Source organism: Colletes latitarsis, chromosome 13, assembly GCF_051014445.1.
Source record: "Colletes latitarsis isolate SP2378_abdomen chromosome 13, iyColLati1, whole genome shotgun sequence".
Lineage (NCBI taxonomy): Eukaryota > Metazoa > Arthropoda > Insecta > Hymenoptera > Colletidae > Colletes > Colletes latitarsis.
The window spans coordinates 11,726,374-12,763,380 of record NC_135146.1 but is presented as its reverse complement, the minus strand read 5'-3'; the positions used below and the strand labels follow the sequence as shown (position 1 = coordinate 12,763,380).

Here is a 1,037,007-nt window from a genome sequence, read left to right as displayed (position 1 = left end):
CGACAGTCGCGACCGATGCTCAAGCACGATCCAACGGGAATTACTCGCCTAGGGTCGAGATCCTGAGCCCGACGCAGGATCGCCGTACCCCTGCTGCCCGCTAAACCGAACGCTTTAAGTAGAACGTACCGGGGTGACACGGTTCATGACCGATCGATCGATTTCGCACCTGTCTACATTCAACGTTAACCACGATACCGTTAACGAATTACCACCCACGTAGACGCTTCGACGCCCACGGTACCGTCCTTTGCGAATCCCGAGCCGACGCCTCGCCGATCCGACACCTTTCTCGGTAATTAATTTCCGTACAATAACGGAGGAACGTCGAATCCTACATACATACGTAACCTGGGTACTTGTTGCGCAGGAAACCATCCAGTACGAATCGAATTTAACGCGACACGCGACCTTCTACACGACGATAAAGTTTAAGTACGAGAGATATTAACGATCACCGATTCACGGGAGTACGAAATTATACCAATTTTTATTTATGAAATATTTTGTTGCATCGGCATTGCAGTGCCCCTGTTTACCGACGGCGGTAATTGAACGAGATAAACCTGCACGTCGTGAAGGCGCTTTTGTCAGAGTACTGGAATTAAATTTTTAGTTGAAAATTTTTATAAAAAAACCTGAGGAATCTATCGAAGTTTCGAACGCTTCGGAAATATTGAAATACCTTATTTTTGATAGACGCTTCGGAATAGTATTGTTTAACAATTTTAATATTTCTTAACGACGCCAGAGGAGAAAAAATTCTTATTTCAAGAAAGAAATATTGTATATTCGATAGGAAAATTGCAATATTCAACTTAGTTTTCAACTATTCGATTGAAATAAATTTCAAAATCGACTTGTGCCCGAGTTCCTAAAATCTAATTTTCATTGCTTCAGAAATAATTACATTCTCCTAATATTTAATCTTAATTCCAAACGCTATGAGTGCTAAATTCCAATTCCATTCTCAACCGATAACGTTAGAAGCAACAGCGAAATGGTAAGTGGATAACCAACCCCTCAATCACCATCTGACGGTAAAAAAGCATTGCATGCAAGCTGACTGCAATACCGACCTAACAATGCAAAGATGCATTTAGCGACTTCTTCTCATGAATGACGGTCACTTGCGAAACTATTCACTTAATAAATGCAACAAGCACGCAATAAGTATCTCAATATACAGGGTGTTCGGCCACTCATGGGAAAAATTTTAATGGGAGATTCTAGAGGCCAAAATAAAACGAAAACCAAGGATATTAATTTATTGATTGAGGCTTCGTTAATTATGGATAATTGTGGAAGTCAGAAATGCATGAAATCGTTTTTCATCCGCTGAACATAAAACTTTGTTTGCCGATAAGACAAAAATCAAGAATACCAATTTGTTGATGGAGGCTTCGTTAAAAAGTTATTAACAAGTAAAATTAAAAATTTCAAATCGTTCTGGAAAAATTATTTTCGGTTGCGGGGGTCAATTACTATCATTTTTGGTCATTATAGATATCCCTGAAATCCTACCCACTTTCTAGAAAAAAATTCAAAAAGATGTAATATTTTTCGGCAAAAAAAAATTCTTCGAATCATTCTAAAAAAATGATATTTAGTTAGAGGGGTCAATTACAATCATTTTTGGTCATTATACATACACCTGAAATCCTACCCACTTTCTAGAAAAAAATTCGAAAAGATGTAATATTTTTCGGCAAAAACAAAATTTTTCGAATCATTCTAAAAAAATTATTTTCGATTGTGGGGGTCAATTACTATCATTTTTGGTCATTATACATATCCCTGAAATCCTACGCACTTTCGAGAAAAAAATTCCTTACCGAAAATGGTAATTTAAGGCCAGAAAATTTCATGCGAATCTTTAAAATGTCATAACTTCTGAACGGATTGAAGGATTTCCATTTTCAAAAAAGCAAACAACGCGTATTTTAGTGAAGAATACGTAGAAATTCTGACAATATTGAAAAAGTTGTTACTTGACCCCGTAAAGTTAGAAAAACCCCATGAAAAAAGTCCAATTTTCAAACAGCCATAACTCCTACAATTGTGAATATATTTCAATGAAACTTTTTTCTGAAGTAGAGCTCATGGGTACCTACAAAAAAGTACTAAACAAAATTTCCGTACAGAATCAAACAAATTTATTAAAAATAAAAAACGAAAAATCGACAGGGGGCAGGTGCCTAAATTTTTCGGTGATAAAAAATTTTGTCAAATCATTCTGAAAAAAATACTGTTAACTGTAGGGGTCAATTACAATCATTTTTGGTGAATAGACCTACCCCCGAAATCCTGCGCATTTTCGAGAAAAAAATTCATAACTGGTGAAACTTTAAACGTTAATAACTTTTTAACGAAGCCTCTATCCACAAATTAATATTCTTGATTTTCGACTGATTTTGGCCTCTAGAATCCCCCATTAAAATATTTCCCATGAGTGGCGGAACACTCGGTATATATTAAAGAAATCACAACTCTACCTATAATGATCCAGTGCAGCCAACTGATGCGAAGAATCACAGCTTGTCCATCCAGTTCATCTGCTCAGCAATTGCTGGTCATCATTCTGAAACAGAAACTCAAAAACAAATTAAAAACATCTGAAAAACAAGTGAAAAAAAAAATAACCGCAACACTAAAAACAATCGCGTTCAAATTCACATTCACATACTTGCAACGCGATTAATATTCATATTTCGCAACGCTACTGCAAACCGCGGTTGGTATTTGCACGCAACTCTACCCTGTAAAAAGAAACGCGAAAAACATTCATGATTCGCAACTCTAAATGGAACCGTGTATATTTCTATTCGTCGCAACGCTATCCTAGAAGCAAACGCGGCCATTCCTATTCCGCAACACTAATGCAAATCGCGAGTTCTCCAAAAATACTGCATCTCCTCGTATAGTTCGGGCCACGCTATAGCGCGGTCCTAAACTCAAGTAGGTCTCAAAGTCTACACGTTTCAGCTCCCAAAACAATTGACAAAAATATAAGCTGAGGCCCTCAGACCATAGTCAGGGCCGTATGGAGAAATATTTTATCCAATATTGCCATTTTTAGAGGTAACAGATTAAAATCTTACTCGAGTTTTTAACATCTTAGAAAATGAAAAAGGTAGTGCAGTTATGGCCAGAGAAAGGCACTAAATGCCACAGTCGGTCTCAACACCTACTTTGGGACTTTACGACCTTGCTATAGCGTGGCCCGAACTATACAAGTGCCACCTGAAAAGAAACTACTAAATACTACAAACTACGGGCGAATATGGTGAAAGAATGGCTCTCCATCCTCATCCTCAGATGAAGATGAACAGCCATTTGTTGCAGCCCACTCTTGAGACAGTTTGTCAGGGCCTCTTCGACTCTTTGAGTCTCTTCTTTCTTCGGCGGTCCTGCCAGAGCCTGAAACTTAAAACTACGCTCGAGATTCCGTGCAATGCGTCATCTTCCAACGATATACGAATTGGAAGAAAACACGTGGAAAACCTTGAGCGGGACGAGCGTTTCGACGACCCTATTGTAACACGACCGCGACCGCGACGAGCGATTCCAAGAGTCGAACGTGAAACCAAAACAAACGATAAGATTCCTTTGATTTTGGCTATCGTTTCGACTCTGGAAATTCCTACCTACTTACATACGTTTAAGCACACATACCAGAAAGCAAGTTACCTACCTACCTAACGCTGTATTTAAAGAATTGCAAAACCCATTCTCGCAAACATACGCTCCACGGTTCTCACACATATGCCCGGGTGCAAAAGCCTAAACTAGAGGGGAGGCCCCGGGGCTCCCCCGACACCCGAACATTGCCAACATTCACACTCTAAAGGTACGTACCAATCCCTGAAATCGTCTGACAAAGGCTAGTGACCATTATTCACATTATTTGTGTAAACATTTTTATTGAATCTGCTCAAATATTCTCTATATAATAACCTGTTTTTGTTTCTATTGATTCTGTTATGTGAGATTCATATTTTATTGAGTATTTTATTTTAGATTCTTCGTGTATGCAACGAATGTCTGAACGATAATACCAGGAATTATCAATTAAATAGTATGTAAAAGTTTAATATTGTTATTGCAATTCGTAGGAATGTATTGTTACGAAGTAGAATTTTATTTGTGAATTGTAATTTATTTTTGAACGACATACTTCCACAGCCTAACCACACACACATATGTGGAGAGTATGTCGCGTACGATTCACTAACGAATGTCAGACGCTAATTAAGAATATTATTATTAATCTAAGTCATCGTGCCCATTGCCTTCGCTCATGCAAACAGCACCTGGGCGTGTGCATGAACTTGGGCAACAAACACGGAATGAAAACCTGAAAATCCTAACTAGAAACGATGATTAATAAATAAGAGAGACGGTATATTTCTATTTCATTTTCAGTTATAATAATTCGACTTTTTATACTAAAAACACGTTAATATGAAAACATGAAAAGTATGAGAAGTGTTATCACTGAAGAAAATTATTGCGATAGAAATGTAATTATTTAAAAGGAAAACTTTAATCAAGATTCTACAAAATAACTTACTTTGAAAATGTTAGACATAGCATTTAAATAAATTTGTTCGTTTATGAATTCAAATATTATTAACGGTCGATTCTGTGATCAAAGTAAATTTTTCTAAACAGGAAATAGTACACCATGCTAATTACTTTGATTACAAAATCTACCATTCGCGATGCGTCTTCTTGTGCGTGAAATATATTATATTTTGTAATGAATAAGGAAATAATTAATATTTGATAATATATAGGGGATTCTAGAGGCCAAAATAAGATAGAAATGAAGAATAATAATTTTTTAATCGAGGCTTTGTTAAAAAGTTATTAACGTTTAAAGTTCCGCTCGTTTTGAATTTTTTTCTCGAAAATGCGCAAGATTTCGGGGGTATGTGTAATGACCAAAAATTGTTGTAATTTACCCCCACAGCTAACAATATTTTTTTCAGAACGATTTGAAATTTTTTTTTTCCGTCGAAAAATTTCACGTCTTTTCGAATTTTTTTCTCGAAAACGCGTAGGAATTCGGGGGTATGTATAATGACCAAAAATAATTGTAATTAACCCCCACAATCAAAAATAATTTTTCCAGAACGATTTGAAATTTTTTTTTTCCGTCGAAAAATTTCACCTAAACGAATTTTTTTCTCGAAAACGCGTAGGAATTCGGGGTATGTATAATGACCAAAAATGATTGTAATTAACCCCCGCAACCGAAAATAATTTTTTCAGAATGATTCGAAAAATTTTTTTTTCTCCGAAAAATTTCATATTTCGAATTTTTTTCTCGAAAACGCGTAGAAATTCGGGGGTATGTCTATTGACCAAAAATGATTCTAATTAACCCCAGCAACCGAAAATAATTTTTCCAGAACGATTTGAAATATTTGAATTTAATTGTTAATAACTTTTTAACGAAGCCTCAAACAAAAAATTGGTATTATTGAATCCCCCATTAAAATTATTCCCAGAGGTGGCCAAACACTCTGTATATCCCATATACGCGCAGCATAATTAAAATCATAATTTCATAATGAAGTTAATAAATAAGTAATGAAAATTAATAATTAACATCCACATTTTGATATTTATTCAATCACACAATGATAAAAATATTTAATATATACTTTCATTTATAAATGTTCTTATTAAAAATTCTTTGTTACTCGACAGAAGATTTATTTAATATATTTTTAAAACACAAGAAGACCCTAGCCTGAACTAATAAAATACGACAATAATTATCACCATATTCGCCCAAAAAAAGCACGTATACAACTGGTCACCCGTGTCAATTCGGACCTTTCGTCCTATGACATGATTGGGGACCAGAGGGACAAAAATCATCACTCACTGATCGTTGACTTCGATGACCTGATACCTCTACGTCGATGACGGTCCTTCTGCCCAGTGAAATGCATCGATGAAGTCATCTGCATGGTCCTGATGATCTCCAAGATGCAAGAATGAAATCCATAGTCTGCAAAACACAAGAAAACAATCACAATCTATTCTACAAATTATACAGTATATTCAGCCAATCCTGGGAAAAATTTTAATGGGGGATTCTAGAGGCCAAAATAAGACGAAAATCAAGAATACCAATTTCTTGACTGAGGCTTCATTAAAAAGTTATTAACGTTTAAAGTCCCGTCTGTAGAACTGCAATCTGCGTGAAGCACACTTCAACTTTAAACGTTAATAACTTTTTAACGAAGCCTCAATCAACAAATTAGTATTCTTGATTTTCGTCTTATTTTGGCCCCTAGAATCTTCCATTAAAATTTTTCTCAGGAGTAAAAGATACGTTCAAAACTAATCACAGGTTTTTCATGATTTAGAAAATGTTGAACCATTAGCAAAACTTGAAAACATTTTTTCTGTTTTTCTGAACTTGCGTGGAATAAAGTAGGATACTTACATTTTTTATTCGTTGACTTTCGCCAAATACGTATTTTCTTCTTCACTGATTCTAATACCGGTAACGAGTAATTCTACGTTTCAAAGGAGAAATGAAATAGAAATTTTAAAGACTGTTAAACTAACGCGAGCAGAAATTAAAGTCGACGAACAAGAGACTACTAAAAAATATAAAAATACGCAATATACACTGACTCGACCTTCAAGCATCTGTGCTTCGAAAAACAAACTTATCTACGCGACAAACACTGATTCTATTAACCGCATTGCGCGCGGTCACTAAAATTCCTGGAAAAAAGAACCTGAAAATAGAAATAAGATACAATCACTCAGGCATGTCTATTTACAGACTTAGTATTAAATTTCACCGATAAAAACACAAAAATCTGTAAAGATACACAGGTAGACACTCACTTGTTACAATAAAGTTGAATTTATCGCTATTCCGTGTTCAATCCCCTCCATTTGCAATTTTCAATGGCAGCCATTACATGCCGGTGGCGTTCTTTTTGTCGAATTCCAGCAAAGTCTATAAAACAAAAATTACGATCGATTGTGTTAAAATAAATGTATCAAACCTTAATTAAGCATCAACTGAACCCGAAATATGGACTATGAATCGATAATTACGTTTACAGACATCGTAATTGATGTCGAATCGGCATGCATGAGAACGCGTGGAACTGACTCGACTTTTATCACGATTCCGGTTGAATTACTGATAGATTCTTATTAATATTGCATGAAAGTATCAACGGAGAGTAAAGGAGAGTGTTATGAGTGATTTGGAACGGTAAAATGACGATAATTAGAAGCTACTTACTGATTAGTCGCGACGCCTGTCACAGCATCCGATCGGAACAGTCGCCGGAGGACAAATGGCGGAGAGTTCTGCGCACGTTTGCCGCGCGGGCGAATGGGCCAGGAGTGGGGATAGTCACGCAGCCCAGCGTTTCGATTCTCGATCTTATTTCCAAAGCAAAGGTTAACCCTTACATCGCGAATAACTGAAACTAAATACATAAAATAAATAAAATAAATACAAAAAGATACCAAACAAACAATTAATTAGTAATTTATTATCGTTACGCTCATGTGACGTCACAATGCAAGGCTCTCATTGGCTCATTGAGTATCGAATATCGATCTATCATTCGACACATAAGTAACTAGATCGATTCAAATATATTAACTCTAATCATAGAAATATTAATTTTCAGTCTAAATCTCATTTAGTTTTCCTTATAAATGTACCTTCTGTGTATACACGATGTATAGAATAGAAAAAAGTGTTAATTCTTCACGATGTTTGTACTTCATAGAACACTGACTCCCGTTAAATTATTGTTTTAATTAGTTTCTTTTCTGTATTTATTTGTATAGAGAAAGATACCAACACAAACAATTAATTAGTAATTTATTATCGTTATACTCGTGTGACGTCACAATGCAAGGCTCTGATTGGCTCAGTGAGCATCGAATATCGATCTGTCATTCGATACATAAGTAACTAGATCGATTCAAATATATTCTCTTCATAGAAACGCGTAATGCTTAAATATTAACTTACAATCTTAATATCAATCAGTTTGTGAGTTTTTGAAAGTAATTCTTTTCTTTCCATTGCTAATTCCTAACCCCCCAGGGACGATCCAAATGACATATGTCAGAAAGCGAAAAAGTTCCTATAATTTCATTTCCTACCATAGTGCGCTACAGTAGGTTTCCATAGCCTGTCGATAATGTCGAGAGTGACACCGAATCGATGGTGGCGCTGTAGAACCCCATAGAAACGAACTAAAAAATACAGTGCATTTATCGACTGCTCGTATCGAGCACACACGAGGTTTACCTCGTCTAAAATATTTATTTTATTAATATTACCACGCTTATAAGTAAGCATAACGGCTGAAACTATTTTTCGATCTATTCGCCACGTAGCAACGATAATGACGAACCCCATCGACAAGCTTGGGCGTTCTATCACAGATGTCGCTGTAGGGTGAAACTATTTTTCAATCTATTCGCCATCTAGCGTCCAAGACAATAAACTATTCCTCTACTAGCTTGGATACTTAGTTTAATAGTAGAATAATGCAATGGTACAATACTATAATGGTACAACCATATTTCTACCACCCTAACAACAAGGAAGGAGGCTCATGACAATATTATTACACGTTTAAACTTAATATTCTTCCAATGTGTAATAAAATATAGAAACTGTACGTGTACTGTTATCGAATAAAATGTCCAGTTCCCAGGAAACATGATCGTCGATTAAGCAAAGCCAATCTAAACCGAGTGTTAATCGTGCATTCCCGAGAAGACAGCTGCACTTAGGCGTAACTGGTAATTTCAAGTTACAACGGGCAACAGAAAGCAACGGAGAGGCGCAATAACGAGAACACAATGGAGGAGGAAACAGCAGGGCTAAAACACGTCGAAACGCTTGGACGGTTTCTCGTTCGACGATCGACTGCATTGTTTTATGCTACGAGAAGGGTCATCCGATCGCAATTCGCTGATCCGGCTATCTGACACCTTCCTACATTTCACTTACACAGTTCCATTACTTAACTGAACCAGTTTTCAGCGACAGATCTTTTTCCTAATGTTTAAAAAGAGGATCAGTGATCTTGCTTTAAATAATAAACGTTAATATTTAAAAAGTTCGAAATGATACTGGCGAATAAATTGGATACGCTGTTAATTAATTTCTTTAATAAATGAATACGCTATTAGTTAATTTCTCTATGTCGATTGTATTTATCGCTTCTGCAAAGCTACACGCGCCCTTTTAACTTTATATGCGGGTAATTGCATCGCATACGAATGGTTATGCATACTAATAACGAAATTTTCGTCTTCCACGTCGCAGAGCAAAGGCAATAAATTGTCTCGGTGCTATTCTGTACGGGTAAATGGTTTACAATTGCTTCAAACACTTGCACCAATTACACGGATCCCTTATACATATGTAAATATACAAAGAATCAATATATGTATAATATTACGTTCCTCGATGATTATGCATTTATGGGAAATTTTCATTCTAAAAAAAATATATTTAAAATAACAAAAATATACGAATTGTTTAGGGGTTGTTCGATTTTCCCTTAACGAAGCTCCCATTTGATTGATTCTATTGGAAACAGGTGGTGGAATAAAAAGAACAATTATAAAAAGAATAACTTTTAACTACGTCTTTATTGGAAACACTAGGAAAGCACGTCTTAACGCTTTGGACCTATAATTTGTCTAAACAAGCCAAGCTAGGGACACAGTTGCACCCTCTTCACATGAAGAAAACTTTCTCTTTTCGAACAGAAAAACCGAGACAAATTCTACTAATAAAAATAGAAATTTCCACAAAGATTCATAGTCCAGTGATTAGTTACAAATGGAAATATTCTATCGTGGCAATAGTTTTGTCTAACACAGTGAAGCAATCGTTGGATAAACCGATTTCGAGCCACTCAGAGAGTATTTACGAATTATTAGGAGTTGCAAACCGCCGCGACGAACAATAATGGCCGAACTCTGGTGGTATTAACTGGGGTAGCTTGTCGGGATATTATTTTACCCCCCAGCCCCCTCACAGTAAAAGTTTCTCGCGGAGAGAAATTCTTAGGAGATTGCGGGGAACGTTGACCAGAGTCTCTAACAATATTACTCGATCGATTTTACCTTCATGGTCTACGATCTTGCACGTCTGTTACTTCGCTAGAAACGTGGAACCGATAGCACGGAGCTTTCTGTTAGAATGTCACTGCGTCAGAACCGAGTTCCGACTCGTGATAGAGAGCTAGGTGATACGTGATCGTTATCGTTTCATTAGTTATTCCGTGAAACTGAGTTCTTTGGTTAAAAAACACTCAAACCATTCCAATTAACGTTCAAGTTCTTCGTGTCGAGTCCCACGATCATCGAGCTACTTGTCAACAAGTCTTATACATAGAGGGTGTTCGACCACCCCTGGGGAAAATTTTAATGGGGGATTCTGGAGGCCAAAATAAGACGAAAATCAAGAATACTAATTTGTCGATGGAGGCTTCGTTAGAAAGTTGTTAATAATTAAATTCAAGAATTTCAAATCGTTTTGGAAAAATTATTTTTGGTTGCGGGGGTCAATTGCAATCATTTTTGGTGTTTAGACATACCCCCGAATTCCTACGCGTTTTCGAGAAAAAAATTCGATTAGGTGAAATTTTTCAGCTAAATTAAAATATTTCAAATCGTTCTGAAAAAAATATTGTTAGCTGTAGGGGTCAATTACAATCATTTTTGGTGAATAGACATACCCCCGAATTCCTACGCGTTTTCGAGAAAAAAATTCGATTAGGTGAAATTTTTCAACGAAATTAAAATTTTTCAAATCGTTCTGAAAAAAATATTGTTAGCTGTAGGGGTCAATTACAATCATTTTTGGTGGATAGACATACCCCCGAATTCCTACGCGTTTTCGAGAAAAAAATTCGATTAGGTGAAATTTTTCAACGAAATTAAAATTTTTCAAATCGTTCTGAAAAAAATATTGTTAGCTGTAGGGGTCAATTACAATCATTTTTGGTGGATAGACATACCCCCGAATTCCTACGCGTTTTCGAGAAAAAAATTCGATTAGGTGAAATTTTTCAACGAAATTAAAATTTTTCAAATCGTTCTGAAAAAAATATTGTTAGCTGTAGGGGTCAATTACAATCATTTTTGGTGGATAGACATACCCCCGAATTCCTACCCAGTTTCGAGAAAAAAATTCTTCAAGAAATGCTTCCCAGAAATTCCATGCGAATCTTTAAAATGTCATAACTTCTGAATGGATTTAAGGATTTCCATTTTCAAAAAAGCAAACTACGCGTATTTTAGTGGAGAATATGTAAAAATTCTGACAATATTGAAAAAGTTGTTACTTGACCCCGTAAAGTTAGAAAAACCCCCCAAAAAAGGTCCAATTTTCAAACAGCCATAACTCTTACAATACTAAATATATTTCAATAAAACTTTTTTCTAAAGTAGAGCTTATGGGTACCTACAAGAAAGTATTAAACAAAATTTCCGTACAGAGTCAAACAAATTTATTAAAAATAAAAAACGAATTTTAAAGAAAAATCGACAGGGGGTCGGTGTCTAAATTTTTCGGTGACAAAAAATTTTGTGAAATCGTTCTGAAAAAATTATTTTTGATTACTGGGGTCTATTATAATCATTTTTAGTCATTACACATACCCCTGAAATCCTACGCACTTTCGAGAAAAAAAATTCCTTACCGAAAATGGTAATTTAAGGCCAAAAAATTTCATGCGAATCTTTAAAATGTCATAACTTCTGAACGGATTGAAGGATTTCCATTTTCAAAGAAGCAAACAACGCGTATTTTAGTGGAGAATACGTAGAAATTCTGACAATATTGAAAAAGTTGTTACTTCACTTCACCTCTGTATATTAAAATGTAAAAACAAATATATTCTTTCTCGTGGCCATTCCTCGTACGAACAAATTCGAACAAAATTAAATGGTATATATTTGGAATTAAATAATAAAATAAATTGTTTTTCGTGGTCGTTCCTTGCACGAAGAAATTGAAACGAAATTAAATAGTATACGTTTGAAAAATGATTTGTAATCAAACATCAAGGGGTTGAATTCACTTTTATTTATTTATCATATTGATGGGGTGACATTTTCGTGTATAAAAAGGTGGGTGTAAAAAATGATCCACAATGACCTTGAGAAGCTTAAAAAAGAAAAGAAAATAGGTAAGAGAAAGTGGTCGTATAATTATCGAGGTCCGTTTGAGCCAGTAACGAGAAAATAAACTAGTCTAAAATGGTGGTCGTTCAGCCAGTGCGTTTGAGGTTCGTTTTAACAGGATGGTGAGCCCGCTAATAGGTAATCGGGTCTGTTTATGACCTGTTGGTCGAAACTGGAGTATTCCCCGGATAACTGACGGGGGCCAGCGTTCCGCCAATACGCAGCGAGACGGAAATCGTATTCCGCCGGGAAGAAGGCAAAGAGGAGGGTCTATAAAAACGAGCTGACGAACGGCATCGCCGCTGGAAATCCATAGTTACATAGATATTTTACCCCCTCGATTGCTTCTATCGTTACGTGTTGTACGAAGCGTTCGCGCTCACCGAAACGTGCACACGTACACACACTCACACGCACACGATCACGAGAAAACGTGTACACAAGCTCGCCGCACCCTTTGTGCTAAAATTAGAAGTGACGGAGCGTATACTCACTTGGCTGGCTTCGAGCTTTTATTCACTGGCGTTTAGACATAACGTGTTGCGGGGCTTTCAATGGCACCGACAGAGGCGGAGAAACCAACCACGGAGGAACCGAGAGCCAGATAGGCCCGATGATATGGAAAAAAACGGAGATAGATTGCGATAAAGCAAAAAAAAAAGGAAAAAGAAAAAATGGACGAACGATACAGAGCCTAGCAAGAGGAACGTTCGAGATAAACATATGGATAAGGGTGAGAGAGAAGTATACGTACACCGAAAAATGGATCCACAGGGTTAATCGTCGGGAAACGTCCGAGTTTCAAAGACTTTTCGCCCCCCGGGATCCTCCCTGTGTTTGTTCGCTTGTGAACTTTTTCTTCGCGTTTTCTCCATTACGCTGCGGGATAAAAAGATACTGCGTTAACCCTTTGCACCCCCAATGGCGCCGTCGACGTATGTACAGGCTGTTCGGACACTGGGATAAATTTTAATGGGCGATTTTAGAGGCCAAAATGAGACGGAAATCAAGAATACCAATTTGTTGATGGAGACTTCGTTAAAAAGTTATTAAGAATTAAATTCAAAAATTTCGAATCGTTCTGGAAAAATTATATTTGGATGTGGGGGTCGATTACAATCATTTTTGGTGGATAGACATACCCCTGAAATCCTACCCACTTTTGAGAAAAAAATTCGAGAAAGTACTGAAATTTTTAGATCAAATTAAAAAATGTCAAATCATACTAAAAAAATTATATGTTGTTAGAGGGGTCAATTGCAAGTATTTTTGGTGATTAGACATACCCCTGAAATCCTACCCACTTTTGAGAAAAAAATTCGAGAAAGTACTGAAATTTTTAGATGAAATTAAAAAATGTCAAATCATACTAAAAAAATTATATGTAGTTAGAGGGGTCAATTGCAAGTATTTTTGGTGATTAGACATACCCCTGAAATCCTACCCACTTTTGAGAAAAAAATTCGAGAAAGTATTGAAATTTTTAGATGAAATTAAAAAATGTCAAATCATACTAAAAAAATTATATGTAGTTAGAAGGGTCAATTGCAAGTATTTTTGGTGATTAGATATACCCCTGAAATCCTACCCACTTTTGAGAAAAAAATTCGTGAAGATACTGAAATTTTTAGATCAAATTAAAAAATGTCAAATCATACTAAAAAAATTATATATAGTTAGAGGGGTCAATTGCAAGTATTTTTGGTGATTAGACATACCCCCGGAATCCTACGCATTTTTGAGAAAAAAATTCTTTACCGAAAATCTAATATGAGGCCCAGAAATGCTTCTCTGAAAATCTTTAAAACGTCGTAACTTCTGAACGGATTGGACGATTTTAATGTTTAAAAAATCAAGTTACGCGTATTTTGATAGATAATATGTACAAATCGCAAAAATATATGAAAAGTTGGTCCTTGACCCCGCAAAATGAGAAAAACCCCATAAAAATGGTCCAAATTTCAATTAGCCATAACTCCTACAATTGTGAATATATTTTAATGAAACTTTTTTCTGAAGTAGAGCTCACAGGTACCTACAAAAAAGTATTAGACAATTTTTCTGTAGGATGTCAAACAAAATTATTAAAAACTAAAAACGAATATTTAAGAAAAATCGACAGGGGGTTGATGCCTAAAATTTTCGTTTTGTAACGATACAATGACTTAGAAAGAAAGGGGAGGTTTACTGTTTTTCATAAAATTCCATACCTTAGCAGTTAAGGGACAGTGAATATTCGGAATGGAAAGGAAATGGGCTTAAAAGACGAGACATGAGAGGTTGAACGATTAGCTCGAAGACTGAAACTTTGGGGTGGAAACGTTAATCAAGGGTGGAGCGAGAAATTTGTCGAAATTTAACTAGTTATAACTAAGCAACGCGTCCTTAACAATTCGCAGTACTTGCCCGTTCGCGTTAATTATTCCGCGTTTCTACATTCGTCTTACTCATTAGTAATTAGCCTCTCTTAGCGAGGATTTTCGCGTTAATGGAATCTGTCGCATTTACCGAAGAAGTTGCATGTGCTTTTTCAATTAAAACTACCTCCTCTGAAAATGTCTAGCCTCGGGACATTCTCAAAGTGATCGCGCTGTTAATCGATATGCGTCGTCAGGGTTTTGTTTTTAATCACAAGACAATAGTAGAATATATTTTCAATAATAGAATTAATCAAATGAGAGCTTCGTAAAGGGTTATCTCGACCCCCAAATATGAATACGCGTTATACGCCCCCACACTATTACATCACCACCCCATTCTTTTATTTATATTGCTAATTTTATTACGTAATAAACTAGAGTTGATGACAAATGAACATGTTTTGCCTTTAAATCAATTTGGTTAATTGTTCGAAGCAATTATATCATAACGATCGTGGCCAATATCATTGGTTTATTTATTACGTGATAAATTAGAATAACCAAAGAATATGTCACAAAGTTTGTCTCTAAATCAATTTGTTCAGTCATACAACAGTCATGCTAATACTTGCCCAAAGCATCGTTAAAAAATTTAGAGTTGTTCTCGATCGACAGAGATCACAACAAAGATATTCCACGCGCTGTTAGATAATTCTGTACCAAGTATAACCAACGATAAAACCAATAAATGTTGAAACGTACGCTAGAGAAACACTCTAAGGTGGAACAACGCCACTGATCATAGTTCCTAATTTCATTTCCCTCGACGATTTCTCGTAACGACGTTTCCAGGTCTCGTTGATGGAATTTTCTGCCCCATTTTACCGGTCCTGGCGATCTAATGTAAATACGTTTACCCTCTCGATCGCGTAGCACGCCGAGGAAAAACGCGTCGGAATGAACTCGAACGATATCAGACGATATAAGGACGCGATCGTAATTCCTCTGGCGAAATTCGAATAAATCGGTCTGGCCATGCTCGGGCCCCTTCCCCTCGATCTTCCTTATTGTTCGACCAAGGGAAATTCTCGCTCGACGATGCATTTTGCCTGACATTTCCATCGCACACGCACCGAGATAAATATACATATTTAAGCGAGCCAAGCGACCCGAACTTACATTTTCAACGGGAATCGATCTCCCCTTTGTTGCTCGTTTGCTTTCAACGCACACGGAAATACCTGGGAAATCTATAATATCGAGTTCGGATTCTCTTTGAGACCGCCATGCACGCAAAAACGTACACAAAGAGTTACTTGAAATAAAAGTTCATCCGAGACAGTGGTTTCTCAAAGCCATCTCCCTGAAACAAACTATTCCTCAGAGACTTGCATTTTAACACTAGATTTAAGGACTGAGACAATTTTACTCATTTAGAATTTCGTTGCTATATACAGAGTGTTCAACTATCCCTGGGAAACATTTTAAGGGGGGATTCTAGAGGCCAAAATAAGACGAAAATCAAGAATATCAATTTCTTGACTGAGGCTTTATTAAAAAGTTATTGACGTTTAAAGTTCCGTTTGTAGAACTGCCATCTGCGTGCGCGCCATAGTCAGCACTCTTTAACTTTAAACGTTAATAACTTTTTAACGAAGCCTCCGTCAACAAATTGGTATTCTATATTTTCGTCTTATTTTGGCCTCCAGAATCCCCCATTAAAATTTTTCCCATCTATTTGAATGCCAGCAAGAAAATGATCCTGTACCCTAAGAAATCAGGAAACAATAGTTACACGATCGAGATACGACAGGAAAATAGCCACAAATGGTTATTTTTCTCGATTAAATAGCGAAGGGAGATCGAGATTAATTCCAGTAAGAGTATCTGTCCGTATTGGCTAAGACATTTGATACAGTTTTCGTTACGTTGGCGCCAAACGACGATCGTAAACAGTATCTCCTATTGGCAGATGATCACCTCGTTCCGCGGACGTGCATTTACTTTGACCCATTCTTGAACCATACTACTACTAAATCAGATATACATAGATGGGTGACTAGGTCGGTTTGGTATCGAAATACGGGCGTCGTCGATTAGCTTCCTCTTCCTGCCATTGACGTCACTGGAATTACTCTCAACCTCCTCACAGTAGATGCGTTGTGCTCGAATTTCAACGCGTTATTCCAAATCTCATAACGTTTCGATCGAAGATTTTCTCGTTTGTTTAACTCGTACGGATGGCTAGTGTGTAGAAGTTTATTTTTTTTTATCCGAAAATGGCCCCTTTTGGGCATCGTCTCGTCTCGTATCGATGCACTTTTCTGGTCTCGATATCTGAAACAATTGGTGAGGTTGGTTAATTGAAAATTAAAGAGAAAGAGGTTTAAGTGGTCGTCGGTAGACGTAAATACGCTGCAGCAAACGAGAAACTAGACGGACCGTGACCTGGTAAGCTGCTCTGTAATCTTAGTCGGTTTCTCGGAGTTCACCCTCTTTAGTTCACCCCCCTCCACACTCTGGCTTCATAACCATTTTATCTTCCGCGATGCACTCGAAAGCACTGTCTCCATTTATTCGTGCCGGTGTATTTGTGTATTCGCACGTGTTATTATCACGTTTCGCCGTGCAATCATATTACTCTGAATCTACTTAAGCCTGAAACGGTTCGCAACTCCCATGGTACAGATTTTCATGGAGTGAAAATACTACGTGCATCGAGCGCAGCTGTTTTTAGTACGCCTACGGATATTTATTTCGGGGCATCTTAGAATCTGTTGGTGTATCAATTCCATTTTAAAAGGTCCATGGCAAATTTCATCTATGTATAAATAAAGTAGGGTCGAATCGATAAAATTTTAATTAGATTAACCCTGTGCAAGTTTCTTTTGCAAATGTACAGGGTGTTCGGCCACCCCCTGGGGAAAATTGTAATGGGAGATTCTGGAGGTCAAAATGAGACGAAAATCAAGAATATCAATTTGTTGATGGAGGCTTCGTTAAAAAGTTGTTGATGTTTAAAGTTCCGCTAGTTCTGAATTTTTTTCTCGAAAATGCGCAAGATTTGGGGGGTATGTCTATTCACCAAAAATAGTTGTAATTGACCCCTCTAACTAAATATAATTTTTTTAGCATGATTTGAAATTTTTTAATTTCGTCAAAAAATTTAGTACCCCCTGTCGATTTTTCTTAGAAATTCGTTTTTGATTTTTAATAAATTTGTTTGATGCCATATAGAAAAATTGTCTAATAATTTGTTGAAGGTACCCATGAGCTCTACTTCAGAAAAAAGTTTCAATCCAATCCATTCATTATTGTAGGAGTTATGGTTGCTTGAAAGTTGGACCATTTTTAAGTGGTTTTTCTCATTTTTCGGGGTGAAGAATCAACTTTTCGAATATTTTTCGAATTTCTACATATTCTCCACTAAAATACGCGTTGTTTGCTTTTTTGAAAATGGAAATCCTTCAATTCGTTCAAGAGTTATGAGGATTTAAAGATTTGCATAGCAAACATTTCTGGTCAGAAATTACATTTTCGGTAAGGAATTTTTTTCTCGAAAATGCGTAGGATTTCGGGGTTATATGTATTCACCAAAAATGATTGTAATTGACTCCTGCAACTAAAAATAATTTTTCCAAAATGATTTGACAAAATTTTTTATCACTGAAAAATTTAGGCACCTGCGCCCTGTCGATTTTTCTTTAAAATTCGTTTTTTATTTCTAATAAATTTGTTTGACTCTGTACGGAAATTTTGTTTAATACTTTCTTGTAAGTACCCATGAGCTCTACTTTAGAAAAAAGTTTCATTGAAATATATTCACTATTATAGGAGTTATGGCTGTTTGAAAATTGGACCATTTTTATGGGGTTTTTTTAACTTTACGGGGTCAAGTAACAACTTTTTCAATATTGTCAGAATTTCTACATATTCTCCACTAAAATACGCGTTGTTTGCTTTTTTGAAAATGGAAATCCTTCAATTCGTTCAAGAGTTATGATGATTTAAAGATTTGCATAGCAAACATTTCTGGTCAGAAATTACAGTTTCGGTTAGGAATTTTTTTCTCGAAAATGCGTAGGATTTCAGGGGTATGTATAATGACCAAAACTTATAGTAATTAACCCCCGCAACTGAAAATAATTTTTCCAAAACGATTTGAAATTTTTTTTTCCGGGCGAAAAATTTCGCCTAATTGAATTTTTTTCTCGAAAACGCGTAGGAATTCGGGGATATGTCTAATCACTAAAAATTATAGTAATTAACCCCCGCAACCGAAAATAATTTTTCCAAAACGATTTGAAATTTTTTTTTTCCGTCGAAAAATTTCACCTAATCGAATTTTTTTCTCGAAAACGCGTAGGATTTCAGGGGTATATGTATTCATAAAAAATGATTGTAATCGATCCCAGTAATCAAAAATAATTTTTTCAGAACGATTTGACAAAATTTTTTGTCACCAAAAAATTTAGACACCGACCCCCTGTCGATTTTTCTTTAAAATTCGTTTTTTATTTCTAATAAATTTGTTTGACTCTGTACGGAAATTTTGTTTAATACTTTCTTGTAGGTACCCATGAGCTCTATTTCAGAAAAAAGTTTCATTGAAATATATTCACTATTGTAGGAGTTATGGCTGTTTGAATATTGGACCTTTTTTATGGGGTTTTCCTAACTTTACAGGGTCAAGTAACAACTTTTTCAATATTGTCAGAATTTCTACATATTCTCCACGAAAATACGCGTTGTTTGCTTTTTTGAAAATGGAAATCCTTCAGTCCGTTCAGAAATTATGACATTTTAAAGATTCGCATGAAATTTTCTGGCCATAAATTACATTTAATAATTAGAATCTGTTAATTCTGTCGATCATCCGTGCGTCTAATTATCGAAACAAATTTATGTCTGTTGCACCGTAAGCCTTGCGTTAATGCTGTTTACAGTTTGAGTCCCGTAACCGAAATGTAATTGGAACTGTAATTGGAACTGCATCGTACGTAAATTGTGTTTAGGATTCGCGTGCTCCACTTTAACGCGTTGTAAGTTTTAAACGTGAACAGATAGTTAATATAATTGGATGATACTGTCGTATTGTTCGTGGGTAAAGAACGTTAGTTACTGTACTTGTTAGTATAAACGGCGATAAAATGTGATAAAATTGTAAGGAAGTGGACGTTCGCCAGGCGTCAAGTAGCTGAAGAAATTTATACACGAGCTTCTACATACACTACGCGAATTGGCTTCGTTTCATAATGCAGATTTGAACTTTACGTCGGGCGATCGTGTCGTTTATAATACACAGTGTCCTAAAATACGCCGTGTAATACGAGAAAGGCCGTTCTTTGCGCAAAAGTAAAAAATACCTATTTATGAACCCATATTGGGCAGTTGATTTAACGTAACTGATATTCTATTTTGTTAAATATATCGTATATTCTTACATTTCGCAAAGGTCTCTTTAAGGATAGAAATTCAAGACATCCTGTACACTTTATATCTTCGAATGCAGAAACGTTACTTTCAGGAAATATTACGATCGAAATAGCCGCGGATATTAAAGCTATAAATTCTGGTGTTTCGTTGTTGAAACTTGTGAATTTTGTAGCAGTTGGCCAGAAACGTTTGACGCAATCACGATAAAAATGTAAAAATATCAGTCCCCGTGCGAGCGGGTTATTACGTAAACACAGAAACGTTCTTGGTTCTGTTTTATCCAAAAAGAGCAATTACTATTATTAAAAGAATTGCACTTTACATTGGTTTCTCGTTTTTTACGTTATACCACGCAGCCGCCTCGCGGTTGTGCTCTGGGCTATTTATGTATTATCCCAACCGAAGGAAAAATTAATTTGAAACACGGTAGGTGTACTTGGACTCACAATATACAATTTTCGACGTCCCTCCGCTTTGAAGCTGATTCTCCTGTCACCCAGTTCTCACGCAAGGGTACGATAATAATTATATTTCTCCCCCGGGGTCCCGACGAGCAATAAATTCTATAAATACACATCTGGCCACTTCCATCGCGCTTTCTAGGGATTATTTATATCTCACCACCGAAATGTACATCAATTTTTCGATTTTAATATTCGTAATTAAATCAGGAAAAATATTAATCGGGTACAAGTAGTTGTTCAGAATTCTCAGAGTATATTTTCCCTTTTCGTAATTCTATTTTAACGAATTTCTCCCCCTCCCCAGTGGGTCGATTCGTATTTTTATTTTCGAGATCGGGCATCGATAGAAACGAACGAAATACAGTGTCGTTATTCGTCGTTAAATCGTAATTTTTCAAGTTTCACGAAAGGCAACGTTGATTCTCCCTACCGTTGTTAAAAATAAACGATGATAACGATCCTGTCTTTTTCCTTGGGCTACAGCAAATAAGCTGGTTATTTATAAACTATGCCTGCGCCTCTCAAGGAAACTCTGCTGTAATATTAATAAACGCGTGTTCCTCCGCGGAAAACTTATAGTAAATAAAAATTGAACCTTCACATTTTCCCGTTGAATCTTAGCTCGTTCATTTCAATTCGGGCGGAGATTACTGCACGATATTAATTATTCATTCGAGCGTTGCATAAAATGGGAATTAAAATTTAGCGACGCCCGTGTCAGACTCGGACTGTTGATTTGGTGTATAAAAATAGAAACAAAATATTAGGTTATGCGAACAGCCTTTAGATTTGTAATCCGTGCAGTTGTATTACGTGAGATTATTCATTTAGTTGGTCGCTTGTAAATAAAAATAATTTCATTAGCAACGTCCCAGTTAACTTTCCATACGAACCATTGTATTTAAATATTAAAATAAGAGATCTCAGCTCCAAACTGCGTTTATACAGGGTGTTCGGCTAACACTGGGAAAAATTTTAACGAGAGATTCCAAAATAACACGAAAATCAAGAATACTAATTTGATGATGGAGGCTTTGTTAAAAAGTTATTGACGTTTAAAGTTTCGCTCGTAATGAATTTTTTTCTCGAAAATGCGCAAGATTTCGAGGGTATGTCTATTCACCAAAAATGATTGTAATTGACCCCCACAGTTAACAATATTTTTTTCAGAACGATTTGAAATTTTTTTTTGTCGCCGAAAAATTTAGGCATCTACCACATATCGATTTTCCTTAAATATTCGTTTTTCATTTTTAATAATTTTGTTTGACGTCCTACAGAAAAGTTGTCTCATACTTTTTTGTAGGTACCCATGAGCTTTACTTCAGAAAAAAGTTCCACTGAAATATATTCACTATTGTAAGAATTGTGGTCGTTTGAAAATTGTACCTCTTTTATGGGGTTTTTCCAACTTTACGGGGTTAAGGAATACCTTTTCGGATATTTTTGGAATTTCTACATATTCTGCATCAAAATACGCGTTGTTTGCCGTCTGTAACATTAAAATCCTCCAATCCGTTCAGAAGTTATGGCGTTTTAAAGATTCGCATGAAATTTCTGGGAAGCATTTCTTAAAGAATTTTTTTCTCGAAACTGGGTAGGAATTCGGGGGTATGTCTATCCACCAAAAATGATTGTAATTGACCCCTACAGCTAACAATATTTTTTTCAGAACGATTTGAAATATTTTAATTTCGTTGAAAAATTTCACCTAATCGAATTTTTTTCTCGAAAACTCGTAGGAATTCGGGGGTATGTCTATCCACCAAAAATGATTGTAATTTACCCCCACAGCTAACAATATTTTTTTCAGAACGATTTGAAATATTTTAATTTCGCTGAAAAATTTCACCTAATCGAATTTTTTTCTCGAAACTGGGTAGGAATTCGGGGGTATGTCTACCCACCAAAAATGATTGTAATTGACCCCCGCAGCTAACAATATTTTTTTCAGAACGATTTGAAAAATTTTAATTTCGTTGAAAAATTTCACCTAATCGAATTTTTTTCTCGAAAACGCGTAGGAATTCGGGGGTATGTCTATCCACCAAAAATGATTGTAATTGACCCCCGCAGCTAACAATATTTTTTTCAGAACGATTTGAAATATTTTAATTTCGTTGAAAAATTTCACCTAATCGAATTTTTTTCTCGAAAACGCGTAGAAATTCGGGGGTATGTCTATCCACCAAAAATGATTGTAATTGCCCCCCACAGCTAACAATATTTTTTTTAGAACGATTTGAAATATTTTAATTTCGCTGAAAAATTTCACCTAATCGAATTTTTTTCTCGAAAACGCGTAGGAATTCGAGGGTATGTCTATCCACCAAAAATGATTGTAATTTATCCCCACAGCTAACAATATTTTTTTCAGAACGATTTGAAAAATTTTAATTTCGTTGAAAAATTTCACCTAATCGAATTTTTTTCTCGAAAACGCGTAGGAATTCGAGGGTATGTCTATCCACCAAAAATGCTTGCAATTAACCCCTGCAACTAAAAATAATTTTTCCAAAATTATTTGAAACTTTTCAATTTCGCTGAAAAATTTCACCTAATCGAATTTTTTTCTCGAAAACCCGTAGGAATTCGGGGGTATGTCTAATTACCAAAAATGCTTGCAATTAACCCCTGCAACCGAAAATAATTTTTCCAGAACGATTTGAAATGTTTTTTTCCATCGAAAAATTTCACACCTTCTCGAATTTTTTTCTCGAAAACGGATAGAATTTCGGAGTTATGTATATTCACCAAAAATACTTGCAATTAACCCCTACAACTAAAAATAATTTTTCCAGAACGATTTGAAATTATTGAATTTAATTATTGATAACTTTCTAACGAAGCCTCCATCAACAAATTGGTATTCTATATTTTCGTCTTATTTTAGCCTCTAGAGTCAGCTATTAAAATTTTCCCCATGGGGTAGCTGAACACCCTGTATGTTTACGCAAAAATATAAAAAATATTTCAAAGCTCCTCTTTCATGAACACATTAGAACTGCCCACAATTATAGTCTATCGTACCAAAGAAATAAATGTTTATTCATTCTCTTGTAGATAACCACGGTTTGCAAAAATCGAACCAAGTGAATTTGCGATAATTTTCGCGTTTATAGCGTAGTGCACGTAGAAAGCAATTCGTTTCAGTTGTGGAATCAGCCCCGGTTGAAAGGTAGCGTTTCAAACAATTTTGTCTTATTTTGGCCTCTAGAGTCAGCTATTAAAATTTTCCCCATGGGGTGGCCGAACACCCTGTATGTTTACGCAAGAATATACAAAATATTTCAAAGCTCCTCTTTCATTAACACATTAGAACTACCCACAATTATAGTCTATCGTACCAAAGAAATAAATGTTTATTCATTCCCTTGCAGATAACCACGGTTTGCAAAAATCGAGCCAAGTGAATTTGCGATAATTTTCGCGTTTATAGCGTAGTGCACGTAGAAAGCAATTCGTTTCAGTTGTGGAATCAGCCCCGGTTGAAAGGTAGCGTTTCAAACAATTTGGCGAAGCAGCACATTGACGTTTCAATCGAATTAACTCCCCCTCCAGGGTCCACCCCCGCAGAATTTCCCATCGGAAATCGGGCATTGAATTGACAGCGTTCTTTTCGATGAGCTTCGAAGCCCGGTACATAACCGATCAGACATCCTTGCCCCGAGGTAGCCTATCGTATTCAAAAATATACGTAGACGTATAACAACGATCATCTCCGTCTCTCTCTGCGTGTTCTGTCGCTCGTTCTTTCGCGATAGCGCGCGATAAATAAGCGGGGTGGGTTATTTATAAACGGGTACCAGCGATTCTTGAAGAAGATGTAGTGGCATGCGCACTTCTGCCAATTTCTCTCTCTTTCGTTCGTACGGCTAGGTCCTTTCCTCTGCGCCGACAGCCTCGATAAAGGAGGCACTCCTGCGAACGTCGAGATGGCACTTCGGAAATGTACCGACCCATTCGAAGGACTATTGATTACGTACGGAAATAAAGTAAAAAGGTAGGAGGCTCCTTTAACGAACGCTACGGATATACGTGTATGCGACACTCGAACGTTACTCCATCGTGGCTCCTTCGCCAAACGTCCATCGCGTTTCGTATCCTCCCCCAATCCTTCCCCCTTGCTCTTTCCGTCTCCAAATGAACGCTACCTTTAGAATTACTTACGTAACGCGTCGCTCTGTGCAACTCTGGTCCTATTCCGGTATCGTTTTGTCTCCTGTGAAACGCTCCCGACGTGTCACGTTGCCAAAACTGCAGCACGTCCAAAATTATACGACGGAACGACCCCCCCTGTATCCAACTAACATTTTCAGTCATTTAAAGCGAGACATAAATTATATTACATGGTTTGTATCATAGTTAATCGGTATTAAAGAAATTGTTTAAATATAAAAGGAATTCCATGTTTTGTATCAAAGTTAATCGGTATTAAACTAACGAGAAATTGTTTAAATTTAGAAGGAATTCCATGTTTTGTACCAAAGTTAATCAGTATTAAACTAACGAGACATTGTTTAAGTTTAAAAGAAATTCCATGTTTTATATTAAAGTTAATCAGTATTAAATTAACAGGATATTGTTCAAATTTAAAAGGAATTCCATGTTTTGTATCAAAGTTAATCGGTATTAAAGTAAAGAGAAATTGTTTAAATTTAAAAGAAATTCCATGTTTTGTATCAAAGTTAATCAGAATTAAATTAACAGGATATTGTTCAAATTTAAAAGGAATTCCATGTTTTGTATCAAAGTTAATCAGTATTAACAAGAAATTATTTAAATTTAAAAGAAATTCCATGTTTTGTATCAAAGTTAATCAGTATTAAACTAACAAGAAATTGTCTAAAAAAAGAAATTCCATGTTTTGTATCAAAGTTAATCAGTATTAAATTAACAGGATATTGTTCAAATTTAAAAGGAATTCCATGTTTTGTATTAAAGTTAATCAGTACTAAACTAACAAGAAATTGTTTGAATTTAAAAGAAATTCCATGTTTTGTATCAAAGTTAATCAGAATTAAATTAACAAGAAATTGTTGAAATTTAAATGGAATTCCATGTTTTGTATCAAAGTTAATCAGAATTAAATTAACAAGAAATTGTTTAAATTTAGAAGGAATTCCATGTTTTGTATCAAAGTTAATCAGTATTAACAAGAAATTATTTAAATTTAATAGAAATTCCATGTTTTGTATCAAAGTTAATCAGTATTAAACTAACAAGAAATTGTCTAAAAAAAGAAATTCCATATTTTGTATCAAAGTTAATCAGTATTAAATTAACAGGATATTGTTCAAATTTAAAAGGAATTCCATGTTTTGTATTAAAGTTAATCGGTATTAAATTAACAAGAAATTGTTTAAATTTAGAAGGAATTCCATGTTTTGTATCAAAGTTAATCAGTATTAACAAGAAATTATTTAAATTTAAAAGGAATTCCATGTTTTGTATTAAAGTTAATCAGAATTAAATTAACAAGAAATTGTTGAAATTTAGAAGGAATTCCATGTTTTGTATCAAAGTTAATCAGTATTAACAAGAAATTATTTAAATTTAAAAGGAATTCCATGTTTTGTATTAAAGTTAATCAGAATTAAATTAACAAGAAATTGTTGAAATTTAAAAGGAATTCCATGTTTTGTATTAAAGTTAATCAGTACTAAACTAACAAGAAATTGTTTGAATTTAAAAGAAATTCCATGTTTTGTATCAAAGTTAATCAGAATTAAATTAACAAGAAATTGTTGAAATTTAAAAGGAATTCCATGTTTTGTATCAAAGTTAATCGGTATTAAATTAACAAGAAATTGTTTAAATTTAGAAGGAATTCCATGTTTTGTATTAAAGTTAATCAGTACTAAACTAACAAGAAATTGTTTGAATTTAAAAGAAATTCCATGTTTTGTATCAAAGTTAATCAGAATTAAATTAACAAGAAATTGTTGAAATTTAAAAGGAATTCCATGTTTTGTATCAAAGTTAATCGGTATTAAAGTAAAGAGAAATTGTTTAAATTTAAAAGAAATTCCATGTTTTGTATCAAAGTTAATCAGAATTAAATTAACAAGAAATTGTTCAAATTTAAAAGGAATTCCATGTTTTGTATCAAAGTTAATCAGTATTAAATTACCAAGAAATTGTTTGAATTTAAAAGAAATTTCATGTTTTGTATCAAAGTTAATCAGTACTAACCTAACAAAAAATTGTTTAAAGAAAGAAATTAACCCCTAAGTCTGCTTCGTCACAAGTTCTTGATCATCGAGCCTTAATGTATATTAAAATTAACATATTTTTACATTCACAAGGTACTCGTATAACAAATCTACTCTTCTTTATAGCCGTTCCTTGTGCAAACAAATTTCGACAAAATTAAACAGTATACGTTTGAAGAATTATTTGGAGTGAAATGGTACGCGAAGGAGTTAATATTTTGATTATCCCTGTCGATACGTAGAGTTCATGGACGTTGGTCACTGTCGGGAATAACAATTGATTACTTTGCTATATCAATTATCGATCAGCGACAGGCGCGCCGCCGCCTCTCGTGCCTCCACTTCTCGTACGAACTTTCGTTAAGTACACGCGTGTAAATTATAGATCACTCATAACCGCGTTGTTTTTTCTTTAAAATGCGTTTTTTATATTTAATAAATTTGTTTGACACTGTACGGAAATTTTGTTTAATACTTTTTTGTAAGTACCCATGAGCTTTACTTCAGAAGAAAGTTTCACTGAAATATATTCACTATTGTAAGAGTTATGGTCGTATGAAAATTGTACCATTTTTATGGGGTTTTCGTTAAGTACACGCGTGTAGATCACTCATAACCGCGTTATTTTTCCCCGAATTCGCAACGACCATAGCAAAACATCGTTTCTTCTCGTTTAATTCGATAATGCATTACGAATAATAGTCATACAACCTTTAAAAGGTACACTATACGTATACGTGTGGGGTTTATTTCGGTTTCGAGGTATGGGAAAATTTACTTGAGCTTCCATGGGTTTCGTCTAAAATTTCCAATTTCGTTTTACAACTTCCATCGAGTCGTTGGATGGGGTAAGAATCGTCGCCGTGGGTTTACTGCTCCATCGGAGGATAGTAAAGTGAGAAATGGGGCGGCGAAAGGGGTGAAAATTTTTAGGAAAACGAACACGAAGAGCGTCGATGGTAGAATTTTCTACACCGCAGGTAGAACACGTAAGGGTATCTCAGGCAAGCTGTTTGAGTTGCAGATGGTACGAGGTCCCGGGGCTTGGGAAATCAATACCGTCAAAACCACCCCTGGTCCTGTGTCACTACTATCCCTATTCCTCGTTCTAGCTATAAAATTGCAGCCACCGGTACACCGAATTGCATCGATCGGTTTTTCGGTTTCGTAAACGGGGCGATTACCTCTTCTTCTTAAAACACCCCCCTTTGCACAGAGAACAATCTCAGTTTGACGATTAAATAAATTCAACGTCGTTTCCACCCCCCTAGCCTCGTCTTTCGAGCAGCCAAAGTGCTCGTTAGAAGGCATTTATGCGCGTTCGAGGGTCAATTTAAACTATTCCTCAGCCCCCCCTCCGGTGTCTACCGTCAACCATTAATTCCGAGTGTCACTTTTCGCGAATTTTATTCAATCCCGGGTCATTTAGGTTGAACGAACGTCGATACTCCTATTTTCATTTTACGTTTCCGTGCTATGAAACGCGACCGCGCGAAAGCTTCTTTGCTCCGAACGCTTTGACGTCAACTGGTTCTCTCGATGGGGGGAAACGGGAGAACGAATGTAACTGACTTTTCCTTTTCCAAGCCAGTTTAAAAGTCTATTTTACCCCTATGCAAACGTATCTGCGCGAAAATAAATCCGTTACTCTGCAATCAGTGTGTTTCACCGCTGATCGTTTTCAAGATCGATGCACTGTCAAATTTTTAGGAATTATAAATTAAGTTATTAGGAAATGAATAATAAATATCTTTGCAATCTCGAACGTATTTAATCGCTGATCGTTTTCGAGATCAATGCACTGTAGAATTTTGAGGAATTATAAATTAAGTTATTAGGAAATGAATAATAAATATCTTTGCAATCTCGAACGTATTTAATCGCTGATCGTTTTCAAGATCAATACACTGTAGAATTTTGAGGAATTATAAATTAAGTTATTAGGAAATGAATAATAAATATCTTTGCAATCAAGAACGTGTTTAATCGCTGATCGTTTTCGAGATCAATGCACTGTAGAATTTTGAGGAATTATAAATTAAGTTTTACGTATTTATTAGAAAATAGACAATTTTGCAATCACGAATGTATTTAACAGCCGATCGTTTTCAAGATCGATGCACTGTAGAATTTTGAGGAATTATAAATTAAGTTTTACGTATTTATTAAGAAATAGATCCTAATAAATATCTTTGTAATCTCGAACGTATTTAATCGCTGATCGTTTTCGAGATCAATGCACTGTAGAATTTTGAGGAATTATAAACTAAATTTTACGTATTTATTAGAAAATAAACAATTTTGCAATCACGAATGTATTTAACCGCTGATCGTTTTCGAGATCAATGCACTGTAGAATTTTGAGGAATTATAAATTAAGTTTTACGTATTTATTAGGAAATTGATCCTAATAAATAACTTTGCAATCTCGAACGTATTTAATCGCTGATCGTTTTCAAGATCAATGCACTGTAGAATTTTGAGGAATTATAAACTAAGTTTTACGTATTTATTAGAAAATAAACAATTTTGCAATCACGAATGTATTTAACCGCTGATCGTTTTCAAGATCAATGCACTGTAGAATTTTGAGGAATTATAAACTAAGTTTTACGTATTTATTAGAAAATAAACAATTTTGCAATCACGAATGTATTTAACCGCCGATCGTTTTCAAGATCGATGCACCGTAGAATTTTGAGGAATTATAAATTAAGTTTTACGTATTTATTAGGAAATGAATCCTAATAAATATCTTTGTAATCAAGAACGTGTTTAATCGCTGATCGTTTTCAAGATCAATGCACTGTAGAATTTTGAGGAATTATAAATTAAGTTTTACGTATTTATTAGAAAATGAACAATTTTGCAATCACGAATGTATTTAACCGCTGATCGTGTTCGAGATCAATGCACTGTAGAATTTTGAGGAATTATAAATTAAGTTTTACGTATTTATTAGGAAATAAACAATTTTGCAATCACGAATGTATTTAACCGCTGATCGTTTTCAAGATCGATGCACTGTAGAATTTTGAGGAATTATAAATTAAGTTTTACGTATTTATTAGGAAATGAATCCTAATAAATATCTTTGTAATCTCAAACGTATTTAATCGCTGATCGTTTTCGAGATCAATGCACCGTAGAATTTTGAGGAATTATAAATTAAGTTTTACGTATTTATTAGGAAATGAATCCTAATAAATATCTTTGTAATCAAGAACGTGTTTAATCGCTGATCGTTTTCAAGATCAATGCACTGTAGAATTTTGAGGAATTATAAACTAAGTTTTACGTATTTATTAGAAAATAAACAATTTTGCAATCACGAATGTATTTAACCGCTGATCGTTTTCAAGATCAATGCACTGTAGAATTTTGAGGAATTATAAACTAAGTTTTACGTATTTATTAGAAAATAAACAATTTTGCAATCACGAATGTATTTAACCGCCGATCGTTTTCAAGATCGATGCACCGTAGAATTTTGAGGAATTATAAATTAAGTTTTACGTATTTATTAGGAAATGAATCCTAATAAATATCTTTGTAATCAAGAACGTGTTTAATCGCTGATCGTTTTCAAGATCAATGCACTGTAGAATTTTGAGGAATTATAAATTAAGTTTTACGTATTTATTAGAAAATGAACAATTTTGCAATCACGAATGTATTTAACCGCTGATCGTGTTCGAGATCAATGCACTGTAGAATTTTGAGGAATTATAAATTAAGTTTTACGTATTTATTAGGAAATAAACAATTTTGCAATCACGAATGTATTTAACCGCTGATCGTTTTCAAGATCGATGCACTGTAGAATTTTGAGGAATTATAAATTAAGTTTTACGTATTTATTAGGAAATGAATCCTAATAAATATCTTTGTAATCTCAAACGTATTTAATCGCTGATCGTTTTCGAGATCAATGCACTGTAGAATTTTGAGGAATTATAAATTAAGTTTTACGTATTTATTAGAAAATGATTCCTAATAAATATCTTTGTAATCACGAACGTATTTAATCGCTGATCGTTTTCGAGATCAATGCACTGTAGAATTTTGAGGAATTATAAACTAAGTTTTACGTATTTATTAGGAAATGAATCCTAATAAATATCTTTGTAATCACGAACGTGTTTAATCGTTGATCGTTTTCGAGATCGATGCACTGTAGAATTTTGAGGAATTATAAACTAAGTTTTACGTATTTATTAGGAAATAAACAATTTTACAATCACGAATGTATTTAACCGCTGATCGTTTTCGAGATCAATGCACTGTAAAATTTTGAGGAATTATAAATTAAGTTTTACGTATTTATTAGGAAATGAATCCTAATAAATATCTTTGTAATCAAGAACGTGTTTAATCGCTGATCGTTTTCAAGATCAATGCACTGTAGAATTTTGAGGAATTATAAACTAAGTTTTACGTATTTATTAGAAAATAAACAATTTTGCAATCACGAATGTATTTAACCGCTGATCGTTTTCAAGATCAATGCACTGTAGAATTTTGAGGAATTATAAACTAAGTTTTACGTATTTATTAGAAAATAAACAATTTTGCAATCACGAATGTATTTAACCGCCGATCGTTTTCAAGATCGATGCACCGTAGAATTTTGAGGAATTATAAATTAAGTTTTACGTATTTATTAGGAAATGAATCCTAATAAATATCTTTGTAATCAAGAACGTGTTTAATCGCTGATCGTTTTCAAGATCAATGCACTGTAGAATTTTGAGGAATTATAAATTAAGTTTTACGTATTTATTAGAAAATGAACAATTTTGCAATCACGAATGTATTTAACCGCTGATCGTGTTCGAGATCAATGCACTGTAGAATTTTGAGGAATTATAAATTAAGTTTTACGTATTTATTAGGAAATAAACAATTTTGCAATCACGAATGTATTTAACCGCTGATCGTTTTCAAGATCGATGCACTGTAGAATTTTGAGGAATTATAAATTAAGTTTTACGTATTTATTAGGAAATGAATCCTAATAAATATCTTTGTAATCTCAAACGTATTTAATCGCTGATCGTTTTCGAGATCAATGCACTGTAGAATTTTGAGGAATTATAAACTAAGTTTTACGTATTTATTAGGAAATGAATCCTAATAAATATCTTTGTAATCACGAACGTGTTTAATCGTTGATCGTTTTCGAGATCGATGCACTGTAGAATTTTGAGGAATTATAAACTAAGTTTTACGTATTTATTAGGAAATAAACAATTTTACAATCACGAATGTATTTAACCGCTGATCGTTTTCGAGATCAATGCACTGTAAAATTTTGAGGAATTATAAACTAAGTTTTACATATTTATTAGGAAATGAATCCTAATAAATATCTTTGTAATCTCAAACGTATTTAATCGCTGATCGTTTTCGAGATCAATGCACTGTAGAATTTTGAGGAATTATAAATTACTTTGGCAGCAGATTATGAAACAAACCCTGTAGAATACGCAGTAATCCTGTGCTTGATCCAAGTTTATATGAAACTTGGGAATAGCCAACGATATCGACGGGCATTACATTTAATAAATACGTATCCGTTACGGTGTAGATTATTCAGTATTATGACACTGTGTTGTACGAGACACGGACCGTTGCGCTGTTGCATAGATTTATATTCCGAGTACAGACTGATTTACATCGCGCTGAATATTTCAATCATTCCGCGATCGCGCGCTACTAAATTTTTAATCAAACCCGTATCGGCTGCTGGCGTTTAATTATAGGATCGAAGCGCATAGAGCGAGAGAACGATACGTAATCGGTCAGATTTTCACCGAACGAATCGACAGAATCTTGGTGGCCCCTTTTAAATATCGATATTTATTAATATTTCACTATTATACGAGCCAATATCTTTGGAACCGGCGAAAATATCGAACGGATTCCTAACAATTATTTACGACAAGGAAGAATGCATTAATAATTCAACTTGCGTCGATATTTGACATTGGGAAAACGTATTTAGTTTACCTAATTTTAGGGATTACTTTCCTCGGAATGTATGAAATAAATATTAAAGTTATATCTGTCGCTGTGTTTAGGATACATGGTTTGTACCTTTAGTCATTTTTTTGGACAATTTCAAACATTTTATAATGAATAGGAATATTCGATTTGTTGATGGAGGCTTCGTTAAAAAGTTATTAATTATTAAATTAAAAAATTTCAAATCGTTCTGGAAAAATTATTTTTAATTGCAAGAGTCAATTACAATCATTTTTGGTAATATGTCTAATCACCGAATTCCTACGCGTTTTCGAGAAAAAAATTCGATTAGGTGAAATTTTTCGGCGAAATTAAAATATTTCTAATCGTTCTGAAAAAAATATTGTTAACTGTGGGGGTCAATTGCAATAATTTTTGGTGATTAGACATACCCCGAAATCTTGCGCGTTTTCGAGAAAAAAATTCAATTAGGTGAAATTTTTCGGTGAAATTGAAAAGTTTCAAATCATTTTGGAAAAATTATTTTCAGTTGCGAGGGTCCATTACAATTAACTTTGGTGATTAGACATACCCCCGAATTCCTACGCGTTTTCGAGAAAAAAATTCCGATTAGGTGAAATTTTTCGGCGAAATTAAAATATTTCTAATCGTTCTGAAAAAAATATTGTCCACTGTGGGAGTCAATTACAATCATTTTTGGTGATTAGACATACCCCCGAAATCTTGCGCGTTTTCGAGAAAAAAATTCGATTAGGTGAAATTTTTCGGCGAAATTAAAATATTTCTAATCGTTCTGAAAAAAATATTGTCCACTGTGGGGGTTCATTACAATCATTTTTGGTGATTAGACATACCCCCGAAATCCTACGCATTTTCGAGAAAAAAATTCTTTAAGGGCAGAACTTTAAACGTCAATAACTCCTTAACGAAGCCTCCATCAACAAATTGGTATTCTTAATTTTCGTCTTATTTTGGCCTTTAGAATCCCCCATTAAAATTTTTTCAGGGTTTGCCGAACACCCTGTATACTATAAAATGATCAATCTTTGAAAATTAATATTCAAACGTCGTTAATTACATTTGACAAATGAAATGGACGTTGCTATAGTCGTTATCAACTATTTTGGCTGGTCAGACACATTTCCCAGCCGGCTAAGATCGTCCTACTTTACCTCTTCTCTTATGCTATCGCGACGTTCTTCTGTGACAAGGATAGACGCGTTTCGAAACTTTCAACTAATACGAGTACTGTCTAACCTTTATCGGTATTTTCAGTGCCAATGTATCGACGGTCCTCGATAGTTTTTCATTCGTTTGAGAGGCAATCTGTTACACATACTGTCAGATTCAGACTGAATTTTCCGTCTATAAAACGGTCCAAGATATACAAACATACTTCCTCTCAAAAATAGTCAAAATTCTGACTCGAATACTTTCCTAAAACATGAAACATACTGTTACTCGTTAACACTAGGTTTACGGTACAATTAATACATTCAGATTCTAAACTTAACGTTATAGGACTCACAAATATTATTTATGTTGAATTGAATTGATGGATGTATCCTCTAATTAAAAGAAAAACTGCATTTTAATGCAACTGTCAACGTAGCGTTAAATAAAGTTCGAATAGTAGAAAGATTTCGTAAACGCTCGAAATATTTCATTGTGGACATCGCGTCCCTGATTGTCGTGGCATCACGACAGACAAATAGATCCACGGGCATAGAAACGAGAAGTTCAGCGGATAGAACCGCCACACATACTAGTTCAGGCTCGTATTTACGTGTTTCCGCCGGTTCTTCGGTGTCTGCCTCCACTACCCTACTCCGTTTCTATATTTATGCCCGCACCAACGAACGATTTCGCTTGTTTCTACTAGACTTGGACAACTTTGCAAACTGGGTCTCGGCTGCTAGGACTAGGGCAAGACACGTTTCGCGGTCCTTGTACGACCAGGCGTCCGAATATAGCTTCCTGTATAGATAAACATATTTCCTGCGACGCTGGATAACACGAACACGAGCAACCGTACAGTTTAATTAATTTGAACTTAAAACGTCTCTATCGAGCCCTCTTCAAGAGCGGTAACCTCTCTAAAATACAGGGTGGGGCAGTAACTATTAGCACCTCAGATATCTTCGAAACTATAAGTTTCACAGAAATATTTGCTAAAGTAAATTGCACAGTACGAAGGGCGCTATTGGGTAGCGATAATAGTTTTTTTGCAGGTGGAGGTACTTCGGACATTTGAAGGTTACATCCATTTTTTTAAATGGATCGGTATGTTTTTGCTTCCGTATCACGATAGAGGATCTTAAAACGAGTTCAACGACCTATTACACAAGGTCATTGAAGGTCATAGAAAGTAGAGAAAGGCGATAATACTTACGGTTTTGGTAATAAATGAAACATACGTATTGTCAACAGTAGAGGAATGCGTAATGCTTACCGTTTACTTCACTGAGAATAAACACTGCTTGAAGGACACTTTAATAGTTTGCAGAGTAAGATAAACATCATAAGATTAGTATCGATAAATCGGTCAATCCGGCACGATGTATCCGTTTGAAGAGCAGGTTGATATGCTTCTTATTTATGGCGAATGCCAACAAAATTCTGTAAGGGCGAACAACTTGTATGCTGAACGATATCCACATCGGTCTCAGCCTTCGCGTTAAACGTTTAAAAATGTGTATGATAAACTTAGGCAAACCGGTAGTTTAAGTGTTCGTAAAAGTGAACGCCAGAAACGAGTAATTAACGGAGAAATGGAAATCGGTGTGCTCGCTAGTGTGTCTAGAAATTCTCATATTAGTTCGCGACAAATTGAACGCGAATCTGGCATTAGTAGGAGGAGCGTACTTCGCATTTTGCACCGTCACAAATTTCATCCGTATCACGTTAGTCTTCACCAAGAATTGCATGGGAACGACTTCATGAATCGCGTTGAGTTTTGTCGATGGGCTATACGTCAGATTTAAAACAATGAGCTTTTTTTTAATACCGTCTTATTTACTGATGAAGCAACATTCACAAATCACGGGAATGTTAATTTGCATAACATGCATTTATGGGCAGCGGAAAATCCACATTGGCTGCGACAGGTTCAACATCAAAAACAATGGTCTGTGAATGTATGGTGCAGTATCATAGATGATAAAATTATTGGACCTTATTTTATCAATGGAAATTTCAATGGCAACGTCTATGTTAATTTTATTAAGGATACATTGGGTCTTTTATTAGAAGAGTTACCTTTATTTACACGACAAACCATGTGGTATCAACATGATGGATGCCCAGCACATTATTCATCGATTGCGCGAAGGGAACTCGATGAAAAATTTCGAATCCAATATCGTGGCCAGCTCGTTCACCAGACATAACACCTTTAGATTTCTTTCTGTGGGGAACACTGAAAGAGAAAGTGTACAAAGAAGTACCAACTACATCTCACGATATGCAACAGCGAATTATTGCAGCCTGTGCATCAATAAGTTCTGACGCTGTAAGACTTGCAAGTCAATCAATCGTAAAAAGAATCCAACGGTGCATTGACAGTGATGGTCATCATTTCGAACACCTACTATAAACATGTTTCATTTACTACCAAAATCGTAAGTATTATCGCCTTTCTCTACTTTCTATGACTTTCAATGACCTTGTGTAATAGGTCGTTGAACTCGTTTTAAGATCCTCTATCGTGATACGGAAGCAAAAACATACCGATCTATTTAAAAAACTGGATGTGACCTTGAAATGTCCGAAGTACCTCCACCTGCAAAAAAACTATTATCGCCACCCAATAGCGCCCTTCGTACTGTGCAATTTACTTTAGCAAATATTTCTGTGAAACATATAGTTTCGAAGATATCTGAGGTGCTAATAGTTACTGCCCCACCCTGTATATCCGCATCGTTGAATTCTGAGACAGACTATCGTTCGATGAATAAAACGTTTCATTTCCACCGTTAATATCTGCAATCTAAACCCTTTTCCCGGCGCACGAAGAGTGAAATTAAACAATTGTACGTGTCAGTCGGAATACTGTATCGAGACTATGTATATTGGACGTCGATGGGAACAGTTAAATCCATCAGAATACTTATCGAAACGTGACAGCTCGCGCGGAACGATGATATATGTACAGGTTTGCGGTTTACCGGATATTCGCGGCTATCGGTGATATCCGGCGACATCCTTGGCCCGATAAATGGATACCTCTTTATCCGCATAACCGCAACTCTGTGACTGGATGACAGTCCACGTGTCTAATTAAATAAGAACAACCGATCTTCTCTTTCAATCCGTTCTTGAGCAGCGTGTCAGGGCCTAGAAGCAAAAAATCAACTGTACACGTCACATTTTGGCACCATATTGCGTGGTTCTACAGAAGCCAATAACTGGCGTTCTTCCCTACGATCAATTACACTCACCGATCGTCCTACTTATCGACAATTAGCTTCGTCCTCCCACTGGAGACATTCTGCAAGTCTAATTAAAAAATTACTCGCGTGCAATCGTGAAGATGTAACTTAGTGAGTTTACATTTGCTTGGTCCGTAATATTTGGACGCTCTGTATAAGTATTCGTGTCCCTTCGAGTCACGAACGGAGAAACCTCGCGGATTTTAAGGAAATAAAAATATGAAACTCTCGAATGGAAAATTCTGTTCGACAGGTGTTCGAAACCAAGAGTCGCGTGACAGTTTGAAAAATCTAACGCGTTTCTGATGTTTTCGAAACCGTGAAGAAAGGAGTTGAACGAAAAAAAATAAAAGGGGGACCAGGGGGGTAGATCTTTGTGATTTTTACGAGGCAAAAGGCTGTCGGTGGGATAAAAAGGAGCGAAGGGAACGCGAGTAATAATGAGGCGCGAGAACTTGAGCGCAAGAACGCCTCGGGTTGCGCTAAAGGTCCCCTCTTAACACACTTAATAAATATGTTTATCGCTTCGGTGGCTCTCGTCTATCGGCTGAGTGGGTCCAGTGACGTCACTGGCGCTTCTCTAACGTCATGTTACGATAAAACAAAACTGTCGCTTGACCGCGGTAAAATAATTGGCCGTCATCGGCATAACCGTACGCCGAGCTGCTACGCGACACGCTCGACAACGTATTTTCGCTTCTATTCACACTCGGCTTACCGAGTATTTTTAACGAAAATTAATCCACGCGAAACAACGACAAGGCGCCTCGGAACTCTTCGTTACACCTTCGATCGCCAATAACGAGCGAATTTTAAAGAAATATGATTATCATTCGACAACTTTAGTGACTCTATACTCGATTCGTAATGTAAGAAACGTAAACAGTAAATATCTGTATTATACATTTCATTTTTGGTACTAATAGATATTTATATTTTTGCGAAAGTAATTTCTGAACAATTTTAAATCATTCTGAAAAAATTATTCTTGGTTGCAGGGGTCAATTACAATCATTTTTGGTTATTAGATATAACACTGAAATCTTACGCATTTTCGAGAAAAAAATTCATTACTGGAAATATGTCTGACCATAACTGTCTGTTACCCTGAAAATTGAAACGTTTCCAATTGCTCTGGAAAAATTATTTTCGGTTGAAGGGGACAATTATAATAATTTTTGGTGAATAGACATAACCCCGAATTCCTACCCAGTTTCGAGAAAAAAATTCAGGAAGGTGGACTTTTTCGGCGAAATTAAAAATTTTCAAATCGTTCTGAAAAAATTATTTTTAGTTGTGGGGGTCAATTACAATCATTTTTGGTGGATAGACATACCCCCGAATTCTTACGCATTTTCGAGAAAAAAATTCCTTAGCGAAAATATAATTTCTGACCAGAAATGTTTGCTATGCAAATCTTTAAAAAATCATAACTCTTGAACGGATTGACGGATTTTAATGTTCAAAAAAGCAAACGACGCGTATTTTTCTAGAAAATATGTAGAAATCGCAAAAATATTCGAAAAGTTGATTGTTCACCCCGAAAAATGAGAAAAACCACTTAAAAATGGTCCAATTTTCAAACAGCGATAACTCCTACAATAATGAATGGATTGGATTGAAACTTTTTTCTGAAGTAGAGCTCATAGGTAGCTACAAAAAAGTATTAGACAACTTTTCTGTAGGGCGTCAAATAAAATTATTAAAAATGAAAGACGTATTTCTAAGAAAAATCGACAGGGGGTAGCTGCCTAAACTTTTTGACGAAATTAAAAAATTTCAAATCATACTAAAAAAATTATATTTAGTTAGAGGGGTCAAATACAATCATTTTTGGTCATTACACATACCCCCGAATTCCTACGCATTTTCGAGAAAAAAATTCCTTACTGAAACTGTAATTTCTGACCAGAAATGTTTGCTATGCAAATCTTTAAAACATCATAACTCTTGAACGGATTGACGGATTTTAATGTTCAAAAAAGCAAACGACGCGTATTTTGCTAGAGAATATATAGAAATTCCAAAAATATTCGAAAAGTTGGTCCTTGACCCCGAAAAATGAGAAAAACCACTTAAAAATGGTCCAATTTTCAAACAGCCATAACTCCTACAATTGTGAATATATTTCAATGAAACTTTTTTCTGAAGTAGAGCTCATGGGTACCTACAAAAGAGTATTACACAACTTTTCCGTAGGGCGTCAAATAAAATTATTAAAAATGAAAAACGAAGTTTCAAGAAAAATCGACAGGTGATATTTTTCGGCGAAAAAAAAAAATTTCAAACCGTTCTGAAAAAATTGTTTTTATCTAGGCTGGCCAATTACAATCATTTTTGGTCAATAGACATACCCTCGAAATCCTACCCACTTTCGAGAAAAAAATTCGAGAGTAGGTAAAATTTTTCTGCGAAAAAAAAAAATTTCAAATCGTTCTGAAAAAATTATTTTCATTTGCAGTAATCAATTACAACCATGTTTGGTGAATAGACATACCCCGAAAATCCTACGCAATTCCGGAGAAAAAAATTCGATTCTTGTCAATGCTAAAAATACTTAGAAATGCAGCTCAAGTATGAAATTAATATTACCCAACCATGTTTAAAATCAATTTATGAAGAAGTAGAAGCGTACATATAATTGAAATCGATCGATCTACTTTAAAGCGTCGGACGCTTGACTTTTTAACAAACAAAAAGAGAAACAAGTGGACGGTTCGCGAGGTATTCGAGGAACTCTTTTATCCGTAAATCGAGACAATCGTGCGGTTACCGATGGCTATTGTAATTCGATTCACTAGCACAACGAACAAAGGTTTCGTAATGAAGACACTCTCGTAATTTCGAGTCTCTTTTTTTTCGAATCGCTTGAGAGAATATCTATCTTCTCTGCAGCAACGTGTCTATTTTTGACAACCGGTTCATACATCAAACTCTCGTCCTATACGTACTGACCCACATATGTTACAACCAACGTCCTATATAAAATCCCATACTCTGATAAAGCGACGAATGTAAGCTCCATTTCCATTTAACGATGTTTTGTCGTTCTATCCGGAATGTTCCTTCGAAAGCACGAACGTCGCGTCATAAATCACGCAACATCGCAGGAAATAATAAGTCAAATTTAAAAATTACATTCCTATCTACTCGTTCTGTGAATATAATAATATTTAAACAACAGTGGATCGAAATTTGCGACGTTTCTCAGGGAAGAAAAATGAAAGCAATTTAGCTCGACATAATTTACGAACACCTTGTGCAATATATTTAAATTAAAATGAAATTAGGTGTGTGAAATTCTACTTTAACCTTCTACATCTTGTAATTGCATGAACCTTTCGCTTGGATTTGGACATTATGTAATAACGTCGATGCAGATCAGGGATGAACGCGTCAAACCGATTCAATAACGTTCGTTGAGTTCAGAAACGACGACACGTTCTATTTATTCTCCACCAATAGCTTTATCAAGCAAATTGGATCATACGTTCCATCGTACAATAGAACGTAAATATTAAACGATTTTACGCAACGTAATATTTAATAATCAAACATTTGCCAAAAATCTAATACTATCAAAAATAATTAGTTTATGCATCGTATCTTTAGTGTCACACTCTGATATCTACAGGGTGGTCAGCCACCCCTGGGAAAAATTTTAATGAGAGATTCCAAAATAAGACGAAAATCAACAATACTTTGTTAAAAAGTTATTAACGTTTAAAGTTCCGCTCGTTCTGAATTTTTTTCTCGAAAATGCACAAGATTTCGGGGGTATGTCTATTCACCAAAAATAGTTCTAACTGACCCTCGTATACAAAAATAATTTTTTTAGAATGATTTGAAATTTTTTAATTTTGCCAAAAAATTTAGGCAGCTACCTCCTGTTGACTTTTCTTAGAAATTCGTTTTACATTTTTAATAATTTTATTTGATGCCCTACAGAAAAATTGTCTAATAATTTTTTGTAGGTACCAATGAGCTCTATTACAGAAAAAAGTTTCAATCCAATCCATTTATTATTGTAGGAGTTATGGTTGTTTGAAAATAGGACCATTTTTAAGTGGTTTTTCTCATTTTTCGGGGTGTAGAATCAACTTTTCGAATATTTTTGGAATTTCTACATATTCTCTAGCAAAATACGCGTCGTTTGCTTTTTTAAACATTAAAATCCGTCAATTCGTTCAAGAGTTATGATTTTTTAAAGATTTGCATAGCAAACATTTCTGGTCAGAAATTATATTTTCGGTAAGGAATTTTTTTCTCGAAAGTGCGTAGGATTTCGGGGGTATGTGTGATGACCAAAAATGATTGTATTTGACCCCTCTAACTAAATATAATTTTTATAGTATGATTTGAAATTTTTTAATTTCGTCAAAAAATTTAGGCAGCTACCCTCTGTCGATTTTTCTTAGAAATTCGTTTTTCATTTTTAATAAATTTGTTTGATGCCCTACAGAAAAGTTGTTGAATACTTTTTTGTAGCTACCTATGAGCTCTACTTCAGAAAAAAGTTTCAATCCAATCCATTTATTATTGTAGGAGTTATGGTTGTTTGAAAATTGGACCATTCTTAAGTGGTTTTTCCCATTTTTCGGGGTGTAGAATCAACTTTTCGAACATTTTTAGAATTTCTATATATTCTCTAGCAAAATACGCGTCGTTCGCTTTTTTAAACATTAAAATCCGTCAATTCGTTCAAGAGTTATGATATTTTAAAGATTTGCATAGCAAACATTTCTGGTCAGAAATTACAGTTTCGGTAAGGAATTTTTTTCTCGAAACTGGGTAGGAATTCGGGGGTATGTGTGATGACCAAAAATGATTGTATTTGACCCCTCTAACTAAATATAATTTTTTTATTATGATTTGAAATTTTTTAATTTTGTCAAAAAATTTAGGCAGCTACCTCCTGTTGATTTTTCTTAGAAATTCATTTTTCATGTTTAATAATTTTATTTGATGCCCTACAGAAAAATTGTCTAATAATTTTTTGTAGATACCAACGAGCTCTACTTCAGAAAAAAGTTTCAATCCAATCCATTCATTATTGTAGAAGTTATGGTTGTTTGAAGATAGGACCATTTTTAAGTGGTTTTTCTCATTTTTCGGGGTGTAGAATCAACTTTCCGAATATTTTTGGAATTTCTACATATTCTCTAGCAAAATACGCGTCGTTTGCTTTTTTAAACATTAAAATCCGTCAATTCGTTCAAGAGTTATGATTTTTTAAAGATTTGCATAGCAAACATTTCTGGTCAGAAATTACAGTTTCGGTAAAGAATTTTTTTCTCGAAACTGGGTAGAAATTCGGGGGTATGTGTGATGACCAAAAATGATTGTAATTGACCCCCACAACCGAAAATAATTTTTCCCAGAACGATTTGAAATTTTTCAATTTAATTGTTAATAACTTTTTAACTAAAATAAACTTATTTTAGCCTCTAGAACTCCCTGTATAATTGTAGTCTCAAAGTGGCCCTGTAAAAAACAAATTGAGTTCGTTAAGCGACATCGTACGATTATGAGTGTCAACGATCCCATCTCGTCCTTGAACAACACACGCATTCTAATCAAGCATTTGAACGTCCATGCAAAAAAAACTGACATTACTTTAATATTCAATGTCTTTGACAAGGTTAATACCCGTTTAAGCGCCTCGTTGTCGTTGCCCTCGCGATCGTCGAACGTGGACGATGTAATTCCATTTAATTCATTATTAACAAAGAGGAAACTAATCATTTTTATCCCCTTTCTAACATTAGGCAAACCTTTCGCGTTCTATCGATCGTGGAATATAAATTTTTTAATCATTAGCTAGTCGATTAACTTTAAATTCTCATCTCCTTTTTAGAGGCAAATTTTTATTCTCCATTTTTAGATTGAACCGTCGCCCAACCTCTAACAAAAAGCACGAACACAGGAAACGCGTACGTATAGCAGCCATCGATCTCGCGTTTGAAATTTACTGAAATCACATAACACGTTCGCGTCGCTTTGGGCGTTATGCAACGCGCCAGAGTTAGAAAAAAAAAAAAAACAGAAGCGCGGAAAACGAGCAAGCACAACACTACGGGTACCTCCAGAGCCACGTGAGCGAGATTCTCTCGTAATATGAATTTTAAGAAGCCTTTGAGCGTTGTTCTTCGACGATAAACCACAATGTTCACAGCTGAGAAACTTTAGCGGAGGTTCTCGAATCGAAGAAATGTTCATAACTGTAGGCTAGCTAGAAATCGCGAAACGTACGCGCGATCTAAGCGTTTCCGTGGCAAGCACTCGGTGGATCCAATGGCACAGGACCTCCTCGAGAGTCTTACGATGCTCCTGCACTAGCATCGATCTCACTTTGGCCTTTAGAATGCATCACACCATTATATAATTACGACCAACGTAACGTTACATCGTTACGCAACCAAAGAGCCGCGTTACGAACACACAAACAGCCATTCCACCGACAAAAGGGGCTAGCAGTTTGTCAGAATGCTCTAAAATTAATTTAACGTGTTGCAAACGCGCGCAAAATCAAGCAAAATGATTTTCCAAGCAACGAGTATTGTTTACGCGAGTTACTACGTCGTTAGTTGATACTTTAAGGTACAAGAAGTCATCTAAATTGTGTTTTCGTTTGTTGGAGAATCGATTGGATAGAAATCGGACGTAGATAAATTTCTGATCGTCAAACGTCGCGTCGTAAATCGCGATCATGTAAAACGAGCTGGTTCGTCAGGCATCGAATCGATCGGATCCCGTTCATTTGATACAATTTATGTCTGATTTGCGGAGGTTCGTAGGAAATCGACGGAGAAGACGGGAAATGTATCCTGTACGAGTTCGTCGTCGTACGGGTGGGTTGTCCCGGTCGATGCAGCAATTAATAGCGGTCTCGACAGAGGAACTGGCTTAATTGAAGAATTAATTTAGGTGAGAGTTCGACGCTCACTACAAACAACCAGGCTACTTCGAATTTTATTTTTTAGAGCGAAGAGCTAAATACAAAAGAATTCTCTTAGATTAATTTACGTTTCATTGAGAATTCACGATGATTAGATCAGACCCAAGAAACCGTCTTACTTTTTATCTGGCCATCAACTTTGTGCATTCGTAAGCAGTATGGTGATAAGGTTTCAGTTGGAATATACAATAAAAATTTTAATGAGGAATTTTAGAGGCCAAAATAAGACGAAAATGAAGAATAATAATTTTTTAATCGAGGCTTCGTTAAAAAGTTATGAATTTTTTTCTCGAAAGTGCGTAGGATTTCGGGGGTATGTCTAATCACCAAAAATGATTGTAATTGACCCCCGCAACCGATAATAATTTTTCCAAAACGATTTGAAATTTTTTTTTTTCTGTCGAGAAATTTCACACATTCTCGAATTTTTTTCTAGAAAGTGGGTAGGATTTCGAAGGAATGTCTAATGACCAAAAATGATTGTAATCGACCCCCGCATCCAAATATAATTTTTCTAGAACGATTTGAAATTTTTTTTTTCCTCGAAAAATTTAATCCAAGATTTTCGGTAAGGAATTTTTTTCTCGAAAGTGGGTAGGAATTTGAGGGTATGTGTAATGACCAGAAATGATTGTAATCGACCCTCGCATCCAAATATAATTTTTCTAGAACGATTTGAAATTTTTTGTTTCCTCGAAAAATTTAATCTAAGATTTTCGGTAAGGAATTTTTTTCTCGAAAGTGGATAGGAATTTGAGGGTATGTGTAATGACCAGAAATGATTGTAATCGACCCCTGTATCCAAATATAATTTTTCTAGAACGATTAGAAATTTTTTAATTTTGTTGAAAAATTTTTATTTTGGCCTCCCTGTATTTAGAACATCGTAACGTCACGAAAGTGTAATATTAATTAATATATTTTATTTTTAATGGTCGAGTGCCTCATTATTTTGGAGAAAATCGTAATCACTGTCATCAACAACCGAAATCAAGAAAGCTGGAACGAAGCATTAAAAGTATATTGTATGAAATGTATTTATTACAATTACGAGGAGTTTATTTCTGTCAGAAACAGATACCGGATTACGAAATCAAGTTCCAGGGCAAACATCCCAGAAACAGGTTAAGTGGGTACAAGTAGGTCAAGAACTAAACTGTTATTAATTTCATACATAATTTCGCACGTTATTATGGAAACTACCTGCGTTGTATAATCTCAATAATAAATATACTTTGCAACTAGTATGACAAACTGATTTTTACCCGTGGGACCGTCCGTGTTCACAGTCGATGCAATTTCAAAATCACCAGTTCCTCGCCTTTTCCCATAGAGATATCAATGCAATGCCATATTTTGTTATTTGTAATATTACTAAAAGAAGAAAGAATTATTTTGATAAACATAAGAACAGTAATTTAAAATTTTGTACTACAATTGAACACACAGTATTACGATTTGCAATATACAGGGTGTTCGATCACCCCTGGAAAAAATTTTAATGGGAGATTCTAGGGGCCAAAATAAGACGAAAGTCAAGAATATCAATTTTTCGCTTCGTTAAAAAGATATTAATAATTAAATTCAAGAATTTCGAATCGTTCTGGAAAAATTATTTTCGATTGCAGGAGTCAATTGCAATCATTTTTGGTGATTAGACATATCCCCGAATTCCTACGTATTTTCGAGAAATAAATTCCTTACTGAAACTGTAATTTCTGACCAGAAATGTTTACTATGCAAATCTTTAAAACACCATAACTCTTGAACGAATTGACGGATTTTAATGTTTAAAAAAGCAAACGACGCGTATTTTGCTAGAGAATATATAGAAATTCCAAAAATATTCGGAAAGTTGATTTTACACTCCGAAAAATGAGAAAAACCACTTAAGAATGGTCCTATTTTCAAACAACCATAACTCCTACAATAATGAATGGATTGGATTGAAACTTTTTTCTGTAATAGAGCTTATGGGTACCTACAAAAAAGTATTAGACAACTTTTCTGTAGGGCGGCAAACAAAATTACTAAAAATCAAAAACGAATTTCTAAGAAAAATCGACAGGGGGTAGCTGCCTAAACTTTTTAACGAAATTCAAAAATTTCAAATCATACTAAAAATATTATATTTAGTTAGAGGGGTCAAATACAATCATTTTTGGTCATTACACATACCCCCGAAATCCTACGCACTTTCGAGAAAAAAATTCCTTAGCGAAAATATAATTTCTGACCAGAAATGTTTGCTATGCAAATCTTTAAAACACCATAACTCTTGAACGAATTGACGGATTTTAATGTTTAAAAAAGCAAACGACGCGTACTTTGTTAGAGAATATGTAGAAATTCTAAAAATGTTCGAAAAGTTGATTCTACACCCCGAAAAATGAGAAAAACCACTTAAAAATGGTCCTATTTTCAAACAACCATAACTCCTACAATAATGAATGGATTGGATTGAAACTTTTTTCTGAAATAGAGCTCATAGGTAGCTACAAAAAAGTATTAGACAACTTTTCTGTAGGGCATCAAACAAATTTATTAAGAATGAAAAACGAATTTCTAAGAAAAATCGACTAGGGGTAGCTGCTGCAATTTTTCCAGGAAATTAAAAAATTTCAAATCATTCTAAAAAAAATATTGTTAACTGTAGGGGTCAATTACAATAATTTTTGGTGATTAGACATACCCCCGAAATCCTACGCACTTTCGAGAAAAAAATTCATAACTTTTTAACGAAGCCTCGATTAAAAAATTATTATTCTTCATTTTCGTCTTATTTTGGCCTCTAAAATCCCCCATTAAAATTTCCCCCAGTGGCCGAACACCCTGCACTTAAATTTTCGCTGTATATCGAATAACTGGAAGCTCGAAATATCTGAAAATCCTTTCAACAACGGGCGTAACCAGTTTTGAAATTGCAAACCTCGTATATTTTCTTGTGCAGCAGGTGTGCAACTTGAAATTGTTTGCGAAGTAGGTATAATACAATTATTACGGTCACGCTTCATTCTGTTTCCCGTTAATACATCTACAAGTCCACGGTAAAACCGCATCGACCGATGTACATATACACGCGCGGCCAAAGTAAACGTACGTTTCTGCATACGCTCCTTTGTGTGCGAACTAAATCGAGTTGGTGCTCAATTTCAAGCTAACTTCGGTTCACAGCCGAGCAGAAACTCGGCGAGGCATACGTTTAAACAATAATTGCGCCATTCAAACGCGTGACATCGTTTAATGGTGTTATTCAGTAGGCGGCGATGGGTGTTCTACTGTCTTTTCGACTCTTTAACAATGGAGCCTCCCACCAAAATTAAACAGCTTATTCCCGAATTGTTTACATCCAACGTCTACGAAATTTCATAAATCACGATTTTTCTCCATGTCTCCGTGGCTCGAACAAAACATTAAAAAGTTCTGTGTATTTTACTGTAAATTACTTCACATCGATGTGTATTTTTATTTTACTCTTGCTAATGTTGTAGCAGTAAGGAGTTTAGAATAATAGACAATGTGGCCTCCCACCAAAATTAAACAGCTTATTCCCGAATTGTTTACATCCAACGTCTACGAAATTTCATAAATCACGATTTTTCTCCATGTCTCCGTGGCTCGAACAAAACATTAAAAAGTTCTGTGTATTTTACTGTAAATTACTTCACATCGATGTGTATTTTTATTTTACTCTTGCTAATGTTGTAGCAGTAAGGAGTTTAGAATAATAGACAATGTGGCCTCCCACCAAAATTGAACAGCTTATTCCCGAATTGTTTACATCCAACGTTTACGAAAATTCATAAATCACGATTTTTCTCCATGTCTCCGTGGCTCGAGCAAAACATTAAAAAGTTCTGTGTATTTTACTGTAAATTACTTCACATCGATGTGTATTTTTATTTTACTCTTGCTAATTTTGCAGCAGTAAGGAGTTTAGAATAATAGACAATGGAGCCTCCCACCAAAATTGAACAGCTTATTCCCGAATTGTTTACATCCAACGTTTACGAAATTTCATAAATCACGATTTTTCTCCATGTCTTCGTGGCTCGAGCAAAACATTGAAAAGTTCTGTGTATTTTACTGTAAATTACTTCACATCGATATGTATTTTTATTTTAATCTTGCTAATGTTGCAGCAGTAAGGAGTTTAGAATAATAGACAATGAAGCCTCCCACCAAAATTGAACAGCTTATTCCCGAATTGTTTACATCCAACGTCTATGAAATTTCATAAATCACGATTTTTCTCCATGTCTCCGTGGCTCGAGCAAAACATTAAAAAGTTCTGTGTATTTTACTGTAAATTACTTCACATCGATGTGTATTTTTATTTTACTCTTACTAATGTTGCAGCAGTAAGGAGTTTAGAATAATAGACAATGGAGCCTTCCACCAAAATTGAACAGCTTATTCCCGAATTGTTTACATCCAACGTTTACGAAATTTCATAAATCACGATTTTTCTCCATGTCTGCGTGGCTCGAGCAAAACATTAAAAAGTTCTGTGTATTTTACTGTAAATTACTTCACATCGATGTGTATTTTTATTTTACTCTTGCTAATGTTGTAGCAGTAAGGAGTTTAGAATAATAGACAATGAAGCCTCCCACCAAAATTGAACAGCTTATTCCCGAATTGTTTACATCCAACGTTTACGAAATTTCATAAATCACGATTTTTCTCCATGTCTCCGTGGCTCGAACAAAACATTAAAAAGTTCTGTGTATTTTACTGTAAATTACTTCACATCGATGTGTATTTTTATTTTACTCTTACTAATGTTGTAGCAGTAAGGAGTTTAGAATAATAGACAATGAAGCCTTCCACCAAAATTGAACAGCTTATTCCCGAATTGTTTACATCCAACGTCTATGAAATTTCATAAATCACAATTTTTCTCCATGTCTCCGTGGCTCGAGCAAAACATTAAAAAGTTCTGTGTATTTTACTGTAAATTACTTCACATCGATATGTATTTTTATTTTACTCTTGCTAATGTTGTAGCAGTAAGGAGTTTAGAATAATAGACAATGGAGCCTTCCACCAAAATTGAACAGCTTATTCCCGAATTGTTCATATCCAACGTTTACGAAATTTCATAAATCACGATTTTTCTCCATGTCTCCGTGGCTCGAGCAAAACATTAAAAAGTTCTGTGTATTTTACTGTAAATTACTTCACATCGATGTGTATTTTTATTTTACGCTTACTAATGTTGCAGCAGTAAGGAGTTTAGAATAATAGACGTTAACGTATTATTGACCGTAGACATATTAATGTCTTTTGTTACCAGAACGTTATTGATCGGGGGCATATCTAGATGCTTTAAGGAAAAATGTAAGTAGAAAGTTCAACCTTTAAATAACTCCAGGAATTGGACTCCTTTTCTCAGAGTTATGAAAATCTAAATATTAACCACGTTTCGACCAAGTGTCTTAGTCATTGTAAACTTTTGTCAGTAGTCGATTATATCTTTTTGTTTGTTTTTTCCATATTTATGTGTTTCACTAACCACCGAACAGTAGAGCCTCGATTATTGCAGGAAATTAAGACCCATGCAGAACGTAAGATAAACAATCTGACGTGCAGTAGCCATAAAAGTCCCACTACACAACAAATAGGTACTCCCCCCATCAAGATTCCCGCTACATACTCACTGATTAGGTGTCCAGCGAGCCTTCGTTCCAAAGTTCCAACTCTGCAGACTAGATATGGTGGGGGAAGTTCTTCTCTGCAGGGAAACACGACTGTCACGCGATACAGACCGAAACGGAATGGGGGGACTCATCGAATCACTTAGCACGAGGAATATGGAAGAGTGGGGAAAGGTATGAGCAATTAACGACTTACCTGATCCCCAAAGAGGCAATATTAAAATACAATAAAGTTCTGATTATCCGACACGGTGTTTATATAAAATTAAAAACGAATTTCTAAGAAAAATCGACAGGGGGTAGGTGGACCAATTTTCCAACGAAAAAAGATTTTTTGAAATCAGTATAAAAAAATTATTTTTAGTTGCAGGGGTCAATTTCAATCATTTTTCGTCAATAGACATACCCTTGAAATCCTAACCATTTTCGAGAAAAAAATTCCTTACCGAAAATATTATTTGAGGCCAAGAAATGCCTCTTTAAAATGTCATAACTTCTGAACGGATTGAGGGATTTCCATTTTCAAAAAAGCAAACAACGCGTATTTTAGTGGAGAATATGTAGAAATTCTGACAATATTGAAAAGGTTGTTACTTGACCCCGTAAAGTTAGAAAAACCCCATAAGAAAGGTCCAATTTTCAAACGACCATAACTCCTACAATGGTGAATATATTTCAATGAAACTTTTTTCTGAAGTGGTGCTCATGGGTACCTACAAAAAAGTATTAAACAATATTTCCGTACAACGTCAAACAAATTTATTAGAAATAAAAAACGAATTTTAAAGGAAAATCGACAGGGAGTAGGTGCCTAAATTTTTCGTCAAAATTAAAAAATTTTAAATCGCTCTAAAAAAATTATTTTCAGTTTCAGGGGTCAATTGTAATCATTTTTGGTCATTACACATACCTCCGAAAACCTATCCAGTTTCGAGAAAAAAATTCGCGAAGAAGTAAAATTTTTCGACGAAAAAAAAAAATTTCAAATCGTTCTGAAAAAAATATTTTCGTTTGTAGTGGTCAATTATAATAATTTTTGGTGAGTATACATACCCCAAAAATCCCACGCATTTTCGAGAAAAAAATTCATGAATGTAAACAAATTTTGCGACGAAATTAAAAAATTTCAAATCGTTCTGAAAAAATTATTTTCGAATACGAGGGTCAATAACAACAATTTTTGGTGAATACACATACCCCCAAAATCCTAGGCACTTTCGAGAAAAAAATTGTTCACCGAAAATAAAATGTACGGCCAGAAATGTTTCTGCAATTTTATTTGTTGTCTCGCTTCGTCCTATGTTAATTATCGATTTTTCACTGTAAAAGGGAGAACAGATGGGGGGTGGTGAGTTTCGCGAATATCCCAATAACGAAAGAATAGAGGAAAGTAACTATTTAATTAATTTATTTGTATTTATCGTATAATCACTCGTAAGTATCGGGGATACGTAAACAATCAGCTCAAATTAGTTTAAATACAAATAGCCTAAAACACATTTTTGTTTACATACTTGATATTATATTCACAGACAGACTTAGCCACGTCTCGGGACCATGATTCATAATATTATCTATATTTATACATATACAATTGACCCGTATTGTCTCGGATCATAGACGTCAAAGAGGCCGAATTGCAACGAACCTCGAGTAATTCGGCGACTTCAATCCGCGCTTAAATTCTTTATATTATTTAATTTCCTTTTACTATATATATATATATATACTTTAATCTGTAGGTACTTCCTTACGGGCGATCGAGACTGCGAATCGAAAAGAAACGACGAAACGCTTATCGAGGAAACGAAACTAGGTGTCTACGTTCGTCCCTTGCTCCTTAATTATTGCTTTCAAACTAGTGTAATATTTATTGTATCCTCTAAAGGCTGGTTCAGCGATCCTATCGCGGTGTCGTTGCAATTGTCGCGTGTTCACGATCCCGTCTGATTACGCATTTATAAGATCGAGATCGACATGCTCGATGAACCGAATGGATCTAGCGCTTGCCTCTACAGGTTCGATAAAGCCAGGACGATCGTTCGGATATGGCCGTCGTATGCTCCAAAAGAGAATTTCGTGGTTTCTTTTCGACAGCAACAGCAGCCCGTAAAAAGGTACCTTTACACCTTGACACTTAAACGGTAGTTTCACGATAACGGTCGAACGGTTCGGGAGTACACTAAAACGGGTACAGGCATTCTTTCTTTAAATAATTTGAAAGATCGCGTGAGATGTCGTTCGTGTGAGACATTTGCTTACTGCGCTCGGTGGACGACCTACTTAACGACGAGTGACTATCTAACCAACGCTACGTACAGATAACTCCTCGAGTTGCACAACGTCGATACGCTTCCCCTGACCCCAGACACGCCGAGAAAAATATCTTATGGCTTTTGGTTCTATCGTCGATCTCAACAGGCGAACAAGAGTCGCGGAGGAATACGTTCATGTAGTATCAGAACAAAGATCATCGACTCGTTCCCGAGCTAGCTTCAGCTTAAATTATTTCCCCGACAGCTAGCTGACGAACGAATCTAACATTTTGGGCGAGAATGCGTCCGTTAACCAAACAGAGACGATTGAACCGATTTAAACTCGCGATGGAAGGATCGATACACCTAGAGTTAAGCTCGATAGCGGCGGGAAAAGGTGTATGGACGCAGTGACGACAACGGGGACTAATTATTTGGACTGATATTGACATCACAAAGACAACAGCACGTCTACGACACATTTAATGACACCGTAACGAGCCTCGACGGAGCGCTATTAACGAAAAGCACGCCTTAAAAGCCTGCAGGCGATTGGAACGAACAATTGGCAGGTCACGCACACTCGTTCGATCGACGACGAATGCCCAAGGCATTCGAATTGCCTTCCTTTGTCGTTACGTGTACTGCCTGCTCATGTGAAAGCGATTTCTCAATTCTGCTACAAACGAAAACCTCGTCTACCAAACCCACAGTCTTCAGACCGCGATAAATTCACAAAGAATACACGTTTGACCCTCAACTGGACCATCGGGGCTGAACTAGTAATTATTTAATACACGTCAATGTAATTATTTGTAAAATAATTCAGTTGAATCGATCGACAATTTCGAAAAGTTCCTCTGGTCAGTCATCGATGATATTAAAAAGATTTGGCCACTCCCTCGAGGATCTTTTCCAAGTTGTCGAACTATACACACGCCTAACGGCGGTGCAGAACTGAAATGGGCAGAATCTAAAATTAGTTTGACACCAATTACCGGTGAATTATCGCTTAATGCTCGGATGGAAAATCGATTTATGGATACGACGAGAAACTTCCCCTGGTTTTGACAAATTTCAACGGTCGGACACGAGTCGAATTAAAATACAATTAAAGACCGTTTGATTTCATTTGGACCACTTGAACGATTCGTTAATTATCCGGAGCGGACTTTCCACGAACCGGCTTTCGATTATTTACACGCAACGCGTCCCTATACTTATACATTTATAGTTCTGTCGCGAACGATGCAAAATTAAAGACACATTTCTCGAGACGTCGCGCGCCGTTCAACGGCACTATCACAACGCGTAACACTTACATCTTACGATTAGTATTCTTCTGATCCCCTCGTTTAAAGTTCCGCTACGAGCCTGCTCAATGTTGAAATTGGTACCTCGCTGACCTTCATGCACCAAATCGACCAATCGTGTGCCCTATTCGACCATTCACACACTCCATCGCCGGGGAACAAACTTGTTCGTGGATATGACGATTCGACACAGCGATACTTTCGTTTATACGATATTGTAAAATATGCCTTACGTGCTAGTTTCGCGTGTATGTACAGACAGTCTACCGTAAGGAACCACTTCGTGTAGAAATAGAAACTTCCCCAAACGCAGAAAATGCAAGCACTCGTTATCGACCAAAGAAACAGTTTTTTTTACTAACAACGACGTTATTTAACTAGACTGCGGATGTTTAGGCACGTAAGATATGTATACATGCACGAAAAATATGATAAATATGCAAGTAATATGTACACTATACATTTACCGGCACGATCAAAGGTATTGCAACACTTCCTTTCGTTTTTAAATAAAGTTACTTTGAAATATAATTATAAAACACGAAAGGAAATGACCACTTCGGAATGATTTAATGCTCGGATAAATACTTCTTTCCTTCCTGGCGAGGTTCAGTTTTCGTTGGAAACGGTTCACGAAAATTGTGGATCATCGTACAAATATTATGCAAACCGATGATAATGCAAATTCGAACGATAACACGTTTCACGGCGACACTTGCGCGCCTCAAAGTTCCACTGCCACGTATACGCGATTCTACTGTTTCAGTTTCGATGTTATCGTCCAATCAATTTATCAGGTTTGTTCAGATCTTACGTTTATTATTATACCTCTCCAGATTCGTTATGATAATATTCCTAGAATCTAATGCTCGTATTCCACAATCGATACAAATCGATAGTTGAACGAATTTAATTCACACGAGTTTACTTTCATTTCGTGTGAGTTCTTAATGAGAAAATAATAATACCGACAAACTATATGAATTAATAAAATTGATCTATAAGAGTTTCTTCAAGTGAAAATACAGTTGGAAAATCGCGTGAAACGTGCAGTCGTCAAAGTGTTAACTCCACCGTATTGACGCGAGCTTCCGTTGATTTTACGTACACCAAGAACCTGTGATTACGGTTAGCTGTTATTAGTTAAGTAAACGGACGTATGCATTATCGAGCGGATGGAATACGTGTTGCGACAAATTATTAGTTGTACGCGCGGTTTACGCGCTTCGAATCACCTACCTGGAACAGTGTCATGTAACGATTCGTTTCTCGCGTGGAAACGCGACACGTTGCTCTCGAATTCTAAGCAACAGTGAATCAGTACGTTTCCCGGCCATTTTAGAAATTGGGGATTTAACGGGAAATTATAATGCAAATAAAAACGATGAGTGAATAAAAATTACAGATTGTATGTTACACATACAGGGTGTTCGACCACACCTGGGAAAAAATTTAATGGGGGATTCTGGAGGCCAAAATAACACGAAAATCAAGAATACCAATTTGTTGATGGAGGCTTCGTTAAAAAGTTATTAACAATTAAATTCAAAAATTTCAAATTGTTTTGGAAAAATTATTTTTGGTTGCTGGGGATAATTACAATTATTTTTGGTGAATACATATATTACCGAAATCCTATTCAATTTCGAGAAAAAAATTCGAGAAGGTGTGAAATTTTTCGCTGGAAAAAAAAAATTTCAAATCGTTTTGGAAAAATTATTTTTAGTTGCAGGGGTCAATTACAGTTATTTTTAGTCATTAAACATAACCCCGAATTCCTACGCATTTTCGAGAAAAAAATTCCTTACCGAAAATGTAATTTATAGCCAGATAATTTCATGCGAATCTTTAAAATGTCATAACTTCTGAACGGATTGAAGGATTTCCATTTTCAAAACAGCAAACAACGCGTATTTTAGTGCAGAATATGTAGAAATTCTGACAATATTGAAAAAGTTGTTACTTGACCCCGTAAAGTTAGAAAAACCCCATAAAAAAGGTCCAATTTTCAAACGACCATAACTCCTACAATAGTGAATATATTGCAATGAAACTTTTTGCAGAAGTAGAACTCATAGGTGCCTATAAAAAAGTATTAGACAACTTTTCTGTGGTGCGTCAAACAAAATTATTAAAAATTAAAAACGAAATTTTATGAAAAATCGACAGGGGGCAGGTGCTTAAATTTTTCGACGAAAAAAAAATTTTCAAATCGTTTTAAAAAAATTATTTTTAATTGCAGGGGTCAATTACAATCATTTTTTGTCATTATATATACCCCCGAATTCCAACCCACTTTTGAGAAAAAAATTCGAGAATATGTGAAATTTTTCGACGAAAAAAAAATTTTCAAATCGTTTTAAAAAAATTATTTTTAGTTGCAGGGATCAATTACAATCATTTTTTGTCATTAGATATACCCCCGAATTCCTACGTATTTTCGAGAAAAAAATTCCTAATCGAAAATGTAATTTATGGCCAGAAATGTTGCCCCAGAATTTGATGCGAATCTTTAAAATGTCATAATTTCTGAACCGATTGATGGATTTCCATTTTCAAAAAAGCAAACAACGCGTATTTTAGTGGAGAATATGTAGAAATCGCAAAAATATTCGAAAAGTTGATTCTTCACCACGAAAAATGAAAAAAACCTCATAAAAATGGTCCAATTTTCAAACGACCATAACTCCTATAATAGTGAATATATTTCAATGAAACTTTTTTCTGAAGTAGAGCACATGGATACCTTCAAAAAAGTATTAAACAAAATTTCCGTACAGAGCCAAACAAATTTATTAGAAATAAAAAACGAATTTTAATGAAAAATCGGCAGGGGGCAGGTGCCTATATTTTTTGGCGAAAAAAAATTTTGTCAAATCATTCTGAAAAAATTATTTTTGATTACGGGGGTCGATTACAATCATTTTTGATGAAAACATATACCCCCGAAATCCTACTCACTTTCTAGAAAAAAATTCGAGAAGGTGTAAAATTTTACGATGAAAAAAAAAATATTAAATCATTCTGAAAAAATTATTTTTGGTTACAGGAGTCAATTGCAATAATTTTTGGTGATTAGACATACCCCCGAATTCCTACGCGTTTTCGAAAAAAAAATTCAATTAAGTGAAATTTTTGGGCGGAAAAAAAAATTTCAAATCGTTTTGAAAAAATTATTTTCGGTTGCAGGAGTCAATTGCAATAATTTTTGGTGATTAGACATACCCCCGAATTCCTACGCATTTTCGAGAAAAAAATTCATTAAGGGCAGAACTTTAAACGTCAACAACTTTTTAACGAAGCCTCCATCAACAAATTAGTATCCTTGATTTTCGTCCTATTTTGACCTCTAGAATCTCCCATTACAATCTTCCCCAGGATTGGCCAAACACCCTGTGTAACGAGCAACGAGGAAAATATTTATAAAACGTTCTATAATCGTTTTACGACACAGATGGATTAGGAATAATTAATTTACTTTGTGATTCGTATCTCGAAGCTAACATGGGAGTAATAAGTGTTATTTAAAACCACTCATTTGTGCTTTTGCAGCATCGGCAGACGATGTATCGTTGTGGTAATAATATGATTGTTCGTGCACGCGGTACGAATTTAGACGCAGCAACAATTTATAGATGAGCCAAGGTCGTGCATTTTCACACAGAGCCGCTCCTCTCCGCTGATCTATTTCGATGGTTTTCGAAAATTTATCGCCCGACACCAGCACTCATTACACTCTTCCAATACACCGACGCCATCGATTCGAATTTACGATACACACCACGCTTCCATCATTGCAACTCCACGTTTTCGGGTCAGCCACGGTTGCAACATTGCCTCCGATGAACGTCGATAAAAATGTACCAATTAGACGATTAGACGGGGACCAAACGCAAGCAGATCCGAATCCTGATCAGTTAGATTCCGGAACTCCCCCCTTTAAGTACTTCGAGGAACAAAAGCTACGTTCAAGTAGACTCGAACTTAAACGAGAAAGGTTCGAACCCTCTACGAGTACTTTGAAAAGCAAAACCAAGTATACTCGAACCCTGACCAAGTAGGTTCAAAACTTTTTATCTTGCCAGCTCTCGTACGCTAAAAATCGTAATAGTCATAAGGCCTCCTGAGGATAAATTAATCCAGACTTTTGTGCGCGAAAATTAGACTCGACTATATCACAAATAGATAATAAATCGCGTGAAAAGGTACGACAAAGGAAGACACTTTAATTAGAAAGTATATTTGTAGAAAACGTTGATTCGTTGGAAAGTAAATTTTCAAAGTTACATTCCCATTGATTTGGTCCAGAAGAGTTCTGAGCTTGAGAACCACTGTTCCTTACATCCTGCCTAATCACGATACCGATATAGATCACGGAAGGCCAGGACTTAGCACCTGATATCAATAGCAACCGTAACCTAGTGGTAGTGCGATCGGTATTGATCAAAGATAACTTGCACACCGGCCTCAATGGATATTCATAAGTAGCCACGATTGCAATTCCAACTTGCATTTACATTAATCGCAACGAGACGCGTTTTTTTCGCCGGTTGAAAGCTTATTAAAGTATACAGGGTGTTCGACTACCCTGGGAAAAATTTTAATGGGGGATTCTAGAGGCCAAAATGAGACGAAAATCAAGAATAATAATTTTTTAATCGAGGCTTCGTTAAAAAGTTATTAATGTGCAAAGTCCCATCAGTATTGAATTTTTTTCTCGAAAATGCGCAGGATTTTGAGGGTATGTCTAATCACCAAAAATGATTGTAATTGACCCCCACAGCTAACAATAATTTTTTCATTACGATCTGAAATTTTTTTTTTCTGACAAAAAATTTCACACCTTCTCGAATTTTTTTCTAGAAAATGGGTAGGATTTCGGGGGTATGTCTATTGACCAAAAATGATTGTAATTGACTTTTGTAAATAAAAGTAATTTTTCCAGAACGATTTGAAATTTTTTAATTTTGTCGAAAAATTCCACATCTTTCTGAATTTTTTTCTCGAAACTGAGTAGGATTTCGATAGTATGTCTATTCACCAAAAATGATTGTAATTGACCCCCGCAGCCAACAATAATTTTTCCAAAACGATTTGAGATTTTTCATTTTTGCCCCAAAATTTTAGACCTTCTCGAATTTTTTTCTAGAAAATGGGTAGGATTTCGGGGGTATGTCTATTCACCAAATATCATTGTAATTGACCTTTGTAAATAAAAGTAATTTTTCCAGAACGATTTGAAATTTTTTAATTTTGTCGAAAAATTTCACATCTTTCTGAATTTTTTTCTCGAAACTGAGTAGGATTTCGATAGTATGTCTGTTCACCAAAAATGATTGTAATTGACCCCCGCAGCCAACAATAATTTTTCCAAAACGATTTGAAATTTTCCATTTTTGCCCAAAAATTTTAGACCTTCTCGAATTTTTTTCTAGAAAATGGGTAGGATTTTGGGTGTGTGTTTAATGACTAAAAATTACTATAATTGACCCCCACATACGAAAATAATTTTTTTAGAACGATTTGAAATTTTTCATTTTTGCCCAAAAATCTAGGCACCTACTCCAATTTTTTTCTCGAAAACGCGTAGGATTTTGGGGGTATGTATAATGACCAAAAATGACTATAATTGACCCCTGCAACTGAAAATAATTTTTCTAGAACGATTTGAAATTTTTCAGTTTTGTCCAAAAATTTCACACCTTCTTGAATTTTTTTCTCGAAAATGGGTAGGATTTTGGGTGTGTGTCTAATAACTAAAAATTACTATAATTGACCCCCACATACGAAAATAATTTTTTTAGAACGATTTGAAATTTTTCATTTTTGCCCAAAAATCTAGGCACCTACTCCAATTTTTTTCTCGAAAACGCGTAGGATTTTGGGGGTATGTATAATGACCAAAAATGACTATAATTGACCCCTGCAACTGAAAATAATTTTTCTAGAACGATTTGAAATTTTTCATTTTTGCCCAAAAATCTAGGCACCTACTCCAATTTTTTTCTCGAAAATGCGTAGGAATTCGAGGGTATGTCTGTTCACCAAAAATTATTGTAATTGGCCCCCTCAACCGATGATAATTTTTTCATTACGATTTGAAATTTTTTTTTTCTGGCAAAAAATTTCACACCTTGTCGTATTTTTTTCTAGAAAATGGGTGGGATTTTGGGTGTGTGTCTAATGACCAAAAATTACTACAATTGACCCCCACATACGAAAATAATTTTTTTAGAACGATTTGAAATTTTTCATTTTTGCCCAAAAATTTCACACCTTCTCGAATTTTTTTCTCGAAAATGCGTAGGAATTCGTGGGTATGTCTATTGACCAAAAATGATTGTAATTGACCTTTGTAATTAAAAATAATTTTTCCAGAACGATTTGAAATTTTTGAATTTAATTGTTAATAACTTTTAAACGAAGCTTCCATCAACAAATTGGTATTCTTGATTTTCGTGTTATTTTGGCCTCCAGAATCCCGCATTAAAATTGTTCCCAGTAGAGGCCGAACACCCTGTATACTTCGAATCTGAAAGTTGAAACGCATTTATTTTCTCGCGCAGACACTTTATGGTCGCAAAAAGAACGTATATCCGACACTTCTATCATCGGAGGCTGGCAACAGACCCTGCAATTACAGTGGAATATCACTATTCAGCGACTTATGTAACATTCGATGCATTTGTTTTCCTTTTAGAAGCGTACAATATCTCGCGTTTGGCAAACGAGCGCGTGAAAACATTACAATTCTCTTCGTGTATTCAGATGTTGAAACTTCTCGAGAAAATGTAATGGTTTCCTGGGGGAATTTATGCTCGATCATCGTTAATGTAGAAACGATTTATTTCAAAAATAGATCAGCTGAATTAATTCTCACGGGATAAGAACATTTTCAGTTTCCACGTTCATTGACAAAGACTTGTTAAAAACGGGGACTTTCAGCGCTGAATCCTTCAATTAGGAAGTTAAAGGTTCTATCTTTTCGCACTGGGAACGGAGCACAGTAAAATTTAATCACGCGAAAAGTGAACTCTAAATGGTGCGCACATTTCTCGTCCTTTCCTGCTATAAAGAAAAAAAAAGAGACTCGCGCTTTTATTAAAGAGCAGAACGAAGTTATGGGAAAAAGAATTAAAATTCGCGATGGAATAGAAAAAGGAAACACACGTTGCTCCCAAGGCGCGTCGTAATTCTTCGTGCGTGTAATTTACGAGAAAAAGAAAGCTTCATGCACCGTCGAGAATAAAAAGAAAATCGAATAACGGAGAGAGGATGAAAGGGATACGTAGAGATAAATGCTTGGTTTCGACAGAGGTACGAAAGTAAAATCAGTAATCGGAATGACATTTAAATTATACAATCTTTACAATAGGATTTATTTTAAATTAATATTTACAAAAAATGAGATTGGTATGTTCATTAATCAAATTCGTAACTCATCGAGTACTAGATCAGATAATACAAGTCCGTTCTCAAAGTGTCTACATATACATCGTATAGGAATCGTAATCGGCTACAATTTACAAACATAATGATCACAACGCGAGAAAAAACGTCTCATTTTACAATACTCCTCGTGTAAAATAGTGATAATATTCATTTCTCGCCCCCACCCCCTACTCCTTTCAATTTTCTCGTATGCTCGCGAAGAGACGAATACTTCACATGTACTTTGGTGCAACAATTCGACGAACGATTCGTACTCGTTCGATCTCCAAACGCAGCTGATCTGACACACACAAACGCGCTTAACCCGTTGCTCTCCAAGCTTGCCATTGGTTTCGTTCCAGCAGCTCCAATTACACGCCATATTACTCCACGACAATTACTTTCGCATTTTCCTACGCTCTAGTACACGTAAAACAACCAATTATTAATATTTCACTTCGTAAATTCAACGCAAAGTTGTACAGTTCAACAAAAAATGATTTCCTTCTCCATTTGAAAAATTACCAGAATGCTGAGAGGAAGTTGCAACTTTTTCGGTTACCTAATTTCGAGTATCTTTGAAAATATAAATATCAAGAGAAATTAACGAGCTGGAGAAACGTTTACTTGCATCTGTTTGCAACTTGGAGCTGAGGAGTTATGCGAAATCGTGCAGAGTGCAAAGGATTAAATTTCATAACGCGCGGGATAAACGAACCATTTCAGCCGATCCAAGATCATTTTTACTATCTACACCTTCCGCCCGTTTCAAAACGTAAAATTCGAGATCGATATTACACGATTATCGATCGAATTTCTAACGGGAGCCACGGACGCAACGAATTGTCTTTTCTACGAGTCCAGTTGTAACAATAAATCGCACGACACTCAACACGATCAACGACTACACAACAATCACCACAAACTTGTTAAAATCGTTACGTCCGTGGCTTCTGTGCCACACAGAAAATTCGAGGAGCGTTTTTTTTTTTTTAATTTACTAGAGGCTACAGACACGAAGATTTGATAACCAATTTACAGCAACTAATTTGTATTTAACGGATTTATCTTTTCAAATTTTTACTTACACAAGACATTTGCCCTACTTCGTACTGCAAGGTGTACAACAATCCCTCACACTGTTATAATTATCGTTTAACACTAAACCCATCACGATCGAAATGACCGTTTTTAAAATTTAGAATGTTTACCTTCAGCGCCATTTTCTATTCTTATTGTTTGTTTTAGTCTGTATTGCCTACCACGACCGTATACGTATGTATAGCAAAGATGAAAAGAGAGACCCGTCTTTGAAGGGTCTACGAACGCGTATTAAAAATACTGAAACTTTGGACGCGCGCAGTTCCGAAACTACTCATGCTTTATTCGAAATTGAACCACCGTTGGCAGCGGTGAACCTTCCTCTTTAAAATGGCTTTTGGTTTTTTGTCGATCCGACTTTCCGTTTTCGAGATATCGCAATTTATGTGAGGCGGTGTTTTCCTTAATTCGACTGTCTCTGTCTCCGTCTGACGCGTCGCGTCGGACCTCCTTCTCGCACGTTGACCCACTAACCCAGTGACCGAGTGACGCAATGTTTACACGCGCGGTCATTGACCTCGCGCCAGCGTCACAACGAAACACACAAAACCTTTAAAAGCTTGTATCTCCGGAACTAACCATCCGATCGACTTGTTCGAACGCTCATTTTAAAGGGCATTTCATCCTCTATCCGACGGCTACACCAACTACTATAATTTATGCTTCCTTCTATGGTTATCTCGAGATTTACTTTGACGCTACATACCTAAAGAAGTTTCGGCGATCATGGTAGGAATACACGAACTGTCGATAGGTTTAGTGTTAAGCACTCGTGTCAGCGACATTTGTACAAATTATTGTACGGAAACCGATTACGTCTGTAGCCCCTGATACAGAGAATATTTCCAACCGGTTGCTGAACGATCACATACGTTCCAACTAGGGCTCAGACTATTCGAAAACGTTATAGGTATTCGAGTGCCACAAATAAACTTCGTATATCATTATTCAAATAAGAAAGTATTCATAAATATGCACTAATTGAATAATTCAGATACTGGTGATGTATTTAAATATTATGCCTTGTCATCTGCCAATTAATTATGCATACGAATAAATCGTTGGCGGTTAGTTAAACCGATGATTCTTAGAAGATAATCAATTAATCTACATGTATATAAGCATATACAAATACATTAACCGTGTCTCGTTCTTATAATATAGGAGAGTATGAATAACCTGCATCGCTTTAACGACTACATACATTTCAATCGATAATACAAATCTCTTTTGTTACGTAAAATTCTATTTCATCGCGGTACGCATTGTTCGTTTTACATCTCTCTAAATTTAAACTCAATTCCAGTTTCTTTCTCCATAAATTTTCCAATTTTCTAATGTTATTTCTTTTAATGTTACGTTTGATGAAACGTAATTGCTTTTATACAGATTCGCCTTTCGATTCAAACGATAATTTCGCCTGTAGAGGGTTAAGAAAGAACGATAAATTCAAATAAAAACAGAAATCGACAAAAGCAGTTCCAGCCCTAGTTCCAACCTGCACAAACCGTACACCAATTACAGATTACTGTTATCGTCGTAACGGGCGTATCGACAGCTGTACAAATTACTGTACAAAAAATCGTAGCGTCCGTGCCCCCCACACTCCCCCCATGATGCAACTAAACGCTCCAGGGGCCCAGAATTTCGAAACCTCGATTACCTGGCGGCGAAGAAGTCGTAATCGTGTGCGATTGTTAACTTTCGCTTCGAGAAAAAGAAATACCTTGATCGATTTACGTTGCAAGCCCCCCCGTTTCACCAAAATCACCGAGATTACCGAGGGAAGAATTTCTCGGGGCAAGTCTGGAAATCGTTGATATCATAGAAGCGAGCAAGGAAAATCAATAGAAAGCGTTTGAAATTTTCGACTATGAAAGGGACACGCATTTTTATTTGTTTTAGTAATTTTTTACGTGCATCGAGGAACCGGAGGTACTGGAGGGAGGATGTTCGACGCATTGACACGGAACTGCGAATCGAGGAAGTAATCCCAACAGAGATTATTGTCGCTGACACTGGGAGGGGAAGCACCAGGTCAGTGATTCGGGGACATACGCTAGGAAGAAGGGAACAGCCACAGATCCTGTTCTGGGTCCACGAATTAAACCAAATCTATTAAGGCGTTGCATACGAAATGGCTGAAGAGTGCAAGATATTTCGTTAATTATTCTACCCTCTGCACTCCACGAAGTTTTAGAAGAATTTAGGAAATACGTGAATGAAAAGTTGATATTGCTAGTTATAAAGACGGTGAGTACAAAGGGTTGATACAGGATGATAAATTGCCGAGGAAAGTTAACAATGTCCATTGGTATGCAACACTAAGTTGTCGACACTCTTGGACAAAGAGATTGGGACAACTTAGTATCTCCCAAAATAGAATACTCATGCTTCTATCTACATATACATTGTTGAATGCTGTATGGGAGTGGACGGATGCTTGGAGCACCAAGTATTAAAGAAAAGATGTTTGGATTTTTCAGATGTTTCATCAAAGTTGGATTTACAGAAAATGCAATTTTCTTACCGTGTCAAGAATAGGATTAAAAAGTCAAAGGTTGGAGACTACGCGTAGTAAACAGTCTCTCGTGTAAATGGCAACACGCAGCATTGTGCTGTTATAAACGAGACCTGTCGGGTGGTTGATAATCTTGTTAACCCTTTGTATAAGCAGAATGGAAACGTAATCGATCACAGGCGATTATTTAACGCTGAACGTCGAGAATGAGGAACATGGAGACTATTAAATCTAAAATAATAAAGAACATTTCGACTTCTCCGGGTCGCTTAAGATAAACAGAGATATCGTTTATGTATTCAATATGTTCTCGACTAGTTTACGGGGGAAATGAAGAATCATGTGAGCTAGCCACGACCACAAATTGGATTATTCTTCCCAACTATAGAGATTCCACCGATACGTGCAAGATGGTTAACGCTCGATAACAAATGTGACACGACCAGACGATCTAACTATAAGATCGAGTTAATTATTGGAATCCAACATTATCGAATATGTTACACTTCCTTTTGGAAGGATATTTTTCACCTTCGTGACTTTATCATCTGGTTGCGTCACCGTGTTCGTTAACGATCGAGACGCGTATCCGGTGCACCTTACCAACAACGAAAAACAAAAAGAACAGCGAATAATTGCGTTCGAACCACTGTGCAGATGCTATCACGAAAGCAATCTTCCGTTCTACCAGCACTTGGTTTACACAGATGTAAATATCTCGGACAATCGGCTTACTCGTACGCCCATAAATTACACGAACAGTAAAACACTCGCAAACGTTATCATCATCCTTCTCTTTCGCATTCTTCTCGAACTCTTACTGACAACGACGCTCGAAAGAACGTATCTCCGTTTATCGGTGCAAAACAAAACTTGGACTATGGATGTTTACGCATTCATGGGAAATTTTAATTCTAAAAAAACTACAATGCAAAAATATAAGAAATACGTAAGAATTGTTACATTTAGCTCCCATTTCGTTAATTCTTCCTACGTTTTTTCGAGCGTTGCGCCAGCCTCATTGGTTCATCCTTAAAATCGGAAGGTCTTGGACGGTGTACGTAATTCCCTTAATATCCCGTCGCGACTAGAATTAGCTACGATAAAGAATTCCTTTCATTTTAGTATTACGTACGCTTACTTAATATATTGTACATATTCGTTTATGCCTGCATGCATGCGTGTAAGAACACAGAAACGAGATAAAACCGATGAATGGTTCCTATTTGCCTTAATAGAGATTCTCGATTCGTCTGAAATAGGAAACGACCGACACAAACGAACTTTTCGAATTACTTCTAGCGCCAAATCTATTCCTGTCAGCTGTCTGAACAATTTCGATTAATTGTTCTGTTTCAAACAACGAATTGGAACTGAAAATATTCGAATTGGAGCGAAAACTTCGATCTCAGACACGCTTGCAGGAGCTAAAGCAGGTCGACTAAACATCACAGATCACCCTTTCAAAGAATCGCTTCTTACACTACGAGTTAGAGAGCTATTGTGGTTATGGAAATTCGCGATTAGATTAATCATGCATGCTTCCGTACAGTGCTGGTGCGATGGACAAACATTTCTCAGCGTTTAAACCTACGAATATGGAACAAACACAAACGTAGAATATTCTTTCGATCTCCCTGTGGGATCTAAGCTCGACTGAGGAACGTCGAGCTTGAAAAGAGCTTCTTAGACGATCTAGTACCGCATCACTCGACACAGAGATGATGTTAGTCATCGTGGATTAAACTAGGTCGATTATTATAGACAATTGTAGGTATTGTAAACGAAAGTGCTAAAGAAAACTATTAGAAAGGCTTTGAAAACGATCGAACTTTCGTGGATGAAAATTGTGTCCGGGTTTGCCAATGTAAATGATCATTTGCAGTGTTCCTTCGAGGTTCTCTGCAATTATGTCTGCGCGTCAGGACCAGAGAAAAGAAAGGTGGACGCGTCGAGGACACACGAAGATGAGAAACGAGTTTTTAATGCAAACTACCGGAACGCAGAAACGTTGGAACAAAGTCGACGAGGATATAACGAGACGCGTCGCTGTGTGGGTATAAATACGTATGCCACGTTCAAGTACAACATCGAGGCGAGCCACGATGAATTGTTTCATTTGCATTGACCGATTACTCTCGGAAAGTCGAAGCATTTAAGTACATGTACATACGTTCATCGAACTATGTGCGGGCACACGGCTATCGAGCACGCGTGGTTTCGTTCATTAACCGATTACCATTTCCAATCGGGCAACCTTCGATTATTTCATACCTACGTAAGCCTCTCTGTGCTCAGTTAAATCGACAACGTTCGAAATCCTCCATTTTTCTTTCAACGTCCTCACAAAACCATTAGGTCGTCCCATAAGTTCGATATTCTCAATTCCACGACGATCAAATTTTTAATTTACTATTTTTCAAATTTTAAACATACTAATATTAATAACTGGTATCAATTTGAAAGAAATAAGCATGAATCTTATAAGAAATAAAATACAGCAATCATTAAACAATTTGAAGGTATCATTTTAATACAAATTTAATTGCTTCAACGAACATATGGGAGGACCAAATATTAACACATCGTTAGTTTTTCGTTTAGACCAGTGGCCTAATCGAAATTTTCAGATAGTAAGTACACCATTGAACGTTTCTGATATTGAGATATTATTTGAACGAATATCGAAAAATTCCGGTAGTCGAACTTTGCAAGCCAACGATGCCAAATGCCTCGAAGATATTCGAGGCATGATTCAATAATGAACTAGAAAACTGCTCCAACGTTACATGTCAGATCTTCGTCGTAATTGATTTACCGCTAGATGACTCGAGAAACTAGTGGACGTCGCAGAGCGGTATGCAAAGCATCGATGGATCGATCAACGCTAAAACGCACGAGAGCCAATATCGAAAGCTAATGCATAATTACAACAGTCGTTCGATATAGTGTCGCATCTGGGGACCAGATACGACGATGATACGACGGATTCTATAGACTAACTACGGCACATTCGTAGCCATTGCTCGAGTCAAAAGATATACAGTGATCGGCCACCCCTGGGAAAAATTTTAATAGGGGATTCTAGAGGCCAAAATAAGACGAAAATCAAGAATAGCAATTTCTTAATGGGGGCTTCGATAAATAGTTATTAACGTTTAAAGTACCACCCATACTGAATTTTTTTCTAAAAAATGGGTAGGATTTTGGGGGTAGGTCTGTTCACCAAAAATGATTATAATTGACCCTTGTAACTAAAAATAATTTTTTCAGAACGATTTGTAATCTTTTTTTCCTCGAAAAGGCACCTAATTAGATTTTTGGTAAGGAATTTTTTTCTAGAAAGTGGGTAGGATTTCGAGGGTATGTCTAATGACCAAAAATGATTGTAATTGACCCCCACAACCGATGATAATTTTTTCAAAACGATTTGAAATTTTTTTTTTCCTCGAAAAGGCACCTAATTAGATTTTTGGTAAGGAATTTTTTTCTAGAAAGGGGGTAGGATTTCGAGGGTATGTCTATTCACCAAAAATAATTGTAATTGACCCCCACAACCGAAGATAATTTTTCCAAAACGATTTGAAATTTTTTTTTTTTCTAGAAAAAAATGAAAATTCTCGAATTTTTTTCTAGAAAATGAGTAGGATTTCGGATGTATGTCTACTCACCAAAAATTATTGTAATTGACCCCTGTAGCCAAAAGTAATTTTTTTATAATGATTTGAAATTTTTTAATTTCGTCGAAAAATTTGTCCACTTGCTCAATTTTTTTCTCGAAAATGGTTAAGATTTTGGGGGTGGGTCTATTCACCAAAAATTATTGTAATTGACCCCTCTAGCCAAAAATAATTTTTCCAAAACGATTTGAAATTTTTTTTTGCCGTCGAAAGATTTCACACCTTCTAGAATTTTTTTCTAAAAAGTGGGTAGGATTTCGAGGGTATGTCTAATGACCAAAAATGATTATAATTGACCCCCGCAACCGGAGATAATTTTTCCAAAACGATTTGAAATTTTTTTTTGCCGTCGAAAAATTTCACACTTTCTAGAATTTTTCTCTCGAAAATGAGCAGGATTTCGGGGGTATATGTAAAGACCAAAAATAATTGTAATTGACCCTCGCAACCGAAAATAATTTTTTCAGAACGATTTGAAAAATTTTTTTTCGCCGTAAAATGTTACACCTTCTAGAATTTTTTTCTCGAAAATGCGTAGGAATTCGGGGGTATATCTAATAACCAAAAATGATTGTAATTGACCCCCACAACCGAAGATAATTTTTTCAAAACGATTTGAAATTTTTTTTTGCCGTCGAAAAATTTCACACCTTCTAGAATTTTTTTCTCAAAAATACGTAGGAATTCGGAGATATGTCTAATGACCAAAAATGATTGTAATTGACACCCACAACCGAAGATAATTTTTTCAAAACGATTTGAAATTTTTTTTTGCCGTCGATAAGTTTCACACCTTCTAGAATTTTTTTCTCAAAAGTGGGTAGGATTTCGGGGGTACGTCTAATGACCAAAAATAATCGTAATTGACCCTCGCATCCAAATATAATTTTTTCAGAACGATTTGAAATTTTTTAATTTTGTCGAAAAATTTGTTCACCTACTCGAATTTTTTTCTCGAAAATGCGTAGAAATTCGGGGGTATGTCTAATGACCAAAAATAATCGTAATTGACCCCCGCATCCAAATATAATTTTTTCAGAACGATTTCAAAAATTTTTTTTTCGCCGTAAAATTTTACACCTTCTAGAATTTTTTTCTCGAAAATGCGTAGGAATTCGGGGGTATATCTAATGACCAAAAATGATCGTAATTGACCCCCGCAAGCGAAGATAATTTTTCCAGAATGATTTGTAATATTTGAATTTAATTATTAATAACTCTTTAACAAAGCCTCCATCAAGAAATTGATATTCTTGATTTTCGTCTTATTTTGACCTCTAGAATCCATTAAAATTCTCCCCAAGGGTGGCAGAACACCCTGTATGATCGACTCTTGGACTTGGAACCAAGAAATCCGATAGAATATCAATTTCAACGAGGCGTAACACGTCGATTTCCCTATCGAATTTAACTAAATTTGATCGCAATCTCAATAACCTTTGTACAACGAAATAACGAGAATAATAATAAATTTTCTCTCCAATACACTCTCAACATATCTTACACATTAACATCAAACTAGATAATAATTTTAGTGTGCTCCTCTTCTCGAACAGAATCATACAATAGTAAACATTCAGATTAGAAACTAAAAACAAAGAAACAGAAACAATTCTAATCACAAGAAAAAGACCCGATGCCCAATAGAGATCGTGATCCTCTTCTTCTGCTCGAAGCTAACGAAGATCATGATTCCTTCTCGTATGTACAAACAAAATTACACAAAGTACACGGTACTTTGAACGTGGATTCAATCCTCCGATCCAAAAACTAGCTTCTCCAAAAATTATTCTAAGGTAAAGAATCGGAAAATGAATAACTTTCTTTCTCGATTCTTTTCTTTCATCGAAGAAGCTCCATCTAAAAAATGTCATACTAAAAAATGTAAACGCGCGCAGAAGTAGAACTTAACGACGATCGTTGGCGGAGCATCGACGAAAGATTTCAATTATCGAAAGCGCCGTGTCCTTTGTTGTCGCCGCGTTTGGAAAGAAAGATTAACGAGGCCAGCGAAGCGACTTCGATTGGCGACAAAAAATATCCTGTGGGCGGGCTTGAGCGTCTAATGAATGCAGCCAGCCTTCAGAGGTCGAGGCATTGTGTACGCGAAAGCAACGAACTTCATCAAGGCTAACTACTTTGTATAGTAACGAGCATGAAAGGCTCGTCTACCTGGACACGAAAATCAGAGGAATCTGGTCGCGACAATAATCAAACACATTTCCAAATTTAGCAAACTAGCTCAGCTTACAGTTTAAATAGAAGTACAGATTTATTCAAAGGAAGATAAAAGAAAATCAGCAGAATTAGAGAGAACAATGACGAAACTTAGGGAGTAGAGTGTTCGCTATCAAACATATTTTGCTACAATTCAACGAGATATCTAACACGATATGTTGACCCTTTATTGCACGAATTTCATTTTCCAACTCTAAAGGGGGAAGATTTTTCTCGAATTCTCGATCGTTCACGCGCGAATTTAAACTCGAACGATCGAGCTGAAAAGACAGTCGCTGTTTAAGTTGCATCACCGTACTAAAATTACGCGATACGTAAATGGAGTGTTCGACAGATGGGAAACGACGTTGCAATTCGAACGTCCACTGTCGTAATTTTACGACGCGTACTTCTCGCGAGAGTAATTGTTTCGTTATCAGCCGTTACACCCTCGCGAACCTCGTTATCTCTTACGTGTTTCGACGATGAAAAGAACGATTCTGCAAAACCAGGATCGAGGACGAGAGTGTGCTCGCTAGTTGGAAAATTGATTAAATTGTCCCTGTGTTTCGATGCACGTTCCCACGATCGAGATTCGATTTAATATAGACGTTGTTTGTTTCGAATTCGTCTACTTTTTATTCGCGATCGAACACGTGGAAAATGATGAAATTAACTCGGAGCTTAATTAGACGACGAAATTGAGAGAGGGAAAATTAGGGACGAAAGGATTTCGAAAATTAACTTAATAGAAGAAAGAAAAACGCCTGAACCCGTGTACTTTTTAATTCTCACAATGGAAGATCGTTTTCTCTATCGCAATATAAAGTTCAATTGGTTCGTTTATTCTATAAAATGTGGTAGCTTAAAAAAGCCTAAATGTTTGATTATCGTTGTGAGTCGTTTTCTGAGTCGAGATGGATAAATCGATATCGAAAAGTGTCGTGCAATTTGTATTAAAAAGTACACGGGTTAATACGCGTGTATATTAATTAGACACTAGTTCTAATCGCCACGTCCATGTGCTAATTATTATAGATTCTAATAACACCGACAGACACTCGATAATCATTTTCATAAAGAAGAGAAAAGGAGTGATTCGTGAACAAGGTCACAGCCTTCTTCGCTTAATATTATGGTTAAGAGAGACACTTAGACGAATATGTATACAGAGACAGACTCCATAAGAGATTCTGAGAAATTCAGTTGGCACTTTAGTGCAATATATCGACGAACGAATCGCTAAATAACTACTTGACTATTCCTCAGACTAACATCTTCAGAATTTTCCTGACTGTACTTTTTACTTCCAATGATCAGCTGAGTCAGTGATTGCTCCAAGAAGTTGACTACACGATAGTACTCGAATAAAATGACTGAATTAGACGATCAATTGATCTAATGTTCTCGCGAAAAATTGCCTACCAAAGCGCTTAAACGATTTCATTCCTATTGTTGATCTAAAATAACTATTACCATTTCTTCTATACTTTTCAATATAAAATACTCTCCGAGAAAATCTCTGTTTCTCAATAGGGCGAAGCTCATATTCAAAGATGTGGTTTTCGAAGTTTACGTAGAAAATTTCTGACCCAATCACGCATCAAGTAGAAGAATACTGTCATTTACCCGTCGCGTAATGTCGATAGAGAGAAAATATATTTATCTTTTTATAGCTACTGATTGCCGATTTCGCGCATTGTGTATCGATCGTACAGATTTCCGAAAGCATAGATCGAACGATTTGGGTAATTCGTGCAAAGATTCCAAGAACCACGCGAAGATAAAGAATTTGTTTGTTTTTCGAGACATTTGCAAGGTACCAACGCGAGTGCACAGCTCGTGTTTGGGATAACGGGATTTATTCTCGTCGAGAATGGCTCTCTATACGCGAGAACGAGTGGCGATAACATCTGAGAAGCAGAAACACTATCGTGAGCACAGCCACAGATGAGGAACGTCGGCTGAATGGCCCGACGATTAATTTACTACTGATGGTCCTTCTTGCGCGCTCGATAACGCTGATCGTACGTGTCGATAGAAAAACAAGCATTCCCCTCGAATAGATGTTCCTTACAATGTCAATTTTACACCCCAATTCCAAGGAGAAAAGGAAACTACGTTTCCAACTTTATTTAAGGGGAGAGACACACGTGAAATGGTCAAACCAGAAGCGATATTTGACCATTTTTTTACAGCATAAGGGTTTCATGAAACTTCTCGCCACTTTCCACATTGAGGGTACTCGGCTACCCCTGGGAAAAGTTTGAATGGGAGATTCTAGAGGCCAAAATAAAACGAAAATCAAGAATATCAATTTGTTGATTGAGGCTTGGTTAAAAAATTTCAAATCATTTTAGAAAAATTATTTTCAGTTGTAGAGGTCAATTACAATCATTTTTGGTCATTAGACATACCCCTGAATTCCTACCCCCTGTTAAGAAAAAAATTCGGGGTGTGAAATTTTTCAGCGAAAAAAAAAAATTTTTAATCAGTGTAAAAAAATTATTTTCAGTTGTAGAGGTCAATTATAATCATTTTTGGTCATTAGATATACCCCCGAATTCCTACCCAGTTTCGAGAAAAAAATTCGAGAAGGTGTGAAATTTTTCAGCGAAAAAAAAAAATTTTTAATCAGTGAAAAAAAATTATTTTCAATTGCAGGGGTCAATTATAATCATTTTTGGTCATTAGACATACACCCGAATTCCTACGCATTTTCGAGAAAAAAATTCCTTACCGAAAATATAATTTCTGACCAGAAAATGTTTGCTCAAAATCTCATGCGAATCTTTAAAATGTCATAACTCCTGAACGGATTGACGGATTTTAATGTTTAAAAAAGCAAATGACGCGTATTTTGATGGAGAATATGTAGAAATTGTAAAAATATTCGAAAAGTTGATTCTTCACCCCGAAAAATGAGAAAAACTACATAAAAATAGTCCAATTTTCTAACTGCCATAACTCCTAGAATAGTGAATATATTTCAATGAAACTTTTTTCTGAAGTAGAGCTCATGGGCACCTACAAAAAAGTATTAGACAACTTTTCTGTAGGGCGGCAAACAAAATTATTAAAAATGAAAAACGAATTTCTAAGAAAAATCGATAGGGGACAGGTGCCTATATTTTTCGGTGACAAAAAATTTTGTCAAATCATTCTGAAAAAATTATTTTCATTTGCAGGAGTCAATTACAATCATTTTTTGTGATTAGACATATCCTCGAAATCCCACGCGTTTTCGAGAAAAAAATTCGATTAGGTGAAATTTTTCGGCAAAAAAAAAAATTTTCAAATCGTTTTAAAAAAATTATTTTCATTTGCAGGAGTCAATTGCAATCATTTTTTGTGATTAGACATACCCCCGAATTCCTACACGTTTTCGAGAAAAAAATTCATTAAAGGCAGAACTTTAAACATCAATAACTTTTTAACAAAGCCTCCATCAACAAATTAGTATTCTTGATTTTCGTCGTATTTTGACCTCTAGAATCTCCCATTACAATTTTTCCCAGGATTAGCCGAACACCCTGTATATTCTTTAACATTTCAAGATACAAATATTTTTTTTTCGTTACTTTTTATCGATTTTTAATGAAATAATAAATGTTATTCTTGTCTAGCATTTTTTTCCTTCGATCTAAAATAAAAAATCGAACGATACTTTGTTTATAATAGTACTACGCGTCGTATGGACTAACATCCTTCGTAATAATTATTATTTAAACTATATTTATTGCGTAATTAAATTAGAAATTTATTGCAAGAATTGTTCAGAGCCGCGTATCTTTGCTAATTTTGTATTTTTCAAGGAAGATTTTGGTTCATACGACGCGTAGTATTACTCTGAACAAAATGTTCGATTTTTCAAAGATTAAAGATTACAATGTAGGTAAATATTTCAGAGAAGTTAATCAACAACATTTTTCTAAAGTTGTCAACGCATTTCCTTTCGTCCCCGGAATTACAAAACATCCTATGGACGATCATTAATTGTAAGAATCCTATGCAAAAATCTTTTTATCACTTGCTTCATTGCGTAATCGCGAGTGTTAAGTGGATCTTCGTTCCATTGCAATTATAAACATTTAATGAACTTTCCTTTCTTCTTGGTCGCTTAAGTACTGTGTCAGAGTCAAACTAAATAATTATGCAACGCGTGCACAACTTGGCTACTCGATCTGCGAAGAACAGAACGATAAAAGAAACTTTTTCAAGCTAATGTATCCTGCTATACCTGTAATCCGATATCAAAATGGCTACGGGAAGATTGCTCAAAGTCTACGATATGCATACTGTAATAACCAACTCCGAGGATGGAATGTTGGCTCGCGATGAAACAATATCCATCAGACTGCCAAACATGTTAAATTGCCATCTTGGGGCTCAATGGAACCCGCCAAAAGCACGTAATCGATAAGAAAAAAAAGAATTCGACCTTATTCCTTCGTAATAAACCGCAACTAACGAGAACGACCTAGAAAATGGCGTATGGCGAACGTGAAACGACGATGCTTTGGCTACGCGAAATTTAATCGTCGATGCAAGAATTTTAGTATCGAGATCGATCTTACAACAAAGAATTCAACAAGAAACAACAAAACACTGTTCAGTGTAGACACTTGGATCTGCTCATTCTAACCTGGGATACCAATTAACCCTCTAATTATGCAATTAAAATAATCTAAGCGATATTAACCCCTTAACGTACCATTTAATTCTGTTTGAATTTGTTCGTGGCCACGGAAAAAGAATTGAGCTTGTAACGAGTCAGACTCGCAATTGCACACCATCAAAGGGGTTAATATCTTGAAAAATAAATGCAAATAAAAAAACAATCAGTTTCTTTCAATGCCTGGAAGAAGGTGCAATTTAATTTAATTGTTTAGTGTTGCAACTAAAGGGTTAATGGCTGCCCCTAGTGTACGATGTTCGAGCTAATAGAGACTCCCCTAACAAATCCCTTGGAATCAACCGAACATGCACGACAATGACGATAGCTTAGAGTAATTCCTAACAAGATATACCCAGATACTATGTCGTTCCCATAATATCCGTCCTATTACACTTTACCAGCTAACATATCGATAAAAAAACTTCCTCGACGTCTCTGTTATTTCTAATCGCTAAATCCTTAGCGATTCTCTCGATGTCTTTTTTTGCGTTCGCGAACCTCTGACGCAATCTTGTTCTTTTGCCAACCTCGCACGTATATCTGCTGCACTGATTTCTAGTATCCAAGTACTCGTCCTTGAAACGACTGGTCACCGTGCCAGACTCCTACCAAGATATACGCTCTATTTGTTAAAACAAAAATCTTTGTTGAGATTCCGAACGATACGTCGCTGAACCACCCCTGAACGTGCAAATGTCTCTGGCACGGTAATCACCGGAGATTACGCGTTTCCTACCCGAAATGGCTATATGCAAAATAGATATCTGTCGATAAACGCGATCGTTACGTTCGTTCAAACGTATCGGTTATTAACGGTATTATACGCAATCTCCTCCCAATTGTTTCACTCCTCGATATTAGAATGCACGCTTTTTAAGGGAACCTTTATACGCAGTTATTTCTGAATAGCCACGGTGAGCAAACATGCTCGTCTTGTCTCAAAGTAAATTGGTCGTTAACTGCCCAATCGTAACTTTTACGACTACGGTGGAGTAGCGCTGCAAATACTGTTACGGTCATACTACTCTAATTCCCCCCCCCCCCCCGTTCCTTTCTTCGTATTTTTTAATTGCCTCGAACATCTCAGCGTGAATTAAAATCTTCAAATTTTATCGAGTTTCAGGATTAAAGTGTGTCTAATTCCGGTGCAAATTGAAGCAAGGAAATTTGTGGAATTTTTCAGGTATTTCATGTTTATCAAATATGGACAGAGGATTAGAGGAAAGTTGAAATTTTATCAAATTTCAGGATACGTAGGATTTCACGTCAAAAATCTCGGATTAATCAGGATTAAAATTGCACGCCTAATTCCGGTACAAATTGAACACAAACTGAAGGAAATTTGTGAAATTTTTCAGGTATTTTATGTTTATCAAATATGGACAGTTTGATAGAGGATTAGAGAAAAGTTGAAATTTTATCGTCAAGTTTCAAGATACGTAGGATTTCACGTAAAAAATCTAGAATTAATCAGGATTAAAGTTGTGTGTCTAATTCCAGTGCAAATTGAATGGAAACTGAAGCAAATTTCTGGAATTTTTCAGGTATTTTATGTTTATCAAATGTGGCCAGAGGATTAGAGGATTAGAGGAAAGTTGAAATTTTATCAAGTTTCAGGATACGTAGGATTTCACGTAAAAAATCTCGAATTAATCAGGATTAAAGTTGTGTGTCCAATTCCAGTGCAAATTGAGTGCAAATTGAAAACAAACTGAAGGAAATTTGTGGAATTTTTCAGGTATTTTATGTTTATCAAATGTGGACAGAGGATTAGAGGATTAGAGGAAAGTTGAAATTTTATCAAGTTTCAGTAAAAAATCTACAATTAATCAGGATTAAAGTTGAGTGTCTAATTCCGGTGCAAATTGAAGCAAGGAAATTTGTGGAATTTTTCAGATATTTTATGTTTATCAAATATGGACAGAGGATTAGAGGAAAGTTGAAATTTTATCAAGTTTCAGGATACGTAGGATTCCACGTAAAAAATCTCGGATTAATCAGGATTAAAGTTGTGTGTCTAATTCCAGTGCAAATTGAGTGCAAATTGAACACAAACTGAAGGAAATTTGTGGAATTTTTCAGGTATTTTATGTTTATCAAATGTGGACAGAGGATTAGAGGATTAGAGGAAAGTTGAAATTTTATCGAGTTTCAGGATACGTAGGATTTCACGTGAAAAATCTCGGATTAATCAGGATTAAAGTTGTGCATCTAATTCTGATGCAAATTGAATGGAAACTGAAGCAAGAAAATTTGTGAAATTTTTCAGATATTTTATGTTTATCAAATATGGACAGAAGATTAGACGAAAGTTGAAATTTTATCAAGTTTCAAGATACGTAGGATTTCACGTAAAAAATCTAGAATTAATCAGGATTAAAGTTGTGCATCTAAATCTGATGCAAATTGAATGGAAACTGAAGCAAGGAAATTTGTGGAATTTTTCAGGTATTTTATGTTTATCAAATATGGACAGAGGATCAGAGAAAAGTTGAAATTTTATCAAGTTTCAGGATACATAAGATTCCACGTAAAAAATCTCGGATTAATCAGGATTAAAGTGTGTCTAATTCCGGTGCAAATTGAGTGCAAATTGAACACAAACTGAAGGAAATTTGTGGAATTTTTCAGGTATTTTATGTTTATTTATGGACAGAGGATTAGACGAAAGTTGAAATTTTATCAAGATTCAAGATACGTAGAATTTCACATAAAAAATCTCGAATTAATCAGGATTAAAGTTGTGCATCTAATTCTGATGCAAATTGAATGGAAAGTGAAGGAAGGAAATTTGTGGAATTTTTCAGGTATTTTATGTTTCTCAAATATGAACAAAGGATTAGAGGATTAGAGGAAAGTTGAAATTTTATCGTCAAGTTTCAGGATACGTAGAATTTCACGTAAAAAATCTCGAATTAATCAGGATTAAAGTGTGTCTAATTCTGGTGCAAATTGAATGGAAACTGAAGCAAGGAAATTTGTGGAATTTTTCTTTGGCGAATCTACTTTCAGGTATTTTGTTTATCAAATATGGACAGTTCGATAGATTAGAGGAAAGTTGAAATTTTACACAGTATACGCGGCCTTTTTATTATTGTAGAAATCTTCCAGCAGATTTGGCGAGCTAAAAGCGCAACGCTTGATCGATTTTCGATAGAAGCTTCCGTCAGAAGAAAGGACAAAGGTAATATCAACTGCTATTGCGTTCTGCAGTTGATAAAACTGTGATGATAGGAACATTTCCACGTCCATATGTTTCCCATTAGATAGTCTCTGTTCGATATTATCGAGTAATTTTCACAATAGCGTACATATTACTTGCAAGGAATTACATTGTTTATACGAAACATTATACGATTTTAGATGGTTAAAAATATGCTTGATTCCCGTCGAGAAACGTTTCCGGACATCACAGTAAACCGCTCTATACTCTCCAAGAGAAAAAACTAAGCTTTAAGAATCGATAGAATAGAAAAACCACATAACTTACGCGTTATCTAAAAATTCTAAAAATATTTCCAACGAAATACTTAGACTGGCGTTCGATCTAATTATGTAAAGTCTATTAAGGTGATACCGTTTTGTACGATCGATATAAGATACAGCGATGGAAGCAACAACTATTCTACTGTGCAACGGTATTAATGAACGCTGAAGGCGAAGCGTTATATGATATGAAACAATAAACTAACGCAATTGACCGCTTTTCATGAGCAGAATTGCATTTGATCTATGTTCAATGAATAATTAATTCCAATCCGAGAACGTAAGAACGACTGACGGAAAGTGACCGTCGATACGAGCTGGTTATAAGTTCGAATCTCCTTTACTGTGACATTCTTGGAATACTGCCGCTGAACAACTATTACTGTCGATTATCTGCACGTGGTATAATACTTTCGAATAACAATCGTTTCACGGTTCCATTAAACTCCACAGTTCCACGTTTCATCCGAGTTTTAAGCGTAGATTCTACAAGAAAAAAAGATAGAATCTTCGAGCGTTGGAGGAAATAATTCGTTGCAAACGATCTCAAAAAATAAAATACGCGTCTGAACGAAGATGGCTTCGGTATCGTTGCGTAAGTATTTATACACGCGAATATTTAAATGTACGACGGGTAACGATTGTATAACGATCACTGAACCAATTTATGAGCCTGAAGAACGACGATCTGATGGAATATCAAACCGAAAACGAGTTATCGGTGACAGGAAAATATTACTTAACGTGCAGAGACGTGGACAATGCAATTCAGCTTAAACGATTACGCGTGATAAATCGTAATAGTCGATTTGCCCCCTCGACGGAATAAATACACGATTCCTTGTAATAGATATTGTTCAAGTGCGTTAAGATGTTATCGTAACCACGTAACGATTATCGTATTAACAGAGAAAATGTCTTATCTTTTAGCGATAAAGCTTTGCCCTAGGACAGTAATCATAATCAGGTGTAGCAGTACGATTTTTAAACCTGGCTATCTCGTTTGTCGAAGTCTCGATCGTTCGAAGAAATCCGACGATTCTTTACTGAATCTGGAAAATATACGAAGTCACGCGAAAATGAGAACCACAGTGGGAGCTGGATCCAATCGCGTTTTTACACGAAACGCTAGTTAAATTTAGAAGCTTCTATGAATAGAATTCTAAAGCAGATCTTAGCAGCTTCTTCAAGTTTACTGATAAATGAGTCAATCAAATACTGATTCGTTTCATCGATCATTCCTGGTTTAAAAAAATATCAATCTCCCTCTGTTTAGGAAAAAAACGATATCTTTGGTACGAAGAGAAATGCTTCACGTTTCTCTATAATATACAATTGAGGAATTTTTTGAGTTTGACCAGATTCAGAATGATTGAGAAATGGACCCCCACTTTGATCTTACCAGGTATTACGGGACACCTTGTATAGATACGGGCGCACGCATGACACACGGAAAAGTGTGCCTATCGATAGAACTCTGCTTGTATACCCTTCTCTTTTCAGCTGCAATTTCGATCGTAAAGTTCCGTTCGTAAAGGGGACAAAGTTGAACGAAAGTGGAAACCACAGTACGTAGTTGACTGATATTACCACAGACCATAGATCTGTCCTCTCTGTCGCACATTCGACGATCAAACGATCGACCAACATCTTGACCAAACCGCCAAATCGAATCGATACGTATCTCTATGCTTGCAATGACCCTGTGTGCGACCGCACGATATTTCAGATAATAATTAAATACTCGGTGTCGATTACCCGCGACGATTATGCCAACGAGCTATTCGTAGAAAGTTTCGTAATATCGCGACACAATGTTCTGTGTTTGCTCTGTACGTCCCTGTATCGTCGTAAAATCGTAAAATCGATCCCCGTCACGCGATCGACGCGCGTGCAATCATTCTGTATTGGTGTTTCCTTAACCCCTTAACGTTCATGCTCGAGTTGAACTGCTTTGAAAAACGATATTTGTTTAATCGAATAGTTTAAGGAATGATAATATTCGTTAAATCGCATTTTTAGAAGCAAATCCAATAAAGAGAACTGATCATTCTTGGTTGACCCGAAAAAATATGAGCGTTAAGGGGTTAATGGTCATAATTAAACGCGTCTTTCGGGAATATTCGCTGTTGCTGCGTTTCGATATCTATTATTCGACGAAATATGCATATTTCGTTCTCACGGTACGCGTTCGTTATTTCATTTCTGTTTGTTCTTTCGCGCGATCAGGATTGTCCGTATGTTTACATTCCGTACTAAAAGTGCAGCTCTATATAAAAGATAACGTTGCTCCTTTCGCGTACAGCAACTTAAGGCGATATATGAATTACTCTTACAATGTATCTATGTACGAACGCCGGTGGTCCTCTATTAAAAACATTCCAAAAATGAATCATTTGCTCGTACCCCCGCCGCCCAATTTCATAAATACTCTTTTGTCCCCCGTCCCACACGCATACACACACACTCTGTCTCTCCCTCCCTCCCATTCGCTCTGGTTTGTTCTCCCTTTCTGTTTCTCCGCTCATCTCATTCACGCTAGGTACAATAATTCAACAACGAGCATCTGTAGCCGGTATATAACGAGTATTTTTTGTTATAAGATTCACAATATACTATAATAAAGGTCACTCTCTCTCTCTCTTTTCCCCTGTCTCGCTCTCTCCCCTCCGATGTTGTCCAAAGCGGGCAATCCGATGAAAAAACGAGTCGTGTATAAATATTACTCCAACGGAATAATCAACGACTAAGCGATATGAATATGGATCGTATCGTGACGAAATTTTCTCAACGACGAAGAGGAATTCTTTGTAGACAAATAGACAACAATGCACGACATGACAATTGATTGTTGGTGAATTATGACTACTCCAAGTCTTGTAAACGTGTGTGCTAAAAAGAGGCAGGACGATGAAGTAGAGGGGCGTGGTGTAAAGGGGGCTCCGGGGAACATTCATAAAGACAGTGACGCTATTATGTACAAAATATAATTCCGGCTAGGTGACGTTTCCGATATTAATTAACAAATATCGAGAGTGAACTTTACACACGCCTCCTCCGTAAACCGGACAGTAAAGCCACCTTTAGGGTACACACGCATGTACGTATATGTATGTATACATGTATATTCATCGACTGGGGGGGGAAAAAAAAACGATTATCTCATGTAAAAAGTAGCGAATGGCGATGGCGTGTATACAGGTTCGGCCACCTCTGGGAACAATTTTAATGGTGGATTCTAGGGGCCAAAATATGACGAAAATCAAGAATACCAATTTGTTGATTGAGGCTTTGTTAAAAAGTTATTAACGTTTAAAGTTTCATCCGTATTCAATTTTTTTCTCGAAAATGCGCAAGAATTCGGGGGTAGGTCTAATCACCAAAAGTGATTGTAATTGACCCCCGCAACTGACAATAATTTTTCCAAAACGATTTGAAATTTTTTTTTTCTAGAAAAAAATGAAAATTCTCGAATTTTTTTCTGGAAAATGAGTAGGATTTCGGGGGTAGGTATAATCACCAAAAATTATTGTAATTGACCCCTGTAACTGAAAATAATTTTTCCAAAACGATTTGAAATTTTTTTTTTTTCTAGAAAAAAGTGAAAATTCTCGAATTTTTTTCTCGAAAATGCGCAAGAATTCGGGGGTAGGTCTATTCACCAAAAATTATTGTAATTGACCCCTGTAGCCAAAAATAATTTTTTTATAATGATTTGAAATTTTTTAATTTCGTCAAAAATTTCACACCTTTTCGAATTTTTTTCTCGAAAATGCGCAAGAATTCGGGGGTATGTCTATTCACCAAAAATTATTGTAATTGACCCCTGTAGCCAAAAATAATTTTTTTATAATGATTTGAAATTTTTTAATTTCGTCAAAAATTTCACACCTTTTCGAATTTTTTTCTCGAAAATGCGCAAGAATTCGGGGGTATGTCTATTCACCAAAAATTATTGTAATTGACCCCTGTAGCCAAAAATAATTTTTTTATAATGATTTGAAATCTTTTAATTTCGTCAAAAATTTCACACCTTCTCGAATTTTTTTCTAGAAAGTGGGTAGGATTTCGAGGGTATGTGTAATGACCAAAAATTATTGTAATTGACTCCTCTAGCCAAAAATAATTTTTTTATAATGATTTGAAATTTTTTAATTTCGTCATACTTTCACACCTTTTTGAATATTTTTCTCGAAAATGCGCAAGAATTCGGGGGTATGTCTATTCACCAAAAATTATTGTAATTGACCCCTCTAGCCAAAAATAATTTTTTTATAATGATTTGAAATTTTTTAATTTCGTCAAAAATTTCACACCTTCTCGAATTTTTTTCTAGAAAGTGGGTAGGATTTCGAGGGTATGTGTAATGACCAAAAATTATTGTAATTGACTCCTCTAGCCAAAAATAATTTTTTTATAATGATTTGAAATTTTTTAATTTCGTCAAAAATTTCACATCTTCTCGAATTTTTTTCTAGAAAATGCGCAAGAATTCGGGGGTAGGTCTATTCACCAAAAATTATTGTAATTGACCCCCGCACCCGAAAATAATTTTTCCAAAACGATTTGAAATTTTTTTTTTTTCTAGAAAAAAGTGAAAATTCTCGAATTTTTTTCTAGAAAATGGGTAGGATTTTGAGGGTATGTCTAATGACCAAAAATGATTGTAATTGACCCCCACAGCTACCAATAATTTTTCCAGAATGATTTGAAATCTTTTTTCTCCTCGAAAACACACCTAATTAGATTTTCTATAAGGAATTTTTGTCTCAAAAGTGCGTGAGATTTCGGTGGTATGTGTAATGACCAAAAATGATTGTAATTAACCCCCGCAACCGAAAATAATTTTTCCAAAACGATTTGAAATTTTTCTTTTTCTAGAAATAAATGAAAATTCTCGAATTTTTTTCTAGAAAATGAATAGGATTTCGAGGGTATGTCTATTCACCAAAAATGATCGTAATCGACCCTTGCAACCGAAAATAATTTTTCCAGAACGATTCGAAATTTTTGAATTTAATTGTCAATAACTTTTTAACGAAGCCTCCATCAACAAATTAATATTCTTGATTTTCGTCTTATTTTGGCCTCCAGAATCCCCCGATTAAAATTTTTCCCAAGGATGGCCGAACACCCTGTATAATTTCCGTGTACGCAACAACCGAAATGTAGTTTCTCATTAATATATATATTATACTTGTTTGTCCCTTTCGCTGTCTCATTTTGTTGCTTTCTATACGCTCGACAACGTCGTTCAACTATCGTTTCGTGATTCCGTATAGTCGTTAAGTTCGGACAGAAAATAACAAAGCGCGAAATCTGCCATGTGCTATATGCCATCTCTGTTGCACTTCACCCCCACCCGTCCCACCGAAATCTTTAATCATTTTCGCCTAAGTTCGCCTCCGAGCTTCCTCGTACACGCACGCAATCATACACTCGCGCTCACTCGTACCCGTATTCTTTCTCTCTTTCCCGTTTCCATGCAATCTTCCCTTGCACTTTCCCTCCTGCCCCCCCTCTCTCTCTCTCTCTCTATCAATATTCCATCTTACTTCATCATCTATCTCTTTCTCTCGCCCAAAAGGCGACCAACGAGCGACGAACCATCGCGTATGAATAAATACGCGACACGTGTATCCATCTTCTATCCATAAAAGAATTCAGAATTCAGCGAACTCCTTGGCGCACTTCTCCGTCAGCGAAATCCTGAGCGTCTCCTCCTCGTAGTCGTCGAAGTTGCTCGTGTCCCCGGGCCCTTTGCACTTAGGTATGAACGGCGCCTCTATTTTCTTTTGGAAGACTGCTATCCAATCGGTACTGGCGAACCACTTGTGGCCCTTGATGTCGTTCACGCCGGCCTTCAGGTTCCCGTACCTTTTCGTGAGATCGACTTGCAGCAAGTTACGTAGCAAGTCTTTCAAGTCGGAACCGAAATGCGAGGGGAACCGCGTCTTCCCGGCGACGATCTTCTCGTAGATCAGGATCGGCTGATCGGCGAAGAAGGGTGGATAACCGGCGGCCATCTCGTAAACAAGCACGCCGAGCGCCCACCAATCCACCGCCTTGTTGTAACCTTTGCTCAGGATTATCTCGGGCGCTAGGTATTCCGGGGTGCCGCACAGGGTCCATGTTCTGCCCTGTACCTTTTTGGCGAAACCGAAATCCGTGACTTTCAGGTAGCCCTGAGAATCGATCAGCAGATTCTCCGGCTTCAGGTCCCTGTAGATCAAATTTAGATAATGAAGGTACTCGAACGCTAGCACGATTTGCGCCGCGTAAAACCGCGAATGTGGTTCCGAGAAACGGCCGACCTTCCGCAGATGGCTGAACATCTCGCCACCCGGCACATATTCCAGGACCATGTACAGATACGAGTTATCCTTGAAATGGAACCGCAGGGACACCAGGAACGGGAAACTGATCGCTTGCAGTATCCTCTTTTCGTTCAGCGTGTGCTCGACTTGCTTGAGCTTGACGACCTTCTGCTTGTCGAGTATCTTCATGGCGTAATACTCTTTGCTCGGTTTGTGTTGCACTATCATAACACGGCCGAACGAGCCGGTACCGAGTGTCTTGATGCGCTCGAAGTCATCGAGAGCGGCGGTGTTCGTCGGGTTCTTCTGCCACTTGTCCTCGAACTCCTTCTTTGCCTTGTCGAGGAACTCCTTGACGCTCTCGGCAGCGTCAACCTTTTTGTTCGAGGACGTGGCATTGTTGCCCATCTTAGCAGCCGCGCTGATACCCGAGCCGGCCAGGGCTCTACGCAGCTCCAAAGGTGCCCGAAGACAGCGTCTTCGTCTTGGTCGATCCTCTCCCGCAGCCGAGCCTACCAAGGCTCCGCCAAACCCTGGCCCCTTCGAAAATTTTGCTATCTTCTACCGTACTTTTACCCGGTACCGCCTGCACCGTGTTCGCGTCGAAACCTGTCGGTACGCTGCTGACCCTAACCAGAGACCCACACACCTCGAAAAGGCCACTCACACTTACGCGAACCGCACGGTGAAATGCACTTGTACCGACGAAGGACTATCCCTCTCGTTTTTTACTCGTTCTCGGTTCGAATCGCAATAGGAGCCGACTCCTAGCACTCGATTCGAATTTCCCTGGTCCCTTGATCGCACGACGAAGCGAGACCGAGCGATTTCGCGCGGAAAAATGGGTCAGCATTAATCCTCGTCCGTACCTAGCGCCATCTTTCCTGTCAATTGTACTAGCCCGATGTTGCTGTCGTTCTCTACAGCCGTCTCGATCTATCCCTTACTCCCCCTTTCTTTTTACTCCTCTCTTGATTCGCGTACGTCTGCAACGACTACCATCGACGTGCCTGGCTCGCTTGGTTCGGCGAATCAAAACACTACACACTGGTTGATTCACGGCTGAACGTACCAAGCGGCAGAGTCGGTGATTGTTCGTACGAGGGTCGAACGAATCGAGAGAACGACGTTGATTTTGTTCGTTCCCAACCCTCGAACGCTTACGAAACGTCGTCTGCTCAACTTACACGGCACACACGCACACACGCGAACTTTTACTCGGCTTATTAAACGAACATCGCGAACGGTTATGTGTCGCGTATCCGCGCGATAGAAAATACAGTACGCGTTGTTGCACCGAATACACTAATTGTTTTGTTCTACTCGCGGATTTACTTTGCGCAAAGTAAAACGAAACAGGCGGCGATAGCGGAGGTAATCGGTACCGTTCCTAAAGATGGCGACGCGGCTCTCTCCGCTTGTTCGTTCGGGATTTCGCACGGATGCGAAAATGACCAAGTACCGCTTCGGGAAGCAAGAGAGATACTGTGCTGCACAGATCAGCCATTGCTTCGACTTGTCGCCGACAGATGTAGCACGGGAACGTTTGGCTGGTTTCTCGGGAGGTGCTGCCACCACGCGAAAGCGTCCGCGCACTATTAATTCAAAGCAAGCTGTTTCGTTTACGAATCGTCCAAGGTTTCATACCGGATCGTGTATTGTTTTCTACGACTGTTTATGTCACCGTCTCGATGGGGAATACGACTCTTTTTGTCGTCCGAGAAAAAACTGTACGTTACGTTACGAATATCTTGAATTTTAGGTCGAGTCTCTTTCATTTCTCTATCACGATAACAAATATCATTAACATTTTCAAGTAAATATCCAGCTAGAGTTTTTAATTTACTCAAACTCTTCAACTAAATTTCATATGCATCAACTACTCTTGAACAAACAATAATTCCTTTAACGAATACACGTATCAATAATTTCGATGCATTATTTAAATAAAAATAACCTCATACTTGGACAAATAAAAGTGTAAACACAGGTCAGCATACTACGTTTCTATTTATGTAGCATTCATACGTAAATTCAACTTGGATAAAACTTTTGAAAATCTAACCTATTTATGACTGTTAAACTAATTTATCTTTCTAGCGGCTCGAGAATTTTTTGTTGTGGTTATTTTGTTAGAAACTAATCCCAGATCGAGTTTATTATCAATTTGGTAGTTTTGTTGCTATTAATAATAATCGACCTGTTTTGTGGTATTGAACCGTGGTATGTACACGGAAGGTTGAACACCCGCTGACCTGTGATAATCCTTTGGCGATTAGTTTCTAACTGTAGATAAACATATAGGCACAATTTTAGAGCAGCAGGTACGGTCGAGAAAGCTAGGTGGAGTCGATGGAGGACAGGACGAACCGGTTACCACCGAGTCAAAAAGGTACGACCAGGTCAGGCCTTTCGGATACACATAGTATTTTCGTGTATAATCCCGGCACATTGCACGCCAGACTAGGTAAAGGTGGCAAAAGACATGTCTAACGAGGTTACGTTCGGATGTGTTTCTTCCAACCTCAGTTTGTTTCTACCCTATGGGATGCGCGCGACCACGCGCTCTATTGATTCCATGACCTGAAGCTGAAAGCGGTGTGCCAATTTGCCGAAGGAAAGTAGAATCGACTATTTACTTGCATCGCTTATTTCTTTTCAAACATTTTTATAGACATGCATTTCGATTGATTTAGATTCTCCTACCGATACTGCAAAAAAACAGGCGATAAAATTGAATGGACTCGAAACACGCGCTGTTTATATTAATACGTTAACATTTAAAATAATTATAGAGGTTATTAAATTTTTAAATATGATGCTACGTGCATTTCACCAAGATACGAACTTGTTTTATACGGGGAAAATTTTTTTATAACAGACACTTTCTAATACGCAAAAGTAAGAAAACTAGCGTAACAGGCTACAGTGTAGGAAATAAGAACACATCAAGAAAAGTGGGAATTTAGTCCAGCGAAATGAAAATTTAGATGCGTGATGCTATCTTTAGTTTGACACTGCAAAGCCAGTAGAAATATAGGTTACTGTCATCGAAATAGCTTGTGGCTGAACACTTCCACTGACCCACTAAAACGAAATTTAATTTCATCAAGCAGAGCTGTATGTCAACGAATTTCCATCTACTTCCGATTATAATATATTTAAATATCGCGTAAGTTTTATATCGTATACTAATTTATATTGCAAGAAATTTACGAATTTAAATTAACAGTCCGACGATAATTAATTGAACAAATAGTAAAGTCATTTTATTCGCGATAATTTACTAAATAAATGTAAACGTCGTATGTTTATTCCGTCTATGCATATCAAAATAAAAGTGTGTTGGAAACATTAAACATGCATCGTATTCCTAGTGGAAAGTTTCATTAAAATCCCAATACGGTTTGGCATGAATGCGTGTTTAATGTTTCACTGTGTAAAGGATATTTGAAAAGCATCTGCTTTGCTCGTCTTCACCTGCACCGTACATAGCAGCTGCTTGGTGTTATCTTCATGCTTACGTAGGCTCCTGGCACGTGGTATACACGGTAGGGCAAAAAATATATTTCTGAATCGACTAAACTGACACGTTTGCATGATTTGTGCGCATACAAATACGTATAATCCATTTTACATCCGTTCGCGTGTAAACGATTACCTGAAAGCAGCATTTCCTCCTCGTTATAAAAATTATTAGAAAATAATATAATAAATATATGTACTTTTTAGCAACCTCATATTACGTATATAATTTTAGTGAAATAAAATATACTAATCGTATCGCATCAAGCCTATTTTCATTAATGGCTAAAACTGCATAACCCTCTATTTCTTCTAAAACTAACGCTACAGAGAGACGATATTGTATCGTAAAAGAAAAGTAATATTTTATGTTTCACGATAAAAGCAACCTGTAACATGGACGTAAATGCAGTGGAGCCTTTCGGTCGGGTGCGTGGATCAACCTGAAAGCATCGCGCACCTTTTAATATACACCGGAAATGGGGCCATACGCGAAACTTCTAGAACTTTCCGAACTTTTGTTTACGTTTATATCTCGTCTATTATCTTTGGCGTACATTAAATATCACTAGAATCTAACCGACACCTAACATCGTACATAGAATTCGATAGTTATTAGTAGGAAGACGATGCGGAACAAAATATAGGTTCTTCAAACAATACGTTACTAGCGCCGGAAGTGCGGGGATTTTTTACGAGTTTCGCAAGGCGGAATCCAATTGGTCAGTGCGCTACTTGGAGGGGCATTAACAAAGCAATAGTAGCGAAGTCACCACTACTACGAACCTTAAGCCTCGTAACTATTGGTAGCCTTAATTAAATGTATTATAACATACGTTCGTAATATTATGTATTTAAAGTGAAGTATAACTATCGACAACATGAATCGTCTGTATTAAATACTCTTTCCTGGCTTTAATATATTCCTACAAGAAACTTTATTGGACTCTGTAGTAATCATAGTTAAAACGTAGCGGCAAATTTATACTGATTTTCAAGCAATCTCTGTTATTTAATAAATCGAAAACAATAGGTACATTTACCGATTTCCTTGATGGTGGCTTGATGAATAATTCCAGTTTCTGTAAGCACGTTGTATTCATATTTTCGAAGCACTTCAAATCAAATTTACAGTGAACGTCCTAATAAAGGACTGATTCATGCGCCATCTGTAAACGAGCGGGAAAGAAAAGTGTTTGAAGGCCGCCGGCCTGCCGGCCGGGCCGAGTAACTTGGGTCTCGAGCGAATCAGTGTGCGAGTCTCTCTGCCATTTGCGCGTCGGTACGCGACTCCGCGGTAGTGGTGATACCAGAATTTCTACGCTGCTTACCGGTGCATAGAAAACTCAAGCCTTATTATTAAGTGCGTTAGCTACCTAAATACTTTATCGACCTCACGATTAAATTGATCAGCATGGCGGATACAGAAACTAAGTAAGTACTACGGATTATTCTATTGATTTATCGTAAGGAAATCACATGTTTTCACCAAATACACTTCTGTAATGTTTCGTTATCGAATAAACTGTTGGCGGGCTAATGTTCCAACCGTTGCATAATTCCTTTCCTCGTTCATGTGCTCGGTACAGATTATAATTGAATACGGTTTTCATACTTTCACAATTTTGTTTCAACCGTAGTTGATTGTATACTTTTGAAAGCGTACCTGAGTTTGTAAGAGTATGGTCACGAGAAAGGGACAACGAGTCGGAAGAGGGGGTATGCCCTCTCTACGTGATATTCTCAGCTTGATTCGTAAGACGCGTTACGTTCTCAGGATTACCTGCTTTTGCCACGATACGTGCTCTACTTGTAGACTCGCTTTTCTGATGGCATCGTTTGTACCTTTTTATTTTTCCCACTTGTAGCTTTACGTGCACGAAACGACGACAATTGCAGAACGCGTGTCAGTTTTGTTTACATTTTTCTTGTTACCACTGCCTCGCGAGTGTCCTTACAATTTTTATGATCAAAATATTGTAATTCTTATTCATAACACGTTTGCTTTAGTTGTAAATTTAATACGATCACGATTTAAATATTTTTTATTATGACATTCTTTTAATTACCCGATGTTAATTGCGATATAGGTATTTAGATGTTGAGAAAATAAAATATCGTTTACGTACATGTATATAAAAGAAATCTGAAAATATTTTGCGTAAGATTGGACGCGCATCACCTTAAAAAGAAAAGGCACAGCTTATTGATCTGTTTTCCCTTACCGACCAAGTATGAAAATCCTAATAATACGCATTTTCATTTTCCTTTTATTATTTTTTAGAGGAAATATATCGTGTTTCTAATGATGAATGTCGATACTACTGAGATTTATTTAAGTCACCGACGCTATGGGAACAAATATATATATATATATATGTTACGTTGATGTATATTTACGGTCCACGCATCCACGATTTGCCGCGCCGAAACATTCTGTATATGTGTGTTGCGTTACGTACGTGTTTTGTATGTTCCTCTGCCGAGAGGCGAGGGTGGTGTGAAGGGGAGACGAAAGCAGGATATCAACATCGCTAGGTGTCGCCACAGTTGGCGTCCTATCTCTATTTCTATCCCCGATCATTCCATCTTTGTCTATAACTGTGTAGCATAAACCAATACCCGATTTTAAAAATTAAACATGTCCAATATTTATTTTTAACTACAGATTAAGCCTCATGCTCTTTTAAAAACATTTCTCTTTTCTTACTTGTATTGAAACACAACGCAACCTTCGTCTGTAAAGCTATAAATGGCGCTATTATTATTTTAAACAAAGTATATTTATATCATAACACATACTATGCGTTACGTTACGTCTATTGTTCGAAAAATAATTAAAGAGTTTATGTGTTTTGATATTTAGGGACACCAAAGTTGCTACCACTCCAGAAAAGAAAATTGTAGAAGAAGAGAAGAAAATAGTTGAAGATGTTGATGAAGATTCAAAAGCATCTGAAAATGGGGAAGCAAAGGAAACCAAAGAAAATGGCTCAAACGAAGAAAAAGAGTCAAATGAAAAGGAAGCAGAATCAACAGCAGAGAACGGCGATTCTACAGGTACGATTAAGACAATGTACTAGTAAAATATTAATATAGAAAATTATCGAAATAATAGAGTCAATATTACAAAAAATGTTACTCTTTGCAGATGCTCCTGTTGACAGCTGCTGTATAAAAAGGAAATCAACAACTTTAAGTGATACAACAGAAGATACTACCACTGATGGTGCAAGTCCTGAAAAGAAAACAAAACTTGAAGAAAAGTGTGCTGAAACAGAAAGCAATGGAGAAGCAGAAGCTACAGCCTAATATCTTTTATATTTACTGCAGACTTAATCTATAGATGCAATTTTAACAGCTAGCTGATAAGTCAAAACAGCCAAAATTTGTTATATGTGCATTATCAAGATAGACAAGCACTAAAAGAGAAACTTTAACATTATATTAATGACTTTCTGTGTTCAGACATTTGTGTGTTTATTGCAACCATTTTCGTGAGTCTAATTGGCAGTAACATTGCGTATATCCAAAGCATCACCATACATCTTTATTTTAAATTACTACCATTCATGTTTCCTATGGTTTTCCACACTGACATCCACATACATATATATTCACTTAGTACTAGATTTGTGAAGTAAGAAAGATATAAATAATATTAGAAATAATATATTTCTGATTCATGAAGATAGACGACGGTGTGGTGCTCGCGAAAGATATTCATGGAAAGTATTCCATACAGAACTTATTCTTTCTAATCCACAGACATGAGTATGTATAGACATCTTATATCAGATATAGAAAAAACAATATTTTTCTGCAAATAAAAATACATTCCTAAAACACAATAAAGCTCACCCACAAATTGTTAACATTTATTGACGAAAATTAGAAAACGAATTGTATTTGTAAATTCTGACATCAAACATACTTGTTTCGCAGTATACGTAATATATATATATACATATATACGTATATATATAACTGATGTACAATTCAATCCGTAACAAATAGATAAATTACCACCATGTATTTAAATGCGTTAATATTAACGCAACATATAATTTAAATGGTTTACAATTAAAATTTTAATTATTTAATAACAAGTCTGTACTTTAATCATCAAAATTTACGTCATATCGTTTAATAATTCTTTTATCGCAATAGCATATAATGCAATTCGGAAGTAACTTTCGATGAAATACTTGACAATATGTAATAACTTATATTTGTATGTATAGATATGTTGGTGAGCAAAAACGTTTAATGTTAAATTTGTGGTAACAGCAATCAAATATGCTGCATTCATAACTAATGAAAAGTTTCATATCAAAATCTTCAAATCTACATGTGATTAAAATATGGTAACTATGTATGTTTGTAAAAAATATAAAAGGTCAAAAAGTAAAAGCAATTTAGTATATATCATTTATAATATTATACATACAATTGATATTATATTCTGATAAAAACATTTTTTGTTACTTCTAGTACAAATTATTTTCATACAATCAGAATCATTATGTAATATTATTTCTTGTATAATGAATACCTACAATTTAGCAACGATTGTTAAGATTATATTAAAACATGTTCAATGACGAAATAGTTGATTTAAGAACATTGTTAATATATTTATGTTAGACTTCTGTTTCATGTATAAAAAGGGGAATAATACTGAACAAAAAATTTTGTACATACCATACAAATGATATATACAGAGTAATAAAAATTCATTTTAAGTTATTATTGCATAATCCAAAAACTCAATAGTATAACAATGAAAATAAATTGTCACGATTAATTCTATAATAAGCAAATCAATGTGAAATCTTAAATGGAAAACTGTAAAATGTTTATAATTAGATTTTACGGATTTGTAAAACTAGAATTAATAGAGAAACTATTCGAATTAATACTAAATATACGTTTCAACTATTTTGTTATATTTCTTTTAAATACGAAATAAAAACTTGACTTATTGAAATATAAAACTGATTATGAAATTTAAACGAATATGATGAATTTGCCCACATTGATACAAAACCGAAACTTTTATCTTTAATTTCAAACGAAAAATATAAGTATTTGAACCTAATTAAACTTGGTTACTATCCTTTTCAATTGTTACGAATATGATTACATAATTACGTTAACCATTTTACAAATAAAAAAACATAAGCCTATAATTATTGCTTTTCAGTAAACTTCATATAATCAAGAAAATTTAATTGTTTTTCTACATTTATGACCAAACACGGACTAACGCAAAATATTCGCGATAACGATGGAGAAATGTTCGTAACAGCAATGGCGAAATTCGCATACATGCTCACATCAAAGAGCGGATGCTGTTAAAAAAACAAAAGCATGGTCTTTACTTGGTGATCGTCGTTATAACTATAAAATAGTACATTACTACTTTATATACGTAAATAATAATTTGTGTCTATTCGAGACAACCCCATGTCGTTTCGACTCTGTCACAGTCATGTGATTTTGTTTAGAAGTAATCCCGTCTCATTTAGCAATATAACAAACGATTTAGAATATTTAGTGTCATCTATAGGAGAAAATAAAAGTTTTAAAGAATAACCGGTGTATAATGTGTGTGTACTGTGCCCAATGTAGTGTAATTAGTTTTTATGTTTAAATGTTTATAAATAAATAACGTATTTGGAAACTAATTCCCTTCATCGCGTTATTTATACAATCATACAAAATGAGTACAAAACCTATTTTTTTCAAACCAGGTAAGTATAATTCTAAATTTCTAATCTAAACAAGTTTTTATAATTGTAGCTTCAATGTTGATAACATTGTCATATTTGTTAATCTTGAACAATTTTGAAAATACGATTATTCATTTATTATATCACATATTAGATACAAATGTGATTGTAATATTATTATTATACAACATAACCTTTTAAGCTATTGATATATGTTTTATATACTATTTCCAATAATTATTTATATTTTATCTTTAATGTTATAGGAGATAGCATGTGGCAAGAAGATAAGCCAGACATAGATGTCCATTCATGTACACAATTTGTATATAATGCACATCATTCTCTTGCACTTGATATGCAACGTCAAAGATTGCCTATATTCAAGTACAAAAGTCATATTATTTATTTATTGGAAAAGTATCAAACATTGGTCTTGATTGGAGAAACTGGATGTGGAAAGAGCACACAGCTTCCTCAGGTATGTCTAAACTTTATAAAATTGGGTTTATTAAATTATGAGATAGAATTGAAGCAAGTAATACGATTATATGGAAAATTCAGTAGAAGTATTAATGTTATTTCATATGAAAGTCATAGGTTTATATGAACTTTTTTCATTGCTCTATGTCCCCCATACACGGCTAAACTGAATTGCACATGCTATAAAACTCTGCATATTTACATGTACACTGCATAGTATGTCACAAACAATAAATTCAATTTTTGATTGCTGACTATCATGTCTTGTCAAGAATAATAAACATTTGAGAATGAATTGCTTATAGGAGTGCTATATGCAAATATCACAGAGTACTTAAAGTAACAGTTTAAATAGTAGAATATAGTTATAAAATTATGAATTACTGGGCAAACAGAGCTTTTAAATCAAGTTTAAACACCTGTAAAAAACAGCAACATTAGAATTGATCTATGAAATTTAGTTCACAAAAGGCTTTCTACAAAAAATATCCGACTCAGAACTGCTTTGCAATAAAGAAGTTAATTTACAATGATCTATGAATTGTATCATTAATATATTAATGTAATTGGAAATTAAATGCACTCTCGTAATAACAGAGTAGGACAGAATAAAAAAAGAGAGCCGGTTCTCCATCAGAGGATAGTATGCCCATCCTTTTCCAATGGTATGCATCATATGGTGTACATATGCACATAAGTATATGTATATGTAGTACCATAGTAGGGCGAATTGAGAAAAAACGTAGGCAAAAGACGCAAAGCTATAGCAGCTATGCGTACGTCGATCGGGCCAAACGTACGCAATATGTACAAGGTTTGCAATTTCGAAAACGATAAAATACGATTACATTACTAAAAAACATATAAGATGTGTGCGTTGGCACAACTTTGAACATTCAGTCGAATCGTGAAATGTCTCGACGCGTAACCGACCTTACTGTCGGCTATTGCCTGCGCCATTGAAACTCAAATCGTAGGGTAAGGGGTTAAAATGTTAGCAAATCGTAAAATGCGCATGCGTGCGAACATCAAAAGTTCTATGGTTTCAACGCATCGCTATTCTATTGTAGATGCCAAGAAGTTTTGACGGTTCACTGTGATTCACTGTATACTTTAAGTGTAGAATGTGTTAAGTAAACTTTACCGTTTATTATAAATTTCGTAAAATTATTTGGAATAATTTAATAAACAAGAGTATCATGAAATAAGAATTTTTATAATCAATCGTTGAACCGTTATTGAACGTTTAAGAGAAATTGTGTGACAATAGCGTGACCAAAATTTTGTTACGAAAAATATTTTCATATTACTCTGATAAAAGTAAACTACGGATGAAAAACACAACTGAGAATGTTGTATATAAAAAAGTAACTGTCGTATGTTCGTCGACATTATTTTATTAATCAAACAAAATACTAAAGTCGAAGTCTGTAAGGTAGCATGTATAAACATGTGAAGCCGTCGTATTACGCCAAGCCATTCGTTAATATTGCAGCACCTTTCACTGCAGAGATATTATTCATAATGGTTGTTTGAAAACCTATGAAATATTGTAATGTGAAAACGATAATTTATCGAAATCAAGTGAATCATGTGATGAGTACAAATATTCAAAACGACTATAATTTAAAATAACTTCTTAACTGTGATATGCGCTCATTATATCGAAAATTTAATATTTAAATTAACATGACGATATCGTTATTTAAAAATAATAATAAACGAAAACTACACATTCCTCAGTTTCTCTTAATTCATGCATCACCAAAAAAATACATGTGATTACACAAAATATACTTGAACAATGAAATCTTTGTTAAAAAGTTAATGACATTGTAGAAAAACAATGTAGTAATGTAAAGGAATAAGTATGGACATGTGATAAAAGTAATTCTAACAGTGCAAAGCAGTGCCAAAGTCATAGAACAAAATGTTTGGTACAACAACCTTCGTAAGCAGGTCACTCCTACCAATTTTGATATTATTGACATTATACTTCCTTGGAATGGACATTTTACTATATTCTAGAATACAAAATTACGATATACGACCAACTTCAAATGGTACACGATATGTTTCTATTATACCCTGTGATTTTAATCCATTGTGCACAGTGACTGTGAAAGGATTAATGCTCGACCATCCAAATTATTTTCTTCTAAGCCCTCTTGTGGCTATCATGGACAATCTATTACACATTAGCGATTCTTGGACATGGATAACACCAAATGCAATCAGTTGTTTTCATGTGTTAATAGCAGTGATGGCTGGTAAATGTATTTCCAGTGATTCATTATCTCATAGACGCTTAGGTGTAATACTCTTTCAAGCAAGAACATGGTTGGATGATCTAGATGGACACGTTGCTAGAAAAAGAGCAAATATCGATGGTGAACGATCGGATGTTGGTTCATCTGGTTATATCGTTGATGGTGTCTGCGACGCTTTGAGTTGTGTTGTTTTAATTATTTGTCTGTATCAATATCTTGCCCATAATTCAAACAGACGTGGAGGATATGATAAGCTATCACAGCTCCCTGTTTCTTCAGTTCTTGAATCTGGAAACATAACCTCAAAAACTTCAAATACAGCACTTCGTAATATATTACTTATGTCCGTCCACTTGTTCTTGACCAGTGCTGCCTGGAATCGATATATATCTTTATACCAGGATCTTCTTGAGACTGAATATAGAACACCATCAATTAGTAGAGAACATCTTTATGCTAGACAGACAACTATATTCAGAGGTTTATCATTTTGGATAATAGTCCTTTGCTGGAAATTTATAAATTTTCATGCTGTCATAGATTATCTACTTTTGGCAATATTTTTGGATCGAATACGGGAGTATATGAGACTTATAAGATGGCCTTCGTACGTGGTTATATTGCTGCTTGTTTATATAACCGAATTTCATTTTCTACAGGCCTATGCATATGTACAAGGTGTACCATCATTTATTGATGAAGAGATAACTTCATCCGATGTTTTCTCCCAAGGATGACAGTATGAATCTTGGAAAAACTCGTTTCCTACATTTAGTAATCATCGGTGATACATAATGATCTGAATAACTCTTATACATTAAAGTTTGTGAAGTCATTTTTCCACAAAAATAATACTTCAACAAAATTATTTGTATTTTATATTTTTCTGCGTGTATTTTGTAAAAATGCCTGACTGATCTAATTACTCTCATTTGTATTTGTACATTATGCAAATGTTTAACATGGATATAAAAAGAAGAAAAACATGTTTTTAATTAATACTTTCTATTTTATTTGATCAAATATTGTTTATTGCGCCAGACTACTTCTATTTACAAAGCAGTTCTGTTTTTCGTTTGTTTAAAGAAAATTGAAAGTGCAAAACAAATGTAACTAACCTCTCACTCGCATTTGTATTTTTTTGTGTTTTCCAGGCTTTGTAATAAACAATATTTGATAAAAATAAATAGAAAGTATTAATAAGGAACATGTATATGTATATATAACCTTCACATAGTGTATGAATACGAGTGAGAGTAGCTATATATGGAATAATATATAGTACATAACCTTTAAATACTAAACCGCTAATACTTTAGCTTAATTCAACTTCCAAAATTTACGTTAATGTGATTATTGTATCGATAGTAATTTGCTACTGTTATAATTTTCTAACAAATCAAGTTTTCATTTTTTAGGGTAATTAAACGTTCCGACAAGTATTATCTTGTACATTTATTTTCGAAGTAAAACATTGTCAAATGGTGAGTGATGTAGCGATGGGCGCGACGTAAATAAATGGGACGCAGTTTGTCGAAGTGTATTTTTATTACTATACTCACAAATTGATTCGAACGATGCCATGTACCGTGGTTACACATGTACCGATGCTCTCGGTTCTGTTAACCTCGGCCATGTAACGTCGTAGTTATCAATTCGGGTACATTCGTGAATTTTCGTGTTTGCCAAAAGTTTAACGACCTCGAGCTCCTTTGTTTTTACAATCCAAGCGTTAACGACAGCCAAATACATTTATGTTTTACTGTTGCCAACGCACGTTTAGCATTCAAATTTTTTGTCCAAGTCACCTTAATTTTAGACTGGCAAAAACATGTATAATTTGTTCATGTAGGTAACTGCTACATCACTCTGCCAGCGGCAATGCTGAGTATCGATAATCTCGGAAGAATACTATAAATATACATAACTTAATACAATTAAAAATAACCTTTATTTATGTATATCTACTTGCAATCGATTTAGGAAACGTGTTCGTCGTTCGTTGTTTTCTAATTCTGCTACTGATTCGCGGAGATTTTCGCGAAACTCTGCTTGGATACCTAATAATATTGCGGGTAATGAGTCCATCCAACTAATAATTTAAATGTTCAAGCTAAGTAGGGCACCCTGTATATGTGTATGCATATGTAAATATATGGACTGAATAATATATGTTAATGTGTGATAATTGTTATTGCTAAGTGTGTCGTAGCTAATTTTTCTATTTTATACACATATTAATCAGCCTTTGGCCTTCACCTACATATTTCGATGTGATCCAATGTCACAAGTTATCTAGTTGTAGCACTTGTATGTTTACCGAAGTTACATGGTAGGTTTTTACCATACATAAGCCTTCATAACGAGCTTTCGATAAAATCCGATATAAATATGACATTAAACCTCGAAGACGTAACACGTAATATTCTACCACTACTGGATTATCCATATTAACGTTAAAGGTAGCAGATAGATTTTGAAAGTGTAGAGCTTCACGTTGAACTTAAAAAGCTGTAAGCGCAGTTAAAAATGTACTAATCAAGTTTCTATGAAATACAATCTTTATTGACTTGGTGTATATCGTTAATTCACTTGCCCTTGCCCAGTTTACTGTTAAGAATTGCACTGGAACACGTTTTCCACAAAAATTCAGTTATGTATTTTCTCGATTTTGACTTAATGTATCCGAAAGTATTTTGCATAACGAAAAAATGTTAAAAAAATCTTGTTAAAAATATAGTACAAATAAGTAGATCGTTCTGTGTAATATTGTAAAATACAACAGACATATGCACGTCTATTTTACAAAATGATTACAGTATCTTCTTGAAGCAGGATGGTGTACAGATGGAAAAATAATTGGTATCACGGAACCGAGAAGGGTTGCAGCCACTTCTTTGGCGAATCGTGTCGCCGATGAACGAAATTGTATTTTAGGCACCGAAGTCGGTTATTCTATACGTTTCGACAATTGCACGGACGAAAGAACGAGGATCAAGGTATATTTTCGCGTGGTAATTTAATCAAGATAAGAAATACAGTAGTGCCCGTATAAGTGACCGGATTTTTGCCCACATAAGTGACCAGAGTTATCCTCACTAATTCTTAGAAGTCAAATAGCTTCGAACATCCAGCGTGTCGTTATCGATGCATTTATTCCACCTATCCTTATCTCCGTCGAATTCTGAGAACTAACCATGCCCACATAAGTGACCGAGGCCAGCCAGGAGCTTGGTCACTTATGTGGGCATTACTGTAATTTTTAAACTCTTCGTAATTATAGAAAATTAACTAAAATAATATTCATCGCGTTGACAGTATATGACAGAAGGAATTTTACTCCGTGAATTAATGAGCGATCCCCTGCTGACAAGTTATTCCGTCATCGTTGTAGACGAAGTACACGAAAGGACCCTCCTCACCGACATCATCATGGGACTATTGAAGAAAATAATGCGGGTAAATTGAATAATATTAATTCTATACAGGGTGTTCGACCACCCCTGGAAAAATTTTAATGGGAGATTCTAGAAGTCAAAATAAGACGAAAATCAAGAATACCAATTTGTTGATGGAGGCTTCGTTAAGAAGTTATTAACGTTTTAAGTTCCGCTCGTATTGAATTTTTTTCTCGAAAATGCGCAAGATTTCGGGGGTATGTCTATTCACCAAAAATAGTTGTAATTGACCCTCGTATACGAAAATAATTTTTCCAGAACGATTTGAAATTTTTTTTCCCCCCGTCGAAAAATTTCATACCTTCTCGAATTTTTTTCTCGAAGGAGGGTAGGATTTCGGGGATATGTCTATTCACCAAAAATGATTGTAATTGACCCCTACAGTTAACAATATTTTTTTCAGAACGATTTGAAATTTTTTTTTTTCGTCGAAAAATTTCACCTAATCGAATTTTTTTCTCGAAAACGCGTAGATATTCGGGGGTATGTCTAATCACCAAAAATGATTGCAATTGCCTCCTGCAGCCGAAAATAATTTTTTCAAAATGATTTGAAACTTTTCAATTTCGCCGAAAAATTTCACCTAATCGAATTTTTTTCTCGAAAACGCGTAGGAATTCGGGGGTATATGTATTCACCAAAAATGATTCTAATCGATCCCAGTAATCAAAAATAATTTTTTTAGAATGATTTGACAAAATTTTTTGTCACCGAAAAATTTAGGCACCTACCCCCTGTCGATTTTTCTTGAAACTTCGTTTTTCATTTTTAATAATTTTGTTCGACGCCCTACAGAAAAGTTATCTAATACTTTTTTGTAGGTACCCATGAGCTCTACTTCAGAAAAAAGTTTCATTGAAATATATTCACTATTGTAGAAGTTATGGCTGTTTGAAAATTGGACCACTTTTATGGGGTTTTTCTCATTTTGCAGGGACAAGGGTCAACTTTTCGAATATTTTTCGAATCCCTACATATTCCTCACTAAAATACGCGTCGTTTGCTTTTTTAAACATTAAAATCCGTCAATCCGTTCAGGAGTTATGGCATTTTAAAGATTCACATGAAATTTTGGGCAAACATTTCTGACCAGGAATTATATTTTCGGTAGAGAATTTTTTTCTGGAAAATGCGTAGGAATTCGGGGGTATGTCTAATGACCAAAAATGATTCGAATTAACCCCCGCAACTGATAATAATTTTTCCAGAACGATTTGTAATTTTTTAATTTTGTTGAAAAATTTCACATCTTCTCGAATTTTTTTCTCGAAAGTGGGTAGGATTTGGGGGGTATGTCTAATGACCAAAAATGATTCTAATTAACCCCTACAACTGAAAATAATTTTTTTAAAACGATTTGAAATTTTTTAATTTCGTTTGATTACTTTTTAACGTTTAACAGTCTTCTTTTCTATTTTAAAAATTAAACAAATGATCTAGGTGGTCCGTTTTAAATCCTACGTTCTGTATAATTAAATTTTAATAAAATTGTTATACCAAACATTACGAGAGAATGTTTATTTCAGAAACGGAGAAGCTTAAAAATTGTCGTTTGTTCCGCTACAGTTGACGCAGAACAACTTCGAGATTTTTTTAATACGGGTACCATAAAAGACACCGCAGTCATAATGAATGTTGAGGGTCGGCTCTACCCAGTAGATATTTTCTTTGTAAAAGGTATATGAATGAACATGGAGTGGAAGACAAAAGTATTTAATATGTAAAACCGAATGCCCAAGATTATACTTTTAAATAATCTACAAGAGTTGAAGTATTAATAAACTGTTTTTCATAATGTACGAATACTCTTGTCCTCTACTGTATGTGTATTTATAATTAATATGTAAGAATTATTCATTACACGCTTAAATTATATTACAGAACCAGTAGCAAATTATGTCACCAGTGTTGTGGATACTGTTTTGAAAATACACGAACACGAAGAGCCTGGCGATATTTTAGCGTTCCTCACGGGTTTAGACGAAGTGGATCAAGCAGTTACTCTTTTATCAGAGCATGCAAAACTTATAAAAGAAGGCAAACGTGAGAATTTTCAATGTTACGTAACTATTTAATATAGATAACTATTTTTCTTTTTCTCCGTTGTTATTTTCTAGTGAAACTTTTACCCCTGGCCATGTATGGATCTCTTCCAAATTCAGAACAGCTTAAAGTATTCTGGAGAGCCGCCAAAGACACTCGCAAAGTTATAGTGGCGACAAACATAGCAGAAACATCCATCACAATCCCAAACATCGTTTATGGTAAGAACGAATATAATTCATCTTGATAATTATATCACACTGTTAAAGAATTTTTACTATGTGAAATCTTTACTTTATATCTAGTCATCGATTGCGGTTTTGTCAAAGTTCCTTGGTTTGAAGCGGAAACGCAAACGAATTCCCTTGTTATTGTTCCTGTATCAAAAGCTTCAGCTAATCAACGTGCTGGTCGAGCAGGTCGCGTACGGTCAGGGAAAGCATATAGGTATTTAAATATTTATTTAATAAAATTTCATTATACAGAGTGTGGCACACAACTTTTGTCTGAAAGATCGTGACAACCGTTATATGACATAGTCTGTATATTATTATTTTTCCAGATAATTATGTTTTACAAAATTTTACTTAACTTTTCCCATAGATTATACGTTGAAGAAGCATATAATGAATTGTTTGAGGCAACGCCACCGGAAATGCAACGCTCTGATTTAGCACCAGCTATATTGCAATTAAAGGCTTTAGGCATCGATAATGTATTGAGGTTTAATTTCCCTTCTGCTCCGCCCAGTAAAAATTTGCTTACAGGACTAGAATTACTGTACGCATTAGGTGCAATTGATAGTAATGGAGAATTAACGACACCATTGGGCGTAACAATGGCAGAGATGCCTTTAGAACCTGTTCTGGCAAAATCTCTCATCGTATCAGGTACAATTTTTTTTATATTTAAAATATTATACTATTTTCGATGCATTCACAGTGTTATTCACTATTTAAAATAATTTCTTTTATATGTAGGTGAAATGGAATGTTCTGAAGAATTGACAACTATTCTTGCCATGCTACAAGTACAAAACGTTTTCATAAGACCAGCTGGAGGCCAAGCTGCGATAAAGGCCAGAGTGGCGCATAGAAAATTTGAAGTGGAAGAAGGAGATCTTTTAACGATGCTCAATGTGTATACTGCTTATGAGAAGAATAAAACATCTAACTGGTGCCAGAAACAGTTCCTCAACTACAAAGCGTTACGACGAGCTACGGAAATTCGAATGCAAATGCACTGTATGATGAAGAGGTTAAATATACCATTGATTTCTTGTGATGGTAAATTTAGACTAAAGATCAAATTGCTTCGCGTAAGTTGGTTAAAATTTTTCAATAATTAGTTTTCTTTAATATTTCGAAGGAAACGTACAAGAAATTTTAAAATGTATAACTGCTGGACTTTTTCCAAAAGCAGCATATTTACATTATACGGGTGTATATAAGACTGTACGTGGCAATAGGGATTTATACATACATCCAACTAGTTGTTTATATACGCTTCAACAACCCCAATGGTTTGTATATAAATTTTAATGTTTTCAATTTGCATATTAACCTGTTAACTGTGTCGCTCCGTGTTGAAAGTGAATTTCTGTGCACAGAGTAACTGTCGCTGTTAAAATATTGCATCAAAAAGATAGGTTTCTTTTATAAAACTCATTACAAAAAATCCTGGCACTTCTCCATGACGAGTATACTTGTCAAACACAGTTAACTGGTTAACATTGTGCACGTTGTTTTAAATTATCTATTTTTTTCCAAGGCTACTTTTTTGTGAAGTTCTACAGACAAATAAAACATACATGAAGGACATAACAGTGATACAACCGGAATGGTTATTAGAATTAGCACCTCACTTTTACGAAAGAACTTCCCTTGAAACTATTTAATAGAATTTTTGTAAATTGTAATAATAATGAAAGTAAGAATTAATTGAATTGTAAACGTCAGGTAATTTTTTGTACTATTCCTATGTATGAGCGTTTATTATTAATACGATTGAGTCTAAATAACTATACGAATTGTTGTTTAGTCATTCCGATATTAAAATCATAACCACAAATGTTTTAGAATAATGTTATGTAAAATATTACTCGTCAATTTAATTTATTTATAAAACGCAGTATCAAGATATATTTCTGTGTATTATAATTAGAAAAGTGTAAAACATTTTTTATGTTAATAAAAAATCAAAATCATAGTTCTCGTACGTTTTACTTACATTCTCCTCTACCTTTCCTATTAATTCCTTAATTTTTTCAATTCTAAAGTTTTATAATCCCTTAAAACTACACCAAATAGAATGTAATTAAATTATTTAACCATTTTTCTATACAATATTTAACGTAATTAATAAGTTACTGACATTTCGCATAAAAGTGAAAAACAGTATAGTATCGCCATCTATTATCAGACTGTTAAAGGTGGTATCCGGAGGTCCCCTCACCCCCCAAGGTTTGGTGCACACGAATAGCTTCGCCATCTATTATCAGAATCTTAACGAAGATATTCGGAGGTCCCCTCACCCCCCAAGGATTGGTGACACAGTATAGTATCGCCATCTATTATCAGACTGTTAAAGGAGGTATCCGGAGGTCCCCTCACCCCCCAAGGTTTGGTGCACACGAATAGCTTCGCCATCTAATATCAGGAATTCGAACTAGAACACAGAATGTTAGAGGAGGAATGTTCTTCTGTTTTTATTCGATATATATTTATTTATTAATTAAAACAAAAGTATTCATGCAGTCTGTCACAAGTTCTTAATGTATAAACTTATATATGCATATGTCGTTAATAAAATACAAAGTCTGCCACATAATTCATCTGTTTTTATGTGATATTTATTTATGTATTAATTAAAACAAGAGTATTCATGCAGTCTGTCACAAGTTATTAATGTATAAACTTATATATGCATATGTCGTTAATAAAATACAAAGTCTGCCACATAATTCATCTGTTTTTATTCGATATTTATTTATTTATTAATTAAAACAAAAGTACTCATGCAGTCTATCACAAGTTCTTAATGTATAAACTTATATACGTATGTTGTTAATAAAATACAAAGTCTGCCACATAATTCATCTGTTTTTATTCGATATATATTTATTTATTAATTAAAACAAGAGTATTCATGCAGTCTGTCACAAGTTCTTAATGTATAAACTTATATACGTATGTTGTTAATAAAATACAAAGTCTGCCACATAATTCATCTGTTTTTATTCGATATTTATTTATTTATTAATTAAAACAAAAGTACTCATGCAGTCTGTTACAAGTTCTTAATGTATAAACTTATATACGTATGTTGTTAATAAAATACAAAGTCCGCCACATAATTCATCTGTTTTTATTCGATATATATTTATTTATTAATTAAAACAAAAGTACTCATGCAGTCTGTCACAAGCTCTCACTGTATGAACTTATATACATATATTGTTAATAAAATGTTTAATTAGCATATCTATTTAATTCGATAAGTAAAAGGAAGTGTGTGACCCACTGGTGGTACATGATTTGACCTCAAACCCCCTGGTGCTAAAACGCCCAAGTTTGTCGTCGAATAGTTCCTATCGTCCACGCTAGATGGATTTCTCGACAAACTTGGACGTTTTAACACCAGAGGGTTTGAGGTCCGTAAATAAGCGCCATCTAGCGTTGAAAATACCGAATTATTCGACGACAAACTTGGGCGTTTTAGCACCAGGGGGTTTGAGGTCCGTAAATAAGCGCCATCTAGCGTTGAAAATACCGAATTATTCGACGACAAACTTGGGCGTTTTAGCACCAGGGGGTTTGAGGTCTAAAAAATGAGCGCCATCTAGCGTTGAAAATACCGAACTATCCCTCTACAAACTGGCGGTTCTTTCCGCGGCGGTCCGAAATTACTTTTATTTCTATCGACTCTTTGACTACTTCAAGCTCTTATAATCTCACGTCATCGACTGATTTGTTAATTATAAATGATACAATAGATTTACAGAAGCTTACTAACAATAGATATTATAGACAGAAATAAAAATGACGAATGTTTCGTTGAAAGAAGCTATATTAAAAAAATGTAGGAAGAAGGTTCCTATGGAATCGTATTACGAAGAAGAAATGGAGGAGGAAGATAGTGTGGAAATGGATAAGTTTGAAGGCACCGAGGATGAGTTAATATTTCCACCTATTCTCGCGGAAGAACGTCGCGAATATAGTACTAAGGAAGAATTTATTTATCTGCTTTATAACGACATGCTGAAATATTTTATAAAGAAGTAATTCCAATCACTGTTCCACTTTGAATTAATTACTCGATACTGTAATAAATCGAAAGATTATAATTCTATGTAATGTAGGTGGGATGGAAAATTTGCAACAGAAAAGTCTGCGAAGAAATTCAACGCTGATTCTGGAGAAGAGTCTGACGAGGACGAAGACGCTGAAGAAATTCAAGATGGCGAAAGTACGAATAAACTGAGAAGAATAAAGAGCGAATTTAAAACAGGTTTAAAACTACCATGGAAATTAACATTACCGGATGAGATTGCAAACATAACGTTTATTAATAATAATACATACCGTGGTTACATTAGTAGGAAAATGATGGAAGGCAAAGGCCTCTATAGATGGTCTAATGGCGCCCAATACAAAGTAATCTTCAGTTCCCAACTTCCAATATTTCTATCAATTTTACAAATTTCTTTCAGTTCTTTGTACTGTAAAAAAATAAAATAAACTGAATATTTGCTTCTTTTCCAACCACATTGCGTTTATTCTCACGTTCCTCCATCCCCCTATTAATCTCTCTCTCTTTATATCTTGTTATTTCATAAGAAATAAAAGTTTAATAATTTCTCGAGGGGGAATTCGAGCAAAATCTCATGCATGGAAGAGGTTTATTAGAGTGGAATAATAATTGTTGGTACGAGGGTGACTTCGCGAACGGTTATCGCCATGGTAGGGGACTTTTGGTGAATGGAGACAATCGTTTCATGTATACTGGCCAGTGGGATACAGGTTGCAGACATGGAAAAGGGTAAGAGTCAATAGACAGCGGATCTTAATGCAAATTCGTATTTTTATTAACAAAATTAATGAAATGGGAACTTTATAGAGGGTTGTCTCGACTCCTAAATACAGAGTGTTAGGCCATGCCTGGGAAAAATTTTAATGCGAGATTCCAGAGGCCAAAATAAGACGAAAATCAAGGATAGTAATTTTTTAATCGAGGCTTCGTTAAAAAGTTATTAACGTTTAAAGTCGCGAGAGCCACTGTGATGCACACGCAGCTGTTCACAGATCAACTTTAAACGTTAATAACTTTTTAACGAAGCCTCGATCAACAAATTGGTATTCTTGATTTTCGTCTTATTTTGGCCCCTAGAATCTCCCATTAAAATTTTTCCCAGGATTTTCAGGATTTCCCAGGATTATAATCACGAATTTTATACAAATGATGATACATTTAAGTTACTGTCGATTCGGTGATAATGATTCGTACGACGGCGATTGGGTAATGGAGAAAATGTCAGGTGTTGGACTACGAATTTACTCGAGTGGATCTCGTTACGTTGGCCAATGGAAAAACGGACTCCGACATGGTGTTGGAACCATGGTTTGGACCAATGGGGATGTTTATCGTGGAGAGTGGAAATGTGGTGCAATGAATGGGTTCGTTCGTCTTTAATTATACGATGATTAACCAAAAGAAAGTAGTTAATATTTCCTCCTTATTTGTGTCTCTAAAATATTTACAGTTACGGAGAATACGTATGGGGAGGATTTTTTAATAAGACTTTCACTTGGCCACAAGAGGCTGTTTATATGGGTTATTGGCGCCATGGAATGCGCCACGGAAAAGGTAGATGTTTCTATTTGTTTTATAATATAACAATCGTGACGAGATTCTTGTTGTAGGAGAATTAAAATTGAAATCAGTGGGCGGGGCTAAATATTCCGGGTACTGGAAGGATAATAAAAAGCATGGTCCTGGAATTATAATTGGTAAACGCCGTTTTATATTATTTAATACTAAAACCAGCGACGAATTACGAGCCCATTAGTTGTGAGGCCAGAAAACCCCCCTAAAACTAGTCCAATTTTCAAACGGCTATAATTCCTACAATAGTGAATATATTTCAATGAAACTTTTTTCTGAAGTAGAGCTCATGGGTACCTACAAAAAAGTATTAGACAACTTTTCTGTAGAGCGTCGAACAAATTTATTAAAAATGAAAAATGAATGTTGAAGAAAAATCGACCCCTTTTTCGACAAAATTAAAAAACTTCAAATCGTTTTGGAAAAATTATTTTCGGTTGTGGAAGTCAATTACAATAATTTTTGGTGAATAGACATACCCCCGAAATCCTAACCATTTTCGAGAAAAAAATTCGAGTAGGTGTCAAGTAGTTGGAAAAATTAAAAAATTTCAAATCGTTCTGGAAAAATTATTTTCAATTGCAGGGGTTAATTAGAATCATTTTTGATCATTAGACATACCCCCGAATTCCTACGCATTCTCAATTTTTAAAGAAAATATTAATGTATCGAAATTATTAAAATATTATTAAATATTCGTATCATTTTTCATCTGCAGGGAATAATGGGGAGAAGTTTGAAGCTGACCCCTTATTTTTAAACGATATTTTGGTTTCATTCGACACCGCGAATGGTACTTTAAAAGATCAATTAGAAACCAAAGAAACAAGTGCGTGTGTACGCACACTAAAAGAAATCGAACCATTGTAAGTTTTATTTTAAAATTATTTATTTCATATTAATTCGATTCTTTTATTTGCAGACTTCCTGATAAACCAACTAAATTACAAAAAGCTTCGATAACCACCGTTTTAAAACCAGAACAGTCGCCATCTTTGTCTTACTATCTGAATCGTTTATTAGACCCAAAGCGTTTGGAACCACATTTCGTATCCTCGGTTCCATCTGGAAAATGTTACACTTGCGAGAACCAATCTTGTTCCTGTTTGAAACCACTAAATATATCGAAATTTGTTATAAACAAAGTTACAAGCGATGAAAAAACTGTCACAAACAGTATAAACGATTTGGAATCAAACTGGGAGTACGAACAGCGATGGGTGTATAATTGTTTAACGTTGCACATGTCTCGTTTGCGACAAATTTACAAAGATTACGCCAAATTGTTTGCAACATCGCCGCCACAGTGCAGTCTCACGATGAGCAGGCTGTGTCTATGGCAATTATGGCGAGACTGCGGTATTAACAAAAGAGGATTAAGTTTGATCGAGATTGATAATTATATTGGTAAATGTAAATTGCAATTAATCGGATGAGCAATGAAAATTTGTTATAGAATATGCTTCTGTGGGCCTTAGAATGATTTTTAAATATTATTTATTGTGAGAGTATTAATGATTCTAGCAAAAAATGAATCCACGTTTGTAAAAGACCGCCATCATCCGTTTGAGAAGATTGAAATTTGGCAATTTTTACACGCGTTACTGGAAGTCTCTTGGCATTTATATACAAAATGCAATGACATAGAACTCCAGGAAATGAATGGAAAACTCGCTGGCGGTTTGCATAGATTATTGATAAACGACATATATCCGCACGTTGGAAACCATATTGGTACGACAATAATTTAAACTCTACATAATTTTCAAGTTCTGCATAAAAGAAACCATATTAAAATTTTTTATTACATCGAGAATTTCGATTCGTAATTTTCAATCTATTAACATACGTACTGTTGATAAACCTTTTTGATTATAGGTAGTTTATGTCGTGAATACCAGGATTTATTACCCATGCATTGTGTATTTAAATTGTACCAGAACGTTGGATATCCATGTTCCGCAAAAGATCTTCTTCGAGCTACCTGTGTTGCAAAAGGTACACTGATTTGTAATAATATTACAAAAGTTATGAAATCTTTGGGAAATGTATTTATTCATTTATTATCATTTTCCCCATTCGTCCATGGGGGAAATTTGAATGGGAGATTCTAGAGGCCAAAATAAGACGAAAATGAAGAATAGTAATTTTTCAATTGAGGCTTCGTTTAAAAGTTATTAACGTTTAAAGTCGCGTTGTGAAACAGCTGCGTGCGCGCGACGGCGGTTCTCATTCAGCTTTTTGAGTGAACTTTAAGCGTTAATAACTGTTAAACGAAGCCTTAATTAAAAAATTACTATTCTTGATTTTCGTCTTATTTTGACTCCTAGAATCACTACGAAAATAATGTTAAATATTAATTTGATTAAATGATTGAAATTGAAACAAGACATACAACTTTAAAGTAGTTTATTGATGAACAATTATGTTTGTACATTTTACAATATGCACGCAGAGTCTGTTTAAGACCTACTTTATATAATAATGGTATTTTTACATTAAAATGTATAACTATTTTAATGATGTATGTAGATACACCAGGTCAACAATCTTCCTCGAAGAGTATTGCAAGTGTTGAATATTTTTCGGAGGGAATTAATGCGGTGACGATAGGTGAGAAAGTTAGTTACCTGTTGAAAGTCGACGAAATATTTCCAACATCGCGTGGCGTGGTCGAAATGTCGAGAAAGTGTGAAAACAATCTGCGTACGTACAATAATTTCATCCTATACTTCCGTAAATTGTTTAAATTGTTTCTTTCCGTAACAAAACAACACATATTACAGTCCATGGATTGATAGTCTTTAAACAATTGGGGGCTGTGAAGATGATAGAAATCATAACATTAACATGTCCTGGAATTAAAGATTCAAATATAATTATCAACATGGACTACGAGGTATGTAGAACTTTACTATTAAAGTGCTGAATTAAAATGAAATTTTGAGAAATACCTTCGAATTTTAAAAATAATAGTTGAAAATGAAAATTATACAAAACCTCTTTAAATGTTGATTTTTACATATGATTATAGAAGTACAATGCAAATATTAGACAAATGTTTTATCTGAATCAATAATATTTAATCCTCTAGCTACTATCCGCCACCAAAATGGCTTCCCTGTAAATCATTTTGTGTGACGCCACTAGAGGATTAATAAAATTGACTAAGCAATTAATAATCTAACAATTGAAAGTAGATAACAACTAATGATCGTTTAAAATAATTGTAAAAAATCATTAGATTTAACTATTTCTCATCTAGGTAAATACAATTACATTTACAAAGACTGATTTTTATGTAGTGATTGTAATATCGGTAAATCTAAGAAAATAGCCTCAAAGATTTACCGGTAATTCGCCTCCTTTTTACCGATAATTATATAAATTAAGTATAATAATAGAGTACGTGTATGCATTTTATATTTTCCTTGCACACGTAAAAAAAATACGATAAATGTTAGCATAAACAAAAATCGTATGCCTATAATTTGCTAATTCATATATGTACGTATTTTGTGTTACATAATTTTATATTTCATGTTCAGAATAGTTTTATTTCTATGTATTTCTTATTATTCTTATTTAGTATTTAATAAACCGTTTTCTTTACAATATTTATTTTTATATTTACAATACCATAAAAAATGTCGATAAATTATCGGTAAACCGGTTCCGGTCGATAACTTTACCGAATTACCGGTAAATGGAGAACGTCGGTAAATTTACAATCCCTAATTGCATGTAATATGCATAATTTACAGTATATAAATGATAATTGTTGCAGCTGACGTTTCTTGAATTTTATGAAATAATACTACAAGCAACAAACCAATTACTTTCATTAAAGAAAAAGACTGAAAAAGAAATCACAGTAAAAATGGACAACCTATGAGCTTTCTAACTTAAAATGCAGAACTTTAAGGTAATGTTTTGTTTAGTAATGTAACTTATTAATACTGAAAACTGGTTTTATTGCTACAACATACTGACGTTGGTCAAATTCTATTTTATGTCCTAAATATTTAGAACAATTGTGATTCTCTTAAATCTACTGAATAATTCACTTTGAAAAAAAAAAGGTTTCGTTAATTGCACAAACGAGAAAAATGTTATTAAATTAAAAGAATTTAAGTATTAAATATTATACTAGAATTACATTGACATGTGTATTTTACTTTAAACACGAACAAAAAACAAAGGGTACAACGTAACTTTACAAGGACGATGAGTAAAATAACTTAAAGTTCATTAGTTCCCTCGTCAGAGAATATTCTTCGATTTTCCGAATGAAAAAATGCATCCGTGAGTGCATCGTTCTATTTGTATCACATACTTTTCGTGCACATGGAACCTAACAAATTTCAAATCATATACGATAAATAAATGTTAACCCTAGGCCCGTTATTTTACCTCGAAAATATACACATTTCGTAACGGTCTGTAGGATTACTTTTAAACAACACTTAATTTTTCAAATAAAAATACATACATTCATATACATGAACATCTCGATCTACTACTATACAGGGTGTTCGACCACCGCTGGGAGAAATTTTAATGGGAGATTCTGGGGGTCAAAATAAGACGAAAATCAAGAATAGTAATTTTTTAATTAGGGCTTCGTTTAACAGTTATTAACGTTTAATGTTCCTGTAAGACTGCAATCTGCGAACTGCTAGTGGTCTCTCATGCTGAGTGAGAACCACTGTCGTGCGCACACAGCTGTGCGCAGATTGCCATTCTACAGGTGAAACTTTAAACGTTAATAACTTTTTAACGAAGCCTCAATCAACAAATTGGTATTCTTGATTTTCGTCTCATTTTGGCCTCTAGAAGGTTCCATTAAAATTTTTCGCAGGGTTGGCAGAACACACTGGGAACACACTGCCTCTCCAAGAGAGAGACAAACTAGCATGGCGTAGAAGTAGGATTCGTTTTTGGTGTAATTTATAATTGGGTAAGTAACCCTGAACATTTATGTTTCGACCGTAGTAAACAAATTAGCATATTCAAAGTACTCGAAAATCGCGAAATACCAAAAACGGAGCTTGTAAGATAAAAATTACAGAAGTCAAACAAACGTACGTGACTGGTGTATTACGGTGTGACTCAAACTCGAACTACTTTCATTTAACACTTGAAAAAGATAAAATGAACTTATCACGTAATAAATATGATTAAATGAACTTGTATTTAAAAAAATCCAACGGCGAAAGTAATTGAACGAAACGTATACAAGTGCGTTGAATTTTGCAACAGGTACAGGTAGGAAATTGATTCGTCAAACATTTTAAACTTGAGGAAATGCGTGGCAGTCGGCTCTCGTTGCGGCCACGGATGGAACGATTCAGTCTTAAGCGGACAGTAGCAAAAATTTGTGTCGCTGGATCGGATCCAGAACGCGTTGTCACGTTAACAATGTAGTAAAACTTGATTGATCTTCTTTGTACGTATAGCTCGATACGTTCTCGTAAAAATCCCGGGGCTCAAAAAGACAAAGGAACGACAGGAAAGCGACTAGGTCGCTCATAAGGTGTAATTCTGCTTAAGAGGTTAGACGACTGCAAAAACCTGAAATAAAGCGTTTTTTTGGATGGAGGATGAATGATATTCAAGAATGTTATTAACCATGTCGTTAAGTGTTAAAAAGGAAATATTTATTCAAAAATAGCGCAAAATAACGACGCTGGAGCCATTTTCACGAGGCCTCAAACTCAACACGCCTCGCGAGAATGGCTCCAGCGTCATTTTGCACTATTTTTGAACAAATATTTCTTTTTAATAACATTCTTGTATATTATTATCGTCCAACCAAAAAAAACTCGCAAAAACCGCTTTATTTCAGGTTTTTAGAGTGGTCCTACCCCTTAAAAAACAATAAGTACGCGTTACTTCTGTTCCGTCGCATCATCGTCGACGAAGACGCTTTGATGACAGATCTAGAAGTATCGCGTTAGTATTGAACGGCTTAAGCCGACTTAAAAATATCTATAAGTAATTCTAAAATATAAACTATTTACCAATGTATGTAACTACGATACAAGACAGTGCAACACGCTCATATGACAATAAAGCGCGTGGCACTATTAGAATCCTCGATAGCAAGTATCTCTTTTGTTCAGTCCGCCGATGTTGAAATTAAAAATAACTCAACATTTATTTTCCTTAAAGAATAAAATAAAATAACCACACATCCCCGCGGAAATATGCCCGACTTTTTGTATGAATGAAGATAATTTATTTTCAACCACAATACGCACAAAAGATACCAAAAGATGCAATATATCGAATACGAAAGGAATATACATCGCGAATGTACAATACCATTTAAATTTGATTCGTTTCTTAAATTATGTTCATCATTCTGGTATCCAAGTTCGATACGTTTTTCGTTATTACTTTCTATTATTTCACTTACAAATGTGTGCCTTTTTTGGTATAAACTCGATATAATGACAATGAAATTGTAAAAAATCATATTATTAATAAATCGACCGTAGAAAACATTTTTTATAGAAGTATCTACAATTGCCATTCGAATCATTCGACATACAGGACACCTTAGATTAAGTAACTTCAATGCTACCGAGCGATTGTTACACTTTACGGGATTTAATTGGTTATAAAGATACAATGTTGAGTGAACTAATTTCTTTAAAATGCAACTGATACACGAACAGAAAGTCTCTTTATAAAATTCGATCGAATAATGATGGATAGTACGATTATTAGAACAGATGCAGCGCATAATGAGCCCCAGGACGTACAATATCTCTCACGTGAGTAAAGTGTCGTCTAATTCTTCTATTTTGCCTTCAGGCTGAGAAAGAACCTTACGTAATACTTTACTGACTACATCTGATAATGATTCTCTTGCACCGACATCCAAGAACGCCATGCAACGCTGAAAAATATAAATTTAAAAAGTAAATAAAAATACATCGTTTCGAATTATTTTTTATAATTACAATTAATACAAAAGACGCAACTTACCAAATGTTCATCTTCACCTTGCCTCAATCTAAGTACTGCTATAAGAGCAAGTTCGCTGTTTGCTTTCACATAACCATTTTTCTCTTTTGTTCCGTTCACTAACATAGGTAAAAGCGATTTAAGTAATTCTGGTGACATCTTTCCAGGTGGTATATTACGAGCCAAATGTATGCAAACTCTAGCCAATAACTGTTTTACGTCGTTGCTGTTATTGTTCATTGACTAAAAAAAGAAATTAATAATCCGTAAAAAAAAAGGATTTCATGAATTCGGAATTCGTGTATTTCTCGAAGTATTCTTACCCTCACGAATGGAGATAAGATTTGTTGAGGTATAGGTTCTCCTTCATTCATAAGATATTGAAATAAATAACCACAAGCTCGTACGCCATTCATTACTATTTGTACTCGATCTGCTGCTAAATATGAAAGTATTACCGCGATAACACGATCCTTCTCTTTATTATTATATACTGTTTTTGGAGATTCCTTTAGCGTTACGAATAACGCTGCGGAACGTCCATGTCTGAGCATCCAATCAACATTAGTATCAATACCTAGAAACGTTTAAAATCTCCGTGATATGAAATACTACAAAGGTATATTATGAATAAACTCAACATTTTCATTCTCAGATAAATAATGCAATATGAAATTTTGCTATAATCTTCAATATATAAGAAACTTACACAACAAGTGATCATTAAACGCAATGGCGAGTTGGTCTGGACTAAGCCATCGTACGAGTGCTCCAAAACAACCAGCTACAGCGTTTCTTGTAACGTCTTCTGGATGACTGAGCATACTACTTAAAGTAACAAATACTTGCTTTTTCATTGGCTCTGTCATTTTGTCGCCAGCAGGCGTGAGTACACCTCGCAAAGCTTGTAACATTGTTTCCCTGGATAAAGTATTTTTACCTTAAGAATTTCTGTAAGGAACACCTATACAACATATAAAAAGAAACAAATAACTCAACAAACCTAATAGCTGGATCGTCACCGGTCTTTATGCCAGTATGAAGTTCTGTGAACAATGGATCAACACGTGTATGAATTATAATAAGGTTACTTAAAGCATAAGCGGCTTTTAATCTCACTTGTCTGTTACTATCGTTTAGAGCTCTCAAGAAAGTGGTTTGTAGTTGTGGTAAAAATTGCTTTAACATGACTCCAACCTACCGAAAATGTACGATTTTTAATTTTTTATATTCTCTCACATTTCGTTTATATTGCTTTGACGGTTCAACTCACTTTGCCAAGTAAAATAGCAAGCGTTTCTAAAACTGCTGCTTTAACGCTCCAATTAAACCGATCTCCAAGAATTCGAATCAGCGGTCCAGTAATATGCACCACACTGGGTTGTAACGCTGTCGCGCTGGTTAATTTTATAACTTCCCCTAATCCTTGAGCTGCTTGCTCTTTCGCTTCAGGCAAACCATTTAATATGGCTTCCCTGAATATTGGAAGAATCGGTGTAATACCCTTTGGTAAACAAAATCCAGGCAATAATTCTTGCCCCTTTAAATCGGATACTGCAAATCTAACAGCTTGTCTAATATCTTGTACATGCGCGATCTGTTGCTCGGACGCTAAAGTCTGATAATAAAAATAAAGTATATTTAAATGCAAGATAATGCAATAACATGACGTGGCGTTAATGCATATGGACAATAATCTCACCTTAGTAACAGCTGTAAGCGCTTCCCAACTCATTTGTAGCACATCCTTATCGTCATCCATAAATAAGTGAATGAGTCCTCGTAATAACTGTGGAACATATTGCCCATAATCGGCACGAGTATCTCGACAGAAGGCACATAGCAAAGTTGCTGCGCTTCGTCGTTTGGATGGATCCTCTGCCCTTGTAGCCTCCATTAGTTGATCCATGACTGTTCTGACGCCAACCTCGTCAGCAACAGATAAAATAACAGCTTGACAGTATTCCAACTCTTGAACTTCGTTTGGTGTTCCTTGAGCACTAGAGAGAGCAGTCAATAACGCTGGTAGGATTTTGTGAAGGAACCTTGTTAATGCTTCGCCCGCGACACTCGCTAGGATCGACAATGCTTTCGTATTGACGGGGGGTGTGGTTAACTGAGGTACTAGATACGGCAGAACAACTCTAGATTTAATCGCCATTACTTGACGCAAACCGTCTAAAGTATTCTCTGCTTCTGCCTGATCTGGCGAGTTCAACTGCGTTAACATCGCTGGCAGTATGTCATCTAGCGCTCTGACTCCTACAGTCGAATGTAAACCATCGAAAGTTTTTGCTGCTGCTTGGCGAACCTCTGGTAACGGGTCACACAATGCTTTTCTGGAACCAAGTGAGATCTTATCGTTCTTTTTTTATCACTGATTTAAATTATCAATGTAATATGTACTTGTTCCACGTAAAAAAACTCACCTTACTGTCGGGACTAAACTGATAACAAATGTTAACACCATATCCTTATTTGTACTCGCCATAATTTCTGACAACCCAATACATACACCTTGACGTTGATCAGCCTGGTCACTTTGTAGACCTTTCTCCAAAATTGGTATAATTTCTGGCAACACTCTTTCGCCTAATTTTCTAACGAGATCTCCTAAGGTTCGCGCTGCCACTTGTCTTTTATCGTAACTTGTACTAGCTAAACAACCTAGCAAAAGAGTAAATAGTGTAGGTAATATTTCTCTTAATGTTCTCGGAGTATTCGTTACGACAACCTTCCACACATGAAGGGCAGCCTGACGCACCATCAACGCAACGTCTGATCTGCCCATATATAATCCAGCTAAAACGCGATTTCGTCTTTCAGCACCGAGAGCATTAATAATGGCATAGTGTGACTGTTCGGTTCCAAAGTTATCGTCTTCGCTTGCCGTCTCTGTTGACATTTTTCCAGAAACACCCGAAATTCGATATAATAAATCTCCAAGTAATTGTACCGACGAATACCTAATACGCCAATTATCATCGAAAAGACCCTTCTCCAGTTCTGGTAACAATAACATTATTGCAGAGTCAGCGTAAAGAGTAACGATACGCTGGCCTGCTCTGAGCGCTGTCTCGCGCACGTATTCGTTCTCATCGGCCAGAGCTTTCAAAATAGGATTGATAATTTGTCCAATGTAAGGTGTAAATTCTGTGGTGAATGCGCTTGGCATATAAATGAACATCATGATATAACCATCTTTAACATGCGGAGCTATATCCGTCCTTTCAGCTGTACTGATAATTTCGGGCATAAGTTTATGAAGCTTTTCAACGCCAAGGCCCCTCACAACTTCTGAAAGACCCTGTGCAGCTCCCGATCGATCAACACTGCTTGTTTCAGACGTGAGCGTTTGCATCAACCAAGGAAGCAAATCCTCGAAACTGGATTCACCCATTCCTCGCACCATGGCACCTAAAGCTCTTGCAGACACGCTTCGTACTTCCGGTACAGGATCTAACAAACTCGTTTTCAAGCCAGGAATAATAGTTGGCAAATACGGAGTTAGATCCTTCTGATCGGTCAAAGAATACATATTGCCAATAATTTGAGCAGCCATTTTTCTCGTTTCCGTTGAGCGATCTAAAAATGCCCTTTGCACCACAGGCATAATAAGAGCTAACGATGGAGCATCGATAAAATGTACGAATTGCGTGTCCAACAAAGTTTGAAGACAAGTGGCAGTCTTATGGGACGGGTCTTGTAAAGCTTTCAACAGAACTGGTACGATAGCTTGAATCTCTGGATTACGAATCACGCTTCCAATAACTTTTAGAGCCTCAGCGCCAGCCTCTTGAACTTTAGTGTGCGAATCGCTAAGTACTTCAATGAGTTTTGGAACTATGCTTGGTAAACAACTGCTTAGTTGTTTCGGTGCGCAGTATGCCATTGCACCTAACAATTCGACAGATCCTAAAGAACAAAAGGATTTTATATAGAATACAGTTCACGTTTCGAATAATATCAACAACTTGCAGACCACTTACCGGTCTTGGTTCTCCACGAGTCCTCCTCTAGCGCTGCTAACAAACTAGGAAGAACAAGTTTCACTCCATGAGCAGAGAGTTTACTCATGACTACGCGAGCTGTATCATCGGTGGCCGCTCTAACATATTGATTCGGATCCCCGAAACAAAGCAACAGATGCGGTAACACGTGAACGATGTAGGGTTCGAACAACCTACCAAGCATCGTGCATAACATTTCAAAGGCAAACAATGCTCCTTCTCGATGCCTATAGTTTTTCTTATCCTGAATGGCATTAGTTAATGTGGTCATGATATCAAGTTGCTTTAGAGCGAGTATTCCCATACCCTTGATTATACCTGCTAGCCCGTAAGCCGCGCCTTTACGATCCCCGTACTTGTCTGACTTTAACAACTGATCCATTAAATTGTCTACAATTTTTGGAGCATCCTCCTTAATAGAAGGTACAAGATGCGGCAGACAATTGGCTACAGCCTCCTGTACTTGTTGGGATGGAGTGGACAGAGCGGTGATCAAACGCATAACTATCGGTTTAATACGTGGATCATCCTTGTCCAAGTGCCTTGCCAGGGATCCCATAAGGATAACCACCGACTGCTTGATCGAATCGAAACTGCCGATCTTTGGAGCTTTGTCCATGAAATCCTCGAATACAGGTAACAAAGAAGTTATATTTATTTTGCCATGAAGATCGACAACGGCCACAGCAGCGGTTAACATTTCGGTGCGCACAGCTTGATTCCTGTCCCCCAGACCGGTGGAAACGAAGAACTGCACAAGTTTAAGTACCGTTTCAGCAGTAAGAAGAGGCGCCATTTGAGCCAATGCAAGCGCAACACCTCGTCGCAGACCCCATGTGTCGATGGGCTGCTCGACCACGCGACCAAAATCGTTTAATTTCGGTGGGATCATAGTTAATTTTTCCTGGTAGAGCTGCAACAAACGATCCAGAACTCCTGACACCAAATGCGGAACGTTAGTCAAACACTGTGCCAAGGCACAAGCAACGGCTTGCTGTACAGATTCTACAGGATGTGCAATGTCTTGAATAAGTTCATCGGAAAGAACGTCCGCCTGTGCTACCAACTCTGCTGCATTCCATAATTCGTTGGCCAAAATTTTATTTTCATCGCAAACATCGAACCTGGCGATCCATATTCTCCTAATGAGGTGTAACATTTGAATAGGATCCTCTTTCTGAGATGGAAAGGCTTGTCTTACGACTATCAATGCCCTTAGGGCCGCGTCTCTTATCGTGGGTAAAGAATTTTGCAAAGCACCGATCAAAGAATCTATATCTGCGCTAGTTGCTAGCGCAGTATTTGGTTGACCACTGCCGGACTGAGAGACATCTAAAAAAGTTGCAATCGCATGCGTTTGTACCCTTCCAGTTGTAATTTCCATCAACTCTATTAACAGATCGAACATATGTTTACGCGGAAGAAATCGGGGATGTCTTAGATCTCTTAAATCAGAAGTGCCTCTTTGCTTAGCATGCTCCTGTATTATCTGCAACCCTTGCACGATCATACTATCGTCCTTACATAATAATACAGTTTTCTTAATGAATGGGAAAATATAACAAAAAGCAGGCGCTGTGAATAATACTTTTTGTTTTATCGTAGTTGTATGTAAAAGATTTAATGTTCTTTTCACAGCGACATGAACTTTTTCTTCTTCCCAATCTGGATCTAAATCGCACTGTGGGTTTAATTGTCGCAGCGTAACGTGTGCCACCAGATCATTTAAAATTGGATTGTTACCTAATTTCACAACATTTTTCAAGCTAATAAAAAGATCAGACATTGCTGGAGCAGCTAATGGCGATCCCAAATTTTTCAAGATTGGGGGTAGAAGATCTTTCAAGTAAAAGGAAAGTTCTTGACGATTGCCACGCGCTGAACACGTGATCAGAGACACTGCATCGTCAATTCTGCATTTCAATTCGATCAGTCTTTTACGAATTGCAGCTTCTTTTGCGATTTGTGCCTTAAGGATTTCTTCTTGTTTAGGTGTTAATTTCGGTTCTTTTATTTTTCCTTCCTTCTTTTTCTTTTCATACAATTCGCGTCTCAGTTGAAGCTCTTCTTGCTGTTCCTTGAACGAATACGCCTTGCTCTCTCTTTTCATATTCATCGAATTGAGAATATCGTTTTCGTCGTTTGCGCGCAGTACACTTTTATTGTACAACTCTCCTTCCGGGGTAAGATAAGTAAAATATTCATCTTTAGTGACTTTTAAAATTTCTGGATCATTAAGTTTACTCGTAACATTCGATATTATTGCAGATAATATAATATCCGGTATTATCGATACTACTCTCGTCAGGGCATTCTCGTAGCTAGCAGTGAGCTTATAATTTTGTATAAGCATTTTTTTAATTTCGTTATTGTAAGAACATAAAAAATCTTTCGGTACTAGATTATAGTTCTTTGCAATTTTGAACCATAAGTTTGGCATTGCTTTATAGATTGCAGGATGATGAGCTGGTATTAACGCGTCTCTTGTCATTTGCATAGCTGGTAATTCAAACAAAAAGGAACCCGAACAAATAGCAAGTAAACCATCCGCGAGACACCTGCCAGTTATTTCTCCGGTAGAAGAATCTTCCTTATTTTCTTTATCAGATTCAGATTTAATTTTAACATTTTCTAAAAATTTATTGAATTCCCTTAGCAGTTCTTGCGCAGGTGCATACGTACTCAAACCAGTTACAATCTTTTTAACAAATGGAAAACAGCACTTTCTTATGTTAGCTTTTGGAGCTGTTGCACATATTATGATTGCTCTATGAACACCATTCAAAGCTTTTTCATTTAATTTATCAGAAAATTCTGTGATAAGTTTTTCACAAAGCAACATAAGATGATATAAAATATCGTCTCCGCATGTTGTCAGAAATTTTTCGGAGAAAAATATTTGATCATCGATTGCATTCCACAGTATAGTTTGTTTTTCGTTTTCTACTTGATTGGCAAGAACGAACTTCAGTAACAAGTAAGCAGCTACCAAACCTTCTGTTACTGCGCTTGGTTGCGTACATTGCTGCACAGCTCTAGTTATTGCTTGCACGAGCAATGGTGTTATTGTACTAGAATAAGAAACTACTGGCGCAGAAAAAAAAAGTTTAATATAAGCAGTGCGCACCGCGGGTGTCGACGTCTTGGCGACCATACCCTCTTTAAACGCATCTATTACACTTTCTGGAACACTTTTTGCAAACTTGTTAGACCATAAGGCCATCATTTCAAGAGCATGAATCAATGTTTTCTCGTGAACTTCAGTTTCTAAAACTTTGATAAAATGTTCACAAGCGGTTTCCGCCAATCTTTGAACACTGCTGCCCGAAGCTGCATTATAACTAAGATTACCAGCCCCTTGCAAAACAGAAATTTTGTAAGTTACAACCGTAAGTTTTCCTTCTGATCCATGAAATACAGCAAACACAGATGACAACAAGTTTTCCAAAGCAGTAGCGTCTGAACATTGCAGAGCGAGCCTACGGCAAGCTCCGATAGCCTCGTTTCTAACTAAGTCCTCCTTGGAATGCAAATTCGCAAATAATCCTTTACTTATGTCTTGGCTGTACTGACTTAAATCGAGACTTAAACCACTTAAGATATGACCAACAGATTCAATAATTATTTCTGGATTCCTTAACATTGCTTTTTGCAAAGCTGGCAATAACTGATTTTTAAATTCGTCGTGAGATATTCTACGTAGAAGAGGTACAGCAGTGTGAACTACATAAAGATCTGGTTTCTTTTTGCAACTAATAGTCACCTTTATAAAAACATCTATAATGTTTGCCTATAAGAAAGAAAACAAATTTTTGTTTTGTAATCTTTCTATAGTGGTGCCCACTTAAGTGACCGCATTTTTGCCCACTTAAATGACCGCATTTTTGCCCACTTAAATGACCGCATTTTTGCCCACTGAAGTGTCCGCGCTCGGGAGCGGCCACGGTCGTTTAAGTGGGTAAAAATGCGGTCGCTTATGTGGGCACTACTGTATATGGTAGACGAGCTGTATGTTAATATAATATTTAAAATTGATTTACCTTTAATTTCCCCACCAACTCAGTTTTTTTTGCATTCACCAAGTATTTAGTAAGTAAACTCGCAAGAATAATTATACCGTTTCCAACTTCCAATTTAATCAGCGCATCTAGATATGCGGTTTCAATGTCTTTAACGTTTGACCACTGATGCGCTAACAATACATACACTTTTTCTGCCAGTTTCTTATCCATGGTTGCCAATGCTGCTGCACTTAGATTTGCTTGTACTTCGACGAGTTTTGGTAATTCTATGATATCTGCATTGTTTTTAGATCCGTATAGAATAATTAAAGTCGACCATTTCAATGCAAGGTATGCAGTTACAGCAGTGTTCAAACTGTAAAATAGCATTTTAAGGACTGTTTAATAAGCGTCAATGTATTATTTAGCACGTTCGTCACCCGTATTTGGGCTACCGCTCCACGGAAGTATACTCGTCATCTAGGTATGGGTGACGCGGCGACGAACGTGTTAAAATTCAAAGTTTTCAACATGAATACGTTTGGTGAAATATTTATAAAAAATACACACGTAGGAACTATATTCTTATGCCACAAAGCTTGTTCTACAATGACATTTGTCATGTGTTTTACAGTAGCATCTGGTTGTTTCTTCAACAATTCCACAATTAGATTTTTCACGTATGATTGGGAGGCTGTATCCTTATATCGATGTAAAGTAAGAGATATGGTTTTACAAATTCCATTGACAATCTTCTCGTTGATGCCTAAAATATGAAAACAATATTTTTTTATCGAATACTATATGTTCTAATATTTAATAGTTGTTTATTTTTTATGTATAATCTAACAAATTTGTTACAGTAAAAAATACTTTATACGGTTACAGAATGTAAAAAACCAAGGAATACAAAAATTATGTACTAAAATAACGTATAATTTTTAAATATTGCAACTAAAAAGGAATATTGTACGTTTATTACAATTTAATTTCGATTGTAACACGTAAGATTCTTTCTCCTAATATTAGTAATTTATATTTACGGAAGATAACCGAATCTTCCTCTTTCAATGGCAAGTATTTTTGATCTACAATATCAGTTCTTATCGAAAATAAATCTATTATCATTCCTTACCAGGATTTGACAACACATTGACGACATTTTGTAGAATCTCTCGCCGCTCGTTTTTACTGGCGGTTTGAACTCGATTTGGCAGATCTTTTAATGCTTTCGTTAACTGTAACAAAATCACTTATCAATAGTCAGTAATTATTAAATAATAATACGATTTCTCAACTTCCACGTGACAGACTCACCTCAACATCCGCCATATTTCTTTAAAACCGGACTGTTTTAAAGCGCCACCCTTCGTAAAATTGTTATTCCTTGAAGTTATGTACATATATTAATTCATTTTTATATAAAAAACTGCTACGCTTAAATATCTTTATCTTAATAAAGATATTATCATTATACACATTTCAAATTATTATATAAATTCATGTAAATATTTAATTTAGATTAAAAGTTTTTATGTTTTAAAGAAGATAGACGAATGTTCATTGTCGGAAATACTAACAAATATATTAGCTCATCGCACGTAATAATTGTATGTATAGCTAAATAAAGATAATTGGGCAACAATTTTTTATTGTATGTACAAATTGAAAATTAAAATTATACTTAGTGCTCTGTATAATTTAACAAAACTTAAAATGGATTTAACATTTAACATTCATATGTTTTATGTCAGTATCTAAAGTACAATAAAATTTATATTATCATCTTATTTGAGAAATAAAATAATATTTTTATATATTTCAACACTTTGTAATTAACTATTATCAAGTAAATATTCTTATTTTAGTTTTTTTGTAAAATATGTGTCGGGTCTTTATATTTATATTAATGGAAAATCAAAATCATAGTATCGTCCTTCCACGAGAAGAAGGCACAATGTGTTTACATCCCCACTCTTGCTGCAATCAGCTGATTGGCTGTCACCGATCTTCGTTTTCGACCAATGTAAGTCAGCGAACAGCAACAGGAGTGGGGATGTAAATACCCTATGCCTTCTTCTCGTGGAAGCACAGTACATTATAAATCTTGGAGTTAAATAGCGAAGGAAAATAATAAAAAACGCATGAAAGCCTGTTTTCAGCGGAACAAAAGCATTAGCACAGTTACGATTTATTTACAATAAATTATTAAAATTAACAATTTAATATTTTGTATGTAATCTAATCGTTTTTTTAACAAAAATGGAGTTTATGTAGGGTCGAACATGAATTATACTTATCAAAAATTTTATGAAATAATACGAATTTGCTAAAGACTGTAAAATCAAGTACTAAATATGAATTTATATGTAAAGCTCAACAAAAGAAAATATAAGATACATTAAAAAATGTAACAATTGATTATTTGTTTCGCCATTTTTACATTAATCCCCCCTCCTCCCCATATTATGCAGTAAACTAAAAAATTCTCGCTCGAATGTTGGCAATCCTAGTTGTGTACTAGAGTGTATGTAAACAAATGAAATAATTAAATCCAAAAACCATTTTTTATATAAAAAAACAATAATTTTACTATTTTAAGCAATAAATCATTTAATAATTTACAACAGTCCTCCGTTTCTTATTACCAGAAATCGAATCCGTTTTATCTAAATATTTCACTGGCTTCTATTTTTAGGTTAGTTACAATTAATCTATTTCTAACAGTAGAAAAAAGGGAGAAAAAACCAAGAAATATAAAATTCAAAGAAAGAAGAAAATACATGATTACAAAAATGGCATTGGCCAGAGAAAGGCGTGCAAATGCCGGAAATAAAATGGCAAAACTATTGAACGAAGAAGAGGAGGATGATTTTTACAAAACTACTTATGGGGGATTTGAAGAAGCTGAACAAGATCATGATTACATGTTAATATTTAACTTAATTCAATATAAATTTATTATAAATTGAACCACACAATAACTATGCTATTTTAAATTATTTTATTTTTAGGGAAGAAGACGAAGGTGAAGATGAAGTGGATTCAGATTTTAGCATAGACGAAAACGACGAGCCAATATCTGATACTGAGCAGGAAGGACCAAAAAAGAAAAGAAGACTAGTAACAAAAGCTTACAAAGAACCCAAGGTTCAATCCCAGTTACCACAAAAAGAAAAGAAAGTCAGACAGCCAAAGCATAATAGAAGATTTATAGAGAGTACAGGTAAATATCTTTGTGCAAATATTACATCACAAGGGCAAATATGCGATTATAATTATTTGCAGAAAGGAAATCGATACGACGCTCTACTGCTGCAAAGTCAGCTGCAACACAAAGACGTTTACGGGAAAGAAATGAGGATCAAAAGAGAAAAACTAGAGTCATAAAACATGATACTTGGAAACCAACTCAGGAAGAATTACTGGAGGAAGCTTTGCAAACCGAACAAATTAATATGAAGTCACTGGGTAAATTTAAACAATACAAAGAAGTCTAATTTTTCTGTGCTTTGTTCATTATGATTATTTATGGTGTAGAAAAGTACCAAAAGTTGGAGAACGAAAAGAAAAATACTAGAACAGTGAGAAAAGCACACTCTGGACCCATGATTAGGTACCAGTCTCTATCGATGCCCGTTTTAGTACTCTCCGAAATACATTTGGACAAAGACGATAAAATCAATGTAGAAGATAACGAAGAGAAAAATTTAAACGATAGTACGGAAAAGAACGGCTCGGAAGAGGTGGCCGAAGAAGGGTAAAGTATAATTTCTTTTGATCAAATTCTAGGGAAATGATTTTATTTAGACTATCAATTCCAGAAATGTAATTGTAAAGTCAGAGTACAGTGCAAATGATGCTACAAGGAAAGAATCTGATTCTAATGTTCCATGCAAAAGCAAGTATCGTTGTAACGATACGAAAGGATTCTATGAAAGAACGTTCGTCACTTTTGAAAACGATCAGCTATTTTTTGAAGCTTTTAAGAAGCCTATTACTAGGAGACCACCAATGAAAGCTCTGTGTGCAATCACGAGGTAATGTGTGAAAATGAGTTGCGTGTACGTAACGTCCTTCCACGAGAAGAAGGCACAGCGCGTTTACATCCCCACTCTTGCTGCAGTCCGCTGATTGGCTGTCTCTGTCACCGTTTTCGACCAATACCGTCAGCGAACAGCAACAGGAGTGGGGATGTAAATACGCTATGCCTTCTTTTCGTGGAAGAATGGTACATTAATACCCATAAGTCAAATTTTCTACTTCTCTTCACAGTCTTGTGACTTATGGACGAGAGTGTATAAAAAATTCCTAATTGTTGTATTTCTAAAAACCAATTTAGGCTCCCAGCGAAATATCTAGATCCTATGACTCAGTTACCTTACAAGAACGTTCAAACGTTTCGATTGTTACGTGAAGCGTACTATCAACAATTGGAGGCCCGAACGGATGTTAACGACACGTCGCAGAGTTCAGAATTGTTGAGGTGGCTAGATTGGAGGCAAAAGAACCATAACGGCGGTCAGAGGAACACTGTACGGCTCGAACCAGCCTCAGCGCCCATGACTTCGTAACTTAGCAAAATAAGGTTTCCCCCAATATTTTCATAGTTTGAGATTTGCCACTCTGATCAAAGTCTTCCAAAAATTGTAATTATCGATACTTTTAATAATAATTTTAAAAGTTTATAGATTCTTAAAACGACGAAAGGAACGGAGATTTTTATTTAAGTTTGTAATAAACGTATGAGTAATTTGTATAATTTATAATTGCATGTCTTTTGTACTATACTAATTTTGAAATTCTGTATATATAATAGTATAATACTTATTTGTACAATTAAATTCTTTTGCTATTACCATAAACAATAAAAATGATTAGTAATATTACGTGTGATAGATAGAGAATTGCGTGGCAATTTTATGAGTTTATAAGTTAAAAGTAATTAGTGAGTATTCTTAAATAATAGAGTATTGTTTTCGAATAGAATAACAAAAGTATCTTCGAAAGCATAATTAACTAGCTACAAATTAATTGGATTATTACACGTGTACATGTATGTTGAAAGCAAAAGTAATTTTATTAATAAAATTATAACGTATGAAGCATTAGTTAATAGACCATTTTTTGTGAGATCGATTTCTTTTGTAAATAAAGGTCTAAGTGAAATGGAAAAGACTGATTTCAATTGCAATTAACTTCAACTATCAATTTCTTACTTTTATATCGAATTCTTTTACTATTACCATCCACTAATCTGAATGTAAACAACAAAAACTAATATGATGCGTTTCAAACGATATAGAAATCAGATTACTTGGCAATTTTCTGGATTTCTAAGATTCAAGTAATGAATAAATATCGTTAAATAATAAAGTACTGTTTTAGAATAGAATAACACGAAAGTACCTTCGAGAGCACCGTTGTTAACTACCTATAAATTTATTGGTTCATTACACGTGTACATGTGTGTTCAAAGCAAAAGTGATTTTATTAATAAAATTATAAAGTACAAAGCATTGATTGATAAAAGCCCCGCGTTCTTCGCGAGATTCGGCATCCCTTTTTTTTTTATATATATATCAAATCAACGGAGAATAAAACTGATCTTATAACGGTGTGTAAATTATCTTCTAAGTTCCGTTTCGTACAAATTCGTTCCTGTCTTACTAGCGTAACCGGAAATTCACACCTCTTTTCAGACAAGGATCGTGTCTCATAACCTAAGGGTACAAAATATGGGGGTGGGGGGTGGGGGGGAATACAATTGGATGGAAAGCATGCCTTCGTCTGGACAATACTTCGCACGCACCGTGGTTAGATCATATTCAACTATTACCTCTAAAAGAAAACTTGCATTTCGAAAGCTGATCGTTTCGAACGCCTTTCGATAAGCAAATTATTTCACAGAACGTTCCCAATCGTTTGAAAGTTTGCTAGAAATGATTTCGAAAAATTCAATTCTTTTAAAGCATGTGTCCCCCTAAAAAAGACTCTTTTTCTTTCAAAATTCTCGTCAAACATCTCAATATTTCAACGTTTTACTCACTCTCTATTTATTCATCAAGATACAACTCGTAACGATAACAGATTACATTGCGGCTACACACACATCGAAGCAAATACTTATTAGACACTAAAAAACGTATCTACGCAGACAGAATTTTCCGTACTTTTACGCTTTATGCACGGACAGAGGCCCCCCGTGCTTTACAACGACATTTTTCCCTCTTCGACTCTAATTTCTCTTTAAGCGGGTATTCCAGTTTAAAGTTTTAAAGGAATTCAAAGCTACTTTCATCTGATTAGTAAAACTAACGGAATTATCGAAAAATTTTTCTCGAAACCTTCGATTTTTATCGAACATATCGATAAATATGTATACAGGGTGTTTGGCTACCCCTGGGAAACATTTTAATGGGAGATTCTAGAGGCCAAAATAAGACGAAAATCAAGAATAGCAATTTGTTGATCGAGGCTTCGTTAAAAAGTTATTAATGTTTAAAGTTTCGCCTATAGAACGACAACTTGAGAACAGCTGCGCACGCGCGATAATGGCTCTCACTCGGGACACTATATAAGCTGTCGATGCGTCAGTGAGTAGAGTCTCTCATGCTGAGTGAGAACCACTATCACGCGTACGCAGGTTGTCGTTCTACAGGCGGAACTTTAAACGTTAATAACTTCTTAAAGAAGCCTCAATCGACAAATTGGTATTCTTGATTTTCGTCTTATTTTGACCCCTAGAATCTCCCATTAAAATTTTTCCCAAGGGTAGTCGAACACCCTGTATATGGTAAATCCCAATGCAAACTAAAAGTAGTCCACACACACACACACACTCACACACCAAGAAGGGCGTAAACGTTATCAGACTGGAATACCTTCTTAATTTAAGAAAAAAAAATTACTTTTTAAAGCGATCATTGGGGAAGAGGGGAGGCAAAGCTCTTTATCGCACTTTTCCAGGTCGATGGCTACTGGGTGCAAATTCAAAAGCAAGAGAGTGAGCAACAATAAAGTGTTATCCTGATTCCAAGCTGTTTTGTTGTCGTTGCTTTCTTAAATTGTAACGTTTCAATCGTAAGCTTCTTTTTCTTTCACTATTGCCGTGCATCTGTTATATTTAATCGCAACATTTCACGTGTTATAATATATATAGGCTGTTCCCAAAACGTTCATTCAAACTTTGAAACCATACCTTAGTTGTTATTATTATTAAAAAGATTTTATTTTAAATATAAATCGTTGAAATTTAGGGTTTCTTTCTTTTAGTCTAGAACTTTAAAAAGAAAATTCTTTTAGTTGGTTTTAACAGCAAAGTTATACACATTTTTGTGTTAAACTTTAAACTCGATTTTTTCGAAACCACATTTTTCTAAAATAGTTACCATAATTTGTCAAGATTTAATTGATCGATTGGCATGAAATTTACAGAAAATTCTTCAGTATACGTGTCCTCGTCGACCAGCTCGAAGTTTTATTTTTGGACAATTTTCGTACCTGGCCGTAGGCACGTTCTTACTGAACAAAATGGTTGCTAGTTTGTTCGATTTAGATGAGCAGAACAATAGTAATCGTAGAAACTATGAAGGCATGTTCGAGGAAAGGGGTCTCCACTGAAACAACTCTATCTTCGACAATTTTCAATATTTTTACATGAAAAAATTATGTATATTCGTTAAATATAGGCCAAATCTGATGCAAAAGTTTCATACTTTTTCTCTTTTGAATTGTAAAGAATTAAATAATTTAAGTCTGGACTAGAATATTTCTTAACAATTTTTCAAACTTACATATTTAGTATTATTCGACGTATTGGGTGTAAGTTAAATTGTTCATATTATTTTACAATTTCTAATAATCCAGGAAATCCATTATCTTTGCTCCTAGAATCGGTAGGATATGGTTTCAAAGGTTTAGACGAACGTTTCAGCAGCATCTTACTGTATAATTACTCTATACAGATTTTGCACTCCAAATTCAACTTCCTGCGAATCGAATCCACCCTTTGGAGATCGAATTTATTCTTTTATTTAATTCGCTAAAGTGAATTTGACTTCCAAACGGTTGGTGTGATTCTAGAAGAGAAAATTTGATTCCTAAAAAATAGAGTTTGTGCAAAACCCGTACAAATTGCTCATCCGCACGTCGAAGATAGAATTGCACATGTATTACGAAGAAGCCCAAGTAATACAACACTGATTTATCCTTTAAATATCAGAGAGATAAAGTTACAGAAATAGGATTTAGGGGGAATGAATTTTCCAAAAGGATATAGTGCGTACGTAATTCGTTTCTCATAGGTATTTCCAATGATGTTCTTGAACTCGTATGTTCATCTGCTATTGCGTGTAACTTGTCGCTAAATTCCCCGATCCTCATCGTTTCCTAGTGCCGAGATTACAGTAGATTTTCCCAAATAATCCGGAAAAAGGTTCCTAAAGCTTTTCTTCTTCTTTATTAGCATACTAATTATATTTAGTTTAGTATATTTTAGTTTTTAAGAAAATAAATCCACTCATCTGGCGAAAGGAAATTTGGAGTTGGTACAGGTTTCGCGTTTTTAATCTACACAGATAAAACTTCCCCTTTTTGCAAATCAAATTCAACTCTTTGCGAACGAAGTTTCCCAAAAATGAATTTGTAATTAGTATCAAATAAGTGATTCGTGTACAGTAAAATTTGGAACATTTTAACAATAAGTTTACATTTACTTTGTTATATTACAGAAGCAGAGGGAAACAATTGTTTTTAGAAAAGCTTGATTAACAAGAGAGTAAATGTGATCTGCAAAATTGGTTGTTTTACAGTGCAAAACCCGTATCTTGCATTTTATCGAAACCAAGCGACCGTTTAATGAAGATATAAAAGAATAATCTTAAGTACGGCTCGCTGGGATGCGCATTTATCTACTTAATCTGCTTCCAAGTAGACTCAGCGGTCGACTACTTGGCCCTCGAGGCCGGGATTATTTGGGAAAGTTTAGTCGTTTATACTTATAATCGTAAATAGTCTTGACTCTTGTACTGTATGCACCTGTTACGTTTACCGTCGACCACTTTTCTTTTCTCCTTTGCCTCTTTGTATGTCCTTCTGCAAACAAAATTAACGCTATTGCCATTATTTCGTTTCACGTGATTTATGATTTGTGAAAATTTACAATGATCTATTAACTGATTAATGTTTGTTTTCCGAGGATTTTATGGAACGGTCACAGTAAAAGGCGGACTTTTGTTTCAATTAGGATGCATACAGGTTTTGCAAATAAAATTTTTCTACAAAATTTATCTCCTAAGCTTCTTGCAATTGAATTGAAATTATATCGTAAATTTATTGTTCAAATATTCCAAATTTTACTGTATACAATAAAAAGAAGTACATGAATTACTTATTTAATAGCAACTTCCATTTCATTACATATGGAAATTACAATTATATTAGATTTTTTATCTCAAGTTTAACTTTTTGGAAATCAAATTCATCCTTTTGTTAATCAAGTTTTTCTAAGTTTTTGATAACGAAACTAAATAATATTATAATATTATATATATATATATTTGTATAATAATAACTAATTGAAAATCTAAAGTTTGATATTAATAAGCATTCAAAATCCAAACTTTAATATCAATAAACCTCGATCTAAAATTCAACAATTTATATGTAACAATATTTTTATCATAGTCGCCTTCAGTCTCTTTTTTAATTGTGTCTAAAAAATAATGACAATATTTACTTGTCTTTCTCTCGTTTATTTAGACAGTTCATTCTTACATGAAACTATTGATTTCTACTATAAAACTTATGTTTACTAACAATCAAACTTTAGACAATTAATTGTAGCACATCCTGTATATTTTAATAACAATGCAGTAGAATATTTAAAATCGGAATAAACCCTTCGTATTAAAATTGCAAAAAATAGTATAAACTAATGCAATAGTGTAGAAAATTCATAGAAATAGTTAAAATCCGAATGAACCTCTTTTATTAGAATTGCAGAAAACAGTTTTATTGACTCTTGAGGCAGTAAAATATTTAATTTATAATAACAAAAGGCTTCATGCAATCGATGGTTTCGGTTAATCAATTACTACTTTACAATTTTATCTTGTTTTAAAATAAACAATGTCACAGAAACGAAGTCTACCAAGAAACAAAGCACCAAAAGAAAGAAACTATACGTACAGTTAAAACCATAGAGAATTTCAATTTGTAATTCGATGATAACTGATCGGGAAAAATATTTATTTAACTTGAAAATTACACACTACTATACTTCATATACATTGTTAATAAAAAGCTATTTTACATAAAATCTTTTCGGTTTGGAAATTCTTGCAAAGAATTCGGAGATGTCTGATTAGGAAACAAATATTTATTTAATCTAAAATAATTGATCTTAGTATTCGTATATACATTGTAAAAAAAAGAAATGCGAGTCATTTTACACAGAAATTATATTATTTGAGTGAAAATAATTTGCGATTTCCAAGTTTTTTTTAGTTTAAAGCTATTTTTTGATAAATATTTCTTAAAAGTTAACCTGTTTGCGGACCACACTGATGCGTTACAAATAGATATACGTGTAAAATGTGTAAAAAAAATAATACTGATGGAAACCAACGGATTATAAAATAGTTACGAAACGTATGATTGAAAAAAATCTTACCATATTCTATGCGACCTTCTTTCATTTATCGTCCTCAATTCAACCAAACAAAAATATCACTCAGAATCGACGGTTTATGACTTAAAGAAAGGAAGAATTACTTGAACGTACAAAATATCACGATAATGTAACATAATTATCCCGAAGATTTGAAACGACGACGGAGAACCTGTTGCAGTTTACAAAACTAACGTTTTAAATTTGTTTCTACAAAATGCAAAATCACGTATCATAGATTGCGGAAAATTTTAAGTCCATTTCGTTTAAATTAATAATTCTGTACTATCTAAACAAAGTTGCGACAGTGAAAGTTGAAGATCAGTAAGAACAATTGGAAGAAAGAATACATAATAAAAGTGTCTTTAGCAATATTTAATTTTGACGTACGATTAAAATTAACTCAATTTACAAATCAACTTAACATTTATATAATTAACTAACCATAGTTTTCTTATATTAAAACTATGCTATCGTACAAAGAATTATCCCAGAAACTTTCATGTATATTTTTTTTTTGTTTTCCTTTTCTTTTCCGCGTTTTACTGGACCATAGACTAAACTTTCTCTTAGAAATCATCCGTAATTAATTAAGAGCGTACTCTTCTGATATCGATACTGTGTTTGCGTGTACACACATTTTAAGCAGTAAGGCAAGTCACTGGCAGCACTGCTTACGCATTCCCTCCGAATTCATCGTTGGCTTAACATCGATAGGTTCTACGTTCTGTGGCCGAATCGTATCACCCTCCGGAGGATCACGTATCTGTTTCTGCGATACGATTCTGTAGATTTCTGCAACATTCAAATCTCTATCGCATTGCATCCACAAATCCAACACTTATTGCCACAACAAATATCACCATTCACCATTCATTAACATTTTTCTATAAAACACACACACACACACACAGAGTATGGAACTGTTAAAAGAATTATCAAGCTTCTTCCATAGACTTTAGTAGGACATTTTAAACAAAAATTAAATTTTCCAATCTTTCGTTTGCTAAACGCCCAAATAGAAATTGAAACGAAAAACTTAAAAATTGCGCGATCTTCCAATCTTATAATATATTATGTTGGTAAAAAAAATTTATATTTGAACTCGAGGATCGTCTCACCTGTTAATATATTCTGAAACGCTGTCTCGACATTGGTAGAATCTAATGCAGAAGTTTCAATGAAAGAGAGGCCATTCCTTTCAGCGAATGTTTTTGCTTCGTCGGTCGGCACCGCGCGTAGATGCCTCAAGTCTGATTTGTTTCCAACCAACATAATCACAATGTTCTGATCAGCATGGTCCCGTAGCTCTCGCAACCATCTCTCCACATTTTCGTACGTTAGATGTTTTGCAATATCGTAGACCAGCAGGGCACCCACTGCACCGCGATAGTACCTAAAATTTACATTTATTTGCTTAATTAATTAATTGCAAGATTCAAATACTTGACTATTTATATTTGCATTATACAATTTAATGCATGCATTTGTATTTTACGCGTTAAGTTGTGGATTTTAACTGCACGCAATAATAGAAAAACAGATCAATAACGTTTTATCTTTTTCTTAGACTTTTAATTTGTTTTTAATAACTTTAACTTACGCGGATGTAATAGCACGGTAACGTTCTTGTCCAGCCGTGTCCCAGATTTGCGCTTTAATAGTTTTCCCATCAACCTGTATACTTCGTGTTGCAAATTCAACTCCTATAGTTGACTTTGACTCCAAATTGAATTCATTTCTTGTAAATCGTGATAATAGATTACTTTTTCCTACACCAGAGTCACCGATAAGAACCACTGAAATGAAAAAGAAAATTTATTCTTTAAGTAGTAACATAATTTATTTCTATTAAGCATCTTATCTAGAAGATTATTTTATTAACACTTTGCAGTCAGACATTTCTCTTTTATTATCTACTAATGGATCAAACATAGGTTTTTCTGAAATAGCAGAATTGAATTGGAACCAATTATTTTATTATATACAATAAACCCATTATAAAACTTTAATTTTCCATTGTTCAATACTGTTTCCAGTTGATATTTCCAATTTATTACACAGTTAACACATTTCTGATTAATAATCTTGCAATACTTGTAAAATTTAACAGTTTCATTATTTGGTCTCAATTTAGATTTAAAATACAAAATACCAAACTTATACAAATTTTATAAAAGCATCAAACCTAACTTGAAATGCTTGGTGGTTCTTATTTACTCAACACTTTGACTGCCATGTTGGTCATCAGTGACCGGAATGCTTGAACTACTTATAATCGTAAGAGTTGAATGAAAATTGACACTTAGTGCATTTTGAACATAATCGCTAATTAGAAGATACTTTGAAATAACAAGTGCCCCATTGAGCAATTAAACATATTCATTAGAACAATGAAAATAAAAGATTAATTTCCTGAGCAAAATCCAGTCAATGTATTAATGGGTCCATCAATGTTTTTACTGTGGACTGTTGTTTAAAACCTATTTCTGCATCCTTGATTACTAAATATCTCAGGAAAGTTTCTTTTACTGCAAAACTACTTTAACATACAACTAAAACTTCTTTCTTACTGTTTTAATTACTGTTATGTTGAAATATAATTATTGTTATATCAGAATATAAATTATAAGTTTCAAAGTCCTGTAAGAAAACTAAAAATAAGTAAGGCAAATACTCAATGTTATATTTTGAAGAGATAATTGACTTCTTGTATACGAAAAAATTATTGTCATATCAGAATAAAAATTCTAAGTATCACAGTGGAAAGAGCATTGAAAATGATTGTAAATCATCTGGAATCCATTGATTGTTATAAAACATGTCAAATAAAGGTTCCAACAAATATGTTCTACTGTATAACTATGTGTTTAGAACAGAAAAGTCAGCGAAAGGGCTATTGTTTCTTCGGAATGAAAATTTTAAGTATTACTCGTGCAAGGAGCATATAAAATGATTCTAAATGATCCTAAAACCCATTGTTTCTTATAAAACATGTCCCAAAGCATCTTTAATATTCAAATGGAACTTCTTTCAATTTCCAACAAAGGTAAAAATTCTCTGTTCGTACAAAAATGAATGTCACTTCATCTTTTAATTACTGTGAAAGAATTATTAGAATAAAAATTGTGGATTTCTTTCAAGTCGTACAGAAAACAAGAAATAAATGAATCGAATGTTTTATTTCGAAGAGATTGATGGCCGACAATTGACTTTTTGTGTGTGATAGTGTGTGATGTCATCGTTTAAACTCGTCCTACGTCCGTGTCAATGGTGATTCGTCATTAATTCAGCCCTCGTGTTATCGAAGACAATTGTTGATTTTAAAACGATACATAAGCACACACATATATACACGAGTTAAAGTCATACAAGGCGCATTATGCAGGGCAATCGTACACCAGCCACACGTACAAACTGTATATGTTGTGCGTGTGTATGCGTGTATGTGTTCATGGTAGAGAAATGTCCCAATGACTAAGTATTTGTAAAAAAAAATTGTTCGTTACAGTCTAAAAGAAATTTGAACAAGTTTACCTTTAAATAAATAATCGTATTCATCGTCCCGAGTGCCCATCTCGTCTGGAGCAAAAAACCCCTTCGGTAGAGTGACGGACGAGTGCTTAGGTATTGGGGATACAACTACTTAGGTTTATAGTTATTTACAAATAGGCACGAGCTATGATTCAGGCCACGTGCTTTGCTGCTTTACACGGTACAAACGAACGACACTCTTCGTGAATGCTCACGGTTAAAATACAGAAAGGAAAACGGGCACGATAGTACGATGATATAATTATTTTCGTTCTTTCAATTTAACTGTACAATATGGCCTCCTTTCTACGCCCCTCCAAACCGATATATTGCACATGCGCAATAAGCACCTGCCACGCGCACGCGCACACCCGGTCATAAATTACGCGGCGGATCTCGAAACGAAATCAAGAAAGAAAAATTGGAATCAAGATTTAAATATCCGACTAGTAGGTGGCGCATTTAAACTAGCTTTTTCTCGCCTGAATGTTGGTTTAATAAAGATTTAATTTACGTGTGGTGACTAGATCTTACTACTAGTAATATAAATGGCATAGTCTAGCTGGGGAATTGTCCCAACGTCTAGAGATTCAACACTAATACTTTGGGCGCCTTTTATCGAACCTTGTACCGTGTCTTCACGGGAATATCTCAATCCTAACTATGTATTCACTAGGAAATCTCTAGCATGTCCGCGAGTCCAAGAGGAATCCAAAGAGGGGAACTGCAAGACTTTGCACCTACTTTCTATTATGAGACAAAATCGACTAATACGGGGTCATCACTTTCCGTACTTGTAACAGAGAAATCGGTCAAGTACTTGCGAGAGAGCGATCCCTCTGGTGGCAAGTATGGGAGGTGATAACCCCACATAATCGCGCTTTTTCATGTGTGTCAAGTTAAATAAACAATACTATATTACAGAATCTTTCAAAACAAATTCACTTTCTACTTTACGTATCACTATCAATTAACTATTCACTATTCCATTCTCCCAGCCGGTCAAAACTGTTCTAATCCTTAGTGGACGTTTCCTAACCTAACATATTATATTGTTCTAAACTATTATTGAGAAATGAAGCCCAAAAAGTCAAATCTCGACGGTGATTAAAACTTTTGTCTAGACAGACTGTGAATTTAACATTTAAGTAAAGCTTATGGTTGCGAAATATGATCCATTGGGAAGAAATCATATAAAAATGAAAATTTCTTAGCTTTTATGAGTCACCCTATCATTATTCTCACCATCATGTCGGGCAAAGGCAAGCAGAGTTCCAAAAAAGCCATTGTCAAGGTCAGAGAGAGTGGAAAGACTGTGCAATCTTCCCTCAGTTCAGATGTCACTTCTGAAAACACAGAAACAACCATGTCTCTGCCCATTTTAAAAATTGCTGACAACAGTCGTCTCCTCCCAAGATACACCAGTATCTTGCAACGCAACACAGAGGAAGGTGTTGGTATGGAAGACCTTGACATGTTGCAACTAGAATTAGAAATGCTCCTATCATCAGTGGTTGTGAGACATCGAATGATCCAAGAGGAAGTAGCAAACTTATCATCTGCGGAAGAACGCAGAGACAGGAGATCCAAAAGTGGCAAAGGTCTTTCACTTCTTGACAAAAAGGTCAGAGAAGAGAAGTTCAAACCAAAGGAACTGAATACCAAGACTCAGTCACCTCTGCCAGCCAAATTGTTCAAGCAAAAGGCTATAGGCGGCTCAAACTCTCAGGTCATTCCAAATGTGCATGAAATTTCAAGGATCGAAGGTTCCAAATCTGAATCTCCAAAGTTGCTTTTACCAAAAAATGACACACCTAACAAGTTTTGGGCATCTGTTGATCCGTATTGCACAGATATCATGCCAGATGATATTAAATTATTGGAAGAACTGATTGCCACGCACAGTGATATCAGTGAATTCAAGAAGATTCCTCCATTGGGTCGCCATTATAGCTTAATGTGGGCTCACAATGATTTATTGCAAGAAGAAGATGCAGCCAACCCAAATAGAGAAAAGAAAAAGAGTCGTTCCGACTTATCACTGTTGGTTGGTAAGAACGACAAGAAAGCACACAGTATTGCAGGTCCTCTCACACAGAGATTGGTTTCTGCTTTGCTGGAGGAAAATGTGTATGTTGCAAATAATAACACAGACAACAAATTGTTCAGAGACAGTGATCCTCCTGTTTTAAGGGATCTCACTATACAGAACTCTATCAACTTAGAATTAAGGATGCACAAGGAACTGGTAGAGCAGGGAATCTTGGAATCAGATGCACAAAAGAAGAATCAAGAGGACGACGAAATTTTAACAGAGATTAAAAGATGCCAACAAGAACTCACGGCACTTTCCAATCACAATGTCACGCAATTGAAGAGGCTATTAAATTTGGCGCAGGAAGAAAGTAAACGACAAGCTTTGAAGAGAAAAATTAATGCTGCAGATAATGAAGTGATAGAACATTACAAGAAACTTATACTTTCGAAACAGAGAAAGGTTCCACTGACGAAAAAGGAACAAGAAAAAGCATGGGCCTGTTTACGAGAAAGAGAGAATCTATTGGACCAGCTGAATATGTTACCCCACGATAGCGTAGGAGAATCAATAGGCTTCGGCACTACTATGAATTAAGTTTTTTACTGTATAATATGATAATACTATGTATAAAAGATTAATAATATTGATTCAAGTTTAAATCAAACGGTGTGAAATTCATTTAAAACTTCAGGTTCAATTTTAAATTATACTTGATGCATTAAGTTTCGTTCAATTACAACTTTAATGCCGTAAATTAAATATTGCATGGTTCAATGTAATTGGCATAAGAAATTAAATGAATTGGGCCTATGTTCATATCATTATTAAAGATTGTTATTAAATCCATGTTTTGTATTCAATAAATATATTACTTGAACAAAATGCACATTAAATTATTTATTTTCTTATATTAAATTACTGTATTTCTTCGATATTAAAAACTCGATTATCAAAGAAGAGTGTAAAGGATAAGGTTATGTTCCGATTTAATTTCATACTAATACGAAAACTCTAGCGTTTTTAATTAATACTGCTAATTACAAAATATATATTAGTTTAAATTTGTTAAAAATTATACTCTTTCGTGGATCATAAAGAATATTTCAAGAACAAGGTTTAATAATACTTTTATAGTTTACTTCGCGAAGATATTTTTCTATAGGAGAAAATATTATATTAATTATATTTAGTAGTTGCATGATAACACTTATCAACTAAATATTAATTAGAATTTATAAAAAAAAATGCCCCGAGAAAAAAAGATTAAAAACAACTTAAAAAGGAAGCTAATCTTACAAAGATATTCTCCAGAGGAAGACATACTAGTACAATCACTATAAATTATACTTGAAAGTCGTGTGACGACATTTATCAATGAATTATTCATCCGAATTGTTAAAATAAATTACTTGAAGAAAAGGATAGCTAAAGAAACAGAAGTCGTCCACATAACGAAGAGATAATTTCACGACAAAAGTGTTTATTCGATATCACTGTACAGTTTTCCTTCGGTCACGAGTTACCTCCAACAGTGTGCGCGTGTGGCATCACACCAATGATGAATCATTTTGGTAACAAAAATGTTCAATAGTGTACTACTTCATCGATATTAATGCGATAGATACGGGTACAGTGCGTATATGGGTATATCATATGCAGGGTATGAAGGCTGTTTAGTTCTTTTTTAATAAACTTTCAATTAATGTTCTTATTCGTTCAATTACACTGAATTATAACAATGTGTGAATTACGGCTACATGAGACCCCAGCAGACCATGAAATGATTAAAAATGAATCGATTGAAGGGATCCGAGGAGGTCTTTGGACGGTTCTGGATCGATAACCGACAATATTTCTGGTTCGTACCGCCTAAATACCTCGTCGAGCCGGGTACTCTAGTATCTCTAATGATTTCATGGTACTCCCGAGTACCAATGACAGCTCCTGCCGTTCCCCCTGAGAGCCAGAAGATGCTGTCTTGGCAATGACGCACTAAAACTATCGGCAATTATGCGATTTCCGGTGACTTAGAACGCGAACAAGAGCAGGAAGGCCATCATAAGACAGAAGAGACCCATGGCCTCGGACAGGGCGAAACCCAAAATGGCGTACGAGAATAATTGCTGCTTCAGGGATGGATTCCTGGCGTAACCGATGATTAAAGAACCGAACACCGATCCAATTCCGGCACCTAAAATCAGATTACGCTTTTCACCTTTCTGCAAACTAGAGAAACTATTAATTTATAACTGGTTAACACATTGATTGCCATGCCAGACATGTGGGCTCAAAGAAATTTACATGGTTTTAAGCAATATTTCTTTATAACGATGAATAACATAGACGAATCAACACTTTTGGTTCCATAAATTTCTATAATATAGAATTAAGTAGTATTCAATTGTCAGAGAACAAAAATTTCACAGGTTTAATTTGGCAGTTAATGCGTTACGTGATTAATTTATAACGCAAATTGTAATTATAACATTACTGTGATTGGGAAGCTTGGCTGAGGAGCGGGACTAGAGGGCAAACAGTATGAGGAATGCTATCAGCAGACAAAAGAGTCCTGCTGCCTCTGATAATGCAAAACCAAGGATTGCATAACTAAAACATTGTTGTTTCAGGGATGGATTACGAGTATAACCAATTATTAGGGACCCAAAAATCAAACCAATACCAACCCCTGAAATTGGAAGAATAGGTAGGTAATTGTGAATTATTGTAATACATATAAGGATAAGATGTGGATAGGTTGCAACGAGTTTTGTTAAATAGTGATTATCTGCGCACGCACCAGATCCAGCTACGCCAACGGTGGCTGCTCCAGCACCAATAAACTTTGCAGCCGAGTCAATGTCCCGACTGATTGTGGATGTTTGGAAATTACGCACAAACGGCGACTGCGCAAAATAATTAGCAATGGAGAATGCAAATAATTTTTTGGAACGATTATACAATAATTAAATATACGATAAAATATAAAATTTTGTATATTTGTTGGTCTCATTAAGTTTAAAAGTAATTTAAATATTGCATTATACATTGAATTGTTTCCACATAGAAGATAAAAGCCTTATGTAACTTCTATTATTAGTTTTTAATATTTAATCGATATTTTATTTGTCAATTTAATAAAAAAAAGAAACTTATGTTTTTCAATTGCTGTTACCAACTGTCAAACATCTCTTTGTTATTTAATTGTTGTAGACTGGAAAAGACAGAAATTATAAAGATGTCTAAGTTTAGAAATAATTCCAATATTAATTATTTCTGCATGGTAGATTAAATTGTGACTTATATAACATCTATTATTAGTTTTGCACATTTAATTGATATTTCAGTATTCTTAGTTTTCATGAAAAATGAGACTCATTATATCTTGCCATTGTTATTATCAAGTTACACCAACTAATTGTCATTCAATTTCTTTTGCCTTTTTCAATTTTCCTCTCTCACAACCAGACTAATTTACCAGAAAACCACTACCAAACCTTTTCAATCATCTTACTAGACTTTTAAACCCTGAAGAAACAAATATAGGCCGCACCTAAATCAATAACAAAATTACATTCTCCAAACATCCAAAATTTATTCCAATTTTTCCTAATTAACCATTATCTCCTGTAATTCATTAGACATTTCCAACAACCCATTACAAGCGCTACGTATTTAATCACTATAGTCTAATCAACATATAAAATTCACAAATATCGGTACATTTTTATTATTTTCATGTAAATAAACTTCTAGAACATCAACTTTGTAACTTTCAAAAACATTTTTACTCAAATTCGATAAAAGTAAATTCTGAAACATGTGGGTACTGACCCATTTTCATAATTCATATGAATGACCAGCATTTCCCTACAATAAACCTAGAAAATATCAATTTTACGACACATTCGAAAACATTTCTACTCGAATTCGATAAAACTGAATTCACCTTAGGTCACATTTTCCCGAATTTTTTAATTTCCACGAAGAACTGTTATGAGAATAAAGCCGGTTATGTAACCTTCTGGGGGAAGAGGTTATGCAATGGATACTCACGATACTGACTGGGCTCTGGATCTGATTCTGTTGTAAAGACTGACTCTGATTGACCACGGCGCTGCTCAGCGGTCGGATGTAATTCTTGGTTCCTGAGACCAACTGAAAAAATCATACGGAAGAAAAAAAATAGTTATATAATTATGAATGAAAAGAAACTTAAAAGTTAGAAATTTTACTCACGGTCGACCTGGCGAGGGGTGCGATGAATCGAGTGCAAGCGTACATGGTGACGTTTGTGTGGTCGCTAAGCGATTACCCTGAAAACGACGAGGCCACCTAAATAATTAAAACCTAATCTCTGCCAAGCTTAGGATTACGTAACACGTCCAACCTAAATCCTTACAGCCTCGATACTCAAACAAAACCCGTGTTAAAAATTACCAAATGTTGTAAGAACGATTATCCACGTTATCGAAGGAATAAGTAACTAGAATCCGAGAAAGGCATAAAATGGCTACTACTCGTGTTCAGTGGTCTCGTTTGGTTTTTAAAGTATTGGAAATCATGAACGATTATTTCGTTATAATCGTGATTTTTCTAGGAACCGAGCAAAGAATCGACGGATTTTATTTTATTTTAAACAGGATTCCGGATTTAAAGGCGGACCAGACTCACCAGAGAGTGTCGAAGAGCCGGCCTTTGGAATGTTGAATTGGTGAGTGACTAGTGAACTGAACCGCCTATCCCGAAAGAAACGAACCGACTTCCGTGCTACGACCTATTCGCCACTTCCAACCCACCCGATTATCACCGACTTCGCGTATCGACCAACCGAACTTACCCGAACGACATTTCGTCCGCAGTCGCTGATCGATTCTACTATTATGTGTTTCCGGAAATGTACGAAGAATATTCAACTGTAATTATTTTGATTAAAAAAAATTGGGAAACTTAAGTTTTTTAGTTTTCTTTCAAGATTTGACGAGAAATACGGTATTTTTTGTGAAATTGTACACGAATATAGACACTTATTTGACTCTCCTATTGTACCTGGGAATTTAAAGCAAAACTAGTACCAATGACTGGCCAAAAAATACTAAGATGGGGTACTATTGATTGTGAAAATTTTAGTTATTTTTTAGCTTTCCTTTGTACTGTTTTTAAGTTGCATCGATTACTTCAATTATCAACAACTTGGAACTTTTGTATGTAATAAATGGATTATATTATTATTTAGTATAGTTATTTTTGTATTCGACTTCCATATCCCTATATGGAGACATAAGTTTCGTAGTTCGTTGGAAATGATTTTTACTAAAAGAATTGTTATCGTCATTTATTAAAAATATAACAGAAATGTTAATAAATAAATGTAATATTGATTTTGAGAATGTGATTCACAATAATACCTAATATTAGCATCAAATTATATTTACCTTAATTAAGTATTGTCTAAAGCATTATTTTATTAATAAACAGTTTGTAATGCTAATATAACTAAACAAAACTAAAAGAAACGTTAAGTATAAATTATTAAATATATATCTGATATGTCAGTTTGCCAAGAATGAAAGTTGATAAATGAAGTTTAAAATAAAATTTATTTGTGTTGCTTAAATATAATATTCTATAGTATTTAAAGCGATTCACATGTCATTTGTTACTATTTTGCTTATGTTGTAAATACTGCAAGTTGTTTTCGTGTTCTAATATTACAGTGGCATTGTGGATTTGAAAAAACCGTTTCCCATGCTCGAAAGTTGCAATCATAATGGCACAGGCCGGAGCAACTTTCACTACTCTTGGAATTAATCCTGTGAATAGCCCCCTTACCCCATTTTGACAGTAAATTTTTCTTATCGTGTTCCAAGTCCCACTACTATGCCCAGGTTTATCTGCAAATAATTTTTTAACAATAGAATAACTTCGCTTAAAAATTCGTAATTTGCTACAAGTAAGTGGTACCTGAATAGATTTCTTTTTCGCCCATTTCTATCTGCGTATGAGTTTTTACAACGTCGAAGGGGATCGTTACAAGTGCAGCCATCTATAAAATTAACAGTAGATCGCTTGTTTGACAAATTTATTAACTCCACAAACGAAATTAACCCCTTGCATTATTTTCACGAGTCAGACTCGTGATTAAAATTTCTCGAATAACTCGAGTGTGACTCGTAATCGACATTTCGAGTCGAACTCGTAAATATCGATATTCCGTCGATCGACATATCGTGTTTCAAATTCCGATATTAGGGCTTGTTTCGATCAATTGGGCGTAAGGGCTCGGTTTTTTCCGAATTTCAGCGTAATAAAAGGGGTTAACAAAATAAAATCATTTTAAAATTTAAATTTCTTTTTGTCAATTTTTAACGTCGAACATAATTATTAAGGAAATGTATTTTAAATATAAAAATTAAGTGCTTTGATACTAAAATATTGAAATCAGTTTGTAGACGATTCGATAATATTGCAGATGAAGTTATTGAATATTTATTAATAAAAATACTTACAGATCCGGCAATAGCACCAGCCGCAAGATTGAAAGTAAAAGATTGATTTGATCCACCAAATTTTTGTTTAATAGTTTCGTAATTTAACCAGTAAATTGCACTAAAAGGTACGTCTCGTAAAAGAGTGCTACTTAAACCCATCCATAATCCAAAAACACCATTATTTTTCATAACGGTTTTCAATGCTTGCATAATTTCTGAAAGCAAAGTTTGTTATAAATTGTACAGTACAGAAATAATTCGAAGTAATGAAGATTAGAATAAGGAAATACCTGCGTAACTTAATTTCTGCGACTGCATTTTAGTCCTAATTAATTCTAATGGGCTTACTAGAGTTGCAGCCCAGATACGAGCTATGGCTCCAGCCACCATGGGAATCCAGAACGGTTGCTCCGTAACAGGCCTAACCATTACATTCTTTAATTGTCTATTATATGTATCCTATCGGAACAGAAATAATATTAAAACTCAAAAAGAGATGCAAATGGAAAATTCAATGGGAAATTTTACATTTTATTTACCTTAAAGTACAACCTTAATTGTTCGTACGAAACGAAATATACTATAGTTGCAGGTACTGCTAGGACCAGAGTAGGACTTAGACCACTCCATAAGGAAAGGATTCCTTCGTTTTTGCCAATTTTCATCATGGCATCCTTTAAACAGGAAATAATGACAAAATACAATTGAATTAGCGATTAACTTGTAACTTAATTTTACGCATTTTAAAACGTACCACCGTGCCAGTAAATTTTCCATTTCCCTTGGCCCACGGTGGCCCTTTCCCATTTAGACACGGACACAAATGATCCATCAAACCATTGCAATAAAGGAAACACTTGTTGGAAAGCATAGCTTTCTGCTGCGCTTGAAGTCGAATCTTGACCACATCCAAAGGTGTAACTAAAATAAAGAAAAAAATATGATGTTATTATTACATCATCAATTTGTTACCAACTACACCTTTGACATTGTTTGAAACGCGTATACAAGTTCTTAAATGATTTATACAAAATGTAAATATAGATTACATTGTTTACAATCACGTTAGATATTTCATCATCAATTCACTCACCAATGAGAGACGTGATGAATGCACCAGTGCACGAAGCCACAATTTGCTGGTATGGTTTGATCCTGAATCTAGGATCATCCAGATCCACGTCCAGTGGTATATTATTCAGCTTATTCATTTTTTATTTTCATTAGATATCTACGGTAAGAAATTTCGTTTTCGCGTTTAATGCCATACTTCCTTATCAATGATCCCCATAATCGTTCTAAAGATTAGGGTACGTCGCACGTGCGCATACTAAATAATAACATTCCCATCGATTCATGAATTATGAATGATTTTAACAATATCAACCACCTATGAAAATGACAAACGATTACTATTATTTAACGATGATTATCTTTTTCGAGAAAACATATCCAACAAATCGAAATGATCGCAATAGAATATTGAAATTGTGAAATAATTAAACTACGAATGATCTACTATTTACAGAAAACTTACGTTTGTTTAGTTTCATTTGCTACGAGATTCCAAATATATTTTTCTATATAATTGCAATCTTGAGCAACTCTGGGTTAACATCGAGTACGAACCGGCCCCTAACAAACCGAAAAATAACATTACACTGCTTATCGAATCATTTATATTACGTTTCTATGATAAGAAAATATGTAGAGTGTGAACTATAATATGTTCGTATTATACCGCCAGAGGACATCGTTAGTTTATTCTAGCAAGTTGTTCAAATATAAAAATATCCACAGTGTGCGAGGAACGCAACACGCGACGTATTTTTCGGTTTCACGTTTTTATTTAATAGAGTTAGAAATGTGTAAAACATTCCTTATATTTATATTAATCAAAAACCAAAATCACAGTACATATTTCCCATGCTTTTTATCTACATTTTCCTCTACCTTAAGTTCTTTAACCATTTTTCGTACAAATAATTTGTTACAAACGATTATTGATCCATAGCTTGCTCTTTTTCTGGAATTAATTTATGAAATTTTAGAATTTAATACTATAGGGATCCTACTACTTTTTAGTCGTTAAAATCTCTGTTTATAGATTGTGCCAGGTATTCCAGGTGTAGAAAAGTGGTTGAAGAACTTAATTAGATATTAATTAAACTCGAGTAATATTTGGAGCAGTTATAAGGGATTATAATACTTTAGAATTGATAAAAATTAAGAAATTAATGGTAAAGGTAGAGGAGAATGTATCGTCCTTCGACGAGAAGAAGGCACACTGTGTTTATATCCCCACTCTTGCTGCAGCCCGCTGATTGGCTGTTTCGTCACCGTTTTCGATCAGTGAGTCAGCAGACAGCAACAAGAGTGGGGGTGTAAACACGTTGTGCCTTCTTCTCATGGAAGAATGGTAAATAAAAAGCATGGAAAATATGTACAATGATTTTGATTTTTCATTAATATAAATATAAGGAATGTTTTACACATTTCTAACTCCCTTAAATGAAAACATGCTTCGAAATTTTGATGCCTCGATAATGGTTTTGATGTTAATATTCTAAACAATTCTCCGACTTAATCTATGTCTGAAATTGTCATGAGTCAAAGGTCGTTTTATAAATTAAAAAGTTTACGTCGTTGTTTGAGAAGGAAAATCGAAAATGGCTGAAAAAGGGGCCCATTTAACTGGAACCACGTTTATAAAACCTTCTATATTCGAAATAGTGGCTCAAGAATCCTTTGCCTCGACCGTTGAACCGGCTTTTAAAAAAATTCTATCGGTAGGTTAGGTTCTTTAACAATATTATTTGTCCTTGAAAATTAAATTTTTACATACTTTAAGACTCGTAAAAGATTATTTAAATAAACTGCATTGCCTCTCTTAAAAAGCAAAAAAATAAATTTAAAAAATAATTTTATCAAAAAGGTATAATAATTATTAATTAAACAATGTTTTAGTTTATCGTATCGTTCAATCCTACGAGATACAAACATCTTCTTAGATGGTCCGACGAAGGTTATTTAATTTTCAATATAATTCTCCAACGATACTATTTAAAAAAATTTTGTAAGTAATTACTCTTGTCCGTACAAATACAAACTACCAAACAGTGAAAATATATTTCTTTCTCAGCTGCTTCCTTCTCTGAAGCATTTTACGGTTTGAAACGTGTAGGAGTAATAAATTCCAAGATCAAAAATAATTTATCAAACCGGCAAAAGACACTGTCCCTGACATTGATAGTTTTATTTCCTTATTTGAAGAATAAGCTTTCAAACCTAAGTCGCCGCTACAAACTCGAAGAAATCGACGGCTGTGCCCCACAGAACGTAAATATTATTCTATAGAACTTCATTTCAAAGAAATTGGTTCATTAACATTGAAATTAATATTTTCTCACAGAAATGGGAAAAGCTCTATCGTAGCGGCGTTGTTAAAGGTTCTTTAATGGCCTTCGTAGCATACGAATTTATAGTTTTATACAATTATATACTGTATGTTGCTGGGAAATCAATGCACCAATCGCCGCATCTGAAACTATTATCCGTTACTTTGACCTACGCAGACGCACAATCCATAATCAGTGTTTCGGATCTGTTAAAGAAGATTCGAAACAATTCTTTTGGTATTAGCGATAGCATAGATATTCTTCAGCGTACGGTGACTACGTCTTTGGAATTCGGAGCATTCTTTCTCCAGTTCTTGTTCTGGTGGACACAAGAACATTTCAATACCAATTTAGTTACATTGCCGATTCCACCACCGCCTAACGTAAGAAAACTATCGATTCTTCTGTAATTGGAAGCACAGGAAATATTATTAATTTTACATTATTATTGTCAGATTTTGGAAACAGCTAGGCAATTTAAAGGCAAATGTCCAATTTGTTGTAAACCACTCAGAATTCATACAGTACTTTCTGTCTCTGGGTATGTACCAATATAAAAAAATATAAGAGAGTTTGAGTTTAATTACAGTTGGTTAAATGTTACTACTTTTCAGTTATGCGTTCTGCTATCAGTGTATTGTTCCTGTAATACGAGAAACTGGACAATGTCCCGTGACAAAATATCCTGCTAAAGAAGATGATTTAATACGTTTGTATTTAGATTAAACGATATTGTTGATTATATAAATCTACTGGAGAACAAACAGTTCAAATAATAAAAATCCACCTGTTAACTTAACTGTTATACATTTCTTCAATGAATTCGTAATAGTTTAGCAAAGATGGGTACAAAGAAAAGTCTGTCGCCAGTAGGATAAAAATATTGGTATATTTTTGTGTTGTATATCATGACGAAACTTTCAATATCAATCTCGATTCACGGAAAGAAAACATATGGTACGGATTGGCAAAGTACCTTAATCGAACGAGCAAACATTTACAGGTACTATTCCTCTATATTACAGAAAATACTGATTATGGCCGAAGCACTTTTCAATTAGCATCCAATAATACAATCGCGTACGCGAATCACAGACAACGGCGCCAGGAAGTCCAGTTATAACACTCGCACCAGATTTTTGGTCAGAAACCTTACAAAACATAATATATATATTCGATACCGAATATTATATACGTTAGACATTCTCTAAGATAAAGAATGATTCGTAAAATAAAAGAGCAACCTGCAAAGACTAACAATTTTTATTTTCCATACGATCAAACGGATCAGTGTTCGAGTAACTGTTAACGTTAATTTAGTTACAACATATGACACTTTTCAATAGCCACAGAGCTTTCAAAACGCGGGAAATACTTTTACTCTCGACATCAAATGAATTTTAAACGATAGAAAATATTCAAATATTTACTTGGAAAATTCGAGAATATACCGGGTTCAGAGTATTCTTGAGAGTTACAGATCGTAGGAATATCTTTTGACTGTATTTGATTATTTCTTCCAATAAAAAAATAGTATTTCAGTATTTTAAAAATGCCTAGGAACGTTTATTTACTTATTCGTTTTATATCGTAACTAACGAATCGACAAACTGTATAGGTTTGTTGTATAAACATACTTGAAAAGCCCTATAAGAACGATATATCTCGAACACTGAGTTCTCTATCGAATCGATAGGGAAGATTATCGCAAAAGCCGCAATCAACGCATAAAGATTCTATCGCTCTAATCGAACTATATCGTAGCGTGTTAGTTATGTTTCATGGCATAAGAAATCGATAAAAATCACTTTACATCTATACACAAATTTCTTAAAAAACAATCCCGTCGTACTCATACATTGGTCTAATTTTTATTTACAAATCCATTTGGATTTGTTTAATTTACCATGCAACCGGTAGGTAACCTCAATAGCTTTTAATTTCCTTTTGTTCAAAGCCAAACCAATGCATGACTACGTATAGTATTTACCGTTATCAGACTTTTAAAACAATCTACGTTCAGTTGAAATTTTTCTTTTTTCTTCGCAGTCCGTAGAGAAATCGATTATACCTTACGCAATTTGGAAACTCTCGAACTGTCGAAACTATCGAACTAATCGAATCGAACTATTTCCTCTTGCACAATTTTCTCGAGTTGTTTGACTAGACTGCGGCTTGGACAAACATTTCAGTAGATTCTAGTCGTAGGCACATTGGATATTTGAGAGTATTGACATTTGTGACATGCGTTATATTACTAATTTTCTATAATTGACGAATCCTTGTTATTCGTTTGTTTCGAAACCTACAAAAGCATTAAGAAATCCATGCAAACACCGAGGTTCAACTGACAAATAAAGTTCTCTAATATGCATCTGTATTTCGAAACAATTTCGAATCGATAAAACCTTACGAAGAATCGCAATATCGATACTTTCAATAATCGCTTACTTCTATGTAACCATTAATACCTAGCGATTCTAGTCTTAATTTTGATTTTTGCGTACTTTGTGTAAAAGTCTCGAGTTGTATTAAATTCAGTAAACAACGCGAGATGGGTAAAAATAAAACAGGCATAAAATCAAGTAAAAAGGAAAGTTTGCGTGATTATCGTTGAACGCTGAGATTTAGAAACGTTAGTATGAAAATCGAAACCATTATGAAGCAAAAATATACATCTTTGCGTAAGTTTCAGTATTCTACACAATTACGCGATGGATAAGTTTCGTATCCGATCGCAGAACATTGCTTTGTTTCTTCTAGCGTCCACTGAATGTCTCAGTTTCTCGAGAGTGCACGGAACTATAACTCCTCAAAGAATGCAACTCTCGCCTTGGTAGATCCAGACTTCACTTTTTTCAATGTACTATACTTGTTCTCACCTAGTCGCACTTGTTCTTCGTGCAATTGATCCAGTTCGCACTGTTTCTCGCCGACCTTCATCACTTCTATTTCGGTGCGCAGCTCTCTGAGCTGTTCTTGCAAGTGTTTGCTCTTCTCCCAATAGTCAACCCGCTCCTTTTCTATTTCCAGCGACAGCTGGTCAACGTCTCCGTCAGCAATCAAATCGTACGAAGTCAAATCGGTTGGCAAGGGCTCGGTGTCCAGGTGCAGAGTCTGCAGATCTGCCTGCAAATCCGATGGGAGCACTTGCGTCGAAGGAAACAGATTTGGCACGGGCTATGACAAACAAAATCATCGTTAAACGAGTCTAAAACACAGATGGACGAAACCTTATTAGAACAATAGATTTTGTTCGTCTCTGGAACGTGGATATTTACAGCTATCGTAGCGGTGTAAGCATTTCTGCTGAGGAACTCGAGCAATTTCTCTTTCGCTTCCTTCTCTGCGATGCGTGCTCGTAACAATTCGTCTTTCAGCTTTTCAGCTTCCGCGGCTCTTCTCTCGGACTCTTGCACCAATCTTTCGGTCAATAATTCCGCTTCTCTAGTTTTCCGTTCGAGATGAACCTTCTCCTCCTCGGTTTTCATATTGTTCAATCGTATACGAGTGATTTCCTGTTCAGCCTCTGAAGCTTTCTGACTCAACAGCATCGCTTCCTCTTCGGCTACTCGACTTTTTTCAGCCAGGAGGTCCGCAGTCTCTTCCGACCGTCTCTGAAATGTGTTTAATATTTAGCTACAGAATTTTAACGATAGACATTTGACGATAGATATTGTCTTACGAGGGCTTCGTTCGCTAGACGAATCTCTTCCTGATATTGGAGAAGTCGCTGCTCCATAGCTGCTTTTTCTCTTTCGGCCGCCTCTCTGAGTTGCTTCTCTCGGGCCAGCTTATTTCTTTCGATTTGTCTCCTAATTGCCACATTAACAATTTATCGTAAAGAAATCTCGAGAGTTTGAAAGAGATAATTACCTGGATTTTTCCTCTTTCGCCTGTGCCTTCATTTGCTGGACTTCCATAGAGTCAGGCTTGCGTCTCCTCATGAAAAGATCGTGGTTGCCGATGCACAGGTCCAGGATCTTCAACAAATGATTACTCGTCACGTTCAACCTTAAAGTTACCAAACCCTTTAAGTGTTTACCAGTTTGTTCATGCGAACTTTCTGCGAGAAGAACACGAAGTTTGGCGAGGTCTTCTCCACAGGCTTAATCACGAACTTCTTGTCATCGAAACTGATGTGCCGTATTTCAGACCAGGTGAACGTAGTTTTTGGCGCCAGTTTGTTTTCCTTTTCGTAGATATTTAATCCGAGGGCAGTGACTCCGAGCCAAAGGTCGGTTTCTTTCTTGTTCTGAAATTCGATGTATCGATCGAAGATATCGCGACAAAGAGAGTTTGACCGTGTTTACATCGTTTTAAAATACTTACGCTAATGGGGAAATAATTGACGCCGTACATGTCGAGGTCCTGAGCAATCTTAAGATACTCCATCTCAGCTTCGTCTCTGGACATCCCGCGATGGTCAGCGTACCAAATTTTTATCCTATCTTCCCACATTTCAGAAGTCATTTGGTATTGATCTATAACTCTTTGTGGTAACAAAGCTTCGCTCGCTAGCATTCCTGGCCGATACGAAACTTCATCGTAGTCCCCATACTGACATAATTATACACAGTAGAATTTCATTTATTAAATAATCTAGTCGGATTAATTAAAATTCTATAACTTTGAAAATATATTTGTTGGAATAATCTGAAACACAGTTTATTATTGTGAAGTAAAATTAATGGAAAGTTCACCTTTGCTTGGACTGCATAAGAAGCTAGCAGTACGGATGCTTCGGGTGGACAATAAATATCCATAGAAAGGATGGCCTGTTTTACTTGAAGGAAGAATAAATGTTGAGTTACTTCCTGAACTAACTCTTCCGCAACATCTTCCGGATAAAACTTTGCCAAGAACATGAAAGGTGTTGTTGGTTGTTGGGAAATGCACTGATCTTGCACTGAAAAATTGATTGGTTTGACTGAATAACTGCTTGGTTTTCACGAATGTACGAATGAACTGTTCCAAGATGCTAAACAACTGCTAAACAGCAATCTCCTAAGCAAAGAAACACGTCATACATTAACAGTAAGAAAATCCTAATATACCTTTCTTGTCCAACTTCAACCAGGATATGAATCCTTTGGCATCTTCGTACTGGAGTCCAAAATACCATGTTTCTCTTAATCCTATTGTGCGGCAGACTAAATCGAATAAATCCCTTCCCGTTGATCGCCACTATTAATAAGAACACGTTTAAAAACCAGACGTTCTAACAATAATTTCGACAGTGTGGAAACTTTGAAACGGAAAACTAACCTCCAAACTGAACTCTAGTTCAGCGTCCAAGGTACAGACTTTAACGGGGAAAGATTTTCCAGACTTTTTCCTTCGAAACGGTGGCATTTTACTCCTCATTATGTTCACTCAACATCACGAAAGACAAGGTAATCAATATCGCAAAAAATAGAAGAAAAAAAATTAAAGCTCCTAAGAATATCGTCGGGACTCGGTTCGGGTTGATATGTTTATTATTTACTCTTTGTATTATCAGAAATGAATCGTATGATAGATAACCTTACCTACGCATTCGCAGCATATTGACCAAATACATTGAAACGCGTAATTAAAATTTCACTCGTTCGATCCTCGTGAGTGACCATAACAATTTTGGCTGAAACCCTCTTCATCGGATCATCGTGTCGGTCGTTTTTTCGAGACTTTATTTCTAAAGCAACAAACGAAAAAGGGCGGAAAAAAGACAATGGGCCCAGAACCCTGCGAGAAGTGTTTCGAAACAGTTTACTTCAACGATTCTCGGTAATCTCGGTCGATCTACGAACAAAACTTTGCTTTTAACCGTGACTACGCTGTCGACATAGACATTCTAACGTTTAGTTTTCGAATCTACAACATCCATTCATTCAACGTGGTTTCTTCTTTCCGATTACTTTCAAATTAAAAGAAGAATGAAGAAGTATCGTAAACTACAGAATATGATTATACATCCTAGACTACTACGATCTAATGTGGGAATTTATAGTTAGAATGAATGTAAATGTTTACATTTAGTACATCTCTAAGCTGTATTTAGTTTCAAGTCCGTCAAACATTACGAGTGTGTTGCAAATCTAGAAATATGCATATCATATGGCGCGAATATAGGCATGGAATAGCGAGACTCGGAGATTTTATAGGCAGCGAAATCTGGAAGGCCTTGTACATTGTAATGATATTTATATAAAGTAGGGAAGGCTGAAATTTACCGGATTAAGAATTATTAAAATATTTTTACAGAGTCTAGATTCTAAAAATCACAATTTAAACTTTAGGAATGTGTGAGATTAAAAGTTACGTGTGTTAAAAAATGCATTATTTTACGGATTACATGGCCGCCATATTGGTTTTGCTACTGTGTTACTGATACCTGGTAACGTTGATGCCTGTAAAGCAATGTTCACGATGTTGTATTCCACTCTATGATTTAAGAAGTAATTAAAATAGAATACTCAAATATTTACACTTGTGCATTTAAAATTGTTATAATAATCGAGTACAGTTAAATCGTTGTAAACTTTGGTTCTTCAGAGAAGTAGATCGCAGCATTGTAAGATGGCGGCAGTATACGCAACTGGTCGCACAGATAGTACATTTATTTCGTGAAATTCCACGGGCCAAAAGTGGCAGCGTGTGTCTCCTGTCGTTCCTAACGACGATTTAACGTGTGTATGATCAGTGTTTTCCGAGACCTTCTCTTTCTTTTTATTTGCCTGCTTGTCGCATATCGTAGTGAGCTCTTTCCAGTGCACTTGTTCGAAAAGAAGTCGCGAGTGTCCATGCGAGAACACACGATTCGCAGCGTTTCGAACGTTTACGTCGATCGAGGCGGTGGCGGCAGCAAGTGCAGCAATATTTGGGTGCGGTGACAGTTTAGTGTGTTCGTTGACAAAGAAAGGGAAAACAGCTGAGCTCGCGAGACAGGGGTGTCACCGGAAAGCCCAGCCAGAAAGGAACAGAGGCATACGCGACAGACGTGACAACGAAAAAGGTTACACGACTCGCGACACAGACACGCAACGAGCACACGTAAAAACCAAAAAGAAAAACACTTGAAGAGAGACCCAAGTCTCGAGCGGGTGCGTGCAAGAACCGCGATTTTTCTCGCGCCGGGTAAAACCGTAATTTTTTTCGCCGCCATATTTGTGTCGCTGTCATATGCAACCTGTTGTTTTCGGTGTATCCTCGTGTTGTCGCTGAGATCGCCGGACGTATGCATACAGGGAAACGCCAAACGCGGGAGTTCGCTTAACTCAACATTGGCGAGAGGAGAACCGTCAACGTGGAGATTTATCATCAGGATGAACGGGTGAGTAAATCGCACATGGGTGTTATCGATGTGTTCGTGTGGCGGCCGTGTGTGTTCCGCGGAAGAAAGGGAAAAAGTACAGGGTGTGTAGCTGAGCGAAATGAGGAGAGGAAACCGGGAGAGTAACGGAGAAAGAGAAGAATCGATCTGTGCAACGTGCAGAGAGGCGAACGATGTTGCGAACGACGAGAGTGGAATGGAGCGCGAGCGAGAGAGAGATCGGTAGCTAGTGAGAGCAAGTTAAATGCACACGACTACCTCGAGCAGGCGCTCTTTAAAACTCGCCTTTTCGTTTTCCCTTCGTCTTATAACGTTGCACACTTTTCTACACTTTCATTTGCCCTCGTGTTGGTACGTACACGTGCGCACAGCCCCATGTCGCTCACGGCTTCTTTGCTTCTGCGTGCCGGCGTCCATGTGACTGCTCGTCGGACTGGCGTACGCTGCGTGGCGCGTGCTACCCCCACTCTTCACGCTTTTCGATGATAATCATTACAGTCCGTTCACACGAGACGGTTTCTCGGCCGATTCGATCATTTTACTGAGTCGGTAATACAGTGGTGGACGAAAGTATAAACAATTATAACACACGGAATAATTGTTTATATCAATTTTCCTTTGCACGTAAAATTCGAATGAAAAATATAGAAATTAATGTTTATCGCGGTTATAAAAGTATGGTTAATTTTCAGTCCCTGGAAAGGCACAAGCTGAGCTACGACTTTTTTATTTTTTGTTAGTGAGACCTTTACTAATATAATTTGTGAGGTTTTCCTTGTTAAAATAAGATCAAACATTTGCGTGTTTTGTCTTATTTTAATCGGGGAAATCTCATCAATACACCGATAAAAGTTTCATTAACCCGCGAGAGTGTAAATTGCATTGGTACCGAAGAGCTTGTGGAGTCAACTGCTTCGTAAAGGGCTGGGTAAGTATTCAAGCAATGTAATTACGTTCTTTAAATTTGTACAATATTTACACGTATAGAAGAAGATGGGGTAAGAGGATACAGCTAAGGAGTAACGCGTAACACGTGTGGTCTCTAGCGCTGGTAATTTTCGACTGACGTTCTTTATCGCGTGCATAACGTAGTGTTTGGCGGTTTCTTGTAAGCTACGTTTCATCTTACCCCAATTTTCTCCCCCCGAAAATCGGAGATGCTCGAAAAATCGAGGTCTCAGTTTTAAATTAGACGTCTCGATTTAACTCCGTGCCTGGAATGACGAAATCTCGCAGAGTTGCGCGCATGCGCGGCCAGTCCCATTTCTTTCTCTTGGTGAAACCGGTGGAATGACGTTTCGGGTCAAGCTGGACACTTCATTTTTGATTACACGAACGTGGCCAGATAGAAAGGGGCGCCGTGACAATAGCGTGAAAGGTAGAGAGAGACGTTTCCATGGCATGAATGCTTGGTAATTGCTACTAGAGGGACATCGTGCTTCGTGCCAGGGAATCCCTGCGTCTCTTCGACCTCTGTTCCTCTCTGTCACGCTGGTCCCGTATTCGACGCCATTTCTCCTCCTCTCTCCCTTTCTCATCGACAAAATTGGCCCCGAAGCCCCGGATGGGTGCATTACCAATGCATCGTTGCGCATCCGTCGATTGAACTTTTGATGTCGCCTCAAACCAGTCGCGTCCCCCATCGTCGTTCAGCATTTATATCGATGAATACGATGCCGTGTCCCAACGTGCACTGACTCGTGTCAATCGCGTTCGCATCGATCTCTTTTTTTTTTCCTTCCTATTTTTTTCTCTTTTTCTAACCCGATGGCCATCGCGATTTTTCGTTCGGGACCTCCTCTGTTTCTTCCCCTCCGATTCGCGATGACAATACAAAAAATAATAATAAAAAAAGGAACATCGATCATTTTAAGTGCGCACTCCCGACGAAATGGACGACGACAATGCGCTCGAAATGTTCGAGACGAGAATTAGCTACTATCCGGAGGGCACTGTTTCGAACTATTCCGCGCGCGAGCTTTCTTACGCTCGTTTTTGCGGGATATTCACGCACAATGGAGAACAAAATGACGCGCTTCTGTTTGAATACGAACAATCGACGCCCGAAAAATTGTTTCGCTAAAAGGTGGGAACGTTGTGGGGTTCCATGGCTTCCTGTGCTTGCCGCTAGAGGGACCATACCTCTCGCAAGCACTAGATACTATATACAGGGAGCCATCCCTAGGAAAAATTTTAATGGCAGATACTAGAGACCAAAATAAGACGAAAATCAAGAATATCATTTTCTTGACTGAGACTTCGTTAAAAAGTTATTCAAAAATGAAATTAAAAAATTTCAAATCATACTAAAAAAATTATATTTAGTTACAGGGGTCAATTACAATCATTTTTTGTCATTAGACATACCCTCGAAATCCTAACCATTTTCGAGAAAAAAATTCGAGTAGGTGTCAAGTAGTTGGAAAAATTAAAAAATTTCAAATCGTTTTAAAAAAATTATATTCAGTTGCAGGGGTCAATTATAATCATTTTTGGTTATTAGGCATACACCCGAAATCCTACCTACTTTTGAGAAAAAAATTCGAAAAGGTGTGAAATTTTTCGACGAAAAAAAAAATTTTCAAATTGTTTTAAAAAAATTATTTTCAGTTGCAGGGGTCAATTACAATCATTTTTGGTCATTAGACATACCCTCGAATTCCTACGCATTTTCGAGAAAAAAATTCCTTACCGAAAATATAATTCCTGGCCAGAAATGTTTGCCCAAAATCTCATGTGAATCTTTAAAATGTCATAACTTCTGAACGGATTGACGGATTTTAATGTTTAAAAAAGCAAACTACGCGTATTTTACTAGAGAATATGTAGAAATCGTAAAAATATTCGAAAAGTTGACCCTTGTCCCTGCAAAATGAGAAAAACCCCATAAAAGTGGTCCAATTTTCAAACAGCCATAACTCCTACAATTGTGAATATATTTCAATGAAACTTTTTTCTAAAGTAGAGCTCACGGGTACCTACAAAAAAGTATTAGACAACTTTTCTGTAGGACGTCAAATAAAATTATTAAAAATGAAAAACTAATTTTTAAGAAAAATCGACAAGGGGGTAGGTGCCTAAATTTTTCGGTGACAAAAAATTGTGTCAAATCATTCTAAAAAAATTATTTTTGATTACTGGGATCGATTAGAATCATTTTTGGTGAATACATATACCCCCGAATTTCTACGCGTTTTCGAGAAAAAAATTCGATTAGGTGAAATTTTTCTGCGAAAAAAAAAAATTTCAAATCATTCTGGAAAAATTATTTTCGGTTGCAGGAGTCAATTGCAATCATTTTTGGTGATTAGACATACCCCCGAATATCTACGCGTTTTCGAGAAAAAAATTCGATTAGGTGACATTTTTCGGCGAAATTGAAAAGTTTCAAATCATTTTGAAAAAATTATTTTCGGCTGCAGGAGGCAATTGCAATCATTTTTGGTGATTAGACATACCCCCGAATATCTACGCGTTTTCGAGAAAAAAATTCGATTAGGTGAAATTTTTCGGCGAAAAAAAAAAATTTCAAATCATTCTGGAAAAATTATTTTCGGTTGCGGGAACCAATTACAATTATTTTTGGTCAACATACACACCCCCGAAATTCTACGCATTTTCGAGAAAAAAATTCATTAAGGGCAGAACTTTAAACGTCAATAACTTTTTAACGAAGCCTCCATCAACAAATTAGTATTCTTGATTTTCGTCTTATTTTGGCCTCTAGAATCTCCCATTAAAATTTTTCCCATGGTTAGCCTAACACTCTGTATACTCTCAACCAACTCTCAGTATCCTATCGTTTAAGATATGGTCTCTCCCTATCCTTTTCTTACCACCTCTTCCACTGGACCCCCAAACGATTATTACCGATACGGTAAAACGATTCGAATCGTGTGAACGGGCTGTAACCGATCTCATTCATTTTCATCAGTCGCGAATCTGAAGTTCGTCGCGTCGTGAAAACGTGGCGAATAAAAACTACGGAATTGCTTCCAGGCGAACGCGGAGGCAAGGAAAATTCAGCAATGCTTTCCCATTAATCGGTTTAATGAGAAATTAGCCGAAGGAAATCAAAATTGGACCAAGAAGACGTTGCAGTCCGGCGCATCGAACCGATTTGCCAGCGTGTTGCCTCCACCTTTTCGTTTCCGCCGCAATCGGCTACGGGTTCGAACGTTTCCTGACTATTCGATTGCAGGAGGTTTCTAGTTTTCGGTGTTATTATGTTATTGGAATCGAACAGTTTGCCATACTCGGATCTGATTAGTTTCGATGGGTGCAATCGACGGAGCGCGCGGGCAAATTTCCACGAAATCCTGGCCAGAATTAGTCGCTTTAACAAAAAGAAGCAACAAATAAAATTGTGAACGTGCTCAGGAGGTCTAAGTAAATATTCAAAATCGATTATTTCAAGAACAAGCTCTCTAATTTTCATTTGTTTTTCACGTAGAAACGCAAACTGGTTACACCACTGACGCTGGGACACATAAAATGGATTCTAGCGTGGAACCTCCAATCGAAGGAGTGGGCATACAAGTCCCAGACAGGTTTATACTTTTTAATTCGAAACCACGCTTTAAGGGAATTGGGCAGGTTGATATTCAAGAGCTCTGGCGAATTAAAAACTTTTCAAATTACCCGCAGATAGAGGCTTGTCCTTGAATTTCGTCGTTTCTCCTTTGACGGTTTCCGGTGTATCGGAACTTGGTCGAAGTTTCGCCAGACAGAAGAGTTCCTAACTCGTCTGACCAACGGTAACGTGGTGTAAAACAAGGTAATTACACGGCGCACGCCCCCCCTCCCTGGAGCGGCTGAATTAAAAATAAGGAGGGAACGAATGAGTATGCAAACGAGAACAGTTTCGTTAGTGCGTCTCTGCTATTACTCGAGACGACGGGGGCCGGTTAATATCGACTTTGTCAACGCGTGTCGAAGACACTCACGGTTAGTGCACGCTTAGAAAACGGCTAATAAACGAAGCAGCCACTAGACCGTCGAACTACCCGCCACGTCACTCGCCGTATAAACGATTAAAATGCTAATTTCGTCTCTACTCGTTTCCCCGAGCACAACCAGGCATTCTCACGATTTTATCTGGATTTTTTTTAATACGCTGGATAGGCTACGTTGTCCCTTTTAATTCTGCAATAACGTCCAAGTAAATACAAAGCGTATCCTAATAAATCTCACAGTCGAGAAGCTTATTAAATTCATTCTGCATTCAGAATTTCTAATATTTTCTCATCGATCCGCCATTATTTGATATCTCAACCTATGTACTGTTCGTCTCATTGCCTTAGTCAACGTATTTATTAAAAATTTCTCAGTGGAATTGATTGTAAATTTAGTTATGTCGTAATTAAACAAAAATTTAATTATTTTGATAAGTTTCGTCGATTTAACATGCTCACTGCTAGTATTCTGCAAAAGTAAAATTTTGATTTTAGACCATCGTAAGTTACATAAACTAAAATATGTTACTTATTTTTCTAAGCTTATTAAAACTTACAAATTCTATCCTTCATTTTTCTCAACGTCTCAACTTGAGAATTAATTTTTCTAGTAACATCCTGTCAGCCATATTGTATAGGTGAAAGTGTTAAAAGAATCAGATCAAAACTGTATAATATTCTGCAAAAATAAAATTTGTTATTTTTCTAAGCTTATTAAAACTTACAAATTCTATCCTTTATTTTTCTCAACGTCTCAACTTGAGAATTAATTTTTCTAGTAACATCCCGTCTAGTAAATCCCTGTCAGCCATATTTGGGTGAAAGTGTTAGAAGAATCTCCTTCGTACCAGGAAACGTTGAACGTCGAGAAAGCAAAAAGAATACAGTCTGAAACCAACAGTCTCGTTTTAATGCGAATCAAAAGTTCGCAGGGGGGCGGTTGTCCACGTTTTAAGAATTATACGCAACGGGGTTAGGAAGGAAATATGAAACTTTATGGTTGACGCAACAAAAGTCCTAAACGAGATTTTCACGGAGCGGAGCGAAATTTTTTTTCGAGCCCGAGAGTTACGATTTATCCAGGCTTAAACAACGCCGCCTAGTTTTTTCTAACAAATGGTCCAGCAACTTCCAATCGCCACGGCGATTATTATTCGTTATTCTTTCTTTAATCCGAATTCCGATGGTTCGCGAATCCGATTTGTGGTGGCGTTTGAACCAGTATTTTCAAGAGTCTGTGGTATATGAACGTTGGCTTAACTGGAATTTGAAACGGCTCTTTTCTTCTTTAGTTTTTTTTCCACCCCTAGTGGATTTATACGCTGGTGATCTATTCGGAATAGCTACTAACAATAACATTGCCGATAAACTCCCTAGGCTGTCGATACGAATTGAATTTAACTTGGAATACAATGAGGCGTTCGAAGGCAAAAATTATTTTAAGATTTCTTATCATTCCTTTTTACTAATGTTTAACTAAATTACGAACTGATTTCTTTTACTTGGAAATACAGATTACTGTATCTGGTCCAACGAGAATTGGCGGGAAATATAAGCAGCTAATTTTGTAAACTAAAAATACTCGTCCCCAATATTAATATGATGTTATTAACATTACTGTATATTTTATATAATAGTAATTTTTAAGTTATATCAAACAGGGCCAAGTGCCTGAAATATTATGACTCGAGTGGTTTTATTTCTTCGTATTAATCGACGATTAAAATTATCGAATGAAGATATTTCATATTATAAAAGAATTACTTTTCGTTATACAGGGTGTTCGGCTACCCCTGGGAAAAATTTAAATAGGGGGTTCTAGAGGCTAAAATAAGACGAAAATCAAGAATATCAATTTGTTGATGAAGGCTTCGTTAAAAAGTTGTTGACGTTTAAAGTTCTGCCCTTAATGAATTTTTTTCTCGAAAATGCGTAGGATTTCGGGGGTGTGTATATTCACCAAAAATGATTGTAATTGACCCCTGTAGCTAACTATATTTTTTTCAGAACGATTCGAAATATTTTAATTTCGTCAAAAAATTTCACTTAATCGAATTTTTTTCTCGAAAACGCGTAGGAATTCGAGGTTATGTTTATTCACCAAAAATGATTGTAATTGACCCCTGTAGCTAACTATTTTTTTTCAGAACGATTCGAAATATTTTAATTTCGTCGAAAAATTTCACCTAATCGAATTTTTTTCTCGAAAATGCGTAGGATTTCGGGGGTATGTGTAATGACCAAAAGTGATTGCAATTGACTCCTGCAACCGAAAATATTTTTTTCAGAACGATTTGAAATTTTTCAATTTCGACGAAAAATTTCACCTAATCGAATTTTTTTCTCGAAAACGCATAGGAATTCGGGGGTATGTCTAACCACCAAAAATGATTGCAATTGACTCCTGCAACCGAAAATATTTTTTTCAGAACGATTTGAAATTTTTCAATTTCGACGAAAAATTTCATCTAATCGAATTTTTTTCTCGAAAACGCGTAGGAATTCGGGGATATGTCTAACCACCAAAAATGATTGCAATTGACTCCTGCAACCGAAAATAATTTTTTCAAAATGATTTGAAACTTTTCGATTTCGCCGAAAAATTTCACCTAATTGAATTTTTTTCTCGAAAACGCGTAGGAATTCGGGGATATGTCTAACCACCAAAAATAATTGCAATTGACTCCTGCAACCGAAAATAATTTTTCCAGAACGATTTGAAATTTTTCAATTTCGACGAAAAATTGCACCTAATCGAATTTTTTTCTCGAAAACGCGTAGGAATTCGGGGATATGTCTAACCACCAAAAATGATTGCAATTGACTCCTGCAACCGAAAATATTTTTTTCAGAACGATTTGAAATTTTTCAATTTCGACGAAAAATTTCACCTAATCGAATTTTTTTCTCGAAAATGCGTAGGATTTCGGGGATATGTCTAACCACCAAAAGTGATTGCAATTGACTCCTGCAACCGAAAATAATTTTTTCAAAATGATTTGAAACTTTTCGATTTCGCCGAAAAATTTCACCTAATTGAATTTTTTTCTCGAAAACGCGTAGGAATTCGGGGATATGTCTAACCACCAAAAATAATTGCAATTGACTCCTGCAACCGAAAATAATTTTTCCAGAACGATTTGAAATTTTTCAATTTCGACGAAAAATTGCACCTAATCGAATTTTTTTCTCGAAAACGCGTAGGAATTCGGGGATATGTCTAACCACCAAAAATGATTGCAATTGACTCCTGCAACCGAAAATATTTTTTTCAGAACGATTTGAAATTTTTCAATTTCGACGAAAAATTTCACCTAATCGAATTTTTTTCTCGAAAATGCGTAGGATTTCGGGGATATGTCTAACCACCAAAAGTGATTGCAATTGACTCCTGCAACCGAAAATAATTTTTCCAGAACGATTTGAAATTTTTGAATATAATTGTTTATAACTTTTTAACGAAGCTTCCATCAACAAATTGGTATTCTCGATTTTCGTCTTATTTTGGCCTCTAGAATCCCCCATTAAAATTTTTCCCATGGTTAGCCTAACACCCTGTATTTACACGTTGAGAACCGTACAAACTTCTTGGCCAATCTAATAGTAATTTTTAAGTTCTATGAGACAGGGGTCAAGTGTCCAAAATATTATGACTCGAGCAGTTTTATTTACCCGTATTAATGGACGATTAAAATCGCCAACGGGGCACTGGTTTCGAAAGAATAGTTAGAAAACTGCATCCAGAAGCCAACTGTCGGAAAGTTTTAATGGCACGGCGCGAGCAACCATTCAGCATGAAATATGCAAAAGCGTATGACTATATTGGACTCAGAAAGCGGTACATAATCGGCGGCCTGCACATTGTTCCGGGCACAATGCAGACGTACACGGAACGTGATACTGATAAAAGTCGTAAGGGAACAGAAACGTCGCTGATGCAGTCTCATGAATTTGTCGGCCTGATTTACGTGACAAAGCAGCGAAAAATAACATTCCGGGCGACGAGCAATGAAGTTGTCGTGACCTGGCACCGTAAAGAAGGTCTAGAATTATGCGAAAAACCGACGCGACGCCGCGTAACGGATGGCACTGCAAATTGTTTTCTCGATTCGACGGTATATTTCGAAAATTAACGGATTCGGTACGGCGAAATCAAACGAAACATCGATATACGTAAAAAAAAAAAAAATAACCGCGGGATAAATACGGTATATATTAAAATATATTATTATCGGCATAAATAAAACGCGGGATCGTCGAGGCATAAAAAGGGAGCTGAAAGGATCAGAATTAATGTTAATTGATGCATAGAATCGCATTTATCGAAACGATTCGCAAGAATGAACAAAACATTGATATTTTTGAAACGACGTTTCAACCGTGTGTGTTTGACTAATTTTATCGTAAATGCGGAGGATGATGCATAAATGCATGTTAAGACTCCGGGGAGCAAATCAAATCACGCTAAAATAAATAAAAAATATCATATGGGCAAATACCGATGGCAAAAATGTAAATTTAGTTATCTGGTTAAAGAATATATAACAATACAAGCGTAGGTGCTCGATAATTTTCGAAATATTAATGATTAAAGGTTTCATTATTACCACATCATTATGGCGCGATTGTAAAGTAAGGAACTCCTACCCAGTAGGCCCGAGTTCGATTCCCGATAATTACGCAAGTTTTTTCTCGTAATATAAATGAATTTAAATGATGAAAATGCTAAAACATAAAAATTTGGTATTGATAATCACGCCCCATGGTGGTAATTGGATAATAATGAAACTTTAATCATTAATATTTCAAAAATTATCGAGTGTCTGGATCTACAAGTGAGCCAAGTTTTAAGGTCGAGGAACAGGAGGTTGTCCCAGTTCATATATTAACTTCTGTTGTAGAAAGTAGCCTCTTAAACTGGCCATTACATCGACAAATAGTCCTCAGAAAAACCTACGCGAATACAGAACGGTATCGTTTGACTGTCGGTCTTGAAATGCAAATGATTCTTGTTGGAGAAATGCCCGAGTACAGAATAGAGGACGATTAGGCGCAGATCAGTGGAAACGAAACGTCAAAAGAAAGGCTAGCCCCGCGTTAAGCGCGGAGAAAAAGGGATGAAAGGAAAAAGATGGTCGAAACGAGAGTGGATGTGTACGAGTATTCATGTGGTAATGTTGTAATCCTGTAATCCTTTGCGCGATTCCTGCGGGGAAACTCTGGCCCCGGAAATTCCCTCTTACGCAGGACAAACAGAATTAAAATCAACCTGGCTGCTCGACGCTTGGTTAAACGCGATTAACTATCAAAGCTGGTCGTCTCCGCAGCTGCCCTCCTCCCTAACCTACATGCACCTTTCACGCTCCATTATGCGGGGGTTAATTAGGACCAGTGGGGGTGGGGCGGTCAACAGCCATCGCGGACAATTTATTGTCCCTACGAGGAAAGAAGGAGCGCTTGATTTTCTTGGAGCATCTGACAGCAAAATGACCGCCACGATTTAACAGAACATTCCTGAAATACGTAACCCTTCACTGGGTAGTAATTATATTTGTTGCAATTTTGCTAACAAAAATCTTCCTAAACCTAGAATTATAATAATAATTATTGCTAACCTTATTCTGTTCGGATTGTTGCAGATTCGAATCTTTTATAATCTTCTTATATTCTTTCCATGTCCCTCTGATGGATGTTCTGCTGACTCCACACGAAGAACTGCTTCTGGACTTGACTGGACCTGACTTGGACCTCTTCTGACTCTTTGACTGGATCTGAAGTAACAAGTTAGAAATTATTAATCTTTTGTATAGGAAGAGCTACCCTGATGTAAACAAGTGTAACAATCTGTAACCGTTCGTATTCTGATGAAACAATGTGCGTTGAGACCAGTGGAAATGTTTATTTTTTATTCCTTTGTGGCATTCCCCTTTTCCTATTGATTCCTTAGGCTTAGTATCTATTTCCAAAACCATGTTTGGCTCTCTGTAGAGTTTCGATAACATTGCTTTTGACACAGTTTAAAGACACGGAAGATTCCATTGAGCGATTAAACAGAATGCATCTCGCTTTACGTATGTCATTAGCATACGAATTCGATGACACTGCGGCGCGCCAGTGTGGTATGCAGTTTGATCTTTGCACGCAAATGTTTACGAAACCATTAGGACTCAGATTGTCTCCTGATAGAACGTTTCCCCATCTATGACCATCCAATTCGGCCGTCTCTGTATGGAAATCCGACGCACAAACAAAACCGCCTGCGGTCGATACCGTAGTTTATGATTTGATCAGTCAAAATCATCAAATAACCATCATTGATCGGTCCGATTGATTCGAGCGTGAAGGGACAAATGTGCTGGACGCGTGCTGGAAATTAGGTCAATTAGTAATCGCAAGCAAATTGAAGCCGCATGGAAAATTGCGAATCTCTGGGTTAGGTTTGGTAAGTTCGTTCAGATTATTTTTTTTGCACCAGAATACTAACTATCGATGGTGTACATATACCAGATTTATGACCACAGTATACAGGGTGTTCAGCCACCCCTGGGAAAAATTTTAATGAGGGATTCTAGAGGTCAAAATATGATGAAAATCATAAATACCAATTCGTTGATGGAGGCTTCGTTAAAAAGTTATTAACGATTAATTTAAAAAATTTCAAATCGTTCTGGAAAAATTAATTCGGTTGCGGGGGTCAATTACGATTATTTTTGGTGAATAGACGTACCCCCGAACTCCTACGCGTTTTCGAGAAAAAAATTCGATTAGGTGAAATTTTTCGGCGAAATTGAAAAGCTTCAAATCATTTTGGAAAAATTATTTTCGATTGCAGGAGTCAATTGCAATCATTTATGGTGGTTAGACATATCCCCGAATTCCTATGCGTTTTCGAGAAAAAAATTCGATTAGGTGAAATTTTTCGTCGAAATTGGAAAGCTTCAAATCATTTTGGAAAAATTATTTTCGATTGCAGGAGTCAATTGCAATCATTGTTGGTGGTTAGACATATCCCCGAATTCCTACGCATTTTCGAGAAAAAAATTCGATTAGGTGAAATTTTTCGTCGAAATTGAAAAGCTTCAAATCATTTTGGAAAAATTATTTTCGATTGCAGGAGTCAATTGCAATCATTTTTGGTGGTTAGACATACCCCCGAATTTCTATGCGTTTTCGAGAAAAAAATTCGATTAGGTGAAATTTTTCGTCGAAATTGAAAAGCTTCAAATCATTTTGGAAAAATTATTTTCGATTGCAGGAGTCAATTGCAATCATTTTTGGTGGTTAGACATACCCCCGAATTCCTATGCGTTTTCGAGAAAAAAATTCGATTAGGTGAAATTTTTCGTCAAAAATGAAAAGTTTCAAATCGTTTTGGAAAAATTATTTTTGGCTGCAGGAGTCAATTGCAATTATTTTTGGTGGTAAGACATATCCCCGAATTCCTACGCGTTTTCGAGAAAAAAATTCGATTAGGTGAAATTTTTCGTCGAAATTGGAAAGCTTCAAATCATTTTGGAAAAATTATTTTCGATTGCAGGAGTCAATTGCAATCATTTTTGGTGATTAGACATACCCCCGAATTCCTATGCGATTTCGAGAAAAAAATTCGATAAGGTGAAATTTTTCGTCGAAATTGAAAAGCTTCAAATCATTTTGGAAAAATTATTTTCGATTGCAGGAGTCAATTGCAATCATTTTTGGTGATTAGGCATACCCCCGAATTCCTATGCGTTTTCGAGAAAAAAATTCGATTAGGTGAAATTTTTCGGCGAAAATGAAAAGTTTCAAATCGTTTTGGAAAAATTATTTTCTATTGCAGGAGTCAATTGCAATCATTTTTGGTGGTTAGACATACCCCCGAATTCCTATGCGTTTTCGAGAAAAAAATTCGATTAGGTGAAATTTTTCGGCGAAAATGAAAAGCTTCAAATCATTTTGGAAAAATTATTTTCGATTGCGAGGGCCAATTACAATTATTTTTGGTCAACATACACACACCCGAAATCCTACGCATTTTCGAGAAAAAAATTCATTAAGGGCAGAACTTTAAACGTCAATAACTTTTTAACGAAGCCTCCATCAACAAATTGGTATTCTTGATTTTCGTCTTATTTTGGCCTCTAGTGATTAATTTTTATTTTAGTATAGTTAGTGTAGTTTTCAGATTCTCTTTTTATACAATTTCTACTATTTGCAGTCATACACCCTCCATAACATTATAAAACATCCAAGTTTTACAAGTAGCAAAGGTATAATCGATACTTTTCTATTTACATGTCTGTTATTATATTTTTATATTATAACATTTTGTATTTTAGCTGTATAAATTTGCAAAAAAGGGAGTTGCTCGTTAAAATGTTTAACAATGGGACATAAAAGTAAAGAAAGCTCAATATTCAATGTTTTATTTATTTTTTTATATTTTTGTACGCATCATGTGAACCGTATATGTATACTGAAAATTACATGCAACTAGTATGGTATGATGTAAAATTCGAAGCAACGTGATCTCGTTTATTATTGCATAGAGTAATGGTTTTTCCGGTTAAAATGTTTCGATCACAAAATGTTTCCGACGAATCGCAGCCGCGCGTATCCGCGTGTCGGAGAAACGAAAATACTCAAAATGTTATTTAATATTTCTGCCCGTTCCATTTCACTCGATTGTTTAAAGTTTCAATATTTCAATTTAGCCAGAAGTAAAACAAGTTCCTTTACCAGCAAATAAATGTTTCGTGGATCACGGTGATTGACTTTTGCAGTAACAATTCAATGAGATCTTATTCTTTGTTAATTTATATAATTAATGGACACTGTGCTCCTTCGGACGGTTGTGTTCAAAGAAGAAATTAACGTTATTAGGAGCATCCGCAGGGACGATTAACAATAGAAAAAAGATGCATCGCGAGTGTGCAAATGAGTTCCTATACAAACCCGTTAATTTTCGAGTTCGAAACGAATTACTTTATCCGCGTGTCACGTGTTCGTTTGAGACAACAGACGCGAAGAGTATCTCGGACATTACCGTCGTTAATGAGTTGGACAAGAAACTTTTCCGTCGTCGCAAATGAGGCAGTGCACGAACACCAACACTGATAACACGCCTGTCCCTAGTCTGAATCGCCACCCACAGTGGTTAATGGAGAAAGTGACTCTGATGGCAGTTGAATTCTATTGCGTGGTTTTGTAATTAATAATAGGCAAGGTTCTATAAATTGTAAGATTTTGAAATGTTTCTATTTTTTAAAAAGCTAAAGAGTTGTTAAGTAGAGTTATTTACATTTATTTTAGTCTAATAGACTGGGGATGTTTATGCATTTATGGGTATGGCGTCACCTCACGTGCTCGCCGCCAGAGGGCTACGCTCTTGCCTTTCTCGCAAGCGATTCACTGACCCTCATCTCTCTTTCTCGTTCCCACACGGGAAATTTGAATTCTCAAAAAACTATCATATTTAGGAGTTGAGACGATCCTCTACAAAGCTCCCAATTTCATCAATTCTATATTATAATAAAAATATGAATTTGCATAAAGATTCCCTGCAGTCTACTAATAAATATCCGTAATGTTAAAGTATCGAAAGTTTCTAGGTGCACAGACCCCCAAAAAATTGTTAAAAATGTTAAAAGAACCACTGGTCCTCTATTATATTAAAATGCCTCGAAAAGCTTTGGCAACACGACTCTAGCCAGCGTCAAAGCAATGGACAGAAGTTCAATATTAACTTTCTTTCAGTCAGGCCTGGACGATATGTTTTTGTTCGTCCCCCTTCCTAAATTCTCGACGTATATGTGCTACATTTTCGCTCATTAAAAAGTTACGACGAGGGCGTATATTATGACTGCGGGCAATCCCTTTTTATTTCTGTCTTGCCAGAGGCAGGAGCGTCCAGGCAGGATTTTCATTATTAAAAATTGTTACAGCTGGCCCAGGGATGAAAGCGACCGAACGAGCGGGTAAATAGGGAATTATACGGTATTAGGTGGCACAGTTCATTTCGAAAACTTATCGATCTTAATCCCAGAAAAACGAAGACTTGAACAAATTGAGAAATTCTCATATAACATTCAAGTGAAATTCGAACTGAAGAATATTAACTGATAGTGTTTAATGACAATAAACTGTTTTATATACAGGGTGTTCGACCACCCCTGGGGAAAATTTTAGTGAGAGATTCTGGGGGCCAAAATAAGACGAAAAATTAAGAATTTTTTTCTAGAAAATGGGAAGGATTTCGGGGGTAGGTCTATTCACCAAAAATTATTGTAATTGACCCTTGTAACTAAACATAATTTTTCTACAACGATTTGAAATTTTTTAATTTTGTCGAAAAATTTCATACCTTCTCGAATTTTTTTCTCGAAAACGAATAGGAATTCGGGGATATGTCTAACCACCAAAAATGATTGCAATTGACTCCTGCAATCAAAAATAATTTTTCCAAAACGATTTGAAACTTTTCATTTTCGCAGAAAAATTTCACCTAATCGAATTTTTTTCTCGAAAACGCGTAGATATTCGGAGATATGTCTAACCACCAAAAATGATTGCAATTGACTCCTGCAATCAAAAATAATTTTTCCAAAATGATTTGAAACTTTTCATTTTCGCCGAAAAATTTCACCTAATCGAATTTTTTTCTCGAAAATGCGTAGGATTTCGGGAGTATGTGTAATGACCAAAAATGATTGCAATTGACTCCTGCAACCGAAAATAATTTTTCCAGAACGATTTGAAATTTTTGAATTTAATCGTTAATAACTTTTTAACGAAGCCTCCATCAACAAATTAATATTCTCGATTTTCGTCTTATTTTGGCCCCCAGAATCCCCCATTAAAATTTTTCCCAGGTGTGGCTGAACACCCTGTATATTAAATATCACCCAAAATAACAACATTGGATTACGCGTAATTGACCTCATTCCTTCCACAGCTACGGTGTGGAAATTAAAAAAAAAAAAAAATCCTGCCAGCTTAATAGTGCAATAAAAGGCACGGAGGTGCTTATTTAATAATAGCAGAATTTGTTCGCAGTAATGAACAATTCTGCGTGGTTTAGCGCTGCTGCGGGCTTCGCTCGCTCGAAATTGAAATCGTTTCGAAGGTGCGTTATATTGTGCGGTCAGGCCGCAAAAAAAGGAACAGAAAATATGTTCGTTCCAATCAACCCGTGTCAGCCGCATCGTTTACCGAAACACCAATCGTTGCTGCAACGAGCAAACGCAACCGATTCAATTAAAAGAAAGCAAAACGGGAAACAAGCTTCGTTCTTGGCTTACGGCCGGCGGTTTCCCAGCGAAAACAGAAATATTCACGAGCGAAGAAAATCCCGTGTGCCTCCCACATTTGTTTGACGTACGTTTCAATCCACCGGACGTTCTTCCCGTTATCGATCTGCCTTTTGTTCTTGCTGGTTTTGGCACTGACGTGATATTTCCGTAGACGAAGACTCGGACGTGGATGTTAAAAAAGATTTCGTTTTAAAATGATTCTCTTGTATTCCGATGTAAGCAACAACCTGACGAAGACATATCCGTAGTGGAGAGTGAATCATTCATTTCCATCAAAAGTCAATTTGCGTCAGTGTCTGATTCGTGACACGAGCCTCTACGTTATCTTCTTCGGGGGGGGACGCATTTTTCATACAGCTCGTATGGCATCTTCCGCGCCATACCAAACAAAGAATACAATCTTTCATGATTTTCGTTTCGCCTGAAAAACATGAAAAACAAACAATCTAAAACATTGCACCGCTTTGAGTTGCTGTTATTAACAATTTCCCCAGAATCCTGGTGTAATTTTAAGCAAGCAGGTCGCTCGAAAACCATTACTTTTTTACCAGGTCGGTATTTCAGTTGAACTTCCATAAGATGTCTATGCTATCTCTATCTGTGGTAATGCTGTCGAATACGTCGGTAAGTACGTTTCGTACGTGGTAAATTTATCGTTCGACGCCACTGGACGCACCATGGAGCGATCTATCTCATGCACGCACCCGTTTGCAAATTGCCATGACTTAGGCGGACCTCTAATCGTTACTAACTTCAAGACGAAGCCTCTACCAGAATATCTTCGTTCATTTTGATTTGTAGAATCAAAAGCAACTGAACACTCTGTACATTTAAAATATCGTTCGCTACTCAAGCGAACGGAACTGGTATTACACGTATCTACGCGTGAATCTAGAAACGTAGTACTTCCAGTAACTGTTCAGACGGCGCATGTGGTTTATTCCCAAAGATGGTAGCCGCCACGTCGTCGCATCATTGGTTAGAAATCACGAGTGTTCATAGTCACAGAGTCAGGGGCTTTTATGTTGACCCAGTATCCGGCGATCAGAAGGGAAAGGGAGCTATCGACTCGGGCAATTAGACAGTCCCGCGCTTACCATTCGATCAATCCCTAATTACATTTACCTGTAGCTGCTGCATTATCCTGCTCTGCCTTAAGCCTGATCGAAGTCCAGTCCTACTTGTATAATCTCGTCCGTGCGTAGCTATGTGCAGTCTATTCGAGCGTTCTAAGCACACACAAGATGCTCCTAAAATTTATAACTGATCGTAACGATGGCGTCCGTTTATTCCTATTGGAAGAATGTTACGAATACAGGTTCTCGCATGAATTCTTTTCTGGTTGACGTTTCAATTAACTTACACATGTGTTGTTAGGTTATATGTTAATTCTTTTCCAGTTGTTGACGTTTTAATGAACTTCCACATGTGTTGTTAGGTTATGAAACGAAAGCAATATGGATACCCAATAATTCCAATTCGAAGAATGTTAATTCTTTTCCAGTTGTTGATGTTTTAATGAACTTCTACATGTGTTGTTAGGTTATGAAACGAAAGCAATATGGATACCCAATAATTCCAATTCGAAGAATGTTAATTCTCTTCCAGTTGTTGATGTTTCAAAGAACTTTTACATGTGTTGTTAGGTTATGTGGATATCCAATAATTCCAATGGGAAGAATGTTAATTCTTTTCCAGTTGTTGATGTTTCAATGAACTTCCACATGTGTTGTTAGGTTATGAAACGAAAGCAATATGGATATCCAATAATTCCAATGGGAAGAATGTTAATTTTTTCCCAGTTGTTGATATTTCAATGAACTTCCACATGTGTTGTTAGGTTATGTGGATATCCACTAATTCCAATGGGAAGAATGTTAATTCTTTTCCAGTTGTTGATGTTTCAATGAACTTCCACATGTGTTGATAGGTTATGTGGATATCCAATAATTCCAATGGGAAGAATGTTAATTCTTTCCCAGTTGTTGATGTTTCAATGAACTTCCACATGTGTTGATAGGTTATGTGGATATCCAATAATTCCAATAAGAAGAATGTTAATTCTTTCCCAATTGTTGAAGTTTCAATAAATTTCCACATGTGTTGTTAGGTTATGTGGATATCCACTAATTCCAATGGGAAGAATGTTAATTCTCTTCCAGTTGTTGATGTTTCAATGAACTTCCACATGTGTTGATAGGTTATGTGGATATCCAATAATTCCAATGGGAAGAATGTTAATTCTTTCCCAGTTGTTGATGTTTCAATGAACTTTTACATGTGTTGTTAGGTTATGTGGATATCCAATAATTCCAATGGGAAGAATGTTAATTCTTTTCCAGTTGTTGACGTTTCAATGAACTTGTGGATATAATCTGGTGCTTTTGCGATCCGTTCGACGATCGGTCGAAATGTTTGCATCATCAGCACGCCTATGCGTCTGTTCGCGCGGTTTACTGTCACTCTGATTCGGAACTCCTCTAAGCGCCTTGTGGCCGCTTCACGAGGGGAAGCCCAGTTCACGTTATCGTAAGGCAACAGGCAGCCGTTCGCAAAGGGTTGATAATGCGCCGGTGTGCTGACTAATTAGAATTCGTTCTCAGCGATGCGTAATCTCGTTAAGAAAATTAAGCGGGTCCTCTCGTGGGTCTCTTCGTCGTAATACGGTCGAATTTCGATCGATAGTTTATTCGATTCCGTGGGAAAAATTTTAATGGGAGATTCTAGAGGCCAAAATACGACGGAAATCAAGAATATCAATCTCTTGACTGAGACTTCATTAAAAAGTTATTAAAAAATTAAGTTAAACAATTTCAAATCATACTAAAAAAATTATATTTAATTACAGGGGTCAATTACAAGCATTTTTCGTCAATAGACATACCCTCGAAATCCTAACCATTTTCGAGAAAAAAATTCGAGTAGGTGTCAAGTAGTTGGAACAATTAAAAAATTTCAAATCGTTTTAAAAAAATTATATTCAGTTGCAGGCGTCAATTATAATCATTTTGGGTCAATAGACATACCCTCGAAATCCTACACACTTTCGAGAAAAAAATTCGAAAAGGTGAATTTTTCGCCTAAAAAAAAAATTTTCAAATCATTCTAAAAAAATTATTTTCGGTTGCGGGGGTCCATTACAATCCTTTTTGGTCATTACACATACCCCCGAAATTCTGCGCATTTTCGAGAAAAAAATTCAGAAAGGGCGGAACTTTAAACGTTAATAACTTTTTAACGAAGCCTTCATCAACAAATTGATATTCTTGATTTTCGTCTTATTTTGGCCTCTAGAATCTCCCATTAAAATTTTTCCCAGATGTGGCCGAGCACAGTCGTAGAAATTGCTTTTGAAACGATAGCAGGTGCAAGTTACAGTATTTATATACTTAGTATAAAAAAATCCTGATAGGTTTCTTCACAAAGGGCCTCTGTTTTCGAGATATTTTTATTTAAAGTTTGGTACGCACGTAGTAAAAGAATTACTTGTACTTACCTTGCAGAACAAGTTGCAGGTTAGTCGGTAGAGTGATTTGCAGCTTTTGGTAGTTGGTATATATTGTCCATCGTTGTTGGCATCCGTAAATTTTCACACACTATTTATACACTTGAAAAATAGACTTTTCACATTTCTTCCGTCTGCTTCACTTGATTTATTAACTACAATAACTTTCTCACTGTAATGACGCTCTCTACTCTTGCATCGTCGACGAACAACTAACCCAACCTTATCCTTAACGGTTCCCGCGGAAAGTTACCGCCAACGGTAAGGCGCCAACATTTGAATTAGCAATAGAACGTTAATGTAACATTCCTTTAATAATTCCTGCAATAGTGAATATATTTCAATGAAACTTTTTTCTGAAGTAGATCTCATGGGTACCTACAAAAAAGTATTAGACAACTTTTCTGTAGGTCGTCAAATAAAATTATTAAAAATGAAAAACGAATTTTTCAAATCTCAAATCTCAAAAAAATTTTAAATCTGTCTAAAAAAATTATTTTCAATTGTGGGGGGCAATTACAATAATTTTTGGTGAATAGACCTACCCCCGAAATCTTACCCATTTTCTAGAAAAAAATTCTTAAACGTTAATAACTTTTTACCCAATTGCAAATGATTAAAAAGTTTCCATAGAATCATTTCTTATTTTTTTCTAATTTCATATTTTTTACAATACGTCATATTTTGCGTTTCAACCGAATAAAAATATGTTCCCGTTCAATGGAGAAGTTAAATTCCAATAATTAACAATAATTAAATGTAAATATATGAATACCGTGCTTCGTAAATAATCAGGAGGCAATATTAATAAATTCTGTTTGAAATATTCCATGGATATTTGTCATTAATTTTGTGCAAAACATGATACCTTTTTAGCAGCTGTAATGAGATAAATTAATTCAATTAACTAAATACAACGCAGGAACTTTTCAAAATGAATTTTCCAGCAGCAACGTTTAAATCAATAACAAATATTCTTCTGATATTAATTTAGTCTCGTCGATACGGAAGGACGAAAATTATTTTGTTTACAGAATTATAGTAAAATAAAGGAGTTTAAAGCATTCGATACACGCGTAAAATGCAGGTAATTATGTGTGACAAACGTAAAAGGGATTTCGTTTAATAAATAAGCTTTTGCAAATATTTTATATCTTGTTAAGACTAACAATATCGAAAATATATTATTCGTAAGTATACTACAATTGTTTATATCTTGTTTAAAATTTTGCATCTTTTAAATATATCTGTATGCATGCCATTAAAAAAATCACGATCACAACAATATACGATGTTATCAACAAGGGAGAATTGTAATTTAAGAATTGTCCGTCGCCATTGTAGATGGAAGATTATGTTCATAGGATCTACACGAGCTTATAACGAGGAGGAGAGTACAAGATCTTCTAGCCACCGATTTGACTGTTTCTATATTGTTAGATCTCGACATCCTCTTTGCAAAACTATTCCAGGGTCAGAAACTCAATATTTTTCAGTAAATATTGTGTGAAATTCTAAGCAAAAAGAAAGATATATCGAGCGTTAAACGAATAGGGGAAATGAAAATAAATCTAGCACGAAAACTGCCTCTTCATTCCTTTAAAGTTATTATACCGAAACGAACCTTTCGTCAGGCATTTTTAAAACGTTTTGGAGGAACGTGACTCTAGACGCAACAGAATAACATTTATATCCACCACATTCGATCTTATCACTTCGTCTCTAAATACTGTTTACTCTTTTCACCTCTCTGTTATCCGCTTTATATGTTTACCCTCTGTTACTATTTCTCTCGCATTTGTACTCAATATTATGTTCCTGGATGTCACTGTACCGAACAATAATCGTCTCTCCCAATCGACCATTGTTTCTTTATCCACTTTCCACCTGCTTTTCACCTTATATCTATCGTATTTATGTGTACGTTTTTTCTAACTCTTCTCTTTTCTGTTTTACTTTACAGAGATACTCTGCACAGCGGACAAAAGGTACGAGTTCCTCTACATTTACGAATTTTGTGTTAGTTTAAACTCTAGTCCTTTCTACTTTGCTCTGTCTCTTTTCATTTCTCTGTCACTGTCTTCATTGTAATCGTCCCCCTCTACCCGTCGTCGTTCGTCGTTTTAATCATTCTACCTTTTAGATTTAGTTACATTTTTATTTAATTTATTACTCTTAAAAAATTATACCGACTGCTCGACCACCCCTGGGAAAAATTTTAATGGGGGATTCTAGAGGCCAAAATAACACGAAAATCAAGAATACCAATTTCTTGATGGAGGTTTCGTTAAAAAGTTATTGATGTTTAAAGTTCTGCCCCTAATGAATTTTTTTCTCGAAAATGGGTAGGATTTCGGGGGTATGTCTATTCACCAAAAATGATTGTAATTGTCCCCCGCAGCTAACAATATTTTTTTCAGAACGATTTGAAATTTTTTAATTTTTCGAAAAATTTCACATCTCGAATTTTTTACTAGAAAATGGTTAGGATTTCGAGGGTATGTCTGTTGACCAAAAATTATTGTTATAGACCCGCCTAGCTAAAAATAATTTTTCCAAAACGGTTTGAAATTTTTTAATTTTGTCGAAAAATTTCACCTAATCGAATTTTTTACTCGAAACTGAGTAGGATTTCGATAGTATGTCTATTCACCAAAAATGGTTGCAATTGACCCCCGCAACCGAAAATAATTTTTTTAGAATGATTTGAAAATTTTTTTTTTAGGCGAAAAATTTCACATCTTTTCGAATATTTTACTAGAAAATGGTTAGGATTTCGAGGGTATGTCTGTTGACCAAAAATTATTGTTATAGACCCGCCTAGCTAAAAATAATTTTTCCAGAACGATTTGAAACTTTTTAATTTTGTCGAAAAATTTCACATCTTTCTGAATTTTTTTCTCGAAACTGAATAGGATTTCGATAGTATGTCTATTCACCAAAAATGATTGTAATTGTCCCCCGCAGCTAACAATATTTTTTTCAGAACGATTTGAAATATTTTAATTTTATCGAAAAATTTCACTTCTCAAATTTTTTACTAGAAAATAGTTAGGATTTCGAGGGTATGTCTGTTGACCAAAAATTATTGTTATAGACCCGCCTAGCTAAAAATAATTTTTCCAAAACGATTTGAAACTTTTTAATTTTGTCGAAAAATTTCACATCTTTCTGAATTTTTTTCTCGAAACTGAATAGGATTTCGATAGTATGTCTATTCATCAAAAATGATTGTAATTAACCCTTGTAACCGAAAATAATTTTTCCAGAACGATTTGAAATTTTTGAATTTAATTGTCAATAACTGGTATTCTTGATTTTCGTTTTAATTTGGCCCCTAGAATCCTCCATTAAAATTTTTCCCAGTGGTGGTAGAACACCCTGTATAAGACTATAGCCTCGATGGTCTACGACTATTCATGGTTCATTTCTATACATTTCCAACATCTGTTTCGAATTGTAAAACCTCGAACTGTTTATTTGCGACAAAAAGTTTGAATTTGTACTCCTGACACGTTTACCGTTTACTTCGGGCGAAAGTTATTCCGTACAGCGTATAACATAAATACGACGATACTCGGCGAACTGTACGAATAGTCGCAAAACGTTCGCAAACTTTCGTGTTCATTAAAGTCGAGCAGCCGTTGCATTCAGTTTGCTCATCGATCGTCGAAAGCCGATCTCCACTTCCTGTCGGGCAAGTGAAACAGACCAGCAGGGAACACGAGAAGCTTAACGGACATACGTCCATCTTCGAACAACCGTGTAGACCTGTGTATGGCCAGATAATTTAGGTCAGCTTAGGTTGGGTTGCTAGTGGGGTCACATCCATGCTAGGGGATGATCTCTCCCCACAATACACAACAATAGTCATTAGTGCATCAGACACGACGGCGACGCCTCACGATGCCTTCGAAGAAGATGATAGTGATGACGCTGATAACAGCAGTATCGACAATCGCGCTTTATAGAAACAATTATTGGCCAACATTGCAAACCCAGAGTTTGAGGATCATTTCATCACGCGATCGCGAAGATTTATTAACGAGGAATAAACGAACACTAAATCGATGAAATTGCAGCGAAATCGTTGCACCTCGCTTAGAGTTTCTTAATTTGTTCTACTCGACACGATAGTTACACACGAAATAATAATCTAACTAGGATATTACTAATAATTGCTATACTCTTAAATTCAACGTAACGTTTCGACTTAATGCTTGGCGTATTTTTCTTTGATCTTATTTGAGTTTATTAAGAGCTTGAATAAATCTGAAAGAAATAATTCTGCAGAAATTGCAGGTATATTTGAAAATTTAATACGCATACACGTGATTTGTTGCTGAGACGCTGGCCAAACAGGTTAGCTCGTACAAGAATCCGACTAATGCACTTGTTGCATGTAGAATGACATTTAAACGTGCCAGAATCATACTGAGGCGAAGCTGGATCGGGATTTGCAATCGGTAGTTAAACCACGAGTCACTTTCTAACAAATAACCAAAAATATATTTCACAGCAAGTAACACGCGTGCTTCCGTCAGCCATCTTGTTGTAACTACTTCGCGTCTTTCCCACTCACTCGTCCACGCATGCGCAGTAGACGCAGGCCAGGACCTAACCCAACGATATCGATCGTGCATTGATCGCTCGAGAAACGCGTATTTCTCACAAAACGATGCAATAAATTCAACTAGTTCTACAATTTCCGGACAATTTATATGGTTATTGGTAATTCGATAAACAAACAACGTGTCAGATACTGTTCTACATTGCTCAAGCGTGAGAACTCCTCATCTTGACAAAATTGAGCCACAGCGATGACAAATAATTGCGTAGGATGAGTTCTTTCAATGCACTAGGGAATAAACGATAGGTAGCCAATAAGACCATACGTGTAAATGGTAATTTTTGGTAGAATGTGTCTCGTTTAACATTTCCCAATGAACCATCGCGCCAAGTTTTTCCACGTTAACCAGCTATTACGGGTCATAGAAAAGTAACGAACGCGAGCCCCAACGAGACTGCACAAAGGCACACAGCGAACATTCCCTTGGCCGAAATATAATTAAGCGGTTAATTAGCAGTCGGAGGCAGCCAGAGGTACTAGGTTGTTTTGCATGTTCCGCGGTCACGGGTAAGATTCGCGTATGCGCATTTCGAGCTCAGTCTGAATCTTTCATGAAGACTGCCCAGCTCCTTTTAATGTCTGCTGTGCCGCATAGGACGCTGATGTGATCTAGGGGTGGTCCTATGCATAATGTACATGCATGAATGTAGAGATACAGTAAGTAGAAACCCTTACGGAATGTTGTATCCTAAAACATGAGATGCGATCTTGGAATATCGTATGTGAACGACTCGGGGGCTGTCGCGGGTAGGATTGAACCGGAAGCATAGACATTTGGAACCTGAATCGAATCGTATGGAACTGCAGAAGCTTTCCAAATATCTGACCAAGCCTCAGGTCGTTTGATTAACCTCTGCTGCTGCTAGTTTGATTAAACCATGCAACATTTTACTTGAGAATGAACTATTATATATCTTGGAACTTCCTCCGCTCTATTTCCAGATCCTTTCATATCGGTATCGCAGTTACCATCGAATCGGGGTTGTTGCGAGTAGGAAGAACCTGGAACATAGACATTTGGAACCTGAATCGAATCGTATGGAACTGCAGAAGCTCTCCAAATATCTGACCAAGCGTTAGGTCGTTTGATTAACCTCTGCTGCTGCTAGTTTGATTAAACCATGCAACATTTTACTTGAGAATGAACTATTATATATCTTGGAACTTCCTCCGCTCTATTTCCAGATCCTTTCATATCGGTATCGCAGTTATCATCGAATCGTTGCGTGTAGGAAGAACCTGGAACATAGACATTTGGAACCTGAATCGAATCGTATGGAATTGCAGAAGCTTTCCAAATATCTGACCAAGTGTTAGGTCGTTTGATTAACCTCTGCTGCTGCTAGTTTGATTAAACCATGCAACATTTTACTTGAGAATGAACTATTATATATCTTGGAACTTCCTCCGCTCTATTTCCAGATCCTTTCATATCGGTATCGCAGTTACCATCGAATCGGGGCTGTCGCGGGTAGGATTCAACCGGAAGCATGGACATTTGGAACCTGAATCGAATCGTATGGAACTGCAGAAGCTTTCCAAATATCTTACCAAGCGTTAGGTCGTTTGATTAACCTCTGCTGCTGCTAGTTTGATTAAACTATGCAACATTTTACTTGAGAATGAACTATTATATATCTTGGAACTTCCTCCGCTCTATTTCCAGATCCTTTCATATCGGTATCGCAGTTACCATCGAATCGTTGCGAGTAGGAAGAACCTGGAACATAGACATTTGGGAATTAAATCGAATTGTATGGAACGCCTGAAGCTTTCCAAGCGTTAGGTCGTTTGATTAATCTTTCGCCAGCTCTAAAACGATATCGAGCATGTTAGAAGAGGATTACGGAGTCCTTAAAAGGCGCCATCTTCCTCAAACGCGTTCCATCGAGTGAAACATCGTTTGTTTACCTTCGAGAACCCTTCCTTCCACGACCTTCTATACAATTATAATATTTTACATTATTAAGGCCCATCCGTCTTGTTCGCTCTTCTCTAAGTCTTTTGTCGCATATTTGCCCGCCTAACGAGGGCGCATGTCCTCGAGACAAACAACGTCCGACGATGATATTTCAACTTTTCATGCGACGATACTCAAGCCAGCAGCTCTGCATCGCCCCCTTTCTGCCCCGACTTTTCCCCTGTCGCCAGCCAATCATAGACTCCGTATCCGCCAAGGGTTTTGCCTCGCAAAGGATTCAATAATTGTTGGAACCTTTGTCATCCGGAGATAAGCTCGCCGAACCCGACGTTGGGCGATAAAAACGATCGTCAAACGTTTCAGCTACGAAGGTAATGAAAGCTAATGGTATTCTAAAAAGTTTAAGCCCTAATGGAGATTTTGTTACGTCTTGGGGAATTTCAATGTGCTTTCCGTTACCACGGGGCTTCTTTTTTCACCAACGATCGTGTTTTTCAATGGCACTCGTCATCCTGCTCGTTATTCCGAGTCTCACAATTTGGAATTGGATGGTTTTGTCGAGAGAACGGATAGATAACAGAGTTGCATTCATCGCTCTGTATTGAAAAGGATACGTGAAATGAGATAGAAGTACTTAATATGGTTACTTGCGATATATTACGAAGCACATTGTGATTGCAGCGATCAACAGTAAATCTAAATTAATTCTGAAGTGTTTAGACTATTCATAGAAAAATTATAGTGATGTCCTGTTTAATATAACATTATAGAGGCTTAATAATTTTTGAAATATTAATGATTAAAGTTTCATTATTGTATACAAATATAATTTCAATCTTTCAAGTGTCAATTATCACTATGGTGTGATTAGTAATCGTTCTTCATCGAACTACTTGTCTTATAGCGATTTGTTTTTGTTCATATTATTTCTCTATTATATTATACTGCTATTGTTATATTGCATTCTATTTTTTTTTTCATTTGTGAGGTAAATATTCCTTTGTTTTCAGCTACTGTGAATGGACAATTTTTCACCAGATTATCAATACCAAATTTTTATATATACTTTATTATTATATTAATATTATTCATATTTTATTTAAGAGTTAATTACTACCATTTTTCTTTATGAATTTCATTATTTAAATTTATTTATATTAAGAGAAAAACTTACGTAGTCACGGGGAATCGAACTTGAGCCCACTGGGTGGAAACTTCTCACTTTATCATCACACCACGATGGTGATTGATAGTTGACATATTAAAATTACATTTGTACAATAGATAACAATGAAACTAGTGATTAATATTTCAAAAATTATTGAGCATCTGCCCCTATAATGTAACCGTAGTTTTAAGGAAATCGTTAAGGCCTTGTCTTTTCCTAGTTAGTCTTCTTGTTCGAAGGATCCCCATTTACAGATTCTCGTTTCGAATCACAGGGACCTCCGAATTTTCCAGGAGCTTTCACGGCGTTGAGATTTCCACTGGATTTATGGAAATTTGTCAGATGCCCATTAGCTGTTTTCAGAAGCGTAAAATTAGGGTACAAAGGACTCGTCGGGCATTAAAAGCGCAAGAAGTGTCTTAGATAAGCTAACAGGTCGCAAACTTCCAACGACTAATTCTGCCCGTCTTTCACGGGCACGTCTTCGTTGTCTCTGAACGCCACTTTTAGCGGTGCGCAAACAATCTTGGCGCAAAATTACCCTTTGCCGTCTTTTGCTATGACCCGGCAGCCATGGTTATTTGTCGAGGAGGATCGAGAGGGTGGATTCGCTGTTGCGGAAAATGAAAGTCATCTTAAAAAAAAAAGGAGTCACGTGCACGATCTCTCGACCGACGATGAGTTTAATAAGAAACGATGCTTTGAATTTGATCCTTTCTCTGAGCTTCGCGCTTCTTCGAATTCAATTAATAATTAAAATATTCATCGAAAATTATTATACGGTTCGATGATTAAGCGTTGATTTATAGTCAGCGTTACCTTTTGCGACACGTAGAATCTTTTGTTTCTTGCTCGTATTCAAAGAACAGATCCATCTTGATTTATAGTCCGTAACGATCGTGCTTCTGCTCCAGTTTCAAAGTGATCGCCATTATTCTGCAAGTACATTTGTAGTCAGGCTTTCATATTGTTGATACGTGTAAATACTTGAAAAGTGTTCTACATACAGTGGGGTGTAGAAACTATTTGTGCAGCGATCAATTTCAATAAAAATTTCATAGAACTTCATCACAAAAAATTCATACGTATTCGTAGAAATTCCAAGAACAAATTTCACTAAAAATAACTTGCTATTTATTATGAATAAAGCTATTTTCAACGAAAGTTCTTGAAATTTCTGAGAAATACATTCTTTGTAATAAACAAAGTTTAATATAATTTTTGTTGAAATATTTAAAGGTATACACCAGGTATCCTAATTACACAACCTAATTAATTACATAACGTAACCCATACAGTTTATTTTGAAAGTATATTGATCGGTTCAAAGAAATTAATTGGGTCAAAAAGATAGCACATATCGTAATTATATTAAAAAGGAAGTTATTTTGCTTTCAGTAGTCCGTCGACGGGTAGATTCCATCATACATCGAAGGTTCTTCGCGACCTCCGCTCAAACCTAATTTGATCCTCCTGCAATCGACTTAAAATTGCATCGCTTTCCATCGATCGCAGAGGGATACGATTTTCATCAGAGGGCGAACTGCCTGCCGGGAATCGCGACTGTTTATACGGATTTTACAAGCTCAAAGAGTCGCACCTTCTTCGTTAACATATTAATTAACGCTCTAGTCGCCGCTGCGACACGGCAGCTATAAATACTTCGTTAGACCTCGCTCCACGCTACGGAGTTTCGTTGCACTCCAGTATCGAACATCAAATTATTTCTTTCCGAAAAGCATCGCGAGTGCTAAGGTTGACGATGTCTCGACACACGAGCATCCTGAATTTTTAAACGCTTTACGAGGCTACCAGTTAATGAGATACGAGCTAATGGAACAGCCTAGCGTTGTCGTTAATGCTTCTACGATTTTACGACGCAACCTTAATCGAATTCACGCAATTAACAGTACTACGTTCCTCTATCTCTATTCTCGATTTCCTTTTTGTTACATTTTTTATTCTAGAAACTGTCGATTGATAACAATTATCCATCACAATAAATAACAAATGTAAATGCATCGTTTTAAGGAGGAATTCTCGTGTAACGATGAATGACGCCTCCTGTATTCGCCACTAGAGGGCTACGCTCTTGTCTCTCTCGCAAGTGCTCTTACGTTCCTCTATCTCTATTCTGGATTCCGTTTTTGTTACATTTTTTGCTACAGAAACTGTCGACTGATAACAATTATCCATCACAATAAATAACAAATATAAATGCATCGTTTTAAGGAGGAATTCTCGTCTAACGATGAAAGTTTGTGGCGACGCCTCCTGTATTCGCCACTAGAGGGCTACGTTCTTGTCTCTCTCGCAAGTGCTCTTACGTTCCTCTATCTCTATTCTGGATTTCGTTTTTGTTACATTTTTTGCTACAGAAACTGTCGACTGATAACAATTATCCATCACAATAAATAACAAATATAAATGCATCGTTTTAAGGAGGAATTCTCGTCTAACGATGAAAGTTTGTGGCGACGCCTCCTGTATTCGCCACTAGAGGGCTACGTTCTTGTCTCTCTCGCAAGTGCTCTTACGTTCCTCTATCTCTATTCTGGATTTCGTTTTTGTTACATTTTTTACTCTAGAAACTGTCGACTGATAGTAATTATCACAATAAATAACAAATATAAATGCATCGTTTTAAGGAGGAATTCTCGTGTAACGATGAATGACGCCACTAGAGCGCACAAGCGCTCGAAGATTCTTCTATTCTCAAATATGACCTCCTCGACTGACCATCCAGTATCCAATATGCCTCTTGGGCCTGCAAGAACATTAAAATTAAAAAGGAAACTTTAGAGAATCCTCCCTCAATGCAAGAAAAAATCCTTCAGAAATCCTCCTGCAATAAACGGCCGGAATGGCTGAACTTGCGACAGCGGATTTCATTGCAAAACCATCGAAACTGCGATAAAATTATTCGAGCTCCCTTGCGAGTGAAGAAGCCCCGCGCGGTTATGAAGTTACGACTGTACGGGTAACAGTAAAATCAAAGCATCGAAAATCTGGCCTGAAATCCTATCATAAATTTAACGCAATTGCAATAAAATAGAGCGAGAGTACCGACGTACGGAAATGTCTCTTTTAATTTCAGTGCATTTCGTGCCTTTACGGCTCAAAGTTCGGGACACGAGATTGGGACGAATCGAACCCCTCCAAGTTCATAGGATCGTGAAATTCCAAGGATTTACTGCGCAAGTTCCTCGCACGACGGAGTTGCGCATAACATATAACCTTCTTGGAATTAGCGTAATCGACTGACACGCGCTTCCTCCGAAGGAAACGTTTCTTGGCAGCTCCTCGCGTGCCTGGAGCGTATTTCTCGGTTTTGTTTCGTACGAGCTTGTCTAATATGGTTCCTTTGTACCATCTTACGGTCGCTTTCGATTTGTAATTAATCTTTCGAAGAAATGCGTTAACATCAAAGTGCATTAAATTTATTTATTTCGTTATTTGTTCAATAAACGGGAAGCTCCATTAGCGTACAAAGTAGTAGAACTCGCCGCCAGATGGCTACGCTCTTGCTTCTCTCGCAAGTGCTTGACGACTATACTTTTCACGATTTTTCAAGCGCTTGCGATAATCTGACGAAAAAATATTTTAGACAAAAGCTGGTCAGTTTTCGATTGGCTATGCATTGCAATAAAAAAAAGTTGGCATTTTTTTTTATTATCCACCTTCATTTTTTGTATTTTTAACCTAACAGTATTGTAGCTCGTATCAAGACGAGTTTAACGACCTTAAAGGCTAAGAAATGAAAATTTCTATCACTATACACTAATCCACAGTCTCATCAGAAACGTTACAACTTGGCTTACTTCTAATACTAAATTTGAACCAAAATGCAAAAGAAAAATTAGAAATCAGGCGTTATAGGATCAGCTGTGTATCCTTAATAAAGAATATCTGGATCAGTTTTTGACTGATGCAATATTGTCAGTAAGTTTGCGATAAAACAAAGACGTTTGAGTGATCCAAGCCTGTAAAAGTGATTTCACAAAATAAAATAGTGCTTCAAATAGCATTATTTCAAACGTGTCTAGGTTTGGAACGCTTCCAAGTATCCGAGAAAGCCCAGGAATATCTGGCGAAGGAACGCGTTATTGTGTAAATTAAATCGTTACTTTGTTTAACTTCCGGACCGAATAGAACGCGGAAAGTTCGAATTAACGTTATCGTCGAGAGTGTTAAGCAACGTGTGAGGCGTCTAACGCGAAGATTGCTCGTTTCACTCGTTTCAGCCGCGTGTATTGTCGACGCTAAAGCGACGAGATGGGAATGATTAATACCCAGTTTTGGAAGCATTAAGAAGCGTTATTGTTGACATTAGCCCCTAATAGATACAAATGTACGTGGGCTGCGCGACGACGTAATTAGCCCGCAGGGTACGTGTCTTCCGATGAGAAACAAAACTTAACACCGCCAACCCGTGTCCGACATGCCTCGTATCTCTTTGCAAAATGCAGCATTTGTTTCACATTGTTCACGACGATGTTATCCTTCTTCATATTTCCCCGCTGGTTAACACCTGCATTACGAAGACCTTTTACAGTTTCATTCTTCCTCCCAGCGAGATTTCCATTTCTTCGGTCCTGAAAAGTTTATTTAGAAGTTTAACAACATTGTCAAAATGCTAAGGAAACAAAATGCGATAGAAATAAAAGGACTAACCTTCTTCTAAACTGAGACAAAGCGGCGGAACGTAAAACTTGGATATACACCTATCAACGTAAGTTATTCATTGAGGATACATTACGCAGGATTTGGCTTTGATCTGAACCAGCTTTTGGATTATGCAGACCACTCGATGCTTTTGAGCGCAAGTTCGTGTACACACGCGTAACCAATACACAGACACGGCGAAACGACATAGAAACTAAAGCTAAACTGCATTAGACGTATGGAGTAATGCATGGGGATAATTGCTATTAGAAATTCGGGACGGGCTTAGAATGCTCACGCGCTACGAGGAAAAGTCACAAGTTCAAGCAGGGACTTAACATCGGTATGATTTCCATGCTGATTATACGTAAGCTACAATTCAAGGGTCATCCAGTAAACATTGTAAAATCAGAAAAAGAAAGTAAAATTTGTTCAGACTACCAAAGCAGTAAAAATTATAAAATTATAAACAATTTACCGTAATTTTCTATAAGAGAACGGATAAACACATATTCCTATCGTTTTAATTTCTTTGGTACTATAATTGTCGGTAGTTCTAGTGTTGATATAATTATTGTTGAAAAATATCAGATTCCCTTGCATGGGAACTGATTAAATAAATGTATATAGACAATGTTGAAATGTTAAACACTACTACTTTAATTATTCCTTAAATATTATATAGTTTAATGCAAACAAAAGAAACGGTCTTCAACTTTATAGGTGTCGCCACTTTGGCTGTGTGATTATTGACGCGACATTATGAACGGCACAATTATGTGGTCAATAACAGTATTCATAGTGTCCGTATAAATTAATATAGTATTATCACGTTAATTTAGAATTTCGAGATTAAAAAATTGGCAATTAGAAATTCAATGGCGGTTAGAAACATACAGAGTGTTAGGCCAACCCTGGGAAAAATTTTAATGGGAGATTTTAGAGGCCAAAATAAGACGAAAGTCAAGAATACTAATTTGTTGATGGAGGCTTCGTTAAAAAGTTATTGATGTTTAAAGTTCTGCCCTTAATGAATTTTTTTCTCGAAAGTGCGTAGGATTTCGGGGGTATGTTTATTGACCAAAAATGATTGTAATTAACCCTTGTAACTAATAATATTTTTTTTAGAACGATTTGAAATTTTTTAATTTTTCGAAAAATTTCACATCTTCTCGAATTTTTTACTAGAAAATGGGTAGGATTTCGGGGGTACGTCTATTGACCAAAAATGATTGTAATTGACCCTTGTAACTAATAATATTTTTTTTAGAACGATTTGAAATTTTTTAATTTTTCGAAAAATTTCACATCTTCTCGAATTTTTTACTAGAAAATGGGTAGGATTTCGGGGGTATGTCTATTCACCAAAAATGATTGTAATTGACCCCCACAGCTAACAATATTTTTTTTAGAACGTTTTGAAATATTTCAATTTTTCGAAAAATTTCAGATCTTCTCGAATTTTTTACTAGAAAATGGGTAGGATTTCGGGGATACGTCTAATGACCAAAAATGATTGTAATTAACCCCCGCAACCGAAAAGAATTTTTCCAGAACGATTTGAAATTTTTGAATTTGATTGTTAATAACTTTTTAACGAAGCCTCCATTAACAAATTAGTATTCTTGATTTTGGCCTCTAGAACCCCCTATTAAAATTTTTCCCTGGGGTGGTCGAACACCCTGTATATTTAAATCAACACATTCAAATCTGTTCTTTTTCGTGACCACTTCTTGTGCGAACAAATTTAAACAAAATTAAATAATTTGGTACATTTGAAAAATTATATGAAATTAAATAGAATACTTTTGACAAAATTATTTGAAATTAAATCGTAAGGAATTGAAGATATACAGTAGTACCCGGATATATGACCGCTGGTCGGCCCCGAATTAGTGCAACACGATATGGAATTTGCACCGGTTTCGAGTATTTTCCATTGGATCAGTTTAAACGGGACACAGTGCATGTATGTGTCTATCTGAATGAGAGAGATGGTTTTATGAAAATAAAAATATAGGGAGTGGGGATATTATATGAAAGAGCTTTGTTATATATTCGTTTCGCGTTATACGGGGCAACATGTAACACGTAACTGTATAAAAATGGAATTTTAGAAGGAAATGAAACAACCGCCCGCTCGTTCCGGTTGGTCATGTAATTCGTGCGTTAGCAGAATAAAAGTTCTGCCAGACCGTGTAAAATTTGAATGAAGTTGCAATATTCAGATAGACGGTCGAATATTCTTTTTAGATTATTGCATGGTTTCTGTTTTGCGAGCAGAGGCTCGCTGTTGCTAAAATTCTATTAAAACGGGGAGACAATAGCGAACATCAGCGCTGAATGGACAATTTTATCATCGTAATTTGCCATTTTAAAGGAAGCTTTCCTTGAAGATGTGGAAAGAACCAATAACAGTCGTATATGTATTATAAATAATTCAGTATTGATATACAGGGTGTTCGAACAACCCTGGGAAAAATTTTAATGAGAGATTCTAGAGACCAAAATAAGAGGAAAATTAAGAATATCAATTTCTTGATTGAGGCTTCGTTAAAAAGTTATTAAAAAATTAAATTAAAATATTTCAAATCGCTCTGGAAAAAATATTTTTAGTTGCGGGGGTCGATTACAATCATTTTTGGTCAATAAACATATCCCCGAAATCCTACCCACTTTCTAAAAAAAAAATTCGAGGTGTGAAATTTTTCGACGAAATTAAAATATTTCAAATCGTTCTGAAAAAAATATTCTTAGTTACAAGAGTCAATTACAATCATTTTTGGTCAATAGACATACCCCCGAAATCCTACCCATTTTCTAGTAAAAAATTCGAGATGTGAAATTTTTCGATGAAATTAAAATATTTCAAATCGCTTTGAAAAAAATATTGTTAGTTGCGGGGGTCGATTACAATCATTTTTGTTGAATAGACGTACCCCCGAAATCCTGCGCATTTTCGAGAAAAAAATTCAGAAAGGCCGGAACTTTAAATATTAATAACTTTTTAACAAAGCCTCCATCAGCAAATTGGTATTCTTGATTTTCGTTCTATTTTGGCCTCTAGAATCTCCCATTAAAATTTTTCCCATGGTTGACTGAACACCCTGTATAATGTTTGAAAATCTAATGGAGTATACCTGTTACAATTTTTATTAGACTTTGACTATTAGATTTTGACTAATTCGGTAATTCTAGTATTAATGTAATCATCGATGAAAATACAGAGTCAATGTCCATAAATATGGCGTTTGAAAGTAAAGAGAAATCCCTGATCATCTGGAACGTGGCTGCGTCGAACGCCCACGCGCTTCTGGACAGCTTCTAATTTCAGACTCGCGGTAGCTGACGAACGCGCGTCGAACGAATATTTTTGCGATTCTTGCCGATCGCCAGGAGCGAAACAGGCCAGGAACGTTTAAGCACCGAGGAAAATTCAATTTGGAAAAGCGATACGGTTTCGTGTATCTCGGTTTCAGTTTACCAGACCCGAAAGGATCATGCTGCTGTTATGGATACTGCGGATTCGACGTGAACCCTATATCGCGTTGCCAATAGAAACCAGAAACGGTATCAACCCTCGGGGCTTACACAACACATCGCTTTACCATAACAGCAAGCAATTTATTTCCGGATCCTGGCTCCTTAATGCAAGATGATCTGGTTTCTGAGCCGCGGCCGCTAATCCAACTTGAATTTTCGCGGTCCCCCTGGCGGCCATCTTTGCACGCGACGCTCGAGTAGAGATGGCGCGCAAAATCACTAATCAGTGATCCGAAAGATGGCGTTTTAACTAACTCCCCTCAGTGGAAATTCAAGGAACTACAAACGCGCGAAATTTAAATTGTATAATAATCTAGTCTAAGCAATGAAACAGACTGGGTTATTACTTAAAAATAACAACATAATTTTGATAATTTTGCATATTGAAATATATGGTGGGTTTAATAATTGGCTCTTCTAATAATATGAATCTATCGTGTGACATACTCATACGCAAACACAATGATTTTAACTAAATTTTTTTCATACACAGTTATTCTTATATTATTAGAGTTATATTAAAATCACTCTTAGTGATTTTGCACGCCATCTCTAGTCTACGTAGCGAACTAACATCTCACTAAATTGCTACTCTAATTATGCGTAGTCCTGTAACGTTAAACAATAAAACATTGTTAATTGATCGGAAACGCGTGTACGTTTCTAAACATAAAATCTTGTTATTTTATTTTTACGCCATCCTGAAGCTTGAGTTACGCAGAATCAATTTTTTCGATACGTTTGTTATTATTTTTTAGGCAGTTTTAACAGGTTTCGCTGGCAAGGGACGATATCGCATGACGGAATCATTTTTCATGGTTTTTCTATCGTGATACTTGAAATTCGACGAATTTTTCACGGAAACATTTTCAAAATTCTCGAAAATAATATTTCTATTTTCATTACTCGCTGAATTTAAAGTAGATTTCGGATCGAAAATCAATTTAGAAGTTTCGAGTTTTGTCCCGAACGCCTACAAATTCGTTATACTGTTCGTATGTCCGACTGTTTGCACGACTCTGCAAACCTCTACGAATATTTCGTCCATTTATGACGAGTAAGTCGGTTGGAGTTTAGCGAGACGCTTGCAATCAAACTGTCACTCGGAATCGTCTCCAAAGCAAATCCGATATTGTCTAGGCGGTGCATACGCAAGTATGGACAATCAACCTGGTGATGTTACTAGCCCTAAGTCACAAAGGGAATCGCGAACTACGTTACTATTGCGTCCAGATTGGTATCTGCCTCTTTACATCATAATATCATTCCCGGATGTAACGTTGTACCTGCGGACTGGATTACTTCCGACGCAAGCTGTCTCAGAGGCTTCTCTAGTTTCCAGGTATTTCGGTCGTTTCGCTGATAATTTTCGTCAGATGCTTCGTATTCGATGTCAAACCAATTCGACACCATCCTCAACGTACATTACAAGTTTCGAGCGTTTTAATACTTGAACAAAGACGTTTGATGAAGTGAAAATAGTTTTAATTTGTTTCAACTTGAACGTTGATGATACGTACCAACGAAGAATTAAGAAAAAAAGTAATATTTGGCTGGAGTTGTGGAAATTTGGGGGTTACATTACAGACGAAAGACACAGTACAATAGTAGTAAGTTAGAAGAACTGTAAGTGGCGCAGAAAAAAATGGCGCCTTATTTCTAAGAGTTGATAAAACGAAAGTACAAATGGATCGATTGTTCGATGAAAACGTTCTTTGAAGCTGAAGATAGTGATCGAGGAGTTCGCCATACACAAGTCTGATGATTGCCTAATTTTTATGAATAAAACACTTTCCTCTATAGTTACAATATTCTCTTGACTCTTTACGCTACACAGATGCATTGAAATGCGTTGATCAACAACTGATATCAGTCAAATAGAGGCCAAAATAAGACGAAAATCAAGAATTCCAATTTGTTGATGGAGGCTTCGTCAAAAAGTTATTAATTAAATTCAAAAACTTCAAATCGTTCTGGAAAAATTATTTTCGGTTGCGGGGGGCAATTACAATCATTTTTTATCATTAAACATACCCTCGAAATCCTATCCACTTTCTAGTAAAAAATTCGAGGTGTGAAATTTTTCGACGAAATTAAAATATTTCAAATCGTTCTGAAAAAAATATTGTTAGCTGTGGGGGTCAATTACAATCATTTTTTATCATTAGACATACCCTCGAAATCCTACCCACTTTCGAGAAAAAAATTGGAAAAGGTGAAATTTTTCGACAAAATTAAAAAATTTCGAATCGTTCTGGAAAAATTATTTTTAGTTACAAGGGTCAATTACAATCATTTTCGGTCAATAGACATACCCTCGAAATCCTATCCACTTTCTAGTAAAAAATTCGAGAAGATGTGAAATTTTTCGACGAAATTAAAATATTTCAAATCGTTCTGAAAAAATTATATTCAGTTGCAGGGGTCAATTATAATCATTTTTTATCATTAGACATACCCTCGAAATCCTACCCACTTTCGAGAAAAAAATTCGAAAAGGTGAATTTTTCGCCTAAAAAAAAAATTTTCAAATCATTCTAAAAAAATTATTTTCGGTTGCGGGGGTCCATTACAATCATTTTCGGTCATTACACATACCCCCGAAATCCTACTCACTTTCGAGAAAAAAATTCAGGAAGGTCGGAACTTTAAACGTTAATAACTTTTTAACAAAGCCTCCATCAACAAATTAGTATTCTTGATTTTCGTCTTATTTTGGCTTCTAGAATCTCCCATTAAAATTTTTCCCAGGTGTGGCCGAGCACAGTCGTAGAAATTGCTTTTGAAACGATAGCAGGTGCAAGTTACAGTATTTATATACTTAGTATAAAAAAACCCTGATAGGTTTCTTCACAAAGGGCCTCTGTTTTCGAGATATTTTTATTTAAAGTTTGGTACGCACGTAGTGAAAGAATTACTTGTACTTACCTTGCAGAACAAGTTGCAGGTTAGTCGGTAGAGCGATTTGCAGCTTTTGGTAGTTGGTATATATTGTCCATCGTTGTTGGCTTCCGTAAATTTTCACACACTATTTATACACTTGAAAAATAGACTTTTCACATTTCTTTCGTCTGCTTCACTTGATTTATTAACTGCAATAACTTTCTCACTGTAATGACGCTCTCTGCTCTTGCAGCGTCGACGAACAACTAACCCAACCTTAACCTTAACGGTTCCCGCGAAAAACTACCGCCAACGGTATGGCGCCAATATTTGAATTAGCAATAGAACGTCTACAGTATACAGACATAAATATTAAGACGAATACTCCTTAAATTTTTAATATAAGGAACAGTGGTAGGTAGAGTAGTTAAATAGCATTACATGTTGCATATATTTTTCTATATTAATCATTAGCAAGTACATTTTATATTTGAAATATGTCTGAAAATTATAATCGTCGATAATGACGATACGAATAACTAATAGTGAATTTGCTTGATGATATAGAATTGTTTGATAATAATATAGAAAAATATATGACATATAATGTCGTATGAATATAAATTTAATACTTTTTTTGTCTCAATATTCATGCCATATATACATAATAAATAAAATATATCTTTACATTCTAAAATTGAAAAGAAAAAGAAGAAAATGTCTGCACTACCAAAAGCTTAGTAGCTAATCGTTCTACCAACTTGACCAAATCTTGTTCTGCAAAGAAAAAAGTAATTCTGTATATTTTCAAAAGCAATTTCCACAACTGTAACAACCATGGCGGCCATGACGTTTGAAAATTCGTTCGTATAAATGCTCGCGAGTCTTCTGGTCCAAAAATTGACCAAAAATTTTGACAATAAATTACAATAATTCCAACACGTTCAGCAACACGTGTACATCTCTCTACAAAGACTTCTAAAACACTACTGAACGCACTTATGGCGTGACTTGACAAACATGGCGACCATTCGAAAGTTCTATGGCCTCCAGAGATGCTCGCGAGTCTTCTAGACCAATTGACCAAAAGTTTTGATAATAAATTACAATAATTCCAACACGTAGAGCAACATGTATACATCTTTCTATAAAGACTTGTAAAACACTACTGAACGCACTTATGGCGTGACTTGACAAACAAACATGGCGGTTATTCGAAAGTTCCATGGCCCCCAGAGATGCTCGCGAGTCTTCTAGACCAATTGAACAAAAATTTTGATAATAAATTACAATAATTCCAACACGTAGAGCAACATGTATACATCTTTCTATAAAGACTTGTAAAACACTACTCAACGCACTTATGGCGTGACTTGACAAACAAACATGGCGGTCATTCGAAAGTTCTATGGTCCCCAGAGATGCTCGCGAGTCTTCTAGATCAATTGAACAAAAATTTTGATAATAAATTACAATAATTCCAACACGTTCAGCAACATGTGTACATCTCTCTACAAAGACTTGTAAAACACTACTGAACGCACTTATGGCGTGACTTGACAAACAAACATGGCGACCATTCGAAAGTTCCATGTTTCGTAGAGATGCTCGTGAGAGTCTTCCGGCCCAAAACATCAAACAACAGGAATACACACACTCGGGGCTAATATTTCGCGCATTATGGTTCGCTAGAATGCGCCGATCAATATACAATTTCGAACGTTTCGACAATAGTGGATGCAGAACTGGTATCGTTTATCAGACGTATTTCGCGCGCTTGGATTTGCTGTCTGAATTCGAAACGGGAGGAGGCCGCCTGTGATTCCGCAGCGAGGCGACTGAAAAATAGACGGGAACCATACATCGTTCATTTAATTACGGGCACACGCACAGGGAAACGCCGCCGGCTGGCGAAAATTTGACGAACATTGTAACGACGCTCATTGTTGCGTGCTAATAATAATCAAGCACGACGGAAAGCGGCCGGCGTTTGAAGTGGCTGCATTGTTAATGAGTCGCGTAATTAGGTCTGCAACGGGAGCTGTCGAATTCGGGCTTCGCAGTAGCCGTAGGTTAGGGGAACGAAGGGGTTTGACGGAGGGGGGGAGGAGGGTGTGTGGAGGGTCGAGGGGGCGGTAGGTCGATGGGAAATTCAAGCCGGTCCAGGTTAAATTTGCGTCGTATTTTGTTGCGCTTTGTCCACGTTGCTAATACTCGGCTCAGATCGCAACAAAGCCGTAGCGCGTTTCGGTGCGTATTAAATACGTAATACTCGACCTCTGACCTCTTCCGTTAGCCGCCCCCCTCCCCCCCGCGATGGGCGGCTCACGTTCTCGCTAGGAACGCGTAGTTTCCGGGCATTACACGGAAATCCTTCTTGTCATTCGTAATGCATTGATATCGCGGAGGCACGTTCGCGCGAGGAGGAAGCGCGGTTAAAGTTTTAGAGGTAATTTTGCGGACGGCCATTTTGTACAACGGTACGCCGGCAGCGATGCTTCCCACGGAGCGAACGTCATCCAAATGACACGAAGTCGATTATCACGAAACTTTGCACGATCGTTTGCCAGACTTAACACTTGTCTTTGATTTGCCGCGAAGACCTCTGTCTTCAGCCTCGAGTCTTTAACTTCTATCCGTAGCCTGTCCCACGAAATCTCGTTCATGTTTATTACCAATTAATTTTAAAGATACTCTCAACTCCTCCCTTTAATTTCAGACAAGCTCTCAACCTCTATCTTCAGCCAACAAGAACCACTCAACCTCTACCTTCGTTCTAAAGGAACCCTTCAACCGCTACCTTCAGCTTGAAAGAACGTTTTCAGCAGACAGAAACTGAACCGCCTGTGCTTGCACTTTATCGGCTCCAGCGAAATATTAGTTTAAGGTATACTCATAGTTTCTACAATCGAACTTTGACTGTTGGTACGTTTCCATTTCACAGCATTCACAAACCTTCTTCTCCGTAATGTTTAGTCGCCTTTTGTTCAATTTCTTTCCGATTGCAACACTTACTTGGCCTTGTACGTAATTTGTCCGAAAGTAGAACCATTCCTGAATCTTGTAAATATTTGGTTTTCTTTGTTTCGTAAAGGATCACGTATCGTAAAATGCCTATAAGATATTAAATCAATTCTATTTTAGGAGCAGTAGAAATACACTTAATTGAAATTCGAACGCAGTGTCAAGGTAGGTAACAAGATCATAATATAGCGATCGTTCGCTGATTATGTGAGCCTACCTAATATTTAGTTTCTTTCAAAATAAACGAAAACTACTCGAGTTTCTTATAATTAATTCTATGTATAGATGTCCTGTATGTGCACGATGCATGCATATACACGTATCTTCTAAAATCTTACGCAAACGATGCAAAATAAAATGTGTATTTTCAGAGTCCTCTAATTGCTAAATTATGCATTTGCGCAAAAGTTCGTAGCGATGGCTCAGTGATAAATTAGCGTAATTCGAAGAATCAGTAGGAGGCAATAAAACGTAGAAGCGGAGATTTACCAGAACCCGTGTGTGCATTCCCGGATTAAAGGAGTGATTTAATTAGCTCAACGTCAAATACGGCGCACGAAATGGAAATTATCAGCGAAATGTCCAGAATCCCTCGAAATCAGAGAAGCCTCTGAGATAGCCCGGGATGGGAGCAATCTAGCCCACAGGTGCAACGTTACATCCGCGAATCATATTGCGATCTGGAGAGGCAGAGACCAATCTGAGCGCAATAGTAACGCACTTTGCGATTCCCTTTGTAACTTAGCGCTGGTAACGTCACAACGTTGATTGCCTATACCTGCGGATGCGCCCCGTGTATACAATATCGGATTTGCTTTGTAGACGATTCCGTGTGGCAGTTTCATTGAGGGCGTCTCGCTAAACTCCCGACTTATTCGTCACAAATCTGCAAAAATAATCGTCAAAAGCTTTAAGAAACGCTCGAACGGATGTACACAAACGGCCACAACAGCGCTGTCGCAACCATCTGTAGTAATTAGACTGTGGATGTTTATGTCAATAAAATATGTTAAAATATTGTAAATGACGTATGTCAAATATACAGGGTGTTCGATCACTAGAAAAATTTTAATGGAAGATTCTGGAGGCCAAACTAAGACGAAAATCAAGAATATTAATTTGTTGATTGAGGCTTCATTAAGAAGTTATTGACGTTTAAAGTTTCATCAGTACTGAATTTTTTTCTCGAAAATGCGCAGGATTTCGGGGGTATGTCTATTCACCAAAAATTATTGTAATTAACCCCCGCAGCCAACAATATTTTTTTTAGAACGATTTGAAATTCTTTAATTTTTCGAAAAATTTCACATCTTCTCTAATTTTTTACTAGAAAATGGGTAGGATTTCGAGGGTATGTCTATTCACCAAAAATTATTGTAATTAACCCCCGCAGCCAACAATATTTTTTTTAGAACGATTTGAAATTCTTTAATTTTTCGAAAAATTTCATATCTTCTCGAATTTTTTACTAGAAAATGGGTAGGATTTCGGGGGTATCTCTAATGACAAAAAATGATTGTAATTAACCCCCGCAGCCAACAATAATTTTTCCAAAACGATTTGACATTTTTTTTGTTCCGTCGAAAAATTTCACTTCTCGAATTTTTTTCTCGAAACTGAGTAGGATTTCGAGGGTATGTTTATTCACCAAAAATTATTGTAATTAACCCCCGCAGCCAACAATATTTTTTTTAGAACGATTTGAAATTTTTTAATTTTTCGAAAAATTTCACATCTTCTCGAATTTTTTACTAGAAAATGGGTAGGATTTCGAGGGTATCTCTAATGACAAAAAATGATTGTAATTGACCCCCGCAGCCAACAATAATTTTTCCAAAACGATTTGAAATCTTTTTTGTTCCGTCGAAAAATTTCACTTCTCGAATTTTTTTCTCGAAACTGAGTAGGATTTCTAGGGCATGTCTAATGACCAAAAATGATTGTAATTGACCCTTGTGACTAAAAATAATTTTTCCAGAACGATTTGAAATTTTTTAATTTAATTGTTAATAGCTTTTTAACGAAGCCTCCATCAACAAATTGGTATTTTCGATTCCCTTCTAGAATCCCCCATTAAAATTTTTCCCAGTGGCCGAACACCCTGTATATCTATAATATGCCAAAATATGTTGCAAAAATTTTATTACTTTAATAATTATAATTATAATTTAAGTCAAGAGTTAATTGATGACGTTTATGTGGATTATTCTCCTCAAGTTTAAACTAATAATTATTTAATATGTTTAATTTATTTGATTATTAGTATTATTAGTTTGTTATTTTTTAAATGCTTTGAAGTGAAATTTCCATTTACCAATTTGGTAAAAATCGACATTAATTTAAATAATTCAGTTGAAAGTGAGAGTCCAGAGGGTTAAAGATGTGTTTGTGCTTTAATTGTTTTAGGTTCCTTAACAACCTGGCCTCATGAAATTTGTTTACGTAGAACCCACCTGCCAAGAATACTTCAGAATTATTGATTAATATCATTCGTAGCATCTATAGACTGTTACCATTAATGATTCACGAGATGTATAAATATCGTACACAATCGTTGAATTAGTAGACTGAAATAGATGCTTGGAAACCCATATAAGCATTAATTTCATGAAAATAAATCCAATAAACACATGCAAAATAAAAAATATATTTTTAAGGGCCTCTAGCGAATAAACAAACTTCAACTTAAGTTTCACTCTTTTATCTATTTCCTAGAAACATATGCATTTGCATAAACATCCGCAGTTTAGTAATAATCTATTACTTAATTTGTTATTTCAGTTTTCTCAAAAACTAAGTCTTCCACGCAGCTTTATTCTTTATTTATGTCTTATTTCCCGCAATCTAGCCTAAATTTGTACCATGAATTATGCAACCCTCTAATCAACCCTGGCTCGCAGCCTGTTAATTTCCAAAACAGTACAAATTAATTATTAAACTTGCATAACAGTATTTCTCTCTCGTTCGTGTGTACACTCTTCCAGGAAATTGAGAACGCGTGTTTATGCTTCGAGGAAGGTAAGTTACGCGGTGTTTTATAAAAGCAATATGGAGTCGACGCGTCGACTGGCCAGAAATTTTTCATTTCTCGTAAGAAGTGAATTTCCTCGCGCACATCCTCCGACACAATCGTAAAGGACACGGAGCCAAACTGCAAAGATTATGTAGAACTTAGAGAAACTCGGCCACTCCCCGTGATTGCGGATCCACGGCAGTATTCTTTTCCACAACTTCCGCTGATTATTTACGTCCACGCCGTTTCCAGACTGCTCTCTTCTTATTTTTTTTATCATTTCGCATCTCGTCGAAAGACAGCAGGTGGAAACTCATCCAAACTTTTCATTTTTCAATGGTTTGCTCGCCGCGTTGTTCAAAGTAATGGCTAATGAGCTTCTGTTCGCTCAGAACCCAAGAGGGATGTACATTTTGGACGTTTTTAAATACACATGTTAACGAATCGTGATTTTGATTACCTTGCAGGGACCGAACTTAGGATTTAGAGTTTCAGCAGGGGGGGTTGAACGCGGATCAACGATGAAATCCGTTGAAATACGAGAACGAATATCTCGTAAACTCGTTCTGTATGGATTATAAATTTCCAAGCGAATAAATATAATGGCGCATGATTCACAATTTAATACCCAGCTTAAGTCCGATTATCGGGTACTTCATTTCAAAATTCACATTAATCGAAGTTCCCAAAATGAGGCTAAATTTCCATTATTCATGGTTATATGAAACAACGCGCGCCTCTATTATTTCTAACTATCAATAGTCAACAACAGCTGACGCGTATCAAACATGTTGCCATAATTAAACATTCACCCTTTACAATATACTGGCCACGATATTCTGCTAATATTCAACGCACTGGTGCACCCAGTAAACTGTTTACTGTATCCTCGTATCCTCGGGCGTGCACGTCCTTCTGACAAGGATCCGCCTTAAATACCTTTTGATTTCTCATTAGCTAATTGACCAAACGTGTCCTGTTCGTCATTTTATCCTGGACAATGTCGTTACGCGAATGTAGACGCATCCTTCAGATAAAGAGAGTCGACACAAGCCACGTTCAGGCAACGGGAAGCCTTTGTCGTGCGAGGACACCATTTAATTAATAACCAAAAGTGCCCTCTCCCCTCCATACCTTCCCAGGTACGCCAAAAGGGATTATGCGATAGTCATCCTAGCGAATTTAATGATCCAGTTATTAAAAACAGCAACAGTGGGCGACTTCTATCAGTTTTGGAATGAGTGCTGTGTCTAAAAAGTAATGAGACTGATCTTACAAACAGATTATGTATTATATTGATCTTATAATGATTTTATATTACACTTATTGATGAACTTACGTTATCTCTTTCAAAATAGTTCTCTTGGGGAGCTCTACACTGTCGGAGGCGTTGTTCCTACTCCAATCTACAATGGTGGAACTCTTCTGTTGAAACTTCATTTGAATGCTGATTACAGTTCTAAAATGATGGACTTGAGGTGATGTTTTAAATAGAAAAAAGTCATATGGGCTTTGGAACCACAGGAATGCCCTTTCTCACCAAAAACTTATTTACTCTTCTAAAAATTGTGTTGTCTCAAACTTACACTAGAAATAGAGTAGGACTCTACATTTCAAGTAGCAAAATAACACCCACGCAGTGCTCTCATTACTGATTAGATACACCACATAGTTACAATTTAACGTTCATGGTACAATTTGTCATATTGTGTACGAGTTGTTTCTTCTCTGGCAATAACTAGGTCAACCTAAGCTACCTAACCTGGGCTTAATGAGGATTCGTTATCCAATACTTTCGGTGAATGGTTCTGGGTTGTTGATTTTGCCTTGCTTCTTTCGCTCGACGCGGCACAGGCATATGTACCGGCACAAAAACAACTTGCCCGGACGATTAGAAGCCGTTCAACGTCAGAACTCGCTTCATGGTGACATCAAACGCGTAGTTCCGCGTTTGCCGCCCGTATCGGGAATTTCTCTACTGAAATGTGAAACGTGCCGCTGCGGGTTGAATATTTTTTTCCCTATTTATCAGAGAGTCGGCCGGTATCAAAGGCGAAGCTTTTTTATTTTAAATATTTGTCATCGTCGAACGCTGGATCTTTGGTCGACAACAAATTCATGAGAATTTAACACATAGCAAATATTTTTAATCGCGACGATCTTTGCTTGGAAGACACACCCTTTTAAAAGGATTTTTGAGCCTGCTTCACAGTTTTTGTAATTCTAACAAAATTCTTTCTGGCGATAGGTAGCAAAACTGCCCCCCAAACGCAATTTTCCAAGATTTATACATCAAATTTCCATTATTATCTTCCCTTTAACTATCCATATTAGAATGCACTGTAACGCTCTAAAAACCTTGAAGCAACTGACTTGTATATGACTCTTAATACCAAATGATTTGCAATGGAAAGTGTTGAGAAGTCTATGAGAATCAGTCTTCGGTAAATCAAAGAATAATCTGCAACCGAGGACCGGTAGCGTGGTCCCAGTTCGTTGGTCGACGATAAAGCGTGTTCGTCAGGCTCGAGACCAATTCAAACTGCTCGCGTCGTTTAACTTTCGAAAAGCTGCGTCGCCCCAGCGAGGCAAGAACGATTGAAGGCGCGCCTCTACGATCCTTCTAGCATCTACCCCTACACACGACAAGAAATACGGGTTCCGCTAATTGTTGGAATAATGAAGAAAGTTCCTGAGCTCCCTCCAGCGACCCCTGCGCCGTTCAGTTATTTCATCGGCGTGTACAGAGGCGCACCTGTTCGCCTCGTTATACCATCGGCTTCGTTGTCGTCGTTATCGCGGCAGTAATCCTTTGGAATTCTATTTTGCAGCACGTCAAGAATTTCGTCCTTTACGATAAATCCAAATAACGTGTATTTTGTACCCCTCGAGACATCGTTCTCTGCCTACTGGTAGATGCAAGTTGCGTTAACAAGCCTGTCGGCTGAGATGTTAATCTCGTCGAACCGCTCGAAAGAAGGGGCGACTGCTTTGATCGAGGCCGTTTCTTGTCCGCGCTTTGCTAGAACGATTGTGACTCCGGGAGCAGCCGGAGTGGTAATTAATTTAACACTCTTGCGCCGCAAGTTGCCCGATTGTCCCGTACAACTACGCGGGGACGAGTTTACTACTTAATTGCAAGCGCCACGGCAGTTCTCTTAATTATTAGGGATTAACAATGGGTGTACATAAGTGTCTGCTGTGTTTTTATGTCGCGAGCTTCAGGCGAAGATCTCGTCCTCAGACCTCAGTTCACCTTCACTCTTGTCTTCCTGAGCAGGGCCTCTTCTAGCCTAAAATAAGAACTAATATTAATACAAGTGGCCTTCCATCTCCCTCAGATTTTCATGGAGCTTCCAAAGCCATCATACAACATATTTACCATCTTCAGCAGGGCCTCTTCTAGCCTAAAATAAGAACTAATATTAATCCAAGTGGTCTTCCATCTCCCTCAGATTTCTATGGAGCTTCCATCTTCAGCAGGGCCTCTTCTAGCCTGAAACAAAGACCACATATCAGTCTTAATTGCATAACCCGTAGCCTCAAGTTCCAATACTTGCCTTTCAGGGTTCCTAACGTTGGCAGACCTGAGAATCTCAACGATACACCACCGGATTTTCCATTTCTCGCGAACGGTAGGATTTAACACGTGACTAGCGCGAGCAGCTCCTATAATTTTCACGGCAACGTTCCATGGAAGCATGGCACAGTGGCTCGTCCAGCGCCCGGCATTGTAGGTCGTGTAACGAGGGGCAATTTTTGCGGAGCCGAACAATATGTCGCATTAGCGTATTGTGCTGGGCAGCGCGGTCGTTCCGTCATGCGACACGGCGATATCGTAATCGATGCTGGGCCGATTTCCATTCCGCGGAAAGGGGAAACCCCGCGCCGCTGAACACAGACGTCGGGGATCTCCCGTGCACTTTTACCCCGACCGAGTCGTTATCGCGGCAAGTCGCCCGGCAACGTGATCGAGACGCGTAAACGTGTCCGGAATTCGACTCCACGATACACATCGCGATGGCTACCGCTAGCAAAATGTTCTAGACGCCAGTACAACATTTACTAACAATATTCCTGATTTAGAATAGCAGTTTTGTTTTTTATTTTGTTGGTTATTAGCTACTCAGGCAAGTCGTAGCCTGTTGTATTGCCTTATCAGATATTGTACAAGGTTCTTGAATGTTATCCATCAGGTTGTTTTTGAGATTAGTTTGCAAGTTGGTAGTTCTTCTTTGTAGAGGTTCTTCTCATAGAATAGTACTGTAACATCTAGTTAAGATGAACAATAATGCAAACTTTCATTCATCTTCAAAAAGAAAACAAAGAAGTTCTCTATGTCAATACAAAACTTGCTAACAATATTCCTGATTTAGAATAGTAGTTTTGTTTTTTATTTTGTTGGTTATTAGCTACTCAGGCAAGTCGTAGCCTGTTGTATTGCCTTGTCAGATATTGTAGATGGTTCTTGGTTGTTATCCATCAGGTTGTTTTTGAGATTAGTTTGCAAGTTGGTATAGTACTGTTACATCTAGTTAAGATGAACAATAATGCAAACTTTCATTCATCTTCAAAAAGAAAACAAAGAAGTTCTCTATGTCAATACAAAACTTGCTAAAAATATTCCTGATTTAGAATAGTAGTTTTGTTTTTTATTTTGTTGGTTATTAGCTACTCAGGCAAGTCGTAGCCTGTTGTATAGTTTTGTCAGATATTGTACAAGGTTCTTGGTTGTTATCCATCAGGTTGTTTTTGAGATTAGTTTGCAAGTTGGTATAGTACTCTTACATCTAGTTAAGATGAACAATAATGCAAACTTTCATTCATCTTCAAAAAGAAAATAAAGAAGTTCTCTATGTCAATACAAAACTTGCTAAAAATATTCCTGATTTAGAATAGCAGTTTTGTTTTTTATTTTGTTGGTTATTAGCTACTCAGGCAAGTCGTAGCCTGTTGTATAGTCTTGTCAGATATTGTACAAGGTTCTTGGTTGTTATCCATCAGGTTGTTTTTGAGATTAGTTTGCAAGTTGGTATAGTACTGTTACATCTAGTTAAGATGAACAATAATGCAAACTTTCATTCATCTTCAAAAAGAAAACAAAGAAGTTTTCTATGTCAATACAAAACTTGCTAACAATATTCCTGATTTAGAATAGTAGTTTTGTTTTTTATTTTGTTGGTTATTAGCTACTCAGGCAAGTCGTAGCCTGTTGTATTGCCTTGTCAGATATTGTAGATGGTTCTTGGTTGTTATCCATCAGGTTGTTTTTGAGATTAGTTTGCAAGTTGGTATAGTACTGTTACATCTAGTTAAGATGAACAATAATGCAAACTTTCATTCATCTTCAAAAAGAAAACAAAGAAGTTCTCTATGTCAATACAAAACTTGCTAACAATATTCCTGATTTAGAATAGTAGTTTTGTTTTTTATTTTGTTGGTTATTAGCTACTCAGGCAAGTCGTAGCCTGTTGTATTGCCTTGTCAGATATTGTAGATGGTTCTTGGTTGTTATCCATCAGGTTGTTTTTGAGATTAGTTTGCAAGTTGGTATAGTACTGTTACATCTAGTTAAGATGAACAATAATGCAAACTTTCATTCATCTTCAAAAAGAAAACAAAGAAGTTCTCTATGTCAATACAAAACTTGCTAACAATATTCCTGATTTAGAATAGTAGTTTTGTTTTTTATTTTGTTGGTTATTAGCTACTCAGGCAAGTCGTAGCCTGTTGTATAGTCTTATCAGATATTGTACAAGGTTCTTGGTTGTTATCCATCAGGTTGTTTTTGAGATTAGTTTGCAAGTTGGTATAGTACTGTTACATCTAGTTAAGATGAACAATAATGCAAACTTTCATTCATCTTCAAAAAGAAAACAAAGAAGTTCTCTATGTCAATACAAAACTTGCTAACAATATTCCTGATTTAGAATAGTAGTTTTGTTTTTTATTTTGTTGGTTATTAGCTACTCAGGCAAGTCGTAGCCTGTTGTATAGTCTTATCAGATATTGTACAAGGTTCTTGGTTGTTATCCATCAGGTTGTTTTTGAGATTAGTTTGCAAGTTGGTATAGTACTGTTACATCTAGTTAAGATGAACAATAATGCAAACTTTCATTCATCTTCAAAAAGAAAACAAAGAAGTTCTCTATGTCAATACAAAACTTGCTAACAATATTCCTGATTTAGAATAGTAGTTTTGTTTTTTATTTTGTTGGTTATTAGCTACTCAGGCAAGTCGTAGCCTGTTGTATAGTCTTGTCAGATATTGTAGATGGTTCTTGGTTGTTATCCATCAGGTTGTTTTTGAGATTAGTTCACAAGTTGGTAGTTCTTTGTACAGTTCTATTATTACACAGGCGATACTCTTCTCATAAGTTAAGACAATAAACTTTCATTCATCTTCAAAAAGAAACAAAAGAGAAAACAAAGAAGTTCCCAACGCCAATAGAAATAACAAACATGGCGGCTACGAGTTCTCTACAGATCTAATTGCAAAATACAGGGTGTTAGGTCAATCGTGGGAAAAATTTTAATGGGAGATTCTAGAGGCCAAAATAAGACGAAAATCAAGAATACCAATTTGTTGATGGTGGCTTCGTTAAGAAGTTATTGACGTTTAAAGTTCCACCAATACTGAATTTTTTTCTCGAAAGTGGATAGGATTTCAGGGGTATGTCTAATGATCAAAAATGATTGTAATTGACCCTTGTAACTAAAAATATTTTTTCCAAAACGATTTGAAATTTTTTAATTTTGTCGAAATATTTCACACCTTCTCGAATTTTTTACTAGAAAATAGGTAGGATTTCGAGGGTGTGTCTATTAACCAAAAATGATTGTAATTGACCCTTGCAATTAAAAATAATTTTTTTAGAACGATTTGAAATTTTTCATTTTTGCACAAAAATTCAGGCACCTACTCGAATTTTTTTCTCGAAAATGAGTTGCATTTCGAGGGTATGTCTAATGACCAAAAATGACTTTAATTGACCCCCGCAACTGATGATAATTTTTTTAGAACGATTTGGAATTTTTTTTTTCCCCCGAAAAATTTCAGCACCTACACCCTGCCGATTTTCCTTAAAAATTCGTTTTTCATTTTTAATAATTTTGTTTGACGTCCTACAGAAAAGTTGTTTAATACTTTTTTGTAGGTACCTATGGGATCTACTTCAGAACAAAGTTTCATTGAAATATATTCACTATTATAGGAGTTATGGCTGTTTGAAAATTGGACCATTTTTATGGGGTTTTTTTTAACATTACGGAGTCAAGGAACAACTTTTTGAATATTTTTATAATTGCTACATATTCTACACTAAAATACGCGGCGTTTGGCTTTTTGAACATTAAAATCGTCCAATCCGTTCAGAAGTTATGGTGTTATAAAGATTCGCATGAATTTTAGGAAAGCAATTCTGGCCTGAAATTATATTTTCGGTAAGGAATTTTTTTTTAAAAAATGGTTAGGATTTCGAGGGTATGTCTAATGATCAAAAATGATTGCAGTTGACCCCTGCAACTAAAAATAATTTTTTTAAATCGATTTGAAATTTTTTAATTTTGTCGAAAAATAGCAACTTTCTCGAATTTTTTTCTTGCAAGTAGGTAGGTTTTCAGGAGTATGTCTAATGACCAAAAATGATTGTAATTGACCCTTACAACTGAAAATAATTTTTTTAAATCGATTTGAAATCTTTTAATTTTGTCGAAAAATAGCAACTTTCTCGAATTTTTTTCTCGCAAGTAGGTAGGTTTTCAGGGGTATGTCTAATGACCAAAAACGATTGTAATTGACCCTTACAACTGGAAATAATTTTTTTAAATCGATTTGAAATTTTTTAATTTTGTCGAAAAATTTCACACCTTTTCGAATTTTTTTCTCGAAAGTGTGTAGGAATTCGTGGGTATGTCCAATGACCAAAAATGATTGTAATTAACCCCTGCAACCGAAAATAATTTTTCCAGAACGATTTGAAATTTTTGAATTTAATTGTCAATAACTTTTCAACGAAGCCTCCATCAAAAAATTGGTATTCTCGATTTTCGTCTTATTTTGGCCTCCAGAATCCCCCATTGCAATTTTTCTTAGGGATGACCAAACACCCTGTATATTAAAATAATAATAGTGATGTAACACGGTTCAAAGTTTGTTCTCTCCTTTTCCATTGCAGCGACGAGCCCCAGAAAACAGATTTTAAAGTGCACGGTCGTCGAAAACTCCGAGGTGGGGGGACGCTGTAAATCGACACCGACGACGCGAATTGATCGCAAATGAATTCGAAAGGCACTTCGCGTGTTTACACTTACACATTCCAGCGCGTAGTTTGAAATCGCTTCGAAAACGATTATTCGACTGCTAGGTAAATATCGGCAACGCAGCTCATCAGAGCCCGAACTTATTTGTCTATGCAAATCGTCGATCAACGGGGGCTACTCGTGGTTCTGTGTGGTCCCTCTGTCCTTCAGATCCCCGTCGGGTTGTTTCGTTTCGAGTATCCGTCACGTTGTTTTTCCTCGTGTCCGTTTGCGCCTGGCCTAGGTACAATACGCATTGTAGATTCTCTTTGTCCCTCCAGCTCAGGTTGAAAAAATATGCAGCTCGAAGTTTTATCTTGTTTCTCTTTGTTGTCCGCTTTGTGATCATCGATGCAACGAGAAACAGACGTTCCCATCGTTCTGTTCGTTTAAAGGCAGGGTAACACTATCCGTTCGGCAACATTCTTCAAAGGGACGTGCAAAATCCAACGAAGAATGTTCCAACTCGGCGAATTCAAAGTTTTCTCACCGAACGGAATTACACGTTTATCGCAGAATTAAAAGCGTACGCCTCTCGACAAATATTCCTTATTCTAGCTCGATATTTACTTCCGAAATTCTCCCAGAGAGAAGCCTCTGGAAGTCACTTTTCCACGGATCGCTTGGCACTTCCGGTGATCGTCCACGCGACGCAATAACGTGGAAGTTGGCCAGATTGTGTCGAGATCAACTCTGTAGGTCAATCGAGGTTCTACTGCACGTTAATGGCCAGCAGATTGTTTGAAATAAATAGTTGTTAATTATTCTTCATGGTTCAGACGTAGAAGAAAAGACGGGAGATAGAAGAGTCTGGATCTGACGCAGGCCTGAAATCCTTAACATTTTCGTCGACTATAAAGCAGATCGGACACGGACCCGACGTTTGCTAATTTCCTTCGAACATTGTAGCTCTTTACATTATCATCAACCTTAAAGGAAAAAGCAATATTCTCTTTGTTAGTTGTTTGAGTGGCAGATGTAATATATCGTTTAAGATGGAAATCGCTTTGCAGTTCTTTGCTTTTGTCTCGCCATTAATTACCTTCCCGCCCGAGGCGTTGAATTAAACGTTTTGCAAAACAATAGATCCGAGATCGTTATAAGACCCGGAAAATAAGTTGCTTTTCTTTCCAACGAGAACGTAATATCGCGGGAATGTTTCAGAGAGAGATACGTCTCTGTCGGTTGGTTGTCTACCAGACTTGTTTAATTATAAACTGGGCGTAGCGATTTGTTTAAAAAATTTTAGAAGTCTACAGTATATAGATGGGAAAAATTTTAATGGGAGATTCTGGAGGCCAAAATAAAACGGAAATCAAGAATATCAATTTGTTGATGGAGGCTTCGTTAAAAAGTTATTAACGTTTAAAGTTTAACGTTTTAGAATTTTTTTCTAGAAAGTGGGTAGAATTTCGGGGGTAGGTCTATTCACCGAAAATTATTGTAACTGACCCTCCAAATCAATAATAATTTTTTCAGAACGATTTGAAATTTTTGAATTTTGTTGAAAAATTTTACACCTTCTCGAATTTTTTTCTCGAAAATGGGTAGGATTTCGAGGGTATGGTTAATCACCGAAAATTATTGTAACTGACCCCCCAAATCAATAATATTTTTTTTAGAACGATTTGAAATTTTTGAATTTTGTTGATAAATTTTACACATTCTCGAATTTTTTTCTCGAAACTGGGAAGAATTTCGGGGGTAGGTCTATTCACCGAAAATTATTGTAACTGACCCCCCAAATCAAAAAAAATTTTTTCAGAACGATTTGAAATTTTTGAATTTTGTTGAAAAATTTTACATCTTCTCGAATTTTTTTCTCGAAAATGGGTAGGATTTCGAGGGTATGGCTAATCACCGAAAATTATTGTAATTGACCCTCGAAATCAAAAATAATTTTTTCAGAACGATTTGAAATTTTTTAATTTTGTTGAAAAATTTTACACCTTCTCGAATTTTTTTCTCCAAAATGGGTAGGATTTCGAGGGTATGGTTAATCACCGAAAATTATTGTAACTGACCCCCCAAATAAAAAATAATTTTTTCAGAACGATTTGAAATTTTTAAATTTTGTTGAAAAATTTTACACCTTCTCGAATTTTTTTCTCCAAAATGGGTAGGATTTCGAGAGTATGTCTAATGACCAAAAATGATTGTAATTGACACCTGCAATCGAAAATAATTTTTTTACAATGATTCAAAATTTTTTAATTTCGTCGAAAAATTTCACATCTTTTAGAATTTTTTTCTCGAAAGTGGGTAGGATTTCGAGGGTATGTCTAATGACCAAAAATTATTGTTATAGATCCTCCTAGCTAAAAATAATTTTTTTAGACAGATTTAAAAATTTTTTTTTTCGTCGAAAAATTTAGTGTTTACCTATCGATTTTTCTTAAAAATCAGTTTTTCATTTTTAATAATTCTGTTTGACTCTATATAGAAAAGTTGTCTAATATTTTTTTGTAGGTATCCATGGGCTCTGCTTCAGAAAAAAATTTTAATGAGATACCTTTGCTATTGTAGGAGTTATGGTCGTTTGAAAATTGGACCAGTTTTCGGGGGGTTTTCTCATTTTACGGTATCAAGGAACAACTTTTTCAACATTGTTACAATTTCTACATATACTTCACTAAAATACGCTTTGTTTGCTTTTTTAAACATTAAAATCCTTCAATCCCTTCAGAAGTTATGACGTTTTAAAGATTCGCATGAAATTTCGGGGTCTCAAATTAGATTTTCGATTAGGAATTTTTTTCTCAAAAATGTGTAGGAATTCGGGGGTATGTCTAATGACCAAAAATGATTGTACCTGACCCCCGCAACTAAAAATAATTTTTCCAAAACGATTTGAAACCTTTTAATTTTGTTGAAAAATTTTGCACCTTCTCGAATTTTTTTCTCGAAAATACGCAAGATTTCGGGGGTATGCCTATTCACCAAAAATTCTTATAATTAACCCCCGCAACTAAAAATATTTTTTCCAAAACGATTTGAAATTTTTTAATTTCGTCTAAAAATTTCACTACCTACTCGAATTTTTTTCTCGGAAATACGCAAGATTTCGGGGGTATGTCTATTCACCAAAAATTATTGTAATTGACCCTTCTAACTAAGAATATTTTTTTCAGAACGATTTGAAATATTTTAATTTTTCGAAAAATTTCACATCTTCTCGAATTTTTTACTAGAAAATGGGTAGGATTTCGGGGGTACGTCTAGTCACCAAAAATGATTGTAATTGACTCTTGTAACTAAGAATATTTTTTTCAGAACGATTTGAAATATTTTAATTTTTCGAAAAATTTCAAATCTTCTCGAATTTTTTACTAGAAAATGGGTAGAATTTCGGGGGTACGTCTAATCACCAAAAATGATTGTAATTGACCCTTATAACTAAAAATAATTTTTCTAGAACGATTTGAAATTTTTCAATTTCGTCTAAAAGTATCCGTACCTACTCGAATTTTTTTCTCAAAAATACGCAACATTTCGGGGGTATGTCTATTCACCAAAAATTCTTATAATTAACCCCCGCAACTAAAAATATTTTTTCCAGAACGATATGAAACTTTTAATTAAATATTTTAATAACTTTTTAACGAAGCCTCAGCCAAGAAACTGATACTCTTGATTTTCGTCTTATTTTGGCCTCTTCCATTAAAATTTTTCCTCAGGGGTGGTCCTACAACCTGTATATCTTCCCTGCACGGCGGGTGTGGGATCTTGACAGAAAGAGACGACGTTTGTCTTCATTTTGTCGTCATTGCATAATCATTGCAAGATTTCTCTGCGGTTACTTCTTTCCACTGGACGTGATACGCTCGGAAACGGAAAGAAGACAAACACTGGTTACCCAGGCTGGATGATTAATTTCCCCGAGCGCCGCAGCCGCGAAGGAACCCTCTGGAAACTGGCTGTCTGCATATTTTATGTACACGTTAACTCTCCACGCGGTGAACTTAATTTCCACCAGATTCCATTATAGTTTTCGTTCATTAGCTCCGTCTTAATAGGACCGAGGACAATCCTTTGGGAGATTTCGCCGCTGATAATCCACCTTCATTCATTTATTCATTACGATCCATGTTTCCTTTCGTTCCTATTAACTGCCAAATGGGAGGACACGTTTTGATAACACTTCAATTTCATATTCGTTGTAATGCATCACTTATTAAACTATACGGTATTAGAAATAAGCCAATACCTTTTCCCTGTTCAAAATTTACCTAAACATGCCACTAAATCTCACTGTAGCACTAAAGACACATGTGTAAATACCATTTAAAAAACCTAACCTTAAAATTTAGAAAGAAAGCGTAATATCTGTCGTTCCGAATGAAACAACTTTTCCCTCCAATATTTCTCCCTGCTGTGAAATGTAAATGACGTATTCAAGATGGCCGCGTTCGTTTACTTTGTACATTGTATCAATTTCATTGCATTTCCAACTTACGTTAAATTACCGCCATGAATGTATGGGACTGCAGGGTAGTGATAGGATGGATGATGGCCAGGAGACAGTTACGAACAACACCGGAACGAAACTTTTATTGGAACAAAAGCTGTCGCGGCGATGCACGTGGAAACGTGCGAACGAAAGACGCAGTACTCGCTTATGCGTGTACAGTGTCGCCACCGCGCGGATCCTGTGCGAGTCGCAGGACCGTGCAGTGCCACGGAGGGCGCCACAATTAAATAATTTAAATTCTCGTTGAATTTCATTATTAAAACTATTATTTGCAACGTAAAAGGAATGATAAAAAGGAGAAAGGATACAAATTAACTGCCAGTATATGTACTACTGTTACAATTACGTAATTTATAAATGTCGAACTTCTCACAAATTACCCATTTAAATTCGTTTCTAGCGATTTCGAGCGATAAATAAATTCGTTATCAGTAGAAAAGACGGAATATTTCAGAGGTAGAAAGTTAAAAAAGAAATATCTTTCGGAACTCATTAACCCGGAATCATCTATATTTAATGAGCCCTGTACAGCATTATAATGCAGTTCCAGTACCAAAGTACCATTAATTATTAATCACCTTCGCAAAGACATTTTCCGCCTGAAGTTACCATCAAAGGAATTAACAATTATCTACCTCCTCTCGGAGTGGTATCAAGTTTTTCCCCGCGAGTTGCGCGACGCGTTTGGTTCTCTGTTTCCTGAAGGTGAAATTAACCAGTAGAAAGAGAAACGGTGGAAATAAAAAGGGCGGAACGGAAACCCTTTGGTGGGACTTGAAGTTGCCCGGCGGTTTCGAAACCTGCAAAGCACGCCGGATATCCCTTTAATTTTGCGTAAAGGCGGTCTTAAGTTGCAGATCCGCTTGGGAGGCAAAAAGACGAAAGCCGCTCAGGGCGTTTCGTTGCACGAAAGTGAAATATACGTTAAAGCAACAACTTCCGCGGTCTCTTCTGCACGTTTTTGCAACTTACAGGATGTTTGGTAAGTGGCGCGGAATTATTTTTTCACCGAGGAACGTTTCCTGAATTCACAACGCAAGGATATACCCCGATGATAGCCTTTCACGTTTCTCAATTCTAACCAGCGTATTATTTTTTTATTAAATGTTCGTTTTGGGAGGCCACTAGCGAGTTGCTGTGATAGATAAAAGCTAATATGGAACGTTTTTAATGAAACAAACGTGGAAAGATGAGGACAACTGTGGCGTCACTTCACGTACTCACCGCCAGGGGGCTACGACGTTCTTGTCTTTCTCGCAAGCGATTGACTGACCTTCCATTTGAATATATAGGGTTCTCGACCGACTACCAAATATCTTCTCTGACTTGCTATACTCCCCTTTTGTGCTTTCCTAGTGTCTCTCTCATTATATTTTCTAATATGGAACGTTTTTAATAAAACAAACGTGGAAAAATGAGGATAACTGTGGCGTCACTTCACGTACTCACCGCCAGGGGGCTACGACGCTCTTGTCTTTCTCGCAAGCGATTGACTGACCTTCCATTTGAATATATAGGGTTCTCGACCGACTACCAAATATCTTCTCTGACTTGCTATACTCCCCTTTTGTGCTTTCCTAGTGTCTCTCTCATTATATTTTCTAATATGGAACGTTTTTAATAAAACAAACGTGGAAAAATGAGGATAACTGTGGCGTCACTTCACGTACTCACCGCCAGGGGGCTACGACGCTCTTGTCTTTCTCGCAAGCGGTTGACTGACCTTCCATTTCAATATATAGGGTTCTCGACCGACTACCAAATATCTTCTCTAACTTGCTATACTCTCCTTTTGTGCTTTCCTAGTGTCTCTCTCATTATATTTTCTAATATGTTACGTTTTTAATGAAACAAACGTGGAAAGATGAGGACAACACGAACTCGTCTTTCTCACAAGCGATTGACTACTCTTTTATGCCTTTTTACGATCTTCTTCTAAGAGCAGAAGCAGCTTCACACGCAACTAATGAGTAAAATAATAAAAGGAGTTTCGAAGTGTTTCCAACTTGTCCCGTTCCAACTATGATTATCACATGAAACTCGGGGAGGAGTGAATTTCCAAAAAGAAGATAAACCCCCCCCAGCCAGCAGAATCCTCTTTGGTCTAGGGGGAGGAACATTAGAGGCGGTAACTTTCGGGCCAGGTTTGCTCTCGAAATAAATGTGGCCACGGTTTCCCCTCGGTGATCTTGATTTATTGAACAACCCTTGCGGAATCTAACGATCCAAGGGAGAAAAGGCTCCTCTCGAAAATCACCTTATTGGCGAGTCGAATCCTTGGTATCCTTAGGTATAGGGAATGCATCATTTAGGCGTACACTCTGTACATGCGGCGGCCACGTTGCACGGGAAAGCACTGCACTCCTGTGATGCATTGCCCCAGGAGATTAATGTATCGTGGCGCACAGTTTTGTTAGAGTGAATAACGACCGGTTGCAATAATGATATTGCCATTAAACTGTCCGCGAAAGTTTCGTTTTCGTGGTTACGGGGCGACCGATCGCGCTCTGTTAGATCGCGAGCTTGATTGATTCGAAACGACACCTCCATCCTGTTGTCTCGATTGTCGTTAGCGTGAACCGGTTTTCGGGCGGATCCTGTCCTGCTGTTGATGTCCTCGTAAAAAAGACAAATGTTAGATTTCAGGTAGACCGACCTACGGTCGTTTCATAGACGCGACAAAAAGATAGCATGAGTAATTTTTATACTTTTCGTGAATGGTAATTAAATAATGGCAGTTTTTATATTATATAGGCTGGAATCACTAGATACTGACAAATTTGTGTTATTGTTCCTGGAGGTAGTAAAAACTCAAGTTGAATTTTAGTTGATAAATGTGGAAAGGCATTGACGTTCTATTATATCAACTTGATGTTCTTCACAAAAAAGTATTAACCTTTTTATGATGAAAAATCGATAGTTTAGGAGATATTTTAATTTTAATTTTTTGAAAATGGTACTCGACTTATACAGGGTGTTCAGTCTGGGAAAAATTTTAATAGGGTATTCTACAGGTTAAAATAAGACGAAAATCAAGAATACCAATTTGTCGATGGAGGCTTGGTTAAAAAGTTATTAACGTTTAAAATTTCACACATTCTTGATTTTTTTTCTAAAAAGTGAGTAGGAATTCGGGGGTATGTGTAATGACCAAAAATGATTGTAATTGACCCTTGTAACTAAGAATATTTTTTTCAGAACGATTTGAAATATTTTAATTTTTCGAAAAATTTCACATCTCGAATTTTTTACTAGAAAATGGGTAGGATTTCGGGGGTACGTCTATTCACCAAAAATTATTGTAATTGACCCTTCTAACAAAGAATATTTCTTTCAGAACGATTTGAAATATTTTAATTTTTCGAAAAATTTCACATCTTCTCGAATTTTTTACTAGAAAATGGGTAGGATTTCGGGGGTATGTCTATTGACCAAAAATGATTGCAATTGACCCTTCTAACTAATAATATTTTTTTCAGAACGATTTGAAATATTTTAATTTTTCGAAAAATTTTACACCTTCTCGAATTTTTTACTAGAAAATGGGTAGATTTTCGGGGGTACGTCTAATCACCAAAAATGATTGTAATTGACCTTTCTAACTAATAATATTTTTTTCAGAACGATTTGAAATATTTTAATTTTTCGAAAAATTTCACATCTTCTCGAATTTTTTACTAGGAAATGGGTAGGATTTCGGGGGTACGTCTATTCACCAAAAATGATTGTAATTGACCCCCACAGATAACAATATTTTTTTAAGTCCGATAACTCACAAAATTTTGTAAAATTTTATTTTAAACCTTATTAAAATTCATAAATTCTATCTAAATTCATTTCCCTCCACGTTTTAACTTGAGAATGAATTTTTCTAGATAGCGAATTCGCTAATAAGGTCTCGCCTGCGGCTGCTGGTTGCACGAATCGATTGCCAGCACTATGTTAAGGACTTTCAAAGCCAGGGTTCATGATATGATCGCCTGGAACGCGATCCATTAATTTAATTAACCGTGTTGGCACAGAATAAAGGCTTCAGGAGTTGTCCATTGCATTAATTCTGAACAAAAGAACAGTACCGGGAAAAATGCACCCAAAACGAATGCAAACAACATAAAATTAAAAAAGTATACCGTAACTAAAAATAATAATAAACGTGTTGCAGCCAGTACAACAAAATATAATAATCTCCTTACGCAAGAACCAACTACAAATCATCGAAGTTTATCTCGCGTGGACAGCTGAAAATTTGAAGATATTCGAAGAGCATTGTCAACTTTACTCTGCCAATTTTCCTTCTAATAAACTTTGCACGGTGCAACGGTGCGTTCCCTCGCATAATTTCCTTTGAAAAGTGTGCGTGAATCGCGAAGCAACGTCGAACGCTTCGAGGGACCCGGCGAAATTAATCGCAGGGATCAAAAATCGCACGTTACTCGTAAATTCGTCGTTTCGATTGCTATCGTTCGCATAATTTTCCACGCTCGCTGCCTATTTATACCAGCGCGAGATTGGTCACGCGTGTGGGTGAACTGATGCGCGCGGCCGTGCATGCACCTAGATGCTCCGCACGCGTTGACCCGCGTCGACGTATCCGCATCGTTCAATGCAAATTTCGCTGTGCAAAACCCGGTCAACCGCGGCCACCCTCTATGCATATCTATTCCTACCTGGGTGCAATCTTCACCTACATTTTGACCCCATCGTGACTCATTCTTCCTCAGAAGCTACCTCCTCTTTAACAACTGTCCTGTGAAAATGGAAACTCGACAGTGCACAGTTAATTTTCACGATTTGGAGGAGCAAACATAGCCTGAAGTGTCTATTTTGTGTTGTTAAGTCTAGAAAACACTTTAGAAATGATATTGGTTGAGGTAGAAGAAGCAAATTTCACTTGTTGTGTAGGTTCAGAACCTGGTCAAACGTAATCAGCCTCTGTGCATGTCTATTCCTACCTGGGTGCAATCTTCACCTACATTTTGACTCCATCGTGACTCATTCTTCCTCAGAAGCTATGGTCTCTTTGGAGGAGCAACCATAGCCACAGGCATCTATTTTGTGTTAATGTAGTCTAGAAAACACTTTACAAATGGGATTAGTTGAGGTAGAAGAAGCAAATTTCACTGTTCAGAACCTGGTCAAACGTAATCAGCCTCTATGCATATCTATTCCTACCTGGGTGCAATCTTCACCTACATTTTGACCCCATCGTGACTCATTCTTCCTCAGAAGCTACCTCCTCTTTAACAACTGTCCTGTGAAAATGGAAACTCGACAGTGCACAGTTAACTTTCACGATTTGGAGGAGCAAACATAGCCTGAAGTGTCTATTTTGTGTTGTTGAGTCTAGAAAACACTTTACAAATGGGATTAGTTGAGGTAGAAGAAGCAAATTTCACTGTTCAGAACCTGGTCAAACGTAATCAGCCTCTATGGATGTCTATTCGTACCTGAGTGCAATCTTCACCTACATTTTGACCCCATCGTGACTCATTCTTCCTCAGAAGCTATGGTCTCTTTAACAACTGCCTTGTGAAAATGGAAACTCGACAGTGCACAGTTAACTTTCACGATTTGGAGGAGCTAACATAGCCTGAAGTGTCTATTTTTTGTTGTTAAGTCTAGAAAACACTTTAGAAATGATATTGGTTGAGGTAGAAGAAGCAAATTTCACTGTTCAGAACCTGGTCAAACGTAATCAGCCTCTATGCATATCTATTCCTACCTGGGTGCAATCTTCACCTACATTTTGACCCCATCGTGACTCATTCTTCCTCAGAAGCTATGGTCTCTTTAACAACTGTCCTGAGAAAAAGGAAACTCGTTAGTACACAGTTAATTTTCACGATTTGGAGGAGCAAACATAGCCTGAAACGTCTCTATTGTGTTAATCTAGCCTAGAATACACTTTACAAATGGGATTAGTTGAGGTAAAAGAAGCAAATTTCACTGTTCAGAACCTGGTCAACCACCCTGTATGCATATCTATTCATACTTGCAATCTTCACCTATATTTTGACCCCATCGTGACTCATTCTTCCTCAGAAGCTACTTCCTCTTTAACAACTGTCCTGTGAAAATGGAAACTCGACAGTGTACAGTTAATTTTCATGATTTGTAGGAGTTAACATAGCCTGAAGTGTCTATTTTGTGTTGTTAAGTCTAGAAAACACTTTACAAATGGGATTAGTTGAGGTAGAAGAAGCAAATTTCACTGTTCAGAACCTGGTCAAACGTAATCAGCCTCTATGGATATCTATTCCTACCTAGGTGCAATCTTCATCTACATTTTGACCCCATCGTGGCTCATTCTTCCTCAGAAGCTACTTTCCCTTTAACAACTGTCCTGTGAAAATGGAAACTCGACAGTGCACAGTTAATTTTCACGATTTGGAGGAGCTAACATAGCCTGAAGTGTCTATTTTGTGTTGTTAAGTCTAGAAAACACTTTACAAATGGGATTAGTTGAGGTAGAAGAAGCAAATTTCACTGTTCAGAACCTGGTCAAACGTAATCAGCCTCTATGGATATCTATTCCTACCTGGGTGCAATCTTCACCTACATTTTGACCCCATCGTGACTCATTCTTCCTCAGAAGCTACCTCCTCTTTAACAACTGTCCTGTGAAAATGGAAACTCGACAGTGCACAGTTAATTTTCACGATTTGGAGGAGCAAACATAGCCTGAAGTGTCTATTTTGTGTTGTTATGTCTAGAAAACACTTTAGAAATGGGATTAGTTGAGGTAGAAGAGGCAAATTTCACTGTGGAGAACCTGATCAAACGTAATCAGCCTCTATGCATATCTATTCCTACCTGGGTGCAATCTTCACCTACATTTTGACCCCATCGTGGTTCAATCTTCCTCAGAAGCTACCTCCTCTTTAACAACTGTCCTATGAAAATGGAAACTCGACAGTGCACAGTTAATTTTCACGATTTGGAGGAGCAAACATAGCCTGAAGTGTCTATTTTGTGTTGTTAAGTCTAGAAAACACTTTAGAAATGATATTGGTTGAGGTAGAAGAAGCAAATTTCACTGTTCAGAACCTGGTCAACCACCCTGTATGCATATCTATTCGTACTTGCAATCTTCACCTACATTTTGACCCCATCGTGGCTCATTCTTCCTCAGAAGCTACCTTCCCTTTAACAACTGTCCTATGAAAATGGAAACTCGACAGTGTACAGTTAACTTGAAGTGAAATTTTAGCGATTTGTAGGTGCAAACATAGCCTGAAGCGTCTATTTTGTGTTAATGTAGCCTAGAAAACATTTTACACGCGATATCGATCCATGTTGGAGGATCTCGAGGCATCTGAGCGTTATAGAAGATCAGGGTTTCCATTCGAGATTCCCGGTTTTTTCGAGAATTTCGTTTGAAAGGAGATCTCGATTGACAATCGAGTTTCGTCTCGGATCGGAGAACCGGTATTATCTCGTCTCGAATTTCGAGATTCCCGGAATTCCAGGATCCCGATCAGTTCTGCATGCGTGGCTCGAGCTCAGTTCGAAATAAAAACCGATAACCCCCTTTCGAGCCAACTGGCTATTCCGATTTTGTCGCTCGAAATTTGGAATTATTCTGTACGAGCCTCGTTCGTCGAAAACGTAAGTTACGCGATCGAAGACGATAGATTCGATGTTCGACAACCGTGGACCGCATTTGGCGCCATATTGGAAACTAATCAAGCGTTCTGTCATCGTCGATGTGTCATTAATCTCGATTATGTAGGCACGGACGTATAGCAGGTAAGATCATAACAGATGCTTCGCTTGAGATCAAAGTTACTACTAAGTGGACTGCCAAACGTTGCCATGGAAATTATTAGATCACCTTTAGCAAGATAATTCATCGCGTCAAGTGACTATATTACACGATCCTCGATCACGTATGAAACAGAATCTTACTTCCAACTATTTGACCTCGTTCGTGTTTTCACATTTCCTTTGCAAATTATGTCACATATAATTTCTTGCATTTCTAAATAAATAATATTGTATCTCGAGTCCTCTATAATTCCCAATCAAGTTATCGTATCGTAATTTCTTGCATTTGTTGAAAAATTAAAAATAAATGACATTGTATCTTGAATCCCTAATAATTCCCAGCCCACATGCGATAATTTAATTTAATAATAATGTTCTTGTATTTCTTGATACATAAAAAAGAAAAATTAAAAATAAATAATATTGTATATTGAATCCTCAATAATTCCCAGCCCATATGCGATAATTTAATTTCTAATAATTTAATTTAATTTAATGATAATTTCTTGCATTTTTTGATACATAAAAAAAAGAAATAAAAAATAAATAACATTGTACCTTGCATCCCTAATGATTCCCAGCTCATATGCTATAATTTAATTTAATTTGATAATAATTTCTTGCATTTCTTGACACATAAAAGAAAAAAATAAAAAATAAATAACATTGTACCTTTCCTCCCTAATAATTCCCAGCCCATATGCGATAATTTAATTTCTAATAATGTAATTTAATTTAATAATAATTTCTTGCATTTCTTGATACATAAAAAACAAAAATAAAAATAAATAATATTGTACATTAAATCTCTTATAATTCCCAGCCCATATGCGATAATTTAGTTTAATTTAATTTAATGATAATGTTCTTGCTTTTCTCAATACATAAAAAAAAGAAATAAAAAATAAATAACATTGTACCTTGCATCCCTAATAATTCCCAGCTCATATGCTATAATTTAATTTCTAATAATGTAATTTAATTTAATAATAATGTTCTTGCATTTCTCGATACATAAAAAAAAGAAATAAAAAATAAATAACATTGTACCTTTCATCCCTAATAATTCCCAGCCCATATGTGATAATTTAATTTAATTTGATAATAATTTCTTGCATTTTTTGATACATAAAAGAAAAAAATAAAAAATAAATAACATTGTACCTTGCATCCCCAATAATTCCCAGCCCATATGCGATAATTTAATTTCTAATAATTTAATTTAATTTGATAATAATTTCTTGCATTTCTTGATACATAAAAAACAAAAATACAAATAAATAATATTGTATATTAAATCTCTTATAATTCCCAGCCCATATGCGATAATTTAATTTAATTTAATTTAATGATAATGTTCTTGCATTTCTCGATACATAAAAAAAAGAAATAAAAAATAAATAACATTGTACCTTGCATCCCTAATAATTCCCAGCCCATATGCAATAATTTAATTTCTAATAATTTAATTTAATTTAATGATAATGTTCTTGCATTTCTTGATACATAAAAAAAAGAAATAAAAAATAAATAACATTGTACCTTTCATCCCTAATAATTCCCAGCCCATATGTGATAATTTAATTTAATTTAATAATAATTTCTTGCATTTCTTGATACATAAAAAAGAGGAATAAAAAATAAATAACATTGTACCTTGCATCCCTAATAATTCCCAGCCCATATGCAATAATTTAATTTCTAATAATTTAATTTAATTTAATGATAATGTTCTTGCATTTCTTGATACATAAAAAAAAGAAATAAAAAATAAATAACATTGTACCTTTCATCCCTAATAATTCCCAGCCCATATGCGATAATTTAATTTAATTTAATAATAATTTCTTGCATTTCATGATACATAAAAGAAAGAAATAAAAAATAAATAACATTGTACCTTGCATCCCTAATAATTCCCAACCCATATGCTATAATTTAATTTAATTTGATAATAATTTCTTGCATTTCTCGATACATAAAAAAAAGAAATAAAAGATAAGTAACATTGTATCTCGAGTCCCTCATAATTATCAACTGAGATGGGACTATAGTACCCAGGAAAAACGTATGCGGACGACGTCAAATATCGCGTTGCACGCACACGCGATGAAAGCCTCGCACGGCATCGCAACGGGCAGCACAAGAGCCCGCATATCAAATGGTGCGTATCACGGGATACAAGCAATTCCCATCAACCAATATTGTCATGTGGGTAATGAACGGCCGTGCGTTGAATAAACATGCGGCCAGGGGACACTTGAACTCGTACAGAGAACGATCGTGCCTATGGCAACGACGATCCACGCAAGATCCGCGGCCGGAAATCGTTTCTCCGTCCATGGGACTCTTCCTAGATTTCTTCGAAATCGTAAATATAGTGGGAGTTCCCCTAATACCAGACACTCGAGGAATTTTTTAAATTGTTGTTAGAATTTATTTATTGTGGACGAAATAGAAAAATAGATAATAATAGTTTGTAACAGAAAAACATGGATGCCCGTCAGCTGAACAGAATTAAACAAGCAACACCACAGGCAATCAATAAAACAAAACGTTTGCAGTCAATACCCGGACTCGCTAATTACCGCTAAATTCAACAATTGTTAAAAAAATATAATATTTCATGCCTTCTACAATGTTTCATTTATAATTTGACGATATTAGAAATTAGTATAAAGCGACAAAACAAATAATATTATCGTGATAGTTGACTGGAACTTTGATTCAACTTTATTATGGATCATTAATGGCCACAGATTGTATTTTCTTTAAAGAATTTTTTTTCTTGTGAGTGTGTAGGATTACGAGGGTATGTGAATTCACTAAAATTTATTGTAATTGGCCCCAGTAACTGAAAGTAATTTTTTTAGAACGATTTGGAATTTTTTAATTTTGTCGAAAAATTTCACATCTTTCTGAATTTTTTTCTCGAATGTGAGTAGGATTTCAGGGGTATGTCTGATGACCAAAAATTATTGTAATTGATCCCTGCAATTGAAAATAATTTTTTTAAAACGATTTGAAATTTTTTTTTTTCGTCAAAAATTTTACCCCTTCTCGAATTTTTTTCTCGAAACTGGGTAGGATTTCGGGGGTATGTCTAATGATAAAAAATGACTTTAATTGACCCTTGTAACTAAAAATAATTTTTTTAGAACGATTTAAAATTTTTTATTTTCGTCGAAAAATTTCACACCTTCTCGAATTTTTTACTAGAAAATGGGTAGGATTTTGGGGGTATGTCTAATGACCAAAAATTATTGTAATTGACCCCCACAGCTAACAATATTTTTTTTAGAACGATTTGAAATTTTTTAATTTTTCGAAAAATTTCACATCTTCTCGAATTTTTTACTAGAAAATGGGTAGGATTTCGGGGGTACGTCTATTCACCAAAAATTATTGTAATTGACCCTTCTAACTAAGAATATTTTTTTCAGAACGATTTAAAATTTTTTATTTTCGTCGAAAAATTTCACACCTTCTCGAATTTTTTACTAGAAAATGGGTAGGATTTTTGGGATATGTCTATTGACGAAAAATGATTGAAATTGACCCCCGCAATTGAAAATATTTTTTTTAGAACGATTTGAAATTTTTTTTTTCCGCCGAAAAATTTAGGCATCTACTCCCTGTCGATTTTTCTTAAAACTTCATTTTTCATTTTTAGTAATTTTGATAGACGCCCTACAGAAAAGTTGTCTAATACTTTTTTATAGGTACCCATGAGCTCTACTTCAGAAAAAAGTTTCATTGAAATATATTCACTATTGTAGGAATTATGGCTGTTTGAAAATTGGACCAATTTTATGGGGTTTTTCTCATTTTATCGGGTGAAGGATCAACTTTTCGAATATTTTTACGATTTCTACATATTCTTGATTAAAATACGCACCGTTTGCTTTTTTGAAAATGAAAATCCTTCAATCCGTTCAGAAGTTATGACATTTTAAAGAATCGCATGAAATTTTCAGGCAACATTTCCGGCCACATATTATATTTTCGATTAGGAATTTTTTTCTCGAAAATGCGTAGGAATTCGGGGGTATATCTATTGACGAAAAATGATTGAAATTAACCCCCACAACTAAAAATATTTTTTTTAAAACGTTTTGAAATTTTTTAATTTTGTCGAAAAATTTCACATATTTCTGAATTTTTTTCTCGAAACTGAGTAAGATTTCGAAGGTATGTCTAATAACCAAAAATTATTGTAATTGACCCCTGCAATCGAAAATAATTTTTTCAAAACGATTACAAATTTTTTGTCTTTGTCAAAAAATTTAGGCACCTACCCCCTATCGATTTTTCTTTAAAATTTGTTTCTGATTTTTAGTAAACGCAGCCATGAGTATATAGTAATACAATTTATGAATAACAAATAAAATATACAAAATTCCTACGTTGTACCCGAATTTGGACTTGGTAAACAGATCATAGATCCCTTTCACACTTCAACAAGTACCAGTAATTACCATCAGTGTTTTCATAAACATCCCTAATACAAAATTATTTCAATTTTAAATAAATGTATCAAAAATAAAATCCATTACATTACTCCCTCAGTTATCTCTCAGATAAAGACGTAACAAGAAATAGGAACTTTAAAACACAATTGTCATTTTGACTTGTGGCGGTTCTAGTATCAAAAAATTGCCGATAAAAAGCTATAAATCGAATTTCGTCGCGGCTCTGGGCCAGAGTTCCCCGGAGGGTGGCGTGCCAGGAAAGCAGAAAAACGTCCAAGCAGATGGAAAAGGGAAGAGGGGGCGAGAGGGGGCGAGAGCGGCCGTATGATCGCTGCTTAAACGTCGCGAACTTTTGGCGGAACTGTTATTGGGAAGTCAAACATCCAACGGCGCGAAGCCTGCAAAAGTTGGCTACGAGCCCAGACCGTGCTCCGTTGGCGTGGGTACAGTCGGACAACAGGCACACGCCCCGTGGAAGAGAGAACGAGACGGCGAGCAGGAAGAAGAATGAAAAGCTGGTCTGCAACAAGTCGCATAGGGCGACAAGGTTTGACACCGTGGTTAATTAACTTGCTATCGCTTCGGACCCACGATCGCCTTGTCCGCGGCAATTAACGCGAATTCGTTTGTGGAATATGTTCGCTGGATGCTCCCTCGCGATTTATGTACCTAATTGCGGATGCCCCTCATGCCTGCGGACTGCTCTTTAGCGCAGGGTTCATAGCTCATTTGAACGACGCCATAAGCGACGTCCCGTTTTTGATCCACGCGGGATTTATCGCGGCTTCGATCTTCCCCGTCTCCCCTTTCGAAGGGTCTCGTATTAGAATTCTTCTCCATCTTAAATTCTCAAGTTTCTCGACTGCAAACTCCGCAAGAGTGCTCCAGCACTTGGCCAACATTGCAGTTAACTGAATCTGGGAGTATTAAACTTGTCATCTAATCAAGCTGGGGGTCACTGATCGGCGAACAAAGTTTCCAATGAACCGATTAATCGGAAAGTGGGAGGACGATACTCTGGGGGAGCGTTTGAGAGATAACTTGTATCTCTGTTAACGTATTAGCAGTATCTCCATTCCACTCTTTTAACAAGTTTTCTGGGCCAGCCAGGTGGATCGAATTAAAATTACTTAACGGAGCCCTCCGATGGATGCTCATCATCGTCAATGTCTCCAAGTTCTGGAGCAAATGGATCTGTTAATTTATCAGCAGTATCTCCATTCTTTTAACAAGTTTTCTGGGGCCAGCCAGGTGGATCAAACGCTATTTTTAATTTGAAATTAAAGCCCTTTAATGGACACTCGTCATCGTCAATGTCTCCAAGTTCTGGAGCAAATGGATCTGTTAATTTATCAGCAGTATCTCCATTCTTTTAACAAGTTTTCTGGGGCCAGCCAGGTGGATCAAATGTTATTTTTAATTTTAAATTAAAGCCCTTCAATGGATACTCATCATTGTCAATGTCTCCCAAGTTCTGGAGCAACTAATGTATTATCAGTATCTCTAGACCACTCTTTCAACAAGCAATGTTTACTGCATCACTCAGGTGGATCGAACGTTATTTTTAATTTAAAATTACTCACTAAAACCCTGTAATGGGTACACTTTAACAAAGAGTGTTTTCTGGCCCAGCCAGGTGGATCAAACGTTATTTTTAATTTAAAATTGCTCACTAAAGCCCTTTAATGGGTACACTTTAACAAAGAGTGTTTTCTGGCCCAGCCAGGTGGATCGAACGTTATTTTTAATTTAAAATTGCTCACTAAAGCCCTCTAATGGGTACACTTTTTTAACAAAGAGTGTTTTCTGGCCCAGCCAGGTGGATCAAACGTTATTTCTAATTTGAAATTAAAGCCCTTCAATGGATACTCGTCATCATCAGAATCTCCAAGTTTTGGAGCAACTAATGTATTATCAGTATCTCTAGTCCACTCTTTCAACAAGCAATGTTTACTGCATCACTCAGGTGGATCGAACGTTATTTTTAATTTAAAATTGCTCACTAAAGCCCTTTAATGGGTACACTTTAACAAAGAGTGTTTTCTGGGCCAGCCAAATGGATCGAACGTTAATTTTAATTTAAAATTACTCACTAAAACCCTTTAATGGGTACATTTTAACAAAGAGTGTTTTCTGGGCCAGCCAGGTGGATCGAACGTTATTTTTAATTTAAAATTGCTCACTAAAGCCCTTTAATGGGTACACTTTAACAAAGAGTGTTTTCTGGGCCATCCAAGTGGATGAAACGTTATTTTTAATTTAAAATTACTCACCAGAGGCCTTCAATGAGTGCACGTCATCGTCAGAATGTCCAAGTTCTGGAGCAACTCTTGGTGAATGAAGGAAAGGAGGTACACGGAGCATTAACGCCTGTCGAATCGAAAGTGGCAGCCAATTTTCCAACCATCGGCCTCGAAGAGTATATATCATTCGCGCGACCTGCAAAACGACATTCCGTGTTGGCGTAATTAATGGGTTATCATAGAAGATCGATGTTTTAGCAGGGTCGGTCCGGTGACCGTCGAGGACCGTTTCGCCAGTCTGAATTTATTATTATCGCGATGCCTGCTGACGAGACGCGGAGGAAGAAGAGCGAAATGTAAGTGGAGGGAAGGACAAGCTGCTCAATTAATTAACCGGCAGACGGATAGCAGATGGTGCATACCGTAGGAACGGACGAGCCAAGGGGAGTGTTAAAAGCGAAAAGAGAAAGAGGAAGGAGACGATTATGGCCGATGGCGAGCCTTGTACTTCGTCTCCCTTAGGTATCGACCTTCTTAGTCAACGTGGGAGAACCCGATTATTTCATTCCGATTAACTTTCATTCTCTCGGTCCTTGGTTCCTCTGGACATCCACCCAAATACTATTTCAACGCTAGAACTCCTAAAACCAAAATGATCTCTCAAAACTTTTCAAGAAATAATCGAAGGAGTAACGAACTTTTGCAATATTATATAAAGCTGAATTTGGTGTAGACATTCCTGACCAAATGACAAAGAAATATAGAATCAGGATCAAGAAGATGGCCACTTCAAGTGTTCTTCAACATTTCAGATTTAGGTATAAAAGCAGATGAACTGAGACTGTAAAACCGGGGATGTAATCGCGAGAATCTGGTGTCCAAAGTGCTTCAAAGAGCACACACCTTGTCCACGCAGTGTCAGATAGAAAGTCGATTTTTCATCGCGTATTTCGAAAATACGCGGTCCAAGCGCGAGCCTACGGTCTATTGGTAGTTAAAACTCATAAGTCTTCGTCCGTGACTTTACTGTGCAGCGTGAAAAGGCTTCTTGGTCAAACGGGGTACGTGATAAATCTTAATTCGCACGTTGAGAGCGGCGTTTAGCGTTTCACCGGGTGAGATATGGGATTCAGCGCTGTCTCCGTTCCTACGCGGAAAGAAAGCAAGGAAATAAGGTGGAAAAGAATTCTTCCAGAAAGGTTTGCGTATTTACTTATGGACGAAACCATAATTTGTATTTGGTAAATGCAACGTGAAACAAATGGAAAGTCCGAATTGGTTTGCTCTCGATTTCCGCCATTTTCGTATTCACTGGCGCGATTTTCAAACTTTGGAAGGACTCTATGAGACTCAGTGCTGTCTCCGTTCCAATATGGAAAGAAAGCAAGGAAATAAGGTGGAAAAGAATTTTTCCAGAAAGGTTTGTGTATTTACTTATGGACGAAACTGTGGCAGAAAGTCTGAATTGGTTTGCTCTCGATTTCCGCCATTTTCGTATTCACTGGCGCGATTTTCAAACTTTGAAAGGACTTTCCACTGAGTGAATCATAGTGATTCGCTCTAGCTTTTCAATTATTACGGGGCGCCCGTTGGTGGAGTACAGAACGCATCGATAACGTGTATTTTGGGACGCGTCCAGCGTGAAATGGTAATTTAAAGCGGTTACCGCGTCTTCATTACCCGTAATGCATAACAGTTTTATTCGGTTCTTTCGGTTCCGGTGATCCGCGATAACTGAATTATCGGTGCCTCGATAGGACCACGTGATTTCGCGTTATTATAAAAATAGAGGTTCTGCATCAGCACGCTAATGCCGTAATAATGTTATCAATTTATCGGTAATTAAAGCTCGATGGGCGGCACGCGGCATTCTGGTTTAATTAAACTTTTCTGTATTGTTACTGACGATCGTTAAACCGATGCAACCAGACCGGGATATCACATTATTATATAAAATTCTGTGCCAGTACGGTTTCGTAATACCACATCGAAAACGTGAAAAATATAAAAAGTGTTTCGTTGACTCGTGAAATCAATTAAGTACTATATTATACCTCATTCCATTGCAAAATAGAAACATATTGGGTCGTCTCATAAATTCGTGCCGATATTCTGAAATTGACGAGGATAACATTTGTAATTTATTAGAAAATAAACGAAAATCAGAAATTTTTCGGCAAAATTGAAAAATTTCTAATCGTTCTAAAAAAATTATTTTCGGTTGCAGGGGTGAATTACAATCATTTTTGGTCATTAGACATACCTTCGAAATCCTACCCACTTTCGAGAAAAAAATTCAAGAAGGTGGCCACATTTTTCGACGAAATTAAAAAATTTCTAATCGTTCTGAAAAAATTATTTTTGATTGCAGGGATAAATAACAATTACTTTTTGTGAATAGACGTACCCTCGAAATCCTACGCATTTTCGAGAAAAAAATTCAGAAAGGGGGACAAATTTTTCGACAAATTTGAAAAATTTCAAATCGTTCTAAAAAAATTATTTTCGGTTGCAGGGGTGAGTTACAATCATTTTTGGTCATTAGACATACCTTCGAATTCCTACCCACTTTCGAGAAAAAAATTCAAGAAGGTGGCCACATTTTTCAACGAAATTAAAAAATTTCTAATCGTTCTGAAAAAATTATTTTTGATTGCAGGGATAAATAACAATTACTTTTTGTGAATAGACGTACCCTCGAAATCCTACGCATTTTCGAGAAAAAAATTCAGAATGGGGGACAAATTTTTCGACAAATTTGAAAAATTTCAAATCGTTCTGAAAAAATTATTTTCGGTTGCAGGGGTGAATTACAATCATTTTTGGTCATTAGATATACCTTCGAAATCCTACCCATTTTCGAAAAAAAAATTCAAGAAGGTGGACAAGTTTTTCGACGAAATTAAAAAATTTCTAATCGTTCTAAAAAAATTATTTTCAGTTGTGGGGATTAATAACGATCATTTTTGGTGAATAGACATACCCCCGAAATCCTACGCACTTCTGAGAAAAAAAATTCTTTACCTAAAATATAATGTATGGTCAGAAGTTTTCTGTCTCACTTCCTCCTACGTTCATTTCTGTAACCAGTCGGTAATGTCGCGAGTGACACAAAAATGGTAATGGGTCTCTAGAGACCCAGAAATATATACGTGATTATATCCCTCGATTTTATCACTTCACATGTAGCTGTAGTCCAATTATCCGCCATTGCCTCAGTCCCTATTAGGATAATCGAAATTTTATTGTATATTTAAAATATTGCCTCAAATTGTAGTGCAAAACTCTGCACGAACACATAGGATAACCTAACATTATATATAACTAGCAGGTATAATGAAACGTAAAATGAGTGACCTTGAAATTATCGTCAATTGCAAATCATCGTTTCCGGGGTTTTTCCTATCTTCTATGTACTTTAATATACTTTTTTACGGAGTGTCGCCACCGTTGCATTGTCTATCGCGGGACACCCAGTACATTAGTCCTAATTTAGCACATCTCGAGGACAATCATACCGCGTGCCACTGGCGCAGGAGGACATCCAGAAACCTGTTCGCCGTGTGTGCGCAAATACGACCTCTACCGGCACGATTTTACGCGTAAAAGGTGCCTGGGCTCGTCCTCTGTATGCGGTGAGCAGGATCCTGTGGGTATGTTCCCATGCAGGCGCGTCTCAGGGCCGTGCCCTTCACCGGCGTGCCCTTTCCCCATAGATCGTTCCTTTGTTCCAGAACGTCGCTCGACGTTACATTAATTTACCGATATCGAACAAAAGCTTTACGCAATTCGAATATTCGTGGGGGCCATCGTTTCTAATACGTGTATTTCACATTAGCCATTGCGCAATATAAATGTTGCTGTGTGGTTTTATGTAACTCGCGCGCGATCCTAACAAATGAGTTTCCAGCATAATCGCCGTGTACATACGTCGTGTTCGAGGTATTCGATAGCCGGGAATACCGAGAAACGATGGATAGTCGTTTCGTCTTTTATTTTAGACCGTGCAATGCAGTTTTCTTACGTCGCGGTGCGTAACGCGTTATTTCTTTTTTCGGTGTCGGTCGTCTCGACGGCTTAAGAGCCGTTCACATTGCGTATACGGCTCGAGACTGAATCACCGACGATTATGAAAGCGGTGCAAGTCACATATACATTTTACATCTATCAGAACAAATAGCAGACATAATATCAGTGTTGCGTCACGAAACACGCTTCGTTTAACGTATAATATAGATTCTGTATATTTAAATTAAATTCAGGAATAAATATGTATGGCTTCGGTTTGAGTCACGCGCGAAAGATAGGTTAGGTACATGTAAATGTAAAAATATAACGAGCAACGTTTTTTCTTCGCTGAAAAGTGGCTCGTTAACGCGAAGCATTCGATAAATTTAAGCGTTCGAAATTCCTTGAACGACGAGCGTTTTTAAGCACGTGCGAACGAAATTGGACGCGTGACAGAAATTTGCACCGCGAGCATTAAATTTCCAATCGCTACCAATGCACGGACACCGAGTTCCCTAAATGTTTTGAGAAGTTGGAAGCCGACTTGGCGAAATTTAGAACGAAGCAGAAAGAATAGACGCGTGGAAAGTATCGGACATTTTGTTTCTCCGGGCGCAGTTTCGAGCATCTACCAGCGAGACGAGAATAGTTGTGTGAAAAAACCTTTACGTGTGAGAATCGCCGGCAGCAGAGACGCACGAGGGCCTTCTTTTCCTTTAGACCTGTACTTCCTCTCTTATGCAGGGTACCCCGACACAAAGCAGCGTTTTCTACGCGACTTCGAGCCACGCTGTGCAAGGTCTCTCGTTCGTTCCCCTCCCGCCTTTCCTCTTTCTCCTTGCCTCCCTCCACCATTTTCATAGCATCTTCTCTCTTTCTCGTTCGACCATTCTTTCGCAGGCCCTCATCGTGCCCTCTAGGTTCCTCGTCTTGTTCAGTCGTATTCTTTTCGCCTATGCGACCATGTTCACGTGTATACACCGGGTGTCACGAAATGGGAATAAATTTATGTACACGACACGAGAATATAACAAGTTCAATTAAAGTCACGATACCTTGACCGTGGAACGAAGATCTGCTTATTTTGTGGTCTGAGGTAGAATATTATTCCTATTCGGGGCTTTGAGCACCAATACACTTCGGTTATTCAAGAAGAGAGCTTAACGTTGGATGGTTTTCGTGAAATAAAGTATGTCTGAACCATAATACAGGTCCCGCCATTTTCGATACTGTCAGGAAGGTTTGTTTGGTTTCCTATAACGATGACCGTCATCGTCGCCATCTATCGACGAATTATTCAACGTTCGAACAATAGTAGAAGCTAATGGTAAAAAATGTTCAAGTGACTCGAGTTAAATTATGATTTGAAAACGCCGTAAAACAGATTTTTATCTACGCGTTAACGATTAATAAAATATTTTTAGATGCTGGTTGATAAAAAGTTTATACTAGCTTCTCGTCACGCTCGGCAATTCTGATGAATCAGTGTGCAATACACTCGGTTCTCTTTCTATGCGAAAGTCACGTTCCAAAGAACACCGTTTGAAAAAGACATATTGCTCACGGTGAAATAGGAAATTTGTTCTGTAACTTTCAAAACTCGTACGAAAGAAAAGGATTTAAAAAACGGTGCAATAACATTATACAGAATAAGGTATGTAGAACATGATAGGTGAATATTTGCGAAGCCAGTGCTGATGTAAAAATTTTCATTAGGCAAAATTCAAGTATTCCAGGAAGCATGTTATGCTTGATTCTCTTTTTCTACAAGAAGATGTTAAGGGGATATAATTGTACCGAGTCGCAGATAAAGGTAACACAATTGTATCATTCGAATAATTCTATTTTCGACTGCTATATATTTCCTACGTATATTGAAACCTCGAACGAATGAAAGTTGAAAGGGGAAATACTGCATAACGAAAAGTCGCCTCCGAGTCAAAAGACACCCCGTATATGCACACGTTGGTGTAGAACACAGGCGTTTGTATCGTGTGCCGATACACCAATACATCGGATGGTCGCGAGAGACGGAGAAACGGTGGCAGACGGAGAAAGAATGAGAAGAAGAAGAACGGAGAGTCGAGTCGAGTCGAGTCGGCTGTTGCCGGCTGCGTGTTTCCCCTCCTCGATCCTCCGGTACCCCTCCTAGGCTGTGCCCCTCCAGCTTGTGCGCTTCAATCACCCCACGTCCCTGCGGCGGGTCGCCATATTTCCCCCTCTGACCTCTCCGCACCCTTGTACAGCCGTGAGTCGAGTGGTCGGCACCGTCCTCCCTCCGGCTCCCTCGTCCACCTTCTCCTTCCCCCTCTAGATTTCCCGTCTCGCTCTACCCCCCTCTACCCTCGGCTCCTCTCGTGGCGTGCCACGACTCGTGGCGAAGTTTTAGCGTCGCCTACCTCTACTCGTGGCGTGCCTACAACTCTTAGCCGGATCTATTACGCGCAGTTTTCGTGTTCGTGTAACATTTCGTCTTCGTAATTCCTTTTCATGCGTTTTTTTTTTTCCCCGACGTTCGTCTGTTCCGTACGTTTCGGCGATCGAGCGCCAGTCGCCGAGTACCGCGAGTTTTGCAGTGTATTAATATCAGCTCGGTGTGAAACTGCTGACGTCGGTTGTCGAGCCTTTTTAACGCGTCGCGCGTGTGCTCCCGAAGAAAGAGCGTAAATTTTCGACGCAGGTTCCCAGAAGTTCGCGGATCCTCGTGTCCGATTCGCGTCGCGTCATCTCCTAACCTCCAAAACGTTTCGCGAGTCGCTCTCGTGACAACCGAACGCCGGCGGCTGCGTCCTGCTCATCTGTATGACGTTGTCTTCGATTCGACATTCACGCGACGTTCTCGCGCGTTCGTTTGCATCACTTGGCGCGTAGTGCGTGCGCGGAAATCATCGATCTCCGTTTTCGAGAGTGACCCGTCGCCGATTCTCCTTTTTTCACGTATCGTCGCGCCGGAGCCTGTGACCGTTTGTTGTGTTTTTGTGCCAAGGATATTTCGCAGCGTGTGCTCCGCCGATCCCCGATCTCTCAGGAAGCTCCGTTTTGGATACGATCTTCCCAGCCTTCTCACCGATCGCCGTCCTACCGTTTGCACGGTTAGTATATCTTTGCTCATTCGACTCGTGGTTGCGTTCTGGACGACTCCGCGACGAATAAAGGTGTTTCTCTTGAAATCTCCCAACGCGGCGGCATTTCCCGTGCGCGCGTGCTCGAAAATCACCGTATATACCCCACTGGTCGCTCGTCAGATTCAAGGGCGCATGTCCACCGTCGATGCTCTCTCTCTTCCGTCCAACCGTCTCTTTTCTTTTCGCCAATTGCGTCGTGCTTTCGTTTCGTTCGGTTATTCCTTTTTACCGGTTCATCTGTTTCGATTCGCGACGATTAGCCTGTCTCTTTCGCCTTCTACCTAGGTCGCGATTACCGGCTTCGATCTCAAATCATAATATTTGCGCCGGTCTCTGTTTACATTTGCGCGTCGAGATTCGCGGTACATTGCGCACAGTCCGTTACGCGCCAAAACCATTTTCTCATACTATACCAGTGTCCATACGAAACATTTAACGCGATATTTACGTGTTTTTGCACGAATCTCCCTGTTCGAATGCTAACGGTGCTCGTAAACGTGGTTAATTACCATTTTTGAGACACTAACGCGTAACGTATTGGTTAAGTTCGTAATAAGAACATAAAATGTAAACGATGATGGAAATTCTCTGAACCGATCACGTGTTTGTTGCAAAATTGACCGTTTTTCAGTCGATCAACAGATAATTTATAAAGGTTATACGGGAATTTCTTTTTTAATTCTCGAGATCGGATTTGTGGAACTTTGAAAGATTTATGACGAGAGCTAATCAGGAAAGAACTCGCAGATATGGCAAATAAGGTGCTTGGTAATTCAAGATATGAATTTTCAGAAATATTTAAGAACTAATAGACGCTGTGTTCAGCAGAGAAGAACAGAAGATGACACGATAGAGACGAGTACTTCTGAACCAGTGCCAGACGTTTATATGTGTATCTAAATGTATGTCTTCCCTTTCTTGTGGCTTTCTTAATAACATTATCTTTCACTTAATTTATATTACGGTAAATATACAGTATTAATAAACTATACTATCGTGATTAAACTTTTAGGGAGTTAAAAATTGTACACAGATTTCTTGAACAATTTTTTTAATACTTATCTAAGTTTTTTTTGCAGTGGTGTATTTCTTTTAAATTTAAATTTTGGTGTAATTACTGACGAGAGAACTAACCAGTTCGTTTCCTCGATTAAGCGTACGAACCGTCTGCAATTAAGGCGTCTAATTATTGCGGAACAGCGACCTCTTACTAGTACCTTTGTTTTCTAGGAAATTATGTAAAACGTACGAGCCGGGACTGTACTCATTGTCAATGGAATCGCGTGTATATCAGTTCCAAGACGCAGGCGTGATTTACTTCTTCGTTGCAGAACGCGCAGAGTAATAAGTAAAATTCTAATCTCTGGCAACACCGAGCCTCCATTCAGAAACTTGCGCGCCCCGTTAGTCATCTTGCTGCACGATACCGCGAGGTTATTAATTAGACTTAATCATCTCAGTATTGGGAGAACGCCGAGTGCCCGTTGTTGTGACCCATTAAATTGTTATTAGTGGCCTGCGATATCCGCGATTACGATGTGTGTATAGGGCTCGTTGTTACGGTACGATACTGCAGTGGGCGTAAAAATGTCCTGTATATACAGTTAGATATACAGGGTGTTCAGCCACCCTAGGGAAAAATTTTAATGGGGGATTCTAGAGGCCAAAATAAGACGAAAATCAAGAATACCAATTTCTTGATGGAGGCTTAGTTAAAAAATTATTAACAATTAAATCCAAAAATTTCAAATCGTTCTGGAAAAAATATATTTAGTTACAGGGGTCAATTATAAGCATTTTTGGTCATTATACATATCCCCGAAATCCTACCCACTTTCGAGAAAAAAATTCGAGAAGGTACTGAAATTTTTAGACGAAATCCAAAAATTTCAAATCATGCTAAAAAAATTATATTTAGTTACAGGGGTCAATTACAAGCATTTTTGGTCATTATACATATCCTCGAAATCCTACGCACTTTCGAGAAAAAAATTCCTTACTGAAAATCTAATTAGGTGCTTAAATTTTTCGACGAAAAAAAAAAATTTCAAATCGTTCTGAAAAAAATATTGTTAGCTGTGGGGGTCAATTACAATCATTTTTGGTCATTACACATACCCTCGAAATCTTACCCATTTTCTAGAAAAAAATTCGAGAAAGTGTGAAATTTTTCGACGGGGAAAAAAAATTTCAAATCGTTCTGGAAAAATTATTTTCCGTTGCAGGGGACAAGTACAATCATTTTTGGTCATTAGACTTATACTCGAAATCCTACCCATTTTCTAGAAAAAAATTCAGTACGGGCGGAACTTTGAATGTTAATAACTTTTTAACGAAGGCTCAATCAAGAAATTGGTATTCTTGATTTTCGTCTTATTTTGGTCTCTAGAATACCGTATTAAAATTTTTCCCAGGAGTGACCACCCTGTATATATTTATCGTAGCGCTGGTCGAGAAATGACAAGTCCGTCTGGTTCCTCGAACTCTAGGTTCGCATGTCGCGACCATGGTCGCCAATGGGTCCAATACCCTCACACGTGGTGCCGATACGTGGGTGAAAAGTATCGATCAGACCTAGGCCGAAGTAAGATATTTTTGTACTAGTCACCTACAGGGAGATCTAAAAGAAGGATTCCAAGATTCTGGGCCATCTTGCACAGTTAATAATACTGTAAACAAATTTAATTTATCATCCCTTGATATCTTCAAACATTAACACACTTTAAATAAATGGCAGGTTTTCTCTTTTTCTACAAGAAGCATTCCAAGATCCTTAAACAGTTAATTTCAGTGTTAAAAAGTTTAGTATATTGTCTTTTGATATTCTCAAATGTTAACACTCTTTAAATAGGTGCAATAATTTTGTAAATGGCAGGTTTTCTCTTTGTCTGAAAGAAGGATTCCAAGATTCCTGAACAGTTAATTTCAGTGTTAAAAAGTTTAGTGTATTGTCTTTTGATATTCTCAAATATTGACACTCTTTAAATGAATGCAATAATTTTGTAAATGGCAGGTTTTCTCTTTTTCTGAAAGAAGGATTCCAAGATTCTTGAACAGTTAATTTCAGTGTTAAAAAGTTTAGTGTATTGTCTTTTGATATTCTCAAAAATTAACACTCTTTAAATAAGTGCAATAATTTTGTAAATGGCAGGTTTTCTCTTTGTCTGAAAGAAAGATTCCAAGATCCTTGAACAGTTAATTTCAGTGTTAAAAAGTTTAGTATATTGTCTTTTGATATTCTCAAAAATTAACACTCTTTAAATGAATGCAATAATTTTGTAAATGGCAGGTTTTCTCTTTGTCTGAAAGAAGGATTCCAAGATTCCTGAACAGTTAATTTCAGTGTTAAAAAGTTTAGTATATTGTCTTTTGATATTCTCAAAAATTAACACTCTTTAAATAAATGCAATAATTTTGAAAATAAATAACAAGTTTCCTTTTTCTCCTAAAAGAAGAATTCAGAGATTCTTTGTACTGTACAGTTTGGTACAAAACATTAATTTCAAAATCCAAAATTAAATCCTCTGATATCTTAAAAAATGAGTAAATTTTAAATAAACACAATAATATTACAAGTAAACTTCAGATTGTCGTAAGAATTAAAAATAGCCCAAGCGTTTATAATTTTGTTTATATAAAGTCACCTTGCCCCTAATTTCTGCGTTGTAATTCCTCCGAATTAAAGATCTTCTCTACTCGGTAGCATTCATCGTAGTAAATTTTCTTTAGTTTCTCCAGCATTACAGGCGATCAGTTCGAGGTTAGGTTCGTTGTTCATAACCTCGCAACATTTCCAAGCGCGATGGAGTATTTCTCTTCAATATTCTAATCCTTCCGTCAATTTGACGCCGTTGTGGCTCGTATCCTCGTGGTTTCTCGCGTAGTTTTGTCGTGGTATGCTCGTCTAGCCCCGATATCTCTGTAATTTAACTCGTGATACGAATAACGATGACGCCGCCAGACACCGCGAGGCGTCTCTCGCCGCGTGAAATTCATCCACGCTCGAATACTTTCGTGAAATGGAAAGTTATTTTCTCCGGTAACGCAACAGGACCACCTGTTTCGATGCCTCTGAGCGGTTTTTATTGTTCGCTGGGTCCTTTTTTGCGACGATCGGCTCTTGAAACACGTGGAACCGGTTTGTACCACTGCGTCGACGGGAATTTCAGTCCAAGAAGGAAGACGAACACTGCAACAGACAGTTCTAACTTCGAGCGGAATGTTCGCGCGGCGCCTGGTTATCCAGGAATTCGGATTTCCCGGCTGAATTGGATTTTAGATTGTTGCCCGTACAATGTTTTGACGTTTAAACACGAAACGGCCATGGCTGATATATTTTTTATCCGAAACGATTTCGTTCGAGTCGATTATAGCATGTATTAAAAATATTTTTTAAATTTTCTAAACCTCCGATCGATTCTGAGGTTTACGACGGTATCACGTTCGAAAAGATATTTTTAGGTTAGCTTGGAGGAAATTTGTATTTGTTCCTTTTGAAAACAAATAATTTCTGGTACAAGTTGTTAGCTCTAGAACAAAAATTGTATTCAAGTAACTTATTTTTGCGTCTATTGTTGGCTGATTATTTACACTGAATTCTCTTCTGTGTCACTGTCAGTGTAACGGTCGTCTCGAAACCTGGATCCTCTCCACACAAAAGACAATTAATCTACGAGAGCAGACATCTAGAAACTGTCCTAGAGTTAATTTTGAAAGTCAGTCAATGCAAACAATATTAACACTTTGATTACCACGTCACCTATATATGAGCGACAGGAGTTAGATAAATTCTTGAAATGTAAAACGAAATAAATTTGGATCGTATTCATGAATTTTAACGAGGTCACGAAAATAAGTATGAAGTTAAACTTTACACATGTATTATTACGTAAAATAAGATTTTTATTCATGGTTAGTCCCTAATAATTTGTATGTTCAAGTATTTCTTATATTTTTGTATATTAAGTGCATTATGTAGTTGTTTGGGAATTAAAATCCCCCATAAATGCATTACGTGCATCTGTTCAGGCAGCATTTAACAAAGTCTAACTAGATTTTTACCAAATAAAAGTTTATTTTAAATCGTGTAACAAATTTTAATTTGGAATAGCAAAATTACTAACGTAAATAGGTGCTATACGTCGAGGACAAGAGTCAGAAATAGTGGAGGGGATGACTGAGCGTCAGTTACGGAGGCACAAGCTATTTCAGTTAGGGAGGAACCCCTGTTCCATGAAAAAAATAAAACACGTTGCTTCAGAGACTTTTTGTCGAAAATTTCTTGTTAAATTAAGTGCATTCTGTAATTTTTTGGGAATTAAAATTTCAGTTTAGGTTAGGAGCATTATTTATGTCGTTTAATACGTCATAAATGTAGGAAGCAACTGGTGGAGTATAAATTTTTATAATAGTTACAATGATAACAAAATACAATTTTATCAAATAAAAGTTTATTTCAAATCAGATAAAGAATTATTCATTTTGAATATTGCAATTGGTTGCAAAAAGCGAAACAGCACTATACGTTATGACAAGAGTCAGAAATGGGGATGACTGAGCGTCAGTTAGGGAGGCAGAAGCTATTTCAGTTAGGGAGGGGCCTCTGTTTTATAAGAAAAATAAAACACGTTGCTTCAGAGAATTTAGGTCGATGATTTCTTGTTAAATTCTATAGTTTTTTGAGAATTGAAATTTCAGTCTAGGTTAGGAGCATTATTTATGTCGTTTAATACTTCATAGACTGCTTTGCTTTCAAACAAACTGTAGAAAGCTTGTTTGGAATATAAATTTTAACAATAATTACAGTAATTACAATAATAACAAAATACAATTTTATCAAATAAAAGTTTATTTCAAATCAGATAAAAAATTATTCATTTTGAATAGTGCAATTGGTTGCAAAAAGCGAAACAGTGCTATACGTAGGGGACAAGAATCAGAAATGGTGGTGGGGATGACTAAGCTTCAGTTAGAGAGGCACAAGCTATTTCAGTTATCGAGGAACCTCTGTTTCATAAGAAAAATAAAACACGTCAGAGACTTTTTTGTCGAAGATTTCTTGTTAAATTAAGTGCATTCCATAATTTTTTGAGAATAAAAATTTCAGCGTATTAACCTAGTATTAACTCGACATCGAATCGAATTCTAGGCAGAACTTTTCGACTCGAATTAAAATTCGAATTTCGATTTGAGTATTTGATTATACCCAAGTTTGCTTAGTGTGTCTGTTGAGGCAGTTTGAATGCAATAATCGCGTCGCTTACCATGCTGGCACGCATTCGTGCGTGTAACCGTTCGTCGGAATGCACGAGACGAGTGGATATACGACCTCAGTAGCTACCGAAACAACAGTGGGTACGAGAGTATCAACGCACCGCTAACCGATCGGGAACATCTTCTTCGTGAACTTGAAAAACACACACGATAACCGTGTTTTTATTAACTCTATAGAAGTTTAAATCGAAGATAACGTACGTTAAACAAGAGTCGGTGTTCCGAAAATATACATATTTTAAAGCGGGTACATGAAAATCGTCTCCGTCTCGTCTGTTCCGTTATCTGCCAAACGGAATGCTTCGCGAAATGTTTCTTTCCGTACCGCCGGCGCGAGAAGTTGTTTATTTTGTCTGCCGTTTCCAATAAGCGACTGTTTCTAAAAACAAGAACGAGGGAAAGAATTTCACTTGCCTCGAGAATAGCTGGGCATCGCGACGCGCTGCTTTTACGACGATCGGGGAATAAAAAGAGAACTTTCGAACGTCTCGATTGTCCGATTGAAATTAGGACAATCGGTGAACGATTAATTTATTTTAGAAAATTATATAATACATTGTATACAGTTCTCATTAACTGTATTTGTAGAATACACGTTTACAACAATTACGAAATAACTACTTTATAACAATTAAAGTTGTTGTAGATGGCTTGTTAAAAAAAATAAGTATGAAATTTGAATGATGACTGTGGTGCAGTGACGAACGTACGAGACAAGTACTATTTTGGCCAGAGTTCAAATCCTGTAATGTACAGATTTTTTTATTTTATTTTTTATTTTAGAAATCGATCATTTTCAGAATTTTTATTCTTTTTTAATTGTCAGTGTGTCAACTTTTAATACAAAATGTTAATTTTCTTATTTTTTGTGATAAACTTTTAATTACAAATAAGTTACAATTTTTACAGATTGGAAGTTCTTTCAACACATTTTATTTTCCTCAGAAATTGCAGTTTCTTTCATAAAAATACCAGTAAAATTTTGGCCAGGGTTCAAATTCCTTAAAATATAGAATTTTTTATCTTAGAAATCAATAATTTTGCTAATTTTTATTATTCCTTTTTAATAGCCACTGTATCAACTTTTAAAACGTTTATCTCCTTATTTTTTGTGATAAACTTTTAATTGCAAATACGTTACATTTCATTACAAACTACAAAGTCAACAAATCTTATTTTCCTGAGAAATTGCAATTTCTTTCATAAAAATACCAGTGAAATTTCGACCCAAGTTCAAATTCCATAATAGAATTTTTTATTTTACTTTTTCATTTACCAACCAGTAATTTTGCCAATTTTTAATATTCTTTTTTAACAGTAAACTTCCAACGCAAAACATTAATTTCTAAAATAAATTCTTTCACCAAATACTTCACTTTGCCCGTACGTGGCGACTTCGCAATAAATTTCGTAATTAACAATTGTATAAAGCTAGAAAAATGTTGCTGGGTCTCTGTCGCGTTGAATAAAAATAACAACGATGGGCGCGTTCGAGGAAATGCGTTTGCAATTACACTGCAATTTAACCGCGGTAACTATAAAAATGTTTCTTACGGTTTTTGTATTTGTCTGGTTAACGAGTTTGTTACGACACGTTTGCGTCAGTTAAGTAAGAAATTACCGAGTCACGAGTGAAATGGTAAGAGCAGCGAATTAAGCAACGAAGACTAGCGGAGATGTCTTCGTAGCACAAAGGAATTAATGTAGAGTCTTATTTAAATTTTATGGAAGTCTCCAAAGGCGTATCACCGCCGGTAGTTTTACAATCGCATAGCTAATGTTGCATCTAATTAAAAGCAGGAGGAGGGGGCTTTGATAGCAGAGATAATTTGCGATTCCTCTATTTACTTCGTCACTGATTTTCAAGGTTTAAATATTAAATATTTTCGAGATACAAACAGTGGACAAAAGTACGATTGTCGTAAAGTTTGGAGAAATTTAGTGTTTCGGTGAGAGTCTGCACAAACGTAGACTCACTTTCTCCGCAAATATTTTTCTGCACGACGCAGAATTCCAAGCTTTCGCGTGATCGATCGAGCGAGCTTGACCCGTAACTAATACCGCGGCAACTGAGACAGAACCAGAGTTTCCCCACATAATTTTCCACGGCTGTGAAACACACAATGCACTGTGGGTATCATTAACGAGGGCTATTAACAAACGTCGATGAGGTTCGCGTTTTTCCCGGATTGAAACTGACGTATAGCAGGAAACAATGCTGTAAATAAATTCTGCACAATCAAAATGGAGTTTTTATTATACAGGGTGTTCGACCAACCTTGGGAAAAATTATAATGGGGGATTCTAGGGGGCAAAATAAGACGAAAATCAAGAATATCAATTTCTTGACTGAGGCTTCGTTAGAAAGTTATTAACAATGAAATTAAAAAATTTCAAATCGTTCTGGAAAAATTATTTTTAGTTGCAAGGGTCAATTGCAATCATTTTTGGTCATTAGACATATCTTCGAAATCCTACCCACTTTCGAGAAAAAAATTCGAATAGGTATTGAAATTTTTCGACGAAATTGAAAAATTCCAAATCATATTAAAAAAATTATATTTAGTTGCAGGGGTTAATTACAATTATTTTTGGTCATTAGACATAACTTCGAAATCCTACCCATTTTCGAGAAAAAAATTCGAGTAGGTATTGAAATTTTTCGGCGAAATTGAAAAATTCCAAATCATACTAAAAAAATTATATTTAGTTGCAGGGGTTAATTACAATCATTTTTGGTCATTAGACATACCTTCGAAATCCTACCCATTTTCGAGAAAAAAATTCGAGTAGGTATTGAAATTTTTCGGCGAAATTGAAAAATTCCAAATCATACTAAAAAAATTATATTTAGTTGCAGGGATTAATTACAATCATTTTTGGTCATTAGACATACCTTCGAAATCCTACCCACTTTCGAGAAAAAAATTCGAGTAGGTATTGAAATTTTTCGACGAAATTGAAAAATTCCAAATCATACTAAAAAAATTCTATTTAGTTGCAGGGATTAATTACAATCATTTTTGGTCATTAGACATACCTTCGACATCCTATCCACTTTCGAGAAAAAAATTCGAAAAGGTATTGAAATTTTTCGGCGAAATTGAAAAATTCCAAATCATACTAAAAAAATTATATTTAGTTGCAGGGGTTAATTACAATCATTTTTGATCGTTAGACATACCCCCGAATTCCTATGCATTTTCGAGAAAAAAATTCCTAATCGAAAATGTAATTTATGGCCAGAAATGTTGCCTGAAAATTTCATGCGATTCTTTAAAATGCCATAACTTCTGAACGGATTGACGGATTTTAATGTTCAAAAAGCCAAACGCCGCGTATTTTAGTGTAGAATATGTAGCAATTATAAAAATATTCGAAAAGTTGATCCTTGACCCTGCAAAACGAGAAAAACCTCATAAAAATGGTCCAATTTTCAAACAGCCATAATTTCTGCAATAGTGAATATATTTCAATGAAACTTTTTTCTGAAGTAGAGCTTATGGGTACCTATAAAAAAGTATTAGACAACTTTTCTGTAGGGCGCCAAACAAAATTACTAAAAATGAAAAACGATTTTCAAGAAAAATCGACAGGGAGTAGATGCCTAAATTTTTCGGCGGAAAAAAAAAATTTCAAATCGTTCTAAAAAAAATATTTTCAATTGCGGGGGTCAATTTCAATCATTTTTCGTCAATAGACATATCCCAAAAATCCTACCCATTTTCTAGTAAAAAATTCGAGAATGTGTGAAATTTTTCGACGAAAATAAAAAATTTTAAATCGTTCTGAAAAAAATATTCTTAGTTAGAAGGGTCAATTACAATAATTTTTGGTCAATAGACATACCCGCGAAATCCTACCCATTTCCTAGAAAAAAATTCGAGAAGGTGTGAAATTTTTCGAGGGGGAAAAAAAATTTCAAATGGTTTTGGAAAAAATATTGTCGGTTGCGGGGGTCAATTACAATCATTTTTGGTCATTACACATACCCCCGAAATCCTGCGCATTTTCGAGAAAAAAATTCAGAAAGGGCGGAACTTTAAACGTTAATAACTTTTTAACAAAGCCTCCATCAACAAATTGATTTTCTTGATTTTCGTCTTGTTTTGGCCTCTAGAATCCTCCATTAAAATATTTTCCAGGGTTAGCCGAACACCCTGTATAATAGAAAGTAAGTGGAGTATAAATTTTTAGAATAATTACAATAGTTACAATAATAACAAAATACAATTTTGTCAAATAAAAGTTTATTTCAAATCAGATAAAAAATCTTAAAAAATGCTTAGCTTACAAACAAACTGTAGAAAGCAACTGATAGAATATAAATTTTTACAATAATTACAATAGTTACAATAATTACAAAATACAATTCTATTGAATAGAAGTTTATTTTAAATCAGGTAACAAATTATTAATTTTAAATAGTACAATTAGTAACGTAAATTGGTTGCAAATAGCGAGACAGTACTGTACGTCGAGGACGAGAATCAGAAATGGCTGGTGGTGGGGATGACTGAGCGTCAGTTAGAGAGGCAGAAGCTATTTCAGTTAGGGAGGAACCCCTGTTTCTCAAGAAAAACAGAACACGTTGCTGAATTTTAAATAGTTGATCCTCGAAATTCCATTAAAAATTTTTTGCTAATTCATTAGAAATACCTAAAAAGTCACGATGGCCATTAATTATTCAGTTCAAGTTATTTTTATTCGACTTCTCGATCACACGACCTTTCCAGCGTTTTAATCGTCCGCTTCCAGATATAGAATACCGAAATATCTCGCCTATGAAATTAGTTGTTATTTACGTGGCATTCGAAACGACACGCGTGGGTGGAAAGTCAGGCAATACAAAGTGTAACGGTTTAGTTTTTATAGAAAGATGTAAATCAAGTTATTTTTCTATTTATCTAAATGAGCAAATAATGTTTACTGTTTGAAAAAATCGAAGGAAGACAATATTACGCGCTATTGAAAGTTGATTTCGCGTTACCGCAGTGACGATGCGAGGTTCTTCAACCAGGAAGCAAGTAATTTTGCTATCTCAACGATCCACCCACTAAATAGGCGTTCGATTAATGCGGCAACTGACGTAGCAATCGAATCGAAGCGAGCCTAGAATCACAATTAATCGAGTAACATCGAGAAAAAGTCTATCTAGAGTCTGTTTTTTGAAATCTATCGAAAGAAAATATCGATTTTTCGTAGAAAATCTCACTCTGTTAAGAGTACAATCGCTGTGCAATATTTCGTAATTCCGCTCGTCCTCGTAATGGGTCAAGTTGCGTGGTGTATTATCGTTATTGTGCGAGTAATGCAAAGTGCAAACGGAATGGAGAACCCATTCTATCATTATGTTCTTCGTTGCACCACTTATCTTCGATCAGAGCGTCAGTATTTCGCGCGAATTGTTCTTCGTGGATTACTTCACGAGAACGACCTGTTCGGGTCGTTGGAAAGGTTGCAAGAAAATGGTTGCCTGTGGAAGGAGAAGAATACAAAATGGGCGCACTAACAAAAAATTGCACTTATCGGGGATAAAATAAATAATATTAGGTCTTCTTCTTTTATATACTTTGTCTATTTTTTTATGAGTAAAGTTTCAAGTTTTCTGTGATCTTTTTCATCTATTTTTTTATCGTCTCTCGATATTAGTTTTTAATAACGCGACGGAATTTTGTCGATCTATTTGGGCCGTTGGAAAGATTGGAAGAATATAGTTTCGCGTCCATGGTTGTGTTTATTAAAAATGAAAAACAAATTTTTAAGAAAAATCGACAGAGCTGGAGAAATTTTTCGACGAAATTAAAAAATTTCATATCGTTCTGAAAAAATTATTTTCAGGTGCAGGGGTCAATTACAATCATTTTTGGTCATTAGATATATCTTCGAAATCCTACTCACTTTCGGGAAAAAAATTCAGAAAGATGTGAAATTTTTCGACAAAATTCAAAAATTTCAAATCATTCTAAAAAAATTATTTTCAATTGCAGGGGTCAATTACAATCATTTTTGGTCATTAGACATACCTTTGAAATCCTACCCACTTTCGAGAAAAAGTTTGAATATGTAGTGGAATTTTTCGACAAAATTCAAAAATTTCAAATCGTTCTGGAAAAATTATTTCTAGTTACAGTGGTCAATTACAATCATTTATGGTCAATATATATATCCCCGAAATCCTACCCACTTTCGAGAAAAAAATTCAGAAAGATGTGAAATTTTTCGACAAAATTAAAAAATTTCAAATAGTTCCGGAAAAATTATTTTTAGTTACTAGGGTCAATTACAATTATTTATGGTCAATATATTAATCCCCGTAATCCTACCCACTTTCGAGAAAAAAATTCAGAAAGATGTGAAATTTTTCGACAAAATTCAAAAATTTCAAATCATTCTAAAAAAATTATTTTTATTTACAGGGGTCAATTACAATCATTTTTGGTCAATATATATATCCCCGAAATCCTACCTACTTTCGAGAAAAAAATTCAGAAATATGTGAAATTTTTCGAAAAAATTCAAAAATTTCAAATCATTCTAAAAAAATTATTTTTATTTACAGGGGTCAATTACAATCATTTTTGGTCAATATATATATCCCCGAAATCCTACTCACTTTTGAGAAAAAAATTCAGAAAGATGTGAAATTTTTCGACGAAATTAAAAAATTTCGAATCGTTCTAAAAAAAATATTTTCAATTGCAGGGGTCAATTACAATCATTTTTGGTCATTAGACATATCTTCGAAATTCTACCCATTTTCTAGTTAAAAATTCGAAAAGATGTGAAATTTTTCGACAAAATTCAAAAATTTCAAATCGTTCTAAAAAAATTATTTTTATTTACAGGGGTCAATTACAATCATTTTTGGTCAATATATTAATCCCCGAAATCCTACCCACTTTCGAGAAAAAAAATTCTTTACCGAAAATATAAAATGTCTTCTTCTTTGACATACTCTGTACATTTTTGTACGAATAAAATTGAAGTTTTCTGTCTCCCGCGTGACAATCGACCGATGCTGTTTATGTCAGTCGTTTCACCAAACGTAAAAGGATTTTTCCATCTATTTTTTTGTATTATCTATCGAATCGATCTTAGTTTTGAATAACGCGACAGGCTATTGTTCTTAAATGCCATTATTCGTTATACCGCGAAATCGTTTTGAAACGACCGCACTCGCCGTGCGCGCACAATCTTTGGAACAATATCACGTTGCATTCATGTGAACGCGTCCGGATTATCGGGGAATTGAATAATTCAGTTCGTTGATGAAACCCAATGGGCTATGCTTTCCATTGAATGATCGCGTGTTTTGTGAGCTTTATATTCAGCGATGTTTCGAGAGTGCGGGTCTTGAGCGTTGTTGAAAATGAAATGCCTGTATCGTTCGAATGTACGTTTGAATTTAACCCCTTCGCGGCCTCGACCAAACGCAACAACGATCGCCACGTAGTTTTCCATTTCCGTGTGCATCGATTGCTTCTGTCGCAGATACGATCAATTTCCTATTTACATGATTTTTCTACCCAGAAGCATATCAAATCGTTCCATATTGTTCAGTCGTGTGTATTTTGCAAACCGTCCAGTTTGGCGAAGCTGTTGATCTACTATGCAGAGATGACTTGATGGCTACGCACGCTGATTGGCCGTCTGCTCTCGCAACTACAATTCCATCGCGTGACGGAGTAGGATAGGATCAAGACTGAGAGACATTGGCGTAACCGTGAAAAATGTATCTTTCGTGGTTATGGAGACCCTGCTACCTCCAGTAGAGCATCTCCAGTTGGAATGAGGATGAAGACCTTCTCTCAGGTGCCTAGCCAACGAGTCATCTCTGTGTAGTACCTTCTCGAATGATCTTCCAGTTGTACGAATCGAGGCAAAATTGTCACCAGCATTGAACACTATAAATGTCGATTGACGTCTTGACGCAGCTGCACACAGATCGACCGTTAATCCGTTGGCTCTGTGCGTCGTAGGAACGACAGTGTGCGTGGACGTTGACGCGTGTTTGCACATACGGCTAAGGCGACAGTCACACGCACGGCTCTTAAGTCCTCTTATATTAGCTCGGAGTGAGTGCATGCTTTTATCAGCTTATCTTCGAAAGCGATGGTAAACATTTGAATTATTAAGTCTTCCGCTCGACCCTTTTTTGCTTCTTGAAACTTCGAGGCGTTGTTGGTGGGGGCTGGGCAGTGTAAAACAAAGCAAAAACAGCCACAACGGAAGCGAACCTGTCGCGAAGCACTGACTTTGAAACTAGTTTGTTGAAAAGTATCTGTTTTTTTTATTAACACTAGGTTTACTGTACGCGTCAATTTGACGCATTCAGATTCGAAACTTAACGTTATAGGACTCACAAATATTATTTATGTTGAATTGAATTGATGCAATGATATGGATGTATACTCTAATTAAAAGAAAAACTGTCAACGTAGCGAATTATAATAAAAATATGCACAACGAGTGTCCGTAAACCTAGTGTTAAGCATTTGGATCCTCATATGAGGTTTGTTTCTGCAATACTATTATTTATAACGATTATACAGTGTTTAAATTATGGTTACACACTGGAGTTACGTTATACTACATTTTGAGATTACAGTTTTTCAAAAAGGTGAGGTTGGTGAGTTATAGTGTATACCTAGTATCGAAAAACCGTAATAGATTTCTTTACAACAAAGTTTGGTACATATATTGTAAAAGAATTACTTTAATTTACTTTGCAGATTTGGGTAAGTTGGTAGAGCGATTAGCTACTGAACTTTTGGTAGTGGGTTCGAATCCCCGCAGAGGTTTTCTTCTTTTTTTAATTTTAAAAGTAAGAATATATTTTATTTGTTACGTATATATGAGTGAAATATTAAGATAGAAAACTTTTGAATTATTAATACAAGAAACAGTAGTAAGTACAGTATTAAAATACCATTATATGTCGTATATATTTCTCTATATTAGTCATTATCAAGCAAATTCTCTATTAATCAATCGTATCGACGATGATTTTCATCACAAGCACAGAATTTACTAATATTGATACAGATTTTACTTGTTAATGATTAATATAGAAAAATATATGCAATATATAATGCTATTTAACTATTCTACTTAGTATTGTTTCTTGTATTACAAATTTAAGGAGTATTCGTCTTAATATTTGTGTCTGTATACTGTAGACGTTCTATTGCTAATTCAAATTTTGGCGCCTCACCGTTGGCGGTAACTTTCCGCGGGACCGGTAAGGTTAAGGTTGGGTTAGTTGTACGTCGACGCTGCAAGAGCAGAGAGCGTCATTACAGTGAGAAAGTTATTGTAGTTAATAAATCAAGTGAAGCAGACGAAAGAAATGTGAAAAGTCTATTTATCAAGTGTATAAATAGTGTGTGAAAATTTACGAATGCCTACAACGATGGATAATATATACCAACTACCAAAAGCTGCAAATCACTCTACCGACTAACCTACAACTTGTTCTGCAAGGTAAGTACAAGTAATTCCTTTACTACGTGCGTACCAAACTTTAAATAAAAATATCTCGAAAACAGAGGCTCTTTGTGAAGAAACCTATCAGGGTTTTTTTTATACTAAGTATATAAATACTGTAATTTGCACCTGCTATCGTTTCAAAAGCAATTTCTACGACTGTGCTCGGCCACACCTGGGAAAAATTTTAATGGGAAATTCTAGAGGCCAAAATAAGTCGAAAATCAAGAATACTAATTTGTTGATTGAGGCTTTGTTAAAAAGTTATTAACGTTTAAAGTTCTGACCTTTCTGAATTTTTTTCTCGAAAATGCGCAGGATTTCGGGGGTATGTGTAATGACCAAAAATGATTGTAATTGACCCCTGCAACCGAAAATATTTTTTCCAAAATCATTTGAAATTTTTTTTCCCCCTCGAAAAATTTCACATCTTTTCGAATTTTTTTCTGGAAAGTGCGTGGGATTTCGGGGGTATGTGTAATGACAAAAAATGATTGTAATTGACCCCCGCAGCCGAAAATATTTTTTCCAAAATCATTCGAAATTTTTTTTCCCCGTCGAAAAATTTCACATCTTTTCGAATTTTTTTTTTGGAAAGTGGGTAGGATTTCGGGGGTATGTGTAATGACAAAAAATGATTGTAATTGACCCCTCTAATTAAATATAATTTTTTTAGTATGATTTGAAATTTTTTTTTCCACCGAAAAATTTAGGTACCTATCGCCTCTCGATTATTCTTAAAAATTCGTTTTTGATTTTTAGTAATTTTGTTTGACGTCCTATAGAAAAATTGTCTAATACTTTTTTATAGGTACCCATGAGCTCTACTTCAGAAAAAAGTTTCATTGAAATAAATTCACTATTGTAGGAATTATGGCTATTTGAAAATTGGACCATTTTTAGGGAGTTTTTCTCGTTTTGCGGGGTCAAGGATCAACTTTTCGAATATTTTTATAATTGCTACATATTCTACACTAAAATACGCGGCGTTTGGCTTTTTGAACATTAAAATCCGTCAATCCGTTCAGAAATTATGACATTTTAAAGATTTGCATGAAATTTTCAGTAACCATTTCTGGCTGCATATAATAGTTTCGGTAATGAATTTTTTTCTCGAAAATGGTTAGGATTTCGAGGGTATGTCAAATCACCAAAAATGATTGTACTTGACCCCTGCACCTGAAAATAATTTTTTTAGAACGATTCGAAATTTTGTAATTTCGTCGAAAAATTTCACTACACATTTGAATTTTTTTCTCGAAAGTGGGTAGGATTTCGAAGTTATGCCTAATGACCAAAAATGATTGTAATTGACCCCCGCAACCGAAAATATTTTTTCCAAAATGATTCGAAATTTTTTAATTTCGTCGAAAAATTTCGCTACCTATTCGAATTTTTTTCTCGAAAGGGGGTAGGATTTCGAAAGTATGTCTAATGACCAAAAATGATTGTAATTGACCCCCGCATCCGAAAATATTTTTTCCAAAACGATTCGAAATTTTTTAATTTCGTCGAAAAATTTCACTACCTATTCGAATTTTTTTCTCGAAAATGCGCAGGAATTTGGGGGTATGTGTAATGACTAAAAATGATTGTAATTGACCCCCGCAACCGAAAATATTTTTTCCAAAATGATTCGAAATTTTTTAATTTCGTCGAAAAATTTCGCTACCTATTCGAATTTTTTTCCTGAAAATGCGCAGGAATTTGGGGGTATGTGTAATGACCAAAAAGGATTATAATTGACCCCCGCAACCGAAAATATTTTTTCCAAAACGATTCGAAATTTTTTAATTTCGTCGAAAAATTTCACTACCTATTTGAATTTTTTTCTCGAAAATGCGTAGGAATTTGGGGTTATGTGTAATGACTAAAAATGATTATAATTGACCCCCGCAACCGAAAATATTTTTTCCAAAACCATTTGAAATTTTTTAATTTCGTCGAAAAATTTCACTATCTATTCGAATTTTTTTCTCGAAAGTGGGTAAGAATTCGAAGGTATGTCTAATGACCAAGAATGATTGTAATTGACCCCCGCATCCGAAAACAATTTTTCCAAAACGATTCGAAATTTTTTAATTTCGTCGAAAAATTTCACTACCTATTCGAATTTTTTTCTCGAAAATGCGCAGGAATTTGGGGGTATGTGTAATGACCAAAAAGGATTATAATTGACCCCCGCAACCGAAAATATTTTTTCCAAAACAATTCGAAATTTTTTAATTTTGTCGAAAAATTTCACTACATATTCGAATTTTTTTCTCGAAACTGGTTAGGATTTCGAAAGTATGTCTGATGACCAAAAATAATTATAATTGACCCCTGCAACCGAATATAATTTTTCCAGAACGATTTGAAATTTTTTAATTTAATTGTGAATAACATCAACGAAGCTTCAGTCAAGAAATTGATATCCTTGATTTTCGTCTTATTTTGATCTCTAAAATCTCCCATTAAAATTTTCCCCAGCGGTGGCCGTACACCCTGTATAAAGACTGCAAATTTTTGGTAGTTTTACAGAGTTGTGATACGTAGTTTGTTATAAGTAACCTTAACGAGTTAGGTCAGCTGCATTCGTCGAAGTTTCGCCTTTGACCTAGGTGCGTTTCGCCTTCGTCTCGATCGTCGATGTCTAGCTTCTGTGGTCTCGGTTCACTGGCTTTGTCGATCACTCGGTCGGAGGAAGGAAACAGACAGGGAGTCTGCTGTTTGCTCTCCGAATGTAAAAGTGAAAGTATGTCGGTGGGTCAAGTGTGCTGAAGGATTCTTGCGTAATATCCTCGTCAACCTTATTCCCCGCTTCGTTCGCGATTTCTAATGTCTATTCTGACGTAACTCGTTCGATACGGGAACTATCAGCGACCGATTAAATCGCTACTCGTGCAATAAAAGTACACGGTACATCGTCGTATTGGTAACCAGTAATTTTTGAATAATTCACCAGAATCGGAGGGAAGCTGTTATCGTTCAATCCGTTGGAAGTTGTTAAATAAATAGAAAAAAAATTGTATTCCTTTCGGGATAAAATATAGAGTTTTCTGGTAGCTGTTGATTTCTTGAAGAGTCGAGAAGATTGACGCAGGCTTCTCGCCAGGCCGTATAATCGAGAACAGATCACAGGCTGTGTTTGTGGAAAACGCGTATACCGGGGAACGCGAGAATAAATAATCATATGGTTTTATGTTCCCAGAAGGTGTTCTAGGTATGAAATCGAAAATTCTCTGTGACTCGAATGTAGGACGCATATTTTACGCCGGTTGCGTTTCAAACTGCATACGAATTACAACACTGACAAACGTTAATCTTCTTTGGATAGGATCGTCTGTTTCTCTTGATCTTTGAACTACAGGGAATGGAAAATGTATTTTTACAACTGACTAATTACGACTGAAATGTCGAATAACAATGTACGGTAATGTAGTATTTCCCAGAGGTTGCAAACAGGCTTTTGGGTAAAATTTTTAAACTTTGTTGGTCGGAGTTTGCAATATAATCCAAGATATGCAACAAAGGAGGTTTGTGGATTCAATTTGGATTCTCAAAAAACTGTAGGATGTGCTTAATGTGCAGGAATGTGGGAAATAAGTAATACTCTATAAAGCTCGTTTCATTAATTTTATTAATAGAAATTTCCATAAAGATTCTTAACTTTTTTTTACAAAATCTATATCATTGCAAATTTTGCTCTGTTTTCTTAAGAAAGATGCCCTCAACATATGTTCAAATTAGAGAAACATAGAAATAATAATTCAGTGGTGAATTTTACATGTATTAGAGTTCTTCCATTGTAAATAATACTGCAACAAGTTTGTAAGTCCAAAGTGTCGAAATCTGTTGACAAATAAGAGTTTATATTAATCAGAAAAGTATCGAAATTTCAGTAGTATTTTAAAAATGAATAATATTGCAACACGTTCTAAGTTTAGAGTGTCGGTCACCGGTGACCACCGAGGCAATCAACGTTTTAAATCAATGATTCTGTAACTAGAGATAAATGAGTTCATATTAAGCACAAAAGTATCAAAATTTTGCAGTAGTATTTCAAAAATAAAGATTATTGCAAGTTCCAAGTGCCGGTCACCGGTGACCACCAAGGCAATCAACCTGTTAAATCAATATTTTTGAATTAAGAGGTAAATGAGAGTTCATGTTAAGCACAAAAGTATCAAAATTTGCCAGTAGTATTTCAAAAATAAAGAATATTGCAACCATATTACAGTTCAAAGTGTCGGTCACCGGTGACCACCGAGGCAATCAACCTGTTAAATCAATATTTTTGAATTCAGAGATAAATGAGAGTTCGTATCAAGCACAAAAGTATCAAACTTTTCTAGTAGTATTTAAAAAATAAAGAATATTGCAACCCTATTACAAGTTCCAAGTGCCGGTCACCGGTGACCACCGAGGCAATCAACCTGTTAAATCAATATTTTTGAATTCAGAGATAAATGAGAGTTCATATCAAGCACAAAAGTATCAAACTTTTCCAGTAGTATTTCAAAAATAAGGAATATTGCAACCCTATTACAAGTTCCAAGTGCCGGTCACCGGTGACCACCGAGGCAATCAACCTGTTAAATCAATATTTTTGAATTCAGAGATAAATGAGAGTTCATATCAAGCACAAAAGTATCAAAATTTTGCAGTAGTATTTCAAAAATAAAGATTATTGCAAGTTCCAAGTGCCGGTCACCGGTGACCACCGAGGTAATCAACCTGTTAAATCAATATTTTTGAAACCAGAGATAAATGAGAGTTCTTATCAAGCACAAAAGTATCAAAATTTGCCAGTAGTATTTCAAAAATAAGGAATATTGCAACCCTATTACAAGTTCCAAGTGCCGGTCACCGGTGACCACCGAGGTAATCAACCTGTTAAATCAATATTTTTGAATTCAGAGATAAATGAGAGTTCTTATCAAGCACAAAAGTATCAAACTTTTCTAGTAGTATTTAAAAAATAAAGAATATTGCAACCCTATTACAGTTCAAAGTGCCGGTCACCGGTGACCACCGAGGCAATCAACCTGTTAAATCAATATTTTTGAAACCAGAGATAAATAAGAGTTCATATGAAGCACAAAAGTATCAAAATTTGCCAGTAATATTTCAAAAATAAACAATATTGCAGCCCTATTACAAGTTCCAAGTGCCGGTCACCGGTGACCACCAAGGCAATCAACCTGTTAAATCAATATTTCTGAATCTAGAGATAAATAAGAGTTCGTATCAAGCATAAAAGTATCAAAATTTGCCAGTAGTATTTCAAAAATAAAGAATATTGTAAGTTCCAAGTGCCGGTCACTGGTGACCACCAAGGCAATCAACCTATTAAATCAGTATTTCTGAAACCAGTGCTAAATGAGAGTTCATATCAAGCACAAAAGTACCAAATTTTCCAGTAGTATTTCAAAAATAAAGAATATTATAGTTCAAAGTGCCGGTCACCGGTGACCACCAAGGCAATCAACCTGTTAAAACAATATTTTTGAATTCAGAGATAAGTGAGAGTTCATATCAAGCACAAAAGTATCAAACTTTTCCAGTAGTATTTCAAAAATAAGGAATATTGCAACCCTATTACAAGTTCCAAGTGCCGGTCACCGGTGACCACCAAGGCAATCAACCTGTTAAATCAATATTTTTGAAACCAGAGATAAATAAGAGTTCATATGAAGCACAAAAGTATTAAAATTAGCCAGTAGTATTTCAAAAATAAAGAATATTGCAAGTTCCAAGTGCCGGTCACCGGTGACCACCAAGGCAATCAGCGTGTTAAATCAGTATTTCTGAAACCAGTGCTAAATGAGAGTTCATATCAAGCACAAAAGTACCAAATTTGCCAGTAGTATTTCAAAAATAAGCAATATTGCAAGTTCCAAGTGCCGGTCACCGGTGACCACCGCGTTCTAACGGAAATTCTGCCCACTGTAAAGTAACTTCTGTACCGGAAGTAATGTCCCATCGATCGAGGAACGTAGATTAATTTACGGAAGCTTTGAGAAATATTTGTTGCACTACTCGTGGAGAATGGTTTGGGGCTGCTAGGCGAGCCAGGATGATCTACGTTGGCCTAGACTCCGGCTCGTATTGTGCCATTATTCATTTCTTCTCCCTTCTGGCGTCCTTTGTGCGTGCTACACAACAGATGAATGCTCGTCGTGTCACGTGGGCTCAAACAAAAGGACGAACAGATAATCTCTGAATGTCGCGAGACACCCGATGAAGAATCAGACTGAGGAGTCGAGCCTCGCTCTTTTCGCTTTTCGGATTTTCCTATTCGCTTCCTATGTCCGGATTCCTCTCTTTTCTCTCTGTTCTCCAGCAATAACAGTTCGCTCGACCTCTTCGTGCTTTAGCGCCGGCGGAAAACACGGCCGCCATTCTTTTACTTCGTTCGAGGAATCTTTAGTTTTGTACGGTGGGAATACTCGCGATTTGTCGAGGCGTATTAAGATTTATTTATTCGATAAATTCGTCGCTTTCTACTGGTTACATTAATTATTCCTGGCTCTTAATCGTGGTCACATTGGCCGCTCGATCGTCGACACTCGACCAAATAAATATAAGCCTTCGTCGATACTCTATTTAGCGAGTTAAATTGGTTGTTCTGCGCGAGGTCGAACGAATTCCAAACTATCGACATCGAATTACGCTGCTCTTGTGCACTCTATGTACATTCGCCTTTGTTTGATCACCGAAAATCGCTAAAAACGATCTCTTTCTCTCTTGGTGTCGTTAGATTCCAGTCGGGTGTATTTATTTTCAGATAAACGAATAATTCAATCTATTTGCTAACACGTTTATTGCAGTTTGTACAACTTCTTTTGTTTGGAATTGTTTATATTTGCATTTGATTGCAGGGTTTCGTTTGTTCATCTTAAGGCGGCAAAATTAGTGTTTTTTGATTTTTTTGGTCAAAAACTTGTACAGCTTCTTTTTATTCGGATTGTTGATGTTTATAGATACTTGAATTTGATTGTAGGTCTTCGTTTATTCATCTAAAAGGGGCAACATTAGTGTTTTTTGATTTTTTTCTGTCAGAAAACTGTACAGCTTCTTTTTATTGGAATTTTTTATATTTATCGATATTTATATTTGATCGTAGGTCTTCATTTGCTCATTTTAAGGCGGCAAAATTAGTGTTTTTCGATTATTTTTGGTGAAAAACTTGTACAGCTTCTTTTTATTCGGATTGTTGATGTTTATAGATACTTGAATTTGATTGTAGGTCTTCGTTTATTCATCTAAAAGGGGCAACATTAGTGTTTTTTGATTTTTTTCTGTCAGAAAACTGTACAGCTTCTTTTTATTGGAATTTTTTATATTTATCGATATTTATATTTGATCGTAGGTCTTCGTTTGCTCATCTTAAGGCGGCAAAATTAGTGTTTTTTGATTACTTTTTAGTCAAAAAACTGTATAGCTTCAGTTTATTGTTATTCTTTATATTTATCAATATTTTTATTTGATCGTAGGGCTTCGTTTGCTCATCGTAAGAGGTCAAAATTAGTGTTTTTCGATTATTTTTTGTCGAAAAACTGTATCACTTCTTTTGATTGAAATTGTTTATATTTATAGATATTTGACTTTTCTTCGTTTGCTCATATTGAGAGGGCAAAATTAGTATTTGTAGGTGTTTTTCGATTATATTTTGGCAAAGTACTGCACAGTTTCTCTGTCAGTCTGTGACTGACTGTGACGAACGTAAATTGGGTCGTGTTTGTGATTGTGGCGAGTGACTAGCACGCACGATAATCGAGTGACACACTGGTTAGGAGGCAGGTGAGACCATTTTCGTGTATCCGGTCATCAAACAGTCATATCCGGTTTTCCGGCAAATAGATCGATTCAGTTGACACGATTTTTTGCATGATTGCATCGCCTGGAGAGAGGGAATGCAGAACTGTTGCTATAATAGATCGAAATTTTTCAAAAAACCAATCAAAAGTAGTTTTTTTAAATATTTTTATTTTATTTAAAATACACTGTCTGCAAAATTCCCTAAATTGACAAAATTTCGATCCCTAAGAGGCCTTTAAATAGTGCTTGTTTAGTATTTTATGGAAATTATGAAGCTATTCGAAAGATCAGAATAAACTATAAGTTATAAACGTAAAATTTATTTATGAATGAAGATCTTTATTATCATAAAAGGATTACTATTCAAAATTTGTGGGAAACTTTAGTCAGTCAAATTTTTTACAATAATCAACAATTTTGGATTTAATTCATACTGATAGAAACAATAAATTATTAAATTTTTCTTCTCGAAGTTAGATTTAAAATAAAATAAATTCTGTTTACAATTGATATATTCACGAAACACGAATTAAACAGTATTTCCATCATTCAAATTATTAATTACAGTAAACTAGTGGAACCTGGTTTGAATATTTATTTTTGTAGCACTGTCTGCGAATAAAAACTATTATTTTCAATCAATTTTTCTGATAAAAACAATAAATTATTAAATTTTTCTTCTCGAAGTTAGATTTAAAATAAAATAAATTCTGTTTACAATTGATATATTCACGAAACACGAATTAAACAGTATTTCCATCATTTAAATTATTAATTACAGTAAACTAGTGGAACCTGGTTTGAATATTTATTTTTGTAGCACTGTCTGCGAATAAAAACTATTATTTTCAATCAATTTTTCTGATAAAAACAATAAATTATTAAATTTTTCTTCTCGAAGTTAGATTTAAAATAAAATAAATTCTGTTTACAATTGATATATTCACGAAACACGAATTAAACAGTATTTCCATCATTTAAATTATTAATTACAGTAAACTAGTGGAACCTGGTTTGAATATTTATTTTTGTAGCACTGTCTGCGAATAAAAACTATTATTTTCAATCAATTTTTCTGATAAAAACAATAAATTATTAAATTTTTCTTCTCGAAGTTAGATTTAAAATAAAATAAATTCTGTTTACAATTGATATATTCACGAGACACGAATTAAACAGTATTTCCATCATTTAAATTATTAATTACAGTAAACTAGTGGAACCTGGTTTGAATATTTATTTTTGTAGCACTGTCTGCGAATAAAAACTATTATTTTCAATAAATTTTTCTCAAAAATCAAATTTCTTACAATACAGTGTGTATTATAAATATTGTACTTGATCTCTGCTTAACGATCACTGTTATCTTCTCAAACTAAGAAAAACAAGCAACGAGCAGGAACTATAGATCACTCGAAACGCCCCCAGAGAAGCTCGTGATCCATAAACATCCACATAAATCGTCCCCCGTGCCAATTGCCCAACATTGTCATTTATTTTCGTCGCTGTAAACGGTCTAAATGCGGTGTACGTAGTGTTTGTTCGCTTTTCGGTATTCACTGGCCGAAACTCGCGGTCCGTTCGATACACGTCGAGGGTACCATTATAAAAAAAAAAAATATCGACGACCCTGCGCGTGAGTTTTCGGGCTCGTTGGGTCGTGTCGGGTTCGTTCATATCGTAGTCGAGTAACCGCAGACACGGTGTCGGCGTTGGTCAGTCAGCCCTCTGAATTATTAAAGCCGAGTCAACGCAGCTGCATGTAAATTTGTGTATCTGCCTCCGCACCCTTCGGCCTCCTATCTTCCCCTCATCTATCTTTCTCTTGAAACACGCGCGCCCTCTGGCTTTCGACTCGCGTCGAACGTTTCGCTACTTGGCCACTCGACGCCCTGTTTGTTGCTACAGGAACCCCCCCGCTGTACGTGCACGGATTATTGTTTGGCCGCGCAATTACGTCGAAAACCGTGGTTCGAAGCCAGAAGCGCGATAGAAAACGATGTTAGCCATTTTACCCCTTATTTAGAGAATTTTTAAACCCCCGATCGATTATACGAATCGCTGCTGCGTTGACTTTCCGACGATGCAAAGGGTAAATTTGCTTTTCAGATACTGTCGCGAAAGCGTTCGTGCTGGAACGGCTGTAATTAAAGTACATTTTTGGAGTATTTGAAACGCTCGAGGCGGCTCGGTTGGCGAGCCTGACTAGAAGTTTCGTGCATCTTCGAGACGATGAATTGGCTCGTCGCCAAAGAAAATCAACCCCTGTCTAATACGATCGTGTGGCGCAGCTTGAACGAATTCGTGAGCTTGAATTCGTGATTTCTCAATTACGATACTTATTTTACCCCCTGGATAAAAAACACGTTTCAGGTTTTTTTTATTTAATTGGTGAACTGAGGATCTTTATTCAAATTCAGATTTTTATCGATTGAATTAATTAAATGGGAGCTCCAAAGGGTTGGTTTAACCCCTAAGTAATTCTTAGTTTGAGTATATAAAGTGAAATCTTTAGTCTTTTGAGAATAAAAATTTTCTGTAATAAATAACCGTTTGCATGTGTAATCATTCTATACAATTTTTAAATCTGAATAAATACAATTTATTCAGGATAAAATTGAATGTGATTTAGTTTAGATGTGATTAGTTCATTTAGGAACATAACTGATTTTCTCTCTATCGTGCAATCTTTGAAAATTAGTATTATTAAGTTATTGTAATTATACAGAATTGGAAATATTATTACATTATTATAGTATGATAGATTTCAGAATAAATATGAAATATGATTTATTTGGATATCAAATGTATGATAGATTCCAGATATCCAAATGTTGTATGATAGATTTCAGGTATTCAAGTGTCGTATGATAGATTTCAGAATAAATATGAAATATGGTTTATTTGGATATCGATTGTAGTATGATAGTTTCCAAAATAAATATGAGATATGAGATATGATTTATTCGGATATCAAATGTAGTATGATAGATTTTAGAATAAATATGAGATAAAATATGATTTATTTGGATATCAAATGTAGTATGATAGATTTTAGAATAAATATGAGATGAAATATGGTTTATTTGGATATCAAATGTACTATGATAGATTTTAGAATAAATATGAGATGAAATATGGTTTATTTGGATATCAAATTTAGTATGATAGATTCCAGATATCCAAATGTTATATGATAGATTTCAGATATTCAAATGTCGTATGATAGATTTCAGAATAAATATAAAATATGGTTTATTTGGATATCAAATGTAGTATGATAGATTTCAGAATAAATATGAGATATGAGATATGATTTATTCGGATATCAAATGTAGTATGATAGATTTTAGAATAAATATGAGATAAAATATGATTTATTTGGATATCAAATGTAGTATGATAGATTTTAGAATAAATATGAGATGAAATATGGTTTATTTGGATATCAAATGTAGTATGATAGATTTCAGAATAAATATGAGATATGAAATATAATTTATTTGGATATCAAATGTACTATGATAGATTTTAGAATAAATATGAGATGAAATATGGTTTATTTGGATATCAAATTTAGTATGATAGATTCCAGATATCCAAATGTTATATGATAGATTTCAGATATTCAAATGTCGTATGATAGATTTCAGAATAAATATAAAATATGGTTTATTTGGATATCAAATGTATGATAGATTCCAGATATCCAAATGTTATATGATAGATTTCAGATATTCAAATGTCGTATGATAGATTTCAGAATAAATATAAAATATGGTTTATTTGGATATCAAAGGTAGTATGATAGATTTCAGAATAAATATGAGATATGAAATATGATTTATTTAGATATCAATTGTAGTATGATAGATTCCAGATATCCAAATGTTGTATGATACATTCCATATATCCAAATGTCGTATGATAGTTTTCAGAATAAATATGAAATATGATTTATTTGGATATCAAATGTAGTATGATAGTTTTCAGAATAAATATGAAATATGATTTATTTGGATATCAAATGCACAGTATAATAGATTTCAGAATAAATATGAGATATGAAATATGATTCATTTAGATATCAAATATAGTATGATAGATTCCATATATCCAACTGTTGTATGATACATTCCATATATCCAAATGTCGTATGATAGATTTCAGAATAAATAAGAAATATGATTTATTTGAATATCAAATGCCCAGTATGATAGATTTCAGAATAAAGTAGAATACGATTTCCTATATATCTTAATAATACCTACAACCTTCCACTACCCAATATTCAAAGATTAGTATCATTAACTAAGTCATCCTAATTATATACAATCAAAAATGTACTATTACATAGAATATTATTAGATTTTAACGAACCATAAAAATCAATTCTTTTGGGAAATAAAACTTTCCATAAACGAATAAATACCAATAAATTAGTAGTCTATTATAGTGTATTAGTCTACTATTGTTATTACAGTGTATTAATCAGTAATAAAATTTATGTAAGAGATATTAAACGAGATTTTTGCTGGTCGACAAACGTTTGGAACGCAGCGTCGATAAACAGAGAAACAGTCACGCGATAAGCTGTCCATCTAATTTCATCTAGTTTCAGGATTTAATTGAATTAATGCCTGGGAGTCCATGCGAAATAGAACCACGATTAATTCGTTTGAAACGCGTCCGGGCCGCGCCTATGGCCGGGAATCTACCCGCAAACCTGGTAACACACGGCACAAAGCCGCATAATATACCGAGCAGTGTGCAAACGTCTTTCTTGGAGCAGAGAAGTGGTGAACGCAGACCTCGGTCCATTAAGCTCGCGTTTATACGCGTCCGTGTATGTTTGTCCTTCGCTTTGGCTTCCCATCCTGCGGAATCCCTGAACCCTCGACTCGTTGGCTAAAGCTGGCACAGTTTCTAGCCGCTACGGAAAATGACTTTTCGTTTCCCCGGGCTTAAATTCTTCCTCGTTAAACGCACCGTTTCTTGGCGGACCGTACCGAGTGTTTGGACGACGGATAATCACGTGAAAGTCTTAACTATACAGCGATGGGCCACGGAGATACGAAAAAATAAATGGGAAAACCGCGCTGCTTTACGTGAAATGTGTTTTTATGTTTTTGGAACGCGAAACGCGACGACCAGTTACCAAAGAACAGGGCTGGGCCTTCGAGTCACCGATTTTTCTTTAAACTTTCCTCAATTCTAAATTTAATAATTTTTCAAATATTATAAGTTTTATTATTAGTTACAAATGCAATTTTAATTTGTCAAGTTTTAAGTACCACCATGGGGCGTGATGGTAATGTAAGGGACTCCCACCGAGTTGGTCCGAGTTCGATTCCCGATGGCTACAAAGGTTTTTTCTCTCGATATAAATAAGTTTTAATTATAAAATTCATACATAAAAATAATAATTAGCTCATTAAATAAAATATAAGTAATAATATCAAATTATAATAATAATAATAAGGCGTATAAAAATATAAGAATCTGGTATTGATAATCGTGCCCTATGGTGGTGTAATACTTGATAGATCATAATTGTAAAATGAAAAAAATAACTTGTGCAATTGACAATAACGTTAGTCGCGTGGGATAGTTATTCAATAACAGAATTCGGTCAGTCATTTCGCGCGAAGGAAGTGACTGATTAGACTTCAGGTCAGGCGTCGTTTGATACGGTGTGAACTGTTAGAACATCTAACGGTACTTGGCACGATCATCGTCCATGAATATTAAAAGGTAACATTCTTGTCGTTCCAGTTAAACAATATAGTTGAAATAATAAACTAAATAAACTCTCATACCGTGAACGTATTAAAAATATTCGTTCAGCGAGAAAGCCACGTTTACACAATGGACCGCGAGACGCGAACCTTGACCAACGAAAGTCACGCTCGACACGTTCCACTTATTTTATGTCCATTGTTCGACGAATCACAATTGAGCGGTGATGCACGCTCGAGTAAGGTTTTTCCTGCCAGTGAAAAGGGAGAAGAGATTTTTTTTATTCCCTTTGCAAAGTGGTTTCGAACTCTGACAACGTTGTTGCATCGATCACTCGAGGTTTACCATTTTTTCTAGAGTTTTACTGTATTTTGCAAAGTTCACGTTAAAGTGTAGCCAGTGAAATTTGATTGCAAATCACAGGAAACGTTGAAAGACAGTGTCCAAGGGCTAATCAACGTGATATGTTTTTGTTGAGAAGTTGAGTGTTGTAGGAAACTTGGTTGAACCGATTGGCGAATAAAATACGATGCAATCTTTCTATGTTCGACGATGTTGGTCGATCCACCAGGAATAGGTTTTTACGAGTGACGGTAGAACATAGAATAGTGTAGCTCCGGTATCTCAAGAGCGTCGACGAATTATTTACTTCTTAGACGGAAATAGAACGACGGGGAATTTATTTATCCACTGTCCCTGCGCGCGGCATCCAACGAAAATATAATTTCTTACGGAAAGTCGATTGTTTGCCTCTTCCATTTCGTTCATGTTTACGGCGGCCTGGTTCTCGAAAACTAAAGCTCTTAGAATACGCTTGCTCGTAACCGCTCATTTCGTCGTCAAAGAGTTTCTGTCGTTTTCTGGATTATTCCGGGAAAAGGTTATTCGAAGGTTAATAAATTGTTACAATCCTTACTTGGGTTGGGAAAAGTACCCAGACCATTGTTTAATTCCTGCAAACTTAATAATGGGTTCAGTTTTGTCACGCTGATTTTATACAGGGCGCGTCAAACAATGTGGTCAGGCTTTGGTAAAACAAAATGATAATGTTAAATGAAGATTTTTTCATGATCAAAAATTAGCAGCAGAAGTGGTAGAAATAAGTTTAGAATTGATAAAAAGATTAATGCTACAAGTGATATATTATATATTTTTTTAGCTCAGTTCAGTTCACTTAAGTATTCGATACCAAGTTGAAGTTAAGTTCAGTTAAGCATTGATAGGAAGTTGAAGTTCAGTCAAGTTCAGTTAAGTTGAAGTCAAGTTGAAGTCAAGTTCAGCCAAGTTGAAGTCAAGTTCAGCCAAGTTGAAGTCAAGTTCAGTCAAGTTGAAGTCAAGTATTCGATATCAAGTTGAAGTTAAGTTCAGTTAAAAAATAATAGAAGTAAATTTAGAATTAATAAAAGGAAGTTACAAGTATATTTTTCTGGTGAAACTGAGTTTGAATACGGTTCTTTTTGCCACACTGATCATACTGTGCATCTTGAAGAATATGGTTTGATTACACCTGTAATAACAGAAAAACTGCTGCATTTGCTACAACAATGATGGAAATATAGAATCAAGATTGTCTGACGATCAAAAATTAGCAGCAAAAATAACGTAAGTAAATTTAGAATGAATAAAAAGAGTAATATTACAATATCCAGTATATTTTTCTGGTAAAAATGAGTTTGGATACGGTCTCTTTTGGGTAGCTTTTAATTATGTGCAAAATAACCCACCCCTGAATTCCTCAAATTTGCGAGCTTTCGCGTAAGGTCGTATTGGGGCTCATTTTCATCAGGATAACCGCACCATTCCATTAATAATAGAGGAAGGGTAGCATATTTGGGATACTGTTCGTAACTTGGAATACCTAAGTATCTAAAAAAACTACTTACCTCGGGTGCTGTGAATCGCAATTAATTTCAGTTTAAATTTCAAAAGCATATATTTATATTGTCATAAAAAAAATGTAATTCTTAAATATTTTTTTTTATAATTTTAGAGTAATTTTACAAATTTATATAAAATGTACGAAGTGAGTGTTGCCAAAAAGAAACGAATCAAAAGTGGTTTTTTAAATATTTAGAAAAGTAACACGCTCGTTCAAAGCACTCTGTCGTGTAAGTGCAATCTTACTCTAAAGTTTAAGTGTTGCAATTGTGTTTGGTCTGCCCTACCAAATTATTTACAAGATATTTCGTTTTATTTGTAAATGTTTGACCAAATGTTAAGCATTACGTTCGTCCACAGCACTCTGTCGTGTAAGTGCAGTAGTTTCGATGCAATCTTATTCGAAAGTTCAAGCGTGTTCGTCCAGGAACGATTCCGTGTATCGCGTGACGGAAAAGGCAAGTCTGTTGGAATAAAACGACGTAGCAAAGCGTCGCGAGGGACTGTGCGGCGATAGATAGTAGGTGACAGGCAAATTCCCGACGTGACGGCAGAATGAGCGGCAGCGTTGCTCGACAATTGGCAATTAGCCGTTTCGGGCTGCTGGGTCAATTGGACCCACGCTTTCAGCTTGGATTCGCAAGTCCGGTCACGTCTTGCTCTGAAATTACTCGTTGGTACACGCACCGCCGGAGCTGTCCTCAACGGGCAACTTGAATTGCTCCAACCGGCTATTGGGGGATACATCCTCCTTCGTGTTCGACCTTCGTCCGCTCCAGGTCCATCTCGCGGACGCTTCGAACGGGATTCGGAACTTGCGCGAAAGAATCATCGTTCCTACTGTCGGAAACACCGAGTCCTGGATCGGTTCCTGGAATAATCGAAACTCGAGTGTTGCGGCTTCTGCGGTGTCCCGATAGATTCTACGAGTTTGAAGTTTGAAATCCCCAACTGGAGACTCGAGGACAGTGTGAATTTTGATCACAGTAGTTTAGGAATGTCGTAAGATGGAAATATAATGGAAAGAATAATAGTAACTGCGTTGGTTGCAACCACTCTTTTCTCTATCCTGAAATTGGCTGTTTTGTTTCATTGACAAATGGTCATTCATGTTGTCTGAAGGATCTAGAACCTGAATTATCTCTTTCGCCTTTGATAGATTCAACACTTGTTGAAGTTCAGTCAAGTATTCGATATCAAGTTAAAGTTAAAGTTAAGTTGAGTTAAGTATTCGTTATCAAGTTGAAGTTGAGTTCAGTCAAGTATTCGATACCAAGTTAAAGTTAAATTCAGTCAAGTATTCGATATCAAGTTGAAGTTCAGTCAAGTATTTCATATCAAGTTGAAGTTAAATTCAGTCAAATATTCAATACCAAGTTGAAGCTAAGCTCAGTTAAGTATTGATAGGAAGTTGAAGTTCAGTTAGGTATTCGATATCAAGTTAAAGTTAAATTAAGTTCAGTTAAGTATTCGATATCAAGTTGAAGTTCAGTCAAGTATTCGATACCAAGTTGAAGTTAAGTCCAGCCAAGTATTCGATATCAAGTTGAAGTTAAGTTGAGTCAAGTATTCGATATCAAGTTAAAGTTCAGTCAAGTATTCAGTATCAAGTTGAAGTCAAGTTCAGTCAAGTATTCCACACCAAGTTGAAGTCGAATATTGATACGAAGTCAAAGTTGAGTCAAGTGTTCGATGTTGAGTTTGATCACGATGTCTCGCGAAAATGCACCCAAGAGTGAATTTTGTGGAATCGATTGTTTCGCCAAGGGAGCCAAGCGAAGAAGACATTCACACCGTGTCGGTTAATCATTGCTCGCAGCAGTCGACCGGTCTGCTGTCGTGGTTTTGTTCGAAACTGTACACGAACACGAACAAAGCTAGGCACTGCGTGTGCACGCCCGCGAAACGACATATGGCAGTGCTCCAACAAGTGGCAGTAAGAACGTTGTGCACAGGCCTTATGGCCGCGTGTACGTCGTTCATTGTCTGGCTTGACGCCTGACATTATACTACTTGCTTTGCGTCATCGTTTTTCCGCCGAAAATTGCGCCCATTGTTCGCCGCGTTTCGTTCGTTAGCGCGTGTTTGCGAACAAATTTCTGTTGTCGCGCATTAGCCAAGTTGACTACAAACGAACTGAACAAATACGCGGCAGTTCTAATTCCTTCCCTAGCATTGTATCTATTTTCGAAATTCATCTAAGAATACTACTATTTTGAGTAGAAACGTTAAAAGTTTGAATAACGTTGAAGAAATTATGAGAAATACAGTAGTACCCGGTTAAGTGTTCACGAATGTGCTCGTTTAAGTGGTTAAGAGTTATCCCCATCACTTGGAATTCTCCGGTCCAGTCAATGGATGGCTTTAGTTACTATTTATTTTGGTTATAAATAAAGTTTATAGTATATTTGATATCCATCATAGTTCATATTATGTATCATACATCATATTTAATTGTTTAATTGTTTCCTTTGTATGTTTCGTTAAAATATCTGAGAAGTCACATTCTATTTTATTGTGAAATATGAAATATGATTTATTTGGATATCAAATGTGGTATGATAGAATCCAGATATCTTAGTGGTGTATGATAGATTTCGAAATAAATATAAAATATGATTTACTTGGATATCAAATGTAGTATGATAGATTATAGATATCCAAATGGTGTATGATGGATTTCAGATATCCAAATGTCGTATGATAGGTTTCAGAATAAATATGAAATATGATTTATTTGGACATCAATTGTAGTATGATAGATTCCAGATATTCAAATGTCGTATGATAGATTTCAGATATTCAAATGTCGTATGATAGGTTTCAGAATAAATATAAAATACGATTTATTTGGATATCAAATGTAGTATCATAGATTCCAGATATTCAAATATCGTATGATAGATTTCAGAATAGATATGAAATATGATTTATGTGGATATCAAATGTAGTATGATAGATTTTAGAATAAATATGAGATATGAAATACGATTTATTTGGATGTCAAATGTAGTATGATAGAATTCAGATACTCAAATGTCGTATGATAGATTTCAGATACACAAATGTCGTATGATAGATTCCAGATATCCAAATGTAGTATGATAGATTTCAGAATAAATATAAAATACGATTTATTTGGATATCAATTGTAGTATGATAGATTCCAGATATTCAAATATCGTATGATTGATTTCAGAATAAATATGAAGTATGAAATATGATTCATTGAGATATCAAATATAGTATGATAGATTCCAGATATTCAAATGGTGGTGTATGATAGATTTCAGAATCAATGTGAAATATGATTTATTTGGCTATCAAATGTAGTATGATAGAATCCAAATATACAAATGTCGTATGATAGAATTCAGAATAAATATGAAATATGATTCATTTAGATATCAAATGTAGAATGATAGATTCCAGATATCCAAATGTTAGTATGATAGATTCCAGATGTTTAAATATCGTATGATAGATTTTGGAATAAATAAGAAGTATGAAATATGATTCATTGAGATATCAAATATAGTATGATAGATTCCAGATATCCAAATGGTGGTGTATGATAGATTTCAGAATCAATATGAAATATGATTTATTTGGCTATCAAATGTAGTATGATAGAATCCAAATATACAAATGTCGTATGATAGAATTCAGAATAAATATGAAATATGATTCATTTAGATATCAAATGTAGAATGATAGATTCCAGATATCCAAATGTTAGTATGATAGATTTCAGATATTCAAATATCGTATGGTAGATTTCAGAATAAATATGAAGCATGAAATATGATTCATTGAGATATCAAATATAGTATGATAGATTCCAGATATCCAAATGGTGGTGTATGATAGATTTCAGAATAAATATGAAGCATGAAATATGATTCATTTAGATATCAAATATAGTATGATAGATTCCAGATAATCCAAATGGTGGTGTATGATAGATTTCAGAATAAATATGAAGCATGAAATATGATTCATTTAGATATCAAATATAGTATGATAGATTCCAGATAATCCAAATGGTGGTGTATGATAGATTTCAGAATAAATATGAAATATGATTTATTTGGCTATCAAATGTAGTATGATAGAATCCAAATATACAAATGTCGTATGATAGAATTCAGATATTGAAATATCGTATGATAGATTTCAGAATAAATATGAAGCACGAAATATGATTCATTGAGATATCAAATATAGTATGATAGATTCCAGATATCCAAATGGTGGTGTATGATAGATTTCAGAATAAATATGAAATATGATTCATTTAGATATCAAATTTCATATGATAGAATCCATATATCCAAATATTATATGATAGTTTCCAAAATAAATATTTTGAAGATGCATGCAATGGTTAGAATAATTCTTAAACATGAAATATGATAATTGTTGATGTTATAGCTGTGCCAAGATATAAAGATGGTTACGAGGGATTCGTTGGTAGGATGGGCTGATAAAAAGTGTCGTAAATTTATTTTGATTGGCCGGTTCATAGAGACACGGTGATAATCCCATCTTTGATCGCCCCGGTGGCGTCGGTTTTGAAAAGACAGACAGGAAATTCGATTGCTCTCGACGCAAACGTGGCTTCCCCGAAGCAGTTGTGGAAGTATTCCTCGCACGCTCTATCAATATCCGTTGCGTTCCGAGTAGGTAGAGACGACTGCACCAGGACCCGCTGCGAGATAAACGATTACGAGCGGAACGTGAGACCCGCGAAGGTCAAGGTAAATTCTACGAGCCATGCCAAGAAATTTCCCGGTTACTTCCAGTCCTTATTGTTCTTGGCAACTTGGCGAATCCGCTGATTATCTCTCCCAGGTATCTCCCGCCACGTCGAAAAGCACACACGAGCCTTTGTAAAAACCCAGGTCATTCGATAAAAGTTATTACAACCGCTTTCTCACGACCTCCAACGCGAGCAGTTCGTTATTTTCCAAGATGACTCGTTATTTCATTATTCGTTACTCGCTATTTCATTATTGCAAAAAGTTTTATGGTGTTTTCAAAAACAATAGGACACAGTGTATAGCAATTTTTCATATTTAAAACTATTATATGCAGCCAGAAATGGTTCCTCAAAATTTCATGCAAATCTTTAAAATGTCAGAACTTCTGAACGGATCGACGGATTTTAAAGTTTAAAAAAGCAAACGACGCGTATTTTAGTGGAGAATACATAGAAATTCCAAAACTATTCGAAAAGTTGATCCTTGACACCGTAAAACGAGAAAAACCTCAGAAAAATGGTCCAATTTTGAAACAGCCATAATTCCTACAATAGTGAATATATTTCAATGAAACTTTTTTCTGAAGTAGAGCTTACGAGTATCTACAAAAAAATATTAGACAACTTTTTCGTAGGGCATCAAACAAAATTATTAAAAATGAAAAACGGATTTTTAAGGAAAATCGACAGGGGGTAGGTGCTCAAATTTTTCGACGAAATTAAAATATTCCAAATCGTTCTAAAAAAATTATTTTTAGTTAGGGGGATCAATTACAATCATTTTTTGTCATTAGACGTACCCTCGATATCCTACTCACTTTCGAGAAAAAAATTCAGAAAGATGTGAAATTTTTCGACGAAATTAAAAAATTTCAAATCGTTTTAAAAAAATTATTTTCGATTGAAGGGGTTAATTACAATAATTTTTGGTCATTAGACATACCTTCGAAATCCTACGCACTTTCGAGAAAAAAATTTATTACTGAAACTATTATATGCAGCCAGAAATGGTTCCTGAAAATTTCATGCAAATCTTTAAAATGTCATAACTTCTGAACGGATTGACGGATTTTAATGTTTAAAAAAGCAAACGATGCGTATTTTAATGAAGAATGTGTAGGAATTCTAAAAACAATGGAAAAGTTGATTCTTGACCCCGAAAAATGAGAAAAACCCCATAAAAATGATCCAATTTTGAAACAGCCATAATTCCTACAATAGTGAATATATTTCAATGAAACTTTTTTCTGAAGTAGAGCTTACGAGTATCTACAAAAAAGTATTAGACAACATTTTCGTAGGGCATCAAACAAAATTATTAAAAATGAAAAACGGATTTTTAAGGAAAATCGACAGGGGGTACGTGCTTAAATTTTTCGACGAAAAAAAAAATTTTCAAATCAATCTAAAAAAATTATTTTCGATTGCAGGGGTCAATTACAATCATTTTTGGTCAATAGACATACCCCCGAATTCCTACCCAGTTTCTAGTAAAAAATTCAGAAAGAGGTGAAATTTTTCGACGAAATTAAAAAATTTCAAATCGTTCTGGAAAAATTATTTTTAGTTACTAGGGTTAATTACAATCATTTTTGGTGAATATATATATACCCGAAATCGTACGCATTTTCGAGAAAAAAATTCATTACCGAAACTATTAATGCAGCCACAGAAATGGTTCCAGAAAATTTCATGCAAATCTTTAAAATGCCATAACTTCTGAACGGATTGACGGATTTTAATGTTTAAAAAACCAAACGCCGCGTATTTTAGTGTAGAATATGTAGCAATTATAAAAATATTCGAAAAGTTGATCCTTGACCCAGAAAAATGAGAAAAACCTCAGAAAAATGGTCCAATTTTGAAACAGCCATAATTCCTACAATAGTGAATATATTTCAATGAAACTTTTTTCTGAAGTAGAGCTTATGAGTATCTACAAAAAAGTATTAGACAACTTTTTTGTAGGGCACCAAACAAATTTATTAAAAATGAAAAACGAATTTTTAACTAAAATCGACGGGTGGCAGGTGCCTAAATTTTTCGACGAAAAAAAAATTTTCAAATCAATCTAAAAAAATTACTTTCGATTGCAGGGGTCAATTACAATCATTTTTGGTCAATAGACATACCCCCGAAATCCTACCCAGTTTTTAGTAAAAAATTCAGAAAGATGTGAAATTTTTCGACGAAAAAAAAAAATTTCGAATCGTTGTAAAAAAATTATTGTCGATTGCAGGGGTTAATTGCAATCATTTTTGGTCATTAGACATACCCCCGAAATCCTACCCACTTTCTAGAAAAAAATTCAGAAAGATGTGAAATTTTTTGACGAAAAAAAAAAATTTTCAAATCGTTCTGAAAAAAATATTGTTAGCTGTGGGGGTCAATTACAATAATTTTTGGTGAGTAGACCTACCCCCGAATTCCTACCCAGTTTCTAGAAAAAAATTCAGAAAGATGTAAAATTTTTCGACGAAAAAAAAAAATTTCAAATCATTGTAAAAAAATTATTTTCGATTGCAGGGGTCAATTACAATCATTTTTGGTCAATAGAGGTACCCCCAAAATCCTACCCATTTTCTAGTAAAAAATTCAGAAAGATGTGAAATTTTTTAACGAAAAAAAAAAAAATTTCAAATCGTTCTGAAAAAAATATACTTAGTTAGAAGGGTCAATTACAATAATTTTTGGTCAATAGACATACCCCCGAATTCCTACCCAGTTTCTAGTAAAAAATTCAGTACCAGCGGAACTTCAAACGTCAATAACTTTTTAAAGCCTCAGTTTGGCCTCTAGAATCTCCCATTAAAATTTTTCCCATGATTGGTCGAACACCCTGTATATCTAAGTGTCGTCTAGAAGTTTACTATTCATTAATCCAAACGTAAAACTAGTATCGAGTATTATCCCTCGTTTTTTGAAGTTATCCAGACGAAATATTTCCAAGGTGCATAATTACGACGTAGGAATTTTAAAAAGTGATTCACGAGGAAAAATCATGGCGTGTACGATTTGAATTGACGCTTGTAGGCTACCGTCCGGTGAAAAAAGGTTTACCGTAGCCAAGAGATACTTTTTCCTCGGAATCTGCCTCGGGCGGAAAGCGTAGAAGAAAAACGAGGCGGCGGGTCTTAGACATGAAAAAGCGAAAAAGAAGAGCCTGGCGCTGTTTTGTGGGAAAAGGGTTGATGGACGGGGATTCGTGGTAGTGTCGGGCATACGGTGGCGGAAATTTAGCATAAAATTACATAAGAATGGCGGGTGGTTAACGAGACGCGAACCGGCTGGACGGGATGGCGGGATGCGCCGATTGTAATTCAAATCGCGACTTGGTATGTGGACGTGTACACTCTCTAGCAAGAGTTCTCGTTCAGTCGTCGCTGGAAAGATTTTCACTCTTCCTTTTGATCGTTTAGTCTCATTCTGAACCCAGATTTAAACCCTGTGGTGCAGAATTACATTTAAAAGATACATCTAGCCCTCCTACAACACGGTAAGAAAATTGCGATAAACCTTTTGGTGCAACACTGTACTTCTTGATTCTTAACATATTTAGAAACTAAATTACCTTAAAATTGTAACTTATTTTAATTCAACGCAACCTTAATTTAAAATTTCTTTTTGTGTTACTTTTCATAAAAATTGAGTTGCTCATGCAGAATTAAAATAAATATTTGTTTTTACCTTACAAAATTGTATTTAAAAAATGTAGAAATACATGTTGGATAGATGTGTTCTTTTTGTGTCTTCGAGTAGTTGTTTCTTTGTTTGTAGCCATGTCTTTTGCGGGGTTTCGTAACTCTAGGGGATGCGTTCTTTGATCCTGGAAGGAAACAGGACGTTTCAGCCGATTTCTGGGGGAAAAAGTACTCGGAGTCGGTACAGGTTTCTTCGTTGCTCTTTCTTCGAACGCTTCCTTACCGCCAGCAGCTGTGCAAACATTCTACCTTATCCTCTTATGGCCAGCGAAGACGTCAGTCTTCTCGAAGGAATTCCGTCGCGAAGTAAAATCGATCGAAGGTTGGACAGAAATTTTAAGAACAAAGTAACAGGTGGTGGTGGGAGTTTTGATAGAGTTCTGGGGTTTTTTTGGAGATGTTTAATTATGGTGTAATAAGCCAGTTCGAGTGGACTGTGGTTGGGGACTAGGGGGCAAGATGGCGGCGAGAAAATATACAGTTACTGGGGAATCTCTTTCGAATCATCACGAGACTCTATTGCAGTGTTGATACCTGTTTGTTTGTATAAAATAAATCGTAAAAGGTGACGTTGATAATTGTTGATGAGCTCGGGATACGAAATAATAAACTCGGGTACAATAAACGAAGGAAATGGAAATTTATGTGAAAGTAAAAATGGCTGCACAGAATTTCATTTTACATTTGACGATGTAATAAGACGAGCTCAAATATTTATTCTCAGCAGGCGATGACCAGACGTCCAGTGTCTGAGAAATAAGTTAGTCCATTTCTCTAATAATAATATTTGAAAATGTTTCCTCCATTGTGAAACGGTTGTTAGGCGATCGCTCGCGGAGACTCGCGGCTCGAATTGTTGGGTAACTCGAGTACCCAGTTATCGATGAAGATAATTCTTGGTTCGGGTAACAATAGAAGGCATAGTCGAAGCTGCTGACGCAAAGAGTAGTCGAACAAACAAGACTAAAATTAACTGAAGTCAGATACTTTCAACAAAAGGGCCGGAGAAAATGAGCTGTTCTTTGGGTAAAGATTGACGTTCAGAATAGCAAAATTAGGGTATAATAAGTTTTGAAGATTGTTTAAATAGTAGGAGCTATGAGGTTATGGAAGAATAATTCTATTCACTAATCTATTATGTAGGGTGTAGTACAAATTAATCATCAAAAAATTTGTGTAGGTGCTGTAATTTTTCGACAAAATCGAAAAATTTCAAATCGTTCTGAAAAAAATATTGTTAGTTACAAGGGTCAATTACAATCATTTTTGGTCATTAGACATACCCTCGAAATCCTACCCATTTTTAAGAAAAAAATTCAGAAAGATGTGAAATTTTTCGATGAAATTAAAAAATTTCAAATCGTTGCAAAAAAATTATTTTTAGTTACAAGGGTCAATTACAATAATTTTTGATCATTAGACATACCCTCGAAATCCTACTCACTTTTAAGAAAAAAATTCAGAAAGATATGAAATTTTTCGACAAAATTAAAAAATTCCAAATCGTTCTGGAAAAATTATTTTTAGTTACAAGGGTCAATTACAATCATTTTTGGTCATTACACATACCCTCGAAATCCTACCCAGTTTCGAGAAAAAAATTCAGAAAGGTGAAATTTTTCGACAAAATTAAAAAATTTCAAATCGTTCTGGAAAAATTATTTTTAATTACAAGGGTCAATTACAATCATTTTTGGTCATTAGACGAACCCCTGAAATCCTACTCATTGTTGAGAAAAAAATTCAGAAAGATGTGAAATTTTTTGGCGAAAAAAAAATTTTTCAAATAGTTTTGAAAAAATTATTCTCCGTTGCAGGGTTCAATTACAATAATTTTTGGTCATTAGACGTACCCCCGATATCCTACTCACTTTCGAGAAAAAAATTCAGAAAGATGTGAAATTTTTCGACAAAATTAAAAAATTCCAAATCGTTCTGGAAAAATTATTTTTAGTTACAAGGGTCAATTACAATAATTTTTGGTTATTAGACGAACCCCTGAAATCCTACTCACTTTCGAGAAAAAAATTCAAAAAGATGTGAAATTTTTTGACGAAATTAAAAAATTTCAAATCGTTCTGAAAAAAATATTGTTAGTTACAAGGGTCAATTACAATCATTTTTGGTCATTAGACGAACCCCTGAAATCCTACTCATTGTTGAGAAAAAAATTCAGAAAGATGTGAAATTTTTTGGCGAAAAAAAAATTTTTCAAATAGTTTTGAAAAAATTATTTTCCGTTGCAGGGTTCAATTACAATCATTTTTGATCATTAGACATACCCTCGAAATCCTACCCAGTTTCGAGAAAAAAATTCAGAAAGATGTGAAATTTTTCGACAAAATTAAAAAATTTCGAATCGTTCTGGAAAAATTATTTTTAATTACAAGGGTCAATTACAATCAGTTTTGGTCATTAGACGACCCCTCGAAATCCTACCCAGTTTCGAGAAAAAAATTCAGAAAGGTGAAATTTTTCGACAAAATTAAAAAATTCCAAATCGTTCTGAAAAAAATATTGTTAGTTACAAGGGTCAATTACAATCAGTTTTGGTCATTAGACATACCCTCGAAATCCTACTCATTGTTGAGAAAAAAATTCAGAAAGATATGAAATTTTTTGGCGGAAAAAAAATTTTTCAAATCGTTCTGAAAAAATTATTCTCCGTTGCAGGGGTCAATTACAATCATTTTTGATCATTAGACATACCCTCGAAATCCTACCCAGTTTCGAGAAAAAAATTCAGAAGGATGTGAAATTTTTCGACAAAATTAAAAAATTTCAAATCGTTGTAAAAAAATTATTTTTAGTTACAAGGGTCAATTACAATAATTTTTGGTCAATAGACATACCCCCAAAATCCTACCCATTTTCTAGTAAAAAATTCGAGAAGATGTGAAATTTTTCGACGAAATTAAAAAATTCCAAATCGTTCTGAAAAAATTATTCTCGGTTACAGGGGTCAAGTACAATCATTTTTGGTGAATAGACATACCCTCAAAATCCCAACCATTTTCGAGAAAAAAATTCATTACCAAAACTATAATGCCTGACCTTAAATGTACAAAGATTGGTTTTCGTATCGAGCTTGCTGCAAATGAAATTCAACATTAACTGTCATGGATATTCTGCTGATAACGATATTCGAAACGATTGTAATCTGACGTGAAAGATTCGAAACTGATGTTGAGGGCAACACACAACAGGTAGCGTAAGAGGATGACGAAGGGCGAGTGTGCCTGGCTGGGTCTGGCCTTGGAAAATTTGCATGCTAATGAGCCAACCGGGCACACGTTTCATAGGCTTCTGCCCCGTCCAATGAAGTTTCAATTTATTCATGACCGTCACCTTTTTCACTCTCTGGGTCCATTATTAATTGTACCTGACGTGCTGGTAGCCTGTCGAGGCTGCTGGGAACGGAGAAAAATCGATGTAAAGGAACGTCGCCGCGAACTGATAATAAATTAGCGCCGCGGCTGAATATAATTTGGCACCTCTCGAGGCGAAATTGTGGGTCAACGGCAGCTTCACGCGGACGACCTGTTGTTCCCCGTTGCCAGAGTTGGCCAAATTTTATTCGCGATCGACGAATACGAATTTTAGAATTGTTCGTTAACGTCCATTTCTGTGTTTCGTTCATTAAAACATCCGAAAAATTGGAATCTATAAACAGAAACTGAGTCTAGTTTCAAAATGGATCCAACAATTTCATTCTTTTATCAAATTTGCCCGTCTGTATGCAACTGAGTAGCAATCCCCGGATAACTGAAAGAAATATTCGTCTCAATGAAATTTTTTAATCGACTGTTGGAAAGGTTCTTGATATTTTTAGAAACGAAAATAGCATCTAACAATTTTATTCTTTTATCAAATTTGTCCATCTCTAAGCAATTATGTCGCAATCCCCGGATAACTGAAATAAACATTCATCTCAATGAAATATTTTAATCGACTGTTGGAAAGGTTCTCGATATTTTTAGAAACGAAAGTTGCATCTAACACTTTTATTCTTTTATCAAATTTCCCCATCTCTGTGTAACTATGTAGCAATGCCCGGATAACTGAAAGAAACATTCGTCTCAGTGAAATTTTTTAATCGACTGTTGGAAAGATTCTCGATATTTTTAGAAACGAAAGTTGCATCTAACAATTTTATTCTTTTATCAAATTTGTCCATCTGTAAGCAACTACGTAGCAATCCCCGGATAACTGAAAGAAACATTCATCTCAATGAAATATTTTAATCGACTGTTGGAAAGATTCTCGATATTTTTAGAAACGAAACTTGCATCTAACAATTTTATTCTTTTATCAAATTTGCCCATCTCTGTGTAACTATGTAGCAATGCCCGGATAACTGAAAGAAACATTCGTCTCAATGAAATATTTTAATCGACTGTTGGAAAGATTCTCGATATTTTTAGAAACGAAACTTGCATCTAACAATTTTATTCTTTTATCAAATTTGTCCATCTCTAAGCAATTATGTCGCAATCCCCGGATAACTGAAATAAACATTCATCTCAATGCAATATTTTAATCGACTGTTAGAGAGGTTCTCGATATTTTTAGAAACGAAAGTTGCATCTAACAATTTTATTCTTTTATCAAATTTGCCCATCTCTGTGTAACTATGTAGCAATGCCCGGATAACTGAAAGAAGCGTTGTTCTCAATGAAATTTTTGAAGGGTTCTCGATATTTTTCGAAACGAGAGAGCTGTGGAACAGTTTAATTTTGATTCATGATTTTTCCTGCAACTTTGAAACGTTTCGACGATAAAGTGTGGCCTAGTTGCGTGGGGACACCCGATACGTGGCTCGTGCGCTGGCAGCGACCCGATTGCACGATACAGGTCAACAGTAAAGATCCTATAACACGATTCCAGAATTAACGATCGTTTAAAAGTCGCTTTTTCGAGAGTGTATCCCGTTCGCGGTCACGTTCGCCTGGAAAGTGACAGCGTGTCATCGTAATCCGGTAACGTTACACGCGAGTGTTACGTTGCAAACTTATCATGGCGGAAAAAAGGGGGAAAGAAACAGTCTCTGCGATGAAATTAACGCGCCTTGCGTAATCCCTGTAATCCGCTTTCGTTCCGCGAAAATGGTTGCCATCATCGCCAAATAGACCCGTAAATTTTCAAGCGACACCTGTTTCTCCTACTTCAGTCGCTGTCCCTTAAATATTCCCTTTGTCCAAAAATATCACTCACCGCCAAAATCGTACTTTGCATAATATAAGTTCTCTTGGGAAGCTATATTGGGTGTTCTGTTAATCCTAGGAAAAATTTTAATGGGAGATTCTGGAGGCCAAAATAAGACGAAAATCAAGAATAACAATTTGTTGATTGAGGCTTCCTTAAAAAGTTATTAACGTTTAAAGTTAAAGTGTGCACACTATCGCGCGAACGCAGATTGCAGTTCTACAGGCGGAACTTTAAACGTTAATAACTTTTTAAGGAAGCCTCAATCAACAAATTTTTATTCTTGATTTTCGTTTTATTTTGGTCTCTAGAATCTCCTAAATTTTTTCTAATATACATTCTGTATTATGTTCAAAGTTTTTGCAAAATTGTGTGTTACCTAAGACCTCAACGAAAAAAATTATTCTATATTTATTTTATAATTTCATTCTTTTGTGTTTTAAAAGTGTTCTCAGTTTTTTACTTAAATTAGTATTTTTGAATTGTTGCTTTGCATTTTATGTGCGTTTTGTAGTTTCTTTAGAATTAAAATTTCACTTCTGTCCTCTCGACAATGTTTGAACAGAATGTTTGCGAATGTATGGATGTGTTTCTTGGGTCTATTCGTTCCGTTTACCACTGAATACCGAATACTATCAGAGAATGCTAAACAATTGTATTCTTCCAAGTTTGGGGTAGCAGTTTGGAGAGAAATCCTTACTCCGTCGGAACGATAATGGTCCTATGCACAAAACTAGGTTTCTATAGAAATTGCTTGATAAGATTGAAGTCTAGAAGTTTGACTAGAGTTGGTAAACCGATTTTGTGTAAGGTTCGATAGATCTAGGAGAATGGAAGAAGCGATTGCAATAAAAGGAAATCACTGAAATATGTATAAATGAACCTTGCAAATTTGACTGCAACAGGTTGTATAGTTTATTCACAAAAAATTCTCCAAGAAAGTCTAAAATGCCCTAGTATGAAATGCAATTTAAAATCGACTATGACTATGTTTGAGAATATGCAGTGCCACCAATTTTAACTTTTTTTCGCCAAAAAAATTTTAAAATATTACTGAAATATGTATAAATGAACCTTATAAATTTGACTGCAACAGGTTGTATAGTTTATTCACAAAAAATTCCCCAAGAGAGTCTAAAATGCACTAGTATGAAATGCATTTTAAAATCGACTATGACTATGTTTGAGAATATGCAGTGCCACCAATTTTAACTTTTTTTCGCCAAAAAAATTTTAAAATATTACTGAAATATGTATAAATGAACCTTGCAAATTTGACTGCAAAAGATCTTATAGTTTATTTACAAAAAAATCCTCAAGAAAGCCTAAAAAAAATGTATTTAACGAAGAGGGTTAAAATTAGCCTCCTTTTTAATTTTTTTCATAAAGAATTAAAAGTTCTATGATACTAGACTTGTAGGAACATGAAGAGAGACCCTTAAGGTATACGAAAATATTTTTCTAGCCCTATTTTTTTAAAAGCCTATTTTAAAGAAAAACTATGGAAAATTTAAAAAACTATTTGACTGTCGACTATGTTTGAGAGTATGCACTGGCCCCAATTTTAACTTTTTTTCGCCCAAAAAAAATTTTAAAATGCCATTGAAACTTGTGTAAATAAACCTTGCAAATTTGACTGCAAAAGATCTTATAGTTTATTTACAAAAAATTTCTAAAGAAAGCCTTAAAAAACTTCACCCTTAACGAACAGACTTTAACATTGAGAAACAGTTTAACGTTGTCAGCGAATAATAGTAATCGTCGATTAATATGGAATAATATGAAACATTTCTGATAGTTTCCAAGTTCGAGTTTGAGATCTGTCTTAATACCGTATCCTTTTAAAACATGGCGGTCGCCGGGGAAGCGTTTAAAAATTAAACGTCTGACCAAGAGCCACGAAGTTTAGCGCAGGTTCTGTTATTCTTTGGTAAATGGAGACAGTCTTGTTCTTTGTCGCGGCCGGCCTTTCTATTTCCCGCCATGGCGTGCCGCCGCCCCGGAGCATAGAAATTTGAATTATTACTCGCCACGGTCTTGTGTTTCGTGAATAAAAGCCGACTGGGCTCGGACCGGGGCGAGGCTGGGATGGATAGGCGCGATTATAAGTTCGTGAGATAATAGCGCCGCGGTACTTTTAATTAAAAAGCCCGACGCTACCGCGAATTACGTTAATATGGCCCAGGAACTGCCGCGATAGTGACTGCCGCGAAATTTGTCTCATGGTCCCCCTGGTCGACCGATTTTTCACTCAAAATCGCACCTCACCCTTCCACCTTACAACACAAATACACCTGTACGCGATTCTCTTATTTTAGAATTAAAAGACAACGGTAAAATCCTTTTTTCATATTTATAAAATATGTAGTCAAATGTATACTACATAGTGTGCCCTCTCAAATCAAATAATTTCCGTAGAAAACTTTTTCTAATAACTTTAATGTCTCGTGCAATTATTTGTGAAAAGTATGGAGGTTTATTGGAAATTTTTAATGGGAGATTCTAGAGGCCAAAATAAGACGAAAATTAAGAATACCAATTTCTTGATCGAGCCTTCGTTAAAAAGTTATTAACGTTTAAAGTTAAAGAGTGCAGACCATCGCGCGAGCACAGATTGCAGTTCTACAGGTGGAACTTTAAACGTTAATAACTTTTCAACGAAGCCTCAATCGACAAATTGCTATTCTTGATTTTCGTCTTATTTTGGCCTGCAGAATCTCCCATTAAAATTTTTCCCTGTATAAACCGTCTCGTTTGTGAATTTCCCTCTTATTTTCCTGAGGTAGACTTTCAGACCCTCAAACTATACGAAAACATTTTTTTAGTCCATTTTTTACTATCCTTTGAATACTACCTTGAAAAAATTTGAATACCAAGAAAACTTGTTTCCCCAAAGTGCTGTAGCTTTTTAAATTCTCTATTTTTTGTTTAAAACAGGCTCTAAAAAAATAAAGCTATTCCAGAGCTAACACCCAGTATTATAAATGGTTCTCGAATTTTTATTCCTGCTATTTTCCCGTAAAATTGCTCCGGTGTTAACAGGAATAAAGCAACTTTTTTCGAATAAATAGTGCACCGCACGGGGAGGGTAGGATTCGCCCAAGGTCTGTTTGCCGGTGAATTAATTGGTTGGAAGAAGTCAGTTAAAACAGTTTAAGCTGTTAAGCACGGGTAAATTCAGCCATCTTGGCCGCGTGTATGCAAAACTCGAACACAGACGACCCTCCCTCTGGCCCTGCCCTGTCTTTCTGTATTTTGCCGCGTAGAAACTTGGATCGTTGAAGTTGCAGCTTTGCCTGCGACAAGTTGGATCGGCAAAGTTACCCCTCGGAACGTCCTCGCTTCCACGGTAGCTATCGTCGACTTTCGTCTTGCTCCAGAGACAGCACGTTCTGAATCTGTCCCCCGTAGCCGTGCCACGACGTCGGGAAACGAGAGAATTGTCCTGGAATTGTGCGTAGAAGACGTCGGGACAAAGGGAACGCTTCCGGCGACGAGGGTACACCGTGGAAAGTGGGCTTGAAAATTCCGGCAAGTTTTATCCGGTTTGTTTGCGCCTCCCTTCGGCGCCGTAATTCCGGGATCCACGGGCGATTTTTATCCATGGGATTGACGGGATCGTTAACGGGAATCCGGAAGCATCGTTTTGTTTATTTACGGTTCTCACGAGATCCATTTGTTTTTTAATGTTTATTCCATCGTCTGCTACGCTGATGGACGATATTATAATTATATTATTATATTATGGGGGTCTTGTTAAACTCCATGAAATTTTATATTGATTTGTATTGTAAATTATGTTAATTATTTTAATTCGTAAATACATGTTTTTTTATATTTGAATTTATACATCCAAAAACAGTTTTCTTGAGAAGGTTGGTAAGTCATTTTTCATGCAAATATTGCAAGATTTTTTCTCATTAAATTCCATGAAATTTTATATCGATTTATATTACAAATTATACTAATTATTTTAATTCGTAAATACATGTTTTTTTATATTTGATTTAATACGTACAGAAACAGTTTTCTTGAAAGGGTTGGTAAGTCATTTTTTATGTAAATATTGCAAGAGTTTTTCTCATTAAATTCCATGAAATTTTATATTGATTTATATTACAAATTGTATTAATTATTTTAATTCGTAAATACATGTTTTTTTATATTTGAATTTATACGTACAAAAACAGTTTTATTGAAAGGGTTGGTAAGTCATTTTTTATGTAAATATTGCAAGAGTTTTTCTCATTAAATTCCATGAAATTTTATATTGATTTATATTACAAATTATACTAATTATTTTAATTCATAAATACATGTTTTTTTATATTTGAATTTATACGTCTAACAACAGTTTTCTTGAGAAGGTTGGTAAGTCATTTTTCATGTGAATATTGCAAGAGTTTTTCTCATTAAATTCCATGAAATTTTATATTGATTTATATTACAAATTCTATTAATTATTTTTATTCATAAATACATGTTTTTTTATATTAGAATGTATACGTCTAACAACAGTTTTCTTGAGAAGATTAATAAGTCATTTTTTATGTAAATATTGCAAGATTTTTTCTCATTAAATTCCATGAAATTTTATATTGATTTATATTACAAATTATATTAATTATTTTAATTCGTAAATACATGTTTTTTTATATTTGAATTTATACGTCCAAAAACAGTTTTATTGAAAAGGTTAATAAGTCATTTTGTATATAAATATTACAAGATTTTTCTCATTAAATGTCATGAAATTTTATAGTAATTTATATTACAAATCATATTAATTATTTTAATTCATAAATACATGTTTTTTTATATCTGAATTTATACACCCAAAAACAGTTTTATTGAGAAGGTTGATAAGTTAATTTTTATGTAAATATTGCAAGATTTTTTCTTATCAAATAACACTAAATTTTATATTGATATATATTACAAATTATATTAATTATTTTAATTCGTAAATACATGTTTTTTTATATTTGAATTTATACGTCTAATAACAGTTTTCTTGAGAAGGTTAATGAGTCATTTTTTATGTGAATATTGCAAGACTTTTTCTCATCAAATTCCATGAAATTTTATATTGATTTATATTATAAATTATATTAGTTATATTAAGATATAAATACATGGTTTTTTTTATAATTAAACTTGTATGTCCAACATTATTTTTGAAAAGGTTAATAAGTCATTTAATATTAAAAATATTGCAAGATTTTTCTCATTAAATGTCATGAAATTTTATATTGTAGATTATATATTATAGTAATTTATAAATAAAAATTTTTTTTATAATTGAACTTCTACGTCCAACATTTTTCTTGAAAAGGTTAACAAGTCATTTAATATTGTAAATATTGCAAGATTTTTCTCATTAAATGTCACGAAATTTTATAGTAATTTATATTACAAATTATATTAATTATTTTAATTCATAAATAAATGTTTTTTTATAATTGAACTTACACGTTCAAAAACAATAATATATAATTAGTAATAGTATAGTAATATTCTTTGTAAATTGACTGGTAAATTTTTCTTGTTCCTTTCAATAAATGGAAAATTCACTGTTTAGTAAATAGAAGTAACACAGTTCAATTAACAATATTTGGTAAAAATAATTGGGGGAAAAATTCATAAGAAACGAGTTCATTTTAATTTGTGAAATAGAAAAAAACAAATTATTAGCTGTGTGTATTAACTTTGTACGAATACAAATGAGGGGTAGTTTTCACTGACAAATTTTTCCTGGTCCTTTTAATAAATGGAAAATTTACTGCTTCTATAGTAAACAGAATTATTCAGAAAATATTATGGAATATTATAAAATACTATAGTAAATATTTTCTATAATATTTTCTATAATATATACTAGTTAATTATGAAATTTAATATATTTGCTTTATTTATTATTTACTCTATTTAATACCATAGTATTTACCATAGTATTCTACAATATTTTCTAAATAATTCTATTAACCATAGAAGCAGTAAATTTTCCATTTATTAAAAGAAACAGGAAAAATGTACCACTAAAAACTACCCCTCACTATATTTTCTCTACTCATTATTTACTTTATTCAATACTATAGTAAATACTTTATACTTATTATAATATTACAATATTAAATTTTATTATCAAATTTAATATATTTACTCTATAATAAATATATTAAATATATTAAATTTAATAATATAATTTAATTTAACAATATAATCTACAATTACATATTACAATACACTAAATACTATAATATTAAACAGAGTAACTATATTAAATATAACAATATAATTCAATTTAGTTAATCAATATAAATTAATTTAATATAACAAACAATTTCACTTTCATTGATACCGAATACCATATATAATGCTCAAAGTTGTTGAAAAAATTCGTACCCAACGAAAAGAAGAATTCCATATTTATTTAATAATCATTTTCGATGCACCGTAGGTAATAGTGCTCGAATAATAGAGATAATAAGTTGCGTAGGCGTGTTTCACGCATCTATCATTCACTAATGTAACACATAGTAATTACCAATAATTGATAAAAAGAATGCATAACAAACAATTTCACTTTCATTGACACCGAATACCATATATAATGCTCAAAGTTGTTGAAAAAATTCGTACCCAACGAAAAGAAAAATTCCATATTTATTTAATAATCATTTTCGATGCACCGTAGGTAATAGTGCTCGAATAATAGAGATAATAAGTTGCGTAGGCGTGTTTCACGCATCTATCATTCACTCGGAAGCGCGTATAAATGCGATTCAGAAGGAAGTTCGCGGCGACTCGCGTAATTAATTCCCGCCAGTCGGAGAATTTCAACCGCTGAAAATGCACGTACGTTCTCTCGCGTTCCTCGCGAGCATGTTTAATGTATCTGGCTTCCGGTCGGCGCTCCAGGACTCCCGGAGTTTTCCACATTTTGCTTTTTATTGTTCCTCGATACACGTGTCCCCCCTCCTCCGGTACGTGCGATCCCCGGGTTCTTGTTACGAACACGTTCGCCGGCAGACGTGGGCGCAGTTCGTTGATAAAACACGCGCTGTGCTAGAAATTTTGGCGACCAGCACCTGTTACGCCTGTAACACGCGACATCGGCCGTCACAACGCTTTCAGTTAGGTGCAACCGACAGCGCTCTGCTGTCCAACCAAACCGTAATGCGACCTATCTTCCGCTTCAACCGTCTCATCGCGAGTCGACACCTTTTCACACCCCCCATTTTGTCGCCAAAGCAAAATTCTCTTAATTTTCCCATTTTAAGAAAATAAATATGCATTAAATTGGATTTAATTAGATCTAGCTGGGATTATTTTCTTAACAGAGAAGATGAATATGCATTTCGAAAGAGAAAACAGAGTTGTAACTGAAATACAGTCGTTCGAAGGGAGGATTCTCGGTGTAACAGAGTTAAAATTAAAGTTTCCTTTGCAAAAGATTAAAAGTTCTATCGTATTAGACTTTTAGAAACACGAAGAGACTCTTAAACTGTGTGAAAAGAATTTTTTTCCTATCTTTTATTAAATAGTATTATATGATAAATTGTGTAATAAATCTGGGATCTAAAATTGTTCAAGTCGCTATATAAAATTTCATGGTACTTTTTAAAACATTATTTTAGATTCTAGTACAAACTACGACTCGAATTTGTTAGGCCTAATACTAAAATAAACTCTTAAAATTCATTTATGTGAAAGATCCTCAGAAATCTATCTACGGTCACCTCTGGTCCCAAAAGTTAAACTTAAAAATTTCCTTTTACAATTTTTTTCGTAAAGAATTGAAAGTTCTATGATACTAGACTTTTAGGAACATGAAGAGAGACCCATAAACTATACAGAAATATTTTTTTTAGAATCTATTTTAAACAATTTCTCTTGGTATATAAATTTTTTCTCCAACGAGCAGTAGTTTTTAAAATTTTCTATATTAAACAATTTTAGATCCCAGATTTATTCTATAATTTATTATATAATACTATTTAATAAAAGATAGGAAAAAATGAACTAAACAAATTCTTTTGACATAGTTTAAGGGTCTCTCTTCATGTTTCTAAAAGTCTAGTACAATAAAACTTTTAATTTTTTGCAGAGAAAAGTTTAACTATTCTGTGACAAATTCGAAAAAGAATAAATAGGCGCTGAAAAGAAAAATTCATTGTACATTTAGCTGAAAACATTACGTATGTATTTACGAAGATGTTACATGAATTTTGTTACGCAATTCGCTGCAATGATGCAGCAATTATAATGTCCCGGTGCCGCGAGAAACACAGATTATGTGCATGAACAAATTAGAAAACAAATTGAAAAATTCTAAATCAATTTAATTTTTGAGTTAGTTAAAAAGAAACTGTAAATCGAGAAACATGGAAACATTCGTTAAACATGGAAATAAGCAAGTTTCTTCCACGCGTTTTTATTCTCGTCGATTACATCGATTATTAAATAATCGCTGGTAGCAGTGTCTGGTTGTTACGTGATATCGTGTTCTTTTGTCTCTGTGAGAGGAAAAATCGTCGCTGCAAATTGTACAAGACAATAAATTAATTGTGAATTAATAATAGTTGGTCTATTTAGTAAGAAATAAATTCTATATTGATATTTAGAACAAGCTAATGGCGACCTTATATTTTAATGCTTTGTTCGCTCGATTTTGACTTTGTTTCTTTGTTTCAGGTGAGTTTCCCTCCAGTTTCCCGGAGGACCAAAAGACTTTTCAAGTTGGTGAGTTAAGGCCAGAAGTTTCATAAAAATCTGTCTGGGGAACGGAACTAAGTCTGTTCGAACGTGGGATGCTCAATGCATCTTCATGTTTCTAACGAGACCAGGATTTCGAGTAGATTAGGCATTTTAACGCTAGAACTATCGACTATACTGTATTTTTACCAAAGAAACTAAAACGATAGATGTCTAATACAATAGAAATGTTTATTCATTCTTTTAGAGAAAACTACGGTCAATTTTTTAAAATCCAGTCGAGGAAATATTTTATAATTTTGATTATGAATTAGGAATTATTCTGACCACTATTCGATTATACTGTATTTATTTCTACCAAAGAAATTAAAATGATAGAGGTTTCTAATGCAATGGACATGTTTATTCATTCTTTTACAGGAAACTACGGTCAATTTTTAAAAATCCAGTCGAGTAAATATTTTATAATTTTGATTGTGAATTAGGAACTATTCTGACCACTATTCGATTATACTGTATTTATTTCTACCAAAGAAATTAAAATAATAGAGGTTTCTAATGCAATGGACATGTTTATTCATTCTTTTAGAGAAAACTACGGTCAATTTAGAAAAATCCAGTCGAGTAAATATTTTACAATTTTGATTAGAAATTATGAACTATTCTGACCACTATTCGATTATACTGTATTTATTTCTACCAAAGAAATTAAAATAATTGAGGTTTCTAATGCAATGGACATGTTTATTCATTCTTTTAGAGAAAACTACGGTCAATTTTTAAAAATCCAGTCGAGTAAATATTTTACAATTTTGATTATCAATTACAAATCATTCTAACCACTTGCAATAGTTCTAATATTAAATAAAAAATCTAGTCCAGTAAATTTACCACAATTGTGATTAGAAATTACGAATTATTCTAACCACTTGCAATAATTCTAACCAAAAATCCAATCTAGTAATATTTTACAATTTTGATGAGAAATTACGAATTATACAAACCACTTATAATAGTTCCAGCGTTAAATCAGGTTATTTGACAATTTTTCTAACTCATTCAGTCAGATATATGAAGTAGTTTAGTTTCACACGAGATTTAGAACTCGATGAAAAGAGATATAATAGAAAATTCCAAAGCGTGCCTTGGAGATCTCGAGAATGTACTTTTTTAATTCGACCGCACTCGGTTAATTAATTGTCGTTAATTAGCTCATTTCCGAGCTTTCTTCCCCTTTCTCGCGCTATCTTAGCGAATGCCGCGTTAATGTCGTTTTTAATTACGCTCTGTTACGTCGCTCTTTTATTACGCGTTTGCTCGTCGCGTTCGGAAACATTTAATTAGCTTTGGCGAACGTTCGCGGCGGCAGCCGGGAGTTCGAGGCGAAATTGATCCGCGAAATAGTTAATGAAACGATGAAAGCACATCGCTTTAGAGCGGGACATCTGTTTTTCGTCGACCTTCCGCGCGAGCTTAGATACATTTTTAGTGGCCAGCAGCCGTCGACAGTTTTACGAGAGCCGTTTCACTATTTAACACGTCGCATGCTTGCCCACGACACGGTTTTAATAGTCCAAGATCAGTCAAACTATCTTTCAATTTTCAAGAAACGACAGATACGTGTCTCGCCAAAGTCCAACTCGAAATAGACTGCAACTACAGTCGCCATTGAAAGTAAAAAAAAGCCAATTTTCATCATGTCAAATTAAAATAAAGTATCCTACTAATTTCACATTTTTTATGTGATCAATTTGGAAGTGAATTGTGAAATATAGAACGAAATATTGAAAACAGTAAATAAAGTTTTACTTATAAAACTGATTGGAAAGTTAAATTATATATTGTGTTCTACTAACCCTGGGTAAAATTTTAATGGGAGATTCTGGAGGCCAAAATAAGACGAAAATCAAGAATAACAATTTGTTGATTGAGGCTTTCTTAAAAAGTTATTAACGTTTAAAGTTCCACTCGTTCTGAATTTTTTTCTCGAAAATGCGCAGGATTTCGGGGGTATGTCTATTCACCAAAAATGCTTGTAATTGACCCCCACAGCTAACAATATTTTTTTCAAAACGATTTGAAATTTTTTTTTTTCGTCGAAAAATTTCACCTTTCCGAATTTTTTTCTCGATACTGGCTAGGATTTCAAGGGTATGTCTAATGACCAAAAATGACTATAATTGACCCCCACAGCTAACAATATTTTTTTCAAAACGATTTGAAATTTTTTTTTTTCGTCGAAAAATTTCACCTTTCCGAATTTTTTTCTCGAAAGTGGATAGGATTTCGGGGGTATGTCTATTCACCAAAAATGCTTGTAATTGACCCCCACAGCTAACAATATTTTTTTCAAAACGATTTGAAATTTTTTTTTTTCGTCGAAAAATTTCACCTTTTCGAATTTTTTTCTCGAAACTGGCTAGGATTTCGAGAGTATGTCTAATGACCAAAAATGCTTGTAATTGACCCCCACAGCTAACAATATTTTTTTCAAAACGATTTGAAATTTTTTTTTTCCGTCGAAAAATTTCACCTTTCCGAATTTTTTTCTCGAAAGTGGATAGGATTTCGAAGATATGTCTATTCACAAAAAATGATTGTCATTGACCCTCGCAACCGAAAATAATTTTTCCAGAATGATTTGAAATTTTTGAATTTAATTGTTAATAATTTTTTAACGAAGCCTCCATCAATAAATTGGTATTCTTGATTTTCGTCTTATTTTGGCCTCTAGAATCTCCCATTAAAATATTTCCCAGGGATGTTATATAGATACTATAAAATTACAATTTTTTGAATATTAAATTTAATTTAAAAGTTGCAAAAGACATTTTAAAAAAAAGCTACTATTAAATAGGAATTTTTAAAATATTTTCAGATGTTTCGATCACGATAAATGAGTCTGTGACACTGTGAGAGTATATGCGATTAGAATAACATATGTTCAGTGTTTGTGAGAGTGTGAAACTTTTAAAAATACTAAAAAGAATTGACCTGATTGCAAAACTTGATTTTTAACATTGTTCTTTTCTTCTGGGTGGTCGTAAACACAAAAAATTTGTAAAACTCAGTTTAGTGAAATAAAATATATTAGACACAAAACGTTCTAAAATTAAAATTTCCTTTTCAATTCTTTTCGTTAAGAATTAAAAGTTCTATGATATTAGACTTTTAGGAACACGAAGAGAGACCCATAAACTATACAGAAATATTTTTTTTAGAATCTATTTTAAACAATTTCTCTTGGTATACAAATTTCGTTTTCAAAGTGCAGTAATTTTTAAAATTTTCTATATTGTTTGTTTGAAATAGGTTTAGAAGCAGTGGAAAGCAACCAGATTTAAGAAAATTTTTCATTCGTTGCTTTCTGATTTCTATAATATATGCTCAACTATGGCCACATCAGTGATTAAAAAGACTTAACTACTATTTAATGAAAGATAGTAAAAAAATGAACTAAAAAAATATTTTCGTATAGTTTAAGGGCCTCTGTTCATATTCCCAAAAGTCTAGTACAATAGAACTTTCAATTCTTTACGAAAAAAATTGAAAAAGGAAATTTTTAATTCCAACCTGTGGAACCAGAGGTGACCGTAGATAGATTTCTGAGAATCTTTCACGTAAATGTATTTTAAAAGATTATTTTAGTATCAGGCCTAACAAATTCGAGTCGTAGTTTGTACTAGAATTTAAAATAATGTTTCAAAAAATACCATAGAATTTTATATAACGGCTTGAACATTATTAAACAGAGTAAATACAGTACTAAATAAAAGTAACACATTGTAATTACCAGTAATTGATAAAAAGAATTAATAACAAACAATTTCACTTTCATTGATATCGAATAACAGAAATAACGAAATTTTTAATTCTAACCTGTTAAATTATAATATTCATCGAGCAACGAGCACGAGAATTGAGTCTGTAACATTGTGAGAGTATATGCAATTCTGAAACTTAAAGAAAAATACTAAAAAGAATTGACCTTGTTGCAAAAATTGATTTTTAACATTGTTCTTTTCTTTTGGGTGCTCGTAAACAATTCGAGGCCCTTTTTTGTGAGCAGAAACGCGTTCCATGGAGACATAGCGAGCAAAGTCGCGGGGAAACATGTCGTTCTGTGTCCTGAGCTTGTTACCCCGGAAACGCGTGCGGGTGTACGTGGTATTTATCTGGCGGCAACCGTGGCCATAACTTCGTTTCCATGGAAATTGTTCGGCAACAGGTGGGGAAAATTTCCACGCACACAGAGAGGCCACCCTGCCATCGTCGTTTGTCGTTTCATCCCCTTTCGGCCCCTCTGCTCCACTGCTCGCAGTGAACAATGGAACAATTTAGTTTTCACCCTCCCTTTCTTTCGATGCTCGTTTCCCTCCTCTTCGAAATTTCAGCTAACTTTTCGGATTCGTGGCCAAGTGTAGCAAAAAGTTTCGTCGTTGCGTGCATAATTAACTTTCTATAACTCACTGTACGGTAAATATCAGGTCGTCTGATACTCGTTTAATGTTTCGAAATTTACGAGGACAGAGTTTGTAATTTGATAGAAAATAAACGAAATTAAAAGTAAAACTTTAGTTTCTTACGTACTGTAAAACTGCTTTCAAAATATTTCTTCTGCTTCTATATTTTGTTCTATTTCTTATTGAAATGTTTATTTTATATACATATACAGGGTGTTCGGCTACCCCGAATATGAAATTTTTCGACGAAATTAAAAGGTTCCAAATCGTTCTGGAAAAATTATTTTTAGTTACAATGGTCAATTACAATCATTTTTGGTCAATAAACATACCCTCGAAATCCTACCCATTTTCTAGTAAAAAATTCGAGAAGATGTGAAATTTTTCGACGAAATTAAAAAATTTCAAATCGTTCTGGAAAAATTATTTTCGGCTGCGGGGGTCAATTACGATCATTTTTGGTCATTACACATACCCCCGAAATCCTACGCATTTTCGAGAAAAAAATTCTTTTCTGAAAATATAATGTCTGACCATATCGTCGATATGTTTCACTGAATTTTCATGCGAATCTTTAAAACATCATAACTTCTGAACGGATTGGACGATTTTAATGTTCGAAAAGCCAAACGCCGCGTATTTTAGTGTAGAATATGTAGCAATTATAAAAATATTCGGAAAGTTGATCCTTGACCCCGTAAAACGAGAAAAACCCCATAAAAATGGTCCAATTTTCAAACAGCCATAAATCCTACAATAGTGAATATAATTCAATGAAACTTTTTTCTGAAGTAGAGCTCATGGGTGCCTACAAAAAAGTATTAGACAAAATTTCTGTACAACGTCAAACAAAATTATTAAAAATGAAAAACGAATTTTTAACAAAAATCGACATGCAGTTGGTGCTTAAATTTTTCGGCGGAAAAAAAAATTTCGAATCGTTGTAAAAAAATTATTTTCGATTGCAGGGGTTAATTGCATCATTTTTGGTCATTAGACGTACCCCCGATATCCTACTCAGTTTCGAGAAAAAAATTCAGAAAGATGTGAAATTTTTCGACGAAATTAAAAAATTTCAAGTCGTTCTGGAAAAATTATTTTTAGTTACAAGGGTCAATTACAATCATATTTGGTCATTAGACATACCCCCGAAATCCTACGCACTTTCTAGAAAAAAATTCATTACCGAAACTATTATATGCAGCCAGAAATGGATCCTGAAAATTTCATGCAAATCTTTAAAATGCCATAACTTCTGAACGGATTGACGGATTTTAATGTTCAAAAAGCCAAACGTCGCGTATTTTAGTGTAGAATATGTAGCAATTATAAAAATATTCGGAAAGTTGATTCTTGACCCCGCAAAATGTAAAAAACCCCATAAAAATGGTCCAATTTTCAAACAGCTATAACTCCTACAATTGCGAATATATTTCAATGAAACTTTTTTCTGAAGTAGAGCTCATAGGTACCTACAAAAAAGTATTAGACAATTTTTCTGTAGGGCATCAAACAAAATTATTAAAAATGAAAAACGGAGCTTTAACAAAAATCGACAAGGGGGTAGGTGTCTAAATTTTTCGTCGACAAAAAAAAGTTTCATTTCATTCAGGAAAAATTGTTTTCGGTTGCCGGGGTTAATTAGAATCATTTTTGGTCAATGGACATACCCCCGAAATCCTACCCATTTTCTAGTAAAAAATTCAGAAAGATGTGAAACATTTCGACGAAAAAAAAAAATTTCGAATCGTTGTAAAAAAATTATTTTCGATTGCAGGGGTTAATTGCAATCATTTTTGGTCAATGGACATACCCCCGAAATCCTACCCATTTTCTAGTAAAAAATTCAGAAAGATGTGAAATTTTTCGACGAAAAAAAAAAAATTTCAAATCGTTCTGGGAAAAATATTGTTAGCTGTGGGGGTCAATTACAATAATTTTTGGTCAATAGACATACCCCCGAAATCTTGCGCATTTTCGAGAAAAAAATTCAGTACTGATGAAACTTTAAAAGTCAATAACTTTTTAACGAATCCTCCATCAACAAATTGTTATTCTTGATTTTCGTCTTATTTTGGCCTCTAGAATCCCCCATTAAAATTTTTCCCATGGTTAGCCTAACACCCTGTATATTCAATCTTCTAATTTTCTATAAGGAAATAAATAAATACTCTATAATTATCGGCAGTTCTAGTGTTAATTAGGATATATTCGTATCACTATCAATAAAATCGACATAAATTGCCAATAAATAATATTTAAATAATAATAACATTCGTAAATCCGCTGTAAACAACTTGCTTTTCAGCGATCAAAGTTTATCGAAACGAATATCCCATACTGTCCGTAGCGGGGTTGTTCTCACTTCTAATAGAATAACTACAGTATCGCGTGAAATGCGTTTGATCCGTGATTTCTCCGCGCGTTTCTCCCCGTGACCGGTATTAATTGCTTTCGCGAGGAGCAGACGGACGATTTCAATTATTTTTTCTTTTCTCTCCACTTATATTTCCTTTTTTTTACTCGTCTGAACGTCTGGTGTGCTCACTCTCGCCCTTGCTCGCCGGCGTGGAAACGTGTCGAGGGGTGGGGGGGTTAAAAAATCCAGAGATTTTAATTAGAAGGCTCTCTCTCGTCATTGCACCGAACATCAGAGTCATAATATAAGGGTTGTCGTCTATGTCACCCGCTCTCTGTGGGGGGGTGCAATATAGGAAAAGCACCCGGGGCTCGTCTGCACCTGGAGGTCGCCATCCGTGAAATTTCGCATCGACCAGAATGTGCTCCATACACGTGAATATTTTACATCGATGATCGCACGTGTACGTAAGGCGTAACAGTTCCCAGCCGTGACTGAACGCCAGTGATTTCCATTTAATTTGTCGCACTGTTAAGTGGCGACAGGATCGCTGCCAAGATTAATTTATTCGCAGCGCGAAAATTTCGAGGATATTCGATCAATCCCGTTTCGCTGTTGATACTAGTTTCCGGTTATTTTACATTCTCTATAAATACACAATATTAATTTGTCGCGTGATATTTCGTTCCCCATATACCCGCGACGGAATTACAATTTTATATCATTCATTTACATAACGAAAACCAGATTTCGCGGTGATTAAATTATCCGAATGCTGCGCGCAATAACACACACCGATGGTTTTAAATCCCTTATCGAATCCGCGAATGTATAATTGCAACTTTTGTCGATCGATGACGCAAAAATTATTTGTTAAGGATTACGCAGAGGACGCGATTTACGATTAAAATAATTGTAACGTTAGCGGAAGAAACGGCGCCGCGGTAATTCATTGATCGCGTTTATGCACGAATATAGTTTGCAATTGACTAATTTACAAGTGGCCGCTGGCAGTCGTGTACACATTCGGCTCGTACCTGCAGGTAATCCGTCAATTGTTTATTCGGAGTTTGATCAATAACGGTCTACGTGCATAAATGTTGACTATCTGTAGTTGACCTGACAAGCAAGAAAGTCATGTACTGCCAGCAGGCACATGCGTGTTAAATAGGCTACTGTGTGGCTGTGGCTCCTGGAGGACCATCTAACCGATCGCTTTCCCGCTAAATCCCATTACTCCTGTTCGAACTGACGATCTATCATCGAAAAAGCAAGAAACGAGAACCATTCGAACGGTATTACGTTACATTATTACCAGTTCTCTTAGCTTTGTCAGAAGAATTTCAACACGCAGAATATCCCCTTTAATTTTACGAGAAACACGTGCTCCTCGTACGATCGATATAGTTGGGCTAGGTCCTGGCCCTGCGCGTACTGCGCGTGCGCGGAGGAGTGAGTGGGAAAGACGCGAAGCGGCTGCGCACGCGTCCCTTCCCGCCTGTTACACCAAGATGGCCGACGCGTGCACGCGTGCTGTTTCTCGTTGAAATATATCGTGAAATATTCGTTGTGAAGTGATTCGCGATTCAACTACCGGTTCCAAATCTCACCTGAGTGCGATTCTGATACGTTTGAGTGTAATAATACGTGCAACAAGTGCATTAGTCGGACAAGTGCAGCGTCCCAGCTTCGTTGGCGATTTTCGAGTCACTAGCGTTCTACGCGATAGGAGTAATCGACTTATCATGCAACAGTTTTACGTCGAAGAGAGTCAGTTAATCGAAGGCAAGTGACTATTTTTATTTCAATTTTCTTGACCAATTCGAACGTTTTGGAAGTTCACTCGCGGCCACCGTGCAGACCTTTTCCGCGAGTTTATTAGAGTAAATTGGTCGCCCGTAGAATCCCGCATTAATCTGATGTCGGGAGACCAAAGACGACGATATAAAGCACGAAACGGTGGGTAAACGAGTAGAACCATAGCGGGGATGCTTTATGGGCCAATAACAGGGGCGTGTGTCTTGTCGTTGTAAATTATTAAGTCGCCCCTCGCCGCCCCCACTGGCCGATAAAGTGCACGAAGCTGATATCTGTGGCTCTCGTAAGCTCCAGGACCATCGTCCACGTTGCCTCTTTGGCTGCGAGCGACTTTCCACGGGAAATAACGATTAACTCGATCTTTTCACCGATACTGCTTATGCGCAGTAAATCATCGACGTTCACACTCGCGTCGCGCTGAAAGCTCGTAATAAATAATACGAAAAAATTTCGAACTATTATCCTTCCAGCGATATTTTAACTTCTTTCGATGAACTCTCGAGTTTGAGGTTAGAAAAGATTTTACGGTACGAATACTTTTCCTTTCGATTCTAATATTTCGGCAGAAGTTTGCTATTTTTGGTCAACGAATGTTTGCTCTCCGTTTGAATCCATTCAGTTTTTTTTGTTAGGAAATAGAAGTTAGGCAATTTGGTAAAAATAAATGGTAGTTTTTTTGGGAGATTCTAGAGGCCAAAATAAGACGAAAATCAAGAGTAACAATTTGTTGTTTGAGGCTTCGTTAAAAAGTTATTAACGTTTAAAGTCGCGAGAACTCTGTCACGCATGCGCAGCTGTTCACACGTTAACTTTAAACGGTAATAACTTTTTAAGGAAGCCTCAATCGACAAATTGGTATTCTTGATTTTCGTCTTATTTTGGCCTCTAGAATCCCCCATTAAAATTTTTCCCAGGTATGACTGAACACCCTGTATAATGATAGAAGTTAATTGCATTAAGTTGTTCCATATGTTCGTGGGAAGTTAAAGCAATATTTTAAACGCACAATGGAATTTTATATGAATTTATTTATTGCAAAATTAATTCTCGAACATAGGTATCGAAGAAAAATTATGTATGAGGTAATATTTTAAGTGTATAATGGAATTTAATGGAAAACAGTAAACTTTTTCTTGTTCGACAAAGCTATTATTAAATTGTCGCTGCGAAAGTTGATTTTTTATTAAAATGTAAATCAACACTTTTATATAAAGGTTGAAATTTCTCTAAGAATACTACTATTTCGAATGAAAATGACAAAAATTTGGATAACGTCAAAGAAATGAGAAATACAGTAGTACCCGGTTAAGTGTCCACGAATCTACCCGTTTAAGTGCTCACGAGTCACCCCCACCACTTAGAATTCTTTCAAACCTCAGCATTATTTAAGATCTGTAATTATAAAGTCTTCGTTTAAATATTCCTTTCCTAAAACGCTTAAAAACTATTAAAATATTAATCTTTCGATCATTCAGAATTATCAGAATAATTATTGTAAAATCGTCAAAATAATTATTGCAGTTTAGCGAAGAAATTCTGGTCAGAATTTTGTCTAGGAAGGAACAATGTTAAACTGAAACTTTTTCTAATTAAAAATTGTTAATTATTTCATCCTAAATGTAACGTACAATATTTAAACAGTAATCGAATATGACGTATAAGTATAAACATCTGAAACCTAACTTCACGATGTGAATAATTGAAAGAATTTTGTTTTCTATTAAATTACAAATTTCGACAATTTCGAAATATCGAATTTACGAAACCTAATAATTAACACGACTACGATAAAAGTACGTATTCTTGACGTTCCGCTCATCCTGTACAAATTCCGAAGAAAATCACCGAGTTTAGACTGAACTGTGATAGAAAATGAGAGAAATCCTAACAAAACTTTCCGTATTACAAACCAAGTTTACTTCCAAGGTAGAATCCGTTGTGTACCTAACGAGTTATGCGAGGAATTATGCACTCTGAGCCTGGTAGAACCCAACCGTACAATCTCTACAAAATCGCGAACAACGAACTGACTGAAATAAGCATTAGAAACGATCAGTTTCGTTCAAAGCAACAATTCAGAAATACTAATTTAAGCAAAAAATCGAGAACACTTTTAAAACACAAAAGAATGAACTTATAAAATAAATATAGAACAATTTTTTTCGTTCAGGTCTCAGGTAACACACAATTTTGCAAAAACTTTGAACATAATTTTAGAGATTCTAGAGACCAAAATAAGACCAAAATGAAGAATACCAATTTGTCGATGGAGGCTTCGTTAAAAAGTTATTAACATTTAAAGTTCCGCCTGTAGAACAGCAGTTGCGCTCGCGCGGTAGTCTGCATACTTCAACTTCAAACGTTAATAACTTCTTAACGAAGCCTCAATCAAAAAATTGTTATTCTTCATTTTCGTCTTATTTTGGTCTCCAGAATCTCCCATTAAAATTTCCCGGTAAACCTCCACATTTTTCAATTTTATTATCGCCAGAGCTAAGAAAAATTTCACAAATAATTCCTAGACACTGATACTTCACAGCCAAAGATTGAATTTCCAGCAGTAATTCGAATGGAACAGCGAAAAAAGGGAAACACGGATCGCTCGTTAAATATCCATGGTTTTAAGCATGATCGCGGTGGTAATTTAATTAAACGTTAATTACCAATCGTCGTTCGTCATTAGCGATTTAATCGAAACGTGGCTCGCCGCGAACCGCCGAAAAACGTTCTCGTTTTCGACTTTTTCCCCGCAATTTCGTCCCACGTTTATTGTTCCGCGTTTCTGGATCGAGCACACTTATTCAATGAAAACTCCCGACGGATGTGTCGATAATTCCGTGGACCCTCAATTAGGCCGTAGCTGGTTGCTCCTCGTTCTCGAGAGGCCATTACTCGAATTATTTTTCTAGTATTTCCCATCGAAAGTCTCCCGACACTTCCCAACGGGGCTCCAAGAGTTAATTAATAGAGAATTTCGCTCGAAAAAGGGCCAGTATTACCGTTATTATAATAAAAATTATTCGATTTCGAACGTAATTAATTTATATTCTTTTCAATTAACTAACTGATGAAAACGTAGCGACGAAATGGACGGAAGCTTTTTTAACGAACTTTAAAAGACATACTTTTTAACTTAATGGAATTCGTTACGAGGCAAAAATAATTCCCTTTGACGACGAAGTAAGAACTAAATGAAAGATGTAAGTAGACGGGGGCGTTGTATAACGAAAAAAGGTTGGAAAATCGAAAACACTCCGGGACGGCGACGTCGAAGCGTTCGCCAAGAATAAAATTCGCCCAAGGTTTTCCCGGCGTCTGTTTTATTCGTGCGGACGATCTAAAAGGAACGTCTTAAAACCGACGTTTTCTATAATACTTTTGCCATTAGACTTTTTACCAACTGTTTTTGTAACGATGAAAGCAGTCTAAAAGGAGTGCACGAGAATTCCGACGCGAACACGGCGATTCCCGGTTTCCGAGCGACTATTTTTACACCGGTTTCGAGCAATTAAATTATCCCCATTGCTTTTTCCCTTTATCGAACGGAATAAATAGAGCCTTTTAGTTATTCGTTCAGCTGTGCAAATCGTTTCTAAAAGATCCTGAATTTCGTGTTATTACGAGCGGTAGAAATTAGGTCGAGTTTCGATTCATTTTCACATATTCAGTATTTTATTTACATTGTGCGACATCAGATATTTTTGAGAGAATTGGTATGGTGTCTGCAACGATTATTTTAATTATTGGCAATAGTCCAGGCACTTTATGCAAAAAGTGATAAAATAAAACTATATTCTTTATACATAGTATCACTTTTAATAATTGTGAAAATTATTGCAAGATTTGAAATAGTAAATAGGGTGCAAAAATACATTACTACATACGAAATGATAAAAACGCGGAATTGAACCATTTTTTTGAGAGTTTTTCCCACTTTACGTTGTTAAGACACAACTTCTCATATAATCTTGGAATTTTTCTTAAAAATTCGTTTTTGATTTTTAGTAAATTTATTTGACATCCTACAGAAATGTTGTCTAATACTTTTTTGTAGATATCCACAAGCTTTACTCCAGAAAAAAGTTTCATTGAAATATATCCAGTATCGTAGCAGTTATGGTCGTTTGAAATTTGGACAATTGTTATGGGGTTTTTCTCATTTTACGGGGCCAAGAAACAACTTTTTCAATATTTTTACAATTTCTACATATTCTTCGCTAAAATTCGCGTTATTTGCCTTTTTAAACATTAAAATCCTCCAATCCGTTCGGGAGTTATGATGTTTTAAAGATACACATGAAATTTCAAGGTAACATATATGGTCAGGCATTATTGTATCGGTAAGGAATTTTTTTCTCGAAAATACGTAGGATTTCGATGGTATGTCTATTCACCAAAAATGATTGTAATTGATCCCTGCAACCGAAAATAATTTTTCCAGAATGATTTGAAAATTGTTTAATTTCTGCACGTACCCCCGGCGATTTTTCTTTGAAATTTGTTTTTGATTTTTAGTAAATTTATTTGACATCCTACAGAAATGTTGTCTAATACTTTTTTGTAGATATCCACAAGCTTTACTCCAGAAAAAAGTTTCATTGAAATATATCCAGTATCGTAGCAGTTATGGTCGTTTGAAATTTGGGCAATTGTTATGGGGTTTTTCTCATTTTACGGGGCCAAGAAACAACTTTTTCAATATTGTCAGAATTTCTACATATTCTCCACTAAAATACGCGTTATTTGCCTTTTTAAATATTAAAATCCTCCAATCCGTTCAGGAGTTATGATGTTTTAAAGATACGCATGAAATTTCAGTGAAACATATCGACCCTATGGTCAGACATGAAATTTTCAGTAATTAATTTTTTTCTCGAAACTGGAAAGGAATTCGGGGGTAGGTCTAATGACCAAAAATGATTGTAATGGACGCCTGCAAATGAAAATAATTTTTTTGGAACGATTTGAAAAATTTTTTTTTTCGCCGAAAAATTTCACACCTCCTCGAATTTTTTTCTCGAAAAGGAATAGGAATTCAGGGATATGTGTATTGACCAAAAATGATTGAAATTTACCTCTGCAGCCAAAAGTATTTTTTTTTAGAACGATTTGGAAAATTTTTTTTTCGTCGAAAAATTTAGGCACCTTCTCGAATTTTTTTCTTGAAACTGAGTAGGATTTCGGGGGTATGTCTGATGACCAAAAATACTTGTAATTGACTCCTGTAACTACATATAATTTTTTTAGTACAATTTGAAATTTTTTAATTTTGTCGAAAAATTTAGGCACCTACACCCTGTCGATTTTCCTTAAAAATTCGTTTTTGATTTTTAGTAATTTTGTTTGACGTCCTATAGAAAAGTTATGTAATACTTTTTTGTAGGTGTACATGAGCTCTACTTCAGAAATAAATTTCAATTAAATATATTCACTATTGCAAGAGTTATGGCCATTTGAAAATTGCACCATTAATATGAGGTTTTTTCACTTTACAGAGTTAGGAAATAATTTTTCCAACATTCTCAGAATTTTTGAATTAATTATTACACAATTAGAAAAAGTAAAACTATAGTCGTCATTCATTGTCCCTTTTCTTATCTCAGAATTTCTCCAGAATTGTTAGGATTAATTATTACAAGATTACGTGTTCCCCACGTCGAAACGGGGCCATGAAAATTTCATGATTGCGTTGAAACAGAGATGGATAACGGGAACGTACGAATCAGGAAAGAAACAATACCGCGCGATGGTCCAAACATTAGTCACGGGAGAATTTTGGGGGATCGTAAGAGGGCAAACTGCAGATTTGCCACGGAGACAAAGCCGTTCCGTGCATGTGGCGCGCTTTCGAAAAGCCATCAGTAGCGCAATAGAGCCCTCGTGTGTCGTGCAATCTCAGAGTTACGCTTGTTTCGATTATTCCGAGGATTTCGAAGCCGAAGAAATACGAGCTGTCGGGCGCGGAATACTTCGGATCCCACGCGGCTTCCTGTCGCGATTCTGACGAGAAAGAATCACCTAATGTTGCCTCGAAAATTGGATTTATGGACACACCGAGAATCACCAGTACACGAAAAATGAAAAAACTCACATCATTTCATAACTTGTTTTATTTTCCCTAGTTGAAAGTGTTTCAAGTTTTATAAGATTAATTTATGACATTCTTTTGTTCATCATAAGCAGTGTAGCTATACCAACATCGAAAAATTTTAATGGGAGATTATAGAGTCTAAAATAAAACGAGGCTTCGTTAAAAAGTTAAATAAAAAAATTTCAAATCATTCTGAAAAAATTATACTTGGTTTCGAGGGTCGATTGCGATCATTTCTGGTGAATACACATACTCTCAAAATCCTACGCAATCTCGAGAAAAAAATTCGACAAGAACAAATTTTTCGGTGAAATTGAAAAATTTCAAATCATTTCGAAAAAATTACTATCGATTGTGGTGGTCAATTACGATCAATTTTGGTGAATATACATACCCCAAAAATCCTACGCAATCTCGAGAAAAAAAATCGATTAGAACAAATTCTTCGGTGAAATTGAAAAATTTCAAATAAGTTCGAAAAAATTACTATCGGCTGTGGTGGTCAATTAGGATCAATTTTGGTGAATATACATACCCCAAAAACCCTACGCAATCTCGAGAAAAAAATTCGATTCGAACAAATTTTTCGGTGAAATTAAAAAATTTCAAATAATTTCGAAAAAATTACTATCGGTTGAGGTGGTCAATTACGATCAATTTTGGTGAATATACATACCCCAAAAATCCTACGCAATCTCGAGAAAAAAATTCGACAAGAACAAATTTTTCGGTGAAATTGAAAAATTTCAAATCATTTCGAAAAAATTACTATCGGTTGTGGTGGTCAATTACGATCAATTTTGGTGAATACACATACCCCAAAAATCGTACGCAATCTCGAGAAAAAAATTCGATTAGGAGAAATTTTGTCGGTGAAATTGAAAAATTTCAAATCATTTCGAAAAAATTACTATCGGTTGTGGTGGTCAATTACGATCAATTTTGGTGAATATACATACCCCAAAAATCCTACGCAATCTCGAGAAAAAAATTCGACTAGAACAAATTCTTCAGTGAAATTAAAAAATTCCAAATAATTCCGAAAAAATTACTATCGGTTTTGGTGGTCAATTACGATCAATTTTGGTGAATACACATACCCCAAAAATCCTACGCAATCTCGAGAAAAAAATTCGACAAGAAGAAATTTTTCGGTGAAATTAAAAAATTTCAAATCTTTTTGAAAAACTTATTTCTGAAAGAGTATTTGGAATCGTGGTTGTATCGTTCACAAAAGAAATTAATATAAAAGAGTTACATGACTCCACCAACATATTCTTCCAAACATTTCAAGTTTGCTTCGCCAATGTGGCCTCCACGTATCCGTAAATGCATCATTTTTAATAATTCCCATTGAAAAACTTATTTCTAAACGAGTATTTAGAACCGTGAGTGTATCGTTCACAAAAGAAATTAATATAAAATAGTTACATGCCTCCAACATATTCTTCCAAACATTGCAAGTTTGCTCCGCCAATGTGGCCTCCACGTATCCGTAAATGCATCATTTTTAATAATTCCCATTGAAAAACTTATTTCTAAACGAGTATTTGGAACCGTGGGTGTATCGTTCACAAAAGAAATTAATATAAAAGAGTTAAATGACTCCACCAACATATTCTTCCAAACATTTCAAGTTTGCTCCGCCAAAGTAGCCTCCATGTATCCGCAAATGGATGCATCATTTTTAATAATTCCCATTGAAAAACTTATTTCTAAACGAGTATTTAGAACCGTGAGTGTATCGTTCACAAAAGAAATTAATATAAAATAGTTACATGCCTCCAACATATTCTTCCAAACATTGCAAGTTTGCTCCGCCAATGTGGCCTCTACGTATCCTTAAATGGATGCATCATTTTTAATAATTCCCATTCCGCGATCAAAGTTCGTCGAAACAAGCATCGTAACTTTGCAGCGTGGGTGGAGGGTAGATGTGGCGTAGCTGTCTAATAATTAAGTTCGTTGAGGTAGCTGTTGCTTACAAAACACGAGATGGGGAGGGGGAGCCTGACCACCGAGGGTAGATTCATGATATTTCGATGTTAAAAGACTCTCCTGGCGGTTGGGGGGTGCTCAGAATGGAAAAGGAAGCGAGAGGAGGGGGGGAGCAGCGTCGTAGGCGTCGTTCGAACTTCGGGTCGAGTGTCGGTGGCACTTAGATGTGGTTCGTTAGTTCCTGGAGATTGCATCTTCCTGGATTTAGCTAGCAAGTTACCTGCGGCTTCTCACTCCGCGAAAGTCAGCCTGCACGTCGGCCATTACCAGACGATTGCCGGCTCCGAGTGCAATTTCGTTTCCGGATATCGAGGTTGGCCGCCGCAATTTCTTAGGTGCCACTTAAGTATCCACTATTTTTCGCTCCTGGAGTACACTTACACGGGGGATCCTTCAGGCCCCCTCGATTGATCTTCGTATCTGTCTGATGGTTCCAGATGAGATTCCTCGCGTATATTCAGTTTCTTACTACCGACGCTTTCGTGATCATTTAGCACCCTAAACGGGGACGCTTAACGTGCACCACGGAGGCCTCGATAGTCTTGCAAATACGTGCTTCTCGGTGGGGATGAATCGCCAATCTGTAAATGCTGAGCACTCGTCTCCAAGAATGTTTAAAACGTTCACTCTTGTTGTCCGTATCCAATTTTCAAACCGCCATAACTCTTACAATAGTGAATATATTTCAATGAAACTTTTCTTTGAAGTAGGGCTCATGGGTACCTACAAAAAAGTATTAAACAATTTTTCTGTACAACGCCAAACAAATTTATTAAAAATGAAAAACGAATTTTTAAGGAAAATCGACAGGGGGTAGGTGCTCAAATTTTTCGACGAAATTAAAATATTTCAAATCGTTCTAAAAAAATTATTTTTAGTTAGGGGGATCAATTACAATCATTTTTTGTCATTAGACGTACCCTCGATATCCTACTCACTTTCGAGAAAAAAATTCAGAAAGATGTGAAATTTTTCGATGAAATTAAAAAATTTCAAATCGTTCTGGAAAAATTATTTTTAGTTACTAGTGTCAATTACAATCATTTTTGGTCAATATATATATCCCCAAAATCCTACGCATTTTCGAGAAAAAAATTCATTACCGAAACTATTAATGCAGCCACAGAAATGGTTCCTCAAAATTTCATACAAATCTTTAAAATGTCATAACTTCTGAACGGATCGACGGATTTTAAAGTTTAAAAAAGCAAACGACGCGTATTTTAGTGGAGAATACATAGAGATTCCAAAAATATTCGAAAAGTTGATCCTTGACCCCGTAAAACGAGAAAAACTTCAGAAAAATGGTCCAATTTTGAAACAGCCATAATTCCTACAATAGTGAATACATTTCAATGAAACTTTTCTCCGAAGTAGGGCTCATGGGTACCTACAAAAAAGTATTAGACAACTTTTTCGTAGGGCATCAAACAAAATTATTAAAAATGAAAAACAGATTTTTAAGGAAAATCGACAGGGGGTAGGTGCTCAAATTTTTCGACGAAATTAAAATATTTCAAATCGTTCTAAAAAAATTATTTTTAGTTAGGGGGATCAATTACAATCATTTTTTGTCATTAGACGTACCCTCGATATCCTACTCACTTTCGAGAAAAAAATTCAGAAAGATGTGAAATTTTTCGACAAAATTAAAAAATTTCAAATCGTTCTGGAAAAATTATTTTTAGTTACTAGTGTCAATTACAATCATTTTTGGTCAATATATATATCCCCAAAATCCTACGCATTTTCGAGAAAAAAATTCATTACCGAAACTATTAATGCAGCCACAGAAATGGTTCCTCAAAATTTCATACAAATCTTTAAAATGTCATAACTTCTGAACGGATCGACGGATTTTAAAGTTTAAAAAAGCAAACGACGCGTATTTTAGTGGAGAATACATAGAGATTCCAAAAATATTCGAAAAGTTGATCCTTGACCCCGTAAAACGAGAAAAACTTCAGAAAAATGATCCAATTTTCAAACAACCATAATTCCTATAATAGTGAATACATTTCAATGAAACTTTTCTCTGAAGTGGGGCTCATGGGTACCTACAAAAAAGTATTAGACAACTTTTTCGTAGGGCATCAAACAAAATTATTAAAAATGAATAACAGATTTTTAAGGAAAATCGACAGGTAGGTGCTCAAATTTTTCGACGAAATTAAAATATTTCAAATCGTTCTAAAAAAATTGTTTTTAGTTCGGGGGATCAATTACAATCATTTTTTGTCATTAGACGTACCCTCGATATCCTACTCACTTTCGAGAAAAAAATTCAGAAAGATGTGAAATTTTTCGATGAAATTAAAAAATTTCAAATCGTTCTAAAAAAATTATTTTTAGTTAGGGGGATCAATTACAATCATTTTTTGTCATTAGACGTACCCTCGATATCCTACTCACTTTCGAGAAAAAAATTCAGAAAGATGTGAAATTTTTCGATGAAATTAAAAAATTTCAAATCGTTTTAAAAAAATTATTTTCGATTGAAGGGGCTAATTACAATAATTTTTGGTCATTAGACATACCTTCGAAATCCTACGCACTTTCGAGAAAAAAATTCATTACCGAAACTATTAATGCAGCCACAGAAATGGTTCCAGAAAATTTCATGCAAATCTTTAAAATGCCATAACTTCTGAACGGATTGACGGATTTTAATGTTTACAAAAGCAAAAGATGCGTATTTTAATGAAGAATGTGTAGGAATTCTAAAAACAATGGGAAAGTTGATTCTTGACCCCGAAAAATGAGAAAAACCCCATAAAAATGGTCCAATTTTCAAACCGCCATAACTCCTACAATAGTGAATACATTTCAATGAAACTTTTCTCTGAAGTAGGGCTCATGGGTACCTACAAAAAAGTATTAGACAACTTTTCTATAGGACGTCAAACAAAATTACTAAAAATCAAAAACGAATTCTTGAGAAAAATCAACGGGTGGTAGGTGCCTAAATTTTTCGACGGGAAAAAAAATTTCAAATTGTTTTGAAAAAAATATTATTAGCTGTGGGGGTCAATTACAATAATTTTTGGTGAATAGACATACTCCCGAAATCCTACGCATTTTCGAGAAAAAAATTCATTACCGAAAATACAATGTCTGACCATATCATTGATATGTTTCACTGAAATTTCATGCATATCTTTGAAACATCATAATTTCTGAACTGGGCACTCATCTCCAAGAATGTTTAAAACTCTTGTTATTCGTATCATTTCAGTTTTCGAGAGTTCTTGACTGTTTAATTCTAGTTTTATTTGTCTGAACTAGCTTAAATTAATATGTAATATTGTGGTGGTACAGAGGATATTAAATGATGAAGCAAATTATTAAATTTCAATGAAATACATTCACTATTGTAAGAGTTACGATTGTTCGAAAATTGGGCCATTCTTATGGGTGTTAAATACAAGATGCATACAACTCTTTCACCCTAATTTTCCTTGTTGCATGAAAAAATGTTTCCAACGAAAATTGTTTCATATAAAGAGGAGCACACTTTTCTTTTTCTTTATCGAAAGCACTGAGTCAGTGTGTAAAATTAAATTCAAGAAATTCCTCAGTCCGCGAAATAAACAGGGTGTACGAGTCGTGGATTTTCGAGCACACAATGATCGTTTCAAGACCTACCCCGTCGGAACGATCATTAATCAATTCCCCGATTTTACCGTGTAATAATACGAGCTATCATTTTTCACGGTACACGCAGCGAACGACGTATTAAATCGAATACTAAAATCGAACCACGCGTCCCAGCTGAGAGGTCCATTCGATGAGCCGCGGTTTCTGGACGGTCGTTAAAATGGCCCCTTCGAAACGACTAGTCGTAAATCAGAAAATAGTCGATCGAACGTGACTAGCAAGCTTTTTCCCTGCCTCGAACAAAGGCACTAAGAAGGGGGGCTCAGCCTATACAAATCACAAAACTCGGTTATTTTATTACCGAAGGGTGGATTTGTAAATCGTTACACTTGATATGTCCCTGCAATTGGTAGCTGGCTAATTGTGGACTTCATATACTTCATATTCTTGGATTCATGGGCTGAGAAAGTGGATGGAACTCAAAATATAGTCGGTTAAGTACACTTTTTGGGATTACTGATTTGTTGATAACTTCAGGTGATTTTGTGTTACTCTGTGGGTGGTTTAAAACTTGCTAGGGCTGAAGTTACAGTGTCTAGTATTTGTGAGAGTATTGCAATTGCTCTTGGATTCACATAAAAGTAAACTAAGCTTCTTTAGAATTGCTTCTTGCCACTGTAGGTTAAAACAAACCCTCTTTTGATAGATCCAGGTGGTTTAAAACTTGCTAGAGCTGACTATTAAAATAAAGAAGCTACCTTTATATTAAACTTGTGCACTGTAAACATTTGACAAACACAGTGTGCGTATCTAGAGAGGCCACGTAGGTCTGAGGAACTTCGTGGACCATCTTCATGGCTCGTCTGACCCCAAAAATCCCAAAAACCGTCCGAATGCCGCGCGTGACGCCGGTTGTTTCTCGTTAATTAAGAGTAATTGCTATCCCTGTCCCTGGCCCGGACAAAGAGACGGTTTGTCCACCAGTTTGCAATCACTTAATCGCAAAAGCGAGGAGAGAGTCGGCAGAACGACGGTCCCGGGGAATATTACTTCTCGTTTGGAAAGGCCGTAGCTGAATCGAAGTAATTACAAATGCTAAACCGGGAGAAACATCACACCGACCGGGACCAACAGCGAACGGACACCCAAGGCTACCCGACTACTATTAGAAAAGTAAAGCCGCCGTCGTAACCTTAATTTAGCATACGCAAACACACCGTAGAATTTTAATAGCTTTTTTAATCGATCAAACATTGCCGATGGGCTCTCAATCTCCACTCAATTATTTTACTTAACGTCGATTCATACCAAATTTGTAAATGGGAATCAACTTTTCTTTGCATTGACACTAAATCCTGCATATAAAATTCAATTAATTGTCAATTATATAATCAATTTAATGTCCAGTTTTGTCGTGAACGAGTTGTACGATCGATAGGAATGGCCAAAACTTCTTAAATGTCAAAATAAACGTAGAAGACAGCGTAAATTATAGTAGTTTGTATAGTCATTGGATAGGGGATGAAATGCCCTTTAAAACGAGCGCTCGTACGAGTCGATAGCGTAATTAGTTCCGGAGATATGAGGGTTCGAAGCGTTTGTTTACGTTTCATTGTTGACTTTCGCGCGAGGTCACTGACCTCACGTGACCGTAGTAAGTAGTAAACGTGACGTCACTCAGTCACCTTTCACATAAATTGCGATATCTCCGGAACGGAAAGTCGGATCGACAAAAACCAAAAACCATTTCAAAGGGGAAGCTTTACCGCTCCTAACAGTGGCTTAATTTTGAATAAAGCGTGAGTAGTTTTGGAACTGCATGTGTCTGAAATTTTAGTACTTCAAATACGCCTTTTAAAGAAAACAGGCCTCCTAGAAGGGGTCAACAAGGGATGCAAGTGGCTTTGCAATTAATTCTATTCATAATCCACTACTCTAGACCCTTTTGTTTATACATTTGTGGGAAAATACAAGAAACACTTAGAATGAGATATGAATTATTTTACTTAGAGGTCGAGACAACCTTCTATAAAGCTCTCGTTTCATTAATTCTATCAATAAAAATACAAATTTAAAAAACAGAACCTACTAAAAGCAGGTTCTGATTTTAACGCGTTTACTGTCAGCTCGCCTAACCGTATGTCCAGAGGAATGTAATTGCTTGGGTGTCCGCCAAACGCATAAAAAGTGTATCACCCGGAACGTCCGATCCAAATGTTTTTCTAAAATTAGAATAATTGCTAATAACTCGAACGTATCGATCCTCGTTTACTGTGGACAGTGTTAACACTTTAGACTACGGAACAACGCTATTAAAATCGTTCTCGTAAACGCCTGGACTATTCGGTTACATTTTACGTTTGCAGCTCAGTTTCTTAGGATGTTTAGCCCCGAAAAACCGTCTCGCGAAGACTGGATTTCGCCCGGGAGAAGGCTGAGCTTAATTCTAATGCAAACATCAGTAGCGAGTCCTTGGCCGCGCATGCACACGAAAAGCAGAACGACGGAACATAAATTAATGATCTTTGCCTAAGTACCCAGAGATAATTTAACGGGTATTAACTAACCCCCGGCCTGGCGTACCCGTTAAAGCTATTCCAACGACCTGAGTGGTTTATGATCGTTATTAATTAATTCATATTTGTCGCGCACCACGTGATCCTTACGTCCGGCCATTAATGATTAAAATTAGATCTTTCCTGGGATTGTGGCGCATTAAGAAGTTTATCACAAAATTGGCTATCTTATTATCGACGAATTGAAATTTTATTTGGTGAAATTGGACCATTTTTAGGGGTTTTTTCTCAATTTACAGTGTTGAGAAACAATTTTTCTAGGTTTAAGTAACTGTACAGGGTGTTTGGCCACCTATGGGAAAAATTTTAATGGGGGATTCTAGAGGCCAAAGTAAGACGAAAATTAAGAATACCAATTTGTTGATGGAGGCTTCGTTAAAAAGTTATTAACAATTAAATTCGAGAATTTCAAATCGTTATGGAAAAATTATTTTCGGTTGCGGGGGTCAATTACAAGCATTTTTGGTCATTAGATATACCCTTGAAATCCTACCCACTTTCGAGAAAAAAATTCGAAAAGGTGTGAAATTTTTCGACGGAAAAAAAAAATTTCAAATCGTTCTGAAAAAAATATTGTTAGCTGTGGGAGTCAATTACAATCATTTTTGGTGAATAGACATACCCCCGAAATCTTACGCATTTTCGAGAAAAAAATTCATTACCGAAAATACAATGTCTGACCATATCATTGATATGTTTCACTGAAATTTCATCCATATCTTTGAAACATCATAACTTCTGAACGGATTGAAGGATTTTCATTTTCAAAGAAGCAAACAACGCGTATTTTAGTGAAGAATATGTAGAAATTCTAAAAATAATGGAAAACTTGTTCCTTGACCCTGTAATTTGAAAAAAAAACCCCATAAAAATAGACCAATTTTCAAACAGCTATAACTCCTACAATAGTGAATATATTTCAATGAAACTTTTTTCTGTAGTAGAGCTCGTAGGTATCTACAAAAAAGTATTAGATAACTTTTCTATAGGACGTCAAACAAAATGACTAAAAATGAAAAACGAATTTTTAAGAAAACCGACGGGGGGTAGGTGCCTAAATTTTTCGACAAAATTAAAAAATTTCAAATTGATCTAAAAAAATTATATGTAGTTACAGGGGTCAATTGCAAGCATTTTTGGTCATCAGACATACCCCCGAAATCCTACGCATTTTTAAGAAAAAAATTCGAGAAGGTGCCCAAATTTTTCGACAAAATTAAAAAATTTCAAATTGTACTAAAAAAATTATCTGTAGTTACAGGGGTCAATTACGAGTATTTTTGGTCATTAGACATACCCTTGAAATCCTACCCACTTTCGAGAAAAAAATTCGAGAAGGTGCCCAAATTTTTGGACAAAATTAAAAAATTTCAAATTGTACTAAAAAAATTATCTGTAGTTACAGGGGTCAATTACGAGCATTTTTGGTCATTAGACATACCCCCGAAATCCTACTCAGTTTCAAGAAAAAAATTCGAGAAGGTGCCTAAATTTTTCGACGAAAAAAAAAAATTTCAAATCGTTTCAAAAAAATTATTTTCAGTAGCGGGGGTCAATTACAATCATTTTTGGTGAATAGACATACCCCCGAAATCCTGCGCATTTTCGAGAAAAAAATTCATTACGAGCGGAACTTTAAATGTTCATAACTTTTTAACGAAGCCTCCATCGACAAATTGGTATTCTTGATTTTCGTCTTATTTTGGCCTCTAGAATCTCCCATTAAAATTTTTCCCAGGGGTGGCCCTGTCTATAGACAATATTTAGATATTAAACACAACTACTTTAATTATTCTTCACATATTACAAAGTTAAATAAATCACTCGAACAAAACCCAAAAGGAAATCTTATCAAAATTGACTTCCTTCGACACCTAAATTCGACAATTAATTTTGTAATAAATAAATCGAAAATTCCATTATATGTTCAAAATATCGCTTTAAATTATGTTAGAAACGAAAATATGGTTAATATAATTAAACTTCGTACAACTTGGATACAATATCGACAAGGGACGTATTTATTATTATTGTTTTCAACAAACTACGCAGGCTGAGCCCTTTATACACACTTTTACGCTTGACTCGTTAACGGAGTAAATTTTCCAAGGTGTCCAAGGTATAAATTTTCAAAGTTTAGGTGTATTTATGCGATATCTGCAAATATGCAAATGTCCGGATATTTATGGACGGGTGTAGTGCACTTTTCCAGTGGAACGCGTATTGGCAAAGTGTTGACACGAGAAGGTTATCGTCAGCGGCAGTGGGTGACGATGTTTCGACTTAGGAGGTCGTCTTAAGTGCCCCTTAATATTAACGAGAGTGGTGGCAACCTTTATTGGCAACCCCCTTCCTGCATTAATCCGGTTACGGTCTCTGCGATGCGGAAATTTGTAGGCGGTTATAAATTTTAAAACTTGCTCACGCACCTGCGTTCACGCACCCGGTGGCTTACGGGGGTTAATCGAGCAGACTGAAATATTTTGCATATCGAAACTGTAACAGGGACGCCGACTTACCCCCCGAAACGACGGAATTTAGACGCCAACGAAATTAACGTCGAACGCCCCCCATTCACGGGCGATTTAATTCGTCGTGATTCGTTCGAAATTATGAAAATCTAAAACACCGTTGAAAAAAGAATCCACAAAGAGACTTTATAATTCGCGACTGATCGGTTGTATATTTCAATTTAAAAAAATTTGGGCGGATTTCGTAATACGTGCTACCCCATTTTCGTTAATTTCCGTTCAAATCGTTCTAAAAAAATTATTTTCAGTTTCGCGGGCCAATTTCAATCATTTTTTATTAATAGACATACCCCTGAAATCCTACCCAGTTTCGAGAAAAAAATTCATTACCGAAAATATGTCTGACCATATCATTGATATTTTTCACTGAAATTTCATGCATATCTTTGAAACATCATAACTTCTGAACGAATTGAAGGATTTTCATTTTCAAAAAAGCAAACAACGCGTATTTTAATGGAGAATATGTAGAAATTCTAAAAACAATGGGAAAGTTGATTCTTGACCCCGAAAAATGAGAAAAACCCCATAAAAATGGTCCAATTTTCAAACCGCCATAACTCTTACAATAGTGAATACATTTCAATGAAACTTTTCTCTGAAGTAGGGCTCATGGGTACCTACAAAAAAGTATTAGACAAAATTTCTATAGGACGTCAAACGAAATTACTAAATATCAAAAACGAATTCTTGAGAAAAATCGACGTGTGGTAGGTGCCTAAATTTTTCGACGGAAAAAAAAATTTCAAATTGTTTTGAAAAAAATATTGTTAGCTGTGGGGGTCAATTACAATAATTTTTGGTGAATAGACATACCCCTGAAATCCTACCCAGTTTCGAGAAAAAAATTCATTACCGAAAATACAATGTCTGACCATATCATTGATACGTTTCACTGAAATTTCATGTATATCTTTGAAACATCATAACTTCTGAACGAATTGAAGGATTTCCATTTTCAAAAAAGCAAACAACGCGTATTTTAATGGAGAATATGTAGGAATTCTAAAAACAATGGGAAAGTTGATTCTTGACACCGAAAAATGAGAAAAACCCCATAAAAATGGTCCAATTTTCAAACCGCCATAACTCTTACAATAGTGAATAGATTTCAATGAAACTTTTCTCTGAAGTAGGGCTCATGGGTACCTACAAAAAAGTATTAGACAACTTTTCTATAGGACGTCAAACAAAATTACTAAATATCAAAAACGAATTCTTGAGAAAAATCGACCAAGATAGGTGCCTAAATTTTTCGACGGAAAAAAAAATTTCAAATTGTTTTGAAAAAAATATTGTTAGCTGTGGGGGTCAATTACAATAATTTTTGGTGAATAGACATACCCCTGAAATCCTACCCAGTTTCGAGAAAAAAATTCGTTACCGAGAACATGTCTGACCATATCATTGATACGTTTCACTGAAATTTCATGTATATCTTTAAAACATCATAACTTCTGAACGTATTGAAGGATTTTCATTTTCAAAAAAGCAAACAACGCGTATTTTAATGGAGAATATGTAGAAATTCTAAAAACAATGGGAAAGTTGATTCTTGACCCCGAAAAATGAGAAAAACCCCATAAAAATGGTCCAATTTTCAAACCGCCATAACTCTTACAATAGTGAATAGATTTCAATGAAACTTTTCTCTGAAGTAGGGCTCATGGGTACCTACAAAAAAGTATTAGACAAAATTTCTGTACACCGCCAAACAAATTTATTAAAAATGAAAAACGAATTTTTAAGAAAAATCGATGGATACAATCATTTTGGTGAATAGACATACCCCCGAAATTGCAATTACTCTTAATTATAGTGTGTGTGAAAATACACACGCTATAATTAAGAGTGTTCTAGAAAAATGGATTCAAATTGTTTTTACGTACTAAATATAATCGTTAAACAGAGTGTCTTTTGCTAATTGTACAATACGATGTAAGTTTGTTTGAAGATCCCATTTTGACCAGAAAATAGTTGCAGAAAATGTAGGATAAATCGGTTCTGAGTGAAATAAATACGTGTCAAGTGAATCGTAAGGGAATACTCCGGCGACCCGTAACTTTGATAATGCCCTTCGAATACCAACCATCGCGGACCGTACATGGAGCTCGTGAAATAATTACCGATTAATCGAAATGGCGTTAATCGAGTAATTAGCCATTAACTGAACCGTACGCTCTCTTGATCGTTTGTAACGCGTCCAAACGCGAAATAAACCCAGTGATATCGCGATACCGTTCGTTTTAATCTTCGAACATTCTGTTTAACATCGTCGCTGATACCATAACGATCGTCGATCGTACCAGTTAAAAATAATTTTATAAACGATCGATGCCAGGGGCAAAAATTTCGTTCTATTTCCTGGGTCTCTCAAAAGAAAACAGATCAAAATTAAAGAATAAAATTCGTTCGCTCGAGGCTTTGTTGCTGAATAAATTAATGGCTTAGAAAAATAATACAAACTCCAGACAATTTTATTTGTTGCTATTTTTTGTTAAAACTCTCGTGGATTTAATTATAGGAGGAGATATTCAGTAATTTTTGTAATGTTAGCGATTAAAGTTTCATTGTCATTTATGATTATGATATATTTTTGTAATTTTAATTTGTCAACTGACAATCATCACCACGGGGCGCGATTATGGGGGAAATTTTAAGGGGAGGTTCCAGAAGCCAAAATAAGACGAAAATCAAGAGTACCAATTTGTTGATGGAGGCTTTGTTAAAAAGTTATTAACAATTAAATTCAAAAATTTCAAATCGTTCTGAAAAAAATATAGTTAGCTGTGGGGGTCAATTACAATTATTTTTGGTTATTAGACATATCCTCGAAATCCTACCCACTTTCGAGAAAAAAATTCGAAAAGGTGTGAAATTTTTTGTCGGAAAAATAAAATTTCAAATCATTCTGAAAAAAATATTGTTAGCTGTGGGGGTCAATTACAATCATTTTTGGTGAATAGTCATACCCCCGAAATCCTACGCATTTTCGAGAAAAAAATTCATTACCGAAAATATGTCTGACCATATCATTGATATGTTTCACTGAAATTTCATGCATATCTGTGAAACATCATAACTTCTGAACGGATTGAAGGATTTTCATTTTCAAAAAAGCAAACAACGCGTATTTTAGTGGAGAATATGTAGAAATTCTGTCAATATTGTAAAAGTTGTTCCTTGACCCCGTAAAGATAGAAAAACCCCATAAAAATGGCCCAATTTTCAAACAGTTATAACTCCTACAATAGTGAATATATTTCAATGAAACTTTTTTCTGAAGTAGAGCTTATGGGTACTTACAAAAAAGTATTAGATAACTTTTCTATAGGACGTAAAACAAAATTACTAAAAATGAAAAACGAACTTTTAAGAAAACCGACGGGGGGTAGGTGCCTAAATTTTTCGACAAAATTAAAAAATTTCAAATTGTACTAAAAAAATTATATATAGTTACAGGGGCTAATTACAAGCATTTATGGTCATTAGACATACTCTCGAAATCCTGCGCATTTACGAGAAAAAAAATTCGAAAATGTGTGAAATTTTTCAACGGAAAAAAAAAATTTCAAATCGGTCTGAAAAAAATATTGTTAGCTTTGGGGGTCAATTACAATCATTTTTGGTGAATAGACATACCCTCGAAATCCTACCCACTTTCGAGAAAAAAATTCCTAAACGAAAATATGTCTGATCATGAACACAATGGTGCCCCTGAAATTTCAAAATTTTCAAATCGTTCTAAAAAAATTATATTTAGTTACAGGGACTAATTACAATTATTTTTGGTCATTAGACATATCCTCGAAATCCTACCCACTTTCAACAAAAAAAATTCGAAAAGCTGTGAAATTTTTCGATGAAATTAAAATATTTCAAATCGTTCTGAAAAAAATATTATTAGCTTTGGGGGTCAATTACAATCATTTTTGGTGAATAGACATACCCTCGAAATCCTACTTACTTTCGAGAAAAAAATTCGAAAAGGTGTGAAATTTTTCGACGGGAAAAAAAAAATTTCAAATCGTTCTGAAAAAAATATAGTTACCTGTGGGGGTCAATTACAATCATTTTTGGTCATTAGACATACCCCGGAAATGTTGCGCATTTTCGAGAAAAAAATTCAATACCTCCGGAACTTTAAACATTAATAACTTTTTAATGATGCCTCCATCAACAAATTGGTATTCTTGATTTTCGTCTTATTTTGGCCTCTAGAACACCCTGTATACGTTATACAGGGCCAGTTTTACGCTTCATCGTACCGTGAAAAAAAAAAGCAAATATCAGTTTCCCGTGGATGAAAAATATCTGTGAACGACATCGAAACCGCCGATGGTCGCGTTTAAAAGTGTCGAATCGATGCTGCCGCTTCGTATCGTCGTTTCAATTAACTTTGATTGACTATCCAGGTCTTAATTGACGAGTTAGCGGCGCAAGTTCGCGCTGAATTAATTTTTGCAATTAATAAAATCGAAAAACGGGCACCGGTGCTTATCAGAGCGTCTCGCGGAACTTTCGATCTACGTGGGGACTGATCGAACGACGGAGGATCCACGGTAACTGGTTGTTTCGCCAGTTTTCGCGTTTCGACGCGTCCCATGAAAATCGAATTGTTCCGCCGTGAATAACGAACGTTGTTGTTTCATTGAATTATGTTTACCCTATTGATTGTTTCATCGAAGCGTTCCGCTTCTGTTCCTTTCCCCTGGAATCGTCTCGTTACGTTTCGAATCACGACTCGTAATCGCCGAGATAATTTCTACGATTGGAAGTTAATCGTAGATATTTAAATTAAAGAGAAATTGTTTGCAAGAAGAGAGGTAACGCTTTGAATGAGTTTTTAATTATACAAACGAGGTTAGAGTGATACAGTTGCACGATTGCAAAGTTACATCGATTCTGAGCACAGAGTTTCTGTACCAAACCTCTGAAATCGTTTGCAAGAAGAGAGGTAACGCATCGAATGAGTTTTCAATTATAGAAACAAGGTCAGAGTGGGTAAAATGATGCATTAGAAAGTTGCATCGATTCTCAGAATGAATTCAAAGTCTCTAGCAAACCTCTCGAGCTGTTTGCAAGAAGAGAGGGTAACGAAACGATTCATGGAAACCTCTAAAATCGTTTGCAAGAAGAGAGGTAACACTTTGAATGAGTTTTTAATTATACAAACGAGGTCAGAGTGAGTAGAATGATGATACAGTTGCACGATTGCAAAGTTACATCGATTCTGAGCACAGAGTTTCTATACCAAACCTCTGAAATCGTTTGCAAGAAGAGAGGTAACGCATCGAATGAGTTTTCAATTATAGAAACAAGGTCAGAGTGGGTAAAATGATGCATTAGAAAGTTGCATCGATTCTCAGAATGAATTCAGAGTCTCTATCAAGCCTCTCGAGTTGTTTGCAAGAAGAGAGGGTAACGAAACGATTCATGGAAACCTCTAAAATCGTTTGCAAGAAGAGAGGTAACACTTTGAATGAGTTTTTAATTATACAAACGAGGTTAGAGTGATACAGTTGCACGATTGCAAAGTTACATCGATTCTGAGCACAGAGTTTCAATACCAAACCTCTGAAATCGTTTGCAAGAAGAGAGGTAATGCATCGAATGAGTTTTCAATTATAGAAACAAGGTCAGAGTGGGTAAAATGATGCATTAGAAAGTTGCATCGATTCTCAGAATGAATTCAGAGTCTCTAGTAAGCCTCTCGAGCTGTTTGCAAGAAGAGAGGGTAACGAAACGATTCATGGAAACGTCTAAAATCGTTTGCAAGAAGAGAGGTAACGCTTTGAATGAGTTTTTAATTATACAAACGAGGTTAGAGTGATACAGTTGCATGATTGCAAAGTTACATGGATTCTGAGCACAGAGTTTCTGTACCAAACCTCTGAAATCGTTTGCAAGAAGAGAGGTAACGCATCGAATGAGTTTTCAATTATAGAAACAAGGTCAGAGTGGGTAAAATGATGCATTAGAAAGTTGCATCGATTCTCAGAATGAATTCAGAGTCTCTAGCAAGCCTCTCGAGCTGTTTGCAAGAAGAGAGGGTCACGAAACGATTTATGAAAACCTCTGAAATCGTTTGCAAGAAGAGAGGTAACACTTTGAATGAGTTTTTAATTATACAAACGAGGTTAGAGTGATACAGTTGCACGATTGCAAAGTTACATCGATTCTGAGCACACAGTTTCTGTACCAAACCTCTGAAATCGTTTGCAAGAAGAGAGGTAACGCATCGAATGAGTTTTCAATTATAGAAACAAGGTCAGAGTGAGTAAAATGATGCATTAGAAAGTTGCATCGATTCTCAGAATGAATTCAGAGTCTCTACCAAACCTCTCGAGCTGTTTGCAAGAAGAGAGGGTAACAAAACGCTTTAACAAAGGCTCTCAAATTGCAAGAAGAGAGGTAACACACCAAACGATCTTTCAATCACACAAACGCGGATAGAGTGGGAAAAATGATGATACAGTTGCACGATTGCAAAGTTACATCGATTCTGAGCACAGAGTTTCAATACCAAACCTCTGAAATCGTTTGCAAGAAGAGAGGTAACGCATCGAATGAGTTTTCAATTATAGAAACAAGGTCAGAGTGGGTAAAATGATGCATTAGAAAGTTGCATCGATTCTCAGAATGAATTCAGAGTCTCTACCAAGCCTCTCGAGCTGTTTGCAAGAAGAGAGGGTAACAAAACGCTTTAACAAAGGCTCTCAAATTGCAAGAAGAGAGGTAACACACCAAACGATCTTTCAATCACACAAACGAGGATAGAGTCTATAAAATGATGATATAGTTGCACTACTCTGAGAATCAATTCTCTACCAAGCCTTTCGAGCTGTTTGCAAGAAGAGAGGGTAACAAAACGCTTTAACAAAGGCTCTCAAATTGCAAGAAGAGAGGTAACGCACCAAACGATCTTTCAATCACACAAACGAGGATAGAGTCTATAAAATGATGATATAGTTGCACTACTCTGAGAATCGATTCTCTGCCAAGGCTCTCAAGTTTGCAAGAAGAGAGGGTAATGAAACGGTTGACCAAAGAGGCGATAACTTGGCCGAATTTCGTTCGAAGCGTCTCGAATTCGTTTTAAATAATAGATCGCGGCAAATAACGAGTGGGTCGTTGAGTTTTGAGCGACGTCCAAATGTTGGTCCGTCATCCGCGAGACGATTAAAGGAACGAGAAAAGAGTGCCACGCGCAGGAGCCGGAAGGGCTGCAGAGAAAAAGGAAATAACGAGCGGACTTGGCCGAGACTTTTTCCTTCTACCGAGGGTCATTAGCGTGTCTATAAATAAAATAATCGTCGGCCGTGTCTTTTGTTGCGTCGCGACGCGAAAAGTAGTCGTAGTCTCGCCCCCTTCTGCTCGTTCATCGGACGATTCTCCCCCTGGGTCGATCGATCCTTCAGGAGGATTCTGTTTCTGCTTCCGGGGGCGGTTAATCGTTTTTTTTCGGGCCATGTTAACGATTTTATTGGGGAAACTGTAAAAACTGAATTTTATTTTTATCCTCTTGAAACTATTTTTATTCTTGGTAACTAAAATTTAATTACGTTGCACACTAGATGGTTTAAAATTTATTTTGGTACTTATTTCTGTGAAATTTAGTGATCTTGTTCTAATTTAATTCACAGATCCTATCAAAATTAATTTTCTAAGACTTGTGATTTTGAGAATTAATTTTTCTCTCACTGAAATATGCCTGACTGACTGATTTGCCTGACTGATGACTGTATGACTGATTTGTCTGACTGATATTGGACTGTTGTAAACTATATAACCAAAAATTGGTTTCAGTATTTGTGTAAAATTCACAGATCCTATCTAAATTAATTTTCTAAGACTTCTTATTTTGAGAATTACTTTTTCTCTCAGTGAAATATGACTGACTGATGCCTGACTGACTGATTTGCCTGACTGATGACTATATGACTGATTTGTTTGACTGATATTGGACTGTTGTAAACTAGATAACCAAAAATTGGTTTCAGTATTTGTGTAAAATTCATAGATCCTATCTAAATTAATTTTCTAAGACTTCTTATTTTGAGAATTACTTTTTCTCTCAGTGAAATATGCCTGACTGATGTCTGACTGACTGATTTGCCTGACTGATGACTGTATGACTGATTTGTCTGACTGATATTGGACTGTTGTAAACTATATAACCAAAAATTGGTTTCAGTATTTATGTAAAATTCATAGATCTTATCAGAATTAATTTTCCTCGACTTCTCATTATGAGAATTCATTCTTCTCTCACTGAAATATGCCTGACTGATGCCTGACTGACTGATTTGCTTGACTGATGACTGTCTGACTGATTTGTCTGACTGATATTGGACTGTTGTAAACTCCACAACCAAAAATTGGTTTCAGTATTTATGTAAAATTCACAGATCCTATGAAAATTTATTTTTTTCAACATCTCAACATGAAAATTAATTTTGTCTGTAATCCAAATATTACCTAATGTGGATAATCAAAGTGTTGAAGAAATTAAATCAGTTAAAATTAAAAAATAGGTGACTTAAAGGACTTGCAGTAGTTAGTACACAAAAATAACTTTAATTGTGATTTTAAAACATTGTAAATTATATAGTTTAAAGTTTGTTTCACTGCATATTTTTGTAAAATTCTCAGATCCTATCAAAATTAATTTTCCTCGAGTTCTCATCTCGAGAATTAATTTTTCTCTCACTCAAATATGCCTTACTGATTTGCGTGACTGACTGATGACTGACTGATTTGTCTGTTTGAATGATGACTATCTGACTGATTTGCCTGACTGACTGATGCTTGTCTGATTTGCCTATTTGACTGATGACTGACTGATTTGCCTGTTTGACTGATGACTATTTGACTGAATTGTCTGACTGACTGATGACTGTCTGATTGATTTGCCTATCTGACTGATGACTGTCTGATTGATTTGTCTGACTGACTGATGCCTGTCTGATTTGCCTATTTGACTGATGACTGACTGATTTGCCTATTTGACTGATAACTGCCTGATTGATTTGCCTATTTGACTGATGACTGACTGATTTGCCTATTTGACTGATAACTGTCTGACTGATTTGCCTGATTGATTTGTCTGACTCATGCCTGCCTGGCTGATGGCTATCTGACTGATTTGTCTGATTGAATTTGAACTGTTGTAAACTACAAAACCAAAAATTGGTTTCAGTATTTCCCTAAAATTCACAGATCCTACCAAAATTTATATTCTTCAACATCTCAACATGAAAATGAACTTTTCCATAACCCAAATACTCCTATCAGTACCAAAAACGATTAAAATTCTTGAATTCCTGAATGAAGATAGCGAATTGCACATTGAATTTTTGGCTAAGGAACAAGCCTAGTGTCGACTGAGGGTTGATCCTATCAAAATCTATTTTCTTCAACATCTCAACATGAAAATGAACTTTTCCAGAACCCAAATACTCCTATCAGTACCAAAAACAATTAAAATTCTTGAATTCCTGAATGAAGATAGTGAATTGCACATTGAATTTTTGGCTAAGAAGCAGCCTAGTGTCGACTGAGGGTTGAACCGACCAAAATTTATTTTCTTCAACATCTCAACATGAAAATGAACTTTTCCATAACCCAAATACTCCTATCAGTACCAAAAACAATTAAAATTATTGTATTCCTGAATGAAGATAGCAAATTCCACATTGAATTTTTGGCTAAGGAGCAAGCCTAGTGTCGACTGAGGGTTGATCCTATCAAAATCTATTTTCTTCAACATCTCAACATGAAAATGAACTTTTCCATAACCCAAATACCCCTATCAGTACCAAAAACGATTAAAATTCTTGAATTCCTGAATAAATCTGAAGATAGCGAATTGCACATTGAATTTTTGGCCAAGAAGCAAGCCTAATGTCGACTGAGGGTTGCACCATGTGCCATCTTCGTGATAAGCTCAGGCTCTGCTCGAGCGCGTTTCACACCCCGCTGTAGGACTGGCAAATCGAAACTGGGGAACTACTCGGGGCAATTAGTAATAACTAATTAGCCGTCAAGGACAGGGCTGGTCGGCGTGCGGCGGATGTAGCGGAAACTTGCAAGCACGGGACTGCATCAGCGACCGAAGGCGCCAGAAATCGCAAGCTGTCGTCGGAATAGCGTCGGTCCGACGCGGCCAGACGCTCCGGCTCGAACCAGTTATTCTTAATTGGCTGCTTACAAGTTCGAGATATGCAGTTAGACGGAACTGCGCGTCTCGGTGTGCTCGCTTAATAATGGAACTTCCAGCCAACCAGTTCCCCTCGTTCGCCTTTGTTGGCGTGCTTTTCCAGAAAAAAAAAAAACTAGTGCAGTTCTTCGAACCGTGGAATCCGTCACCTCGTTAGCGTTAATTTTAGAACCTACGTCATCGATTCCAACGAAATTACCAGTGGAAAACTGAACTGCCCTTGCAGGGTTTCAGAAATTTTTACTGAAACAACAATAACGACATTTTTACTAAAACAACAATAACGACAATCAAGGATGACGGAGAACAACGAAGACAAACGACAAGGACGACAAACAACAAGAAAGATAAACAACAAGAATGATAAACAACGAGAACGACAAACATTAACAACAAAGACAAACAACTACAACGACAAACAACAATAAAGACAAACAACAACGACAAATACGAATACATACAAACAACAAGAACGACAAACAACAACAATGACAACGACAAACCACGACAACGACAAACAATAACGACAAATACGAATAAATACAAACAACAAGAACGACAAACAATAACAATGACAACGACAAACCACAACAATGACAAACAACAACAATGACAACGACAAACAACGACAACGACAAGCAACAACAACGACAAACAACAACAAAGACAGACAAGAAGACCGACAAACAACGACAGACAAGTAACAACGACGAACAACAAGAATGATAAACAACAAGAACGATAAACAACAAGAACGACAAACATTAACAACGACAAACATTAACAACGACAAACAACAATAAAGACAACCAACAAGAACGACAAACTACTACAAAGACAACCAACAAGAACGACAACCAACAAGAACGACAAACAGCAATAAAGACAACCAACAAGAACGACAAACTACAACAAAGACAACCAACAAGAACGACAAACAACAACGACAACGACAAACAACAAGAACGACAAATAACCACAAATACAAACAAGAATGATAAACAACAACAACGACAACGACACACAACAACGACAAATAACCACAAATAGAAACAACAAGAATGATAAACAACAACAACGACAATGACAGACAACGACAACAATAAACAACAACACAACAACAACGACAACAATAAGCAACAACGACAACAATAAGCAACAACAACAACACTAAGCAACAACGACAACAATAAGCAACAACGACAACAATAAACAACAACGACAACAATAAACAACGACGACAAACATTAACAACAAAGACAAACAACGACAACGACAAACAACTACAAAGACAACCAACAAGAACGACAAACAACAATAAAGATAACCAACAAGAACGACAAACTACAACAAAGACAACCAACAAGAACGACAAACAACAACGACAACGACAAACAACAAGAACGACAAATAACCACAAATACAAACAAGAATGATAAACAACAACGACAACGACACACAACAACGACAAATAACCACAAATAGAAACAACAAGAATGATAAACAACAACAACGACAATGACAGACAACGACAACAATAAACAACAACAACAAGAACGACAAATAACCACAAATACAAACAAGAATGATAAACAACAACAACGACAACGACACACAACAACGACAAAAAACCACAAATAGAAACAACAAGAATGATAAACAACACAACGACAATGACAGACAACGACAACAATAAACAACAACAACAACAACGACAACAATAAACAACAACGACAACAACAAACAACAACAAAGACAAACAAGAAGAACGACAAACACCAACAAAGACAAACAAGAAGAACGACAAACAACAGTTAACGAGGTTGGTCGGTTATTTCCGATTTCGAATTGCACAGGGACGCGTTTGCTTTTTAAATGTGTTTTTTTTTTCTCTCGATGAATTGATATCGAGAGTAACATTTGGAGAACGTTGGGGGAAAAAGAAAGGTAAGAGGATGGACAAAAACGAAGGCTGGGATTTCCGGCAGGGAAAAGAGGCCTCATTCATTGCGTTCGATTGGCTTTCAATTAACGTCGAACTCCAATTTTCCGCGAAGGGAAGGGTAAAAATGGAGTGATAACGAAAGGAAGCCATTCGCGTGGCAAATCGCTCTTATTCGTCCTCGACGCGATCTGCGACCACGATCGTACAAATCGCGGTTTCGACGAGCATTACAACGCTGCCTTTTCACCTTTTTAATTGGACCAACGGTGTGTTTCCAAGATCGATAAGTCGATGCAAATGAGAAATCTAGGTCAAACTCCATTTTCAAACGATTCCAAAAACACTATATTTCCTTTCAATTTACGAATCCAACACAAAATTGTAGGAATCCATCGCCTTGATCTTGATATATTATAAAAAGAAATTATCGATATTAATGCATTATGTACAGAAGCCAATTTTTATAATATTCCAGTAAACTGCTTCTGAGTTAGCCATCAGTCGATTAAAATTTTTAAAAACGTCGTTTTTCTTTCTCTTTGGTCTGTAGAATAATCGAAATATTTGTCATAAGTTTGCAAACATTCTGTATGTGATACAGTAGAGCTCAGGAATATCTACAAAAAAGTATTAAATAATATTTCATAAACGGAAATTAAAAAATTTTAAATCATTCTGAAAAAATTATTTTTGGTTAAGGGGGTCAATTATAATCATTTTTGGTGAGTAGACATACCTTCGAAATCCTGCGCATTTTCGAGAAAAAAATTCTTTACCAAAAATATAATGTCTAATGAACATAATGATTCGCCTGAAATTTCAAAATTTTCAAATCGTTCTAAAAAAATTATATTTAATTACGGGAGTCAATTACAAGCATTTTTGGTTAATAGACATAACCCCGAAATCCTATCCAGCTTCGAGAAAAAAATTCGAGAAGGTGTGAAATTTTTTGGGGAAAAAAAATTTTTCAAATCATTCTAAAAAAATTATTCTCGGTTGCAGGGATCAATTACAATAATTTTTGGTTATTAGACATACCCCCGAAATCTTACGCATTTTCGAGAAAAAAATTCATTACCGAAAATGCCTGACCATATCATTGATATGTTTCACTGAAATTTCATGCGTATCTTTAAAACATCATAACTTCTGAACGGATTGAAGGATTTCCATTTTCAAAAAAGCGAACAACGCGTATTTTAGTGGAGAATATGTAGAAATTATAAAAATATTCGAAAAGTTGGTCCTTGACCCTGTAATTTGAAAAAAACCCCATAAAAGTGGTCCAATTTTCAAACCGCCATAACTCTTACAATAGTGAATATATTTCAATGAAACTTTTTTCTGAAGTAGGGCTCATGGATACCTACAAAAAACTATTAGACAGTTTTTCTGTAGAACGTTAAACAAAGTTACTAAAAATCAAAAACGAATTCTTGAGAAAAATCGACCAAGGTGCCTAAATTTTTCGATGAAAAAAAAAGTTTCAAATCTTTCTGATAAAATTATTTTCGGTTTAGTAGGCCCATTATGATCATTTTTGGTGAATACACGTACCCCCAAAATCCTACGCGTTTTCGAGAAAAAAATTCGAGTAGGTAGAAAGATTTTTCGGTGAAATGAAAAAATTTCAAATCAATCTAGAAAAATTATTTTTCGTTGCAGAGATCAATTACAATTATTTCTTGTGGAAACACACACCCTCCAAAATCCTACGCGTTTTCGAGAAAAAAATTCGAGTAGGTGGAAAGATTTTTCGGTGAAATGAAAAAATTTCAAATCAATCTAGAAAAATTATTTTCCGTTGCAGGGATCAATTACAATTATTTTTTGTGGAAACACACACCCCCAAAATCCTACGCGTTTTCGAGAAAAAAATTCTTTACCGAAAATATAATTTCATGAATTCCCTTTCGTAATATAAAAAATATAAACAAAATACATGTAAATTTCATTACACATAAAAACATACTAATAATTGCAAACAACTTTGCAGAACAATTCAACAATTACACTTTCAATTGAAAAATTTAAAGTAATGTATTTCGTGGAGGAATCAATAAACGACAAAATACATTACTCAAAAATTCAAATAAAAAATAGTTACGTAAGGATTCCTAAAAATTGGTCTCTACGGAAACGTCGATACTAGTAGTAAATAAAGAAAGTTTATTTCCCGAAAATTCTGTGGAAAATTCGCTGAAAAACGTCGTGTTTTGCTAGTGGTTTCGTTATTTCTCACTTCTACGTTTTCTTTGTTTTTTTTTCTTCTGTCGATTCATACCGTCGAACTAGTTGGTGGAGGTCGGAAAAAATATTGCATCGTTGGGCAATGTTATTGCAGGACGGCCCTCGGAAGCGATGCTTGGGTTGCGAAGGCCGGTATGCAATTTGTTAGATTCGAGAGGCTCGTTCTTCGATGATAGTTCTTCGACACGCGAAATCTCGATACGCCGCGGTGGGGGCGATTAAGTTTCGAAACGAGAATCCACGACAGGATTGCGGCACTTAGTTACCAGGACGAACGAGGTTAACCTGGAATTGGGTACTCCAGAGGCTGCTGGAGGTCCTGGAGCCAGGAATCTCGGTTATTCCGATTAAGTCTACGTCCCAGTCAGATCGTTCCGCCATGCATCAACCGGGAACAGTCTGCTCGCAATCGCGTGACTCGCGTCGCTTATTATGTGCAAAAGGTATCAAGCGAATTCTAGCTGGATTTTACATTACGATACGCGTTTGCAAAAAAACATCGATCGTTTCATTTAAGGGCAATCTCCTATGTACGATGCAAAATTTAATCATCTTTAGTAATTTTTTTTAACCAAATGTTACATGTAATGCTGGAATTTCTTTTCTTTAATTTATGTAACTATCTTTCGGGAATACTATGTAATTTTTTCAGTAATTTTTATTCATTTTTCACGATTTTATTAAGCTCACAGTGAACATGTGTTTAAGGGGATAGTCTAGTGTCTAGGTTGTTAGATTTAACCATCTTTATTAATTTTTTTTAACCAAATGTTACATCTAATGTTGTAATTTCTTTTCTCCAATTTATTTAACTATCTTTCGGGAATACTAAGTAATTTTTTCAATGATTTTTATTCATTGTTCACGATTTTATTACGCCCACAGTGTGAACATGTGTCTAAGGGAGCAGTCTCAGGTGTAGGTTGCTAAATTTAATCATCTTTAGTAATTTTTTTTAACCAAATGTTACATGTAATGCTGGAATTTCTTTTCTTCAATTTACTTAACTATCTTTCGGGAATACTAAGTAATTTTTTCAATAATTTTTATTCATTGTTCACGATTTTATTAAGCTCACAATAAACATGTGTTTAAGGGGGCAGTCTAGTGTGTAGGTTGCTAAATTTAACCATCTTTATTAATTTTTCTCAACTAAATGTCACATCCAACGCTATAATTATTTTCCCCAATTTATTTATCTATCTTTCGGGAATACTAAGTAATTTTTTCAATAATTTGTATTCATTGTTCACGATTTTATTACGCCCACAGTGAACATGTGTTTAAGGGGATAGTCTAGTGTCTAGGTTGTTAGATTTAACCATCTTTATTAATTTTTTTTAACCAAATGTTACATGTAATGCTGGAATTTCTTTTCTTCAATTTACTTAACTATCTTTCGGGAATAATAAGTAATTTTTTCAGTAATTTTTATTCACTTTTCACGGTTTTATTACGCCCACAGTGAACATGTGTTTAAGGGAGCAGTCTCTTGTGTAGGTTGCAAAATTTAAACATCTTTAGTAATTTTTTTTAACCAAATGTTACATCTACACTGTAATTTATTTTCCTCAATTTATTTAACTATCTTTCGGGAATACTGAGTAATTTTTTCAGTAATTTTTATTCATTTTTCACGATTTTATTAAGCTCACAGTGAACATGTGTTTAAGGGGATAGTCTAGTGTCTAGGTTGTTAGATTTAACCATCTTTATTAATTTTTCTCAACCAAATGTTACATGTAATGCTGTAATTTCTTTTCTTCAATTTACTTAACTATCTTTCGGGAATACTAAGTAATTTTTTCAATAATTTTTATTCACTTTTCACGATTTTATAACGCCCTCAGTGAACATGTGTCTAAGGGGACAGTCTAGTGTCTAGATTGCTAAATTTAACCATCTTTATTAATTTTTCTCAACCAAATGTTCCATGTAATGCAGTAATTTCTTTTCCCCAATTTACTTAACTATCCTTTGGGAATACTGAGTAATTTTTTCAATGATTTTTATTCATTGTTCACGATTTTATTAAGCTCACAATAAACATGTGTTTAAGGGGGCAGTCTAGTGTCTAGGTTGTTAGATTTAACAATGTTTATTAATTTTTTTTAACTAAATGTTACATGTAATGCTGTAATTTCTTTTCTCCAATTTATTTAACTATCTTTCGGGAATACTAAGTAATTTTTTCAGTAATTTTTATTCACTTTTCACGGTTTTATTACGCCCTCAGTGAACATGTGTCTAAGGGGACAGTCTAGTGTCTAGATTGCTAAATTTAAGCATCTTTATTAATTTTTCTCAACCAAATGTTACATGTAATGCAGTAATTTCTTTTCCCTAATGTACTTAACTATCCTTTGGGAATACTGAGTAATTTTTTCAATGATTTTTATTCATTGTTCACGATTTTATTACGCCCACAGTGAACACGTGTTTAAGGGGACAGTCTCTTGTGTAGGTTGCAAAATTTAATCATCTTTAGTAATTTTTTTTAACCAAATGTTACATGTAATGCTGTAATTTATTTTCCCCAATTTATTTAACTATCTTTCGGGAATACTAAGTAATTTTTTCAATAATTTTTATTCATTCTTCACGATTTTATTAAGCTCACAATAAACATATGTTTAAGGGGGCAGTCTAGTGTCTAGGTTGTTAGATTTAACAATGTTTATTAATTTTTTTTAACCAAATGTTACATCTGACGCTGTAATTTATTTTCCCCAATTTATTTAACTATCTTTCGGGAATACTAAGTAATTTTTTCAATAATTTTTATTCATTGTTCACGATTTTATTAAGCTCACAATAAACATGTGTCTAAGGGGGCAGTCTCATATGTACGTTGCAAAATTTAACCATGTTTATTAATTTTCCTCAACCAAATGTTACATGTAACCCCTAATGTGGGGTTTACCTTGGCCCAAAATCCCCCAGAAAGGGTTAAGAAATCGGTATTTCGATCTCGCGGAGATAGAAAAGGCAGTCGAGGATTCCTTTGGGAGTCGCAGAGATCCCCGTGGATTCGTTAATTCGGTGAGCAGGGAGGTTGCATCGAGGTGGTCCGATATTAAAGAAGAACAATACGGGGAACGAAGGGCGGAAGTTAGGTCTGCATGGGGGGAGGAGAGATAGGAAAGTAAGATGGGGTTGCATCGTGACGGCGGAGCCTTTCCTTTCACGGGGCAGAGTATCGCGTGGTCCGCTTCCTTATCGAAATTCTTAATTAGAAAATTTTAATTATGTTTTGAGCCACCGTGAGGGGGAAACGAAGAGGGACAGAGACTGATATCGGTTAAAAAGGGGTAGAGTCACTGATAAAGGGTGGGTGTTGAAGGTGCGAACTCCCCTGCAACGCGATGATAGTGAATTTCTCCGGGATGCAGAAGCCTTCAGAGGCAACAAGGAACGAGTTAAAACACAGAAGGTAATTAAGCGTCTCGTAAAGATCCTCCAACGACCTTTCGAGCTGACACTATGTTTCACCTATGCGTTCGATGACACTGTTTAACCCTTTCCACTCGTATTCATGTTTACTCATATGTTTTACTCATATGGGATTAAAATGAAAATGGTTAGGAGGAAAAATTAGGAAAATAAAGAAATTTAGTCTGGATCTCATCCCCTCTTGAATAGTGCAGATCTATATGTGTGTAGTTGATTTTTCAAAATATTTAAAAAATAAATAAAGGTAGCTTCTAAGTTGGAAGGAACACGTAAGACATACGGGGAATACTAATGGCTAAAATAATGCTGTGTTGCTGAAAAAAATAGGGTATACTCCTTAAATATAAGCCAAAAAGATGAGATAAATTTCGATTCAATAATCTCTTGCAGTTCATTAAAAAAAAAATTACAGATGGGACCTAAGAAATCGATTTCCAATAATTGAAAGAGGTCTACTAAAGTAGCTGTATTGTCGACAATTTTAAATATATTTCTATGAAAAAAATAGCATTTATTCCTCAAATATAACCCAAAATCATGAGATAAATTTCGATTCAATAATCTCTTGTGGTTCTTCAAAAAAAAATTCCAAATGTTACTTAAAAAATTGATCTCTAAAAATTGAAGGAGGTCTACTAAAGTAGCTGAATTGTCAACAATTTTAAATATATTTTCATGAAAAAAATAGCATTTATTCCTCAAATATAACCCAAAACCATGAGATAAATCTCGATTCAATAATTTCTTGCAGTTCTTTTAAAAAAAAAATCAAAGATGGGACCTAAGAAATCGATTTCCAATAATTGAAAGAGGTCTACTAAAGTAGCTGTATTGTCGACAATTTTAAATATATTTTCATGAAAAAAATAGGGTATACTCCTTAAACATAACCCAAAACAATGAGATAAATTTCGATTCAATAATCTCTTGCAGTTCTTTAAAAAAAAATCCCAAATATCACCTTAGAAAATGATTTCTAAACATTAAGGGAGGTCTACTAAAGTAGCTGCATTGCCAACAATTTTAAATATATTTTCATGAAAAAAATAGAATATACTCCTTAAACATAACCCAAAACAATGAGATAAATTTCGATTCAATAATCTCTTGAGGTTCTTCAAAAAAAAATCCCAAATATCACCTTAGAAAATGATTTCTAAATATTGAAGGAAGCCAACTAAAACAGCTATATCGTCGTCAATTTTAAATATATTTTCATGAAAAAATAGGGTATACTCCTTAAACATAACCCAAAACAATGAGATAAATTTCGATTCAATAATCTCTTGCAGTTCTCTAAAAAAAAATCCCAAATAGCACCTAAAAAATTGATCTCTAAAAATTGAAAGAGCTCTACTAAAGTAGCTGCACTGGCAACAATTTTAAATATATTTCCATGAAAAAAATAGCATTCATTCCTCAAATATAACCCAAAACCATAAGATAAATCTCGATTCAATAATCCTTGCAATTGTTTAAAAAAAAAATCACTGATGGGACCTAAGAAATCGATTTCCAATAATTGAGGGAGGTCTACTAAAGTAGCTGCATTGCCAACAATTTTAAATATATTTTCATGAAAAAAATAGGGTATACTCCTTAAACATAACCCAAAACAATGAGATAAATTTCGATTCAATAATCTCTTGAGGTTCTTCAAAAAAAAATCCCAAATATCACTTTAGAAAATGATTTCTAAATATCGAAGGAAGCCAACTAAAACGGCTATGTTGTCGTCAATTTTAAATATATTTTCATGAAAAAAATGGGGTATACTCCTTAGACATAACCCAAAACAATGAGATAAATTTTGATTCAATAATCTCTTGCAGTTCTCTAAAAAAAAATCCCAAATAGCACCTAAAAAATTGATCTCTAAAAATTGAAAGAGGTCTACTAAAGTAGCTGCACTGCCAACAATTTTAAATATATTTCCATGAAAAAAATAGCATTTATTCCTCACATATAACCCAAAATCATGAGATAAATCTCGATTCAATAATTTCTTGCAGTTCTTAAAAAAAAAAATCCCAAATGGCATCCAAGAAATACTACATTAACCAGAATACCCCCTTAAGTTTAGAAGCTTTCTTGGCTTCAACGAGTAAAAATGCGGTTCTAATCGAGTTCCATCGAAGAGGAGGAAAGGTTCCGAGACGTAAGGTCAGTCGATAAACCGACACGCGCCGGGGTCCATAAATATGAACTCGCTTGGCAAGTGGTTGCCAGTTTGGGCGCCTTCTGAAGGGGTATCGAGGGGGGGCAGGATGGATTCGTACCTGGGGGACCTTGGCGAGAGGATTCTCCGGGCGCCTCTTACCAGCAGATTCTCCTCCGTGGATGGAGGTAGGAAGTTAGCCACGGGTCGTTAATTCCGGTATGAATATGCCCGGCAGGGTCTGGCGAGCAACCTTCGCAGTGGCTAGTACGCACTAGGCCCTCTGTTAAGTACGCTGGGATTGCTGGTTTATTAAGCGGATGCTGGAATTGTCGATGGCGTGGAACGAGCTGACTTCCGTTACGCGCCGGAGGTTTCACATTCGAGTGCTTTTTAAGGGTCTATGGGCGTCGAATTTGTCAAACGATCTGGGCCAGCGCGGTCATCTTGTTTTTACGCGTCTGTACAGCACGCAAAAACATTAATTGCACCGCGGACTTTTATGTGGGCGGAACAGCGCCCCGGAACGTGCAAGAAACACGCAGGAAATTTGCTAATGATATGTTAACGTTATGCAGGGACGCGTGTATTTTCCGCGGCTAAAATAGCCCCAAATATGCAGGAAATTTGCAAACAGTATGGTAATAAGGGGGATTTCTTCGACATTCGGTGATTTTATTTATCGTAATTGTTGCACGTGGAAAGGAAAGGGCCTTAGGCGAGCGCTTGCGAGAGCGCGGTCCCTCTGGCGGCGAGTATGGAAAGCAACGCCAAAGCTCATTAATGTGTTTCTTTTGGAATAACAAAGCCTCGAAAATTACGAAATTAATCTGGAATGTACATACGTGTGTTTGTTTTAATTTAGTGATTTTATTTACCATGATTTTTGCATGATTAATTGCACAAAAATTCCCACTGATAAAAGGTTCACGATCCATAGTGAAAGTGACTTGCCGCAAGTAAATTTAGCTAAATGTTTTGGGGGTGTTTTTACCCACCTGTTCCGCGAAAGTTACAAAATTATTTCAGCACTCGTTCATTAAATCTCGTTTAATGATATTCGTGGAAAATGAAACCTTGCTGCTCAGCGTTTTCTTAAGAGAGGGAACAATCAAATTTCCATTTCCATGTTGAGTATATTATTATTCAAAATTTAATACCGTTCTTTGCTATGAGAATTCTTGTAACTGTTAAGCGTTCGTCCGAAAGTTTAATGCGGACTGAACTTCTACAAACATCCTCAATTTACTCGAAATATTTGTAAAACACTTAAACTTCGGTGGAGTAAAATATATTAGACGCAAAACGTTCTCTTAAAAAATTTATTTACTGGATCTAATACCGAAATACACTTGCAAAATTCATTTACTTGAAAGATTCTCAGAAATCTATCTACGGTCACCTCTGGTTCCACAGGTTCAAATTTAAAATTTCATTTTTCAATTTTTTTCATGAAGAATTGAAAGTTTTATTGTATTAGACTTTTAGGAACATGAACAGAGGCCTTTAAACTATACGAAAATATTTTTTTAGTCCACTTTTTACTATCTTTTATTAAATAGTATTAAATAGTAGTTCTTTAAAATGATTTTTTAAATTTTCTGTATATTTTGTTTAAAATAGGTTCAGTATCAGTAGAAAACAGTTTTGAGAAAATCTTTCGTTTATTGTGGTCTCATCTCTACGATGAATTCTTTTTTTTTATAAGAAAATTGACTACTATTTAATACTATCTAAATTAAAAAAATATTTTCGTATAGTTAAAGATCTCCCTTTGTGTTTCTAAAAATTCTAGTACAATAGAACTTTCAATTCTATACAGAAAAAAATTAAAAAGAAAATTTTAACCTGTGGAACCAGAGGTGACCGTAGATTTCCGAGAATCTTTCAAATAAATGAATTTTAAGAGTTTATTTTAGTACTAGGCCTAACAAATTCGATTCGTATTTTGTACTAGAATCTAAAATAATGTTTTAGAAAATATCATGCAATTTTATACAGCGATCTCAACAATTTTATATAACAAAAAATATTAAATTCTATATAACAAAAAATAATAAAGAAATGAATTAAAAACATATTTTCGTACAGTTAAAGATCTCCCTTCTTGCTCCTAAAAATTCTAGTGCAATAGAACTTTCAATTCTTTACAGAAAAAAATAATAAAAGGAAAGTTTAACCTGTGGAACCAGAGGTGACCGTAGATTTCCGAGAATCTTTCAAATAAATGAATTTTAAGAGTTTATTTTAGTACTAGGCCTAATATATTCGATTCGTATTTTATACTAGAATCTAAAATAATGTTTTAGAAAATACCATGCAATTTTATACAGCGATCTCAACAATTTTATATAACAAAAAATATTAAATTCTATATAACAAAAAATAATAAAGAAATGAATTAAAAAAATATTTTCGTACAGTTAAAGATCTCCTTTCGTGTTTCTAAAAATTCCAGTACAATAGAGCTTTTAATTCTTCACAGAAAAAAATAATAAAAACTTCAATTTTAAAGCTGTTACACAAGAATCCCCAAAGACTAGAAAATATTTTTGATCAATAATAGAAGCACCCAGATGATCAATAAATGATTCAATCTGGTAAATAAGAGACCAAGAAAAATGGGTGCTAAATTTTACGTAGATATCGTTGTATATTAGTAAGAATTGTTCCCTTGATTGTGAAGAAGGAAGACGTGGCAGCGATGGCTAATCGTTAAGTAGATATTGTCTGAAGATGGAACAAGATTATTCGACGAATGTCCCAGTAGTCTCGTTAAATTCGTGGGCAACAGGTTACACGCGGTTCTGTGCAATAAGCTCGAATTGAATTCTGACAGATTGCAAATGTGATTGCAGTCGCGGCACGTGTCGCGTTATGACGTTCAAGCAGCTTTCGAAACGTTACAATCGAAGGGAAATCAGTTGCCATTGTCTCTACTTCGAATCGAAGAAGTCGATCAGACAAGCCACTGTTTAATATTTTTATAAAATTATGTAACAGCGTTTAACACTGGATTCACAGTTGCAAAGAAAATCAAGAATTTGTTGATTGAGGCCTCGTTAACTAAAAGAGGGTGTATTCAAGTGATTCTATGCACAAAAGCAAGTCAAAATAGTAGAATAACATTTTTTCTTTGAAGGTTTTCTTTCAAAAAAATATTCTTTCTTTTTCTCACTTTGTATAGAAGGTGTTCGATTGGAGAAAAATTTTAATGGGAGATTCTGGAGGCCAAAATAAGACGAAAATCAAGAATAACAATTTGTCGATCGAGGCTTCGTTAAAGAGTTATTAACGTTTAAAGTTCCGTGTGTAGAACTGCAATCACGCTGAGTGAGAACCACTGTCACGCGCTACACACGGAACTTTAAACGTTAATAACTTTTTAACGAAGCCTCAATTAATAAAATACTATTCTTGGTTTTCGTCTTATTTTGCCCTCCAGAATCTCCCATTGAAATTTTTCTTAATTCTGACGCGTGGACATTGTTGTAATTTATGTGTTTTGTTCATTTTTATTAAGTGAGAAGGCTTGAAACGATTTTAACGAGCTTGGAATTCAGCAGTTATTAGAAAATGAATAAACGTCTATCGTTTTAATCTCTTTGGTAGAAATAAACACGCCATTGGTGTCGGTAGTTCCACTGTTAATTAATCGAAGGATTAATTAAGGCAAACATGCAGAAACTTCGTGAAACGTCTTTGGTAAACTCGACGGAGACTGTTTCCATCGGGGTTTGCAATGGAAAAATGTACTCGTTCGAGTTGATTAAACGAGACACTTTTTAAATGATCGATTCGCCAATAAATGGATCAGTTATGGAAGACCTGTCGTTCCAATTATCAAACTCGCGTTAGATCTTCACCTACGAATTATCAGTATACTCGTGATGATGCATCGGTTATTCGATCAATCTCTTTCTTACAAGTTTTATTCATACCACCAAGTGATCCAAGACTGGATTTATCGAGTACTTTCATTTCTTCATCCTTCTTCCATCTTCCAAACTTTCATCACATATTTTTGGATAACTAAATTACTAAAAATGGTACATTCATCAATGAGAATCAAGACTAACCAAGTGAAGAGGCTCTATGATGACCTATGCAAGGCGGATCGCAGCCAATTTAGTTTCTAATTAATAATTGCATTACTAAATAATACTACCCAGATCTCACTGCGTGGAGGTAAATAAACCAGTGACATAAAATAGATATGGACAAGAACATAATATGTACAACGAGCAACATCAAAGACAAGAATAACACAACATTCGTATATGCATCATAATCAAACAAGGAAGAAGTGAAATATGTAAGGAGACTGAATAAGTAAATTGGAGACGAAACGAGAGATTCAGATATCACTCACCAGTGGTCAGAAATGGTCAGTGAAACACATTTGCAAGGAATTATGTGAGGAGATCAAACAAGTACAATCGAGGCAAAGGGCATTTGTATTTCGAAAAATAAATGAAAAACGGCAGATTGAGATCTTACTGACCGCTGGTCATCATTGGCCACTATTAGTACGCAGTGTTCACCATTTTTGCGAGTGGTCAGTAGTGGTCACCAGCGAGTAGTGGTCACTAACGGTCAGTAATCGACACCAACGGTCAGTAGTGGTCACTAACGACCAGCAGTGGTCACCATCGACTCTCAGTGGTCACAAATGGTCAATAGTGGTCGCTAACGGGGTCAGCAGTGGTCACAAAGGGATCAGTAGTGGTCACAAATGCTCTACAGCGGTCACCAACGGTCAGTAGTGGTCACCAACGGTCAGTAGTGGTCACCAACGGTCAGTAGTGGTCGCCAACGGTCAGTAGTGGTCACCAACGGTCAGTAGTGGTCACCAACGGCCAACAGTGGTCACCAACGGCCAACAGTGGTCACCAACGGCCAACAGTGGCCACCAACGGGGTCAGCAGTGGTCATTAACGATCAGTAGTGGTCACCAATGGCCAGTAGTGGTCATCAACGACCAGCACTGGTCACAAACGATCAACAGTGGCCATCAACGGGGTCAACAGTGGTCACCAACGGTCAGTAGTGGCCAACAGTGGACAGTAGTGGTCAGTATCCCCCCAGTGGTTCACTAATGGCCATGTCTAGGCCCCCGAAACCACAAGGAGACTTGAAGTCTACGTCCACAATGAACTTGTACCCTTTTCAAAGATAATGGAAGGGTGGAGAGACTCAAAGCCAACGTCGAAGTTAACACTGTCGCCTGATTTACAGAACTCTTTCGATTGGCCCCACTTCCTGGCGATTTCTAGACCTTCACTGGCCCACTGACCTCGACGTTAACCTCACTGTTGATCATCGATGACCATAAGCTGACCATTAAGCAATCAACGATCAATTAAAGCCGACAACTAAAGCCTTTTTACAAGACTTAACAGAGAACTTGAAAGAGACATTCTTTTTGGTAACGAACGTTTATTATGCCAAGAAAACAATTACAAAAGCATATAGAAAGGGGTACACTAAACCTAAACGTACAAATCTCATAAGTAGGACTACAATTTAGGCTAATGACGCAACATAGAGCTCGCCTAATCTTGAAATTAAGTAGTATCCTTCGAACTTAATGCTACATAGTTGTAAAAATAGTTACATTAGGGGCTAGATTGAATATTTTGTACAGAAAAATGGCACCAAAATGGCTGTGCAAGGCATGCGAATCTTAGGGTGGGACCGACTGTTGATCAGGCCGGAAGTCGAGGAAGCAATGGTCGGTGGAAGGCCTCCGGGGGGTCATCGTTGCCGGAGATGACGCGTGTTTTCAATCACTTCACAGCCGTTGAGCAGAGAGCGCGCTCCAGCGCACGGGACAATTTACATTTTTAGCCAATGCGCGAGCCATATGCTCGCCGGACCGTGTCGCCTCTGTTCTCTCTCCGTCCGCTGTTCCCCAATTTTACCCGCTCATCTGGTCCAAGCGCGAATCTGCCGTCGTGCGAATCACCGATTTCACGTCGTTACGCCGAGGTTGGCGTACCTGTTGCCGGATTAGCGAACCGTGCTACGCCCACGCCCATGGGAGAAACCCTGCCTTTCGATACCTGGAAAACGCTGGATAAATTTTTATAAGAACACACCATAGTTGATAAAAATGTGTTTTGTAAATATATCGGTAGCACAACATGTGTGAATAGCGAGGTTGACATAGATTTATTTATTTAAGCATTGAAAAGAGGGGGTCTTCTACTGTAAAAAGTGTTTTTTTTTGTTCGGTATTTTTTTCATGCAAGTTGTATTGGTGTTTTGTATATGTAGAGTGTTAGATCACACCTGGGGGGAATATTTTAATGGGAGATGAGAGGAAAATCGAGAATATTAATTGATTGATTGAGGCTTTGGTAAAATGTTATTGAAAAATTAAATTAATGAATGTTGAATCATTTTAAGAAAATTGTTTTTGGTTGCGGGGGACTATTGTAATCATTTTTGGTTATTAGATATACCCTCGAAATCCTAGGCATTTTCGAGAAAAAAATTCTTTTCCGAAAATATAATGTTTGACCATGATTTTATGATTCTCTTGAAATTTCAAAATTTTTAAATCGTTTTAAAAAAATTATTTTTAGTTGCAGGGGTCAGTTGTAATCAGTTTTGGTCAATAGATGTAACCTCGAATTTCCACGCACTTTTGAGAAAAAAATTCTTTACTGAAAATCTAATTTGTGGCTAGAAATGCTTCCTCGAAATTTCAGGGAAATGTTTAAAAAATCATAACTCCGGAACGGGTTGGACGATTTTAAGGTTTAAAAAAGCAAACGAAGCGTATTTTAGTGTAGAATATGTACAAATCGTAAAAATATTCGAAAAGTTGGTCCTCAACCCTGAAAAATGAGAAAATCTCCATAAAAATGGTCAAATTTTGAAACAGTCATAATTCCTACAATAGTGAATATATTTTAATGAAACTTTTCTCTGAACTAGAACTCATAGGTAGCTACAATAAAGTAATAAACAACTTTTCTGTACAACGCCAAACAAATTTATTAAAAATGAAAAACTAGTTTTGAAGAAAAATCGACAGGGGGTAGATGCCTAAATTTTTCGGTGGAAAAAAAAAATATCAAATCGTTCTAAAAAAATTATTCTCAGCTGCAGGGGTTGATTACAATCATTTTTTATCAATAGACATACCCCCGAAATCCTATCCAGTTTCGAGAAAAAAATTCGAGAAGGTGTGAAATTTTTCGTCGAAAAAAAAATTTTTCAAATCATTCTAAAAAAATTATTCTCGGTTGCAGGGGTCGATTACAATCATTTTTCGTCAATAAACATACCCCCGAAATCCTACCCCCTTTCGAGAAAAAAATTCATTACCGAAAATACAATGTCTGACCATATCATCGATATGTTTCACTGAAATTTCATGCATATCTTTAAAATATCATAACTTCTGAACGGATTAAAGGATTTCCATTTTCAAAAAAGCAAACAACGCGTATTTTAGTGGAGAATATGTAGAAATTCTAAAAATAATGGAAAAGTTGATCCTTCACCCCGAAGAATGAAAAAAACCCCATAAAAATGGTCCAATTTTCAAACAGTCATAATTCCTACAATAGTGAATATATTTCAATGAAACTTTTTTCTGAAGTAGAACTTACGAGTACCTACAAGAAAGTATTAGTCAACTTTTTCGTAGGGCGCCAAACAAAATTAGTAAAAATGAAAAACGAATTTTTAAGAATAATCGACAGGGGATAGGTGCCTAAATTTTTCGGTGGAAATAAAAATTTCGAATCGTTCTAAAAAAATTATTTTCGGTTGTCGGGGTTAATTAGAATCATTTTTGGTCATTAGACATACCCTCGAAATCCTATCCAGTTTCAAGAAAAAAATTCAGGAAGTTGGACAAATTTTTCGACAAAATTAAAAAATTTCAAATCGTTCTAAAAAAATTATTTTTAGTTTCAGGGGTCAATTGCAATCATTTTTTGTCAATAGACATACCCTCGAAATCCTATCCAGTTTCAAGAAAAAAATTCAGGAAGTTGGACAAATTTTTCGACGAAATTCAAAAATTTCAAATCATACTAAAAAAATTATATTTAGTTAGAGGGGTCAATTACAATCATTTTTGGTGAATAGACATACCCCCGAAATCCTACCCACTTTCGAGAAAAAAATTCAGAAAGATGTGAAATTTTTCGACGAAATTAAAAAATTTCAAATCATACTAAAAAAATTATATTTAGTTAGAGGGGTCAATTACAATCATTTTTGGTGAATAGACATACCCCCGAAATCCTACCCACTTTCGAGAAAAAAATTCAAAACTGGCGGAACTTTAAACGTCAATAACTTTTTAAAGAAGTCTCCATCAACAAATTGATATTCTTGATTTTCGTCTTATTTTGGCCTCCAAAATTTTCCCCAGGGGTGGCCAAACACCCCATACATTATTCTACCGTCATTTTGCAAAAGCACATTAAAAACGAAAGAGTGACATTTGTAACTTAAATTAAATTGTTTTATTCGTAACTAGTAAATTTCTTTTATCTTCTAACAAAATAGTATACCTTTGGAAAATAATACAAAATTAAATCGTACGCCAAGGGGTTAATTTAATTAACGATTAACTAGAAAAATAATCTTGCAAGGGAATATCGAATCAGTGCTTTTTCACGGACCATCGGTTGAATCAACGGATAGCAGCCATCCAGTAGCGTCGAATTTCTTTTTTTTCGGGAATTTTTCCGTACCCTGTCCACGAGGCATTCCTTGCCTGCTCGTTTCTGACCGTCTTTTCGAGCCCGTCAGCTTCCGCTCGAGAAACGCCGGTCCGTGTTTTATGCAAGCCTCGGGTTTTATGCAATGAGACTGCAATATCAAACGCCGCGAGAGGCGAGTGAGCAGAGTGCCGCTGAATAAAATATCCAGCTCTATAAAAAAAACGGTGGATAGAAAGAGACGGGGTGGGGGAAGATAGTGGAGTGAAAAAGTATCGCGGCCTAAGAGCCAGGAATTGGGATGGAAGTTAAGGAGCGTCTCGATTTTAGTGTTTCCGGTCCTCACGCGACGGGGGACGATCGTTCGCGCGACTCCATTGGCGTTTATAGTCGATGTTTACAGCACAGACACCTTTTCTCGTTGTTTTTGTTTTGAAAATAAAATTTTACGTGCAATTTTCGTCAAAGAAAATCCTCCTTCGATTTTAATATGCTGTTGCACAGTAGAATGTTAGGTTTACATACTCGACAGTTCTTGAGATATAAATAATCAGAGTTTTTGATACACTGAATTATGAAATGAATCGTCAAACTTTTATTTTTATAAACACCTTGGTAAAATTGTAATGGGAGATTCTATAGGCCAAAATAAGACGAAAATGAAGAATACCAATTTGTCGATTGAGGCTTCGTTAAAAAGTTATTAACGTTTAAAGTTCCGCCTGTAGAACTGCAATCTGCGCGCGCGCGATTGTCTGCACACTTCAACTTCAAACGTTAATAACTTTTTAACGAAGCCTCGATCAACAAATTGCTATTCTTGACTTCCGTCTTATTTTGATCTCTAGAATCTCTCATTAAAATTTTTCCCACGGGTGAATTGAAAACCTGACCGTTAAAATAAACTTGGGATTTGCTTTCTTGCGAAAGGAAACCGTTTCCCCTCGATTCCTGTCGTTTCAACCGTCAGTCATTATCTTCTATCATTAGCAGAAAATCACACTAACCGTCCGCAACGTACCATCATTCATGCGTCACAGTCAATATTTCTAATGCAGGCACACTGATTGCCAATTAGTAGCGTGACCGTGTAGCGCTTCGATCGAAAGCCCGGCGTGCACAGTCGAACGATCGCACTCATTAATGCGTTCTAGGTTTCTCATTTCGATATCGACAAGGGAAGCGCTCCTTATCCGAGATCACGATGATGGTTTATCCTCCAGGATTCACCGGATTGCTGGGGGGTCATCGACGAACGCCTATACTCGATTTTGCAATTAGTTTCGATCGGGTGAACAAATTCTGTGATTCGAGTTCGACCAACTTGCACCATGGTATTCCGGTGACATTTTTTCAGACATTATTTAGGAATTTTTTGCGAGTAAACTGTAACATCTATTGCAGTCAAATTTACAAGGTTTATTTATGTACCTTTCAGTGATATTTGTAAATTTTTTGAGCGAGAAAAAGTTAAAATTGATAGCACTGCATAGTCTCAAACACAATCAAAGTTGATTTTACAATGCACTATTATCAAGTGCATTTTTTTAGACTTTATTTAAGAATTTTTTGTGAGTAAACTGTAACATCTATTGCAGTCAAATTTACAAGGTTTATTTATGTACCTTTCAGTGATATTTGTAAATTTTTTGAGCGAGAAAAAGTTAAAATTGATAGCACTGCATAGTCTCAAACACAATCAAAGTTGATTTTACAATGCACTATTATCAAGTGCATTTTTTTAGACTTCATTTAGGAATTTTTTGTGAGTAAACTGTAACTCCTTTTGCAGTCAAATTTACAAGGTTTATTTATGTATATTTCAGTGATATTTTAAAATTTTTTGAGCGAGAAAAAGTTAAAATTGGTGGCACTGCATAATCTCAAACATAATCAAACAAATGAAGTCTTTTACTGTGAAGTGCATTATTCTGGACTTTGAGGAATTTTTTCTGAATTAACTATAATGCGTTTTGCAGTCAATTTTACAGGGTTTAATTATACGTGTTTCAGAGACATTTCAAAATTTTTTGGGCGAGAAAGTGTTAAAATTGATGGCACTGCATGCTCTCAAACATAGTCAAAGTCGCTTTTACAATGCACTATTATGAAATGAATTATTGTACACTTTCTTGAGGAATTTTTTGTGAATAAACTATTACACCTTTTGCAGTCGAATTTACAGGATTTATTTATACGTGTTTTAGTGATATTTTTAAATTTTTACTGCGAGAAATAGTTAAAATTGATAGCATTGCATAGTCTCAAACACAATTAAACAAAGTTGATTTTACAATGCACTATTATCAAGTGCATTTTTTAAGACTTTATTTAAGAATTTTTTGTGAGTAAACTGTAACACCTATTGCAGTCAAATTTACAAGGTTTATTTATGTACCTTTCAGTGATATTTAAAAATTTTTTCATCCAGAAAAAGTTAAAATCAATGGCACTTTTAAGTACTAAATATTGGAACTACCAAATCAGTCAAAATGACAAAAAACTTACACTGAATTTTTGAAAATTGACCGTAGTTTTGTGTAAGGAAATAAATAAACATTTATTTCAATTGCATTATACGTTTCTTCAACTATCTATCATTCTAATTTTTTTGATACAAATAAATATACCATAATTGTTGGTAGCCCTACAATTAAATAAGGCTTTCAAAGAAATAGTAAAAACTCTACGTGAAAAACACTGGCGTACCCGTGTATTATTCCATGGACGGTTCAAAAATGAGAGAATAACCGAAAAGGGCACGCTAATATTTTCGTAACGAGATTACAAGGAGCTCCCCAGTAAGGTATTAATGCGTAGGCTTTATCTCGAAGACAGTTTGAAAACAAGAGCAAGTCGAGGTGGCTAAAACGCGCAATACTTCCCCGAGACACCCTAATTCATCGCTAATCTCGCGTAGGCTCTATTCAGAGCAGCTCAAAGCGATAATTGCATCCACCTCTGGTTACTCCACGCTCCGGGGATAACCTCTATCCTTTTATTTCCGCTGGTCCCCGGGCTTTTCTTTCTCGATTTTTCACCCGTGTTTCTCTCGTTACCTGTCCACCGCTTTTCCTCGCACGCTTCGAGCGTCCGCGTTTGATTAATTCTGTATCCAACCGTGGCTAATTCGCCGGGCGATTAACTTCGCGCTGAGAGGGAAACGCGTGAATAGAGCGAGAAAAGAACAACAGAAAAAAGGAAAAACAGAGTTCTCAGTCCTTCGAGGGCGAATTACGCGCACCTGCGAATCGAAAATTACGTCTGGAGTCCAGAAAACTCGAGTACAATTACTAAATTTTATGCAGGGTGTTCAATCATTACGTAGGAGAAATTTTAATGGGAGATTCTAGAGGCCAAAATAAGACGAAAATCAAGAATAACAATTTCTTGATTGAGGCTTTGTTAAAAAGTTATTAACGTTTAAAGTTGAAGTGTGCAGACCATCGCGCGAGCGCAGATTGCAGTTCTACAGGCGGAACTTTAAACGTTAATAACTTGTTAACGAAGCCTCAATCGACAAATTGCTATTCTTGACTTTCGTCTTATTTTGGCCTCTAGAATCCCACATTAAAATTTTTCCCAGGTATAAAATATTATTGTTAGATACCCAACAGTTTTTAATTTATGAATAACCAACATTCCTTGGTACACGGGATGCATTTAAAAAAAAATTTCACCATCCCATTTCTATTTGTAAAAGTTAATTGTGTTAAATATTTCTCTGGAAAAATATGGCACCTTGTATCATACTCAAAGGTACCTAAATTGAATTATTTAAATTTGGAAGATAGTCTACTATCCTTACCAAATATTTTGCATACACAAAGAAACTTAAATTGAATTATCTACACTTGGAAAACAGTCTACTATCCTCACCAAATATTTTGCATACTAAAGATACCCAAATTTAGACCTCAAAAACAATTTATCCTCACCAAATATTTTGGATACACAAAAATACCTAAATTTAAACCTCTAAAATAGTCGGCTGCCCTACCAAATATTTTGGATGCACAATATACCTAAATTGAGTAATCTAAACCTAAAAAACAGTTAACTATCCCCACCAAATATTTTGGATACACAAAAATACCTAAATTTAGACCTCAAAAACAGTCTATCCTCACCAAATAGTTTGGATACACAAAGATACCTAAATAGAATTATCTAAACCTGGAAAACAATCGACTATCCTCACCAAATATTTTGGATACACAAAAATACCTAAATTTAAATCTCAAAAACAGTCAATCTTCACCAGATATTTTGGATACACAAAGATACCTAAATTTAAACCTCAAAAAACAGTCTATTCCCAACAAATATTTTGGATACACAAAGATACCTAAATTTAGACCTCAAAAACAGGTTTATGCCCACAAAATATTTTGGATCCATAAAGATACCTAAATTTAAACCTCAAAAACAGTCTACTATCGTTACTAAATATTTTGCATACACAAAGATACCTAAATTTAAACCTCAAAAACAGTCTATCCTCACCAAATATTTTAGATATCCAAAGATATCTAAATTTAAACCTCAAAAACAGTCGACTATCCCCACCAAATATTTTAGATGCACAATATATCTAAATTGAATAATCTAAACCTGGAAAACAGTCGTCTATCCTCACCAAATATTTTGCATCCACAAGAATACCTAAATCGAATTATCTACACTTGGAAAACAGTCTACTATCCTCACCAAATATTTTGCATACACAAAGATACCTAAATTTAAACCTCAAAAACGCTCTAGCCTCACCAAATATTTTGGATAGTCAAAAATACCAAAATTGAATTATCTAAACCTGTTAAACAGTCTACTATCCTCATTATCCTCACTATCCCCACTATTTAGTCCTCACCAAATATTTTGGATATCCAAAGATACCTAAATTTCAACCTCAAAAACAGTCGACTATCCCCACCAAATATTTTAGATGCACAATATATCTAAATTGAATAATCTAAACCTGGAAAATAGTCGTCTATCCTCACCAAATATTTTGCATCCACAAGAATACCTAAATCGAATTATCTACACTTGGAAAACAGTCTACTATCCTCACCAAATATTTTGCATACTAAAGATACCTAAATTTAGACCTCAAAAACAGTCGACTATCCCCACCAAATATTTTGCATCCACAAACATACCTAAATTTAAACCTCAAAAACAGTCTATTCCTAACAAATATTTTGGATACACAAAAATACCTAAATTTAAACCTCAAAAACAGTCTACCCTCAACAAATATTTTGGATACACAAAGATACCTAAATTGAATTATCTAAACCTGGAAAACAGTCGATTATTCCCACCAAATATTTTGGATACACAAAAATACCTAAATTTAAACCTCAAAAACAGTCTATCCCCATCAAATATTTTGGATACATAAAGATACCTAAATTTCAACCTCAAAAACAGTCGACTATCCCCACCAAATATTTTGGATGCACAATATATCTAAATTGAATAATCTAAACCTGGAAAACTGTCGTCTATCCTCACCAAATATTTTGCATCCACAAGAATACCTAAATCGAATTATCTACACTTGGAAAACAGTCTACTATCCTCACCAAATATTTTGCATACTAAAGATACCTAAATTTAAACCTCAAAAACACTCTATCCTCACCAAATATTTTGGATAGTCAAAAATACCTAAATCGAATTATCTAAACCTGGAAAAGCAGTCTACTATCCTCATTATCCTCACTATCCTCACTATCCCCACTATGTAGCACACATAAAAAGACTGTCTTCGAGCGGACATCCACGGAATTCGGTTAACATGGATATCGAAAGGGAACTTCAGTGCCCGGCCTAATGCATCGCTGGCATAAGAATGGGAATCACGAATTCTGGGGGAAGGTATCTGGGGTAAGAAGCGGGGAAACCCGGGGCGAGGGTTGAAGGATGGGGTTCGAAACTTAGATTGGTGTCACGTGGCCGTGGTCGATCTGTGAGTTAGAGGGACGCGGGGGCGGTTCACCCCCTGCGAGGGGGGGAAACCGTTGTAACAGCACGATCCAAGGCGGCTTAACCGGCAAATCCGGCGTAAGACCTTCCGCGAAATCTCTATTTCCGTGAACACCGTGTTTCCACGCTGTTTCCGTTCCCGACCGAACTATCCTCTTCTTCCATTCCCCTAACTTCCCGTCCACTTCCCTCTTTTCATCCCTGTCCCTTGGTATTTAACGTTAAGAAAAACTCGCGGTTGAACCTCGGGGCGATTCACATTTCCGATGTCTCTTCTGCGCCATTTTCTATTACCGTCTCAATTTCGCGAGGGAAACTCCCCGGGAATCGCGATCCCATTTTCTCGATTATTTCGTCGACCGTTTATACTCGCCCGGCGATTTAGACGGTACGTAGAAACGAGAAGGACATAATTTTATATTTTTAGCCACTTTCTCCTAAAGCCACCCCCTGGAGAATTCACCGCGACCCCTATAATACTAAGCTTATCCATCAGACCCTGTTTAAGACGGGCTGACACTGGATATTCGCTGTCAGGGCGAGGAATCTATATGAGAAAATCGGGGGAGGGACTTGGAGGAATTGTTATTCGATATATGGGCGATTATTCGTTGAAAAATAAACAAATTGTTTGGGTGAGAATTTTATCGGTACTCGTGTTTGCAAGCATTCGTTATTTTTCACCTGACCGTAGTTGTTATCTTGTTGATTCGTAAGAAACTCTGTCGACTAACGATTTTATGGCAAACTGTATTAATTGTAAAAAATAAGAGGACAAATTAAAAATAGAGTACAAATAAGTAAATATTTATAACAGTACTTTATTCGTAAAATAAACTCGAGTTTGCAAGCTTGATTGTTTTTCACCTGACCGTAGTTGTTTTCTTGTGAATTTGTACGAGATCCAATCGACAATTTTGTGTAAAATCATATTAAATATCTTTCAAATTACTAGCAAACTATGATCAGAAATAAGAAAGTACGAAGTTAAGGAAAATTAAATTATTTTACAGTAATTTTTTGTGAAATAGACTCAATTTTTCAGCTGACCATAGTTATTATTTGGTAATTCGTAGGAAACTCTGTCAAACTGTATTAATTGTAAAAAATAAGAGGACAAATTAAAAATGAGTAGTAAAGTATAGAGTACAAATAAATAAATATTTATAACAGTACTTTATTCGTAAAATAAACTCGAGTTTGCAAGCTTGATTGTTTTTCACCTGACCGTAGTTGTTTTCTTGTGAATTTGTACGAGATCCAATCGACAATTTTGTGTAAAATCATATTAAATATCTTTCAAATTACTAGCAAACTATGATCAGAAATAAGAAAGTACAAAATTAAGGAAGATTAAATTATTTTACAGTAATTTTTTGTGAAATAGACTCAATTTTGCACCTGACCGTAGTTATTATCTTGTAGATTCGTAAGAAACTCTGTCGACTAACGATTTTATGTCAAACTGTATTAATTGTAAAAAATAAGAGGACACAAAGTTAAGGAAAATTAAATAATTGCAGCACTTTTTTCATAAAATAGTCATCCGACCGTAGTTATTATCTTGTTGATTTCTGGAAAACACAATTGACTAACAATTTTATGACAAAGCATATTAATAATTAAAATTACTAGGAAAATTAATGACTATAGACTGTGATCAGAAACAGAAAAACACGAAGTTAAAGAAAATCAAATTATTACAGTACTTTTTTGTAAAATAGATTCAATTTTGTCTGTGACCGTAGTTATCTTATTAATTTATACGAAATCTAGCTACTAACAATTTCATATCGAACCACATTAATTTCTCAAATTATTAGCAAACTCAACGATTATGTAAACTGTAATAAAAAATAAGAAAACACAAAGTTAAGAAAAATTAAACTATCAAAGTACTGAATTTTGCATCTGACCGTAGTTCTAATCTCGTTGATTTATAGAAAACTCAGTAGTCTAACGATTTTATGTCAAACTACAGTAACTATAAAAAAGAAGTTGACACGAAGTTAAGAAAAATTAAATTATCACACTACTTTTTTCCATAAAATAGTCTGCATTTGACCTCTGACCGTAGTTATTGTCTCGTAGCTCCATAAGCAAACCCAGTCAACTAACAATTTTATATAAAACCACATCAATTTTTCAAACTACTATCAAAATCGACGACGATACAAACTACGATCAAAAATAAGAATACAAAAAAATTACAAAGTATTTATACTTAAGTAATAAAGTACAAATAAAGAAATATTTATAACAGTACTTTATTCGTAAAATAAACTCAAGTTTGCAAGCATTGATTGTTTTGTCAACACAAAGTTAAGAAAAATTAAATTATCACACTACTTTTTTCCATAAAATAGTCTGAATTTTACCTCTGACCGTAGTTATTGTCTCGTAGCTCCATAAGCAAACCCAGTCGACTAACAATTTTATATAAAACCACATCGATCTTTCAAACTACTATCAAAATCGACGACGATACAAACTACGATCAAAAATAAGAATACAAAAAAATTACAAAGTATTTATACTTAAGTAATAAAGTCTAAATACTTTACTCGTAAAATAAACTCAAGTTTGCACCTGACCGTAGTTGTTATCTTGTGAATTCGTACGAGACCCAGTCGACAGTTTTATGTCAACCTATATTAATCTTCGAAATAACTAGCAAACTATGATCAGAAATAATAAAGTACAAAGATTAAATTATTTCACAGTACTTATTTTCGTAAAATAAACTCGGTATTTGCAAGCAGAGCGATGACGAGATGAAATAGTGCACCAGATTAGCGAAATCTAACATGGCGTTGCAACGATAATTCCGGGAACAGTTTTTATTTGCCCCCGCGTTCTTACTTGGACTCTTTGCACGTTTTGCATCGAAATCTTGGTCGGATTAAGTTCTTAATTGGCCGGTCTGCGGAGTAATGGAAGAGCATTTAGAGAGGCTCAGCGTTCTCTGGAACGTGATCACGAGCTCGAACACCGAAAATCATCGGGAGTCTCGTTCCTTGGATACGCATCACTTCCGGAAACAAACCGATTCGCAGTAATTCCGTTTAGGCGGATTCACACGCACGCTTTTCATGTAAATTAGCGGCTCAAGGCCTCGATTGTTTGCCGCCCGGCTAATTAAAGTGTACTTAGCCCGGCTTAATTTACGCGGGCCACCGTCGCTTGTAAATCGCGCCAGAGATACCTGTAAATATCAGCCCAGGTTCATTTCGAGGAACACTCGATTTCGAAACATCGCCACGAACGCTGGAAACTTCGAAAATTTTGCGAAACGTTATATTCACAGTTCCTTTGGTAAATAAATGAGGCGAGGAGTTTACCAATCGCAGTTGTAATTAATAAGAAATTTTATTAAACGAAGTATTTACCCTTTCTTGAGTAAATAAACAAGGCAAGGAGTTCACCAAACTCAGTTCTAATTACTGGAGATCGTTACTAGTTTGCTGACCATCGTTTGATCGTGTTGAGTGTTGTATGATGAAACTTAGTGTGTTAAGAAATTTTATTAAACGACGTATTGACTTCTTCGGTAAATAAATGAGGCAAGGAGTTAATGAACAGTTGTTTTGGCTGGTAATCATTGCTAGTTGACCATCGTTTGATCATGTTGAGTTTGGTATGATGAAACTTTGTTAAGAAATTTTATTAAACGTTATTTCACTTCTACAGCAAATAAATAAGGCTAGAGGGGTTATTTAATGGCTGTTGTAATGGTTGGTAATCATTAATAGCTTGTTGACTATCGGTTGATCGTGTTGAGTTTGGTATGATGGAACTTAGTTTGTCAGAAAATGTTATCATACGACATATGGAGTTTTTCTAAAGTTTATAAATAAGGCAAGGGGTTAACCAATGGCAGTTGTAATGATTAGTGATAATTTCTAGGTTGTTGACTATCGTTTGATCGTGTTGAGTATGGTATGATGAAACTTAATCCATCAGAAAATGTTATCAAACGAGATATTGACTACTTTTTAGGTAAAGAAATAAGCCAAGGGGTTAATCAATGCAAGTTATAATGATTAGTGATAATTTCTAGGTTGTTGACTATCGTTTGATCGTGTTGAGTATGGTATGATGAAACTTAATCCATCAGAAAATGTTATCAAACGAGATATTGACTACTTTTTAGGTAAATAAATAACCCAAGGAGTTAACCAATGCCAGTTGCAATGATTAATAACCGTTCCTAGCTTGTTGGCCATCGTTTGATCGCGTTGAGTTGTGTATGATGAAACTTAGCCCGCCAGGAAATGTGATCAACCGACATATTGACGTTTTCCAAAGTAAATAGACCAACTATGGAGTTAATCAATGGTTGTTTTGACTGTCGATAGTTTGTTGACCATCGTCGTATCGTCGCGTCGAGTTTGACCAGATTTGGGGCGATCCCGCGCGCGTGTAATCCCGTCTTCACGAGTTCCGTCGCGGTTAACGTTAATCTTAATGGATTAATTTCTTAATTGGTTGCCCGGGTATAATTGAAATGTGCCTGGAGGGACGCTGATGAAACTTGGGGAACTGCGGGGCGTCGGTGCTCCCGGTTCCGGATCGCGGGTCGAGTTCGGAACAATGTTTGCGCGAAGCGTGTCGCCTACGCTCGGAGAAAAGTTCATCGGTAGATACCTGGGAGCCGTAGTTCCGCTGCCTTTGTTACACTTTCTGCATTCCGCGTGGATTTAAGATAAAGAAAACACGGCCGGGCGCTTTGTTCGCGAAAGCGGCACCAAGTTTCCTGATTGCCGCGCCAGCCTCGGTCACGTACGCGCGACGAACACGATTCCGCTCGATACGTTCCACATTTTGCCTCACCTACATCATACCACACTCAACCTGATCAAACGATAGTCAACAAGCTAGGAATGATTAGTAGTTATTGCAACTTGCATTGGTTAACCCCTTGGCTTATTTATTTAGCAAAAAAGTAGTCAGTATATGGTTTGATAACATTTTCTGGGAGGCTAAGTATCATCATACGATACTCAACACGATCAAACGATAGTCAACAAGCTAGGAACGGTTACTAATCATTGTAACTGGCATTGGTTAACCCCCTTGGCTTATTTTACGTAAAAAATAGTCAATATCTCGTATGATAACATTTTTTGAGAGGCTAAGTTTCATCATACAATACTCAACACTATCAAACGATAGTCAACAAGCTAGGAATGATTAGTAGTTATTGCAACTTGCATTGATTAACCCCTTGCCTTATTTATTTACCTAAAAAGTAGTCAACATTTCGTTTGATAACATTTTCTGATGGATTAAGTTTCATCATACCATACTCAACACTATCAAACGATAGTCAACAAGCTAGGAACGGTTACTAATCATTGTAACTGGCATTGGTTAACCCCCTTGGCTTATTTTACTTAAAAAATAGTCAATATCTCGTATGATAACATTTTTTGAGAGGCTAAATTTCATCATATAATACTCAACACTATCAAACGATAGTCAACAAGCCAGGAACGGTTATTAATCATTGCAACTTGCATTGATTAACCCCTTGGCTTATTTATTTAGCAAAAAAATAGTCAGTATATGGTTTGATAACATTTTCTGGGAGGCTAAGTATCATCATACGATACTCAACACTATCAAACGATAGTCAACAAGCTAGGAATGATCACTAATCATTGCAACTGGCATTGATTAACCCCTTGCCTTATTTATTTACCTAAAAAGTAGTCAACATCTCGTTTGATAACATTTTCTGATGGATTAAGTTTCATCATACCATACTCAACACGATTAAACGATAGTCAACAAGCTAGGAATGATCACTAATCATTACAACTTGCATTGATTAACCCCTTGGCTTATTTATTTACCTAAAAAATAGTCAACATTTCGTTTGATAACATTTTCTGATGGATTAAGTTTCATCATATAATACTCAACACTATCAAACGATAGTCAACAAGCTAGGAACGGTTACTAATCATTATAACTTGCATTGATTAACCCCTTGGCTTATTTATTTACTTTAGAAAAAGTCCATATGTGGTTTGATAGCATTTTCTGATACGCTAAGTTTCATCATACGACACTCAACACGATCAAACGATACTCAAAAAGCTAGGAATGATTACTAGTTATTGCAACTTGCATTGGTTAACCCCTTGCCTTATTTATTTACCTAAAAAGTAGTCAACATTTCGTTTGATAACATTTTCTGATGGATTAAGTTTCATCATACCATACTCAACACTGTCAAACGATAGTCAACAAGCTAGGAATGATCACTAATCATTACAACTTGTATTGATTAAGCCCTTGGCTTATTTATTTACCTAAAAAATAGTCAATATCTCGTTTGATATCATTTTCTGAGAGGCTAAGTTTCATCATACAATACTCAACACTATCAAACGATACTCAAAAAGCTAGGAATGATTACTAGTTATTGCAACTTGCATTGGTTAACCCCTTGCCTTATTTATTTACCTATAAAGTAGTCAACATTTCGTTTGATAACATTTTCTGATGCATTAAGTTTCATCATACGATACTCAACACGATCAAACGATAGTCAACAAGCTAGGAAGGTTACTAATCATTGCAACTGGTATTGATTAATTCCCTTGGCTTATTTTACCTAAAAAATAGTCAATATCTCGTATGATAACATTTTCTGAAAGTCTAAGTTTCATCATATAATACTCAACACTATCAAACGATAGTCAACAAGCTAGGAACGGTTACTAATCATTGCAACTGGTATTGATTAATCCCCTTGGCTTATTTTACCTAAAAAATAGTCAATATCTCGTTTGATAACATTTTCTGAGAGTCTAAGTGTCATCATACGATACTCAACACGATCAAACGATAGTCAACAACCTAGAAATGATCACTAATCATTACAATTGCCATTGGTTAACTCATTTTCCTTATTCATATACTTTAGAAAAAGTCAATATCTCGTTTGATAACATTTTTTGACAGGCTAAGTTTCATCATACCATACTCAACACGATCAAACGATAGTCAACAAGCTAGAAATGATCTCTGATCATTACAACTTGCATATTGCTTAACCCCTTCGCTTGTTTATTTACCTACCCGGTTTCAACAACCCGAAACTCAATTTTTGGTAAATTTCTTCCGGAAAAACAGACGTTTGACGATGTTTGAAGAGACATTTTTAAACCGAGAAACATTCTCTATTCGAATTTTACCTCTTAACCTGAATTCCTTCAATTTGAACTGATTTGCTCAACGTTCGTATGCATTTTGTGTTTCAGGTAGGTCTAGTAAGCAATAAATTGATTTGTGTTCTGTGCACGAAGGGAAAGTACGTGCGAAGATTCTAGACAGTATGATGATGGCAAACGTACCCCCTGTTATGCTGCCAACCCTAACCGACTATGGAATGCTGACTCCGACCCTCGGAATAAAGGTGAGTCGCGATGATCCAGTATCGATTGGCAGCACATCTTTTAGCCAAATTTTTTGTCTAACCGCCGCGAAGAAACTTTGTACCAAATCTCGAAAATAAATTTTCCACCGAACGAAAAAGGGACGTAGACTTCAAAATCGGCGTGAAAAAAAACAGAGAAAAATGAAACTCGAACGTTAGTCGGTGGTTTTTTGGGGTAAGTGAACCAACGTCGTTTGTCTAAACTTTCTCTGTCAGTGAACTTGTACCGCACATTGTAACGAATGTCACCTTATTCTGAACTATAGTGCTTGCTTCTGTCACGGTGAAAATACTGCTGCGACATGTACGTGTACGTGACGTGTAATGTTCCCTTATTTCTCGTTCTTTTTATTTCAAACCCCCCAAAGAAGGCATGCTTTTACTTTTGAGACGATTTATCCGTGTTTTGCTGATGTTTGTTTCGGTGTGAGCATTCATTTCCAGGTGTTACCACGCTTTCTAGAATAAGTTTTCGACGGTGTTCCCTAACGCAAGATTCTATCTTGACATTGGAAACAATACTTTACGCGTGAATTTTCTGCCAAAAGTCCCCTGTTACGTCTGTGGGAACTTCGATACATGGAGCAAAGGTGAGATAAAGACTGACACTGTTTACAAGCGGTTTGTTCATCAATTTCTAATAACCACTAGCGAGAAACATCGAAGAATAGTCGCGAAAGGTACGTATTCTTCAACAAGTGTCCCAAATTCCCAAATAAAATGTTACGAAAGGTGCACTCGATCAATAAATAAAACGTAAACAAACCTTGGCGAAACCGTCATCGAGTTTAATTCCGCTGAAGATGAAAGGATCTTTGAGAAAGAGCTCCCGGGATTTCGCTCAGTTATTACGTTCTTGTGTATCGGCGGTAATCCTGCAAGTTTAAAGACTTAATTCAGTTTTGAAGTTGACGCGTCGTTCGCAGAGAGAGACGCGGAAAGAGAATTCGTTTTCCGTTCGGCTCTGTTTGAACTCTCCCCGGGAATGAAGCACTGTATCATCTCTCTCCATTGGAATATCTATATTTTACCTTGCATAAAGGCGGGAGACGCGTCTTTTGAAGCATGTCCGGCTCTTTGACGCAACTGGGGAAAGAGAGGGATACGGTGTTGTAGGAAATTTGCAGGTTGAAAGGTCGCAGTGAGTACCCCTGAGCTCTGATAGCTGTTATTGGCACTGTTTTGCTCTTATAATGATTTCTTTCGTTTCGATAATCGTCTTCGAGACGAGTAATTCCATTTTGAAGCGTTCAAATCAAAATTCTGTGATATTTTGCCAGTAAAATTTTGATTTTAGATCGTTGTGAAGTGCAGAACCTAAGATTTGAGCATTTATTTTTTGTGAGCTTGTTAAAATTTATTAATTTAGTTTTTTCAATGTCTTTACTTGAGAAATAATTTTTGTGATATTGTGTAAATTTTGTCACCCATATGTGGGTCACGTGGCAGTCAAAGTGTTAAGGGAGTATTGTTGTCTAGGCCTTTTTTTGTGATTTTTTTTTTAACGAAAGGTAGGTTGTTTTGTACTGATATTTTGTAGATATATTTATTTGTCTCATAGGTATGTACAGTATTTTTTTCATGAAAAAATATTAAAAATTGCGAGAGTTATAGCTTCTTGTTTAAAAAAAACGCATTTAAACTGGCTTATTTGATATTTCAAGATTTGGCAGACGGATTTACTTCAAATTTTGAGAGAATATTCAGTAGACACGCCTTTATAGCTGGAACTAGAGATTTAAAAAAATATTGAGTTTTACTATTTTTTTTGATACGCTAAAGACAAACGAACGATTAACAAATAGAAGTTCGATACTTGAAGCGTCGCCATTTCTTTATTTATCAGGATTTTGACTTCTCCCTAGTTCCTGCTATAACTACAACCTTCCTTATGAAGATACTTTAACCCCCTCTGTTTCAAATTATCTGGAATCCTGGAAGCCATTGGAGCACCTTCTCCAAAAGGGCCATTAAATAAGGAGTTATAATTTACACGATTTTTAATATTTTTCCATGAAAAAAATATTGTTACATGCTTATAAGATGGATAAATATATTTAGAAAGTCTCAGTACAAAACAGCCTACCTATCATTAGAAAAAAAAATCACAAAAAGGGCCGTGAAATTGGCAGTCTAGACAGCAATACCTCCTTAAATGCGAGAAGATATCAACTAATTTTTTTAACCCAAAGATTGTGTTGAGATTTGTAAAAGAACAGGTTAGCTTCCAATGTAAATAGGAAATATATAGCAAAGATGAGAATCTTCAGTTTCCACTGCCTTGAAACAGTCTAACAGCGCATAATAAAAATAATAAAACTTTACACACATGCAGTTCCAAAACTACTCATGTTTCATTAAAAATTGAACCACCGTTAGAAGCGGGGAACCTTCCCCTTTGAAATGGCTTTTCGTTTTTGTCGATCAGACTTTCCGTTCTCGAGATATCGTAATTTATGTGAAAGCGTAATTTTAGAAAAATTCTCTTACGGCGCTGACGCGTATTGAAATTACTAAAATTTTAATTACGCACAGTTCCAAAACTATTCGTGCTTTATTAAAAATTAAACCACTGTTAGAAGCGGGGAACCTTCCCCTTTGAAATGGCTTTTGGTTTTTGTCGATCGGACCACTCGTTTTCGAGATATCGTAATATAAATGAAAGCGTAATTTTAGAAAAATTCTCATATGGCGCTGACGCGTATTGAAATTACCAAAAACTTTAATTACGCACAGTTCCAAAACTACTCGTGCTTTATTAAAAATTAAACCACCGTTAGAAGCGGGAAACCTTCCCCTTTGAAATGGCTTTTCGTTTTTGTCGATCGGACCATCCGTTTTCGAGATATCGTAATTTAAGTGAAAGCGTAATTTTAGAAAAATTCTCTTATGGCGCTCCCCGTGTTACGGCAGACTAACGCGTATTGAAATTACTAAAAACTTTAATTACGCACAGTTGCAAAACTACTCGTGCTTTATTAAAAATTAAACCACTGTTAGAAGCGGGAAACCTTCCCCTTTGAAATGGCTTTTGGTTTTTGTCGATCGGACCATCCGTTTTCGAGATATCGTAATTTATGTAAAAGGTAATTTTTTCAATTCGACTATCTCTGTCTTCGTCTAACGCGTCGGACCTCCTTCTCTCTCCACGCGCGTGAGACGTGACTGAATGACGTCACGTTTACTACTTACTACGATCACGTGAGGTCAACGGCCTTGACTAGGCCGTAGTAAAAACGTAAACAAACGCTTCGGACCCTCGTATCTCCGAAACTAGCCACCGCATCGACTCGAAACTAAAATCCTCATATCTCCGGAACTAATCACGCTATCCACTCGTACGAACGCTCATTTTAAAGGGCATTTCATCCCCTATCCAATGAATCTAACTACTCTTATAATTTATGCTGTTTTCTATGTTTTTTCCTTCCTCATTTTAACATCGTACTTAAAATTTTTGAGGCATTTACATCGATCTAGCAAAAAAATGTTTGGAACAAAAATTAACGAGTATTTTGAGACGAACAAAGTGCAATAATAAAAATCTCTAAAAATTATTTTATTTGATAAAAAGCTCGTATCTTTTTGAATTTTTTAAATGGAATTACGGAATTTTCACTTAATAAGGCTACGGTCAACCAGAAAATTAATTCAATGGTTTGTGAGACACTATTAATACACTCTTTGACCAACTATTTTCTGTTTATTTAATTAAATACAGAAATTTCGTTATCCCCAGAAGTCGGTCAAGTAATTTGCATCGTTTACGAGCACGTAGCAGTTGCGATAAAATTCCATAGAAAGGCACGTCATAATCAGCGAGAGTGTGACCTTGATCAAACGTCACGCACGGTTTCCGCCCTAAAAGCAAGGCAAATGCTCGGGATGGCGACGATAAACGAGACACACTCTGCGTAGGATGTCTTTTCATATAGACGCGATGATGGAAGTTAATAGCGGCAATTTGCTGAGCCCCCTGTCGCCGTTTCCGGTGTCGTTGGCCTCGGGTTTTGTTCCCTTTGGCCACCTTTTCACCCTGTTTCTCCCGCGAAAAGAAGCCGGGGCATTTCGTCGCTGATAAAAAAAACTACCCCTCGGGCGGCCTTTCGGATATCGCCTTTCATTCGAGGGCTTTGTATCCCTCCGACGCCTGTTCGACCCCGCGTTTCGGGCTGGCTCCGCGCAAACCACGAGATATTAATTAAAATTCCACGAGAAATACTTGCGAAGAAGCTCGCGAGCAGGCGATGCCCGTGAATCGGTGTCTGGTAATGAGTTGGCCGGTGATGCATCTAATTTACTGGACGATCCTTCGCGCTCTGGTCGCTACGAGTGATAAAGGGGATCGATTTTTCATGTGGAATATAGTAGAACGTTAAATTACTCGAGTGGGGTGGAACTTTAGTTTCTAGCCATCTCTAGTAGCGTTAAAGAGCGTTAATTTGTCAAACTAGTTGTGTGAAATCGACGACGATGCAAACTGCGATCAAAAATGAGGGGATTTAATGATTTAGAGTACTTTTTTAGGGAATAGGCTCCATTTTGCTTAATAGGCGTCTGACTGTAGTTATTAGCTCGTTGATTTGTCGAAAAATTAAATAATTACAGTACTTTCTTGTGAAATATACTCTATTTTGTACCTGACCGTAGTTATTACTTTAGTCGATTAACAAATTTCAAACTATATTAATCTCTCAAACTTCTTGCATACTGTGATTAAAAAAGGAGAACACAAAGTTAGGGAAAGTTATATTATTACAGTACTAGTTTGCAAAATAGACTCAATTTTGCATCTGACCGTAGTTATCTCGTTGATTCGTAGGAAATTCAGTCGACTAATAATTTAATATCAAACCATATTAGTTATAAAAAAATAAGAGAACACAAAATTAAGGAAAATTAAATTATTAAATTATTTTACAGTGTTTTTTCGTAAAATATAGACGTCCACTCAATTTTACATCTGACCGTAGTTATTATCTCGTTGATGTATAGAAAATTCAGTCGATTAACAATTTAATATCAAACCTTATTAGTTATAAAAAAATAAGAGAACACAAAATTATGGAAAATTAAATTATTTTACAGTGTTTTTTCGTAAAATATAGACGTCCACTCAATTTTACATCTGACCGTAGTTATTATCTCGTTGATTCGTAGGAAATTCAGTCGACTAATAATTTAATGTCAAACCATATTAATTATAAAAAATAAGAGAACACAAAATTAAGAAAAATTATGTTATTAAATTAAATTACAGTGTTTTTTCGTAAAATATAGTCGTCCAACTCAATTTTACATCTGACCGTAGTTATTATCTTGTTAATTTCTAGAAAGCTCAGTTAATTAACAATTTTATGGCAAATCATATTAATATATAAAATAGAAAAGCACGAAGTTGAAGAAAATTCAGTTTTTACAGTACTTTTTTTTACATAATAGATTCAATTTTGCCTGTGACCGTAGTTATTATCTTGTGAATTTGTACGAAATCCAGCTACTAACAATTTTATGGCAAACCAATGTTAATTAGAGAAAATGAAGAAACCACAAAGTTAAGAAAAATCAAACTATTAAAATACTTTTTTGTGAAATAAATTCAATTTTGCACCTGACCGTAGTTACGATCTCGTTTATTCGTGAGAAACCCAGTCGACTACCAATTTAATATCGAACCATATTAGTTATAAAAAAACAAAGGAACACAAAATTAAGGAAAATTAAATTATTAAATTATATTACAGTGTTTTTTCCTAAAATATAGACGTCCATTCAATTTTACATCTGACCGTAGTTACGATCTCGTTTATTCGTAAAAAACCCAGTCGACTACCAATTTTATATCAAACCATGTTAATTAGAGAAAATGTCGAAACCACAAAGTTAAGAAAAATTAAACTATTAAAGTACTTTTTTGTGAAATAAATTCAATTTTGCACCTGACCGTAGTTACGATCTCGTTTATTCTTGAGAAACCCAGTCGACTACCAATTTTATATCAAACCATGTTAATTAGAGAAAATGTCGAAACCACAAAGTTAAGAAAAATCAAACTATTAAAGTACTTTTTTGTGAAATAAATTCAATTTTGCACCTGACCGTAGTTATTATGATCCACAACGGTGCTCATTCGACTAAGAATTTTATTGCTCGGTGGAAAAGACTAGGCAGCTCGCGAAAATACAATAACTATTCCTTTTACAAAGCCGTGGTTGTTCCTCCCTTCTCTAATAACCCTAACCAGCGACTTGCACGAAATTACAAACAATTCACGCGTTCGGAGGCAGCCATTCGGCAATTAAAGGAATCCACGGTGCTTCCCCGTGATTTTATCGTGCTCTCTTCTCCAGGAATATGCTGTTGCAGCCGAATCGCGTTCTCTCGAAACTGCGAAAGCTTCCACAATGCGATAACCGTAGTCGTTATGCGAATTTATAAAAGTGAAATGCAAAAGAGCTTTCGGTTCCCTATTCGGCGAATAAGACTCCGCTTTTCCAGTTCGATACTCTTTTTTTTCTTTCATTTTTACTCCAAGTTACTTAATACGTCTTCGTTTTGCTAAAAAATGTTAATAAACATTCATAAATTCAATTGATATTAATTTTGTACGATTATATAGGAATTATTGATTCGATAAATACTTTACTAAGCACAGATTTTTTCTAAACTCTACTCAAAAACGTTAGTCCATTTTTTTATAATTTTTAGAACAGTCGTGCCTCTGGTTTGGCAAATTATAATTAGCCCCTGATGAATATAAAAGTATTCTATAATAGTTTGTTCAAATTGTAAAATTCAAAGTAGAAAATGAAATTAGTTTTCTTGCACTGCAAAACAATTAAATACAAATTTAATTCACAAAAGAGACGAACAGCATTACAATAAAATTATAAAATTAAGAAACCAAGTAGAAAATTGAATTATTTTTCTTGTTAATTAATTGGAAGCAAAAATTGCATTATACTTTTTGTTTGGTGTCATAAAAGAGACACATCACAGGGGAAAATTTCTAGTTATGAAGTAAAAAATAATAACTATGATTGTAATATGTTAGTCCAGTTAATCGAATTTGTTGATTAATCCTATGTGCTTAGATTTATCGTGAGTAGGCTCCCAAAGGTCGACAGTTTTGATGAAGTTTGGGATAGTGAATTTCTAGCCAAGGCGATGATAACGTGCTGAATATTCAATTCTAACAAGCATTATTTATAGTCATTCGAAGTTATGCACCTTGGAGAAATCACATTTAGGATGGGCTTGCATGAAGTATCGTTGGTTCAGTGATTTAAGTCAGCTTGGCGCCTGACGTATCTGCTCTATCTGAAAGACTAGGTAGCTCTTCGGGGCTCTGAGCAACAAATTGCTCTCGATATACCACTGATTTATAGATCTCATTCGAGAGTTAGATTGACCAGACGTATCAAGTTTCGAACGCTTGGACCAAATACTCCAAAATAGGTCTTCGAAAAATTTTCGTTTTCCTGATTAAAAAATCGCAAATTGTGAAATGGTAAAGTTGTAAAATGGGATTCGTTACTAATATTTCCATTTGTGTACAAGAGAAAATATAATATTTTTACAAGTTGAGGAACATAATAGAAATGATATTCAAACTTGTAATTTAAACTTCAAAATTAAACAATATTTGTAACTTCAATTTTCAATATGTTTTTCGTGATTTTTCATTGGAAAAATTCTATTAATATACAGGAGAAAATATAATATTTTTACAAGTTGAGGAACATAATAGAAATGATATTCAAACTTGTAATTTAAACTTCAAAATTAAACAATATTTGTAACTTCAATTTTCAATATGTTTTTCGTGATTTTTCATTGGAAAAATTCTATTAATATACAGGAGAAAATATAATATTTTTACAAGTTGAGGAACATAATAGAAATGATATTCAAACTTGTAATTTAAACTTCAAAATTAAACAATATTTGTAACTTCAATTTTCAATATGTTTTTCGTGATTTTTCATTGGAAAAATTCTATTAATATACAGGAGAAAATATAATATTTTTACAAGTTGAGGAACATAGTAGAAATGATACTCAAACTTGTAATTTAAACTTCAAAATTAAACAATATTTGTAACTTCAATTTTCAATATTTTTTTCACGATTTTTCATTGGAAAAATTCTATTAATATACAAGAGAAAATATAATATTTTTACAAGTTGAGGAACATAGTAGACTTGATATTGAGACTCATAATTGAAATTTTAAAATTAAACAAAAGTCTATAACTTCGATTTTAAAAATTTGTTTTATGATTTTTCATTGGAAAAATTCTATTAATATACAAGAGAAAATATGATATTTTTACAAGTATATAATTTAAATTTGACAAGTTACATAGTTTAAATTTTAAAATTATACAAAAATCTGTAACTTCAATTTGCAAAATCTGTTTCACGATTTTTTATTGGAAAAATTCTATTAATATACAAGAGAAAATATAATATTTTTACAAGTTGAATAACAAAATATAATTGATATTGAGACTCATAATTTAAATTTTAAAATTAAACAGAAGTCTATAACTTCGATTTTAAAAATTTGTTTCACGATTTTTCATTGGAAAAATTCTATTAATATACAAGAGAAAATATAATATTTTTACAAGTTGAATAACAAAATATAATTGATATTAAGACTTGTAATTTAAACTATAAAATTAAACCAAAATCTGTGACTTCAATTTGCAAAATATTTTTCATCATTTTCAATGGAAAAATGCCATTAATTTAGAAGAAAAAATATAATATTTTTACAAATTGAGTAACAAAATGTAATTGATATTGAGACTTGTAATTTAAACTATAAAATTAAACAAAAATTTATAAATTCAAATGTCATAATCTTTTTTATTCTTTTTCAATGGAAAAATTCTAATAGTTTTGAAGAGAAAATATAATATTTTTACAAATTGAGTAACAAAATATAATTGATATTGAGACTCATAATTTAAATTTTAAAATTAAACAGAAATCTGTAACTTGAATATTCAAAATGTTTTTCATGATTTTTCAATGGAAAAATTCCATTAATATACAAGAGAAAATATAACATTTTTACAAGTATATAATTTAAATTTTACAAGTTACATAATTTGAATTTAAAAATTAAACAAAAGTCTATAACTTCAATTTTAAAAATCTTTTTCATTCTTTTTCAATGGAAAAATTGTAATAATTTTGAAGGAAAATATATAATATTTTTACAAGTTGAGTAACAAAATATAATTGATATTGAGACTTGTAATTTAAACTACAAAATTAAACAAAAATCTATAATTTCAATTATCATAATCTTTTTCATTCTTTTTCAATGGAAAAATTGTAATAGTTTTGAAGAGAAAATATAATATTCTTACAAATTGTGGAACAAAATATAATTGATATTGAAACTCATAATTTAAATTTTAAAATTAAACAAAAATCTGTGATTTCAATTTTCAAAATATTTTTCATTCTTTTGCAATGGAAAAATTCCATTAATGTAGAAGAGAAAATATAATATTTTTACAGTTGACTAACAAAATATAATTGATATTGAGACTTGTATAATTTAAACTATAAAATTAAATAAAAATCTATAATTTCAAATGTCACAATCTTTTTCATTCTTTTTCAATGGAAAAATTATAATAGTTTTGAAGGGAAAATATAATATTTTTACAAGTTGAGGAACAAAATAGATTTGATATTGACACTCATAATTTAAATATCAAAATTATACAAAAATCTGTGAATTCAGTTTTCAAAATGTTTTGCATTCTTTTGCAATGGAAAAATTCCATTAATCTAGAAGAAAAAATATAATATTTTCATAAATTGAATAACAAAATATAATTGATATTGAGACTTGTAATTTAAACTACAAAATTAAACAAAAATCTATAATTTCAAATGTCACAATCTATATCATTCTTCTTCAATGAAAAAATTCCACTAGTGTACAATTGAAAATATAATACTTTTACAAGTTAAGCAACAAAATAGACTTCATATTAAGAGTCGTAATTAAAATTTCAAAATTAAACAAAAATCTATACCTTCAATTTCAAAAATATTCCCTGCAATTTTATTGTCTTATTCATTCATTATTCACGTAAATCCCCTCAATCACAAGAAAAAACATATCTACAAGTCGAGAGACAAAATAGAATCTATATCGAAATATATAATAAAGAATTACGAATTTAATATTCCAGGAAATTTAAACATTAAACAAATTTAAATATTTTAAAATATTTTAAAATATTCGAGTCTCTAATAATCAAATAATGAAGGCTCTAGCGTGCCCCACGATAGGATGATCAGAAATGCAAGACGATAAAATGATCGCGAAACTGGCGAAAGATTTTCGTCGAATCACGGGCATAGCTCTGTGACGATTCGTAGTCGAGCTGTGTTCGATGGAAATCTGTATTAGCTCGCACGAGACCCCGTGGGATCGGACTTCGGAACGTACAGAAGCCGCAAGGAGATCAGGAAAATCGCTGGAAGCGAGCTGTTTAATAAAGGCTGGGCTGGTTTGACTGAAGCACAATGAAACGGCCGCGGTAGTCGAGCGGGGTGATTTCGAAATTTGCCGGCCGTGTTTCCCCGGCGAAATGGAAATTAATTCCCTGCTCTGAGGTAATGAATTTCGAATTTCGTACGCGCGGGAACGTGTATGCGTGACTGACGAACCGGGACCGATCGCAGCCTGGAGATAATATGATTAATTCCTGAATATCCTACGGGCAAAAGAAGTCCCCATACTTTGAAACTAAACAAAAACATAGACGCTCAATTTTTTTTATTTTTTATTTTGTACTATTATATTCATTGATTTCAATTATTTAACTTTAAGTAAATTATTTTACTGTAATGAGTAGAAAGTTCCTTGGAGAAGTTATAATATTTTTGCAGATGCAGAGGAACAAAATATAATTGATATTGAGATTTATTAGTTTAACTTTAAAATTGAATAAAAATCTGTATTTTCAATTTTGTTGACGTTTTTTGTGATTTTACTCTGCTATAGTTCTCAATTATTAATTTATTATAAAGTAAAGATCCCATTAGTGTTTTTTTTTTAATTTTTATAAGTTGAGGAACATAATAAAATTGATATTGGGGCTTATGATTGCAAATTTAAAATTAAATAAAAATCTGGGCCTTCAATTTTTTAAATTTTTTATTTTATCCTGCTATATTCATCAATTTCAATTATTTACCATTAAGTAAATTATTTTACTATAATAAGTAAAAACTCCACTAGAGAAATTATAATTTTGCAGATGAGGAATAAAATATAATTCATATTGAGACTTATTAGTTTCACTTTAAAATTGAATAAAAATCTATATTTTCAATTTTGTTAACGTTTTTTGTGATTTTACTCTGCTATAGTTCTCAATTATTTATTTATTATAAAGTAGAGGTCCCATTAGTGTTTTTTTTTGTATTTTTATAAGTTGATGAATATAATTGAATTGATATAGGAGCTTATGATTGAAAATTTGAAATTAAATAAAAATCTGGGCCTTCAATTTTTTAAATTTTTTATTTTATCCTGCTATATTCATTGATTTCAATTATTTACCTTTAAGTAAATAATTTTACTATAATAAGTAAAAGCTTCACCAGAGAAATTATAATATTTTTGCAGATTCAGAGGAACAAAATATAATTGATATTGAGACTTATTAGTTCAACTTTTAAATTGAATAAAAATCTATATTTTCAATTTTGTTAACGTTTTTTGTGATTTTGCTCTGCTATAGTTCTCAATTATTAATTTATTATAAAGTAAAGGTCCCATTAGTGTTTTTTTTTGTATTTTTATAAGTTGAGGAACATAATTGAATTGATATAGGAGCTTATGATTGAAAATTTGAAATTAAATAAAAATCTGGGCCTTCAATTTCTTTAATTTTTTATTTTATCCTGCTATATTCATCAATTTCAATTATTTACCTTTAAGTAAATTATTTTACTATAATAAGTAAAAGCTTCACCAGAGAAATTATAATATTTTTGCAGATTCAGAGGAACAAAATAAAATTGATATTGAGACTTGTTAGTTTAACTTTTAAATTGAATAAAAATCTATATTTTCAATTTTCTAAACGTTTCTCGTGATTTTACTTATATATAGGTCTCAATTATTAATTTATTATAAAGTAAAGGTCCCATTAGTGTATATTTTTGTATTTTTATAAGTTGAGGAACATAATAGAATTAATGTTGAGGCTTATGATTGCAAATTTGAAATTAAATGAAAATATAGACACTCAATTTTTTTAATTATTTATTTTATCCTACTATATTCGTCGATTTCAATTATTTACTTATTATATTAGTAAAAACTCCACTAGAGAAATTATAATATTTTTACAGATGAGAAACAAAATATAATTGATATTGAGACTCATTGAAATTTTTAAATTAAACAAAAATCTCTAACTTCAATTTATAAATCTTTTTGATGATTTTTCAATGGAAAAATTCCATTATTGTAGAAGAGAAAATACAATATTTTAACAAGTTAACTAACAAAATAGACTTGATATTGAGATTCATAATTTAAATTTCAAAATTAAACAAAAGTCTCTAACTTCAATTTATAAGTCTTTTTCATGATTTTTCAATAGAAAAATTTCATTAATGTAGAAGAGAAAATACAATATTTTTACAAGTTGAGAAACAAAATAGACTTGTTATAAAGACTCATAATTTAAATTTTAAAATTAAACAAAAATCTCTAACTTCAATTTTTAAAATGTTTTTCAATGGAAAAATTCCACTAGTATATAAGGGAAAATATAACATTTTTACAAGTTGACTAACAAAGTAGTCTTGATATTGAGACTCATAATTAAAATTGTAAAATTAAACAAAAATCTCTAACTTCAATTTACAAATCTTTTTCATGATTTTTCATTAGAAATATTCTATTAATATACAAAAGAAAATATAATATTTTTACAAGTTGACAAACAAAATAGACTTGATATTGAGACTCATAATTAAAATTTCAAAATTAAACAAGAATCTCTAACTTCAATTTACAAATCTTTTTCATGATTTTCCAATTTAAAAATGCCATCAATACATAAAAGAAAATATAACATTTTTGCAACTTAAGAAATTAACATCGAGACTCCTATTTCGTTCCCCTCAAGTGTAAAAATTTCTCCAGTATACTAACAAAATTTTCACTGCTATAATAAATAAATAATCAAGAATGGAATCCTGAGATCCAAAAAAATTGTAAATGTTTAATTTAAATAAAGATCTCGTATAAATAACGAGTCGACGAACGAAACCCACGAGACACATTCTGAAAAAAAAACAATGGTGGATTTTTTTCGCCCCTCCGAGCAGTTCAACCCCCGCGAACCTGACAAATTATTGCTACAGGTGCGTTTACAAGGTTGTGAGCGACACACGAGCAGACAGTCTAAACACGAGTGCCATAGCGTCCCTCGCTGACCTCGTCTCTTCATTTGCATACGCAAACTGAGGAATTAGGGCCGGACACGTCGTCCTCCACGCTCGATCGGGGTTCCTTTGCCCCGGAGAACACGTTATTGTTGTCTCGAGCGGGTTATTGTCGTTGAAACGTGCTGAGACAATTGACGATATTACGCGAAACGTACTCCTCGGGGTTTCTGGCTGTTTCCATCGTTGATCGTTCCCCTCTCGAATCAACAATCCGCCACGGCTCGAGGCACTTCGTCAATTTTTTAAAAAAATATTTCTGATCGATCCTCGAAACGATCCCTAAAAGTATACTTTAATTTTTCCATCGAAACATTCGAACATCAAAGACTTCCTTTAAATTTCCAAACTCCAATAATTAGTTTCACAATTTCTAACTGGAATTACGAGTTCGACTTTTTTTGGTACAATAATGGAATTATTCGAGCCATAGATGTGATATATTGACACATATTATCGACACTATTTTTGTTTTATCGCCAACTAAGAATGCTATCGTGAAATTTAACACGAATTTCGGAATAGTAGGGGGAAAAAATAAATAGTTTTCATGAAACGTGTCCGAGCATTCCAACAAGCTGCTCAACGTCGGAGCGTTCAAATCTGTTTTCGTGCTGTTGCATAAGGGAAGTATGAGTAAATAAAAATATATTGAATTATAAGAATCCGTCAAATTTATGCGAACAAGTCACAATTTATACGGTTAATTTACTTGGAAATAAATATATTAGCGAAACAATCGAAATATATTAAATAATTTCTCTATAGAACACTAAATCTACCATGACCGATCAAATGACAGTTTTTAGAGTTTCAAAATGTTATTTTAGCGCCATATTTAACTTCACGATTTTTCTTGTTGTACTAATATTCAGTTCTATTCTTATTATTTGTTTTCTGTTGCCTACCAGGACTGGTTATTTAACAATTTATATTTTTTTTTGTAAAAAATACGACAAAATTTGGTATCAAATTGTAATTAGCTTCATAGCAAGGATGAAAGAAGAGAATATTTAATTTTGACTCTCTTAGAACAGCCAATATACTGCATTAAAAATAGTTAAACTTTACACACATGCAATTCCAAAACTACTCATGCTTCATTAAAAATTGAACCACCGTTAGAAGCGGGGAACCTTCCCCTTTGAAATGGCTTTTCGTTTTTGTCGATCGGACCATCCGTTTCGGAGATATCGTAATTTATGTGAAAGCGTAATTTTAGAAAAATTCTCTTATAGCGCTGATGCGTATTGAAATTACTAAAATTTTAATTACGCACAGTTCCAAAACTACTCATGCTTCATTAAAAATTGATCCACCGTTAGAAGCGGGGAACCTTCCCCTTTGAAATGGCTTTTCGTTTTTGTCGATCGGACCATCCGTTTCGGAGATATCGTAATTTATGTGAAAGCGTAATTTTAGAAAAATTCTCTTATGGCGCTTCCCGTGTTACGGCAGACTAACGCGTATTGAAATTACTAAAAACTTTAATTACGCACAGTTCCAAAACTACTCGTGCTTTATTAAAAATTAAACCACTGTTAGAAGCGGGGAACCTTCCCCTTTGAAATGGCTTTTGGTTTTTGTCGATCGGACCATCCGTTTTCGAGATATCGTAATTTATGTAAAAGGTAATTTTTTTAATTCGACTATCGCTGTCTTCGTCTAACGCGTCGGACCTCCTTCTCTCTCTACGCGCGTGAGACGTGACTGAATGACGTCACGTTTACTACTTACTACGATCACGTGAGGTCAACGGCCTTGACTAGGCCGTAGTAAAAACGTAAACAAACGCTTCGGACCCTCGTATCTCCGAAACTAGCCACCGCATCGACTTGAAACTAAAATCCTCATATCTCCGGAACTAATTACGCTATCCACTCGTACGAACGCTCATTTTAAAGGGCATTTCATCCCCTATCCAATGAATCTAACTACTCTTATAATTTATGCTGTTTTCTATGTTTTTTCCTTCCTCATTTTAACATCGTACTTAAAATTTTTGAGGCATTTACATCAATCTAGCAAAAAAATGTTTGCAACAAAAATTAACGAGTATTTTGAGACGAACAAAGTGCAATAATAAAAATGTCGAAAAATTATTTTATTCGATAAAAAGCTCGTATCTTTTTGAATTTTTTAAATGGCATTATGGAATTTTCACTTAATAAGGCTACGGTCAATCAGAAAATTAATTCAATGGTTTGTAAGAAACTATTAATACACTCTTCGACCAACTATTCTGTGTTTACCGACTGGTATACGATAAAACAGTAATATAAATAGTTTATTTAACTAAAAATGAATTTAAATTTATATACAGGCTTGTCATTTGACCAGTTTTGGTAGGAATGAGTATACTTGAAGGCGTCGATAGGTTGTTAAACGAAATATAATGAAATGTACAGTAACGGGGACGCTTATTAACCGCATTTAATTCCATGGAAATCGCGTACCGTTTCCGGGGGGCTGGCGGATTGATCGACCGCGAGATAAATCCACGTCGAATAAGAAGAAGAAGAAGAGTAAATCGGGCCTCGTCAGCCGCGTAATAAGGGAGCAATTGAAACTTTATAAACTGAATATTATTGAGATACTAGGTGCCGGTGGTGGAGCACGGCGTGGCAGTGAGCGATGAGATGGGTGGAAGTTCCCCGATTTTCTATTAAACGCCGATTTATTTATGGAATATTCAATGCGACGTGTCCCAGGAAGAGCTGGAGGCGTTGAGCTACCGAGAAAAATTCAAATCAGCCTTGTCGCGACGGTATCCGCCGTCGGTTTTCCGCCGTGGGGGATTTACCCGCGAAAAACGCGTAATCCGTGGCCAAGACAACCCTTGACTTCGGGGATTCGGCACTCGGGAATTTTTAGGAGCCTCTCGACGTGCTCCTTTTACGCCCAAACTATTTATTTCGCTCTGTTTTCACTTACGAAGCTTCACGTTTCGTACAACTGTTCCAATTTCTATTCAATTCGACAAATTACATCGAAATGAAATTAAAATTACTTAGAAGCAATCAGTGAGCCACGAAAATTCTGTATCTTTGTTATTTGTACAGGATGTGAGCTCGAAATTGTCGCTTTCGATAGTTTATTTGTTGATTTGATTTATTTAAATAACCTACTATAAAAATAAATGTCAAGTAAAGTTGAAACCTGCAATTACGATGCAGTGTTAATTAAATTTCATTGATATTCATTTTCATCATTTGTTGACTGAAATTACATTCCATTTACGTGTTACTTTATTATTATACAGTTATTGAAAATATTCGAACACTTGATCTCTCAATATATTTAAAAAATAGTGGACATTTTTGCAGAAACCTTCGACTCGAAACATTTAAAAAACGTCGAATTAATAAAATTAAATTTCAAAAATCTGTATAGGCAAAATTATCCAAAATAAACACGACTTAAAGCCTGAAGTTCGTTTTTGTGTATCGTAGCCTATCGGGTAACGTTCTTTTTTTGCTCAGAAAAGGTCTGAACGGAGTTCGATCATTTCCCTACCGCCTACGCTTCATCGAGATAATTATTTGCGTGAATAGAGGCACCATGACGAGGCGCGAATCCATCATACTCGATCAACCGTCTTTCCATCCCCAATAATGTCTAACATTCAGCCAATCAACAATGTATAATACCACGGCTCGTTTATCTTTCCGGATTCTCTCCCGGTCGATTCGAGATGTTACAAGCATTGTTACTGGGCATTTTAAGCTACTCGATGTTGTAATAATAAACATCTAAGTTGCATAGACTTTTGTTCTCGTGCAGGTTATTGAATCGTATCTTCAGTGTTTCATTGTTACTCAAAAAAAAGAATGGATGTAATCGTTGTGAATTTGAAGAATTGTATTTTTTAATTTTTATCTTAATTTATTCTTTTTCGTGGCCATTCGAGCAAATTTAAACAAAATTAAATAGTATTATAGGTTTGAAAAATTGATTGGAATTGAGGGGGTATTTTAGTTGAGGTGTCATTTGGGATTTTTTTTTTAAATAGCCTTGTGACTTTATTGTACCAAGTTTTGTGGCATGGTTTAGAGTTATATTTGAGGACTATATACTATTTTTTTCATGAAAATATATTTAAAATTAACGAGAATATAGCTACTTTAATAGACCTCTTCCAGTTTTTAGAAATCAATTTTGTAGGTGTCATTACGGATTTTTCTTTTAATTTGCCATGAGACATTATTGTATCAGGATTTATGGTATGGTTTTGAGTTATACTTGAGGAGTATACTCCATTTTTTTCATGAAAATATTTGTAAAATTGTCGACAATACAGCTACTTTAATAGACCTCCTTCAATTATTTGAAATCAATTGTTTAGGTGCCATTTGGGATTTTTTTTTCAAGAAGCATAAAGCACTATTGTATCAAGCTTTATGGCATGATTTTAAGTTATATTTGAGGGGTATACACTAATTTTTTTATGAAAATATTTGTAAAATTGTCGACAATACAGCTACTTTAATAGACCTCCTTCAATTATTAGAAATCAATTGTTTAGGTGTCATTTGGGATTTTTTTGAAATAGCCATGAGACATTATTGTATCAGGATTTGTGGCATGGTTTTGAGTTATATTTGAGGAATAAATACTATTTTTTTCATGAAAATATATTTAAAATTGACGAGAATATAGCTGTTTTTGTAGACTTCGTTCAATATTTAGAAATCGATATTTTAGGTGCCATTTGGGATTTTTTTTCAAGAATCCATAAGACACTATTGTATTAAGCTTTCTGGCATGGTTTTGAGTTATACTTGAGGAGCATACACTATTTTTTTCATGCAAATATATTCAAAATTGACGACAATATAGCTACTTTAATAAACCTCCTTCAATTATAAAAAATCAATTTTTTTGTGTGACATTTGGGATTTTTTTTGTAATAGCCTTGTGACATTATTGTATCAAGATTTGTGGCATGGTTTTGAGTTATATTTGAGGAATAAATACTATTTTTTTCAGGAAAATATATTTAAAATTGACGAGAATATAGCTGTTTTTGTAGACTTCGTTCAATATTTAGAAATCAATTTTTTAGGTGTCAGTTAAGATTTTTTTTTTAAATAGCTATGAGACATTATTGTATCAGGATTAGTGGCATAGTTTAAAGTTATATTTGAAGAGTATACACTATTTTTTTCATGAAAATATATTTAAAATTGTCGACAATGCAGCTACTTTACTAGACCTCTTTCAGTTTTTAGAAATCAATTTCATAAGTTTCATTTGGGATTCTTTTTTAAATATCCTTGTGACATTATTGTATCAGGATTAGTGGCATGGTTTTTGAGTTATATTCGTGGAGTATAAACTATCATTTTCGTGAAGATACATATAAAAACATAAAAAAACATAGACCCATACATAAAAATTCAAAAAATTTGTTTTAATAATAAAAATTTCAGTTAAGCAATAAACTTCCTCTCCCAAAGCCCTCGACGACTGTTCATCCCTTCCATTAACACACATTCCCATCCTACTACTATCCAACAACGTGTCTATGAACTCTATTATCGTCCATAAGCAAGTTCTTTACTTTTGCCCCTGTTTGGCGAAGAAAATCCAGCAATCGGGTGTTTCTCTTTGGAAAACGCCGCCATTAAGCGATTTCCTATTACCGGGTCGCCGTTAAACAAAAATAAGGGGGGAAACCGGCGCATAAAACATCAGAAAGCACCATCGAAAACGATAACGAGCCCATAGGCGCAGTTTCGAGCTCTCTCGCCTCGAACATCCCGTTATCATTGTATCCCCAGCCAGGCGGCAGCCGATTTTTCCTCCGGCGGCTTTTTTTCAGCCATTCCCAACATGGGCTTCCGCTATTTTATTAGGCCAGTTACAGAGCCAGCCGAAACAATAACCATTGTTAAAGTTTCGCGGTACTTGCAGCATCCACGGGGTCGACGCTGTTTGTACGCTGAAGCTTTCCGCTTTGTTCGACCATCCTACCGGCTCGGTCGAGGCGGCGGATTTCAGGCGGTCGACCTACGCTCCAACCATCGCGATCGGCCATTAATAGCACCGCCACAGCCTCTTCTCCTTCCTCTTTCGCTCTGGAAAAAGCTTTGCAACGACGATCGTTGTTTTAAGGGACTGGTCTCGTTGCAAATTTTAATTTTTTTCAAGTAAATGTTATATCTGACGGTATTGTTTATTTTGGCATTTCACTTGACTATCCTTTGGGAGTACTAAATAATTTTTTCAATCATTTTTATTGATTTTTCACGGTTTTATTGAGCTCACAATAAACATGTGTTTGAGGGGGCAAGTCTCGTGTTTACATTGCAAAATTTAATTTTTTTTTAAGTAAATGTTATATCCAACGGTATTGTTTATTTTGGCAATTTACTTGACTATTCTTTGGGGATACTAGGTAAATTTTTCAATCATTTTTGTTGATTTTTCACGGTTTTATTGAGCTCACAATAAACATGTGTTTAAGGGAGCAGTCTCATGTGTAGGTTGCTAAATTTAATCATTTTTATTAATTTTTTGCTGACTAAATGTTATATCTGACGCTGTAATTTATTTTGGCAATTTACTTAACTATCCTTTGGGGATACTAAGTAAATTTTTCAATAATTTTTATTGATTTTTCACGGTTTTATTAAGCTCACAATAAACATGTGTTTAAGGGACCAGTCTCGTGTGTACGTTGCAAAATTTAATTTTTTTTAAAATAAATGTTATATCTGACGGTATTATTTATTTTGGCATTTCACTTGACTATCCTTTAGGAATACTAAGTAAATTTTTCAATAATTTTTATTGATTTTTCACGGTTTTATTAAGATTACAATAAACATGTGTTTAAGGGGGCAAGTCTCGTGTTTACATTGCAAAATTTAATTTTTTTTTAAGTAAATGTTATATCCAACGGTATTGTTTATTTTGGCAATTTACTTGACTATTCTTTGGGGATACTAAGTAAATTTTTCAATAATTTTTATTGATTTTTCACGATTTGATTAAACTCACAATAAACATGTGTTTAAGGGGGCAGTCTCGTGTTTACATTGCAAAATTTAATTTTTTTTTAAGTAAATGTTATATCTAACGGTATTATTTATTTTGGCAATTTACTTGACTATCCTTTGGGAATACTAAGTAAATTTTTCAGTCGTTTTTGTTGACTTTTTACGGTTTTATTAAGATTACAATAAACATGTGTTTAAGGGGCCAATCTCGTGTTTACGTTGCAAAATTTAACCATGTTTATTAATTTTTCTCAACTAAATGTTACATCTAATGCTGTAATTTATTTTGGCATTTCATTTGACTATCCTTTGGGAATACTAAGTAATTTTTTTAGTAATTTTAGTAAGAGGATCGAAGAAAAGAATAGTGAATGAGAAAAAAGAAGTATTATTTGGGATAGAGATATTCAATTTACGAATCACTCTACTTTCTATCACGTGCACACTGTAAAATGTACTCATTAGAATTTTGATAGTAATAAAAGCTAAAAATTCCAATAACAGTGTGCGAGAAAAAGAAGCATCGTTTAAAATCTCAGTTGGAAGAAATAGAACTGTTCATTTAAAGAATCAATGTACTTCTTATCACGTACACACTGCAAAATTACTCAGTGAATGAGAAAAGGAAAGAAAAACAGCATTCCTTTGGATCTCCGAATTGAGAGGGATAAAAAATATCCAACTTTCGAATCACTAGTGTTCATTTAAAGAATCACTATACCTCTCACCACGTGTACACTACAATCTGTACTCAATGAATGAGAAAAAGACTGAAAAAAGCATTCCCCCAATTGAGAGGGATAAAAAATATCCAACTTACGAATCACTAGTGTTCATTTTACGAATCACTATACCTCTCACCACGTGTACACTGCAAACTCTACTCAGTGAATAATAAAAAGACAGAAAAAAAGCATTCCCCCAATTGGGAGGGATAAAAAATATCCAACCTACGAATCACTAGTGTTCATTTTACGAATCATCACTGAACTTGCATCAAAAAATGACGCTCAAAAACCATTAGGCTCTTCCCTTACATGCTTCTCACCATGTTTACACAGTAAAATGTGCCAAACTAACATTTTTGCATCAATAATCCAAAAATTTTAATAACAATAGCAATTTTTAAAGCTGCTCGCGGAGTCTGGCGATCCGATTTCCGGGGCAGGGTCTTCCCCGAGCGCGTTTCCGTCGTTGGACGTCCCCCGCGAGGTCCGATTTACCTTTTCCGTGGAATTAAACTCGTGGCTCGTGCTTCAAACTACCTACACCTGCAACGATGTTCTACCACCGACGACAACCTTGTCTGTAATTAAACTAATGGAAACCCAGCCGGTGCTTTTATGCGATTCGAAGGGCGCACGATACACAGAGTGTACATACTCGAAGGGTGGGGGGTGGGGGAGAGGACAAACATTGGGACGCAATTCATTCAAATTTGCACAGCGACGAACCCCAGCGACGAAAGATGCGTAACTCCCCTCGGACGGGTGCGTTCTAAAAAATAATAAAATTCCCACCCCCGATTATTTTTTTACCCCCAAGCCGCGGGACTAGACGAGAAACGCTCGCCGTGCTTTAATTATTTGGACTATACGCAAAGTAGTTTACCCCTTGTAAACACGCGGAGTAGATTCGTACAGGGTTTTGGTATTTCTCTCGAGCAAATAAAAAAATATCAATATCGTTTTTATTGCTAAAACAAACGGCAGGAAAAAATTGAGGATTTTTTTTTTTTAGTATCGTAGATCAATAGTGGTGGGAAATATTTGCTCTAGGATGTTTCAATTCTTTTGAAAATTGAGTAAATTTTAGGGAAACTGAAAAAATTCGTTTGCTTTTCCATCCCTAAAGGTTTTTATTGTATCAAAAAATGTTGTAGATATTATTTTTGTTATTATGCCTGAGAAATATACTGTCATTTGGCAATTTCAAATTTTACAATGTTTTAAGTAAAGTGTAGAGAAACTATAAATATTCGTTTGCATTTTCACCCTTCAAAATTTTTATTTTTAATAATTTAGATATTATTTTTATTATTAGTCCTGAAAAAATTAGTCCTGAATTTTTTTCTAGAAAGTGAGTAGGATTTCGGGGGTATGTCTATTCACCAAAAATTATTGTAATTGACCCTTGCAACCGAAAATAATTTTTCCAGAATGATTTGAAATTTTTTAAATTTGTTGAAAAATTTTACACCTCGAATTTTTTTCTCATAAGTGGGTAGGATTTCGGGGGTGTGTCTAATGACCAAAAATTATTGTAATTGACCCCTGCAACTAAAATAATTTTTTCAGAATGATTTGGAATTTTTTTTTTAAGCTCCTAACCCCTGTCGATTTTTCTTTAAAATTCGTTTTTCATTTTTAATAAATTTATTTGACGCGCTACGAAAAAGTTTTCTAATACTTTTTGGTAGATGCCCATGAGCTCTACTTTAGAGAAAAGTTTCATTTAAATATATTCACTATTGCAGGAGTTAGTTTTGTTTGAAAATTTGACCATTTTTATGGGGTTTTTCTCATTTTTCGCGATGAAGGGCCAACTTTTCGAATATTTTTACAATTTCTATATATTCTTCACTAAAATACGCGTCGTTTGCTTTTTTAAACATTAAAATCCGTCAATCCGTTCAAGAGTTATGATGTTTTAAAGATTTGCATGAAATTTCAGTGAAACATATCGACGCTATGGTCAGACATTAGATTTTCGGTAAGGAATTTTTTTCTCGAAAGTGTGCAGGAATTCGGGGGTATGTCTATTCACCAAAAATGATTGTAATTGACCCTTGCAACCGAAAATAATTTTTCCAGAACGATTTGAAATTTTTGAATTTTGTCGAAAAATTTTACACCTTCTCGAATTTTTTTCTCAAAAGTGGGTAGGATTTTGGGTGTATGTCTATTGACCAAAAATTATTGTTATAGACCCTCCTAGCTAAAAATAATTTTTTTAGACAGATTTAAAAATTTTTTTTTTCGTCGAAAAATTTAGGCACTTACCCCCTGTCGATTTTTCTTAAATATCAGTTTTTCATTTTTAGTAATTTTGTTTGACGTCCTATAGAAAACTTTTCTAAAACTTTTTTGTAGGTACCTATGAGCTCTACTTCACAGAAAAGTTTCATTGAAATATATTCACTATTGCAGGAGTTATGGCTGTTTTAATATTTGACCATTTTTATTGGGTTTTTCTCATTTTGCGGTGTCAAGGAACAACTTTTCTAATATTTTTACAATTTCCACATATTCTGCACTAAAATACGCGTCGTTTGCTTTTTTGAACATTAAAATCCGTCAATCCGTTTAGAAGTTATGACATTTTAAAGATTTGCATAAAATTTTAGGGCAACATTTCTGACCATAGATTACCTTTTCGGTTAGGAATTTTTTTCTCGAAAGTGTGCAGAAATTCGGGGGTATGTCTATTCACCAAAAATGATTGTAATTGACCCCTGCAACCGAAAATAATTTTTCCAGAACGATTTGAAATTTTTGAATTTTGTCGAAAAATTTTACACCTTCTCGAATTTTTTTCTCAAAAGTGGGTAGGATTTCGGGGGTATGTCTATTCACCAAAAATGATGGTAATTTACCTCACTAGCTAAAAATAATTTTTTTAGAATGATTTGAAAATTTTGAAATTTCAGGGGAATCACAAAATCATGATCAGTCATTGTAGTGTCGGTAAGGAATTTTTTTCTCAAAAGAGGGTAGGATTTCGAAGGTATGTCTAATGACCAAAAATAATTGTAATTGACCCCTGCAACCGAAAATAATTTTTCCAGAACGATTAGAAATTTTCTTATTAAATTCCTAATAACTTTTCAACGAAGCCTCCATCAACAAATAGATACACTTGATTTTCGTCCTATTTTGACCTCCAGAATCTCCCATTAAAATTCTTCCTAAGGGTGGTCGAGCACCCTGTATACTCCATCGATAAAATTTCGAATTTCAAATTCAATTCCAAACAATAAATTATTATATTAATTACTTCCAAACAATAAAAATCTGAACTCTGCAATAACTATCCCTCGAAGTCACGAGCCACCGTACGGAATATTTGCATTCTAGGAAACTATACTCGCTCTTGGGGGTTGTCGTTATCGCGAATAAATGACGGATGCATGGGAGATTCGTACGCTGAAAAGACGAATGAAAAATTAATGTCCAGCTCGATGAATATTTTCATCGCGAATTTCTGGCTAGTGGAACATCGCTACCTGATAAAGAAGCGCTCGATCACTGCAACGGGGGTGAGTAGGGGTGGGTAGAAGGGGTGAAACGTGGGTGGTAAGAGAAAAAGGGGGGGAAGACCCTCTCAGAGTCTGCGGATCGAAAGTCGAAGCATTCACGTTCGCGGGAGAATAGTTTATATACCGGGTGTCACGATCCCATCGGCTGGCTGGATCTCCCCGTTGAGACATCCCTAATGATGTCTCCCGTTTCGAATAACGATCCCTCTTTCTTTGACGCGGGCACGGCGACAGCTCTTTGCCGGGTTAATTCGAAAGTTTTTATCGCGTTCCCAGGCCGATAATGAGACGCCCCCGCGTCGCGCGAACGGTTTTACAAATGGGTGTTCGCGATCCGCGAACTGTGCCCGCGCCGCGTTTAAACGTACAAACGGTTATATTGGTCTTGCAGTTCCCGGACCATTGTTGCCGCTGTAGTTTCCGTACCGTTGTTGGTTTTGTAGTTTCGTTGGTTGCTGGGTTTCGATTACCCCGAGTGCTCGAAACTTTTTCGACCGCGACGAAATATGTATCGTTTTCGATCTACGCTGAGGACGAATTTCCAGGGGAAAATAACTGGACGTATATATACGTTCTCACAATTTTATTAAGTTTAGAAAGTTTATCGTGAGAGACGAATGTATACGGTATTAAAAGTGTATCAGGTTTGGTGAATTTGTCGAGTTTATCACGGAAGACGTATATATACGCTGTCATAAGTTTGTCGAGTTTGGCAGGTTCGTTAAATTTATTCAGTTTATCACGGAAGACGTACATATTCGATCCCAAGTTCATCAGGTTTGTTATATTTATCAGGTTTGTTACGAAAGACGTATATATACGCGCCCAACTTTATCAGGTTTTTCACGAAAGACGAATATATACGCTCCCAAGTTTATCAGGATTATTATATGTATCAGGTTTATCACGAAAGACGTATATATACGCTCCCAAGTTCATTAGGTTCGTTAAATTTATCAGGTTCATCACGATAGACGTATATATACGCTCCCAAGTTCATCAGGTTTGGTATATTTATCAGGTTTATCACGAAAGACGTATATATACGCCCCAAAGTTTATTAAATTTATCAGGTTTATCGTGAAAGACGTATATATACGCTCCCAAGTTTATCAAGTTTATGAAACTTATCAGGTTTATTGTGAAAGACGTATATATACGCTCCCAAGTTTATCAAATTTATCAAATTTATTAAATTTATCAGGTTTATCGTGAAAGACGTATATATACGCTCCCAAGTTCATCAGGATTGTTATATTTATCACGATTATCATGAAAGACGTATATATACGCTCCCAAGTTTATCAAGTTTATGAAATTAATCAGGTTTTTCACGAAAGACGTATATATAGGCTCCCAAGTTTATGAGGATTATTATATGTATCAGATTTATCACGAAAGACGTATATATACGCTCCCAAGTTTAGCAGGTCCGTTAAACTTATTAAGTTTATCACGAAAGACGTACATATTCGCTCCCAAGTTCATCAGGTTTGTTATATTTATCAGGTTTGTTACGAAAGACGTATATATACGCGCCCAAGTTTACAAGGTTTTTCATGAAAGACGTATATATACGCTCCCAAGTTTATCAGGATTATTATATGTATCAGGTTTACCACGAAAGACGTATATATACGCTCCCAAGTTCATTAGGTTTGTTAAATTTATCAAGTTTATCACAAAAGACGTATATATACGTTCTCACAAGCTTATCAAGTTTATCAGGTTCATTAATTTTATAAAGTTTACCACAAAAAACGTATATATACGTTCCCACAAGTTTATCAAGTTTATTAGATTTATTAAATTTATGAAGCTCATCATAAAAGACGTATACATACGTTCTCAAAAGTTTGTCACATTTATCAGGTTCATTAAATTTATGAAGTTTATCACAAAAAACGTATATATACGTTCTCACAAATTTATCAAGTTTATTGGATTTATTAAATTTATGAAGCTCATCATAAAAGACGTATATATACGTTCTCAAAAGTTTGTCACATTTATCAGGTTCATTAAATTTATGAAGTTCATTACAAAAGACGTATATATACGTTCTCACAAGTGTATCATTTTGTTAAATTTATCAAGTTTATCACGGAAGACGTATATATACGCTGTCACAAGTGTGTCAAGTTTAACAGGTTCATTAAATTTATGAAATTCATCACAAAAAACGTATATATACGTTCTCACAAGTTTATCAAGTTTATTGGATTTATTACATTTATGAAGTTCATTATAAAAGACGTATATATACGTTCTCACAAGTGTATCAGGTTTGTTAAATTTAACAAGTTTATCACGAAAGACGTATATATACGCTGTCAGAAGTTTGTCAAGTTTATCAGGTTCATTAAATTTATCAAGTTTATCACAAAAGACGTATATATACGTTCTCACAAGTGTGTCATGTTTGTTAAATTTGTCAAGTTTATCACAAAAGACGTATATATACGTTCTGACAAGTGTATCATGTTTGTTGAATTTGTCAAGTTTATCACAAAAGACGTATGTATACGTTCTCACAAGTTTATCAAGTTTATTAGATTTATTAAATTTATGAAGTTCATCACAAAAGACGTATATATGCGTTCTAACAAGTTTATCAAGTTTATCAGGTTCATTAAATATACGATGTTCATCACAAAAGACGTATATATACGTTCTCACAAGTGTATCGTGTTTGTTGAATTTGTCAAGTTTATCACAAAAGACGTATATATACGTTCTCACAAGTGTGTCATGTTTGTTAAATTTGTCACGTTTATCACAAAAGACGTATATGTACGTTCTGACAAGTGTATCATGTTTGTTGAATTTGTCAAGTTTATCACAAAAGACGTATATATACGTTCTCACAAATGTATCATGTTGAATTTGTCAAGTTTATCAGAAGAGACGTATATATACGTTCTCACAAGTTTATCAAGTTTATCAGGTTCATTAAATATACGAAGTTCATCACAAAAGACGTATATATACGTTCTCACAAGTTTAGCAAGTTTATCAGGCCCATTAAATATATGAAGTTCATCACAAAAGACGTAAATATGCGTTCTAACAAGTTCATAAAATTTATCAGGTTCATATTAAATTTATGAAATTCATTATTAATTTTTTAAAATGATCTGTATCATATTAGTTATTTTATTACCATCGTGGTCATCTATATTCTGAAGTATTAAATTTATTAATCGTTAAATTTATTTATTATCAAATTTATGAAATATCAAAGACTTTGAGCCAGAGTTATCGAGCCATAAAAGTCAATGTAAATTACCAGAGATTTTTCTAAATTGAAACGAACCTACCTTATTTAATCGAGTTGTGAATTTTTCCCGGAAAGTGTGAAGAATGAAATTCAATTTGACATTTTCGCCAAAGTAAACAGCACGCATAGCGGAATCGGTTTTAATTAATTTAGATAGACTCCGGTGGTTTAACTTGGCGAATTTTAGTGCAATTTCAGGGACGCTGGCGTAGGGTCGGGGCAAAATATTAGTTAAGGAAATTGAGACATTTCGCGCGGTGGTTTCGCGGATTGTAATGTTGAAGTAAAAGATCAGCTTCCGCGTTCGTTGCAGCTTGAAAATTTACGCTTTCCTCGTGGACCGTAGGGATTAGGGCCGCTAATGGCGATTAATAAAAATCACGTGTCCCGGGGAAATAATCGAGCCGTTTCTGGGGATCTTTTGGAATTTACCAGGATTCAGCATTATCAGAAATGCGAATTCGAGAGGGCTTTATACGATATGGCGGAAGATAGTAACGCGGCGATGCAACGAGGCAATACACGCTCACCGAATCCAGCACATGGCGCACTAAAATCGTACGAGGGATCCATTTTCCATTTGCCACTACCGGGACATCGCGATTTTACCATTTTCCAAGATCGTGCCAGTAACGTCTATTGAACGACACCCGTATCGAGCCGGTAGTCCTCTTATTATCGTTCCACAGATATACGATCAAGCACGAGCAAGTGCTTTTCTATCGAAACTCTTTGTTCTTCGCTCTCCTTCTGTTGACTTCTCTTTTTTCTCTTTTACTGGACCTCGTACAATCTACACAGCCAGACATCCGTTTACGAACAGTCAACAAACTTAACTATCATTTGTCCTGTGTCGAAACGTCCCCCTTTTCGGAACAGATTTTCACTCAGAATTTTATGGAACCATCCACTGGAGCAGTTCGATTCTGTGTATGTGCTCTCAAGTTCAAGTTTATCACGAGAAACGTATATATACGTTCACAAAAGTTTATCAAGTTCATCAGGTTTGTTATATTTATCAGGTTTATCGCGAAAGACGTATATATACGCTCCCAAGTTCATCAGGTTTGGTATATTTATCAGGTTCATCACGAAAGACGTATATATACGCGCCTAAGTTTATCAGATTTATCACGAAAGACGTATATATACGCTCCTAAGTTCATCAGGTTTGGTATATTTATCAGGTTTATCGCGAAAGACGTATATATACGCTCCCAAGTTCATCAGGTTTGTGATATTTATCAGGTTTATCGTGAAAGACGTATATATACGCTCTCAAGTTTATCAAGTTTATGAAATTTATCAAGTTTATCACTAAAGCCGTATATATAGGCTTCCAAGTTTATCAGGTTTATCACGAAAGACGTATATATACGCTCCCAAGTTCATCAGGTTTGTTATATTTATTAGGATTATCATGAAAGACGTATATATACGCTCCCAAGTTTATCAAGTTTATGAAATTTATCAGGTTTATCGTGAAAGACGTATATATGCGCTCCCAAGTTTATCAAGTTTATGAAATTTATCAGGTTTATCGTGAAAGACGTATATATACGCTCCCAAGTTTATTAAGTTTATTAATTTTATCAGATTTATCGTGAAAGACGAATATATGCGCTCCCAAGTTTATCAAGTTTATGAAATTTATCAAGTTTATCACTAAAGGCGTATATATAGGCTTCCAAGTTTGTCAGGTTTATCACGAAAGACGTATATATACGCTCCCAAGTTTATCAAGTTTATTAAATTTATCTGGATTATCGTAAAAGACGTATATATACGCTCCAAAGTTTATCAAATTTATCAAATTTATTAAATTTATCAGGTTTATCGTGAAAGACGAATATATACGCTTCCAAGTTTATCAAATTTATCAAATTTATTAAATTTATCAGGTTTATCGTGAAAGACGAATATATACGCTTCCAAGTTCATCAAGTTTATCATGAAACACGTATATATACACTTTTACAAGTTTATCAAGCTTATTAAATTCATCATAAAAGACGTATATATACGCTTTTACAAGTTCATCAAGTTTATCATGAAAGACGAATATATACGCTTAAAGAAATTTATCAAGTTTATTGAATTTATCAAGTTTATCATAAAAGACGTACATATACCTTCTCACAAGTGTATCAAGTTTATCAGATTTATTAAATTTGTAAAGTAATCACGAAATGCGTATATATACGTTCTCAGAAGTTTATCAAATTTATCAGATTTATTAAATTCATCAAGTTCATCACAAAAAAACGTATATATACGTTCTCACAACTTTATCAAGTTCGATTATCATGGAAGACGAATATATACGCTTTCACAAGTTATCAGGTTCATTAAATTCATCAAGTCTATCACGAAGGGCGTATATATACGTTTTCACAAATTTATCAAGCTTATTAACTTCATCATAAAAGACGTATATATACACTTTTATAAGTTTATCAAGTTTATCATGAAAGACGAATATATACGTTCCCAAAAGTGTATCAAGTTTATTATGTTTATCATGAAATACATTATATGCTCTCACCAATTTATAATTTTATTAAGTTTACTAAATTTATCACAAAAGACGTATATATACGTTCTCACAAGTGTATCAAGTTTTTCAGATTTATTAAATTCATCAAGTTCATCACAAAAGACGTATATATACGTTCTCACAATCTCATCAAGTTCATTTATCCTAAAAGACGAATATATACGCTGTCACAAGTGTATCAGATTCATTAAATTTATCAAGTTTATCACGGAAGACGTATATATACGTTCTCACAAGTTTATCAAGTTCATCAGATTTATTAAATTCATCAGGCTCATCACAAAAGACGTATATATACGTTCTCACAATCTCATCAAGTTCATTTATCCTAAAAGACGAATATATACGCTGTGACAAGTGTATCAGATTCATTAAATCTATCAAGTATATCACAAAAGACTCAGAAATCCATCAATACATTCAAAATCCACATTATATTACCAATTATCAATAAAAAAACTGAACTAAATCGTGCAACTGAACTAAATGAAACTCAATTTAGAAAACTACTTACGTTACTCGAAAATCTTCTCGTTTATCGTCAAATAAATCGCTGATTTGTCGCCAAATTAATATGGTCATTGCCCGTTCATATTTTCGCGCGCGAATTTTTCGAAAATTTTTTCCCCGTGTTTGGATCGTGCGACGAACAATTCGCAAAGCAGTCGTACAATTGGCGCTAATTCGATCCTCTAACGCAGTTTTAACGCAAAACTCGGCGTGCCGTGTCAGTTGCGCAGTCTGTCGTGCGGGCTCGTTGCGCGTGCTTAATTGGGTGCGCTAATTAAGGGTGCGACTGAACGATACCAGCCCCTTTCCACAGCCAAGCCCGTCCACGCTCTGGACACTCTTCCACCCTTGTGTTCGTCCTGCGGTCAGGAGAACGGTACCCGTGTGTCTGTGCGCGCTGTTTGTATCCTCTCGCGTCGAAGGGTAGCGAAATGAACAGTTTAATAACTGTTTAACCCCTTATTGTCCGATCGGTTGAATTTCCAATGGGTCGCGGGTTAATGGGAGACTGTGGAAAGTATTGGGTCGCTGCATCGATTCATGCATGAATGTCTTGTTATCAAACTGAAATACCGTGTTTAATAAGCTAGTTAGACCGACGAATCCACCCCCGTTTCTCTTCACAACGAAACTGGTAAATATTTCTATCCATTCTTGGATATTACGACCAATTTTTACGATATTAGAACGACTATATAGCTGTTTTAGTTGACTTTCTTCAATATTTAGGAATCGATATTTTAGGTGCAATTTGGGATTTTTTTTTGAGGATCCATAAGACACTATTGTATTAAGCTTTGTGGCATGGGTTTGAGTTATATGTGAGGAGTATACACTATTTTCGTCATGCAAATATATTTAAAATTGACGACAATATAGCTGTTTTAGTAAACCTCCATGAATTTTTAGAAATCAATTTTTTGGGTGTCATTTGGGATTTTTTTTGGAAGAACTATAAGACACTATTGTATCAGGATTTGTGGCATGGTTTTGAGTTACCTTTGAGGAGTACACACTATTTTTTTCATGAAAATATATTTAAAATTGACGATAATACAGCTGTTTTAGTAGACCTCCTTTAATATTTAGAAATCAATATTTTAGGTGCAATTTGGGATTTTTTTTTGAGGATCCAAAAGACACTATTGTATTAAGCTTTGTGGCATGGTTTGGAGTTATATTTCAGGAGTATATACCATTTTTTTCATGAAAATATATTTAAAATGGACGACAATATAGCTGTTTTAGTAAACCTCCTTCAATTTTTAGAAATTAATTTTTTGGGTGTCATTTGGGATTTTTTTTGAAAGAACTATAAGACACTATTGTATCAGGATTTGTGGCATGGTTTTGAGTTACCTTTGAGGAGTACACACTATTTTTTTCATGAAAATATATTTAAAATTGACGATAATACAGCTATTTTAGTAGACCTCCTTTAATATTTAGAAATCAATATTTTAGGTGCAATTTGGGATTTTTTTTTGAGGATCCATAAGACACTATTGTATTAAGCTTTGTGGCATGGTTTGGAGTTATATTTGAGGAGTATATACCATTTTTTTCATGAAAATATATTTAAAATGGACGACAATATAGCTGTTTTAGTAAACCACCATGAATTTTTAGAAATCAATTTTTTGGGTGTCATTTGGGATTTTTTTTGGAAGAACTATAAGACACTATTGTATCAGGATTTGTGGCATGATTTTGAGTTACATTTGAGGAGTACACACCATTTTTTTCATGCAAATATATTCAAAATTGAAGAAAATATAGTTGTTTTAGTAGGTCTCCTTTAATATTTGGAAGTCAATATTTTAGGTGCCTTTTGGGATTTTTTTTGGGGGATCCATAAGAGACTATTGTATCAAGCTTTGTGGCATGGTTTTAAGTTATATTCGAGGAGTATACACTATTTTTTTCATGCAAATATATTCAAAATTGACGAAAATATAGTTGTTTCAGTAGATCTCCTTTAATATTTAGAAGTCAATATTTTAGGTACCTTTTGGGATTTTTTTTTTTAAGGATCCATAAGACACTGTTGTATTAAGCTTTGTGGCATGATTTTGAGTTACATTCGAGGAGTATACACTATTTTTTTCATGCAAATATATTCAAAATTGACGAAAATATAGTTGTTTTAGTAGATCTCCTTTAATATTTAGAAGTCAATATTTTAGGTACCTTTTGGGATTTTTTTTTTTAAGGATCCATAAGACACTGTTGTATTAAGCTTTGCGGCATGGTTTTGAGTTATATCTCAGGAGTATACACTATTTTTTTCATGCAAATATATTCAAAATTGAAGAAAATATAGTTGTTTCAGTAGATCTCCTTTAATATTTGGAAGTCAATATTTTAGGTGCCTTTTGGGATTTTTTTTTGGGGATCCATAAGAGACTATTGTATTAAGCTTTGTGGTATGGTTTGGAGTTACATTTGAGGAGTATACACTATTTTTTTCATGCAAATATGTTTAAAATTGACGAGAATATAGCTACTTTAATAGATCTCCTTCAATTATTAGAAATCAATTTTTTGTGTGATATTTGGGATTTTTTTTTGAGGATCCATAAGACACTATCGTATCAAGCTTTGTGGCATGGTTTTGAGTTATATCTCAGGAGTATACACTATTTTTTTCACAAAAATATATTTAAAATTGTCGAAAATATAACTACTTTAATAGACCTCCTTCAATTATTAGATATCAATATTTTAGGTGTCATTTAGGATTTTTTTTTGAGGGTTCCATAAGACACTATTGTATCAAGCTTTATGGCATGATTTAAAGTTACATTCGAGGAGTATACACTATTTTTTTCATGCAAATATACTTAAAATTGACGACAATATAGCTATTTTTGTAGACTTCCTTCAATATTTTAGGTACCATTGGGGATTTGTTTTTTTAAAGAACCATAAGACATTATTGTATCAAGATTTATAACATAGTTTCGACTTATACTTACGAAGTGTACACTATTTTCTTCATTTCATCAATTTTTGTTGGCCATCTTGATCGGAGAAAATACTTGTGAAACGTTTATTAAGGAACTATCCTATTTATAAATTTCGTATAAATTGGCGTGTTACGTTTAAATTACGTCTGTTGTAAAGGAAGACTTGAGTATTCTGTTCCTGCTCTTATTAAAAAATACAATAGAAGGGCGTATCCGTACAAACAACGTGAGTACGAAACGTCAATAAGATAAGCTTGCGCATAATATTCTCTTTATTCTATTGTACTTTCTCTTGGAACATTCGCGAGCCTTCCCATTGTGTTCATATTTGATTTATATAATTTATTAATATTCCATACAATCCGTCAACTGTTTAAAATCACCATCCAGCTCTATGTTTTGTTATATTTAACCTTAAACACTGTTTGCTAATTTCGATAGCAGATTTATCTGAAAAATTGTTTAATTTGGGATCTAAAATCGTTGAGGTCACTGTAAAAAATTCAGTAATATTTTTTGAAACAGTATTTCAAATTCTAGTACAAAATACGACTCGAATTTATTAGATCTACTACTAAAATAAACTTTTAAAATTGATTTAAGTGAAAGATTCTCAGAAATCTATCTACGGTCACCTCTGGTTCCACAGGTTAAAATTTCAAATTTTATTTTTAATTTTTTTCGTAAAGAATTGAAAGTTCTATTGTACTAGACTTTTGGGAATATGAACAGAGGCCCTTAAACTATACGAAAATATTTTTTTAGTTCATTTTTTTACTATCTTTCATTAAATAGTAAAGTCTTTTAATCATTGATGTGGCCATAGTTGATGTACAGCTTAGCATCCATCATCAGAAAAAATGTTCTCAAATCTGGTTTACAGTGTCACTGAACCTATTTTAAACAAGAAATACATACAATCGAAAAAACTACATCATTTTAAAGAAAAGAGTTTTTCTCTGATAAAAAAATTAACTACTATTCAATAATAATAAAAAATGTGCTAAAAAAGTATCATCCTAAAAGTCTAGTACAATAGAACATTCAATTCTTTATGAAAAAAATTGAAAAATGAAATGTTAAATTTTAACCTTTAGAACCAGAGGTGACCGTAGACAGATCTCTGAGGATCTTTCACCCAATTGAACTTTAAAAGTTAATTTTAGTATCAAACCTAATAAATTCGAGTCGTATTCCGTATTAGAATTGAGAATAATGTTTCCAAAAGTACCATGGAATTTTAAAAATGAAAATGTAAACACCCTTAAGGACGAAAGGAATTCCATCGATTCCTAAAAAGAAACCGTTAAAGAAGTAATGAGAATTAAAATAATAAATTGCCGGAAGTTGGATTAAACGGTTGGCTGTAGATGACGCGAACAAAGCGTTTTGTTTTTGTTGTCAAACACAAGCTGATCAAATTTTCGGGCGCGGTTGACAGCAACATGGCCAACAAAGTTTGCTCACCGGTTGCGCGGCCGGATTAATACGGTTTGCCCGTGTTTTTCACAGGTTCGAAAGATGTCCCGGGGCGATATTACTTTCAGCACTGTTGTAGACACTGATACGCGGATTTTAACGAGATCGAATTACCGCCGCGTCAAGTGCAAAAAGTGCAGCGCATAATAACAGGCTGCTTTGATACCCAGGGGCCCGTACAAATTCAATTCGAGCTCTCATTGCGCGGTTTAATACGAATTTACAATAAACGATGCCTCACCTTGGACCCCCGTTGTTGTTATTTGCCAGCGAGATTGCCAGGAATTATCGAACTTTTAACCCTTCGCACTCCTACATCGCCGTTTTATCATTATACGTACACATTAGCATTTACGGAGTTCGAAACGGTTCGAAACGGTACAGATTTAAAGTTGGCGAGCCACGTCGCTTCAAATTTTGTTAAATATTCTATATTAACGATGATGTGATCTCTGAATTGTGGGAAATTACTATTTAGGCAGTTTGAACCGGTTTGAAACGGTTTGAAACGGTTTGAAATGGTACAGATTTAAAGTTGGCGAGCCCTGTCGCTTCAAATGTTGTTAAATATTCTATATTGACAATGATGTGATCTCTGAATTATGGGAAATTACTATTTAGGCAGTTTGAACCGATTTGAACCGGTTTGAAACGGTTTGAAACGGTACAGCCTTAATCTTGGCGACCCCTGTCGCTTCAAATATTGTTAAATATTCTATATTAACAATGATATGATCTCTGAATTATGGGAAATTACTATTTATGCAGTTTGAACCAGTTTGAACCAGTTTGAAATGGTACAGCCTTAAACTTGGCTACCCCTGTCGCTTCCTATATTGTTAAATATTCTATATTAACAATGATGTGATTTCTGAATTATGGGAAGTTACTATTTATGCAGCTTGAACCGGTTTGAAACAGTTTGAAACGGTTTTAAACGGTTTGAAATGGTTTAGATTGAAAGTTGGCGACCCCCGTCGCTTCAAATATTGGTAAATATTCTATATTATGAATGATGTGATCTCTGAATTATGGGAAATTACTATTTATGCAGCTTGAACCGGTTTGAAACAGTTTAAAACAGTTTAAAACGGTTTTAAATGGTACAGATTTAAAGTTGGCGACCTCTGACGCTTCCTATATTGTTAAATATTCTATATTAACAAAGATGTGATTTCTCAGATATGGGAAATTACCATTCATGCAGTTCGAACCGGTTTGAAACGGTTTGAATGGCTCCAAATTGATTTCCTCTGAAATTAAGCGACACACGCCGAACAAAATTCCATTTTCGACTTGTCCCCGCGTGTAAATCGCTAGAAAAATTCCCCCAGCCAGAGGTTGCAGGTTAGAGGGACTTCATTACAAGTTACGAATTCTGCGCATTCCGTCGTCGGGCGATATTTTCCAACAGCTAAAGAAGAATGCGATGCTGAATCAGAACGACGAGGAATTCGGTGTATTTAATATCGTAACCCTGATACTTTCTCGACGAACGTTCTTGTTTTGGCCCAGTGGGCACAAATCGGTCGGAGAATTTAATTACAAGTGTTAAAATTCGTGGATAATTAAATCAATGGCTTCTGCTGTTTAAATACTGTATTTATGTTGATATTCATAAATGCTTTACATTTTAATACATACACATGATTCAGAAATCACATCATTGTTAATATAGAATATTTAACAATATTTGACGCGACGGGGGGCGTTAAGTTTCAATCTGGACCATTTCAAACCGTTCCAAACCGGTTCAAACTGCATAAATAGAAATTTCTCATAATTTGGAGATCATATCATTGTTAATGTAGAATATTTAACAATATTTGAAGCGACGGGGGGCGTTAAGTTTCAATCTGGACCATTTCAAACCGTTCCAAACCGGTTCAAACTGCATAAATAGAAATTTCTCATAATTTGGAGATCATATCATTGTTAATGTAGAATATTTAACAATATTTGAAGCGACGGGGGGCGTTAAGTTTCAATCTGTACCATTTCAAACCGTTTAAAACCGTTTTGAACTGTTTCAAACCGTTTAAAACCGTTTTGAACTGTTTCAAACCGGTTCAAACTGCACAAATAGTAATTTCCTATAATTCAGAAGTCACATCATTGTTAATATAGAATATTTAACAATATTTGAAGCGACGAGACTCGCAAACTATAAATCTGGACCATTTCAAACCGTTTCAAACCGTTTCAAACTGCATAAATAGTAATTTCCTATAATTCAGAGATCACATCATTGTTAATATAGAATATTTAACAATATTTGAAGCGTCAGGGGTCGCCAACTTTAAATCTGTACCATTTCAAACCATCTAAAACCGTTTTAAACTGTTTCAAACCGGTTCAAGCTGCATAAATAGTAATTTCCCATAATTCAGAAATCACATCATTGTCATTATAGGATATTAAACAATATTTGAAGCGACGAGACTCGCAAACTTTAAATCTGTACCATTTCAAACTGTTTCAAACCGGTTCAAACTGCCTAAATTGTAACTTCCCATAATTCAGAGATCACATCATTTTTAATATAGAATTTTCAACAATATTTGAAGCGTCAGGGGTCGCCAACTTTAAATCTGTACCATTTCAAACCATTTAAAACCGTTTAAAACTGTTTCAAACCGGTTCAAACTGCATAAATAGTAATTTCCCATAATTTAGAAATCACATCATTGCCATTATAGAATATTTAACAATATTTGAAGCGTCAGGGGTCGCCAACTTTAAATCTGTACCATTTCAAATCATCTAAAACCGTTTAAAACTGTTTCAAACCGGTTCAAACTGCATAAATAGTGATTTCCCATAATTCAGAGATCACATCATTTTTAATATAGAATATTCAACAATATTTGAAGCGTCAGGGGTCGCCAACTTTAAATCTGTACCATTTCAAACCGTCTAAAACCGTTTTAAACTGTTTCAAACCGGTTCAAACTGCATAAATAGTAACTTCCCATAATTCAGAAATCACATCATTGTCATTATAGAATATTCAACAATATTAGAAGCGTCAAGGGTCGCCAACTTTAAATCTGTACCATTTCAAATCATCTAAAACCGTTTTAAACTGTTTCAAACCGGTTCAAGCTGCATAAATAGTGATTTCCCGTAATAAAACCTTGAATTCCGAATTTGTTACGATTTTCTTGTAAATTTTGCGAACGTTCCGGTACACGATAGATCAGATTTCGCGAAACGTGTCAATTAGGGGGCGGAAACCACGAAACGGTTTTCGCCGTTTAACTGCACAAACAATCTTCTCCGTTCTTTCGCGGCGACGAAGTTCGGGGCGACGGGAATCTATTTGCCCGTCGGCTACAAATCACCGGAGTTTTCGATCCTTCGCTAATCCCTGGGACCTGCAAGAGGGTTGTCGAAGAAAAGGATTTCCGTTCCCGAGACCGGGCTCGCCATGAATTTTCTTCCTTGTTATGGATCCCCCGCAAGCCCGTAACTCTTTTCGCGTAGATTGCGCCTTGAATTTCTGCCTTCCCTTTCGCCGTCTGCTACGTTTCACTGTTTTATTAACCATTCATTTCGTAACGTTACTTTTTAATTTGAAGTCTGTTAACAAGCCGGATGAATCTATTTCGATTTTAAGAAATTAAAGCGACAGATACGGCAGGAAATTATTAAGTGAATCTTCTAAAATTTTGTCCAGTATTAGCGGGGGACAATTACAATAATTTTTGGTGAATAGCTATACCCTTGAAATCTTATGTACCTTCGAGAAAGAAAATTTATTACTGAAACTACAATGTCCATGATTTTAGGATTCCCCTGAAATTTCAAAATTTTCAAATCATTCCAAAAAAATTATTTTTAGCTAGTGGGGTAATTTACAATCATTTTTCGTGAACAGATATACCCTCGAAATCCTAACCAGTTTCGAGAAAAAAATTCGAGAATGTGTAAAATTTTTCAACAAAATTTCAAAATTTTCGAATCATTCTAAAAAAATTATTTTTAGCTAGTGGGGTCAATTACAATCATTTTTCGTGAACAGACATACCCTCGAAATCCTAACCAGTTTCGAGAAAAAAATTCGAGAATGTGTAAAATTTTTCGACAAAATTTCAAAATTTTCGAATCATTCTAAAAAAATTATTTTTAGCTAGTGGGGTCAATTACAGTCATTTTTCGTGAACAGATATACCCTCGAAATCCTAACCAGTTTCGAGAAAAAAATTCCAGAAGGTGTGAAATTTTTCGACAAAATTTAAAAATTTCAAATCGTTCTAAAAAAATTATTTTCGATTGCAGGGGTCGATTACAATCATTTTTCGTCAATAGACATACCCCCGAAATCCTACGCATTTTCGAGAAAAAAATTCATTACCGAAAATGTCACGTCTGACCATAGCGTCGATATGTTTCACTGAAATTCCATGCGTATCTTTAAAACACCATAACTCCTGAACGGATTGGACGATTTTAATGTTTAAAAAAGCAAACAACGCGTAATTTAATGGAGAACACGTAGAAATTCTAACAATATTCGAAAAGTTGATCCCTGACCCCGCGAAACGAGAAAAACCCCATAAAAAATGGTCCAATTTTCAAACGTCCATAACGCCTGCAATAGTGAATATATTTCAATGAAACTTTTTTCTCAAGTAGTGCTCATGGGTACCCACAAAAAAGTATTAGACAACTTTTCTATGGGTCGTCAAACAAAATTACTAAAAATCAAAAACGAATTCTTAAGAAACATCAGTAGGGGGTAGCAACAGTAATTTCTTGTCGGTTAAATACCAATTACAATTTCTTTATCAGACCATATAAAGGGGCTGAAAAATCATGTACTAATTCATTCCTCACCCTGTATGTATCTATTTGAGATAACAAAATCTATCAATCCTGAAAATCTCAATATTAAATTCTCCATATCGAGAATCACGAGCAAACCCAGCTGTCTTCCGAACCCGCCACTATGCATTTGGCGATCACACGGCCACCCCCTAAAATCATCGACTCGTAAACTCCGCGGAGGATAGGGCGAGCAGATTCCCCCGGATTTCAGTTACATCTGCGAAGCAGCAGTTAGGCTGTCGAGGGTAATAGGGCTTGATGCATGGTTCCCCAGATACGCCTTCCCTTCGATTTGCGATTCGTCCTCCGGTAAAGCAGAACCCTCCTCCCGCCTTTGCTCGACTCTCTTCGCGGACCTGCTCTTTATTTATTTAAAGCCAGTCACCGAGTTGGCTGCGGTCAGTCGCAGCAGCGTCCCCGCTGGGAATCGACTGTTCGAATCCACGCGTCCGTGTAAGTGTATCGAATGTTCGATTGTTCCGACCGATTTCTCGTTTCTCGAACAGTTGTCGACGTTTTCTCCGCCGCGCGCGATTTCCATCGGCGAACGGACTCCCAGCAGGCCGATTACACCCCCGCCGGGCACCAGGGGTCATCTTCTTTCCGTTCCTGGAAGATCGACTCCGTGAGACTCGAAACTAAACGCCCCCACAGTGTTCGAAAACGACCAAAAATATTGCAAAGTTCAAATATCAGCAATGATTTTTTTAACGTAGATTTATTAACACTGATACTTTATAAATATTATTTGGCAAGGGTTTTCTTTGATCAGTAGAGGTTCAGAGAAATGGTCAATGAAAGAGTGTTATTTAGTGACGTTCTGTATTCTAAGACTATATTTTAGAATTTTATACAGGGTGTTCGGCCAAACCTGCGGGAAATTTTAATGGGGGATTCTGGAGGCCAAAATCAAGAATAGTCATTTTTTAATTGAGGCTTCGTTAACAAATTATTAACGTTTAAAGTTCCGCCCGTAATTGAATTTTTTACTAGTAAATGGGTAGGATTTCGGGGGTATGTTTATTGACCAAAAATGATTGTAATTGACCCTTGCAACTAAAAATAATTTTTTTAGAACGATTTGAAAAATTTTTTTTCGTCGAAAAATTTCACATCTTCTCGAATTTTTTACTAGAGAATGGGTAGGATTTCGGGGGTATGTTTATTGACCAAAAATTATTGTAATTGATCCTTGTAACTAAAAATAATTTTTTCAAAACGATTTGAAATTTTTAAATTTTGTCGAGAAATTTCACATCATTCTGAATTTTTTTCTCGAAAGTGAGTAGGATTTCGAGGGTATGTTTATTGACCAAAAATGATTGTAATTGATCCTTGTAATTAAAAATAATTTTTTCAAAACGATTCGAAATTTTTTAATTTCGTCGAAAAATTTTGCATCTTCTCGAATTTTTTTCTCGAAAATGCGCAAGATTTCGAGGGTATGTCTACTGACCAAAAATGATTGTAATTGACCCTTGTAATTAAAAATAATTTTTTCAAAACGATTTGAAATTTTTTAGTTTTGTCGAAAAATTTCACATCTTTCTGAATTTTTTTCTCGAAAGTGAGTAGGATTTCGAGGGTATGTTTATTGACCAAAAATGATTGTAATTGACCTTTGCAACTAAAAATAATTTTTTTATAACGATTTGAAAAATTTTTTTTTCGTCAAAAAATTTTGCATCTTCTCGAATTTTTTACTAGAAAATGCGCAAGATTTCGGGGGTATGTCTATTGACCAAAAATGATTGTAATTGATCCTTGTAACTAAAAATAATTTTTTCAAAACGATTCGAAATTTTTTAATTTCGTCGAAAAATTTTGCATCTTCTCGAATTTTTTTCTCGAAAATGCGCAAGATTTCGGGGGTATGTCTATTGACCAAAAATGATTGTAATTGATCCTCGTAACTAAAAATAATTTTTTTATAACGATTTGAAAAATTTTTTTTTCGTCGAAAAATTTCACATCTTCTCGAATTTTTTACTAGAAAATGGGTAGGATTTGGGGAGTATGTCTATTGACCAAAAATTATTGTAATTGATCCTTGTAACTAAAAATAATTTTTTCAAAACGATTCGAAATTTTTTAATTTCGTCGAAAAATTTCACATCTTCTCGAATTTTTTTCTCAAAAATGCGCAAGATTTCGGGGGTATGTGTATTCACCAAAAATGATTGTAATTGACCCGTGCAGTCGAAAATAATTTTTTTACAATGATTCGAAATTTTTTAATTTCGTCCAAAAATTTGGCATCTTCTCGAATTTTTTACTAGAAAATGGGTAGGATTTCGGGGGTATGTCTATTGACCAAAAATGATTGTAATTGACCCTTGTAATTAAAAATAATTTTTTCAAAACGATTCGAAATTTTTTAATTTCGTCGAAAAATTTCACATCTTCTCGAATTTTTTTCTCGAAAATGCGCAAGATTTCGGGGGTATGTCTATTGACCAAAAATGATTGTCATTGACCCTTGTAATTAAAAATAATTTTTTCAAAACGATTTGAAATTTTTTAATTTCGTCGAAAAATTTCACATCTTTCTGAATTTTTTTCTCGAAAATGGGTAGGATTTCGAGGGTATGTCTATTCACCAAAAATGATTGTAACTAACCCCTGCAACCGAAAATAATTTTTCCAGAACGATTTGAAATTTTCGAATTTAATTCTTAATAACTTTTCAACGAAGCCTCCATCGCCAAATTGGTATTCTTGATTTTCGTCTTATTTTGGCCTCCCTGTGTTTCAATGCTTCTGCATTTTATAATTCCATATTTCTGCCAATTATTCTTGCTATCTCAACCTAACTTTCACCCCCTTGGTCTACTTTAACTTATTTCACGCCCTTCTAGAGTCGACTTCCTATTATCGATCTTATTTTCACAAATATACCAGTGTCTTGACACGAAATGACTCCCGTAAACAAACCAAAATCGCCCAAGAATGCTACCAATAAAATCTCAGCTCCGGAAAATGCAGAAGGGTTGTCAGAATCCAAGTGGATAGATTCGCGAGCTTGTTAGTCCCCCGGAACCTGGCAGCAAAGACAAAAGCTTTTCCCGCAGATGCAGCGTGGTAACAATCTCCACGGAGATTGCATGCAACGGCCCGTTCACAGTCCGCGTGTAGAAAGGGGGAATAAGACAAACACGCCTAGCCACCCCTCACGCGAGTGCTACGTGTTCGAGTTGTCGCCCCTTTATCTGGTTCTCGAGATTTCTTGGCGATCTTATCGTCGCGCTGGTCACGCGAGCCACGGGAAACTTGGATTCCTGATTTCCGCGGACGTTCCCGATGAAAGGTCACGGCGCTGGGAAGCGTGACGGGCGGGAAAGTTTCACGGAAACGCGATAAAAACGAGCCCGCAATTCCGTCTCGATGATGGATCGCCGCGAGACGATATTAAGTCCTCGTCTCACCGTTGCCCGGTCGCTGGCACCAATGGAACACCGAAACGTATTCGCGGGGGGCCTTCGGTGATTGGTAATCCTGTCAAGAGGAACGGGCCAAGGCGATTAACCGCGGGAAAGGATAATTGGGAGCGCGTGAGAACGCGTCGCCGCAGCCAACGTTAGCTGAGGCTACGTTACTTTGGTTTGAAGACTCGATGAAACGTGGATTGAGCTAGTGAAGCAGGGAATAAGTGATTGATTTGTTTGTATTTTCATTTGGAAAGGGTCTCAAATGATCAAAACTGGGGTTTTTTTATTTTTTAGTTTAATAGACAATTTTATTTTTGTAGACAAGCTAGTGAAGTAGGGAATAAGTGATTGATTTGCTTGTATTTTCATTTGGAGGGGGATCTCAAATGATCAGAACTGGGGTTTTTTTATTTTTTAGTTTAATAGACAATTTTATTTTTGTAGACAAGCTAGTGAAGCAGGGAACAAGAGATTGATTTGTTTGTATTTTTATTTGGAGAGGATTTTAAATGATCAAAAACTGGGTTTTTTTTATTTTTTATTTTAATAGACAATTTTATTCTTGTAGGACAAGCTAGTGAAGCAGGGAATAAGTGATTGATTTGCTTGTATTTTTATTTGGGAGGGGGGGGGGGGGGATCTCAAGTGATCAAAACTGGGTGATATATAATTTTTCGTTTATTTTTTATTTTAATAGACAATTTTATTTTTATAGACGAGCTAGTGAAACAGGGAACAAGAGATTGATTTGTTTGTATTTTTATTTGGGAATCCCTTAATGGGAGAGGAAATCACAAATGATAAAAACTGGTTGTTATACTTTTTTTTTAAATTTTAATTTTAATAGACTATTTTAGTTGTATAGACAAACTAATGGAGCAGAGAACAAGAGATTGATTTGTTTGTGTTTTCATTTGGAAGGGATCTCAAATGATCAAAACTGGGTTTTTTTTATTTTTTACTTTAATAGACAATTTTATTTTTGTAGACAAGCTAGTGAAGCAGAGAACAAGAGATTGATTTGTTTGTATTTTTATTTGGGGGGGGGGGGATCTCAAATGATCAAAACTGGGTGATGTATATGTTTTATTTTGTTTTCTTTGGCATTTTTTTTATGAAGCAACTATGCGACTTCTTGCTAGGCCTTTTTTTATATAAATTTGTCCCCCCTTCAGTAATGTTTACAAATTTTTACAGCGAGAAATAGTCAAAATTAGTGAAAATATGGAGCCTCGTACGATTTTTATGTATCCTTTATTTTGTTTTTTTTTGGCATTTTTTTTTATAAAGAAACTATACAATTTCTTGGTTGGCCTTTTTTTGTATATGTTTGTCCCTCTTTCAGTAATGTTTACAAATTTTTACAACAAGAAATAGTCAAAATTAGTGAAAATATGGAGCCTCGTACGATTTTTACGTATGTTTTACTTTGTTTTTCTTGGCATTTTTTTTATAAAGAAACTATGCGACTTCTTGCTTGGCCTTTTTTTATATATATATTTGTCACTCTTTCAATGACATTTACAAATTTTTACAACGAGAAATAGTCAAAATTAGTGAAAATATGGAGCCTCGTACGATTTTTACGTATGTTTTACTTTGTTTTTCTTGGCATTTTTTTTATAAAGAAACTATGCGACTTCTTGCTTGGCCTTTTTTTATATATATATTTGTCACTCTTTCAATGACATTTACAAATTTTTACAACGAGAAATAGTCAAAATTAGTGAAAATATGGAGCCTCGTACGATTTTTACGTATGTTTTACTTTGTTTTTCTTGGCATTTTTTTTATAAAGAAACTATGCGACTTCTTGCGTGGCCTTTTTTTACATATATTTGTCACTCTTTCAATAACATTGACAAATTTTTACAACGAGAAATAGTCAAAAGTAGTGGTAGTACAGAATTTCGTATGCTTTTTACATAAGTTTTATTTTGTTTTTTTTTTTGGCATTTTTTTATGAAGAAACTATGTGACTTCTTGCTTGGCCTTTTTTATATATATTTGTCACTCTTTCAATGACATTTACAAATTTTTACAACGAGAAATAGTCAAAATTAGTGAAAATATGGAGCCTCGTACGATTTTTACGTATGTTTTACTTTGTATTTCTTGGCATTTTTTTTGTAAAGAAACTATGCGACTTCTTGCGTGGCCTTTTTTTACATATATTTGTCACTCTTTCAATAATATTTACAAATTTTTACAAGGAGGAATACTCAAAATTGGTGCCAGTACAGAGCCTAGTAAGCTTTTCATATACGCTTTATTGTTTTGTTTTCTTTGGTATTTTTTTATGAAGAAACTATACAATTTCTTGATTGGCCTTTTTTTATATAAATTTGTCACTCTGTCAGTAATATTTACAAATTTTTACAAGGAGGAATACTCAAAATTGGTGGCAGTACAGAGCCTAGCAAGCTTTTCATATACGCTCTATTGTTTTGTTTTCTTTGGTATTTTTTTATGAAGAAACTCTGCAACTTCTTGCTTGGCCTTTTTTTACATATACTTATCACCCCTTCAGTAGTATTTACAAATTTTTGCAACGAGAATTAATGAAAATTAGTGATAATATGAAGCCTCGTACGATTTTTAAATATGTAATATTTTGTTTCTTTTTTTGGTATTTTTTTTATAAAGGAACTATGCGACTTCTTGCTTGTCCTTTTTTTACATATACTTATCACCCTTTCAGTAGTATTTACAAATTTTTGCAACGAGAAATAATGAAAATTAGTGATAATATGGAGCCTCGTACGATTTTTAGATATGTAATATTTTGTTTCTTTCTTTGGTATTTTTTTATGAAGAAACTATGCGACTTCTTGCTTGGCCTTTTTTTATATACACTTACCAGCCTTTCAGTAGTATTTACAAATTTTTGCAACAAGGAATAATGAAAATTAGTGATAATATGGAGCCTCGTACGATTTTTAGATATGTAATATTTTGTTTCTTTTTTTGGCATTTTTTTTATAAAGGAACTATGCGACTTCTTACTTGGCCTTTTTTTATATATATTTGTCACTCTTTCAATAACATTTCCAAATTTTTCCAACGAGAAATAATCAAAATTAGTGAAAATATGGAGCCTCGTACGATTTTTATGTATCCTTTATTTTGTTTTTTTTTTTTGCATTTTTTTTATAAAGAAACTATGCGACTTCTTGCTTGGCCATTTTTTATATATATTTGTCACTCTTTCAATGATATTTATAAATTTTTACAACAAAAAATAGTCAAAATTAGTGATGATATAGAGCCTCGTATGCTTTTTACATAAGTTTTATTTTGTTTTTTTTTGTCATTTTTTTATAAAGATACTATACAACTTCTTGCTTGGCCTTTTTTTTATATATATTCGTCACTCTTTCAATAACATTTCCAAATTTTTACAACAAGAAATAATCAAAATTAGTGATAATATGAAGCTTCAAAGGTTGTAACTTTCGAAGTTACAAAGGTACAGAAGTTGCATAGACCACCCTGTATATATACATACCCGTCACAGACATTGCCCCACATAATTCCAATCTTCAAGCTTATTTCCCATCGACAACTAAAACGAATTTTCCGATTGGGGGAAAAAATTTCATACAAAACGTGTATCGTTTTTTACTATCGAATTCCACCCTTTTCTTGCGTTTTATCTTGGTGGACTTGACATCAACCATCCTTCGTAATTCAGCGCACGGAACAATCGACAGTTGGATTGTAAATGGATTTACTGGCACGTATGTACGGATGACCGCAATAATGATTCGTTCAAACAGAATTATGCACGGCCGATGCCGCGATAACGACGCCGCTAAACGCGGACAAATCGTTGTTACACAATTCCGCGTCGATGACTGGCATTCACGAAATCGACGGTGGACAAAATCGATGATGACGCTGGATATTGACTGTTGCGTTCTTACCTGTCTTTCGTTAACGCTAGAACTACCAAAACAGTCCAATACTCATTCGTAACTTCTACTAAAATTTGTCAAAAATTCACTCGGTGGAATTGCTGAAAATTTCGTACAAATAAATACCCTATAATTGGGGGTAGTTCTACTGTTAGAAGCCCCAAATTATTATTTCTGGCGAGTAAACGATTTACTTGTACTTCGTACGTAATTGAAAGTAAGTACCCAACAGTTCTCGCGAGCACACATTTCTTTACTCACCTTTCTATAGATAGAGTAATTGCAAATGTCTGTAAAAGCAACGATCGTCACAGATCATTGCAAACGTTCAGCTGCTGTAGCATGAAAATAGTAATTTTCTTTTTGTTTCGAAACGTTCCATCGAGCTCGTAGAGATTTTGTTAGTCACGAGGACAGCTATATTGTCACGCCATTTTGCCATAATGTTTCGTTACACGCATGTTCTCGTGTGTTGCCTTCCTTCCCTTGTCTTTTCGACATATTTCAAAGAGGTCACTGTACTATATTCTCTCGATGTTTCTGTTTGTTATGGCTTCTCCGAGTAGCTCTCGAAAAAGTTGCATTTCCTATTTATCTAATAGCTTAAGATCACCACACTGGCCTAAACGTGATTTAGGTAAGTTAACATTCTGTAATTTGGCTCAGTATACTACGAGAAACCACCAGAAGAGGATAGGAAAGGGAACTGGCTTTGGAACTATAGTCAACACTGGACTGTTTCGGTACACTTAGGTTTCTGCATGAGGTAATTAAAAATTGAACGAACTGTATCTTCTGCTTGGTAAACATTGGGTTAGTCTACGAGCAATGTATAATTTTCAGCGAGTAGTCTTTTAAGTTAAACTTTGCAAATGGGGGACACTTTGGACATTCCAGCACCTGTGCACTGTTCTATTTCGTTAAAGTTTAGTGTTAAAACACTAGGAAACACTATTGCATCGTAGTTATAACGAGTGAAAATCATTCAGAGATATTTTGAACCGGTTTGAAACGGTTTGAAACGGTTTGAAACGGTGCAAATTTGAAGTTGGCCACCATCGTCGCTTCAAATAGCGTTGAATGTTCTGTATTAACAATGATTTGACTTCTGAATTATGGGAAATTACCATTCATGCAGTTTGAACCGGTTTGAAATGGTACAAATTTAAAATTGGCGGCCACCGTCGCTCCAAATATCATTGAATGTTCTATATTAACAATGATGTGACTTCTGAATTATGGGAAATTACCATTCATGCAGTTTGAACCGATTTGGACAGGTTTGGACCGGTTTAAAACGGTTTGAAACGGTACAAATTTGAAGTTGGCGGCCACCGTCGCTTCAAATAGCGTTCAATTTTCTATATTAACAATGATGTAGCTTCTCAGATATGAGAAATTACCATTCAGGGAGTTTGAAGCGGTTTGAACCGGTTTGGGCCGGTTTGAATCGGTTTAAAACGGTTTGAAACGGTACAAATTTGAAGTTGGCGATCACCGTCGCTTCAAATAGCGTTGAATGTTCTATATTAACAATGATGTGACTTTTGAATTATGGGAAATTACCATACATGCAGTTTGAACCGGTTTGGACCGATTTGGACCGGTTTAAAACGGTTTGAAACGGTACAGATTTGAAGTTGGCCACCATTGTCGCTTCAAATAGCGTTGAATGTTCTATATTAACAATGATTTGACTTTCTGAATTATGGGAAATTACCATTCATGCAGTTTGAACCGGTTTGAAATGGTACAAATTTAAAATTGGCGGCCACCGTCGCTTCAAATATCATTGAATGTTCTATATTAACAATGATGTGACTTCTGAATTATGGGAAATTACCATTCATGCAGTTTGAACCGATTTGGACCGGTTTGGACCGGTTTAAAACGGTTTGAAACGGTACAAATTTGAAGTTGGCGGCCACCGTCGCTTCAAATAGCGTTGAATGTTCTATATTAACAATGATGTAGCTTCTCAGATATGAGAAATTACCATTCATGGAGTTTGAAGCGGTTTGGACCGGCTGGAACTGGTTTAAAACGGTTTGAAACGGTACAAATTTGAAGTTGGCGATCACCGTCGCTTTAAATATTGTTAGATGTTCTATATTAACAATGATATGATTTCTCAAATATGGGAAATCACCATTCATGTAGTTTGAAGCGGTTTGATCTGGTTTGAACCGGTTTGAAATGGTACAGATTTAAAGTTGACGACCACCGCCGCTTCAAATATCGTTGAATCTTCTATATTAACAATGATGTGACTTCTGAATTATGGGAAATTACCATCCATGCAGTTTGAACCGGTTTGAACCGGTCTGAAACGGTTTGAAACGGTACAAATTTAACCACCGTCGCTTCCTATATTGTTAAATGTTCTATATTAACAATGATGTGACTTCTGAATCATGGAAAATCACCATCCATGCAGTTTGAACCTGTTTGAACCGGTTTGAACCGGTCTGAAACGGTTTGAAACGGTACAAATTTAACCACCGTCGCTTCCTATATTGTTAAATGTTCTATATTAACAATGATGTGACTTCTGAATCATGGAAAATCACCATCCATGCAGTTTGAACCTGTTTGAACCGGTTTGAACCGGTCTGAAACGGTTTGAAACGGTACAAATTTAACCACCGTCGCTTCCTATATTGTTAAATGTTCTATATTAACAATGATGTGACTTCTGAATCATGGAAAATCACCATCCATGCAGTTTGAACCGATTTGAACCTGTTTGAACCTGTTTGAAACTGTACAAATTTAAAATTGGCAACCCCCATCACTTCAAATATCGTCGAATGTTCAATATAACCATTTATGCAGTCGTAGAGTACATCGTTTAAGAAATATAGTTTAATAACTATCATTATTCAGGAATTTAATCCTATATTAATCACTGTACGAATACTTTTTACACTCCCTGTAGTTGGCAAGTCGCGTTCGCGGCTGCCAAAGAGCCCGTTAACCGAAAATCCCCCGGCTGCGCCGCGACGAATTAGCCGTTACACAAACTACAGAGGAACGGATACACAGGGGCGAAGTAAGTTAAGTAGGATTCCCAGGGACGTTTCGATCTCGCGATTTCGTAGATCCCCTTTAGCCGCGGCTGGTTCGCCCGGCGCCTGCAGCCTCGAAGTTAATCCTTAACGTATGTCGCGATTTCGCGATCTGCATACTGCTTACCCAGCAGTAATTTCACCGGGACTTAGAGTCGATTCTCAGGATCGCGGGGGCGCGAGCTGAGGGGGGAGTGATGCCACAGTTCCCCCCCTCGCACCGAAATGTTTTGCCCCGACGTATTAAGTCGTCGCCACGGCGGGATTAATGATCGCGTCGACGCCTCGCGATTTCGTTTCGCTCGTGAAACACGCGTTATTAGCGTCTTATTAAACACTTTTGATAGCGACAAAGCGAGAGGGGATAAACAATAGTGTTGTTGGATAAATTTTGTATTTGATTCCCCATTTCTTTTGAGGCTTTTTTGTTTTGTTTGGTATTTTTTTTATGGGGAAACTATGAGAGCTCTTGGGTGGCCTTTTTTTATGTATATTTGCCACTCTTTCGGGAATGTTTATGAATTTTTTAAAGGAGGAATACTCAAAATTGGTGGCAGTAAAGGGCCTAGTAAGCTTTTCGTATACGCTTTTTGTTTTGTTTTTTTTTGGCATTTTTTTGTGAGGAAACTATGAGAGCTCTTGGGTGGCCTTTTTTTATGTATACTTGCCACTCTTTCGGGAATGTTTATGAATTTTTTAAAGGAGGAATACTCAAAATTGGTGGCAGTACAGAGTTTAGTAAGCTTTTCGTATACGCGTTTTGTTTTGTTTTTCTTTGGCATTTTTTTGTGAGGAAACTATGAGAGCTCTTGGGTGGCCTTTTTTATGTATATTTGGCACTCTTTCGGGAATGTTTATGAATTTTTTAAAGGAGGAATACTCAAAATAGGTGGCTGTACAGTGTTTAGTAAGCTTTTTATATAGGCTGTTTGTTTTGTTTTCTTTGGTATTTTTTTTATGGGGAAACTATGAGAGTTCTTGGTTGGCCTTTTTTTATATCTATTTGGCACTCTTTCAGTAATGTTTACAAATTTTTACAATGAGAAATAATCAAAATTAGTGATACTATAGAGCCTTCTACGATTTTCACGTATGTTTTATTCTGTTTTTTTTTGGAATTTTTTTATAATGGTACTATACTACTTCTTGCTTGGCTTTTTTTTTATATATATTTGTCCCCCTTTTAGTAACATTTACAAATTTTTACAACGAGAAATAGTCAAAAGTAGTGGTTGTACAGAATTTCGTATGATTTTTACATAAGTTTTATTTTGTTCTTTTTTTGGCATTTTTTTATAAAGAAACTATGCGACTTCTTGCTTGGCCTTTTTTTATATATATTCGTCACTCTTTCAATGACATTTACAAATTTTTACAACGAGAAATAATCAAAATTAGTGATAATATAGAACCTAGGATGATTTTCACTTATGTTTTATTCTGTTTTCTTTGGTATTTTTTTATGAACAAACTATGCGACTTCTTGCTCGATCTTTTTTTATATATATTCGTTCCTCTTTCAATGACATTTTCAAATTTTTACAACGAGAAATAATCAAAATTAGTATGAAGAATTCACTTTTTTCTAAAGAAACTGTGCAACTTCTTACAACGAGAAATAGCCAAAATTAGTTTGTAGAATTTATTTTTTTATGAGCAAACTATGCGACTTCTTGCTTGGTCTTTTTTTATATATATTCGTCCCTCTTTCAATGACATTTACAAATTTTTCCAACGAAAAATAATCAAAATTAGTGATAATATAGAGCCTCGTACGATTTTCATGTATATTTTATTCTATTTTCTTTGGTATTTTTTTATGAAGAAATTATGCGACTTCTTGCTTAGCTTTTTTTTGTATATATTCGTCACTCATTCAATAACATTTACAAATTTTTACAATGAGAAATAATCAAAATTGGTAATAATATAGAGCCTCTTACGATTTTCACCTATATTTTATTCTATTTTCTGTGATATTTTTTTATAAACAAACTATGCGACTTCTTGCTTCGCCTTTTTTTCTATATATTCGTCACTCTTTCAATATCATTTACAAATTTTTCCAACGAAAAATAATCAAAATTAATGCCCCTGAAAAAATATTACCTCAAAACTATTCTCAATTTCCACCATTCCATCCCTTCCATATATTTACAACAAAACCCCAAAAAATATTGACTCCATATTTTTCTAAGACCCCCCAAGAAAATGCCAAAGAAAACAAAAAAATATTTTCTGTCCCATTTACAATATAAGGCTAAATTTATAAAATAAATCTTTTTCGGTAAGATGTTCCCCTAGAAATTTCGTCGAATATTAAAACGAACTAACGTGAAATTTCATAATGGAATTATACAAAGCTTCGAGTTTCATCCGGAAGGTAAATGGAACCCTGGGTGTACAAGGAGAGTCCTCTTCAAAAATTCAGACCCTTTCGGTGTTAACGTTGTAGAAAGCTTGGGACAGTAAAAAATAACACCCAAGGTGAGGGTGGTGTATCCTCGTGTCTGCTATTTCGTTGTAATTAGAAGCTGGTGTAATCCCGAAGAGCCGCGACGCTAGTAATTATTTCATTTCCCACTTCATGATTTTACAGTAATTAACGAACCCACTTCGCCAGCCGTGAATTACTGCGTCAAACGTCAAGTCGGTTCGAGAGACTTTGCCACTCATTCTTCCACCCTTTTCTCGTTTTTAACCTCGCTGATGGTCGCGTTTAATCATCGATATTTAACGTTAATGCTTGCAATACCCCTTCGTCTTCACTTTGGATTCAATCGAAATCGTTTCAAAAATTTTATTACAAAATTAATCTAATACTTTACTCAGATTCTTATTATTTAATATATCATTGTGTTGGTCGAAATATTCACTAAAAATTTCTCAATGGAATCAATTCTAAATTCAGAGTATCAATTAATAAAACAAAAATCGAACAAACAGGGCCTAATCTTTGTGTCATGAATAATAAATCTATATTTTTTAATAAAAAAATACTTCAGACTTCGAAGCGTTCGAGACTCGTTAAATGTTTCAAGATCGTTCGAGATGTCGTTTAAATTCGAATAATTTTCACAGAGATTCAAGTACCCTCAGTTTTGGGGACTTTCGAAAACGTAAAAGTTCATTTAAAACAACCAATTGACGTAAAAGTTTCTCAGGAATTGTTTGTGAGTTATTCGAAGAAAAGTTACTTTGGAAAACTGGCAACGAAACAATTTGCCACGTGGAAAGAATTGTTTAAAAAGATGGTCGTGTTGTTGTTGGGCTCTCTGGGCAATCAGGTTACAGCTGTCGAGGCTGGCCAAGCGTCCGTGAATTCGTCGAGAGTGACTCGGTTCATTATGCAATCGATCCTGATCGACGTCCGTCGTTTCTGAACAATCAGCCCCCGAAGAACCCATCGAAGGTCCTCGTGGCGAGTTTCCTGTCGTTTTTGCTCCTGCGTCGAGGACCACGATGTGATTACGCCCGAGTCCTCGACTCTTCGCCTCTCTTGTTTCACCCTCGTACACGCGTCGTAGCCCCCGAAAGCTGTAATTTCAGCACCGAGCAAACACTTTTTCTTCGGTTATTTTCGGTCACTTTTGTCAATCTTTTGCTAAACACTCGATTGATCGCGTGATCCAGCGATTATTTTAATTGTTGAGCCTGTGGTTGCTCATCGACGAGTGTATGCACGGAGTGAGTTTTGTAGTAGGTTGATAAAGTTGATAGTTTGCTCGAGAAAATGTTAAATGTGAAAATTTGTTTGAGAGTGTAAAATTGAAATGTAAAAATTGTATTTTATCTTTGATAAATGGGGAATCTTTATTGATTAATTTAATAGTAGCAGTTTTAGATCGATGTTGATACGATGTTGAAAGTTTTAGATTGTTTAAAAAAATGTTAAACGAGATCATATAGTGAAGAAAATTTTTTTGATAGTGTCAAATTGAAATATAAAATTAGTATTCTACGTCTGATAAATAGGGAATGTCTTCAAATTAATTGAATAGTAGCAATTCTAGCTCAATGTTGAAACTCTCAAAATACAAAATATTAAAAAATAGGCCCTATAGTGAAGAAAAAATTGTTTGAAAGTGTAAAATTCGTATCCCAAGCTCGATAAATATGGAAAATTTATAAAATAATCAAATAGTAGCAGTTTTAGATCGATGTTGATACGATGTTGAAACTTTTAGATTGTTTAAAAAAATGTTAAACGAGATCATATAGTGAAGGAAAAATTTTTTGAGAGTGTCAAATTGGAATATAAAATTAATACTGTACGTCTGGTAAATGACAAATGTCTCTTAATTTATCGAATAATAGCAATTCTAGCTCAATGTTGAAACTCTCAAAATACAAAATAATAAAATAGGTCCCATGGCGAAGAAAAAATTGTTTAATAGTGTAAAATTCGTATCCTAAGGTCGATAAATATGGAAAATCTATAAAATAATCAAATAGTAGCAGTTTTAGATCGATGTTGATACGATGTTGAAACTTTTAGACTGCTTAAAAAAATATTAAACGAGATCACATAGTGAAGAAAAAATTTTTTGGTAGTATCAAATTGTAATATTAAATTAATACTCGTAAATAACGTAAATAACGAATGTTTCTAAATTAATCGAATAATAGCAATTGTAGCTCAATGTTGAAACTTTCAGTTTGCTTAACAAATAATTAAACTAGGTTCCCAGTGACGAAAAAATTGTTTGAAAGTGTAAAATTCGTATCCTAAGCTCGATAAATATGGAAAAACCATAAAATAATCAAATAGTATCAATTTTAGCTCGATGTTGAAACGATGTTGAAACTCTTTGCTTAACAAAATATTAAACTAGATCACATAGTGAAGGAAAAATTTGTTGATAGTATCAAATTGAAATATAAAATTAATATTCTACGTCTGATAAATAAGGAGTGTCTCCAAATTAATCGAATAATAACAATTCTAGCTCAATGTTGAAACTCTCAAAATACAAAATATTAAAGTAGGCCCTATAGTGAAGAAAAAATTGTTTGAAAGTGTAAAATTCGTATCCTAAGCTCGATAAATATGGAAAATCTATAAAATAATCAAATAATATCAATTTCAGCTCGATGTTGATGCGATGTTGAAACCCTTTGCTCAACAAAATATTAAAATAGGTCCCATAGTGAAGAAAAAATTGTTTGAAAGTGTAAAATTCGTATCCTAAGCTCGATAAATATGGAAAATCTATAAAATTATCAAATAATATCAATTTCAGCTCGATGTTGATACGATGTTGAAACCCTTTGCTCAACAAAATATTAAAATAGGTCCCATAGTGAAGAAAAAATTGTTTGAAAGTGTAAAATTCGTAACCTAAGCTCGATAAATATGGAAAATCTATAAAATAATCAAATAATATCAATTTCAGCTCGATGTTGATACGATGTTGAAACACTTTGCTCAACAAAATATTAAACTAGATCACATAGTGAAGGAAAAATTTGTTGATAGCATCAAATTGAAATATAAAATTGATACTCTACGAAAAAGTCTATAAAATAACGAAATAGTATCAATTCTAGCTCAATGTTGAAACTCGTAGTCTGCTTTACGAAATATTAAATCTTAAACAAGGTTATATGGCGAAGAAAAAATTTTTCGACAGTGTCAAATTGAAATATAAAAATCGTATTCAATCCCTAATAAATAACAAACATTTACAAATTAATTTAACAGTCTCAATTTCAGCTCGATGTTGATACGATGTTGAAACTCTTACTCTTCTCAACAAAATATTAAACGAGATCACATAGTGAAGGAAAAATTTGATAATAGAATCAAATTGTAATATAAAATTAATACTTTACCAAAAAGTCTATAAAATAACCAAAAACTAGCAATTCTAGCTCAATGTTGAAACTCGTAGTTTGCTTCACGAAATATTAAATCTTAAACAAGGTCACATAATGAAGAAAAAATTCTGTGATAGTGTCAAATTGAAGTATAAAAATCGTATTCAACCCATAATAAATAACAAACATTTACAAATTAATTTAACAGTATCAATTTCAGCTCGATGTTGATACGATGTTGATACGATGTTGATATGATGTTGAAACTCTTACTCTTCTCAACAAAATATTAAACTAGATCACATCGTAAAGAAAAAATTTTGTTGATAGTGTTAAATTGAAATATAAAAATAGTATTCAACCCCTAATAAATAACAAACATTTATAAATTAATTTAACAGTATCAATTTCAGCTCAATATTAATACGATGTTGAAATTCTTACTCTTCTCAACAAAATATTAAACTAAATCACATCATAAAGAAAAAATGTTGTTGATAGTGTTAAATTGAAATATAAAAATCGTATTCAACCCCTAACAAATAACAAACATTTACAAATTAATTTAACAGTATCAATTTCAGCTCAATATTAATACGATGTTGAAACTCTTACTCTTCTCAACAAAATATTAAATCAGAGGCCATACGTTGAAGAAAAATATTTTGCTAGTATAAAATTCAAACATAAAATTGCAATATAAAATTATAAAAATGTGAAATACAGAAAGGTTTCTCGAATCGGTTGGTGACAGAAAGATTAATATTTAATGGAAAGAATTTTAATCCCGAGACTAGTGTGTCCTGGCCCCAGCAACCGGTAGAAATTTCAAATTTATAACGTCCCCGCGAAATTCCAGAATCACTTCCTCGAAGCGTTGAATCCGTAACTTCGTTAGCCAAGCCTCCAGGAGGGCCGATCGAGTTAAAATTCAAGCAGCCTCCGCGCGATAGGGAACCGGTTGTTAGAATTCTGTTAACTTTCCTGCGTAAGTGGAGCAAAGGGGCGGCGAACGAGTTTAAGTGTTTCGGGAAGGGAGGACGAAAACTTGGGAACAAGGGGGTTGATAGAGCGAAAATGAGGGAAACACGGTAAAAGTGTTCAGGATATCGGGGATGGAGCGATACTTGCTGAAGAGAGCCCCCGAAGAGTCGTGATGGATCGCTAGAGTAACGTTAGAATCTAAGAAAATCTCCAAAAGTTCAAAAATAAATTTAGCTTTGCAGATTAGATTCAATGTTTGAAAGAAAAAGATGAAAAGCTAATTTATGGCTTATGAGAAACTTCAAACAATTTTTAAATAAAGTTTCTTTTATTTGAAATGGTGTTTCCAAGGCTTCTACGTATAATAAGTTAATAATTAACGTGTGATTCGACTGTTTAATTTGACTGGATTTCTAGTAGACTTCGATAAGACTACTTTAGGAAATCTTGAAGTGTTATTATAATTCGTGGAGATTAAGAACCGTGAGGAGCTTTTTTCTCACTAAACTGTGCCCGTAAGCCTTGAGAAGATTAAGAATCTTCTTTTAAACTACGCTGTGAGATTAAAAAGGTTACTGACTACTGACAGAAGTTCGGTTAGTGACACGCAACCCTTCACGTCGCATTTGATTAGTGCTACCCCATATCATGAGTTAACTTTTCATTAAGAAATTCAAGTAATTTCCGTAAATAAATCCATTTATTTGGAAGCAAAATTTCAATAAACTGTGTTCAGTAACGCGTATTGAAAATACTAAAACTTTAGATTCGTGCAGTTTTGAGATCGTTAGTGCTTTATTCAAAATTGAGCCACCGTTAGAAGCGGTAAACCTTCCTCTTTAAAAATGGCTTTTGGTTTTTCTCGATCAGACTTCCCGTTTTCGAGATATCGTAATTTAAATGAAAGCGTAATTTTAGAAAAATTCTCTTAAGGCGCTGATGCGTATTGAAATTACTAAAATTTTAATTACGCACAGTTCGAAAACTACTCATGCTTCATTAAAAATTGAACCACCGTTAGAAGCGGTAAACCTTCCTCTTTGAAATGGCTTTTCGTTTTTGTCGATCGGACCATCCGTTTTCGAGATATCGTAATTTAAATGAAAGCGTAATTTTAGAAAAATTCTCTTATGGCGCTGACGCGTATTGAAATTACTAAAATTTTAATTACGCACAGTTGCAAAACTACTCATGCTTCATTAAAAATTGAACCACCGTTAGAAGCGGGAAACCTTCCCCTTTGAAATGGCTTTTCGTTTTTGTCGATCGGACCATCCGTTTTCGAGATATCGTAATTTATGTGAAAGCGTAATTTTAGAAAAATTCTCTTAAGGCACTGATGCGTATTGAAATTACTAAAATTTTAATTACGCACAGTTCGAAAACTACTCATGCTTTATTAAAAATTAAACCACTGTTAGAAGCGGGAAACCTTCCCCTTTGAAATGGTTTTTGGTTTTTGTCGATCGGACCACTCGTTTTCAAGATATCGTAATATAAATGAAAGCGTAATTTTAGAAAAATTCTCTTACGGCGCTGACGCGTATTGAAGTTACTAAAATTTTAATTACGCACAGTTGCAAAACTACTCATGCTTCATTAAAAATTGAACCACCGTTAGAAGCGGGGAACCTTCCTCTTTGAAATGGCTTTTGGTTTTTGTCGATCGGACCATCCGTTTTCGAGATATCGTAATTTATGTGAAAGCGTAATTTTAGAAAAATTCTCTTATGGCGTTTCCCGTGTTACGGCAGACTAACGCGTATTGAAATTACTAAAAACTTTAATTACGCACAGTTGCAAAACTACTCATGCTTCATTAAAAATTGAACCACCGTTAGAAGCGGTAAACCTTCCCCTTTGAAATGGCTTTTCGTTTTTGTCGATCGGACCATCCGTTTTCGAGATATCGTAATTTATGTGAAAGCGTAATTTTAGAAAAATTCTCTTAAGGCACTGATGCGTATTGAAATTACTAAAAACTTTAATTACGCACAGTTCCTAAACTACTCGTGCTTCATTGAAAATTGAACCACCGTTAGAAGCGGTAAACCTTCCCCTTTGAAATGGCTTTTCGTTTTTGTCGATCGGACCATCCGTTTTCGAGATATCGTAATTTATGTGAAAGCGTAATTTTAGAAAAATTCTCTTATGGCGCTTCACGTGTTACGGCAGACTAACGCGTATTGAAATTACTAAAAACTTTAATTACGCACAGTTGCAAAACTACTCGTGCTTTATTAAAAATTAAACCACTGTTAGAAGCGGTAAACCTTCCCCTTTGAAATGGCTTTTCGTTTTTGTCGATCGGACCACCCGTTTTCGAGATATCGTAATTTATGTAAAAGGTAATTTTTTTAATTCGACTATCTCCGTCTTCGTCTAACGCGTCGGACCTCCTTCTCTCTCCACGCGCGTGAGACGTGACTGAATGACGTCACGTTTACTACTTACTACGATCACGTGAGGTCAACGACCTTGACTAGGCCGTAGTAAAAACGTAAACAAACGCTTCGGACCCTCGTATCTCCGAAACTAGCCACCGCATCGACTTGAAACTAAAATCCTCATATCTCTGGAACTAATCACGCTATCCACTCGTACGAACGCTCATTTTAAAGGGCATTTCATCCCCTATCCAATGAATCTAACTACTCTTATAATTTATGCTGTTTTCTATGTTTTTTCCCTCCTCATTTTAACATTGTACTTAAAATTTCTGAGGCATTTACATCAATCTAGCAAAAAAATGTTTGGAACAAAAATTGACTAGTATTTTGAGAAGAACAGAGTGCAATAATAAAAATGTCGAAAATTATTTTATTCGATAAAAATCTCGGATAATCTTCAGTTTTTCAAATGGCATTATGGAATTTTGACTTACTAGGGTTACAGTCGACCAGAAAATTAATTCAATGGTTCGTTACACAATGATCTTTGAACGCATATACACACTATTAATACTCTCTTCGATCAACTATCATCTGTTTTATAACAGGAAACTCTCATCATCAAAATAGGACACCAGTAAATGATATTAATTTTCATACTTGGCGTTTAATCGAATACCCAACAATAGTCACTTGGCAGTATTTCAATTTTTCTGACAAGACAATTCTAATAGAAGTCAACGATGATGGCAGACATTGTTGGCCAATATTTCGTATCGTCACAATTGTTTGCTATAGCGAGGCAAAGGCTCCAGACTCGGGAACAGGGTTAGCAAAGACAAGGGGTCGCGTTACGCGGAAGACGGTGCAGCGGCGTTGCAGGGGGAGGCGGGTGATAGAGAGCGAGAGAGACGGAGCAGTGTCCCAGCGTCGGGCGGTGCAATCGCGCAGACTCGAGTCTCCTCGTGCGCGCTCGGGACCAGTCGGCGGCCCCTGGCTCGCGATTGGCGGTCGCCGCGTCGCCGGGGCAGCGTTTGAAAGCCGCGTATACGCCGCGAGAGAGCCGGGCTGCGGCGACGGTGGCGGCGGAGGCCTACGCGGGTGCCGCGAGAGAGACGCTCCTCAGTTGTGTCAAGCTAGGCGATCGAGTAGGACGCTCTTTAATCGTTCCCACCTCCGAGTTACTCTCTCACGTACACACACACACACACCGCCTCACACACACACACACACTTCCCCCCCACACGCACACATTCCCCTTCCCTCACACAGACACACACTCTCCGGTCCTCCGCTCCGCTGTCTCGTTCCACGTCCGTCCGTTCGTCGTCGTCGGTGCTCCGCAAAAGCAAGTCGCGACCGCTCTCTCTCTCCCCGCACACGCACCATACACGAACACACACACACACACACACGCGTACACGTATACAGACAGGCGATCTGTTTTCCCCTCTTTCGGCTTCTATATTTCGTTTCTCCCTCTCTGGTGGCCTCGTTGTTCTCCACCGATCGCGCTCTCGTAGTCCGACTCCGCCGCTCTGTTTACCTGCACCGTGTCCGCGGCCACGCGCGCGTCACAGCCGCCCCCCAGAGGAAGAGGATAGCCCCGGAAGAAACGCTCCAGAGGAACCCGCCACGTGTGACATCGTCGTGGACCGTCGTTCGCCGCCCCTTCTCGAGCCCTGATTCGGGACAAAGCACATGCACGCACTGGCTCTTCGATCACCACAGTCCTTGTCGTCCTCCTCCTCTCCGACCGTGTGTGTGTGTCTGTGTGTGTCGAACGCGAGTCTCTGTCCTCGCGAGCAGTGAGAGGAACCAGTCGAACTCTGGCAGCGGGTTCAAGGTCGTTCGTCGATAGACCGCCCCGAATAATCGAGGAAGAGAGGAAACTGGAGCAAGGATCTTAAAGCGGATCTCGCTGAGCGAAGAACGCGAGGCCCCGTAGTCGCGGGGGAAGAAAGAGAGATTTATATTTTTGTTTCGCGAGCGCGGCGGGCCGCGACACGTCCGGACGTTGGATGATCCATCGAGACTCGGGGGATCGAGGGACTACAGGCGATCTAAAGAAAAAAAAAAAAGGCTAAATAATTATAGAAACTTAAGGAAATTCGTTAGACGTAAACCGAGGTTCTCACCCCGTAAGTAATTAGGATAATTATACTTAGGTACGTAAGGAAGAAGATGGTCGCGAGTGAATCATGAGCGACTGATTCGAATTAAAGAGAATCGCGTCAAGACAATCAAGCACAGTAGCGAGTCGGGCATAATCGTGAAAAAGAGGGAAATTCAAGAAAAGGTTCTCCTCCTCCCCCTCCCGTTTTCCCTCCCTACTCGAAAGAAAGTCCCGGGGAAAAAAAAAAGTTTTTTTCGCGTCTTCATGTGATCTCCGCCAAGCTCTCTGTCTACATAGATTCTATATATGTATATATTTACATACGATATATTATATATATTTACACTTATATACATACGTTTATATGTATACACCCTTCGCACATATCCGCGTCGCGTTCGTGTGGAACAATTAGGCGAAGAAGGCCCCCAGTTTCAGGGATTCGTTTCGAGTCTCTTCTCTGTCAATCTTCGTGTGACAATCATTTTTCGAGCTCTCTTAGCGCGTTCTTGAGTCGCGTCACTTTTTCGCGCGTTCGACGAGCAAGGAGAAAGGGGGATTTTAGTAATATCACGGTAACCTACGTCGTTTCAATTAACGTACGAGCGAGCCTCCGTCGACGAGGACTCCGGCGGGTGTCTTCTTCTCTCTTCAACGCTCTTGACACACATTTGTACGTGTATTCTATATATACCCCCTCCCACACACCCCTGTTTTTACCTTTGCACGGTCGAGCCCCCTGCAACTCGCTCACTTCACTGACAATCAACACTTTGTACTCGTTTTTAGGGTTAACTCTATCACTGTTCGGCTTCGTCGGGATCTCTGCGACTTGCACTCTAAATAAAGTTTCCTTAGGCGACCGCCCCGTGTATCTACGTCGTGTACTCGATAGCTAAGTAAGGTTTAAAGAAAAATAAGATTTAAACAAAGATCCTCCCGCGTTTCGCCTTGCGTCCGGACGATCGCTGAAGGCCTCCTCGGTGTGTCGAGAACTCGGAGTAGAGAGGCTCGTGGGCCGAGCGTTCGATCCTCTGGAGCATCTGTGATCGGGAAGAGAGAAATCAGGCAAACTGTGGTGGCCATCGTGCGAGTTGAGCCGACCGAGCAAGACGGAATCACGCTACCAGGCGTGTTTGGAGCGTGCCTGGAACGCACAGGAGCGCGCCAGGTTCTTCTGGAGCCTCCACTCGCTGTCGGGGAACCGTGGTTTCTTTCTGCAACCGGGCAAGTCTTGGCTCGCGGATACGATCGGCGCCGAAGAGGCACGTTCCTCCATCACCACGTATTTTCATTCGTACCCGTTCATCCCGGGTGGTGCGGTGTCCCTGCCTCCGCCCCTGCTGAACAGCATAAACAACTCGGCGGCAGCAGCGATCACCCCCGGCCTGGTAGGACATCTCTTCGGCGGCCAGCAAGCCTGCAATCTAGCCTGCAGCTGCACCTGCACGAACATCGCCAACTGCAACCCGCACCACCACCAGCACCATCACCATCAGCAGCAGCAGCATCATCATCAGCAGCAGCATCAGCATCATCGGCCCGTCGGTGGTTCGACTGTGCTACTGCAACCGGTCGAACACATCAAAGACACCATGGTGAGTCTCCAGAGTCTTTGATGATCATCTAACGTACTTTGTCAGGCTCGATGCTACGATGGGAATTTTTATATATCATGTAATACCCAGTTTTTGGGGAATTTTCGTAATGATAGGAAGTTTTCGGGGAATTTTCGTAATGATACGAAGTTTTGGGGGAATTTTTGTGATTATACGAAGTTTTGGGGGAATTTTCGTAATGATAGGAAGTTTTCGGGGAATTTTCGTAATGATACGAAGTTTTTGGGGGAATTTTCGTAATAATACGAAGTTTTCGGGGGAATTTTCGTAATGATACGAAGTTTTTGGGGGAATTGTCGTAATGATACGAAGTTTTTGGGGAATTTTCGTAATGATACGAAGTTTTCGGGGAATTTTTGTGATTATACGAAGTTTTGGGGGGAATTTTCGTAATGATACAAAGTTTTTGGGGGATTCTCGTGATGATACGATTTTTTTGCGGAATTTTCGTAATGATACGAAGTTTTTGGGGGAATTTTCGTAATGATACGAAGTTTTGGGGGAATTTTCGTAATAATACGAAGTTTTCGGGGGATTCTCGTGATGATACGATTTTTTTGGGGAATTTTCGTAATGATACGAAGTTTTTGGGGGAATTTTCGTAATGATAGGAAGTTTTTGGGGGAATTTTCGTAATGATACGAAGTTTTTGGGGAATCTTCGTAATGATACGAAGTTTTCGGGGGAATTCTCGTAATGATACGAAGTTTTTGGGGAATTTTCGTAATGATAAGAAGTTTTTGGGGAATTTTTGTAATAATACAAAATTTTTTATTATTGTCACTTGGCAGATGAAAATTGATGAGAGTATTAGTTAATTATGGGGGAATTTTCGTAATAATACGAAGTTTTTGGGGGAATTTTCGTAGTAATACGAAATTTTTGGGAAATTTTCATAGTGATACGAAATTTTGGGGGAATTCTTGTAATAATACAAAATTTTCGATTATTTTCACTTGACAGATGAAAATTGATGAGAGTATTAGTTAATTATGGGGGAATTTTCGTAATAATACGAAGTTTTTGGGGGAATTTTCGTAGTAATATGAAATTTTTGGGAAATTTCCATAGTGATACGAAATTTTGGGGGAATTCTTGTAATAATACAAAATTTTCGATTATTTTCAATTGACAGATGAAAATTGATGAGAATATTAGTTAATTATGGGGGAATTTTCGTAGTAATACGAAATTCTTGATTATTTTCACTTGACAGATGAAAATTGATGAGTGTATTAGTTAATTATGGGGGAATTTTCATAATAATACGAAGTTTTTGGGAGAATTTTCATGATAATACGAAATTTTCGAGGAATTTTTATAATAATATGAAATTTTTGATTATTTTCAATTGACAGATGAAAATTGATAAGAATATTAGTTGATTATGGGGGAATTTTCGTAATGTTACGAAGTTTTCGAGGAATTTTCATAATAATACGAAATGTTGTGGGGATTTTCGTAATAATACGAAATTTTTGGGGAATTTTCGTAATAATACGAGATTTTTGATTATTTTCAATTGACAGATGAAAATTGATGAGAATATTAGTTTACGATCAAGAAAAATTATTATTAAATAGCATATTAGATAAAAAAAATTGTATTATGGGGAGATCCAGAGTGGTTTTTTTTGGAGTTAGGGAGTTTTCTTTCTGAGGGCTGCTTTTGAGTCTTTTTGAACGTCGTGTATATGGGATTTGATCGTGTGAGGTTGGAGAAATTAATTTTAACAAGATTACGAGAGTAACTACTAAAATAAATGTTAGATTATGTAGCTCACAATAGCCTAAACTATGAGAAAATTCGTGCCCATATGTGACGTGTCAGTCAACGCGTTAATTACTAAATAGAATCTGTTTGAGCCTGCAACATCAGTGCCAAACTTTCCGTTGTTCGAACCTTGGCGAGCAAAATACAAACTATAAATTCAAAAATATACTGAGGTGCACCATTTTAGCAATCAACTTTCTGAAACCTATTGCAATGAACATTGAAAGACCAAGCAAAATAGAAATAACTGTTCAACGTTTGTCCCACAAATTCCAAACTCATCCAGAGAGTACACATTTTCTTCGATACATTGCACGATTTTCCAATGATAGTTCTAAAAAATATCTAAGGGCTGATTCGTTAATAATGTCACCCCATTTGCAGGAGAATCTTTTCCTCAAACAGACTTCTTAGCTTTCCCAGTAATTTCCTATCCAGTTCTAATAAAGTTGAGAATATTCAGTGGCCTGGGTGAGGTCTACTAGTCTGAGGTGCACCATTTTAGCAATCAACTTTCTGAAACCTATTGCAATGAACATTGAAAGACCAAGCAAAATAGAAATAACTGTTCAACGTTTGTCCCACAAATTCCAAACTCACCCAGAGAGTACACATTTTCTTCGATACATTGCACGATTTTCCAATGATCTTCTAAAAAATATCTAAGGGCTGGTTCGTTAATAATGTCACCCCATTTGCAGGAGAATCTTTTCCTCAAACAGACCTCTTAGCTTTCCCCCGGTAATCTTCTTAGGTGGACAATTTTCACACGCTAGAATCGGTATCGACGAGAGACCCTGCTGTGTTGTAACTTCCCGCGCTATCCCGACAATATTTCATAAGTCGAAGGTTCTCGTTAATATCGGTTTCTGTGTCCCCCGGTCGCATAAATTAGCCTCGCGACTGCGGATCCTCCGGATGTGCATTTGTTCGCTGGCTCTCTAAGTACGGGAGAGCTTTTACGACGTAATTGTCTCGACTCCAACTGGCCACCGAGGTTGCTAGACGATTGTTCCATTCGACGATCATCCTATAACCTAAATAAACTCGTATCGATTCCACCCAGGTTGCTATTCCGACGTTTTGGCGCGAAAGTGGATTTCAAATTAGAAAGACGCGCGCTGGGAGTCTTTCAATGCTCATTTAGGTTTCAGAAAGTTGATTGCTAAAATGGTACATCTCAGACTAGTAGACCCAACCCAAACCACTGAATATTCTTAAATCGATTCGAATTGGCTACAAAGTTACTCGAAAAGCTAAGTGGTCCATTTGAGGAAAAGATTCTCCTTCAAATGGGGTGACAGTATTAACGAATCAGCCCTCAGCTATTTTTGAGTCGAGCTACCATTGAAAAATCGTGCAATTTTGTAAGGAAAATATGTACCTTTCTGTTTGAGAATCTGTAGAATAAACAAACGTGGAATAGATGTTTCCATTTTGCTTGGTCTTTCAATTTTCATTGCAATAGGTTCAAGAAATGAGTGTTGACTGCTAAAATGGTACTTCTCAGACTAGTAGACCCAACCCAGACCACTGAATATTTTCAAATTTATAGTTTTTTTGCATTTAGCTTGGTCTGGGGGTCTTTCAATGTTCATTGCAATAGGTTTCAGAAAGCTGATTGCTAAAATGGTACATCTCAGACTAGTAGACCCAACTCAAACCACTGAATATTCTCAAATCGATTCATATTGGATACAAAGTTACTCGAATAGCTAAGTGGTCCATTTGAGGAAAAGATTCTCCAGCAAATGGGGTGACATTATTAACGAATCAGCCCTCAGCTATTTTTGAGTCGAGCTACCATTGGAAAATCGTGCAATTTTGTAAGAAAAATATGTACCTTTCTGTTGGAGAATCTGTAGAATAAACAAACGTGGAATAGATGTTCCCATTTTGCTTGGTCTTTCAATTTTCATTGCAATAGGTTCAAGAAATGAGTGTTGACTGCTAAAATGGTACTTCTCAGACTAGTAGACCCAACCCAGACCACTGAATATTTTCAAATTTATAGTTTTTTACATTTTGCTTGGTCTGGGGGTCTTTCAATGTCCATTGCAAAAGGTTTCAGAAAGTTGATTGCTAAAATGGTACTCCTCAGACTAGTAGACCTAACTCAAACCACTGAATATTCTTAAATTGATTCAAATTGGATACAAAGTTACTCGAAAAGCTAAGTGGTCCATTTGAGGAAAAGATTCTCCTTCAAATGGGGTGACATTATTAACTAATCAGCCCTCAGCTATTTTTGAGTCGAGCTACCATTGGAAAATCGTGCAATTTTGTAAGAAAAATATGTACCTTTCTGTTTGAGAATCTGTAGAATAAACAAACGTGGAATAGATGTTCCCATTTTGCTTGGTCTTTCAATTTTCATTGCAATAGGTTCAAGAAATGAGTGTTGACTGCTAAAATGGTACTTCTCAGACTAGTAGACCCAACCCAGACCACTGTATATTTTCAAATTCATAGTTTTTCGCATTTTGCTTGGTCTGGGGGTCTTCCAATGTCCATTGCAAAAGGTTTCAGAAAGTTGATTGCTAAAATGGTACATCTCAGACTAGTAGACCCAACTCAAACCACTGAATATTCTTAAATCGATTCAAATTGGATACAAAGTTACTCGAAAAGCTAAGTGGTCCATTTGTGGAAAAGATTCTCCTTCAAATGGGGTGACATTATTAACGAATCAGCCCTCAGCTATTTTTGAGTCGAGCTACCATTGGAAAATCGTGCAATTTTGTAAGGAAAATATGTACCTTTCTGTTTGAGAATCTGTAGAATAAACAAACGTGGAATAGATGTTCCCATTTTGCTTGGTCTTTCAATTTTCATTGCAATAGGTTCAAGAAATGAGTGTTGACTGCTAAAATGGTACTTCTCAGACTAGTAGACCCAACCCAGACCACTGAATATTTTCAAATTTATAGTTTTTTGCATTTTGCTTGGTCTGGGGGTCTTTCAATGTCCATTGCAATAGGTTTCAGAAAGCTGATTGCTAAAATGGTACATCTCAGACTAGTAGACCTAACTCAAACCACTGAATATTCTCAAATCGATTCGAATTGGCTACGAAGTTACTCAAAAAACTCAGTAGCCTCCAAGGTAGCTCCACTTAGAGAACTTCTTCCCACATTTCCACACATTTTGCATAAATTTTCCTTTCATTTTGTGTGTGTTAACTTCTGAGGATGAACAAATAGCCATTAGTACCGTTTACTTTCATTTATTTAAGCTTCTAGTAAATCTTCCGTAGCTTCGTCATTGTTGTGGAATTTTACTACAATATTTCAGTCATTCTTAACAATTCCACAGTGGGTTTCCCCCTTGCAAGATATCAATTTCGAGGTGCAGGTCCGATTTTCAGTCTTAAATCGAGGGAGTATCGCGCGAGGCGCGAACAAGCTTGCGGTGCGTCGAATCGGGAACAGATTTGGCTGGCAACGTTTGCCGTGTAAACAGGAGGGAGTTTCCTACCGAAAACCCCCGACCTTGGTGCGAAACTTCCCCCTCGCGGGGAGGGTCTGGTCTTTTTCCATCCCCCTCAATCTCTGGCACTCGTCTGTTTGCGGAGGTTCGCGCCAAGTGGGAGGGAAGACGCTTTAAATCCCGGCGTGTCTACCGCGGCATCCTCTTTAATCCCCCCACGATCGACAGGTGTCGAGAGGAAGAGGGATGGATAGATCGTTCGCCCGCGGAAACGCGTCTGACGATCAAGAATCCTGAACAAACTCGGGCTTTCCGCTCGATCGCGCGATCCCCGTTTCCTCCGAGGGCTTCGAACATCATTTTCTGCCCCTTTACCGCGACGGAATATCTCGTCGAGCACCGGGGGAATTGCGTTAGGCACACCTGTCTTGCCGCCATCGACCCGGGACTTCTCGTTTTCGTCGCGGCGAATCACGATCCCCGCGCTCGGGCTAAAGTAATCCGGTCGAATTAGGCTCCTCGCTGGGAAAATATTCCCGATGAGTGTTCGATTGCGTCTCGAGAATAGCACGCGAGTTCTCGATCTGCTGTAATGCGACAGAAATCGTCGTAAATGATAAAAAGTAGGGGTAGTAGGGAAATATCTTGTGTATTGTTACACATGGTATACTTTGGGAAAAGAATTTTTTTCTGGAAAGTACGTAGGATTTCGGGGGTATGTCTAATGACCAAAAATGATTGCAATTGACCCGTGGAAGTAGTAATAATTTTTTTAGAAGGATTTGAAATTAGTAGGGGTAGTAGGGAAATATCTTGTGTATTGTTACACATGGTATATTTTGGGTAAAGAATTTTTTTCTGGAAAGTACGTAGGATTTCGAGGGTATGTCTAATGACCAAAAATGATTGCAATTGACCCGTGGAAGTAGTAATAATTTTTTTAGAAGGATTTGAAATTAGTAGGGGTAGTAGGGAAATATCTTGTGTAGATATTGTTACAGTATATTTTGGGTAAAGAATTTTTTTCTGGAAAGTACGTAGGATTTCGGGGGTATGTGTAATGACCAAAAATGATTGCAATTGACCTGTGAAAGTAGTAATAATTTTTTTGGAAGGATTTGAAATTAGTAGGGGTAGTAGGGAAATATCTTGTGTAGATATTGTTACAGTATATTTTGGGTAAAGAATTTTTCTCTGGAAAGTACGTAGGATTTCGGGGGTATGTGTAATGACCAAAAATGATTGCAATTGACCCGTGGAAGTAGTAATAATTTTTTTAGAAGGATTTGAAATTAGTAGGGGTAGTAGGGAAATATCTTGTGTAGATATTGTTGCAGTATATTTTGGGTAAAGAATTTTTTTCTGGAAAGTACGTAGGATTTCGAGGGTATGTGTGTTGACCAAAAATGATTGCAATTGACCTGTGAAAGTAGTAGTAATTTTTTTGGAAGGATTTGAAATTTTTTGATTTTGTGGAAAAATTTGTACACTTATTCGATTTTTTTTCTCGAAATTGGTTAGGATTTCGAGGGTATCTCTATTCACGAAAAATTACTGTAGTTGATCCATCTAGTTGAAAATATTTTTTTTAGAGCGATTTGAAATTTCTTAATTTTGTGGAAAAATTTGAACACTTATTCGATTTTTTTTCTCGGAATTGGTTAAGATTTCGAGGGTATGTCTGTCCACGAAAAATGACTGTAATTGATTCGACTAGCTGAAAATATTTTTTTTAGAACGATTTGAAATTTTTTTTTTTCGTCGAAAAATTTGGGCACCTACCCCCTGTCGATTTTTCTTTAAAATTCGTTTTTCATTTTTAGTAATTTTGTTTGACGTCCAATAGAAAAATTTTCTAATACTTTTTTGTAGGTACCTATGGGCTCTACTTCAGCAAAAAGTTTCATTAAAATATATTCACTATTGCAGAAGTTATGGCTGTTTGAAAATTGGAGCACTTTTATGTGGTTTTTCTCATTTTTCGTGGTGAAGGGCCAACTTTTCGAATATTTTTACAATTTCTATATATTCTTCACTAAAATACGCGTAGTTTGCTTTTTTAAACATTAAAATCCCTCAATCCGTTCAGAAGTTATGACATTTTAAAGATTTGCATGAAATTTTCAGACAATATTTCTGGCCTTAAATTACCTTTTCGGTTAGGAATTTTTTTCTCGAAAGTGCGTAGGAATTCGAGTGTATGTCTAATGACCAAAAATGATTGTAATTGACTCCTGCAAATGAAAATAATTTTTTTGGAACGATTCGAAATTTTTTTTTTCGTCGAAAAATTTCACACCTACTCGAATTTTTTTCTCGAAAGTGAGTTGGTTTTCAGGGGTATGTCTAATGACCAAAAATGATCGAAATTGACCCCTGCAACTGAAAATAATTTTTTTGAAACGATTCGTAATTTTTGTTTTTCGTGGAAAAATTTAGACACCTACCCCCTTGTCGATTTTTCTTGAAAATTCGTTTTCCATTTCTAGTAATTTTGTTTGACGTCCAATAGAAAAATTTTCTAATACTTTTTTGTAGGTACCTATGGGCTCTACTTCAGCAAAAAGTTTCATTAAAATATATTCACTATTGCAGGAGTTATGGCTGTTTGAAAATTGGACCACTTTGATGTGGTTTTTCTCATTTTTCGGGGTGAAGGGCCAACTTCTCGAATATTTTTACAATTTCTATATATTCCTCACTAAAATACGCGTCGTTTGGCTTTTTAAACATTAAAATCCGTCCATCCGTTCAGAAGTTATGACATTTTAAAGATTCGCATGAAATTTTCAGGCAACATTTCTGGCCTCACATTAGATTTTCGGTAAACAATTTTTTTCTCAAAAATGCGTAGGATTTCGGGGGTATGTCTAATGACCAAAAATGATTATAATTAACCCCTGCAACTGAAAATAATTTTTTTGAAACGATTCGAAAATTTTTTTTTTCGACAAAAAATTTCACACCTACTCGAATTTTTTTCTCGAAAGTGAGTTGGTTTTCAGGGGTATGTCTAATGACCAATAATAATTGTAATTAACCCCTGCATCTGAAAATAATTTTTTTGAAACGATTCGAAACATTTAAATTTTCAGTGTAACAGACAGTTATGATCAGCCACTATATCTTCAATAACAAATTTTTTTCTCATAAATGCATAGGATTTCGAGGGTATATGTATTCACCAAAAATGATTATAATGAACCCCCGCAACCGAAAATAATTTTTTCAAACCAATTTAAAATTTTCAAATTCATTTTTTTAATAAATCACATACATTTAAATTGGTAGACTCGTTAAGAGGATAAAATGGTGACATTTGTGATGAATTATCAAAGTTTGGCGGTGTTTGACGCAGTCTTACGAACACATCGATCGAGAGAGGGTCATTAGAGGACGATAGAAAGTGAAAAACGCTCTCGTATCGTAGTTTTCGAGTTGATATCGCGGATCGAGGGTGAAATCTCTGTGTCTGGAGATCTGCCTTGTCCTTTCACGACGAATAGTGCTCACGTCACGCTCGGGAAGTTAGGGAGAACGGTCGTTGCCTCTCGACAGGCCGTTTCAGTGCGCCATCGGTGGAAAGATTTACGCGCGTTTCGAGATTTCGCGACATTTGCACGGCGATAGATCCAGGAAGGATCGCCTCAGAAATTCACACGCGTCTCCCAACTCGACAGAAAAAATAAAACACCCCCAGACTCGTTAAACAGATTCTCACTATTCGTTTGCAACAGAAAAACAGGAAGTGTCACCCTAAAAATAAACTCAAACTACCCCTTTTATCGTTAATATTTTCTCCTCGATACTCCATTTTTTAAATTTCATCCCTGCACCGTGAAACTCCGAGTTTTAATAAACGCTTGTAAAACCGTTGTTGTTAATCCGTCGAGAATAATCGAAAATATGCTCGAAAGAGGAATTATTTCACTCGTACATATTTTATCGATAAGTAAACGTAACGAAAATGTTTGGTATGTAATAATAATTAAATAACGTTACTCGTATTTCGTTAATTTGAAACGGGGAATCGAACGTATTCCGTATTAATAATTACTAAATAAAATATTTAATAATTATTAATATCGTTCGCTTTTTTTAAATCGTGCACATTTTGCAAAACAGAGAAATCGAACGTATTAATAATTGTTAAACAAACCATTTGATGATAAAATATTTCACAATAGTCTCCTTGGTTTTGTTGCAAATTCTTTGGAGCTTTTTTAAAATCGCAATTTTACGCTGATAAATAATTTTATTTCCGGTGCATTTGTCCATAATTCGATGCACGATTTGCAAATTCTTTGGAGCTTTTTTAAAATCGTAATTTTACGCTGATAAATAATTTTATTTTTGGTGCATTTGTCCATAATTCGATGCACGATTTGCAAATTCTTTGGAGTTTTTTTAAAATCGTAATTTTACGCTGATAAATAATTTTTTACTTCTGATGCATTTGTCCATAATTAAATATTTAATAATAATAAAAGACGAGTCTCTGCTGTCCAGAGTTTAATTAAATTTCGTATGAATAATTATTAAATGAAATAGTGAATTTAGAAAACGATGTCTCTCTGAGTGGAGAGATTAAACGAAGAATGGGTGAAAGAGCACTGTAAGTCAGTGGTTTATCATTTTTCAGTAGAGACTGCGTGGTAATTAACCAGTGTACGTAAGGGACGATTATAAAAATACAGGGTGAAGCATTCCTTCGAGTTTCATTGGCTGCGAGCCTCCCCCTCTCTCGCCCACTTGTTGAAGTTTCCTTCGAGTCGAGGGAAAAAGAGGCGAATAAATGCCTGGCCTCGGATGCGACTGGCTGTTTTATTGGCTACGTAAATACCGTGTCCAGAACGCCAAGAGCGGGTGGAGAGCGAGGGAAAAGGTTGCATATCGTTGGGGATGACGAGAGATAGTACTTTCGAGGAGCCACTTAGCTTAATTACCTTCGTTCCTTGTAATTCTTCGGAGATATATCCTCCAGGGAGACGTTTCGGATCGTTGTTAATGACGAATGGCAAGTTCCAGATTAGGTGATCGATCTAGTTTTCCTATTTTCGATATCTTAGGTGATGGTTTTTACGCTTCGATTTTGGAATAGGATTGTTTTAATTGGAATTGAATTAGAATTAAGAATTGTTAAATTAATTCTCGACTGAATTTTTGAATATTTAATTTTCCATAAGGGAATTAATAAAATTTGTTCTGGAATAGGATTATTAGAATTAGAATTAGGAATTCTGAAATTAATGCTCGACTGAATTTTTTAATATTTCATTTTCCATAAGGGAATTAATAAAATTTGTTTTGGAATAGGATTATTAGCATTAAGAATTGTAAAATTAATGCTCGACTGAATTTTTTAATATTTCATTTTCCATAAGGGAATTAATAAAATTTGTTTTGGAATAGGATTATTAGAATTAGAATTAGGAATTCTGAAATTAATGCTCGACTGAATTTTTTAATATTTCATTTTCCATAAGGGAATTAATAAAATTTGTTTTGGAATAGGATTATTAGAATTAAGAATTGTAAAATTAATGCTCGACTGAATTTTTGAATATTTAATTTTCCATAAGAGAATTAATAAAATTTGTTCTGGAATAGGATTATTAGAATTAGAATTGAATTAGAATTAAGAATTGTAAAATTAATGCTCGACTGAATGTTTGAATATTTAATTTTCCATAAGAGAATTAATAAAATTTGTTTTGGAATAGGATTATCTAGATTAGAATTGAAGTAGAATTAAGAATTGTAAAATTAATGCTCGACTGAATTTTTGAGTATTTAATTTTCCATAAGGGAATTAATAAAATTTGTTTTGGAATAGGATTATCTGAATTAGAATTAAAAATTGTAAAATTAAAGCTCGACTGAATTTTTGAATATTTAATTTCCCATAAGAGGATTAATAAAATTTGTTTTGGAATAGGATTATCTGAATTAGAATTAAAAATTGTAAAATTAAAGCTCGACTGAATTTTTTAATATTTCATTTTCCATAAGGGAATTAATAAAATTTGTTTTGGAATAGAATTATTAGAATTAGAATTGAAAATTGTAAAATTAAAGCTCGACTGAATTTTTGAATATTTAATTTTCCATAAGAGAATTAATAAAATTATTTGTTTTGGAATAGGATTATTTGAGTTAGAATTGAATTAGAATTAAAAATTATAAAATTAATACTGAATTTTTGAATGTTTAATTTTCTATAAGATAATTACTACATTTATGGGAAATTTTAATTCTAAAGAATTTATAGAATGCTCTTTATATGCAAAAATATAAGAAGTAAGTAAAATAGAAATTATTGTATTTAGGGGTTGAAACAACCCCCTATAAAGCTCCTATTTCATTAATTCTATTAATAAAAATATGAATTTCTAATTATTGTTTGCGTAGAAAAATATATTTAGAGTTGGATGATCAATATAGCTGCAAAAATTAATAAATTCGTTGAAAGAAAAAATTCTATTTCATTAATTCCATCAATAAAAATATGAATTTGAATAAAAATTCACAGTCTAATTATTATTTACATAAAAAACTATATTAGGAGCTAGAGAATGATCAATATAGCTACAAAAATTAACGAATTTATTGAAAGAAAACAATTTTATATCATTAATTCTATTAATAAAAATATGAATTTAAATTTTTTCAAAAATTAATAAAATTCGAATAAAAATTGACAGTTTAATTATTGTTTACATAAAAAAAACTATATCAGAATCTGGAGAATGATCAATATAGCTACAAAAATTAACAAATTCGTTGAAAGAAAAAATTCCATTTCATTAATTCCATCAATAAAAAAAATTTTTCAAAAATTAATAAAATTCGAATAAAAATCCGCAGTCTAATTACTGTTTACGTTAAAAATTATATCAGAATCTGGAGAATGATCAATATAGCTACAAAAATTAACGAATTTATTGAAAGAAAAAATTCTATTTCATTAATTCCATCAATAAAAATATGAATTTGAATAAAAATTCAGTCTAATTATTATTTACATAAAAAACTATATTAGGAGCTAGAGAATGATCAATATAGCTACAAAAATTAACGAATTCGTTGAAAGAAAAAATTCTATTTCATTAATTCCACGAATAAAAAAAATTTTTCAAAAATTGACCCCTGCACCTGAAAATAATTTGTTTGAATCAATTCGAAGTGTTTGTTTTTCGTCGTAATAATTTCGTAAAAATAATTTTCAATAAAAAATTAATAAAATTCGAATAAAAATCCGCAGTCTATATTAAAACTATATCAGAATCTGGAGAATGATCAACATATCTACAAAAAATTAACGAATTCGTTGAAAGAAAAAATTCCATTTCATTAATTCCATCAATAAAAAACTTTTTCAAAAATTGACCCCTGCAACTGAAAATAATTTGTTTGAATCAATTCGAAGTGTTTGTTTTTCGTCGTAATAATTTCGTAAAAATAATTTTCACTAAAAAATTAATAAAATTCGAATAACAATCCGCAGTCTATATTAAAACTATATTAGGAGCTGGAGAATGATCAATATAGCTACAAAAATTAACGAATTCGTTGAAAGAAAAAATTCCATTTCATTAATTCCATCAATCAAAAAATTTTTCAAAAATTGACCCCTGCAACTGAAAATAATTTGTTTGAATCAATTCGAAGTGTTTGTTTTTCGTCGTAATAATTTCGTAAAAATAATTTTCAATAAAAAATTAATAAAATTCGAATAACAATCCGCAGTCTATATTAAAACTATATCAGAATCTGGAGAATGATCAACATATCTACAAAAATTAACGAATTCGTTGAAAGAAAAAATTCTATTTCACTAATTCCATCAATAAAAAAAATTTTTCAAAAATTGACCCCTGCAACTGAAAATAATTTGTTTGAATCAATTCGAAGTGTTTGTTTTTCGTCGTAATAATTTCGTAAAAATAATTTTCAATAAAAAATTAATAAAATTCGAATAAAAATCCGCAGTCTATATTAAAACTATATCAGAATCTGGAGAATGATCAACATATCTACAAAAATTAACGAATTCGTTGAAAGAAAAAATTCTATTTCACTAATTCCATCAATCAAAGAATTTTTCAAAAATTGACCCCTGCAACTGAAAATAATTTGTTTGAATCAATTCGAAGTGTTTGTTTTTCGTCGTAATAATTTCGTAAAAATAATTTTCACTAAAAAATTAATAAAATTCGAATAAAAATCCGAAGTCTATATTAAAACTATATTAGGAGCTGGAGAGTGATCAATATAGCTACGAAAAATTAACGAATTCGTTGAAAGAAAAAATTGTAATAATAAGTAATCGCCCCTGAAACGGAGGAGTCCTCTACGTGGTGTAGAGTTTCGATTTATAATACGGTCTCAGGAACGAAAATGAACATAAAGTAAAACTGTTCTTCTGTCTGCACCACCTCTTCCACAGTCTGGCCGTCTTCCTTTCCCTGTTCACGAACCATGTCGCCTGCATCAACTTCCGCGACGTTATCCACGAGTCGCGCGAAAAATTCCTCCAAGCTGCGTAATTGTTCGAGCATTTGTGGGTGAACGTTCTCTGCGCACTGCTGACTCACTGTCGACGATACCACGAAACGACCAACATTGTTTTATGCCTCTCATTGGCCTCGTGTAATTTTTTTTATTTTTTTGTTTTTTTCTACATTTTATCGCGCGTTGATGCGTTCGTGGAAACTAAACATGCTTTAACGAGCTTCCAAAAAAATGGGACATGCCATTCATTTCGTGGCCATTGAAGAAAGTTTTTATTTTTTATAATTTAAAAATTTAAAAATTGTATTGTGCATGGTAATTTAATTTTACTGAATTTGTAGTCAACTGGGGAATTTTTAGTTGATAGTATACTGGTGAATATTTTTATTGTGATGTAAAATGACAGAAATATAGTATTCATTTTTATTGTAATGCAAAATTACATAAATATAGTATTCATTTTTATTACAATGTAAAATTACATCAACGTAGTATTCGTTTTTATTTTAATACTAAATGATACAAATAATGTGTTCATTTGTATTCTAATGCAGAATGACCTGAATGCTATAGAATACAAATTTATAAATCATCATGCATTCAATTCTATATAGTAATATTTCAAAAATAAACAATATTGCACCCCTATTACAAGCTCAAAGTGTCGGTCACCGGTGACCACCGTGGCAATCAACGTATTAAATCAATATTTCTGAAACCAGTCCTAAATAAGAGTTCACATCAAACACAGAAGTATCAAAATTTTGCAGTAGTATTTTAAAAATAAACAATATTGCACCCCTATTACAAGCTCAAAGTGTCGGTCACCGGTGACCACCAAGGCAATCAACCTGTTAAATCAATATTTCTGAATACAGAGATAAATAAGAGTTCACATCAAACACAAAAGTATCAAAATTTGCCAGTAGTATTTCAAAAATAAACAATATTGCAAGTTCCAAGTGCCGGTCACCGGTGACCACCAAGGCAATCAACGTATTAAATCAATATTTCTGAAACCAGTCCTAAATAAGAGTTCACATCAATCACAGAAGTATCAAAATTTTGCAGTAGTATGTTAAAAATAAACAATATTGCACCCCTATTACAAGTTCAAAGTGTCGGTCACCGGTGACCACCATGGCAATCAACGTATTAAATCAATATTTCTGAAACCAGTCCTAAATAAGAATTCACATCAAACACAAAAGTATCAAAATTTGCCAGTAGTATTTCAAAAATAAACAATATTGCAAGCTCAAAGTGTCGGTCACCGGTGACCACCGTGGCAATCAACCTGTTAAATCAATATTTCTGAAACCAGTCCTAAATAAGAGTCCATATGAAACACAAAAATATCAAAATATTCCAATAGTATTTTAAAAATAAACAATATTGCACCCCTATTACAAGCTCAACGCGTCGGTCACCGGTGACCGTCGTACCAATAAACGCGTTAAAATTTTTACCACTCATCAAACATACCAGCACCAGAACAATTAATTATTTAATATAAAAAAAGTCTGACAAAATTCGGTGTGGGGATGCAAAAAAAAAAAAAAAAAATCGATTTTAATTTTTGAAGGGCCCCGAAGAAAGATCGTTGCTTCTTCGCATTTTCAGCGCCTATCGAAGGGTTGAGAATCAGAAAAGGGACACGAGAGTGTCGATTTCAGTTTGCTCTGAGGAGAGTAGTCTCTTTCGAATTGCGATCCAGGGGGGGTGGGATTAAAGTCACGAGAGAAGAATCACGCGACCTAAATTCCAGTCGTAACAGTATACTCCATCCCGTAGGAACTCGTCAACCTTACATCCACGATTCCCCCGTTTCTTTTGTTCCCGTGGATGAAGGAGGAGGCCCTCTGAGGAAGATGGAAGGGGCGTGGGAGCGAAGGTGCACGCGTGAATCTTGTTTCTTATCCTTTTATTCGCGACGCGAGCCTACTTTCGATCTCATTTCCGAGGATCGCCTTCCATCTTGCGTCGCCTCGAACCTTCAACAGCAATTCCCCCGGCAAGAGGTGGCTGCCGTGGCGCGGAGGGGAGGACGAAAGAAAAGGAAAGAGTGTAAATGGGGTGGTATCGTAATGCAGTATTGTGAAGACGTGCCTCGGGGCTCTCTCAGGGCTGAGATGTAGCTACGATATGCAGTTATGCGCGCGAGAAGAGGAGAAAGGATAGGGTGTCTCGACAGCGATAGCGACGAACGAGCGTAGAATCCTTCGTTCCAGTACTCCTTACAATTTTACAATTTTACATCTCGTTTTTAGCCCCCTCGTACCTGCGAAGATCAATCTAATTTTTATGTAAACCTTTCTTCCACTTAAAAAAGAAGAAAATAGTTTAGAATCCTCCATCTTGGTCCTCTCGACAATTCTACAGTGTTACATTTCGATTCTAGTCGACTTGCATCGTTAATTTCTATACAAACTTTTTTCTAACTAAAAAACTAACTAGAAAGTAACCAGTTCCAGTAATCTTTACAATTTTACAATTTTACATCTCGTTTTTAGCCCCCTCGTACCTGCGAAGATCAATCTAATTTTTATGTAAACCTTTCTTCCACTTAAAAAAGGAAAAAATAGTTTAGAATCCTCCATCTTGGTCCTCTCGACAATTCTACAGTGTTACATTTCGATTCTAGTCGACTTGCATCATTAATTTCTATACAAACTTTTTTCTAACTAAAAAACTAACTAGAAAGTAACCAGTTCCAGTACTCTTTACAATTTTACAATTTTACGTCTCGTTTTTAGCCCCCTCGTACCTGCGAAGATCAATCTAATTTTTATATAAACCTTTCTTCCACTTAAAAAAGAAGAAAATAGTTTAGAATCCTCCATCTTGGTCCTCTCGACAATTCTACAGTGTTACATTTCGATTCTAGTCGACTTGCATCGTTAATTTCTATACAAACTTTTTTCTAACTAAAAAACTAACTAGAAAGTAACCAGTTCCAGTACTCTTTACAATTTTACAATTTTACATCTCGTTTTTAGCCCCCTCGTACCTACGAAGATCAAACTAATTTTTATATAAACCTTTCTTCCACTTAAAAAAGAAGAAAATAGTTTAGAATCCTCCATCTTGGTCCTCTCGACAATTCTACAGTGTTACATTTCGATTCTAGTCGACTTGCATCATTAATTTCTATACAAACTTTTTTCTAACTAAAAAATTAACTAGAAAGTAACCAGTTCCAGTACTCTTTACAATTTTACAATTTTACAGCTCGTTTTTAGCCTCCCCGTACCTGTGAAGATCAATCTAATTTTTATGTAAACCTTTCTTCCACTTAAAAAAGAAAAAAATAGTTTAGAATCCTCCATCTTGGTCTTCTTAACAATTCTACAGTGTTACATTTCGATTCTAGTCGACTTGCATCGTTAATTTCTATACAAACTTTCTTCTAACTAAAAAACTAACTAGAAAGTAACCAGTTCCAGTACTCTCTACAATTTTACAATTTTACAGCTCGTTTTTAGCCCCCTCGTACCTGTGAAGATCAATCTAATTTTTATATAAACCTTTCTTCCACTTAAAAAAGAAGAAAATAGTTTAGAATCCTCCATTTTGGTCCTCTCGACAATTCTACAGTGTTACATTTCGATTCTAGTCGACTTGCATCATTAATTTCTATACAAACTTTTTTCTAACTAAAAAACTAACTAGAAAGTAACCAATTCTAGTAATCTTTACAATTTTACAATTTTACATCTCGTTTTTAGCCCCCTCGTACCTGCGAAGATCAATCTAATTTTTATGTAAACCTTTCTTCCACTTAAAAAAGAAGAAAATAGTTTAGAATCCTCCATCTTGGTCCTCTCGACAATTCTACAGTGTTACATTTCGATTCTAGTCGACTTGCATCGTTAATTTCTATACAAACTTTTTTCTAACTAAAAAACTAACTAGAAAGTAACCAGTTCCAGTAATCTTTACAATTTTACAATTTTACATCTCGTTTTTAGCCTCTTTGTACCTGCGAAGATCAATCTAATTTCTATATAAACCTTTCCTCTACTTAAAAAAGAAAAAAATAGTTTAGAATCCGCCATCTTGGTCCTCTCGACAATTCTACAGTGTTACATTTCGATTCTAATCGACTTGCATCGTTAATTTCTATACAAACTTTTTTCTAACTAAAAAACTAACTAGAAAGTAACCAGTTCCAGTACTCTTTACAATTTTACAATTTTACGTCTCGTTTTTAGCCTCCTCGTACCTGTGAAGATCAATCTAATTTTTATGTAAACCTTTCCTCTACTTAAAAAAGAAGAAAATGGTTTAGAATCCTCCATCTTGGTCCTCTCGACAATTCTACAGTGTTACATTTCGTTTCTAGTCGACTTGCATCGTTAATTTCTATACAAACTTTTTTCTAACTAAAAAACTAACTAGAAAGTAACTGAACCTAGAAACTAGATGGCGCTTGCTACGCCTGTGACATTGGCCGCCATATTGAGTGCAGTGTCGCCACCTACGGGCCTAGAACGTTCGCTGTACACGACGTTACACGTCTTTTAATTTTCCAAAAGTCACGTATTATTAAATTAATAAATCTACGAATACGTTCGTGTTAGTGGTCAATTGCAGTTTAGAAATACATAGAATATTCTCGAAATTCAGCTCGTAAAAACGCATGGAAGTACGGACAGTAGGCGAAATGGAAGTTGGAAAAATAAACGCGATGGCGGTTCATTAGATCCGTGGAAAAATTTATGAACACGTGCCAGCGAGAATCTTTCGCTTCAATCGTTGTCGATACGAAACGCGCGCGAACGTAAACAAACAGCGCGTCGAGGAACAAAGTCGAGTCGGTCGAAACGCAACCGTACGCACGGATTTTGGCGTACGACCTTGTAAATTCGTAGTCTTCGCTGAACCGTCGTGCCGTTTAGACCTCTCCGCGACCGTTCCCCCGTCCAGTTCAAAAATTTCTCGTTTCTCTCCGAACTCGTACGTGTTTCGCGTGTGTTTCGAGCTTCATTCTGTAATTAGTGGCTGGTGCAGCGTGTCTGTTATTTATTGGCATCGTTTGTTGTGTGCCTGGCGTTTGAGTCAACATCCGCCATTATGATTTTCTCCGATCACGTGGCCGGCGAAGCGACGCAACGTCCTTTCCTTTTCTACAGATGCAACAAGGTTACTTTGTTATTTATTTGATTTATTATTTAGTTATTTTGTTTTTTTATGGTGTTGATTGTTGAAGTAAATTGTTCTAATTGTCTACCAAAATGATTGTTTTTGGATAATTGGGAGTTTGTTGGTGTATTTATTTTGCAGACTCGTTAAAATTCAAGAGTTTTAGATTTATTTTGATATGTAGTCTCTTGAGAATTGTTTTAACTGTTCAGTGAAAAATTCTGTGTATTTTTAGGTGTCCTGGAAGTCAATTTATTAGACAGTGATATTGTATAATATTGTATGATTTAATTAAATAGTGTAATTCGTTCGTTGATTTCCTAAAATGGCCAGATTGTAAGATTAATAGTGTTTGAAATTAAAAATATTTGCTTGAAACAATTGTATGCAGTTATTATTTAAAATAACGAATCATTTTTAGTAGTTTTATTGTTTATTATTACTTTAATTCGTTCTATGAGTTTAAAATAGCCAATTTTAAAGATTAATAATATCTGAAATGAGAAATATCTATATATATGGAATGCTTGTTTAATGAAAATATTTTTTTGAAATAATGTTATGCAATAGCTTCTCATAATTTATAAAATAGAATCATTTCTAATAGTTTCATTATTTATTTTCATTTTGATTGCTTTGGACAATTTTGAGATTAATAGATTTAAGATTATTTTAAAAATTCTTAAATAACGAATCATTTTTAGTGGTTTTATTGTTTATTATCACTTTAATTCGTTCTATGATTTTTTAAAATAGCCAATTTTAAAGATTAATAATATCTGAAATGAGAAATATCTATATATATGGAATGCTTGTTTAATAAAAATATTTGTTTGAAATAATGCTATACAATAGCTTCATAATTTATAAAAAAGAATCATTTTTACTAGTTTTATTATTTATTATTACTTTAATTCGTTCTACAATTTTTAAAAATAGCCAATATTAAAGATTAATAATATCTAAAATGAAAAATACCTAAATATATCAAATGCTAGTTTAGTAAAAATATTTATTTGAAGTAACACAATGCAATACCTTAATAATTTAAAAATAATGAATCATTTCTATTAGTTTCATTATTTATTATCACTTTAATTTGTTCTACAATTTTTAAAAATAGCCAATATTAAAGATTAATAATATCTAAAATGAAAAATACCTAAATATATCAAATGCTAGTTTAGTAAAAATATTTATTTGATGTAACACAATGCAATACCTTAATAATTTAAAATAATGAATCATTTCTACTAGTTTCATTATTTATTATCACTTTAATTCGTCCCAAAATTTTCAAAAATACCCAATTTTCAAAATTAATAATATCTAAAATAAAAAATACCCAACTATTTAAAATCCTTGTTTAATAAAAATATTTATTCGAAGTAACACAATGCAATACTTTAATAATTTAAAATAACGAATCATTTCTACTAGTTTTATTGCTTATTATCACTTTAATTCATCCTAAAATTTTTAAAAATAGCCAACCTTCAAAATTAATAATATCTAAAATAAAAAATACCCAACTATTTGAAATCCTTGTTTAATAAAAATATTTATTCGAAATAATGCTATGCAATAGCTTCATAATTGAAAATAACGAATCATTTTTACTATTTTTACTATTTATTATCACTTTAATTCGTTCTACAATTTTTAAAAATAGCCAATATTAAAGATTAATAATATCTAAAATGAAAAATATCTAAATATATCAAATGCTAGTTTAGTAAAAATATTTATTGGAAATAATGCTATGCAATAGCTTCATAATTGAAAATAACAAACCATTTTTCCTATTTTTATATTTATTATCACTTTAATTCGTTCTAAAATTTTAAAAAATAGCCAACCTTCAAAATTGATAATATCTAAAATAAAAAATACCTAAATATATCAAATGCTAGTTTAGTAAAAATATTTATAAGTTGTAACACAATGCAATACCTTAATAATTGAAAATAACGAATCTTGTTTACTAGTTTTATTATTTATTATCATATTAATTCGTTCTAAAATTTTTAAAAATAGCCAATCTTCGAAATTAATAATATCTGAAGTAAACAATACCTAAATATATTAAATGCTAGTTTAATAAAAATATTTATTTGAAATAACGAAATGCAATACCTTAATAATTTAAAAATGAATCATTTCTCCCAATTTCATTACTTATTATCACTTTAATTCGCCCCAAAATTTAAAAAAACACCCAACCTTCAAAATGAACAATATCCCCCTCCCAAAAAAAAAGAAATTCCCATCTATTTGAAACCCCCGCTCAATAAAAACATTCCTTACCTAACAAAATGGAATAATATTTCAAATAAAACTTTCCCCCCTGTGTTATCCAACGTATTCGAATTGTACTCGTAGATTTAGTTTCGAGTCCCTACCTAGAATCCGTTACCTGCTCGCGCCCCCTCCCCCCGAGAAGCAGGTAAAAGACCCCTTCGAAAACTATGTAGACTCTCGGTCAACGGGGGCATGTACAGGGTCGTTCGATAACGGCACAAGGAAAAGCAAAAGGAAAGCATCTGTCGTTTGGTAGAATTTGCGGGGCTCGCGCGAGCGACTCGAGGCCATCGCCTCCGTTGTTCCCGGCCAGAAAGTGCACTCCAGTCATCCCCTTATGTACCGTGCAGGCAAAGTAATGCCCCGGGTATCTATTGCGGGCACGGTAAATGCTAAAAGGACCCAGGGAACTGTACGTGCACGGCCTGCTCGGCTGGTTGCCAGAGACACCAGGGGTAGGGGATGCGTGGCGTTTGCAGCGGGGGTAAGTGGCCGCGCCAGGAGTCGTGAAAAAGAGGCTAAGGGTACGTTCTCAGTCGAAGAAAACTACCACCTCCAGACCATTCCCGGACGTTTTCTACATTTTATTTATCACATTACCCTAACACAGAATGTTAGTTTTTAATCGTTGGACATTCCTCTTGGGGGTGGGTATCTTTTCTGGTCAGTTCTGACCCCAGTTTTTTAAACGAGATTATGGGAAAATATTTTTTCATTATGTGAGAATATTTGACATGTTTTTGTCTAGAAAACAATTTTGTAATTGTTGGAAATTTTTGTTGGAGGGTAGATTTTTTATATTTCATTTTTAGACTGGTTTTTTAAATTAGACTTTGTTGATTATGTGGGGATCTTTATGAGAATGTTTTTGAGGGGTGTTCTCGTTCAGAAGGCAATTTTTTAATTGTTAGAAATTTCTCTTGGGGGTGGGTATTTCTTCTGGTCAGTTTTGACCCCAGTTTTTTAAACGAGATTATGGGAGGATATTTTTCCATTATGTGAAGAATATTTAACACAATATTTTTCGTTCAGAAGGCAATTTTTTAATTGTTAGAAATTTCTCTTGGGGGTGGGTATTTCTTCTGGTCAGTTTTGACCCCAGTTTTTTAAACGAGATTATGGAAGGATATTTTTTTATTATCTAAGAATATTTAACACAATAATTTTCATTCAGAAGGCAATTTTTTAATTGTTAGAAATTTTTGTTAAAGGGTGGATTTTTCATATTGCATTTTTAGACTGTTTTTTTAAATGTGACTTTGTTGATTATGTGGGGATATTTGTGAGAATGTTTTTGAGGGGTGTTCTCGTCCAGAAAGCAATTTTTTAATTGTTGGAAATTTTTGTTGGAGGGTGGATTTTTCATATTGCATTTTTAGACTGTTTTTTTAAATGTGACTTTGTTGATTATGTGAGGATCTTTATGAGAATGTTTTTGAGGGGTGTTCTCGTCCAGAAAGCAATTTTTTAATCGTTAGAAATTTTTGTTGGAGGGTGGAGTTTTCATATTGCATTTTGACACTGTTTTTTTAAATGTGAGTTTGTTGATTATGTGGGGATATTTGTGAGAATGAGTTCAAGGGGTGTTTTCGACCAGAATGCAATTTTTTGATAGTTAGAAATTTGTATTGGAGAGGGTAGTTTTTTCCATTTAATTGTGATACTGTTTTTTAAAATGAAACTTTGTTGATTATGTGAGGATATTTGTGAGAATGTTTTTGAGGGGGTGTTTTCGTCCAGGACGCAATTTTTTAATAGTTACAAATTTGTATTGGAAAGGGTAGTTTTTTCCATTTAATTTTGACACAATTTTTTTAAATGAAACTTTGTTGATTATGTGAAGATTTTTATTAAATTATTTCCAAGGGGTGTTTTCGTCCAGAATGCAATTTTTTAATAGTTAGAAATTTGTATTGGAGAGGATATTTTTCCCCCATTCAGTTTTAACCCCCTTTTAAAAATTTCATTCAGTTTTAACCCCCCTTCTAAAGCAAAGACTTTGTTGATTATGCAAGGATATTTATGACAATGTTTTTGAGGGTTGTTTTTGTCCAGAACGCAATTTTTTAATAGTTAGAAATTTGTATTGGAGAGGATATTTTTCCCCCATTTAGTTTTAACCCCCTTTTAAAAATTTCATTCAGTTTTAACCCCCCTTCTAAAACAAAGACTTTGTTGATTATGCAAGGATATTTATGACAATGTTTTTGAGGGTTGTTTTCGTCCAGAATGCAATTTTTTAATAGTTAGAAATTTGTATTGGAAAGGGTAGTTTTCCCAGTTAATTTTGACACAATTTTTTTAAATGAAACTTTGTTAATTATGTGAGGATCTTTATGAGAATGAGTTTGAGAGGTGTTTTCGTCCAGAACGCAATTTTTTAATTAGAAACTTTGTTGAGGCAGGGTATTTCCCCTCCATTCAGTTTTAACCCCCCTTTTAAAAATGAGACTTTGGTGATTATGCAAGGATTTTATTAAATTGTTTTCGAGGGGTGTTCTCGACCAGAATGCAATTTTTTAATAGTTAGAAATTTGTATTGGAAAGGGTAGTTTTTCCCATTTAATTTTGACACAATTTTTTTAAATGAAACTTTGTTAATTATGTGAGCGTCTTTATGAGAATGAGTTCGAGGGGTGTTTTCGTCCAGGACGCAATTTTTTTAATCTAAATATTCTAAATATTTACATAATTGCCAAATTTATTAATTTAAATTCATTAAAACTTTATTAATTTACCAATTTAATATTTAATTTTTTGGTGAAAATTCACGTTACATTGTTTCTTTGTTTCCCAATAAAAATCAGAATCTATTTGCATATTATAACTTCCCAAATTAATAGAAAAAACAAAATAAAATATACTTTCAATTGAGATAATGAAAACACTGATGAAAAGTCGCACCAAATATAATTCAAAACCCAGTGTGCACTTTTGAAAGGATTAATAACAAACCTGATAGATTTTCTAATAGTCAACATTCGTAAAGATTTACCTCGAATTCTTTGTTTTTATTTTCAATTTTCTTCTATTATCATTTTTGGGTACATTATCGATATTGTAATAATTAAAAGATCCTTAGGTATTTAAAGGAGACTGTGAGAGGTTCGTGTAATGAAATTTTATGTCCTTGTTAAACACAAGGATCTAGACTGTGTGTAATAACGATTAAGTGAGTTTTTATGGGATTGCATGGGAATGGCTTTTCAGCTTCGCCTTGCAATTTATGGTTACACGCGCGATAGCCTTGTGATAGGGATCTGAAATCATGCGACACGGTTTATTACTCGTAACAAATTTTAACGCCCTCCTCATCGATACTTAGTATTATTTAAACATATTCGTCAAGGCTAGAAAATTTTTAATGTTGCCTCGTTTATAATTATCTGATACTTGCTTTTTTCTCATCGAAACTAATTGATTAATAATTGAGACTAAGGACTTGTGTTATATTTCAACAAAAACACTCTGCAAACAGTAAAAAGTTATTAAAAAATTTCAAATCATTCTGAAAAAATTATGTTTGGTTGCAGGGGTCGATTACAATCATTTTTGGTCATTAGACATACCCCCGAAATCCTACCCCCTTTCGAGAAAAAAATTAATTTCCGAAAATCCAATGTCTGACCATATCATTGATATGTTTCACTGAAATTTCATACATATCTTTAAAACATCATAACTTCCGAACGGATCGAAGGATTTCCATTTTCAAACAAGCGAACAACGCGTATTTTAGTGGAGAATATATAGAAATTTCAAAAATATTCGAAAAGTTGGCCCCTCACCCCGTAAAGTGAGAAAACCCCCATAAAAGTGATCCAATTTTCAAACAGCCATAACTCCTACAATAGTGAGTATATTTCAATGAAACTTTTTTCTAAAATAGAGCTCATGGGTACCTACAAAAAAGTATTAAACAAAATTTCCGTAGCGCGTCGAACAAAATTATTAAAAATCAAAAACTGATTTTTAAGAAAAATCGAGAGGGGTGCCTAAATTTTTCGACGTTATAAAATTATAAAATCCCACATGGGGGGATGCTTCTCTGATCCCCCAAGTGTTATAGCTCAATACCCCATCGAGAAAATGATTTCGTGACGAGTGTTACCCCCCGTCCAGCCACTCATCGATGAGAAACGTCGGTGATTTAGGGGAATTCGTCAGACTCGAGCCTGTCTAGATCTATTATTGGCGTTGGAACGTAAGTTAGTGGCCGCGGGGGCTGCGAAAGGCTGCCTCGGGGGCGGGAAATCGAAGTGGCGGGGGTGGTTTGCACCGATGGTGTCTGGGGATAACGTAGCGGACGTATTAGGTAATTGTGGGGGCGAGTTCTGAGCCTTGAGGAGGAAGAGGTGATTTATATTGCTGGCACGTGACGCCCGGCTAGGAATTATCGTTAGCCACCTCGCCGTGTGGCTCGTTGCAACCCTTGCGTACGGCCTCCTTCACCCTCCCACCGTCACTCCGCTCTCGAGATCCCTGGGACGAAGAATTTTTATCAATCGTTAGCCCCCTTTCCCATTACAAATCGCTCGATGCCCCAAACATTCGATCAGACTCAAAAAAAAATTAATATTTAAGGGATGATCCTCGTACAACAGTGTTAACATTTTAGTTTTCTTTTTAATTTTTTTTCTCGTGAGGAATTAAAAGCTCTTTTGGGCTGGAATTTTGGGAATAACAAGAGTGACCCTTAAATTGTATGAGAATATTTTTTTTGCAGAATTTTTATTGTTTTTTTTTTATTAAATTGCAGTTGAGTCTTTTGATATTGAATCTGGTGGTCACCGGTGACCTCGCCAAGGGATGAAGAATTTTTATCAATCGTTAGCCCCCTTTCCCATTACAAATCGCTCGATGCCCCAAACATTCGATCAGACTCGAAAAAAAAATTAATATTTAAGGGATGATCCTCGTACAACAGTGTTAACATTTTAGTTTTCTTTTTAATTTTTTTTCTGTGAGGAATTAAAAGCTCTTTTGGGCTGGAATTTTGGGAATATTAAGAGTGACCCTTAAATAGTATGAGAATATTTTTTTTGCAGAATTTTTATTGTTTTTTTTTTATTAAATTGCAGTTGAGTCTTTTGATCTTGAATCTGGTGGTCACCGGTGACCTCGCCAAGGGATGAAGAATTTTTATCAATCGTTAGCCCCCTTTCCCATTACAAATCGCTCGATGCCCCAAACATTCGATCAGACTCGAGAAAAAATTAATATTTAAGGGATGATCCTCGTACAACAGTGTTAACATTTTAGTTTTCTTTTTAATTTTTTTTCTCGTGAGGAATTAAAAGCTCTTTTGGGCTGGAATTTTGGGAATATTAAGAGTGACCCTTAAATTGTATGAGAATATTTTTTTTGCAGAATTTTTATTGTTTTTTTTTTTATTAAATTGCAGTTGAGTCTTTTGATATTGAATCTGGTGGTCACCGGTGACCTCGCCAAGGGATGAAGGATTTTTATCAATTGTTAGCCCCCTTTCCCATTACAAATCGCTCGATGCCCCAAACATTCGATCAGACTCGAAAAAAAAATTAATATTTAAGGGATGATCCTCACACAACAGTGTTAACATTTTAGTTTTCTTTTTAATTTTTTTTCTGTGAGGTATTAAAAGCTCTTTTGGGCTGGAATTTTGGGAATAACAAGAGTGACCCTTAAATTGTATGAGAATATTTTTTTTGCACAATTTTTATTGTTTTTTTTTTTTATTAAATTGCAGTTGAATCTTTTGATCTTGAATCTGGTGGTCACCGGTGACCTCGCCAAGGGATGAAGAATTTTTATCAATTGTTAGCCCCCTTTCTATTACAAATTGTTCGTTCGATGCTTCAAACATTAAAAAAAATATTAATATTTAAGGGATGATCCTCGTATAACAGTGTTAACATTTTAGTTTTCTTTTTAATTTTTTTCCTGTGAGGAATTAAAAGCTTTTTTGGGCTGGAATTTTGGGAATAATAAGAGTGACCCTTAAATTGTATGAGAATATTTTTTTTATCCAATTTTTATTAAATTGTATTTGAGTATTTTGATCTTGAATCTGGTGGTCACCGGTGACCGACACTTCGAGCTTCCAATGTGTTGCAATATCGTTTAAAATGGATGATACTCTGATACTTGTAGAATTGTAAACACTGTAATACTTTAATTTAAAATATTTTAAAATAACAAATTCGCTAATTATCGAATATTTATGTTTCTACAATTTGATCAAATGATGAGGATAGTTTTGGACGTGGAAAGCAGGCGATAAAAATTTTAATGAGCAGAAATGTTTAAATAAACGAAATAAAAATACCCAATAAACCAGTTATCCATCAGATTAAACTGCATAATAATTTCAAACAATAAAAACTATATAAAATGCATGATAATGTGGCTTATAAATTTGATTCGTGTCATTTTGCATCACAAATGTTAATATTAATCTTCTTATTTCTCGTCGTACTTTATTCAATTCTTTTTTTATTATTATTATTACTCCACTAAATTTACAATCAATTCATTTGGGAAATTTTCACTAAATATATTGACTTAAACAATGAACAATATTAGGGGTATCAGAAAATAATGTCTTTTTTTACATCAAATTCAAATAAATAAATTTTCATTTTTAATCAATAATATAATTTACTACCCTCTAAATTTACAATCAATTTCATTACAAAATTTTCACTAAATACATTAACTAAACAATGAGTAATATTAGGAGTACCAAAAAATAATATTGTCTTTTTTTACATCAAATTCAAATAAATAAATTTTCATTTTTAATCGATGATGTAATTTACTACCTTCTAAATTTACAATCAATTTCATTACAAAATTTTCACTAAATACATTAACTAAACAATGAGTAATATTAGGGGTATCAGAAAATATCGTCTTTTTTTACATCAAATTCAAATAAATTTTTATTTTTAATCAATAATATAATTTACTACCCTCTAAATTTACAATCAATTTCATTACAAAATTTTCACTAAATATATTGCCTAAACAATAAACAATATTAGGGGTACCAGAAAATAACGTCTTTTTTTACATCAAATTCAAATAAATTTTTATTTTTAATCAATCATGTAATTAACAATCAATTTCATTAGATAATTTTCACTCCATTGACATGAATACTGATGAATACATAGATGGAGATATTAAATAATAATCGTGAAAGAACTTTATAAAATCACAATTTTCGTTGTCTCTGTTGCATTGCAATTTTAATAATGAAAGAATTAACGAAAATGAATTGTTTTTTAGTCCCAGAGTGTATGTAATTGTTTATTGTTGCTGGAGGACTCCTTTGTTGTGCTCGTCAAAATTCTGAAGCTCCCTTGGTGAATCGCGAACGTTTGTCTGCAAGCATAGGGATCAGGTTCCGGGATTAGTTGGCCTAACTGTACGTATAGGCGGGTGAGAGTGGAACAGGTGCAACGAAGCACCAGGTAGGAAATTTTCTTGGTCTAAGGCGCAGGAAAATACCCAGGTGGCTCCATAAATTCAAGTTGCCTTCCCGATACCTGGTTAAATGCAGACGCTAATGGAACACTGCGCTGACGGTTCTTGCTATATAACTACGACTTACAACAATTAAATAACTGTCGTGGATATTGCTATAGACAACAGAGCAATGCAAGAGAAAAAGGTGTTTGGTATGAATGTTATTTTTAACACGTTTACTTGCTTCGTTTTAGAAAAATCCATTCGAGGCTTGTTCAAATTCTAATCTCAAAAGCAACAAAATTCAGTTTATTATTCGTTGCAAGTGTTTTGGGACAAAGTGTTGAAATATTAAATTTCTTCAAAAATTCTATCATTGGGGGGAAAATATTGCTCCAAATAAAAATGTTTTTATTTCTCTTATTTACTGATTAAGATGTTGGTTACAATGGTTGGTTTTGATTTATGCATTTGACATTTGTTCAAATTTTGATTTTAAAAGCAAAAAGATTCAGCAATTCATCGTTCATTGCAAGTGTTTTGGGACAAAGTGTTGAAATATTAAATTTCTTCAAAAATTCTATCATTGGGGGGAAAATATTGCTCCAAATAAAAATGTTTTTATTTCTCTTATTTACTGATTAAGATGTTGATTACAATGGTTGGTTTTGATTTATGCACTTGACATTTGTTCAAATTTTGATTTTAAAAGCAAAAAGATTCAGCAATTCATCGTTCATTGCAAGTGTTTTGGGACAAAGTGTTGAAATATTAAATTTCTTAAAAAATTCTATCATTGGGGAGGAAAATATTGCTCCAAATAAAAATATTTTTTTTTTGTATTTAAATGAGTTGAAAATGCATGGTTTTGGTGCTTTTGGGATTCAGAATTCTAATATTCTAATCCAAAGATTTTTAAATATTTTTGACAATTCATATAATATAAATTGGGGAAGATTCTCTGAAAAGTAGATTCATAAAAAAAATTAAAAAAAAATTATTTCTCTTATTTACTGATTAAGATGTTGATTTCCATGATTGGTTTTGATTTATGCATTCGATATTTGTTGAAATTTTAATCTCAAAAGCAAAAAGATTCAGTTCATCCTTCGTTGCAAGTGTTTTGAGACAAAGTGTCGAAATATTAAATTTCTTAAAAAATTCTATCACTGAAAAATATTGCCCCAAATAGAAAATTCACATAATCAATATGGTTTCAATATTTATTGGCCAATTCCTTTTTTTTTTTTATTTAAATAAATTGAGAATACCTGGCTGGTATTTTGGGGGTTCAGAATTCTAATATTCTAATCCAAAGATTTTTAAATATTTTTGACAATCGATATAATATAAATTATATTATATTATGTTTTCAATACTTACTGGCCAATTCATTTTTTATATTTAAATATATTGAAAATGGCTGGTGTATTTGGGGCTCAGAATTCTGATATTCTAAAATTCTAATGAATTCTAATATTCCAAGTCAAAGATTCCAAAACTGCATTCAACATCTAATATTCTAATATTCTAATATTCTAAAATTCTAATATTCCAGTTCAAAGATTCTAAAACTGCATTCAACATCTAATATTCTAAAATTCTAATGAATTCTAATATTAATAATTCAAAGATTCTAAAACTGCATTCAACATCTAATATTCTAATATACTAAAATTCTGATGAATTCTAATATTCCAATTCAAAGATTCTAAAACTGCATTCAACATCTAATATTCTAATATCCTAAAATTCTAATGAATTCTAATATTCCAATTCAAAGATTCTAAAACTGCATTCAACATCTAATATTCCAATTCAAAGATTCTAAAACTGCATTCAACATCTAATATTCCAATTCAAAGATTCTAAAACTGCATTCAACATCCAATATTCTAAAATTCTAATGAATTCTAATATTCCAATTCAATGATTCTAAAACTGCATTCAACATCTAATATTCTAATATCCTAAAATTCTAATGAATTCTAATATTCCAATTCAAAGATTCTAAAACTGCCTTCAACATCTAATATTCTAATATTCTAAATTCTAAAATTCCAATTCAAAGATTCTAAAACTGCATTCAACATCAAATATTCTAAAATTCTAATGAATTCTAATATTCCAATTCAAAGATTCTAAAACTTCATTCAACATCTAATATTCTAATATCCTAAAATTCTAATGAATTCTAATATTCCAATTCAAACATTCTAAAACTGCATTCAACATCTAATATTCTAATATTCAAAAATTCTAAAATTCCAATTCAAAGATTCTAAAATTGCATTCAACATCTAATATTCTAATATTCTAAAATTCTTATGAATTCTAATATTCCAATTCAAAGATTCTGAAACTCCATTCAGCATCTAATATTCGAAAATTCTAATGAATGCTAATATTCCAATTCAAAGATTCTAAAACTGCCTACAACATCTAATATTTTAAATTTCTAATGAATTCTAATATTCCAATCCAAAGATTCTAAAACTGCATTCAACATCTAATATTCTAATATCCTAAAATTCTGATGAATTCTAATATTCCATTTCAAAGATTCTAAAACTGCATCCAACATCTAATATTCTAATATCCTAAAATTCTGATAAATTCCAATATTCCAATTCAAAGATTCTAAAACTGCATTACACATCTAATATTCTAAAATTCTAATGAATTCTAATATTCCAATCCAAAGATTCTAAAACTGCATCCAACATCTAATATCCTAAAATTCTAATGAATTCTAATATTCCATTTCAAAGATTCTAAAACTGCATTCAACATCTAATATTCTAATATTCAAAAATTCTAAAATTCCAATTCAAAGATTCTAAACCTGCATTCAACATCTGTTAAAATTTCAATCTGAAAAACAAAAACAATTCCAATACCTCAATACTATAATTACAATTTTAAAAATTCTAAAAATTCTAAAAATTCTAAAGATTCTAATTCTAAAAATCCTAACATAATTCAAAAATCCATTAAACCTCAAAATATCGCGGTCACCGGTGACCACCGATTTACAACGAACCTACCCAAACTCCTATTTATATCTTCAGAGCAAATAAGCTACAAAAGGGGTAGTACAGGGGGAGGGTGAGCAAAAATTTAAGGGATTTGTTTGGAAAACTACAGTTCGAAAAGTTCCGAATGAAACGAGAATAAGACCTCCGAGAAAGCAACTCAACACCCCCTTTCACCCCCTTCTTTTGGAGTATGTAATTCCGGGGAGACACGGAAGTAACTTTCCATTTGTTCGCCGTTCGGTGTTTCCGGTTTTTCCTGGCGCAGACGGACCCCCCCTTGGAGGTCCTCGAAATTTTTCATCGCGTCATTTTCTGCCCCCCCACCCCCCGGTATCAGGATATCCTCGCCCGAGTTTCGAAGATTGAATTTCTGAGAGACTTCGTGGAGGGGGGTCGTTCGCCCCGAAAGGGTTTCGCCGGAATGTAAAAGCTTTCACGGCTGAACGTTCTCATCTCAATAGCTGACATCTTGACGAGGCATTCAGGTTTCGCGATTCGTATCGTCGGGGACGCTCGTCCTCCCTTTCAGGAAGTCCTCCGCCGCTGATTCGTTCTTTGACGGGTCTCCGTCCGGAAATCTTCACCCTCGATTCGTCGCGCTCGCGGCACGAAAAATCAAATTAGGCTCGAGGCGTCGGGCACAGACTTTTTTTTCGAAATAAATCTAAGCTTGGACGAATTATTTCAGTTTCTTAGCATTTAGCATGCTTTGAGGGTATTTACCTGATAAATAAATAACTACGAATCTATAATAACATTTTAAGAAAAAGAAATTAATTAAAATTTAATTTTTTGATAGCAGAAATTTACACGAGCGATTCTGGAGGCTAAAATAAGACGAAAGTTAAGAATACCTATTTGTTGATTGAGGCTTATTTAAGAAGTTATTGTTGTTTAAAGTTCCGTTTGTGGAACGAAGTTCTGCGCTCGCGCGAGAGGCTGCACACTTTAACTTTAAATGTTAATAACTTTTTAACGAAGCCTTAATTGAAAAATTAGTATTCTTGATTTTCGTCTTATTTTGGTCTCTGGAATCGCTCATGTAAATTTCGTGTTAATTTTTAGAATTGGTATTACAAGTATGGCGTAATTGTTACTATTTTTATTATAGTCGAAATGTAAATGTGTATGCTCGATTTTGTGTTGGTGAAAACATTTTTCAATTAAATATAAACGAATACTTAATGTTATTTTATTTTTCTTTCGTTTATTATTCATTAAACTCTGCTATATGTTTGCTCAAATTTGAAAGTAACTATATATATATTGTCAAAGACATTGCACAAATAATTTTTATGATATTGTTAGCTTGGAAAGTGAATTACACGTGATGGAAAATACATCGAATTTTCAGATTTAAATTTGTAATTTAATTTTGAACGATTCGAACTAACAATTTTTGTCTTTTTGTTGCAGGTAAGCATTCAGAACGTTTTTCGATCGTCGATCGTTGAATCCTGTTTCTCGTGGTAAGTCAGAACGAAAATAAAATATCTTAAAATCTGTAAACATTAAAAAACGATAAAAAAAAATTTTCAATTTCTTTCAATGGGTCACAGTGATTTACTTAATTCTATTAATAAAAATATGAATTTAGACAAAGATTCGAAGCCTAATAATGAGATTAGAATATTTTTACGTGGAATAGACAAGTATTTAGTAATTTTAAAAATTGTTTATTTTCGTTGACGAATTGATTATACAGTTTGGCCAACTGTGGGAAAAATTTTAATGGGAGATTCTAGAGGCCAAAATAAGACGAAAATGAAGGATACTAATTTGTTGATTGAGCCTTCGTTAAAAAGTTATAGAAACATTTCCGGTCACACAGTATATTTTCGATAAAGAATTTTTTTTCTCGAAAGTGCGTAGGATTTCGAGAGTATATCTAATGACCAAAAATGATTGTCATAGACCCATGAAACTAGAAATAATTTTTTTAGAACGATTTGAAAATTTTTAATTTTGTTGAAAAATTTCACACCTCGAATTTTTTTCTAGGAAATGAGTAGGATTTCGTGGGTAGGTCTATTCACCAAAAATAATTGTAATTGACCCCTGCAACTGAAAATAATTTTTTTGAAACGATTCGAAATTTTTTTTTTTCGTCGGAAAATTTGGCACCTACCTGTCGATTTTTCTTGAAAATTCGTTTTCCATGTCTAGTAATTTTGTTTGACGTCCTATAGAAAAGTTTTCTAATACTTTTTTGTAGGTACCTATGAGCTCTACTTCAGAGAAAAGTTTCATTGAAATATATCTACTATTGTAAGAGTTATGGCTGTTCGAAAATTGGACCATTTTTATGGGGTTTTCTCATTTTTCGGGGTCAAGGATCAACTTTTCGAATATTTTTGGAATTTCTACATATTCTTCACTAAAATACGCATCGTTTGTTTTTTTGAAAACTAAAATCCGTCAATCCGTTCAGGAGTTATGGCATTTTAAAGATTTGCATGAAATTTCCAGGAAGCATTTCTGGCCAGAAGTTATCTTTTCGGTAAAGAATTTTTTTCTCGAAAGTGCGTAGGATTTCGAAGGTATGTCTAATGACGAAAAATGATTGTAATTGACCCCTGCAAATGAAAATAATTTTTTTGGAACGATTTGAAATTTTTTAATTTTGTGGAAAAATTTATCCAATTATTGAATTTTTTTTCTCGAAAGTGGTTAGGATTTCGAGGGTATGTCTATTGACCAATAATTATTGTTATAGACCCTCCTAGCTAAAAATAATTTTTTTAGACAGATTTCAATAATTTTTTTTTTCGCTGAAAAATATAGGCACCTGCCCCCTGTTGATTTTTTTTAAAATTCGTTTTCCATTTCTAGTAATTTTGTTTGACGTTCTATAGAAAAGTTTTCTAATACTTTTTTATAGGTACCTATGAGCTCTACTTCAGAAAAAAGTTTCATCAAAATATATTCACTATTGTAAGAGTTATGACTGTTTGAAAATTCGACCATTCTTATGGGGTTTTTCTCATTTTTCTGGTTCAAGAATCAACTTTTCGGATATTTTTGCAATTTCTACATATTCTTCACTAAAATACGCGTCGTTTGTTTTTTTGAAAACGAAAATCCGTCAATCCGTTCAGGAGTTATGGCATTTTAAAGATTCTAATGAAATTTCCAGGAAGCATTTCTGGCCAGAAGTTATATTTTCGGTAAAGAATTTTTTTCTCGAAAATGCGTAGGATTTCAAGGTTATGTATATTGACCAAAAATCATTGTAATTGACCCCTGTAGCCAAAAATAATTTTTCCAGAACGATTTGAAATTTTTCAATTTCGCCTAAAAATGTCAGCACCTACTCGAATTTTTTTCTCGAAAACACGTAGGATTTCGGGGGTACGCCTATTCACCAAAACTAATTCTAATTACCCCCCACACCCGAAAATAATTTTTCCAGAATGATCAGAAACCTTCCAATTTTCAGGGTACCAGACAGTCATGGTCAGACACGATATTTTACTAATGAATTTTTTTCTCGAAAATGCGCAGGAATTCGAGGGTGTGTCTGCCCACCAAAAACAATTAAAATCAACCCCCGCAACTAAAAATATTTTTCCCCAGTACAATTAAAAATTTTTAAATTTAATTTTGTCAACTTTTCAACGAAGCCTCCATCAACAAATTGTTACTCTTCATTTTCGTCTTATTTTGGCCCCCCCCAGAATCTCCCATTAAAATTTTTCCCACGCTTCGCCGAACACCCCGTATAATACTCGCGACGAGAGACAGTCGCCCGGAGAAAAATCGCGAGAATCAGTCGTACGAATTTGCGGTCCATCCAGGAAGCTTTTCAGCGGGAAAATCCTCCCTTAACGAGACCACCTTCGTCGCGGGGGTCTCTCGCGCGAAGTGCATAACCTGAGAGATAATGAGGGCGTCGGGGCCAACGGCGTAGAGCGAGGTGGGCAACGGATAGGAACGAAACAGTCGCTGGTTCGACGGGGCACCTGCGGTTTGTCGGTACGTTACTGTGGTACACGATGCGGTACTGAGCCGTCAAGTTCATATTGCTGGTTTCCTGTCATTAACGTACCGCTTCGAGCCTTCCAGCTCGCACAGACCGTTCCTCGCACACGGCCAGCTCGGTTTCGTCCACTGAAATATCCTATTAGCACGGACAACCACGAAAAATATAAATAACAATGCACGGAATCAGCCTCGAATGCATTCTGAAAAAAATACGTCCTCCATTAAATACTGTTTTTAGTTTTTCAAATTGTGCATTTTGCTGTGATGGTTAATTAATTAACGTTCGATTTAATTGCAAGTCACTTTTTCAAAGGTATATTATTTTATTCCAATTAATTTTTCAGAGGTATTTTACTTTGTTCCAAATTTTGCAAATGTATACTATTTAATTCCAAATAGTTTTTCAAAGGTATATTTTGTTCTAAATAGTTTTTCAAACCTATATTATTTAATTCAAAATAATTTTTCAAAGGTATGTTATTTTATTCCAAATAATTTTTCAAAGGTATTTTATTTGATTCCAAATTTTGCAAATTTACATTATTTTATTCCAATTAATTTTTCAGAGGTATTTTATTTTGTTCCAAATTTTGCAAATGTATACTATTTAATTCCAAATAGTTTTTCAAAGGTATATTTTGTTCTAAATAGTTTTTCAAACCTATATTATTTAATGCAAAATAATTTTTCAGAGGTATATTATTTTGTTCCAATTACTTTTTCAGAGGTATTTTATTTTGTTCCAAATTTTGCAAATATACATTATTTTATTCCAAATAATTTTTCAAAGGTATATTATTTTGTTCTAAATAGTTTTCCAAACCTATATTATTTAATTCAAAATAATTTTTCAAAGGTATATTATTTTATTCCAAATAATTTTTCAAAGGTATATTATTTAATTCCAAAAGTTTGCAAATTTACATTATTTTATTCCAAATAATTTTTCAAAAGTATATTATTTTGTTCCAAATAGTTTTTCAAACCTATATTATTTAATTCAAAATAATTTTTGAAAGGTATATTATTTAATTAAAAATAATTTTGCAAACCTATATTATTTAATTCAAAATAATTTAGCAAACATATACTGTTTAATTCCAAATAATTTTTCAAAGGTATATTATTTTGTTCCAAATAGTTTTCCAAACCTATATTATTTAATTCAAAATAACTTTGCAAACGTATACTATTTAATTAAAAATAATTTTGCAAACCTATATTATTTAATTCAAAATAATTTAGCAAACATATACTGTTTAATTCCAAATAATTTTCAAAGGTATTCTACTTAATTCCAAATAGTTTTTCAAAGGTATATTACTTTGCAAACGTATACTATTTAATTCAAAATAATTTTGCAAACCTATATTATTTAATTCAAAATAATTTAGCAAACATATACTGTTTAATTCCAAATAATTTTTCAAAGGTATTCTACTTAATTCCAAATAGTTTTTCAAAGGTATATTACTTTGCAAACCTATATTATTTAATTCAAAATAATTTTGCAAACATATACTGTTTAATTCCAAATAATTTTTCAAAGATATTCTACTTAATTCCAAATAATTTTTCAAAGGTATATTACTTTGTTCCAAATAGTTTTCCAAACCTGTATTATTTAATTAAAAATAACTTTGCAAACGTATACTATTTAATTAAAAATAATTTAGCAAACCTATATTATTTAATTCAAAATAATTTAGCAAACATATACTGTTTAATTCCAAATAATTTTCAAAGGTATTCTACTTAATTCCAAATAATTTTTCAAAGGTGTATTACTTTGTTCCAAATAGTTTTCCAAACCTGTATTATTTAATTCAAAATAACTTTGCAAACGTATACTATTTAATTCAAAATAATTTGCAAACCTATATTATTTAATTCAAAATAATTTAGCAAACATATACTGTTTAATTCCAAATAATTTTCAAAGGTATTCTACTTAATTAAAAATAATTTTTCAAAGGTATATTATTTAATTCAAAATAATTTTGCAAACCTATATTATTTAATTCAAAATAATTTAGCAAACATATACTGTTTAATTCCAAATAATTTTTCAAAGGTATTCTACTTAATTTCAAATAATTTTTCGAAGGTATATTATTTTGTTCCAAATAGTTTCCAAACCTATATTATTTAATTCAAAATAACTTTGCAAACGTATACTATTTAATTAAAAATAATTTTCAAAGGTATTCTACTTAATTAAAAATAATTTTTCAAAGGTATATTATTTAATTCAAAATAATTTTGCAAACCTATATTATTTAATTCAAAATAATTTAGCAAACATATACTGTTTAATTCAAAATAATTTAGCAAACATATACTGTTTAATTCCAAATAATTTTTATTTATTTTATTTGCAATTTTACAAGTATTATGGTTGTTCCATTATAAAGAATATTTGAAGGGTGAATTGGTTATTTCACAATATTTTAAATTAAAGTTCAAATTAAAATAGCGTTGTTAAAGTTTAAATAACTGAACGGAAGCATTAATTGTAGCAAGTAACTTGATGACTGTCTTCGATTCATTTAGCAAAGAGAAATTTTACCATTGAAAGCAAACCGTGGCCATGAGTGTTCCATGAATGTTATCTGTCTGAATGCTATCAATGTGAGGTCAACCGTTTGAGCTATTCAGTGGCCAATGTCGTCCCTTCCCAACCATACGCCATGATTTTCCACCGTAATGGGATCTATTTCTCTTGATAATAGATCAGCAAACATTTTCGTGTGGCACTATTACATTTGCTCCAGAAAGTTTCCATTTGTGCGTGGGCGTGCCACAAATCTAACTGTAGATAATGTGCAGTAGCTTTGTTAATAACAATGTTCAGGGACTCGTATTTAAAAACAAAAGAAAGGGAAATTTACAAAAAGTAGAATTTTAATTTCACAAGAAAGGTAATTAATTTTAGTATCAGATTATATTAGTTATCTTTCGTAGGTACTTTTGCAAATTTAGTATTTATTTTTACCAAAGAAATAAATGTTTAATCATTCTTCTATAGAATTGTAAATTTTCAAAAATCCCAGTCGAGGAAATTTCTTTATTTTTTTTGTTAAAAATAACGAATCATTTTTACTATTTTCAGTAGTAATTCTGGAATTTTTTGTGTCTTCCTAGGTTAGAGATTGACGAATCTAGGGATTTTTGATTTGCAAGAAAATCGCGAGAAACCTGAAAATTCTCGTTTCATTGCATATTTTTTATTGTATCCAGTTATGACTTAATAATCTTCAAAAATTGCATAATAGAAGGAAAATTCTAAAACAATAATGGCGTGTTTATTTGTACCAAAGAAATCAAAACAATAGATAAATAAATGTTTAGTCATTCTCCTATATAAAAGTAAATTTTCAAAAATCCTAGACGAGTAAATTTTTTAGTAATTTTTACCATTTCCAATGGTAATTCTAGCGTTAATAGAACTTTTTGTGTCTCGTGTAGCCTAGTTTAGAGATTGACGAATCTAGGGATTTTTGATTTGTAAAAAAATCGCGAGAAACCTGAAAATTCTCGTTTCCCTGTAATCCCTAATAATACTCTCCATATTGTAATATTCCCATATTTTTGGGAACAAATATTGCATAATAGAAGGAAAATTCTAAAACAATAATGGCGTATTTGAAATGACAGATAAATAAATGTTTAATCATTCTCCTATAGAAAAATAAATTTCCAAAAATCCTAGACATGTAAATTTTTTAGTAACTTTTATTTACAAATACATTTTTACCATTTCCAGTAGTAATTCTAGAATTTTTTGTCTCGTGTAGCCTAGTTTAGAGATCGACGAATCTAGGGATTTTTGATTTGTAAAAAAATCGCGAGAAACTTGAAAATTCTCGTTTCATTGCATATTTTTTATTGTATCCAGTTATGACTTAATAATCTTGAAATATTGCATAATAGAAGGAAAATTCTAAAACAATAATGGCGTGTTTATTTGTACCAAAGAAATCAAAACCATAGATAAATAAATGTTTAATCATTCTTCTATAGAAAAGTAATTTTTACCATTTCCAATGGTAATTTTAGCGTTAATAGAACTTTTTGTGTCTCGTGTAGCCTAGTTTAGAGATCGACGTATCTAGGGATTTTTGATTTGCAAGAAAATCGCGAGAAACCTGAAAATTCTCGTTTCATTGTATATTTTTTATTGTATCCAGTTATGACTTAATAATCTTCAAAAATTGCATAATAGAAGGAAAATTCTAAAACAATAATGGCGCATTTGAAATGACAGATAAATAAATGTTTAATCATTCTCCTATAGAAAAATAAATTTCCAAAAATCCTAGACATGTCAATTTTTTAGTAATTTTTATTACAAATACATTTTTACCATTTCCAGTAGTAATTCTAGAATTTTTTGTTTCGTGCAGCCTAATTTAGAGATCGATGAATCTAGGGATTTTTGATTTGCAAGAAAATCGCGAGAAACCTGAAAATTCTCGTTTCATTGCATATTTTTTATTGTATCCAGTTATGACTTAATAATCTTCAAAAATTGCATAATAGAAGGAAAATTCTAAAACAATAATGGCGTATTTGAAATGACAGATAAATAAATGTTTAATCATTCTCCTATAGAAAAATAAATTTCCAAAAATCCTAGACATGTAAATTTTTTAGTAATTTTTATTACAAATACATTTTTACCATTTCCAGTAGTAATTCTAGAATTTTTTGTTTCGTGTAGCCTAGTTTAGAGATCGATGAATCTAGGGATATTTGATGCGCAAGAAAATGGCGGTAGCAGCTGAGAGTTCTCGTTTCATTGCATATTTTTTATTGTATCCAGTTACGACTTAATAATCTTCAAAAATTGCATAATAGAAGGAAAATTCTAAAACAATAATGGCGTGTTTATTTCTACCAAAGAAATCAAAACCATAGATAAATAAATGTTTAATCATTCTCCTATAGAAAAGTAATTTTTACCATTTCCAATGGTAATTTTAGCGTTAATAGAACTTTTTGTGTCTCGTGTAGCCTAGTTTAGAGATCGACGAATCTAGGGATTTTTGATGTGCAAGAAAATCGCGAGAAACCTGAAAATTCTCGTTTCATTGCATATTTTTTATTGTATCCAGTTACGACTTAATAATCTTCAAAAATTGCATAATAGAAGGAAAATTCTAAAACAATAATGGCGTATTTATTTGTACCAAAGAAATCAAAACAATAGATAAATAAATGTTTAATCATTCTCCTATAGAAAAGTAATTTTTACCATTTCCAATGGTAATTTTAACGTTAATAGAACTTTTTGTGTCTCGTGTAGCCTAGTTTAGAGATCGACGAATCTAGGGATATTTGATGCGCAAGAAAATGGCGGTAGCAGCTGAGAGTTCTCGTTCCTCGAATGGCTGGTGTGTGTTCCCCGGTTCCGCGAACGTAATTTGATGGCGCAGATGGGTTGTCCCGCGGATTAAAGGGCAAAATGGCGGATCTCTCTTTCCGTTACTCCGTTCCACTGTCGTGCGGCAACGAAGAAGAATTATGCTTGCTCTCCTCGCACGAATCCGCAATATGACGTGGCTGCAAAAGCGACCGGCATCGCTTTCATCTCTTTCATCGGGCTTTCCGTGTTCCTCGGGAATCTTGGAAAGATTATTAAGACGTGTAAGGGAAGAGTAAAGTAACCTCTAAGTCTACTTAATGCTCGAGTTCTCTCCGGCTGGTATTTAATTATTCCACGACATGATACTTGCTTAGTCAAACGCGGCCTCCGCTCTGCTGCTTTATTGCGTGCCCGTCGCGGGGAAAAAGTGGGGTTATGTTTGGTCTCCCGGGGGATTATTTTCAATCTCGTCTTGACTGAGAGCTTCCCCGGGATACTTTTCGGCGTATTTGATCCTCCGGGCGAATTATATTCCTTTGCTTTTCCATTCATAAAGGGTACTCGAGAATTAGGCGGGGGATAATCGCGATTATTCGTCCTTAAATTCACTAATATTTTACTACAACACACGAATAGTTAGTACAGTATTTATCAAGAGAAATATACGGTTGATCTTATCACGAAGCGTTTGCATTGCACGTGATTTGGGCGTGGAGTGAATGTAGTACGGAAAGGTCGCCTACAGGGGGCGCGATTGGTTCGTACTAGATGGCGCCACCTATGCAAGACCGCGAGATTTAAACTCTGTTTAACAGAATTTATCATTTTGGTGGATATTGATTAAATAACAATTGTTTAACGTGTAAAGATATGTATTTCTAGATATATTACGTGGTATTATAAAGTATTATAATTCTTTCTCACTGTCAACTTAATATTCCCCATTCGTTGTCAACCATTTAATCGACTCTATGTAAGAAACTATAGCGATTATTAGGGGCGTGAAAACCTTTCCAGCATTTTAATAATTAAAATAATAAATAATTTTTGAAATATAACAAAAAAGAACTGACTTCTGATACAAATATTTAACGTGTTAATTTTAACATATTAAAAAATTAGTAACAAGCCAGTCTTGTCATCGTACTTTAAGAGACACTTGTTTTAATAATTCGTGCAATACATATGTATAGCTTGACGCGTTCAATTTAGGATTTTCCCGTCTCCCTATCCGATTTATCGTGTATTTTAACGTCTTTAGAATCGTCTTGCAGCATCGAACGTACGAAATAAATTTTGCCCCAAGTCTTAAACGTTTTCAAACGATTCTTTCGCGAGCAAAGGGGGATCCTCTTCGCGCAAATCGCATTCAAACTTCTGCAGAAATTCTTCCAAAGACCTCGTTCACAATGCCGCGAAATATTTTACCTCCAATAAATCCGATTCGTTTCTACGGCGACGAGAAATCTACGACGTGCGCGATAACCCTGCACGCTGATCCCCATAGTTACCTGCCATGTTAGTTGCGACCAGTGAAATTTACTTTAAATAAAATTATTTATTATAGATTACGTGTATTTAATGTTAGATTTGTCGTGAGAGTCGAAATTATTTATTTTGTCAATTTTAATATATATTTTTAAACAATTTTTTTTGTGATTCTTATCGAAGAATATTTTTCTTTCTTGTTTCACGTGTAAAATTTATATATGTACAATTTTAAAAATTATTAAAAGAAATATATTCCAGCTACGAGTCACTTCAGATGTTCATTAAAATTTATATACAGATTCTGGGGGCCAAAATAAGACGAAAATGAAGAATAGCAATTTTTTAATTGAGGCTTCGTTAAAAAGTTATTAACGTTTAAAGTTGAAGTGTGCAGACTATCGCGCGAGCGCACATTGCAGTTCCACAGGCGGAACTTTAAACGTTAATAACTTTTTAACGAAGCCTCAATTAACAAAATACTATTCTTGATTTTCGTCTTATTTTTGCCTCTAGAATCTCCCATTAAAATTTTTCGGTGGTCGAACACCCTTGCATCGAATCAAAAGTGTTAATAAATATCCAATTTTAACGTATGTCTTGTTTTCTTAAAATCGAAGTGCGATTTTTTCATTTTCTGAAGGGTCGAGAAATATTATTAAAGGAAATATATTTCAGACGCGAGTTTATTCAGGGTCTCGAAGCCATCGCTAGTTGCAGTCTCCTCCAATCCTATCGAACATTTTATCGGTGAATACTTGCAGAGGGAGTATGTAAATAAGCCGACTGAGATATTCATGTTGCTCCCAGTGTATCTGCATTCCTTGCACCCCCGACTCGAGAACCCAAGGGGTTTCCAGGCGCGTTCTAAATCTCGCGAACGATAAGTATGTTTATGTGCCCCCCGCGCGCCCCCAGGAAAAAAGTTGTTTTCGGCGGGGGAAGAATATTTTTTGAACGAACGTGATCGAATAAACATTCCACCATGACCTATTTCTCCGGTCACGCTGCAGAGAATATTAGATTCGAGCCTACGATTTACTCGGCTATCTGTAACCTCGATAACTGTTCAGTTAACCGGGCAGAGTCGTATAATGGTCAACGATTTTAATTTTGTTTGAATTATACGCAGTAGTTTTCAATGGAATTCTTATGATACATACGTGAATTTGAATTTTTATTTATAATTATATTTATATTTATTGGGTGAATATTTATACTTGGATCATATTTTTTTTCATTGGAATATTTGTTCATTTTTCATCCCAGGTTTTGCAGTATTATTAAATATTTATATTTAAGCCATACTCGGCTATCTGATACCTCGAAAACTGTTCAGTTAACCGGGCAGAGTCGTATAATACTCAACAATTTTAATTTTTTTTCAATTATACACAGTAATTTTCAATGAAATTCTTATTTGAGATACATACATGAATTTGAATTTTTGTTTATAGTTATATTTATATTCATTGGGTGAATATTTATATTTGTATTGTCTGGATCATATCTTTTTTCATTGCAATATTTCTTCATTTTTCATCCCAGGTTTTGCAATATCATTAAATATTCATATTTAAGCCATACTCGGTTATCTGATACCTCGAAAACTGTTCAGTTAACCGGGCAGAGTCGTATAATGGTCAACGATTTTAATTTTGTTTGAATTATACGCAGTAGTTTTCAATGGAATTCTTATGATACATACGTGAGTTTGAATTTTTATTTATAATTATATTTATATTTATTGGGTGAATATTTATACTTGGATCATATCTTTTTTCATTGCAATATTTGTTCATTTTTCATCCCAGGTTGTGCAATATTATTAAATATTCATATTTAAGCCATACTCGGTTATCTGATACCTTGAAAACGTTCAGTTAACCGGGCAGAGTAGTATAATAGTCCACGATTTGATTTTTTTCAATTATACACGGTAGTTTTCAATGGAATTCTTATAATACATACGTGAATTTGAATTTTTGTTTATAATTATGTTTATATTTATTGGGTGAATATTTATACTTGGATCATATTTTTTTTCATTGCAATATTTGTTCATTTTTCATCCCATGTTTTGCAATATTATTCAATATTTATATTTAAGCCATACTCGGCTATCTGATACTTTGAAAACTGTTCAGTTAACCGGGCAGAGTAGTATAATAGTCCACGATTTGATTTTTTTCAATTATACACAGTAGTTTTCAATGGAATTCTTATGATACATACGTGAATTTCAATTTTTGTTTATAATTATGTTTATATTTATTGGGTGAATATTTATACTTGGATCATATTTTTTTTCATTGCAATATTTGTTCATTTTTCATCCCAGGTTGTGCAATATTATTAAATATTCATATTTATGCCATACTCGGCTATCTGATACCTTGAAAACTGTTCAGTTAACCGGGTAGAGTCGTATAATGATCCACGATTTGAATTTTTTTCAATTATACACAGTAGTTTTCAATGAAATTCTTATTTGAGATACATACGTGAATTTGAATTTTTGTTTATAGTTATATTTATATTTATATTTATAATTACATTTATATTTATTGGGTGAATATTTATACTTGGATCATATCTTTTTTCATTGCAATATTTGTTCATTTTTCATCCCAGGTTGTGCAATATTATTAAATATTCATATTTAAGCCATACTCGGCTATCTGATACCTCGAAAACTGTTCAGTTAACCGGGCAAAGTAGTATAATACTCAACAATTTCAATTTTTTTCAATTATACACAGTAATTTTCAATAAAATTCTTATTTGAGATACATACATGAATTTAAATTTTTATTCATAATTATATTTATATTTATTGAGTGAATATTTATACTCGTATTGTCTCATTGCAATATATTCACAATAAAAGAAGTTCTTCTAAGCGTCAAACGTTCTCCACAGAAATATTCTTCTGTAAATCCTATCTTTCATCAATTCATACTGAATTCGATCGACATAACGACCCCAAATCAAAATTCTAACAGAAAAGAAAAATCCTATTTCAATAGAACCACAAAATATTTCACATAGAAATAGTCTTCCACCACGGGAGACAAGTACAAACAACAAAACATAATTTAAAAACTACCCACGCATGAAAAGAGAAAAAGAAAAAGAAAAACTGCCCGGAGTTCTTTTGAGCGTCGAGAATTTGCTCGTCGAGCGGGGAAAAGGATGTCTCTGGGAACGCGAACAGGGATTTTCGCGTGCCCATGGTGTCTGCGGTGATATCCCAGAACTGTCAAAGTAGTGTGACAGGGAAGAAACAGGCAAAAGCCCTTAGCAGCCGCCCTTTTCGTCGCGGAACGGCTCCGTTTTATTCGGTTCAACGGCTCCGCGAAGAGTAAAACTTGCCAAGACGAAGAAATATCGGAGAAAATACGCGTTTTTGGAGATCCAATAGACCCTCCACGTGCAAAGGGTCAAATAACAATTTTGCAAAACACAAATCTGTGATCATTTTCACTCGTTCAGATTGACCAACATTTTGGAAATGCAAACACTTCTGCGGAACTTCCACGTTCGAGGGACGTTTTCTAAACGGTGAACTTGGAGCATCGAAGTCTTTCGGTTCGATAAAACTCCATTTCCATTTCCCTTGTATTATCGAGGACTTAAATGGGAACAACGAGCGTTTCGCGACCGTTCGAATCGTAATGGAACGGCAGTGTTTCGCCGCTTTATAGAAAGTAAACGGTCACATTTTCCGGCGACGCTCGATGACGACGGAAATACGAAAGGCTAAAAGTGGGAAAGAACGTCGCGATGCTAAGGGCTTTTGCCTGTTTCTTGGCTGTCACATTACCCCTGGCCCTGGGTAACGCGCTACCCTGTACATCACCCCTTGGAAAATCCTTTATTTTCAATCTAATTTCGAATAAGTTCACCTGTAACTTTGCTGGGAAAGGTACCAGACTTTAAATACTCCAGAATCTTGACCCTTTGTCTTCAATGAATTATTTTAATAAATATTGAGTTTTAATTTTTAATTTAAAGCATTTAAAAAGTAATCAACTAATGGAGTTAAATGTAACACGTTCTAAAAACAGATAATTTGGTCATTTGTTTACTTTACGAAATAGTTATGGTCAGATATTATATTTTCAGTAAGGAATTTTTTTCTAGAAACTGGGTTGAATTTCGAGGGTATTTGTGTTCATCGAAAATGAGTGAAATTGACCCATGCAACTGAAAATAATTTTTTTAGAACGATTTGAAAATTTTTAATTTTGTTGAAAAATATTATACATATTCGAATTTTTTTCTCGATAGTGATTAGGATTTCGTGGGTATGTCTGTTGACCAAAAATTATTGTTATAGACCCTCTTAGCTAAAAATAATTTTTTTAGACAGATTTCAAAATTTTTTTTTTCGTCGAAAAATCTACCCCCTGTCGATTTTTCTTAAAAATCAGTTTTTGATTTTTAATAATTTTATTTGACGCTGTACAGAAATTTTGTTTAATACTTTTTTGTAGATACCCATGAGCTCTGCTTCAGAAAAAAGTTTCATTAAAATATATTCACTATTGTAAGAGTTATGGTTGTTTGAAAATTGGACCATTTTTATGGGGTTTTTCTCATTTTTCGGGGTCAAGGATGAACTTTTCGAATATTTTCGCAATTTCTACATATTCTTCACTAAAATACGCGTTGATCGCTTGTTTGAAAATGGAAATCCTTCGATCCGTTCGGAAGTTATGATGTTTTAAAGATATGCATGAAATTTCAGTGAAACATATCAATGATATGGTCAGACATTAGATTTTCGGTAATTAATTTTTTTCTTGAAAGGGGGTAGGATTTCGGGGGTATGTCTATCCACCAAAAATGATTGTAATTGACCCCTGCAACTGAAAATAATTTTTTAGAACGATTTGAAAATTTTTTTTTCCGCCAAAAAATTTAGGCACCTACCCCCTGTCGATTTTTCTTAAAAATCAGTTTTTCATTTTTAGTAATTTTGTTTGACATCCTATAGAAAAGTTTTCTAATACTTGTTGGTAGATACCTATGAGCTCTACTTCAGAGAAAAGTTTCATTAAAATATATTCACTATACTAAGAGTTATGGCTGTTTGAAAATTGGACCATTTTTATGAGGTTTTTCTCATTTTTCGGGGTCAAGGATCAACTTTTCTAATATTTTTGCAATTTCTACATATTCACTATCAAAATACGCGTCGTTTGCTTTTTTAAACACTAAAATTCATCAATCCGTTCCAGAGTTATGACATTTTAATGATTCGCATGAAATTTCGAGGATGCATTTCTGGCAAGAAATTATATTTTCAGTAATGAATTTTTTTCTCGAAAGTGGTTAGGATTTCGGGGGTATGCCTATTCACCAAAAATGATTTTAATTGCCTCCCTAAATCGAAAATAATTTTTTTAATATGATTTGAAATTTTTCAATTTTGTCTAAAAGTTTCAATACTTTCTCGAATTTTTTTCTCGAAAGTGGGTTGGATTTCGAGGTTATGTCTATTCACCAAAAATGATTGTAATTGACCCCCACAACTAAAAATATTTTTTCCAGAACGATTTGAAATTTCTAAATTTAATTTTTTATTAACTTTTTAGCAAAGCCTCAATCAACAAATTGGTATTCTTGACTTTCGTGTTATTTTGGCCTCCAGAATCTCCCATTAAAATTTTTCCCAGGAATTATCGAACACCCTGTATATTATTCAAAACAATAACAAATAAATAAAACATAGCCAAAATAAATAACAAATTCCCTTAAGTGGACTCTCAACCTCAACTGAATTATTTTACTATTAATTTTTACCAAATTGGTAATTAGAAATCAACATTCCATCAAAGTATTTAAGAAATAATGAATCACACAAATTTTCAAATAATTACATTCACATATATTAAACAATTATTAGTTTAAACTCAATAATCCATTTAAGGGTTAAAAACACCACACAACTAAATCTATACAAGTGAAAAAAAATAAAATTACATAAAATTAATTTCATTTGCACGATGAAAAATATTTTCGAATATTTAGAAAAATTATTCATGGAACAGTATTCTAATATTTATTTTTTTATGTTTCAGGTAAGCAACTTTGACATTTAACGTTGTTAACATCGTTGGAAAATATTCGGGAACTGCAAAACTTCGTGGTGTATCCTATTTTGTAAGTAAATTGTAAATAAATGTTTCGATCGTTTTACAGATATTTTTAAACAAATTTAAATATCGATATTCTGTGCAAGTTGTATTTTATCGCGAATACGAAACGTGAAATGTTACATATTTCGTTGGTTCCTCGCATTTTTGTCTCGTTTACTTGTTATTGTGTTACGTCATTAACGAATACCCAACGCCCAAGTTTGGAAAACGAAGAAGTTTCCAGATTACCCAACTTTGCAGTTCCGAACGCCAGGACTGTACAAAATGGAAAATTTAACTCGCAATTTACGAACTCGAAAGTTTATTTCGTCCTATGGAAAGCCAAGAACTCAAGTCATTTCCTTATTAAATTGTAGCGAGATTTTCTTAATTATTCTACCTTTTAATGAAACAGCATGTTCGAGCAATTCTTCCTCTTTTTACAAACATTAATATTATGTCAATAGTTATACTCAAATTGTTTTTTCTGGTTAAAGGAAGTATTTTTGAGAGCAAAATATTCAAAATAGAATTTCAATTTTGTTATTCATTCTCATTTCAAACAAATAAACTAGTTATCAATCTATTTAAAAGTATTATATCAAATAATTATATTCAAATTATTCTTTCTGATTTACAAAAGTATTTTTGAATACAAAATATTGAAAATAGAATTTTAATTTTGTACTTCGTTCACATTTGAGACAAATAAACTAGTTATCAATCTATTTAAAAAGTATTATAACTAGTAATTATATTCTAATTATTTTTTCTGATTTGTCAAAGTATTTTTGAGTGCAAAATATTCAAAATAGAATTTTAATTTTGTATTTTATCCACGTATCAGACAAATAAATTAGTTATCAGTGTAGTTAAAAGTATTGTATCTAATAATTATATTCTAATTATTTTTTCTCGGTTTCATGGAGTATTTTTGAGTGCAAAATATTGAAAATAGAATTTCAATTCTGTTCCTCATCCTCATTTCAAACAAATAAACTAGTTATCAATCTATTTAAAGTTATTATATCAAATAATTATATTCAAATTATTTTTTCCGATTTACAAAAGTATTTTTGAATACAAAATATTGAAAATGGAATTTTAATTTTGTACTTCGTTCACATTTGAGACAAATCAACTAGTTATCAATCTATTTAAAAAGTATTATAACTAGTAATTATATTCAAATTATTTTTTCTGATTTACAAAAGTATTTTTGAATACAAAATATTGAAAATAGAATTTTAATTTTGTACTTCGTTCACATTTGAGACAAATAAACTAGTTATCAATCTATTTAAAAAGTATTATAACTAGTAATTATATTCTAATTATTTTTTCTGATTTGTCAAAGTATTTTTGAGTGCAAAATATTCAAAATAGAATTTTAATTTTGTATTTCATCCACGTATCAGACAAATAAATTAGTTATCAGTGTAGTTAAAAGTATTGTATCTAATAATTATATTCTAATTATTTTTCCTCGGTTTCATGGAGTATTTTTGAGTACAAAATATTGAAAATAGAATTTCAATTTTGTTCCTCATCCTCATTTCAAACAAATAAACTAGTTACCAATCTATTTAAAAGTATTATATCAAATAATTATATTCAAATTATTTTTTCTGATTTACGAAAGTATTTTTGAATACAAAATATTGAAAATAGAATTTTAATTTTGTATTTCGTTCACATTTGAGACAAATCAACTAGTTATCAATCTATTTAAAAAGTATTATAACTAGTAATTATATTCTAATTATTTTTTCTGATTTGTCAAAGTATTTTTGAGTGCAAAATATTGAAAATAGAATTTTAATTTTGTATTTCATCCACGTATCAGACAAATAAATTAGTTATCAGTGTAGTTAAAAGTATTGTATCTAATAATTATATTCTAATTATTTTTTCTCGGTTTCATGGAGTATTTTTGAGTGCAAAACATTGAAAATAGAATTTCAATTTTGTTCCTCATCCTCATTTCAAACAAATAAACTAGTTATCAATCTATTTAAAAGTATTATATCAAATAATTATATTCAAATTATTTTTTCTGATTTACAAAAGTATTTTTGAATACAAAATATTGAAAATAGAATTTTAATTTTGTACTTCGTTCACATTTGAGACAAATAAACTAGTTATCAATCTATTTAAAAAGTATTATAACTAGTAATTATATTCAAATTACTTTTTCTGATTTGTCAAAGTATTTTTGAGTGCAGAATATTGAAAATAGAATTTTAATTTTGTATTTCATCCACGTATCAAACAAATAAATTAGTTATCAGTGTAGTTAAAAGTATTGTATCTAATAATTATATTCTAATTATTTTTTCTCGGTTTCATGGAGTATTTTTGAGTACAAAATATTGAAAATAGAATTTCAATTTTGTTCCTCATTCTCATTTCAAACAAATAAACTAGTTATCAATCTATTTAAAAGTATTATATCAAATAATTATATTCAAATTATTTTTTCTGATTTACAAAAGTATTTTTGAATACAAAATATTGAAAATAGAATTTTAATTTTATACTTCGTTCACATTTGAGACAAATAAGCTAGTTATCAATCTATTTAAAAAGTATTATAACTAGTAATTATATTCAAATTACTTTTTCTGATTTGTCAAAGTATTTTTGAGTGCAAAATATTGAAAATAGAATTTTAATTTTGTATTTCGTTCAAATTTGAGGCAAATAAACTAGTTAACAATCCAGTAAAAAATAATACATCAAATGATTACATTCTAATAATTTTTTTTCATTTTCACAAAGTATTTTTGAGTGCAAAACATAGAAAATAGAATTGTAATTTTGTACTTTATCCACGTTTCAGCCAAACAACCGAACTCATGAAAGATCTAGATCCTACGTAACGCTGTTAGGAAACTTTTGGTATTCGTATCAAAAAAGTTGATCGTTGGGTGGTGGGGGGAAGCTATGAATGATAAAGTTAGTTTTGTTCCCCACAGAATCGCAAATAAAATGTGCTCGTGTCCAATTTTGTAACGCAAACGTCCCCCGTTATGAGAAATTAATACTGCAGTGGCGGCTCGAGAATATGTGTTGTTCGAGCGATGTTTGGTTTGAACTTTGATTATCAAGTTTCGTATATTTACGTGTAGTAAACTTTACACGCGTGCTATGGTATCTGGTTGGCACAATCTCTAGACGTTGGTGTGTGTATCCAGCAGATTTTGGACTGGAAACCCAACGATAAATAGAATTTGTTGTTGTTAACTTGCATCGAGCCGAATATTTCAATATCAATCAGCCTGAATTTCGTGTAAATTAAAATATTATAATACGTGATTGCCTCACATGAGAATCCAGTCAAAAAATATTGTATTTCGGGTGAAATACTCCATTTTGAATCTCTCGATTGCATCTTATTATTTTTATTCGACACAATATTTCTTTTATTGATTTTTGACTGAGGATCTTTATGGAAATTCATAGTTTTAAATTTAATTGAATTGGGAGCTTCGTAGAGGGTTGTCTCAACCCCTAAATATTACAATTCATAGCTCTGAGTATTTTTTATATTTTCACATATTAAATTTCTTCCAGTGTGAAGTGACTTTTTTTTAGACTTTCTTGGGGAATTTTTTGCGAATAAACTGTAACACCTTTTGCAGTCAAATTTACAGGGTTTATTTATACATACTTCAGTGATATTTTAAAATTTTTTCCAGACTATATTCATTAAGAAAATGCAAGAAAAGAATTTTCAAAGATTCACACTGCAAGGTCCTCTTAAGTGTGCATTTTCTATTTGTTTTTTTAAATTTCTCATAATTGTATAAACATTTATGGTCTATAGATTAATTAGCAACATTTGTTCAAAGTATTGCAAAGATATTTTAAAAGAAAGAAGAAATTTTTTAAAGTGTTTTAATTGTTGTTTTTCAAGAAAGATGTGCCATTTTTTGCAAGGTGAATTTGAGACTGCAATTTTTGAATACTAAAATATTATTTAAATTATGATTTAAATTATTTCTCCCTTTGCTTCCATCTCTCGAAACCATCTTTTCCTCTGCCTTAGTCTTTTATTATTCTTTCTACTTTCTTACGAAAGTCGATGCCACTCTTTCTACTTCGTTACGAAGGAAGGATTTTTACCTTTGATTCTCCTCCTTTGATAGAAAAAAGTATTGGCACTCTTTTCTTGAAATATTTTTTCCCCCATTGAACGAATCTTTTTCAAAATAATCTAGTCCAAGGAAATAGAGAAAATTTCCCTTACTGATAACACTATATTTGTAATTGGTAATCAAAATTATGTACATCGAGAAATTGTAATTCTCGTAAAAAAAAAATTTTAGAAATTAATATTTTTTCGAGTAGAAAAACTGTTTTTCTTTTTCTTCAATCATTTTTACCCATCGAAATTATACATTTATACAAATATATTCTATCATTAAAAAAAAGGACAATTTTCAAAAAACTATAATAAATTTTCAAAAATCTAAGCAAGTAAATTTTTCACAATTTTTATTAGAAAATATAGATTATTTTGACCATTTCCAGTAGGTCTAGTGTTAAACTACATTCTGATTTCTCGTTCTCTCATAAAAAAACTGGAATAAATTTTCAAAAATCTGGTCAAGCAAATTTTTCACAATTTTTATTGGAAATTACAAATAATTTTGACCACTTTCAGTAGTTATAGTGTTTAAACTATCTGTTTGTTAGACTAAATTCTAATTTCTCATTTCCTCATAAAAAAAACAGGAATAAATTTTCAAAAATCTGGTCAAGCAAATTTTCCACAATTTTGATCAAAAATTACAATTAATTTTGACCACTTCCAGTTAGTTCTAATGTTAAACTGTCTGTTTGTTACCCTAAATTCTAATTTCTTATTCTGTCATAAAAAAAACTACAATAAATTTTCAAAAATCTGGTCAAGCAAATTTTCCACAATTTTGATCAAAAATTACAAATAATTTCTATCACTTCCAATAGTTTTAATGTTAAACTGCATGTTCTGTTTGTTAGACTAAATTCTAATTTCTCATTTCCTCAAAAAAACTACCATAAATTTTCATAAATCTGGTCAAGCAAATTTTTCACAATTTTTATTGGAAATTACAAATAATTTTGACCACTTTCAGTAGTTATAGTGTTTAAACTATCTGTTTGTTAGACTAAATTCTAATTTCTCATTTCCTCATAAAAAAACAGGAATAAATTTTCAAAAATCTGGTCAAGCAAATTTTCCACAATTTTGATCAAAAATTACAATCAATTTTGACCACTTCCAGTTAGTTCTAATGTTAAACTGTTTGTTTGTTACATTAAATTCTAATTTCTCATTCCCTCATAAAAAAACTAAAATAAATTTTCAAAAATCTGCCCAAATAAATTTTGCACAATATTTATTAGCAATTGCAAATCATTTTGACCGCCTCGAGAGGATGTCAAGTTCGTATTAACACGCGTCTCGAGTATGTAAATACATTTGAAGTAAAGAAGGTGTTTTATTTGACAGGGACGAGTCGCGCAATAAATTTCTTTCTCACCGGTATCGCGGAGCGAAACGAAATTAACTTTCTCCCTCTTCGTTGCGACACGTTTTTGCATTTTCCATGGACGCGTTCACCGATGGATCCGCGATCTCCATAGACGCGGCAATAAAGATGCAGCAGTAAATCCCCGCGACGTCGATCCGGCCGATTTGGAATTGCGCGCGCTTGCCAATCTTACCAACAGTCGCGCGATTCCCCTATGTCGTTTCGCCTGCCGCGGTTTATAAGCCCCTCCACCGTAAAAGTATCGCGTCGTAAAATTCATTTCGAGACGTCACTCTCGGTATGGATTCCTACAATTTTATATCCCTTTCTCTTTGGTTTACGTTTTAATTAACGGTGGGTCCATTCTGACCCACGCTTAAATCTCGTTCATTTCACTAAAATTCACTATTATCGTTTATTTTTGTAAAATTAGAAGAATATAACTAAATTGTATTCTTCTTTCTTTGGTAGACGTTTCAATTAGCAGGGGTCCATTTTGACCCAAGCTAAAATCTAGTTATTTCGCGTTATTTTACGTGTGAATTTTTGTAAATTCGAGGAAGAAATAACAAATTAGAATTCTTTTTTCTTTGGTGGACGTTTTAATTAACAGTGGGTCCATTCTGACCCACGCTTAAATCTCGTTCATTTCACTAAAATTCACTATTATCGTTTATTTTTGTAAAATTAGGAAAATATAACTAAATGGTATTCTTCTTTCTTTGGTAGACGTTTCAATTAGCAGGGGTCCATTTTGACCCAAGCTGAAATCTAGTTATTTCGCGTTATTTTACGTGTGAATTTGTGGAAATTTACTTTCGTCGTTCATTTTTGTAAATTCGAGGAAGAAACAACAAATTGGAATGCTTTTTTCTTTGGTGGACGTTTTAATTAACAGTGGGTCCATTCTGACCCACGCTTAAATCTCGTTCATTTCACTAAAATTCACTATTATCGTTTATTTTTGTAAAATTAGGAAAAAATAACTAAATTGTATTCTTCTTTCTTTGGTAGACGTTTCAATTAGCAGGGGTCCATTTTGACCCAAGCTGAAATCTAGTTATTTCGCGTTATTTTACGTGTGAATTTGTGGAAATTTACTTTCGTCGTTCATTTTTGTAAATTCGAGGAAGAAACAACAAATTGGAATGCTTTTTTCTTTGGTGGACGTTATAATTAACAGTGGGTCCATTCTGACCCACGCTTAAATCTCGTTCATTTCACTAAAATTCACTATTATCGTTTATTTTTGTAAAATTAGGAAAATATAACTAAATTGTATTCTTCTTTCTTTGGTAGACGTTTCAATTAGCAGTGGGTCTCTTCTGACCCAAGCTTAAATCTCGTTATTTTACGTGTAAATTTGTGAAAATTCACTATCATAGTTTACTTCTGTAAAACTCAAATTCATCTTACACAAAATGGTATTCTTTTTTCTTTGATAGACGTTTTAATTAAGGGGGTCCATTTTGACCCAAGCTTAAATCTCGTTATTTTACATGTAAATTTATGAAAATTCACTATCATAGTTTACTTTTGTACAATTGGAATTCGTCTCACACAAAATAGTATTCTTTTTTCTTTGATAGACGTTTTAATTAAGGGGGTCCATTTTGACCCAAGCTTAAATCTCGTTCATTTCTCTAAAATTCACTATTATCGTTCGTTTTTGTAAAATTAGAAGAATATTACTAAATGGTATTCTTTTTTCTTTGGTTTACGTTTTAATTAACAGTGGGTCTATTCTGACCCAAGCTTAAATCTCGTTCATTTTATTAAAATTCACTATTATCGTTAATTTTTGTAAAATTAGAAGAATATAACTAAATGGTATTCTTTTTTCTTTGGTAGACGTTTTCAAGGTTGACTATTCGACGAATTCCTAGACCGAGGCTCGATGCTTAGATGTACCTTGACCTCAACCTTGAAGCAGTGGAATGCACGGAGAATCACCGCACCGTAACGTTTCTAATCTGTGTGCAACGTTGCAGAGCCGACTGCAGCTGGTCGTTGCACTCTTCCTCTCTCTTTCTCTCTTTTTCCCTCTTTTTCCCTCTCTTTCCCTTGCTTTTTTCCCTTTGATTTGCCACCTTGTGCAGCCCTCTTCCTGTCTCTTATATTATAAAACGAGCGCTCTTTCCTTCGAACATAACCAACATTCCTCGAGAAGATACGAGACGATATTTTTCTGAACTTTATTATCGTAGTTTGTTATCCACTTTGTGGATATTTATGCATTTATGGGGGAATTTGAATCGTGAAAAAATTACAAAATTTATTTAATATAGAAAAATAACAGAAATAATTGAAGTAAGATAGGATATCGTTATGGAAAAATTATTTTCTGTTGCGGGGGTCAATTACAATCATTTTTGGTCATTACATAAACCCTCGAAATCCTAACCACTTTTGAGAAAAAAATTCGAGTGTGTATATTTTTCAAAAAAATTAAAAATTTTCAAATCGTTCTAAAAAAATTATTTTTAATTGCATGGGTTAATTACATTCATTTTTGGTCATTACACATAACCTTGAAATCCTACTCATTTCCTAGAAAAAAATTGGAAAATAAAAATCTCTCCAAAGCTCTCATTTCTATTAATAATAATATGAATTTCCATACAGATTTAATTATCACTTTCTCCATTGTGTGTATCATCCTTGAATTTAAATAATTTCTTAAATTTTTAAAATTTAAAAAACTTTCTCAGGTTCCTCGGTTTTCGAATGAATTCAAAAAACAAACGAGAGATTTGTTTAAGATATATTTATAGATTCCAGGCGCAGTCTGGACAGCGCGAAATCGTTCAGCGTATTCTTTGCGAGGGAAAAATAAAATTGCAAAGAATATTCGTCCTCGGGACAGAAGGTCTGACTGCATTTTAGCATTTGATTCTCGCGCACGAAGAAACATGGTAGAAGAAACAAACTGGCTGCCCTTGTCCTCGCTTTCGAACGTCTGCTTCGCGGTTTTGACTGCAATTCTTACTCGTGGGCTCCAACAATCTTAATAATTCTTTTCACGTGCTTTTATTTCCCCCCTGTAAGTGAACTGGAGGCTTAAAACCAGTTTTCGTGAATTATTTCTACGAAATAATTACCGTTTTACCATCTGCAAATCTTATAATTCACGTACTTTATTCCAACGTTTTTTATTTTATAATCGAGATAAGTTTTCCTATTCAAATTAGTTTCTTTAGTTTTTGGTACCTTCTAGATGTCAGTGGGGGGAAAAGTAGGTTTTGATTGGGTCAAATACGAACGTTTATCATGTTTACTGTCGCGGTGGTCACCGGTGACCGGCGGCGTAATTCCATGAAAAATATATTTTCTGTAATAGTATTGGGTCAGTTAATAGCAAATGTTCTTGGTTTGGAATACCACAAATATTTCATTAAATAATAAAATGGAAAAATAGGAATTTTATTGCTTTTGGCGTTTACTGTTGTGGTGGTCACCGGTGACCGGCGCTTCAATTCCATGGAAAATATATTTTCTGCAATAGTATTGGGTCAGTTTATATCAAATATGTTCTTAGTTTGAATTACCACAAATATTTCATTAAATAATAACCAAATAAAAATAGAAATTTTAATTTTCTTTTTTAAAACGCTCACAATAAATAAACCTTAATATTCACACATTTTTAACCAATTTCCTTACCATTGATAACAACTACCCCATTCACCAATCGAATATTTCCATTCTTCACGCTACAGTTTGAAAAAAATAAATATCCCTAGACAGAGAAACACGAAATATAATCTCACGCGTGTCGAATTAATTTTCCCTCGCTAGGGGAATTAGAGAGCGACAAAACGAGAATTGGAAAGCGTCGGAATGTTAAAGTTACTCAGTGTAGGGACGTGGATGACCGAAAGAGAGACTCCGAGCTTTCGAAAATGTTGAAAGTTATCGAGCCACGCTCGCGATTTCCCCATCTAGCCAGCTTCTGATTCAACAGGTTGCAACCATTGGCCACGAGACGAAAAGAGACTCGTCGTCCTTCTTTCGTTTTTCCTCCTTCCTTCGTTCCTTTCTTCGTCGACTTTTTATTCGCTCCTCTTTCAATTAAACATCCCCCGACACTCTGCTCCGCAATGCGTAATTCCTTTTTGTCCTTCCGACGTCGCTCGCCTTTTGTCCGTCAAAGGAAACCGTCGTTCGTTTAATAAATTCACCCACGCAACTGAAGTTCCGTCTCTCTCACGATTTTTTGGATTTTTAATATTTATTTTCGCATTTCTTTCGGTTTTATTGGGTATTTTAATTTTTAAAAATGTATAGAGTGCATTTGATACGTGAAAATATAAGAAATTATATTTAGAAATTGAGGCAACCCTTTAAAAAAACTCTCATTTCGTTAATTCTATTAATAGAAATATAATTTTACTTTGGATCTTAAGGGATGGTGCTAGATGTGCTCCAAAAATAAATATAGGGGGTGTGTCGATTTATATACTGTTTTAAATCGTCTAAATAAACAATTTAGTTCCTATTTAAATCATAAAATTTCTTTTTCTTGGCCCAACAGAATCAAAATTCAAAATTCAAGTCCCATATTTATCCCTTAAAAACCTGACGAATCCCACAAATATTTCTCAGATAATTGGGAACAGATTGGGAAATTTAATAAAAATTTGGTATTTTATTGGGTATTTTAATTTTTAAAAATGTATAGAGTGCATTTTATATGCAAAAATATAAGAAATTATATTTAGAAATTGAGGCAACCCTTTAAAAAAACTCTCATTTCGTTAATTCTATTAATAAAAATATAATTTTACTTTGGATCTTAAGGGATGGTGCTAAATGTGCTCCAAAAATAAATATAGAGGGTGTGTCGATTTATATACTGTTTTAAATCGTCTCAAACAATTTAGTTCCCATTTAAATCATTAAATTTCCTTTTCTTGGCCCAACAGAATCAAAATTCAAAATTCAAGTCCCATATTTATCCCTTAAAAACCTGACGAATCCCACAAATATTTCTCAGACAATTGGGAACAGATTGAGAAATTTAATAAAAATTTAGTATTTTATTGGGTATTTTAATTTTTAAAAATGTATAGAGTGCATTTGATACGTGAAAATATAAGAAATTATATTTAGAAATTGAGGCAACCCTTTAAAAAACTCTCATTTCGTTAATTCTATTAATAAAAATATAATTTTACTTTGGATCTTAAGGGATGGTGCTAAATGTGCTCCAAAAATAAATATAGAGGGTGTGTCGATTTATATACTGTTTTAAATCGTCTCAAACAATTTAGTTCCCATTTAAATCATAAAATTTCTTTTTCTTGATCCAACAGAATCAAAATTCAAAATTCAAGTCCCATATTTATCCCTTAAAAACCTGACAAATCCCACAAATATTTCTCAGATAATTGGGAACGGATTGTGAAATTTAATAAAAATTTACGAGTTGGTTTTATTTAGATCGAGTGTGTACAGGGACGAAAATAAAACAGTCTGGGTATGTAACGAACGCTATAGATTCGAAGTTAGGATACCAGAAAGTACCAGAACGATGGTTGTTCGACGTCGAAACCATCGACGGAGCCGTGGACGCGATAGGAGAATCTCGAGGACGCTATCGTGGTATGCAAATTTGATCGCGTTACCATTCCTCCCTCTGCTCGTCGGCGAAACAAATGTCGCGCTGTTACGCGTTTCCGTTTGGCTACGTGACCAGTTTATTGCCGCGTTACGATATTTATTTTATCGTCACGTGTGCTCGAAACTCTCGAACTTGAACCGCGTCAAACGAAACGTTTCCTGACCTCTCGGTGCAAAGGTGAACACTGCATCCGAGGAAACGGAGGGCCCAGGAATTATTTGTGTCGATCTCAGTTTCGATACCCTTTTTATTCTCACAATCTCACAATTTGTTTCAAATCATTCATTTCAAAATGACGTTTTAATACTGAAATTATCGACACTAACCCATTTCTACGGTGACAGGGTCAAATGACTTCATTTTTCTCTTTTACGAGACATTGTGCTTCTAATTTTTGCGTTATATGTACAGAAAGTCGTGTTTCGAAGTTTATTTGTAAGGTAGCTTTATCTTTTGTTATATCTCTTTTTGCATATTTCATCTTAAAGCGTGAGGTTTAAGAATCTGTACAAAAATATTCAACTTTTACTCTAAATGTGCATACTTGATACTTAAACTTCCTATAGAAAATTCACAAAGTGCAACTTGTAATTCTTAAAGATAAAACACTTTCGAAAGTGAAGTTTGTTTCAAGTTTGTTTCCAGTTATTTACGAAAAATTTATTTTCAATTAAATAAACAATTTATAGTTCAGTTTTATTGCATACTGGTCGTATGGTCAATAGGAATTGTTTAAACTTCTTTAGGTATGTAGCGTCAAAGTAAATGTCGAAATAAACATAGAAGATGGCATAAATTATAGTAGGTGGTGTAGTCATCGGATAGGGGATGAAATGCCCTTTAAAATGAGCGGTCGTACGAGTCGATAGCTTTATTAGTTCCGGAGATATAGCGATTTTAGTTTCAAGTCGCTGCGGTGGCTAGTTTCGGAGATAGGGTTTGTTTACGTTTTTGATGCGCTCGCGCGAGTTCATTCATCCCCCGCGCGCGTAGATAGTAGACAGTGCGTAGTAATTTCTTGGAAATACTACGCCGTCACTAGGTCACGAGAGTCACGTACGCGAGGTAGGTCAGCGCACGCACGTGCGACAAGGAGGTCCGACTCCGCTAGACGAAGACAGCGATAGTCGAATTAAGAAAAATACCACTTTACATAAATTACGATATTTCGAAAACGGAAAGTCCGATCGACAAAAACCAAAAACCATTTCAAAGAGGAAGGTTCACCGCTGCTAACAATTGCTTGATTATTAAAAAATCACGAGTAGTTTCGAAATTACAAGTAATTAAAGTTTTTAGTAATTTCAATGCGCGTTAGTGGGCCGCCGTAACACGCGAAACGCCATAAGCGGAGTTTTTCCAAAATTACGCTTTTATATAAATTGCGATATCTCCGAAACGGAAAGTCGGATCGACAAAAACCAAAAACCATTTCAAAGAGGAAGGTTTACCGCTGCTAACAATTGCTTAATTATTAAAAAATCACGAGTAGTTTCGAAATTACAAGTAATTAAAGTTTTTAGTAATTTCAATGCGCGTTAGTGGGCCGCCGTAACACGGGAAGCGCCATAAGCGGAGTTTTTCCAAAATTACGCTTTTATATAAATTGCGATATCTCCGAAACGGAAAGTCGTATCGACAAAAACCAAAAAACCAATTTCAAAGGGGAAGCTTCCCCGCCGCTAATAGAATTATAATTTTGAATAAAACACTAGTAGTTTCGGAGTTACACGCGTCTAAACTTTTAGTATTTTTAATACGCGTTCGTAGACGGGAAGCGCCATAAGAGAATCTTTCTAAAATCACCCCTTTACATAAATCACGATATCTCGAAAACGGGAAGTCGTATCGACAAAAACCGAAAAACCAATTTCAAAGGGGAAGCTTCCCCGCCGCTAATAGAATTATAATTTTGAATAAAACACTAGTAGTTTCGAAATTACACGCGTGCAAAGTTTGAAAGCGCCATAAGAGAATCTTTCTAAAATCACCCTTTCACATAAATCGCGATATCTCGAAAATGGAAAGTCGTATCGACAAAAACCAAAAACAACTTTCAAAGGGGAAGCTTCCCCGCTTCTAACAGTGCCCCAATTTTGAACAAAGCACGAATAGTTTTGGAGCTATACCCTCATAAAATTGTACTATTTTTAGTACCCAACTCTCGACTTGTAAATTGTAACTATCGTCAACAGGGTGACGAGAGGGTTGAAATGGAATATATTTCGTAAAAAGTGACTGTCTACTGACTGGGTTCCGGGATCTCGAAAACCCAGTTAGGGCAAAACACGCGTCACCGTGTCAGCGATGTAAATCATTAAAGCGGCTGGTTTCGGGGTGTCGAGGGTGGCCTCCGACGACAATGCCAGCGACGTTCATGTCCAGCGTGTCGAGCGTGCCAGATCCTGAGCAACGTGGCAACCACTCTCGTTGAAACGAGTTTACGGGCACAATGTATTATAGGCGTTGCGGCTTTGGGCATTCACGATAATAGGCTTGGCAACGGGACGCTCGGCGCCCATGTGCCGATGACGTCCAACGAAGACCGACGTCTCGTTTCCCTCGCATCATCTCGTCCTTCCTGTCAACGACACGGTGCTCCTCTTTTCACTAGAGGGGCTGAGGGGGTGATATTGCACCACGGGAAATCTTGACGTTGTTTTCGGATGATTGGAACACCCTGCCCGAGGAACCCCTGAACCAGAGGGACGGTAAGAATTAGGAAAATTTTGGGGCCTCAGAATTTATTCGATGCACCCTTAAAATGGGAGGTAATTCGATTTGGAAAATAAAAATTTATGCTTTGGATGTATATTAATTTTTTTTGGGGGGTCAAAATAGTTTTAGTTAGGGAAATTTGAAAGCATTAGAATTTATTCGATAGACCCTTAAAATGGGGGGTGATTCAGTTTGGAAAATCAAAATTTATGCTTTGTATGTATAATAGTTTTTTAGGGGTTTTAAGACGGTTTTAATTAGGGAAATCTTGAAGCATCAGAATTTATTCGATAGACCCTTAAAATGAGGGGTGATTCGATTTGGAATATTAAAATTTATGCTTTGGATGTATATTAATTTTTTTTGGGAGGTCAAAATAGTTTTAGTTAGGGAAATTTGAAAGCATTAGAATTTATTCGATAGACCCTTAAAATGGGGGGTGATTCGATTTGGAATATTAAAATTTATGCTTTGGATGTATATTAATTTTTTTTGGGAGGTCAAAATAGTTTTAGTTAGGGAAATTTGAAAGCATTAGAATTTATTCGATAGACCCTTAAAATGGGGGGTGATTCAGTGTGGAAAATCAAAATTTATGCTTTGTATGTATAATAGTTTTTTAGGGGTTTTAAGACGGTTTTAATTAGGGAAATCTTGAAGCATCAGAATTTATTCGATGCACCCTTAAAGTGGGAGGTAATTCGATTTGGAATATTAAAATTTATGCTTTGGATGTATATTAATTTTTTTTGGGGGGTCAAAATAGTTTTAGTTAGGGAAATTTGAATGCATTAGAATTTATTCGATGCACCCTTAAAATGGGGGATGATTCGATTTGGAAAATCAAAATTCATGCTTTGAATGTATAATAGTTTTTTAGGGGTTTTAAGACGGTTTTAATTAGGGAAATCTTGAAGCATCAGAATTTATTCGATGCACCCTTAAAATGGGGGATGATTCGATTTGGAAAATCAAAATTTATGCATTGAATATATATCAATTTTTTTGGGGGGTCGAAATAGTTTTAATCAGGGAAATTTGAATGCATCAGAGTTTATTCGATAGACCCTTAAAATGGGGGATGATTCGATTTGGAAAATCAAAATTTATGCTTTGAATGTATATTAATTTTTTTTTGGAGGGTCAAAATAGTTTTAATTAGGGAAATTTTAAAAAGCTTCCTTAAAAAGTTATTAACAATTAAATTCGAAAATTTCAAATCGTTCTGGAAAAATTATTATCGGTTGCGGGGGTCAATTACAATCATTTTTGGTCATTACACATACCTCCGAAATCTTATCTACTTTCGAGAAAAAAATTCGGGTAGGTGGTGAAATTTTTCGGCGAAAAAAAAATTTTTTGAATCATTCTAAAAAAATTATTCTCGGTTGCAGGGGTCGATTACAATCATTTTTCGTCAATAGACATACCCCCGAAATCTTACGCACTTTCGAGAAAAAAATTCATTACCGAAAATCTAATGTCTGACCATAGCGTCGATATGTTTCACTGAAATTTCATGCGAATCTTCAAAACGTCATAACTCTTGAACGGATTGGACAATTTTAATGTTTAAAAAAGCAAAATACGCGTATTTTGATGGAGAATATATAGAAATTCCAAAAATATCCGAAAAGTTATTCCTTGATCCCATAAAGTTCGAAAACCCCATAAAAGTGGTCCAGTTTTCAAACTGCTATAACTCCTACAATAGTCAATGGATTTGATTGAAATTTATTTCTAAAGTAGAGCACATGGGTACCTACAAAAATGTATTAGACAACATTTCTGTAGGATGTCAAACAAATTTATTAAAAATCAAAAACGAATTCTTAAGAAAAATCGACATGCCTAAATTTTGCGGCGAAAAAAAAAATTTCAAATCATTCAAAAAAAATTATTTTTAGTTACAGGGGCCCATTACAATGATATTTGGTCAATAGACATACCCTCGAAATCCTAACCACTTTCGAGGAAAAAATTCAAGAATGTATGATATTTTTCAACAAAATTAAAAATTTTCAAATCGTTCTAAAAAAATTATTTTTAGCTAGGAGGGTCTATAACAATAATTTTTGGTCATTAGACATACCCTTGAAATCCTACGCATTTTCGAGAAAAAAATTCATTACTGAAAATATAATTTCTGGCCAGAAATGCTTCCTCGAAATTTCATGCGAATCTTTAAAATGTCATAACTCTGGAACGGATTGACGAATTTTAATGTTTAAAAAAGCAAACGACGCGTATTTTGATAGAGAATATGTGGAAATTGTAAAAATATTCGAAAAGTTGAATCTTGACCTCGAAAAATGAGAAAAACCCCATATAAAAGGTCCAATTTTCAAACAGCCATAACTCCTACAATAGTGAATATATTTCAATGAAATTTTTTTCTAAAATAGTGCTCATGGGTACCTATAAAAAAGTATTGAACAAAATTTCTGGTACAGCGTCAAACAAAATTACTAAAAATCAAAAATTGATTTTAAAGAAAAATCGACAGGGGGTAGGTGCCTAAAGAAAAAAAAATTTTTAAATCTGTCTAAAAAAATTATTTTTAGCTAGGAGGGTCCATAACAGTAATTTTTGGTCAACAGACATACCCTCGAAATTCAACTCACTTTCCAGAAAAAAATTCGAGTAAGTTTGAAATTTTTCGTCAAAAAAAAAAAAAAAATTTTCAAATCGTTCTAAAAAAAATATTGTTGTCTATAGGGGTCAATTACAATCATTTCTCGTCATCAGACATACCCTCGAAATCCCACGCATTTTCGAGGAAAAAATTCCTTTAGGGGCAGAACTTTAAACCTCAATAACTTTTAAACAAAGCCTCCATCAACAAATTAATATTCTTGCTTTTCGTCTTGCTTAGGCCTCTAGAATCTCCCAATTAAAATTTTTCTCAGAGTAGGTCGAGCACTCTTGTATTATTTATCATTAATACGAATAATTCATTTTTAAACTCAATTTATTTCCCCTTTGTTCACAATTATGCTCATTTTTCGACGGAAGAAAGATGCTAGAACATCAATTCCAAGCCTTGTTAGCGAATCGGGGAATCCCAAATGGCGGAACGTGTCCGACGGAGGATATCACGAATAAGGGAATCGCGAGACAGACGATTCCTCCAAGTGAAATAAACGAATGCAACGAACCGTGGGGGGCGAAAAGAACGGGTTCCATTGCACCGATCCTCGAGATCGAAGGTCTTCGTTGCAATTTAAACGGATTTATGGTACCCCTGGCGCCCCCAACTCACGCCCTCGTTCCCCGGGGCCTCGAATTTCCCGTGTCTGGCGCTCCCACGCTGGAAACTTTCCTGTCATGCTCGATTGTACTGCTTTACGGTTTGTCCGCTTCCCCTACGAATTTTTAAAATCCAGAAAACTTCACCCCCCATCATTTTTTCACTTATTTCTTTCTGCAGAATATTTTCGAAATTGCCAGCTTTCGAACACATTCGAAGGTTTACTGTCTGAGAACTTGCAAGCTTTTAAAATATTTATTTTTTAATTTCTACAATTTTTAATTTAGTCAAATTGAAGCATAGTTTAGAGACATTTTTTTATTTTTGGAATTTTATAATTAGGGGGCAATTAAATGTTTTAAATTGGATTTTTGTTGGAGTGTATGTTGATTCATGTAAATATTTAATTTTCCGATTGGTTGGAATTTTTGCTCGCTTTTCTTCGCGATAATTATTCCGTCTCTGTTGCTCTTGAAAGAATTCTGTTCCATAATCCGTTATATTCTACCTCTGGGCGCATTTTTAACAATATTTTCGAGTCTCTTTGTACATTTTTCTTGCAAAGTTGGAGTTATTACGTTTTACCCTGGTCCGTTTTAAATTTCTTCTTTAATCATCGTCTGGTATTCTCTCTTTTCTTCGTCCCTCGCGCGTTCTCGCGTCTCTTTTCCATTTGTTTGTCGCAGTCTACTGTTTGCGCCTGGATCTCCGCAGTTTCAGTTTTTTCTCATCTTTCTAATTAACGATTCATTTACTCGACGCGATACTATTACACGTAACATTTTCACAAAACGTATTAATTTCTCCTAGAACGTCTTAGAAAATAATTTATTTGCCATCTATCGCTGTTAATTATATATTTATCTACTCTTTTTGCTTTGATAAATTTTTTTTTATTTCTGGATTGCCTTCTTTCGGTTTTAATAAAATTTTCTTGGACATTTTTGGCAATTTTTGGCAATTTTTTACGGAGATTTGCCATTTGCTCGACGATTATACACTTGCAATTTTCAACGTTTGGCATTTTGTGAAAAATATACACTGATTATTTAATCCTCTTTGGATATAAAAATATACAAATAACTACAGATTTAATGGTTTAATAAAAGAATAAAATTTAGTATTTGTTGATTCATTTTATAGAATTATTGAAGAATTATATTTTTAATTGAAGAATCTAGAGTAATTTTAACGGTTTGGATGGACAAAATTATTTTTAAATTGGATTAACAATGATAATTCTTCTAAATTCATAGCTTATTGTATTTTAAAATACTAATTAAGTATTATGGTGAATTTTCAACATTCATTCAATTCAACAATTCATAACAATTTGTAATGAATTTTAGTAGTGAAAAGTTACTCAATAATCAGGTGACAACAAATAATGGGGAATGAATAAAATTGACAAAAAACATATTATTCGATAAAAAATTAAAATCACCTTAATTTTTTTCAGTAGAATTGCAATTTTTTGATTCAAAAATCGATGCATATCCTCTTCAAAAAATATATTAGTAGCCTCAGCTCAAAAATAGACTAACTTAAGTTAAATTAAACTCCAAATTTCAAACAAAAATAATATAAAAATGCCAAAAAATTAATAAATACTGCAATATTCTCGATTTCCACTGTCTAGAAAAGTTTGAAATGTCATAACTCTGGAATGAATTGACGAATTTTAATGTTTAAAAAAGCAAACGACGCGTATTTTAATGGAGAATATGTAGAAATTGTAAAAATATTCGAAAAGTTGATTCTTGACCCCGAAAAATGATAAAAACCCCATATAAATGGTCCAATTTTCAAACAGCCATAACTCCTACAATAGTGAATATATTTTAATGAAACTTTTCTCTGAAGTAGAGCTCATAGGTACCTATAAAAAAGTATTGAACAAAATTTCTGTACAGCGTCAACCACAATTATTAAAAATCAAAAACTGATTTTTAAGAAAATTGACAAAATACACTTTATTCGATAAAAAAAATTAAGGATCACCTTAAAATTAAAATCACCTTAATTTTTGTAGTAAAATTGCAATTGTTTATTTCATAAATCGATGCATATTCTCTTTTAAAAATATATTAGTAGCCTCAGCTCAAAAATTGACTAATTTAAATTAAATTAAACCCCAAATTTCAAACAAAAATAACGAAAAATGCCACAAAAATTTTCCCAATAAAAGTTACTCAATAATCACGTTACAACAAATAATAGTAAATGAATAAAATTGCCAAAAAACATTTTATACGATACAAAAATTAAGATCACCTCAAAATTAAAATCACTTTAATTTTTTCCAGAAAAATTGCAATTTTTTGATTCAAAAATCGATGCATATCCTCTTCAAACAATTTATTGGTAGCCTCAGCTCAAAAATAGACTTAAATTAAATTAAATTAAACCTCAAATTTCGAACGAAAATAACATAAAAATGCCATAAAAATTTCCCCAATAAAAGTTACTCAATAATCACGTAACAACAAATAATGGTAAATGAATAAAATTGCCAAAAAACATTTTATTCGATACAAAAATTAAGATCACCTCAAAATTAAAATTACGTTAATTTTTTTCAGTAAAATTGCAATTTTTTGATTCAAAAATCGATGCATATCCTCTTCAAAAAACACAATATTACTAGCCTCAGCTAAAAAATAAACTAACATAAATTAAACCCCAAATTTCAAACAAAAATAATATAAAAATGCCACAAAAATTTCCCCAATAAAAGTTACTCAATAATCACGTAACAACAAATAATGGTAAATGGACAAAATTGACAAAAAACATATTCGATAAAAAATTAAAATCCCCTTACTTTTAAATTAAAATAAAATTGCAATTTTTTTCTTTAAAAAAATCGATGCATATCCTCTTCAAAAAACACAATATTACTAGCCTCAGCTAAAAGAAAAACTAACTCAAATTAAAGCACCAAATTTCAAACAAAAATAACGTAAAAATGCCACAAAAATTTCCCCAATAAAAGTTACTCAATAATCACGTTACAACAAATAATAATAAATGAATAAAATTGCCAAAAAACATTTTATTCAATAAAAAAATAAAGATCACCTCAAAATTAAAATCACTTTAATTTTTTCCAGAAAAATTGCAATTATTTAATTCAAAAATCGATGCATATCCTCTTCAAAAAACACAATATTACTAGCCTCAGCTAAAAAAAAACTAACTCAAATTAAACCCCAAATTTCAAACAAAAATAATATAAAAACGCCAGAAAATTAATACCAAAATAAATACTACAATATTCTCGGTTTCCACCGTCCAGAAAAGTTTCACTTTACTTTCCCCCCCACTGTTGTTCCCCTTCTTTGGCATCCATTGTTCCCAGTGGCTTTCTTTCGTCCACCCAGGCACCTTAGCCCGTAAGTTTTTCCGCGAAAGGGAGTCAACTTGCGGTAAAATGACGCGGGGACCTCGAGGCGCAAACAGTTTCCACTTTTCCGCGAGAAATTCGCGGTATTATCATGAGCAAATTTGACTTTCCACCTCCCCCTCCCATCTTGTCTATGGGTCTCTCTCGCGCGTAGTTCGCGGTATAACCAACGGCTGCTCGACTCCCAGGGGGACCAACCCACGTGCATCATCCGCCTTTTCAGCATCCGCTTCCAAACCACTTCGGGATTGACTATGCATCAGCCGAATTCCGGGCTGGCAATTCCGTCTACGCTCGGATTCCGGCGCAACCGACCGAAAAACTCGAGTCGAGTATGTTACGAACTTTCTTTATTCTTATTCCGTCGCTCCCCCCGGCCGATCCTCGTCCGCGGAGCGCTCTGAGCACCGTTGCGGGACGTTCGAACCACCCCCTGCACGGTTTCGACGGTTAATCTTGGGAGAAAAATACGGTTTTGGGGTCGAGTGTGTTGTATAGTTATTATTTTTGATTATTAAGTGTTGAAATTGAGGCTTGAAAGCTGTTTGGGGGGATTTCATTGCTTTGGGGGATGATTTTTTATTAGGTATTTCAAACGATTTCAGAGGATGGTTGGTCTAAACTTCGTTTTTAAAAAAAAAGAAAAAATATACATTATGTGTATTAAACAAATATGTAATATATATTTTGGTCATTTAATTTTCGAAAAAAATATTCCTTTGGGGTCGAGTGTGTTGTATAGTTATTATTTTTGATTATTAAGTGTTGAAATTGAGGCTTGAAAGCTGTTTGGGGGGATTTCATTGCTTTGGGGGATGATTTTTTATTTGGTATTTGGAACGATTTCAGGGGATGGTTCGTTCTCAAAAAAAAAATATATATGTGTATTAAAAAGACGTGGAATGTATATTTTGGTCATTTAATTTGCTAAAAAAATATTCCTTTGGGGTCAAGTGTGTTGTATAGTTATTATTTTTGATTATTAAGTGTTGAAATTGAGGCTTGAAAGCTGTTTGGGGGGATTTCATTGCTTTGGGGGATGATTTTTTATTTGGTATTTGGAACGATTTCAGGGGATGGTTCCTTCTCAAAAAAAAAATATATATGTGTATTAAAAAGACGTGGAATGTATATTTTGGTCATTCAATTTTCGATGTAAAAATGTTCCTTTGGGTTCGATTGTATTGTATACTTATTATTTTGGGTCGTTAAACATTGAAATTAAGGGTTAAAAATTGTTTGGGGAATTTCATTGCTTTGGGGGATGATTTTTTATTAGGTATTTCAAACGATTTCAGAGGATGGTTGGTCTAAATTTCGTTCTCAAAGAAAAACAAAAATATACATTATGTGTATTAAAAAAATATGGAATATATATTTTGGTCATTTAATTTGCTAAAAAAATATTCCTTTGGGGTCAAGTGTGTCGTACAGTTATTATTTTTGATTATTAAGTGTTGAAATTGAGGCTTGAAAGCTGTTTGGGGGGATTTCATTGCTTTGGGGGATAATTTTTTATTAGGTATTTGGAACGATTTCAGGGGATGGTTGGTCTAAACTTCGTTCTTAAAAAAAAAGAAAAAATATACATTATGTGTATTAAAAAAATATGGAATATATATTTTGGTCATTTAATTTTCGAAAAAAATATTCCTTTGGGGTCGAGTGTGTTGTATAGTTATTATTTTTGATTATTAAGTGTTGAAATTGAGGCTTGAAAGCTGTTTGGGGGGATTTCATTGCTTTGGGGGATGATTTTTTATTTGGTATTTGGAACGATTTCAGGGGATGGTTCGTTCTCAAAAAAAAAATATATATGTGTATTAAAAAGACGTGGAATGTATATTTTGGTCATTTAATTTGCTAAAAAAATATTCCTTTGGGGTCAAGTGTGTTGTATAGTTATTATTTTTGATTATTAAGTGTTGAAATTGAGGCTTGAAAGTTGTTTGGGGGAATTTCATTGCTTTGGGGGATGATTTTTTATTTGGTATTTGGAACGATTTCAGGGGATGGTTCGTTCTCAAAAAAAAAAATATATATGTGTATTAAAAAGACGTGGAATGTATATTTTGGTCATTCAATTTTCGAAGTAAAAATGTTCCTTTGGGTTCGATTGTATTGTATACTTATTATTTTGGGTCTTTAAACATTGAAATTAAGGGTTAAAAATTGTTTGGGGAATTTCATTGCTTTGGGGGATGATTTTTTATTTGGTATTTTAAACGATTTCAGAGGATGGTTGGTCTAAATTTCGTTCTCAAAGAAAAACAAAAATATACATTGTGTGTATTAAAAAGACGTGGAATGTATATTTTGGTCATTCAATTTTCGAAGTAAAAATGTTCCTTTGGGTTCGATTGTATTGTATACTTATTATTTTGGGTCGTTAAACATTGAAATTAAGGGTTAAAAATTGTTTGAGGGATTTCATTGCTTTGGGGGATGATTTTTTATTAGGTATTTCAAACGATTTCAGAGGATGGTTGGTCTAAACTTTGTTCTTAAAAAAAAAGGAAAAATATACATTATGTGTATTAAAAAGACATGGAATATATATTTTGGTCATTTAATTTTCGAAGTAAAAATATTCCTTTTGGGTTCGATTGTATTGTATACTTATTATTTTGTGTCGTAATATTAAAACTAAGGCTTAGAAATCATTTAAGGAATTTTATTGTCACGTGTGACGATCTTTTATTAATAATTTAAAACGATTTCAAAAGAAGATTGGCCTCAACTTCAAAAGACGAAAAATTTTAATAGGAGATTCTACAGCCCAAAATAAGACGAAAATGAAGAATAGCAATTTGTTAATTGAGGCTTCTTTAAGCAGTTATTAACGTTTAAAGTTCCTTCTGTAGAACTGCAATCACGCTGAGTGAGCGCCACTATCACGCGCTACAGACGGCACTTTAAACGTTAATAACTTTTTAACGAAGCCTCCATCAACAAATTGTTACTCTTTATTTTCGTCTTATTTTGATCTCTAGAATCTCTCATTAAAATTTCCCCCCTGTACGAAGTCTTATATTTATTATTTCCTGTCGTTTCGCGCGACGATTTTTCATTAATTATTTGAAACGATCGCAGCGTAGCCTGTCGCTGTTAGGATGGCTGGCCTGGGCGCGATTCGTCGTTAAAAAACGTAAAAAAAAAATGGAAAAAAAAAATACACAGAACTCAAAGGACGTGGAAACAGCGCGTAATTTTGAGATGGACAGGCACGTCCGGGACACGTTTCGCAGGTGGAACGAATTCGTTCGATCGGCCGGTTTTGATGGAAATTGAAACGACGATCGAACGCCAATTAAACGCGTAGAAGGCGTACAATTCAGAGTCGCCAATCGAACGACATTGACACTTCAATTTCACTAATTTTGTTATGGTTCGCCAGTCGCGAATGTTTATTAATTGTGGCCCCGTTACGCGAAACGATCTGCCTTTTGCGTTGGGGGGAACAGGGTGGAGGGGGGCGTGTAATTGAGGTTGTCGTTCCGTTCGCCTCGTTTCACCCCCTCCCTCCTCCCCCGGAAACTATTTTTCAGTTGGTACGTTTCCCTCGCGCCAGAGAGCTGTTTAAAAGTTAGCTTTACGGAGTTTCGAAAAGCCCCGTGCCCCTTTTAGTTGGAAAATATTGATGTGACATTAACTCGTTCAAGTTTCTGTTTTTTAGATTTGTTTTTTTATCATTCGAAAATACTTGTATCGTTAATTACGAAAGCGAATAGAAATTTATTGCAATTTCATGTTCGACATTTTTCACGAGACGTTCGATAAACCATTTTATTTATTTCAATTCGTGGACAGACACGAAATAAAATTCCTATCAAGTTTGCAAGGGTTGTGTGTATTATTTAAAATATAAAGAGTACAGTTTGCAGTGTTTAAACATGGACGAATTAATTTTTTAAACACAGAGTTTATTTGTTATTATTAGACTCTGTGGATGTTCATGCAAATTCATAGTTTTATTAATAGAATTTATGAAATTGGAGCTCCATAAATATTTGCAGTATAGTTATAGCTATTTGGCTGTATCAACCCCTAAATATAATAATTCCTATCTTATTTATTTCTCACATTGTAGCAAATATTAGGTGCATTTTGTAGTTTTTTAAGAATAAAAATTTCCCATCAGTGCATAAATATTTGCAGTATAGTTATAGCTATTTGGTAGTATCAACCCCTAAATATAATAATCCGTATCTTATTTATTTCTCACATTTTTTTTTGCAAATATTAACTGCATTCTGTAGCTTTTTGAGAATAAAAATTTCCCATAAATGTATAAATATCTGCAGTCTAAGTTATAGTTATTTGGACGTTTGGAATCACTGTTTATGGTTGCCAGAGGAATCTCAGAATTCTCAGAGAACCCTTCCCCTGCAATGCAAACTAAACACGCCTACGTTTACTCGTCAATCGTTTACAAACACATCCGCCTCCATCACTGCTACACGGAATAGACACTCCCGGGTTTGCCTATCAATTCCTAACAAACAAACTTGTAGAAAGGTACCAACACGAGAACACTTTAACACGTTGGCTACAATGCCTTAGTTAAATGGCGATTTGTCACTCAGAGTAAATTTTATTTGAGAATTTTTAAATTCTTTTGTAACGTGTATTTAGTATTTTTGTTAATGTGTATTATTTACGTGAATTAAATTGAATTTACGTCTCTATTACTATATTTCTATTTCAATATTTTTTTAGTATTTTTTTTAGTATTTTTTTAAATTTTTATTAGTATTTTTTTATTTTAATTTAGCTGTACAAATTTCTAAAGAAGTGCATTGTCCATAAAAATGTATAATTCAATAATAATCGAATCCATGTGTAATGAGTACTTTTGTATTTATATGTCTATAGTATAATTTTGAATTATTTTAGTATTTTTTAATTTGTTTTATTTATAAAAATGTCTGAAAATAGGCACTGCCCATTAAAATCTATTATTTATATGAATTAAATTGAATTTACGTGTCTATTACTATATTTCTTATTTCAGTATTTTTTTAGTATTTTCTTTTATTTTTATTAGTATTTTTTTATTTTAATTTGGCTGTACAAATTTCTAAAGAAGTGCATTGTCCATTAAAATGTATAATTCAATAATAATCGAATCCATGTGTAATGAGTACTTTTGTATTTATATGTCTATAGTATATTTTTGATTAATTTTAGTATTTTTTATTTTGTTTTAGCTGCATAAATTTCTCAAAAAAGGCACTGGCCATTAAAATCTATTATTTACATGAATTAAATTGAATTTACGTGTCTATTACTATATTTCTTATTTTAGTATTTTTTTTTAGTATTTTTTTATTTTGTTTTAGCTGCATAAATTTCTAATAAAAGTGCATTGCCCATTAAAATGTATAATTCAATAATAATCGAATACATGTGTAATGAGTACTTTTGTATTTACATGTCTATAGTATATTTTTGATTAATTTTAGTATTTTTTATTTTGTTTTATTTATAAAAATGTCTAAAAATAGGCACTGCCCATTAAAATCTATTATTCAATAATAATTGAATCCATGTGTAATGAGTACTTTTGTATTTATATATCTATAGTATATTTTTGATTAATTTTAGTATTTTTTTATTTTGTTTTAGCTGTACAAATTTCTAAAAATAGGCACTGGCCATTAAAATCTATTATTTACATGAATTAAATTGAATTTACGTGTCTATTTCTTATTTTAGTATTTTTTTATTTTGTTTTAGCTGTACAAATTTCTAAAAAAAGTGCATTGTCCATTAAAATCTATTATTCAATAATAATCAAATACATGTATAATCGTAATTTTTGTACTTACATATCCATAGTATATTTTTGATTAATTTTAGTATTTTTTATTTTATTTTAGCTGCATAAATTTCTAAAAAAGTGCATTGTCCATTAAAATGTATAATTCAATAATAATCGAATACATATATAATCGTAATTTTTGTACTTACATATCTATAGTATATTTTTGATTAATTTTAGTATTTTTTATTTTGTTTTATTTACAAAAATTTCTAAAAATAGGCATTGCCCATTAAAATCTATTATTCAATAATAATCAAATACATGTACAATCGTAATTTTTGTACTTACATATCTATAGTATATTTTTGATTAATTTTAGTATTTTTTACTTTATTTTAGCTGCATAAATTTCCAAAAAAAAGGGCATTGCTCTATCTTCTATTTATTTTGTTTTAACTGTATAAATTTCTAAAAAAGGGTTGATTATTATTCAACAACAATAATAAATAATTACTAACACATTGGTGCCCCACATCCATCACGAATACATATTTTCCACATGGTCCAAAGAAATTCGTTTTCTCGAACGCGTCGCCATTGAAATCGAACGAGACGGTAGCTCCGATATCCCCGTTTCTCTTATTTTCTTATTACTTCCCCCCAGGATGACAGATGCTCTCGATGTTGCTCTCTTTTCGACGAGGACCCGGGGAATCCAAGAAATTCACGCTCGCGGAAACGGGGTCCCGTCGAGCCGGGGATATATCCGCTTATCCCAGCAAAAGTGGCGGAACGAAGGGCGAAAAAGGGGGCTTTGGAAATTTACGCGCGACGGATTTTGCTGCTCGTTTGCGCGTCCCGGTCCTACGGAAGTCGAAGGTCCCTGGAGCGTGCGAATCGAGATATCTCGATTAGATAGCTGATCCGCCGTGGCTCAAACCGACCGGAAGCGTATTTTTCTTCCCGCGTTCCGTTCCACGATAACACTGTCGAAGGACAGTGTCGTTAAAAATACACCGATCCGCTTCGATTAGCCGACTTTTTAATCCACGGAACTCCCTTTGGTACTCGAAAGTATAATAAACTGGACTGGAAGACATTTTCGACAATTGAGAATTTTTTGAAAAAATTCAGGTTAAGTTTGTGAACTTGAGGATCTTCGTTTGGGGGATTATTTATCTCCAGGAATTATTTAACCCGAAAAATAATTGTTTACTTATAGGTGTAATTGTTTGAAAATTTGTGTAATCTTCTGTTTGTTGGTTTGATTCGGTTTCTATTTGTGTTTAAATATTCAAACTGCTCTTAGATTATTCTATAAACGATCTACAGCAAATCTCAAACTTAAGCAAGCACTGTTCCAAATCTCAAAAGCATATAACATCGTCAAACGTAGTCAAACATCGTCAAACATTGTTAAAATACACATAAGACGGGTGCATATCACAATATTCGGTTCCAATCTGTATTTAAATATTCAAATTACATGTAAATTATTGTATCACCAACCTAAATTGAACCTCAAACTTAATCAAACATCGTCAAACTGCATATAAAACGAGTGCATATCACAATATTCGGTTCCAATGTGTATTTAAATATCCAAATTGCTCTTAGATTACCCTATAATCAATCTACATCAAACCTCAAACTTAAGCAAACACTGTTCCAAATCTCAAAAGCATATAACATCGTCAAACGTAGTCAAACATCGTCAAACATTGTCAAAATACATATAAAATGACTGCAGATCGCAATATTCAATTCCAATATCTATTTGAATATTCAAAGTACGTGTAAATTATTGTATAATCAACCTAAATCGAATCTCAAACTTAACCAAACCCACTTCTAAATTTCAATAGCATATAACATCGTTAAACATAGTCAAACATCGTCAAATATTGTCAAAATACATATAAAACGAGTACATATCACAATATTAGTTTCCAATATCTATTTGAATATTCAAATTACATGCAAATTATTGCATAATCAACCTAAATTGACCCTGAAACTTAATCAAACATCGTCAAACTACATATAAGACGAGTACATATCACAATATTCGGTTCCAATGTATACTTAAATATTCAAACTGCTCTTAGATTACCCTATAATCACTCTATATCAAATCTCAAACTTAATTAAACACTGTTCCAAATCTCAAAAGCATATAACATCGTCAAACATCATCAAACATCGTCAAATATAGACAAATTATTTATAAAACAATTGCATATGACAATATTCGATTCCAATATCTAGTTGAATATTCAAATTACATGTAAATTATTGTATAACCAACCTAAATTGAACCTCAAACTTAATCAAACATCGTCAAACTACATATAAGCCAAACACATATCACAATATTCGGTTCCAATGTATACTTAGATATTCAAAGTGCTCTTAGATTACCCTATAATCAATCTACATCCAACCTCAAACTTAACCAACCACTGTGTTCAATCTCAAAAGCACACAACACCATCAAACATCGTCAAACGTTGTCAAACTACATATAGAACCAGTGCATATCACAATATTCGATACCAATCTATATTTAAATATTCAAACTGCTCTTAGATTACTCTATAAACAATCTACATTCAACCTCAAACTTAACCAAGCACTGTTCCAAATCTCAAAAGCATATAACATCGTCAAACATCGTCAAACGTTATCAAAATACATATAAAATAAGTACGTATCATAATATTCGGTTCCAATATCTATTTGAATATTCAAATTACATGTAAATTATTGTATAACCACCCTAAATTGAACCTCAAACTTAATCAAACATCGTCAAACTACATATACGCCAAGCACATATCACAATATTCGGTTTCCATGTATACTTAAATATTTAAACTGCTCTTAGATTACCCTATAATCAATCTACATCGAACCTCAAACTTAACCAACCATTGTGTCCAATCTCAAAAGCACACAACACCATCAAACATCGTCAAACGTTGTCAAACATCGTCAAACTACATATAAAACCAGTGCATACCACAATATTTGATTGTAATATCTATTTGAACATTGAAATTACATGTAAATTATTGTATAACCAACCTAAATTGAACCTCAAACTTAATCAAACATCATCAAACTACGTATAAGCCAAGTACATATCACAATATTCGGTTCCAATCTGTATTTAAATATTCAAACTGCTCTTAGATTACCCTATAATCAATCTACATCGAACCTCAAACTTAACCAACCACTGTGTCCAATCTCAAAAGCACACAACACCATCAAACATCGTCAAACATCATCAAACATCGTCAAACATCGTCAAACTACATATAAAACAATTGCACATGACAATATTCGGTTCCAATACTCCAATATTCAACCCACAATCAATCTACCCCGAATCTCAAACCTGCCCCATTCAAAATCCAAAAAGCACAAAAATAATCCTCCCCTCGAATCCCAAGCGAATCGCCGAAGAAAGGAGCGATCGAAGGAACACAGCTGCGCGGATTTCCGTCGCGAGAACGTCCTCTATCTGTTCGAAGTCTGAAAGTTTCCCCGCCGTCCGAAAGGAGTCCAGCATTTGAAAGGATTAATACCGGGGGTATTCGCGGCGGCATTTACGGTGCCATGAAAGCGGACTAATCTCGTTGAAGCGGGGAGAAAAATTCCTCTCGTTCTCGGGGTCACGCAGCCGGGAGTAATTCCGAGAATGGAGCAACACCGTTTTAAACATTAATCGTACGACGCGATTGCATTTTTTCCTGGGAAACCCCCCCACCTCGGGGCGCCCCTTCGACGATCCGAGGGTCCGGATTGGCCACGGTAACGCGATTAGGCCGCCTCCGGTCCCTCTCCGGAGTCCCGGAAGCGATTCCCAGCCAAAAGGAGAGCCTCCCTCGAGATTACACCCCTCCATGAATGGTCTTCGTCTTCAATTTCGTGCAGTGCTATTCCAAAATCACCTGGAAACACCTCCTCCATTATTCATCGCGATAGTTCAGCTTTTTGGTCAAAATGATTCAGTAATTCGTAAATAATTTACATAGTTTTCATTTTGTTTCAGCTGAGAGGGCATTTTTCATTTCAAACAAATAGATTGTCCTAAATCATGGACACTGTGAGACGATCTTTTTTAAACCCGACTGTGTTTGACTCTGTCTGACTCTGTTTGACTATTTCTGACTGTGTTTGACTCTGTCTGACTATATCTGACTCTGTCTGACTCTATCTGACTCTGTCTGACTATGTTTGACCTATGTCTGACTCTGTCTGACTCTATCTGACTCTGTTTGACTATTTCTGACTCTGTTTGACTCTGTCTGACTATATCTGACTCTGTCTGACTCTGTCTGACTCTATCTGACTCTATCTGACTCTGTCTGACTATGTTTGACCTATGTCTGACTCTGTCTGACTCTGTCTGACTATGTTTGACCTATGTCTGACTCTATCTGACTCTGTCTGACTCTGTCTGACTCTATCTGACTCTGTCTGACTATATCTGACTATATCTGACTATGTTTGACTACCTTTGAGGGCATGCAGAGCCTCCAATTTCAGCTCTTTCTTGCCCAAAAAATTTTGAGACGTCCCTTCAACATCCACAAATAAACCTTGTAAATTTGACTGCAGAAGGTCTCATAGTTCGTTTGCAAAAAATTTTCGAATGCACCAGACTCGAGATAGCGACGATAGTATCGATTTCCAATATAGCCGCGACAGTTTCGTAAATATGCGGTAATTCGAACTCGACCAAGGGATTTTCTAATTAATATAACGCGGTTCGAAGTTCAGGAACAAGCCTTTCGAGCTCCGGGCAAGTTTTCCCGCGCAAAACAGAGAATCATCGACGGCGTCTAGCGACGTAATCAGCAGAAAGGACGCCACTTGGCCCCCTCCTAGGCGCCCTGATAAATCTATAAACGTCGACGCTGTTTTGTCCATCTGCATCCCCTTCGCTGGCAGTTTCTCAGACTCCGCGAGACCACTCACGGATTCCTCTAATGGACTTTCGGGAAATTAGATCATACGTCACGTAGAAAGCCGGTATTAATATCGTCTCCGGAGTTTTCGTTATCCTCTGAGACCGCTTGGGAACCCACAGTTCGAGGGGAAAATTACGCTACACGACTTGAACTTTTACTCGCTGATCTCCCTTCGTGCGTCGCGAGCTCCATTTTGCGATGCACGACCTCCCCCCACGCGTAATTACATTTTCAATTTTTTAGTGCTGCCGTTACTTTCATTATCGGTTACTGTAGATCGAGAATAGATAGATTAGATCTTTGGTAAGGGGTAGTCAGGCATAGTCAGACATAGAGTCAGTCAGGGCCATGCATAGAGTCAGTCATGGCCATGCATAGAGTCAGTCATGGCCTTGAATAGTCAGTCTTTGCCTTGAATTGTCAGTCACGCCCTTGAATAGTCAGTCATGGCCATGCAAAGAGTCAGTCATGGTCTTGAATAGTCAGTCATGGTCTTGAATAATCAGTCTTTGCCTTGAATAGTCAGTGATAGCCATGCATAGAGGCAGTTATGGCCTTGAATAGTGAGTCATGGCCTTGAATAGTCAGTCATGGCCATGCACAGTCAGTCATGGTCTTAAATAGTCAGTCTTTGCCTTCAATAGTCAGTGATAGCCATGCATAGAGGCAGTCATGGCCTTGAATAGTGAGTCATGGCCTTGAATAGAGAGTCATGGCATTGAATAGTGAGTCATGGCCTTGAATAGTGAGTCATGGCCTTGAATAGTGAGTCATGGCCATGCATAGAGTCAATCATGGTCTTGAATAGTCAGTCTTTGCCTTGAATAGTCAGTGATAGCCATGCATAGAGGCAGTCATGGCCTTAAATAGTGAGTCATGGCCTTGAATAGTCATTCATGGTCTTGAATAGTCAGTCTTTGCCTTGAATAGTCAGTCATGGTCTTGAATAGTCAGTCATGGCCATGTATAGAGGCAGTTATGGCCATGCATAGTCAGTTATGGCCATGAATGGTCAGTTATGGCCATGAATGGTCAGTTATGGTCATGAATAGTCAGTCATGGCCATGAATAATCAGTCATGGCCATGAATAATCAGTCATGGACTTGAATAGTCAGTCATGGCCATGCATAGAGTCAGTCATGGTCTTGAATAGTCAGTCTTTGCCTTCAATAGTCAGTGATAGCCATGCATAGAGGCAGTCATGGCTTTGAATAGTCATTCATGGTCTTGAATAGTCAGTCTTTGCCTTGTATAGTCAGTCATGGCCATGAATAGTCAGTCATGGCCATGCATAGAGTCAGTCATGGCCATGCACAGTCAGTCATAGTCAGGCATAGTCAAACATAGACTTTCCACATATATTTTCCAAACTACATTCAAACTCTAAGCATATGCAAACAAAATTCAATGTTTTTTTAGCCCCATACTAAAATTTAAACATTCTCGTGAAACCTATGATACAAGTAGCGTCGATTATCGAAATTTAAGAATGTTTAGTGGAATATTTTGAACCTAGAGATCTTCTTCTCCCGAGTAATTGGGGTCCCAGAGAATTTGTGAAATGAAATTGAAAATATGGCTAATTTTAATTTCAGCCATTATTCGTGCCCGTGATAATGGGAGGTTATGTTCCGTCGCAGAAATCTTTCGGTGGTTTCCAGCAAACTGAAGACCGCGTCTGACGATAGAAACTGGCACGCAGAAATGCCACGAGCGATCGCTGCATTGTTTCGGGGTTTAGTCGTTAACCCTCCCTGCCGGAACTTTGCGTCGAAACAGTATCCATTTAGACCACCGCCATTATCTCTTCTCTGTTGTCCCTTGGTGCTTTACCGTTTCGATAACGCTGCACACGGGTACTCGTCACTCGATATTTTCCGGGTTTTCTTCCACGAAATTGTCGAGATTTAATTATTATTTTTGAATTAATCTCACCCCTGTATTATTTTTTTTTTCTGGAAACGTTTTATAGTGTTCTATGATCGATAGGATAGTGTATACCAATTCTTCAACGAAAGAAAATGATTGTAATTGATGCCTGGAACCAAAAATAATTTTTTTAGACGGATTTGAAATTTTTTAATTTTGTCGAAAATTTTCACATTTACTCGAATTTTTTTCTCGGAAGTGGTTAGGATTTCGAGGATATTTCTATCCACCAAATATCATTGTAATGGGCCCCTGCAACTGAAAATAATTTTTTCGGAGCCGATTTGAAATTTTTTTTCCGTCGAAAAATTTAGGCACCTATCCCCTGTCGATTTTCCCTAAAAATTCGTTTTTGATTTTTAATACTTCCGCTTGACGTCCTACAGAAAAGTTGTTTAATACTTTTTTGTAGGTACCTATGAGCTCTACTTCAGAGAAAAGTTTCATTAAAATATATTCACTATTGTAGGAATTATGGCTGTTTGAAAATTGGGCCATTTTTATGGGGTTTTTCTCATTTTTCGGGGTCAAGAATCAACTTTTCGAATATTTTTGCAATTTCTACATATTCTCCATCAAAATACGCGTAGTTTGGCTTTTTAAACATTAAAATCGTCCAATCCGTTCAGGAGTTATGGCGTTTTAAAGATTCGCATGAAAATTCAGTGAAACATATCGATGGTATGGTCAGACATTAGATTTTCGGTAATGAATTTTTTTCTCAAGAATGCGTAGGATTTCGGGAGTATGTGTAATGACCAAAAATGATTGTAATTCACCCCTGCAACTGAAAATAATTTTTTCGGAGCGATTTGAAATTTTTCAATTCCGCCGAAAAATTTAGGCACCTGCCCCCTGTCGATTTTCCCTAAAAATTCGTTTTTGATTTTTAATACTTCCGCTTGGCGTCCTACAGAAAAGTTGTTTAATACTTTTTTGTAGGTACCTATGGGCTCTACTTCAGAAAAAAATTTCATTGAAATATATCCACTATTATAGGACTTATGGCTGTCTGAAAATTGGACCATTTTTATGGGATTTTTCTAACATTGAAATGAACTTTTGGAGTGCAAAGAACTTGGGGATTCAGCCAAGAACCTCACAAAGTAAACAAAGTACCTGACCAATTTACAGATGCCTAGCGAGGAAGCATCCATAATATTATTAATAAGCTGAAACAATTCCCCCAGCTAGTAACTTCAATTTGAAAGAAAAAAAACTGCTCATAAACCCCCCTATAGCGCGAATCAGCCTTCACCTACGCAATCGATGTCGCTGAAGCACACGGATGAATTTGGATACTGTACCGTCTGATAATCTCGCGGGAACCAAAATTAGCTCCCGTTTATCTCGGCATCCATTAATTAACGCCAGGAAATAGACAGTTGACGGTTAAATTTTTCGACCAAAAATTAATTACTCCCCGAGTCCGGTAATCCTGCAAGGACACCCTTCCAGGTGGGGGTGGTCTCGAATCGAGAGAACGCGAACGCGTCCCAAGGATCCAATAAATGGAAGCAAACAAAAGCGCGTGTAACCGGTGACGAAGTACGTTGCGCGACATACATCACCAAATCTCGGGATTTGCGGGATTCCCCGGGGAACGCGAGCCCGGAATAAATGGAAAGTGAAAAAAATGAGGCTAGGGGGGTGGACCCCGGTGTCCCCTGTCGGGGAAGCGAACGGACAGCGAACGCGACAGATGTCGTCACGCTGTCCACGAGATATATTTCCCGTTTCGTGACAGACGCGGATCGCATTCGTGGAACGTCCACCCGGAGGATCGCGCCCTTTTCTTATTGCTTATCCGCCCCTGGATACTCCTGGGGAAACTGCTGGGGTCTTCCTAGGACTGGAGACTCGCTTTTCGTTTGCTTTTTTGGCCCAGAATATTTCCACGCGACTCAAAAACTGGAAATTGGTAAATTAACAAGAGGAATACTTGGGCTAGTTGCTTGACAAAATGGAATTTTGTACGGTTTAGATAGTATTGTATGCGTTGAATATACCAGTGATGATTCGTAAAATGAACGTGTGATTCGTAAGTTGAACATTTCTCTATTCAAACTGGGAGTATCCCCCCTTCGTGTCAGTGGAGCGTAAATGGACATTTGAAAGAGGATGGGGGATGATTCTTAAAGTGAACATGTGATTCGTAAGTTGAACATTTCTCTATCCAAACTGGGATTATCCCCCCTTCGTGTCAGTGGAGCGTAAATGGACATTTAAAAGAGGATGAGGGATGATTCTTAAAATGCACACGTGATTCGTAAGTTGAACACTCTCTCCAAACCAAGGAGACCCAGTGAAGCGTGTGACTAAGTTGAACATTTCTATTCCTCTCAATTAAAGGGGATCTCCCTTGAACCGTGGATAAATATTTAAAAAATGTTACGTGCTGATTCTTGAAATGAACACGTGATTCGTAAGTTGAACATTTCTCTATCCAAATTGGGAGTATCCCCCCTTCGTGTCAGTGGAGCGTAAATGGACATTTGAAAGAGGATGAGGGATGATTCTTAAAGTGAACATGTGATTCGTAAGTTGAACATTTCTCTATCCAAACTGGGAGTATCCCCCCTTCGTGTCAGTGGAGCGTAAATGGACATTTGAACAAGGATAAGGGATGATTCTTAAAATGCATACGTGATTCGTAAGTTGAACACTTCTCTCCAAACCAAGGAGACCCAGTGAAGCGTGTGACTAAGTTGAACATTTCCCCCTTGAAGCCAACGAACCGTGAATAGATATTTAAAAAACGATACGAGCTGATTCTTAAAATGAACCCCCAAAGAAAATTCGCAAATAAAACACTTCTATCCCCATTCTACTAAACTAAACTTATCTATAAATATCCTTGATGTCGAATTTCTCATTCCCTGCACGAAAGAAGACCATGTCGACCCGAAAGCCACGTTCAATTTACGAATCATTCCCGTAGCGAGGAAACTAGAAGGACTTGGGCGATGGTACGAAAGTTTCTAGGGTCTACGCGTCGATTTCGTTCGCTCTAACGTGGAATTGATCGCGTATGAAATCCAGAAAAATTGATAAACGAGAAAAACACGTTATCTCTGATCTCCCCCAGTGGAGCAGGCTGCCAGCAACCAGCGATAAATGCTAATTAACGTCTGTAACCGGCATTTACGACTCGCTGCCATAAATGTCCAATCAAGAGGCAAAGTTTGCCAGGCTGCAGCGAGCCCCGTTTCTCCTTAAACTGTCGAGCTAGTTTCCGGGGTAGTTCCCAGCATTCGTTCTTTCCCTCATTCCCCTCCCACGATCCACCCCTGGCCGGCGGTGTTCGTTCCTGTCGACTCGTCTCACCGACTACCGTTTCTCTCGTCACATTTCTAAGTAAATTTCGTTGTATAATTAACGTTTAATATCCGCCAGACCCCGTTACCCTCGCTCCACCACCCCCTCCAACCCCGTCTTTTGCGGTTTACGTAAGAAGGAAACCGGATCGGTGACTGAGCCCGACTCGGCCGCGTTTGCTCGCCTCGAATTAACTGCGACGACACAACGTAATCTAAACGAAACAGAGAGAGATCCTTGTTTCGCTTAATTGCGAATGAAGAGGTTTATTAAGACGTTAATTGTCGACTGTGAATTTTACCTCTGTCCAGGGTCGCTTTCGCGCCCAACCCCCCCTCCAAACACACAATCGCGTTTACGATACGCCGGGGGCCAAAGAAATTGACAAATGATCTTGAGGTTTCAAGATTGAGGAATTTTAAACGTTGAACTCGTTTTTTAAACACCATCGAATGGATCGAAAGCTGACCCAGACCAAAAAAATTACCAAATAATTCTTAAAAATTGAAAATGTCTCTTCGATAGTTTGGACATGTCTGACACTATTTTAGGAGACCCAAACTCTGTTCCAAACATCATCCTATGGATTGAAATCCTTGCCAGGCTCCAGAAAGCTAACACAGACCAAAGAAATTACCAAATAATTCTTAAAAATTGAAAATATCTCTTCGATAGTTTGGAGATGTCTGACACTATTGTAGGAGACCCAAACTCTGTTCCAAACATCATCCTATGGATCGAAATCCTTGCCAGGCTCCAGAAAGCTAACCCAGACCAAAGAAATTACCAAATAATTCTTAAAAATTGAAAATATCTCTTCGATAGTTTGGAGATGTCTGACACTATTGTAGGAGACCCAAGCTCTGTTCCAAACACGATCAGATTGAAATCTTGGAGCAATATTGGCAAGTAAATTAACTAAAACGTATCGAGAACTCGTGTGTTCCGGATCGTTCAATCATCGAGTCTACTTCTAGGCTAGAAAGGAGGGCAGACCGAGGGCAGAAATTAAAACGAAAGGCCGGATTAATCCGAGTTACCCTGGGAAGCCCCGGAAGAGAAAACCAGGAACGACAAGAGGGTAGATGAACGTAACCAAAACCGGAAAAGGGGGTTGGGGGGTCAGTGTATGAAAGTGCCCGGAGCGGCTGTCAAACCAATTAAGCCCGTCGCATTGTAGAGGCTGCTTTTAGAGGCTTTGTTGCAAACCGGCGGTTATGACCGTGTACCCGGTGCCGTTGCGACTGTAATGGATCAGTTTTATGGGCGAGCGTGGACACGACCATCGAAGTGGACCCACAAAAGCCGACCACAAAGTTCCTGCTGCATTATACTGGAACGACGGCGGCGCATCCGATTGTTTCGGCTACAAAGTGAACGGGGGAACATTCGTTTAATAGAGTCTCTCTTCTTGCTATCGAATCGGGGATAACGGATTTAGGGGGACGGGCGAAGGGGGGCACTTTGTCCTCGGAATTGCTCAAACGAGAACAACCAGGACGGTCCAAACGATTTCAAGAAATTCAAGTGATTCTTCTTATATGCGTCACCGCTGCTAGATTTGAAATTATTCGAAGGGTTGCATGGATCTGAGGTTTGGAACAGAGTTCGGTTGAGTTTCAGGTTCGATTTAGATTTGTAGGGTGATCTAAGAGCAGTTCGAATGTTTAAATGTAGATTGGAACCGAGTGTTGCAATGCCAACTCGTTTTATACGCAGTTTGACGATGTTTGACGATGTTTGACGATGTTTGATGATGTTATATGCTCTGTTTCTACACGTGTTATCATCACTGAGTGGTAGTTTTCAAGATAGTCGCAGGGATACATTGGATGTTGCATTGTTTTGAGAGTTGGAACGGTGTTTGATTAGGTTTGAGGATCGATTTAAGTTGATTCCAGGGTGATCTGCTAGTCGTTTGAGTATTCAAATACATATTGAAACTGAGTGTTGCAATACAAACTAGTTTTATACTCAGTTTGACGATGTTTGACGATGTTTGATAATATTTCATGATGTTTCAGGATGTATGACGATGTTATATGCTTTGCTCCTACACATGTTATCATCACTGAGTGGTAGTTTTCAAGATAGTCGCAGGGATACATTGGATGTTGCATTGTTTTGAGAGTTGGAACGGTGTTTGATTAGGTTTGAGGATCGATTTAAGTTGATTCCAGGGTGATTTGCGAGCCATTTGAGTATTCAAATACATATTGAAACTGAGTGTTGTAATACAAACTAGTTTTATGCTCAGTTTGACGATGTTTGACGATGTTTGATAATATTTCATGATGTTTCAGGATGTTTGACGATGTTATATGCTTTGCTCCTACACATGTTATCATCACTGAGTGGTAGTTTTCAAGATAGTCGCAGGGATACATTGGATGTTGCATTGTTTTGAGAGTTGGAACGGTGTTTGATTAGGTTTGAGGATCGATTTAAATTGATTCTAGAGTGATCAGTGAGTGTTGCAATATCAACTCGTTTTATACACAGTATGACGATGTTTGATGATGTTATATGCTCTGTTTCTACACGTGTTATCATCACTGAGTGGTAGTTTTCAAGATAGTCGCAGGGATACATTGGATGTTGCATTGTTTTGAGAGTTGGAGCAGAGTTTGATTAGGTTTGAAGTTCCATTTAAGTTGATTCCAGGGTGATCTGCGAGTCGTTTCAGTATTCAAATACATATTGAAACTGAGTGTTGCAATACAAACTAGTGTTATACGCAATTTGACAATGTTTGACGATGTTTGATTACGTTTAATGCTGCTCAGCGATGTTATATGCTTTTCTCCTACGCATGTTACCACCACTGTGTCATAGTTATCAAGATACTCTCAGGAATACATAGGATGTTACATTGTTTTGAGAGTTGAAGCAGAGTTTGACTAAGTTTGAAGTTCCATTTAAGTCGATCCTAGAATGATCCGCGAATCGAATACAGATCGAAACCCAATACCACGATATGCACTAGTTTTACACGCAATTTGACACTGTTTGACGACGTTTGACAACATCTGATACAACCAAACAAGGCGTTGCGAATATCCCCATAGAATCTACCATCGTCGATCGTCGCTCGCGACTTCTTTCGAGATCGATACAGCCAGGGGGGGGATGAAATTGCTGAATAGCTGAAAGCGGCGTGCACGAGTTCGCCATAATACACTTTCCATCGTCATAACGGGTCTCCGCGGCGCGCATGTACGACGGTACAGATTATGTGCATCCACCATGCACGCACGTAAAATCCCTTCATCTCGTGGGCGGCGCTCCCTCTCCCTGGCGTGTCCCTTGCGCCACTCCCAACCCTACCTACCCTCGCCAGGCCGCTTCTCTCTTTTCCTGTCTGTCATCTATCTCTGTGGCTCGCGCGCGAACGCCATCCCGCTACGTGTGTGATGTGGTATTTCCAAGAGAACGTTAATTAATAATTTAATCGAAGAGCCTGTTTCGGTCCTGCAGCGTCGGATCTGCGCGCTGCAGCCTCTCTAATTAAAACCGACCCCTCTGTGCGGCTGCCCCCCCCCCCCCCCCCCCCGAGGCACGCGAGGGAACCGCACACCGAGGATCGCGCAGCACACGCTTCCGTGGGACCACGGAAATAAGAGAACCCGATGGTGTCCGCTCGCGTCGGGACACGGGAGGAGCTTTCATCGCCTACGGTCCATTGATTCCCGCTCCCCCCACGAAAATCTGATTTCCACCCGACCCTGACAACCCCGTTGCTTTGCCCCTGCAACAGGGGGGGGGGGATCAAGCGCCTCCTAATTTGCGGCTACTTGCTCTTTTTCCTTTCTCTGGAAAACCCTATGAAAATGGTCCAATTTTCGAACGGCCATAACTCTTACAATAGTGAATATATTTTAATGAAACTTTTTTCTGAAGTAGAGCTTATGGGTACCTACAAAAAAGTATTAGACAAGTTTTTTATAGGACGTCAAATGAAATTATTAAAAATGAAAAACGAATTTTTAAGGTAAATCGACAGGGGGTAGAAATTGTACGACGGAAAAGAAATTTTCAAATTGTTCTAAAAAAATTATTTTTAGCTGTGAGGGTCAATTACAATCATTTTTGGTGAACAGGCATACCCCCGAAATCCTACGAATTTTTGAGAAAAAAATTCGAGAAGGTGTGAAATTTTTCGTCGAAAAAAAAAAATTTTCAAATCGTTCTGAAAAAATTATTTTTAGTTGCATGGGTCAATTGCAATCATTTTTCGTCATTAGACATACCCTCGAAATCCTACGCATTTTCGAGAAAAAAATTCATTACCGAAAGCATGTCTGACCATACCATCGATATGTTTCACTGAAATTTCATGCATATCTTTAAAACATCATAACTTCTGAATGGATTGAAGGATTTTGATGTTTAAAAAAGCAATCGACGCGTATTTTAATGGAGAATATGTAGAAATTGTAAAAATATTCGAAAAGTTGATTCTGGACCCCGAAAAATGAGAAAAACCCCATAAAAATGTTTCAATTTTCAAACAGCCATAACTCTTAGTATAGTGAATATATTTCAATGAAACTGTTTTCTGAAGTAGAGCTCATGGGTACCTACAAAAAAGTATTAGAAAACTTTTCTATGGGACGTCAAACAAAATTACTAATAATGAAAAACCAATTTTCAAGAAAACTCGATAGGGGGTAGGTGCTTAAATTTTACGGCGAAAAAAAAAATTTCAAATCGTTCTGAAAAAAATATTGTTAACTGTAGGGGTGAATTACAATCATTTTTGGTGAATAGGCATACCCCCGAAATCCTACGAATTTTTGAGAAAAAAATTCGAGTAGGTGTGAAATTTTTCGTCGAGAAAAAAAAATTTTCAAATCGTTCCAAAAAAATTAATCTCATTTGCAGGGGTCAACTACAATCATTTTTGGTCATTACACATAACCTTGAAATCCTACGCATTTTCGAGAAAAAAATTCATTACCGAAAATATAATTTCTGGCCAGAAATGATTCCTCGAAATTTCATGCGTATCTTTAAAACATCATAACTCTTGAACGGATTGAACGATTTTAATGTTTGAAAAAGCAAACGATGCGTATTTTAGTGAAGAATATGTAGAAATTGTAAAAATATTCGAAAAGTTGATTCTTGACCCCGAAAAATGAGAAAAATCCCATAAAAATGTTTCAATATTCAAACAGCCATAACTCTTAGTATAGTGAATATATTTCAATGAAACTTTTTTCTGAAGTAGAGCTCATGGGTACCTAGAAAAAAGTATTAGAAAACTTTTCTATGGGACGTCAAACAAAATTACTAATAATGAAAAACCAATTTTCAAGAAAACTCGATAGGGGGTAGGTGCCTAAATTTTACGGCGAAAAAAAAAATTTCAAATCGTTCTGAAAAAAATATTGTTAACTGTAGGGGTCAATTACAATCATTTTTGGTCATTACACATACCCCCGGAATCCTACCCACTTTCTAGAAAAAAATTCAAGAATGTGTGAAATTTTTCGACGGGGAAAAAAAAATTTCAAATCGTTCTGAAAAAAATATTGTTAACTGTAGGGGTCAATTACAATCATTTTTGGTGAATAGACCTACCCTCGAAATCCTACCCACTTTCTAGAAAAAAATTCGAGAATGTGTGAAATTTTTCGACGGGAAAAAAAAAATTTCAAATCGTTCTGAAAAAAATATTGTTAACTGTAGAGGTCAATTACAATCATTTTTGGTGAATAGACCTACCCCCGAAATCCTACCCACTTTCGAGAAAAAAATTCATTATTGGCGGAACTTTAAACGTTAATAACTTTGTAACGAAGGCTCCATCAACAAATTGGTATTCTTGATTTTCATCTTATTTTGGCCTCTAGAATCTCCCATTAAAATTTCCCCCAGGGGGTGGCCTAACACCCTGTATGCGATCTGATACTTCATACAACACGAAATACAAAAAAAATTACAACTATAAAATCTTTCTCTATTGTAAAAAAATCAAAATTCCAATTTATCCCTATTTTGTACATGGATGCGTAGTTTCCCTGTACAAATGTAGAAAAAAAAATCATAAATATCCAACGAGAAAAATAAAAAAATGTGCTATTTTTCAACACATTGTTTAAACAAACAAAAGTTTCGCAAATCCCTTTACACCATCAAACTCACCATTTAAAAACATAAATTTCATCCCTTTGAAGCACACCCCTATCTCTAATAGTTTCCGAGATATTCAACAAAGTATGTTTCGAACCCCCAACTTTGAGGGCTGATTTCAACCCCTTAAAGTGAATATCAGCAGCTACAAAAAAATACGTGTCTAATAGATTTATGAGAACTATATAATTGCGAAGTTTCATCGAGATTGGAGATTTACATCTCGGGGGTGGTCCCTTGTTAGGGTTGTTTCCTTTTTGTTTCGACGTTTCGCGCCAAATGCAGAGGATGCATTGGCGTCGAAATTGTTTCTCGCTGCTCGTAGCTGGTCGAATCGACCTATTTCTGCCCTCGTATTCCCAACGGGGAACCAAGGGATGCGTGCGGGCTCCGACAGAGACGGAGCCCAGTGGGTGGCTGGGGGTGGCTGGATCGGAGGGGCTTCTATTATTTTTCAATTGGCCAGTCGAGCGTACAGGGGGATCCGGTATCCCCGGATGTAATTGGAGTTGGCTTTGCCGCGATAACGCAGCGATGAAATAAGGCGGGGGCGGACGAGAAATGGAGATAGAGAATAGCGGTCGTCCTGAATCATGAAACATCCTGGAATGATACGGTTGGCCGAGAACGACAAAAAGATCCCCAGGATGACCCGGGAGAGCTACGTGTTTCGACCCGAAATCCGACCTCCTTACCAATCAACGCGATTAATTATTTTTATTGGGTGGATTGTTCTATAAATTGCAACGAAAGCATTTAAAATGGGTTTTATTGCTTTTATGGAAAGGGGGTGGTTTTATCAGTGAGGTGTATTGTTTGTATTAGGCTTTGTTGACCACCTGTGGGGGTGTCTCTAGCATTGGGATACAATGTATCAAGTTTTAGTTTGTTTTAGGTTTTTATTTTTCTGGTTTTACATTTGTCTTGCATTACGTGACATGATTCTTTAATGTTTTTGTAAAATTCTTAAATAGTCACGTGAAAGTTGTATACAGAGTGTTCGACCAGTCCTGGGAAACATTTTAGTGGAGGATTTTGGGGGCCAAAATAACACGAAAATTAATGATTGAGGTTTCATTAAAAAGTTATTAAAAAAATAAATTAAAAATTTCTAATCATTTTGAAAAAATTATTTTTGGTTGTGGGGGTCAATTACAATAATTTTTGGTGGATAGACATACCCCCGAAATCCTACCCAGTTTCGAGAAAAAAATTCGTTTCTGGAATTATGTCTGATCATGAATGAATGATTTCCTTAAAATTTCATGTGTTTCGAATCGTTTCGAAAAAATTATTTTCGGTTACAGGGGTCAATTATAATCATTATTGGTGAATAGACATAACCCCGAAATCCTAACCAGTTTCGAGAAAAAAATTCCTAATCGAAAATGTAATTTCAGGCCAGGAATGGTTCCTCGAAAATTCATGAGAATCTTTAAAATGTCATAACTCTTGAATGAAGTGGACAATTTTAATGTTTAAAAAAGCAAATTACGCGTCTTTTGATGGAGAATATATAGAAATTGCAAAAATATTCGAAAAGTTGATTCTCGATCCCGAAAAATGAAAAAAACCCCATAAAAACGTTTCAATTTTCAAATAGTCATAACTCCTACAATAGTGAACAGAACGCAATGAAATTAAGTATGGAAGTAGAGCTCATGGACACCTACAAAAAAGGATTAAACAAATTTTCTGTAGGACGTCAAGCGAAATTATTAAAAATCAAAAACGAATTTTTAGGGAAAATCGACAAGGGGCTAGGTGCCTAAATTTTTCGACGAAAAAAAAAATTTCAAATCATTCTAAAAAAATTATTTTTAGTTGCAGGGGCCCATTACAATGATATTTGGTGAACTGACATATCCTCGAAATCCAGTGCATTTTCAAGAAAAAAATTCGATTAGGTGCCTAAATTTTGCGGCGAAAAAAAAAAATTTCAAATCATTCTAAAAAAATTATTTTTAGTTGCAGGGGCCCATTACAATGATATTTGGTGAATAGACATACCTTCGAAATCCTAACCACTTTCGAGAAAAAAATTCGAGTATGATATTTTTCAACAAAATTAAAAATTTTCAAATCGTTCCAAAAAAATTATTTTCAGTTGCAGGGGTCAAGTACAATCATTTTTGGTGATTAGACATACCCTCGAAATCCTACGCATTTTCGAGAAAAAAATTCATTACCGAAAATCTAATGTCTGACCATATTATCGATATGTTTCACTGAATTTTCATACGAATCTTTAAAACATCATAACTTCTGAACGGATTGAAGGATTTTCATTTTCAAAAAAGCAAACAACGCGTATTTTAGTGAAGAATATGTACAAATTGTAAAAATATTCGAAAAGTTGATCCTTGACCCCGGAAAATGAAAAAAACCCCATAAAAACGTTTCAATTTTGAAATGGCCATAACTCCTACAATAGTGAACGGATCGAAATGAAATTAAGTATGGAATTAGAGCTCATGGATACCTACAAAAAAGTACTAAACAAAATTTCCGTTGGGCCTCAAACAAATTTATTAAAAATCAAAAACGAATTTTCAAGCAAAATCGACAGGGCGTAGATGCCTAAATTTTTCGACGAAAAAAAAATTATTTTCGGTTGCAAGGGTCCATTGCAATCATTTTTTATCAATACACGTACCCCCGAAATCCTTCTCATTTTCGAGGAAAAAATTCATATAGGTGGACAAATTTTATCAACAATTTTACTAATAACTTTTTAACGAAGCTTCAATCAACAAATTGGTATTCTCAATTTTCGTCTTATTTTGGCCTCCAAAATCTCCCATTAAAATATTTTCCCCCAGAGGTGATCAAACACCCTGTATACATAAACTATTACATTTTATATATAATATAAACATTTAAAAATTTAATTTCTCCTCGATGTAGCTCAAACAAATATAAAAATATGGTCATCTCACGTTCCTAGCTTAAATATGAATTTTTTCCCCAGTTTGATCGCTTGAATTTTTGGACACCCGGTATAATAAAAGTCCAAAAGGGTTCCCGCGGTTCCCAGACGTCGAACGTGAAATTCTGCATGAAATTGATAGCGCGTGCAAAAACCTTAAAGTTTGAAACGACACGTAATAGATGGGGGTTGATCCACCCCATACGAGCACGCTGCCAATTCTAATAGGTTTACTGTCAATCCGTGATCCGGGAGCTACGTTTTCGCTCCCATAAACGCTGGCAGGCTCGATTCTCTCCTTCTCAGTTCCCATGTACGTCGGATTTACGATACGGACACCTGGACCCACCCCTATTTCGCTGAGGCATTTAGAAGAAACATCAGACGTCGTGTGTTTCCAGTTAAACGGGATGTTGATTTATTAGCCAGCTACTCTTATAGTAATCGTCGCGTGGGCGTACTTCTCGAGTCAAATTTCGAGCAAAAACATTTATTAAAACTTGATTTTTAACATACGTATTATAGATCATTGGATGAACCCTTAAGTAGACTCAATCTCGACTGTAAACTTTCCCTGAATGCATTTAAAAAATAATGAACTAATGAAGCATTACGAATAATTACATCGACCATAAATGATTATTAGTTTAAACTTGTGGAGGGTTGGAAAAACATGGCTCGTGGGGGTGAGAATTTCTAGAAGCAAGGAAACAAGTATTTTTCAATAGTTTTTAATGATTAAAGTTTCATTATTGCTTAGAAATATAATTTTGATCTATCGTGTTTTGATTACCACCATTGGGCGTGATGGTAAAGTAACAGGCTCCCACTCAGTGGGTCCTAGTTCGATTCTCGGTGACCACGAAAGTTTTTTCAGTTAATATAGATGAATTTTAATAATGAAATTCATTTATAAAAATGTTAATAAAGTGTCTGTATTCATTAAAAAACATTTAACGTGTAATAAAAATATAGAAATTTGTTATTAATGATCGTGGGTGAGTTTCTCTTCATCCACAGTTGAAAAAGACATTAAGAACGCCCCATGGTGGGTAAAATTGACACTCGATGGATCAAAAATTATATTCGTATAATGAACCTTGAATCATTAATGTTTAAACAATTATCCACCCCAAATAAATCTACAAGTGTCAACAAAAAATCCTCGAGGAAAAAATTAAAATAGCATCGTAAATTAATTGAAATTATGAAACTGTAAAAGTTGGTACAAGATTCCTTGTACAAAAGCCCCTAGTCTCGAACGAATAGGACAAAGCACAAGTTGCTGTGGCGAGAACGTTGACGACAATTGTCCCAGCGAATCAAGTTCCTTGGTCAGACAAGAACCGGGCGTAAAAGAGCCGGGCACAACGCACGGCCGACTTTCCACGAGTTTAATTAAACCGAGCATCTAGGTTTCGCTGGTACACATTACGCGGTTCGCCCCAGCGATCGAGCATCGAACGCGTAGCGGCACCAGAGAAGTCGATTTCCTGTCGCTTCGTCCTATCTTCTCCTTTTTACTCGTGTGCCCCACCCCCATCCTCTGTGTCACCGTTCCGCCCGTTCATTCTTCCCCTTTATCTGCGTTCTGGGCGCTATTGACTCTCGAAGGCAGCGCCGTGTCTCTATTTCACTCGAATCCCTCGTTAACGATACGGCCCAGATACGACGCCCCATTGTCTGAGCCTACGTCGACGCGCGCCAGCTAAGTGCCAATGCGTGTGTTGATTGATGGAGACACGTGCGATCGTGTGCACTCGCGGACGTTGAATAATGCCGGCCCCCGCGGTCGGTCGTGCGATAATTGACGCGAACTGGACTCGAAAGGCGACCGTTTTCAGCCGCGGAGTCCTCGAGATTTTGAGAGGAGAGGCTTTGACCATTTTTTTATGGCATAAATTTTAACTATTTTTCGTCTAAAAAATTTTGACGTGTCGCTGAAAGAGGTGTAAGTAAACCCTGTAAATTTGACTGGAATAGGTCTCATAGTTTATTGGCAAAAAATTCCCCAAGAATGGCTAAAAAATGTCCATCACACTGGAAGACTTCTTTAACAAAATCAATATACAGAATTCATTTAGGATTGGTGCCACTAATTTTAATTCTTTTTCGCTTAAAAAATTTGATAGTATCACTGATATATGTGTAAATAAACCCTGTAAATTTCACTGGAAAAGGTTTCATACTTTATTCATAAAAAATTCCCCAAGAAAGTCTAAACAATGTCCATCACACTGGAAGACTTCTTTAACAAAATCAATAGACAGAATTCATTTAGAATTGGTGCCACTAATTTTTATTTTTTCTTGCTTAAAAAATTTGAGAGTATCACTGATATATATGTAAATGAACCCTGTAAATTTGACTGCGGAAGGTTTCATAGTTTATTCATAAAAAATTCCCCAAGAGTATCTAAAAAATGTCCATCACACTGGAAGACTTCTTTAACAAAATCAATATACAGAATTCATTTAGGATTGGTGCCACTAATTTTAATTCTTTTTCGCTTAAAAAATTTGATAGTATCACTGATATATGTGTAAATAAACCCTGTAAATTTCACTGCAAAAGGTTTCATACTTTATTCATAAAAAATTCCCCAAGAAAGTCTAAACAATGTCCATCACACTGGAAGACTTCTTTAACAAAATCAATAGACAGAATTCATTTAGAATTGGTGGCACTAATTTTTATTTTTTCTTGCTTGAAAAATTTGAGAGTATCACTGATATATGTGTAAGTAAACCCTGTAAATTTCACTGGAAAAGGTCTCATAGTTTATTCGCAAAAAATTCCCCAAGAAAGTCTAAACAATGTCCATCACACTGGAAGACTTCTTTAACAAAATCAATAGACAGAATTCATTTAGGATTGGTGCCACTAATTTTAATTTTTTTTCGCCCAAAAAATTTGAGAGTATCACTGATATATGTGTAAATAAACCCTGTAAATTTCACTGCAAAAGGTCTCATAGTTTATTTGCAAAAAATTCCTTAGGAAAGTCCAAAAAATGTCCATCACACTGGAAGACTTCTTTAGCAAAATCAATAGACAGAATTCATTTAGAATTGGTGCCACTAATTTTAATTTTTTTTCATTCAAAAAATTTGAAAGTATCACTGATATATGTGTAAATAAACCCTGTAAATTTGACTGCAAAAGGTCTCATAGTTTATTCATAAAAAATTCCCCAAGAAAGTCTAAACAATGTCCATCACACTGGAAGATTTCTTTAGCAAAATCAATAGACAGAATTCATTTAGAATTGGTGCCACTAATTTTAATTATTTTTCGCTTAAAAAATTTTGAAATGTCACTAAAATAGGTATAAACAAACCCTGTAAATTTGACTGCAAAAGGTCCCATAGTTTATTCACAAAAAATTCCCCAAGAAAGTCTAAAAAATGTCCATCTCACTGGAAGACTTCTTTAACAAAATCAATAGACAGAATTCATTTAGAATTGGTGCCACTAATTTTAATTATTTTTCGCTTAAAAAATTTGAAAGTATCACTGATATATATGTAAATGAACCCTGTAAATTTGACTGCAGAAGGTCTCATAGTTTATTTGCAAAAAATTCAGACATTTTAATTAAAATCCATCATATCAACAGTGTTATATTAGTATGCAATTTTTCTTTTAATTCTGACATATATTTCTATCGTTACAATATTTAAATTCAACATAAATTATTAACCAATGATATTAGAGCTTGACAACTAAAATGTTTATAGTTCCCCAATAATAAAAATAAATAAGACACGCAATGTTAATATTAGCAGAGCTTCGATATCGAATAGACTTTAACGTAATTAACGATCCGATGAGTAATAACGGAATATAATCCGTTTGGCTCGAAACTGCATTGTTTCGTATTCGCATAATATCTTCGGCCGATGTGCGATTAATTTACATTCATCAATATTCAGTTTAGCTCGAAGGTAGCCTGTGCCCCATCGGTTTAGAATTTCATGCGGAAAGAAGATCGGAGTCTCGAGTGGAAAGCTCGACGCTTGGTCCGACGCGGCCATCTGGATTAAAGGGGATCGAGTCAACGTATGATCAGACGTACTAATCTAAACCGATGTTTCCCGATTCTACGTTCAATTAATATTCCACGGCCACGAATAGGATTCTCCACGTTCCTCCTCTCGTACTTCAGGCCCCTGACAGCATTTGGTAAAAAATAAGGCACAAAATTACAAACAAAAATTTCCTGGGACTTCTCAGTAATTGGTAAAAAATGATAGGTAAAATTACAAATAAAAATTTGAGGGACTTCAGAGCATAGACAAAATTAGAATACAAAATTACAGTGGAATAATAGAGAAAATTAAAATAAAAATTACAGTGGAATAATAGAGAAAATTAGAATCAAAATTGCACTGGAATAATAGACAAAATTAGAATAAAAATTGCACTAGAATAATAGACAAAATTAGAATAAAAATTGCACTAGAATAATAGACAAAATTAGAATAAAAATTGCACTAGAATAATAGACAAAATTAGAATAAAAATTGTACTAGAATAATAGAGAAAATTACAATACAAATTACACTAGAATAACACCGAAAATTAGAATAAAAATTACACTGGAACAATAGAGAAAATTAGAATAAAAGTTACACTGGAATAATAGAGAAAATTAGAATCAAAATTAGCCTAGAATAATAGGCAAAATTACAATAAAAATTACATTATAACAATAGACAAAATTAGAGTAAAAATTACACTAGAGTAATAGAGAAAATTAGAACAAAAATTACACTAGAATAATAGACAAAATTAGAACAAAAATTACACTAGAACAATAGACAAAATTACACTAAAAATTACACTAGACCAATAGACAAAATTACACTAAAAATTACACTAGAATAATAGACAAAATTACACTGGAACAATAGAGAAAATCAGAATAAAAATTGACCAGTTAACTGAAAGTTAAAGTGCCGGTCACCGGTGACCACCAAGTCAGTCCACGTTGTTAAGCGTGTCTCATCACCTAACTGCAATGATCCTTCCCCCGAGCCAAGCTACAAACATCAGGACGATGTACGAGGAGATAACGAGTGCGAGTGAAACCATCCAGAGAGAGGGAGGGAGAGAGAGGGAGACCTTACCTCAGCATTAGCCGGTTCTAATCGAAACTGGGTAAAAGCTCGTTATCGGAATTGTCTCGAACTAAGCAGAACGGGGGTAATAGTAGAGCATAATGGGCATAGCTCGTGGCCGTGTGAAACACGGCACGTTGCAAGGAATCATGAACGGTGGTGGAAGGGCAAGTCAGGCGTTCACATCCCTCCTACGTTTTAATGGGTACGTTTGGAAACGGTGACAGTGGATACAGAGGCGCATCCCATTTCGATCGATCCGCTCGAATACCGTTCGAATTATTGATGCAACCGAACAATGTTTCAGGCAACGGAAGGGCGTCGAAAGGGGATGTAAATAGTACCAAAACACTCAATTTTCGATGTTTCGGGTCTCTGGAACGGTCTTAAACGGTGCAACCGATATTATTATTTTATGTCAATAACTTAAAATTGACTTAAAATTGACTTAAAAATAATTTTAAGTCAATAACTTGCGATTGACTTAAAATTGACTTAAAATTGGCTTAAAACTAACTTGAAATTGACTTAATATTGACTTAAAAATAATTTTAAGTCAATAATTTACGATTAACTTAAAATTGACTTAAAATTGACTTAAAATTGGCTTAAAACTAACTTGAAATTGACTTAATATTGACTTAAAAATAATTTTAAGTCAATAATTTACGATTAACTTAAAATTGACTGAGAATTGACTTAGAATTGACTTAAATGACTTAAAATTGACTGAGAATTGACTTAGAATTGACTTAAAATGACTGAAAATTATTTTACAATATTAAAATTGACTTAGAACGAACGTTAACTTAAGAATTAATTCAGATTAATTTTGAAATATTCAAATCGAGATTAAAATTGACTTAATATCGTTTCACGATTAACTTAAAATTGACTTAAAATTCACTTAACAATAATTTTAAGTCAATAACTTGCGATTGACTTAAAATTGACTTAAAATTGGCTTAAAACTAACTTAAAATTGACCTAATATTGACTTGAAAATAATTTTAAGTCAATAACTTGTGATTAACTTAAAATTGACTGAGAATTGACTTAGAATTGATCTAGAATTGACTTAAAATTGACTGAATATTGACTTAAAAATAATTTTAAGTCAATAATTTACTATTAATTTAAAATTGACTGAGAATTGACTGAGAATTGACTTAAAATGACTTAAAATTGACTGAGAATTATTTTACAATATTAAAATTGACTTAGAACGAACGTTAACTTAAGAATTAATACAGATTAATTCTGAAATATTCAAATCGAGATTAAAATTGACTTAATATCATTTCACGATTAACTTAAAATTCACTTAAAATTCACTTAAAAATAATTTTAAGTCAATAACTTGCGATTGACTTAAAATTGACTTAAAATTGGCTTAAAACTAACTTAATATTGACTTAAAAATAATTTTCAGTCAATAATTTACGATTAATTTAAAATTAACTGAGAATTGACTGAGAATTGACTTAAAATTAACTTGAAATTGACTGAATATTGACTTAAAAATAATTTTAAGTCAATAATTTACGATTAATTTAAAATTAACTGAGAATTGACTGAGAATTGACTGAGAATTGACTGAGAATTGACTGAGAATTGACTTAAAATGACTTAAAATGACTTAAAATTGACTGAAAATTATTTTACAATATTACAATTGACTTACAACGAACGTTAACTTAAGAATTAATTCAGATTAATTCTGAAATATTCAAATCGAGATTAAAATAGACTTAATATTATTTCACGATTAACTTAAAATTGACTTAAAATTCACTTAAAAATAATTTTAAGTCAATAACTTACGATTGACTTAAAATTGGCTTAAAGCTAACTTAAAATTGACGTAATATTGACTTAAAAATAATTTTAAGTCAATAATTTAGGATTAACTTAAAATTGACTGAGAATTGACTTAGAATTGACTTAGAATTGACTTCAAATTGACTTAAAATTGACTTAAAAATAATTTGAAGTCAATAACCCCCAATTAACTTAAAATTGACTTACAATTGACTTAGAATTGACTTAAAATTGACTCAAAATAACTTAAAATTGCCCGAAAATTGACATAAGATTATTTCACAATATTACAATTGACTCAGAATGAACGTTGACTTAAGAATTAATCCAGATTAATTCTGAAATATTCAAATCGAGATTCTTTACTGCTCGCGAAGTTTCGTAACTCGACTTCCGTTTTAATCGAGTCCCTTTCGTGGCGATTAGGTCCGATGTCGACGCAACGACTCCCCCTTCCTTATTATCAGCGCTATCGGGGCCATTTATCTAAAGCAGCATTATTCTAATTCGTTTTTACGACCGGGAAGCTTTCATCGATGAAGTTTCCAGATTACTTGGGATTCGAACCATCGCATGCTCGTCGTGATTGAACGATCATCGTTGCCAGAAGAAATTACGGGAACCGGAAGCGTGTCAGGATTGATACTTTCGGCGCGAGGAGTGCCAGGATATCGACTCGATATGAATCCAACGAATTTCGTCCTTTTTTTTTTTTATAACTCTTATTCTTCGTCATTTCATTTCTTCTCTCGACTTCTGCTCGATTTTGTCCAAATTTTCTCACTGTTTAAAATTTTTAATTATATCGTGAATTTTAATTAATCTAATTTACAATTTTATGTCGTTCATTGAAATTTTTTTCGTTTATGTAGAATTTGATTTATTTGGACATTGATGAGGATGAAATTTGTTATTTAATAGAAAATTAATATAATTTGTTAGTTCATATTCACACTATGAAATTAGGTTCAGGATAGATCATATTTGATGTGGATTATTGTTTAAATATTTTGTCTTATATTTAAAAAGAATTAGCAATTTTTTATTGGAAAATATTCCAGTCTAATATTTTTATTTCTTCTTAGACAAAATTCTGGTTAGAAAAATTATTTATTTGGCAATAATTATTCTAATAATTTGACGAAACGAAGGAAATTTAAATGTGATATTCTGAATTAAATTTGAGAATTAATTTTGTAATAAATAAATTCTAATATTTCTAATATTTCTATATTAATAGAAGTCTAATATTTTTATTTCTTCTTAGACAAAATTCTGGTTAGAAAAATTATGTATATTGCAATAATTATTCTAATAATTTGGTAATAAATGAAAGAAATTATAACGTGATATTCTGAATTAAATTTGAGAATTAATTTTCTAATAAATAAATTAAAACAAAATTGCATTATATGTTTAAAATATTGCTTCAAGTTGTACAAAACGAATATATGTGACGAATAGCAGTTTTTGCTCGAGAAAAAATGTTCAGTATTCCACGAACACCTAATCAAAAGATCGATCTATTTCCCGCTGACGGTGGCAGGAAACGCATACATTATCGTTTAAAAACTATAAACTCGTACGTCGTTGTTAATTTAAATATCACATACGACTCTCAGATTTTTACTTTACGATAAAAAAGGTGAAAAATACAATTGAGTATGGATTATTAATCCCTCAAAAATTAGCTTTTATTTAGTCATCAATGATAAAAATTGTAATCGTACTCGTTTCGATTTCTTTCAACACAAATCTATCTTCTTTGGTGAATAATCATTTTATACTAAATAAAATTTAATTTTTGAAGGATTAATAATTCTTATTTAAAAAATTACCTTTTATTTAGTTTAGAATAATTCTAATCAATATCCAAAAATTAAAATCGACCTTACTTCGATTTCTTTCACCGTAAACTTATATTTGGCGAATGATTTTATTCAGATATCGAGTAAAGTTGGATTCTAATTTTTTTAAGTAGGATTTTAATTTTGTCCAGGCAACGATAGAAGTTTCCATGGACGTCGTGTAGAACCTTTTCTCCTTCCAGAGGCATCGATCGGCATCTCCGTGTTATTTGATTACTCATCCACGAGGGAAACGACCTACTGGAAGGGCAACGACGTAGGCTAGGAAACGGATAGGTTCGATCATTCCGGGCTAAGTTGTAGGAGAAATTGCTTCGATGATTCCCAAGCCTTTCGCGAGTTTACGGGCGCAACTACGACGGACGATCGTTTCCGCGTGTAAATCAGGTCGTAAAAGGGACAAGTTGCCCGGTGTTCGTGTCGTGGGAGGCGGAAGAAAAACAGGAAGGGCGAAACGGGGATACTAGGGAAACAATGCAGATATCGAAGAGAGAGATACGACACAATACTTGGCGAAAAGAGTCGAAAATTATTTGGAAAATCTTGGACTACATTAAAAAGTTATTAAAAATTTTCGAATTATTCTGGAAAAATTATATTTAGTTACGGGGGTCAATTGCAAGCTTTTTTGGTCATTAGACGTACCCTCGAAATCCTAGCCACTTTCGAGAAAAAAATTCGAGTAGGTACTGAAATATTTAGACGAAATTAAAAAATTTCAAATCATACTAAAAAAATTATACTTAGTTACAGGGGTCGATTACAATCATTTTTGGTCATTAGACATACCCCCGAAATCTTACGCACTTTCGAGAAAAAAATTCATTACTGAAAATATGTCTGACCATAGCGTCGATATGTTTCACTGAAATTTCATGCAAATCTTTTAAATGTTATAACTTCTGAACGGATTGAAGGATTTTCATTTTCAAAAAAGCGAACAACGCGTATTTTAGTGGAGAATAAGTAGAAATTCGGACAATATTGAAAAAGTTGGTCCTTGATCCCATAAAGTTCGAAAAACCCCATAAAAGTGGTCCAGTTTTCAAACGGTTATAACTCCTACAATAGTCAATGGATTTGATTGAAATTTATTTCTGAAGTAGAGCACATGGATACCTACAAAAAAGTATTGAACAATTTTTCCATAGGACCTCAAACAAAATTACTAAAAATGAAAAACCAATTGTAAGGAAAATCGACAGGGGGTAGGTGTCTATATTTTTCATCGAAAAAAAAAATTTTCAAATCATTCTAAAAAAATTATTTTCAGTTGCAGGGGGCAATTGTAATCATTTTTGGTGAATAGACATACCCTCGAAATCCTACTCAGTTTCGAGAAAAAAATTCAAATAAGTGGACAAATTCTTCGTCGAAATTAAAAAATTTCAAATCGTTCTGAAAAAATTACTATCATTTGTGGGGGTCAATTGCAATCACTTTCGGTCAACAGACATACCCTCGAAATCCTATCCACTTTCGAGAAAAAAATTCAGTACTGGTTGAATTTAAGTATCAAAGAAAATAAATTTAAATAAGATTTGTAAATTTCAAGTTACAAAAATTATTTAGAATAGAATGTTCTAATGCAATATTTTCAACATATAAATTTATCGTGATTTTATTCAAATTTATTTAGTACAAAATTAATTTTTGATTTTAAGTTTCGAAGAAAATTTATTTCGATTTGTAAATTTTAGCAAAGTTGAAAAAATTATGGAACAGGGACGTCCAACGCTCGTTCGCTTAATACCTCGGCACGCGCCGCCCCTTTGCATGAAATCCACCCCTTTTTCCACGTAACTGTCGCCTCCTTCAGCTCGCACGCGTAACCACGTTCCCCGTTTTCCCCGTTTTCCCGGTTTATTTTCCGCTCACCTTTCTACGACGTGTGTCTGTCTCTAGGCAAGACAGGATTCTCCATTTTTACGCTCAGTTGCTTCCACTCGTTTCTCCCCGAATTTTTGCGGCTTTTCTTTGCCCAGGATTCTGTTATTTCATTGATTTCCTTTTGTTCGTATCCGCCTCTGCTTTGTTGTTCACGACGTTCCGTTGTTATTCTGGATCTCAGTCGCTTAACATCTTTTGGACTTTTCCGTTTGTTGCTGGAAATTTTTATACTTCCATCTCTCATGCAGGATTATTTAAAAATACCTTTAGAATGTTTTGTGACAATATCTATCAGACACCATGTTTGTTTTTTGTCACAATTTTTAGAATAGAAGTCTTAGTTCATTTGGCATATACAGAGTGTTCAGTCAGATCTGGGAAAAATTTTAATAGGAGATTCTAGAGACCAAAATGAGACGAAAATCAAGAATACTAATTTGTCGATTGAGGCTTCGTTAAAAAGTTATTAACGTTTAAAGTTCCACCTGTAGCGCGTGGCAGTGGTTCTCACTCAGCGTCACTACAGTTCTACACGCGGAACTTTAAACGTTAATAACTTTTTAACGAAGCCTCCAACAACAAATTGGTATTCTTGATTTTCGTCTTATTTTGGTCTCTAGAATCTCCCATTAAAATTTTTCCCAGCTCTGACCGAACACACTGTATAATTTTTATAATTGGACGTTAAAAAGTCGAATATATTTCATCATATAAATATCGAGAGATTTTTATAAACGCTTGGACATCGTTTTCTCTTGTTTAGTATCTTTTTATTCACCTGGTCGATTTTCATTTTTTAATTTACCAATTTCCACGCCGGGGAAAACTTGAAAACAGCTCAGTCAGCTTTCGCTTTAATTTCGTTGTATCTTGCTCTCTCGTCGGCCATTGCCATCTCGCATTAATAGCCGCTACGTGTTCTCGAATACATAGCGGTTCGTTCGGAACAGCCCTTCAGATAACATTGACAAATATTCACAATTTGCATTAACATTTACTTGGAATAAATCGCCATTATCGAGTCGACGATCGCTATGAAAGGAAACGAACATTTCGATGTAAATGGCGTCGTCATCTCTAAATATATCGAAAATGAGTGTTCAAAATAAATTTAATTTCCACTACAAAATTAATTTTTTATCTCATATAAGTTCATCGTGCCTCAAAACATTGTTGAAACTATTCCAACTCTAAAACGATTTGAAACACATGAAATTTCAAGGAAATCGTTCATTCATGATCAGACATATTTTCGGTAATGAATTTTTTTCTCGAAACAGGGTAGGATTTCGGGGGTGGGTCTGCTCACCAAAAATGATTATAATTGACCCCTGTAGCTAACTATAATTTTTTCAAAACGATTTGAAACACATGGAAGTTCAAGGAAATCATTCATTCATGATCAGACGTTATATTTTCAGTAATGAATTTTTTTCTCGAAACAGAGTAGGATTTCGGGGGTGGGTCTGCTCACCAAAAATGATTATAATTGACCCCTGTAGCTAACTATAATTTTTTCAAAATGATTTGAAACACATGAAAGTTCAAGGGAATCATTCATTCATCATCAGACGTTATATTTTCGATAATTAATTTTTTTCTCGAAACAGGGTAGGATTTCGGGGGTAGGTCTGCTCACCAAAAATGATTATAATTGACCCCTGTAGCTAACTATAATTTTTTCAAAATGATTTGAAACACATGAAAGTTCAAGGGAATCATTCATTCATGATCAGACGTTGTATTTTCGGTAATTAATTTTTTTCTCGAAACAGGGTAGGATTTCGGGGGTAGGTCTGTTCACCAAAAATGATTATAATTGACCCCTGTAGCTAACTATAATTTTTTCAAAACGATTTGAAACACATGGAAGTTCAAGGAAATCGTTCATTCATGATCAGACGTTATATTTTCGGTAATGAATTTTTTTCTCGAAACAGGGTAGGATTTCGGGGGTGGGTCTGCTCACCAAAAATGATTATAACTGACCCCTGCAACCAGAAATAATTTTTTCAAAACTATTTAAAACACATGAAAGTTCAAGGGAATCAGTTATTCGTGATCAGACGTTGTATTTTCGGTAATGAATTTTTTTCTCGAAACAGGGTAGGATTTCGGGGGTAGGTCTGCTCACCAAAAATGATTATAATTGACCTCTGCAACGAGAGATAATTTTTTCAAAACGATTTGAAACACATGAAAGTTCAAGGGAATCATTCATTCATCATCAGACGTTATATTTTCAGTAATGAATTTTTTTCTCGAAACTGGGTAGGATTTCTGGGGTAGGTCTGTTCACCAAAAATGATTATAACTGACCCCTGCAATCAGAGATAATTTTTTCAAAACGATTTGAAACACATGGAAGTTCAACGAAATCATTCATTCATGATCAGACGTTATATTTTCGGTAATGAATTTTTTTCTCGAAACTGGGTAGGATTTCTGGGGTAGGTCTGTTCACCAAAAATGCTTGTAATTGACCCCTGTATCTAACTATAATTTTTTCAGAATAATTTGAAATTTTTTAATAACTTTTCAATGAAGCCTCAGTCAAAAAATTGATATTCTTAATTATCGTCTTATCTCCCATTAAAATTTTTCCCAGGGGTGTAAACAATTAATTAGGGAACTAAAACAACTAATTCCCTAGTTGAAATGTTAAAGAAAATAAATTTTTATAGGCTCCATAAACATTAATGAGCTTACAAGAGTAACTACTAGGAAACCTTTCAAATTACGTAGTTTACAATTCACTAAAATCAAAGTTTTGGTCCTCTAAACAATTCTGAGCACTTCACACTGTGCAGTCAACATTGTAAAGTCGTTCTTCTCACCAGCAGTCCTCGAATAAACTCTCAAAGAATCCCCAAGTCCAAGTCCAAGTCCACTCTCTAAACACACGTCATCTTTTCGACCTTCTTCCCCCCAAAACGACACCCTTTGCACGGAATAACGGGCGAGTCGCGTCAGACAGGAGCCACCAAATTCATGCCTCGACTCGTGAACGTCGAGATCCCCGTCATTACCTGTGCACAATGCATGGATAATCCGATCACCGCGAAGGAAACGCGATATTCCCGTTCCCGGGGAACAAATCCCCGTCGATAAGATTGAAAAACGGATTACTCGAAGGTCATTGGAGCAGCTCACACGGATGAGGGCCGATGTTGGCTTGAAAAGGATCGACAGCCGCGGCAGTACACCGACTGGAGCCCATTCAAGTGACATACCTTTTGTGATTTTCTCATTACCGGAGTGGAGAGGCCCGGTTCTGGGAGTCCGACTCCTCCCTCCCCCTCTCCCCGACCGGAGGAACTCCTTTTCAGCCCCGTCGATGTCTCTTATTTCTTCCTTCCATCGCAGCTTTCCACCCCTTTCCACGTGAGCCAGTAATACCTTATAGATTAGTTGGCCGACACCGACGCCCACTCCAGCGTACCTACGTACAAGAAATTACGCCTTTCAGCGGAGGATACGACGTATTTCCTCCCTGGGATCCGTTCAACTGACTCTTGATCACCTGGATCGGGAAATTATATTTCCTTTTGCCCCAGCAATCGTCTTACAACGTTAGAGCTTCCTCCCCTGTGTTCCTCGTCGCCACCTGTCATCTCTTGTCCCAAACAAGCACGCTTCCTGGGTCCTGGGGGCCTCCATTTTGTCAGGAATTCGACTATCAGATTTATTCTTTAGCTCTGTCCTCGAGAACAGATCGTTTCAATTCGCTTGTTGAGGGACCATTCTAGCAATGTGTCTCTTCAATTTGGAGGAATTTTTTCCAGAAAAACTGTGACACCTTTTCCAGTTAAATTTACAGGGTTTGTTTGTCCATGTGTTACCTGTGTTTTGGAATTTTTTGGGTGATAGAAAGTTAACATTGGTGGCCAGAGAGAATGAAGAGTACCTGGACCAACTGTTAGAGCTTCCTCCCCTGTGTTCTTCGTCGCCACCTCTTCCTCTGTCATCTCTTGTCCCAAACAAGCACGCTTCCTGGGTCCTGGGGGCCTCCATTTTGTCAGGAATTCGACTATCAGATTTATTCTTTAGCTCTGTCCTCGAGAACAGATCGTTTCAATTCGCTTGCTGAGGGGTTATTCTAGCAATGTGTCTCTTCAATTTGGAGGAATTTTTTCCAGAAAAACTGTAACACCTTTTCCAGTTAAATTTACAGGGTTTGTTTGTGCATGTGTTACCTGTGTTTTGGAATTTTTTGGGTGATACAAAGTTAACATTGGTGGCCAGAGAAAATGAAGTGTACCTGGACCAACTGTTAGAGCTTCCTCCCCTGTGTTCTTCGTCGCCACCTCTTCCTCTGTCATCTCTTGTCCCAAACAAGCACGCTTCCTGGGTCCTGGGGACCTCCATTTTGTCAGGAATTCGACTATCAGATTTATTCTTTAGCTCTGTCCTCGAGAACAGATCGTTTCAATTCGCTTGTCGAGGGGCTATTCTAGCAATGTGTCTCTTCAATTTGGAGGAATTTTTTCCACAAAAACTGTAACACCTTTTCCAGTTAAATTTACAGGGTTTGTTTGTGCATGTGTTACCTGTGTTTTGGAATTTTTTGGGTGACAGAAAGTTAACATTGGTGGCCACAGAAAATGAAGTGTACCTGGACCAACTGTTAGAGCTTCCTCCCCTGTGTTCCTCGTCGCCACCTCTTCCTCTGTCATCTCTTGTCCCAAACAAGCACGCTTCCTGGGTCCTGGGGGCCTCCATTTTGTCAGGAATTTGACTATCAGATTTATTCTTTAGCTCTGGCCTCGAGAACAGATCGTTTCAATTCGCTTGCTGAGGGACCATTCTAGCAATGTGTCTCTTCAATTTGGAGGAATTTTTTCCAGAAAAACTGTAACACCTTTTCCAGTTAAATTTACAGGGTTTGTTTGTGCATGTGTTACCTGTGTTTTGGAATTTTTTGGGTGACAGAAAGTTAACATTGGTGGCTACAGAAAATGAAGTGTACCTGGACCAACTCTCTGGAAAAACCCCCCAAAGTCATCGAAGCAGCGTTAATTGCATTGCTCGCTTTGTTCCATTGTTCCCTTTGCAACTAAATTAGAATCTCGGGGAGTATTTGGAACTCGCGCGATGTGAGTTATGACGGTTGCATTACCTGTTCCGATGTATGCGCGTTATCATGGAATTGGAGGAAGATTAATGGAAGGATGCGTCCGGGATTCATTAGGATCTTAACTCAGCGAACTAGCAATGCTAACGAAGATTTATTTTTTTCTGACAAGTCCCAGCGTTTCGTCGTCTAAATAAAAATCTGGGGGATTAACTAACCATCCATCTTCCAGTGCTAGTCGTTTTAAACGAAACATGTTGTGTAAAAATTTCAGGGAAACATTCGTGGTCAGCCATTATGGTTTCGGTAAGGAATTTTTTTCTCGAACATGGTTAGGATTTCGAGGGTATGTCTATTGACCAATAATGATTGTAATGGGCCCCTGCAACTGAAAATAATTTTTTTAGAATGATTTGAAATTTTTTTTTTCGCCGAAAAATTCAGGCACCTAGCCCCTGTCGATTTTCCTTTGAAATTCGTTTTTCATTTTTAATAAATTTGTTTCATGTGCAACGGAAATTTTGTTCAGTACTTTTTTGCAGGTATCTATGAGCTTTACTTTCATACTTAATTTCATTGCGATTCGTTCAGTATTGTAGGAGTTATGGCTATTTGAAAATTGAAACGTTTTTATGGGGTTTTTTCCATTTTCTGGGCTCAAGGATCAACTTTTTGGATATTTTTGAAATTTCTACATATTCTTCACTAAAATACGCGTTGTTTGCTTTTTTGAAAATGAAAATCCTTCAATCCGTTCAGAAGTTATGATGTTTTAAAGATATGAATGAAATTTCAGTGAAACATATCGACGCTATGGTCAGACATTAGATTTTCGGTAATGAATTTTTTGCTCGAAAATGCGTAAGATTTCGGGGGTATGTCTAATGACGAAAAATGATTGCTATAGACTCTCCTAGCTAGAAATAATTTTTTTAGAACGATTTGAAATTTTTTTTTCCGTTGAAAAATTTAGACACCTATCCCTTGTCGATTTTTCTTGAAACTTCGTTTTTCATTTTAAATAATTTTGTTTGACGCCCCACAGAAAAGTTGTCTAATACTTTTTTGTAGGTACCCATGAGCTCTACTTTGAAAAAAAGTTTCATCAAAATATATTCACTATTGTAGGAGTTATGGTCGTTTGAAAATTGAACTGTTTTTATGGGGTTTTTCTCATTTTGCGGGGTCAAGGGTCACCTTTTCGAATATTTTTACAATTTCTACATATTCTTCACTAAAATACGCGTCGTTTACTTTTTCAAACATTAAAATCCGTCGATTCGTTCCAGAGTTATGGCATTTTAAAGATTCGTATGAAATTTCAAGGAAGCATTTCTGGCCAAAAATTACATTTTCAGTAAAGAATTTTTTTCTCGGAAATGCGTAGGATTTCAAGGTTACGTCTAATGACCAAAAATGATTGTAATCGACCCCTGCAAAGGAGAATAATTTTTTTGGAACGATTTGAAAATTTTTTTCCCGACGAAAAATTTCACCCCTGCTCGAATTTTTTTCTCGAAACTGCGTAGGATTTCGAGGATATGTCTATTGACCAAAAATTATTGTTATAGACCCTCCTAGCTAAAAATAATTTTTTTAGACAGATTTCAAAATTTTTTTTTTCGTCGAAAATTTTGGCACCTACCCCCTGTCGATTTTTCTTTAAAATTCGTTTTTAATTTTTAGTAATTTTGTTTGACGCTCTACAGAAAAGTTGTCTAATACTTTTTTGTAGGTACCTATGGGATCTACTTCAGAACAAAGTTTCATTGAAATATATTCACTATTACAGGAGTTATGGCTGTTTGAAAATTGAACTGTTTTTAAGGGGTTTTTCTCATTTTCCGGAGTCAAGGATCAACTTTTCGAATATTTTTACAATTTCTACATATTCTTCATCTAAATACGCGTCGTTTGCGTTTTTGATAACTAAAATCGTCCAATCCGTTCAGGAGTTGTCATTTTAAAGATTCAGATGAAATTTCAGGGAACAATTTCTGGCCTGTAATTATATTTTCAGTAATGAATTTTTTTCTCGAAAATGGTTAAGATTTCGAGAATATGTCTATCCACCAAATATCATTGTAATGGACCCCCGCAACTAAAAATAATTTTTCCAGAATGATATCATAACGGATAATCACTATATTCATGGTCAGATATTACATTTTCGCTAAAGAATGTTTCCTCGAAACCACGCAGGATTTCCAAGGTATATTCACCAAAAATGATCGTAATTAAATGTCGAAAATCCCTTTTACTCGAAGAGTAAAAAACCCAAAAAGTATCAAAAACCAAAAATATATTTGTTATACTTTTCCAAGCCCCCTGAAACTCTCGTCTTTCCCCGGTTACTGAAAATTAACCGTGCTCTTGCAACAGCCCGAGACTTCTGTATTTGTTTTACGCTGGGGGGGCGGGGGGGGGGGGCGCGTCTGGGTAAAAGCAGCCAATTTGCTTGGCCCGCGAGTCGTTACGCGGCGTTGTCGGCGTATTGTTGCCGGAACCGAGGGTGTTCATCCCCATTGTTAGACGGGCAAAGTAGACGCTGTAGGGTGGAAGAAAAGTCGGCGGCCTTTGTGAAAAAGGGGCCAGGCTCCCGGATGCTTGGTTGTTTACAAACCTGTCCATCAGCCGGCACCAATTAGTATTATAACAGCAGATGTTTCCACGACACGGCGCGTCCACGTGCGTAGAAACAATGAAAATGGCCGGGGTTTCGATTATCCGCAAAGGTGTCCCGGACGCTTCCGGTTCAATGGCGGCGACTCCTCCCGAGGGGGGCTGCTGGGAAGACTCTGACGGATGGAAGTTGACGATGCGTGATTTAGCAGTTTCTTTTCACTCGCGACTGGTATTGTAGACCGTTTGTAAAGAACTTCGTTATCATCGAATCTTTTTTCGGAAATGATAAATCTTCGGGCAAGATGGAGGGGGTAAAACGAGGTGGTTCTGAGGTACCTAAGAAATTGTATACAATTTAAGTAATTTGGATATATTGTTTGGTTTTTTTTTTTAATAAATGTGATACTCGACGAAATGTTGGCTCGAAGTCATTCATCTTTCACTTTTTTTTTAGTAGAATTTTGACGTTTTTTAATTGTTTAATACACCTGGAGACTATTGTGTATTGTTTCTTGGAAGTTGATTGTGCATCTTGTTGGAAATTTATATTTTTATTAATTGAATTGATGAATTGGAAGCTAAGTAGAGGGTGGTTTCAACCCCTAAATACAGTAATTTATGGTTTTGGAACTTCGAGATTCTACACAGTTTGTTTTCAATTTCTATGAATTGTTGACTTCTAAAATTTCAAATTGTTGATTTCTAAAATTTCAAATTGTTCATATTTAAAATTTCAAATTGTTCATATCTAAAATTTCAAATTGATCATATCTAAAATTTCAAATTCTTGATATCTAAAATTTCTAACCGTTGTTATCAAAAATTTCAAATTGTTGATATCTAAAATTTGTAACTCTTGATATCTAAAATTTTGCTTTATTGATATCTAAAATTTCAAATTGTTGATATCTAAAATTTGTAACTCTTGATATCTAAAATTTCAAATTATTGATTTGAAAAATTTCAAATTGTTGATATCTAAAATTTCTAACTGTTGATATCTAAAATATTGCTTTATTCATATCTAAAATTTCAAATTGTTGATATCTAACATGTCAAATTGTTGATATCTAACATTTCAAATTGTTCATATCTAAAATTTTTAATTATTGATTTGTAAAATTTCAAATTAATGATATCTAACATTTCAAATTGTTCATATCTAAAATTTCAAATTGTTGATTTGTAGAATTTCAAATTCTCGATATCTAAGATTTCAAATTATTGATTTGTAAAATTTCTAACTGTTGATATCTAAAATTTTGCTTTATTGATATCTAAAATTTTAAATTGTTAATATCTAACGTGTCAAATTGTTGATATCTAAAATTTCAAATCGTTGATATCTTAAATTTCTAACTGTTGATATCTAAAATTTTGCCTTATTGATATCTAAAATTTCAAATTGTTGATGTCTAACATGTCAAATTGTTGATATCTAACATTTCAAATTGTTCATATCTAAAATTTCAAATTGTTGATTTGTAGAATTTCAAATTCTCGATATCTAAAATTTCAAATTATTGATTTGTAAAATTTCTAACTGTTGATATCTAAAATTTTGCTTTATTGATATCTAAAATTTTAAATTGTTGATATCTAACGTGTCAAATTGTTGATATCTAAAATTTCAAATCGTTGATATCTTAAATTTCTAACTGTTGATATCTAAAATTTTGCCTTATTGATATCTAAAATTTCAAATTGTTGATGTCTAACATGTCAAATTGTTGATATCTAACATTTCAAATCGTTCATATCTAAAATTTCAAATTGTTGATTTGTAGAATTTCGAATTCTTGATATCTAAAATTTCAAATTATTGATTTGTAAAATTTCTAACTGTTGATATCTAAAATTCTGCTTTATTGATATCTAAAATTTCAAATTCTTGATATCTAAAATTTCAAATTATTGATTTGTAAAATTTCAAATTGTTGATATCTAAAATATCTAACTGTTGATATCTAAAATTTTGCTTTATTTATATCTAAAATTTCAAATTAATGAATTGTAAAATTTCAAATTGTTGATATCTAAAATTTCTAACTGTTGATATCTAAAATTTTGCTTTATTCATATCTAAAATTTCAAATTAATGAATTGTAAAATTTCAAATTGTTGATATCTAACATTTCAAATCGTTCATATCTAAAATTTCAAATTGTTGATTTGTAGAATTTCGAATTCTTGATATCTAAAATTTCAAATTATTGATTTGTAAAATTTCTAACTGTTGATATCTAAAATTCTGCTTTATTGATATCTAAAATTTCAAATTCTTGATATCTAAAATTTCAAATTATTGATTTGTAAAATTTCAAATTGTTGATATCTAAAATATCTAACTGTTGATATCTAAAATTTTGCTTTATTCATATCTAAAATTTCAAATTAATGAATTGTAAAATTTCAAATTGTTGATATCTAAAATTTCTAACTGTTGATATCTAAAATTTTGCTTTATTGATATCTAAAATTTCAAATTGTTGATATCCAAAATTTCAAATTATTGATATCTAAAATTTCTAACAGTTGATATCTAAAATTTTGCTTTATTCATATCTAAAATTCCAAATTGTTGATATTTAAAATTTAAAACTGTTGATATCTAAAATTTTGCTTCCTTGATATCTAAAATAACAAATTCTATCCCCGTCAAATTCAGAATATGGACTTCATGGGACGACCTGATATTTAAATATTATTTGCAGAGAGCTCCGTATCAATTAGAGGGTCGAGTTGAGGGGGCGTGTATCGATACACACAGTCGTAAAAGACACCTTTGTACAAACTCACGAATATACTACCGTACACTTAAGGCGTTCTAATACTAATGCATGTACACTCAAGTTGGCCGCATAGAGGCGCCCCAATAACTATAGCTTGCAAAAGCTTCTGACAGTTTCTGGCAAACCCCGCCCCCTCGTCCCTACGCCTCCACTCACGGCATCATTATCATCCATTTACTAATACAACAAGATAAATTGCCCTTCCTCGTTGCAACGTTACCCTACCAGGCAAGTTTTCTGGCGGTTCGGAAACACTCTCTCGCTCTGCTCCGCCACCTGGAGATAAAACACTGTTCCTTCGATGGTGGAGGGTGCTAGATTCGTTCTTGTTTTTTCCCTTCGCGATAGACAGGGTTTCACGAGTGCATCATCTGCGGAAAGACTGAAATTTTATTTTATTAAACACCAATATTATTCTATTCCGTTTATTTTATTACGTTATTATTTGTAGTTTCCATCCAATTTGTTTGTAATTATTTTTATTCATGATGTAGCAATTTTTATAAATTTAGGGAAAAGCAGAATTGAATTTGTCAGTCTTTCACCAAAGTTTATGAATTTCTTTTTAGTACGTATAGAATATGGTCGATTGAATTCTTTATATTTAAACAAATAATTTTTAATATTTTTCGCTCAAAAAATTTTAGAATATCACTGAAACATGTATAAATAAACCTTGTAAATTTCAGTGCGAAAGGTTTCATAGTTTGTTTGCAACAAATTCCGCAAGGAAGTCTAAAAAAATGTACTTCAAACTGCATTTTAAAATCGACTATGTTTGAGAATATACAGTGTCGCCAATTTTAACTTTCATTCGCTCAAAAAATTTTGAAATATCACTGGAATATACATAAATAAAGTCTGTAAATTTGGCTGCAAAATATCTTACAGTTTATTCGCAAAAAATTCGCCAAGAAAGTCTAAAAAAATGCACTTCAAACTGCATTTCAAAAGCGACTATGTTTGAGAATTTACAGTGCTCTCGATTTTAACCTGTTTTCGTCCCAAAAATTTTGAAATATCACTGAAGTACATATGAATAAACCTTGTAAATTTGATTGCAAAAGGTTCTATAGTTCGTTCGCAAAAAATTCCCCAAGAAAGTCTAAAAAAATGCACTTCAAACTGCATTTTAAAATCGACTGTGTTTGAGAATATACAGTGTCGCCAATTTTAACTTTCATTCGCTCAAAAAATTTTGAAATATCACTGGAATATACATAAATAAACTCTGTAAATTTGGCTGCAAAATATCTTATAGTTTATTCGCAAAAAATTCGCCAAGAAAGTCTAAAAAAATGCACTTCATACTGCACTTTAAAATCGACTATGTTTGAAAATATACAGTGCCCTCAATTTTAACTTTCTTTCGTTCAAAAAATTTTAAAATATCACTGAAATATACATAAACAAACTCTGTAAATTTGGCTGCAAAATATCTTACAGTTTATTCGCAAAAAATTCGCCAAGAAAGTCTAAAAAAATGCACTTCAAACTGCATTTTAAAAGCGACTATGTTTGAGAATATACAGTGTCGCCAATTTTAACTTTCTTTCGCTCAAAAAATTGTAAAATATCACTGAAATATACATAAATAAACTCTGTAAATTTGGCTGCAAAATATCTTACAGTTTATTCGCAAAAAATTCGCCAAGATCAGTGATATTTTCAAATTTTTTGGGCGAAAAATACTCAAAATTGGTGGCACTACGTATCCTAAAACATAGTCAAGCATGGTCAAACATAGTCAAGCATGGTCAAACATAGTCAAGCATGGTCAAACATAGTCAGGTATGGTCAAACATAGTCAAACATAGTCAAGCATGGTCAGACATGGTCAGACATGGTCAAGCATGGTCAGACATAGATTTTCCAGATGCATTTTTCAAGTTATATTCTCTAAAAAAATGAAAAAGGAAAACAGAAATGGATTTTTTTAAAAAATTCACACCAGAATGCTCCCTTCTTGAATCCCATCGAACGTCGTTTTTTCGTCGATCTGATTTCATCGAAGAACGAACGTAATATACGGTTGTTCGTGTTTTATACGGCTTTACGTTTACATAAAATGTACTGCATATAGGGCAAACACAGCGGCTGTATTGATTTTTCGCGTAAACGGGAGTAAAGATGAACGGGAACGCGGTTCGCTTTAGATTTTTTCGCGGCGACCGGAAGGTGAAGGGCAAAACGATCAATGTGAGATGGGAAAATGCGTTAATATTTTATATAACGGGACGCGGAACAATTTTCGTTTCGATTAAATTCCTCCTGGAGCGTTATTTAGCATATCCATCTATCGAAACGAGAAAAAATTATCTTGCAACTGTTTAGAATTTAGAAATTTTATATTAGATTGATTAGAAATTTGATTTCTTAAATTTCTAGTTATATTAAATATGATTTATTGAACCGTATGCTGGGTGATTTTCTTTGATACGACAAACTGTTAAAATCTTTGTGAAAAAATTGTCTTTGCAAGAAAAAACATTATTAATATTATTTAAAAATTCTAAACACAATGAATAGAGATTTTCGTTTGGATTAAATTCATCCTAAAGTCATATTTAGCAGGCGATATTTATCTATCGAAACGAGAAAAAATTATTTTGCAACTGTTTAGAATTTAGAATTTTCATATTAGATTGATTAGAAATCTGGTTCCTCAAATTTCTAGTTATGTTAAATATGATTTATTGAACCGTATGCTGGGTGATTTTCTTTGATACAACAAACTGTTAAAATCTTTGTGAAAAAATTGTCTTTGCAAGAAAAAACATTATTAATATTATTTAAAAATTCTAAACACAATGAATAGAGATTTTCGTTTGGATTAAATTCATCCTAAAGTCATATTTAGCAGGCGATATTTATCTATCGAAACGAGAAAAAATTATTTTGCAACTGTTTAGAATTTAGAATTTTCATATTAGATTGATTAGAATTTAGAATTTTCATATTAGATTGATTAGAAATTTGATTCCTCAAATTTCTAGTTATGTTAAATATGATTTATTGAAAGAATACTGAGTGATGCTCTCTGACACAACAAACTGGGGGAAAAAATTGTTTTTGCAAAAAGAAAACACTATTAAAATTAAATATTATTTAAAAAATTCAAAACAGAATAAATATTGATCGATACGTATTCATATATAAAATTTCTTGCAACTCAAAAGAATTTTAATTTATCTTTAAGGGGGTGGAAATGAATATTCTTATATTTGTTAATAAATACATTGAGAATGAAACAAAAAAAAGTGTTAATTAGTTACTGAACGCAATGGGGGGTGGATGAAGGCGGAATTAGCGTCAATTCCTGTTGAGACTGAAAGTTAGAAGGCTCGTTCGAAGATTTACGATATAATTTAAACGGTATTTCGCTGGAAATCCTCCCCCCTCGAGGAACGAAGCCACGGAAACCGAACTCGTCACGCCACGTTCAATTTATGCGTGCGTTTTAAAGAGCTGTCACGCGCGACCTGCTTTCTAGGAAAATTTGCTTATTAACATCATATCGCGGCCGGGAATACTGTTGTCGTGCTCACTTCGACTGGGGGATTCCCTCTCGTCGTCACGCGCCATTTTTCTTGGAATTTTCCAGCGAGATTCCACTCCATTTTATCACTTTCCAAAATAGAAGACTGGTGTATCAGATACGAGCCTCAACCAAACTTTTTTTTACACTAAAATGTATTTTTAATGGTAAGGAAATTGTTTAAAAATATGTAAATATCAAGGTTAATTTATTTTGAGTGACGGTCACCGGTGACCACCGTGGCAGTCAACGTGAAATCAATAAAATTCCAATTTTTCTCGGTTATATTATTCATTAAAAAAATTTGTGGTGTTCCAAACGAGGAATGTATGTCATACTGAGGCACCAGACCCTGTATTATTATAGTAAATATATTTTACATGGAATTGTGAGTGACGGTCACCGGTGACCACCGTGGCAGTCAACGGTGAAAAGCAATAAAATTTCCATTTTTCTAGGTTATATTATTCATTAAAAAAATTTGTGGTGTTCCAAACGAAGAATATATGCCATACTAAGGCACCAGACCCAGTATTATTATAGTAAATATATTTTACATGGAATTGTGAGTGACGGTCACCGGTGACCACCGTGGCAGTCAACGTTGAAATCAATAAAATTCCCATTTTTCTAGGTTATATTATTCATTAAAAAAATTTGTAGTGTTCCAAACGAGGAACGTATGCCATACTGAGGCACCAGACCCTGTACTATTATAGTAAATATATTTTACATGGAATTGTTGAGTGACGGTCACCGGTGACCACCGTGGCAGTCAACGTTGAAATCAATAAAATTCCCATTTTTCTAGGTTATATTATTCATTAAAAAAATTTGTGATATTCCAAACGAGGAACGTATGCCATACTGAGGCACCAGACCCTGTATTATTATAGTAAATATATTTTACATGGAATTGTAAGTGACGGTCACCGGTGACCACCACGATAGTCAACGGTGAAAATCAATAAAATTCCAATTTTTCTAGGTTATATTATTCATTAAAAAAATTTGTGATATTCCAAACGAGAAATGTATGCCATATTGAGGCACCAGACCCTGTATTATTATAGTAAATATATTTTACATGGAATTGTGAGTGACGGTCACCGGTGACCACCGTGGCAGTCAACGTTGAAAAGCAATAAAATTCCAATTTTTCTAGGTTATATTATTCATTAAAAAAATTTGTGGTGTTCCAAACGAGAAATGTATGCCATACTGAGGCACCAGACCCTGTATTATTATAGTAAATATATTTTACATGGAATTGTGAGTGACGGTCACCGGTGACCACCGTGGCAGTCAACGGTGAAAAGCAATAAAATTCCCATTTTTCTAGGTTATATTATTCATTAAAAAAATTTGTGATATTCCAAACGAGAAACACACTTCATACTATCATATTAAGTATATTTTACACAGAATTAAAGCGCCGGTCACCGGTGACCGTCACGCCAGGCGACAACGTGTCAATAAAACAGTGTTCTATTATTCCTGATCCGTCCAATGTGTAGACTCTGATCAGTTTATCCTAACTCAGAATGCATCTTTTTATAAATAATGTATAAAAATCTATTTTCCATACAATGGCCCCAAGTTTTCCAAGTAGTGAAGCTAACAGACGATTGCCAGTTGCGATTAATTCCCTGAAACGTTCCCAATCTTTGTCAAACAGCCCCCCTCTATCGAAGGAATAAAGTTTGTCCAGCGAATCGGTCGAGTTGGCGTTAATGGAAGCAGGAAAGGATCAGATGTCGGCTGTAAAAGAGACAAGGAACGAAATAGGGGTCGTGTCGCTAAGCACGAATTCTATCGATGTAAACGTTGCACCAGGGCCCATGTTGAAACTGGCTACGTTGTTTGCACTGCCGGAAGGCATTTTGAAACGACTAAAGGGACAGACCGCCCCGGGGACACGAAATCGCGCGTACGTACGATGTCAGATACGCCATTATGGACATACGTTTACCTTCCAATTAATTCGTTTCTTGTACCTGTTCAAACGAACTTGTCCCGGAGGTAACCGCCAAGAATACTTTGCAAACGTTTCCGAACGACTTCAGCGAACGTTTCCTTTTGTCTTCGCATTAAATTAGTGGGGCATGTAGATTCGAAAAATAGGATGACGATAGGAAGAACGTAAGTGGTTTATTATTGGGATCTGAAGAGTTTACTGGGCCTTGGAATCTTGATAGAATAGCTTTTTTTAATATATTAGTTAAATGAGAGCTTTATGATTTGGTCTATTTTAAAAATAACAAATTTAGTTGATGGTTATTCCATTGAAAATTGTTTAACAATGTCTAATTTCAATGTTCGTCTGAATGAAACTGACTAGAATACCGTTTAGAGCAATGATTCGTAAAATGAACATCGCGTCTGGGTTGGGAAGTTCATATAAGATCGGTTATTGCCTCGAGAATTGTTCGACAATGACCAATTTCAACGTTTGTTGGAGTAAAATAGAGTAGAAGTCCATTTAGAGTGATGATTCGTAAAATGAACATCGCGTCAGGGTTGGGAAGTTCATATAAGATCGGTTATTGCGTCGAGAATTGTTCGATAATGTCCAATTTCATCGTTTGTTGGAGTAAAATAGAGTAGAAGTCCATTTAGAGTGATGATTCGTAAAATGAACATCGCATCAGGGTTGGAAAGTTCATACAAGATCGGTTATTGCAACGAGAATTGTTCGACAATACCCAATTTTATCGTTTGTTGAAATAAAGTAGAGTAGAACTTCATTTATAGGGATGATTCTTAAAATGAGCATCTCGTCAGGGTTGGGAGGTTCATATGTGATCGATTATTGTATAGAGAATTGTTCAACAATGCCCAAATAGAAGGTTCCTTCGAATAAAATAGACTACAACTCCATTTATAGCGAAGATTCTTAAAATGAACATTGCACCAGGGTTGGTATATTCATTCAAGACCGATTATTGCATCGAGAGTTGTTCGACAATGTCCAACTTCAACATTCCTTTGAATAACATAGACTAGAACTCCATTTATAGCGAAGATTCTTAAAATGAACATCGCACCAGGGTTGATATATTCATTCAGGACTGATTATTACATCGAGAATTGTTCGACAATGTCCAATTTCTACGTTTCTTGGAATAAAATAGAGTAGAAGTCCCATTTACAGCGATGATTCGTAAAATGAACATCGCGTCAGGGTTGGGAGGTTCATATGTGATCGATTATTGTATAGAGAATTGTTCAACAATGCCCAAATAGAAGGTTCCTTCGAATAAAATAGACTACAACTCCATTTATAGCGAAGATTCTTAAAATGAACATTGCACCAGGGTTGGTATATTCATTCAAGACCGATTATTGCATCGAGAATTATTCGACAATGTCCAACTTCAACATTCCTTTGAATAAAATAGACTAGAACTCCATTTATAGCGATGATTCGTAAAATGAACGCCACGTCAGGGTTGGCACATTCATTCAAGATCGATCGTTGCGTCGAGAATCGTTCGACAATATCCAAAACTTAAACGTTCGTTTAAATAAAACAAAATAGAACTCCATTTACAGTGATGATTCGTAAAATGAGCATAAATGAAAACGAATAATCGTATATCAAGAAACTGATAATTTAATTTAACTTTCACGCGAGATTCTAGAAGCCAAATTTCAAATAACACAGTTTTCTCTCACATTTATTTTTTTTGATTAAGTAAATCATTATTTCGTTGAACATTCTAAGAAACTTGGGTCGACTCATTTAAATTAATTATTTTTAACTTTTAATAACACACACTGTTATTATGGTTTGCACATTTTAATGTGGAAAACTGACTTGCTTCCCCGAACTAATTCATTTCCCATTTTCTTTCCTCTGTGGAAGCAGGAGTAGAAACAAAATGGTGGCTCGAAATATCGTAAGACACACGGTCGAGTCGTTTCTTTCGATAATCACCGTGCACGCGAATATTCCCCGCACGCGTTTGTAAGTAGTAATAGTCAACGCGTCGTCAGACGCCGGAAATTATCCTCGCGAGCGCTTTCCATCGACGGAACGCTTATTCTGGAATTGAATGCAACACGCTCCGCCAGTCAATAAACTTTACAAAGATATTCTGGATCTATTGAAGTTGTAGCGCGACAGCAAAAGACGACTAGGAACAACGATGAACGCCTCGAAACTCCTTTCAGACGGAATTCTTAAGGAATCCGTAGTGCGTCAAAAAACCTGTTCGATATAAAGCTTGAATCTCGACGGAACAGACGGAACAGAAAGAATATAAATCTTTCGTCTTAAATTGAAATTTCAAGTTTATTTGTTTTTTCGAAAACACCCCCTTCCCACATTTTTTCACTATTTATATTTCTATATAAATAAGATAAATATTCTTAATATCTATTGAAATTATTAATAAATATTTTTTAAAGCCTTCGTCTAAAATTGAAATTTGCAATTTGTTAGTCTTTGTTTCAAGAAACCCTTTTCTTGTAATATTTTAAATAATAGATGATTGTTTTTCAATCAGTAATTTCTATAGATATATTTATATGTTAAAAAAGGGTTGTTTGAAATTTTTATTTAAGACGAAAGATTATTATTTTTGTTTTGTCTGAAGACTTTCGTCGAGATTTAAGTCTTATATCGAATTTTTTGAATTTCTCAGTCTCATGGAAAAAATTCGTCTAATATTTAAAATTTTAGAAAATTTCATTTCGTCTACAGAATTTTATTGCTGGTTGAGAAACAATATTTAAAATTTTCTAAAATTCATAATGTAGAGTTAAAAGTTTTAAATATTAGATGAATGTTGTTTCTCAACCAGTTTATTAATTTTTATAAAACTGAAAAATTCTAGATATTTTACCCCCGAAATATAAAATTACTTAAAAATATTTTCCTACATTTTGTTCGGTTACGTATCGTGTGTATTTGATAAAACGTGACAAAATGACTATGGGGTGTGTATAATAATTAATTTTCTCGATGATTTAGTCGAATGTTGAACAGTGTCTAAAACTTTTCTTTTTCTGTTTTCAGGTGAGTGTCCCGGAATTCCAGTACGCTCGAGGGACGAGCGCGTCCCTTACGATGGTAAGCCATAAAGCAATGTATTCCCGTTTCGCCCGCTGTTGGCTGCTCTAAACGCAAAGGCACCCTAGTTTTTCACACTTTGGACGAACCACGGGGGTGGATAGTCGCGATAGACCCTATTTTTCTCTGTCTCGCGACGCAAAACTACTTTTTAGCAGCCACAAAATCTCTTTTCAGGCTCCAAGAATCGAGGAACCTATTATAATAGGGGTAGTTTACCCTCAACGAGGGGTTAATATCATACAAAAATTAAATTTCCTGCCCTGGGGTTTTGCTGGAAAAATTTCTATCATTGAAACTTGACAGTTATCGAACTATTATAATAGGGGTAGTTTACCCTCAACGAGGGGTTAATATAATACAAAAATTAAATTTCCTCCCCTGGGGTTTTGCTGGAAAAATTCCAACTATTTCTGTCATTGAAACTTGACTGTTATCGAGGCACCTCTTATAATAAGGGTAGTTCACCCTTAACGAGGGGTTAATATGATACAAAAATTAAATTTCCTCCCCTGGGTTTTTGCTAGGAAAAATTCCTACCATTTCTGTCATTGAAACTTGACAGTTATCGAGCTATTATAATAGGGGTAGTTTACCCCTTAACGAGGGGTTAATATCATACAAAAATTAAATTTCCTCCCCTGGGTTTTTGCTAGGAAAATTACTACCATTTCTGTCATTGAAACTTGACAGTTATCGAACTATTATAATAGGGGTAGTTAACCCTCAACGAGGGGTTAATATAATACAAAAATTAAATTTCCTCCCCTGGGGTTTTGCTGGAAAAATTCATACCATTTCTGTCATTGAAACTTGATAGTTATCGAGGAACCTATTATAATAGGGGTAGTTTACCCTCAACGAGGGGTTAACATAATATAAAAATTAAATTTCCTCCCCTATGTTTTTGCTGGAATAATTCCTACTATTTCTGTCGTTGAAACTTGACAGTTTCTCATTTCTAACCCCATTTTAACTGGAAACATCAACCCCTATTCGTAGAATAAAGCGTTTCCCAAGAGAGTCACGCGAGAACTTATTTGTATATCATCAGTACAACCACCAAGGAGTTTTAGGGGTTGCATAAACTGCAAAAAATCATTCTAGCCCTTTGCAGAGAATTTATTAACGTCGAATTAGACAAAAATTGATCGATTTTTTATTTATTTAAGAATTTTCATTGAAGCTTTCTAATAATTATTATTTAATCAGAATGACGAACATATATATTCATAAATAGGATGAACAATGTGTAGAATTTTTTCAAATTAATATCAATTATTATCAAATTAAATATTTCAATTTTTGTTCGAAGAATGGAAACTAGTTTTATTTATTTAAACAATTTTACGTAGTTGTGCATCATTTAAATTGCAAAGAATACTTCGAGACACATTTAAGAAAATATTATACTCATTAATATTGAATTAGTTAAAAGTTAATCGATTTTTTATTTATTTAAGAATTTTCATTGAAACTTTTTAATAATTCAATTATTTAATCAGAATGACGAACATATATTCGTAAATAGGACGAACAATGCGTAGAATTTTTACAAATTAAATATTTTAATTTGTTGGAAGAATAGGAAAAATTAGTTTTATTTATTTAAACGACAATTTTACGTAGCTGTGCATCGTTAAAATTGCAAAGAATAGTACGTGACGCATTTGAGGAGTTTTAAAATGAGAAGAGAGGAAAAATGGAGCCGCACAGTCCTATTTCGCTTTCAATTTACATCCCCTCAAACGCGTATAAACAATTTTCAGAATACCGCGCGTCGTACGAAACACTTTCTTACAAGCTATGGTACAAAAGAATTCTGAAATTGAAATTTTCCCTGCGAAAAACTGTACAATTTCCCTTTTTCACTATTCTTAAACCATCATTTCATTTATTTCACATTAATAATTACATTTTCCATTGCAAAACTCTAGTAAAAAACGTTTACTTCAAAATTATTTTGTGACAAAATTCCTCCTGTAAATAATTCCATGTTCCATTATTTTTACATTAAATGTGTTCCAATTTTACATTAATAATCTCACTTTCCATTGCAAAGAGTTTTCATAGTAAAAAAACGTTTACTTTGAAATAATTTTATAACAAAATTTCTCCCGTAAATAATTTCGTGTTCCATTATTTTTGCATTAATGTTCCAATTTTACATTAATAATCACATTTTCCATTGCAAAGAATTTTCATAGTAAAAAACGTTTACTTTGAAATTATTTTATAACAAAATTTCTCCCATAAATAATTTCGTGTTCCATTATTTTTGCATTAATGTTCCAATTTTACATTAATAATCACACTTTCCATTGCAAAACTCTAGTAAAAAACGTTTACTTCAAAATTATTTTATGACAAAATTTCTCCCATAAATAATTTCGTGTTCCATTATTTTTACATTAAATGTGTTCCAATTTTACATTAATAATCACACTTTCCATTGCAAAGAGTTTTCATAGTAAAAAACGTTTACTTTGAAATAATTTTATAACAAAATTTCTCCCGTAAATAACTTTGAGTTCCATTCGTTTTTTATAAAAAAAGAAACTTCGTTTTCCGGTTTATACGCTTTTAGTCGAACAAAGTAATGGGGGGGAAAATTAATCTTAAACCCTCTGAATACGAGTTGGAAAGGAAGGTTTTTAAAAAATATTCCACGCGACTATTTACGTCGACAAAGTAGTTCAGTTTGCATTTTAAACAAGCTTGAAAGTTTTATTTTGTTCCGTTTAGCTTGTCTCTTGCACCGTTGTTTTTCTTTCTCCCCCCCACCCCCTTTTCTTTTAATAGAACTGTTGCGCAAACTGCGGTATATCGAACCTTCGCTCGTGGCTTATCTTTATTTTCCACATAAACGAGGACGAGCCTTATCAACGTGTAAGCCCCTCCGGCTATCGTTAAAGTCAAACATGTTCCTGACATGGCCGACCGTTGTCGAGTACAAGTCAACCATTACCACTTACACGTATTTTCTCTCCCCTTTTCCGCCTCATTATTGGCACTTTTTTTCACCATTTCGACCTGGTCACGCGATACGCAAACGTGCTTTCTCTATGAGCTATAAAAACTGATAAAATTGAATTCCGTCGAGATTCGTTAACATTCGTTTCCTTCTATTTAATGTCACTGAAAAATGTGGATCAAATCTTTGAAGCATCTAATTATTTGATGGTTTGAGGATTGGATTTTCTTTATAACTTTGAATGAATATTCAAGCAAAAGTAGTTTTTTAAATATTTTTATTTTATTTAAAATCCACTCCAGGAATAAAACTAAAATTATGGAGATAAAGTAAAATTTATATTAAAATATTTTCTACCTTGAAAGAATTGTTTATTTGCTCATTTAGAAGTGATAGAATGCGTATGTGTTCGAATATAGTAATTTTAAAGAGCCTAAATCGTCGATAGTGTCGATGCAAGTAGAAAAGTCGAGGATTGATCAGACGTTAGTCAAGTAGTATAGTCGACATTATAGTCAGACGTCATAAACGATAAACTATATTCTATATGCTTTGTATTCCACTACTAGTACACCTACTTCAATTTTTCTAATTGAAAATATTAAAAAAATAACGATAAATTGGTTTTTGTAAGAAGAAAAAATTTCGTAAAATTTATTATTGAATAGAAATATTTTTTACCTTGAAAGAATTGTGTATTTGCATATTTAGAACTATTACAATGTGTATATATTCCAATACACTCATTTTAAAAAGTCTAAATCGTCGATAATGTCGATGCAAGTAGAAAAGACCAGGATTTATCAGACGTTCATGAAGTAGTATTGTCGGCATTATAGTCAGACTTCGTAAAATCAAAGCAATGGTGCTTTCGTTAAGAGCTATAAAAGTGACGATATTATAGTGATTAAATTGAATTTCGTCGAGATTTTTTAACATTTGTTTCCTTCTATTTAGCTATTGTTTAGTGTCACTGAAAAATATTGGGTGGACCAAATCTTAGAAGAATTATTTCATGGTTTGAGGATTGGATTTTCTTTATAATTTTGAATGAATATTCAAGCAAAAGTAGTTTTTTAAATATTTTTGTTTGATTTAAAATCCACTCCAGGAATAAAACTAAAATTATGAAGCTAAAGTAAAATTTATATTAAAATATTTTCTACCTTGAAAGAATTGTTTATTTGCTCATTTAGAACTATTACAATGCGTATGTGTTCGAATATAGTCATTTTAAAAAGCCTAAATCGTCGACAAAGTCGATGCAAGTAGAAAAACCCAGGATTTATCAGACGTTAATCAAGTAGTATTGTTGACATTATAGTCAGTCGTCATAAACGAGAAACTATAATCTATATGCTTTGTATTCCACTACTAGTACACCTTCTTCAATTTTTCCAATTGAAAATATTAAAAAAATAACGATAAAGTGATTTTCAGAAGAAGAAAAAATTTCGTAAAATTTATTATTGAATAGAAATATTTCCTACCTTGAAAGAATTGTTCATTTGCTCATTTAAAAGTGATAGAATGCTTATATATTCGAATATAATAATTTTAAAATATCTAAATCGTCGACAATGGCGATGTAAGTAGAAAAGTCGAGGATTGATCAGACGTTAGTCAAGTAGTATTGTCGACATTATAGTCAGACGTCCCAAAATCTACGACTAAACGAAAACAATTCTATATGCTTTATATTCCACTGCTAGTATACCTTTCTTCCTCAATTTTTCGAGTTGAAAATATTAAAAAAATAACGATAAATTGATTTTCGGAAGAAGAAAAAATTTCGTGAAATTTATTATTGAATAGAAATATTTCCTACCTTGAAAGAATTGTCTATTTGCATAATTAGAACTATTACAATGCGTATATATTCCAATACACTCATTTTAAAAAGTCTAAATCGTCGATAATGTCGATGCAAGTAGAAAAACCCAGGATTTATCAGACGTTAATCAAGTAGTATTGTTGACATTATAGTCAGTCGTCATAAACGATAAACTATAATCTATATGCTTTGTATTCCACTGCTAGAACACCTTTCTCGATTTTTCCAATTGAAAATATTAAAAAAATAACGATAAAGTGATTTTCAGAAGAAGAAAAAATTTCGTAAAATTTATTATTGAATAGAAATATTTCCTACCTTGAAAGAATTATTTATTTGCTGATTTAAAACTATTACAATGCATATATATTCCAATACACTCATTTTAGAAAACCTAAATCGTCTACAACATCAATACAAGTAGAAAACTCGAAGATTAATCAGACGCTAATCAAGTAGTATTGTCGAAATTATAATCAGACATCCTCAAATCTACGAGTAAACGAAAACTATATGCTTTGTATTCCACTGCTAGTAGTGCACCTTTCTTCCTCAATTTTTCCAATTGAAAATATTAAAAAAATAACGATAAATCGAAAAATTCACTACCAAAATTTCAATTCTCGCGACTTTAGGGGAATTTCTTTCCCTCGAGGGGGGTCAGAGCCACGATCAACTTCGCGGAAATTACTAGGGGCTTTCCATCGAGCGAACAGAGGGAGAAAATTTCGATGGGCTTTCTTTTTCTAGGCGCGGCGAGAAAATTCCCGGAGAAAGCGTGTCTTGGTCGCAGGCTTTGATGTTCCGGGCGCGGGCGTGAACACGAGCTTTCGCCGTGAAAGCGCCGCCCGGTGAAAGAAAGAAAAGGTAGACCCGGGCAAAGAAGGAATCTCGCGAAGAGACATTCGCTCAGAGGAGAGTAAATCGCGGCCAGAAACGAGGGGAATTTCGTGTCGTGTGTCGTTCCGGCGAAATGGAACGCGTGCCAGTCGTTTGTTCGCGATAAATATCGCGTTTGTGATAAGGATACCTGGGGATCGGCATAAAAATACACCGATACGTTGCCAGAACACGCTTATCCGACTCCCGAAACGATTCTGGAACCCATTGTTCGTCGTTCGAGTCAAATATCTACGATAGAACTCCATTTACGGCGATGATTCGTAAAATGAACACCGCGTCAGGGTTGGCACATTCATTCAGGATCAATTGTTGCATCCAAAATTGTTTAACAATGTCCATACGCAACATTTTTTCGATTAAAATAGAGTACAACTCCATTTATAGGGATGATTCGTAAAATGAACATCGCGTCAGGGTTGGGAGGTTCATATGGGATCGATTATTGTATAGAGAATTGTTCAACAATGTCCAAATGCAAGGTTCCTTCGAATAAAATAGAGTAGAACTCCATTTATAGGGACTGATTCTTAAAATGAACGCCACGTCAGAGTTGGTATCTTCATTCAGGATCAATTCTTGTGTCCAGAATTGTTCAAGAATGTCCTTACACAACATTTTTTCGATTAAAATAGAGTACAACTCCATTTACAACGATGATTCGTAAAATGAATATCGTGTTAGGGTTGGTATCTTCATTCAGGGCGGGTAGTTGCGTTCAGAATTTTGTAACAATGTCCAAATACAAGGTTCCTTCGAATAAAGTAGAGTAGAACTCCATTTATAGCGATGATTCTTAAATTGAACACCGCGTCAGAGTTGGCACATTCATTCAGGATCAATTCTTGTGTCCAGAATTGATCAACAATGTCCATACATCACATTTTTTCGATTAAAATAGAGTACAACTCCATTTACAACGATGATTCGTAAAATGAACATCGTGTTAAGGTTGGTATCTTCATTCAGGGCGGGTAGTTGCGTTCAGAATTTTGTAGCAATGTCCAACTTCAATGTTCCTTTGAATAAAATGGAATAGAACTCCCTTTATAGGGATGATTCGTAAAATGAACACCGCATCAGGGTTGAGAGGTTCATATGAGATCGATTATTCTGTAGAGAATTGTTCAACAATATCCAAATACAAGGTTCCTTCGAATAAAATAGAGTAGAACCCCATTTTTGGTGATGATTCGTAAAATGAACATTGCTCCAAGGTTGGTAGTTTCATTGGGGGCCGCTTGTTGCGTCGAGAACTTTTCTACAACGTCCAGCTTTAATGTTTATCGAAATAAAATACAATAGAAGCCCATTTACAGCGATGATTCGTAAAATGAACATCGTTCCATGCACGACACGTTCATTTTTCGATCCAGTGGAGGCGAATTCCGTCACCACTGCGAATTTTAACGCGAGTTAGGCGAGTAACTTGAAGTAAACATTTTAAAATGATGCAATACTGCCAGTAAAATATCTAATATAATAACTAAAATATTTTGCGCGGATCAAAATGTCATTTTGGTCGCATAAAAATCGATTGACTCCAACTTTTAAATCAGAATCCCTTTGTACAGAATTGGACAAATTTTATTAGGTCGAGTTTCGAGTTTTTCGATTATTTTTCTCTGTTTTGGGGGTGCAAGAGTCGACGGTTTCCCAATCTAGGTGGTCGAATTTCGCTCCTGGGGGGTCCCAGAGAAAAAGAAACATAGAAATTCTTCGAAAGCGTGGTCGAACGGGTTCCAAACGACCCTGTCCCCCTTTCTTTCCCGTTCGAAGGAACTTTCGTTCCACTTCCCGTGAAAAATGCTGCGATACTGCATCCAGAAGGATCGATGGAATTCACCGAACACGGAAATGAGTGCGCACTTTCCCAAGTTACGAACTCTAACGGAGTCTTTCACCTTTTCTTTCGAACCGGGGGGGGTTGGAAATGGGACGAAGTTTCGACTCCGAGGACATCGACATTTTTCATCTCGAGCAACGAGAAAAAATAGTTCCCTGAACGAGTTCTCGCGACGTCCCGAGGCGCGTGGCGTCGAAGAATTCATCATCGAGACGTTTGTTTTTGTCCACTGTCTCTGTGAAAAGAAATACTCGCCAAATTAAACGTACTAATAGAATTTTTAATAGAATTTTCCAATTAGAAAACATTACATCTCATTTTGATAATTTTCCCAGTGGCAAATTTGTGGCTCTGTTTTCTTATCACTGACCTTGAAAAGCTACGTGCTAATTATTTCTAATTCAATTTCTTGATTAGAAATTATTATATATTATTTTGTAAATTTTGTTAGTGGGAAATACGAGACTTTATGAGATTTGTTTTTTGCTCACTTTTCCTGAAAAAAAGTACATTAATTATTTCTAATACAATCTCTTGATTAGAAATTATATCTTAGTATATTTTGTAAATTTTGAGGTTTGTTTTTTGTTCACTATCTGTGAAAAGAAATACCAAATTAAACGTATTAATAATTTCAAATATTTTTCTAATCAGAATTTATTATATCTTATTTTGTAAATTTATTTTAAATTGTTGAACGAACATTTCGAAATTAATTGAAATTCCCCCAGCCTACGATCCATAAAGCAAAAATAAAAAAAGGACCGTTCTCGTTTATGTAATTTAAAATCGTAAGTTTCGTATTAATTGAAACGTAACCTCGAATCGATGCATTTCCTCGTTTTGTCGAACCAGCGTGCGTACATTTTTCAATTTTATCGACTTTATGCGACCCGCGTTTTGCCCTTTCCGGTTTAATAAAACATACATTACACCGCAAATTGCATTTCGTTTTCCGCAAATAATATAAATAAAAAAAGCAAGAAAATAATTACATCGAATGATATTATCCAAACTGCATTTTTCTTTGAATTAAATCACGAAACCATTGCATTATAACTTGCAATAATATTATAAATAATATATATTGAACAAAATCACGCAGTTCCAAATGATATTTATAATTTAAATTTCTAATTACATTCTTCGAGTAACAAGAAAATAATTACATTAAATAATATTATCCAAACTGCAGTTTTCTTTGAATTAAATCACGAAACCATTGCATTATAACTTGCAATAATATTATAAATAATATATATTGAACAAAATCACGCAGTTCCAAATGGTATTTATAATTTAAATTTCTAATTACATTCTTCGAATAACAAGAAAATAATTACATTAAATAATATTATCCAAATTGCATTTTTCTTTGAATTAAATCACGAAACCATTGCATTATAATTTGTAATAATATTATAAACAGTATATATTCAACAAAATCGTCCAATTTTTTAAACTATTACTGCCTTAAAATTCAAATAAATTTCAATGTAGAGTTCTTGCTTGTGAATAATTGCATATCGCGAATGGAGTCACGTTCGAAGAGGCTCCTAGATGCAAAATGATCCACGCACGTGGTCCTGTTCGTGGATAGAGATTAGCGTTCGAATAAGGTCTCCCGGTGGCTGGAAAGAATTACGCATTTCCGGTACGGTGGGCACGGAAGTTCGATTCGAGCTGAGATTCCCAGCTTCGTACTCGCAGCTGTTAGTCGATCGAGACCGATAAAATGGATTCCAGGGGGCTAGGGACAGGGGATGGCACCCGATCGAACCACGAACACGTAACCACCGTGTTATCTATTAGCTCTCCGCGTGATAAACGATTCGCTTCCTTCCACGTGAACTTCGCACGTAAATCGCCTGGAAAAGGATAAGCCAGAGCTGCGTTCGATTCGACTGCCCCCCCACCCGCTTCCTTTCTTTACGCGGTTAGGTGATTTCTCCGTAGAAGCGACAAATTCTGCCCCAGGAACCGCTCGAGAGGAAGTCTCGGGCTCAGGGAAATTTTAATTGCAATTTTTTGTACGTCAAATGACTTTGTTTTGAATATTTTGTGGAGTCTATTATGTATTCTGCATTGAGATCAGTGTTTGAATTGAGTTTTTCATTCAGTGAACTCGAATGAGTTGAGTTTTTAGTTGAATGACTCTGAATGAGTTGAGTTCTGAATTGAATGAGTTGAGTTTTGAATTGAATGATTCTGAATGAGTTGAATTTTGAATTGAATGACTTTGAATGACTTTGAATGAGTTGAGTTTTGAGTTGAATGACTCTGAATGAGTCGAGTTCTGAATTGAATGAGTTGAGTTTTGAATTGAATGATTCTGAATGAGTTGAATTTTGAATTGAATGACTTTGAATGACTTTGAATGAGTTGAATTTTGAATTGAATGACTCTGAATGAGTTCTGTCTTGAATTGAATGATTCTGAATGAGTTCTGTCTTGAATTGAATGAGTTGAGCTTTGAATTGAATGACTCTGAACAAGTTGAGTTTTGAATTGAATGATTCTGAATGAGTTGAGTTTTGAATTGAATGATTCTGAATGAGTTCAGTTTTGATTGTTGAAGTTTTAATTGCACGATCATAATTTTCTTTTAAATATTTAGGGGAGTCTATTATGTATTCTGAATAAAGTCTAGTATCTGAGTTGATTTTTGAATTGAATGATTCTGAATAAGTTGAATTTTGAATTCAATGACTCTGAATGAGTTCTGTCTTGAATTGAATGACTCTGAACGAGTTGAGTTTTGAATTGAATGATTCTGAATGAGTTGAGTGTTGAATTGAATGATTCTGAATGAGTTCAGTTTTGATTGTTGAAATTTTAATTGCACGATCATAATTTTGTTTTAAATATTTAGGAGTGTCTATTATGTATTCTGAATAAAGTCTAATATCTGAGTTAATTTTTGAATTGAATGATTCTGAATGAGTTGAGTTTTGAATTGGATGATTCTGAATGAGTTGAATTTTGAATTGAATGACTCTGAATGAGTCGAGTTTTGAATTGAATGAGTTGAGTTCTGAATTGAATGATTCTGAATGAGTTGAGTTTTGAATTGAATGATTCTGAATGAGTCGAGTTTTGAATTGAATGAGTTGAGTTCTGAATTGAATGATTCTGAATGAGTTGAGTTTTGAATTGAAAGACTCTGAATGAGTCGAGTTTTGAATTGAATGAGTTGAGTTCTGAATTGAATGATTCTGAATGAGTTGAGTTTTGAATTGAATGACTCTGAATGAGTCGAGTTTTGAATTGAATGAGTTGAGTTCTGAATTGAATGATTCTGAATGAGTTGAGTTTCGAATTGAACGATTCCGGTGTCATGTATTTTTGTATTTCTATACTGGGTGTGGAAAAAATCCGGAGAACCGTATTAATTATAGTACACAGAGTAAATTTCTTTAATTAAACCATGTCGTCTGAAACGGAAGCGAGAAACTACAATTTCCTACTTTCCGTTTGAAGTTCCTTATCATCGAGGCCAAGTCGGTTGATAACCGGGGGAAAAATCCTTTGAAATCCTACTTCAAAGGTAGAAGTTTGACGGTGATGTCACAGGCAATCCACTTCCGGCCTTATTTAGTAAATCGACTCCTCGCCGGGGGACGAGTCTCAGAAGTATCATGCAATAAATATATCGGCTTATGGTCGTCTCGAGGAGTTTCACGAGTCATCAGAAGCTCGAGAAGCCGAACTCTCACCGGAGGCCGATGAAATAGGACTCCGTGGCTCGTCCCTTCGGACCCTTTCATCCTGATCGGTGCTTTTCTTATCGACGTACCATCGAGACACGCGACACAGCTCGCGGATTCTGTTTCGATCTTCGATCCCCTCGCGTAATTTGTTTCTCGTGTCCACGACGCGAAATACGAATAAACGAGACAACGAATACTTAAACAAATTAAAGTTTCAAAACAACAAATGATAATATAAATTCGTTACAAATTTATGTGACAATTATTGGAATTGCAGAGGTGCATTAAAAATTGTTTCCTTAGATCAGGCAAAAGTGCATCTTAATTGTAAATAACTTATGCAAATGATAATATACAAGGTGTTTGGCCAACCTGGGAAAATTTTTAATGAGAGATTCTACGGGCAAAATAAGACGAAAATTAAGAATATCAATTTGTTGATTGAGGGTTCCTTAAAAAGTTATTAAAAAATTTCAAATCATTCTGAAAAAATTATTTTTAGCTACGAGGGTTAATTAGAATCATTTTTGGTGAATAGATATACCATCGAAATCCTACCCTGTTTCGAGAAAAAAATTCGAGTAGGTGTGAAATTTTTCGTGGGAAAAAAAAATTTTCCAATCGTTCCAAAAAAATTATTTTTATTTGCAGGGGTCAATTACAATCATTTTTGGTCATTAGACATACCCCCGAAATCCTACTCAGTTTCGAGAAAAAAATTCGTTACCGAAATGTCTGACCATACCATCGATATGTTTCACTGAATTTTCATGCGTATCTTTAAAACGTCATAACTCTGGAACGGATTGACGAATTTTAATGTTTAAAAAAGCAAACGGCGCGTATTTTGATGAAGAATATGTAGAAATTGTAAAAATATTCGAAAAGTTGATCCTTGACCCCGAAAAATGAGAAAAACCTCATACAAATAGTCCAATTTTCAAACAGCCATAACTCCTACAATAGTGAATATATTTCAATGAAACTTTTCTCTGAAGTAGAGCTCATAGGTACCTACATAAAAGTATTAGACAACTTTTCTGTGGGGCGTCAAACAAAATTATTAAAAATCAAAAACGAGTTTCTAAGAATAATCGACAGGGGATAGGTGTCTAAATTTTTCGACGGAAAAAAAAATTTCAAATCGTTCTGAAAAAATTATTTTCATTTGCAGGGGTCAATTACAATCATTTTTGGTCATTAGACATACCCCCGAAATCCTACCCAGTTTTGAGAAAAAAATTCGTTACCGAAAATATAATGTCTGGCCAGAAATGCTTCCTCGAAATTTCATGTGAATCTTTAAAATGCCATAACTCCTGAACGGATTGACGGATTTTAATGTTTAAAAAAGCAAACGACGCGTATTTTGCTAGAGAATATGTAGAAATCGTAAAAATATTCGAAAAGTTGTCCCTTGTCCCTGCAAAATGAGAAAACCTCCATAAAAGTGGCCCAATTTTTAAACAGCCATAACTCCTACAATAGTGAATATATTTCAATGAAACTTTTTTCTGAAGTAGAGCTCATAGGTACCTATAAAAAAGTGTTAGAAAACTTTTCTCTAGGACGTCAAACAAAATTGCTAAAAATGAAAAACCAATTTTATAGAAAAATCGACAGGGGGTAGGTGCCTAAATTTTTCGACGGAAAAAAAAAATTTCAAATCGTTCTGAAAAAATTATTTTCGATGACGGGGGTCAATTTCAACCACTTTTGGTCAATAGACATATCCCTGAATTCCTACCCATTTTCGAGAAAAAAATTCGAGTAAGTGTGAAATTTTTCGTGAAAAAAAAAATTTTCAAATCATTCTAAAAAAATTGTTTTCCGTTGGGGGGGTCGATTACAATTAATTTTTGTGAAATGACATACCTCCAAAATCCTACGCATTTTCGAGAAAAAAATTCATGTAGATGGACAAATTTTATTAATAATTTTGTTGATAACTTTTTAACGAAGCCTCAGTCAACAAATTGGTATTCTTGATTTTTGTCTTATTGTAGTCTCTAGAATCTATACATACATTTATCTAAATATACATTTCCATCTATATAAATTTTTCCAACAATTTTTTTATCTACACAAATAATAATCTAAATTCCTTCCAATACCAACATCTATAACAATCATTAAATATTATAAAATTACATTAAAAATCGCCCCTGAAAACGCCTCATGATATCTCCCAAACCTCGAACAAAATCTCACACACGTACCCCCCATATAAAAATCGGAAACAACCCTCCCACAGTCATATCACAAACATCAAAAACAATTCATCCCCGAAACTGTAAAAGACGAAAAGATTTATGCCCCGTGCAACTCTCGAGGACATCCTTTTTCCCTGATTAATGGTGCAAAAGTTCGATTCTCTAAACTCCATCAGGGGGCTGGAGGGGGGCTGTTGAAATTCTAAACACCCTACAAAAATAATAATAATTCAAATTCCTTCCAATAACATCGAAGAAAATCTCTCAGACGTACCCCCCCGTAAAAATCGAAAACAACCCCCCCCCCCCCAGTTATATTGGGGGTTGGGGGGCTGTTGGAATTCTAAACACCCTACACAAACAATAATAATAAATTCCTTCCAATAACATCGAAGAAAATCTCACAGACGTACCCCTCCATAAAAATCGGAAACAACCCCCCCAGTCATATCACAAACATCAAAATTGCAACAATTCATCCCCGAAACTCTAAAAAATGGACATCCTTTTCCCCTGATTAATGGTGCAAAAGTTCGATTCTCAAAACTCCATCAGGGGGTTGGGGGGCTGTTGGAATTCTAAACACTACACAAACAATAATAATAAATTCCTTCCAATAACTTCGAAGAAAATCTCACAGACGTACCCCCCCCATAAAAATCGGAAACAACCCCCCCAATTATATTGGGGGTTGGGGGGGGGCTGTTGGAATTCTAAACACCCTACACAAACAGTAATAATAAATTCCTTCCAATAACATCGAAGAAAATCTCACAGACGTACCCCCCCATAAAAATCGGAAACAACCCCCTCAGTCATATCACAAACATCAAAATTGCAACAATTCATCCCCGAAACTCTAAAAAATGGACATCCTTTTCCCCTGATTAATGGTGCAAAAGTTCGATTCTCTAAACTCCGTTGGGGGGTTGGAGGGGGGCTGTTGGAATTCTAAACACCCTACAAAAATAATAATAATAAATTCCTTCCAATAACATCGAAGAAAATCTCACAGACGTACTCCCCCCATAAAAATCGGAAACAACCCCCCCAGTTATATTGGGGGTTGGGGGGCTGTTGGAATTCTAAACACCCTACACAAACAATAATAATAAATTCCTTCCAATAACATCGAAGAAAATCTCACAGACGTACCCCCCATAAAAATCGGAAACAACCCCCTCAGTCATATCACAAACATCAAAAACAATTCATCCCCGAAACTGTAAAAGACGAAAAGATTTATGCCCCGTGCAACTCTCGAGGACATCCTTTTTCCCTGATTAATGGTGCAAAAGTTCGATTCTCTAAACTCCGTCAGGGGGGTTGGGGGGGCTGTTGGAATTCTATCGCATTTTCCCTGGGAACTTTTCCAACTTACAGATTTCTCCCGGTGCGTCTTAAGCGAAACGGTCGCGGGTCATTAACCACGAGTTTCCCCGGCGAGGGAGCCCCCAACGAGAAATCCATAATTCCCGGAAAGGCGGGAGGAAATTTCGCGAATGGAAGCGGGTCGACGGCATTTTTTCCCCACAGACTCACCCTCTCTCCACCCCCTCGACTACAATCCTATCGGCGTTCGAGCACGTTGCCAGCGTCTCTGTGCACCATTCTCCACCCCCCCTCCCCCGTTCGGAGCCTCGTGTCCCTGTTGCGCGCGGGAGACGCGCTCCAAAAAGATAACCGCGGACACCTCGTTTCCGGTTTCCCGGTCTATAGACGCCGGCAAGCGACACGCAAACGAGGCCAGCCGGTATTATTGCAGCTGCTTCGCGGGAACGAGAAACACACCAGCCGCTTGGAGGGTGCCCGCCGGGGGCGGGGGACGACGCTCGCGTAGAAACTGGCACGAGCAATATTTTTCAGGCACTCGGGGAAACGGCGGAGCTTTCGCGCCCCGGTTTAAATAGCCAACTGCTCTTGGTGATTGCGTTTGCGTTTTTTTGGGGGAATTAAAAGACGACACTTGAGACGCATGGGAGTGATGGAATATATTGTTTAATTCTTTGGAAAGCTGGGATTTTGGGGTGTTCATTGGGGTAGTTTTTTGGTTTTGTTGTAGTGATCGTTTTTGTAGTTTTTTTTGTGGCTCTGTGTATTTTAGGAACTTGATTTTTGATTTTCGTTGATGGAAATTTATTGAAATTTATTAGTAATACATGGGGTGGTTTCATTTTTGGGGTGGTGACTCTGTTTCTGCTGTATTTATTACGTATCTTTTTGTTTTTGTAGTGACGATCGTTTTTGCACTTTTTTTAGTGGAATATGCGAGAAACTCTCAAGTAAACAACTACGGTTTCAATGATTTTTCGATATTTTATGAAATATGCAGCTTTGACGAATTTTTGAGGTGGTAACTCTATTTCTGCTGCATTTATTGGTATTTTTTTTGGTTTTTTAGCTGTTTATTTTAGGCTTTTGATTTTTGATTCTCATTGGTGGAAATTTATTAAAATTTATTAGTGATAGAATACATGGGGTGGTTTCATTTTTGGGGTGGTGACTCTATTTCTGCTGTATTTATTAGGTATTGTTTTATTTTTGAAGTAACAATCGTTTTTTTCACTTTTTTTAGTGGAATATGCGAGAGACTCTCAAGTAAACAAGTACGGTTTCAATGATTTTTCGATATTTTATGAAATATGCAGCTTTGACAAATTTTTGAGGTGGTGACTATTTCTGCTGCATTTGTTGGGTGTTTTTTTTGGTTTTTTAGCTGTTTATTTTAGGCTTTTGATTTGTAATTTTCGTTGGTGAAAGTCTATTGAAATTTATTAGTAATGGGGTGGTTTAATTTTTGGGGTGGTGCCTTTATTTCTGTTATATTTATTAGGTGTTTTTTTTGGTTTTTTAGCTGTTTATTTTAGGCTTTTGATTTTTGATTCTCATTGGTGGAAATTTATTAAAATTTATTAGTAATAGAATACATGGGGTGGTTTCATTTTTGGGGTGGTGACTCTGTTTCTGCTGTATTTATTAGGTATTGTTTTATTTTTGAAGTAACAATCGTTTTTGCACTTTTTTTAATGGAATATACGAGAGACTCTCAAGTAAACAACTACGGTTTCAATGATTTTTCGATATTTTATGAAATATGCAGTTTTGAGATTGTTTTTATAAGCTGTTGTTTTTATTCACTGGAGTTTGGGGAATTAAAAGACGACACGGGGTTTAAAGATCGGTTTTTGGACAGTCTAGGGTGGTTTTTTGGGGGAATTTGATACATGCTTAGGTTAAAGGGGGGAATTTGAGACGTATGGAGTGATTGAATATACTGTTTAATTTTTTGGAGAGCTGGGGTTTTGAGGTGTTCATTGGGGTAGTTTTTTGATTTTGTTGTAGTAATCGTTTTTGGAATTTTTGTGACTGTGTTTATTTTAGGAATTTGATTTTTGATTTTTGTTGATGGAAATATATTGAAATTTATTAGTAATGGGGTGGTTTCATTTTTGGGGTAGTGTCTCTATTTCTGCTGCATTTGTTGGGTGTTTTTTTTTTGTTTTTTTAGCTGTTTATTTTAGGTTTTTGATTTGTAATTTTCGTTGGTGAAAATCTATTAAAATTTATTAGTAATGGGGTGGTTTAATTTTTGGGGTGGTGCCTCCATTTCTGCTGTATTTATTACGTATCTTTTTGTTTTTGCAGTAACAATCGTTTTTGCACATTTTTAATGGAATATACGAGAGACTCTCAAGTAAACAACTACGGTTTCAATGATTTTTCGATATTTTATGAAATATGCAGCTTTGACATTGTTTTTATTAGCTGTCTGGGTGGTCTATTCACTTGAGTTTATTTTAGAGAAAAAAAATGGCTGCTAGTAGGTGTCCCTAGTATCAGAAATATAATTCTGAGCAATTTTTCTTTTTTATGTCGAGCTACTTCGTATTTTTGTACGATTTTTATTGCCTTGGAGTTTGTTGTTGTCAAAAATCTATCAAAATTTATGATAGATAGGGTGATTTAATTTTTGGTGAGATATCTCCATTTTTGCTGCATTTATTTCTTGTTATTTTTTCGTTTCCGTAATATTAATTATTCTCACACCTTTTGTAATTCCATCTATTTTAAGCTCTTGTTTTTTGACATTATTCGTTGTTAAAAATCTACTAAAATATATTACCTATAAAATAGATAGTGTAAAAACATATAGGAACACCTAATTTAAAAAATCCAACAAAAACAGAATAATTTTTACTCTATTATTAATCAAACCAATGCAATAAGAGGAAGAAGCTAATAAAGAATCGTATTTAAATAATTAACACAAGTAAAAATGTACAAAAAAAATCTGAATAAACCCCATCTGTATCATCAGAAACGAATAATTAATTAACAATGCACTCTAAGGATAATTTGACCCCCCCCCCCTCATACAGAGTTTGCAATAGCAATCGTTCTATTCACACAATTTTTAGATCCAAAAATAGCACTGAATCTTCCAAAATAAAATAGAATGCGATTTTTCAAACCCATTGAATAATCATTGGATATTCAACATGACCCTCATTTCGATCAATTATTCCTAGAAAAAAGAAACGTCTGGATGTCTTGGAAAAGTTCGTCGGAGACTCGTTACGCACGAGCCGTGCAAAGTGACATGAAATCCTGTCTCGTCATTTACCATTACTCGATAATCCCGCGATCCGGGCAACGAGCGCATCGGGTGGCAATCATTACATAATAAACGATGAGTTTTCATAGCATGAATATGAAGCGCGACTAATGAACGCATTAATATTTGCTGGTCGGCGTGTTTTGCTCCCTCGCGTCGACGAACCGTGCATAAATTCCCTTTTGCGCGGACGCTCGCGAAGCAAGTCACTCGTTCGCGCGTGCAACCATACCGGGGGGCGGTAGGTACCCCCGCGCGTGCCTTGTCCCCGTTCGACTCTTCGTCGTTTAGCTCTTCATCGTTCAGCCCCTCCGGGGAACAACGGATGGCTGCTGAAAAGGCGGTCATGGATCATCGAGCGTATCTAATCGCGATAATCTCGCGGCTTCTCTTCTTTATTCCTTCCACATCGCGCGGAGACATCGCTGCTTTTACTTCTATTTATATTTCGGCGAGATGCCTGATAAAGAATCTCAATATCACGCCTCAAATTTCGCGTCGTTGCGTTCAAAAGTCTCCTACGATGTACGATTTTAATTTTTGTTGAAATTAAGTGGAGTAGAACTTCATTTATAGGGATGATTCGTAAAATGAACGTCGCGTCAGGGTTGGTATGTTCGCTAGGGGCATGTTATTGCGTCGAGAATTGGAAAACAATGTCCTATTTCAACGTTCGTTCAAATAAAATACAGTTGAAGTCCATTTACAGTGATGATTCGTAAAATGAACGTCGCGTCAGGGTTGGTATGTTCGCTAGGGACCTCTTATTGCGTCGAAAATTGGTCGACAATGACCAATTTCAACGTTCGTTCAAATAAAATACAGTTGAAGTCCATTTACAGTGATGATTCGTAAAATGAACATCGTGCCAGGGTTGGTACGTTCGCTAGAAGCCTCTTATTGCGTCGAGAATTGGTCGACAATGGCCAGTTTTTACGTTTGTTGGAATAAAGTGGAGTAGAAGTCCGTTTCAAGCGATAATTCGTAAAATGAACATCGTGTCAGGGTTGGGAAGTTTATACAAGATCGGTTATTGCATCGAAAATTGTTCGACAACGTCCAACTTCAACGTTCCTTTAAATAGAATAGAATAGAACTCCATTTAGAGTGATGATTCTTTAAATGAGCATTGCGACAGGGTTGGGAAGTTCATATGGGATCGGTTATTGCTTCGAGAATTGGCCGACAATGGCCAATTTTAACGTTTGTTGAAATAAAGTAGAGTGGAACTTCATTTATAGGGATGATTCGTAAAATGAACGTCGCGTCAGGGTTGGTACGTTCGCTAGGGACCTGTTATTGCGTCGAGAATTGATCGACAATGTCCAATTTTGACGTTTGTTAAAATAAAGTGGAGTAGAACTTCATTTATAGGGATGATTCTCTAAATGAACGTCGTGTCAGGGTTGGTACGTTCGCTAGGGACCTGTTATTGCGTCGAGCATTGATCGACAATGGCCAGTTTTAACGTTTGTTGAAATAAAATGGAGTAGAAGTCCATTTACAGCGATGATTCTTTAAATGAACGTCGCGTCAGGGTTGATACGTTCGCTAGGTACCTCTTATTGCGTCGAGAATTATTCAACAATGTCCAACTTCAACGTTGGTTCGAATAAAATAGACTAGAAGCCCATTTATAGTGATGATTCTTAAAATGAACATTGCATCATGGTTAGAGCGTTCATTTAGATCCAATTGTTGCGTCGAGAATTGTTCAACAACGTCCAACTTGAACGTTGGTTCGAATAAAATACAGCAGAAGTCTATTAACAGTGATGATTCGTAAAATGAACATCACTCTGGGGTTGGTATGTTCATTCAGGACCAATTGTTAGTTTTAGAATTGTTCTACAACGTCCAACTTGAACGTTGGTTCGAATAAAATACAGCAGAAGTCTATTTACAGTGATGATTCGTAAAATGAACACTGACCGACATCCATCGCGAGTGTATCGATGCTCTAAATTTCGCGACAGGAGGGACACACAAGTATCAAATTAAAATTTTAGTAAAGTATCAAAAAAATGTCGTCTCCCCTGCAATGACAACCCTAAAGAAGACTGCCACCCTTAGCACATAATAAATTTCAATTGACGTTAAAATGAAGGGAATAATTCGCCTCGAATCACCCTGTAGATTCTCAGCGAATTAATTTTAATTTCAATCGAAATTTATTATGTATTAATGGTCTTCTTTGGGGTTGTCATTGAAGGGGGAGGAGAAATTTTGTTGAGCCCAGTGATCAGTCTAATTTCCAGCGATAGGAACAGATCCTTTCAGCAATAAACACGACTCGATAGGTTAAAAGAGGCCGGCTGGTGTAAAAAAGTTAATACCGGGGGGCGCGTCAGCCGGATTCGTTGTTTCTTTCCTCCGTTCCCTTTTTGTTTCTTCCATCCATTCGCATTAATCACTCCGACACCGCGAGAAAGGGTGGCGAGGGCTGGCGGAGAGGATGGGGGCTGGGTCTTTTCCTTCCTCTCGCTCATTCTCGTTTTGTTCTCGCGGCGTGCAACGCGTCCGTGTTGCAACTGCTACCTTAATGGGTTTCCAGGTTGGAAACGAAGCGGTGGATTATGGGGCCGTGGCGTCAGAACCGGCGCGATAAACTTCGATATGGTCTACTTAAATTACGCCGCGCTTGCGGTTCTCTTCTTTCCAGCTTTTATCCGCCTTCGACCATCTGGTCACTCCATTCTACCATCGAAACCAGACCAGCGGTCTTTCTCCACGCGTAGGAAAACATTCGACTGCGCAATGAGTACGTTTCTTACAAAATTCTGTCAATTTTTTGGGGGGGAACTCACTCAAGCGATGTTCATTTTACGAATCATCGCTGTAAATGGACATATGCTGTACTTCATTCGAACCAACGTTGAAAGTGAACACTGTTGAACGATCCCCGATGCAACAATTGGCTTTAAATAACCCTGACGCGGTGTTCATTTTAAGAATCAGTGCTGTACCTGGACTTCTACTCTACTTTATTTCAACAAACGATAAAATTGGGTATAGTCGAACAATTCTCGACGCAATAACAGGCCCCTAGCGAACGTACCAACCCTGACACGATGTTCATTTTACGAATCATCACTGTAAATGGACTTCAACTGTATTTTATTTGAACGAACGTTGAAATTGGTCATTGTCGACCAATTCTCGACGCAATAACAAGTCCCTAGCGAACGTACCAATCCTGACGCGATGTTCATTTTAAGAATCATCACTATAAATGGCCTCCCACTCAATTTTATTCGAACCAACATTGAAGTTGGACATTGCAGAACAATTCTGAAACTGACAACCCGCCCTGAATGATGACACCAACCCTGAGGCGATGTTCATTTTACGAATCACCATTATAAATGGGCTTCTATCATATTTTCAATACAAATTTTAAATCAGACAATTTGAGGGGTTCGATCAACTTACGAAAATAAGTTCCAAGACAATTTTCAAATTATTCCAATTTACTATAATAATACACTTAATAAAATAGTTCTCCAATCGCCCAGAAACGAAGTTTTCGTGGATTTAATGTGGTTTGGCGGTGGAAGTCGAGGGCGATCGAGCAAAGGACGGAAAGTTTCGGGGTATTCGGGGTCGTTCTCCGGATTCCATGTTGTCTCGAGGGGGGTTCAATTTCCACGGCGATATAATTTTTCCCCGGGCCCAGCGGCCACTGGCCAGTATCTCCGTTCCTGATCTCGGGCACGCTACGTGGCCGCACGTACCAGCCGCAGATAAATTTTCGGATGACAGCAAGATGGATGAAGGAGAAGGAGAGATGGCTGGCGAAACCGCCGCGGCAATTTAGGGGGAAGACGAACAATTTAAATATTTCGCTGGCCATAGTTTCGCGCCTTTCCTGCCCGTAATTACTCCTCCCCCTCCCCCTCTCACTGGAGCTGGACAGAACGAAAAGAGGCGCGAAAGAAGACGCTTGTCGCCGCGGTTAATTGCGGCTGGCATAATTACTTCGCTTCGATACCATCTTCCGACCGTCGTCGCCCCGAAACTTTGCTAGAATTTTCTTTAACCCGGAAATCTGACGGTCAAGTTTCCCCCAACCTTCTGTTTTTTACTTTTTACGAAGCTACGCTCGATTTTTGTACTTTTTTTTAAGTTATATCGACGATTTTTAGTGGAATATGCGAGAGACTCTCAAGTTAACAACTACGGTTTCAATGATTGATCGATATTTTATGAAATAAATGGTTTTAACGATGATTTTGTAAGCTGTCTGGGTGGTCTATTCACTTGAGTTTATTTTAGAGGAAAAAATGGCTGCTAGTAGGTGTCTCTAGTGTCAGAAATATAATTTTGAGCAATTTTTTTTTTTTATGTCGAGCTACTTTGTATTTTTGGACTTTTTTATACTATGTCAACGATTTTTATTGCCTTGGAATATATTATTAGAGATAATATTTTGGACAACTTGCTAATTGAATGTGTAACTGTTGATCGAGAGATTCTCAAGTAAACAGCTATGGATTTCAATAATTGATCGATATTTTATAAAATAAATGATTTTAACGTTGTTTTTGTAAGCTACCTGAGTGGTCTACCCCTATAAGTTTATACTAAAAAAAAAAAATGGCTGCTGATAGCTGTTGTTAGTATCAGAAATATAATTCTGAGCAATTTTTCTTTTTTTTTGTCGAGCTACTTTGTATTTTTGGACTTTTTTATACTATATCAACGATTTTTATTGCCTTGGAATATATTATTAGCGATAAAATTTTGAGCAAATTGAATGTGTAACTGTTGATCGACCTTTGCGAGAGATTCTCAAGTAAACAACTATGGATTTCAATGATTGATCGATATTTTATGAAATAAATGATTTTAACGTTGTTTTTATAAGCTGTCTGGGTGGTCTATTCACTTGAGTTTATTTTAGAGAAAAAAATGGCTGCTAGTAGGTGTCCCTAGTATCAAAAATATAATTCTGAGCAAGTATTTTCTTTTTTTATCGAGCCACGTTGAATTTTTGTATATTTTTACATTATACATCTAATTTTTGTTACCTTGGAATATATTCTTAGAGATAAAATTTCGAGCAACTTTCCAATTGAATATATAACTGTTGATCGACGTTGCTCACGAGAGATTCTCAAGTAAACAATTACGGATTTCAATGATTGTTCGATATTTCATGAAACACTATATTTTAACATTATTTTTTATAAACTATCTGGGGTAATCCACCCCCTAAAATTTATTCAAAAAAAAAAATGGCTGCTAGTAAGTGTCCCCAGAAATAATTGTTAAAAACCGAGCATCAAGAGTTCGATTTAATGGAAAACGTAAAATAAAATAAAATCGAAAATTCAACTATAATCATACTGTTCCCCTAATCCAGTTCAGAATTTCTCGAAACACTGTTGCACAAGTGGACAACGCGAATTGAATAATTGAACGATTAAACGTTCTGGCGACGAGCAAGATGGAGCGAGTTTCCGGCTAAAAAAGGGGAAAGAAAACACTGAGAAATCGCGTGGTAAAAACAGAGACAGCGATTGGAGGAGGGGAGGGGGGTGAGGGCGAAAGGGGAGGGTTCGTAATAATCCAGGAACGTTTCATCCAAATTATTTCTGCCACTCTTTTTACTGGTTTTTTTTTGTCCACCCTCTGGGGGTTGGTATCTCTTACAGGTGATCGTGCACAGGGGGGTTGCGGCGAGATTTATTTCGCGTGTTTTTCTCGGTCGCACCTGTGCAACAGGGGACACTGTCCAAGCTCGTGGTCTCTTTTATTTATTCACTTAAGTATCGCCGCACGTTTCGCGGATAATGGGATTTCTTTGATAAGATAAATCTCCGATTAATTTCTTCCACCCCCTGCGCTACTAGCAGCGACGGGGACGATTTCTTCGCTAAACTGTGTACGTTTCCGCGCGCGACGAGGGATTTTTGAGGCGTCGCCGGCAATAATGGGGTGAGTTTTATATTCAGGGGCTATAAAAGCGTCGCTCGTTTTACGATGGTAATTATCCTGTCTGTTAATGTTTTAACGTGTACCGCGTAACTGTTACGGCACGGGGTGCAGTTCCTAAGGGTTTATTTCCAAGTCGATCTGGCAGCCATTATCGTGAAGAATATTTGTATTTAATTCGAACTTTTAATAATGGAAATTTTTCATTTACTTTCTTTGGGAATAATAAATAAATGATATTTATAATAGGATGCATAGGGTAGTTTTGATTATTTATAAAAATTAGGGTGACAATATTGATATTTATTTCAAATTTTTAATTTTCTTTCTTTGAAAATGATAAATTTGTAAATAAAGGTGACAAATTCAATTAATATAAAATAAATAAATGATATTTATAATAGGATGCATAGGGTAGTTTTGATTATTTATAAAAAACAGCGTAGTAATATTGATATTTATTTCGATGTTTAATTAAAAAAATTTTTAATTTTCTTTCTTTGAAAATGATAAATTTGTAAATAAAGGTGGCAATTTTAATGAATATAAAATAAATAAATGCTATTTATAATAGAATGCATAGGGTAGTTTTGATTATTTATAAAAAGCAGGGTGACAATATTGGTATTTATTTCAAAATTTTAATTAAAAACATTCTTAATTTTCTGTCTTTGAAAATGATAAATTTGTAAATAAAGGTGGCAATTTTGATCAATTTAAAATAAATAAATGATATTTATAATAGGATGCATAGGGTAGTTTTGATTATTTATAAAAAACAGCGTGGCAATATTGGTATTTAATACAAAATTTTTACTTAAAGAAATTTAAAATTTTGTTTTTCTGAAAATAATAAAATTGTAAATAAAGGTGGCAATTTTAATGAATATAAAATAAATAAATGATATTTATAATAGGATGCATAGGGTAGTTTTGATTATTTATAAAAAACAGCGTAGTAATATTGATATTTATTTCGATATTTAATTAAAAAAATTTTTAATTTTCTTTCTTTGAAAATGATAAATTTGTAAATAAAGGTAGCAATTTTAATGAATATAAAATAAATAAATGATATTTATAATAGGATACATAGGGTAATTTTGATTATTTATAAAAAGCAGAGTGACAATATTGGTATTTATTTCAAAATTTTAATTAAAAACATTCTTAATTTTCTTCCTTTGAAAATGATAAATTTGTAAATAAAGGTGGCAATTTTGATCAATTTAAAATAAATAAATGATATTTATAATAGGATGCATAGGGTAGTTTTGATTATTTATAAAAAACAGCGTAGTAATATTGATATTTATTTCAAAATTTTAATTTAAAGAATTTTAAATTTACTTTCTTTTAGAATGATAAATTTGTAAATAAAGGTGGTAATTTCAATGAATATAAAATAAATAAATGATATTTATAGTATAATACACAAGGTAGTTTTGATTATTTATAAAGAGCAATGTGACAATATTGATATTTAATTCAAACTCTTAATTAAAAAAATTTTAAATATACTTCCTTTGAAAATGATAAATTTGTAAATACAGGTGGCAATTTCAATCAACTAAATAAATTTATAATTAAATTCACCAAGTAGTTTTGATTATTCATAAAGAACAACGCGACAGTATTTAATTCAAAATTATAATAAAACGAATTTAAAATTTCCTTTTTCTGAAAATAATAAAATTGTAAATACAGCTGGCAATTGCAATCAACTAAATAAATTTATAATATGATACACAGGGTAGTTTTGATTCATATGGGGGAAGCAATACAATTCGATGGAAATGATTTTACAAGAATTTTTGCAGACGATTTAAACTTCCAGAATATTTTGCAAACTTCTCATTAAATAAAAGAATTTTTCTACAAGCATATTCATGAACTTAGAAGACAATTAAAAATGCAACTATTATCTTGTCTGTATAGTTTCACTAAAAACTAGTTTATTCTATCAAATTTGGCAAGAAAAATTCTAAAAAAAAATAGTTTACGTTGCTGGATAGTGTTCGACGTCGATTGGAGAATATAGGTGATAGCTACCCCGAACTTCCTCGAACGCCATTATAACCTTGTTTGCACGGTACACTAACAGCAACCCCTATCGAGGGGCACGTGAATCTCATCACGTGAGTTTTCTTATCCCGCGCAGAGTCTTGCAATTCTGAAAAATCTCAAAAGTTTGCACCCTGGAGGGGGGGGAAAACCAAGCAAAATGAGTATCTGCACCCTCTGTTTGCCTTGCACCCTCCGTAAATTGACGACTTGGCGTTTCTTGCAAAATAATTAATTTTATCTGAAATTGATCAGATCTCAATCCACTATCACCAAACTATCATTGTCTAGATCTTTATTGCAAATTCATATTTTTAGTAATAAAATTAACGATATTGGAGCTTCGTAAAGGGTGGTCTCAACCCCTAAACATAAGAATTCCTATCTCACTTATTTCTTACATTATTTTCTATAGTTTTTAAAAATTAACATTCCTATTCTTGATATATAAATTTCTGAAGAGAATTTGTTATTTAAATTTGCAATTAAGGCTCCATAAATACAAATCTGTTCAAGGTGATAGACTGTTTTATTTTTTTTTATATATAAGAACACACTCGATGGATTTTAAATAAATTATTTATATAAAAGCTCATTTATTCTGTAGATGTACTCAAAAAAAAAAACACATCAAATGCAAACTAATTCCTGCAGAGATACAAAATTAAAAAATTAGAATGTTTAACCAACGATGCAAAGTATTGTAATTTTTTTAATATAAAAGTTCGATATCCTTACACATACAAATAACTACGAACTTAATGTTTCTAATAAAAAAAATAAAATTGTCAACTCACTTTCCAGACCGATTGTATTGCACTAATATTAAAAGTTGGACTCCCGGAACAAAAGAATAGCAAAAGAGAGGGGATACACAGAAAATAAAAATCGATTCCCAGGGAAGTGTTTCCCCGAAAAATCGTCGATTTTCGAGATTTTCTTTCGTCGACGTTAAACTCTACTCAGGGTAAATCCTTGATACACGTTCCTCGAACAGATCGATCCTCGATAGGCGTTTCTGATTAAACCCCGGTTGAGATTAAACTCGGTGCACCTGTCCGCATCGGTGTACTCGTTTGCAGCTGAAAAACGAGCGTCCTCCCTTTTTATCCGGCTCGTTCTTCCAAGAAAATTGCGTTAGTTCTGTGCCCCCGTGCTCTCTCCGTTCCTAGGAATCGCTAATAACGAGACGAGATTGGTTTGAGGGAAACTGGGCTAACCGACGGCGATAATAAAGATCTTCGATCGCCTCGATCGAACCGGTTCCCTTACTCGCGTTTTCGTGAACGGTTATAATTAAACTACGATAGATTAAGTTCCAGGCTGACATCTTCGGATTCTCTGACCTTTTCCTCCGATTCCCTCTCCTCTGCATTTAATATTGCACAAATATACCCAGTGTCGCGCTTAAAATGTCTAAAAATTCAATTTTTCAACCTGGGGACACGAATAACAGTTTATTCTTATTTATGGCGATTGTTTACTTTAACCTCGACTCTGATTTTGAACTATGTGATAGAAAATAAGATTCTGAACAACTTTTTTCTAAGAGTAGAACCTCCGTTTGGCATTGGTTTCCAAGATATTGGGCGCTGAAGCTATAGAAAATCTTGTAAACTCGTAAACTATACAGGGTGTTAGGTCAATCGAGGGGGAAATTTTAATGGGAGATTCTGGAGGCCAAAATACGACGAAAATCAAGAATAACAATTTGTTGATTGAGGCTTCGTTTAAGAGTTATTAACGTTTAAAGTTACGCTTGTGGAACGGTGCGCGTGATAGTGGTTCTCACTCACAAGACTCGCAACTTTAAACGTTAATAACTTTTTGACGAAGCCTCGATTAAAAAATTACTATTCTTGAGTTTCGTCTTATTTTGGTCTCTAGAATCTCCCATTGAAATTTTTCAACATTTTGTGAACATTATGGCTGTAATAATTAATATTTTCATACGAAATTTTTACAAGAACTAGTTAAAGAAATGTACTTTCTAATACATTAAACATTTATCAGAAAAAGTTTCATAGTTACGGCCAAAAAATTCTTGAAAATTGCCTTTATTTTCAAGTTTTTTTTTTAAATTGACGCTTCTGTCTATTGTTCGTGCTATGGTAAATTAATTATTCGTAATATGTTTTATTTTTGAATGCGTCAAAGGGTCCAGCTCCCCTAAATTCACGCGCGTCGACCGCGATTTTTTATATGAATAAATTCATAATTTTTATCTCTCGATATTTACGCTGATAACTGACGAAATATGCGAATTGATAAAACTGATGTTTGCTTGTTTGTTTAGTGCTCGAACCGTACAGTTAATATTTGAATATTTATGAAATGTTGAGTTTAAAAATTTCGCGACGAAAAACTGTTTCGAATTATATATCGAGACTCTCGTGTGTACGTCTCTGAATTAGGTGGACAAATTATGTCATAAAAATGTTCAGAATTAATAATTCTAATAAACTGTATGTTGTTAAAATCCAAATAAGAGCATCTAAATTCCAAGCATTTTTTAAAAATATTTTCAAAGTTTGAATTGTTATAATAATTGCATGATTTTACCACTGGTATTTGCATTAATAAATTAAAACAGTAGATACTTGAAGAAATGCATAGTGCATTGGAAATAAATATTTATTAATTTTCTTGCAGAGAAGTAAATTTTTAGAAATCCTGTCGAGTAAATTTGTAAGAATTTTCATTAGAAATTACGAATAATTTTGACCACTTTTTGGTAGTTCTGGAGTTAATAAATATTTGAGAACCTGATTGTCATTTGTTTATAGTCAGAATTTAGTTGAAACTATATTTCCTTATGTAAACACTAGTAGTGTCTTCTGTTAAGTATTTTTACGTAGATATGATTCGTTATAAGCAACTGTTTTCTGATTCGATATAAGCAACTCACTGTGTAGAGTTGCATTTACAAATGGAGAGATATTTTATTTGGATTCATCAAATTTTCATTACTGTTATTACGATATGATTCGTTATAAGCAACTGTTTTTCGATATAAGCAACTCATTATGTAGAATTATATTTACAGATGGAGAGATATTTAATTTGAATGCACCAAATCTCTCTTACTATAATCGTGATATGATTCGATATAAGCAACTGTTTTCCGATATAAGCAACTGTTTTTCGATATAAGCAACTCATTATGTAGAATTATATTTACAGTTGGAGAGATATTTATTTTGGATACATTAAATCTTTGTTACTGTTATTACTATATGATTCGTTATAAGCAACTGTTTCCTGATTCGATATAAGCAACTGTTTTTTGACTCGATATAAGCAACTCATTATGTAGAATTATATTTACAGATGGAGAGATATTTAATTTGAATGCACCAAATCTCTCTTACTATAATCGTGATATGATTCGTTATAAGCAACTGTTTTTCGATATAAGCAACTCATTATGTAGAATTATATTTACAGTTGGGGAGATATTTATTTTGGATACATTAAATCTTTGTTACTGTTATTACTATATGATTCGTTATAAGCAACTGTTTCCTGATTCGATATAAGCAACTGTTTTTTGACTCGATATAAGCAACTCATTATGTGGAATTATATTTACAGATGGAGAGATATTTAATTTGAATGCACCAAATCTCTCTTACTATAATCGTGATATGATTCGATATAAGCAACTGTTTTTCGATATAAGCAACTCATTATGTAGAATTATATTTACAGTTGGGGAGATATTTATTTTGGATACATTAAATCTTTGTTACTGTTATTACTATATGATTCGTTATAAGCAACTGTTTCCTGATTCGATATAAGCAACTGTTTTTTGACTCGATATAAGCAACTCATTATGTGGAATTATATTTACAGATGGAGAGATATTTAATTTGAATGCACCAAATCTCTCTTACTATAATCGTGATATGATTCGATATAAGCAACTGTTTTTCGATATAAGCAACTCATGTAGAATTATATTTACAGATGGAGAGATATTTAATTTGAATGCACCAAATCTCTCTTACTATAATCGTGATATGATTCGTTATAAGCAACTATGTTTCGATATAAGCAACTCGCCATATAAAGTCACATTTCCACACAGAAACATCTCTAATTTAGATACACCAAGTCTTTCCTACTCGTGCAATAGTAAATAAATGTTTAATCATTCTCTGATATAAAATTATTTTTCCAAAAATCCGGTCCAGTAAATTTCTAACAATTTTTAATAGAAATTCCCAGTCATTTCGGCCAGTTCCAGTACTAAAATTATATTTTATATACTCAATCGAGAACGTTTATTTTTCCATCGATTTTCATGGCGCTCAATATTAATTTCGAAACAGATTTACTTCCGGCTACATTGAGGCAGTCGCTAATTAAAACCTGGCGTCAAAAGCGAGCCCCCCGTGAAGTAGTTGCTGGCTATCGCGTATCAAACGAATACTACCCCCGCTAATTTCGCGAAGGGGGGAAAAATATGGCGGTACGTGTGTCCGGCGAGGGCCGTTGAAACGTACGAGGGCACCTTCTACATTTTCGTCGTGTCGGTTCATCGAATATTTACCTGACCAGCGCATTGAATATTCTCTGCTGGCAATAGATTTCGAACACGGTGTAACGCGAGTCGGTACCTGCGCTACCAGCTGCACTGCACGATACACGGTGCTCCATAAATATGCACGCCCTTTTTTATTTTCGACTTGCAAAAAAATTCTATTCCTTAATTTTCATTATTACCATCAATTCGCTCGACAAGCTACTGACACGTGTGTTGTTTATTTGTAACGTGAACAGAATTGTTTAAAAATACTACGAACCACCCCTTTTTTTTACCTGACTTCCAAAAAAATTCTATCTGACAAATTATGCTTGATACTGGAACTACCCCTTGTGATACTTATTAAGAACGTGAACGGAAAATTGGGTAAAAATTTAACAAACACACCGAGTATGTACTTGAACACTAGCGCCACCTATAATGTATTTATTTGTACCAAAGAAATTGAAACGACAGATGAATTTTCAAAAATTTTAGCCAAGTAAATATATTTACAATTTTTATTGGAAATTACGAATAATAAAGTTGGAGATTCGTGGAGTGGTTTCAACCCCTAAATGTAACAATTTGTATCTTGAAGTATTTTTGTACCCCCACACGGTCATAAATTATAATGTAATTAATTTCTCTATTTTGGGGATGATTTTTCTTGAGGTGAGAATTTTTTTTTGAGTCGAGACACCCTGTATACAGGTAGAAGCCGAAGACCATGAGAAATGGTGTCGGGTACGGGCGGTGGGTGGCATAGAACGGCTGTTCGAAGAGGGTAGCAAGTATCGAATTTTCACCCCATCCGGGAGCATTCGTATTAATATTTTACAGGATGCCGGCAGACCCGCTAAGCCAACCAAAAACGGAGCTCGACGGTGCAGATGCGGTATCAATGGGAGCGAAAGTCGATCTCGTAAGATATTCTTGTTGAATGCGTTACGTCTAACCCGGGTAGGGCGTTATCCTGTAAAATGAATTGAAAAGAAATCGAATATGGGCTCCGACTGCCGATAAAATTGACTCCTTTCCCAGAGGAAAATGAAATTTCGTAGAATGTTGTTACGTTTAGCTGTAATTTGTCATTTATTGCATAGGGTGTTTGCCCATCGGGGGAGAAATTTTGACAGGAGATTCTGGAGACCAAAATGAGACGAAAATCAAGAATAGTAATTTTTTAATTGAGGCTTCGTTAAAAAGTTATTAACGTTTAAAGTTGCGAGTCTCGTGAGTGAGAATCAGTATCACGCGCACGCAGCTCTGCGCAGGTTGCCGTCTCACAGGCGAAACTTTAAACGTTAATAACTCTTAAACGAAGCCTCGATTAAAAAATTGTTATTCTTCATTTTCGTTTTATTTTGGTCTCCAGAATCTCCCATAAAAATTTTGAAAAAATTGAAATCAAAACAAAGTTGATTTTCTTAAATTTTCACATGAGATTGCTTCCTTAAATATTCAAAGGATTCGAGGGCTTGAAAATTTTCGAATAACGATTGGATGAGTTTGAGGGAGAGTGCATGAAGCCATACTCTAAGAGGCGTCTAATAAAACGAACGTTTCGCTGGCGAAGGGTCGTTGTTCCTGGTTGCGCGTTTTCAATCTGCGCGCCAGCGGGCTTCCTTATGAAATCGCGTGCGGATTTTGTCAGGGATGGTAGCTGTAAATTACGGGGGAAGTTCGCGTAGAAGACGGAGCCCGGTGAGAAAAGAGCACGCTTAAAGGGGATGGAAAAGTTGCTTCGCTGCTCGATTTCTTTATTTTTTCTTTTCGCGGGAACTGTTGCGTCGCTGCTGAGGACCGTATTGTTTGACTGGTCTCGCGGTGCATTACGAACGAGCAGAAATACGCTTTTCAAGACATTAGGAGAAACGGAGATGGGGAATTCCTGCCGTGTTGAATTTATGCTCTTCATTTTTTGCGGTATCTTCTCATTATTCGCTGCTTTCTTTCGCCCCGGGGGGAACGAAAATTTAGAAACTCGTGGAGATCTTGGAGCAAAATTATTAACATTGTAATGGATAACCTGAGTATTTTCATTTTATTTTGTCTCTGTGTATTTTGAAAATTCCTTTCGTATCGTTTGAATTAAATAAAACTACTACACTTGGTCATTTTTCCAGCTAATTAAAATTTTTAGCCTGCTAGTTATAAAATAATAAATTTAGGACTCTTGAATTTTAACACGTTAAATTATAATAAATGCATTAACGAGGAAGTGTACTAAAAAAATAGGGGAAGAAATCAGCGAAGAGTCACGTGCAAATGATTAAGAGAAACGTAAACAGTGGGTGGATGATTTTACGCGTCGAATTGCTTATATCGAATCAGGAAACAGGTGCTTATAACGAGTTGTATTGTAATAATAGTGAGAGAGATTTGGTGTATTCGAATTAAATATGTTTCCATCTGTGAACAGAATTTTGTGTGGCTAGTTGCTTATATCGAAGCAGAGAACAGTTGCTTATAACGAATCATATCACGATAATAGTAAGAGAGATTTGGTGCATTCTAATTAAATATCTTTTCATTTGTGAATAGAATTTTATGTAGCTAGTTGCTTATATCGAGTCAGAAATTATTTGCTAATAACGAATCATATCGTAATAACAGTAACTAAGATTTAATGTATTCCAATTAAGTATCTCTTTATCTATGAATATAATTTCATATAGCTAGTTGCTTATAACGAGTCAGAAAACAGTTGCTTATAACGAATCATACGTCGAATCAGAAAACATTTGCTTCAATCGAATCATATCGTATAACAGTAATGAATATTTTATGTATCCAAATAAAATATGTTTCCATCTGTAAATATAACTTTATTATAGCGAGTTGCTTATATCGAATCAGAGAACTTTTGCTTATAACGAATGATATCACGATAATAGTAAGAAAGATTTGATGTATCAAAATTAAATATCTGTAAATATAACTCTATATAGCAAGTTGCTTATATCGAAGCAGAAAACAGTTGCTTATAACGAATCATATCGACAGAATAACTCGAGTCATACGTCGAGTCAGAAAACATTGCTTCAATCGAATCATATCGTAATAACAGTAATGAATATTTTATGTATCCAAATAAAATATGTTTCCATCTGTAAATATAACTTAATTATAGCGAGTTGCTTATATCGAATCAGAGAACATTTGCTTATAACGAATGATATCACGATAATAGTAAGAAAGATTTGATGTATCAAAATTAAATATCTGTAAATATAACTCTATATAGCAAGTTGCTTATATCGAAGCAGAGAACAGTTGCTTATAACGAATCATATCACTATAATACTAACGAAGATTGTATGTATCCAAATTAAATACGTTTGCATCTGTGAATATAACTATATATAGCAAGTTGCTTATATCGAAGCAGAGAATAGTTGCTTATAACGAATCATATCACGATAATACTAACAACTAATAAATACTAAATATGTTTGCATCTGTGAATATAACTCTATATAGCAAGTTGCTTATATCGAAGCAGAGAACATTTGCTTATAACGAATCATACAAAAATATTGAATACTCGAACCGTTGAAAAGTTTCGTTTGCTACAAATTAATAGCACATTGGTGAGAAATTTATCAAAAAATACAGACATAATCGGTGAACGAGCATTAAGAGTTCGAGTTTTAAAATCGACTGATCAGTATTTATCGATTGTCGGTGGTAGCACTTCTGGCGAATTAGTTTGAACGGTTCGAGGCAACGCCATAGTCCCAGGGCGTGCGTTTAAATGAATCATGGACGAGAGAGAATTTTCTCCCGGACTCTGTTTTTCTAGCCCTCGGGCGGTTTTAGCCCGTGAAAGGGATGGTCGAGCGCGAAAGGGAACCGGGTGGGGGGTCGGGAGACAGGTAGCGTGTATTCTGGATGGACAGGGGCGCGGTGGGGGGCCGTATAAATATGGAAATTTCGTAAATCAAGTTAGCTTGGCGAAGTGTCGTCGAGTTTTTCAAGGCAACGTTATTTCCACGGTACCCCCCCCGACGCTTTCGAGGTTGAACATGAAGTTTTTGCGACGCAATTAACTGTCCGTTCGGTTCCTTTGGTCGTCGATGGCAGACACAGGCCCACGCGAATTTTCATGGGGAATTGTTTAACGAAGCTCTCGAGAAATCGTCGATGGAAGTACAATTGTTTTTCAATGCGCTCCCCCCTTTTCTCTCTTTCGTTATTTCCAGCCATGATCGCGCCAGGCTACCACAGATGAATTTTTGAACTCTGTGCAGGAATTTTCAGCACCCAGGGAAAGAGATTCGAGGTTACTTTGTTAAAACTTGAGAATGTAGAACATTAAACTGATTTTTGAAATATTAGCGATTAAAAAGTTAGTATCTATGAATATATAAATTTAATCTGTCAACTGTCAATTGCCACCCATGGTGGGATAGTAATTTTTTACTGTTAAAACTTAGGAATATACAGGGTGTTGTGCAGAGTATATTTTCGGTAAAGAATTTTTTTCTCGAAAGGGGGTAGGATTTTGGGAGTATGTGTATTCACCAAAAACGATTGTAATTTTTCTAACAAATTTATTTGAGGCGTTATGGAAATTTCGTGTAATACTTTTTTGTAGGTATTCATGAGGTCTACTTCAGAAAAAAGTTTCATTGAAATATATTCACTATTGTGAGAGTTATGGCTATTTGAAAATTGGGCCATTTTTATGGGGTTTTTCTCATTTTTCGGGGTGAAGAATCAAGTTATCGAATATTTTTAGAATTTCTACATATTCTCCATCAAAATACGCGTAGTTTGGCTTTTTAAACATTAAAATCCTTCAATCCGTTCAGAAGTTATGATGTTTTAAAGATTCGCATGAAAATTCAGTGAAACATATCGATGGTATGGTCAGGCATTATATTTTCGTTAAGGAATTTTTTTCTCGAAAATGGTTAGGATTTCGAGGGTATGTCTATCCACCAAAAATGATTGTTATTGCCTCCTGTAACTAAAAATAATTTTTTTGGAACGATTTGAAATTTTTTAATTTTGTCGAAAAATTTCACACCTACTCGAATTTTTTACTCGAAAAGGGGTAGGATTTCGAGGGTATGTCTATCCACCAAAAATGATTGTTATTGACCCCTGTAACTAAAAATAATTTTTTTAGAATGATTTGATATTTTCAATTTCGCCGAAAAATTTCTCCACGTATCCCTTGTCGATTTTTCTTAAAAATTCGTTTTTAATTTTTAATAAATTTATTTGTTGCGCCACGGAAAAGTTGTTTAGTACTTTGTTGTAGGTATCCATGAGCCCTATTTTCGCTCAAAATTTCATTGCAATATATTCACTTTTGTAGGAGTTATAGTCGTTTGAAAATTCTACCACTCTTATGGGGTTTTCCTCACTTTACGCATGATTCTTAAGTTGAATGTTTCTATCTCTTCCCCCATGAAAGGGGAATCCTCGTTGGGAGCCAATGAAACATGAAAGACGACGATTTAAGAACGACACGGAGCTGATTCGTAAAATGAACCCATGATTCCTAAGTTGAACGTTCCCATCTCTTCCTCCATGAAAGAGGAATTTTCGTTAGGAGCCAATGAAACGTGAAAGATGACGTTTTAAGAACGACACGGAGCTGATTCGTAAAATGAACCCATGATTCCTAAGTTGAACGTTCCCATTTCTTCCTCCATGAAAGGGGAATTTTCGTTGATAGCCAACGAAACGTGAAAGACGACAATTTAAGAATGACACGGAGCTGATTCGTAAAATGAACCCATGATTCCTAAGTTGAACGTTTCCATCTCTTCCCCCAAGAAAGGAGAATTTTCCTTGGGAGCCAATGAAACGTGAAAGACGACGATTTAAGAACGACACGGAGCTGATTCGTAAAATGAACCCATGATTCCTAAGTTGAACGTTCCCATCTCTTCCTCCATGAAAGGGGAATCCTCGTTGATAAACAACGAAACGTGAAAGACGACGATTTAAGGACGACACGGAGCTGATTCGTAAAATGAACCCATGATTCCTAAGTTGAACGTTCCCATCTCTTCCTCCATGAAAGAGGAATTTTCCTTGGGAGCCAATGAAACGTGAAAGACGACGTTTTAAAAACGACACGGAGCTGATTCGTAAAATGAACCCATGATTCCTAAGTTGAACGTTCCCATCTCTTCCCTTATGAAAGAGGAATTTTCCTTGAGAGCCAATGAAACGTGAAAGACGACGTTTTAAGCACAGAGCAGATTCGTAAAATGAACACGTACGTGATTCGTAAGTTGAACATTTAAATTCAACACAATGCTCGTGCCGTGAAAGAGGGAATATTCGTCCATCGAGTGAATTCCGGGGCTGGAGAAGCGCGGAGCCGATGCATCGGTCGGCTCGAAGACGTACGAGCGTCGAGTGGCGCGTAAATCAAATCCCCGCTGTCCCGTAGTGCGTCCGCTGCACTTCGTTGCACGGGCAGCAGAAACGTGAAAATACGTACGACCGATATAAATACGCGAAAATAAAATATCGCGAAGAACGACACCGCGTTGCCGGAGTTTTCGCTACCGTTTGTTCCCGCGGGTACCATTTCCAATGGCCCACCCTGTCAGCCGCTCTTTCTCCTCTAAATTGAATCAACGCCCCACCCACGCTATACCCGCGATCGACGACTATTGGATTTTAATTCGATTCGTGGCCCCCCAGGCGGCAACCATCGATTATTTTCCAAAACAGATTGTCCTTGGTCTGTTACGAGCATTGCACATTATCGCGAAACGGTTCCTTTGCTATTTAAATACCACGGAAAAAGTACCAAGGGTGTATTCTAATGTAAGAAGAATAGACTTTTAACAAATTTGTGCTACTTTTAAATCTCTATGTAGACCTTAATGGGAGATTCTGGAGGCCAAAATAAGACAAAAATCGAGAATATCAATTTCTTGACTGAGGCCTCGTTAAAAAGTTATTAACAATTAGATTAAGAAATTTCAAATCGTTCTGGAAAAAATTATTTTCGGTTGCAAGAGTCGATTACAATCATTTTTGGTCATTACACATACCCCCGAAATCCTACTCAGTTTCGAGAAAAAAATTCATTACCGAAAATTCCACGTCTGACCATAGCGTCGATATGTTTCACTGAAATTTCATGCATATCTTTAAAACATCATAACTTCTGAACGGATTGAAGGATTTTAATGTTTAAAAAAGCAATCGACGCGTATTTTAATGGAGAATACGTAGAAATTCTAAAAATATTCGAAAAGTTGGTTCTTGACCCTGAAAAATGAGAAAAATCCCATAAAAATGGTCCAATTTTCAAACAGCCATAACTCCTACAATAGTGAATATATTTCAATGAAACTTTTTTCTGAAGTAGAGCTCATGGGTACCTACAAAAAAGTATTACACAACTTTTCTGTAGGGCGTCAAATGGAATTACTAAAAATGAAAAACGAAGTTTTAAGGAAAATCGACAGGGGGTAGGTGCCTAAATTTTTCGATGAAAAAAAAAATTTCAAATCGTTCTAAAAAAATTATTTTCAGTTGCTGGGGTCAATTACAATCATTTTTGGTCAATAAACATACCCTCAAAATCCTGCTCAGTTTCGAGAAAAAAATTCCAATAAGTGGACAAATTTTTCAACAAAAAAAAATTTTTAAATCGTTCCAAAAAAATTATTTTTAGTCAGAGAGGTTTATTAGAATCATTTTTGGTCAATAGACATACCCCCGAAATCCTACTCAGTTCCGAGAAAAAAATTCATTACCGAAAATTCCACGTCTGACAATAGCGTCGATATGTTTCACTGAAATTTCATGCATATCTTTAAAACATCATAACTTCTAAACGGATTGAAGGATTTTAATGTTTAAAAAAGCAATCGACGCGTATTTTAATGGAGAATGCGTAGAAATTCTAAAAATATTCGAAAAGTTAATCCTTGACCCCGAAAAATGAGAAAAATCCCATAAAAATGGTCCAATTTTCAAACAGCCATAACTCCTACAATAGTGAATATATTTCAATGAAACTTTTTTCTGAAGTAGAGCTCATGGGTACCTACAAAAAAGTATTACACAACTTTTCTGTAGGGCGTCAAATGGAATTACTAAAAATGAAAAACGAAGTTTTAAGGAAAATCGACAGGGGGTAGGTGCCTAAATTTTTCGATGAAAAAAAAAATTTCAAATCGTTCTAAAAAAATTATTTTCAGTTGCTGGGGTCAATTACAATCATTTTTGGTCAATAAACATACCCTCAAAATCCTGCTCAGTTTCGAGAAAAAAATTCCAATAAGTGGACAAATTTTTCAACAAAAAAAAATTTTTAAATCGTTCCAAAAAAATTATTTTTAGTCAGAGAGGTTTATTAGAATCATTTTTGGTCAATAGACATACCCCCGAAATCCTACTCAGTTCCGAGAAAAAAATTCATTACCGAAAATTCCACGTCTGACAATAGCGTCGATATGTTTCACTGAAATTTCATGCATATCTTTAAAACATCATAACTTCTAAACGGATTGAAGGATTTTAATGTTTAAAAAAGCAATCGACGCGTATTTTAATGGAGAATGCGTAGAAATTCTAAAAATATTCGAAAAGTTAATCCTTGACCCCGAAAAATGAGAAAAATCCCATAAAAATGGTCCAATTTTCAAACAGCCATAACTCCTACAATAGTGAATATATTTCAATGAAACTTTTTTCTGAAGTAGAGCTCATGGGTACCTACAAAAAAGTATTACACAACTTTTCTGTAGGGCGTCAAATGGAATTACTAAAAATGAAAAACGAAGTTTTAAGGAAAATCGACAGGGGGTAGGTGCCTAAATTTTTCGATGAAAAAAAAAATTTCAAATCGTTCTAAAAAAATTATTTTCAGTTGCTGGGGTCAATTACAATCATTTTTGGTCAATAAACATACCCTCGAAATCCTGCTCAGTTTCGAGAAAAAAATTCAAATTAGTGAACAAATTTTTCGACGAAAAAAAAAATTTTTAAATCGTTCTGAAAAAATTATTTCTAGCTAGGGGGGTCAATTACAATCATTTTTGGTGAATAGACATACCCTCGAAATCTTACTCAGTTTCTAGAAAAAAATTCAAACAAGTAGACAAATTTTTCATCAAAATTAAAAAATTTCAAATCGTTCTAAAAAAATTATATGCGATTGCAGGGGTCAATTACAATCATTTTTCATGAACACACATACCCCAAAAATCCTACGTGTTTTCGAGAAAAAAATTCTTTTCCAAAAGTGTAATGCCTGACCCTAAATATTTCCCTGAAATTTCACTCGTATGTTAAAAAAATCCAAACTTCCGGCCAAACTGAGGGATTTCAACGATCCAAAATTCAAACACCCATCCACGTGTTCATTTTAAGAATCTTATATTGCAATCGTAGCACTAGTATCGTTAACTTCGTACGAACGTTTGTTTACAATTCCTCGACTAATCCAGTCGACGATCGGTGCATTTAAATAAAACGCCACGCTCAGCAGCTAGAAATGTTTCCTTTTCTACGTGTATCGTATCCAGCGAGCCCTGACAATTAACTCGCCGCCAGCGAGTCGAGTGGCACTCGTGGTTACAAGCGAGGAACGTCTCCGTCGCAAAAGAAATGTTTTAATTGTCCCTTAATTGTCCCCTCAAGTCGTCGAGTCGAGAAAGGCTTAACTGGACCGCGAATTCTCTGTACACAGCGTTTACAGGAACCGCTCTTTGTGGGGAGCCACGAAAGGACAATGACGCGATCGCGAGGTTTTAATTATTCCTCGGGGGAATTAGAACGAGCCCAATTGCCGGGCCCTGGCCACGGAAGCTTGACCGTTTCGAGAAACACGATAAAAAACACGGGAACATAGTCGATGCATTGTCTCGAACCTCTCCAGTTTCGAGTCGCTTGTTATCGACCGGGGTGAAATAAAGTACATCGCGTTTCGCGTAGTTGCTAAAGCAAATATCGGGACGAAGGAACCGGGAGGCGGAAGGAGGAACCAGCGTGGATAAGAACTCTGTCCGCGGAATCGACTGATAAAACGAAAAGAGTATCGGATGCCAGGAGGATAGAGAAAGGAATTGGAGTTTTCCTTCCCGAGTCTTCGAATGGAATTACTTAGCTGATCCCGTCGCCCCAGGGACACCAGACGCGAGGGTTAGGTCTACTCCGACCGAGGAAATGGTGTAACTCGTGGGTTCTTTAGCGTTTGTGGGTTAACAAGCCTGCAATCCGGTTTATTTGACATTTCGAACCGTCAGGAGATCCTACGGAGACGTTCTCTTTCTGGAACTGCCCTGGATTGGGATTAGTTTCTTCTTTGACCCTCTGTTGCATAATACGATCGATAGGGAAGCTGAGGAAAATAATTACCAGGATGGCCGATGATGGAATCGGTGGAATGTGTTTGATGGTTTCTTGTGGGAATGTTTTGGAAAGTACAGATTCAGTTATGGTTTAGTTTTGATGTTTATTGGTTTGATAGATTCTTTGGGGGATTTTGAAAATTATGAAATTGATCATCGAGAGGGTTTTGGGAAGAATTCACTGGGGAATTTTGATTTTTACAAAGCTACACTATGCAGTGTGAGAAAATATGAGAATTTATATGAGATACGAATTATTGTATTTAGGGGTTCAGAATTTTAATTCTCAAAAAGCTACTAAAAAATAAAAATGAAAATAAGAGACGTTTTAAGAATTAAAATAAGAGAGATTATTATATATGGGGGTTCAGAATTTTAATTCTCAAAAAGGTACAGAATTATAAGAATTTAAATAAGAGACGAATTATTATATTTAGGGGTTGAGAAATTCAATTCTCAAAAATATAAAAACTAAAATAAGATACCAATTATTATATTTAGAGGTTGAGAATTTTAATTCTCAAAAAGCTACAAAAAAGAATTAAAATAAGAGACGAATTATTATACAGGATGTTTGGCCACCCCTGGGAAAAATTTTAATGGGAGATTCTAGAGGTCAAAATAAGACGAAAATCAAGAACACTAATTTGTTGATGGATATTTCGTTAAAAATTTATTAACGTTTAAAGTTCCGCACGTACTGAATTTTTTTCTAGAAAGTGGGTAGGTTTTCGAGGGTAGGTCTATTCACCAAAAATTATTGTAATTGACCCTTGAAACTGAACATAATTTTTTTAGAACGATTTGAAAAATTTTGTTTCGTCGAAAAATTTAGGCATTAACCCCCTGTCGATTTTCCTTATAAATTCGTTTTTCATTTTTAGTAATTTTGTTCGACGCCCTACAGAAAAGTTGTGTAATACTTTTTTGTAGGTACCCATGAGCTCTACTTCAGAAAAAAGTTTCATTGAAATATATTCACTATTGTAGGAGTTATGGCTGTTTGAAAATTGGACCATTTTTATGGGGTTTTTCTCATTTTTCAGGGTCAAGAACCAACTTTTCGAATATTTTTAGAATTTCTACGCATTCTCCATTAAAATACGCGTCGATTGCTTTTTTAAACATTAAAATCCTTCAATCCGTTCAGAAGTTATGATGTTTTAAAGATATGCATGAAATTTCAGTGAAACATATCGACGCTATGGTCAGACGTGAAATTTTCGGTAATGAATTTTTTTCTCGAAACTGAGTAGGATTTCGGGGGTATGTGTAATGACCAAAAATGATTGTAATCGACTCTTGCAACCGAAAATAATTTTTTTCAGAACGATTTGAAAAATTTTTTTTTTGCCAAAAAATTCCAACTCCTATCCGAATTTTTTTCTCGAAAATGGGTAGGAATTCAGGGATATGTCTATTCACCAAAAATGCTTATAATTGACCCCTGCAACCAAAAATAATTTTTTCAGAACTATTTGAAAATTTTTAATTTAATTTGTTAATAACTTTTTAATGAAGCCTCAGTCAAGAAATTGATATTGTTATTTTGGCCTCTAGAATCTCTCATTAAAATTTTTCCCATGGGTATATTGGGGTTCAGAAATATAAAAATTACAATAAGATACGAATTGCTATATTTAGAGGTTTAGAAATTTAATTCTGAAAAATATAAAAATTAAAATAAGATACCAATTATTATATTTAGGGGTTGAGAATTTTAATCTTCGAAAATATAAAAATTAAAATAAGATACGAATTGTTATATTTTGGGGGGTCAGACAATCCCTTAAAAAGCTTCAATTTCATTGATTCTAAATAAATAATATGAATTTATATAAAGATCCACAAAATCTATTGACCACTGTTATCGGAAAAAATATCCCAAAATATTATATTTTATTTATTCAATGGACACCAGGGAAATTACTCCGTGTGTTCGAGAAGCATTTCAATTTAAGAGTTCAGTGAAATCTCAAACTTACGTACGACGTGAAAATTCACTTGCATCGTTCTAAAGTCAATATTATTACTGTTCGACCAGTTCTGATAATAATATAGACTGTCCGGACATTGTTTTCGTACGTAAACGGGTGGAAAGGAATGAATTGATAAAATTCGAAACCACGTCGTAGGAATTTAATTTTGAATATTGCGGTTCCCTTTGTTTTCACTTGGACGTAAAGAAAACATTTTTAGATGAGACACCGTCTGGCAATGGACGCCTCCGATATTATTACGAAAAGTCATCTCTATCGTCTGGTTAAGTAATTACTGCGACGTTTACTCTTTCAGGGCTCGCCACTTTGTCCCTAATGCACAACATGGTTTAATTGTACACAGTTTCGCGCCAGAGCCTCGTGGCTATCGTTCTACGTCGACGTTAGCATGTCAGATGTTTCAACATAAGCGATGGGGACTAGGGAAACGCTGACAACGTGTCATCTGATGGTATTAGAAATTAATAAAATGGTTAGACTTGGTCTACTTTAACGTCCAAACAAGTTGGATGAACATAACGACGCTGTAAATGTGATTTTTGTTAGGAAATACTTCAGTTTTTAAAAACTTAATTTTTATTCTGGTGTTAAATAATATGTATCGCTCGTTCTTGGATGGGTGCATTTCGTGGCTGAGTCGAAATGAAGAAGAAAGGACAGAGAGTTGCTTATAACGAATCGTTAGAGAATAGTTGCTTATAACGAATCGTTAGAGAATAGTTGCTTATAACGAATCATATATCGTAACAACAGTAAAGGAAGATTTAATGCATCCCAATTAAACGTCTTTTCATCTATGAATATAACTTCACACAGCTAGTTGCTTATATCGAATCAGAGAAAAGTTGCTTATAAGGAATCATATCGTTACAACAGTAAGAAAGATTCAATATATCAGAATTGAACATCTCTTCTTCTGTGAATATAATTGTATACAGCTAGTTGCTTATATCGAATCAGAAGACATTTGCTTATAACGAATCATATATCGTAACAACAGTAAAGCAGATTTAATGCATCCCAATTAAACATCTTTTCATCTATGGATATATCTTCACACAGCTAGTTGCTTATATCGAGTCAGAGAAAAGTTGCTTATAAGGAATCATATCGTTACAACAGTAACAAAGATTCAATATATCAGAATTAAACATCTCTTCTTCTGTGAATATAATTGTATACAGCTAGTTGCTTATATCGAATCAGAAGACATTTGCTTATAACGAATCATATATCGTAACAACAGTAAAGGAAGATTTAATGCATCCCAATTAAACGTCTTTTCATCTATGGATATAACTTCACACAGCTAGTTGCTTATATCGAGTCAGAGAAAAGTTGCTTATAAGGAATCATATCGTTACAACAGTAACAAAGATTCAATATATCAGAATTAAACATCTCTTCTTCTGTGAATATAACTGTATACAGCTAGTTGCTTATATCGAATCAGAAGACATTTGCTTATAACGAATCATATACCGTAGCAACAGTAAAGGAAGATTTAATGCATCCCAATTAAACGTCTTTTCATCTGTGGATATATCTTCACACAGCTAGTTGCTTATATCGAATCAGAGAAAAGTTGCTTATAAGGAATCATATCGTTACAACAGTAACAAAGATTCAATATATCAGAATTAAACATCTCTTCTTCTGTGAATATAACTGTATACAGCTAGTTGCTTATATCGAATCAGAAGACATTTGCTTATAACGAATCATATATCGTAGCAACAGTAAAGGAAGATGTAACGTATCCAAATTAAATATCTTTTCATCTATGGATATAACTTCATACAGCTAGTTGCTTATATCGAATCAGAAGACATTTGCTTATAACGAATCATACATCGTAATAACAGTTAACAAAGATGTAACGTATCCAAATTAAATATCTTTCCATTCAATGAAATTCCAAGTTATTACCACTTGGTGGTGGTTTTTTTTTTTAAATATTATTTACTGGCAAGGACAGTCACTTTCATTTTGCATACCGATGTATTTCTCGTTTGTCTCGAGGCTCGAACAGTTCGTACAATTTGTGTACTACTTGAACGGTTAAACGGCACACAGCTAAGTCATTAAGTCATCTCATTACGATCTTGCATCGTGGATTAACGGACGGGTGACATTTTACTCCATCCTTACATAAATTTCGCGCGCGTTACTCGACTGTCACTTATCGTTTGAGTGACGCTCATGAATTCCGCCTTTAATTCGTGTACACGAATATCGCTTTACGTCCGACGTAACGTCATGAATTAATTAAACTTTCAGTCGCCTACTCGCTCGGTGTAGTCCCGGGAGTGGTTAAAGTCTCCAGGCGTAGAAAGACGTCGAGCGACCGTCGCGTTCGCCAACAAATCGTCGACGAAATCAATTTTGGCTTGGATCGTACAGTCGTCGAATCGAAATTTAGGAACCAATTTAATTTTTCTCAGTATTTTAAAACACTTACTTGAAATTAAGTAGCAAGTATTTTGAAATTGAAATTAATTGAGTTTGAAATACTGAGAAAAATCAAATTGGTTCATTCGATGAATTAGTTTCAATTTCGAGTTCTGAAACTGATCAAATCCAGTATTTTAATTTTAATAAAAATCAAGCAATTTGATTTTCCTCAGTATTTTGAAACACTTACTTGAAACTAAGTAGCAAGTATTTTGAAATTGAAATTAATTGAGTTTAAAATACTGAGAAAAATCAAACTGGTTCATTCGATGAATTAATTTCAATTTCGAGTTCTGAAACTGATCAAATCCAGTATTTTAATTTTAATAAAAATCAAGCAATTTGATTTTCCTCAGTATTTTAAAACACTTACTTGAAACTAAGTAGCAAGTATTTTGAAATTGAAATTAATTGAGTTTAAAATACTGAGAAAAATCAAATTGGTTCATTCGATGAATTAATTTCAATTTCGAGTTCTGAAACTGATCAAATCCAGTATTTTAATTTTAATAAAAATCAAGCAATTTGATTTTCCTCAGTATTTTGAAACACTTACTTGAAATTAAGCAGTAAGTATTTTGAAATTGAAATTAATTGAGTTTAAAATACTGAGAAAAATCAAATTGGTTCATTCGATGAATTAGTTTCAATTTCGAGTTCTGAAACCGACCAAATCCAGTATTTCAATTTTAATAAAAATCAAGCAATTTGATTTTCCTCAGTATTTTAAAACACTTACTTGAAATTAAGTAGCAAGTATTTTGAAATTGAAATTAATTGAGTTTAAAATACTGAGAAAAATCAAACTGGTTCATTCGATAAATTAATTTCAATTTCGAGTTCTGAAACCGACCAAATCCAGTATTTTAATTTTAATAAAAATCAAGCCATTTGATTTTCCTCAGTATTTTAAAACACTTACTTGAAACTAAGTAGCAAGTATTTTGAAATTGAAATTAATTGAGTTTAAAATACTGAGAAAAATCAAACTGGTTCATTCGATGAATTAATTTCAATTTCGAGTTCTGAAACTGATCAAATCCAGTATTTTAACTTTAATAAAAATCAAGCAATTTGATTTTCCTCAGTATTTTAAAACACTTACTTGAAATTAAGTAGCAAGTATTTTGAAATTGAAATTAATTGAGTTTAAAATACTGCGAAAAATCAAATTGGTTCATTCGATGAATTAGTTTCAATTTCGAGTTCTGAAACTGATCAAATCCAGTATTTTAATTTTAATAAAAATCAAGTAATTTGATTTTTCTCAGTATTTTAAAACACTTACTTGAAATTAAGTAGCAAGTATTTTGAAATTGAAATTAATTGAGTTTAAAATACTGAGAAAAATCAAACTGGTTCATTCGATGAATTAATTTCAATTTCGAGTTCTGAAACTGATCAAATCCAGTATTTTAATTTTAATAAAAATCAAGCAATTTGATTTTCCTCAGTATTTTAAAACACTTACTTGAAACTAAGTAGCAAGTATTTTGAAATTGAAATTAATTGAGTTTAAAATACTGAGAAAAATCAAATTGGTTCATTCGATGAATTAGTTTCAATTTCGAGTTCTGAAACCGACCAAATCCAGTATTTTAATTTTAATAAAAATCAAGCAATTCGATTTTTCTCAGTATTTTAAAACATTGCTTGACTTTTGTTAAAATTAATATATTTTGCTACAGACTTCGAAAGTTCCACGTGTAATTTCCGTTAATCTCAGATAATACAGTCATTAATTTAGACATTCTGTTGTTTAATTGTGTGTTTCGTCGAATTGTTATTTAACTGAATATTACGAGACACGTTTATACCTGTAATGTAATACTTTGCTGGATGTTCGAAACAACAAAACAAACACGTTATTCGGTAGTTGGAGTTAGAAAATGTTGCTCGTTCCGCTGTACAGCCACGCTCGCTACTTTTAATTAATATATAACAAACCAATTACGGTAATGGTCGCGGCGGACAGTTTTCGAGTCTTTTGAATTTAATTCCCTCTCCCCGTTCGCGTTCAGTTCTTTCTCAGGAAATTGAGTCGGTGCATCCGTCGTATTTAAAGTTCCCAGACGGAAAATACCGACATATTTTTCAAAATGCCCCGACGTCTCTTCCCGGGATTTCACAAATGTTCCCCATTATTCTTCGTCCCTTATTTTCAATTTCGTATTACAGACAGATCCATTCGAGAACAAAGGTCGCGTGCCCGACGCGAATGGAATTCCATCTCAAAGCATTCTGAGTCGCGGAATTTGTTTAAACAATAGATCCACGCTACTCGGTGTGACTGTTATTCGTACGTAATTTTGGAAATTATTACAATCGAACCCTCGAAATCTTCTGTACTCTAATATTTAATAACTTGTAGAGATTCTTATTTTTTGTTTTATTTTGTTGATACTTTGTTCTGTGATACTGAAAATTTGAAACTAATTCGTGATCACTCAAAAATGATCGTGTGAGTGATATTTTTGAGAGCAGAATATCAATTTCTTGACTGATGCTTCATTAAAAAGTTATTAACAAATTAAATTAAAAAATTACAAATCGTTCTGAAAAAAATTATTTTCGGTTGCAAGAGTCGATTACAATCATTTTTGGTCATTACACATACCCCCGAAATCCTGCTCAGTTTCGAGAAAAAAATTCATTACCGAAAATGTAATGTCTGACCATAGCGTCGATATCTTTCACTGAAATATCATGCATATCTTTAAAACATCATAACTTCTGAACGGATTGAAGAATTTTAATGTTTAAAAAAGCAATCGACGCGTATTTTAATGGAGAATACGTAGAAATTCTAAAAATATTCGAACAGTTGATTCTTGACCTCGAAAAATGAGAAAAACCCCATAAAAATAGTCCAATTTTCAAACAGCCATAATTCCTACAATAGTGAATATACTTCAATGAAACTTTTTTCTGAAGTAGAGCTTACTAGTACCTACAAAAAAGTATTAGACAACTTTTCTGTAGGGCGTCAAACAAAATTACTAAAAATCAAAAACGAATTTTAAAGAAAAATCGACAGGGGGTTAATGCCTAAATTTTTCGACGAAAAAAAATGTTTCAAATCGTTATAAAAAAATTACCTCCAGTTGCGGGGGTTAATTACAATCATTTTTGGTGGATAGACCTACCCTCGAAATCCTACCCCTTTTCGAGAAAAAAATTCGAGAATGTGTGAAATTTTTCGACAAAATTAAAAAATTTCAAATCGTTTTAAAAAAATTATTTTTAGTTACGGGGGTCCATTACAATAATTTTTGGTCATTAGACATACCCCCGAATTCCTACGCATTTTTGAGAAAAAAATTCCTTACTGAAAATCTAACGTGAAGCCAGAATTGCTTTCCTGAAATTTCATGAAAATTTTTAAAACGTCATAACTTCTGAACGGCTTGAAGGATTTTAATGTTTAAAAAAGCAATCGACGCGTATTTTAATGGAGAATATGTAGAAATTCTAAAAATATTCGAAAAGTTGATTCTTGACCCTGAAAAATGAGGAAAACCCCATAGAAATGGTCCAATTTTCAAACAGCCATAATTCCTACAATAGTGAATATATTTCAATGAAACTTTTTTCTGAAGTAGAGCTTACTAGTACCTACAAAAAAGTATTAGACAACTTTTCTGTGGGGCGTTAAACAAAATTACTAAAAATGAAAAACAAATTTTTAAGAAAAATTGACAGGGGGTTAATGCTTAAATTTTTCGACGAAAAAAAAATTTTTCAAATCGTTATAAAAAAATTACCTCCAGTTGCGGGGGTTAATTACAATAATTTTTGGTGGATAGACCTACCCCCGAAATCCTACCCACTTTCTAGAAAAAAATTCGTTACTGGCGGAACTTTAAACGTTAATAACTTTTTAACGAAATCTCCATCAACAAATTAGTATTCTTGCTTTTCGTCTTATTTTGACCTCCAGAATCTCCCATTAAAATATTCACAAATTTTTACAAAGAGATATAGTCAAAATTAGCGGTGGTACATATAGTATATCGATATAGTATATCCTATATGCATCATTTCGTTCATAATAATTACACTCGTCGTAAAAAGTGCTCAAACAATGGGAGAGGATATACAGAGTACTTATATCGAGTCACGAAAGTCGACTTATAACGAGGTAACACGAAAACAGACGATTTAAGACGAATTAAAATGCTTTTTCCGCCATTGTACATCGAATATACATATTTCTCGATAATCTACCCCCGTTTAGAAAAAATATAAGGACGTGAAACCGTTACCAAGGGTGAATGACAGCGATTGGGAGCTATTTGCCTAATTGTCGAGCCGATTAAAGAAACTCCACGCGAGGAAAAGAAACATCAAAGATTACTGAATAGAGCGTAGGGGGATGATCCGTCGAACGAGCAAGTGGGAATGAGAGCCAGGGCGACGAAACCGGGGATGAAAAGGTAGAACCGAGGCGCCGTGAAAACTTTTTGATAACACTTGAAAATTGCTTTTGAAAATAGAATAACAATCCAATTTCAAGGCAGTCGCGGTGGTTTACTGAGGCTGCCGGGTCGCGTCGGGGAGGGGGTTGGAGTGCCGCGCGGAAGGTCAAAAAGGGGATGCAGAAACGAGCATAACCACTGCACGTCGAATTTTTTCTCTTCGCCAGAAAAAGGGGATATTATTTATTCCATGATAGAGCATTTGCCAAGGAAATTAAATAACAATAAAAAATATCGAATTGGGGGGGGGGGGAAATATTCATTGTCAAGGTGGGAGTATTTTCATTTTACGACAAATGTGTTTCTCTATTATCCTCGTATAACTTCTGAAGATATTAATAAACTATATTAATTACACACGTCGAAGGAATTCTGTGTTATTAAAATCATCCTATAGTAAAGTTTCAATAAAAATTCAATGCGTTAAGTAACATTGAATCTTACGAAAATATAAGTACATGAGTTTACAATCCTCTAAAATTCAAATACAAGTTTTATTTTTGCACTGTCGAGAGGAATAATAAGCTCGAATGAAAAAACGAAACACAATTAAATGACTAAATGGATTGAAACATTAAGTTAAATATTACGGAAGTGAGTCACGAGAGTTTTCGTTTAAAATTCTCTGAAAATGAGAAATTCTGATGTCGAATGGAAGGGGTGGTGCGTGGCGATTTAAAATTGCGTCCAGACTGGTCCACGCGGGGGTGGAGCGGTAGTTTTCCGTGCACGAAAATCGTCAGGAACGCGCAATCTTGAACGGCTTCCGGACAATCCGGGGAACGTCCCGCCCGCTTCCGGGACACCCCTCGATCGTTCCTGCCAATATAATTGCTATTATGTGGCGGAGAAAAATGTGCCCCCTGGCCCCGGTCTTCGATGGCTCGATTTTACCCTCGATCGACTCCGGAATATCGTGGCCGCGAAACTTCGGCCATTTGCGGCCGGGCGAAATTGTCCGGGGACGAGAAATTTGTGGGGAAACCGTTGGTACACTGTAACGTGTGTGTGTGTGTGTGTTTTTTTTTTATATAGAAAATATTAAAGAAAGAATTGGAATCCGTTCGTCAAACGTGGCGGAAGAATCCCGTAACCTGGATAATTCGATCCAACGATTTCTCGTTTATCGTTCCACTTGCTAGCTGGGATTGGAAACGTTGGGGGAAATATTGCTAACTGTTGGGAAGCTTGTATTAGAAATGTTTTTGGAGGTGTGGGTTATTCGTTGGTGATCGAAGGAAAATTAGTTTTTATTTTCGAGAAGGTGTGAAATTTTTCGCTAAAATTAAAAAATTTCAAATCGTTTTAAAAAAATTATTTTTAATTGCAGGGGTCAAATACAATCATTTTTGGCGAATAGACATAATCACGAATTCCTAACCATTTCCGAGAAAAAAATTCCTTACCAATAATATAATTTCGGGTTAAAAATGTCACTCCAAAATTTCGTGCGTATCTTTAAAACGTCATAACTCCTGAACGGATTGAAGGATTTTAATGTTTAAAAAAGCAATCGACGCGTATTTTAATGGAGAATATGTAGAAATTCTAAAAATATTCGAAAAGTTGATTCTTGATCCTGAAAAATGAGAAAAACCCCATAAAAATGGTCCAATTTTCAAACAGCCATAATTCCTACAATAGTGAATATATTTCAATGAAACTTTTCTCTGAAGTAGAGCTCATGGGTTCCTACAAGAAAGTATTAGACAACTTTCCTGTAGGGCGCTAAACAAAATTACTATAAATGAAAAACGAATTTTAAAGAAAAATCGACAGGGGGTAGGTGCCTAAATTTTTCGACGGAAAAAAAAAATTCAACGATTTCTCGTTTATCGTTCCACTTGCTAGCTGGGATTGGAAACGTTGGGGGAAATATTGCTAACTGTTGGGAAGCTTGCATTAGAAATGTTTTTGAAGGTGTGGTTTATTCGTTGGTGATCGAAGGAAAATTAGTTTTTATTTTCATGTTGATTGGAATGCTTCGAGAGTGTTGACTTTTGGGAATAAATTAATTCTCGAGATGGGATGTCTGAAAATTAGGGTATTTGGCATTCAGTATGTTGAGAGGGGTCTTTTCTACTGTAAATGATTTTTTTTTTTGTTGCATTTTCTGCGTATATTGTTTAAATGCATTTTTTTAAGGAGAATATTTTTTAATTGGATTAAAGCGTACGGGGCTCTGTTCTACCACCAATTTTGATTATTTCTTTTCGTAAAAATTTGTAAATATTACTGAAAGGGTAAGAAGTATATATAAAAAAAGGCCAAGCAAGAAATTGCATAGTTTGTTTATAAAAAAATAACAAAGAAAACGAAACTAAAAGCGTATATGAAATGCCTTACTAGGCTCTGTACTACCACCAATTTTGACTATACCTCCTTGTAAAAATTTGTAAATATTACTGGAAGGGTAACAAATGTATATAAAAAAAGGCCAAGCAAGAAATTGCATAGTTTGTTTATAAAAAAATACCAAAGAAAACGAAACAAAAATCGTATATGAAAAGCTTACTAAGCTCTGTACGACCATCAATTTTGAGTATTCCTCCTTGTAAAAATTTGTAAATATTACTAAAAGGGTAACAAGTATATATAAAAAAAGGCCAAGCAAGAAATTGCATAGTTTGTGTATAAAAAAATAACAAAGAAAACAAAACTAAAAGCGTATATGAAAAGCCTTACTAGACTTTGTACTTTCACCAATTTTGAGTATTCCTCCTTGTAAAAATTTGTAAATATTACTGAAAGGGTAACAAATATATATAAAAAAAGGCCAAGCAAGAAATTGTATAGTTTCTTTATAAAAAAATATCAAAGAAAACAAAACAAAAATCGTATATGAAAAGCTTACTAGACTTTGTACGACCATCAATTTGGATTATTCCTTCTTGTAAAAATTTGTAAATATTACTGAAAGGGTAACAAGTATATATAAAAAAAAACCAAGCAAGAAATTGTATAGTTTCTTTAAAAAAAAATACCAAAGAAAAGAAAACAAAAAGCGTATATGAAAATCTTACTAAGCTCTGTACTACCACCAATTTTGACTATACCTCCTTGTAAAAATTCGTAAATATTACTGAAAGGGTAACAAATATATATAAAAAAAGGCCAAGCAAGAAATTGCATAGTTTGTTTATAAAAAAATAACAAAGAAAACAAAACAAAAAGCGTATATGAAAAGTGTACACGACTCCATACTATCATCAATTTTGATTATTCCTTCTTGTAAAAATTCGTAAATATTACTGAAAGAGTGCCAAATATATACCAAAAGTAACAAAACAAGAAATTGTATACTTTCTTTAAAAAAAAATACCAAAGAAAAGAAAACAAAAATCGTATATGAAAAGCTTACTAAACTCTATACGTCCACCAATTTTGAGTATTTCTCCTTATAAAAATTCGTAAGTATTACTGAAAGAGTGCCAAATATATACCAAAAATAACAAAACAAGAAATTATATACTTTCCTTAAAAAAAAATACCAAAGAAAAGAAAACAAAAATCGTATATAAAAAGCCTACTAAGCTCTGTATTACCACCAATTTTGACTATACCTCCTTATAAAAATTGGTAAATATTACTGAAAGAGTGCCAAATATATACCAAAAGTAACAAAGCAAGAAATTGCATAGTTTCATAAAAAAAAATTCCAAAAGAAGGACCTCTTAACAGAATCGTGGAAACGAACATTTTTATTGGTGTGAATTATCTCCTCTGTGGGTTTTGAATATTCCCTCAGGATGGATTCGACCGTTGGTCAGACGTGTAATGCATGTATTATGCATCGTTGCACCGATACGGGAATGATAGCGGCGGCGAAGAATTATGAACGCACATAAAGTTGCTCGGTATTTGAGAGAGCTCGTTTAGCTTCCTTTCGATTCGCGTTTCTCCTTCACTGGACCCCTGGGAATACGGTCGAGAAGATGGTGGTGGACCATCCTCGAAATATGTAACAGTTTCCAACGAAAACTGTAGGGCCTGCTGCAACGAGCCCCACTTTAGGGTAGCTCGAGCAAACCGACGTGAAACTAATTAAAAATCAAGTACTGTTTCGAACACGCTACAAATTTATGGTCAACTAATATTTGCCCGGGAAACTTTTACAGCAAAGTTTGTGAAACCTATACCACGTTTATGTTTGTATAATATCGGTTCTGGAAAAACCGTTATGGGAGTATCTGTTTTGTAACTGTTATTATAAATGCAGAAAAGCAGTAAAATAATATTACACGCTCGCTTTGCTATTTATTTTAACGTGTTCTTTTGCAAATTATCACAAGATAAAATTAATGCAGGTGTAAGAGCTCGTTTGAGTTTAACAAAAGGGGTCAATTGTGACCCGTGTAGAAAATTAAGTTAATGAGCGACAGTCGTAGCAAGTACCACTTCATTCGATGCCTAGTTCGATTATAGCTGTTATTTCACGTTTTCCAGAACGCGTATAGCTGATATCTCAAAGGGGTTGGAAGAAACAGGATGCTTTAAATTTCATCTGCACCAGGGCCGACCTTAATCGCATCCGGCTGACTAAATTTCCCATTCATGGTTTCCTCCGGGACCGTTTTCATCGGTCTTCCCGTGGCGGAATAACAAAGTGGATCGGCAACATCGAAATTGTATCGGGTCTGCGCCGATATAATAGAACCGCAACGGCCGTTTCTGGTCATCAGAAGTAACCTCCGATCCTTTTGTACCTCGTTCGATGCTCGATTGTTAAGGCTCCTCCTCCAGTTCCCCTTTTTATTCTCGATAAAATTACTTCGATACCAACGGTCACTCCCGCCTCTGTGTCTCTCAACAGCTCTCGTCGACTCCATTCTGTTCGAAATTGTTTCACCGTAGAAAATAAATTTACGATAAAGCAACAGAAACTTTAATGGACAGTCCCAGTAACGCGTATTAAAGATACTGAAACTTTAGACACGTGTAATTCCGAAACTACTGGCGCTTTATTCGAAATTCAACCACCGTTAGCAGCGGTAAAGCTTCCTCTTTGAAATTGGTTTTTGGTTTTTTTCGATCCGACTTTCCGTTTTCGAGATATCGCGAGTTATGTGAAGTGGTGTTTTTCTTAATTTGACTGTCTCCGTCTGACGCGTCGTGGTCACCAGTGGTCATCAGTGGTCACTGAGTGGTCACTCAGTGGTCGAGGTCATTGACCACGCGGACGTAAACAAACACTTTGGATCTTCATATCTCCGGAACTAATAAAGCTATCTACTCGTTCGACCACTCATTTTAAAGGGCATTTCATCCCCTATCCAATGAGTGTATTAACTATTACTATTTATGCTGTCTTCTGTATTTAGTTTTACATTTACTTCGACGCTTCACTCTATAGTTCTCTCAACAGCTCTTGTCGACTCCATTCTTTTCGAAATTGTTTCACCGTAGAAAATAAACTTACGATAACAAAGTTCACGAGTTCTATCGAAGTTTCAAGGATCCTTCTAATCGTTCGAAGCTATTTCTCTCTTATATTTTACGAAACAAAGGTGCAACGATGGGAAATTAATATTTTAAGAAATTGAGTGTTTCATTTGGTCTTCTCCTTTGCAATGAAATTTTTATAATCGAGATTCCTTCGTAAAATAGCATTCTGTCTTCGTCAATTTCTCTCTATTTCCCCGAGTAAAAGGAAATTCGGTCCCAGCTCGAATCTGTAAAGAACATAGCGAAACGAGCACGCCTTCTATCGTATTTAGAAAAGAAAAATCAAAACCCCCCCTCGCGGAAGAATTTTCACGTGTATGAAGATGGATTTTCTCCACTCGAGAAGTTAACAAAGGTGGAAGCTGCAGCGGAGCAATGAAAGGAAGAAAGTGGAAACACGATGAAAGCCTGTGCGCCTCAAAGCGAACGATAAAACTGCTGGAGAAGAGACGATTGGCTGTCCGTGTCGCGTCTTGTTGTGCATCCTGCGAGGACGAACCGCGCTGTAAAATAACGTCGTCCATTCTGTTCCTGAAACTAAAACTAAAAGGACGAAACGATCACGAGAATAACAATTTCCGTTTCGATATGAGGGGAAAAGATCTTTTACGTTGCTGCATAATTAAATGACAGTGTCTATAAATCGATAGAATTCGGTCGAGATATTTTTGAAATTTCTGTTGAAAAAAATTGGGGAAAATGGACCTAAATTTCTGTAATATAGCGACAGAAATTGACAGAATTCATTGTGTATTTAAACAGTAGAGAACAAAAGTTTCATCGTGAAATTTACTTTGAAAAACCAAGATTTTTCTAATATATGGATATCGAACGCGATGGAAATTAATATGTAATAACTGTGAATCTGACGTTGTTCGAAGCGTTCGTCAAGAAACACAGAGTCGCGAATTCAATTCCGGGGGTAGACGAAGTCGCAAAATTTCTTTGTAAAGTCTCCGTCAGCAGCAGCGAACAGGCGAAAGAAGAACGCGTCGACCGAACGGCGCCCAGCAATCTCGTTTCGAGTAACTCCCCGCCAGCAATCGTATTTAATTTCGCGAAAAGCGGATATTCAAATATCGAGGAAGCACTCGACGCCGTCACACGCAAACACACAATGTGTTTGCACGGCCTCGCGGACTTTCTCCGCCGTTGCTTCGCAAAAACTTGCTCCCGCTCCCCCTCGAAACTTCTTTCTTATGCGGTTAAACCACTCGGTTTCATGAATTTCAAACCGACCTCGCTCTGGAAGGGGGCAGAAATGGCGAAAATTTTATTCGAATAATAGATACCCGGCGAGAGGCCGAGGCAATTCGATCGAGCAGTTAAATTTTAATTTCGTCTTGAAATATTGGATCGAATATAGGAATTTATTAAACAACGTGCCAGCCATTTTGCAAAACTAGCTTACTTGCGGGAATAATTTAGTTGCAGGCTGTGAAATTTTAATGGACAGTCACAGTAACGCGTATTGAGAATACTAAAACTTTAGACACGTGTAATTCCGAAACTACTAGCTCTTTACTCGAAATTCAACCACCGTTAGCAGCGGTAAAGCTTCCTCTTTGAAATTGGTTTTTGGTTTTTTTCGATCGGACTTTCCGTTTTCGAGATATCGCGAGTTATGTGAAGTGGTGTTTTTCTTAATTTGACTGTCTCCGTCTGACGCGTCGTGGTCACCAGTGGTCACCAGTGGTCACTGAGTGGTCACTCAGTGGTCGAGTTCATTGACCACGCGGACGTAAACAAACACTTTGGATCTTCATATCTCCGGAACTAATAAAGCTATCTACTCGTTCGACCACTCATTTTAAAGGGCATTTCATCCCCTATCCAACGAATGTATTAACTATTATTATTTATACTGTCTTCTGTATTTACTTCGACGCTTCACATACACTACCCCGCCAAAAAGAATGTTCAAAACAAAAGTGCAGGGTCGCTTCACGCTCTTTTCACGGGGTTATCGAATATTAAAATCAGCGTTACAAGTTAGTTTGCGTCCCCCAAACGTTCACCGACAGCCCACGCAACGACGTTCAAAGTTCCTAGGCGGCCCGGGCACAGGAAATGCACCGTAGTTTCCGGATGTAACGGTGTAAAGCAATTATAATTCGGGCCGTTAGGTTGGCCCGGAGCTGACAAGACCGCGGAACAGTTTGCAGGGGAACGAGACCGCCAAACAACAACGGACGCGAATATAGATGGAAAGCCTCGTTAATCAGAGAAATCCTTCGTAGCAGGCATCGAGACAATCGACTGGAAAGTCTCTTCTGGAGCGGCGTTTCGCGGACCCGAATCCATCCGCGGCGACCAGCGTTGATCTTAAGCGAATTAATTAGCGAGAATCCCACGAACGTCAAGCGGAGGGCTCTGCGTTTGAGCGGTTCGTTTGTTAGCGGGTCGATCGATTTGCTTCGACGTTCCCCCCTACCCCGGTTAGAACGGAGGCTCGCTCTCGGGGTCGTGTTTCAACCGGAGATGCCAGACGGAGCCCCGGGTTCATCGGGGACACCTAATTCCACTTTGTGAGCTCGTACAGATTCGAAGAGTCGACAAAGGCGAAGTGACACATGCCCTCTTTTCCGATTCTCCGAAGCTGCCCAATGCAATTTCGGCTCACTAACAATTTTTCGATCTATTATATTTGGCACGTGATCCACCGTTGTACGGAACGAACTACTTCTCGACAAGCTTGGGGATTCTGGTCGTCGATAGTCCATTAGAAAGTAGCATTCTGAATTTTCCTACAGGCCTCTGCTGACCATTGCTGGCCACTGGTGACCACTCGTGACCACTCGTGACCACTGGTGGTCACTGGTGACCACTGGCAACTACTCGTGACCACTGGTGACCACTGACAACTACTCGTGACCACTGGTGACCACTGGGGACCACTGTTGATACTTCTGACAACATATAACGATTACTGCTGGCTGAAAACGTTGTGAAGATCGTATTCGAAGTCGTTAGCGCGATTTTGGTCCAGCAATGTTTTCTTTGGCGATACGATTGTCCCAGTGGCATTCAGAGAGTTCAACGTCTCGGTTCCGTGGACCATTGTTGCACAGAGGATCGTGGGATTCCATGGGAAATTGTAATTGAATATCTCCATCCGGAGCACTTTCTTCGAGAACGGATTTAATTGTCTCCATTCGATCGATTCGTCGGAGACTGTTGCTTTACGGAGGATTGCAATTAGGTACCAGGGGGAAAGTGGCTTTAAAAAATTATTCGACCGATGAATACTTTTTTCTCGACAGTACACGAGCACCGTTGAATCGAAAATACTGTTTTCTAAATTTTAATATTTAATAATATTCGATATCGAGCTGGGATTAAATACGGATCCAATATGAAGTCCAATATGGAAATATTTTCATAATCCTTATAAAAAAATTTGTCCCTGAATTTTCATGTGAGAATAATTCGTAAAAATAATTTCATCTATCGACTGATTTAAATAATTATATTTTAACAGAACTCAGTGTTTTTCTTGGTCCAGATTGTTTGTGTAAAAAATACAGAATGAATTATTTGCAACACGAAAACGATTCGATTTGTAAATATTTAAAATAAAAGCTATCATCGTACCTCTAATAATCCAAATTTTTTAGAAATGAAATTTTCCATTTTTGTTAACATTTATATTACGAGAAAAGCCATCACGATGAGCGCGTTTTGTGGATATTATCTTCAAAAATTTTCTGAAAAATATATCGCGATAATCTTCGTCGAAACGACTGCAATTTTTAGCTCAAAGTAACGTCGCGTTTTTTTGACCGCGGACGGAGAAAAATTTCACTGGGAATAGCATTGGATTGTTTAACTGGGAGCAGTAAAAATGCCATTGTTTGCCCAGCGTATTAAATCGCGAAATTGGAGTTTGATGTGAAACAATTTACGTGGACGAGAATGAAGTCTTGATTTATTTGGCGTGTTTGTTTTTTATTTTCTGTCTAACATTGTTCGAAGTATAATTGAAAACGGAAACAATAATTTACGGGGCGAATGACGGAGGAACGAAAATTTAAACTTTTTAAAATTTCACTTGGCGCTGTATTATTTTTGTATAGATCACTTTTAAAATTCAAAATACTTTGTTTTTCAAAAAAAAAACTCCTTCCTCGTGACTAGAATTTCTTAAGATGGTCTCCACCATCGAAATTTCAATTTTTCGAGACATTCTATGGCTTCTTGAGCTATTGGCAGGTCAACACGTTCACTGTCCATGTCTCATATACGGGTCATAGCGCCACGCTTTTGGATACGCCGCTCAGAGACCAGACAGTGAACGTGTCTGAGTTACTTTATTATCAGATATTTTTTTTTTTGTCGAAAGTGTCATTGAAAATAATAGTAATACAATAGTCTTTCATAGATAGTTCAGGTGATACTTGATAATTGGATGAAAAAGCATTAAAATTAAAAATAATTTGCTTTTCGACAAAATCTTCATGAAGTCCATTGGAATTAACAAAGACTTAAAATATTCTGCTATTATTTAACTCATATTGCGGTTATCGTAGTGATGCTTGATAGTTAAATGAAAAAATCAGTAAAATTCAAAATAGTTTGTTTTTTAAAAAAAAAAAGCTCCATAAAGTCCGTTTTAGTGGGTCCCTCGTAACTAGAAATTCTCAAGATGGCCACCACCATCGAAATTTCAATTTTTCGAGACACTCTCTGCCTTCTTAATTTATTAACAGGCCAACACGTTCACTGTCCATGACTCATATACGGGTCATAGCGCCACGCTTTTGGATACACCGCTCAGAAACTGGACAGTGAACGTGTTTCAGTTACTTTATTATCATATGAGGCCCTATTTCTGAACTTTCAGTTTGTTTTTCTTAATTTTTCAGTGTATTTTTCTTTTTGTCGAAAGTGTCACTGGAAATAATAGTAATTAAAAATCCCTCGTAACTAGAATTTCTCAAGATGGCCTCCACCATCGAGGTTTCAATTTTTCGAGACACTCTCTGCCTTTTTGATCTATTCGCAGGCCAACACATCCACTGTCCATGACTCACATACGGTTCATAGCGTCACGCTTTTGAATACACCGCTCAGAGACCAGACAGTGAACGTGTTTCAGTTACTTTATTATCAAATGATGCCTTATTTCTGAAGTTCCAGTTTGTTTTTCCTAGTTTCTCAGCGTATTTTTCTTTTTGTCGAAACTGTCACTGGAAATAATAGTAATTAAAAATCCCTCGTAACTAGAATTTCTCAAGATGGCCTCCACCATCAAAGTTTCAATTTTTCGAGACACTCTATGGCTTTTTGATCTATTCACAGGCCAACACATCCACTGTCCATGACTCACATACGGGTCATAGCGCCACGCTTTTGGATACACCGCTCAGAAACTGGACAGTGAACGTGTTTCAGTTACTTTACTATCAAATGAGGCCCTATTTCTGAAGTTCCAGTTTGTTTTTCCTAGTTTTTCAGCGTATCTTTTCTTTTTATAGAATGTGTCATTGGAAATAATAGTAATTAAAAATCCCTCGTAACTAGAATTTCTCAAGATGGCCTCCACCATCGCAGTTTCAATTTTTCGAGACACTCTCTGCCTTCTTAATTTATTAGCAGGCCAACACATCCACTGTCCATGACTCACATACGGTTCATAGCGCCACGCTTTTGGATACACCGCTCAGAAACTGGACAGTGAACGTGTCTCAGTTACTTTACTATCAAATGAGGCCATATTTCTGAACTTCCAGTTCGTTTTTCCTAGTTTCTCAGCGTATTTTTCAATAGTCTTTTACATAATCCAAGTGATACTTGGTATTTAAATGAAAAAAAAGCAATAAAATTGAAAATAATCCATTTTGCATGACCCCCGGTTAGGAGTCAGAATTGCAGAACGAGCTCAGCGACGGTGGAGGATCCCCCGGAACGAACCAGCGAAGCAGATAACCGAATGAGGGCGAAAGATTTGTGTCACGCTGTCGTGATTTTCATCGAGCCCCTTCTCCATGGCAAATGACGCGGAAAGAGGGCAGAAATTAAAGCCGCTCGTTAGGGTGGAACGTTTTCGACCGATCGCCGGGTCCTCGGAGTCACTGAGCCGCGAACGGACGGCCGGGATTCGATATTCGAGACACAAAGAAGAAAGTGGATCGCGTCTGTCGTTCGTGATTTCTGCCTGGCCATATTAAATCGAACGAACAGTCGGGCGAAAGGGGGTGGGGGGACGGGTTCTCGCGGACCGCGGGACAATTTCTTTCTCCGTTCTACCGTTCCAACGATTTCGAGGCAATTAATTGAACCGAGAGTCAAAGAAATCTCGAAAGATCCGCGAGCACCGTGGAGCGTTTTCCTTCCTCCTCGACGACGTAATTGTTCCGGGTGTATCGGTTTCGAGGCGAGTATTTTTCTGTAACTTCGTCGGGGCTGTAGTGGCAATTCTGATGGTAACTCGAACCTCGTAATACTTGGTAAATTCTCTGTGACGTTACGGGCATCCAGATTCCACTCAGGTAACTGTAACCGTGGCTCGAACGCTTGGGCACAGTTTTCAAAGTATCGTGATTCAGCAGGAAAATTGAAGAAGACGCTGCAATAATCGACAGAGGAAATTTCTGACACTTTAAAATATCAGTGTTGAATAAATGTTGATGTTAAAATATTTTAATATGTACTATAATAGATTTTAAAAATAGATTTTGGAACTTGAACGTCAATATTTATGAATGTTCGAGGAAGTAGTTGATAATAGTGAATGTATTTCATTGAAATTTATTTGTCAACTAGAGTTGATGGATACCTACAAAAAAGTGTTAAATAATTTTTCTGTAAGATGTCATACTAATTTATTAAAAATCATTAGAAGGTACGTTGGGGAAATTTTTTGGAGAAATTAAAAATATCAAATCATTCTGAAAAAATTATTTTTAGTTAAGGGGGTTAATAAGAATTATTTTTGGTGGATAGATATAACCTCGAAATCCTACTCAGTTTCGAGAAAAAATTCTTTACTGAAACCATAATACCTGACCACGAATGTTGCCCTGAAATTTCATGGGAATCTTTAAAATGTCATAACTTCTGAACGGATTGGACGATTTTAATGTTTAAAAAGCCAAACTACGCGTATTTTGATGGAGAATATGTTGAAATTATAAAAATTTTTGGAAACTTCTTCCTTAATACAGTATATTGAGGAAAACCCTATAAGAGTGGTCAAATTTTCAAAGGACTATAACTCTTACAATAGTGAATATATTGCAATGAAATTTTGGGGGGAAATAGAGCTCATGAATACCTACAACAAAGTATTAAACAATTTTTCCGTGGCGCAACAAATAAATTTATTAAAAATTAAAAACGAATTTTTAAGAAAAATCGACAGGGGGTAGGTGGAGAAATTTTTCGACGAAATTGAAAATATCAAATCATTCTAAAAAAATTATTTTCAGTTACGGGGGTCCATTACAATCATTTTTGGTCATTAGACATACCCCCGAAATCCTACCCCTTTTCGAGAAAAAAATTCGAGTAGGCGTGAAATTTTTCGACAAAATTTAAAAATTTCAAATCGTACTAAAAAAATTATTTTCAGTTACGGGGGTCCATTACAATCATTTTTGGTCAATAAACATACCCTCGAAATCCTAACCATTTTCGAGAAAAAAATTCCTTAACGAAAATATGTCTGACCATAGCGTCGATATGTTTCACTGAATTTTCAGGCGAATCTTTAAAACGCCATAACTCCTGAACGGATTGGACGATTTTAATGTTTAAAAAGCCAAACTACGCGTATTTTAATGGAGAATATGTAGGAATTGTAAAAAATTTTGAAAACTTGTTCCTTAACACCGAAAAGTTAGGAAAACCCTATAAGAGTGGCCCAATTTTCAAACGACTATAACTCCTACAGTAGTGAATATATTTCAATGAAACTTTTTTCTGAAATAGACCTCATGGGTACCTACAAAAAAGTATTGGACAACTTTTCTATAGGGCGTCAAACAAAAGTACTAAAAATCAAAAACGAATTTTTAAGCAAAATCGACAGGGGGTAGGTGCCTAAATATTTCGACGAAAAAAAAAAATTTCAAATCATTTTGAAAAAATTATATGTAGTTACAGGGGTTAATTATAAGTATTTTTGGTCATTGGACATACCCCCGAATTCCTACGCACTTTCGAGAAAAAAATTCCTTACCTAAAATATAATTTCTTGCCAGAAATGCTTCCTCGAAATTTCAAGCAAATCTTTAAAATGTTGTAACTCTGGAACGGATTGACGGATTTTAATGTTTAAAAAAGCAAACAACGCGTATTTTAATGGAGAATACGTAGAAATTGAAAAAATCTTCGAAAGATGACTCTTTAATATCGTAAATTGAGAAAAACCTCATCAGAGTGGTCCAATTTTCAAACAGTCATAACTCTTACAATAGTGAATATATTTTAATGAAACTTTTCCCTAAACTAGAGCTCATAGGTACCTACAAAAAAGTATTAGAAAACTTTTCTATAGGACGTCAAACAAAATTACTAAAAATGAAAAACAAATTTTTAAGCAAAATCGACAGGGAGTAGATGCCTAAATTTTTCATCGAAAAAAAATTTTTCAAATCGTTCCAAAAAAATTATTTTCATTTGCAGGGGTCAATTACAATCATTTTGGGTCAACAAACATACCCTCGAAATCCTACTCAGTTTCGAGAAAAAAATTCAAATGTGTGAACAAATTTTTCGGCAAAAAAAAAAATTCTTAAATCGTCCTAAAAAAATTATTTTTAGTCAGAGAGGTTTATTATAATCATTTTTGGTGAATAAACATACCCTCGAAATCCTACCCACTTTCGAGAAAAAAATTCCTCACCAAAAATACAATGTCTGCCCAGACGTGGACCTATTCCCCTTAAATTTTTCGTCAAAAAAAACTTACCAATCGTCCTAAAAAAATTATTTTTAGCTACAGAGATCAATAACAATCACTTTTGTTGAATACACACACCCTCGAAATCCTACACACTTTGGAGAAAAAAATTCTTTACCAAAAATCTCGTCTGTGATTCCCATTCATAATATTGTATCTCTAATATTACAACCAAAACTCTCAAAATTTTTTATCATATAATACTCACATATTTATTTATATAAATACATAATCAAATAAAGTGTGTTAGCAAAGTATTGTATATTCTCAATTATCCTACACTGAAGTGCATCTTTTCTTGTCTCCAATAGAAAGATGTCTTTCTTTCAAAGTGTTCAGCAAATGGATTTCGTGGAAAAACGTTGCATTCTCTGGGATGGGTGCCCCTATAATTTTCCTACATTTCGAAATTATGAACTCGAAAGTCCCTGTCGAGTAAAACGACACGCATCCCCATCCCCATCCTCGTAGAGCCATCCATCTTGAAAGACGATAACCGCCTCTCCGTATTCTGCTCTGCCCCCAGCCTCTCTTCTATCGTCTTATCAGAGGGGCTATCTCGAGCTAATATTATTTCAGCGGGTCGTGTGTATAGCCTCATCCGATACTCGAATCCCCGAAGCTCGATAGGCTTCTGAAAGATTTCGCGAAGAAGTACTTTCACGGATCTACGATCACCTGCCTGTAGATGGTCGCTGCTCGGACGAGCCTGCAAGACGATCCATCCTCGTCTTGTCTGGATTTTACGGCCACGAAATTTCCATGGGATCGATCAGCCCAGTCTTTTGTTGCCAGCCCTCTTCAGATCCTTAGTCAACGTTGCTCCTCTCAGATTTAGTCGCCAGATATTTGTCCAATACTGTTAGAACTTGGGATTACCAGGACGTGTATATTTATTACAGACTGTAAAGTTTCTCTGGGAGAGCGAAGGAGAATAGTATCGATGTAATCTAGAATTTTGTATCGAGATCTGACAGAGAGATCTTTAGGTTTTAGACTCTAGGGCACAGAAAGAGGTAGACGTTTATTTGAGATTTTTTGTCAGTGTTCATTGTTTGTAAATTGAGTTTTGTTAAATGGTCATCTGTGGCATTGTGAATGGGGAGATTGTAGAAGGAGACAGATAAGTAGAATTTTTTGAAAATAAAATAGAATTGAGAACATTTTTATGTCTTGAATTTTGATCTGAGCAATTGGCAAAGAGGCTCACTTACGCGTTTATTTTTGGTCTGGAATTACCAGAAACAATTTTTAAATAAAATTGGCGAAATTGGATATAATGAAAATGTAAACATTGAAGATATTTTAGATTATAAATGTTTACGAACACCATGTGTATTTCAGCAATTCTAATTAATAGCAGTGACATGTTTCCTTGATTTTGAAGAACCTTTAGAATACCTGAAGAAATAGTGAGTTTGAAGATGTTTGATGAAGCTAGAAACACTATATTTTAACTATTCCGGTTAGCAATAGTTAGATTTTGAAAAATCGTTGGAACGACGAAAAAAATAGTGAGTTTGAAGATGTTTGACGAAGCTAGAAATTCTGTATATTTTAACTATTCCTGTTAGCAATAGTTAGATTTTGAAAAATCGTTGGAACGACGAAAAAAATAGTGTTTGAAGATGTTTGATAAAGTTTCAAACGCTCTTAGTTGGACGTTCTCTAAATTTTGAAGAACATTTAGAAAAACGAAAGAAATAGTGAGTTTGACGAAGCTAGAAACACTTTATATTTTAACTATTCCAGTCAGCAATAGTTAAGAGTTGTCCAGATTTTGAGAAATTCTTCGAACGACAAAAAAAATAGTGTGTTTGTAGATGTTTGATGAAGTCTCAAACGCTCTTAGTTGGAAATTCTCTAGATTTTGAAGAACCTTTAGAGCAACGAAAGAAATAGTGAGTTTGGAGATGTTTGACGAAGCTAGAAACACTCTATATTTGAACTATAATTCTATAATTCTATAATTCTATAATTCCAGTTAGCATTAGTTAGGAATTGTCTAGATTTAGAAAACCTTTAGAACTACGAAAGAAACAGTGAGTTTGGAGATGTTTGACGAAGCTAGAAACACTATATTTTAACTACTGCAGTTAGCAATAGTTAGAAGTTCTCTAGATTTTGAAGAACCTTTAGAACACCTAAAGAAATAGTGAGTTTGGAGATGTTTGACGAAACTAGGAACGCTCTATATTTTAACTTAAATTCTATAATTCTATAATTCCAGTTAGCAATAGTTAGGAGTTGTCTAAAAACCTTGAAAAATCTTTAAAACACCGAAAGAAATAGTAAGTTTGAAGGTGTTTGATGAAGTCACAAATACTCTTAGGAGTTCTCTAGATTTTGAAGAACCTTTACAACAACGAAAGAAATATTGAGTTTGAAGATGTTTAACGAAGCTAGAAACACTCTATATTTCAACTATAATTCTATAATTCCAGTTAGCAATAGTTAGGAATTGTCTAGATTTAGAAAACCTTTAGGACTACGAAAGAAATATTGAGTTTGAAGATGTTTGACGAAGCTAGAAACATTCTATATTTGAACTATAATTCTATAATTCTATAATTCTATAATTCCAGTTAGCATTAGTTAGGAATTGTCTAGATTTTAAAAAACCTTTAGAACTACGAAAGAAATAGAGTTTGAAGATGTTTGACGAAGCTAGAAACACTCTATATTTTAACTATTCCAGTTAGCAATAGTCAGGAGTCCTCCAGATTTTAGAAAACCCTTAGTTCAGTGAAAAAAATAATATGTTTGAAGATGTTTGATGAAGTCTCAAACACCCTTAGTTAGGAGTTCTCTAGATTTTGGAGAACCTTCAGAACACCTGAAGAAATAATAAGTTTGAAGATGTTTGACGAAGCTATAAACACTATATCTTAACTATCCCAGTTAGCAATAATTAGGAGTCGTCTAAATCCTTGAAAACCCTTCAGAACACCCAAAGAAACACTAAGTTTGAAGGTGTTTGATGATCACACATCCCCCCAAGGTTCGAGACCGATGAACAGAGCGAATGACGCATGAAAAAGGAACTATTATCACCCTGGAGAAGCTTCCATTCCCCCAGAGGGTGTCTTTCATGATAAATCTGCCAGAAAATCAATCGCCGATTAAGAGAACAAATTGTAGGGTCAACCTTCATCATATCCAACATCTCTTTGTTTCCAGTTCTCCAGATTTTGAAGAACCTTTGAACCTGAAGAAATAGTGAGTTTGGAGATGTTTGATGAAGCTAGAAACACTCTATATTTTAACTATTCCAGTTAGCAATAGTCAGGAGTTGTCTAAATTTGGAGAAACCTTTGAACCACATGAAGAAATAGTGAGTTTGAAGATGTTTGACGAAGCTAGAATTACTATATTTTAACTACTCCAGTTAGCAATAATTAGGAGTTCTCCAGATATTGGAAATCCTTTAGAACAACGAAAAAAATAGTGTGTTTGAAGATGTTTGATGAAGTCTCAAACACCCTTAGTTAGGAGTTCTCTAGATTTTGAAGATCCTTTAAAACACCTGAAGAAATAGTGAGTTTGAGGATGTTTGATGAAGCTAGAAACACTCTATATTTTAACTATTCCAGTTAGCAATAGTCAGGAATTGTCTAAATTTGGAGAAACCTTTGAACCACATGAAGAAATAGTGAGTTTGAAGATGTTTGACGAAGCTAGAATTACTATATTTTAACTACTCCAGTTAGCAATAATTAGGAGTTCTCTAGATATTGGAAATCCTTTAGAACAACGAAAAAAATAGTGTGTTTGAAGATGTTTGATGAAGTCTCAAATACCCTTAGTTAGGAGTTCTCTAGATTTTGAAGATCCTTTAAAACACCTGAAGAAATAGTGAGTTTGAGGATGTTTGACGAAGCTAGGAACACTATATCTTAACTATCCCAGTTAGCAATAATTAGGAGTCGTCTAAATCCTTGAAAACCCTTCAGAACACCCAAAGAAATACTAAGTTTGAAGGTGTTTGATGATCACACATCCCCCCAAGGTTCGAGACCGATGAACAGAGCGAATGACGCATGAAAAAGGAACTATTATCACCCTGGAGAAGCTTCCATTCCCCCAGAGGGTGTCTTTCATGATAAATCTGCCAGAAAATCAATCACCGATTAAGAGAACAAATTCTAGGGTCAACCTCCATCATATCCAACATCTCTTTGTTTCCAGTTCTCCAGATTTTGAAGAACCTTTGAACCTGAAGAAATAGTGAGTTTGGAGATGTTTGATGAAGCTAGAAACACTCTATATTTCAACTATTCCAGTTAGCAATAGTCAGGACTTGTCTAAATTTGGAGAACCTTTAGAACACCTGAAGAAATAGTGAGTTTGAAGATGTTTGACGAAGCTAAAATTACTATATTTTAACTACTCCAGTTAGCAATAATTAGGAGTTCTCTAGATATTGGAAATCCTTTAGAACAACGAAAAAAATAGTGTGTTTGAAGATGTTTGATGAAGTCTCAAACACCCTTAGTTAGGAGTTCTCTAGATTTTGAAGATCCTTTAAAACACCTGAAGAAATAGTGAGTTTGAGGATGTTTGACGATGCTAGAAACACTCTATATTTTAACTATTCCAGTTAGCAATAGTCAGGAATTGTCTAAATTTGGAGAAACCTTTGGAACACATGAAGAAATAGTGAGTTTGAAGATGTTTGACGAAGCTAGAATTACTATATTTTAACTACTCCAGTTAGCAATAATTAGGAGTTCTCTAGATATTGGAAATCCTTTAGAACAACGAAAAAAATAGTGTGTTTGAAGATGTTTGATGAAGTCTTAAACACCCTTAGTTAGGAGTTCTCTAGATTTTGAAGATCCTTTGAAACACCTGAAGAAATAGTGAGTTTGAGGATGTTTGACGATGCTAGGAACACTCTATATTTTAACTATTCCAGTTAGCAATAGTCAGGAGTTGTCTAAATGTGGAGAAACCTTTGAACCACATGAAGAAATAGTGAGTTTGAAGATGTTTGACGAAGCTAGAATTACTATATTTTAACTACTCCGGTTAGCAATAATTAGGAGTTCTCTAGATATTGGAAATCCTTTAGAACAACGAAAAAAATAGTGTGTTTGAAGATGTTTGATGAAGTCTCAAACACCCTTAGTTAGGAGTTCTCTAGATTTTGAAGATCCTTTAAAACACCTGAAGAAATAGTGAGTTTGAGGATGTTTGACGAAGCTAGGAACACTATTTTTTAACTATTGCAGTTAGCAATAGCTAGGAGTTGCCTAAAAACCTTGAAAAACGTTTAGAACACCCAAAGAAATACTAAGTTTGAAGGTGTTTGATGATCACACATCCCCCCCAAGGTTCGAGACCGATGAACAGAGCGAATGGCGCATGAAAAAGGAACTATTATCACCCTGGAGAAGCTTCCATTCCCCCAGAGGGTGTCTTTCACGATAAATCTGCCAGAAAATCAATCACCGATTAAGAGAACAAATTCTAGGGTCAACCTTCATCCTATCGAGCGTCTCGAGTGGAGCTCGTGCTGCCTTTCATTTTTCTAACCCCTTCCTCCCTCGCGATGGAATCTTACGGAACGTTTTACGTGCTCGACGACCCGCGAGGAATTGTCTCACGATCGTCTGGCCAGATGTCGGGGATCCCGAGGATCACACACGAGGGGTTCACTCGGTTGACAAACCAATTTCACGTCCGAACTGCAAGGCGATCCGATGAGTTTCCGCGTAGCCGGCTGACACACCAGCCCCGAAGGGCTTTGCCTCCGCTATTTGCTCGAGGATTCGCGCGACTCGCATTAATTGCAAGGTAAACACGCGGCACGCTCCAGGACAATTCCCGTCGCTTGACAACTTGCTCAGCGAAAGGAGTGACTGGGACACACCGGGAGACATTTACCGGGAATTTGAGGACCCCTACGCGCGACCACGGCGGCTTCAGAGGACGTTCTTCGGCAAACTAAGCGACGAGGATCTGATACCTCGTTACAAACGGGGGGCTTTTCCAATAACAAGGAACTTTGAAATGTTAGGGTGGACCAAGGCGTTCAATTTCTAATTTTATTCCTTATTTTTTCTGTAAACTTAGACTTTGAATGGAATGTTTAATTATAATATTTTCGTATCGTTAACATGGTCAATTTGAGACTAACTTGGAGACACTTTGTATATAGGATTTTTAGAGGATTGTCTGACCCCCAAAATATGATAATTTGTATCGTATTTTAATTCTTATATTTTTGAGAATTAAAATTCTGAACCTCTAAATATAATAATTGGTATCTTATTTTAATCCTTATATTTTTGAGAATTAAATTTCTAAGCCTCTAAATATAATAATTCGACTCTTGTTTTAATTCTTATGATTTTGTACCTTTTTGAGAATTAAAATTCTGAACCCCAATATATGCAGGGTGTTTGGCCACCCCTGGGGAAAATTTTAATGCGGGATTCTAGAGGCCAAATAAGTCGAAAATCAAAAATATCTATTTGTTGATGGAGGTTTCGTTAAAAAGCTATTAACAAATACAAAAATTTCAAATCGTTCTGGAAAAATTATTTTCGGTTACAGAGGTCCATTATAATCGTTTTTGGTCATTAGACATACCCTCCAAATCCTACCCACTTTCGAGAAAAAAATTCGAAAAGGTGTGAAATTTTTCGACGAAAAAGGAAAAATTTCAAATCGTTCTGGAAAAATTATTTTCGGTTACAGAGGTCCATTATAATTGCTTTTGGTCATTAGACATACCCTCGAATTCCTACGCGTTTTCAAGAAAAAAATTCCTAAACGAAAATATCATGTCTGACCATACCATCGATATGTTTCACTGAATTTTCATGCGAATCTTTAAAATGTCATAACTTCTGAACGGATGGGACGATTTTAATGTTTAAAAAAGCAAACTACGCGTATTTCGCTAGAGAATATGTAGAAATTTCAAAAATATTGGAAAAGGTGGTCCTTGACTCTGCAAAATTAGAAAAACCCCATAAAAATGATCCAATTTTCAAACAGCCATAACTCCTACAATAGTGAATATATTTCAATGAAACTTTTTTCTGAAATAGACCTCATGGGTATCTACAAAAAAGTATTAGGTAACTTTTCTGTAGAGCGTCAAACAAAATTATTAAAAATTAAAAACGAATTTGTAAGAAAAATCGACAGGGGGTAGGTGTCTAAATATTTCGACGAAAAAGAAAAATTTCAAATCGTTCTGGAAAAATTATATTTAATTGCAGGAGTCGATTACAATCATTTTTGGTCATTACATATATCCTGGAAATCCTACGCATTTTTAAGAAAAAAATTCGAAAAGGTGTGAAATTTTTCGTCGAAAAAAAAAATTTTCAAATCGTTCCAAAAAAATTATTTTCATTTGCAGGGGTCAATTACAATCGTTTTTGGTCATTAGACATACCCTCGAAATCCTACCCACTTTCGAGAAAAAAATTCGAAAATGTGTGAAATTTTTCGAAGAAAAAAAAAAAAATTTCAAATCGTTCTGGGAAAATTATTTTTAGTTACGGGGGTCAATTACAATCATTTTTGGTCATTAGACATACCCTCGAAATCCTACCCACTTTCGAGAAAAAAATTAGAAAATGTGAAATTTTTCGAAGAAAAAAAAAAAAAATTTCAAATCGTTCCAAAAAAATTATTTTCATTTGCAGGGGTCAATTACAATCGTTTTTGGTCATTAGACATACCCCCGAAATCCTACCCCTTCTCGAGAAAAAAATTCAACACTGATGAAACTTTAAACGTTAATAACTTTTTAATGAAGCCTCAATCAACAAATTAGTATTCTTGATTTTCGTCTTACTTTGGCCTCTAAAATCTCCCATTATATTTTTCGATCACTAATAAAAATTTGCACAGTTCTTTTATCCACCACACGCCTTTTATCGATTTCATAATCCTCAATTTCTAATTTTATTTTTTATTCTCGACCTAAACACTTCGAATAAACTTTTATTTAATCTAATTTCACATTAAGACACAAACCAGTAATTTCCATCAATATTACACCGTGGAAGATTCAATTTACTGCATTAAAGTAACAATTCTCAATGTCAATAGTCATCGTCAACATCGTCAAACAATTGTAAACAAACTGAAACTAACCTGGAGACACCCTGTATATGTAAATATTTTCAGTAACTATAAACACACGATCACCAATAAAAATTTGCACAGTTCTTTTATCCATCACACGCCTTTTATCGATTTTATAATCCTCAATTTCTAATTTTATTTTTTATTCTCGACCTAAACACTTCGAATAAAATTTTATTCAATCTAATTTCACATTAACACACAAACCAGTAATTTCAAGATTCAATTTGCTGCATTAAAGTAACAACTCTCAATGTGAATAGTCATCGTCAATATTTTCAAGAATTTTAAACAACCCAAAATTGAAATTTCAACAAGTTTCGAGAATAAAATTGCAGGAATCTGCGATAAACAGAAATTTCCACAGCGACGGAGATTCTGTCGTTTCATCCCCAGGAAGCATTATCCCGGGGAACGTTAAAAATGGAAACACGCCCCCGAGAAACGAGTTTCTGAGAGGTTCAAGTCCTCATCTGTCAACAGCCAAATACTAGGGAAGAATTTTGACTCGCCATAAATATTCTTCGCAGGGAGCGGCGTGCACCATCCCCGTTCCTGCAGCCTTTCACCGATACGCGTCCCTGTCTTTTCTTACGTAAACGCAGGAAAATCGGGAACATGATCCTGCGGGACTCTTTGATCTGCCATTCTGTCTTTCCAACGGATGACGTGGTTACCGGGTTCCACGTGCCCCAGGGGTTATGAATTATCCTGCCCGTATTTTCTTCGCTGAAAGGTCGGCAGATTGAACGACGCAACGAGATAATGTGCATTCACATACAGGGGAGGGGGATATTTGTGTTAAATCGTATCTGGTTAGAGGAACGAAACGGAAGCTTCTTTTCTCTTTGTTTCGTGAAATGATCAATAAGAAATACACCTGATATATAATGGAAAATTAATATATTGTTACAGTAAATGTATTTTCACGAGTTGTAAACTGCTCCTTGATTTGTAACGAGACAGACGTGTAATAAATAAATTTATTAAAAATTAGAAACGAATTTTTAAGAGAAATCGACAGGGGGTACGTGGAGAAATTTTTCGACGAAATTGAAAATATCAAATCGTTCTGAAAAAATTATTTTTAGTTAGGGGGGTCTATAATAATCGTTTTTGGTCAATAGACATACCCTCGAAATCCTAACCATTTTCGAGAAAAAAATTCCTTAACGAAAATATGTCTGACCATACCATCGATATGTTTCACTGAATTTTCATGCGAATCTTTAAAATGTCATAACTCCTGAACGGATTGGAGGATTTTAATGTTTGAAAAGCCAAACTACGCGTATTTTGATGGAGAATATGTAGAAATTGTAAAAATGTTTGGAAACTTGTTCCTTAACACTGTAAAGTGAGGAAACCCCCATAAGAGTGGCCCAATTTTCAAACGACTATAACTCCTACAATGGCGAATATATTGCAATGAAATTTTGGGGGGAAGTAGAGCTCATGGGTACCTACAACAAAGTATTAAACAACTTTTCCGTGACACATCAAATAAATTTATTACAAATTAAAAACGAATTTTTATGGAAAATCGACAGGGGGTACGTGGAGACATTTTTCGACGAAATTGAAAATATCAAATCGTTCTGAAAAAATTATTTTTAGTTGCGGGGGTCTATAATAATCGTTTTTGGTCAATAGACATACCCTCGAAATCCTAACCATTTTCGAGAAAAAAATTCCTTAACGAAAATATGCCTGACCATAGCATCGATATGTTTCACTGAATTTTCATGCGAATCTTTAAAACGTCATAACTCCTGAACGGATTGGAGGATTTTAATGTTTGAAAAGCCAAACTACGCGTATTTTGATGGAGAATATGTAAAAATTGTAAAAATGTTTGGAAACTTGTTCTTTAACACCGTAAAGTGAGGAAACCCCCATAAGAGTGGTCCAATTTTCAAACGACTATAACTCCTACAATAGCGAATATATTGCAATGAAATTTTAGGGGAAAGTAGAGCTCATGGGTGCCTACAACAAAGTATTGAACAACTTTTCTGTGGCGCATCAAATAAACTTATTAAAAATTAGAAACGAATTTTTATGGAAAATCGACAGGGGGTACGTGGAGAAATTTTTCGACGAAATTGAAAATATCAAATCGTTCTGAAAAAATTATTTTTAGTTAGGGGGGTCTATAATAATCGTTTTTGGTCAATAGACATACCCTCGAAATCCTAACCATTTTCGAGAAAAAAATTCCTTAACGAAAATATGCCTGACCATAGCATCGATATGTTTCACTGAATTTGCATGCGAATCTTTGAAACGTCATAACTCCTGAACGGATTGGAGGATTTTAATGTTTAAAAAGCCAAACTACGCGTATTTTGATGGAGAATATGTAGAAATTGTAAAAATGTTTGGAAACTTGTTCTTTAACACCGTAAAGTGAGGAAACCCCCATGAGAGTGGTCCAATTTTCAAACGACTATAACTCCTACAATAGTGAATATATTGCAATGAAATTTTGGGGGGAAGTAGAGCTCATGGGTACCTACAACAAAGTATTAAACAACTTTTCTGTGGCGCATCAAATAAATTTATTAAAAATTAGAAACGAATTTTTAAGAGAAATCGACATGGGATACGTGGAGAAATTTTTAGACGAAATTAAAAAATTTCAAATCATACTGAAAAAATTATATATAGTTACAAGGGTCAATTACAATTATTTTTGGTCATTAGACATACCCTAGAATTCCTACGCACTTTCGAGAAAAAAATTCCTAAACGAAAATATAATTTCTTGCCAGAAATGCTTCCTCGAAATTTCATGCAAATCTTTAAAATGTCATAACTTCTGAACGAATTGGAGGATTTTAATGTTTAAAAAGCCAAACTACGCGTATTTTGATGGAGAATATGTAGAAATTGTAAAAATATTCGAAAAGTCGACCCTTGACCCCGAAAAATGAGAAAAACTCCATAAAAGTAGTCCTATTTTAAAACAACCATAACTCCTATAGTAGTGAATATATTTCAATGAAACTTTTTTGTGAAGTAGGGCTCATAGGTACCTACAGAAAAGTATTAGAAAACTTTTCTATAGGGCGTCAAACAAAGTTACTAAAAATCAAAAACGAAGTTTTAAGAAAAATCGACAGGGAGTAGATGCCTAAATTTTTCATCGAAAAAAAATTTTTCAAATCGTTCCAAAAAAATTATTTTCATTTGCAGGGGTCAATTACAATCATTTTTGGTCAATAAACATACCCTCGAAATCCTACTCAGTTTCGAGAAAAAAATTCAATTATGTGGTCAAATTTTTCAACAAAAAAGAAAATTTTTAAATCGTTTTAAAAAAATTATTTTCAGTCCGTGAGGCTTATTAGAATCACAGAAGCTTCCTTTCTCTTCGTTTCGTGGAATGTTCAATGAGAAATACACCCGATATATAATAGAAAATTAATAACAAACGATTTTCACAGCGTTTATATTAATTTTTCTGTTTTATTTTTGTTGCAGAGGGGTAGCGACGAACTTCTGTCGCAGAGTGGAGCAGTTAGCAATGGTGCTGCAATGAGTCCACAACCACATCACGCGGCCGACAACAACAATGACGCCAAGAAGGTAAGTCTAGAATATATTAAATCACAATTCGAGAGCATTTCGAACATTATCGCGTCGAAACACAAGTTGTCAAGCGAAAGGAATGCGAGTCTGGTTGGTTCCCCTCTTCAGAGTTAGCCCCGCCCACGCGACACGCCTATCGTCGCTATTAGTCGGGCGGGGATGGGCGTGGCAGGCGAGGCCACTCCCCTTTCTACTCTGCCCTCCCACTAGCCAACTTCTCACGCACACACAGTAGCTATTTCAACGACACGGAGTGAAAAAATGATGCAAAAGATTTGCAATACGATAATTTAACACGTTGGTGAACAGTAGAAATTTTAATGTGCTCTAAAAATTGAAATTTTTAAATGCATAAAGGCACAAAATAAAATTGTAGGCCATCGATGAACCAGTTAATAATTAAAAATAAATGCCATTCATTTTCTAATCCTAAAAATTAATTTGTTCGCGAGTCAACGCGTCGAAAGAGAGATATTCCGATTACGAGATGTTGGAAGTCGAAAGACCGAACGCGTGACAGTAGGAAAAATCGTAGCAAGTCAACGATGCATACACGGTCGTTAGTTTTTTTGTTTACGAATCGAGCCACGTACCAGGGGGGGGGGGGAGGGGAGGAGGTAAAAATCAAAAACCTTCGCGTGTCGCGCGACTTACGAGATCCCATTCTATTTTCCATCCAGCTAGGGAAATGATTAACGAGGTTGGCTACGTGGATGCAAGTTCTGATGCACCCGGCGCGCGTGCAACCGGTGACGGAGACGTGCATCATCCGCGGCTTACGAATGCACAGCTGCATCTATTGTGCGCCTAAACTTCCGAGCATTTTTTTCCGCGACTTCCATACGCGAACACCGACGGCATACGTGACCGACAATAATAAATATTTCTCCTCGAACGTTGCTGCAGTCGAAATCGCCGGCCAACAAATGCGTTTTCACGCGCTCGTTTCGACTTAAATGGCGACGATTTCGTCACGTGCTCCATTTTGGCAGAAACGCCTATAGAGGGTGTTGGGATCCGGGAAAAATTTTAATGGGAGATTCTGGGGACCAAAATAAGACGAAAATGAAGAATAGTAATTTTTTATTTGAGGCTTCGTTAAAAAGTTATTAACGTTTAATGTTGCGCTTGTGAGACGGCATACAGCTAGTTGCGTGCTTGGGGCATTCTCACTTTGCATGAGAATAACTTTTCAACAAAGCCTCAATTAAAAAATTACTATTCTTCATTTTCGTCTTATTTTAGTCTCTAGAATCTCCCATTAAAATTTTTCCCATGGTTCACCTAACACCCTGTATAGTTTATGCATAGGAAAAAGTTGTTCAGAATCTTATTTTCTGTAACATTGTTCAAAATCATCAAAATCAGAGTCGAGGTTAAAGTATACAATCACCATAAATAAGAATAAATTGTTATTCATGGTCCCAGCTGGAAAAATTGAATTTTTAGACATTTCTTAAGTTTAAGCGTGAGCAAATGTCGAGGAAAACGAATGTGTCACACCCTGTATATACTTTCAGAAACTGAAATAAAGATGGGAGATTCTGGGGACCAAAATAAGACGAAAATGAAGAACAGTAATTTTTTATTTGAGGCTTCGTTAAAAAGTTATTAACGTTTAATGTTGCGCTTGTGAGACGGCATACAGCTAGTTGCGTGCTTGGGGCATTCTCACTTTGCATGAGAATAACTTTTTAACGAAGCCTCAATTAAAAAATAACTATTCTTCATTTTCGTCTTATTTTAGTCTCTAGAATCTCCCATTAAAATTTTTCCCATGGTTGACCTAACACCCTGTATAGTTTATGCATAGGAAAAAGTTGTTCAGAATCTTATTTTCTGTAACATTGTTCAAAATCATCAAAATCAGAGTCGAGGTTAAAGTATACAATCACCATAAATAAGAAAAATTGTTATTCATGGTCCCAGCTGGGAAAATTGAATTTTTAGACATTTCTTAAGTTTAAGCGTGAGCAAATGTCGAGGAAGACGAATGTGTCACACCCTGTATATACTTTCAGAAACTGAAATAAAAATGGGAGATTCTGGGGACCAAAATAAGACGAAAATGAAGAATAGTAATTTTTTATTTGAGGCTTCGTTAAAAAGTTATTAACGTTTAATGTTGCGCTTGTGAGACGGCATACAGCTAGTTGCGTGCTTGGGGCATTCTCACTTTGCATGAGAATAACTTTTTAACGAAGCCTCAATTAAAAAATTACTATTCTTCATTTTCGTCTTATTTTAGTCTCTAGAATCTCCCATTAAAATTTTTCCCATGGTTGACCTAACACCCTGTATAGTTTATGCATAGGAAAAAGTTGTTCAGAATCTTATTTTCTGTAACATTGTTCCAAATCATCAAAATCAGAGTCGAGGTTAAAGTATACAATCACCATAAATGAGAATAAATTGTTATTCATGGTCCCAGCTGGAAAAATTGAATTTTTAGACATTTCTTAAGTTTAAGCGCGAGCAAATGTCGAGGAAGACGAATGTGTCACACCCTGTATATACTTTCAGAAACTGAAATAAAGATGGGAGATTCTGGGGACCAAAATAAGACGAAAATGAAGAACAGTAATTTTTTATTTGAGGCTTCGTTAAAAAGTTATTAACGTTTAATGTTGCGCTTGTGAGACGGCATACAGCTAGTTGCGTGCTTGGGGCATTCTCACTTTGCATGAGAATAACTTTTTAACGAAGCCTCAATTAAAAAATAACTATTCTTCATTTTCGTCTTATTTTAGTCTCTAGAATCTCCCGTTAAAATTTTTCCCATGGTTGACCTAACACCCTGTATAGTTTATGCATAGGAAAAAGTTGTTCAGAATCTTATTTTCTGTAACATTGTTCAAAATCATCAAAATCAGAGTCGAGGTTAAAGTATACAATCACCATAAATGAGAATAAATTGTTATTCATGGTCCCAGCTGGGAAAATTGAATTTTTAGACATTTCTTAAGTTTAAGCGCGAGCAAATGTCGAGGAAGACGAATGTGTCACACCCTGTATATACTTTCAGAAACTGAAATAAAAATGGGAGATTCTGGGGACCAAAATAAGACGAAAATAAAGAATAGTAATTTTTTATTTGAGGCTTCGTTAAAAAGTTATTGACGTTTAAAGTTAATGTGTGAACAGCGCGCACGCGTGACAGTGGTTCTCGCGACTTCGAGCGTTAATAACTTTTTAACGAAGCCTCAATTTAAAAATTATTATTCTTCATTTTCGTCTTATTTTAGTCTCTAGAATCTCCCATTAAAATTTTTCCCAAGGTTGACCTAACACTACTATTTTTGGCATACTTGTGCATCTCTGTAACTTTGATAGAATGGGGGAAATGATTTTTTATGTACACTTATGCTGGGAATATTCTTTTTAATGAAATAATTATGTTATTAAATCGTAGATCTTTTTGGAAATTCGTCTCTGGGTGAAAAGAATGCTCAAAATGAGTTTTCTACGCAGAATTTGAGTATTAAAAATAGATTGCTATTTTTGTTATTTAATCAGGTGAAAGAGTGATTTTGGAAACCGTTTGTGACTTCAGTTTTTTTGGAAGAGGCGTTTCCAGAGGCACGGTTTGATCAAGCAATCTGTAAAAAAGATCCCCGCGGAGCGAAAGAAGCCTGTCCAGAGTCCTGGCGCCCGGAGAACTCGAATGAAATCCTGGGAAACCCTGAGAAATAGGATTTAGTAAACTCGATGGGAAAGGGGAAATGGAATAAGTGAGAAGTTTCTGATCCCCCTGGAAGAAATGGCTCGAACGAACGAGATTATTTTCGGATTCGTTGAGAAATTTGGGTTTGTACCTTCGATTCGAGTTGCATCTTCCTTGCAAGGATAGTGATACTTTTCTCAGCTTCTTCTCAGAGTCTAAACACGTCTGATGTGTGTAATGATATTTTAAACGACAAATTTTTGTTGGACACGTTGATTGCAACCGGTGGTCACCGGTGACCGACACTTACAAATGTAATATTGTTCATTTCGACGATACTAAACTAAACTAATAGAGTGTTTGTTTTATGTAGTGGGTTCTTAAATACTAAATTTTTTTGAATATTTTTATTCTCTCTAAACATCTTCGAAATTAAAAAATTTCAAATCGTTCTGGAAAAATTATTTTTGGTTGCAGGGGTGAATTACTATCGTTTTTGGTGGATAGACATACCCTCGAAATCCTAACCATTTTCGAGAAAAAAATTCCTTAACGAAAATGTCTGACCATAGCGTCGATATGTTTCACTGAAATTTCATGCATATCTTTAAAATATCATAACTTCTGAACGGATTGGAGGATTTTTATGTTTAAAAAAGCAAACTACGCGTATTTTGATGGAGAATATGTAGAAATTGTAAAAATGTTCGAAAGATGACTCCTTAACATCGCAAATTGAGAAAAACCTCATAAAACTGGTCCAATTTTCAAACAGGCATAACTCCTACAATAGTGAATATATTTCAATGAAACTTTTTTCTGAAGTAGAGGTCATAGGTACCTACAAAAAAGTATTAGATAACTTTTCTATAGGACGTCAAACAAAATTACTAAAAATCGAAAACGAAGTTTTAAGAAAAATCGACAGGGGGTAGGTGCCTCAATTTTTCGGCGAAATTAAAAATTTTGAAATCTGTCTAAAAAAATTATTTTTAGCTAGGGGAGTCTATTACAATAATTTTTGGTGAATAGACATACCCTCGAAATCCTATTCAGTTTCGAGAAAAAAATTCAAACAAAATGATCAATTTCTCGGCCAAAAAAGAAAATTTTTAAATTGTTCTAAAAAAATTATTTTTAATCACAAGGGTCAATTGCAATCATTTTTAGTCAATAAACATACCCTCGAAATCCTACTCAGTTTCGAGAAAAAAATTCAAATAAGTGGATAAATTTTTCGGCGAAAAAAAAAATTCTTCAAATCGTTCTAAAAAAATTATTTTTAACCAAAGAGGTTTATTATAATCATTTTCGGTGAGTAGACATACCCCCAGAATCCTTCGCATTTTCGAGAAAAAAATTCTTCACTGAAAATACAATGCTTCCTCGAAATTTCAAGCGTACGTTTAAATCGCCATAACTCCCGAACGGATCGGTCGATTTTAAAGTTTAAAAATGCAAACAACGCGTATTTTAATGGAGAATATTCTTGGTGGACACACATATCCCCGAAATCCTACGCACTTTCGAGAAAAAAAATCATTTATAAGACCGTTTCGTTGAATTAATCTCTCTCACCCGATGATTTTTCAATCACAAAATTTTCTCACCATATTTTCGTTCTCCCTGCCCCCATGTACGATGCCTTAGGAATTTCTAGAAGCCCATCGGACTCTTTGGTAATCGCTAAAGCCATAAGAACACGTCGAGCTGAGGGAACTAGAAAAAGAAACACGGTAAACCGATGGGACATGCTTCCAGCCACCTTTTCTGCCCGCGAAAGTTTAAGAGAGGGGTGGAAGGCGGCGGGGTAACAGGACGTCCCGTGGATGTTCCCATAAAGGAACGTTTCAGTTCGTAGAAGCGTCCATTCGTCGCATCTTCCAGCTTGAATGAAGTTTCCAGGGGGTGGGTAAGAACCACCAGCGCCGTCGTATTTCCGTCGGTTGTGCCTCGGGGTCTTTCCTCTCGATATCAGTCGGTCTGGATTCGCTCGAAGGTTTGTTCTCCTCCTTGGTAAATCTCCGAGGACTAACCATCCTCTTCCGGTTGGAATATTCTACGAATCCGAGGCGTTGTCGGTGTCCCCTGGCTGCCTTTCGGTTCTCCAAATGCCCGAATGATATCAGAACGAGGGAGTGATTGATACAGGGAACGTCTACGCGCAAATGGGTTCTATTTCTGCTTGGTAATCGACTTTGATACCTCAAACGTTACGGTCACGGGCAAGGTGTCATTATACTTTGGGTAAAAATTACTTCTTGGGAATTGCAATTGTAAATTTCAACGTGTTCATTGGAGATATTCTGGATATTTCTTTTAAATTGTAAGATTTTTATTGAAATATTCAATAGTTTATTCGGGGACTTATTTTTTGATATTCCTAATGACAGTGATTGAGAAATATACATACCCCTGGGAAAAATTTTAATGAGAGTTGACTGAGGTTTTGTAAGTAAGTTATTAAAAAATTGAATTGAAAAATTTTAAATCGTTCTGGAAAAATTATTTTTGGCTACAGGGGTCAATTATAATTATTTTTGGTCAATAGATGTACCCCCGAAATCCTACCCGATTTCGAGGAAAAAATTCCTTACCGAAAATCTAATGTCTGACCAAATACATAGCTATTTCCCTTAAAATATTCGGCGAAAAAAAGGTTTCAAATCGTTCGGAAAAAATTATGTTTAGTTATAGGAGTCGATTACAATCATTTTTGGTCATTACACATATCTTCGAAATTCTACGCATTTTCAAGAAAAAAATTCGAGAAGGTGCCTAAACTTTTTGGATGAAAAAGAAAAATTTCAAATTGTTCTGGAAAAATTATGATCATATGCGGGGGTCAATTGCAATCATTTTTGGTCATTATATATATCCTCGAAATTCTACGCATTTTTAAGAAAAAAATTCGAGAATGTGCCTAAACTTTTTGGACGAAAACGAAAAATTTCAAATCGTTCTGGAAAAATTATGTTTAGTTGTAGGAGTCGATTATAATCATTTTTGGTCATTACATATATTCATGAAATCCTACGCATTTTCGAGAAAAAAATTCGAGAAGGTGCCTAAACTTTTTGGACGAAAAAGAAAAATTTCAAATCGTTCTGGAAAAATTATGATCATATGCGGGGGTCAATTGCAATCATTTTTGGTCATTACACATATCCCCGAAATCCTAACTGTTTTCGAGAAAAAAATTCCTTAACGAAAATATCATTTCGGCCCAGAAATTTCACTCCAAAATTTCGTGCGTAGCTTTAAAATGTCATAACTTCTGAACGGATTGGACAATTTTAATGTTTAAAAAGCCAAACGACGCGTATTTTGATAGAGAATATGTAGAAATTGCAAAAATATTCGAAAAGTTGACCCTTGTCCCTGCAAAATGAGAAAAACCTCATAAAAGTGGTCCAATTTTCAAACAGCCATAATTCCTACAATAGTGAATATATTTCAATGAAACTTTTTTCTGAAGTAGAGCTCATGGGTACCTACAAAAAAGTATTAGAAAACTTTTCTATAGGGCGTCGAACAAAATTACTAAAAATCAAAAACGAAGTTTTAAGAAAAATCGACAGGGGGTAGGTGCCTAAATTTTTTGACGAAAAAAAAAATTTTCAAATCGTTCTAAAAAAATTACGTTCCATTGCAGGGGTCAATTGCAATCATTTTTGGTCATCAGACATACCCCCAAAATCCTACCCAGTTTCGAGGAAAAAATTAAAAACACAAAGTTTTAAAAATAAATTGTTTCATTAAAAATTTTTCTTTTCGCTGAATGAATCAATTTCTCGAGTGGGAGCCAAGTTTCTGAAGATTCGAGGGTGGTTCTCGATAATGAGTGGATTTCGACAGGAATGAATCGATCGAGAAAAATAATTCGTAAATATCGAAAATGATGAGATCGAGATTACCCATGCGAATTCGTCTGGCATTCGAAAATCGTGGCGTTCCGGTGCAGTCGGAGAGAAACATTCCATCTCGAAATACTTCGGACATACCAAGCAGAAGTTTCGGTCAGGTTTTAGAAGTCTCCATGGACGATCCCTCCCATATTCATATGAAAATTCCCCAACGAAACCCCGGGGGGAAAATTGTCAAAGATACTTCGGTGATTCACGAAGACATATGCAAGTTTATAAAAAAAAAAATTAACAAAAACCTTCGACTGCAAAACATTTTTTTTTTAAGGGATGATCTTACATTTCGAGGTGATAAAATGGTGGTTTATTCAGATCGAAAGTATAATAAATTAGTTTCTCTGTCAGTAGGAATTATTTAAAAAATGTTTAGAAATTTTTATTCGAAACTTCGACTGTAAATATTTCTTTTAAGGGATGATTCCCGATACAAGGATTACAAAACGAAACCAGCAATTTGAAAACAACGAATTGCACAGCTTGTTTGATTAGATGCAAAACATCAACAATTTCCAAATACAGATAATCTCAGTTTAAATTGATATTCGCGACATCTTGAGAAATTCTAACGGGTGGCGTTGAGTCTCGAAACTCCTCGAGCAGAGTGTAATTACGGTAATTACGTGACTTTAAAAAGCTACGAGGCAAAGATCGTCGATGAGAGACGAGGGTGGAGAATCGATAGAAAGACCAACACAAGAACCACCCCTAATATCGTGAGTGCTGTTTGGTACTTTGCTTTATTAGGTGGACAACGGGGGTTCCTTTGTCCCAGTTTCTTTTTGATGTGCCATTTTCTGCTCCGTTCCGTCCCATTATCCACGAATGATGGCCGTGTTGCGCCACTTATCCGCGCGGCGGTGCGTTCGCGCCACCCCTTTGAAGAATTAGTGCACCTTGCGCGCAAACGAAGGCCACCGACGAACATTAGGATCTCGTTAAAGGCGTTACAACGTTATCAATTATTGGATATCTTTCGCCTCATTCGTTCCTCCGTCTATGCAATTTTCCAAAACAACCCCTTACAGATACTTTGTTTTTTTTTTTAAATTTTTATGAATACTTTTATAATAATTTCTATTCTAACAGAAACTCGTTTTCATATTGTATTTACGTAATGAGAAAGTCTTCTAGTTTTGTCGTTTTTTATTTTTTTACCTCGAGAGATGCAGAATCATCCCTTAACGGAAAGATATTTTACTGTCGAAGCATTCACATAGTGTTTCAGAAGAGAACTATTTTAAAACTGAGGGAAACAAAATTTAAGGGGGCAATATTAATTACAATTCTAATTGTCAATTGAATAAAATTTTCACAAAATAAAATTATATATTTCTACCAATATTATCCTAAACGAAGGCCACAGGTGAACATTAGGATCTCGTTAAAGGCGTTACAACGTTATCAATTATTGGATATCTTTCGCCTCATTCGTTCCTCCGTCTATGCAATTTTCCAAAACTACAACACAGATACTTTTCATTTTACAGATACTTTGTTTTTTTTATAAAAATTTCTGTGAACACTTTTATAATAATTTCTATTGTAACAGAAATTCGTTTTCGTCAGAATAAATCTCAAAATATCTGAAATAAAATCCCACAATTTCTGAAACTAAAATTCACAATCAAATCCCACAATTTCTGAAACTCTAAAATCCACAATAAATCTCACAATCTCTGGAGCTCTAAAAATCACAAAAAATTCCACAATGTCTGAAACTCTAAATTCCCTAATAAACCCACAATATCTAGAACTCTAGAAATCACAATAAAATCCCACAATTTCTGAAACTCTAAAATCCACAATAAATCTCACAATCTCTGGAGCTCTAAAAATCACAAAAAATTCCACAATGTCTGAAACTCTAAATTCCCTAATAAACCCACAATATCTAGAACTCTAGAAATCACAATAAAATCCCACAATTTCTGAAACTCTAAAATCCACAATATATCTCACAATCTCTTGAGCTCTAAAAATCACAATAAAATCCCACAATTTCTGAAACTCTAAAATCCACAATAAATCTCACAATCTCTGGAGCTCTAAAAATCACAAAAAATTCCACAATGTCTGAAACTCTAAATTCCCTAATAAACCCACAATATCTAGAACTCTAGAAATCACAATAAAATCCCACAATTTCTGAAACTCTAAAATCCACAATAAATCTCACAATCTCTGGAGCTCTAAAAGTCATTTCTGTGAACACTTTTATAATAATTTCTATTGTAACAGAAATTCGTTTTCATATTGTATTTACATAATGAGAAAGTCTTCTAGGTTTGTCGTTTTTTATTTTCTCACCTCGAAAGATGCAGAATCATCCCTTAACGGAAAGATATTTTACGGTCGAAGCATTCACATAGTGTTTCAGAAGAGAACTATTCTAAAATTGAGGGAAACAAAATTGTATCGAAATCGAGAATTACAAAAATGAATGTAAAATAAAATAAAATAAAGGGGCAATATTAATTACAATTCTAATTGTCAATTGCATCAAATTTTCACAAATAAAATTAAATATACGTACCAATACTCTTATAATCGAAAAATAAAACTATATTGTAATCGAGAATTACAAAAATGAATGTAAAATAAAATAAAATAAAGGGGCAATATTAATTACAATTCTAATTGTCGATTGAATAAAATTTTCACAAAATAAAATTAAGTATTTCTACCAATAGTATCCTTAATACTGGAAAAAACAAAATTGTATTGTAATCGAGAATTACAAAAAGAAACATCAATATTAATAACAATTATAATTGTCAATTAAATGTGCACCAATAGTATTTTAAAACTGAGAAAAAAGAATTATATTGCAATTGAAAATTACTAAAAAAAAACACAAAATAAATTAAGAAGTCAATATCAATTGCAATTATATGTATAATTGTCAATTTTCACAAATAAAATTAAATATACGTACCAATACTCTTATAATCAAAAAATAAAACTATTAAAATCGAGAATTACAAAAATCAATGTAAAATAAAATAAATTAAAGGGTCAATATTAATTAGATTCTAATTGTCAATTGAATAAAATTTTCACAAAATGAAATTAAGTATTTCTACCAATATTATCCTAATACTGAAAAAACAAAATTGCATTGTAATCGAGAATTACAAAAACGACTGTAAAATAAAATAAATTAAAAATATCTTTTCTCGATGAAAGTAAAGCACCCCTTGAGATAAATAATTTTCACGAAGATAAGGAAATCCGTGGTTGGTCTTTCAGCTATAATCAACGGACTCGTCAATAGGCAAATTAGTTATCGATCGACTCTTTATTTCCCCCGTTTGAATATTTCCCCATAAATTATTAAAGTTTGCAAACGTTGAGGGGGGCGGTTGTGTCCGATCAATTTACGACGGACAGGTTTTAATTCACGTTTTAAAGCGCGATCGTTAATCGATTTAAAGTAAAAGGGAGGCCGCGTATTGAATTAAAAGTCCCGATTAAAAGGGAGCGCCTCGAGCTATTCGGAAATATTAAGCTCGCGTAACTCGATTCGTTTTCGGACGGAGTTCTCCCTTCAGCGAATTATTGCGCCGCGGATAAATACGAGACCAGCTCGGTGGTGTTGGATGAACATTACCGTTGTTCGGTACCCTCCCACCTAATGAATTTAAACACACTTTTAATGCAATTTCCAACAGATTCATAAATCCTCTCCGTTCCCTTTACTTTTTACATCCGGCGTTCCCCCGTCTCTTTCGTTACCTATTTACGCGTTTGCAACCTAATTATTGTTTCTCTTAGACCCCTTGCACTCTAGTTTTATTAGAACCTTTCGAATTTTTATTTTGTATGTTGTGTTGTTGGTTTTGACTGGTGGCCACCGGTGACCGTCAATGCAGTCGTCTTTGTGACTTATTTTTATCGAGAAATTACTGTTTATTATGACCCCTTTGTAGTCTAGTTTGATTAGAACCATTCGAATTTTTATTTTTTATGTTGTGTTGTTGGTTTTGACCGGTGGTCACCGGTGACCGTCAATTCAGTCCTTTGTGACTTATTTTTATCGAGTAATTGCTATTTACTTAGACCCTTTGTAGTCTAGTTTGATTAGAACCTTTCGAATTTTATTAATTTTGTATGTTGTGTTGGTTTTGACTGGTGGTCACCGGTGACCGTCAATGCAGTCCTTTGTGACTTATTTTTATCGAGTAATTACTGTTTATTAATACCCCTTTGTACTCTAGTTTGATTAGAACGTATAGTTCTAGAGAAAAGAACTATTCAAGAAAAAGTGCTGCAAACATCCTGCATTTAAATTAATTTTCAATTAAATAAACAATTTATAGTTCAGTTTTATTGCATACTGGTCGTATGATCAATAGGAATTGTTTAAACTTCTTTAGGTATGTAGCGTTAAAGTAAATGTCAAAATAAACATAGAAGATGGCATAAATTATAGTAGGTGGTATAGTCATCGGATAGGGGATGAAATGCCCTTTAAAATGAGCGGTCGTACGAGTCGATAGCTTTATTAGTTCCGGAGATATAGCGATTTTAGTTTCAAGTCGCTGCGGTGGCTAGTTTCGGAGATAGGGTTTGTTTACGTTTTTGATGCGCTCGCGCGAGTTCATTCATCCCCCGCGCGCGTAGATAGTAGACAGTGCGTAGTAATTTCTTGGAAATACTACGCCGTCACTAGGTCACGAGAGTCACGTACGCGAGGTAGGTCAGCACTACGCACGTGCGACAAGGAGGTCCGACTCCGCTAGACGAAGACAGCGATAGTCGAATTAAGAAAAATACCACTTTACATAAATTACGATATCTCGAAAACGGAAAGTCCGATCGACAAAAACCAAAAACCATTTCAAAGAGGAAGGTTCACCGCTGCTAACAATTGCTTAATTATTAAAAAATCACGAGTAGTTTCGAAATTACAAGTAATTAAAGTTTTTAGTAATTTCAATGCGCGTCAGTAGGCCGCCGTAACACGGGAACCGCCATAAGCGGAGTTTTTCCAAAATTACGCTTTTATATAAATTACGATATCTCCGAAACGGAAAGTCGGATCGTCAAAAACCAAAAACCATTTCAAAGAGGAAGGTTCACCGCTGCTAACAATTGCTTAATTATTAAAAAATCACGAGTAGTTTCGAAATTACAAGTAATTAAAGTTTTTAGTAATTTCAATGCGCGTCAGTAGGCCGCCGTAACACGGGAAACGCCATAAGCGGAGTTTTTCCAAAATTACGCTTTTATATAAATTGCGATATCTCCGAAACGGAAAGTCCGATCGACGAAAACCAAAAACCATTTTAAAGGGAAGGCTTTGCCGCTTCTAACAATGTTTCAATAATTAATAAAACGCTAATAGTTTCGGAAATAAACGCGTCTAAAGTTTAACTATTTTTAATATACGAAAATTAATTTTTAACTGAAATAAAATTAAAGATTCCTAAAGGTAAATATATCTAGACATTTTAGGGATGCAATTTTCCAACAAACCCTCAATAAATCATCAAGAAATTATTTTTTAACACACATAAAAATAAATTTTATATTAATAGAGAGGAGATATAAATATTGGGGATACAATTTTCCAAGAAACCCTGAATAAATCATCAAAAAATTAATTTTTAACAGAAATAAAATTAGAGATTCTTAAAAATAAATATATCTAAATATTTAAGAGATTCAATTTTCCAAGGAACCCTCAATAAATCATCAAGAAATTATTTTTTAACACACATAAAATCAAATTTTATATTAATATAGAATAGATATAAATATTGGAAATACAATTTTCCAAGGAACCCTGAATAAATCATGAAAAAATTAATTTTTAACCCACATAAAATTAAAGATTCCTAAAGATAAATATATCTAAATATTTTAGAGATGCAATTTTCCAAGGAATCCTTAATAAAGGACCACAATCAATTTTTAACAGAAATAAAATTAGAGATTCTTAAAAATAAATATATCTAGATATTTTAGAGATGCAATTTTCCAAGGAATCCTTAATAAAGGCACACAATTAATTTTTAACACACATAAAATTAATGATTCCTAAAGACAAATATATCTAAACATTTTAAAAATGCAATTTTCCAAGAAACCCTGAATAAATCATCAAAAAATTAATTTTTAACACCTATAAAATTAAAGATTCTTAAAAATAAATATATCTAGATATTTTAGGGATGCAATTTTCCAAGGAATCCTCAATAAAGGAACACAATTAATTTTTAACAGAAATAAAATTAAAGATTCTTAAAGACAAATATATCTAAACATTTTAAAAATGCAATTTTCCAAGAAACCCTGAATAAATCATCAAAAAATTAATTTTTAACACCTATAAATTTAAAGATTCTTAAAAATAAATATATCTAGACATTTTAAAAATGCAATTTTCCAAGAAACCCTGAATAAATCATCAAAAAATTAATTTTTAACACCTATAAAATTAAAGATTCTTAAAAATAAATATATCTAGATATTTTAGGGATGCAATTTTCCAAGGAATCTTCAATAAAGGAACACAATTAATTTTTAACAGAAATAAAATTAAAGATTCTTAAAGACAAATATATCTAAATATTTTAGAGACACAATTTTCCAAGGAACCCTCAATAAATCATCAAAAAATTAATTTTTAACATACATAAAATGAAAGATTCTTGAAGATAACTATATCTAAATATTTTAGAGACACAATTTTCCAAGGAACCCTGAATAAATCATCAAAAAATTAATTTTTAACCCCCATAAAATTAGAGATTCCTAAAGATAAGTATATCTAGGATGCAATTTTCCAATAATTCGATTGTTTCAATAGAATATTTATTAATTTTTCCCCCCTCCTACCGAGTGACAAGCTCTCGAAGGTCCTCGAGCAGAAAATCATGGGATTCGAAGGGAAGAATTCCCTTTTCGTGACTTCGGGGCAGACATCTCCCGCCGTTTCCTGGGTGCACGGATCACTAAGTACGTCCACTCTTCCGGCGTTCTTTTTATTTCTCCCGTCGGTGGCTTCAATATGGAGCTTGCAAGCTCGGCCACGCAATCGTGGAGTAGGAAAGGGTTGAAATCTCGTCGGGGCTGCTAGCCACGCACAAAAGAATCAAAGCGCAGAAAGGTAATGGTACGCCGGTAGAGGCCAGTAATATTCCGGATGGACTCTGCTTTCGGTTCGAGTGCCCTCACAAAGCTGCCGTTTAGATAAATTGCTTCCAGCTGCGCCTGTCTTTTCGAAATCCAACAGGACACGCTCGTCCTTTCGTTACGCGACCATTGTTCCGCGAATCACGGGTGTCTGCTTTCCCATTTTTCCCCCTCTCTCCCCCCCTATCGATGGTATTTTCGATTATCGATTTGTACCCTCGTTAACCATTGGAGGCTCCTTTGAGCCTCGGTATCGATGTTAAATTTTAGAAACTCCGCTCAAGAGTGGGGGGAGATGCTTCAAATGGAATTGAGAAATTGTCAGAAAACTTTAGAGACATTCGTCTCACTCCATTTTGTATTAATGAAATTATTTTGACGTATGTTTAGTTTTACTAGTAATTAAAAGAGCGAAATAGAGTGGAATAGCGCGAGAAGTTGGTCTGTGGGAGGGCGTAGGGGAGTGGGCGGCGCCTCGTTTGCTCCGCCCATCCCACACTCGACCAATAGCGGCTGTACGCGTCACGTGGGCGGGGCAAACTCTTTTTGATAAAGTTATTTTGACTGTAATTAATATTTAAATTTGATATATTAAATTATTCCCACATATATTTATTTTCACTAGTAATTAAAAGAGCGAAATAATCAAAATTATCGTATCCTTTAATTTAAATATTGAGATATTTTTTAAATTAATTTAAACTGTAATAATGATCGCGTTAAAATGAAATTTTCTAAAATGTCTGTCAATAATTTTCATTGTAAAAAGAGAGAAATAACATTATCGTTTATTTTGAATTAAATATCGAGATATTTTTTAGATCGATTTAAATTCCAACCGCGATTTTAATTAAATATATATATATGTGTGTATCATTTTAATTTTTAAATATTTGCACCGTTCTGTTTATTTGCTCGTGCGTTGGAGGAACAGTGCACAGGACTGCGCCAACGATTGCTCGTTACAAATAATAATTATCACGGCCACAGAGAAATTGCAGAGCTTCATTATTTTCCTTGAAACGCGATACGGGTCGGCTCGTACGAAGCAATAATTAAAGACTATGCACATCTTTACGCGTCTCCTCATTATTACATTTAACGCTGTTTCACTTTGTTCTCGTATAAATACGTGCACGTGTATGTAAATTAATAATTTCATATCTTAGAGATTTTTGGGAATTACGTTACTTAAAATTTATCTTTTCTAAACTGAAATGTATCTGTTAGAAATGACTGAGAGGTTTCTAAATAAGATATTGCAATCTCTGGGCCTCGAGAAATTATGATAAAATTCACAATCTCTGGAGATCCAAACATTATGATAAAAATCACAATCTCTGGAGCTCTAAAAATCACGATAAATAGCAGAATCTTTGGGGGTCTAAAAATCACAATCAATCTCACAATCTGTGGAGCTCTAAAAATTATGATAAAACCAACTATCTCTGAAGCTCTAAAAATTATAATAAAACCTACTGTCTTTGAAGCTCTAAAATCACAATAAATCCCAAAATCTCTGGAGCTTTAAAAATCATGATAAAATCCACAATCTCTGGAGCTTTAAAAATTATAATAAAACCAACTATCTTTAGAGCTCTAAGAAATCACAATAAATGTCACAATTTCTGAAGCTTTAAAATCACAATAAATCTCAAAATCTCTGGAGCTTGAAAAATCATGATAAAATCCACAATCTCTGGAGCTCTACAAATTATAATAAAACCAACTATCTTTGGAGCTCTAAAAAATCACAATAAATGTCACAATTTCTGGGGCTCTGAAAATCACAATAAATCTCAAAATCTCTGGAGCTCCAAAAATCATGATAAAAACCACAATATCTAGAGCTCTAAAATTCACAATCAAATTCCACAATTTCTGAAAGTCTAAAATTCACAATAAATCTCAGAGTCCATGGAGCTGTAAAAATTAAAATAAAATCTACTGTCTCTGAAGCTCTAAAACCCACAATAAACCTCACAATCTCTGGGGCTCTAAAAGTCACAATAAATCTCAAAATATCTGAAATAAAATCCCACAATTTCTGAAACTAAAATTCACAATCAAATCCCACAATTTCTGAAACTCTAAAATTCACAATAAATCTCACAATCTCTGGAGCTCTAAAAATCACAAAAAATCCCACAATTTCTGAAACTCTAAAATCCCTAATAAACCCACAATATCTAGAACTCTAGAAATCACAATAAAATCCCACAATTTCTGAAACTCTAAAATCCACAATAAATCTCACAATCTCTTGAGCTCTAAAAATCACAATAAAATCCCACAATTTCTGAAACTCTAAAATCTCACAAATCTCTGGAGCTCTAAAATTCACAATAAATTCCCACAAATTCTGAAGCTCTAAAAAACACATCAATATCTGTAAACAACGTCCCCAATTAAACAGAACTCAGTTTTCAGGACACACAGATCAAAACCAGAAAGTCTCACAGTTTTATAGCAAACAAAAATCGAATAATCTACACGAAACACAGAATACCCACAGATTAATCTCCCAAGAAAATTTATAGTTTGATTAGTTATTAAAAAAAGTGTGCTCCAGCCAAGAAACTCAGTAAAAAATGCATTGTAAAATGACGTTGTCCATTGGGTGGGTGCACCATCTTGTCTCACGAACACTTGCTCATTCTTCATACACGAGTACTATGTTATACGTGCATAAACGCCATCGTGGGTCGAGCCAGAGGCCGGCTGTGCTTATATTATCGTCGTAACCCGACCCAGGAGCAGCGCCAAGTAGCTCTCCCACGCCTTTTCTTCTTGGAACATAGCACAGTCATACCCCAAACGTACTAATTGGTTCCAGAATAGCTGACGTGACTCGAAAAACAACGCCAGTCGAGCTGAACATAACCCAAGTATACCCATATCAACATTAAACTCAGAAATAAAAGCATAAAACTGTAACAAAACGTCGAACAAAGTCGTATATATCATATTGCATCAAATATTTCAGTTTAATATACTGTGTGTGCGCGAGAAGTTGGCTAGTGGGCGGGCAGAGAGGACTGGGCGGCGCCTCGCTCGCTCCGCCCATCCCCCACTCGACCAATAGCGACGGTAGGCGTCACGTGGGCGGGGCGCATCTGACCTTGACGCACTCCTTTCACTTTCTAGCTTCTCCTAGACACACAGTACACATATTTCACTACTCAAACGTTGGAAATATTGCAAAATATTGCGTGAGATATGAAAACAAATAATAGAATCATATTTAGAAACTTCAAAATCGTTGTTACCGCGTTTCTTACAAACTGTGAGCCTCGTAGGCGATAAATAAAATATTTTTTGAAATATCACGTCGATAAAGTCGGTCCCTTTTCTTACTCTAGTATTATTTTTTTTATAATCTCATGTATAAATGTGCAAACCTCGTCTGTTAAGAATTGAAAAATCGCGAATCTTTTATATCGCGATAACTATGAAAGTTTGATGGACGCTGATCGAGGATACCGTCCATCGTTGGATCAGCTGTATAGAGAATCTGTCCAGGTTAATGGACAGGGTAACGGGGCGTCTAGTCTATTAATATTCCGGGCGTGGGAGGCTATCTCGAAAGGATTTTCATTTAACCGCGACGAAGAAAAAGCGAACGCACATTTGTCTACGATTCACCCAGGTTCCCTCGCGAGCGCGTCGAAGCGAACAGCTGATGTATTTCCCGCCTGCTAATTTCCCTTTGTTACCTGCATACGGGAGCAGACAGTGAAGTATCTCGTTCTGCTAATTTCGCGCGAAAAACCGTTCTCCTTCGTTCTCGAATCCAGCGAATTAAACGCGTTCCTCTCGTTCGCCTCCGATCCTAACAGATTTTTACCGCCCCTTCCCTCTAAGCCCCTCCCCCACCTACGCCCCGCCCCCTCCGCCCCGCCCAGTCCCCGCGAGCCAGAAGTATAATCGGAAGCTATTTCCGGAATTGGATGTGCGTTAAGTGAATTGATGTCTGCTTTACTCCTTTTTCTTTTATCGACTAGTTTGATGTGAACAATGCAACGAGCATCGTCCATCGTTTTACTCGAAAGTTGGGAAAAATCGAAATTTCGGGGCTGCTCGTTATATTCGAGCTGCTTTATTCATTATTTGTAAAATGTAAAAGCAAGTGGATAAATAAAAATGCAAGAATTTTGTTTTATAAAAAAGATGAAAAATTTTTATTTCATTAAATTTTTATTCCATTAAAAATTTTTATATTCGAGCTGTGCTTTGTCAGTATTTATTATTTATGAAATGTAGAAGCTAGTGGATAAATAAAAATGCAAGAATGTTTTTTTATAAAAAAGATGAAAAATTTTTATCTCATTAAAAATTTTTATATTCGAGCTGCTTTGTCAGTATTTATTATTTGTAAAATGTAAAAGGAAGTGGATAAATAATGATGCAAGAATTTCTTTTTTATAATAAAGATGAAAAATTTTTATTTCTAACTTAATTCGAAATTTGGATCTCGAAAGTAGTTTTGACGATCCTCTGACGAAACTAAAAATTATTTATAAATTTTGGAGCATTGGTAAAAACGCGTCTGCTTATTTTTGGTCTAGAGAAATAAAGTTTGAATAAATATTTTTTAAATTATATGCAATCCAAGTCTGAAAATTGAACATTAAAAATGTTTATAAATATTGAGTAAAGAGCTCGAATACTATTTAGATTTGCTCTGGAATTACATACAATGCATTTTGTATTATTTTTTTTATTTTTTATTGTATTTACATGTTTTTTACTAGGATTTTTTCCTGATTTGGAGCAAATCGAGATGAAAGGGGCCCAGTGTTTTTATTAGCGAGACAAATATAATGGAATGTGGAGATAAAAAGAGAAGTGGGACGCCGGGGGTAAATTATGGTTGGATTACAAAGGGAGAAAATGGTGGACGGAAGAAACGGGGAGAGAAAATGGAGGGAAAGAGAGTGACTTGGCGCGTTGCCAGGAACTTCGAATCTCAATGGGAATCATGTTACCTGTTCCATGCTACTTTGTAGCATACCGTCCACCCTCCACCCTCTGTTACCCTAATCTCACATCCGTTTGATTTATTATCGTCTGCCCCGTGGCGCGTGCCCAACATTCATGCTAGATTCATTCGAGGGCTGTTTCCGCGGATAATCAAGAATTAGGCAACGGTAGGATAACTGAAATCGAGTTACCAGCTCGAAATAAACACTAGGTGATTCTAAAGAATTTTTGGGGGAACTCAAAATACAATTTTTAATGGAACTAATAAAAATTAAACGTGAATGGAAGGTTACGAAACAATTTGTCTTCGAATAAAATTTGATCCACCATATACAGGGTGTTTTGAGGTGACTAGAGGCCAAAATAAGACGAAAATTAAGTGTATCAATTTGTTGATGGAGGCTTCGTTATTAACAATTAAATTCGAAAATTTCAACCTTCTGGTAAAGTTCTGGAAAAATTATTTTCGGTTGAGGGGGTCAATTATAATCATTTTTGGTCATTAGACATACCCTCGAAATCCTAACCAATTTCGAGAAAATAATTCGAGAAGTAAAATTTTTCGACAAAATTAAAAAATTTCAAATCGTTCTAAAAAAATTATTTTTGGTTGCAGGGGTGAATTACTATCGTTTTTGGTCAATAGACTTACCCTCGAAATCCTAACCATTTCCGAGAAAAAAATTCCCTAACGAAAATATGTCTGACCATACCATCGATATGTTTCACTGAATTTTCATGCGAATCTTTAAAACGTCATAACTTCTGAACGGATTGAAGGATTTTCATTTTCAAAAAAGCAAACGACGCGTATTTTGCTAGAGAATATGTAGAAATTGTAAAAATATTGGAAAAGTTGGTCCTTGACCCCGTAAAATTAGAAAAACCCCATAAAAATGGTCCCAATTTTCAAACAGCCATAACTCCTACAATAATGGTTGGATTGGATTGAAACTTTTTTCTGAAGTAGAGCTCATGGGTACCTACAAAAAAGTATTAGGCAACTTTTCTGTAGGACGTCAAACAAAATTATTAAAAATCAAAAACGAAGGTTTAAGAAAAATCGACAGGGGGTAGGTGCCTAAATTTTTCATCGGAAAAAAAATTTTGAAATCTGTCTAAAAAAATTATTTTTAGCTAGGGGAGTCTATTACAATAATTTTTGGTGAATAGACCTATCCTCGAATTCCTACCCATTTTCGAGAAAAAAATTCGAGTAGGTACTGAAATTTTAAGACGAAATTAAAAAATTTCAAATCATACTAAAAAAATTATATTTAGTTACAGGGGTCAATTACAAGCATTTTTGGTGAATAGACATACCCTAGAAATTCTACCCACTGTTGAGAAAAAAATTCTTCGAGAAAAAAGAACTTCAAACGTTAATAACTTGTTAAGAAAGCCTCCATTAACAGATTAGTATTCTTGATTTTCGTCTTATTTTGACCTCTAGAATCTCCCATTAAAATTTTTCAAGGGGTGGCCGAATATACTGTTATCTTTTAGGGGTACATTTCGAAAATAAAAATGAATTCTTGCAAGCTCAAAATACAATTTGAATGGGCTTATTAAAAATTAATTTATGAATGAAACATAATCAGAAGACAGTTTACTAGAGTTATAGTAAGTCAGAGTTATATTTCCCATAGAATCGAGTTGTTTATGCACTTGCATGGCTCGCTTGGGGGTCGACTGATGGCAGAACAATGGAAATCCCGTCTGAAAGGCCCCTTTCATCGAGGATCTATTTTCATAAAAAATGCCGTTTTAAACTGCCCGTCGAAAGAACGTCGCTGAGAGGTATAAAATTTAAGCTGCGTTAATTCGCCTCTGAAAAATCGCCGACGAATTGAAGCCGGGGGCGAGCAGGGATTTTTTAAACGTTGCTCGCGGGGGCGCCAAGAATGGACGAGCCGCGAAACCGAAACCGTTTTGAAAAAAAGGAAAATAAAGCATCCGGTTGAACCGCTAAAAAGATATTTAAACCGCGAAACGATAAAAAGATATTGGCTGGCCGTAAAGACGCGAAGCTGTACGCGGCGGGGGCGTGCTTGTAAAAAGATTGGACGCCTTGTATAAAGCGGGGGAACTCCCTAATGGAGATCTCGCCGCGGCGTAAATACAAGAGAAAGATTTCCCGTCGAAAAGTCGACCGTTGGAATAAATTAGCCTTGCAATAGCGAAAACTTCAGCCACTCGTTTTATTTATTTTATTTAACGGTCTCGTACCGGTCGAGGCGACCGTTTTTTTCAATCAGAAAACGGAAAAATTGTATTTTATTTTTGTCTATAAAAGCTACGGATGAGAAATGAATTCTCAAAGTTGAGCAATTTTTATTCCAAGGCAGCGAATTCACAAATTAGCTTTCATTTACGTTTCATTCGTAAATTAATTCTTAAAAGGGAGAGTCAAGTTGCACTTTGAGCTTGCAAGAATTCATTTTTGTCTATAGAATGATGAAAGGTTTGAATTCCCAAAGTTGAGCAAATTTTATTCGAGGACAATAAATTTGTACTTTCATTTACGTTTCATTCGTGAATTAATTCTTAAGAGGTAGAGTCAAGTTGCACTTTGAGCTTGCAAGAATTCATTTTTTGCTACGAAAAGTGTGGATAAAAAATATGAATTCTCAAAGTTGAGCAATTTTTATTCCAAGGCAGCGAATTCACAAATTAGCTTTCATTTATGTTTCATTCGTAAATTAATTCCTAAGAGGGAGAGTCAAGTTGCACTTTGAGCTTGCAAGAATTCATTTTTTGCTATAAAATGATGAAAGGTTTGAATTCCCAAAGTTGAGCAAATTTTATTCGATGAAAACAAATTTGTTAACTACCTCCCATTTACATTTAATTAATTCGTGATTCGATCAATAAAAATTGTCAAGTTTGCTCCAAAAAATGACAAATTCTTTCGATTAAAAAATTGAAAATAAATTTTTTATATTTTATTCAACCTTTTCTCGATTTTAATTTCCCAATTCCATCGTTAATTGTTCAAATAAATAGTAAAAATGCCAAGTTTGCCAGCAAAAATGTCAACGTATTTTGTTTAAATAATCTAAAAATCAATTATAATCATTCTTTCACTAATCGACAACTCGAAATAAAAATTTCATATTTTAACCCTTTTCAATTTAAATTTACTTATTAATCACCAGTGTACTATTCTTATTCAACAAATTTACTAAAAAATTCCCCAATAACCTGCAAATTTAGTGACGTAATAATAAAAAAAAGCTTCGTTTTATGTTTAAATAAACACTCAAAAGTGAAAAGCTTGCTCTTACAAAACGTCGAATCATTTTTCGAAATAAACGAGGTATATAATTATTCTTTAACGAATAATAAATTAATATCATATACGCCAGTGTTCGAGTACCGGAGAGAGCTGTCCAACCTTTATTTTATTCCGTGAAATGAAAATAATAACAATGGCAATTATTGCCATCAACGGTGGTTAATAATTCAGCACTCGATGTTACAGTTGCATCATTGTTGCTCTGCTTATTAATATACATTACGTCATTTGTTATTCCCCTCGCGGCGGTTATTAATATTATATCATGTTAGAATTATATTTTATAAAATATTGCTTGGTGGGATTTCAGATAATTGGACTTGGTGCATGTTCCTCTTGTAACATAACATGGCTTCGGTAATTATTAATGGAAACCATGTTCCTAGTCGAAACATAGAATCACTATTAGTAACAGGAATAGTATACAGTTTATTAAAGACCTGGAACAACAATTCTATACCTAAATTCGATCTCCATTCATCAATAAATAAATGAAAGCTTTTCATTTCTGTGGGTCTTTATGGAACCAAATAAACATTGCTACGATTTCAACAAATTTTTAATTACATTTGACAAAAAATTCAATACTGACTTTCAGATTGGAGTAAAATAATTCTATTTTGCACAGATCTTCGTGAATTATTTTACAATAACAGTTTAAATAGAATTATAAATTTAAATAATTAGATTGGGGATGTTTACAAGAAACTACAGAGTGCACTTTAAATGCAATAATGTAAGAAATTATTTAGTTACGAAACTCACGTTTCATTAATTCTATTGATTTGCAGTCTATTTACAATCGAGTGAATTTTTAAAATCGATAATTAGATGGAACCATCGAAAGTGAGACAACAACGTGGCAATCAATTCGTTAATTTGTCAGTAAAGGAGAATCGAGTATGCACAAGTGCACGTGCACAAGTTTATAGCAATAACGAATCACGCTGTACGCCCAAACAAACCCAATAATATCCGACTGTACCCGGCGTTTAATTGTTCTTCATTCATTCATTAAACGACGACCCTTGGAAAGCAGAATTTTGGGTTAATAAATATCTACGAGTGTAATTTCGACGATGCTTAATCCGCTAGCTGTAAAATTTATTTTTAAAATTCGTTAAACTTCGAATCTGAACGTTTAAAAAAATTCTTTTCACATTTTCTGAAAGGTAATATAGTTTGGGAAAATATTAAATATAATGTAGTTTGAAAATCAACTCACAATTAGTATTTTTTATATTTTTTTGGGCCCTCAAAGTTAAAGAAAGAACATGACAGAATTGTTAATGTAAGTTCAAAGGGTTGTCATTATTTTGGTCGACTTTTTCTCATGGTAGTTGAGAATCTTTTAGGTTTTTTTATTTGAAACAAATGGAATGGCTGGAATCGTGAACATTCTGAGAGGATTTCTTTTTTTAACTGGTATGTCTGACTATGTTTGACTATGTTTGACTATGTCTGACTATATCTGACTATGTCTGACTATGTTTGACTATGACTATGTCTGACTATGTTTGACTATGACTATGTCTGACTATGTCTGACTATATCTGACTATGTTTGACTATGTTTGACTATGTTTGACTATGTTTGGCCTCGTCTTTGACAATATTCTAGAATCTTTGATGAATCAATGGGAATCAAAAATAATCTATGACTATGACTATGACTATGTCTGACTATGTTTGACTACGTTTGGCCTCGTCTTTGACAATATTCTAGAATCTTTGATAAATCAATGGGAATCAAAAATAATCTATGACTATGACTATGACTATGACTATGACTATGTCTGACTATATCTGGCTATGTCTGACTATGACTAGTCTGACTATGTCTAACTACGACTATGTCTGACTATATCTGACTATGTTTGACTACGTTTGGCTTCGTCTTTGACAATATTCCAGAATCTTTGATGAATCAATGGGAATCAAAAATAATCTATGACTATGACTATGACTATGACTATGTCTGACTATATCTGACTATGTCTGACTATGACTATGTCTGACTACGACTATGTCTGACTATATCTGACTATGTCTGACTATGACTATGTCTGACTATGTCTGACTACGACTATATCTGACTATATCTGACTATGTTTGACTATGTTCGACTACGTTTGGCCTCGTCTTTGACAATATTCTAGAATCATTGATGAATCAATGAGAATCCAAACTAATCTAGCGAAGAAGCTCTATATTTATGATGACCTATGCAAAGCGGATCGCAGCCTAATTTGCTAATATTATTCAGTTTTTAATTAATAATTGCATTAGCTAAGAGTGATACGATTATTAATTAAACGCTAAATAATATTACCCAGGTCTCACCACGTGGAGGTTGCTGCGAATGGAGACCCACCCTAATCGACTCCCAACCACCCTCCATTAATAAAGATCTTCTGTGGCCAACAATCGTTGGTCCAAGAAGAGAGTTAAAAGAATTTGTCTCCAAATAAAAATAACCTGTCTAAGATAACAATTAACCCATCACCTGCCTAACTATAAACCTGAATTCGTTTATTATATCAAGAAACAATTCTAAATTCGCAGCCATTAGCTCGGTGTCACCCACGAAGAATAACTTTTCCATCGTGGGTGACACCGATTACCAGGTCTCACCACGAGGAGGTTGCTGCGAGTGGAGACCCGAAGGGAGATAGATGGAATCCAAGTTCCATCGATCTCCCTTTTACATTCTTACAAGCTAGATTACTAAACTAGAGAGATAGAAGGAAGCAATGTTCCTTCGATCTTCTAGTTTAGTTGTGCCAAGTAATTATTTCGTTTAAAAAGGGGTGAAGCTAAATTGTGGGAGACGCGACGCGACGCGATGCTGAACCGTGCAGCAGATCTTCGGATCGAATCGACACTGCCCTTGGTAGATTGATTTCTATTTCTAGAAATCGATCTATCATTGGCAGGCGACTAGATCTTTCGGACAAACTGGACGGTCGATCACATGTTTCGTTCGACGAAACAGTGGTGATCGAAGCAAGAAACGAGAGAACGAGTCGAGAGAAGCTACTTGCTAAATAATTACTTGGCAACATTGGGAGACGCATGCAATAGGGACTTAAAATTAACGTCGAAGCTCGAGTCTGGTCAAGTTGAAGCTAAAATTCGGACGATTGAAGGAAACAAAGTTCCTTGGATGTTAGTTCTACCAAGCAATTATGTGGTTAAAAAGAGGGATGAAGCTAAATCGTGGGATACGCGACGCGACGCGAGGCTGAACCGTGCAGCGGATCCGAGGATCGAACCTACTGCCCTTGCTAACTCGATCTCAACAAGAAAACAGAGAACTGCAACCCCGAATCGAGGTCTCCATTTCTCCAACGCAACCCGCCGGGAGCCCGAAGGACCCGACTTAGGCTGTCTGACAAAGAGAGAGTACCTGAGACAGGGTCGACTTCCGCTGGAAGGTGTGCGTTTCCGCAGAATACGGAAACTCCACACCTTCCAGCGAAGTGCCGTTTTCCCTCAATCAAGCTTACCAAGGGAAGGCGATTAGATCTTTCGGACCAGATACACGGCCGATCACATGTTTCAATCGATGAAACAGCGGTGATCGAAGCTAGGAACGGGGGAACGAGCGAGAGTGAAGCTACTTATTGAATAATTGCTTGGTAGAACGCGGAGATACGCGCAATAAAGAACTCTTCGACGTTAATTTTAAGATTCGCGACGAAGCTTAAATCTAATCGACTTAGAATTAAATGTCCCTCGGCGGTTGTGGCGTCTCCGATGTCCCTGCGAATAATCTGAAACTAAAATTGATATATTAGTGACATACGAAAGGAAATTTAATAAACACCATGCAACCTAGACGAAGGGATGGAATAATTTGTCCGTGCTTGATGTATCGAAGAGTGAGAATCTATGAGATTCTCGATGTTAAACCTACCTAACAAAATTTACAATTTATGAATAGAAGGAGAGATAATGTGGAAGTGAAATAGCAAGCAATTACGAAAATTGTTTGAAGAACCATACCAACGAAGACGAACAGAAAGAAAGATTGAGCAGAATTGAAAATCCAACGATGAAATCGAAGAGTGAAAATGTCCAAGAATTAAATAAAATATTGTAGCGAAATAGAGCAAGAATAAAAATCTTATTCTAGATCCAACGATGAAATCAGAGAATGAAAGTATCCAAGAATTAAACAAAATATCTCAGCGAAATAGAAGAAGAATAACAGTCTTATTGTACTTAGTGGCATAAAAATTCCTAAAATAATATGCCAACGAAAATTATACATGGGTCAACACAATTATGTCAACTCAGAAAATAAGGCAGAAGTAGAAATAGAGAATCAGGTAAAACCGGACAGTCAAGGAACATCAAATTATGACCAAACAAATAAAATAAACTGGTCAGTTTTGTGATAGTAATATAAATAAGTAAAGTGGGCTTACTACTTGTTGAGCATTAGTTACCATTACCCAGGAAGCATCAGAGGTCCAGCTGTAACATAAGAAACGATTCGTAATTTAGCAGAAGCGATGAACAGTTCCATAACGTTCGATTGGTATCAAACGACGAAATAGAAGTGGGGAGAGCAATTTTAAATAGTTCTTACCAGTGGTCATCACGGTCCGGCACTGGTCAGTAGTGGTCAGCAGTGGTCAGTAGTCGGATCTCCACTGGTCAGTAGTGGTCAGTAGTGGTCAGCTCCGGTCAGTAGTGGTCAGCTCCGGTCAGTCCAGGTCCCCCAGTGGTCAGCGATCCACGAATGGCCTGGCGTAGGCCCGCGAGACCCGTTCCCCCTGGATGCTCCAGGGGTACTGAAGAATTTGTTCAGCGGTAGTCTCCATGTGGGGAAGTCGAAGAGTGGGGAGACCGTGTCAACGCGAACAGTTAAGAACCGTTTGGTCTAGAGAACAATACTATTTCGATTGGTCCCACCTCTTGACCATTTCTGGATCTTCACTGGACCGCTGACCTTGATGTCACCCTCACTGTTGACCACTAGTGACCACAAGCTAGTCATTGTTGATCATCATTGAAACCATTACGAAGATTAAAGCTTTCTGACGAGGATCCTCTTACAATTTGATGCAAGATCTTTTTAACATTTTGTTCCACTTTGGAAGAGTGTATCTCGTGTTATAAAACACTCATGGTACAGCGATAGCGTTCATCTCACTAGCAACAGGTCTGTTCCTTACCTCGTTTATGTGCAATAGGTACCGTTTCTCTGTAATTAAAATTGTTATCTTCGTCGATTAACTTAACGATAATTCAGTATATATTTTGTGCATCTACTATAACGCGTTAAATATTTTCGTGAAAAATTCAGAATTTTCGATTGCAAAATGTCTTTTAGTTTATTCACAAAAAATTCTGCAAGAAAACCTAGAAAAACGCGATTCGAATATGTTTGAAAATATACAGTGGCATCAATTTTAACTTTCTGACGCCCAAAAAATTTTGAAATATCACTAACATATGTATAAATGATCCCTGTAAATTTGACTGCAAAAGATGTTATAGTTTGTTCACAAAAAATTCCCGAAGAAAGTCTACAAAAATGCACTTCGTACCAGTGTTTGACTATGTTTGAAAATATACAGTGCCATCAATTTTAACTTTCTTTGGGCCAAAAAATTTGAGAATATCACTGAAATATCTATAAATAAACCCTGTAAATTTGGCTGCAAAAGATGTTATAGTTTATTCTAAAAAAATTCCCGAAGAAAGTCTAAAAAAATGCACTTCGTACCAATGTTTGACTATGTTTGAAAATATACAGTGCCATAAATTTTAACTTTTTTGCGCCCAAAAAATTTGAGAATATCACTGAAATATCTATAAATAAACCCTGTAAATTTGGCTGCAAAAGATGTTATAGTTCATTCACAAAAAATTCATATCAGAACCCACCCCCTTACTAAACTTGTAAGCAGAAAACCATTTAAAATTTAATATAGCCTTGAATTTTGGTTTCTGTCGAATTTTTAAACGAAAAATGTACTTAGTGGGGATGTTGAGCAAATGCACGCGCTTAAGGGGGTGCGTTTACTCGCGGTTTCGAAACTCAGATCGAGTTTCGCCTACCCTTCATACGTGAACACGCACGAAGGAAGATATTTCGATCGACAAATCGCGGCGAAACTTGCCCCGATGTTTGGATTCGCTCGCAAATATAACCCAGTATTAACGGGGTACGACTAGAGACGAGGGTGTAAACCCTGGGGTGCTTTTGACGTTTCGAGTTTCACTTGTAAACGTTTGCTGCTCGCCATGTTGGAGTTACTGTTTCTAATTTCTAAGTCTATTCCCTTCCTGAAAAATTCCCAAATAAAAATTCAACGATTTTGCAACCCCCTTTTGCATCCATTCTTGGTTATTGGATAGTTATTCAGTGTGATTTTAATTCTAAGAAATTCACAGAATGCAATTGTTATATTTGGGGGTTGAGACAAGCTCCCATTTAATTCTATTAATAAAAATATAATGCTTTTTATAAAATTCAAACAACCATAATCCATCCATTATTTATTTCTTTTTCTAACATCTCATCTCGCTTAAAAATTAATTTGCAAAATAATATACATATTCATAATACAACAAAGCAAAATAAATCGTGATATTGTATTTAAAATCCTAATTTTAGTTCTCAAAAAATTATAGAATGCACCTGATATGCAAGAATATAAAGTGAGATACGAATTATAATTTTTGGGGGTTCGAACAACCCTCTACGAAGCTTCCCATTGCATCATATCAATAAAAATATGAATTTGCATGAATTACAGTCTACTTCTGTAATTAAATTGTACGTTAATGGGTTAATTTTATATTAAATTAACCTTCAGTATAATTGAGTCGTCGAGGGTGAACTGGACAAAGGGATGGTTAGAGAAAAATCCGTTTCAAACATTTTCCACAAAGTCGAACGTAACAAAAGGCTCTCGTGTCTCTGGTTTTAGTTTCATGTGTTAGTAGTTAATTTTTTAATGCTGCAAAGTTCGTCGAAAATGTTTGAAACGTCTTTAATAATCTACTTTAGGGGTTCTTAACCCTAAAATGGCGCTCTGGGGTCTGGTAACATAGTCACGATTAATTGGGAGTCGGGTATAGTGGATTGTAATAGTAGCTGGAAGTAGGTAGTAGAATATAGGGTTATAATACATACAAATGCTAAAAGTTTCATGTTACGGCAGGTGTGGGTATCGGGTAATAGGTAAATAGGGGTTGAACGTTCCTGTAGATAACAACTGCTAAGTATTAGATATTACAAAATGGGATTATGGTTAAACTTTAGCTGGAAAAATTCGTTACACAATAGGAGAGGGTGCATTCATGGGATCAATGAAACGATATTTACAAAAATGTTAAATTGCTCCTAGTAATTTTTGTCAATTCATAATTAACATTTTGTTAAATAATACAGAGGTGAATTTTAAGATGCATTTTTTCGACACTTTTCCTAATTAATTGTTTATTTGTATACAGAGTGTTCGACAACCCCTGGGGGAAATTTTAATGGGGGATTCTAGAGGCTAAAATAAGACGAAAATCAAGAGTACCAATTTGTTGGTGGAAGCTTTGTTAAAAAGTTATTAACGTTTAAAGTTTCAACTGTATTGAATTTTTTTCTCGAAAATGCGCAAGATTTCGGGGGTATGTCTGTTGACCAACAATGATTGTAAGCAACCCCCGCAAACGAAAATAATTTTTCCAAAACGATTTGAAATTTTTTTTTTTCTGTCGAAAAATTTCACACATTCTCGATTTTTTTTCTAGAATGTGGGTAGGATTTCGGGGGTATGTCTGTTCACCAAAAATGCTTGCAATTGACCCCTGTAATTAAATATAATTTTTTTAGAATGATTCGAAAATTTTTAATTTCGCCCGAAATTTAGGCACCTACCCCTTTGTCGATTTTTCTTAAAACCTGGTTTTTGATTTTTAATAACTTTGTTTGACGTCCTACAGAAAAATTGTCTAATACTTTTTTGTGGGTACTCATGAGCTCTACTTCAGAAAAAAGTTTCATTGAAATATATTCACTATTATAAGAGTTATGGTCATTTGAAAATTGAACTATTTTTATTGGGTTTTTCTCATTTTTCGGGGTGAAGAATCAACTTTCCGAATATTTTTAGAATTGCTACATATTCTCTAGCAAAATACGCGTAGTTTGCTTTTTTAAACATTAAAATCCTTCAATCCGTTCAGGAGTTATGACATTTTAAAGATTTTTATGAAATTTCAGGGAAGCAATTCTGGCTTCATGTTAGATTTTCGTTAAGGAATTTTTTTCTCGAAAATGCGTAGGAATTCGGAGGTATGTCTAATCACCAAAAATGCTTGTAATTGACCCCTGTAACTAACTATAATTTTTTTAATATGATTTGAAATTTTTTAATTTCGTCTAAAAATTTCGGACATATTCGAATTTTTTTCTCGAAAATGGTTAGGATTTTGGGGCATGTCTATTCACTAAAAATGATTGCAATTGACCCTCCCAGCTAAAAATAATTTTTTCAGCACGATTTGGAAAAATTTTTTTTCGTCAAGAAATTTCAAGTTATCCCCTATCGATTTTTCTTAAAAACTCGTTTTTCATTTTTAATAATTTTGCTTTACGCCTTACAGAAAAGTTGTCTAATACTTTTTTATAGATATCCATGAGCTCTACTTCAAAAAAAAGTTTCATTGAAATATATTCACTATTGTAGGAGTTATGGCTGTTTGAAAATTGAACCACTTTTATATGGTTTTTCTCATTTTGCGAGGTCAAAGAACAACTTTTTCATTATTGTTAGAATTTATACATATTCTCCATTAAAATACGCGTAATTTGCTTTTTTAAACATTAAAATCGTCCAATCCGTTCAAAAGTTATGACGTTTTAAAGATTCGCCTGAAAATTCAGTGAAACATATCGACGCTATAGTCAGACATTAGATTTTCGGAAAAGAATTTTTTTCTCGAAAGTGCGTAGGATTTCGAGGGTATGTCTAATGACCAAAAATGATAGTAATTAACCCTCGCAACCGAAAATAATTTTTTTAGAACAATTAAAAAAATTTTTTTTTCGCCGAAAAATTTCATATTCAATTTTTTTTCTCGAAAGTGGATAGGATTTCGAAGGTATGTGTATTCACCAAAAATGATTGCAATTGACCCCCGAAGCCAAAAATAATTTTCCCAGAACGATTTGAAATTTTTGAATTTAATTATTAATAACTTTCCAACGAAGCCTCTATCAACAAATTACTATTCTTGATTTCCCTCATATTTTGGCCTCTAGAATCCCCCAGGGGGTGGTCGAACACCCTATATAGCCTACTACTTCGCTTACATAATAATTCTAATATTAATATAAAGCATTTAAATTTCAAATTTTGTACCAGTACAGTCACACACAAAATCTAGTGTGTTTTAGCTAAAAAGTTTCAAAGTCAGTTATTTTTTCTTATTAATTACCTAGTTTTTCCACCAGAATTAAAGTTGTTAGAGACGAATGTGTGATCGTAGGATATTTTTCCCAATTTCCCGAGGAAAGTGTCCTATCGACAAAGAGCAATGCATATTTACTCGCGTCAGAATGGCCGGGTGAATTCAATTTCGCGGCTGACAGCCTAATGAATTCACGGTGTCATTAACAGGATCGGAAAATAGCTAGTGAATATTCGACGGCCAGGCTCATTCGATCCTTCCTATCAGCACGTGGACGACTCGATGACACGAGAATGGCTCCAAGTAACATCCATAAATCAACGCCAGTTTACCCGCGGAATATACAGAAACAAGTTGGCCCCCGCACGGATCGAACGTGATGGCGTTTACAGAGGGAAAGAGGCGACGGAAGAAAGGAGACGATTTGGAAACGATCCCCGACAGCAATCAATCAAATTGATATTTATTCACGGTGTTTAATACGTTTAATATGACTTCCATCGACCGCGCCTACGCTGGGAATCGTACACCTACACGGAGAGGGGGTTACTTCGATAATCCACCCTTGCAAAGTGCATTCGAAGTGTTTCCATTCGTCTAACTTCCTCTGTTTCTAAATAATCAATTATTTTTGGGTTCTCATTTCTTCACTACGACTTAAAACAATATTCTAAACGTATAATAGAATTTTTTTTGGGGGTTGGAGGGTTACTTCGATAATCCACCCTTGCAAAGTGCATTCGAAGTGTTTCCATTCGTCTAACTTTCTCTGTTCCTGAATAGTCAATTATTTTTGGGTTCTCATTTCTTCACTACGACTTAAAATAATATTCTAAACGTATAATAGAATTTTTTTAGGGGTTGGAGGGTTACTTCGATAGTCCACCCTTGCAAAGTGCATTCGAAGTGTTTCCATTCGTCTAACTTCCTCTGTTCCTGAATAATCAATTATTTTTGGGTTCTCATTTCTTCACTACGACTTAAGACAATATTCTATACGTATAATGGAATTTTTTTGGGGGGTGGAGGGTTACTTCGATAATCCACCCTTGCAAAGTGCATTCGAAGTGTTTCCATTCGTCTAACTTCCTCTGTTCCTGAATAGTCAATTATTTTTGGGTTCTCATTTCTTCACTACGACTTAAAACAATATTCTAAACGTATAATAGAATTTTTTTAGGGGTTGGAGGGTTACTTCGATAGTCCACCCTTGCAAAGTGCATTCGAAGTGTTTCCAAACGTCTAACTTCCTCTGTTCCTGAATAATCAATTATTTTTGGGTTCTCATTTCTTCATTACGACTTAAAACAATATTCTAAACGTATAATAGAATTTTTTTGGGGGTTGGAGGGTTACTTCGATAGTCCACCCTTGCAAAGTACATTCGAAGTGTTTCCATTCGTCTAACTTCCTCTGTTTCTAAATAATCAATTATTTTTGGGTTCTCATTTCTTCACTACGACTTAAAACAATATTCTAAACGTATAATGGAATTTTTTTGGGGGTTGGAGGGTTACTTCGATAGTCCACCCTTGCAAAATGCATTCGAAGTGTTTCCATTCGTCTAACTTCCTCTGTTCCTGAATAATCAATTATTTTTGGGTTCTCATTTCTTCACTACGACTTAAAACAATATTCTAAACGTATAATAGAATTTTTTTGGGGGTTGGAGGGTTACTTCGTTAATCCACCCTTGCAAAGTGCATTCGAAGTGTTTCCATTCGTCTAACTTCCTCTGTTCCTGAATAATCAATTATTTTTGGGTTCTCATTTCTTCATTACGACTTAAAACAGTATTTTAAACGTATAATGGAATTTTTTTGGGGGTTGGAGGGTTACTTCGATAGTCCACCCTTGCAAAGTACATTCGAAGTGTTTCCATTCGTCTAACTTCCTCTGTTCCTGAATAATCAATTATTTTTGGGGTCTCATTTCGTCATTACGACTTAAAACAATATTCTAAACGTATAATGGAATTTTTTTGGGGGTTGGAGGGTTACTTCGATAGTCCACCCTTGCAAAGTACATTCGAAGTGTTTCCATTCGTCTAACTTCCTCTGTTTCTAAATAATCAATTATTTTTGGGTTCTCATTTCTTAATTACGACTTAAAAGAATATTCTAAACGTATAATAGAATTTTTTTGGGGGTTGGAGGGTTACTTCGATAGTCCACCCTTGCAAAGTGCATTCGAAGTGTTTCCATTCGTCTAACTTCCTCTGTTTCTAAATAATCAATTATTTTTGGGTTCTCATTTCTTTATTACGACTTAAAACAATATTCTAAACGTATAATAGAATTTTTTTAGGGGTTGGAGGGTTACTTCGATAATCCACCCTTGCAAAGTGCATTCGAAGTGTTTCCATTCGTCTAACTTCCTCTGTTCCTGAATAATCAATTATTTTTGGGGTCTCATTTCTTTATTACGACTTAAAACAATATTCTAAACGTATAATGGAATTTTTTTGGGGGTTGGAGGGTTGCTTCGATAATCTACCCTCATGAATTTTGTTTTCTATTAAATTACTCATCAATTTCATAATATGGAGCATCATAAACTTATGAAACCTAACAATTTCCCCAAGAAAAAGTTAATTTATTCATTTATTAATAAGACCATTAACAACATATTTTTGTAACGCTAGAATTTAGTAAAATATATTCCCATAAAAGAAGACACCAACAGTGACGTATCCAAGAAATGAAACAAAATCAGAGACGTGTGTCCGACTCGAAAAGTCTCCGAAATTTCCAGCAGCCTTCCTTCTACTCCCGCCCCTATAGAAATTGTTCCTTTTCCCTTTTCCGCGTCGCTGTCGTTCGTAGGAGATAACAGGGGTCGCAATTAATCATGCCCGAGGCTGCAAACTGGCCAGCGTGTCCAAATACGTTATGAACGTAGCATACGCCATTGTATCGTGGTGTGCACACGCTGCCAGACGCTACTGGACACACGGCCAATCGTGGGTGGGGTAGCCAGGGGGGTGCACGGTTCATCAATAACCGGTATTTCCAACCCCTCCTGTCCGTTCTACGATTCTACACCCTTTCCATAAAACTAGCAAGACTGCATTCGACCCTCTGTCGTTTCGTCGGCCAATTTATTAACTCCTGGGCCCTGTCAACCTTTTCCACTGGCCGCCTCTCCGTTAAGTCGGCCCCACTGAAATTTATCACGCGCGATTCCGCGCCAAGAATTAAGCCCGGAGAAAAATAATCTCGAATTTTCTTCAATTCCATACGTATTTACAAAAATCAAACGTCGAATATTAATGTAATGGGTTCTAAAAAATTACGTGGTAATGCAGACACCCTGTATACAAATATAAATTCATTTTAGATTAAACGAACAATTTGTGATCCAGTTTTGAAACTTCTGTGGGTATGTAGAGTCGAAATAAACATTGAAGATGGCATAAATTATAATAGGGGATAGATTCATTGGATAGGGGATGAAATGCCCTTTAAAATGAGTGGTCGAACGAGTCGATAGCTTCATTAGTTCCGGAGATATGTTTGTTTACGTCTGCGTGGTCAGTGTTAACTAGGCCACTTGACCACTCAGTGACCACTAGTGACCACTCAGTGACCACTCTCGACGCCACGCGTCAGACGGAGACAGAGATAGTCGAGTTAAGAAAAATACCACTTTACATAACTCACGATATCTCGAAAACGGAAAGTCGGATCGAGAAAAACCAAAAACCATTTTTAAAGAGGAAGCTTTACCGCTGCTAACGGTGGTTGAATTTCGAAGAAAGCTCCAGTAGTTTCGGAGTTACACCTGTCTAAAGTTTTAGTATTTTTAATACGCGTTGTAGGACCGTTTCACTAGTGTCGAAGCATCCCAAAACTAATTCTACTTTAACTGTCGAGTTTAATTCCAAGTTTACCGTCGCGAGTACAATTACTTTGCCCGAGGAACACGTAGACGGTTCCGTTTCGTCAATTTCGCGTACTCTTCGATACGGTTTTACGATTAGCGTCGGTCCTTTGTCGTCAAGGTAGACGCGGAGGGCTCATAAAGAGACAAATGCCAGTCTTGGAACTGCTAACAGCTATGTGAACGTTACACGGTTCTCTCTGCAAGCTTTTCATTGCTCAATTACTACTACGTGTCGAGAGTATCGCGTAACAACGCGAGATCGAGCAAAACATGCTTTCAAAAGACGATTCAGGTACGTTCGAGATTCAGATACTCGTTTATTCGATTAATTAACAATACGAGCCACGATTAGACACACAAACTATTTTCATGTATCGAAAAACTGCAAATCTTTCGAACGAAACTCTGTAATTTCGCTTGCATATTAACCATCGAATAACCGGGTCACTTTTGACCCATCATTGAATTTTTATTATTTTTGTATCGATTCACAAAATTTTCACTGTTCCTGAATTATTCAGAAAATATTTTACAGAAATTTTGACGAGGATCGACAAGAATCTGGGAATTACGAATCGTAGGGGGATTTTTCGCAAATTAATCGCGAATACATTTCCTGTTCTAATTTTTTATCCGCTCTCGATACGGTAAATAAAGTTTAACGATGCTACATTGTTCCGACCGTTCCCCCGGTATTATCGGACGAATTGTTTTCGCGTTTTGGCGTTCTTTCTCTGCCCGTGTTTCCGGAAACAATGAAGCGAAACGAAAAACAAAGTTAGGTCGAACGAAATTTGCGCATGTTTTATCAGTCCATTTATCCTCAAAATTGCAAGCAAATTTCGGAACAAAGCTTATTCATTAACGCAGAACCAACGATAACATTAATGCATTAACTGCCCCGCGTCAACCCCCTTTGGGGGTGACACGAATTTCGAGCAGCCAAAGGAATTAATTTTCAAGTTCAAATGTTACAAAAAATTAATTTTGACTCCTGAATTTTAAGAGAGATTTTCAATTGTCTGAAAAGAGAAAAGAGTTTCGTTTGTCGTGGACAATTTAATTTGACAGTGATAAGAAATTTTTAAATAATTTAAAAATTAAAAAATGCAACTATATGGTTTTTCTTTTTTTTCGCAAGCGACCCTCCAGCTTTTCTCCTCGAAACAGACGATCACGAACGTCAAATCGACGAGCGTAAATCTGCTCGTCGCGTTGGCGCCAAAGTCCACTGATAAGCGCGCGTCAAGGATTTTTGACAGTAACGGGAAGTTATGTTGGTTTCGAATTTCATGATTCGTATGAATTCGGTGGCCCTCTATTGGCCAAAATGTTGTGCACGCGCGTCTGCCTTTCAATCGAACCATTGTGAAGGAAACCTATACAAATCTTTCTATTTATTTGACCGTAGAATTTTTCGATAAATTTTTTTTACGTATTCGGGGAATATTTTTATATCGATTTCACCACTTTTTCGAATGGATTCTGGCTTGTATGTTTTCAGGGCGATATAAATATTCGTTAAATTTGTGGTTATGCTCCCCAGTGTATTTGACATAGTGTATTTGGCAGATGTATTTGGCATAGTGTGTTTGGCATAGTATATTTGGCACAGTGTATTTAGTACATTATATTTGACATAGTGTATTTGACACAGTGTGTTTGATATAGTGTATTTGATACAGTGTGTTTTATATAGTGTATTTGTCACTGTGTATTTGACACTATGTATTTAACACAGTTTATTTGACATAGTGTTTTTGGCACAGTATATTTGGCATAGTGTATTTGACACAGTGTATTTGGCATAGTGTGTTTGATGTAGTGTATCTGACACTATGTATTTGACACAGTGTGTTTGACATAGTGTATTTGATACAGTGTGTTTGATATAGTGTATTTGTCACTGTGTATTTGACACTATGTATTTAACACAGTTTATTTGACATAGTGTTTTTGGCACAGTATATTTGGCATAGTGTATTTGACACAGTGTATTTGGCATAGTGTGTTTGATGTAGTGTATCTGACACTATGTATTTCACGCAGTTTATTTGGCATAGAGTATTTCACACAGTGTATTTGGCATAGTGTATGTGACACTATATATTTGATGTAGTGTATTTGACACAGTGTATTTGACACTATGTACTTGACACAGTGTATTTGACACAGTGTATTTGACACTATGTACTTGACACATTGTATTTGACACTATGGAGCAAATATTTTTATATTGAATTTACCCTTCTTGAGCTTGATTTTAGCTTGTGTAATTTGTGGTTAGGCTTGAGAGTTTCGAAAAATTATTTATACTCAGGAAAATATTTGTAGACTCGATTTTGGCTGGTATTTTTAGGGTAATAATTTCAAAGATTCGACGATTATTAACCCTTTGAGTGTGACACTCGAAATGATCACTTTTGCCTTTAGTATATTAAAAAAAAATAGTAAAACTTGCTATTTTTAAAAATCTCTGGTTTCAGTGATGAAGGAAAAATATTTCTTTTAATTTATAAGCATCTTACAAATCTCAATGGTGCTATAGTTATGCTCCACAGTGTAGTTGACACAGTGTAGTTGACATAGTGTATTTGACACAGTTTATTTAACATAGTGTATTTGACATAGTGTGCTTGACACTATGTATTTGACACAGTGTATTTGACACTATGTATTTGACATAGTGTATTTGACACAGTTTATTTAACATAGTGCATTTGACGGTATATTTGACACAGTGTATTCGACACTATGTATTTGACACTACGTATTTAGCATAATGTATTTGACACAGTGTATTTAACACAGTTTATTTAACATAGTGTATTTGACAGTGTATTTGACATAGTGTGCTTGACACTATGTACTTGACACTACGTATTTAGCATAATGTATTTGACACAGTGTATTCGACACCAAGTGTTTGACATAGTGTATTTGGCAGTGAATTTGACACAGTGTATTTGACATAGTGTGCTTGTCACTATGTATTTGACACAGTGTATTCGACACTATGTATTTGACACAGTGTATTTAACACAGTTTATTTAACATAGTGTATTTGACAGTGTATTTGACATAGTGTGCTTGACACTATGTATTTGACACAGTGTATTCGACACCATGTATTTGACACAGTGTATTTAACACAGAGTATATGACACTACGTATTTGACACAGTCTATTCAACACTATGGAGCCCAACTACATCACCATCGCCATGTGTAAACTTTTCATAAATCAAATTAAAATCTAAAGAACACAATTGTAAAACACGAAGAGCTTGCATGAAACAAAAAATCTTCCAAAACATTTGGACTATACGTAACATATATCGTTCAGATAATTCGATAGTATCTAGCAACCCCTGCATCGAGATGACCGAAACCTCTAATTGCGCCAGAAGCAAAGACACAGAGAACCCCGTAAAGTGGGAGGAGATTGCTTTTCATCGAACTCGGAATACTTGGATCCCCCGCAAAGGGTTGAAAACTGTGCAAGGGGGGTAGCGCAGGGAGAAAGGGACGCGCGATAGGCTGGCTACACGCTTGGAGGGACGTCGAGGTAATGCATATTGACGTTTCGCCGATAATTCGCGCGGCGTCCCGGCGCTAGACGTCAGGGAAACCCTAGCTGGCGCGCAGGGGACGCTGCACAGTATTCCAAAACGGCGATTTAGACGCCAGGAAGTCCAACTCTCCCCCATCCCCCAATCACTATACGCAAATCCTCGAAGATCTTCGTTTGGAACATTAAAAATTGTTTAAACGGGTCAATTTTTACTCAGAAATTTCTTAGAATTCTAAAATTTTTTAGAAATAATAATTCCATTTTTTAGTGCATGAAGATTGCACTGGACACACTTTAGTTTTGAATAAAAACAGTCGATCTAAAGTTATTGGAATCTTTAACACAGATAATCGAAAATAACCAATGTTTATCTTCATTTTTTTTCAGCTGCTAAATTTTGCTATCTTTTTCAATAATATTCAAAATTAGTGAATCATTCCTATTTTCTATTATTTTTTTTGATTATTTCTCGTCAGGAATCGCGAAAAATCGGCGTTGGAGCCACGTTTCAACCCTTTAGAGGTTTTCGCCAAGGATCGTGCCGCTTTAAACGGCCCCCTTTCGCTACCCCCGGCGTTCCCCGTTTCCCTTTCGTCTTATTTCTCACCCTGACACCCTCTGCCACCCTCTTTGGCCCGCGCTGTCGCTTTATCGCCGGTTTGGGGTTATTATTCCGACGATCGTGGCCGCGGGCGTCGCAATTTCGATAATAGGAAGACTGCAGTCGGACTCGACATGTACCAGTTTGCTGGATTTAGGGGTGTTTATTGATTGATATTCATTGCCGGATATTGATTTTCCCTGTCGCGGGGGATACACCGGCTCTCTGCTTTCCCTTGATGTCTCCAGCCCCGGCCCATTCAGAGTCGAATCGAGCCAAAGCCACGCTTTTGCGTGCGAAACGTCAACCATTCACGCAAACATACCCTCGTAAAACTCGACGGCCATTCTGCGTGCATTTTACGGGGGCCATATTATACAGTTTGACAAACTTGTACACGTGAAATTGACGGACGTACGTTATTATAGGAATATTTCCTTTGATATTTTGTGAGGAAAATGTCTTCTAGTGTCAAAATACAGATCAGAAGTTTTTGGAATATTTTACGATATCAGTTTATGGGTCACTTTTGACCCATTGCTGAATTTTTACATTTATATTTTGGTATTTACATTTGGTAAAACGTTATCTTCTAGTGTCAAAATAGAGATCAGAAGTTTTTTGAATATTTTACATCAGTTTATGGGTCACTTTTGACCCATTGAGGAACTTTTACATTTACGTTTTGGTAAAACGTTATTTTTTAGTGTCAAAATATAAGTCTGAAGTTTTTCGAATATTTTACATTAGTTTTTGGGTCACTTTTGACCCATTGAGGAACTTTTACATTTACGTTTTGGTAAAACGTTATTTTTTAGTGTCAAAATACAAATTAGAAGTTTTTCGAATATTTTACGTTCCAATAAATGGATGGGTCGATCCTGACCCGTGCACGAAACTAGGTTGCAATGATTTATGGGTCACTTTTGACCCATTGCTGAATTTTTACATTTATATTTTGTTTTGTTTATGTTTATGTTTATGTTTTATGTTTTTACATTTATATTCCTTTGATATTTCCTGAGGAAAACGTTATTTTCTATTGTCAAAATAGAGATTAGAAGTTTTTCGAATATTTTACATCAGTTTATGGGTCACTTTTGACCCATTGAGGAACTTTTACATTTACGTTTTGTTAAAATGTTATCTTTTTAGTGTCAAAATATAAGTCTGAAGTTTTTCAAATATTTTACGATAGTAGTTTATGGGTCACTTTTGACCCCTTGAGGAACTTTTAGATTTACGTTTTGGTAAAACGTTATTTTTTAGTGTCAAAATATAAGTCTGAAGCTTTTCAAATATTTTACGTTCCAATAAATGAATGGGTCGATCCTGACCCGTGCACGAAACTAGGTTGCAATGATTTATGGGTCACTTTTGACCCATTGCTGAATTTTTACATTTATATTTTGTTTTGTTTATGTTTATGTTTATGTTTATGTTTTATGTTTTTACATTTATATTCCTTTGATATTTCCTGAGGAAACCGTTATTTTCTAGTGTCAAAATAGAGATTAGAAGTTTTTCGAATATTTTACATCAGTTTGTGGGTCACTTTTGACCCATTGAGGAACTTTTACATTTACGTTTTGGTAAAACGTTATTTTTTAGTGTCAAAATATAAGTCTGAAGTTTTTCAAATATTTTACGATATTAGTTTATGGGTCACTTTTGACCCATTGAGGAATTTTTACATTTACGTTTTGGTAAAACGTTATTTTTTAGTGTCAAAATACAAATTAGAAGTTTTTCAAATATTTTACGTTCCAATAAATGAATGGGTCGATTCTGACCCGTGTACGAAACTAGGTTGCAATGATTTATGGGTCACTTTTGACCCATTGCTGAATTTTTAAATTTGCAATTTGGTATTTACATAATTTTGCAGGTGCATATTATACAATTTGACAAACTTGTATACGTAAAATTAACATACGTACGTTATTATACGAATATTCATTTAATATTTCATTTGATATTCGTATAATTTATTTGAAATTCATGTTTGCTAATTTGGCTGTTAAAATTTGAAAATTTTGGGAAAAATTTCATCAGAAATACTCCATTTTTAACATCGTTCATTTAAGTCTTTGATTGTGATGAAAATAATTTATTGAAAGGATATCATTTTTTTGAAGATACTTGTGATTTATTGTGGAAGTTGTAAGAAATTTTCGAAAATGCCTCTTTTTATATAAAATAGTATTAAACTATATAGTAAAGAAATAATAAAAACAATATAGTGAATTATAGAAATAATAGTAAATGCATTTCGAATGCATTCTTAAGTTCAAATTAGTTCTTCAAATATTCCATTTGTATCCAAAATAATATTAAACAATATAATAAACAAATAATAAAGCCAATATAACGAAGTAGAAAAAATAAAATTATAGAAATAATACTAAATACATTTCGAATGCATTCTTAAGTTCAAATTAGTTCTTCAAATATTCCATTTCTATCCAAAATAATATTAAACACTATAATAAACAAATAATAAAGCCAATATAATAAAGTAGAAAAAATAAAATAACAGAAATAATATTAAATGCATTCTTAAGTCCTAAAAATATACAATAAAGCAAAATATGCAAAATAAACAAGTAATAAACACGATATAGTAAACCAGAAAAAGTAAAATTGCCCAAATAATAGTAAACTTCATTTTCCATGCATTCTTGAGTTCCTAAGACGTGGAATAATAATGCATAAAACGACTTTGGCCAATAAAAATTGTAAGGGAATAACTAAACAATGTATTCGTTCCTAAAAACGTATAGAAAATCATAGTATCGCGGTTGATATTCACTTGACGCCATGTTTTCACCAAGTGTGTATATTTTCGCCGCGATGCAGAGCCTGAAAGCATTGTTTCCGACTGCATCCCTCCAGGAAAATATTTGTCGACGTCGGTCAATGTTGTCGTTTCGTTTTCCATTTTTTTTTTCTTCTGTTTCTTCTTTTTTTTATTTTTCGTTCGCTTTATCCACAGTACGGCTCCATCGAAACGAAAACAAAACGAAGGGGATGAAAACATAATTCGAAACGAACTTTCGCCATCTTAAAATGGCCTTTGAAAATACAAGGGAGGAGTTTATCCTTCGTACTGTAACAAATAACTTTGTCCCAACAAAGTGGAACAGTTTTTTTAATCCTGGGTGCACTAATCGCGTATTTTCATTATTGTCGATGTTTTATATCGCGAAAATAAACAGAGAATTGCTTCGTGTATCAATTACACCCCCGTTGATTCTAATAAAATTCCAATTTGAGAATATACATCGAGGAAATGTTTACAATAGTGATTTGTTTCGATACTTTAATATTTACTTCGCGATTTAGAAAGAAAATAATAACGGTGAATCTCGCCCGAGTATTGATTCTGCTTTCTACGTAGAATAACGGAGTGACCCAGTTTATAAAAAAAAAATCGAGGATGGGTCCGTTTAAAAAAGTAGAAGTTAACGTTTCATCAGAAAAAAAAGAACTTTCCAGACAACTTTCAATATTGCACTTTATCGAGGGTTGCGCAGGAATTTTAGCGAAAAAATATTTTCTATTTAACCTTCGCCCGAAGGAATTTATTCCCCGATATCGAAAGTACCCACACGAAGCAAAAACGATTACACTTTTTCTCGAAGGAGCTGGGAATATCGCGTGGAATTAATCAACCCCCCCGTGTCGATGTGACAAACATTTTGTAACAAACGAAAAGGGGGGGTAGGGAAATACGTAAAAAGGACAAGTGACCTATCGAAATCGATACCCTTCGCGCGCGTATTCATTGAAATCGAAACGGCGCAAAGGGGTGACGTGTTTCTGTCGCGGGGGATGAAAAATGGCGTTAACTTGGTTTCGCAGAACCCACCCACACCTCGATAAAAAAAGCCCCAGCTACGTGTATCGACTATTTTATTAGCGTAAAATTAAGACAAAAAGGAAATATTTATTACGGGAACAGACAAGTGACGCAATACGCGATTTATTATTCCATCGATGGTCCATTCTCACCCTTTAATCGACTTCCGTTCACGGTTTTTCGTCTGCGTCGTTTCGCCTTTTTCGCCTGGTTCCTCGCGACGACCAATTAAACGAACACGCCGGGCTCCTTCGATTTTTCTTTTCGTCGTTCCCATCACTCTTTTGCGAAATGTTGGCTATCCTTTCACCACTGATGATTGAAAAACCGGGACGCGTTTCAATTTTCTCTCTTTGTGTAAAATTTTTTTGTCATTGTTCAGTATATTGATTATTCGTTTGAGAAGTAAAACATGCAATTTCAACATTAAGCATTGTGATATGTAGGGAATGATTTTAATGGGGGATTCTGGAGGCCAAAATAAGACGAAAATCAAGGATGCTAATTTGGTGATTGAGGCTTCGTTAAAAAGTTATGCGAATATTTCCGGCCACACAGTATATTTTTGGAAGAGAATTTTTTTCTCGAAAGTTAGCAGGATTTCGGGGGTATGTGTATTCACCTAAAATGATTGTAATTGACCCACGAAGATGGAACTATTTTTTTTAGAACGATTTGAATGTTTTTTTCGCTGAAAAATTTAAGGGGAATAGGTGTATGTTTGGTCAGACATTATATTTTCGGTAAAGAATTTTTTTCTCGAAAGTTAGTAGGATTTCGGGGGTATGTGTGCTCCCAAAAAATGATTGTACTTGACCCTCGCAGCTAAAGGTATTTTTTTTAGAACGATTTGAATGTTTTTTTCGCTGAAAAATTTAAGGGGAATAGGTGTATGTTTGGTCGAACATTATATTTTCAGTAAGGAATTTTTTTCTAGAAATTGGGTTGAGTTTCGAGGGTATGTGTGTTCACCAAAAATGATTGCACTTGACCCTCGTAGCTAAAGGTATTTTTTTTAGAACGATTTGAATGTTTTTTTCGCCGAAAAATTTAAGGGGAATAGGTGTATGTTTGATTGGACATTATATTTTCACTAAGGAATTTTTTTCTCAAATGTGAATAGGATTTCGGGGGTATGTCTAATGACCAAAAATTATTGTAGTTGATCCCTGTAATCAAAAATAATTTTTTTAGAACGGTTTGAAATTTTTTAATTTTGTCGATAAATTCGTCCACCTACTCGAATTTTTTTCTCGAAAATGCGTAGGAATTCGGGGGTATGTCTGTTCACCAAAAATGCTTGCAATTGACCCCTGTAATTAAATATAATTTTTTTAGAATGATTCGAAAATTTTTAATTTCGCCCGAAAATTTAGGCACCTACCCCCTGTCGATGTTTCTTAAAAGTTCGTTTTTCATTTTTAATAATTTTGTTTGATGTCCCACAGAGAAATTGTCTAATACTTTTTTGTAGGTACTCATAAACTCTACTTTAGAAAAAAGTTTCATTGAATTATATTCACTATTGTAGGAGTTATGGCTTTTTGAAACTTGGACCACTTTTATATGGTTTTTCTCATTTTACGGGATCAAAGAACAACTTTTTCATTATTGTTAGAATTTCTACATATTCTCTATTAAAATACGCGTAGTTTGCTTTTTTAAACATTAAAATCCGTCAATCCGTTCAAAAGTTATGACGTTTTAAAGATTCGTATGCAAATTCAGTGAAACATATCGATGGTATGGTCAGACATTATATTTTCAGTAATGAATTTTTTTCTCGAAACTGAGCAGGATTTCGGGGGTATGTGTAATGACCAAAAATGATTGTAATCGACTCTTGCAACCGACACTAATTTTTTTAGAACGATTTGAAAAATTTTTTTTTTGCCAAAAAATTTCAGCTTCTATCCGAATTTTTTTCTCGAAAATGGGTAGGAATTCGTGGGTATGTCTATTGACCAAAAATGCTTGCAATTGACCCCTGTAACTAAATATAATTTTTTTAGAATGATTCGAAAATTTTTAATTTCGCCCGAAATTTAGGCACCTACCCCCTGTCGATTTTTCTTAAAAATTCGTTTTTCGTTTTTAATAATTTTGTTTGACGTCCTACAGAAAAATTGTCTAATACCTTTTTGTAGGTACCCATGAGCTCTACCTCAGAAAAAAGTTTCATTCAAATATATTCACTATTGTAGGAATTATGGCTGTTTGAATATTGGATCATTTTTATGGGGTTTTTCACATTTTTCGGGGTCAAGGGTCAAGTTTTCGAATATTTTCTCAATTTCTACGTATTCTCCATTAAAATACGCGTTGTTTGCTTTTTTAAACATTAAAATCCGTCAATCCGTTCCAGAGTTATGAAATTTTAAAGATTTTCATGAAATTTCAGGGAAGCAATTTTGGCTTCACCTTAGATTTTCGATAATGAATTTTTTTCTCGAAAACGCGTAGGAATTCGGGGGTATGTCTAATGACCAAAAACGATTATAATTGACCCCTGCAACTAAAAATAATTTTTTTAGAACCTTCTGAAATTTTTTAATTTTGTCGACAAATTTATCAATCTACTCGAATTTTTTTCTCAAAAGTGGTTAGGATTTCGAGAATCTGTCTATTCACCAAAAATGATTGTTATTAACCCCCCCCCAACTAAAAATAATTTTTCCATGAATAATTTAAAATATTTATAATTCTTTTAACAACTTTTCAACGAAGCCCGAATATAATACATTGAAAATAAATATTCATTCATTCTCATATACAAGAATTAATTATCACAAATCTAGCCTTGAAATGTACAATGCATTCTAAATAAATATTCATTCTCTCATACAGAAATAAATTTGTCAAAAATTCCAGTCGACTAATAATTTTCCAATTTTTATTAGAACTTACGATTCATTTTAATTGCTCTGTTAGTTCCAGTGTTTAAAGAGTTTCTTTAGATTGTAGCACGTGAATCTGCGGAATACAATACCCACAATCTGATACGTCCATTTGGCGAGTGATGGAAGAACCGAGTGAAAAATATTTCCTATCTCTCCGAGAGAGACATATTCCGGAACTTCTCCCTGCAGTTTCCACGCTGGCGACACGGGGACCGCGGTTATCTGGAAACTCGACCGCGATGTCGGCGGTTTCGTCTCGAAAGAAAGGAATCTGGGTTTCCTGTCGGCGGTCGGGGACGAAAACGTGCCCGAAGGGCACAAGTTACGGCCACCAGGAGGGACGGGGTGAGAAAAAGGGAGGGCAAGACACGGCGAGCGTAGTGGGAAACGTGTTAGTCGGAGACGAGAGCAGGAACCTACTTGGAATTCTAATGGGGGGACTACCTCGCGTCGCCTGTTGCATCGCGGCACGTGCTTTGTGTAACAGGAACCGTCCAACACCTTTCAACCCACCGATTTAATCGTAATCTCCCGCGTTGACCAGATTTCGAACCATTTGTAAAAACATAATTACCGGAAACTCAATATTTATCGAGTTATTTGCGAAAATGTAATTATTAGACACTTTTTTTGAAGCTTTAACGTTCGTTGGACATCGAGACTGGGCAGATTTCGACACCCCATTTGCAAAAATATAGTTAATTAATTTGTGTCGTTAAAATTTTATGAGCAATAATATTTGGCTATGTAATATCCCCATATTTGTGAAAATATAATTATTAGACACTTTTTTTGAAGCTTTAACGTTCGTTGGACATCGAGACTGGGCAGATTTCGACGCCCCATTTGCAAAAATATAGTTAATTAATTTGTGTCGTTAAAATTTTATGAGCAATAGTGTTTGGCTATCTAAAATCCCCATATTTGCAAAAATGTAAACACAATATTAATCAAATAATACTCATTTAAATCTTTCGAAGACATATTTATTCGTATCATAACCAGTCTGAAGCAAAAGTTATACTTCGTCCACCTATATGCGTCTGATAATCAATTTAATACATAAAAACAAAATAGTGAGGAATTATTTCAATTAAAAACTCATTATAATTCAATACTTTGAAGTATTTCGAAAGATTTCAGTGTCTATAATTCAATATTTCGATTAAAAACTCGTAATTCAATGGTTTCGGAGCGAGAATGTTCAAATTTACCGCCATATTCGTCGACCAGCCAATGAGAGGGACGGTGGCGGCCGAGGGGACACGAGTGGCGGCGGAGACGGCCGAACGTCGGCGTGTGGCATCGACCAGCCACGCAGCCGTCAGTTTCTTCGCGTGACCAGTTATATTTATCACCTGATTTCGGATGCGTCGCGAACAGTGCCGTGATTCTGCGCCAGTAAAAATTCGTAAAAACTTTCACACGACACCGTGTTTCCTCTCGAACTTTCCGTTGATTGTTTTGTGTTTCCGTCGACTTTCGAAGGATCCATGGGCATGCGCAATAGCCTGAAGAGCGAGACTTACGGCAGGAGGCGGCTCAGATTATGGCTGGGCCTATTGTCAAACGTTAGAGTTTTTTCTCATTTGTTGCAAGTACCACGTTAATTATTTTTGGAATTTTCTGCGAACATCTTCGAATTTTTAATTTGTTAGGGGAATTTTTTTAAATTATTTGCCACTGTTGTGACAACTTGTGATCACAATTTTTGTTTATATATGGAGAGAATGTAATGAGAAATCATGAATTAGAACGAACAATTCTATTTTTGATTCGATCTATTTGTAAAGAGAATTTTTTTTTAATTATTTATCACTATTGTGACAACGTGTGATCACAATTTTTGTTTATTTTATGAAGAATATAATGAGATATCATGAATTAGATTGAACAATCGAATGTTTAATTCGATGTATTTGTTAGGGGAATTTTTTAAAAATTATTTACCTCTGTTGTGACAACGTGTGATCACAATTTTTGTTTATATATGGAGAGAATGTAATGAGAAATCATGAATTAGAACGAACAATTTAATTTTTAATTCGATGTATTTGTAAAGAGAATTTTTTTTAAATTATTTATCACTATTGTGACAACGTGAGATCACAATTTTTGTTTATTTTATAAAGAATATAATGGGATATCATGAATTAGGTGGGATAATTGAATTTTTAATTCCACGTATTTGTAAGGAGAATTTTTTTTAAATTATTTACCATTGTGACAACTTGTGATCCTAATTTTCGTTCATTATATAAAGAATATAATGAGAAATTGTGTATTAGATGGAACAATTTAACTTTTAATTCGACGTATTTGTGAGGAGAATTATTTAAAATTATTTGTCATTATTGTGACTATGTATGATCACTACTTTTGTTTATTATATAAAGAATATAATGAGAAATTATGAATTAAAATGAACAATTCAATTTTTAATTCGATCTATTTGTAAAGAGAGTTTTTGAAAAATTATTTACCATTATTGTGACAACGTGTGATCACTATTTTTCTTTATTATATCAAGAATTTAATGAGATATCATGAATTAGATTGAACAATCGAATGTTTAATTCGATGTATTTGTTAGGGGAATTTTTTAAAAATAATTTACCACCATTATGTCATCTTGTGATCACAATTTTCGTTCATTATATAAAGAATATAATGAGATATCCTGGATTATATGGAACAATTCAATTTTTAATTCGTCATATTTATAAAGAGAATTTTTTAAAAATTATTTGCCACTATTGTGTCACGTGTGATCACAATTTTTGTTGATTCTATAAAGAATATAATGAGAAATTGTGAATTAGATGGAACAATCGAATTTTTATGTCGACAAATTTGTAAGGAAAATTATTTAAAATTATTGGCCACTATTGTGACAACGTGTGATCACAATTTTTGTTTGTTATATAAAGAATATAATGAGAAATCGTGAATTAAAATGAATAATTCAATTTTTAATTCGATGTATTTCTAAAGGGAATTTTATAAAAATTATTTGCCCCTTTTGTGACAACATATGATCACAATTTTTGTTTATTTTATAAAGAGAATGTAATGGAAATCATGAATTAGAACGGACAATTTAATTTTTAATTCCACGTATTTGTGCATAGAATTTTTTAAAAATTATTTACCACCATTGTGACAACGTGTGATCACAATTTTTGTCTATTTTATAAAGAATATAATAAGATATCATGAATTAGAACGAATAATTTAATTTTTAATTCGTCTTATTTGTACATAGAATTTTTTTAAAATTATTTGTCATCATTGTGACAACGTGTGATCACAATTTTTGTCTATTTTATAAAGAATATAATAAGATATCATGAATTAGAACGAACAATTTAATTTTTAATTCGTCTTATTTGTACATAGAATTTTATAAAAATTATTTACTACCATTGTGACAACGTGTGATCACAATTTTTGTCAATTTTATAAAGAATATAACGAATTATCCTGAATTAGATGGAACAATTAAATTTTTAATTCCACGCATTTGTACATAGAATTTTATAAAAATTATTTACCACCATTGTGACAACGTGTGATCACAATTTTTGTCAATTTTATAAAGAATATAACGAAGTATCCTGAATTAGATGGAACAATTAAATTTTTAATTCCACGCATTTGTACATAGAATTATATAAAAATTATTTACCATCTTTGTGACAACGTGTGATCACAATTTTTGTCCATTTTATAAAGAATATAAAGAATTATCCTGAATTATATGGAACAATTGAATTTTTAATTCCACGCATTTGTACATAGAATTTTATAAAAATTATTTACCACCATTGTGACAATGTGTGATCACAATTTTTGTCCATTTCATAAAGAATATAACGAGATATATCATGAATTAGAAATCTTTCGATCTTTCATCGTTAAATCATTTCTCCTCCACTCCAATTTATATTAACAGTCTTTTCACCATAATTGCATATTAATTTTCTTTAAATATCGTCTTTCATAGGGCTTTTGAATAACAAATATTATTATTTTATTACTATAATTTGATCTCGTGACACGTGTTCTATATAATGAAGAACGAAGGACCCAGGAACCGTAATATCCTAACGAGATTTGTTGCGTAGCGCCTTTTGCTCAGAATTCGACGAAGCCCGATGCCCCAGACAGATTTTCGATCGTGTTAGCGAAAATTCTATTGAGGCGGGATAACAAAAGGGGATACCTAAGTGCAGAGTCCGTTGGGTAGCATAGAATGCACGGGACGGGATAAAACAGGACAAACAGGACAATATTGATGGGAATCTTTTCTCCGTAGACCACGTCTGGTCTACTTCTCCTCGAATAATGCGACAGCTGATTTTTATTATTGGGGTAGGAACTGCCCTTACGTGCCCCAGCAACCCTCCATTCCAGTACCAGAAATTTTAGCTTCCCATTCCTCTTAACCACCGCCATGTTTACATATTTTAACAATTCTTTTTCTCCACAATTTTATCGACAGAATTTTTTGCAATTTATTATGAATTAATAATTAAGTTTGGAACAGGTTTCAATTCTTCATCACGATACTTTTACATTTATTAACCCTTTGCACTCCACTGGCGACGCTATGGCGACAAACATAATACGTACCATAGCTCGATTGAAGTTTCATTTATAATGACACAAACTGAATTTAGAAAATATATAAATAAAATTTAAGTTATAGGTATTCATATACATGTTTATGGAAAGAAGAATGTTTTTTTATTTTTAGAAATCACATCACAAGATTTAATTTGGTATTGCTAATCGTTCATATTAATAAATACTCTCGGAGTGCAAAGGATTAAATTAAAATTAAATTTACGAGGAGCGGGGCTAATATAGTATATTTTGATTTAATTTTATAATTTTTTAATTTTATTTCGTAGGTTTAAGAAGAAGGGACTTGTATAGTATATTTTTTGAGGGATGAAAAGTAGTTTTAAGTGTTTCATTTTCACGATCGAATAGGGTTGGAAAATGTGTAAGGAAATACGTTTCGCGCAGGTGTAACCAGGGGTGAAACGAGCCAGTTGGTTAAATAATCGTCACGTGTTTATCACGAGAAATATTTCAATGTATTGTGGGACTCGTAATGGCGACTCCGTGAGGTTGATGTCTGCTTTAACGAGTAGGTATGACCGCATAATGGATCCCGACCATCGCCGAGGGTTTTCCTCATTTACAGCGGCCTCTAAGAACCGTCGGGCTCGTTTGCCAGCAATGATATAAAGATTATCGACGCGATAAAACACTTTAGAGTCGTACTACGGGACCTTTCTCGGCTGCAAACGCACGAATTACCGGAGATGAGAGGAATTCTTATTTAGATAAAAGTTGCGTTCCTCGTTCGCAATGGAAAGCTCTTTCGCGAATTAAAATACTGACGAAATTTTTCTCGAATTTCTACGTTCGCTCGGAAATAAATTTTCAAGTGGAAGGATCTAGAGGAAAATTGTCAGGAAAAATTCTGAAAAATAGATAAAAATGTGGTACTTGCGAGAAAAGGCCCTTCACGAATTACAATATTAACAAAATTGTTCTTAAATTTCGAAAATAAATTCTCAGGTGAAAAATCGAGGGAAAAATTGTTAGGAAAAATTCTAAAAAATAGATAAAAATATGGTCTATACTTGTAAGAAAAGGTTATTCACAAATTAAAGTAATAATAAAATTATTTAAAAATTTTTTTTTAGTTTTAAAATTAATTTTGAGGTGAAAAATCGAGGGAAAAGTTGTCAGAAAAAAATTCTACAAAATAGATAAAAATATGGCCCATATTTGTGAAAAAATATCCTTCACAAATTAAAATAATAACAAAATTATTCTTAAAATTCGAAAATAAATTCTGAGGTGAAAAATTGAGGGAAAAATTATCAGAAAAATATCTTAAAAAATAGATAAAAATATGGTCCATATTTGTGAGATAAGACCCTTCACAAATTAAAATAATAACACAATTATTCTTGAATTTCGAAAATAAATTCTAGGGTGAAAAATCGAGGGAAAAATTGTCAGGAAAAATTCTAAAAAATACATCAAAATATGGTCCATATTTGAGAGAAAAGAAAAGGCCCTTCACAGAGTACAATATTAATAAAATTATTCTTAAATTTCGAAAATAAATTCTGAGGTGAAAAATCGAGGGAGAAATTGTTATAAAAAATTCTAAAAAATAGATAAAATTATAGTCCATATTTGTGAGAAAAGGCCCTTCATAAATTAAAATAATAACACAATTATTCTTAAAATTCGAAAATAAATTCTAGGGTGAAAAATCGAGGGAAAAATTGTCAAGAAATATTTTAAAAAATACATCAAAATATGGTCCATATTTGTGAGAAAAGAAAAGGCCCTTCATAGAGTACAATATTAATAAAATTATTCTTAAATTTCGAAAATAAATTCTGAGGTGAAAAATCGAGGGAGAAATTGTTATAAAAAATTCTAAAAAATAGATAAAATTATAGTCCATATTTGTGAGAAAAGGCCCTTCACAAATTAAAATAATAACACAATTATTCTTAAAATTCGAAAATAAATTCTAAGGTGAAAAATCGAGGGAAAAATTGTCAGGAGAAATTCTAAAAAATACATCAAAATATGGTTCATATTTGTGAGAAAAGAAAAGGCCCTTCACAGAGTACAATATTAATAAAATTATTCTTAAATTTCGAAAATAAATTCTGAAGTGAATAATCGAGGGAAAAATTGTTATAAAAAATTCTAAAAAATAGATAAAATTATAGTCCATATTTGTGAGAAAAGGCCCTTCACAAATTAAAATAATATCACAATTATTCTTAAAATTCGAAAATAAATTCTAAGGTGAAAAATCGAGGGAAAAATTGTCAGGAGAAATTCTAAAAAATACATCAAAATATGGTTCATATTTGTGAGAAAAGAAAAGGCCCTTCACAGATTACAATATTAATAAAATTATTCTTAAATTTCGAAAATAAATTTCTGAGGTGAAAAATCGAGGGAAAAATTGTTATAAAAAATTCTAAAAAATACATAAAAATATGGTCCATATTTGTGAGAAAAGAAAAGGCCCTTTATAAATTAAAATATTAATAAAATTATTCTCAAAATTCGAAAATAAATTCTAAGGTGAAAAATTCAACAAAAAAAGGTATAACTCCCATTCGTAACAAAGAGCTCTTCAAAAACTAAAAACACTGAAAATTGTTCTCAATTTGCAACGTTTCTTGTAAAATAATTTCGGAGACAAAACATCGAAGGAAAAATCTCGAGGGAAAGTTCTGCGAAACAGTAAATCCCGAAACAATCGCGCCTTTTCTCCGGTCCAATTGCTGCCGGTTTCCAAGAATATTCTTCTCGCGTAAACTATCCGTAGTCGATGTCGCGCTGGTTAGTGGAAAAAGATGAAACTCGTAAACGTGTTTCGCGTAACGTCCGATATAGTAAAAAAAAACAAAAGCAACCGAGTTCTGCGTTGTTTCCTTCGACCGAGAAAGCGAGTAAGTTTCTCCGTGGCAGAACGTTTTCCAACGGAATTGGAGTGTTGACTTCCGGTCGGCGGAGCGCATCCTCCCTCGTTATCAGGCGGTGGGAGGAGGTCACGGTACCCATTTCCTACAAGCGATTTTCCGCGAATTGCCTCCATTATGTCCAATTATCGGCTCGGATGAAGGAAGACATATTCTCGACGAGGGCGACTGAAAGACGCCGGAGAACGAAAGAGAGAAACAGAATTTTTATGGCGCTTCGGGGGTGAAAGAGAACCCCGTTCCACAGTTGAGCCAGCACTGGACAAAATCCTCCATGCCTTTGCACGATCGTATAATCAAAGAGTTCATATTTGCACGCGTTCAGGGAAGAGTTTTGGTTGAAAATCTACATCATGTGACACTAGATTTACGAAAGATGGGAGAACCCTGGAAGAAATTTTAGTGAGAGATTCTGGAGACCAAAATAAGACGAAAATGAAGAATAGGAATTTGTTGATGGAGGCTTCGTTAAAAAGTTATTAACAGTTGCGTCTGTAGAGCGCCACTCTGCGAGCAGCTGGTTGCGTGCACGGCGCATTCTCGCTTAGCATGCGAATAACTCTTTAACGGAGCCTCGATTACAAAATTACTGTTCTTGATTTTCGTCTTATTTTTGGCTCTAGAATCTTTTGGAATTAATTTTGCAAGTGATTTGTTTACCACGACTGTGCAACGGAGTCATCTTAGGCCAGGACGCCTCCATTATGTCCAATTATCGGCTTGGATGAAGGAAGACATATTCTCGACGAGGGCGACTGAAAGACGCCGGAGAACGAAAGAGAGAAATAGAATTTTTATCGCGCTTCGGGGGTGAAAGAGAACCCCCTCCCACAGTTGAGCCAGCACTGGACAAAATCCTCGATGCCTTTGCACGATCGTATAATCGAAGAGTTCATATTTGCACGCGTTCAGGGAAGAGTTTTGGTTGAAAATCTACATCATGTGACACTAGATTTACGAAAGGTGGGAGAACCCTGGAAGAAATTTTAGTGAGAGATTCTGGAGACCAAAATAAGACGAAAATGAAGAATAGGAATTTGTTGATGGAGGCTTCGTTAAAAAGTTATTAACAGTTGCGTCTGTAGAGCGCCACTCTGCGAGCAGCTGGTTGCGCGCACGGCGCATTCTCGCTTTGCATGCGAATAACTCTTTAACGGAGCCTCGATTAAAAAATTACTGTTCTTGATTTTCGTCTTATTTTTGGCTCTAGAATCTTTTGGAATTAATTTTGCAAGTGATTTGTTTACCACGACTGTGCAACGGAGTCATCTTAGGCCAGGACGCCTCCATTATGTCCAATTATCGGCTCGGATGAAGGAAGACATATTCTCGACGAGGGCGACTGAAAGACGCCGGAGAACGAAAGAGAGAAACAGAATTTTTATCGCGCTTCGGGGGTGAAAGAGAACCCCGTCCCACAGTTGAGCCAGCACTGGACAAAATCCTCCATGCCTTTGCACGATCGTATAATCGAAGAGTTCATATTTGCACGCGTTCAGGGAAGAGTTTTGGTTGAAAATCTACATCATGTGGCACTAGATTTACGAAAAGTGAGAGAACCCTGGGAGAAATTTTAGTGGGAGATTCTGGAGACCAAAATAAGACGAAAATGAAGAATAGGAATTTGTTGATGGAGGCTTCGTTAAAAAGTTATTAACAGTTGCGTCTGTAGAGCGCCACTCTGCGAACAGCTGGTTGCGCGCACGGCGCATTCTCGCTTAGCATGCGAATAACTCTTTAACGGAGCCTCGATTAAAAAATTACTGTTCTTGATTTTCGTCTTATTTTTGGCTCTAGAATCTTTTGGAATTAATTTTGCAAGTGATTTGTTTACCACGACTGAGCAACGGAGTCATCTTAGGCCAGGACGTGTGCACCTAGGTTTGCAACTTAGGTCGGAACGTGAAGAAGGCAGGAAGTAAAATAAAATATTAAACATTTCTGTAGGTTGGCGCCAGTAACCGGGTTTTAGCATCGCCTTAAACGGAAGTTTGAGTAGTCAAACATCGATTCTAAGTATCGAAACAAGTACCGGCGCTGAATTCCAATAAAACGCAGATCGTTCCAGGTTTATTTTACGAGGATTCCACGAGCGGCTCTCGCCTATCTCGAAAATTTACTCCTATTTATCGTCGTTTCTTATCGTTACTGGAGCTTTAGAGCGCCGGAGCACGTATAAGCAGCGGCTTTACGAGGTTTCCGTCGGAGCCATATTCCACCGACTGTCTCCCCCGGTTTCTTCTACGCGAGTTTCACCCTCTCTGGCCGTGGCCCCTCCTACCCCCCGCCGTGGCTCGTGAAGATGAGTTTCGAGTCTTCTGAAGTGGGCTCCAAGGTGGATTCGGATAGCGGGAAGCCTCGAGAGGAAGTCCCTGGCCGGCAGCTAACCTTTGAAATTAAACCCTCGACTTCTTTTGATCCCGTGGGTAATTCTTCTACCCCTTAACCTCGGTCGACAGAACCGCGAGAGGGGTGAAAAGTTGCTCGGACAGGGTATTCACCGACGCACGTGGAGTCGGAGCTAACCCGCTTCTATGACCTGCTTCAGTCCACGCGTATTGTTAACGTTCTTTCGCAGCCAAAGCAGATTTAAGGTACTGGGGGAAGGGGAATTGTTACACTCGTTTATTTATATTTTTAACACTAGATTCACCGACTTTTCAACGAAGCCTCCATCAACAAATTGGTGTTCTTGACCATCGTCTTATTTTGGCCTCTAAAATCTCTCATTTGCAATTTTATGTGCTGGATAATTGAACACGTAGTGATAAAAACGAGAAATATAATCAGATTTCTGACCACACGTTAGATTTTTGGTTAGGAATTTTTTTCTCGAATCTGGGTAGGATTTCGGGGGTATGTTTATTGACCAAAAATGATTGTAATGGACCCTTGCAACTGGACATATTTTTTTTAGAATGATTTGAATGTTTTTTCGCCGAAAATTTAAGGGGAATAGATGCATGTCTGGTCAGACATCAGATTTTTGGTTATGAATTTTTTTCTCGAAACAAGGTAGGATTTTGGGGGTATGTCTATTCACCAAAAATGATTGTAATGAACCCTTGCAACTGACCATAATTTTTTCAGAACGATTTGAAATTTTTTTTTTTTCGTCGAAAAATGTCGATTTTTCTTAAAAATTGGTTTTTGATCTTTAATAATTTTGTTTGACGTCCTACAGAAAAATTGTCTAATAGTTTTTTATAGATACCTATGAGCTCTACTTCAGAAAAAAGTTTCATTAAAATATATTCACTATTACAAGAGTTACGACTATTTGAAAATTGGACCATTTTTATAGGGTTTTTCTCATTTTTCGGTGTCAAGGATTATCTTTTCGAATATTTTTACAATTTCTACATATTCTCCATCAAAATACGCGTAGTTTGGCTTTTTAAACACTAAAATCCGTCAATCCGTTCACGAGTTATGACGTTTTAAAGATTTTTATGAAATTTCTGGGAAGCAATTCTTGTTTCACGTTAGATTTTTGGTAAGGAATTTTTTTCTCGAAAATGCGTAGGAATTCGGGGGTATGTCTATTGACCAAAAATGCTTGTAATTGACCCCTGTAACTAAATATAATTTTTTTAGTAGGATTTGAAATTTTTTAATTTCGTCAAAAAATTTCGACACCTACTCGAATTTTTTTTCTCGAAAATGGTTAGGAATTCAAGGGTATGTCTACTAACCAAAAATGGTTGAAATTGACCCCCGTCATCGAAAATAATTTTTTCAAAACGATTTGAAATTTTTTTTTTTCGTTGAAAAGTTTAGGCACCTACACCCTGTCGATTTTTCTTAAAAATTGGTTTTTGATCTTTAATAATTTTGTTTGGCATCCTACAGAAAAGTTGTTTAATACTATTTTGTAGGTACTTATGGGCTCTACTTCAGAAAAAAGTTTCATTCAAATATATTCACTATTATAGGAGTTATGGCTGTTTGAAAATTGGACCATTTTTATGGGGTTTTTCTCATTTTGCGGAGTCAAGGACCAACTTTTCCAATATTTTTACGATTTGGACATATTCTACACTAAAATACGCGTAGTTTGCTTTTTCAAACATTAAAATCGTCCCATCCGTTCAGAAGTTATGACGTTTTAAAGATTCGCATGAAAATTCAGTGAAACATATCGATGCTATGGTCAGACATTATATTTTCGTTAAGAAATTTTTTTCTCGAAATTGGTTAGGATTTCGAGGGTATGTCTATTGACCAAAAATGTTTGTAATTAATCCATGCAACTAAACATATTTTTTTTAGAACGATTTGAAACCGTTTTCGCCGAATATTTTAAGGAGAATAGATACATGTCTGGTCATACATCAGATTTTCGGTAAGGAATTTTTTTCTCGAAACTGGTTAGGATTTCGGGGATATGTCTATTCACCAAAAATGATTGTAATTAACCCATGCAACTAAACATATTTTTTTTAGAACAATTTGAAACCTTTTTTCACCGAAAATTTAAGGGGAATAGATGTATGTTTGGTGAGTCATTATATTTTCAGTAAGGAATTTTTCTCTCGAAACTGGGTAGGATTTCGGGGGTATGTCTATTGACCAAAAATGATTATAATTAACCCCCGCAACTAAGAGTAATTTTTTTAGAACGATTTGAACCCTTTTTTCGCCGAAAATTTAAGGAGAATAGATGTATGTTTGGTCAGTCATTATATTTTCAATAAGGAATTTTTTTCTCAAAACTGGGTAGGATTTCGGGGGTATGTCTATTGACCAAAAATGATCGTAATGGACCCCCGCAACTAAGAATAATTTTTTTAGAACGATTTAAAAAATTCTTTTTACACGACACTCCCTGGCACCCCCGAATCAAGATATTCGAGATTTATTAAGACTTCCAAGAGTCCCCAGGGACTCGAATAGCCCCGGATCAAATCTAACAACGTCGAGATCATGCGGACCATCGTCGAGTCCGGAGGAAGAACTCGTAGGGCCACGAAATGAGATGCTAGGGAAACGTCAAGGGCGAAACGACGCGCTCCACGAGTGGCTGTCGATCGCAGAAGAAGAGGCTTAATTGCTCGACGTTTCCCTTCCTTGCAAGGGCGAGTTAGGTGGCCCGATGCAGGCCACGTGAATCGCGCTCTCGTGGAGCAAACAAGATTGACTTCGAGCACCGTTCAACCACTCCCGTCAACGACCTCGAGGACCTCTCTGTGCTTGGACAACGTGTTCTAACATCACCATTTTCCTCGCTACACTTCGTCTCCCTTTTCGTTTCCGTTCGAACCGGCCAGCAATTAAATCAACGTGTCGAGAAACATCCTAGTAACAAAGCTACACAGAGTTAAACGACACATAGCAAGCAGGATAAAAGTGCAATCATTTACCTGGGGCCATATTTATAATTATAGTTCCACTCTGAATTTACTATCTGACCAAGCCACTTTCAGGATTTAATACTAGACTTATTAATGTATATACAAATTTTATTGCTATATAAATGTATATACTTAGCTCAGAATGGAAATTTGAATTTTTATATTATTTATAGTTTAGCTTTTCGAGCAAAAGAAATTTTTTCTGGAGTCTTCCCATGATAGCACACTCATTGCTATACAGGATGTTCGACCACCCCTGGGAAAATTCTTTTTTTTCGTCGAAAAGTTTAGGCACTCTTGATTTTTCTTAAAAATTGGTTTTTGATTTTTAATAATTTTGTTTGACGACCTACAGAAAAATTGTCTAATAGTTTTTTGTAGGTATCCATGAGCTCTACTTCAGAAAAAAGTTTCATTGAAATATATTCACTATTACAAGAGTTATGAGTATTTGAAAATTGGACCATTTTTATGGGGTTTTTCTCATTTTTCGGTGTCAAGGATCGATTTTTCGAGTATTTTTATAATTTCTACATATTCTCCATCCAAATACACGTAGTTTGGCTTTTTAAACATTAAAATCCTTCAATCCGTTCAGAAGTTATGGCATTTTAAAGATTCGTATGAAAATTCAGTAAAACATATCGACGGTATGGTCAGACATTACATTTTCGGTAAGAAATTTTTTTCTCGAAAATGGTTAGGATTTCGAGGGTATGTCTACTCACCAAAAATGCTTGTAATTAACCCTTGTAACTAAATATAATTTTTTTAGTATGATTTGAAATTTTTTAATTTCGTCTAAAAATTTCAACACCTATCCAATTTTTTTTCTCGAAATTGGATAGGAATTCGAGGGTATGTCTATGGACCAAAAATGGTTGAAATGGACCCCCGTTATCGAAAATAATTTTTTCAAAACGATTTGAAATTTTTTTTCTTCATCGAAAAGTTTAGGCACCTACCCCCTGTCGATTTTTCTTAAAAATTGGTTTTTGATTTTTAATAATTTTGTTTGACGTCCTACAGAAAAATTGTCTAACACTTTTTTGTAGGTACCTATGAGCTCTACATCAGAAAAAAGTTTGATTGAAATATATTCACTATTACAAGAGTTATGAGTATTTGAAAATTGGACCATTTTTATGGGGTTTTTCTCATTTTTCTGTGTCAAGGATTATCTTTTCGAATATTTTTGCAATTTCTATATATTCTTCATCTAAATACGCGTTGTTTGCGTTTTTGAAAATGAAAATCGTCCAATCCGTTCAGGAGTTATGACATTTTAAAGATTTTCATGAATTTTCGGGGTACATTTCTGGCCTCAAATTAGATTTTCGGTAAGGAATTTTTTTCTCGAAAATGCGTGGGAATTCGGGGGTATGTCTAATAACCAAAAATGCTTATAATTGACCCCTGTAATTAAATATAATTTTTTTAGTAAGATTTGAAATGTTTTAATTTCGTCTAAAAATTTAGGTATCTTCTCGAATTTTTTTCTTAAAAATGCGTAGAATTTCCAGGATATATGTAATGACCAAAAATGCTTATAATTGATCTCTGCAACCAAAAATAATTTTTCCAGAACGATTTGAAATTTTTGAATTTAATTGTTAATAATTAACGGAGCCTCCATGAACAAATTAGTATTCTTGATTTTCGTCTTATTTTGGCCTCTAGAATCCCCCATTTCAATTTCTCCCACGATGGTCGAACACCCTGTATATATTTATATAGCAATAAGGGTTGTTATCATGGAAAAAAATCAAAAAAAATTTCCTTCGCGAGAAAAACTAATCTATAAATAATATAAATTCCTAAAAAACGCTAACACCTCGAAATTTCCTTTCTGAGCCAAGTTCTTACCAATTTTTCCAATTATGTTTCCCCTCCAATTTCCTTTTCATTATGAACCACAAATTTTAAATAAAAAAAACGACGTGTCGAGCTTAAATTTCCACGGTCGTGTTCAGAGTTTCATGACGCGTTAATTCGTCATAGCCAGTTAAATCGTCGGGGGTAGCATTGGATGTAAATTTCGTTTTATGGCGACAAAGTACGAGCAATGAATACGCGGGTAATATATTCGTTAAATTCGACTTTTCGTCTCCGGGCTTAGTAAACAAAATTTCGTCGCAGCAACATTGCAATAACGACACATTCAACCTGTGTAACCTTTCACGTGTCCCAGAGACGATTATGCAACGTCGCCTCAACCAGAAATATACTCGTATTTACCTTTCGTATAGAACATTTCATTTGCAACGTTTGATAAGGAATATATATGCAATGTTACTGTAAAATTCTGAATACCAAAATCTTCTAACTCCATTCCTCGAATTAAGAGGCTAGTGGGATTTGAATTTTGAGAATTTTTTCTGAACAAACTATAACTCCTTTTGCAAAAAAATTTGCAGGGTTTATTTATATATGTTTCAGGGATATTTCATAATTTTTTGGGCCAGAAAGAGTTAAAATTGGTGGCATAGTATACTTTCAAACATAATCAGACACTGTCAGACATAGTCAGACACAGTCAGACATGGTCAGGCATTAGTCAGGCATAGTCAGACATTAGTCAGGCATACTGAATACAAAATCATCGAGTATTACGTTAAAATTTTATAAAAATGGACGCTACACATTTAATCGTACTCTGATATTCAATATGGCGTTGAATATTTTTCAACGAAGTGCAGAGTTTTTTTGTGAATAAACTATAACTCCTTTTGCAAGTAAATTTGCAGGGTTTATTTATATATGTTTCAGTGATATTTCATAATTTTTTGGGCGAGAAAGAGTTAAAATTGGTGGTACAGCATACTCTCAAACACAGTCAGACACAGTCAGACATTAGTCAGACATTAGTCAGACATAGTCAGGCATACAGAATACAAAATCATCCAGTATTATGTTAAAATTTTATAAAAATGGACGTTACACACTTAATCGTACTCTGATATCCAATATGGCGTTGAATATTTTTCAACGAAGTGCATAGTTTTTTTGTGAACAAACTATAACTCCTTTTGCAAGCAAATTTGCAGGGTTTATTTATATATGTTTCAGTGATATTTCAAAATTTTTTGGGCGAGAAAGAGTTAAAATTGGAAGTACAGCATACTCTCAAACATAGTCAGACACAGTCAGACACAGTCAGACATGGTCAGGCATGGTCAGACATAGTCAGACACTGAATACAAAATTACTGGAACTTCACATAGAGTTTCTTCGCAATGGGGAACTAAGAATCATCCACTATTACATAAAAATTTCATAAAAATGGACGTTACACATTTCGAGGAAAGATTAATCGTACTCTGATATTCAATATGGCGTTGAATATTTTTCAACGAAGCGCAGAGGTGACACGGAAGTCGACGTCCACAATGAAAGGTCACCCTGTATCATCCCTTGCAAATATATTTTCAGCGATTTGTCAAACGTCGTCTCGCCAAGTTAAAGTTTGAATCGATATTGCAGGCACAATATGCCCGTATTTACCCCGATTAAAAGACTCTCAAGATCGAGCGTTTAATTCGCCGTTTCATCCCCCTTCTCTTTTTTACTATTTAAATATTGAATATGATCGAGTAACGAAACATAATGGGGCAAATTAAATACTCGATACGATAATATATCGTACATCGATTAAAGAGGAACGAATTTTCCACTGTGCAATTAAATTATTTACGATGTCTTCATTATGCATTATACACCTGCACTCCGATTATCGATTAATATACGGTAATACGCTATTATACGTATTCAAGTCGCCTCTGACAATCTCGAAGAAAGATTTTAACGAAACAGCCCCCTTTGTGCCTCGTTATTTCTTCAAAGTACAATAGCATAATGCTTAATACTCGAAAGAACCTTTCACTCGACGTTACAAAAATTATAAACACGCAAGAACAATCGCACTTGTTCCAGTTATTGAATACGTTGTTTCATATTTTATTTCAATTTTAACTTTCGTTGATCTTCTAATAAATTTGCTATTTTTTATTTATGAAATTTGCAATCTGCCTACAGGGAATAAATAAATAGCTCGATTGTTTTAATTTAATAATTTCTTTTTTTATTTTCTTATAAAATTTGCGAGGAATAAATAAATTGAAAGGTGATTAATATTTTGTAATTAAAATAACTTTTCGATAGAAACGGTTGTTTTTAATTAATTTCTAGGGAGTTTCCCTTAATCATAAAATTGCAATGCAAAATGTGAACGCTATAACATCGAAATTGATAAGAATATCATGCATTCAATAGTAATTTGTATTTTTTGAAATTAAAATTTAACAAATGTAGAATTTGAAGGTAAGAAAAAAGAAAAGGGAGAATTTGGGGCTGCAAGAGGGTGGCGGAGGTCGAAGCTCGAGTGCAAGGGAGGCTGACAAGTCGAGTCGACTAGATTGAGCCGTGATTGAAAATTCTGCCCCCGGCAACAAGGGTTTCGATTTAAATGTATACTCTGGCGAAAAGTTTCGTTACTTTTACACGCACAGAGGTAACCAAAGGGGGTGGAAGTTCTTCCGAGGTTTATTGGAAGTCGTCCGTGTGTAGTTCTCATCTAATGGAATTTTCAAAGCATTTCTCATGGAGTAAATAGCAATTTTTTTTTTTTTTTTTTTAGAAACTACCCTATTTTTAATATTTGTAAATTGATAAATAATAATTGATAGACTGATTCTGTGCAAATTTGTATTTTTTATTTATAGAATCATCGAGTAGATAGAAAATTTTTTTTTTGGAAAATTAGCCTATTCTTAATATTTGTAAATTGATAAATAATAATTGATTGACTAGTTCTGTGCAAATTGGTATTTTTATTTATAGAATTTGTGTTGTTATTGTGTAGTTCTTCTTTAATGGAATTTTCAAAGCACGTCTCATGGAGTAAATACCAATTTTTTTTTTTTTTGGAAACTACCCCATTTTTAATATTTGTAAATTGTTAAATAATAATTGATAGACTAGTTCTGTGCAAATTTTTATTTTTATTTATATAATTTGCGTTGTCAGTGTGTAGTTATTCTTTAATGGAATTTTCGAAGCATTTCTCATGGAGTAAATAGCAATTTTTTTTTTTTTGGGGGGAAACCTACCCTATCTTTAATATTTGTAAATTGATAAGTAATAATTGATAGACTGATTCTATGCAAATTTGTATTTTTATTTATAGAATCATCGAGTAGATAGAAAATTTTTTTTTTTGGAAAATTATCCTATTCTTAATATTTGTAAATTGTTAAATAATAATTGATAGACCAGTTCTGTGCAAATTTATATTTTTATTTATAGAATTTGTGTTGTTATTGTGTAGTTCTTGTTTAATGGAATTTTCAAAGCATTTCTCATCGAGTAAATAGCAATTTTTTTTTTTTTTTGGGAAACCTACCCCATCTTTAATATTTGTAAATTGTTAAATAATAATTGATAGACTAATTCTGTGCAAATTCGTATTTTTATTTATGGAATTTATATAATATAATATAATAATATATAATAATATATTATTTATATAATTTAACCCATCATAGAGGGTTATTTCATCCCTTAAATATAGTAATTCATACATTTTAGCATATTGAGTGTAGTTTTCTGAAAATTTAAAGTTCTCATGAATTCATAAATATCTGCAGTCTGTTCGTAATATATAAATTTTTGAAGAAAGGAATTGAAGAGATTCGATCTCCATATTATTTATATTTGCAATTAAAGTTTCATCGTTCGACAAATACAATTTTATTCAAGATGGTTGCCACACGTAATGCTCATTTTTATTTTTATAGAAACAAAAACAGACGATCAATTTTAAATAAATCACAAATAAAACGGTTAAATATCCACTCACAAAAGTTTGCTATGAATTAATAATAATAAATACAATTTTATTTAAAATGGCTTCCACATGCAATGATTTTTTTCATTTTCTATCCATAAAAACACACGATCTTAAATAAATCACAAATAAAATGTTCAAAAGTTTTGTTTTTCACAAATTAATAATAATATAGTTCCATAAATACAATTCTACTTAAAATGGCTTCCACATGCAATGATCTTTTCCATTTTCTATCCATAAAAACACACGATCTTAAATAAATCACAAATAAAATGTTCAAAAGTTTTGTTTTTCACAAATTAATAATAATATAGTTCCATAAATACAATTCTACTTAAAATGGCTTCCACATGCAACGATCTTTTCCATTTTCTATCCATAAAAACACACGATTTTAAATAAATTAAAAATCAAAATGTCTTTGAATAAACATTGCAGAGAAAACTGAGATCTATAACTCGTGAATAGATTGCAGATCTTCGTGGAAATTAATATTTCTAAATATAGAATTAATTAAATGGGAACATTGTAGAGGGTTGCCTCCACCCCTAAACATAACGAGAATTTTTCAGAATGGAAATCTAAAATTAATAATTAAAATTTTATCCTCGACTGGTTTTTGGGGTGAATTAAAGCGTTGAAAAATTCGAAATTATTTACGACCCTCCTATATAATATCCACCACCGAGTATAAAACTGCACCGTCCAATGAAATATAATTTCAACGGGGAAATTCCTTTTGTGTTGCAGGTTAAACTCGACAAGAGCCACAATGGCAAACCGTCGAGAGTCATTCATATCAGAAATATACCGAACGAGGTGTCAGACTGCGAGATCATCCATCTTGGTGCACCCTTCGGCCGTGTCACTAATGTCCTCGTCCTCAAAGGCAAGAATCAAGTAAGTGTCGACAAACTACACACATTTCCAATGTTTAACCATTCAATCTATAGCTAGACAACATTTTTCACACAGTTAAAAACTGTCAGTAACGAATAAAAAATATTAATTTACATGAAAACAAAATAATATTAATACAAAAGCCTCTGGAAGAGTTTTATTTTATTTTATTCAATTTTAATACAATTTTCGAGCAATATTTTTTATATCGTAAGATTATAAGACTTATTAATGTGCAAAGACAAAATTTTTAGAGTTAGAAACAATTGGTAATGAATAAAAAATATTAATTTCTATGAAAACAAAATAATATTAATACAAAAGCCTCTGGGAAGAGTTTAATTTTATTTTATTCAATTTTAATACAATTTTCGAGCAATATTTTTTATATCTTACGATATAAAAACTACTTATTAATGTGCAAAGACAACATTTTTACACGGTTAAAAACTATTGGTAACGAATAAAAAATAATAATTTATATGAGAATAAAATAATATTAATACAAAAGCCTCTGGAAGAGTTTAATTTTAGTTTATTCAATTTTAATACAATTTTCGAGCAATATTTTTTTATATCTTATGATATAAAAACCACTTATTAATGTGCAAAGACAACATTTTTACAGTTAAAAACTATTAGTAACGAATAAAAAATAATAATTTATATGAGAATAAAATAATATTAATACAAAAGCCTCTGGAAGAGTTCAATTTTATTTTATTCAATTTTAATACAATTTTCGAGCAATATTTTTTTATATCTTACGATATAAAAACCACTTATTAATGTGCAAAGACAAAATTTTTACAGTTAAAAACTATTGGTATCGAATAAAAAATAATAATTTATATGAGAATAAAATAATATTAATACAAAAGCCTCTGGAAGAGTTCAATTTTATTTTATTCAATTTTAATACAATTTTCGAGCAATATTTTTTATATCTTATGATATAAAAACCACTTATTAATGTGGAATGACAAAATTTTTACAGTTAAAAACTATTGGTAACAAATAAAAAATAATAATTTATATGAGAATAAAATAATATTAATACAAAATCCTCTGGAAGAGTTTAATTTTATTTTATTCAATTTTAATACAATTTTCGAGCAATATTTTTTATATCTTATGATATAAAAACCACTTATTAATGTGGAATGACAAAATTTTTACAGTTAAAAACTATTAGTAACGAATAAAAAATAATAATTTATATGAGAATAAAATAATATTAATACAAAAGCCTCTGGAAGAGTTTTATTTTATTTTATTCAATTTTAATACAATTTTCGAGCAATATTTTTTTATATCTTACGATATAAAAACTACTTATTAATGTGCAATGACAAAATTTTTACAGTTAAAAACTATTGGTAACGAATAAAAAATAATAATTTATATGAGAATAAAATAATATTAATACAAAAGCCTCTGGAAGAGTTCAATTTTATTTTATTTAATTTTAATAAAATTTTCGAGCAATACTTTTTATATCGTAAGATTATGAGACTTATTAATGTGCAAAGACAAAATTTTTACACGGTTAAAAACTATTAGTAACGAATAAAAAATAATAATTTATATGAAAATAAAATAATATTAATACAAAATCCTCTGGAAGAGTTTAATTTTATTTTATTCAATTTTAATACAATTTTCGAGCATTATTTTTTATATCTTACGATATAAAAACCACTTATTAATGTGCAAAGACAACATTTTTACAGTTAAAAACTATTAATAACGAATAAAAAATAATAATTTATATGAGAACGAAGATAAAATAAATATTAATAGAAAATTCTCTGAAAGAATTTAATTAAATATTTTAAGCACTTATTAATGTGCAAAGGCAACATTTTTACACAATTAAAAACTATTAATAACGAATAAAAAATAATAATTTATATGAGAACGAAGGAAAAATAAATATTAATAGAAAATTCTCTGAAAGAATTTAATTAAATATTTTAAGCACTTATTAATGTGCAAAGACAATATTTTTGCACAATTAAAAACTATTGGTAACAAATAAAGAATAATAATTTAAGTTTGTAATAGATAATTTTAATTTAAAATATTAATTTAAGTTTGTAATAAATAATTTAACTCTGGAAGAGTTTAATAAAATTTTCGAGCAATATTTTTTCTATCTCACGATACAAAAACCACTTATTAATATGCAAAGAATTAATATCGAATTTCCAAAACAATGGTGCTTTGTCTTATTGATTGAATTAAATCGTTCCATGAAATACCATATTGTCCACCGTATAACGCGTGACTTTTCCTCCGTATTAGTCTACGAAATATACAGGGTGGTCAAAAAATTTCCCACAAAAAAGTTGAACTTTGAAGATCAATCTTCTCTTCTTAAATAGAATACTTTTCATACCAAAACAGGGAAAAGTATCAAATTTTTTATTTCATATTTGGTACTTTTATTGCTTTGTCAAAGTGTGGAAATATTTTCGAGAAACAAAGTAAAATTTGAAATTTCTCACACAGACTTTTCTACTCAAAATTCGATATTCTTCACCCATAAAAAACAACTGCACTATAGCTTACTCAAACACAAAATTTTTGTCAAACTTTCTAAATTATAAAAGTGCAGAATATTGCAGAACCCCTGCCATGATCTCAACACTTTGACGAATTAAAAAAATCCTCACATATTCAAACGATTCCAGTGTCTTGATTTTCGACCATTGTTACGTTTGAGAGACAATGTAAACGCGATTCTACTCAAAATTTGATATTCTTCACCCATAAAAAACAACTGCACAATAGCTTACTTAAACACAAAATTTTTGTCAAACTTTCTAAATTACAAAAGTGCAGAATATTGCAGAACCCCTGCCATGATCTCGACACTTTGACGAATTAAAAAAATCCTCACATATTCAAACGATTCCAGTGTCTTGATTTTCGACCATTGTTACGTTTGAGAGACAATGTAAACGCGATTCTACTCAAAATTCGATATTCTTCACCCACAAAAAACAACTGCACTATAGCTTACTCAAACACAAAATGTTTGTCAAACTTTCTAAATTATAAAAGTGCAGAATATTGCAGAACCCCTGCCATGATCTCGACACTTTGACGAATTAAAAAAATCCTCACATATTCAAACGACTCCAGTGTCTTGATTTTCGACCATTGTTACGTTTGAGAGACAATGTAAACGCGATTCTACTCAAAATTCGATATTCTTCACCCATGAAAAACAACTGCACTATAGCTTACTTAAACACAAAATTTTTGTCAAGCTTTCTAAATTATAAAAGTGCAGAATATTGCAGAACCCCTGCCATGATCTCAACACTTTGACGAATTAAAAAAATCCTCACATATTCAAACGATTCCAGTGTCTTGATTTTCTAAATGTAAGCGCGAAACAAGCCACCCCCTTGTTTGTCCCCCCATTGATCCGACAACAGGGGGGCCAGAGAATTACAGGTACGAAATCCTTTCCCCAAACAATATTTACGCGCTCTGTGTATCCTAGTTCCGCAAAAACACGTTTGATCCACGATTGGAATTTGAATTTGTGCCGCACGAGCGGCCCACTTCGCGACCTGGACGCGGATGGCCGGGCGCGCAATAACAGAAACAATCGAATCATCGATTCATGGAATTCGAACCGATGATCGTCCATTTAGGCATTATTATCCATTATTATCCGTTCGCTTGGCGTACTCCACAGAGGTGGCGAGCACAAAGGCACAGCCCCCCACCCTCTCGTTTTTCCACTCGCGCTACCCCCCAGTTGCTCCACCGCCAGCTTTATTCGTCCCCCCCCACGCGTGTGCACGTCGGTGACGTACCGTGCAACGTGCACGTTATTATACAGAACGAGACTCGATTTATACCCCCCGGTCGCGGTTTATCGGACACTCTTTCACGGGGATCAAACTGCCGCGTTTTCGGCCCTTTCAATGCTTGGGGGATTGTATCCTTTACGTTGTATATTGATGAAATTAGTGGAAATTACGAGGACTGAGGTATTGGGTTGGTTTGTGCTGATTTTGGTAATAATTGTCCTTGGACGTTCTAGGGGGGGAACTTGAGATTGAATTTTAGGAGCATATGGGTGATTAATAGTTGATATTTAAGTATGGATGATATTAAAATATTCGTGAATAGTCAATCGAGGAGAAATATCATACGATCGATTGTAGAGAAACATTCTTAAACAGTGAATCATACAGAAACGTCATCATACAGCAATCATAGAGAAATATTATCATATAGTCTCATATAGTCAATCATAGAGAAACATTCTCAGTCAGTGAATCATAGAGAAACCTTATCATGTCACAATCAATCATAGAGGAACGTTATCATACAATCAAACATAGAAAAACAGTTCCAAACTATCAATCATGTACAAACATTATCATATAATCAATCATAGAGCAGTATTATCATACAATCGATCATAAAGAAACGTTATCATACAATGAAATATAGAGAAACAGTCTCAAATTGTCAATCATGTGCAAACATTATCATACAATCAATCATAGAGAAGTATTATCATACAACCAATCATAGAGAAACGTTATTATACAATCAAACATAGAGAAACAGTCTCAAACTGTCAATCATGTACAAACATTATCATACAATCAATCATAGAGAAACGTTATGATACAATCAAACATAGAGAAACATTCTCAGACAGTGAATTATACAGAAACATTATCATGTCACAATCAATCATAGAGGAGCAGTCTGAAACAGTCTATCATAGAGAAACATTATCATACAATCAATCATAGAGGAACAGTTTCAAACAGTCACTCACATTTAAATATTCTCAAACAGTCAGTCATAAAGAAATATTATCATACAAGCAATCATAGAGGAACATTATCATACAATCAATCATAGAAAAGTAACAGTATCATACAGTGAATCATGGACAAGCAGTCTCATGGAATCACTCGTGCAGAGACATTTCCATACAATCATTGCGAGAGAAACGTTCTCAAATAATCAATCACAAATAGTCAATCATAGATAAACATACTCAAACAATGAATCATAGGGAAACATTATCATAGAATCAATCATAGAGAAACATTCTCAGACAGTTAATCATAGAGCAACATTATCATGTCACAATCAATCATAGAGGAGCAGTCTCAAACAATCACTTACATTGAAATATTCTCAAACAGTTGATCATAAAGAAACACTATCATACAAGCAATCATAGAGACACATTATCATACAATCAGTCATAGAGAAACATTCTTGAACTATCAATCACAAACATTCTCAAACAGTCGCCTGCAGCGAAATATTCTGAAATAGTCGATCATAAAGAAACAGTATCATACAATCAATCATAGAGACATATTATCATACAATCAATCATAGTGGAACAGTCTCATACAGTCTATCAGAGAGAAACATTATACAATCAATTATAGAGGAACAGTCTCAGTCACTCACATTGAAATATTCCGAAACAGACGATCATAAAGAAACACTATCATACAATCAATCATAGGGAAACATTCTCAAACAGTGAATCATAAACATTATCATACAATCAATCATAGTGGAACAGTCTCAAACAGTCACTCACATTGAAATATTCTGAAACTGTCGATCATAAAGAAACACTATCATACAATCAATCATAAAGAAACACTATCATACTGTCAATCATAGAGAAACATTATGATACAATCAATCATAGAGGAACAGTCTCAAACAGTCACTCACATTGAAATATTCTGAAACAGTCGATCATAAAGAAACACTATCATACAATCAATCATAGAGAAACTATCATACAATCAATCATAGAAAACACTATCATATAATCAATCATAAAGAAACATTATCATACAATCAATCATAGTGGAGCAGTCTCATACAATCATAAAAAAAAATTCTAGAACTATCAATGACATTCTCAAACAAGTAACTCACAGTGAAATATTCTTAAACAATGAATCATAGAGCCCCATTATCATACAATCAAATACATTTCAAATGACAATCATTTCAAACAAACAAACACAAGCTACTTGAAAATCCATATTTAATTAAATTTTATTCTTTGCATTTAAAAACAATGATTTTTCACTAGAAAATGGAAGTTTCTTACCAACCCAAACTCTTGCAACTTTCTTTGATCAATTTACTACGAAACAGTGTAAAAACACTGGATAATTTTTAACTATCGTTCGATGCCAATATCGTTTCATTTTCGAAACGGAGTCACAACACATTACCGAATCGAAAAGCCCGTTGATTTAGTAACGGCGTTTTCATTTGTCGAACTCGCTCGAAAATCATTGCGCTTTGACAACAAATATAATTCCCGGCCAACGGAATATTTGGTTGATCCGAAACGGCACATTCTCCGGAATAATTTGACGTCCACGAATATTTACGCGTTACACGCAATTCGGTCGCAAAGTAATATTAATCGTCGCAAAATGCGTAATTATCGCTATCCCGCAAGTTTCCGTCGTCGAACATTTCCATCGATCGTTCTACTGTTCGCTTAGCAATTTTCAAACTGTAGTCTACGACGTAACTGTGCCGGGATTTTAACGAACGCGACCATAGAATTGTTATTCGACGTTTTAAACATTGAAATGCAAAAAACGGAAATTATTTTGCACAGATTTCGGTACATTATATTTTTGGTTGCTTTCTGTACACATTCGATAGGTATTAATATTTGTTTAGTATTTATAAAACGCGTTTTTTATGTTCTTTTTGGTATTTTTTTTATGAAGAAATTTCACTTCTTGAAGCGAGGTTTTTTATATACAGGGTGGTCGGTCGGCTACCCATGGGGAAACTTTAATGGGGGATTCTGGAGGCCAAAATAAGACGAAAGTCAAGAATATCAATTTGTTGATGGAGGCTTCGTTAAAAAGTTATTAACAATTAAATTCAAAAATTGCAAATCGTTCTGGAAAAATTATTTTCGGTTGCGGGGGTCAATTACAATCATTTTTGGTCATTAGACATACCCCCTAAATCCTACCCCTTTTTGAGAAAAAAATTCGAGAAGGTGTAAAATTTTTCGACAAAATTAAAAAATTTCAAATCGTTCTGAAAAAATTATTTTTAGTTACGAGGGTTCATTATAATTGTTTTTGGTCATTAGACATAACCCCGAAATCCTAACCATTTTCGAGAAAAAAATTCATTACCGAAAATGTAATGTCTGACCATAGCGTCGATATATTTCCCTGAATTTTTATGCGAATCTTTAAAACATCATAACTTCTGAACGGATTGACGGATTTTAATGTTTAAAAAGCCAAACTACGCGTATTTTGATGGAGAATATGTAGAAATTGTAAAAATATTCGAAAAGTTGATTCTTGATCCCGAAAAATAAGAAAAACCTCATAAAAATGATCCAGTTTTCAAACAGCCATAACTCCTACAATAGTGAATATATTTCAATGAAACTTTTTTCTGAAGTAGAGCCCATAGGTATCTACAAAAAACTATTAAACAACTTTTCTATAGGACGTCAAACAAAATTATTAAAAATCAAAAACCAATTTTTAAGAAAAATTGATAGGGAGTAGGTGCTTAAACTTTTCGACGAAAAAAGAAAATTCCAAATCGTTTTGAAAAAATTATTTTCGATGACGGGGGTCAATTTCAACCATTTTTGGTCATTAGACATACCCCCTAAATCCTACCCCTTTTCGAGAAAAAAATTCGAGAAGGTGTAAAATTTTTCGACAAAATTAAACAATTTCAAATCGTTCTGAAAAAATTATTTTTGACTGCAGTGATCAATTATAATCATTTTTGGTCAATAGACATACCCTCGAAATCCTAACCATTTTCGAGAAAAAAATTCCTTACCGAAAATGTAATGTCTGACCATACCATTGATATGTTTCCCTGAAATTTCAAACGAATGTTTAAAACATCATAACTTCTGAATGGATTGACGGATTTTAATGTTTAAAAAGCCAAACTACGCGTATTTTAATGGAGAATATGTAGAAATTCTAAAAATAATGAAAAAGTTGTTAGTTGACCCCGTAAAGTGAGAAAAACCCCATAAAAATGGTCCAATTTTCAAACAGCCATAACTCCTACAATAGTAAATATATTTCAAAGAAACCTTTTTCTGAAGTAGAGCTTATGGATACCTACAAAAAACTATTAGACAATTTTTTTGTAGGACGTCAAATAAAATTACTAAAAATCAAAAACGAAATTTTAAGAAAAATCGACAGGGCGGAACTTTAAACGTTAATAACTTTTTAACAAAGCTTCCTTCAAGAAATTGGTATTCTTGATTTTCGTCTCATTTTGGCCTCCAGAATCCCCCATTAAAATTTTTCCCAGGGGTTATCAAACACATTGTATATTTATCACACTTTGAAATTACTCACAGAAGAAAACTTTACTTGAAAAAGTCTCAGGTCAGATTCGTGGAAATATTTAGGGAGATTTTAGAGCGAGTTTGTAAATGGATTATTTATTTATTAGATTTCTGGTGGAGCGTTCGTATCGCGAGCAGAATTCGGGGGGCTCAGAATTGCGGTAATAGACACGAGAACGTTCGTGTGGTAAGCGACTGGGTCGAAACTCAATTAATTGGCCGCTCAAGGCCACCGCAGGGACAGCTAATCCACGCAGTATCGTTTAGGCGTTTCTACTTCGGCTCCTCCATCTCGATTCAAAGAGAAAACCAACTGTGAATAGGCCAATCTCTTCAATATTTATTAATATTTTATTCTTCACTAAAATATTGTGACACCCGTTATAATTCCATCTCTTTGGCACTGTTTGGTAATTAAAGTATTAATTATAGTGAAAGCTTTACTTTTGTCGTCAAACGAAATATAAAAAAATAAATAAAGTTATTCCATTTTTTTCTTAACAATTGAACCCACATAATTAGATTTTTTTTTCTATTTTTCCATAAACCTGTATGGTAATTTACATATAATAGATTTGTAAAAATGAAAAAATCATGCATTTAAAGTCAAGATATTATAGCGTGTTAATTCGTATATTAGCATGGAAATAATTTTACGTGCAAACATAATATTTTCGTACGATCCGTAGCGCCCGGAAACACCGTGTGTATTCGCAACTAATGAACATGTAATTTGCCCAGGAGGTAAATCTCTTTATAGGGTCCGATGCGGCGGATCGATGCGTCGATGCATTATTTTAATCCCCCCCGGTATAAACAAACCAAGTTCCGCATTATCGTACCTGTTCTACTACTCGCTTTACACGTGTTCCGTTCGCATGCATTAAATATCCGCAATCAGGCTCGTAGCGAAACAAACACGACCGGGCCCCGTTCGAACGAGCGTTTTATCAATTCTATTTCTCGCGGCGAGCCTCCCGCGACCGCCGACAGAGGGCTACGGTTGGCTGTGTCTTTCTCACAAGCGCTCGAAAGAAACTCTCGTTTCTGTTCTTTTACTCGTGGGATTTTTGCTCGAATATTCTTGCAATCAGCCACGAAGTTAGAATAGTTCAGTTATAATTTACAAATTTCTGAACATTGATAAAAAAGTAATACTGATTTTATTGAAATTGAAGTTATTTGATTGAGTCGTCCTGTAAGTGAATCTGTTTCTATTCCTGGGGATGGAACGGTTCAAAAACGAATTAAATCAAAAGGTGATGTAGATTTATTTAAAAAATTAAAATTAAAGTTTTTTAATTCTGGGTATTCATAGCTCCAGTATCAGTGATGATTTAATTGTTAAAAAAGTAGGATTTCATATTTTATCGATAATATATAATCGATATTATTCCTAAAGATTGAATAGTTAAAGAATTAATTACATTGGAAGATGTGTAATATTTTAGTGAAGAATCCAGTAACGCGTATTGAAAATACTAAAACTTTAGATACGTGTAATTTCGAAACTACTGGTGCTTTATTCAAAATTCAACCACCATTAGCAGCGGTAAAGCTTCCTTTTTAAAAATGGTTTTTGGTTTTTTTCGATCCGACTTTCCGTTTTCGAGATATCGTGAGTTATGTGAAAGCGTAATTTTAGAAAAATTCTCTTACAGCGGCCTACTAACGCGTATTAAAATTACGAAAACTTTAAATACGTGTAATTTCGAAACTACTGGTGCTTTATTCAAAATTCAACCACCGTTAGCAGCGGTAAAGCTTCCTCTTTAAAAATGGTTTTTGGTTTTTTTCGATCCGACTTTCCGTTTTCGAGATATCGTGAGTTATGTGAAAGCGTAATTTTAGAAAAATTCTCTTACAGCGGCCTACTAACGCGTATTAAAATTACGAAAACTTTAAATACGTGTAATTTCGAAACTACTGGTGCTTTATTCAAAATTCAACCACCGTTAGCAGCGGTGAAGCTTCCTCTTTAAAAATGGTTTTTGGTTTTTTTCGATCCGACTTTCCGTTTTCGAGATATCGTGAGTTATGTGAAAGCGTAATTTTAGAAAAATTCTCTTACAGCGGCCTACTAACGCGTATTAAAATTACGAAAACTTTAAATACGTGTAATTTCGAAACTACTGGTGCTTTATTCAAAATTCAACCACCGTTAGCAGCGGTGAAGCTTCCTCTTTAAAAATGGTTTTTGGTTTTTTTCGATCCGACTTTCCGTTTTCGAGATATCGTGAGTTATGTAAAGTGGTATTTTTCTTAACTCGACTATCTCTGTCTCCGTCTGCGCGTCGCGTCACCAGTGGTCACCAGTGGTCACTGAGTGGCCACCAGTGGTCACCGAGTGGTCGTAAACAAACGCATCGACTTGAAACTAAAATCGCCATATCTCCGGAACTAATTACGCTATCCACTCGTACGACCACTCATTTTAAAGCTGATTTCATCCCCTATCCAATGAACCTATCCCCTACTATAATTTATACCATCTTCTATGTTTATTTTGACATTTAATTCGACGCTTCGCAGATCACAGTTCGACTCAAGTTCGTACCAACACCCATTTACCCTAATTTGACCACCCCTCCAATTGCACGGCTCACAAACATAAAGCTCCATTAATATTGCAGATAAAAAATGTAATCGTTTTGAGATATCAACGAAAACATTAGTAGCTATTAACAGGTGATGTGGGGACGGATGTTGGGGCTTAGGAAAACTGGGAATCGGTGTTCCGGCAATTCCCCTAAGACAATTGGAATAACTCGATCATCCAGGGAACTCGCGTTATTATCGTGAACCGCGAGCTTGCGCACGCTCGCGGCCAAGCTACCCAATTACACGCAAACAAACGGTGCGCACTGTTGCAACATGACAATGGGGCGTGCTCTGGTACGCGCAACGAAGTACACCAAGGGATGATGCCGGTGGTGGCGCGTTGGCGGCATCAACCCGATGGTGGTAGTAAATCGAGTTTCACGATGAATCGCCGAGTTGACCCCTGCGGGCACTTTCGCTGTGTTTGCTTTGATTCGAAGTTTCCGGTTAAGTTGGTTACCAGAACGGGCGGACAGGCTCTTTGTTTGATCCAACAGACCCCCGCCAGGCCTCCTAGATTTTCGATACCGTTCGCACTCGAATCGTTTCCATCGACCTTTGAGGTCGCAGGCGGCTCTGCCCCCGAGCCATTTCCCCCCCTGGAATCCCCCTGCATGGGAGCCGCGGTGCTCTTTTCGATACTCGACAAAGAAGACTCGCGGCCCTTTTAGGGATCATCGTTACTGTGCCTGGGACCCCTGGAGTCCAAGAAGAGGTCCTCCGGTTGTCGTCGCTCGTTTTGATCGGGGGTAATCGAAGCAAACTTAATAAATCATGGGGTTTTTTATTCGTGAGTTTTAGAAAAAATTGTGAAAATATGTACTCGAGTCTGATTTTTGTGAAAATTTAATTTTCCATTGGAGAATTAATGTGTGGTTTTATTGTTGGTGGTTTTAGTGGTAAGAAAAGTTTAACTATGGAGTCATGTCGTTATTAACCCCGTATTATATAGGGTGTTCGACCACCCCCGGGGGATTTTAGGGGCCAAAATAAGACGAAACTCAAGAATACCAATTTGTTGATGGAGACTTCCTTGAAAAGTTATTAATAAGTAAATTCAAAAATTTCAAATCGTTCTGGAAAAATTATTTTTGGTTGCAGGGATCAATTATAATCATTTTTGGTCATTAGACATACTCTCGAATTCCTACACATTTTCGAGAAAAAAATTCTTTTCCGAAAATATAATGTTTGACCATACCATCGATATGTTTCACTGAATTTTCATACGATTCTTTAAAATGCCATAACTCCTGAACGGATTGACGGATTTTAATGTTTAAAAAATCAAACGACGCGTATTTTTCTAGAGAATATGTAGAAATCGCAAAAATATTCCAAAAGTTGACCCTTGTCCCTGCAAAATGAGAAAAACCCCATAAAAGTGACACAATTTTCAAACAGCCATAACTCTTACAATAGTGAATATATTTCAATGAAACTTTTTTCTGAAGTAGAGCCCATGGGTACCTACAAAAAAGTATTAAACAACTTTTCTGTAGAGCGTCAAACAAAATTATTAAAAATGAAAAATGAATTTTTAAGAAAAATCGACAGGGGGTAGGTGGCTAAATTTTTCAGCGAAAAAAAAAATTTTGAATTGTTTTGAAAAAATTATTTTCGGTTGCAGGGATCAATTATAATCATTTCTGGTCATTAGACATACCCCCGAATTCCTACCCCCTTTCAAAAAAAAAATTCGAGAAGGTGTGAAATTTTTCAACAAAATTAAAAAATTTCAAATCGTTCTGGAAAAATTATTTTCAATTGCAGGGGTCAATTATAATCATCTTTGGTCATTAGACATACTCTCGAATTCCTACGTATTTTCGAGAAAAAAATTCCTTTCCGAAAATAGAATTCCTGACCAGAAATGTTTGCCCAAAATCACATGCGAATCTTTAAAATGCCATAACTCCTGAACGGATTGACGGATTTTAATGTTTAAAAAACCAAACGACGCGTATTTTTCTAGAGAATATGTAGAAATCGCAAAAATATTCCAAAAGTTGACCCTTGTCCCTGCAAAATGAGAAAAACCCCATAAAAATGGTCCAATTTTCAAACAGCCATAACTCCTACAATAGTGAATATATTTCAATGAAACTTTTTTCTGCAGTAGAGCTCATAGGTATCTACAAAAAAGTATTAGACAATTTTTCTGTGGGGCGTCAAACGAAATTATTAAAAATGAAAAACGAAGTTTCAAGAAAAATCGATAGGGGGTAGGTGGCTAAACTTTTCGATGAAAAAAAAAATTTTCAAATCGTTCTAAAAAAATTTTTTCTAGCTAGGGGGATCAATTACAATCATTTTTGGTCAATACACATACCCACGAAATCCTACTCATTTCCTAAAAAAAAATTCATGAAGGTGTGAAATTCTTCGACAAAATTCAAAAATTTAAAATCGTTTTAAAAAAATTATTTTCGGGTGTAGGGGTCGATTACAATCATTTTTGGTCATTACACATAACCCTGTAATCCTACGCATTTTCGAGAAAAAAATTCTTTACCGAAAATGTAATGTCTGACTATAGCATTGATATGTTCCACTGAAATTTCATACATATCTTTAAAACATCATAACTTCTGAACGGATTGAAGGATTTTAATTTTCAAAAAAGCAAACGACGCGTATTTTAATGAAGAATATGTAGAAATTCTAAAAATAATGGAAAAGTTGTTCGTTGACCCCGTAAAGTGAGAAAAACCCCATAAAAATGACCCAATTTTCAAATAGTCATAACTCCTACAATAGTGAATATATTTCAATGAAACTTTTTTCTGCAGTAGAGCTCATGAATACTTACAAAAAACTATTAGACAATTTTTCTGTAGGACGTCAAACAAAATTACTAAAAATCAAAAACGAATTTTTAAGAAAAATTTTAGATCATCAATTAAAACTCATTTTAAAAATAAATCTATTCTTCTCTAGTGTGAAAAAATTTAAATAAAATTAAATATTCGAACGATTATTTGGAATTAAATAAATAAAAAATTGAATTTTCTTAAAAATTGCTATAAAAGGAACAAGATGGAAGTGGGTTAAATTCCTCGACATTGTTTCTTTTGCAATCGTTATTAGCATAGTTAGATGGTGCACAAAGCTGTGAAAAGTTGCATGGCTATTCAATTACATGGGAAACGGTACCGACGTAATGCCACGATTAATGTGTTTCTCCTGTCCGTGTTAAATATAGTAAATGGAGTTAATATTAAACTGTGTTAATGGAGCAAGCGATTCTCGAACGATACGACGCACGAAACGAATAGTGCAACAGTGTTTACTACCGCTGCATGACCGTAATATGTCGCGCCATGATTACAGAACTTCGCGTTATAATTAGATATGTTTGAACTTTCGATTCGACGAAAATACACTGCGAGAATGGAAAACCATTCTCCCCAAGCTTACGCGAAATCTATCAACAAAAACGAGTACCAATTTTCCAAAAATTCCTTGCAAATACAAATATGAGTATTAATTTACATAAAAAAAAATTTAAAGAATAATTAGTCAACTTTAGAAACAATTAGAAACGAGTCAAAAAATTCGGGATTCGTGTAAAAATAAATTTTCTTTTTCTAACAATTTTACGCGAAATCTATCAACAAAAACCAATACGAATTTTCCAAAAATTTTCACCCTTGCAAATACAAATATGAGTAATAATTTACATAAAAAAAATTCACAGAATAATGAGTTATTATAATTAGAAATAAGTCAAAAAATTCTGGATTTTTTAGTCCTGTAAAAATAAATTTTTTTTCTAACAATTTTACGCGAAATCTATCAACAAAAACGAGTACAAATTTTCGAAAAATTATCACCCTTGCAAATACAAATACGAGTATTAATTTACATAAAAAAAATTCACAGACTAATGAATCATTATAATTATAAACGAGTCAAAAAATTTTGGATTTTTTGATCGTGTAAAAATGAATTTTTTTCTCTAACAATTTGCATTGTCATTCGACAAATTGGAGCAAGAATTTCACACGAAAGTGTACCCACTATAAATGTATAAAATAATTAATAAATATTTTTTAAGTTTCTTTTAATAACTATTCAAATATTGAGTTCGATAATTAATATAAATGTAAGTATTTATCAGAAAATTGCGTTTTTGCAGCCTAAACGAGAGAATAGTGGCGTTAATAATTGGGAACGAATGTTCACTGCCGGTGGACCTTAGCAACCCCGATCCGCCCCATCTACTCTCACCCCACGGTCTCCCCCCAGCCTTCAGCATTTGACCAATCGTTTAAGCGGCGCGCAGCTAACTTTAATTGAATTTAAATTGAATTTAAAATGTTAATGCAGAAAGGAAGCTCGGTTACTGCATCCGCGTTTTATCGTGTTCATGGTATTCTTTTTTCCCACCCCCCCACCCTCTGGCCTTCATGAAATCTGACGACTGCAACGTTTCCATATTTATCCTGGTTCCTCGTCTACCACCCCCCTCCCAGTCTACACTGTTCTTCCGTTTTATTTTTTTTGCCTGCCCCCCTCCCCCCAGGGTGCATCCCCGCTGATTCCTTTGAGCGTGTCTGACTGGTAGGTTAATTAGCGGGGAATTAAAATCGCGCTAAACACTCGTCAGCCGTGAGCGACATCCGTTCATTAAATTCTACGCACTGGCGGCTACAAAACGACGATTTCGAAATTTTTCTCGTTGCCCCTCTGCCCCCCCATCCTGCCCGCAGCGGGAAATTCAATTTCAAGGGGCCAGGTAGCAGCGATTGTGCTCGAGAATTGCACGGATTTTTTAACAAATTTCCCCGCCCGGGGAAAAACAATTTTCGAATATTTCGGGATCCTCCAACAGGAAAATTCGCGTGTTTCTGTGAATTTTTTTTTTGTATAAATACATGTATGTTTGCACGGATGAGAATTTTTCTAAAATCTGTAAGTAATCTGTCGATGCTTTCGCTCAATATTTTACAGTTTGCAACAGTTTCAAGAATTTTTTTCTCGAAAGTGAATAGGATTTCGGGGGTGTGTCTATTCACCAAAATTGATTGCAATAGACCCCTGCAACTGAAAATAATTTTTCCAGAACAATTGGAAATTTTTTTCGATGAAAAATTTGAGGGAAATAGGTGTATGTTTGGTCAGACATTATATTTTCAGTAATGAATTTTTTTCTCGAAAGTGAATAGGATTTCGGGGGTATGTCTATTCACCAAAAATGATTGCAATAGACCCCTGTAAATGAAAATAATTTTTCCAGAACAATTGGAAATTTTTTTCGCCGAAAAATTTGAGGAAAATAGGTGTATCTATGGTCAGACGTTATATTTTCGATAAGGAATTTTTTTTCTCGAAACTGGGCAGGATTTCGGGGGTGTGTCTATTCACCAAAATTGATTGCAATAGACCCCTGCAACTGAAAATAATTTTTCCAGAACAATTGGAAATTTTTTTCGCCGTAAAATTTGAGGGAAATGGGTGTATCTATGGTCAGACGTTATATTTTCGATAAGGAATTTTTTTTCTCGAAACTGGGCAGGATTTCGGGGGTATGTCTATTCACTAAAATTGATTGCAATTGTCCCCCGCAGCTAAAACTATTTTTTTTATAAGGATTTGAATTTTTTTTGCTGAAAAATTTGAGGGGAATAGGTGTACGTCTGATCAGACATTATATTTTCGATAAGGAATTTTTTTCTCGAAACTGGGCAGGATTTCGGGGGTATGTCTATTCACCAAAATTGATTGCAATTGACCCCTGCAACTGAAAATAATTTTTTTAAAACGGTTTGAAATTTCTTAATTTTGTTGATAAATTTGTCCAACTACTCGAATTTTTTTCTCAAAAGTGAATAGGATTTCGAGGGTATGTGTGTTCACCAAAATTGATTGCAATAGACCCCTGCATCTGAAAATAATTTTTCCAGAACAATTGGAAATTTTTTTTGCTGAAAAATTTGAGGGGAATGGGTGTATGTCTGATCAGACATTATATTTTCAATTTACTTGTAGGCGACTGAAAAATAGTGAATTTATTAATTGTTTTATACGTTCATATTGGTTATACTTTCGTGTAAAATTCTTGCTCGAATTTGTCGAATAACAATACGAATTTTTGGGAAAAAATATTTATTTTGACGTGACTAATACATCGTGAATTTTTCGATCGAATTTTTAGACTAGTTTCTAATTATAACGATTATATTTTCTCGTTCGTCTATAAAAATATTATGGTTTATATTTATTTATTGTTATTAGTTATTGTATAAAATTCTACCTTGATTTCGTCGAGAAAATATACGAATTATTATAAAAAGAAATTAACTTTTAAAAAATCATGAATTTTTCCAATTGTATCTAATTATAAAAATCGTGAATTTTTCCAATTTTGTCTAATTATAAAAATCGTCAATTTTTCCAATTGTTTCTAATTATACAAATCGTGAATTTTTCCAATTTTTTCTAATTATAAAAATCGTGAATTTTTTCAATTGTTTCTAATTACAAAAATCGTGAATTTTTCCAATTATTTCTACTTATAAAAGTCGTGAATTTTTCCAATTATTTCTACTTATAAAAGTCGTGAATTTTTCCAGTTATTTCTAATTATAAAAATCGTGAATTTTTCCAATTGTTTCTAATTATAAAAATCATGAATTTTTCAGTCGAATTTATGGAATCATTTCTAATTATAATTATAATTCACTGATACAGATTTCTATTTATTCTTCACATTTATATCAGTTATGGTATAGAATTCTTACTCGAGTTTGTCGAATAACAATACAAATTATTATAAAAATAAATTGACCTTTAAAAAATCGTGAATTTTTCCAGTTGTTTCTAATTATAAAAATCGTAAATTTTTCTAATTATTTCTACTTATAAAAGTCGTGAATTTTTCCAATTATTTCTACTTATAAAAGTCGTGAATTTTCCAGTTGTTTCTAATTATAAAAATCGTGAATTTTTCAGTTGAATGTATGGAATAATTTCTAATTATAATTATAATTCACTGATACAGATTTCTATTTATTCTTCACATTTATATCAGTTGTGGTATAGAATTCTTACTCGAGTTTGTCGAATAACAATACAAATTATTATAAAAATAAATTGACCTTTAAAAAATCGTGAATTTTTCCAGTTATTTCTAATTATAAAAATCGTGAATTTTTCCAATTATTTCTACTTATAAAAGTCGTGAATTTTTCCAATTGTTTCTAATTATAAAAATCGTGAATTTTTCCAATTGTTTCTAATTATAAAAATCGTGAATTTTTCCAATTATTTCTACTTATAAAAGTCGTGAATTTTGCAATTGTTTCTAATTATAAAAATCGTGAATTTTTCAGTCAAATTTATGGAATCATTTCTAATTATAATTCACTGATACAGATTTATATTTATTCTACACATTTGTATCAGTCATTGTATAAAATTCTTACTCGAGTTTGTCGAATAACAATACAAATTATTAGAAAAAGAAATTAACTTCTAAAAAATCGTGAATATTTCCAATCGTTACTAATTATAAAAATCGTGAATTTTTCAGTCGAATTTATGGAATTCTAATTATAATTATAATCCACTGATACAAATTTATATTTACTTAACACATTTACATCAATTATAGTATACAATTCCTCCTCGAGTTTGTCGCCAAAACAAATAGTTATAAACATAAATTCACTTCCACAAAATCCCCGAATATTTCATCCCCCCAAAAAACAACGTTAAACGAAAATACCTGGAATCACGGTTAATAACTGAAACAATAATTAAAAAATTCACATCCCCCGGATTTCAGTTTCCGTTCGTCGTGCTCGATTCATAAAGTGGTAGTATTTGCCTAAATATTGAAGAGACGTTCCACACACAGGGGATTGAAAGATATTCGTTGGATCATCGGCGTAGCCGAGCAGCCCGCATTAAATTAAGATTAAATTTCCATTATGCAAATGGCGCGAGTGGAAAAAAATTGCGTGGAGGGGGTGCGTGCCGCGGGTTTATTTATCGATTTGCACGGTGCATCGCATGTAACAAGCTCGTTTACCTAAATATGGACTCACCATGGCGTTGATTCACGACCTACTTTTTGCGTTCCTCGACCGCGACAAGCCTTTTGTTACTACCGAACGAATATTTGTCAAACTATCTGCAAACTGTGCACGCGTGCATTGTTATTTAGAACGCTTCTCCTTTCATCTACTCCCAGAAAACGGAAGTAAAAAAAGAATACCGAAAACGTTACACCAGTGTTACAGTGGCCCAGTTTAATGTACAGTGGTTCTACGAGAGTCAAATTTTTTAATTACACTCGTCTCAGTACGTTTGCACAATACTTGAAAGGATAGAGAAATAAGAAAGGTTGTACAAACGTAGCTTTATTTTCTCGGAGTTTACGACCAGCTTCGGTTCAGACGCTCGTGGTGACTCTGAAATCATACACGGGGGCTCTTATTTTGACGCCATATCAAATTCATGGCTGTTTCGAAGTAGATCGGGACAGTTTTTGTCTTATCGAGTCTCGTGAATTTGAAATAAAATTCATTCCTCGGAGAAAATACACTTGGGATAGAGAAATTTATTTTGGAATAATTTTTTGTTTAGAAATATTGATATTATTTATATAGATTTGGAATTAATCACTATATATGCATTTATTGGGGTCATAAATTTAAAATAAAATATATTTCTCACTAAAAATACACTTGAAAAAGACAAATCTACTTTGTAATAACTTTTTGTTTAGAAATATTAATATTAAGTGTATATAATTTATTATAAATCACTATATATGCATTTATTGGGGTCATAAATTTAAGATACATTGTATTCCTCGGAGAAAATACACTTGGGAAAGAAAAATTTAGTTTTAATAATTTTTTGTTTTGAAATATTGATATTAATTGCGTAGAATTTGTAATGAATGACTATTTATGCATTTATTGGGGTCATAAATTTAAAATAAAATGTAGTTCTCACAGAAAATACACTTGAAAAAGACAAATCTACTTTGTAATAATTTTGTGTTTAGAAATATTGATATTAATTGTATAGAATTTGTAATAAATCACTATATATGCATGTATTGGGGTCATAAATTTAAAATAAAATACATTTCTCACTGAAAATACACTTAAAAAAGACAAATTTATATTTTCATAATTTTTTGTTTAGAAATATTGATATTAATTATATAAAATTCATAATAAATCACTATATATGCATCTATTGGTGTCATAAATTTAAAATAAAATATATTTTTCACTGAAAATACACTTGAAAAAGACAAATCTACTTTCTAATAATTTTTTGTTTAGAAATATTGATATTAATTATATGAAATTCATAATAAATCCCCATATATACATTTATTAGGGTCACAAATTTAAAATAAAATGTATTCCTCACAGGAAATACACTTGAAAAAGACAAATTTATATTTTCATAATTTTTTGTTTAGAAATATTGATATTAATTATTTAGAATTCGTAATAAATCACTATATATGCATCTATTGGGGTCATAAATTTAAAATAAAATATATTCCTCACAGAAAATACACTTAAAAAAAACAAATTTACTTTCTAATAATTTTTTGTTTAGAAATATTGGCATTAATTATATAAAATTCATAATAAATCACTATATATAGATCTATTGGGGTCATAAATTTAAAATAAAATACATTTCTCACTGAAAATACACTTAAAAAAGACAAATTTATATTTTCATAATTTTTTGTTTAGAAATATTGATATTAATTATATAAAATTCATAATAAATCACTGTATATGCATCTATTGGGGTCATAAATGTAAAATAAAATGTATTTCTCACAGAAAATACACATAAAAAAGACAAATCTACTTTCTAATAATTTTTTGTTTAGAAATATTGACATTAATTATATAGAATTCATAATAAATCCCCATATATACATTTATTGGGGTCAGAAATTTGAAATAAATTATATTTCTCACAGAAAATACACTTAAAAAAGACAAATTTATATTTTCATAATTTTTTGTTTAGAAATATTGATATTAATTATATAAAATTCATAATAAATCACTGTATATGCATCTATTGGGGTCATAAATGTAAAATAAAATGTATTTCTCACAGAAAATACACATAAAAAAGACAAATCTACTTTCTAATAATTTTTTGTTTAGAAATATTGACATTAATTATATAGAATTCATAATAAATCCCCATATATACATTTATTGGGGTCAGAAATTTGAAATAAAATATATTTCTCACTGAAAATACACTTAAAAAAGACAAATTTATATTTTCATAATTTTTTGTTTAGAAATATTGATATTAATTATATAAAATTCATAGTAAATCATTACATATTCATTTATTGGGGTCATAAATTTAAAGTAAAATATATTCCTCACAGAAAATACACTTAAAAAAGACAAATCTACTTTCTAATAATTTTTTGTTTAGAAATATTGATATTAATTATATAAAATTCATAATAAATCCCCATATATACATTCATTAGGGTCACAAATTTAAAATAAAATGTATTCCTCACAGGAAATACACTTGAAAAAGACAAATCTACTTCGTAATAATTTTTTATTTAGAATTTGTAATGAAATAGGAAACTATGCATGCATTTTATGCATTCGTTATACGAATCGTGAAATAAACATATTCAAAACATATCTATAACTAATAAAGTTATGCAGAATGAAATGTTAATATTATTGTATTAATTTATGAAATATACGTAGGTATATTTTGCATGCGTTTTCCAGATTAGAATATGCTATGAATGCATAAATGATTCGTATGGGTAGCGAAACAAAATGGTGGGCGTAGCCAAATGGGACAAGTGACGTCACTAAAATGTAACTCGCCCCTTTGGGAAGAATATTCGATATTTTTTTTTAATCTACCATGGAATTAAAAATAGTTTAGAAACCATTTAACACGTTAATTGTCACTGGAACTTTGCAATGAAAGAAATACTTGTAAAATTCTAAATAATACTTCAATTAGAAATATTGCAAAATATCAAATCCACCATTGAATCCAATATCTTCCTATAATTAGAACAAATGCAAATTTCAGCTGCAAAAAGTGTTGCAATTTTATTTAATATACACAATATGCAAAAAAAAAAAATTGTTAAATATACAAAGACAAAATAAAATAAAATTCCTCAAAGTTAGCCATTAAAATACATAAACAATTTCGAAAAATAAAAACTATATTCAATGCATAATTAAGTGGCTCATAAATTTCAATGTTATCATTTTCACTAATAAATGTTAATATTTTCGTATTAAACATTCAGTCCTCCCAGTTCTCACTTTATAAAATGGCAAATTTTCGTTGTCTAAAATTCTATCAGAATATGTCTTTATATTCCCCTCGATTTTTCGGTACACGTTGTTAGTTTGGATGAAAACTTGGGGCTCTATGACCTTTTGTTTCTCTAATTATTTTCTTCAATTTTTCCCGGACCGAGTCTCGTCTCGGTTCTGTAAATTCTAAAAGAACTGTCGGGGGATTTCGAATCGTCTTCGTGATACGTATGCGCTCGGAATTTTTAAAGGGTTAGGCGAAAATCTGAAGTGGTTCACGGCGAGCATGGGGGTCGGGGCCAACAGGCCGGAACGATGGGGCTTAACGAGCATCGAAATCACTCCGTAGAAACGGGATCTATTCTTCTATATTCCCGATTCTTTCTTTCCCTCGTTCGTCCATTTTATCTTTTTCCATAAACAAACTCCGGGAATCGAGCCATCAACGATATATGTCTCATAGTCCGTTGAAAGTAATTTCTATTCTTTGATCATTTGAATTTTTCTTTAAACTTTGCACTTTTTGTAACATTATAAACTTTCATTATTATCTGTTATACAAATATAATTAATATTTGTCAAATATGTCAACCACCATGGCGATTCTTAAAGTCTTCTTCGATCGTCAATATCGAATTTCCATATTGTTATAAATTTTAATAAACGCAAATATACTTTATTTAGAAGCTAATTATAATTTTTATTCATGAATTTCATTATTAAAACTTATTTATATTAAGAGAAAAAACTCTCGTAATCGTGGGGAATCGAACTTGGGCCCACTGGGTGGGAGCCTCTTACTTTACCATTACGCCATGGTGGTAATTAAATCTTCATAGATTTAAATTATATTTGTAGATAATAATGAACTGCCCCCATAATGTTAATTAAATAAATCTTACCCTCTCCTTGTTAATTGAGGCTCGTGGAAACAGTTCTCGAGGTTTTCAGTCGTAAAATCTAACAGGTGTCACCGTCAAGATTTTTTTCGAGTCAAATTTTTTCGAGTCAAATTCTATTCTTTTTTAATTCAATCTCGTTGCTTCTTCAAGCTTTACGAGAAACCGGACGTACGTTTCTACCCTTTCTCTTGTTTATATTACTGGAAACGTCGGTTTACGACGCGTGTCGGCGAAGCGTTTCCGTTTCTTTTTTTTATTTTCACGAAGCTAAATGAGATCGAGTTATCGTAACCGCGATATTTCTTTTTTTACTAAAGGATTCCCTTGGTTTCAGTCCGACGTACGTTGCACTTTATGCCTCGTGACTTTATGACCTAGAATTACGTCGTCCTTCTTGTTTGCGAACGTGCACCGGCGGCCATTAATTTCTAAATTGAGCATATTGTTCTGAGAAACTCGTGAGAATACTTTAGAGTATATTATTATATGGCTTGGAACATTCTTCTGTTACCAAAAAAGTCTTTATTCCAAAAATTAAATTAATCCTGCTATAGTATTTTTATTTTCATGTAAAATGACATGAATGTTACAACATTTAAATTTATGAGCCATCATGCATTCGATTCTGTGCAGTTTTTATGTTATATTTTTGGTAAGGAATTTTTTTCTCGAAATTGGGTAAGATTTCGAGGATATGTCTAGTTACCAAAATTGATTGTAATTGACCCCTGCAGCTAAAACTATTTTTTTTAGAACGATTTGAAATTTTTTTCGCCGAAAAATTTGAGGGAAATGGGTGTATATATGGTCAGACGTTATATTTTCGGTAAGGAATTTTTTTCTCGAAACTGGGCAGGATTTCGGGGGTATGTCTATGCACCAAAATTGATTGCAATTGACCCCTGCAGCTAAAACTATTTTTTTTAGAACGATTTGAAATTTTTTTCGCCGAAAAATTTGAGGGAAATGGATGTATGTATGGTCAGACGTTATACTTTCGGTAAGGAATTTTTTTCTCGAAACTGGGCAGGATTTCGGGGGTATGTCTATTCACCAAAATTGATTGCAATTAACCCCTGCAGCTAAAACTATTTTTTTTTAAACGATTTGAAATTTTTTAATTTTATTGAAAAATTTCACACCTTCTTGAATTTTTTTCTCGAAATTGGGAAGGAATTCGGGGGTATGTCTATTCACCAAAAATGGTTGTAATTGACCCCCGGAGCCGAAAATAATTTTTTTAGAATGATTGAAAATTTTTAATTTCGTTGAAAAATTTAGGCACCTACCTCCTGTCGATTTTTCTTAGAAATTCGTTTTTGATTTCTAACAAATTTGTTTGAGGCGTTATGGAAATTTTGTTTAATACTTTTTTGTAGGTACCGATTAGCTCTACTTCAGAAAAAAGTTTCATTGAAATATAATCACTGTTGTAGAAGTTATGGTCATTTGAAAATTGGACCATTTTTATGAGGTTTTTCTCATTTTTCGGGGTGAAGAATCAACTTTTCGTATATTTTTGGAATTCCTACATATTCTCCATCAAAATACGCGTAATTTGGCTTTTTAAACATTAAAATCCTCCAATCCGTTCAGAAGTTATGACGTTTTAAAGATTTTCATGAAATTTCAGTGAAACATATCGATGGTATGGTCAGACATTATATTTTCAGTAATGAATTTTTTTCTCGAAAGTGCGTAGGAATTCGGGGGTATGTGTAATGACCAAAAATGATTGTAATTGACCCACGCAGCTAAAAATAATTTTTTTAGAATGATTTGAAAATTTTTATTTTATTGAAAAATTTCACACGTATTCGAATTTTTTTCTCGAAAGTGGTTAGGATTTTGGGGATATGTCTAATGACCAAAAATGATTGTAATTGACCCTCACAACCGAAAATAATTTTTCCAGAACGATTTGAAATTTTTGAATTTAATTTTTTAATAACTTTTTAATGAAGCCTCAATGAACAAATTCTATTCTTGATTTTCGTCTTATGGCCCCTAGAATCTCCCATTAAAATTTTCCCCATGGATGATCAAACACCCTATATAGCTTGAATATTCTTGTGTTACCAAAAGAATTTTTTTAAACATTTTAATTTTAATAATTAATGGTAATTTATTAAATGAAGGATCGAAAGGAGGATAATTTTGTAACCATTCTAACGAACATTGACTAAATTTAAATATAATCAATCGTTTAGAAATTAATCTCTATTAAATTATTAAAGTTTATTTAAATTTAATAATCTGTGAGGGTGAATGCTTTAAGATTTCGATTCTAATATTTTTTCGATAATGAAGAGAGACGAGGACTTACGAAATTTTGGGGGTCCCAGTTCCTTTTGGACGAAAGAAAGTACTGTAGTCGAAAATTCGCAGAAGTTTTTTAAGTCTCTCGCGAATTCTCTCGACGAAGAAGCAAGATTCGTGTTCCAGACGCAATGGGGAACCACTCCAGACCGCTTGAAGTATGCGTCGGTACATTTAATACCGTTTTTCAGTCACTGGTAGGCCGCGATTGTATGAAATTCTCCGGAGAAATGAAAAATTTTAACCGATTCCCAGACCACCGGGATCCTCGTCGAAATTTAACATTTTTTTCCGTTCAGAAACTGGCTACATTCCGCTCGTAGGAAATGCAAAACAGTCCAAGACGCATGCTAATCCCGTCGCTACGTTAGCCTAACTGTATTTTTATACAGTAACGTGGAAAACTTTCAATATTTATTCCTTTCACGTCTGTTATATCAAATAAGTAATTTAAATAATCGAAATGTGAGTGAAAATTGCTTGTAGAAGAATATGGTATATTTGCAAAAATATGGGGATGATTCTACTAGCAAAAATAAGTCGAAAAGCAAGAATAATATGTTTTGATTCGAGGCTCTATTCTCGAGATTAACTGTATTATATTAAATCACTAATTTCAATAATTAAAAACTGGGTGAAAATTGTTCCCACAAGAATATATATATTTAAAAAAAAATGGGGATGATTCTACATAAAAAAATAAGTGGAAAAGCAAGAATAATATTTTTCCATTCGAGCCTCTATTCTCGAGATAATTTAACTTGAAAATTTCTCGAAAACAAGTAGAATTCACTACGACAAGTCAGACGTGTCTGACCAGAAACTGTTCTTACTACTTAAATTGAAAGCCCCAATTTCGAAGTCGATTATTTCCTAAACGAGGCCACCAACGAAAAAATGTTATTCCACCTTTTCGATTTATTGTTATCTATAGAATCATCCCCTACCCGGTTTCACCAATTGTCTAAAATTTTTAGGGATGATTCTACATGAAAAAATAAGTGGAAAAACAAGAATAATATTTTTCCATTCGAGCCTCTATTCTCGAGATAATTTAATTTTAAAATTTCTCGAAAACAAGTAGAATTCACAGGACAAGTCAGACGTGTCTGACCAGAAACTGTTCTTACTACTTAAATTGAAAGGCCCAATTTCGAAGTCGATTATTTCCTAAACGAGGCCATCAACGAAAAAATGTTATTCCACCTTTTCGATTTATTGTTATCTATAGAATCATCCCCTGCCCGGTTTTACCTCTTGTCTGAAATTTTTATTGATTATTTGCGAACATTTGTCCAATATTGGACCACTACCTGTTCCATGGCAACGCATTTTTCAATCGGGAATAAATTGTTGCGTAACGATAACACAAAGACGGAATTGTGAGCTTACATTTTACATTGTCGATAATATTGAATATTTCGATTAATTAACGACGACGTACGCGAACAAGTATCGCCTGACGGCGACTGACGATGAGGAAATAATGAGTTGCCCCCTAGCTACGTTCGTTTACCTAGGATCCGTCATTAAATTCGATATATTACAGGCGATGTACGTTCTGTAGTTTGCGAAACACGTCGAACGGGGAGCATCTAATTACCGAGAACTTCGGTATTTTCAAGGTGGAAAGTCGAGTGAATTATCGTCGAAATAAATATCTCGATCGCATTTTCTATACATTTATTTACACGAGAATTTCCCAGATTTAATGGGAATTTTTTAAAATAGGAATTTATGAGAGACGCAATTATTAAAAGGTAAATTAGAAATGAGGAGATATAGTTATTAAAATTGTAAATTATATAAATTTTACTAAATCGTGAGGTAGTTTTATCTGAACTTAGGAATCCATCGGAGGTGCAATTATTAAAATACAAATTAGATATTTAATTACATCGTGAGGTACTTTTTTTCTAAGCCTGGGAATTCATAAGAGATGCAATTATTAAAATAAAAATTAAGAATTCAACTAAATCCTGAGGTATTTTTATCTAATTCTACGAATTCACAGAAATGCAATTATTAAAATATAATTTAGAAATTCAACTAAATTCTAAGGTATTTTTATCTAAACCTACGAATTCATAAGAGATGCAATTATTAAAATATGAATTAGAAATTCAACTAAATCCTGAGGTATTTTTATCTAATCCCAGGAATTCACAGAAGATGCAATTATTAAAATGTAATTTATAAGTTCAAATAAATGGTTAAGTCTTTTTAACTAAACTAGAAATTTATAAGAGATATAATTATTTAAATGTAAATTAGAAATTGAACTGAATCTTGAGGTAGTTTTATCTAAACGTAGGAATTCATAAGAGATGCAATTATTAAAATTGTCAATTATATGTTCAACTAAATCCTGAGGTATTTTTACCTAATCTTAGGAATTCATTAGAGATGCAAATATTTAAATGTAAATTAGAAATTGAACGAAATCCGGAAGTATTTTTATCTAAACTTAGGAATTCATAAGAGATGCAATTATTAAAATTGTCGATTATATATTCATCTAAATTCTGAGGTATTTTTATCTAAACTTAGGAATTCATAAGAAATGCAATTATTTAAATTATCAATTATATATTCATCTTAATCCTGAGGTGTTTTTATCTAATCCCAAGAATTCATAAGAGATGCAATTATTAAAATAAAAATTAGGAATTCAATTAAATTCTGAGGTATTTTTATCTAAACTTAGAAATTCATAAGAGATGCTATTATTAAAAATGTCAATTACATGTTCACCTAAATCTTGAGGTATTTTTATCTAATCCCAGGAATTCATAAGAGATGCAATTATTAAAATTATCAATTATATATTCATCTAAATTCTGAGGTATTTCTATCTAATCCCAGGAATTCATAAGAGATGCAATTATTAAAATAAAAATTAGGAATTCAATTAAATCCTGAGGTATTTTTATCTAAACTTAGGAATTCATAAGAGATGCAATTAATAAAATTGTCAATTATATGTTTAACTAAATCCTGAGTTATTTTTATCTAATCCCAAGAATTCACAGGAGGTGCAATTATTAAAATGTAATTTATAAGTTCGAATCAATGGTCAAGTCTTTTTATCTAAACTAGAAATTCATAAGAGATGCAATTATTTAAATTCAAATTAGAAATTCAACTAAATCCTGAGGTATTTTTATCTAATCCTAGGAATTTACAAGAGATGCAATTATTAAAATAAAAATTAGGAATTCAATTAAATCCTGAGGTATTTTTTTCTAAACTTAGAAATTCATAAGAGATGCAATTATTAAAATTGTCAATTATATATTCATCTAAATCCTGAGGTATTTTTATCTAATCCTAGGAATTCATCAGAGATGCAATTATTTAAATGTAAATTCGAAATTGAACGAATTCCTGAGGTATTTTTTTTAAATTTAAGAATTCATAAGAGATACTATTCTTAAAATTGTCAATTATATGTTTAGCTAAATCCTGAGGTATTTTGTTCTAATCCTAGGAATTCACATAAATGCAATTATTAAACTATAAATTAGTAATTCAACTAAATCCTGTGGTATTTTTATCTAATTCTACGAATTCACAGAAATGGAATTATTAAAATATAAATTAGAAATTCAACTAAATCCTGAGGTATTTTTATCTAAACATAAGAATTCATAAGAGATGCAATTATTAAAATTGTCAATTATATATTCATCTAAATCCTGAGGTATTTTTATCTAAAATTAGGAATTCATAAGAGATGCAATTATTAAAATTGTCAATTATATATTCATCTAAATCCTGAGGTATTTTTATCTAATCCTAGGAATTCATCAGAGATGCAATTATTTAAATGTTAATTAGAAATTCAACTAAATCCTGAGGTATTTTTATCTAATCTCAGGAATTCATAAGAGATGCAATTATTAAAATTGTCAATTATATGTTCATCTAAATCCTGAGGTAGTTTGTTCTAATCCTAAGAATTCACAGAAATGCAATTATTAAAATATAAATTAGAAATTCAACTAAATCCTGGGGTATTTTGTTCTAAACCTAAGAATTCACAAGAAATGCAATTATTAAACTATAAATTAGACATTTATTTAAATCGTGAGGCCTTTTTAAACCTACAAATTGATATTCTATGCAAATATTAAAATATAAAATACAACTTCAACTAAATCCCGGAATATTTTCATATCGCTTTCTTTCTCATCCAAAGTCGCAAATTTGTTTTTACACGGTCCTTTTTGCAAAATATCCACAAACATTCGAATAAACATTGTTTCCACAGCGTTCCCAACGAAGAGACCTAGAAACGCGGCGCGTTACTAAAATGTAATCAGAGAATTCTGATCTCCGAACGCGTCGTTTACCGAATAATTGCGACGCTTCGAATTTTGGTCACAGAGCTCGTTTGCCGCGGAACTCGTACCAAATTCAATGTATCGTATTTTTCCATGAATCAGAATGCATGTGTTCGTTCTTTTGTTGAAAAAAAAAATCCACGCTACCGCTGTGGAACAGAGTTTCTGGTACATCGTACGTTTAGAATCGAACAATTTCTATTTTGAATCCTCTATTCCTGCTTTTATTATGTATCTCTGTCCCCTTTTACGGGCAACGAGCATGCTTTCTGCAGTCACGTCTTCGACTGGCATACAAAAATAAAATTCGTCCCTTTCTATGCGTGTGTGTGTGTGTGTGCAACTATCGCTGGATAAATTGAAATTCTGACTGCAGAGCCTCATATTTTGACGATCGTATTCTGTCTATTGTTAGAACTACTGTCAAAACATCTAAAATTATCCAGTTTGTTGCTTCGACGACGTCGAGTTATTTTCAGATCTGTTTTGGACAAAGTGTAACCTAATTGACGGTCAACAGTTACCAAATTGTAATTGTAACAGGCTTGGATTACAATTACAATCGTATGATCTGTAAATCTTGTTTATATCGAAGATTCAATACTGTGAAAATGTGTTTTTAACACTGGACAATTGCACGTACTTTTATTTATGGGTATTTCCTTTTAATTAGAATTTATTAGAACGCATTAGAATATATTAGAATGCTTTGGAATGTATTAGAATGAATTAGAATGAATTAGAATGAATTAGAATGTATTAGAATGTATTAGAATATATTAGAATGAATTAGAATATATTAGAATGAATTAGAATATATTAGAATATATTAAAGTGTATTAGATAAAATTCGAAATGAATTGTTAAAAAATAATATCTATGCGTTGTGAAATTTTCAATAAAATATATTCACTACGATTGATATAATTTAAATAATTAGAAATCCAGTATTAATTCGGGATTTTTCTTTGAATTAGAATATATATTAGATAAAATTCGAAATAAATTGTTAAAAAATAATATCTAAGCGTTCTATAATTTAAAATATTAATTACTTTCATAAATCTAGTGTTGAGTCACTGAAATTTTCAATAAAATATATTCACTACGATTGATATTATTTAAATAATTAGAAATCCAGTATTAATTCGCGATTTTTCTTTGAATTAGAATATATATTAGATAAAATTCAAAATAAATTGTTAAAAAATAATATCTAAGCGTTCTATAATTTTAAATATTGATTACTTTCATAAATCTAGTGTTGAGTCACTGAAATTTTCGATAAAATATATTCACTACGATTGATATTATTTAAATAATAAGAAATCGAGTATTAAATCGCGATTTTTCTTTGAATTAGAATATATATTAGATAAAATTCGAAACAAATTGTTAAAAAATAATATCTAAGCGTTCTATAATTTTAAATATTGATTACTTTCGTAAATCTAGTGTTGAGTCACTGAAATTTCCAATAAAAAATATTCACTGCGACTGATATTATTTAAATAATTAGAAATCCAGTATTAAATCGCGATTTTTCTTTGAATTAGAATATATATTAGATAAAATTCGAAACAAATTGTTAAAAAATAATATCTAAGCGTTCTATAATTTTAAATATTGATTACTTTCATAAATCTAGTGTTGAGTCACTGAAATTTTCAATAAAATATATTCACTACGATTGATATTATTTAAATAATTAGAAATCCAGTATTAATTCGCGATTTTTCTTTGAATTAGAATATATATTAGATAAAATTCGAAATAAATTGTTAAAAAATAATATCTAAGCGTTCTATAATGTTAAATATTGATTACTTTCGTAAATCTAGTGTTGAGTCACTGAAATTTTCAATAAAATATATTCACTACGATTGATATTATTTAAATAATTAGAAATCCAGTATTAATTAGCGATTTTTCTTTGAATTAGGATATATATTAGATAAAATTCGAAACAAATTGTTAAAAAATAATATCTAAGCGTTCTATAATTTTAAATATTGATTACTTTCGTAAATCCAGTGTTGAGTCACTGAAATTTTCAATAAAAAATATTCACTACAATTGATATTATTTAAATAATTAGAAATCCAGTATTAAATCGCGATTTTTCTTTGAATTAGAATATATATTAGATAAAATTCGAAACAAATTGTTAAAAAATAATATCTAAAGTGTTCTGTAATTTTAAATATTTTGTGAATCTAGTGTCAAGTGATTAGTCATTGAAATTTAGAATGAAATTAGACACAGATTAAATAGATATACTACGATTGATATTATTTAAATAATTAGATATCGAGCACCATTAGTTCGCGATTTCTGGGCACAGGATTGTTTCAATTTCGAGCAACAACGCAGATTGAAAGCAGTTAGGAGATAGTGGATGTCTGGGAAGCAGCATAGAAATAGATTGTGGTTGTATCGCTAAAGAGCAAATCCAACATAGTTCCCATTACGTACAGAATTAAACTGTCCTAGATTATGTAGATTGAAATATTCGATTATTATAGACACAAACGTTAATATATTTGATGAGCTTGATGAGGCAGATAGTGTCATTGAATTAGGAGAATAGTTGAACCAATTAAACCGGGGTAAATTATAATCTCTCGTAATAACCATATTGATATTTCGAAATTTTCATAATATTTCATCAACACAGTATTTAATACGACTTTCGATTTTTTTTTAAGAGTAGAAATGCAGTTTCTTTCGATTTACTTATAGTGTGTCGCATTTTAAGAACTTATTGTTAGTTTTGATTTTTAAACATTTTGAAAAATCAAAATTTATACAGGGTGTTTGGCCACACCTGGGAAAAATTTTAATAGGAGATTCTAGAGGCTAAAATAAGACGAAAATCAAGAATACTAATTTGTTATTGGAGGCTTTGTTAAAAAGTTATTAATATTTAAAGTTCCGTTCGTACTGAATTTTTTTCTAGAAAATGGCTAAGATTTTTGGGGTATGTCTATTCACCAAAAATTATTGTAATTGACCCCCACAGCTAACAATATTTTTTTCAGAACGATTTGAAATTTTTTAATTTCGTCAAAAAATTTCACACCTTCTCGAATTTTTTTCTAGAAAGTGGGTGAGATTTCGGGGGTATGTCTATTCACCAAAAATGGTTGAAATTGACCCCTGTAACTAAATATAATTTTTTTAGTATGATTTGAAATTTTTTAAATTCGTCTAAAAATTTCGGTACCTACTCGAATTTTTTTCTCGAAAATGGGGAGGAATTCGAGGATATGTCTATTGATAAAAAATGATTGCAATTAACCCCTGAAATAGAAAATAATTTTTTTAGAACGATTTGAAATTTTTTTTTTTCGTCTGAAAATTTAGGCACCTTCCCCCTGTCGATTTTCCTTAAAAATTTGTTTTTCATTTTTAATAAATTTGTTTGACGCTCTACAGAAAAGTTGTCTAATACTTTATTGTAGGTATCTATGAGCTCCACTTCTCCTCAAAATTTCATTGCAATATATACATTAATGCAGGAGTTATGGTCGTATGAATATTGGACCACTCTTATGGGGTTTTCCTCACTTTATGGTGTTAAGGAACAAGTTTTCAAAAATTTTTATAATTTCTACGTATTCTCTAGCAAAATACGCGTAATTTGGCTTTTCAAACATTAAAATCCGTCAATCCGTTCAGGAGTTATGACATTTTAAAGATTTTCATGAAATTTCAGTGAAACATATCAATGCTATGGTCAGACATCGTATTTTCGGTAAACAATTTTTTTCTCGAAAACGCGTAGGATTTCGGTAATATGTGTAATGACCAAAAATGATTGTAATTGACCCCAGTAACAGAAAATAATTTTTCCAGAACGATTTGAAATTTTCTAATTTAATTTTTTAATAACTTTTTAATAAAGCCTCAATCAAGAAATTGATATTCTTGATTTTCGTCTTATTTTTACCTCTAGAAAGGGTGATCGAACACTCTGTATAATATTGCACAGATTTTCACTGTTCTGGAGGGGCTGAGATGCAAATTAAACTAAACCAACAAATTAAATATGTTCTCATAAAAATGTTCTCATTTTGATCATAAATGAACAAAAATTCCAAGTTTATTGGTGGCCTACTCAAATATAGATACGAGTGCAAGGGGTTGAAATACCAAAGTCCCTAGTATTTAACAATATTCGTTACTTGTTGTTAGGAATAGTTAGTCAGCGACAAAGTTTGCATTTCTTGTGCAGTCGCAGTTAAAATTACAACCGGTGTAACTGCGGGCCCCCGAAGGACGCATTTCCCCGGGAAAGTCGAGCGTTTTCAGGGGTGTCCCCGCGATTAAAACCGAGAACAGTAATATGTTTAACGCGGCAAAGGCTGGCGGAAAATACAGAGACGAGGCCCCAAGCTACGTGCGTCGCGATCGTTGGAAATAGCCAGCTAACACGGGTTAATCGGATCTCATCCTGTTTGCGATTGGATTAAAGTAACTCGCTTAAGACCAGGTCGGTATAACCTCGGCATTGATCCTGTCGCTTAACTCGGTTGCCTTCCACGACGTCGAATTTTCGTCCGGTCAACCGGATAACCTCGTCAACCGTGATCGTTCGAGACGCATTCGTGCATTGTTCCCTCGCCAGAACTGATTCTCCACATTCCTGACAGTGATGCACCCGGTAAATCTCGATTATACATTCAAAAAATATTGATTAACCTGGGTACGAGGTTCTTGTATTGGTGATTTGTGAATTTGTGTGCTGTACAATCGTTTTTTATGTCAAAAATCTCTGTATTTGAAGTGGATTTTCTGCACATGGTTTTGTTACATTTATCATGAAGGGTCTTTCATCTGTTTTTATTTGATTGGGAAAGAAAGTAGCAACGAAAGTAGCAACGAAAGTAGAAATGAAAGTAGCAACAAAAGTAGAATTGAAAGTAGAACTGAAAGTAGCAACAAAAGTAGAATTGAAAGTAGCAACGAAAGTAGCAACAAAAGTAGAAATGAAAGCAGCAACGAAAGTAGAAATGAAAGTAGCAACGAAACAATTATTATTTCATTCCTGACAAATACTCTTAACTGGATCGAACAAAAATAATTAATTACTGAAGTTGTAACGAAAGTAGCAAGAAAAGTAGAAATGAAAATAGCAACGAAACAATTATTATTTAATTCTTGACAAATACTGTCAATTAGATCCAACAAAAATATTTAATTACTGAAATAACAACGAAAGTTGTAAAGAAAGTAGTAACGAAAGTAGCAACAAAAGTAGAAATGAAAGTAGCAACAAAAGTAGTAACGAAAGTAGCAACGGAACAATTATTATTTCATTCCTGACAAATACTATTAACTAGATCGAACAAAAATAGTTAATTATTGAAGTAGCAACGAAAGTAGCAACGAAAGTAACAACGAAAGTAGCAACGAAACAATTATTATTTCATTCCTGACAAATACTGTCAACTAGATCGAACAAAAATATTTAATTACTGAAATAACAACGAAAGTTGTAAAGAAAGTAGTAACGAAAGTAGCAACAAAAGTAGAAATGAAAGTAGCAACAAATTAGTAACGAAAGTAGCAACGAAACAATTATTATTTCATTCCTGACAAATACTATTAACTAGATCGAACAAAAATAGTTAGTTATTGAAGTAGCAACGAAAGTAGCAACGAAAGTAACAACGAAAGTAGCAACGAAACAATTATTATTTCATTCCTGACAAATACTGTCAACTAGATCGAACAAAAATATTTAATTACTGAAATAACAACGAAAGTTGTAAAGAAAGTAGCAACGAAAGTACCAACAAAAGTAGAAATGAATGTAGCAACAAAAGTAGTAACGAAAGTAGCAACGAAACAATTATTATTTAATTCCTGACAAATACTGTCAACTAGATCGAACAAGAGTAATTAATTACTGAAGTAGCAACAAAAATAGAAATGAAAGTAGCAACGAAACAATTATTATTTCATTCCTGACAAATACTGTTAACTAGATTGAACAAAAATAATTAATTACTGAAGTAGCAACAAAAATAGAAATGAAAGTAGCAACGAAACAATTATTATTTCATTCCTGACAAATACTGTTAACTAGATCGAACAAAAATAATTAATTACTGAAGTAGCAACGAAAGTAGAAATGAAAGTAGCAACGAAACAATTATTATTTCATTCCTGACAAATACTATTAACTAGATCGAACAAAAATAATTAATTACTGAAGTAGCAACGAATGTAGCAACAAAAGTAGAAATGAAAGTAGCAACGAAACAATTATTATTTCATTCCTGACAAATACTGTCAACTAAATCGAACAAAAATATTTAATTACTGAAGTAGCAACGAAAGTAGCAACGAAAGTAGAAATGAAAGTAGCAACGAAACAATTATTATTTCATTCCTGACAAATACTGTCAACTAGATCGAAGAAATATAATTAAATACTGAAGTAGCAACGAAAGTAGCAATGAAAGTAGCAACGAAACTACCAAAGAAAGTAGCAATGAAAATAGCAACGAAACTACCAAAGAAAGTAGCAATGAAAGTAGCAACGAAACTACCAAAGAAAGTAGCAATGAAAGTAGCAACGAAACAATTATTATTTCATTCCTGAAAAACACCTTCACCTAGATCGAACAAAAACAATTCATCGCTGAAGTAGAACTGTTCCTCCCCAATCTGAGTTCCCCTTACAAACTAAAATAATTTCCCAAACCCCCAGTGACAAATCCAATGAATTCCAAAGGGTACAAGTGTAACAGAATCGAACGGAAAAGACATTTTCCTTTTGCCTGTGTCGTGTCGAAACCAGGGACGTATTCTCGCGTCCGCGGGCCACGGGGCAAGCACACGCGGGTTAAAAGAATCGGTCGTCTATGTCCAGTGGCGTAGAATCGATCTGGCGCGCGAGGCCGATTAATAAATTGCTTCCGTTCAATTATAGGCTGTGATAAATCGGTCCGTCTACAGGTAGTGGCCTGGCTCGTCACTGAGGAAATTGAGCGACGCTTGCACACACCGGCCCTTCACCCCCTACCAACCCCCTGCCCCCCTCTAGACACCGTCGAAACGCTCGTGTTACCCCGTGCACGTGCATACACACGAAGTTGGACGATGGAAAATTGAAAAGTTAGCCCCGACCGAGATTGACTCGCCGACACGACGTTGCTTGTACCGTACCTGGCCTGTTTCTAGACCGCGTTAAATTCGAGCAAACACGCCTGACGGGGGCTTTCCTGCAGGGAATCTGGCAATATCCTTGGCCTCGCGTTTTGCTCGGCCAGCGTCTCAGTCGCGTTTTTACAAATTGGATAAAAATAACGATTCGACTGGAAAACTTACTCCATGGAATTTTGGTAAATTTCTATTTCGTTGGAATCAGGAGTACAAAAATTGCATGTTTGAAATTAAAATTTAGTTTTGTTATCCTAAATGACATTTTGTCGACGTGACTTTTATGAATAAAAAAATAGTCTTTTACGAAAATGGATAAATTCGAGACTCGAAGGACGAAGGAAACCTACATTTTCAACTCTATTCTTATTCGATTTTTTAAAATATTAATACGTATTACTACGTGTTTCATATTTTCTAATGTCAAGAATCGAAGTCGGGATAATTCAAGTTAAAATATCAAATAATAATGTAATAATTCAAATAAAAAAACTGATATGAGCTATATTTTTATTGAATTTGTAGAAATATTAACACGTACTAATACGTATTTCATATTTTTGAGTGTCAAGGAATGAAATCGAAATAATTGAAGTTAAAAACTCAAATAATAATTTAATAAATACGATTGAGAAACGATTTGAACTGTATTCTTATTCAATTTTTAAGAATATCAACACGTACTAATACGTATTTCATACTTTCGAGTGTCAAGAATCGAAATTGAAATAATTCAAGTTAAAATACCAAATAATAATTTAATAATTCAAATTAAAATCCGATTTAAGCTATATTCTTATTGAATCTGTACAAATATTAACACGTAATAATACGTGTTTCATATTTTTGAGTGTCAAGAATCGAAGTCGGAATAATTCAAGTTAAAAACTCAACTAACAATTTAATAATTACAATTAAAAACCTATTTTGACTCTATTCTTATTCAATTTTTAAAAATATTAACACGTAGTAATACGTGTTTCATATTTTCTAATGTCAAGAATCGAAGTCGGAATAATTCAAGCTAAAATATCAAATAATAATTTAATAATTCAAATTGAAAAACGATTTGAACTCTATTCTTATTGAATTTGTAGAAATATTAACACGTAATAATACGTATTTCATACTTTCGAGTGTCAAGAATCGAAATTGAAATAATTCAAGTTAAAAACTCAACTAACAATTTAATAATTACAATTGAAAACTTATTTTGACTCTAGTCTTATTCAATTTTTAAAAATATTAACACGTAGTAATACGTATTTTATATTTTCTAATGTCAAGAATGGAAGTCGAAATAATTCAAGTTAAAATATCAAATAATAATGTAATAATTAAAATTGAAATTCGATTTGAACCCAAATCTTCTTGAATTTGTAAAAATATTAACACGTACTAATACGTATTACATATTTTTAAGTGTCAAGAATCAAAATCGAAATAATTCAAGTTAAAATATCAACTAACAATTTAATAATTACAATTGAAAACCTATTTTGACTCTATTCTTATTCAATTTTTAAAAATATTAACACGTAGTAATACGTGTTTCATATTTTCTAATGTCAAGAATCGAAGTCGGAATAATTCAAGTTAAAATATCAAATAATAATGTAATAATTAAAATTGAAAACTGATTTGATCCCAAATCTTCTTGAATTTGTAAAAATATTAACACATACTAATACGTACTACATATTTTTAAGTATTAAGAATCAAAATCGAAATAATTCAAGTTAAAATATCAAACAATAATGTAATAATTCAAATAAAAAAACCGATTAGAGTTATATTCTTATTGAATTTGTAGAAATATTAACACGTACTAATACGTACGATTGCAGAAGGTTAAACCTGTGTACAAAGATCGACTCACGGACCCGGGGATTTGGTGGGGCACGATCTAAGTAGCACCCCCCCTCGGAGTTGAGAAAAAAGGAGGGTGGTCTGGATGAAAAAGTTTGGGGTTGAAAGTTTCGCGGATGGATCGGCGCGGGTAGCGAAAAGGAGGAAGTGAAAAACGTAACGAATAAGAGACGACGCGAAAAAGTCTCCCGGGGGAAAAGGGAAAATGCTGTCTCACAGTTGGCCAATGGGAATCGAAGCCACAGAAAAGCCCTCGATGGAAACTCCGCGCTGACCTTTCCGCCCTTTCCCCTGCAATTTCCTCTTTCTTTCTATTTTTATTCGGCCCCTTCGTGCGGCAGCCCCGCTCTCTGTCATCCGTCAAAAAAGTCATAGCAAGCCGAAAAGCCGATCGCGCGGCACTCCGTGGGCTCCCCATTCTATCCCTTTTATCCCTGGGACACTTCTCTCTACGCCATTTTGAGACCACCTACTTTGCCCCAAAATTCATTATCGATGATATTATTTACCACGATTCGGTTGTTATTCCTCTCGAAGGAAATTAAAAATCTCTAACGACGACTTATGTTTTAGCTGGAATGTATTATACAAGTGGAATTGAGTACGATTAGTCAGACATGGCTGATCATTGCTGTATGTTTCTACTTGTGCTCTATTTTTATTAATTTTCAAACCCAATCGTTTCGAAATCAAACTATACCTTGTAATATATACTAGAGAATAATTTGAAGAAAATAAAAATAATCCTGGCCATTTGGTTTTTAATTATTCAATATTAAAATCCAGAAATCGTCGAATCAATTATAGTTTATATTACTCTTATCGTAAAGGACTCTATAAATGAGATATTCCTTAAAAGCAAATGTTTATGATACGTATAATAGTGACAATAATAATTGAATTTGAAAATTTCTCGATTACAAGTGGAATAAAGTACGCCTAGTCAGACACGTCTGACCATTGCTCTATATTTCTACTTGTGCTCTATTTTTGTTATTAATTTTCAAATTTAATTGTTTTGAAACTGAAGTATATCTTGTATCAGATACCAGAGAATAATTCGAACAAAAAATAGTTCTTCCCATTTTTTTTTAATTATTCAACCCCCCTAAATTCAAGAAATTGTCAAATCAAATACAGTTCGTTACTGTTATTGTAAACAACTCAAATTGTAAGGACAATAATAATCGAATTTGAATATTTCTTGGATGCAAGTGGAATTAAGTACGACTAGTCAGACATGGCTGACCACTGCTCTATATTTCTACTTGTGCTCTATTTTTATTAATTTTCAAATCCAATCGTTTCGAAACTAAACTATATCTTGTATTACATACCAGAGAATAATTCGAACAAATTAAAAATAGTTCTTCCCATTTTTTTTAAATTATTCAACCCCCCTAAAATCAAGAAATTGTCAAATCAAACACAGTTCATTACTCTCATTGTAAACAACTCCAAATGCAATGACAATAATAGTCGAATTTGAATATTTCTCGATTAAAAGTGGAATAAAGTACGACTAGTCAGACATGGCTGACCATTGCTCTATATTTCTACTTGTACTCCATTCCTGCTATTAATTCTCAAACCCAATCGTTTCGAAATCAAACTATACTTTGTAATATATACTAGAGAATAATTTGAAGAAAATAAAAATAATCCTGGCCATTTGGTTTTTAATTATTCAATATTAAAATCCAGAAATCGTCAAATCAATTATAGTTTATATTACTCTTATCGTAAAGGACTCTATAAATGAGATATTCCTTAAAAGCAAATGTTTATGATACGTATAATAGTGACAATAATAATTGAATTTGAAAATTTCTCGATTACAAGTGGAATAAAGTACGCCTAGTCAGACACGTCTGACCATTTCTCTATATTTCTACTTGTGCTCCATTCTTGCTATTAATTCTCAAACCCAATCGTTTCGAAACTAAACTATATCTTGTATCACATACCAGAGAATAATTCAAACAAATTAAAAATAGTTCTTCCCATATTTTTTAAATTATTCAACCCCCCTAAAGTCAAGAAAATGTCAAATCAAAGACAATTCATTACTCTCATTGTAAACAACTCAAATTGCAATGACAATAATAGTCGAATTTGAATATTTCTCGATTAAAAGTGGAATAAAGTACGACTAGTCAGACACGTCTGACCATTGCTCTATATTTCTACTTGTGCACCATTCCTGCTATTAATTCTCAAACCCAATCGTTTTGAAATCAAACTATACCTTGTATCACATACCACAGAATAATTAAAAATAACTCTGCCCATTTTTCTTAAACAAACATACTTCACTACACTCACTCGAGATGTTTTTGTTCCCAAAAATGAATCGTAGAAAATTAGACACGAATTATGGGGGAAAAGAAAAGAAAGGAAAACAGTTGTGTTTGGTTATCGAAAGGGGGGAGGTGAAGAGGAAGGGAAAAGTTTTCCAATGATCGTGGCCGATGCGACAGGGTGGAAAACTTAATGGTAGGCGGCCAGTTGGTTGTTTACCCGTCCTCAAGACCAACGTCACGGGAAAGAACGAAGAAGAATACTGGGAAAGGAGAATGGGGAAACGAGAAAAAGAGAAAAAGAGAAAAAGGTCCGATTCGGGAGATGGCACTCGACGAATTAAATTATGTGTTCCCGCCCTCCCCTCCGCCGGTTCCTCGTTTCCGGTCTCGCTCTGCCCCGTCTGGTTTCTCGAGGGCATGGAAAACACTGCCACCTCTGCTCCACGCGACTCGACTTGGTCTCGAAACTCGATAATGGGTGCTAATTAATTAATCGAACCAATGGAGCCCTTCCACGTGTCCCTCGAGAACCCTGGGATATCAGAGCTTAACCAACCAACCCCTACAACTCGTTTTCGATACTGTGGAAAATCATTTCGCGATCGAGAATTTTGGCCCAAAAGATACCTGAAATTTTTATCTTATTTCTGTGTATTTTCTGAAAACGAAATGGGTTGCAATACTTTGTTAATTTAACAGTTGCAAATGAACACGATTATTTACGAGAAATGATTGTTTCGTTAATGTATTAATTTCGTTATTTATGGTACATATTTTATTTTCTTTTTTTATGTAAAATGTAATGCTCTCTGTAATAGTTTCAGAAATGTATTAATTACTATATTTCTGATACTCGTTGTCGATATGGTTTAAAATATTTAATATGTAATTTCCTTTTCTTTTTTTTAAATTTTTATTCGACTCTTTTTATGTAAAATGCTCTCGAAAGTTTCTGTGAACCATTAAATGCCATAAATTATATTTTAATGTATTTCTGTATGGTTCGAAATTCGAGAGAATTTGTTTGCAAAATATGATTTGAATTTAAATTTAAAATACCAGGCTCATTACATCCATCCTCGACCAGCTCGCATTAATTATTTGCGTTAGACGCGATTTTCGTTGAATAGTAAAACATTTTATCGGAACAACATTCGCGACTCACGAATGATTTATTATAAGCAGCTTCATTCGCCGGAAACTATAATACGTAACGAGTTTCGTACGTGTATGGGGGCCAACCGTGTGCGTACGCTATTGTAGACCCGCGGAAACACGAGCTTTAACTGAAACTGCGGTAATCCTCTTAGTCTCCGCGGCGTTTATTAATTTTTAGGTTAAATTTGATCCGCAATCGAACGTGGAAAACAAGAAACGCACGAATCCAACGCGAGGGAAATCTGCACGTCGAAATCAGCTCCCTTTTTTCCGGAGAATTTTTACGGAGAATTCGTCACTTTGTGAAAAACGAGAAATAAGTTAACAATTTTAACCTGGAGAATAATTTAACGAAATAGTAGTTATTATTGCATGAAATATTTCGGGATATTTGCGATAGAGTCGCTCGATCGTGAAATTAAAAACCGATTTGAACTCGATAATTCGATAAGAATTGGATTTGTAAAAATATTAATACGTACTAATACGTGATTCATATTTTTGAGTGTCAAGAATGGAAAAAGAAATAATTCAAGTTAAAATATCAAGTGATAATTTAATAATTCAAATAAGAAAAACTGATTTGAGCTATATTTTTATTGAATTTGTAGAAATATTAACACGTACTAATACGTATTACATATTTTTGAGTGTCAAGAATCGAAAAAGAAATAATACTAGTTAAAATATCAAATAATAATTTAATAATTCAAATTAAAAACCGGTTAGAGCTATATTCTAATTGAATCTGTACAAATATTAATACGTACTAATACGTATTACATATTTTTGAGTGTCAAGGATCGAAATCGAAATAATTGAAGTTAAAAACTCAAATAATAATTTAATAATTACAATTGAAAAACGATTTAAACGCTATTCTTATTGAATTTGTAGAAATATTAACACGTATTAATACGTGATTCATATTTTTGAGTGTTAAGAATTGAAGTCGGAATAATTCTAGTTAAAATATCAAATAATAATGTAATAATTCAAATAAAAAAACTGATTTGAACTATATTTTTATTGAATTTGTACAAATATTAACGCGTAGTAATACGTATTACACATTTTTGAGTGTCAAGAATCGAAAAAGAAATAATTCAAGTTAAAAACTCAAACAATACTTTATAATTAAAATTGAAAAACGATTTAAACTCTATTCTTATTGAATTTGTAGAAATATTAACACGTAGTAATACGTGTTTCATATTTTCTAATGTGAAGAATCGAAAAAGAAATAATTCAAGTTAAAATAACAAATAAGAATTTAATAATTCAAATTGAAATACGATTTGAACTCCATTCTTATTGAATTTGTAGAGATATTAACACGTACTAATACGTATTACATATTTTTGAGTGTCAAGAATCGAAGTCGGAATAATTTAAGTTGAAATATCAAATAATAATTTAATAATTACAATTAAAAACTTATTTTGACTGTATTCTTACTCGATTTTTAAAAATATTAACACGTAGTTACACGTATTTCATATTTTTGAGTGTCAAGAATCAAAATTTAAATAATTCAAGTTAAAATATCATATAATAATTTAATAATTAAAATTAAAAACCGATTTGAGCTATATTCTTATTGAATCTGTACAAATATTAACACGTACTAATACGTATTTCATACTTTTGAGTGTCAAAAATCGAAATCAAAATAATTCAAGTTATAATATCAAATAATAATGTAATAATTCAAATAAAAAAAACCGATTTGAGCTATATTTTTATTGAATTTTTAGAAATATTAACACGTACTAATACGTAATTCATATTTTCTAATGTCAAGAATCGAAGTCGGAATAATTCAAGTTAAAATATCAAATAATAATTTAATAATTAAAATAGAAAGCCGATTTGAACCCAAATCTTCTTGAATTTGTAAAAATATTAACACGTAATAATACGTATTACATATTTTCTCATGTAAAGAATCGAAATCGAAATAATTCAAGCTAAAAACTCAACCAATAATTTAATAATTACAATTAAAAACCTATTTAAACTCTATTCTTATTCAATTTTTCAAAATATTAACACGTACTAATACGTATTTCATATAAGAATCGTAGGAACAATAACAAATATTTCAATTTTTATTACAATATACCGTAAAAAGATCGAAACAATTCAAGAACCCGATACAATAATTACATTCAACCCCCCAGCAAACTAACGAAACATCCCAAATGACTTACATGACAAACGCATCGAAGTAAAAAAGAAGGGGTGAGTTTGTAAAACCCTTTCAAGCCCGTTCGCGAGATGGCATCTTGCATTCTTCGCTTATCCTCATAATCCACGAATGAACGAACCTATAAGCCGTAAACAATGGTTACGCCCGCTACATAAGCCGTGTCAAATTATCAAGATATACATTCCTAAGGTTCTGCCGGTTCTCCTTGGCTGGTTGGCGGGGGAGGGGGTTGGGGCGGAAGAGCCGCAGGGATGAGAAACTCCACGCAGACACTCGGCCCCATTGCACCCTGGGGTCTCTATTAATGATATAATATTTCTTTGATTCACCAGGAGCTTCCACGTTAACAACCCCCCTGGCATCCCCTCTTTCTACCCCCTGCCAACCCCTCCTCGGAGCGTTTCTCGTTTAAAGGGGCTCGCGGACAAAAAAAAACGAGAGAGAAAATTGAAGGGTTGCGGGGGGATGGAGGTGACAGGGTGGGGGGAGGGTTGGACGAGTTCAAACGTAGTTTCAGGAAACCCGTTTCGCATCCCTCGTCGTCTCCTCGAGCAAACAACTCCGGGTCCTCGGTTCTGATCGTGGAAGACGAGATCTTGAGAGTTTATTTAAATCAGAAATAACTCTCCTTACCTCCCCGTCATTAATTCAGCGACCTCGGAGACGTGGCTGGACGCTTACGTTTCCATCAATCGTGGAAAAGCCGACTCGACGGATTATTACAAGATCTCCGCCCCCTTCCGGCGTTGTTTACAGGCAGACGACGCCACGAGTGTATTCGTTCGGTAATGGAGCGTAGTTTCTCATCAATGAATAAAATTCTGCTCTAAAGTTTCCAATTTAGCAGAAATTTTTAACATTTTCTTCATCCACGACCGAAGAACTAGTTTTACGATTCGTAAAATGAAGATATTTACACACGTCACCGATATATGGTGATTTATTTTTTAAGAAATTAATTGTGAATTTTTATTTTGGTATTAAATATGATGTATCTCTCGTTCTTGGGCCTGCATTTCGTGGCTGAGTCGAAATAAAGAAGGGATGGAGAGTTGCTTATAACGAATCATATCGTCAGAGTAGTTCGAGTCATATGTCGAGTCAAAAAACTGTTGCTTATAACGAATCATGATGATAGTAAGAGAGATTTGGTGCATCCAAATTGAATATCTTTTCATCTGTGAATGCAACTTTATATAGCTAGTTGCTTATAACGAATCATGATGATAGTAAGAAAGCTTTGGTGCATCCAAATTGAATATCTTTTCATCTGTGAATGCAACTTTATATAGCTAGTTGCTTATAACGAATCATGATGATAGTAAGAAAGCTTTGGTGCATTTAAATTAAATATCTTTTCATCTGTAAATGCAACTTTATATAGCTAATTGCTTATATCGAGAAAACAGTTGCTTATAACGAATCATGATGCTAGTAAGAAAGATTTAATGCATCCAAATTGAATATCTTTTCATCTGTGAATGCAACTTTATATAGCTAGTTGCTTATATCGAGAAAACAGTTGCTTATAACGAATCGTGATGACAGTAAGAAACCTTTCGTGCATTTAAATTAAATATCTTTTCATCTGTGAATGCAACTTTATATAGCTAGTTGCTTATATCGAGGAAACAGTTGCTTATAACGAATCATGATGATAGTAAGAAAGCTTTGGTGCATTTAAATTAAATATCTTTGTATCTGTGAATGCAACATTATATAGCTAGTTGCTTATAACGAATCATGATGATAGTAAGAAAGCTTTGGTGCATTTAAATTAAATATCTTTGTATTTGTGAATGCAACTTTATATAGCTAGTTGCTTATAACGAATCATGATGATAGTAAGAGAGATTTGGTGCATCCAAATTGAATATCTTTTCATCTGTGAATGCAACGTTAGACAACTAGTTGCTTATATCGAGTAAACAGTTGCTTATAACGAATCATGATGATAGGAAGAAAGATTTAATGCATCCAAATTGAATATCTTTTCATCTGTGAATGCATCTTTATATAGCTAGTTGCTTATATCGAGAAAACAGTTGCTTATAACGAATCGTGATGACAGTAAGAAACCTTTGGTGCACCCAAATTAAATATCTTTTGATCTGTGAATGCATCTTTATATAACTAGTTGCTTATATCGAGAAAACAGTTGCTTATAACGAATCGTGATGACAGTAAGAGAGATTTGGTGCATCCAAATTGAATATCTTTTCATCTGTGAATGCAACTTTATATAGCTAGTTGCTTATATCGAGAAAACAGTTGCTTATAACGAATCATGATGCTAGTAAGAAAGATTTAATGCATCCAAATTGAATATCTTTTCATCTGTGAATGCAACTTTATATAGCTAGTTGCTTATATCGCGAAAACAGTTGCTTATAACGAATCATATCGTCAATATGAGTCTTGTCACACATCGAATCAGGAAACATTTCTGTAGGATTTAACAAAGAAAATCGTATTTGAAACAAATGATATAATTATATAAAGGAATTTGAAGCACACCAAGCAATGTTTTTTCACAAATTAATATCATATCGTTCTTTCTCGAACAAAACATTTTCGATCCTAGCATTCAACAAAGTACACTAATTTATTGAGACTGGACTAGATGAATATTTGTTAGTATACAGAGATGCATATATTGGAGATCAATGAGAAAAATAGACGAATGATTTGCGTGGAGAGTCGTTTTCTCGATGTTTAGGTCCCCGCCGGGTCCAGGCGGTATTCCCATCCGAATCGTGATCCTGGATTACCACACGTAGCCCCCACCCACGCACCTTACTCACCGCAATCTTCTCGTCCTGGTAGCACAGGAGCTGCCGCGTTCACCTTACGATGGCTATAAAGACGTTATTGGATCGAATTCCCGTGCCACGCCGTAAACAACCCCCCACAGCCGCGAACTCCATGCGTGGCACGTGTGGGTGTGAGCACATGTCCTTCCCTAACACACCACCGAATCATCGACGAGGTCAACCTTACCATTTTTAGACGATCCTGGGCACAGAGATCGATGTCTCGTTTATAGAATATTTCAATTTAATTTTTCACAAAATTAGAAAACTCGTTTCCCGTCGATAATGCGTTAACTTTCAGTTTTCTTGGTGGTATGATCCATATACGAGTCATAGACAGTGAACGTGTTAGTAATCTTAAATGCGAGAGTTAAATTTTTACTGAAATTTTGTTGGTCGGATTGAAACGTGGTGAGAGTGTTATCAGTGTATTGGCGAGGTTCTCCCGATGAAAACGAGTACAAACACGATATCATTCGGACAACTTTTAATTATACGTAATTGAGAATTTTTCAAAAATTGAGTAAGCCAAAATGTGGTGAGAGTATTATCAATGTATTGGCGAGATTCTCCCGATGAAAATGAGTACAAACATGACTTAGTTCGGACTACTTTTAGTTCTGATTGACTCAAATTATTTTTGAAAAATTCTCGATTAGGTATAATTAAAAATTGTCTGAATGGTGTCGTGTTTGGACTCGTTTTTCTCAGGAGAATCTCGCCAATACACTGATAATACTCTCGCCACATTTTGGCTTGCTCAAACTATTTTTGAAAAATTCTCGATTAGGTATATTTAAAAATTGTCCGAATGGTGTCGTGTTTGTACTCGTTTTTCTCAGGAGAATCTCGCCAATATACTGATAGTACTCTCAGCACGTTTTAATTTGTCCAACAACCAGACTTCCAGTAAAAATATTCCGTTTTTTGCATCTGTAACGAAATTGTCTCTAACAAAATGGAGACTCAGGGTCTTCCCAGCAGCGAATGTTTGATCTTCGCAGTAGGAGGAACGTGTACAATGGGAAAAATAGTAAATACCGGAGTAGGTGTATGCAGGCACGCGTGGGCAACGTATACAAATGCGAAGGAAGTTTCGCAGGACAGGACGTCCCAAAGGATCAAGGGGAAAAGCCGCTTCTGTCCTCGAGCGAGGACCAGAAAAGAGGAAGCTCATCGTCCTTCTCCCGTTTCACCTCTCCTCCTTGTCCACACACATCTTCCTAGACGCTCGATCAAAATTTATTCACACGCAGCGAAATTCTCGACGGGCTACGGACTGGGACGAAACTGTTTCGAAAGTAGCAATATTTCTTTGGTATACTTTCCGAACTTCCACTGTGGAACATTTTTCACGCCCAATGGAGCTGCTGTTTTCACAAGCAAACTACAGGATTTCGAACTCCTCCTTCGTTTCTCCGGAATTAAGGGTGTTTTCTATCGTCTTTTTTGGTATTTTTTTTATAAAGAAACTATGCAAATTCTTGCATCGACCGTTCGCATATACAGGGTGTTCAGTCTGAGGAAAATTTTAATGAGAGATTCTAGAGGCAACAAGACGAAAATCAAGAATACCAATTTGTTGATTGAGGCTTCGTTAAAAAGTTATTAAATTAGTTTTCGTTAAAAGTTATTGTTAAAAGTTATTAATAAAATTTGTCCATGTACAGGAATGTATGTACATACACTAGGATCCCCGTAACTAAAAATAATTTTAAGGGGAATGGGTGTATGTTTCGTCAGACGTTATATTTTCAGTTAGGAATTTTTTTCTCGAAACTGGGCGGGAATTCGGGGGTATGTCTATTGACCAAAAATACTTGTAATTGCCCCCTGCAACTAAATATAATTTTTTTAGTATGATTTGAAATTTTTTAATTTCGTCAAAAAATTTCGGTACCTTCTCGAATTTTTTTCTCGAAAATGGGTAGGAATTCGAGAGTATGTCTACTGACCAAAAATGGTTGAAATTAACCCCCGTCAACGAAAATAATTTTTTCAAAACGATTTGAAATTTTTTTTTTTCGATGAAAAATTTAGGCACCTACCCCCTGTCGATTTTCCTTAAAAATTGGTTCTTGATTTTTAATAATTTTGTTTGGCGTCCTACAGAAAAATTGTTTAATACTTTTTTGTAGGTATCTATGAGCTCTACTTCCCCCCAAAGTTTCATTGTAATATATTCAGTATTGTAGCAGTTATGGCTATTTGAAAATTGGGCCATTTTTATGGGGTTTTTCTCATTTTTCGGGGCGAAGAATCAAGTTATCGAGTATTTTTAGAATTTCTACATATTCTCCATCAAAATACGCGTAATTTGGCTTTTTAAACATTAAAATCCTCCAATCCGTTCAGGAGTTATGACATTTTAAAGATTCGTATGAAATTTCGAGGAAGCATTTCTGGCCTTAAATTATATTTTAGGTAAGGAATTTTTTTCTCGAAAGTGCGTAGGAATTCGAGGTTATGTTTATTGACCAAAAATGATTGTAATAGACCCCTGCAACTAAAAATAATTTTTTTAGAACGATTTGAAATTTTTTTTTTTCGCCCGAAAATTTAGGCACCTACCCCCTGTCGATTTTCCTTAAAAATTAGTTTCTTATTTTTACTAAATTTATTTGATGTCGTATGGAAAAGTTGTTTAATACTTTTTTGTAGGTACCCATGAGCTCTACTTCAGAAAAAAGTTTCATGGGAATATATTCACTATTGTGAGAGTTATGGCTATTTGAAAATTGGACCATTTTTATGGGGTTTTTCTCATTTTTCGGGGCGAAGAATCAAGTTATCGAGTATTTTTAGAGTTTCTACATATTCTCCATCAAAATACGCGTAATTTGGCTTTTTAAACATTAAAATCCTCCAATCCGTTCAGAAGTTATGACGTTTTAAAGATTTACATAAAAATTCAGTGAAACATATCAACGCTATGGTCAGACATTATATTTTCAGTAATGAATTTTTTTCTCGAAACTGTGTAGGATTTCGGGGGTATGTGTAATGACCAAAAGTGATTGTAATTGCCCCCCGCAGCTAAAAATAATTTTTCCAGAACGATTTGAAATTTTTAAATTAAATTTTTTTTTAGTAACTTTTTAAAAAAGTCTCAATCAAGAAACCGATATTTAAATTTTTCCCAGATATGGCGGAATACCCTGTATATTACTTCTCCATCTTCTATTACACCTTAATTATTTCCCAGCATTTCTTTGATATCATAAAAATGATTCAAAATTCTCAAAAAAAAAATCACAATGTTATAGAAATTTCATTCATTCACCATAGATCTTTCCCTGCTCATTGGCGACGAAGACGGTCGTTTCCCCGGAACTTCTCGCCCCCGTGGCATTCGCGTGAACGATTGTTTGTTCCTCGAAACGGTTCCAGAGCGATTAAGAGTGCATCCCCGTGGCCATTAATATGGATGAGAGTCCAAAACGAAACAACTGCGTGTGGGATATGGATAATGCAAGGGAAACAATGAAACCGTTAAATATTAATGACGAGTCGGAGAAGCTGGACGAAGCGAAACGGGCAAAAGGGACGATTAGACCAGGGGGCGGGGGTGTGGGTGGCAGGATGGGGGGGTGACATCAATGCAAATGCATAGACGACAAATGAATAAACGCGTTCTATCAAAATTCCACCCCGTTGCAATTTCGAGTACCCCACGCAGTCCCGAATGGAAATGTGCACGGGGCACGTGGGCAGATTTTCCGTCCGTTTCGTCGACGATTTACCCCCCCTCCCCCTCCCGCGCCCTCTGGTGAATAGATCATTTTCCGAAATCTCACAGTGCAGGTTTAATCGGTGAACAATAGCACGGTCATTGGTCGATTTAGCTCGATAGCTGACCGTCTCTGAACGCGGCGCGCGTCGACATAAGGACCCGCTCCGCGTCCTCGGCAGAAATCCACGCGCAGAATTTACCCTCGATTCGAACGAAAACCCAATTGCTCGTCTCTATGCGTCATTAGCGCTGGAAACGGAGTTAACGGCGTTAAATTCAGAACGGGGCTCGTCCGGTCGCTACATTATTCCCGCCTCTGTGTGCGTCCCCGCGGCCGCGCGAGCAAATTTTACGGGCTGCGTGGGATTTCGCACTGTCCCGTGCGTGATTTCGAGCGTGCGTGTGCGCGCAAGGCGGCCAGACCACCCTGCGGAACGATGGAAATGCGAATGAATGATCGTTCGTCCCCGTCAAACTCGATTTCCGCGAACAAACTGTACCGGTTTTTTTCTCCAGCCACCCCTGCGGCCGTTCCCCGCTCGACGAAATTTCGAGCCTCGACTAATGAAGTCCTTTCTGATCCGCGTTTTTACCGCATTGATTTTCCTTCCAAGCGATTGCCTCGCGATTCGCGGCGACCGGGTCTATTTTAACCCGGAAATGCAAGGACGACATAAACGTTTAACGAGGGGAAATATTGTCGATGTATTGACCTCTGAATCTGGCGTTGACTCGCTCGCTGTCCGATCTCTCGGTGGTGTATTCAATAGCATGGTGGTATGATCCATATACGAGTCATAGACAGTGAACGTGTTAATGATTTTTCATTTTTACTGGAACGTTGTTGGTCGGATTACACGTAATTGAGAATTTTTCAAAAATTGAGTAAGTCGAAATGCGGTGAGAGTATTATCAATGCATTGGTGAGATTCTCCTGAGAAAAACGAGTACAAACACGACACCATTCGAACAATTTTTAATTATACGTAATTGAGAATTTTTCAAAAATTGAGTTAGCTAAAATGTGGTGAGAGTATTATCAAAGTATTGGTGAGATTCTCCCGATGAAAACGAGTCCAAACACGACACCATTCGGACTACTTTTAGTTCTGATTGACTCAAATTATTTTTGAAAAATTCTCGATTAGGTATAATTAAAAATTGTCCGAATGGTGTCGTGTTTGGACTCGTTTTTCTCAGGAGAATCTCGCCAATACATTGATAATACTCTCACCACATTTTGACTTGCTCAAACTATTTTTGAAAAATTCTCAATTACGTGTAATCAAAAATTGTTCGAATGGTGCCGTGTTTGGACTCGTTTTTATCAGGAGAATCTCGCCAATATATTGATAATACTCTCACCACATTTTAATTTGACCAGCCTGACTTCCAATAAAAATTTTTGCATTTAAAATTATTAACGCTAGATTTAGAAGTGAATTTGATGGTGTAAATTTATCTGAGTTAATTTTTTCTGCAATCTGTTTTCAAGAAAATGTTTCATACGCTGTGCTCTGATTTCTCTGATGGTCTGATTTAATAAAAGATAGTATAAAATGAACTAACAAAATATTTTCTTATAGTTTAAAGCTCCATCTCTCTATTAAATAGTACTATTTGATAGAAGATAATAAAGAATGGCCAAAAAAAATATTTTCGTATACTTTAAGGGTCTCTCCTCTCTATTAATTAGTACTATTTGGTAAAAGATAGTGAAAAATGGAATAAAAAAATATTTTCCCACAGTTCAAGAGTTTCCTTACGTATTCCTAAAATTCTACTACAATAGGGCTTCTAATTTCTCAAATTGAAAACTTTAATTTCAACGCTATTACACGAGAATCCCCCCTTAATGTAATCGAATTGTTTTGTCTCACCCTGTATACAGGATATTCAGCCATTCCTGGGGAAAATTTTAATGGGAGGTTCTAGAGACTAAAATAAGACGAAAATCAAGAATACTAATTTGTTGATGGAGGCTTCGTTAAAAAGTTATTAACATTTAAAGTTCCGGCAGAACAGAATTTTTTTTCTCGAAAATGGTTAGGATTTTGGGGATATATCTATTGACCAAAAATGATTATAATTGACCCCCGCAATCGAAAATAATTTTTCCAGAATGATTTGAAACGTTTCAATTTTCAGGGCAACAGACAGTTCTGATCAGACATTATACTTTCAGTAATGAATTTTTTTCTCGAAAATGGTTAGGATTTTGGGGGTATATCTCTTCACCAAAAATGATTATAATTGACCCCCGCAACTGAAAATAATTTTTCCAGAACGATTTAAAATTTTGTAATTTAATTTTTTAATAACTTTTTAATGAAACCTCAATCAACAGGGATTAAAATTTCAATAGGAGACTTTAGAGATCAAAATAAGACGAAAATCAAGAACAGCAATTTGTTGATCGAGGCTTCGTTAAAAAGTTATTAACGTTCAAAGTTAAAGTGTGCAAACCATCGCGCGAACGCAGATTGCCGTTCCACAGGCGGAACTTTAAACGTTAATAACTTTTTAACGAAGCCTCCATCGATAAATTGTTATTCTTGATTTTCGTCTTATTTTGCCCTCTACAATCCCCCATTAAAATTTCTCCCGGCCAAACACCCTGTGTATACGTTCCCGTAAATTTTTATCGAACCCGAGCGACGTTTGCTCGCAATTTTTATACCGCGTTATTTATTTTATCTATTTATTTACGAGGTCGAAAATTGTTTTCGAAAATGTTTGTTGAAATTTCCCCCGGGGGGGGCGTTCAAAGCGTCGAAAGTCGATGTTGATCGAGCGACTGTTTATTCTCTGCCCGGAATAATAATTCTTTTTTTCGTATCTGGAATTAATAAAGAAAAAATTTATTAGAAAACATTTCCCGGCGACCGATCTGGCTAGAACGTAATAATAAAATAATCCCCGCGTTCCGGGCGGGGTGGCGGCATTGTCGATCTTTTGTCAAAAGTCCCGGGGGGGGGGGGGGCAAATTTTCTTTATTAAATTCCGTTTCGACCGTCTTTAAGTATTCAACCCCTTCGTTCTTTGTAACGCGGCGAAACGCGAGCAGCTCTCCCGATAATTCGGTACCTTTTGTTCGCCCCCTCCCGCCCCCTCCCCCGGTCCATTCTGTTCCCTGTATCTCCCGAGGATCGAATAATAAGCCATTGAATTCGTAAATATGAGACCCCGGGTAAATCGTTTTCCTCTCGTTTCCCCGATGCGCGACGTACCTTTAAGTAATATTGATTCCAACTGAAAAAAGAAATATGGCGCGGAATATGGCGCACGAGAGACGGTCGGGTGGGCGGGGGGAGTGGATCAGAAGCGCGATGCAGATGCAGCGTTTCCTCTCAGCCGACGATTGGAATGGATCGCGGAAAAAGGTGGAACGTGGGAGAAATTGAGAGACGCTGGGGTACAGAATGTTTATGCAGAATGTCGTCGAACGTAAGGGTGGTTTCCACGAGCAAACCAGCCGAAAAGAATGTCATTCCCACCCTCACGTACGATTGTGAACGGTTCGCCAGTTTTGATTTTTATTTTCAGTCGGAGATTAAGAACGTAATAAGAAATTTTATGGGGAATCGGGGAGAGCAAAGTTTGCAGAAATTGAATCACGGAGATAATTTTGTATTAACATTTGAATTCCCGCGAGTGTCCCGGTTTAGATTACAAAAAGAGTCCTGGGAAAGTTGCAGTCGCTCGAATTAAACTTCCTGACTCGGGGCTAATTTCGTTCAATTTAAAAAGAAAACTGGAGAAATTTAATCGTTCGTAAGTTGATGTTTATGTTGAGAATTGTTTTCAGTTTTGCAGCTTCGAGATGTCTCGTTAATTTAGTCTCAGTTCTCGTTTACGTAAGAAAAGATAGATGAAAGAGGTCCAATTGTTTTGGGGATGTTAATGTACAGTTTGTTAATAATTAGTATGTGTTATAGTGAGGTGGATGAAACGGAGTTTTTGTGTTTTCTGTTGCAGGCATTTTTGGAAATGGCGGATGAGAATGCTGCGGCAACAATGGTGAGCTATTATGCATCTTGCATCGCCCAGCTCCGTGGCAGAGCAGTCTACGTACAATTTAGCAATCATCGGGAGCTCAAGACGGATCAAACACACACTAATAATGCGGTGAGTGGACACACAGACTGATCTCTCATTTTGTTGCATCGATATTTCGTTTATTTAATTTCTATCTCGTAGAAATTACCACCTTTCAATATCTAACTTGGAAATCTTCAGGATTATTTTGTTTATGTCTTTAATTTCATCAACGTGAACAGAAGGAACGATAAAAATGACAAGTTTTGTTCGAAAATATGTTACGAAACTTTTAGACTGTAGGTGTATCAGATTTGAAGTGTTTATTTCATGAGTCGAGGTAGGAATTGTTTCATTTATCGAGGTAATACTGTATACATATGAATGTAGGAAATATCTGAACTTTTTTAATAAATTCCTCTCAAAAACGAGTTACTAAATTCGTAGACTGTAGTGTATCAGGTTTGGAAGTGTTTCGTTCATGAATCGAGGTAGGAATTGTTTCATTTATCGAGGTAATACTGTATACATATGAATGTAGGAAATATGTGAACTTTTTCAATAAATTCCTCTCGAAAACGAGTTACTAAATTCGTAGACTGTAGTGTATCAGGTTTGGAAGTGTTTCGTTCATGAATCGAGGTAGGAATTGTTTCATTTATCGAGGTAATACTGTATACATATGAATGTAGGAAATATGTGAACTTTTTCAAGATATTACTCTCAAAAACGAGTTACCAAATTTGTAGACTGTAGTGTATCAGGTTTGGAAGTGTTTCGTTCATGAATCGAGGTAGGAATTGTTTCATATATCGAGGTAATACTGTATACAAATGAATGTAGGAAATATGTGAACTTTTTCAAGATATTACTCTCAAAAACTAGTTACCAAATTCGTAGACTGTAGTGTATCAGGTTTGGAAGTGTTTCTTTCATGAATCGAGGTAGGAATTGTTTCATTTATCGAGGTAATACTGTATACATATGAATGTAGGAAATATGTGAACTTTTTCAATAAATTCCTCTCAAAAACGAGTTACCAAATTCGTAGACTGTAGTGTATCAGGTTTGGAAGTGTTTCGTTCATGAATCGAGGTAGGAATTGTTTCATTTATCGAGGTAATACTGTATTCATATTTTTGATACATGAATTCTCTCAATAAATTCCTGTCAAACGTGAGTTATTATTCCCAAACCATTTATCAAAATAGAAACTCCAAACCACCAACATATGAAACAGTCTCTTCCATGAATCGAGGTAGGAATTGTGTCATATATCGAGGTAATACTGTATCCATATGAATGTATAAAATATATGAAACAACTTTCTCAACATATTCTTCTCAGAAACGAGTTACCAAATTTGTAGATTGTTGTGTATCAGGTTTGAAGTGTTTCTTGCATGAATCGAGGTAGGAATTGTGTCATATATCGAGGTAATACTGTACCCACATTTTCGACATATGAATTCTTTCAAAAAATTCCTGTCAAACATGAGTTATTATTCCCAAACCATTTATCAAAATAGAAACTCCAAAATACCAACATATGAAATAGTTTTTTCCATGAATCGAGGTAGGAATTGTTTCATTTATCGAGGTAATACTGTATCCATATTTTCGACATATAAATTCTCTCAATAAATTGCTATCAAAGGTGAGTTATTTTCCCCAAACCATTTATCAAAATGGAAACTCCAAAACACCAACATATGAAACAGTCTCTTCCATGAATCGAGGTAGGAATTGTCTCATTTATCGAGGTAATACTGTATTCATATTTTTGATACATGAATTCTCTCAATAAAATCCTGTCAAACATGAGTTATTATTCCCAAACCATTTATCAAAATAGAAACTCCAAAATACCAACATATGAAACAGTCTCTTGCATGAATCGAGGTAGGAATTGTTTCATATATCGAGGTAATACTGTACCCATATTTTTAATGCACGAAACAACTCCCAACAAATTCTCCCCACATTCCAATTATTGTTCTCCTCTTTTCAATCAAAATCGAAACTCCAAAATACTAATATTTGACCAAATACACAAAATATTGAGTTAGTAAAGGAGTCGACGCGTTTAAGAAGCTTGTTGGACCCGAAACGTGCAAGATGACGTGTATTCAAGGATATTTTTTACCGAAATTAGTATTAAAAAAGATCGTTTGAGAGAGTGGGAGAAATGGCGGATGCCTAGAACCAGTGCAGTTCCTTATGACTAAGGGAACCGTGTTTCTACGTCTACCGGATGAATATATGAAAACCAAGCGGCGCAGTAATTTTCAGCAGAGGCTAAAGAAAGCAGAGGCGCTCTTTGGATCCGCGCGAATCCCGGAGTTCGCTCTTCCATATTCAGTTATTGCGGAGCAGTTCGCGCAATTACTTTTTAACGAGTGGCTCGCTGTGCCCTTAATATTTTCATAATTTCGCCCCGCAGAGACCCGGAGCGTTTTTCACTCTTTTTCTCTTCATTTTTTTTTTTTTTTTTTTCTATACGCGGAACACGCGTACAAAAGCGCGAAAAACATTCTTTCGTTCCGTCGCGAACGAGCGAATTCTAAACGACATTTCCCAGACAGACCTAATTCATTCAGTCGATGGCTCTTTTTACGTAAACACGCGAGACGGCGAGTCCCGATTAGGCATTTTTGTTTCATGCACGATGTTGGAAAAACGTAAAACGTGATCAAAATTGTGGATGCAGAAACTGTTATTAATAAAAATAGTCCTCACAACTGGGTAAATTTAAAGTTGTTGAAAGAAATGGTCGTCACTGATTTTTAAAACAATAATTGTTTTTTACATCAACAATCCCATCTATACAGAGTGTTCGACCACCCCTGGGAAAAATTTTAATAGAAGATTCTAGAGGCGAAAATAAGACGAAAATCAAGAATACCAATATGTTGATGGAGGCTTCGTTAAAAAGTTATTAACAATTAAATTCAAAAATTTCAAATCGTTCTGGAAAAATTATTTTTGGTTGGGGGGGTCAATTACAATCATTTTTGGTGAATAGATATACACCCAAAATCCTACGCATTTTCGAGAAAAAAATTCGAGTAGGTTCTGAAATTTTTCGGGGGAAAAAAAATTTTTCAAATCGTTTTGGAAAAATTATTTTTAGTTGCAGGGGTCAATTGCAAGCATTTTTGGTCAACAGACATACCCCCGAAATCCTACTCAGTTTCGAGAAAAAAATTCATTACTGAAAACTTCATGTCTGACCATAGCGTTGATATGTTTCACTGAAATTTCATCCAAATCTTTAAAATGTTATAACTTCTGAACGGGTTGGACGATTTTAATGTTTAAAAAGCCAAATTACGCGTATTTTGATGGAGAATATGTAGAAATTCTAAAAATATAAGAAAAGTTGATTCTTCACCCCGAAAAATGAGAAAAACCTCGTAAAAATGGCCCAATTTTCAAATAGCCATAACTCTCACAATAGTGAATATATTTCAATGAAACTTTTTTCTGAAGTAGAGCTCATAGGTACCTACAAAAAAGTATTAGACAACTTTTCGATAGAGTGTCAAACAAAATTACTAAAAATGAAAAAGAAATTTTTAAGAAAAATCGAGATTTTCGTCTTATTTTGGCCCCTAGAATCCCCCATTAAAATTTTTCCCAGGGGTGGTCGAACATTCTGTATATGTCTAGTGTAACTTTTAATATTTCATGATAAATTAAAACCAATGTATATATATAAAACCATTATATACGAATTATATGAAACAACTTCTTCAACATATTTCTCTTCAAAACGAGTTACCAAATTTGTAGACTGTAGTGCATCAGATTTGAAATGTTTCTTTCATGAATCGAGGTAGGAATTGTTTCATATATCGAGGTAATATTGTCCCATATTTCTGACACATGAAATAAATTCCTCTCGAAGGCAATTTATTGTTCCCACACATATATATTGCATATTATTCTCAATTGAATAAATTGAAAACAATTTTACAAAAAAAATGGTCGCCACTGATACCTAAAAAATGAATTGTTTTTCTGCTAAGTGAACAACCCCCAACTATACATACATCTGACTTATAATATTTAACTACAATTTATTCGATCCGTGAGATGGAATAAAAATTTTTATTAAAATAATTTCGTGAAATTCGCCAGTTAATTCCTAAGTAGAATTCCCCGTTTCTCCTCGAATTATACGCCAGCTGACGACCGTAGTCTCGATCGATTAAATTGTCACGATTAACGGAGGGTATTCGACGTTGGAGAAATTTATTCCAGCGTCACGAGGACACACGAAACTGTCGTTAGAGAAACCTTGGGAAGGCCCAGTGCCCTTTTATCGCGTGGCTCGAATCAATAAACAATGGGGGGGCTGTAAATTGCGATATAATTAACGCGTCCATAACTTAGGAACATCCCCCTGGAGAGGGTCCATCTTCTCTGCGTGATCCTTGTCTCCGCTCTATTCTCGCGTCCAGGTGACACTGTCCATCATACGCGTTGTCTTTGCAGGTGTTTAGGTGTCTCCCGCATGTGTCTCTGCGCTTGTCATCTATCGCCCTACATGACACGTCTCAGTCGCGGATGCTTCTTGTTCCATGGAACATTCAACGCACGGAGTATTTTCTGATAAATATTCCACGTCCATCAATTATTCCATCATTAATCGATCCTTCATCTGCCACGAATATTATTCTTTCCGATATTTCATTACAAGGGCTATTCTAGTCTGTAAAAGGCCAAATTTTTATTCATTGAATAAGACTTTCTCATACTATTTCTGCAATACATATTAGGTTAGGAAAAACAGTAAACACTACCTCTTTTTATTACAATTATTAAACACTGATTTTTTATTAAAATGTAGTTCACCACTGTTGTTTAAAACATTGACATTTGTAAATTGTTTCTTTCTATTAAATTACAAATTTTCGTCAATTTCAAAATATCGAACTGAATTTATGAAAATGAGTACAAACATGACTTGGTACGGACAATTTTTAATTACACGTAATTGAGAATTTTTCAAAAATTGAGTAAGTCGAAATGTGGTGAGAGTATTATCAATGTATTGGTGAGATTCTCCTGAGAAAAACGAGTACAAACACGATACCATTCGGACAATTTTTAATTATACGTAATTGAGAATTTTTCAAAAATAGTTTGAGTAAGTCAAAATATGGCGAGAGTATTATCAATGTATTGGCGAAATTCTCCTGAGAAAAACGAGTACAAACACGACATCATTCGGACAATTTTTAATTATACCTAATCGAGAATTTTTCAAAAATAATTTGAATCAATCAGAACTAAAAGTAGTCCGAACTAAGCCATGTTTGTACTCATTTTCATCGGGAGAATCTCACCAATACATTGATAACACTCTCACTACATTTTGGTTTACTCAAACTATTTTCAAAAAATTGTAAATTACATATAATTAAAAATTGTCCGAATAGTGTCGTGTTTGTACTCATTTTCATCAGGAGAATCTTGCCAATACATTGATAATATTCTCACCACATTTTGACTTACTCAATTTTTGAAAAATTCTCAATTACGTGTAATTAAAAATTATCCGAATGGTGTCGTGTTTGTACTCATTTTCATCAGGAGAATCTTGCCAATACATTGATAATACTCTCACCACATTTTAATTTGACCAGCAACGTTTAAGTAAAAATTTTAATCTCGCATTTAAAATTATTAAAGCTAGATTTCGAAGTCAGTAACTGAATTTATGAAACGACCCTAATATTTGTCACCATCTTAACTATTTACCTTATTCTTTCCACTGTGATTAATGAGAATTGAGTTGCCTCGCGTGAATGAATCGTATTCTTGAGAAATTTAATAATAAATTCGAAGGGTGTGAAACTTCGAAGAAGGTTATAAAATTTTCAAAATTAAGTATTGCTGGCGGACAGGTCGATAAGAGCCTTGTCCTACGTGCAAAACACAGCTTATCATATATTTAAGCATAAACCTTGCCTTAGGAAAGTCAATAAAAATTTCTGCATTTTTACAACTTTTTTTACTTCGAAAGGTTCGAACTTCCGGAACTCATTATTAAATTTATCGGGGACACGGTTGTTCCTAAAGTGAAAACTCCGTAATCATAGTCCTGTCGCCTATAAATAACTCTTGGTAAGATCATTCTTCTTTATTTTTCTTTTTTATTACTTCCACAAGTGGGACGCCTAAAAGTATCTTGAAATATCGAGAAAACGCCAATATTGTAATAAATTCGTTGCAAGGTATAATTAAGTTTATTAACCAGAGTAATATTTTAAACTGAGAGGAGTCAAGTGAATTATTGCTGCGTAATTTATTGTGAAAATGAACCAGAAATTAAGTGGTAAATTAATTACTATTTATTAGCCATTCATTCGATGACTTTCGTATGTTTTATAACACGCATAAATACATACGACTTCGAAACCATTTTAATAAGATACAGTTAATAATAATGCAGATATAAAACAATACGAGTGGAATTAATTACTCTGTGTGTTCGCTGTAGAAAATTCACGTGAAAGAAAATTTTGTAAATCGTTGGTTTTGTTAATAAATTTCGTAACGGAACGAACATTTATTGCAATTGGCAGATACTGTCCGCCAACGATGTTAAACGAGGTTCAATTCGCCAGTACTTTCAACCAATTCTTTGTGAACGTCCAACGATAAAAACATAAAAGCAGAAATGGTTGCTTTTATCCATAAAAGGAACGAAATCCACGTGAAATTTGAAAAGAACGCCCACGCCTCGATGGACGAAACTAGGATCGATTCGTGGCTTGAAAGATTCGATAAACGTCAGAATCGATGGCAAAAAAAAATCGACAATGGAAAGGAACAGAATTTTTTCGAAAATCGATTCACGATCGAGCGGATGTTTCTTCATCGTTACTGTTCGTCGAGTAAAATTCGTTTACGTAAATCGGGCTACAGACAATTTTTGACGTCACTGGCTTTCAGTTTGTTTGTGGTTCGTTCCCTTTCTCTAACAGCGGCGATTTGTTAACAAAATTCCACTCTCGAAAGTCACTTTAATTCTCCGGTTGAAATGCTCGTCGCGTAAATTGTACTTCTCTGCACCCGATTTACAGACAAGTTCGAAACAATTCCACCAGTCGTTTGTAAACCCTTTGCTCGTTGTCATCGCGATTCAATTGTTCCGGGTTATTTTATTCCGTTCGGTTAATTTATTTTAAAGAACCCTGGGGCTCTTTAATGTATTCAAATGTTGTCTATATTAAAATTCATACGCTTCTTGGGAAAGTTGAATTTTCCTTCGAGTTCGATAACAAAGACAAAATTATATATATTTCATTATTTCGATGTTGAATAACAAAGAAATTAGATATGTTTATTTTGTTTTTATGTTGATGTACTTTTTAAGGAATTGATAACCTGTTGATAATGAGTGAACAGTTGAATAAGCTTTTCCTTCGAGTTCGATAACAAAGACAAAATTATATATATTTCATTATTTCGATGTTGAATAACAAAGAAATTAGATATGTTTATTTTGTTTTTATGTTGATGTACTTTTTAAGGAATTGATAACCTGTTGATAATGAGTGAACAGTTGAATAAGCTTTTTCTTTGAGTTCGATAACAATGATTGAATTAAATATGTTTCATTATTTTTTTATTTTGATGTTGAATAACAAAGAAATTAGATATGTTTATTTTGTTTTTATGTTGATGTACTTTTTAAGGAATTGATAACCTGTTGATAATGAGTTAACAGTTGAATAAGCTTTTTCTTTGAGTTCAATAACAATGATTGAATTAAATATGTTTATTTTTTTTTATTTTGATGTTGAATAACAAAGAAATTAGATATGTTTATTTTGTTTTATGTTGATGTACTTAGGAAATTGACAACCTGTTGATAATGAGTGAACAGTTGAATAAGCTTTTTCTTTGAGTTCGATAACAATGATTGAATTAAATATGTTTATTTTTTTTTATTTTGATGTTGAATAACAAAGAAATTAGATATGTTTATTTTGTTTTTATGTTGATGTACTTTTTAAGGAATTGATAACCTGTTGATAATGAGTGAACAGTTGAATAAGCTTTTTCTTTGAGTTCGATAACAATGATTGAATTAAATATGTTTGATTATTTTTTTTATTTTGATGTTGAATAACAAAGAAAGAATTAGATATGTTTATTTTGTTTTTATGTTGATGTACTTTTTAAGGAATTGACAACCTGTTGATAATGAGTGAACAGTTGAATAAGCTTTTTCTTTGAGTTCGATAACAATGATTGAATTAAATATGTTTGATTATTTTTTTATTCTGATGTACTTCTTAAAAAATTGACAACCTGTTGATAATGAATGAACAGTTGAATAATCTTTTTCTTAGAGTTCAATAATAAACAAAAAAATAAATGTGTTTGTCAATTTTTTAAGAAGTACTCTACGTCAAAATAGAAATAAAAACAAACTGTTGATAATGAATGAAAAGTTGAATAAGCTTTTTTAGAGTGTTTTAGAGCTTGTTTTTTATTTAGAGTTCAATAATAAAGAGAAAATTAAATGTGTTTGTCAATTTTTTAAGAAGTACTGTACGTCAAAATAGAAATAAAAACAGACTGTTGATAATGGATGAAAAGTTGAATAAACTTTTTCTCTGAGTTCAATAATAAAGAAACGATTAAATGGTTTTGATTTTTGTTGTATTTTATTGTATTTTAATGTAGCTTACTTTCTAAAAAATTGACAATATAATGTTGTCTATTCATTCTATTTTATTTATAAAAATGGCTGTTGCAATGTTATCAATAGAATGTGGATTTTTATTAATAGAATTAATCAAATGGTCGCTTTGTATAGTCTCAACCCCTAAATATAATAATTCTTGAAGAATTTCTTATATTTCTGTACCTTTTTGAAAATTAAAATTTTCCATAAATGCATCAATATCTAATAATGAAGTTTTAAAGCAATCTTCATTTAATTGAAAAGCAGTTGTCGTTGAACCTTATTTCTATAAATAAGATGTATATATTATAGATAAGTATTTATTAATCTATAAATATTAAATTTATTATTATTAAATTCTGGATTATATTTTAATATATCGATTATATATTTGATAAACCCATAGATATTTATATATTATCAAACTCCTAAGGAATATTAATAGATGTGTATAGATCTCAAGATTAATAGATTAATATATATTATATAATATATTTATTATATATGATATGTTGAGAAATTAAAAAAAAAATAATTCTATGAATAATTTTTGGTAATCTACTTTGAAGGATGAGATAGAAGAGAAAGTTATAGCAATATTTTCAACATAATTAACCCTCAAGTGGACTCTGAATCTCAACAGAATTACTCAACTTAATGTTGATTTCTACCAAATCAGTAAATGGAAATCAACGTTCCTTTAAAACATTTAAAAAATAACCAACTGATGGAGGATTACATAAATTTTCAAATAATCTACAGATATTAAATAATCGTTAGCTTAAACTTGAGAAAGTTATAGCAATATCTTCAACATAATTAACCCTTAAGTGGACTCTGAATCTCAACAGAATTACTCAACTTAATGTTGATTTCTACCAAATCGGTAAATGAAAATCAACTTTCCTCTAAAGCATTTAAAAACTAACCAATTAATGTAGGATTACATAAATTTTCAAATAATTACATTGAAATATATTAAATAATCGTTAGCTTAAACTTGAGAAGGTTATAGCAATATCTTCAACATAATTAACCCTTAAGTGGATTGTGAATCTCAACAGAATTACTCAACTTAATGTTGATTTCCTCCAAATCGGTAAATATAAATCAACTTTCCTCTAAAGCATTTAAAAACTAATCAACTGATGGAGGATTACCTAAATTTTCAAATAATTTACAAATATTAAATAATCGTTAGTTTAAACTTGAGAAGGTTATAGCAATATTTTCAACATAATTAACCCTCAAGTGGACTCTGAATCTCAACAGAATTACTCAACTTAATGTTGATTTCCTCCAAATCGGTAAATATAAATCAACTTTCCTCTAAAGCATTTAAAAACTAATCAACTGATGGAGGATTACATAAATTTTCAAATAATTACATTGAAATATATTAAATAATCGTTAGTTCAAACTTGAGAATGTTAAGAATACTAATATCTAATATAATACTAAAGAGAATACTAATATCTTCAACATAATTAACCCTCAAGTGGACTCTGAATCTCAACTTAATGTTGATTTGTACCAAATCGATAAATATAAATCAACTTTCCTCTAAAGCATTTAAAAACTAACCAACTGATGGAGGATTACCTAAATTTTCAAATAATTTACAGACATTAAATAATTATTATCTCAAACTTGTCCCAATGATCCCCTCAAGGATGAAGTATCCTTATCTAGCTTAAGGGATGATTTGATGCCCAACTCGCTACGACGCGAATCGACTAAGGTAACTCACAGGCGACTTTAAGCGTGTGTCGGTGCCCAAAAAATCGCGGAAGGGTCCCCGATCAAAAAAGCATCATCCAACACATTTGCATTTTACATTGCGCGGTCGTCGCGGAAATAGCGCCAGGGATGAAAGGAAAAGACGGAAGGAGCGGGCGAGCTGAAAACGGAAGCAGCCAGGAAGACTGATTATTCCGACTGCGAAAGAGTTTGTCTGACTGGTGTGCTACTCCATCATTTTGACGGCCGCGAAGCCCTCTTGTAATATTGTCCAATGAACGCGCTCCTTTATTCCGAACGAATGAGCTACGAGGCATTAAAAGCGCAAAAAGGGAGACTCCAGGCCCCTCCACCCCCCCACCCCCAACGCCGAAACGTGGTCAGCTCGAAAAACACGGCCGTAATGGAATCGAGGAATTCTCTGGCGACCGGGAAAAAGCGGATTGGAGCTGCGCATGATTGAAATCGATGGCCCACCGATCGACCCCCTGGGGGGAAAGTCGTCTCTCTGGCCCCGTTTCCGGCGCGTGTTTTATTCACGATTAACGAATAAACATTTTCTGACTCGTACACTACGTTTTCAACCCCATCCACGATTCGAAATTATTTGTACACAAAAATCATTTTAATATAGACAGTGTACTTTTTTTTAATTAAAATGTGTACTAGTAACTTTGATATAGTTCCAAATAGGTCTTCAAATGTATTATATTTGATTTTATTTATATTTGTTCGTGCTAGGAATGATTACAAAATAGAATAGATATGTTTTACAAATACCTCGTGAATGTAAAAATATTATTATTATTAACACACGAATAGAGGCATTTTTATCAAAATTCGTTTCCCGGTCGGTAACGTAGATTTCGATGGAACGAGAATTCTCGTTTCCCGTCGACGCTGAGATTTTCGATGGAAATTTTCATTTTTCCGGCGAGGTGGTCGCGATCGAAAAAAACTTGGGGAGCTGTCGGTCCTTGAAAAATCGTCCTTTTCGCGGAACGAAGGAACAGAGACGGTCGGTTGTGAACCGGCGCGGTCGCCGCCTGTGTAAAGTAGAATTATGTCACGGCTTTACGTTGGATACTTTTTACGGGGCTTCGTGCAGCCGCGGCCGCCTCTAAAGGCTACCGAAACTTTCCTTCCCGCTAAAACCATTAGCCTCCCCGTATATTCTCGTACAAAGGCGGGTCGACACACTTTCCCCGGCCATCTTGAAACCCTGTGAACAGGCGCCGGAGGTATTAGAAACAGGTGTCTGGGACGCCCGCTGTGGCCTGCTGCGAAAAAGAGTCTCCTGTCATGGCGACGATGTGTCAACGAAATGACATCCTTTATGCAACGTCCACGGGACACTTTGATCGAAACCTGAAAGTCCTGCCACTTTGCATCGCGCTTAATTACAAAGATCTTCGTTATTCGATTAAGGCTGTCTGCACGTTGCAAAATTTAATCTTTATTAATTTTTTTTTATTAAATGTTACTTATAATGGTTCAATTTATTTTGGCAGTTTATTTGACTATCCTTTGGGAGTACTACATAAATTTTTCAATAATTTCTATGTAATTTTCGTGGTTTTATTAAGCTCACGATAAATATGTGTTTAAGGGGGCAGTCTCATGTGTAGGTTGCTAAATTTAAGCATCTTTATCAATTTTTTTAAATTAAATGTTACTTGTAACGGTATAATTTATTTTCGCAATTTACTTGACTATCCTTTGGGAATACTCAATAAATTTTTCAATCATTTTTATTGACTTTTCACGTTTTTATTAAGCCCACAATAAACATGTGTCTAAGGGAGCAATCTCATGTGCAGGTTGGAAAATTTAACCATCTTTATTAATTTCTTTTTTATTAAATGTTACTTCTAATGGTATAATTTATTTTGGCAATTTACTTGACTATCCTTTGGGGATACTAAATAAATTTTTCAATAATTTCTATGTAATTTTCGTGGTTTTATTAAGCTCTTGATAAATATGTGTTTAAGGGGGCAGTCTCGTGTGTAGGTTGCAAAATTTAACCATCTTTATTAATTTTTTTTTATTAAATGTTACTTCTAAGGGTATAATTTATTTTGGCAATTTACTTGACTATCCTTTGGGAGTCCTAAATAAATTTTTCAATCATTTTTATTGACTTTTCACGTTTTTATTAAGCTCACAATAAACATGTGTTTAAGAGGGTAGTCTCGTGTGTACGTTGCAAAATTTAACCATCTTTATGAATTTTTTTTGATTAAATGTTACTTATAATGGTATAATTTATTTTCCCAATTTACTTGACTATCCTTTGGGAGTACTATATAAATTTTTCAATAATTTCTATGTAATTTTCGTGGTTTTATTACGCCCCTAGTACACATGTGTCTAAGGAGGCAGTCTCATGTGCAGGTTGGAAAATTTAACCATCTTTATTAATTTTTTTTTATTAAATGTTACTTCTAATGGTATAATTTATTTTGGCAATTTACTTGACTATCCTTTGGGAATACTCAATAAATTTTTCAATCATTTTTATTGATTTTTCACGTTTTTATTAAGCTCACAATAAACATGTCTCTAAGGGGGCAGTCTCATGTGTAGGTTGCAAAATTTATTAATTTTTTTTGATTAAATGTTACTTCTAATGGTATAATTTATTTTGGCAATTTACTTGATTATCCTTTGGGAGTACTACATAAATTTGTCAATAATTTCTATGTAATTTTCGTGGTTTTATTACGCCCCTAGTACACATGTGTCTAAGGAGGCAGTCTCATGTGCAGGTTGGAAAATTTAACCATCTTTATTAATTTTTTTTGATTAAATATTACTTCTAACGGTATAATTTATTTTCGCAATTTATTTATCTATCCTTTGGGAGTACTACATAAATTTTTCAATAATTTCTATGTAATTTTCGTGGTTTTATTAAGCTCTCGATAAATATGTGTTTAAGGGGGCAGTCTCATGTGCAGGTTGGAAAATTTAACCATCTTTATTAATTTTTTTTTTATTAAATGTTACTTCTAATGGTATAATTTATTTTGGCAATTTACTTGACTATCCTTTGGGAGTACTACATAAATTTTTCAATAATTTCTATGTAATTTTCGTGGTTTTATTAAGCTCACAATAAATATGTGTCTAAGGGGGCAGTCTCATATGTAGGTTGCTAAATTTAACCATCTTTATTAATTTTTTTAAATTAAATGTTACTTCTAACGGTATAATTTATTTTCGCAATTTATTTATCTATCCTTTGGTAGTCTTAAATAAATTTTTCAATAATTTCTATCTACTTTTCGTGGTTTTATTACGCCCTTAGTACACATGTGTCTAAGGGGGCAATCTCATGTGCAGGTTGGAAAATTTAACCATTTATATTAATTTTTTTTGATTAAATGTTACTTCTAATGGTATAATTTATTTTCGCAATTTACTTGACTATCCTTTGGGAGTCTTAAATAAATTTTTCAATAATTTCTATCTACTTTTCGTGGTTTTATTACGCCCTTAGTACACATGTGTTTAAGGGGGCAGTCTCATTTGTAAGTTGCAAAATTTAACCATATTTATTAATTTTTTTTAACCAAATGTTACATCCAACGTTATAATTTATTTTCCCAATTTACTTGACTATCCTTTGGGAGTATTAAATAAATTTTTCAATTATTTTTATTGACTTTTCACGTTTTTATTAAGCTCACAATAAACATGTGTTTAAGGGGGCAGTCTCATGTGTAGGTTGCAAAATTTAACCATCTTTATTAATTTTTTTTGATTAAATGTTACTTCTAATGGTATAATTTATTTTCCCAATTTACTTAACTATCCTTTGGGAGTCCTAAATAAATTTTTCAATCATTTTTATTGACTTTTCACGTTTTTATTAAGCTCACAATAAACATGTGTCTAAAGGGGTAGTCTGGTGTGTACATTTCAAAGTTTAATCATCTTTATTAATTTTTTTTAACCAAATGTTACATCCAACGTTATAATTTATTTTCCCAATTTACTCGACTATCCTTTGTGAGTACTAAATAAATTTTTCAATAATTTCTATTTACTTTTCACGTTTTTATTAAGCTCACAATAAACATGTGTCTAAAGGGGTAGTCTCATGTGTACATTTCAAAGTTTAATCATCTTCATTAATTTCTTTTACCCAAATGTTGCATCCAACGTTAATAATTTAACATTAACTGTAAATATAACGATATCATTCCAATAAATAAATTTAATAACGTTAATAATTTAAGAATATTTACAAATTGTTTCGATAAGAACAAAATAATAACTCCTCTTTAACGACCGCGTTTGATATCGTCGAAATAATCTGCAGCGCGATTAAACTTTCGTAAAAAGGAGTCGTTGGGCGGCGATCAAACGTTGATAAAATGGCGGAGACAGACAGTCGCGATCGCGTGATTTCCGGGGGAGAACGTCGCTGAGGGTTTCGAGTAAGAAACTAAGAAGAGCAGAACGGGGCAGGGGGGGCGGGGAACACGAAAGACACGTTGTAAAAGAGCAAGGTGCGAAGGGTGAAACGGAGAGGCAAGGAAACAATATACGAGACGTCTCATAGAAACAATGCAACGTGCCGTAGATCACGCAAGGCACCCTCCATTAAAAATATTACGCCATCTTGGCTGCGTTAGCACCCTCCAACCTGCGACCGTCTCTGTTCCCGTGGTCGGCACCCTTGGTCTCTTCCTTCGTTTCACCCCTTTCGCCGCGACAGGTCCGAACAACAATGCCGCCATTGTTGAACCTGCATCCAGTATATCGGGCTCGAAAATATGCGAATCATGAAGATCATGTTCCGCGAATACAGTGAGCGTCCTCTGCAGCTGTACCCCCGCCATGTTTCCTTCTTTTACGTCAAAAATCTGCTTGAAAGTTCTCTTATATGGGGTGGGAGTCTCCTAACATGACGATTTCATATAATTTATTAATTATTTACATTTGTAATTTTGGAATTTCTGGTCTTGGGTCGCACAGGGTGTTGGGAAAATTTTAATGGGAGATTCTAGAGGTTAAAATAAGACGAAAATCGAGAATAGTAGTTTTTTAATTGAGGCTTCGTTTAAAAGTTATTAACGTTTAATTTTCTGGCTGTACTGAATTTTTTATCTCGGAAGTGCGTAGGATTTTGGGGGTATGTGTAATGACCAAAAATGATTGTAATCGACCCCCGCAACTGACAGTATTTTTTCCAGAATGATTTGAAATTTTTTTTTTTTTTGCCAAGAAATTTCACATCTATTTGAATTTTTTTCTCGAAAGTGGGTAGGATTTTGGGGGTATGTGTATTCATAAAAAATGGTTGTAATAGACCCTTCTAGCTAAACATAATTTTTCCAGAACGATTTGAAATTTTTCAATTTCGTCGAAAAATTTCAGCAGCTATCCCCTATCGATTTTCCTTAAAACTTCGTTTTTCATTTTTAGTAATTTTGATAGACACCCTACAGAAAAGTTGTCTAATACTTTTTTGTACGTACCCATGAGCTCTACTTCAGAAAAAAGTTTCATTGAAATATATTCACTATTGTGAGAGTTATGGCTATTTGAAAATTGGACCATTTTTATGGGGTTTTTCTCATTTTTTGGGGTCAAGAATCAACTTTTCGAATATTTTTAGAATTTCTACATATTCTCCATCAAAATACGCATAGTTTGGCTTTTTAAACATTACAATCCTCCAATCCGTTCAGGAGTTATGACGTTTTAAAGATTCGCATGAAAATTCAGTGAAACATATCAACGCTACAGTCAGACATTATATTTTCGTTAAGGAATTTTTTTCTCGAAAATGATTAGGATTTCGAGGGTATGTCTGTTGACCAAAAATGATTGTTATTGACCCTGGCAACCAAAGATAATTTTTTTAGAACGATTTGAAATTTTTTTTTCACCGAAAAATTTAGGCATATTTGTTTAAAATTCGTTTTTGATTTTTAATAAATTTGTTCGACGCTCTACGGAAATTTTGTTTAATACATTTTCAGTTCACATTTCCTAAGAAGACCCCTTAATAATTTTGGTCCCGTGAATATTGCTGTTTTTATCTCGATTAATTAGTAAATTCTAGAAGAGTCGAATGACAAAATAATTGAACGAACAGTTTGTGTAAACCCAATAGAATTAATTATTTGAAAAGAAAAAACAACGTATGTTTTTTTTTATGTTCACAGAGAAATTTAATTACGCTTTGAAATAGAATTCGTTTTCAGAATTAAAACCGAGTGAAATTAAAACCTAAATTTTTCGCTCGCTTTTCTTGTTCCAATGATATTTTTTCTTTCAACAGTAGAGTAAATAACGTTGCGTAGAATCTACGAGAAGTGCCAAAATTCCACAATTCCCTTAAACGACAAACGTCTTTGAAAGAAACGTGCTTTGCGTAAGACCGTAGAAAGCAAAGCAAATATTTTGTCAACCTAATTTTTCTCCGGGTAAACGTCAAACTCTTTCCGCCGCGGTCTGAATCTAATTTCTGTTAAAAAGGCACCGTAAGTACCAGGGACAATGGAGTTCCGTAACGAAGAACAGTTTGTCTCTGCTTGGAAACCGCAACGAAAGACAGGAAACTTCATTGATCCTCTGTTCGTTCCTTCAGACAAAGTAATTTTCAAATATTCGTGGCTCTCTGATTCCTGAATTGCTTTACAATTTAAGAAGTCCGTGGAATTTGAATTCTCGCAATAACAACCAAATATTTCTCAGAATTTCTTAAATGTTATTCAAAATAACATGAAAATTATTCCCATAAATCGCATTTTTCAATTTACAGTTTCAGAAACACCAACTTTACAATCGATTTTTAATAACAAATTTAAAAAATAGAGGTTCCATAAGAATTCTACAAGTGGGTAGATCGAAAAGTGGGGGAAAATATTTCAAAAATTAATTTGCAATACACACACTGCGTGTGAGTAAAAAAATAGTAAAATATTAAAACTATTGCAGGAGCATTGTCCGCGTAAATCGAGCAGCGTCGAGAAAATTAAAGTTTGAATTTTCCAGGTACCATTTTCCTCGAGTCGCATACATTCGCTGTAGGCCCCGTTTCCTATTTATTCAGTGAATTCGAAATATTTAAGCGATTGTTTCGTTGCAAAGGGAACTGCCCCGAGGCGCAGCAATGCTTTTCTAACGGTGTACGGAAAGAAAATGAAGAAATTAAGAATTAACGGGCGAAACACCCCCGAAGACAGAGCGCGCCGTGGAAAATTGCGGGCTGTTCGACCCCGCCGCGAAGAATATGGCCCTGTGATTTGTTTGCGAAACGAGCGAGCATCTTCTATCCGCTGGAATACTTGAGAGGGTTGCGGGTGCAGGATGAGAAAACAAGACTGTAGAATCGAAGAAGGATTGCCACTAGAATTTTCGAGGGTAGATAGCAACGAGGAATTCATTCGGTACTGCAAAATATTCCATTTCTGTTTCTTTCTGCACCGTTGAAAACTGTGCAACCACAGGGGAGGCGATTATTCGCGTAAAAATTAGTATAGAATATTTTTTTATTTTTAAAAGTCATAAAATTGCAATTTTACTTGTTCATAGAGACTCTTAGAGTGGTTAGGGTTATAGAGAATCAAACTTTATCTAATTTATATTTTTATGTGTAGCAGATGACACATATTTACGAAGAATATGTGTCAAATGTTGGACGACGAAGATGGGTCCCTTCTGACCCACGCTAACAATCTTAGTGAACGATATGGGGCATCAATTTTACCAAATTTCCATTTTAATAGGTATTAAACGATACATATTTACAAAGAATATATGTCAAACGTTGGTCAACGAGGATGGGTCCCTTCTGACCCACGCTAACAATCTTAGTGACCGATATAGGGGATCAATTTTACCAAATTTCCATTTTAATAGGTATTAAACGATACATATTTACGAAGAATATATGTCAAACGTTGGACGACGAAGATGGGTCCCTTCTGACCCACGCTAACAATCTTAGTGAACGATTTAGAGAATCAATTTTACCAAATTTCCATTTTAATAGGTATTAAAGGATTCATATTTACGAAGAATATATGTCAAACGTTGGACGACGAAGATGGGTCCCTTCTGACCCACGCTAACAATCTTACTAAACGATATAGGGGATCAATTTTACCAAATTTCCATTTTAATAGGTATTAAAGGATTCATATTTACGAAGAATATATGTCTAACGTTGGACGACGAGGATGGGTCCCTTCTGACCCACGCTAACAATCTCACTAAACGATATAGGGGATCAATTTTATCAAATTTCAATATTAATATGTATTAAAGGATTCATATTTACGAAGAATATATGTGAAACGTTGGACGACGAGGATGGGTCCCTTCTGACCCACGCTAACAATCTTACTAAACGATATAGGGGATCAATTTTACCAAATTTCTATCTTAATATGTATTAAACGATACATATTTACGAAGAATATATGTCAAACGTTGGACGACGAGGATGGGTCCCTTCTGACCCACGCTAACAATCTCACTAAACGATATAGGGGATCAATTTTACCAAATTTCCATCTTAATATGTATTAAACGATACATATTTACAAAGTAGATAGCCAGAAGTTGATCGACGAAGATGGGTCATTTCTGACCCACGCTTACGAGAACCCTTTGTACTCTCCACCGACGACAAACATAATACATATCATAGATCAATTCGAGTTCCACTTATGGTAGCACGAGTCTAAACTTTAATTATAAGTATTTATATATTTTTTTTGCGAGAAATTACCGGTTGAAAATTCTCACCGGACGCGTCTGGAAGGCTGACGTTTAAATTCTTCGAATACATCGGCGCTGTCGCGTGGACTGAAAGCGATATTTAGTTTCTCGTTCTCCGGGTTTGATTTTAATTGGCGTACGCGATGCGTCATCATCGCGTGTCTCTCGTTCCGTTTCGGTTTAACGCGCGAAATCTAAACACGACCCGGGTTCGTTCACCGTTGTCACTCCGTTTCTCTTCGTCGTGTTCCATTTTCCGGTCGCGACTCTGCCCCGTTATCCATTTTACTCATATTTCATTCTTCCCCGGTGGCGGAAGGGAGAAATGTAAGGGGGAGGGGCGGGGCCAAGCGAAAGACAAATCGAACACGCCACGAATCTGAGGGGACCAGTCCTTTTCTAGTAGAAAATTTCGTCCCTTTTCTTCGTCTATTTATTTTCATTGCGATGCAAAATTATATGAACGCTACAATATTCAAATTTATAAGCCACTTTTCATCGTGCTTTCGATTCTATATAATTATTTTTGTGAATTTATAAGTTACAACATCGTGCTTTTGATTTTATATAGTTTTTGGCTTTTGTAATTATTATACACTTTAATAATGTGATGGCTAAGTAATGATTTAATTCTATAACATTCCAATTTATAAGTGACATTATCATGCAATCAATTGTTTATAGTTTTTATTTTTTTATACACTTTAATGTGATGCAATATTTAAAGATTAGTATTATTCTTTCAATGTCATTAATTAAGGAGATTAAATTATACTACCATGTTTCAGAATAGGAATTTTGAATGCATCAATTTTATTAAAGAATCTGTAAACTCTAAGTCTCTGAATAATTTTTTAATAATTATTTGATGATTATTCGTGTCTCGAAGTATTTCTTATATTTTTGCAAATTGCACAGACATTCACAGTCTAGTTATTAACGTTTGTTGTAAATAAAATCGCCAGCTCGTTGAGGTATTGCAATTACTGAGGTGGAGTCGTAATCGATAGCGTTCGCGCCATAGTTTAAAAATGTAACGCTATCGAGAGAGAAAAGACAGGGGAATTAGTTCCTGGATGAAATATGGCGTCGATTTTCCCGACGATATCATTGATATTTATTTGTATTGTTTTTGCCGCCCGCGGATCGAAGCGCAAGAAACGGGCTTCGAAACTTTTTATGACAGTTTCCTCTCCGCTATAAAGTGAAGTGAAATTACTTATTAATTGCAAAACTTCGCGGGGCCGCGGTACGCGGCGGAAAGGAATGAAGAAATACGAGCTTACGGTATCTCGTTTCTTCCTTTTTTCCACCCCTTTTTCCTTTTTTTTAACAATGAAAATAGTTTTAATCCACTTTGCCGGAAACTTGAGATACAATGGCTTTGTTTATCGAGTTCGAGTGAACTCGAGAAAGTGGAAAATTTCATAAGAGAGAGAATCGTGAAAAGAATATAGTTATTACCGAAACATTTTAGTAAACGTTCGACAAATTTTGGTCATAAATAAATTTAATCCTCCTCGATAATTTCGTAGTAACGACTATTAATAAATTCATCGACTGTTGAATCGATTATATAAAAATGAAGTTGTTTCGAAATTTTGCAATTAAGCTTCTTCAATAATTTCGTATTTAATCGAATGTCGAATCGAGTATACAGGGTGTTCGGCCACCCTTGGGAAAAATATTTAATTAAGACGAAAATCAAGAGTATCAATTTGTTGATGGAGGCTTCGTTAAAAAGTTATTAACAATTCAATTCAAAAATTTCGAATCGTTCTGGAAAAATTATTTTCGTTTGCGTGGGTCAATTACAATTATTTTTGATCCATAGATACACCCTCGAAATCTTACGCACTTTCGAGAAAAAAATTCAGAAAGGTGGACCAATTTTTCGATAAAATTAAAAATTTTCAAATCATTCTGAAAAAAATACTTTTAGTTGCGAGGGGCAATTACAATCATTTTTGGTCAATAGACATACCCTCGAAATCCTAATCGTTTTCGAGAAAAAAATTCCTTACCGAAAATATAATATCAGGCCAAAAATGCTTCCCGCAAATTTCATGCGAATCTTTAAAATGTCATAACTCCTGAACGGATTGGACGATTTTAATGTTTAAAAAGTCAAACTACGCGTATTTTGATGGAGAATATGTAGGAATTCTAAAAACATCCGAAAAGTTGATTCTTGACCCCGAAAAATGAGAAAAACCCCATAAAAGTGGTTCAATTTTCAAACAGCCATAACTCTTACAATAGTGAATATATTCTAATGAAACTTTTTTCTGAAGTAGAGCTCATGGGTACCTACAAAAAAGTATTAGACAATTTTTTTGTGGGGCGTCAAACAAAATTATTAAAAATGAAAAACGAAATTTTAAGAAAAATCGACAGGGGGTAGGTACCTAAATTTTTCATCCAAAAAAAAAATTTTCAAATCTTTCTAATAAAATTATTTTCGGTTGCGGGGGTCAATTACAATCATTTTTGGTCATTACACATACCCCCGAATTCCTACGCACTTACGAGAAAAAAATTCTTTTCCGAAAATATAATGTCTGACCATACCATCGATATGTTTCACTGAATTTTCATACGAATCTTTAAAACGTCATAACTCCTGAACGGATTGGACGATTTTAATGTTTAAAAAAGCAAACTACGCGTATTTTGATGGAGAATATACACAAATCGCAAAAATATTCGAAAAGTTGGACCTTGACCCCGAAAAATGAGAAAAACCCCATAAAAGTGGTCCAATTTTCAAAAAGCCACAAGTCCTACAATAGTGAATATATTTCAATGAAACTTTTTTGTGAAATAGAGCTCATGGATACCTACAAAAAAGTATTAGACAAAATTTCCATAACGTCTCAAACAAATTTGTTAAAAATCAAAAACGAATTTCTAAGAAGAATCGACAGAGGGTAGGTGGAGAAATTTTTCAGCAAAATTGAAAAGTTTCAAATCATTCTAAAAAAATTATTTTCAGCTGCAAGGGTCAATTACAATCATTTTTGGTGGATAGGCATACCCCCGAAATCCTACCCACTTTCTAAAAAAAAATTCCAGAAGATGTGAAATTTTTCGACACGAAAAAAAAAAATTTCATATCGTTTTGGAAAAATTATTATCGGTTACAAGGGTCAATTACAATCATTTTTAGTGAATAGACATACCCCCGAAATCTTACGCATTTTCGAGAAAAAAATTCAATACGACCGGAACTTTAAACGTTAATAAACACAAAAAGTTATTATTTTCTGTTGAACATTTACGAAGGGAATGTATTCTCAGGACCGCAATTTCTCAACAAATCGCGGATAATTTGCATCACGTTTATACGGTAAATGTGTATCGAAGATATTATTCGCGTATTTTGCATATTTTTCTTGCATAAATGCATACATTAGTCGAACCCGTTGCGAAACGGAATCAACAAGGTCCGTGGAGCGCAAAATGAAATCCTTCGGATGTTCGAAATCACAAAATGTCCGCGAGTCACGCGCCAGGTCGAACGAGGAACCGTCGAATATTTACTCGCTTATTTATTACCGTGTTCCCTCTGTCGACTGACCGCGAAACTTGTAAACTCCCCGTGGAATCGGCGTCCGTTTCCGTAGGGGGGAAGTTCCCGGGATCATTCGGCGGGGAAAGAGCAGTTTCGTAACTTCCGGGACACCTCTGGAGACTTAGGAACCGCGTCATCGGGAAGCTCGAGTCGGATCCTGCTTATTAATGATAACGACACTCGATCGATCACAACTTTCCAGCGAACCACTCTGTGTGCAATTTTTGCAAAAATGCTGCAAGCATCGGTCAAATATTTTTAAATTTATTTTCTGGTGGTTCGAAGATTGACAACACTGGTTTACAACGAGTTTGTTCGAGGAAATTTATCACCTCGATTATTTGTTACTTAAATATAAATTTGCAAGGCATTCACTTCGATATATCGGGACCTGATACGGCTGATCGCGGTAGATGGTTGTGGCGTTAGTTCCCGCGTTGGCCGCCAGAGGGCTACGCTCTTGTCTCTCTCGCAAGCGCTCCCCCATAAATTTGGAAACTTTTAAAAGACCGATTCAACGATTTCCAATCTCGAATTGCGGAATTCTGAGTCCGTCTGCCGGTTCAGCGAGTCGCGATTATTCGAAAGACGAGCGCTGTAAAATTCTTATCCGTGCTGGACGAACAGCGGGGATTCCTCTCGCTCGAGCAACGCGGAGCGCACTATTCAACGTTATAGAAATTCCCCGACACGGTCCACGTTCGGAAGACGCAAAGCAGAGCAACGCACGTGCATGCAAGCATCGCCGAGGCTTTCACGGCGATTGCTTTTTCGGCGTCGTTTGTCAGCCGGGATGTTCTGCGAGAAATCACTCGACCTCTGCCAGATGCGCGGTTTCACGCTAGAAAACCGTCGTTAGAATAGACGGGAACTTGCGATATCGCTCATCGGTTGAGCCACGGAACTCCCATATTATTTTACGTATATTTATTTCCCCAATATCGTCGAGATCAAACTCTATGGTGGAAACTGTGTCACTAATAATAGATCACGTCCTAGATGTGTGGGGAAAAAGAACCGAAATTACTGGAGAAAAATACGAGAAATATTTTTTAATTTATATTTTACGTTGCATCACACTAATAATAGATCACAGCCTAGATGTGTGTAAAAAAGAACCAAAAATACAAGAAATATTTTATTTTTTAATTTCATTGCATCACTAATAATAGATCACATTCTAGATGTGTGTAAAAAAGAACCAAAAATACAAGAAATATTTTTTAATTTATATTTTACGTTGCATCGTTGCACCACTAATAATAGATCACGGCCTAGATGTGAGTAAAAAAGAACCGAAATTACGAGAAATATTTTATTTTTTAATTTCGTTGCATCACACTAATAATAGATCACATTCTAGATGTGTGCAAAAAAGAACCAAAAATACAAGAAATATTTTTTAATTTATATTTTACGTTGCAACGTTGCATCACTAATAATAGATCACGTTCTAGATGTGTGCAAAAAAGAGCCAAAAATACAAGAAATATTTTATTTTGTAATTCATGTTTTATTTTGCATCGATTTTCGAATTAATAGCTTTCGATTTGGGGCTGGATTCTTTTTTTTTTTTTTTATCTTGAAAATACAATATTATTGAAGTAGCTTAATTGCAGAATTTCGAAACTTGTGGGTTAATTTTTGTAGAATCGATTTGACAATCCATGTATTTATTAATAGTCATTAGATATACTCTGGATGTTATTGATGGGCAATGGTTCGATTGATGATTAGTATAGCTTCGTTAAAATTCACGAATTCTGTCTAAATTTATTTCCTATAACATTTCAGCTTGAGAATCAATTGTTTTAATTTTGATTTGAAATATTCTATCATTCTATGTGCGATGTGATGAAACCATCAAATTGCTCATGAAAATGAAACTTTGTTTTTAGCCAATTGGGAACCTGGCATAAACACAATTTGTCATGGAATTTATTTCTACAGATTTGTTAGAATTCAAAAGTCTTAGCTGAATTTATTTTTCTAATCTAGACCTACAATTTTTCATAGAATTTATTTCAATAACATTGTTAGAATTCAAGAATATTATCCAGATTTATTTTTCTAATCCAGGCCTAGATTTTCTCATAGAATTTATTTCAATAATCTTGTTAGAGTTCAAAAATATTATCCAGATTTATTTTTCTAATCCAGACCTAACCCTGACCTACAATTTCTCATAGAATTTATTTCAACAACCTTGTTAGAATTCAAAAATATTATCCAGATTTATTTTTCTAATCCAGACCTAACCCAGACCTACAATTTCTCATAGAATTTATTCCAACAACCTTGTTAGAATTCAAGAATATTATGTAAATTTATTTTTCTAATCCAGACCTAACCCAGACCTACAATTTTCCAAAGAATTCATTTCAATAACCTTGTTAGAATTCAAGAATATCATCCAGATTTATTTTTTTAATCCAGACCTACAATTTCTCATAGAATTTATTTCAACAACCTTGTTAGAATTCAAGAATATTATACAGATTTATTTTTCTAATCCAGACCTAACCCAGACTTACAATTTGTCAAAGAATTTATTTCAATAACCTTGTTAGAATTCAAGAATATCATCCAGATTTATTTTTCTAATCTAGACCTACAATTTGTCATAGAATTTATTTCAACAACCTTGTTAGAATTCAAGAATATTATCCAGATTTATTTTTCTAATCCAGGCCTACAATTTCTCATAGAATTTATTTCAATAATCTTGTTAGAATTCAAAAATATTATACAGATTTGTTTTTCTAATCCAGACCTAACCCTGACCTACAATTTGTCAAAGAATTTATTTCAATAACCTTGTTAGAATTTAAGAATATTATCAAGATTTATTTTTCTAATTTAGTCCTACAAATTTCATAGAATTTATTGCAACAACCTTGTTAGAATTCAAGAATATCATCCAGATTTATTTTTCTAATCTAGACCTACAATTTGTCATAGAATTTATTTCAACAACCTTGTTAGAATTCAATAATATTATCCAGATTTATTTTTCTAATCCAGGCCTACAATTTCTCATAGAATTTATTTCAATAATCTTGTTAGAATTCAAAAATATTATACAGATTTATTTTTCTAATCCAGACCTAACTCTGACCTACAATTTGTCAAAAAATTTATTTCAATAACCTTGTTAGAATTCTAGAATCTTTGCTAAATTTATTTTTCTAAACCAGACCTACAATTTGTCATAGAATTTATTTCAATAACCTTACTAGAATTCAAGAATATTATCCAGATTTATTTTTCTAAACCAGACCTACAATTTGTCATAGAATTTATTTCAATAACCTTACTAGAATTCAAGAATATTATCCAGATTTATTTTTCTAATCCAGACCTACAATTTTTCATAGAATTTATTTGAACAACCTTGTTAGAATTCAAAGAATATTATCCATATTTATTTTTCTAATCCAAGCCTACAATTTGTCACAATATTTATTTCCACAGCGTTATTAAAATAAAAAAATCGTATCTAGATTTATTTTCTATAATATCTAATCTTAAGAATGAATTGTTTCAATCAATAAAACCTCTAAAATCATTACCTACAAACAATGAAACACTACAATACTCACAACATTGCCACAGAAAATCTCAAAAATTATTCAACATCCAAAAAAGTGAAAAATCAAAACATCAAAAAACTCAACAAACACTAATTTATCTCCCCTCCCATGCAACGTGACATTTCGTTACCTGAAAAGCCTATCTCTTTCCAGCGTCGTTTATACCGCGTGTCCCGAAATAAACGTTCCCCTAATTTCAATCCCTGATTCATGTTTCATTAAGGAACACCACTAATACACCGTTAAATCTTCGCCGGTAAGTCGAGCACGTAATCTCCGCAATATTTGCCCGGTGGCCCCTCGTTGCATCCTTTTGTTTATGCAACGAGGGGATTTGGCGTAACGGTCGACGAAGAAAAAATTACTTTGGGACAGGTTCGCGCGCTGGATACGGTTAATACATCGCTCACCCCTGGGGGTAATATGTCGGTTAAGTAAAAGGCGCGGCACGGGGTGGGCTCGTTTAATAAAGACGCCGTACGACAAAGCGGCTCTGCATTGTATAGTAATTAATTTAGAGGCGAGTTTACTGCTCGACGCCCCCGTGACACCAGCTGCATATCTCTGCCAGTTACTCTCGTTCAACGAGCTGTCCCTTCATCCACCCTCCTATATTCTTTCTCTCGCTCTTTTCCACCCAACGAGAAACTCATCCCTTACGAAACGCTCACCCCCCCACGAATTGGCCAATCGTATCGGTTTCGAGCGTCTGTCGAGCCACGTTTCTGACTTTCGAATTTCTATCAGTTGCTCATCGAAATGGTCCGATTTTCAAACAGCCATAACTCTTACAATAGTGAATATATTTCAATGAAACTTTTTTCTAAAGCAGAGCTCATGGGTACCTACAAATAAGTATTTGACAATTTTTTTGTGGGGCGTTAAATAAAATTATTAAAAATGAAGAACGAAATTTTAAGAAAAATCGACAGGGGGTAGCTGCCTAAATTTTTCGACGAAAAAAAAAATTTCAAATCGTTCTGAAAAAATTATTTTCAGTTACTAGGATCAATTACAAGCATTTTTGGTCATTACACATACCCTCGAAATCCTACGCACTTTCGAGAAAAAAATTCTTTTCCGAAAATGTCTGACCATACCATCGATATGTTTCACTGAATTTTCATGCGTATCTTTAAAATGCCATAACTCCTGAACGGATTGGACGATTTTAATGTTTGAAAAGCCAAACTACGCGTATTTTGATGGAGAATATGTAGAAATTCTAAAAATATTCAAAAAGTTGATTCTTGACCCCAAGAAATGAGAAAAACCCCATAAAGATAGTCCGATTTTCAAACAGCCATAACTCTTACAATAGTGAATATATTTAAATGAAACTTTTTTCTCAAGTAGAGCTCATGGGTACTTACAAATAAGTATTAGACAATTTTTTTGTGGGGCGTTAAACAAAATTATTAAAAATGAAAAACGAAATTTTAAGAAAAATCGACAGAGGGTAGGTGACTAAATTTTTTATCCACAAAAGAATTTTCAAATCTTTCTAATAAAATTATTTTTAGTTGCTGGGTTCAATTACAAATATTTTTGGTCATTACACATACCCTCGTAATTCTACCTACTTTCGAGAAAAAAATTCGAGAAGGTGTGAAATTTTTCGACGGAAAAAAAAAAATTTCAAATCGTTCTGGAAAAATTATTTTTAGTTACTAGGATCAATTACAAGCATTTTTGGTCAATAAACATACCCTCGAAATCCTACTCAGTTTCGAGAAAAAAATTTATTACTGAAAACTTCATGTCTGACCATACCATCGATATATTTCACTAAATTTTCATGCGGATCTTTAAAATGTCATAACTCCTGAACGGATTGGACGATTTTAATGTTTAAAAAGCCAAACTACGCGTATTTTGATGGAGAATATGTAGAAATTCTAAAAATATTTGAAAAGTTGATTCTTGACCCCAAAAAATGAGAAAAACCCCATAAAAATAGTCCAATTTTCAAATAGCCGTAACTCTTACAATAGTGAATCTATTTCAATGAAACTTTTTTGTGAAGTAGAGCTCATGGATACCTACAAAAAAGTATTAGAAAAAATTTCCATATCGCCTCAAACAAATTTGTTAGAAATAAAAAACGAATTTCTAAGAAGAATCGACAGGGGATAAAAATTAAAAAGTTTCAAATCGTTTTAAAAAAAATACTTTTAGCTGCAAGGGTCAATTACAATCATTTATCAGTTGCACATCGAACAATATATCGTGTGAAAATATTTTTTTTTAATTTTTACAACCCTAACACTGGAACTATCGAACTGGTCGAAATGACTCGTAATTTTTGAATGAAAATTGTTACGAATTTAGGGGACTAAATTTTTGAATATTTAATTCTCTGTAAGAGAATGAATAAACATTTATTTCCATTGCATTGTACATTTCTTCAAGTTTTAATTTATTTGAACAAATTATACGATGCAATAGAAATGGTTTTTTTATTTTTTATTTTGCAAAAATCCGGTCCAGTGTAATTTCTACTTAATTTAGACTCCTTTTGATTATTACTTTTTTAATTTTAATCGTTAATACTACTGTTAAATGAAATAACACGGAAAGAAACTACCTGGAAACGTCGAAATCAGAAGCAGCTCGAAACGTTCTCGAAATAAAAGTTTTTCATTTTTTTTCTAGTTTCTCTTATAATCAGGTAATAAAGGGGAACTCGTGGTCGTAAATTCTTAAATAGTTTGAAATTTGTTAGGGTAGTTTTTTGATCTCGCTTTAAAAGGGAAACTTATAGACGAGTTTGTCAGAAATTTTTATGGTTCTTTCCGCGCAGGGGGGGTGGAGGGGAAAGCACCGGGAATAAGAATATTCCTGGAAACGTGGCAGGAATATTCGAAGAAATATTAATATTCTTCGCTTAACCGAGTTTCCCTTTGTATTCCTCTTTTTATTTCGGCCCTTGGAACTTCCAGCAGAATTTCTTTTCATTACGAGCAATTATTAAGAACGATGGCTGTTTAACTTGAACGAAACTTTATAAACGTAACAGAAATCTATTAGCTACCCTAATAATGAAATATAAATTTTATCGCGGCTCGTTGTTACGGATTCCACGGTCCAACGATTGCGAAATCCGCCGAGAAACCTTAATAGAAAAAGTTAACGCCGTTCACTGTCGCAGCAGATTTCTTTATCTGGGAATATCGATATTTCTATAAATTATAACGAATAGAATAATTCAATAGTTGGACGAAGAACTTGTTATTTAGTAGCATTTTTAAAGTCTTGAAGATCCTAAAAATAACGAACCATCACAGTTTCTCCGTATTTTTCCAATCAGCTTCCTTGTTATATATATTAAAAATGGAATTGATTGCAAATTTGGCAGTGTAATAATAAAAAGAAATAACTAGAGATAAATAATAGTGTGTACAGGACAATCTCCAAGTTTATTAGTGGGTAAACAGAAATTTGAAATTTTCAACGTTTTAAGAAACAGTGTTTTTTAGCGACGATATAGTGATTTTATCAAAGAAAAAAAGAGGTTTACATAAAATTCCATTACAGAGGGTGTTCGACCACCCCCTGGGAAAAATTTTAAGATTCTAGAGGCCAAAATAAGACGAAAATCAAGAATATCAATTTCTCGATTGAGACTTCGTTAAAAAGTAATTAAAAAAATTGAATTAAAATATTTCAAATCATTCTGAAAAAATTATTTTCGGTTGTGAGGGTCAATTATAATCATTTTTGGTCATTAGACATACTTCCGAAATCTTACCCAGTTTCGAGAAAAAAATTCCTTTCGGAAAATATAATGTCCGACCAGGCGTAAATCTATTCTCCTTAAATTTTTCTGTGAAAAAAATTTCAAATCGGTCTGGAAAAATTATTTTTAGTTACTAGGATCAATTATAACCATTTTTGGTCATTAGACATACCTTCGAAATTCTATCCATTTTCGAGAAAAAAATTCCTTACCGAAAATCTAAGGTAAAACGAGAAATATGAATTTTCTTGCAAATCTTTAAAATATCATAACTTCTGAACGGATTGGAGGATTTTAATGTTTAAAAAGCCAAATTACGCGTATTTTGATGGAGAATATGTAGAAATTCTAAAAATATTCGAAAAGTTGATTCTTGACCTCGAAAAATGAGAAAAACCCCTTAAAAAAGGGTCCAATTTTCAAATAGCCATAACTCTCACAATACTGAATATATTTCAATGAAATTTAATTTGGAAGTAGAGCTCATGAGTACCTACAAAAAAGTATTAGACAACTTTTCTGTAGGGCATTAAACAAAATTACTAAAAATGAAAAAGGAATTTTTAAGAAAAATCGACAGGGGGTGGGTGCCTAAATTTTTCGACGAAAAAAAAAGTTTTCAAATCGTTCTGAAAAAATTATTTTCGGTTGTGAGGATCAATTATAATCATTTTTGGTCATTAGACATACCCTCGAAATTCTATCCATTTTCGAGAAAAAAATTCCTTACCGAAAATCTAAGATAAAGCGAGAAATATGAATTTTCTTGCAAATTTTTAAAATATCATAACTTCTGAACGGATTGGAGGATTTTAATGTTTGAAAAGCCAAATTACGTGTATTTTGATGGAGAATATGTAGAAATTCTAAAAATATTCGAAAAGTTGATTCTTGACCTCGAAAAATGAGAAAAACCCCTTAAAAAAGGGTCCAATTTTCAAATAGCCATAACTCTCACAATACTGAATATATTTCAATGAAATTTAATTTGGAAGTAGAGCTCATGAGTACCTACAAAAAAGTATTAGACAACTTTTCTGTAGGGCATTAAACAAAATTACTAAAAATGAAAAAGGAATTTTTAAGAAAAATCGACAGGGGGTGGGTGCCTAAATTTTTCGACGAAAAAAAAAGTTTTCAAATCGTTCTGAAAAAATTATTTTCGGTTGTGAGGATCAATTATAATCATTTTTGGTCATTAGACATACCCTCGAAATTCTATCCATTTTGGAGAAAAAAATTCCTTACCGAAAATCTAAGGTAAAGCGAGAAATATGAATTTTCTTGCAAATCTTTAAAATATCATAACTTCTGAACGGATTGGACGATTTTAATGTTCAAAGAGCCAAATTACGCGTATTTTGATGGAGAATATGTAGAAATTCTAAAAATATTCGAAAAGTTGATTCTTGACCTCGAAAAATGAGAAAAACCCCTTAAAAAAGGGTCCAATTTTCAAATAGCCATAACTCTCACAATACTGAATATATTTCAATGAAATTTAATATGGAAGTAGAGCTCATGAGTACCTACAAAAAAGTATTAGACAACTTTTCTGTAGGGCATCAAACAAAATTACTAAAAATGAAAAAGGAATTTTTAAGAAAAATCGACAGGGGGTAGGTGCCTAAATTTTTCGACGAAAAAAAAAGTTTTCAAATCGTTCTGAAAAAATTATTTTCGGTTATGAGGATCAATTATAATCATTTTTGGTCATTAGACATACCCTCGAAATTCTATCCATTTTCGAGAAAAAAATTCCTTACCGAAAATCTAAGATAAAGCAAGAAATATGAATTTTTTTGCAAATCTTTAAAATATCATAACTTCTGAACGGATTGGAGGATTTTAATGTTTAAAAAGCCATATTACGCGTATTTTGATGGAGAATATGTAGAAATTCTAAAAATATTCGAAAAGTTGATTCTTGACCTCGAAAAATGAGAAAAACCCCTTAAAAAAGGGTCCAATTTTCAAACAGCCATAACTCCTACAATTATGAGTATATTTCAATGTAATTTAATGTGGAAGTAGAGCTCATGGGTACCTACAAAAAAGTACTAAACAATATTCCCGTACAGCGTTAAACAAACATATTAAAAATAAAAAACGTATTTTCAAGAAAAATTAACAGAGACTAGGTGGACAAGAAAATGATTCTTGCAGTAAATTTCAAATTTAACTATACAATAAACATTGTTTAAATAATCATTGTTACTTCATACGTCGCGTAGTATTATTATGAACAAAATATCGTTCGATTTTTTATTCTAGATGAATGGAATGTGAAAAGTTTCATGAAACCGTTACGCTCCAAGAAAATTGTCTCATTTTACATGAGTCTGCCTCTAAAACGAATCCATGAAAATTGTTTCTGTGAACTCTTACGCCAGCTAATAATTTTTCTGACTTTCCCGGGTAAATTCCAATTTTCCCCCCCAAATTGTACGCTTGTCTGTAACTGCAGTGCTCCGCGTCTTCATATTTCTCCATATTCCGGTACTTCCGTAAATCTTACGCTTTTACGCGTCTCAACGTTTCTCCGGTTCTACCATTTTTACATGTTCCTGTATTTCCTAAATCCCCGGTTTCGCCTCGTTTCTGCATTTCACGTCTCGCGTTTTCCCGAGCTTCTGAACTTTTTAAATTCTACGTATCCTTATTCCAGAACGTAAGGGAAGTGTCCGTCGCCGCCATTACGCTGAAATTCCACGCGTTCGCGTACGTGGAAATTTGTCAAAAGGTAAATCGAAAAAAGAGCAAACCGAAACCCTTCCTCTCGATCCAGCAATTAATGGCGATTTAAATTTAGAAAGTTCAAAAATTAAATTTATTATTCGCCACGCGTCGCTGGCGCATTGTTCGCTCAATTTATCATAAACCATTTATAAACAAAAGAATAAATTCCGTGAAATGAAATTATGAAAACTCTCGTACGACACAATAGGGAGAATATAGATTTACATTTCATAAATCTGGAGGGTTGTATTTGTTATAAATTTCTAAATTTTCGTGAACTCTTTTTTCGTACACTGTAAATTTATTAAACGAGTAAATTCACGATTTTTAATAATTCTTTGGTATCAAAGGTTCCATAAATTCGACGATTTCAGCTGTTCTCGAATCGAACCCGTGTTTTGGAAATGTTACGACCACAATGAGCGAGAACTATGATTCCATTGACGAAATTTCGGGTAGTCGATATTCCACAGAAGTTTATCGTTATCGTTAGCAGAGAGACTGGCAGAACTACTTTCATGACCCACTGTGGGCAAGTAAAAGCCAGACAGGGAGACTATCAGTAGCAACAAGTAGCTTATGGTAATGTTCTCAGGCCCAGTACTTACGTTACGGTTAGTTCGAGGGCGAACCATCGGAAAGGGGGATAGAAACCCCTTGGAACGGGTGTTTCGCCTCTTGAAAACCGCCTCGGGCAAGTGCATAGTCAAAGCAATAAACTCCACTCAGCCTTTTACCAAACTTCATGAATTATTTCTTAATACATACACAATAGGGGGTCGCCTAAATTCTCTGCACTTTTTAAAATTTCAATATTTCAACCATTCGAAGATCAAGCTAATAATGATGTGTCCATCTAGTTTATTCTTAATTTTAAACAAAAAAATCCCAGGTACAACGTGACGATTTTGAGTCTTTTTTTATTTCAACCCCTTCGTGTACTATTTAATTCCAAATAATTTTTTGAATATTATATTACTTGAAATTGATTTCACAAATGTAGATTATTTAACTAGAAATAAATTTTTAAACTTGTACTATTTAATACTATTTAATTTAATTATTCAATATTATTTATGTCTATACTCCTGTCTATCACTATTTAGTATTATTTAATTTAATTATTTCTCTTTAATAGATAAGGTCTTCTAAATTTTCTGCATTTTTTTAAATTTTATTATTTCAATCTTTCGAAGATCAGACTAATAATGTGTCGTTCTAATTTATTTTTAATTGTGAACAAAAAAATCCCAGGTACAACGTGACGATTTTGAGTCATTTTTTATTTCAAACCCTGCATGTACTATTTAATTCCTAATAATTTTTTGAATATTATATTACTTGAAATTGATTTCACAAATGTAGATTATTTAACTACAAATAAATTTTTAAACTTGTACTATTTAATACTATTTAATTTAATTATTTCTTTTTAATAGATAAGGTCTTCGAAATTTTCTGCATTTTTTTAAATTTTAATATTTCAATCTTTCGAAGATCAGACTAATAATGTGTCATTCTATTTAATTTATCCTTAATTTTAAACAAAAAAATCCCAGGTACAACGTGACGATTTTAAGTCTTTTTTTATTTCAAACCCTGCATGTACTATTTAATTCCTAATAATTTTTTGAATATTATATTACTTGAAATTGATTTCACAAATGTAGATTATTTCACTCCAAATAAATTTTTAAACTTGTACTATTTAATACTATTTAATTTAATTATTCAATATTATTTATGTCTATACTCCTGTCTATCACTATTTAGTATTATTTAATTTAATTATTTCTTTTTAATAGATAAGGCCTTCTAAATTTTCTGCATTTTTTTCAATTTTAATATTTCAACCATTCGAAGATCAGACTAATAATGATGTGTCTATCTAGTTTATTCTTAATTTTAAACAAAAAAATCCCAGGTACAACGTGACGATTTTAAGTCTTTTTTTATTTCGACCCCTTCGTGTACTATTTAATTCCTAATAATTTTTTGAATATTATTTTACTTGAAATTGATTTCACAAATGTAGATTATTTAACTACAAATAAATTTTTAAACTTGTACTATTTAATACTATTTAATTTAATTATTCAATATTATTTATGTCTATACTCCTGTCTATCACTATTTAGTATTATTTAATTTAATTATTTCTCTTTAATAGATAAGGTCTTCTAAATTTTCTGCATTTTTTTAAATTTTAATATTTCAATCTTTCGAAGATCAGGCTAATAATGTGTCGTTCTAGTTTATTCTTAATTTTAAACAAAAAAATCCCAGGTACAACGTGACCATTTTTAGTCTTTTTTTATTTCAACCCCTTCGTGTACTATTTAATTCCAAATAATTTTTTGAATATTATTTTACTTGAAATTGATTTCACAAATGTAGATTATTTAACTACAAATAAATTTTTAAACTTGTACTATTTAATACTATTTAATTTAATTATTTCTTTTTAATAGATAAGGTCTTCTAAATTTTCTGCATTTTTTTAAATTTTAATATTTCAATCTTTCGAAGATCAGGCTAATAATGTGTCTATCTAATTTATTTTTAATTGTGAATAGAAAACTCCCAGGTACAACGTGACGATTTTAAGTCTTTTTTTATTTCAACCCCTTCGTGTACTATTTAATTCTAAATAATTTTTTGAATATTATATTACTTGAAATTGATTTCACAAATGTAGATTATTTCACTCCAAATAAATTTTCGAATCTACACTATTTAATTCGAAATCAATTTTCAAATGTAGATTATTTAACTCCAAATAAATTTTTAAACTTGTATTATTTAATACTATTTAATTTAATTATTCAATACTATTCATGTCTATACTCCTGTCTATTACTATTCAATATTATTTAATTTAATTATTTCTCTTTAATAGATAAGGTCTTCTAAATTTTCAACATTTTTTTAACTTTCAATATTTCAATCTTTCGAAAATCAGGCTAATAATAATGTATGATTGTACAGAATAATTTATTCTTAATTCTAAACGAGAAAATTTCAGTTCCAACTTGACGAATATAAAAGTAATTTTTTTATTTTATTTTAGCCCCTTTATGTACTATTTAATTCCAAATAATTTTTCAAACGTATACTATTTTATTGTAGATTATTTAATTACAAATAAAATTTTCAAATGTATACTATTTAATTCTAATTAATGTTTCAAATATATATACTATTTCCAAATAATTTTTCAATCATCAATTTAATTTTATTTAAATTTGTTTGTAGAAGCAATGACCACGAAAAAGAATAAATTTATTTTAGAAATACTTCATAAATTTTAAAAACATGTTAATTTTAATATAGAAGACTCGATGACAATTGTGTCATGATTTTCAAACCCTAAAATCAAAAACTTTTTATTAAAATTACTTGTTATAAATGTTTTTAACCATTTTGACTTACAATTTCATTCCAAACAATTTTTCAAACGTATTTTATTGTAGATTATTTAATTACAAATAAAATTTTCAAATGTATGCCATTTAATTCTAATTAATGTTTCAAATGTATATACTATTTAATTCCAAATTATTTTTCAAACATATACTATTTTATTATAGATTATTTAATTACAAATAAAGTTTTCAAATATATACTATTTAATTCCAAATAAATTTTCAAACGTATACTATTTAATTCTAATTAATGTTTCAAATGTATATACTATTTAATTCCAAATAATTTTTCAAACATATACTATTTTATTGTAGATTATTTAATTACAAATATAATGTTCAAATGTATACTATTTAATTCTAATTAATGTTTCAAATATATATACTATTTCCAAATAATTTTTCAATCATCAATTTAATTTTATTTAAATTTGTTTGTAGAAGCAATGACCACGAAAAAGAATAGATTTATTTTACAAATATCTCATAAATTGTAAAAACATGTTGATAGTAATATAGAAGACTCGATGACAATTGTGTCATGATTTTCAAACCCTAAAATCAAAAACTTTTTACTAAAATTACTTGTTATAAATGTTTTTAACCATTTTGACTTACAATTTCATTCCAAACAATTTTTCAAACGTATTTTATTGTAGATTATTTAATTACAAATAAAATTTTCAAATGTATACCATTTAATTCTAATTAATGTTTCAAATGTATATACTATTTAATTCCAAACAATTTTTCAAACGTATACTATTTTATTGTAAATTATTTAATTACAAATAAAATGTTCAAATGTATACTATTTAATTCCAAATAATTTTTCAAACATATACTATTTTATTGTAAATTATTTAATTACAAATAAAATGTTCAAATGTATACTATTTAATTCTAATTAATGTTTCAAATGTATATACTATTTAATTCCAAACAATTTTTCAAACGTATACTATTTTATTATAAATTATTTAATTACAAATAAAATGTTCAAATGTATACTATTTAATTCTAATTAATGTTTCAAAAGTATATACTATTTCCAAATAATTTTTCAATTTAATTTTATTTAAATTTATTTACAGAAGCAATGGCCACGAAAAAGAATAAATTTATTATACAAATACCTAGTAAATTTTAAAAACATATTAATTTCAATATACAAGACTCGAACACAAGTGTATCACGATTTTCAAACCTGACATAAAGAATTCAAAAATTATTCTACATGATACACAATAACAAAATACAAAAATTTTCCACATATTCCCTCTAAACGATTGTAACATTCCCAAGAACAAAATTAATCCATATTGCAAGCTTAATATTTCCCTCTTCAGAAACAAATTTTAAATCTTAATTACGAATCTCGTTAAACTTGGATTAATTTCGTTAAACAATGATCGTCGATGTGTCTTTCAATGGCGGCGATTCGCGGAAGACAATTCGGTGGATTTACGGGCTCGACAATTACACGGTCATTACGAGCAATTTCCGGGCCCCTTTGTACCCTCCCGCCCCCCTCTGTAAGAATCGTCGCGAGGTAACGTTACAACTTACTCCCAGCTAACACAATACATCGCAAAGTTTACTGTTTCTGCAATCCATCCGGCACTGCTTACGCCGCTGAACACGTTCAAGTTTTACTCGCTGGAAGTTTCCGGCTAATGGATTCGAGCATACGTGCCGGAAAGTAGTTTCAGCAAGTTTCGGAGCAGCCACTGCAATGAAACAACAGCTGCCAACGTTGTGTCCCCTCCCCAGTTATTAAATTAAACAATCGCTCGATGTTTTTAGCGTACGAGCGCGTGCATCCCCCTCAGCCATTTTCTTTTCGAGCATCGTCGTCGTCTAACATCCTTATTACACGCGAGAAGAACAGTCGACTCGTTTTCTGCACGTTCAACGCCAGATTTATCGACTCAGTCGACAAATGACTCGAGTCATTTGTAAATTTGATTAATTTTTTAAATACGAGCATTAGTTTTGTGGTTTTTCATTTATTCTACTCGCCTCTTTCATCGTTTCGATGTGTACATCGCGAGTTTTTAGAGGAATAATGGAATTTTGTAAAATCAATTTTTCGTAAAATGATTTGGTCCAAGGGGAATTTATGTAACGAAAAAATTGTGAATTTCAATTATTATTTAATGGAACAGCCTTTGTGGTAAGTTTAATAAAAATGTATTTCAAAAATAGAGTTTACATGTGAAAAATGTTTTTAATAATCTTTTATTTAAATTGATTTGGTATTATTTCTTTTTTTTTGTAAAAAGCTTCAATTTTGTTGTATGAATGGAATTGGTTCACTTCAGTAAATGTAGTGTTAATTAACATGGAATATTATTACAAGGAATGTTTTATTCAACATCCAATTACAGAATGAACAAACTACAAAGTTTGTACTATATATTTCTATGGGTGTTTGGCCACCTATGGGAAAAATTTTAATGGGAGATTTTAGATGGAAAAATAAGACGAAGATCAAGAATATCAATTTGTTGATTGAGACTTCGTTAAAAAGTTTTTGAAAAATTAAATTAAAAAATTTTTAATTGTTATAAAAAAATTATTTTTAGCTAGGGGAGTCAATTACAATCATTTTTGGTCAATAGACATACAACCGAAATTTTACGCACTTTCGAGAAAAAAATTCAGAAAGGTGGACAAAGTTTTCGAAAAAATTAAAAATTTCCAAATCATTCTAATAAAATTATTTTTAGTTGCAGGGGTCGATTACAATCATTTTTGGTGAATAGACATACCCTCGAAATCCTAATCATTTTCGAGAAAAAAATTCCTTACCGAAAATCTAACCTGAGGCCAAAATGGCTTCCCTGAAAGTTCATGAAAATCTTTAAAATGTCCTAACTCCTAAACGGATGGGACGATTTTAATGTTTAAAAAGCCAAACTACGCGTATTTTGATGGAGAATATGTAGAAATTCTAAAAATATCCGAAAAGTTGATTCTTGACCCCGAAAAATGGGAAAAATCCCATAAAAGTGGTTCAATTTTCAAACAGCCATAACTCTTACAATTATGAATCTATTTCAATGAAACTTTTTTCTGAAGTAGAGCTCATGGGTACTTACAAAAAAGTATTAGACAACTTTTCTGTAGGGCGTCAAATAAAAGTATTAAAAATGAGAAACTAATTTTTAAGAAAAATCGACAAGGGGGGGTAGGTGCCTAAATTTTTCGACGAAGAAAAAAAATTTCAAATCGTTTTGAAAAAATTATTTTTAGTTGCAGGGGTAAATTGCAATCATTTTTGGTCATTAGACATACCCCTCAAATCCAACTCACTTTTGAGAAAAAAATTCGAGTAGGTGTGAAATTTTTCGTGGAAAAAAAAAATTTTCAAATCGTTCCAAAAAAATTTTTTTTAGTCAGAGAGGATTATTAGAATCATTTTTGATCATTACACATACCCCTGAAATCCTACCCCCTTTCGAGAAAAAAAATCAAGTAGGTGCTGAAATTTTTCGACGAAAAAAAAATTTTCCAAATCGTTCTAAAAAAATTATTTTTAATCAGAGAGGTTTATTAGAATCATTTTTGGTCATTACACATACCCCCGAAATCCTACGCACTTTCGAGAAAAAAATTCTTTTCCGAAAATATGTCTGACCATACCATCGATATGTTTCACTGAAATTTCATGAAAATCTTTAAAACATCATAACTTTTGAACGGATTGGACGATTTTAACGTTTAAAAAGCCAAACTACGCGTATTTTGATGGAGAATATGTAGAAATTCTAAAAATATTCGAAAAGTTGATCCTTGACCCCAAAAAATGAGAAAAACCCCATAAAAATAGTCCAATTTTCAAATAGCCATAACTCTTACAATAGTGAATATATTTCAATGAAACTTTTTTCTCAAGTAGAGCTCATGGGCACCTACAAAAAAGTATTAGACAACTTTTCTATAGGGCATCAAACAAAATTACTAAAAATGAAAAACGAAGTTTCAAGAAAAATCGACAAGGGGTAGGTGCCTAAATTTTTCGACGAAAAAAAACACCCTCTATATTCTTCCTTTCGTTGGACTCCAACAAACCCATCTACAAAATAACCTAAACGTTCTATTCAATCATTTATAATGGAACCTTGCGTGTCAATATAAACAGAAACGCGATTGTAAATATGTAAACAAGAAATTAAAAAAGTGTTAATTAATTAGAAAAAATTCCTGACTTACTGCGTTCGTTTTCCAACACAATCTACTAAAATTTTCTCCCCTGACTGTGTATCTATAATAATTAGAGAAGCATCCTCGGGGAAGATTACGATGAAAACAAAATGGAAGCGTATAGAAAAGTGGAACGCGTAAAGAAACGTTAAGATTTCGAGTTTAAGGTCTCGTTAAAGCTAGAACCTTTCTGCGTTGAATGATCATCAGGCGCAATACACTTTCGTTGGCGGCCGTAAAGCGAGGAAATGACAAACGACAAATGTTTCGAAAGCACCGGTTTCCTTGGCCGATTCAACTTTCAGCCGGCTTTTAGAAAACGCTGGAAGCTTTTTAGAGCGCCGTTATCCCGTCGGGTTTACGGCCCTGGCAGTGGCTGAATATTTTGCGATATAGCGGCGAACCGTAAAAAATACTGCCGCGGAGAAGGGACACCCTAAAAATTATTATCCGCGCGTTACGCGACAATTAAGGCGTCTTCAACGAGCCAGCGACGGGGAAAAAACTTGCAAACACGCCCAAGTATAAGAAAATCATGATGGGAGTGCGTTTCGAGATGAAAGAAGCTCTTTGCATCAGCTGATAACACTGAGAGCTTCAGTTACACGGGTACATCGCGCAAGAGAAGTTTGCTTTAAATTTTTACTTGCAAAAGAAGTATAATTCGGTTAAAATATTTTTAAAGTTATTCGTAATCGAAGGAAAATTATGTAGTTCGTGTGAGGGTGATGAGACTTTCACTTTGGAGTTGAAATAATTCATTTTCAAGCTGAAATTTTGAAGTATTTGGACGATGAGAATGTATTTAGAAAAGCATAGGTATTCAATGTTGATAGAAAGAAAATTATTACCATTTTATACTGTATTAATTGACATTTAGAATTTTTAATTATTGATAATAATTTTACAGTATATAAAAACCAATTTTTATTATGTCAAACTGAAATACTAATTGAGATTTTTATATATAATTAGTGTGGAAGAGTACCATGAAATATAGAAGCAAAAGAAAATGATTTTGTATTATGTCAAGCTAAAATACAGAATCATACTAATTGATATTTTGTATATAATTAATGTGGAGATGTATTATGAAATATAGAACCAAAAAGAACATAATGAAAAGAGTTTTTGTAAAAGATACAGTCGCCTCGAGAAATAAATTGATGCATTAATAAAATCATTTTTTATGTCAAATTAAAATAAAGTACTAATTGAAATTTTTTATGTAATTAACGTGGGTCTATCGTGAAATATAGAAGGAAAAAAAAAATATTGTTTCTATCGCAAGATGCGTATTCACGCGTGTCAACTTTCTTTCTAAACAACTTGCAACTAAACCCTTTTGCAAACGTGAAAATTGTGTTTTTTCAACGCGCTGCAACGTCGAAAGAGGAGAGGAACATAGAGCGACGTTTAATGGTATTGTTTTCTCTGGCGAGAGCCAATTTTGACCCGTTGCATTTTTAATAGGCCGAATGAACGTCCGCGTCGAAACAACGTTCGCTAACTGTTCGATTAATATTGAAATTCAATCGGCCACTTTGCGTCGCGACGATCGATCCAGGGGTCCCCGCTTAATAGATCAAAACCTTTCACGATGGCGAAAGCTATTTTACGAAACTTTTCCTCCTCCAAACGAATTAAATTAAATTTTGTCGGGGTACGCATTTATTACGTTATACTTATCTCAAATTCAATATTTGTCTCATTATCAAATTTCTTATATTATTATTTAATAATCTTAATTTTCCCTAGTTTGTCACACAACAATCTAAATACGTAATAAGACAAAAATGATTTTATCAATAAATACTTATCTCAAATTCAATATTTGTCTCATTATCAAATTTCTTATATTATTATTTAATAATTTCAATTTTCCCTAGTTTGTCACACAACAATCTAAATACATAATAAGACAAAAATGATTTTATCAATGAATACTTATCTCAAATTCAATATTTGTCTCATTATCAAATTTTTTATATTATTATTCACTTCAACAATTTTAATTTTCTCTAATTTGTCACACAACAGAGTAATCTAAATACATAATAAGAAAAAAATGTCTTGATCTATAAAGGTCTAATTAGGTGCCTGAAGACAAAAAAAAAATTTTTCAAATCGTTCTGGAAAAATTATTTTCGGTTGAGGGGGTAAATTACAATTATTTTTGGTCATTACACATACCCTCGAAATCCTACCCACTTTTGAGAAAAAAATTCGAGAAGGTGTTGAAATTATTCAATGAAAAAAAAATTTTTCAAATCGTTCTAAAAAAATTATTTTCGATTGAGGGGGTAAATTATAATCATTTTTGGTCATTACACATACCCTCGAAATCCTACTCACTTTCGAGAAAAAAATTCGAGAAGGTGTTGAAATTATTCAATGAAAAAAAAATTTTTCAAATCGTTCTAAAAAAATTATTTTCGATTGAGGGGGTAAATTACAATCATTTTTGGTCATTACACATATCCCCAAAATCCTACGCACTTTCGAGAAAAAAATTCCTTATCGAAAATCTAATTAGGTGCCTAAAAACGAAAAAAAAATTTTTCAAATCGTTCTGGAAAAATTATTTTTGGTTGAGGGAGTAAATTACAATCATTTTTGGTCATTACACAAACTCCCGAAATCCTACGCACTTTCGAGAAAAAAATTCCTTATCGAAAATCTAATTAGGTGCTTAAAGACGAAAAAAAAATTTTTCAAATCGTTCTGGAAAAATTATTTTTGGTTGAGGGAGTAAATTACAATCGTTTTTGGTCATTACACATACCCTCGAAATCCTACGCACTTTCGAGAAAAAAATTCTTTTCCGAAAATATAATGTCTGACCATACCATCGATATGTTTCACTGAAATTTCATGAAAATCTTTAAAATGTCATAACTCCTGAACGGATTGAACGATTTTAATGTTTAAAAAAGCAAATTACGCGTATTTTGATGGAGAATATGTAGAAATTCTAAAAATATTCGAAAAGTTGATCCTTGACCCCGCAAAATGAGAAAATCTCCATAAAAATGGTTCAATTTTCCAACGACCATAACTCCTACAATACTGAATATATTACAATGAAATTTTGGGAGGAAGTAGAGCTCATGTATACCTACAAAAAAGTATTAGACAACTTTTCTATAGGGCGTCAAACAAAATTACTAAAAATCAAAAACGAATTTTTAAGGAAAATCGACAGGGGGTAGGTGCCTAAATTTTTATGAATACTGTTTCCTTTAAAAATTCTTTGTGTAAAGTATACAAGAAACGTATTTAATTCACAAAGATTGCATTAAAGAATGACTGGATCAGGATATTAATGAGACAGAATTTTCGATGGATATCTTTTTAGGACAAATTTAATTCACTTTCGAAGTTGGCCAGGTCCATGTAGCGAAATATGGACCCTGGCTCGTGGTCACGTAGGCCATTCGTATAAAATTAGAATGAGCGACGGGTATATGGCACTCGACTCGTCGAAGTATGTCGAAAGTGACACAAAATTATGGATAATTCAGTACCAAAGAGTAGAATGAAGTTCAATAATAAAACGCAGATATTCCGTGACTTCTTTCTTAAAATATAATCCTCACGACCTATTCCCATTTTAGTTACAAGTAACAAACAATTGCCAAAATTATTCCACGTTAAAAAACTTCTTCTTTGATCAAAAATAAAACAAAAAAAATTTGAATATTTCTTACGAAATTTCATAAAATGTCTAAAAAAAAATCGTATGTTTCTATTAAAAACAATTCGATGGCTCGACGTAACTGTTTTAATTGACTAACAATTGTCAAAATTATTCCACGTTAAAAAACTTTCGAATTCTTTGATTAAAAATAAAAAAAATTTGAAATTAATTTCATAAAATGTCTAAAAAAAATCGTATAATTCGATGTAACTGTTTTAATTGTTTGCAATACGCTTTAAATTAACGAGTATAAGAATAACGAATGTAATTCTGTGATTCGACGCCGGAATTTTTCGCCGAAATAATGCGAAAAAATGGACGCGTATTTGTTTTAATTGCATCGTTATCTCACTCAGATTTGTCAAAACGAAACTACTGCAAATAATTCGTAATATTCTGGTTTTGAATCTAATATCATCCACAAAGTGGATGAAAAATGCTGTGTACAGCTTGTGACATATACACTTTATTTCTCTGGATCGATCTGGGATTGTTTATCGACGGGATGCTGCTGAAAAATATTTATTTTTGCACGAAATGATACACGACGATGACAGGTATTAAATTATAAAATTCGTGTACCTTGAAAGTAATATGTAAAATATTACGATTCCAGAGATAATAGAATTTTTATTAAAAATTCTATTTCCAAGGGAATCCTATAACTAAAAATTTTAATATAAAAATGATTTCTTAAACCTCTGCTATTCTAGGGGAATATAACAGTTTTACTAGTATTATATTAAATAGAATCTTTGCACGAAAGTTGAGATCGATCCGTAACAAGTTCCTCTTTCGCGCGACTTCCGGAACCGAGACTTTCCCGACCGTCGTTTTAATCTGCGTCCGAAATTCTAATGCGGCCCGTTTCTTTAGCATTTTATGCTAATCGGTCTCGAGTTTGCTTTCACAGTTTACTATGCAGCAACAGCTGATGACAAAGATAGGACTGGATGTCGTTGATAGCCTTTGTGGACGTTGGGAGGAAGAACGAGTCGTCAAATTGTATTCTTATTTGTGTTTAAACTCGCGTGATTTAATTAAATATCTAACAATTTTGTCGAAATTTTAGTACCTTGCACAACACTTGTAGATTCAGTTATCCGGGTTAATGATATTTAATATAACATTATAAATATCAATATGATTGAAGTTTCATTATTATTTATAAATATAATTTTATATCTATCGAGTGTCAATTATCACCATGGCACGATTTAAGTAAGTTTTATGCTTGAATTTTGTTATTAAAATTTACTTGTATTCGGAGAAAAACTTTTGTGGTCATTGGGAATCGAACTTGGGCCCACTGGGTGGAACCTTCTTATTCTATCATCACGCTATGGTGGTAATCAACAGTTGATGAATTAAAATTGTATTTGTATCGTAGATAACAATGAAACTTTAATCATTGATATTTAAAAAATTACTGCCCCCTGTAATGTTCTATAAATCTACAAGTGTTAACAAAATATTAACAAAATGAATATTATTCTCGACTCTGATTCCCTTTTTGTTTCGTGATTTAAATATTGCAAATTCTTCGACCAAAATTGCGTATCGAGAACACCCAGGAACGAAATCGTTATTCGTAAAACTAACTTTCCTTTTGCCTCTCTGTTGCAGAACTCGAACAACCAGGTTGCACTTCCTGGACAGAATCAGGTGGCTCAGACGCAAGGGGAGACCCAAGGGGGCCCGAACACGGTTCTCAGAGTCATCGTGGAACAGATGGTTTACCCAATTTCTCTGGACGTGCTCTATCAGGTGAGTGACAACTTCTGTGAGAACGACAAGTTACTGCCACTGTCCAACCGAATCTTTTATTTTACGACGATCGAAACACAGTTATAATATTTATTTTCTTTCAATTATTACTGAAATATTCAACGTTGCAACTTGAATCACCATAGTCACAGGTTTTTTAAAATGTTACGGTTACGATATTTATTGAATTTTGTTTGAATTATTGAAGAAATATTCAACGCTGCAACTTGAGTTATCATAGTTCCAGGTTTGTTTAAATGTTGCATAGTTACAATATTTGTTGAATTTTGTTTGAATTATTAAAGAAATATTCAACGTTCTATTGCAACTTGAATTATCATAGTTCCAAGTTTGTAACAATATTTATTGAATTTGGTTTGAATTATTACCTAAATATTCAACGTTGCAACTTGAATCATCATAGTTCCAAGTTTGTTAAAATATTTATTGAATTTTGTTTGAATTATTAACGAAATATTCAAGCTTCTATTGCAACTTGAATTATCATAGTTCCAGGTTTGTCACAATATTTATTGAGTTTTGTTTGAATTATTAACGAAATATTCAACATTGCAACTTAAATCATCATAGTTCCAAGTTCGTAACAATATTTATTGAATTTTGTTTGAATTATTAACGAAATATTCAACATTGCAACTTGAATTATCATAGTTCTAACTTTGTAACAGTATTTATTGAATTTTGTTTCAATTATTACCTAAATATTCAACGTTGCAACTTGAATCATCGTAGTTCCAAGTTTCTAACAATATTTATTGAATTTTATTTGAATTATTGACAAAATATTCAACATTGCAACTTGAATTATCATAGTTCCAGGTTTGTTGCAATATTTATTGAATTTGGTTTGAATTATTACCTAAATATTCAACGTTGCAACTTGAATCATCATAGTTCCAAGTTTGTAACAATATTTATTGAATTTGGTTTGAATTATTAAAGAAATATTCAACATTTCAACTTGAATTATCATAGTTCCAGGTTTGTTGCAATATTTATTGAATTTTATTTGAATTATTAACGAAATATTCAACGTTGCAACTTGAATCATCATAGTTCCAAATTTGTTACAATATTTATTGAATTTTATTTGAATTATTGACAAAATATTCAACGTTGCAACTTGAATTATCATAGTTTCAGGTTTGTTGCAATATTTATTGAATTTTGTTTGAATTATTACCTAAATATTTAAGCTTCTATTGCAACTTGAATCATCATAGTTCCAGATTTGTTCAAATATTACACAGTTACAATATTTATTGAATTTTATTTGAATTATTGACAAAATATTCAACGTTACAACTTGAATTATCATAGTTCCAAGTTTATTACAATATTTATTGAATTTTGTTTGAATTATTACCTAAATATTCAAGCTTCTATTGCAACTTGAATCATCATAGTTCCAGATTTGTTCAAATATTACACAGTTACAATATTTATTGAATTTTGTTTGAAATATTACCTAAATATTCAACGTTGTAACTTGAATCATCATAGTTGCAAGTTTGTAACAATATTTATTGAATTTGGTTTGAATTATTACCTAAATATTCAACGTTGCAACTTGAATCATCATAGTTGCAAGTTTGTAACAATATTTATTGAATTTTGTTTGAATTATTACCTAAATATTCAAACTTCTATTGCAACTTGAATCATCATAGTTCCAGATTTGTTCAAATATTACACAGTTACAATATTTATTGAATTTTGTTTGAAATATTACCTAAATATTCAACGTTGTAACTTGAATCATCATAGTTCCAAGTTTGTAACAATATTTATTGAATTTGGTTTGAATTATTACCTAAATATTCAACGTTGCAACTTGAATCATCATAGTTGCAAGTTTGTAACAATATTTATTGAATTTGGTTTGAATTATTAACGAAATATTCAACGTTGCAACTTGAATCATCATAGTTCCAAGTTTGTGACAATATTTATTGAATTTTGTTTGAATTATTAACGAAATATTCAACATTTCAACTTGAATTATCATAGTTCCAGGTTTGTTGCAATATTTATTGAATTTTGTTTGAATTATTAACGAAATATTCATCATTGCAACTTGAATTATCATAGTTCTAGGTTTGTTTAATTGTTGCACAGTTACAATGTTTGTTGAATTTTGTTTGAATTATTAAAGAACTATTCAACGTTCTATTGCAACTTGAATTACCATAGTTCCAAGTTTGTAACAGTATTTATTGAATTTTGTTTGAATTATTACCTAAATATTCAACGTTGCAACTTGAATCATCATAGTTCCAAGTTTATTATAATATTTACTAAATTTTCTTTGAATTATTACCTAAATATTCAACATTGCAACTTGAATTTATTATAGTTCCAAGTTTGTTACAATATTTATTGAATTTTGTTTGAATTATTACCTAAATATTCAAGCTTCTATTGCAACTTGAATCATCATAGTTCTATGTTTGTTAAAATATTACACAGTTACTATATTAATTGAACTTTGTTTGAGTTATTAACGATGTTAATTCCAAGTTTGTTTTCTTCCATTTCTGATCGATTTACCGCGTTCTTTCTCGCGTGATTTAAAGATTGTTGACGTGCCAGAGGCTGGTACGCGTATTTATCAGAGAGAGCAGGGATTGCGTGGCAAATAAAAAGCGTCGAAATCGGCCGGGAATAATGCAGGAGATGCAAAATTAATCCGATTCCACAGCTATTCCCCTGAATTCGATTCCCGATTAATCGGATATTTCTCCGGAATCCTTCAAACAGTCTGCGGGATCACGATGGGAAGAGCCGCGGCATATTTCGCGCGGCAAATGTTCGCGGCTTCGGCAGATTTTTGCCCTCGTCGCGTTTTCGTTAATGGAATATTAAATAATCCACGCGCCCCGACGAAATGTTTACCAGCTCGCGCGAAACACGAATATCGTCGATTTTCACGTGACACGAATGTTTTTATCCCACCCCGTTCCACGGGTCTTTGCGACTCTTTTCAACCACTGATTCGTAAAATGATCGTCACTTCACGGTCGATACGTTCACACGAGACCAATTGTTGCGTTGAAAATTATTCTACAATGTTCAATTTTAACGTTTGTTGGAATTAAATAGAGTAGGATTCTGTTTACAGTGATGATTCTTAAAATGATCATCGCTTCAAGATTGATACGTTCATCAGGATCAAATTGTTGCGTCGAGAATTATTCTACTATGTTCAATTCTAACGTTTGTTGGAATTAAATAGAGTAGGATTCTGTTTATAGTGATGATTCTTAAAATGAACATCGCTTCAAGATTGATACGTTCATCAGGATCAAATTGTTGCGTCGAGAATTATTTGACAATGTCGAATTTCGATGTTCGTTCGAATAAAATAGAATACAACTCCATTTACAGTGATGATTCTTAAAATGAACATCCATTCAAGATCAATACGTTCATCAAGATCAATTATTGCATCGAGAATCGTTCGACAATATCCAAAACTTCAACGTTCGTTCGAATAAAATAGAACAGAACTACATTTACAGCGATGATTCGTAAAATGAACATCACTTCAGGGTTACGTTCATTTTACGGTACAACGGAGACGAAATTCGACACCAGTAGATACTTACACGCAGGAATAAAAATGTTCAACAAATGTTAACGTGTCAGGAGTTCATTTAACGAATCATCGCTATTTCATTGAATTTTCAAATACAAAAACGCGTACATTATGTATTCTCGCAACCTAGCTGATTCTAATTTTCGGTAATATTCAGTATTCAGCGAAACACGATAGTTTAATTTCGTTAATGGGAGAAATATGATCGGTTTCCACGCGAAATTCGAGCATTATAAGCCCGCGAGCCCCTGGTTACTTTTCATCGTCGAAACAAAACAAAAACAAAGAGGGATTATTCGATGGAAGTTGCAGATCTCGATCGGGCAACTTCGTTGCGTAACCGAGACTCGGCGAAACGTGCAATTTTGTTTTGTAATCGTATCACACGGGCCGCCGATCGCGTATCCAACGCGTGCAATTTTGCATCACAAATTCATAATAAGGAAACACCGGGGATCGGATTACATACTTACGGAATTACAAATTACAATTACAGGCTGCATTATGTAACGAGTCGGCCGTTATTATTGAATTAATTCGCGTGTCGCGGCACGCACGGAACCAGGGAGCCGATTCTCTACCGATTAATTACGATGCTTTGACGGTCGATTAATGAATCGATTAAAATCACGGGACAAGCCATATTATCGTCGCTATTATCATAAAGTCTGGACCCATTCAACTATGATGCATTAGAATTTCATGCGGCTAGGCGTTCCTTTTACTATTCAGAGTGGCAAGAATCAAACAATTCAATTAATTCAATTATTTAATTATAAAAATTAAATTCAACTCAAGAAATATTATTCTATTTTAATTATTATTCTATTAACCTTCTTTGTTCGGAGGAAGGGTTTGAAATAGTTTGACTCGAGAATTAAATTAGTGTCTATTAACCCTTTGCAAACATGATATATGAGATTATGATGACACTACAGAAATATGGGAATTTAAATTATATTTGTACAGTTTTGTGGAAGAATAGTAATTCTTTATTCAGAAGTTGTGGACTTTGAAATAGGTCAACTCAAGAATTAAATTAGTGTCTATTAACCTTTTGCAAACATGATACATGAGATTATGATGACACTATAGAAATATTGGAATACAATTTAAATTATATTTGTACAGTTTTGTGGAAGAATAGTAATTCTTTATTCAGAAGTTGTGGACTTTGAAATAGGTCAACTCAAGAATTAAATTAGTATCTATTAACCCTTTGCAAACATGATACATGAGATTATGGTGATACTACAGAAATATGAGAATACAATTTAAATTATATATGTACAATTTTGTGGAAAAATAATATTTCTTTCCTCAAAAGTCGTGGACTTTGAAATAGATCAACTCAAGAATTAAATTAGTGTCTATTAACCCTTTGCAAATATGATACAGAGATTATGATGCCACTACAGAAATATGGGAATACAATTTAAATTATATTTGTACAATTTTGTGGAAAAATAGTAATTCTTTATTCAGAAGTCGTGGACTTTGAAATAGGTCAACTCAAGAATTGAATTAGTGTCTATTAACCCTTTGCAAACATGATACATGAGATTATGATGACACTACAGAAATATGAGAATACAATTTAAATTATATTTGAACAATTTTGTAGAAAAATAATATTTCTTTATTCAGAAGTCGTAGACTTTGAAATCGAGCAACTCAAGAATTAAATTAGTATCTATTAACCCTTTGCAAACATGATACATGAGATTATGATGCCACTACAGAAATATGGGAATTTAAATTATATTTGTACAGTTTTGTGGAAGAATAGTATTTCTTTATTCAGAAGTCGTAGACTTTGAAATAGTTTGACTCGAGAATTGAATTATTATCTATTAACCCTTTGCAAACATGATACATGAGATTATGATGACACTATAGAAATATTGGAATACAATTTAAATTATATTTGAACAGTTTTGTAGAAAAATAGTATTTCTTTATTCAGAAGTCGTGGACTTTGAAATAGGTCAACTCAAGAATTAAATTAGTGTCTATTAACCCTTTGCAAACATGATACATGAGATTATGATGACACTACAGAAATATGGGAATTTAAATTATATTTGTACAGTTTTGTGGAAAAATAATATTTCTTTATTGAGAAGTCGTGGACTTTGAAATAGGTCAACTCAAGAATTAAATTAGTGTCTATTAACCGTTTGCAAACATGATACATGAGATTATGATGACACTACAGAAATATGGGAACACAATTTAAATTATATTTGTACAGTTTTATGGAAGAATAGTAATTCTTTATTCAGAAGTCGTGGACTTTGAAATAGGTCAACTCAAGAATTGAATTAGTGTCTATTAACCCTTTGCAAACATGATACATGAGATTATGATGACACTACAGAAATATGAGAATACAATTTAAATTATATTTGAACAATTTTGTAAAAAAATAATATTTCTTTATTCAGAAGTCGTGGACTTTGAAATAGATCAACTCAAGAATTAAATTAGTGTCTATTAACCGTTTGCAAATATGATACATGAGATTATGATGACACTACAGAAATATGGGAATACAATTTAAATTATATTTGAACAGTTTTGTGGAAAAATAGTAATTCTTTCCTCAGAAGTCGTAGACTTTGAAATAGGTCAACTCAAGAATTAAATTAGTGTCTATTAACCGTTTGTAAACATGATACATGAAATTATGATGACACTACAGAGATATGAGAATTTAAATTATATTTGTACAGTTTTGTGGAAGAATAGTAATTCTTTATTGAGAAGTCGTAGACTTTGAAATAGATCAACTCAAGAATTAAATTAGTATCTATTAATTTTTTGCAAACATGATACAGAGATTATGATGACACTATAGAAATATTGGAATACAATTTAAATTCTATTTGAACAGTTTTGTGGAAGAATAGTATTTGTTTAATCAGAAGTCGTGGACTTTGAAATAGGTCAACTCAAGAATTAAATTAGTGTCTATTAACCGTTTGCAAACATGATACATGAGATTATGATGACACTATAGAAATATTGGAATACAATTTAAATTATATTTGAACAGTTTTGTAGAATAATATTTCTTTATTCAGAAGTCATGGACTTTGAAATAGGTCAACTTAAGAATTAAATTAGTGTCTATTAACCCTTTGCAAACATGATACAGAGATTATGATGACACTACAGAAATATGGGAATACAATTTGAATTATATTTGTACAGTTTTGTCGAAAAATAATATTTCTTTATTCAGAAGTCGTGGACTTTGAAATAGGTCAACTCAACAATTAAATTAGTATCTATTAACCGTTTGCAAACATGATACATGCGATTATGATGACACTACAGAAATATGAGAATACAATTTAAATTCTATTTGAACAATTTTATGGAAGAATAGTAATTCTTTATTCAGAAGTCGTAGAATTTGAAATAGTTTGACTCGAGAATTAAATTATTATCTATTAACCCTTTGCAAACATGATACATGAGATTATGATGACACTACAGAAATATGGGAATTTAAATTATATTTGTACAGTTTTGTGGAAGAATAGTATTTCTTTAATCAGAAGTCGTGGACTTTGAAATAGGTCAATTCAAAAATTAAATTAGTATCTATTAACCCTTTGCAAACATGATACATGAGATTATGATGACACTACAAAAATATGGGAATACAATTTAAATTCTATTTGAACAATTTTATGGAAAAATAATATTTCTTTACTCAGAAGTCACGTGACAACGTTGCTATTGTTGGTTATTTATATTAATAGAAGCTCTCAAGTTTGCAAGTATTTAAACGACAGAAAAATTGTCAACCATTTCGTCTATGATGAATGTATATTCGTGAAGGGAAAAGGGAAAAGGGGTGGGGGCTAAACATATCGTGGTGTTCATTAAGGAATTCACCCTTTGGAGCCGGATGGCAGGATAACCGGTGTGCTTCCGGTTCGAGTTGAGTGGCCCATGCATTTTTAACGGCATCCGCCAGCTCGAGGAATAATATACTACACTGTGGTCCACGAACCCGGAAACTCGTCCCTTTTTTCTACACGAATGTATGTACTAGGTCTTCATACTTGGCATGTACTAAACATTCCCCTTTATCTCGACCCTGAATGTACTCAAAATAGGACCTCTTTAGTGAAACGTGCATTTCACATGAATCCAATGAAAGAACGTAACTTTGCAGAACACCGAACATATGCACGCGTGTGTCCTCTTTGTTTCTCGATAACCTTGCGAATCTTTACGCTTTTTGCGTCGAGAAACACGTTTCAAGATATTTATTAAAACACAGGATGTTCGGCCAACCCTAGGAAAAATTTTAATGGGAGATTCTACAGGCAAAAATAAGACGAAAATCAAGAATAACAGTTTCGTTAAAAAGTTATTAACGTGTAAAGTTTCACCCTTAATGAATTTTTTTCTCGAAACTGCGTAGGATTTCGGAGATACGTGTATTCACCAAAAATGATTGTAATTGACCCCCATAACCGAAAATAATTTTTCCAGAACGATTTGAAACTTTTCAATTTGGCCGAAAAATTTAGGCACTGTCGATTTTCCTTAAAACTTCGTTTTTCATTTTTAGTAATTTTGATAGACGCCCTACAGAAAAGTTGTCTAATACTTTTTTGTAGGTGCCTATGAGCTCTACTTCAGAAAAAAGTTTCATTGAAATATATTCACTATTGTGAGAGTTATGGCTATTTGAAAATTGCGCCATTTTTATGGGGTTTTTCTTATTTTACGGGGTCAAGGAACAACTTTTCCAATATTGTTACAATTTCTACATATTCTTGACTAAAATACGTGTCGTTTGCTTTTTTAAACATCAAAATCGTTCAATCCGTTCAGGAGTTATGACATTTTAAAGATTTTCATGAAATTTCAGTGAAACATATCGATGGTATGGTCAGACATATTTTCAGTAATGAATTTTTTTCTCGAAAATGCGTAGGATTTCGGGGGTATGTCTATTCACAAAAAATGATTGTAATTAACCTCTGCAGCCGAAAATAATTTTTCCAAGACGATTTGAAAATTTTTTTTTTCACCGAAAAATTTCAGCACCTACTCGAATTTTTTTCTCGAAAATGCGTAGGATTTTGGGGATATGTCTATTCACCAAAAATGATTGTAATTGACCCCCTCAACCAAAAATAATTTTTCCAGAATGATTTGAAATTTTTTAATTTAACGTTTTAATAACTTTTTAACGAAGCCTCAGTCGAAAAATTGATATTCTTGATTTTCGTCTTATTTTGGCCTCTAGAATCTCCCATTAAAATTTTTCCCAGGACGAACGCTCTGTATAGTGTCAGATCCACAGACAGACGACTATAAATTTTTATATTAAATAGAGTCAATTTTATGACTGTGAACATTCCGGAAAATGCACAGAAAAATCGATGTTTTCCACCTTTCATCGCGTTGTCCTCCGGAGACCGTAGTTCAAAATTGGCTATAACTTGGGAATCGAGTCGAAATAGAGCACATGTTCGTATAAACTTTTTTTATTGTTTGCCCCTTATCCACGATAGAAACGGAGGTCGTACCTTTTACGATACACCCTGTACATCGGAGTGGTCAAATTTTTTTTCACGATTAAACAATAAAATTTTTACATCCATTCCAAAACTAGATTTAGATTTGTTCCACTGAATGTCAGTTTAAAGTATTCGTTGTCAGCCACGAGTATTTTAATATCTGACAAAATATGTGTACTTCAGAGATAATTAACTGATGTGTGGTCAGATTTAAATATTTCTGGTCATTTTTAACTTGAATATAAACCTTATTATTTAATATTACTATAAAAGAACGTAAAAACGAGTTCGATGCAGAGTATGTTCTTTTATATTAAATAGTTAGAGTAATATTAAATAATATAGTTTATATTCAAGTTGAAAGTGCCAAAATATGTATCTTAAGCTGATGTTTACTGTGAGCTTAATAAAAACGTGGAAAGTGAATAAAAATGATTGAAAAATTTATGTAGTATTCCCAAAGGATAGTTAAGTAAATTGGGAAAATAAATTATAGCGTTGGATAATAACATTTGGTTAAAAAAAATTAATAAAGATGATTCCATTTTGCAACGTACACATGAGACTGCCCTCTTGAACACATGTTTATTGTAATTGTAATAAAAACGTGAAAAGTGAATAAAAATGATTGAAAAATTTATTTAGTATTCCCAAAGGATAGTTAAGTAAATTGAGAAAATAAATTATAGCGTTGGATATAACATTTGGTTGAAAAAAATTAATAAAGATGATTCCATTTTGCAACGTACACATGAGACTGCCCTCTTGAACACATGTTTATTGAGAGCTTAATAAAAACGTGAAAAGTGAATAGAAATTATTGAAAATTTTGTTTAGTATTCCCAAAGGATAGTTAAGTAAATTGGGAAAATAAATTATAGCGTTGGATAATAACATTTGGTTAAAAAAAATTAATAAAGATGATTAAATTTTGCAACGTACACATGAGACTGCCCTCTTGAACACATGTTTATTGTAATTGTAATAAAAACGTGAAAAGTGAATAAAAATGATTGAAAAATTTATGTAGTATTCCCAAAGGATAGTTAAGTAAATTGAGAAAATAAATTATGGGCATTAGATGTAATATGTAGTTTAAAAAAATTAATAAAGATGATTAAATTTTGCAACGTACACATGAGACTACCCTCTTGAACACATGTTTATTGAGAGCTTAATAAAAACGTGAAAAGTGAATAGAAATTATTGAAAATTTTGTTTAGTATTCCCAAAGGATAGTTAAGTAAATTGAGAAAATAAATTATGGGCATTAGATGTAATATGTAGTTCAAAAAAATTAATAAAGATGATTAAATTTTGCAACGTACACATGAGACTACCCTCTTGAACACATGTTTATTGAGAGCTTAATAAAAACGTGAAAAGTGAATAAAAATGATTGAAAAATTTATGTAGTATTCCCAAAGGATAGTTAAGTAAATTGAGAAAATAAATTATGGGCATTAGATGTAATATGTAGTTTAAAAAAATTAATAAAGATGATTAAATTTTGCAACGTACACATGAGACTGCCCTCTTGAACACATGTTTATTGTAATTGTAATAAAAACGTGAAAAATGAATAAAAATGATTGAAAAATTTATGTAGTATTCCCAAAGGATAGTTAAGTAAATTGAGAAAATAAATTATGGGCATTAGATGTAATATGTAGTTTAAAAAAATTAATAAAGATGATTCAATTTTGCAACGTACACATGAGACTGCCCTCTTGAACACATGTTTATTGTAATTGTAATAAAAACGTGAAAAGTGAATAAAAATGATTGAAAAATTTATTTAGTATTCCCAAAGGATAGTTAAGTAAATTGGGAAAATAAATTATTGGCATTAGATGTGATATGTAGTTTAAAAAAATTAATAAGGATGATTAAATTTTGCAACGTACACATGAGACTACCCTCTTGAACACATGTTTATTGAGAGCTTAATAAAAACGTGAAAAGTGAATAAAAATGATTGAAAAATTTATGTAGTATTCCCAAAGGATAGTTAAGCAAATTGGGAAAATAAATTATAGCGTTGGATATAACATTTGGTTAAAAAAAATTAATAAAGATCATTAAATTTTGCAACGTACACATGTGACTGCCCCCTTAGACACATGTTCACTGTGGGCATAATAAAACCGTGAAAAATGAATAAAAATGATTGAAAAATTTATGTAGTATTCCCAAAGGATAGTTAAGTAAATTGGAAAAATAAATTATTGGCATTAGATGTGATATGTAGTTTAAAAAAATTAATAAGAATGGTTCAATTTTGTAACGTACACACGAGACTGCCCCCTTAATTAACTTGAGGTGGAAACGGTGACCGTTTTGGTTTCCGCAAGAGCGACCGACAGTAATCCTCGCGCATTAATGAAACGCGTTTGCGTTCGTCGAATTGAAATTCCCGAAGATTACAAACGTTTCTGTGTGTTGGTAACGCGTGCGTTGCAACGCGAGTCTCGCCACGCATGCTTGCCTTTTCGCGTCGCGTCGAATTTCTGCGGCCGAGCCCGGTTGGCTAACAGAATCCTAATCCGATAATGGACCGACTAGAAAACATTTCCGAATTACACGGCACCGATTGGCTGCTGGAAGCCTGTGTTTAGTAAGCTTACGCGGCTAGTTTGTCAGTGGCTTTACAAGCAACGATTCCGAAACATTAACATGCATTAGCATGTTCGAAGGAATCAATGCCATATAGAAAAAACTAAACAGAAGTAAACAACACAGCGTAACAAAAAGAAAGAATTCTCATAAAAAAAACTAAACAGAAACGGAAAATTCCAAATTCTCAAAGGAGTCAAAAAAGGGGCTCTTCTCAGTGCAAACACAAATTACAGTCGATAGCTACAAATGTTTCGAGTATTTCTCGTGTAAACTCGATATTAAACGAAATAAAAGCAAACGAGGTTAATTTCCATTCGAGATACACCGGGACTCGAAAAATGAAGGGATATTTGGAGTAGACGCGTTTAATAAGGCGAGATTCGAGGCGTCCCAGGTGTCAGAGAGGAAGCCAGAGAACTCGAGACGCGTTTACGTCAACGTGTCAGGAATTCCTCGACCATTTGTCAGCGGGCATAAATGTTGAGACGGCTCTGTCGTTTACGCTCCAGGACGAGGTAACGTTACGACCGGTTCTAGCGTTCGTGCTTCGTCCGGGAATCAGGAGGCGGTGCGCCTGGACGCAAGAAAGCGTCCAAGAACAGAAGAAACGGAAAAGAAAACGCGTACAGAGAGAAATTACCGCGCGGAAACGACTGGGTTTCGAGGGTCGGGATAGTTTTACGGCCCCTCCATTTACCGGGGGGACTGTATAATCCGATTTTACGGAACGAACATATCCCCTGTAGCGAAGCATCGCGCGCCATTTTTCTTTTTCCGTTTCCGTTTCCATTTCTTTTTCTTTTTTTTTTTTTATCATTTTCGTCGTTACCGTCGCTCGTAACCGCGAGCGCTGGTTTTTCATGCACCGACACGCTGTAACTGATCGCCCTAAAAGCCGATACTTCCTTCGTTGTTACCCCTTTCGCGTGATGAATGAACGCTGGATCGAAAGGGAGTTCGCTAATTTCGTTTCTCCCTTCCGTCCACGGTTAATTCGAATATTAACCGTGAAGCTAGTAATTACGGGAACATCCTGTATTTAAATTTAAATCAATTTCCAATTAAATAAACAATTTATGATCCAGTTTCATCGTACACTAGCTGTACGATCAGTGGGAATTGCTGAAACTTCTTTGGGTATGTAGCGTCAGAGTAAATGTGAAAATAAATATAGAAGACAGCGTAAATTATAGTAGGTGGTATAGTCATCGGATAGGGGATGAAATGCCCTTTAAAATGAGCGTTTGTGAGAGTCGATAGCTTTATTAGTTCCGGAGATATGACGATTTTAGTCTCAAGTCGATGCGGTGGCTAGTTCCGTTTGTTTACATTTTTACTACGGCCTAGTCAAGGTCGTTGACCGGCACGTGCTCGTAGTAAGTAGTAAACGTGACGTCACTCATTCACTCGGTCAGTCGGTCAACGTGCGACAAGGAGGTCCCACGCGACGCGTTAGACGAAGACAGCGATAGTCGAATTAAGAAAAATTACCTTTTACATAAATTACGATATCTCGAAAACGGAAAGTCCGATCGACAAAAACCAAAAAGCAATTTCAAAGAGGAAGCTTCACCGCCGCTAATGGCGGTTTAATTTTGAATAAAGGACCAGTGGTTTTGGAATTGCACGTATTCAAAGTTTTCGTAATTTTAATACGCGTCAGTAAGCTGCTGTAACACGGGAAGCGCCATAAGAGAATTTTTCTAAAATTACGCTTTCACATAAATTACGATATCTCGAAAACGGGAAGTCGGATCGACAAAAACCAAAAACCAATTTCAAAGAGGAAGCTTTGCCGCCGCTAATGGTGGTTTAATTTTGAATAAAGCATCAGTAGTTTTGGAATTGCACCCGTGTAAAGTGATCGAATTTTTAATACGCGTTAGTAGCGCCATAAGAGAATTTTTCTAAAATTACGTTTTTATATAAATTACGATATCTTCGAAACGGGAAGTCAGATCGAGAGAAACCAAAAAGCAATTTCAAAGAGGAAGCTTTACCGCTGCCAATGGTGGTTTAATTTTGAATAAAGGACCAGTGGTTTTGGAATTACAGGCGTGTAAAGTTTTAGAATTTTTAATACGCGTTAGTAGCGCCATAAGAGAATTTTTCGAAAATTACGTTTTCATTTAAATTACGATATCTTCGAAACGGGAAGTCAGATCGAGAAAAACCAAAAAGCAATTTCAAAGAGGAAGCTTTGCCGCCGCAAATGGTGGTTTAATTTTGAATAAAGCATCAGTGGTTTTGGAATTGCACGCGTCCAAAGTTTTAATATTTTTAATATGCGTTAATAGGCTAAATTTTGTCTAGGCAAGACAGACTACATATTTTTCTCAGAAAACAAACGATAAGAACAGATGTGAATATTGTAAAATTTATTGTACGTATATTATAGGAAAAATCGTGAAGTTAAATGGCGCTGAAATAAGATTGTGTGTTTCAAATTCTAAAGGAAATTTTAAAAACGATCGTTTGACCAGTCGCGGTGGGTTTAGTGTTAAATAAAACACACTCGACGAAAGTTTCCAAAGGTCTGAACCCCAGGCATTAATCCCCGTCGTTTAATAATCGCCAAGTTGTTGCAGTTTTTCAATGTTCGCGACAAAAAGGCAGGGAAGAAGACAGCCATTAAAAGTTTCCGGGATCAATGACCCTTAAAGGGATACGCCAAGTTCACGGATCATTGAAAATTTCAGCCCCCTTTCAACTAATAGCATCGATATTACAAATTCTAATACACCAATTTCTGTGCAAACACCAACTACATATTTTTAGCATTTATGTGCATCGTTAATATTTTCAAAATTGAGTAATAAAATTCGTAACTTAAAATGGAACATACTATTAAAAATATTGGAATAAATTAAATTGCAAATGGGTGAATTTTATATTTTTTATGGCCAATTTCACTGTGGAGACGAATCGGTAAAAGTAGCGTTTGTTTAAATTGTATTTCGAGGCGTGAGTTCAAGCAAATTATTTAAAATATTCTAAGGGTGTAGATCAATTTTAAGAGATACATTTAAATTATATATTGAGGAATGAGTTTGAGAAAACCGTTAAAAATATTGCAAAGGTACAAATGGATGGATTTTATATTTTTCATGGTGAATTTTGCTATTGTTAAAAAAATTTATTTTTAATATTGGTGGCGTCAAATCGTGTTAAATATGTTAAAAATGTGAAATAATCGTGGCGTTCGGTTTCCATATAATCTTTCAGACAGCAGCCACAGCGGCAACCCTCGAACGTCACCCCTGTCGCGCCACCCCCTTTCATGGTCATCGTTACACATCGACGACAGAGGAGCCGTTGTACATATTGATTGATGTAACAGTTATTAATTCGCATTCTCGATTATCGACGCGCGGTATCTACGCCGGGCCCCGTAATGCAATAACGTGCAATAATAGTAACGTAATTTTGCCCGTGTCGGCGTCGACGATCCGCCATTATTCATGATGTACACGCGAGAAACGACACGGGGAATACGACATTATGGTTGCAGCTAATCCCCATTCTCCTCCTCGTCGTTTCACCGACGAGTTCCCCGTCCCTGAAGGACGCTAAGCTGAAAAATTTATAACTCAGAAACGAAATTCCCTTCTTGCCCCGGCCATCCTTTATTTACACCCCCCCGAAAAATAAATAACACCTAAATTGTCTCGATTTTACTGATACACAATATCTGAGAAATCTTGCACTCTTCGAAGTCTAGTAACTTTGTTCAGAAAATTATTAGTATTATGAAAGAAAATATTGTGAAAATATCTTGATAATTACAAGGATATGGAGTAAATCATACGAGGTAGGTCTGGGTAAATAAATGCTTGAATTATGCTTGAATAATGCTTGAATTGTCTCGATTTTAGTAATATACAACAATATCTGAGAAATCTTGTACTCATCGAAGTCTAGTAACTTCGTTCTGAAAATTATTAATATTACGAAAGAAAATATTCTGAAAATATCTCGATAATTACAAGGATATGGAGTAAAACATACGAGTTAGGTCTGAGTAAATAAATGCTTGAATTATGCTTGAATTGTCTCGATTTTAGTAATATACAACAATATCTGAGAAATCTTGTACTCTTCGAAGTCTAGTAACTTTGTTCTGAATATTATTAGTATTATGAAAGAAAATATTCTGAAAATATCTTGATAATTACAAGGATATGGAGTAAAACATACGAGGTAGGTCTGAGTAAATAAATAATGCTTGAATTATGCTTGAATTGTCTCGATTTTGCTAATATACAATAATATCTGTGAAATCTTGCACTCTTCGAAGTCTTGTAACTTTGTTCTGAATATTATTAATATTACGAAAGAAAATATTCTGAAAATATCTTGATAATTACAAGGATATGGAGTAAATCATACGAGTTAGGTCTGGGTAAATAAATGCTTGAATTATGCTTGAATAATGCTTGAATTGTCTCGATTTTAGTAATATACAACAATATCTGAGAAATCTTGTACTCATCGAAGTCTAGTAACTTTGTTCTGAATATTATTAGTATTATGAAAGAAAATATTCTGAAAATATCTCGATAATTACAAGGATATGGAGTAAATCATACGAGGTAGGTCTGGGTAAATAAATGCTTGAATTATGCTTGAATAATGCTTGAATTGTCTCGATTTTAGTAATATACAACAATATCTGAGAAATCTTGTACTCTTCGAAGTCTAGTAACTTTGTTCTGAAAATTATTAATATTACGAAAGAAAATATTCTGAAAATATCTCGATAATTACAAGGATATGGAGTAAAACATACGAGTTAGGTCTGGGTAAATAAATGCTTGAATTATGCTTGAATAATGCTTGAATTGTCTCGATTTTAGTAATATACAATAATATCTGAGAAATCTTGTACTCTTCAAAGTCTAGTAACTTCGTTCTGAATATTATTAGTATTATAAAAGAAAATATTCTGAAAATATCTCGATAATTACAAGGATATGGAGTAAATCATACGAGGTAGGTCTGAGTAAATAAATAATGCTTGAATTATGCTTGAATTGTCTCGATTTTGCTAATATACAATAATATCTGAGAAATCTTGTACTCATCGAAGTCTAGTAACTTTGTTCAGAAAATTATTAGTATTATAAAAGAAAATATTCTGAAAATATCTCGACAATTACAAACGTAAAACATACTGTTTTCAATTGAAATTTTGATACTGAAATATGGGAGATTTTCCATATATTAAAATGTCGCAGTGTGTAAAGTTACATAAATGCATCATTAAAAGGTGAAAACGAAAATTGAAACGCGAATAAAAGGATAACAGGCGTGCTATTATTCTTGTGCATTACTAAGCAAAAGTAGGTTAACGATGTTTATCTGATCCATACTAATGCAAAGCACGAATGCAAATAATTAATATTGCATTCGAGTGAAGCAAGATGAACGCGAGATTCTGCGCTGAAAAAAAGTTGAACGCGTCGACGAGAATGATCGACGTTTCGAATTGGATTATTAATAGCAGTGATTAATGATGCTTTTTCCAAGCGTTAAATACAGTTGGTCGAGATGAATTAGATTAATATCGTTGGTCTATTTTTACCTTGTATGCTAATAGCGATAAGAGTAATTCCGTTTCCTTTGCGATTCACATTTTAGTTATAACTGGTATTTATGAACTTGCGTTTACTTAGATTTACATAACGCTTTTTTCTCATTCCTGCTCGTGCATTAGACACAATTTACTGCACTTTACCTGCTAACCTCGCTTTAAATAATTTCTGCCCGGGCAAGAGGAACCAGCGGAGCACGATTATTTCAAAACGTTCGCGATAAATCAAGACGAAATCGACGGATCCATTTTTTCCCCGTGACAAGGAAAGCTTTCGGGATCAATGACAGACAAGTCTCTTCGTTTTATACGCTCGAACGACTGGGAACGATCGAATCGAAACGTCAGGAAGCTGCTTAACTTCCCATTAATCATAGATACAGGAAGACGAATGATTAATGCTTAATCCCCCCTCCCAAAGTGCTTCTTCAAATTACCCTCACGAACGTTTTAAACCACTTCTGGAATCTTGTTAACTTGCACCATAAAATTATTCGTGAAAGCGTTTTCAAAAATTCCTGATAAATATAGAAAACACTAATAAATTTTCTTAGATTATTAAGTTGGTCCAAAGGGGCTACTTTTTTCATATTTTTTATTTTCAGTTTCACGAAATCTTCGAAATTTCATGTCTAAATAGATAGTTTTCAATTTAGGAATCTTTTTAATATAAAAAAATATAATTTCTTGGATGGTTTTCGAAAACTTTTTTTAGAGACTAATAACTATGTCGACGTCATTTTAGTTTGGAAATAAATTGGTCTAAAATAGGCTACTCTTTTAATATTTTTTTTTTATTTGCAGAAAACCTTCGAAATTTCATGTCTAAATAGACAGCTTTCAATTTAGGAATCTTTTTAATATAAAAAAATATAATTTCTTGAATGGTTTTCGAAAACTATTTTCTCAGAGACTAATAAATATATATCGTCATTTTAGTTTGGAATTAAATTGGTCCAAAAGGGCTACTCTTTTCATATTTTTTATTTCCAGTTTCATAAAACCTTCGAAATTTCATGTCTAAATAGATAGTTTTCAATTTAGGAATCTTTTCAATATAAAAAAATATAATTTCTTGAATGGTTTTCGAAAACTATTTTCTCAGAGACTAATAAATATATTAACGTTATTTTAGTTTGGAATTAAATTGGTCCAAAAGGACTACACTTTTCATATTTTTATTTTTAGTTTCACAAAACCTTCGAAACTTCATATCTAAATAGATAGCTTTCAATTTAGGAATCTTTTCAGTATAAAAAAATAAAATTTCTTGGATGGTTTTCGAAAACTTTTTTTAGAGACTAATAACTATGTCGACGTCATTTTAGTTTGGAAATAAATTGGTCTAAAATAGGCTACTCTTTTAATATTTTTTTTTTATTTGCAGAAAACCTTCGAAATTTCATGTCTAAATAGACAGCTTTCAATTTAGGAATCTTTTCAATATAAAAAAATATAATTTCTTGCATGGTTTTCGAAAACTTTTCTCAGAGACTAATAACTATGTCGATGTCATTTTAGTTTCGAATTAAAGTGGTCCAAAAGGGCTACTCTTTTCATATTTTTTTTTTATTTGCAGAAAACCTTCGAAATTTCATGTCTAAATAGACAGCTTTCAAGTTAGGAATTTTTTCAGTATAAAAAAATATAATTTCTTGAATGGTTTTCTAAAATTTTTCTCAGAGACTAATAAATATGTCGACGTCATTTTAGTTTGGAATTAAATTGGTCCAAAAGAGCTACTCTTTTCATATTTTTATTTTTAGTTTTACGAAACCTTCGAAATTTCATGTCTAAATAAACAGCTTTCAATTTAAGAATGTTTTCAATATAAAAAAATATAATGTTTTGAATGATTTTCGAAAACTTTTCTCAGAGACTAATAAATATGTCGACGTCATTTTAGTTTGGAATTAAATTGGTCCAAAAGGGCTACTCTTTTCATATTTTTTATTTCCAGTTTCATAAAACCTTCGAAATTTCATGTCTAAATAAATAGCTTTCAATTTAGGAATCTTTTCAGTATAAAAAAATATAATTTCTTGAATGGTTTTCTAAAATTTTTCTCAGAGACTAATAAATATGTCGACGTCATTTTAGTTTCGAATTAAATTGGTCCAAAAGAGCTACTCTTTTCATATTTTTTTTTTATTTTCAGTTTCACAAAACCTTCGAAATTTCATGTCTAAATAAATAGCTTTCAATTTAGGAATCTTTTCAATATAAAAAAATATATTTTCTTGAATGGTTTTCGAAAACTATTTTCCCAGAGACTAATAAATATATATCGTCATTTTAGTTTGGAATTAAATTGGTCCAAAAGGGCTATTCTTTTCATATTTTTATTTTTAGTTTCACAAAACCTTCGAAACTTCATATCTAAATAGACAGCTTTCAATTTTAGAATTTTTTCAGTATAAAAAAATATAATGACTTGAATGGTTTTCGAAAACTATTTTCTCAGAGATTAATAACTATGTCGACGTTATTTTAGTTTCGAATCAAATTGGTCCAAAAGGGCTACTCCTTTCATATTTTTTTTTTATTTTCAGTTTCACAAAACCTTCGAAATTTCATGTCTAAATAGACAGCTTTCAATTTAAGAATTTTTTTAGTATAAAAAAATACAGCTTCTTGAATGATTTTCGAAAACTATTTTCTCAGAGACTAATAAATATATATCGTCATTTTAGTTTGGAATTAAATTGGTCCAAAAGGGCTACTCCTTTCATATTTTTTTTTTATTTTCAGTTTCACGAAATCTTCGAAATTTCATGTCTAAATAGACAGCTTTCAATTTAGAATTTTTTCAGTATAAAAAAATAAAACATTCGAATGGTTTTCGAAAACTTTTCTCAGAGACTATAATAAATATATATCGTCATTTTAGTTTGGAATTAAATTGGTCCAAAAGGGCTACTCCTTCCATATTTATTTTTATTTTCACAAAACCTTCGAAATTTCATGTCTAAATAGATAGCTTCCAATTTAAGAATCTTTTTAGTATAAAAAAATAAAACTTCTTGAATGGTTTTCGAAAACTATTTTCTCAGAGACTAATAAATATATTAACGTTATTTTAGTTTGGAATTAAATTGGTCCAAAAGGGCTACTCCTTCCATATTTATTTTTATTTTCACAAAACCTTCGAAACTTCATATCTAAATAGATAGCTTCCAATTTAAGAATCTTTTTAGTATAAAAAAATAAAACTTCTTGAATGGTTTTCGAAAACTATTTTCTCAGAGACTAATAAATATATTAACGTTATTTTAGTTTGGAATTAAATTGGTCCAAAAGGGCTACTCCTTCCATATTTATTTTTATTTTCACAAAACCTTCGAAATTTCATGTCTAAATAGATAGCTTTCAATTTAGGAATCTTTTCAGTATAAAAAAATATTAATTAACGAACAAAACAAATTAAATGGTCCATTACAATCCATATTAAATCTATTCAATTCAAAATTCCTTCAAGAATTAATGTTCCATTGTGTATTTTCGTAAATTATTTAATTCTTCTCAAATGTTCGAAGGAGGTCACAGTTTATCAACAAAACACTTTGAACAAAATTAAACAACTATATCAATTATACAGGATTTATGAGATTGGGTACCTTGAAATATTATGATGCTATTAGACAAAGTAAGAGGAAGGAATTAGAGTCAATTAGTACACTACAATCACTTGACATTCGATTCTAAATCATTTTTATGTAAAAATTAATATTCCCTACTTTCATAAATTTAATTCTTCTCGAATTTCAGGTTTCTTTAACCTGAAATTTTCTAATCATCTGCAGGGATTTACTATTTTTAACTATCCAAGAGTGTTAAATATTACCCCGATCGAGGAACGATATTCTGTCGTTTAGAAATAATTATTCCAACAATCTCTGACCCCCTTTTTATTAGTTTTTCAATAACTCGGTCCGCGCGCGAAAGAATAAAAGTTTCGACTCGATTCAGTATCGGAAGCGTAATTCCGCGAGCCAATTCCAGCTCGATAATAAAATAAAAATGGCCGCAGCAGGTGATCAGCGCTCGTAGCCAATTTAAGTCACGTTCTTCAATTTCTGTAGAATCCAAGTTTAAGGTCAGTTCGTCGCCTGGGAAGTTTTCTCATCGTCCCCGTGAGTGTCGATCACATTGAACGTCGAGTGAAAAATTCTTAAGCGATACACACGCTGCGTCCTTACATTCCATCGATGGGCGTTATCGTCGTGCGAAAGTCCATTTCGTTGGATGTGGCAAGCCAATTGGAAACGACGAGGCAATAAAAAAAAAAAAAAGGATCGACGATCGAAGTATTAACCCGCCAGTCCCATCAACGTACTGTTTGACCCGTGAATTTTCGTTCGCGTGCCACCGAAATATTCATTTTTAATATATCTCGATTGCTCAGTTTCAGTTTCAGTTTCTCGTTACCGAGCATTTCGAAACGAAAATAAGAGAGGACGATTTTAAACGTCATTTCGGGCTTTTATTCCCGCTAATGGCGCTGCGAACGGATCAAAATATATTCATTTGTTTCGAGTAACAGCAATTTGAAATAACAAAAGCGTACTCGGTCCGAAATATGGAGAATTTTCGGTTGTTTTTGTTCACGCGAGGTTCATTTTTTACGATGGTTACGAAACGTAAACAAAACGGAGAACGGTTAATTCCGCGATCTTGTTGCGATTATTCCGGTTGGAATCGCCCGGAATTAGGTCGGAAGATCGTTCGGGAAAAATGTTGGGCAGAAATTACGCCATTGTCGTTCAAACATTTCTCGACTACGTGCACGATTCTCGACACACGAACCTTTGAGGTCTTGATTTCCCGCGGGATTTTTCCCGAAAGCGTGCGCATACGTATGCCGTGGGAACGTCCTGGTAAAATGGCGCGATGGAAAACGTCGTGGATCGAATATGGACGCGGATATTATGTCGATACAATACCAATTATTATCGTGATAAGAATATCAATTTCTTGATTGAGACTTTGTTATTAAAAAATTTCAAATCATTCTGGAAAAATTACTTCTAGCTGCGGGGGTTCATTACAAACATTTTTGGTCAACAGACATACCCCCGAAATCCTGCGCATTTTCGAGAAAAAAATTCCTTACCGGAACTCTAATGCCTGACCATAAATGTTTCCCTGAAACTTCATGCGAATCTTTAAAATGTCATAATTTCTGAACGGATAGGACGATTTTGATGTTTAAAAAAGCAAATTACGCGTATTTTCATGGAGAATGTGTACAAATTGTAAAAATAATCGAAAAGTTGATCCTTGACTCCGTGAAATGAGAAAAACCCCATAAGAGTGGTCCAATCTTCATACGATCATAATTCCTGTAATAATGTATATATTGCAATGAAATTTTTGAGGGAAGTAGAGCTCATGGATACCTACAAAAAAGTATTAAACAACTTTTCCGTAGCATATCAAACAAATTTATTAAAAATCAAAATCGAATTTTTAAGAAATATCGAGAGGGGGTAGGTATTTCGGGGATTTTTCCCAAAAGCGTGCACATACGTATGCTGTGGGAACGTCCTGGTAAAATGGCGCGATGGAAAACGTCGTGGATCGAATATGGACGCGGATATTATGTCGATACAATACCAATTATTATCGTGATAAGAATATCAATTTCTTGATTGAGACTTTGTTATTAAAAAATTTCAAATCATTCTGAAAAAATTATTTCTAGCTGCGGGGGTTCATTACAAAGATTTTTGGTCAATAGACATACCTCCGAAATCCTGCGCATTTTCGAGAAAAAAATTCCTTACCGAAACTCTAATGCCTGACCATAAATGTTTCCCTGAAACTTCATGCGAATCTTTAAAATGTCATAACTTCTGAACGGATTGGACGATTTTGATGTTTAAAAAAGCAAATTACGCGTATTTTGATGGAGAATATGTAGAAATTCTAAAAATATCCGAAAAGTTGATCCTTGACACCGAAAAATGAGAAAAACCCCATAAAAGTGGTTCAATTTTCAAACAGCCATAACTCTTACAATAGTGAATATATTTCAATGAAACTTTTTTCTGAAGTAGAGCACATAGGTACCTACAAAAAAGTATTAAACAACTTTTCTGTAAGGCGTCAAACAAAAATACTAAAAATGAAAAAGGAGTTTATAAAAAAAATCGACAGGAGGTAGGTGCCTAAATTTTTCATCCAAAAAAAAATTTGCAAATCTTTCTAATAAAATTATTTTCAGTTGCTGGGGTCAATTACAAACATTTTTGGTGAATACACACACCCACGAAATCCTATTCAGTTTCGAGAAAAAAATTCTAATAAGTGGACAAATTTTTCGACAAAAAAAAAAATTTTTAAATCGCTCCCAAAAAATTATTTTTAGTCAGAGAGGTTTATTAGAATCATTTTTGGTCATTACACATACCCCCGAATTCCTACGCACTTTGGAGAAAAAAATTCTTTCCCGAAAATATAATGTCTGACCATACCGTCGATATTTTTCACTGAATTTTCATGCGAATCTTTAAAACTTCATAACTTCTGAACGGATTGGACGATTTTGATGTTTAAAAAAGCAAATTATGCGTATTTTGATGGAGAATATGTACAAATTGTAAAAATATTCGAAAAGTTGATTCTTGACCTCGAAAAATGAGAAAAACCAGATAAAAATGGTCCAATTTTCAAACAGCCATAACTCCTACAATAATGAATATATTTCAATGAAATTTTGGGAGGAAGTAGAGCTCATGTATACCTACAAAAAAGTATTAGACAACTTTTCTATAGGGCGTCAAACAAAATTACTAAAAATGAAAAACGAAGTTTTTAAGAAAAATCGATGGGGGTAGCTGCTGAAATTTCTCGGCGAAGAAAAATTTTGTCAAATCGTGCTGGAAAAATTATTGTTAGCTAGGGGGGTCAATTGCAATCATTTTTGGTCTATAGACATATCCCCGAAATCCTACGTACTTTCGAGAAAAAAATTCTTTACCGAGAATATACTGTGTGTATAACATCGAGAGCTTTGAATCGGTAATCACCCTAACAATTACCCATTCTGGACGATGTTAACTATAACGATAATGAGCATCTATATTCATGGGAAGTAGTAATTTTTATTGTTATCAGCGACACTTTACGCGGCCCGTTAAATATCCCGACGTGTAGTTGCTGTTCATTTTCTGGTTAATTTCACGGATTTCGTTAATGCGCCAACCAGCGCGCCATTATGTTTGAGCGGTTCGTTCGTGGGATATACGGGTCGAGCTTAAATAATTAGTCTTCGCATGGCAACTCCACGAATCGTATCGATCTACGATGTCACGTTTTGGCTCTTCTTTTTCAAGAATTTCTTAAAAAAAAAAAAAAACCCTTTCATTCCATTTCAATTCAACGAAACTAATAATTTCTAATAGAAATAGTTAAGTGACTCACCCTGTATATTAGTTCTATTTATGTTAACTATTTTTCATATATTGAAACCCCGTTTTAGAATTAATTATTTTAGAGAATTACCCACTTTCTGGCATTGCAAAGCTGAACAATTTCCATGTCAGAAAATATGATACAAATTCCACTATTTATTATATTTTCGAAGAACTTATCTCGAGTGTGGGAACTCTTGGGACTGGCTAACAGTTTCTTCGCCGAAACGATACATTTCCTTGGTTCGAAACGTTTTCTTTCCGGATGGTACCCAACGAGTAAACAATTGAGTTTTAAAAGCCTCTTTTTTACGACGAAGTGTAAGTTTAGTCGGTTTAAAAAGACCATACTAGCGAGCAAAATTTTTATTTATTAGATAATAACTCTTGTACTCCTTTCTTTATGAATTTTAGTACAGAAATAAACACTAAGGACAAATGTTAATTTATATAATTATGATTAAAATCAAAGTTTTGGTAATGCAAAATATTTGGAAGGCAAAATTCTTCTGAAGAATAGAATATTTAGTGGAATTTTGGTAGGCAAAATTCTTATTTATTAGATAATAACTTTTATATGCCTTTCAATATGAATTTTAATGGAGAAATAAGTACTAAAATTAAAGTTATATAATTACGATTAAAATCAAAGTTTTTTTGGCAATGCAGAATATTTTGGTCTGTCAAAATTCTTATTTATTACGTAATGAGTCTTGTATTCATTTCTTTATCAATTTTAGTACAGAAATAAAGACTAAATCAAATGTTAATTCATACAATTATGATTAAAATCAATGTTTTGGTAATGCAGAATACTTGGGAGGCAAAATTCTTCTTCTGAATAGAATATTTTGTGGAATTTTGATAAGCAAAATTTTTATTTATTAGATAATAACTTTTATATGCCTTTCAATATGAATTTTAATGGAGAAATAAGTACTAAAACTAAAGTTATATAATTACGATTAAATTCAAAGTTTTTTTGGCAATGCAGAATATTTTGGTCAGTCAAAATTCTTATCTATTAGATAATAATTCTTATATGCCTTTCTTTATCAATTTTAGTAGAGAAATAAACACTAAGTCAATTGTAATTTATATAATTATGATTAAAATCAAAGTTTTGCTAATGCAAAATATTTGGGAGGCAAAATTCTTCTGAAGAATAGAATATTTTGTGGAATTTTGGTTGGCAAAATTCTTATTTATTAGGTAATAACTCTTGTACTCCTTTCTTTATGAATTTTAGTACAGAAATAAACACTAAGTCAAATGTTAATTTATACAATTATGATTAAAATCAAAGTTTTGGTAATGCAAAATATTTGGGAGGCAAAATTCTTCTGAAGAATAGAATATTTAATGGAATTTTGGTTGGCAAAATTCTTATTTATTAGGTAATAACTCTTATACTCCTTTCTTTATCAATTTTAGTACAGAAATAAACACTAAGTCAAATGTTAATTTATATAATTATGATTAAAATCAAAGTTTTGCTAATGCAAAATATTTGGGAGGCAAAATTCTTCTGAAGAATAGAATATTTTGTGGAATTTTGGTAGGCAAAATTTTTATTTATTAGATAATAACTCTTGTACTGCTTTCTTTATGAATTTTAGTACAGAAATAAACACTAAGTCAAATGTTAATTTATACAATTATGATTAAAATCAATGTTTTGGTAATGCAGAATATTTGGAAGACAAAATTTTTATTTATTACATAATAACTCTTGTATTCTTTTCTTTATGAATTTTAATAGAGAAATAAGTACTAAAACTAAAGTTATATAATTACAATTAAAATCAAAGTTTTTTTGGCAATGCAGAATATTTTGGTCAGTCAAAATTCTTATCTATTAGATAATAATTCTTATATGCCTTTCTTTATCAATTTTAGTAGAGAAATAAACACTAAGTCAAATGTAATTTATATAATTATGATTAAAATCAAAGTTTTGGCAATGCAGAATATTTTGATCAGTCAAAATTCTTATCTATTAGATAATAATTCTTATATGCCTTTCTTTATCAATTTTAGTAGAGAAATAAACACTAAGTCAAATGTTAATTTATACAATTATGATTAAAATCAAAGATTTGGTAATGCAGAATATTTGGAAGGCAAAATTCTTCTTCTGAATAGAATATTTTGTGGAATTTTGTTAAGCAAAATTTTTATTTATTACATAATAACTCTTATATACCTTTCCATATGAATTTTAATGGAGAAATAAGCACTAAGTGAAATATTAACTTATATAATTACGATTAAAATTAGTTTTGAATATTTTGGTCAGTGAACGTGTAAAAAGTGCTCGATTTTCATAGTCCCTGGATAAAGACAGAACTATACTCGGTTATTTTGAACAGTAATTCACCCCCATCGCGTGGGATCTTTTAGTCAAGCTCGAAACAGCGCGTGATTCGAACGTATAACAAAGTCTCATAGAAGATGCATAACGAGGCGAAAAATCTACGAAAGTATGAATGGAATCGGGACCCAGTGACGTAGAAGCGGATGGATTTCGAGGGAGGGGGGTTCCCTAATGCAGGCAGCATCACGCATTTTAACTGGCATCGAATATTCAATTTTGCGCCCGACGAACGCCACTCGTGGATCGGATGAAGAATTTATTTTCCCCCCCGTCGTAACGATAAATCGACGAAATGAAAAATAAAGCGTACGTCGACGGTCGAATAAAAAGGAAACGATTCCATCGATTCTTCGTCGCTTTGTAATCGTTGCTAATTTCACCCCTTGTTACCTTCTCCATTTTGCTTTAATTGTCTTTAACATTTCAAATGGTTATTGCAAAGATGATCTATATTTTCAGTTTTAAGACGATTCCACCCGGTTGAATTTTCGCGAAATTCATCCGAAATTAAACGTTCTGCTAATACAGCAATAATACCGACGTGGACGAAGATTTAAAAAAAAAAAAAAAAACAAATTCGTGGAGATGAATACCCTAAATAATAATGCCTTCGGGTTTAATCGTTTCGCGATGGAATATTCGATATAATTAATTAAATCCGTTTCGTACCGACCGGTAACTGGAAATCCGACAAATTTCCCGATGGCTCGTCGGATTATATTTATGAATCGCGGAAAATCGATGACATTTCTTTCGCCCGTCCATTTGTGTGCGATAGGCAAACTTTTGTTTAATTATTGTCGATGGTTATTTCCACTGCCGGGTCATTTTGGTTGCAATATCGGACTGTTTGATCGAGGAACCATCCCAAACAATTTTTAATATCGTGTCCTCGAACATCCAGACATCTTTTCTGCAAGATACACAACGTGTAAAGATCTTATTCGATATTAAAATTTCTCATTCTGTTCATTCAAATTATTCCTCAATAATTCCATTATAATTTAGCATCATTACGTTATACTTATTGCTAGATTTTGGTTTAAATAAATGTTGTGTTTGCTCTTTTTATTGCTGTTAATATTTAATAATTTGTCTAAAGTATACTATTTAAGTTTGGGTAGATTTGTTGTGCAAGATACACAACGTGTAAAGATCTTATTCGATATTAAAATTTTTCATTCTGTTCATTCAAATTATTCCTCAATAATTCCATTATAATTTAGTATCATTACGTTATACTTATTGCTAGATTTTGGTTTAAATAAATGTTACGTTTGCTCTTTTTATTGCTGTTAATATTTAATAATTTGTCTAAAGTATACTATTTAAGTTTGGTTAGATTTGTAAAGATCTTATTCGATATTAAAATTTTTCATTCTATTCATTCAAATTATACCTCAATTATTCCATTATAATTTAGTATCATTACGTTATACTTATTGCTAGATTTTGGTTTAAATAAATGTTGTGTTTGCTCTTTTTATTGCTGTTAATATTTAATAATTTGTCTAAAGTATACTATTTAAGTTTGGTTAGATTTGTTGTGCAAGATACACAACGTGTAAAGATCTTATTCGATATTAAAATTTTTCATTCTGTTCATTCAAATCATACCTCAATAATTCCATTATAATTTAGCATCATTACGTTATACTTATTGCTAGATTTTGGTTTAAATAAATGTTGTGTTTGCTCTTTTTATTGCTGTTAATATTTAATAATTTGTCTAAAGTATACTATTTAAGTTTGGTTAGATTTGTAAAGATCTTACTCGATATTAAAATTTTTCATTCTGTTCATTCAAATTATACCTCAATAATTCCATTATAATTTAGTATCATTACGTTATACTTATTGCTAGATTTTGGTTTAAATAAATGTTGTGTTTGCTCTTTTTATTGCTGTTAATATTTAATAATTTGTCTAAAGTATACTATTTAAGTTTGGTTAGATTTGTTTGTACAAGGAATGGCCACGAAATGGCAAGAATTTATTGGAAAATATGGTACCCTTTAACCTCTTGATCGTACGATTTAATTCAAAAATTATTTCATAATAATAGAAACAAATAAATATGTAAATTATAAGAGTAATATTAGACAGTTGCAGACTCTATCTAAAATGGCAAAAATTTATTGCAAACCATGTTGAAAAAATGGTACTTTTTAACCCTTTCATGTACGATTTAATTCCAAATAATTTTTCAAAAACATATTATTTAATTTTGTTGAAATTTGTGCAAGGAATGGCCACGAAATGACAAGAATTTATTGCAATCCATGTTGGAAAAAATGGTACCTTTTAACCCTTTCATGTACGATTTAATTCCGAATAATTTTACAAAAACATATTATTTAATTTTGTTGAAATTTGTGCAAGGAATGGCCACGAAATGACAAGAATTTATTGCAAACCATGTTGGAAAAATGGTACCTTTTAACCCTTTCATGTACGATTTAATTCCGAATAATTTTTCAAACACATATTATTTAATTTTGTTCAAATTTCTTCGTACAAGGGATGATTGAAAAAAAAAATATATTTGTTTTACGAATACCTTGTGAATATAAAAATATAGACTAGGAATATTTATGCATATATAGCAAGTTAAAATTTTTAGAAACTACAGAATGCACTTGAAATGCAAAAATACAAAAGATACTCGCAGTTAAATACGAATTATATTCAGTGTTTGAGACAACCCCCTACTAACATTTAAAAATTATTAATTTAATTGAACTCTGAAACCCTCGATAATTGTACTGGTGCTACAGTTATGTTCCCCCAGTGTATATTCTATGGAAAATAAAATAGAAATGCGAAATAATGAGAAAAATAAAAATAATTGAAATACATCGAGATTTTAGTCGTAATATTTTCGAGTATCAGTTTCAAATCATTATTTTGCCATTTCTCTCTCCGATTAAATTTCGAGAATCGCCGATAAAAAGGATATTCGAGTCCCTGAAAGGATCGATGCCCTCGATTTGGCGAAAACCATCGAAGTAACGAACGATACGGTCGAAATTCTAGTTCGCATCACGCAACATTTGCAGCCATGTTCGCCATTCAGCCGTGGGGCTAATAATCGCGCAGAGTTCTACGCCGAACATGAACGTTCTTGTCATACATTTTCCTGGCACAATGACTGGACGATTCCATTAATAATACACGCATATATTTGTGCTGGTTATTAATTTCAACGATCGTCTCCCGTAAATTTCCACTTCGAGACGGGGAAAAAATCGATTGCATGAAATTAACAATCCAACAGAGACCCTCGTCGACTAAAAAAATAAGCTAAATTAGGCTTAATAAACTATATTCCATTTTTGAGAAGCAATAGATGGCAATTGTCACTCTTTAAAAATAAAATTTGGAAAATTCCCCACTTCGAAAAATAATTATTCGAGTCTGCGTGATGAAGAGAAATAAAACTTAATAGAATATTTTTTTAAAAATTTTAGGCTTCTTCCACTCCTCAAAAATAGAATTTTGCTCATTTTTCTGGCTATATTGTGGAATTAACCAACACTCGAACCGAAAAATAATTATTTGTGTCTGCCTAATAAAGAAAAATGAAACTTAATGAAATATAGATTTAATTAGAAATAAATTTTGATACTGAAATTATTTTTCTAAAAATTTTTGCTTCTCCCACTCCTCAAAAATAGAATTTGGCTCATTTTTCTGGCTATATTGTGGAATTAACTAACACTCGAACTGAAAAATAATTATTCGAGTCTGCCTAATAAAGAAAAATGAAACTTAATGAAATATAGATTTAATTAGAAATAAATTTTGATACTGAAATTATTTTTCTAAAAATTTTTGCTTCTCCCACTCCTCAAAAATAGAATTTGGCTCATTTTTCTGGCTATGTTGTGGAATTAACTAACACTCAAACTGAAAAATAATTATTCGAGTCTGCCTAATAAAGAAAAATGAAACTTAATGAAATATAGATTTAATTAGAAATAAATTTTGATACTGAAATTATTTTTTTAAAAATCTTTGGTTCTCCCACTCCTCAAAAATAGAATTTGGCTCATTTTTCTGGCTATGTTGTGGAATTAACTAACACTCGAACTGAAAAATAATTATTCGAGTCTGCCTAATAAAGAAAAATGAAACTTAATGAAATATAGATTTAATTAGAAATAAATTTTGATACTGAAATTATTTTTCTAAAAATTTTTGCTTCTCCCACTCCTCAAAAATAGAATTTGGCTCATTTTTCTGGCTACGTTGTGGAATTAACTAACTCTCGAACCGAAAAATAATTATTCGAGTCTGCCTAATAAAGAAAAATGAAACTTAATGAAATATAGATTTAATTAGAAATAAATTTTGATACTGAAATTATTTTTCTAAAAATTTTGTAAGTTATTTGCTTGCTCTGTAAAATTAACTGACACTCGAATCGAAAAATAATTATTTGAGTCAGCCTAATAAAGAAAAATGAAACTTAATAAAATATAAATTTGAATAGAAATAAATTTTGATGCTAGAACTATTTTGTTGAATATTTTCCTGGGTCAGCAGGGATACCAATGATATATTTTTCCCCCAGAAGAAATCATAGTCATAGCATAGCAATTTGTAGACAACGTTGTTTAAAAAATAATTATCAAATCGCTATTACAAACGAGATAACAATATTGAATTGTTATCTCGTTTGCATTACTCCGTCGATTAGTTGCATCAATAGTAGGTAATAATTATGCTTTTTTGGTAAACAATATATTATTGATCAGTATGTTATACTGAAAATTAATTAAATGCAGATGCTCATGTAATAAATTATGTGTTTATACGAGTATATGCCTCGTACAATTCGCGCGTTGAGGTTATTAAATTTCCATTATAGTTCCGTATGATTAAATAATAAGCTCTAGTGAAATAAATTAATAATAGCCAGTTTACCCAAATATTTTCTACCCAAATTGTTAATTTTTACAACTTGCAAAAATGTACAGTCGTCCAACGATTATTAATTACTCGAAATAGCTCGAATTAATTTCTCGAGACGTGGCGCGATAGTTTGTCGATTTTTAATTTATTCTGACAAAAAAAAATACGAGAACGTACGGAGATTCGAAGCATATTAATTTTCTTCCGAGCATATGAATCGGAGTTTGAGACTGGTTGACGTCGGTCTGAATAATGCAAAGTTTAATTTCGACGTTGGGAAAATATTAATGCGTTCGCTCTGACGATTTTTACCCGGCGGCATGTGTCTGTAAAGTGATTCAGAAATGATAGCGACTGTACGAATTTTAATGAAAATAGCCACGACTACGGTGTAATTTTTTAATTTAATTAAAAGTTAAACACAGGGGGAGGGAATAGAGCAAGTTAATTAACGAGATTTTTCGCACTGGACAGCGAGTCGAAACAAAGAAGCAACAAAGTTGTGAAATTCTCTATCAATTTTAGAGTTTTTAATTTTCTTTATGAAATGTTTAATCTGCGCTGAACAAATTAACAATCGCAACGGGCAGAAACAGGTACTTCAATTACGGGGGAAAAATACCGCGCAAATACTGAATTTTCGTCGTTTTATTTCAACAAATTTGCAGCTCCTCGAATTCGTGCGTATCGAAAAGTGAATTCTCGTAATACTTTTTAAATAATGAGACATTAAAATTCTTTAAAAGAAGCGTTTATAAATAAATTTCTAATTTAACTAGTAAAATTTGTTTAACGAACGAATCTGCACTTTCGTCGAACGTGTTACGAGCGATCGGTCCGACGCTCGACTCCGAGCGATCGCTCCGGCGGCAAATATCATCGTAGAAATAAATATATCTTAACCACGTGTTTTCTTCTTTGTTGCAGATATTCACACGTTTTGGCAAAGTCCTGAAAATCGTCACCTTCACGAAAAACAGTAAGTACACGATTTTATGCAAAAGAAATTTTTCTAAATCCGACAAAAAATTCGATAGAATACAATATTTCCTGATGTTAAATATAGAAAAAACGAAATACAGAATTCAGTATCTAATATGATCTTGCAACGAATAAATATAAAATGCAAACGTCCGAAAGTTGAATGAAAATTAATTTCGAATTTTTTTGTTTAAAGTGTTTTTGTAATGGAAAGCAATTCTCCGTTTTGGTAAACAATTGTACCAATAGTGGTGTTTCCTGTTTCGCGGAGCTTCTCGTTAAGAGACAACAATTAGAGAATCGTTCTGTTTAGACGGGACTCGTTCCCAGGATTAAATTCTTCTCGATTTTTCTTCCGTCGAAGCTTTCTGTTCAGGATGCAACAGCTACTGAGCCACCCTGTATAGATGCCACTCTCACGGGCAGACATGCCACGGCACTTTAGTACTTCAGTGTACTTGAAGTGTATTCCGGCCCAGCGATGCCGACGCCGACGCCGCTGCGCACTTGGCGCCGTAGTACTTTCGGTATTGCGCTCGAGTGTTCTAAAGGGTGTCTCGAAAGCACCTGTTTCCTCGCTCTGTTTTCCACCCAGGGGCGAACGGAGACAGAGAAAGAGACGGCAGACTTGGTTCTGTTAACGTTCGATGAAACGTCGACGCATTGCGTACAATATTTTATCAATTCGAAAATTATTTTATTCATTCAATTTAATCGATTGGAAAATTATTTCAATTCAATAATTATTTTATTATTAACGATAGAAACAAACGAATATGCAGACTGTGAAAGCAATACTAGACTCCTGATTCAGACTCATTCGCGACGGAGAAGAATCGCAAGAATTTCTTGTTATCGATGATGGCAAAAATGGTACCTTGATTGCATTTAATTTGAAAATTATTTCGTGACAATGGAAACAAAATATAAGAGTAATACTGAATAGGTTTGAGACTCTATTGTGATGGGGAAAAATGGCGAGAATTTATTGTTATCGATGATGGAAAAAATGGTACCTCGACCGTATTTAATTTGAAAATTATTTCGTAATAATGGAGACAATCTATAAGAGTAATACTAGATAGATTTGAGACTCTATTGTGACAGGATAAAATGGCGAGAATTTATTCTAATCGATGATGCAGAAAAATGGTACCTTGACTGTATTTAATTTGAAAATTATTTCGTGACAATGGAAACAATCTATAAGAGTAATACTAGATAGATTTGAGACTCTATTGTGACAGAATAAAATGGCAAGAATTTAGTGGAATTGGTGGTGGAAAAAATGGTACCTTGACTGTATTTAATTTGAAAATTATTTCACAATAATGGAAACAAAGTATAAGAGTAATAATAGATAGGTTTGAGACTCTATTGTGACAGGATAAAATTGCAAGAATTTATTGTTATCGATAATGGCAAAAATGGTACCTTGACTGTATTTAATTTGAAAATTATTTCGTGACAATAGAAACAAAGTATAAGAGTAATACTAGATAGATTTGAGACTCTATTGTGACAGAATAAAATGGCAAGAATTTAGTGGAATTGGTGGTGGAAAAAATGGTACCTTGACTGTATTTAATTTGAAAATTATTTCGTAATAATGGAGACAATCTATAATAGTAATACTAGATAGGTTTGAGACTCTATTGTGATGGAGAAAAATGGCAAGAATTTATTGTAATCGATGATGGAGAAAAATGGTACCCTTCAACCCCTTGACGTACGATTTATTATATATAAATTAGAAGAGTAATTCTAGACATAGTTCCAGACAAGAATTTAGTGGAATTGGTGGTGGAAAAAATGGTACCTTGACTGTATTTAATTTGAAAATTATTTCGTAATAATGGAAACAAAGTATAAGAGTAATACTGAATAGGTTTGAGACTCTATTGCGACGAGGAAAAATGGCACTTTATTGGAATTTAGTGGTAGAAAAAATGGTACTTTTCAACCCTCTGATGTACGATTGAATTCCAAATAATTGTTCAAACACGTATTATTTAATTTTGTTTAAATTTCTTCGTATAAGGGATGATTGAAAAAAAGATTTGTTTTATGAATATCTTGAGAATATAAAAATATTTTAATTTTATTAAATAAGTAGACTAATCATATTTATGGCAAATTAAAATTTTAAAAAACTACAGAATGCACTTGAGATGCAAAAATATAGAAAATACTTGGAGTTAGATACGAATTACAATATTTAAGGGTCGAGACAACCCTCTAGAAAACTCTCATTACTTCTATTAATAAAAATATGAGTTTTGATGATTGTGAAATTTGACAAGACGTTATCACACCGCTAATTTCATTCATTATAATAAAAAATGACCCCTTTTCGAGCTCTGTAAACTTTATTAGTTAAAGGGTTAACGTTAGGAAACAGAAAAGACAACAAGGGAAGGTTTATTGGTGTTGCAAGAACCGATCGGAAGAAAATGTCGGACGGAACAAAAGCGAGAATGTTCAAAGAACAAACGTACAAATAGTGGTTAATTGGCGAAATCACGGAGGCACGGATTTTAAATTAAATCGAAGGCGTGCTCTCAGTGTCCAATTAAGGTTTCATTCGGTCAAGTGGCTGCTCGCCCGTTCGATCTTCATATTTTTTTTCCCCATCCCTTTCCTCCCTGTTCCACCACTCGTTGATTCGATTTCGAGTAATCACGGCTTCTATTTTCGATGTCAGGACTTCCTGCGGTTTGTATCAAACTTCGACGCCCGTTTGTTCAGAAACAACCACATAATTATTTTTATTCAAATTGTCCTTCGAGAAAGCTTTCTACAATGTACAAAATATTTTTCAATTCCTCAAAATAATTGGATCGAATTCAGAACTATTTTTGCGTTATAGTATAATTTGCTTATAATAGCAAAAATATTTGATTAAAATATAAATTATCTGAATTGGCCAAGAACAAAATTGATGGATTTATTAAACAATTACTACTAATAAACTCTACGTAATTATTTTTACTCGAATTGTCTTTCGAGGAAAGCTGTGTACAAAATGAAATTTTTTAATTCCTGGAGAAAATTAAATCCAATCCAGGAGAATTCTTTTACTGTAATACAATTAATTCTAATAGCAAAAATATTGTATTAAAATATAAACTATCTGAATATTGTTGGACAAGTACAAAATTGATGGATATTTATACAAAAGTAAAATTTCTACTACTAATAAACTCTACATAATTGTTTTTTAATTCCTTAAAAAAATTGAATCCAATTCTGGAGAATTTTTATATTATAGTACAATTGCTTTTAAAAACATTCTATTAAAATATAAACTATCTGAATATTGTTGGACAAGTACAAAATTGATGGATATTTATACAAAAGTAAAATTTCTACTACTAATAAACTCTACATAATTATTTTTTAATTCCTTAAAAAAATTGAATCCAATTCTGGAGAATTTTTACATTATAGTACAATTGCTTTTAAAAACATTCTATTAAAATATAAACTATGTGGATATTGTTGGGCAAGGACAAAATTGATGAATACTTATAAAAAAATTACTAATAAACTCTACGTAATTATTTTTACTCGAATTGTCTTTCGAGGAAAGCTGTGTACAAAATGAAATTTTTTAATTCCTGGAGAAAATTAAATCCAATCCAGGAGAATTTTTTTACTATAATACAATTAATTCTAATAGCAAAAATATTGTATTAAAATATAACCTATCTGAATATTGTTGGACAAGTACAAAATCGATGGATATTTATACAAAAGTAAAATTTCTACTACTAATAAACTCTACATAATTATTTTTTAATTCCTTAAAAAAATTGAATCCAATTCTGGGCAATTTTTACAAAATATGAACTATGTGGATATTGTTGGTCAAGGAAAAAATTGATGAATACTTATAAAAAAATGACTAATAAACTCTACATAATTATTTTTACTGAAATTGTCTTTCGAGGAAAGCTGTGTACAAAATGAAATTTTTTAATTCCTGGAGAAAATTAAATCCAATCCAGGAGAATTTTTTTACTGTAATACAATTAATTCTAATAGCAAAAATATTGTGTTAAAATATAAACTATCTTGATATCTGGTTGTCCAAGGAAAAAATTGATACTTGAAAGTTACAATTAGCAAATGACAGTCTGTTTTACGAACGTAATTGCGCCCGACACGAAAAAGAACAGCGAACAGAACGAATGTTAAGGATTCGATCCGCCCAAGGCGTTTCCCTCTGTGTTCGTCAAAGAAAACCGAGGCAAGAATTTCAATTTGAGGAGGCAAGGCACTTCTGTTTCCCGGCGTTGTACGCCCCGGTGTGTTTCAAATTAAAAACACACACTCAGGGGCGCCCCCTTTCTCGTTCTGTTTCTCCCCATTCAGCGAGGGCCCCGCGGCGGTCGTGGAATCGTATTTTTCATTTCATTTCATTTGAAACACGCTTCAGGAACGATTCCGTGTCGAAAATGGTTGACTTTCCAGCGTTCATCGACGCTCGTGTCGTCGATTCGAAGAACGTCGCCCTCGGTTACGCGCCCTTTTAACCCTTTGACCTGTGAATTTGTTCATCCAATATAAAAAAAAAAATCGTCGAACTACAAATTACTCGAAATACCGCGTATAGTATTTTTCTAAATTCAACAGGAAATTTCATGGAATGCAACAGTGTTTCCTAATGGTAAATTTAGAAAAAATAAAATATATAATTCATCTTGTAATGAATTACGAAAAATAGGGGAAATTAATGGAACAAATATAAAATGCAAATATCTTATTAAAGTAAAAACTCCAATTAACTCGAGCTTGGAGTATGAATACCTATTCTGTATATAAATTGTTTTATGTTAAAAAGAAAAAAAAAATACAAGATAATTGAGTCTGAAATATGATCTTGCAATGAATTATGAAAAATGGGGGAAATTAATAGAACAAATATAAAATGCAAATATTTTATTAAAATAAAGACTCCAATTAACTCAAGTTTGGAGTATGGATACTATTCTGTACATAAATTGTTTTATATTAAAAAGAAGAACAAAATACAACATAATTGAGTAAGAAATATGATCTTGCAATGAATTATGAAAAATAAGAAAAATTAATCCTAAAGTTTAAGGTGAATTAACTCAAGTTTGAACACCTATTTTTTATATAAAGTGTTTTCGTTTAGAAAATAAAAATACAACATAATTCAGTATGTAATATGGTCTAATGAATTATGAAAAATGGGGGCAAATTAATAGAACAAATATAAAATGCAAATATTTTATTAAAATAAAGACTCCAATTAACTCAAGTTTGGAGTATGGATACCTATTCTGTATATAAATTGTTTTATGTTAAAAAGAAAAAAAAAATACAAGATAATTGAGTATGAAATATGACCTTGCAATGAATTATGAAAAATAAGAAAAATTAATCCTAAAGTTTAAGGTGAATTAACTCAAGTTTGAACACCTATTTTTTATATAAAGTGTTTTCGTTTAGAAAATAAAAATACAACATAATTCAGTATGTAATATGGTCTAATAAATTATGAAAAATGGGGGCAAATTAATAGAACAAATAAAAAATGCCAATATTTTATTAAAATAAAGACTCCAATTAACTCAAGTTTGGAGTATGAATACCTATTCTGTATATAAATTGTTTTATATTAAAAAAAAGAACAAAATACAACATAATTGAGTAAGAAATATAATCTTGCAATGAATTATGAAAAATAAGAAAAATTAATCCTAAAGTTTAAGGTGAATTAACTCAAGTTTGAACACCTATTTTTTATATAAAGTGTTTTCGTTTAGAAAATAAAAATACAACATAATTCAGTATGTAATATGGTCTAATAAATTATGAAAAATGGGGGCAAATTAATAGAATAAATATAAAATGCAAACTCCTTGAATTTGAGAAGGCAAGAATTTGTGAATTTGTTCGTCCAATTTTTTAAAATATCGTCGAACGAATTCGATATAAATTACCCGAAATACCGCGTATATTTCGAATTACAAAAATGTTGCGGTCGAAAGAATCGGCCCGGACGAAGAGTCGTGTAATTCGAAACGTTCTTCGAAAAAATAAATAAAAAAATTCGATGGACGGTGCTCGTTGGAACGAAAGTTAATAAAAATCGGCGACGACCGGTCGACTGAATTTCATTTCGGAATATTTATAACGCTAATGTTGGATTTCCGCGCGCGTAAAAACACTGGTCCACATTTTCCACCCTCCTCCCCCTTTCGATATAATGCGACAACGAGGTATGAAGTTTTTCGCCGGCGGCAGCGTTATTCAATTCCCATCGTTATTTGATCGCCACGCGAGTCGTAACAGTAATAAAAATTCCCCGCGGAGGAGAAAAGTGTCCGACGACGCAACATATTACCGTGAAAACGGGCTCCCTTTATTTCCATTTAATTTCGGCTTCGTTTAATTTCCGTCCGCAACCTGCAAACCGGGCCGCGAAGTTTCGAAAATCGAACAACAGTCGCCTCCGGGCTGCGAATATTTTTTTTTTTATTCTACATGCACGTTGCATAAGAAAAGGTTCGCTTGGAATCTCGTAACATGACGAAATAATTCATAAATTATCGTGCAAAACAATCGGGTAAAAGTTGTTGATTTTTTGGGGAGCTTACCTAACTTTTATTAAACGAATTAATAAATTATGATGTTCTTAGGTGAAATAATAAACCTTCCAGAAGAAAGTAACGTTGCCATTTTAATAGAAAAACAAAATTAAATATCTTAAGAAATTACGAATGAAAACTGTGTATTTTTTTGGATATGATTTCGAAATTTGTGGTTTGTGGTAAATATAGACAAGATGACCTTGAATTAACCTTGCCATTTGACATTTTTTAAATCATATTTCTCTTCTACTGTAATGAATCTTATATTCTTTTGTTTTTTATCAAAATATAAGTCACATTTATACAGAATGGTCGACCACCCCTGGAAAAAATTGTAATGGGAGATTCTAGAAGCCAAAATAAGACGAAAATCTAGAATACTAATTTGTTAATTGAGGCTTCGTTAAAAAGTTATTAACGTTTAAAGTTCCGCCTGTGAGACGGCAATCTGCGTTCGCGCCATAGCTGCACACTTCGACTTTAAACGTTAATAACTTTCTAACGGAGCCTCCATCAACAAATTAGTATTCTTGATTTTCGACTCATTTTGGTCTCCAGAATCTCCCATTACAATTTTTTCCAGGGGTTCAGACTTTATTTGGTATAATACTTTTTTATATAAAATTTAATTCTAAATTCGAAAGGAACTATTAAAAGTGTCCATATCTTGATAAAAAAATAATGTAAAACCAGTTACAAGCACCTTGAAATTTTTAATACAACAAATAATTTACGAGTTATTTGAAATCGTTACGTTACGAGACTCACCCTGTACAATTTAGTATACTAGATTAATTTTGGTATTAACGTTTTGTTTGTCTCGTTTCAGGTACTTTCCAGGCATTAATACAGTACGCGGACATGCTGTCAGCGCAAACTGCAAAACTCGTAAGTATCAACTTGGACTTTGGCCCCACGATTCTGTTCTCCCCCAAACTACGGTCCTTTTAATTTTTCCCGTGCACGTGGAATTCTCTTCGCGGAGTTTATCTACAGTCCCCCGGGACGGATCGAAATTTTTCCCGGAATATTTTCAGAAACACCCATAAATTAAAAACTCCCAGATGCTACGCCCGGAAATAATGCAAATTTTCATCGCTACCCGGTACATTCTCCCCGCGTGCAGTCCTAAACTGTCCCTTTTTACGAATGTCCCTTATGCGCTATTCAGACTACATCTCTCTCTCGAATTATTCTGTTCGTAATGAATTTAAAGCGTCGAAAAATTGGAGTAACAAAAAAATACAATAAAACGATGGTCTGCTGGAAAAGTAAACAAAGACAATTCGCAGCCTCTGCATTTAAACAAATTCGAACTTTGAACTCGCCATTTCGTTTATATTTATTTGTAAATATTTTCCAGTCTTAAACTGTACCTTTTCGCTAAAATCGAGCACAGTGAAAGCGACAAACACGTGTGTTAATCAAGAGTGAAATCGATACGAAAGGAATTCTGTAAATCAGATGCTCGATAGAGGAAGATATCTCTGTAATTAGTGTTGCAGACGAGTTATGCGAAGCACGCGAAAAATAAACGAACAAAATATGTCGGTAAATACCGTTGAGCAATACTTGGACGATCGATTTAACTGATTCTACAAACTATGTTACAAAGAAATTATAGTATTTACTATAAATTCGATTATTTAGAGACGAGTCAATGTTTACTTCTAATTTCTATTTCATTTTATCTTCTGAAAGCTCACACAAATATTTAAAGTGTCTCGAATACTTCTTAAATGAAGTGATGTAGTTTCTTTTTCGGTTTCATGTTGACTATTTCGAGTGTCTTCAACAATTTTCAACATTTTTACGAGAAAAAGATTGTATGTACTTCTTAAATGAAGTGACATGCTGACTATTTCGAATGTCTTCAACAATTTTCAACTTTTTACGCGAAGAAAATTGTGTGTACTTCTTAAATGAAGTGACATGTTGACTATTTCGAATGTCTTCAACAATTTTCAACTTTTTACGCGAAGAAAATTGTGTGTACTTCTTAAATGAAGTGACATGCTGACTATTTCGAATGTCTTCAACAATTTTCAACTTTTTACGCGAAGAAAATTGTGTGTACTTCTTAAATGAAGTGACTTGTTGACTATTTCGAGTGCCTTCAACAATTTTCAACAATTTTCCACATTTTTACGCGAAGAAAATTGTGTGTACTTCTTAAATGAAGTGTCATGTTGACTATTTCGAATGTCTTCAACAATTTTCAACAGTTTTCAACAATTTTCAACATTTTTACGTGAAGAAAATTGTGTGCACTTCTTAAATGAAGTGACATGCTGACTATTTCGAATGTCTTCAACAATTTTCAACATTTTTACGTGAAGAAAATTGTGTGAACTTCTTAAATGAAGTGACGTAGTTTCTTTTTCAGGTTCATGTTGACTATTTCGAGTATCATCAACAATTTTCAACATTTTTACGCGAAAAGAATTGTGTGAACTTCTTAAATGAAGTGACATGCTGACTATTTCGAATGTCTTCAACAATTTTCAACAATTTTCAACAATTTTCAACAGTTTTCAACAATTTTCAACATTTTTACGCGAAGAAAATTGTGTGTACTTCTTAAATGAAGTGACATAGTTTCTTTTTCAGTTTCATGTTGACTATTTCGAGTATCTTCAACAATTTTCAACACTTTTACGCGAAGAAAATTGTGTGTACTTTTTAGATGAAACAAAAAAACACGTAAACAGAAGAAGATATGTTTAATATTGCACAGTTGTGCACAGATGCGGATAATTTGTTAAAAAGTGATCTAAATTCGCAGAATGGAATCGCGGACGATGCATTGTCTTTCAGAAAATTGATTTTGAATGGCTCATGAATATGCGTGAGCTGGATGGTGACGTCTGAGTGGTTCTCAATATAAACACAACGATCCTTTGTTTCGAAAACAAAGCTCCATACGCGAAATCGAATTCTACTCTTTTTATTTATCCAAGAAGAAACATTCAACGTTAGATCCTTCGTCGAATTTAAAGAGGATAATAGAACTTTTAACAACTGAAAATACACATCTGTGCAAGCGTTGCTGTAGGAAATTCAATTATTTCTGAGTCACTAAAACATTCTATAATTCGAAAAGATAAATGTAATGTAATTTAATTCTGTAATTTCGTAGAATATTCGAACAGAATTTAGTTATTCTTACATCTCGAAAATTCGATGTTACATTTCACCTTTCACCCTCTGCCACAGGATTTCCGTTTTCGGATTTGCTTTTTTTACGAAAATCCTCTTAGATATAAGTCCCTGTTCTATCAGCGAACGCAATCGATCAAAGTTTACAGAGTTTCGAATGTCAATCGAAGAAAAATGTTATTTTGTATAATTTCACGTTTTAGCGAGACCGTGCGCCGTGTTTGCGCGCGGAAGAAAGTAAATTTAATCAACCGTCCGCGTTTTAAGCGAGTTCACTCGATGAATCGGTCCTCTATTATTCCATTAATTCATGAATTTTAAACATCTAGAAACTTCGAGACTTCCGATCGAATTAAAATATTTTCTAATTTCAATTTTGCATCGTAATACGCGCCGGCGACGTTGTAAATAAAATTAATAAAACTCCCAACGTCGCTCTTGGCAATTTTCTTCGAGGGTCAACAGAGTTGACAATTTTCTCGTAACGCGTTTCGAAAAAGTCTCGGCAGAACTCGCAGTGGAGGACGAAGATGGAGCTTTCGTGTTTGTTTTTTCTTTTTTCGTTAATCAGTTTCGCAAAAAACGGTTCGCTTTACAGACCGTGTTCCTCTGACTTTGGTTAAATTGCAAAATTGCATTCGCGAGGCGACCGTCAGAAACGAACCGACAAAGGTTTTTTTCTGGCCGCGGATGAGCCGTTTGGGGGAGGGACGCAGGAAGGAAAAACGGATTTTCCCTCGGTCGAAGGGGCGGATACGGTAGTGGGGATGCGTGGTAAACAATCGATGCAGGAACGATGGAAACTCTCTCGCGGTAATCGAATTTCTTTGGTCGTTCGAGTGCGGACGAACGAGTTCTCTGCGTTGCCGGCGAATTCGATTACAGCAGGAAAATTCGAATCCGCGCCGCGTTTTATTAGCCAGCGTGCACGCCGGTGGAAGATCGCGAAAATTCGCGAAATTTCTCGGACGCCGGAAATCACGCTTCAAAACGGCTGTCTCGAACCACGAAATTTTACTTCCGCGTACGTTGCATTCATAATTGTCCTCTTTCTTCAACCCCTTGGCGTACTATTTAACACTAGATTTACGGGCATTAATCGCACGTATATTTACTGATACCTCTCGTGTTGACGATTACCTTAAAATACGATTTTTCTTTTAATTAGAATACGTATTCACGTCATTGCATCAAACAAATTCAACGTAAGATGTTAGAAAATAATATTTACGTGTTCTGCAATTTTAAATATGGAATCTGACATCCGTCAAATTGACGGTTTCTGTAAATCTAGTGTTAATTTCGAATGATTTGTCAAACCTATTTAGTTTTTAAATTTGTTCGTACGAGGAATGACCGCGAAAAAAATATAAGTTTGTTTTATGAATACTTCGTAAATGTAAAAATGTATGTTAATGTATGTATGAATTTTATATATTTCATTTTTTATTAGTAAATTGTATTATAATATTAGGCATGGTTGTGTTGATTACAAATGAAAAACAAATTTTAAAGAAAAATTGACAGGGGACAGGTGCAAAAATTAGAAAATTTCAAATCGTTTTGGAAAAATTATTTTTAGCTGCGAGGATCAATTACAATAATTTTTGGTGAATAGACATACCCTCGGAATCCTAATCGTTTTAAAAAAAAAAATTCGAGTAGGTGGACAAATTTTTCGACAAAATTAAAAAATTTCAAATCGTTCTAAAAAAAATATTTTTGACTGCAGGGGTCAATTACAATCATTTTTGGTCAAATGGCATACCCCCGAAATACTACCCACTTTCGAGAAAAAAATTCCTTTCCGAAAATATAATTTCCGGCCAGAAATGTCACTCTAAAATTTCGTGCTTTTCTTTAAAATGTCATAACTTTTGAACGGATTGGAGGATTTTAATGTTCAAAAAAGCAAATTACGCGTATTTTGATGGAGAATATGTACAAATTGTAAAAATATTCGAAAAGTTGATCCTTGACCCCGTAAAATGAGAAAAACCTCATAAAAATGGTCAAATTTTCAAACGGCCATAACTTCTACAATACTGAATATATTATACTGAAATTTTGGAAGAAAGTAGAGCCCATGTATACCTACAAAAAAGTATTAAACAACTTTTCTGTAGAGCGTCAAACAAAATTACTAAAAATGAAAAACGAATTTTTAAGAAAAATCGACAGGGGGTAGGTGCCTAAATTTTTCGACGAAGAAAAAAAATTTCAAATCGTTTTGAAAAAATTATTTTTAGTTGCAGGGGTAAATTACAATCATTTTTGGTCATTAGACATACCCCTCAAATTCAACTCACTTTTGAGAAAAAAAATCGAGTAGGTGCTGAAATTTTTCGACGAAAAAAAAATTTTCCAAATCGTTCTAAAAAAATTATTTTTAGTCAGAGAGGTTTATTAGAATCATTTTTGATCATTACACATACCCCCGAAATCCTACCCACTTTCGAGAAAAAAAATCGAGTAGGTGCTGAAATTTTTTGACGAAAAAAAAATTTTCCAAATCGTTCTAAAAAAATTATTTTTAGTCAGAGAGGTTTATTAGAATCATTTTTGGTCATTACACATACCCCCGAAATCCTACGCACTTTCGAGAAAAAAATTCTTTTACGAAAATATAATGTCTGACCATACCGTCGATATGTTTCACTGAATTTTCATGCGAATCTTTAAAACATCATAACTTTTGAACGGATTGACGGATTTTAATGTTCAAAAAAGCAAAATACGCGTATTTTGATGGAGAATATGTACAAATTGTAAAAATATTCGAAAAGTTGATCCTTGACCCCGCAAAATGAGAAAATCCCCATAAAAGTGGTTCAATTTTCCAACGACCATAACTCCTACAATACTGAATATATTAGAATGAAATTTTGGGAGGAAGTGGAGCTCATGTATACCTACAAAAAAGTATTAAACAACTTTTCTGTAGGACGTCAAACGAAAGTACTAAAAATCAAAAACGAATTTTTAAGAAAAATCGACAATTTTTCATCGAAAAAGAAAATTTTCAAATTGTTCCAAAAAAATTATTTTTAGCTGCGGGGTCCAATTACAAACATTTTTGGTGAATAGACATACCATCGAATTCCTACGTACTTTCGAGAAAAAAATTCGTTACTGAAAATATAATGCCTGATCATAAATGTTTCCCCGAAATGTCATGTGTATGTTTAAAACGTCATAACTCTTGAACGGATTGGAGGATTTTAATGTTTAAAAAGCCAAATTACGCGTATTTTGATGGAGAATAAAGAAAAATTACAAAAATATTCAAAAACTTGTGTTTTAACCCCGTAAATCATCATTTACGAATCATTTTCATGAGGGGCCCTCGATAACCTTCGCTATCGATGTTTCCAAGTAATTATCTGTTTTCTAGGATTGTAACTACAATTTACACATAGCTAGTTGCCAATACTACAATTTACATACACTTAGCAACATGTATAATAAATTATGCTCACAAAATCCTAGAAAGATTACCTCGAAACAAGTACAGCGAACGTTATCGGGGGTCCCTCGTGAAAATGATCGAGTTACGCACACACACACGATAGGCTCCCCTTTTCCCGTGGAAGCTACTCGAAAAAAATTTCACTAGCCAGGCGATATTAAAATAATTTAATTTCAGTTATCCGGTGGACTTTGTTAACCGAAATTACTTATTCTTTGTACGTCAGCGAGCCCGTACCACGTCGTTTCGACCAGCTGATGAAAAAGGAGGATATTGCGTTCCCGCGAAATATACACGACTCCTCGCTACGCGTTTCTAACGGATTTTTAATTTTCAAGCCCGATGTCGTTTCCGGCCGAGTAATCAGTTTAAAATTATTTTAGTCTCAGCGGTTCTCTACTTTCCGCGTAAGCAATTAATTAACCGGTACGCGCTTTCTGTAAAGCGACCGTTCATAATTAGAACGGGAATTCTTTCGCTGAAATTAACGGGGATTAACAAACAAACGTCGCTGTCGGGATATTTCGAGGGGAAATTCGGGCAACAGTCCGGCGAAATTAAATTGGAAATCAGATAAAGGAGCTGTGTAACATGTTTACGGTGTGACGTGCATGTCGCGAGTAAAGCTGCAGAAATGACGTTTCAAAACGGATTCTCATTTAGAATTCCCTCCATTCGAAGAACAAGAAAAATATCGCGACAGGCAATCCCTAAATAAATACTTTCAAGCATCGAGTAACATACTCGAGAGTAGTCCGAACAAGATACGAGCGTACGTGTTCTGTGCTATCCAATCGGACCTATAACCTCCTTGATCCATAGATCATTACTCTCAGTACTCTCAGAGAAATGACTAGAGCCCCCTCACCGTTATTCGAGTCGTAAAAGAATATAGTAGACTACAGTTGACATAAGGTCGTTTCCTCTTTCTTATTATTTCTATGACGAATCCCCATAAACCAAGTTTACACATGTCTCGATCATATCACGAGAAATACGAGGAATTAAATAGAATCCACGTTAGGACGTTGCAGAAATTAATTTCTCGAATATTTTACACTAAAACTGGTTTCGAATATTTATTTCTGTGCACACCATTATTCTTCTGGAGTATTTGAAGCACTGTTCACTGTATCTCGAATTTCCCCCGTTCTCAACGTATGAAATTCATTAGAAATTATATTAGACGTTGATGTTTTGTTAACTTTTAACCGTACTAAAAATATACGATTTTATTAGTTACATCTGCCGCTCAAAAGTTTGTATCATCTTCCAATTTTATACAGGGTGTTCGGCCACCTCTGGGAAAAATTTTAATGGGGGATTCTGGAGGCCAAAATAAGACGAAAATGAAGAATACCAATTTGTTGATGGAGGCTTCGTTAAAAAGTTGACAATCAAATTCAAAAATTTCAAATCATTCTGGAAAAATTATATTTGGATGCGGGGGTCGATTACAATCATTTTCGGTGAATACACATACCTTCGAAATCCTATCCACTTTCGAGAAAAAAAATCGGTTAGGTGCTGAAATTTTTCGGCGAAAAAAAAATTTTTCAAATCGTTCTAAAAAAATTATTTTTGATTGCAGTGATCAATTATAGTCATTTTTGGTCAATAGACATACCCTCGAATTCCTAATCATTTTCGAGAAAAAAATTCCTTACCGAAAATATAATGTCTGACCATACCGTCGATACATTTCACTGAATTTTCATGCGAATCTTTAAAACGTCATAACTTCTGAACGGATTGGACGATTTTAATGTTCAAAAAGCCAAACGCCGCGTATTTTAATGTAGAATGTGTAGCAATTATAAAAATATTCGAAAAGTTGTTCCTTGACCACCTAAAATGAGAAAAACCCCATGAAAGTGGTCCAATTTTCAAACAGCCATAACTCCTACAATAGTGAATATATTTCAATGAAACTTTTTGCTGAAGTAGAGCTCATGGGTACCTACAAAAAAGTATTAAACAAATTTTCGATACAGCGTCAGACAAAATTACTAAAAATAAAAAACGAATTTTTAAGAAAAATCGACAGGGGGTAGGTGCCTAAATTTTTCGACGAAACAAAAATATTTGAAATCGTTCCAAAGAAATTATTTTCAGTTGCGGAGGTCAATTACAATTATTTTTTATGAATAGACATATCCCCGAAATCCTACGTATTTCCGAGAAAAAAATTCAGGAAGGGGGACAAATTTATCGATAAAATTAAAAATTTTCAAATCATTCTGGAAAAATTATTTTCGTTTGCGTGGGTCAATTACAATCATTTTTGGTGAATAGACATACCCCCGAAATCCTATCCACTTTCGAGAAAAAAATTCGAATAGGTGCCAAAATTATTCGGCGAAAAAAATTTTTTTCAAATCGTTTTAAAAAAATTATTTTCAGTTACAGGGGTCAATTACAATCATTTTTGGTCAATACATATACCCCTGAAATCCTACTCACTTTCGAGAAAAAAATTCTTTACTGGAAATGTAATATCTGACCAGAAAAGTTACCCTGAAATTTCATGCAAATCTTTAAAACATCATAACTTCTGAACGGATTGGACGATTTTAATGTTCAAAGAGCCAAACGCCGCGTATTTTAGTGTAGAATATGTAGCAATTATAAAAATATTCGAAAAGTTGTTCCTTGACCACCTAAAATGAGAAAAACCCCATAAAAGTGGTCCAATTTTCAAACAGCCATAACTCCTACAATAGTGAATATATTTCAATGAAACTTTTTGCTGAAGTAGAGCTCATGGGTACCTACAAAAAAGTATTAAACAAATTTTCCATACAGCGTCAGACAAAATTACTAAAAATAAAAAACGAATTTTTAAGAAAAATCGACAGGGGGTAGGTGCCTAAATTTTTCGACGAAAAAAAAATTTTCAAATCGTTCTGGAAAAATTATGTTTAGCTAGAATGGTCTATTATAATAATTTTTTGTGAGTAGACATAACCCCGAATTCCTAACCACTTTCGAGAAAAAAATTCTTTACCGAAAATATACTGTGTGGCCGCAAATGTTTTTATAACTTTTTAACGAAGCCTCAATCAACAAATTAGTATCCTTGATTTTCGTCTTATTTTGGCCTCTAGAATCTCCCATTAACATTTTTCCCAGGGGTGGCTGAACACCCTCTATATTTCGATTACTTCTCGTTAAAAATAAGTGTGTGTGTTAGGATCGTTCAAAATTACATTTTAAGGGGTGTGGTATTTTGATTGTACGAAGCATAATAAATTTGAAACACTGTCAAAGGGTTGTGTTTCTATAATTATTAAAATTTTAAATGATTGCATGTTGGTTCTCTCTAATAAACTCCTTCATGTTCGAAGAATTTTTTGTTGTTGGTGATGATTATGTATAACTAAAAATCAGGTACTATATTATACTTTTTTTTAACAAAATTTATGCCGTAATATTTGAGGTAGATTAATAATACTGCTGGGGGCATCTTTACATTGCATCGTCAAATTTTTGAATTTGATTGTTAACTTTTTAACGAAGCCTCCATCAACAAATTGGTATTCTTGATTTTCGTCTTGTTTTGGCCTCTAGAATCTCCCATTAACATTTTTCCCAGGGGTGGCTGAACACCCTCTATATTTCAATTACTTCTCGTTAAAAATAAGTGTGTGTTTTAGGATCGTTCAAAATTTTAAGGGGCGTGGTATTTTGATTGTACGAAGCATAATAAATTTGAAACACTGTCAAAGCTCGTTTCCTCTTTCTTATTATTTCTATGACGAATTCCCATAAACCAAGTTTACACATGTCTCGATCATATCACGAGAAATACGAGGAATTAAATAGAATCCACGTTAGGACGTTGCAGAAATTAATTTCTCGAATATTTTACACTAAAACTGGTTTCGAATATTTATTTCTGTGCACACTATTATTCTTCTGGAGTATTTCAAGCACTGTTCAGTGTATCTCGAATTTCCCCTGTTCTCATATTTTGAAAAGTTCCGTGTCTGTCCCGAAAGGTAGCCTCGAACCATACCTGTGCACAGGCAGGCAGGTAATTATGTATGAAATTCATTAGCCCGTGTAAATGGCCGGCGGAGGAGTACAGTCAAACATACGTGTAGTCCATACGTACACAGGCGTGCATGTTGCAACAACGCAGGGCAAGCAATGCGTACGCAAGTTAAGCACGCTGCCAAGTTTGCTTAGACGCGTTACGAGGATGTATACGCGCTTGGTCCACCCACACACGCGGCTCGAACGTGCATATATAATTAAACCATGTCTTTCCACCTCGATTGCATTGTTACAATTACATTAGGCGAGCTAATGGTCGTTGTTATTAACAGAGATTAAATAGCGACTGTTTTTGAGATGATCTAATCTAATGAAAAATATACTGGGGGATTCTGGAGGTAAAAATAAGACGAAAATGAAGAATACCAATTTGTCGATGGAGGCTTCGTTAAAAAGTTATTAACGTTTGAAGTTGCGCCTGTGAAACGGCGATCTGCGAGCAGCTGCGCGCGCATGATAGTTTGCACACTTTGACTTTAAACGTTAATAACTTTTTAACGAAGCCTCGATCGAGAAATTGGTATTCTTCATTTTCGTCTTATTTTGATCTCTAGAGTCTATTATTAAAATTTTTCCCAGATCAGATTAAACAAAAAGGATGCGAGTGAATATTCTTTTGTTAACGAGTTTTTTAATTTTGGTTTTTCTTTCCGTCTGTTTCAGTCGCTGGAGGGTCAGAACATTTACAATTCCTGTTGTACGTTGCGCATCGATTACAGCAAGATGCAGAATTTGAACGTGAAATACAACAACGACAAATCGAGGGATTATACCAACCCCACCCTCCCCACTGGTGACGCAAATTTGGACGCGGCGTCTCTGGCTCTGGGCGGTGAGCTTCTTCCACAATTGCTGATGGGTGCTGGATCGCAACCACGAGCTAGAATACCTGGTTAGTAGCAAGGATTTTCACCGGTTTGACTAAAACCCGTGAGAATTGATCTGGATGTGTTTGACTAACCATTTATGGGTCAATCATATTTGTTCGAATTTAAATATAATTTAATCCACGCGATATTACGGATGATTTAATTGGAAAATGACTCTTCAGGCTAAAATAAGTTTGTTCAAAAGGACAAGAATGGGTGCAATAAAATGGGAAAAAATTTAACAAAATTGTGACTCACCCCCCTTTTCTAATTTTGCCTGCATCATATTTGAATTTGAACAAAATTCTTTGCAATAGAAATATATACAATATAATCCACGCAATGTTGTAGAGATGGTTTAATTGCAAGTGATTTTTCAGAGTAAAATAAGTTTGTTCAAAAGGGCAAGAATGGGTGCAATAAAATGGGAAAAAATTTAACAAAATTGTGACTCACCCCCCTTTTCTAATTTTGCCTGGACTGCATCATATTTGAATTTGAACAAAATTCTTTGCAATAGAAATATATACAATATAATCCACGCAATGTTATAGAGATGGTTTAATTGCAAGTGATTTTTCAGAGTAAAATAAGTTTGTTCAAAAGGACAAGAATGGGTGCAATAAAATGGGAAAAAATTTAACAAAATTGTGACTCACCCCCCTTTTCTAATTTTGCCTGGACTGCATCATATTTGAATTTGAACAAAATTCTTTGCAATAGAAATATATACAATATAATCCACGCAATGTTGTAGAGATGGTTTAATTGCAAAATGATTTTTCAGAGTAAAATAAGTTTGTTCAAAAGGACAAGAATGGGTGCAATAAAATGGGAAAAAATTTAACAAAATTGTGACTCACCCCCCTTTTCTAATTTTGCCTGGACTGCATCATATTTGAATTTGAACAAAATTCTTTGCAATAGAAATATATACAATATAATCCACGCAACGTTATAGAGATGGTTTAATTGCAAAATGATTTTTCAGAGTAAAACAAGTTTGTTCAAAAGGGCAAGAATTTATTTGAACACTATATTTTCAGTTAAAATAGGAACTAATTTAACAAAATTGTGATCCATCCTCCTTTTCTATTTTTGCATGGACTACATCATACTTGAATTTCAACAAAATTCTTTGCAAAGAATGATCGATACGTGGAACGATTTTAATAATCATATTGGTAATTCTAAATTTGTTCCAATAGAAATAGAGATGGTTTAATTACAAAATGGCTTTTCAGACTAAAATAGTTTTGTTTAAAAGGGGACAGTCTTTGATAAGAATTTACTTAAACATTATATTTCCAATTAAAATGGGAAGAAATTTTATCAAAATTGTGACTTATCCTGCTTTCCTTCTCATTTTGCCTGGACATCATATTTGAATTTGAACAAAATTCTTTGCAAAAAATAATCGATACGTGTAGTGACTCTCACGTACCTAATTAATTACTGACTCGAAGCTGGGGAATTTTCAATCAGATAAGTTACATTCCAACGCGATGAACGTTGATAAGGTTGAAATACAATATTTATATAATTTTTTAAATTCGTTAGAATTATTTTTCGAATCACCAACAACACAAAGAGTTTTTCGAATGTCGTAGAAACTAAACATACCCCTGTTGACGAACCCAAATTTTTAAACAATATCACAACACTTAATAACACTTTTTTTTATCGAGAATTCAAAAATAAATATTTATATTGGAACGAGTTTTCCACTAATTAGTAACAACCCTTAAATTCGACATTTTTATCTCTTCGTTTTGAAACAGATGGTCCATATTTCACTTTTTTATCGAGGATTGAAAGATAAATTATTAACGACATAGAATAAATACACTTCAAAAATAATTATTAAAACATTATTGCTTCCGAGTAATATTCGAAACCACGTGAAACGGAGCATAGTTATTGAAATTGACTCGTTAATCGTAAGTATACATTGAACTTGATCCCGTCTCTAACGATAATTGAAAGTTCTATCGAAAGATCCTTTGTTTGGCGCTCGGCGAGAGATTCCGACGTTGTCGCTTGTATAATTTAAACTTCTATGGGTGTCTTAAAAATTCCCTCGTCCCTTCGTTGATCCCACGATACGGTTAACTATACGCCCGTAACTATTCGGAACTTTGGACATCTCCCTGGCGCTTCTTCTCCCTATTCATCGGATGGCTAAGAGACGATAACGTCGTTAAGATAAAATTTAATTAACACCCGGGTTACGCGGACGCCCGGGGTAATAATAGTGGGGAATACAATAATGAAGAAGCAACTGTCTCGTGCCTGGCCAAAGTATCTATGAAATGAAATTTTCGAGAAGTTTCGTAAACCGAGGCCCCCGCGAGTTTAACAGAAAATTGCCGGAGCGTGCCTGTTTTTTTCATTATGAAAATTCAATTCCCCGGATTTTCACCCGGCCACTGTTATCCTGTGTGATTCCATTATTCCGCACGAGCCCGCGGGGTCTGCACGGTTTGCTTTTCAAAACGTTCCTCTTTTTTACAACCCCCCACTCAGGAGGGAAAAGGAAAGAAAAACTATATTTTTTTTAACCTATGTCTATTTTTAATCGCGACTCGTTCGCCATTTTTCCTACGATCTTCCTGCAAATTCTTCTTTAAGGGGGATGTATTCACCCTCTATTTCATCAAACTCACTGTTGGGGTAAATTTTACTCGCGAGCAAAATGAATACAAATTTTAGTAAACTGATTTTTTTAAAATCTCGTTTGTCTGTTTTGGTTTCGATCTTTCTGTAAATTCTTATTAGGGGGTATATTTACCCTTATTTCATCAAGCTCACTGTCGGGGCAAATTTTATTCACGAGCAAAATGAATACAAATTTTAGTAAACTGATTTCTATTTTTTTTTAATCCCGTTTGTCTGTTTTGGTTTCGATCTTTCTGTAAATTTTTTTTAGGGGATGTGTTCACCCCTATTTCATCAAGGTAAATTTTATTTCAAGATAATGAACAGAAATTGTTGAAAACTAATTTCTATTTTTTTTAAACCGTATATATCTATTTTTCCTTCAATCTTGTTACAAATTCTTCTGGGGGATGTTTACCCTTATTTCATCAAGCTCACTGTCTGGGTAAATTTTATTCACGAGCAAAATGAATACAAATTTTAGTAAACTGATTTCTATTTTTTTTTAATCCCGTTTGGCTGTTTTGGTTTCGATCTTTCTGTGAATTCTTGTTCGAGGGGGATGTATTCACCCTCTATTTCATCAAACTCACTGTTGGGGTAAATTTTACTCACTAGCAAAATTAATACAAATTTTAGTAAACTGATTTTTTTTTAATTGCATTTGTCTGTTTTGGTTTCGATTTTTCAGTGAATTCTTTTTAGGGGATGTGTTCACCCTCCATTTCATCAAACTCACTGTTGGGGTAAATTTTACTCACGAGCAAAATGAATGCAAATTTTAGTAAACTGATTTTTTTTTAATTGCATTTGTCTGTTTTGGTTTCGATTTTTCTGTGAATTCTTTTTAGGGGATGTGTTCACCCCTATTTCATCAAGGTAAATTTTATTTCAAGATAATGAATACAAATTGTTGAAAACTAATTTCTATTTTTTTTAAACCGTATATATCTATTTTTCCTTCAATCTTGTTACAAATTCTACTTTAAGGGGGATGTATTCACCCTCTATTTCATCAAACTCACTGTTGGGGTAAATTTTACTCGCGAGCAAAATGAATACAAATTTTAGTAAACTGATTTTTTTTTAATTGCATTTGTCTGTTTTGGTTTCGATTTTTCTGTAAATTCTTGTTCGAGGGGGATGTATTCACCCCTATTTCATCAAGCTCATTGTCTAGGCAAATTTTATTCACGAACAAAATGAATCCAAATTTTAGTAAACTGATTTCTATTTTTATTTAATTTCATTTGTCTGTTTTGGTTTCGATCTTTCTGTAAATTCTTTTTAGGGGATGTGTTCACCCCTATTTCATCAAGGTAAATTTTATTTCAAGATAATGAATACAAATTGTTGAAAACTAATTTCTATTTTTTTTAAACCGTATATATCTATTTTTCCTTCAATCTTGTTACAAATTCTTCTGGGGGGATGTTTACCCTTATTTCATCAAGCTCACTGTCTGAGTAAATTTTATTCACGAGCAAAATGAATACAAATTTTAGTAAACTGATTTCTATTTTTTTTTAATCCCGTTTGTCTGTTTTGGTTTCGATCTTTCTGTGAATTCTTGTTCGAGGGGGATGTATTCACCCCTATTTCATCAAGCTCATTGTCTAGGCAAATTTTATCCACGAACAAAATGAATATAAATTCTAGTAAACTGATTTCTATTTTTATTTAATTTCATTTGTCTGTTTTGGTTTCGATCTTTCTGTAAATTCTTCTACAGGGGGATGTGTTCACCCCTGCTCACTGTCTGGGTAAATTTTATTCACGAGAAAAATGAATATAAATTCTAGTAAACTGATTTCTATTTTTTTTTAATCCCGTTTGTCTGTTTTGGTTTCGATCTTTCTGTGAATTCTTGTTCGAGGGGGATGTATTCACCCCTATTTCATCAAGCTCACTGTCGGGGCAAATTTTACTCACGAGCAAAATTAATACAACTTTTAGTAAACTAATTTTCTTTTAATCCCGTTTGCCTGTTTTGCTTTCGATTTTTCTGTAAATTCTTCTTAGGGGATGTGTTCACCCCTATTTCATCAAGATAAATTTTATTTCAAGATAATGAATACAAATTGTTGAAAACTAATTTCTATTATTTTTTAAACCGTATATATCTACTTTTCCTTCAATCTCGTTACAAATTCTTCTAGGGGGATGTTTACCCTTATTTCATCAAGGTAAATTTTATTCTCGAATATTGAATACAAATTGTAGAAAACTAATTTCTATTATCTTTAACCCATATATGTCTATTTTTCCTTTAATCTTGTTACAAATTCTTCTAGGGGGAATGTTTACCCCTATTTCGTCGAGCTTACTGTCTAAGCAAATTTTATTCACGACCAATAAATGACAAATTGTAGATTGATTCGTATGCTTCTATACACGTATTATTCATACATTTTTTAAATTAATTATCAAACCCACGATTAAAATTTGAAAAGTGCAAAATTTTAAAAATCCTCTTTTCTATTTTTCTGTAAATTGCAAAAATGCACAATATATTAATGACTCTCTTCCTTCATATTTACGTATTATTTATATATTTAAAAATTATTTCTCACTTTTTACCCTGTCATTCTAGAATATCAGGGTTGATTTTTCGCCCAGAATTCTCCAGACTTTTGACTGACAATGTTATAATTATACTCATTGAATTACCATTGTTAAAATTTTCATTCGACGTTCGAACTTTTTATAAAATCGATTTAATTAACCAGTTACATTTTACATCGATTTTCCCTGTCACGTAGCGTGTGCGTAGTTTTCGTGGAGCGGTGGAGCAACGTACGGATCGATGAACCCGACCGGAAAATCGATCGATCAATTAGCTTCGCGATTTCCGAGCGTTCAGTCCATTAGAATTAATTATATTAATAGCAATACCGACTCGTTTCTGTCATTCGGACGTTATGATAAATTGTTATTCCGTGTCTGCGCGAACCACCGCGTCTCCCTGCCTCCCAATTTGCCGCTCGTTTTCAGCTCCATTTTCGAGCGGAATCGAATTCTGTGCGGTCAGACGGTATTATTTCCTTGGGTAAATTAATTAATTGCACCGCAACGAGAAAACGTGATACCACGTCGATCGATGCGACCCGAACGTTTCGATTTTCTCGTGGTTATTCATCCCTCGTTCTCCTTCCCCTTTTATTTCTCGTTTTTCCCCCCCCTTTCTCAAATTTTTTTCACCAAAGATCCAGAATTTCGATAGAAAATAAGGTAAACATCCCCACTCTACACTTGTCTTATTTTAATTGTCATTTAAATATTTTCTCATCGCAGTCTTTGTTTAAAAAAATTTCTGTCGAAATTGGAGGGTTGAAACTTTTCACGATTTTTGTTTTTCCTCTGTTTTCTCAATTTTTCCAAAGTTTCAAGCCTAGAGAATAAAAGTGAACATCCCCAGTCTCCACTTTTTTATTTTATTTGTCTCACTCGCGTTTTAAATATTTTTTCATCTCAATATTTGTCTCGAAAAATGTTAATTAAATGTACGAACGTAAGGAAAGTTTGATTTTCTCAAAATTGGAATTCCTTTTCCTTTTCCAGAATTTCGAATAGAAAAAATAGAGTAAACATCTCCTAAACTGTACACTTTTTTATTTTGATTCTCTTTATCCTCAAAAATATTAAAGAAATATACGTAAGAAAATTTTTATTTCTGTTAAAATTGGAAGGGTGCTCGAAGCATTTGAGCAGCAATGTACGAACATTTGAAATTAAATTTTTACGACGATATCGATAAATTATTTCCAGTGACGAATAAAAAGAAAGTCCTTCGACGAACTTCAGACTTTAATTTGTAACAATTGGTTCGGTCAATATTTCGTCTCATTTGTTTCACTAACGCTTGACTCAAATTATTAGGAATGTTACACGAAAAGTTTCATGTCATACATTGTAATTTGTTGAAGATACTATTGACCGGGGAAATGTTCTCATGTGGTTTCATAACGAGGATCGAAACGTTCAAGGACAACAGACTTACAGTGAGTAACGAAAATATTAGAGAAAATATCAGTATGGACAAAGTTCACTATTTAAAAAATATTCATTGCATTGCAGTTTAACAAAATTATACGACTTCTCGAAAAAGATTCGTTAAATAAATTTACGAAAAGATAGAGAAACATTAAACAAACATCTACACGAATTCGAACACGATTATTGCAATTTTATTAGACGTTGATGTTTTGTTAACTTTTAACTGTACTAAAAATATACGAATTTATTAGTTACATCTGCCGCTCAAAAGTTTGTATCATCTTCCAATTTTATACAGGGTGTTCAGTCAACCCTGGGAAAAATTGTAACGAGGGATTCTAGGGACCAAAATAAGACGAAAATCAAGAATACCAATTTGTCGATGGAGGCTTCGTTAAAAAGTTAACAATCAAATTCAAAAATTTCAAATCATTCTGGAAAAATTATATATAGATGCGGGGGTCGATTACAATCATTTTTGGTGAATACACATACCTTCGAAATCCTATCTACTTTTGAGAAAAAAAATCGGATAGGTGCTGAAATTTTTCGGCGAAAAAAAAATTTTTCAAATCGTTCTAAAAAAATTATTTTCGGTTGTAGTGATCAATTATAATCATTTTTGGTCAATAGACATACCCTCGAAATCCTAACCATTTTCGAGAAAAAAATTCCTTAACGAAAATATGATGTCTGACCATACCGTCGATATGTTTCACTGAATTTTCATGCGAATCTTTAAAACGTCATAACTTCTGAACGGATTGGATGATTTTAATGTTCAAAAAGCCAAACGCCGCGTATTTTAGTGTAGAATATGTAGCAATTATAAAAATATTCGAAAAGTTGTTCCTTGACCCCGTAATTTTAAAAAAACCCTAAAAAAATGGTCCAATTTTCAAACAGCCATAACTCCTACAATAGTGAATATATTTCAATGAAACTTTTTGCTGAAGTAGAGCTCATGGGTACCTACAAAAAAGTATTAAACAAATTTTCCATGTAGCGTCAAACAAAATTACTAAAAATAAAAAACTAATTTTTAAAAAAAGTCGACAGGGGGTAGGTGCCTAAATTTTTCGGCGAAAAAAAAAATTTTCAAATCGTTCTGGAAAAATTATGTTTAGCTAGAATGGTCTATTATAATAATTTTTTGTGAGTAGACATACCCCCGAATTCTTAACCACTTTCGAAAAAAAAATTCTTTACCGAAAATATACAGTGTGGCCGCAAATGTTTTTATAACTTTTTAACGAAGCCTCAATCGACAAATTAGTGTCCTTGATTTTCGTCTTATTTTGGCCTCTAGAATCTCCCATTAACATTTCTCCCAGGGGTGGCTGAACACCCTCTATATTTCGATTATTTCTCGTTAAAAATAAGTGTGTTTTAGGATCGTTCAAAATTACATTTTTAAGGGGTGTGGTATTTTGATTGTACGAAGCATAATAAATTTGAAACACTGTCAAAGGGTTGTGTTTCTATAATTATTAAAATTTTAAATGATTGCATGTTGGTTCTCTCTAATAAACTCCTTCATGTTCGAAGAATTTTTTGTTGTTGGTGATGATTATGTATAATTAAAAATCAGGTACTATATTATACTTTTTTTTAATAAAATTTATGCTGTAATATTTGGGGTAGATTAATAATACTGCTGGGGGCATCTTTACATTGCATCGTCTACTGAATATTTACACTATTTCGTGTTTTCTTAACAGCAGTGGATTCATAATTTTGCAGTTGAAATTTTCAAACGAGAAACTCATGAACTCGAGCAGAAAGGCAATTTTGTTTCCATTATATTTTCATCCTGCTGTGCCTCTCCAACCCCACAAAGTACAATTACAGTTAGGTTGCGGAAATAATCGACTTGGGCGATCGGGAGCAATTCCACGGTCAAAACCCTCCATTTTGTATCTTGTTTTTCCTCCCTCAAACACTCTCTGTCTTCCAGAGAAATACAGAAACGGTTAAACAAAGCCAAAGATTGGCAGAATTTCTATTAAAACAAAATAAACTGCTCATCGAAGATAATTTAAAATATTCCAAAGCATAACTTTTTTACAATGTAATGGAGACAAAAATGGAGAAGAATATGAGGGGAATATGGGGGTAAATAAATTTCAAAACATGTTGTAATTTGAGCTTGATGAAATGCAAGAGAAAGTAATTTAATTATCTACTTGTTTAATTTTTTAAAATTAAGATGAATTGGAGTACTGGTTTATAATATATGTTGCAATTCTGAGAGTTTGAAAAAGATTGAAATAGAAAAATTAATTTCTCTATAATATACAATTCTATTCAACCTTCTAACTTTTTGGTGTTCCTAATATGGTGTAATTCTGAACGTTTAAAATATAAAAATTAATTTCTCTACAATATAGAATTCCTATTTGTTCCTCCAAATTTTTGGTATTCCAAATATCTTGCAATTCTGAGAGTTTGGAATATAAAAATTAATTTCCTCACAATATACAAATCCAAATACATATTCCAAATATGCTGCAATTCTAAGAATTTAATAAATGCTAGTTTAAATTGAATAGATGCTAAATTTTGAGAGTTTGAAATATGGAAATTAATTTCCCTACGTTGCACAATTTTGTTTGTTTCTCTTTATGGTATTCTAAATATATGCAATTCTGAGAGTTTGAAGTTTCAAAATTAATTTCCCTATGATATACAATTCTATTCAACCTTCTAACTTTTTGGTGTTCCTAATATGGTGTAATTCTGAACGTTTGAAATATAAAAATTAATTTCTCTACAATATAGAATTCCTATTTGTTCCTCCAAATTTTTGGTATTCCAAATATCTTGCAATTCTGAGAGTTTGGAATATAAAAATTAATTTCCTCACAATATACAATTCCAAATACATATTCCAAATATGCTGCAATTCTAAGAATTTAATGAATGCTAGTTTAAATTGAATAGATGCTAAATTTTGAGAGTTTGAAATATGAAAATTAATTTCCCTACGTTGCACAATTTTGTTTGTTTCTCTTTATGGTATTCTAAATATATGTAATTCTGAAAATTTGAAATATAAAAATTAATTTCCCTACATTACACAATTTTATTTATTCCTTTTTTTGGTATTCCATAAATGCTAAATTCTGAGAGTTACAAATATAAAAATTAACTTCCCTACTATACCCAATTTCATTTATTCCTCTTTCTGGTATTCTAAATATGCGTAATTCTGAGAGTGTGAAATATGAAAATCAATTTCCCTACATTACACAATTTTATTTATTCCTTTTTTTGGTATTTCATAAATGCTAAATTCTGAGAGTTACAAATATAAAAATTAACTTCCCTACTATACCCAATTTTATTTATTCCTCTTTTTGGTATTCTAAGTATGTGTAATTCTGAGAGTGTGAAATATGAAAATCAATTTCCCTACATTACACAATTTTATTTATTCCTTTTTTTAGTATTTCATAAATGCTAAATTCTGAGAGTCATAAATATAATAATTAACTTCCCTACTATACCCAATTTTATGTACTCCTCTTTCTGGTATTCTAAATATGCGTAATTCTGAGAGTGTGAAATATGAAAATCAATTTCCCTACATTACACAATTTTATTTATTCCTTTTTTTGGTATTCCATAAATGCTAAATTCTGAGAGTCATAAATATAAAAATTAATTTCCCTACTATACTCAATTTTATGTACTCTTCTGGTATTCTAAATATGCGTAATTCTGAGAGTGTGAAATATGAAAATCAATTTCCCTACATTACACAATTTTATTTATTCCTTTTTTTGGTATTCCATAAATGCTAAATTCTGAGAGTTACAAATATAAAAATTAACTTCCCTACTATACCCAATTTTATTTACTCCTCTTTCTGGTATTCTAAATATGCGTAATTCTGAGAGTGTGAAATATGAAAATCAATTTCCCTACATTACACAATTTTATTTATTCCTTTTTTTGGTATTCCATAAATGCTAAATTCTGAGAGTTATAAATATAAAAATTAACTTCCCTACTATACTCAATTTTATGTACTCTTCTGGTATTCTAAATATGCGTAATTCTGAGAGTGTGAAATATGAAAATCAATTTCCCTACATTACACAATTTTATTTATTCCTTTTTTTGGTATTCCATAAATGCTAAATTCTGAGAGTTACAAATATAAAAATTAACTTCCCTACTATACCCAATTTTATTTATTCCTCTTTTTGGTATTCTAAGTATGTGTAATTCTGAGAGTGTGAAATATAAAAATTAATTTCCCTACATTACACAATTTTATTTATTCCTTTTTTTGGTATTTCATAAATGCTAAATTCTGAGAGTTACAAATATAAAAATTAACTTCCCTACTATACCCAATTTTATGTACTCATCTGGTATTCTAAATATGAATATTCTGAAATTTTGAAATATAAAAATTAATTTCCCTACATTACACAATTTTATTTATTCCTTTTTTTGGTATTCCATAAATGCTAAATTCTGAGAGTCATAAATATAAAAATTAACTTCCTTACTATACCCAATTTTATGTACTCCTCTTTCTGGTATTCTAAATATATGTAATTCTGAGAGTGTGAAATATGAAAATCAATTTCCCTACATTACACAATTTTATTTATTCCTTTTTTTGGTATTTCATAAATGCTAAATTCTGAGAGTTGTAAATATAAAAATTGCCTTACCTCCAATACCCAATTTTATGTACTCTTCTGGTATTCTAAATATGAATATTCTAAAAATTTGAAATATAAAAATGAATTCCCTGGACCTTAAAAAATATTTAACAGGTCGCTGGATCCCCCCAAGTCGATTGTTTCCTTGGACAATAGGCGATTAAAATGTCCAAACGCGCTAGCAAACGAGCTTTGTCAAACTATAATAACGATACGTTGTAAATTTCCTGAAGTAGAGTCCATTGCAGGGGCACCGGGTGTGCTTCCCACGCCCTTTGCGGCCATGCACGGTCTACCTTCGCCCTTGGCTGGGCCCTACAACGGGGTGCCGCCCGCTGGTGGATTAGCTGGCCTCGGTGGTTTCCCTCTCGGAGCTGCTGGCCTCGGTGTACGCGTGCCAACAAATACGCAAACATCCGCGGTGTTGCTCGTCAGTAACTTGAACGAAGAGGTAAGTGGCTCCGATGCCTGTTCGCGAGTTCGTTGCCAAACGAGCACGTCAAACGACATCCAACACACAAGCACGAAGAAAACTCAGAGATTCCGTTGTTCCCAGAAATTTTCAAAAGTGCTAAATTACCATTATCTCAAGAATCCTCGATCTTCTGAAAATTTGCTTCGTGGAAACATGATATTTTACAGAAAGTGTGCGTGGATTATCAAGAGTCACTAACGCGTATCGAATTCGAATAATTTCAACTTCGATTAAATCTTACTAAATAATCCCCACGAATTTTTGCGAAATATCGAATCTCACGCGAGGGCAACTTTTCTTCGTGTCTTCCTCCGCCATTGAAGCGGGCAGAACGTCGAAAAATCGTCTCGTTCGACACTGAGAGAAATGGTCGACGAGAAAAAAGTTTATTTCGACTATAATTTGTATGCTTTGGTAAAAATGATTTTCCAATATGAAATTGGCCATTTCTCCGAGTGTCCGCCAATTGTACACGAAACTGGCTTTAGGTACGTACCTATGAAAAAAAGAAAGAGTAACACAAATACGACGATGTGATTGCAACGTAGTGCTACGTAGGCAACCCTTGCAGTCTCCATCCCTCGACTCGAGCTTCCCTTGCCGAACGCTGTCCTCGATACGCTCTTTTCCGTATTTATTTGTCGCGTCTTTCGACTCGAGAATGGCGGACAAGGGGAACCCCAGGTCGTTGTTCTCGTCGAAAACCATATATCTCGATTTCAATATTTTCGTATCGAGCGACAGCGTCGTTCGTCAACCAGGAAAATCGAAGTCTCGATGCGTATGCGCCCCCCCCCCCTTTTATGTCACGAACCCTTTATATCTTACCTCCTACGCCCCCGCCCCCTTTGCCCCCCACCACTACCCCTCATTTTCGAAACACACACATAGAAATCGTTCCGAACGTCACCATTCTCTGTCCTGAGTGATTCGTAGCGTTGTCGGCTACGACGTTACTTTCGAGGAGGCGTTTTTCGTTTTCTTTTTTCCGAAATGGAAATTACACTGGAGAAATCGCGATTCGAGAGCACCTCGAAGCGCTGTTACGGGAATTAAATTAGCAACAATCGTTATCGATTCATCGCGAGTGCACGTTGAAATTAATAATGGATTTTTCACCGAGTAAACGTTTCTGAATATTTTTACGATTCATTATGCCGCGACGAGGACAATTTTATGTGTCAAAGTAACGGTTTATTGTCAAAGACGCGCGAAATATTAAAAACATTTCGACCGTGTAATTGGTCATCCTATAATTTCGTGTTTTTTATTTCGAATACAATGTACCGTTACAACGTGAAACGAATTTCTTTAGCGTGGATAACTAATTATATGCTCGAATGATATTAACGATTCTCGTGTTTCGACGTTGCGTTTTTGTTTATAAAATTCAATTACGTAACGGCCGTAACTTGAAACGTTTCGGTGACATACGGGGTGTTTTTCAGTGCGGTATTTCAATTTATAAAACGGGGTTCTGGAATCCTATTTTATTACAGTTTTTAATAAAGTTATTCCAGTTGAGTGGAACTTTAGTAACTCGAACAGTTTTATCATTTCTTATACCTTTTTCTATTTTTAAAAAATTTTTCAATAAATCAAGTTTTAAAAATAAGAATTCTTAACTTGGGTGACAATTACTTTCTATCGTAGTCGAAACATACACTAAATTTAATAATACGATAATTTTTTGGAGCACAATTAATTACTAAATATTCATTCGAACAATTTCTATGAAATCTTCCAATAAGCCAAGTTTTCAAAACACTTTCTGTCGTAATTTAAATATACACTAAACTTAGTAACTTGGTGATTCGTTCGTAAAAGATGGCGTGTTATATATTGCAATCCGGAGCACAATTATAATAAATATTCGTTCGAACAGTTTCACAATTTTTTAGAAATTCTTATATCAAGCCATCAAAATTAAAAAAGTTAATGAAACAATATTTACTCGAAATTATGAAAATTATTCGTGGCCAGAATTGCTGTTAATCGAAGATATTCCGAAACGGAGAAATCTTTTTCCAACTAAAAGAGTCCGAGTTTCGAGCAAACTTTTCGAACGGATAATGGAATTTGTCGCGTCGATGTGAATAATTTCGATCGTTTGAAACGAAAGGCGCCTCGTGACGAAACTGTGTGTCGACGTCACACTTCGCAGCTGCAACTATTGTCACTACTGTACTATAACTATGTGTACTACTATCGTTGCGCCGCGCGCACAAGCTTCCGACAGTGTCTTTTTTCCCCCCCCTCTGACAAACAGACGATCGAGTGTACCATGTTTTTTTTTCTTCTCTTCTTTTGTTTTTTAACCCTCCCGCAAAATCATTCCCGCGTTACGAGAAACGACAAAACCACGAGGGATTCATATTGACGAGAAGGTCCCGCTGTTTCTCTGCTTCTCTACGTCTCTCTGTAACTCTGTCTCTGTTTCTCTACCTGTTTTTCTCCACTCACGATTGCGGAGGGCTGACAGCCGAAAGAAAATCGACCGGAAAAGTGAATTCCAGCGTACATTTACGTTTCCACGTTTACGAATCGTTGCTCGCCGTGTGCTATACAGCCTCTGTACACACATACGTCAACGAAGAAATTTCAACTTTCGCCACATAGGCGTAGGTACATTCTAGTTACTTCCTCATGTGGTCAGAAAAATTTTTTACTGATTATTAACAACCTTCTTAATTTGATACTTTCATCATCTGTGTTTAAATATTTAGATGGCCCATAAGTGTCTCACTTTTTTATTGATTATTCGAAAATATTTATATTATATTGGAGCAAGTTTTTCACTAATTATTACCCTTTTAATTTCACATATTTATCTGTTCATTCTCAAACGTTTAAATTGTCTATAAATGTCACATTTTTATTGACGATTCAAAAATAAATATTTATTTATATTGAGACGAGTTTTTCACTAATTCAGATGCTTCGTGAGTGTTTTACATTTTTGTTGACAATTCAAAATATTGGAGCAAGTTTTTCACTAATTATTACCCCTTTGATTTGACACTTCTAATTATTCTCAAATATTATACTGTCTATAAATGTCTCACATTTTTATTGACAATTCAAAAATAAATATTTATATTATATTGGAGCAAGTTTTTCATTAATTATTGACGCCCCCTTTAATTTGATACTTTCATCATCTGTTATTAAGTTTTTAGATGATCCATAAGTATCTCACTTTTCTATTGACAATTCAAAGATAAATATTTATATTATATTGAGACGAGTTTTTCACTAATTATTACCCTTTTAATTTGACATTTTTATCTGTTCATTCTCAAACGTTTAAATTGTCTATAAATGCTTCACATTTTTATTGACAATTCAAAGATAAATATTTATATTATATTGGAGCAAGTTTTTCATTAATTATTGATGACCCCTTTAATTTAAAATTTCCTCATCTGTTCGTTTTTAAGTTTTTAGATGGTCCATAAGTATCTCACTTTTTTATTGACAATTCGAAGATAAATATTTATATTATATTGAGACGAGTTTTTCACTAATTATTACCCTTTTAATTTGACACTTTTATCTGTTCATTCTCAAACGTTTAAATTGTCTATAAATGCTTCACATTTTTATTGACAATTCAAAGATAAATATTTATATTGAGACGAGTTTTTCACTAATTATTACCCCTTTAATTTGACATACTTATCTGTTAATTCTCAAACATTTCAATTGTCTATAAATGTCTCACATTTTTATTGACAATTCCAAAGTAAATATTTATATTATATTGGAGCAAGTTTTTCATTAATTATTGACGCCCCCTTTAATTTGATACTTTCATCATCTGTTATTAAGTTTTTAGATGATCCATAAGTATCTCACTTTTCTATTGACAATTCAAAGATAAATATTTATATTGAGACGAGTTTTTCACTAATTATTACCCCTTTAATTTGACACTTCTAATTATTTTCAAACATTATACTGTCTATAAATGTCTCACATTTTTATTGACAATTCAAAAATAAATATTTATATTATATTGGAGCAAGTTTTTCATTAATTATTAACGACCCCTTTAATTTGATACTTTTATCATCTGTTCGTTTTTAAGTATTTAGATGGTTCATAAATATCTTACTTTTCTATTGTCAATTCAAAGATAAATATTTATATTATATTCAGTCGAATTTTTCACTAATTATTACCCTTTTAACTTGACACTTTTATCTGTTCATTCTCAAACGTTTAAATTGTCTATAAATGCTTCACATTTTTATTGACAATTCAAAGATAAATATTTATATTGAGACGAGTTTTTCACTAATTATTACCCCTTTAATTTGACACTTTTATCTGTTCATTCTCAAACGTTTAAATTGTCTATAAATGCTTCACATTTTTATTGACAATTCAAAGATAAATATTTATATTGAGACGAGTTTTTCACTAATTATTACCCCTTTGATTTGACACTTCTAATTATTCTCAAACGTTTAAATTGTCTATACATGTCTCACATTTTTATTGACAATTCAAAAATAAATATTTATATTATATTGGAGCAAGTTTTTCATTAATTATTGACGCCCCCTTTAATGTGATACTTTTATCATCTGTTCGTTTTTAAGTATTTAGATGGTCCATAAATATCTTACTTTTCTATTGTCAATTCAAAGATAAATATTTATATTATATTCAGTCGAATTTTTCACTAATTATTACCCTTTTAATTTGACACTTTTATCTGTTCATTCTCAAACGTTTAAATTGTCTATAAATGCTTTACATTTTTATTGACAATTCAAAGATAAATATTTATATTGAGACGACTTTTTATTTTTTCGTTACACCAATCGAGACTCATCGTTTACTTGCAATTAGTATATTTACCCCACAGGTTCTCTTTTGCTTTGAAGTCTCGTTTCCCTGTTCTCAATTTTTCCATGCATTTTTCTGAATTTATGCTACAAAACGTAACATATATCATAAAAAAAGAGTACTTTAAAAATAATATCCATGTAATTAAAAGAAATTTATTCGCTTAAAACAGTAGATATAGCCATTTACAGTGGCCAGTTAATTTAATTCCAACTAAAAATAAAAAAAAACTGTTTTTTTTCAATCGACGCTATTGTAAATTTATTACCACACTGCATTCTTCAAATCTATTCTTAAAACACCATTCTGCTCGAGAAAGCACTTTGAAAGTCTCGGAACACAGTTTCTTCGTAAACGATATTCGAGATTAACAATTGTTCGAAGCATTTCGTTCCCGTTTTCGGGAATCGCCACGGACGCAACGATTCGAAATCAGTTTCTGTTCGAAAGGTCTGGAAAGCTCCTAAAAAGAAAAGAAAAGAAAAAAAAAAAAGAAACGAAACGTCGATCGTGAAACTTGTGCGCGTGCCAACACTATACATTGAATCCTATTATACTCGCTGACTACTGACTGGACTCTGTCTGTTCTCTGTGTAGATGGTCACGCCTGACGCTCTCTTTACCCTGTTTGGTACGTCTCTACATTTATATTATTAATTATATTACATTATTAATTATTATATTTACACTCGCGGGCACACTGACACCGTCCAAAGACACTAAACACGCCACGCAGAAACAGCGACACGTTTTTTCTACGTGTTCGTGAGCAGATTTTTTTTTATTTTTTTGGGAGAGTGAAGAGGAAGGAACAAACGAAAATTGCGAACTTTTTTTTTTTTCATATCATATATGCTGAATGAATGAATACACACCGATACATATATGTATATATATATATGTAGATCGAAACACGAACAAGGCATAGTCATAATCGTCGCTTTCGACGTATTGTCATGTCGCAAAAAACAATTTTTTTTTCTTGTGTTCGTTGTGAATGTAGAATTTTTTTTGTTTTTTTTTTTCAAAGAAAAAAAATCATTTTTTTCACTCTCCTCTTCAACATATATATTTTGTGTTTCGTTCATTTCTTGGTATTCTTGTTTAACGTTTTTAATTTTCCGTTATTTTCGAGATTTCAACTTATTTTATTACTACAGCTGTTTCATTCGCAATCCATCACATTTTTCGCCCATGTCACGATCATCATATCATTCGCCGTCAACGACACATTTTTTTTCATGTTCTCTATTTCCAAGCATCTCTTCTTGAATTCGTTTCGTTAATATTTTATTAATATCAGTTCCAGACACCTTAATATTACAGAAGCTTTTGCTTATTTTACGTAATTCCATAGGAGCTCACTTCTTCGGAGGCGATCGGTTCAACTGGATCGAACGTTACCGAGAGAAAAAGAGACCGAAACGAAACGTTCGAAATCGCGATTGTTCAGCGTTTCACGACGTTCGAAAGAGTGTTTGCAGCCGTCTGGTAGCTGAACCGATCGCCCCTTTGCATGCCCCAAGTCTTAGTCCGATCGTACCCCGATCTCGATCGACCGAATTTATTGTCCCGTGTCATCTTCGACGATCCTTTAGACGGCGTCATTATTTAAAAAAAGCCTTGCCCCTTGGGGGCCAGTCGAGCTTATTAAAGTGGTGTTTGCGTGTTGTGCGTCTAGGCGTTTACGGGGATGTACAGCGCGTGAAAATTCTCTACAACAAGAAGGACTCGGCACTGATTCAGATGGCCGAACCTCATCAAGCACATTTAGGTAACTATCGTCTCCGTTTAAAATAATCGAAATTAATTTCACGGATTAAAAATGTACGTTCCGACGACAGCACTGACACACATGGACAAATTGAGAGTGTTTGGAAAGCAGATCAAAGTGATGCTGAGCAAACATCAAACCGTTCAGCTGCCAAAGGAAGGCCAGCCGGACACTGGCTTGACAAAGGATTACACCAACAGCTCTCTTCACCGATTCAAGAAACCTGGCTCGAAAAATTACCAGAACATCTACCCACCGAGCTCCACTTTGCATTTATCAAATATCCCGTAAGTGAAGCATCGAAATCTATGTTTGATCGACACGAGTTTGGTGCAAGCTTCTTCAAACCGTTCGCGTAACGTTTGGTTATTGTTTTTCGCTGCGTTTGCAGTGCTACCGTGTCCGAGGAGGAGATCAGGGATGCTTTCACCAAGAACGGCTTCACTGTGAAGGCTTTCAAGTTCTTCCCGAAAGACAGAAAGATGGCCCTTATACAGATGCCCAGCATGGACGACGCGGTCGCTGCTTTGATCGTAAGTTTGGTTTTATTGTGTCCGATATCTCGCGTGGTTTCCAGTTTTTCCACTAAATCGATTTTGCTAAGAGGGTCTTCTAGCGTGGAGTGCATCTTTTTAGACATTCTCGAAGAATTTTAAACTATTAGACTTTGTGAAGATTATTATATTTTTTCTTAATGCAACTTTCTACGAAAAATTTACAAACTACGTCGAAATTTTGTAATTTTAATCAGATAGGGGATAAACACCTTTGGAAACGAATTTTGTTTCATGAATAGTCCAGTTCTATCGCACACTTGTCGTTTAATCGATAGGAATTGCTGAAACTTCTTTGGACATGTAGCGTCAAAGTAAATTGCAAAATAAATATAGAAGACAGCATAAATTATAGTATTTGGTATAGTCATTTGATAGAGGATGAAATTCCCTTTAAAATGAGCGTTTGAATGAGGAAATCGGATGGTTAGTTCCGGAGATATGAGGCTTTGAAGGGTTTGTTTACGTTTCATTGTGCGAGGTCAATGAACTCGCGTGACTATTGAACTTTACATAAATTGCGATATCTCGAAAACGGAAAGTCAGATCGACAAAAATCAAAAACCAATTTTAAAGAGGAAGCTTTGCTGCCGCTAACGGTGGTTTAATTTTTAATAAAGCTGTAGTAGTTTCGAAACTACACGCGTATAAAGTTTCAGTATTTTTAATACGCGCTAGTAGGCCGCAGTAGCACGAAAAGCATCATAAGAGAAGTTTTTAAAAATTGCGCCTTCGGCATAGAACTTAAAATTATTTAAAATGTCCCACTTTTTCACATAGATCCATTATACTGTCTATAAACACTAAATCTCCAATACCATTTACCAGACATTTCAAGATTCATTAACGAAAACATTTTGCTTCTCAAGATAATTTTGTGTCTGATACAAGAGATACAAACAATAAGAATGGAAGTGAAGTTACACTATAAATAAACTCGCGAAGTTAAATGGCGCTAAAGTATTGTATCTGAAAAATTCAAAAGAAAATTTAAAAAACAATTGTTGGGACCAGTGGTTTAGTGTTAAGCACTGTAGAGTAGAAATGGTCCAGGTTTGAACCGAGTGTTATTAAATTGTTTCAGAAAATGCACAACTACCAGCTGAGCGAATCCAACCATCTGAGAGTATCATTCTCTAAGAGCAACATCTAACAAGAGTCACAATCAAACGATCGACAGTGGTACCAGCCCTACGCCCTAGTCCCGTTTTGGTCACCTGGCTCAGTATACGGCTGATGGTCGGCGCGATGGGTCCAGTCGGTCGGTCGTACGTTCCTGCAAGGGCTGCAACGCCATTGACTGGCCACCTTTGAACCGCGCTTAGCTCGAAAAAAACAAATGCAGCACGAAGGGGGGAAGCGAACGTCTTCCCTCTCGACGTAAAGAAGCACGCGAACCGACATCCTGTACCCGAGAAAACCTCGTCTCGGAGACAACGTACGAAACGGTACTTCACGGCCTAACCGGAAGTACGCGACGCACCCCCGGTTTCTATACTCAATTTTCTCGCATTCGATTCTCGCGGACGGCTAGGGTGGTACATTTGAAAACGCGAAACAGGATTAGGGCTGCGGAACCGAGGGAAGAGAGGTCTGAGTCTCCAAGAAAGTGTAAATCGCGCGACTGTTGAGTTACGGGTAACAACCCCCGGTGTTGGCTTTCGAGTCGATGGAAAGCCAAGAACCGACCCAGAGAGAAAGAGAGAGGAGAGACACCGTAACCGAGGGTACGGCATAGGCGAACGAGAGAAAAGCATATTCTGAAGGGAGGAGAGGAGAGACTAGGATTAAAAATGGGTACGAAAAGGAGGGACTCTGCGAGGGGCCCCTCGAGGCTCTCGTACAGAGTTGATCTTTAAATGATAAGGTATGTATATATATAGACATTATATATATACATACACGAATATATATATTATATATTTTACAATCGTAACGCCAAGCCTACGGCACCTTCAAACTGAAATAACGTGTTAAGGGTTTTTAAAGTTAAAACGGATCCGGGGATCAGCTATTTCCCGTTAGATCGATCAAAGAAGCGTCTTTGTTAGCTTGTAAGAAGATCGTCGACGTTCTCTGTCGGCGGAAGCGCGACGTGTGCACAGTCGACGAGGGGGAAAAAAAAAAAAAAAATAACAAACACGAGAGAAAAAGGCGAGCGAGGTTGAAAGTAGGCGCGCTTAGGGGTACCCGATTAATTGACTAGGGAACAGGTGTACCCTCGATAAACAGAACGAACGGCTTAACTGTCGGGCACTAAGATTTATTGTTAAGGCTAATACGTCAACGGGACCCTTCAGCAACACTTTAGCGAGACGCTCGCGCTCTTTCCTTCCATCAGACGATCCCACGGATCTATGAATCGCGTGGATCGGGGAAGGAAAGGGCTGAGGGCGATTGTCGAGAGTCACTTCCGCCACGCGTCGCAGCCGGTGCTTATCCCGTGGGCCACCCGATCTTTTTTCGTTTTTTAAGGTGTACCTTCAGTATTCAGACGGATCGAGCTGGTAGATCCGCGTCGATTCTGATCGCCACGGTGGCCGGATCGCGCACTGTCGTACGTCGTAGCAAGGTGGTATTTTTATAATTTGTATGTTCGACGATAAGTATTAATCACACGGACAAACGAGACACAGTATACACGCGTAAACCTACACACACGTTACACGGTACACGGTACACAGACACACATACACGCGACACGACACGTTCAGACGCAGGTTTCTTAGACGATAGGTGCTTAGGATTGTGTAGAATCTTTAATCGTAATAATAAGGGTTAAAAAGAAAACCACAAGTATAATGACAACCCGTTAACATATCGATAATTAAACGAGATACAAACAAGTTTGTACACGCATAGAGGGGGGAAACAAAAACACTGTATCGGTGGGGGCGATTTTGTGGAACGCCTGGACGACGGATCGAGCGTTTCCGGGGACGGACTATAGGCCTACCGGATGCCGGATCCGGCGCGTGTTCAACCTCGTTTCGGTCCGGTTGACGATTAGTTCCTGATCTCCAAGCATTCCTTTCGACAAGGCGTTTAGGACGTATCGGTGAAAAGGGAACTATAATAGAGGAGGAGGTCTGTTGTGTTTGAACCGCTAGTGTCGTGTAAGATAATAAGGTAAATTTACGATGAAACTATGATACACAACGTAGCCGTTAATCCGCAGAGCATCAATATTATATATATATACATATATATGTATATGTTATTGAAAAGAAAGAGAAGACCGTGGGAACGTTTATCTGGGCAATGAAAGGGGAGAGAGAACGAGGAGGAGATACATACGAGTTTTGTATCGCGTAGCACAAGGGACTAAGCGCGCTAGACGCACCTCCCACCAAACACAAATTAACATACACACACATATAATTGTACACTGATCGCGAGGAAAAAAAAAAAAATTTATCAGTAGTGTCGTAGCGTCGTGATGAATGGGCCTCCGCTGAACGTCACAGATCTCGAATAGCGTGTTCGTGCATCTGAGAAACGGAATAAAAAAAAAGACACATCTGACGAATCGGTAACGGGTCGCGACGTGCTACGGAAGCCCGACGATTTTTGTCTAATCGACGTTCTCTTGGAGTCAATTAAATCTTATTAATATACGTATCGATCGTAGAGAGGTAGCGGAGGGAAAGTGCGCGAAAGTTTGAAACGGAAGTGGGTGGTTTGACTGCGTTATAGAGGATCGCTGAGAGAATGAGCCGTCAGAGACTCCGAGCGTGTGTTGTGTTGCGTGAACCAGAGAGAAAGAGACTACGAAAAATGGTAAGGTAAAAGAAACAAAGAAAAAATTACAAAATAACAAAAAAAAAATAACAAAATATATTTAACAAAAGCGAGTGCCGGCCCGGGCAGTGTTGTTTGTGCCAAAGTAGCCGTTAAACTCTAGGAAGGGATCTCTCAGTGAGTCAAACGTGGGATATTTCCGACTGGTACAGACTAAATCCTATGGATCTTCGCACCATCCGTGGGATTGATAGTTCTAGATCGTTTGGAACCGAATCTCACTGGCCAAGGAGAGGATGAATCGACGAGTAGCCGGCATGAGCGAAGGGGCCAGTCTTTGCATCTATGATCTGTCTTTCGAATCTCCGATATATTTACATTATTTAATCCGACGACTGCATTTATAGATTCTACCGGGACGCGCGGGGAGACGCGTCCTTTGTGCGAGACGTTCACACGTTTCTTACACACGAACACACGATGTTTCGTTCTCGATTAACGCGTTTTAGGTATTTCTTCCTCGTCCAAATAGATTTTAGTCTCGGTTCGCCACCTCATCGATGGTCGACCTCTCAGGTTATGTTAATTATTACTAGGTTGTTCGACGTTAGAAAATTAAGAACGGTTCAAATATTTTCTCGTATTTCTCATAAAAGTTTAGCTTTAACGTAGGATCCAAAAATTCTTCAACACGCGTCCGCGAATAAATCTGTGCTTTGTTTAAACGATGTCAGCTCTGATCGAATACGAGAAAATCTTCAAGCACCGTGTGACGATTCATTTTTTCTGCGTTTTTTCGCATTCTGTAAAAGTGAAATAAAAAGAGATCTTCCTCGACTAGAAAGAGGTCCGTGCGTCAGCTTTCGAGCGTAAACTTCTCTTTTAATTGCCTCGCAGCTCTCAGCAGGTTCGTGTCTTCTAGTTTTACGTGCTCCTCTTTAAGTATTAAACAGGCTCTTTCATTAGTCTCGAATGCACAAAAAGACTGTCGAGCCCTGATTTACTTCGACGCGATAAAGGTAACGGTTTGAAAGCACAATTGTATTTTCGGCACAATATCTCGTGAGCGTACCTGAGAAGCCTGTAAAACGTTGTTCGACCGATAGAACTTCGAAATTTCGCGACGAAGTTCTGGCGTGTCACCCATTCTGCGATTATTTTACTGCCTGTTAAGAGTTTCCGTACACATTCCCGTTCACCACACACTCATGCACACGGCCACACGACACGCACATCGAATGACGCGTAATTCGTTATATTTTACAGTCGTTTCGTTCGCGTTGAACGCAGAGTTTCGTTCCTGGGAGGGGAGGAAAGTGGAAAGAAATAAAATCTCGAGAATGCAGTGAATCTATGAGAGATAAAATTGTTTCCTCCCGGGAATCCGAAAGTCTGTCTCAAGTGACGACTCGCCCACGACAGCTGTTCTAATATTTATTGCGATGACAATGATTTCCACTTCCTTTGTCTAATTTCGGGGGAAAGACTTCGAGAGACTTTCCCCGTTTTCGCCAAAAGAGAAGGGAATATGAATTTCCAAACAAGAGACAGTAGTTAAAGCTTTAAGAAATCAAGTCGGTTAATCAAACGGGGCAGCCGTACCGGGTTATAGATTATTTACAGGGTGTCTGGATTGTGCCAGTCTTGTTTCTGTGTGTTTCAGGGGATATAAAGTAGAGGGTTGGCCAAGAAGTATCGGTTCTCAGCGTGTAAATACAACGGAAAGTAATTCTTTTATCAATTATCTGATTTATAACCTGTTTACCCCCAAAAAACTAATCAAGAGCTGTCTTAATAGCCTCTTAGGAATTGAAGACATTTTGCAGAGTGGGGAACAAATGATACAGAAATTTAAAAGACCACTTTTGTAGATTTTTATAGCTTTGCAACTCGACTTCTAAATTTATGCCAAAACTATAAAACAAATCTCCAAATTTTATTGTTACTATTTAGATGTTAGCTGATGTTTCCTTTTTTTATTTAATTTCTGAACTTAAATCAAAACTATAAAACAAATCTCCAAATTTTTCCAACACTGTTTAAATGTTAGCTACTATAGGTTTGCATCTTGATGTTTACTTTTTCATTTAAGCTCTAAAATTATGTCAAGGCTATAAAACCATTGTGTAACTATTTTGAATAATTGCAAAAATCTGCACATATTGGCCAACCCAACGTTAAATAATGAAAGTACCGTAAGAATCGTTTCGAATTTGAGATTTGTTTGGACAACGTGTTTCGTGAGATTAAAGGAATACTATTTTGGATAGGTTTGTGTGGATCTGAGAGGAGAGAGGCACCCTGTAGACGGATTAGATCGAGTATATCACTAGCTGGGTTGAGGGGGGCCGAGGTGAGGGTTGGGATAGCCAGCACTCGCTACATGGTGTCGCAGATATTCAGGCTCCGAAATTTCTCCAGACCAACTAAACACCTTGCGAAATTCTAGAAAAAAAAAAAAGTTGTTCTAATATATATATATATTATATATACAAACATATTCAACGTAACTTCCTCATTATAGACGACGTATTTTTATATATTATAGAGACCAATGACGAGACATATCTCGATTGCTTCGATCATTCAAAATAGGCGTAACCGTTCAAACAAACGCCAGCAAATGCACCATGGATGCCCCTTCCGTTTCAGAACATCAGCGATTAAAAAAAAAAAATAAGGGGGAGTGTAAAAGCTGGGAGTTTAAAAAGGAAGCAATTTGCTGGATCCCTTCCAAAGGAAAGAAAAAAAAAGAAACGTTCCAAGTTCTGTTAATTCTCAGTTGTTCCATCGAAAATTTCGCCGACAGAAACAGAAACATTGGAGGACTCGACTCGTTAGCGAGATTGAAATTCTATTAAAACCATATAACGCACGTAGGAAGCATAAACTGAGACAATCAAACATTACCGAACCCGTATCACGCATCCTCGAACGCCACATCGGATAGTATAAAAGAAACCAGTGCAAAACGAACGTTTGGGAAAACATGATCACGAGTCTCGATAATTGAGAACGGAAAACATTGGAGAACTCGACGGTAGTCGTTAGTAGAATCAAGATTCTTTTGTTTCGTAAACCATAGAAAACTGTGACAATCAGCTTATCAGGCTCTAAACACCTTCAAACACCGTCGAACCTAATCGAAAGATATCTCCAGAAAGGAACACAAAGAGTCGACCAGAGGCCTCAAATAGCATTCTTCGAAGCCCCTTTAGAGGGTTGATGATCACAATCGCGACGGAGAGGAAGTAGTATGTACGACGATTCGAATTCGAAAAAGAAAAAAAGAAAAAAAAAAAAGAGAGAAACCTGTTCGGACCAAGGAAATTCGGGGTCTGGTTCAAGCCACGCAGTAGATGAAGAGGTAGCCAACAGAGGTTATTAGGGACTACACTAAACAAGAAAAAAAAACAAAAAAAAAAAAAGAAGGTGTGTATGTAAAACACAGGGATATTGAAGAAACGCGAGAATCGATACAGAAAAATACACACCTCCATAGTAGACACAGACACACTCCGTACACGCAGACACGATCACACACGAAATATGTATATCTCCTATATGCATACATATATATATTTGATATATCGCATTGTAACAGGTGTGTCCAAAAGTGCGCAGCGGCTGCGTCCCAATAATCTATATTTTATTAATAACTGATAAGTCTTGGATTACCGACGTTACGGATTATGTAATGATTTAGAAGAGAAGATTAATCTATTACGAATATATTGTACATGCGATACGGACACGAGAGAGAGAGGGAGAGAGAGAGAGAGTGAGAATGAGTGCGTGTGTGTGTGAGAGAGAGAGACGATAACACGCGAAAGGAGTGAACGAGAACGGAAGCGATCGCAGGTTTAAATTAATTATTATCGATACACGTGTAAAATATATCGTTGAAATTCGGGAATGGTCAGCTCGCCTAATCCGGGAGGGGGGGCCTTAGGCTTCGAGTCGAGATTGAACTCGAAAAAGTTTAGCGAACGTCTGACACAAGGTTCGAGGAAAGGGTGGACGAGCTGAGAGACGAGAGAGAAAAAGAGAGAGGAAGAGAGAGAGGTTTAAAGCGCACCCGAGGCAGCGATCTTCATCGACGGGTGCCGATTGTTGAAATAAGCGAATATTTAATTTTTCCTACGTGACGAAAGCGTTTAAAAGACACACAGGGTCAAGCACAGAGTCGAAGATGAACCAACCCTTTCGAGAGAAAGATCCGGATCTCCGAGGGCGGGACGCCTAATGTTTATAGGATAACGTGTACGAATGAGAGATTACGAATTACGATTATGGCGAAGCTCGCTGGGGCCAGTTCCACGGTGCCATGATTGCAACTCGGTGCGCCAGGTGGAAAACTCGACATATCAACGATGATTGGAACATCGTGATGGCATCGTGGAACTAATCAGGCGCTTCGTTCTCCCTTTTGTTCTCCCAAGGACAGATGGACGTTGGACATTGGTTGGTGGGATATCGGTGTGCCTGTTGACCGAGTGACTCCGCAATCTTCTTGCCTGCTTTTCTCTTCCATGGAAGCCACGTTTAGACTGTAGGACCAGGACCCCTCGAGGCCAACGAGGCGCCACACGAGACAGGTCTCGTTCGCTCGACTTCTATTATTCGTTAGTTGGTCGTTATAATCGCTGTTGTGACGTCGATGTATTGTCAAAAGAAGAGCAGAAGGGTCTTCATACCGAGGCGCCAGCCACTGCGGCCGATGAACGAAGAGGCTCGATGTGACGACACCTACTGCGACACGGACCCCTGATCGAATGAGAGGAACGATAAAAGCGAAACGGAAGAAAAAACGCGAGAGGAAGTATGCGTCCTCGAGCGGATGTCATCGGTGAAAAACACGATGAACGCGAGTAAACGAGGTTAAGTTTCGTGCGAAACCGTAGAGATTTATCTAAGGAGTAGCTGTTAAGTCGATTGAACAAAAAACAAACAATTAACAAACATACAAAATAAAAAAAATCGCAAGTTGTAAAAGAAAAGAAGAGGTTAAAACCCAAATGATGGAAAAAAAGAAAACGTAGAGTCTTAGACACACGTGTAGTAGCCCCTTTCTAATTAAGCCTCCAAGAACTTTAAACGAGTACTATTGTATAGTTAAACGACAATCACACTCGACTCTCTTTATCGATATTAATTTGACGAGGAAAGCGAATCCCTGAGCCGTAGGAAAAGCTGTCGAACTTTCTCATCTCGTTGGATACTTGGGTTTGTTTTTCATGTTCGTGAGAATTCATTTTTTCGATTGTTAGGTGGGTTTGTCCGAATGTTTTCTTCGTTCTTTCCCCTTCTCTTTCAGTCGTCCTACGTTCCTTGCCGACGACAGTTACGATTCCAATTTTCATTTCGATAAAACGCGGAGAATCGTGTTCCGGATCGAAGACGTAGTCCTGTGTTGATCGTAAGGGAAATCGAAGTTCGGAGAGAGAGAGAGAGAGAGACGAATCTAGGGAAATAACAATCGTGGGCCAGGAATTGCGTTGCAAGTCACAATCAGCTCGCCTCCGGCAAGACAAATCAATTTTCTTTTTGTACGTGGAACAAGAAACAAAAAAGAAAAAAAGCAAAAAAAAAAAACAAAAGCGGGAAATCAATTGTCAGAGCGGGCGTTTTACGGTTAAGCTCTTTCTAGTAAGTTTGATTAGAGATTAGTTGTGTCGCCGTACGAAGACCGTACGAAGGAGAATTTAGTAACGAAGGGTAATTATTCACCGTTCACCGAAGCACAAAATGGAGACACTAGGAAGAATCGTTTACTCATCGTACGATCGCTCGTTATTGAATTGTACGTTGTTCGGTTCGAAATAGGGAGAAACGGCGACTGAGAATTTATGGCTGCGGTGTTTACGAACGATTCCAGACGCTAGATTGTTTTATATTCCGAGATAATTAGATAGTTTCATTGCAACTCCGCGGGAAACGAACGTTTCAAAGAGGAGACTCGAGAAGTGATAATTGACAATTTTTCCCCGTATATATTCTTTAAGATTTCAAGATAGAAACAATATTAGCATTTTTCCCCTTAGATCTGGAATAAAAAATCGAACTTTTTACACAAAAAAATGATGCAAAAAACTTTTAATTCGATTACATGATAAGTGTAGTTTAACACTTTGACTGTCAGGTCACCCATGATACTAGAAAACTTAATTCTCAAGTCGAAAAAACTAAATTTATGAATGTTAACAAGGTTGCAAAAATAAGTACTGAGAAACAAATTTTAGATTGTGTAGTTCACGGTGTAATAAAATCGAAATTTTACTTTTGCAGAATATTATTCGGTTTTGATCCGGCAGTGAATTTTTTATTCCAGATCGTATCTCGAAATATTAAAAAACATACGTGGAAGGTGGAACCCTTATGCATTCAAAAGATTGTCTCCTTTTACACGAGTCTTAAGCAAGGATTTGCAAAAAGAGAAATCTAGTACAGTTAAGTTTGAGAGGATCTCGAGGTAAGCAATACGTTAAGTCGATCGTTCCAAAGGACTTTCGCGTCCAGAATCCGATCGATCGCAATAAAGTCTCGGAGAAAGAGTTTTGCGAAGGCCTAAAAGCAGAGAGTCCGTGAGAGATCGTTAGGTTGTGGGATTAAAATTTATTAGCTGCGTTTGATCAATGTATAGTTCAATGTCGACCGACGATTCCTACGAAAGCATTTACACCGACGCTCGCGTATTCACCCCGTTTGCATTTATCACGAATCAAACTTACACACCGACACACAGACACAGAGGGACACACACGAACATACGCACACAAGATATATATATATATTCGAAAAGAATATGGGCACCGATCGCTCTTCCACGTGTCTTCTTTCGGCACGACGCGATTTATTATACACGATTTACAACTGCGATTTTTATACCTCAATTAAACGAAGCCCCCCCCCCACCCCCCGTCTCCGCCAAACCCCCCCTTCTCTCCCCCTACAGAGAATATTTTCCAATCAACGCGCGTTACAGGCCCCGAAGTAACGTTTTCCATTTTCCATTTCTTGGTCGCTCGATTCGCGTGAATCTCGAGGCGGAGAAATTAGGGTTACTTCCGGGGCTGCTTCCGTTTCCGGTAAACTTCGTACCGTTTATGCGTTGCCCTGTTCTTCTTAATTCTCTAACGTTAAATTCTTTTTTTTTTTTATCGTCTATTTTTTTTTTTTACTACGATTATTTACTATTACCATTATTATCATTAACGTTACTTTAATCGCCACCGTTTGACGCTACTATTAATTTCGTTACTATTAATTTAACGCTAATCATTATTACTCATTATTTACTCGTACGTCATTATTCTCTAGTTCGTACCTTCCAGTTACTGTCCCTTTTGCTATCGTTTCTTTCCTAGTTTCTCTTCAATTTTTTTTTTTTTATTAATTTTCCAACTTCTGGTTATCGATAAACGACGGGTTTACGTTCCCCCCGCGCGGGTGCGAACCCCGATGGCCTCCCTGATCACTCCTACGCCTTCAAGACTAGAGCACGAGCTTGTGTTTTGTTTTTTCTTTTTTAAATTCGATCGCAAAGTAGAAAAGGGAGAGGAAAAAAATAAAAACAAAAAAAAAAGAGACGCGATACTTTTGTAAGATCGAGCGTTTAATTTTAGTTTGAACCTTAGTTTAAGCTCGTTGTTTTAATTAATCGGCGCTACTATAATTGTACACCCCCTCCCACCCCCTCTCTCACTAATCATACGCGTACCACCGAATTCTCTGCATTCTCGCTTGTCTCTAGTAGTGACTATCCCCTCTGTTTTCCATTTTCTCATTCGCTCTCTATATTCTATCCTCTCTTCACTCTCACTCTCTCTCTCTTTCTCTTTCTCTTTCTCTCTCTTTTCTCTCTCTCTCTTTCTCTCTCTCATAGTTGATACATTGTATTACCTTTATATTATCTCTTACTCTTATCACTATTACTCTTACTATATCGTCTCTATTACTATATTATCTATCTATTACTATTACTACTAGTAGCGCTACTATTTCCGCCTATCGACTATACCGACCTAAGTCGCCCCGTTCTGTCGACGAAACTTTTGGAATTAAATCGTCCGGCTTTTGCAGGCGAAGTCGTTTCTATTATTTTTTAACAGAATTTTAAACTCGACGCTTTCCTGGCCATCCGTTTACCATGTACGCGCGACGAAATAAGCAAGGCCAAGGGCAGTGATTGTTAACGACGCGGTATTACGTCGATGGTGAAGCGTCAGCGAAATTATCGCGTAAACGCTCGATCAATAATTGCGAGAAGATTAATTAATAGAGCGAACAACAACCGTCAGCGACGTACTACTACGTCAATGGTCTCGAAAGTGCTCGAAGAATTAACGCGAAGAATCTGTAACCTTTATTTTAATAATGGACTTGCGAAAAATTTTGTCATATCAATGAAAATCGACTTTCTCCTCAAAAGAATCGAAGACATAAAGCGTACGTGAATTCTTTCGATTAGTTTCTCCTTTTTTAATTAACTATCTTTTTGGAACCTTTGTGACCCCGTCTTCCCCCCAGATTAGCGGTCTAAAACACTATTTTTTTTTCAAGACTGCTACATTATGGTACAATTTTTATTTTACTCGACACGTTTGTTAATTCGTTAAACGTTAGGTTAATAAGTTTGTATTTTCCTAATAGGAAGTAATTGTAAAATTTAACACTATCGGCTCGACACCGTGCACTGGTTACAATAACGAAAAATTGAAAATTAATAAATCGTGCATTCGCTGGGCTGAAAGTGTTGAAACTTTAAGACGATAAGATCATCGATAGGGCGCAAAGGGTCCAAATACTCAGCCAGAATTTCGATCGACAAAATGACGGCATCTTAATCTCTTTTTTTTTTTTTTTTTATCACTCATTATAGTACCATTCGCGAGTTTTGCGATACGTAGCCTGTTTTTTAGTTTCTCGTTTCATGCTCGCCGACGTTTTTTTCCTGTCTACTCACGAAACCCCTAAACCGTCATATATTCAACAGTACACCCGTCCCAAGGGATCGTAAATTAATCGAACGTGAACCGACTCGAAAATTGTAAAACGCAACAAAACCATAATTGTAAGCGCCCACCGCTTTATCGTTATTATTTCTTTTTTCATTTTCGAACGTGCTCTATCCGTCACATTTGTATCCGCGAGTTTCGGTTTTTCGCGCTTTTCCACCGAGAAAACCGAGTGTCGAAGGAAGGGAAGGAAACAAAGAGAAACAAAACAGAACACGACGAGATCATTCGCTAGCCAGCGGGCAAAAGAACTATACGTATTACATATAGCCAATTTGTCAAGAAAAAAAAAAACAAAATGAATGGAAAGATAAATAAACCTGTCCGTTTTTTGTGTTCTTTCTGTGTATCCAGCTACTACCTCTCCATTATATCCCCATTTTAATATATCACATTAGCCTAATTTAGGGATAAATTGTCCAAAATTTTTTAATTAAAGCTCCGATTAAATTACTTCCACTTAAAATTTCAGACATCATTTAAATAATTACTCTTCGAAATTTGTAATATTTTTTTAATTTATGAAAAATTAGACTTAAATTTATAGGTCTCAATTGGAAAAACAAAGTCTCACACTGGAGAGATTCTATTTTATACATTTGATTTGCTCAAACATCAAATAATTATTTCTTCTCTCGCTTAAAATTTGAAATATCATTTTTCATTTAATTACTACCCCTTTAGAATTTGTAAAATTGTCCCAGTATGTGATTTGAACAAATTTTGAAAATTAATTTTCTGCTAAATATCCCTAAAAATCCCTCTGAAGAGATATTTTTTTTTTTTTTTTATTTTTGTACGAGGAATTATTTTTGATCTGCTATTTCTAGATACACCTTGTATATTTTCATGGCGCAGGTCAGGATAAAAATCTGGTCGAGTATGTATCAGGTATGTAAATGATCAGTGTATGAAAAGTGGGTTAAAAATACCAGATCATGATTATACAATATGTTGGAACACCTCCGGATGCCCACTTTCACCTTTTTAATTGCATTAAAAAAAAGAAAGTCGTGTTTGGCGGCTCCAGCAAGGATAAACGACGGTGCCAACTGAAATCTGGTAAAAGTTTCACATTCCCATAGTCACAATAAACAACGAGTACAATTTATGAAATTCAAAGACAGCCAGGAACGGTCTTTCGTGTTTAAATATAAAATCAGATCCTTAAATAAAAGATCTTGCAACAACACTCGTGTCAAGAGTCCTAAAATACCATTTGTTTAAAAAAAGTCATCCATGAACTTCCCCCGAATGTCAAAAGATGAGAGCCAAATTTGTTTTTTAATGATATTTGTTCTATGTATTTATCCAATTGTAATTCATTCACTTTCGTAGAAGTCCTGTTTAATGTTTTTTATGTAAATATAAAATACCATAGTCGTGACGACTTTAAATATTGATATTGACACCTTTTTCAGTTGGGTAACTTTACTGTGCAGTACAATTGTTTAATTAATGCATACTTCTGTAAAGTGGAAATATTTAATTTGTAAAAATGAGTAAAATGACTCTGGACGGTAAATATTAAATGTCACGTGTTTTTGACGTCCCAATTTCACACGAACAATATTATGTAGCAAAATAAAAAACAAGTACTGAGAACATGCAAGAATCATGAATTGGCATAAATGAATTTTTATGTCCATTTTCAAATATTTAAGTAATATTCAGACAGCTAAATTTTGATTTATTTTTGCCTAAACGTGTGAGTAAGGATTGTTACTTAATAAGGGGAAAATTCTACAAAAATGATTCCATTTTTATGTGCCACAATTTAGTTCGTAGAAACACTGTAAAATCTGATTTTATTTACTTCTAAGGTGGTTGTATAACAAAGAAAGCGGTTTGTTTAATAATTGAAAAATTCTGAAATTATAAGTAATGCATTTTTCAACTGTGATGCCTTTAAACAAGAAAAGAAACTTACGCGTATATTAAATAAAGCGATGTCCTCTTTATATCCATACCGTTGAAAATCAGTTTATTACTTCCCGAGAAATTACGTCAACTATAATACTTTGGAAACGAGAGAATTCGATTCAAGGTTCTCCAAAACATTCTTCTAACACTTTCAACGTATCCATAAAATATATTCAAAAAATTAATCAACTAATTAAAAAAAAAAAAATATACGTCTTCCATGAATAGAACTAACTGCAGTTTGAATCGTATCCAGTAAAGGAAAAATTGGCTATTAAAGTGTCCCTAAGTCGCCTCCAAATGACAGGAGGTTGCGTAATGACGAGAACGAAAATTGGCTTCCATTGCAAAGTAGATATAAAGTTCTTATCCAGCTGGTAGAACAATGGGGGAAAAATATCTACAAGCATGGATAAATAAAGAAGTATATTATAAGCATTCAGCAAAAACAAGTTCCATTTACATTGTAGAATACTTGAATAAAAGTTTTGAAACATGAACTGCTCGAAGCAAAAAAAAATAGAATGAGACACACTGTATGCACCTTTTTAATGGGTCTTTGTTGGAATGAAAGATTAATTAAATAATAATATAATGAGTATTGTAGTTCTCTGAGAGACGTAGCTCTTTTAAAATGGGCCTTTGGAAACTGTGGAAGTTTCCAAAGTTAAAATTCTCAAATGTGATCAAACAAATCGATACAAACTATCATATGCAGTGTCAATTAAAGGAATAAACGATATTTTTTTAGTATTCCAGTGAAGAATACAATGTAAAGAAAAGAATCATTCATGTATTCATAGATCAAACAATCATTTTTTATTATGCTCAAAGAATATCAAACAAACCGATACAAACTATCATATACATCGTCAAAGAAACGAATGCATGCTATTTTTTCAGTGTTCCAGTAAAGAATACGATACAAGGAAAAAAAGGGTTCACCAATTCATAGATCAAACAAATATTTCTTATCATTCTCAAACAATATCAAACAAATTGATACAAACTATCATATGCACTGTCAAAGAAACGAATGCATGATATTTTTCCAGTGTCTCAGTAAAGAATACGACGCAAAGAAAAGCATCATTCATGTATTCATAGATCAAACAAACATTTTTTATCATTCTCAAACAATATCAAACAAATCGATACAAACTATCATATACATCATCAAAGAAACGAATGCATGATATTTTTCTAGCGTTCCAGTAAAGAATACGATGCAAGGAAAACAATGATTCACTAATTCATAGACCAAACAAACATTTGTTATTATTCTCAAACAATATCAAACAAATCGATACAAACTATCATATGCACTGTCAAATAAACGAACACACGATTATTTTCTTGTGTCTCAGTAAAGAATACAATAAAAGGAAAAACATAATTCACCAATTTATAGATCAAACGAACATTTCTTATCATTCTCAAACAATATCAAACAAATTGATACAAACTATCATATGCACTGTCAAAGAAACGAATGCATGATATTTTTCCAGTGTCTCAGTAAAGAATACGACGCAAAGAAAAGCATCATTCATGTATTCATAGATCAAACAATCATTTTTTATCATTCTCAAACAATATCAAACAAATCGATACAAACTATCATATACATCATCAAAGAAACGAATGCATGATATTTTTCTAGCGTTCCAGTAAAGAATACGATGCAAGGAAAACAATGATTCACTAATTCATAGACCAAACAAACATTTGTTATTATTCTCAAACAATATCAAACAAATCGATACAAACTATCATATGCACTGTCAAATAAACGAACACACGATAATTTTCTTGTGTCTCAGTAAAGAATACAATAAAAGGAAAAAAATAATTCACCAATTTATAGATCAAACGAACATTTCTTATCATTCTCAAACAATATCAAACAAATCGATACAAACTATCATATACATCATCAAAGAAACGAATGCATGATATTTTTCCAGTGTCTCAGTAAAGAATACGACGCAAAGAAAAGAATCATTCATGTATTCATAGATCAAACAATCATTTTTTATCATTCTCAAACAATATCAAACAAATCGATACAAACTATCATATACACTGTCAATTAAAGGAATACACGATATTTTTTTAGTATTCCAGTGAAGAATACAATACAAAGAAAAGAATTGTTCATGTATTCATTGATCAAACAATCATTTCTTATTATTCTCAAACAATATCAAACAAACCGATACAAACTATCATATGCACTGTCAATTAAAAGAATACACGATATTTTTTTAATATTGCAGTGAAGAATACAATACAAAGAAAAGAATTGTTCATGTATTCATAGATCAAACAATCATTTCTTATTATGTTCAAACAATATCAAACAAATCGATACAAACTATCATATGCACTGTCAAACAAACGAATGCATGCTATTTTTTCAGTGTTCCAGTAAAGAATACAATACAAGGAAAAGAATCGTTCATGTATTCATTGACCAAACAAACATTTGTTATTATTCTCAAACAATATCAAACAAACCGATACAAACTATCATATACATCATCAAAGAAACGAATGCATGATATTTTTCTAGCGTTCCAGTAAAGAATACAATACAAGGAAAAGAATAGTTCACCAATTCATGGACCAAACAATCATTTCTTATCATTCTCAACCAATATCAAACAAACCGATACAAACTATCATATGTACTGTCAAATAAACGAACACACGATAATTTTCTTGTGTCTCAGTAAAAAATACGATACAAGGAAAAGAATAGTTCACCAATTCATAGACCAAACAATCATTTCTTATCATTCTCAAACAATATCAAACAAACCGATACAAACTATCATATACATCATCAAAGAAACGAATGCATGATATTTTTCTAGCGTTCCAGTAAAGAATACAATACAAGGAAAAGAATAGTTCACCAATTTATGGACCAAACAATCATTTCTTATCATTCTCAAACAATATCAAACAAACCGATACAAACTATCATATACATCATCAAAGAAACGAATGCATGATATTTTTCTAGCGTTCCAGTAAAGAATACAATACAAGGAAAAGAATAGTTCACCAATTCATGGACCAAACAATCATTTCTTATCATTCTCAAACAATATCAAACAAACCGATACAAACTATCATACGCACCATCAAACAAATGAATGCACAATATTTTTCAACTATTCCATTAAGGAATACGACCAAACTATCGTTCGCCAATTTCTAGAATCGCCAGCTAACCTTTCGAGGGTTGAAGTGCAACCGGAAATGGGGCGCGGAGGGGGGCAGTATCGTTTCTATTCGACCTCAAAGAATGCCCACGTTACCTTGCTTACGCGATCAATGTATATACTTAGTCAGCAGTCTCGAACCGTGAAAAGTCATTCATTTTGCGAAAGAGAATCCGACATGTGGCGTGGTCCGATGCGCGACGTAGACAGTTCTCAGGAAACGTACGTTTACCTGGTGTCCCTACCACTTTCTTTGGCCGGTTGGTGGGCACCGCGTTCTCGTTACCCTGGTCCATGCTGCACTACCGTTCTACTATCTCCTCATTCACTTCGTGATTCGACAAGATCCAAGAACACGCGCGGATTTTCGACTAGCCTTCGAGTACGGGCTGTCTCGAGCTCTCGAGCAAACCTCTCTCGTTCGCGGTTGTGCTTGGACAAACGGAACGCGCGTCTTCTTCAAGCTTCGAAAGTGATCGGGAATTCATTATTCTACAAGTTAATCGGCGATTCGAACAAGTAGAAAAAATAAATAAACAGATTTATTTATCGCCAAAGACTCTCTTCTTCATCCTCTTTCGAGTTTGATCGACTCAACTTCGTCGAGGAACGCAGGAGATATCGTTGGAGGGTGGAAGTTTAAAGGTGTACGACAGTTGCGAATCGTTCGAACATGAGTCAAATAACAGTATAGCTGTAATCATAGCTTGCTGAAGCACGGAAAGGATGCGAAGCCGTTAAAGAGGAAATACTTGGAGGGAAGCGGCAATCACATTCTAACCGACCACAAACCGACTAAACGTGTGTTGCACCTTGGCGATAGAGAAACCTGTGTGATTTTCTTTCTTCCATTTGCTCCACGAAACTGTTGTGTGTTACATAAAGACGGATTTTACTGGTCAGTTAATGAACCCGGTTCTCCGAGCCAATAAGCAACGTCTGTCAGCGACCTTACGTAAGTAAACATGAATAATTTCCTTTTATAAAACGCCGAAGAATTTGGTCGTTGATAGAGAAGATCATCTTTTTCTACGAAACAATCTCTCCGGTCCTATATAGAATTGTTTACGATGCTCATATAAGCGGAGAAATTCTAATAAAGGACGTTGAATAATATTTATAATAGTTACAGTTGTCGGGAAACCAGTTCCTTGGTTTATTTATTTTTTAACGCGAACACTTCCGCGGTCTGTCGACCGAAGAAAGTAATGAGATCTGGAATGAAAAAAGTGATTGTAATGCAACAAAATATTGATCGCGTCGATTGATAATTATACGGTTTCGTGGTCATTCACGCGGAACATTTCTAACGTCGTGCATTTGCTGTACAGGGTGTTAAAAAGAAAGTGATTCAAAAGGTTTGCGTGACAAATGAATAAATCAGTAACACATCGTCGTTCGAAATGCATCATTTTTCTCAAATAATATTTTCTGTGTCTAAAAAACGAGACTAGCTTTTTCCTAGGCCAATATATAAAAATTATTGAAATAAACAAGTTGTGGAACGAAGTGTTGATTTTGCCAATTTTTATCGATCGATGGTTCGTAGAATTTGAGCAAGGTTATGTAATAAAATTTTTATCGGGAATTATATACGGTTTTGAGTATTTTTATTTTGAATTTGAGTGTATTAGACCAATTAAAAATATATTACCGATGGCCCTTGCATGAACGATTCATTACTTCCTGTCATGTTTTTCGAATTATTACTTGGAAACATCTACAATTTGTTTCGCTTCCTAGAATTATCTATAATATTCCGAGCGAATAAAATCGGAGATACAAATTAGTTGTTCGTGTTTTTAAATGATAGGTGAGATTTTTTCTACGTATTCTACAGCTGTGCGTATTCATTAAATATGGATCGAATGACAACTTGTCCTTTACCATTTGACTTCTCAAACTGATACGTAATAATTAGCGACAAGGATCAATTATTGTTGATACAGCTTCAGTTTCATCCGTGTTTAAAGAAATATAAATATTTATACAATAAGGATGCAAGTTCCAAGCGGTTCTACGTGCAATAGTAATTTACGACATATGTTTTCGAAAGAGTGACGCGGGTGGAACTTGTACAAATATTGCAAATTGTAACGAAACTAACGAAAAATTAGAAAAGTTTCTTTTTAAAATTCTTCCTCTGGAATACTAAATTCACTATAATTACAAAAATACTCGAGGGGTTAAGTGTCATTAATGGGAGACTATAGAGGCCAAAATAAGACGAAAATCAAGGATACTAATTTGTCGATTGAGGCTTCGTTAAAAAGTTATAGAAACATTTTCGGCCACACAGTATATTTTTGGTAAAGAATTTTTTTCTCGAAAGTGGTTAGGAATTCGGGGGTATGTCTACTCACCAAAAATTATTATAATAGACCATTCTAGCTGAAAATAATTTTTCCAGAACGATTTGAAAATTTTTTTTGTCGAAAAATTTCAGCAGCTACCCCCTGTCGATTTTTCTTAAAAATCCGTTTTTCATTTTTAGTAATTTTGTTTGACGCTGCATGGAAAATTTGTTTAATACTTTTTTGTAGGTACCCATAAGCTCTACTTCAAGAAAAAGTTTCATTCAAATATATTCGCTATTGTAAGAGTTATGGCTGTTTGAAAATTTGACAATTTTTATGAGGTTTTTTTCATTTTGCGGGGTTAAGAACCAACTTTTCGAATATTTTTACAATTTCTACATATTCTCTAGTAAAATACACGTAATTTGTTTTTTTGAACATTAAAATCCGTCAATCCGTTCAGGAGTTATGATGTTTTAAAGATTTGCATGAAATTTCAGGGTAACTTTTCTGGTCAGATATTACATTTCCAGTAAAGAATTTTTTTCTCGAAAGTGAGTAGGATTTCAGGGGTATGTGTATTGACCAAAAATGATTGTAATTGACCCCTGTAACTGAAAATAATTTTTTTAGAACGATTTGAAAAAAATTTTTTTCGCCAAATAATTTTGGCACCTATTCGAATTTTTTTCTCGAAAGTGGATAGGATTTCGGGGGTATGTCTATTCACCAAAAATGATTGTAATTGACCCACGCAAACGAACATAATTTTTCCAGAATGATTTGAAAATTTTTAATTTTTTCGAAAAATTTGTCCCCCTTCCTGAATTTTTTTCTCGGAAATACGTAGGATTTCGGGGATATGTCTATTCATAAAAAATAATTGTAATTGACCTCCGCAACTGAAAATAATTTTTTTGGAACGATTTGAAATATTTTTGTTTCGTCGAGAAATTTAGGCACCTACCCCCCGTCGATTTTTCTTAAAAATTAGTTTTTGATTTTTAATAATTTCATTTGACGCCCTACAAACAAGTTGTCTAATACTTTTTGATAGGTATCTATGAGCTCTACTTCAAAAATAAATTTCATCGAAATCTATTAACTATTGTAGAACTTATGGTCGTTTGAAAATTAGACCACTTTTATAGGGTTTTTCTGACTTTACAGGGTGAAGGGCCAAATTTTCGAATATTTTTAGAATTTCGACACATTCTTCACTAAAATACGCGTCGTTTGCTTTTTTAAACATTAAAATCCGTCAATCCGTTCAAAAGTTATGACGTTTTAAAGATTCGCATGAAATTTTTGGGGAACCATTTCTAGCCTCAAATTAGATTTTCGGTAAGGAATTTTTTTCTCGAAACTGCGTAGGATTTCGAGGGTATGTGTATTGACCAAAAATGATTGTAATTGATCCCTACAACCAAAAATAATTTTTTCAGAATGATTTGAAATTTTTTAATAACTTTTTAACGAAGCTTCAATCAAGAAATTGATATTTTTGATTTTCGTCTTATTTTGGCCTCCAGAATTTCCCATTAAAATTTCCCCCAGGGGTGGCCGAGCACCCTGTATATTTTGTGTTTACTTTCTCGTTAATTCTATTCTCAGTAATGGAGGTTAAGGTTATAAACAGTCTTTTAAACATTCAATTAGCGGAGTGCAAATAGTCCCACACCTTCTATTATTGTTCGTCTCGCAACGATAGTTTGTGATTATAGTTTTAGCATTGATTTCCCGAGGAAGTGCGCTCTCTTCCGTATTGTTCACTCGGATATGTTTTACTCCATTATTACACGGTACGTTGAGTCGAACTACTGGAAGTATTATTTGATATTTAGGACAAGTTCAACTAGCTCGCAGCGCTGATCAGTCATTGCCAATCGCTTAAGTATCATGGTAAATGTCGATGTTAACTACAGAACGCTGTCTCAAATTTTCTAAATACAGTTCTCAGAGAAATTAGAAATATTAAATCAAATTATCTAAGACACGATTTTAGAAAAAACACTCATTCCTCGTGAACACATAACTCACGATCTGTCTGTCGAATTTATTTAACAAATTGATCCAAAAGCAACCGACTGCAAATGGCCTGTTCACAAAAATGATATTAAAATGATATTACATAAAGAAGATGCTAGAGGTAGAATAACATCCAATGGAAAAAAGAAACTCGACTTTCTCTTTATTTTTAAGTATCTTGGTAACGTAACGTATTCTTAGACCTTTCATGTTTTGAGTAAAAATGACATGTTTAAATTCTTTTACATAACCTGTGATATAAACATCAACTAATAATATTCTTATCGTTTATGGACCGTAATTAGACACTCTGGTTACGGTTTACACACCGTAATTAGACACATAGTGCATAAAATTTTCAATATTTTAATATCTGAGTAAACACTGGGGTAAAACTTGCACGTTCGTCTTCCTGGAAATACAGTTTCTTTAATAGACTGTTGCGAAGATTTGTTTAACGAGGATCTAAATAGTTAACGCACACGTGAAAAGCATGTAGAAACGAGTTACGGATGCCTCGATGTAGAATTACTTGTCATTAAAACCATTTGATCTCTCTTTGTACAACCGCAAAGTTTCCTCGCGCAGATTTTACGTCTGTAATGATCTCGTAATCGTCCATTTTTTGTCACTTAATCCACACGAACCCGACATCCACGTTCTTTTCAAATTTCAGTGCCTCTTCTATCATTATAGTTCTTTTTTTATTCTATTCCTTCACTCTTTTATATCATTTTAATTAACAATTTCGTCTCCTTGTCTTTTTCCTTGTCGAACGATTCAAATTGGTTTGCTCTGATTTTTTCTCCCAAAACCAGATACATTAACATACTTCTTTAAACACTTTCGTTTATACGAGCATGAATGGTTTTTCTAACAGCATGCGATTATGCAAATATTGTTCTACGAGACACCGATACGTGTTTTATATTTAAATCGAGTGTCTTAATTACTTTACGATCTGTAATAATCTACTGGGTATTTAATTACGATTGAATTAATTTTTTCCGTAATGGATCGTTCACATTTACGAACTTTCGAATTCGACAGAATTTTAAGTATTATAAGATCCAGAAATTAAAAATTTATTTTAAGAAATTCGACGAGTCTAATTTCATTTATTTTCTTCTCTTTTCGTTTCGTTTCCTGTATTCCATTTTTATTTAAAAAATTTCCAAATGAACGTTTGCATTGCTGGAATCGTGATACGTTATAAATATTCAAAAATCTCCTGGCTTTCATGTTAGTAAATATGAATAGTAAATATGGACTAGTGGAGAAATAGAGATTACAAAACGTACAAATTTGAAATCGCGTACGTTGCGAATAATGCAGCGTACTTTCGACACAGTTGTGGAAGAAATACCGATCTTTGCCAGCATTGCAATGTAAATACGAGGGCTGCAGATCGAGAGTACTTACGAAACGTGTTTCCTTTCTAGAAAAAAAAATACTACTTTGTTTTCTATTTCAAATACTAGCCGACTTCACGATAAATCGAATGAATAAAATTGTCTCTCAGATTCAAAGCAAACTCGTTTCAATTTTATTCTTCAATGGAATTTTTTTAATAAATTATTATCATCGATAATAAGGAAAAATAAATCGAACGAATAAAATTGTCAAATTCAAATTAAATTCAATTTTATTCTTCACTCTATAATAATTCTCTCAATGAATTATTTCGTTGCATATAAGTAGATGATTATTCATTTATGGAATTTTTTAATTTTCAAAAAAAAAAATATACAGGGTGTTCGGTCACCCCCGCGAAAAATTTAATGGAGGATTCTAGAGGCCAAAATAAGACGAAAATCAAGAATACCAATTTGTTGATGGAGGCTTCGTTAAAAAGTTATTAACAATTAAATTAAAAAATTTCAAATCGTTCTGGAAAAATTATTTTTAGTTGCAGGGGTCAATTGCAATCATTTTTGGTCATTACACATACCCCCAAAATCCTACCCATTTTCTAGAAAAAAATTCGAGAATGTGTGAAATTTTACGGCGGGAAAAAAATTTTTCAAATCATTCTAAAAAAATTATTTTCGATTGCGGGGGTCAATTATAATCATTTTTGGTCATTACACATACCCCCGAAATCCTACGCAGTTTCGAGAAAAAAATTCCTTACCGAAAATCTAATTTGATGCCAGAAATGGTTCCCCAAAATTTCATGCGAATCTTTAAAATGTCATAACTCCTGAACGGATTGACGGATTTTAACGTTTAAAAAAGCAAACGACGCGTATTTTGATGGAGAATGTGTAGAAATTGTAAAAATATTCGAAAAGTTGGTCCTTGACACCGCAAAATGAGAAAAACCCCATAAAAATGGTCCAATTTTCAAACAGCCATAACTCCTACAATAGCGAATATATTTCAATGAAACTTTTTTCTGAAGTAGAGCCCATAAGTACCTACAAAAAAGTATTAAACAAATTTTCCATACAACGTCAAACAAAATTACTAAAAATGAAAAACGGATTTTTAAGAAAAATCGACAGGGGGTAGGTGTCTAAATTTTTCGACAAAAAAAATTTTCAAATCGTTCTGGAAAAATTATTTTTAGCTAGAATGGTCTATTATAATAATTTTTGGTGAGTAGACATACCCCCGAATTCCTACCCACTTTCTAGAAAAAAATTCGAGAATGTGTGAAATTTTTCGACGGAAAAAAAAATTTCAAATCGTTTTGGAAAAATTATTTTCGGTTGCGGGGGTCAATTACAATCATTTTTGGTCATTACACATACCCCCGAAATCCTACGCAGTTTCGAGAAAAAAATTCCTTACCGAAAATCTAACGTGAGGCAAAAATTGCTTCCCTGAAATTTCAAGAAAATCTTTAAAATGTTATAACTTCTGAACGGATTGACGGATTTTAACGTTTAAAAAAGCAAACGACGCGTATTTTGATGGAGAATATGTAGAAATTGTAAAAATATTCGAAAAGTTAGTTCTTGACCCCGCAAAATGAGAAAAACCCCATAAAAATGGTCAAATTTTCAAACAGCCATAACTCCTACAATTGTGAATATAATTCAATGAAACTTTTTCCTAAAGTAGAGCCTATAAGTACCTACAAAAAAGTATTAAACAAATTTTCCATGCAGCGTCAAACAAAATTACTAAAAATGAAAAACGAATTTTTAAGAAAAATCGACAGGGGGTGCTGTTGAAATTGTTCGACAAAAAAAATTTTCAAATCGTTCTGTAAAAATTATGTTTAGCTAGAATGGTCTATTATAGTAATTTTTGGTGAGTAGACATACCCCCGAATTCCTAACCACTTTCGAGAAAAAAATTCTTTACCGAAAATATACTGTGTGACCGCAAATGTTTTTAATAACTTTTTAACGAAACCCCAATCAACAAATTGGTACTCTTGATTTTCGTCTTATTTAGACCTCTAAAATCCCCCATTAAAATTTTTCCCAGAGGTGGTCGAACACCCTGTATAAAGAAATACTCAAAGATACGAATTATTATATTTAGGGGTTGAAACAACCCTCTACAGAGCTTCATTTCATTCCTCCTATTAATAAAAATATTCATTTGTATCTGCACTCTAGATTTAAATGTACATGTAGAGAGGGTTTACATACAGGGTGTGCAGTAATTTAAAGATTCTGTGTGCCAAGGAAGAGAAATTCCATACAGGTGGTAAATATTAATTTAAATTTAATTGCGGTTAAAATCGTCTTGTTTTGTTTGGGTTAATAACCGGCTCAGGGGGAATGTAATGACTCGCAACGAAGAACGAACTGCATAGAGTTCATAGGCTTATGTACGAATGAGCAACTATGATTAGAGACTTTCCATTTGTCATGGAGGGTAGGGATAGTAAGAAATATGACGCACTATTTTCTACCGTTATTGCACCGAGAACTTAAACCAGACTGTGCTTTCACAACCTTTCGGCGTTTCAAAAAGTGAAATCATTCAGGGCGATGTCCGCGGATGGACAGCTTTCGTGGTGCAATCGTTTCAAGTAGATCGTGGAAACTTCTCGGCGTGAATTCGCTTTGAAACAATACGAGGACACTCGTGATTAATAGCACGCCCTTGACATCCAACGAGAAACTAATCGACCAATCAACAGAAACGTGCTAATCACCTTTCCAGATTTGGAAGATCCAAAAATAATTCAAATCGAAGTCCAGACAGTCCATTAACGCTAGAACCAAACTGGTCCAAATTTGTAATTTCTAATAAAAATTGCTAGAAAAGTCGACTTTTAAAAATTTACCATTGGTTTTCTATCAGAGAAAAAAATAAACATTTATTAGCATTTTTAAGTATCTATAATTTTAAAAGAATTAAAAATGTTTGAAATTACGAATATAAATCACTAAAACTGTTCTTTATCACTCACCGTATGTGTCTATTATGAACTACGTACTTGATGTATTTGCTAAATTTTTACCAAAATTGTTAATTTTATTCACGTTAAAAATTTGTAAAAATCAATGTACTATAAATTTGTTATTTTTCTTCTAACAGAGACTTGCAAGATAAATACAACGACCTCCAGTTCAAGGTCATTCAAGGTCACTGAAAAACAAATCAAACTTCAATGAGCTTTTCTCGAAAAATATTTTATTTCTGAGACAAACGTAGACGTTTAGAAATTCGCTCCATTTCGAGTACGATTATCGTCCACTATAATCCGTTGCATTTTGCTACACTTACCGTTATGCTATTGGCTAACGGCTATTACCAGAATAAACAAAAAATACTGCACCAGTCCAGTGTTTCTCAAACTATGGATCGTGCCCCAAAAGTGGGTCACAAAGTCGTACAACTTCTGCGAATAATAATTTAGAATTTTATTTTTAAAAAAACTGATTGGAAAATACCATTTTCTTAGAGTCCAAGTTTTTAATACAACACCGACGACATAAACAATCTGTGAACACAGTGTGGATCAAAATTGACCCTCTTAATGATCCAAGATGGTGGTCGTTGCATTTACATTTCGAACCTCCGTTAAGAAGAAAATAAAAATGATAATAACTCGTAAGATCAATAAAAATAATAATCTAGAAATGTTCTTGACGTAAATATTAATAAAAATAAACCAATTATCCAAGTGACCTATCTTAAATGCCCCACTTTATACGTATATTGTCAAGCTGACGTAAAAGTATTTCCCCATTATGCTTCTAAACACACCTTCGTTGCACTGTCAATACCAAACAAATTAAGATTTCAAGGAAAATCGATTATGTACACTTCCACAAACAGTCTGCGCTTCTTCTAGCCGGTTTTTCACCCTATTTGCTCAATATACACGACGATTAATCGCAATTTATGCCCCAGCTTTCTCTGTATCATTCATACTTGAACTCGTGAAACGTAATCCATTTGTCTACGTACACCGTGTGGCTCGAATTAGGTGTTAGAAACTCTCAGAAATCAATATATCAACGTCAATTTCGAATTAGATAGTCCAGAAGGGCTACTCCTTTCATATTTTAGTTTTCGTTTCACGAAACTTTCAAAACTTTCAAGCTAGATATTCAATTTCTCATTTAAGAATTTTTTCGATATAAGAAAATGAAATTTTTGGAATGTTTTTTTGAATAAAATAGTTCGTAAAAGTATTGTGAAAAATTCGTAGTAAACATAAGGGACACCAGGTGGTTCAATCGTCATTTCTGGTCATTTTAGAGTCGAATTAAATGTTTCAAAATGGCTACTCTTCTTCTAGTTTCTAATATAGGGATCTTTTCAATATAAAAAAATAAAATAGTTTTCTCAGAGACTAATGAATATATCAACGTCATTTCACATTTTTTATTTGGCCAAATCTTCGAAACTTTGCAGCTACATATTTAGTTTTTAATTTAAGAATTATTTCAATAGAAAAAAATGAAATGTTTTTAGGAAAAATAGTTCGTAAAAGTGTTTCGAAAAGTTCCTAGTAAAATGTAGCAAAGAATGTTTGGCAAGCAAGGACCAAAAGAATTTTTTCGATATAAGAAAATGAAATTTTTGGAATGTTTTTTAACTAAAATAGTTCGTAAAAGTATTGTGAAAAATTCGTAGTAAACATAAGGGACACCAGGTGGTTCAATCGTTATTTCTGGTCATTTTAGAGTCGAATTAAATGTTTCAAAATGGCTACTCTTCTTCTAGTTTCTAATATAGGGATCTTTTCAATACAAAAAAATAAAATAGTTTTCTCAGAGACTAATGAATATATCAACGTCATTTCACATTTTTTATTTGGCCAAATCTTCGAAACTTTGCAGCTACATATTTAGTTTTTAATTTAAGAATTATTTCAATAGAGAAGAATGAAATTTTCTTAATGTTTTTAGGAAAAATAGTTCGTAAAAGTGTTTCGAAAAGTTCCTAGTAAAATGTAGCAAAGAATGTTTGGCAAGCAAGGACCAAAATATTAATTTCGGAGTGTCCAGATGTTTTCATCTATGAGCTTTTCGCAATACAAGAACCTACTTGGCGTGGCTATCTACCAACTTATCGAATAAGTCGTTAGGTCAAGCAAAATAAACGCAGTACGTATCGATGCTATGTTGATGCACCGTAGTTATTTCGCAACAGTAATAGGAAATACTTTGTCGCTCTAGTATTACAGCATCCGTGACCAAGTACATTCATTGATTCTTCAATTTCCGTTACCTAATTCGATGACTAAATCCCGAAGCGTCGAAACTAATGGAGCTTATATCGAATACATATTCTAGAATAGTGTAAACAGAGGTGAGTAATATACAAATGAAAAAGTCTTTCAAAAACTCGATATTTAAAAATGAAATTTAGAAATTTTCAAGGCACAATGACCTATAAACATTAAGCACAGACTACTTGAACCTCAGAAATAGTGGTTATTGTTACGAAGAATAGAACGTTCAAGCATAGCGTGCTCGTAGAAACGTGTTGCACAAAATCACTGTTATTGCCAAATGTCAGAAATCGTTTATGCTCCAAATACTGAAAAATGACAGAAATCAAACGCGTTCATGCATTACTACTTTCTCTAAAACGTTTTACACACACGATCGAAACAGTACAATATCGATGGAATGCTCTGATAAACCATTAAATAGTAAATTGCATCCGTTCGATGCAGAAGCAATTACCGAACTCTATTTCAGAATCGTCAGGCATTTTATCGATCAACGAATACCATATTTTATAAAATTGTTACGTAAACAGGTGACTGGGAGAACGTTGCATGACTAAAAAAATATTTATTAAAGAAGCCATTATTATATCACGTTCTACAATTTTATTTTAAATTTATAATTGCTTCACATTCTCCTTATAAGGAACAATTACCAAGATACAAATTGTAACAAATTTGTTTTATGTTGAGAAATGCATAATTATACGATTTTCCATCAACATGCACTGAACTTTCGATTTTTTTTAAACCTCGTCGATCCTACTAAAACTAATATTATTCATATCATAAAAAAATGAGCACGTTATAAGTGGAAAACAGATATAGAGAAAGTTTCAATGTTCCAAACTTTCAGACGTAATAGCTCCCTTTCTCGTTTTATATTTTTTGTACTCACTTTAGAAAACTTTGTAACACGTGTTTCTCAATAATAGTAAAATACAGGAAATCTTCTTTTTATTTAATTTATACCATGTTACTTTCTTCGAATGTAATTTGAGGAATGCTGTAATCTTTTATCGAGAGTAGATCGGTGAAATTTTCTGGGAATCCACTTGTGCCAAGGAGTAACCATTTTTTATACGTGATAATTAAATGAATCTCGAAAACATGCATTTACATATTATGACATTTGACGATAAAAAGAAGATTAACACGTATCTGTACGCTTAGAAAAAAACGCAAGTATCTCATATGTCGTGGATAAATATCACGTTACAACATCGTACACAGAACAGTAACCTTATGTTTTCCCCGGTATGGATAATTAGGCGAATAAAAAGCGAAATAAAGGTCGTCGTTAATTTTCAGACGAACGTGCAAATGAAACTATAATTGATATTTTCGTGTACTTGGACTGTTTACGAAACGTAGACGAGACTGCACAAACTGTTCGTCGTATATTAAGGTCAAAAGGTAAAGGTGGGCGTTGATACAACAAAAAATGAAAATGACCTTGATAACCTTCGACGTGACCTTGGAAGAACTTTTCTTCGTACAATAAAAAAACTAAACATTGCACGTAAAATATACGATTGCATTGCAATAATTATTAACAGCTTCGAGAGATAGTTTTAAATAATTTTTTGTATTTCTTCTGAGAAATGATCGTTACGTAACAGATATAACGCGATATATTATCACGAGAAAAGTGTGTGTTGTTACTTTCTCAGACGCGGAACTATCTAGGACGTGAATAAACACTAAGTACTTGTGCTAATAAGTAGTGAAAGTGTATGTGCTACCAGTTTTCGTAATTCCTCTTTTTCCCTTAAATTCTCTTTGCCGTTTCGTTTCACTAAACTTTTAACCCCTTCGATCGCGTCTAATGAACCTGAAATTACTTCGACGTGTCGCGATGAAATGATCAACTTCATCAGAAGAATTGGTAATTATCGAATAATATAAAAATTTTAGAAGAGTTGCGTAAAAAAATTCGATAAATTTCGCGTACGAGATTCATCGACGATACGTTATGGCTGCTGCACGTTTATTGGACAATCCACGATGATGGTGATGACGTAATCGATGGAGAATCGGTGGCCCTAAAAGACAGTTACGCAATATAAACCACAAACAACTTTCTTTTTCATAACGAAAGTACGGATAAAGACGTTCCTATCATTCATAAATAACCGTGTGACGATCCTAATTCATTATTATATCTCTTTAACAATCGCCCGAGAATTCACAAAAATATATTTAACGATAATAATAAACGTCATTCTCAAGTTACTGAATTTAAAAAATAATAAACGTCATTCTCAAGTTACTGAATTTAAATAATAAATGAAAACGTACATTTATTAGTATTTGTTCTGTAACAGCAAATATTTGTATTAATAAAAAAATATATTTAACGATAATAATAAACGTCATTCTCAAATTACTGAATTTAAAAAATAAATGAAAACGTACATTTATTAGTATTTGTTCTGTAATAGAAAATATTTGTATTAATAAAGAAATATATTTAAGGATAATAATAAACGTCATTCTCAAATTACTGAATTTAAAAAATAAATGAAACCGTATATTTATTAGTATTTGTTCTGTAATAGAAAATATTCGTATTAATAAAAAAATATATTTAACGATAATAATAAACGTCATTCTCAAATTACTGAATTTAAAAAATAAATGAAAACGTATATTTACTAGTATTTGTTCTGTAATAGAAAATATTTGTATTAATAAAGAAATATATTTAACGATAATAATAAACGTCATTCTCAAATTACTGAATTTAAAAAATAAATGGAAACGTATATTAGTATTTGTTCTGTAACAGCAAATATTCGTACTAATAAAAAAATATATTTAACGATACTAATGAATAACATTCTTGAATAACTGGATTTAAAAAATAAATGAAAACGTATATTTATTAGTATTTGTTTTGTAACAGCAAATATTCGTACTAATAAAAAAATATATTTAACGATACTAATGAATAACATTCTTGAATAACTGGATTTAAAAAATGAATAAAAATGAAATCAAATGAAATATATTTAACAGGAAATATTTGTATTAATAATTTTTTTGCGTTTATGTTTCAGGGGACGACGACTCAACTATCAGCAGATAACAAAGACGAATATATAGAATAATAAAATTTATTATTCTGTGAGAAAAATCGAAAATCAATCCCGTCTTTATCAAAAGTAAATCGTGATCTTTCACGAGATTTTAAGAGATCGCATGGATCCTCCGAAACAATGTTCGGAGAAGTGACGTGAACGATACTTTCCAATCGTAACACATCGTAGATTATCCGTGACGAGGTTTCTACGTTGTATTAGCGACAAACGGAGCACGGAATATCAAAAAAAAAATACTTAAATTATCACGTTTTGATAACGAAACGCAAACTTGGCATATCGTGACACTATCGAGAGACTTTGGCAGAAAGAAACGGTTATGAGTCGATCAAACAGCGAAGACATTTGAAAGAGAATCGGAATTTGTGTTATTCTTGGGGCCTTTGATCGTTGAAGAAATCAAAATGAAGTTCATAGGGTCTTTGTTTGGGATCCAATCGCCCAAAACGATGGGCAAGCAGTACATGAAGGTCGGAAGAACTGCTCTTTTCGGCCCAAGGACCGATCAACACGACAGTTTGTGCAGAGACCAAGTCCCAAAACCTCTGTCGTTCCTCATCTCCAAGAATGGGAAACTCAAACACGGTACGTTGATTGACATTTCCAAAAAGTTAGACGTAAAAATTAAACGGTTCTGTTATGGACGGAATAATAAGCAAACGATACGTTTGTAATTATTACTTTTTTTTCTAATCTCACCACTTTCTATTCCGATTAATTGGTCGAAGGATACATGTAAAACGGTTTTAATTAAAGAAGAAATTCCTATGGGCGTACGAAAATCTTTAAATCTACTATTTCCATTTAGAAAATCGCGATCTGGCTTCCTTGTTTCTAGCTCGAAAACAGGAAGAAATTCTTAGCTCCGTTGGAGAAACTTGAATTATTATAAGTAGTTCTCGTTTTCTCCATTATAAGGAATGCACCTGTTAGGTGGTTACAGTTCAAATACCCATTCAATGAACGAGCTCGACTACCGGATATCATTGTTTCAATGAACTTGAAATCAATAGTATATTTAAATCTTAAATTTTTTTTTCAGTAATTAAAGCAACACGTAAACTTTTATTTAAACTTGGCTTATTCTCTTTTAATTACAGGTTACAGTAATTACCATTGTAGTTTATATTATTTAGAATATTTAAATCTCCCAAATAAGAAATTAATAAACCTTTTTTTTAGTAATTAAAGCGATACGTAAACTTTTATTTAAACTTGGCTTATTCTCTTTTAATTACAGGTTACAGTAATTACCATTGTAGTTTATATTATTTAGAATATTTAAATCTCCCAAATAAGAAATTAATAAACCTTTTTTTTAGTAATTAAAGAAATACGTAAACTTTTATTTAAACTTGGCTTATTCTCTTTTAATTACAGGTTACAGTAATTACCACTGTAGTTTATATTATTTAGAATATTTAAATCTCCCAAATAAACCTTTTTTTTAGTAATTAAAGCAATACGTAAACTTTTATTTAAACTTGGCTTATTCTCTTTTAATTACAGGTTATAGTAATTACCATTGTAGTTTATATTATTTAGAATATTTAAATCTTCCAAATAAGAAATTAATAAACCTTTTTTTTAGTAATTAAAGCGATACGTAAACTTTTATTTAAACTTGGCTTATTCTCTTTTAATTACAGGTTTAGTAATTACCATTGTAGTTTATATTATTTAGAATATTTAAATCTCCCAAATAAGAAATTAATAAACCTTTTTTTTAGTAATTAAAGTGATACGTAAATTTGTATTCAAGCTTGGCTTATTTACTTGTAATTATTGTATTGTAAATATTGTGGTTGATATTATGTGCAATGCAAGAAATTTATTATATTAAATTGTTCCTGGTCGTGTGTGATTTTTATCTGAATTCCATTTTAGGAAAAGTTTAGTTTCTCTTGTTTAATAATGTATCTACACGTTAATAAAAATTAGTAAAGTTTCCATAGTTTTCAGTGCCTGTAATACGAAAATGTTTAACAGGAAGCGAGAATACGAATTTCCTTCCGAGGAAATAAATCTTGCTCGGTTGCTAGTTGACGACGTGCGTTAACAGACCGAAAATGGAAAAAACATTACCAAATGTGAGAAACGAAATATTTCCTGAGAGAGAATTTGGATAAACATCAAACTAAAATTACATTAACTCATATATTACCTGTAATTAATTCGAGAATAAATAATAAAAGTAGTATATTATATTTTACTCTATAATTTATTACGATACAAATATTTTTAGAAACTTTCGAATAAAAAATTCTATTTTAAAAAATGCGTCTGAGAAATAAAATATTTTACTTTCAAAAGTAGATGAATACTTAAACACTATTACTAATTAAAATAGAATTATAACCAGATTTAATAGTATTTGAAAATGACTACAAATTTATCACCAAATCTAATTAAAATTATACAATATTAATAATACTTATACAGGGTGTTCGGGGAAAATTTTAATGGGAGATTGTAGAGGCCAAAATAAGACGAAAATCAAGAATTCTAATTTGTTCATTGAGGCTTCGTTAAAAAGTTATTAAAAAATTTAGTTAAAAATTTTCAAATCGTTTTACAAAAATTATTTTTAGCTGCAGGGGTCAATTACAATCATTTTTGGTGAATAGACATACCCCCGAAATCCTACGCATTTTCGAGAAAAAAATTCCTTACCGAAAATATAATTTCAGGCCAGAAATGGTTCCCCAAAATTTCATGCGAATGTTTAAAATGTCATAACTCCTGAACGGATTGACGGATTTTAATGTTCAAAAAAGCAAACAACGCGTATTTTGATGGAGAATATGCACAAATCGCAAAAATATTCGAAAAGTTGGTCCTTGACACCGCAAAATGAGAAACCCCCTATAAAAATGGTCCAATTTTCAAACGACCATAACTCCTACAATAGTGAATAAATTTTAATAAAACTTTTTTCCAAAGTAGAACTCATGGGCGCCTACAAAAAAGTATTAGACAACTTTTCTATAGGGCGTCAAACAAAATTACTAAAAGTGAAAAACGAATTTCTAAGAAAAATCGACAAGGGGTAGCTGCCTAAATTTTTCGACAAAATTGAAAAATTTCAAATCGTTTTAAAAAAATTATTTTTAGTTTCAGGGGTTAATTACAATCATTTTTGGTCAATAGACATACCCTCGAAATCCTAACTATTTTCGAGAAAAAAATTCCTAATCGAAAATATAATTTATAGCCAGAAATGTTGCCCCGAAAATTTCATGCGAATCTTTAAAATGTCATAACTCCCGAACGGATTGGACGATTTTAACGTTTAAAAAAGCAAACGACGCATATTTTGCTAGAGAATATGTAGAAATTCCAAAAATATCCGAAAAGTTGATCCTTGACCCCGTAAAATGAGAAAAACCCCATAAAAATGGTTCAATTTTCAAACAGCCATAATTCCTACAATAGTGAATATATTTCAATGAAACTTTTTTCTGAAGTAGAGCTCATGGGTACCTACAAAAAAGTATTGGACAACTTTTCTATGGGGCGTCAAATAAAATTACTAAAAATGAAAAACGAATTTTTAAGAAAAATCGACAGGGGGTAGGTGTCTAAATTTTTCGACGAAAAAAAAAATTTTCAAATCGTTCTGGAAAAATTATTTTCAGCTAGAATAGTCTATTATAATAATTTTTGGTGAGTAGACATACCCCCGAATTCCTAACCACTTTCGAAAAAAAAATTCTTTACCAAAAATATACTCTGTGGCCGAATATGTTTCTATAACTTTTTAACGAAGCCTCAATCAACAAATTAGTATCCTTGATTTTCGTCTTATTTTGACCTCTAGAATCTCCCACTAAAATTTCCCCCTGTATATTACCAGTAATTAATTGGAAAATAAAAAATAAAACGGGGAAACTTAGAATATCATATTTAATTCTTTAATTTATTACAGCAAAAATATTTCATACTATGATGCAAATCTTTCCAGTAACCTTCGACTAAAAAATGCTATTTTAAGGAACGTTTCCAACAAATACAATGTTTTATTTTTATAAGTGAATATAAAGATATAAAAATAGTAAAATAATCAAATATTTTATTTCCAAAAGGCATATGTACGATATGAAATGAAATATTTCATCTGTAAACGTAGATGTATGAAGTGAAATGAAATATTCATCGACCATTATTAATCAAAATAGAATTTTTAGCTATTTTTTAACCAATTCATCACCGATGACGCGTTAGAGCTCATCGTCTTTCAAGCTCACGCGAACCTTTCTACATTTTCAAAGCTTTTTATACGTGGATTCGTTGACCGTAATTATGGGTCGTAGTTTCTCTCGATTCGAAATACAATGTTTTATTTTTAAAAGTGAATATAAAGATATAAAAATAGTAAAATGATCAAATATTTTATTTCCAAAAGGCATATGTACGATATGAAATGAAATATTTTATCTGTAAACGTAGATGTATGAAGTGAAATGAAATATTCATCGACCATTATTAATCAAAATAGAATTTTTAGCTATTTTTTAACCAATTCATCACCGATGACGCGTTAGAGCTCATCGTCTTTCAAGCTCACGCGAACCTTTCTACATTTTCAAAGCTTTTTATACGTGGATTCGTTGACCGTAATTATGGGTCGTAGTTTCTCTCGATTCGAAATACAATGTTTTATTTTTAAAAGTGAATATAAAGATATAAAAATAGTAAAATGATCAAATATTTTATTTTCAAAAGGCATATGTACGATATGAAATGAAATATTTCATCTTTAAACGTAGATGTATGAAGTGAAATGAAATATTCATCGACCATTATTAATCAAAATAGAATTTTTAGCTATTTTTTAACCAATTCATCACCGATGACGCGTTAGAGCTCATCGTCTTTCAAGCTCACGCGAACCTTTCTACATTTTCAAAGCTTTTTATACGTGGATTCGTTGACCGTAATTATGGGTCGTAGTTTCTCTCGATTCGAAATACAATGTTTTATTTTTAAAAGTGAATATAAAGATATAAAAATAGTAAAATGATCAAATATTTTATTTCCAAAAGGCATATGTACGATATGAAATGAAATATTTCATCTTTAAACGTAGATGTATGAAGTGAAATGAAATATTCATCGACCATTATTAATCAAAATAGAATTTTTAGCTATTTTTTAACCAATTCATCACCGATGACGCGTTAGAGCTCATCGTCTTTCAAGCTCACGCGAACCTTTCTACATTTTCAAAGCTTTTTATACGTGGATTCGTTGACCGTAATTATGGGTCGTAGTTTCTCTCGATTCGAAATACAATGTTTTATTTTTAAAAGTGAATATAAAGATATAAAAATAGTAAAATGATCAAATATTTTATTTCCAAAAGGCATATGTACGATATGAAATGAAATATTTTATCTTTAAACATAGATGTATAAAGTGAAATGAAATATTCATCGACCATTATTAATCAAAATAGAATTTTTAGCTATTTTTTAACCAATTCATCACCGATGACGCGTTAGAGCTCATCGTCTTTCAAGCTCACGCGAACCTTTCTACATTTTCAAAGCTTTTTATACGTGGATTCGTTGACCGTAATTATGGGTCGTAGTTTCTCTCGATTCGAAATACAATGTTTTATTTTTAAAAGTGAATATAAAGATATAAAAATAGTAAAATAATCAAATATTTTATTTCCAAAAGGCATATGTACGATATGAAATGAAGTATTTTATCTGTAAACGTAGATGTATGAAGTGAAATGAAATATTCATCGACCATTATTAATCAAAATAGAATTTTTAGCTATTTTTTAACCAATTCATCACCGATGACGCGTTAGAGCTCATCGTCTTTCAAGCTCACGCGAACCTTTCTACATTTTCAAAGCTTTTTATACGTGGATTCGTTGACCGTAATTATGGGTCGTAGTTTCTCTCGATTCGAAATACAATGTTTTATTTTTAAAAGTGAATATAAAGATATAAAAATAGTAAAATGATCAAATATTTTATTTCCAAAAGGCATATGTACGATATGAAATGAAATATTTCATCTTTAAACATAGATGTATGAAGTGAAATGAAATATTCATCGACCATTATTAATCAAAATAGAATTTTTAGCTATTTTTTAACCAATTCATCACCGATGACGCGTTAGAGCTCATCGTCTTTCAAGCTCACGCGAACCTTTCTACATTTTCAAAGCTTTTTATACGTGGATTCGTTGACCGTAATTATGGGCCGTAGTTTCTCTCGATTCGATTGAAAAGTTTTGAGAGAACGGATACATACAATCTCTAATGCTACCTGTAGCAACGTGTTCCGAGACCGGTGGAACTGGCGACCGTAACCGTAAAGTGTGCTGGGGATAGTAAAGTATAATCGGAATGATGCGTAACATGCAATAGTGGGGCAACCTGTCCTCTATCACCTGTTCCACTAACCCACTGCACCCCGAACCTCGTTATCGTACTTTATTCCTCGACAGTGTATTGCTCGATTGTTCCACGAACGAAATTGCATCGACAATTTCCGTTATTTGCATCGAACAGCTGACGACGAGCTTCTTTCATTCGTACGACTTCACGTTTTTAAGTAACATCTTCCACGATGCGTTACCCATAAAAGAAAATCGATTTAACGATGACAATGTATTACATTCGCGTTAAAACCGTAAAGTAATAAAGTACAAGTCATAAAATTAACGAACCATAATGGAAATCTTGTAGCTTTAAAGTCTTTTAGACTCTGGAACAAATTGATATTTAAATTGAGCAGACGGTAAATGAAACAAAAAATTACCTGAAAAAACATTTTTACAGGACGTACAGTCAAATCAAATTTCATGAATCTTAATACCTAATTAATCCTCGTAAATGATATCTAGTTTCTTGGTATCTATTTCCGAAACGGAAGTCGTCGATAATACCTGCCGGATCCACGATAAATATTCAAATAAAAGTTCGTTATTTCGTTTAAGAATTTTGTAACGCAAAATCTAGTAATGATTTGAGAGATCGTCGTTGTTATCTATCGATTTAAATGTCGAAATGATCTCTAACCTGATCTCGAGAGAAATTCTTAACATTTTTGAAAGAAACGAGATAAGCAATGTGTACAAAGTTGCTACAACTCGCGATAGAGTAATTTTTACGCGAGATTATCGTGAGAAAAAAAACAATACGAAAGAATGTAACGCAAGAAACTGCGAAACGGCATCTGTACGGAAAATTGACCGCCGCCATATTTATCTCCTGTGACTATCGACTTTCTAATGCGGTATTTGCTTAACGTTATTCCGTACTGATGACGAGAACGCACTGCTCGACAATTTCATTACGAGGGATCTTGCGTGCCAATCGATTAAACATTTTTTAACATATCTATCGTTTTTAATTTTCAAAACTTCCGCCACGATTTCAAAAATTGACGAAGTCTATCTTTGCAGAAATAAGAAGTTTTGAAATAATTTTTAAAAATTGATATCCTCATGTGTACTGCAGGATAGAATTTTTTTCTATTTTGTTAATTTGTGAAAGAAATTTCTTTTTTAATTCTCGATGACGTTTCGTACTTTTTTGGCCATTAAACTGCCACCTGTGGATTACAAAGTTGAGAATATGAAGACCCTGAGCAGAGAAAGGAATAAGTAGGTCTCTGGAAGGAGGTTCTCGTGCACTTTTCGTTTTTTAACAAAAAAACAAATGATTTTTCTCTCACGATACTTTCAAAACGAAACCTTCGAAACTTTGAAGCTGAGTACTCACTTTGTCATTTAAGAATCATTTTGAAATTTCAAAAGTTCTTACTAAACATAGGAGGCACGTTGCTCGTAAAACTTGGCAAAGAATTTTCAGCAAACGATACTTTTAAAACAAGAACGTTATTTTCAAAATTTCTCCCAGCAGATTTTCGAATATAGATTAGATTAACTATTTTCCCGATAATCTCAACATTTTTTCACGACACGTGTATCGTGCACACGAAATCCGTGACTTTTACTTTCGAATTTATAATCTCATATTCACCAAAGCGATCAGCGACCTCGAAAATTGTTCTCAAGAGGCAACTTCAGATTTATTCAATTTGAACAATAATCTAATTCAATCTATAATATTAAAAACACGTTGGCGTAAACGTCGTACACGGTAAATAAATTTTTTTCTCGCTGTTGCGTCAATCACGATAAACGCGTCTCCCAGTAACGTACGAAGCATGACTTTTCAGAGTAATGATAATGAGTACAATACTAAACAGTGATTTAAACTATCACTAGATTTAATAGTAAGGAAGAACGTGTAATGGACGTAAACAGTCTCAAGTATACGTTTGTTTTTCTAATTAAAAAAAAAAACTATTGCAACTACAATTACTCGTTTGTAATCAGCCGAGACTTGAAATGTGTTTCAAGAAAATGTCAAAAGTCCCCGGGGAGTTCTAAACGACACGTTTCCACGTATACGTGAAGGATGTTCTTCGCGACTATCGAGTAATCGGGCACGCGATATACATTTCTGACGCAAACATGAACATTGTCGATAATTTCGCGTAGATAAGCTTTGAATACCCAGACTGTCGAGCGGACCCTTTCGTTGGAATGCAGTCAGGGTTACAAAACCGCACCTGTCCAAACATTTTTAACGCCGTCGGGTTGCAAAACGTTGAGGTCGTTATTTACGAGGTATAAATTGGCGCGTCCGCCGAAACCGAGAAGGCACACACGAGTTACACTCGACAATTTCGAGACCACTTTCACTCTCGACCGATCAGAGAAACGCTGAAAGAAGGGTCCACTGGCACGCAGACATTTTTGGTTCGATTCCCTGGCTCCAAACTGTCTCTGACATTACGTATTTCAATGGCTATTAAGTAATCGGTTGAAAAGATCGCGCTATAACATGCAACATCCATTGATCGAGCGAAAGTTACGAGCATTCGCAACAGACCGTCGCTCAATGGAGCAATGATTCTTAAAATGAACATCGATATGAAGTTAGCGTGTGTCATTTGTCATATATTGAGCCTCGAAGTCGCCTTTATCTTTATTATTCTCAGTTTGGAGGAGTAGAAATGATCAACTAACGAATCACGTATTCTTAAAATGAATATTGGGGGCTAGCATGTTCATTTATCGTATAGTGGGAGCGAAATTGAGTCTCGAAGTCGCTTTTATCTTTATTATTCCCGATTGAGAGGAATAGAAATGATCATCTAACGAATCACGTATTCTTAAAATGAACATCGATATGAAGTTAGCGTGTGTCATTTATCGTATATTGAGTCTGGAAGTCGCTTTTATCTTTATTATTCCCGGTTGAGAGGAATAGAAATGATCAACTAACGAATCACGTATTCTTAAAATGAATATTGGGGGCTAGCATGTTCATTTATCGGATAGTGGGAGCGAAATTGAGTCTCGAAGTCGCTTTTATCTTTATTATTCCCGATTGAGAGGAATAGAAATGATCAACTAACGAATCACGTATTCTTAAAATGAACATCGATATGAAGTTAGCGTGTGTCATTTGTCGTATATTGAGCCTCGAAGTCGTCTTTATCTTTATTATTCCCGATTGGGAGGAATAGAAATGATCAACAAACGAATCACGTATTCTTAAAATGAACATCGATATGAAGTTAGCGTGTGTCATTTGTCGTATATTGAGTCTGGAAGTCGCTTTTATTTTTATTATTCCCGGTTTGGAGGAATAGAAATGATCAACTAACGAATCACGTCTTCTTAAAATGAATATTGGGGGCTAGCATGTTCATTTATCGTATAGTGGGAGCGAAATTGAGTCTCGAAATCGCCTTTATCTTCATCATTCCCAGTTAGGAGAAATAGAAATGATCAACTAACGAATCACGTATTCTTAAAATGAACATCGATATGAAGTTAGCGTGTGTCATTTGCCGTATATTGAGCCTCGAAGTCGCCTTTATCTTTATTATTCTCAGTTTGGAGGAGTAGAAATGATCAACTAACGAATCACGTATTCTTAAAATGAATATTGGGGGCTAGCATGTTCATTTATCGTATAGTGGGAGCGAAATTGAGTCTCGAAGTCGCCTTTAGCTTTATTATTCCCAGTTGAGAGGAATAGAAATGATCAACTAACGAATCACGTATTCTTAAAATGAACATCGATATGAAGTTAGCGTGTGTCATTTATCGTATATTGAGTCTGGAAGTCGCTTTTATCTTTATTATTCCCGGTTTGAGGAAATAGAAATGATCAACTAACGAATCACATCTTCTTAAAATGAATATTGGGGGCTAGCATGTTCATTTATCGTATAGTGGGAGCGAAATTGAGTCTCGAAGTCGCTTTTATCTTTATTATTCCCGATTGAGAGGAATAGAAATGATCAACTAACGAATCACGTATTCTTAAAATGAACATCGATATGAAGTTAGCGTGTGTCATTTGTCGTATATTGAGCCTCGAAGTCGCCTTTATCTTTATTATTCCCAGTTGAGAGAAATAGAAATGATCAACTAACGAATCACGTGTTCTTAAAATGAATATTGGGGGCTAGCATGTTCATTTATCGTATAGTGGGAGCGAAATTAAGTCTCGAAGTCGTCTTTATCTTTATTATTCCCGATTGGGAGGAGTAGAAACGATCAACTAACGAATCACGTATTCTTAAAATGAATATTGGGGGCCAGCATGTTCATTTATCGTATAGTGGGAGCGAAATTGAGTATCGAAGTCGCCTTTATCTTTATTATTCCCGGTTGGGAGGAGTAGAAATGATCAACTAACGAATCACGTATTCTTAAAATGAATATTGGGGGCTAGCATGTTCATTTATCGTATAGTGGGAGCGAAATTGAGTCTCGAAGTCGCCTTTATCTTCATCATTCCCAGTTAGGAGAAATAGAAATGATCAACTAACGAATCACGTATTCTTGAAATGAACATCGATATGAAGTTAGCGTGTGTCATTTATCGTATATTGAGTCTGGAAGTCGCTTTTATCTTTATTATTCCCGGTTGAGAGGAATAGAAATGATCAACTAACGAATCACGTCTTCTTAAAATGAATATTGGGAGCTAGCATGTTCATTTATCGTATAGTGGGAGCGAAATTGAGTCTCGAAGTCGTCTTTATCTTTATTATTCCCGATTGGGAGGAGTAGAAACGATCAACTAACGAATCACGTATTCTTAAAATGAATATTGGGGGCTAGCATGTTCATTTATCGTATAGTGGGAGCGAAATTGAGTCTCGAAGTCGCCTTTATCTTCATCATTCCCAGTTAGGAGAAATAGAAATGATCAACTAACGAATCACGTATTCTTAAAATGAACATCGATATGAAGTTAGCGTGTGTCATTTATCGTATATTGAGCCTCGAAGTCGCCTTTATCTTTATTATTCCCGATTGGGAGGAGTAGAAACGATCAATTAACGAATCACGTCTTCTTAAAATGAATATTGGGGGCTAACATGTTCATTTATCGTATAGTGGGAGTGAAATCGAGCCTCTCGGTCGCCTTTATCTTCATCCCCTTTACTTGGAAGGAATAAAAATGTTCAACTTACGAATCACGTGTTCATTTTAAAAATCATTACTATAATTGGCCTATCAGGCCCTCGAATAAGTTTCTGTTCTATCTTTCCTTACTATCTCACAACTGTAACAATTTTTCTTTTTCATCCCGTCACGATTGTTCCGGATATTACGTCTTATTTCGTTCGAGTGAATGTTTATTCCAATTTGTTTCAGCGTGTATAATTTGAAATTACAAAATCGTCGGTCAATGTTCCTTTTAACGATCTGCTTGCCCGTTTGCGTAAGATTTCTGCTACCGTCCACGCACCGACGAATGAAAGTATAGTAATAAAGTTAGGCTCAGTTTGTGCATCGTATGCTGTTCAATTTTACCACGTGACTTTTTTTTTCTATCCTCTAGTTTTATAGCTTCTACCAATGGCGTGTGATACCCAGCATTTAAATATAAATAATTTAATATTGTTACGAAATAGATTGAAGTAAATACTACCAGATCAAAAATATAATATTCTGTAGAATTAAAATTTTGCTAGACCACTAAAATTCTTTTCAATACTTATTTGTGAAGCCTCGATAAAATGCACAAATCCTATCAGAAATTGTTTCCCTCGACATCTCAAGTTGAAAATTAATTTTCCCCATTTTATCCCTAATCGTTTTAAAACTACAGCTTCTCCCAGTTGAATACTCTATATTTGAATGTAAATAATTTAACATTGTTGCAAAATGGCGATGTATTGGCTAAAAAAGAAAAGATTGACCACAACGTAGCGGGATATTATACATTCTACAGGTCATTGAAGTTCTGCAAGCAGGTTTTCAGCCACATCAGCTTACCCTATTTACTCAGCCATGTTACATCACTTTGTACGACTGGTCCAGCCAGAGTATGGGGCCCAAAAACCCTGAAAATCATGGCCATGACGTCACTGTCGGACAAATTGTACCGTAAGCGTGATAATACGTGCCCTTACCAACAGAACTTGAACAAAATAACCGTAAGGCAGTTTCTCTTTATTTCAATGTTTCTACCTTCGTCCAACTTCCTCTCCTGCAATTTCTATGATGAGTGCAAAAAGCTAAATCGCTGAGAAACTGCAGGAAGATGAATCTGCAGTGTCTGCGGGTAAGGTGAAGTTCTTATTAGATTGAATTCCTTGTACGCATCATTGTGACTTTCTTATTGTAGAAATTCCTGAAGAGCACCTTGGATGAAGGTTGAAACGTACAAATAAAGAAGCTACCATCGTGATATACCACTGTTTTAATTGAAGAAGCCATTAGTTTCTTATCTCATCAAAGATTCTATCTTCGTAACGACTGAACTTCTTTCCCATTTAATATGGAGAATGCTTCATAAAATAACTAAGCAAACGACAAGTATAGAACCATTTTTAAAATATCAATATCATTTTGGAAGGTTTACAGTAGAATCATTGAGATCTTTTCAATTGAAAAATTGTACTTTCGCGACGACTAAGTATGGAGCAATTTTTTCAAGTATTTTTTGAAGGATAGAATGTTTGATATCGATTTGTAGTGTAACTAGGGGCACTTTTTCTGTTGTAATAACTACGACACTGTTGCAAACGCGAACGAGAATGTGTTAATTGCGTGTTTGACAAGGTGGTGAGCCTGCAAATAGTAGATGCTTCCTGTAGACCTCGCTTAGGCGTTAGTATTCTCACTTTGCATAACTTTCAGAGTTTTACCCCTTGAGATTCTGTAACAACTTCACTCAAAAAGTATAATTACCCTTCGTTTAAGAAAATACATATTTTTCTTTAAATATGCTCGAACCCTGAAGCTTCAAGAATAATTTAAGGCCCAATGGACATCCCAACTTCTTCCGTTGACATTTAGGTGACGGTCACGCGAGCTAATCATCCGTTCGACGTCGAAAGATCGAACGTATTTATTGCACTTTGACTTTTTAAATGGTAACCATGTTTCTTAATAATTTTATATTAAGTCTGACCATGAGTGGGGTAATTAAGACGAGGTTACGAGAACTTGCGTGTCAAAACGTTTATTGCATCGTTAGCTGATTAAAACGAGGAAAGTGTAATTTCTTTATTGACAATTGTCTCTGCATATGACTTCGTTAAGTCACGTTTCGAAACGTTAAAACAAAGAATTAAGTCACTGTCTTAATTAAAGAGTATTTCCTCATCTCGTGGGAACGTTACATTTTGTGTTACGAAAAAATAAATAAAATTTGTCCATTTGGGGCTTCGTTGGTGAAAAATTTGAGTTCGTGTGTTTTTTGTGTTTTCTGCACTTCTGTACACTCTTTGTTTACTATAGTCAATATGTTGAATTTTATTTGTTGTACTCCTTGATTTTTGTCTTTAAAACAAAAGTTTACAAGAAGAATTTTAATATTTCAAGCCTTTCTCAATTAAAACTGAGAATTCTCCATTCGAAGAATTAAAAATTCAGAATGTAATTCAGTCTATATAGGACAACGAGCAATTTATGACAATTTTTCTACGAATTAAGTTAGTTCCTGTCCATAAACAAAGTTAGATATTGATAGTTGAAATCTCAAACGAAGAAATATTATCTTTCATTTTCGATCTGTTTTTTCATGTAAAATTACTGTTGGGACACCCTGTACACATATGCATAAAATTGCGTTGATCGACACACTGGAATTTCTCTTAAACTATGCGAGATATCGACATCCTGTTTTCGCTGGTTCGTATAGTATCGAGGGTTGTATATGTTAAACCAAATCGACTAAATCGAGTGAATAAAACTCGTTGATTAAAATAATTCGTATCGAGAAAATTGTCTACGGATGAATTCGTTTCCAATGTATTATGGAATTAATAAGATACTAGTTTTACTAATATCTAGCACTTTCTCATTCTAGTTGCCGCTAGGTCACACGGGGATTCTGAGAAACTCTAGGAACAGTATTTTCTTCGCGACAGGTTTTATTCGTGTCTTGCGTGTTTTAACGTCCACTCTACCGGTTTGACGAAAATGTTTTATGTTTATTGACAGTGCATGATACTAGAAACAAACACACGTTGGAGATCTACATACGCGAGCTATTTTTACGTGAATATTATCGGTTTTCACTATTTATTTACTCGAAATCGACTTCAGAAATGCGCAATGCATTTCTACGCTTCGAATAGAACTGGTTTTCGATGATAGTTACGTTTGAGTTTGTTTATGTTTGTTTGAGATTGTACGAATCGATGTGTGGCGTGCAATTTTTGGTAAATATTAATTAACCTCGTATTAAAATATTCTGAATTTAATTGAACGATCTAAAGGGTGAAAATAATCACTTTCGTGTTCATTGAAAACAAATTTGATAAAATTTGATTTATTTTAAATGATCTAAAGGGTGGAAATAATTATTTTCGAAGCCTAAAAACAAATTTAATTACCTTCGAAACTTGACACTTTTAGAAACTCGAAAACATTACCCATATTTTTAAATTTAATCCAACGCAAACCCTTCAATACCTCGATTCGAACACAAATGGACTTACGCCATTTTAAAAATAAACAGCTCATATTACCATCTCGAGGTTCCCATCGATTCGTCGCGCGAAGAAAGCGAATTTTAACGTCGTTGAATGCCAGCGGAAAGAAAAGATCGTAAAATTATGCAACGACTTCTCTAATTTATACCGTCGATGGTTAGCGAACTATGTATGTCGAGTACTAAATTACTTTGCATAGTTTTATCGACGTGCCTGGTCTTGTTTACGTTTCACTTGCACCAGAATCACGAATTTAGAGGATGTTACAATATGTTAAACGTGTCTAATCGATCATCGAAAGAAATAGTAACGCAATCTTCCTTCTTTTACGTCAGGTTGAAATTTCTTGTCGTTTAAAACAGACGACGGGTACCACTCAGGCGAGTCAGGCTTGAGCAAACTTACATCACATTCACAAAATTCTGATTGTGAGGTAAGAATGTTGGGTATTTCCGTCCCGAAAAATGTAATGTTTACGTTTCTGTCTGATATTGAAATTGTCGATTAGTACTTTATTTCTTAATCATGGTCACCCTCGTTCGCTGAAACTCTGTCGAAACTTCGCCAACTTCGTTAAAAGATGCTTGATTCCACGACGGAATGGACTTCGGAATGTACGGTTTTAATCCAAGGACGAATATATTCAATTAACATCATACATTAATTTTTCTTGACAGGAAAATTTGTGAAAACTCTACTGGAAAATATTTAATTGATGCATTGACAATTTTCTCTGTTTAGAAATAGACTCAATGTTTGTTCAAATAGCCTAACAAATTTCTAATATCAATTACATTATTCTATTTGCAATTATAAACTTTTCTTGACAGGAAAATTTGTGAAAACTCTACTGGAAAATATTTAATTGATGCATTGACAATTTTCTATGTTTAGAAATAGCCTAAAAAATTCCTAATATCAATGACATTATTCTATTTGCAATTATAAACTTTTCTTGACAGGAAAATTGTGAAAACTCTACTGGAAAATATTTAATTGATGCATTGACTATTTTCTCTGTTTAGAAATAGCCTCAATGTTTGTTCAAATAGCGTAACAAATTCCTAATATCAATTACATTATTCTATTTGCAACTACAAACTTTTCTTGACAGGAAAATTTGTGAAAACTCTACTAGAAAATATTTAATTAAAGCATTGACAATTTTCTCTGTGTAGAAATAGCCTCAATGTTTGTTCAAATAGCCTACCAAATTCCTAACATCAATTACATTATTCTATTTGCAAGTATTAATTTTTCTTGACAGGAAAATTTGTGAAAACTCTACTGGAAAATATTTAATTGATGAATTGACAATTTTCTCTGTCTATAAATATCCTCAACATTTGTTCAAATAGCCTAATAAATTCCTAATATCAATGACATTATTCTATTTGCAACTATAAACTTTTCTTGACAGGAAAATTTGTGAAAACTCTACTGGAAAATATTTAATTGATACATTGACAATTTTCTCTGTCTAGAAATATCCTCAATGTTTGTTCAAATAGCGTAACAAATTCCTAATATCAATTACATTATTCTATTTGCAACTACAAACTTTTCTTGACAGGAAAATTTGTGAAAACTCTACTGGAAAATATTTAATTGATGAATTGACAATTTTCTCTGTCTATAAATATCCTCAACATTTGTTCAAATAGCCTAATAAATTCCTAATATGAATGACATTATTCTATTTGCAACTATAAACTTTTCTTGACAGGAAAATTTGTGAAAATTCTACTGGAAAATAGTTAATTGATACATTGACAATTTTCTCTGTCAAGAAATATCCTCAATGTTTGTTCAAATAGCGTAACAAATTCCTAATATCAATTACATTATTCTATTTGCAATTATAAACTTTTCTTGACAGGAAAATTTGTGAAAACTCTACTGGAAAATATTCAATTATTACGTTGACTGTCAATTTTCTCTGTCAATAAATATCCTCAACATTTGTTCAAATAGTCTAAAAAATTCCTAATATCAATTACATTATTCTATTTGCAATTATAAACTTTTCTTGACAGGAAAATTTGTGAAAACTCTACTGGAAAATATTTAATTGATGCATTGACAATTTTCTCTGTTTAGAAATAGACTCAATGTTTGTTCAAATAGCCTAACAAATTTCTAATATCAATTACATTATTCTATTTGCAATTATAAACTTTTCTTGACAGGAAAATTTGTGAAAACTCTACTGGAAAATATTTAATTGATGCATTGACAATTTTCTATGTTTAGAAATAGCCTAAAAAATTCCTAATATCAATGACATTATTCTATTTGCAATTATAAACTTTTCTTGACAGGAAAATTGTGAAAACTCTACTGGAAAATATTTAATTGATGCATTGACTATTTTCTCTGTTTAGAAATAGCCTCAATGTTTGTTCAAATAGCGTAACAAATTCCTAATATCAATTACATTATTCTATTTGCAAGTATTAATTTTTCTTGACAGGAAAATTTGTGAAAACTCTACTAGAAAATATTTAATTAAAGCATTGACAATTTTCTCTGTGTAGAAATAGCCTCAATGTTTGTTCAAATAGCCTACCAAATTCCTAACATCAATTACATTATTCTATTTGCAAGTATTAATTTTTCTTGACAGGAAAATTTGTGAAAACTCTACTGGAAAATATTTAATTGATGAATTGACAATTTTCTCTGTCTATAAATATCCTCAACATTTGTTCAAATAGCCTAATAAATTCCTAATATCAATGACATTATTCTATTTGCAACTATAAACTTTTCTTGACAGGAAAATTTGTGAAAACTCTACTGGAAAATATTTAATTGATACATTGACAATTTTCTCTGTCTAGAAATATCCTCAATGTTTGTTCAAATAGCGTAACAAATTCCTAATATCAATTACATTATTCTATTTGCAACTACAAACTTTTCTTGACAGGAAAATTTGTGAAAACTCTACTGGAAAATATTTAATTGATGAATTGACAATTTTCTCTGTCTATAAATATCCTCAACATTTGTTCAAATAGCCTAATAAATTCCTAATATGAATGACATTATTCTATTTGCAACTATAAACTTTTCTTGACAGGAAAATTTGTGAAAATTCTACTGGAAAATAGTTAATTGATACATTGACAATTTTCTCTGTCAAGAAATATCCTCAATGTTTGTTCAAATAGCGTAACAAATTCCTAATATCAATTACATTATTCTATTTGCAATTATAAACTTTTCTTGACAGGAAAATTTGTGAAAACTCTACTGGAAAATATTCAATTATTACGTTGACTGTCAATTTTCTCTGTCAATAAATATCCTCAACATTTGTTCAAATAGTCTAAAAAATTCCTAATATCAATTACATTATTCTATTTGCAATTATAAACTTTTCTTGACAGGAAAATTTGTGAAAACTCTACTGGAAAATATTTAATTGATGCATTGACAATTTTCTCTGTTTAGAAATAGTCTCAATGTTTGTTCAAATAGTCTAACAAATTCCTAATATCAATAACATTATTCCATTTGCAATTATAAACTTTTCTTGACAGGAAAATTTGTGAAAACTCTACTGGAAAATATTTAAGTGGTGAATTGACAATTTTCTGTGTCTATAAATATCCTCAACATTTGTTCAAATAGCCTAGCAAATTCCTAATATCAATGACATTATTCTATTTGCAATTATAAATTTTTCTTGACAGGAAAATTTGTGAAAACTCTACTGGAAAATATTCAATTATTACGTTGACTGTCAATTTTCTTTGTCTAGGATGTCTTCAACGTTTGTTTAAATAACGTAACAAATTCCTAATATAATATTAATTTTTCTTGACAGAATAATTTGTGAAAACTCTACTGTTGTCCGAATATTTTCGTAACTGATTGTAACAGTATGCAATAATTCCACACAGACACGAAACTCACTTTCGGACTTTCTCAATCTGGCCAGAGCAAGATTATGTAATGCAACGAGTCTTTTATTGTTTATTGTAATTCAAGGTACCGGTGGCTCGAATACGCGAATCTGTATAACAGAGCCACGATGAAAGAATAAAATTCAGTGATTTTTAAATCAACAATAGGAAAATTAAAAATAGAATTAGCAATCAGCAATGCAGAACTGTTATTTCGATAATCAAAACAATAATTTCTACTTTCTACTACGAAAAAATAAAATTCAGCGATTTTGTAATCAATATTAGGAAGATTAAAAATAGAATTAGCAATCAGCAATGCAAAATTGTTGCTTCAATAATAATTTCTACTGTCAACTATAAAAAAATAAAAAGTGATTTTGAAATCAGTAATATGGAAATTAAGAAATCGTATTAGCAATCAGCAATGCAAAACTGTTGCTTAGGAATCATCGTATAGCGACACATTGATACAGGTTTAAGAATATATATACAGTGTGTCTCATTCGAACGGATCCAGTCGATTATCTTCGAAATGATCGACGATAGCACATTAAAAAAATGTGCTTTGTCTGTGAAATTAATTTGTTTCTCGTTAAGCTCGATGTTTTAATACATCGCTGTTACCTTGGCGTAAAATTTCACTCGTTTCCTCGCAGTTCTCTGATAAGCGGAAATTCTATACGGATATAATTTTACACAAAAAAATGTCAATGGAGTAGAATATTTATTTCGATGCATCGATTATTGCGACAGAGAATCATTCTTCGAAATATTTTCCGTGACTTTAAGGTCATCGTTGTTCTTTTTCTTTAATTAAAACATTCATAATCGATCTTTAAATTACCTTCTCATAAAGTCATAATTTAAAAATGTTTTCAAAATAGTCATCATTGTCTCTTTTTTAATTTATTTAAACGTTCCACGTTATTCAGACTTTCGATACTGCCACGTTGTGTTATAATACGTTAATGCAAATCTCCAGAAGTTGGTGCATTATTATAAACCTTATTTTTTTAGTGTTCCCCGTAGAAAGAAATCGAGCAGGTTGAAATCAGACGAACGTGTGCTGGCCATTGAACACTCCTACTTCGTCCAAAGTATTTTGAAGAGGTACGTCTTCTAGTAAAACTGACAGAAGTTCTTTCGAGAATTGTGTCTCCTCCCCTCCCCCCCAATTCTACGTTAAAATTTCACGAATTGTCGATTCTAAAATCGTTCGATCTGTTTCTATCTGACTAGTTAGACAGACTTTGAGTCATTACAATTTAATCGACGTTGTCTTCTTCAAACGATGATACACCCATCAATCATTCAAGAAATTATCTGACACGGTAGATTGGTGTCAATCATATTTGGAAAACCGTAAAAATGTTGTTACGTAAGAACAACAATCGATAATCACTTCATTTAATACTCAAAAAACCAGACGATATTTGAACGAAATATCTGCTAAAATAAATAATAATAATGTTGAAAAACATTGTAGCGCCAACACGATGATTCTACGTGAAAAAGTGAATCGAAAATATAAGTAAAAAATGTTTCTTTTGAAACTCGATTTTGAAGAAACGCAACTTTCAAAATTACGTTATTTGAAAATTATAATATTACGATGAAAATTCATAAATTATTGAGATATGTTTCAGGATCAGGAAATTTTGTTTAAATCTTCACCTATGCAGATACGTTAGTCTGTGAAAATTATAAAAAATTTTTGTTTACCCTTATATCACTGGGAAAAATTTTAATGGGAGATTCTAGAGGCCAAAATAAGACGAAAATTAAGAATAGCAATTTCTTGATTGAGGCTTCGTTAAGAAGTTATTAACGTTTAAAGTTCCGCCTGTGAGACGGCAATCTGCGAACAGCTGCGCACGCGCGATAGTCTGCACACTTTAACTTTAAACGTTAATAACTTTTTAACGAAGCCTCGATCAACAAATTGCTATTCTTGATTTTCGTCTTATTTTGGCCTCTAGAATCTCTCATTAAAATTTTTCCCAGGAATGTTAAAGACTCTCGTATTCGCCCATTTATGGAATAGAAGTTTGTTGCATAAATCATGTAATTAATTTTATAAATGTACATTTATAATTTTTGTTTATTTTCCAGGCAAAGTTTCAGCAATTTTTATAGGAATTCTAACGCTCATAATTGGCATTATCTTAAGTAGTATACCCTGGGCGGACTATATTATATTAAAGGTATGTACAATAATTTATTTCCTCCAAATTAAATGATTTACCGAAAAACGAAGCCTCGTGTGAAAAAATTCTGTCCCACATATCTTCGACTTATTTATTTCACGCAGAATCACTAGTATAATTAAATCAATTCACGGATATTGTATAAATTTTACAAGAAGATTTCGTGCAATTATTATATTTATTTTCAGCAACTACGACTATGGAATGGCTCGCTCTCTTTCCAATATTGGCAAAAACCTGGAGTAGTTCGATTGACCAAGGTATACATATTCAACGTAACAAATACAGAAAATTTCTTGCAATTTAACGAGAAGCCAAAACTGCAAGAAGTTGGCCCCTTCGTTTACAGGTACGTACAAATGATTTATTTATTGCTCAGATAAAAAAATACACCTGACTTTTCTATTTCACAGAGAAGACATGGAAAAGGTCAATATTGTTTTCCACAACAACGGTACTGTAAGTTATCAACACAAGAAAATATTAAACTTTGTACCAGAGTTGTCGAAGGATAAAGACATGAAACTAATGGTACCAAACATTCCGTTACTAGTAAGTTAATATTTCGTAATATAAACAAATAATTTAGTAGACGACACGTTTAGTCATCTACTACAATGGCGACTGCCAGTTAATATGAAATTAAAAAATATTAGTCGATAACGGTCTTTGACGAGTAAACTACCACTATACTCCCAGGCAAAATTTTACAGTTTATGTTTGTAACAAATAATATAGCAAAATTACGGAATGAGTGGATCGATTGAAAAAAGGATCCTTAGAATTTGCAAATAACAATGGAAAATTACTGTATGGTAAGAACGAAATGACAGCACAAATATAAAGTAATAAAAATATATTTCATTTGACACTAACTATTTAATCATTCGACTCGGGAGTGATTTATTTTTATTATTTTCCCCAATAACAAAATGCACGCCATTAATACTTTCTAAACAAGCTAGAATCGATTGAATTTAAAATAGAATTTTATTTTTAATTCTTGTGTTTTAAAAAAGAAAATTGTTTTTGTTGCGTAGCATTCAGATTTTCATTATAGAATTTTCATGGAGGATCGAATTTTTTGGCAATCTCGGAGACACCACTGTACTAATATTAAGATGCTTTACGTAACGTTTATTCATTTGTGTTTGTAAATTGTATAAATGTTTCCAGATAAATATATTAACCGATTACTACGAGAAACTTACTTCGCATTTTTCAGACTGTATCGACACAAAGCAAGAATTTACCACGATTTATTACTCTAGGATTATCCATGTTTTTGAGTGGAATGCAGATGAGTCCATTTGTTCCTGTAACTGCTCAAGAATTAGTTTTCGGATACGATGATCCATTAGTTAGCATCGCTCACAGATTCTTTCCCAAAACGAGGCGTCCGATGAGTCAAATGGGACTTCTTCTCGGAGTGAGTAATATTTCACAGAAATAACGTATTACTAATTACTAAACTGCGGATGTTTGTGCATTTAGAAGAAATTTCAACTCTCAAAAAATTATAAAATCCACTTGATATACAAAAATATAAGAAATGCGAGTCTTTGTACGCGAAATGTGTTTTTTTGGCTGTTTTGAGGAATTTTTTGTGGCTAAACTGTAAAACCTTTTAAAGTCAAATTTACAGGGTTTATTTATAGGTATTGAAGTGATATTTTAAAATTTTTTGGGCCAAAAGAAGTTAAAATTGAAGGCACTGTATATTTTCAAACATAGTTGATTTTAAAATGCACTAATATGAAGTGCATTTTTGTAGACTTTATTGGAGAATTTTTTGTGGCTAAACTGTAAAACCTTTTAAAGTCAAATTTACAGGGTTTATTTATATATATTTCAGTGATATTTTGAAATTTTTTGGGCCAAAAAAAGTTAAAATTGGAGGCACTGTATATTTTCAAACATAGTCGATTTTAAAATGCACTAATATGAAGTGCATTTTTGTAGACTTTATTGGAGAATTTTTTGTGAATAAACTATGAGACCTTTTGCAGCCAAATTTACAGAGTTTATTTATACATATTTCAGTGATATTTTAAAATTTTTTGAGCGAAAGAAAGTAAAAATTGATGGCACTGTATATTTTCAAACATATTCGAATCGCGTTTTTCTAGATTTTCTTGGAGAATTTTTTGCGAATAAACTAAAAGATATTTTGCAATCAAAAATTTTGAATTTTTCCACGAAAATATTTAACGCGTTATAGTAGATGCACTGTACAACATATATACTGAATTATCTTTAAGTTAATCGACGAAGATGATAACAATTTTAATTACAGAGAAATGGCACATTAAACGAAGTATCTACTATTTTTACGGGTCACACAGACATGAAGGAGTTCGGATTAATAAATCGATTAAATGGATTAGATCGTTTGCCCTATTGGTCGAATGCACCTTGCAATTCTATTCGTGCTTCGGAAGGTAAATGCGATCGATTAATGTAAAATATTACGAGAACACTCCGAGATATCTCTAATTATTTATCGTCAAAGTTTCATTTAAAACCTTGCCAAATTGATTAACTTCGTGAAACAAAAAGTGAAAATTTATTATGAATATAAAAAGTTAGAACTCAATTAAATTCTCTGAGATTGAAATAAAAAGAAATTCAAAAACTGGAGTTAATCGATTTGGCTCGTGAATGACTATTTTTTACTGTGAAATTCATATGCACGCTACGCGTTGACGAAATATAATATAAAATTAATTAATTGTAGGATCCTTTTTTCCACCTCGTGAGAAAACTGGCGCTGACATTATTCATCTTTGGGACAAAGACATTTGTCGCACCTTGCCTCTACAATATCGCGGCCCTACCGAGAAATCAGGAATAAAAGCAGATTATTACACGCCCTCTGACACGGTTTTTGGACTACCCAATGAAACGACTCCGGAAAACGAATGCTTCTGTGAAGATGAGGTGTCAACGTGTTCTTCGTACGGACTCCAAAATATTAGTCCTTGCCAATACAGTACGTATACCTAAAATTGTGACTGCCTAAATAAATACCAAATTTCCATTTACCTCACAATTCAAGATCTGTTAACGAAAATCGACTGAATCGGTAGGTGCATATTTTCAAACGATACTGTAATTGCATTTTTCTGAATACTTTTTAATTTTCAGGCGCGCCAGTCTATCTCTCCTTCCCACATTTCTACAAAGCAGATCCCAAATTACTAGACGCGGTCGAGGGATTAAAACCAGACAAAGAGCTGCATGGAACGTACTTCAAAATTCAATCGGTAATTTTCTAATAATTTATTCTCAAAAAAACCAATAAATACTATACAAGATGTTCAGTCATCCCTGGGAAAAATTTTAATAGGAGATTCTGGGGACCAAAATAAGACGAAAATCAAGAATAACAATTTGTTGATCGAGGCTTCGTTATAAAGTTATTAACGTTTAAAGTTGAAGTGTGCAAACTATCGCGCGCGCGCAGCTGTTCGCTGATTGCAGTTCTACAGGCGGATCTTTAAACGTTAATAACTTCTTAAAGAAGCCTCAATCAACAAATTGCTATTCTTGATTTTCGTCTTATTTTGGTCTCTAGAATCTCCCATTAAAAGTTATCCTGTATAACTTTTATAACAACAATTTTATTTTAAAGAAACTTGGCGTGCCTCTGGAAGGAAAAGTCCGACTGCAATTGAATTTAAAAATCGAACATCAGCCGCACGTCGGTGTCGTATCAAACTTTCCAGACGCCGTGTTTCCAATTATGTGGCTCGAAGAAGGAATCGAGGAACTGACACCATCCATCAGGAGATGGATCTATCTAGCAACAACGTTCAGCGATATTGCTGTGCCCTGTACCTCGTATGGTTTCATTCTAGTCGGTATAATAATCATAATCACTGTTTCCGCGAAGGTCTACAACAACGCGGTGTTCACTCACGAGGCGATCGAATTAGGTAAACGAACAATCAGAAGAGGCTCGACGTTGTTAGTGAATGGACAGCACAAATTATTAACGGCGCGGGACCCGTACGTTTTGCTGAGCAACAGTGACAACGAGAAAACAGAGAGGATAGGGGTATAGAGCTCCCTTAGTAACAATTTTTCGGGATAATCTCCAAAAAATACGTTTAAGTATGTACATACATTGCGTTCTGCGACGTTGAAACATAGTGTTTAATCGTTTAACACTGTACACCAAAGTTTTCCTTCCAATTACCTGAAGAGAACGACAAGAGGACGATGAGTATCAGTTGCAACAGCACGCTATTTGGCAAACCGATCTTTTCTCTACGAACGACGTTCGATGTTACGTAATTTTTGTCTGTATCTGTGATTTCACTTTTTTTTTTTATTTATATCGCCAGTAAACATTGCGGTACAAAATCTATCGTGCTTGAACGAATCCAACGTTCACTCTGTACGTAAAAGAAATCGATATTTGAAAATTCTAATCCACGAGTACGTAATTGGGATCATCGAATTTGTGGTTGAAATTCACTGTTGCTGACATTTTGAATAACGAGAGAGGTTTGCGTGAAAACGTATGTAACACCATACGTGATATTTAACACTCTGTGACCAGTAATGTCTATCCAATGGAAGAGTGGAATATTAAACGAAATAAGAGTAATTAGTTAATACAATTCTGTAGAAACTATATAAAGAATATACTTTCTTTACTGGAACTGTGACTTATTTATTGGGCTCCTAAGAATCATGAATTTATTTTTAAGAAACGCTATTATATGGGAAAATATATGTGGCAAAATTTTTAATTTTTAAAGTAACTACTACATTCAAGCACGGTATGATTTCTAGCTGTTTAGAAAGGTGCGTACATTTTGTGCTCCTGTATATTTTAAGTAATTCATTAGAATGTAAATGGAACTATTATTATTGAAAATAAAATTTAATGCTATAACTTCAGGAACTTTATACCTTCTCATATAAAAAAATCCCAAACAGTACGACTTAGAACATTATGAATAATGAAATATATTTTTCTCAGATATGAAATGTACTTAAAAGTACGAAAAAAAGTATCGTCCACTTGTAATTAAAACAAACCGTAAGTGGGACATTTTTTACATCGCAACACTAATTTATAAATTATAAAATAGAAAAATCTCGCGAGAGCAGCCGCACAGGGCGCTTCGTCACACGCAACACTAATTTATAAATTAAATAATTCTCAAAAACAATCGCGGGATGCGTCAATATTCGTAAAAATAAAGAATTTCCCGCGAGCAGCCACGGAGGGCGCTTAATTATTCGTGATATTAATAAAACCGCGTGCATCCATGTCAAAAAATACGCAACGCTAATTTTAATAACAAACCTAGGTCATTCGAGACTTTGTCGAATCAGCTGCAACTTGATCCTGAAGTAGCAGTGGCCAGCGTCAAATTTTGGGCATTAAATCGCAACTCTAATCAACGAAAAACGCGATGAATCAAGATCGCAACGCTAATTTATAATAGAAAAATTCCAAACGCGATTTATAAGAATAAAAACAACCGCGAATGGTGATTATTCGCAACGCTACCCTGAAAAGCAAACGCGAATAATAGTAATTCGCAACGCTAAGAGCAAACCGATCAGTGCACTCGCAACACTATTCTTAAATAACAATAAAAGCAATCGCGAATGGAATTCGCAACACTACTCTGAAAAGGAAACGCGAACAATGGTAATTCGCAACTCTACAAACAAACGCGATGATTGCATAGTTTTCGCAACTCTATTTTTAATGAAAATACTATATTTATGTCACGCAACGCTAATGAAAATCGCGTTTTGCCCAAAAATACTGGCTCAGGTGCTGCTGTCTTCAGTGATGGATATAAATACACATGCATGAAATATACTAACTACTTCAAACTACAATAGAGTGGCACACGTGGGATGAAGCTAGACATTTTTAATAACGCAACACTAAAGGGGCAAACAACGCGATAACTCAGAATCGCAACGCTAATTTATAATGGAAAAATTCCAAAACGCGACTTGCAACAACAAAAGCAATCGCGAATGATAATTATTCGCAACGCTACCCTGAAAAGCAATCGCGAAAAATAGTAATACGCGACTCTAATAGCAATCGCGTTTACTAATAATTCGCTACGCTATTTTTAAAGCAAACTCCCGGTTCCTAAGTTTGCATAAAACAATCGCGAATCGAGTTTAATCGAAACACTGACATATCAACGCGATAAATATTTATTCGCAACTCTACGAGCAAACGCAAACATTGTATATTATTCGCAACTCTAACTTTAATTGGGGGTTAATGGTATATGTGAATGCACATGTACTGGCCACAAAATGAACTAACTACTACTATTACTACAGATAGCGTTGAACTTGGGCATTGATAATATCGCAACGCTAAAGAAAAAATCGCTTAATCAAGATCGCAACACTAATTTATGATATGAAAACTGCAAACGCGGTTGATATTCATTATAAAAGAGTAAAAACGCGAGAAATAGTAATTCGCAACTCTAATAACAATCGCGTTTATTAATTATTCGCAACGCTATTTTAGAAGCAAACTCCCGGTGCCTAAGTTTGCAAAAAAAACAATCGCGAGTGGTAATTATTCGCAACACTACCCTGGAAAGGAAACGCGAAAAATAGGAATACGCAACACTATGAATACTGAATGAGAAAAATTATTAACATATTGACTGCCACGTTTAAAGAAATTATATCATGAAAAATATAAATTGAATGTATTCAATGATATTTTATTGTTATATTAAAAATATTAGAGCTCAAAGTATTATTAAAGAATTAATACAAGTTTGAAATGGCAGTAAACATGTTAATATTAATATTTAAACCGCGAGTTGCCCTGATGGCTGGCAAGTATGGCGCAATCATGTCCAAAGGACATGCTTACGTGGGCCAGTAAAAGAAACAAACAAACTACAACTATAGGCAAGTACAGTGACAAAGTAGTAACAGTAATGACTCCCCATCCTCATCCGAAGATGATGATGAAGAGCCATTCGTTGTAGCCCACTCTTGAGACAGTTTGTCAGGGCCTCTTCGACTCCATCGAGTCTTTTCTTTCTTCGGCGGTCCTGCCAAAGTCTGAAACTTAATACTAGGCTCGAGCTCTCCGTGCAATACGCGAATCTCCGACAATTCAAGGAATTGTTATCGGAACACGTGTGGAGAAACTTGAGCGGGACGAGCGTTTCGAAGGGGGCTAACCACGACCGCGAACGCGAAGAGCGACTTTGAAGTCGCAGCGATTTTAAGAGTGGAAAGTTCCACCAAAACAAACGGTAGAAACCGTTTGAATCGGCTAACTTTTCAACTCTTGAAATCGTAGCTACAGGTATAGGACTGCCACGCGAAAACTACCCGCGATAGTCCTGCCCTGACCTTACCTACTTAGATTTAACACACATACCAGAAAGAAAGCTACCTACCTACCTAACGCTATATTTAAAAAATTGCAAAACTCATTCTCGCAAACATACACTCCACGATTCTCATTCTTAATGTTCGGGCGCGACCTAAACTAGAGGGGACTCCCCGGGGTTCCCCCGACACCTGAACATTGCAAACATTCACACTCTAAAGGTACGTACCATTTCCTGAAATCGACTGACAAAGACTAGTGACCATTGCGTATTTCTATTATATACATAAACATTTATATAGCACGTCTCAATCTATGTAAGAAAATCATCAATAAAATATATTATATATACGTATGATTATATAAAATTGGAAAGCTAATTTATTAAGCATTTTATAATATTTTTGTCGTGAGTGCAATATCAATAATTGTTGAATAAATAGTGAATGGAAATTTAATATTATTATTATAACTGATAGAAATCTAATGTTACAAAATTCTGGATGTAAATTATAATTATAAAAAACTTCTGAAACGGCGCACTTCCCACACCCTAACCACACACACATATGCGGAAGGTACGCCGTGCACGATACACTAGCCAATGTCAGTCGCCAAAACATTATTAAAAATTGTTATAAACTAAGTCATCGTGCCCGTTGCCTTCGCTCATGCAAATAGCACCTGGGCGTGTGCATGAACTTGGGCAACGAACACGGAAAGATTAATCTGAAAATCCTGACTAGAAACAATGGTTAATAAATAATAGAGACGGTTTACTTTTTATTTCATTTTCAGTTAAAATAAGAAGAACTTTCATTTGTGATATATTAAAAGCAAAAAACGATACTATTAAAATATGAAAAATAAGAAAATTGTTATTATTAATCAAAAATTACTGTAATTGGAATGTAATTATGTAAAAGGAAAAGTTTAATAAAGATCTTATGATAAAATAATTTACGTTGAAACTTTTAGATATAGAATTAAAATCAATTTATTGAATTATTAATTTAAATATTCAACTAATCCCGGTAGATTCTGTCCTCAAAGTAAATTTTTCTAAAGATGAAACCAAAATACAATGCATTTTACTTTGAGTAGAAAATCTACCAGCCGCGAAATGCCTTCTTGCACTTAAAATACATCATGTGATGTATTACTTAAGGAAATAATTAATATTCAATAATATATGTATATTCCATATACGACCGGTATTGTTAGAATCATCATTTTATAATGAAGGTATAGAACAAGTAAAGAAAATAAATATTTAACATGCATATTTTAGTATCTATTCAATCATATGATGATGAAAATATTTAATATATTTTCATTTATAAATATTCTTATGACAAACTATTTGATTCTCTAAAAAGCATTTATTTATGATATTTTAAAACACGAAGTGCAAGAAGATCCTAGCCTAAACTAACAAAATATAACAATAAATGTTACTACTCACGGGTATATATCATACCCGCGGTCACTATACTTGCCAAAGATAGTATCTACGTATACAACCGATCACCCGTGTTGATACGGACCTTTCGTCCTACAACATGATTGGGGACCGGAGGAATAAAAATTGCATGCAACTCACAGTTTGTTGACTACAATGAAGAATTCCTTTGGGACGAGTCCATGACGATGATGCTGCTCAATGGAAGTCGTTGGAGAAGTCATCTGCATGGTTCTTTTGGTCTGCAAGACATAGGGAAGAAATCCAGAAACTGTAAGGAACAAGAAAAGAAATTAACATCAAATAATAAACTTTACGTTCAAAACTAATCACGAGTTTTTAATAATTTAGACAAAATTTGACAATATCATTTTTTTCCAAATGTGCATAGAAAAATGTATTGTGATACTTACGCTTTTTGGTTATGAAGCATCGTCCAAAATTCATGTCCTGTGATGATTGACTGACTCTAATACCGGTAACGAATAATTCAAATATTGAAGACAGAAATTGTTCAATACTATGAGAGAATAATAAATTAACGCGACCGAGAATTCAAATCGGCGTACAAATGAGGTTAGTTTCGCGATTTATAAATCAAGGGGAGCACCGATGCTCTGAACAGAATTTACGAATGCGTAGCAAACACTGACTCGACCTTCGCGTGTATACCTAAACTGTAAACGAAACTCTACTCGAAGCAACTATGCTTCGAAAACTAACAAACTTATCTACGCAACAATCACTGCTTCTACCAACCGCATTGCACGCGGCCATCAAAAATTCTGAAAGAACAATTGGGATTAGAAATGAGAAATAATCATGTAACCTCGCAGACTTGTCTATTTATCGATTTAATGGTTAAATTCAATACTAAATCGATGAAAAGACAACAATGTTTAAACATATTTAATAAATAACGAAAATGTTACCAATATTCGATTCCATTTTCGTTCGATTCGAAGTTTTTAACCATGTCGGCCATTTTGTGCCGGTCGCGTCCCTTTCGGTTGAATTGCAACAATATCTGTAACAGAAAAAATGGACAAATTTCGATGAAATTCATTCCAATAATGGTACCTATAGGTTAATTAAGCTCCCGCAATGAGTAAGGGAGAGTACTGAGAGCAATTAGAAACATTTAGATTAGAATAGGAAAAGAAATATACCTGATGTGACGCGAAGCTATCAACGCGTCCGTCTCCACCAATTTCAAGAGAAGGAATGGCGGACCCAACCGTCAGTCGCGAATAAGTGGTGGGGATAGGGTGAACTAGTCACGTAGTCCAGCGTCTCGATTCTCGATGTGTTTAAACGAAAAGTTGACTCTTATATCTCGAATAATTGATAATAATTACAGTAAATAGAGAAAAAAAATAAAATAAATACAAAATTATATCAAATAAACAATTTCTTACTTAATAATCTATTATCGATATACTCCTGTGACGTCACATGCAGACCAGCCGTCTATCGATATATTCGATATATTCGATACTGTCTCTTAAAAATGAAATATCAACAAATTAATTTTTTACAGTCGCTATTGTTGTCTTTAATAAATGAATTGTGTATATTTTCCACATTTATGTTTCTTAAATATGTAGAATCCGTAGAAACATATATTTTTCACGACGGTTCTAATTTACGATTCAGGTTAACTCTCACTAAACGACTGTTGCAATTTATTTTTCGTTTGTAGCTATTTCTTGCGTGTTCTAGAATATTTTTTGGAAGTAATATTATTCTTACCGTTGGTAGCATTCGTGAGCCGGGGATAGTAATCCGATCCGATGCTTTTTGTCTTCTGAACGCTCGGTCAATCTCTGTTTATACTCTCGGCCGCGGACCTCTCGTCTTCACCTTGGAGCGGGGCTCACGAATTCGTTGTCGCGTGACGCGATAAAGAATTGGTTTACACGTCTATAATACGCATTGCCTGTGCCCTAAATCCATGTGTTACGAAAAAATTTAACTTGAATCGTCTTCTCTATACTTCATTTACGTCTGCACCAGCGACTAATAGCCTGCGCTGCATATAGTCCGTTTTCCTTACCGTCCCTGTGTCAAACCCACTGTTATCGACACTGAATCGAGATCGAATTTTATGTCAATCTAGTGAATTTTAAAGTAAGTAATTTTTGACAGTATATTCTACAAAGACAGAACATTTATATGAGAAAATATTTGAAATTTAGATTGAAAGTTAATATTTAAATACTTGAATAGTTAGAATTAATATATTTCAATGGATCTAGTTATTTATCTATCGCACGACAAATCGATAATCGGTGTCCGGGGTGACCAATGAGAGACAGCTTTGCGAAAGTATAACGACCCAATCCCAGTTTTTCTTTTAGAAATTACGACCGCGTGCAATATTGTCGATAGAATCAGTGATTGTTGTGTTGAATAGTTTCTTGGTTATCGAAGAAAAGTGGCTTCGAGTAAAGTTTCGTTTACAGTTTATGTATACGCAAAGATCGAATCAGTGTTTGCTACGCAATCCGTAAATTCCATTCAAAGAATCCGTGTACTCTTCGATTTATAACCACGAAAGTAACATCATTTTTTCGCCGGTAAGAATAATATTATTTTTAAAAAATATTCTACAACACGCAAGAAATAGGTACAGACGAATAATAAATTGCAACAGTCATTTAGTGAGAGTTAATAACCTCAATAGTAAATTAGAACCATCGTGAAAAATAAATGTTTTTGTGTATTCTATACATATTTTCTGTTTGTTACGGTTAAAAAACATAAATGTGGAAGATATATACAGTTCATTTATTAAAGACAACAATAAAAAATTAATTTGTCGATATTTCATTTTTAAGAGACAGTATCGAATATATCGAATATATCGATAGATGGCTGGTCTGCATTGTGACGTCACAGGAGTATATCGATAGTAAATTATTAAGTAAGAAATTGTTTATTTGATATTATTTTGTATTTATTTTATTTTTTTTCTCCGTTTACTGTAATTATTATCAATTATTCGAGATATAAGAGTCAACTTTTCGTTTAAACACATCGAGAATCGAGACGCTGGACTACGTGACTAGTTCACCCTATCCCCACCACTTATTCGCGACTGACGGTTGGGTCCGCCATTCCTTCTCTTGAAATTGGTGGAGACGGACGCGTTGATAGCTTCGCGTCATATCAGGTATATTTCTTTTCCTATTCTAATCTAAATGTTTCTAATTGCTCTCAGTACCCTCCCTTATTCATTGCGGGTGCTTAATTAACAAATAGGTACCATTATTGGAATGTATTTCATCGAAATTTGTCCATTTTTTCTGTTACAGATATTGTTGCAATTCAACCGAAAGGGACGCGACCGGCACAAAATGGCCGACATGGTTAAAAACTTCGAATCGAACGAAAATGGAATCGAATATTGGTAACATTTACGTTATTTATTAAATATGTTTAAACATTGTTGTCTTTTCATCGATTTAGTATTGAATTTAACCATTAAATCGATAAATGGACAAGTCTGTGAGGTTACATGATTATTTCTCATTTCTAATCCCAATTGTTCTTTCAGAATTTTTGATGACCGCGTGCAATGCGGTTGGTAGAAGCAGTGATTGTTGCGTAGATAAGTTTGTTAGTTTTCGAAGCATAGTTGCTTCGAGTAGAGTTTCGTTTACAGTTTAGGTATACACGCGAAGGTCGAGTCAGTGTTTGCAACGCATTCGTAAATTTTGTTCAGAGCATCGGTGCTCCCCTTGATTTATAAATCGCGAAACTAACCTCATTTGTTCGCCGATTTGAATTCTCGATCGCGTTAATTTATTATTCTCTCATAGTCATGAACAATTTCTGCTTTCAAAATTTGAATTATTCGTTACCGGCATTAGTGTCAGTTAATCATCACAGGACATGAATTTTGGACGATGCTTCATAACCAAAAAACGTAAGTATCACTCTACATATTTCTATGCACATTTAGAAAAAAATGATATTGTCAATATTTTGTCTAAATTATTAAAAACTCATGATTAGTTTTGAACGTGAAGTTTATGATTTGATGATAATTTCTTTTCTTGTTCCTTACAGTTTCTGGATTTCGTTCCTACGTCTTGCAGACCAACAGGACCATGCAGATGACTTTGCCAACGACTTCCATTGGGCAGCATCATCGTCATGGATTCGTCCCAAAGGAATTCTTCATCGTAGTCAACAAACTGTGAGTTGCATGCAATTTTTATTCCTCCGGTCCCCAATCATGTTGTAGGATGAAAGGTCCGTATCAACACGGGTGACCGGTTGTATACGTAGATACTATCTTTGGCAAGTTAGTGACCACGGGTATGATTCATACCCGTGAGTAGTAACATTTATTGTTATATTTTGTTAGTTTAGGCTAGGATCTTCTTGCACTTCGTGTTTTAAAATATCATAAATAAATGCTTTTCAGAGAATCATATAGTTTGTCATAAGAATATTTATAAATGAAAATATATTTTATATATTTAATCATCATATGATTGAATAGATACTAAAATATGCATGTTAAGTATTTATTTTCTTTACTTGATCCTTACCTTCATTATAAAATGATGATTCTAACAATACCTGTCGTATATGGAATATATATTATTGAATATTAATTATTTCCTGAAGTAATACATCATATGATGTATTTTAAGTGCAAGAAGGCATTTCGCGGTTGGTAGGTTTTCTACTCAAAGTAAAATGCATTGTATTTTGGTTTCATCTTTTGAAAAATTTACTTTGAGGACAGAATCTACCGGGAATAGTTAAATATCTAAAATAATAATTCAATAAATTGATTTTAATTATATATCTAGAAGTTTCAACGTAAATTATTTTATCATAAGATCTTTATTAAAGTTTTCCTTTTACATAATTACATTCCAATTACAGTAATTTTTGATTAATAATAACATTTTTCTTATTTTTCATATTTTAATAGTAACATTTTTTGCTTTTAATATATCACAAATGAAAGTTCTTCTTATTTTAACTGAAAATTTAATAAAAAGTACCGTCTCTATTATTTATTAACCATTGTTTCTAGTCAGGATTTTCAGATTAATCTTTCCGTGTTCGTTGCCCAAGTTCATGCACACGCCCAGGTGCTATTTGCATGAGCGAAGGCAACGGGCACGATGACTTAGTTTATAACAATTTTTAATAATGTTTTGGCGACTAACATTGGCTAGTGTATCGTGCACGGCGTACCTTCCGCATATGTGTGTGTGGTTAGGGTGTGGGAAGTGCGCCGTTTCAGAAGTTCTTTTTAATTATAATTTACATCCAGAATTTTGAAACATTAGATTTCTATCAGTTATAATAATAATATTAAATTTCCATTTACTATTTATTCAACAATTATTGATATTGCACTCACGACAAAAATATTATAAAATGCTTAATAAATTAGCTTTGCAATTTTATATAACCATACATATATACAATATATTTTATTGATGACTTTATTACATAGATTGAGACGTGCTATATAAATGTTTATGTATATAATAGAAATACGCAATGGTCACTAGTCTTTGTCAGTCGATTTCAGGAAATGGTACGTACCTTTAGAGTGTGAATGTTTGCAATGTTCGGGTGTCGGGGGAACCCCGGGGAGTCCCCTCTAGTTTAGGCCGCGCCCGAACATTAAGAATGAGAACCGTGGAGTGTATGTTTGCGAGAATGAGTTTTGCAATTTTTTAAATATAGCGTTAGGTAGGTAGGTAGCTTTCTTTCTGGTGTGTGTGTTAAATCTAAGTAGGTAGGGTCAGGGCAGGGCTGTCCACTTTAGTCATTCGGGTAGGCACATTTTCGCGTGGCAGTCTTGTACCTTAGTTACGATTTCAAGTTGAAAAGCTGGCCGATTCAAACGGTTTCTACCGTTTGTTTTGGTGGAACTTTCCACTCTTGAAATCGCGGCGACTTCAAAGTCGCTCTTCGCGTTCGCGGTCGTGGTTAGCCTCCCTTCGAAACGCTCGTCCCGCTCAAGTTTCTCCACACGTGTTCCGATAACGATTCCTTGAATTGTTGGAGATTCGCGTATTGCACGGGGTGCTCGAGCCTAGTATTAAGTTTCAGACTTTGGCAGGACCGCCGAAGAAAAGAAAAGACTCGATGGAGTCGAAGAGGCCCTGACAAACTGTCTCAAGAGTGGGCTACAACGAATGGCTCTTCATCTTCATCTTCGGATGAGGATGGAGAGTCATTACTGTTACTACTTTGTCACTGTACTTGCCTATAGTTGTAGTTTGTTTGTTTCTTTTACTGGCCCACGTAAGCATGTCCTTTGGACATGATTGCGCCATACATGCCAGCCATCAGGGCAACTCGCGGTGTAAATATTAATATTAACATGTTTACTGCTATTTGAAACTTATATTAATTCTTTAATAATACTTTGAGCTCCAATAGTTTTAATATAGTAATAAAATAACATTGAATATATTCAATTTATATTTTTCATGATATAATTTCTTTAAACGTGGCAGTCAATATGTTAATAATTTTTCTCATTCAGTATTCATAGTGTTGCGTATTCCTATTTTTCGCGTTTCCTTTCCAGGGTAGTGTTGCGAATAATTACCACCCGCGATTGTTTTTGTTGCAAACTTAGGCACCGGGAGTTTGCTTCTAAAATAGCGTTGCGAATAATTAATAAACGCGATTGTTATTAGAGTTGCGAATTACTATTTTTCGCGTTTTTACTCTTTTATAATGAATATCAACCGCGTTTGCAATTTTCATATCATAAATTAGTGTTGCGATCTTGATTAAGCGATTTTTTCTTTAGCGTTGCGATATTATCAATGCCCAAGTTCAACCCTATCTGTAGTAATAGTAGTAGTTAGTTCATTTTGTGGCCAGTACATGTGCATACACATGTACCATTAACCCCCAATTAAAGTTAGAGTTGCGAATAATATACAATGTTCGCGTTTGCTCGTAGAGTTGCGAATAAATATTTATCGCGTTGATATGTCAGTGTTGCGATTAAACTCGTTTCGCGATTGTTTTATGCAAACTTAGAAACCGGGCGTTTGCTTTAAAAATAGCGTAGCGAATTATTAGTAAACGCGATTGCTATTAGAGTCGCGTATTACTATTTTTCGCGATTGCTTTTCAGGGTAGCGTTGCGTATAATTACCATTCGCGATTGCTTTTGTTGTTGCAAGTCGCGTTTTGGAATTTTTCCATTATAAATTAGCGTTGCGATTCTGATTTATCGCGTTGTTTGCCCCTTTAGCGTTGCGTTATTAAAAATGTCTAGCTTCATCCCACGTGTGCCACTCTATTGTAGTTTGAAGTAGTTAGTATATTTCATGCATGTGTATTTATATCCACCACTGAAGACACCAGCGCCTGAGCCAGTATTTTTGGGCAAAACGCGATTTTCATTAGCGTTGCGTGACATAAATATAGTATTTTCATTAAAAATAGAGTTGCGAAAACTATGCAATCATCGCGTTTGTTTGTAGAGTTGCGAATTAACATTGTTCGCGTTTCCTTTTCAGAGTAGTGTTGCGAATTCCATTCGCGATTGCTTTTATTGTTATTTAAGAATAGTGTTGCGAGTGCACTGATCGGTTTGCTCTTAGCGTTGCGAATTACTATTATTCGCGTTTGCTTTTCAGGGTAGCGTTGCGAATAATCACCATTCGCGGTTGTTTTTATTCCTATAAATCGCGTTTGGAATTTTTCTATTATAAATTAGCGTTGCGATCTTGATTCATCGCGTTTTTCATTGATTAGAGTTGCGATTTAATGCCCAAAATTTGTCGCTGGCCACTGCTACTTCAGGATCAAGATGCAGCTGATTCGACAAAGTCTCGATTGACCCGGGTTTCTTATTAAAATTAGCGTTGCGTATTTTTTGACATGGATGCACGCGGTTTTATTAATATCACGAATAATTAAGCGCCCTCCGTGGCTGCTCCCGGGAAGTTCTTCATTCTTACGTTGTTTTTGACAATTTTTAACTAATATTTAACAGAGTCGCGATTTGTTATTTCTCGCGTTTTCTTTTCTGACTAGGTCTGTTCTTATACCTCTTCTGCGTGCTTCTATCTCGTTTTCTTCTATTTATTTTCTATCGTCCCATTCTTTTCTGTCGCCTCTGTTCTTTCCTCTGCATCTTCGTATTTTATAACTGGCAGTGCTGTTAACTTCTGCATTTCTGGTCCAGATTCTATATTTGATTTTTCTGATTTGTTCCAGGGCTGTTCCTGCGATGTTCCAAACAGCATATACACGACTGCTACCACGATAGAATTGGCAGCAGCTATGATAAACACTATACGCCACTGTGCTATAGTTTGCTAGGGGAGAAAACAAATTTTTTTATCGTTTCTTACGTTTTTTCTCGTCTTTTACAGATATCGAAGATCGAAGATTTTCTCTCCTTTCTCTTCGTCTACTTTTAGTGATTTGTATCAATTTGTAAGGCAAGTTTGTTACTTACATTGTTATTCGTTAGAGCTCCAACGACGGCTGGTGAAATGAAACCACACCATATTACTATCATTCCACAGAAGCCAAGAAGAACGCTAGCATAATTTGGACTGAGATCTACGAAGTTCGGTAACGTGGAAGCGGAAATTGCACCGTTCGCGGCGGTTCCTGCCATCATAAAGATCACAGCGAGTATCGGTTCGCAGCCACTGTACCCCAAAATTAGGATGAACACGCCTTGCAGAGCCGTGCAAACAAACGTCGCCAGTTTTCTAACGTTCGTCAAACTCATTCTCTTCGTACGCAACAGCCAGTCGCACATCATCGAGAAGTAGTAGGAGAAAATCATCCTCAGTACGTGAGGGGCACCGGAAATGAGACCAGTCTGCGAACAAAAATTCATAAGAATGAATTTTTTTCTAAATTTTGTACGTTCGTAACTATGTGATCGTTATTAAATTCTTTTTTTGTGAACAGTAGGAAATAAAATTTTGATATAACGATATTTATGTTTACCGCGTTGATGTTCCAACCGTGAACGAAATTGAAGTAACTTGGCGTTTGAGTCATCAAAGTGAGGAACCCCCATCCACTGCCCCACTGTGCAGTGATCGTAATCCAAACTGGACCCGACAGCAGTATGGATTTCCAAGGTATGTTAGGTTTCTCGTCGACAGATTCCTCGACGGATTCACCTAGATTATCTAATATATATTTCTTTTCTTCGTCAGATATTCGGGGATGCTCCTGAGGGGAATCGTATACTAGGAATAGCCAGGCACAGTACCTACGAAATTAGGTCTGGGTTAGTATTTTCATTAAATAAATAAATACGAAAATCTAGGGGGATTCTAGAGACCAAAATAAGACGAAAATCAAGAATACCAATTTGTTGACTAAGGCTTCGTTAAAAAGTTATTAACGTTTAAAGTTGATCTGTGAACAGCTGCGTGCGCGTGACAGTGACAGTGGTTCTCGCGACTTTAAACGTTGATAACTTTTTAACGAAGCCTCGATCAACAAATTGGTATTCTTTATTTTCGTCTTATTTTGTTCTCTAGAATCGACCATTAAAATTTTTCCCTCGACTTTTACACAAGGTATACGTGAAACTTTCCACTGAGTTAAAACGATATCGAAAATAATATTTTTAATCATAGTGAAAGATACTGTTTCCAATTACCAAATTACACCTAGAAAAGACGTTACATAAAAGGCAGCATCCCAGCCTAGCGTGCTACTGACAGCTGCACAGAGTGGATAAGTTATGGCTGCACCAACAGAACTACCTGGAAAGTAACGCATTAATAAATCTATCTCGTCATTGTACCAGTTGTGAATTTATTCGTGCATTCGGTGTTAAATTATTTCATTATTAATGGATCTTACCCAAATAGGAGCTGACAAATTTGCTCCTCTCGATGGGGGGAATCCATTTTGCTGTCATATCGTGCATCGCGGGCCACACGACACCCTGAAAGAAACAGTATCTTTGTCAAAAAGATCACAAAAGAGTGAAATGTTCCTTTTTACTTGAAAAGAAATATTTCAATGGGGAAAAATTCATTCTTATGATTTTTTATTAACTCACCGCTACGAGACCCTGAAGAACTCGCAAGAAAATAAGAGCATAAAGGTGATAATATGTCATAAACGGTATGAGAAAGCCCAAAATCGCTGTTATAAAGTTTCCTAAACCGAAAACTAGCTTGGTCCCATAACGTCTTGCCAATAGCCCTCCAGGAAGTTGAGACATCCAGTGCAACCAATAATAAGCTCCTAAAGCTAAACCTTGCTGGTACTCGTTCCAATTAAATCGGTCGTTATACTGAAAACAAAATCAAAAAGTATCATTTAATCAATTTTATTTAATTATTAATATACTCAGTCATTCAGATACACTGTCACTTATTAAAAACCAAAACTTCATTCTTCTGAAGTAACTACATCTGCTTTCTATTATTTTTTAGCAGGTTTTAAATATCGTTATCTAAAGTTGCCATTTTTATTCAAAATAATAGTGTTCATATAGATATATTCTGTTCACTGAAAAGCTTTGCTATTATTTTTTAGCAAGTTTTAAATATCGTTATCTAAAGTTGCCATTTTTATTCAAAATAATAGTGTTCATATAGATATATTTTGTTCACTGAAAAAACCAACATTTTGCTCTATTATTCTGTAATAAAAACATCTGCTTTGCTATTATTTTTTAGCAGGTTTTAAATATCATCATCTAGAGTTGTTGCCATTTTTGTTTAAAATAGTAGTGTTCATATAGATGTGTTTTGTTCACTGAAAAATACAAAGCTTTATTCTTTTCAAATAAAAACATCTGCTTTCTGTTATTTCTTAGCAGCTTTTAAATATCATTCTATGGAGTTTTGGCCATTTCTATTTAAAATAACAGTGTTTCTATAGAAATTTCTATAGCAATTCTATATTTTATACTATAATTCTATAAAAATTTCGTCCATTGAAAAATACAGAACTCTATTCTTCTGAAATAAAAACATCTGCTTTGCTATTATTTCTTAGCAGCTTTTAAATATCATTCTATGGAGTTTTGGCCATTTCTATTTAAAATAATAGTGTTTCTATAGAAATTTCTATAGCAATTCCATATTTTATACTATAATTCCATAAAAATTTCATCCACTGAAAAATACAGAACTCTATTCTTCTGAAATAAAAGCATCTGCTTTGCTATTATTTCTTAGCAGCTTTTAAATATCATTCTATGGAGTTTTGGCCATTTCTATTTAAAATAACAGTGTTTCTATAGAAATTTCTATAGCAATTCTATATTTTATACTATAATTCCATAAAAATTTCGTCCACTGAAAAATACAGAACTCTATTCTTCTGAAATAAAGGCATCTGCTTTGCTATTATTTCTTAGAATTTTTAAATAGCATTATCTAGAGTTGTTGCTATTTTTATTCAAAATAATAGTGTTCATATAGAAATTTCGTCCACTGAAAAGACCAAAACTTTATTCTTTTGAAATAAAAACACCTGCTTTCTATTATTTCCTAGCAAATTAAATATCACTATCTAGAGTTGTCATTTTTTTTTAAAATAATAGTGTTTCTATAGAAATTCTATATTTTATACTATAATTCTATAAAAATTTCGTCCACTGAAAAATACAGAACTCTATTCTTCTGAAATAAAAACATCTGCTTTGCTATTATTTCTTAGAATTTTTAAATAGCATTATCTACAGTTGTTGCTATTTTTATTCAAAATAATAGTGTTCATATAGAAATTTCGTCCACTGAAAAGACCAAAACTTTATTCTTTTGAAATAAAAACACCTGCTTTCTATTATTTCCTAGCAAATTAAATATCACTATCTAGAGTTGTCATTTTTATTTAAAATAATAGTGTTTCTATAGAAATTCTATATTTTATACTATAATTCTATAGAAATTTCGTCCATTGAAAAATACAGAACTCTATTCTTCTGAAATAAAAGCATCTACTTTATTTCTTACAATTTTTAAATATCATTAAAGTTCTTGCCATTTTCATTAAAAATAATATTATTCTTACAAAAATTTGGTCCCCTATAAAAATACTTGCTCCGTTTATTTCTTTTTTAAAAATCATTTCAATGATCATCTAGATAACCCAGTTAGGATCGTGTAAATAATTCCATCTCACGACATTCCGATACAAACGCGATGATTGCTTAGCGTATTACGCTAGTAGCATTATGAACACGATTTTACAGTCCCTAGATTATATTTTTTATCGTCAGAGAATTTTTCGTAGCACCAAAAGGATAAAGATGCTATAAATAATCAACGATTATAACGAACATCTCACGATTACGTTTCGACAACGGTCTGGACCGTCGATTGTTTCGCAATCTAGTCAAATAAAAATGACAAGTCAAAACGTAATCGTAACGCGTTACCTGACAATTTATTTTAGATTATTGCTACCAAAGCTACCCACTAAATCAAAAGATAAATTTTATTGCCAAAGTAGATGTGTTTAAAAGTTATTCGAGTTATTTTAAGTATCTCACAATTACCACATAATGATACGCTGATTTATTAATCACTCTCGTTTCGAGGCACAGTTTAAGGTAATTAATATGGGACGTAGAAATTCACGTACCGTAATATTCTCCAGGGGCGGTGCAATGGAGGGTGCAACTGTAAAATTGGCATTACTATCGAGTGTTTTATTTACACTTTCATGGTTGCACTGAGCAGCTGCAGCAGCTCTCGGATAGGGCATCACCATCGCCACTATTGTTAGATTCAAGTTGATCCTCAACATATAGTTTATAGCGAAGCCACAGAATACAACGTACCACAGTATACCCCGACATGTTATCATTTCTTTTCCTTTAAACAAATTTTAACAAATTTTACACACGTACAAATTATGCGTATTATTTTAAATAGAATAACAAGACGGTTCGGTTGTTACGCACACTCTGCGTAGCATAATTGTGAAACGGAAATAATGAATATTGAGAAATCTCGATGCGGTGATAAATTACTCATACTGATTTTAATGAGAAAATTACACGTAAACATCGCTCGTAAAAATTGATGAAATCAGCTAAATTGCAAAAAATTTTGCGCAGAATTTTATTAGAAAACAACACTTTTCTCGAGAAAGATTTTTTAATTTTTACCTGCGGTCAATCTCTTTTTAAAAATAAATTTACACAACCAGCAATACTGATATTTCGTTTTCATAAATAGTCAGAAAGTAACCAGGAAGTAGTGTAGAATGCGGAATATTTTCTGAAACAACCTATTAGCGTTATCATGGCTGTGGAATTTATCGAGTGATGTCAACGAATAATGTGATAGATTTTCGAGTCTCTTTCGGTACGATATTGCTGATACAAGATCTAACGAGTCATTAACATATCTAAATTACTTGTTATTTATAGTAATACATATTTAAGATAAGATAGCTAGTGTGTATCACAGAATTATAATAATACCTTGAAAAAAAACAACGAACGAACTTGCATTTAAAGAATTTTAGTTTCTATAAAAATTAGGTATTTTAATTGTCTTTACTTTCGTTTTTAATCCTTCTCTAATATTAGAAAAGTATTTTCCAAAAGCGTCAGTAATTCTCTCATAAACTAATGAAGATATTCTTTCTTATTAAATTCTTCTGCAATGTTCTCACAAACAAATCATCTTGCCACGCTTTTCATTCATCGAAAGAAAAAGAATTCTACTTACTTTTGCTCATTTTCTCGATTTTCACTTTCGCGATCGTCGATCTGTATCCCAATTAAAAGTATCGTACGTTGATAATTCTTCTTTGCTAATTTCTATACACGCTTATTCGACGATCGAACGAAATGGTCAGACGCGATGTTTTCGATTTTGAATTTTTCGCTGTATTTCGAGACCCACTGCTCCTGGCATTTCTACGCTCATGGAAACTGTTGTCCGATACCAGACTTCACGTTAACATTTTTCGTTAACAGGTTTCGCTTGTTGTCGCGTATCTATGAGTGTGTGTTACTCATCTAGTGTCGCGGAGAACACTGCATGCCTGTTATTCAATTGCAATCACGCGAACCCTGAGGAGTCTTTCTGCGAACCTCCACCCGTACGGAAATAGTCGTGATAACGGTGATTACGCGTCCTGCACGTTTCTTTAGAAATTAAATTTTTTCGTTTCTTCGCCGCGTTTCATCCCAATGTCTCCTACACAGTGATCTATTATGCACTAGTCGCTAATTACTCAGCTATGCGTGCATTTAAATCCATTATTCCATATCAATTTGTTCGAGATTTCATTCTTAGTTAATAGAGATCTACGTAACAATTTATAGAGCAAATGATACGAACACATAGCATATTTTGTAAGTTATTTTTAGACAGAATTTGTTTCATCGATACTAGTATTCAATAGAGATGAGGTGGTTGTTTTGGGGAAAGCTCGTGAGATGACTTCGAGATTTTATTACTATTTTTTTTTTTGATTTCTAGTTAATAGAAGACATAGCGTATTCTGTAGGTTATTTTTAGGCACAATTTTATGATTTGTTTCATCGATATTCAATAGAGATGAGGGTGATTGTTTTGGAGAAAGCTCCAATGAAAACCAAAATCTTCCTAGAAAGATTTGAAGAAAGCCAAAAACAGAAATACATTGACCAAATTTACTGTAAGGGAGAGTTACTTAAAAATTGAATCCAGATGAAAGATGAGGCTGAAAGATTGTCAGTAGCAGCTCGAGTGAGTTAGGAGATCGGAACTAAGCTGCATTAAACCGGAAGAGATAAACAAGTACCTCGATGGAACATGCAAAGACACAAAAGAACGATCTTGAATAATAAAGCTGCAATACTTCAAAAACTATTAGCCAAGAGACCGTAGAAATTCTATACAATTGATCTAAATTCAATGTAATTATAATTCAATGTAGTTCAATGTAATTATAAGTCAATATAATTCGAAATAATCCAGTACAATTCGAAATAAGTCAATATAATTCGAAATAAGTCAATATAATTCGAAATAAGTCAGTATAATTCAAAATGATTCAATATAATTCGAAATAATTCAATATAATTCGAAGCAAATTAAATATAATTCGAAGTGATTCAATATAATTCGAAATGATTCAATATAATTCGAAATGATTCAATATAATTCGAAATAAGTCAATATAATTCGAAATAAGTCAATATAATTCGAAATAATTCAATATAATTCAATATAATTCAAAGTAATTCAATATATAATTCAAAATAATTCAATATAGTTCGAAATAATTCAATATAATTCGAAATAATTCAATATAATTCAATATAATTCAAAATAATTCAATATATAATTCAAAATAATTCAATATAATTCGAAATAATTCAATATAATTCAAAATAATTCAATATAATTCGAAGTAATTCAATATAATTCAAAGTAATTCAATATATAATTCGAAATAAGTCAATATAATTCGAAATAAGTCAATATAATTCGAAATAATTCAATATAATTCGAAATAATTCAATATAATTCAAAGTAATTCAATATATAATTCAAAATAATTCAATATAATTCAAAATAATTCAATATAATTCGAAGTAATTCAACATAATTCGAAATAATTCAATATAATTCGAAATAATCCAATATAATTCGAAATAATCCAATATAATTCGAAGTAATTCAATATATTTATAGTTCAATATAATTAAATTATTTAATTCTAAACAATTGGAAGGGTTCCTTTCGAAAACTGAAGCCCTGTTGGTCTTCCATCATAAAAATAATAAATAACGAGTAAAGTTCGTAGAAGATACGTAGTATTTAGATTCAGTACTTAACGAGAAGTCACAAAGTCACCAATTCTAGGAGAACCAAGCCTGAAATATCAAAACTAACATACTTAGAAGAGTACTTTTAATTACACCTGAGGGTGAAAAATAAAGAAGAGAACATTGAACAATGAAACAAGTATAATCGCAGAATAACTACCGTCGGTGATTTAACGAAGAAAATGTGAGGCTAAAGAAGCACTAATTTGATCGTTTTCTCTGGTCTCTATCATTCAATTCATGATATCGTCAATTGTAGAATTAAGAGAAGCAGGGGAATTCAGTGCATGGTAATTTCTTATCGCACAGTGGCTAACAATAAACGATGATAACAGCTAATATTTGCGCTCGAAGGATGCTAGTCATTTCGTAATAATCTATCACGATGTGACTATCGCTTATTGTATCTAATTGCTTAGGTATTTATTTATTGACAAATCCACCGAACGATTTCTATTAACGATCGATCGTATCGAGAATCTCAACGGTTTCTTGTTTTATTTTTGGCTTATTTTCATTATCTCGTACATCAACGAAGACATTATACGACGACTAAAGAAATTTAAAAAAAAATACCGACTAGGCTTTCTGTAAATTATTTACCCCCAAAAAAATATCCAAATTGGTATATTTCTTTTTGCAAAAATGATAGAAAGTTACACAGACGATCTGGAAATAATATTTTTTAGATTCCAAGGTTTCTGTATCAATAGTTACCCTTATAAAATATCATAAAACGTGCCACGAGTTCCTGATGTTAAAGTTTACAGTTCAATCGTTATTTACAATGTGCTACGGTTTATGTAACAGCGAAAAAGGTTCCATCGAGCCACATTTGTGTGTTACATAATATAGGAAACGTTTTTTTAGATGAAGATATCTTGGTAAATTTTGATAAGTCATCTTTCGATACACGGAATTCTAATTTTACCGATGGGAATTGGAAAATTTTAAGCCCTAAACTTAAAGAAAATATCTCCACAAATTGATCTGTTCTACGAATATGAAAATAAGTAAAATATCTTCTCCATTAATTACTTCTGTTAATCGAGCGTGAAACTTTACGTAGAAGTTATCTAACTAAACGTCTGACAGTAGAATATGCAATTATCGTGTTCGTTACATTTATCTCGATAGAGAACGATCTCGTAACAATATTGTAACACGAGATTTCTTTAGTAATGTTTAGTTCGCGTAGTAAAAAGATTGAAAGATAAATAACCTAAATTATTATTTTATATTTCATTCGACAATGAATAGAGAGAGTGTCTGACTCGACCAAATGCTTGTTTTCGACGTTGGTTAATCCACTGTTATTAATGATTTCACCGAGCATTAGAAAAATCCGAACTGGTTGCAATTTTGCTGTGTTGCAATAAACGAGGCCAAACTTACAATTTTCCTTTTAACATTCTTGGAATAAAAGAGTACCTTTCCATTACAACATACCTGTATCTATAAGGTGTCCTGTAACTAGAATTCTAACCAGAAAGTAAATCTGATAGAGTATGTCGAAATTGTGCAATGAAATTACGAGGCTTTTCGAGAATAATAACTCTGGGGTGTACACCAGTTACGTATGGAGTAAATAAAGTGCGTTTGGACTTATCTGATTCCACTATAAATCACTAGTATTTAGGCGTGCTTGCATATATTGCATTCAGTAATCGTAGATGCATAATCAAACATGTGATCGTTTGAAAAAATTTTAATTTATTAGCTTGTAAATTGCTGAAAATGATCCATCGTATATACAAGGTGTCCAGAATTCTTACCTTGTGGTTTGAGTATAATTTTGAAGTATTATTGTTAATATTTGTCGACATAGCATTGGAAGCGTATACATTCCGGAAAACAGAATTCATAGCTCGTGTTTTGAGTATAATTTCGAAATATTATATTGTTATTAGTATTTGTCCATATAGATACATTTTAAGGAGCAGAATTGCTATCTCGTGGTTTGAAAATGAAAGTCCACCTAAGATTAGGTCAGGTAATTGCACGTTGCATAATATAAACAAACAGCTATCTTATCTCAAAGCATGAAACTCGAAACAGAAACGTCACCAATTAGTCATTTGGAGATAAATCGAAATTGACATCGTTAAACTACCATTGTTTTAAACATTGACTACCATTTAAACATTTGTAATGTTTCCAATCTTCATCAAAATGGGTTTATAAAAAAAAATACTAATTTTCGTTAAGACGAAGCCATTTCTACCAAAAACCAGTCAAAATGATTTTTAAGAATACGTAATAATAGAATATTTATTGACAAAATCCTTAATAACAAAAATATTAATTTCCATTAAAGTAAATATGAAAAGTGATAATATAGTAATAATAAGTGTAATCGAAATACAAATATAAAGTATTGGGTCACAAAAAATTATAATTCGTCACCATTTCGATACAAAATTATTTCAATTTCAAATAAATGAAACAAAAATTCATTATATTACTCTTTTAGTTATCTCTGTTGTAAAATCAGTCATTTTTATTGATGTGGTAGTTCTAGCTTTAGCAATCGTGTCACACAGCTATAAGTGTTACGATTATCAATTACATGGTAAATAATATTGACTGATCAGACGTCACCAGGAGGTTGAATGCATAGTCAGCGAATTAATTCATTAGTAAGTTCTCCACTCGTAAGTACTCTATTTCTGACCGCCTTTCGCCGACTGCTTTGCATTTGTACGGATCTGCGACCCTGTGACTACTCACTCGAGTGGTGGGGAAACGTTCGCGTGTCTAGAATTGTCTGAACGCACGATTAATGCAGATTTTATCGTTTTGACTCTTGAACCGTACACATACGCACTGCACATGCCTGCAATGTGCTCCTCTACCATACAGTCTTACTCTTATTAGATTTAATTAAACGTTAATTACCATTCATCAAAAAGTAACTTCCCCTACTATCGTTAGAATCATATTGTGACTATCAAAATTGATCGAATCGAACTTCAATACTCGTATTTATATTTTTTCAATTATTATATAGTTTACAAACTATGTAGAAGAGAAAGTCCTGGAAATTCATTCGTTTTATTCGAAGTCATCTCTGACCTTTGTTTACATTTTGTAATGGAAGAAAGTCGTAGATGAAATTTATAAAATAGCGTTATAATAATCGATAATAAAATTTTTCTTCGATGATTTATTCGCTTCTAAATTGATTTGGAATTTTTCGCATCAAAACACTGTACGCCGTAACGTGAAACCGTATTCAGACAAAAAACTGTCGTACAAATTCCAACTGTGAATCCTACGGTCGAATCGCGAGACCAGATATATCGTGCTTTCGTAATCTTTCGATATAGTGATTTAAAAGTTTGACGAACTGTGAATTAGTATTGTCTTAATTATAATTATCCTCTTTTCTGTCTTCTTAAATCAATGGAATGGAGCAATCTTCATTCAGAATATTTCACTTTAATGATACAAAGCCATTCTGAATTTAATAGTCACTATAATTTATGGCGAAATACTCATTCGTAGAACGCATATTTCAGTTATCCGGGGATGCACAATAAGACTCATTCTATGTACAAATACAGTGTTAATTACGGATCAGGGGTGCATTAATGGACACTAAGTGTCACTCTATTTCGAAAAGAACACTTCTCCATAGAACGCATATATCAGTTATCCGGGGATGCACAATAGGACTCATTCTGTGTACAAATACAGTGTTAATTACGGATCAGGGGTGCATTAATGGACACTAAGTGTCACTCTATTTCGAAAAAAAAACACTTCTCCATAGAACGCATATATCAGTTATCCGGGGATGCACAATAGGACTCATTCTGTGTACAAATAAAGTGTTAATTACAGATCAGAAGTGCAATAACAGACACCAAGTGTCACTTTCTTTCGAAAAAAACAAATTTTCGTAGAACGCATATTTCAGTTATCCGGGGATGCACAATAGGACTCATTCTGTGTACAAATAAAGTATTAATTACAGATCAGAAGTGCAATAACAGACACTAAGTGTCACTTTCTTTCGAAAAAAACAAATTTTCGTAGAACGCATATTTCAGTTATCCGGGGATGCACAATAGGACTCATTCTGTGTACAAATAAAGTATTAATTACAGATCAGAAGTGCAATAACAGACACCAAGTGTCACTTTCTTTCGAAAAAAACAAATTTTCGTAGAACGCATATATCAGTTATCCGGGGATGCATAATAGGACTCATTCTGTGTACAAATAAAGTATTAATTACAGATCAGAAGTGCAATAACAGACACTAAGTGTCACTTTCTTTCAAAAAAAACAAATTTTCGTAGAACGCATATTTCAGTTATCCGGGGATGCACAATAGGACTCATTCTGTGTACAAATAAAGTGTTAATTAGGGATCAGAAGTGCAATAACAGACACCAAGTGTCACTTTCTTTCGAAAAAAACAAATTTTCGTAGAACGCATATTTCAGTTATCCGGGGATGCACAATAGGACTCATTCTGTGTACAAATAAAGTATTAATTACAGATCAGAAGTGCAATAACAGACACTAAGTGTCACTCTATTTCGAAAAGAACACTTCTCCATAGAACGCATATATCAGTTATCCGGGGATGGACAATAAGACTCATTCTATGTACAAATAAAGTATTAATTACAGATCAGAAGTGCAATAACAGACACCAAGTGTCACTTTCTTTCGAAAAAAACAAATTTTCGTAGAACGCATATTTCAGTTATCCGGGGATGCATAATAGGACTCATTCTGTATACAAATAAAATGTTAATTAGGGATCAGGAGTGCATTAATGGACACTATAGTGTCCGAATACTAAGTGTCACTGTGTGTTTCTACAAGAAACGTTTCCGTATTTACGTAAGTCACTGATCGGAGGGGAAGCTGGCCACAGTCGTTGCAACAAGCGACTTGCTTTCGGGTAGACAGTCTTAATTCAACTCCTGACCGAGTCGCTTCGGTGATTAGTTTCCTTCTAGTGCATCGTGATCGGTGACTAACAATCGCTGTTTTTTTCTTCCTCTCGAACGTCGTCTTTGAACGAAAAGTGAAAGCCAGAAAGAGTATTAAGATATCGGTAGTCAATTAGATATACGTCGAGCTTGACTCCTTTGTTTATTTTATTCGCATTACGTCCCCTCTGTTCTGTCGTTCTCTTTGCGATATTCATCGAAGAATTTCGCATACTGTACGTAACGTTATCTAATATTTCGTTCCCTTTCTTTTTTATTAATATTAACCAAAAGACAGACTCTCGACGAAGTTCGCGTTCACTTCGTCCAACAGTTGCGTCAGATTTATCAGGAACATATGTCGGTGAACACGTAAAATGCCACAGTTTGAAATAATAAATTATTAACAGTTCAATGACATCAGTTTTCAAATTTGTTTACTTCTTTTTATTCTATTATTTAGTTATACTTTTGTGTCTTACAAACCACTTGACAAGAATTTATCTATAACGGAAATTTATTAAAACAAATAGAGTCATTCTACCAGTTACATTTTATTGTAAAACTGTTCACGATCTTCTAACGTTCCTCATTTAAATAATATTAAATAGTTTTCGAGAAGTGGTCGTTTTAAAATTACAATTTGAGTCATATTTGTTGCTCTAGACAATTTTATCCTTTATTTTTCTCTAAAAAATTTACAAGTAATCATTTTACCAGTTACATTTTACTGTAAAACAGTTCACGATCTTCTAACGTTCTTTATTTAAATAATATTAAATAATTTTCGAGAAGTGGTCGTTTTAAAATTACAATTTGAGTTATACTTGTTGCTCCAGACAATTTTATTGTTCATTTTCCACGTAACACGAGCTCGTTTTATTGCAAAACGCGATGACTGCGCGTCGCGTAGTATAGACACGTGATACCATTCATAAAATATATTATAACAAAATGTAAACATACGAATTTATCAAGTCGAGATGCACGAATGTCAAACTGAGTCAGTGATAGCTCCGACACACCAAAAAGTAAAATGAAGAGGGAATGTCCCTGAATGGAATTCGGATTTAACGATCATTGTTTTTGAAAAACGTTATCTCGCTGTTGATAATGGTTTCGTGTCAAGTAAATTGATGGCTAATGGCACTACTATTAAACGCATTTTATGAGTGATAACATCTCTCAGGGACATTCTCGATGTATTCTCGTTTTGTTTACATAGAGTCACGTAAACTTAGAATAGCAAAGCTGAGTTTTTCGCGAAAGGTTTCTGTAAAAGTAAATAACAAGTGGTTTATTTTGCTTTCGTTTGATAGATACCAAGGAAATTTCTATAGAAAATATGCCTAGTAGCAAAACGAGAATTGCCATAATTGGCGGTGGTGTGGCCGGATTGGTGGTAGCTCGTCACACAGCTGCCAGGTTGGATACCTATAGTGTTACTTTATTCGAGCAAACCGATCAAATTGGCGGAACGTGGGTTTATACTAACGAAACTGACGTCGATAAACGTGGATTACCAATTCACAGTAGCATGTACAAGAACCTAAGGTCAGTGTGTTATTCCATTTGTTTGCGTATTCGTTTTAACCCTTTGCACTCGGTGTTGTGACAGCTCGTGTCACATCTTCATCGATCATTGTACCATGATTTGAAGATCAATCGTTGCTCGACAATGACGAAAAGGGACTCTTAAAATTTCTTCGAAAACACCAAAGAAAAAGAAAATAGAAACATTGGAAATAAAATAACAAATCAACTATCAAAGAGTGAAAGAAATATCGATAAAAAAATGGCACTCAAATTGTCAATAATTAACTTGAAATTAATCTCTTATTTTTTCATATTTATTAATGTTGAAAGATTTGAAACAAAAACATTGGAAAAAAAACAAATAACTATCAAAGAATGAAAAAGATATCGATAGAAAAAATGGCACTCAAATTGTCAATAATTAACTTGAAATTAATCTCTCATTTTTTCATATTTGTTAATGTTGGAAGATTTGAAACAAAAACATTGGAAATAAGAAAACAAATCGACTGGAAAGGAGTAAAAGTGATAGAATATCAAATTATCAATAATTAAAATTAATGCATTGATAATAAACACATCTCTTATCTTTTCATATTTATTAATGTCTCTCGTGTCTTCCTCGAGAAATGAAACGTTTTGTTCGCGTTAAAAATTCAAGTAACTGCCATAGTTATTCTTCCAATAATTTAGGGGTATCTATGAAGGGAGATTAGATAAGCTCAGTCCTCGTTTAGCCCTTTTGGAAAATGGTTTGCTATGTTTTGTTTGCCCCGTGACTAGCTTCGTTCCACTTCGTTGGTCAATAGAATTAAAGTCTGTAATTGGTAAAAGTGTATCGCGTGTCAGCAAAGTTTATCGCGACAGACTAGACCGATTAGAACACAACTACCGCCATTATCGTACAAATGACGTGAAAACAAAACCGTTTAAACGTTGTGTTCGAACCGTCTGTCACTAATAATTAAAATTTTCAAAGGTGTTTATCGTTTAATCCAACATGAAATTCACTTGTTTACGAAAAAATTTCGAAGATTCTTTTTGGAAAATATTTCATACTCATTGTCGATTTTTGAATGTTTTCGATATATTATTAACGATGTGTTTAATTATTAAATCTATATATCATATTCCAGAACAAATCTTCCTAGGGAAATTATGCAAATACCAGATTTTCCAATGAAAAATAACGAGGGATCGTCATTTGTCCATCACAGTGTAATTCGGGAGTATCTTTTGGATTACGCGAAGCATTTTAACTTGTATTCTCATATAAAGGTAAAAATCAACATCGTTAAAATATCTTTGAAATAAAGTTTTGAGTAAAGAAAATTCAAAGACCTCACTCGTTTGAAACCGTAATTGCCAAGTTCGAAGACTTATCATTTTCGATTTTTGTGAAACAAACGTGACGTTTTCTGCGCGAATTCGATTTCCAGTTCAACGCACTGGTGAAACACGTGGAACCAGAGACTCTGCGAAACGGGCAGACAATCTGGATGATCACTTACGAAGACATGGAAACCAACGTAGAAATCACTAAAACGTTCGACGCCGTGGTCGTGTGCAATGGTCATTACACTGTAGGTCATATTCCACGCATTCCAGGTATCGAAAGTTTCTCTGGAGGACGCATACATTCACATCAGTACAGAATACCTGAAGCATACGCTAGAAAGAAAGTTTGCATCCTCGGTGCATCTTGGTCTGGTATTGATATTGCTGTTGAGGTCTCGCAATATGCAGAGAAGGTGAATGCACGGTGTAGAATATGTTTTTAAAGGCACAGAGTTTAAGGAGAGATTCTCGTGTAACAGTTTCCTTTTTTATTTCTTTTCACATTTCACAGATTGAAATGTGGTGAGAGTACTATCAATGTATCGGCGAGATTGTCCTGAGAAAAACGAGTACAAACACGACACCATTCGGACAATTTTTAATTATACATGATTGAGAATTTTTCAAAAATATTTTTAGTAAGTCAGAATTAAAAGTAGTCCGAATGGTGTCGTGTTTGGACTCGTTTTCATCGGGAGAATCTCGCCAATACATTGACAATACTCTCGCCACATTTTGACGTACTCAAAATATTTTAAAAAAATTCTCAATTATGTATAATTAAAAATTGTCCGAATGGTGTCGTGTTTATACTCATTTTTCTCGGGAGAATCTCGCCAATGCATTGATGATACTATCGCCACGTTTCAATCTGAAATCTTTACGAAAAAAATAAAAAAACGAAACATTAAATTTTAACGCCGTTACACGAGAATGCCCCCCTTGATAAAACGAAGAAAAACATAGAGTTTCTTTCTCTGTTATTTGATAATGCAGGTGTATCTAAGCCACAATCTACCAGAGCCTGTTGATACCAAAATGTTGGCAAACGTGGAGCAGAGGCCTGGAATAGAATCTATTCAAGGGAATATTTTCATTTTCCGCGATGGTTCCACGGCTGAAATAGACAACTTCATATATTGTACCGGTAAAAAGACTTGATCTACTTCGTACATATAAGCGATCAAGGTATCCTAAGTTAATGCAGTAATTATACATGAGAAAACGAGTGTCAGGGCTCTGTCGAATTTTATCTACGATATTATTATTTAAACTATGATCATTGACTTTCTCGCGTAGAACCTAAATAGATCGTTTTGTCCCTCGGTAGGACCCTGGCGATCGTCATTAAACGTTCAATTTATATTTATAATTTCAATCGAATACTGTTTTCAGGATACGAGTTTTCTTATCCATTTATGTCTGCTAAAGTTGAGTTGCGTACGGACGACAACCACGTCGAGCCGATTTACAAACACCTGATACACATGGATTATCCAAATTTGTTTATTATGGGACTACCGGGAATAGTAATTCCTTTCCCGATGTTCCATATACAAGCACAGTACATTCTAGGTATTCTCAAAGGTCATATTAAATTACCTCCTTACGAACAAATGCGCGACGAATACGAGGCTGAAAAGAAATCTTTATTAGATCAAGGCATCCCGGTACGTTATTAACATTTATGGAGTTGGTATTTATTGGGTCGTTTTCCATTAGGTTTGATTACGAGACATTCCTGATACTCAGGAGTCTCGTCTGTGTGAGGTTTGCCTGTTTGGGATTCAATTAGGCTGTTCTTTTTATCTCTGTGGGACACTAACACCGACATAATCGCACTAACTGGTCTTATAAGTGAGTGGAATTTGCGAGCGACACTGTTATAACATTATTAAAAATGCTCAAAGTTAGGCTAATAACAGCATGTAAATATACTTCTTTGTCGTACCAAAATACATTAATGAGTTTGGTACAATGAAGATGTGTCATCATCGTCATTATTGTTTTAAAAAGGTTATAAAAACAGATTGTTCTCCCGTTTTTCTAGTTAAGGCACATCAATAAACTGAAGGAGAGACAGTGGGCATATTACGATGAAATTGCTGCGATCGTAAATGTCCCGAGTTTCCCGCCAGTAATTAAAAAAATCTACAACCATGTGAATCAATTGCGTGAATCGGATTTCACCACTTACAAGAACTATCAGTATCGCATAATCGACGATGAGAATTTCGTAGTGTGTTGCTGTAAGCCTTGTTAGGGTTCAAGGGCGAAGATTAAGCGGAAATTTTCAATTTCAAAACGACCGGCTTGGATCGAAATTGCTCGAAGTACACAATTGTTGCGCGTTCAGTGATTGCTTGCATTTTCCGTTCTGTTAATTGTTGGGTTCATGTTCCTTGACTCGACAACAGTATCCGAAATCGAAGGCTTCCAAACACGTACATTCTTCCAGAGATTCATTCTTCTTGTCAAGAAGATATGTTATCGCTATTAATGAAGAATACGATAAGACGGGTTGCAGTTGCAAAGTATAACGTAGCTAGAACGCTTTACGAGTTGCTGTAAATGTTACAGTGAATTCGTAACACATTTCTAACGCCTGTAAGATGAACATTCACATGATTTCTAATCAATAAATGGAGATAACATCGCATGTATGTATTGATCCAGATGAACTACACAAGGAACGCGTAAATTGCATTATAATGTTAATTATAGCAATTAAAAGTGAAATGGCGTTGTGAGAATTACTAACGAAGAAAAGAGAAGCATATATGTTAGTATAACTAACAACTTAAATTATAACTGTAAATCAAATATATCTACCCCTTTTAAGCAGATATATTTTTATATTTTATATTCCTATTTTTGTTTCCTAAGCGTCTATTTAACATAGAATAATATACACGCATAAAGAATTAATATTTTACACTTCAAAATACTGATTAAAGATGGAGGAATTGAGAGAAATGGATTAACTTTTATTTTTAATATTCAATCGAATGAATCAATGTCATATATAAAAAAACAGGAAGTAATTTCGATTTTATATTATGTACAAGCTAATTGAAGTATTTTATTACGCAAATACGGTGGTGATTTAATTTTATTTACGACAATAATCGTGAGTTTGTAACCACCATGATTAGTGGCTTTGCGCGCCATCTGCAGTTAGAATTCGATTCAATACGTGTTATAACCTTAGTGGAGTGCAACAAGAATCGTATTATCTTTATAAAACGTGTATAAAACTCGGATAAATGGAAGAAAACATTGAAATCAAAGATTCGTTGGAATCAGCTAACGAATTGCCCGTAGAAAATATCGAGGAAGAAGAGAAATCGCAGGTGAAATTAGAAATCCTCGAAGTCGCGGAAACTGCACCTTCTCAACAACCAGTCTATCAAATACGACCACAACTACACGAGAAGTACTTTACTTCATTTATATTTATATTTTACACCGTTAAATTGTGCCTTTTTTTACGTTTCTTTAATAAAATGCTGCGGAAGGACATACAGTTTACTAACATAACCTCACTTTCTCCAGTCTGTATTCTCGCGTTTATTTCTTTCGTAAAGAGTCACATTTGACTTCCCGGTCACGTAAAAATGTTTGTAGTATCAACATATTTAAGTTGGTACAATCTCAACGTCGATATACTTGAAAAATTGGAGTAGTCATCTGATAAAATTTGCCCGTGTCTATAAGTTTATCTATAAATTGTTTAAAAAATTTAAACACAGGTTTAAACCCTTAAGTGCTAAAGAAGTTATACATAATGTATTGTTCGATCAGCTTTCTGCGAAAACATACGATAGTCAAGAAGCTGTTCAATGGACTAAAGATATAGCAGATATAATTAGAGAGAAAGTTAAAGGTGAAGTTTCTTTCTGCAAATCGGGTATTTGGGATTATAACTAAATTAACTTTTAGGAAACGTTTGGGAATGTAAAATGATCTCTCGTATACTTTTAGAGTTAAAGTTCAAACGTTACAAATATATTGTAAATGTGGTTTTGGGTGAGCAACACGGTGCAGGGATAAAAATGGGTACAAGATGTATTTGGGATGCAGAAGCAGATACGTATGCTTATGATAGTTTCATAAATGTAAGAAATATTCTAATCAATTTTAATATTTAAATTCATCGCACAAATCCTTTATTTAGGCAACACATACTGTATATCATCTTTTACATTAACTTGTACTATAGTACTTGGTATTTTTTCTTAATGAAACTTTCAATGGATATTTATTTAAAATAGTAGATTCAATACATTTTTATTATTGAAAAATATGATTAGAATACATACGAAGAATGTGTCTGTGTCTTTATTTACATGCAAAGGACTACTCAGAAGTAACTTTTCCTGGAGCTCTGTTATTTGGTTTTTGTTCAGTTAAAAAATAATTTTCGTACTTGAAAATTTAATAATCTGTCTACAACAGTTCTAGAGAGTATCACAGATGAGAAACGATTTAATTTACATTTTTCAATGTAGGCTGTTTGTAATTTTTTTTTTCCATTTTTTTGCATCTCTATATAGAGGTAAAAACATTTAGAATAATAATAAAAAATAGGTGATCTTATAGAATCTACCATATCCCTATTAAAAGAAACAATCCAGCACTTTGATAATATTTTATCTTTATTTATAGATAGTATCATCAGATAGATCCAATAGGTTTAACTTTTTTTCAGGACACAATATTCTGTGTGGCCACTGTGTACGCTGTATATTTTTATTAAAGAGACAGTATTCCTTCCAATGTGCTATAATACAATTTGATATTTATTGATAAGACTGTATTTTAAAATATCATGGACGAAGGAAAAATAAAGATAAAAATCGAATATATCGATGAAGTGGACACTTTATTAAAGTAGAAGCTGCTATTATTATTCGTTTACACACTTTATATGTATTGACATGGCACAATTTTTACATATATTTAAAGATAGTATTTGTATTCGTGTATTTCGTAATACACGAACACGTATTCGAGCGTGCATTATAATTACATGCTCTGTATTCACTACAATTATTATAGCACCATAATTCACAGTATTATCTTAAAATTACAAAGAAATTTTAATTATGATTCGTTAAAGACACTTGGCTTCGTGACTGGTCACTTAAATTTATTTATAGTAAAATTGCTCTAAACTACTAAAATTGTTTCGCTAATATTATTGTATTTTACATTTTTAGGCACGGTGAATGTATGCTTCGTTTATTAAGTATGCAGTAAATTGAAATTTAAATATAGTACAAATATTTTTCGGTGTAAAACTCTGTGGGTATATATAGTATATGTATAGATAGTTATTATTTAAGAACGGAAAATTGGAAGCCTAATTAAAAGCATAATTGTGTATACTTGCTAATATATTGTACATATAATATTGTTTTAATAATATAACGATAAAAAAGATATATATTAACAAAATTATTTATAGAAAATTGTCTTGGCACATTACTCTCTATACTTTGTTACCCTACATTCTCGAAAACACTTTTAAAATTAAAATTTTAATTAAAACCAAGTACGTAATTTTTAACAATATATAAGCATATATTTGCATATATAAATATAAGTGTGATACTATAGTTAAGAGTATATTTTTAATAAAGAAAAGAAAAATAAATAAATCTTTTAATTTATAGTAAATACAACAAAATGAAAATATAAGATATTAAACAATGTCTACGTGCATAATATATGCAGCAATATACACCCAATGTTACATAGAAAAGCTATTTTACATCATACATTATAATAATTTAACGAGTGACAAAGACGAGTATAGGAGAATTTAAATGATTGTGTATTGTCGTAATTATATTATATGCAATAAAAACAGACGTCTTTTATCAATAATCGAAAGATGGTGCGGTATAAAGCTCATGTAATAAAACCTACAATTACGATGTTCCAGTCTATTATCTTTTCTTTTTACTTTAAACTGGAATTGTAATAATTTTTAATTGTCTATTTTTTCTACTCGCCATTGTACATCTTTCTAAGATCCTTTACTACGCTAGTTTCATTTCTGCCTTTTAGCATACTCAAGTAACGGAAGACTGATAAAGTCAGACGTAGTTTTTTCGTTCGAACTATTAAATACGGATATTTTGTTAACATCGCCGATACAATTAATATTAATCTTGCAATAAGTTATATAATTACACACGGCATGGCACAGCAAAGGGGCAGACAAACGGGAACCACAGCCCCTCCGCTTTTGGTTTTCGATTTGCTCTTGCTAGATGCCTCGTATTCGTATTTTGCGCTAGCTTTTTGCCATCCTCCCTGTAAATGAAAAATGGCGATTACCAATGAAACTTATGATACATTTATCGCCATTTATGGAAGTTGAAAAATTTCAGTGCAAAACAAGCAGTAGAAATTCGGTTCAAAGTGTAGTGTCGTTTCTCAAGTTGTCACAGGTTCGAGACTGAGTTGTCAGACATGGCAGGTAAGTGTTCTAGGAATTAAATCTTTACAGACGGCCATTTTAAAACACGAGTATGTATCTAATAGTTACTTTATCCAAATTGATAAAAATTTTATTGCATACAGGATGGAGAGTCTACTTACACTTGCCTGCGACATTGCTGCGCTAGATTCTTCTTTTTTGGTAAATTCTCCTGATCCAGGGGGGTAGTAAACCGGAGGCCCAGCTACATTTTTGCTTTTTACTTTGGGCGGTGTGTGGGGCACAAAGTCGACTTCCTTTTTAACGGACGGTGATTCTTTTTGTTGTCCTTTTTCTCTTTTCTCGATGTTTTCTAGTACTTCGCGCTGGAAATTAAAAAGAAGAGTATTGCTCGTAGACTTTGTTACGCATAATATTTCTTTGACGTTGCTGTTGGGTGGTGGAAGTGAGAAATTGTTTCTTAATCCCATAAAGTGAGAAAAACCTCATACGAAAGGTACAATTTTCAAACAGTCATAACTCCTACAATAGCGAGTGTATTTCAATGGAACTTATTTCTGAAGTAGAACTTATAAGTACCTACAAAAAAGTATTAGACAGCTTCTCTGTAGGGCGTCAAACAAAATTATTAAAAATGAGAAACGAATTTTTAAGAAACATCGACAGAGACGAAAAAAAAAAATTTCAAAGCTTTATGAAAAAATTATTTTTGGTTGCAGGGGTCCATTATAATCATTTTTGGTCATTAGACATATCCCTGAAATCCTACGCACTTTTAAGAAAAAAATTCTTTATCGAAAACATAATGTAGGGTCAAAAATGTTGCCTTGAAATTTCATTCATATCTTTAAAATGTCATAACTCCTGAACGGATTGGACGATTTTAACGTTTAAAAAAGCAAACAACGCGTATTTTGATGCAGAATATGTACAAGTCGCAAAAATATTCGAAAAGTTGATCCTTGACCCCGCAAAATGAGAAAAACCCCATAAAAATGGTCCAATTTTGAAACATCCATAACTCCTACAATTGTGAATATATTTCAATGAAACTTTTTTCTGAAGTAGAGTTTATAAGTACCTACAAAAAAGTATTACACAACTTTTCTGTAGGACGTCAAACAAAATTATTAAAAATGAAAAACCAATTTTTAAGAAAAATCGACAGGGGGTAGGTGCCTAAATTTTTCGACGAGAAAAAAAAATTTCAAATCGTTCTAAAAAAAATATTTCTGGCTGCAGGGGTCAATAACAATCATTTTTGGACAATAGACATATCCTCGAAATCCTACGCATTTTCGAGAAAAAAATTCTTCATCGAAAATATAATTTCTGGCCAGAAATGTCACTCCAAAATTTTATACGAATCTTTAAAACGTCATAACTCTCGAACGGATTGACGGATTTTAATGTTTAAAAAAGCAAACGACGCGTATTTTGCTAGAGAATATGTAGAAATTCCAAAAATATTCGAAAAGTTGATCCTTGACTCCGCAAAATGAGAAAAACCCCATAAAAATGGTCCAATTTTTAAACAGTCATAACTCCTACAATTGTGGATATATTTCAATGAAACTTTTTTCTGTAGTAGAGTTTATAAGTACCTACAAAAAAGTATTACACAACTTTTCTGTAGGACGTCAAACAAAATTATTAAAAATGAAAAACCAATTTTTAAGAAAAATCGACAGGGGGTAGGTGCCTAAATTTTTCGACGACAAAAAAAAATTTCAAATCGTTCTGAAAAAATTACTTTCGGTTGCAGGGGTCAATAACAATCATTTTTTGTCAATAGACATACCCTCGAAATCCTACGCATTTTCGAGAAAAAAATTCTTTACCGAAAATATAATTTCTGGCCAGAAATGTCACTCCAAAATTTTATACGAATCTTTAAAACGTCATAACTCCTGAACAGATTGGACGATTTTAACGTTTAAAAAAGCAAACAACGCGTATTTTGATGCAGAATATGTACAAATCGCAAAAATATTCGAAAAGTTGATCCTTGACCTCGCAAAATGAGAAAAACCCCATAAAAATGGTCCAATTTTTAAACAGTCATAACTCCTACAATTGTGGATATATTTCAATGAAACTTTTTTCTGAAGTAGAGCCCATAGGTACCTACAAAAAAGTATTACACAACTTTTCTGTAGGACGTCAAACAAAATTATTAAAAATGAAAAACCAATTTTTAAGATAAATCGACAGGGGGTAGGTGCCTAAATTTTTCGACGACAAAAAAAAATTTCAAATTGTTCTGAAAAAAATATTTCTGGCTGCAGGGGTCACTTACAATCATTTTTAGTCATTACACATACCACCAAAACCCTACTTACTTTCGAGAAAAAAATTTTTACCGAAAATATAATTTCTGGCCAGAAATGTCACTCCAAAATTTTATACGAATCTTTAAAACGTCATAACTCTCGAACGGATTGGACGATTTTAACGTTTAAAAAAGCAAACTACGCGTATTTTGATGCAGAATATGTAGCAATTATAAAAATATTCGAAAAGTTGATCCTTGACCCCGCAAAATGAGAAAAACCCCATAAAAATGGTCCAATTTTGAAACAGTCATAACTCCTACAATTGTGAATATATATCAATGAAACTTTTTTCTGAAGTAGAGCTTATAAGTATCTACAAAAAAGTATTACACAACTTTTCTGTAGGACGTCAAACAAAATTATTAAAAATGAAAAACCAATTTTTAAGAAAAATCGACAGGGGGTAGGTGCCTAAATTTTTCGACGAAAAAAAAAAATTTCAAATCGTTCTGAAAAAATTACTTTCGGTTGCAGGGGTCAATAACAATCATTTTTAGTCATTACACATACCACCAAAATCCTACTCACTTTCGAGAAAAAAATTAATTACCGAAAATACAATGTCTGACCACCTATGTCTGATTCTCCTGAAATTTCATACATATATTCAAAAAATCATAACTCCCGAACGGATTGAAGGATTTTAATGTTTCAAAATGCAAACAACGCGTATTTTAGCGAAGAATATTTAGAAATTCTAAGAATTCAGAAAGGGACCACATTTCCCATAATACTGAACTTTTTACGTACCTCGGAGTCAGAGAAGGATGCCATAAGGTCTTCCAATTTCTTCGGTGGAGTTTGCTCGATCGTAGCAGGCTTAGGCGGACAGACTTGAACGCCACCGACCGGAAATGGTTTTGGTAACAACACCTCATGGTCTTCGGCGTTCTTGTTAGGCGGTACCGTCGTGGTCGTGTTAGAAAATTTATATATAGTCGTGTTAGATTGCGGTGGGGTGGTCTGTGGCGTTACAGTATAATAATTAACCGGTGTTCCTGGTTTGTCGGGTGTCACGTATCGGCCACTGGGTGGCGACCGGCTGGGATAATGTTCCTCGATTCGATTTATCGTGGTGTGCGTCTCGTTTATCGTGGGTGGTTGATTTTGATAAATGACCGTGGTGCCTGGGTAGTCTGGTCGATCACCAGGAGCATGTCCGTTAGGGTAATTACCCTCGACCTGGTAGTATTTTTCATTTCGCGTGAGCGTGGTCTGCAATGGCGGGTCAGAATGATAGACAACCGGGGTCGGTTGCCCTGGCTGGCCTCCGAGGTGTTCTTCGCGGAAGAATTTCGACTCTTGGTGCAGGGTCGTAGACTTTTTCGTGATGTCCGTCACCAGAGGTGGGCTTCCGTATCTGATCGGTGTTCTGGGCGGAACATTTTCGGTCACCGTTTGATAGGTGACCGTTTTATCCGTGGTGGAGCTAGCGCCTTTCGGTAACGTGTACGTAATTGTTTGATCGCCTGGAAGCACAACAGTCCCTGGCACACCGCCACCCGGTAAATACGTTTCAGGCGCCCCTGGTAACTCGTAGGTATATGTTTTAATCGTGGTCGTAACTTTCGTGTTTGGACCCGGTGCCAGATTGATCGGTATCGTTGGCGTTGGCGATGGCACTGGTATGTACTCCGTGTTTCCGTATTCTTGAGTGGCGTTTGTAGTCCCCGTGGTCAGGAACGGGGCTGGTTCCGTTTGGTAACCTTGAATGTTTAAATAGCCCAGGTCAGAAATAAGAAAAAGTTAAATTGTTCTGCACGAAAGTAGATCTTTTAAAAATAAGACATACGTACACGAAGATTCATGAATATATTTGACGTCCCTCTGTTGGACGCTGGGTAGAGGCGAAGTCTGTTTCGAACGAGGCGTAGAACCGTCGCTGTATACCTGAAATTAAAGTTTTGCTATTATTACATCGTACTAAGTTACTAGGTTTCGAATATGGAAAGTACTCACTAGTTCTCTATTGAATGTTTTGCTAATTGGTTCCGAGCCACGGTGGATCGTGCTTTCTTCGTAAGTTCTTTCACGGATGTTGTCGCTGTAAAATATAGAGTAGAATTATTTTTTGGACTTGATAATATCATGACAGTGTAGTGGAAGGTCAAATAATCGAGATCCAGGTAGATTTTACGGCTGAATTTTGATTAGTATTGGTTTCTATTTTAGTGGGAAGTACGGATCTACGTATGAATTTCTTGGCAACGATTCAGACAGTCGTGATATTTTCAAGTGTTCTACAAGAGAGAATTGTACTCACATCAAGGCCGAGCTAGCATTAGGCAACGCATTGTCCGTTGTTGTCCACGTATCTGTACAATAGGAAAAGAAAATCGAATTCGTTAGTGGGGCGAGAACCTTTTAAAAAATCAATCTTGTTCGTATTTCAAAATCTACTTGATCAATTCATTTAAAATTTTAGATGCATATTCAGTTTAGCTCCTACCAAAATCAACTCAAAAATTGTATTTTTTATATTCTTTTAGGCCCTCGAAGTACGTGAGAGAATCGTTAAACTAACTTCAAAGTGTCGTCATTTTTGTAATTATCGATTTTTCTCTTTTAATTTGATTCTGGGTACGGCCAAACTTATACTAATTTAGAATCGATCACGGTTTTCCAAATAGAATGGCTGGAATCATGAACGACCTTTTTTAAAAGTGACTATGTTTGACTATGTTCGAAAGTATATAGTGCCGTCAATTTTAACTTTTTTTGGCTCAAAAAATTTGACAGTATCACTGAAATATGTATAAATAAACCCTCTAAATTTGACTGCAAAAGGTCTTATAATTTATTCACAAAAAATTCTCCAAGAAATTCTAAAAAATTCACTTCATATTAGTGCATTTCAAAATCGTCTATGTTTGAAAATATACAGTGCCATCGATTTTAACTTTTTTTGGCCAAAAAAATTTTAAAATATCACTGAAATATGTATCAATAAACCCTCTAAATTTGACTGCAAAAGGTCTCATAGTTTATTCACAAAAAATTCTTCAAGAAAGTCTAAACAAATTCACTTCATATTAGTGCATTTTAAAATCGACTATGTTTGAAAATATACAGTGCCATCGATTTTAACTTTTTTTGGCCAAAAAAATTTTAAAATATCACTGAAATATGTATAAATAAACCCTCTAAATTTGAGTGCAAAAGGCCTCACAGTTTATTCACAAAAAATTCTCCAATAAAGTCTACAAAAATGCACTTCATATTAGTGCATTTTAAAATCGACTATGTTTGAAAATACACAGTGCCATCAATTTTAACTTTTTTTGGCCCAAAAAATTTGAAAGTATCACTTCAATATCTATAAATAATCCTTGCAAATTTCACTGCAAAAGGTCTCATAGTTTATTCACAAAAAATTCTCCAAGAAAGTCTACAAAAATGCACTTCATATTAGTTCATTTTAAAATCGTCTATGTTTGAGAATATACAGTGCCATCAATTTTAACTTTTTTTGGCTCAAAAAATTTGAAAGTATCACTTCAATATCTATAAATAATCCTTGCAAATTTGACTGCAAAAGGTCCCATAGTTTATTCACAAAAAATTTTCCAATAAAGTCTACAAAAATGCACTTCATATTAGTGCATTTTAAAATCGTCTATGTTTGAAAATACACAGTGCCATCAATTTTAACTTTTTTTGGCTCAAAAAATTTGAAAGTATCACTTCAATGTCTATAAATAATCCTTGAAAATTTGACTGCAAAAGGCCTCACAGTTTATTCACAAAAAATTCTCCAAGAAAGTCTAAAAAAATGCACTTCATATTAGTGCATTTTAAAATCGTCTATATTTGAAAATATACAGTGCCGTCAATTTTAACTTTTTTTGGCCCAAAAAATTTGAAAGTATCACTTCAATATCTATAAATAATCCTTGCAAATTTGATTACAAAAGGTTTCATAGTTTATTCACAAAAAATTCTCCAAGAAAGTCTACAAAAATGCACTTCATATTAGTGCATTTTAAAATCGTCTACGTTTCAAAATATGCAGTGCTATCAATTTTAACTTTTTCTGGCCCAAAAAATTTGAAAGTATCACTTCAACATCTATAAATAATCCATGCAAATTTTACTGCAAAAAGTCTCATAGTTTATTCACAAAAAATTCTCCAATAAAGTCTACAAAAATGCACTTCATATTAGTGCATTTTAAAATCGTCTATGTTTGAAAATACACAGTGCCATCAATTTTAACTTCTTTTGGCCCAAAAAATTTAAAAGTATCACTTCAATATCTATAAATAATCCTTGCAAATTTGATTACAAAAGGTCTCATAGTTTATTCACAAAAAATTCTCCAATAAAGTCTACAAAAATGCACTTCATATTAGTGCATTTTAAAATCGTCTACGTTCGAAAATATACAGTGCCATCAATTTTAACTTTTTTTGGCCCAAAAAATTTGAAAGTATCACTTCAATATCTATAAATAATCCTTGCAAATTTGACTGCAAAAGGCCTCACAGTTTATTCACAAAAAATTCTCCAATAAAGTCTAAAAAAATTCACTTCAAGCTAAAATAAACGCCTAAAGGAAAAATGGAAATAAAAAATGAATAGAGGTTTTCAGAAAGATTTTCATAATTCTATATAAGGGTGGGGGGGTTTAGGTTTCTGGCGAACGACCGTCACCTGGTGACCCGATGACAATGGTCATCCTTGCGCCTCAATGTTGAGTATTTCGTCCTTCCTACCGTTCGTTGAGATATTTCGTGTTTTTATTTTCTCTTTCAGAGTGCAGTAGAGGGACGGAGAAATCGGGTCAACCTTCTGTTGTACGCAGCCCTAATATGGGTACGGTTCTGTATCGTGTGTTACCGCAAACAACACACTCCGGTCTCTACGTCACTTCCATATAGAGAGACGCTCAGCGCGGAAATCTTCTCCGCATAATGGCGGTGCCGTGTTACTTCTGATCATAGTTTATCGGACTCTCGTGGAATTTCAGCAGTTTCGACATTTACAGCACCGCGACTCGCCTTGCATAATGCATACTTATTACGGATTAACATAATCCCTGCATGCGTGAAATTCAACATTTCACGTATCTACGGTCCATTTAGTATCCATGAGTACGTTTTTATTATTAACCTTGGAATTACCTATTTAGGTAAAACAATAATCCAGTGTGACTCGGGCTAAATTTTCTGTATAATTTAGATTTTCTCCAAGGATTTGTTTACATTTTACTTTCTATAAAAATAAGAATTCTGGGGCGTGGGGTCTCTGAAAGTGTCCAATTTGTGTTTCACGAATTTAAAAGCCATTTATTATTTAATAAATTGCTTGATTTTAAACGTGAGGTCCATAATCCAGTAATACGTCTTTCATGACTCCAGCAAAATATTCTCAAAGGATTTATTGAAAAAATAGAAAAAGAAATAAAAATTCTGAAAGTGTCGAGTTTGTATTTCATAATCCAAAAATCGATTTGTTAAAATTTTACTTCCCAACGAAATGGATACTGCGTCGAAAGAAATAGGAAAGAAATAGAAATTCCGGGGGTGTGAGGTCTCTGAAAGTGTCGAGATTGTGTTTCTCAACCTAACGTTAATTAATAAATAGCTGGTTGCCAAAATTGCAGGTTTTCGAAGTCCGCGACGCGAGGAGTTTGAGCGATGGTGAGAAGTGATTTTCGCGATGATTTCGCGTGAGATATCGAATCTCCCTCGTTTTGTCGTTCTCATTGTTAATTAACAGTATATCTGCAAGGCCGTTCCGCGCCTTAAAAGGAGCGACACGAGTGACCAGCTCCCCTACCTTCCACGATCGTTCAAAACACGCCAGCGCTTGCGCGCGATTCCTCTCAACACACAGTCGAAGGTTCGTAGCAGCATATTAGGCGTGTTCCCGTCACGAACGGAATACTTTTTACCAAAAACTAGTCCTAAGACTGCAGCCTGCCTCGACTCGATCGGTATTTTTACTCTCAGAGCCAATCCTCTTGCACCAATCTCTTTCAAAACACTTCCAAACATTTTTCTAAATTGCGATAATAAAAATCCGGAAACAGTTTGAAAAAACTTACCGATTGGCTTTCCATCGAGATTCTTGTTGTATTGGTACGACACTTGTTTGTACGCAATCGTTTTGCTTTGACCAGGCTGTACCTGAAGCGGGCAAAAAATTTATTAATTGCGTTTTGAATACTAATGAAAACCTGTTCGCGGAGTCCTTGTCTGTCATCGTAGGTTTCTCTGCACTATTCTCGACTAGCCACTATAATTAATAAATGCGTGTGGTAGTGTCCAACTGCATTGGAGGAGTACGCTATAAATAGCTGGTGAATCTTTGTAATGAATGAATAACATCGAGTGAATTACAATTCATATCGAGTGGGGGCTCCTATATGCATTGAATGCTCGTCGAAGCGTGCTGAATTTATACTACTTTTTTATACAGAATATATACATATGTATGTACATGTGTAATTTATTTTTTTTTATTTTAAGGACACTCAATGCATATTATATTTATTATATGTGTAATTTATTTCTTGGCGGTGATATTTTTAAAATTGATATTCATTTATTTGAAGAAGTACACGTCCAATGCATATTATCTTTGTAATCAGAAATGCTTTGTCTCCCAATTATTTTCGATAATCGACGTTATGCTCTCCCCTGTTGGACTGTGATCTACATGGTAAACAACTTGAACGTATACAGGAAAGTGCTCGCCATTGCAACTCGTTATGTATAAGCGGAATATGTAGTACACTTATATGCAATTATCTACCTACTATCGTTTAATACCGTTCGATATTCAGATTACTCGTGTCTGTATGGGGATAGGCCGAATGAACAATTACTATGCATTTAACACGCCGACTGTCACGATAAATCCGATCGTAAATTCTACCGGGTCACGGTTTTCTAGCCCTGGCGAACGTGTAATTTAATGTAACGATTGACTGCATTCGGTCATAGTATCGCGTGTGTACCGAATGCCTAGCAATCTAATCGTAATCTCTATCAACGTGTCTCAAGAACGTCTACTGCAAAGGCAAACGCAAAGTAATTTAGGTTGAAATTTGTTTATATCGTTGTTGAGGAATTATCAGCAATAGACTGTAGATCTTAAAGCAAATTCGCTATTTTTATTAACAGAAATTATGAAATGACTTTGTAGAGGGTTCTCCTAACCTCTAAATATAATAATTCGTATCTTTATGTATTCTGTGTATTAAATTGTGTAGATTTCCAATATGGCTGCCTTAGAATCGAAAATACGTTCGTCTATAATTACTAGAATGTGGATCTTTATGCAGATTTTTAATAGTAAAAATTATGAAATAGAAGCTTTGTAGAGGGTTGTCTCAACCCCTAAATATAATAATTCGTATCTTTATGTATTCTGTATATTAAATTGTGTAGATTTCCAATATGGCTGCCTTAGAATCGAAAATACGTTCGTCTATAATTACTAGAATGTCGATCTTTATACTTAATAATAAAAATTAAGAAATAGGGGCTTTGTAGAGGGTTATCTCAACCCCTAAATATAATAATTCGTATCTTTATGTATTCTGTGTATTAAATTGTGTAGATTTCCAATATGGCTGCCTTAGAATCGAAAATACGTTCGTCTATAATTACTAGAATGTAGATCTTTATGCAGATTTTTAATAGTAAAAATTAAGAAATAGGAGCTTTGTAGAGGGTTGTCTCAACCCTTAAATATAATAATTCGTATCTTTATGTATTCTGTGTAGATTTCCAATATGGCTGCCTTAGAATCGAAAATATGTTCGTCTATAATTACTAGAATGTCGATCTTTATACAGATTTTTAATAATAAAAATTAAGAAATAGGGGCTTTGTAGAGGGTTGTCTCAACCCCTAAATATAATAATTCGTATCTTTATGTATTCTGTGTAGATTTCCAATATGGCTGCCTTAGAATCGAAAATACGTTCGTCTATAATTACTAGAATGTGGATCTTTATGCAGATTTTTAATAATAAAAATTAAGAAATAGGGGTTTTGTAGAGGGTTGTTTCAACCCCTAAATATAATAATTCGTATCTTTATGTATTCTGTATATTAAATTGTGTAGATTTCCAATATGGCTGCCTTAGAATCGAAAATACGTTAGTTCCTCCATAATTACTAGAATGTGGATCTTCATGCAGACTTTTAATAGTAAAAATTATGAAATAGAAGCTTTGTAGAGGGTTCTCCCAACCCCTCAATATAATAATTTGTATCTTTATGTATTCTGTATATTAAATTGTGTAGATTTCCAATATGGCTGCCTTAGAATCGAAAATACGTTCGTCTATAATTACTAGAATGTGGATCTTCATGCAGACTTTTAATAGTAAAAATTAAGAAATAGGAGCTTTGTAGAGGGTTGTCTCAACCCCTAAATATAATAATTCGTATCTTTATGTATTCTGTATATTAAATTGTATAGATTTCCAATATGGCTGCCTTAGAATCGAAAATACAAAAGTTTATTCGTCCATAATTACTAGAGTGTAGATTCTTATGCAAATTTAGATTTTTAATAACAGAAATAATGAAAAGGGAGCTTTGTAGGTGTCTGAACCCCTAAATATAATTTCTATAAACGCACATCCACAGTCTAGTTACCAACCCTCGTAATTAGTCCCAAATAAACGTTGAAATAATTCCATTGAGTCGTTCGTAGTGAAAAAATTAGGCAAACGAGACCAAGGTAGATCGATGTAGGCATTTTTGTGGGACTCACGTTTTGCAATTCCGAATCGATGAACTCTAAACCGGGTATGCCACTCGTCGCACCACTTGGTCCACTGCTCACGTATTTCTCCGTGGTGGTGGTCATCGTTCGCGATGGTGAAATGGGTCTGAAATCGAATTTTTTACCCCCGTCGAAACGTTGAAAGGTATTTTTCGTTTTCGTATTCGCTCACCTGGCCTCGGATACCACTTTGGTGGGATTTGCAGCCACGCGATACTCCACTTGGGACGACGGTGCTACGCCTCCTCGACTTGGGGTGGTACTTCTCGAGACACTTGTTTGCAAGTCCTCGAGAAGAGCATCTGAAATCGTTAACGAACCACCGTTGGATCGTCTTCAATTAAATGTTACAACCTATTTTCTCAGACAAGAACCAACACTATTTTTCTTTCCCTTTTCTTTGATTAATTGGCGAGCTCGTTTTATAATTCGATTTTTAACCCCTTGACTGCAATGCATTCAAGTTTCCTCAAATTTTCACAATAAGAAAAGAGAGAAATTATTTAATATCAAAATGATTTTATTCGACTGATCATAAAAATATTTCTTTGATGAATTGAGCTCGTTTTATAATTCGATTTTTAACCCTTTGACTGCAATGCAATCAAGTTTCCTCAAATTTTCACAATAAGAAAAGAGAGAAATTATTTAATATCAAAATGATTTTATTCGACTAATCATAAAAATATTTCTTTGATGAAATGAGCTCGTTTTATAATTAGATTTTTAATCCTTTGACTGCAATGCATTCAAGTTTCCTCAAATTTTCACAATAAGAAAAGAGAGAAATTATTTAATATCAAAATGATTTTATTCGACTAATCATAAAAATATTTCTTTGATGAATTGAGCTCGTTTTATAATTCGATTTTTAACTCTTTGACTGCAATGCATTCAAGTTTCCTCAAATTTTCACAATAAGAAAAGAGAGAAATTATTTAATATCAAAATGATTTTATTCGACTAATCATAAAAATATTTCTTTGATGAATTGAGCTCGTTTTATAATTCGATTTTTAACCCTTTGACTGCAATGCATTCAAGTTTCCTCAAATTTTCCCAATAAGAAAAGAGAGAAATTATTTAATATATTTTTTATTTAAAGCTTTAATTTCCTAGTAAAACTCCACACAATGATTTTACAAATTTTCATAGATTGTATATCAAAATGATTTTATTTTTTCAGTATTAAGTAGAATAATTGAATCATCATTGAGAATTATTCACATAGAATTGAGATGGTATATGAATTGATAATGATCGAATTTATAATTCAATTGTTAGATCTCATTATAATTTTTTTAATAGTAATACCTTTCTTAATTGGTGGGCTTGAAAATTGATTAATTCTTTTAATAATTGGAGCTCTAGATACAGTATTTATAAGATTTATATTATTACCTCCATTTTGAATTTTACTATTGTTAAGTAGAATTTTATATTCAGGTAGAGGAACAAGATAGTTCATTATCAGTAGATTTTACAATTTATTGCAGGTATTTCATCAATTATAGAATAGTATAATTAATCTGAAGCTATTTAATTACAATCGCAAAATATCTTTATTGTGTCTTCCATTGACCTCTTCATCATTATCATTAGTATATCATTTGACACACTTCTGCATTATTAAACTGATCAACGTACAACGTCGCAAATTTTTAATTTACTTAACTTGCACATTCCTTCGATAATAATTGGTAATATAATACATATTTCGTATACGTTGATGGACTTGTAGGAGTCAAAGGGTTAAATATCTGTTCCAAAATTCTAATAAATAAACCTCACACATTTTTACTCGTTCATTGAAAGAAAAGTGAAAGAAGCAGATTATTAAATATCTTTTTACGAATCTAATCGGGTTATCGAGTACTTTGATACGGCATATAGCAATGATCTGATTTGCCGCGTTCTGTAGTAAATATAATTCATACGTCATTCGATTTGATGGTCCGTAAGAATGCTTATGTAATGCTGTAACATAACAGGAGCTACTCGACGATAACTATAGTTCCCTCTAAATTAATATCTGTCATAATACACATGTGATATTTGAAATGTTTAATACTATTGCAACTAGAGGAATAATTGTTTAATATATAACATGAATTATTCAACGATGACTATAATTCCCTCTAAATTACTTTTATAATTGTGATATTTGAAATGTTGAATATTATTGCAAGTAGAGGAATAATTATGGGTTAATATAATATGAGGCATAATTGAGAGTAATTCTAATTTTTTCTAAATTACTGTCATAATACACATGTGATATTTGAAATGTTGAATATTGTTGTAACTAGAGGAGTAATTATGAGTTAATATATAATATGAGCTACTCAATGATGACTATTATTCCCTCTAAATTACTATCACAATACACATGTGGTATTCGAAATGTTGAATATTATCATAACTAGAGGAGTAATTATGAGTTAACATATAATATGAGCTACTCAATGACGATTATATTATTGTAACTAGAGGAACAATTATAAGTTAATATAATATGAGCTACTCAATGATGACTATTATTCCCTCTAAATTACTATCATAATACACATGTGGTATTCGAAATGTTGAATATTATCATAACTAGAGGAGTAATTATGGTTTAACATATAATATGAGCTACTCAATGACGACTATATTATTGTAACTAGAGGAACAATTATGAGTTAATATAATATGAGCTACTCAATGACGACTATATTATTGTAACTAGAGGAACAATTATGAGTTAATATAATATGAGCTACTCAAGGATGACTATTATTCCCTCTAAATTACTATCATAATACACATGTATTTGAAATGTTGAATATTATTATTGTAACTAGAGGAACAATTATGGATTAATATATAAAATAAGCTACTCAATGATGACTATTATTCCCTCTAAATTGCTATCATAATACACATGTGGTATTCGAATTCTTGAATATTATCATAACTAGAGGAGTAATTATGAGTTAACATATAATATGAGCTACTCAATGACGATTATATTATTGTAACTAGAGGAACAATTATAAGTTAATATAATATGAGCTACTCAATGATGACTATTATTCCCTCTAAATTACTATCATAATACACATGTGGTATTCGAAATGTTGAATATTATCATAACTAGAGGAGTAATTATGGTTTAACATATAATATGAGCTACTCAATGACGACTATATTATTGTAACTAGAGGAACAATTATGAGTTAATATAATATGAGCTACTCAATGATGACTATTATTCCCTCTAAATTACTATCATAATACACATGTGGTATTCGAATTGTTGAATATTATTCTAACTAGAGGACCAATTATGGTTTAACATATAATTTGAGCTACTCAATGACGACTATATTATTGTAACTAGAGGAACAATTATGAGTTAATATAATATGAGCTACTCAAGGATGACTATTATTCCCTCTAAATTACTATCATAATACACATGTATTTGAAATGTTGAATATTATTATTGTAACTAGAGGAACAATTATGGATTAATATATAAAATAAGCTACTCAATGATGACTATTATTCCCTCTAAATTACTATCATAATACACATGTGGTATTCGAATTGTTGAATATTATTCTAACTAGAGGACCAATTATGGTTTAACATATAATTTGAGCTACTCAATGACGACTATATTATTGTAACTAGAGGAACAATTATGAGTTAATATAATATGAGCTACTCAAGGATGACTATTATTCCCTCTAAATTACTATCATAATACACATGTATTTGAAATGTTGAATATTATTATTGTAACTAGAGGAACAATTATGGATTAATATATAAAATAAGCTACTCAATGATGACTATTATTCCCTCTAAATTACTATCATAATACACATGTGGTATTCGAATTGTTGAATATTATCATAACTAGAGGAGTAATTATGAGTTAACATATAATATGAGCTACTGAATGACGACTATATTATTGTAACTAGAGGAACAATTATGAGTTAATATAATATGAGCTACTCAATGATGACTATTATTCCCTCTAAATTACTATCATAATACACATGTGGTATTCAAAATGTTGAATATTATCATAACTAGAGGAGTAATTATGAGTTAACATATAATATGAGCTACTCAATGACGACTATATTATTGTAACTAAAGGAACAATTATGAGTTAATATAATATGAGCTACTCAATGATGACTATATCATTCTAACTAGAGGACCAATTATGGTTTAACATATAATATGAGCTACTCAATGATGACTATTATTCCCTCTAAGTTACCATCATAGTGCATATGTGATATTTGGAATGTTGTTATTGCAACTGGAGGAATAATTCTGGTGTAATTCTAGTGAAAATCGACTCTTTCAAATTAGTGGCGTGGGTGGAAAGAAAAGAATGACCTAAGGATAGGGTTACACCTCTGGTGGCACATTTAAAGGTTTACCTAAGTTGTTTTCGAGGCTGTTGGCCGTGGTTGCTGGCTGGCTCTGGCCAGATATAGAAACGCCATGACTCACGATCTTTCTGCTGGTGTGTGCTGTCGTTCTCTCCCTCACCGCTGCTGACATTGCGCTCTTCTTAGCGTTCCCTGTCTCGCGAAACCTGACAAGCAATTCGAGAAAATCACACGTCGATTCGTTCGCGAAATCGTCGACCAAAACGGTTCGAAAGCAAACAGAACCGGTCAGCTTAATACTCAAATTTCTAGAACTCGTAACATCGGGATCGATAACACGATTCTTCAACAGTACTCGTAATCCACATAGTACTATTCATCATCAAACTATTTCCAATTGTAATTTCTTTAAAAAGATGCCTGACGAGCTCGATCAGTGTGTTAAACTAGAAAGACGCAACAATTCAAAACCAAAGTCGAATAACAATTTTATTTCTTCCATATGACATGTTATTTTAATTAGTTGACAGTGACGACGACAAAAATAAGTGCAGCCTCGATAAATCTTATTTGGCCACAATTTACAGACTCTTACGCAATCTTTTATGCTCGCGAATGTCTCGTTGACGAATGTTTCGCGAAACGGAGTACTTGCCGCCCCAAACTTTTACCCGAGTCCTGTTATTACAACTCGTCCGGATATCGAACGTAACAGTGGTCCTATTTATAGAATCCGAACGTTTATAAATATGGCGGATTCGAGGAGATCGAGAACTGGATCTAGAGGCGCGGTGCAGGAACTTTCGCGGTGAATACCTGAAGCCGGTTTATCGGTGGTACTAAAGTAAGTTGTGGGTTAGAGCAGTGGCATTTCGAATTAAGTGGGCGCCCGTAATGCCCGAGGTTCGCGATAGAAACTAACAAACTAGAGATTTATTTCTCCCTCGGCGTTACTCGATTCCTTCCACAGTGATTTGCGTCAACGACCAACGGTGGTTGGAAAACTGGCTGGAAAATACGTTACAGATACGCTAGACGGGTTCCTATTCTAGGCAGACTCCGTAAGATTTGATTTTAGATCATTCGAAGGGTGGTCCCGATGATTGGTAGCTTGGTTTATTCAGGGGATGGAATTTCTCTGTTTCGAATAGAAAAATTCGAGTGTTTTGATTATATAATGAAGTAAAAGGAATTAATTGAAAAATAATAGAAAGCAAAAGTCCAATATTAATGTATGAATTGATCGAAAGATGATTAGAAAGATGGTCTCGATGATTGGTAGCTTGATTTATCCAGGGGATGGAATTTCTCTGGTCTGAATAGAAAAATTCGAGTGTTTTGATTATTATAATGAAACGAAAGGAAATAACTGAAGAATAACAGAAAGCAAAAGTCCAATATTAATGCATAGATTGATCGCATGATGATTAGAAAGATGGTCTCGATGATTGCTAGCTTGGTTTATTCAGGGGATGGAATTTCTCTGGTCTGAATAGAAAAATTCGAGTGTTTTGATTATATAATGAAGTAAAAGGAAATAAATGAAGAATAATAGAAAGCAAAAGTCCAATATTAATGCATAGATTGATCGAATGATGATTAGAAAGATGGTCTCAACGATTGGTAGCTTGATTTATTCAGGGGATGGAATTTCTCTGGTCTGAATAGAAAAATTCGAGTGTTTTGATTATTATAATGAAACGAAAGGAAATAACTGAAGAATAACAGAAAGCAAAAGTCCAATATTAATGCATAGATTGATCGCATGATGATTAGAAAGATGGTTTCGATGATTGGTAGCTTGATTTATCCAGAGGATGGAATTTCTCTGTTTTGAATAGAAAAATTCGAGTGTTTTGATTATATAATGAAACGAAAGGAAATAAATGAAGAATAATAGAAAGCAAAAGTCCAATATTAATGTATAGAGTGATCGAAAGATGATTAAAAAGATGGTCTCGATGATTGGTAGCTTGATTTATCCAGGGGATGGAATTTCTCTGTTTTGAATAGAAAAATTCGAGTGTTTTGATTATATAATGAAATGAAAGGAAATAATTGAAGAATAATAGAAAGCAAAAGTCCAATATTAGTGTATAGATTCATCAAAATATGGTCTTGGTAGCTTGATTTATCCAGGGGATGAAATTTCTCTGGTCCGAATAGAAAAATTCGAGTGTTTTGATTATATAATGAAATGAAAGGAAATAATTGAAGAATAATAGAAAGCAAAAGTCCAATATTAATGTATAGATTGATCGAATGATGATTAGAAAGATGGTCTCGATGATTGGTAGCTTGATTTATTCAGGGGATGGAATTTCTCTGTTTTGAATAGAAAAATTCGAGTGTTTTGATTATATAATGAAACAAAAGGAAATAATTGAAGAATAATAGAAAGCAAAAGTCCAATATTAGTGTTTAGATTGATCGAAATATGGTCTTGGTAGCTTGATTTATCCAAGGGATGAAATTTCTCTGTTTCGAATAGAAAAATTCTAGTGTTTTGATTATATAATGAAATGAAAGGAAATAATTGAAGAATAATAGAAAGCAAAAGTCCAATATTAATGTATAAATTGATCGAATGATGATTAGAAAGATGGTCTCGATGATTGGTAGCTTGATTTATCCAGGGGATGGAATTTCTCTGTTTTGAATAGAAAAATTCATGTGTTTTGATTATATAATTAAATGAAAGGAAATAAATGAAGAATAATAGAAAGCAAAAGTTCAATATTAGTGTATAAATTCATCGAAATATGGTCTTGGTAGCTTGGTTTATTCAGGGGATGAAATTTCTCTGTTTCGAATAGAAAAAATCGAGTGTTTTGATTATATAATGAAGTAAAAGGAAATAATTGAAGAATAATAGAAAGCAAAAGCCCAATATTAATATATAGATTGATCGAAAGATGATTAGAAAGATGGTCTCGATGATTGGTAGCTTGATTTATTCAGTGAACGAAATTTCTCTGTTTCGAATAGAAAAACTCGAGTGTTTTGATTATTATAATGAAACAAAAGGAAATAAGTGAAGGATAATAGAAAGCAAAAATCCAATATTAATGTATAGAAGACGTAGGAATATCGAATTATTTTGAGACACGTGAAGTACTCGTGCTCGAAATAATTTATTGGACAGTCTAAAAATTGACAGAATGTTTTGAGCAAATTAGCGGAGAGTCTGGAGAGTATTTCTTCGGGAAATGCCAAACGGTTCTGTTATTCCGGCGGAGACATCGATGCGAATGGGGCAAAGGGGCCAAGGAGGCCTTCCGAGAATCGTCTGTGGAAGAGACACACACTCATGCACGATCACCACTAAACCTTGAAACATATACTCAGGCAGTTTCTAGAATTTGTATTCCCCTAACAAGTCTGCCAGATAAAGATTTTTTGCTCAAACCAGTATGTGACTAAACTACCAAAGTCTCCAAACCTGTCTACCACGCGCCATTTTTTCCATTTTCCATTCGTCCACCGTTAAATCAATATTTTAATTATATGCATCTCGTGTCTTTGTCAGTATTCAATTCGATATAGTAAACAACGCATTATTGTAACGAATTTGATTTAAATTCTTTGATTTTCAAATTATATCAGTTCTCTTGTGCATAGTTTCCATTTTTGTCTATCATCAAATCAATATTTTCTAATATACATGTAGCTGTATCCTGTCTTTATTAACAATGATAAATTCCATACTGCAATGAGTAGTATTTAAATGAAAATTCTTTGCTCTTCAAATTACAGTATTTTTCTTGTGCATATTTTCCATTTTTGTCTATCATCAAATCAATATTTTCTAATATACATATAGCTATACCTCATCTTTATTAATATTGATAAATTCCCATACAATAAAAACGTATTACTATAATAAATATTATTTAAATGAAAATTCTTTACTCTTCAAACTATATTACACATTTTCCATTTGTCTATCATCGAATCAATATTTTCAAACATACATGCACCTCGTCTTTATTAATATTGATAAATTCGATACAATAAAAACGTATTACTATAACGAATACAATTCAAACGAGAATTCTTTGCTCTCCAAATTATATTATTTTTATTGCACACTTTCGTTTTATGGTACGATTGTTTTAAAATTCGTGAGTGTTAGAATCGTGTCAGATCGTTAACAAAGTGTTACAGTGGTAGTGACATTGTGCACCGTCGTTCAAGGATATCAAATGAAAATGATGATGACCGTAGTTGATCCGATTCGAAGAGCCCCACTAATCGCGCAAACACAAGATATACATTAAAAAATAAAAATTCAAAGGTTACTCAAATTTTATCCAATTTTGCACACAAGAAAATAGAGAAAATATATTTTTCATCCAATATACGTTTCAATTATAATTTAATTATAATCGTGAAATGTCTTGTGTCCTCCACTGATCTCTTCGCCATTATCATTTGACATACTTTTTCACTATTAAATTGATCAATCGTCGCAAATAACTTCATATAAATAGAGCACATTCGTCGCGTATTTGCAACATTCGTAACATACGTGAACTTTAAACTAGAAACAATTAGATTAAAATCGACGTTATTGAATCACTTCGTAATTCGTTTCTCAGACGATAAAGAAATAAAGCTGGAGGACAATTACGTCATCCCACGATTTTACAATCGTTGCATCCGTGCAATTTTTCTGAGAAATTGCTTGACAAGCACAATTATTTCGAAATGTTTATTCTGGTAACAAAAACAAATCGAGAAGTCATCGATGACGATCGCGTTAATTTACCTTGCATCGAAAATGCAGTCGAGAAAGTTTCGAGACTGTTTAATGGCCTTCGTAAGAACAACTCGCGTCAATGAAACGATCGAACACGAACGCAACACGACTAACGCGATTGCAAGGTAACCAATCAACCATTGACAGGAGGACATTAGCAACACGTGTTAATTACATCACGAGTTTTCGTCCGTAGTCGTTCGAGAATATATTTTTTAGAAATATAACGAATCGAGTAAACATTTTTCGAACAATTCCGATCGAAGTTCGACGAATACACGATTTATTTGAAATTCACGTGTGAAAATGTATGAAAATGGAGGGACACAGAAATAGAAAAGTGAATCAGAATTGCGACGATAAATCTGAGGTAACGATTGTATTTATGCATCAACGTCACGTTGAATAATGTCGATCGTTTCTGTTTTTCGTTGGTCGCAGAAAAATCGGGGAATCCGCGTTTATTTTCAGCCAACGCGCGATGGGAGTTTTATGCGATTTAGAACGATATGTTTTTGGTATGGCGGACTATTTTCGGCCGCTTTCGTCGTTTGTCCTCTTTCCTTCGACTCCCGGCGTATTATTTATATTCTCCTTAATGCGTTTTGCATCCGGTACGCTCGGTGAAATTCGTTCTTTCAAAACGATCTCGATTCAGAGCGTTTCTGATTGTTCAAAATTTCGTCGATTTATAGAAATTTATGAAAACACGTCGAGTAGATTTTTCATATTTTTTAATTTGCATTTAGTGTTAGAATTCGATAATTCGATAGTGTATTTTACAATTTTATTGAAAATCGTTCTAAAAAAGGTATTTTGGGGCGTCGGTCACCGGTGACCGTCGACGTTAATCGAACAAATGTCTCGAAGTGATCTTGTTTACCGTCCATAAAACTCCACGCAATTATTCTATAAACTTCAATAAATTATATATCAAAATAATTTCATTCAACCGATTATTTAATTTATAAAAACACGTCGAGTGTCGAGTAGATTTTTCATATTTTTTAATTTGCATTTAGTGTTAGCATTCGATAATTCGATAGTATATTTTACAATTTTATTTAAAATCGTTCTAAAAAAGGCATTTTGGGGCGTCGGTCACCGGTGACCGTCGACGTTAATCGAACAAATGTCTCGAAGTGATCTTGTTTACCATCCATAAAACTCCACGCAATTATTCTATAAACTTCAATAAATTATATATCAAAATAATTTTATTCAGCCGATTATTTAATTTATAAAAACACGTCGAGTGTCGAGTAGATTTTTCATATTTTTTAATTTGCATTTAGTGTTAGAATTCGATAATTCAATAGTGTATTTTACAATTTTATTGAAAATCGTTCTAAAAAAGGCATTTTGGGGCGTCGGTCACCGGTGACCGTCGACGTTAATCGAACAAATGTCTCGAAGTGATCTTGTTTACCGACCATAAAACTCCACGCAATTATTCTATAAACTTCAATAAATTATGTATCAAAATAATTTTATTTAACCGATTATTTAATTTATAAAAACACGTCGAGTGTCGAGTAGATTTTTCATATTTTTTAATTTGCATTTAGTGTTAGCATTCGATAATTCGATAGTGTATTTTGCAATTTTATTGAAAATCGTTCTAAAAAAGGCATTTTGGGGCGTCGGTCACCGGTGACCGTCGACGTTAATCGAACAAATGTCTCGAAGTGATCTTGTTTACCGTCCATAAAATTCCACGCAATTATTCTATAAACTTCAATAAATTATATATCAAAATAATTTTATTTAACCGATTATTTAATTTATAAAAACATGTCGAGTGTCGAGTAGATTTTTCATATTTTTTAATTCGCATTTAGTGTTAGAATTCGATAATTCGATAGTGTATTTTACAATTTTATTGAAAATCGTTCTAAAAAAGGCATTTTGGGGCGTCGGTCACCGGTGACCGTCGACGTGTTAATGGAACAAATGTCTCAAAGTGATCTTGTTTACGTTTCTATCGCACCGTTTAGTTCGTTATTATACGATGTACATATTTAATAACATAAAAAGTAATAATTAACCGAACGAACAGGATTTTATAATGGCAGTTTTTTAAAATGTAAATGTCACTAGAATGGCTCTAGTGAGAAAGCGTGATTCGAACGGTCCTTGAAGCACACCTTACATGGATAAAACGTCCGCGAAGACGGAAAGTGGGATTTAACCTTCCGCCCATCTACCAAGAACGATCATCTGCTTACTGGGTTACGTTCGCAACAAAGAACGTGTAGTAAGCGTGGTTCAATGGCGTGTCGCGTTCGTGTCCATAATTAACAATCTTCTACTCAACGATCTTAACAGATTCCCAACCGTACCGTTCATAAAACTCCACACAATTATCTTAGAAACTTCAATAGATAACATCAAAATAATTTTATTCAACCAATTTACCAAATATTTTTGCTAAAAATTCCACACAATTATTCCATAAACTTGAACAGATTATACATAAAAATGATTTTATTCAACTAATCGTAAAAATACTGGATTATATTTTATTTTTGCTAAAAATGCAAAATAATAGCATTCATAAGACTTTTACTATTATCAAGTAGAATTTTATATTCAGGTAGAGGAATCAATCAGTAGATTTATTAATCAATTATAGGATCAACTAGCTTTATCTCCACAAATTTTTAAATAATACTCTTCATATCTTTTCCTTTTAAAAATATCTAAAAATCCCACTGTCCACCGCTCATTAATTATTAATCGAAAGACGTTGAAAATAGTATTCAGTTTCGTGACATCGAGGCTGTCAAATAAAATTTCGACGGACGTTTTTGCGTACTTGAAAACTTGCATAGGGATAACTCGAGACACGTTGACCAGTGACACACATACGTGATATAACGACGACCACTGTTCTCTCATAGTCTCTCAAAAACAGCCGCGAGTGTTTCGATGCATCGAGATTAAATTGCTGCCAGCACGTCGATCGCCGCGTTTATAGTAATTCGACGTAAGTAGAGTTTAATAATATTTTACGCAGTTTCGAATTTACGCGTCCACTCGCGCGCGATGATTTATTGCTTCTCAGATTGTTACCCTCGTATCGAGAGTTAATGGTGCATTTAATAATGCAGCGCCAGAGAAATGTTAAACATTATCGTAGCGAATAATTGCGATTCCTGCACAAAGGAATATTCGATTTATCTTTAGCGTCGAGGCATTTTCAATCTAATTTAAGCAAACGGGGGTCCGCACGTCGCAAGGAAATAGTTGGAAAACGTACCTCGGGAGAAAGGGTAATCCGATATTTGTTGCAACGGTCGACAGTCACCGTTCGCTTTTTTCTTTCGTTTTCGTTTTCGTTTTCGTCGACGATTTTTCGCGCGTCGAACGTAATCGACAAATCGAAAGGACCAGCACACACAACGCCACAGAGTGCCTGTCCAATACTGGACTCGCTTGACGTTTCGCCAGCGAGTGCGCAGAACTAGCTCAAGCGCATGCGCAGACGAGCCTCGCGAGTCAACTTCTCGATCCGTCGATCACGTAAATTTCAAAGAAACCGATTTCAATCACTAGCAACTCCTCGAACGAATCATATTTAATTTTGTTTGAATTCATTAGAAAAAGAACAAATTTTTTAATTAGATGAATTAGACTTGTCAAAAAAAATATATAAAATCCACGACTTGCGTTTGTGCAGCGACTCTAAGTCGCGTAAACCCGTCAGTAGTTTCAACATCGTTTTTTCAACGAGAAAATCGCGCGTGAGCGTTGTTGGTCCGGTGAACGCGTTCTTAGAAGTCCTGCTACACCTACGCGCAGATCGACGTTTATTATTTTTGTAATACGCATATATTAAAAAAATAATCGAAGTTTGCATCTGTGCTCGCGTACTTGCTTCTGTTTCTTGTAACGATGACATCACACGCGAATTCAGTGGAACCTTAATGTTAATTTTATCTCGATGTTGATGATCTAATTTCCATTTGTATTACTATTAGACTGTACATATAAATAATTTGTATAAAGCTTAGGATCCTGTTAAAATAATAAGAGGCGTACTTTTTTTGTTATTTCCAAGTTCAATCAATTCAATATTAATTTTGTCAACTAAAAATATTTTTCGTTTTTTCTGAACGACATACGTTCCTGTCCATAGTTTTGTTTCTATCCGCTTTGTTATTTATGGCAATACCGATCAAAGCAATATTAATGAAAAGTATTAATATTTAACGTGGTCGACGTATGCACAATTATGTTCTGGTATCGTTTGAAAATTATTCAAATGAATATGCAAATAAAGGTATGCGCAAGTAATAATTCTCCACCGACGGAACAAACTCGTTGATGACATCACTCCTGATTCCTATTCGCGATTAAAGTGGAACCCACATCGTTTTTAATACTCGTAAACTATTGCCTGATATAAATTAGTAATTGTTGCAAACAATAGAAACGAATTCATTCCTGTTAAAACAATGAAAATTTTTAGACTTGTTCATATTATAATTGCTCTTCAGATAGCTATAATAATGATTAATATAAAATTAGTGACTGGAAAGATGGTTGATACAAGATAGTTTCGTTTAAATATCGAATAAAATAACCCTTTACAATGTCACAGACGATACCTCGTTTGTGACACTGTGAAAGGGATGGAAAACTTTTCTACAGTTGCCGACTTTACCGATAGTAGAGGTCGCTCGAAGACCATTGATTTTTACTAGGTCGATACTTTAGTTCGTGTAACAGTGACAAGATGGAAGACGTATCTCCATCTTATACCTTGTCTGTGCCTGTGCCTCGTCTGTAATCAAAAGTTATAACAAATTTGCTCTTTTTAAGCAAATTCTTCTCAATCTGCCCGAACACACAGTTATGTGAGTATCATGCCACTTTATTAGAACGAATTTGGTTGTGTTTGTTGATAAATTATATTTCATAACCTCTCAATAAACACGACAGTGGTAAAATTATTTAAAAATCAATATATGAAATAATTTTTTAAAGACGGATATGACATTTTTGGATTTTTATCTTCCAGAATATGATAGTGTGACATCTCTGAATATTTCGGAATTTTATAACAATCACTTTGTCACCAATTGAACCTGAAGCTGGAAGTGAAAAAGGGTTCTGGAGGGGATAGCAAAGAAATAAAAAAAACAGATGTAAAATTGGACACAGAGGGGTATTGTTAAAAGTTTATTAGCAATTTAATTACTTGCATATACAGTAATAATTTGTTTAATAATCGAGAAAACATTGATATTAATGCAAGTATAGGTTAAGTAATAAAGTTTCTTTAAACTGTTTTCTGATTGCTTCAAGCATCTATATATATAAGAAATAATAATATTCCTTTGAAAGAAACCACAAAAATCTATTTATAAAATGGCAAGTCACAATCCAAATAGTAAGAATTATAATATTAAACTTATTGACACGCTTTATAATCAGGTCCCAGCTTTTACAGATGTTTTTGACGAAGAAACATGGTATATTTTTGTTGCCTGCTTTGTAGCAGGGACATTTTTAGTTGCATTTATTCTCTCAAGATTCATTACACTGAAACCTGTAGAGTAATTTAAAATATTTTTAATTTATTTACATACAGAGCATTTTCCTGCCACCAAATCTATTCAGAGACACCTGGTAACAAGTGTTGATAAATTTACATCCTTTGATGTGATATTTCAGCTAGTCATGACTCTTTTTTCTGTTATCTGGGCAGACACATCCCAGTTTACACTACCAAATGCCAGGCTTCTTGATTCTAGTCAAACCCTCTTGTCTATTACGAAATAATACGAATTTAACATGTTGGTCGTCGTATTTGTATGATTTTTGTGATTATTATGATTGTATCTACAGTGTAATAAAAATGGTATAATAATAAAGAATTATCAAGAATGTATTGCGATGTTTTTCTACACAGAGTAGGTCGTTCAATGGCGAAAAATTACGTTCGCCAGATGCTCGAAGTAGAAGGGAGCGATTTTAGTGTCCCCTAGTGATTTCGTTTCAAATGCAATGTTATTGATTCGGTATGGAATAAGATTGCAATGGAACTAACGGTGCGCATTGAAACGAGCAGCTTTAGAAAATATTCTATTATTGGATACAATTAATCGTTCGTAAACGTAGAATTCGCAATAAAATTACTGACTTGTCGCAATATCGATACTTCGGACGTCAGTTCTAATAACTTCCATAAAATGGCGGATATTCGTCAGTAATTCGCTTTTGCCACCAACAGAAGTCTTCAAACATTTACTAATTATAGTCTAATGTTTACATATATCAGAGTCAAGATTATCTGCAGGTCGATCGTCAATTTCGGTGGTTCTAAAACGAAGACACGTTTCTTTTTCCAAGTGCTACGGTACAAGAAATAATTGTCACTCGTTCTTAGTTCCTAAGAATCAGAAATCTTGAGTTTCATGGCGAATCTGCACCTTCACGAGCAACGTTTCGACGTACACGAGCGTCGAGTTGCCTGTTGCTAGGGGCACCTCAACGAGAGCCACAATTAAAATTTATTTCGAACTTGGAATTATTATTTAATTTACAATGAATGTGTTTTATTTATTTTCCTTCATGCTCTCTTAAATACTTTCCAATTTAATAAAACATTTTTATCGCCCAGGATATAATCGTGTACAAACTTTCTATTCGAACAGAGCAAGTTTTAGTTCGTTTCTTTCGTAATCAACAAAGGTCAAGAATATCATCTTGGCGTTCAAATATTTTCGTGATTCACCGTCGATGCTCGTATTGTGTGCGAGGGGACAGGTAGTAAAGTTTCTTGTCGAAGGATTCAGGGGAAGAGGGCAAACGCCGGTTCGTAGTGGGGGACGATGGCGGCGGAAAAGAAGAAACGAACAGGGTTCTATTGATACAAGTGCGAGAATATGCTTCAACAGATTGCGTGCGTACGACGTTAACTAGCAACTCTCACTTCGGGAAGAGCGGGAGGGCAAAAGTACGTAGCGCAGCGCGAAGAAAAAGAGGTGGCGTGGCTGTCACCGTGCTTTACAAGACACGCGCGCACCGTTTCTGCGCATGGCTCGAACGACGTCACAAAATGGCCGCCCCGAGTTGGGGGAGCACGCTAACGATGACGTTCGTCTCGTGCTAGGAAACCATTAATGCAAAAATGATTGTACAAGACAGGATATTATAGTAAAAGTTCAGATGCGTTCCGTTATTCCCTCTGATTCCTTTTGAAGATACAATACGATAAAAGGAGAATTAAGAATACTTTCAGAGTACTTGAATGGACGTTAGTGTATTAACTTAATTTACACATGAATTACCACTTGGATATTTTATCGAATAACGACTTGAATCTTGTGGGGTACGAAGAAGACACAAACGTCGAAAGGGTTCAGAGTTCAGAGGTGCTTGAGACTGTACGTTTCCTTACGTTTCACAGATTCCATTGCACTCACTGGTTTCCCCCCTGATTGTAGGTAAACAGAGACACTGGAACGGCGATGAACGAGTCATCAAACTGAGACAGTGCCTTGAATTCAGCCGGCAAGGTACGTTACTGGTGTGTACGTGCACGTACGTATGTCCCGATGACTCTATCCGTGCATTAGGTGGACTCTAGCCGAGGAAATGGCGGAGGTTCGGGAGCAGGGAATGCGAAAAGTGGTGGGAGTTGCTGGTCGACGGTAGGAAAGGTGGGGAAGTTGGAGGTAGTGGCGGCTGCGCCGGGTATCCGGCCGGGGTTCCGAAGATGAAGAGAGAGAGAGAGAGAGAGAGGCGAATGGAATGGAAATGCAGTCAGGTTAGCCTGAGCAACCGCGCGAGAGGCTAGGGACGAGGCAAGGCAAGCGATTTAGCTGCTGCTGGTTCGGCAAGCCACGAGTCGGATCGCCGAGAGAGCAGCCGAGGTCCCGTTGGCCGTGCCTGCATCGGGAGAGGCGTCATGAAAGCGCGCCAGTTGACCAAGTCTACCTCTCGTCGGACCAAACCTCGTATTTACCGTCGTTGATCCTACCTAGCCTCTCGTGTTTTGCTTTCGTGGCCAGGATCCGGGCTCGCGCGTATCCTTGTTCGTCGCTGTCACTCGGGGACCACGTAATACCAGCGGTGTGTTCTTGGTGTTCCGACGATAACGGATGTGCTTTGGTACCAACGGGGACAAGAGTGCCTACAAGTCTCCGGAATAGTGAGAAAGTGCGTTGCACCTTTCGTGCCGATAGTCAGAATTGATTCGGCGAACGGGGGACTTTGAATTCGCGTCGCGTCGAGTAATAGTATTATCACGTTACATTCCGGATCTATAGAGGAAAGAAGAAAGGAACAGGTGAATGAAATGTGCGCTGAAGGGTGGCATCCGCGCATTCGAGCATAAAACTATTTTGCATCGCGTTTCGTTATCGATCGATGGAGTTGCCCGTGATCTTGTCAGCGATCCAACGCGTCGGCCCGTCGACGTGCGTTTTGACATTCCACTAGACGCGGATCTCGTAGTCATGACGGAAGGAGGGACCCCCGGGCGGTTGAGACGAAATGAGACCACGTAATCCCGTGGAAACGAGAGACTCGAGATGATATCGTCGAAGAACGTGTCTGTGGGAACACGTGCGCCGTTTGTAACATTCCTTGGAGTATAGCAAAGTAGGAAAAGAGGGAAAAGGAGGGAAAAGGAGGAGCGACTGATATGGCAACCGATGTTCTTCCTCGGTTCCGTCGCGCTGGCCACTGCTATTATCGACACCGCGGTACCTGCAAATCGGTCGAACAGGTGTTGTTGCGAGGTGTCCAGGGTGGGATACGTGATTTCTCGTGATACGAGGCACGCGGAGGGAGTCCCAGTGTCGTCGATCGATCGAGAGACAAGCAGCAGCGTACCTCGCGCGCATTCTTAGTGACCGAAAGTGTTTGCCGGCGGTGCGCATGATACGGTGAGGTTCGGTGAATCAGTCAGCGTAAAAAAGTAGGCCATAAAAGAGGAGAAAGGGTGACGGATGAGCCAAGGAGAAGCGTCCAAGGAGGATAGGATTTTGTTTTGCAACGTTCGTTTGATGATTTCGTTAAGGATGAAGAGCGAGGCTATCGATTCACCGCGGCCGATATCCAGGTTTTGCGCCACTCTTCTTCTGCTCCTGACACTCCTTGCAGAGGTGAGTTGGAACGACGCCCGGATAATGGTATGAATCTAGGACGTGTTGCTGGAATGTCTTTCCGCGACAATGTGTTTGCATGCGCGAGAGCGCGACACTCGAGACGGTGTATATGATTACCTTCGCTTTGCTGCGTGTCGTTTTGGTCCGACTGCCCGCGGATTTTCTACCCGACACGAGGGAAGTTTCAAATTCCCATAGTTACCATTTTGATTCGTCCTCTTACGCGATGGACCTCCTGGAACACACGTGACCGTCAAAATTCAATCGTGTAAAAAATATGTTCAAACCTGTGATCTCTAAGAGTCTCATTTGTAAATAAATATTTAAGGTTAACATTGGTAATATATATACTTTTAATAGACGTTATACACGTGTTTATTTTGTATAAAAATATGAAAATCTATAATTTCTAATAGAAATGGAGTTGGTTAACTTTGAATATTCAAAGTTAATGTAACTTAGATCTAACCCAGACATAACTTATAATTTTTAGTAGAAATGGAGTCTTAATAATGTGAGATAGATTTTTAATTAAATATTTAAACCGACACGAGGGAAGTTTCAAATTCCCATAGTTACCATTTTGATTCGTCCTCTTACGCGATGGACCTCCTGGAACACACGTGACCGTAAAAATTCAATCGTGTAAAAAATATGTTCAAACCTGTGATCTCTAAGAGTCTCATTTGTAAATAAATATTTAAGGTTAACATTGGTAATATACATACTTTTAATAGACGTTATACACGTGTTTATTTTGTATAAAAATATGAAAATCTATAATTTCTAATAGAAATGGAGTTGGCGATAATATGAGATAAATTTGTAATTGAATATTCAAAGTTAATGTAACTTAGATCTAACCCAGACATAACTTATAATTTTTAGTAGAAATGGAGTCTTAATAATGTGAGATAGATTTTTAATTAAATATTTAAACCGACACGAGGGAAGTTTCAAATTCCCATAGTTACCATTTTGATTCGCCCTCTTACGCGATGGACCTCCTGGAACACACGTGACCGTAAAAATTCAATCGTGTAAAAAATATGTTCAAACCTGTGATCTCTAAGAGTCTCATTTGTAAATAAATATTTAAGGTTAACATTGGTAATATACATACTTTTAATGGACGTTATACACGTGTTTATTTTGTATAAAAATATGAAAATCTATAATTTCTAATAGAAATGGAGTTGGCGATAATATGGAATAAATTTGTAATTGAATATTCAAAGTTAATGTAACTTAGATCTAACCCAGACATAACTTATAATTTTTAGTAGAAATGGAGTCTTAATAATGTGAGATAGATTTTTAATTAAATATTTAAACCGACACGAGGGAAGTTTCAAATTCCCATAGTTACCATTTTGATTCGCCCTCTTACGCGATGGACCTCCTGGAACACACGTGACCGTCAAAATTCAAACGTGTAAAAAATATGTTCAAACCTGTGATCTCTAAGAGTCTCATTTGTAAATAAATATTTAAGGTTAACATTGGTAATATACATACTTTTAATAGACGTTATACACGTGTTTATTTTGTATAAAAATATGAAAATCTATAATTTCTAATAGAAATGGAGTTGGTTAACTTTGAATATTCAAAGTTAATGTAACTTAGATCTAACCCAGACATAACTTATAATTTTTAGTAGAAATGGAGTCTTAATAATGTGAGATAGATTTTTAATTAAATATTTAAAGTTAGTATAGGTGATGTAAAGACTTTGAAGAATTTCAAGACGACCAAGACTCAAGATTTCCAAGATTTCTTAGGTTTGAAAAAATTTTAATGGGGGATTCTAGGGGCCACAATAAGACACAAATGAAGAAAATCAATTTCTTGGCTGAGGCTTCGTTAAAAAGTTATTAAAAAATTTCAAATCATTCTGGAAAAATTATTTTTGGTTGCGGGGCTCAATTATAATGATTTTTGGTGAATACACATACCCCTGAAATCCTACTCAGTTTCGAGATAAAAATTCAGGAAGGGGGACAAATTTTTCGACAAAATTAAAAAATTTCAAATCGTTCTAAAAAAATTATTTTTAGTTTTGGGGGTCGATTACAATCATTTTTGGTGATTAGATATATCCACGAAATCCTACGCATTTCCGAGAAAAAAATTCAGGAAGGGGGACAAATTTTTCGACAAAATTAAAAAATTTCAAATCGTTCTAAAAAAATTATTTTTAGTTTTGGGGGTCGATTACAATCATTTTTGGTGATTAGATATATCCACGAAATCCTACGCATTTCCGAGAAAAAAATTCAGGAAGGGGGACAAATTTTTCGACAAAATTAAAAAATTTCAAATCGTTCTAAAAAAATTATTTTTAGATTGAGAAGTCGATTACAATCATTTTCGGTCATTACACATACCCCCGAAATCCTAAGTGCTTTCGAGAAAAAAATTCATTACTGAAAATATAATTTATGCCTAGAAACGTTGGTCGAAAATTTCATGCGAATCTTTAAAATGTCATAACTTCTGAACGGATTGAAGGATTTTAGGTTTCAAAAATGCAAACGACGCGTATTTTGATGCAGAATATGTAGAAATTGCAAAAATATCCAAAAAGTTGATCCTTCACCCCGCAAAATGAAAAAAATCCTATAAAAATGGTCCAATTTTCAAATAGCCATAACTCTTGCAATAGTGAATATATTTCAATGAAACTTTTTTCTGATGTAGAGCTCATGGGTACCTACAAAAAAGTATTAAAAAGAATTGGCGTACAGAGTCAAACAAATTTGTTAAAAATAAAAAACGAATTTTAAAGAAAAATCGACAGGGGGTAGGTGCCTAAATTTTTCGGTGACAAAAAATTTTGTCAAATCGTTCTGAAAAAATTATATTTAGTTACAGGGGTCAATTACAAGCATTTTTGGTGAATAGACATATCCTCGAAATCCTATATACTTTCGAGAAAAAAATTCTAGAAGGTGTGAAATTTTTCGAAAAAATTAAAAAATTTCAAATCGTTTTAAAAAAATTATATTTAGTTTCGGGGGTCAATTGCAATCATTTTTGATGAATAGACATATCCCCGAAATCCTACGCATTTCCGAGAAAAAAATTCAAGAAGAAGGACAAATTTTTCGACAAAATTAAAAAATTTCAAATCGTTCCAAAAAAATTATTTTTAGTTTCAGGGGTCGATTACAATCATTTTCGGTCATTACACATACCCCCGAAATCCTAAGCACTTTCGAGAAAAAAATTCTTTACTGGAAATGTAATATCTCACCAGAAAAGTTACCCTGAAATTTCATGCGAATCTTTAAAATGTCATAACTTCTGAACAAATTGGACGATTTTAACGTTTAAAAAAGCAAACTACGCGTATTTTGCTAGAGAATATGTAGAAATTACAAATATATTCGAAATGTTGATTCTTGACCCCGAAAAATGAGAATAACCTCATAAAAATGGTACAATTTCCAAACAGTCATAACTCTTACAATAGTGAGTATATTTCATTGAAACTTTTTTCTGAAGTAGTGCTTATAAGCACCTACAAAAAAGTATTGGATAACTTTTTTGTAAGGCGTCAAACAAAATTACTAAAAATGAAAAACGGATTTTTAAGAAAAATCGACAGGTGGTAGCTGCTGAAATTTTTCGACAAAAAAAATTTTCAAATCGTTCTGGAAAAATTATGTTTAGCTAGAATGGTCTATTATAATAATTTTTGGTGAGTAGACATACCCCCGAATTTCTAACCACTTTCGAGAAAAAAATTCAGGAAGATGGAGAAATTTTAAATAATATAAACACTTTCAAAAATTTTAAGTCGATCAAGACTCAAGATTTCGTAGATCCCTTTGATTGAGAGAGACTCGTATAATGTGCACTTGATCACGTTTCGAATCACGTTATTTGCAATTGTACCGTTAATTACACCCACTCTGTATAAGAATTACAGTTAAAATATTAGCGATATATTTAATATCTAATAACTCGAAAGCTTCGACCTTGCCCCCCTCGCTGATCAAACAATCTATTATCTGAATTTTAATTTAAATTTCTCTAATCGTCGATAAATGCCAAACAGAACTATCTTCTATTTACGAATTTTAAGGATGTAATTTTTTCAAACACGTTTGACGTCAGTTTACGGAACGGAAGCAAAATGAAAGAATAAAATAAAATGTACACGAACGTACTTTGAACGAACGAAACGTCAAAGTTATTTCGCAACGATTAATGAATTGAAAAGTATCGACCACGTTTCGTTCAAGGTTTATTGCTTGCTATTATTTTATTCTCGTTTTAATCGTCGGTGAATTTTACGGCGTAAAAATCGTTCGTTACAAAGCAGTCGATTAGCGATACATCGATAGGACGCGTGAAATTTCTCGAGGCCGGTCCAACATTCTGGTTAATTTGAATACTTAAAGCGTCACGGAGTATGAGTATTACGTATACGTGATTACGCAATGAGTTTTAATTTTCCTGTGCTGTAACGAAGGTTGTACGTTTTATCTAATGCTGCTCAAATGTATATACAACGTGTCAAAGAAACCTCAGCGTTGACAAAGCGTTGACAAATTAACTGAGTCAATTACAGTGGCAAATAACACATGTTTGAAAGAATCCAGTTTCCCCCAAACGCAGCTCGTCGTTAATTTAAAATCACGTGTTCCTCTCTGACTATACGAAGAACAAATCAATTTCATTAACGTATTCTTAACATTTGTTATCGTGTTTCACCTGCCAGGAATTTTTATTGTTGTCGCGTAATTTGCTTCAGAAGGAAATTAAAACTTTGCAAAGAAGAACTGGGTGCATTATAATTTAACGGCTGAAGGAAAGTTTCTTTGGCGAAAGTTAGTCGCTTTGTACCCAGCGAGTAAGAAATTATTCCGTACTCGACCGATGACCCACGCCCATCCGAGTTGTTTTTAACTGTAAACTATTATTTATTGTCTGCAAATTACGGCTATTAAAGAACGACGAGTGGAATATTGCTGGAAACCAGCAGGTTCTTTGCATACGTCGGTTAATACCAAGTGAAAGTGTATAATGTAGGGGTAAAAACAATAAGAAAACTAATAATCGAGAGAAAAATTTAGGTCGAAGGATAGAAAAAACGAAACTTTTACAGACTCGAGGTTAAACTTTGCAATATACAGGATGTTCGGCCACCCCTGGGAGAAATTTTAATGGGAGATTCTAGAGGCCAAAATAAGACGAAAATTAAGAGAACTAATTTGTTGTTGGAGGCTTCGTTAAAAAGTTATTAACGTTTAAAGTTCGTATTGAATTTTTTTCTAGAAAGTGGGTAGGATTTCGGGGGTAGGTCTATTGACCAAAAATGATTGTAATTAACCCCTGAAACTAAAAATAATTTTTTTTAAACGATTTGAAATTTTTCAATTTTGTCGAAAAATTTAGGCAGCTACCTCCTGTTGATTTTTCTTAGAAATTAGTTTTTCATTTTTAGTAATTTTGTTTGACGCCCTACAGAAAAGTTGTCTAATACTTTTCTGTAGATACCTATGAGCTCTACTTCAGAAAAAAGTTTCATTGAAATATATTCACTATTGTAGGAGTTATGACTGTTTGAAAATTGGATGAAAATTGGACCATTTTTATGGGGTTTTTCTAACATTACGGGGTCAAGGACCAACTTTTCGGATATTTTTGGAATTTGTACTTATACTTCACCAAAATACGCGTAGTTTGCTTTTTTAAACGTTAAAATCGTCCAATTTGTTCAGAAGTTATGACATTTTAAAGATTCGCATGAAATTTTCGGGGCAACATTTCTGGCTATAAATTATATTTTCGATTAGGAATTTTTTTCTCGAAAATAGTTAGGATTTCGAGGGTATGTCTATTGATCAAAAATGATTGTAATTAACCCCTGCAACTAAAAATAATCTTTTTAAAACGATTTGAAATTTTTCAATTTTGTCGAAAAATTTAGGCAGCTACCGCCTGGTTGATTTTACTTAGAAATTCGTTTTTCATTTTTAGTAATTTTGTTTGACGCCCTACAGAAAAGTTGTCTAATCCTTTTTTGTAGGCGCCCATGAGTTCTACTTTGGAAAAAAGTTTTATTAAAATTTATTCACTATTGTAGGAGTTATGGTCGTTTGAAAATTGGACCATTTTTATGGGGTTTTTTTTATTTTTCGGGGTCAAGAACCAACTTTTTGGATATTTTTGGAACTTGTACTTATTCTCCACCAAAATACGCGTAGTTTGCTTTTTTAAACGTTAAAATCGTCCAATTTGTTCAGAAGTTATGACATTTTAAAGATTCGCATGAAATTTTCGGGGCAACATTTCTGGCTATAAATTATATTTTCGATTAGGAATTTTTTTCTCGAAAATAGTTAGGATTTCGAGGGTATGTCTATTGACCAAAAATGATTGTAATTAACCCCTGAAACTAAAAATAATTTTTTTAAAACGATTTGAAATTTTTCAATTTTGTCGAAAAATTTAGGCAACCCCTTGTCGATTTTTCTTAGAAATTCGTTTTTCATTTTTAGTAATTTTGTTTGACGCCCTACAGAAAAGTTGTCTAATACTTTTTTGTAGGCGCCCATGAGTTCTACTTTGGAAAAAAGTTTTATTAAAATTTATTCACTATTGTAGAAGTTATGGTCGTTTGAAAATTGGACCATTTTTATGGGGTTTTTTTTATTTTTCGGGGTCAAGAACCAACTTTTTGGATATTTTTGGAATTTGTACTTATTCTCCACCAAAATACGCGTAGTTTGCTTTTTTAAACATTAAAATCGTCCAATTTGTTCAGAAGTTATGACATTTTAAAGATTCGCATGAAATTTTCGGGCAACATTTCTGGCTATAAATTATATTTTCGATTAGGAATTTTTTTCTCGAAAATAGTTAGGATTTCGAGGGTATGTCTATTGACCAAAAATGATTGCAATTGACCCCTGAAACTAAAAATAATTTTTTTAGAGTAATTTAAAAATTTTTTATTTTGTCGAAAAATTTGTCGAACTTCCTGAATTTTTTTCTCGAAAATGCGTAGGATTTCGGGAATATGTCTATTCATCAAAAGTGATTGCAATTGACCCCTGAAACTAAAAATAATTTTTTTGGAGTAATTGAAAAATTTTTAATTTTGTCCAAAAATTTGTCCCCCTTCCTGAATTTTTTTCTCGAAAATGCGTAGGATTTCGGGGATATGTCTATTCATCAAAAGTGATTGCAATTGACCCCTGAAACTAAAAATAATTTTTTTTGAGTAATTTAAAAATTTTTAATTTTGTCCAAAAATTTGTCCCCCTTCCTGAATTTTTTTCTCGAAAATGCGTAGGATTTCGGGGATATGTCTATTCATCAAAAGTGATTGCAATTGACCCCTGAAACTAAAAATAATTTTTGTAGAGTAATTTAAAAATTTTTAATTTTGTCGAAAAATTTGTCCAACTTCCTGAATTTTTTTCTTGAAAGTAAATAAAATTTCGAGGGTATTTGTAATGACCAAAAATGATTGTAATTAACCCCTGCAAGCGAAAATAATTTTTCCAGAACGATTTGAAATATTTGAGTTTAATTGTTAATAACTTTTCAACGAAGCCTCCATCAACAAATTGGTATTCTTGATTTTCGTCTTATTTTTACCTCTAGAATTCTCTATTAAAATTTCTCTCAGATCGAACACCCTGTATATTTGTCAGACTGTTTTCGACGCGAATAAACTAGAGTTTAACGTTAAAAGCTACAATGTTTCGAGGAACAAAGTAAATTATAATTGACTACGCGACACTGCAGATAAAGTAGTAAAATGAAACTGCCATCTGTTTCAATTTGTTAACACGGGTTGATTTCACGCGTGACTAAGCGTCATTTTCAGTAACCATTTGTTCGCGTTTCTTTTTTTTTTTTTTTCTTTTATTTGTTTCGCAGTTCGTTTGCGCAATTAGCGATATTTGTGGCGAAACGTTAACATAATATATACTCGGGCGATGGAAACGATTTAAAATGACTAATTCCGCGAATGACGTTTATTGATTCATCAACGCTTAGATAACTTGAACTTCCGTACACAGATATTGTGCAAATTCCCCGATTTCCATGCCGCGTTTAACGCGATAAAAGTCTGCATGTTGCGCTCGATATCGAAGAGAAAGGTTCGCTTTCGTTGGTGCTTTCTTTAATTAACGTAATTGAACGAAGCTAAACGATGGACTGAAAACTGAAATGCTGGCGTAGCAGAAGTTTTTGCTGATAATTTCTAGTTTTTTGCCAATCATGTCTGTATCTCATTTCCTGTTACGAAATGCAAAATGCACGGAGAAGTCGAATCCAACCGGCGTATTAGAGTTACGAATACCTTGTGCAATATTATCTGCATTTAGCAGATCTTGATCCTTGTGGTTTTTGCGTCTTATGGAATATGGATGCAAAACTTGTAATGCATATATTTCTCAATTTTTAATACGTTGGGCGGATTTATGTTGTCAGAATTGGGAGATATTCTTTCTTTAATTGTAGGAATAGTATTTCAATGTTTTGTGTTTTCGTTTGGGGATCGAAAATAAGTTATTCGATCATTGTAATGTATATGGGAACACAAACTGCTAGTTTTATCAAAAAATCGACGATCCAATTTTTCAGTATATCTAGTAGGATTAGTTACTAGTAATTATAAGGTAAATCTAATTAATAGAAGGTGTAACAGTTTATTTTTAGGGTGTTCGGTCATCCTTGGGGGAAAATTTTAATAAAATGAAACGAAAATCAAAAATATCAATTTCTTGATTGAAGCTTCGTTAAAAAGTTATTAAGAAATTAAATTAAAAAATTTCAAATCATTCTGAAAAAATTATTTTTGATTGCGGGGATCGATTACGATCATTTTTGGTGAACAGACGTACCCCCGAAATCGTGCTCATTTTCGAGAAAAAAATTCCTTACCGAAACTATAATGCCTGACCCTAAATGATTCCCTGACATTTCGTGAAAATCTTTAAAATGTCATAACTTCTGAACGGATTGAAGGATTTCCATTTTCAAAAAAGCAAACAACGCGTATTTTAGTGGAGAATATGTAGAAATTCTGACAATATTCAAAAATTTGATTTTTGACCCCGAAAAATGAGAAAATCGTCATAAAAATGGTCCAATTTTCAAACAGGCTTAACTCCTACAATAGTGAATATATTTCAATGACATTTTGGGGAGAAGTAGAGCTCATGGTTACCTACAAAAAAGTACTAAACAATATTTCCGTACAGCGTTAAACAAATATATCAAAAATGAAAAACTAATTTCCAAGGAAAATCGATAGGTGCTTAAATTTTTCAACGAAAAAAAAAAATTTCAAACCTTTATAAAAAAATTATTATTGGTTGAGGGGACCAATTACAATTATTTTTGGTGGATAGACATACCCTCGAATTCCTACACACTTTCGAGAAAAAAAATTCTGTAAAAATCGATCAAATTAAAAAATTTTAAATCATTCTGAAAAAATTATTTTTAGTTTCAAGGGTAAATTACAATCATTTTTTATGAATAGACATACCATCGAAATTCTATCCAGTTTCGAGAAAAAAATTGCTTACCGAAATTATAATGCCTGACCATAAATGTTTCCCTGAAATTTCATGCAAATCTTTAAAATGTCGTAAGTTTTGAATGGATTGGACGATTTTAATGTTCAAAAAGCCAAACGCCGCGTATTTTAGCGTAGAATATGTAGCAATTATAAAAATATTCGAAAAGTTGATTCTTGATCCCGAAAAATGAGAAAAACCCCCTAAAAATTACCCAATTTTCAAATAGCCATAACTCTCACAATAGTGAATATATTTCAATGAAATTTTGGGAAGAAGTAGAGCTCATGGGTACCTACAAAAAAGTACTAAACAATATTTCCGTACAGCGTTAAACAAATATATCAAAAATGAAAAACTAATTTCCAAGGAAAATCGATAGGTGCTTAAATTTTTCCACAAAATTAAAAAATTTCAAATCATTCTAAAAAAATTATTATTGGTTGAGGAGACCAATTACAATTATTTTTGGTGGATAGACATACCCTCGAATTCCTACACACTTTCGAGAAAAAAAATTCTGTAAAAATCGATCAAATTAAAAAATTTTAAATCATTCTGAAAAAATTATTTTTAGTTGCAGGGGTAAATTACAATCATTTTTGGTGAACAGACATACCGTCGAAATTCTACCCAGTTTCGAGAAAAAAATTGCTTACCGAAATTATAATGCCTGACCATAAATGTTTGCCTTTCATGCAAATCTTTAAAGTGTCGTAAGTTTTGAATGGATTTGACTAGAATGAATTTAATTCTGTGTTTGATGACCTGTCGAATCGGTCGTTGGTGCGAATTTTTGGTAGGATTTTCACTAGATATGGCGGCACAGGGAGAAAGCCGTGACATTATTGGCCCAGAATTCGGGGCTCATGACCGCGTGCTAAATTAAGAACTTACTACGGAGGCCCCCTTCGCCGAATGGATTGCAAATAACTGACGTCGTCAGCTTTGAGCTTGTGCATTACGTTACGCTTACGATGCGTTACGTTGGAGCGTGGGCGTTTCAATGGTTAACGTACTGCGAAAACCCTATGACAGAAGTTTCCCGCGTTGAAAGGCTTTCCACTAATACGAGCCCCCTCGCTCAGTCTGATAGTTCCCTTGTCGCGATAAAAATACCCTCAACCTTCCGTTGGAGGGGTCAAATTCACCGTGAACGACGATTCAGGGAAATCTTTTTGCAAACTAATCGAATCTTCGATATTAAAGTGATTTGAGAAATGAAAATTTGTATCTAAATACATAGGATTTTTTATTCTAGCTAGAATTATTTCCTGTGTACAAGTAAGAGAATTAAGCATCGAAATAAATATACAGGGTGTTCAGCTACCCCTGGGAAAAATTTTAGCAGGGGATTCTCGAGGCCAAAATAAGACGAAAATCAAGAATATCAATTTGTTGATGGAGGCTTCGTTAAAAAGTTATTAACAATTAAATTAAAAAATTTGAAATCGTTCTGGAAAAATTATTTTCGGTTGCGGGGGTTAATTGCAATCATTTTTGATGAATACACATATCCCCGAAATCCTATCCTCCTTCGAGAAAAAAATTCGGGTAGGTGGTGAAATTTCTCGGCTTTCTTTTTCCAATATATTAGAAAAAAAATTTTTCAAATCGTTCTAAAAAAATTATTTCCGATTGCAAGGATCGATTATAATTATTTTTTATGAATAGCTATACCCCCGAAATCCTACCCAGTTTTGAGAAAAAAATTCGAGAAGGTGTGAAATTTGTCGACAAAATTAAAAAATTTCAAATCGTTCTAAAAAAATTATTTTTAATTGCAAGGACCAATTATAATCATTTTTGGTCAATAGACATACCCTCGAAATCCTAACCATTTTCGAGAAAAAAATTCTTTACCGAAAATATAATTTGAGGCTAAAAATGCTTCACGTAAATTTCATGCGAATCTTTAAAACACAATAACTTCTGAACGGATTGGACGATTTTAATGTTCAAAAAGCTAAACGCCGCATATTTTAGTGTAGAATATGTAGCAATTATAAAAATATTCGAAAAGTTGTTCCTTGGCCCTGTAATGTTAGAAAAACCCCATAAAAATGGTCCAATTTTCAAACAGCCATAACTTCTATAATAGTGACTATATTTCAATGAAACTTTCTTCTGAAGTAGAGCCCATAGGTACCTACACAAAAGTATTAAACAACTTTTCTGTAGGACGTCAAGCGAAATTATTAAAAATCAAAAACGAATTTTTAAGGAAAATCGACAAGGGGGTGCCTAAATTTTTCGGCGAAATTGAAAAGTTTCAAATTGTTCTGGAAAAATTATTTCCGATTGCAAGGACCAATTATAATCATTTTTGGTCAATAGACATACCCTCGAAATCCTAACCATTTTCGAGAAAAAAATTCCTTACCGAAAATATAATTTGAGGCTAAAAATGCTTCACGTAAATTTCATGCGAATCATTAAAACACAATAACTTCTGAACGGATTGGACGATTTTAATGTTCAAAAAGCCAAACGCCGCATATTTTAGTGTAGAATGTGTAGCAATTATAAAAATATTCGAAAGGTTGTTCCTTGGCCCTGTAATGTTAGAAAAACCCCATAAAAATGGTCCAATTTTCAAACAGCCATAACTTCTATAATAGTGACTATATTTCAATGAAACTTTCTTCTGAAGTAGAGCCCATAGGTACCTACACAAAAGTATTAAACAACTTTTCTGTAGGACGTCAAGCGAAATTATTAAAAATCAAAAACGAATTTTTAAGGAAAATCGACAAGGGGGTGCCTAAATTTTTCGGCGAAATTGAAAAGTTTCAAATTGTTCTGGAAAAAATTATTTTTAGTTTCAAGGGTTAATTACAATCATTTTTGGTCAATAGACATACCCTCGAAATCCTAACCATTTTCGAGAAAAAAATTCAGTACAGGCGGAACTTTAAACGTTAATAACTTTTTAACGAAATCTCCATCAACAAATTAGTATTCTTGATTTTCGTCTTATTTTGGCCTCTAGAATCCCCCATTAAAATTTTTCCCAGTGGTGGCCGAACACCCTGTATACTGTATATGGAATAAGAATTATTGCTCCAAGCTTGAAATAAAATTTTTTTAAATGACCACTGGGCGAGCCTTTTATTTTTATTTTTGGGAATTAATTTGGTTCTTGATCTTTGGTAAAGGAAGAGTGATATCGGAATCGTTTTGTTCGTGATAAGAAATGTAGGAACGATGGGGGTGTTATTTTAGTGGGCGTTTTCGAAGGTTCGTAGCACCGCGAGTCGATAATGCGTGCCGCAAGGGCAAGTGCAGAGGCTGCACGTGGTTGTCTGTCGTTTGTCACTCGACTCCGGGCTCGCATCCGGATGTAGGCTTGGAGTACATCCTGGGCTAGCCAGGGAGGATGCGGTCGTGTGCGGAACGAAAATAGAGCAGACGGGAGAAATAAATCAACGTGGAACTCGGTACATGCGTGCATCCGAGGATCTCGCGAGTCTCGAATACGGATCGGGGATACGTGCCGTGAATAACTACGGGGGGGAAATATGTCTCCTTGGTATCGTACTAGCGCGAGACACGCGACTCTAATTGAACCCGCGATGGACGATTCGCGTGAAAGAAAATTCGAATCGGCTCGCCAGAAATGCACACCTTGGGAGCTCGCGCTAGAATCCTATCGAGCGATGTCACAGTGTTTCTCAAATTGAGGCTCGAGCTCTCCACAGAAGATAGTCCTCCATTTTTTAATTTGCTCAGTTTCCCTTTGCTAATTTTTTTATTTCATTTGGTGAACATTTTTAGAGAGTTGGAAAGTACTTCTGTTTTTAATATACTAGCTTGGGGATTAATTAACTGCATCTGAAAGAAAATAGTCCCCCCCTCTGATTTAATTTGTTCAATTTGCCCTTTGTGAATTTTTTTATTTCCATTTGGTGAACATTTTTAGAGAGTTGGAAAGTACTTCTGTTTTATTGTTTTTAATATACTAGCTTGGGGATTAATTAACTGCATCTGAAAGAAAATAGTCCCTCCCCCCTGATTTAATTTGTTCAATTTGCCCTTTGTTAAATTTTTTTATTTCCATTTGGTGAACATTTTTAGAGAGTTGGAAAGTACTTCTGTTTTATTTTCTTTAATGTACTAGCTTGGGGATTGATCAACTGCATCTGAAAGAAAATAGTCCCCCCCTCTGATTTAATTTGTTCAATTTGCCCTTTGTGAATTTTTTTATTTCCATTTGGTGAACATTTTTAGAGAGTTGGAAAGTACTTCTGTTTTATTGTTTTTAATGTACTAGCTTGGGGATTAATTAACTGCATCTGAAAGAAAATAGCCCCCCCCCCTCTGATTTAATTTGTTCAATTTGCCCTTTGTGAATTTTTTTATTTCCATTTGGTGAACATTTTTGGAGAGTTGGAAAGTACTACTGTTTTAATGTTTTTAATATACTAGCTTGGGGATTAATCAACTGCATCTGAAAGAAAATAGTCCCCCCCTCTGATTTAATTTGTTCAATTTGCCCTTTGTGAATTTTTTTATTTCCATTTGGTGAACATTTTTAGAGAGTTGGAAAGTACTTCTGTTTTATTGTTTTTAATATACTAGCTTGGGGATTAATTAACTACATCTGAAAGAAAATAGTCCCCCCCTCTGATTTAATTTGTTCAATTTGCCCTTTGTGAATTTTTTTATTTCCATTTGGTGAACATTTTTAGAGAGTTGGAAAGTACTTCTGTTTTATTGTTTTTAATATACTAGTTTGGGAATTGATCAACTGCATCTGAAAGAGATACTTTTTATATTTTTTATTTTTCCCTTTGCTAAATTTTTTAATTTCCAGTAGGTGAAGTTTTTATTTTTAGAGTGTTGGAAAATACTTAATTTAGTATTTGTGGGAAAAATTTTAATGGGAGATTCTAGAGGCCAAAATGAGACGAAAATCAAGAATATCAATTTCTCGATTGAAGCTTCATTAATAAGTTATTAAGAAATTAAATTAAAAAATTTCAAATCATTCTGAAAAAATTATTTTTGATTGCGGGGATCGATTACAATCATTTTTGGTGAACAGACATAAACCCAAAATCCTGCGCATTTTCGAGAAAAAAATTCCTTACCGAAACTATAATGCCTGACCCTAAATGATTCCTTGAAATTTTATGCAGATCTTTAAAATGTCATAACTTCTGAACGGATTGAAGGATTTTAGTTTTCAAAAATGCAAACGACGCGTATTTTAATCAAGAATATGTAGAAATCGCAAAAATATTCGAAAAGTTGGTTCTTGACCTCGCAAAATGAAAAAAACCCCATAAAAATGGTCCAATTTTCAAACGACCATAACTCCTGCAATAGTGAATAAATTTTAATAAAACTTTTCTCCAAAGTAGAACTTATGGGTGCCTACAAAAAAGTATTAGACAACTTTTCTGTAGGGCGTCAAACAAAATTACTAAAAATGAAAAACGAATTTTTAAGAAAAATCGACAGGGGTTAGCTGCTGAAATTTTTCGACAAAATTGAAAAATTTCAAATTGTTTAAAAAAAATTATTTTTAGTTTCAGTGGTTAATTACAATCATTTTCTGTGAATAGACATATCCCCGAAATCTTACGCATTTTCGAGAAAAAAATTCAGGAAGGTGGACAAATTTTTCGAAAAAATTAAAAAATTTTAAATCGTTTTAAAAAAATTATTTTCAGTTGCAGGGGTCGATTATAATCATTTTTGGTCATTAGACATACCCCCGAATTTCTACGCATTTCCGAGAAAAAAATTCCTAATCGAAAATGTAATTTATGGCCAGAAATGTTGCCTGAAAATTTCATGCGAATCTTTAAAATGTCATAACTCCTGAACGGTTTGGACGATTTTAATGTTTAAAAAAGCAAACGACGCGTATGTTAGTGTAGAATATTTAAAAATTCTAAAAATATTCGAAAATTTGATTCTTGACCCCGAAAAATGAAAAAAACCTCATAAAAATGGTCCAATTTTCAAATAGCCATAACTCTCACAATAGTGAACATATTTCAATGAAATTTTGAGGAGAATTAGAGCTCAAGGATACCTACAAAAAAGTACTAAACAACTTTTCCGTAGCGCGTCAAACAAATTTACAAAAAATCAAAAACGAATGTTTAAGAAAAATCGATAGGTGCCTAAATTTTTCGACGGAAAAAAAAATTTCAAACCTTTATGAAAAAATTATTATTGGTCGAGGGGACCAATTGCAATTATTTTTTATGGATAGACATACCCAAATAATTCTCGAAATCAATTAAAAACGATAATTACAATTAAAATTCCATTCCTGTCTCGATTAAAAATTGTTTACTCCTCTCTGCGAGTGCTATTAATTCCTCTAAGCGTCGAGCCCTATTGTTTAAACGTTCCACAAGATACAAAGATTTTTAAAAGCTTGCAAAGGCTGTTGATGCATTTTGTAAAAAGAAAACAGTCATCAGACACAGTTCGTACGCGAGTGCATAATGCGCACGAAAGGCACGCTAAAAACGCGATGTTTGGTCGAAGTCTGGCGCGTTTGTTTTCTACACAGTGACGTCAGAATTCTAAGATCCTTTAAGTGCACGTGGTGATGCATTCGCCTGCATCATTTGTATTTTTATCTCGTGCGATTTGATCTACACTCGCGAATGAGTATCGCGGAAGTCACCCGGAACAAAGGAAGCTGCCCATTTTTCGCGTCTGGGAACATTCTCAGGGAATTAGAAGTTTTAGGAAGTAATCGTTGATACGAACAATGACACAATACGCGAATTACGCAACGTACGCTTAAATGGTTCGGTCGAAAGAATGCTCGGGGAGAGAAAGTTGTAAACGGATAAATAAACGCGAGGCAAATAAAAAGTTTTTTTTATCGCTAATCGATCGCTTCGCTGAAATTACGCAATATTTTTTAATATAGAAATAGAAAACGAGTTGCACGTTTAAAATTTATTCGAACGCTTCTATTGTTCATATATTTTCGAAATATTTTAATTTCGAGCAATTCTATTTTTGTATCTTTAAAAATTATTAAATTACATGCACGACGTTATCGATTTTAAGACGAGATGTCTGAAGTCAGGTTGGACAGTTCGGAGTTTATTCAATTATTTATATATTTTCGAAATATTTTCTCTGGTGGCTCTCAGACGGTTCTAAATATTTTTGGAAACGTGTACCGGTGACGCATGCGATGTATTAAACTCGCAGCTGTCACCGTGGGATTTTCAAGTGTGAGAAAGAGTTGCTCGGTTCATCTGTCTCCTCGATTGTCCGAGTTTTTATCGAGGATCGCAAAAAGCGTCGTGTTTTTCTTGGCTAGTACACATCCGGTTCAAATACTTTAATATCGAGTTTAGCGAGCCCGCCAGGCACATTATTAAACATCAGTTTTTTGCAATACGTCGTCACGGGACAAACTAGAGAAAATTAAAATAAAAAGAAGACGTTGCAGGAAGGTGAATCGTAGCCTCAAGCTGTCATTAACGTCAGAAATAATTGCAAAGATTTCAGTGTTAAGCCCAAAGGCGGAAGTAGCGATTTTCCCCAGATATTAATCTCTTTCGCGGAAGTTTGGAGTTTTATTAAATTGTTTGTTTGAAAACTCGAAGCTCTGAAAATGTCTGATATCAAACGATTCGTAATTCTCCGTTGATCGTAAATTTATTCACGCTTCGAAAAAGAAACAGTGTTCCGCTAAACTGCGTCTGGCGCGTAGAAAACGACTTTATTGTGAAAGCCGGCACAACAGGGCTCTCGTGCAGCCAAGTAAATGGTCGCGCGTGAAATTTTTCAGCGTGACGAGCAAGAGAATCGACGGGAATAAAGTACGTGCGAATGCTTCGATCGTGAAGTTCCTGTAAATTAATAACGTTTTATGGCCGCTCGTAGGAGAACCGTTTCCACCGCTTCCGTCTCTCCAGCTGCGGTTAAAATAGTGTCCGCAAAGTTCCGTTATGTCGTACGCGATCGTGTGAGTTTCACCCAGACACATAGAAACGCGTGTAAGTGGCTCGCCTACACCGCCAGCGACCGCCTAGCTAATGCAATCGATGACGAATAATAATAATTGTCGAAAGAGTTCCCAGGCAGCGACGGAATAATACATCGAGTAAAAGAATTCCTTGAAAATTCGTGTTCGTTACGAAGATTCTCCTTATTCGATGTTTAGAAACGTCTGAGGGCCAGAAAAAATTAAAAGAACATCGATTTTTTAAATTTTTGTCTTCAATAAACGTTCACAAAATTATTAGTATTGCTTTCGATTTTTTAAACGAAGTGTCAGATACTTTATTTTATCATTAGAAATTCGAGTATCTTGATTAGTGAAGTCTTAACAGTTTCAAACCATCTCGAACATGTTCAGACAAGTGTTTTCTTGTACATTTCACCGGATTTTTTATGTGTAATGAGATAATTTTATAGCTATAGCTTTATTTCATTGTTCAAAATTCGAGTATCCTCATTAATAAAGTTTGGACAATTTCGAACCACTTCAAACATGTTCAGACAAGTGTTTTCTTATACATTTCCCTGGATTTCTTGTTTCTAACGAGATTGTTTTAGAGTTATAGATACTTTATTTCATTATTCGGAATTCACGTATCCTGGTTAATAAAGTTTGGGCAATTTCAAACCATCTCAAACATATCCAATAATCAATCGTATTCTCGTTTTTAACGAAACAGTTTTAATTCGATAGAGAAGATATTTGAAACGAATTTCGATAACAATAACAATTTGGTCTGGTTTGTATCCTGATTAGTAAAGTCCAAACAATTTCAAACCACCTCAAACATGTTCAGACAAGTGTTTTCTTGTACATTTTACTGGATTTCTTGTTTCTAACGAGATAGTTTTATAGCTATAGCTTTATTTCATTATTCAAAATTCGAGTATCTTCATCAATAAAGTTTGGACAACTTCGAACCACCTCAAACATGTCCAAACAATCGTATTCTCAGTTTTAAACAGTTTTAATTCGATAGATAAGATATTTGAAACGAATTTCGATAACAGTAACAATTTGGCCCGGTTTGTATTCTGATTAGTAAAGTCCAAACAATTTCAAACCACCTCAAACATGTTCAGACAAGTGTTTTCTTGTACATTTCACTGGATTTTTTATGTGTAATGAGATAATTTTATAGCTATAGCTTTATTTCATTGTTCAAAATTCGAGTATCCTCATCAATAAAGTTTGGACAATTTCGAACCACCTCAAACATGTTCAAACAAGCATTTTCTTATACATTTCCCTGGATTTCCTGCTTCTAACGAGATTGTTTTATAGCTATAGCTTTATTTAATTATTCAAAATTCGAGTATCTTCATCAATAAAGTCTGGACAATTTCGAACCACCTCAAACATGTCCAAACAAGCAGAAATTATACATTTCCCTGGATTTCTCGTTTCTAACGAGATAGTTTTATAGCTATAGCTTTATTTGATTATTCAAATTTCGAGTATCTTCATCAATAAAGTTTGGACAATTTCGAACCACCTCAAACATGTTCAAACAAGCAGAAATTGTACATTTCCCTGGATTTCTCGTATCTAACGAGATAGTTTTATAGCTATAGCTTTATTTAATTATTCAAAATTCGAGTATCCTCATCAATAAAGTTTGGACAATTTCGAACCACCTGAAACATGTCCAAACAATCGTATTCTCAGTTTTAAACAGTTTTAATTCGATAGATAAGATATTTGAAACGAATTTCGATTACAGTAATAATTTGGTTAGTTTTGTGACCATTATCTAGAATCGTAGACTGAACTAAACTACACCGAGTGCCGTAAAGTTCATCGTAACAGGAATAACCGGAATAGTTGTTTAGAAATCCATTAACCGAGCGCTGTTAAAAATGTTCGTAATTTCTGCGTTTCGAAGCGTTGCACGACCGAGGCGGCTGATTACGCAAATCTTAATTACGCAAATTTAAATATTTCGCGACCGCGTGGACGACACGATTGGGCAAACTGGAATGCACCGTGCCCGCGTTTCTCGTCGAATCGCGTTGGGAAAACTGTCCGTTTCTGCATTCAAGCTGCTCCTTTTCCGATTAATCGTGTCACGGTTTCGTCACGGTTTCTATTTTTCGCTCGATACCTCGGTACCGCGAGCGAAATTTTTTTCACAACACGGTCTCGCTTGCTTGTAACTTTCCAATACCGTGTTGATAATTTCTAGATAATGTTTCGTTCCCTCAGCCATGAAAACTTGGAATAAATTGCCGCGTTCACCGAAAATTATAGCCCGATGTCGCAGGAAACGTTTAATAAATTCGTAGAAATCCGTCTGCCTTGCGATTCTAGGCACTGATTGTTCAAAATATTGGCGAACGAATCAAATTGATCGTGAAAACGACAATTTAGCTTTACAGAAATTGGAAACCTTTGCTATCGAACTTATCTTTACAGTTTCGTTGAAATTTAAGTGTCCTTTTCAGCTGTAATTTGTCATTTCGTTACTCCCTCATTTGGTGTATAATTCATAACTTTAACCCCTCGAAATTGCCCCAAAAACGAAACTTTGTCACCGAAAATTTCTCATAAAACTTGTTTCATTGATCCATCATGATCCATCAAACATTGCTTCTCATCCAATTTTCCCTGCAAAGATGGCGGTTCCAACGTATCGAATAATCTCTTCTGACTGTTATTTCGACGAAACGCGAGCTTCCAAAGTTTCTTTCGTCGTAATGAACAGCGGAGCTCTCGCGACGTCTACGGATTGTTTCCCTTTTTCCTCCTTTCTTTCGTTCCTCGCCGACTGCTCGCGAGTTTTCACGTTTAACGAGGACTCGCTGAGAGTGGATCCGCGTCTTAAAACGCGAAACGCGTTCCTCAGGCCACGCACGCACGCGTGGTGCCTTCATTTTTCCGTTTCTTTTTCGGCCTCCTCTTCGTACGTTGCATAAAATGTCAGATTACACAAGTCAGAAGAAACGTATCGAGCATCTGGTAAACAGGAAGTAGGATCGTTAAGCGCATGCAGATTTTATCCGACGATTACTGGTTGGGATTCAGCTTTTGTCAGGATATTGCATCGTCGGATAAGATTGTTTCGAGGAAGAGCGATTTTTGCTGGAAGTTTCACGGACAGTCTCCCACATGATAAATTGATCCGAGACTGTTGGTTTTTCGCTTGCAAGGACACCGTCCAAGCATCCGTAACCAATTTATTTAACGTTTCGTAACCTCGTCGGGGGGGGGGTAACCTTTAAAAACTCGAACTCTTTTCACTTGATAATCTACCAATTGCGGCCTGGGATGAAGACATTTATGGCAATTTCAGTGCGTCAGTCTCTGGACGAGCATCGTGTGACGAAACTCTGGCAATCAACTCTCGACCAGTTCGTCATTACGCGTGTCGGTGCAATAGCATTTTCAATGGACGTGGAACTTTAGTTAACACCAGAGACTTATTATTTCTCCTGAAATTTATGCAAGTCTAAGAACACGTTCAACTCTTGCAAGGAGATCTTAGAGTCTTGGAAGTTATAGTATATACTATCAAAAATTCTTAAAAGATTTCTTCACAATGGGGGGTCTTCGTTTTCGAGATATGGTTTAAAATTTGGACCACATTTGGTAAAAGAATTATTTATATTCACTTTGTAGATTTGGGTGAGACGGTAGAGCGATTAGCTGTGAAGCTTTTGGTCCTCGGTTCGAATCCCCAGCAAGTTACTTTTTTTCTTTTCTTTTTTTATTTTGAAATGCAAGAATATATTTTATTTATTACGTATATATGATGTAAATGTTAAGGGAAACCTTTTGCAAAAGATTTTTGATGCATTAAACCTTCATACGGGGACCTTATGATTTAAAATTTGGACCACATATGGTAAAAGAATTATTTAAATGCACTTTGTAGATTTAGGTAAGTCGATAGAGTAATTAGCTGTGAAGCTTTTGGTCCTCGGTTCGAATCCCCAGCAAGTTACTTTTTTTTTCCTCTTTTTTTATTTTGAAATGCAAGAATATATTTTATTTATTACGTATATACGATGTAAATATTAAAACAAACAATAACATATAATGTTATTTTACTACTGTAATATACACAATACATGAAATATATTTTTGCATTTCAAAATAAAAAAGTAACTTGGCGGGGATTCGAACTCATTACCAAAAGATTCGTAATCGAATGCTCTACCAACTGACCCAAAGCAATAAAGTAATTTTAAGTAATTCTTGTATTATATGTAGCAAACTTAAAATAAATTTTTGAAGAGCCTCATTAGGGTTTTTTGATACTGTATACTATAACTTGTTATTAAAAATCAATTTCCATTTGGTCCCCTTTGTTAGTCTTTTCCTCGTCGACGCGAGTTACGCTTTTCCATTCGATTAGTAAAATTTTCACGAATGCCGAGACTTTCTCTACGAAATTCAATATAAGGATCGTACGCTCGTGCTTTTCACAAAGATGTTTGCCTTTGACAAACCCGAAACCTTTTCGTACGTTCGCCTCGGAGCTCAGTTATTCCGTGCAAGCCGGCACGTATAGTTTGCTTAGGGATTCGGGACTCATCCGTAAACCAGAACAAAAGAAAACGAACACTGAATTATCCATGGCGACGTGGAATCCCCGGAATGATCCGAGGGTCAAAAGATACGCTCATGAATCAGAGTATATAAGCCTTTGTGATGAAATTTCACATCATTTTACTAAACTCCAATTCATAAGTTTCTACACTCTTCAATTATCTTTTAAATTCAATCGTTAATAATTAATTTTAAAGTGTCCTCAAGGTAACAATCGTCAGAGCTGCTTCTCTAGACTCGATATTCACAAATTAATTTCATAAAAAATTTTAACTATATTATTTTTCAGCAGCTTGACAGAGCTTCCCTAGATTCAATATTCACAAATTAATTTAATGAAAAATTTTAACTATATTATTTTTTCAGAAGCTTGATACAGCTTCCCTAGATTCAATATTCACAAATTAATTTAATAAAAATATATATTTTAACAGTGTATTATTTTTTTTTTATGAATTGGGTATGTTTGAATTTTTAATTTTAATTAAAGGGATCCCAATTTGATTTTAAATCGTGTTGTCATTTCAGCGATAAATTCCTGGAATATTTTTAGCGTTCGCAGCAACGTAACGAACGGATCGCTGTATCCTTCGCCTCGTAATGATTTATCTCGTTAAACGGTGCGTTGAACGCGACTCTATTCACGTCGTGTGTTTAAATTCCAACAATTCGCATTGCGAAGTCACGCTTCGCGCGACAAGAGAATGACAAGTTCGCGAATATACAGCGCTTGGGAATTTCACGCAACGCGTCGTGCAACTTGCTCTAATGCTAACCAGTGGTCAACGATTCTCTGTTTTTCTCGATCATTTTTCCTCTGGCTTGACGGGACTATTAACGCCAGAACCGGAAGCAGCGACTCGTAATCCCTGACAAAAATTGTAAAAATATTCCACTGAATTTTCGAAAATTTACCGTGCTTTTACACGAGAGAATCGATAAATATTTATTTTCATCTCTTCAGTTTTAAATTAAAATACGTAATCATCAAATTTGCTTTCTTAAATTTTATTTTAATATCATTTTATTATTTTAAATTCGATGTACGTGTCCTAGAGGCTAGAGAATATACTCAACTTTTGCAATAAATCCACCTCTTGTTTCTGAACGACGCAAATGCGGTTCCGGTTAATATCAATCATTAATAATAACCTCTAATCGTTTGATTAATTTTCAGTTGCGTCACGTAGTCCTTGATCAGCAAGAAATTCTCACGTAACGCGTAGAATGTACCGAATCGCTCGATTTCAGAGAATTCATGTAACAATGTAACAATTTCGCGCGCACGTACGAACGCTACGAGCGTAATCTTCCGATCTACGAATTCGAATATCTTGTCATATACAAATATAGCGAAGGAACACGTACGTGGCGACGTAGGTTTACGTAACGAACGGGAGAAAACGTTCCTACCTGCGCGAATTAGCATGTCGTCATTGGGCGACACGTAGCATCAAAAATGGAAAAACCCAAAGGCCTTAAAATATATTAAAATATCGTACGATGCACACAGGAAACGATAGAAAAATAAATAACGAGCTGAGTTTTGATTTATTTGAACGTTTCATCGTTCCTCACCTTTGAAAAGAATTTTTAATCGAGGTTACGTCACGTGTGAATTTTATTTTTCTCGACAAACAAAAGCTTATCGATTGAAGTATACGCAGAGAATAATAAACAGAAAATAATGAGTCCGAGATTCCAAGAAAATGTTGAATAAATCAGTCAGAAACTATTCATATTAATAAGTAGACTGCGAATAAAAATTCATATTTTTTATTTGGAATTAATTAAATGAGAGATTTTTAGAGGGTTGTCTCAACCCCATTTCTTATATTTTTTTATTTAAATGGAATACAGTTGTTAAGTCTCACAGAAATAAAAAAAAAATATTCATTCTTAACTGATTAGAATTAACAGAATTTTTAATCAAAACTGTATATTTAATAGCTTTGCAGAGGAATGTCTCAGCCCCTAAATATAATAATTCCTACCTAACCTGAAGCATTATATTTTTGCATATTAAGTGCATATTGTATTTTCTTGAAAATTTCTAATTTATTATAAGAACGTACCCCACTAGCAAAAATAATGCGATAAAATGTATTTTACGTTTAATTTCTAGACGGTGGTCCGCGAAAGGGGGTGGTTTGGCGGGTCAGCATTGTAAACGTTTGAAAAACGTGCACGCATCGGTCGCTTTAACAGTTCGTGGTGGCTCTTTCGACTCGCGACTGCGTTTAATCACCAGCAATGCACGCGAAAAATAATTCCTGGCGCGAGTTGAATTCCCCTCTCGGCGAATGAAATTCTCGGTTGGCTTCCAGCAACCCTTCCACCCTCCGTTTCCCGCCCCCAGCCAACCAGCGGGCTAGAGCTATTCTGCTCTTCTTTGTATAATTAGGAGTTCCTGTCGTCGTTCGCGACGCAACGGCGTCGGCGTCGGCGTCGGCTAGGGGCTGCAGGGTGAACGCCATATGGAAAGAGGAAACGGGGTGCGCGAGTTTCGAGCAAGTGGAAGGGAGACGGCGGAAAGAGAAGGGATCGATATGCGCCTCGTCGTCGCGACCGGATGTAGGAAGAGCTTCCACGTTTCGCGAACGCACCGAGAAAAGCGTAGGAAATCTTTGGGGGTAGAAAAATTTTGAAATTCTAAAGTTTTTAATCCTTTTCCTGAAGAACTAAACGTTCTATCGTACTAGACTTTGGTTTCCACTGATACTGAACCTATTCGATCAAATTTATCTCTAAAAGCGTTAATAATTTTAAATGCGAGAATTAAATTTTTATTTAAACGTTGCTGGGCAGATTAAAATGCGACGAAAGTATCTTCAATGTTTTGGCGAGGTTCTCCCGATGAAAATGAGTACAAACACGACACCTTTCGGATTATTTTTTATTTTGACTTACTCAAACTGTTTTTGAAAAATTCTCAATCATGTATAAGTAAAAATTGTCCGAATGGTGTCGTGTTTGGACTCGTTTTTCTCAGGAGAATCTCGCCAATACATTGATAATACTTTCACAGTATTTTGACTTACTCAAACTGATTTTGAAAAATTCTCAATCATGTATAATTAAAAATTGTCCGAATGGTGTCGTGTTTGGACTCGTTTTTCTCAGGAGAATCTCGCCAATACATTGATAATACTTTCACAGTATTTTGACTTACTCAAACTGATTTTGAAAAATTCTCAATTACGGATAATTAAAAATTGTCCGAATGGTGTCGTGTTTGGACTCGTTTTTCTCAGGAGAATCTCGCCAATACATTGATAATACTCTCACCGTATTTTGGCTTACTCAAACTGATTTTGAAAAATTCTCAATTATGTATAATTAAAAATTGTCCGAATGGTGTCGTGTTTGGACTCGTTTTTCTCAGGAGAATCTCGCCAATACATTGATAATACTCTCACAGTATTTTGGCTTACTCAAACTGATTTTGAAAAATTCTCAATTACGGATAATTAAAAATTGTTCGAATGGTGTCGTGTTTGGACTCGTTTTCACCGGGAGAATTTCGCCAATACATTGATAATACTCTCACAGTATTTTGGCTTACTCAAACTGATTTTGAAAAATTCTCAATTACGTATAATTAAAAATTGTCCGAATGGTGTCGTGTTTGGACTCGTTTTCACCGGGAGAATCTCGCCAATACATTGATAATACTCTCACTCTGTTTTTTAATAAACCCCTCGACTGGAAGCAAGCAATTTCGATCGTAAATAACTAATAAATTGTCTATTACTTTGAAAATAATACTCGAAGCTGAAATGGTGTCATTTACACGCCTTTCGCCGATAATTCGTGCGATAACAAGGTCGTTTCAAGTCTTATCCTCTTGATGTAATGGATCCCGGGTGTGGGGGTGGAGGGTAGATAATATGTTCGCGAGCTTGGGATCAAGTGGTTATAGGCTACTCGCCAAAGACCTCAGCTGTACTTCAATTTTAACAATCTTTTACGATGAATCCTTAGTGTCTGTGAAATATTAAAATTGGTAAAATTATGATCGATCATAATAGTTGAGAATGAATACTTTTTCTTTTAATTTTTCCAAGGTTTCCAAGTCTTCCAATTAAATAAAGCTTGCTTCGAAGCTTCGTTATTAGATGTTTAAAAATTAATTTGCAAAAATAAAAATATAAGAAGTAAGATACGAATTATTATATTTGCATTAAGATCCACGGTTTAATCGTTATTGTTAAGGGAATGGTACAAAACTTTTTCCGTTAAAATTATTTAAAAGTCAGATTGTCATTCGGTGGTGGAATCAATGCAGTCGATTATGCAGATTTCCGGTACGTTATCTGTCGAAACGATTATACTAGGTGTTGGTGACGAACAGGATGGTGAAATTGATATCGTTTTTAATGCATTCGTTGTCTGGTACAGACCATTGTGGTACGGTCGAGTAAGTAACGGCATTATAGATTTGCGGCGCGCCTCTTTCCCACGTCTGTCTCATACCGCTTCCGGCATACCGTGGACTTACGTACATAACACCAATAATACTTCGTCAGAATTTATAGCCACAAATACCGTCGACCGCGATATTGCTGTGACACGATATTTAAATGCATCGGGAAAATTGCATTCCAAGAATCTACGATATAGACAATAAAAAAACGTTTCTCCCTGTGGTACAATAACTTCAGTACATTATACTATGTGTTTGAAAGAATTGTAAAAACTGTAGTTGTAACAAATAATAGTAGGTGATAAATGTACCTGAGTTTTTGGAAACTGATAATACGGTACGATATCGTAGATATGGAAATCATACAGAATAGAAAATGTTTTTTAAATGTTTCTTTATTTGAGTTTTAATCTAAGAATATACCTGGTTTTTAGAGACTAATTAAATGGTAGAATTGAACAAGAATAGAAAATATCAATTTCTTAAAAATGTTTCCTGAAACATTGTTGAGTTTATATGTCCATGAATGTATGAGTGTTTTAATTATGTTAGTTCTGTTTGTGCAAGAATATACCTGGTTTTTAGAGACTAATTAAATGGTAGAATTGGACAAGAATAGAAAATATCAATTTCTTAAAAATGTTTCCTGAAACATTGCTGAGTTTATATGATCATGAATGTATGAGTGTTTTAATTATATTATATTGTGTAGGTGTAAGAATATACCTGGCTTTTAAATACTAATTAAATGGTAGAATTGAACAAGAATAGAAAATATCATCAGTTTCTTAAAAATGTTTCCTGAAACATTGTTGAGTTTATATGATCACGAATGTATGAGTGTTTTAATTATGTTAGTTCTGTTTGTGCAAGAATATACCTGGTTTTTAGAGACTTATTAAATGGTAGAATTGAACAAGAATAGAAAATATCATCAATTTCTTAAAAATGTTTCCTGAAACATTGTTGAGTTTATGATCATGATTGTATGACTGTTTTAATTATATTAGTTCTGTCTGTGCAAGAATATACCTGGTTTTTAGAGACTTATTAAATGGTAGAATTGAACAAGAATAGAAAATATCAATTTCTTAAAAATGTTTCCTGAAACATTGTTGAGTTTATGATCATGAATATATGAGTGTTTTAATTATATTAGTTCTGTTTGTGCAAGAATATACCTGGTTTTTGGAGACTAATTAAGTGGTAGAATTGAACAAGAATAGAAAATATCATCAATTTCTTAAAAATGTTTCCTGAAACATTGTTGAGTTTATATGATCATGAATGTATGAGTGTTTTAATTATATTGTGCAGGTGTAAGAATATACCTGGTTTTTAAATACTAATTAAATGGTAGAATTGAACAAGAATAGAAAATATCAATTTCTTAAAAATATTTCCTGAAACATTGTTGAATTTATATGATCATGAATGTATGAGTGTTTTAATTATATTGTGCAGGTGTAAGAATATACCTGGTTTTTAAATACTAATTAAATGGTAGAATTGAACAAGAATAGAAAATATCAATTTCTTAAAAATATTTCCTGAAACATTGTTGAATTTATATGATCATGAATGTATGAGTGTTTTAATTATATTAGTTCTGTCTGTGCAAGAATATACCTGGTTTTTAAATACTAATTAAATGATAGAATTGAACAAGAATAGAAAATATCAATTTCTTAAAAATGTTTCCTGAAACATTGTTGAGTTTACATGATCATGAATGTATGAGTGTTTTAATTCTATTAGTTCTGTTTGTGCAAGAATATACCTAGCTTTTAAATACTAATTAAATGATAGAATTGAACAAGAATAGAAAATATCAATTTCTTAAAAATGTTTCCTGAAACATTCCTGAGTTTATGATCATGAATGTGTGAGAGTTTTAATTGTATTAATTCTCTTTGTTTAGGTCACGTATTCGGCTGACCTGGCAATCGAGATACCAGGAAACTTGAGCCAGGGTGGCTCTTGGTATCGTTTAGATTACAGCCCCGATGTTGGTAAGCCAGAACCAAACACCACGATAGCCGCCACCGACATAGGCGATGTCATAAAGTTCAGGGACGGTCTTCCTGGCACTAGATACGAATTTTGGTTGTATTATAGTAATAGCACTCTTCATGATTGGCTCACGTGGACAGCGTCCATTATCACAGGTGCATATACTCATTAATATATAATTAAACACTGACTGGTGCACTTATTAAGGATCCGAGATTAATCAATTTCCTTTCGAAACCAAAAATTGGTCAAATTCTTATTTATACAGAGTGGTCGATGCAACTTGTGCATTTCTATAACTTACGAACTATATTTAATTTTGTATAAAAAAGTTGCATAATTTGAAAGAGTACACTATGCATTTACCTCTTCTATAAATGAAGGCGTTTCAAAGATTTTCAGAAAGAGTGTGCATCTGTATTAACTCCAAAAATGGAGGTCATAGATTTCTGCAAACCTGAGAAAATTGCCAAGAAATAAAGTGAAATTAATTGATAGTCTTTCCATTTAGAAAAAACAAAAAGTTGACCTCCTATTTCACCCATAAAAAGACACACTGTGTCCCCCTTCAAACCACGCAAAACTTTTCTATACAAAATATTTTTTACTTTGAAAGTTGCAGAGGTGCACAACTGAAAGATAAACTACCATTTATCTTGTTAAATTAATCTCGTTACCATCTTGCAAACCTTTCGAATTTTATTTGGGTAAGCTATTATTCGAATAGTTTCGTTCTCCAGTCCAATTTGCATCGAGATCTTTTGCGGTAGACATTAGTCCTTTATCTGGGAGCTCGTCGCTGGCCATTAGCGCAGGAATACTTGAATACGAGCGAACGCGATTCATTTTCCAGCGCCGGATCCTCCCTCGAACCTCACCGTCTCGGTGCGAAATGGAAAGACTGCGGTGGTCTATTGGGCGCCGCCAGCCCAGGGCAATTATTCCGGTTTCCGGTTGAGGGTGCAAAGCTTCAGCGACACCGGAAATCCAAAAACAAGCGTTATCCCCGCGGATGCGGTTCCCTACGTTCTGCGCGACCTCATCCCCGGTGCAACCTATTCTCTACAACTTTTCACCGTATTAGACACCAAAGAAAGCGTCGCTTACACCAGCAGGAACTTCACCACGAGTCAGTAACATCAACAATATACACTCCATTTATAAACTTTCCTCCTTATTGCAAATAATTTTCCATTCACCAGGTCGTTTCGTGTCTTTGTTTTGTCACTTGATGCAATACTTTAAACGTGCAATGGCATTTCACGATAAACTTGCTTGATTCTCATGAGATTAATAAATAACGTATGCAATGTAAGCCAGTGTGGATGTCAAATTTCGAGCCTGGACACAATCTGTCTAAATATTTGTTTTCTATGAATTCTTTTGACTTTAATTTAAAATTAAGAAATCCCCCGACCTGACAAATTTTATTTTGTTGTCTATAAAATTACAAAAATTTTATCCAATTTCAGAATATCGAACCTAAATTTTGATTTCAGAATTGGTATCCGTATCGCATTGTTTGTATTTGTTTCAGAGCCAAATACTCCTGGGAAGTTTATCGTGTGGTTTAGAAACGAAACGACTTTATTGGTCCTTTGGCAGCCGCCCTACCCCGCCGGGATTTACACCCATTATAAAGTTAGTATAGACCCTGCTGATGCCATAGAATCCGTTCTTTACGTGGAAAAGGAAGGCGAGCCCCCTGGGCCGGCGCAGGCAGCTTTCAAAGGACTCGTCCCTGGTAAGATATTTATTAAAATCGCTGGATGTAATATCTAAAACTAGTCGCGAAAAAATTTATTAAATTACGTAGAGTCGAGCTTGAAAATTTTCTTGGGTTACATTTCTTGATAGATTGTTCGAAGGTAAAATTATTTATAAGTTTGAGTCTCGTAATTAGTTTGACGTTCTGATTTGCGATTTTCGTTGCAGGCAGAGCCTACAATATTTCCGTGCAAACGGTGTCTGAGGATGAGACGTCAGCTCCTACGACGGCTCAATATCGAACGGTGCCATTGCGACCCCTGAACGTCACCTTCGACAAATCTTCGATAACGTCCACTTCCTTCCGCGTGTTCTGGAATCCCCCCGAAGGGATGTCTGAATTCGATAAATATCAAATATCTTTAGGGGGTAACCGCAGAGTCGCGCCAGTTACGAGAAATCGGGACGACGAGAACAAATGGGAATCGAAGGACCTGGAGCCGGGGAAAACCTACCAAGTTGTCGTGAAGACAGTGTCTGGGAAGGTTACCAGTTGGCCAGCCAGCGGAGACGTTACTTTGAGTGGGTATTTTCTCTTTCTCCACCTATTATTTTACGTGAAAATTAGGTAACGGTTACTGAATTGATATTTTTGTTGCTTTATCGTCAGAACCATTACCGGTACGCGATCTTCGAGCCATCACGGATGAGAAAACCAACATGGTGGAAGTTTCTTGGCTCCCGGAAAACTCCAGCACTCAGGACAGTTACAAGCTGCAGTATCACGAAGTGGAAACAACGATCGGTGGCGATAGCAACACGTTAACAACTGATAAGACTAAAGTAAGTTTTGAGATTGAATTGACAATATTCAAATGATCATAACTCATACAATAGTGAGTCTATTTCATTGAAATTTATTTACGTAGTAGAGCACGTGGATAGCTACAAAAAAGTATTAGACAATTTTTCTGTAGGGCGTCAAACAAAATTATTAAAAATGAGAAACTGATTTTTAAGAAAAATCGACAGGGGGTAGGTGGAGAAATTTTTCGACGAAAAAAAAAAATTTCAAATCGTTCTAAAAAAATTATTTTCAGTTGCAGGGGTCAATTACAATCATTTTTGGTGATTAAGCATACCCTCGAAATCCTAACCAGTTTTGAGAAAAAAAATTCAATATGTGAATAAATTTTTCGACAAAATTAAAATTTTTCAAATCGTTCTAAAAAAATTATTTTCAGTTGCAGGGGTCAATTACAATCATTTTTGGTGATTAGGCATACCCTCGAAATCCTAACCAGTTTTGAGAAAAAAAATTCAATATGTGAATAAATTTTTCGACAAAATTAAAATTTTTCAAATCGTTCTAAAAAAATTATTTTCGGTTGCAGGGGTCGATTATAATCATTTTTGTTCATTAGACATACCCCCGAATTCCTACGTACTTTTGAGAAAAAAATTCTTTATCGAAAACATAATGTACGGTCAGAAATGTTGCCCTGAAATTTCATCCATATCTTTAAAAAATCATAACTCCTGAACGGATTGGACGATTTTAACGTTTAAAAAAGCAAACGACGCGTATTTTGCTAGAGAATATGTAGAAATTCTAAAAATATCCGAAAAATTGATCCTTGGCCCCAAAAAATGAGAAAAACCCCATAAAAATGGTTCAATTTTCAAATAGCCATAACTCTCACAATAGTGAATATATTTCAATAAAATTTTGGGGGAAAGTAGAGTTCATGGATACCTACAAAAAAGTATTAGACAACTTTTTTATAGGATGTCAAACAAAATTATTAAAAATGAAAAACGAATTTTTAAGAAAAATCGACAGGGGGTAGGTGTCTACATTTTTCCACAAAATTAAAAAATTTCAAATCATTCTAAAAAAATTATTTTTAGTTTCGGGGGTCAATTGCAATCATTTTTGGTGAATAGACATACCCTCGAAATCCTAACCATTTTCGAGAAAAAAATTCAAGTAGGTGTCAAAATTTTTCGACGAAAAAAAAAAATTTCGAATCGATCTAAAAAAATTATTTTTAGTTGTAGGGGTCAATTACAATCATTTTTGGTGAATAGACATACCCCCGAATTCCTACGTACTTTTGAGAAAAAAATTCTTTATCGAAAACATAATGTACGGTCAGAAGTGTTGCCTTGAAATTTCAACCGTATCTTTAAAATGTCATAACTTCTGAACGGATTGACGGATTTTAGTTTTCAAAAAAGCAATCAACGCGTATTTTAGTGAAGAATATGTAGAAATTGCAAAAATATTCGAAAAGTTGATCCTTGAGCCCGCAAAATAAAAAAAACCCCATAAAAATGGTTCAATTTTCAAATAGCCATAACTCTCACAATAGTGAATATATTTCAATGAAACTTTTTTCTGAAGTAGAGCTCATGGGTACCTACAAAAAAGTATTAGACAACTTTTCCATACGACATCAAACAAATTTGTTAAAAATCAAAAACGAATTTTTAAGAAAAATCGACGGGGGGTAGGTGCTACAATATTTCGTCGAAAAAAAAAAGTTTCAAATCATTCTGGAAAAATTAATTTCAGTTATAGGGGTTAACTACAATAATTTTTGGTCAATAAACATACCCTCGAATTCCTACCCACTTTCGAGAAAAAAATTCAAGTATGTGTCAAAATTTTTCGACGAAAAAAAAAAATTTCGAATCGATCTAAAAAAATTATTTTTAGTTGCAAGGCTCAATTACAATCATTTTTGGTGAATAGACATACCCCCGAATTCCCACGCACTTTTGAGAAAAAAATTCTTTATCGAAAACATAATGTACGGTCAGAAATGTTGCCCTGAAATTTCATCCATATCTTTAAAATGTCATAACTTCTGAACGGATTGACGGATTTTAGTTTTCAAAAAAGCAATCAACGGGTATTTTAGTGGAGAATATTTAGAAGTTCTAACAATGTTGGAAAAGTTGCTCCTTAACCCCATAAAAATAGTCCAAGTATGTCACGTTCGTAGACAATTTTCCTGAATTTTCATCGCTCGTATTATTCCATATTCAGGTCACTTTAGAAGCTCTGCTACCAGGGAGGAATTATTCGATAATCGTGCAAGCAATTAGCAACAAAGTCGAGTCCAACGAGACCGTCTTGTACCAAGTGACCCGACCTTCGAGTCCAATAATCGAGGATTTGAAGCCCATCGAGATGGGATTGAACATCTCGTGGAAAAGCGACGTGAATTCGAGGCAGGAAAAGTTCGAAGTAACGCACAACAGAAACGACACTGGAGAGAGCGCGACGACGTTGACCACGGAATCTCACATTGTCTTGGAAGACCTTTATCCTGGCGGAGCGTACGAAGTTAAAGTCTTCGCGATCAGCCATGGCCTAAGCAGCGAACCACACGACTATTTTCAAGCAGTTTGTAAGCAATATCAAATAAATAGGTCGTGTAAAATTGATAAAACATCGAAATATCCGTTTTAAATATACAATTTCAGTGCCCCATCCGCCAAAAAACTTGACCATCGAGAAAGTAACGAGCAACACAGTTGTTGTTCATTGGGAGGCGCCGACAGATTCGTTGTATTCCGAATTCCCGATCAGGTATCGAACGGAAGACGATCCAAGATGGGTGAAACTGCCCAGTTTCCGAGTGACGGAAGCGGAAGTGGCGGACATGACGCCAGGAGAGAAGTACACGATTCAAGTGAACACCATGAGTTACGGAGTCGAGAGTCTCTTTCCTCTTCAAGTGAACCATACAGTTCGTAAGTAAACACTTTATAATCGAACATTCAACTTGTTAGCAATTTCTGCTTTTAATTGATACTGCATTTCAACTGTCAACGCAATTGAATGTCTGTGAACCTAGTGTGAAATGTGTTTATTTTTCGATAGCAGTTTTACTCTCGATTTCAGTTTGTGACCTTTCGATTTAAAAATTATTTCAGGCCCAAATCCGGTGCTCAACATCACCCCGATCATCGATTCGACGAACGTGACGCTGGAATGGCCGAGGCCAGAGGGTAGAATCGAGACCTACGTGATAAGATGGTGGCCAGTCGAAAATATCGACGACGTTCGAACCAAGAACGTCACAGAGAGCAACGAAGTGTCCAGCTTAGGTTACGAGGAGAACGCTGTGCAAAAGGTTCTAGTGAGCGATTTGATGCCTGGTGTCCAATACACCTTCCTGATCTACACGGTGTCCTACGATTTAGTCAGCGAAGTCACCAATCTGACCACCAGGACAAGTACGTTCGATCTCAAACCCAAACGTCGTTTCTCTCTTTTGTTTTCCATTAAATTGTTTTATAATTCTGACCACGAGTGCTAACAACATGCTAAAAATTTGACCTATCATCGGCTTGAAGGTTGTCTCATTTACTAACAGTGTGTTAGTATAATTCATAAAATCGTTTACACATTTGCTCACGCATATAACGATCAAAGCAGTTGTAACAAATTACCATTATGGCTCAGTTTTTCTTAGTTGATCAGATCGGTAATTGTTAGCTGGATACTCCAAGTTTGTTCTTCGTTTCGAGCGTTTCGCTAACCACGCTCGAGTCGAAGCGCAAACGAGAGAGAACGCGATTAAGATTAATCGAAAGCAAAAGGTCGACCAAGCAAACACGAGTTTGTCGAATCCAGTGCCTCTCATTCAATCGGAAGTCGTTGTGGTGGTCAGTCGAGATCAACCGGATTCCTTAACGTTGAGGTACACGTCGACGCCCATCCAGTCGTCGATTTTCGATTTGTATCGGTTCCGGATTAGCGACGAGAACAACACCACGAAAGAACGACTGGTCGACGACACCGACAATAAGGTCACGTTCTCTGCCCTCACACCTGGCAAACTCTACAACGTGACCGTTTGGACTGTCAGCGATAACGTCGAGAGCAGACCTCTTCTTAGACAGGATCGACTTTGTGAGTATTTTCTACCCGAAAATCAACGATCAACGCGTTCCGCATACACCAGATCTATGCAAGATTTAAACAGGGATTTTACACAGTTCACAATCCTCATAGAAACTGAAATATATTTACCAGTAATTGTTTCAAGATTTGTTTTAAGTAGAAGTCTAAAATCGATACTATTTTTTTATTTAATTGATATAAGAACGTAAATAATCATCAAAAAATTGGTACCATATTTTGATGATGGAAACATTGCATTCTAAAATGTTTCTGCAATTATTATATTCTATGGAAATTATGTTCTCTATTTCATTAGAATATAATTTTCAAAATTTGTTTTAAGTAGAAATCTAAAAACGATATTTTTTTATTTAATACATGTAATAGGAAAAGCGAAATAATTACCAGAAATTGGTACCACTTTTTGATGGTGGAAACATTACATTCTAAAACGTTTCTGCTATTATTATACTTCGTGGAAATTATTTTAGATTTTCTGTTTCATTAGAATGTTCAAGATTTGTTTTAACTGGAAATTTAATATATTATTTTCTTATTGAATCAATATAGTAGCAAAAACAAAATAATTACCAGTAATTAGTACCACTTTTTGACGATGGAAAAAGAATTAAAAAATTCTAAAATTATTTTAGATTTTCTATTTCATTAGAATGTTCAAGATTTGTTTTAATTAGAAATTTAATATATTATTTTCTTATTGAATCAATATAGTAGCAAAAACAAAATAATTACCAGTAATTGGTACCACTTTTTGACGATGGAAAAAGAATTAAAAAATTCTAAAATTATTTTAGATTTTCTATTTCATTAGAATATTCAAGATTTGTTTTAACTAGAAATTTAATATATTATTTTCTTATGGAATCAATATAGTAGCAAAATCGAAATAATTACCACAAATTGGTACCACTTTTTGACGATGGAAAAAGAATTAAAAAATTCTAAAATTATTTTAGATTTTCTATTTCATTAGAATGTTCAAGATTTGTTTTAACTAGAAATTTAATACCTATATTATTTTCTTATTGAATTAATATAGTAGTAAAATCGAAATAATTACCACAAATTGGTACCACTTTTTGATGCTGGAAAAAGAATTAAAAAATTCTAAAATTACTTTAGATTTTCTATTTCATTAGAATGTTCAAGATTTGTTTTAACTAGAAATTTAATATCTATATTATTTTCTTATGGAATCAATATAGTAGCAAAAACAAAATAATTACCACAAATTGGTACCACTTTTTGACGATGGAAGAAGAATTAAAAAATTCTAAAATTATTTTAGATTTTCTATTTCATTAGAATGTTCAAGATTTGTTTTACCTAAAAATTTAATATTTATATTATTTTCTTATTCAATCAAGATAGTAGCAAAAACAAAATAATTACCACAAATTGGTACCACTTTTTGACGATGGAAAAAGAATTAAAAAATTCTAAAATTATTTTAGATTTTCTATTTCATTAGAATGTTCAAGATTTGTTTTAACTAGAAATTTAATATATTATTTCCTTATTGAATCAATATAGTAGCAAAAACAAAATAATTACCAGTAATTGGTACCACTTTTTGACGATGGAAAAAGAATTAAAAAATTCTAAAATTATTTTAGATTTTCTATTTCATTAGAATGTTCAAGATTTGTTTTAACTAGAAATTTAATATATTATTTTCTTATCAAATTAATATAGTAGCAGAACCGAAATAATTACCACAAATTGGTACCACTTTTTGACGATAGAAAAAGAATTAAATAATTCTAAAATTATTTTAGATTTTCTATTTCATTAGAATGTTCAAGATTTGTTTTAACTAGAAATTTAATATCTATATTATTTTCTTATTGAATCAATATAGTAGCAAAATGGAAATAATTACCAGAAATTGGTACCACTTTTTGACGATGGAAAAAGAATTAAAAAATTCTAAAATTTTAGATTTTCTATTTCATTAGAATGTTCAAGATTTGTTTTAACTAGAAATTTAATATATTATTTTCTTATCAAATTAATATAGTAGCAGAACCATAATAATTACCAGAAATTGGTATCATTTTTTGTTGCTGGAAAAAGAATTAAAAGATTCTAAAATTATTTTAGATTTTCTATTTCATTAGAATGTTCAAGATTTGTTTTAACTAGAAATTTAATATCTATATTATTTTCTTATTGAATCAATATAGTATCAAAACTGAAATAATTACCACAAATTGGTACCACTTTTTGAGGCTGGAAAAAGAATTAAAAAATTCTAAAATTATTTTAGATTTTCTATTTCATTAGAATTTTATCTAAAAATTTAATATCTATATTATTTTCTTATTGAATCAATATAGTATCAAAACTGAAATAATTACCACAAATTGGTACCACTTTTTGTTGCTGGAAAAAGAATTAAAAAATTCTAAAATTATTTTAGATTTTCTATTTCATTAGAATGTTCAAGATTTGTTTTAACTAGAAATTTAATATATTATTTTCTTATCAAATTAATATAGTAGCAGAACCGAAATAATTACCACAAATTGGTACCACTTTTTGATGCTGGAAAAAGAATTAAAAAATTCTAAAATTATTTTAGATTTTCTATTTCATTAGAATGTTCAAGATTTGTTTTAACTAGAAATTTAATATATTATTTTCTTATCAAATTAATATAGTAGCAGAACCGAAATAATTACCACAAATTGGTACCACTTTTTGTTGCTGGAAAAAGAATTAAAATATTCTAAAATTACTTTAGATTTTCTATTTCATCAAAATTTCCAAGATTTGTTTTAATTAGAAAAAATCGATATTATTTTACCAAACTAATGACTACAAATTGGTACCACTGTTATCATATACCACGGAAATCATGTTACATTGAGAAGCTAATGAATATTTCCTTACTGATAGGAGTCTTTCACGATCGAAGGTGCGAGTTTCATTAACGTGATTCGATCTTAAACATTGGATATTACGTTAATATGACTTTAACACTATCTTTTGGGTAAATATTGACTTATTGTTTCATAACGGGGTGTGGTACTAGAAAACATAGCCGTTTTCATTGTGTAATTCTGTTCTGTTGCGGCTTGTATCGATGCATGGTGAAGCGTACATCGAGACGGTACGAGCTCATATGAAATATCCCCACTTTGAGAACGTGGTTTTTCGTTTTATTTTGAATCAGGCTTGCCGCTTGTGGTGCTCGAGATTATTGCAACGTAATTAACAAACGAAACCGAGGATAATTACCTGAAATTGTACATGTGTATTATTTTATAATCGCTCCAGATGTGTTTTAGGGACGTATCTAATCAGTAAACATTTTTTAATATCATCGAAACTTGAAAAATTCTCCAAAAACTGAAAATTAATTGAAACTTGAATTGTCAAGCGTGTAATCGATGCCTTTTCATTTAGAAATTACTCGGAGTTTCTAAATAAATGTTCTAGAATAAAAATGGCTGCGGGTGAAAATCAATATTTACCCTCGTCGAAGAAATTTAAAATCTAAGAAATTCTTCTAATTTATCGTGAAATTTGATTTCAGATCCCGAACCAATCACATCTATCCAGACGATAGACATCAACGATACGAAAATAACGTTAACTTGGGACATTCCTCGTGGACAGTACGATTCGTTCGAAGTTCAGTACATTAACACAGAAGGGAATTACATCCAAAACATAACGTCGATTAATCAGATAACTATCTCAGATTTGAAACCATATAGAAATTACACTTTCACGCTGGTCGTTCGATCGGGAACAGCGTCCTCTTATCTCAGAGTTTCGAATCCACTTAGCGCTAGTTTCACCACCAGCGAGTCTTACCCTGGAAAAGTGGAAAAGTTTCATCCCACGGACATACAGCCCAGCGACATCAGCTTCGAGTGGTCTTTGCCTGGTCAAAAGCAAAATGGCATCATCAGGAAGTACACTATCACGTATGGGCTGGAAGTGAGTCCTCTTACAAGGCGATTTTATAACAAATAAATTCTTAGAGTTTTAACAAAAAATTTACTCCATCAATTTCTGAAAATTATATTCTCGAAGGGTGGTTTCAAATTTCTACTCAGCTTCGAAGCTTTCTTCGTTCAAATAATTTTTGTAATTAATTCGACGATGTTAATTTGGATAAGTATTTAAATTTCTCGATTTAAAGCTGTAATTTTGGAATTTCTGGGACCACATTTTCTCTTAGTTCCTACGTAAAACTGGTACGTTTCAGACAAATATAGCTTTTCCTACTCGAAACGAATTAACATCGATCGTGACTCACGTGTGAACCACACCTTGTTTTGATACGTTGCTTAGAAATAGTCTTTCATTACTAAAAAAAACTCGCTCCAGGTATCACTGTAACGAATACAAAAATTTGTAATTATACGAATATCGAAGAATATCTTAAGGTACATGATTAAAATCGTTTGAGATTGTCATGGCGTTTTCTGGTGTTGTCGTTAGGGTTCGACCCACACTCAGATGCAAGACTTCAGGCCAAACGAGTATCGTGGCGTCATAAAATCTCTCATACCAGGAAAGACGTACATATTTCGGATCCAAGCCCAAACGAAAATCGGTTTCGGGCCTGAGGCTGTTTGGAAACAGAAAATGCCGATTCTAGCACCGCCCAAACCACCGACACAAGTCGTGCCAACGGAGGTCTGCAGGAGCAGCACGACGATTCAAATACGATTCAGGAAGAATTACTTCACGGAGCAAAATGGCGCCGTGACGTCTTACACGATTATCGTCGCGGAGGATGACAGCAAAAACGCCTCTGGCCTGGAAATGCCCAGCTGGAGAGATGTCCAAGCGTACAGCATCTGGCCACCCTATCAGGTGAGATTTATTATCATTTAATCAGTAACAACCCTCTTTATTTTACAATTTTAGTAGCGAGCCAAATAAAAGAATTTTTATTTTACAATTTTAGTAGTGAGCCAAATAAAAGAATTTTTATTTTACAATTTTAGTAGTGAGCCAAATAAAAGAATTATTATTTTATAATTTTAGTAGTGAGCCAAATAAAAGAATTATTATTTTATAATTTTAGTAGTGAGCCAAATAAAAGAATTTTTATTTGACAATTTTAGTAATGAGCCAAATAAAAGAATTATTATTTTATAATTTTAGTAGTGAGCCAAATAGAAAAATTTTTATTTTACAATTTTAGCAGTGAGCCAAATAAAAGAATTATTATTTTATAATTTTAGTAGTGAGCCAAATAAAAGAATTTTTATTTTACAATTTTAGTAGTGAGCCAAATAAAAGAATTTTTATTTGACAATTTTAGTAATGAGCCAAATAAAAGAATTATTATTTTATAATTTTAGTAATGAGCCAAATAAAAGAATTTTCATTTTACAATTTTACTAGAATTATTATCATTTTATCAGTAACAATCCTCTTCATTTTACAATTTTACTAGTGAGTCAAATAAAAGAATTTTTATTTTACAATTTTAGTAATGAGTCAAATAAAAGAATTTTTATTTTATAATTTTAGTAGTGATCCAAATAAAAGAATTTTTATTTGACAATTTTAGTAGCGAGTCAAATAAAAGAATTTTTATTTGACAATTTTAGTAGTGAGTCAAATAAAAGAATTATTATTTTATAATTTTAGTAGTGAGCCAAATAGAAGAATTTTTATTTTACAATTTTAGCAATGAGCCAAATAAAAGAATTTTCATTTTACAATTTTACTAGAATTATTATCATTTTATCAGTAACAATCCTCTTTATTTTACAATTTTACTAGTGAGCCAAATAAAAGAATTTTTATTTGACAATTTTACTAATGAGTCAAATAAAAGAATTTTTATTTTACAATTTTAGTAATGAGTCAAATAAAAGAATTTTTATTTTATAATTTTAGTAGTGATCCAAATAAAAGAATTTTTATTTGACAATTTTAGTAGCGAGTCAAATAAAAGAATTTTTATTTGACAATTTTAGTAGTGAGTCAAATAAAAGAATTATTATTTTATAATTTTAGTAGTGAGCCAAATAGAAGAATTTTTATTTGACAATTTTAGTAATGAGCCAAATAAAAGAATTTTCATTTTATAATTTTACTAGAATTATTATTATTTTATCAGTAACAATCCTCTTTATTTTACAATTTTACTAGTGAGTCAAATAGAAGAATTTTTATTTTACAATTTTACTAGTGAGCCAAATAAAAGAATTTTTATTTTACAATTTTAGTAATGAGCCAAATAAAGGAATTTCTATTTTACAATTTTAGTAGTGATCCAAATAAAAGAATTTTTATTTGACAATTTTAGTAGTGAGCCAAATAAAAGAATTTTTATTTGACAATTTTAGTAATGAGCCAAATAAAAGAATTTTCATTTCACAATTTTACTAGAATTATTATCATTTTATCAGTAACAATCCTCTTTATTTTACAATTTTACTAGTGAGTCAAATAAAAGAATTTTCATTTTTCAATTTTAGTAGTGAGTCAAATAAAAGAATTTTTATTTCACAATTTTAGTAGTGAGTCAAATAAAAGAATTTTTATTTCACAATTTTAGTAGTGAGCCAAATAAAAGAATTTTTATTTTACAATTTTACTAGTGAGCAAAATAAAAGAATTTTTATTTTACAATTCTAGTAATGAGCCAAATAAAGGAATTTCTATTTTACAATTTTAGTAGTGATCCAAATAAAAGAATTTTTATTTGACAATTTTAGTAGTGAGCCAAATAAAAGAATTTTCATTTTACAATTTTACTACAATTATTATCATTTTATCAGTAACAATCCTCTTTATTCTACAATTTTAGTAGTGAGCCAAATAAAATAATTTTTATTTTACAATTTTAGTAGCGAGCCAAATAAAAGAATTTTTATTTTACAATTTTAGTAATGAGCCAAATAAAGGAATTTCTATTTTACAATTTTAGTAGTGAGCCAAAGAAAAGAATTTTTATTTCACAATTCTACTACTGAGCCAAATAAAAGAATTTTTATTTGACAATTTTAGTAGTGAGTCAAATAAAATAATTTTCATTTTACAATTTTACTACTGAGCCAAATAAAAGAATTTTTATTTGACAATTTTACTAGTGAATCAAATAAAAGAATTTTTATTTTACAATTTTACTAATGAGTCAAATAAAATAATTTTTATTTTACAATTTTACTAGTGAGTCAATAGTAAAATAATATTCTTTGATGTGAACAGTCAAATACTGGATAAAAGCATGAATTAGAAAATGCATTTTAATTTAACTAATATCTAATTTATTTTGAAATCCTTATATTCGAGAATTTCTTAAAATATTTCTATTTTTTAATTTTCTAACGAGCAGACAAATGAAGAAATAAACTTGTAAAGCTAATAAGCAAAATTCTGATTATGAATCGAATTCTGATGGAATGATTGAGAAAAACGTTAATGATCGAGGAATTCTCAAAATCGTCAAGAATTCATCCGGTTGATTTTTTTTTGAATCATGGATGCGTCATCGGGGCTCGAACGATATCGCAATAGAGATGTAAAATAATTAATGCAGTGAATTATACCGAGTGACTCGTTGACTTGCTAGATCACGAACGACTAACGCAAACAACGTTGGTACAAACGTGCACTCAAGACCACGCATAAACAATCGTGTTCCTGCAATTGTTGCATTACGTGTACTCTGGAGGCAATAGTTAATTGAAGAACGCGCGTGGTTCTAGTTGTTAGAGGACGCGCAAACTGTCGTGACATCTAGAAACGCTTGAAAAATAACTAATTAGTATCCTTGTACCGTATAAACGTAATTAAAAATCTAGTTATCACAAAGTGCAACAGACTTTGCAAATCGAACGAATCCTTTTTCGTCTTACAAATTAATCATCTTGTGTGTTGGAGATTATGGAAGCTTCGAGATCTCTCTATTTTTACCAAAATAATGATTTTCAGAAGTGTGTGATAAAAATGAAGGAACTGTGCAAAGTTTCGTGTGTCTCGTGTTTTCCTCGTTAACTGCAATAATTGTGAAAATTGAATTCGGTCTGAGTAAAAATTTGGGTCATGAATATTCTCGAGGACCTGATTTCCAAAGCTGGAAAATTCTTCACACAGGTAATGATTTGGTTGCTCAGAATATTGCAGTAAATACAGTGTGTTTCAGAGAAACAAACAAAATTAAGATTTAGTTTTTCAAATAGAAAATTATTAGTTACGATGCGTGTAAAATAAATAAGTAATTGAAGAAATGGTGGAAATCACAGTTTTGAGTTATTCGTCAAATGACGTGAAAATATTTTTAAAGAATACAGAAACAGAATATATGACGTTAATCATAAGCATATTTATAGTTTACTATTCGTCATATTTCCTGGGGAATAATTTCCATCTAACAGGAAACATTTCACGAACATAATATATAATCCATGCAATTCGTATGCACCTGTCCAAGGATAACATCGATGTAAACAAATATTACGAGGTGTTGTTGCAATGCACCCTTGATAAATAAATTATTATTCGAAGAATGATACGTGGCTACACAGTATGGAAGTTTTTATTAAGCAGATGTCCAAACCTGTATGCAAATTAATTCCAAACCTTTTTCAACAGCACGTAAAACGTTCTTCGATCGCGAGTAACTTTCCATATATTTTAATAAACAAATTTTACTTCCTTTTAAAGGTGATGGAACCTTACTATCCGTTCAAAAACGGATCGGTGGAGGACTTCACGATCGGTAGCGAGAACTGTGGCGACAAAATCGGATACTGCAATGGACCATTGAAGTCTGGCTCCACTTACAGGGTCAAAGTTCGAGCATTTACCGCGCCTGACAAATTCACGGACACCAGTTACAGTTTCCCGATTCAAACAGGTGAGAAAAATCGTTGCAAAATGCTTGCACAAAAATTTATATCGCAAATTATAAATCACATTCTTGTATTTCAATTATTTTTTAAATAGATCCAAAACTTATGGAAATTATTAAATATTCTTCTGTATTTTTCTGGTCATTTTATAATTCGTTCACCAATCAACGTTATAATTATAAGTTTGTTAAATTCATTTTTATATCATAAATCATGGACAATTAAATTTTTGTTGATACAAGAAGTGGACAGGAAAATTATTAAATAATTCGGTAGAATATTCTTCTGTATTTTTCTGGTCATTTTATAATTCGTTCACCAATCGATGTTATAATTATAAGAAGTTTCTTAAATTCATTTTTATATCATAAATCATGGACAATCTAATTTTTGTTGATACAATAAGTGGACAGGAAAATTATTAAATAATTCGGTAGAATATTCTTGCGTATTCTTCTGGTCATTTTATAATTCGTTCACCAGTCGACGTTATAATTATAAGTTTGTTAAATTCATTTTTATATCATAAATCATAGACGAAGACCACACTGTAGTATCTAAATTATTTCAAAATAATCAAATTTTTAATTGGCGGTTACGACCATGAATAACATTTTTGTTGATATAATAAGTTGACAGGAAAATTATTAAATAATTCAGTAGAATATTCTTCTGTATTTTTTTGTTTACAATTCGTTTATCAGCTGGCATAATTGTAAGAAGCTTGTTTTTATACCACAAACAAGACCACATTGTTGTATTTAAATTATTCTAAAAATAACGAACAATTTAATAGAATATTCTACTATTTTTTTTGTTCATTTTATAATTCATCAAGCAACGTTATAATTATAAGAAGCTTGCTAAATTCATACCTCGTTATTTCGTGTACATGTCTGCCCAAGGATTGCTGCTGGCAGGTGAGAATAACGAAATCTAATTTACAAATAATTAATTTTAATAGGCAAATAATTTAAATTGCACTATTCAGTCGTGTCTTCTAAACAAGATACTCCAATTGTGTTTCGTTTGGAAATATCTATCGTTTCAAGTGCAAGCTTCCGTGATAATATTTTTGCAAAAGCGTTATCGATCCATTCCGATTCTCATTTAGAGATTTGCTCGCAGTTTAATTTAGGAGTGGAGTGTTGGATAAACGTTTGATTTAAAGTCGTGTTTTATCAGATAAGGACAACACGGCCATAATAGTTGGTGTCACGGTTCCAATAGTGCTTTTGCTGACTTTATTGGGCATTGGGCTGCTGGTGAGAAGAAGAAGAAGTCAGGGTCGCAAAACAACGGAAACGAGGACCAGCGATAATTTATCCTTGCCTGACAGCGTCATTGAAACCAGGTAAATTGAATTTAATTTTACAGAATTTCTCAAAGTTTATCATTTAGCCTCAGCGTTCGAACGAAAATAATTGTAAATTTTTTATTTTATAGTCGACCGATAAAGATCGAAGACTTTGCAGAGCATTATCGAACGATGTCCGCGGACTCTGATTTCCGTTTCTCGGAGGAATTCGAAGAACTAAAGCACGTGGGAAGGGATCAACCCTGCACAGCGGCGGATTTGCCATGCAACAGGCCAAAGAATCGTTTCACCAACATTTTACCCTACGACCACAGTAGATTCAAGCTACAACCTGTGGACGACGAGGAGGGTTCCGACTATATAAACGCCAACTACGTTCCTGTAAGTTCTAACATTTTATTAAAAAGAAAAAGAAATTGAATATAATCCAATTCGAGGGAAGGAATTATTTTAATTATTATTTTACTGTGGATCTTTATGCAAATTCATATTTTTATTAATAAAATTGATCGAAATGAGAGCCTTGCAGAGGGTTGTCTCAACCCCCAAATAATTTTTAATTCAGAGATTAGAAATATCTTAAAAATTAATGAAAACTGAGTATTACTAAACTGAGAATCTTTTTGCAAATTTATATTTTTATTAATAGAATTAATCGAAATGAGAGCCTTGCAGAGGGTTGTCTCAACCCCCAAATAATTTTTAATTCAGAGATTAGGAGTGTCGTAAAAATTAATGAAAACTGAGTATATTATTACTAAACTGAGAATCTTTTTGCAAATGTATATTTTTATTAATAAAATTAATTAAATAGGAGCTTCGTAGAGAGTTCTCTGAACCCCTAAATACCTTTTATTTTATTCGAAGTATTTTTTATATATTTCTATATCAAGTGTGATCTGTAGTTTTTTGAAAATGCATAAACATCCACAGTCTACTAATTAGGCGTGTAATTAACATCGACTTGGCAGATTCCAGTGTACACTGCTTTTACAGTTTCTAATTGTGTTTGCGAACAGTGTCGTGATTCAAGTTTATATCGTTCCTACTATCTCGTGTCAATATAGCAAGGTGTATACTAATCTTGAGTACACATGTGTAATTCTCGTGCTGGTAGCATGTGGCAGTAAAACGAACCTTGCACGAGATATTTACAAAGCTCGTTTATTTCTCTATTTTTACACCACTGTTTAACAAACAAAAATATCCACGGGTACAGGGAGAATGTTGTATATTTTTATACTGTTTTACGTTAAAATCCTGTTTCTACATTGTTATAAAAGTGTTTGTTTGACATACTATTTAATTCCAAATAATTCTTCAAACGTATACTACTTTGTTTAAATTTGTTCGTACCAGGAATGGTAAAAAACTTTTGTTAAACTTAACATCAATTTTTGTAGACTCGTAGATCAAGTTATACAGTTTAAAAATATATAATATTATAGGGGCAGATATTTAATAATTTTTTAAATATCAATGATAGTTTTATTATTATCTATAAATATAATTTTAGAGCATCGAGTACCGCCGTGAGGTGTGGTAAAGTAAGAGGCTTCCATCCGGTGGGCCCACGTTCGATTCCCGATGAGTACAAAAGTTTTTTCTCTTAATAAAAATAAGTTTTAATTATGAAATTCATAAATGAAAATGCTACTTAACTTTAAAATAAAGTGTCTCTTTGTATTTACTAAAATTTATAATGTATACAAAAATATAATGGTAATTGCAACTTGATTAAAATTATATTCGTAGATAACGAAGACCTTGTCCTCTCCTCATAAGATACAAATTAAATGATGAAATTTACAAATAAAACTGCTAATTTACTCATAAATAAAGTGTCTTTGTATTTACTAAAATTTATAATGTATACAAAAATATAATGATGGTAATTGCAACTTGATTAAAATTATATTTGTAGATAATGAAGACCTTGTCCTCTCCTTATATCGACTAGTAAAAATGAAATGAAAGTTAACGATTTGATGTCGTTAATATTGATTGTTCCAGGGCCACAATTCTCCAAGAGAATTCATTGTCACCCAAGGACCTTTGCATTCGACGCGAGATGACTTCTGGAGGACAGTTTGGGAGAGCAATAGCCGAGCTATAGTGATGTTAACGAGGTGTATCGAGAAGGGCAGAGAAAAATGCGATCATTATTGGCCGATGGACACTCTGCCAGTCTACTATGGCGATATTTGTGTCACGATACTGAACGAGACGCGTTATCCTGACTGGAGCATCACGGAGTTCATGTTGTGCAGAGTAAGTAGCTCGTATCTCATCGATACACTGAGATTTTAATTGAAGAAAAGAGAAATAATACTACAGTATGCATTTGATAAAGTAAAAATACTTAATGATACAAATTATTATATTTAGGGGTTCAACCCTTCTACGAAGCTACTCATTTCATTAATTCTATAATTTTGCATGAAGATGAAGTCTAATAAAATAAATAGTACCATTCACGAGATGGAAATTCATTTAAAGTGACGTTTTTAGCTCTAATTGATACGCCATGTTTTCCAACAGGGGGACGTCAAGAGAGTTATCCAGCATTTCCACTTCACAACCTGGCCAGATTTCGGTGTTCCAAGTCCACCTCAGACGCTAGCTCGATTCGTCAGAGCTTTCAGAGAAAGAGTTAGGCCCGATCAAAGGCCAATCGTTGTACATTGTAGCGCCGGAGTCGGTCGCAGTGGGACTTTCATCACGTTGGACAGAATACTCCAACAAATCCTAGTGTCCAAGTACGTCGACATCTTTGGAATAGTCTGGGCGATGAGGAAAGAACGCGTTTGGATGGTCCAGACAGAGCAACAGTACATTTGCATACACCAGTGCCTTCTGGCAGTTCTGGAAGGCCAGGACACCACTGGACCACCTCGAGAGATTCACGACAATCAAGGATTCGAAGGTGGGAATTGCTCCATTTTTGTCAGGCCTTTCGAAAAGAATCAGAAGTCACTTTTAATAGTTTTGGAAAACGAAGACTATTACCTTGTTTGAAACATTTCTGTTAACATTGAGTCATAGCAACCTCGTTGCTAAAAACGAGGTAATAGAATCTCAACAAACGTGTGCACTGCTCGAAAATAATTCGTTCGAGATGATGGATCAGAGTCTAAACATTTTATTTTGGAAATAGTAGTGCATGAATTATTCGAGAGTGGCAAAATATTCTTAACGAGCTGGGATGCTTTAAACTTGAAACAGTGCACTAAGAATATTTTAATAATGTTTCGAATTATTAGAATTTGAGGATAATGGAGTCTACGAGTACGAACAGATTATTTTCGAAGAATATTAAGAGAAAGTATTATTCGTTGGAGTATGAGTAATCGTGTATGGTAAAAGATCTGGTGATAGCGATGGTGATGGTGATGGTGATGGTGGTAGTAGTAGTATTATTTTAACACTAAACCTACCGACACTTCATGTATACCAATTCCTACCATAACCGGTCAAATGACTTTCTTTTTCTCTTTTACGAGACAACGTACTTCTAATTTTTCCATTACATGCATAGAAAGTTGCGTTTTGATTTTTAATATTCATCGGATGGAAGATAAAACACCCTTGAAAACAAATTTCGTTCCAAGTCGATACCGTAGTCAGTTCTAAAGAAAACACTTATTTAAGAAAAAGTACTGGCTAGTAATTACTCAAACATCCTGTATTTAAATTCATTTTCAATTAAATGAACAATTTATAGTTCAGTTTTATTGCATACTGGTCGTATGGTCAATAGGAATTGTTTAAACTTCTTTAGGTATGTAGCGTCAAAGTAAATGTCGAAATAAACATAGAAGATGGCATAAATTATAGTAGGTGGTATAGTCATCGGATAGGGGATGAAATGCCCTTTAAAATGAGTGGTCGTACGAGTCGATAGCTTTATTAGTTCCGGAGATATAGCGATTTTAGTTTCAAGTCGCTGCGGTGGCTAGTTTCGGAGATAGGGTTTGTTTACGTTTTTGTTGCGCTCGCGCGAGTCCATTCATCCCCCGCGCGCGTAGATAGTAAGTAGTGCGTAGTAATTTCTTGGAAATACTACGCCGTCACTAGGTCACGAGAGTCACGTACGCGAGGTAGGTCAGCACTACGCACGTGCGACAAGGAGGTCCGACTCCGCTAGACGAAGACAGCGATAGTCGAATTAAGAAAAATACCACTTTACATAAATTACGATATCTCCGAAACGGAAAGTCGGATCGACAAAAACCAAAAACCATTTCAAAGAGGAAGGTCTACCGCTGCTAACAATTGTTTAATTATTAAAAAATCACGAGTAGTTTCGAAATTACAAGTAATTAAAGTTTTTAGTAATTTCAATGCGCGTTAGTAGCCGCCGTAACACGGGAAGCGCCATAAGCGGAGTTTTTCCAAAATTACGCTTTTATATAAATTGCGATATCTCCGAAACAGAAAGTCGGATCGACGAAAACCAAAAACCATTTCAAAGAGGAAGGTCTACCGCTGCTAACAATTGTTTAATTATTAAAAAATCACGATTAGTTTCGAAATTACAAGTAATTAAAGTTTTTAGTAATTTCAATGCGCGTTAGTAGCCGCCGTAACACGGGAAGCGCCATAAGCGGAGTTTTTCCAAAATTACGCTTTTATATAAATTGCGATATCTCCGAAACGGAAAGTCGGATCGACGAAAACCAAAAACCATTTCAAAGAGGAAGGTCTACCGCTGCTAACAATTGCTTAATTATTAAAAAATCACGAGTAGTTTCGAAATTACAAGTAATTAAAGTTTTTAGTAATTTCAATGCGCGTTAGTAGTCCGCCGTAACACGGGAAGCGCCATAAGCGGAGTTTTTTCAAAATTACGCTTTTATATAAATTGCGATATCTCCGAAACGGAAAGTCGGATCGGCAAAAACCAAAAACCATTTCAAAGAGGAAGGTCTACCGCTGCTAACAATTGCTTAATTATTAAAAAACCACGAGTAGTTTCGAAATTACAAGTAATTAAAGTTTTTAGTAATTTCAATGCGCGGCAGTAGCCGCCGTAACACGGGAACCGCCATAAGCGGAGTTTTTCCAAAATTACGCATTTATATAAATTGCGATATCTCCGAAACGGAAAGTCGGATCGACAAAAACCAAAAACCATTTCAAAGAGGAAGGTCTACCGCTGCTAACAATTGTTTAATTATTAAAAAATCACGAGTAGTTTCGAAATTACAAGTAATTAAAGTTTTTAGTAATTTCAATGCGCGTTAGTAGCCGCCGTAACACGGGAACCGCCATAAGCGGAGTTTTTCAAAAATTACGCTTTTATATAAATTGCGATATCTCCGAAACGGAAAGTCGGATCGACAAAAACCAAAAACCATTTCAAAGAGGAAGGTCTACCGCTGCAAACAATTGCTTAATTATTAAAAAATCACGAGTAGTTTCGAAATTACAAGTAATTAAAGTTTTTAGTAATTTCAATGCGCGTCAGTAGTCCGCCGTAACACGGGAACCGCCATAAGCGGAGTTTTTCCAAAATTACGCTTTTATATAAATTGCGATATCTCCGTAACGGAAAGTCGGATCGACGAAAACCAAAAACCATTTCAAAGAGGAAGGTCTACCGCTGCTAACAATTGTTTAATTATTAAAAAATCACGATTAGTTTCGAAATTACAAGTAATTAAAGTTTTTAGTAATTTCAATGCGCGTTAGTAGCCGCCGTAACACGGGAACCGCCATAAGCGGAGTTTTTCCAAAATTACGCTTTTATATAAATTGCGATATCTCCGAAACGGAAAGTCGGATCGACGAAAACCAAAAACCAATTTCAAAGGGGAAGCTTCCCCGCCGCTAATAGGGTTATAATTTTTAATAAAACACTAGTAGTTTCGGAGTTACACGCGTCTAAAGTTTTAGTATTTTTAATACGCGTTCGTAGTCTGCCGTAACACGGGAAGCGCCATAAGCGGAGTTTTTCCAAAATTACGCTTTTATATAAATTGCGATATCTCCGAAACGGAAAGTCGGATCGACGAAAACCAAAAACCATTTTAAAGAGGAAGGTTTACCGCTTCTAACAATGCCTCAATAATTAATAAAACACTAATAGTTTCGAAACTAAACACATCTAAAGTTTATCTATTTTTAATAGGCGTTGTTAGACTGTTCTAAGACAGTGGAAATTGTAGATTCTCTCTTTTCGTCTTTGCTATATGGAGGCTAATCAGAATTTTGTACCAAATGTCCAGTTTTTTACAGAAAAACATAAATCAACCGGTGGTGGTAGGCAAGACAGACTACGTATTTTTCTCAGAAAACAAACAATAAGAATAGAAGTGGATATTGTAAAATTCATTGTACGTATACTATAAGAAAAGTGAAGTTAAATGGCGCTAAAATGATATTGTGTGTTGAAAATTCTCAACGAAATTTTACAAACGGTCATTTGACCGGTCGCGGTAGGTTTAGTGTTAAGAAAGGGCCCATTCCGTTTGGGTCCCATTGCAAGGTGTTGCTTTGGTAAATTGTGTCACATCCGTACGTAGCAATCACTTCCCTTTTGCAACCTTGTACTCCCTTTGAATCCAGGCAAGAATCGAACCGCGGTTGAAAACACAAAGAGCCCTGCTGAAGATGAAAAGGAAAGGTGACCTTCGAACTGCGAATCATGCGCTGATGGTAATTTCGATCCTGGCTTTTTTTATCTTTCACCAATTACACGTAGTGCGTTGCAAACTACTCTCACTGAAGCACGTAGCATGCAATATTATCAACGCAATCTAACAAATACAACACAACACTAGTCTCTATAATCTTTGTACTTTTTTGTTTCTTAGAAAAATTTTTAACACTTTTTATGCATACATAGAAAAGTGCATCTTAATTTGTGTTCTTTTGAAACTCAATAATAAAATTCAGTGATCCACCACAAACTGATTCACACTATATATTTTAGCTGTATTTGTTAAATTGATTTATAATTATAAATTATTGTGATATAGTTAGAAGCATAATTTGATTTTTGGTTTCAAATTTAATGAAATTCAATAATCCACCACAAACTGATTCACATTATTTCAGCAGCACTTGCTAAATACAATTAATTTGCAATTATAAAGTATTGCAACACAGTTAAAATCATAACTCTAATATTTGTTTTTTAAACCAGTTTTACTAGATATAAATTTTTATCAAGCATTCTTGTAACTTTTGTTTCTAATAGAATTATACAAAGACAGTTATTGTACAGGTTTCTGAAACTTACTTTCGATTATTGCGTACAATGCAAATTCGATGATCGTTCAGGATACTTTATGATTACGTTCTGCATACTTTTCTATAATAATATTTGAAATACACCCTGCACAGATTCTTCTGCATTTAACCAAAATCGCTTTGAAATCGCACAAATTAATTGCAAAAGGCATGGTTACATCTAACTCGCATATCTCGACGATCTAGTATGAAATTCTCAATCGTTTTCGTATATTTTTGCAGACGACGAAGGGATAGCGGAATCGGGGATGTGATGTTCGAATATCTCGTTGAATTCAGGGATCAACGAATGAGAGGAACTCTTAGGTTTTGAATGGGTGCAGTGCGCCAGGGAAAAATAGTATTACAAGTGATATAATACGATCAAAATATTGAAAGTGGAAATTAAAACGATGTAGAGTCATCCACAAAAGTGTTCGACGGGGATTTTTTCCAGCAACGAGACGGGAAGTGCCGTTTTTTTTTTTTAAACGAAATGACAAACGATGTAGTTAGCTTTTTCATAAAGGACAATACACACAAGTGATATGATTTTAGTTCCCTTTTTATAAAAAGTTTTCGAAGTCGTGGACTGTTTGAACACGCGAGATGGACGTTTGTTTAAAGTTTCAACGAACAAATTATTTGGAGAAGCGTTCAAGATCGCCTCGAAAATCCACATTTTTCGACAATAATTTCAGTCCCTTGAAGCATCTGAATATTGCACGAACGAACGAAATTGTCGACCACCAATTATATCCAAGAAGAAGAAACTTATTCCTATCGTTTCTACAATAGGTAGCATATTTTAACTCATCTAATCGTATTCTATGCAATCGTTCATGTAATCTACACGATAATGGAAGAACATTGACGAACCGATTCGAGAATGAGTTTTCCAAGCTATTCGAGGATAATTGCTATAGCCAGAAACGAACAAAGACATTTGGAAAGAACAATGATTATGTTCTGAGGGGGAAAATAACGATGAAATTAGACGTGAAAGTTCGAGTTTTCGATCGAAACGAATCGATTCGAATTTACCAAGGGCAGCGATGAAGATTAATAATTTTCTTACTTTTCACAGATTGTTTACATATCGAGAAAGAGTATGAGTATGAAAATAATTGGTGTTCCGGGCGCGAGGACAGAAACGAGTAAGTTGAATGTGTGGCGTCGCCACCAGAGGGCCAGCGCTCTCACAAGCGCTCTCACGACCATGATTAATATGGCGTCGCCTCCCAGGCTCAGCCACAGTCGGTCGAGCGCTTGCGAGAGCGCCGAGCCCTCTGGCGGCGGGCACGGGAGGCGACAAATTTAAGTTGAAGTCTCGTGAAACGTAAGATTCGTCTGGACTTTGTTACGTGACATTATGTATATATGAATCGCCATTACGACCATTTCGAGGGTAATCGTTTCTACGATTCGCGTTTAAATATCAATCGTGATGTAGTTAAGTCCAGGTTGCATATCTTAAGAAACGTAAGATGAGTATTTCGCATCGAGTTGCCACAATTTCGATCGATTAGGTTCACAACAAATCGACAAGCTATCAAGTGATGTTACGTTTGTTCATTCAGACTCGGGGTAAATAATTTAAAAAATTTTTAAGCTGCTAGATAATAGATAACTTTGCATTTTGTGATTATTAGTTCGAAACTGTCAATTTCCAGAAAACGTGTTAAAAATGATCAATTCTAAGGAACATTCTCGTCACTATTTATGTTGACACGTGCACGAATAATCAAAAATAAATGCAAACTAATTCCTATACAGATAAAAAGAATGTTTAAAAAGTGTGTTGACATTGTGATTAAAAATTGAAGGTGTCAATATAAATAATTTATATGTTTATTTTGTTAGAGAAATTGCTATCCCAGCAACGAACACGTTTTGTGATTTTTTATTTGTCTGCTTCGAACTGATAGAAAGCATTTGTATTTGGACTGTCGTTTTGTTGGTAATCTAATAGAAAATTAATCGACAGTGTCGCGAGTGGCAACTATCCGTCCAAGGGCTGTAGTAGTGACGCCAGTTAAATGTTTAAACATTACATAGAATGAGAAAGAAAGGGACGAGGGACGAAAGATTTCTGTCGATCCTCCTTTGTCACGATAGGAGAAACATGTCAGTGGGAACAAGAAACTCGCATCTTCGTAGAAGCCATATCACTTTTCATGAGAATCACTCGACGATCCGTATTATACATATTCAATGATCTGCGCTCGATTTGAAACGACGATTCGCAGAGATTGCCTGAAAGATTGATTCGTATCGGTCGTCCGTTCTTTGGCATCGTCGTTAACGTTTAGCACCGAATTTTAAACAAGATCGACGAACCACGAACAATTTTTTTCCAACGCGACGAAGCTACCAAACAGCTTCGAGAACTATTAAAACGGTCTTTTTTCGAAGAATGAGTTTGCACGAGGTGAAATGAACGGGGTGGAAAAAAATCGATAATTAAAGAAATGCTAACTATGGAATTTAATTATCAATTTTTTAACGATTTTCATTGTTTTCACGGACCAAACGAACGCGAGGGAAACGAGGTTTCTTTCCAGAGAAAGTAATCGATTTTTTTAAAGGTTTACAATGTAATGTTTTATTTGTTTAAACGTATTTCACTTTGGTACCTACGGTTGCATTTCAGCTCGTTTTGGCAAACGTTGGACGATGACAGTTTCAGAACGAGTCCGGAGTTAGTACTTAGAGTCAAGTTTTCTCGACGATACAAAGACGTGTACTTAATTTTGTATTTAACGATGGAAACGAAAAAAAAGCGCGGGAAGCATTTAGGCGTTTAAGAATGACGGGGGGAACCGGTTACACTCAACAGGGTCAAACGAATTGTCTCGAGTTTTCTGGAGGGCGGAGGAAACTTCGAAATGGACGTGAAAAATTAATAACATACTGTATTTTTGGAGAAATGTTTGTATATCGCTTTAAGTATGTATAACGACTTGCACACTTTTAAATGTTCGTAATCTGTCGCGAGGACTCGATTGTACCGTTCTTCCGCGAGAAGAAGGCACAAGTTTACATCTCCACTGTTGCTGCAGCTCGCTGATTGGCTGTTTCGTCACCGTTCTCGGCCAATAGCGAGTCAGCGTACTGCAAGAGGAGTGGGGATGCAAACACGCTGCGCCCTCTTCACGCGGAAGAACGATACTTGTGTTAGAAACGATAACAGCGTTTTCTTTTTTATCGATCCGTTGATCCACGGTGCTTTCGATCGTTCCGAAAGGCTTAAGCTTGAACGTGTAACAATCTCAATGTTGACGAAACGAATTTAAAATTGTACCAGTTTTATACACGAACCAACCCGAGGTCCACTTTTTCCCCAGTAGCATTTTCATGGAACGGCTTACAATTAGTCGTTAAATATTCGTGCATATTGTAAGGAATAATATTTAAACTGAATATCGCTATCGTCGAATATTTTTATAACGCTTCGCGGTGATTCGTAAGACATATTAAATAAGGGAATTGCCAATCGATTGCCAAATAGAGTATTATAGATGAGTAAGGCTTGTATAATTACATTTCAAATGTTTTCTCTCGTAATAGATCTACATTTTAATAAATATTAATAAGACTTTATAGGTATAGTGTTCGTGAGGATCGAGGGATTATTATGTCGCGGGCAATGGATCGATAAAAAATCGCCTGGACTACTGCAGTTTCCAATCCATCGAATTTCTTTCCTATATACTACGCTATACGTGTGTGTGCATATACTATTCGATGTTGCACGCGCAGCTGATGATTATGGCATCGCCAAGCAAATCAAATTTATTTGTAAAACGTACGTTTCTTCGCTGAGTATCTAAATTCAGCGAAAACGTGCAGCTAGATCCTCGTATATCTAATTTCTTTTAGAGATTGTTTCATTATCTGATTAGGCAATTTTCGTTCGAGAAACGGCTAAATATTCAGTGCAATGGCGTTGCAACGTTCGTAAATGTTTCTTCTAAAATTTTCATTCGGTGATAATGTATATTCTTATCGTCAAGATAGATCATTTTCGATTTCTGGAATATATTGATTTTATTAAAATTCGTGAATATTGTCTTTTGCAAAATTTAGTATTTTAAAAAATCCATTGAACAGAAGTGAGTATTTTTAGAGCATCAAAATTTCATTTCTGCATTTTAGATTTCTGGAATATTGATTTTATTAAAATTCGTGAATATTGTCTTTTGCAAAATTTAGTATTTTCAAAAATCGATTGAACAGAAATGGGTATTTTTAGAGCATCAAAATTTCATTTCTGCATTTTAGATTTCTGGAATATTGATTTTAT

The 1,037,007-nt window shown here is 34.3% G+C and overlaps 21 protein-coding genes and 2 long non-coding RNA genes across 51 annotated transcripts; 13 read left to right on the top strand and 10 right to left on the bottom strand.

The window, feature by feature from the left end:
* Nucleotides 1–34,307: 34,307 nt before the first annotated feature.
* On the bottom strand, nucleotides 34,308–37,241 carry LOC143349373 (uncharacterized). Its single transcript, XR_013080903.1, has 3 exons — nucleotides 37,122–37,241; nucleotides 36,849–37,017; nucleotides 34,308–34,659 (listed from the first exon to the last, which is right to left on the bottom strand). It is a non-coding gene; the product is annotated as an uncharacterized LOC143349373 (long non-coding RNA).
* Nucleotides 37,242–83,536: 46,295 nt separating this feature from the next.
* Pka-c1 (Protein kinase, cAMP-dependent, catalytic subunit 1) lies at nucleotides 83,537–85,360 on the bottom strand. The gene has a single exon (XM_076780531.1). The coding sequence runs from the start codon at nucleotides 85,135–85,137 to the stop codon at nucleotides 84,076–84,078; it is 1,062 nt and encodes a 353-aa protein (XP_076636646.1). The 5' UTR covers nucleotides 85,138–85,360; the 3' UTR covers nucleotides 83,537–84,075.
* Nucleotides 85,361–89,480: 4,120 nt separating this feature from the next.
* LOC143349296 (uncharacterized) lies at nucleotides 89,481–92,662 on the top strand. The gene is made up of 3 exons (XM_076780429.1): nucleotides 89,481–89,688; nucleotides 91,121–91,314; nucleotides 91,406–92,662. Exons 1-3 carry the CDS (start codon nucleotides 89,669–89,671, stop codon nucleotides 91,564–91,566), a joined length of 375 nt encoding a protein of 124 aa, XP_076636544.1. The 5' UTR covers nucleotides 89,481–89,668; the 3' UTR covers nucleotides 91,567–92,662.
* A 727-nt stretch (nucleotides 92,663–93,389) lies between these two features.
* LOC143349294 (putative ATP-dependent RNA helicase DHX35) lies at nucleotides 93,390–104,473 on the top strand. 3 transcript variants are annotated; one of them, XM_076780423.1, is made up of 12 exons: nucleotides 93,390–94,010; nucleotides 94,256–94,470; nucleotides 99,562–99,741; nucleotides 100,061–100,201; nucleotides 101,727–101,877; nucleotides 102,082–102,243; nucleotides 102,318–102,464; nucleotides 102,549–102,690; nucleotides 102,847–103,133; nucleotides 103,224–103,529; nucleotides 103,612–103,765; nucleotides 104,014–104,473. In XM_076780423.1, the coding sequence occupies exons 1-12, from the start codon at nucleotides 93,980–93,982 to the stop codon at nucleotides 104,138–104,140; spliced, it is 2,043 nt and encodes a 680-aa protein (XP_076636538.1). In that variant the 5' UTR covers nucleotides 93,390–93,979; the 3' UTR covers nucleotides 104,141–104,473. The 3 variants fall into 3 exon arrangements, with proteins under 3 accessions (XP_076636538.1, XP_076636542.1, XP_076636539.1); XM_076780427.1 differs by lacking the exon at nucleotides 93,390–94,010 and having other exon boundaries at nucleotides 94,299–94,470; nucleotides 99,578–99,741; XM_076780424.1 differs by lacking the exon at nucleotides 93,390–94,010 and having other exon boundaries at nucleotides 94,299–94,470; nucleotides 99,575–99,741.
* Nucleotides 94,378–99,356, top strand: LOC143349295 (ceramide phosphoethanolamine synthase-like). 3 transcript variants are annotated; one of them, XM_076780428.1, is made up of 2 exons: nucleotides 94,378–94,470; nucleotides 95,543–99,356. In XM_076780428.1, exon 2 carries the CDS (start codon nucleotides 96,403–96,405, stop codon nucleotides 97,477–97,479), a length of 1,077 nt encoding a protein of 358 aa, XP_076636543.1. In that variant the 5' UTR covers nucleotides 94,378–94,470; nucleotides 95,543–96,402; the 3' UTR covers nucleotides 97,480–99,356. The 3 variants fall into 3 exon arrangements, 1 of the variants encoding a protein (XP_076636543.1); XR_013080885.1 differs by lacking the exon at nucleotides 94,378–94,470 and having other exon boundaries at nucleotides 94,740–98,889; nucleotides 98,945–99,356; XR_013080884.1 differs by lacking the exon at nucleotides 94,378–94,470 and having other exon boundaries at nucleotides 94,740–98,915; nucleotides 98,955–99,356.
* A 1,867-nt stretch (nucleotides 104,474–106,340) lies between the features above and the next one.
* On the top strand, nucleotides 106,341–111,205 carry LOC143349576 (uncharacterized). The gene is made up of 13 exons (XM_076780920.1): nucleotides 106,341–106,522; nucleotides 106,604–106,898; nucleotides 107,108–107,283; nucleotides 107,718–107,918; nucleotides 108,005–108,108; nucleotides 108,165–108,251; nucleotides 108,845–108,992; nucleotides 109,049–109,533; nucleotides 109,651–109,860; nucleotides 110,005–110,124; nucleotides 110,659–110,832; nucleotides 110,913–111,025; nucleotides 111,161–111,205. The coding sequence occupies exons 1-13, from the start codon at nucleotides 106,341–106,343 to the stop codon at nucleotides 111,203–111,205; spliced, it is 2,340 nt and encodes a 779-aa protein (XP_076637035.1).
* A 3,139-nt stretch (nucleotides 111,206–114,344) lies between these two features.
* On the bottom strand, nucleotides 114,345–124,444 carry L(3)80fj (lethal (3) 80Fj). The gene is made up of 13 exons (XM_076780500.1): nucleotides 124,430–124,444; nucleotides 124,248–124,350; nucleotides 123,683–123,878; nucleotides 123,152–123,488; nucleotides 119,091–122,901; nucleotides 117,531–119,016; nucleotides 116,804–117,440; nucleotides 116,375–116,719; nucleotides 116,105–116,298; nucleotides 115,811–116,022; nucleotides 115,425–115,678; nucleotides 115,123–115,344; nucleotides 114,345–115,033 (listed from the first exon to the last, which is right to left on the bottom strand). The coding sequence occupies exons 1-13, from the start codon at nucleotides 124,442–124,444 to the stop codon at nucleotides 114,905–114,907; spliced, it is 7,941 nt and encodes a 2,646-aa protein (XP_076636615.1). The 3' UTR covers nucleotides 114,345–114,904.
* Nucleotides 124,445–124,598: 154 nt separating this feature from the next.
* On the top strand, nucleotides 124,599–128,552 carry Yl-1 (Vacuolar protein sorting-associated protein YL-1). Of its 2 annotated transcripts, none has more exons than XM_076780659.1 (7): nucleotides 124,599–124,616; nucleotides 125,811–126,041; nucleotides 126,127–126,338; nucleotides 126,401–126,583; nucleotides 126,653–126,872; nucleotides 126,937–127,152; nucleotides 127,455–128,552. In XM_076780659.1, coding segments are annotated over exons 1-7 (1,296 nt in total). In that variant the 5' UTR covers nucleotides 124,599–124,614; the 3' UTR covers nucleotides 127,687–128,552. The 2 variants fall into 2 exon arrangements, with proteins under 2 accessions (XP_076636774.1, XP_076636775.1); XM_076780660.1 differs by lacking the exon at nucleotides 124,599–124,616 and adding an exon at nucleotides 125,621–125,639.
* A 26-nt stretch (nucleotides 128,553–128,578) lies between these two features.
* Rab11 (RAS oncogene family member Rab11) lies at nucleotides 128,579–137,651 on the bottom strand. Its single transcript, XM_076780662.1, has 5 exons — nucleotides 137,322–137,651; nucleotides 135,388–135,583; nucleotides 134,906–135,180; nucleotides 134,423–134,579; nucleotides 128,579–132,208 (listed from the first exon to the last, which is right to left on the bottom strand). The coding sequence occupies exons 1-4, from the start codon at nucleotides 137,359–137,361 to the stop codon at nucleotides 134,443–134,445; spliced, it is 648 nt and encodes a 215-aa protein (XP_076636777.1). The 5' UTR covers nucleotides 137,362–137,651; the 3' UTR covers nucleotides 128,579–132,208; nucleotides 134,423–134,442.
* A 471-nt stretch (nucleotides 137,652–138,122) lies between these two features.
* Ada3 (transcriptional adaptor 3) lies at nucleotides 138,123–140,203 on the top strand. The gene has a single exon (XM_076780657.1). It carries the CDS (start codon nucleotides 138,538–138,540, stop codon nucleotides 139,948–139,950), a length of 1,413 nt encoding a protein of 470 aa, XP_076636772.1. The 5' UTR covers nucleotides 138,123–138,537; the 3' UTR covers nucleotides 139,951–140,203.
* Nucleotides 140,204–140,816: 613 nt separating this feature from the next.
* On the bottom strand, nucleotides 140,817–144,183 carry Atpsync (ATP synthase, subunit C). Of its 2 annotated transcripts, XM_076780664.1 has the most exons (5): nucleotides 144,028–144,183; nucleotides 143,593–143,669; nucleotides 143,410–143,511; nucleotides 142,154–142,259; nucleotides 140,817–141,547 (listed from the first exon to the last, which is right to left on the bottom strand). In XM_076780664.1, the coding sequence occupies exons 2-5, from the start codon at nucleotides 143,635–143,637 to the stop codon at nucleotides 141,384–141,386; spliced, it is 417 nt and encodes a 138-aa protein (XP_076636779.1). In that variant the 5' UTR covers nucleotides 143,638–143,669; nucleotides 144,028–144,183; the 3' UTR covers nucleotides 140,817–141,383. The 2 variants fall into 2 exon arrangements, with proteins under 2 accessions (XP_076636779.1, XP_076636780.1); XM_076780665.1 differs by lacking the exon at nucleotides 144,028–144,183 and having other exon boundaries at nucleotides 143,593–143,769.
* Nucleotides 144,184–144,934: 751 nt separating this feature from the next.
* Nucleotides 144,935–147,534, bottom strand: LOC143349288 (mitochondrial glutathione transporter SLC25A40). Of its 2 annotated transcripts, none has more exons than XM_076780414.1 (8): nucleotides 147,382–147,534; nucleotides 146,938–147,075; nucleotides 146,599–146,765; nucleotides 146,384–146,518; nucleotides 146,135–146,303; nucleotides 145,863–146,059; nucleotides 145,318–145,399; nucleotides 144,935–145,247 (listed from the first exon to the last, which is right to left on the bottom strand). In XM_076780414.1, exons 2-8 carry the CDS (start codon nucleotides 147,053–147,055, stop codon nucleotides 145,006–145,008), a joined length of 1,110 nt encoding a protein of 369 aa, XP_076636529.1. In that variant the 5' UTR covers nucleotides 147,056–147,075; nucleotides 147,382–147,534; the 3' UTR covers nucleotides 144,935–145,005. The 2 variants fall into 2 exon arrangements, with proteins under 2 accessions (XP_076636529.1, XP_076636528.1); XM_076780413.1 differs by having other exon boundaries at nucleotides 146,938–147,234; nucleotides 147,382–147,531.
* Nucleotides 147,535–148,227: 693 nt separating this feature from the next.
* Pex12 (peroxisomal biogenesis factor 12) lies at nucleotides 148,228–150,063 on the top strand. The gene is made up of 6 exons (XM_076780661.1): nucleotides 148,228–148,633; nucleotides 148,812–148,920; nucleotides 148,987–149,183; nucleotides 149,257–149,625; nucleotides 149,698–149,783; nucleotides 149,857–150,063. Exons 1-6 carry the CDS (start codon nucleotides 148,514–148,516, stop codon nucleotides 149,966–149,968), a joined length of 993 nt encoding a protein of 330 aa, XP_076636776.1. The 5' UTR covers nucleotides 148,228–148,513; the 3' UTR covers nucleotides 149,969–150,063.
* Nucleotides 150,064–150,128: 65 nt separating this feature from the next.
* On the bottom strand, nucleotides 150,129–155,457 carry Mer (ezrin/radixin/moesin family protein merlin). 2 transcript variants are annotated; one of them, XM_076780655.1, is made up of 10 exons: nucleotides 154,774–155,457; nucleotides 154,511–154,580; nucleotides 154,300–154,429; nucleotides 153,946–154,151; nucleotides 153,575–153,802; nucleotides 153,288–153,497; nucleotides 153,119–153,225; nucleotides 152,928–153,057; nucleotides 152,524–152,859; nucleotides 150,129–152,422 (listed from the first exon to the last, which is right to left on the bottom strand). In XM_076780655.1, the coding sequence occupies exons 1-10, from the start codon at nucleotides 154,803–154,805 to the stop codon at nucleotides 152,045–152,047; spliced, it is 1,827 nt and encodes a 608-aa protein (XP_076636770.1). In that variant the 5' UTR covers nucleotides 154,806–155,457; the 3' UTR covers nucleotides 150,129–152,044. The 2 variants fall into 2 exon arrangements, with proteins under 2 accessions (XP_076636770.1, XP_076636771.1); XM_076780656.1 differs by having other exon boundaries at nucleotides 154,511–155,455.
* A 183-nt stretch (nucleotides 155,458–155,640) lies between these two features.
* Heph (polypyrimidine tract-binding protein 1 heph) lies at nucleotides 155,641–865,897 on the top strand. 14 transcript variants are annotated; one of them, XM_076780652.1, is made up of 17 exons: nucleotides 155,641–156,557; nucleotides 178,272–178,296; nucleotides 197,838–198,005; nucleotides 620,332–620,436; nucleotides 687,193–687,342; nucleotides 742,472–742,621; nucleotides 788,334–788,474; nucleotides 821,494–821,545; nucleotides 829,003–829,061; nucleotides 839,524–839,752; nucleotides 846,314–846,388; nucleotides 851,299–851,516; nucleotides 856,995–857,028; nucleotides 858,079–858,171; nucleotides 858,242–858,458; nucleotides 858,563–858,704; nucleotides 859,810–865,897. In XM_076780652.1, exons 4-17 carry the CDS (start codon nucleotides 620,386–620,388, stop codon nucleotides 859,876–859,878), a joined length of 1,680 nt encoding a protein of 559 aa, XP_076636767.1. In that variant the 5' UTR covers nucleotides 155,641–156,557; nucleotides 178,272–178,296; nucleotides 197,838–198,005; nucleotides 620,332–620,385; the 3' UTR covers nucleotides 859,879–865,897. The 14 variants fall into 14 exon arrangements, with proteins under 14 accessions (XP_076636767.1, XP_076636769.1, XP_076636756.1 ...); XM_076780641.1 differs by lacking the exons at nucleotides 155,641–156,557; nucleotides 178,272–178,296; nucleotides 197,838–198,005 and adding exons at nucleotides 234,432–235,509; nucleotides 356,543–356,693; nucleotides 544,428–544,481; XM_076780642.1 differs by lacking the exons at nucleotides 155,641–156,557; nucleotides 178,272–178,296; nucleotides 197,838–198,005 and adding exons at nucleotides 234,433–235,509; nucleotides 356,539–356,693; nucleotides 544,428–544,481 and having other exon boundaries at nucleotides 851,314–851,516.
* LOC143349417 (uncharacterized) lies at nucleotides 161,458–176,350 on the bottom strand. Of its 2 annotated transcripts, XR_013080908.1 has the most exons (5): nucleotides 176,300–176,350; nucleotides 167,364–167,878; nucleotides 167,128–167,283; nucleotides 162,070–162,400; nucleotides 161,458–161,981 (listed from the first exon to the last, which is right to left on the bottom strand). It is a non-coding gene; the product is annotated as an uncharacterized LOC143349417 (long non-coding RNA). The 2 variants fall into 2 exon arrangements; XR_013080909.1 differs by lacking the exons at nucleotides 161,458–161,981; nucleotides 162,070–162,400; nucleotides 176,300–176,350 and adding an exon at nucleotides 166,803–167,026 and having other exon boundaries at nucleotides 167,364–167,999.
* Nucleotides 865,898–876,959: 11,062 nt separating the features above from the next.
* Nucleotides 876,960–916,775, top strand: Dsb (scavenger receptor class B member debris buster). Its single transcript, XM_076780701.1, has 10 exons — nucleotides 876,960–877,594; nucleotides 890,682–891,308; nucleotides 911,770–911,861; nucleotides 912,053–912,213; nucleotides 912,278–912,416; nucleotides 913,090–913,293; nucleotides 914,161–914,305; nucleotides 914,602–914,856; nucleotides 915,012–915,130; nucleotides 915,499–916,775. The coding sequence occupies exons 2-10, from the start codon at nucleotides 891,128–891,130 to the stop codon at nucleotides 915,928–915,930; spliced, it is 1,728 nt and encodes a 575-aa protein (XP_076636816.1). The 5' UTR covers nucleotides 876,960–877,594; nucleotides 890,682–891,127; the 3' UTR covers nucleotides 915,931–916,775.
* An 8,846-nt stretch (nucleotides 916,776–925,621) lies between these two features.
* LOC143349471 (sialin-like) lies at nucleotides 925,622–934,666 on the bottom strand. Of its 2 annotated transcripts, none has more exons than XM_076780757.1 (8): nucleotides 934,378–934,666; nucleotides 933,281–933,513; nucleotides 930,741–930,977; nucleotides 930,539–930,623; nucleotides 930,333–930,438; nucleotides 929,666–929,936; nucleotides 929,160–929,534; nucleotides 925,622–929,016 (listed from the first exon to the last, which is right to left on the bottom strand). In XM_076780757.1, the coding sequence occupies exons 1-8, from the start codon at nucleotides 934,385–934,387 to the stop codon at nucleotides 928,777–928,779; spliced, it is 1,557 nt and encodes a 518-aa protein (XP_076636872.1). In that variant the 5' UTR covers nucleotides 934,388–934,666; the 3' UTR covers nucleotides 925,622–928,776. The 2 variants fall into 2 exon arrangements, with proteins under 2 accessions (XP_076636872.1, XP_076636873.1); XM_076780758.1 differs by lacking the exon at nucleotides 934,378–934,666 and adding an exon at nucleotides 933,810–933,860.
* A 6,768-nt stretch (nucleotides 934,667–941,434) lies between these two features.
* Nucleotides 941,435–947,150, top strand: LOC143349283 (uncharacterized). Its single transcript, XM_076780405.1, has 7 exons — nucleotides 941,435–941,658; nucleotides 942,742–942,976; nucleotides 944,095–944,236; nucleotides 944,398–944,709; nucleotides 945,293–945,443; nucleotides 945,692–945,966; nucleotides 946,347–947,150. The coding sequence occupies exons 2-7, from the start codon at nucleotides 942,768–942,770 to the stop codon at nucleotides 946,557–946,559; spliced, it is 1,302 nt and encodes a 433-aa protein (XP_076636520.1). The 5' UTR covers nucleotides 941,435–941,658; nucleotides 942,742–942,767; the 3' UTR covers nucleotides 946,560–947,150.
* A 330-nt stretch (nucleotides 947,151–947,480) lies between these two features.
* LOC143349330 (dynein light chain Tctex-type protein 2B) lies at nucleotides 947,481–949,916 on the top strand. 2 transcript variants are annotated; one of them, XM_076780499.1, is made up of 4 exons: nucleotides 947,481–947,732; nucleotides 948,049–948,182; nucleotides 948,281–948,414; nucleotides 949,008–949,916. In XM_076780499.1, the coding sequence occupies exons 1-4, from the start codon at nucleotides 947,563–947,565 to the stop codon at nucleotides 949,053–949,055; spliced, it is 486 nt and encodes a 161-aa protein (XP_076636614.1). In that variant the 5' UTR covers nucleotides 947,481–947,562; the 3' UTR covers nucleotides 949,056–949,916. The 2 variants fall into 2 exon arrangements, with proteins under 2 accessions (XP_076636614.1, XP_076636613.1); XM_076780498.1 differs by having other exon boundaries at nucleotides 948,049–948,206.
* A 339-nt stretch (nucleotides 949,917–950,255) lies between these two features.
* LOC143349329 (uncharacterized) lies at nucleotides 950,256–974,440 on the bottom strand. Of its 2 annotated transcripts, none has more exons than XM_076780495.1 (11): nucleotides 974,259–974,440; nucleotides 966,283–966,440; nucleotides 962,004–962,133; nucleotides 961,820–961,937; nucleotides 959,133–959,214; nucleotides 955,347–955,398; nucleotides 955,043–955,127; nucleotides 954,880–954,973; nucleotides 953,834–954,789; nucleotides 950,909–951,112; nucleotides 950,256–950,620 (listed from the first exon to the last, which is right to left on the bottom strand). In XM_076780495.1, exons 2-11 carry the CDS (start codon nucleotides 966,404–966,406, stop codon nucleotides 950,486–950,488), a joined length of 1,980 nt encoding a protein of 659 aa, XP_076636610.1. In that variant the 5' UTR covers nucleotides 966,407–966,440; nucleotides 974,259–974,440; the 3' UTR covers nucleotides 950,256–950,485. The 2 variants fall into 2 exon arrangements, with proteins under 2 accessions (XP_076636610.1, XP_076636611.1); XM_076780496.1 differs by having other exon boundaries at nucleotides 950,256–950,616; nucleotides 950,911–951,112.
* A 1,299-nt stretch (nucleotides 974,441–975,739) lies between these two features.
* Nucleotides 975,740–976,974, top strand: LOC143349418 (uncharacterized). Its single transcript, XM_076780663.1, has 2 exons — nucleotides 975,740–975,858; nucleotides 976,023–976,974. Exon 2 carries the CDS (start codon nucleotides 976,373–976,375, stop codon nucleotides 976,562–976,564), a length of 192 nt encoding a protein of 63 aa, XP_076636778.1. The 5' UTR covers nucleotides 975,740–975,858; nucleotides 976,023–976,372; the 3' UTR covers nucleotides 976,565–976,974.
* Nucleotides 976,975–978,698: 1,724 nt separating this feature from the next.
* Nucleotides 978,699–1,033,253, top strand: Ptp10d (Protein tyrosine phosphatase 10D). 4 transcript variants are annotated; one of them, XM_076780636.1, is made up of 19 exons: nucleotides 978,704–980,118; nucleotides 1,008,570–1,008,816; nucleotides 1,009,515–1,009,790; nucleotides 1,010,199–1,010,405; nucleotides 1,010,597–1,010,950; nucleotides 1,011,039–1,011,211; nucleotides 1,013,424–1,013,787; nucleotides 1,013,864–1,014,133; nucleotides 1,014,317–1,014,619; nucleotides 1,015,020–1,015,298; nucleotides 1,018,852–1,019,261; nucleotides 1,019,769–1,020,146; nucleotides 1,023,960–1,024,152; nucleotides 1,025,333–1,025,501; nucleotides 1,025,594–1,025,846; nucleotides 1,027,479–1,027,736; nucleotides 1,028,007–1,028,391; nucleotides 1,032,036–1,032,125; nucleotides 1,032,945–1,033,253. In XM_076780636.1, exons 1-18 carry the CDS (start codon nucleotides 979,963–979,965, stop codon nucleotides 1,032,095–1,032,097), a joined length of 4,737 nt encoding a protein of 1,578 aa, XP_076636751.1. In that variant the 5' UTR covers nucleotides 978,704–979,962; the 3' UTR covers nucleotides 1,032,098–1,032,125; nucleotides 1,032,945–1,033,253. The 4 variants fall into 4 exon arrangements, with proteins under 4 accessions (XP_076636754.1, XP_076636753.1, XP_076636751.1 ...); XM_076780638.1 differs by lacking the exon at nucleotides 1,015,020–1,015,298 and having other exon boundaries at nucleotides 978,702–980,118; XM_076780637.1 differs by lacking the exon at nucleotides 1,032,036–1,032,125 and having other exon boundaries at nucleotides 978,708–980,118.
* The last annotated feature ends 3,754 nt before the right edge of the window (nucleotides 1,033,254–1,037,007 follow it).

Excerpts from the sequence above, each read along its gene's own strand:
- Mer (XM_076780655.1), bottom strand. The coding sequence starts at position 154,805 with ATGTATTTGGTCAATATGCTGCGAATGCGTAG. Across the intron at positions 154,430-154,510 it reads AACTAGAGTTCAGTTTGGAG|TGGCGATCAACGGGAAGGGA; the intron begins GTTAGTTTTCCG and ends TCTTATTAATAG. Across the intron at positions 153,226-153,287 it reads AAGTTCGCATGAACAAACTG|ATCCTGGACCTGTGCATCGG; the intron begins GTAAACACTTAA and ends CATTTGTTGAAG.
- Heph (XM_076780641.1), top strand. The coding sequence starts at position 356,613 with ATGATGATGGCAAACGTACCCCCTGTTATGCTGCCAACCCTAACCGAC. Across the intron at positions 620,437-687,192 it reads ACAACAATGACGCCAAGAAG|GTTAAACTCGACAAGAGCCA; the intron begins GTAAGTCTAGAA and ends TTTGTGTTGCAG. Across the intron at positions 858,705-859,809 it reads ACGCGGTCGCTGCTTTGATC|AAAATGCACAACTACCAGCT; the intron begins GTAAGTTTGGTT and ends AAATTGTTTCAG.
- Yl-1 (XM_076780659.1), top strand. Across the intron at positions 126,339-126,400 it reads AAGATTTATAGAGAGTACAG|AAAGGAAATCGATACGACGC; the intron begins GTAAATATCTTT and ends AATTATTTGCAG. Across the intron at positions 126,873-126,936 it reads GAAGAGGTGGCCGAAGAAGG|AAATGTAATTGTAAAGTCAG; the intron begins GTAAAGTATAAT and ends TATCAATTCCAG.
- LOC143349418 (XM_076780663.1), top strand. The coding sequence starts at position 976,373 with ATGGCAAGTCACAATCCAAATAGTAAGAATTATAATATTAAACTTATT.
- Ada3 (XM_076780657.1), top strand. The coding sequence starts at position 138,538 with ATGAGTCACCCTATCATTATTCTCACCATCATGTCGGGCAAAGGCAAG.
- LOC143349329 (XM_076780495.1), bottom strand. The coding sequence starts at position 966,406 with ATGTCAGCAGCGGTGAGGGAGAGAACGACAGCACACACCAGCAGAAAG. Across the intron at positions 961,938-962,003 it reads AAAGTGGTATCCGAGGCCAG|ACCCATTTCACCATCGCGAA; the intron begins GTGAGCGAATAC and ends ATTCGATTTCAG. Across the intron at positions 950,621-950,908 it reads CAGCAATGTCGCAGGCAAGT|GGAGGATGGCAAAAAGCTAG; the intron begins GTAAGTAGACTC and ends TTTCATTTACAG.
- Dsb (XM_076780701.1), top strand. The coding sequence starts at position 891,128 with ATGAAGTTCATAGGGTCTTTGTTTGGGATCCAATCGCCCAAAACGATG. Across the intron at positions 911,862-912,052 it reads CGGACTATATTATATTAAAG|CAACTACGACTATGGAATGG; the intron begins GTATGTACAATA and ends ATTTATTTTCAG. Across the intron at positions 912,417-913,089 it reads TACCAAACATTCCGTTACTA|ACTGTATCGACACAAAGCAA; the intron begins GTAAGTTAATAT and ends CGCATTTTTCAG.
- Rab11 (XM_076780662.1), bottom strand. The coding sequence starts at position 137,361 with ATGGGCACTCGGGACGATGAATACGATTATTTATTTAAAG. Across the intron at positions 135,584-137,321 it reads ATACGATTATTTATTTAAAG|TGGTTCTTATCGGTGACTCT; the intron begins GTAAACTTGTTC and ends TTTTCATTTCAG. Across the intron at positions 135,181-135,387 it reads TACCGTGCTATTACATCCGC|GTACTATCGCGGTGCAGTGG; the intron begins GTAAGTTAAAGT and ends TGTAAATTTTAG.
- LOC143349576 (XM_076780920.1), top strand. The coding sequence starts at position 106,341 with ATGGAATCGTATTACGAAGAAGAAATGGAGGAGGAAGATAGTGTGGAA. Across the intron at positions 107,284-107,717 it reads GGTTGCAGACATGGAAAAGG|TTACTGTCGATTCGGTGATA; the intron begins GTAAGAGTCAAT and ends GATACATTTAAG. Across the intron at positions 108,252-108,844 it reads TGGTCCTGGAATTATAATTG|GGAATAATGGGGAGAAGTTT; the intron begins GTAAACGCCGTT and ends TTTCATCTGCAG.
- LOC143349283 (XM_076780405.1), top strand. The coding sequence starts at position 942,768 with ATGCCTAGTAGCAAAACGAGAATTGCCATAATTGGCGGTGGTGTGGCC. Across the intron at positions 942,977-944,094 it reads AGCATGTACAAGAACCTAAG|AACAAATCTTCCTAGGGAAA; the intron begins GTCAGTGTGTTA and ends ATCATATTCCAG. Across the intron at positions 944,710-945,292 it reads TCTCGCAATATGCAGAGAAG|GTGTATCTAAGCCACAATCT; the intron begins GTGAATGCACGG and ends TTGATAATGCAG.
- LOC143349296 (XM_076780429.1), top strand. The coding sequence starts at position 89,669 with ATGGCGGATACAGAAACTAA. Across the intron at positions 89,689-91,120 it reads ATGGCGGATACAGAAACTAA|GGACACCAAAGTTGCTACCA; the intron begins GTAAGTACTACG and ends TTTGATATTTAG. Across the intron at positions 91,315-91,405 it reads AGAGAACGGCGATTCTACAG|ATGCTCCTGTTGACAGCTGC; the intron begins GTACGATTAAGA and ends TACTCTTTGCAG.
- LOC143349288 (XM_076780414.1), bottom strand. The coding sequence starts at position 147,055 with ATGAATAAGCTGAATAATATACCACTGGACGTGGATCTGGATGATCCT. Across the intron at positions 146,766-146,937 it reads ATTCATCACGTCTCTCATTG|TTACACCTTTGGATGTGGTC; the intron begins GTGAGTGAATTG and ends TCTTTATTTTAG. Across the intron at positions 145,400-145,862 it reads CTGGTGCTATTGCCGGATCT|ATGGCTGCACTTGTAACGAT; the intron begins GTAAGTATTTTT and ends TTAATTTTATAG.
- LOC143349471 (XM_076780757.1), bottom strand. Across the intron at positions 930,624-930,740 it reads TTCTTCAGGGTCTCGTAGCG|GGTGTCGTGTGGCCCGCGAT; the intron begins GTGAGTTAATAA and ends TGTTTCTTTCAG. Across the intron at positions 930,439-930,538 it reads ATTTGTCAGCTCCTATTTGG|GTAGTTCTGTTGGTGCAGCC; the intron begins GTAAGATCCATT and ends GTTACTTTCCAG.
- LOC143349330 (XM_076780498.1), top strand. The coding sequence starts at position 947,563 with ATGGAAGAAAACATTGAAATCAAAGATTCGTTGGAATCAGCTAACGAA. Across the intron at positions 947,733-948,048 it reads CGACCACAACTACACGAGAA|GTTTAAACCCTTAAGTGCTA; the intron begins GTACTTTACTTC and ends ATTTAAACACAG. Across the intron at positions 948,415-949,007 it reads CTTATGATAGTTTCATAAAT|GACACAATATTCTGTGTGGC; the intron begins GTAAGAAATATT and ends ACTTTTTTTCAG.
- LOC143349295 (XM_076780428.1), top strand. The coding sequence starts at position 96,403 with ATGTTTGGTACAACAACCTTCGTAAGCAGGTCACTCCTACCAATTTTG.
- LOC143349294 (XM_076780423.1), top strand. The coding sequence starts at position 93,980 with ATGAGTACAAAACCTATTTTTTTCAAACCAG. Across the intron at positions 102,244-102,317 it reads ACTTATAAAAGAAGGCAAAC|TGAAACTTTTACCCCTGGCC; the intron begins GTGAGAATTTTC and ends GTTATTTTCTAG. Across the intron at positions 103,766-104,013 it reads ACGCTTCAACAACCCCAATG|GCTACTTTTTTGTGAAGTTC; the intron begins GTTTGTATATAA and ends TTTTTTTCCAAG.
- Pka-c1 (XM_076780531.1), bottom strand. The coding sequence starts at position 85,137 with ATGGGCAACAATGCCACGTCCTCGAACAAAAAGGTTGACGCTGCCGAG.
- Atpsync (XM_076780664.1), bottom strand. The coding sequence starts at position 143,637 with ATGTACGCTTGCACTCGATTCATCGCACCCCTCGCCAGGTCGACC. Across the intron at positions 142,260-143,409 it reads TCCAGAGCCCAGTCAGTATC|TCGCCGTTTGTGCGTAATTT; the intron begins GTGAGTATCCAT and ends TATTTTGCGCAG. Across the intron at positions 141,548-142,153 it reads CGTTGGCGTAGCTGGATCTG|GTGCCGGAATTGGATCGGTG; the intron begins GTGCGTGCGCAG and ends ATCTGATTTTAG.
- Ptp10d (XM_076780636.1), top strand. The coding sequence starts at position 979,963 with ATGAGCCAAGGAGAAGCGTCCAAGGAGGATAGGATTTTGTTTTGCAAC. Across the intron at positions 1,009,791-1,010,198 it reads CAGCAGGAACTTCACCACGA|AGCCAAATACTCCTGGGAAG; the intron begins GTCAGTAACATC and ends TATTTGTTTCAG. Across the intron at positions 1,011,212-1,013,423 it reads TAACAACTGATAAGACTAAA|GTCACTTTAGAAGCTCTGCT; the intron begins GTAAGTTTTGAG and ends TTCCATATTCAG.
- Pex12 (XM_076780661.1), top strand. The coding sequence starts at position 148,514 with ATGGCTGAAAAAGGGGCCCATTTAACTGGAACCACGTTTATAAAACCT. Across the intron at positions 148,921-148,986 it reads ATACTATTTAAAAAAATTTT|CTGCTTCCTTCTCTGAAGCA; the intron begins GTAAGTAATTAC and ends TTTCTTTCTCAG. Across the intron at positions 149,626-149,697 it reads CGATTCCACCACCGCCTAAC|ATTTTGGAAACAGCTAGGCA; the intron begins GTAAGAAAACTA and ends TATTATTGTCAG.